The 1,153,433-nt window shown below is 41.6% G+C and overlaps 13 protein-coding genes, 1 long non-coding RNA gene and 2 pseudogenes across 37 annotated transcripts; 3 read left to right on the top strand and 13 right to left on the bottom strand.

The window, feature by feature from the left end:
- Positions 1-24,598: 24,598 nt before the first annotated feature.
- LOC128103706 (trophoblast-specific protein alpha-like) lies at positions 24,599-30,535 on the bottom strand. Its single transcript, XM_052728305.1, has 4 exons — positions 30,419-30,535; positions 29,997-30,122; positions 29,751-29,897; positions 24,599-24,709 (listed from the first exon to the last, which is right to left on the bottom strand). The coding sequence occupies exons 1-4, from the start codon at positions 30,533-30,535 to the stop codon at positions 24,599-24,601; spliced, it is 501 nt and encodes a 166-aa protein (XP_052584265.1).
- A 39,355-nt stretch (positions 30,536-69,890) lies between these two features.
- Positions 69,891-78,963, bottom strand: LOC128103510 (cathepsin J-like). 3 transcript variants are annotated; one of them, XM_052727976.1, is made up of 7 exons: positions 73,559-78,963; positions 73,127-73,245; positions 72,846-72,992; positions 72,173-72,397; positions 71,545-71,707; positions 70,828-70,945; positions 69,891-70,041 (listed from the first exon to the last, which is right to left on the bottom strand). In XM_052727976.1, the coding sequence occupies exons 1-7, from the start codon at positions 73,686-73,688 to the stop codon at positions 69,939-69,941; spliced, it is 1,005 nt and encodes a 334-aa protein (XP_052583936.1). In that variant the 5' UTR covers positions 73,689-78,963; the 3' UTR covers positions 69,891-69,938. The 3 variants fall into 3 exon arrangements, with proteins under 3 accessions (XP_052583936.1, XP_052583937.1, XP_052583935.1); XM_052727977.1 differs by having other exon boundaries at positions 73,127-73,242; XM_052727975.1 differs by having other exon boundaries at positions 73,127-73,249; positions 73,563-78,963.
- A 32,291-nt stretch (positions 78,964-111,254) lies between these two features.
- Positions 111,255-115,109, bottom strand: LOC128103509 (cathepsin Q-like). The gene is made up of 7 exons (XM_052727974.1): positions 114,923-115,109; positions 114,513-114,635; positions 114,238-114,420; positions 113,480-113,704; positions 112,890-113,052; positions 112,149-112,266; positions 111,255-111,354 (listed from the first exon to the last, which is right to left on the bottom strand). Exons 1-7 carry the CDS (start codon positions 115,046-115,048, stop codon positions 111,255-111,257), a joined length of 1,038 nt encoding a protein of 345 aa, XP_052583934.1. The 5' UTR covers positions 115,049-115,109.
- Positions 115,110-129,585: 14,476 nt separating this feature from the next.
- Positions 129,586-194,155, top strand: LOC128103513 (uncharacterized). Its single transcript, XR_008215704.1, has 3 exons — positions 129,586-130,583; positions 166,068-166,123; positions 189,324-194,155. It is a non-coding gene; the product is annotated as an uncharacterized LOC128103513 (long non-coding RNA).
- Positions 194,156-195,919: 1,764 nt separating this feature from the next.
- On the bottom strand, positions 195,920-199,949 carry LOC128103845 (cathepsin R-like). 2 transcript variants are annotated; one of them, XM_052728487.1, is made up of 7 exons: positions 199,824-199,949; positions 199,394-199,516; positions 199,147-199,302; positions 198,462-198,686; positions 197,836-197,998; positions 197,111-197,228; positions 195,920-196,272 (listed from the first exon to the last, which is right to left on the bottom strand). In XM_052728487.1, the coding sequence occupies exons 1-7, from the start codon at positions 199,947-199,949 to the stop codon at positions 196,170-196,172; spliced, it is 1,014 nt and encodes a 337-aa protein (XP_052584447.1). In that variant the 3' UTR covers positions 195,920-196,169. The 2 variants fall into 2 exon arrangements, with proteins under 2 accessions (XP_052584447.1, XP_052584449.1); XM_052728489.1 differs by having other exon boundaries at positions 199,394-199,513.
- A 22,812-nt stretch (positions 199,950-222,761) lies between these two features.
- Positions 222,762-226,413, bottom strand: LOC128104082 (cathepsin R-like). 2 transcript variants are annotated; one of them, XM_052728842.1, is made up of 7 exons: positions 226,288-226,413; positions 225,879-226,001; positions 225,634-225,783; positions 224,951-225,175; positions 224,162-224,324; positions 223,421-223,538; positions 222,762-222,924 (listed from the first exon to the last, which is right to left on the bottom strand). In XM_052728842.1, the coding sequence occupies exons 1-7, from the start codon at positions 226,411-226,413 to the stop codon at positions 222,825-222,827; spliced, it is 1,005 nt and encodes a 334-aa protein (XP_052584802.1). In that variant the 3' UTR covers positions 222,762-222,824. The 2 variants fall into 2 exon arrangements, with proteins under 2 accessions (XP_052584802.1, XP_052584803.1); XM_052728843.1 differs by having other exon boundaries at positions 225,879-225,998.
- A 66,470-nt stretch (positions 226,414-292,883) lies between these two features.
- LOC128103961 (cathepsin 8-like) lies at positions 292,884-297,166 on the bottom strand. Of its 3 annotated transcripts, none has more exons than XM_052728666.1 (7): positions 297,032-297,166; positions 296,634-296,756; positions 296,370-296,516; positions 295,641-295,869; positions 294,848-295,006; positions 293,921-294,038; positions 292,884-292,983 (listed from the first exon to the last, which is right to left on the bottom strand). In XM_052728666.1, the coding sequence occupies exons 1-7, from the start codon at positions 297,155-297,157 to the stop codon at positions 292,884-292,886; spliced, it is 1,002 nt and encodes a 333-aa protein (XP_052584626.1). In that variant the 5' UTR covers positions 297,158-297,166. The 3 variants fall into 3 exon arrangements, with proteins under 3 accessions (XP_052584626.1, XP_052584625.1, XP_052584627.1); XM_052728665.1 differs by having other exon boundaries at positions 294,848-295,010; positions 295,645-295,869; XM_052728667.1 differs by having other exon boundaries at positions 294,848-295,010; positions 295,645-295,869; positions 296,634-296,753.
- Positions 297,167-336,726: 39,560 nt separating this feature from the next.
- LOC128104236 (cathepsin 7-like) lies at positions 336,727-340,608 on the bottom strand. 2 transcript variants are annotated; one of them, XM_052729068.1, is made up of 7 exons: positions 340,483-340,608; positions 340,070-340,192; positions 339,841-339,987; positions 339,073-339,301; positions 338,434-338,592; positions 337,817-337,934; positions 336,727-336,826 (listed from the first exon to the last, which is right to left on the bottom strand). In XM_052729068.1, exons 1-7 carry the CDS (start codon positions 340,606-340,608, stop codon positions 336,727-336,729), a joined length of 1,002 nt encoding a protein of 333 aa, XP_052585028.1. The 2 variants fall into 2 exon arrangements, with proteins under 2 accessions (XP_052585028.1, XP_052585027.1); XM_052729067.1 differs by having other exon boundaries at positions 338,434-338,596; positions 339,077-339,301.
- Positions 340,609-393,730: 53,122 nt separating this feature from the next.
- LOC128104194 (cathepsin 7-like) lies at positions 393,731-398,023 on the bottom strand. 2 transcript variants are annotated; one of them, XM_052728991.1, is made up of 7 exons: positions 397,898-398,023; positions 397,485-397,607; positions 397,256-397,402; positions 396,467-396,695; positions 395,827-395,985; positions 395,101-395,218; positions 393,731-394,061 (listed from the first exon to the last, which is right to left on the bottom strand). In XM_052728991.1, exons 1-7 carry the CDS (start codon positions 398,021-398,023, stop codon positions 393,962-393,964), a joined length of 1,002 nt encoding a protein of 333 aa, XP_052584951.1. In that variant the 3' UTR covers positions 393,731-393,961. The 2 variants fall into 2 exon arrangements, with proteins under 2 accessions (XP_052584951.1, XP_052584950.1); XM_052728990.1 differs by having other exon boundaries at positions 395,827-395,989; positions 396,471-396,695.
- Positions 398,024-445,856: 47,833 nt separating this feature from the next.
- LOC128104160 (cathepsin M-like) lies at positions 445,857-449,225 on the bottom strand. Its single transcript, XM_052728942.1, has 7 exons — positions 449,100-449,225; positions 448,702-448,824; positions 448,463-448,609; positions 447,764-447,988; positions 447,215-447,377; positions 446,495-446,612; positions 445,857-445,956 (listed from the first exon to the last, which is right to left on the bottom strand). Exons 1-7 carry the CDS (start codon positions 449,223-449,225, stop codon positions 445,857-445,859), a joined length of 1,002 nt encoding a protein of 333 aa, XP_052584902.1.
- A 43,307-nt stretch (positions 449,226-492,532) lies between these two features.
- Positions 492,533-520,139, bottom strand: Fbp2 (fructose-bisphosphatase 2). The gene is made up of 7 exons (XM_052727887.1): positions 519,856-520,139; positions 516,148-516,310; positions 514,417-514,509; positions 508,900-509,040; positions 501,218-501,355; positions 495,113-495,232; positions 492,533-492,946 (listed from the first exon to the last, which is right to left on the bottom strand). The coding sequence occupies exons 1-7, from the start codon at positions 520,023-520,025 to the stop codon at positions 492,752-492,754; spliced, it is 1,020 nt and encodes a 339-aa protein (XP_052583847.1). The 5' UTR covers positions 520,026-520,139; the 3' UTR covers positions 492,533-492,751.
- A 3,297-nt stretch (positions 520,140-523,436) lies between these two features.
- Positions 523,437-544,366, bottom strand: Fbp1 (fructose-bisphosphatase 1). Its single transcript, XM_052728156.1, has 7 exons — positions 544,065-544,366; positions 533,163-533,325; positions 531,394-531,486; positions 529,349-529,489; positions 528,173-528,310; positions 526,292-526,411; positions 523,437-524,518 (listed from the first exon to the last, which is right to left on the bottom strand). Exons 1-7 carry the CDS (start codon positions 544,232-544,234, stop codon positions 524,327-524,329), a joined length of 1,017 nt encoding a protein of 338 aa, XP_052584116.1. The 5' UTR covers positions 544,235-544,366; the 3' UTR covers positions 523,437-524,326.
- Positions 544,367-641,791: 97,425 nt separating this feature from the next.
- Positions 641,792-990,430, top strand: Aopep (aminopeptidase O (putative)). Of its 11 annotated transcripts, none has more exons than XR_008215920.1 (18): positions 642,383-642,509; positions 682,036-682,933; positions 695,234-695,400; positions 716,444-716,597; positions 720,707-720,781; positions 724,668-724,913; positions 813,045-813,234; positions 817,219-817,325; positions 837,832-837,934; positions 838,452-838,559; positions 846,454-846,497; positions 856,977-857,037; positions 880,857-880,925; positions 881,029-881,103; positions 925,079-925,195; positions 925,310-925,410; positions 943,906-943,992; positions 945,984-946,006. XR_008215920.1 is itself a non-coding variant. In XM_052729075.1 (18 exons), exons 2-17 carry the CDS (start codon positions 682,137-682,139, stop codon positions 946,122-946,124), a joined length of 2,541 nt encoding a protein of 846 aa, XP_052585035.1. In that variant the 5' UTR covers positions 642,383-642,509; positions 682,036-682,136; the 3' UTR covers positions 946,125-946,128; positions 988,999-990,430. The 11 variants fall into 11 exon arrangements, 7 of the variants coding, with proteins under 7 accessions (XP_052585039.1, XP_052585035.1, XP_052585033.1 ...); XM_052729075.1 differs by lacking the exon at positions 925,310-925,410 and adding an exon at positions 988,999-990,430 and having other exon boundaries at positions 945,984-946,128; XM_052729073.1 differs by lacking the exon at positions 925,310-925,410 and adding an exon at positions 949,186-949,387 and having other exon boundaries at positions 945,984-946,128.
- Positions 675,999-677,735, top strand: LOC128104244 (proteasome subunit alpha type-3-like; annotated as a pseudogene).
- On the bottom strand, positions 793,049-796,753 carry LOC128102940 (protein tyrosine phosphatase type IVA 1-like; annotated as a pseudogene).
- On the bottom strand, positions 965,172-1,122,675 carry Fancc (FA complementation group C). 6 transcript variants are annotated; one of them, XM_052729084.1, is made up of 15 exons: positions 1,122,407-1,122,675; positions 1,074,427-1,074,628; positions 1,071,871-1,071,955; positions 1,067,564-1,067,658; positions 1,026,164-1,026,277; positions 1,025,267-1,025,331; positions 1,008,474-1,008,638; positions 999,161-999,317; positions 990,439-990,491; positions 988,978-989,077; positions 984,455-984,530; positions 982,189-982,270; positions 980,087-980,261; positions 975,358-975,561; positions 965,172-969,557 (listed from the first exon to the last, which is right to left on the bottom strand). In XM_052729084.1, the coding sequence occupies exons 2-15, from the start codon at positions 1,074,589-1,074,591 to the stop codon at positions 969,432-969,434; spliced, it is 1,662 nt and encodes a 553-aa protein (XP_052585044.1). In that variant the 5' UTR covers positions 1,074,592-1,074,628; positions 1,122,407-1,122,675; the 3' UTR covers positions 965,172-969,431. The 6 variants fall into 6 exon arrangements, with proteins under 6 accessions (XP_052585044.1, XP_052585045.1, XP_052585042.1 ...); XM_052729085.1 differs by lacking the exon at positions 965,172-969,557 and having other exon boundaries at positions 975,460-975,557; XM_052729082.1 differs by lacking the exons at positions 965,172-969,557; positions 975,358-975,561 and adding an exon at positions 1,077,832-1,078,100 and having other exon boundaries at positions 978,491-980,261.
- Between the last annotated feature and the right edge of the window lie 30,758 nt (positions 1,122,676-1,153,433).

The raw sequence follows: 1,153,433 nt of genomic DNA, 5'->3' as shown, positions 1-1,153,433 counted from the left end.
TTCATAGTCCTCATCAAGACTTGAGGTGTAATTCTGATAGGTCTGCCTTTATATGTACTTGGCCCTCTTCCTTTGCAGCTCTTAATTTCCTATATTTATACTGTATGTTTAGTGTTTTAATTATTATGTGGTGAGAGAACTTTTTTTTGCCCAGTCTATTTGGTGTTCTGTGAGCTTCTTGTATCTTAATAGGTATATCCTTCATTAGGTTGGGAAAGTTTTCTTCTATGATTTTCTTGACTATATTTTCTGTTCCTTTGAGCTGGAATTCTCCTTGTTATATCCCTATTATTCTCAGGTTTGGTCTTTTTATGGTGTCCCAGATTTCCTGCATGTTTTGTGTTAAGAAATTGTTGGATTTAACATTTTATTTGATCAGTAAATCTATATCCTTCACCATATCTTCAAAACACCTGAGATTCTCTCTTCCATCTCTTGTATTCTGTTGGTGATGCTTGCATCTATAGTTCCTGTTCATTTCCTCAGATTTTCCATTTCCAGAATTCTCTTGGTTTGTGTTTCTTTCTGTCTTTTTTTAACAAAGGCTTGAAACTCTTTTTTTCATTCAAAGCAGTAGGAAAGAGGAAAGCATTTGTAGGTTTATTTGCACAGCACTTTAGTATATATTGAATGCACTAATCCCAGGCCTTTAGCTGTACAATATTGTCAGGCACAGTTACAGACCCAGTCTTTTTTTTGTAAATATATAAACATGTATTTTATTTATAACACATGCTAGGTAAACCTTTTTTTTGGCTTTGTTTGTTTGTTTGTTTGTTTTTTGTTTTTTTTGAGATAGGGTTTCTCTGTGTAGTTTTGGTGCCTGTCTTGGATCTCACTCTGTAGACCAGGCTGGGCTCAAACTAAAAAAGATCTGCCTGACTCTGCTTCCCGAGTGCTGGGATTAAAGGCATGTGTCACCACCACCTGGCCAGGCAAACATTCTTTCTGCTTTAATCTTCCAACTTATTTTCTATTTTTTTCTTAAGACTTTTTTTTATTCATTTTACATACCAATCACAGATCCCCCTCCGCTGTCTTTCTGTACACTGTAAATATATGTTGTGCCCATTGGTTAATAAATAAGCTGCTCTGGCCTATGACAATGCAGCTTAGAGGCAGGTGAGAAATCCAAGGAGAGAGACAGGAAAGAGAAAGGCAGAGTCTCCACTCTGGAGAGTGGCCAGCCCACTTGCTGCACAAGGAGCAACATACCAGCAGATCAGTAAAGCCATGAAACACATGGTGAAACATAGATCAATGGAAATGGGTTAATTTGAGATATAAGAGCTAGCTAGCAAGAAGCCTACCATAGGCCATACAGTTTATAAATAATATTAATCCTCTGAGTGATTATTTTATAAGCAGCTGTGGGACTTCAGGGTTGGGCAGTGAGAGAGCAAGACAAACTCCATTTTAAGGAAAACTTCATTTCTAGCAATATTAAGATAAAAGCTGAACCAAGTTTCAGAGTTATAAACACCCAGCTAAGAATCAGGTCAAGCGACCCCTCCCCCCAGGGTGGGTAGGCTGCTGGCCAAGAAATAGCTAAAACAAAGGATTGATCCATGACAGTCTCCAATAGTGCTGGGAGAGTCTCCAATAGTCCTGAGAGAGACTCCAATAGTTCTGGGAGAGTCTCCAATAGTGCTGGGAGAGTCTCCAAATGTATTTTGTCTTCTGTAGTTCTTCTCTTGGCTAATTGTTCCTGTTAACTGAAGTATTACCCTGAAATGCAAAGGCTTGTATCCCCTAGCTTGTAGTTTTTCCCTTTAAAAACCCTTTACTCTGAGAGTTCAGGGCTGTCCTTCACCTGGCTAGCTAGTGTATTGGACATGGACCAAATCCGGGCTTGCTTGTTATTAATAAACCCCTTTGTACTTGCAAAGGATATTGGCTCTGTGGTGGTCTCGCTTAGGGGTCTTGCAACACAGGCACAACAGCAGAACTAGAGAAACCTGGCTACACCTCTCTTCCCTCCTCTCACCCCTCCAGCCTTTCCTCCCTACAACACCCCATTCCCTCCTACAAGAAAGTAAGGCCTCCCATGAGGAGTCAGCAGAGGCTGGTACATTCAGTAGAGGCAGGTCTAAGCCCTTCCCCCTGTCTCAAGGCTGTGTGAGGTATCCCACCACAGGTAGTGGGCTCTAAAAAGCCTGCTCATGCACCAGGGATAAATCCTGATCCTACTGTCAGGACCCCCTTAAGCAGATCAAGCTTCACAATTTATGCTTGTGCAGAGGGCCTAGTCCAGTCCCGTGGAGGCTCCACAGGTTTTGGTCTAAACTTTATGAGTACCCATTAGTTTGGTTTGGTTGTCTCTGTAGGTTTCCCCATCATGATCTTGATGCCCTTTGCTCATAGAGTCCCTCTTCTCTCTCTTTGACTGGACTTCTAGAGCTCAGCCTGGTGTTTGACTGTGGATCTCTGCATCTGCTTCCATCAGTTACTGGAGAAAGGCTCTGTGATGACAGTTAGGGTATTCACTGGTCTGATTACTGGAGTAAGCCAGTTCAGACCCCCTCTCCACTATTGCTAGTAATCTAAGCTGAGGTCATCCTTGTGGATTCCTGGGAACTCCCTAGCACCTGGTTTCTCTCTATGCCCATGATGTCTCCCTCTATCATGGTATCACTTTCATTAACCTCCCATTCCATCCATGTTCCAGCTCGACCATACACTTCCCTTATGATCTCATCCCCCATCATTTACTCCCCACTGCCCCCCATCTCCAGTTTACTCATAGAGATCTCATCTATTTTCCTTTTCCAGAGTGAACCATGCATTCCTCTTTGGGTCCTACTTGTTAGGTAGCTTCTCTGGAGTTGTGGGTTGTGGTTTGGTTATCCTTTGCTTTATATCTAATATCCACTTATGAGTGAGTACATGTCATGTTTGTCCTTCTGAGTCTGGGTCACCTCACTCAGGATGATATTTTTCTAGTTTCATCCATCCCTGCAAATTTCATGATGTCACTGTTTTTTTACCGCTGAATAGTACTCCATTCTATATATGTACCACATTTTCTTAATCCATTCTTTGGTTGAGGGGTATCTAGGTTGTTTTCATGTTCTGGTTATTATGAATAGTGCCGGTATAAACATAGTTGAGCATGTATCCCTGTCGTATGATTGAGCATTCTTTGGGTATATGACCAAGAGTGGTATAGCTAGGTCTTGAGGAAGATTTATTGCTAATTTTCTGAGAAGCTATCATTTCCAAAGTGGCTGTACAAGTTTGCACTCCCACCAGGTGAGTGACTCTTCTCACACCCAGAGAGTCCTGCCTCTTTAGGACCTAGGCCCTGTGACATAACCAGTCTCTGGGAACTCCCACCCATTGCTGCCCCAATTTCCCAGGCAGCAAGAAAGACTCCTCTGGGCAGGCTCTTCCACGCCCCCATTGGACCCTGAAATCTACAAGACCCATGACCTACCCAAAACCTACCTATTTCTCTGTGACCCCAGTGGCTTGATGAGACACAGAATCCACTAGCTCTCATTGGACCAAGAGTGGCTTCCTGAGACACAGAATCTACCAGCTCTCATTGGATCAAGAGCTCTGATAGGATCAAAAGCAGCTCCCTGACACACAGAATCAGCCAGCTCCAAATAGACCAAGAGCTAAGATTGGGCCCAGAGTGGCCCCCCAAGACACAGACATAGCAAGCACAGAATGGACCAAGAGCAGCTGGCTCAGACACACACAACTCTTGCACCTACTGGAGGAAGAGATGAGTAGACCCCAGTGCAAAAATACATACAACAACATAAAGAGCATTATAGCATCACCAGAACCTAGTGGTTCTACAACAGCAAGACCTGAACATCACAACTTAGAAGAAGGAGAAGAAACCGACCTTAAAAATAACTTTATGAAGATGATAGAAGTCTTTAAAGAGGAAATGAAAAATTCCCTTCAAGAAGTGGAGGAAAAGACAAAAAATTGGAAGAAATCAACAAATCCCTTAAAGAAAACCATGAAAACATTAAAAATCAATTAAACATGTGAAGGAAACCATTTAAGACCTGAAAATTGAAATAGAAACAATGAAGAAGACACAAACTGAGGGAATGCTGGAAATAGAAAATCTAAGTAAGCAAACAGTAACTACAGATACAAGCATAACTGTGGTGGTATTGTGTTCCCCAAAATATTGTGCATGCTAATAAACTTATCTAGGGTCAGAGAACAAAACAGCCACAATATTAAACATAGAGGATAGGCAGTGGTAGCACACGCCTTTAATCCTAGCATCCCAGAGGCATAGATCTACCTGGATCTCTGTGTGTTCAAGGATACAGCCAAGCATGGTGACTCATGCCTTTAATCCCAGAGAGTGATGGCAGAAAGCAGAAAGGTATATAAGGCATGAAGACCAGAAACTAGAAGCTTTTGGCCTGGGTAAGCTTTTAGGCTTTTGAGTAGCAGTTCATTCTGAGATTCATTCTGGATGAAGACTGAGAGGCTTCCAGTCTGAGGAAAAAAAATCAGCTGAGGAATTGGCGAAGTGAGATAGTTGTGGCTTGTTCTGCTTCTCTGATCTTCCAGCGCTCACCCAATACCTGGCTTCAGGTTTGTTTTTATTAATAAGACCTGTTAAGATTCGTGCTGCACATAACCAACAGAATACAAGAGATAGAAGAGAGAATCTCTGGCATAGAGGATACAATAGAGGAAAAAATTTATCAGTTAAAGAAAATACCAGAGCCAAAAAAGTGATAACACAAAATGTCCAGGAAATCTCAGACACCATGAAAAGGTCAAATCTAAGAATAATAGGGATAGAAGAATGAGAAAATTCTCTGGCTACAACATACCTCAACTTCAAAGATAGATACTACCTCAGAGTAAAAGGCTGGGAAAAGTCTTTCCAATCAAATGGACTTAAGAAGCAAGCTGGTGTAGCTATCCTAATAGCTAACAAAATAGACTTTAACCTAAAATCAATCAAAAGTGATCAGGAAGGATACTACATATTCATCACAGGAAAAATCCATGAAAAGGAAGTGTCAATTTTGAACATTTATGCCCCAAATACAAGGGCACCTACATATGTAAAAGAAACATTACTGAAGCATAAATCACACACAAACCCCACACGTTAATAACAGGAAACTTTAACATCCCACTCTGACCAATAGACAAATCTGCCAGACAGAAACTTAACAGAGAAATAATGGATCTAATAGATGTTATGACTCAAATGGACTTAATAGATATCTGCAGAAAATTCCACCTTAAGAAAAAAAAATACCTTCTTCTCAGCACCCCATTGAACCTTCTCTAAAATCAACCACATACTCAGTCACTAAGCAAATGTCAACATATACAAAATTGGAATAACCTGTATTTTATCAGACCACCATGTATTAAAGTTAGATTTCAACAAAAAACAAAAATTACAGAAAGCCTACAATCACATGGAGACTGAACAACACCCAACTGAATCACCAATGGGTCAAGGAAGAAATGAAGAAAAAAATTAAAGACTTCCTAGAATTCAATGAAAATGAATGTACTACATACCCAAACTTATGGGACACCATGAAAGCAGTGCTAAGAGGAAAATTCATAGCACTAAATGACCACATAAAGAAGTTGGAGAAATCTCACACTAGTGACTTAACAGCACACCTGAAAGCTCTAGAACAAAAAGAAGCAAACTCACCGAGGAAATAATTAAATTGAGAGCTGAAATCAATAAAATAGAAGCAAAGAGAATGACACAAAGAATCAATGACACAGAGTTGATTTTTTTGAGAAAATGAAAAGATAGACAAGCCCTTATCCAAACTAACCAAAAGGCAGAGAGAGCATCCAAATGAACAAAATCAGAAATGAAAAGGGAGACATAACAACTGACAATGAGGAAATCCAGAGAATCATCAGTTCATACTTCAAAAACATGTACTCCATAAAACTGGAAAATCCAAAAGAAATGGAGAATTTTCTGGATAGGTACCACATACCAAAGTTAAATCAAGACCAGATGAACTATTTAAATAGGCCAATAACCCCTAAGGAAATAGAAACAGTCATTGAAAGTCTCCCAACCAAAAAAAGCCCAGGACCTGATGCTCTCTGTGCAGAATTCTACCAGAATTTCAAAGAAGAGCTAATGCTAGTACTCTTCAACACGTTCCACACAATAGAAACAGAAGGAACATTACCATACTCTTTTTATGAGGCTATAGTTACCTTAATACACAAACCACACAAAGATGCAACAAAGGAAGAAAATTACAGACCAATCTTCCTCATGAACATTGATGCAAAAATACTCAATAAAATACTGGCAAACTGAATCCAAGAACATATCAAAGAAATTATCCACCATTATCAAGTAGGCTTCATTCCAGAGATACAAGGATGGTTAATCACACAAAAATCTGTCAACATAATACACCATAAAAACAAACTGAAAGAAAAAAAACAAAAGACATGATCATCTCATTAGATGCTGAAAAAGCCTTTGACAAAATCCAATACTCCTTCATGATAAAGATCTTGGAGAGATCATAAATACAAAGAGCACACTTAAACATAAAAAGGCAATTTACAGCAAGCCAACAGCCAACATCAAATTAATGGAGAGAAATCAATGTTATTCTACTAAATTCAGGAACAAGACAAAGATGTCCACTCTCCCCATATCTATTCAATATAGTACTCAAAGTTCTAGCTAGAGCAGCAAAACAACAAAAAGAGATCAAGGGGATACAAATTGGAAAGGAAGAATTCAAACTTTCACTATTTGTAGACAATATGATAGTATACATAAGTGACCCCAAAAATTCTACCCTGGAAATTCTACAGCTGATAAACATCTTCAGTAATGTGACAGGATACAAGATGAATTAAAAAAATTGGTAGCTCTCATATACACAAATGATAAAAGGCCTGAGAAAAAAAATCAGAGAAACATCACCTTTTACAATAGCCACAAATAATATGAAATACTTTGGGGTAATTATAAGTAATCAAGTGAAAGACCTGTATGACAAGAACTTTTAGTCTCTGAAGAAAGAAATTGAAGAAGATATCAGAAACTGGGAAGATCTCTCATGCTCATGAATATGTAGGATTAACATAGTAAAATTGGCAATCTTACCAAAAATCTACAGATTCAATGCAATTCCCATCAAAATTCCAACACAGTTCTTCACAGACCTGGAAAGAACAATGCTCAACTTCATATGGAAAAACAAAAAAACACAGGATAGCTAAAAGAATCCTGTACAACAAAGCCACCTCTGGAGGCATCACCATCCCTGAACTCAAGGTCTACTATAGAGCTATAGTAATAAAAAAAAAGCTTAGTATTGGCATAAAAACTGACATGTGAACAATGGAATCAAATTGAAGACCCTGACATTAACCCACACACCACATCTGATTTTTGACAAAGAAGCCAAAACTGTACAATGGGAAAAAAAGAAAGCATCTTAAACAAATAGTGCTGGAATAACTGGATTTCAACATGCAGAAGATTAGAAATAGATCCATATCTATTGCTATGCACCAAACTAAAGTCTAAGTGGATCAAAGACATAAATATAAAACCAGTTACACTTAACCCAATAGAAGAGAACGTAGGAAGTAGTCTTGAATGCATTGGCACAGAGACTACCTCCTAAATATAACACCAGTAGCAAAGATACTGAGAGCAACCATTAATAAATGGGACCTCCTGAAACTGAGAAGGTTCTGTAAGGCAAAGGACACAGTCAATAAGACAAAATACGACAGCCTAGAGAATGAGAAAAGATCTTCACCAACCCCACATATGACAGAGGGCTGATTTACAAAGTGTATGAAGAATTCAAGGAACTAGACATCAGCACACGGAACAATCCATTTTAAAAATGGGCTACAGAGCTAAACAGAGAATTCTCAACATAAAATCTCAAATGGTTTGTGGTTTTTTTTATTGCCTATATGCCAATTTTCAAGTCTTGGACTATTTCTTTTACCTGTTTTGATTGTTTTTTTTCTTGGCTTTCTTTAAGGGATTTATTGATGCTTCCAATTTTTTGTTTGTCTTTTCCTCCATTTCTTTAAGGGAATTTTTCATTCCCTCTTTAAAGGCATCTATCATCTTCATAAAATTATTTTTAAGGTTGTTTTCTTCTGCTTCATCTGTGTTGGGTTGCTCAGGTCTTGCTATTGTAGCATCACTAGGTTCTGGTGGTGCCATATTGCTCTTTATGTTGTTGAATGTATTTTTACACTGCCTTTTACCCATCAGGTTTGGGATAATTATAGAAACAAGTGTTGATTCTTGTGATGTCTTTGTTGGATAGGCCTTTTGTTCCTTTTTTTATATGTTTTCTTTATTGTCTTTTGGCCTGAATATCTAGGGGTTCTAGTGATTGGCTGGTTGTCAGGTCCAGTAGAGTTGGCCCAGTTGAGGTTTGTGGGGGTTTGGGTGCCTAGATCCAGCATATTGTCCAGTTCTTCTGGCTGGTGTGGGCTTCACTTGTGCCTATGGAGTCTGTTCTTCCAAATGGTGTGGGTGGTGCCTGTGCCTATGGATTCTCTTTTCCCAACCGGTGTAGGTTTTCCTGTGCCTCTACTTCCAATAGGTGTGAGTGGCGCCTGTGCCTATAGCAGCAGCTGCTGTTGTTGGAAAGGGCTGTTCACAGAGAAACTGCTCTTCTTCCAATTTTTGGAGGTGTCCATGTGCCCCTAGGGGCTCTTCTTCCAATGGGTGCAGGTGGTACTTGTGCCTCTAGGGGCTCTTCTTCCAATGGGTGCAGGTGGTACTTGTGCCTCTAGGGGGCTCTCCAATTGGTGCAGGTGGCAATTGTGCCTCCAGGGACTGCTAATTTTGTGGGGAATGGTTCATCCAGGGAGGATGTTGGGTTTGGTTTAGGCATCTGAGCGGGTCTTGTAGGTTCCAGGTTCCAATGGGTGGCTGCGGTGGTGGAGCCACTGGCCTGCAGGACTGTTACCTGCTGGCTACTCTACTGAGCAGTTTTACCTGTGGATAATTATGAAGGTGATTTTCTCTTAAACTGTACTGTTTAACTGAAGCAATGATTTTGTAGTTTAAATAAGATTTTGATGATTGAGAGTCTTTAATAAATATAGTAAATTATTATTGTAGAGGTTAGTTTAGTGGAAAAATTAATATAGGTAAAGGAGGATAAAAATGTTGCCCCTTCCTCTGATAAAGCAAAGGCTGCAGAGGATAAAAAAAGAAGTGTCACAGCTAGAATACATGAGTTTTTATTGAAAAGCCCTATAGAGTGTAACCTAAGTTAATAACTAAGAAAAACAATAGAGTTCCAGAAGCAAGGTTGACTTGAATTCTTTAAATCTTAATGTTGGGAGGGAGATGTGTTCACAGGTTTGAGAGTGTAACATAGCTGAAACAAAGCCTTGGAATGACCTCATATTAGATTAAGATATTTTGATAATAGCTTTGAGGTTAGGGATCAAAACACAAAGCAGCCCAATTATTGATAACTGATGTATTTTCCGTGTGTGATTGGTTGGTGATCAAAGATGATGACTAATTCCTTGTACTCATTTATGCCTTCAATCTCCATAAAAAAAAGCTATTGATGAGTGGGTATGGACCCTAAAAATTTAAAATAGAGCTGAGTGATTTCTTTTCATGTACAAAAGTTTAGGTTTGTGATTTAAGATTCTTTATAAGATTACGTTTCAAGATAAGTAATAAAGTGATTGGCCCTTTCTTTGTATCTACAAAACACAGCCTGCCAGTAAAAGAACTGGCTGAGAAAAATACCTTGCTTGCTTACACTCTGTTTAATCTGTAACAGGTTGCTTGGGTATAAATGTATGTGGGTTCTTAGGACAACTTGTTTTTCACCTTTAATACCTAAAATGTTGAATCATATAAGGGATATGGAAAATATTTTTTAACTTGTATTCATTGTAATCATTCACTTGAAAGTAGAATGTAACCACATTTTAAATTGTATATTGCTTGAGAGATTTTGCTGGAGTATATAAGTTGTAATGGAAAAAATAGACTTTGAAAGAAAACATCAAAGGAGTTAGAAGGAAAACATGAAGAGAGACAGAAAGGAAATTTCTGGATAGAGATAAGAAAAGATAATAGAGAACACAGAACAAAGAATGGAGAAGAAGGAAACCATCAAGAGACTGTGTGAGTGTATTTTTCTTATACCCCCATATAAAAAAAAAGTCATAGTACATCAACTCAGTGGATTCCCTTTGAGCCCTGTGCTGCTGGAGGCTAGCTCTCCAGGCAGCAATAGTGGATGGAAGTCTGCACAGCAAATTGAAATATACAGATAATAGGAACAAAGTTTAGATTCACATTACAAACAAAATGAAAGAAATCTCTGCATGTTTGCAGTGTAGTTGTTTGGGGTTTGGGAATGTTGTCATGGTATAATCTTTGGTTAGTGTTCTATACTTGTGTTTAAAACATAAATGTTATTGAGAAAAGACTGGAGGGCTGCTCTCTTAGACAAACTTTGCCTTAATTGTAACATGGCTTTTGGCAGCAGGATCAAAGGGGTAATGAGGATCAGATCTGTCCTTTCACAAAAACAGTTGGTGAGTATTTAAGCCTAGTTAAGTTCTTCTACCAGTGCCTTCTGTAGAGCTGGATTTATATTTGGTTTCATCATTTAGTGATATAAAGTGTAGCTGGGTATAGTTGTCTCTGCTAACACCTATGGTCTCCTAGAGTCTACACATTTGTCCAGGCCTTTCTGGCTTCTGAAGATTCCGTTGAGAAATCCAGTGTTTTTCCCACAGGTCTGATTTCTTGTGTTACTTGGTCTTTTACTTTGCATTTTTAAAATATCTTCCTTTGATCTGCATGTATAATGTTTTATTATGTGGCTTGGAGGATTTATTTTCTTATTCTGTCTTTTTGGTGTTCTATATGCTTCTTCTAATTGATAGGTACCTTCTTCTTTGGGTTAGGGAATTTTTTTTTCAGATTTTGTTGAATACTTTCTCTGTGCTTTTGACTTGGGTTTCTCCTCCTTCCACTGATCCTATTACTCACAGATTTGGTTTTTCATAGTTTCCCACATTTCCTGGGTGTTTTTGCCTGGATCTTTTTAGATTTGGTGCTTTCTTTGCCTGAGGTGTTCATTTCTTCTACCTTGTCTTCACTGTCTGAGATTCTCCCTTCCATGTCTTGTACTCTGTTCTTGGGACTTACCTCTGAGGGTTTTGTTTGACTTCCTAAATTTTTTATTTCCTGTTTTATCTTGTTTTGGGTTTTCCTTAGTGATTTTATTTCTACTTTCATGACCCGAACTGTTTTTTTATTTTGTTTTTTTAATCATTTCAATACACTTTTTCTTTGTTGTTGTTGTTTATTTTTTTTTTTTGTGTGTGTTTTTTCACAGACTTCACTAAGGGACATATATATATATATATATATATATATATATATATATATATGTCCTCTTTAAGAATCTTATGCTTAATAACTATTTTAAAATCCTGTCTTTTGCTACAACTTCATTGCATTTCTTAGAGTCTACATTAGTAATAGACATATTGCCTTGTATGTTAATGATTATGTCTTTGAGCTTGTGTCTGGGCATCTGGGTTTGATGTGTTTGTGATTCTAGTTGTTGATAATTAGTCTTATCTTTGTTGAGTGAGTGTTCTGTTCTGTGGTGGTATTGTGTTCCCCAAAATATTGTGTACCTTAATAAAGTTATCGGGTCAGAGAACAGAAAAGCCACAAGATACTTAGGCTAGAAAATGTTAGCACACGCCTTTAATCCTAGCATTCCAGAGACAGAAATCCCTCTGGATCTCTGTGAGTTCAAGGCCACACTGGAAACAGCCAGGCATGGTGACTCACACCTTTAATCCCAGAAAGCAGCCTTTAATCCCAGGGTGTGGTGGTAGAAAGCAGAAAGGTTTATAAGTTGTAAGGACCAAAAACTAGAAGCATTTGGCTGGTTAAGCGTTCAGGATTTCGAGCAGCAGTTCATCTGAGAGCGATTGGGATGAGGACACAGAAGCTTCCAGTCTGAGGAAACAAGACCAGCTGAGACGTTGGCCAGGTGAGGTTAGCTGTGGCTTTTTCTGGTACTCTGACCTTCCAGTATTTACCCCAATAACTGGCCTCAGGTTTGTTCTTATTAATAAGAACTTTTAAGATTCATGCTACACTGTTCCTTGTTTTTTGTTGCCTTTTCTATATCTCAGTTCAGATGTGGTGTGACCATTGATTCCCAGTCCAACAAGACAAATGGGTTTCTTGGTTGAGAGGACAACTGGTTTTGGAGGCTGACGCAAAAGAATATCATGAGGGAAGAAAACTGGGTCCACTGTTAGGTTTTGTGGAGTCCTGAGACCATGGGAATAGAGAGGGATGACAGGCTCTTCAAATTCCACTTCTGAAATATGTCAATTAGGACACTGTGTAAAAGGTGACATTACAGATGGGTGTCAAGAACAAGTCAAGAACATCAAGTCAATAACAGGGTCCTGAGATCATCATTGAAACTTACTGTGCTGACCTGAACCAGAAATGTCTTCATCATTCTTCTCCTTAAAAGCACAGTAAAGAACTGACCTAAGATTGTTTTGTTTATAAGAAGAAATTAAAACTCCATTTTGCTTTTAATATCCAGTGAGTTCACTAAATAACATGCACCTGAAATTTAAGTTTCAAAGGCTTTGAACCTTTCATTTTTCATGTTCATTTTTTGTTGAGTTTTTTGGTTGAAAGAACGTTTAAAGCTATTTAAATACTTTGGCAGTTCTATATGGAAAATCACCAATATGGCTGCAGTGAACTGTAGCATGAATATTAAAGGGCCTTATTAATAAAAAATTGGGGGCCAGTATTGGTGGAAGTATTAAGGCAACTCCACATAGTTAAAAGGAAGGTTTATTTTGTGGGGTAACTTACAAGTAAAGGATTAAGTTACAGGGTCTGGGAAAGGTGTATGAAGTCCAATGGTGTTCTCTGGAGAACTATCCAGTGTCCAGGATCCAGGAACAAGAGAGCTGGCACATCTGGATCTCAGGTCTTAAGGTCTCCTCTCTTGGCCCCACCTTGTAGGCGTGACAGTTACTAGAAACCTCAATGGGGGTAGTACTTCCTGGACAAAGCTGCAACAGCTACCAACTACAGGCCAGTTATTGGGGTGAATGCTGAAAGATCAGAGAAACAGAACACACCACAGCTAACCTCACCTCACCAACTTCTCAGCCGATCCTCTTTCCTCAGACTGAAAGCCTCTGAGTCCTCATCCGAATAGATCTTACCTGAACTGCTGCTCAAAAGCCTAAAAGCTTAAGGCTCTAGTTCCTGGTCCTCACACCATATATACCTTTCTGCTTACTGCCATCACTTCCTGGGATTAAAGGTGTATATCACCATGCCTGGCTCTTTCCAGTGTGGCTTTGTACTCACAGAGTTCTAGATGGATTTTTGCCTCCAGAATGCTAGGATTAAAGGTGTGTGTGCCACCATTTTCTGGCCTCTATATCCATCTATTGGCTGTTCTGTTCTCTGACCGTGGATAATTTATTATGGTGCACAATATATTGGGAGACACAATATCACCATAGTGAACAGTGAATGACGACTACTTCTTTCTTGTTCTTGTTCTTGTTCTTGTTCTTGTTCTTGTTCTTGTTCTTCTTCTTTTTCTTCTTGTTCTTGTTCTTCTCTCCTCCTCCTCCTCCTCCTACTACTTCTCCTCCTTCTTCTTTTGTTGTTTGTTTACTTTTTGAGACAGGGTTTCTTTATATAGTTCTGATTGTCCTAGAACTAGTTCTATAGACCAGGCTGACCTTGACTTACAGAGTTCCACTTGCCTCTGCCTCCTGAGTCCTAGGATTAAAGGCATGTGCCAGGCGGGGGCCCTGTACCCCAGGCCAGGTCAGCTCCCTGAAATCTGGGCAGAAGCATCCTACCTTACCTGAAACCATCCAGCATCCTGAGTTCCAGAGAACCCATGAGGCCATATTTATTGCCAAAACTTCAGCCCCCAATGTGGGCAGCCACCCGCTGCTGCAATAGGTCTAGCAGGCCATCAGAAGTTCAACCTCCAACTTGGGCCGGAAACAACTCAACCACAAGCCACTCCAGCCAGAATAACAGAGAGGAACAGAAACTAATGAAGAAAATACACACACACACAACAAAGACAAACCTCCAAATCAGCACCTAAATCTATAATCATGTCAAATCCAGAAACCTAAACTTCAGTGTAGGAACACTATCAACAACAGCCACTGAAGTCCAATTTTACTTAGTCTTATTAAATACAAACCCAGAGTCAGACATTAGGGTGAAAGCTGAAAGATCTGAAAAGTGACCAGCAGCCAGTATGGACTTCTTACCTCCACAAATCCTCAGACTGAAAGGGCCCAAGATCCTGTCACCACCCACCTTATATTCCTGTCTCCACCTATGCAGTGCTGGAATTAAAGACATGCAACACCACCACCTGGCTGTGTTTCTCTTTTAGATTGGTTCAACTCTCCTGTAGCTCAAGGTGGCCTTGAACTACTTAACTTCCTGCTTCCTTCTCTCAAGTGCTGGGATTAAAGGTTATGTGCCACCACTGTCAAGCCTCTGTGGTTAACTAGTGGCTAGCTCCACCCTTTGATCTCCAAACAAACTTTATACTTCAGAACACAAACAAAATATCCTACAAAACCAGGGCAACATGTGACCATTAAAGCCCAGCCATTCCACTACAGTAAGCCCTGAATATTCTGATACAGCTGAAGCACAAGAAAATGACCTTAAACTCAACTACATGATGATGTTAGAGGTTCTTAAAGATGAAATGAATAAATCCCTAAAGAAATTGATGAAAAGAGTGTGGTGATATTATGTTCTCCAAAATAATATGTCCCCTAATAAACTTATCTGGGGTCAGAGAACAGAACAGCCATTAGATATAGAGGCCAGAAAATGGTGGCACACATGCCTTTAATCCTAGCATTCCAGAGGCAGAGATCCATCTGGATCTCTGTGAGTTCAAAGCCACACTGGAAACAGTCAGGCATGGTAACAAGAGCCTTTAATCCCAGGAAGTGATGGCTGGAAGCAGAAAGGTATTTAAGGCATGAGGACCAGGAACTAGAGCCTGGTTAAGCTTTTAGGCTTTTGAGCAGCACAGTTCAGCTGAGAGGCATCCAGTCTGAGGAAACAGGATCAGCTAAGGAATCAGCGAGGTGAGGCTGTGGCATGTTCTGTCTCTCTGATCATCCAGTGTTCACCACATTATCTGGTCCAGGTTTATTTTTATTAATAAGACCTTTTAAGATTCAGGCTACAAAAGAGAATAAAAAATTGGAGAAAATCAATAAATACCTTAAAGTATGTCAAGAAAACCAGACAAACAGTTGAAGAAAAAAGATAAAACAGTTCAAGACATGAAAATGAAAATAAAAGCAATAAAGGAAACACAAACTGAGGTAATTCTGGAATGGAAAGTCAACACAAGCAAACAGGAACTACAGACACAAGCATCACCAACAGAATATGAGAGATGGAAAAGTGAATCTCAGGCATAGAAGATATGACAGGATAGAAGAAATAGATACATTGGTTAAAAAGAATGTTAAATCTAGAAAATTCCTGACATAAAACATTCAGGAAATCTGGGACACTATGCGAAGGTCAAGTCTAAGAATAATATGAATAGAAGACAAGGACGATTCCCAGCTCAAATCCCAGAAAACATTTTTAACAAAATAATAGAAGAAAAATTTCCTAATCTAGAGAAAGACATGCCTATAAAGGTACAAGAAGCTTACAGAACACCAAATAGATTGGACCAGAAAAGAAAGTTCCCTTGACACATCATAATCAAAATGCTAAACACACAGAACAAAGAATGAATAGTAAAAGCTGCAAGAGGGAAAGGCCATGTAACAAATAATTCTAAGGCAAAGCTCTTAGAATTACATCTGACATCTCAATGGAGACTCTAAAGGCCAGAGGGCCTGGACGGATGTGCTACAGACTCTAGAGACCAAAGATGACAACCCAAAGTACTATACCCAGTGAAAATTTCAATCACCATAGATAGAGGAAACAAGATATCCCACAATAAAATCTAATTTAAATAATATCCACAAATGCAGCCGTATAGAAGGTACCTTTAAAAGGAAAAACTAATTCAAGAAGGTTAACTGAACCATGAAAACACAGACAATAAATAATCCCTAACTGCAGCAAACCCAAAGAAGGGACACACACACACACACACACACACACACACACACACACACACACACTCTCACACACACTACCACCATTACCTACAGCAAAATAACAGAAACTAACAATCATTGGTCATTGATATCTCTCAATATTAATGTACTCCATTCCCCAATAAAAAAAAAAACACACACACACAGACTAACAGAATGTTTTTGAAAACAAGATCCATCCTTTCGCTGCATACAAGAAATACCTCAACATCAAAGATAGACATTACCTAAGAGTAAAGGGTTGAAAAAAGCTTTTCCAAGCAAATGGACCCAAGAAGGAAATTTGTATTGCTATTATAATATATAATAAAATATACATCAGACCAAAATTAATCAAAAGAGATGGAAAAGGGCATTTCATACTCATCAAAGGAATAATCCACCACGAGGCCATCTCAGTTCTCAACATCTATGCCCCAAATGCAAGGACACCCACATTTGTAAAAGAAACATTACTAAAGCTTAAATCACACATTGACACTCACACATTGATCATGGAAGACTTCAATACCCCACTTTCCCCATGGACAGGTCACCCAAACATAAACTGAACAAGAGAAATAATGGAGTTAACAGATATTGTGAATGAAATGAACCAAGCAGATATCTACAGTACATTTCACCAAAACACAAAAGAATATACCTTCTTCTCAGCACCTCACACTTCTTTCTCCAAAAGTGAGCACATACTGGGTCACAAAGGTAGTTTATATGGATAAAAGTAAATTGAAATAAGCCCTTGCTTCCCATCAGACCACAGTGGATTAAAGCTGGATTTCAACAACAGAAAGCCAATAAACTCTTGGAAACTGAAAAATTTTATACTGAATGACTTCTGGGTCAAGGCAGAAATAAAGATGGAAAATAAAGACACCTAAGAATTCAAGGAAATGAATACACCACATACCCAAACTTATGGGACACAATGAAAGTGGTGCTGAGGAAAGTTCATAGCACCAAGTTCCTTCATAAAGAAATCACAGAGCTTTCATAATAGTGACTTAACAGCACACCCAAAGCTCTAGAACAAAAAGAAGGAAATGCACCCAAGAGGAGTTGTAGATGTATCCAACCTTCTTATTAAATAAGAAACACAGAACCAATGCAAAGAAGAAAGCCAAGAGGTCAGAGCTAAGAGCTAAAACCTTACCCTTCCTCCTGCGGTGGTCCTACCTCTCCGAACCAGAGATACCCCTGTGTTAAAGTCTTTATATAGAGTTCCTGTCCTGCCTTCTCATTGGTTGTAAACCCAACCACATGACCGCCTCCTCACGGCCTGTCTGTATAGGCCTCCAGGTTTTCCATGATTGGTATTAAGATTAAAGGCATGTGTATCCAATAATGGCTGTATCCCTGAACACACAGAGACTTACCCAGCTCTGCCTACCAAGTGCTGGAATTACAAGCGTACGCTACCACTGCCCTGCTTTCCTATGGCTTGCTAATAGCTCTGACCCCCGGGCAACTTTATTTATTAACATACAAATAACATTTTAATACAAATAAAATATCACCATATTTCCCCTTTTCTATTTTAATAAAAAGGAAAAAAAGAAAAAGCTTATAACTAATATAAGAAAAACTATATACAAAAGTACAATAACTATATACAATATATACAAGTAATAAATACCTAAACAATGTCTAGTCCATTTGTATTTGACAAATTCAGAGAAAATAATTTCATTATCTATCCTATTTTGGTAAGTCCAAAATGTATCCTAATTAATCTTCAACTATAACTAACTAACCTTCAACTATAACTAACTAATCTTCAACTCCCTCAGAGACCCAAGAAGGAAATAATATTAGCTAACAAAAATAAAAACAGGAAGTGCACATAAGCAACTTCCAAAAAATTTGTGAGTTGACAGAAACAGACAGCTGTCTGGACAGTCACCTGAGGTTTCTCCGAAGTGCTGGGGCATCATCTTCAGCCTATAGGTTTAGCATATCTGACAGACTCATTTGTGAAGTAGGATGTACACAAGGTCAACAGTTCAACCTCACATTGAGTGAGAGTAGTCCATGTACCAGAAACACCTGAATTCCACTAGTGTCATGTCATGATTCAGGATTTTAAATTCTGGAAATTGTTGATGGTTTTTTAATTCAGCTGTCCATTCTTCTTGGCTGTGTATATATGGCTTCATCTCAGCATCCCATTCTTCTCCATATCCCTCCATCAAATGCCAGTCTACTATTGAGAGGTGTGAGCTTAGTTACTCTTCAAGAATAACTGTTTCAGCTGCTGTTCCATTGCACATCAGAGGCCATCGGCCCACTGCCTGTTCAGCTGCCTTCGAAAAAAGGGCACTGTACCTTTTTCGAATTGCGAAGGCCACTTCAGGGATGGTGCCATATTGTCCTGGCCTCTGAAGATGCCTTTTGATAAAGCCATAACCACACTTGTTTTGGCAAGAATCAGTAATCCTTTGTTTTATGTCCTGTCTGTCCATTTTGTCCTCTTGATTCGAGGATACTTTGTTGTCCAGTGGCTAACTTTTGCCACAATGAAAGTTAACTCCATATGCAGTTTCTTCAATGCCCATATTTTCTCTGAAGTAGATTGGTACTGCCAGGAGCCGACATGTTTCATAGTCATAACAAAAAAGAAAAATTTTCTAAGTTATTAAAACATTTTAAATGCCATATTCTGTAGATCTCTGAAGGGTTTGAAGATAACCTGTCTATCTAAAATATATCTACTCAATCTTGAAAACATACCTAATATAACTACAAGTTCTATTATAATATCTAACTACTAACTTTCATTTCTTTATATCCTAATAGTTGGTAATAACATTCAAGGATCAGAAAATTGCATTACATTGTTAGATGAACGATACAATTAGAAAAATATATATAACATTTTCTAACAATATCAATTTCAATATATATAATTTGTATACAATATAAAACAATCCAATCCAATGTAAAGTATTTACAAGGAGTATGCAGAATACTCCGCAAAGTGAGGCCTGAAATCAATAGAATAGGAAGGAAGAGAACAATATAAAAAAACAATGAAACAAAGAGGTGGCTCTCTGAGAAAATCTAAAAGACAGACAAACCCTTATGCAATCTAATTAAAAGGCAGAGAGAGTATGCAAATTAACAAAATCAGAAATGAAAGGAGGCATAACAACAGATACCAAGGTAAACTAAAAGGTCATTAGGTCATATTTCAAAAAATGTACTTCACAAAATTGTAAAGTCTAAAAGAATTGAATAAATTTTTTGGTAGATACCACTTACTAAAGTTAAATCAAGATCAGATAAACAATTTAAATAGACCTATATCTTCTAATGAAATAGAGGTAGTCATTAAAATTTTCCCAATCAAATAAAGCCCAGGCTCAGACGGTTTTAGTGCAGAATTCTACCAGACTTTCAAAACAGACCCAATACCAATAATCTCCAATTATTCTACAAAATAGAAACAGAAAGACATTGCCAAATTCATTTTCTGAGGCCATAGTCAACCTGACATCCAAACCACATAAAGATTCAAAAAAGAAAGAGGTTTTAGGGAAATTTCCCTTATGGACATAGATTAAAAATAATAAAATATTCACAAACTGAATAGAAGACACATCAAAGAGATCATCTACCATAATCAAGTAGACTTACTTCATAGATACAAGGATGATTCAAATTATGAAAATTTGTCAATGTAATCTACCATATAAACAAACTGAAAGAAAAATCACCACATGATCTTTTCATTAGATGCAGAAAAAGCCTTTGACCAAGTCAAACACCCCTTTATCATATAAGTCTTAGAGAGATCAGGATACAAGGGACATACCTAAACATAATAAAGGTGATATTGAGCAAGCTTATAATTAAATTAAATGGAGAAAAACTCGTATCAGTTCCACTAAAATCAGGAACAAGTCAAGGTTATCAAATCTCTCTATATCTATTAAATATAGTACTTGAAGTTGTAGCTAGAGCAGTATTAGAACTAAGGGAAATGAAGGAGATTTTATATATCTATATAAAATGGAAGAAGTTAAAGTATCATTATTCACAGTTGATATGATAGTATTCATAAGTAACATAAAGAATTCTACCAAGCAACTCCTACAGCTGGTAAACATCTTATGGAAGTGTCTGGATACAAGAGCAGTTCAAAATAAGAATCAGTAGCCCTCCTATATTCAAACAATAACTGGGCTGAAAGATATCAGGGAAATAATATCCTTCATATTAGCCACAAATAATATAAAATATCTTGGTATAACTCTACAAAGTAAATGAAAGACCAGTTTGACAAGAACTTCAGAAACACACACACACACACACACACACACACACACACACACACACACACACACACTGACACACACAGGTAGATGTAACAACATACAATGAAAAAAAAATAAGCCCTGAGTTACAAATAGAGTAAGGAAGGGCTAGATGGGAGAACTCAGGAGAAGGAAAGGGGAGAGGGAAATTGTATAATTATGTAATAATCTCAAAATTAAAGAAAAATAAACCTTTAAAATAGCCAGAGAACTGAGTTATATAAGGTTTCTACTTAGTTAAAAAAAAAATTAAAGTTCAATGTCCTTAGCAAGAAGGGAAATGCAAATTCAAACTGCTCTCAGAATCTCTCCACCAGAGTCAGAGTGTCAAGGATTCAAAACTCATGACAAGTGCAAGTCCAAGGAAAGAGTCAGAGTCCACTGTGGACGGGGATGTGGACCACTGCAGACACTGGGAATTTAGTGTGCAGGCTTCTCAAGAAACAAAATTATAACTGAAAGACAGCTATACCACTGCTGAGTATCCATGAGATGCTAAGACAACGTACCTGAGTCATTCATACACCTGAGCTCACTGCTGCTTCATTCCCAACAGCTAAGACATGTGACCAGCCTAGATATCCACCAAAAGATGAATGAATAAAGGAAACACAATGTGCTCATTCAATATACTTTCCTTCAGACATAAAGAAAATTATGTCAAGACATTTGTAGGAAACACGTGGAAATGGAGATTTGTACCTAGAGTTTTCCTGCCTGGCCCACAGTCAGGACAAATCTCTGACACCCGCCAGTCCCACAGTCATTCAGACCCAACCAAATAAACACAGAGACTTATATTGGTTACAAACTGTATGGCCGTGGCATGCTTCTTGCTAACTGTTCTTACAGCTTAAATTAATTCATTTCTATTAATCTATACCTTGCCACGTGGCTTGTGGCTTACCGGCATCTTCACATGCTATTTGTCATCTTGGCGGCTGGCAGTGTCTCCCTCACCCAGCTTCCTGTTCTCTCAATTCTCCTCTCTGTTAGTCCCGCCTATACTTCCTGCCTGGCCACTGACCAATCAGTGATTTATTCATTGACCAATCAGCAACACATTTGACATACAGACCATCCCACAGCAGAGATTATTATGTTCTGCAAATGAAACCAGGGTTATTAAAGACAAATAGCATGGATATTATGATATGTTGGACCTGGATTTCAGTGTGTGTGGCAGAGTGGCAGAGGTAGATCATTAAATGAGAAGGGGGACACTGAAATAGAAGAAAGGCATCATAAATTTAGGAGACCAAGAAAGGGATTTGTTGATGGTGAATACATTTAATCTAAGGATAGGAAAGTAAAAACAGGTTGTTAAATACCCTGCAGTAGGACACAGAGCTGGGCAGTAGGTGGGGTCCAGGCTGTAGAGAAAGATATTGTGTGCAAAGGTGTAGGGGCTGAATCTATGTTTGGAGATGTACTCTCTCATGGTGTTCTGGGATGCAAGTGGCACCACAAGGAAAACAGGGTGGACTGACCTGTATACAGCTTTGGGAAGTCAGCATGAATAGCTATGCATATGATTCAGTTATATACTATACATATATCATACATAAACAATATCTGTTCTATGTACCTGAGGTCAATCCTGGTTGATAATGTTCAATCACAGAGAGAAGCTATCACAGTTGTGCAGCTGTTACTGCTGGGGTTTGAGTGTGAACTACATCCCACAGCCTCACCTGTTTCTCCAAGCTGGTGATGAGGCAGCAGGAGAGACATGACTGGACACTTCTAGTCTACCTTCTAATGCTCCTACAAACACTTGACTATTTTGTATCTTATAAATGCTCTGCTTTCTTGGAACTATCCATGTGTGTTTGTAAGGGTCATTGTTGAGACTTAAGATAGTAGAAATGAGAGGGACTCCCCTACAGACTCAAATACATGTCTGTAACAAAGAGAGAGTCAAGGTGGATTGGTTGTGGAAACTTTAGAGTATTCTGGAAAACTATTCCCCAGGGAATTGAGTCCCCAGTATCAGTACAGAGAAACTTATGCATTTAACATCCAAAAGTGCCAAACTTTACCCAAAGGTGTCAGAAAACCATGTGGTGAAATTTGTGAACAACTGCTTTTGTAAGCATGAAAATTCCAAAATTTGGTGAGTCATGGATTCTGAGAGACACTGAGGAGAGGCACTTGTTCTCAGGTCAGAGCATCAGCAAGCAGTCGCTGACAGGCCCCTCATGGAACTTTGAAAGTTAAATCTAACTCTCAGTCGAGTTCACTGAAGGTGGTAGGAACAGACCCATGGGATATCCACCAAAGAAAGCAAAACATATGTTAAGAGGCAATCTAAGAAAGAGTCTACATGTCCTCCAGGGGTCATAGGTGAGGCAGTAGGCTGTCTGTGTCAGCCACAGAATTCAGGATCTTGTGCTTTTCCTGATTGGTAATTGTCTTGCTCCAGACTTGTTATTCCTTGTTATGTCCCCATCATTCATTTTGGATTGGAAATTTAAACTCTGTGCATTTGTCTGTGCAAAGTCAGTAAGGCACTTTTACTGTGTTAATTTCATAGGTAGTCACAGTTAATGGACTTCCTTCAGTCTTTTTGAGATTTGAATCCCTCTTAAACAATGATGACTTTGGTGGTTAAACTGAATGCAATTGCAGCATGAGACAACCATGTACCTTTTTGCATGACTGGGCTCTGTTGGTTCATGAAAGGGTCACTTGAGCATAGACTACACTCCTGTCACTCAGACCTCATCCTTTAGATGGCTTCTGTGTGGTCACAGCACAGCTAGTGCAGATCACTGATATGATCATATCAAATGAGATCCATGGTACAGGATCAGGGCAGTGGGACAGAAGGTGCCATCTCTCCCCTGATTAGCTTTTCAGTCACCATTTATATTTGGTTATCTCATGCAAATTAACAAGCTGGAATCCCAGAAAACTCCTTGTCGACATTCAGATCATTCCTGAAAGTGGGCACCTGAAGCCCAGGAAACAGAGCTCAACCAAGGATGGGAAACAGACTCTGTAATGAGAGAACCTGGCACTCCTTCTCCTAGAACACCTTCCCACAGCCAGGTAATCCTTCAAGTGAGGTTTTTTAACAAAATAAAATCTTACTGAAACAAAACCAGAAAGAAATCATAATACTACATTTAAAGTGAAGCTTTAATTTTGAGACACTGTGTTTTATATTCTTTTTTATTAAAGCAAATTTAAAGATCCTTGTGAGAATTAATAATATAAAGGAATTGAGAGCACAGATTAAATCTTACTGTGTATTCATAGTGTAATCATGCTTCAGATTTCGTATCACAGTGTGTATCTTAAATAATTTCAGGGTTGGATTCCACACAGCACAAGCTAGCCACTGTAATGGAGAAGTCCCCTGCTGTTTATTCTTCTGTTTTCCCCCTTGTCCAGCCCTGTCCCCATCACACAGGTCACCTCTTGAAGCAGAGGGCTCTTTAGGCAATGGCCCATTGCTTTATTGTGAGGTTAAGATAACGTTGCCATTCCTTCCAGAACTATTACTCTGGCTGGAAAGAACACATACATTGCATTAATTAGAAAGAATGCAGCAAGGTGTCTTTGTCACAATACTTCCGCTGCAACATCTGTCCTACAAGGGAACCAGCCATGTTTAAAACTCAACAAGTACATTTACCCTGAGCAAGAAGAATTGGTTGTCACCTACAACCAAATATCAACTCTAGCCACAGTCCACAGAGCAGAACACTTAGTCAAATAGTGAATGTGTGTTGTTACAAAGCTGACCCAAGTGACAACTTCAGTTCCTTCTTGGCTTCCTAGTGGGCAGTTGAGGGTAGAAATGTGACAGTGTATACCTGATGCTTCTTAGGTGTTACATTGTTGTCCTTTGTCAAATCCTTATATTCCTGTATACCATAATCCAGTTCTTCTTCTGTCCACACTAAGTTTCCACAGCAAATTTATCTGAATTCTTCATAGGTCTTCATTAAAAGCAAATAAAACAATGAAAACCAACAGATACCAGAATGATGTATAGAGAAGAAGCATAGTGTTAATAATCCATATCTCAGTCACCATGTTACTAAATTCATTCAGGCCCATGTAGAAGCTGATCTTGCCCTGCTGATATTCTGGTTGTGCTCCTTCATCATCTTCTTCTTCTTCTCCTCCTCCCACACTGCTCTCCTGTATCTTTCTTCATCCTGATACATATAAGAGAAAATATTTCCTTTATTTTAACCCCACATACAAGTGGAGTGGAGTGACAAGTCAAGAGGAGGCATGGAGAGGGATCTCAGGACACTACAGCCTGCCATTCTCCACACGCAGAGGATCAGCAAAGCTGGCCACCTTGCCTTCATAGTGCATGTCTTAACCAAGTCTTCAGTGATGGCTGGCCTCTGTGGTCACGTTTATGCCTACAGACTCCCAATAGCAAGAGCCATTCTTTCTCTGGACAGTGACCATGTTACCAACCAGGCTGTAGGATTTTTTAAAGTTCATCTTCCATTCTTCCCATTCAGCATCCAAACTGGGACCATGTGGTGGAGCAGATGAGGCCATTCTCAAGCAGTAGGACAGCACTAATGAGGTCACAAAAACCTAGGGAACAAGGAATTGCCCAATACCAACTGGTCAGCCCTGAAAACCTACACAGAAGTAATATTATGTATACTGACTTAAGTTATAGTTAGGAATACATATGTATATGAACATATGCATGTAGTAACAATTAATGAAAGAAAGACCAGCATTTTTTAGCTATAAGTTTTCCTGGTCTCACCTGGCACCAAGTTCCCACAGCCACTTATAAAATCCCTGTGCTTCAGCTGGTCCAGAAACCGTTCAGACCCAAGTAAACACACAGAGGCTTATATCAATTACAAATTGCATGGCCATGGCCTATGGCTCAAGCTTCTTGCTAGCTAGCTCTTATATCTTAAATTAACCAATTTCTATTAATCTATAAGTTACCACATGGCTGTGGCTTACTGGTGTGCTGGCGTGTTCTTCCTTCAGTGGTGGCAGCTGGCATCTGCTTTGCCTCTCCTTTCTCTTCCTGTCTGTCTGTTTGGATTTCTGCCTGCCTCTAAGCTGCCTCGCCATAGGCCAAATGGCTTTATTTATTAACCAATCAGAGCAACATATTTTCACAGCATACAGAAAGACATCCCCCCATCAATGTTTAAAGAAGAATCAGAAGTGGTAAATGTGGAAGGGTAAATGAGAGAGCTTTTAGGGAAGAGAGGGAAGATAGCAATGATGTAATTATATTGTTATCTTAAAAAAACAAAACCCCATGGTGTGGGGGAGGAGACAAAATAAAATCTAGAGAAAGAAAAGAAGTCCCAGGTAAGCAGAGAAAAGCTATGGGGATGTTCCTGGAGCATGACTAGGCAGGATCCAGGGCCTGTGTACCTTGTTTGTCTCTTCTCCCACCTGGAGTGCTGTGGCTACTGAAAGGTGGAATCCAGGAGCGTACTGTCCAGGGCCTCCTGAGAAATATTTATAAAGGAGTCTAGTGGTGCAGGAACAGAGCAGACTGTGTCTCCATCTTTTCCCTACAGGCTCAGCCTGACCTACAGAGTAGAGTCATAAAGTAGCTTGACTAATGAGTCAGGCATCCCAGGCAAAAAAACATAGTTCTAGACACTAACCAGATCCCAGGCCAAAGCTGTGTCATACACAATGTGGCTCTTCTGAGAATCTTAAGATTCATGGAATGTTCTCTGTTTTGTATAATTAACAATCTTTAGAAACAACAGAATTGTCATAGGATGAACCCATTGAGGACAGATGGTAGATCCCACAGTCCTACCTTAGATTCTGCATCTGTATGGAGGTCATATGATAGCCTAAGAACTGTGAAGGTGCTGTTGACAACACACTTGTAGAATCAAGCAATGTGTACCTGTCTGTGGCTGCTTTGTCTGCAACTCAACCTATGACAGACAAGAACATCTTCAGAGAAGATGAAATAACCGGCAGGAAACAGAGGAGTCTGAAGTACAAGTCCCTCAGACCAACCATTAGTGTCTCAGCCTATGACAGATAGAAGCACCTTCAGAGTGGATCAAATAATCAGAAGAAAACAGAGAAATTAGAGAAACATGTCATTCAGCCCGACCATCAGTATCTCAGCCCAGGGCTTCACAGCTTTAGAAAAAAATATTGGAATTGCTCAAACCAAAAAACAGATGTCTCATGCGCACCGAACTAGGTGGGCCTACAGGTTCTGACTGGACAGGAGGAAATTGCTGTGTGGACTTCACCATTACTTTGACTAGCACAGCTGTGCATATGATTACAAAGCAGATGTAACAACAATTGGAAAACAATACAGTTGTTTGGCTGAGAAACTACAGGAAATATAAATTCCTACATGTGATGTATGGCCATGTTCCTTTGATGTCCCCCAGAATTTTATTGAATATTTGGTGTCTAATAATTGAGATTTGAAGATTTTTGAATGTTCGTTATAAAAGCAGAATTGGATGGATAGATGGATACTTTCCTAAAAAATGCATAATCTCTCCAAGTCAAATTGGATGAAACTCTAAGCAGAAAACTGGTATACACAGATAGTAGCAATAGAGTTCATTTCAATATTACAATCATAATGAAAGAAAACACTTCATGTTTGCAGTGTTCCTGACTTTTGGCAATGTGGTCAAGGTATAATCTTTGGTAAGCATTGTCTGCTACCTTCTCTCAGCCACTCATGGAACTTTCTCCAAAATCAACCATATACTTGGACACAAAGCAAGTCTCAAGAAATATAAAAAAATTGAAATAGCACCCTTTATTCTTTCTGACAATCACAGATTAAGGCTGAATATTAACAACAACAGAAAGCTTACAAACTCATGGATACTGAACAACTCACTACTGAATAAAAATGGGTCAAGACAGACATCAATAAATAAATCAAAACTGTCTCAGATTTAAATGAAAATGAGTACATAAAATACCCAAAGTTATGGGACACAATGAAGGTGGTCCTAAGAGAAAAGTTCATGGCACTAAGTACTCACATAAAAATTTTTGAGAGATCTCACACTAGCAACTAAATAGCATGTCTGAAAGATCTAGAACAAAAGGAAGAAATAATGCCCAAAGGGAGTAGATGGCAAGATATCAAAATCATCAATCATTGAGAAGAAATTTAAGAAGATATCAGAAGATTCAATGATCCCGCATGCTCATAGATCAGTAAGATTTATATATTGAAAATGGTCATCCTACCGAAAGCAATTTACAGATTCATTGCAACAGCCATCAAAATCCAACACAATTCTTTACAGATCTTGAAAACCTTTCCAGTATTTCTAATCTGACCTAAAGCACAGACTAAGGGAAACTCAAGACTTGTGAGTCATGGGACACCTTCTTACTGCCCAATAAACAGCAAGAATTCTGCTATGTTTCATAAATACTTGATAGTAATTTAATTATAAATAATATTTATTATTATCATTTTAATGATTGTATATTTATTAGTATACATAGTAAAAGTATGTATTCCTAGCAATGTAGGAATGCTGAAAGTAAGAGAGCATTCTCCAGGGAAGAGCCCAACAATTGGTTATCCAATACCAAAGGGTCAGACCTGTAAACATATATACAATTAGCATTATATAGACTGAGAAGGTTGTTTTTAGGTAATTTGGAATATATGTAACAATTTTTTAGTGGAAAAAAGAGGCTATGAATTGGAAGAGAGCAGGAAGAGGCATATGCGAGTATTGGTAAGGAAAGAAGGGAATGGAGAAATTATGTAATTTTAATCTCAAAAAATAAAAGTTATAGAAAAAAATTTAAGTTACAATTATTGGTGCATAATTTTCAGAAAATATATGCATTGTTAAAAAGTAAAAAGAGTTTAGATCAGAGTGTAATCTTTAAAATCACAGCTGCAATAACTGTTTGGAATTTGTCCTGGCTTTTTACCTCAGCACGATGCTCCTGAGACTCCCTGCCCTGTGCACTAGTGGTTGCTTTTTTGTTCTGCTGAGCATGTCCTGCTTGTAAGATTTTCAGTTTTATTATCCATTCACCCATTGATGTCATTTGAGTTGTTCTCAATTTGAGGATGAATAAAATCTTTTAATATATTTAAAACATAAAAGAAGTTCACAGTACAGGTGCAGTGCAGCTGAACAGAATGAGGGGCCATCTCTTTGCACTGAATGCAAACAATTTTCACTTGTCAAATTCATGTGAATTAAAATCATTGAATTCCAGAAATTTTCAAATAGACTTTCAGATCATTGCCAATAGAGGGTGCGTAAAACCCTCTAAACAAAGCTTAATCAAGGATGGAATACTGACTCCTTAATGAAAAGACTTACTCATACTTCCTCCCAGAATACCATCCCACAGTGAGTATACCTTCAAGCAGAATTACGTGTTAAACACATAAAAAATCACTTCCACAAAAATAGAAAGAAACCAGAATACTGAATTTTAAATAAAGTTTTATTTTTAAAGACATAGCTTTGTATATTCTTTATTTTAAAGTTTAATCTAAAAATCATTCTGAGAATCATTAATATATAGGAATTGAGAGCATAGGTTGAAGTGTTTATAAGTTTTTGTTTGTTTGTTTGTTTGTTTGTTTTAGTGTGAGCATGCCTGGAGTTCTTACAACAATGTTCCTCTTAAGGGATTTGAGTGTTGGATCCTGTGATGGGGAGGCCCCTTGCTGCTTCTGCTCCCCTTCCTCTAGTACAGACCTTCTTTTTCACCATCAGGCACCTCACATCTTGGGGTAGAAGCCTCTGAGACAAAGGCACAGTGATTGCTTCACTCCTTGGCTAACTTTATGTTGCCATCCATGTTACTCTGGCTGGAAGCAAAGCACATGTTGCATTAATTAGAAGGAATGCAGCAAGGTGGCTTTGTCACAATACCTCCCGCCGAACACCTGCCCTTCAAGGGCACCAGCCATGTTTAAAGCACAACAAGCAGTACATCTACCCTGAGCAAGAAGAAAACGTTGTCACCTACAATCAAGTATCAACTTTAACCACAATCCGGTTGTCACCTACAAACAAATATCAACTGTAGCCACAATCCGGTTGTCACCTACAAACAAATATCAACTCTAGCCACAATCTGCAGAACAGAAGACTTTGTCAACAGTGAACTGTGTGTTGTTCCACAGCTGACATAAGTGAGAACGTCAGTTCCTTCTTGGCTTCCCAGTGGGTAGTTGGGGGTGGGGATGTGACACCATCTTACCTGATCCTCTACAGGAGTCACAGCACTGCTCCCCACCAAATCCTCAAATTTAGGGACATCACCAACTGGCTGTGTTTGAGTTTTTTCCTTTTCTCCAAGCATTGGGTATAAAACTTTATCAATAATTTTCATGAATTCATCATCAGTCTTCAAGGAAAGAGCAAATAAGACATTGAAAACCAACAAACTAACTGTAAAAATGTGATGTAAAGAAACATAGAGTTAGGCCTTTTAAGCCACACTCACCAAGTGATCAAAGACATTCATTTCTATGTTGAAGTCATCCTTGTCCTCCTGGCCATTTTCCTTATTGTAGAGTTCAACCTTCTTCATAAACTCCTCCCACATCCCTCTTCTGAATCCTTCTTCATCCTAGAAATAACAGAAATAGCAGTATTTCCTTCCTATTAACTCCACATACAAGCTGACTAAGTGGAATTGCTGAGACAGATAAAGAGGAGCCATGGAGAGGGATCTCAGGACACTACAGCCAGCCATTCTCCACACCCTGCATGTCCACAATGCAGGCCATCTTGTGTTCATAGTATACAACTTTCAGCAATTCCTTGGTGATAGTTGGCCCCTATGACCTCTTTCATGCCTATGTACTCCTAACAGCCAGGACTATTCCTTCTGAGATTCCTTTGAACAGTCCCCATGTTACTAACCAGCTTCTCATTTTTTATCTTCGGCTCTTGCTCTTCAGCATCCAGAGTAGGATCAGGGGATTCAGCAGCCGAGGCCACTCCCAAGCACAGGATGACTAGGAAGACAGCGGGAGTCATGTCTCAAGTACCTAGAGGAAAAACAGAGAAATCCCAGTCTACGTATTTCAAAGCTACTAAAATTTTTCCTTCTTCACTAGAAATTAAGGTACCAATAGTGGTTCAAGATTTTGAACTCTTCCAAGTATTTATCTAAGCAAGTATTTATGGAAAAAGCTAAGGATGTGGTTTGTCTGAAGAAAACACATGGAGGTATTTGTTAGGCCACCAACATGGGTGGCTGTTCATGGCTCTAGGGATGGAAAGAGTAAGTAGTGTGAGCTTCAGTTATCAGACAGATGTTCACATACCCCATGATTCCAAAAGTTAAAGCTGTAACTAAGGACGTAAGGCAGAGTACGCCTAGGATTTGTACAGAGTAAGGGAACTACAAGAGCTAAGAGAACATAAGAAAGACAACGCCTACTCATCTCTCTGACACACAGTTGTCACTGTGCCTCCTGAGTCTCTGCTATTGCCTCAAAAAGGAAAGGGTTCACAAGGTCATGCCACTAGAAGCCAGAGCCACCAGCAGGATCGGAGCGAAGAGGAGAGCATTATCAGCATGGTCAGCTCAAGACTTTCCAGTCTTCCATTCAACTCCCCGAGAAGACGTCAGGTTAGGGGCATGCTGCTTGGTATTCCTTTTGTACAGGTCAGAAGAGACCTGAGGTTTTAACTTGTATTGATATGGGAAAAGGTGATCCTAACTGAATGGGAAGCACTGGGCATTGCTGCCACTGTGCAGGGGACCAACGGACACTCCCAGTGACCAGGCTCAGACTTACACTCATAGGGATCTAGCACAAAGTTGGATGCCTGAAGGGCCTGGTTGGCTCTTTCGACCCTCCACTCATTCCCCTCTGATTCTCTACCAAGGCTCCTGAGTGTAAGGTTTTCTCATTCCTAATGGGTTTGCCTCATTCTCCAGGGAGTCTCTCCAGGGCTCTACTCTAGGTCCCAATCTACCTTGGCAGAGCCAGGGCCTCACCTGAGATGTCCAATGCTGTACTTGTGCACTCCACTGACGCAGCTCTTCAGTGGTTCCTGGGGATCTAGAATCTAGCCCAGCTGTACATCATTCAGTCTTTAAATCCCTAATCTCTGGCTAGGAAGCCCCACCCAACAATCCTAATATCTTTATGACCGGTTGTATTGGTGACAACATTGGGCCCCAGGCCCTATCACTCCAGGCATTTACAGAAATCTGATTTTATCCTGTCCTGGAGGATGGAGTATGTGTTGTCACAGTGGACTATGGGGGAGATGTGCAAAGGTTCGTTTTAGAGGAAGGTAGCCTGGGATCATTTAGTACCCTGCTGTTGTGCTTTGTGGGTTATTTAAGAAAAAAAGTGTTTCCAGGTAGGGTTTGAATAGTTTTTCAGCCTAACCATGGTTTTAACTTAGAATAAGAAACACCCTGGAGTAGTATGGGTCAGCATATTCAAGTCTAATGTCTCCTGGTGGGAATACAGACCCTAGGATACTTCCCCAGTTTATGGGTTGAATCCAGGTGGGTCTCCCCAAAAAACAGGGGAGGGACTAGGGAGATGGCTCTGCAGTTAAGAGTATTTGCTGGTCTTGCAGAAGACCCGAATTCAGCTCCCAGGACACACTTGGGGCTCCCAATAATCTTTAACTCTAATTCCAGGGGATCTAATCCTCTCTTATTCTCAATTTGAGCACTCACTAGACACACAAATGGTGAAGGTAAAATGCACAAACACATAAAACAAAATTAAATAATAGATTTTAGGAAAAGAGAATAGTTAGGAGAAGGCTGTCCTGAAACAGAGAGGAGATGTTCCAGGACAAACCCTTGGGTGGGACAGGGGATGAAAGGACTGGATGAAGGTCTCCTATGATTTCTCCACTGGTTAGATATCCTGCCTAGTCTCTTTGCTCAGGGATGCTTCGACTTTTTATGTCTTTAGCAACCTATTCATGATATAAGAATCATTTGCTGAAAAGTTATGCTAATAAGTGGAAAAGGGTAAATGAGAAATATGGAAATTTCTTCAGTTGCTCTCTCTGGGTTTTACTGTATGGAAACAGTGTCCATTTTGAGATTTAAGTTAAGACACTTCATGAACCTCAATGTTAAAATGTTAGATAAAGAGAACTTAAGAATTTTTTAGGTAGAAGAAAACACAGGTAAATAATAATAACCATTAACTACTACAACCCAGAACTTAAAAACGTGAGTCACCAGGAGAACATGGCCCACTGAATCAACTAAGCGGTGCTTACATGGGCTCACAGAGACTGATGCAGCAAGCAAGGGCCTGCGTGGGTCTGCACCAGGTCCTCAGAGTACATGCTGCGTCTGTTAGCTTGGTGTTTTGTGGGACTGCTGTGAGTGGGAGCAGGTGTGTTTCTGCGTCTTTTGCCTGTTTGGGCGACTCTTTTCCTCCTATTGGGTTGCCTTGTCCAGCCTCAATATGAGGGCTGTTGCCTTGTCTTACTCCATATTGTTTTGTCCCGCTTGGCTGTCATCTCTTGGAGGCCTGCTCTTTCTGAAGAGGAAACGGAGGGGGAGTAGATCTGGGGGAGAGTGAGGTAGAGGGAAATGGGAGGAGTGGAGGCAGAGGAAACTATAATCAGGATATGTTGTATGAGAGAAGAATCTATTTTCAATAAAAAACCCAAGATTCAGAAGTATTCCAAATCATTATGATTTTCTCAAAATAAAATATATATTCATTAAAGAAGTCCTTTCAAGGAAAAATAAGCATGTTGCCATTTTGACAATAATATTTTTAATAATTTTTTTTACATATTTGATCAAATTGGAATCATAATTTACATATTTTTGTACATACCATAATTACAGTTTTTTTCTGATTGAGATTCATTTGAGAACCACCAAGAAGCACCATGTGACCTGTCACTCTTTTCACTGAGTGACACATATTTTGCATGAAAGTTCCCATTTTATTTATTTATTTATTTATTTATTTATTTATTTATTTATTTATTTATTTATTTTTTTGGTTTTTCGAGACAGGGTTTCTCTGTGTAGCTTTGCGCCTCTCCTGGAACTCACTTGGTAGCCCAGGCTGGCCTCGAACTCACAGAGATCCGCCTGGCTCTGCCTCCCGAGTGCTGGGATTAAAGGCGTGCGCCACCACCGCCCGGCGAAAGTTCCCATTTTAATTATTGTAGGTATGGGGCCCAGTGGTACTAGCCCCTTAAAAGGCCATTTAAAAAGATAAATAGTGGGCCTGCAAGATAAATCTTGCAAGGTAAATACATCTTCCAGAAAGCCTGGTGACCTGAATTTACGGCACTCAATAGTGGAAGTGGAAAACTGGCTACTGTATATTGTCTTTTGACCTCCACACATGCCCTTCCCCAAATTTAAAATACATGAATAAAATGTAAGTTTCCTTATGTGGAATAAATCAGGTCCCAATATCACATGTTAAACTTTCTTACTTTTTAAGGATATATAATATTTATTAAACAGTATAGTGGTTTGAATGAGATGTCCCCATATTCTGGAATATCTACATATTTGGTCCCCAGTTAGTGACTCTGTTTGGGTCGATTTAGGAGATCTGGCATTGCTGGGGAGAAATATGTCACCAAGTGTAGGCATCGAGCATTCAAAGGCCGTGCACTTGTTTCTAGTGTGCTTTCTGCTTCTTGTTTGTGTTTTGAGACGTGAGCTCTCAGTCACTGTTTCAACTGTCACGTCTGCCACCTGCTGCCATGCTGTGCCCCTTATTATGAACCCTAATCCTCTGAATCATAAGCCCCAAATAAACCATTCCATCTATAAACTGCCCTGGTCATGGTATTCTATTACAGCAATAGAATGGTAAGTGATACACATAGAGACACCAATTTTTATCTGTACATTATTTCATGAACATGTTTCCCATGCAAGTGGAGAAAGAAGATACAATATCTGTCTCCTCTACACTACCAAATGTGGACAAAGTCCAGAATTTGTAATGCAAGAAAAGCAGTTATGGATGCTTAAGCCAGAGAGAGTAAGATATTATTGTTGCTGAAAGTCATTGTGATACCTGCTTATAGAGAAAAATCTGTTAAATTATACTTGGCTCATCTTAGTTTAGACCTCTAAATCTTGTGCTAAGCCTGTCTATGCAAATCTTTATAGCATCCTGTTTCAGCCAACAACGATATTAAGTCAGTTTAGCACAAACCTCCACCCTTACTATCTGATAATCTTCTCTGTCTCACCCAGAGCCCTTTTCTTCAACAATGCCTCAGGTTATATATCCTCATATGGCTACCAGCAAGATTCCTGTAGATGTGTTTCATCAGAATCTCCTCACACCTGATGCTTCTTAACAATGTTCTGTCTACTGAGCCTCTGTCTGCTCCTTGCTATAAAATTCAGATAAGCATCTATACGTGACGCCTAGCACCCTCTCACCTCTCATGCAGGGCTCCATGCAAATGACTCCTGTAGCTATAGTCTACTCTTTAGTACAGTTTTCCTAGATAATTTAATAAGTAATTAATTCTTTAGTTCATGGAGGTGCTTTAATAAGTAATCATGCCCTAATTTCTCTTAAACAGTAGTTTTCCCACCCTTTCCATTTCCCGTGCTTCACTAGAATAGCAGACACTCTAATCAAAACAACAGCATGTTCTTGGTGATCCTGAATTCTCAATTCCTAGAACTTTAGAAGTTGTGGTCTACTTCTTCTGGTACATCATCATCCAAGAATTGTGTTGGAAAAGCAAATGATGACTGTTAGATGGAGGGTGGACAGTGAAGACACTAAAACTCACCCTCCAATTCTGAGGCCAGCTGGCCAAATGCTCTGTGCTTGTTCTGTGGAGAGGAGAACCGGAGTTTATTCTGCTAAATGAAGCCCCAATGGTGGGATCAAAGAAATTATTACAACTAAGTTTAGAGTTGTAAACCATTCAGTTTATTTGGGTTGTTCACAGAAAGTTGGGCAAAGGGTTATTTGCTAGAGAATGAGTAGGTCCAAGTTGCCATACCAATGAAAAAATCCCACAGCTTTCTGGGAGATAACTGTTGCAGAATCTTGCTTTGCAATGTATGAAGATGTTTCACTACAATTGGTTTAATAAATAGCTTAATGGCCAATAACTGGGCAGGAAGAGTTTAGCAGGACTTCTGAGAACAGAGAGGTCCCAGGTAGTAAGGAAGGCAGAGTTGTCAGGCAGAGGGAAAAAGACATGCAGAGGAAAGGTAAAAGCCACAAGCCATGTGGCGGCATACAGATGAAAAGAAATGGGTTAATTTAAGTTATAAGGGCTGATTAAAAACAAACCTAAGCTATAGGACAAGTTTCATAATTAATAATAAGTCTCACTATCATTTTTTTTTTTTTTTGTGAGCTGGTAGTCCAAAGAAAAATTTGTCCACAAATGACCTCCAACATGGGGGCTTGAATATCCAAACATAGGGCCTGAGAAAGCTAAGAAAAGTTCTAGACAAGAAGACAGTTGTGGCTTCCTAGTACTGAAATCTCTCAGGTGGGCTGGAGCTTGGTGGCATACAGAGGTGCCGCTACTAGGTGCTGCCTGCAGGCTTGAGCCAGCCAACAGAGCCATGTGCTTAGCTGAGCTGCATGGCAGCCAACATACCAGTTTAAGATTTGTCTCACAAGATCAGAGAATGCTGCAGTTGCACAGTAAAGACAGATCCAGATGGAAAAAGAAAACTCTGAACAGGTTACAGTGTGTTTTAAAATGTGTGTAGGCTTCGAAAAGAAAAGAAAATGGGCATAGACAGTCATAGAGAAAATAGTTTATGAATAATAAGATAAAGTCTTTAAAGAGAGAATAAAATGATAAGCCACATAAAGATGGAAAATACACAGAGAGTCTGGATTCTGTATGGTGTCTTGTTGACTTTAAATTTTTTGATTGCTGCTGAGAGAACAATAGCTGCTGAGAGACATTGGATTATGGAAACTGCTAAATCAAACTAACCTATATATTTTAAAAAATGAAGTCAAAAACTGTGTTGCATTGGGGAAGGGGTTATGCTTTTGTTCTCACAGAAAACAAAAGGCTATGGATTCATTCATAGTTAATAGAGATCAGATTTGATCAGGGGAGATCCCCTGAAAACCCTGGCTACAGACATAAAGAAATAAACTTAAAAAAAACCTACAAGACAGGTTACATATATTTTACCTGCTCAAACATAAAATAAAAAAAATCATCTTTGGCTGGCTTGTGTACAATGCACAGTCCATACTTGTGTTAATACAGATATGTATGTTACCTTTGAAAGTTTGTGTGTTTTCAGAGTAAGGGGACCAGACACTAATTAAAATGGGTGGTCCAGGTGATCCAGCCTCTCAGAGTACTTCTGTTGCTGTTTCCTCAGCGTTCTGCATCCAGAACAGCTTCAAGGCTGCTGGCTGAGATGGTTTAACCTCACAGACCATTCTATCCAGGACTACAGATAAGCCTTGCACTTTCCCATTGCACAGAGATTTGACAATAAATGTTCTGACTAGCTCTCCCAGGACTTTACCATTATCCCAATTTTTGCATAGTTGCCCGAAGATGCCATCAACCCCAGAAAACAGGAAGCAGTCTAGAGAACATGATGCCCACATTCCCAAGAGGTGGGGTTGGTGTTTTCTGGTTGTTTGGTGGGTTATGGATGGTTGTCATCATTTAGTGGTACTGGTTACAAATTCTTATGGGTCATGGTCAGGGAGAAAGCTAAATGAAGGAGATTCAGGGATCTGTTTCTGAAGGGAAAAGTGAGCATATAGTAGAAATGATGGTATAAAATGGTGGACTGTTTAGTGTACTTTTGAACACCCATTAGTCTCAAATATTTTACATTGGTATGAATTTTTTATATTGATATAAATTTAAGGTTATTTTTGTTATACTACATATATGTTTCTAATTCTTGTTTAAGGTATTATACCTATACAGATCATTTTAAAATGTAATGTAAAGTTTTAGTCCTTAGCAACTATTTAGGATAATAAAGAAATACAGGTTAATAGTTAGTCATCTATAATAATCAAACGTATAGTCATTTGAGGTATGTTTTCAATGTCATACAGAGATATATTTTAGATAGGTGCTTTTCAAATACTTCAAAGACCTACAGAATATGGCATTTAAAATATAATATTAACATAAGGCTTTTCATGATAGTGAGACATATCTTCTCCTGGCAGCAACAATCTACTTCAAAAAAGAATGATGGACATTGAAGAACCTCCATGTGGAATTTGCTTTCTTTGTGGAAAAAGCTGGCCATTTGGGCAAGAATCTGCCCTTACCTCAACCTCTAGCTGTATGCTGTCAAAACTGGACAAACAGGACACAAAAGAAAGTTACTGCAAAACTTTGCCAAGACAGGATAGGACAGTCCTTCACAAATTCCTGCTTCACAGAAAAGTCTGTCAGATAGATATTCTCGGCCTATAGGCCAAAGATAGATGCTCCAACATTACAGAGGAAACTTGAGTGACTGTCCAGGCAGCCAGATGTCTCTGTCATTTCTTAGTTTTGGAAGTTGCTTGTTCTGCACTTCCTGTTTATTCAAGTAATATTATATCCTTCTCGAGTCTCTGATGGGATAAGAGATTATATAGCTGTACTTACAGTTTCCCTTAGTAATAATAGAAAGTAAATTAGGTACACAACTTTGGACTCATCAAGGGAGGACAGATAATGGAGATTTTCTCTGAATTTTCCAAATACAAATGTACAGGATATTGTGAATGTAATTCTTACCTAATATTTGCTCTTATTGTTTGTAGCTTTATTATGTTAGAATTAAAGCTTTTTCTTTTTATTTAGACAAAAGGAGGAAATGTTGCAGAATATTTCTTTACACTGTGTGAAGATATATCACTATGATTATTTAATAAATATCTGAATGGCCAATAACTAGACAAGAGGAGGCGAGGCAGGACTTCTGAAGACAGAAAGGTTTCAGGGAAGAAGAAAGGCAGAGTTGCCAGCTGAACACAGAGGGAGCATGACATGCAGGAGAAGAGGTAAAAGCCATGAGTCACATGGCAGTATGCAGATGAATAGAAATGGGTTAATTTAAGTTATAAGAGCTAATTAAAACCACACCTAAGCTATATGCAGGGCTTTCATAACTAATAATATGTCCCAGTGTCATTTTTTTGTGAGCTTGTAGCCCAAAGAAAAATCTGTCTATAAATAACCTACAAAACCTGCATCTCTGGAACTTCCTCTACAACTTGGGGAATAAGAGATACTTACAAGGTCCAGAAAGTTTCTGAAACTTACAAGATTTACAAGGCTCCTCCTTCAGGTTTCTAAAAGCCATAATCAGCTCAAGGTGCAAGCTCATTTTATAATGAGTGGATATCTGGTCTTTATTTCAACAGGTCACATTATTACAATTGAACACAGGGTTCTGTACACAGTGCCCTATGGAGTGATTAAAAAATAAAAGTGGGTATTTCTTTAAGAGAGAATAGAAGTTGTCAGGGATGGTGAGGCTGTTGGTATTCTGCAGTATTGAAGTATCCCAAAACACCATCAGACTTTAGATGACTTTCTGAGAAGGTAAAATGTAACATGAATCTTAAAAGTTCTTATAATAAAAAAAACTGTAGCCAAATATTGAGGTGAAAGCTGAAAGATCAGAGAAGCAGAACAAGCCAGCAAGTTCTTACCTCTAGGAAATCCTCAGTCTCAAGACACTGAGTTCATATTTCCTCACACCTTATATACCTTTTTCTGCCCTGCCATCTTACTTCCTGGGATTAAAGGAGCATGTGCTTCCCAAGCAAAGGCATGAGATCTCAAGTGTTGGGATTAAAGGTGTGTGCCATGAAACCTGGCTCTATTCCCAGTATGACCTTGAACTCAAAGAGATCCAGACATATCTGTCTCCCAAGTGATAGGATTAAGGGTGTGCCATCACTGTCTGGCCTCTGTGTCTAATCTAGTGGCTGGCTCTGTCCTCTGATCCCCAGATAAGTTTTATTGGGGTGTACAACATTTCCCCCTTTTTGTCTAAAATAATAAAAGGTTATAACCAATCTAAGAAAAACTATATGCAATAAGTACAATAAGGATATGCAATACATACAGTCAAGAATTACATTAACAGCTGGGTGGTGGTGGTGCATGCCTTTAATCCCACCACTTGGGAGGCAGAGCCAGGCAGATCTCTGTGAGTTCAAGGGCAGCCTGGTCTATAGAGTGAGTTCCAGGAAAGGCACAAAGCTACACAGAGAAACCCTGTCTCAAAAACACAAACAAACAAAAAAAGAATTACATTAACAATGTCTAGTCCATTAACATTTGACAGATTCAGACAAAAAAACTTCATTATTTAGCCTATTTTGGTGAGTCCAAAATGTACCTAATTCACTTTCTATCCAAATTTGTACTACCAATCAAAAACTATCTTTTGATGTCTTTCAAGTTTGTACACTTATACACCTCTTAGTAAGTTTCTTTTCTGAATTTGTTGACAAGGAAAACTATCACTATCTAGTCTTCAACACCCTCAGAGATCTGAGAAGGAAATAATATTAACTGAGTAAGCAGGAAGTGCAAACAAGTGACTTAAAAAAATGTGAGAAATGACAGAAACTGCTGACTTCCTGGACAGTCACCCAAGATTACTCTGCAACATAGGGGCATCCATCTTTGGCCTACAGGCCTAGCATATCTGACAGACTCATCTGTGAAGCAGGATTTGCCAAAGGGCCTTTCTACCTTGTCTTGGTAAGATTTGGCAGTCCTTTCTTTTGTCTCCTGCTAGTCTATTTTAGACAGTATACTGTTGGCAGTTGATGTAAGGGCATTTTCTTGCCTAGTGGCTCATTTGCCACAAAGAAAGTAAACTCCATAAGGATTTTCTTCCATGCTCATCATCTTCTCTGAAGTAGATTGGTGCTTCCAGGAGCCAACATGTCTCATAGTCATAAAAAAGAATCTGTTATTAAAACACCTTAAATGCCATATTCTATGGATCTCTGAAGTGTTTGAAGATGACTTGTCTATCTAAAATATATTTATGTTTAACCTTGAAAACATACCTAATATTACTGCAAGTTTGATTGTAATGATTAACTATTAACTTGTACTTCTTATATCCTAATTTAGTTGGTAATAACTTTCAAAGACTAGCAATTTGCATTACATTGTTAAATGAACTGTATAAGTACAATACTTTGAACAAGATTAGAAGTACATGTACAGTATTTTCTAACAAAATCAATCTCAAATTGCTATCAATATATATAATTTGTATACAATATACAAAAATCCAATCCAATATAAAATGTTTAAAACTAGTAGTTGCTTTTTAAAAGTAGATTCAATAATCTATTTGTAGATGTAACCAACCGTCTTATTAAATAAGAAACACAGAGCCAATACAAAGATGAAAGCCAAGAGATCAGAGCTAAGAGCCTTACCTACCTGCTGCAGCTAGCCTCTTCAGCCAAGAGACCTCTCCGAAAGAGACCTACTTCCTGTCTGTTTGTCTTTATATAGACTTTCTGTTCTGCCTTCTCATTAGTTGTAAAACCAACCACACGACTGCCTTGTCACTGCCTGTCTGTATAGACCTCCAGGTCTTCTATGGTTGGTATTGAGATTAAAGGCATGTGTCTCCAAAGCTGGCTGTATCCTTGAACACACAGAGATCTACCTAGCTCTGCCTACCAAGTGCTGGGATTAAAGGAGTGCACCACCAACACCCAGCTTTTGCAATGGCTCTAATAGCTCTGACCCCTGGGCAACTTTATTTATTAACATACAATTAAAATCACATTTCAGTACAAATAAAATACCACCATATCTATCTCTTAATCTTATCATATTCATATTCTCTCTTTTTTCTTTTCAGAGTAAATTCAATAATCTACTCTTTATCTGCTGTGGGATAATGCTTTTATACACTGGTTTAATAAAATGCTGATTGGCCAGTAGCCAGGAAGGAAGTATAGGCAGGATAAGCAGACAAGGAGAATTCTGGGAAGAGGAAGACTGAGTTAGGGGATGCTAGGCCATCCAGGGAGCAGCTTGTAATGGCACACGGGTAAAGCCACAGAAAATGTGGTGACATGTAGATCAACAGAAATGGGTTAGTTTAAGTGTAAGATCTAGTCAGTAGTAAGCCTGAGGTAATGGCTGAGCAGTTTTAATTAATATAAGCCTCTGTGTGTTTACTTAGGTCTGAGTGGCTGTGGACTGGGTGGGACACAGAAAAACTTCCAGCTACATTTATCCATCATTTGTTTCTTTTTTTTAGTGTAGATTCAATAATCTACCTTTTATCTTATTATATCTATATCCTCTTTTTTTTCTTTTCAGCATAGATTCAATTACCTACCCTTTATCCTATCATTTCCATATCTTTTTTCTTCAGGATAGATTCAATAATCTACCTCTTATCTATATCTTCTTTTTTTAAAGAACCCCAATTCTAATTACCTTTGTTTAGCTTTTTCCCCCAACCATTAACAACTTACAACTTGTAACCAACCATCCTAAACAATGACAATTATCCATAACCCATTGAATGACCAAAAACCAACCACCCTACCTCTTGGGAATGTGGGCATTGTTTTCTTAAAATTACTTCCTGCTGTCTGGGGGTGATGGCATCTTTAGGGGTTCCTGAAAAGAAAAATTTTGGGTTAATTGTCATGTCTGGGGAGAGGTAGCTGTATCATTTGTTGTCCAGTTTCTGCATAATGGGAAAATGCAGGGCTTGCTTGAGTAGTCCATGAGGCTAGAGCATCTCAACTAGCCATCTCTAAATTGCCCTGAGCAGTTTGTAGTCCAAAATTGATCTTTGGGTGATATTTGTCATCTTAGTGGTATTATCATCATCCTGATGGAATTGTCATTGTGGGGCCCCATCACTTTTTGGAGACTTTGAAGTTGCTGTTAGTCATAGTCATGGTTTCCTGCAGAAAACTGTCTAATCTAGTGGCTGGCTGTGTCCTCTGATCCCCAGGTAAGTTTTATTGGGGTGCACAATATATCACCACAGTAAAATTCTCATGTTAGAACATTGCTTACAGAAGCACTCTCTTCTCAAACCCTAAGGTAGAAGCAATTCTCTAGGGTCTTGAATGACATCAAATGTTACAAATAATTCTTTTCTGTGAAACTATATGCTTTCTAACCAATATGCAGTATTACAAATTAAATTTTTAAAATAAATTCATTTATTTATTTTACATCCTGGCCACAGTTTCCCCTACCTCTTCCCCTTCTAGTCCCTCCCCTGACCTCCCCTCTGCACTCCATCCACTCCTCCTCCATTTCTATTCAGAAAAGAGCAGGCCTTCCATGAATATCAACAAAACAGGGCATATCAAGATGCAGTAAGGCTAAGAACCTTCCCTTATATTAAGGCTAGGCAAAGCTACCCATTATGAGGAATAGGGTCCAAAAAGCCAGCAAAGGTGTCAGATACAGCCTCTTCTACCAGTGTTAGTAGTCCCACAAAAAGACAAAGTTACATTACTGTCACATGTATGCAGAATGCCTAGGTCAGTCCCAGGCAGACTCCCTGGTTGTTGGTTTAGTCTCTGTGAGCCCCTATGAGCCCAGGTTAGTTGATTCTGTGAGTTTTCTTGTGATGTCCTTGACCCCTCCAGCTACTACAATCCTTTCTTCCCTCTTCTGCAGGATTCCACTAACTCCACCTAATGTTTGACTGTGTGTCTGCATCTGTTTCCATCAGTTGCTGGATGAAGCTTCTCTGATGACAGTTGGATTAGGCACCAATCTGATCACAGGATATGGCCAGTTCAGGCTATATACCTGATATCACTAGGAGTCTTAGCTGAAGTCATCCTTATAGATTCCTGGGAGATTTGTGTCTGGTTTTTAACTGACCATGAAGCCTCCTTACTTTTCAGTAGTCACTTTGAGTACTCTCCAACTCTGCCCACAACCTGATCGATCATGTTCAGGCCATGTCATTCTCGAATGCAAGTCAGTGAAATTAGTATTGTGTTCTATTGGTGAAATTATTAAGGCCACTCCACATAGTTAAAAGGAGATTTATTTAATGGCGTAACTTACAAATTAAGGGATAGGTAGGTCGTGGGGTCTGGGAAAGGTGTATCGCAGTCCAGCGGTGTTCTCTGGAGCTCTGCTTGGCCCACCTCCGCCGTCCAGGGTCCCGGAACCGAGAGAGCGCTGGCTGATCCAGATCTCGGGTCTCCAGGCGCCTCCCTTGGCCCTGCCTTGTAGGTGTGACAGTTGCCGAAGTCTCAATGGGGGTTGGAACTTCCAGATCAAAGCTGGAATGGCTACCCACTACAGTGTTCCCCTTGAGAAACATTTTCCCTTGCAACATAAGACCTCTAAACCACTGAATCCAAATACGCCATGACAAAGCAGACTCTTACATGTGGAGTGCAAGGAAACAGACTGGAGATTCACACACACACACACACACACACACACACACACACACACACACACACACCTGCCTTGATGGGTGTGTGCATGCCCAACTTCTCTGGCACCTGTTATGGGATTCCTCACCATTTTAAGATGCAAAAATCCTGTAACCAGGTGTGCCTCTTCAAGTTTGATGAGGCTTCTGAGACAGTTGAGTTCCTTCTTCCTTTCTGGGTTCTGCTTCTCAGGTTTAACTGCATGATGTCATCAGTGTCACAGCCCAGCATCATGCTCTGTAGTGTGAGAGGTGTAGGTGTTGAGGGATCCAATTATTAATGAAAACTACTAGTGATTTTTTACATTTCCAAACAAAATTTAAGTTAGCTTTTCCATTTCTATAAAAAGAAATAGAGCCCACCTAAGCCTCCATCAGAGGCTATAAACAAAGAAACTACTGGGCAGGTTTTACACTTCAGTGGTGCTGGATCTTAAAGTGCATCTCACCAAGAAGCCAGGAAGGGAAAGGTACAAACAACAAACCATGAGGAATGTGAAGGCAGGGACTCACAGCCTACAGACCAAATAGGATCTTGATGTGAGATCATCACACAGGGCTTGTGGGGAAAGGAAAATGACTTCTTACCTTCTGGCCAGCACACTGACACATTAATGAAATGAGGTACTTGCTGGCAAGTCACACTAGTCAATGAAAAACCCGTACTCCTTTTTGCAACTTTCCCAAGATTTTGTACAAAGTCCACCAAGAAAACTCTATAAAATTTACTTTCTTAAGCTCCGTCACTTAGTCTTTAGGCGAGTATTCTTTCTCTACAACAAAGCATTGCTAAATTAGAAATGTCTGTTCTTTGGCATTTTTATAAATGTATATACTCCATTTTGGTGATTTTTAACCCTTCATTAAACTTTCTCATTCACCTTTTTGTCCCACTAAAACCCAAATCTTTCTATCAACAGTCCTTAACCAACAAAGGTATTTTTAATGTGTTACTTTTGTGTGTGTGTGTGACAGTCCAGGTGTGGAAGAGGACAACCTGTGGGAGCTGTTTTTCTTTTTCTACCACATGTATCCCAGGGATCAATTCAGATTGTCAGATTTGTCAGCAAGTGATTTCATCCACTGAACAATCCAACCACTACCTGTTTATTACTATCATCATTATTTGTATTTGACCCATTGGGTTTAAATATTGCTGCTTACATGAGCATGAGTGAGGGGAGTTATTTACAGGAGCGTAAATAACTCAGCACTTGCTTAATCATTGAAGAAAATTATTTCCCTAATATGAGCACCCAGTAATTGCTCTAGTCCCTGTATTCAATTCCATTGATCTCTGTGTCTGTTTTGATGCCAGTACCATGATCCTTTTATTACTATGGCTTTGTAGTATGAATTCAAATCAGGAGTGGTAATAGATCCAGCATCATTCTTTTTTTGCTTAGGCTATCCATGGTCTTTGGTGCTTCAATATTAACTTAAATATTTTTGATATCTATGGAAAATGACAATAGAATTTTAATGGGTACAACCTCAAACCCATGCATTGCTTTTAGTAAGGTGATAGTTTTCACAGAGTTAATCTCAGCAATCCATGAGCATGGGAAGTCTGTCCATCTTCCAGAGTCTTCAGTTTGTTTCTTTAGTATATCATCAATTTCTCTTTCTTCCTTGACTAAGTTTGCTCCATTGTATTTGTGTATTTTTGACATCACTGTAAATAGGAATATTAAAGACTTTTCCCCTGATTTCCTCCTCAATCTGCAGTTTCCTGCAGTTTGCTTAAAGTGTTTTTCATCTAGGAGTTTCCCGGTGGGGATACTGTAATCTTTTATGTACAAAAGTATGCTTTCTGCAAATAAAGAAATGTTGACCCCTTCAATTTTCTTTGTATCCCTTCGTATCACTCTCTTGTTGTGTGTGTCGGGTTAGTTTTCAAGCATTATACTGAGTAGGAGTGGAGACAGTGGAAACCTTTGTCATGTAATGGGGATGACTCCAGTTTTTCTCATTTTGCCTAATGTTGGCTATAGATTTCTTACACACAGGCTTTTAAATGTTGTTATGGTCCCTTCATTCTGTTCTCTTCAGTTCTTTCTCATAAAGAGATTTTGGATTTTGTCAAAGGCCTTTTCTGTATCAACTGAGATCAGCTTGTGTTTCCAGTCTTTGAGTACACTTATGTAATTAACTACATTTATTTATTCATATTTTTTATTTGTGTGTGTATTTTTAAAATTCCTGCAGCACTAGAATGAAGCCAACTTGATCATGATTAATGATCATTTTGATATGTTCTTAAATTCATTTTGCAATTATTCTTTTGAGAACTTTTATGCCTATTCATTAGAGAGTTTGCTCTAAAGTTTTGTGTGTGTGTGTGTGTGTGTGTGTGTGTGTGTGTGTGTGTGTGTGTATGTGTGTGTGTGGGTTTATGTTTGGTTGGTTTCATTATCAGTGTGATATTGTAATGTTGGCTTCATAAAAAGTTCTTACCTGGTATATTTCATGGAATAATTTTATTTAAACTATATTTTTGTTTATTCTGAGAATTTCATACATATATAAAATATATTTTGATCATGTAGCCCACATTCCCCTAGTTCAAATCTTTCCAGTCCCCCACCACATTCTTCCTCCTCCCAACTTCATGTCTTCTTAAGACTTGCTTGACTTCTCATCCTGAAATCCTTTACTATTGACTCTTCTTAAAATTATTTCTCAGGTGGTGTCAAGAATCTGGAAGCACTGAGTAGGCGAAAATTTCTATATGCCCTGCTATCTCTGAGGTTACCCTCCCTCCAGCCTTCTCCAATACCAACCCAAAGGAAGAGCCAGAGCCAGTAGATCATAAGGAATTGGTGAGGTTCTTGAAATTTTAATCCTGCCTTTTCCATGATTAAAATCCATTTATCATAATACTGTGAACACAGATACACCAGTTAAATTCCATTACAATACTCATTAGCTCTCACATTCCAATAAATGAGAAAGTAGGGTCACCACGCAGGATAAAATGACATCAAATTCTGATTTCTTGTTTACCACAAAATGATGTTTATATGATGACCTAAGTAAACAGTAATTCTGCTCACACACCATCCCTGTAGCCCCTCACATAGGACTAAGTTCACACTTAGTCTCACGTCTCTCTCTCTCTCATCGCTGATGGCAATAGCTCTTCACTTTGCTACCTTCCCAATGTAGACATGCAGTCTTCAACTCAAAAGTCCACCACCCAACCCCATTCCTTACACAACTGCTTCCCTTGTGAGTACGCAAAGTGGTGAGAACACAAAAGCAGCATTGTTTTGAGTACTGACAAAAAATACTAATCTGCAGGGGTCTGTATATCACCATCAACCACTCAGAATTTCCATGACCCATGAGGCTGGAGCCTGAGGGGGAAGAACTCTGTGAAACCAAAGAGAAAGATTTTATCAACAGGAAAAGACATAGACAATAGGAAAAGAAGCCCTATGGGAAGAACACACCTGTCCTGTTGAATCAGAACAACCCAGGTGTGTTTGGACAAAGATAAGGAGTTGTTGGGGCTTCTCTCAGATCTATCATCTTCCTACACATTTTCATATATACATTCTGCTATTCTTCCTGCCTACCACCTTCATTCACCAATTACAAGAAGTGAATAAATCATTCATCAGGTATATGTCCCAAAGTGTACTTCATTTTAGTGCTAAGCCACAAGGAACATCCCTCATATTCTAAAAGTTTGAGCAGGCTAAATAGGTACTTAATAGCATTGGTATATCACTGATCTTCTAAAGACCTGGGTAGGCAAGAGACATTTCACCCTGCAAGAATGAAGAAGCTCTTCCTTGGCATTAAGAGGTTCTACTGTAGGGTAGGCTTTTGAGGGTGATGGAGGCTTCTATATGAGAAAAATATCTATAATTTCTTATTTTTAAGATTTTGGTTTCCCATCTCCTTGCTATGTGACACTGAACCTTCCTTCACATCAAAAATGTTCCCAGTCTTGGATGCTTCACCATCTTTAGACAACAAAGAGATCCCAGACATCTGCCACAGTTTGAGGTTAACTGGTCTACAAGGATGTTACTAAGCATGTCTGTAATCTTCTGAGTAGCGGGAACCTGCTACCAGTAGGCCTTCTCAGAGTAAAAACAATTATGAATACTTTACACCTCATTCTTTCTAGATGTAACAGATAGTGCTCTGATATGAGAGTGACTCTACACGTCAAAGACCAAAATATTGTCAAAGACAGAATTAGTTCAGTTCAAGAACAATAACCTAAGTATGAGGAGAAAGTCTCACTGGATTCTGGGAACCAATAACTATGGATTTGGCTGCTCCTGAATATGGAGTCTTTCTGAAGCCCTGGAAGGAAGGATCACTGTCTGGACACTACTCAGCAAGGCTTCATATATATGTATTTTTTATTCACATTATTTTTAACTAAAGACACTTGTAGTTAATCTTGCTATAGAGGTATATAAAGGTATTCAGGTCAGACATGGCATGGTAAGAAGTCACAGAGAATGTATTTCAGGTAGAGTGGGTTGCAGGTGGCCCGGTGTAGGAACTTCCAGGAACACAAGGCCCTAGAAACAGTTAGAGCAGATGGTGGGTAAGTGTTGGCAGGGTCAGAGACATGCAGGGTCAGGGAACCACACCTCATGGTGGCAGACATGGGGATCAGCACAGGGGTAGTTTAACAGAGCACCCAGGGTCGATGGAGGCCCATCTACCAGGAAGCAAGGATCTGTGGAACTGGCTTCATTTGTCCCACTGGGCATGCTAGTTTTCTCAACTGAAAAAAAAAAAAACTACAAATGTCATTCTTAGAACTGAGATGAACTATGGCACCAACTGAGAGAAAATTTGAGTCAGTATCATAAAACTCACATTACAGCATGTATACCTGTGGATGGGATAGGAATGGATGCAGAGTCTGTTTGCATATGCAGTTTGGTTACTTAATATTTTAAGTGTCTGGTGTCTGCCTTTCTTCCTAACATTTCCAGGTTAGGTTCCCTCCTTAACTGCTTTTTCCTTCCTCGAACCAGTAGCAGCTTTTCATACTAATGGCTAAGCTCTGTGACTTCTACCTTGCCCTATAGACCTGTGTGAGGTTTCTTCATCTTTCTACATCCACAAAAGTCTTTCCTCCTTCATGTCTTCTTTCATCTCAACATTACTAATTCCACAATACTTTTATGTTTACAAATAATAAGAAAATGCTTTTTCACATAAATATATGGCAGAAGTATGTTCAAGCCATTTCAGAAATTTCTGAAAAATTTTCCTTAAATGTCAAGCCAAAATGCAATGAAGAAGGTTTCTGTTTTGGTTTCCTTTTTTTGTGAAACTAAAGTGAACCACTCAAACAAAAGATTTAAAAGTAAATATTCTAGAGCAACACTGAAGTACAATCTAGTACACCCTGAAGACCACTAATTGGACACTTACTTATTGAGGAATGATGATAGGACAAGACTGAAATTGTTTTGTTGTCCATAGTTAAACTATTATGTTTCCATAAGCAAAGAAAAATGTTCACATGTGGTCACAACTCTGACGTTCATGAGACAAATACCTCCGCCCTGAGCGCAGGTGTTTCATCAGGCAGCATTCCTTTGCATTGTGTGGTGTAGCTGCACGTACAGTTTAAACAGCATGCGATGTGTTCAGGACCAAGGGTGTAGTGAACGAAATTCAATACATATGAACTTTGCCAGAAACATACGGTGCTCATTTACATGTCATTTTGTATTGTTTTGGTCATTTTATAGTCAGAAAACTTTAATGTTGACAAACTTATGTCCTAAACACTCAATTATATAATGAGTCATGACCCAGAATATTTTTTCTTTTTTTTAATTTAAGAATCTTTTTTATTCATTTTACATACCAACCACAGATTTCCCTCTCATGCCTCCTCCTGCTCCCCATCCCCTTATCCACCTCCTCCAAAAGAGTAAGACCTCCCATGGAGAGTCAGCAAAGCCTGGTACATTCAGTTGAGGCAGAACTGAGCCCCTCCCCCTTGCATCAAGGCTGAGCAAGGCGTCCCACCATAGGTAATGGGCTCCAAAAAGCCAGCTCATGCACTAGGGATAAATCCTGATCCCACTGCCAGAGGCCCCTCAAACAGACCAAGCTACACAACTGTCTCCTGTATGCAAAGGGCGTAGTTGAGTCCCATGGAGGGTCCACAGCTGTTGGTCTAAAGTTTGTTAGTTCCTATGAGCTTGGTTCAGTTGCATGACCCAGAATTTAAGAACAGAAGCTTTGTGGAGAAATGGCACAGTCAAGACTGTCTGTGTGAAAGAAGCTGAAGGACAAAAAATTGATGATGATGATGATGATGATGATGGTGGTGGTGGTAATTAATAAGAGACTGTCTCAATGATAACAATGAGAACAAGCTTCAGAATTCTAGAGTGAAAGGGCATAAATAAAAGCAAGCAGAACACAGGGTTAACTGCACAGTTCTTTCATAGGGAGGAAAGAAATGTGGGCTACTTCCAAAAGTAAACCAGACACAACCACTCAGTTCTGTGGAAGTCTGTGTAAGAAAGCTTACTGTGAACTATGGATGAGGTAGAGTGTAGAATGTTTTCCCACAAGGTGGCTTTCTAAAAAGAACTACATAAAGTATGATGAGTGGATGCACTTCAAAACAAGGGAATGCCCTGCCATGGCCACATTATCTCTGCGGGAAAGGCAAAGGCCTGGGAGGAATGCTCCTAGTCTCCTTCACATGACCAAAGATAATATGCATAAGATATGACACCATGTGCATTAGCTCACTATACTTGGGCTTGCTTACGCTAACTGTAAACATCACCTCATGTATTGCTTGCTTTAGTCGTAAAAATGAGAAGTGCTGTTTGCACTGCTCTTGTGTTCAAATGCCTCCAGTCCCCTGATATTCCCTCATTCAGATTTTTATCATTTTATTCAATCTGTGGAGACTTAGCCTCCCTGACTGAGGTGTGTAGCATGAATCTTAAAAGGGCCGGGCGGTGGTGGCGCACGCCTTTAATCCCAGCACTCGGGAGGCAGAGGCAGGTGGATCTCTGTGAGTTCGAGGCCAGCCTGGTCTCCAAAGCAAGTACCAGGAAAGGCGCAAAGCTACACAGAGAAACCCTGTCTTGAAAAAACCAAAAAAAAAAAAAAAAGTCTTATTAATAAAAACAAAACCAGGAGCCAGATATTAGGGTGAACGCTGAAAGATCAGAGAAATAGAACAAGCCACAGCTAACCTTGCCTCAGCTGATCTCATTTCCTCAAACTGGAAGCCTCTGTGTCATCATCAGAATGGATCTCAGCTGAACTGCTGCTAAAAACCTAAAAGCTTAACAGCTTCTAGTTCCTGGTCCTTACTCCTTAATATACCTTTCTGCTTCCTGCTATAACTTCCTGGGATTAAAGGCATGTGTCTTTCCCAAGCAAGACATGAGATCTCAAGTGCTGGGATTAAAGGCGTGAGTCACCATGCCTGGTTGTTTCCAGTGTGGCTTTGAACTCACAGAGATCCAGATGGATCTCTGCCTCCAGAAAGCTAGGATTAAAGTTATGTGTGCCACCATTTTCTGGCCTCTATGTCTATTGGCTGTTCTGTTCTCTGACCCCAGATAAGTTTATTAGGGTGCACAATATATTGGGGGACACACTATCACTACAGAGGTGGGTCGACACAGTTCTACCTTCAGAGCAAGCCTGAGCCGTCATGAGACTCTAAGCCAACTGCAGATTTTTCTGAGACAGTGATTCCTCAGCTTGTTTTGTCGGGCCAGAGAGCAACGGTTAACATACATTTTCAGAGAGAATTTATTATTTAAAAGTTAACTTTTCTAGGGTCCTGAGACCAAGGTACTTTATTATGTAAACTGCCTCGATTTGGCTTCCCACAGTCCCTGAGTGAGAGTCTAGAACAATTGTTCTCAACTTGTGGGTGCGACCCCTAGGAAGTCTGCCCTTTCACAGGGGTTGCCTAAGACCATCGAAAAACATAGATATTTACATCACGATTCGTAACAGTAGCAAAATTACAGTTATGAAATAGCAATGAAAACAATTTATGGTTGGGTATCACCAAACCAAGAGGAACTGTATTAAAGGATCACCCAGTTAGGAAGATTGAGAACCAGTGGAGAGCAGACACACGGGAAGACCAGACACAGGCTGCAGGATTTGGGGAGCAGAGCGTTCCCAGGCTGGGAAGTTTGTGGGGAGAAAAGAAAATGAAAAGCGTATTCCAGCGCTGAGCCTGACCCAGGGTGTGACTCAGACTCGGGAGCCGCCTGCCATTCTTGGCTGCAGTGGACAGTACTTGAGGTGCTAAGGCTGCTCATAATATCCACAGTAGCACACTGCCTGCCAGTGGAGTGATTACTACTTGGAAGTCCTTGGAAGTCCTTAGGCAGGTAACCTTGTACAGATCTTCATGCTGTGGAACTTTCACTGAACTTGGAAAGAAGTTCTCAGCAAGAATTATTGAGATCAAGGTTGGATAAAGCACAGGGACAAATAGCCAGACGAATGGAAACACATGAACTATGAACCAACGACTGAGGGGTCACCAACTGGATCAGGCCCTCTGAATGGGTGAGCCAGTTGATTGGCTTGATCTGTTTGGGAGGCACTCAGGCGGTGGGACCCGGTCCTGTGCTCATTGCATGAGCTGGCTGTTTGGAACCTGGGGCTTATACAGGGACACTTGGCTCAGCCTGGGAGGAGGGGACTGAACCTGCCTGGACTGAGTCTACCAGGTTGATCTCAATCCTCGGGGGAGTCTTTGCCCTGGAGGAGATGGGAATGGGGGGTGGGGTGGGGGAAGGCTGGGGGGGAAGGGAGGAGGGAGAACAAGGGAATCCGTGGCTGATAAGTAAAATTAAATTAAATTATAAAATACAAAAAAAAAAAAAAAAAAGAAGTTCTCAGCTACAGCAGCCATCCCAAGGAGAGTGTCTTGGGATAATTCTAGAAGGTGAGGCAAACCTAACTATGGCCAGCAGACGGCGCTCATATGCAAAGAAGAAAACTGGATGGTTTCAGAATCTAGTCCAATACAGCCGGGCAACAGCCTGAACCAAAAGACAGACAGAAGTCCACAAGCTCTGCTCAATGTCACCTGCTCATGTCTAGCGTCCTTGTCTCCAAGGACTCATAAAAAGCCGTTCTGAAACCTCAGTTTTGCACCTTTATTTCTTGTGTTATGATTCATCTCACTTCCTATACATTTATAAGGATTTAAAAAAAATAAAGATTTTAAAAAAGATATTTTTTAATATCTCATATTAAAAACCTTCTGCATTTGTTGCATTAGACTATCATCTAATTTTACATTTTTCTACTTGGGGCAATACTTATAATTTTCTTTGGTTTCTTCTCTCTTTCTTTCCTTGTCTATCGTCTCCTGGCCCTGCCTGTCTACATTTTGCAGTGGCTTTTGAATAAATGCTGATATATTTTCTTCATGCAGCCAACATGGGATTCTCCCATCCCCAGGATGTTCGGTTCTTTATGTCTGAGTTCAGAATTTCCTCTAAATTTCAATATTAGGATTTTTACTTCCATCCTAAGGCTGCCCCTGAGACTCACCTACTTCTGTATCTGTTCACCTGATAATTTGTTTCAAGTTCTGTAGACACAGGATGATGTTGCGTTTCTCTAACCTTCCATTTCTGTTCAATAGAAAGCTTCTCATTAGTGATTCAATCTCATTGCAGGTTGCTGGTCCATTCAGGATTTCAAGGTTTTTTTTTTTTCATAATTCAGTATTGACAGATTGTATGGGCCTAATTTAATCCATTTCTTCTGGGCTTTCTAATCATTTTGGTGCTTAATTTTTTTATATATACATCCATAATGTTCTTATTTCTTGGTTTCAGTTGTAATTTCTCCCTTTTTATTTCAGATTTAATTTTTAAAGATTTATTTGTTTTTATTTTATGTGTATGTTTGTATGTGTGTCTGTATAGCAGATGCATCCTTGCTTCATAAAGAAACAGAAGAGGCCATCAGATCTCCTGGAACTAGAGCTGCAGAAGGTTGTGAATCCTCTTGTAGGTGATGGGAATCAATTTCTTTCTTTTTTTATTGGTATAGTTACATAAAGATTTGCTTATTTATTTTTCAAAGAAATCAACTACTTGCTTATTGATATTGTACACCATATACATATACATCATATATATAACATACATTGTATACATTATATACACAATATATATGACATTTTCTTTGTCCTGCTTCTCTGTTTTTTTATATGAAGTAACAATAGTTACTTGAGAGCTTTCTATTTTGTTATCTCATTATTGATACACACTTTACTCCTAGGATTTCTTTTGCTATATTACGACTGGTTTAGGAAATCTATTTCTATTTTATTTTGCATAAAAAATGTTGGGATCAGTGAGATGGATCAGAAGATAAAAAAATTTGATGCCATAATTGATAATCTAAGTTCACTCCCCAAGGCTCACATGATAGAGAAAGCCAATTCCCACAATTTGTCTTCTGAACTCCACATGTACACAGTAGAATACACACACACACACACACACACACACACACACACACACACATTAACAAAGTTATAAAAATGTAATAGGGGAGGAGAATAATGGGAGACATGGAGAAAGTTGGGAGGGGAAATGGGGGTAGATATGACCATGCTTCATTTTATAAATGTATGTGATTTTAAAAATTTTTAAAGGATTATACTAAAGCTTTGTAATTATCTTCTTGGATTCTGTGTGGCCTATTGGACACGTTAGGAGTGTACTGACTGGAATGAATCATTAACTCTCAGATAGTGAATTATGAATGAGTCCTCCTATAGACTTCTTATTGGCAGTGGCCATACTGGAGGAGCTGTCGTCAGCAATGGAATTTATGGACCACCCACCAGATAGCAAAGCTGTGATGGCTGCACACTGGAAGGGCAGAGCCCCAGGGGGACTGTCTGCAGGGTGCCCCTTGCACCTGCTCTTTGCTGCTGTTGTGTCCTTACTGTACTTGGCGTGGTGTGATTTCTTTGCGGAAGGATCCCACTGTGTCTAGTATAATGTGATTGTTTCATGAGAAAACCCCACTCCTTATTGGGCAGTTTACTGCAGATCATAATGAAGATGATTTTTATAAGAGCAATGATGCTTAGTTGGATCAATGATTTAGTTGAACTTTCTGAGTCAGCCTAAAAGGTACAGTGGTTAAAGCAGCTAGTGAAGATGACTAGGGAAATGATTTAGGCTGCTCTGACAATCACTCCAATGAGAGATGCAAAGGACAGAAAGAAGAGTAGAAGTCACTCCCTCCCCTTTGCTAGATGTGAGACTTCAAGGATGGAAAATAAGAACAAGGAAGTTTCATGCATTTTAGACCCATGAATTTTGTCTGTGGAAAAACAGACTGATGATCAAAGAAAGCAATTATGTCCCTACACCCAAGGTTAGGTCTAAGTTCCTTGGTCATGTAGCTTACAGAATTAATCACAGGTTTCGGTATGCACCTTGAAGAAACCGAGTTGTGAAAGGAAATTAAATGACCCGACTGTGTATTAAGAAAGAAAGAAAAGGAGGTGGTTAGCTAGACCACCTGTTTAAGGTTCTGTAAAGTAGAAATAGATAGGAATCTGCTGCACTGAAACCACAGACAGCTGCCTGCCAGTACAAAAGGAAATGGCTGAAATAGACTTGACATGCTTAAAAATTTGTTAATCAGTAATAAAAGAATCATTGGTTTGGCAGTGAAGATGTTATATATAACACATGGAAAATGTTTAACTAGTTGTGGACTTCTAAGAAAAACATAACTTGTGATCATAATGTGATTTCTTCCTGTGAAAAGATTTTATTTTGTTTTTGGAAAATATGTAACTTGTAGCTGTGAGATAATCTTTTCTTGCATAGAAATTCTTGTTTTAGGTGATATAAAAGAGATAAGAGAAAAATGAAGAGGAGAAGAAGGAGAAAAATAAAATGAAGGATTACGATTTGCCCCCCTCAGATAAGTCTCCTGTGTGTGTGTTGAGTATTCACCAACCCCACATCCCCTCTTCAGTTTGTCTGACCTGCTGAAGCTGGGTCTGCAGCATTTTATGAATAGTATTAAGTTGGAAGCATAGCTGACAGGAGCTGGGGTCTGAGATGCTGTGCCATTCAAGTCCAACGTCAATACCGATATTGGCCAGTAGAGGCACTAGTGTAGATCTAGATCCATTGGTGAATTGTTTGGTGTTATGGTTTCATTGTCAACTTGACTGGATTTAGAATCATGCAGGAAACACATCTTCAGTTGTGTCTATGAGAGTGATTCTAAAAATTTTTCACTAAAGAGGGAAGCTCCACCCTGAGTGTGGATGCTGTCAACCATCATGAGGGAACCCAGTCTGAATAAAGGAGACAAGGCACACTGAGCACCATCACCTACCTATTTCTGCTTCTTGACTCAAGCTTCTGCTGCCACCTACCCTGCCAATATTAGCTGTCTTCCTTCTTAAGCGATTAGCCAAAATAAGCCCCTCCATATTTAACTTGATTTATGTGAGGTGTTCTTCACAGAACTGAGGGGGAAAAAAATGGTTACTGTGGGAAATAGATAACTGGGAATGGGCTGTTGCTCTGAGAAACCTTATGATGCACTTCTTAGGCTTTTGAAAATGGTTTGAGGGTTGCTTGTGTGTGTGTGTGTGTGTGTGTGTGTGTGTGTGTGTGTGTGTGTGTGTGTAAACATTTGGATCTGTGGGCTGGAAAAGCCTTATAATGCTAGAGGTAGAGCTTAATGGGCTGTTCCACTCAAAGGTTAGAAGACCCAAATGCTGATAAAAATGTAGATTTTGGAAGTTAGGCTTATGAAGTTTGAGGGGAGGGAAAAGACTCTATTGGGAGCTTGCCTAGTGGCCAATAGTATTATACTCTACTAAATAACTTGACTTTATTCTACCTGTGCCTTGAGAACTAGAGGGATGCTAAATTAAAAAGGAATGGCTAGGCTAGTTAGTTTTGTGGGGGAGCTTTCAAGGCAGAGAAATAATAAAGCATCACCATGGTTACTGCTCAGTGTTCTTCTCCAGGTCTAGAATGAGAGAGGATAACCATGGAGCAGAGTTGAGGCTATTGTGAAATGTGTTGTCTCCTGATTTCTTTCTCAATCTGTCATTTGCGTACAAGAGGACTACTGAATTTTATGAATTAAAGTTGTATCCACCTACATTGCTGAATGTGTTTATTAGTTATATGAGTTTCTTGATGAAATTTTTAGGGTAACTTATGTGCACTATCATATCATATGCAAATAAAGATACTTTGAGGTCTTCCTTTTCAATGTTTATCCCCTTGCTCTCCTTCAGTTATCTTAATGCTCTAGCTAAGATGTCAACTATTATATTCAAAAGTTCTGGAGAGAGTGGACAACCTTGTCTTGTTCCTGATTTTAGTGGAATTGCTTTGAGTGTCTCTCCATTTAAGTTGATGTTAGTTATAGGCTTGCTGTAAAGTGCCTTAATTATGTTTAGGTATGTCCCTTCTATCATTAATCACTCCAGAACGTTTATCATAAAAGGGTGTTTGATTTTGTCAAAGGCCATTTCTTCAACTAGTGAGATGATCATGCAGTTTTTCCTTTAGTTTGTTTATATGGTGGGTTACAATTATTGATTCTCATATATTTAACTATCCCTGCATCTCTGAGATGAAGCCTACTTGATAATGGTGCAGGATCTTTTTGATATGTTCTTAGATTTTGTTTGCAAGTATTTCATTGAGTGTGTTTGCATCTATTTTCATATGGGAAATTATTTTGTAATTCTCTTTCTTTGTGGTCTTTGTGTGGTTCGAATACTAGGGTAACTGAAGCCTCACAAAATAAATTGGGTATTGTTCCTTCTGTTTCTATTTTGTGTAATAATTTGAGAAGTATGGGCATTAACTTTTCTTTGAAAGTCTGGTAGACTTCTGCATCCAAACTATCTGATCCTGGGCTTTTTTCATTGGGAGACTTTTAATAACTGCTTCTATTTCCTTAGGGGTTGTAGGTCTATTTAAATTGTTTATCTAATATTGATTTAAGATTGGTAATTGGTACCTATTGAGAAAATTGTCAATTTCTTTTAGAATTTCCAATTTGATGGAATACAGGCTTTTAAACTATGTCCTTATGATTATCTGGATTTTTCAAATGTCTTTTGCTTTTTCCCCAATTATGTTTCTGTCTGTTAATTTGGATATTTTTGGATATTCTCTCTCTACCTTTTAGTTAGTTTGAATAAGAGTTTGTCTATCTTGTTCATTTTCTCAAAGAAGCAACTCTTTGGTTCATTGATTCTCTGTATTGTTCTCTTTGTTTGTATTTTACTGATTTCAGCCCCAAGTTGGATTATTTCTTGCTGTTTACTACTCTTAGGTGTGATAATTTCATCTTGTTCAAGAGTCTCCAGGTGTGCTCTTAAGTTGCTCGTGTGAGATCTTTCCAGTTTTTAATATAGACACTTAGGTAATGAACTTGCCCCTTAGAACCATTTTTGTTGTGTCCCATAACTTTGAGTATGAAGTGTATTCATTTTCATTGATTTCTAGAAAGTCTTTCATTTCTTTCTTTCTTTTTTTCTGTCTTGTATATCAGCAATTAATGAGACAATTACATTTAGTTTATCTGATAGTCAAAAGGGGTTTATTTTGAGTTAACTTACAACAAGCAAAGGGAGTTGGTTACTGGATCCAGGAGAGGTGAGGCCTCATCCAACACGGTTCTCTGGGGAAGTCTGACTTGGTCCGAAGTACCAGCATCCAGCATCCAGGATCACGAGGTAGCCAAGAGCACATGAGCATATATGCATTCCAGGTCTTAAGAGGTCCCCCCCTTGGCTATGCCCCCGGGGGGCAGGAACCTAGCAGTTATCTGCTGCCTGCTAGGGGTGATGCTTCAGGGGTAAAGTGCAGACAGCCACACCTACAGTCTTGACCCATTTTTTCATTCAGTAGAGAGCTGTTTAGTTTCTATAAGTTTGTAAGCTTCCTGTTGTTTCTGTGGTTGTTGATAGCCAGATTTAATCCATGATGGTCTGACAGAATGCAGTCAGTTATTTCAATTTTTCTTGTATCTGTTGAGACTTGTTTTGTGTCTGGAGACAATTTTGGAGAGAGTTCTATGAGGGTACAGAGAAGAAGGTATATTCTTTATTGTTTGGGTGAAATGCTGTGTGTGTGTGTGTGTGTGTGTGTGTGTGTGTGTGTGTGTGTGTGTGTGTGATGTCCATTTGGTTTATAAAGTCTGTAAGCTCCAGTATTTGTTTAGTTTTTGTCTAGATGACCTGCCCTTTGGGGAGAGTGGTATTTTATAGTCTCCCACTATTAGTGAGTGAGGTTCAGTGTGTGATTTAAGCTGTAGTAGTGTTTCTCTTACAAAGAAGGGTGCCCTTGTGTTTGGGGCACAGAGGTTAAGAATTAAAATGTTATTGTAGTAGATTTTTCCTTTGGTGAATATGTAGTATTCTTTCCTGTGTCTTTTGATTAGTTTTGGTTTGAAGTATATTTTGTTAATATTAAATGGCTATACCAGCTTGCTTTTTAGGTCCATTTGCTTGGAATATATTGTATTTTTATAGGTTTTTTTCTTTAGGTTAGGAAAATTTTCTTCTATGAGTTTGCTGAAAATATTTTCTGCTGTGTTTTTCTGTGATTATGTATCATATTTTCTTTATCCATTCTTTGGTTGAGGGGCATCTAGGCATTCTTTGGTTGAGGTGCATCTAGGTTGCTTCTAGGTTCTGGCTTTTATGAATAATGCTGCTATGAACATAGTTGAGCAAGTGTCCTTGTGGTATGATTGATCATCCCTTAGGTATATGCCCAAGAGTGGTATCAAGTCTTGAGGTAGATTGTTGTCTGGTTATCCTTTGCTTTACATCTAGTATCCACTTATGAGTGGGTACATACCATTTGTCCTTTTGAGTCTGGGTTACCTCACTCAGGATGATATTTTCTAGTTCCACCCATTTGCCTGCAAATTTCATGATGTCATTGTTTTTCTCTGCTGAGTAGTACTCCATTGTGTATATGTACCACATTTTCTTAATCTATTCTTCTGTTGAGGGGCATCTAGGTTGTTTCCAGGTTTTGGATATTACGAATAATGTTGCTATGAACATAGTTGAGCATGTGTTCTTGTGGTATGATTGAGCATTCTTTGGGTATATGCCCAAGAGTGGTATAGCTGGGTCTTGAGGAAGACTGATTCTCAATCTTCTTTGAAACCACCATGCTGATTTCCAAAGCAGCTATACAAGATTGCACTCCCACCAAGAGTGAAGGAGTGTTCCCCTTGCTCCACATCATTTCCAAAATAAGCTGTCATCAGTGTTTTTGATCTTAGCCATACTGACAGGTGTAAGATTGTATCTCAGAGTCATTTTGATTTGCATTTCCCTGATGACTAAGGATGTTGAACAATTCCTTAAGTGTCTTTTGGCCATTTGGGATTCTTCTGTTGAGAATTCTCTGTTTACATTTGTAGCCCATTTTAAAATTGAATTGTTTGGTATTTTGCTGTCTAGTTTCTTGAGTTCTTTATATATATTTGGAGATCAGCCCTCTGTCAGATGTGGGGTTGGTGAAGATCTTTTCCCATTCTGTAGGCTATTGTTTTGTCTTATTTACTGTGTCCTTTGCCTTACAGAAGCTTCTCAGTTTCAGGAGGTCCCATTTATTAATTGTTTCTCTCAATGTCTGTGCTACTGGTGTTATATTTAAGAAGTGGTCTTTTGTGCCAATGCTTTCTAGGCTACTTCCTACTTTCTCCTCTATCAAGTTCATGAAATTTGCAGGCAAATGGATAGAACTAGAAACTATCATCCTGAGTGAGGTAACCCAGACTCAGAAAAAGAAACATGGTATGTACTCACTCATAAGTAGATACTAGATGTAAAGCAAAGGATAATTAGACTACAACCCACAGCTCAAGAGAAGCTAGGAAACAAGGACCCTAATTGGGATGTATGGATTACCTTGAGAAGGGGAAACAGAGGAGATTCTGATGAGTAAACTGGGCATGGGGGGAATAGAGGGTAGGGGATGGGGGATGAGAACATGAGGGAACAGGATGGTCAAGCTGGGGGAGGGATGGAGTGGGAGAGCAGTAAAAGAGATATCTTGATAGAGGGAAACATGATATAAGGGGGAATCCTGGTGCTAAGGAAATTCCCAGGAATCTACAAAGATGACCCCAGATTAGACTACTAGCAACAGTGGTGAGGGGGCCTGAACTGGCCTACCCTGGTAATCAGATTGGTGAATACCCTAACTTCCATCATAGAGCCTTCGTATAGTAATTGATGGAAGCAGATGCAGAGATCCATAACCATGCACCAGGCAGAGCTCCAGGAGTCCAGTGGAAGAGAAGGAAGAGGGATTCTATGAACAAAGGGCATCAAGATCATGATGGGGAAATCTACAGAGACAACTGAACCAAGCTCATAGGAACTCACAAACTTTAGACCGAGAGTTGTGGAACCTGCATGGGACCGGACTGCAGATGAGAGACAGTCGTGTAGCTTGGTCTGTTTGAGGAGCCCTAGGTAGTGTGATCAGATCTATCCCTGGTGCATGAGCCAGCTTTCTGGATCCCGTTACTTATGGTCGGACACCTTGCTCACTCCTGATAAAGTAGGGAGGGGCTTGGTCTTGCCTCAACTGAATGTACCAGGCTTAGCCCTGCTCCCCCATGTGGGAGAACTTACCCTGTTGGAGGAGGGGATGAGGGGTGGGGGAGAGATGTTGGGGGGGCAAGAGGAGGGATGAGAGGGGGATCTGTGGTTGATATGTAAAATGAATAAAAAAGAAAATATTTTTGGGTCTTTGAGCTGAGATTCTTCTCCTTCCCTTATTCCTGTTATTCTTAAATTTATTCTTTTCATAGTGTCCTAGAGTTCCTGGATAATTTGTGTCAGGAGTTTTTTAGATTCAACATTTTCTTTGACCAATATATCTATTTCTTCTATCATATCTTCAACACTTAAGATTCTCTCTTCCATCTCTTGAGTTCTTTTAATGAAGTTTGACTCTGTAGTTTCTGCTTGAACTCCTAAATTTTTTTATTTGCAGAATTCTTCAGTTTGTATTTTCTTGATTAATTCTATTTCCATTTTCAGGTCTTGAACAGTTTATTCATTTCCTTCCACTGTTTTTTTAATGTTTGTTTGTTATTGTTTTTTGTGTTTTGTTTGTCTCTGTTTGTTTCCTGGACTTCTTTAAGGGATTTATTCATTTACTCCCACTTTTGTTTGTGTTTTACGGCGTTTCTTTAAGAGATTTTTTTCCCCATTTCATCCTTAAGTACCTCTATGATCTTCCTAAAGGTTTTTTTCTTCTGCTTCAGCTATGTTGGAATATTAAGGGCCTGCTGTGGTAGGATAGCTGGGCTCTAGTGGAGACGTATTTCCATGGCTGTCATTGATTTTGTTTTATGCTAGCATCTAGGCATCTGGGATTAGGATAACTATAGGTCTAGGTGCTGATTTCTGGATTTGTTGTTGTTGAGTGGGTATTTTGTTCTTTGGTTTTTGTTTCTTCTCTGGGTTTTCAGAGAGTGTGATGGTTGTGTGTTCTCTGATAGAGATTTTTCTTTGAAGCTGACAGTTATGGCTACTGGGGGTTCCTGGTATGTGTTTCTGGTATTGGGAGCTGACACTTAGGAATTGGGAAAAGTAGGGGTCTGAAGGGGCTCATAAGAGGGAGGAGTGTGGTGATATATTGTGTTCCCCAAAATATTGTGCACCCTAATAAACTTATCTGGGGTCAGAGAAGAGAACAGTCACAATAGTAAACATAGAGGTTAGGCAGTGGTACACACGCCTTTAATCCTATATCACTTGGGAGGCAGAGATTCATCTGGATCTCTGTGAGTTTAAAGCCACACTGGAAACAGCCAGGTGTGGTGACTCACACCTTTAATCCCAGGAAGTGAGCCTTTAATCCCAGGAAGTGATGGCAGAAAGGTATATAAGACGTGAGGACCAGGAACTAGGCTGGTTAAGCTTTTGGGTTTTTGAGCAGCACAGTTCAGAGAGGCATCCAGTCTGAGGAAACAGGATCAGCTGAGGAACTGGCAAGGTGAGGAAGCTGTGGCTTGTTCTGCCTCTCTGATCTTCTAGCATTTACCCCTATAACTGGCTCCCGGGTTTGTTTTATTAAGACCATTTAAGATTCATGCTACAGAGGAGAGCAGAATATTCAACCAGAATCTGCTTATTTTGATTCCTTGGAATGGGGAGAGAGAGTGAAGAGAGGTCACCACAAAGGTGACCTTTGTCACTGGGGATGAAACTGGGGGCTTTGATCTAGAGGAGCAGAAGCAAGGGGAAGACCTACAGTCAGCTTACCTGCTTCCCAGGAATGAGTCGCAGGTGAGTTATCAGGAAGTGCTTGATGTAGTTGGGAGCTGGGATAAAGCAGCAAGTGGGGAGAGGTATGTTAAGAGGGGACGGTCTGTAGGATCCAAAGGAGGTGTGGCAGGAGGGGAGGAAGGCTGCTGGAGGTGTTCTGTTGCAATACCAAGAGTGCTATTGGGGAGACTGGATTTGGAGGAGCAGAAGAAGAGGTGTAGATTTGCCTTCAGGCCACTTATTGTCCAAACTTTGTTGTCAACATATCATTTCTGATGACTGTGTGAGTGCAAATTCTCTACTCCACTGTATCGTATTTTATGTTTTAAAGCAAGGCAAGCAACATACACCAGGGGGCAGCAAATCTCTCTATAAAGGGCCATATTATCCCTGATGCATCTCTTAACAATGCCCTACACCAGCTACAGACTAGTGTGAAGGAACTGGTGTGGCTGAATCCCAATACATTTAATTTATAAAAACAAAAGATTGAGAGAAGGTTTGTACTTGGCTATTATTTGTCATTGTCTGACTTTCTACAGTGGCTGGCATTTTCATATTTTCCACCGTCTGTGTCTGGCCCCTTCATTTCACAGTACCTGCACTGCATCCAGGGCAGATACCTATCTACATCATACCCTGTAGTATCTTCTAAATGCTTGTGAGAATGAGTGCTGTCAGCACTCATTTAAATTTAAATTGCTGTTTAAATTGCTGCTGGATGTCTGGGTTTCTAGTTTCCTTTTTGTTTAGAAATTTAGATTTTTACTTTTTCATTGAGAAAAAATTAACCCTCTCCATTCTGACTTGGAAGCCTGTTAAAATCTGGAAGAGACAGGTGGAAGCAATGAATGGAATTGTGCCTTTACCAGTAACAGTGTGTAAGGGTCCCCTTTTCCACATCTACATCAGAATTTGTTGTTATGGGTGTTCCTGATCATCGCTATTCTGACTGACATAACATGGAATCTTTACATTGTTTTAATCTATATTTCCCAGGTAACTAAAGATTTTGAAAACTTTCTAAGGTGTCTACCAGCCATTTCTATTTCTTCTTTTAAGAACTCTGTCCAGTTCGAAAGCCCATCTTTCTAATTGGTTTGTTTTCTTGTTTATTATTTTTCAGTTTTGTGCATACTCAAGATATTAATCCTCTGTTGGATGTAAAGCCTGTAAGTATTCTCTCCCACTGTGAAGGCTGCCTCTTCATTCAACTGAGTTGCCTTTGCTGCATGGAAATTGTAATATGAAGTCCAGTTTGTAAGTAGTCGGTCTTAGTTCCTATGCTGCACAGTCCTACCCAGAAAGGTCTTCCCTGCGCCATAAGGTTAAAGTGTGCATCCTACTTCTTCTGGAAATTTCCATTCATCAAGTCTTGGGCTGAGATTTTTTTTATTCATTTGTGGTTGAGTTTTGCTCAGGGTGAAATATGAGGGTCAAGTTTTATTTTCTACAAGATTTTCCATTATTACTTGTTGAAGGTGCTGTGTCTTCTCCAATGTATATTTTTGACATCTTTGTAAAAAGTCAGTTATCTGTAGCTGTGTGGATTTATATCTGGCTACTCTATTTTAATCCATTGTTCTATGCATGTGTTTCGTATGCCAGTACCATTTTCTTTTACTACTATGGCTCTGTGATATAACTTGAAATCAGGTAGGGTGATATTGGTCACAGTATTCTTTTGGTCTACAAGCGTTGGGTATCTTGGTTCTTTGTGCAACCATATAAGTTTTTGGTTGTGGTTTTACACATCTGTGAAAAATAAAACTGGAATTTTTACTGTGATTGACTTGAATCTGCAGAATGTTTCTGCTGGGACGGACATTTTCACATTAATTCTTCCAATCCACAGCCGTGGAGGATTTTCCCATCTTCAGGTGCCTTCCTTCATTGTTCTTTGTCATTTCTTCATGTTTTCACTGTAGATGTTTTTCATTTACTTAATTAGATTTATTCCTAAGTATTATATATTTTGTGCCCACTATAAATAGAGTTATTTATTTGATTTCTTTTGTAGCATGTTTTCCACTGATACATGAGGTTAGAGATTTGTGTGTGTTAACTTTATATCTTTTGCACTTTGCTAAATGTCTTTATCAGTTCTAAGAGTATTTTGTGGAACCTTTTGAGTCTGTTATGTATAGGATAATATTTTGTGTTAACAGGACTGCTTTGTCTTCTTTTCCTATCTGTATCCCTCTTTGGCTACTTTTAAGATTGTAAACTAATTACAACATTCCTCCTTTCCCTTGCCTTCTTCCACACCCTCCTATAGACCCCTGCCCACTCTCCTTCAAATTTGTGACTTTTTTTCATTAACTGTTAATGCATGTGCACATGTATTTGTTTACACATATATATTCTAAATGTAACCTGTTGAGTCCAAATAATGTTACTTGTATTTATGTTTTTTGAACTGAGCTTTTGGTACTGGGCAACCAGTCGGTGTGTTCTTCCTCAGGGAGGACCATCTCTTACACTCCCAGCTTTACTCAGTTGCCTATAATTCATTGTGATATGCCTCAGGTGATGTCTTAGACTCCAGTATTTGCATGGCCTTTGATGGTATCAGGAGCCATGGATATCAACCCAGACCCTAGATGCGGTAGGGCCACAGATCCAGACATGGCCCTAAATACAGCCCAGGCACAGATGTCACCATGGCCCTGGATGGTAGTACTGGCCATCCAGATTAGCATGGCCCTTTCTGCAGCATCGTCCTCAGGCACCAACATAGGCTCAGGTGTCTGACCAGACCCCGGTCATCCACATGGCCTTCAATGGTTAATGAAGCCATGGACATCAACACAGATCCTGGCTGCTACAGGGCCATGGACCCAGACGTGGCTCCTGGTAGCAGCCTGGGCCTGGATGTCATCATGTCCCCTGGTAGCAGCACAGGCCACTCAGATCTACATGGACCTGGTGGCAACAAGACCTTCAGACACCAAAATGGCCATAGGTGGTGGCCCAGATCCCAGGATCTCTGTGGCCTTGGTGACAACATGGGTCATGGACATCAACACAAACCCTGGCTGGGGTAGGACCATGGACACAGACACGGCCCTAGGCAGCATCCCAGGCCTGGATGTCTCCCCAGTCCTGGGTGGCAAGCAGGCTGCCAACATCAGTCCGTTCTTAGCCACCCTTGCCTCTTCAAAACTGCCACAGTACATGCACCATTCCACCTCTTTTTCTCTCCCATTTCTCCACCATGTACTTGCTCATCATCATGGCCCTGTGGATGCCTTCAGGCAGGCGAGACCATGAGGATCAGACTGCCCTATGGGTGTCTTTCACCCTCTTAAGCTGTGTGGCATCAGATGGGTCTATGCATGCCTCGACAAATTTATTTTGATGAGGGGTGACACCTACACTTACCTGTGAGTATAAGGACAAATGTTTATATATTATTATCAGAGATTGTGCTGTAAATTATTGGTTGTAGATTCTTCTCCTATAAGCAGGATTTCACTAGCACTGAATAGTTACCTAGGTTTTCAATACCAGGCATGGCATACCTCTTGTTGAGCAGGTCTTATGTCCAATTAGAAAGTCATTGGTTATTACCAAAATAAATCCTTGGTGCTAAAGACACCATGTACATGGTCCCAAAGACTTATGATCTGGAACTGACCTGAATGGCCCCTCCCTGAGGAGTAGCTTTCATGGAACCAGAATGCTCCATGAAAGCTTCCAAAGGAAGGAGGAACCTAATGTCCTACCTAGCTATGAGACCTATGAACCTCATCAACAACCAGCATTGTATAATGCAATATGGATACACGGATACACATACCTTATATTCCTTTTTTTCCTACTCTTGTCTTACTGCTCTAGCTAAGATTTCAACCACTATATTGAATAGGAGTGGAGACAGTATTCATCCCTGTCTTGTTCCTGATTTTAGTGAAACCAAATTTTTCGTTTTGCATGATGTTGACTATAAGCATGATATATATGGTCTTTATTGTGTTTAAGTGTACACTCACCATTACTTTATCATAAAATGTTGGGTTTTTGTCAAAGAGAGGTCTGGTGATTTCTCTCATGTTAATATATGTGATTGGTAACATTTGTTGATTTCCATACAGTGGTCTACTCTTGAATCTCTGGAATGAATACAACTTAGTCATGATAAATGATCTTTTTGATATGTCCTTGAATTAGATTTGCTAGTATTTTATTAATAACTTTTAGAATTTTTGTGACTAATATTGTTTTGCTGCTGCTGCTGTTGTTGTTGAATCTGGTTCTGGCTTGGTACCAGGATAATATTAGCTTCATAAATAGTTTGGCAATTAAGAGCTAGGGCTTTGAATTGGAGAGGGAGTGAGTGGGTGAAGGACATGGTAGTTGAGGGAGTAAAGGGAAGAGAGGAAACGATGTAATTATATTTTAATTAAAAAAAGAAAAAGTAAAAAGTTTTTATCTTGGTAATAACTTGAGTAATAACAGTATTCTTTAAAGTTCTTGGAAAGTCTGCAGTGCGTCCATCTGGATCTGAGTGTTTTTGTGTGGAGGGGTAGATTTACTTTTTGTTAAACAGTTATTACTGCTTCAATCTCATTGCTGGCTCTGTTCAATCATTTATAATTTTTTGTTTTATGTTTGGCTTATATCTTGATATATATTCATTTCTTTCATGTTTTTTCATTTAATGAAATAGAGATTTTAAAAAATTTATTCTTATGATTGTTCTGGATTTTATTTATATCTGCTGTGGTATCTCCTTTTTGTTTCCAATTTTATTAATTTGGGTCATCTCTCAATCTCTTTAATTTGGCTAAAGATTTACCAATTTTGTTAATTTTTTCAAAGAATGAATTTTGGTCTCATTGATTTTTCATATTTTAAAAAAGATTCTCTTTAATAGTCATACATACATGTAATGTTTTGATTAAATTCATTCACCATTCCATCTCCTCTAACTCCTTGCCATGTCTTCCCTAGCTCCTTTTCTTCCAGACTTCATATGTTATCCTAATTTTTAAAATGTTTCTATTATGTACTGAGTTCCCTTGTTGCATTTGGAGTATAGGTAGCCTCTCAGGGCTCACTTCTCTGAACAAATATGACCCCCCTTCCCCTATAAGACATCAATGGTTAACAGTTTCTCAGATAGGGTTGGAAATTCATTTGAGCCTCTCCCATCCATTCTGGGGTCTTAGCTGGCTTGATCTTCTGCAACTCTTATGCATGCCATCCTAGCCACAATGAAACGTCACTGTTCTCACTCCAGGTAAAAAGACCAGACATACAGATGCAGAGAGCAAAATAGGAGTGGGAGAGGGTTCACTGGAAATCGGGGAGGAAAAAGGAAAGGAAGACCCAGATTAGGTGGATGATGTTTGGTAAATCCAATGGAAGGGAGAATATTCTAGCCACCTGTACTGCTACAGTCTAGTACAAGTAACTAGAAACTTCTGGATGTCTACAGGAAGGTTTTGAAGACACACAGAAAGTCTAGTATTTGAGTATATTTCAACAGCAATTACACTGATTGTGTCAATTTAGTGCATATTGTACATGTAAACTGAATTCAGTTCTGCTCCAGGAAGGACAGATATTATACCTCAGTTAAATAAAAGGATTAAATATAATTCAAAGGCAAAGTAATTTAGAAACCACTTTAGCCCCCACACCATTTAATGAAGTTTAATTCCAATGAAGGGCTGTGGAAGACACAGGCTGTAAGAAGCTGGAATCAAATCTGCATAGGCCAGTGTTTCATTGTGTGCTGGGGATATAGGCTAAGAACAGCACTCAGTGTTTGTGCCCATATATACAAACTGTATATGAACATATGTAAATTTGTACATACATACACTATTTTTCCATACTTACTGACCTTTGCCCATAGGCATTATTATGGCAAATTTCAGTGCATCAGATAGTAAGTTCAAGATTTAACAACAGTAATCCATAATAGAATAGGACATTGACTATGGCTGATTATATTGAAATGCCTCTCTGTTGAAGCACTGAAGATTCTGGAAGTGTCACCTGAATCACAGTCCTGTAACTGCAAACATGTGACCTTGATGTCTTTGACACAGTAACTGGGAATCTAGTACAGGGTTGAGGTACTAGATAAGGGAGAGTTACAGCTCAGTCCAATTTGGTGAAACAGTACATTGTACAATTACACTTCACAGAGAATTAAACTGGGTGAATTAATGTTGGTTAAAAAATACCAAATCCAGAAATGTTTATAAAGTCTTTCAGAAAAAGTTTGCTGGTATATAGAACCCTGTAAGCAGACCATATCCAAAACAGAATAAAGACCATCACACAAGAACCACTCATTCTTTCTCGTAGAATGCCATCACCACACACAATGCTGTCTTCAAGATAAATTACATGTTTGACCACAAAAAAATCACTTCAAAAAACAGAGAGAAGATAAAAATTATATTTGAATTTAACATTTTTAAAGACATCATTTGCATAACCATTAATATTGAAAATCAAGTTGTAGGAGTAATAAAGACACATCAGTTACAGTAGGTGCCATGCTGAAAGACAGTGAGCACGTCCCAGAATCTACATTGCAATGTAGCTCTTTAGGAATTAAACTACTGAACACACTCAGCACAAGCTGATCACTGTGAAGTGGAAGGCACTCCACTGGATACTTTCTCTGCCAATCTTCCCTGTGGCCACCAGGCAGCTCAGAATATGTCGGGGTAGGCAGCGTATGAAGCAATTGCACAGTGGTTGTTGCGGTCTTTGGCAATCTTCATATAGCCATCTATGCCCCAGTCTTCACCCCAGCTGAAAGGAAACATGTTTTTCATTTAGTAGAAAGATCAATGAATAGTTGATTTATTACAATAACTAGCAAGAAGCCAACTTAACAGAAGGGTCACAAAAAGTTGAGGGTCTGAGTACCAGGAGGCATCTCACACAGAACTGTGAAGACCACAGCAGAGAAAAGGTAGTTCAGTTCTAACAAACGTGTCAGATTTTAGAAAAACAATGGCACAAAATAACTTTGACACCCAAGAAACCAGTGATAGAATGGAAATGTTATGATAAGACATGTGAGTAGGTTGTTTATGGTGTAGGGGAGCTCAGAGGTTAAGGGCTGGAGATCAATGTAAAGAGTCATTTAAAAGCCAGATTAACATTGTAGTGTCCCTAGAGCAAGTTCTCAGGACATGGACTCAGACATACCTGGAACAAGCTGACTAGTCACACCAATGAACTCTATCAATGAGAGGCACTGCCTCAATATAGAACTTGGACAATGATTGAGAAACAACTGATACTAACACTAAGTCACTACACATGTACACTTGCACACACAGGTGTTTATAGACATGCAAGCATCCATACATGCATGTACATATACCTCATACATGTACATGGGAAAATAAAAACAGGCTTTGTTCAACTTAAGAAGGACAAAGTTTTCTAGGTAGGCTGTGTACTCAAATATTGACTGCAAGAGAGAATCCCTTTGTGAATCCTCTGGAAGTGTACCCAGTGCTCTTAAACACTGAACCATCTCTCCAGTCACTAAAATTTCAAATACAGATTTTTTTTGGCAGTTTATACCTGTTCTTGATCATCCAGTAGCTTTCACCATCTGTTTCATTTCCCTCAGTTCCATAGCCAACCACCAGAACTGCATGATTCACAGAATAACTGCTGCATTTTGGCTCATGATAAATACCTGAGAAATAAAGTAGAAGCTGATGTGAGATGCCAGAACGCCTGAGAGTGACCACTGACACCAACAATAGGGATGCATTTTCAAAGATCCCAGAAATTGATGTAAGCTAAGACAGACTTAAGAGTTAAATGAATTGTTATTGAGAATACTAATATATATATATTTTCACAGAAAACTGAAGTAACCAAAATAAGCATAGATTTGTTGATAAACAGTTGCTTAGATGCATATAAGATAACTAATTAGAATCTTCAGTTTTTAAACTAGAAGCTCAAGCCAAGTAAAACTCACTGAACTGAAATTACTCAATTCAAGAGGCTTATTAAGAATTTGATTTCAGATGTACAGTTTCCATAAAAATCTAAAACACCCACCAAATTGAGGATGGTTTTAAAATAAGCTAAACAGTAAATTTTATAATATGATGTACTTGCATGAGAGGGCCATATCAGTTGAAGATAGAACTCAGTATTATTGTGTGGGGAGGAAAATCCAGAAACCCAAAGTCACATATAATTTTATAGATATACAGCATATCATGAACATGGCATGACATGGGGATTTCACTTGTTTTCATATCTAGAGGGAAATATGCTTACCTCCTTTGTAGAACCTGAAAGAATCATGAGAAGCATCAACTGCAGCAGAGATAGGCCCTATATTTGCTACAGCAATCAGTAGGTAAACCTCATTCGCTGGGAGGTACACAACATCTGTGATATAAGCACTGGAGTTCTCAGGATGGTACCTGCAAGGTCCCTCCTTAAAAGGTAAAGAGATAAGAGGCTCAGTTACTTCCACTCTCCTCCTGGGGAGCATGCATCAGAACCACAACCCTGCACTTTGCAGCTGAGCACCCCCATGTCTGGACTGTTTTAAGTCATCTGAGGAAGTGAAATGTTACTGGGAGATTTGGAACTGAAAATCAACTCTCATGTCTTCAATGACACCTCATAGGTTTTCAAGTCCATAAGAAATTTTCCCAGGGAGAAATCTCCGTTATACGTGAAATGGTTCGCATAGTCTCTGTGCATAGAAGCAGGGACAGCTATATGGAAACTACTGCATTAGAAACCTGTGCAAAGACTGATTGATACTCTAATGAGACCACTGATGGTGTGCAGCGATTCTGCCTTCCAATATGAGTCCTGAAAACAGTGGATTATCCTGCAATTACCCCTTGCCTGAAGCTGGCTGAAATGACAGTAGTATAGAAAATCTACTTACTTTTGCCTCATATGGATAGGTTGCCTCAGCCTCCAGACCTTTATTGTCCAAAACATACTTGTAGGCATTGTATGCAGTACCCTTACTACAGCCATTATTGCCTTGAGGTTTAGAACAGTCTACTAGGTTTTGCACACTTAGAAGGGTCAGGTTGCCAGTTTTCCAGAACATCTGTCCTTCTATGGCACCAGTTGCAGCAAAAGCCCAGCAAGAACCACAGTTACCCTGAGCAGGGAAGTAAAGATTGTCAATACACAAACAAATACCAACCCCAGCAACAAAAATTATTATCTGTCCATAATAATTTATGAAAATGTACTAGAAATTGATAGATGCCTAGGGAGGGATGGTACTCTCCTAGAGGACATGACTGCTGGCAGTTTGTGCATGTCCCAGTTGATGGCCACACACACATGAACTTTTGAGCAGGACCTACTGGTTTTATGGGTTATTAATGATAACAAAAGAAGAAATAAATTCCAGAGACAGATTTAGTAGATGACGAGAGAGAGAGGTGAATTGCTAGGATAAATATCAATTGTGTAAATGTATGAAGCTTTCATAGAAGAAGAAATGAACTACACATCTCTCCACACTCAATAGACACACATAGACATCCAGTATTTTTGTCTTCAAAGTGGTTTCAGAATATGGGCATGTGCCACTGTCTTACCTGATTCCGTACAGGAGTCACATAGCCTTTCTTTCTCCAATCCACAAAACTGGGGAATTCACTACCTAGAGATTTCTGAACACTTTTCACTGTCATGGCAGCTGGAACTGGAATATCAGTCATCAGTTTTCTGTATTCCTTAGCAGTCTTCCAGGAAAATAACATTAATTAAAAAAACAAAGCAAAAACAAACAAACCACATTAAAAAACACCCAAAACAAAAAGACTGCATGTAAAGAACTGAAGAAAACACAGTGTGAAGCAATCCATGTCACACTCACCATGTCACCAAAGGCATTCATTTCCATGGTGAAGCCATGCTTCCCCAGGCCACTCTCATCATTGTGCATTTTGATCATCTTCATATTTTTTTCCCATACTGCTCTCTTCTGTGATTCTTCTTCCTGGAAATGAGCATAATAAATGGCATTTCTTTCTAACTAAACTCTGGAAAATTCTGACCAAGTAGACTTGCTGCTGCAGTGAACAGAGGTCAAAGAGAGGGTGCTATGGACACGATAGCACACATTCTCCATGTACTGAGGAAAAGAGAATCCAGCCACCCTGGCCTGTTCTCACACTGAATGTGATTAGTTAATGTGATTAGATAATGTTTCAGTGAAGGGTGTGGTATATGACCTCTAATGTGTCTAGATACTTGCAGCAGCAATGATAATTCATTCTGGGGTTCTTCTGGACAGTTTCCAGTTTACCAACCAGGATGTATGATTTTCCATATTTTATCTTCCACTCTTGCCATTCAGCATCCAAACTGGGATCAAGTGCTGGAGCACCTGAGGCTACTCCAAAGCACAGGATGACCAGGAAGACAGCAGGCATCATGTCTCAAGGACCTGGAGAGGAAAGAGTAATGAAGATGTGACCACACCAATATTTTTAAAATGTCTACTTATTCCTTCCTAACAAATTGATCCATCTCTGGTCAATAATATTCTTTGAAATAGTCTTCCAAATACTTTTTGAAAGATTGTGGGAAAGGCTTAGGATATGTTTGAAATAAACCAACCACTGATAATTATTAGTTCCAATGCAAAATGAAGAACACATGCCCAGAATTCTAGCAGGGAAAACTTCAAGTGTACTTCATGTTATTTAAGAAAGATCTCCACACACACTGAGGACCAGAAGCAAAACAAACAAACAGACAGACAGACAAATAAAAAAACTCAAAACAACAACAAACAAACAAACAAAATATATCCATGGACTTAAGATATCACTGACTCATGATTTATACCAAGCAAAACTTCTGTTATGTGGTAACGGATCCAAATTTCAATGTGAGCCCAAGAGTTGGGACCACATGGCATCATATACCTTTCTAATACATAGTGAATAATGGGCTTGTCTTGCACCCTCCATTCTTGAATGAAAACTTTGAGAAACGTCTTCTATAAAGAGTGTGGGAAAGTCCAGGCAGTGGTGGTGCATGCCTTTAATCCCAGCACTCAGGGGTCAGAGGCAGGCAGATCTCTGTGAGTTCAAAGCCAGCCTGGTCTACAGAGCAAGTCCCAGGACAGCAAGGACTACACAGTGAAACCCTGTCTTGAAAAACATCATCATCATCATCATCATCATCATCATCATCATCATCATCATCTAATGTGGGAAAAATTACAGGCATTATTTCTTCTTTCTTACATTTGGGACCATGGAACCAAGCTCTCCACACACTACCCCATGAGAGTGGTGTCACATGGGAAAACCAGAGGTAGCCAGGCCAACAAGTGGAAGTGAGGCATGAAAGCAAGCCTCTGACGGAATTTGAGGTTCAGGTTTTGCTGGGCTCTAAAACAACACTCACCATAAGACCTGGATAGGAACATGCATCCGTCTGCTACATCTGCACAGGTCAACTGAAAACAGATTTACCCAGGAATTATGTGCAAAAAGCAATTTCTATTACCCAGGAGGTGACAATGATGGTTACTTACTGGTATGCATAGTAACTTCTGTCACTCTCTGTGGCCAGACCCAGACTTGTACTTACAGGGAACCTATACAAAACTAGACCTGGCAGATGAGAGATCTGGATTCTTCTATGCCTTTCTCACACTCTACCCTCCATCTACACACAGAAGGGTTGCTGAGCCTCAGAATGTATTCTCCTTCAGGGGGATCTGCCTGATTCTCCATGGAGTCTCTTAAGGCTCCCCTCCAGGATCACTTCCCATTCTGCCTTGGCACAGACAGAGCCTCACCTGTGGTGACTTATGCTGCTTTAGTCCACACAGACTCAATTCTTCTGAGGTTGCTGAAGACCCAGGATCTGATCCAGTCACACCTCACTCAGGCTTCAAATCCCAAGTATATAGACAGCTGTCCCCGCCCCTCAATCAAGCCCTCCATTTGATTGGCTGTGTTGGTGACTGGATTAGGCCTCCAGGCACTGAGACTTCAGGCTCTTTCTGAGATATGATTTCAGCCTGATGCTGGAAGGTTGCGCCTGGGCTGCTTCAGTTGACAGCAAGTATCTGAATTTGATGACCTTGTCAAAGGAAGTTAGATAGCCATCCTGTAGGCCTTAGATCACATTATATCTGACATTTTGCCTGCTGATTGTGTTTCCTGGAAGAGCTGTATGGTATTGTACCCTCACAGTTCAGAATGGGAAGTTTTGGTTACCATCCTTGCTGTGTGGTTAGTTAGTGCATTCTATTTTGTGTATTGTCCACAGCTATGGTTAGATCCTTTAAGAACACAGACCCTGGGATGCTCTGTTTCCCTGTCAGTGTGTAACACAGTTGTATCTCACAAGAATCTTTAGGAGACAGTGACCCCCAAAGAGGAAAGTGATGTTCAAGGCTGAACCATAAAAGGAAATAAGAATGAATGTGCTGTGAGGGGTCTCATGAAACTTTCTGGTTTTTCTCCTGGCTATTGAATTGAGCTGCCATCTAGAAACACCATCTTGCCTGTCACTCTTCATTGAGGTAACACACAACTGGAAGTTTCTATATTTACCATTTTCAGGACACATCCTGCTGGACTTAGGGCACACTGATTGTTTCTGCAAGCACCACAAAGAGATATTCAGAAGGATTTTCTTTTTGAAGTAGCTCTGGACACTGAACAATAATTCGCTTCTCTCCCTCCTCTACCTTAGCACCCACCATTTCTTTTTGTCACTGTAGATATTTGGCTACTATATTTTGGTTGAGTGTTTTTCCTCGTAAGAGTCCCAATGAAAGGTATTTTCCATCGCACCAGTATTAAAAAGTGGGACCATTAAGAGGCTACCCCACAACAATGATTGTCACATTTTCCTCATATTCTCAAGTTCTATCATATCTCATGGCAAGAGAAACCATATTTGATTTATCCATTGATTATTGCATTTGGTAGCTTCCTCAGATCATGGAAAAAATATATGATACCTATCTATTCTGAACTGTACACTACCTAAGAAATTGCTAACTATAGGAGATATAGTGGAGAATAAATTTTAGATTCATGTAATATTTTTTAGAGGAATTGAAAAGCAGAAATAAAAGGTATTAGCTCTTACTGTTTTACTCACAGTTCTCTATGCTATTTATCTCCTCCTTGTCTCATTCTTCAGACTTCCTATTAATTTATTCACTGTGAGTATCAGACAGTATAATTTTGTCACATTATTTCCCACTGCCCAGCTCCTTCCAGATCCCTTTTCTCTATATGCCAATGTAACTTCATGTTCTTTCCTCTTTCAAAAAGAGAAAAAAATAGTCACTAAAAACATAGAGTCTGATTTATATTGGCCAGTTATTCCTGAGCATGTGGCCTGTCTTAGACTATATGTGATGTACCCAGTATCACGCCATTGGAGAAATCTGATTTTCACTCTCCAAGCAGCTATCACCTGTGAATAACTTCCTGACTAGTGGTGGGACTTTTTGCACAGTTCCTTTCCTTCATGCTAGGATTTTGTCTGGTTGAACTTTAGGTCTTGTGTATATTCTGACAATCATTGAAGTGTGCTCTAGACCCTAGGACTATTCTGATACCCATTGAAGTTTGTGAACCACTGTTGGGGATTTGTTGTGGAATGACAGAAGGAGCATGTGTAAATTGCTCAGGATAGAGAGGACATCTCAGTGTTATCTATCTTACATCCTCCCCACACCAAAACAAAACAACACAGCAGGCATAATTACCATCAATGCTTTGATTTCCATGGCTGCCTGATCCTCACAAATGGGGATTAACTTCTCCTGGAGTAACCCAATGACAGTGCATATGCACCTGCATTTTCATTACAAATATCTTCTTCTTATTTTCCACTGATCATAACAAGACTTCAAGAGGAATTTTCTCTAAGCATGTTTTTGAGAACACAAAAATCCATAAGGTAAGATACAGATCATCAAAATGGACAAAGGAGAATCGTGGAGCATAAATATGAGGCATGTTTAGAATTAATGGAAATGTGTAACCAGATATCATCAATGAAGGTATATATAACATTTCAAATATGTCAAGAAGCACTGAAATACTCACTTTGAGATAAAAGCTATTATCTCATGTATATCTCAGTAAAACATTATAGTGCTACCTACATAAAATTAAAATGATGTACTTCAGTATATGTATTGATTTTCCACTGGATTTAATAAATTTAAAATCATTATCACTATGGCATGTATCAACACCTCTTTTTATATGTAAAATATTTCACTGTATGAATATATGTTTCATTTATATATTCTTCAACTGATGTTAATTTGTCACAAATTTAAGATAATATGCATAGTCTCTAGAATATTTGTGCACTTAAAGTTTTCTTAATAAACATTGTCATTTGTCCATGCTGTCTACAGAGCAGGATAGGTCATATGAACAATTCTTTGAGGAGCAACCACACTGGTTTCTACCATTCCTATTGTAGTCTGCATTCCCACAGAATGACTGAAAATTCATTCAGAACATGTCTGGCACTTTCATCGATCCATCTATTTATCACCTATTTATTTAATATCTATCTATCAATTACCCTATCTATCATCTATCTATCTATCTATCTATCTATCTATCTATCTATCTATGTCTTTAATTCTCTCATCTTACCTTTTCTTTCTGGATATTCTCTCTCCCTCCCTCTTCCATGCTTCAATTACTTCGTATATTTCCTTCCCAAATTCCCCCTTTTAAAATCTTTCTCCATGTTTCCCTATTTTGCAATAATGTGTTGACGCATTCTGTAATTGTAACAAACTCACACCCATGGTGTTGATCCTGAAGACCAAGAGGCATGCTGAAATGGCACGTATCAATCACTCATTTCTAGCCCGAGTTTCCATTCCTATTGGCTATTCTTAGCTTTCTTTTAGTGCTAGGCACAAGTGAAATACTATGGTACTTTGCTTCTCAGTCTTATTTTTTAAATTGAGGAGGTAAATAGTATTGATGGATGAGTTTGTTTTTCTAAAACTCTAAAATGTTTGGTAACTCAAATTTCAAAATATTCTTGAAATTCCATTTTATATTCTTTCTACATTAAACCTATTGTCTGTATTTTAATTAGGTAATGCAGCACTGATAACTCAATAGACACAACACTTTTGCAGTATTTCTTACATAATTCATTTCTTATTACACACACCATTTTTTGATATAGCTAACACCAACACTATTTCTTCTGAGACTGTGATGATTCAAGAAAAGGGTGGATTCTCATCGGAGACAACAGGAGATGTTGAGTTGTTGAAGCTGTTGGAAATCTGAAGCCCCAAGTCAAACCTAGACACCATCAGACATTACAAGGCTTTCTGAGTAAATAGCATGTTTACATTACCACATTAATTACAGGACTGTCCTGATCCAAAACTAAGGAAGGTACCTAAGGTCTAGATATTACAAAGTAGATAAATGATCCCCAGAAGTGCAATCATAATGTCTAAGATATTCAGAAACATCAAATCATAAAGTTGCTCCTATTCCAACTTCAGTACTGTTCTGTTGAAGCCTAATTTCAATGTAAATATCAACACATTTAACAGTCCTCTTGCTCTTATTGATGCACATTACAATATTACAATTAATATCATTACCCATTTGTCTCATGATAAAAGAATAACATTGTAATGAAATAATTTCTAGAAATTGAACTTCCTGTAGAAAAAGCGACTATTTCAAGTCTACTCTTACATATAGTGATTAAAAATGTCTATTTTCTCAAAATATACAACATATCTTATACTTCATAAACATTGTGAGGCCTGATTTGTTATTGTAATATGTCCTCAGGATGTGTCTAAATAAAAATCCGTTTTCCTTACAAATTTAAAGTGGCATTATTCCCACCATCATGTTTCTCAGCACTTTGATAGTTATTATCAAATTATTCAAACTAAATAGGCAGTCCATATTCCAGGAACTTTTCAAACAGAGCAGATAAAATTTATATTAGATTTTACAACATCATCATGAAGGGAAACTTACAAATCCATAGTATAACTGGAAACACCATACATTTCCCCTCACTATTCACCAGGCTACCTGGACACTCTGTGAATACTGTATAGTATCTCTTTTGTCATGAAGGAATATGAAGTATATGAAGCAGTAAGGAGCAATTGAACTCAGAATGGTGACAATGGAGAAGAATGGTCTGGACTTGGCTCCAATGCCATCCAACAATCTCTATTGTGGGAAACACTCATAATCATCATATTAAGACCATTTTAAATGCATTGTTTCTATAAGGATCTCTAAATCTTTTGTGACTTATTCTCATGGAATCCTACCTGGAATTAGTCAATTCCCTAAGTTTTAGAACCATGGTGTTCACTCATAAAAAACAGTATAAAATGGGAGTTTTACACTGGTGAATTCTGGGTAGTTTAGTATTTGTCAAAAAAGGCCTTTCAGACCTTAATTGGGTTCTAAAGATAAACAATAATCCTTTCTTGCCATTTTTGTTTGGAAGACCAAGAGTTTTCTGCTTCTGTTTCTTAACAAGCTACCATCGCAAATCTAGTGGTCTGTATTGTGGTGTTCATCATGGCTGAGTCCTGGAAACCTTACTTGGGTGACTCAGGAATAAAGAAATGACAGAAACTGAAGAAACAACAGACACTTGTATAGAAAATCTGTAACTGGGTGGGTTGTGCTTATTCTGATGGAGGGAACCAACTTTGTAATCCAGAAACTCAGTACAGTTATTATATACAGCATGAGGTGGGGAAGGGTTATCTAGTTTGGGTGGGACATCACAGTCCTGTAGTAATCTCAGGCTTTCAACATTAGGGACAAGGGAGCTGTGCTACATAGTTCTACTTGCACTGGCTTTAGATAAAAAAGGTCAGACCTCCTCTCTGCACAAAGGGAAAGCTTTGCCACTTCCATGGGTCTGAGGCATTGAGGTCCTTGTCATGGCCCTGCCCATTGTAACAGCATAATTCAGTCAGGACTTCAACCATCCTCTGCAGAGTATTACTATATTTATTCTAATAAGTGTGATTTGAATAGACTTAGACCCACAGATATCTGTTCTGTGTTTCTTATTCATATAAAAGAATTTAAAAGGCCACCTTACCTGTGGAGGTCAATGACTTCCGTATTTCCTGTGAAGTACCAAATACAGTGCCATCCTAATAAGCAGTGTTCTGATAACATTTGTAAGGTGTAACCATCCATGAGAATGATGCTGAATAACCAAAAGGCCCAGAGAAATAATTCTGTTGAGAGAACCTTGGTACAATGGTAGCATAGTGTGTCTTCCTCAATGAGATAATGTTTCCCACCTCAATGGGGGACTTTCTACTCATCAGTGATAATCACAATTTTCCATTAGCACTCTAATAGCTTTTCTGAACACAGATATAGAGAAACCATTAACCCTGTAGGTTGATTCTTTTTGCAATGGCTTGGATGCTTCAGTTGGTACTGTTCTCTGTAAACCTGACCCAAATTGCACATAATCTGGAAATCAAATCAAAAAAGGGAAAAATGGAAGCCTCAGTGTGATGATAGAAACATGTAAATCCTTGATAGAGGAGTTTGTAGCTTATGGATACTGATTTTTTAAATAGGATCTACTGAGAAACAAGATGAGATAATTGGGAAGAACACAAAATACCAAACAGAGAAGGAGCTGAATGTGTGAACTTGCACCTTGAACACCATGTGCTCTCTAGGAGTAGGATCCAAAGTTTTCCCACTGAGCAAGGATTAAATACAAGTGTCTTTGATCTTCTAGTTTTCTTGACCTATGGGTAAAATGAACATTCCTTATCAACAATCACTGTTAAAATATATATGTAGCCTCTGTTCCTCCTGCTTCTTTCCTGAGAATTTGGCTAAGGCCCACCAACTAACCTGTCATGTTGGGTATCTCCTAATGATTCCTCAATCACATCTTGGTAATGTATCTAGCTGATCCTGCATTATAGCTTCCAGTAAATTCTTTACTATTTTTGCCATTCAATGATTTTTTTCTTTATGTAGAGCTCATGTAGATCCTGTAAATACTGGGTAGAAAGTTGACTCACCCTGTTATCTCTGTGTCTGAGACACCTCCAGTCTTTACCACCTCCAACATCATCCATCAGGGATAAGTAAAAGACTTGCATGTATATATCTGTCTTTTTTGATATTAGAAGCAGGTTGGTAAAACTCTGTAATATCAAGTTGGCCAGTTAAGTTCTATTAACACATTCAGTTTTTAAAGACACTCATGAATGAACAACTGAAGTAACTGAGCAGGAGGAAATGACAAGAACTCCTTCTTCCTCTTTACCAGAAGCTTTTCACAGCAAAGCTCACAAACCTCTATCTAGCCAAGCAGAGAAGACTGAATTCACATTGTAGTATGAATTGTCTTGTTGATCTTTAAAAGCAGCTGCTCTTTATTTTGTTCCCTTCCAATTTTACAGATTCATTCTTCAAGCTCTAACATATGCCATTAAGACCCTCCTCTGGCAGGATATATGAGGTATGGGGACAAAATGGTCAGAATGCATGCAGATATTTGAATGATCTTACATCTGGCAACTACAGTGAACCCTAGCTTGGAAAGATCTACAGAAGAACTTCCATCACTCTGTGTCCCAGTGACAAATGATTCTGGACCTTGGGTCAGATACTCTTTGAGCCTAAGAGATAGATGCAATCAGTAGAAAAGAGCGTCAACGGGAAAGGAAGCCTTGGGCCAAAACAGTCCACCCCTTCTGAGTCACATCTACCCAAGTGCCTTCACATAGACGTAAGGAGGACCTATACCCTCTTTCTCTCATGTCTCTAACTTCCTTGTATATTGATATATATTTAACAATATTGTCATATTGTATATTGCACTATATATTCCTACCTCTGTTATAAATATCTTGTGTATTGTCACAATTTTGAAGTCATCGTTCTTTACCATACATTTGCTTATAGACTATTTACCTTGTTTACATGAAGCCTTAGTCCTTAGGTTATTTCGGTAGATAAGACTTATAGATTTATAGTCACCTATGCTTGTCATCTCTATAGTTACATTAGTTAGGTTATCCAGATTTACAGATACATAGGTCAGATGGACGGGTAATCTTCAAACACTTCATAGACCTAGAGAATATGGCATTTAAATAACTTAGAATTCTGTTGACATGAAACACAATTGCTCCTGGCTGCACCTATTTGATCCTGAGAGGATGTTGGGCTTCTAAGACATTTCCATTTAGAAGTTTGTCTTCTTGGCACAAAATGGCCCACTGGGCAAAGAACTGCCCTTGCCTCGACTGCACATAGTATGAATACTGTCCTTTCTGGACAAGCGGGACACAAGGAAAGCAACCACTGTACTCTGCCAAGACAGGGTAAGATGGTCTTTCAGAATTCCTGCTTCTAAAAATGGTCTGTCAGATACTCTAGGCGTGTAGCCAATTTGAATACACCAGCAATGCTGAGAAACATTAGGTGACTGTCCAGACTGCCAGCTGTCTCGGTCTACTCTTGCAAGATTCCCGAAAGTTGCTTGCATCCATCTACCATTTTTCAGGTACCATTATTTTCCTTCTCAGGTCTTTGATGGGATTGAAGACTAGCAGTTATAGTTACAACTTAGTATATATATATATATATATATATATATATATATATATATATATATATATATATATATATAATATTTTAGATAGAATATATTAAGTATTAGATTCAGGTTCTTTAGGATAGGACACCTTTTGGAATGATCTTTGTAACATACCATTTACCTATGCTCTAGACTTCTCTAGATTTTAGTATGTGTTTCTTGCTTGATATTGTTCGCATTGATTGTACTTCCATCTTATCTAGGTCATTATCCCTCATTGTTCCTGGACAATATTTGATAACCATTCCTTTGTATATAGTCTTGTATTAAGTTAGAACCTTCTTATTTAGACAAAAAGGGGGAGTGTAGTGGGTAGCCATTCCAGCTTTGGTCTGGAAGTTCCAACCCCCACTGAGGCTTCAGTAACTATCCCGCCTATAAGGCGGGGCCAAGGGAGGGCCCAGAAGACCCGAGATAGGGATGCACCACAAGCTCTTCCTTCTTAGACCCTGGATGCTAGAGGTAGACTGAGGAGAGTTCTCCAGAGAACACCTCCTGACTGCGCTGTGTCTTTCCCAGAACCTGCCACCTACATATCCCTTCATTTGTAAGTTATGCCATTAAATAAATCTCCCTTTTAACTACGTGGAGTGGCCTTAATAATTTCACCAATATTGATAGTTACAATTTTCATTAGTTATGGTAAAAGATAAGTTAGATATAAAACCTTAAACTCACAAATATAAGATAGATAAAATATCTTCTTTAATATTGTAACTGTAATTCTTGCTTGATAATTGTTTTCTTATATGTAATTTTCCTATGTTAAAGTTAAAACCTTCCTTTTTTAAAAAGAAGAAAAGGGGAAGTGCTGTGGATATCGCTCTGTATAAACACTGATTGGCTAATAGCCAGATAGGAAGTATAGGCGGGACTAACAGAGAGGAGAATTGAGGAAACAGGAAGGGAAGGGAGAGACAGCAGGAGCGAATGCCAGGACAAGGAAGATGTAAGGTACCGATAAACCATGAGCCACGTGGCAAAGTATAGATTAATAAAAATGGGCTAAATATAAGAGTAAGAGCTAGACAATGATAGGCCTCAGCTAATGGCCAAGCAGTTTAAATAATGTAAGAGTCTGTGTGTTTATTTTATAAATGGGCTCTGGGACTGGTGGGACTTGGCAGGAGCTAGAGAGAAATTCTCCAGCTACAATTTTTTAATTGGACTGTTGGGTATTTTGATGTCTAATTTCTTGAGTTCTTTATATATTCTGGATATCATCCCTCTATCAGATGTGGGGTTGGTGAAGATCTTTTCCCATTCTGTAGGCTGTCATTTTGTCTTATTGACCATGTCCTTTGCCCTACAAAAGCTTCTCAGTTTCAAGAGATCTCATTTATTAATTGTTTCTCTCAGTGTCTGTGCTACTGGTGTTATATTTAGGAAGTGATCTCCAGTGCCAATGCGTTCAAGACTATTTCCTACTTTCTCTTCTATCAGGTTCAGAGTAATCGGATCTATGTTGAGGTCTTTGAACCACTTGGACTTAAGTTTTGTGCACGGTGACAGATATGGATCTATTTGCAGAGATCAAGAAGGACATTATATATTCATCACAGGAAAGATCCACCAAGATGAAATTTCAATTTTGAACATTTATGCCCAAACACAAGGGTATCCACATATGTAAAAGAAATCTTAAATCACACATAAAACCCCACACATTTTAGTGGGAGACTTCAACATCCCACTCTCACCACTGGACAGATGTACAAAATCGAAACTTAACAGAGAAATAAGGGACTTAACTGATGTTATGACTCAAATGAACTTAATAGATAACTACAGAACATTCCATCCTAACAAAAAAGAATATGCCTTCTTCTCAGCACCCCATGGAACCTTCTCTAAAATCAACCACATACTCGGCCACAAAGCAAATCTCAACAGATACAAAAAAATTGGAACAAACTCCTGTGTTCTATCAGACCACCGTGGTATAAAGTTTGATTTCAACAACAACAAAAATTACAGAAAGCCTACAATCTCATGGAAACTTAATAATGCTCAAATGAATCACCAATGGGTCAAGGAAGAAATAAAGAAATTAAAGACTTCCTAGAGATCAATGAAAATGAATATACAACATACCTAAACTTATGGGACGCTATGAAAGCAGTGCAACTGGATCTTATAGTAGATTGATTGCAATCTTCGTGAGAAACCACCACACCAATTTCCATAGTAGTTGCACAAGTTTGAAGTTCCACCAGCAATGGATGAGTGTTCACCTTACTTCACATCATCACCAGCATTAACTACCATTTGTTTGACTGACTTTAGATATTTCAACTGGTGTAAAATGAAATCTCAAAGTTGTAGTTTTGATCTGCATTTTCCTGATGCCTAAGGATGCCTAAGGTGTTTCTCAGACATTTGAGATTTTTCTTTTGAGAATTTCTGTTTAGATCTGTACCCCATTTTAAAATTGAGTTATTTGTTTTTTGATATCCAGTTTTTAAAATTCCTTATATATTTTGGATATTAGCCCTCTGTCAGATGTAAATTTAGTAAAAATATTTTCCCATTCTGTAGGCTGCTGCTTTGCTTGAATAACAGTATCCTTTACTTTCCAGAAAATTTTCAGTTTTATGAGGTCCTATTTACTTATTATTGATCTTAGCGCTTGTTCTATTGGTGTTCTGTTTAGGAAGTTGTCTCCAGTGACAATGCATTCAAGGCTATTCCTCACTTCTTTTATCATGTTTAGTATGTCTGGTATGATGTTGAGGTCCTTGATCCATTTAGAGTTGTGTTTCTTGCAGGGTGATGGGAATGGATCTATGTGGATTCATTTATTTTTTAAAAGATTTTTATTATTTATTTATGTATATGAGTGCTTTTCCTGCATATATAACTGCATGTACAACTTTATACCAGAAGAGGGCAGTAGATCCCACTAGAGATGGTTGTAAGCCTCCATGTGGCTGCTGGGAGTTGAACTCAGGACCTCTGGAAGAGCATGCAGTGCTCTTACACACTGAGCCATCTCTCCAACCCCCGTCGATTCATTTATATGAAGCCACCCATTTTACAATCAACATTTGTTGAAGTTGCTGTCTTTTTTCCAGTGTGTACTTTTGGCTTATTTTTTAAAATTCAGTTGTCCATATGTGTGTGGAATTATGTCTAAGTCTTCAATTAAATTTCATTTTTCAACATATCTGTTTTTGTGCCAATACCACCCTGTTTTTTCACTATAGTTTGTAGTATAATTTGAGGTCAGGGACTATGATACCTCCAGCATTTCTTTCATTATTCAGCATTGTTTTACTGGGGTTTTATGTGTTTCCATATGAGGTTGAAATTTGTCATTTCAAGTTCTCTGAAGAACTGTGTTCAAATTTTGGTGTGTATTGCATTGAATGTGTATGTTGCTTTTAGTGGAATGAACATTTTTCCCTATATTAATCCTACTAATCCATGAGCTAGGGAAGTATTTGCATATTCTGATATATCTTTCTTTAAGGTCTTAAATTTTTTTTTTATCATACAGGTCTTTCACTTACTTGGTTAGTATAACCCCCACAATATTATATATATATATATATATTACCAATATTTTTTAATATTGGTAAATGACATGTATCAAGAAAATTATCCAGTATTTTAGATTTTCCCATTTTGTGAAGTAATGGATTTTAAATTATGTCCTTATGATTATCTGGATTTTCTAGGTGTCCGTGGTTATGTTCCCCCCTTTCATGTCTCATTTTATTTATTTGGATTCTCTCTGTCTGGCTTTTAGTTGATTTGGCTAATGGCTTATCAATGTTACTTGTATTCTCCAACATTTATCTCTTTGTTTCATTGATTCTTTGTATTGCTTTGTTGTTGTTTGATTTTATTGCTTTTATCATTAAGTTTGATTCTTTCTTGATATTTACTGTTTTTAGGCATGAGTTCTGTTTTTCTAAAGTTTTCAGGTATGCTATGAAGTTACTAGTGTGAAATTGCTCCAATTTTTTTATGAAAGCACTTGGTGCTATGAACTTACCTATTAGAACAGTCTATATTTTGTTCCATGACATTGGATATCTTGTGTATTCTTTTTATTCCAATGAATTCCAGATAGTCTTTATCATCTTTTTCAATTTCAGTCTTAATCCATTTTTCATTCAGTAGTAACTTGTTTTGTTTCTATGAGTTTGTAAGCTCTCTGGTGTTTCCACTGTTATTGATATCTAGTTTTAATCTGTAGTGATCAGAACAGATAAAGGGTGTTATTTCAATTTTCTTGTTTCTGTTGAGACTTGCTTTGTGTTTGAGTATGTGGTAAATAGTGGAGAAGGTTCCATTAGCTGCTTAGAAGAAGGTACATTCTTTGGTAACCCTTAAAATTTTCTGTAAATATGTTAGGTTTTTTGATTTATGGTGTCAGTTAGTTCCAGAATATCTCTGTTAATTTTTCTGGATATCCTGTCATTAGTGAGAGAATGGCATTGAAGTCACCCATTATATGGTGTATAAGGGTCGTTTTAGAAGGATCAGAATTTGATTTAAGCTGTAGCTGTACTTATGAACTTGGACCCTTTGTGTTTGGTGAATAGATGTTAAGAATTGAAATGTCCTTATGGTGGTTATTTCCTCTGAAGAGTGTAGCATCTTTCTCTATGTCTATTAGTGTTGGTTTGAAGTCTTTTGTCAGATATTAACTGGCTCTATCACCTCTCATCTTAGGTCCATTTTGGGGGATATATTCTTGTTTTTTGATCCTTACCTCTTCTGTGATATCTATCCTTGATGTTAAGGTATGTGTCGTGCATTCAGCAGAAGAATGGATTCTGTTTTTGTTTTTGTTTGTTTGTTGTTTGTTTTTTTGCATCCATTGTGGTAGTCTGTGACTTTATTGAGATCATTTGTGTTAAGTGTTATCAGCTATAGGGGAGCTCAGAGGTTGAGGAGTTGAAATCAGTTTCAAGAGCCACTGAAAAGCCAGAACAACATTGTAGTGTGCCTGTAACCCAAGTGCTTGGGACATGGACACAGAACACACCTAGAGTAAGCTGGCTACTCAGACTAAGTAGTGAACTCTTAGATCAGGAAGAAATGCTCCCGCATTATAGAAGTTACTTAATGATTGAGAAACAATTGATGCTAACATCAGGCTTCTATGTATGTGCACTTGCACACATGTTTCCACAGATAAGCAGACAGGCAAACATACCTTACATATATACATGGGAATGCAAGAACAGATTTTGTTCAACTTAAATGAAACAAAATTTTACGGGCTGTGTATCAAAATACTAACTGCAAGTTGTGATCTCTTCATGAACCCCTTGGAAGGGAATCCAGTGTCCTTAACCACAGAACTACCTGTCTATCCCCTGGAATTTCAAATATAAATTTGGCAACTTATACCTGTTCTTGATCAGCCAGTAGTTATTGCCATCCATTTCATCTCCTTCATATCCATAGCCAACCACAAGAACTGCATGATTCACAACAGAGCTGCTGCAGTTTGGCTCATGATAAATACCTAAGAAACAAAATGGAAGCTGATGTGAGATGCATAGCTCACCTGACAGTGACCACTGCCACCAGCAATAGGAGAACTATTTCCACAATCACTGAAATGATATAACCACAATCAGACTTAAGAGTCAGATAAATTGTTCACAAGAATGCTAACACACACACACACACACACACACACACACACACACACACACACACACACACACAGTTTCACAGAAAACTGAGGAAATCCAAGGATGCAAGATTTATTGAGAGCTACTGTCTACTTGACAATGAAATGACTCCTTATGCTTTTGTAGTTTTGCTACTAGAGTCTCATGTCAAGTTAGACTTATACGACATAAATTATTTAATTCACAGACTCTGTTACAATTTAATTTCAGATAATCAGTTTCTATAAATAACTAAAACATCCATGACATTGAGCAGAGTTGGAAAATTAATCAATAAATAGGACACATTAACTTTCATGTGTTGATTCATATCAGGTAAAATTCAGTACTCAACTATTATATGGAGATGAGTCATATCCAGAAACCTAAACATTCACATCACATATTTTACATAACAGCCAGTCTGAGATATAAAAAGTTTTTTTCTTCATATCAAGAAGGAAATATACTAACCTGTCTTGTAGAACAGAAAAGAATCATGGAAAGCATCAATTGAAACAGCAACGGGCCCTTTATTTGCTACAGCATCCATTAGGATATCCTCACCTTCTGGGAGGGTGAAAAATGCTTTGATTTTAGCAGCAGAACATGCAGGATGGTACCTGCATTTCCATTCCTTTAAAATGTAAAGCGATAAGAGACTCATTTTCTTCCACCCATGTCCTCAGACCAAGAGTCACAACCACACACAAGTTTGAGTTATTGTAAATCATCTCAGGAAGTGAAATGCTACTAGGTCTGGAACTGAAAGTAAGTTCTCTTATCTTCAATGACAATCAATAAGAAATTTTAGTGCTGTGGAGATCTGTATTATATGTACAATAGTTTCTATACTTTCCATGAACATAGAAAAGAGTTACACTGAAATCATAACACCAAAAATTTATGTAAAGGACCATACTTAGTAACAGCATTGATGGTGTACAGAGAGATTCTATTACCCAATCTGAGCACTGAAGATAGTGTATCATATCGACAACTGTTTCTCACTCCAAGTTGAGCTGAAATGACAACATAGAGGTTGACTTACTTTTCTTTCATATGGGTAAGTTGCCTCAGCCTCTACACCTCCATTGTTCAAAACATACTGAAAGGCATTGTATGTATTACCCAAAGCATAGCCATTATTGCCATGAGGTTTAGAACAGTCCACTAGGTTCTGCACACTCAGGGGTGTGACTTTGCCTGTTTTGTGGTACCTTTGTCCTTCTATGGCACCAGCTACAGTAAAAGCCCAACATAAACCACATTTACCCTACACAGAGAAGAAAATATGGTCATTCACAAATAATTACTAACTCAAACAACAACATAGACAACCAAATAATTTGTGAATATGAAGAACTGGCAGTTGCTATATGCCTAGAAAGGAAAAGAGGATTTGGATGCTGGTAATGTGTACATGCTCACATGGGTTCACACACACACACACACACACACACACACACACACACACACACACACCCCGAACATTTGCGCAGGTTTTATTTCTATTGGTTTTATGGATTATTAATGACAATAGAAGGAACACGAATCCTGCAGTGAGATGGGATATAGACTCATAGTTGGAGAATGTGTTTGGTGGACTGACCAGATCAATGCACATTGGAAAATATATGAATATTTCAAAGAAAAAAATATATTATTTAAAAACTGAACTGCAAATCTCTCCTCATTCAATATGAACACTGAGAAACCAATTCCTATTCCCCTTCAATATGACTTAAGAAGAAGGGCAGATGGCACTGTCATACCTGATTCCACACAGGAGTCATGTAGCCTTTCTTTCGCCAATCCACAAATTTGGGTAAACCAACACCACCAACAGCACGTTTCCAAATGCTTTTCCTCTTGTTGTGAGGTTGGATGGGGAAATTAACCATCATGTCCTTGAATTCTTCACCAGTCTTCAAGGAAAATTATATAGATGATTATAAAAGCAAAGACTCTGCTGTGAATTTTGTTCTGTATAAATGAAACACTGATTGGCCAGTGACCAGGCAGGAAGTATAGGCGGGACAAGGAGAGAGGAGAGTTCTTGGGAAGTGGAAGGCTGAGTGAGGGAGACACTGCCAGCCGCTGCCATGACAAGCAGCATGTGAAGATGCCAGTAAGCCACGAACCACGTGTCAAGGTATAGATTTATAGAAATGGATTAATTTAAGATATAAGAACAGTTAGCAATTAGTGTGCCCCGGCCATACAGTTTGTAAATAATATAAGCATCTGTGTGTTTATTTTATAAGTGGGCTGTTGGACTGCTGGGGCTTGGTGGGACCGGAAAGAAAACTCCAGCTACAAGACTCCATGTAAACACTCAAGAAAACACAGTGTGAAGAATCCGTGTCACACTCACCATGTCACCAAAGCTGTTCATTTCCATGGTGTAGCCCTTGTTCCCCAGACCATTCTCCCCATTGTGATCTTTAATAATTTTCAAGTTTTTTCTCCATACTGTTCTCCTCATTGCTTCTTCCTCCTGGATAAGAACATAATGGATGACATTTCTTTCTAACTAAACTCCTGCACAAGCTGACCTTGTGGGCTTGCAGCTGCAGGTGACTAGAGGCCAAGGAGAGATACTCTAGGACACTATAGCCACATGTTCTCCACATACAGAGGAAAAGGGAATTTGACTACCCTGTGCTCACAATGATCGTGACTAAGTAATCTCTCAGTGGTGGTGGTTGTAGTGGGGCCTATGACATCTAATATGCCTAGACACTTGCACTCTGGGCCTCTTCTGAATAGATTTCAGGTTACCAACCAGGCTGTATGATTTTTCATAATCCATCTTCCATTCCTCCCATTCAGCATCCAAACTGGGATCATGTGCTGAAGCACCTGACATAATTCCTATGCACAGGATAACCAGGAATACAGAAGAAGTCATGACTCACAACCCTGGATAAGGAAGAGAAATGAAGTTGTAACAACACCAGTGTTTTTAAAATGTCTGAGAAATCAAGCCACCCATGGCCAATTAATTTTTTTGAAGTATTCTTTCAAATATTTTTTGAAAGATTGTAGAAAAGGCTGAGGATGTGTGTGAACTGAATCATCAACTGGTATTTATTAGATCCAATACAAAGCGAAGAGCATGTGCCCAGAATTCTAGCAATGAAAATCTTTGGTGCACTGCATCTTATCTATCCACACATAGAAGCAAAAACCAACCATTGTTTTAGGATATCACTGACCCATGATTCCTAACAAGCAAAACTTCTATCATGTGGCATTGGATTCTAATTTCAAGGTGAGCTCAAGAGTTGGGGCTACAGGGCATCATATGCCTTTTTAATATACAACAAATTGTGGGCTTATCTTTAACCCTCTCTTCTTCAGTGAAACTTTGTGAAATATCTTCTATAAGAATGTTTGAAGAATATTTATTATTCCTTGCATTTTACCCTTGGGACCATGCAATCAAACTCCCAACTCACTCTCTACATGAGAATATTGTCACATGAAAAACCAACAGGAAGGCAGAGCCATGAGAGGAAGTGGAGGACAACAGCAAGTTAATAGTGGGATTTCAGATTCTGAACTTGTTGTATCTCTAAAGCAACACTCCCAATAGGACCTGATGGGAACATACTAACTGCTACTACATCTGTACATGTCAATTGAAAATAGATACGTTCTAGGGTTATCTGCAAGAGATGATCTCTTCTGGACCAGCAGGTGCCAGTGATGGTTACCAGCTTTCAAAGGAACATCTGTAAATCTCTGTGAACAGACCCAGAATTTTGCTTCATGGGACCCTATACAAATATAGACCCAGAAGGGACCTGGTTTCCTCCTTGCCTTTTCTACCCACTCTACTACACCTACACACACCAGGGTTGCTGAGGCTTAGAATATATTCTTTGGGATTAAACTGATTTTCCCTGGAGTCTCTCAAAGCATCCCTCAAAGTCACCTCCCATTCTGCCTTGGCCAAGGCAGGGCCTTACCTATCTGTGGTGAAGACTGCTGCCTCAGTTCACTCCAGAGACTCAACTCTTCAGAGTTTGTTGAGGGTCCAGAATCTGGCCCAGCAACTCCTTACTCATGCTATAAATCCCAGATATCTTTGCATTTGAACCTGCCTCCAAATCATGTGTTCCTTTTGATTGGCTGTGTTGATGACAGGATTCAGCCTCCAGACACTAGTGCTTCATGACATGGCTGTGGGATACCTCTGTATACAACAGGAAGCTAAATTTGTGAACCTTGTCAAAGAAAGTTAGATAGCCATTCTGTAGGCCTTGGATCACATTATACTGGACATTTTGCTTTCTGATTGTGCTTCCTGAAAAAGATGTGTGTATACCCTTGCAGTTTAGAATGGAAGATTTTGGTTACCATCCCTAGCATGGGCTTGGTCAGTATATTCTATTTTGTGTTAAGTTCACAACTATGATTGGATCCTGTTAGAACACAGTTCCTGGGATTCTCTTTTTCCCTGTCAGTGTGTAACACAGTTGTATTTTACAAAACTCTTTAGGAGACAATGACTCCCAAAGAGGAAAGTGATGTTCAAGGCTGGACTGTAAGAGGGGGAATAAATGGCCTGCTGTGGGTGTGTCTCTTGGAACTCTCTGGCTTTTCTCTTTTGGAGATGACATTGAGCTGCCATCTAGGAGCACCATCTACCTGGCACTCTTCATTGTAACAACACAACAACGACAACTCAAAGTTACTTTATTTATTGTTTCAGGACAGATCCTGGCTACCTTTGGGATACTTACTCACATTTCATTGCAACCAGTACCTAGAGGTATTCAGAAGTATTTCCTCTTCAAGGTAGCTCTGGACACTAAACCATAATCGTCTACTCCCCTTTTCCCTTCTTTAGCACTCATCCTTTCTTTTTATCTGTATGGATACCTGGCTACTGCTTTAGATAGAGGGATTTTCCTTATAAGAATCCCGATGAAAGGTAATTTCCAATGCATCTGTATGAAAAAGTGGGACCATTAACAAGTACATTATCCTGCAATAATGACTGTCACATTTTCCTCATTTTCTCATATTGTATAATATCATATGGCAGAGAGATGCCATATTTAATTTATCCATTTTTTTGCATTTAGATCAGGGAAGAAATATATGGTATTTACCTGACCTATACCTTACAATACCCAAGATTTGTAAAATCTTACACCAATCAAAAATTGGTAAATGTAGATGAAACAGTGACTGAAAATTTGTTTAGGTTCACATACATTTATTTTAAAGAAATTGAAAAGCACCAATAACAGGCATAAGCTCTTACTTTTAAAAATATTATTAATTTTTTTCACTTATTTTACTTATCAACCAGTTTCCTCTCCCTTCTCTCATCCTGTTCCCTTCTCCCACCTCCCTTCTATCACCTTCCACTCCTTTTTTGTCTCCATTCAGAAAGGGGAAGGCCTTCCATGGGAGTCAACAAATCATGGCACGTCAAGTTGACCAAGTTTCTCCCCCTAAATCAAGGTTGGGCAAGGCAACCCAGTTTGGGGGTTGGGTTCCCAAATGCCAACTCAAGTGTAGGGGACATGTCCTGTTTGCACTGCTAGGAGCCCCACAATCAGACCGTGCCACACAAATGTCACACACAGGTTGACTGTCTCTGTGAGTTTCCCTGTCATGTTTTTGACCCCCTGGCTCCTACAAGCCTTCCTCTCTCTCTTCAGTAGAACTCCCAGAGCTAGGCTTGGTGCTTGACTGTGGATCTCCTTATCTGCTACCATCAGTTACTGGATGAAGGCTTTCTGATGACAATTGGGATAGTCACCTGTCTGATTACAAGAGAAGGCCAGTTCAGGCACCCTCTCCACTACTGCCAGTTGTCTTAGCTGGGGTCATGCTTGTGGATTTCTGGGAGTTTCCCTGGCACCAGCTTCTCCCTAAGCCCAAAATGCTCCTACATGAAGATATTTTTTTTATTATTCTTCTTCCTGTCCATCCCTCCCCCAACCTACTCAACATGAACCCCTCTGTTCCCTTACCTCCAATCCCCGTCCCCAGTTTACCCAGGAGATCTCTTCTATTTCCCCTTCCCAGGGAAAGCCATATAGCCCTCCTTGTTACCTAGTTGTTTTTTTTTTTTTAACTGTGGGTTGTAGTCTGGTTATCCTTTTCTTTACAGCTAATATATACTCATGAGTGAGTACATACCATGTTTGTGTTATGGGTCTGAGTTTTTTCACTCAGGATAATTTTTTCTAGTTCCATCCATTTGCCTGAAAATTTCATGATATCATTGATTTTTGCTGCCTAGTAATACTCCATTGTATAAATGTGTCACATTTTCTTTATCCATTCTTCAGTGGAGGGGCATCTAGGTTGTTTCCACATTCTGGCTGTAACAAACAATGCTGCTATGAACAGAGTTGAGCAAGTGTCCTTATGGTACACTGTTTTAACCACAGTCTTTTAATGCACTGCTTACCTTCTGCTTGTTTCTCTCTAGACTTCCTATTAATTTTTTAATTCATTCTTTGTGAATTTCATACAGTGTTTTTTAAATCATATTATTTCCATTCCCTCAACTCTTCCCAGAGTCTCTATTTCTCCTTACCAATGCAACTTTATGTTCTTTTTCTTGCTAAAAGGAAAGAATAAGCCACTGAATGTATAGCGTCTGATTTTTGTTGGTCAGTCATTCCTCAGTGTGCAGCCTGCCTTGTGCTGTGTATGATATACCCAGTGTTGCACCATCTGGCTTTTCTTCTCAAAGAGCTATCACTTGTGAAAAGTGTCTTCACTAGTGGTGGGATTTTTTTTTCATATTTTGTCTCCTTTGTGCTGGGATTTTGTCTGGTTGAGCTCAGTAGGTCTTTTGAGTATTGTCACAGTCTTTGTACCAATGCGCATTGGTCCTGTGGTAGCTGCAAAATGATGTTTTCATTAAATCATCTACTACCTCTGAACTTTATAATTTCTCCACCCTTTCTTTTTCACAGATCTCTGAGCCTGGGAGTAGAGGGTATGATCAAACATCCTATTCAGAACAAAAACTCCCAGTATTCTTGGCTCTTTATGTTGTACAGGTGTAGGTCTCTGTGTTAATTGCCATCTACTGCATGAAGAGGCTTCTATAATGAGGGTTGAGAAATTCATTGATATTAGTATAGAAATATGCCATCAGAAGTCTGTTATTTTTATGCTATTTTTCAGAATAATGGTAATAGATTTTCGCTAGGACTGTGAACTCGTCTCAGTTTCTTTTCCAATTAACTATGTCAGGTATTGGTTCCATATCATTAAGTTGGCCTTAAACCCAATAGAATGTGGCTGTTAACCCCTAACATTCATGACATTGTTTCATCAGTGGGAATATTGAGATTTAACAGCATAGCTGAAAGGAATTGGAGACCTGAAAAAGATTTGAGATCAGATATGGAGATGCAGAATTTGGAGTTTTCCCTGCTGGTTTTTGTTCTTGTTTTGGTCCAGTATTTCCCCACTATGCTCCGTTTCCTTCCCTTTGTAGTGGTAGTGTATATCATGGGCCATTGTACATTGGAAGCATATGGTCTTATTTTAAGCTTAATTTTACCAGGGGTTGCAATTAAGACTTTGTCATGAGTATTAGAGACTTTGAACATTGGACTTTTAAATGGTATTGAGACTGTTATAGACTTTAAATTATGACTTAATGGATTTTTGCATTATGATGTCCCTATAGGGATATGGGGGCCAGGGATTGGAATGTGGTGGTATGGAAGAGAATATCCCCTACAGGCTCATTGAGTTGAATGCATGTTCACCAGTGAGTTGAACTATCTGAAGGGATTAGGAGGTATGGCTTTGATGGAGGAAATATGTCACTAGAATAGGTATCAAGATTTTAAAAGCCCATGCCAAGTCTAGTGCCGTTCTCCTTTCCTGCTGCTTGCAGGTCTGAATAAAAAATTCTTAGCTACTTATCCAGCACCATGCCTGACTTTATGCTGCTGTGTTCTTTGCCATGATAAAAATGGACTATGCCCCTGAAACTGTAAGTAAGACTCAATTAAATATTTTCCTTTATAAGTGTTTCCATAGTCATGTTGTCTCTTTATAACAACTGAACACTGACTAAGACAGGTCATATGATTCAAAAAAATGAAAAAGATTCTTAGAACTAGGTTTTCATTTGGTAACATATGATGACTTGTTGATGTACTATCTCCCATATTACAAGATGACCCCATTTAAGTTCCTTTTATGTATGTATGTATTTTTAGACACTTCTACCATAGCTGGCTTTCATATGTCTTTTCACAACTCTTTTAGTATTAGTTATCTCTCAATATATTACCTCCTCTGTCCACAGTAAAGGAAATTTAAGGCAGAGAAAGTAACAAATCATTGTGTTATTAGGTGATTGAAATATTTATTTTCTCAGAATGTACAAATAAGACCTGGTCCTGCTTGATATAGAGTTCTAAGTATCTGCTAATGCTGTCCAAATCCTTGTATCATCTTATCTCAAACAGCAATTCTGATAAATCAGAGAAGCATGGAAAAATCTTTATTTCTAGCTAAGCACCATTCATATCTGATCAAAACCATTCCTAACCTGTGCACAGTGAAGATGGTTCAACTTTACTTGTCTGCAGCAAATTCCTTTACTTCTGCTTCATCAGATTCCCTTCAACCCAATTATGATGTTTCTCCATAATAATTTGCATTTATTGAGCACCAATATTCTCCTTAGCGACAAAATCTCCATACATGGGTTAAGGTAATGCTAAGAACTCTGCCTCATCTGTCTGAGGGCCTAGCAACAGGTACTGTCAGAGTTCCTGGTCACTGGCTTTCAGAGTTACTGATGGTGTCCAGACAATGAGAGATAATCACGCAATGCCACCAGATTGGGATACAGCTTGGTTGCTGAGTGGAGGGTATATAAGGCCTTCTCCATTACTGAATAAACAAGTTTGCTGTTTGCCTTAAAAAAAAGAACTCTGCCTCAGTGTAAGATTGTGTCATCCATATAAATATTTATGTATTGCTTGATAATGTCTTCCTGGTTGTGATTTTGTGAGTTTCAAAGGATAATTTTCTCCTTCATTCTTTTTACTTCAATATTCTTCTTCTAATGTCCCACCAGTGGAGCACAGACCTTCATGAAATTGAAATAACACTGTTTTAGAGCCTTACATTCTCATCTTAGGTGCCCTTGACAATCACAATTTAGTACTCTTGGAGCTCTGAACTTATAGAGTTGAGTTTGTCAAGCAAATCATGAAGACAGGGTCAGGGATGATGATAATAGATCTATTTATTTCTCAGCTGTGATTTCTAAGGCTTGCAGGCATGACATAAAATGAAGCTATTTTCCCACATTAGAAAGTTAGGTGTTAAAACCTTCCATCTACAACACCACTGCTGTGAATACCTACATGTATAAGGTTAATAATATAAGACAGCTTATCATCTACAGGTGGTTTGCCTTTACAGGTGAAATGCCTCATTGTGTCTAGGATTTCAGAGTAGCAGTGATTCATCAAGGAACTGAGGAACCCCTGAAGTCTGGTCAAAATTTTAGAATGTTGAGGATGTTCCTTGTGGCTTATTCAAGAACAAATATTATATTGAGGCCATAACTCTGCTGAGTAATTTTTTCTCTATTCTTAACAGGCAAAAGACATTTTAATGAAGAAGACATAGAAGTGAAGGAGTGTAAGGAACATAGAGAGATGAGAGAGAAAGAGGGTATAGATTCTCCTTGTGTCTATCAGGAGGCACTTGGATAGATGTGACTCAGAAGGGGTGGACTGTTTTGGCCCAAGGCTTCCTTTCCTGTTGACGCTCTTTTCTGCTGATTGCATCTATCTCTTTGGGTTGACAGAATATGTGACCCAAGGTCCAGAATCATTTGTCACTGGGACACAGAGTGGTGGAAGTTCATCTGCAGATCTTTCCAAGCTGGAGTTCACTGTAATTTCCTGACGCAAGTTCACTCAGGTCTCTGCATGAATTCTGGCCTTTGTCCCCTCAGCTCACATATCCTGCCAAAAGAGGGTCTTAATGATATAGGTTAGAGTTTGAAGAATGTATCTATATATTTGGAAGCAGCAAAATAAAGAGCAGATGCCTTTAGAGATCACCAATTCAATTCAGACTACAGTGTCAAGTCAATCTTCTATGTTTAGTCATATAAATGGTATGTATGATTTATTATGAAAAACTTTTAGTGGTGAAGAGAAAGAGTCATCAGTCATCTTAATGAATTTTCATTCATCTGTGGGAATGTAGACCATAATAGCAATGAGCAATGTGGTTGCTCCTCAAAAAATTGTTCATATGACCTATCCTGCTGTGTGGACAGCCTGGACAAATGATATTATTTATTAAGGAAAATTTAAGTGCACAAATATTCTAGAGCCATTATGTGTAAAAGCCTAAAACTGCAACAAATTATCACTGGTTGAAGAATATATAAGTAAAACATATATTCATATAGTGAAATATTCTAATTATAAAGTTAGGTATTAATATATGCAACAGTGTGAATGATTTGAAATTAAGACAAAATGAGGTTCTTTATAATTTTATTTCTATGGAGGTAGCTTTATATTTTATTGAGGAATTCATAAGATAGTAGTTTTCATCTCAAAGTGAATATTTCACTGTTTATGCCATATTTGAAAGGTTATATGTACATTTGTAGATGATACCTTATAGTAAAATATTTCCATTAATTATGAAGAAAGCTCATGTTTATTCTCCATAATTCTTTTTGTCAATTTCCATAATTTTATATCTTACTTAATAGATTTGTATATTCTAGAAACCATGCTTAGAGAAAACCAACCTTGGACTTTAATTATGGTAAATAAAAAGGGAAGATATTTTTTTATGATTATGCAGGTGCAAATACACCATCATTGAGTTGCTCAGGAAGAGGTTATCCCTGTTTGTGAAGACCAAGCAGTCATGCATGGAAATCAAAACATTGATAGAAATTATTCATGCTGTGTTCCTTTTTTTTTTTTTTACCAGGGGGATATATAGATGAATTACACTGAGGTTTCTTGTCTTGCTATGTGCAGTGTGCGATGCTCCTCTTGTCATTTTACAACTCCACAATAATGGTCTAAAACTCCTGTGGACATCAGGACAATTCTGATGTCTTGAGAAAACTCCACTATCTGGATATAATTACCCTACAGTATGATTCAGTATGTGTGAGATACATTTCAGAAATGTGTTTTCATATAAGTTCTGAATAATGATATTGCTACTCACTGTGACATCTTAAGGAAAAAATCATTATTTAGATGATAAGCTGCATTGTATGACTAACCTTACACATGAAGATGTTCACAGTAGTAGAGGTTGTAGATGGAGGGGGCAGCCAGCTAACTTCCTAATGTGGGGGAATAACTTCAATACATGTCACACCTGCAACTCTTAGAAATGGAAGCTAAGCCATAGATTAATCAACCTCATCCCTGACACTGTCCTCATGATTTGCTTGACAAACTCAACTCTGGGAGCTCACAGCTCCAAGAGAAGCAGACTGTGATTCTCAAGGCCATCTGGGATGTGATCTAAGTCTCTGAAACAATATCATGTCCATTTCACAAATGTCCTGGCTACCCCAGGGAAACATTGGAAGAAGAATATCAAAGTAAACTGCTCTATAAGAGAAAATTACTCTGAGACACTCACTAAGGCATAACCAGAGAGACTTTATTAAGCAACATGGAAATACATACAGGGATGACACACTGTTGCACTGGGGCAGAGGTCTTACCTTCACATTAACCAATGTAAGTAGATTTTGCTGTCAATATTGGTGCTCCACAGATGCAAAATATCATGGAAAAACAGAAACATCTCTGGGGAAGGGATTCTGACTGATGAGATATACAGGGACTAGTTGTAGACATGTCAAGTTCAACAGATTACATAAGGGGCATGGTTAGAAAGGACATGTAGGATGCCCCAACAGAAATGATGGCCTGTGTTCCCATAATTTATCAGAATTGCTTTTTAAAAGGGGATGATACAAGGATGTCAACAACATTAGCAAATTCTTGGAGCTGTGATTTTAGTAGAGCCTGGTCTTAGCATATTCCAGAGAAAAAAGATAATTCAGTCACGTATGGATATGGTACTCTGTCTGACGTAAATATTCTTTGCTATGGATAGAGGAGAGTAGGGATTATAGGGAGGGACAACTAAGACTAAAAGGCATTTGAAAATCCATATAAAAACATACTATTGAAGACTCTTCCTAAAATACATATATACATAAAAGGAATTTAAATGAAGTCACCATATAAAAGGGGAGACAATATACCTACTAGATACCATATTTTACTAAGTAAAACCCTAGAGAAAAGAGTAAATTTCATTTTTGTGAGTCATATAACCCTTTTGTTAGGGCATAATATATTGAGAAACCTGGTTTTCAATTGGAAGCTTCCTGTATAGTGGGTAAAACTCATGGGTGTAGAAGGTGCTGTGCATGATACCTGTGATAAAGGATAGTCAGCACTTTCTACCAGCCTCAAAATCTGTGACACACAATAATGGCCCACCTGCAATATTCCCACTGATGATACAGTGTCACTAATCTGTCACCACATTCTCTTGGATTTAAGGTCAACTGCCTGATATGGAGCCCATACCTGACACTGTTAATGAGACAAGACCCTGAGATAAGAGTTCACTATTATTCTGCTGAAGAACATAACAATAACAGACTTCTGATGGCATATTGTTATATCCATATCAATGAATTTCTCAACCCTCATTATAGAAGCCTCTTCTAATTCTCTCACCTTACCTTTTCTTTCCACACACACCTCCTCCCTCACTCTTGGCCTCCATCCCTCCCTCCTAACTTTGTTTCTTCCTTCTTTTGTTCATTCCTTCCTTCATCTTTCTCTTCCCATTTTCTGTCCTTCTCCCTGTCTTTCCCTACTTTATAATAACATGTTGAAGCATGCTTACAGTATTATACTTGTAATAGACCTGCATCCATGGTGCTGATCTTGCAGGCCAAGAAGCATGCTGAAATGACATGCATTGATCCCTCCCCTTCTAGCTTCAGATACCATTACTATTGGATATTCTTAGAATTCCTCTAGTGCAAGGCACAAGTGACAATTTTTTTTTGTTTTTTTTTTTAGACAGGGTTACTCTGTGTAGTTTTGGAACCTGTCCCGGAAGTCACTCTGTAAACCAGGCTGGCCTGGAACTCACGGTGATCTTCCTTCATCTACCTCCTGAGTGCTGGAATTAAAGGTATGTGTCACCATCACCTGGCTCACAAGTAAAAATAGTACAATTACTTGCTCCTCAGTTTTTTTTAAATATAATTAAATGAAGTAAATGGAGTTGATAAATGAAGTTATTTTTCTTAAACTCTAAATGTTAGACAAACACAAATTTTAGATTATTCTTGATTTTCTAATTTATATTCTTTCTACATTAAACTTATTGTCTATATTTTTAATGATGCAATGCAACCTTGAGAACTCAATGGAAGCAACAAATTTTCAGTATTCTTACATAATTAATTAGTTATTACACTGTCTTTACATAGATATCACCAACATTGTTTCAAGACTGTGGTGATCTGAAGAAAAGGTGGATTCTCCTCAGAGACAAGAGGAGATGTTGTATGTTGATGCTATTGAAACTCTGAAGCCCCAAGTCAAACCTAATGTCATTGCCCATGTGTCTTATGAAAAAGAAAACTGTATTAAATTAATTTCTAGAAATTGAACTTCCTGAGGAAAGAGATTATGGGAAGTCCAATCATACATATAGAACTTTTCAAACATTCTAGATAAAATATACATCAGAATTTACAATAACTTCATGAAGTGAAATTACAGATCCATTGTATAACTGGAAACACCAGATTTCTCCTCAGTACTTACAAAGCTGCCTGGATACTCAATGAATCCAAAATTTCAACAGAAATTGCAAATACCACATATTAATCTCTTCAGTCTTTCTCTCAATATATAAAGTAAATAGAAAGTATATGAAGCAATAAGAAGCAATTTGAAGTCAGCATGGTGACAATGGAGGAGAATGGTATGGGTTTGGCTCTAACGACATCCACCAATCGCTATTTCTGAAACCATTCTCATTGTCACTATATTAAGACCATTTAAACTGTGTTATGTCTTTATGGAACTCCAAATGTTTTATGACTCCCCCCCCCCCCAGGAAGCCAGCTTGAAGTTAGCCAATTCCCAAGATTTTGGAGACCTGATGCTCACTCACATAACAAGAACAATGTACCATAATATTGGGAAGTTTTGTACTTAGGTCCAAAAAGTCTTTCCATTCTGTTTTTTGGGGTTCTCAAAAGAGAGAACAAGCCTTTCTTGCCATTTTTAATGGAAAGGTCAGAAGTTTTTCCTTCTGTTTCATAACAAGTAACCATTGCAAATCTAATGGTTAGTATTGTGACATCCAGTACATCTAACTCTGATGATTAGAGACTAAAGAAATGACAAAAACTAAAGAAACAACAAACACACCTTCAGATCATCTGTAATGGGGCGGGCTCCGGTCACTCTGATGTGATGCACCTATTATGAAAACCAGAAACTCAGGACATTTATTATATACAGTACAAGGGAGAGGAAGAGTTTTGCTGGCAGCTCTCTGGACTGGAGCACTCTTAGGCAGTGAATGTCATAGAGGAGGGAGATACTGTAGATGAATTTCTAAACAGTCTTATTAAATAAACACGGAGCCAAATACAGAGGTAATAGCCAAAAAGATCAGAGAAGAGCCACGACTAGCCTTATCTTACCACCTCACCACTGTTGCTTCCCCAGAGAGAGCTTCTTCCCATCTAACCAGTGTTTTTATTGCATTCCTGTTCTGCCTTCTCATTGGTTCTAAGTCCAGCCACATCACTTCCTCGTCACTGCCTGTCTATACAGACCTATAGGTCTCTATGGTTGGTACTGAGATTAAAGGCTCATGTCACCACGCTTGGCTGTGTTCTTGACCACACAGAGACTCTGCTTGCCATGTGATCAGATTAAGGGTGTGGACTACCACACCTGACTTCTGTTTATGGCACGATATGGGAGCCCGCTATGTGACCTCTGATCTCCAGGCAAACTGTATTTATTCACATACAAATAAAATCACATTTCAGCACAATTAAAATATTACGACAAGATGTGATTGATAGTTCTTGCATACACTGATTTTAGGTAAAAGTCAGTTGTTCATCAGTTTTCCTCTTAGAACAGAGGAAGGCTTTGCCATCCTCTTTTCTGCATTGAGGTAAGTTTATTTTTATTTCTGTGGGTCTCAGCCATTGGGGTCTTTGACATGTCCATCACCATGTTAACAACACACATCTAGTCAGGACTTCATCTACTTATTCCCCATAGTACTGGTAAATTTATTGTAGTAAATGTGATTGAGTAGGCTTAGAGTCATTGGTATCAGTTCTGTGTTTCTCATCCATATGAAAGAATTTAAAAACATATCTGTGAAGTTCTTTGACAATTTTATATGCTATCAAATACCAAGTACAGTGCTAGCATCATGATCAGTGCTATGACAGTAATTGGTTTTTGTAACCACAAGAATGACAGATGATTACAGAGCACAAAAAAATCATTTCCTGGACAGGAACCAGGTAGAACAACAGTGTAATGTGTCTTTCTCAAAGAGAAAATGGTTAAACTTCAATGGGGAATCCCTCTTCTTCAGTGCTAATCCTCGTTTTCCATCAGAGTTATAACAGCATCTTTGAACACAAACAGAGAAATCATGGATCCTGTAGGCTGAGTCTTTGTGTGATGGACCTTTGGTAAAGGTCTCTGAAACCTGTTCTAAATTCCACAGAATCAAGAAAGAAAACAACAACAACAACAAAATAAGCTTCAGTGTGAGAATATAAACAAGTGATTCCTTGATAGAAGAGTTTACAGCTCAATGATCACAGTGATACGTGTTTTGTAATAGGATTCCACTGAGAAACAAGCGGAGGTAAATGGAAAGAACACAAAAATCAGGAAATGGAGAAAACAGTTGATTGTGTGAATTCTCACTTGAAGCACTACATGCTCTCTAGAAGTGTTGACATTTTACCACTGAGCTGGGACTCTACAAGAAGTGGCTGCTGACCTAGTTTTCTCCTTGTCACATCAGTAAAATGAATATAGTTTGTTATCAAACACTATTCAAAATAGAGTCTATGTTCCCTATGTTTCTTTCCTGAAATTACAGATAATGAACACTAACCTCTGTCCTATTGGATATTTCTTAAGGATTTCTCACTCATGCCATGATTGGGTACTTGGCACTGTAGTATAATTAATATAAATTCTTCAATAAAAATTTTCAATTCTTCTTCCTGAAGTTTTCATTTGACATTAACATCCTGGAAATAATTAGTAGAATGATTATGCATCCTGTTCTCTCTGTGTCTGAGATACCCTTTAATAGTTCCAATATCATAGAAATGCCAGAGTGGGGAGTCCCTCTGGAATGGATGAAAGACTTGAAAGTATATGCATAACTTTTCTGAGGCTAGAACCAGCATGGCACAACTCGGTAACATCAGGTAGGCCAGTTAAACTCTGTTAACACATTTCCCGTTTAAAGATAGCCATGAATGAATAACTTAGGTCTCTGAGCATGAAGAAATGACAGGAAATCCTTTATCCTCTTCACCACTAGAAATCTTTCACAAGAAAACATATATACCATCCATATGGCAAAACATAGAAGACTGAGTTGACACTGTAGTCTGAATTGACTTGGTGATCTCTAAAGGCATCTGCTCTTTATTTTGATACTTCCAAATGCATAGATACATTCTTCAAACTCTAACCTATACCATTAAGACCCTCTTTTGGCAGGATATGTGAGCTGAGGGGACAAAGGCCAGAATTCATGCAGAGACCTGAGTGATCTTGCATCAGGAAATTACAGTGAACTCCAGCTTGGAAAGATCTGCAGATGAACTTCCACCACTCTGTGTCCCAGTGACAAATGATTCTGGACCTTGGGTCACATATTCTGTCAACCCAAAGAGATAGATGCAATCAGCAGAAAAGAGCTAATCAACAGGAAAGGAAGCCTTGGGCCAAAACAGTCCACTCCTTCTGAGTCATATCTACCCAAGTGCCTCCTGATAGACACAAGGAAAACCTATACCCTCTTTCCCTCTCATCTCTCTATGTTCCTTGCACTCCTTCACTTCTATATCTTTTTCATTAAAATGTCTTTTGCCTGTTAAGAATAGAGAAAAAATTACTCAGCAGAGTTATGGCCTCAATGTAATATTTTTCTTGAATAAGCCACAAGGAACATCCTCAACATTCTAAAATTTTACCAGACTTCAAGTGCTTGGATGAATCACTGCTACCCTGAAACCCTAGCCACAGGGATGCATTTCACATGAAAGGGCAAACAACCTTTTCATTGGCATCAAGGATGAGGCATAGATACCAAAATTATCCCACCTCTTTGCACAGTTCATGGGCCTATGGTTCCTAAGGCGCTAGGTAATCAAGACATCCACACAAGATTTGCCTTTTAATATACAAGGTTTATGCACACAAACATTCATTATAATATGATACTAATATAAAAGTTAAACAGACATCTCACCAAGCAGGAACAGGTGTTATACAGAAATGCTGCCGATGGGTTCTACTAGGGAATCCTCTCCAGTGGGGATGCTTTGGGTGCTTTCAGGCTTTACCCACATCTGCTGTGAAGTCTTTCAACTGTGGCAGTCTGGTAGGATTACACTGATGGAGGCCCAGGACATCTTTGTGAGCTTTGGTTATAACAGACAGGTGGGCCTTTGTGGGCCCACTACAATACTGAAAATTTATTAGTCACTGAGGTCAGGACCATGCACTAAGTCTCCAGTTCTCATGCAGATGGATATTAACAGAAAATCTATATAACTCATGGCATGGAAGCACAGAAGTATGATCCTACAGACCATTTCCAAAGATAAAATTATTTTTATTGTTTAATTTGGCAATAACTTTAAACTATGAGACCTCACAGCTTGGGGCTGGTTTGCTAGCACATCAATACCATCTTGGGCTTAGCTCATTAGCATATCATTGTTGTGTTCTATGCTAGGCTAGTATCTTGCTGCCTGGTGGCCTACATGGAACTTGCTTCTGAAGTCTAGCTCTTACCAGAGCTGCCTGGTGGGAACTTCTGTCTCACATTTCCTGCATTATTCCCAGTCACACTATCATTTTTATTTTAACAAAAATTGTTTTTAATATTATGTTCCTTAAGCTTAGAAAATCAGAATTCTCATACTTAAGTTAATGCAATTTATATTTCTTCCTAGACATGATATTCACATTCCTCTATCATTTCTTCTCTCATTGTTTCACTCACAAAAGATAGAAGACTTACAACAATGAACATTTCTTACATCTGTACTTCCCCATAATTTATAGAATACACTATAGGTTCATTAAGCTCTGAACACTCAACTGCTTTTACAGTCTTAGATTCCAAATTCTGCCTTAATCCCTCTTTAAAATGGCATAGTCAGATCTATCAGTCAAGACCCATTTTTCCAACACCAATTTTTCAGTTCTATTTTGGCTTCGTCACTATGCTAGCCACCAAGAAAGGGTTGATTTCACAGTTTACACTTCATCTTTTAGGGGAGCCAAGACATCAAAGCCAAGGCACAAGTTTGAAGTTGAAGCCCTGTACAAATACCAGATACTGACTTGCTCCCAGGCTCATGTTCAGCCACCTTTCTTGATTAGCCCAGGCCCATCTATATAGGGATGGTATCAACCCTGTCATCTGAACATCTCTTCATCAATTAGTAGTCAAGAAATTGCCCCAAAGTCTTGCCCTCAAGCCAATCTGATGGAAGCTATTTCTCAAATGTGTTTTTTCTTTCCAATGAATGTTCAGTTGACAACTAAAATTAGTCATCATAACTGGTTGGGAAGGCATAATTCTGTTTACCTGTATCGTGGAAAGTGTTTCATTATCCTTCAATTCTGTCAGATATTTTTGCTGGTCAATCGGCATTTGTGGTGTCTTAGAACTTAGAGTACATTATTATAAGTCTTTGTGTCTCTTGAAGTTTCCATTGAGAATTCAGAAGATATTCTGATGGGTTTATGATTTGTGCCTTTTCTCTTATAGTTTTCAACACCTTTTTTATATTACCTATTTTCTGGTTCTTTTATTATTATTTTTCATTTATTTTACATACCAACCACAGTTTCCCCTCCCTCCTCTCTTTCTGTTCCCTTCCTCCACCTCTCATCTAGCCCGCCCTCCACTTACACTCCATTCAGAGAGGAACAGGTCTCCCATGGGAGTCAACAAAGCATGGCACATCAAGTTCAAGCAGAACCAATCTCCTCCTGCATCAAGGCAGGGCAAGGTATCCCACTATGGGGAATATGTTCCAAAGAGCCAGCTCATGTGCCAGGGACATGTCATGATCCCACTGCTAGGAGCTCCACAAACAACAAAACTACATGACTCTCACCCACAAGCAGAGGGTCTAGGTCCATCCCATCAGGATCTCTAGCTGCTGGAAGTTGGTGAGCTCCCACTAGCTCAGGTCAGCCATTTCTGTGGTTTCTCCCATCACGATCTTGACTGTCCTTTACAGTACAATCCCTCTCCCTCTCCTCAACTGGACTCCTGGAGCTTGGCCCAGTGCTTGGCTGTGGAACTCTGCATCTACTTCCACCAGTTACTGGATGAAGGCTCTTTGATGACAATTGGTGTAGTCACCTATCTGATTACAGGACAATATGAGTTCAGACACCTTCTTCACTATTGCTAGGAGTCTTAGCTGGGCTCTTCTGGATTCCTGGGAGTTTCCCTGACACCAGGTTTCTCCCTAACTCCAAACTGGCCTGCCTCTATTGAGATATCTCTTTCATTACTCTCACCCTCTGTCCCATCCCCAACTTGACCAACCCAATACCTTATGTTCCCATCCCCTCATCACCTCCCCCACACCCCATATTTTCTCTTTTATCCATAATACTGTGTATGAAGTTTCTTTTCTGATCCTGCCTACTTGGTGTCCTGTGTACTTCCTCTACCTATATATGTAATTTTTTTCTTAATTGGGGAGTTTGGAGAATTTTCCATCCATTATCCCATTGAAAATCTGGTCTATGCCATTCACCTAGGATTCTTCATCTCTTTCTATGCCTGTGGTTCATAATTACTATATCATACCCTTTCAAAAATCTCCCAAAGTTCTACATATTCCTTTTTTGTGTTTTGCGTTTTGATTTTCTCATTGTTTTTCCTTGACATTCTAAATCTACTTTGTCTTCAAGTCTGATATTTTGTCTCATAAGGCTTCATATTACTGTTTCAACTTTCTAAATGAGTGCAACGATGATGTCCTCTACCTCCATCATTCTGCCTCTCAATGAATGTTTAATGTAAGGTAATACACCAGGGACTGCAAATCTCTCTGTAAAGATCATAGTTTACCCAATGCATCCCTTTAACAATGGCCTGTATGCAAACCAGCTTCAGACTAGAGTGAAAAAGCAGTCATGGCTTGATCCAAATACATTTCATGTATAAAACCAAAGGCAGAGAGATTTGTTTTTAGGCTTTCGGTTTTCAGCTTCTGCTCTGTAACTTGCTGGCATTTTCATTTTTCTCTATTGGCTGTGGCTGGCCCATTCAGTTCATTATGTCCATGGTAGATACTTATCTTCATCGTATTCTTGTGTATCTTCTAATATAGTGGTTCTCAACCTTCCTAAAGGTGCAACTTTTAATACAATTTTTCATGTGGTGAGTGACTCCTACTCATAAAATTACTTTCATTGATAATTCATAACTGTAATTTTGCTACTGTTATGAATAGTAATGTAAATATTTGGTATGCAAGATATCAGATATGCAAACCCTGTGAAAAAATTTTTAGATTCTAAAAGATGTTGTAACCCACCAGTTGAGAACCGCTACTCTAAATGAGCAGAGAGAATGAGTACTGTCAGGGTTGGCATTGCCTTTTGAATTCCTGCTGAATATTCAGGTTTCCAGTTCCATTTTCCTCTTTCACTTTCTCATGAGAAAAGATTAACCCTCTCCAGGCTGACTTGGATGTCTGTACACATCTACAGGATCCAGGTAAATCACTGAATGGAGTTATGTCTTTACCAGAAACAGCATGTAAGAGTCCCCTTCCCCACATCTACATCAGAATTTGTTCTTGTATGTATTCCTGATCATGACTATACTGACATAGGATGGAATCATTCCATGGCTTTAATCTACATTTCCCCAGTAATTAAGATATTTTAAAACTTTCCAAAATGGTTATCAGCAATTTCTATTTTTCTTTTTTGAGAACTTCAGTATAGTTCCAAAGTCCTTCTTTCTAATTGGTTGGTTTTCTTGTCTTCTATTTTTCATTTCTGTGCATATCCAAGACACTAATCCATGGTTGGATGTAAAGCCAGCAAGTATTTTCTCTTACTATTTAGGCTAATTCTTCACTCAACTGACACTCTCCTTTACTGCATGGAAACAATAATTTCATGAAGTCCCTTCTGTAAGTAGTTGTTCCTAGCTCCTGTGTTACACAGTCCTATCAGAAATGCCATCCCTGTGCCTATAGGTTGAAGTGTACATCCTTCTCTTCTCTGAGAGTTTCTATTCATAAGTGTTTAGGTTGAGATCTTTGATCTGTTTGGAATTGTATTTTGTTCAGGTGAAATATAAGCTTCCAGTTTCATTTTCTACCAGTAATAGTTTTCCAACATTATTTGTTGAATTTGCTGTATTTTCAGATTATATATATATGTATATATATATATATATAATATTTGTAAATATCAGATATTATATATATATAATCTTTGTAAAAAGTCAAGTTGCTGTAGCTTGTGTATTTATATCTGGCTTCTATATTCTTTTCCATTGATGTATATGTCTGTTTCCTGTTCACTGTTTCTCTCTTCACTGACTTCTTCATTTCTCCTTTAATAAATTCTATCATAGTTATAAAGGATATTTCCAATTCTTTGTCTTATACTTCAGTTACGTTGCATTTATCAGAGCCTACTGTTGTAGGGTTGCTGGACTCTAGTGGATGCTAATACATGGTTCATTTATGAACAAGGGAGAATCACAGCCCAGCTCCATGCAGTAGAGGAGCACATGGTGCTGTTGCACAGCAGAGAGGGGCCAAGAATTGAAACTGGGTGAATTTGTGTCAGCTAAAATTATCACATCCAGAAATTATCAGAATCTTTCAGAGCAGAGTTTCTGGTAAATAAACAGAACCCTGAAAGCAAACCACAACAACAACGAATTCTGTCAATCACAGAAGACCCAACCACTCATTCTTCCAAGTACCAGAACAACACTCAGTCCCAACTTCAAGATGAATTCCATTATTGACCACAACAAAGTCACTGCACAAAAAGATAAAGAAGGCAGAAATTATACTTGAATTTTATTTTCTAAAGCATTTTATTTGCACAAGTATTAAAAGTGAAAATAACTACAGGAATCATAAACATTCGTTAGAGCAACAGTTACAAAGCTGTACTTTCAATTATTTGAAAGCTCCCAGAATTCACATGACAGTGTGGATCTTGAGGGACTCAATGGTTTAACACACTCAGCAAAGGCTGGTCATTGAAGTGATGGCCCCCATCTGAAAAAGCAGTCTCCTGCCAAGTGCTTCCCTGTGGGTGTCAGGCTGCTCGCTCACACAGTAGGGTATTGGGCATATGAAGAAATTTGGCAGTGGTTGTTCCAGTCTTTGGCAAGTTTCATGTAGCCCTTCAGGCCCCATTTTTTACCCCAGCTGAAAGAAAGCATGTTTTCCATTCAGTAGAATGACTACTACATGGTGGACTTATTATGATACTGGCAAGAGGCCAACCTAACAAAATGATCAGGAAAGGCAGGGGGTCTCTTCCTGAGTACCTAGAAGTGCCTCACACAGGAGTGTGAAGACCACAGCAGAATGTCCTTCTACCCATAGATGTTTCAGAACTATCAAATGTGTCACATTTTAGAAAATCACTGGCACATACATGACATCGACACCCTAGAAACCAGTGAAGGAATGGGAATTCTATGATAACATATTGTTAGTAAGTTCTTAGAGCTTTAGGGGAGCTCAGAGGTTGAGGAGTTGAAGTCAGTTTCAAGAGCCACGGAAAAGCCAGAACAACATTGTAGTGTACCTGTAACCCATGTTCTTAGGACATGCACACAGAACATACCTAGAGCAAGCTGGCTACTCAGACTAAGTAGTGAACTCTTAGATTAGGAAGAAACGCTCCCACATTATAGAAGTTACTTAATGATTGAGAAACAATTAATGTTAACATCAAGCCTCTATGCATGTGTACTCACACACAGGGGCCACTGACATGCAGGCAGGCAAACACACCTCACACATGTACATGTGAAAAGAAGAACAGATATTCTTCAACTTAATGAAACAAAATTTCTAGGCTGTGTATCAAAATACTAACTGTAACTTTCAATCTCTTCATGAATCTCCTGGAAGGGAGTTCAGTGGCCTTAGTCACTGGACCATCTCTTTAGCCTGTAGAATTTCAAATATAGATTTTTTTTGGCAATTTATACCTGTTCTTGATCAGCCAGTAGCTTTCGCTATACGTTTCATTTTCTTCATGTCCATAGCCAACCACAAGAACTGCATGATTCAAAACATAGCTGTTGCAGTTTGGCTCATGATAAATACCTGAGAAATAAAATAGAAGCTTATGTGAGATACATAGCACACATGACAGCTTGACCACTGCCACCAGCAATAGGAAAACTACTTCAATGATAACTGAAATGATATAAACTACAATCAGACTTAAGAGTTAGATTAATTATTCACAAGAATGCTAACACACACACACACACACAATTACAGAAAACTGAAGGAATCCAAAGTGGCAAGATTTATTGACAGCTACTGTCTACATGCAAGTGAAATGACTCCTCAGAAATTTGTAGTTTTGTTAATAAAATCTCATGCCAAGTTAAACTTACAGGACATAAGTTACTTAATTCACAGACTCTATTATCATTTAATTTCAGATAATCATTTTCTATAAATAATTAAAACATCCATGAAATGGAGGAGAGTTGAAAAATTAGCTAACCAATAAATTTTTTAAATGGAGCGTATTAACTTTCATGTGTTGATTCACATCAGGTGACATTCAGTACTCAACTATTATATGGAGATAAGTAGAATCCAGAATCCTAAACATTCACATGACTTTTTGAACATAACAGCTAGTCTGAGAACTTGTCATGACATAGATATAGCACAGCTTATATTTCTTCATATCTACTCGGAAATATACTAACCTTTCTTGTAGAACAGAAAAGAATCATGGAAAGCATCAATTCCAGCAGCAATGGGCCCTTTAGTAGCTACAGCATCCATTAGAATATCCTCACCTTCTGGGAGGGCAACAAATTCTTTGATTTTAGCAGCTGAATTCCTAGGATCATACCTGCATGGTCCTTCCTTTAAAAGGTAAAGAGATAAGAGACTCTGTTTCTTTCACCCATGTCCTAGGAGCAAAAACCACAACCACACTCAAGCATGGTTTATTATTGTAAATCATCTCAGGAAATGAAATGCTACTAGACAGTCTAGAACTAAAAATAAGTTCTCTTGTCTTTAATGACAACCAATAGGTCCTCCTATCCATAAAAAATTTTAGTGCTGCAGAGATCTGTATTATATGTACAATAGTTCCTATATTCTCCATGTACATAGAAGAGAATATCATGACATCAACAATTTATGCAAAGGACAATACTGAATGACTGCCTTGATGGTGCACAGAGAGATTCTACCATCCAATTTGAACACTGAAGATAGTGTATCATATCGACAATTGTCCCTCACTCCAAGCTGAGCTGAAATGACAACATAGAGGTTGACTTACTTTTCCTTCATATGGGTAGGTTGCTTCAGCCTCCACACCTCCATTGTGCAAAACATACTGAAAGGCATTGTATGTATTACCCCAATCACAGCCATTATTGCCATGAGGTTTAGAACAGTCCACTAGGTTCTGCACACTCAAGGGGGTGAGTTTGCCTGTTTTGTGGTACATTTGTCCTTCTATGGCACCAGTTGCAGCAAAAGCCCAACATGAACCGCATTTACCCTACACAGAGAGGAAAATATGGTCGTTCACAAATAATTACTAATTCAAGCAACAACATAGACAGCCTAATAATTTGCGAAAATGAAAAACCGGCAGTTGCTAGATGCCTAGAAAAGAATGGTCAGTATCCTAAAGGACTTGGATGCTTGTAGTGTGCATGTGCTTCCCTCGGTTCAAACACACACACACACACACACACACACACACACACACACACACACACACACACACACACATACACACACACACAAAACCATTTGTGCAGGCCCTATTGTTTTTTTGGATTATTAATGAAAATAGAAGGAACAGGAATCCTGCAGTGAGATGGGATATAGACTCAGAGATGGAGAATGTGTTTGGTGGACTGACAAGAGCAATATACATTGGAAAATATATGAACATTTCAAAGAAGAAAATACATTATTTAAAAAAAAATAAACTGCAAATCTGTCCTCATTAAATACGAATACAGAGACACCAACTTCTCTTCCCCAACAATATGGTTTAAGGGGAAGGATGTGGCACTGTCATACCTGTTTCCGCACAGAAGTCACATAGCCTTCCTTTCGCCAGTTCACAAATTCAGGTAAATCCTTTCGCCAGTCCACAAATTTGGGTAGACCACCATAACCAACAGAACGTTTCCAGACGTTTTTCCATTTGTTGTGAGGTGGGACAGGTATATTAACCATCATGTCCTTGAACTCTTCACCAGTCTTCAAGGAAAATTACATAAATGATTATAAAAAAAAAGACTTCATGTAAACACTCAAGAAAACACAGTGTGAAGAATCCGTGTCACACTCACCATGTCACCAAACTCATTCATTTCCATGGTGAAGCCATTCTTACCCAGACCATTCTCCCCATTGTGATCTTTAATAATTTTCAAGTTTTTTTCCCATACTGCTCTTCTCATTGCTTCTTCCTCCTGGATAAGAACATAATGGATGACTTTTTCTTCTATTAAACTCCTGCACAAGCTGACCTTGTGGGCTTGCAGCTGCAGGTGACTAGAGGCCAAGGAGAGATATTCTAGGACACTATAGCCACATGTTCTCCACATACAGAGGAAAAGGGAATTTGGCTACCCTGTGCTCACAATGATCGTGACTAAGTAATCTCTCAGTGGTGGTGGTTGTAGTGGGGCCTATGACATCTAATATGCCTAGACGCTTGTACTCTGGGACTCTTCTGAATAGATTGCAGGTTACCAACCAGGCTGTATGATTTTTCGTAATCCATCTTCCATTCCTCCCATTCAGCATCCAAACTGGGATCATGTGCTGAAGCACCTGACATAATTCCTATGCACAGGATAACCAGGAATACAGCAGAAGTCATGACTCACAACCCTGGATAAGGAAGAGAAATGAAGCTGTAACAACACCAGTGTTTTTAAAATGTCTCAGAAATCAAGCCACCCATGGCCAATAAAGTTCTGAATTATTCTTCCAAATACTTTTTGAAAGATTGTAGAAAAGGCTGAGGATGTGTGTGAACTGAGTCATTCACTGGTATTTATTAGATCTAATACAAAGTGAAGAGCATGTGCCCAGATTTCTAGCAATGAAAACCTTTGGTGTACTGCATCTTATTATGTCAGAAAGGTCTCCACACATAGAAGCAAAAACCAACCATTGTTTTAGGATATCACTGACCCATGATTCCTAACAAGCAAAACTTCTATCATGTGGCATTGGATTGTAATTTCAAGGTGAACTCAAAAGTTGGGGCCACAGGGCATCATATGCCTTTTTAATAAACAGCAAATTGTGGGCTTATCTTTAACCCTCTCTTCTTCAATGAAACTTTGTGAAATAACTTCTATAAGAATGTTGGAAGAATCATTTATTATTCTTTGCATTTCACCCTTGGGACCATGCAATCAAACTCCCAACTCATTCCCTACATGAGAATATTGTCACATGAAAAACCAACAGGAAGGCAGAGCCATGAGAGGAAGTGGAGGACAACAGCAAGTTTATAGTGGGATTTCAGATTCTGAACTTGTTGGATCTCTAAAGCAACACTCCCAATAGGACCTGATGGGAACATACTAACTGCTACTACATCTGTACATGTCAACTGAAAATAGATACATTCTAGGGTTATCTGCAAGAGATGATCTCTTCTGGACCAGCAGGTGCCAGTGATGGTTACCGGTTTTCAAAGGAACATCTGTAAATCTCTGTGAACAGACCCTATACAAATATAGACCCAGAAGGGACCTGGTTTCCTCCTTGCCTTTACTACCCACACCACTATACCCACACACACCAGGGTTGCTGAGGCTTAGAATATATTCTTTGGGATTAAACTGATTTTCCATGGAGTCTCTCAAAGTATCCCCCAAAGTCACCTCCCATTCTGCCTTGTCCAAGGCAGGGCCTTACCTATCTGTGGTGAAGACTGCTGCCTCAGTTCACTCCAGAGACTCAACTCTTCAGAGTTTGTTGAGGGTCCAGAATCTGGCCCAGCAACACCTTACTCATGCTATAAATCCCAGATATCTTTGCATTTGAACCTGCCTCTAAATCATGTGTTCCTTTTGATTGGCTGTGTTGATGACAGGATTCAGCCTCCAGACACTAGTGCTTCATGCACTTCCTGAGATATAATCTCTGACTGTCCCTCTGGCTTGGCTGTGGGATACCTCTGTACACAACAGGAAGCTAAATTTGTGAACCTTGTCAAAGAAAGTTAGATAGTGATTCTGTAGGCCTTGGATCACATTATACTGAACATTTTGCTTTCTGATTGTGCTTCCTGAAAAACATGTGTGTGTACCCTTGCAGTTTAGAATGGAAGATTTTGGTTACCATCCCTAGCATGGGCTTGGTCAATATATCCTATTTTGTGTTAAGTTCACAGCTATGATTGGATCCTGTGAGAACACAGTTCCTGGGATTCTCTTTTTCCCTGTCAGTGTGTAACACAGTTGTATCTCACAAGAATCTTCAGGAGACAGTGACACCCAAAGAGGAAAGTGATGTCAAGGCTGAACTGTAAGAGGGGAAATAAATGGCCTGCTGTGGATGTGTCTCTTGGAACTCTCTGGCTTTTCTCTTTTGGAGATGACATTGAGCTGCCATCTAGAAGCGCCATCTACCTGGCTCTCTTTATTGTCACCTCACAGCACCAACTCAAAGTTACTATATTTACCATTATAGGACACTCACTCACATTTCATTGCAACTAGTACCTGGAGGTATTGAGAAGAATTTCCTCTTCTGTGTAGCTCTGGACACTAAACCATAATCCTCTACTCTCCTTCTTCCTTCTTTAGCACTCATCCTTTCTTATTATCTGTATAGATGTGTGGCTATTGCTTTAGTTTGAGAATTTTTCCTTATAAGAGTCCTGATGAAAGGTAATATCCAATATATTAGTATGAAAACGTGAGACCACTAAGAAGTGTATTATTCTACAATAATAACTGTCACATTTTTTTTTCATTTTCTCAGATTGTAGTATATCATATGTCAGAGAGATGCTATATTTGATTTATCCTTTTTTTGCACTTAGATCAGGGAAGAAATAAATGATATCTACTTGACCTATTCCTTACAATGTGCAATGTACATAAAATCCTAGATTAATAAAAAATTAGTAAATGTAACAGAAGCAGGGACTGATATTTTGTTTAGTTTTACATACATTTATTTTAAAGAAATTGAAAAGCACCATTAAGAGGTACAAGCTTTTACTGAATTTTTTTAGTTTTTTATTAATTTTTTCATTTACTTTACATATAGACCATAGTTTCACCTCCATCCTCTCCTCTTGTTCCCTCCCCCCTCCTCCCTTCTGCTCCTCCTCTGTCTCCATTCAGAAATGGCAGGCTTTCCATTGGAGTCAACAAAGCATGGCATTTCATGTTGGTGGAGGACCAAGCTTCTCCACCTCCATCAGTGTTGATCAAGGCAACCCAGTATGGAGATTGGGTTCCCAAAAGCTAGCTCAAGTCCCAGGTACACATCCTGATCCCACTGCTAGGGGCCCTTCAAACAGACTAAGCCATACAACTGTCACACACAGGTCAGATGCCTCTGTGGGCTCCCATGTCATGTTCTTGACCCCCTGGCTCCTACAAGCCTCCCTCTCTCTCTTCAGTAGAACTCCCAGTGCTAGGCTTGGTGCTTGACTGTGGATCTCCTCATCTGCTTCCATCAGTTACTGGATGAAGGCTCTCTGATGACAATTGGGGTAGTCAACTATCTGATTACAGGGGACGGCTAGTTCGGGCACCTTTTCCACTATTGCTTGGTGTTTTAACTGGGGGATATCTTTGTGGATTTCTGGGAGTTTCCCTGGCACCAGGTTTCTCCCTAAGCCCAAAAGGCTGCCCTCCATCAAGATATCTTTTTATTTTTCTCCCTGTCCATCCTTCCCTCAATGCACTCTACCTGATCCCTCATGTTCCCTTATCTCCAAACACTGTCCCCATTTTACGAGGAGACCTCTTCTATTTCCCCTTCCCAGGGAAATCCATGCATCTCTCTTTGGGCCTTTCCTGTTACTTTACTTTTCTTGGGCTATGGATTGTATCCTGGTTATCCTTTGTTTTACAGTTAATATCCACTTATGAGTGAGTACACACCATGTTTGTCTTTCTGGTTCTGGGTTACCTCACTCAGATGTTTTTTTTTTTTTTCTCGTTCATCCATTTACCTGCATATTTCATGATGTCATTGTTTTTTACTGATGAGTAGTATTGCATTGTGTAAATGTGCCACATTTTCTTTATCCATTCTTCAGTGTGTGTGGGGGGGCATCTAGGTTGTTTCCAGATTTGGGCTATAAGAAATAATGATCCTATGAACATAGTTGAGCAATTCAGTTGAGGCATATTATTTTTTTATTTAATTTTTTATTTTTATTTTGCAATACAATTCAGTTCTACATATCAGCCACGGATTCCCTTGTTCTCCCCCCTCCCGCCTCCCTCACCTTCCCCCCAGCCCACCCCCCATTCCCATCTCCTCCAGGGCAAAGCCTTCCCCGTGGACTGAGATCAACCTGGTAGACTCAGTCCAGGTAGGTCCAGTCCGCTCCTCCCAGGCCAAGACAAGCGATCCTGCATAGGCCCCAGGTTTCAAACAGCCGACTCAGGCATGCAATGAGCACAGGACCCGGTCCCACTGCCTGGATGCCTCCCAAACAGATCAAGCCAATCAACTGGCTCACCCATTCAGAGGGCCTGATCCAGTTGGTGACCCCTCAGCCATTGGTTCATAGTTCATGTGTTTCCATTCGTTTGGCTATTTGTCCCTGTGCTTTATCCAACCTTGGTCTCAACAATTCTCGCTCATATAAACCCAGACTCCATACTTTCAGTGGCTTTTCTTTTCCCTTTTAGTAAGTGAGAAAAAAAAAAAAAAAACCATGAAGTTGCATTGGTATGGAGAAATGGAGAATCTTGGAAGAGTTGAGGGAATGGAAATGATATGATAAAAAAAACACTGTATGAAATTCACAAAGAATGAATTAAAAAATAAATAAGAAGTCTGAAGAGTGGAACAAACAGAAGGTAAACAGCACATAGAAGACTGTGGTTAAAATAATATGCCTCATATAAATTCTTAGCTACTTATTCAGCACCATGCCTGACTTTATGCTGCTGTGTTCCCTGCCATGATAAAAATGGACTATGCCCCTGAAACTGTAAGTAAGACCCAATTAAATCTTTTCTTTTTCTTTTTTCTTTTCTTTTTTTTTTTTTTTTTTTTTTTTTTTTTTTTTTTTTTTTTTTTTTTTGGTTTTTCGAGACAGGATTTCTCTGTGTAGTTTTGCGCCTTTCCTGGAACTCACTTGGTAGCCCAGGCTGGCCTCGAACTCACAGAGATCCGCCTGGCCCTGCCTCCCGAGTAAATCTTTTCTTTTATAGGTGTTTCCATAGTCATGGTGTCTCTTTGCACAACAGAACACTGACTAAGACAGGTCATATGATTCAAAAACATGAAATGGATTCTTGGACCTAGGTTTTTCTTTGGTAACATATGATGTACTATCTCCCATATTACAAGATGACCCCATTTAAGTTCCTTTTATGTATGTATGTATGTATGTATTTTTAGACATTTCTACCATAGTTGGCTTTCATATGTCTTTTCACAATGCCTTTAGTGTTAGTTATCTCTCCATATATTACTTCCTCTGCCCACAGTGAAGGATGTTTAAGTCAGAGAAAGTAACAAATCATTATGTTCATAAGTGATTGAAATATCTGTTTTCTCAGAATGTGCAAATGAGACCTAGTCTTGCTTGATTCAGAGCTCTAAGTGTCTGCAAATGCTATCCAAATCCTTGTATCATCTCATCTCAAACAACAATTCTGATAAATCAGAGAAGCATGGACAATCTTTATTTCTAGCTAAGCACCCTTAATATCTGATCAAGATCATTGTCAACCATGTGCCCTGTGAAGCTGGCTCAACGTTACCTGTCTGCAGCAAGTTCTTGTACTTCTGCTTAGTCAGAATCCCTTCATCCCAATTATTTTGTTTCTCCATAATAATTTGCATCTATTGAGCACCAATATTCTTCTTGGCAACAAAGTCTCCTTACATGCGGTAATGCAAAGCTAAGGCCTCTGCCACAGTGCAAGGTTGTGTCATCCCTATACATACATATATACATACATATATATATATATATATATATTTCTGTATTGCTTGATAATGTCTTCTTATTTATGATTTTGTGAGCATCAAAATATAACTTTCTCCTATAAGCAGTTTACTTTGATATTCCTCTTCCAATGTTCTACCAAGGGAGCAGAGTTCTTAATGAAATGGACATGACATTGTTTTAGAGACTTAGATTCTCATCTTAGGTGTCCTTGAGAATCACAGTCTGGTACTCTTGGAGCTCTGAACTTACACAGTTGAGTTTGTCAAGCAAATCATGAAGACAGGGTCAAGGATGAGGATGATAGATCTATTTCTTGCTAAGCTTTGCTTTCTAAGGCTTGCAGGCATGACATAAAATGAAGCTATTTCCCCACATTAGAAAGTTAGGTGTGAGCACCCTCCATCTACAACCCCCACTGCTGTGAACACCTACATGTGTAAGGATAGTCATACAGGTGAAATGCCTTCTTGTGGCCAAGCTTCAGGTTAGCACTGATTCATCCAAGGAATTGAGGTACCATGAACTTCAGTCAAAATTTTAGAATGTTGAGGATGTTCCTTGTGGGTTATTCAAGAACAAAGATTATATATACAGCATAACTCTAATGAGTAATTTTTCTCTGTTTAGTTCTTAACAGGCAAAGGACATTTTAATGAGGATGATATAGAAGTGAAAGAAGTGAAAGACATGAGGGAGAAAGAGAGTATAGGTTCTCCTTGTGTCTATCAGGAGGCACTTGGGTAGATGTGACTCAGAAGGGGTGGACTGTTTTGGCCCAAGGCTTCCTTTCCTGTTGACGCTCTTTTCTGCTGATTGCATCTATCTCTTCGGGCCCAGAGAGTATCTGACCCAAGGTCCAGAATCATTTGTCACTGGGACACAGAGTGGTGGAAGTTTATCTGCAGATCTTTCCAAGCTAGGGTTCACTATAATTTCCTGATGCAAGATCACTCAGGTCTCTGCATGAATTCTGGCCTTTGTCCCCTCAGCTCACATATCCTACCAAAAGAGGGTCTTAATGGTATAGGATAGAGTTTGAAGAATGTATCTATACATTTGGAAGCAGCAAAATAAAGGGCAGATGCCTTTAGAGATCACCAATTCAATTCAGACTACAGTGTCAACTCAGTCTTCTATGTTTAGTCATATAGATGGTATGTATGATTTATTATGAAAAGCCTTTAGTGGGAAGAGAGAGAGTCAGACCTCTTTTGAATGAATTTCCCCTCATCTTTTGGAATGTAGACAATTATAGCAATGAACAGTGTGGTTGCTCCTCAAAAAATTGTTCATATGACCTATCCTGCTGTATAGACAGCCTGGAAAAAGGATATTATTAATTAAGGAAAATTTAAGTGCACAAATATTCTAGAGTCATAATGTGTACAGGCCTAAAACTGTGACAAATTAACACTGGTTGAAGAATACATAAGTGAAATGTGTATTTATATAGTGAAATATTTTAGTTATAAAGTTAGGTATTAATATATGCAACAGTGTAAATGATTTTAAATTAAGTTAAATGAATATTCAAGACAAAATGAGGTACTTTATAATTTTATTTCTATTGATTAGCCTTATATTTTACTGAGGAATTCATAAGATAATAGTTTTCACCACAAAGTGAATATTTCAATGTTTATGTCATATTTGAAAGGTTATATATACCTTTATAGATGATATATTATATTATAATATTACTATTAATTATAAAAAAGCTCATGTTTATTCTCCACAATTCTTTTTTGTTGTCAGTTTCCACAATTTTAAATCTTACCAATAGATTTATATGGTCTACAAACTGTGCTTAGAGAAAATCAATCTTGGAGTTTAATTATGATAAGTAAAAAAAAAATGAAGATATTTGTAATGAAGATGCAGGCACAGATGCACAATCATTGGGTAGCTCCAGGAAGAGATCATTCCTGTTTTGGAGGACCAAGCAGTTATGGAAATCAAAGCTGTGAAGATATTTTATCTGTGTACCCCAATAAAGCTTATCTGAGGATCAGAGGAAAGAGCCAGCTACTATTTTAAATATAGAAATCAAGCAGTTGTAGCACACACCTTTAATCTTAACATTCAGGATGCAGCGATCCATCCGGATCTCTGTGAGTTCAAGGCCACATTGGGAAAAGAGCCCGGCATCACGGCACATGTCTTTAATCCAAGTACTAACCATAGAGGTCTGGAAGTCTGTGCAGACAGACAGGAAGGGATGTAGCTGGGCAAAGAGAGGAAGTGAGATGGCAGAACAGAAAGGCATATAGGCATGGGTATATAGGAAGTAGGTCTGTCTGGAAACTGAGGTGTCAGTGAGGTGAGATTGGCTGTGGCTTGTCATATTCCTCTGATCTCTTGGTTTTCACCACAATAGCTGGATCATGGGTTTTTTTTTATTAATAAGACCATTTAGCAATTCATCTTATACAAAGCATTGATAGAAATTATTCATGCTGTGTTTTTTTTTTTAACAAAGGGGACATAGAGATAAATTACACTGAGGTATCCTGTCTTGCTATGGGCAGTGTGCAATGCTCCTCCTGTCATTTCACAAACTCCACAATGGTCCCAAATGGTCCCTGATGTGGACATCAGGACAATCATAATGTCTCAAGAAAACTCCAATTTCCGGATATATAATTACCCTACAGTATGATTCAGTATGTGTGAGATACATTTCAGAAATGTGTTTTCCTATTAGTTCTGAATAATGGTGTAAATGATAAGCTGCATTGTACAGTAGTAGAGGTTGTAGATAGAGGGGGCAGCCAGCTAACTTCCTAATGTGGGGGAATAACTTCAATACATGTCACACCTGCAACTCTTAGAAATGGAAGCTAAGCCATAGATTAATCAACCTCATCCCTGACACTGTCCTCATGATTTGCTTGACAAACTCAACTCTGGGAGCTCACAGCTCCAAGAGAAGCAGACTGTGATTCTCAAGGCCATCTGGGATGTGATCTAAGTCTCTGAAACAATATCATGTCCATTTCACAAATGTCCTGGCTACCCCAGGGAAACATTGGAAGAAGAATATCAAAGTAAACTGCTCTATAAGAGAAAATTACTCTGAGACACTCACTAAGGCATAACCAGAGAGACTTTATTAAGCAACATGGAAATACATACAGGGATGACACACTGTTGCACTGGGGCAGAGGTCTTACCATCACATTAACCAATGTAAGTAGATTTTGCTGTCAATATTGGTGCTCCACAGATGCAAAATATCATGGAAAAACAGAAACATCTCTGGGGAAGGGATTCTGACTGATGAGATATACAGGGACTAGTTGTAGACATGTCAAGTTCAACAGATTACATAAGGGGCATGGTTAGAAAGGACATGTAGGATGCCCCAACAGAAATGATGGCCTGTGTTCCCATAATTTATCAGAATTGCTGTTTAAAAGGGGATGATACAAGGATGTCAACAACATTAGCAAATTCTTGGAGCTGTGATTTTAGTAGAGCCTGGTCTTAGCATATTCCAGAGAAAAAAGATAATTCAGTCACGTATGGATATAATAATGGGGTACTCTGTCTGACGTAAATATTCTTTGCTATGGATAGAGGAGAGTAAGGATTATAGGGAGGGACAACTAAGACTAAAAGGCATTTGAAAATCCATATAAAAACATACAACTGAAGACTCTTCCTAAAATACATATATACATAAAAGGAATTTAAATGGAGTCATAATATAAAAAGGGGGAAAATATACCAACTAGATACCATATTTTACTAAATAAAACCCTAGGGCTAAAAGTACATTTCATTTTTTTTTTAGTCATATAGCCCTTTTGTTAGTGCATAAAATATGGGGAAAACTGTTTTTCAGCTGGAAGCTTCCTCTATAGTGGGTATTGTAACACGATTTCTTTTTTTTCTTTATATATATTATATAAATAATATATAATTTTCTTTATATATAGTACATTATACATTATATAATATATAATTATATATTATATATAGTATATTACATATATATAATATATAATTAACTTAATTTCACATATCATCCATGAATTCCCCCATCCTCCCTCTCCCACCTCCTAGCCCTCTCCCCCAACTCACCCCCCATTTCCACCTCCTCCAAGACAAGGTCTCCCCTGGGGAGTCAGCCCAGCCAGATTGACTCAGCCAAGCAGGTCCAGTTCCCTCCTCCCTACACCAAGGCTGAGCAAAGTGTCCCAGCATAGGCCCCAGGCTCCAAAAAGCCAGCCCATGCCATGCACCAAGGACAGATCCTGGCTTCACTGCCTGGGGGCCTCCCAAACAGTTCAAGCTAATCAACTATCCCACTTATCCAGGGCCTGGTTCAGTTCCATGGGGGCTCCTCAGCCATTGGTTACAGTTCATGCATTTCCAGTAGTAACACGAATTCTTAATGGTCTTATTAATAAAAAACCCAGAGCTGGATATTGGGGTGAAAGTTGAAAGATCAGAAAAACAGAACAAGCCAGCAAAGTTCTTACTTCTATGAAATCATCAGCCTCAAGAGCATGAGTTCCTTTTTTCTCATGCTTATATATCTTTCTCTGCCCAGACATCTTACTTCCTGGGATTAAAGGTGTTTGTGATTCCCAACCAAAGGCATGTGATGTCAAGTGTTGGGATTAAAAGTGTGTGCCACCACGGCTTGGCTCTGTTCCCAGTGTGGTCTTGAACTTACATAGATCCAGAGTGATAAGATTAAGGGTGTGTTCCATCACTGTCTGGCCTCTATGTCTAATTTAGTGGCTGGCTTTGTCCTCTTATCCCCAGATAAATTTTATTGGGGTGCACAATATATCCCCACAGGTAACGGTCCTGGATCTAGAAGGTTCTGTGCATGATACCTGTGATGAAAGATAATCAGCAATGTTGCCTTGCCTCAAACTCTGGGACACACAATAATGGCCCACCTGCAATATTCTCACTGATGATACAGTGTCACTAATCTGTCACCACATTCTCTTGGATTTAAGGTCAACTGCCTGATATGGAGCCCATACCTGACACTGTTAATGAGACAAGACCCTGAGATAAGAGTTCACTATTATTCTGCTGAAGACCATAACAATAACAGACTTCTGATGGCATATTGTTATATCCATATCAATGAATTTCTCAACCCTCATTATAGAAGCCTCTTCTAATTCTCTCACCTTACCTTTTCTTTCCACACACACCTCCTCCCTCACTCTTGGCCTCCATCCCTCCCTCCTAACTTTGTTTCTTCCTTCTTTTGTTCATTCCTTCCTTCATCATTCTCTTCCCATTTTCTGTCCTTCTCCCTGTCTTTCCCTACTTTATAATAACATGTTGAAGCATGCTTACAGTATTACACTTGTAATAGACCTGCATCCATGGTGCTGATCCTGCAGGCCAAGAAGCATGCTGAAATGACATGCATTGATCCCTCCCCTTCTAGCTTCAGATACCATTACTATGGTTTTCCCCTAGTGCTGGACACAAGTGAAAATTTTATCATAACTTACTTCTCAGTTTTTTTTATAATAATTAATGAAGTAAAGGGAGTTGATAAATGAAGTTGTACTTCTCAAACTCTAAATGTTTGATAACTCAAATTTTAGATTATTCTTGAAATTCTAATATATACTCTTCCCATGTTAAATCTATTGTCTGTATTTTTTTTTTTTTTTTTTTTTTTTGGTTTTTCGAGACAGGGTTTCTCTGTGTAGCTTTGTGCCTTTCCTGGAACTCACTTGGTAGCCCAGGCTGGCCTCGAACTCACAGAGATCCGCCTGGCTCTGCCTCCCAAGTGCTGGGATTAAAGGCGTGCACCACCACCGCCCGGCTCTATTGTCTGTATTTTTTATTTTATTTTATTTTATTTTACAATATAATTTAATTCTACATATCAGCCACGGATTCCCTTGTTCTCCCCCCTCCCGCCTCTCTCCCCTTCCCCCAGCCCAACCCCCCCCCATTCCCATCTCCTCCAGGGCAAAGGATTGGGATCCCCCGAGTATTGATATCAAACTGGTAGACTCAGTCCAGGCAGGTCCAGTCTCCTCCTCCCAGGCTGAGCCAAGCGTCCTTGCATAAGCCCCTGGTTTCAAACAGCCAACTCATGCACTGAACACAGGACCTGGTCCCACTGCCTGGATGCCTCCCAAACAGATCAAGCCAATCAACTGTCTTACCTTTTCAGAGGGCCTGATCCAGGTGGGGGCCCCTGTCTGTATTTTTTAATGATGCAATGCAACATTGAGAACTCAATGGAAGCAACAACTTTTCAGTATTATTACATAATTAATTAGTTATTACACTGTCTTTACATAGATATCACCAACATTGTTTCAAGACTGTGGTGGTCTGAAGAAAAGGAGGATTCTCCTCAGAGACAAGAGGAGATGTTGTATGTTGATGCTATTGAAACTCTGAAGCCCCGAGTCAAACCTAATGTCATTGCCCATGTGTCTTATGAAAAGGAAAACTGTATTAAATTAATTTCTAGAAATTGAACTTCCTGGGGAAAAAGATTAAGGGATGTCAGCTGGGCGGTGGTGGTGCACGCCTTTAATCCCAGCACTCAGGAGGCAGAGGCAGGTGGATCTCTGTGAGTTCGAGGCCATCCTGGTCTCCAAAGTGAGTTCCAGGAAAGGTGCAAAGCTACACAGAGAAACCCTGTCTCGAAAAATTTAAAAAATAAAAAAAGATTATGGGAAATCTATTTATACATATAGAACTTTTCAAACATTCTAGATAAAACATATATCAGAATTTACAGTAACTTCATAAAGTGAAACTTATAGATCCATTGTATAACACCAGATTTTCCCTCAGTACTTACCAAGCTACCTAGATAATCAGTGAGTTAAAAATTTCAACAGAAATTGCAAATACCACATATTAATCTCTTTGATCTTTCTCTCGATATATGAAGTAAATATAAAGTATATGAAGCAATAGGAAGCAATTTGAAGTCAGGATGGTGACAATGGAGGAGAACGTTATGGGTTTGGCTGTGATGACATCCACCAATTGCTACTTTTGAAAACTTACTCATTGTCACTATGTTAAGATGATTTTAACTATGATATTTCTTTATGGAACTTCAAATTTTCTATGACTCACCCCCATGGAACCCAGCCTGAAGTTAGCCAATTCCCAAGACTTTGGAGACCTGATGCTCACTCACATGACAAGAACAATGTACCATAATATTGGGAAGTTTTGTACTTAGATCCAAAAAGTCTTTCCATTCTGTTTTTTTTGGGGGGGGGGGGTTCTCAAAAGAGAGAACAAGCCTTTCTTGCCATTTTTAACGGAAAGATCAGAAGTTTTTCCTTCTGTTTCATAACAAGTAACCATTGCAAATCTAATGGTTAGTATTGTGACATCCAGTACAGCTGAGTTCTGAAAATCTAACTCTGATGATTAGAGAATAAAGAAATGACAAAAACTAAAGAAACAACAAACACACCTTCAGATCATTTGTAATGGGGCGGGCTCCGGTCACTCTGATGTGATGCACCTACTATGAAAACCAGAAACTCAGGACATTTATTATACATAACACAAGGAGAGGAAGAGTTTTGCTGGCAGCTCTCTGTACTGGAGCACTCTCGGGCAGTGAATGTCATAGAGGAGGGAGGTATAGTTGATAGTTCTTGCATACACTGATTTTAGGTAAAGGTCAATTGTTCATCAGTTTTCCACTTGGAATAGAAGTGTTTACCGTCTCCCTTTTTGCATTGAGGTAAGTTTTTTGCATTTCAATGAGTCTGAGCCATTGGGGTCTTTGACATGTCCATGACCATGTTAACAGCACACATCTAGTCAGGACTTCATCTATTTATTCCCCATAGTACTGGTAAATTTATTGTAGTAAATGTGATTGAGTAGGCTTACACTCACAGGTATCAGTTCTGTGTTTCTCATTCATTTGAAGGAATTTAAAAGACTACATATCTGTGGAGTTCTTTTACTATCTTATATTCTGTCAAATACCAAGTACAGTGTCATCATCATGGTCAGTACTATGACAGTAATTGGTTTTTGTAACCACAAAAATGGTGCTGACAGATGATCACAGAGCACAAAGAAATCATTTCCTGGTCAGGAACCAGGTAGAACAACAGTGTAATGTGTCTTTCTCAAAGAGAATATGGTTCAACTTCAATGGGGAATCCCTCTTCTTCAGTGCCTATCACCATTTTCCATTAGAGTCCTAACAGCATCTCTGAATACAAATTTTTGTGTGATCGACCTTTTTTACAGGTCTGTGAAAACCTGTCCCAAATTCCAGAGAATCTTCAAAGAAAAACTAGCAACAAGAATAAAAAAGTAAGCCTCAGTGTGAGATTATAAACAATTAACTCACTGATAGAAAAGTTTACAGTTCAATGATCACAGTGATACGTGTTTTGTAATAGGATTCCACTGAGAAACAAGCGGAGGTAAATGGAAAGAACTCAAAAATCAGGAAATGGAGAAAACAGTTGATTGTGTGAATTCTCACTTGAAACACTACATGCTCTCTGGAAGTGCTGACATCTCACCACTGAGCTGGGACTCTATAAGAAGCGGCTGCTGACTTAGTATTCTCCTTGTCACATCAGTAAAATGAATATAGTTTGTTATCAAACACTATTCAAAATAGAGTCTATGTTCCCTATGTTTCTTTCCTGAAATTATGGATAACGAACACTAACCTCTGTCATTTGGATGTTTCTTAAGAATTTCTCACTCTGCCATGATTGGGTACTTGGCACTGTAGTATAATTAATATAAATTCTTCAATAAAATTTTCAATTCTTCTTCCTGAAGTTTTCATTTGACACTAATATCCTGGAAATAATTAGTAGAATGATTATGCATCCTGTTCTCTCTGTGTCTGAGATACCCTTTAATAGTTCCAATACCATAGAGATGCCAGAGTGAGGAGTCCCTCTGGAATGTATGAAAGACTTGAAAGTATATGCATAACTTTTCTGAGGCTAGAATCAACTTGGCACAACTCAGTAACATCAGGTAGGCCAGTTAAACTCTCTTAATACACTTACTGTTCAAAGACAGTCATGAATGAAGAACAGAGGTCCCTGAGCATGAAGAAATGACAGGGAATCCTTCATCCTCTTCACCACTAGAAGTTTTTCACAATAAATCATATATACCATCTATATGACTAAACATAGAAGACTGAGTTGACACTGTAGTCTGAATTGGCTTGGTGATCTCTAAATGTATCTGCTCTTTATTTTGCTACTTTCAAATGTATTGATTCATTTTTCAAATTCTAACATATACCCTAAGACCCTCTTTTGGTAGGATATGTGACCTGTGGGGACACAGGTCAGAATTCATGCAGACACCTGAGTGATCTTGCATCAGGAAATTACAGTGAACCCCAGCTCGGAAAGATCTACAGATGAACTTCCACCACTCTGTGTCCCAGTGACAAATGATTCTGGACCTTGCGTCAGATACTCTCTGAGCCTAAAGAGATAGATGCAATCAGCAGAAAAGAACTTGTCAGCAGGAAAAGAAGCCTTGGGTCAAAACAGTCCACTCCTGCTGAGTCACATCTACCCAAGTGCCTCCTGATAGACACAAGAAGAACCTATACTCTTTCTCCCTCATATCTCTCTACCTTCCTTACACTCTTTCACTTCTATATCATCCTCATTAAATTGTCCTTTGCCTGTTAAGAACCAAACAGAGAAAAATTACTCATCAGAGATATGTCCTCGATATAATATTTGTTCTTGAATAAGCCACAATAAACATCCTCCACATTCTAAAATTTTACCAGACTTCAGGGGCACTTCCCTTTTTCGATGAATCACTGCTACCCTGAAACCCTAGACACAAGGAGACATTTCACCTGTAAGGGCAAACAAGCTGTTCCTTGGCATCAAGGATGATGCTTAGATACCAAAATGACCCCACCTTTTTGCACAGTCCATGAGCCTCTTAACCCTAAGGCACTAGGCTATCAAGACATCCACCCAAGAATTTCTGTTTGAATATACAAGGTTTATTCATGCAAACATTCATTAAAATATTACAATAATATATACATTATACAGATATCTCACCAAACAGGAAACAGCTGCTTTACAAAAGTGCTGCCGATGGGTTCTGCTGGGAAATCTTCTCCAGTGAGGATGCTTTGGAAGTTTTCAGGCTTGACCCTCATATACTGTGAAATCTTTCAACTGTGGCAGCCAGGGAGGATGGCACTGATGGAGGTCCAGGAAGTCCAGAAGCTCCTTGTGAGGTAGGTCAATGGCTATGGCTGACAGACATAACTGTGTGACACCAGTAACAGTGTTGAAAGTTCAAAGTTCACTATGACTAAAACAATGCATAGATTTTCAAGAACTCTTTCTTTTGGGTATAAGCACAAAGCTAGAGAAGTCATGTTTCATGAGCACAAGGTTGTGATCCTACAGAGCATTCCTAAAGTTTCAGTAATTTTATCATTTAATTATGCAGTAGCTTTGCACAATCAGAGATCATGGCTTGGGACTGGTTCACTAGCACATCAGTACCACCTGGGGATTCCCTCATTAGCATATCATAGATATATCCTGGGCTAGGCTCATATCTGGTTTGCCTGGTAGCCTACCTGTAACTTTTTTCTGAGGCCTAGTTCTTACCAGAGCTTCCTGGTGCAAATTTCTATCTCAAGCATTACATTATTCCTACTCACACCAAATATTTTGTAAGTTAACAAAATGCTTTTAAAGTTATGTTTCTTACACTATGGAAATGCCCAGATATATGTTTGGGAAATGTGTGTTTCTTCATAGATACAATATTCACACTCCTCCAACATTTATTCTCTCATTTCTTCAAACACAAAGTCTAGGAGCCTTACAACAATGGGCAGCATCCTTCCTTGTCTCTGGACTTCCTCATAATCTATGGAATACACTGAATAGCACAATAAATTCTGAGCACTCAATGGTATTTACATCCCAAGCATCCAAATGCCACTACAATCCTCCAAAGCAACAACAGTCAGGTCTATCATAGCAATTCCTCATTTTCCTGTGACTTATTTCTGTTCTACTTTTGTTTCTGTCACTATGTTAGACATCATAACCAAAAAAACATTTGGCTATGCTAGGGTTTGTTTCACAGTTTATACTTTATCATTTAGAGAAGCCAAGACATGGAACTCAAAGCATGAAACTGATGGAGAAGCCATGTCCAAATGTAAAATACTTATTTACTCTCAGGCTCATATTCAGCCATGGTTCTTGCATAGCCCAGGTCAGCCTGTGTAGGGATGGTACAATGTCAAATGGGCTTGGTCTCTCTATATCAATTAGCTGTCAACAAAATGCCCAAAACACATGCCCTCAGGCCAATCTTATGGAAATGATTTTTTCATGTATGTGCACTTGACAAACAAGATTAGCCATCATATTAGTTAACAGACATAGTTCTGATACCCTGTATCATGGAAAGTTTTTCATTGTCCTTCAACCCTGTGAGATATATTTGCTGGGTAAGGTAGTCTGGATTAGCATCTGTGGTCTCATAGAATTTGGAGCACATTTCCCTAAGACCTCCTGTCTTTTAAATTTTACATTGAGAAGTCAATGGACTTGCCCTTGTTTGTGATTTATGCATTTTTTCTGGTAGTTTTTGATATCTTTTCTCAGTTTGCATATTTAATGTTTTAACTATAATGTGGTGTGTGTGTGTGTGTGTGTGTGTGTGTGTGTGTGTGTGTGTGTGTGTATGTGTTTCTGGTGCTATTTAGTGTTCTCTGTGCTACATGGTATATCATTTCTTAGCTTGGGGAGTTTGGAGAAGATTTCTTCTATGATTTTGTTAAATATCTGATCCCATTCACCTGGGATTTGCCTTTTCCTTCTATGCCTGTGATTAGTATATGTCTTTTCATTATGTTCCAAAGTTCTACATATTCCTTTTTTGTGTTTTTTTGTTTTGATTTTATTATTGTTTTTTATTAATGGTCTAAATCTACTTTTATTCAAGATGTAATATTGAAGCATGATCCTAATTATTCTTAACAATACAAACCCAGAGTCAGATATCAAGGGTGAAAGCTGAAAGATCAGAAAAGCAGAGGAACCCGCACTAGAGACTTCTTACCTCTATAAAATCTCAGAATGAATGGAGACTCAAGATCCTGTCTCCACCAGCCTTATATTCCTGTCTCCACCTTCGAGTGCTGGGATTAAAGGCATGTGCCACCACTGCCCAGCTCTGTTTCTCTTTTAGGCTGGTTCAATCTCGTGGCCTTGAACTCCTGATCTTCTGGCTTCCTCCTCTCAAGTGCTGGGATTAAACATGTTACCACCACTGCATGTTCTCTGTGGTTAACTAGTGGCAAACTCCACCCTCTGATCTCCAGGCTTTTTATAAGGCTTTCCTTATGACTGAAAGATGGTGTCCTCTACTTCTGTAGAGGACTGTATCTCCTTTCATGTTTTAATGCAAGGCAAAGCACATGCACCAGGGGTTAGCAAATCTTTCTCTTAAGGGTGGTACTATTTCTAAAGCATTTCTTAACAATGCCCTATATACAAACCAGCAGCCACAGACTAGAGTTAAAGAAAAATTGTGGCTGAGTTCAAATTGATTTCATTTATAAAACCAAAGAAAGAGATTTGTTTTTAGGCTATTATTTGTTATTGTCTGACTTTCTACAGTGGCTGGCATTTTCATATTTTCCACGGTCTGTGTCTGGCCCCTTTATTTCACAGTATCTGCACTGCATCCAGTGCAGATACTTATCTACAACATATCCTGGAGTGTCTTCTAAATGCTTGTGAGAATGAGTGTTGTCAGGGATGGCACTGCTGTTTAAATTCCTGCTGGATGTCTTAGTTTCCAGTTCCTTTTTCCTCTGGAAATTTAGCTTTCACTTTCTCATTAGGAAAGATTAACCCCCTAGTCTGGCTTGGAAGCCTCTCCAAATCTGGAAGAGCCAGATAAAATCACTGAATGGAGTTGTGCCTTTACCAGAAACAGTGTGTATGGGTCCTCTTCCCCATATCCACATCACAATTTACTGTCATGTGAATTCCTGATCATTGTCATTCCAATTGACATGAGATGGAATCTTAACACAATTTTAAACTGCATTTCCCTGGTTGCTAAGGATTTTGAAAACTTTCTAAAATATCTACTAGCCATTTATATTTCTTCTTTTGATAGCTTTCTGTCCAGTTCAAAAGCTCATCTTTCTAATTAGTTTGGTTTTTTGTTTATTAATTTTCAGTTCTGTGCATCTCTAAAACACTAATCCTCTATTGGATATACAGTTAGCAAATATTTTCTCACACTGTTTGGGTTAATTCTTCACTCAAGTGATGCTTTCTTTTGCTGCACAGAATCTGTACTCTAATAAAGTTCTTTTTGTAAGTTATTGGTCTTAGTTTCTGTGCTACACAGTCCTACACAGGAAGGCCTTCCCTGTGCTGCTAGGTTGAAGTGTATACCCTGCTTCTTCTGGAAATTTCCATTCATTGGATCTTAGACTGAGATCTTTGATGCATTTGGAGATGAGTTTTACTCAGGGTGAAATATAACCATGAAGTTTCATTTTTCTGCCAATAAAGTTTTTCCACCATCATTTGTTGAGGATGCTACACTTTATTAACATAATTTTTGACATTCTTGTACATAGACAGATAGGTTTAGCTGTGTGTATTTATATCTGGCTCCTCTGTTCTTTTCCATTGATTTATGTGTTTGTTTCATATGCCAGTACCATGCTATAGTTTGTGTGATTCTACACACAATATTCTTTTGGTTCAAGGTTGCCTCAGCTATCTTGGTCTTTTGTTCAACCATATAAACTTTTTTGATTGTGTTTTCACAAGTCTGAGATAAATAAACCTGGGTTTTTAGATGAGGTTGCTTTGAACATATAGAATGATTCTGGAGTGATATCCATTTTCATACAATTAATTTTTCCAGTTACAAGCATGATGGGTCTGCCCATCCTCATGTGTCTTTCTGTCATGTATTAAAGTTTTCATTTTACATGTCTTTCATTTCCTTAGTTATATTTGTTCCTAAGTATTATACATTGGGTTTCCATATGAATGGTATTGTTTCATTCCTTTTGTATACTTTCCCCTGACACATGAGAATGCTAGAGATTTGTGTATATTAATTTTGGATCTTACCACATTCCTGGAAGTCTTTATCAGCTTCAAGAAATCATATGGAATTGTTTGTGTTTTATATATATATATATGTATAAATATATAAATATATAAATTATATATGTGTATATATATAATATTTCCTGCTAATAGGACTTCTACAAATTCTTTTCTTGTTTGTATCCCTATTTCCTCCTCTTGTCTACTGCTTTGTGTAAGACTTCAACACTATATTGAAAAGGAGAAGAGAGAGTATTCACCCCTTTCTTCTTCTTGATCTTAGAGAGACCTCTTTGAGTATTTCTCCATTTAGTATGGTGTTGACTATATGCATGATGCACATAACATTATTATGTTTAGGTGTGCATCTAACACGATTACTTTTATCATTTAATGATTTTGTTTTGAGAGCTCTTGTGAGTTCTATCTTAAATCAATATATGTGTTTTTGATAACATTTGTTGTTTTCCATATGTTGATCTACCTCTGAATCTCGGAATGAAGACAACTTAGTCATGATGAAATTTATTTCTTCCTTGAATTGTGTTTACCAGTATTGTCTTGATAACTTTTAGAATCTTTGTAGCTCAGGGAGAGAGGTCTGTAAATTTTGTTTCTGACATTGTTGTTATATCTCTGTCAGGTTTTGGTTCCTTCACAATGCTGGCTTCATAAAGGGTTTGACAATTAAGGAAAGAGAGTCTTGAATTTGAGGAGAGAGTACTGGGAGAGATGACTGGAATTGGGGGCGCATCTTGGGGATGAGCTAGAAGCCTAGTGTAATTGAAACTACCAGAAATCTATGAAGGGTGGTGGTAGCTGAGACTCCAAGTAATGAGGGATAGAGTCTGAACTAGCCATCTCCTGTAACCAGGCAAGAATTTCTGTAGAGGGATTGGGACACCAACCCAGCCACAAAACCTTCAATTGAAAATTTGTCCTGCCTACAAAATCATAGCTGTTTTTAATGATTTATTATTTTTTGTCTTGATTTGAGTATGTCATATGCATCTAGATATCTATACATTTCTTTTATATTTGCAGTGTAACAAAATAGAGGTTTTATTTATTTTTAATGTCGATGTCCGTTTTTTTTTCTTTTATTGAAAATAGACTTTGTTTCTTTTAATATATCCTGATTACAATTCCCCCTTCTACTCTTCCAGTTCCTCCACAAATCGCCTGGCATCTGCATCTACCCTCTTTCTGTCTCTCATAGCAAAATAAATAGGTATCTAAAGGACAATAATAAAATACAATAACATAAAACAAAAACAAATGAATAAAAATAGGACAAAACAAACAGAAGAAAAAGAGACCAAGAAAAGGCACAAGAAATACATATACATACAGAGACACAGTCCTCCATTCTCCCAGTTAGTTGATAATTTCATTAATATGGCTTTCATATATGTATATATTTTAGGAAGTTTCTACTGTATTAGATTTTCATAGTACCATTCAAATGGTCCTTTATTTTAATTGTCTCTCACTGTATTCCCTCTCTTGTCACCCTCTTACTTCTCTTAACTAGATCTTCCTGTTCCAGACTCCCCCACCCCCATCCAAAACTATCTCTTCTATTCTCCCTTCTTAGGGTGATCCATCATCCTCCCTAGTACTTAACACTATATCTGACCTTTGTAGTTCTATGGATTGTAGTTTATTTATCTTTGACTTAACAGCTAGAGTTCACATATAAGTGAATACACACCATGTTTGTCTTTCTGGATCTCTGATACTTCAATTAGAATGATTATTTCAACTTCTATCCATTTACCTACATATTTCATGATTTCAATTTTTTAACATCTGAGTAATAATTGACTGTGCAAATATACCACATTTTCTTTATCTTCTCATCCATTGACTGATATCTGCGTTATTTAAAATTTCTGACTACCATGAATAGACCAGTATGAACATGCTTGCAAAAGTGTCTCTGTGGTAGCATCCCTTGGATACATGCCCAAGAGTGGTAAAGCAGAATCTTAATGTAGATCCATTCCAGCTTCCTGATGAGCTGACACACTGATTTCCATATTGGCTATAAATTTTGTAGTCCCATCAGCAATGGATGAATATTTTCCTTACTTTACACCACTGATAGAATGAGCTGTCATTTAATTTATTGGCCTTAGCCATTGTAATGGGCATAACATGAAATTTCAAAGCAGTTTTGATTTATATTTCCCTGATGACTAAGGATGATGAACATTTCTTTAAGTGTTTCCTAGCTGACAGAGCCCACTGACTAGTCAGTTGGGTAGCTGGGTAGAGGTGTGCAGATTTGTAGAGACAATGAAGAAGACAGAACAGAGTCCAGAGGACTGCCAGTGAGTGCCGGACAGCCCTAATTTTATTTCACAACCAGCCTATATACAGTCTTGAAGGACAGATGTAGAACAATGCACAGCACTGGCATTCAACCACGATCTATCGTATCCTTGCATCAAGGAGCAGGCGGTTTCATTTTCTATCTCAATGACTTCTGGCTGGCATCAACAGCCTGCATCTTGCTAGATGGTATGTTCCTTCCTGTGGGCTAATAAGGACTTTCTCACAGCCCTTCAAGGAGACTCTGTGGGTTAATCAGGACTGTCTCACACTCCTGGAGCAAGCAAGCTTAAACTCTATTGACCCAGAATAGACTTCAGACTCAAACTGAGAAACTGGGTCAGTTGTGGGCTCCCACAATTCTTCCCTTTTTATTTATTTAAGACTCCACTGAGTCTCTCAGATTACTGTGCCTGTCTAAGGTTGTTCCTTACCACACCCCAATCTTATCTGTCATGAGAGCATGAATTCCATCATTCATGTCCTGTCTTAGGTTGAAAGGAGGGAAAGAAACTCACCTGTCTTTGGCTACCAGCCTCTGGTAGCCAGGGGAATGTGCAGAGTTTTACTTCATGGAGTTCAGAGACCAATCTCCATAATGAGTTCATTAATCAGCTTGAAAATTACAGGCAAATAGATTATGCCTAATAAGACACATGCTTTATATGTTTACATAACACATGTAGTTATGCTCCAATAACTACAATACTACTTAAGAGCAAAGTAAATGATGACCATGATGGAATAGCCTTTTTGAATTGTTCTAAAATATCAGAGACAGAACAGAGTCCAGAGGACTGCCAGTCAGTGCCAGACAGCCCTAATTTTATTTCACAACCAGCTTATATACAGTCTTGAAGGACAGAGAACTTAGAGTATTTTTAACAAAAGCTAAAACAGTTCCTTTCAAAGGACAAACAGGCTTCAAGTAACTAGAATGTCCTGCCACTGTTTCCATGGCAGAAAGTTTACAAACATAAGTTTGTGGAGATCCAATAATAGGACAACAAATTCCAGCTCACAGTCCTTGGTCCCAAGATTCCTGCTGTAGACACAGGATAAGAGTCATTATAATTTCCTGATTTGGGGACCAATCAAGAATATATTGCTGTGTCCCTGTAATGTTGTACTTTAAAGGAGAAATGCCAGTACATGGTCTCCATAGCAAAGTTCTGTTAGACTCTCACATTTCTTTTGTGCATGAAGGAAATCATTGAGGAGCTGAAATATTACCTATCTAATTACCTTGAGGAAGCAATACATTGTTTCCCAATACTTGTTTTGGAGACACTCCAAGACATCCCTTCAAAGTAATATTTTTTGCAAAACATACAGAAATCCCTTTACCATACAATATAAGAAAAATTCCAAGCAATCTGGAACTCTTGGGTGGCAGGTCAATCTAAAAGCCTGGTATCATTAACCACAATTTCTTTTCCTTCACAAGTTGCAGGATGTAAAAATGGTGGATCAGAAACATAGTCCCAATAGCTTTCACTCTGGCATCTCTGGATGGTCATCAGCAACATCAGGATCAGCATCTCTCTGCTCCATACACTGCACCAATCACTCAGGCAAACAAAAAACTTCATTTTCATCCTGTGAAAAAACACAAACATACCCTCATCCCCATATTAATACAGGGCCAGGGCCCTTCCATAAACCAGTACAATGATCTTTCCATTTAACTTGAGAAAATATTTTGATGGTGCCTTCATGCCAAAATGATCAGCTGCAGATTTCCCAGCAGCATCCACATTTAAAAATTTTAAAACAAATAAGGCATGATTCAAAGCGTTATGTGATGACTAATGGTATAATTCCCCTCCCTTTTTTAATTTTTGAAGATATATTTTGAGGCTGCCATGAGGTATTTTAATGAACCTTGTCCTTGAGGATTATAAGGAATACCTTTTTTATGTTCAATTTGCCATTGAGAACAAAATTGATAAAAAGCTTTACTAACATATCCAGATCCATCATCAGTTTTAATAACTTTTGGTATCACCATAAAGGAGAAACATTTCAGACAATGAGCAATTACATGCTTTGTGGCCTCACCAGTTTGAGCAGTAGCCATTAAAATTCCTAAACAAGTATCAATTGTTACATGCATATATTTCAATTTTCCAAATTCTGTTATATGAGTGACATCAATTTGCCATAAATGATTAGGAAGAAGACCTCAAGGATTTACTCCAAAGTGATGTACAGGTAAATATTGTGGACATGTAGCACATTTCTTAACAATTTGATGAGTAGTTTCTCTTGATAAACCCAATTGTTTTCTTAAGCTTTTACTATTTTGATGATGGAAAGCATGTGATCACTGAGCAAGCTTAACTTGAGATAAAGCAATCAATTGAGTAAATTTATCAGCTAAAGCATTACCTTCAGCCAATGGTCCAGAAAGATTTGAATGTGCTTTAATATGTCCTACAAAATATGGCAATTTTCTTAAATGAATAGCATCCTGAATTTGTTGAAATAACATTCTTATTTGCTCGTTAGTGATTTTAATATAAGAAATAGTTTCTATAACTTGAAGAGCTCTATAATTATATTGACTATCTGTATATAAATTAAATGAATTTTCTTTCAGAATTTGGAAGACCACTTCAACAGCTCTTAATTTGACCACTTGAGCTGAGGCAGGAGTAGTTAGAACTACATAGCCTCTACCAATAATCACACAAGTTGCTTTCCCATTAGAAGAATCATTAGTAAAAACCAATGCAGCATCTTTTACTGGAGTATGCATTATTACTTTAGGAAAAATAAAAGAATGCATCTGAGCAAACTGTAATAATAATTATCAGCAGGATAATGATTATCAATTTGACCCAAAAACTGAGCAAAAGCAACTGCCCAAGAATCATTATTTTGAAGTAGCCAATCAATTTGTTGTTTAGTAAATGGAACATTTATTATATTTGGTTCATTTCCAAAATACCTTCTAGAATCAAGTCTATTCCATTTTCCTGTGGCTCGTGCTTCTTGTGGGTATCCCCTAGCAAAACTGTTAAGGTCCATAACCCTCAGCTGTTTCCCATGATTCCTTCATCTCTTTAAAACCATTATCATCTGGGAGACTCTTAAATTACAAAGTTTACCTGCTAGAGCAAGGTGCATTCCTGTGTATAAAAGCATTGAGTGCAGCTTTAATATTTTTATTAAATAAACATTGTTTTAAAATCCTATCTTATATAAACCTTATTTTCATGACATGAATTATCATATAGAAATCTATCCCAATCCAAAATATTTGAGGCTTGTTGCCTACTTGATCTAAAAGGATACAATGAGGAGAGAGCTCATTAGGACTAAGAGAGGTATTCTTTAACCTTATTTAAAGATTGTTGTCAGCCACATGGCTGCCCACTTTATGATGAGGTCACCAGCCGAGTTGGAGAAAGACCATGAGGTTGCTGTTTAAAATTAAACAGTAGTTACGTGTACACATACACACAGTTGGATCCAACTTTCATTCATTCCCATACAGAGTTAAAGAGTTAAATCTAAGTCACATGGGTGTTCACATACATATACATGTATATATTTCCATTTTTAACATAAACATTTTGCAATGAAGAATCATCAGCTATTTTTAAAGTGAAGAAAACCTAGCAGAATTAACCTAATATGGCAAAATCCCCAATATAACTTACAGTTTCCCTTCAAATTCATCATAGTTCACATCCCCTCTGGCCTTCTACAACTTACCATTTACCTTCAGGTCAGGCCCTTCCCTATGTTTGCTCTTCTGGTTCAGCCAGACATAATAATAATTCCATTTTCCCTTTCCTATTATTATTCCAGTCTTATGTCTACTTTTGCTTTTCAGACAAAATGCAAATTTCCATCAAAGTCCATTTTTGTGTGGTTTCTTCCCAGCAGTTTAGAACATTGCATAGGAATAACATTTCAAAATAGAATAAAAACATATATATATGCATTTATCATAACAAAAAACATATTTGTATATTAATATATAAAATCTGTATCAATGTGAAACATTTGAGATTAACAGCAGTTTTTCTTATCTTAATCAATAATAATTTGTAAACAATTCTCTTAAATTATGACAAGTATTTGTAACTCATTGAACTCAAATGACCAAAATCCATGTATTTTTTCTTTTCCTGTGGAGGCAAAAGTATAATTTTTCCTAAATATATTTTTTACTTTTATTCTAAATAAAAGCTTTTCAAAGTATGCAGGCTGGTAATTCAACATTTTATTTCTCAAGCAGTATCATGACAGAGAAGGCTTAAAGTAGGTTAAAATGGGAAGCTGCTGGAAAACAGAAGAGATCTTGACATTATCACAGTGGAGAAGAACTTGGCTTAGGAAGGAAGGGAGGGGGACAGAAGGCACAGAGTGTGTCCTTGGCTGCCAGTGTTCCTGGAAAAAAAAGGTTTTGTTAACTTCTCTGACTATAATAATTAATAATTAACCCCAGATTCTCTTTGTGGCATTTGTTCAGCTTGTCAATTGCAGGAGTAAACTCCCTGCCACTTGGTCCATAGCTCTCATCTCTGCCCACTGCACTGAAAACAGGCACCTTCACCCTCTGAGAGCTGCTGGCTGGCTGCAGGCTTCTCCTGCTGGCCAAGACCATCTCCACCCATGCAGTGGGGCTGATACCAAGATGGAGGGAGGTGGCCCTTGCCATGCCTCTCTCTCCTTCTCTTCTAGGAAAATGAGGGAGTTTGTTAGACAGAAACAAATAACACTTACACAGACAAAAACACTTAAACAAACAAAATGCTGGTACTTCAGTACTGAGATGATGGCCTTACTCATGGTTAGTGAGTCCTGTCTAACAGATGACTTCTCTTGCAATATGCAAGTCATACCTGGCAGGAGCTACCTGCTTATCTCAGTTCAGTCAGGGGGACCCAGTCCCCTTAAACACATGGAACGGAAGAGTGACATAGTAATAATCAAAACACAGATAAAGACAAAGAGCGTTCACATTTACATTTACTAGCCTGTCATGAACAGATCTGAAAGTGAGACCCTGGGCTAATGGTTTGCAGTCATGATTTACTTAATCTCTCCAGAGAAACCATTCATAGTCAGGAATGGAGGTAGGGGAGAATTTTGAGGTGTGAAAGAATCTTCATTTTAATACTTAGCAGCCTCTTCCTCTAATTCTGCCTCATTGCCAGGATCTAACTGGTCATTATCATCAAATAACTTTGTAAAAGCATCCACATAAAGTTGTCCCTCTGACAGAGCAGAGATGTAGCATGAATCTTAAAAGTTCTTATTAATAAAATCAAACCTGAGGACAGTTATTGGGGTGAACACTGGAAGATCAGAGAGCCAGAACAAGCCACAGCTACCTCACCTCGCCGGATCCTCAGCTGGTCTTGCTTCCTCAGACTGGAGGCCTCTGAGTCCTCATCCAGAATGGGTCTCAGCTGAATTGTTGCTCAAAAGCCTGAGTGCTTAACAGAATGTTTAGTTTCAGTTTTACTTTATTCAGGACACACTTTATGCCTTTCAGGATGGAGGTCTATGTGGTGGTATTGTGTTCCTCAAAATATTGTGCACCCTAATAAACTTACCTGGGGTCAGAGAACAGAACAGCCACTAGATACAGAGGCTAGAAAATAGTGGCACTCACACCTTTAATCCTAGCCTTCTGGAGGCATGGATCTCTGTGAGTTCAAGGCCACACTGGAAATAGCCAGGCATGGTGACTCATGCCTTGAATCCCAGGAAGTGATGACAGAAAGCAGAAAGGTATATAAGGTGTGAAAACCAGGAACTAGGCTGGTTAAGCTTTAGGCTTTTGAGCAGCAGTTTGGCTGAGATTCATTTGGATGAGGACTCAGAGGCTTCCAGTCTGAGGAAATAGGATCAGCTGAGGAAATAGCAAGGTGAGGTGGCTGTGGCTTGTTCTGTTTCTCTGATCATTCAGTGTTCACTCCAATAAATGGCTCTGGGTTTGTTTTTATTAATAAGAACCTTTAAGATTCATGCTACAGGTCTAAGATGTCCCAAATGAGTATCCAGAGACTGAAAATATCTGATGGAAGTTTTTCTGGAACATGCTTATCATAATACTGCTGTATCTTAACTCCAGTATGTCCCCAGGTATCTACATCCAAGGTACCCTTCTCAGGGAACCAAGGACAAATCTTTTCTACAAACTCTATAAATTTACACAGTTACTGATATCCTACTTTAGTACCTCTAGCCTTTGAGATATCTTTAAGTAAATGTGCAAACATCTGTTTTCTATTTCCTTAGCCCATACTTTTTTTTTGCACATTTTCACAAAAATTTTTACTGTGCACCTGCTTTTTAATTTACACTTATCACTTTTACTCTCAAGTTGTACTTACCACAGCTTCCACTATTTTCAAGTGCATTCCTTTTTTTTTTCCTTCTGTGGTGATTCGTCACAGACTCCTCCATATCCATCTCACAGCTTGGCACCACTTGTCAGAGCCTGCTGACCAGTCAGCTTGGTAGCTGGGTAGAGGTCTGCAGATTTGTAGACACAATGAAGGAGACAGAAAAGAGTCGAGATGATTGCCTGTCAATTGCAGACAGCCCTGAGTTTATTTCACAACCAGCTTATACACAGTCTTGAAGGACAGAAGTAGAACAATGCACATCACAGGCATTCAATTGCTATGTGTCCTGTCCTTGAATCAAGGAGCAGGCAGTTTCATTTTCTATCTCAATGACCTCTGACTGGCATCAGCAGCCTGCATCTAGCTAGATAGTGTGTCCCTTCCTGTGGGCTAATCAGGACTTTCTCACAGCCCTGGAGCAAGCAGGCTTGAACTGTATTGAATCAGAATAGACTTCAGATTCAAACTGGGAATCTGAGTCAGTTGTGGGCTCCCACACCCAGCCACTTGAGGTTCCCCTTGTGAGAATTGTCTGTTTAGATCTATATCCCATTATTAAATTAGACTGTTTGTTTTCTTGATATCCAGTTTTTTAGTTCTTTATCTGTTTTGGTTATTAGCTCTCTATTGGATGTGTATAAGGTAAAAATCTCTTCCCATTCTGTAGGCTACTGCTTTGCCCAAATTACTAAATCCTTTGCTGTGCAGTTTTTTGGTTTTATTTTGTTTATTTGTTTTTAATGTGAATTGGTTTTTTTATTTCAATATCAAATAATTAGTGAATTAATGAATTCTTTGAGATCCACAATTGTATAGCAAGGGTAATGTGAATGAGTTTATTATTTATTTATTTATTTTACATACTGACAGATGTTTCCCCACCCTCCTATCCTCCCATTCCACATCTGAAACTCCCCTCTGACCCCCTTCAATCTACTCCTCCTCTGTTTCTGTTCAGAAAGGGGCAGCCTCCAATAGGTATCAATGATGCATGGCATATCAAGTTGTAGTAAGATTAAGCATCTCCCTTTGTATTAAGGCTGGGCAAGACAATCCAGTATGAGGAATATGTTCCCTAGAGCCAGCCAAAGCATTAGGGACAGCCCCTGCTCCCAACGTTAGGAGTCCCCACATAGACCAAGCAACACAACTGTCAAATATATGTAAAGGGCCAGTCACATGCAGGCTCCCTGGATAGTGGTTTAGACTCTGTGAGTTTCTATGAGCCCAGGTTAGTGGTTTCTGTGGCTTTTCTTGTGATGTCCTTGACCCCTCTGACTCCTATAGAACTTCCTCCCTCTCTACTGAATGATTTATTGAGCTCAGCCTAATGTTTGGCTCTGGGTCTTTTATCTGTTTCCTTCAGTTAACAGATGAAATCTCTCTGATGAAAATTGGGATAATCACCAAACTGATCATAGGAGATGGCCAGTTTAGGCTATGTATACACTATTGCTAGGAGTCTTACCTGAGGACATCTTTGCAGATCCTTGGGAATTTCCCTTGCATCAGGTTTCTACCTGACCCCAAAACACCCCCTCATTTCCAGTCCTCTCTTTCAGTAGTCTTCCCTGCAGTTGTAAGTTTTCCTGTGTCCTGCCTGGCCCAAGGTCAGGACAAATCTCTCTCACCCATTTCTCCTGGAGCTACTCAGACCCAAATAAACACACAGAGGCTTATATTATTTTTAAACTATGGCCATGGCAGGCTTCCCACTAACTAGCTCTTACATCTTAAATTAACCCATTTCTATAAATCTATACTTTGTCACATGACTTGTGGCTACCAGAACTTTTACATCTTGCTTCTCTTGGTGGTGGCTAGCAGTGTGTCATCTTTGCCTCTCCTTTCTCCTTACTCTCTCTCTAGTTGGAATGTCCTGCCTAACCTTATGCTGCCTTACCATTGGCCAAACAGCTTTATTTATCAACCAGTCAGAGCAACACGTATCCACAGCATACAGAACATCACCCATCACTCCCCCTCTATCAACTCCCAAATGTGATACCTCAAATTCCCATATCTATGATCCCACAGTCTATTCAGGACATCTCTTCTATTTTCCCTTCCCAGGGAGATCCATGCATCCCCTCTTGGCCCTTCTTGTTACCTAGTCTTTCTGGGTCTGTGGTTTATAGTATGGCTATCTTTTAATTTACAACTAACATCCACTTATGAGTGAGTATATAGTGAGTGCATACCATGTTTGTCTTTTTTGTCTGAGCTACTTCAATCAGGATGACTTCTTCTGTAGGTCTATCTGGCAAACTTCATGATGTCATGAATTACAGTAAGTAATAATCCACTGGGTAAAGGTATCATGTTTTCTTTATTTGTTCTTTGGTTGAAGGGCATCTAGGTTGTTTGTAGGTCCTGGCTATTACAAATTAAGCTACTATGAACATAGTTGAGCAAGTGTCCTTGTGATATGATGGACCACTCTTTGGGTATATGCTCAAGTGTGGTATAACTGGGTCTTGAGGTAGATTGATTCCCAATTTTCTGAGAAACCACCATATTGATATCCAAAGTGGTTACACAATTTGGTACTCCCACCAGCAATGGACATGTGTTCCCCTTGCTCAAAATTCTCTCCAACATAATCTATCATTTTTATTTTTGATCTTAGCCATTCCAACAGGTGTATGATAGAATCTCAGAGCTGCTTTGATTTGCATTTCCCTGATGATTGAGGACGTTTAACATTTAAGTGTTTCTCAGCCATTTGAAATTTTTCTGTTGAGAATTCTGTTTAGAACTGTACTCTATTTTTAAATTGTATTATTTGGGGTTTTTTTTGATGTCTAGTTTCTTGAGTTCTTTATGTACTTTGAAGATCACCCCTCTGTAGGGTGTGGGATTGGTGAAGTTGTTTTTCCATTCTGTAGGCTGCTGTTTTGTCCTGTTGTCAGTGTTCTTTGCCTTACAAAAACTTTTCAGTTTCATGGGGTCCTATTTATTAATTGTTGTTCTTAGTGTGTGTGTTATGGGTGTTAGTGTGTGTGTTATGGTTCTATTCAGGAAGTTGTCTCCTGTGTCAATGCATTCAAGGCTATTTCCCACTTTCTCTTCTATCAGGTTCTGTGTAACTGAATTTATGTTGAGGTCTTTAATGAACTTGGACTTGAGTTTTGTGCAGGGTGATAGATATGAATCTATTTGCATTCTTCTACATGCAAACATCCAGTTATGCCAGCACTGTTTATTAAGAATATTTTCCTTCTTCCATTGTGTAATTTTGGCTAGTTGGTAAAAATCAGGTGTACACAGGTTTGTGGATTTATGTTTGGATCTTTGGTTGGATTAAATTGATGTCCTTGCCTGTTTTTATGCCAATACCATGTGTTTTTTATTACTATAGCTTTGTAGTAGAGCTTAAGATTAGAGATTGTGATTCCTCTGGCAGTTCTTCCATTATATAGGATTGTTTTAGCTGTTCTGAGTTTTTTTGTTTTTCCATATTAAATTGAGTATTATTTTTTCAAGGTATGTGAAGAATTGTGTTGGAATTTTGATGGAGATTGCATTGAATCTGTAGATTGCCTTTGGTAAGATGGCCATTTTTACTGCATTAATTCTACCTATCCATGAGCACAGGAGATCTTTCCATCCTCTGATATCTTCTCAAATTTCATTCTTCAAAGATTTGAAGTTCTTTGTCATACAGGTCTTTTACTTGCTTGTTTAAAATTATCCCAAGATATTTCACATTGCTTGTGCCTATTGTGAAGGGCATTATTTCCCTAATACCTTTCTCAACCCTTTTATCATTTGTATATAAGAGAGCTATTGATTTATTTTTAGTTTATCTTGTATCCATGCACTTTGCTAAATGTGTTTATCAGCTGTAGGAGTTCACTGTTAAAATTTGGGGGGTTGCTTAGATATACTATCATGTCATTTGCAAATAGCAATACTTGGACTTCTTTTCCAATTTTTCCCCTTGATCTCCTTTTGTTGTCTTATTGGTCTAGTAAGAACTTTGATTACTGTTGAGTATATATGGAGAGAGTGGACAACCTTGTTCCTGATGTTAGTGGAATTCTTCTGAGTATCTCTTCATTTATTTTGATGTTGACAATCAGCTTGCTGTATGTTGCTTTCCTTATGTTTAGATATGTTCCTTGTATTCCTAATCTCTCCAAGACTTTTATAATGAAGTGGTGTTGGATTTTGTCAAAGGCTTTTTCAGCATCTAATGAGATGATCATGTGATTTTTTTTTTTAGTTTGTTTATATGGTGGATTACATTGGCAGATTTTCATATGTTGAACCATCCCTGCATCTCTGGGATGAAGCCAACTTGATCATGGTGAATGATTATTCCAACCATCTTGATTATGGTGGATAATCTTTTTGATGTGTTCTTGAATTCAGTTTTCCAGTATTATATTGAGTATTTCTTCATCAATGTTCATGAGAGAAAATAATCTGTAATTCTCTTTCTTTGTTGAGTCTTTGAGTGTTTTGTGTATCAGGGTATCTGTGATGACCTCATAAAAAGAATTTTGCAGTGTTCCTCCTGTTTCTATTTTGTGGCATGGTTTGAGGAGTACTGGTATGAGCTCTGTTTTGAATGGTAGAACTCTGCACTGAAACCATCTGACCCTGGGATTTTGGGCTTGGAAGACTGCTTCTATTTCTTTAGAAGTTGTAGATCTATTTAAATTGTTTATCTGATCTTGATTTAATTTTGATATGTGGAATCTATCAAGAAATTTGTCGATTTCTTTTAGATTTCCCAATTTATGGAGTATAGGTTTTTTGAAGTATGACCTAATGATTCTCTGGATTTCCCTAGTGTCTCTTTTTATGTCCCCCTTTTCATTTCTGAGTTTGGTAATTTTGATATTTTCTCTGCCTTTTAGTTAGTTTCGATAGGAGTTTGTCTATCTTATTGATTTTCTCAAAAAAAAAGCAACGCTTTGTTTCATTGATTCTTTGTATTTTTCTCTTTATATTTTATTGATTTCCACCCTCAGTTTGATTATTTCCTGCCATCTACTCTTCTTGGCTATGTTTGATTCTTTTTGTTCTAGAGCTTTCAGATGTGCTGTTAAGTCACTAGTATGATATTTCTCCGAATTCTTTATGCAGATACTTAGTACTATGGACTTTCCTCTTAGCATTGCTTTCATAAGTGGCTCATAAGTCTGGGTATGCAGTGCATTCATTTTGATTGAATTCTAGAAAGTCTATAATTTTTTTCTTTCTTTTTTACTTAACCCAGTGGTAATTCAGTATGGAGTGTTCAGTTTTCATGAGTTTGTAGGATTTCTGTTTTTTTTGTTGTTGTTGTTGAAATCCAATTTTAATCTGTGGTGGTCTGATAGGACACAAGAGGTATTTTAATTATTTATATCTGTTGAGATTTGCTTCTTGGCCAAATATATGGTCAGTTTGGGAGAAGGTTCAATGAGTGCTAAGAAAAGGTTTTTTGCTTTTGTTTCTGTTTTTTTCTTTTCTTTTATTTTTTGTGTGTGTTTGAGTGAAATGTTCTGTAGCTATCTGTTAGGTCTATTTGAGTCATAATGTCTGTTAGTTAAATTATTTCTCTGTTTAGTTTCTGTTTGAAAGAATTGTCCATTGGTGAGAGTAGGGTATTGAAGTCTTCCACTATTATTGTGTGCGGTTTGATGTGTGATTCAAGCTTTAGGAATATTTCTCTTAAAAATATGAGTACCCTTGTATTTTGGGCATAGATGTTCAGAATTGAGATGTCATCCTGGTAGATGTTTCCATTAATGAGTATGAAATGTCCTTCTCCATATCTTTTGAATAATTTTGGTTTGTAATCTATTTTGTTAGATATTAGAATAGCTATACCTGCTTACTTCTTATGTTTTTGCTTGGAAAGTCTTTTTTCATCCCATTACTCTGAAGTAATGTCTGTCTTTGATGTTGATGTGAGTTTCTTGTATGCATCAGAAAGATGGATTATGATTTTTTTAATCCATTCTGTTAGCCTGTGTCTTTTTATTGGTGAAATGAATCCATTGATATGGAAAGGTATTTTTGACCACTAATTGTTCCTGTTATTATGGTGGTGGTGGTGATGTTAGAGTGTGTGTGTGTGTGTGTGTGTGTGTGTGTGTGTGTGTGTGTGTATGTGTGTGTGTGTGTGTGCTTATTTTCTTTAGATTTTGTTCATGTGAGATTATCTTTTGCCTGTGTTTTCATGGTTGTAGTTAACTTCCTGGAGCTGAAGTTTTTTTCTGGTACCTTCTGTTCTGTAGGACTGAGCTTGTGGATAGATATTGTTTAAATTTGACTTTGTCATGTAATATCTTGTTTTCTCCATCTATGGTGATCCACAGTTTTGCTGCATATAGTTGTCTGGGTTGGCATCTGTGGAATCTTAGTCTGCAAGGTATCAATCAGTCCATTGATTTTTAGGGTCTCAACTGAGAAGTCAAGTGTGATTCTAATAGGTCTGCTGTTATATGTTATTTAGCCTTTTTCCCTTGCCATTTTTTATCTTTTTCTTTGTTCTGTACAATTAATGTTTTGATTATTATATGGTGTGGGTTTTTTCTTATAATCCAATCTATTTTGTATTCTTAACTTTCTTGTGCTTTTATAGGCATGTCCTTGTTTAGTTTGGGAAAATGTTCTTCATTATTAAAATTATTTTTCAGGGTTTTTCTGCTAAGAATCCTCTCCCTCTTCTACTCCTATTATTCTTACCTTTGGTCTTTTAATAGTTTTCCAGATTTCCTGGATGTTTTGTGTTGAATTTTTTTAGATTTAATATTTTCCTTGATTGATGAATCTATTTCTTTCATTGTGTCTTCAATGCCTGAAATTCTCTCCTCTATCTCTTGTATTCTGTGCATTGATATTTATAGCTATAGTTTCTGTTCATTTATCAAGATTTTCAATTTCCAGTATTTCCTTCATTTGTGTTTTCTTTATTGCTTGTATTTCCATTTTCAGATCTTGAACCATTTCTTTAAAGTATTTTTTTTCATTTCCTTTTGAAGGACCTCTATCATCTTCATAAAGCCATTTTAAGGCCATTTCCTTGTGTTTCAGCTACATTAACTGTTCATGTCTTGCCATCATTGGGTAACTGGGTTCTAGTGGTGCCATATTGCCCTTTCTGTTATTGATTGTGTTCTTACACTGGCATTTAGTCATCTGGATTTGGGATGATTTGGGGTCTGTGTGTTGATTCCTGTGTTTATCTTTGTTGGATGAGTATTTTGTTCTTTGTTTTTTCTTTCCTCTCTGGTCTTCTGGTCTAAATAGCCAAGGGTTCTCATGACTAGCAAGACTTCAGGTCCAATTTTGGCGGTCTGGGGTCTGTAGCTAGAGTTTTCCTGCCTGGCCCATAGTCAGGACAAATCTCTGTCACCCACCAGTGCCACAGCCACTCAGACCCAACCAAGTAAACACAGAGACTTGTATTGATTATAAACTGTATGGCTGTAGCAAGCTTCTTGCTAACTGTTCTTATATCTTAAAGACCTTTCAGAGGGTCTTGACTGGTCAAACCTGATGTATCTTAATCTGGAACAAATCCATAGCCTCTGGCTTTCTGTGGAAACAAAAGCAGAGCCTCCTTTCCAAAGCAACATATCCTTACATCTAAATTTTGAAGTCAAGGTACCTTTAAAATATCCATATTTGTTTAACTCAACAGTTTTTACAATCAAATGTTTTTCTGCAGTTAAAAATCCCAAAGACAACACAATCCAGAGTCTCTGTGTAATATCCATCTTTTCATGGCTTATTTTTTATACTACCTTTACTGTCTCTTTAAAGACTTTATTTTAAAAAACTATGTATTTCTTTATATAACTGTATATATATTTCTTTTTCTCTCTCTTCCAAGCCTACATACATTTTTACACACATTATAAAGCATTTAAAGTCTTGTTTCATCTGAATCTGTCTTATTGTGTAACTATTGCTTTAAACTTCAGCATTTGTAAGACCTAAATGGCCACTGTGGCTGGTGGCTCCACCCACCTCAGCTTCCCAACATGGCAGTGGTACGTTTACCACCAGCTCTCGGTCTGGAGCTATGTGTACCATCAACTATCAGAAACAGTTCTATCAAGGCAGGACATAGCCCAGAAACCTTTTTTTTTTTTAACTAGCAAAGGCTAAATCCACCACACAGCAGAGTAAAGTGCCGCTTGTAGACTCCACATTCCCGCCATACTTCAGGTCAAATGCACACACCACGAACCCGCCATAGTAGCTCAAACAAGCAGGCTGCCACTAACTTGAGAGAGACAACTAGGAAGCTGTTTTTAACCTCTGTTTTAGAATCTTTTTTCTCAGGTTTTAGGTGGAAACTCTTGCCAACACGTTGGGCACCATTTGTAGTTAGAGTTTTCCTGCCTGGCCCATAGTCAGGACAAATCTCTGTCACCTGCCAGTCCCGAAGCCACTCAGACCCAACCAAGTAAACACAGAGACTTATATTGCTTACAAACTGTATGGCTGTACCAGGCTTCTTGCTAACTGTTCTTATATCTTAAATTAACCCATTTCTATAAATGTATACCTTGCCACGTGGCTCATGGCTTACCAGCATCTTCACATGCTGTTTGTCATCGTGGCAGCTGGCAGTGTCTCTCTGACTCAGCCTTCCACTTCCCAGAATTCTTCTCCTCCTTGTCCCGCCTATACTTCCTCCTGCCTGGCTACTGGCCAATCAGTGTTTTATTTATTAACCAATCAGAGCAACACATTTGACATACAGAGCATCCCACAGCAGGGGTCCATAGATCCTGCCTGGTTTCCTATAAAGTCAAAATCTTGTTCTGAAGTTATAGACCAGGATATGGAGTCCAGGGAAAGGACAACATGTTGTTCAAATTTTAAAGGTCTTATCATTAAAAAACCTAGAGCCAAATATTGGTATAAATGGTGAAAGATCAGAGAGACAAAAGAACAAGCCACTGCCATGTATTACCTCTAGAATTCTTCAGCCTGAAAAGGCTTCAGTTCCTGTCTCTTCATGCCTTATATATCTTTCTCCACCAGCCAAATCACTTCCTTCTTAGTGCTGAGATTAAAGGCATGTGACTCCCTAAGCAAAGGTATAAGGTCTCAAGTGCTGGGATTAAAGATGTGTGCTACCACTGCCTGGCTCTTTCCCTCTCCTAGACTGAGACAATCTCATGTAGTTCAGGGTGGCTTTGAACTCACAGAGATACAAATGGATCTCTGCCTTCTGAGTGCTAGGATTGAAGATGTATGACACCACTGCATAGCCTCTATGTTTAATCTAGTGACTTGTTCTGTGTAGCTGGAGTTTTCCTGCCTGGCCCACAGTCAGGACAAATCTCTCTCACCTGCCAGTCCCACAGCCACTCAGACCCAACCAAGTAAACACAGAGACTTATATTGCTTACAAACTGTATGGCTGTACCAGGCTTCCTGCTAACTCTTCTTACAGCTTAAATTAATCCATTTTTATAATTCTATACCTTGCCACGTGGCTTGTGGCTTACCAGCATCTTCACAAGCTGTTTGTCTTTGTGGCGGCTGGCAGTGTCTCTCTGACTCAGCCTTCCACTTCCCAAATTTATTCTCCTCCTTGTCCCGCCTATACTTCCTGCCTAGCCAATGGTCAATCAGTGTTTTATTTATTGACCAATCAGCAACACATTTGCCATACAGAACATCCCACAGCAGTTCTGTCCCCTGACCTTCAGGTAAATTTTATTAGGGTACACAATATATCACCACATTTTCCCTTTTTTGTTTAAAATAATAAAAGAAAGTTATACCTAATATAAGAAAAACTATATAAAATAAGTACAATAGCTATATACAATTTATATAGTCAAGAATTACATTAACAATGTCCAGTCCATTAACATTTGACAGACTCAGAGAAAATATTCCATTATTTATCCTATTTTTGTGAATCCAAAGTGTTGTACCAAATTAACATTCTATCCTAATATGTATTACCAATCCCAAACTATCTTTTGATGTCTTTTAAATTCATACATGCTACACCTTTTTAGTGAGATTCTGTTCTGAACTTGTTAACAAGGAAAATTATAACTATAACTATCTAATCTTCAACTCCCTCAGAAACCCAAGAAAGAAATATTAACTGAATAAGCAGGAAGTGCAAATCAGTGATTTCCAAAAAATGTGACCAATGACAGAAATAGCTGGCTGCCTGGACAGTGACCCAAGTTTCCTGTGCAATGTTGGGGCATTCATCTTCAGCCTACAGGCCTAGCATGTCTGACAGCCTTATCTGTGAAGCAGAATTTTTTGAAGGGCTGTCCTACTTTGTCTTGGCAAAGTTTGACAGTCCTTTCTTTTGTGTCCTGCTTGTCTATTTTGGACAACATACTCTCAGCAGTCAAGGCAAGGACATTTTCTTGCCCAGTGGCTAACTTTTGGCACAAAGAAAGTAAACTCCATAAGGTGTTTCTTCAGTGTCCATCATCTTCTATAAAGTAGATTGGTTGCTGCCAGGAGCATACATGTCTCATTGTCATGGAAAAAGAATCTATATTATTAAAACATCTTAAATGCCATTTTCTACAGATCTCAGATGTATGTGAAGACTATCTAAAATATTTCTGTTTGACCTTGAAAACATACCTAACATGACTACAAGTTCCATTGTAATAGGTGACTACTAACTTGCATATTTTTATATCCTAATTAATTGGTAATAATAACTTTCAAAGACTATCAATTTTCATTACATAGTTAAATGAGTTATAGGTACAATACCTTGAACAAGTTTAGAAAAATAATGTGGTGATATTTTATTTGTGCACACCAATAAAGCTTATCTGGAGATCAGAGGAAAAAGCCAGCCACTATATTAAATACAGAGGTCAGGCAGTAGTAGCACATGCTTTTAATCCTAGCATTTGGGAGGTAGAGATCCATCTGGTTCTAGACCACACTGGGAACAGAGCTAGGCATGGAAGCACATGCCTTTAATCCTACCACTAGTTAGCCATAGAGGTCTGTAGGTCTGTACAGACAGATAGGAAGTGATAGAGCTGGGCAGAAGGAGGAAATGATGTAGCTGGGTGGAGAGAAGTAAGATGGCAGGGCGCAGAATGGTATATAGGCATGAGTATACAGGAAGTAGCTCTCTCTGGAGGCTGAGGAGTTGGTAAGGTGAGGTTGACTGTGGCTTGTTTTATTCCTCTGATTTCTTAGTTTTCACCCCAATATCTGGTTCCAGGTATTTTATTAATACGACCATTTAGCAATTCATCTTACATGTACAGTATTTTCTAACATAAATAATCCTAAATTTGTATCAATATACAAAATTTGTATATAATATACAAAAATCCAATCCAATGTAAAATATTTAAAACTAGTAGTTGTTTTTATAAAAGTAGATTCAATAATCTACCTTATATCTTGTATCTATATCCTCCCTTTTTCCTTTTCAGAGTAGATTGAATTATCTACCCTTTTATCCTATCATTTTTATATCTTTTTTTCAGATTCAGTAATCTTCCTCTTATCTATATCCTCTTTTTTTTCTTTATCTTTTTTTCAAACAAGAACTCTGAATTTAATCTCCTTTGTTTAGCTTTTTTCCTGACCATTCTCAATTAACAACTTGTAACAAACCATACTAAACAATGACAATGATCCATAACCCATTGAAAGGCAAAAAAACACCCACCTCACCTCTTGGGAATGTGGGTGTCGTGTTCTTAAAACTACTTCCTGATGTCTAGAGGGAGTGAAGTCATCTTTAGGGGATCCTGAAAAAAAAATTGGGTTAATTGTCATGTCGTGACTGGAGTAGTCTGTGGGGCTATATCATCTCAACTAGCCATTTCAATATTGTCCTGAGCTGTTTGTAGTCCAAAGCCAATCTCTAGGTGATGTTTCTCAGCTTAATGGCATTATTATAGTCCTGATGGATTCATCTTTATGGGATCACATCATCTTTTCAAAGGTCGCTATTAAGCATGGTCATGGTTCACTGCAGATAATCTTTCCATCGGACATTTTTTTGGTTTGATATGTCCTTTTTCTTCAGATGTCTCATTTGTCCAGGTTTCTTCAGATTCCTTAGCCTACGTTCTCCTGAAAAACAAAAACTAAACCCTTCCCCAACCCTAACTTTGGGGAGATTCCTTTTTGGCACATTGTATCTTTTATTAATCGTATAAGTTAAATTAAAATGAATAGTCACACTGATTGATGAACTATCACCTCTTCTAATTAAGAAGTTGCTCTTGATCAAATAGAACCTTTATCAATTTTGATGGTATCCATGGCTTTTCCTCTCCTGTGGAAACAAAAGCAAAACCTCATCCCCAACATAATCATGGTTTCAATTCTGAAGTCAGCATGTCTTTAAAGTATACAGGCTCATTTAATTCTGTAGTTTTTTTTTTTTTTTTTTTTATCCAATGTCTCTCCACAGCTATTGTTCATTTCTCACTGGCACTGAGAAAATTCAAAGTTAACAAAGCATTATTTAATCTATTTCTGGGTTTTTTGTTACCCCTTTCTGTTTATTTAGCATAAACTTTAGAGTTCAATTTGATCTTTCTATGACTGCTTGGCCTGAAGGATTGTGTGTTATACTGTAATATGGTTTATATTATAATAAGCAAAAAACTGTTTCATTTTACTAGAGACATATGCTGGAGCATTGTCAGTCTTAATTTGTATGGGTATTCCTATTATGGTCATAAATTCTAGAAAATATGTGATTACAGAATCAGCCTTTTCAGAACTCAGAGCAGTTTCCCATTGAAATCATGAACAGTTATCAATGGAGTGGTACATATTTCAATTTTTGAAATTCTACAAAATGAAACACATCCATCTGCTAGATTTCATTCCTCTGAATACCCTTTGGGTTACATCTTGCTGGTAGTGGGATTTGATTGTATAAAGAACAAGTATGACATTTCCTTATAATTTCTTTGGTTTGTTTTCAGGTTACAGAAAAATCCTTTTAAAACCCTTATTATTAACATGATTTTTTTATGAAATTCTGTGGCCTCTAGCATATTTCCTATCAATAGTTGATCAATCTCATTGTGCTAGAATTCTTGGCAGACCTGTATAGAATTTAACATGAGTTATATATAATAGATAATTCCTATTCCTGATTATATCTTGTAACTGAATAAATAACTAAGTTAATTCTGACTCATCAGGGATAAATTCAACAGTTTCGATGTGTAAGACCACACTTTCTGCATAATGAGAGTCAGTAACTATGTTGAAAGTTACAAAAAAATCCATTAATACCATCAGAATGGTATACAATTCCTATTTTGAACAGAATTGTATAGAGTTTTAACCACTTTACTTAGATTTTCTGATTTGTAACCTTCCTTTCCTTTTTGGTTTGTGTAAGCATAAAATGTAGGGGCTCCAGATACTGGTGTTTTGTAGTAGAATATTATTATAAGGTATGTTACTTTTGCTTATATTGCATTTGTTTATCTTTGTGAAGCTGTGCTCTATACCTGTGTAAAACACCTGATTGTTTAATAAAGAACTGGCCAATAGCAAGGCAGGAGAAAGGGTAGGTGAGACTGGCAGGCAGAGAGTATATATAGAAGGGGAAAACTGGAGGATATAGAGAGCTAGGAGCCAGAGAAGGAGGATTTCAGCGGCCCTGCCACCCAGCTACACAACAAGCCACTGAGGAGTAAAAGTAAGATTTACAGACATAAGAGAATGGGAAAATACTAGAGGTAAAAGATAGATGGGATAAGTTAAGTTAAGGAAACCTGGCAAGAAACTAAGCCAAACTAAGGCAAGGCATTGTAATTCTTTGGAAGCTGGGAGGCAGCCCCCAAGAGAGCCAAAAAAACAAATAACAATGTTTCCCATACAATTCGAGGCAGGATCTAGTTAGTTCTCTTTATAAGTTGAATTCTATTGCTTTGGGGATATTTGTCGTTAATCTCTCCAAAAAAATTACTGCAAGCTCTTTGCCAAGGTTCACTTTCTGCCCATAATATGTCAATTTCATCATTCTTTAAATGTATTACAATTTCTGCTGGGTCTATTCCTACTAATTGAAAAGTCTCAGTTTTCCTTTTAAAATCAGGTCAGAGATCATTTCCACATAAGTTTTTAATTTTTTACTCTGTTTATTTGGTAGAAATATCCATTCCAATATAATATCTTCCCTCTGCATTAACATTAGAAGAATGCTTAGAGGGTAAAATAACCAAATGCAATCAAGCTTTGGATCCAAACAATCCACATGAGCATCTTGTATTTTCTTTTCCACCAAAGCCAATTCTCTCTCAGCTTCAGCTGATGATTCTCTTTAAGTCCTTGTCACCCTGTAAGGTTTTTGAACAAATTACTCAGTTCCTCATTCTTTACCCCAATAGTGATTCAAAGATTTGGAAATGTCTCTTAATAATCTTTGAAAGTCATTAGGAGTCCTAATCAATCTCTCCTAATTTGCAGCTTTCGTGGTATAATTTTTTGTAGACCTATTTTATATCCAAAATAATTAATAGAATCTCCTCTTTGTAACTTTTCAGGAGCAATTTGTAATCCCCAACAAAGCAAAATTTTCTTCTTCAAACATTCTTTCTACATTTGTATCTACATTTGAATCATCTAGTAAAATATTGTCCATGTAATGGTAAACTATAGATTGAGGAAATTGTTTATGTATTGCTTCCAATGGCTGTCATACAAAATATTGGCACAAGTTTGGGATATTTAACATTCTCTGTGGGAGTACCTTTCATTGATATCTCTTCACAGGCTGAGAATTATTATAAGTAGGCACTGTGAAGGCAAATTTTTTCTTGTCTTTATCTTGTAAGGGTGTTGAGAAGAGATAGTCTTTTAAATGGGTAACTATAAGAGGCCATCCTTTAGGTAACAGGGTAGGCAAAGGAATTCCAGATTGTATAAAGCCCATTGACTGAATACCTCATTAACAGCTCTTAGACCTGATACCATTCTCCACCTACTAGATTTCTTTTTAATACCAAATACAGAATTCCAAGGGTTGATTCTTCAATAGACTGAGCATTTAACTGCTCTTGTACCAGCTATTCTAAGGCCTGTAGTTTCTATGTTGTTAAAGGCTGTTGATGAACCCATACAGGCTTCTCTGATAACCATTTTAAAGGTAGGACTATTGGTGTCTGAAAGATTAGTAGCTGTTGTGCCCCATTCTTGTACAATCTGGATGGCTGGTGGCTGATCTTTATACCTTCTGATATTTTCTCCAGAAACATGTGTTAGTTTATAGTTTGTTTCTGAGATTGGAGGAATGTTAATCTGGGTATTCCATTGCTGTAACAAATTATGTCCCCATAAATTACTAGCTATATTAGCCACATATGGCTTTAATTTTCCTCTCTGTCCTTCTGGCCCTATACATTCGACCAATCTCACACTCTGTTTAACTTGGGATAATGTTCCAATCCCTAAAAGTTGAATATTTATGTCCTGAAGAGGCCAATTTGGATGCCAAGATTCTGGTGCAATTATTGTTATGTCCACACCATTGTCTACAAGACCTTCAATGAAAATGTCATTTATTCATATGTTTAGGTTTGGTCTTTGTTCATTCATAGAAGGTTGGCAAAAATTTTGTTTTATGGTTTCTCCTGAATTTTTTGTTCTCTCTTCTATAACTGTTCTACTACCTTGAGCAGTATGGTTTTTTTTTTTTTTTTTTTTTTTACAATAGGCATTTGGTTATTTAATTGCTCTGAGAAGGAGTTTCTTCCATGGTGACAGGAAAGGACTGAACTGAATTTGACATGGGGGCCTATAAGAGGCCTCTCAGGGAGTTTCCTGATGACAAAAGAGAAGGATTACTTTGTTTGTCCCTTGTTGATCTACATTTGTCAGTCCAATGTCTGTCTTTGCCACATCTTCTGTATAATACAGAAGGAAGGAGCATTCTGTTGGGATCATTCTTAGCAAAAACATTGTTTCTAGGAATTCCCTGTTTACAGTTCCTTTTTGGGTGACCTTGTTTACCATAATTGAAACATTTGACATTACTATTTTTCTTCAATATTCTGGAATTCACCTCTCTTATCCAAGCATCATCATGATCATGAGATTCAATAATTATTGTATCTTGGATCCATTCCTCCAAGAGTGCTGATCTTGCCTTTAGTGGACTAATTACCCTTTTGTATTGTGCATTAACATTTTAAAAAGCCAGAGATTCAACTATTATCTGTCTAGCTTCTGAATTTTGTATCATTCTATTTACTGCTGAAGTCAATCTTTGTAAGAAATCAGTGAAGGTTTCTTTTGGCCCTGTATAACTTTAGTAAATGATTCAGTTTTCTTTTCTACTTTTTCAATTCTATCCCAAGCATTCAAGGCTACCATGCAGCATAAAGCTAGGGTGTGGTCATAATATAAAGATTGTCTACATATATCAGCATAATTATGTTCTTCAAGAAGTTGATTTTCCATACTGCTGGCCCTACTTCATCGTTTGATGGTCTTAGCCTCATCTTTCCACCAGATCCTCCATTGTAAATGGGGACCAGCCTCTAAGACTGCTGTAACCAAATCTCTCTGTTCTTGAAGGATTATTCTATTATAAGTTGACTATGAGTTTAACATCTGCTTCATGAAAGATGAGTTGATGCCATAAGAGACTATTGTTTCTTTGAATCTCCTCAAATCTAACATTTACACAGGAGTCTGATAAGCTCTTACACAGTCTTGGGATCTATCATTTGGCATTTTCTGTAAGGTTATTGGATAAATTTAGGTTGGCTGTTTGAAAGCCTTAGGTTGTTTCTCTGTAACCTTATAATACAATGTTGAGATTGGCTCTCTTTTAAATTCTTTTCTCTGGGTCTGAATATCTCTATGATCTGTTTTAACAAGTTTTTCTAAGACTTGTGTCTTGGCACTCATATCAACCAACTTGACACTCATATAAACCAACTTTTTTAGGGATAATATAAGAATGATCAATCCAATAATGTTTATACTTGGCATTATGTCAATCCCATCTAAATTAATTTCCTCTCATTTAATTATTCCATTTTCATGCCATCAATTGTATTATCAAAGAGAGACATAACTCCTTCCGTTGTAAAAATGCTTTACTTTTTTTTTTTTTTTTTTTTTTTTGGTGTTCGAGACAGGGTTTCTCTGTGTAGCTTTGCACCTTTCCTGGAACTCACTTGGTAGCCCAGGCTGGCCTCGAACTCACAGAGATCCGCCGGCCTCTGCCTCCCGAGTGCTGGGATTAAAGGCGTGCGCCACCACCGCCCGGCTGCTTTTCATTTTTAATGTGGGGGGAAACTGTCTTTTAATTAATTCCTCCCTTTAAGAAATTCCAATTGACTCACCAAATCTGCTGACAGTAATGATTTAGATGATGGTGGGGCAGCAGCCTGAGAAGGGACTCAGAGAAAGTCAAAGAGAAGAAACTAGAGAGTCATCTGTCTGCCCAAGGGAATGCATTGAAAGCACCCAACTCCTGTGGTTTTTGGAGCCCCCAAACATATGGAGTTTGCTGCATAGAAGCTGCAACAAAAACTTAGCCAGTTGGGTAGGGACTCTCACCCAAGATGAAGTGGAGATTCTGGTCTTGTGTAGCTCTGGCCTGAGCTTTTAGTTTTTTTCATGAACTTGTGCCCCAGTAGCTGGGCACCAGATGTTCAAATTTCTAAAGGTCTTTATAGCTAGAGTTTTCCTGCCTGGCCCACAGTCAGGACAAATCTCTGTCACCTGCCAGTCCCACAGCTGTGTTTACCCAAACAAGTAAACAGAGAGACTTATATTGCTTACAAACTGTATGGCCTATGCAGGCTTCTTGCTAACTGTTCTTATATCTTAAATTAATCCATTTTTATAAATTTATACCTTGTCATGTGGATCGTGGCTTACCGGCATCTTCCCATGCTGCTTGTCATGGTGCGGCTGGCAGTGTCTCTCTCCACCTTTCACTTCCCAGAATTTTCCTCTCTCCTTATCCCACCTATACTTCCTGCCTGGCCACTGGCCAATCAGTGTTTTATTTATTAACATATTTGCCATACAGAACATCTCACAGCAGGTCTTATTATAAAAAACCTGGAGGCAGATATTGGTATAAATGCTGAAAGATTAGAGAGACAAGGGAACAAGCCACTGCCACATCTTATCTCTAGAATTCCTCAGCCTAAAAATGCTTCAGTTTCTATCTCCTCATGCCTTATATACCTTTCTTCACCCAGCCATATCACTTTGTTCTTAGTACTGTGATTAAAGGCATGTGACTTTACAAGCAAATGCATGGGGTTAAAGTTGTGTGCCACCACTGCATGGTTCTGTTCCTCTCCTAGACTGAGTCAATCTCATGTAGTCTAGGGTGCCTTTAAACTTACAGAGGTCCAGAAGGATCTCTGCCTCCTGAGTTCCTGGCCTATGTTTAATCCAGTGGCTTGTTTTGTCCTCTGATCTTCAGCTAAATTTTATTAGGGTGCACAATATGTCACCACAGCCACAGTCTGGGGATGTTGGGCTGTCCTGAAGGGGTTTAGTGGGTAGTGGGTGGTGTCTGCTTTCTTGGAGCTGTGACTTCTTATGGTTTGTCAAAAAGTTAATGAAGACAGGGTCAGGGATGAGGTTGATTAATCTATAGCTCATCTTCCATTTCTAAAGATTGTAGGTATGATGTGCATTAAAGTTATTTTCCACATTATAAATTATCTGGCAGCACTTTCTATCAACAACCACTACTGTAAACATCTTCATGTGTAAAGTTAGGCATATAAGGCAGTTTATAATCTACACAATGATTCATTCCTATGAGTTCATGGTCAGTAACAATGTTATACTTCAGAACAGATAGGAAAACACATTTCTGAAATGTATTCTGCACCTACTGAATCATACCCTGGGGAAATTTTATCCAGATATTAAAGTTTTCTCAAGGCCCTACATCAGTTCTGACCTGCTCTGGAGTTTGAGAACTGTTATGGAATTTAATAGAATTTAATAGAAGGAGCATTTGTAAAATCCTCAGAACCGGACTTGGCAACTCACTGTTATTCTTCTAAAATTCCCCTCTAGGAAATAAAAGAACAACACCACAGGAATAATTTTCATCAGTGCTTTGATATCTATGGCTGCCAGAACCTAAGAAAGAGGGATGACTTCCAACTCGAGCAATATATATATTTATATATATATATTCTTTCTATTTTCTATGGATCAGAATAAGACTCCAAGATTGATTTTCTCCAAGCATGATTTTTAAAACATACAAATTTATAGAATAAGAACAGATTATGGAAAAGGATAAAAGAGCATTGTGGAGAATAAAAATTAGTTGTCTTTAGAATTGATGGTAATATTGTAAAACTGGACGCATAAATGGAAGTATACATAATCTTTCAAACATACTATAAAATGTTAAATTATTCTCTTTGAGATGAAAACTATTATCTCATTAATATCACAGTAAAATATTATGATGCTTCCTACATAAAAAATAAAATGGTAAAATGCCCATTTTATGTCTTGAGTGTTCACTTGATTTAATAATTTAAAATTATTCATACTGTGGTATATATCAACACCTCATTTTGTGACTTAAAATTCTCAGTGTATGAGTACACATTTCACTTACATATTCTTCAATCAGTGTTAATTTGTCACAGTTTTAGGCTACTATGATTCATTGTTCTAGAATATTTGTTTACTTGAATTTTCTTTAATATGTATTTTCATTTATACAGGCTGTCTACAGAGCAGGATAGGTCACATGAACAATTCTTTGAGGAGCAACCACAGTGGTTTCCAGCATTTCGATTGTAGTCTACATTCTCACAGAATGAGTGAAAATTCATTCAGAACAAGTCTGGCACTATCATCTATTTGTCATCTATCTATCTATGCATCTATCATCTATCATCTATCTATGTATATATCTATCTTCGATAATCTATCATCTATCTCTCATCATCCATCCATCTATCTATCTATCTCTATCATCTATCATTGATCTATTATGTAGTCACATAAATTATCTCATCTTACATTTTCTTTCCATATATCCTTCCACTCTGCTTATCTTCCTCTCTTCCTTCCTTCATTCCTTTCTCACTATCTTCCCTTTTATGTTTGTCTTTCTCCCTGTCTTTCCCTATCTTTCAATCATGTCAAGCATGTTGTAGTTGCAATAGACCCACATTCATGGTGCCGATCTTGCAGGCCTTGAAATGTACTGAAACAGCATGCATAGATCTCTCTATCCTGAGATTACATTTCTACTGGATATTCTGAGATTTCCTCTAATGCTAGGCAAAAGTGAAAATATTATGGTAATTTGCTTCTCATTGTCTTATAATTGACAAAGTAGTGGATGTTGATGAATGAAGTTCTTTTTTCAAAACTAATTATTTGATACCTCAAACTTCAGAATATTCTTGAAATTCCAATTTATATGCTTTCTACATTAATTTTCTTGTCTGTATTTTTAAATGAGGTAATGCAACAATGAAAACTCAATGGAAGCAATATTTTTCAGTATTCCTTCTATTCTTTACTTAGTACATTGTTTTTGGTATATATAACACCAACATTATTGCTTTAAGACTATGGTGATCTCATGAAAATGGTGGATTCTCATCAGAGACAACAGGAGATGTTGAGCTGTAGAAGCTGTTGGGACTCTGCAGCCCTAGGCCACCCTGTCAATATCAGACTTTATAAGGTCTTCTCATTAAATTGCATGTTTACATTAACACATTGATTTCAGGACCATCCTAGTACAAACTTGAGGAAGATACCTAAGGTCTATATACTTCAAACTACACAAATGATCCCTGAAAGTGCAATCATAATGTCTAAGATAGTCTGAGTTATCACATCATAAAGTTGCTCCTACCACAACTACAATACTCACTTGTTAAAACCTTAATTTCAACACATAAAAATCATTCTAATGTTAGACAAATCTCAACACATTTAACAATCCCCTTGCCCATACTGATGAAGGCCTCAGGATGTATGCTATTCCCTCCCAAACAATATTATAGTTCATATTATTGCCCATGTGTCTTATGATAAAAAAACATTGTGATGGCATAATTTCTAGAAATTTAACTTCTTATAGAAAAAGAGATGGTCTCAAGTCCATGCCTACATATAGTGATTAAAATTTTTCATTCCTTGAAAATTTGAAGCATATCTCACTTCTTAAGTACCATGTGGCCTGATCTGTTATTTCAATATTTGCTTGGGTTGTTTCTAAATACAAAATTATTATCCTAACAAATTTAAAGTGACATTATTTGATGGGAACTATTCCTTGTTATCCCACTCTGTTCCTGATCCAGCTGGGACCTCCCACTCACTTAAACTCACTTTCCCCCAACTCTTGCCCTCCATTACTCCCCCTCACCCTCAGTTTGCTCATGTAGATCTCATCCATTTCTCTGTCACTGGATGATCCCTGTGTTTTTCTTAGGGTCCTCTTTATTAGGTAGCCTCCCTGGAGTTGTGAGTTAGAGTCTGGTTATCCTCTCCTTTACATCTAGTATCCACTTATGAGTGAGTACATAACTTGTTTGTCTTTCTGAGTCTGGGTTACCTCACTCAGGATGGTATTTTCTAGTTTCATCCATTTGCCTGCAAACCTCATGCTGTCATTGTTTTTCTCTGCTGAGTAACACTCCATTGTGTATATGTACCACATTTCCTTTATTCATTCTTCAGTTGAAGGGCATCTAGGTTGTTTCCAGGTTCTGACTATTACAAATAATGCTGATATGAACATAGTTGAGCATGTGTCCTTGTGGTATGATTGAGCATTCCTTGGGTATATGCCCAAGAGTGGTATAGCTAGGGCTTGAGGGAGGTTGATTCCCAATTTTTAAGAAAGCACCATATTGATTTCCAAAGTGGTTGTACAAGTTTGCTTTTCCACCAACAGTGTAGGAGTATTCCCCTTGCTCCACATCATCTCCAACATAAGCTGTCTTCAGTGTTTTTGAACTTAGTCATTCTGACAGATGTAAGATGGTATCTCAGAGTCATTTTGATTTGCATTTCCCTAATGATTAAGGATGTTGAACAATTCCTTAAATGTCTTTCAGCCATTTGAGCTTCTTCTATTGAGAATTCTCTGTTTAGCTCTATAGCCCATTTTTATAATGGACTGTTGGGCATTTTGATGTCTAATTTCTTGAGTTCTTTATATATTCTGGATATCAGCCCTCTGTCAGATGTGGGGTTGGTGAAGATCTTTTCCTGTTCTGTAGGCTGTTGTTTTGTCTTATTGAACATGTCCTTTGCCCTACAAAAGCTGCTCAGCTTCAAGAGGTCCCATTTATTAATTGTTTCTCTCAATGTTTGTGCTACTGAAGTTATATTTAGGAAGTGATCTCTGATACCAGTGCATTCAAGACTACTTCGTATTTCCTCTTCTATCAGGTTCAGAATAATTGGATTTATGTTGAGGTCTTTGATCCACTTGGACTTAAGTTTTGTGCATGGTGACAGATATGGATCTATTTGCAGTCTTCTACATGTTGACATCCAGTTATTTGGCTCCTTTGTCAAAAATCATATGTTCATAGATGTGAGGATTAATATCAGGGTCTTCAGTTCGGTTCCATTGGTCCACATGTCGGTTTTTATGCCGGTACCAAGCTGATTTTATTACTGTGGCTCTATAGTAGAGCTTGAAGTCAGGGATTGTGATGCCTACAGAGGTTGTATTATTGTACAGGATTCTTTTGGCTATCCTGGGTTTTTTTATTTTTCCATATGAAGTTCAGTTTTGTTCTTCCCAGGTCTGTGAAGAATTGTGTTGGGATTTTGATGGGGATTGCATTGAATCTGTAGATTGCTTTTGGTAAGATTGCCATTTTTACTATGTTAATCCTACCTATCCCTGAGCATGGGAGATCTTTCCATTTTCTAACATCTTCTTCAATTTCTTTCTTCAAGGGGAGGTCCCAGCTGGATGAGGAACAGAGTAGGAGAACAAGGAAAGAGATACCATGGTAAGTGAAGACCCCAATGGGAATAGGAAGAAGCAGAGTGCTAGAGAGGTCCCCACAAATCCACAAAGTTACCTCCACTATAGACTACTGGCAATGGTCAAGAGATTGCCTGAGCTGACCTACTCTGGTGATTAGATGGTCGAACACCCTAACTGTCGTGATAGAACTCTCATCCAGTAACTGATAGAAGCAGATGCAGAGATCCACAGCCAAGCCCCAGGTGGAGCTGCAGGAGTCCAATCAGTGAGAGAGAGGAGGGATTATATGAGCAAGAGATATCAAGACCATGATTGGAAAAGCACAGGGACAAATAGCCAAACTAGTGGAAACACATGAACTGCGAACCAATAGCTGAGGAACCCCCCATGGAGCTGGACCAGGCCCTCTGGATAAGTGAGACAGTTGATTAGCTTGAACTCTTTAGGAGGCCCCCCGGCAGTGGGACCAGGACCTGTCCTTGGTGCATGGGCTGGCTATTTGGAACCTAGGGCCTATGCTGAGACACTTTGCTCAGCCTTGGTGCAGGGAGGAGGGGACTGGACTGGCCTCAACTGAATCTACCAGGCTGGGCTGACTCCTGAAGGGAGACCTTGCCTTGGAGATGGTGGAAATAGGAGGAGGATTGTGGTGAAGGCTGGGGGTAGGAGGAAGGAGGACAGGTTAATCCGTGGCTGATAGGCAAAATTAAATTAATTATAAAATAAAAGTTTTTAATAAAAATAAAATAAAATGACACTCTTCTCTACCCATAAAAAAGTAATTGGGGGAGACTTAGAGGCCGGCCTCCAGCTCCCATCTTGCCCCAGACTTCCCTTTTGGAACACTGGTGAGTGCCCTTCCTTGCCCGGGACCCCATCCCTGGGCACCAGCCACTCCAGGGAAGACCTGCCCAACTTGGCCCCAGGTTCTGGCCACCGGGCAGGTTCCCTGCTAGCCCCACTGGGAAGGATCCCCTTCTCCAAGACCCCTGGCAGACCCTGCAGTCTCCACGCCCTGCCCCCACGCCCATCCGCCTGAGCCCCAAGCCTCTTCCTGAGACTTAGAGGCCGGCCCCCAGCTCCCATCTTGCTCCGGACTTCCCTTTTGGAACACTGGTCTGTCTGAACCAAGTGTGCGGATAAGGCCAAGAACGAATCACAAGGAGATGGGCAGACGTCAAGGCAGAAACATATACAACAAAATGAATAGCAATACAGCATCACCAGGCCCTAGCCCTCCTCCAACACCTAGACCTGAACATCAGAAATTGGAAGAAGCAGAAGAAAACAGCCTTATGAATGACATCATGAAGAAGCTAGAGGCTTGCGTAGAGGAAAAGACAAAAAAATGTGAAGAACGCTGTAAACAACTAGAGGAAAGGGCAAACAAATTAGAAGAAATCAATAAAGTCCTGGAAGAAAACAATAAAGTACTGAGAGAAAATCAAGAAAAATCAATGAAACAAATGAAGGAAACAGTCCAAGACCTGAAAAGGGAAATAGAAAAAATGAAGAAGACACAAACAGAGGGAATGCTGGAAATAGAAAATCTGAGAAAACGATTGGGAACTTCAGATGCAAGTATAATCAACAGAATGCAAGAGATGGAAGAGAGGATCTCTAGCGTTGAAGATACAGTAGAAGAAATACATTCATCAGTCAAAGAAAACACTAAAGCCAACAAAGTCATGAACCAAAATGTCCAAGAAATTTGGGACACCATGAAAAGACCAAACCTAAGAATAATAGGGGTCGAAGAAGGAGAAGAATACCAACTCAAGGGCACAGAAAATATATTCAACAAGATCATAGAAGACAACTTTCCCAACTTAAAGAAGGAAATGCCTATGAAGATACAAGAAGCTTATAGAACACCAAACAGACTAGACCCCCCAAAAAAGTCCCCTCGCCACATAATAGTTAAACAACTAAATGTACAGAATAAAGAAAGAATATTAAGAGCAGCAAAGGAAAAAGGCCAAGTGACATATAAAGGCAAACCCATCAGAATAACACCCGATTTCTCAATGGAGACTTTGAAAGCCAGAAGAACCTGGACAGATGTAATGCAGACACTAAGAGACCATGGATGTCAGCCTAGACTAATATACCCAGCAAAACTTTCAATCACCATAGATGGAGTGAACAAGACATTCCATGACAAAGCCAGATTTAAACAATACTTATCCACAAACCCAGCCCTACAGAAAGCACTAGAAGGAAAATTCCAACCTAAGGAAGTCAGATACACCCTCGAAAACACAGGTAACAGATAAAGCCACAGCAGTAAACCCCAACGTATAGAAGTACACACACATCACCACCAAAAAATAACAGGAATAAACAATCACTGGTCATTAATTTCCCTCAATATCAATGGACTTAATTCACCTATAAAAAGACATAGGCTTACAGAATGGATACGAAAGCAGGACCCATCTTTCTGCTGCATACAAGAAACACATCTCAAATTCAAAGATAGACACTACCTAAAAATAAAAGGCTGGGAAAAGACTTTCCAATCAAACGGTCTTGAGAAACAAGCGGGTGTAGCCATCCTGATATCCAGCAAAATAGACTTCAAACTAAAATCAATCAAAAGAGATCAAGAAGGGCATTACATACTCATCACAGGAAAGATCCACCAAGATGAAGTCTCAATTCTGAATATTTATGCCCCAAACACAAGGGCACCCACGTATGTAAAAGAAACATTACTAAAGCTTAAATCACATATAAAACCCCACACATTAATAGTGGGAGACCTCAACACCCCACTTTCACCACTGGACAGATCTCCCAAATTGAAACTTAACAGAGAAATAAAGGACTTAACTGATGTCATGACTCAAATGGACTTAATCGATATCTACAGAACATTCCATCCTAACAAAAAAGAATATACCTTCTTCTCAGCACCCCATGGAACCTTCTCTAAAATTGACCACATACTTGGCCACAAAACAAATCTAAACAGATACAAAACAATTGAAATAATCTCCTGTGTTCTATCAGACCACCATGGTCTAAAGTTGAATTTCAACAACAACAAAAACTACAGAAAACCTACAATCTCATGGAAACTGAATAATACCCAACTGAATCACCAATGGGTTAAGGAAGAAATAAAGAAAGAAATTAAAGACTTCCTAGAGATCAATGAAAATGAAGACACCACATATCCAAATTTATGGGACACTATGAAAGCAGTACTAAGAGGGAAATTCATAGCACTAAATGCCCACATAAATAAATTGGAGAAATCTCACACTAGAGACTTAACAGCATACCTGAAAGCTCTAGAACAAGAAGAAGCACAGTCTCCCAGGAAAAATAGACGCCAGGAAATTATCAAAGTGAGAGCTGAAATCAATAAAATAGGAACAAAGAGAACAATACAAAAAATTAATGAAACAAAGAGTTGGTTCTTTGAGAAAATCAACAAGATAGACAAGCCCTTATCCAAACTAACCAAAAGACAGAGAGAGAGCATCCAAATCAACAAAATCAGAAATGAAAAGGGGGACCAACAACAGACATTGAGGAAATCCAGAGAATCATCAGGTCATACTTCAAAAACCTCTATTCGACAAAACTGGAAAACCTAAAAGAAATGGATAACTTTCTGGATAGGTACCACATACCTAAGTTAAATCAAGACCAGATAAAATATTTAAATAGTTCAATAACCCCTAACGAAATAGAAACAGTCATTAAAAGTCTCCCAACCAAAAAAAGCCCAGGACCAGATGGTTTCAGCTCAGAATTCTACCAGATCTTCAAAGAAGAGTTAATACCAATACTCTCTAAATTGTTCCACACAATAGAAACAGAAGGAACATTACCAAACTCCTTCTACGAGGCTACAATTACCCTAATTCCTAAACCAAACAAGGATACAACAAAGAAAGAGAACTACAGACCGATCTCCCTCATGAACATTGATGCAAAAATACTCAATAAAATACTGGCAAACAGACTCCAAGAACACATCAAAACAATTATCCACCATGATCAAGTAGGATTCATTCCAGGGATGCAAGGGTGGTTCAACATACGAAAGTCCGTCAATGTAATACACCATATAAACAAACTCAAAGAAAAAAACCATATGATCATCTCACTGGATGCAGAAAAGGCATTTGACAAAATCCAACACCCGTTCATGATAAAGGTTTTAGAGCGATCAGGAATACAGGGAACATACCTAAACATAATAAAGGCAATTTACAGCAAGCCAACAGCCAACATCAAATTAAATGGAGAGAAACTCAAAGCAATTCCACTAAAATCAGGAACGAGGCAAGGCTGTCCGCTCTCCCCATACTTATTCAATATAGTACTTGAAGTTCTAGCCAGAGCAATAAGACAACATAAGGAGATTAAGGGGGTACAAATTGGAAAGGAAGAAGTCAAGCTTTCCCTATTTGCAGATGACATGATAGTATACTTGAGTGACCCCAAAGATTCCACCAAGGAACTGATACAGCTTATAAACACCTTCAGCAACATAGCAGGATACAAGATCAACTCAAAAAAATCAGTAGCCCTCCTATATACAATGGACAAAGAAGCGGAGAAGGAAATCAGAGATACATCACCCTTTACTATAGCCACAAATGACATAAAATACCTTGGGGTAACACTAACCAAGCAAGTGAAGGACCTATATGACAAGAACTTTAAGTCCCTGAAAAAAGAAATTGAAGAAGATGTCAGAAAATGGAAAGATCTCCCATGCTCATGGATAGGCAGGACTAACATAGTAAAAATGGCAATCTTACCAAAAGCAATCTACAGATTCAATGCAATCCCCATCAAAATACCAACACAATTCTTCACAGACCTGGAAAGAATAATACTCAACTTCATATGGAAAAACAAAAAACCCAGGATAGCCAAAAGAATCCTGTACAATAACACAACTTCTGGAGGCATCACGATCCCTGACTTCAAGCTCTACTATAGAGCTACAGTAATAAAAACAGCTTGGTACTGGCATAAAAACTGACATGTGGACCAATGGAATCAAATTGAAGACCCTGATATTAATCCGCACACCTATGATCATATAATTTTTGACAAAGAAGCCAAAAGTGCACAATGGAAAAAAGAAAGCATCTGCAACAAATGGTGCTGGCAAAACTGGATATCAACATGTAGAAGGCTGCAAATAGATCCATATCTATCACCGTGCACAAAACTTAAGTCCAAGTGGATCAAGGACCTCAACATAAATCCAGCTACTCTGAACCTGCTAGAAGAGAAAGTAGGAAGTAGTCTTGAACGCATTGGCATAGGAGACCACTTCCTAAATAGAACACCATCAGCACAGACACTGAGAGAAACAATCAATCAGTGGGACCTCTTGAAACTGAGAAGCTTTTGTAGAGCAAAGGATATGGTCAACAAGGCAAAACGACAGCCTACAGAATGGGAAAAGATCTTCACCAACCCCACATCTGACAGAGGACTGATATCCAGAATATATAAGGAACTCAAGAAATTAGACATCAAAATGCCCAACAGTCCAATTAAGAAATGGGCTATACAGATCAAGCCAATCAACTGTCTCATCCATTCAGAGGGCCTGATCCAGTGGGGACCCCTCAGCCATTGGTTCATAGTTCATGTGTTTCCATTCATTTGGCTATTTGTCCCTGTGCTTTATCCAACCTTGGTCTCAACAATTCTCGCTCATATTAACCCTCCTCATTCTCGCTAATTGGACTCCCAGAGATCCACCCGGGGCCTAGTCATGGATCTCTGCATCCAGATCCCTCAGGCAGTGGGACCAGATCTTGTGCTCATTGCATGAGTTGGCTGTTTGAAACCTGGGGCCTATGCAGGATTGTTTGGCTCGGCCTGGGAGGAGGGGACTAGACCTACCTGGACTGAGTCTACCAGGTTGACCTCAGTCTGTGGGGAAGGCTTTGCCCTGGAGGAGATGGGAATGGGGGGGGGGGGGGGTTGGGGGGAAGGTGAGGGGGACGGGAGGGGGGAGAACAAGGGAATCCGTGGCTGATATGTAGAACTGAATTGTATTGCAAAATAAATTAATAAAAAAAAAAAAGAAAAAAAAAAGAAATGGGCTATAGAGCTAAACAGAGAATTCTCAACAGAGGAAACTCAAATGGCCGAAAGACATTTAAGGAATTGCTCAACATCCCTAATCATCAGGGAAATGCAAATCAAAACAACTCTGAGATACCACCTTACGCCTGTCAGAATGGCTAAGATCAAAAACACTGAAGACACCTTATGCTGGAGAGGATGTGGAGCTAGGGGAACTCTCCTCCACTGCTGGTGTGAATGCAAGCTTGTACAACCACTTTGGAAATCAATATGGTGCTTTCTTAGAAAATTGGGAATCCATCTCCCCAAGATCCAGCTATACCACTCTTGGGCATATACCCAAGGAATGCTCAACCACACCATAAGAGCACTTGTTCAGCTATGTTCATATCAGCATTGTTTGTAATAGCCAGAACATGGAAACAACCCAGATGCCCTTCAACTGAAGAATGGATAAACAAAATGTGGTACATATACACAATGGAATACTACTCAGCAGAGAAAAACAATGACATCATGAGGTTTGCAGACAAATGGATGGATCTAGAAAAAATCATCCTGAGTGAGGTAACCCAGACTCAGAAAAACAAACATGGTATGTACTCACTCATAGCAGGATACTAGACATGAAACAAGGATGACTTGTCTGCTACTCACATCACCAGGGAGGCTACCTGGAAAACAGGACCCCAAGAAAGACACAGGGATCGCCCAATGACAGAGAAATGGAATGAGATCTACATGAACAGCCTGGACATGAGTGGGGGTAATGAAAGGCGAGGGTCGAGGGAAAGAGAGCTTGGGGGAGCGGGAGATCCCAGCTGGATCAACAACAGAGAGGGAGAACAAGGAATAGGAGACCATGGTAAATGAAGACCACATGAGAATAGGAAGAAGCAAAGTGCTAGAGAGGCCCACAGAAATCCACAAAGATACCCACACAACAGACTGCCGGCAATGGTCGAGAGACAGCCCGAACTGACCTACTCTGGTGATGGGATGGCCAAACACCCTAATTGTTGTGCTAGAAACCTCATCCAACTACTGAGGGATCTGGATGCAGAGATCCATGACTAGGCCCTGGGTGGATCTCTGGGAGTCCAATTAGCGAGAATGAGGAGGGTTTATATGAGTGAGAATTGTTGAGACCAAGGTTGGATAAAGCACAGGGACAAATAGCCAAATGAATGGAAACACATGAACTATGAACCAATGGCTGAGGGGTCCCCACTGGATCAGGCCCTCTGAATGGGTGAGACAGTTGATTGGCTTGATCTGTTTGGGAGGCAGCCTGGCAGTGGGACCAGATCTTGTGCTGATTGCATGAGTTGGCTGTTTGAAACCTGGGGCCTATGCAGGATTGTTTGGCTCGGCCTGGGAGGAGGGGACTAGACCTACCTGGACTGAGTCTACCACGTTGACCTCAGTCTGTGGGGAAGGCTTTGCCCTGGAGGAGATGGGAATGGGGGGCGGTTGGGGGGAAGGTGAGGGGGACGGTAGGGGGGAGAACAAGGGAATCCATGGCTGATATGTAGAACTGAATTGTATTGCAAAATAAATTAAAATAAAAAAAAATAAAAAATAAATAAATAAAAAAAGCAATGTAAAGATGGCTACCACACAGAGAAAAAAAAAAAAAAAAGAACCACTGGTGTAGAACAAATAACCTATGACCTTGTACAAGTATGTCAGAGACTATAAAAGCTTACAAGTATATCAGAGACTATTAAAGCTGTGAAAAGACTGGTTTCATAGGCACATATTTTGAATTGTGATATCTCATAGAAGACAGGAAAGAGAGAGAAACAGATTATAAAACAATACCAAGGAAGTCAAGGGAATCTTGGGCTTTATTGTTCCCACATGTATACCAAGTTCTATAAATGTACTTGTATGCAGTAAGGGTTTGAAACCCTTTCAATTACTGTATACACAACATGACTGTGCTTTTATTAAAAAAAACTATTTATGACTCAAAAAACAAACAAACAAAAAAAAGTAATTGGGACTATTGGGGTCCAGTCCCTCAGTAGTCCTCTCCCAGGGTCTATGGAAGAATCTACAACTAGCTGATAATCTAATTTTAGATGATAAGAAATAAATCTACATACACGGAATTCTTTAGTCTATTCACTTTATTCTTCTGAATCAGTTCTCTCTCTACACAGGCTCTATTTTGCTCTCTTATTAAACTCCTTCCTTGCGTGATTTCTCTCTACATTTATCTGCTATAATCTCTAAGTTCTATCTTAATTCTTTCATCTATTTCTGCCTCATCTAAATTCATCCATCTAGTTCTTTCTCATCTTAGCTTCTCTCTCATCCTATTCTACCTCATCTTGTTCTTCCCCACCTGGCTCTTCCTCATCTTCCATCTCATTCTTCTAGTTCTTTCTTCTAGTCTTTCAATCTAGTTCTCCTCCAATCTAGTTCCCTCTTCTTCCTATAATCTCATTCCCCTCAAGTCTCTGAGGTTTACAGTTATATACACATGCAATAGCAATGCTCTGGGTAACACAAGTCACCAGACTTGAATTTCCTCAGGGTCAAAAGGGGGGAACAATAAGATTCACACAAAAGACCAGTAATTGTCAGCTGTCATCTGCAACCCAAAAGGGAAGTGACTAATGGGGAAATGAATCACCTAAGGACTAAATTTGGTTGACATTTAAACAAAGGGGATTTATGTGCTCAAACTATATTCTTAGAAGTGTTTAGTTGAAGTGTTAAGAACTTATAGAACCTATAAGTCACTGGGTCATTGGTGAAAATAAACCTGTCTTCTTTTTTCCTGTCTGTCCAAGTTATCTGCCATTTTCTGGCAGGTCGAGGAAAGTGTGCTTGGCAGCTTGGCAGCTTGGCTAGGTAGGCAACTTCCATCACAGCTAGATGCACCCAGTAATTGTTAAAAGAAGATCTAAAACTAGAGATAGATTTGGAAAAGGAGAAAGTTAAACTTAATTAGCATGTCTGCCTGGCTTAGGCAATTGTCATTGTAGATCTTTGCCTTCTCTACAGATGGTCTGTTGTTTAGAAAGTCTGGGAAGTTTCTCAGATAAGATATTTTGTTTATCCAGGAGGATGGTTCTGGCAGGATGTAGCTAATGACAATAATTACAGGGATGCTTGAAACTAGGGTGCTGGCTGTGTACTGCTATTAACACAGAAGGTTATCTAAATATTCCTTTAGTAGAGGGGAAATGGTGCCCAATAAATGATTAACACACTGTTCTTAGAAAAAGAATTGAATGAAAAAGCTATGATAGCACACAAGAAATTTCATTGAGGAAATGGCTAATATTCAAGAGATAATATCACCAAGACTCCTTAAGCTTCAGCTTGACTTCTGGAAGGTCCTTGGGTTCTTCCAGGTATTAGCTTATCATAATCAGCTGAAGTCCTACTTCATATTATTGCAGCTTGCAGCATTTATTCACATCATCATGTTTATCAGGATTTTGATCATTATTACCAATATTTAACTTAATTGGTAACCCATATTATAGAATTTACTTTCCAAATGTCCTACATATAATTTATATCAGAATTTATAGTAACCTCATGAAGTAAAACGTACAGATTCATTGTATAACTGGAAACACCACACATTTTTCCTCAGTATTTACCAGGCTACCTGGATACTCTCTGAGTCAAATTTTCAACAGAAATTGTGAATATCATATACTTTCTCTTTTATCTCTTTCTCTGGCACATGAAGGAAATATAAAGTACATGAAGCAGAAACTTTTAACTTAGGATGATAACAATGGAGGAGAATGGTCTGGATTTGGCTTTGATGCCATCCATCAAATCTATATTACAAAAAATCCTCCCATAAAAATCAAACTAAGACCATTTTAATTGTGTTATTTCTTTACAGAACTCTAAAATTTCTAAGACTTATCCAATGGAATTCTGCCTAGATTGAGATAATTCCCCCAACTTTGGAACACTGGTGTTGACTCACCTGACAAGACCAATGTAAAATTACTCTGGCAATTTCAGCATTTTGTCAAAAAGGCCTTCCAGATCTTTATTGGGTTCCCAGAAGAAACAACATGCCTTTCTTGTCTTTTTTAAAAAAAACAATTTCTTCTCTCATACAATACATCCTAATCACAGTTTCTCCTCCCTCCACTCTTCCTCACTCCCTCCACCTTCCCTCTCTGATCAGGATTTTTTGCTTCTGTTTTTATAACAAGTAATCATTGTAAACATAATAGTCTGTATTGTGGTGTGCAGCACAGCTGAGTCCTAGATATGACTGGAGTGACACAGGAGCAAAGAAATATCAGAAACTGAAGAAACAACAAACACACCTACAGAAAATTTGCAATGGGGTAAGCTGTGCTCACTCTGATGAAAGGCAGCTACTATGCACACCAGAAGTTCAGCATATTTATTATGTACAACACAAGGGACAAGAGGTTAGCTAGTTATGGTAGGAGGTTTCTTTAGTGAGCATACACAGACTGTAAATATTAAGGAATAGGGAGATGTGGTTGATAGTTATTGCATACATACAGGTTTTAGATAAAGGTTAGCCCTTCATCAGCATGTCTACTTAGAACAGAGGAAGGCTTGTCATATGTATTCTGCACAGATGGAAATATTTACCATTTCTATGGGGACCTTAACATGTTCATGCCCTTGTCAACAACACAAATTCAGTTAGGACTTCATCCATTCTCCAGGGTACTGGTAAGTTTATTCTAATGAGTGTGATTTGAGTAGGCTTAGACCTACAGGTATTGGTTCTGTGCTTCTTATTTATATAAAGTAATTTAAAAAGATGTTTTATCTATTGATGTTTTCCTTATATGCTGTCAAGCACCAAGTACAGCACCATCCTCATGTGCAGTACTCTGACAATATTTACTAGTTGTAACCATGGGAATAATGCAAACAGATGAACACAAAGCATGGAGAAACCATTTTCTTGAGAAGACCCAGGTACAAAAGCAGGATAGTATGTCTTCCCCAACAAGACAATAGTTCCTACCTTAAGGGGTCTTGTTCTTTATGAGTGCTAATTGCCACTTCCCCTTAGAGCCCTAATGGCTTCTCTGAATGCAGACAGAGAGAATCCATTGGCACTGTAGGTTGATTCTTTGTGTGATAGACAGAGGTCCTTCCTTTGTTACAGGGCTCTGTAAACCTGACTCAAATTCCCCAATTTGGCAAGTAAACAAAAAAGATGGAAGCTGCAGTGTGAAAATGTAAACAAGTAATTCCTTGATAGAAAAGTGTGCAGCTCTGTGATAATAGAATCCAACTATTCTAAAAGAAAAAAAAGGAGGTAAATGTGAAAAACACAAAATAGCAAGTGGAGAAAGAAGGCAAATTCATGAACTTGTACCTTAAATGCCATGTGTTCTCCAGGAGTGGGATCCAAACCTTCCTCACTGAGCTGAGATTAAACAAAACATGGCTCTTGACCTTGTAGTCTTCTTGACACATCAGCAAAATGAATATTCCTTGCCAACAATCATTATTCAAAGTATAACTTATGTTCCCCCTGCTTCTATCCTCAGATTTGGGATAAAGCCCACCATATATACCCTGGAATATTAGCTATCTCCTAAGGATTCTTCACTCACATGATTATTGTGAGTTTGGTTCTGTAGTACAGCTTCCTGTAAATTATTTTTTAAATATTTATTTTTCTTTTATTCTTCTCTCATATAATATGTCCTAACTGCAATTTCCCCTCCATCTATCCTCCTCAGTCCTCTACTTCACCTTCCTTCTCCCACAGATCTGTTCCTCCTGTTTACCTTCAAAAAAGAGCAGGCCTCCGATGTATATAAACCAAGCATGGCATAATAAGTTACAATAAGACTAGGCATTGCTCTTGGAACTCTTTTCTTCCGGTAAATTCTTTAATAAAGTTTTTAAATTCTTCAATCATTTTTTCTCATATGGCAACTAGAACCTGTAAATAGTGGTAGAAAGATGGCTCACCCTGTCCTCTCTGTGTCTGAAACACCACCAGACTATATTACCGACAATACCATTGAGATGCCAGACCAGAGAGTTCACAAGAAATGGGTAAGTGACTTGAATGTAAAAGCCTATGTTTTCTGAGGCTCTGAGGCTAGAACCAGCTTGGCACAACTCTTTAACATCAGGTAGGTCTATCAAATTCTATTAACAAAATTACCTTTTAGAGACATTCATGAATAAAGAACTGAGGTTGCTGAGTAGGAGGGAAAGACAGGAACTCCTCTCGCCTCTTCAACTAGATGTCTTTTACATAAAGCTCACTCACCACCTATGTAGCAAAACATAAAAGACTGAGTTCACACTGTAGTCTGAATTGATTTGCTGATCTCTAAAGGCATCTGCTCTTTATTTTGGTCTCCTCAAAATGTAGAGACCCATTCTCCAAACTCTAACACATATAACTAAGACCATCCTTTGGCAGGATATGTTTTTTGTAGAGACAAAATTGTCAGAACACCCGAGTGACCTTGTATCAGACAATTACAGTGAACCCTAGCTTGGAAAGATCTACAGCGACCAATGATTCTGTACCTTAGGTAAGGTACTCTATGAGCTCTAAGAGATAAATATAATCAGCATGAAAGAGCTAGTCATCAGATAAAGAATAAAACAATTTACACTTCCCGAGTCACATCTACCCAAAGCCCCTCTGATAGGCACACGGAGTACTTATATCCTCCTTCTTTCTCATGTCTCTATCTTTCTTACACTCTTTTACTTCCATATCTCCTACATTGAAATGGCAATTATCTGTCAAAAACCAAGCAGAGAAAAATTACAAAGCAGAGATATGCCCCCAATATATTATTTGCTCATGAATAAGCCACAAGAACATCCTTCACATCTTAAAAATGTGATGAGGCTTCATGGGTACCTCACTGCCTTGAATGCATCACTGCTATTCTAATCCCTGGTCAAAGTAGGCACTTCACCTGGAAGGTCAAAGAAGCTGTACCCTGGCACAAAGGAAGATGCTCAGGAACCAAAATATCATCACCCTTATTGTGGAATGCAAGGATGTAGGCTGTAGGGCACTAGGCAATGAGGATGTCCATATAAAATTTGTCTTTCAAATATACTGTGTTCATTCACACAAACATTCCTCATAAGATCATGCTAATATAAAAGTTAAACAGACATCTCACCAATCAGGGAACAGTTGTCATGCAGAAATGCTGCTGTTGTTTTTCACTGGGGAATCTCCTACAGTGATGACACCTTGCAAGCTTTCAGGTTTGACCACCTCTACTGTGAAGTCCTTCAACTATGGCAGGTTGGAAGGAAGGAGGTCCATGAGATCTTGTGAGCTTAGGTGAATATGACAGGCAGGCCTTTGGGAGCTCATTAATAGCACCAAAAATTCAATTGTCAGGGTCATGCACAAAGTCTCAAGTCCTCTTGCAAATGGTTCTCAACACAAAGGCTAGAGAATCAATGTCTTGGGAGCACAGCAGTGTGACTCTACAGAGCACTCCCATAGTTCCATTTTTTTTTAATCATTTAACAAAGCAGCAGCTTTGCACTATCAGAACTCACAGATTGGGGCTGGTTTTCTAGCACATCATTATCCATGGACTTAGTTCATTAGCATATCATAAATATGTCCTGGGCTAGGCTCATATAAGAACTGCCTGTTGGCCTGTTTGGAGCTTGCTTATGATGCCTACCTTTTACCAGATCTGCCTGGTACAGACTTCTATCTCACATGCACTACATTATTTCTACTCACAAAAATGGTTTCTAAATAAAACAACATGGTTTTTAAATTATGTTTCTTAAATTATGGTACCAAAATGCCTAGACTTACATTAGAGCTATTTTTATTTCTTACTAGATACAATAGTCATACTATTCCATCATTTCTTCACTCAATGCTTTATACACAGACAAAAACTAGGGGACTAACAACACTGGACAACATCATTTCTTACCTCTAGATTGCCCCATAATCTATAGAAAATACTGCATACCACATTAAGCTCTGAGCACTCAATGGCATTTGCAGCCCAGTGTTCCAAATGTCACCACAATTCTCCTCTAAAACAACATAGTCAGGTCTATTATACCAACATCCCATTTTCTGACTACCAATTTCTCTTTATTTTGGTTTCTGTCACTATGCTAGACATCATGAGCTAAAAAAAGTTGGGTGATGAAAGGGTTTATTTCACAGTATACAGTCCATCATTTAGGGAAGCCAACCATGGAATTTAAAGTATGATTTTGATGGAGAGAAGCTCATGTTAAGCCACCTTAATTGTCCAGCCTAGGATCACCTGTATAGAGATGGTATCACTACCAGTGGGGTGGGAACCTCTATGTCAGTTACCAGAAATAAAAATGAACCAAAAAATGCTCACAGGCCAATCTGTTGGAAGCTATTGCTCAAAAGATGTTCCCTTCCCCATGTATGTCTACTTGACAACTAGATTAGCCATCACAGCTAGTTTGGCAGACACAATTCTGTTAGCCTGTATCATGGAAAGTTTATCCGTTGTCCTTCAAATCTGTCAGATAATTTTTCTGGTTCTGGAATGACATCCATGATCTCTTAGAATTTGAAGCACATTGCTCTAAGTCCTTCTGTCTTAGAAAGTTATGATAAAGAAGTCACCTGAAATTCTGATAGGTGTGTCATTATTTGTGATTTGTGGATTTTCTCTCGTAGCTTTCAATGCCTTTTCTTTATTCTTTATATTTATTGTTTTAACTATAATATGATGTGTAGAGTTCCTTTTCTGGTGCTATTTGGTGTTCTGTGTACTTCTGGTATCTTTATAGGTTTGTCCTGAGATTGGGAAGTTTGGGAACTTTTTCTTCTATAATCTTGGTGAATATCTGGTATATGCCATTCATCTGGGATTCTTCTCCTTCTATGCATTTAATTCATATATGTTGTTTTTTTCATAATCTCCAAAGTTGTAAATATTCCTTTTTGTGGTTTATGGGTTTTTTATTGACAGTCTAATTTCTCTAATTTGTATCCAAGGTCACTTTTTTTGTCTGCTATTGATCCATTTACTTCTGTTTTATTTTGTTTTTTTTTTTTTGTTTTTTTTTTTTTTTGGTTTTTGGAGACAGGGTTTCTCTGTGTAGCTTTGCGCCTTTCCTGGAACTCACTTGGCAGTCCAGGCTGGCCTCAAACTCACAGAGATCCACCTGCCTCTGCCTCCCGAGTGCTGGGATTAAAGGCATGAGCCACCACCGCCCGGCTTATTTTGTATTTTTAAGGCTATTATGGATGGTGTTTTTCCATGATTTCTTTCACAGTCCATTTGTCATTTGTATATGTGAAGACTACTAATTTTTGTGAATTAACTTTGTACCCTGCTACTGTGCTGAAAGTGGTTATCAACTGTAGAAGTTTCCAGGTGGAATTTTTAGATTCTTATGTATATTGTCATATCATCTGCAAATGCAGATACTGTGACTTCTTACCTTCAAATTTGTATCTCCTTGATATCTTTCAGATCTTCTTTTCCTAAAAGTTCTTTTCTAGCTAAGACTTCAAATACTATATTAAATATTCATGAAGAAAGTGTACAATGCTCTCTTTTTCTTTTTTTAGTTGGATCGTTTTGAGTTTCTCTCAATTTAAATTGATATTGGCTTTGGGCTTGTTGTAAACTGAATTTATTATGTTGAGGTATGTCCCTTGTATCTCTAAACTCTCCAAGGACTTTTATCATGAATGGCCATTGGATCTTATCAAAGACTTCTGCATCTAATGAAAGGATCATTTTTTCTTTCAGTTTATTTATACTGTGGATTACATTTATTAATTTATATATCTTGAATGATCCATGTATCTATGGGATGAAGCCTACTTGAATAGTCTGGGTGATAATTTTGATGTGTTCTTGCATTTAGTTTGCAAGTACTTTATTGAGAAATTTTGCATTTATGTTTATAAGGGAAATTGCTCTATAATTCTCTTTCTGTATTGGGTCTTTATATGGTTTAGGTATCAGAGTACCTGGGACCTCATGAAATACATTGGGCAGTGTTCCTTCTGTTTCTATTTTTGTGTAATAATTTGAGAAATATTGACATAACTTCACTTTGAAAGTCTAGTGTAATTCTGTGCTAAAACAATCTGGCACCAGATTGTTGTTGGTTGGTAGGCTTTTAGTTATTGCTTCTGTTTTTTTAGAGGTTATAGGTCTGTTAAAAAATTGATCACCTGAGAATTGTTTTGACTTGCATTTCCCTGTATGTTAATGATGTTGAACATGTCTTTAAGTGTTTCTTGGCCATTTGTGATTCTTCTGTTGAAAATTCTTTGATTAGGCCTGTACCCCATTTTTAATTGAATTATTTGGTTTTTTGATGTCTAGTTTCCTGAGTTCTTTATGTGTTTTGGAGCTCAGCTCTCTGAGGGTTGGTGAAATTCTTTTCCCATTCTGTAGGGTGCACTTTTGTTCTATTGGACAGTGTTCTTTGCCTTACAGAAGCTTTCAGTTTCATGAGGTTCCATTTATTAATTGTCAGTCTTACACCTGTCAGAATGGCTAAGGTCAAAAACACCAATGATACCTTACTCTAGAGAGGATGTGGAGCAAGGGGAACACTCCTCCACTGTTGGTGGGAGTGCAAATTTGTACACCACTTTAGTAATCAATATGACATTTCTCAGAAAATAGGGAATCAATCTACCTCAAGACCCAACTATATGACTCTTGGGCACATATCCAAAGGAGAGTTCATCATACCACACAGACACTTGCTCAACTACATTCATTGCAGTTTAATTTGTAAGAACCAGAACCTGCAAACAACCTAGATGTCCCTCAACTGAAGAATGGACAAAGAAAATGTGGTACATTTACCAAATGGAGTATTATTTAGCTATTAGAAACAATTACATCATAAAATTTGAAGGCAAATTAATGGAATGAAGAAAAAAAGCATCCTAAATGAGGTAACCCAGACCCAGAAAGACAAAGATGGCATGTACTCACTCACAAGTGTATATTAGCTGTAAATTAAAAGATAATTGTGCTATAATCCACAGACCCAGAGAGGCTAGGTAACAAGCAGGATCCAAGGGGGATGCATGGATCTCCCTGGGAAGGGGAAATAGAAGAGATGTCCTGGGTAGATTGTGGGCACATAGGAATGGGAACTTGAGGGATTGGGGGAATGGAGGGGGAGAGTACTGAAGGAGATGACTGGGAAGGTGGTAAATTCAGGATCAGGTGGAAACCTGATGCAAGGGGATCTCCCACGAATCTGTAAGTATGACCCTCAACTAAGACTCCTAGCAATAGTGGATACATAGTCTGAACTGTCCATCTTCAGTGATCAAATTGATGACTACCCCAATTGTCATCAGAGAGCTTTCATCCAGTTACTGATGGAAATATCTGTAGAGACCCACAGCTAAACATTAGGCTGAACTTGGGAAATCCTGCCGAAGAGAAGGATGAAGGACTGTAGATGCCAGAGGAGTCAAGGACATCACAAGAAAAGTGACAGAAACCACTTACCTGGGCTCATAGGAACTCAAAGAGTCTGAACTAACAACCTGGTGTCCTGCATGTGACTGACCTAGGACCTCTACATATATGTGGCAGTCGTGTATCTTGGTCTACTTTTGGGACTCCCAATGATAGGAGCAAGGGTTGTTCCTAATGTGTTGTCTTGCTCTTGGTAATCTGTTCCTCATACTGGATTGCTTTTCTCAGCCTTAATACAAGAGGTGGTGCTTAATGTTACTGCAACTTGATATGCCACACTTTGTTGATACCCATGGGAGACCTGCCCTTTCTGAACAGAAACAGAAAAGGAATGGATTGCAGGGTAGGAGGGGGAGTTTCAGGGAGGAAAGGAAATCAAAGGAAAGGAGGGAAGAGAAACTGCACTAGGGATGTACAATAAATAAATAACATTTAAAAATTGATCACTTGACCTTGATTTAACTTTGGTAAGTGTTATGTATCAAGAAAATTACCAACTTATTTTAGATTTTAAATTTGGAGGAATACATGGTCTTAAATATGTCCTTATTGTGCTCTGTATTTCCTTGATATCTGTTGTTGTGCACCCATTTTCACCTCTAGTTTTATTTGGATCTTTTCTCTCTGCCTTTCAGTCATTTTGGCTAATGGTTTATTAATTTTTCTCAAAGAACCAACAATTTGTTTCATTAATAAAGAGGGTTTTTTGTATTATTTTGTAGTTGGCCCACATGGCAAGAATTCATTAGAAAACCGCTTGTGTGTTTACATGGCCCCTGGCTCAGGCCGATTGCATGGCTCAGGCCAGAGCACATGGCAGGAATCTTTTGGGTTTTCTTTCTCCTGGTGAGTGGTGGGCTCTCTCTCTCTCTCTCTCTCTCTCTCTCTCTCTCTCTCTCTCTCTCTCTCTCTCGATTCCCATCTCAGACTGCCACCACATTAGGAAACTGATTTAAAATTCTCTCATACTTCTACTGTTCTATGCAGTCGGCAGACTTGGTAAGTCAATTAAGATATCTTAAAGGGTGACACTAGTTAAAAGAGAATTTTTCCCACATTAAAAAAAATGGGAAACATTTTTACCATGGAATGAATTTGGTCTCTGTTTGATAACACATTAGGCAGTCTGAAAATGGAACATTAAATGAGAAGATAATTAATGTTGATGGGATGTATGTAACAGCAATTATGAATATTATTTGTTTAATCATTTTTATTTTAGCATTAAAAAGTTGGTTAATTTAAGTGCCAAGATAAATGCTTTATAAAAACCTGTTAAAATTAATAATAGAGAAATTCAAACCCAGACAGGAGAATTTAAAGATAAACCTAACTCAGGATTGACTTTAGAAAAAGCTGTTAAAATGAATTATAGAGAAATTCAGACCCAGACAGAAGAATTTAAAGGTGGAATTACTTCATGATTGAATTGTACAGTTATAGAGAGAAAGCCTGTTTTCAAACAACCAAACTTAATCTATCTGGTAACCTTACAGGAACTACCTGCTCTAGGGCATGTACAAGCTAATTGGACTCCTGTAGAAATGTTAGATTTAAGGATATTTAAAGAAGCTATAGTATCATGTGGCATGCATTCTCTATTTGTACAGCAGATGTTAAACTTGTGGAAAACTTGTAATAAAATTATCCCTCAGGACTGGAAAGAATTAATTACAGCTGTCCTAGAGGCCAACGCACAATTACAGTGGAGAACTTGGTTTAAAGAGGAAGCTAAAACAATACAACAAAAATGTAGGACTAGAGGTGTGGAAATTTCCCAGGATCAGCTTCTAGGAGAAGGAAATTCTGCCAATATACAAAGATAATGTTTACATGATAACCAAACCTTAATTCTATGCCACATGGCAGTCATGGATGCATGGGACAGAATTGAGGAGGCAGGGATGAAAACTGAATCATTTACAAAAGTTATACAAGGCCCAGAAGAATCCTTCATAGATTTCTTATAAGGGATGTCTTCAGCAATAAATAGAATAATACCAAATTAAGAATCCAGGCAGAAAATAATTGAATCTTTGGCTTTTGAGAATGCAAATGAAGCATGTAAAAGAATAATCAGGACATTAAGGCCAGATCAGCACCCTTGGAGGACTGGATCAGGGACACAATAATGAGTTTCATAACCATGATATGTGGATAGGAGAGGTAATATCAAAAGCTTTGAGGAAAAATAATGTCACATGTTTTAGTTATAGTAAACTAGGTCATTTGATAAGGAAGTGTAAACAGGGCATTCCTAGAAACAATGTTTATTCAAGGAACAAGGGCAACAGAATGCCCCTCCCTTCTAGATTATGCAGAAGGTGTGGTAAGGGTAAATATTGGACCAATAAATGTAGATCAACAAGTGACAGACAAGGTAATCCTTTGCCTCTGCTGTCAGGAAACTCCCAGAGGGGCCTCATACAGGCCCCCATGACAAATTCAGTTCAGACTTTTCCTGCCAACATAGCAGAAACCCCTTCTCAGAGCAATTAAATAAACAAATATCTATTGAATTAAGTCAGGCTGCTCAGGGTGATAGAACAGCTGTAGCAGGAAATTCAGGAGAAACCACAAAGCGAATTTTTTTGGCAAACTTCTATAAATGAACAAACACCAAAATTAAAAATACAAATAAATGATGCTCTCTTGGAAGGTTTGATAGACACTGGATATTACAATTATTGCACCAGAATTTTGGCATCCAAATTGGCCTCTTCAGGAGGTAAATCTTCAACTGCTAGGGATTGGAACATTATCTCAAGTGAAACAGAGTACAAGATGGCTCAAATGTATAGGGCCAAAAGGTCACAGAGGAAAATTACAGCCATATGTGGCTAATATAGCTATGAATTTATGGGGCTGTGATCTGTTACAACAATGGAATACTCAGCTTAACATTCTTCCAATCTCAGAAACAAACCATAAACTAACACGTGTTTCTAAGAGAAATATTAGGAGGCACTATTATAAAGAACAGTCACCAGCCATCCAGATTGCACAAAAACAGGCCACAACAACTGCTAATCTTTCAAAGACACCAATAGCTCTACCTTTAAAATGGTTAACAGACAAGCCTGTATGGGTTCAGCAGTGGCCTTTAACAACAGAGAAACTGCAGGCTTTAGAAGTGCTGGCATAAGAACAGTTAAATGCTCAGCATATTGAAGAACCAACCAGACCTTGGAATTCTCCTGTATTTGTTATTAAAAAGAAATCTGGTAAATGGAGAATGGCAACAAACCTAAGAGCAATTAATAAGGTAATTCAGCCAATGGGCTCTCTACAATCTGAAATTCCTTTGCCTACTCTGTTACCTAAAGGATAGCCTCTTATAGTTATCCATTTAAAAGACTGTTTCTTCTCAATACCCTTACAAGAAAAGGATAGAGAAACAATTGCCTTCACAGTGCCTACTTACAATAATTCTCAGCCAGTCAAGAGATATCAATGGAGGGTTCTCCAATAGGAACATTAAATAGCCCAATCATGTACCAATATTTTGTACGAGAGCCTTTGGAAGTAATACATAAACAATTTCCTAAATCTATAATTTACTATTACATGGATGATAATTTACTAACTGATTCAAATGCAGATATTTTAGAAAGAATGTTTGAAGAAGTAAAGAAAATTTTGCCTTGTTGGGGATTATAAATTGTTCCTGAAAAGATGCAAAGAGGAGATTCTATTAATTATTTAGGATATAAAATAAGTCTACAAAAAAAATTAAACTCTAAAAGGTGCAAATTAGGAGAGATTGATTACAGACTCTTAATGACTTTCAAGGATTTTAGAGACATTTCTCATCTACAAACTGTTGTTGGGTTAAAAAATGATGAAGTGAGTAATTTGTTGAAAAGCTTAGAAGGTGACAAGGACTTAAATAGTCCAAGAGAATTATCAGCTGAAGCTGAGAGAGAATTGGCGTTGGTGGAAAAGAAAGTACAGGAAGGACATGTGGATCATGTGGATCCAAACCTTGATTGCATTTTTGTTATTTTACCCTCTAAGCATTCTCCTACAGGAATTTTAATGCAGAGGGAAGATGTTATATAAGAGTGGATATTTCTACCAAACAGAGTAAAAAATTAAAAACTTGTGTAGAAAATATCTCTGACATGATTTTAAAAGGAAAATTGAGACTTTGTCAATTAGCAGAAACAGTCATACTTTTAACTAAGGATTAAATTGACAAATTATGGGCAGAAAGTGAACCCTGGCAAAGAGCTTGCAGAATTTTTTTGGGAGAGATTAACATCAAATCCCTCAAAATTGATAGAATTCAACTTATAAAAAGAGCTGATTGGATCCTGCCTCACATTTCTTGGGAAACACCCATATCTGGAGCTTGTACATTTTATACAGATGCAAGCAAACAAGGAAAGGCAGGTTACCAGTCAGAAAATTTAAGTAAAGTGGTTCAAAGTCCTTATGATTTAGTTCAAAAATCAGAGTTGTATGTCATTCTGTTGGTATTAATGGATTTTTCAGAACCTCTCAACATAGTTACTGACTCTCAATATGCTGAAAGAGTGGTATTATATATTGAGACTGCAGAATTTATCCCTCCTGGGTGAGAATTAACTTTGTTATTTATTCAGTTACAGGACATAATTGGGAATAGGAATTGCCCCTTATATATAACTCACATCCGATCCCATATGGTTCTGCCAGGCCCTCTAGTACAAGGTAATGATGAGATTAATAAACTATTGATAGGAAGTGTGCTGGAGGCCTCAGAATTTCATAAGAAACATCATGACAACAGTAGAAGTTTAAAAAAGGATTTTTCTATAACCTGGCAACAAGCCTAGGAAATTGTAAGGAAATGTCCTACTTGTTATTTTTACAATTGGACTCCACTACCTGCAGGATGTAACCCAAAGGGTACTCAGAGGAATGAAATCTGGTGGATGGATGTGTTTGTGTTTCACTTTGCAGAATTTGGAAAATTGAACTTTGTACAGCACACCACTGATACTTATTCAAGATTTCAATGGTCAACTGCTCTGAGTTCTGAAAAAGCTGATTCAGAAATCACACATTTGCTAGAAGTTATGGCCATCATGAGTATACCTGCACAAACTAAAACTGACAATGCCCCAGCATATGTCTCTGGTAAAATGAAACAGTTTTTTGCTTATTACAATATAAAGCATATTATAGGTATACCACATAATCCTACAGGCCAAGCAGTCATAGAAAGATCAAATTGAACTCTAAAGGACATGCTAAATAAACAGAAAGGGGTAACAAAAATAAAACCCCAGAAAGAGATTACAAAATCTCTATTAACTTTGAATTTTCTTAAAGCTAATGAGAAAGGAACAACAGCTATGGAGAGACATTGGATAATAGAAAAAACTACAGAATTGAATCAGCATTTGTGCTTTAAAGATGCACTGACCTCAGAATGGAAACCAGGATATGTGTTACATTGGGAACAAGGTTTTGCTTTTGTTTCTACAGGAGAAGATAAGCTGTGGATACCATCAACATTGATGAAGATTTGATTTGTTCAAGAGAGACCTCTTAATTAGAAGAGGTGATAGTTCGTCAACCAGCATGACCATCCAAATTAAATTAACTTATACCACTAACAAATGCTTTTCTATCAATCAGATATAACTTGCCCAAAATTAGTCTTAAGGAAGGGTTTTTGTTTTTGTCTTTCAGGAGAATGAAGGCTAAGGAATCTGAAGAACACTGGACAAATGAGACAGCTGAAGAAAAAGAACAAGTCATCTAGAAAAAACTTGTCCCAAGAAAAGAGTAAATTGGCCTGTTGTTACATCACATATAAAATTTCATGTCTTCCTAAATGTTTGTTTCTGCTCTTCTCTAAAAGCACTTAACACAAATGGTCTTTTTGTAGTCTCAGTTCAACCAAAAATTAAAACTGGCTTTGGAGTTGGAAAATGGCTCTCTCCTTCTCTAAACTCAAGCATGTTTGTTAAAAGGAAAGTGCAAAATCTCTATATCATGTCAGAAGAAAGAGCCATCTGATATGGGACAGAAGAAAACCAAAATTAAGGGACTATTCTATTGCCACTAATCTCAATTCTTTGGTTCTATTTTGATTCTTTAAACTTTTCTTAAGGTATGAATTTTATATCAAAATCTATAAGATATATATACATATATATAATCTTAAACTTTTGTTATATTAATGGTCATATTGAGTACTAACTAATTCTAGAAAATGCCTTCGTTTAACTTCCTATACATGTTTTTGTGTTGGAGTCTCTATCAGTTTTCTGCAAGGGAATCATGAGCAGGCCTAACAGTGAATTGAAGTCTCCAGAAAGATGATGGGGCCCAACAACGATGATTCCACATGGACAACAATAATACCACTAAGCTGACAAACATCACCCAAGGATAAGCTTTGGATTACAAACTGCTCAGGACAATTTTGAGATGGCCAGTTGAGATGATCCAGTCTCACAGACTATTCCAGTGAGGACTTGAGATAAGCCCTGAACTTTTGCATTATGAAGAGACTGGACAACAAATGATACAGCAACCACTACAGTAACTTGACAATTAATTAAAATTTTTTCTTTTCAGGATCTCCTAAAGATGCCTTCACCCACAAACAGTAGGAAGCAATTTTAAGAACATGTCACCCACATTCCCAATAAGTGGTTTTTGGTCTTTCAACGGATTTTGGGTTTGGGATAATTGTCATTGTTTAGGATAGTTGGTGACAAGTTGTTATTGTTAATGGTCAGGAAAGAATCTAAACAAAGGAGATAGATTTAAGTTTATTGTTTGAAAAAAAGGAAAGGAAAAACAGGATATGGATAAGAGGTAGATTATTGAATCTACTCTGAAAAAATATAGAAATTATAGAATAAAGGGCATATTATTTAATCTACTCTGAAAAGAAAAAAGAGGGGATATAGACATGATACAAATAAAAAGGCAGATTACTGAATTACTTTTAAAAGACATCTACTAGTTTTAAATATTTTATATTAGATTGGATTTTTATATATTGTATACAAATTATATATATTGATACAAATTTGAGATTGATATTGTTAGAAAATTCTGTATACATATTTCTAATCCTGTTCAGGATGTTGTACTTATACAGTTCATTTAACAATGTAATTTGCTAATCCTTGAATGTTATTATTACCAACTATTAGGATATAAAGATATGAAAGTTAGTAGTCAGACATTACAATTGAACTTATAGTCACATTAGGTATGTTTTCAAGGTCAAGCAGAGATATATTTTAGATGGACAGGTCATCTTCAAACCCTTCAGAGATCTACAGAATATGGCATTTAAAATGTTTTAATAACATAGATTTCCTTCTTTTTTATGACTATGAGACATGTCTGCTCCTGGCAGCACCAATCTACTTCAGAGAAGATATGGCCACTGAAGGAACTGCATATAGAGTTAACTTTCACTGTGGCAAAAGCTAGGCACTTAGCAAGAAAGTGCCCTCACATCGACTGCTGAGAGTATGCTATCCAAAATGGACAAACAGGATACAAACAAAGGACTACTAATCCCTGCCAAGACAAGTGTGGTTACAGCTTTGACAACAGGCATCCTCTCAGGCCAGGACAATATGGCACCATTGCTGAAGTGGCTTTGCAATCTGGAAAAGGTACAGTCCCTCTTTCTTCAAAGGTAGCTGAACAGGGAGTGGACCAATGGTTTCTGGTGTGCAGTGGAGCAGTAGCTGACACAGTTATTCTTGAAGGAGTAACTAAGCTGATGGACTCCAACCACTCAATGGTAGGCTGGTATTAAATAAAGGAGATGAAGCCACCCACAACCTGAGAAGAATGGGAAGCTGAACTCCAAAAACACCAGCAATTTCCAGAATTTAGAATCTTGAATCATGACAGGACACTGGCAGAATTCAAGTTTATCTGGTATATGGAATACTTGCACCAAATGTGAGGTCAAGCTGTTGACCTTGTGTACATCCTACTTCACAAATGAGTCTGTCAGATATGCTAAGACTGTAGGCCGAAGATGATACCCCAATGTGCAGAGAAACCTCAGATGACAGTCCAGGAAGCTGGCTGTTTCTGTCATAACTCATTTTTTGGAAGTCACTTGTTTGCACTTCCTGTTTGACTAGGTAACATTACTTCCTTTTCAGGTCTCTGAGGTAGTTGAAGATTAAATAGTTATAGTTACAGTTTTCCTTATTAAGAAATTCAGAAAAGAAACTCACTAAGACATGTTAAGTGTATAAGTTTGAAATACATCATTAGATAGTTTTCTGTTGGTAATATAAGGTAGGATAGAAAGTGAATTAGGTACATTTTGGACTCACCAAAATAGAATAGATAATGGAATATTTTCTCTGAATTTGTGAAATGCAAATGGACTAGACACTGTTGATATATTTATTGCTTGTTTATATTATATATAGTTATTGTCCTTATTGTGAAAAGTTTTTCTCATATTAGCTATAACTTTTTATTTTTATTAGACAAAATAAGGGGAAATGTGATGATATTTTATTTGTGCTTTAATAAATAAAGTTTGCATGGAGATCAGAGGAAATAGCAATCCATTTTAAGTAAACAAAGAAGTCAGGCAGTGGTAGCACATACCCTTAATCCTATCACTTAGCAGGCAGGATCTCTGTGTGTTCAAAGCCACACACTAGGGAACAGAGCCAAACATGGTGGCATGTGCCTTTGATCCCAGTACCAGCCATAGAGTTCTGGAGGCCTTTACAGATATGAAGTGACAGAGCTGACCAGGAAGAGGAAGTGATATAGCTAGACAGAGAGCAAATCAGATGGCAGAACAGCAAGGCAATAAAGGTATGGGTAGACAGGAAGTAACTCATGTTTGGAAGCTGCAGAGTTGATGAGGTAAGATTGGCTGGTGGTTTTCCCTATTTCCCTGATCTCTCTAAGGCTTTCACCCCTATATTTGGCTCCATGTTTTTTTTTTATTTAATAAGACCATTTAGAAATTAATCTACACTGAGTTATAGACTTTAGTCCTGAGTTTGAATATTTCTTGGTATCTACTCATTTTGGGTGTGGTATCTTCTTTTTGTTCTAAAGCTTTCAGGCATGCTGTTAAGTTGATAGTATGAAATATCTATAATTTTTAAATTAGGCACTTAGTTTATAAATTTACCACTTAGAGTCACCTTCATTGTATTTCATAAGTTTAAGTATGCTGTATATTTATTTTCATTTATTTCTAGAAAGTCTTTAATTTCTTTTATAATTTCTGCCTTGACCCACTTTTCATTCAGTAGTGAGTTTTTCAGTTTTCATGAATCTGTAAGCTTTCTATTGTTTCTATTGTCCTTGATATCCAACTTTAATCCATGGTGTTCACACACATGCAGGCTGTTGTTCTTTTTTCTGTGTATGTATCTTTTGAGACTTGCTTTGTGTTCAAGGATGTGATCAATTTTGGAGAAGGTTTAATGATGTTCAGAGAAAAAGGTATATTCTTTTGTGTTTGAGTGAAATGTTTTATAAATATCTGTTAGGTCCATTTGGTTTATATTGTCACTTATTTCTAGCATTTCTCTGTCCAGTTTTTTCTAGATGACCTGCTTATTGCCTAGAGTGGGACATTAAAGTCTCCCACAACCAGTGTGTCAGGATCAATATGTGTTTCAAGCTGTAGTAGTCTCTTCATGAATTTTCCTGCCCTGGTGTTTGGTGTATAGATATTAAAAATTCAAATGATCACTTGGAGGACTTTTCCTTTGTTGAGTATGTAATGTCCTTCCCTATCTATTCAGATTAGCTTTTGTTTGAAGTCTATTTTGTCAGATATTAACTGGCTGTTCCAGCTGGCTTCTTAGGTCCATTTGCTTGGAATGTATTTTTCCTTTCTTTTACTCTGAAGTGATTTCTGTCTTTGATATGGTTCTTGGATGCCGCAGAAAATTAGATCCTGTTTTTGCATCCATTCATTTCATTCTGTTAGTTGGTTTCTTTTAGGGTGGGGATTGAAACCATTAATGTTGAAAGTTATCAATAAACAGTGTTATTTATTCTATAGTTTTGTTGTCATGGTGCTCCCCCCTTTTTATTTGCTGTTCTGGGGATATTTATTCTTTGTTTTATCATGCATGTTTTTAACTTCTTCAAGTTGAAGTTTTCCTCGTAGTGCTTTCTGCAGGACAGTATTTTTAAATAGATACTGTTTAAATTTGAAATTATCACAAAATATCTTTTTTTCCCTCCATCTATTGTGATTGAATGTTTTCTGGGATATAGTAGTCTGGGCATCTGAGGTCTCTTAGAGTTTGTAGAATATCTGCCCAGGGCTTTCTGTCTTTTATAGTCTCATTGAGAAGTCAGGTGTTATTCTGATAGTCCTGTCTTTGTATGTTACTTGATCTTTTCCCCTTGCAGCCTTTCATGGTCTTTATTTGTTCTGTACACTTAGTGCTTTGATTATCATTTGTTCAAGGGAATTTTGTCTTTGCTGTCGTCTGTATGTTTCTTGTACCTTGTACTTCTAGAGGCACCTCCTTTTTTAGGTTATGGAGTTTTCTCTCTGATTTTGTTGAAAATATTTTCTGTGTCATTGACCTAGGTTTCTTCTCTTTTATCTATTCCTATTGTTCTAAGATTGGGTCTTTTCAAAGTGTCCCACGTTTCCTGGATGATTTTTTAATGTGTCTGGAATTTTTTAATTCAATATTTTTTTGATGGGGAATTATTTTTTTTCTTTTCTTTTATATTAAGAAATTTTCTATTCATTTTACATACCAACCACATCTCCCCTCCCCTTTCTCCTCCTACTGCCCCAACGTTCTCCCATCCCAACCCCCATTCCCACCTCTTCCAAAGCAAGGCCTCCAATGGGGAATCAGCACAGCTTGATACACTCAGTTGAGGCAGGTCAAGTCCATCCCCCTGGACCAAGACTGTGTAAGGTATCCCACCATAGGCAGTGGGCTCCACAAATTCCAGTCATGCCCTAGGGATGGATCCTGATTCCTCTGTCAGAGGGCCCTTTAAGCAGATCAAGCTACACAACTGTCATGCCTATGCAGAAGGCCTATTCCAGTCCCATGGAGGCTCCACAGCTATTAGTCCACAATTCTTGAGTTCCCACTGGATTGGTTTGGCTGTCTCTGTATGTTTCTCAATCATAATTTTGATGTCTCTTGCTCACAGAATCCCTCCTCCCTCTCCTTGACTGGACTCCTGGAGCTTGGCCTGGGGCTTGGCTGTGGATCTCTGCATCTGTTTCCATCAGTTACTGGGTGATGGCTCTATAATGACAGTTAGGGTATTCACTAATCTGATTACTGGGGTAGTCTATTGGAACACCCTGGGAAGGGGAAATGGATGAGATCTCCATGAGTAGACTAGGGATTAGGGGGGCAATGGAGGGTAGGGAATAGGGTATGAGAACTTAAGGGAATGGAATGGTTGAGCTGGAACAGGGATGGAATGGAAGAGCAATGAAAGAGATACCACAATAGAGGGAGACATCATGGGGATCAGGAGAAACCAGGTGCTAGGGAAGTTCCCAGAAATCCACAAGGATGACACCACCTTAGATTACTGGCAATATTTTCTTTTACTGGGGTATTCACTTTTTAAAATCTTGTTTTCAATTTCTTAAGAATCTTTCATCTCTTTTAGTCTGCTGTTGAGTCCTGCCTCAGAGTTTTATGTTTGAAACATTAAATTTTTCGTTTCCAGAATTCCTTCGGTTTTGGTTTTCTTTATTGATTCTATTTCTACTCTTAGGCCTTGAAATATTTTATCCATTTCCTTTTACTCTTTTTGTCTTCATTCATTCATTTTCTCATTTATCCTGTAAAGAACGCCATCATACTTATAAAGTCTATTTTAAGGTCCTTATCTTGTGCTTCAGCTATGTTACAATAATCATGGCATGTTATAGTATGGTTTCTGGGCTCTAGAGCAAGCTAGCACAGGGTTGAAGTCATGAAAAGGGAGAGTCACAGCATTATGCATTGGAGGAGCACATGGGGCCATGGCACTACAGAAATTGGCTGAGAATTGAGCCTGGGGAAATTTGTGCCAACTAAAAATGTCAAATTCAGAAACTATCATACAGTCTTTCAGGGATGAGATTCTGAAAGATAAATAGAACCCTATAAGCAAACCACAACCAATAGTTGAATATCATCCATCACAGTAGATCCACCCACACAATCTTATGAACACCAGAATAACACTCAGTCTTAAGTTCATAATGAATTGCAAGTTTAACCAAAAAAAGTTGCTGAAAAAAGAGAAAGGACCTATAAATTATACTTGAATTTTTACTGTTTAAATGATTTTATTTGCACAATCATTAAAATTAAAAATAAGTTTCTTCAGGGATCATAAACATACGTTAGAGCAACAGTGCTCATAATGTCAAATAGTTGAAAGGTTTCAAAATTCACATGGCGATGTAGCTTTTAGGAGACATAACTCCCATATACCCACCAAAGTGTAGTCACCAAAAGGGGGACAGCACTTCTCTGGAAATGCTGTCTCCTGCCAGGTGCTTTCTTGTGGTCAAGTTGCTCACATAGTGGTGGGGTAGTAGGCATATGAAGCAATTCCACAGTGGTTGTTCCAGTCTTTGGCAATTTTCATGTAGCCCTTCCTGCCCCATCGTTTACCCCAGCTGAAAATAAAATTGTGTTTTCCATTTAGTAAAAAGATCATTGCATGTTGGATTTATTATCTAATAAATTATACATGTCTGTTATATACACATTTTACATTTTATATATATTAACAGGAGACCAACCTAAAAGAAGTATCAGAAAAGGTAGAGGATTTACTTCTGAGCACCAAGAGGCACCTCAAACAGGACAGTGAACACCATAGTAGAGAATGGGCAGAATGGTTGTCTACCCCCAAAATTAAGAAATGTGTCAGATTTTAGAAAAACAATGGCACAGACATGACATTGACCCACAAGAAACCAGTGACAGATGGAAATATTATTACCACACATTGTGAGTAGGCTGTTCAAGCTGTAGGAAAGTTCAGAGGCTAAGGACTGGAGATAAATGTCAAGAGTCACATTAAAGTGATATTGACATTTTATTGTGCCTGTAACTCAAGTTCTCAGGACATGGTAACAGGACATACTTGGACCAAGTTGTCTAGACAATGAACTAGATCATCAAGACACACTGCTGCAATATAGAAATTGCATAAATAAAAAAAAAGCTGATGCTAACATCAGACCTCTACATATGCTCACTCGATTACTCATGTATCCACCAGCATGTAAACATCCATGCATGTACACACACCTCATGCATGTATGTAGGAAAACAAGAACACATATTGCTCAACTAAAATGGGACAAAGTTTTGGGCTGTGTATTCAACAACTGACTGCAACTTGCAATGCCTTTATGAATCCCTTGGAAAGCCAGGCAGTGCTTTAAACCACTGAACCATCTATCAAGGCCCTGGAATTTCAAATAGATATTTTTTGGCAATTTATACCTGTTCTTTATCAGCCAGTAGTTATTACCATCCATTTCATTTCCTTCAAATCCATAACCAACAACCAGAACTCCATGAGTCAGAGAATTACTGCTGCAATTTGGCTCATGATGAATACCTGAGAAATAAAATGGAAGCTGATGTGAGATGCACAAGACACCTGACAGTGACCACTGCCACTAACAATAGAAAGCATTTTCAGAGATCCCAGGAATGATGTAAACTACAATCAGAAAAAAGAGCTGAATGAATTGTTACCAAGAACACTAATACATAGAGATTTTCACAGAAAAGGGAAGCAATTCTAATCAGTGTAGATTTGTTGATAAACACTTGTTTACTTGCATATTAGATGACTCCCTGGAATTTTTTATTCTTTGTTTTTAGAACCTTATACCACATAGAAGATAAATTACTTAATTCAAGGGGATCTGTTTTATTTTAATTTTAGATAATCAGTTTCTATAAGTACCTAAAACATCCATGAAAAGTAGGAGAGTTGAAAAATTAGCTAACCAATAAATTTCATTAATTATGACATATTAAATTGCATGTGGAGGTCACATTATCTGAAAAACTACGATCATGATGATTATGTGGAGAGGAATAAAATCCCAGAAAACCAAATATTCACATCACACTTTAAACATAAATACCAGCCCATGAACATGTTGTGGCCCAGGGATGTCCTAAGATTTTTCTTATCTAGAAGAAAATTTGTGTACCTTTCTTGTAGAATTTGAATGAATCATGGGAAGCATCAACTCCAACAGAGATGGGCCCGATAGTTGCAACAGCAGCCATTAGATAGTACTCACTTTCTGGGAGGGACACAAATCCTGTGATTTCAGCAATGGAATTCTTTGGATTATATCTGCATTGCCCTTCCTTTAAAAGGTAAAGAGGTAAGAGAGTCAGATACTTTCACTCACCTTCTTGAGAACATGAGTCACAACTACAACATTCTGCCATTTACAGCTGAGCACACTCAAGTCTGGGCTGTTATAAATCATCTCAGGAAGTGAAATGCTACTGGGAGATTTAGAACTGAAAATTTGTTTGCATTTCTTCAATGACAACAAATTGGTCTTCCTATCCATTAGAAATTTTAAGGTAGAAAATCTTTATTGTATGTACAGTAGTTTGAATATTCTTTATGTGCACACAAGCAAACAGAGCACTGAAATCATTTCACCAGAAAGTTATGTAAATGTAGATGCTCTAATGACAGAATTGATGGTGTACAGAGAGATTCTATCAAATAATTTGAGCTCTAAAAATAGTGGATTTTCTCTACAATTGTCCCACACTCCAAGGTGAGTTAAAATGACAGCAGAGGATTTCCACTTACTTTTCCTTCATATGGATAGGTTGCCTCAGCCTCCAGACCTCCATTGTGTAATACATACTGGAAGGCATTGTATGTATCACCCGAAACACAGCCATTATTGCCTTGAGGTTTAGAACAGTCCACTAGGTTCTGCACACTCAGAGGGGTGAGTTTGTTTAGTTGCCAGATTATCTGTGCTTCTATGGCACCAATCACAGAAAATGCCCAACAAGAATTGCAGTTGCCCTGAGCAGGGAAGAAAAGATTGTCATCCACAAACAAATACCAACCCCAACAACAACTCAGACAGATTTCTACTTTATGAAAATTATTTACTGGCAGTTGTTAGATGACTAGGAAGGGATAATCGGTCTCCTAAAGGATACAACTACTGACAGTTTACTCATGCCCCAGTCATGCCCACATGCATGAACATTTGAACAGGATCAATTGGTTCTATGGCTTATTAATGACCCAAGAAGAGGGAATGAATTCTACAGAAAGATGGATGGAGCTTAAAAGAGAGTATGTGGTGGGTTTCTAGGATTAATATACATTGTAAAAATGTATAAAGCACTCAAAGAAGAAAAATTTTATTTAAAAAAATGTACTGCACATATCTCCACACTCAATGTGCACACAGAAACACCAAGTCCTTTTCATCTTCAACATTTCTTAAGAAGATGGGCACATGATATGGTCTTGCCTGGTCCTGCACAGGAGTCACATAGCCTTTCTTTCGCCAATCCACAAATTTGGGTAAAACAACACCAGCATAACGTTTCTGGATACTTTTCCCCTCCTGGCGAGGGTGAGCTCGGACTGGGAAATCAATCATCATTTTCCTGAATTCTTCATCAGTCTTCAAGGAAAATTACATAATGATTATAAAAGAAAAGACTCCATGTAAACACTCAAGAAAACACAGTGTGAAGAATCCATGTCACACTCACCATGTCACCAAAGCCGTTCATTTCCATGGTGAAGCCATTCTTACCCAGACCATTCTCCCCATTGTGATCTTTAATAATTTTCAAGTTTTTTTCCCATACTGCTCTTCTCATTGCTTCTTCCTCCTGGATAAGAACATAATGGATGACATTTCTTTCTAACTAAACTCCTGCACAAGCTGACCTTGTGGACTTGCAGCTGCAGGTGACTAGAGGCCAAGGAGAGATATTCTAGGACACTATAGCCACATGTTCTCCACATACAGAGGAAAAGGGAATTTGACTACCCTGTGCTCACAATGATCGTGACTAAGTAATCTCTCAGTGGTGATGGTGGTGGTGGGGAATATGTGGCCTCTAATGTGCCTAGAGAATTTCAACAGCAATTTCAATGCACTCTGGGGTTATTCTGGACAGTTTTCAGGTTACCAACCAGGCTATATGATTTTTCATATTTCATTTTCCAATTTTGCCATTCAGCATCCAAGCTGGGATCAGGTGCTGTAGCAGCTGAGGACAGTCCCAAGCAAAGGATGGCCAGAAAGAGAACAGAAGTCATTTCTCAAGCACCTAGAGAGGGGAGAGATATTAAGATGTGACTACACAAACATTTTTAAAGTGTCTTCTTACTCCTCCCTGAGAAATTCAGCTATCTACAGTTGATAAAATTCTTTGAACTATTCCTCCAAATACTTTCCCAAAGATTGTGAAAAAGGCTAAGGATATGTTTGAACTAAATCAGCCACCGAGATTTATTAGATCCAAAGAAAAATGAAGAGCACATGTCCCTCTAGCAATGGAAACCAGTTGGATTGCATCTTATTATTTCAAAGAGATCTCCATACACAGTGAGGAACAGAGAATAAAAAGAAACATGGATTTAGGGTATCACTGACTCACAATTCCTTCCAAGCAAAACTTCTATTATGTGGCATTGGATCCTAATTTCAAGGTGATCCTAAAGTTCAGGCCACATGACATTATATCCCTTTCTTAAATACAGCAAGTATTGGGCTTGTCTTGCACCCTCCATACTTGAATGAAAACTTTGTGAAATGTCTTCTATAAAGAATGCGGGAAAAATCACAGGTATTATTCCTTCTGTCCTACACTCGGAACCATGTAACCATACTCCTCACTCACTACCTCAATGAGAATGGTGTCATATGGAAAATCATAGGAACCAGTCAGTGGTTGTGCATACCTTTAATCCCAGTACTTCAGAGGCAGGGGCAGGCTGATATCTGTGAGTTCAAGGCCAGCCTGGCCTACAGAGCTAGTTCCAGGATAGCCAGAGCTACACAAATGAACCCTGTCTTGGAAAAAAAAACAACAAGGGAGAGAAAAAAGCGAGGGAGAGAGAGAGAGAGAGAGAGAGAGAGAGAGAGAGAGAGAGAGAGCAACACAGGAAACTAGATCCAAGAGTGGATGGGGAGTACAATAGAAAACCTCTTGTGGTACTCATGTTCAGGTCTTTCTGTATCTCCAAAGCAAAACTCCCCATAGGACCTGAAAAGGACCATGCCATCTGCTGCTATTACTACTACTACTACTGCTGCTGCTGCTGCTGCTGCTGCTGCTACTACTACTACTGCTACTGCTACTACTACTACTACTACTACTACTACTACTACTACTACTACTACTACTATCAACTCTGCACAGGTCAAACGAAAACATACATACCCAGGGGTTATGTGAAAGAGACAATCTATGTTTTCCAGGAGGTGAAAACTGATGGTTACTGGTGTGCATGACACCTGCTGTCACTCTCTGTTGACAGACCCAGACTTGTACTTAATGGATACTACACAACCCTGGAACCAAGAGTCAAGAATACTGGATTCTTCATTGCCTTCCCCACCTCCTCCCCTCCACCTTCTCACAGCATGGAAGCTGAGGCTTAGAATATATTTTCCTCCTTGGGAATCAGCCTGATTCTCCATGGAGTCTCTCAAGGCCCCCTCCAGGACAATTTCAGATTCTGCCTTGGCATAAGCAGGGCCTCACCTGTGGAGACTGCTGCTGCCTCAGTTCACTCCACAGACTCAACTCTTCAAATATTGCTGAAGTCTCGGGACCTGGTTCAGCAACACCTCTCTCAGGCTTTAAATCCCAAATATCTAGATAGTTGGCCCCACCCCTCAAACATGTCCTCTTTTTGATTGGCTGTGTTGGTGACTGGCTTGAGCCTCCAGGCATTTCTACTTCAGGCTCTTTTTGAGATATGATCTTGGCTCTCCCTCTGGGGTGGGTTTGGGCTTCCTCTGTGAACTTTGGAAACCTGATTTTGTTGACCTTGTCAGAGGATGTTAGCCAGCCATACTATAGAGTTTGTATCACATTATACCTGGAATTTTTCATGTTGATTATGTTTCTTGGCAAAGTTGTGTTGTTTTTTCTGCTAGCACTTTAGAATGGGATGTTTGGTTACCATCCTTAGCTTAGGCTTAATCAGTACATTCTATTTTGTGTATAGTCTACTGCTGTGGGATTTCTTTTGGTATGCTGTGAATATGTGTGGCTCCCATTGGATAATAAATAAAGCTGTTTTGGCCTATGGTAAGAAAGCTTACAGCCAGGTGGGAAATCCAAGCAGATATACAGAGAGAAGAAGGGCAGAAGGAGAGATGCCAGACTCCACCAAAGGAGCAACAAGATGCCAGCAGACTGATAACACCACAGCCACATGGCAACATATAGATTAATGGGGATGGGTTAATTTAAGATGAAAGAGCTAGCTAGAAAGAAGCTGAAGCCATAGACCATACAGTTTGTAATTAATATAAGCCTCTGAGTAATTATTTTATAAGCAGCTGTGAGACCACAGGTGGGAGAGATTCATCTGGACTGTTGGGGAAGGCAGGACCTGAGAAAAATTCAGCTACAGTCCACAGCTATGGTTGACCCAACCACAGGATGGATGGATCCTGTGAGAACACAGACCCTGGATCCCTCTATCAGGGTAGAATGAGCTGGATCACACCAGAATCTTTAGGAGATAGTGACTCTCAAAGAGGAATGTGATGTTTGAGACCTAGCTCTAAGAAGAAAAGTAAATGGCCTGCTGTGAGGATCTCTTGAAACTCTGTCTTTTCTTTGGGAAACTAATTTGAGCCACAATCTAGAGTTACCCATATTACCTGTCACTCTATTATGGCAAGACTTTACCATTTTCAGGACACATCATGGTAGCCTTAGAGACAACCACATTGTTCTGTAACTGGCACTGGGAAATATTTAGGACTTATCACAAAGATGGCTCTGAACACTAAATAATAATTCTGTACTGTGTCCCCCTCTACCTTAGCACACACCCTTTATTTTTGTCTGTGTAGCTACTTGGCTAGTGTTTTTGGTTGAAACTTTTTCCTTATAAGAGTCCTGGTGGAAGCTAGTATCTTTTCACCAGTATTAAAATATGGAACAATTAAGAGGTAAAAATATCTCAAAATAATGACTATCACATTTTCCTCATTTTCTCAGGTTGTATGATATCATATGGCACAGAGATACATTATTTGATTTATCCATTGATTATTACATTTGGTGGGCTCCTCAGATCAGGGAAGAAATAAATGATACATATGGGCCCTTTACCCTACTCTTCCTAATGTGCATAAAGTCTAAGACCAATCTGTAGTCTGTTGTTTTGTCTTGTTGACCATGTACTTTGCTCTACAAAAGCTTCTCAGTTTCAAGAGGTCCCATTGATTGAATGTTTCTCTCACTGTCTGTGCTACTGGTGTTATATTTAGGAAGTGGTCTCCTATGCCAATGCTTTCAAGACTACTTCCTACTTTCTCTTCTATCAGGTTCAGAGTAACTGGATTTATGTTGAGGTCTTTGATCCACTTGGACTTAAGTTTTGTGCACAGTGACAGATATGGATCTATTTGTAGCCTTCTACATGTTGACATCCAGGTATGCCAACCATTTGTTGAAGATGCTTTCTTTTTTCCATTGTTCAGTTTTGGCTTCTTTGTCAAAAATTATATGTTCATAGGTGTGCGGATTAATGTCAGGGTCTTCAATTCGATTCCATTGGTCCACATGTTGGTTTTTATGCCGGTACCAAGCTGTTTTTATTACTGTAGCTCTATAGTAGAGTTTGAGGTCAGGGATCGTGATGCCTCCAGAGGTAATTTTATTGTACAGGATTCTTTTGGCTATCCTGTGTCTTTTGTTTTTCCATATGAAGTTGAGTATTGTTCTTTCCAGGTCTGTGAAGAATTGTGTTGGGATTTTGATAGGGATTGCATTGAATCTGTAGATTGCTTTTGGTAAGATTGCCATTTTTACTATGTTAATCCTGCCTATCCATGAACATGGGAGATCTTTCCATTTTCTGATATCTTCTTCAATTTCTTTTTTCAGGGACTTAAAGTTCTTATCATATAGGTCCTTCACTTGCTTAGTTAGAGTTACCCCAAGGTATTTTATGTCATTGGTGGCTATTGTAAAAGGTGATGCATCTCTGATTTCCTTCTCAGCCTGTTTGTCAATTGTATATAGGAGGGCTACTGATTTTTTTGAGTTGATCTTGTATCCTGCTATGTTGCTGAAGGTGTTTATAAGCTGTATCAGTTCCTTGTCAAATTTTTGGGATCACTTATGTATACTGTCATGTCATCTGCAAATAGCGAAAGCTTGACTTCTTCCTTTCCAATTTGTATCCCCTTAATCTCCTTATGTTGTCTTATTGCTCTAGCTAGAACTTCAAGTACTATATTGAATAAGTATGGGGAGAACAGACAGCCTTGCCTTGTTCCTGATGTTAGTGGAATTGCTTTGAGTTTCTCTCCATTTAATTTGATGTTGGCCGTCGGCTTGCTGTAAATTGCCTTATGTTTAAGTATGTTCCCTATATTCCTGATCACTCCAAGACCTTTATCATGAAGGAGTGTTGGATTTTGTCAAATGCTTTTTCAGCATCTAATGAGATGATCATGTGTTTTTTTTTCTTTCAGTTTGTTTATATGGTATATTACATTGACGGACTTTCATATGTTGAACCACCCTTGCATCCCTAGAATGAAGCCTACTTGATCATAGTGGATAATTGTTTTGATGTGTTTTTGGAGTCTGTTTGCCAGTATTTTATTGAGTATTTTTGCATCAATGTTCATGAGGGAGATCGGTCTGTAGTTCTCTTTCGTTGTTGCATCTTTGTTTGGTTTAGGAATCAGGGTAATTGTAGCCTCATAGAAGGAGTTTAGTAATGTTCCTTCTGTTCCTATTGTGGGAAAAGATGTTCACCAACCCCACATCTGACAGAGGGCTCATATCCAGAATATATAAAGAACTCAAGAAACTAGACAGCAAAATGCCCAACAGTCCAATTAAGAAATGGGCTATAGCTGGGCAGTGGTGGCGCATGCCTTTAATCCCAGCACTCGGGAGGCAGAGGCAGGCGGATCTCTGTGAGTTCAAGGCCAGCCTGGTCTCGAAAGCGAGTTCCAGGAAAGGCGCAAAGCTACACAGAGAAACCCTGTCTTGAAAAACCAAAAAAAAAAAAAAAAAAAAAAGAAAGAAATGGGCTATAGAGCTAAACAGAGAATTCTCAATAGAAGAAGCTCAAATGGCCAAAAGACATTTAAGGAATTGCTCAACATCCCTAATCATCAGGGAAATGCAAATCAAAATGACTCTGAAATACCACCTTACACCCGTCAGAATGTCTAAGATCAAAAACACTGAAGATAGCTTATGCTGGAGAAGATGTGGAACAAGGGGAACTCTCCTCCACTGTTGGTGGGAATGCAAGCTTGTACAGCCACTTTGGAAATCAATATGGCACTTTCTTAGAAAATTGGGAATCAATCTCCCCCAAGACCCAGCTATATCACTCTTGGGCATATACCCAAGGAATGTTCAACCATACCACAAGGGCACATGCTCAGATATGTTCATAGCAGCATTGTTTGTAATAGCCAGAACCTGGAAACAACCAAGATGCCCTTCAACTGAAGAATGGATAAATAAAATGTGGTACATATACACAATGGAGTACTACTCAGCAGAGAAAAACAATGACAGCATGAGGTTTGCAGGCAAATGGATGGATCTAGAAAAAATCATCCTGAGTAAGGTAACCCAGACTCAGAAAGACAAACATGGTATGTACTCACTCATAGGAGAATACTAGATGTAAAACAAAGGATGGCTAGATTGCTACTCACAACTCCAGGGAGGCTACCTAGAAAACAGAACCCTAAGAAGGACACAGGGATCACCCAATGACAGAGAAATGGATGAGATCTACATGAGCAAACTGGACGTGAGGGGGGGTAATGAAGGGCAAGGGTCGAGGGAAAGAGAGCTTAGGGTAGTGGGAGATTCCAGCTGGATTAAGAACAGAGAGGGAGAATAAGGAAAAAGAGACCATATTAAATGAAGACCCCATGGGAATTGGAAGATCAAAGTGCTAGAGAGGTCCCCAGAAATCCACAAAGATACCTCCACAATAGACTGCTGGCAATGGTTGAGAGACAGCCTCAACTGACCTACTCTGGTGATAGGATGGCCAAACACCCTAACTGTCATGCTAGAAATCTCATCCAATGACTGATGGAAGCAGATGCAGAGATCCACGCCAGGCTCCAAGTGGAGCTCCAGGAGTCCAATTGGCGAGAAAGAAGAGGGATTGTATAAGCGAGAATTGTTGAGACCAAGATTGGAAAAAGCACAGGAACAAATAGCCAAACTAGTGAAAACACATGAACTATGAACCAATAGCTGAGGAGCCCCCAACTGGATCAGGCCCTCTGGATAAGTGAGACAGTTGATTAGCTTGAACTATTTAGGAGGCCCCCAGGAAATGGGACTGGGACCTGTCCTTAGTGCATGAGCTGGCTGTTTGGAACCTGGGACCTATGCAGGGACACTTTGCTCAGCCTGGGAGGAGGGGACTGGACCTGCCTGGACTGAATCTACCAGGTTGAGCTGAATCCCCAGGGGAGTCCTTGCCCTGGAGGAGGTGGGAATGGGGGGTGGGCTGGGGGGAGGACCCAGGGCAGGGGAGGAGGGAGGACAGGGGAATCCCTGGCTGATATGTAAAATTAAATCAAATTATAAAATAAAAAAAGAATAGTCACCACAGGAAAAAAAATCTAAGACCAATCAAGAAGTTGCTAAATGCAGCAGAAATACTGAAGAATATTTTTGAGGATCACACGACACTATTTTAGAGAATTTGAAAAACACCAAGTAGAGGCTCTTACTCATTACACAGAATCCTCTGTGCTGTGTTTAGCTTCTACTTGTTTCGCTGTTCAGAATTTCTATTTTTTAATTCATCATATTTATTTATTGATTTAATTTTAGCCTTCTCTTATACATTACATCCTGACCACTGTTTCCCCTCCCACCTCTCCTCCCACTTGTTCACCCCACCTCCCATCTTTCCAAGATCTACTCCTCCTCTGTTTTCCTTCAGAAAATGGCAGACCTTCTAGGAATATCAACTGAACAAGGCATAATAAGTTACATTAAGACTAGGCATATATTGCCATATCAAGGCTGGACGAGGCAACCCAGTAGGAAGAAAGGGGTGTCAAGTGCAAGCAAAAGAGTAAAAGACAGTCCCTGTTCCCACTGTTAGGAATCCCACAAGAACACCCAGCTACACAATCATAGCATATATTCAGAGGACCTAGGTCAGACCTATATAGGTTCCCTGGTTGTCGCTTCATTCTTGGTGAGCCCCTATGAGCCTTGGTTAGTTGATTCTGTGGGTGGTTTTCTCCTGGTGTCCTTGACCCCTCTGGCTCCTATAACCCTTCCTCCCCCTCTTCCATGGGATTCCCTTAGTACTATCTAATGTTTAGCTATGGGTTTCTGCACCTGCTTCTATCAGTTGCTGGATGAAGCCTCTCTGATGATGATTATGTTAGGCTCTAGTCTACAAGTACAGCAGGATATCATTAGGAGTCATTTCATTGACTTTTTACCAGTTGTGTTTGGTTTTATATTTTTTATAATTTTCTTTTCTACCTCCTACTTCTCCCAAGTGCCCTTCACCCTACCTACCCATTTCCATATTCTTTTTATCTCTTAAAAGAAAAAAGAAGCAAGGCAGTGGTGGCGCATACCTTTAATCCCAGCACTCAGGAGGCAGAGCCAGGAGGATCTCTGTAGTTCGAGGCCAGCCTGGGCTAACAAGTGAGTTCCAGGAAAGGCAAAGTCTACACAGAGAAACCCTGTCTCGAAAAACCAAAAAAAAAAAAAGAAAGAAAGAAAGAAAGAAAGAAAGAAAGAAAGAAAGAGAAAAGAAAAAAGAAAAAGAAAACAGACACTACAAATCATGATATTCAATTTGTGTTCACAGATATTACTGAAGATGAGGTTTGCCTTGGACTGTGTGTGAAATACCAAGTGTCACATCTTTTGAGAAATGTTATTGTCCTGCTCCAGACAGCTATTATTTCAAAATGGCTTCTTCACTATTGGTGAGGTGTTCTGCCTATTTCTTCTCCTTCATGTTGGGATTTTGTCTGGCTTGAATTGTGTTGGAGTTGAGCATATTATCAAAGTCTTGGAGTTAATATGTGATTCAGGCCAGCTGTGTCTGAAAAAATGTTCTTTCCTTAAAATCATTTACCATCTCCAGCTCTGACAATTTCTCCTATTTTCTCTTCCATATAAATCCATAGAGTAGAAGGAAGGGTGTGATAAAGACATCTCATTCAAGATCACTCATTCTGAAGTATTCCAGTTCCTTTATATTGTCCAGTTGTAGATTTCTGTGTTAATTGCCATCTATAGTAGGAAGCTTCTCTAACAAAGGTTGATCAGTGTAGTCTATGGGTGTAACAATACGCCCTTCAGAGTCTTCTGTTGCTCTTCTCTTTTAGCAGAATAATAGCAGTAGGTTTCCGTGTGGGCCTGTGATCTATCTTCTCTCAATCTCAACTTTTCTCAATAATGGTATCAGGTATGAGATACATTTCAGAGAATTGTCCTTCCACTCAATAAAATGTCGTTGGTTATCACCATAAGATTTGTGAGACAATCCCTCCAGTAGGTATATTTTATATAGAGATCATTCTTGTATATATCAGAGTGATGTTAATGATGGCTTTCTCCTCAGGTAGCATGCATAGCACCTTCAAGCATTATGAACACTAGTCAATGGCAAGGAAGCTTCCAATGAAGACCATGTGCCTCCTTATTCTACACCATAAGATGTGAGGTCTTCAGTAATGGAGCCATACCCTGAAAAATACTTAAAAAGATGCAATCCATTCTTAGCACTAGATATGTATTTGCATATCTATGGTATCTATTTGCAGTATCGTATACCTCATTATATGCTTATTCCATTTTACTTCTTTTTATAAAATGTATTTATTTTCAGACACTTCTACAGTAGTTGGTTTTCATATGGCTTTTCAAAAGGCTTTTAGTGTTAGATATCCCTCCACATATTCCCTCTGCCCAAAGTGAAGGATGTTTAAGTCAGAGAGAGTAATATATGGTTATGTCCATAAGTGATTGAAGCATATGTTTTTTCAGAATATGCTAAATAAGACCTGGCTCTACTTGAATCAGAGTTCCAAGAGTCTACTAACACTGTCTATATCCTTGTATCAGCCCTTTTCTAACATTAATTCTGATAAATCAGGGGAGGACCAACCATCATTATTTCTATTTGAGCACCCTTCATATATGATCAGATTCTTTCCTTCCATGCCCCAGGTGAAGTCTGCTCAACTTTACCAGTCTGCAGCAAGTTCCTGCACATCGGATTAGCCCCAATTCCTTCAACACAAATGTTCCTGTTTCTCCATAACCTTATGCATTTGTGGAGCACCAATATTCTCCTTGGCAACAAAATCTCCCTATGTGGGTTTATGCATTGCTAAGACCTCTGCCTCAGTGCAGGGGTGTGCCATCCCTGTAGGTATTTCCATGTTGCTTTGTAAGTCTTCCTGGTCATGATTTAATGAGTTTCTCAAAACAGTTTCTCTTATAGAGCAATTTACTTTACTATACTTCTTCCAATGTTCCACTAGGGGAGCAGAGACCATCATGAAATGGGCATGGCATTGTTTCAGAGACTTAGATCTCATCCCAGATGGCCTTGAGAATCATAGTATGCTTCTCTTGGAGCTGTGAGCTCCCTGAGCTTTTCAAGCAAATAATGAGGACTGGGTTAGGCATGAGGGTGATGGATCTCTGGCTCAGCTTCCATTTCTAATGATTGCAGGCACACCATACATTGATGTTGTTGTCCCACACAAGAAAGATTTTTGGTAGCCCCCTCTATCTACAACCTTGACTACTGTGAGTACCTTCATGTGTAAGGTTAGTCATGTAAGGCAACTTACCATCTATGCAGTGATTCTTTCCTAGGAGGTCATGGTCAGTAGTGACATCATCATTCAGAATTGTTATGAAAACACATTTCTAAAGTGTATCCCACTCCAACTGAATCATATCTTTGGATAATTATGTCCAGATATTGAAGTTTCCTCAAGACCCTAGGATGGTCCTGACTCAACTGACTTTTAGGAACCGCTGTCATGGAGTTAAAAATTAAAAAAGCAGCATGTGCAAACTACTCAGAACAAGACAAGACATTTCAGTGTTTTTCATCTGTATTTCTCTTCTGAGAAAAAGCAATACATCAGGAATAATTTCCATCAATGCTTTTATTTTTCTGACTATAAGGTTCTCACAAATGGGGATGACCACCTCCTGGATCAACCCCATAACAGTGCATATGGACATGCATCTCTCATAAATATTGTCATCTTATTTTTCATTAATCATAATAAGACTCCAGAACTAATTTTCTATAAGCATATTTTTGAATATACAAATTCATAAGGCAAGACACAGATTACAGGAATGGACAAAGGAGAATTGTGCAGAATTAACATAGGGTTTCTTTAGAATTATAGAATTTCTGTGCAACCAGATATCATCAGTGGAAGCATGATCTTGCAAATGTGGCAAAAAAAATTGAATTAGTCACTTTGAGATGAAAACTATTAACTTAATAATATCTCAATAAAATATAATGCTATATATATATATAATAAAGCAAATCATTTTGTGTTTTGATTCTTCATTTGACTTACTAATTTAAAAGCATCCACACTGTGGCATTTATCAACATAATTTTATACCCAAAATATTTCACTGTATGAATATATTTCATTTATATATTCTTGAATTCATGGTGATATGTCACAATTTTTGGCTGGTATGAGTAATGATTCTATAATACCTGTGCACTTTAGTTTTCTATAATAAACATCTTCATTTCCCCTTGGTGTCTACAGCAGAGTGAGTCATATGAACAGCTTCTTTGAGGAACAATCACACTGGTTTTCACTTCTACTGCAGTCTGCATTCCCACAGAATTAATGAATGGGTCCAGAAAAATCAATCAATTATTCAATTAATCAGATTTTAACTCTTTCATCTTATTTTATATTTCCACATATCTTAATTCCTTATTGTCACTTTTTTTCTTTCTCCCCTTCATTCCTCATTTTCCCAATAATGTGTTAAAGTGTTCAGTAATTACACTAGGAGTCTGGTTTTCCTCTAGTGCTTGACATATATAAAAATGTTATGGTCATTTTCTTCTTCACTTTTCTTATTATAATTATTATATATTATATATAATGTCTGCAGGACCATCTCCTGTCCAAAACTAAGAAAGAAGCCTAAAGTCTAGATACTACAAAATAGAGAAATGATCCCTGAAAATGCAGTCACAATTTTAAAATATTCAGAGGCACGAGATCATGAAGTTGCCCCTATTCCAACTTCAATACTGTTCTGGTGAAGCCTTAATTTCAATGCATGAACATTAATTATTCCAGTGGTAGACACATCTCAATACACTTAACAATTCCCTTGCTCATATTGATGCACATCTCAGGATATGTTTCCCACCTCAATGGGGACTTCCTTCTCATCATTGCTAATCACCATTTCAAGTTAGAGTCCTAAGGATTCTCTGAAAACAGACAAAGAAACCTTTGACTCTGTAGGATGATTCTTCCTACAATGGACATAGGCCCTTTCTTTGATACAGCTCTTCATAAATCTGACCCAAATTCCATAGAATCTGTTAATCAAATTTTAAAAAAAGGAAAAAGCGGAAACCTCAGTGCAAGAATGTGAGTAAATAATTCTTTGATAGAAATGTTCACAGCTCAGTGATACTTGTTTTGTAATAGAATACAACCTAGAAACAGGAAGTGAATTGGAAGAGCATAAAATAGCAAATGGGGAATGAAGAGAAATGTGTGAACTTACACCTTAAATTACATGTGCCCTCTATAAAATTGCTTGTCCATTAGCTCAGGCCTACCACTGCCTAGCTCTTACATTTAAACTAACCCATAATTCTTATTTATGTTTAACCACGTGGCTTGGTACCTTTACTCAGTTCTGTCTTCACATCTTGCTTCCTCTGTGTCTGGCTGGCGACTCCTGATTCAGCCTTCCTATTCCTGGAATTCTCCTCTCTGCTTGTCCCACCTATACTTCCTGCCTGGCTACTGGCCAATCAGCATTTTATTTATTATCCAATCAGAGCAACACATCCACAGCATACAGAGCAATATCCATAGCCCATGTCCAATACCATAGAGAAGGCAGAGCAGGAAGATCATAAGAAATGAGTGATAGATTTGCATATATATGTTTTTTTTCCTGAGACTAGATTCAGCTTGGCACAACTCTGTAACATCATGTAGGCTAGTTAACTCTATTAACACACTTACCTGTTAAAGACACTGATGAATGAAAAACTGAGGAGTCTGAGCAGGAGGGAATGACAGGAAGTCCTTCCTTCTCTTCTCCACTACTAGTTTTTTACAGTAGCCCTCAAACACCATTAGTATAGTTAAATATAGAAGATTGAGTTCATACTGTAGTCTCAATTGACTTGTTGATCACAAAGGGCATCTCCTTATTTTCCTCCCTTACAAATGTATAGACTCATTCTTCAAAATTTAACATGCCCCTTTGGCAGGATATGTTAGCTATGGGAACAAAATGGTCAGACTACATGGAAACACAGGAGTGACCTTACATCAGGCAATTACAGTGAACCCTAACTTGGAAAGATCTACAGATGAACTTCTGTCACTCTATTCTAGTGACTAATAATACTGGACCTTTGGTCAGGTACTCTCTGAGGCCTAAGAGATAGATACAATCAGCAGGAAAGAGCTAGTCAACAGGAATAGAAGCACTGGGTCAAAAGATTCCACTCCTCCTGAGTCACATCTACCCAACTGCCTTCTCATAGCCATGATGAGGACTTACATACCCTTGTTCTTTTTCATGTTTCTACCTTCCCTACACACTTTTATTTCCATACCATTGAAATTACTTTTGCTTATTAAGAATCACACAGGGAAAAATTACTCAGCAAAGGTATGCTCTCCATATAATATTTGTTCATGAAGAAGCTGTAAAGAACATCCTCCTCATTCTAAAACCCTGGCCAGGATTCAGGGCCACCTCACTGCCTTGGATGAATTAACGTAACTCTGAAATCCTAACCACAATGAGGCATTTTATATTTAAGCACAAACAAGCTGTTCCTTGGCACCAAGGATGAAGCTCAGCACCAAAATGACACCACCCTTGTTGACGAGTGTTCAGGCCTATGGGCTGAAATGTGCTAGGCATTAAGAATGTCCACACAAAATTTGTCCTTTGACTATACATGGTTTATTCACACAAACATCCCTTATAATATCATGCTAAAATAAAAGCTAAACAGACAACTCACCATGTGAGGAAAATGTGTTATGCAGACGTGCTACTGTAGGGTTCCACTGGGAAGTCTTCTCCAGTGAGGACACTTTATTTTTTGTTTTTTATTTTATTTGTTTGTTTGTTTTTTGTTTTGTTTTTTTGAGACAGGGTTTCTCTGTGTAGCATTGTGCCTTTTCCTGGAACTCACTCGGTAGCCCAGGCAGGCCTCAAACTCACAGAGATTCACCTGCCCCTTGCCTCCTAAGTGCTGGGATTAAAGGCATGCACCACCACTGACCGGCCAGTGAGGACACTTTAAAAGCTTGCATGTTCGTCTCACATCTGCTCTGAAGTCCTTCAGCCAAGGAAACCTGGGATGATAGCATTGATGGAGGTCCAGGAGATCCCTATGCGCTTTGACTATGGCTGACAGTCAGGTCTTTGTGAGCCTAGCTTTGGGCTGAAATTTCAGTGGTCACTGAGGCCAGGGCAATACTACAAAGTCTTCTTGCAGATGAGTACTAACATGCAGGCTAGATAATTCATATCTCAGGAACAGTGCAGTGCAATCCTATAGACCATTCCCAAATATACAATTATTTTTATCATTTCCTTGGGCAGTAGCTTTGCACTTTCAGAACTCACAGTTTGAGACTGGTTTACCAGCTCACCAATACCAACCTGGGTTTAGCTTATTAGCATTTCGTAGATATGTCCTTGGGCTAGACTTATATCTGAGCTGCCTGGTGGCCTGCCTGGAACTTGCTTTTGAGGCCTACCCCTTACCAGAGTTTATGGTGGTAAAATTCTGTCTCACATACTTTACATTTTTCCTAGTCAGACTAAATGTTTATATTTGTTTATTTATTTTTCATCTCTCTCTCTCTCTCTCTCTCTCTCTCTCTCTCTCTCTCTCTCTCTCTCTCTCTCTCTCTCTCTCTCTGTCTTCTTTAAGACAGGCTTTCTCTGTGTAAGAACCCTGGCTGTCCTGGAACTCATTTTGTTGACCAGGCTGGCCTTGAATTCACAGAGATTTGCATGCCTTTGCCTCTTGAGTGCTGAGATTAAAGGTGTGTACCACCACTGCCCAGCTAAATGTTTTCTAAGTTAAGTAAAATCAGTTTTAAGTTATAATCCTTATACTTATATAATTAGAATGCCCAGTTTGGGGCTGATGTGTACTTCTTCCTAGACACAATATTCTCACTCCTCCATCATTTCTACCCTAATAGCTTCACACACAAACAAAAGTTAGACTTACTACAATTGACAGCATCCATTCTTGCCTCAGGACTTCCACATAATTTATAGAATACCCTGAACAGCACATTAAGGCCTTAGCCCTCAATGGCTTTTATAGCCCAAGGTTCCAAATGCCACCACAATTCCCCTTTGAAACAACACAGTCTGGTCTATCATAGCAACACCTCATTTTCCAGCTACCAATTTCTGCTCTGCTTTGGTTGGCTCCTGCCACTACACTAGACATCATTACCAAAAGAAAACTAGGGAGGGGGTGAAAGGTTATATTTCACAGTTTACCATTTGTCATTGAAGGAATCCAGGTATGGAATTCAAGGTATGAGTTTGAAGTAGAAGCCATTTCCCACTGCTGAATGCTGACGCGCTCCCAGTCTCCTGTTCAGCCTCCTTTCTTGCACAGCTTAGGCCCACCTGTATAGGGAAGTTATCATCCCCAATGGGCTGGGCACCTCTACACCAATGAGCAGTCAAGAAAATGCCCCAAATGCATGCCCATAGGCCAATCTGATGGAAACGATTTCTCAAATGAGGTTCTCTTTTCCATGTGTGTTCAGCTGACAACCAAAATTAGCCATCATAGCTGGTTTGCCAGACATAGTTTTGTTAGCCTGTATCATGGAAAGCTTTTCATCATCCTAAAACATTGCCAGGTATTTTTGCTGGGTAAAGTAGTCTGGGCTGGCATCTGGATAAAGTAGTCTGGGCTGGCATCTGTGGTCTCTTAGAACTTAGAGCGCATTACTTAAGCCCTTTTGTCTTTTCAAGTTTCCATTGAGAATTCACCTGTTATTCTAATGGGTTTGCCCTTGTTTTTGATTCGTGGCTTTTCTTTAGTAGCTCTCAATACCTTTTCTTTTTTTGTATACTTAATATTTTAACTATAATATGGTGTGTAGAGCTTCTTTTATGGCCCTATATATTTGGTGTTCTGTGTTCCTCTCATATCTGATCAGTACATCTTTTCTTAGTTTGTGGCATTTGGGAAAGTTTTCTTCTATGATCCTGGTGAAGATCAGACCTCTGTCATTCACCTTGTATTGTTCTTTTTCTTCTTCTATGCCTGTGATTCACAGATGTTTTCTACCATCATTTGTTGAGGATGTTGTATTTTCTTCAATGTATGTGGGTTGTTGTTTTTTTTTTTTTTACATCCTTGTAAAAAGTCAGGTAGGTGTAGCTGTATGTATTTATATATGACTCTTCTATTCTTTTACATTTTAATTTGTCTGTTTTTATGTGCCAGTACCATACTGTTTTTATTATGATGGTTCTATACTATATTTTGAATTCAGGTACAGTGATATTGCCCATAGTATATTCTTTTAGTTCAAGATTGCCTTGGCTAAATTGGTACTTTTTGCATCCATAATGTTTTTGGAATGTATATTCATAAGTCTGTTATAAGTAAACCTAGAATTTGGATGGTGTTGCATTGAATATGTAGAATGTTTCTTGAGTGAAGAACTATTTTCGCACACTATTTTTCCAACTCATAAACATAATGAGTCTGGCCATCCTCCTGTGTCTTTTTGCCATGTCTTAAAGTTTTCACTGTATATGTCTTTCATTTTGTTAGTTAGCTATAGTCCTCAGTACTATATATTTTGTTGCCATATGAATGACATTGTTTCATTTCATTTCTATCATTTCTATACATTTCTTTGATACATGAGAAAGCTAGAGATTTGTGTGAGTTATTTTGTAGCTCATAACTTTTATGCAAGTCTTTATCACCTTCAAGTAATTTTTGTGAACTCATTTGAGTCTGTTATGTATATAATAATAATGTCAGCTAACAGGACTTGGCTTCTTTTCTTATTTTCATCTACTTTATTTTCTCCTCTTATCTTACTCCATTATCTAAGACTTCAACCACTATATTAAAAAAGGAGAAGAGAGAGTTGTCATCCTTGTCTTCTTCCTGATCTTTGAGAGACTCAGTATTCTTCCATTTAGCATGGTGTTGATTATATACATGATATACCTAGCCTTTATTATGTTCAGTGTACATCTGCCACTAATACTTCTATCATAAAATGATGTTGGGTTTTGTCAATAGAGATCTTTTGAGTTCTATCTTGAATAAATATATATGATTGGCAACATTTGTTGATTTCCACATAGTGATCTATCTCTGAATTTCTGGAATGAAGACAAGTTGGTCATGGTGAATGATATTTTTGATATATCTTTCAGTTATGTTTGCCAATATTTTAGTGATAACTTTTAGAATCTTTGTAGCTTAGGTAGATAGGTCTCTAAATTTTGCTGCTAATGCTGTTGTTGTTGAATTTCTATCTGATTTTGGTGCCTTGTTAACACTGGCTTCATAAAGCATTTAGCAAATAAGGAACAAGGGGTTTGGATTTGAAAGGGAGTGAGCGGGTGAAGTGCACAAGAGTTGAATAAAGAAAGCGAAGGTCCTTCTTACATTTTCTGTTTTGTTTAATAATTTGAGTATCATTAATGTTATTTTTTAAGTTCTGTTAATAGTCTTTAGTTAACCCTCTGCCCCTGTTTTTTTTTTTAAATGGGTAGCGGGGTAAGACGTTTTATTAGATATTCATTGTAGCTTGAACCTGATTGCTGATAATCACTCTGTTTAACAATTTTTGTCTTAAATTTGGTAAGTCTTATGCATCTAGATATTTATCCATTTTTTATATTTGTAATATAATGAAATAGAAGTTTTACTGCTTTTTATGTTGATTTTTTTCTTTTATTGAAAATCAATTTTCTTTCACACAATGTATCCTTTTTATGGTTTGCTCTCTCTCTACTCTTCACAATTTCTATATATATCCCTTGCCATCCCATCCACCACCTTTCTTTATCTCATTGGAAAATAAAAGGCATTTAAGGAATAATAATGAAATTAAATTAAAAATTTAAAAAAAAGACAAATCAGAAGAGGAAAAACAAACAGAAAGAATGAGAAAAAGCCGAGATAAGACATAAACAGACACAGAGACACAGTTGTCCATTTTCCCTGTTAATTGGTGATTGCATTTAGATGACCTTCATATCTGTATACATACATTTTAGGAAGATTCTATGGTATTAGGTTTCCATGCTACCGTTCAAACAGTCTTTCATTTTAACGTCTCGCCATATATCCCGCTCTCATCCCTTCCCCCATTCATCCCCCTCCCCATCTTCTCTTCCCTTTTCACCCCTGCCCTCCATTACTAAGGATCACATTTTCCCTTCCTAGGGATAGCTATCAGCTCCCACCTCAGTTCCTTGTTCTATCCCTACTCATGATGTTTCTATGGGTGGTAGATTGCTTATCATCTACTTCACATCTGCATATTTGCAAATCCATATTATATTTGTCTTTCTGGGTTTGGGATGGCTCATTCAGGATGATTTTTTTCTACTTCCATCCATTGGCATGTGGATTTAATGATTTCATTTTTTAAACAGCTGAGTAGTACTCCATTAGGTAAACCTTCCTTATCCTTTCATCTGCTGATGTATATCTCAAATGATTAAAATTTCTGAATATTATGAATACAGCAGTAAGCACCATGGTTGAGCAAGTATCTCTGTGGTAAAATGGAGTATCATTTGGTCATATGCACAATAGTGGAATAGCTGAACCATGAGGTAGATGGATTCCATCTTCCTGAGTTATCACCACACAGATTCTCATAGTGAATGTACAAACTTGAAGACCCACCAGCAATGGGTGAGAGTTCTCCTAAGTCCACATCGTCACCAGCATAACCTACCTCTTGTTTTATTGATCCTAGAAATTCTGACTAGTGTAAAATGAAATCTCAAGGTAATTTTGATTTGTATTTCCCTGATTACTAAGGATGCTGAACATTAGTTTAAGTGATTACCAGACATTTGAGGTTCCTCTTTTGAGAATTCTCTGGTTAGATCTACACCGTATTTTAAAATTGGGTTAGTTGTTTTCCTGATATCCAGTTTCTTAAGTTCCTCATATATTTCGGATGTGAGCCCCCTATTGGATGTGTAATAGGTTAAAAAAAAGAAACTTTTCCCATTCTATAGGCTTCTGCTTTGCCTGAATGATGGTGTTGTGATACCTCCTGTAGATCTTTCTTTAATTAGCCAGGATTGTTTTAGCTACCCTGGGTTATTTGTGTTTCCACATAAAGCTGAAAATTGACCTTTGAAGTTTTCTGAATAATGATGTTCATATTTTTGTGCAGATTATATTAAATCTGTATATTGCTTTTGGTAGAATAAATATTTTCACTGTATTAATTCTACACTATCCATCAGCATGGGAGATATATTCATCTTCTCTCCTATATGACTTAACTGTTTTTAAATCATGCAAGACTTTTACTTGCTTGATTTGTTACCTCTACGCTATTTTATATTTTTGAGGCCACTGTGAAGGGTATTACTTCTGTGATTTTTTTCTCAGTCTAATTGTCATTTGTATGTAAGAGGGCTACTGATTTTTGTGATTAAATTTTGTATCCTGATACTTTTCTGAAAATGTTCATAAGCTGTAGGATTTTCCTGGGGGTAATTTTAGGATCACTTATATATACTATCATATTACATGCAAATACAGGTGTGTTGACTTCTTCCCTTCCAATTCATACCAGTTTGATAACTTCAGTTGTCTTGTTGGTATAGTTATGACTCAAGTGTTATATTGTAGGTATGGAGAGAGTGGATAACCTTGTCTTGTTCCTGATTTTAGGGAAATTGTTTTGATTTTCTCTCTTGTCAGCTATGGGCTTGCAGGAAAATGCTTTTATTATGTTGAGGTATGTTCCTTATATCCTTAATCTCTCCAAGATTTTTATCATGAATGGGTGCTAGATTTTTGTCAAAGACCTTTTCTGCATCTGATGATATGATCATGTGTTTTTCATCTTCCAGTTTGTTTATATGTCAAGTTACATTTATTGATTTAGATATGCTGAACCATCCTTGCATCTCTAGGGTGAAGCCTATTTGATCATAGTGTATGATTTTTACATAGATATGTAAATCTGTGTTCTACCAAATTGGAATTGGATTCAGTTTACAATTGTTTTATTATTTTTGCATCTATATTCATAAGGGAAATTTGCCTGCAACCCCCCTTATTTGTTTTCCGTTTATGAGGTTTAGATACCAGTATAATTGTGAACCCATAAAAATTTGGGCCAAGTCCATTCTGTTTATATATTTTGGAATAGTTTGAGGAGTATTGGCACTAACTCTTTGAAAGTCTGGTATAATTCTGTCCTACAACGATCTGGCCCTGTGCTGTTTGTTGGTTTGTTTGTTTTTTGGTTTTTTGTTTGTTTGTTTTAGGACTTTTGATCACTGCCTCTCTTTCACTGGAAGATATGTCTATTTAAAGTGCTATTTTTAAAAATGATTTTAAGGTGATTTAAGTTTAGTAAGTAATATGTTTCAAGAAAATTATCCACTTTTTTAAAAAAAATTCCAATTTGGTAGAACACAGATTTTTTTTTTCAAGACAGGGTTTCTCTGTGTAGTTTTGGTGCTTGTCCTGGATCTCCCTCTGTAGACCAGGCTGGCCTTGAACTCATAGAGATTCACCTGGCTCTGTCTCCCGAGTGCTGGAATTAAAGCCGTGCACCACCACCACCCAGTTAAGAACACAGATTTTTAAAGAATGTTCCTATGATTCTCTGAATTTCCTCAGTGTCTGTTGTTATATCCCCATTTTCATCTCTAATTTTCCTAATTTGGATCATATCTCTCTGCCCTTTAATTAATTTGGCTAAGGATTTGTCAATCTTATTGATGTTCTCAAAGAACCAACTCTTTGCTTCATTGATTTTTTGTATCATTTTGTTATTTTATTTTATTGATTTTAGTCTTAAATTTGATTATTTCTTGACATTTACAATTTCTAGATGTGATTTCTTCTTTTTGTTCTAGACCTTTTGAGTATGCTGTTAAATTATGATTATGAAATCTTTCCAATTTCTTTGTGTAGGCATTTAGTGCTGTGTAGTTTCCTCTTAGAATGTTCTTCATTTTGTCCGATATGGTTAGCTATGTTGTGAATTCATTTTCAATTCTTGAAATTATCTAATTTCTTACTTAATTTCTGTTTTGAAACATTTTTCATTCACTAGTGAGTTGTTGAGTTTCCATTAGTTTGTAATCATTCTGTTGTTATTGATATCCAGCTTTAATTAGTGGTCAGATAGGATGGAGGGTATTATTTCGATTTTCTTGTATCAGTTGAGACTTAATTTGTGTTTTAGTATGTGTCCAGTTTTGGAGAAGGTTCCATGGAATGTTGAGAAAAAAAGATATATTCTTTTGTGTTGGAGTAATATTTTCTATAAATATATGTTGAATATATTTGGCTTATGACATCAGTAAGTTCCAGCATTTCTGTTTTCACTTTCTGGGTAACTTCTCTATTGGCAAGACTGGAGCATTGACGATGCCCACTATAAAGTGTATAAAGGTCAGTATGTGATTTAAGCTGTAGTTGTGTTTCTTTATTAACTTTGCTGCCTTTGTACTTGATGCACAGGTGTTAAAAATTGCAATGACTTCTTGATGAATTTTTCATTTGATTAATATGTAATATACTTCATTATCTCTTCTTCTAGTTTTGGTTCAGTCTATTTTGACATATACTAGCTGGCTACACCAATTTGCTTCTTAGGTCCACTTGCTTGGAATATCATTTTCCATCTTCTTACCCTGAGACGATCTCTGTTCTTGATGTTAAGGTGTGCTGCTTAAATGCAACAGAAGGATGGATCCTGTTTTGCATCCATTATGTTTGTCTGTCTTTTTATTGTGGAATTGAGATCATTGGTGGTGTTTGTTATCAAGGAGCAGTGTTTACTGATTTCTGTAATTTTAATATAGTACCCACCCCCTTGATTTGCTTGTCTTGGTTTATTTATTACTTCTGCTTTCTTGGGTATCTATTAACCTCTTTGGGTTGAAGTTTTTCTTCTAGAGCCTCGTATAAGTCTGGATTTTTATATAAACACTGATTAAATTTTGATTTATCATAGAATGTCTTTCTTTCTCTGTCTGTTGTGAATGAAAGTTTTGCTGGATGTAGCTGTCTAGGGAAGCATCTTTGGTCTCAAAGAGTTTAGAGAATATCTGTCTTGGCCTTTTTGCCTTCTAGAGGCTCTATTGAGAAGTCAGGTGTTATTCTAAAGGTCTATCTTTATATGTTACTTTGCCATTTTTCCTTGAAGCTTTTAAAATTCATTCTTTGTTCTGTTTGCTTAATATTTTGGTTCTTATGTATTGAGGGGAATTTCTTTTTTGGTTCAGTCTACTTGGCATTCTGCATGCTTCTTATACCTTGACAGGCTCCTTCTTTGATAAGTTATGGAATTTCTTCTCTGATTATTTTTGTGGCTTTGGCATGAGTGTCTTCTCCTTACCCTATTCCTACTATTCATGTATTTGTTCTTTTCATGGTATGTGTTGTGAATTCAGTTTTTTAGATTTAACATTTTCTTTGACTTATGTATCCATTTTTTGTGTATTGTCTTCAATTCTTTAACATTCTTTCTTCTGTGTCTTATATTCTGTTGATGAGTCTTACCTCTGAGGTTCATGGTCAAATTACTATTTTCATTTCCAGTTTTCCCTCAGTTTGCATTCTCCTTATTGGTTCCATTTTTACTCTTAAGTATTTAACTATTTTATTTATTTTCTTTCACTGTTTCTATCTTTATTGATTTCTTCCTTTCTTCTGTAAGGAACTCTATCATACTTATAAAGGCTGTTTTAAGGTCTTTATCTTATGCTTTCAGCCATGTTGAATTTAACAGGTCCTGTTGTAGTAGAGTTACTGGGCTCTAGCAGAAGCTAGTGCAAGGTTGAAGTTATAGATGAGATAGAATGACAGCCCAACACTATGCAGAGGAAGGACACGTGGTGCCATCTCACTGCACAGCATGGCCAAGAATTGAAACTGGGTAAATTTGTGTCAACTAAAAATGTCAAAGCAAAAAATCTTCATATAATCTTTCTGGGCGGGGTTGCTGGTGGATAAATAGAACCCTAAAAACAAATGACAACCAATGGTAGAATGCATCCATCACATGAGTATAAGAATGAGTAACCCACCCTTTCTCCTGAACACTAGCACTTCGTTCACTCCTGAATTTAAGATGAATTGTGTGTTTGACCACCAAAACAAACTCCAGGAAAAAAGAAAGAAGACAGAAATTATGCTTGAATTTTAGTGTTTTACTTGCACAATCATTAAAACTGAAAGAAATTGCTGCAGGAACCATGAATATTCCTTAGTGAGAGCAACAGTTATATGTTCATAATGTCAAATAACTGAAAGCTAAGACAATTCACATGGCAATGGGGCTCTACTGGAACTCAGCTCTTTAATACACCAGGGAAAGGCTGGTCACTGAAGCAGATGGCATTATTCAGGAAATGCCGTCACCTGCCAAGTACTTCCTTGTCACCATCAGGCTGCTCACACGATGGGATAGTCAGCATATGAAGCAATTGCACAGTGGTTGTTCCGGTCTTTGGAAATCTTCATGTATCCCTGAATGCCCCATTCGTCACCCCAGCTGAAAGAAATTGTGGCTTCCATTTAGTAGAAGAATAAAGGCATGAAGACATTGTAGTTTCCGTCTCCATAACACAAGTTCTTGGACATGAACACAGGACATACTTGGAACAAATAGGCTGGCCAGATTAGACAGTGAACTCCTACATCAGTGAGAGACACTGCCTCATTATAGAAGTTGGATAATGATTGAGAAAAAACTGGTGTTAACATCAGGCCTCTACACATGTCCACTTGCACACACATGTATCCACAGACATGCAAACATGTATATATGTACATACCACTTATACATGTACAAGGGAAAATGAGAACAGGTTTTTTTAAGAACAGAGAACTGTTACAAAGTTCTCTAGGGAGCTATCCAAATACTGACTGCAACAGACAATCTCTTTATGAGTTTTCTGGAAGGGTAGCCAGTGTTCTTAACCACTGACTTATCCCTCTAGCCCTTGGAATTTTAAATATATGTTTGTTTTATTTTTGGCGGGCCATACCTGTTTTTGACCAGCCAGTATTTTGTGCCATTAGTTTCTTCTCCCTCGTATCCATAACCAACAACCAGAACCACATGATTCACTGTTGTGTTGCTGCATTTTTTGTCATGAAGAATACCTGAGAAATAAAATGGAAGCTGGTGTGAGATGCCCATGACACCTGACTGTGACCACTGCCACCATAGGTAACTATAGGTAAGCATTTTCCAAGATCCCTGAAATGATATAAAGTACAATCAGACCTCACAGTTGGATGAATTGTTACCAAGATTACTAACATATATAGGATTTCACAGAAAACTCAAGAAATACAAATGAGCATAAATTTGTTGAAACACATTTATCTATGTGCATCTAAGATGACTTCTTGGAATCTTATGTTTTTGCTACTGCAATTTCATGCAAAGTTAAACTCACAAGTTATAAATTGCTTAATTCAAGATGTTCTGTTATAATTTGATTTTAGATAATCAGTCTCTTTATATGTTTAAAACAGCCAACAAATGGAGAAAAACTGAAAGATTATATGAGCAATAAATTTTATGAATTATAACATATTAACTTGCATGTAGGGGTCATATCAGATGAAAAACCTAACTCAGTATTATTGAATGAACAGGAGGAAAAAATCTAGAAACCCAAATGTTCATATCACATTTTATACATAAAAGTGAGCCCATGAATATGTAGTGGCACAGGGATATCACAAGTTTTTTTTTTAATTTCATAATATATGCTAACCTCTCTTGTAGAAAGTGAACAAATTAGAGGCAATATGAACTCCAGCAGAGATGGGCCCAATAGTTGCTACAGCAGCCATTAGACTATCCTCATTTTGTGGGAGGGATACAAATCCTGTGATTTTAGCAGCAGAATTCTTTGGATCATACCTGCATGGTCCTTCCTTTAAAAAACAAAGAGTTAAGAGACTCAGTTACGGCCGGGCGGTTGTGGCGCACTCCTTTAATCCCAGCACTCAGTAGGCAGAGGCAGGTGGATCTCTGTGAGTTCAAGGCCAGCCTGGTCTACAAAGCAAGTTCCAGGAAAAGGCTCAAAGCTACACAGAGCACAGAGAAACCTTGTCTCAAAAAAGCAAAAAAAAAAAAAGAGTCTCAGTTACTTCCACCCAAGTCCTAGAGGGCAAGAGTCACAACCACAGCACTCTTCCCTTTGCAGCTGAGCACACTCAAGTATGGGCTGTTATAAACATCTCAGGAAGTGAAATGCTACTGGGAGATTTGGAACAGAAAATTAATTCTCATAACTTCAGTGATAACCAATTGGTCTTCCTATCCATAAGAAATATTAATGGTGGAAAAATCTGTTTAGTATGTACAATAGATTGCATATTCTCCCTGTGCACAGAAGCAAAGAGAGCTGCACCAAATTCACCCCACCAGAAAGCTATGCAAATGTCAATATGCTTATGACAGCATTGATGATGTACAGAGTGATTCTACCAACTAATCTCAGCTCTGAAGACAGTCAGTTATCTCTACAGTAGTCCCACAACATAGGAGGTCCACTTACTCTTCCTTCATATGGATAGGTTGCCTCAGCCTCCACACCTCCGTTGTGCAAAACATACTCATAGCCAATGTACGGATCACCCCAATCACAGCCATTATTGCCATGTGGTTTAGAACAGTCCACTAGGTTCTGAACACTCAGACGGGTGAGGTTGCCAGTTTTTTTGAACATCTGTCCTTCTATGGCACCAGTCACAGCAAAAGCCCAACAAGAATTACAATATTCCTAAGCAGGAAATAAAATACAATCATCCACAAACAAATACTAACTATACTGTCAACATAGACAGCATAATAATTTATGAAAATTATGTACTAGCAGTTGACAAATACCTAGGAAAGGATGGTTAGTCTCCTAGAGAACATGACTTCTGTCACTTTGCTCATGCCCCATTGGATGTCCACACACATGAACATTTGAGTAGGACCTATTGGTTTTATGGATTATTAATGACAATAAAATGGGACATAAATTATACAAAGAGATGGGGTAGAAGCTAATAATTAGAGAGTGTGTGTGGTAGATTGCTAGAATCAATAGACACTGTAAAATTGTACGAAGCATTCAAAAAAAGAATATTATTTTAAAAATGAACTTCAGATCTCTCATTGTGCACACAAAAGTACCAAGTCCTTTTCCTCTTCAACATAGTTTAAGAATATGGGCTTGTAATACTGTCATACCTGGTCCTGCACAGGAGTCACATAGCCTTTCTTTCTCCAATCCACAAATTTGGGGAGAACACCACCAACTTCACGCTTCCTGATGCTTTTCCCCTTCCTATGAGCCCGGACTGGAATATTATTCATTTTTTTCCTGAATTCTTCCACAGTCTTCAAGGAAAAGTCCATAAATTATTTATAAAACAAAGGACTACATGTAAAGCACTCAAGAGAACACAGTATGAAGCAATCCATGTCATACTCACCATGTCACCAAAGCCATTCATTTCCATGGTGAAGCCATTCTTACCCAAGCTGTTTTCCCAATTGTGACGTTTGATCATTTCCATGTTTTTTTCCCATATTGATCTCTTTAGTTCTTCTTCCTCCTAGAAATGAGAATAGTTATTTCTAATTAATTTCTGGACAAGCTGACCAAGTAGATTTGCAGTTACAGGTAAATAAAGGCCAAGGGGAGGGATTTCAGTATACTGTAGCCACACAATCTCCACATATTGAGGAAAAGGGGATCAGGCCACTGTGTGCTCACAGTGATTGTGATTAGATAATCTCTTAGTGGGGCATGAGGTCTTTGACTGTTAATGTGCCTTGACACTTGCAACAGCAATGTCGATTCACTCTGAGGCTCTTCTGGACAGTTTCTAGGTTACCAACCATGCTGTATGATTTTTCATATTTCATCTTCCATTCTTGCCATTCAACATCCAACCTGGGATCAAGGGCTAGGACACCTGAAGCCACTTCCAAGCACAGGATAGCCAGGAAGAAAGCAGGAGTCATAATTCAAGACCTGGGTTGGAAAAAAGAAATTAAGACATGACTATATTTAAACATTTAAAGAAATATTTTATGAATGATAAATTAAGTAATTTATGGTCAATAAAATTTTTTGAAGTATTCTTCCAAATACTACCCCAGAGACTGTAGAAAAGGCTGAGAATGTGTTTGAACCAAATCAGCCACTGGTTCTTATTAGATCAAACATAAAAAATGAAGAATACATGCCCAAAATTCTAGCAATAAAAACTTCAGGTGTACTGCTTCTTATTATTTCAGAGAGCTCTCCATACATATGGAGGACCAGATGCTAAAAACAACCGAGAATATAGAATATCACTGATTTGCAATTTATATGATGTAAAACTTCCGTTATGTGGTATCAACTCCTAGTTTCAAGATGAGCTCAAAGTATGGGCCACATGGTATCAAATCCCTTTTTAATATAACACAGGGTTAGGTCTTCTTGTCTTTTACCCTTCCCTTCTTGAATGGAAACTTTGTGAAATGTCTTCTATAAAGAATGTAGTAAGAATCAGTTACTATTCCTTCTGCCCTACAGCTAAGACCATGAGACCAAACTCTCTTCTAACTAGGTCAACTAGAATGGTGTCACATGGGGAAAGCATATAAAGTCAGATCCAGGAGTTCAGGTAAAGTACAACAGAAAACTACTCATGGGATTTCATGTTCAGAACTTTCTGGGTCTCTAAAGAAATGTCCCCAAAGTACCTGAATAGGGACATGCTGCACATGTCAATTGAAAACACATGCACAAAGAGATTATGTGCAATTAACAATCTCTATTGTCCAGGAAGTGACAGTGATGGTTACTGGTGTTCAAAGGACCAGATGTAACACTCTATGGACAGACCCACATTTGCACTTAACAGGAACTTATACAAATCCGGGCCCAAGAAGGGCCTGATTTCCTCTTTGCCTTCTTCACTCCTACACACAGCAGGGCTGCTGAGCCTTAGAATATATTCTCCTTTTGAGGGATCTGTCCCATCCTCCATAGAGTCTCTTACGGCTCCCCTACAGGGCTACATCCCATACTGCCTTTGCATTGGCAGGGCCTCACCTGTGGTGACTTCTGCTGCTTCTATGTGTTCCACAGACTCAACTCTTCAGAAATTGCTGAGGCCCCGGGATCTGGCCAAGCAACACCTCACTCAGGGTTTAAATACCAAATATGTATACAGTTGTCGCCTCTCTTCAATCATACTCTTCTTTTGATTGGCTGTGTTGGTTACTGAAGTAGGCCTTCAGGCACTAGGACTTCAGGCTTTTTCTGAGATATAATCTCAGCTTGTCCCTGTGGGGTTGGTGTAGGCTTCCTCTGTGGACAGTGGGGAGCTGAATTTGTTAACCTTGTCCAAGGAAGTTAGATAAGAATCCTGTAGGCCTTGGATCACGTTATACCTAACATTTTGTTAGCTGGTTATGTCCCTGGAAAAAACTGTGAGATGTTGTACCAGAACAGTTTAGAATGGGAGGTTTTGGTTACCATCCCTTGTGTGGGCTTAGTTAGTACATTATATTTTGTGTTTAGTCCCTAACTATGGTGTGATCCTGTGATAACACAGACCCTGAGATATTCTATTAACCTGTATCAGGGTGATATTGAGCTGGATAGTGATCCCCAAAGTTGATAGTGATATTCAAGTTGAAGCCTAAGAGGGGATGTGAATGGTTTGATATGTGTGAGGTTCTCTAGAAACTCTGTAATTTTTTTCTCTTTTGAGAGTTATACTGAGCAGTCATCTAGAAACACCATCTCACCTGTCACTCTTTATTACGGCAACATACAACTGGATGTTCCTATATTTACCATTTACTGGTGTACTTGGGGATACCCACATTGTTTTGCAACCAGCACAGGAGATATTGAGAAGGGTTACTTTTCAAGGTGTCTCTGGATATTGAACAATAATTCTCTACTCTCCCTCCTATGGTGATATTTTATTTGTATTAAAATGTTATTTGTATGTTAATAAATAAAGTTGCCCAGGGGTCAGAGCTATTAGCAAGCCATAGGAAAGCAGGGCAGTGGTGGCATACGCTTGTAATCCCAGCATTTGGTAGGCAGAGCTGGGTAAGTCTCTGTGTGTTCAGGGATACAGCCAGTATTGGATACACATGCCTTTAATTTCAATACCAATCATAGAAAACCTGGAGACCTATACAGACAGGCCGTGACGAGGCAGTCATGTGGTTGGGTTTACAACCAATGAGAAGGCAGAACAGGAACTCTATATAAAGACTTTAACACAGGGGTAGCTCTGGTTCGGAGAGGTAGGACCACTGCAGGAGGAAGGGTAAGGTTTTAGCTCTTAGCTCTGACCTCTTGGCTTTCTTCTTTGCATTGGTTCTGCATCTTATTTAATAAGAAGGTTGGTTACATCTACACCCTCCCCCTCCTTTAGTCATCAAATACAACAAGAGATGGTGAGTTGTTGAAGCTGTTGGACCTCTTCAGGCCCAAGCTAACATACTTTCCAGACTTTGCAAGGGTTTCTCAGTAAATAGCATGTTTACATTGATAAATGAGTTACAGGACTGCCCTGGTTCAAAACTAAGGAAGATGCCGAAGGTTTAGGTATTACAAACTAGAGAAATGATCCCTGAAAATGCAGTCATAATGTCTAAGATATTCGGAAGCTTCAGATCATGAAGTTGCTCCTATTCCAACTTCAATACTATTCTGTTGAAGCCTTAATTTCAATGCATGAATATCATTCCAATGTTTGACAGATATCAACACATTTAACAATCCCCTTGTCCATAGTGATGCACATCTTGGAAAATATGTTACTTTCCTGCAGACAATATTACAATTAATATCATTGCCCATGTGTGTTATGATAAAGGAAAAACATTGTAATGAATTAACTTCTAAAAATAGAACTTCCTGCAGAAAAAGAGATGATCTCAAGTCTGCTTCTACACATGATTAAAAATGTCCATTCCCTCAAAATACACATCATGCCTCACTTCATAAGGATGATGTGGCCTCATTGGTTATTTTAGTATTTGCTTGGGATATGACTACATATAAGATTATTATCTTTACAAACTTAGAGTGGCATTATTGCCATCATCATGTTTATCAGCACCTTGGTAATTATTACTGAAATATTCATACTGAATTGGGAATCCATATTCCAAAAATTTCCAAATATGCTAGATACAATTTTTAATAGAATTTATAGTAACCTTGGGAAATAAAACTTACAGATCCATTGTATAACTAGAAATACCTCACATTTTTCCTCAGTATTTACCAGGCTACATATATACTCTGTGGTTCAATTTTTTAACAAAATTGTGAATACCATATATTATCTCTTTTGTCTCTCTCTATGTGGTATATTGTAGCTAGAGTTTTCCTGCCTGGCCCACAGTCGGGACAAATCTCTCTTACCCTCCAGTCCCACAGCCGCTCAGACCCAACCAAGTAAATACACAGAGACTTACATTGCTTACACACTGTATGGCCATGGCAGGCTTCTTGCTAACTGTTCTTATATCTTAAATTAACCCATTTCTATTAATCTATAAGTTGTCACATGGCTTGTGGCTTACCGGATCTTAATAAGTTGCTTCTCCTCATGGTAGAGGCTGGCAGTATCTCTCTGCCTTACCTTCCACTTCCCAGAATTCTCTTCTCTGCTTGTCCTGCCTATATTTCTTGCCTGGCTACTGGCCAATCACCATTTTATTTACACAGAGTGATATTCACAGCACTAGGATATGTAAAGTATATGAAGCAGTAAGGAAATTTGAAGTCAGGATGGTGGCAATGGAGGAGAATGGTCTAGATTTGGCTTTGATGCCATCTATCAATCTCTATTTCTGAAAACACCCACAGAATCACTGTACTAAGGCAATTTTAAATGTGTTGTTTCTTTATGGAACTGTAGCTAGAGTTTTCCTGCCTGGCCCACAGTCAGGACAAATCTCTCTCACCTGCCAGTCCCACAGCCTCTCAGACCCGACCAAGTAAACACAGAGACTTATATTGCTTACAAACTGTATGGCCGTGGCAGGCTTCTTGCTAACTTTTCTTACAGCTTAAATTAATCCATTTCCATTAATCTATACCTTGCCATATGGCTCGTGGCTTACCGGCATCTTCACATGCTGTTTCTCATCGTGGTGGCTGGCAGTGTCTCTCTGACTCAGCCTTCCACTTCCCGTCTTTTTCTCCTCCTTGTCCCACCTACACTTCCTGCCTGGCCACTGACCAATCAGTGATTTATTTATTGACCTATCAGCAACACATTTGACATACAGACCATCCCACAGCATGGAACTCCAAATTTTCCATGACTCATCCCCATGGAACCTGGACTGGAATTAGCCAATTCCTAAGATTTTAGAACCCTGCTGTTTGCTAATTCACATGACAAGAACAATATAAGTGACTCTGGAAAGCCAAAAGAAACAGCAAGATTCTCTTGCCATTTTTAATGGGAAAACCAGGGGTTTATGCTTTGGTTTCATAACAAGTAACCATTGCTAACATAATGGTGAGTATTGTGTTAAGCACAACTGAGTCCTAAAAACCTGACTGGCATGACTAGGAAATATAGAAATACCAAAAACTGAAGAAACGACACACACACAGAAAACCTGTAATGGGGTGACGTGCTCACTCTGATAGAATACATCTATAATGCCACCCAGAAACTCAGCACATTTATTACATGAGCATCAATGAGAGGGATTAGGCAGTTTTTGTGAGAGGTCTTGTTGTGGAACATTCTCAGGTTTTAAATGTCAGTGAGGAGGGAGATGGTGTTAATAGTATCTGCATACACTGGTTTTAGATGAAGGTCAATCATTCATCAGCTTTCCTACTTTGAACAGAGGAAAGCTTTGCCATAGCCCTTCTCTGAACAGAGGGAAAGTTGTTTTTTGTTTTTTTGTTTTGTTTTTTTACATTTGCAAATGTCTGAGGCATTGGGATTTTTCACATGCCTGTGTCAAGAGCACACATTCAGTCAAGACTTCATCTACTCTCCAGAATGTTAGTAAGTTTGTTCTTGTAAGTGTGATTTGAGTAAGCTGTGACCAACAAGTACTTGTTTTGCTTCTTATTCTTGTGAATGAATTCAAAATATGACTTTATCTGTGGAAGTCTCTGACTACCTTATATGTTATCAAGCACCAAGTACAGTGTCTTCTACGTGGGCAGTACTCTGACATTTATTACCAGTAACCATGAGAACAGTGCTAAAAGATGAGAACAGAGCACAGAGAAACCATTTTCTTGACAAGACCCAGGTACAAAAGCAGCATAGTGTGTCTTCTTCAAAGAGAAAATAATTCCTACCTCAATGGGGACTTTCTCCTCATCAGTGCTAATCACAATTTCCCTTTATAGCCATAATGGCTTTTCTGAACAGACATAGAGAAATTCTTTGTGATGGACTGGGTTCCTACCTTTATTGCAGGTCTCTATAATCTGACCTAAATTCCCCAGAATCTGTCAATCAAATAAAAAAAGAAAAAAGTGGAAGTCTCAGTGCAAGAATATAAGCAAGTAATTCCTTGATAGAGGTCCGGAATTCTAAGACAAGAGCAAACGCTCCCCTTACAAATCTTAAAACACATTTGAAGTTACATTGCTATTCACTTAGTAGTTGTCTTCTTAGCCATTAATGTAATTCCTTTAGATAAAGATAATATATTCAAAAATATTGGGACCAAAAATGCACTTGTTTCTTGCCCACATATATATAGAGAAAGATGTATATTTTTTTATTTTGGTGTTTGTTTATTTTGGTTACATCAAATATAGATTTTCTGAACAGTTTTGATGTTGCTTATTTTTTTAATAAAATTTGTATTGTTAAACAAAAAAAAGAGAAGAGTTTATAGGTCAGTGATACTGGTTTTGTAATAGGACCCAATTGAGAAACAAAAGAAGGTAAATGGGAAGAAAACAAGCAGAAAAATGTGGTAAGAAGGTGAATGCATGAGTTTGCACTTTAAACACCAGGTTTTCTCTGGGAGCAGTATGCAAAGTCTTCCTATTGAGCTTGGATAAAAACAAAAAGTGGCAGATGATGTTCTAGTCTTGACACAGTGGTAACATGAATAATGTTTGCCAAAAAACAACTACTCAAAATACAACCTAGATTACCTCTGCTTCTTTTCTGAGAATTGGGGTAAAGCTCACCAACTAAATCCAGTAATGCTGGCTGTTTCATGGATTCCTTACTCATAAGTTGATTGGGTACTTGGCTCCAGTACAACATCTTGTAAAAATTTTAATACTTTTTTTTAAAAATCTTAATCTTTAATTTTCTCATATGTCATCTAGAAACTGGAAATAACTGGATAGAAAGATGGCTCACCCTGCTCTCTCTGTGTCTGAGACACCACCACTCTTTACCAACTCCAATACCATACAGATGCCAGACCAGGGAGTTCAAAGGAATGGATCAGAGATTCTCATGTATATCTCTACATTTTCTGAGGTTAGAAAATCAGCTTAGCAAAACTCTGTAACATCAGGTAGGCCAGTTAGATTCTATTAACACACTCTTTTGTTTTGTTTTGTTTTGTTTGTTTTGTTTTGTTTTGTTTTTCAAGACAGGGTTTCTCTGTGTAGTCTTGGTACCTGTCCTGGATCTCACTCTGTAGCCCAGGCTGGCCTCGAACTCACAGAGATCCGCCTGGCTCTGCCTCCCAAGTGCTGGGATTAAAGGTGTGCGCCACCACTGCCACCTAGCAACACACCCAGCTTTTATTATTTTTTCCTTTTTTTATTTTATTTATTTTTATTTTTATTTTATTTTACGGTATAATTTAATTCTACATATCAGCCACGGATTCCCTTGTTCTTCCCCCTCCCAACCCCCACCCTCCCACCCCCAGCCCACCCCCCATTCCCATCTCCTCCAGGGCAAAGACTCCCCCGAGGATTGAGATCAACCTGGTAGACTCAGTCCAGGTAGGGCAAGTCCCCTCCTCCCAGGCTGAGCCAAGCGACCCTGCATAAGCCCCAGGTTTTCAAACAGCCAACTCATGCACTGAGCACAAGACCCAGTCCCACTGCCTGGATGCCTCCCAAACTGATCAAGTCAATCAACTGTCTCACCTATTCAGAGGGCTGGAGAGATGGCTCAGAGGTTAAGAGCACTTGGCTGTTCTTCCAGAGGTCCTGAGTTCAATTCCCAGCAACCACATGGTGGCATACCCAGCTTTTAAAGACACACAGGAGGAACTGAGGTCACTGAACAGAAGGAAAAGACAGGAAGCCTTTCCTCTGCTTTACTAGTAGTTTTTTTTTAATTCTGTAGCACTGTCAACTTTATTATCATTGTTATTCATGAATAAATGTTTAGTTAATTCAAAGGTCAGAAATTTATTGAATACATATTGATAGCTGCAGAAGAGGCAGAGAAATGATTATAGGAGGCAGAGGGGTCAAGGACACCACAAGAAAACTCACAGAATCAAATAACCTGGTCTCTAGAGGCTTGCAGAGACTGAACCAACAACCAGGGAGCCTGTGTGGGATTGACCTAGTCACTCTGCATATATGTTACAGCTGTGTAGTTTGGTCCTCTTGTAGGACTCCTAGCAGTGGGAATAGGATCTGTCTCTGACAACTGGCTTTTGGGACCCTACTCCTCATAGTGGGTCACCTTACCCAGGCTTAATACATGGAGAGGTGCTTACTCTTACTGCAACTTGATATGCCATGTTTTGTTGCTACCAATGGGAGGCCTACCCTTTCTAAACAGAAATGGAGGAAGAGTGGATTAGGGGGTAGGAACAGAAGGTGGTTCAGGGAAGGTACTGGGAGGACAGGAAGGAGGGGAAACTTTGACAAACATGTAAAATAAATAAATAAATAAATAAATAAATAAATAAATAAATAAATAAATAAATAAATAAATAATTGATTTATATTAAAAACACTAGAATTTTTTTAACAGTAAACTTCAAACACCATCAGTTTGGCTAAACATAAAGGCTGAGTTCATACTGTAGTCTTGACTGACTTGCCAATCGCAAAGGCTGCCTACTCCTTATTTTCCTCCCTTACAAATGTATAGACCCATTCTTCACACGAACATACACTACTAAGACCCTCCTTTGGCAGGATATGTTAGTTGTGGGGACAAAATGGACAGAATACATGGATACACCTGAGTAATCTTGCATCAGGCAATTACACTGAACCCTAACTTGGAAAGATCTACAGATGAACTTCCATCACTCTGCCCCAGAGGCCAATCATTCTGGACCTTGGGTCAGGTACTTTCTGAGCCCTAAGAGACAGATACAATCAGCAGGAAAGAGCTAGTCAACAGGAATAGAAGCACTGGGTCAAAAGATTCCACTCCTCCTGAGTCACATCTACCCAAGTGCCTTTTCATAGCCATGATGAGGACTTACATATCCTTGTTCTTTTTCATGTTTCTACCTTCCCTACACACTTTTATTTCCATACCATTGAAATTGCTTTTGCTTATTAAGAATCACACAGAGAAAAATTACTCAGCAAAGTTATACCCTCCATATAATATTTGTTCATGAAGAAGCTACAAAGAATATCCTCCTCAGCCGGGCGGTGGTGGCGCACGCCTTTAATCCCAGCACTCGGGAGGCAGAGCAAGGCGGATCTCTGTGAGTTCGAGGCCAGCCTGGGCTACCAAGTGAGTTCCAGGAAAAGGCGCAAAGCTACACAGAGAAACCCTGTCTCGAAAAACCAAAAAAAAAAAAAGAATATCCTCCTCGTTCTAAAACCCTGGCCAGGATTCAGGGCGACCTCACGGCCTTGGATTAATTAATGCAACTCTGAAACCCTCGCCACAAGGAGGCATTTCATATTTAAGCACAAACAAGCTGTTCCTTGGTACCAAGGATGAAGCTCAGCACCAAAATGACACCACCCTTGTTGATGAGTGTTCAGGCCTATGGGATGAAATGGGCTAGGCATTAAGGATGCCCATGCTGTGGGATGTTCTGTATAGCAAATGTGTTTATTTAATAAATAAAACACTGATTGGCCAGTAGCCAGGCAGGAAGTATAGGTGGGACTAACAGAGAGGAGAACTGAGGGAACAGGAAGGCAGAGAGAGAGACCTGCCAGCCGCTGCCATGACAAGCAAGATGTAAGGTACCGGTAAGCCACGAGCCACGTGGCAACTTATACATTAATAGAAATGGGTTAATTTAAGATAAAAGAAGTAGATAACAAGAAGCCTGCCACAGCCATGCAGTTTATAAGTAATATAAGCATCTGAGTGATTATTTTGTATGTGGGTTGTGGGACTGTGGGGGCTTGGTGGGACCTGGAGAGAAGCTCTCCAGCAACATGTCCACACATCATTTTTTCTTTGATTATACATGGTTTATTCACACAAACATCCCTTATAATATCATGCTAAAATAAAAGCTAAACAGACAACTCACCAAGTGAGGAAAATATATTATGTAGATATGCTACTCTAGGGTTCCACTGGGAAGTCTTCTCCAGTGAGGACACTTTGAAAGCTTCCATGTTTGACTCACAACTGCTATGAAGTCCTTCAGCTAAGGAAGCTTGGGAGGATAGTATTGATGGAGATCCAGGAGATCCCTGTGAGCTCAGACTATGGCTGACAGGCAGGTCTTTGTGGGCCAGGCTATAGTTCTGAAATTTCAGTGGTCACTAAGACCAGAACAATGCATAGAGTCTCAAGTCCTCTTGCAGATGAGTACCAACATACAGAGTAGATTATTCATGTCTCAGGAGCACTGCAGTGCAATCCTATAGACCATTCTCAAAGATACAATTATTTTTATAATTTTCTTAGGCGGTAACTTTGCATTTTTAGAATTCACAGTTTGGTGCTGGTTTACTAGCTCATCAATACCAACTTGGGCTTAGCTTATTAGCATTTCATAGATATGTCCTGAGCTAGACTCATATCTGAGCTTCCTGCTGGCCTGCCTAGAACTTGCTCCTGAGGCCTACCTCCTACCAGAGTTTCTGGTGGCAAAATTCTATCTCACTTGCTTTACATTATTCCTAGTCTGACTACATGTTTTCTAGGTTAAGTGAAATAATTTTTAAGTAATGATCCTTAAACTTATATAATCAGAGTGACCAGACTTATTTTGGGTCACAGTGTGCTTCTTCCTAGACACAATATTCACACTCCTCCATCATTTCTTCCCTTAAAGCTTAACACACAGACAAAAGCTATGAGACTTACTACAATGGACAGCATCCATTCTTGCCTCTCGACTTCCACATAATTTATAGAATATGTACACTGAATAGTACTGAATAGTACACTAACATCTGAGAACTCAATGGCTTTTATGGCCAAAGCTTCCAAATGCCACCACAATCCCCCTCTTAAACAAGGAAGTCAGGTCTATCATAGCAACACCTCATTTTCTAGCTACCAATTTCTGCTCTTCTTTGGCTTCTGTCACTGTGCTAGAAATCATGATGAAAAGAAAATTGGGTGACAAAAGGTTTTATTTCATAGTTTACCATTGAGGGAATCAAGGCATGGAGCTTAATGTATGAGTTTGAAGTAGAAGCCATATCCAATTGCCAAATACTGACTCATGTTCATCCACCTCCTCTACACAGCCAGGCCTCACCTGTGTAGGGATAGTATCACCTCCAGTGGGCTGGGTACCTCTACATCAATGAGCAGTCAAGAAAATGCCCCAAACACATACCCACAGGCCAATCTAATGGAAGCAGTTTCTCAAATGGGGTTCTCTTTCCCATGTATGTTTAGTTGACAACCAAAATTAGCTATCATGGCTGGTTCTGTAAGCCCATATCATGGAATATTTGTCATTGTCATTCAACTCTTTTCAGATACTTTTTGCTGGTTCAGGTAGTTTGGGCTGGATCTGTGGTCTCTTAGAACAGGGTGCACAATGCTTAAGCCCTTCTGTCTTATCTGTCTTTTAAAGTTTCCATTAAGATGTAACCTGTTATTATGATGGGTTTGCCATTGTTTGTGATTTGTGGCTTTTCTCGTCAATATTTCAATACTTTTTTCTGTATATTTAATGTTTCATCTATTATATGGTATGTGGAGTTTCTTTCCTGGTCCTATCTATTTGGTGTTCTGTGTGTTTTTCTCTATCTGAGTAAGTACATCTTTTCTCAGTTTGGGGAAGTTTTCTTCTATGATCTTGGTGAAGATGTGATCTACACCATTCACCTGGGATTTATCTTTTCCTTCTATGCCTGTGATTCATGAATGTTGTATGTTCACAATCTTTCAAAGTTCCTACATATTCCTTTTGCCTGTTTTTGGTTGTTTTTTTTTTATCATTTTTTCCTTGACAGTCTAAATATTCTACCTTGTCTTCAGGCCATGGTATTTTGTTTCCTGTTGACCATTTAACTGGCATGTCTTTCCATATAAGCCCAGTGATGGGGTCCTCTACCCCAATCACTGTAACTTTGTTTTAATACAAGGCAAAGCACATACACCAGGGGGCAGAAAATCTCTCCTTTAAGGGCTCATAATATTTCTGATGCCTTTCTTGACAATGCTCTCTTAAGATCATCTTTTTTGTCTTGCTTCTCTGGGGTTGTGGATTGTAGACTGGTTATCCTTTGCTTTGCATCTAATATCCATTTAAGAGTGAGCTCCTAGACTTCAGCTGAAAAGAGGGAGGAGGGATCACAGGAGCAAGTGAGGTTAATATCATGATGAGGAAAACCACAGAGATAGCTGACTCAAGCTGATGGGAGCTCATGGACTCTGGCCTGTGAGCTGGGGAACATGCATGGGCTCGAACTAGGCTCTCAGAATGTGGGTGACAGTTTTGTGGCTAGATCTGTTTGGAGAGCCCTTGGGAGTGGGGCCAGGACTTATGCTGGGTGCATGAAATGCCTTTTTGAAACACATTCCCTAGGGTGGGATACCTTGCTCAGCCTTGACACAGCAGGGGAGAGGCTTGGTCCTGCCTCAACTTAGTATACCAGACTTTGTTGACTCCTCAAGGGAGGCCTTACCTTCTCTGAGGAGTGGATAGGGGGTGGGATTGGGGAAGGTGGGGAGCTGGAGAAGGGGATGAAGCGGGGGAACTTGGATTGGTATGTAAAATGAAAAAACTTAAAAACAACACATTAAAAAAAACAGTGCCCTATATATGAACCACAGCCATAGATATCTGTACCGTCTCTGTTTTTCCCCTTCAGTTCACTATATCTGCATTGTGTCCAGTGCAGATACTCATCTACAACACATTGGGTGATATATTCTTTTTTTTTTTTTTTTTTTTTTTTTTTTTTTTTGGTTTTTCGAGACAGGGTTTCTCTGTGTAGCTTTGCGCCTTTCCTGGAACTCGCTTTGGAGACCAGGCTGGCCTCGAACTCACAGAGATCCGCCTGGCTCTGCCTCCCGAGTGCTGGGATTAAAGGCGTGCGCCACCACCGCCCGGCCTGGGTGATATATTCTTATTTTTTTAGTTTTTTTTTTACATTAGTTAGCTGTAACTATGAGAACAATGCTAACAAGTGAGCACCAAGAAACTATTTTCACGACAGGATCCAGGTATTACAGCAATGTCATGTGTCTTCCTCAAAGAAAGAACGGTTGTAACCTCAATAGGGTTTTCCTCACCATCAGTGTTAATCACCAATTCCCATTAGAGCACTGTACCTTCTTTGGAAGTAGACATAGAGGAACCATTATCCCTCTAGGCCAGTTCTTCATGTGATGGACACAAGTCCCTCCTTTGGTACAGGTTCCTATAAACTTGACTCAAATTCCACAGAATCTGACAACAAAATTTTTAAAAAATAATGTAGAAGCCTCAACGTGAGAATGTAAACAAGTAATTCCTTGAGAGAAGAGTTTACAGGTCAGTGATACTGTTTTTGGAATAGGATTCAACTGAGAAGCAAGAGGAGATAAACAGGAAGAACACAGCAACAGATAGAGAAGTACGTTGCTTGTGTAAACTTTCACCTTAAACACCATGTGCTCTTCAGGAGTGGGATCTAAAGTCCCCCACTGGAGCTGGAGTTTATTTTTAAAAAAGTGGCTTCTTACATAGTTTTCTCATTGACACATGGGTAAAATGGATATTCCTTGGCAGCAAACATTATTCAAAATATACTCTATGTTACCTCTGCTTCTTTACTGAGATTTGAGATAAAGCCCACCAACTGAACCCTGTAATGTTGGCTGTCTCTTAATGTTTCCTCACTCATGGACTGATTGGGTACTTGGCTCTGCATTACAGTTTCCTGTAAATTCTTTGATAATTTTTTTCCAATTCTTCAACATGAATTTTTCTCATTTGGTATCTAGAACCTGGAAATACTGGGTAGAAAGATGGCTCACCCTGTTCTCACTGTTTTTGTGATACCCTTAGTCTTTATAACCTCCAATACCATAGAAAGCCAGACCAAAGAGTTCATATGGAATCCATGTATATGTCTATCTTTTCTGAAGCTAGAATCAGCTTGGCACAACTCTGTAATACAAGGTTGGCCAGCTAAGTTCTATTAGCACACTTAGCTTTTAAAAACAATTATGAACTGGATAAGATAATTGAGTAGCAGAGAATTGCAGGAAGTCCTATTCCTCTTCACTAGTAGAAGCTTTACACAGTCAATTACATCCAGCATATCTATAGCTAAATACAGAAGACTGAGTCCACACTGTGGGCCGAATTGTTTGCTGATCTCTAAAGCCATTTGCTCTTTGTTTTGCTCCCTTCCAAATGTATAGACCCATTCTTCAAACTCTAACATATGCAAGTAAGACCCAACTTTGGCAGGGTATATTAGCTGTGGGAATGAAATATACAGAACGCATGCAGATATTTAAGTGATCTTGCATCAGGCAATTGCAATGAACTCTATGATGGAAAGATCTACAGATGAACTTCCACCACTCTGTCCCAGTGGCCAATGATTCTGGATCTTGTGTCAGATACTCTCTGAGCCCTAAGAGATAGATACAATCAGAAAGAAAGAGCTAGTCAACAGGAAAAGAAGCCTTGGGTCAAAACAGTCCACTTCTCCTGAGTCACATCTACCCAAGTATAGTCTCATAGACCATGGGACCGTGAAGAGATATATTATCCTAAATTAACAATTGCCATGTTTTCCTCATTTTCTCAGGTTCTATCATACCACATGGCACAAAGAAGCCATGTTTGATTTATCCAGTAATTATTGTATTTGCTGGCTTCCTCACATCAAAGAAGAAATATATTATACCTATCTGCCTTATACCATAATCTCCTAAATATGCATAAAATCCAAGACTAATCAAGAAGTTTCTAAATGTAGCAGAAATAATGAAGAATATTTTTGAGGATCACATAGACTATTTTAGAGAATCTGAGAAATACTGAGTAGAGGTGTCACCTCTCACTGTATTTCCCACAGCTCTGAAGGCTCTGTCTACCTTCTGCTAGTTTCACTCTTCAGATTTCCTGTTTATTTTTAATTCATTCTTTGTGGATTTCATTTTGTATATTTTTTTATCATTTTATTTCCAACCTCAAACTTCTCCCAGATACATTCTATCTCTACCCACCCAACTTTATGGATTTTTTAATCTCAGAAAAGAAGATAGCAACTATAAAACATAATATTCAATTTAAGATCACAAAATATGAGGCCTGCATGGACTGTGTGTGAAATATAGTGTCACATTTTAGGTAAAATCAGACTGCTCCTCTCCAGACATCCATCATTTGCAAATTACTTCTTGAATTTTTTAGCATGCTGTGTCAATTTCTTCTTCACATCTTTGGGATTTTGTCTGGCTTGAGCTGGTGTTGGTCTTGAAGATGCTGTCACAGTGTTTGTGTTCATAAGTGCATCAGCCCAGTTGTATCTGAAAATAAAACGTTCTTTCCTTAAAATCATTTATGATCTCCAGATCTAACAATCTTCCCACCCCCTCTTCCACATAAATCCCTGAGTGTAGAATGGAGGGGTGTGATAAAGATACCCCATTCAAGACCAAGCATTCCAAAGTATTCCAGTCTCTTTATGCTGTTCAGTTTAGGTCTCTGTGTTAACTGTCATCTACAGCAAGAAGCTTCTCCAACAGAGGTTGAGCACTGTACAGTTTATGGCTTTAAAAATATGCCCTTTAGAAGTCTTCAATTGCTGTTCTCCTTTAGCAGAATAATTACAGCAGATTTACCCCTAGGTATGTGACCTATCTTGTCTCAGGTTTGTCTTTCATTAACAGTATCAGATATAGGATCCATCTCACAGAATAGGCCTTACATCCAATAAAATGTGTTTGGTTACTCTCTTAACACTTGGGATATAATTCATCTAGTAAGCATATCTTGCAGGGAGGTCATTCTTGTAACTCCCAGATATTGTAGCAGGATTATGTTGATGATGAGTTTCTCTTCAGATAGTATGAATAGAGAGCACCTTCTAGCATTATTAGTACTACCCATTAGTGAGAAAGCTTCCAATGGAAGACCAAATTTCTCCATATTCTACACCAGAAGATGTAATATCTTCAGTAATGGAGACATACCCTGACAAATACTCAAAAATACATAATCTATTCTTAGCATTAAGGTTTTATTTGCCTACTTATAATGTCTATTTGTGGTATTGTGTCTCCTGTTATATAGTTACTCAGTTTAAATTTTTCATGTATGTATGTTTGGACACTCTACTATAATTGATTTTTATATGGCCTTTCAAACAGCCTTTACTGTTATATTTCTGTCTTCATGTTCCCTCCTCTGCCCACAGTGAAGGATATTTAAGTCAGAGAAAGTAACAGATCATTATGTCCATAATTGATTGAAATATCTTTTATTGTGAAATCTGCTAGATGATACCCAACCCTGCTCAATTCAGAGTTCCAAGTGTCTGCTAACACTGTCCACATCCTATATCATCCCTTTTCAAACAGAAATTCTGATAGTTCATGGGAGCACAGATCATCATTATTTCTATCTGAGCACCTTCATATATGATCAGAGCCTTCCTTCAATTCCCCAGGTGAAGTCTGTTCAACTTGCCTGTCTGCAGCAAGTTCCTGATTCATATGAATCCATTCACCACAGATGTTACTGTTCTCCATGATATATTTCATCTATGGAATAGCAATATTATCCTTGGCAACAAAATCTCCTTCTATGGGTTTGTGCAATGCTAAGGCTCAGTGCAGGATTGTGTCATCCCTGTATGTGTTTCCATGTTGCTTAATAAAGTCTTTTCAGTTATAACTGAGTAAGTGTCAAAGAATGATTTTCTCCTATACAGCAGTTTATTACATTATTCTTCCAATGTTCTACCATGTTAGGAGTCACCTTCATGAAATGGACATGACATTGTTTAAGAAACTTAGACTCTCATCTTAGATGACCTTGAGAATCACAGTCTGCTACTGTTGGAGCAGTGAGCTCCCAGACTTTGTCAAACAAATCATGAGGACAGGGCCAGGCATGAGGCTGATTCACCTTTGGCTCAGCTTCCATTTCTAAGGCTTGCAGGTACGACATATATTGGATCTATCTGGCAGCACCCTCCATCTATAACCTTAACTACTCTGAACAGCTTCATGTGTAAGGTTATTCATATAATCATCTTATCATCTATACAATGATTCTTTCCATGAGGTCATGGTTTATAGCAATATCATCTAAGAATGGCTACGAAAACATATTTTTGAAGTAGACCCCACACCTAATGAATCATACCCTCAGAGAATTGTATCCAGACATTGGAGTTTGCTCAAGACCTAGGATGGTTCTGACCTCCACTGAAGTTGGCAACCACTGCTGTGGAGTTGTAATTGACAAGAGTAGGATGTACAAACTGCTCAGAACATAACTGGGTACTTCAATGTTATTCATCTATAAGTCCCTTCTGAATAAAAGCAACAGCAACATGTCAGGAATAATTTCCATTGATGCTTTTATTTCTGTGACTACGAGGTTCTCACATACAAGGATGACCTCCTTCTGGAGAAACCCCATGACAGTGCATATGGATCTGCATCTCTAACTTCAAATATAGTCATCTTACTTTCCACTCTTCATAATAAGACACTGTAACTGATTTTCTCCAAGCATATTGTTGAACACAAAACTTATAAGTCAAGGTACAAATTATGGAAATGATAAGGGAAAATTGCATAATACATATAAGTTCTATATAGAATTAATGGAATTTCTGTGCAACCAGATATCATCACTGGAGGCATAATCTTGCAAATGTGGCAAAAAAATCTTTGAAACATGAGCTTTCAGATGAAAATGATTATCTCATAAATATCTCAGTAAAAATGCTACATACATAAAATAAAATAGTAAAGTACTTCATATTATGTCTTGATTCTTTATTTGGCTTAATTTGGAAGCATTCACAATGCTGCAATGATTAATGGTTGACTTTATAAACAAAATATTTCACTGTATCAATATGTATATCACTAATATATTTTTGAAGTGATGGTGAATTGTCACAATTTTTGACTGGTATAATTGTGATTTGAGTAGGCTTAGACAAGGCTATTTTATCTGTAGAATTATTTGACTTCCTTATATTCTGTCAAGAACCAAGGACAGTTCCATCCTCATGGGCAGTGCTCTGACAACATTTATTAGTTGTAACCATAGAATAATACTGATAGATGAGCACAGAGCACAGAGAAGTCACTTTTTGACAGGACCTAGGTACAAGAGTGGTGTGTCTTCCTTAAAAAGATAATGACTTCCACACCAAGCGGGACTTCCTGCACGTCAGTGCTGATCCTCATTTATTTAATGGTTTCTCTGAACACATCAGACATAGAGAAATCATTAACCTTGTGAATAGATTATTTGTGTGATGGTCATGGGTGCTTCCTTTGTTGTAGTTCCCTGTATACATGACTCAAAGTCCAAAAAATCTGACAATAAAATAAAAAAGGAAAGAGTGCAAGCCTCAACACAGGGATACAAGCAAGTAATTTTTGATTGAGGAGTTTACAGCACAGTGATGCTGGTTTTATAATAAGATCCAACTGAAAAACAAGAAGTAAATGAGATGAAAATAATATAACAAATAGAGTAGGAAAGCAAATTGTGGATGTCCTCCTTGAATACCAAGTGTTCTACAGGAGTGGGTTCAACAGTCTTTTCACTGAGCTTGGATTAAACAAAATGGACCTTCAGACTCTCTAGTATTTTCCTGGAAACATGAGTAAAATGAATATTCCTTGTCAACAAGCACTATTCAAAATATAACCTATGTTACCTCTGCTTTTTTCCTAAGATTAGGGATAAAGACCACCAGCTAAACCCTGTCATGTTGGATATCTCTTAAGGATTCCTCACTCACACAGTGATTGGTTACTTGACTCTGCAGCATAACTTATTATAAATTCTTTAGTTACTTTTTTCATATCATCATCCTGATTTTTTTCTCATGTGACATCTAGAACCTGGAAATGCTGTGTAGAAAGATGGCTCACTCTGTTCTCTGTGTGTTGAGACACCCCTGTCCTTAGCACCTCTAATACCATGGCATGAGCCATACCAAGGAGTTCATAAGGAATTGGAGAGAGGTCTATTTTTTTCTGAGGCTAGAATCAGCTTGGCGCAATGCAGTAATATCAAGTAGACCAGTCAAATTCTATTAACACACTTACCTTTAAGAGAGTTTCATGAATGAAGAACTGAGGTCACTGAGCAGGAAGTGAGGATAGGAACTACTTCTTCATGTTTACTGCCTGGATTTTTTTTCACATTAAAGTTCACACAGCATCTATCTAGCTAAACATAGAGGACTGAAGCCATACTGTAGTCTCAGTTCACTTACTGACTCTCAAAACTTCTCATTTTTATTTTGCTTCCTTAGCAATGTATAGACCCATTTTTCAAACTCTAACTTACATCACTAAGACACAGCTTTGTCAGAATATGTAGGCTATGGGGAGATGGGAAGAATAGGGACAAACACTTGAGTAATTTTGCATCAGGTAAATTCAGAGAACCCTAGCTTGCAAAGCTCTATAGAAGAACTTCCATCACTCTGTGTCCCAGTGACCACAGATTCTGAACCTTGGGTCAGGTACTCTCTGAGCCCTAAGAGATAGACACAATCAGCAGGAAAGAGCTAGTCAACAGGAAAAGAAGCCTTGGGCCAAAACAATCCATCCCTCCTGAGTCACGTCTACCCAAGTGTCCTCTGATAAATATGAGGAGGACTTATATCCTCTTTCTGTCTCATGTCTCTAACTTCCCTATACACTTTTACTTCTATATCTCCCTCACTTAAATGGTCTTTACCTGTCAAGATCTAAGCAGTGAAAAATTAGTGATCAGAGGCATTGCCCCCAGTATAATACTTGTCCATGGTTAAGTCTTAAGGAACACTCTCAATGTTCTAAAACTCTGAACAGCAAACTTGTACAGTCACTATAAAAATCATTATGGTAGTTCCTCAGAAAATTGGGAATCAATCTACACCAAGACCCAGCTACATCACTCTTAGGCATATACCAAACAGATACTCAATCCTACCACAAAGACACTTGCTCAACTATGTTCTTGTGGCTTTATTCATAATACCCAGAAACTGGAAACAACCTAGATATCCTTCACCTGAAGAATGGATAAAGAAAATGTGGTACATTTACAAGTGGAGTATTACACGGCTATTAAAAATGGCATTATGAAATTTTGAGACAAATAAATGCAACTAGAAAAAAATCATTCTGAGTGAGGTAACTCAGACCCAGAAAACAAATATGGTATGTACTCACTGGATATTAGATGTTAAGTAAATCATAATCAAACTACAGTAAACAGACCCAGAGAGGTTACAGAAAGAAGAGAGTTCTAAGGACACATGGGATTAAGTGTGGGAAGAAACAGCTAGAACTAAGGGGCCTTTGTGGGAGATATGGAAACTTAGTACATTGGAATCTTCCTGGAATCTGTGAGGGTGACTATTGTAAGGACTCCTAGTAATAGAGAATATGGAGTCTGAACTGGCCATCTTTTGTAGCTAGTCAAGGCTCCCAGTAGTGGGACTGTGTTGTATTCAGTTGAGTTGTTGGATGAGGGTGCCCTGTGGAGATCCCCAAACAACCCATGTTGATGCTAGGATAGAAGTCACTCTTTACAAACAGATAGTGGGCCCCCCGTTGCCAAGGACATCATCTATACAGCTCACTGAAAGTGGTGAGGTCAAGCTGATCCCTGCATGGAGCCTTCACTCCTATGTTCTAGTCTCTTTGGTGTATACTTCAGGGTACCAAAAAAGAAACATAGAAATCAACCCAGCCACAAAAACTTTGACCTATAGTCTGTCCTGCTAGCAAGATGTGCTGGAGCAATGGTGGCAGAACTTCTGGAAGTAGCCAACTAATATATGATTTAACTTGAAGCCCACTCCATGAGAGCAAGCCCAAGCCTGAAACTGCCTGGATGTTCGGGAACTGGAGACTAAATAGCCCCGAGACCCAGGGTAGAACCAAACCAACTGGCAAAAAAAAAAAAAAAATCAATGAAATGATTCCTAATGCTATTCTGATATACTCATAGATCATTGGCTTGTTCAGTCAACATCAGAGAGGCTTCCTCCTGAAGCAGATGGGAGTGGTACATCTGCTCACAGCCAGACATTATGGAAAAAGTACAAATGGGAGGTCTCCATCAGGACCCTCCCCTCAGAGATCAGGGAACCTCACAGAATAGGGGAATGTAAGATTATTGGGGTCAGCAGGATGGAGAACACCAGGAGAACATGGCCCACTAAATCAACTAAGCAGGCCTCACATGGGCTCACAGAGACTGAAGTGGCAAACATGTGGCCTGCAAGTGTCTACACGAATCCTCCATGTATGTGTTATGGCTGTTAACTTGGTATTCTTTTTTTTTTTTTTTTTTTTTTTTTGGTTTTTCGAGACAGGGTTTCTCTGTGTAGCTTTGGCGCCTTTCCTGGAACTCACTTGGTAGCCCAGGCTGGCCTCGAACTCACAGAGATCTGCCTGGCTCTGCCTCCTGAGTGCTGGGATTAAAGGCGTGTGCTGCCACCGCCCGGCTAAACTTGGTATTCTTATGGTACTCCTAACAATGGGAGCACATGTATCTCTGATTCTTGTGCCTGCTCTTGGAACTCTTTTCTTCCTTTTAGGTTACCTTGTTCCGCCTTGATATGAGATCTTTTGACTTTTTTATATGTCCTGTTTGTCACGTTTGGTTGTTGTCTCTTGAAGGCCTGCTCTTTTCTGAAGGGAAATGGAGAGGGAGTGGATCTGGGGGAGAACAGAGGTGGGAAGGAGGGAGCTGAGAGGAGTGGAGGAAGAGGAAACTGTGGTGATGATGTATTATATGAGAGAAAAATCTATTTTCAATAAAAAGAAAGCTTATAGAACTACTAAAATTTACAATACTGGACTTAAATGTTTCAAAATTAAGTTTGCTGCTATTACAGAAAAAAATGTTATAAACCTTGGAGTGTTCTGTGTCATTTTAAAATAAATATTTGTACCCAGCATTTCTCAGAAACTACAACAAACTCATGTACTGCTAGTTACTTTCGCCCTTTTTAGGGAATTATAAGTTACTTCTAAGATATTTAATGTTTTATTTTATTTTAACATATGTGGACACATGTATCTATGTATGCAGATGCCCACAGAGGCCAAAGGCTCTAGGTTGTTCTCAAGCTGGAATGACAGCCAATTCAGAGATACCTGATGAGGGTGGTAGGAATAAACTTGGGTCCTCTGGAAGAACTGTAGGATCTTAACCACAGGTCCATCTCTCCAGCATCTAAGATAAGTTTTCTGATAAAAAAAAACTATATATAAAAATCTTATTTGTTAAAACTCATTGGATCTCAAATTAAGAATACTTTCACTTTCAAATGTTTTTTCATTATAAATATTTTTATTTTATAATTAATTTAATTTTACATATCAGCCACAGATTCCCCTGTCCTCCCTCCTCCCACACCCCAGCCTTACCCCCCAACCCTCCCCCCATTTCCACCTCCTCCAAGGCAAGGTCTCCCTTTGGGAGTCAGTCCAACCTGGTAGATTCAGTTGAGGCAGGTCCAGTCCCCTCCTCCCTGCACCAAGGATGAGCAAAGTGTCTAAGCATAGGCCCTAGGTTCCAAACAGCCAGCTTATCCCACTGCCTGGTGGCCTCCCAAACAGTTCAAGCTAATCAACTGTCTCACTTATCCAGAGGGCCTGGTCCAGTTCCATGGGGGCTCTTCAGCTATTGGATCACAATTCATGTGTTTCCACTAGTTTGACTATTTGTCCCTGTGTTTTTTCCAATCATGGTCTCGATATCTCTTGCCCATATAATCCCTCCTCTCTCTCACCGATTGGACTCCTGGACCTTCATCTGGGGTTTGGTCATGGACCTCTGCATGTTTCCACCTGCACTGTTATATAACTAAGAGTAACTTAATAATCTGGCTGTAAGGGTATCCCTAGACAGAATGTCCAAGAATACTGCTTGCTTTCACACAGAAGAACAAATATGTGAACAACTGAATATGAAGTAAAATGTTTTCAAATACATTTATCTTTTTTCTTTTATATTATTAAGTTTTTTTTATTTGGCTGTGGTTGATATATTATGCACCCCAATAAACTTATCTGGGGGTTAGAGAATAGAACAGTCATATATTAAACATAAAGGTTAGGCAGTGGTAGCACACACCTTTAATCTTAGCATTCTGGAGGCAGAGATCCATCTGGATCTCTGTGAGTTCAAGGCCACACTGAAAACAGCCTGGCATGGTGACACACCCCTTTAATCCCAGGAAGTTATGGCAGGAAGCAGAAAGGTATATAAGGCATGAGGACCAGGAACTAGGGCCTTTTTTTTAAGCTTTTAGGCTTTTAGCAGCAGTTCAGCTGAGATCCATTCAGATGAGGACTCTGGGGTTTCCAGTTTGAGGAAACAAGATCAGCTGAGTAATTGGCAAGGTGAGGTTGGAGGTGAGGTTGGCTGTGGCTTATTCTGTTTCTCTGATTTTTCAGCATTCACCCTAATATCTGGCTCCTGGGGTTGTTTTTATTAAGACCTTTTAAGATTCGTGCTATAGTTGGCATATACAATAATGGGTTTTATTATCACATTATATTTTTATCAGTACATTATTATTAAATTTATATTGAAATTTATTCATTGTACACAGTGATAGGTTTAACAGATTTTTTTTAAGTATAACATGTAATTTAACAAATTTGTCCTTGGTATCCTTCAATTCTACCCTCTTCTTCCCCTTCCCCTCCTCTTTCCTCCTCTCCTGCTAACTAGTCTCCTCCTTATCTTTACATATTTATATAGAATGTATGATCCATGAATGAAAGAATATGTGATATTTGTCTTTCTGTTGTAACTTATTTTACTTGCTATGATGATCATTAGTTGTATCCATTTTCCAGTAGTTGTATAAAACTGTATTGTGTAAATATACCATATTTGCTTTCTAAAATTAAATTTATTTTACAACCCAAATGCAGTTTCCCCTACCTTCTCTCCTCCCATTTCTTCCCACCACCTCCTCTCTGTCACTCTATCCACTTCTCCTCTGTTTCTGTTAAGAAAGGTGTAGTCCTCCCATGAGTATCAACAAAGTATGGCATATCAAGTTGTGGTGGGCTAAGCAACTCCCCTTGTTGTTGTGTGATGTTGTATTCATGTTCTGACAAATAAAGTTTACGTGGAGAATCAGAGAAGCAGAGAGCAGCAGCCACTAGAAACTTCTTACCTCTGTGAATCCTCAGACGGAATTGGGGGCGGGGGCTGGATCCTGTCTCCTCCTACCTTGTATTCCTGTCTCTACCTCCATACCAGGTGGCTCTTCTAATATGAGACGGAGATTTTGGATTTTCCTTTAAAAGCATGCTTGGGTGTAGAGAAGGAGAGAGCCACACTTCAATTCCAAAGACAGCTTTGAATTTTTTATTGAAATGGGGCCACAAAAAGACCATTTGTCATTTATGTCTATAGAGAGCAGCCAAACAAGCATTTGGGAAGATTTATGAAATGCTACCCTGTTGGAGGTATGTTATATCACTAGTCTAACTTACTCTTTTTCTTGGGACATAAACTCTTGATATTTCATCCTTCTTCAGATGTCTCATTTGTCTAGTGGTCTTTAAATTCCTTGGTTTGATGCTTTTATTCTCCTGGAGAGACAAAAACAAAACCCAACCTTAACTTTGGGGAGTTCCTTCTTTGGCAAGTTATACCTTTGATAAGGCAAAATGATTTTTTGGCAATGGAAAAAAGTATTATCTTTTAATAAAAAAATCATACCTGATCAAATGAAAGGCATTTGTTAGTCTTATAAGTTAGTTTGGATCAAATGATCAAGTTGCTTGATGAACTGTCGCCTCTCATTAATCAAGACATCTCTCATGTTTGAATCTAATTTTTATCAATCTTGATGATATCCATAGCTTTTTTCTCCTGTGGAAACAAAAGCAAAACCTCTTCCCAAATGTAACATATATCCTGCTTTCCATTCTGAAGTCAACACATCTTGAAAAAATACAGGATGATTTAATTCAACAGTTATCTCCATCTTCCAATGTCTCTCTGCAGCTATTGTTCCTTTCTCATTAGCGTTTAAAAAATTTAAAGTTAATAAAGCACTGTATAATCTATCTCTGGGGGTTTTTATTACCCTTTCTTTTATTAAGCATGTCTTTTAAGGTGTGATTAGATCTTCCTATAACTGCTTGTCCTGTAGGATTGTGTGGTATACCTGTAATATGTGGTGGTATTGTGTTCCCCCAAAATATTGTGCACCCTAATAAACTTATCTGGGGTCAGAGAACAGAACAGCTATTAGATATAGAGGCCAGAAAATAGTGGCACACACGCCTTTAATCCTAGCATTCCAGAGGCAGAGATCCACCTGGATCTCTGTGAGTTCAGGGCCACACTGGGAACAGCTAGGCATGGTGACTCATGCCTTTAATCCCAGGAAGTGATGGCAGAAAGCAGAAAGGTATTTAAGGCATGAGGATGAGGACCTAGCTGCTGGTTAAGCTTTCAGGCTTTCGAGAAGCTGTTCAGCTGAGATTCATTTGGATAAGGACTCAAAGGCTTCCAGTCTGAGGAAAAAGGATCAGCTGAGGAATTGGCAAGGTGAGGTAGCTGTGGCTTATTCTTCTTCTCTGATCTTCCAGCACTGACCCCAGTACATGGCTCCAAGTTTGTTTTTATTAATAAGACTTTTTAAGATTTGGGTTACAGTAATATGCTTGATGTAATATGCAAAACACTGTTTCATTTTACTAAACACATATTTTATAGCATTGTCAATCTTAATATGTACAGGTAATCCCATAATGGCCATGATGTCTATTAAATGGGTAATTATAGAATTAGCCTTCTCAAAACTTAAAGCAGTTTCCTACTGAAATCCTGAATATGTATCAATGGTATGGTGCACTAATTTTAATTTTCAGAACTCCATAAAAAGAAAAATATCCATTTGCCAAATTTTATTACTTTGAGTAATTTTCCTGCAGGTAATGGGGTTTGGTTATACAAAGAACAACTGGGACATTTCCTTATAATTTTCTTGGCTTGTTGTCAATTGATAGAAAAATCTTCAATCCTTTGCTATTAATATGGGGTTTCTTATGACATTCTGAGGCTTCTAGCACATTTCCTACCAAAAGCTGATCAATTTCATTATTACATTGTGCTAGAGGGCATGGTAGACTCATATGGGATGTGATATGTGTTACATACAATGAATTATTTCTATTTCTGATTATTTCTTATAACTGAATAAATAACAAAGTTAATTCTGAACCATCTGAAATAAATTCAGCAGTTTCAATATGTAAAACAACTCTTTCTACATATTGAGAGTTATTAAATTTAGTGAAAGATTCAGAAAAATCTAATAATACCATGAGAATAGCACATAATTCTGTTTTTCAACTAAATTATAAGGGCTGTGAGTGACTTTACTTAAATTTATTGAATTATAACCTGCCTTTCCTGATTTATTTGCATCAGTATAGAATGTAGGGTCTTGAGAAATTGGTGTTCCTTGTACTATGTGATGGAGGATCCAATTAGTTCTTCTTATAAACTGACATCTCTTGCTTTTGAAATATTTGTTATTAATCTCCCAAGAAATTGCTGAAAGCTCTTTGCCATTGTTCATTTTCTGCCCATAATGAGGGAATTTCAGCATTAGTAAAAGGTACTAGAGTTTCTGCTGGGTTTATTCCTGCTAATTAATGCAGTCTCAATTTTCCATTCAGAAACTTTTTGTACATAAGGGTTTTTTTTTAACTAAGAAATTTTTTATTCATTTAATGTACCAATCACAGATCCCTCTCTCTTCCCTCCTCCCACCCCACCAGACTTCCTCTACCCTATATTCCCTCCTCCAAAAAGGTTAGGCCTCACATGGGGAGTCAGCAAAACATGGTATATTCAGTTGAGGCAGATCCAAGCACCTCCCTGCAGAACAATTTCTAAACAGTCTTATTAAATAAGAAACACAGAGCCAAATACAGAGGTAATAGCCAAAGAGATCAGAGAAACTGTCAGAGACCAAACATGGACCATGGAAAGTACTAGCTAAGCCAGAGAACAAGCCCCCAACCCTAAACCGGATGCCCCTGAAGATAAAGAACAGGTCAGGCAGGTCAGGTAGCATAGCAACAGAACAATGGGCCCTGACCAGTGACCTTACCACCTAGCAGCCTCACGACTTGCACAACTTGCACATCCCCCTTCACCTGCATGTCCCCCTTCACCTGCACGTACGGCATGTCGTGCACCCCTTCCCTCCTCCCCTCCCCCTCCCATGCTATATAAGCCCTGCTGAGGAGAATAAAATTTGCAGCTTGATCAGAACACAATGTCTTGCTGTCGTCCTTTCATGTCTCCCCCGTCGCTCTCATTCTCTCCCACAGGTGGGTCGCCCTCGTTGATACCCCGCTGGCCGGGGCAACTGGCGCCCAAAGTGGTGGCTTGACCCTTGCCTTGTTGGGAGTTGAACGTCCTTCTCCAGGAAAGCCCAGACGTCTGGTGGAGATTTTTGGTGATCGTCCGTTGAGACCACCCGACTCGACGCCCTTTCTTGACGATCCGGAGGAGAGCGGGAAGGACAAGGTTAGTCTAAATTTAGGCTTAACCATGGGACAGGGAAGTTCTTCCCATGACCTTTTCCTTAAGGGCATTAAAGAGGCCCTCAAGACATGAGGGATAAGGGTTCGTAAAAAAGACCTCAATAAATTCTTTAGTCACTTAGAAGACTGTTGTCCCTGGTTTCCCCAAGAAGGAATGATTGATGAAAAACGCTGGAAAAGGGTGGGTGACTGCCTTATTGACTACTACCGCGTCTTTGGTCCAGATAAAGTCCCTGTTGTAACCTTTTCCTATTGGAACCTTGTTAACGATATCCTCAGGATCCAAAGGACCTCCCCCTCCCCTGACATCGAGTCGGTTATTTCTCAGGGACAAAAAGTCATGAAAGAACAGTCTCGTCCCCCCTCTCACGCTGATTCACATCCTCCCCACTCCCCCGACCCCCTTCACAAGCGCCCTCTGTACAGGAGATTAAAAATATGGAAGAAGGAGCCCAATCACCCCCACCCCAGTCTATCTACCCCTCCCTTCAGGATCTTGACCCAGTCCCCCTTAACCCTGGTGATGAGGCCGGTCAAAAAAAAGAGGCTGCCAAATATAATTTTGATTGGCCACCTCATGTGTCCTTGGCCCCCTTAACCCCCTCTCACAAAAGCCACTTACAACAAAGACACCATACAATCTTACTCAGCCCCCTCCTTATGATACCCCTCCCATTGCCCCCTTTTGTGCCCCCGTCATTGAGGCCCCTGCGGGTTCACCACTGGCGCTCCCAATGCTGACCCCCAATGATCCAGAAATTCCCCTAATCTCGTAACAGAATTACAGCGCCTACAGGGCACACTTCGGGGTCCACAGACAACACCTGGCCCTTCTAAAGGAACTACACTCCCTTGATCAGGAGCTCTCTGATCTCGCCCTGGGTGCCCCAAAAACTCGGCCTTCCCCCACATTTCCCTCACTCAAAAAACCTCGGCCACAGCCAGTTTTGGCTTTTCCCGTTACCCGAAGCCAGACAAGTGGATCAGATCCGCCAACTCTGCCCGAGATGGAGGAATTGCCTCCCCTTGAAGAGGAGGAGGGAGAGACACTCCATGAGGAGGGGCCCCCGGTTACGGGCTCCGGGGCCGATCAGGGCCCCCCACCCGGTCAGTCTTACCAAAAACTTAGCTTTCGCTTTGTTGAGCGCCTTAAATCAGCCTGTGCTCAATATGACCCCACCGCTCCCTTTACCCTTGCATTGCTAGAAAACCAGAGTGAGGCCTGGCTTATGCCTAACGATTGGTATTTTCTGGCCCATGCTGCCCTGTCTGGGGGCGATTTTGTCCTATGGAAAACTGACTTTTCAGAAAACTGCCGTGAGACGACCCAGCGCAATGCTGATGACCCTTCCTCAAAACATTAGACCATTAATAAATTACTTGGAAAAACTCCTTATGACAAAAACGAGGTCCAGGCCACCTTTCCACCCGGCTTATTGTCCCAGATTCAGGTCGCTGGCCTTCGAGCCTGGAAACGGCTTCCCCAAAAAGGTGACGCTACCACCTCATTGGCCAAGGTGCATCAGGGACCAGATGAGCCCTATAGCGATTTTATATCCCATCTTAATGATGCTGCTGAGCGCCTCCTGGGCTCAGGGGAAAGCGAAAGCACATTTGTCAAACACCTTGCCTTTGAAAATGCAAACCCAGCCTGTCAGGAGGTCCTCCGCCCCCACAGAGATAGGACCCCCCTTTCTGAGTACATCCGCCTTTGTGCTGGAGTAGGCCCCGCCCACACCATAGGTTTGGCTATAGGCGCAGCCCTAAAGTCAAAGTCGACAGGCGCCCAAGATTTGAGATCCCAACAAAGTCACCTTTGCTTCTCCTGTAAACAACTGGGACATTTTGTGTGGGAATGCCCCAAGAGGATCCCTGCCCCCTTGGGGGGCACGGCCACGATGCCCCAGCCCGGGGTCACCACTCGGCCACTGCCAACCACCCTATGTCCTAGATACGGCCGTGGCCTTCATTGGGCCAGGGAATGCAGATCTAATACCAATGCTCACGGTCACCCACTCCCTCCCCGCCCATCGGGAAACTTCTTTTGGGGCCAGCCCCTGGCCCCTCCGCTCCGGGGAGTGCCCCATGGGGCCTCGCAGGCTGCTCCCCAACTGTCTGCTCCCTCCAACAGGCAACCCCAGGTAGCACAGGCTTGGACCTCTGTGCCGCCACCGACACAATACTAGACCCGTCCCAGGGCCCCCAAGTCATCCCTACTGGGATTTGGGGTCCCCTACCCCCAGACACCCATGCCCTTATCCTTGGCCATGCCTCATCCACCTTAAGAGGTGTCCAGGTCTACCCTGGAATTATTGATAATGACTATACAGGAGAAATTAAGATTTTGGCCTCAGTACTCCAGGGTCTTGTTGCCGTCCCCCGCGGCACCCGCCTTGCCCAGCTGGTTACCATCCCCGCGCTTTCCTCTGATAACCCCGTTCAGTCCGCCCAGCCCCGAGGAGCTTCTCAGATTGGCTCATCGGAGGCTTATTGGATTCAGCCTATTTCCCACTCTCAACCCACATTAACCCTTAAACTAGATGGCAAAAAATTCCAGGGGATTCTGGATACTGGCGCTGATGCCACTGTGATCTCCCAAGACCACTGGCCCGCCTCCTGGCCCCTCACCCCTTCCCTCACTGACCTCAAGGGCATAGGTCAATCCAACAACACCCTCCAATCCTCTAAAGTTCTGACCTGGTCAGATGAGGAGTGTAACCAGGGTACTGTCACCCCCTTTGTGGTCCCTGGGCTCCCTGTCAACCTTTGGGGCCAAGATATTCTCTCCCAAATGAAAGTCATCCTCTGTAGCCCAAATGAGGTGGTTACCCAACAAATGTTACGAATGGGCTTCATCCCAGGCAAGGGTCTCGGTAAATTTCAACAGGGTCAAACCCAACCCATTGTTCCCGCTAATAAGACAGACAGACTCGGTCTTGGCTTTGAGGGTTTTTAATTGAGGCCACTGCTCCCCCTGTACACCATGCAGACAAAATCACTTGGCTTACCCATGAACCTGTGTGGGTAGACCAGTGGCCTCTGCCACAAGAAAAACTACAGGCAGTGGAGATGTTGGTACAGGAACAGCTTGCCGCCGGTCATATTGAACCATCTAATTCCCCCTGGAATACGCCCATCTTTGTCATAAAAAAAAAAATCTGGAAAATGGAGACTCCTCCAAGACCTACGAGCCATTAATAAGGTTATGCAGCCCATGGGCGCCCTCCAACCAGGCATGCCCTCACCCATCGCCATCCCTGAGGCCTATCACAAAATGGTTATCGATTTAAAAGACTGCTTCTTTACCATCCCCCTACACCCTGATGATCGAGCTTATTTTGCCTTTAGCCTCCCTCAGGTTAATTTTCAGGGCCCCATGCTCCGTTTTCATTGGCGCATCTTACCCCAGGGAATGTCAAATAGCCCGACTCTCTGCCAAAAGTTTGTGTCTCAGGCGGTCGATCCCATACGCCAAAAATGGCCCTCTACTTATATCTTACATTACATGGACGACCTTCTTTTGGCCGCTCCTAGCTCCTCCATTCTAGAAGCAACCTTCCAAGATCTGTTACAGGCCCTTTGTGCTGCTGGCTTGCAGCTCGCCCCTGATAAGATCCAGCGCTCTGTGCCCTTTAGTTATCTGGGCCTTGAATTGCATTCCAATCGAGTCTTGGTCCCCGCTCATCCAGCTGCGCATATATAACCTTACCACCCTTAATGATTTTCAAAAACTTCTCGGGGACATTCAATGACTTTGACCATACTTAAAACTCCCTACCGCTGATCTTCTACCTCTCTATGACATTCTTCAGGGCCCCAGTGAACCCACCCCACCACCCCCCCCCACCCCCCCCCACCCCCCCCCCACCCCCCCCCCCACCCCCCCGTCAATTGACTCCGGCTGCCCATAAGGCCCTGTCATTAATCACCAAGGCCATTTCCTCCCAAGCCTCTTTTCAGATTGATTATTCCCTCCCACTGGTTTTTGTTGTCTTATCTACTCCCCATGTACCCACCGGGGTCCTTTGACAGAGCTCCCCTTCCACATTAAGGGACCAGGATAAACTTAAGGGTCATTCCCTCTTATGGATTCATATGCCTGCCAGTCATACTAAGGTCATTCCCACCTATCCCCAACTTGTTTCTTCCCTAATCATGTGCGGTCGCCAGACCTCACACCAGATCTTTGGTAAGGACCCCCGATTCCATCCTAACCCCCTATACCCGTGAACAAACTCAATTTTTGTTCCAGACACTAGATTGTTGGGGTGTTGCCCTCTCAGGGTTCCTGGGCCTTCTTGACAATCATCTCCCGGATGACCCAGTCCTCCATTTTGCAACCACTCATCCCTTTATTTTCCCAAAAGTCATTTCCCCCAGTCCCTTGCCTGAGGCCCCGACCGTCTTTACTGATGGGTCAGCCAATGGCACTGCAGCTTATGCTTTTCAAGGTCACTCGTTTCCCTTTCCTTTGCCCTTTCATTCAGTTCAGCTGGTTGAACTCTTTGCTGTTCTGCAGGTTTTTCAGGATTTCCATGAATCCCCCCTTAACATTTACACTGATAGTGCGTACATCGCTCATTCGATTCCCCTTCTTGATACGGCCCCCTTCATTAAGCCCACTTCCAATGCCACTCCCCTTTTCGCTCAAATTCAACAAAAACTTAGAGAATGCTCCCATCCTGTTTTCATTGGCCACATTCCTGCTCATGGGGAGCTTCCTGGCCCCCTCACAGAGGGAAACGCTCTGGCTGATACAGCCACTCGCCAGGTTTTTCCAGTCCTACAAGAGCCCATCCTGTCGGCTTCTCGTGCCCACCGCCTCTACCACCTTAATGCCAAAACCCTTCGGTTAAAGTTCAAAATCACAAAACAACAAGCTAGAGAGATAGTTAAACAATGCCCTTCTTGTATAGTCTCCCATCCCGTCCCCCATGTTGGAGTTAACCCCCATGGACTCCTGCCTAATATGATTTGGCAAATGGATGTCACACATGTTCCTGACTTCGGCAGACAAAAAATATCTTCATGTTTCTGTTGACACATTCAGCGGATTTATTTTTGCCTCCCCTCATACTGGTGAGGCCGTCAAGGACGTTATTGCTCACCTCCTGGTCTGCTTCTCTACCTTGGGTATCCCAAAACACATAAAAACAGACAATGGCCCAGCATACACTAGCGAAGGACTTAAACGGTTCCTCCAACAATTTGAAATCTCTCACACTACTGGTATCCCTTATAACCCTCAAGGTCAGGACATTGTAGAACGGGCCCACCAGACCTTAAAAACATGGCTCTCTCGATTAAAGATGTCAAAGTTTTCCTTCGTCTCCCCCTGAGACCGTCTGAGCCATGCCCTCTTTGTTCTTAACTTCCTCACCCTGGATGGTGAAGGTCGATCAGCAGCTGACCGCCTTTGGCACCCCTCAGTGGATGCCAGCCGCCCTTTGGCCATGTGGCGAGACCCCCTTACAGGCGTTTGGAATGGTCCAGATCCTGTACTTATCTGGGGCCATGCTCCGCTTGCATCCTTGACCAGGCACATGACGCCCCACGCTGGCTCCCTGAGCACCTGGTCCGATCTGTAAATTTACCTAACATACCCAGGGGGTCGACTAGCCCCTCTGAGGACCCTCTTTCTTCTCTTCCAGATGCTAAAGCTACCATCAAAGACTAAGACCCCAAAGGGATGGAGACCACCCATAAAGCTGCCCATCGTGAGTCAGCTGACTGTCTGGGGTCTCGTACTCCTCCTTCCGAGCCTCAGCCTCTCTAGCCTACCCCAAAACACCAATCGCCACCAGCCCTTAAACCATACCTGGCAGGTGCTGACAGGGCGACAAGATGTTATCTGGCAAACTTCCCTAGTCACCCATGCCCCCTGGTGACCTGACCTTTATCCTGACCTTTGTAAAATGGCTGCTTTAACATCCCCTGATTGGCATGTTGATGACCAACCCCCTACTGAAAGGGCTCCCAAGCTTTTAGATTCTTATCACGACCCCAGGCCTCGACCCCCTGGGTGTGCAAATCAGGCCCAGAGAAAAAAACTCGCCACCCTCAGTTTTTATGTCTGCCCTGGTCATCATCGGCCTCGCAATCTTCTCCACAAATGTGGGGGAGCTGGAGATCTTTTTTGCAAGTCTTGGGGATGTGAGACTACGGGCAATGCCTATTGGCACCCCTCTTCTTCTTGGGATTTTATTACTGTTACTAATAATTATTCCATTGGGCATATTAATACTTATCATGGCACCCCTGATTGTTCTTCCTGGTGCCACCCACTGAAAGTTACCTTCACCGAGGCTGGAAAGGCTCATTCAGCCTGGGAGGCGGGCCTCACTTGGGGCCTTCGCCTATTTCAGGAGGGAAGAGATACAGGCGTCACCTCTATCATTAAGCTTTTAAAACAGCCTGTCAATTCCCCTAACCCTGTTGCCATCGGTCCCAACTCTCTTCTTGGCAACAATGATTTCCCTACAACCAATATATCTCAGACATCCCCAGGTTTTTCTCCTACGTTCCCACCTCCCCCACCAACTACCAAAGATATAATTACCACCCTCATCACAAAAACTTACCAGGTACTTAACACCTCCAAGCCTGATTTGGTTGACTCCTGCTGGCTTTGCTATCATTCTGCACCCCCATTTTATGAAGGAGTGGCTGTTGATTTAGATTTCTCCCTAACTACTGACCCACATGATTGTCGCTGGCAACAGCCTCCCACATCTCACCTTACACTTTCCCAAGTTATGGGCTCAGGCCGCTGCCTTGTCACCCAAGGCACTACCATCCCCCAAACTTATCAACCCCTTTGTAATATCACAGATAACCTAAATACCTCCCTTAAGTCTGGATATCTTCTCCCTGCCAATGATACTTGGTGGGCCTGTACTGATGGCCTAACACCATGCATTTCTCTTCATTTAAATAATCCCTCTGCCCCCTTATTCTGTATATTGGTTCAACTTATCCCTAGGCTAACCTATTATTCCCCAGATCAATTCTCAGGAAGATGGGAAGAGAAGACTCTGACAGAGACAGCTGCCCTCGCGCCGCCCCATCGCTCGAAAAGGGAACCTGTGACTGCAGTTACCCTGGCTGTCCTCCTGGGGGTCGGGGCTGCAGGAGCCGGCACTGGCATAGCTTCCCTGGTTTTATCTAATCAACATTATTCAGAGCTTAGAATTTCCATAGATGAGGATATAGCACAGCTTGAGCGAGGCATTTCCGCTCCTGAATCCTCACTCACCTCCCTTTCAGAGGTGGTCCTCCAAAACTGCCGAGGGCTCGACCTCCTCTTTTTACAGCAAGGAGGTCTCTGTGCTGCTCTTAAGGAAGAGTGCTGCTTTTATACTGATCACACAGGAGTAGCAAGGGATAGCATGGCCAAGGTCCGGAAAGGCTTAGAGAAGCACAAAAAGAAAGAGATCAAGAGCTAGGCTGGTTCCAAAATTGGGTCTCTGCATCTCCCTGGCTAACCACCCTCCTGCCATCCCTTCTGGGACCCTTGGTTGGCCTCATTGTTGTCTTGACATTCGGCCCTTGGGTCTTGTCTCAACTAACTCGATTTGTGCGCGGTCAGCTGGCCAAACTTCAGGCAAAACAAATTCAGGTTCATTACCATCGCCTCGATCTCCATGATCGTGGTCTTGATGAACCAGATAAAGACTCCATATCAGCACAGGCCCCTCTGCCCAGGGGAGGATGCACCTGTGCCTGGGAGCTGGAGCCCACTGCATAGGGGATTAAGGGTGCAGCTGGGACTGCAGAAGGCAGGGAGACTAAAGTGCTCCACCATCCTGTGTGCCTTGGATGACAAGCTCTATTGCATGGCGGTTATGCAGACCCTATACCCTTTCTTCCCAAATTCAAACCCGCCCCCTGTAAAAAACTGCATCGTTCCAGCTTCCTTTGGGGCATGTGGGGATGCCTACATGGACCAACAGTCAATAATGGAACTTATCAGGGATAGAGCCTCTGTCACCCCTCTCCTGTCACGGCAAAAACATTTAGGCCTCCTTTCTTTGTTTTGCTATACTTATAGAAGGGGGAGATGTCAGGGACCAAACATGGACCATGGAAAAGTACTAGCTAAGCCAGAGAACAAGCCCCTACCCTAAACCGGATGCCCCCGAAGATAAAGAACAGGTCAGGCAGGTCAGGTAGCATAGCAACAGAACAATGGGCCCTAACCAGCGACCTTACCACCTAGCAGCCTCACGACTTGCACGACTTGCACGTAGCCCCTCACCTGCACGTCCCCCTTCACCTGCACATACTGCACGTCGTGCACCCCTTCCCTCCTCCCCTCCCCCTCCCATGCTATATAAGCCCTGCTGAGGAGAATAAAATTTGCAGCTTGATCAGAACACACTGTCTTGCTGTCTTCTCTCGTGTCTCCCCCGTCCCTCTCATTCTCTCCCACAGGTGGGTCACCCCGTTGATACCCCGCTGGCCAGGGCAAGAAACAGCAAAGAGCCACAACTACCTTATCTTACTACCTCGCCACTGTCGCTTCCCCAGAGAGAGTTTCTTCCCATCTAACTTGTGTTTTTATTGCCTTCCTGTTCTGCCTTCTCATTGGCTCTAAGCCCAGCCATATGACTTCCTCATCACTACCTCCAGGTCTCTATGGTTGGTACTAGGATTAAAGGCTTGTGGCACCACACTTGACTGTGTCCTTGACCACACAAAGACTCTATCTGCCATGCGAACAGATTAAGGGAGTGTGCTACGACCTCCTGACTCTCGTTCATGGCTATGTGACCTCACTATGTGACCTCTGATCTCCAAACAAACTTAATTTATTAACATACAAATAAAATCATATGTCAGCACAATTAAAATATCACCACACCTCCCCCTGTATCAAGGCTGTGCAATGTGTCCTACCATAGGAAATGGGCTCCAAAAAGCCTGCTCATGCACTAGGGATGGATCCTGATCCCACTACCAGGGGATCCCTTAAGCCAATCAATCTATACAACTATCTCACTTATGCAGAGAGCCAAGTCCAGTCCCACAGAGGCTCCAGAGCTGTTGGTCTAAAGTTCATAAGTTCCCACTAGCTTGATTTGGTTGTCTCTGTAGGTTTTCTCAATATAATCTTGATGTTCCTTGCTCATAGACTCCCTCTTCCCTCATGTTGACTGGACTCCCAGAGCTTGAACTGATGCTTGGCTGTGGATCTCTGCATCTGCTTCCATCAGTTACTGGATGAAGGGTCTACAATGACAGGTAGGGTATTCACCAATCTGATTACTGGAGTAAGTCAGCTCAGGTACACTCTCCACTATTGCTAGTAGTCTAAGCTGGGGTCATCCTAATGGGTTCCTGGGAACTTCCCTAGCACCCAGTTTCTCCCTATCCCCATGAAGTCTCCCTCTAACACGGTATCTCTTTCATTGTTCTCCCACTCCATCCCTGTTCCATTTCAACCATACCATTCTCTTATGTTCTCATACCCCATCTGCTACCCTCTATTGTCTACCATTACCCCCAGTTTACTCATGGAGATCTCATCAATTTCCCCTTCCCAGGGCAATCCATGCATTCCTCTTAGGGTCCTCCTTGTTAGCTAGCTTCTCTGGAGATGTGGATTGTAATCTGTCTATCCTTTGCTTTACATATAGTATCTACTTATCAAAGAGTACATACTATAATTATTTTTCTGAGTCTGGGTTACCTCACTCAGGATGATATTTCCTAGTCCCATCCATTTACCTGAAAATTTCATCATATCATTGTTTTTACTGTTGAGTAGTACTCCATTATGTATGTGTACCACATTTTCTTTGACTATTCTTTGATTGAGGGGCATCTAAATTGTTTCCAGGTTCTGGCTATTATGAATAATGCTGTTATGAACAGAACTGAACAAGGGTCCTTGTGGTATGATTGAGCATTCCCTGGGTATATGCCCAAGAGTGGTATTGTTGAGTCTTAAGGCAGATTGATTCCCAATTATCTGAGAAACTGCCATACTGATTTCCAAAGTGGCTGTACAAGTTTATACTCCCACCAACAGCAGAAGAGTGCTCCATATCCTCTCCAATACAAGCTGTTATCAGTGGTTTTTATCTTAGCCATTCTGACAGGTACAAGATGGTATCTCAGAGTTATTTTGATTTGCATTTCCCTGATGACTGAGGATATTGAGCAGTTTCTTAAATGTCTTTCAGACATTTCAGATTCTTCCATTGAGAATTCCCTGTTTAGCTCTGTATCCTATTTTTTAATTGGGTTATTTGGTATTTTGATGTCTAGTTGCTTGAATTCTTTATGTATTTTGAAGATCAGCCCTCTGTCAGATGTGGGGTTGGAGAAGAACTTTTCCCATTCTGTGGGCTGTTGTTTTGTCTTATTTGCCATGTCCTTTGCCTTACAGAAGATTCTCAGTTTCAGGAGGTCCCATTTATTAATTGTTGCTCTCAGTGTCTGTGCTACTGGTGTTATATTTAGGAAGTGGTCTCCTATGCCAATGTGTTCCAAGCTACTTCCTACTTTCTCTTCTGTCCGGTTTAGTGTAACTTGATTTATGTTGAAGTCTTTGATCCACTTGGACTTGAGTTTTGTGCATGGCAATAGATATGGATCTATTTGCAATCTTCTACATGTTGACATCCAGTTATACCAGCACCATTTGCTGAAGATGTTTCTTTTTTCCATTGTACAGTTTTGGCTTCTTTGTCAAAAATCAGGTGTTCATATGCTGGGGGATATCTTTCTGTATGTTGTGAATATATGTTGTTCCCATTGGTTAATAAATAAGTTGCTTTGGCCTATGGCAAGGCAGCTTAGAGGCAGGTGGGAAATCCAAGGAGAGAGACAGAAAAGAGAAAGGTGGAGTCTGGAGAGACATAAGCCTGCTGCCCAAGGAGCAACATGCCAACAGATCAATAAAGCCACAGAACACATGGCAAAACATAGGTTAATAGAAATGGATTAATTTAAGATATAAGATCTAGCTAGCAAGAAGTCTGCCATAGGCTATACAGTTTGTAAACAATATAAGTACTCTGAGTGATTATTTTATAAGTGACCACAGGACCGCAGGCCAAGTGGGACCAGAGAAAACTTTCAGCTACATTCATAGGTGTGTGGATGTCAGGGCCTTCAATTCAATTCCGTTAGTCCACATGTCACATTTTTATGCCAATACCAAGCTGTTTTTATTACTGTAGCTTTATAGTAGAGCTTGGGGTCAGGGATGGTGATGCCTTCAGAAGTTGCTTTATTGTACAGAATTGTTTTAGCTATCATGCCTTCAGAAGTTGCTTTATTGTACAGAATTGTTTTAGCTATCCTGGATTTTTTTTTTCATGTGAAGCTGAGTATTGTTCTTTCCAGGTATGTAAAAAATTGTGTTGGGATTTTGATGGTGATTACATTGAATCTTTGTATTGCTTTTGGTAAGAATGCCATTTTTACTTTGTTAATCCTACTTATTCATGAACATGGGAGATCTTTCCATTTTCTGATATCTCCTTCAATTTCTTTCTTCAGAGACTTAAAGTTCTTGTCATACAGGTCTTTCACTTGCGTAGTTAGAGTTACCCTAAGATATTTCATATTATTTGTGGCTATTGTAAAGGGTGATGTTTCTCTGATTTCTTTCTCTGCCCATTTATCATTTGTATATAGGAGAGCTACTGATTTTTTGAGATAATCATGTATTCTGCCACATTACTGAAGATGTTTATCTGCTGTAGGAGTTCCCTGGTAGAATTTTTGGGGTCACTTATGTATAATATCCTATTGTCTGCAAATACTGAAAGTTTGAATTCTTCCTTTCTAACTTGAATCCCCTTGATCTCCATTTGTTCTCTGATTGTTCTAGCTAGAACATTGAGTACTATGTTGAATAGATATGGGGAGAGTGTACAGCCTTGTCTTGTTTCTGATTTTAGTGGAATCGCTTTGAGTTTATATCTATTTAATTTGATGTTGGCTCTGGGCTTGCTATATATTGCCTTTATTATGTTTAAATATGATCCTTGTGTTCCTGATCTCTCCAAGACCTTTACCATGAAGAGGTGCTGGATTTTGTCAAAGGTTTTTTCAGCACCTAAAGAGATGATCATGTGGCTTTTTTCTTTCAGTTTGTTTATATGGTGTATTACATTGACAGATTTTCATATGATGAACCATCTTTGCATCACTGGGATGAAGCCTACTTAATTGTGATGGATAAGTTTTTTGATGTGTTCCTGGATTTGGTTTGCTAGTATTTTATTATTTTTGCATCAATGTTCATGAGGGAGATTGGTCTGTAATTCTCTTTATTTGTTGCATTTTTCTGTGGGTTGGGTAACAGGGTAACTGTAGCCTCATAAAAAGAATTTGACAATGTTCCTTCTGTTTCTATTGTATGGAACAATTGGAGGAATATTAATGTTACCTTTTCTTTGAAATTCTGGTAGAATTCTGTGCTGAAACCATCTGGTCCTGGGCTTTTTGTTGTTGTTGTTGTTTTGTTGTTGTTTGTTTGTTTGGTTGGTTAGGAGACTTTTAATGACTGTTTCTATTTCCTGAGAGGTTATAGGTCTGTTTAAATTGTTTATCTGGTCTTTATTTAATTTTGATATGTGATATCTATCTAGAAAATTGTCAATTTCTTTTAGATTTTCCAGTTTTGTGGAGTACAGGTTTTTGAAGTATGACCTGAAGATTCTCTGGATTTCCTTGTTGTCTGTTGTTAAGTATCCCTTTTCATTTCTGATTTTGTTAATTTGAATGTTCTCTCTCTGCCTTTTGAATAGTTTGCATAGGGGATTGTCTATCTTGTTGATTTTCTCAAAGCATCAATTCTTTGTTTCATTGATTCTTTGTATTGTTCTCTTTGTTTCTATTTTATTGATTTCAGCCCTCAATTTAACTATTTCTTGGCATCTATTCCTCCTGGGTAAGTTTGCTTCTTTTTGGTCTAGAGCTTTCAGGTGTGCTGTTAAGTCACTAGTGTAAGATTTCTCCAACTTCTTTCTGTGGGCATTTAGGGCTATGAATTTTCCTCTTAGTACTGCTTTCATGGTATCCCATAGTTTGGGTATGTTGTACATTTATTTTCATTGAATCCTAGGAAAACTTCAGTTTCTTTATTTCTTCCTTGACCCAGTGATGTTTCAGTTGAGGCTTATTCAGTTTCCATGAGATTGTAGGCTTTCTATAATGTTTTTTTGTTGTTGAAATGTAACTTTAAGCCATGGTAGTCTGATAAAATACAGGAAGTTATTCCTTTTTTGGTATCTGATGAGATTTGCTTTGTGACTGAGTATGTGGTTGATTTTAGAAAAGGTTCCATTGGGGTGCTGAGAAGACAGTATATTCTTTTGTATTAGGTTGGAATGTTATGTAAATATCTAAGTTCATTTGAGTCATAATATCTGTTAGATCCCTTATTTCTCTATTAAGTTTCTATCTGGTAAACCTGTCAGTTGGTGAGAGTGGGGTGTTGAAGTCTCGCACTACTGTGTGTGGGGTTTGATGTGTGATTTAAGCTTAGTATTGTTTCTTTTACATATGTGGTTGCCTTTGTATTTGGGACATAAATGTTTAGAATTGAGACTTCATTATTCCTGTGATGAATATGTAATGTCCTTCTCAATCTCTTTTGATTGATTTTAGTTTGAATTTGATTTTGTTAAGTCTATTTGATTGGAAAGTCTTTCCCCAGCCTTTTACTCTGAGATAGTGTCTGTCTTTGAAGTTGAGGTGTGTTTCTTGTATGAAGCAAATGGATGGATCTTGTTTTCATATCCATTCTATTACTCTGTGTCTTTTTATAGGTGAGTTGAAACCATTGATATTGATAGATATTAATGACCAGTTATTGTTAATTCCTGTTATTTTTTGGTAGTAGTGTTGTATGTTTCCCTTCTTTGGTATTTGTTGGTATGGAACTATCATAGGAGGGCATGAATTGTGCCTCAGGGTGCAGGTCCAGAGGCAGGAATCTCTGGGTGGGAGAAGAGTTACTCACCTCTTGGTCCAATCAAAACTGATGGATTCTGTCTCTACATAAGTTTTCAATTCTCCATTTTCTATTTGTGTGGTGAAAATATCCATTCTAAGATATTATCCTCCCTCTGCAGAAGAATTCCTGTGGGAGAATGAATAGAAGGAAGAATGACTAGGATAATAATAAAACTCTGGATACATGCAATCCATGTGTGCAACCTGTGATTTCTTTTCTACCAGAGGCAATTCTCTCTCAGCCTCAGTAGATAATTTTCTTAGACTATTTAAGTCCTTATCACCTTTTAAGGTTTGAATAAATTACTTAGCCTTTGAGTTGTTAATCCAAATGTGGGTCATAACCAATTAATATCTCACAGCAATTTTTGCAAATCATTAAGTGTTCATAGCTGATCTCTCCTGATTTTTGCTTTCTATGATTGAATTTTCAGTAAACTTGTCTTATATTCTAGGTTTTTTTGTTTTTGTTTTTTGTTTTGTTTTGTTTTGTTTTGAGCCAGGGTTTCTCTATGTAGTTTGGTACCTGTCCTGGATCTCACTCTGTAGACCAGGCTGTCCTCAAACTCACAGAGATCCACCTGGCTCTGCCTTCTGAGTGCTTTATCCTAGGTTTTAATAGAATCTCCTCTTTTACACCAGAAATTTGTAACCCCAACAAGGTAAAATTTTCTTTACTCAATCAAACATTTTTTAAATGTATCTGCATCTGAATCAGCCAGTAAGATATTATCCATATAATGTATATTATATATTTAGAAAACTGTTTACAAATTATTTCTAATGTCTGTTTTACAAAATATTGATATAAGGTGGTACTATTTAACATTCCTTATGGAAGAACTTTCCAATGGTACCTTTAACAGGCTGGAAATTATTAAAAGTAAGCACTGTGAAGGCAAAATTTTCTCTATACTGTTCTGATTAAGGTATAATAAAAAAGCAGCCTTTTAAATCAATCACTATAATACACCATCCTTCAGGTAATAAAAAAGGGAAAGGAATTCCAGGGTGTAAAGATCCCATTGGCTGGATCACCTTATTAATAGCTCTCAGATCTGTTACCATTCTCCATTTTCCAGATTTCTTTTTAGTAACAAATATAGGAGAATTCCAATGACAGGTGGATTCTTTAATATGTTGATTATTAACTTTTCCTGTGCCAGATGTTCCAATACATGTTATATTTCTGATGTCAAAGGCTATTGTTCCACCAACACAGGTTTGTCAGTTAACCATACTAAAGGTAGGGTTGTTGGTACCTTTGAAAGACCAACAGCTGTTGTGCCCTGCTTATGTACAACCTGAATGATCAGTGACTGTTCTTGATAATAACTTTTAATATTTTTCTTAGAAGCATTCTTATTTTATGGTTTGTTTCTGATATTGGGGGAATGTTAATCTGTGTTTTCCATTGCTGTAACAAGTCACATCCCCATGTATTCATTGCTACGTTACTCATTTATGGCTTTAATTTTCCTATCTGTCCTTCTGGCCCTATACATTAAATCTATCTTGCACTTCATTTTACCTGAGATAAAGTTGCAATACCTAGAAGTTGGATATTTACCTTCTGAAGAGGTCAATCTTGATGCCAAGATATTGGTGGAATTATTGTTACATCTGTTCCTGTGTCTAATCATCCTTCAATTGCAATGCCATTTTTTCATATTTTTAGCTTTGGTCTTTGATCATTTATAGCAGTTTGCCAAAATACTTATTTTATAGTCTCTCATGAATTTTCTGTTTTATCCACTGAAGCTATTCTATCCTTGATCACATCCAGAGCAATATCGTTTTTAACAAAGGCATTAAGTCTTCTAATTGCTCAATGGATGAGTTTCTTCAATACTGACAAGAAATTATTTAACCAATTTTATATTGGGGCCTATGGGAGGCCCACTAAAGTGTTTACTGATGGCAAAGTATTAACTTGTCTGTCCATGGCTGATTCTGAATTCATTAGTCAAATGCTAGCCTTTGCCATATCTCCTGCATACTCCAGAAAACTGGGAGTTCTGTTTAGCTTATCTCTTTAAAAACATTGTTTCTAGGGATGCCTTGCCAACAATCCCTTTTCAGATGACCTTGTTTACCACAATCAAAATATCTGACATTTTGATTTTTCTTAAAATTTTTAAAAATCATTTCTATCAAAGTAGCATAATAAGCATAAAATCCAATATCAGTCATATTTCTAATCCATTCATCTATTAATGATGATATGCCTTTTAAAGGCCTAATCACATTTTTCCATTCTGAATTAGAATTTTCAAAATCCAAAGGTTCAATTAATATTTGTCTGACTTCTGGATCTGATGATCTTCAATTTATAGCTGAAGTTAACCTTTATTAAAAAAAATGTAAATGCTTCCTTTGGTCCTTGTATGATTTTAGTAAATGACTCAGACCTGTTTGCTAATTTTCAACTTTGTCCCAAGCAGTCAAAGCTTCTAAACAACATAAAGCCAAAAAGTGATCATCAAATTCAGACTGTCTTTGCAATTCAATATATTGCCTTCATCCAGAAACTGGTCTTGGGAAATATAAATACATCATGCCAAATTTTATTGTTTTATGGCTATAGCTTCCTCTTTCTACCCTGTTCTCCATGTAACTGAGGACCAGACCCCAATATTGTTGTTGTTAAATCTTTCTAGTCTGGGGGGGGGGACAATTCTATAATGAGTTGCCCAAGAATTCAACATTTTCTTTCTCTTAGGGTGAATGCGTACCATATGAAATGACTGTTTCCTTAAATTTCCTTCTATTGTATTCCATTTAAGTTCTCCATAACTTCAGATGTGCCTATTGTCTGCTGGTCATTCTTGTATGGTAACTGGATAAACTAAGGTTCATTTTCCAATAACCTTGGGCCACCCCCCTTCAGTTTCATCATGCAGTGGTGCAGTAGGTTCTGCTCTAAATACCTCTGTTTGTGTATGAGTATTTTTTCTGTTTTCATTAGTAAGTCTTTCTAAGGTTTATATATGGTGATATTTTATTTGTATTAAAATGTTATTTGTATGTTAATAAATAAAGTTGCCCAGGGGTCAGAGCTATTAGCAAGCCATAGGAAAGCAGGGCAGTGGTGGCATACACTTGTAATCCCAGCACTTGGTAGGCAGAGCTGGGTAAGTCTCTGTGTGTTCAGGGATACAGCCATTATTGGATACACATGCCTTTAATCTCAATACCAATCATGGAAAACCTGGAGGCCTATACAGACAGGCTGTGAGGAGGCGGTCATGTGGTTGGGTTTACAACCAATGAGAAGGCAGGACAGGAACTCTATATAAAGACTTTAACACAGGGGTAGCTCTGGTTCGGAGAGGTAGGACCACTGCAGGAGGAAGGGTAAGGTTTTAGCTCTTAGCTCTGACCTCTTGGCTTTCTTCTTTGCTTTGGTTCTGTGTTTCTTATTTAATAAGAAGGTTGGTTACATCTACACTTATATCTTACAAATAATAAGTCTTTTTAAGGCTTGTATCTTATCAGTCAATTATTCATATTTGTCACAGTTATCAGACAACTTTTTAAAGGAAAAAAATATGGCATACCAAACCAATTGTAATTATAATCAACATTATGTCAGTCCAAGCTAAGTCAGTTATCCCTTTATTCATTTTTTTTCATCTTGAAGCCATCCATTATGGCACTATACAGAGCCCTAACTCCCTGCATTGTGTTATTTCCCATTCATAACATGAGAAAGATTTTTTATTGTACTTCTCAGGTGTCTTACCAAATCTGCTATGACATTTGCAACAGAGAGTTTGGGAGGCACTCAGTATCAGGATGTATATGCAGCAGAACAATTGTGGGAAAAGCTGAAGAGCAGCTGTAGCAGCAAATGTGGTAGCTTTAGAAGCCACTGCATCATCTTATGCCCTGCACTGGGTTCCAAAAATGTTCTTTTTCCTAACTTGTTCTAGTATCAATAAAGAGACAGGAGTCAGATTTTGGGGTGAAAACCTTATAGATCAAAGAATCAGTGGAGGAGCTACCAGCTGACCTCCCGTCCACACTTCCTATACTAAAAGAGATGAAGAAAAACCTGCAAATCTCCTAGTCCTTCTCTACTCCTTCCTATGTCTCTCTCTTTATATCCTGGGTCATCTGTATTCTCTATGGCTAATTCTTGTCGACTAGTTACTGGCTCTGCCCCTGATTCAAGGTTAACTTTATTAACACAGTATAGGGGTGTCATGGTGTGATCAAATATTCTGCAACATGGGAGGATAAGATGAGGATGGGGAAGGGAGGTATGGTTGAGGTCAGGAATGTGGGGAAAGACATCTGAAATTGAAGTGCATTTGAAGGATAATATGGAAACCTAGTACAATGGAAAATTCCTAAAATATATGAAGGTGATCCTAATTGAGGAGATGAAGTTCCAGCTAATTATCTCTTATCACCAAATGAAGCTTCCAGTACTGGAACTGGGTTCCATTCAATTGAATTTTTGGTCAAGGGAGTCCCATGGGAATCCCAAAACAACCTAGGCTCTTGCTAAGAAAATGGTTTGCTCTCAGTAAACTGACAGTGACTGTCTTAGGGATTTTCTTGCTGTGAAGAGACACCATGACCACAGCAGCTCTTATAAAGTAAGGAATTTAATTCAGGGGCTCACTTACAGTTTCAGAGGTTCATTCCATTACCATCAAGACAGGGAGCATGGCAACATGCTAGCAGACATGGTACTGGAGAAAGCTGGGAGTCCTACATCTTGCAGGCAACAGGAAATCAACTGAGATGAGACACTGTGAAGTATCCTGAGCATAGGAAACCTTAAAGTCTGCTCCCAGAGTGACACACTTCCTCCAGTAAGGTCATACCCACTCCAACAAAGCCACACCTCCTAATAGTGCCACTCCCTATGACATTATGGGGGCCAATTACATTCAAATGACTATATTCCACTCCCTGACCCCCATAGACTTGTAACAATAACAATGCAAATTGCATTTAGTCTAACTACAAAAGTCCCCATAGTCTATCACAGTCTCAACAATGTTTTAAAGTCCAAAGTTCAAGGTCTCTTCTGAGATTCATGCAAATTCTTAACTGTAATCACCTGTAAAAACAAAAATAAAAAAGCAGATTACATACTTCCAACAATACAATGGTAGAGGATATGCATTACTATTCCAGGGAAGGGAGCATAGCAAGAAAATACTGGATCAAAGCAAGACTAAAAAACCAGTGGGGCAAACTCCAAACCATGCATCTTCATGTCTGATGTCAAAATGTTCTTCAGCTCTCCAAATCCCTTCACAAGAATAATCTCTAGGCAATCCTCTAGGCAGAGGAAATTCTTCTGCTCTGAAACCTCTTGAGTGAGCCTCCCATAGTTCCAACAATGCTTAGCACCACTGTCTTCCATGCTCCTACTAGTGTGGCCCATTAAGAAGTATTTAAAGCATTTCACTGCTTTTCAAACCCAAAATACCAATTCCAAATTCTTCCAAACAAATACATGATCAGGTCTATCATAGCAATACCTCCGTCCCTAGTACCAACTTCTGTCTTAATGTTTTTTATTGCTGTGAAGAGACACCATGACCACAGCAACTCATATAAAGTAAAACATTTAATTGTGGGTGTTCGTTTACAGTCTAATTGATCCTGTCCATTATCATCATGGCAGTGAGCATGGCAGCATGTAGGCAGTTGTGGTACTGAAGGAATAGCTGGGATTCCTACATCTTGCAAGCAACAGGAAATTAACTGAGACACTACACAGTATCTTGAGCATAGGAAACCACATAGCTTGCCCCTACAATGACACACTTCCTCCAATAAGGCCATACATACTCAAACAAATCCATATCTCCTAATAGTGCCACTCCTTATGAGATTATGGAAGCCAATTACATTCAAACTACCACAGTGTGGCCCTGTTACTGAAGACAATACCAAAACAACTCAATGAACATGTTACCTACATGGGGCCTTCATCCCTATGTTATAATGTCTTTGGTGCAGAAATGTACTCTGTAGGCTATGAAAAGAGAAACATAAACACCAACCCAGCCCCAAAACCTTTGAGCTACAATCTGTCCTGCCTTTGAGACATTCTGGCAGGGCAATGATGACAAGAACTTTTGAAAGTAGACAACCAATGTCTGATTTTACTTAAATCCCACTCCATGAAAGTGAACCCATACTCTTGGGTGACCAAGAACCAAATAGTAGATGGCCCAGAGACCTAGAGTAAATCTGAACACTACTGTTCTAAAAAAAAAAGTATCAACAAAATGACTCCAAATTATATTTTATTATACTCATAGATCAATGCCTTATTCAGTCATCATCAGAGAAGCATCCTCCTGTAGCAGATGGAAGTAGATTCAAAGATCTACAGCCAGGCATTACCCTGATAGAGAGTCCTTGGAACACATAACTCTAAATGTAATCTTTCCATCAAATCCTTCCCCTCACAGCTCAAAGAACTTCTTGAAAGAGGAGGCAGATAGACCGTAAGAGCCAGAGGTGATAGAGGACACCAGAAGAACAAGCCATCTGAATCAAGTGAGCAAGGCTCGTATGAAGTCACAGAGATTGAAGCAGCAAGCACAGGGCCAACACAGGCCTACATCAGCTTTTCTGCATATATACTATAGCTTTTAACTTACTATTTTTCCAGGACTCTTGAGTGAGTGAAAGAGTGGGTCTCTGATTCTTGTGCCTCCTCTTGAGCTCTTTTCCTTCTTTTTTGGGTTGCCTTGTCCAGCCTCAATGTGATAATTATTGTTTTTGTTTTTTTGTTTTGTTTTGTTTTTTTGGTTTTTCAAGACACGGTTTCTCTGTGTAGCTTTGCGCCTTTCCTGGAACTCACTTGGTAGCCCAGGCTGGCCTCCAACTCACAGAGATCCACCTGGCTCTGCCTCCCGAGTGCTGGGATTAAAGGCGTGCGCCACCACCGCCCGGCGATAATTATTGTTTTATGTTTTTATATTTTTTTTGTCATGTTTGAACATTGTCTCTTAGAAGCCAGTTCTTTTCTAATAATAGACAGAAAGAGACTGTATCTGCAGTGAAGGGGAGGTGAGAAGGAACTGGGAAAAATAGAGAGAGAGGAAACTGTGATCAACATAAACTGTATGAGAAAAAATCTATATTCAATGAAAGAAAAAATTTTAAAGGAAAAACAAACCAATAGAAAAATAAAAGGCGCAAGAAACACACATAAACACACACCATAAAAACACAAAATCGGAAACCGTAATAAACAATCAAAAGACCACTAAGGTTAAAAATGCCCAAACAAATCAATACGAGACAAAGTCTCCAAAAATACTCTTGAGTTTATTTTGTTTTGGCCACCTACTGCTGGGCACAGCACACAAACGATCCTGGACATAGAACATGGCAGAACCAGCAAGGCAGTCTCCTACATTCTGGGAAAATGATCTTTCCTTCTAGCCTACCTCCATTCCTTTCTAACATTCCTCAGCCTATCATCTACCATTTCCTACCAAGGACCCCCAGTGCCTACAATAGGCTGGGACTCAGTGATCCCAAACTTGGCTAGGATATAGAGTGAGAGCAGTAGCAATCACTTCAAACACCATAATTACAAATGCCTAGATCCCAGCAAACAAGCAAACAAAAACCATAAACATGGACAGGTGAGACAACATGCCTCCTCCAGAAGCCAGCAACACTACTATCATAGGCCCTGAAAAAAGCAATATAGGTAAAGCATAAGACAAGGACTTCAAAATAGCAATTATAAATAAGTTCAAGAACCTTAAAGATGATATGAATAAGTGCCTTAATGAAGACCATGAAAACACAATTAATTAAATGAAATAATGAAAATAATTTAAGGCATGAAAATAGAATTTAGCAAAGAAATAGATTAACTGAAAAAATCTCAAAACTAGAAATGAAAAACTCAGGATGTCAAACAAAACCCTCAGAGGTAATCCTCAGCAACAGACAGCAAGGCACAGAAGAGAGAATTTCAAGTCTTAAAGACAAAGTAGAAGAAATGGATTGCTCAGTGAAACACAATATTAAAACTTTAAAGCATAAAACATCCAGGAAATCTGGGACACTATGAAAAGGTGTAACCTACAAATAATAGGAATAGAGGAAGGAGAAGAAACTCAGGCCAAAGCCACAGGTAATATTTTTAACAAGATCATGGAAGAAAATTATCCCATTCTGAAGAAATGGATGTATATTAAAGCTCAAGAATGATACAGTAGAAAATTAACTCCAAGAGGTTATTTTTTCTTTTTTGAAAGTGGGGGCTGTTTTATTTGTATTTTCTTTTGGCTTTTTTTCTCCTTATTGATTTTTTTGTTTATTTTGGTGTTTGGATTTTGTTTTTATTTTTGAGGGAGGAAGATCATGAAATTGGGTAAGTGGGCAGTACAGAAGATCTGAGAAAAGTTGGGGAGAGGGGAAAACATATTCAAAATATATTGTATTGTCTTAGGATTTCTATAGCTGTGTAGAAACACCATGACCATGGCAATTACTGTAAAGGAAAACATTTAATTGGGGTGGCTTACAGTTTCAGAGGTTTAGTCCATTATCATCATGGCAGGAAACATGGCAGTGTGTAGGAAGACATGGTGCTAGAGAAGGAGCTGAGAGTTCTACATCTTGATCTGCAAGCAGCAGAAGGAGACTGTGTCCCACACTGGGTGTAGCTTGAGCATGGGAGACCTCAAAGCCCTTCTCCTCAATGACACCCTTCCACCAACAAGGACACACCTACTCCAACAAGACCATACCTGCTAATATCACCAATCACCAATATCACCACCAATCTATGGGCCAAGGTTCAAACACTTGAGTCTGTAGGGGATAATTCGTATTCAAACTACCACATGTATGAAAAAAAAATCCAACAAGAAACTTTTTTAAAAAGTAACTATGCTCACATTGTTTTTGGAAATTCAATGCTTCCACCAGGCCCCTGCTACTCTAGGGCCTAATTAAATCCATCATATTTAATTCATTCATCTAAGAAGCAGCATTTTCCACTCCTAAGGTTCATCTTATAGGACTAGTGAAAGGCCATCTTCTAGGCTCTCCCACTACGGAAGATTAGGTTTTGCACAATGTATCAACTCTACCTTTCCAATTTCCCAAAGCCTTAAAATTAATTATCTCTGCATGCTCTACACCACTGGACTCCTAAGAATTTATCTGAGGTAAAGGGCCCTTGGATTTTGGTTGGATTTATTTACCATCCTCTGTTGCACATATGTGTTATCAGAAACTCCCTGTTTGCTAACTTTTGTTCACATTGACCAATCAACATAATGTCATTAATATAGTGGACCAATGTGATACTATGTGAAAGATACAGATGACCAAGATCCCTTCAAACTAAGTTATAACACGGGGATGGAGGGTTAATATATCCTTGAGGTAAAACTAAAGTATATTCCTAGCCTTGCCAACTAAAAGAAAATCGCTTCCAGTGGTCTTTATGGACCATAACTGAGAAAATAGGCATTTGCTCCATCAATAGCTGCATATCATGTACCATGTACCAGGAGATGTCTTAATTTGTTCAGGGAAAGACACCATATCAGGCACAGCATCTACAAATATAGTTACTACTTGGTTGAGTTTTTGATAGTCAACTGTCATTCTCCAATATTCATCTGTCTTCTGCACTGGCCAGATAGGAAAGTTAAAGGGGGCTGTAGGAACCACCACCTCTGCATCTTTCAAGTCCTTGACAGTTCTAACTTCTCCAATTCCTCCAGGAATATACATTGTATTTGATTCACTGTTTTCACTGATAGAGGCTATGAAAACAGCTTCCATTTAGGCTTTCCAACTATAATAAACTTCTCTCCATAGACCTGGGAACCAATGTGAGAATTTTGCCAACTTCTAAGTATATCTATCACAATTATACATTCTTAGACTAAGGAAATAACCACAGGATGAGTAAGAGACCCACTGGTCCTCCTGTGAGTTAGACTTCAAACAAAACTCCATTAATCTCCTGATCTTTATGAGCCCCTACATTAACTAGTGAGCCACAATGTTTCTTGGGGACTCTTGGAATCAAGGTCAATTCAGAACCAGTATCCAATAGACCCCAGAAGGTCTGATAGTTTTTTCCCCCAGTGTACAGTTGCCCTGAAAAGGCAATAGGTACTTCTGGAAAAGGACTAGAAAAAGTTTAAAAGTAAAACCATCAGGTATTTTATCAAGGTCCTTTCTTGGGGAAACCTGGTCTTCCCTTCATTCAAAGCATTCTGTATCTGCAAACTGGCTCAAGATTGAAATTGGTTTATGGACCAAGATTCTTTTGCTCTGTTCCAAAGGAGCCTTTCTTTCATTTGTTTGAGATTTTTTCACTTATACAGATCAAACAAAACTGCAATAGTCTTCTATCTATTTCATGCCTGGAAACACCGTGATTGATTAGCCAGTACAAAAGATCCCTATGAGTCATTCATCAGAAAATTCATTTTGCCTATGCTGACCATTACAAGTCATGCAATTAATTACACATTGTTTTGTCTAGGCTGCCCACTACGATAAGTAAAATCACCTTGCATTTCTGATCTAGTGTTGTTACCTCAGCTCTGATACTTTGGGGCCCAGTAAACCTACTGCATTTAAGTCATCCAAGAGCAGTGTCTCCAGTCTAAGGTATGGCAAGGAAAAGGGTGATAGCAAAGCTCTTCAAAGATGCTGGTTCTCCTCTCACCATTTTGCACCTTTATAGAATTTATGAAGGTCATACTTTTTGGGTCTTCCTACTGAGGAAATTAGATTTTACACAGCAAATCCACTCTAGCTTTGCAATTTCCCTGAGCCTTAAATATCATCAACACTAAGCAAGTAATATCAAGCATATCCAACTCCTTTTCAGTAAGCCATCTTTTAACAAATTTTTCAATCAACCATACAAAAAAAATTTGACAACTTTTTTGACTGTGTGAGCTTCCATATTAAACCTAAATCTCCACTCAGTGGATCCATATCAATAAACCCAGCTTGATTCAGTTTTATGTTCCTTCTACCATTATTCCACACCAAAATCTCAAAGTAGTTGGTTATCAAAAAAAAAGTAAAAGCCTCAGAGAATAAAAACAAAATACTTGATAGAAAATTGATTGGTGCTCTGGTGATGTTTCTGACATGAGATCTAACCAGGAAATAGAAAGAGATGAAAGGGTAGCCTGAAAAACAATAAACCAAGAAGGAAGAAGAAATATGAACTTACAGTCTAAATATCATATATTATCTAGATGTAGGGTCAGCAGTCATCAAGTTGAGCTGGTGTTAAAGAAAATGACTTCTTTTCTTCTTTCTCTGTACCTTGACATAGCAAAGAAATAGATATTCTTTACTAAGTCACATTATATAAAATATAATCTAATATAATTCCTCTGAAATGACCCCAAGGCCTCTTCTTGGAATTCTTTTCTGCTGTGGGATGGTCTGTATGTTAAATTGCTCTGATTGGTCAATAAATAAAACACTGATTGGCCAGTGGCTAGACAGGAAGTATAGGTGGGACTAACAGAGAGGAGAAAAGAAAGAACAGGAAGGCAGAAGGAGTCACTGCCAGCCGCCACCAGGACAAGCAGCATGTGAGGATGCCGGTAACCCACGAGCCACGTGGCAAGGTATAGATTTATAGAAATGGATTAATTTAAGCTATAAGAACAGCTAGCAAGAAGCCTGCCATGGCCATACAGTTTGTAAGCAATATAAGTCTCTGTGTTTACTTGGTTGGGTCTGAGCGGCTGTGGGACTGGCGGGTGACAAAGATTTGTCCTGACTGTGGGCCAGGCAGGAAAACTCTAGCTACACTTTTCTCTTGTTTGGGGAAGTCAGCAGAAAAGACTGCTTGGAACATGGGTTTAAGCCTATAGAAAGTCTTTGTTAACCAGCCAATGACTATGCTGGGTGTTAAGGATCATAATGTATCCCCAAGCCTTTCTAAGAGTGAGCTTTTAAGCAAAGCCATGGTTTTGTGACATACTTCAGTTAACAAGAACAGTTATCCAGAAACAGAACTACAGGAGGCAAAAATCAAAGCACATTTATAGACTTTCCCAGAACTATGGACTTTGATGGATTAGGCCTTTGTTTTAGTTTTGGAAGGTGGTGCTGTCTACTTTCTAAGTTTTGTAGCCTGAATGGTACTTCTACCATGGAGTCATAGGCTAAGTTCTTGGGACCTACTAAGATCAGGGGCCTTATTATACTCTCAGGAGTCTGGAAAGACAAGGTAGAAGGCTGCCTGTACTGCTCTTTCTTTGAGTTCTCTCCATTCTTTCACTTCTAGCATCACTATTGAGGAGTCAGAGCAAGAAGTTTATGGGGAATTAGTGGGAGACTTGTTATTGCAAATCTATATTTCTTTTCTTGAGGTGAGAATCAGTTTCTTATGACATTGACAACAGATGGGACAGGGAAATTCTGTAAGAGACTCACACTTTAGACATTATAAGAAAGAGAAAGTAAGGTCAGAGAGCAGGAGTAACATGAACTCCTGTCTTCTTGGCCACCATAACAGGATATGTGCAGGAAAAATTCTCACACACTGTCTATCTGGGTATTCACATAGGAGTGAAGTCACACTCTGGTCTCATTTTGCTCTCTCATCTCTAAAGACATCTGCTTATCTGCTTTCCTTTTCCTTTTCCTTTCTTGCCTTCACCACCTGTAAACATATTCTTCAACTTGAAACATGTAGCACAACCCCACTTTGGAAGAATATATGAGCTGTGAGCACAAGATTGATATAATAGAGGAAGCCACACTTGAGAAATGTCCCCTCTGGCACACAGAGAAAAAACTAGCTTGGAACAGTCTATAGCAGAATTCCATTACTCAGAGTCCAAGTGACCTGTGAATCTGGCCCCTAAGGTGAGCTTTTCATTGACTTTTAGGAGACCTAAATAAATAAAATTAAAATAAAATAAAAATGCTACTAAACAGGAAAAGAACCATTTGGACAAGGGACACTCCAGGCCTGCTGAGTAAGAGCAACCCAAATACTGCTAACTACAGTTCAGGGGGTCATAAGCTTTGAATCTTTCCTCATTCTACTGAACAATCTCCATACACACTTTCATTTCTACACTTTTATTTATTGAAATGACAATGACATATTAACTATCAGAAATATTTTCCAAAATATAGTACTTGTTCATTGAGAAGTCACAAGGAATATCCTCCACCATCTAACAGCCTAGACTACCTGAGCACCTTGGTGCCAACGGTGCATCACTGCTGCCTAGGAGCCCTGGCTGTGAAGAAGCCTTTCACCTCTAAGGGCAACCAAGATACTCTTTGATGCCAGGAAGCTCAGGGACCTCAATGTCCCTGAGGACTAGAGCTAAGTGTAAGCATCCCACAACTCAGGTGGCATGAGTGCTTTACTTGTGTGTACAAATGTAAATACTCTCCTTGAGTTTTATTTCCAATAATCCCTCTAATTAATTAACAAGGTGATTTATTATTAAACAACAAATACTGGATTGTCCTCTAGTATGCATTAAAAAGGCCCAAATCTCGTGAGTTTCCTTCTTAACACATGGTTAATTTTCTCCCTCCTGTCTCTTTCTTGATCACACACAGATAGAGCTATGAGATTTATCACAATAGCCAACATCCCTTACCACAGGATTCCACCTTGGTCTGTGTAACACACCAGTGTAGAGAGAAATTCTTTTTAAAGAGTCAGAAAAATGCTCTTAGTCCAATTTTGCTTTGAGTGTGCCATATGAGCTCTGTTGTATCAGATCTTTTGATAATTTCTCAGCTAAGTGTAAGCATCCCACAACTCAGGTGGCATGAGTGCTTTACTTGTGTGTACAAATGTAAATACTCTCCTTGAGTTTTATTTCCAATAATCCCTCTAATTAATTAACAAGGTGATTTATTATTAAACAACAAATACTGGATTGTCCTCTAGTAAAATGTCATTATACTACATGTGCTTTCTCTTCCTTGTCAGTCTGTGGTCATAATATTTAAGTTGATGTAAATGCTGGTATATAAATTTGATTATCTCTTCTGACTTTGCCCATGGTAACTAAATTTAAAAAGCATAAAAATCTGATGACTACAGTAAGGATTGTAGTTAATACTTATTTATACAGAAATAAAAAAGAAATCAGTGCTTTCTTGACCACACTCTGAATAATTCTAAGGGGCTATGGTCTTCACATAGATCTTGGCTAGGATGTAAGGCCATCACAATCTATGGTGGTGTATTAGTTATTTTTTGTTTCACTGAAAATATGTCATGACAACTTATAGAAGGAAGAGTTTGGGGCTTACAGTTCCAGAGTGTTAGAGTTCATGGTGGCGGAGCAGAGGAAGCAGGTGCTGGGGCAAAGCTGAAATCTTACATCTCAAATCATGAACCAGAAGCAGAGAGAGACCACCCAAATGGAGTCTTTCGAAAATTTAAAGGATCCCCAGAAATAGACTTCCTCCAGCATGCCACAGTTCCTTATTCTCCCCAATAACCAGCAGCTGGGGACCAAGTATTCAAATGCCCAAAACTTATGGACATATTCATTCAAACCATGAGAGGTGGCACGGAGCTTTTTATCTGAAGGACACACACTATTCCTATGCTGAAATGGACTCCCATAGCTCTTCTAGAAGTTATACATGAGCGTGTTCATGCAGCCACTAGGCTACCTATGCTTACTGGTATTGCGGCTTGGGGAGACATGTAAAGGGGACTACTAATTGTCTAAAAGGAAATTCCAATAAACAGTGGACATATGGCATGGATATTAAAGGAGGGGAGGAAACTTTCTATTGATTTCTCTCATGTTTGTTGCTACCTTGCAGGTGGGAATTAAACCTCCACGTTACCTCCAGGTTCTGCACGAGTTCTCCTCTTCAGGATTTGGAGCAGGCTAGAGCTTCAACTGCCTAAAAACAATTTGTTCTGGTCTTCTTGACCTGTGTATGACCTGAATATCCCCTGGGAGTGATGAAAATGCCTCAAGATTTGATGCTTAATTATGACAACATCCTCTAATCAGAGCTGCTTTGAAAACAAGAAGTGAAGTATCAGAGATTCTGAAATTTTGTCCAATTCCTCTTTGAGATGAGAGACAACCTAAAGCCTAAAAACTACAATATAAGTTCTGAGTTTAGCAGCAGTGTCCTCCAACATTGAGAGGAATCTTGGGAGAAAAGACATAGAATTAGAAGGGGAATCGACCATGATCCTTGCTTGAGGCTTGAGAGAAGTGAATGTGAACATAGATGTCCCATTTAGCTCTGAGAACTCTGCATTTCTTATTCTCCATACCTTAATGAGTTTTGGGTCTCTGTTTAATAAAATCTACTGCAAATAGAAGCTTCTCTGAAGAGGGTTGAGAGATGAGTTAACCTATAGGTGTAAGCATCTTATAGGAATCAGTTTAATACTATGTTCACTTGGTAGAATAATAATAGCAGGTTCTTTTGCTAGAGTCTATGACATTTTTAGCCACAGATTCTTTGTCCAACAATGGTCCAGGTGTGCTGTTTCTCCTGTGGAGCATCACTGAAATCCAATCATGAGTTGGTTGGTAACTTCAGTAATGTTCATGACACGATTGCACCCCTGGCTGGCATGTCTTGTCAGGACGAAATACGTAGCAGCTCACAAGCCTCACAGCTTAATAAGAGTGGTGGTTACCTTTTCACCTCCAGTATTGTGCATAGCACCTTCCAGCACTATGAAAGTTAGCCAGCAGGAGGACACTTCCAGGTCAGTACTAGGTTAGTACATCCATGCTCTGTGGCTCAAGTAAATTGTGGCTACAGAAATAGGACATGTGTGTGCAATCTTTTAGGAAGTTTGTACAGCAGTATATATGTTTCCATGTGACATTTTCAAAATGTTTTCAGTGTTATTTATCCCTCTCTCCTCTCCCTTGCCCTCAAATCTCCAATCACCATTTAAACCTTCTCTCTCCAATTGTTTCCCTTTAATGTTTTGCACAACTGTATTCTGTATCCCCTCTCTTCAAAGCCTCCCACACACACCACCTGTTACTAATTCCCTGACCTCCATGGGTATTTTAAATGAAATTAGTATAAAGAAGATTCAATGGTAAGATCTACAAATGTTACAAAACATGTAAAGTTTGTCTTCCTCTTACCAAATGGTGCCACCTAGTGAGAAATACTCAGACATGAATCCTGACCTACAGCAATTTAAAAATGCTCCCTACTCAAGAAATTCCTGTCTTCCTGACTCAGATAAGAAGTCGGTAAGAAACCCTTCCACAACCTAATACAGTAGAAATTTTCTAGAATACATACATATATGAAGGCAATACAAATGAAATCACCAAATAATGGGGGCCACAGTCACAACTGGCTACCTCTTGTCACCAAACAAGTTTGGGGATTAGGTTACATCTAATTGAGTTTTTGAAAACAGCGTCTCACAGGAATCCCCAAAGAACCCAAGCTGTTGCCAAGACTATAAGTTGCTCTCCACAAACTGACAGCAAGACCACTTTGCTGAAGACAACACGCATAGAGCTCATTGAACATGGAGAAGTCTAGCAGGTACCTAGATAGAGCCTTCTCTCCTGCATTTTAGCATCTTGGTACAGGAACAAACTCTGCCCTCTTTCAAATGGGAAATATAAACACAAGCCAGACATAAACCCTTTATCTATAATGATGTACTGCAAGCAAGGTATGCTAGGGAAAGGATGGCACAAAGCTTGTCGAAGTAACCAACCAATAACTGATTTGACTTAAGGCCCTCTGCCCCAGATGGAATCCATACCCAACACTGCTTGGGTAATCAAGATCCTGATATACTAAATAGTTCAGGGACCTAGATAAAACCAAATACTACTGGTCTTTAAAAAATGTAGTGATAAAATGATTCCCTTTTTTGTATATACAGATGTCTTAAGGCATATTTATTTATAAAAGTGTAAGAATAAAAGCAGTTTTCATGTTAAATGCTTGAGACATTAACATTACAGAATATTGTAGTCATACAGTAAAATATATGGAACTATTGATGATAACAACAAATTTTTCATGAGCTAGGAAATCATTTTGTCATTTTTTTAGAAAACACAATGTATCTAGACCATTATTCATAAACAGTTTGCACATTTATCTAGATAACTCCTAATGATATTCTGCTATACTTGTAGATAAGTACCTTTGTTCAGCTATCATCAGAGAAGCTTCCTCCTGCAAGAGATGGGGATAAATATAATGCAGACATTATGCAGAGAGTGAGAGACTTAGGAATACTCAGCCCTAAATGGGATGTCTCCATCACATCCATCCCCTCACAGCTCAAGGAATGATATAGAAGAGGAAGCAAAAGGAGTGTAAGAGCCAAAGGGAATAGAGGACACCAAGAAAACATGCCCTCAAAGTGAACATGAGCAAAGCTCGTATGAACTAAGAGAGACTGAAGCTACATGCACAGGGCCAGCACAGTAATGCACCAAGTGCTTTTTCTGTATATTATGGCTTCCAGTTTAGTGATATTATGGGATTCCTGAGTGTGCAAATGAGTGAGTCTCTGATTCTTGTGCCTCTCATCTTGGGCTCTTTTTCTCCTTTTGATTTGTCTTCTCCAACTCAGATGTGATAGGTTTTGTCTTATATTTTATTTTGTTATGTTTTTTTAAAATTACTGAATTAATGAATGAAACCCTAGCCATTAGGGTAAAGGTTAACAACTGATCTGTCACTTTTATCTGCTGGAAGAAGGAATATTTATTTTCTCTAATAGAGTGAGACTGGATATATCAACCACTCCAAGACAGGTGGTTCAGCTGGAGTTGACCAAATATAACAGACTCCATATTGTATGTGAGTGCATGTGCATGTGTGTGTGCATGTGTGTATGTTGTTTTTATTTTGTTACAGTTTGGTGGGGAGTTGTTCTTTTTTTCTTTTGGGGTATGGTTTTATTTTGTTTTCTTGGTTTGGGAGGTTATTTTTGTTTTGGAATTTTTGTTGTTGTTGTTCTTTTGAGAGAGAACTTAAAGTTGATGGAGAAGAGGATCTGGAAGGACTTGGGAGAGGGAAAACATATGAACAAAATATATTTAGATTTAAATTTTTTTAAATAATAATAAAAAAATTGAAGAGAGAAAACAAAGAAATTCTTCTACATCTCATCCTCAACAGAGATGTTCCCTGTTACGGAACTTAAATCCAATCAGAAAGAGGTTGGTAACTCTCATGATGTAAATGCCTCTATTGCACTAGTGAGAATGTCTTTCCAAGACAGACCTTATTGGAAGAGCAGATGGTTCATAACTGAGTAAGAGTGGTCAGAGAATATCAATGAACTGCCTGGAGGAAAGATTGAGATCACAACAATCCTGATTTCCACTCCATTGACAGAAATAAATGAATTAAAAATGAGTTGAGGGATTGTACCAATAAAACAGAAATGTTTAGTCATTTGAGCAGGTAAGTAAAATATATGAATTGTCTTAGAAGGAAAGGTTATTACTTCAAGGACAAAACCTGGCTTCTCTAGAAAGGAGAATTGTTCAGGCCACCACAAGCAATGACTAGCTCACTGCTCATGGAAAAGCAGAGATACAAGGTGACTTCCTAACCAGGAAAACCATCTCCACTGAAAATTCTGAATGGATATCAAAGACTAGAGATGAATGACTGAGAAAACATTTTACTCACTAAGTCATAGAGGGTCATAAAATGCTAAAACAAGCCTATTAGTAGTCTCACTTGCCCAATACTTCAGAGAGATAGCGAGGCATCCATAACCTTTCTCCAGAGATTATGAGATGTTACAGAAATATACATCAACACAGAATCAAGATCACAGGAAGAAAAGGTGCTTCTAAAAGACAAGCATTCAGCTCAGTTTGCCAAGATATTCATAGACAACTTCAAAACCTGGTGGTTGAACCAGGCCATCTTCTGGATGCTGTTCTCCAAGCTCCAATCTCAGTCTTTCATAACCTTGAACATCAAAAGAAAAAGAAAGAGCTAAATGCATGGGAAATGAATGGCTACAGTGAGATGTAACCTGGTGAAGACTGTCTACTAGAAACAGTTCAAACAAGGGACATGCTTTCACTGTGGACAGAAAGGCCACATTCAATGGGAGTGCCCTCAGAAATGGAGGCCTCTACCAGGACACTGCCCCATCTGTAAGTTATGTAATCAGAATAACTGACTATGTCATCTCCTCCATGATGTATGATCACGGGGGTTTCCCATGTTGGTTCCTGCTATGCCCATCAATAACGAAGAGCAATTTTGATTGTAGAAGACTGAATTAATTTGCATGGTTGACACTACAGCATTACTTGTTATCCTTCCCATTTCTCTTTGTCCCCAGTCTAAAGGGGCCTACAACCATTCAGTCATATCAGGTCAGCCACTGAGTTGTTACTTTACTCAGCTGTTTTCCTATCCATGTAGAACTCTCCTGCCATGGACTGGCCCATCGGGGGTACCACAACTGTAGGAGAACCAGGGTTTGGGTAGTCAGGAAGGCAAGGATTCGTCGAATGACAGACAGACAACACACTCAGAAGTGGTTTGAATCTGCTGTAATTTTACTTTTGCAAATCAGTAGTTTATATTCAGAAAAGAAAACTATCAAGTCATACAAGGAACAACAAGAGCTTGGCAATAATTCAATTATATCATCTTTAAAAAACAGCAAGCACACAATTATATTAGACATATCCCTTCACCCACAAGAACTTTATGACCCAAAGAGCAGTCTGTGTTTTTTAAACTTAGTACAGTCCCTAGACTTGTGTAGACTTCTTGCAGCTGTGTCCTTCATCTTTATCTCAGCCACTCGCTAGTTTATTATTCATTTTTACTTTTCTGGTTCTCATGACCCATTTAGGCAATTTGGATGTTGCAGATCCTCCCTAAGTCTTTCGTCAGTTCTTTACCATATATCTCTTCTAATATAAAACCTTTTTACCTGATGGAATATGGACTCATACTTTTATGCCTGTAAGGGGAAGGGGTTCTGCTGTAGTCCTTAAGTTTCCCATGCTGAACTTCCTCAACAGAGGGGCCCACCATCTGCCTCCTATGAGATAATGTTTTCTGCCATAAATCACTTTAGTTGGGATTCCACAGGATTCCTAGTGGGTGAGTGTTCATTCCTGAACTATTGTACTTTTTTATCTAGCGGCTTGAGGTCTTAAAAATTAGCTCATTCTGCTAAATTTAATTAAGATCCATGTCCAGCTTCCCCTTTCCTCCATAGTTCACAACCCAAGCATTCATTAATTTTGGCTGTGCTTCATAGATTAATTAGAACATTATCAGAAAAGCAGTTATACAGATCCCATAACCCAGGGAGTTCATGATCCGTGAAGCATGTCTCCTTCAAGAAGGAGGCCTAACACAGGCACTCTGCCAGGGACCTCCAGGGAGCTTAGTCACATGGGACACGTATCTCCCATCCACTATTATTGACATAATTGTTCATGTCACACAGACGACACTGGAGTTGGTGTGGCAATCTCCATTTCTGTTCAACCTACTTAATAAGTCCTTAGACTCTACCCCTCATTCTGATCTGAAGAGACTGATGGTCCAAGACCAAGGTCCTATTGCTTCTTCCTCCAAGGTACACTGCTGCCTGCTCCTGGTGTACAATAATATCAACACCTCCATATAGACAGATAGAACTAGCAGAGAAAAGGGGGAAAAAACCACTTCATTCATCATACATCTCAAATATCCAACCCATTTCTTACACTAAAAACAATATCACAAAATGTCTGAAGTCAAAAAAGGACTAATCCCATAGTCAAAAGCTTAAGAAACAGGGGTTGTTAATTAAATGTTCCAGTCTATATAACACCCCATCCTCAGTGTTAGGGAAGGTCCTAACAAATGGAAATGACTCTAGATCTCTAATTAAGGTTGCAGTGGTCCCACTCGATCATTTCTAATCATTATACCTTCTATACACATTTACCTAGATATGTCATTACTCAGTTTTAGATTTTGAAGATACCTTGTTTTATCAGCACTACTCAGATAGCCAGTAACTGTTTGCATTTGAAGACTCCATTCCTAGGCCTGGACAAGTCATCTGGTCTGTTCTCCTGAAAGGCTTTTTTTAATAGCCACAAATTATTTTTTGGAGATCTCTTTTAAGTCATGATGTGATACACTCTCCTGGAGACCACCCTGATACAGTGTGTAAATGATCTTCTCCTATGTGAGTCTACTGAAAGAGATATTTCCTGAGGAAAATAATTCCTTTTTAGTCTCACAGTGATAGAGGCTACAATGTGTCACAGAAAGAAGCACGATCATACCAAGACAAATCACCAATTCAGCCCCCTTTTAACAAAAGGAAAGAGAATATTAAAACCAGGAGAAGAATGATCTCTTTTGGTGTTCCAAAATCTCAATACATTCAAGAAGATGAAAGCATTCTTTATAGTTACAGAATATTACAGAATTTAGATTCCTGATTGTGCACAACTGGCTATGCCCTTTTATCAGCCTCTCAAGGAAACCCAAAAGTCAGGGATTCACTAAGATTGAAGGGATTTTTGAGTGCCAACAGGTTCTTCAAAACTTCAAAGAGACACTAGTCAAGGATTCTGCCTTAGATGTGTCTATTGGCCCATCATCCATCTGTCATAACTGAGAGACAGGGCACATTCCTGGCAGTAATTACTCTATCCATAGGTCCCTCTCCTTAGTCTGTAGGATACCTAAGCAAACATTTAACAGCATGTAACAAATGGGTGTGCAAGATACTCAGGAGTAGTTGGTGCCACAGTAATCTTGTCATTGAATTGATTCAAGCTCCCCTGAGATAATGGATATCTCAATACTACTCCCAAGGTACTAGATGTTCCAGCTATTCTTGTAAGATATTGGATGACCTCAGGCTACTCTTCTGGTGTCATATCACATGACTGGGCCATCCTATTTAGGGACAGCATTCCTCATTGTATCTGCCATGATTATTACTTTCTGTCTTTCTTGCCCAACAGTCTCTGAGATTACCTCATTCACTGGTCTACCTGCTTGGGGTTCTAGTGAGGTCTTCTGAGTGAATAAACCAATACACTTCATGAGATCCAGTATTTATACTTGACTCACACATCCACAAAACACTATCCATTACAGAGAAAATACAAATGTCTGATACTGTGGGAGGAACTTACCCTCAAATTATTGATGCATACATCAAGAATGGAATAAACCCATGCTGGAGCTTCACAAGGATGAAATTCTCCTGTGCCAGCAGGTACCATGTTATGGTTACTCCATTCATGCCTTCATGACAGACATTAATAACCATTTATGATAGCTGTCCCAAACTTGTGTGTATCATGGTTTATATGACAAATGTTCCCAAGCAAAGGCTGTTCATGGTCACAGTCCATTGTAGCCTTTCCCACTGTCCAGAAAATTCCCTGTACCTGCAGAGTAATCACAGAACTCAGAAACAAACCATCTCAGCTACTGAAAGTAACCTGTCAGGCACAATTCCACATACCTAATGATCCAGCCAAATCTGGAAGTAGCCACTATGATGACAGAAACAGACTTCCACCTAGCTAATGGCAAGGCCCACTACTTTAACTCTTCATGGGAGGTCTCCAGGTTCTGGGTTCATCACTGCTATGCTAACTGTTCCTAGGCCATGACCCTCCTAAGGGAACACTACTCGTAGTGTTTTTCCCTGAACTGGCTATTAGACTATCACAATAATACTGAGAGCCAAATATTAACAATCATTGCTCACAAGCCATAACTTAAAACCCTAAGATAAACAAATCATGAGCCAATATCCGTAAACAGTCAACCTTCTTTGATTACACCCAGAAACATTCAGCATCTTCTGGTTGTAGGAGAATGGAGTTCCTCAGTGGAATAGACCCTGGCCTGGGGCTTGCTAGAAACAGTAAATAGACAAAATTTTTTTAAAAAAAATGACTTAGAAATGGATTTTCTTTCTAAGATAAGCCATAAGTTTGGCTTATTTTTCCAAAAGGAGGGAAAATGTCAGAAGGCCTTAACCAAAGAAACTTCAGGAAAGAAAAAAGTATACAACCCACAAGACAAATCCTACAAAACTATGCCTCAAAGTCCAGTTGGGAAAGAGCCTGCACACAGACTCAACAGAGCCTGCTGGAATGTTTGGCTGGTGACCCACCATCTTTATTGAGGATACTCAGTCTAGAATCATATTGACTATTTATGGAAAATTCTATGAAATATAACTTCCTACAGCTCTAATATGTCTTCCTGCACCATACTCACCATTTTCCACGATTAAACCAGGCCACTAGATTGCCTGTTGTCAAACTCACAGGATTAGAGCAAATTATGATACTAAATTATGTCCATGGGGAATTATCAGATAGTAGTAGAAAACAAGGCTTGATAGAACTGTATTTCTGTCTATGATTGCCAATTATATGCCAACATTAGTCTATTCCAAATCAAGAATGGAATACATATTTCAAAGGAGTTTGGCTTGTAGTTAACCCCCACTAGATATTATGTCTAGTACATTGGTAGGGCCATTTCTTGTTGGAAGGGCAGTGCCAATGAGACAGTTGCTTTAAATGAATTCTCTAGTAAAAATTTCCAGGCATTAACGCTCCTATATCTGGTATAACAAACCCAAAAGTACAATAACACTTTGATTTGACAACATCAATCTAGATGTTGAAAGAACCGTTTTCTTGACATATCTCTATATACTCCCCATGTGGTTAAGGTCTCTAGAAGCACTCACTAGTCTCCAAAGTCAAACCACTGGAAAACCAAAATAACACTATGCTCAGCATCTATTATACACTCAGGATACATTCTAACACCTATGCTAAGTACTTGAATATAATGTTGGTACTAAACTATGTATGTATATTTGTGTGTGTACTACTATAGACATATATGAATGTACACATAATACCTGTGTGTGTGTGTGTGTGTGTGTGTGTGTGTGTGTGTGTGTTTCATACATATATGCCTATGGCAAAGTTTAGTACATCAGGTAGGTAAGCTCAAACATTAACAATAGAAACTAATAATACACTAAAACAGTGATTCAGAAGGTTGTATTAAAAAAGACATGTTTCAGTACTCTTGCATGTTGAGGCATTGAGGCTTCTGAAAGTGTCACTTGAATGAAATTCATGTAACTGAAAATCCAATTACCCTGATGTCTTCAACACAGTCCCAGGAAAGGTAGGATACAGGATTGAGGTAAGAGACAAGGGAGATTCATAAGCAATGCAGTGAAGTAGCACACATTGTCATCTTATTACATGGAGTGGAAAACAATTGAAACTGGGTAAGTGCATATGAGTTAAAACTTTAAAGTGAGAAATGTTCATACATACTTCAGAACTAAAGATTGAATATTGGATACACAAAATTTTGTAAAACACACACACACACACACACACACACACACACACACACACACACACACACACACAAAGATAAAATATTGACTATAACAAAAGAGCCATCTACTCTTTCTTCCAGAACACCAACATCACAAAAACATATGGTTTCATGCTGTATTACTTGTTTGAATACAAAAAAGTCACTGAATTAATAACCTGTAGTCCTTTGCCTAAGAGTGGGAATCTTGAGATGGTCCTCCTTCTGAGTTAGTACGTCTATTGATAATGTTATTGTTCACGTATCGTACCAGCAGCCATTTCTAGGAGACACAGTCTCATCACAGACTTCATGATCCCCTGTCTTTTAGTCTTTCTGCCCTCTCTTCCACAATGTCCCCTAAGCCTTAAATGCAGGAGTTGTGAATGCTAAGAGAAGGAGAATGAGCTCTCCCAGGAACAAACCCCTAATCAACTATACAATGCAAAGTGATCAGTCCTGAAGTTTTGTACACATAAACAACAAAATTGGATTCATGAGGTTTGTTATATATCCATCAATTTGAGGAGAAATGAGGAGGGATATGTGAGGAGTTAGAGGAAGGAGACATGGGAGGGATTGGAGAAAGCAAAGAAAGGGGAGGAGTAATATAATTTTTTAACTAAGAATGTATTAAATAAAGTAAAATTACTTAAACTTAAAAAAAAATCACTACAATCAAAACTGTAAGAAGACAGACACTACATTTGAACTTAAACCTTTTTAAAGATATCATTTGGCACAGCCCTTAAAAAATTAAAATCAAGTTACTACAGGAATCAAATACAAATCAGTGCAGAGCTTCAGTTACAGTAGCTGTCATGTCTTACTGGAATAAACACACCACAGAATTCACATCACAATGTGTTCTTCAGTGACTCAAGTATTGTATCCATGCAGCAGAGATTATTCATGTTAAAGGGGAAATGCTTCATCTTTACAGGCTATCCACAGTCTAATCATTCCTTGCTACCTTCAGGCAGCTTACACTCTGGGGTAGATGGCATATGTAGCAATTCCACAGTGGTTGTTCCTGTCTCTGGCAATCTTCATGTAGCCATTCATGCCCCATCTTTCACCATGACTGAAAGAAACCATGTTTCCCATTTAGTAAAAAGAACACAGGACAGTGGATTCATTACAATAACTCCTCATGTAAACACTGAGCCAGAAGCCAACTTAACAAAATGATCAGAAAATGCAGAATGTCAACTTTCAAGAACCAAGACTTGTCTCAGATAGGACTGCAAAAGTCATAGCAGTGAAAAAGCAGGGCATCTTTCCACCCACATGTGGCACAGAGCTAAGAAATATGCCAGATTTTAGAAAAATCAATGACACCAATACGATATTAGCACCCAAGGAAACTGAAAACCCAAGGCTGAATCTGAACATTGTGATCACACATTATGAGTTGGTTGTTCTAGCCATAGAGAAAGTTCAAAGGGTCAAGTGCTGGCCATAAACTAGAAAGAACTGCAGTTCAAGTCCAGGATCCCACTAAAAGCCAGGATGGGGGCTGGAGATGGATCCATGCATAAGAGCATGGGGCTTTTCCACAGAGCCTTTGTTCTTTTCCCAGCAACCAAGTCAATCGGCTCACAGCCTGTTGTTACTACAGTTTGGGGAAATCTGATGTCCTCTTCAGGTCTCCCTGGGCACCTGCTTACATGTAGAATAAACTCATGCAAACACCCTCACATGAGTGAAAATTATAATTACTTTAAAGCCAGGAGTCACTGTAGCTTGCCTAAAATACCATAAGTGAAGACATACCTAGAGCGGGCTCACTGAGCAACTACACAAAACAGTAAATTCTAAGATCAGTGAGATCTGCTGCCTCAAAGGAGAACAGCTAAGGAAAACAACTGATATCAGCATTGGTTCACACGCACATGCAAATAGGCATACTGCATACACATACACAATTGATCAAAATGAAATATCTCTTATCCAGATTCTGACTCCAAACAGAAAATCCATTTGGAAATTTCAATATAAATAATATTTGCAATTTATACCTGTTCTTTATCAGCCAGTATTTCCTGACATCTGATTCTCTTCCTTCATAGCCATACCCAACTAACAGAACAGAGTGATTGATGACATCACTTTTGCAATTTGGCTCATAATAAATACCTGAAAAATAAAATCAAAGGAGTGAGAGGCCCCAGCAACCTAATAGTTACCATGGCCAAAAACAGTAAGTAAGGCATTTTCTAATTGGAAAAAAAAAGTCCAGCAAAAATAGGAGCCATTGTTAACAGGAATCCTGAGGCATGTTCTCATCAAATGCCAAAGAAATACAAATGAGCATAATTTTATAAATAAATGCTTTCCTACACGCATATGATGCCTTCTCGCCTTGGGTTTTCACTAATAGGACACCATTCCAAGAACATATAACTGAACATAAAGTGCTTTATTCAAGACACTCTTTAGAATTCATTTCTAAAAAGACAATCTCTCAATATCTTAAAGTACACAAAGTAGAGAAAAGTTGATTAATTAAGCTTAATAATTATAAATTATGAAGTGCTCACAGGCATAGGAATGACATGTTGAATGGAAACCACACACATGATTATTGCATAACAATAGATGGAAATCTGATGATCTAATTATTAAGATCAAATGTTATACATAGAAAACTGGTCTCTACACCTAGCAGGAGTTTCACAATCATTCCTCATTAATATCTAGAACAGTGGTTCTCAACTTTCCTAATGCCGAGACCCTTTAATACATTTCATCATGTTGTGGTGACTCGCCAACCATAAAATTATTTTCATTGCTACTTATTAACTGTAATTTTGCTACTGTTATGAGTCGTAATCTAAATATCTGGTATGCAAGATATCTGATATGTGACCCCTGGGAAAGGACTGTTCGCCCCCCAAAGTGGTTGAGACTCAAAGGTTGAGAAACACCAAGGAGCACTTGCTTACCTCCCCTATACAACTTGAAAGATTCGTGTCTAGCATCAATTCCAACAGAGATGGGCCCTGTAGTTGCTACAGCATGCATTAAGGCTTCCTCATTCTTTGGGACAAACACAAAGTCTGTGACTCTAGCAGCAGAATGTTCAGGACGGTACCTGCAGCGTCCTTCCTTTAAAAGATAAAGAGATAAGAGGCTCAGTTACTTCCACCCTCGTCCTGGGGAGCATGCATCAGAACCACAACCCTGCACTTTGCAGCTGAACACCCCCATGTCTGGACTGTTATAAATCATCCCAGGAAGTGAAATGTTACTGGGAGATTTAGAACTGAAAATCAACTCTCATGCCTTCCATGACACCTCATAGGTCTTTAAGTCTGTACAAAATTTTCACAGGGAGAAACCTCCATTATATGTGGAATGGTTTGTATATTCTCTGTGTACACAGAAGCCTCAACAACTACATGGAAACCATCACATTAGAAACCTGTGCAAAGACTGATACTCTAATGAGACCACTGATGGTGTGCAGTGATTCAACCTTCCAATGTGAGTTGTGAACACAGTGAACTGTCCTGCAATTACCCCTTGCCTGAAGCTGGCTAAAACAACACTAGCATAAAAGATCCACTTACAGCTGGGCAGCAGTGGCACATGCCTTTAATCCCACCACTTGGGAGGCAGAGCCAGGAGTATCTCTGTGAGTTTGAGGCCAGCCTATTCTACAGAGCGGGATCCAGGACAGGCACCAAAACTACACGGAGAAACCCTGTCTCGAAGAAAAAAAAAAAAAAGATCCACTTACTTTTGCCTCATATGGATAGGTTGCCTCAGCCTCCAGACCTCCATTATGCTTCACATACTCTAAAGCATAGTAAGTATTCCCTTCATAACATCCCAGATTGCCTTCAGGTCTAGAGCAATCCACGAGGTTCTGTGGACTCAGTGAGACCAATCTGCCTGTTTTTCGGAACATCTGTCCTTCTATGGCACCAGCCACAGAAAAAGCCCAACAAGAATTACATATACCCTAAGCAGAAAAGAAAAGACAGTCATCCACAAACAAATAATACCTCCAAATCAGAAAGCTGAATACTGTGTCAACAAATGAACTATTAGCAGGTGATTGGTGACAAGGGAAGGGGTTTTCATTCTTCTTGGGGACCTGACTGCTGGCAGTTTTCTTGTGCCCCACTGAATTGTCACACACACTTGCACATGTGTGTAGATTAACATATGGACATGACATAATGTTGTCTGATTGCTATTACTAACAATAAATAGGACATAAGTCTGGAGTGTGATTGGTAGGAGGTCTCTAGGTAGAAGGAGGTAATGGTGGATGGATATGATCAATTTGCATTGTACAAACATATGAAACGTTCTAAAAATAAAATATATATATATATATATATATATATATATATATATATATATTAGTAAAAGTGAATTATGTGTCACTCCACACACAGAGATGTCAATTCTCTTTGTCTCCCCAGTAGTTAAGACAACCATGTGATGCTGTCATACCTGTCTCTTCACAGGAGTCACATAGCCTCTCCTACTCCAATCTACAAATTTGGGGACATAACTGACCATACGTTGCTGGACACTTTTCCTTTTCCTAAGAGTCTGGACTGGAATATCAGTCATCATTTTCCTGAATTCTTCACCAGTCTTCAAAGAAAAGAACATAAATCATTAAAAAGCAAAAGTCTTCACATAAAGAATTGAAAAAAACCAAAACAAACAAACAAAAAACCCACCACATGAAGCAATGCCTATCACACTCACCATGTCACCAAAGGCATTCATTTCCATGGTAAAGCCGTGCTTCCCTTGGCTATATTCCATATTGTGCTGTTTGACCAGTTTCATGTTTTCTTCCCATACTGTTCTCTTCTGTCCTTCTTCCTCCTGGAAATAAACATAATGGATGACATTTCTTTCTAATCAAACCCCTACACAAGCTGATCAAGAGGACTCACTGCTAGAGGTGAATACAGATCATGAGACAGATCTCAGGATACTGCATCAAAAGTCATTGGCCACACACCTAGGAACAGAGATCCTGGCCCCCTGTTCTCTCAGTGGATGACTTTGAACAATTCCTGAATAAGAGGTGGTCTCTATGACCTCTGTTGCACCCATAGACCCAACAACAACTGTGGGACAGTTTTCATATTACTAACCAGGCTGTAGTTTTTTCCATATTTTATCTTCCACTCCTGCCATTCAGAATCCAAACTGATATCAGATGATGGAGCAGATGTGGCTACTCCCAAGCACAGGATGGCCAGGAGGACAAAAGGAGTCATCTCTCAAGACCTGGAGGGTGAGGAGGAAAAATGGAGATAGGACTACAGTGACACTTCTAAAATGCCTCTTACTCCTTCCTGAGAAATAAGACATCTGCGGTGGATAAAATTACTGGAAGTACTTTTTCAAATATTTATCCACAGACTTTGGAAGTGGATAAATATGTATTTTGGATGAAGATGCTAGGGATAGCATTTAGTCGCTCCACCAACGCGAAGCACGTGTCCAGAGTTCTAGGAACAGAAACGGTCTGTGTCTTGCAAACTTTCATTTCTAGGAGGGTGTCCATGCACCTCAAAATTGAAAAGTTACACAATTGGTGACTTAGGACATGGATTTGTATGAAGCAGAGCTTGTCTTATGTGGCATCTGATGCTAACCATAAGATAATCACAAGAGTTGTGGCCAAGCAACATTCATATCCCTATCTAGTCATTATATGAGCTTGTCATGAAAACTCCCCTCTTGAATGAAAATTTTCTGAACTGTTCTCCTTGAAAATATGAGATATAAATCCCTTGGTTCTACCGTTGTGATTACACACCCCACTCACTACTTCAGTGAGAATAGGGTCGAATGGAAAAGGGATCGTCACTCCCAGGATTCAAGTCATGACTTAATGTGTTTCTTAAATAGCACTCACTATAAGACTGAATGAGGGCCATGTAATCTACTAATACTTCTGTACATGTCAATGAAGAATACTGTATTTTTCCCAGTGGCAATGAACAAGAAGATGAGCCATGTTGGTGCAGGAGGAGAAGGAAATGATACCTGAAGCACAAGGGCCAGCTAAATTACTCTGTATAAAGACCCAGACTTGTACTTTATGGGAACCAATGACAAGTTGACCCATCTGGGTCCACACAGTATGGCTACACATTTTGAAAAGATAATCTCATTCCTGGAGATTCTGTCTGATTCCCCAAAAGAGTTCTCTTATCCAGTGTCACTTCCCATTCTGACTTAGAGGAGATAGGGTCTTACCAGGAAGAATTATGATGCATTGATGCACTCCACAGATTCAATTCTTAAGACATGGCTGAGGTCCCAGGATCTGGCCCTGCTGTACTTCACTTGGGCCTTAAATACAAAGTTTCTGGCCAGTAACTCAGTCTTGCTATTCTTCTGATTGGCTGTGCTGGTGACTGGATTGGGCCTACAGGCTCTGGGACACATGCTGAGATCTGATCCCACCTGTCCTGAAGGGGTGGGTGTGGGTTGCCTCAATAGACTATGTGGAGATGAACGTTTGAACCTTATAAGAGGAAGGCAGAGAACCAGCTTTTCCTCCTTGGATCATGTAATACTTGATGCTTTTTGTTCGTGAGTTGTTCAAGAAAAGGGTTTCCTTGTAAAGCTGTGCATAATTTCAGCCTAACAGTGTCTTTGTGTTACTGTTGCTGTGATGAAACATCATGACAAAAGAAACTTGAAGAGGAAAGGGTTTATTTAGCTTACACTTCCACCTCACGGTTCATCATCAGAGGAAGTCAGCACAGGAACTCAAGCAGAGCAGAGACCTGGAGGCAGAAACTGATACAGAAGTCATGGAGGGATTCTGTTTACTGGCTTGCTCATCATGGCTTGCTACTTTCTTATAGAATTCAGAATCACCACCCCAGGAGTAATGGGCTTGGCACTTCCCAATAAATTGCTAATTAAGAAAATGACCTACAGGCTTACCTACAGCCCAATCATTTGGAGACATTGTCTCAATTTAGGCTCCTTCCTCTATGATGACTCTAGCTTGTGTCAAGTTGACATAAAACTATCCTGTACAAATAGTTACTTTAGAATGGAGTGAGAGGTTTTGGTTACTATCCATGGAATGTACTGAGTATGTTCTAGTCTAGTATTTCATGATTAGTCCACAGCTACAGTGGGATCCTGTGAGAATACAGACCCTGGGATGCTGTTCCCCTATGTCAAGGTGGAACACAACTGGCTCTCACAAGAAGCTTAAAGGTGGGTGATGCTCAAGGCCAACATTTGGTTTGTCTACTGATTGCTGAATTTGTTTGTTTCCTGGGATCCAGGCTGACAGATATGACACATGTCAACCCTACAGCCTACACTGTCCAACATTCATAAATCTAAACTTAATCAAGAAATGTCTAAAAGTGGGAAAACACTCAAGGATATTTATGTTAGAATGAGTAATACAATATTAAAGCCATAAGTCTTCAAAATACCTGTTATTCAATGTCTGTTGAGTAATGCCTGTATTGCTTGATTCAGAACTTTAAGTCGTCTTCTAACAATGTGCATGTCTTTGAGTCATTCCTTTTCCAGCAACAACCCTGATAACTCAGGTCATCACAAACAATCATTAGTTGTGGTGATATTTTATTTGTATATTAATAAATAAAGTTTGCCTGGAGATCAGAGGAAATAGCAAGCCATTTTAACAGAAAAGTCAGGCAGTGGTAGCACACACCCTTAATCCGATCACTTGGCAGACAGGGTCTTTGTGTATTCAAGGTCACACTAGGGAACAGAGCCAAGCATGATGACACATGCCTTCAATCCCAGTACCAACCATAGAGACCTGGAGGTATGTACAGACAGGCAGTAACAAGGAAGTGAGGTAGCTGGGCTAAGAGCCAATGAGAAGGCAGAACAGCAAGGCAATAAAACCTGGGTAGACAGGAAGTTGTGGCATTTTAGAAGCTACAGAGCTGGTGAGGTAAGGTGGTTGGTGGCTCTCACTATTTCCCTGATCTCTAAGGTTTTCACCCCTATATTTGGCTCCATGTTCTTTATTTAATAAGACCACTTAGAAATTCATCTACAATTATTGCCATCTGATTACCAATCATATCTAATCAGATTTATCTTCCTCCACTCCACACCAGGTGAAGTCTTCTCATGCTCACCTGTCTGTAAGCAAGGATGGTGAACATCTGCCCAGGCAGAGTCCTGCTCGTGAAAGCTTTTTCTGTTTCTCTGTAAAATGTTTTCTACTATTTGGCTATCTACTCTTTTCTGGCCTCTATGTCTAGTGGCTGTTCTGTTCTCTGACCCCAGATAAGTTCATTAGAGTGCACAATATATTGGGGAAACACAATATCACCACATTTCCCCTTTGTTGTCTAAAATTTTAAAAAGCTTATAACTAATACAAGAAAAACTATATCCAATAAGTATATACAACATATACAGTCAAGAATTACATTAACAAATGTCTAGTCCATTAACATTTGACAGATTCAGACAAAAAATCTCCATTAATATATAACAATGTCCAGTCCATTAACATTTGACAAATTCAGATAAAAATTTTTCATTAATTATCCTATTTAAAACAAGTAGTTCCTTTTTAAAAGTAGATTCAATAATATTATCAAGAATATTATCCATATTCTTTATTTAGTAGATCCAAAAATCTACCTTTTATCTTATCATTTCTATATCTTCCCTTTTTCAGAGTAGATTCAATGATCTATCCTTTTCTGTGTCTTCTTTTTTCTTTTTCTTTCTCTTTTTCACAAGAACCCTGTATCTAATCTCCTTTGTTTAGCTTTTTTTTTTTACCATTAACAGTTAACAACTTGTAACCAACCATCATAAGCAATAACAATTATCCATAAGCCATTGAACGACCAAAAAACACTCACCCCACCTCTTGGGAATGTGGGCGTCATGTTCTTAAAATTACTTCCTGCTTTCTGGGGGCAAACACATCTTTAGGGAATCCTGAAAAGAAAATGTTGGGGTTAATTGTCAAGTCCTGGGAGAGGTAGCTGTACCATTTGTTGTCCAGTCTCTGCATAATGGGAAAATGTAGGGTTTGTCTCAAGTCCTTGCTCAAGTTGTCTGTGAATCTGGATCATCTCGGCTAGCCATCTGGAAACTGTCCTGAGCAGTTTGTAGTCCAAAGCCAATCTTTCTGTGGTGTTAATCAGCTTAATGGTTTTACCAGAGCCCTTGTGGAATCATCGTTGTGGGATCCTGTCATCCTTTTGAAGATTTCAAAGTTGCTGTTAGGCATGGTCATGGTTCCTGCAGATTTTTTTGTGTGTGTGTGCCTCCTCTGAGGTTTGGAGTAATCACAGTCTGATAAATGTCTGTCTCTTGGAACCATAAACATTCTTCCCTAGAAGAGAAAATCTTCACAGAAATTTCTCCCCACCATTTGTCTTGCCAAACTTTTCAAAACTAACCTTTGGCAATGCTTTCTTGTAACACAATGGTCCTGGCAATTCTTCTCTGAACAAGCAGCAGTAAACACTTCATCCCAGGTAGCAGCATCACCGCAGTCACCAACAGGATGAGAAACAGCCAGCAACTCTGAGCAGCAGCCTCTGCCTCCATGGTCCTACCACCGTTTGTGGCTCGGCCCCGGCCAAAACTTCTCCTTAGCAAGCCTCCCAGGCTGGCCTCAAACTCGGGATCCTCCTGCCTCTGGCTCCTTCAGTAAATCCTATGGGCATGCACCACCACAAGCAGCCGAGTGTAGCTCAGGCCTGAGCTGGGTCCTGCAAGGCCACAGGCAAGCAGATTTTTTATGAATTCGTACCATGAACATTGGGTGCCAGATGTAACATGAATCTTAAAAGATCTCATTAATAAAAACAAACCCGAACCCAGGTATTGGGGTGAATGCTGAAAGATCAAAGAAACAGAACAAGCCATAGACACCTCACCTTGCCAATTCCTCAGCTGATCTTGTTTCCTCAGACTGGAAGCCTCTGAATCCTCATCCAAATGGATATCAGCTGAACTGCTGCTCAAAAGCCTAAAAGCTTAAACAACTCTAGTTTCTGATTTTCACACCTTATATAGCTTTCTGCTTCCTGTCATGTCAAGGCGTGTGTCACCTTGCCTGGCTGTTTCCAGTGTGGCAGATGGATCTCTGCCTCCAGAATGCTAGGATTAAAGGTGTATGTGCCACCATTTTCTAGCCTCTATGTCTAGTGGCTGTTCTGTTCCCTGACCCCAGATAAGTTTATTGGGGTGCACAATATATTGGGGGACACAATACCACCACACATTTCCTTTACATGAGTGTGTGCTGTGCTCAAGCCCTCTTCTTCAGTGCAGGACCCCATGTGTCATCCATCCTTTTAGCTATATTCATGACCCTTAGTGAAATCTCCCTAGTTACATTTTATTAAGTGTCACAGACAATTTTCTCAAATACCTACATTTTCTTTTTCCAATGGTATGCTAGGTGAGACAGCACCTTTATCAGACAGACAGCATGTTCTTACAGAGAGACTTAGAATCTCATTCCTGATGGCCCTAAGAATCATAACCCATCCCTCTTGAGGTTGTTAGGCTCAGTGTTGAGTTTGTAAGCAAATAACTGGATAGGATGAGGGTATGAGGTTGAACAATCTAAAGCTCAGCTCTCATCTCTGAGTCCTGCTTGTGACATTACATGCACTGAAGTGACTGGCAAGGATTGCAATGTTAGTTGATAGCTCCACCCCCCAATATCTGCATTCGACTTCAGGGAACACCTCTATGTGTAAAGTTGGTCTTGTATGTACCTCTATCTCTCAATTCAAACATCATAACTATTTTTTTCTCCTGATCACAAGAAGATACTAGGATTCATTTTCCCTCTAACATTTATTCATCATTCTTTCATTCTTTATTATTAAGAATTTTTTTATTCACTTTACATACCAATCACATACCCCCCTCTTCCTTCCTCCCACCCCTCCAGACTTCTCCCTCCAACCCATCCCCCTTTCCCTCCTACAAGAAGGTAAGGCCTTCCATGGGGAGTCAGCACAGTCTAGTACATTCAGTAGAGACAGGTCCAAGCCCCTCCCCCCGGCCTCAAGACTGTGTGAGGTATCCCACCATAGGTAGTGGGCTGCAAAAAACCAGCTCATGCACCAGGGACAGATCCTGATCCTACTGCCAGGGCCCCCTTAGGCAGATCAAGCTACACAACTGTCTCACTTACATAGAGGGCCTTGTCCAGTCCTGTGGAGACTCCATAAGTGTTGGTCTAAATTTCATAAGTTCCCACTAGTTTGGTTTGGTTGTCTCTGTTGGTTTCCCCAACATGATCTTGATGCCCCTTGCTCATAGAATCCCTCTTCTCTCTCCTCAACTGGACTCCTGGAGCTTGACCTAGTGTTTGGCTGTGGATCTCTGCATCTGCTTCCATCAGTTACTGGAGAAAGGCTCTATGATGACAGTTAGGGTATTCACTGATCTGATTACTGGGGTAAGCCAGTTCAGGCATCCTCTCCACTATAAGTGGATACTCAGGATAATCAGACTACAACCCATAGCTCCAGAGAAGCTAGCTAACAAGGAGGACCCAAAGAGGGGTTCATGGATCACCCTGGGAAGGGGAAATAGATGAAATTTTCATGAGTAAAGTGGGGATAGGAGGCACAGTGGAGGGTAGGGGATGGGGGATGAGAACATAAAGGAATGGGATGGTCAATCTTTCATTCATTTTTTTTTTTGAGACTGGGTTTCTCTGTGTAGCTTTGCACCTTTCCTGGAACTTACTCTGTAGCCCAGGCTGGCCTTGAACTCACAGAGATCCACCTGCCTCTGCCTCCTGAGTGCTGGGATTAAAGGCGTGCACCACCACCACCTGGCCTCTTTCATTCATTTTTAAAACAAAATGTCACTATGTAACCCTAGCTGACCTGGAAGTTACTGGCTAGCCTGCAACACACTGGGAATTGCCTGCTTCTGCCTCCAGAATGCAGGGATTAAAGGCATGTGCCACCATGTCAGAATTGTTTGCATATACACAACAATTTATTTTTACTGTGGTAAACATAAAACATTGTTTTGTACCTCAAAATTAATAAATTTCATGTCATATTTTCCTGGTCATGTTTCCATTAATACTATGTAGTTCTAGAAAAATTACTTCAATTCAGAAAAAAAAACATGTTTTCTTATGCTAAATTCTCCTTTATCTATAATCTATATTAAATTTTATGGACTCCTCTAGTCTAAAAATATTATATGAATAAAACTATAAAATATTTAATTTTTTTACAATGCTTTTAAGATCACTCATGCTATAAAATACACGAATACTTCAGTGTACAGCTAAATTATTTTATTGTATTAACATACATTTCATTTATTTATTCTTCAATTGAAAAACATTTGCCATCATTATGGCTAATATAAGTATTGGTGGTAGAACATTTATGTGGATGAGTTTACTTTAACAAATGTGTTAATTTGTCATGGAGAGACATATAGCTCTGTAGTTTCTATGGAAAGTTATTTGGGGAACACCAGACTGATTTCAACCAATGGTATTGTATTCTAGTATTCTAGATCTGGATGAATCCCTCCCTACCTTCTCTCTCTCTCTCTCTCTCTCTCTCTCTCTCTCTCTCTCTCTCTCTCTCTCTCTCTCTCTCCTTCCATTCTTCCCTTCCTCCCTTGCTTTACCTTTTTTACTTCATATTTTCTTTTATTTCTTCCTTTTCATTTCCTTTCTTTCCTCTTCCCTTCCTTTGTCTTTCTTTCTCACTTTCATTAATTATTTATTGAAAATAGATTCTTCTCTCATACAATACATCCCAACCAGTTTCCCCTCCCTCCACTCCTCCCAGCTCCCCCAACCTCACCTCTCCCCTAGATCCACTCCCCCTCTGTTTCCCTTCAGAAAGGAGCAGGACTTCAAGAGATAATGACCAGACAGGACAAAATAAGACATAAAAAGAAAAGCAAAAGGCCTCATATTGAGGCTGGACAAGGTAATCCAATAGAGGGAAAGAGTCCCAAGAGCAGGCAAAGGAGTCTAAAACACATCCTCGCCCACTTATAGGGGTCCCACAAAAACACTAAACTAATACCTGTAACATACACACAGAGGACCTGGTGCAGACTCATGCAGGCCACATGCTTGACTTTTCAGATTCTGTGAACCCATATGAGCCCTGCTTAGTTGATTCAGTGGACCATGTTTTCCTGGTTCCCTCAATCCCTCCTGACTCCTACAATCTTTCCTGCTCCTCTTCTAAGGAGTTCTCCAAACTCCAAGAGGAGGGACCCAATGGAGACCTCCAATTTCGACTCTGTCTCCTCATAATATCTCTATGTGGGCCTCTGCAGGCAGTCCCATCTGAGTCTAAAGGAAGCTTCTCTGATGATAACTGGACAAGGAAGAGATTTATGAATATAGCAGAATATCATTAGGAATCAATTCTTTGATTTTTTTTTTTGGGCAGGTACATTTAGTTCTACCCTAGGTCTCTGGGCTATCCAGTCTCCAGCTCCTGGCCCCCCAAGAATTGTTTGGCATGGACTCCCTTCTGTGCAGTGTGCCTCAAGTTAAATCAGACATTGGTTGGCTACTCCCACAAGTTCTGCACTGCTATTGCCCCAGCACATCTTTCAGTCAGGACACATTGTAGGTCAAAATTTTTGTGCCTGGGTTTCTGTCCACATTTTGGTAGCCTGCAGAGTACCTTTCCACACCAAAGAGACTAGAACTTAGAAGTGAAGAATCAATGCAGGTACCAGGTCAATCTTGCCACATTCAATGAGCTCTGTCGATGTTGTCCTCAGCAATGGGACCCTGCTGTCAGTTTTTGGAGAGTGACCCTCTGTTCTAGCATATCTAACATCAGCCTTGATTGTTATGAATCTTCACAGGACCCTATCAAGCAAGAACTCAACTGAATGCAACCCAATTCAACCATTGGAAGCCTTGCTTGGCTACAAAAGATGGCCATTCCAGACTCCATTAGTAGGAGCTGAGTAATACTCCATTGTGTAAATGTACCACATTTTCTTTATCTGTTCTTCAGTTGAAGGACATCTAGGTTGTTTCCAGTTTCTGGTTATTATGGATAAAGCCACAGTGAACATTGCTGAGCAAGTGTCCTTGTGGTAGTATGCAACATCCTTTGGGTATATGCCCAAGAATGGTATAGCTGAGTCTTCAGGTAAATTAACTCCCAAATTTCTGAGGAATTGCTATATTGATTCACATAGTGGCTATACAAGTTAGCACTTCCACTAGCAGTGTAGGAGTGTTACCTTTGCTCCACATTCTCTCCAGCATGAGCTGTCATTTGTGTTATTGATCTTAATCATTCTGACAGGTGCAAGATGAAATCTCAAAGTAGTTTTGATTTGTACTTCCCTGATGGCTAACAACGTTGACCATTAAGTGTTTCTCAGGCATCTGAGATTCATCTATTGAGAATTCTCTGTTTAGTTCTGTACCTCATTTTTTAAATTTAATTATTTGCACTTCTTTTGGTATCTAGTTCTTGAGGTCTTTATATATTTTGGATATTAGATCTCTATCAGATGTGAAGTTGGTAATAATCTTTCCCTACTCTGTAGGCTGCTGCTTTGTCCAATTGATGGTGTCTTTTGCCTTACAGAATCTTTTCAGTTTCATTAGGTTCCATTTATTAGTTGTTAATTGCTGTGGGATAATGCTTTTATACACTGGTTTAATAAAACTCTGATTGGTAGTAGCCAGGCAGGAAGTATAGGTGATGCAATCAGACAAGGAGAATTCTGGGAAGAGGAAGAGCAGAGTCAAGAGTCACCAGCCAGACACACAGAGGAAGCAAGATGTGAAGGCAGAACTGAGAAGATGTACCAAGCCACGTGGCTAAACATGAGAATTATGGGTTAATTTAAGCATAAGAACTAGTCAGTGATAGGCCTGAGCTAATGGCCAAGCAGTTATAATTAATATCAAGCCTCTGTGTGATTATTTTATAAAAGGCTATGGGGCTGTGAGTGAGAGATTTGTCCTGACCACAGGCCAGGTGGGACACGGGAAAACTTCCGGTTACAGTTAATCTTAATGTCTGTATGATAGGTGTCTGAGTTAGAACTTGTGCCAATGTGTTCAAGGCTAGTCCCCATTTTCTCTTCTATAAGCTTCAATATATCTGGTTTTAGACTAAGTTCTTTGATCCACTTGGACATGCAACCTTCCAGCTTGACCAACACCATTTGTTGAAAATGCTTTCCATTATCCGAACTAGAAGATGGAGTGAGACTATCCAAACTACTGTAATCAAAATGAAAAGGGGACTGTAGTTGGGTTTCTTTTTTTTACTCTTTGGGTGCCCATCACCCAGCTCCCAAATTAATACATGGAGACTTATTCTTACTTATGAATGCCAGGCCTTAGCTTGGCTTGTTTCTACCCAGCTCTTCTTAATATAAAATTATTCCATCTAACCTTTTGCCTCTGGGCTTTTTCCTTTCACTATTCTATTTTCCTTTCTTTCCTTCTTACTCCATGGCTGGTTGTGTGGCTGGGTGGCTGGCCCCTGGCATCCTCTTCTCCATTTCTTGTTCCTCCCTCTTCTTTTTTTCTTCTCCCAAGCCTAGATTTCTTCTTCTATTTATTATTTCTGCCTGGCAGCTCCACCCATTTCTCCTGCCTAGCTATTGTCCATTCAGCTCTTTATTAGATCAACCAGGTGTTTTAGGCAGTCAAAGTAACAGAGCTTTACAGAGTTAAAGAAATGCAACATAAAATAATGAAACACATCTTTGCAATATTAAACAAATATTCTACAACATTGTTATTCCATAACACATCTTAAGCTAATATTCCACAACAAGGAACATAACAACTGACACTGATGAAAATCCAGAGAATCATAAGGACAAACTTTAAAAACCTGTACTCCACCAAATTGTAAAATCTAAAAGAAAGGGGCAATTTTCTCAATAGGTACCACTTACCACAGTTAAATCAAGATCAGATAAACAATTTAATAGACCTATAACCTATAGTGAAATATCTTTTCTATTTTGCTATATCTCCATGTTTAAATTGAGGCAGTGAAAAAATGAGGAGTCAATAGAAGGAAAATTTTTCAGTATTCCTCATGTGATTTTTTTCTTACACCTATAATCTCATAATTGAATTTTTAAAACTAATTATGTTTTGATACATAAAATCATATCAAGAAATTCTCCCTCAAAAGTTGTCTCATGCTTAATAAATGAGTTTACCCAAAGGTAAACAATATTAGCAACTTAATTCTGGAGAACTGCACACCAATCATGGTTATGGCCTTGACCATTCTCACACATCTGGAATTCTACTACAACACTCTAGAGGATGTTGAACTTGGGTTGACTCATGAACTCAGGGAAAAGTCTCTGTAACAATTACATGTGGCAGTCGAATCCCCCCAGCAGAAGGGACTCTGCAAGTATCCTTCCCTTTTCACTTTACTGTTCAGTTTGCCCTTTAAGGAAGGTATGAGAGAGTAGGGAATGATATTGTGGTCCTCCAAGAAGTGTGATAAACTGTAAAATACATCTCTAGATCTTATGAAATGAGGTCAGAGTGTGAGAGATAGTTTGGGATGTAGTTTCGATTAATCAGATGCTAGCTTAGAGGGGAGCAAGTCTGATTGCACAGTGGCATAGGGACAGACTCTTGTCTTCCCTCTAGTCCTTGAGCGTGTTGATGAGACTAAACATTAGTTCAATTCTTCCTGTGCAGTGATTCTCCACTGTTCCATTTAGGAAGGGTTAAAAATGCTGAAGTACAAAGTCATGGAGCTTAGGACTTAAGAGGCAGAGTGGCTTTCCTTGTGATGATCTTGACCCCTCTGGTTCCTATAATCTTTCCTCCCTCTTTTCAGGAGGATTCCCTGAGTTCAGTCTAATCTTTGACTATGGATCTTTGCATCTGTTTCCACCAGTTGCTGGCTAAGAAACTAAGCCAAGCCAAAGCCAGGCAATCACAATTAAGAATAAGCCTCTGTGCATTATTTTTTGGGAGCTGGGTGGCAGCCCCCCCACCCAAAGAGCACAAACCTCCAACAATAAGCTCCATCAAGTGTCCCTCTCTTGGAGACAGGGATTTACTACATGGACATGCCACTGCTAAGGGTCCCACAAAGTACAATCATTGCCAGAATATTAGAACAATGGTTAAGAATAGATTCACTTACTTACTGTTCACAGGAAGGGAGTCTTTACTCCCCACCTTCCCTCTAGCTCTTACAGTCTTTCTACTTCCTTTTTCCACATAGCTCCTTGAGCCCTGAGGGGAGGGCTTTGATGAAGACATCCCATTTAGTACTGAGCATTCCAAGGCTTCACATTCTCTGCACCTTGTCAAGTTTTGGGTCTCTATATTAGGTACCATCTCCTGTAGGAGTAAGTTTCTCTGATGATGGCTGAATGGTACACTAACCTATGAGTATAGTAGAACACTGTTGGGAGTTATTTTATTGTTATGTTCCTTTAGCAGAAGAATAGTATTTGGTTTCCCCTTAGGTTCATGGCCTATCTAGTTTCAGGTTCTTGGCCACCTGAACAGTGTCATGCATGGTTTTGATCTCATGGAATGAGCCTTAAATTCAATCAGAGAATGGTTGGTTACTCACACAATATTTGTGCCACCATTGCATCAGCATATCATTCAGGCAGGTCACCGTTGTAAATTGAACAGTTTGTAGCTGGGTTGGTAGTTACCTCTCTACTCTGTAGAGAAGTGTGCAGAGTGCCTTTCTCATGTGTGCAGAGTGCCTTTCAGTATCATAAATACTAGTCAGTGGAGGTGAAGGCTCTAGTTAGACACTAGTTCAAATTCTCTGTGTTCAGGCAGATTTATAAATGTTGTCTTCAGCAATAGAGCCTTACCACAAATTTGTGGAAAGCAACCAATAGCTTTGGAAATAACTTCTGTGGTTATACGGATTACAGAATGCCTATCAAAGGCTTAAAAGTTAATATCTTCATGCACTGTGTTTTGATCACATTCACCCCCTCTCCAAACATTTCTGAGATCTGTGCCACTTTCTTATTCACCCAAATCTGGAACTTTATTTTTCTTTAAACCCATAAAGACCATTTGTGTTGACCAAATGTTCTGGATGTATAGCCTTTCACTAGAGAGTTGTCAACTTACCAGAGACCACGGTCCTAGAGAAAAATATTTCTCCATTTTCAAGCAGCTAATAATCGCCAATCACTCAAAGGCGAGGGGTGGGACTTCATGCCTAGATCCCTCTCATTTCTGGAATTTGGTCTTGTTTGGATTTGCACAAGTCTTTTTCATGCTGTCACAGTATCTGTGAGTTGACATGTGCAATTGCCCTTGTGTATCCACAAGACACTGGTCTCCTTGTAGTCACCCACTGCCTCTGGCTCCCACTCTTTTCACTCCCACTTTCATAATGATCACTGAGCCTATAGAAGAGGGTTCACATTATACATGTTCCATTTAGGGCTAAGAATTCTGCGGATGCTTATTTTTTGCACCTGACCAGTTGTAGGTCTCTGTATTAATCATCATCTACTACAAGTAGAAGCTTCTACAAAAAGATTGAGTGATGAATTTATCCATGGATGTAATAAGACATTATGAGTCAGTTTAATACTATGTCCATTTAGCAAATAATGGCAGTAAGCTTGTCCCCAGTGCAGGTGTTCTCAACATGTGGGTCATGATCCTTTCCCAGGATCTAAAGACACTTTCACAGGGGCCACATATCAGATATCCTATATATCAGATATTTATATTATAATTCATAACAGTAGCAAAATTGCAGTTGTGAAGTAGCAACCAAAATAATTTTAAAGTTGGGGTCACCACAACATAAGGAACTGTATTAAAGGATTGCATCATTAGGAAGGTTGAGAATAACTGCCTTGTAGCAGGAATCTTAAGAAGTTCTTATTAATAAGATCAAACCTGGACCAAGTATTGGGGTGAATTCTGGAAGGTCAGAGAGACAGAACATCCCAATGGGTCTCAGCTGAACTGCTGCTCGAAAGCCTGAATGCTTAACCAGCCAAAATGCTTAACCAGCCAAATGCTTCTAGTTCCTGGTTCTCACGCCTTATATATCTTTCTGCCTTCTACCACCACTTCCTGGGATTAAAGGCTCACTCCCTGGGATTAAAGGCGTTTGTCACCATGCCTGGCCATTTCCAATGTGGCCTTGAACTCACAGAGATCCAGAGGGATTTCTACCTCTGGAGTGCTAGGATTAAAGGTGTGAGTGCTACCATTTTCTAGCCTTTGTATCTAGTGGCTGTTCTGTCTCTGACCCCAGATAAGTTTATTAGGGTGCACAATATTTTGGGGAACACAGTAGCACCACACTGCCTTAGGGCCTATCACCTGTCTAGAAACATGTTCTGATGCAATAATGTTGCTAATTATGGGTTTCATCTCATGGAGCAAAACATAAATCCAATCAGAAAGTGATTGCTTACTCTCATAATGTTTGGGTCACTGTTTTTCCGGTGGGTATATCTTACCAGCTCAGCAACTTTCATATTTCACATGGCTCACAGCTGGATAGTATTTATTGTTACTTTTCTCCTCCAGGAGAATGAGAGAGAGAGAAAGAAAGCTTCTACAGTAGTAAGACTAAATGTACAAATCATGTAGGGTGCTCCTATCAGTGAAAATCCTTATTTTCAGAGCATGAACAACATTCCATCATTAGATAAATCTTAACCCATTTAACAATTCCTTTTGCATATACTGATAGACAATTCAAAAGTTTCATTACTATTCTCAAACAGTATTTTAGTGAATATCATCACTGTATTTAGTGGTAATAAGCAAATTAGTTTGTAGAAATTGCACATATTGAAAAATATTCCACCTCTACATGTACTCATTAGAAATGCCCATTTCCTCAAAATTTATAAAGTAACCCAATTCTTGGTTTTTTATTTAAATTTTTATATTTTTATAATTTTACATTTAAGTACTCTATGTTTACATCATTTTGACTCCTCTTTTCCCCCAACACCTCCAATGTACTTCCGATTCCCTATCAATTTCATGATCTCTTTTTATCATTACATATACACATATATGTATATGTGTATTTGCATGTCTCCATATAGAAGTATGTTTATCTATGTATATATATACTTATGTATGCATGTATACATGTATAAATATATATTACATATTTAGACCATTTAGCATTGTTTGATTCACGTGTGTTTGGGGCTGACTACTTGGGATTGAATAACCTATCAGGGAACTTGTTCCTGAAGAAGGCTGATTCTCCATCTCAGAAGGATTTGTCTGCCTAAAGCTTTTGACTTAATGGTGAGAGCTTAAGAAATTTCTTATGGTCACATTAGCAAATCAATTGGTGATGTCATTACGTAAATCTTGTTTATAACACAAGATTGTTGTGATTTCATGTGTACAGTTTCTCTGTCATCATCTGGAAATCACTATCTAGCTGCTGGAAGCCGGGCCAGGTCCGGAGAGGGTGTAAGGAGTCAGTGAGGAAAGGACTGAGCCAGGCATGATGGTCAGGAGAATCTTGCAGCCTGACTGACTAGCAGCCAGGGTGCTTCTTTATACGGAATTTAGTAAGCAGTGATACATTCATGTTGTTCCAAAACATAGATCATATCATTTTTTATTTTGAACATGTGTTTCACTTCTTGGGTATCTTTTAGTCATCATTGATAAACCGTGACAGAACAGAGTTATCTTTACAATAATTTCTCCCGGTTTAATCATCATTGATAAAGTTATCTTTTCTAACCATTTTTTACTCATTAACCCCATAACCCAATTTTCAATAATCTAGAGGCATATGACAGCCTGTCCTCAGGCTCATAGCTTTTGTGGATATAATGACACTAGACCAAAGAAAAATCTCCAAACCAGCCCAGGCAGATTGCCATGTCCCAAGCAGAGTATTATTCACTCTTAATGGTCAGAGTACCCAAGAAAAAATCCTCAGGCCAAAGCTGCTGCAGTTATTATTTTAATTCTGGAATAATACAATATTTACATTTTATATATTTATAGAATTTGTTTATGTGTCTAATCATGGCATTCTGTTATTCCTTGGTCACATGACACAAATGTGGCTCTGCATGTGCTAACTCTTCTAAGAACGGGAGGTCCTGACATCTCATTCTTATATCATCTTTTTACATCATTCTTTGTTTATTAATAAGTCTCTAAGTATGGCAGAGGTAACTCCAGCAAATCTAACTTTGTTGCTGTATATACCAGGTATATAGTGGGAAGAGGCTTGCAATCTGATCTGTGGTCAACTCTTCTAGTCCACTGACTCTTGTTGACCTTTTTAAGTTTACATTGTTTTGATTATCTTGTTCCTCAGTAAATACAGGGACAGATGTTTCAAAAAATGTCTCATAGATTCATAAAGAGATCTCTGGCTTCTTTATGTATATCACAACCTCCAAGGTGTAAGGAAGACTTTCAAGTAGATAAGGAAATCTCCCTAAAAGCAAGAGGGGTAGTATGTTTGGGACTTTGATGGGGAAGCTTAGAAGCAATCCCCTGGGAGAAGGCATAAATGATTCATAAGAAATTTTCCATCAATTCAATATCCCCAAATTGTACAAATATTAAAAGTCCCCCAAGTACGCAATAGGTGGGAATGAAAACCAAAGGTGGCATGGCAGCCATCATGTGGTTCTGTTTTGCTGGATCTTTGTCAAGCAGCTGTGCTGGCCTTATGACTTTTGCCTTTCCCATCAGATATGGCTGTGCCATCTAGCAGCACAAACCCTGTTCTTATGGGTCCTACAATGTTTCTACTTCCCCCACTTCTTTTTTTTTTCTAGATGCTTATGTGTAGGAATTGTATTGTAGATGTATCAGTTGGAGTTAAACACTCCATAGTCACTTACTCTCTGCATTTTGACCAGTGTGGTTCTCTGTAATAGTCTCCATCTGTGACAAAAGGAGTTTCTTTGATAAAGGGTGAAAGTGATAATTTTCTGTGGATAGAAGAACAATTATTTAGAGCAGAGTGAGAAATTATATCAGTTTAGAAAAGTAGCCATAGTAGATTTTTTTCTAGGGTCTATGACCTCTTTAGCTACAGGCAGTTAGCTGGATTTACAATACCAAGCATGAATTCTCTCATATTGATGGGTCTTTAAGTCCAATTAGACAGAAGTTAGTTTCCACCTTAATAAAAGTGTCACTGTTGTACTTTTGGGATATCTTACAAGGTCTATCATTATTATGGTTTGCAGGAATTATATCTGGGTGAGAATATATAAATCTCTCTCTGTCTCTGTTTCTGTCTCTCTGTCTCTGTCTCTCTATCTCTGTGTGTGTGTATTTAGATGGAGTTATATCACAGAAGGTGGCTCCCCACCAGAGTCACAGACTATCTAACAGAATCCTCAGTGCTATGCAATTAAGATGTCTCTTTGAATTTTTTATCTGATGAGTCTGAGAGACTCACAGAATAACATAGACTGCTTTCACTGTCCTTGTGACAGAGTAGGTAGAAGCAGTTTAAGAGAGGGGCATAGTAGGAGAAAGTAATTTATTTTATAAGCAAACTGTGATCTGATCTGTTGCTTTAATTTCACTATTTACTTGGAAGTTGTTTTAATATGAAAACTATCATCCTTATAAATTAAGAGTTACTATTTCCACCATCATGATTATTAGCACTTTAATCATTATCACAAAAATACTTTCACTAAACTGAGGGTTTGTGTTCCTGGCATTCCCTAAATAGCCTAGATATGTTTTAATTTTTACATACTCCTCACAGTAACCTCAAGAAGCAAAGCTTACATATGTGGCTGGAAATCCCCACACAGTGTTCCACATTGTTTACCAGGCTGCTGGGACACTTATTTCAACTTCCAACACAAAAATATGCATATCATAAATTCTCTATTCATCTCTATCTGGTACATGAAGGACATGTAAAGAATATAAAGCAGTAAAGAGCAAGATGGAGTGATGATAATAGAGGGAAATGGTCTTGTTTTGGCTATGGTGACAACATAAAATACCTTTTATTAAAAACAACCAAATAATCATCCTTACTAAGGCCATTAGGGAAGTGTTATTTCTTTATGAAACACTCTAAATTCTCCATATCTTATTCTCCAGGTACTAGATGATTCACCATACCTTTAGAGACCTGGCAGTCATTCACTGAAATGACAATGAATGACTCTGGAGAGTTTATTTCTTTGGCCAAGGATGAGCCTTCCAGATTTATACTGAAGTTTATTTGCCAAAGAGACACTGAGCCTTGCCTATCATTTTTATAGAGACTCCATGTTTTCTCTTATGTTTCACAAATGACCAAAGCAAGACTAATTAATGGTGAGTACTGGTGAACTTCTTCTACTGTGTATGTGGAGGCTACAACTTGCAGGTATTGGTTCTATTTCTTATTCACGTGAAGGAGTTTAAAATGTGACCTTATCTGGAGAGTCCTTTCATTTCCTTATATTCTGTGATGCACCAAGTACAGTATCAGCCCCATAGTGCTCTGACAACATTGATTCATGATGACCATGAGAATGATGCTGACAGATGGCCTCAGAGTACATAAGACCTGGGAGCAACAGTTAAGCAATGTGGGTTTCTCAAAGAGATAATGTTTTCCCTCCTCAGCAGGGGACTCATAAGTGTTAGTCACTATTTCTGGACATAGCCCCAATGGCTTCTCTGAACATAGACCTCTAGAAATCAATGACCCTGTATGCTGATTCTCCTTGTGATGAACATGGGAGCTTCCTTTAATCCAGGTACAGAAAACCTAACCAAAATCCCACTGAAGCTGGCAACAAAACAAAAAGAAAAATGCAAAAATCTTAGACAATAACTGCAAATAAAATACTTGACAGAAAATTCAGTAGTTGACTGATGCTGGTTCTGACACAGGATCTGATCAGGAAATAAGAGGTAGAAGGGGAGAATACAAAACAATAAACCAAGAAGGATGGTCAAAGATGAACTTGCAGCTTAAATGTTATCCAACATGTAGGTGTGTGTGGGATCAGTAGTCATCAAGTTGAGTTGGTATTTAAAAAAAAAAGTCTTCCTATCTACAAATCTGCATCATGACACATAAAAAAATAGGTATTCTTTGCAAAGTCACATTATGCAAAATATAACCTATGATTCTTTCTAGCACAATTCTAAGATTTAATATAAAGTTTTGCAACCCCCCCCCAAAAAAAAAACAAAAAACCTATAACATCTTCCCTTCCTTAAGGGGTACTTAACTACTCACCTCTTGAATGGGGACTTTGGATTCTTCACAGGTTTTCTTTCTGAAATTTCTCACATTCTCTCAAGAACCTAGAAACACTGGATAAAAGGATGTCTCTACTGCTCTCCCTTTGTCTGATACCTCTACAGTCTTCACTTCCTACAGTTGAGGAGCCAGAGGAAACAGTTCACAAGGAAGTTGGTGAGAGACTTGTAAATAACCCAAAATTTTTCTTTTCAGGATCCCCTAAAGATGCCTTCTCCTCCAGACAGCAGAAAGTAATTTTAAGATCATGATACCCACATTCCCAAAAGGTGGGGTGGGTGGTTTTTGGTCCTTTAATGGGTTATGGATAATTGTCATTGTTTAGGATGGTTGGTTACAAGTTGTCATTGTTAATGGTCAGGAAAAAAGCTGAACAAAGGAGATTAGATTTAGGGTTCTTGTTTGAAAAAAAAGGCTATAGATATAAGATAAAGGGTAGATTATTGAATCTTCTCTGGAAAAAAAGAGGATATAGATATGGTAAGGTAAAGGGTAGATTATTAAATCTACTCTGAAAAGAAAAAGAGAGAATATGGATATAAGATAAAAAGGTAGATTACTGAATCTACTTTTAGAAAGCAACTACTAATTTTAAATGTTTTACATTGGATTGGATTTTTGTATACTGTATACAAATTTTGTATATTGATACAAATTTAATATTAATTTTGTTAGAAAACACTGTACATGTATTTCTAATCTAATTCAAGGTATTGTACCTATATAGCTCATTTAACAATGTAATGCAAATTGCTAATTCTTGAAAATTACTATTACCAACTAATTAAGATATAAAGAAATGGGCCGGGCGGTGGTGGCGCACGCCTTTAATCCCAGCACTCGGGAGGCAGAGCCAGGCGGATCTCTGTGAGTTCGAGGCCAGCCTGGGCTACCAAGTGAGTCCCAGGAAAGGCGCAAAGCTACACAGAGAAACCCTGTCTCGAAAAACCAAAAAAAAAAAAAAAAAAAAAAAAAAGATATAAAGAAATGAAAATTAGGTAGTTAGTCGTTACAATCAAACTTATAGTTATATTAGGTATGTTTTCAATCAAACAGAGATATATCTTAGATATAAAAGTCATCTTCAAACACTTCAGAGATCTACAGAATATGGCATTTAAGATATTTTAATAACAGATTTTTTTTTTATGACAATGAAACATGTCTGCTCCCGGCACCACCAAGTATCTTCTCTGAAGATGATAGACACTGAAGAAACTCCATATGGAGTTTACTTTGACTGTGGCAAAAGTTAGCCACCGGGCAAGAAAGTGCCCTTGCCTCAACTGCTGACAGTATGCTGTCCAAAATGGACAAGCAGGGCACAAAAGAAAGGACTGCTGATCATTGCCAAGATAAGAAAGGAAGGTTCTTTAGAAAATACTGCTTCACAGATGAGTCTGTCAGATATGCTAGGCCTATAGGCCAAAGATGGATGCCCCAACATTGCAGAAAAATCTTGGGTGACTGTCTAGGCAGCCAGCTGTTTCTTTCATTTCTCACGATTTTTTGGAAGTCATTTGTTTGTACTTCCTGCTTACTCAGTTAATATTATTTCCTTCTTGGGTCTCTGATGGAGTTGAAGATTAGCTAGTTATAGTTTTCCTTTTTAGCAAATTCAGAAAAGAAAACTCACTACAAAGATTAGTGTATAAGTTTAAAAGACATCAAAAGATAGTTTTGGGTTGGTAATACAAGTTAGGATAGAACATAAATTAGGTACAACACTATGGACTCATCAATATAGAATAAATAATGGAATATTTTTACTGAATTTGTCAAATGTAAATGGACTAGACATTGTTGATGTATTTATTGCCTGTATATATTATATATAGTTATTGTGCTTATTGTATATAGTTTTTCTTATATTAGTTATAATTTTTTTATTTTACACAAAAGGGGAAATGTGGTGATATTTTGTTTGTTCTCTAACAAATAAAACTTGCTTGGGGATCAGAAGACAAAGCCAGCTACTATATTAAATATAGAGGTCAGGCAGTGGTAGCACATACCTTTAATCCTAGCATTCAGGAGGCAGAGATTCATCTGGATCTCTGTGAGTTCAAGGCTACACTGGGAACAGAGCCAAGCATGGTGGCACATGCCTTTAATCCCAGCACTAGTTAACCATAGAGGTGTGGAGGTCTGTATAAATGGACAGGAAGTGATAGAGCTGGGTGGAAAGAGGAAGCAAGATGGCAGGGCACAGAAAGGTATATAAGGTGTGAGTATACAGGAAGTAGCTCTCTTGTGCTGAAGATTTCCTAGCAGTAAGAATTTGTGGCTGGCTTGTTCTCTTCCTCTGATCTTTCAGCTTTCACCCCAATATCTGGCTCCAGGTTTGTTTTTTTATTAATAAGACTGTTCAAGATTTGTGTTATAATAATTAAATAATTGTGTTTCTATAAATGCAGAACATTTTGTATGTATATTAAAAGCACCACCATTAATCATGTACAGAGTCTCTGATTAGAGCCCAGGTGTTTGGGGCCTTTATTTGCATTGTGTTGAATGAAGGCAGGTCCACTGCAAAGAACACACATTGAGTGTTCAGAAACAAGGATACAGAAGATTCACTGTGGACCTACATTTCCAGAGACACCTGATGTTTATTATATGTTTCATTTTAAATAAACTTTTTGTCATTGCACACCTAGAAATTTATTGTGACCAAAATTTTCAGGATCTCTATATTCAGTTTAGAGATTGGCTACATGTCAGATGCTAAGAATATAGATTATGAAAAAATACAGGCAGAAAAGCCTGTCTCTGATAGTAAAGAGAACAATACAAATGATACAAAAATATACTTTGTCTTGGTGACAGAAACAGAGAAACAAAACAACTTCCAAAACTCATGAACTGTATGAAAAGAAAGAGAAGAGCTCACAGATATGTAAGATATGGAAAAGTACATAGAAAATAGCCTCATCTTCAGAGCTACTTCTCAGGGAGAAGAGACTAAGGAGTCAGAGAAAAGTTTAATATGCAAAGTTCTGTCTGATTTGTTGCTTTAATTTTATATTCACTTAGAAGTTATATTAAAATGAAAACTATCATCCTTATAAATTCAGAATGGTATTCACCCTTGCATTCTAACATATTTGGTACAGGAAAATACTCTGTACAATACCAAGAGAGAAATTTAAACACCAAGGCAGCCATAAACCCTTTATCTACAATCATATACTGCCTGAAAGATACATGAGAGCAATGGTGGCAAGGATTGTGACAGTGACCAACCAATAACTGATTAACTTAAACCCACAAGATGTAACTCATACCTCACACTGCTTGGGTGACTAATTGCCAGAGACTAGATAGCCAAGGGCCTAGGATAAAACCAACTGCTACTGGACTTTTTTTTTTTAAGTAGTGATAAAATGACTCCTAATAATATTATCCTGTATTCATAGATCAGTGCCTTGTTCTGCTGGCATCAGAGAAGCTTCCTCTTGCAGCAAATAGGAAAACATACAGAGAATCACAGCCAGGCATTTATTATAATGGGGAGGGGGGACTAAAGGGCGGGAGGGAAAAAGAAAGAGAGAGACCCTGAAACACATAGCTCTAAATGGGATGTCTCCATCAAATCCCTCCTCTCCCCTCAGAGATCAAGGAACACCACGGAAAAGGAGGCAGAAACACTGTAAGAGCCAGAGGGCATGAAGGACATCAGAAGAATAAGGCCCTCTAAATTAACTAAGCAAGGCTCATATGAGCTCACAGAGACTGAAACAGCAAGCACAGGGCCTGCACAGGTCTGCACCAGGTCCTCTGCATATATATTATAGCTTCCAGTTTAGTATTCTTATGGAACTTCTGAGCATAAGAAAGAATGGGTCTCTCATTCTTGCCTTGTCTTGGGCTCTTATTTTTTGTGGTTTGCCTTGTTCAATCTCAATGCAATGATTATTGTTTTATCTTATATTTTATTTTGGTATGTTTTATTATTATCTATAGAAGCATGTTCTTTTTTTAATGAGAGATAGAAAGGGAATGGATCCAGATAGGAAGAGAAGTGGGAGAGAACTGGAAAAAGTAGATTGAGAAGAAACTGTGATCAGGTTCTGGCTATTATGAATAATGTAGCTATGAACATAGTTGAACAAGTGTCCTCGTGGTATGATTGAGCATTCTTTGGGTATATGCCCAAGATTGGTATAGCTGGGTCTTCCCAATTTTCTGAGAAACTACCATTCTGATTTCTAAAGTGTCTCTACAAGTTTGCACTCCCACCAGCAGTAGAGGAGTGTTCCCCTTACTCCACATCCTCTCCAACATAAGCTATCATCAGTGTTTTTGATCTTAGCCATTTTAACTGGTGTAAGATGGTATCTCAGAGTTATTTTGATTTGCATTTCCCTGATGACTAAGGGTGTTGGGCAATTCCTTAAATGTCTTTCAGTCATTTGAGATTCTTCCATTAAGAATTCTCTGTTTAGCTCTGTAGCCCATTTTTAATTGGATTATTTGGTATTTTGATGTCTAGTTTCTTGAGTTCTTTATATATTTTGGAGATCAACTCTCTCTCAGATGTAGGGTTGGTAAAGATCTTTTCCCATTTTGTAGGCTGACATTTTGACTTTTTGACCTTGTGCTTTTCACAGAAGCTTTTAAGTTTCAGGAGGTTCAATTTATTAATTGTCAATCTACCTAGATGCCCCTCAACCAAAGAATGGATAAGGAAAATGTAGTACATTTTCACGATGGAATATTACTCAGCTGTTAACAAAAAAACAATGATCTCATGAAAATTGCCAGCAAATGGATGAAACTAGAAAAAAATCATTCTGAGTGAGGTAACCCAGACCCAAAAAGACAAACATGGTGTGTACTCACTCATAAGTAGATATTAGGAATAATGTATAGGATAACCAACCTACAATCCACAGCCCCAGAGAGGCTAGAAAATAAGGAAGGCCCAAAAAGGGATGCATGGATTTCCCTGGGAAGGAGAAATAGAAGAGATCTCCTGGGTAAACAGGAGCAGGGTAGTGGGGGAATGGAGGGATGGAAACTTGAGGGAGCAGGTTGGGAAAGCTGGGTGCATGAGGCTGGTTGGAGGCTGGACACAGGGAGAGAGTAACTAAAGAGATATCTTGATAGGGGGTGCCTTTTGTGGTTAGAAAGAAAACTGGTGCCAGGGAAACCCCCAGGAATCCACAAGGTTGACCCAAGCTAAGATTCCTAGCAAGAATGGAGAGGGTGCCTGAACTGGCCATCTACTACTACTCTAATTGTCATTAGAGATACTCTATCCAGGAAGTAATGGAAACAAATACAGAGATCCACAGCCAAGCACTGGGATGAGCTCTGGGAGTCTTCCTGAAGAAAGAGAGGAGGGATTATACTAGCCATGGGAGTCATGATGGGGGAACCCACAGAGACAGCTGACCTGAGCTCATGGGAACTCATGGACCGATGGACCAACAGTTAGAGAGCCTCCATGGGACCAACCTAGTTCCTCTGTACGTGTATGACCATTGTGTAGCTTGGTTTCTTTGTAAGGCTCCTAGCAGTGAGAACAGTACCTGTCCCTGGAGCTTAGCAGGCTTTTGGGAACCTATTCCCTGTGCTGGATTACCTTGTCTAGCCTTGATGCAAGGGGAGGAGCTGGGTCCTGCCACAACTTGATATGCCATGCTATGTTCAAGCCCATGGGAAGTCTGTCCCTTTCTGAATGGAGTCAGAGGAGGAGTGAAAGTAGAGGGGATAGATGAGAAGTAAGGGGAGGCTAGGGGGAGAGGAGGGAGGAAAAACTTTGGTTGGTATGTAAAATAAATGAAAAAATGTTATTTAAATAAAAATAATTTTAAAAAATTAATTAATTAATTAATTAAAAACTGTAATCAGATACACTGTATGAGAAAAAAACTGTTCTCAATAAAAGAGAAAAGAAGAAAAAGAAAAATATATACAATTTAGATCTAAGATTATTCATATTTCAATTAATTCTTTTAACTATCCGGTACATAAAAATTACATATGCATTTTTATACATATTATATGCATATGTGAAATATGAATGGTATTCAGAAATAGAAAGTATTTCAAGAAAAACAAACAGTAAACAAACAAAAAGATCTACAAATGAGAGAAAGAGGGGAGGTGTGTTTTATCTTCCTCATACTAAGTGGTGACACCTAGGGAGAAATTTTCAGACATCAATCTCGACTTCCAATGACTTAAAAAGTCCCCCTGCTCAAGAAATCCCTGTCTATTTTGCTCAAAGGACAAAAGGGTAAAAAAGCCTTTCAAATCCCACTCGCAGGAATGTTGTTTCCTCTAAGAGAGCTTAAATTCAATCAGAAAGTGGCTAGTAACTCCCACAATGTTTGTGGCAGTGTTGCGCCAGTTCATATATCTTGCTAGGCCAAACTTTATTGTAGTTCATAGGGTTTGTAGCTAAGCAACAGTTGTTAGGCACTCTCAGGGAGCTAACTGAAGGAGAGAATAGGATCACAGTGGTCCACATCTCCATATTCCCGACAGAGCTAAAATAAATTAAAATGAATGGGAAGTGTGGCGTGCCACAAGAATATATTATAGAGATTCAGCTGTGTATTAAAGCTATACTTTGACTGGCCAAGGATCTGTCAAAAGGCAAGTCATTTATTATGACTATTTTGTTATCCAGCTTTTAATATTTCAACTGTCTTCTGCTATGAAATTCTTGCATGCCCAAATTTTCCCAGACCAATTGGCAAACAGTTCAGCTCCTCAGACCTACTGAACTTCTAGGTAACTAACTTCCCTGCTGGAGCTAGTACTTGGACAAGGTCACTAGGCAAAGACAAGCTGGCGAGAGACTCATAGATTTGTTTCTTATGCTAATGAAGCTCAGGTCATCCTCTTGCCTTGAGGCCTAGTGGCTTCCCAGAGCAATCAACTAAGAACAAAAGAGGTTTTTACATATCAAGGTGGAAGGTAGAACAACATTCCTGAGGAGGTAGAGAACTGAGTGGCCAGGGGGAGAAGGCACAGGCATTTTCTGTAGAGTGGAGAGAACTGCATGACCAGGGAGAAGAGAGGAACACACAGGTAACATAGATGGTAAGGCAGAACTCTTAAGCCAGGAGTAGAGAGCTAACAGAGATGGAGGGAGAAGAAACAGAGTATGAAGATGAGGCTGGTAGCATAAGAGCTTAGTAATTAGCAGGACTATGAGAGGGAACTGGACTGAAGCTATGGAGACAGGATTTTATCCCAGAGAAATAAAGTAGACTGATAAAGAGCTTGGTGTATCTAGATTTATTCTTGTCCTGAATGCCTGAGCTGTAGCTGTATTGATAGAATTTTGTCATAGAGGAATAAAGTTAACATACATTAGAGCATAATGTACATAGATATTTTTCCCATGCCGGATGCAGCAAAATCCCTGGACCCCTGGGTAATCCATAGGGAAAACTACCCTGAAAGCAAAGGTCAGTATATTCAGTCATTTGAGTAGCTAAATAAAATATCTGAATTGGCCTGGAAGGATGAGATGCTACTACTAGAAGGATGTTCAGTCCTGTAGAAAAGAGAGCAATAGGTCAGATTATCCCAGCCAGGAATGACTACCTGGTAAGGCAAAGTAGAGGTAGAGTACAGCATTCCAACCAGGGATGAAGCCATTTCCACTCAAAATCCTGAGTGAAAATGAAACAATGCTAAAGATGAATAGCTGAGAAGGCATTTTCTTTACTAAGTTACAGAAGGTCATTGACATACTAAAATATAATCAATCAATTATAATTAATTGCTTCACAAACTTCATGGAGATAAAGAGGCACACAAAAACTTCCTCAAGGTATTGTGAAAAGCCATGAGGATGGACACCAACATAGAGCCACAATCACAGGAAGAATATCTCTTCACAAGGCAACTCTAAGCCCAGTTTGCCATAGACATTCATAGAAAGGTTCCAAAGCTGGTGGTTGGAGCAGGCCACCCTTTAAGTGCTTTGGTAAAAGCCACAATGTTGACCTTTTGTAACCTGAAATAGGAAAAGATTGAATACGATAAGAACTGGATGACTACAGTGAAATCCAGCCCAATGTAGACTGTTCCCCAGAGAACACAGTCTTAATCCAGGGATAATTATTCTCTGTGGGCAGAACTTTCACTTTCAATGGGAGTGTCCTCAGAAGCAGAGGCTACCACCAGGGACCCTTTCCAGTCTGTAAGAAACAACTGGAAGAATTGATGCCCTCAGAACCAACCAAGTCCCAAATCAGCATTTCCCTAACTGTCCAGCCATTGGGCCTCCTAAACTGGTTCCCTGTAATGCCCATGAAAACAGAGGAAGAACAGGCAATTTTGAGAGTAGTAGATGATGATGTGAGATTAGTGACTGACAGATGAGCATGATTTGAGGCCTTTCTACTTTCCCCATTTTCCCAGTTTAATGGGAAACAACCATCCTGACATATTAGGCTGGTCACTGAGGTGTTGTTTTATTGGACTGTTTGTCTGTCCATGGGGAAATTCCATTTCTGTCACTTCCAAGTAACAGCTTCTTACACTCAAAACTTTATTAAGGAAAAACCAATGGGTGAAGCAAAGTCCCACCATTTCTTCCTCCAGGTAACATTGCTACCTGCCCCTGATAAAGAGTTGTAGAGGAAAGTTTCTTCAGTCCTGCCTGGTCCCAAGGTCTGGACAAATCTCTCCCACCCAGAGTCCCACAGCAGCTTATGAAATAATCACTCAGACACTTATATTAATTACAAATTGTATGGCCTATGGATTTAGCTTCTTGCTAGCTAGCTCTTTCATCATAAATTATATAATTATAATCTATATGTTGCCGTGGCCATGGCATTACTGATCTGCTGGCATCTTGTTGCTCCTTTGGTAGCAAGCTGGCATCTCCTCCAACTCTGCCCTTCTCTCTGTAGCTCTGCTTGGATTTTCCACCTGGCTGTAAGCTTTCTTGCCAGAGGCCAAAACAGCTTTATTTATTATCTAGTGGGAGCCACACATAGTCACAGCATACAAGAAGACATCTCACAGCAAAGAGTAATGTCAAGAGTATAGAATATGAAGCTATCAAGGGTATAAAACAACACCAACTCCAATAGTAATAAATCTAAAAGGATCCTCTCATTTCTCACATCACAAACAATATCCCCATGGGTCTGAAGACTGGAAAAGTGGATAATCTCCATAGTAAAAAGTATAAGAAATAAAGACTATCATCTTGATATTCCAGTCCATGTAACACCTCATCCTCAGTATTAGAAAAGGCCACAACAAATGGGTGAGTCTAGGTTTTCTACTTATGGAGGCAGTAGTCATACTTCATCTTGTACAACCTAATTATGCCTGTTGAACCTCATTTGTCCATATAGGAGCCTTTGCTCAGTCTTAGACTTTGAAGACAACTTCTTTTGCCACCAGCTCCACCCAAGTAGACAGAGACAATTTGCATTTGATGACATTACCCTTAGGACTGGAAAAGTAACCTAGTCTCTTCTGCAAAGCTTTTGGGACAGCCCCCCTCATTTGGCTTAGCCCACTCCCAAGACATAATAGACTGGACTCCACTAGAGACCACCCTGACTCAATTCACAGATCACCTTCTCCTCATGTGAACTACCAAAGGGGATATATGCTGGGGGAAAGAATCCTTTCTAAATTTCCTAGTTTGTGGTGGTATTGTGTTCCCCAAAATATTGTGCACCCTAATAAACTTATCTGGGGTCAGAGACAGAACAGCCACTAGATACAAAGGCTAGAAAATGGTGGCACTCACGCCTTTAATCCTAGCACTCCAGAGGTAGAAATCCATCTGGATCTCTGTGATTTCAAGGTCACATTGGAAACAGCCAGGCATGGTGACACACACCTTTAATCCCAGAAAGCCAGCCTTTAATCCCAGGGAGTGGTGGTAGAAAGCAGAAAGATATATAAGACATGAAGACCAGGAACTAGAAGCATTTGGCTGGTTAAGCATTTGGCTGGTTAAGCTTTCAGGCTTTGGAGCAACAGTTCAGCTGAAATTCTGTTTCTCTGATCTTCCAGTTCACCCCAATACCTGCCTGGGTTTGATTTTATTAATAAGACCTTCTAAGATTCACTCTACACTAGTTTGTTGTGGGATGGTCTGTATGTCAAATGTGTTGCTGATTGGTCAATGAATAAATCACTGATTGGTCAGTGGCCAGGCAGGAAGTATAGGCGGGACTAACAGAGAGGAGAATTGAGAGAACAGGAAGCTGGGTGAGGGAGACACTGCCAGCCGCCATCAGGACAAGGAAGATGTAAAGTACCGGTAAGCCACAAGCCACGTGGCAAGGTATAGACTAATAGAAATGGATTAATTTAAGCTGTAAGAACAGTTAGCAAGAAGCCTGCCACGGCCACACAGTTTGTAACCAATATAAGTCTCTGTGTTTACTTGGTTGGGTCTGAGTGGCTGTGGGACTGGTGGGTGTCAGAGATTTGTCCTGACTGTGGGCCAGTCAGGAAAACTCAAGCTACACTAGTTCATAGAAGTTATAAAGTCTCAGCTTGTAACTTGTCTTGTCTCAACTATGGAAACCAAGTCACCCCTGTCCTTCATCCTGTCAAAGGAACCAGAGCCTTGGGGCCAGAGTGTGGCTGACCAGTGCTGGCCTTCACAAACCACAAAATTCTTAACAAAGTAGAGAATTTCTGACAGTTAAAACTTATCACAGGTCTGAATTTCTTGTTCTGGAGGAGGAGATAAGCTTCTGTGTCAGGTTGTCAAGGATCCCAAACATGGGGATTCACTAAAATGAATGAACCTCTGAGATTCAATAGCCTTACTAAAAACTCAAACTTAATAATCAAGAATCTCCCCTTGTATTTGCCATACAAGCAAACTTTAACATGTTTATATTGAGAGATGGGGCAATTAGCCAGTTCATAGGCATTGCTATTAAACCTAGAGGATACCTAAGCAATGAGTTATGTCATGTAACACAGAGCTGTCCTAAATGCCTAGTAGAAGCCATAGTTGCAGTACTACTAACTCCTGGTCAGTTTCCTGCTTCTCTGGGATAACAATGGACCACCAACTAATTACTACCACCCCCAGCTATTCCTGTGAGTCATTAAAGGACCTCAGACTAGTCTTCAAGAGTCAACACCTCCTAAGTCAGATAAGTCCACATGAATGAGCCACGTGTTTAGGCATTGGCTTTCCTGGTTGGGTCTGCCATTGTTATTACTCTCTGGCTTTCTCAACTCAACATAGTCTTCAATGTCACTTGTTTCAATGTTAAAATTGTTTTGGTGAGGTCTTCACAGTCTGTTAACAGTGAGATTTAGATTTTAAGCCGGGTTCAATAACCCCTAAAACCCTATCCAGTAAAGGGAAAGTACAATTTATTATGTCATTCCCAATAATGTGAGAGGAACGTGTGATCACAGTCTCAATATCAGCATCTTCATATATTTCACAATATCAGGAAATCCTTAAAAGTACCCTGGAACTTCAACTTCAAAGGATGAAATGCAACTATGCCACCAAGTACTTTATTGAGGTCACCTCATTCAATCCCTGTAGGTGTCATACCCCAAAAGACAAAATTTTTAAAACACAATTGGTTATCTATATACAAGGCCCATTGTAGATTGGCTCAATGTCCCCAAAATACTTTTACCTGTACAAGTAGGATGATCGTGGAAATCTCAACCAGAACATAACAGCTACTGGGAATAGATTGGTGGCCACCATCCTTATCAGATAAGCTTCACGTTATAAGCTCCAAAATATGGGAGCTACTTTGCATGGCATATTAGCAGGTGCATCCACAAGGGGCAATCACCACCACTGTAACTCTTCATGGAATGTCTCCAAGTCCTGAATTAATTACTCCTCTCCTCACTAAACCCAGGCCATGACACACCAAAGGTCACAATTCTCCTGAGGGATTTCCATCAATTGACTAACAATTATACTGAGTGCAATATATTCAATATCCTGGACTTAAAAGTTCCAGAGGTATAGCCAGAAATTTTCCTGTGTCCCGCCCAGTCCCACAGCCACTCAGACCTAAATAAACACACAGAAGCTTTATTAATTACAACTGCTTGGCCATTAGCTCAGGCCTCTCACTGACTAGCTCTTACAGTTAAACTCGGCCCATTTCTGTTAATCTATATGCTACCATGTGTTCTGTGGCTTTACCTATGTGCCGTTATATGCTGCTCCCTGGATGGTGGGCTAGTGTCTCCTCACGCAGCCTCCCTCTTCCCAGAATTCTCCTTGTCTGCTTATCCTGCCTATACTTCCTGCCTGGATACTGCCAATCAGCATTTTTATTAAACCAGTGTACAAAAGCATTATCCCACCATATTTCTCCTTTTCTGTTTAATTAAAAAGGAAAGTTTTAACATTAACATAGTAAAATTACATATAACAAACAAGAGTTACAGTTACAATATCTAGTCTATTTGTACTTTGTAAAACTAAAGAAAATATTCTATCTATCCTATATTTGTGAGTCTAAAGTTTCATATCTAATTTATCTTTTATCACAGCCAAGGAAAATTATAACTATCTAGTCTTCAACTACATCAAAGACCTCAGAAGGATACAATATTACCTAAGTAAACAGGAAGAACATTGTAAGCAACTTCCCAAAATCTAGAATAACAGAGACAGCTGCCTGCCTGGACAGTCACCCAAAGTTCCTCTGCAATATTGGGGCATCCATCTTCAGCCTATAGGTTTGGAGTCTCTCAATCACTTTTCCCTGTGTCCTATAGAATATCTGGCAGTTTCTTCTGTGAAGCAGGAACCTGAAGGACCATCTCACCTTGCAAAGTTCAGTGGTTACCTTCCTGTGGGTCCTGCATGTTCAGTCAATACAACATTTTGTCAAGCAGTCCAAGCAAGAACAGTTTCTTGTCCAAATGGCTACTTTTGCCACGAAGAAGATCAACTCCATATGGAGTGTCTTTGATGCCCATCTTTCTCTCTGAAGTAAATCATTGCTGCCAGGAGCAAACGTGTCTCATTGTCCAGAAAGTCTAACTCTTTAAAACATTTGAAATGCCATATTCTGTAGGTCTTTGAAGTGTTTGAAGATTACCTACCTAATTGAATTATATCTATGTATACCTAGAAAACTTAACATGACTATAAATTTGATTATCATAGAAGACTAATTATTAATCTTAATTATATGTTACAATTTCAAATGAGCTGCACAAACAGAATATCTTAAACAAGAGTAGAAATATACATACAGTATAACAAAATTAACTTTAAATTTGTATCAATAAACTAAAATCCATAGCAATGTAAAATATTTTTAAACAAGTTGTTCTTTAAAAGTAAATTCGTGCCGGGCGGTGGTGGCGCACGCCTTTAATCCCAGCACTCGGGAGGCAGAGCCAGGCGGATCTCTGTGAGTTCGAGGCCAGCCTGGTCTCCAAAGCGAGTTCCAGGAAAGGCGCAAAGCTACACAGAGAAACCCTGTCTCGAAAAACCAAAAAAAAAAAAAAAAAAAAAAAAAGTAAATTCAACAATCTACCCTTTCATCCTATCATATCTATATCCTATGCCCCTTTTTCCTTTTAGAAAGATATTGACACCGGGCGGTGGTGGCACATGCCTTTAATCCCAGCATTTGGGAGGCAGAGGCAGGTGGATAGGCGGATCTCTGTGAGTTTGAGGCCATCCTGATCTACAGACTGAGTTCCAGAAAAGGCACAAAGCTCCACAGAGAAATCCTGTCTTGAAAAACCAAAAAAAAAAAAAAAAGAAAGATATTGACTATGACTAATAGCAATTTGTAATCAATCTCCAAACAAAGACAAATATCCATAATCCATTTTTTGGGAATGTGGTTGTAGTGTTCTAGGATACTTCCTACTGATAGGGTGCACTGGTAGTCTTATGGGGATCCTGAGGAAATTCAAGATAATGGTCAAGTCCTGGGAAGACCAGTTATAACCTTTGTTGATAGGTACCATCTGTGCTGTGGGATGTTCTGTATGGCAAATGTTTTGCTCTGATTGGTTAGTAAATAAAACACTGATTGGCCAGTAGTCAGGCAGGAAGAAGTATAGGCAGGACAAGGAGGAGAAGAATTCTGGGAAGTGGAAGGCTGAGGAGAGAGACACTGCCAGCCACCACCATGACAAGCAGCATGTGAAGATGCCAGTAAGCCATGAGCCACGTGGCAAGGTATAGATTTATAGAAATGGATTAATTTAAGATATAAGAACAGTTAGCAAGAAGCTTGCTACGGCTATACAGTTTGTAAGCAATATAAGTCTCTGTGTTTACTTGGTTGGGTCTGAGAGGCTGTGGGACTGGCGGTAGACAGAGATTTGTCCTGACTGTGGGCCAGGCAGGAAAACTCTAGCTACACATCTGTTGAGGTTCAGTAGGTCTGGCTTGATCAAATCTGATCCATCTTAACCTGGAACAAATCCATAGCCTCTTGCTTCCTGTGGAAACAAAAACAGAGCCTCCTCTCCAAAGTAGCATATCCTTAGATCTGAATTTTGAAGTTAAGATACCTTTAAAATATACATATTGGTTTAACTTAGCAGCCTTTACAATCAAATGTCTCTCTGTAGTTAAAAATATCAAAGACAACACAATCCAGATTATCTGTGTAATATCCATCTTTACATGGCTTATTTTTTATATTATTTTTACTTTCTCTTTAAATACTTTACTTTTTAAAACTATCTATTTCTTTATATAACTGTATATATTACTTTTTTTCTCTCTTCCAAGCCTACGCACATTTTTACACACATTGTAAACTATTCCATCTGAATCTGCCTTAGTGTGAATCTATTGCTTTAAACTGCAGCATTACTAGGAATGAAATGGCAGCTTTGACTGCTGGCTCTGCCCACCTCAGCTTTCCAACATGGCGGAACTATGTTTACCACCAGCTCTAGGGTAACCATGCTCTCTGCTGACTCTGAGAGGCAGTAGGTCCATGCTTCTACATCCAGCATCATGTAGCCCAGAAACTTTTTTTTTGTACTAGCAAAAGCTAAATCCATCACGCAGCATATTGTGTGGCTTGGAAATGCCTCTGTCTACCAGGGCAAGAACTGCCAAGCTGCTTGGCTCAAGCACCTGCATTGTGAAACCTTCATAGACTAGCTCAAATCCACACGCCAGGCACCTCTACATCATAGATTTCCTGAGAGAAACAACCAGGAAGCGGTTCTTGGCTCCATTTTAGAACCCTTTTTTTAACTCTTTCTTAGGTTTTGGGTGGAAATTCTTGCCTCACGTCTGGGTGCCATTTGTAGCCATAAGTTTTCCTGTGTCTCTCCCAGTCCCACAGCTGCTCAGACCCAAATAAACACACACAGGCTAATATTACTTTTAAACTATGGCCATGGCAGTCTTCTTCTTGTTATCAAGTTATTATACCTTAAATTAACCCATTTCTATAAATCTTTACTTAGCCATGTGGCATGTGTCTTACTGGTACTTTTACATCTTGCTTCTCATGGCAGTGGCTGGCAGCATCTCCTCTGCTTTGTCTTTCTCTTTATTAATAAGACCTTTTAAGGTTCATGTTACATCTGGTGCCCAACGTTCATAGTACAAATTTACAAAAAAGCTGCTTGCCTGTGGCCTTGTGGGCCCCAGCTCAGTCCTGAGCTACATTCAGCCAGTTGTGGTAGCACATGCCCATAGGGTTTGCTGAAGGAAGCAGAGGCAGGAGGATCCCAAGATTGAGGCCAGCCTGGGAGGCTTGTTAAGGAGAAGCTTCAGCCAGGGCCAACCCACAAACAGTGGCAGTGGGACCACGGAGGCAGCGGCTGCTGCTTTGAGTTGCTGGCTGCTTCTCATAGTGTTGGTGACTGCGGTGATGCTGCTACCTGGGATGAAGGGTTTACTACTGCTTGTTCAGAGAAGAATTGCCAGGACCATCATGTTACAAGAAAGCATTGCCAAAGGCTAGTTTTGAAAAGTTTGGCAAGGCAAATGGTGGGGAGAAATTGCTGTGAAGATATTCTCTTCTAGGGAAGAACATTCATGGTTCCAAGAGACAGACATTTATCAGACTGTGATTGCTCCAAACCACAGAGGAGGGAAAAAAAATTCTGCAGGGAACCATGACCACACCTAACAGCAACTTTGAAATTTTCAAAAAGATGACAGGATCCCACAATGATGATTCCACATGGACAATGTTAAAGCCATTAAGCTGATTAACACCATGAAAAGATTAACTTTGGACTATAAACTGCTCAGGACAATTTCCAGATGGCTAGCTGAGATGATTCAGATTCACAAACTACTCCAGGAAGGACTTGGGACAAGCCCTACATTTTCCCATTACGCAAAGACTGGACAACAAATGATACAGCTACCTCTCACAGGACTTGCCTATTAATACAAAAATTTTCTTTTCATGATTCCCTAAAGATGTCTTCGCCCCCAGAAAGCAGGAAGTAATTTTAAGAACATGACGCCCACATTCCCAAGAGGTGGGGTGGGTGTTTTTGGTTGTTCAGTGGCTTATGGATAATTGTTATTGTTTATGATGGTTAGTTACAAGTTGTTAATCGTTAATGGTCAAAAAAAAGCGCTTAACAAAGGAGATTAGATACAGGGTTCTTGTTTAAAAAAAAGAAAAAGAAAAAAGAGGATATAGAAAAAGGTAGATCATTGAATCTACTCTAAAAAAATGGAAGATATAGAAATGATAAAGATAAAGAAAAGATAAAAGGTAGATCTTTCAATCTACTTAGAAAAAAAGAGAATATGGATATGATAAGATAAAAGGGAGATTATTGAATCTACTTTTAAAAAAGAATTACTTGTTTTAAATAGGATAAGCAATGAAAATTTTTTGTCTGAATCTGTCAAATGTTAATGGATTACACATTGTTAATGTAATTCTTGACTGTATATATTGTATATACTTATTGGATATAGTTTTTCTTATATTAGTTATAAGCTTTTTTAATTTTAGAAAAAAATGGGGGAATGTAGTGATATTGTGTTCCCCAACATATTGTGCATGCCAATAAACTTATCTGGGGTCAGAGAACAGAAGAGCCACTAGATATAGAGGACAGAAAATGGTGGCACTCACACCTTTAATCCTAACATTCCAGAGGTAGAGATCCGTCTGAATCTCTGTGAATTCAAGGCCACACTGGAAACAGTCAGGCATGGTGACTCACGCCTTTAATCCCAGGAAGTGAAGGCAGGAAGCAGAAAGATATATAAGGTGTGAGAACCAGGAACTAGAGCTGGTTAAGCTTTTAGGCTTTTAAGCAACAGTAGTTCAGCTGAGATTCATTCTGGATAAGGACACAGAGGCTTCCAGTCTGAGGAAACAGGATTGGCTGAGAAGTTGGCAACGTGAGGTTAGCTGTGACTGATTCTGTTTCTCTGATCTTCCAGCATTTCACCCCAATACCTGGCTCCAGATTTGTTTTTATTAATAAGACCTTTTAAGATTCAAATTACAGAATACTTGCTTTGCTAATGCTGCACAGGAAGAAGAAAAGTCAGGGAAATACTGAAGGAGAATTGTATCGTGATCTTTATTAAATCACTGTTTGTAAGACTGTATCAAAGAGGGGGATATAGATACAGGGGTCATTTGTATGGAGTCCTGCAATAAGGAAGATAGGAAGAGCTAGCTTCATTTCATATGTAGATGGATCAGTAAATTTTATAGTAAGAAGCAGAGTGAACCTTGATAGATAGAAAATTATTAAGAAGCATGGGGTAAAGAGGATTCTGGCTAAGGGGACTTAGATGTATAGAAGACCACTTCCTGGACTTATCCCTCCATGATGCCCATGCAGGTAAGGTTACTAAGACCCAATATCCAGTCTCTGAAGTCAAACACTAGGAAGCTGAAATGAGATCTGACCATGCTGGTGATTTATTATGAGTTGAGGATACAATTCTAGTACCTGCTGAAGGGTTTACAACACGCCCCCACGGTCAGGCATGTTCGCATATGCCCAGCGGACACTTCCGCCTAGCCAGGTCCAGGTCAGGATAGCCATTTCCGGGTCAGGGCATCTCGCGTGACCAGGATGCCCGGCGGACCTGGACACTTCTGCCTAGCCAGTTCCAGGTCAAGATAGCCATTTCTGGGTCAGGGCGTCTCTCGTGAACAGGATCTGTGATGTTGCATGGCAATGTAGGCGCACAACGTGGCCATGTGATCTACGTGCTTGCGTGGAGTAGTGACGTTGATCTGTGCACGCCCAGCCTTTAAAATCCGGCGCCATGTTCCCAGTTCCTTCTTCTTCTCTATACACGTGTTTTCTACAGGCCTGTTCACTCTCTGTCCCTTTATCTTTAATAAAACTCTTATTAGCGGATTCTGTCGTGTTTTGTGACATTTCCTTGCAGGGTAAGAACACAGCGCAGTCGAATAACTAACACCTGCCCTACATGCTTGAGCCAAAAGATAGTGCTAAATAAGATATGTCAAAGGAATACATACACAGTAATGTAAATGTACTATTTTTCTGAACATACACATCTATGTCAAAGTTAAATGCATCAGATAGGTAAGCTTGAAGCTTATCAACTGCATATAATAAGAGAAAAGGACCATAACTATGAAAGCCTGTGTTGAAATGGTGCTGTGAGCATTCAGCATATTGAGGTACTGAACATTATGAAAGTGTATTCCTGTAACTGGAGACATGGTCACCTTGATGTCTCTGACACAGTTGCAGGGAAGCTGGTATAAGATTGAGGTGCTGGACAAGGGAGAGGCACAGTCCAGGACAATAGAGTGGAGCAGTACAAGGGGCCAGCACTCTGCACAGAGAGGCCAAGAACTGAAACTGGGGGAATCCATATCAACTAAAAATATCAAATCCAAGAGTTTTCATATAATCTTTCAGACTAGGGTTGGTGATGTATAAATAGAACCCTGTAAGCAGACCACAATCAGTGATGGAAAACCATCCATCAGAGAGGAAATACCCACTATTTTGCCAAGAACAGCAGTACCACAGTCAGTTCTGTCTTCAAGATAAATATCATGTTTAACCATAAAAAAGTCACCTTACAAAAATAGGAAATGGAAGAGAAATGGAAGAGATCTACATGAACAGCCTGGACATGAGTGGGGGTAGTGAAGGGCGAGGTTCAAGGGAAAGAGAGCTTGGGGGAACAGGAGATCCCAGCTGGATCAACAACAGAGAGGGAGAACAAGGAATAGGAGACCATGGTAAATGAAGACCACATGAGAATAGGAAGAAGCAAAGTGCCAGAGAGGCCCACAGAAATCCACAAAGATACCCCCACAACAGACTGCTGGCAATGGTCGAGAGACAGCCCGAACTGACCTACTCTGGTGATGGGATGGCCAAACACCCTAATTGTCGTGCTAGAAACCCCATCCAACTACTGAGGGATCTGGATGCAGAGATCCATGGCTAGGCCCCAGGTGGATCTCTGGTAGTCCAATTAGCGAGAATGAGGAGGGTTTATTTATATGAGCGAGAATTGTTGAGACCAAGGTTGGATAAAGCACAGGGACAAATAGCCAAACGAATGGAAACACATGAACTATGAACCAATGGCTGAGGGGTCACCACCTGGATCAGGCCCTCTGAATGGGTGAGACAGTTGATTGGCTTGATCTGTTTGGGAGGCATCCAGGCAGTGGGACCGGGTCCTGTGCTCATTGCATGAGTCGGCGGTTTGATACCTGGGGCCTATGCATGATCGCTTGTTTCGGCCTGGGAGGAAGGGACTGGACCTACCTGAACTGAGTCTACCAGGTTGATCTCAGTCTGCAGGGGAGGCTTTGCCCTGGAGGAGGTGGGAATGGGGGGTGGGCTGGGGGGAAGGTGAGGGGGGCGGGAGGGGGGAAGACAAGGGAATCCATGCCTGATATATAGAACTGAATTGTATTGCAAAATAAAAATTAAAAAATTTAAAAAAATAGGAAATGTAGACACTACATTTGAATTTAACTTTTATTTTAAAGACATCATTTGGGACAGTGAAAAAATTAAAATCAAGTCACTACAGGAATTCTTAACACAAATCAGTGCAGAGCATCAGTTACAGCAGCAATCATTTGTTACTAGAGGAAACATACCACAGATTGGACACCCTACCCTAGCTTTTCAATGACTCAAGTGTCTCCTGCACACAGCAGGGTGGTCACTTTGAAGAGGATGGAGTGTCAGTCTGACTGACAGGTAGGGCGGAGGCAGGACCGGTCCAGCCAGTCTCTCCCTGGGGCTGAGCGGGATGGTGAGTGGCCATGGCCCAGACCTCCCCTGTCCACCAGAGAGAAGCACACTGAGCCGGGAGTCTTGTCAAAGCAGAAACTTTATTGCATCAGGAGTGAATTTATATAGGTTGGGGTGATGGGGGGATGGGGTGAGGATAGTGGGCCAATGAGATGATGCTGTCTCAGCAGTTACTAGGCAGAAGCGATTCTAGGTTGGGTAGTGCTGAGTCACTCTTATGCCGGTGTCATGTCCTAGGACAGGTCACAAAACTTGAGCTAGGCTCAGAAAGTTACACTGGGCCCCATGCCCCGGACTTATGGAGCCCAACAATGGAGTTCTTCTATATGTGTTGCCCTAATATCTTCCCTTTCCTCTTACCCCTAGGCAGCTCACAATATGGGGTACATGGCGTAGGAAGCAATTCCACAGTAGTTGTTCTGATCTCTGGGAATCTTTATGTAGCCATTTTCTCCCCAGTTTTCACCATGGCTGAAAGAAATCAGGTTTTCCATTTAGTAGAAAAGACACAGCAGAGTGGAATTTTACAATAACTCCAAATTTGAGTACAGAGCCAGAGGCCAATTTAATAGAAAGCATCAGAAAAAGGCAGAGTCAATTCCAGAGTATCAAGATTTATCTCACAGAGAACAGTAAAAATAATAGCAGGGAAAATTAGAACATATTCCACCCACAGGTTGTTCAGAAATAACCAATGAGAAATAGAAAATCAATGATGCAAATATTATATTGATTCCCAAGGAAATCAATGACAGATTCTGAACTCTATGTTCATACATTATATGTTAACTGCTCCAGACAAAGACAGGAACCAGACAGTAAAGCCAGATCCCACAACTGGAAGGTCTGGAGTTGGAGTCTGAGTTCCACTTAAAGCCAGAATGAGGCTGAAGGTGTGTCTCAGTGACTAGGAGCACTTGGAGTTCTTCCACAGGACAAAAGTTCCCACCCAGCACAGTACCCAAGTCAGTGAGCTCACAATCCCTGTAACTGGAGCTGTAGGGAATGTGGCATCTTCATCTGGTCTGCATGAGCATCTGCCTACACACAGCCATCATTCATACAGACACACACAACAAATAAAAATAACAGTAAAAGAAAACTAGGATGTTTTTTTGCAGCCAATCTGTAATTGCAGAAGTCAAGACATAACTGGAACAAACTGGATAAGCACACTAACAAAAATAGAAAACTCTAGGATCAGTGACACTCTCTTCCTCAATATAGAGGAACTGAGGAAAACAACTGTTAACAGCATCAGGCCTACACACACACACACACACACACACACACACACACACACACACACACACACACACCACATTTAAACAACAAAAAAGAAAAGAAAATGTTCCTTTCTCAACTTAATTGTAACTACACTTTCTGTGACAATATAAACTATAACAACAAACAGAAAGTCCATTTGAAACCTAAAATACAAATAATTTCAGCAATTTATACCTGTTCTTTAACAGCCAATATTTCTTGCCCTCTGACTCTCTGCCTTCATAGCCAAAGCCAACCAACAGCAAACCATGGTTAGGAGAATCACGTGAGCAATTAGGCTCATAGTATATACCTGAAAAATAAGATTGAGGGAGTGAAAGGCTCCAGTAACCTGATAATGATCATGGTCAACAACAGTAAGTGAGGCATTTTATAACTAGACTAAAAAGACAGAAAGTCCTTCCCTACACTCGTATAGGATGCATGACTCTTTCACATCTTATGTTTTCACTAATAGAACCCTATTCCGGGAAATTGTAACTGAACATAAATAACTTAAGGCACTCTTTAGAATCCAGTTCTAGAAAGACAGTCACTCCACATCTTAAAAATATACCAAGTGAGGAAAGAAAAATAAGTAAAGTTAAACAAGAATGATAAATAATGAAGTTCTCACATGCACAGAGATGTCATGCCACATAGTAATAACACATGATTATTGTACAGACAAGTGAAAAATTTACAAACACTAAATCTAACATCAAATTTTATACACTATTAGGACATCAAACGGGCTTGTCCCCAAGGGTCACAAGCATTCTTCGTTAATATCTAGAAAAACACGTACTTACCTCCCTTATACTTTTTAAAAGATTCATGTTCAGCATCAATTCCAACAGCAATGGGCCCATGAGTTACTAAAGCATTCATTAGGGCTTCTTCATTCCTTGGGACAACCAAAAAGCGGGTGACCTTAACAACAGAACGTTCAGGACGGTACCTGCAGCGTCCTTCCTTTAAAATAAATAAATAAATAAAGAGTTAAAAGACTTGGTTACTTCCATCTACCTTCTGGAGAGCAAGAGTCAGAAGCATAACACTCAGCACTTTGCGGTGGACCCTCCCCACATCTGGACTGTTATAAATCATTCCAGGAAGTGAAATGTTGCTGGGAGATTTGGAACTGAAAAATCAGCTCTCGTGTCTTCAATGACACCTCATAGGTCTTTCTATCCGTAAGAAATTTTCATGGTGCAGAAATCTGTATTATATGTGGAATGGTCTGCACATTCTCCATGTGCCTAGAAGCAAGAACAGCTACATGGAACCCTGGAATCAGGCAACCATGCAATGGTGGACACTGCAATGGCAGCAGTGGTGGTGTGCAGAGAGATGCTACATTCAATGTGAAGTCTGAAGGAAATGGATTATTATTTCTGCCATTTTCCCCTTGCCCTAGCCAAACTGAAATGACATCCCAGGAAGCCCACTCACCTTTGCTTCATATGGATAGGTTGCCTCGGCCTCCAGACCTCCATTGTTCTTCACATATAGGAAGGCACCATAAGGTTTGCCTCCTTTACAGCCTTCAGTGCCAAAAGATCTAGAACAGTCTATTAGGTTCTGTACACTCAGTGGGATCAGTTTGCCTGTTTTCTTGAACAGCTGTCCTTCTATACAAGCAGCCACAGCAAAAGCCCAACAAGCACCACAACCTAGCTGAGCAGAGAAGAAAAAACTGTCATCCACAAACAAATACTAACTTCAATAATAACTCAAGCTATTGAATTCTTTATCAAAAATGAACTATTAGCATTTGGTGGATGCCTAGGAAAGATCAGTCTCCACGGGGAGGTGTCTCATGCCCCAAATGGTTAGCCACACATACACACACAGATGCACAAAAGACCATGATCTATTGGATGCCTAATGTGATAAATGTCCTTAATAGAATAAATTAAACCTGGAGAGAGATAAAGTGGGGCCACTAGGTAGAGGTTTAAAACTAAGTCGCGCATAGAAATGATAGGTATGCGTTCTATAGCTGTATGGGCCCTATAATTGGTAAGGTATGGATTAGGGATTCCTCATTCCTTGGGACAACCAAGAAATATTTGTTACTAGCAATTGAATGCTAAGGACAATATAAAAATATGTTTGGTGAATAGCATGTTATACCACAGTTAAATAAGATAGACATGTTTATAACTTGTTGCATCCCAGTAGTTGAGGAAGAAAATCATGTGATGTTGTAATACCTGTCTCCGCACAGGAGTCACATAGCCTTGTGTTCTCCAGTCCAAAGTTTTGGGGATTTTGGGATCGCCTCGTTTCTGGATGCGTTTCCCATTCCTTAGAGTCAGAACTGAACTCTCCATCATCATTTTCCTCATTTCTTCACCAGTCTTCAAGGAAAGTACATAAAATCTCCATTTAAACAACAGAGGAGAAAATGAAAAAGTGTGAAACAGTTTGAGTCATACTGACCATGTCACCAAATTCGTTCATCTCTACAGTGAAGTTGTTCATCCCTAGGCCATTCCCCTCACTGTGCAGCTTGATCATTTTCACATTTTCTTCCCATACCGCTCTCTTCTGTCTTTCTTCCTCCTGGAAATAAACATAATGAATGTCATTTACTTCCAATTATATCCCTGCACTACCTGACCAAGTCGACTTCCTGCTGCATATGCATAGAGGTCATGGAGAGGGATCTTGGGACACTAAAGCAATTCACTCTCAACACCCTGATGAGCAGAGACAGTGGCCACCTTGTGTTCATGCCGTGTTACACTAATTCCTCAAGTAGGGGTGGCATCTATGACCTCTATTAAATCCATGAACCCCAAACAGCAATGAACATGCTCTACAAGGACCCTCTGTGTGTCCATGTGACTTACTTGGGTGTATGTTTTCTCATAGCTCCTCTTCCACTCCTCCCACTCAGCATCCAAACTGTAATCTGGTTTTGGAGCACCTGAGGCTACTCCCAAGCATAGGATGACCAAGAAGACAGCAGGAATCATGTCTTAAGTACCTACAGAATAAAGAAAAATGAATAGGAGAATAAACCAACACTCTTGAGAAATTAAGTCACCTATGCTGGCTAAAATTATTCCAACTACTCTCTCAAATATTTACTCAAAGATTTTTTTAAATGACTAAATATGAGTTTGGACTGGAGATGCCATGGATGGAACTTAGTTTTTACATAAAATTGCAGAGCATGTGGGAAAAATTCTAGAAATTCATGGAATCGGCCATGTACTGCCAATTGACATGATCAGAAATGTGACTGGACAGCAAAATTCAAATCCTATATAACTAGGGGTCTTGCAACAGTTAACCAAGTATTTGTAATGATAAAAAACTTCTCTGATGTGGCATTTGATCTGAACTAAAAGATTTTCCCTGGAGCTAGGGGCACATTGCATCACATCCCTTCTTAATACAAAGCAGGAGATGGGCTTTGTTTGAAAGAAAACATCCTAGGCTATCCCTCCTTCCTATGGGGGAGTTCAAAGTTACTAGTAGTTGACCCCATCATTGGGACTTGGCCACACATTCATTACTTCCATGAGAAAAGGCTCAGATGGAAAAGCCACTGGAATCCATAGCCACCAGTGCTGATAGGGTACTAGATAAAGACTTCTTAGGATTCAGAATCAGGACAAACTGCATCTCATAAGCCATGTTCTAGACTAGAGACATGCAACCTTATACTTCTGTATACAACAATCATGAAAAGAAGCTTCTGTCTAGTGGTGATGTTCAAGAAAATTATCTCTGTAGGCTCAAAATGAGATGAACATAACCCTGGTGTGCATGATATCAGCTGTCACTGTTTCTGGCCAGAACCAGATTTGCACTGAATTGGAACCTATACGAACCTGGACATATGGTTTTCTGTCGGGCTTCTCCACCCTTTTCTACCTCTACACAGAAGGGCTGCTGAAGTTGAGAAGATACTCTCATTACTGGAGATCTGTCTGACTCTCTATGGTCTCTCAAGGCTTCTCCTCCAAGATCAATTCCCTTTCTGTCTTGGTAGAAGCAGGGCCTCACCTTGGTGACTGCTGTTTCCTCAGCACACTCCAGAAGCTCTTCAGAGGTTGCTGAGATGTCAGAATCTGGCCCAGCAATACCTTGCTCAGGCTTTAAATCCCAAGTCTGTCTAGTCAGCCCTTTCCATCAACATTTCCCTTCTTCCGATTGGCTATGGGGATAACCAGATTGGGCCTCGAGGCTTCTAATGAGATTTGATCTTACCTGTCCTGGAGGGGTGGGTGTGAGCTGCTTCCTGTGGACCATGGGGAGTTGAACTTGTGGACCTTCAGAGAGGAAGTTATGGAATCAGCCTTTAGGCTGTGGATCACACAATAGTCTGCCATTTAACTCAATAGTAGGTATAAATTGAGGTTAGGATGTTTCCTGGAAAAAGCTGTGTAGGATTTCAGCATAGTACTTAATTTAGAATAAGAGGTAGGTTGCCACCCTGGAGTGGACTCTCAGCATATTCTACTCTTATAGTTCATGTTTACTTCACAGCTACATTGGGATCCTGTGAGAACACTAACTTTGGCATGTATTCTTTTCAATGTCACAGAGGAACACAGATAGTACTTGTAAGAAGCCTAATGGAGGGGTGATTCCATATAGGAAGTGTTCAAGACCAAAGCAAGGAGAGAAATATAAGTCTTAGTGTGCATGGTCTCAAGAAACTATCTGACATTTCTCTACTTGAGGTTAAGTTGAACACCCATTGCCAAACACCATCAGACCTGTCAATATATCCATTCAGTAACACATCTATCACCAGAAATTTCAACATACATTATAGATATAAATCTCAGTGGCCTTCAGGACACAATCATTGTTGTACAAACATCACCAAGTAGATCTCTGAGAAAATTTCATCCACTTTTGGGAAGCTACAGACTAATGAAACAATAATCCTCTATTCACTGTCCTCAACCTTAGCACCCCTCACTTCATTTTCTCTGTTTAGGATTTTGCCTTCTACCATACACAGAGTGTTTTTCTTTACCATAGGCATGGTAGAGGTAGTTTCCACAATACCAGTATTGAAAGAGGAGCCATTAGGAAATAAATTAGTCCCCCGTACTGCTGTGGGATGTTCTGTGTGGCAAATGTGTTGCTCTGATTGGTTGGTAAATAAAACACTGATTGGCCAGTAGTCAGGCAGGAGGAAGGATAGGCGGGACAAGGAGGAGAATAAAGCTGGGAAGTGGAAGGCTGAGTCAGAGACACTGCCAGCCGCCACGATGACAAACAGCATGTGAAGATGCCAGTAAGCCACGAGCCACGTGGCAAGGTATAGATTAATAGAAATGGATTAATTTAAGATAAAAGAACAGTTAGCAAGAAGCCTGCCATGGCCATACAGTTTGTAACCAATATAAGTCTCTGTGTTTACTTGGTTGGGTCTGACGGCTGTAGGACTGGCAGGTGACAAAGATTTGTCCTGACTGTAGGCCAGGCAGGAAAACTCTAGCTACACCATACCTACTGTCAAATTATCCTCTTTTAATCAAGTTATGTAATTTTCTGTTAAATGAACACAAATATATTCTGTTTCTGTATTCAATGTGGCATTTAGTTGGTTCCTTTGATTAGGGAAAAAGTATATGATACCTATTTACCTTATATCCTACACTAGTAAATTTGCACAAAATCTAAATTCAACCCATACATTTCTAAATGTAATAGAAAGAGGGATGAATATTTATGTCATATAGAGTAGCCCAGTATAATGGCCATAAGTCTTTTAAATGCCTAAGTATTCATTACTTGCTTAATAAACCTGGACTGCTCCATTTAGAGTTTTGAGTCTCTGCTAACAATGTCTATGCACATCCTTCTGTTATCTCATTTCCTTCAAGAATACTGATAAGTCAAGTCACCACAAATCAATATTTCCATCTGATCACACTTCAAATCTGATCAGGCTTCTCTTCCCCCACTGTGACCCAGGTGAAGTCTACTCATCCTTGCCTGACTGCAGCAAGAATCCTGAACATCTATCCAGCCACAGCCTTTCAACTCTGATTCTGTTTTGTTGCAATATTTTCATATTTTCAGATCCCCACCTTTCTCCTTGGCTATAAACTCTATTATATGGACTTATGTTGAGCAGACCCACTTTCCCCACTGTGTCATCCTCTTATGTATCTCCAGGGTCCTTAATAAACATTTCCTAGTAATGATGTCATAGGACAAGTTCCTCTTAGGCAGCAGTTTCCTTGGATTTTGGTTATCCAATATAGCACCAGGTGAGTGAGCACTTTTGTCAAAACATGACCACATTCTGCAGAGACCGAGGGATCTTCTCAGATCACCTCAAGAATCAAGTGTGGTCCTGGAATCATGTGAAAGGATCTAAAGCTCACTTGTGATTTCTAAGCTGCTCTAGCATGACCTGACTTGACATTATTGCCCCACATTAGAAAGGCAGGTAGGATCACCCTTCATCTGTATGCTTCACTACAGTGGACACTTTCATGAATAAGTTTGTTCATAGAAGACAGTTTATCATCTACGCACAGGTTTTCATATGAGGTCATGCTCAGTGGCAACTCCATCCATGAGCTCTTGCTAGGAAAACAAAGTTCCTAAACCTACCCTAGATGGACTGAACCAAGTCCTCAGGTAGGTGCTGACCTCCACTGAAGTCTGGAGAGCCCTGTGAACCGTAGTTGTAAAAATGAGAGGAGGTGCATGTGTAAACAGAACAATACTGGGAACCTCACTGCTATTTCTCTGTAAGTCCTATACTTAAAATAAGAGACATCAAGGGGAATCATTTCTAGCAATGCTTCATTCCCTTACCTGGCAGGTCCTCACAGATAGGGATGTGTATCCCCAGAAGCAACCCAATGACAGGTGTGTATGCACATGGATCTCTCAGTTTAAACATTTTAACTGTCTCTCCCTCTGTTCACCATAAGACACCTGAATTGATTTTTATTTCTAATTATGTTTTTATTTATTTATTGAGACAGTGTCTCATTGTGTAACTCATACTGACCTGGAATTTTCTGTGTAGACCAGATTTGCCAATTCAACTTTTATTCTTTTCCTTCCTGTTTTTTTTTGCTTCTTCCTTCCATTCTTTTTCCTTCTTTTTATCTGTATTCCTCCCTCTTTTCATGCTTAGCTCGAGGCTATGGTGGGGGGATGTTTTAATTGTATAAGATCCCCATCTTTGGTGCTAACCAAGGATACATACTGGCACAGTACATGAAAATCACTCCTCTTCAAGGCTGATTAGTCTTTTCTGTCTGATCTTAGTTCTCTCCTAGTTTGCAACAGAGAAGAAAATAATCTGTTAATATGTTAAATTTCTTCTTCCTTAATGTCATTCTAATTGAAGAGGTAAGGGATTTAGAAACAAGGTTGGTTTTCTGGAGATGTAAATGATTGGTAACCTAAATTAAGATATTCTGGAAATTCCAATTTATACCCTTTTATATTGTACCTAAGTCTGCATTTTTAAATGAGGTAATGAAAGAATGAGGAATGATAGAAACTTTTTCAGTATTCCTTATATAATTTCTTTCTTACACCCGTAACCTCACAACTAAATTTTAAAACCTAAATATATTTTGAAACAGAAAATCATATCAAGAAATTCCTCCTCAAAATTTTACCTGTGGCTATAAAACCACATTTGACACAAGACAAACCTTATTAGCAACTAGAAACTCTGGAGAACAGCACGTCAATGGCAGTTATGGCCTTGACCATTCTCACACATCTGGAAGCCTACTGTAACACTCCGAGGATGTTGAACTTTTGTTTATTTGGGAACTCAGAGAAAAGTGTCAGTAACAATGACATAAAACAGCTGAATATTCCCCACCAGAAGGAGCTCTGCAAGTATTCTTCCATTTTCACTTTATTGTCCAGGAATCTCACCCTCCATGGAGGCTTTGAGAAGGCAGGAATGCACTTGTGATCTTTCAAGAAGTGTGATAAATTGTGAAATACTTCTCTATATATCCTATCATGTAGAATTATTGTGGAGGAAGATTGTCAGCCCTCCGTCCTGGAGATTTATCTAAGCGAATGAGGAAGGTGATGGTCTGATTGTGTGTAATTTTGGACTCAGATTGCTCCTTAGACTGCTATCTGAAGAATCAAATCTGCCCTCCAAACTGACTCTTACAGTGCCACAGTCCAGGAGAATGGAAATGTATTTCACAACTCATCACACTTCTTGGAGGACTGTAAGTACATTCCTAACTCCTCGCAGCCTTCCTACTTTGGGTTCTCCTGATGATGGGATGTAACCTACAAATGAAATGAACCCTTTCCACGAGTTGCTTTTGGTCATGTCATTTATCACAGCAATAGAAGACAGTCATGCTATGAGCTAAAAAACAATGTGAAGCAGCAGTTTTCCCTTCTTTGTACCAAGGAGTTTGAATCCAAATAGAAAAATGGGGATTAAAGATCCCTGATCTACGTGAAATGAGTTGTGAAACTTTTCAAGCCCATTGTCCAAAATATCTGTACAAGTTTTCACTTTGAGGATCCCTGAACAGTGGCACGTGTATGCAACGAATTCTTGTTCACAGTGGAAACCCAGTGAGGTGGGGCCAGTCCTTTTCCAGAGTACATGGGGTGGGGGTAATGCTCAGTGACATTTTAAGAAGTCCACCATGCCACCACTTGTCTCAAAGAAGAGTCCGGCCAAGAGTCTTGTTGCCCTCCATTTATGATGTGAAAGGTGAGTGTTGTCTGACACTCAGAAGTTTGTCCTCAGTCATCAGAATCTCTCACATGGGCTCAACTCTGCCACAGATCATCCTATAGCAATCTTCTACACACTGATGCACATATCCAACATACTGTCACTATTTTCCAAACATTATTGCAATGAGTATTATTATCCTTGTGCCATTGGAGTGTTGGGAAAATAATGTAACAAATTAATTTCTAGAGCTCAAGTAGCATGAAAAAGGATTATCAAAGACTGCATATTTACATGTAGTTATTTAAAATGTTCATTTTCTCAAAGTGTGTAAAGTATCTTATCCATACATGAGTACTGTATTTAATCATTCCTTCACCTCCTGCTGCCACTTCCAGCCCTCCATTCCCACCTGCTGCCTGTGAATTTCATGACCCCATCTTTATTTATTCTTCCTGCATATGTATAAATATGTATATTGTTCATCCATTAGCATTGATGTAATGGAATTGTAGTAAAGCCTGATCATTTAGGATTGGGCTACCTATCAGGGAGTTTGTCCTGGAGAAACCCACTTCTCCCTTTCTTTGCAGCAATTGATTGCCTGTATTTCTTCATCTAAGGGGTGCCTGTAAAATTTTCTACATCCACATTGACAAAACAAATGGTGTTGTCATTGTACAGGTCTTGTTTAACAAACTATATTGGTTGTTGGCCCTTACTGGAACTCTTCTTGGATATCCTATTGCTGTTCTGTATTGTAGAGACCCCGCAGTCCTTGATCCACAGGACTGAACCCCTTCCCCCACGCTCCAGACCATCACAGTGGGATGGATATTGGGGTGGGCCAACATATAACCCTGGTTCTGGGACTGGGTAGTTGCCCTGTTGGTCAGTCCCCAGCTGTCCCCTATCTTCTCTACCAAGGTGAGCTCTCCAGCATTATCCTGACTAGTTCATCCACCGCAGAGATGAGCAAGGGGCAGGGCCAGTTCTCTAGCTTTCATGTCCTCAGGGTCATTTCTCCCACATGTACACCTTCAGGGCCAGCACTACTGTGTTGCCCAGGCAAGGTGTAGGGGCCACTCTCCTGAGTGCTGCAGCTGATGGCAGCCGGGCAGGAACAGCTCTTCTGCTCTTATGACCTCGGCCAGCTCTCCCACCTGCCTCAGGCATTGATGGGTGGGTTAGGGGGTAGCAAATTTTTAAAAGGAAAGCATGAAGCAAAGAGAATAAACTGGAAGTAGAATGAGGCTATATTATCTCAAAATTCACCCCAAGTGACAGTTTATCTATCAAGATTGTACCTACAAAATCTCTCTGACTGGGAACCTGGTGTTCAAATACCCAAGCTGATGGGGATATTTATCATCAAACCACACAGTGTTTTACTTTCTTTTGCCTATATGATGCTTTTACAGAACTGTTTCAGTGATAATTCCTTCACATTTTTTCTTTCTGTATATATAATCAACACACACACTTTTCTTTTATCTTTAGGTAATTGCAGAGATTTTAGTGACCCATCCATTTTCAAATTACTTTTAAAAATACTATGATGCATGTTGGGGAAGAGAATATAGGATACAGGGGAGGATGTGGGATTAGATAAGGCATTCAAAGCAGCTGCCCACTAGTTACTGTTTAGCCCTTAAATCGATTCAGCCATCAGAAGAGCAGAGTGTTGACCTAACTATCAACATAGCCTTAGACAATCCCTGCCTCCACTGTGTGTAGCATGAATCTTAAAGAGTCTTGTTAATAAAAACAAACCTGGAGCTGGGTATTGGGTGAATTCTGGAAGATCAGAGAAGCAGAACAAACCACAGCTAACCTCACCTTGCCAATTTCTCAGCTGATCCTGTTTCCTCAGACTGGAAGCCTCTGAGTCCTCATCCAAATGGATCTCAGCTGAACTGGTTCTCAAAAGTATCAAAGCTTAACCAGCCAAAAGCTTCTAGTTTCTGGTTTTCACACCTTATATACTGTTTTTTCTTTTTGCCATCACTTCCTGGGATTAAAGGCTCACTTTGTGGGATGTGGGATTAAAGGTGTGAGTCACCATGCCTGGCTGTTTCCAGCGTGGCTTTAAACTCACAGAGATCCGGATGGATCTCTGCCTCCCAAGTGATAGGATTAAAGGTGTGTGCCACCATTTTCTGGCCTCTATATCTAGTGGCTCTTCTGTTCTCTGACCCCAGATAAGTTTATTAGGGTGCACAATATTTTGGGGAACACAATACCACCACAACTGTGAGTCTTGGTCTCCTAAATTATAAAGTGTAAATAATCCACCTGAAAGGACTGCTATGAGAATAAAATGATGTATACAAAAAGTGCACAGCATGGTGACCTGGACACAACACACTGTGTCCTCTAAGATATAGATATTATTATTAATCACAGCCCAGTTTACCATTTGCTTCCTGAGTTTATGGAGACACCAGAGCTTATTTCTTTTCATTTTTATTTAGTATTTTTTATTGAGAGTATATATTTTATTTAAGACAATACATTCTGATTATGGTTTCTCCTTCCCCAGGTCCATCCAGACCATCCCCACTTCTGCATGGACCCAAATCCACACCCTTAGGATACACATAGGCATCTAAATAATGATAATAACAAAAATAATATAAAATTAGATAAAATAAAAAATAAATATTAAGAGGACAAAACAAACAACAAAAACAGAAGAAAAGGAGCAAAGGAAAAAATGAAACATATAGATGCAGAGATACACACATTCACATCACAGAAATCCTATGATAACACAGAACTGGAGATGAAAATATACAGGCAAAGGTAAAACAAAACAAACAAATGAGCCCCGACAAACCATTAGAGACAAAGAACTTCCCTAAACACCATTGATCTCATTTTACGTTGGCCATCGACTGCTGGGCATGGCGCCTGGCCTTCAGAATGGTTTGCATACGTAGTGAGACTCCACAGGAGAAACTAATCTTTCTTTTTTAAAATTTTTTAAATATTTTTATTTTACAATTAACTTAATTTCACATATCACCCACGGATTCCCCTGTCCTCCCTCCTCCCACCCCCCAGCCCTCCCCCCAATTCACCACCCATTCCTGTCTCCTCCAGGGCAAGGTCTCCCCTGGGGAGTCAGTCCAGCCTGATAGACTCAGCCAAGGCAGATCCAGTCCCCTCCTCCCTACACCAAGGCTGAGCAAAGTGTCCTAGCATAGGCCCCAGGCTCCAAAAAGCCAGCCCATGCACCAAGGACAGGTCCCAGCTCCACTGCCTGGGGGCCTCCCAAACAGTTCAAGCTAAACAACTGTCTCACTTATCCAGAGGGCCTGATCCAGTTCCATGGGGGCTCTTCAGCTATTGGTTCACAGTTCATGCATTTCCACTAGTTTGGCTATTTGTCCCTGTGCTTTTTCCAATCATGGTCTCAATATCTCTAGCTCATACAATCCCTCCTCTCTCTCACCGATTGGACTCCTGGAGCTCCACCTGGGGCTCTGCTGGCTGTGGATCTCTGCATCTGCTTCCATCAGACACTGGACGAGAGTTCTATCATGACAGCCAGGGTGTTCAGCCATCTGGTCACCAGAGCAGGTCAGCTCAGGCACTCTCTCGACCATTGCCAGTAGTCTACAGTGGAGGTATCTTAGTGGATTTGTGGGAACCTCTCTAGCACTCTGCTTCTCCCAAACATGGTATGTACTCACTCATAAATGGATACTAGATGTAAAGCAAATGATAACCAGACTGCAACTCACAACTCCAGGGAGGCTACCTAGTAAAGAGGACCCTGAAAAAGACACAGGGATGGCCCAAAGACAGAGAAATGGATGAGATCTACACAAGCAAACTGGGGGGGGGGAGGATGTTAATGGAGGGCAAGGGTCGGGGGAAAGAGAGCTTAGGGGAGCAGGAGGTCCCAGCTGGATCAGGAGCAGAGTGGGAGAACGGAGAGGGAGATACCACAATGAATGGAGACCCCAGGGTAATAGAAAACTAATCTTTTATTTGTGAAGAGTTATCAATTGAAGATAGCTTCTGGGTTAGAAATGGGGCTTGTGTCCATGTCCCCTGTCAGTGCTGTGACCCCTTCTGGTCCAGACCAGTGCAAGCCCTGTGCAAGCCATCTCTGTGAGTTCATGTGTGCATCATTCCCACTGTGTTAAGAATGTACTGTTTCCTTGGTGTCCTCCATCTCCTCTGGCTCTTACAAATCTTGCTGCCTCCTTGTCCATAGGGTTTCCTGAACCCTGATGAGATGGATTTGATGTAGATATTCAAATTAGGACTAAGTTTTCCAAGGACTCTTACTCTTTGCACATTGTTCAGCTGTGGGTCTCTGTATTTATTCCCATAATAAATACAGAAGGAGGGAAGGAATGAAGGAAGAAGGAAGGAAGGAAGGAAGGAAGGAAGGAAGGAAGGAAGGAAGGAAGGAAGGAAGGAAGGTTCTCTGATGATGGCTGAGCAAGACACTGATCTATGTGTATAGCATAATGTCATAGAAGCCATTTTATTTCTATGTTCCTTTAGCAAATACTAATACTCTTCAGTAGTATTTGTTTTTCTGCTAGGTTCCAGGCATATCAGGTCTCAGGCTCTTGGCCACTGTAGTAGTGTTAGCCATAGGTTCCATCTCATGGAGTAGGCCTCAAATCCAATCAGATATTTGTTGGTTACTCCCACAAATTTTATGCCACTATTTTAGCAGTAGCTTTGGAATTAGCCTGTGTTGCCTGAGGATGACCATGGGAGTCCTTGGGATAAAAACTCTACTAGATGCAACCCATTCCTAGAACCAGAAATTTCATAGGGCAAGATGGCCATTTTTTCTGTATTAATTCTACTAATCCATGAGGTTGGGAAATATTTACAACATCATATCTTCTTCAATTTCTTTCTTCAGTGTCTTAAATTTTTTTCCTATACTAAGACAATTATAAATGTGTTTTTCCTTATGGAACTTGCCAGGTTTTCTATGTTTGAACCCCATAGAGTCTTCTTGGAAATCTACCAATTCCTCAAATTTTTAAAGTTCAGGTGGTTAGTCACTGACAAGACAATGTAACTCTGGGGAGTCCAGTGCTTTGGTCACTTGGGGAATCCCTTGGAAGAGGAAGAGAAAGGACTGTAGAAACCAGAGGGATCATACTGGATGACTTTGTGTGTCAACTTGATACAAGCTAGAGCCATCAGAGGAAGGAGCCTCAGTTGAGGAAATGCCTTGATGAGATCCAGCTGTAAGGCATTTTCTCTATTAGTGATCAATGGGGGAGGGTGGTGCCATCCCTGAGCCATTGGTCCTGGGTTCTATAAGAAGGTGGGCTGAGTAAGCCATGGGAAGCAAGCCAGAAAGCAGCACCCCTCCATAGCCTCTGCATCAGCTGTTGCCTGCAGGACCCTGCCCTGTTTGAGTTCCTGTCCTGACTTCCTTCAGTGACAAAACAGCAATGCTGAAGTACAAGACAAATAAACCCTTTCCTCCCCAACTTGCTTTTTGGTCATGGTGTTTCATCACAGCAGTAGAAACACTAACTAAGACAATTTGGAACCAGGAGTTGGGTACTGCTGTAACAGACCTAACTGTGTTTGGGGGAGGGTTGTGGAAGGACTTTAGGACTTGGGGCTAGAAAAGCCACTGAATGTTGAGACCTCAATGGAATGTTCTATAGGAATTTGGAAGATAAGAATATTGAGAGAAGTGCAGAGGATGGAGGCTTGGCTTGTATAATTTCAGAGGGAAGTTTAAAGACTCTATCAGAGCTGTTTGCTATTTTTAATTAAGATTCTATGGTTATTTATAGCTGGGGCTGAAGAATCAACTGTGATTAACAAGATATCAGAACTACTAAAGGAAACTTTTGCTTTTCTGGGATACATGATGCTGGCCAGCTGGAGCTAAGAAATTAGTGGTGATTAGGAAGAGACTAGCAACACTAAGGTGAAAATTTCTGGGAAGTTGTTTCCTGAGTGCAGAGAATCTGTGTTCCAGTGGCAGCCAATGTAGTACCTCATGCTGGTAGCCAGACTTGATAAAATGTAAGCATCACCCAGGTGGTACTGGTTTTGAAGCAGAAAGGGATCATGGAGAGCAGCTGAGGCTTAGCACTGTGAGAGCAGAAAAGGTCATTGGTGAAGGTGCGGTCCCGTTGGCAGTTTAAGACCCAGGACTGAAGGGGTCACACAAAGAAGTTGAAATTTGACAGCATAAAGAGAGCATATGAGAGACTATTGATGAAAGTGCAACCCAGATGCAGCAAGGGACCTCACCTTTTGGAGATGCTAGTACCATGGGAAGACCACCAGGAATAGTAGCAGCTGTGGAGTGGAACCAGCTGGGCCTAGAAGACAAGTTGTATGTGCTGCAGAAGGCAGAGCTGAATAAGTAACCCAAAGCTCTTTGGAGGAGTTCAGAAGATCATGAGTGAATCCCAGGCAATTGGACATTGAGTTATTTATACTGCTGGAGTTTGGTATTCCATAATTGAGATTGTAAGAGTGCCCTGGTTCTTCCCTCTTGAAGAAAGTGTTTAATTTTGATTTTTAAAGGATCCCACAGCTAAAAGACTTGAACTTTTATAAGAAATAAGATATTTCAAAGAGACTGAAATTTTAATTTGTTTGAATTGGTAAAGGCTGTGTGACTTATTAAATTACTTATGATTTTAATTTGAGATATTGGGGATGAATAAGAAAGGAAGAGATATGTATGGTTTAATAGTGACTTGTTTGTGTGTCAAATTGACAAGAGGTCAGTTGTACTGCTGTGGATATCGCTTTATATAAATAAAGCACTGATTGGCCAGTGACCAGGCAGGAAGTATAGGCGGGACAAGGAGAGAGGAGAATTGAGGAAGGAGGAAGGAAAGGGAGACCGGCTGGAGCCACCGCCAAGACAAGGAAGATGTAAAGTACCGATAAGCCACGAGCCACGTAGCAAAGTAAAGATTAATAGAAATGGGCTGAATATAAGAGTGAGAGCTAGACAATGATAGGCCTGAGCTAATGGCCAAGCAGTTTAAATAATGTAAGAGTCTGTGTGTTTATTTTATAAGTGGGCTCTGGGTCTGGCGGGACTTGGCTGTGGGAGCTGGAGAAAAATTCTCCAGCTACATTGTACTAGCTGATTTTGTGTGTCAATTTGAAAGTCATTAGAGAAGAAGGAGCCTCAGTTAAGGAAGAGCCTTAATGAGATCCAGCTGTAAGGCATTCCATTCTCTCATTAAATGATCAATGGGGGAGGGCCCAGCCCATGGTAGGTAATGTCATCCCTGGGCTGCTAATTCTGGGTTCTATAAGAAGATGGGCTGAGAAAGCCATGGGAAGCAAGCTCTACTCTATGGCCTCTGCATCAGCCCCTACCTCCAGGATTCTTCCCTGTTTGAGTTCCTGTCCTGGCTTCCTTCAGTGATGAACAGCAATGCTGAAGTGCTCTTCCAACGTGCTTTTGGTCATGGTGTTTCATCACACCAATAGAAACCCTAACTAAGACAAGTGCCAAGGACACTACAAGAACACAGCCCACAGTCAACTAACCAGGACTCATAGGGGCTCACAGAGACTAAATCGACAATCAGGGTTCCTGTACATGTCTGATTTAGATATTATGCATATATGTTATGGTTGTATAGCTTGGTGTTCTTGTGGGAATCCTAACAATGGTAGCAGGGGCTGCCTCTGACTCTTTTGCCTGATTTTGGGATCCTTTTCCTCCTATTTGATTGCTTTGTTCAGCCTTAATATGAGGAAATGTGCCTAGTCTTGTTGTAATTTGTTATGCCATGTTTGGTTGGTATCCCTGGGAGACCTGCTCTTTTCTGAACGGAAATGAAAGAAGAGTGGATCTGGGGCAGAAGGGAGGTGGGGGCAATAGACTTGGAGGAGAGGAGGGAGGAGAAACTGTGGTCAGGATGTAATATATGAGAGATAAATAAATAAATAAGTAAATAAAATCAAAGGGCTTTTCAAATTTATATTGGGATTCACCAATGAGACAGTGAGGCTTTCTCATGATTACTATAGGGAAGCCATGTATTTTCTCCTGTGTTTCAAATCACATGACAAATGGAAGTCTGCTGTGGGATGGTCTGTATGTCAAATGTGTTGCTGATTGGTCAATAAATAAATCACTGATTGGCCAGTGGCCAGGCAGGAAGTATAGGCGGGACTAACAGAGAGGAAAATTGAGAGAACAGGAAGCTGGGTGAGAGAGACACTGCCAGCCGCCACCATGACAAGCCGCATGTGAAGATGCCAGTAAGCCACGAGCCATGTGGCAAGGTATAGATTTATAGAAATGGATTAATTTAAGATATAAGAACAGTTAGCAAGAAGCCTGCCACGGCCATACAGTTTGTAACCAATATAAGTCTCTGTGTTTACTTGGTTGGGTCTGAGCGACTGTGGGACTGGCAGGTGAGAGAGATTTGTCCTGACTGTGGGCCAGGCAGGAAAACTCTAGCTACAGAAGTCTAATGGGGAATACTGGTCAGTTCCTTTTTCAAATTGTCACTGGGGAAGGTTTGAACTCACATGTATCAGTCAATATACTTGCTCTAAAGGCAACCTTATCCTTAGTATTCTTTCATTTAGCATCACACATCAGAGATACAGACTCACCCTTGTGCTTTGAGCACTGAAAACAGTAATTAATGATGACCTTGAGAATGATGCTGACAGATGCCCTCAGAGCCCAGATCAATACTTTCTTGATAGGACTGAATAGCATCAGCTGAGGCTTGTGTGTTCCCCCAAAAAGATGTTTCCCACCTCAGCAACAGGTTTTGTGTTCACTAATTCTAGTCATCATCTCCAGTAAAACCCCATTGCTTCTCTGAACACAGATCTAAAAAAAAAAACTAGTAATGCAGTAGCCTAAAGCTCCATAGGATGGACACTGGTGCTTCTCTTAGCTCAGGCACAAGAAACCTCACCAAAATATCACAGCAGCTGACAATCAAGAAAAAGAAAATGAGGAAACCTCAGTCATATAATAAAACAAAATATTTGATAGAAAACTTAACAGTTCACTGGTGCTAGTTCTAACACAGGATCTGACCTAGAAAAAGGAAGAGGTGAAAGATTGTTACAGCCTAAAACCATATACGGTCATCAAGCAGAGCTATATTAAAGAAAGATAGACTCCCACATTACAATCTGTGTCTTGACACATCAATAAATTAGATATCTCTTGCAAAAATGAATTACTCTCTCAAGAATTCTTTCTCACATGCTGTCAGGAACCTGAAATACGAGGTAGAAGGATGTCTCTACCATTTAAGACTTTCCAAGGCTTAACTACTTTTAACACCTGAGGACCCAGAGCAAAGTGTTTCTAAGGAATTAGTGAGAGACTTGCACTGGCAGTTTATCATTTCTGAGTCAAGAATTAGATTTTCACAACACTGTGATCCCAGATATATGGTGATATTTTATTTGTACTGAAATGTGATTTTATTTGTATGTTAATAAATAAAGTTGCCTGGGGGTCAGAGTTAATAGCAAGCCATAGCAGAAGCCAGGACAGTGGTGGTGTACACCTTTAATCCTGATCACATGACAGGTAGATCTCTGTGTGTTCAAGGATACAGCCAGCATTGAGATACACACCTTTTATCTCAATACCAAACATAGAAGACCTGGAGGTCTGTATAGACAGGCAGTGATGAGGAGGTCATGTGGTTGGGTTTGCAACCAATGAGAAGGCAGAACAGAAAGTCAATAAAAAGACAGATACACAGGAAGTAGCTCTCTTTCTGAGGGGAAGGATGACAGCAGCAGTGAAGGGTAAGAAAGGGTTTTTAGTATCAGCTCTTAGCTACTACTCTGACCTCTTGGGCTTTTAACTCTGCATTTGGCTCTATGTTTCTTATTTAATAAGACTGTTACATCTACACAGGTACTCCAGTAAAATTCTATTAGAGCACACACCTTAAACACATTTGTAACAGAAGAATGGGGTCACTGAGCAGGCTCTGGCAACATGAGCTCCTGTCCTGTTCACTGCCAGAAGATGTGCATAGTGTAGCTGATCACATACCATCTATCTGGCTACACCCATAGGGCTGAATGAATACCCTAGTCTCAATTCTATCTCTACTATAGAAAGGTATCTGAACTCTGTCTTTCTACCTTCAATACCAATACACACACTCTTCAACTTCAAAGAAATACAGCCAAGTACCACCTTAGTAGAATATATGAGCTGTGAGGAGGGTAGGTAGGAAGTATAGAAGAACTGTCATTACTCTGAATCCCAGTGACTCATTAATTTGGCCCCCCAAAGTGAGGTCTTTTCTGAGCCCTAAGTGATAGACACAATCAACAGGAAAATGGTCATCCCCAGGAACATCATCACTAGGTCAAAGGACACACCTGCTCTGCTGATTCAGAGCCTTACTCATGCTCTCACATGCACTTCCTATGATTGAGATTCACATCAACTTCCCTCTGCTGTACAGTCTCCATACATATGTTCATACTGGTTTTCTTCCTCAATGAAATGAACTCATCTGTCAAATCAAACAATGAAAAATTAGTCATGGTGGTCTTGCCCTAAATATAGGAACTGTTCAGGGATGAATCACCCTTCATATTCTAAAGTCCTGACCAGGCTTTGAGGGCACTTCACTGCCTTCTGCAATTCTGCTATCACTGCCACTCTGAAGCTCTAAGTACAAACAGCCAGTGCATAAAGGAACGCACTCTGTCCTTGGCAGCGGGATGATCAAACACCAAACTGACCTCCCCATATGGAATGAACTGGCCAGTCCCCTGGGAAAGTTCATGTGGGTCTCTTCCTAAACAGATTCCTTGCTATCCTCCCTCTCTACTTTTCTTTTGGGTCACACACAGACAAAAACCAGGTTACTTGACACAAAGGACAATATCTCTTCTGCCCCTTGGTCTCATTGATATAGTGGTATAAAGGAGAAAATCATACTTTAAATATCACAGAAGACAGTAAAAATTCTTTTGGTTTTTGAAACAGGATTTGTGTAGCCATTGGCTGTCCTGAAACTCATTCTGCAGACCAGGCTGTCCTCAAATTCAGAGATTCACCTACCCCTGCCATCCAAGTGCTAGGATTAAAAGCATGTACTACCACTACCTGACTTGATAATACATTATTTTTTAATTATATTTATTTAAATTTTTAAATTAATTTATTTGTTTACATCCCTGCCACAGTTTCCCCTCCCTCCTCTCTTCCCAATTCCTCCTCCCATCCTCCTTTGTACCCCTCCCAATACACTCCTCCTCCATTTCTGTTCAGGAAAGGGCAGGCTTCCCATGGATATCAACAAAACATGGCATATCAAGTTGCAGTAAGACCAAGTACCTCCCCTTATATTAAGATCAAGCAAAATGAGTATGAGAAGTATGAGAAGTATGAGAAGTAGGGTCCCAAAAGCTAACAAAAGAATCAGAGACAGCCCCTGCTCCCACTGTTAGGAGTCCCACAGAAGACCAAGCTACACACTCTCACATATATGTAAAGGCCCTAGATAGTCCCATGCAGGCTTCCTGGTTGTCAGTTAAGTCTCTGTGAGCTCCTATGAGCCCAGGTTAGTTGATGCTGTGGTTTTTCTTGTGATATCCTTGACCCCTCTGGCTCATACATTCCTTCTTTAGCAGGATTCCCTGAGCACTACCTAATATTTGGCTGTGGGTCTCTGCATCTGTTCCCATCAGTTGCTGGATGAAGCTTCTCTGATGACAATTGGTCTAGGCACCAGTCTATAAGTATAACAGAATATCATTAGGCATCAGCTCTTTTTTTTGACTTTTTTTTCTTTAGACATGTTTGGTTATATCCTAAGTCTCTGGGTCATCCAACCTATGAGTCCTGGTACTCCAGGCAGTGCCAGGGGTGGGGTTACCCTCCTGGCACAGGTTTTAGGCTAGACCAGTCATTGGTTGGCCACTCCTTCAGTCTCTAGGCCACTCTTTGTGAGGTTAGCTGTCAGGGACCAAACATGAATCATGGAAAAGTACTAGCTAGGCCAGAGAACAAGCCACAGGCCCTAAACCAGATGCCCCCAAAGATAAAGAACATTCCAAGGTTAGGTAGCATAGCAACAGAACAATGGGCCCTGACCAGTGACCTTATCACCTAGCACAACATCCTGCAGCCTCACGACGTGCACATCCTCCTTCACCTGCACGTCCCCCCTCAAGTGCATGTCCTGCACGTCCTGCACCACTTCCCTCATTCTTTCCCCCTCCCCCTCCCATGCTGTATAAGCCTTGCTAAGGAAAATAAAATTTACAGCTTGATCAGAACCCTGTTTTGCTGTCTTCCTTCATGTCTCCCATCCCTTTCATTCTCTCCCGCAGGTGGGTCGCCCCCGTTGAGACCCTGCTGGCTGGGGCAGTTAGCTGTGGTTTATTCTGCTTCTCTAACTTTTCAGAATTCACCCCAATACCTGGCTCCCCCTGGTTTGTTTTTATTAATATGACCTTTTAAGATTCGTGCTACAACTCTTAACCAAACACATTCCATAGTCAGGAGAGACTGTAGGTCAAAGCTTATGTGGCTGGGTTGGTGTGCCAATGCCTCCATGTGGAGTCTTTCCTGATGACAGGAGATGGCCAGTTCAGGCTATGTATCCACTATTGCTAGGAGTCTTAGCTTGGGTCCTCCGTGTAGATCCCTGGGAGATTCCCTTGTGCCAGGTTTCCACCTGGCCCTGAAATGAACCCCTTTCTAGTAGTCTCTTTCAGTATTCTACACCTCCTTCCCCCCAAACCTGAACTCTCATGGTCTCATCCACACCTACCCACAGAACACTCACAAAATCTCTTCTACTTCCCCTTCCCAGAGATATCTGGGCCTCCTACTTGAGCCCTCCTTGTTAGCTACCTTTTCTGGGTCTGTGGATTATAGCATAGTTTTCTTTTATTTATAACTAATATCCAAGTACAAGTGAGTACATATCATGTTTGTCTTTCTGGGTCTGGGTTACCTCACTCAAGATGATTTTTTTCTAATTCTATCCATTTGCCTACAAATTTCATGATGTCATTGTCTTAGAGCTGAGTAATACTCCATTGTGTAAATGCACAACATTTTCTTTATCCATTCCTCAGTTGAGGGGCATCTAGGTTGTTCCCAGGTTCTGGCTGTTATGAATAAAGCTTCTATGAACATAGTTGAGCAAGTGTCCTTGTAGTACAATTGAGCATATTTTGGGTATATATGCCCAAGAGTGATACATCTGGTTCTTGTGGTAGATTGATGCCCAGTTTTCTGAGAAACTGTCATGTTGATTTTTAAAGTACAAGTTTGCACTCCCACCAGCAATGAAGGAGTGTTCCCCTTATTCCACATCCTCTCCAGCATGAGCTGTCACTTGTGTTTTTGATCTTAGCCATTTTGACTGGTATAAGATGGAATCTCAGAGTCATTTTGATTTGCATTTCCCTGATGGCAAAGGATGTTGAATATTTCTTTAAGTGTTTCTCAGCCATTTGAGATTCCTCTGTTGAGAATTCTCTGTTTAGATCTATACCCCATTTTTTAATTGAATTATTGGGTTTTTTTAATGTCTAGTTTCTTGAGTTCTTTATGGATTTTGGAAATCATCCCTCTGTCACAAGTGGGGTTGGTGAAGATCTTTTCCCATTCTGTAGGCTACCATTTTGTCCTATTGATAGTGTCCTTTGCCTTATAGAAACTTTTCTGTTTCATGAGATCCCATTTATTAATTGTCAATCTTTGTGCTTGTGTGATTGGTGCTCTGTTCAGGACATTGTCTCCTGTACCAATGTGTTCAAGAGAAAGACCTGTATGATAAGAACTTTAAGTTTTTGAAGAAAGAAATTGGAGAAGATATTAGGAAATGGAAATGTCTTCCATGCTCATGTATCAGTAGAATTAACATAGTAAAAATGGCCAACTTACCAAAAGCAATCTACAGATTCAATGCAATCTCCATTTATATCCCAACACAATTCTTTATAAACCTTGAAAAGAACAATATTCAACTTTATATGGAAAAACAAAAAACCCAAGAGAGTTTTATTGTACACTCCAGTACAATAAAAGAACTTCTAGAATTATTACCATTCCTGATTTCAAGCTCTACTACAGAGCTATAGTAATAAAAAATACATGGTATTAGCATAAAAGCAGAGAAGTGGATCAATGCTATCAATTTGAAGACCCAGTTATAAATCCATACACCTATGTGTCCCTGGTTTTTAACAAAAGGAGCCAAAATTGTACAATGGAAAAAAGAAAACTTCTTCAGCAAATGGTGCTGGTCTAACTGAATGTTAGCATGTAGAAGAATGCAAAAGGATCCTTATCTATCATGCTACACAAAACTCAAGTCCAAGAAGATACACTGAACCTGATAGAAGAGAACATTGAATAATAAATTCTTGATTTTTCTAAGAGTTTGTCATGTGAGTTCTTTTGTTTTGGATCTGTTGATAATTTATTTTTCAGTTGGTGTTCCACTTGTTAGTGTAAGGATTTGGTCCTTATTTATGTCCTTTAATTACGTCATCAGCCTTCACCGGCTTCCCAGCCTAAAAAGCAGGTGGGCCCTCTGTGGGCTCTCTGTCCCCTCTCCTTTCCGCTCCCTCCCCCCGTCGGTCCCCCTCTCTCCCTCTCCCCCCTTCTCTCTCTCTCTCTCTCTCTCTCTCTCTCTCTCTCTCTTTCTGTGTCTTTCTCTCTCTGTCTCTCCCCCCCCAATAAAGCTCTAAAAAGGTAACCATGGCTGTGATTCTTTTAATCAGCACGCTCCTCCGCCGGCATGGCCACCGTGGGCGGCGACCAGCCACAAGGGGCAGCTCAGCGGCATAACCAACATTGGTGCTGTTCAGACTTGGATATACCACCAAACACCGAACACCGAGGACCTGCTGACTGCTGCTGCTTGCCGCCTCTTCCCCCATCCAGTGAGACCGCGACACCGCGAGCACGGGCGCGTCCCTCACCACCTCTGCTGGACCCCCACACTGCTACCGCCATGATTCTTCACCACAGTAAGTCCGCTGTTCTCGCGGCTGTAGTCTGAGCTATATTCTTTGCGACGAACACCCCTGGGGTTGTCCTCGAGCTGTACTAGCAACAGCACATTTTCGTTTCTGATGAGAAAGTAAATGCTGTCTTGGTCTACTGGGTGGACCAACTGCAGTGCAACTGCAGCCCTTCGCATCCCTTGATGAAGAGGATGGCGAACTTGAGCTGATTCATGGATCTCTCTCCACTCTTTGGGGACGCCCAAGATTGTAGTCTGATCCCGGTTTGTTATTTTAATTTTTTTATTTTTTCTCTTGGCTACAGCCATGGGACAAAAGGACGGATATATTGGTGGATAGGGGCGGGCACCGGTAAACCTGGCCTCATAACAGCATAAATCTGGCCGCATAACAGAGTCGCGGGAACTTATGCCAGAGAATGGGCAAATAAGAGTTACTTTATCTCCAAGCTTTCTGCTAAAGTTCTGAAACCCTTCTCCTTCCCCACTTCTGCATCTCCACATGCAACCTTTTCTGTCTGACTTCCGCTGGCAGTGGGCAGGCTCAAGTGGGCTTAGGCGGCCCTACTCACCTTAACTCCACCCACTCATTCTCAAACTGCCTTGAGAAGCACAGATGGGTCTGGAAGCGGCTAAGATCCATACAAATAAGTTTACAGTAGTCAGGATGGCTCTTAAGCCAAAAAAATCAGTTTATAGCTTCAGACAAGTCTTCCAGAAAGTATTGGTTTATAGTCTGCCTACTGGCAGATCTTCCAAAAGCTGTCCTTAAGCCATCAATCAGCAGGAAAAAAAAAATTCAGGACATAGAGTAAAATCGTCTCTTGTTCCCCAGACCTCCCTGACTAAAACTTAAGCATCTGGAGAGCAAGGCTCCTGACCCCACAGGCAAAAGAGTCATCTGTGGCATTCAAGGTGTGCCAGAGAAGAGATAAAAGTCCGCAAACAAAATTGCCAAGTGCTGGCACTCGCTGACTCCCAAAAGCTGTTGGGTCCCTGTTTTAAGTGAGGAAAAGGCCATGGGCTAGCGAATGCCCTGCCAGGTCATCTACAGCCTTGTTAAAAGTGCCACCTAGAAAGACAGAGTCAGCTGACTGCCCCCAGGCACCAAGATGCATGGGTACATCAAGCTAAGACCTCCAGCAGACCTAGGCTTGGCTACAGACATGACAGGGAACCCAGAACGCATCAGGGAAGCAATCCGTTTCTTTCCTTCTGGACACCAGAGCCACTGACTCAGTCCTGGGAGTTTTGGGATGCCACCTCTCCTTTATTGTCAGGTACAGAGGAGAGCCTTACCACCTCACCTGATTTAATTGCACTTTCAGAGTTACTTAATGAAAAAAAATTTCCACCTAAAATAAGAGCTCATTGCTTCACTCCAGATCCACTGCCTGTGTTTCTCACGTGCATACAGACAGAGCCCTGATCTTTGCCTTGTCCCTAATTCCAAAAAAAAAAAAATTCTCATGTACCACAAGCTTTTCTCTTCCCAGTTCCCTGTTCTAACTCACTGTTCAGCTAATGGTACAGGACCACCACAGAACCAGAGTCTAGAGATCATCAAATAAGAAACTGTAACAGCTAAAAGGTATTTACACCCCCAGACCCAAAAGCGTCTGGGCACTACAAAAAGACTTTAATGTAAACATCTATTACTATGAGATGCTTTTAACAATTGATCACCTGTCTCCTAGATGCTGAACCAGTAAAGGAAACAGGTACTTTAAAATAATCTGTCTCTGATAAAGCTTAACATGTTTCAAAATCCATAGGGACAGGCCGGATCTACCTCAGATAAAATGTCAACATAAAATAATGATTCTTTTATCTCTCTAAGTTTTTTTCTGTGTCACCAGCATCTTGTCAAACAGAAAGTTCCCAGCCACAGCCAAGAGGGATACATGTCTCCAGAGCAAACAGATGACAGAAAATCCCACAACACCGGTCTACCTTGGAAGACTCCCCTTCTCCATTCCCCCAAGAGCCAACCAACGTCCAAAAGTCAGCTGGAAGCAGCTTTTGAGAGGAACGACGCCCCTAGTCCCATCTACCTGCTTTTTTTATTATAAGGGAAAGTCTGGGATGTAAGGATTTGGTCCTTATTTACATCCTTTAATTACATCATCAGCCTTCGCCGGCTTCCCAGCCTAAAAAGCAGGTGGGCCCTCTGTGGGCTCTCTGTCCCCTCTCCTTACCGCTCCTTCCCCCCATCAGTCCGCCTATCTCCCTCTCCCCCCTTCTCTCTCTCTCTCTCTCTCTCTCTCTCTCTCTCTCTCTCTCTCTCTCTCTCTCTCTTCCTGTGTCTTTCTCTCTCTGTCTCTCCCCCCCAATAAAGCTCTAAAAAGGTAACCATGGCTGTGATTCTTTTAATCAGCACGCTCCTCCATCGGCATGGCCGCCACGGGCAGCGACCAGCCACGCCCCGTGGCATAACCAACAGTTAGACTGAATTATCTTCTTACACATGCAGGAGAAATATAAACACCTTCTTCAGGTTTGTGTTTCCTATAATTTTCTCTAGTAATTAAAAAAGATGACTTGGTATTGAAAAGCAAACTTAACAACTCTCTGGGAGAATGTAATTGTATAACACGTGCTTTCTCTTTCTTCTCAGCCTGAGCTTACGATAATACCTAATTTAGTATCATTGTGGGTATATAAATTTGTTTGAATACTTTTGAGCCTTTGCCCACATAATTATTAAAATAAAGGCAAAAATCTGATGGACAGAATAAAGCATTTATTAAGATTTTCTACAGAGTAAGAAAGAGAAATTCTTGTTCCATCACACCATATATATATCTAGGTGGTTGCAATCATCACATGGTTCATGGCTGGCATATGATGTCAGCAGAGTATGTGGTTGCATGGAGTTTCCCATCTGAAGGACATGCTATTACTGTGTTTAAATGAACTCCAGTAGCTCTTCTGTCAGTAATATATGAGAAAAACCCCATGCTTGCACTGGCCTAGCTATGCCTATAGGTGTCTGGGCTTTCTCAAAAATATAAATGGATTATGTGTCACACTGATAACAGTCTAAAGTGGGAATTCCTACTAATCAATATGCTTATTGAACCAAACACATTCTCATTGTTGACTGTTGCTTCAGGCAGCAAATTGGACATTTGACAAAATGAATCATAAATCAATATTGAGAATCATGCTATTTCTTCCTTTTTATAATGTGAGTTCATGTTATACACATGTGAGCATCTCCCAGACTCCAATGCAGAAGCTTTCCTCTTCATAGCCTACCTGCTGTCTGTTTCTACTCCTCTGATGCCTCTACTATACAAACCTCTATTGAAGACTATTCTTCCAGGAATATTCAGCTGAATGCAGACAGAGGAATTAATTACATGCTTAACATCAATGACACATGCTGAGCTGTCTAGTTTTTGTCAACTTGACAGAAGCTAGTCTTGCAGGTCACAAGAATATATTATAGAGATTCAGCTGTGTATTAAAGCTATGCTTTGACCAGCCAAGTGTCTGTGAAATGGGAAGCCATTTATCATGCAATATTTGGTGTTATCCAGTTTTTAATATTTCAGCTGTCTTCTGCTATGAAATTCTTGTGTGCCCAAATATTTCCAGACCATTTTGGCAAACAGCTAAGCTTCTCAGACACTGTTCCACTAGGTATTAACTCCCCTGCTGAGCCTAGGAGACAAGCAGGCTCCTAGATGCATAGCTTTGTTTCTTATTCAAATGAAGCTCAGACCATCCCCTTCCCTCAGGCCTAGGGACATGGCAGACAGATTGAATGAGGACAATAGGGCTTTTTGCATAATCAGGGGCAGTAAGGACTGGAGCAAAATTTCAGAGAGACAGAACCAAGAGGCCACAGAGAAGAGAGGAAGACAGAAGTTCTACAGAGGGTAAAACAGATCTCTTGTAGAGCTTATCAGGGCCAGGGGTAAGAAGCCAGGAAGGACAGATAAGGATGAAGGAACAGAGGAAGAAGATCAGGTCAAAAGCATAGGAGCTTACTAAAACTTGAGGACAGGAAAACTGGGCACAGAGAAGAGCTGAATGTGAGGACAGAGCTGAAGCTGTGTTGACAGAATTTTGTCATAGACGAATAAAGTAAACAGACAAAAGAACATAGTGTATGTAGATTCCTTTCCCTCAGATACCCCACACCATATGTAGCATCTTTCCCAGGACTCTGGGAGGAATTTTCTCAGGGCAGGAACTTGGGAAAATTCCATTATCCTTAGCTAGAGTTACTTGAAATGAGGGAACCTCAATTGAGAAAATACCTCAATAAGATCTGGCTTTTGCATGAATCCTAATTGGTTTTTATAAAAACCCAGAGCCAGATATCAGGGTGAAAGCTGAAAGATCAGAGAACCAGAGCAAGCCACAGCCACCACCTCTTATCTCACCAACTCCTCAGCCTGAAAGAGTGTGAGTTCCCAGTGTGGCCTTGAACTCACAGATATCCAGACAGATCTCTGTCTCTACCTCCTGAGTGCTAAGATTAAAGGTGTGTGTAACCACTGCCTGGCCTCTATGTTTAATCTAGTGGCTTGTTCTGTCCTCTGATCTTTAGGCAAATTTTATTTGTTTAAAATATCACTACATCTGGCTGTAGGGTTCTTAGCGATTGACAGAGGAGGGCACAGCCCATTATTCGTGGTGCTGTCCCCAGGCTGGTGGTCCTGGGTTCTATAAGAAAGCAACCTGAGCAAGCCATGATGAGCAAGCCAGTAAGTGGCACCCCTCCATGGCCTATGCATCAGCTCCTTCTCTGCTTAAGTTCCTGTCCTGACTTCCTTCAGTGATGGACTATGAATTAGAAATATAAGCCAAATTAAACCTTTCCTCCCCAACTTGATCTTGGTTATGGTATTTCATCACAGCAACAGAAACCCTAACTAAGACACTGACTAAATGCATTCTTGAGAATTCTACTTTACTGTGTTGACAAAATTTACCTAAATTTATGCAAAACAGAAACCTACCACCCCAATGTTAAAACAAGTTAAAATATCAAGGGCCCTCCATGTGCTCTGGATATGAACTCGAAGACTAGGTCAAAAGTCCAAGGAGGTGTGAGACAGCCAATATAATCCCTCTCTTCTTCCAGTGTCATCCAGTATTCAGAAAAGGTGCCATAAACCTCATGAAATTACATGTTAATGTGAATAAAGCACTGTGCAGGGAAAGAACTGTCCAGATTCTTCTCAATTAGGCACACTACAAATAGGAGGTTGTCATTTAACAGAAAACCACCCTGAACACTTCCAGGGAAAGCAACACATGTCAAGGACCGGAGCCATGGTATCATATAGAGCACCTGGTAGTGAAACATGGCCAAAGGAGCCAACAAGACCATAAGAGGGCTCACAAGTAATTTCTAAGAAGTGTAAGTAAATAAAACCAGCAAAAAAAGATGAAAAGTAAAATTCATTGGCCTATGTTGTTTTATATACTTAAAATTGTGCCAGAGTGCATCAACAAGCATTAGTATACAATAGAAAAGCTCCATTGTACTTAAAGGTGTCCACTGTAGGATGGACTGATAAAAAAACAAAAACAAAAACAAAAACCCTAGGCAAATGGTAGATGCTCTCTCTATGAGAACAAAGGAAATAAGATGTTTCTATTTCCTCACAAGAGAGTAGTTCACCATTTCCTTACCATTAGTACTGAATCTTCACTCACAGTGGAGATGAGCTAAAAGTTATCCATGGCCCTGAGATCCCTCATCACCTACATAACAGGGAGACACACTTACCTGGAAATTTGGAGGTTAACTCTGTTCCTACAAGGGTATTATATGAGAACATTGGATTCCTTTGAGCCTACTATAAGTAGCCCTTCTTATGGGAATATTTGAAACCTTATCCTTTATTAATGCTACAGAGAGGCTTTTCCTAAATTCAGATTCTTTTATAAACTAAGACTTCAGGTTGAGAACAACAATTTACATATGGAAAATAAGGTCTCAACAGCTTCTTAAAAGAAAGAAATGAGCATAGGTGGTAAACACGAAAAGGCATGAATCCCTTTTTCTACTGGATCTCAAATTATTACATCAAAAGTCACAGATAAAAAACGCGGTTTCAGAATTTGGTGTTGGTCTTTCTGGGTTTAGGTATTGCTGATGCTGTCTTTACCATTAACCCTCCATTCCTCTTTCTGGGAGTTGGGATGTATACTCAGTATTATTGTATGTGTGAATCATGGTTGTTTTTTTTTTTTTTTAATTTTACAAGAGCTCAAAATTTAGACACTAAATTGAGTCTTGGAAGAAACTTTGAACACTTGGCCATTGTTGAGACCCATAAAGACTGCAGATACCAACATGGACTGAGTAGATTTTTCAATACCAGAGGAAATGAGTCTTAAGTAGATTTTAGAGTCTCTGCTGAATCGCAAGTGTTTGGTTGTCATGTGGATGGTGAGAATTTATAACTTCAAACTTTCTGTATCAATGTCATGGAATATAATCACCATGGAAATACACCTCCAGATATGCTCTTAGGATGTTCCAAAATGGTTTGTTCGGGCATGTAAGAACCTGATGTGGATGACAGCACTCCAGTTGGTTGGGATCCCAGAGCAAACAAACCTAGGACAATTCTAGGATGGAGGGTCACTCTCAAAAAATTGACAGTGGGTCCCAATTGCTGAAGACAACATCAACACAAGTCACTGAACTTGTGTCAAGTTTCTCCCTGCATTAAACCTTCACCCCTATGTTCTAGTCTCTGTGGTGGAGGAACATACTTTTCAGAGTACAGAAAGAGAAATCTGGACTACAAACCAGCCACAAAACCCCAACCTACATTCTGTCCTGCTGCAAGATATGCTGGGGCAATGGTGGTATAGAACATGAGGGCCAACTCATATCTGGTTTAACTTGATGCTCATGCCATGAAAGGAAGCCCATGCCCTACACTGCCTGGATGGACAGAACTGGAGACTGGATACTCAAGAGACCTAGGGAGAACTAAACACAACTGGCAGAAAATGGGGGTGGGGAATCAATGAAATGATTTCTACTGGTATTCTGTTATCAGAAAGGCTTCCCCTGGGAGCAGATGAGAGAGGGTGCAAAGACCCAAAGATATTATGCAGAAAGAAAGTCTAAATTGGAAGTCTTCATTGTGTCCCTCCCCTCAGAGCTCAGGGAACCCCACACACAACAGAGACAGGAAATATTGTAGGAATCAAAAGGGATAAAGGATACCCAGAGAACATGGACCACTGAATCAACTAGGCAGGGCTCATATGGGCTCACAGAGATTAAAACATTGAACATGTGGCCTGCATGAGTCTGCACCAGGTCCTCTGAGTATATGTATAGCTGTTAATTTGGTGTTTTTGTGGGACTCCTAAAAGGGGGAGTGGGTGTGTCTCTGACTCTTGCCTGCCCCGGCCAGCGGGGTCTTCAAGGGGGACCTAAAGGGAGGGCCGGCAAATGAGAGGGACAAGAGATACAAAGAATGAGAGCAAGACAGAACGTCTGATCAAGCTCCAAAATTTTATTTTTCTCTCAAGGCATATATAGGTAGGCAAAGGGGGTTGCAAGCAGGAAGGGACTTTGTTGCTAGAGTTTTCCTGCCTGGCCCACAGTCAGGACAAATCTCTCTCACCTGCCAGTCCCAAGCCACTCAAACCCGATCAAGTAAACATAGACACTTATATTGGTTTCAAACTGTATGGCCGTGGCAGGCTTCTTGTTAACTGTTCTTACAGCTTAAATTAATCCATTTCTATTAATCTATACCTTGCCACGTGGCTTGTGGCTTACCGGTACTTTACATCTTCCTTGTCCTGATGGCGGCTGGCAGTGTCTCCCCGACTCAGCCTTCCACTTCCCAGCTCTATTCTCCTCCTTGTCCCGCCTACACTTCCTGCCTGGCCACGGGCCAATCAGTGATTTATTCATTGACCAATCAACAACACATTTGACATACAGACCATCCCACAGCAGGACTTAATTATGGGGATTGCAAACAGGAAGGGACTTAATTATGGACTGTTCGGCCAGCGGGGAGTGTTGCTCTGGGGGTTATCTATCTACTCTTGCCGAACTGCCTAATTGTATAACTGCAGCTCATTCACCTGATTTCTGAGAAGAGGTTCTGGTATTTGTGAGAAGAGGTTCTGGTGTTATGGAGACTTAAGCAAGGCCTAGATCTAAGAAAAGAGGAGAGAAGCCCAAATATGGCAGCATGTGTGTCAAGGGTCGCTTAGGCTTATGGCTCCCATCACTTGCCTGCTTTTGGGACTCTTCTTTCCTTGTTCAGTCTCAAAATGAGGGCTTTGCCTCATCTTATTGTATCTTGTTTGGTCCTGTTTGGTTGTGGTCTCTTGAACACCTGCCGTTTTCTTAAGGGAAACAGAGGGGGGTTGTATCTGGAGGAGAGTGAAGGGGGCAGCCAGGCAGAGTAGAAGGAGGGGAAACTGTGACCAGGATGTAATGTATAAGAGACAAATCTATTTTCAATTTTACAAAAGGAGAGACTAAGATGAACACTAACATTCTTTGTTTTCACTTCTCACTGTGAATGCAATGGGACCAACTTTGTCCCACCCACACAGTCATAATTTCCCTTCCATTACTGTCTCTACCTTCAGATTGTGAGTCAGAATAAATTCTTCTTTTTCTAAGTTACTTTAGTGAAATGTTCTCTCACAACAATGAGAAAGGTAGCTTACATAAGTGGTTTGTAGATGCAAGTTCAAGAAACCTAATGTTACACGCTAAGACTGAAAAAATTCAGCTCAGGGATCAGAGGAGTCATGTAGCTCCCTAGTATGCCCATAGTCATAAAAGTCTTAGGTAAAGGAAAATTGTTTTTTGTTTGTTTACCTTAATTAAAGCATTTAACATGGTGGTCTTCTACATCTGGATAATGTGCAGAGAGTGAAAGACTTTGGAGAAATCCACCCTCATGGATTGTCTTCCTTGCACCCCTCCACTCAAGACTCAGGAATCTATGCAAAGGAGGAGATGGAAAGATTGTAAGAGCTGGAGGTAGTTGACAATTCCAAAGAAACAGCATTCAGACACGTCAGGGATGATGCACACATGAACTCACACTGACTGTACAGTTTGTACAAGTCCTGTGCAAACTCAAGCTAGAAAAATCCCAGCATAGAAATGGGAAAGTGGGCGCAATGTCCACCTCAGAAAAGAAGCTATTTGAAATTGATGGCTGCTGGGAGAGAGAAGATCAATTTGCTTCGATGGAGTAACTTTGGATTACCTACACACATTTCAGAACTGATGAAAAGCTCAGGAGTAGTTGGGCAACCCAAACTGAACTACTTTTTTTGTTTGTGCTGTTTTGGTTTGACTTGGTATGGCTCTGGTTTGGGGATTTTTTTTCCAAAGAGAAAAAGAACAAGAAGATGGGTGAATTAAAAGGATATCATTGAAAAGAGTTGGGGGACCAGGAAAACAATGTGATCAAAATATATTATATGAAATACTCAAAATATAAATAAACAGATAATAAAGCAAAAACAATTCTAAAGAGATGGTGTTTTTCTGAGTTCTTCTTCACCATGGCATAAATTTCTCATGTTTTCTCCGACAGGCAGAAACCATTCATTGGGAGTGACAAATCTCCTGTTACTGGACTCTCTTGTTGCAAACCAATCACAATTGAATAATTCCTCCAAACTGTCCAATCCATTAACCCAAACCAGACAATATGGAAAGGAAAGTGGAACCATCCCATACCCCAAACATAGAACCCTAATCATGTAGGCAGAACTATACTCTGGCTCCAGTTCCATTGCTGCACAGGGAATATTTCTTTACATGCTGTACTGGGTGACATATATGATTTTGATCTCAGTAAAATCTGACTAAGTGAAGTGACCTTGTCTTTCCTGCTCTTTTCTTCTTTAAATCCATGAAGAAAACAAACCCATTTGTGCATGCCTAGGTTGACTCATATTTTCTTTAATGGATTTTTGGTATTTCTAATTATGTGTATATATGAGGGGGGGTATGTAAGTCTGGGTGCAGACAGAGGTCAGAGGTGTCAGATTCCCCTAGTGCTTCAGTTACAGGTGGTTGTGAAATGCCTTGTGTGGGTGATGGGAATTGAACTTGGATCCTCTGTAAGAGCAATATGTGCTCTTAAATGCTGAGCTATCTTTCCAGCCCCATGATGGTCTCATCTTCTGGGTATATTTTTGGAGGACTGTCCTAGACACATTCAAGTTCAGTACCTGCCAAGCCAAAGTGCAGAGGAACTGGAGAGAAGGATCATTAGCTTACTGTGGTCTCTATATAAGTCCTTGAAAAGGGAAACAGACAGACAAACAAAGCCTCTCTATGACCAGGCTGATCATTTGATTTCCTTCCTTTCTTTAACAAGGAAGGTCTTTCCTCAGATACCACTCCCAATGGTAATATAAATGCTGGAAGGGCAACAGAATTATTTCATATAGTCCTTACTGAAATATTCTATTGGCAGCCAGGCTAGTGGGCTGATATTGATTTCCTGGAATCTACCAGTAACTGTTGACTACAGGGAGATTTTGAGAAATTTACCCTAGAGGAGATTGCTTTTATATTTTATCCTTGGAATCATAAATACAGTCTCTCTGACACTATATCTGTATCTCCATTTTCACTGTGTCAGTTTGAATCAAAATAAAAGGGGTCATTAATTTACTTTTGTTTCAATGTGCAAAAGTGTATAAGTTAAACCATTTAGTGAGAATATTAAGCTGCCAAACCTGATCACTCAATTGACACTAAGCGACCCCTACTGACAAAGCCCTGGTTTGCACCACAATGTAATCTACAGTTTCAGGGTTACACTTGACTTGAGTGCTGGAAAGAGGGAGGGCAAAGATTGAAAGGCTGCAAAGGCATATTTCCTCCCCTGTGAAGTGTGTCAACTTCTGATAAATTGATCAGAGACAAAGAGATGACATTTCTTAGAGAAATGAAAGCACATTGTCCCCTGACAGCAAGGTAGTATGTTCTTTAGAGACACACAGAAAAAATAGCAGAAACCTAAGACAGACAGTAACTTTGGTTCCTGTGGTGATATATTGTGTACCCTAATAAACTTGACTGAGGATCAGAAAACAGAGCCAGTCATTAGATTAGACATAGAGGTCAGGCAGTGGTTGCACACACCTTTAATCCCAGCACTTGAGATCTCATGCCTTTGCTTGGGAAGCACACTCACCTTTAATCCCAGGAAGTAATATGGCAGGGCAGAGAAAGGTGTATAAGGCATTAGGAAAAAAGAACTCACTCTCTTTAGACTGAGGATTTTGTAGAAGTGAGAACTAGTGGCTGGCTGTTCTGCTTCTCTGATCTTTCAGCTTTCACCCTGATATCTGGCTCTGTTTATTATTATTATTATTATTATTATTATTATTATTATTATTATTAGACCACCTAAGATTCTAACAACAGGTTCCTTGTATGTCAATTAAACCCCCATCTTTGCCTGTCCTTACCCAAGCCTAAGAGGGATTGGACATGGGACCACGGAGTCCCTGAGCAGAAGAGTTTCTCACCTATCTTACCTATGGGATCATAGCCCTTCCTTTTCCCCTCAGGCAGCAAAGAATTCTCACAACTGTGTCCAGCCAAGAATCCAGTGTTCTCTTACTACTTAATAACTTGACAAACATATTATTTGATATAAAACAAGGTCCACTTCCCCTCTGCATGAGATGGAAAGTCTCCACGGTTTTCATGAAACAAATAAAAAGATCTCTAAGTCTCTCTATAGGGAATACCTCTCTCTCTCTCTCTCTCTCTCTCTCTCTCTCTCTCTCTCTCTCTCTCTCTCTCTCTCTCAAGATAACCTTACTTTGGCCCACCCTTCTACAGAAAAAATCAGAAGGAATTTGTATGCTTTCTGGAATAGAGTATCATACACATCTAGGGTGCCAGTAAAAACAGCAAGAGTAAAGACAATGGTCTTGAGAAAGCACATAACACAAACCATATCTATCCTGGGAACTTATCCTAGGGACATTAAATTGGATAACACTGGCAGACCCCCGACCACATTGGTCAGAGTAGCCTTTCTGGACACATGACTGAGAGATCAAAGGAGGGTCAAATGAGCTCTCCCATCTTCGTCTTCACTTCGCAGATGAACACCACAGGATCCATGATACATTCGGGTCCCTGCTGGCTTGCTTCTTGAGCACATGGAAAAACCAGACACTGAGGTGCTTAGAAAACATGTCTTGGACTAATTTTCAACATATCATCTGATGGTAGGCTAAAATGGTCACTAGATGGCAGTCTTAAATATAGCTATCACACAATTAGACATATACTGAAGCACAAAGGGAAGACCTCAGAAGTGCTCAAAATAAGTCCAAGTCTTCTCTGACCTTTGAGATCACCCAGAATTAGCTAAATACTGAAAGATGGACTTTCAGGTTTAGCTGCAGAGTACTCTGCCATGGATGAGGATCTTGGAAGGAAAGCCAAGGATCAGAAGGGGAATCCTCCTGTCACAAGGTGTCACCACTCAGTCAGATATCAATCCTGACTTCCAGCAATTTCAAAATTCCCCTTCTCAGGAGAGCCTTGTACCTATGATTTAAAGGACAAACTAGTAAGATATTCATCTGCATCCCCACCCCAAAAGGAATGTCCCCTGACAGGGAAGTGCCTAGAGGAAAGAATGGGATGACAGTGGCCTGTATGCATCTCCTTTGTGCTGTCAGAAATAAGGAAATCTAAATAAGCTGGGAAGCTACACCAGTAACCCAGATCATTCCCTGTCATTTGAGCACCTAACCCAGATGTGTAAATTAGCCTGGGAGGATGGGATGTTACACTAGAAGAGACCCTGACAGCGTCAAAAGGAAGGTAATGTAAAAAAAAAAAGGAAGAATTGCCTTACTTCTTAGAGCAAAGGAGAGAGGGGGAGAGAGGGCGGGTGACATCCCAGTAGTAATGAAGCCATCAATATTCAGATCAAGAACAGAAATCAAAAAAGACTGGGAAAAAATCTCAGTAGTAATTTTATTTATGCACCATGAAGAGTCTTAGAAATATTAAAATGAATCCTTTCAATTATTCTCAAATGTTCCACATTAGATTATGGGATGCTTTGAGAATGTATACCAACATAGAGTCCTGATACAGGAAGATGATCTCCTAAAAGACAAACACATTTGGACCCAGACGTTCATAGGAGGTATGAAAAGCTGATAGTTGTACCAGGCATGGCTCTATATGTTTTAGTTCAAGCTGCATTCTTCATCTTTCAAAATCTAGAACAGGAAATGTTAAATGTCAAGGGAATGATGAGAGACAGCTTGACAAAGGCTGTCCCACTGAGAACACAGGCTAAGTAAGCCAGGGATGTGATTCATCTGTGAGCTGGAAGGACACTTTAAAATGATAGTGTCCATGGTGATGTAAAGCAAAGGATAACCAGACTGCAACCCACAGCTCCAGGGAGACCAGCTAGTAAGGAGGATCCTAGGAAAGACACAGGGATCACCCAGTGATGGAGAAATGGATGAGATCTTCATGAGCAAACTGGGGATGGGGGTGGGTGGGTAATGGAGGGCAAGAGACAGGGGTAATGAGAGCCTAGGGGAGTGGGAGGTTCGAGCTGGAATGGGAACAGAGTGGGAGAACAAGAAAAGAGATACCATGATAAATGAACACACCATGGGAATAGGGAGATGCAGAGTGCTAGGGAAGTTCCCAGGAATCCACAAGGATGACTCCACCATAGACTACTGGCAATGGTCGGGAGGGTGCCTGAACTGACCTACTCTGGTGATCTGATAGCTAAATACCCTAACTGTCATCATAGAACCCTCATCAAGTGACTGATGGAGGCAGATGCAGAGATCCACAGCCAGGTTCCAGGCGGAGCTCCAGGAGTCCAATCGACAAGAGAGAGGAGGGATTATTTGAGCAAGAGACATTGAGACCACAATTGGAAAAAGTACAGAGACAACTAGCCAAACTAATGGAGATGCATGAATTGTGGACCAATAGCTGAGGAGCCCCCATGGTACTGGACTAGGCTCTCTGGATAAGCGAGACAGTTGTTTAGCTTAAAATGTTTTGGGGGCCCCCCAAAGCAATGGGATTGGGATCTGTCCGTAGTGCATGAGCCGGCTTTTTGGAGCCTAGTGCCTATGGTGAGACACTTTGTGTGGCCTTGGTGCAGGGAGGAGAGGCTTGGACCTGCCTCGGCTGAGTGTGCTGGACTCTGCTGACTCCCCATGGGAGACCTTGCCTTGGAGGAGGTGAGAATGGGAGTGGGTTGGAGGAGGGCTGGCAGGTGGGAGGAGGGAAGACAGGGGAATCTGTGGTTGACAAGTAGAATGAATACAAAATCTCTTAATATAAAAAAAAGATAGTGTCCAGAGAATCAGAGGCTACCTTCTTAGAACCTGCCCAAACTGCAAGCAAAATAGTTGGAAGAACGGATGCTCCCTGCAACAGGTTTGTCCCCATTACTATTGTCCCCACAGTGACTGGACTCAGGACTTCCTATTTTGTATCCTGCCATTGTCCTGAAATGTAAAGGAGACATGGATAATTTTGAGTGTGGAAGACCATAAGATTAGACTCATGATTAAAAAGAGAGAAAGATTTGGGGCCCTACTCTTATCATCTTTTTTCAGTCTAAAATGGTTACACCATTCAGCATTTCTGGTGAGCTGATAAAGTGCTATTTTACTCAGCTGCTTGTCTGTTCATGGGGAGATCTCCATTCCTGTCACTCCTTGTGGTAGTTTGAAAGAAAATGGTCCCCAAAGGGAGTGTCACTATTAGATGATATGGCCTTGTTGGAGGAAATGTGTCACTGTGGGAGTGTGCTTTAAGGTCTCTTTTGCTCAAGCTTCCCTTAGTGTGATGGTCAGCCAACTTCCTGTTGCCTGAAAGATGTAGCATTCTCAACTCCAACACCATGTCTGCCTGCATACCGCCATGCTCCCCATTATGATAATAATGGACTGAAAACCCGAAACTGTAACTGAGACACCATAATTAAATGTTTTCCCTATAAGTGTTGCTTTGGTCATGGTGCTTCTTTACAACAATAAAAATCTGAACTAAGACACTCCTATACAATAGTTCTTCACAGTCCTCATCCTATTTGGGAGAGGCTTGAGTTCCAGGCTCAAAGTCCCACTGCTTCTTCCTCCAGAATGACATGGCTGTCTGCTCTGATGGAAAGTAATATCAACATGTCAGTATGGACAAATGGAGCAACTCAGAGAAGGCAAAAGAGTCACTCCAGAGGCCATATACATTGAAGATCCCTCCTATTTCCACATCAAAACCAATATTCCCCAAAGCCTCAAGTCAGGGAGAGACAAATCTCCACAGTCAAAGATTTAATAAATAAAGACTGATTCAAGATTTTGACCAACCCAGATCCTGCACATCCTCTCCAGGGTCTCGCCCAATGATTTACCTGACTACCCCACCCCATCACCCAGTGTATGACCAAATCTGCCATACTTGCCTATGCCACAAGCAACCACTAGTCTTTGGCAAGGACCTGTCCTATCTGCCACCAAGCCACAGGTTCTCCCATGCCATAACTAACCTTTCCAACTTGCCATATCTACTCTCACACTCAAGACTTAGATCAGGATACACATCCTACATGCCAAACCTTGTAACTCTGGCCCCCTAAGTCATTTATAATCTCTAAACTCAACCTATTTGCACATCTTCTCTTCTGCCCCAAACTTTTCTGTCCACATCAGACACAGGACTATCACAAGAAGTCCATATGTCCAGATTTCATCACAAACAATACAAATAGCTTGAAAGAGCAAACAAGTATCTCCCCTCTAATATCTAACAGTTCTGTAGAAATATTTTCCATGAGAATTTCCAAGATGACCCAAAGGTCCCAGAATTTAAAAGAACATTATGAACGTCATCAACAAATTCTAAGAATCTAAAGAAGACACAAAGACATAACTAAATGAAATTGCCAAGAAATAATTTAAGGAGAATAAAGGCCTAATGATGCCCAAGAAAATGCAAATATAGGGCTGAAAGAAATGATAAATACAATACAGAATTTTAAAACGGAATTCACTAAATAGATAGAAACATTGAAGAGGACTCAAGTGAAATAAAGATAGAACTGAAAAATCCAGAGAACTCAAAGGAAAGCCTTACAAATGCAATAAATTAAAAAAAAAGATATACTATCAGGACTCAAAGATAAAGTAGAGAATCTAGACCAAATGAGCAAAGAATATGAAAAAAAAAATAAAACAATGGAAAGTAACATACAAGAAGTGTCAAACATCAAGGAAAGTCCAAACCTTCTAATTTTATGGCTATAGGAAGAAGAATCACAAATCAATAGTATAGACCAAGTGTTCAACATCAATGAACAAAACTTCCTCAAACTAAGGAAAGACATATCCATGTAGCTACAAGCATAGAGAACACCAAGTGTCCTGAAAAGAAACACTCCATGGCATATCATAATTTAAACATTAATTATACAGAACAAAGAAAAAAGGTGTATTGAAAGGCAGAAGGGAAAAAAATTCAAGTCATATCCATGAAAACCCATCAGAATAGTAGTTGACTTTTCAATGGAAATTTTGAAAGCTAGACGAACTTGGTGTGATGCATTTCAAAGTATCGTAAAAGCCAACCTAAACAAGTATACCCAGTAAAACTGTCCACCATAGCTGAATGGTAATGAAAACTTTTCCATGATATAAACAGCCTAAAAATGTGTATACAAACAAACAAAATCAAAAGAAAATACAGGAGATTTTATTTCATGTTAAAGGGAGGAATGAGCATAGCCACAAGACTGTGGAAAGAAATGGGAGCCATATAACTAAAACACAAAATAAGTACCAATGAGAACACAAACAACAACAAAACTCAACAACATAATGGCCACAATTAACATACACATTTTCTTAATAATTAAATATAATGACCTTAATTATCTAATCAAAAGATATAGAATTAATGGTTCAAGAAATAAAACATAGCCAGGTGGTAGTGGCACATGCCTTTAATCCCAGCACTTGGGAGGCAGAGCCAGAGGGATCTCTGTGAGTTTGAGGCCAGCCTGGTCTACAGAGCAAGATCCAGGACAGGCATCAAAACAGCACAGAGAAACCCTGTCTCAAAAAAAAAAAAAAAAAAGAAAAGAAAGAAAGAAAGAAAAGAAAAGAAAAAAAAAAAAAACGTGCTCCCTGGGAACCCAGAGGCCACTCTGGGCAGGGAAGCAGGTAGGCTGCTGTAGCAGGAATCTTAGATGGTCTTATTAATAAAATCAAACCTGAAGCCAGTTATTGGGGTGAATGCTGGAAGATCAGAGAAGCAGAACAGACCACAGCTTCCTCACCTCGCCATTTCCTCAGCTGATCCTGTTTCCTCAGACCGGAAGCCTCTGAGTCCTCATCCAGAATGGGTCTCAGCTGAACTGTGCTGCTCAAAGCCCAAAAGTTTAACCAGGCAAATGCTTCTAGTTCCTGGTCTTCACGCCTTATATATCTTTCTGCTTTCTGCCATCACTCCCTGGGATTACAGGCTCACTTTCTGGGATTAAAGGCATGAGTCACCTTGCCTGGCTGCTTCCAATGTGGTCTTGAACTCACAGAGATCCAGAGGGATTTCTGCCTCTGGAATGCTAGAATTAAAGGCATGTGCTACCACTGCCTATCCTTTATGTTTAATATTGTGGCTGTTCTGTTCTCTGACCCCAGATAAGTTTATTAGCATGCACAATATTTTGGGGAACATAATACTACCACAGGCTTCAGATCTTCACTTCTCCTTCTGCTCCTCCAAATACAACCCCACAGTCTCATCCCTAACTCCTCAGAATCCAACCTTCCTTTCCCCCACCATACCCATCTCCAATGGATCCCACAGATCTTCCCCACCTAAGCTCCCTCTCCTGAATCTTTGCTCTATCCAACCCCCAATGCCAGCAGGTACTCTCTGGAAACACACTGGCCACTCTGGCCAGGGAAGCAGGTAGGCTAACTGCACCTCTTCACCTCTCCATCTTCTTCAAATCCAGTGTGATGCCCAGCTCTAAAACAGAACACCTACTGTAGCCTCCATTCCCCAACTGCACCCTCTTTCAGTGGATCACATAGAATTTTCCTCTAAACTTCATTCCCTCAACCTATTGCTTTGCCTCCTCCCCCAACTCTAGCAGGCACTCCTTGGGAACACATTGACCATTCTTGCCAAATAAGCAGGTAGGCTAACTGCAGATACTCACTTCTCCCTCCATTCCTTCAAGTCCAAAACCCCAATCTCACCGAAAAGCCCTGCAGCAATCTTACCACTAGCTCTGTAGCAAAATTTTTGATGTCACCTATCCTCACTCCTTGCCCCCATTCCAAGGGGACAAACTAAGCAGATCCTGGTGGAACACCCTGCTTTTCTCCCTCTTGCAAAGCCCTACACACTGCCCATAAGCCATCCTCATTCCTAAGTGACATGTCCCAATACCCAGAAATATATTTTATCTGGAACCTCCTGTAGTCACACCTATCAGGAGGGCAGAAAATTTCCTAAAGGCAGCACACAGCCACAACACTCTACTAAGAACCAGAGAAGAAATAGAAAGCAGGAAAAAAAATACCCATCCAACAAAGACCAGATACAAGCATCTAGACTTACATTCTTCCAATCCCAGATGCTTAGACACCAGCATAAAAACACAATCAACAGCAGCCAGGACAATGTGTCTCTACTACGTCCTAGCAAACCCACTACAGCAGGTACTGAATATTACAACATATTTGAATCACAACTAAAAAACCCCAAAACAACTTTTATTAATATAATAGAGGTCCTTAAAGAGGAAACAAAGAAATCTCATTTTAAAAAACTGTGAAAACATGAACAAACAGTGGAAGGAAATTAATAAAACCACTCAAGACATGAAAGTGGAAAAAGAATCAAAAAAGAAAACCCAAACTGAGAGAAATCTGGAGATGAAAAATTTAGGAACTTTAACAGGAACCTCAGAGGCAAGCTTCACCAACCAAAAGAAATGGAATAAGGAAATAGAAGGAGGAGAAGAAACAGGGGTCCAAGGGACAGAAAATATTTTCAACAAAATCATAGAAGAAAATTTCCTTAACCTAAAGAAAAATATGCCTATCCAAGTATAAAAAGCATGAAAAATGCCAAAGAGAATGGACCCCCTTGGCATATAATAATCAAAATACTAATGTTATTAAAAACAAGAAATATTAAAGCTGCAAAGGAAAAAAGATCAAGTAATATAAGAAGGCAGACCTACTAGAATTATGCCTGACTTCTCAATGGAAACTCTAAAAGCCAGAAGAGCCTCGACAAATTTTCTGTAGACTCTAAGAGACCACAGATGTCAGCCCAGAGTAATATACCCACAAAAAGTTTCAATCACCATGGATGGAGAAATATGACTTCCCTCGATAAAACAAATTTAAGCAACATCTATCTACAAACCGTGCCCTACAGAAGATACTAAAAGATAAAGTCCAAGCTAAAAAGTTTAACTACATACAAGGAAACACAGGGAATTAATAATCTCAGACAAAGTCAAAAAAAGGAAGCACAGAGAGAAATGCACACACACACACACACACACACACACACCAGAGGGGAGAGAGAGAGAGAGAGAGAGAGAGAGAGAGAGAGAGAGAGAGAGAGAGAGAGAGAACACAAAATAATAAGAATCAACAATATTTGGTCATCGATGTCTCTCAACATCAGCAATCTTGTTTTTCTAATAAAAAGACACAGACTAACAGATTAGATACAAAAAAAAGGATCCAACTTTCTGCTGCATGCAAGATACACATCTTTAACATCAAGGATAGATACAAGCTCAGGGTAAGGAGATGGAAAAAGATATTTCAAGTAGATGGACCTAAGATACAAGGTAGTGTAGACATTTTCATATCTGACAACATAGACTTCAAACTGAAACTAATCAGAAGAGATGGCGAAGGGAACTACATACTATCAATAGAAAATCAACCATAAGGTGGTTCTCATGTAGATTTAGACCAGAATTTCAAAGAAAAGTTAATACCAATACTCCTCAAATTAATTCACACAATAAAAAACAGAAGAAATATTGCCCAATTCATTTTACAAGGCTACAGTTACATGGATGCCAAAATCACATAAAGACCCAGCAAAGAACGTGAATTGAATTATAGATCAACTTTCCTTACGAACATAGATGCAAAAATTCTCAATAAAATATTTGGAAACCAAATACAAGAATACATCAAAAAGTTCATTCAAAATGATCAAGTATACTTTGTCTAAGATATGCAGAGATCAGAAGATAGAAAAATCATGGATCAGTAGGATTATATAGTATAAATAGCCATCCTACCAAAAACAATCTATAAATGCAATGCAATTCCCACCAAACCTCCAACACAATTCTTTGCAGATCCTAAAGGTCAATTTTCAGCTTCATATGGGAACATAAAAAACTCAGGATAGCTAAAGCAATCTTAAAGAATGAAAGAACTGCTAGAGATATCATCATTTCAGATTTCAAGCCGTACTTCAGAGCTATAGTTACAAAAAGAAAAAAGCATGGTACTGACACAAAAATAGAAAGCAAAGTACATGATCATATGGACAGAGCAGCAGCCTACAAACAAGAAAACAAAATTTACCAAATGTAGCTGGAAGTTTTCCTATGTCCCACCTGGTCCTGCAGGTGCTCAGTTCCAAGTAAACACACAGAGACATATTAATTACAGACTGTATGGCCTATGGCTCAGGCTTCTTGCTAACTAGCTCTTTCATCTTAAATTAATACATTTCTATTAATCTGTATGTTGCCATATGGCCACGGCATTACCGTTCTGCTGGCATCTTGTTGCTTCTTGGGTGGCAGGCTGGCATCTCCTTTGACTCTACCCTTCTTCTCCTCTTTCTTCAGTTTGAATATATTGCCTAACCTTATTCTGCCTTGCCATTGGCCAAACAGCTTCATTTATCAACCAATGAGAGCACCACATATTCACAGGGTACAGAAAGACATCCCAGAGCACTTCCTCTTTTCTGTTTAATCAAAAAGGAATGTTTTAACTTTAACATAGTAAATTATATATAACAAACAGTTATCAGGCAAGAATTATAGTTACAATATCTAGTCTATTTGCATTTGGTAAAATTAAAGAAAATATTCTATCATCTATCCTATATTTGTGAGTCTAAAGTTTTATATCTAATTTACTTTTTATCATAACTAAAGAAAACTGTAATTATAACTATCTAGTCTTCAACTCCATCAAAGACCCTAGAAGAATATAACATTACTTAAGTAAACAAGAAGTGCATTGTAAGCAATTTCCAAAATTCTAGAAATGACAGAGACATCTGGCTGCCTGAACAGTCACCCAAAGTTTCTCTGCAATGTTGGGACATCTGTCTTCCACCCTACAGGCCTAGAGTCTCTGGTTGACTATTTTTGTGAATCAGGAAATTTGAAAGATTGTCTCACCTATTGTTAAAGTTCATCAGTCACTTTTCTCTGTGTCCTGCAGAATGTCTGACAGGGTCTTTTGTGAAGCAAGAACATGAAGGACCACCTTGCCTTGTTTTGGCAAAGTTCAGTGGTCACTTTTCCAGGGGTCCTGCATGTCCAGTTTATATACCATATTGTCAGGCAGTCCAGGCAAAAGCAGTTTCTTTCCCAAATGGCCAATTTTGCCAAGAAGAAGATAAGCTCCATATGAGGTTTCTTAAATTCCCATCATCTTCTCTGAAGTAGATTGGTGCTACCAGGAGCAGATATGTCTCAATGTCTAGAAAAGTCTAAGTTCTTAAAATATTTTAAATGCCATATTTTGTAGGTATTTGAAGTGTTTGAAGATTACCTATCTAAGTGAAATTTATCTATGTATACCTATAAAACTTAATGAGCATGACTATAAATTTGATTATCATAGATGACTATTAATCTATATTTCTTAATTATATATTACAATTTTAAATGAGTTGCATAAACATAATATCTTAAAGAATAGAAATATATATAGTATAACAAAATTAACTTTAAATTTGTATCAACAAACTAAATTCCATAGCAATGAAAAACATTTCAAACAAGTTGCTCTTTAAAAGTAGATTCAATAATCTACCCTTTCATCCTATCATATCTATATCTCCTTTTCTTCTTTAGAAAGAGATTGCATTCATAATCAACCCCCTTTAAATAAAAATAAACATTTATAAACAATATTTTGGGATTTTGAGTGTAGCTTTTTACACTACTTCCTGCTGATTGGAGGAACTGGCACTCTTATAGGGATCCTGAGAAAATTCGAGAAAATGATCAAGTCCTGGGAAGACCAGCTATAACCTTTGTTGATAGGTGCCATCTGTTAAGGTTCAGGAAGTCTTACTTGATCAAATCTGATCCATCTTAATCTGGAACAAATCCCCAGCCTCTTGCTTTCTGTAGAAACAAAAACAGAGCCTCCTTTCCAAAGCAACATATCCTTAGATTCAAATTTTGAAGTCAAGATACAATATATATATAGGTTTAACTTAGCAGCTTTTGCAATCAAATATCTTTCTGCAGTTACCTCATTAACAGTCAAAAAATTATAGAAAACACAATATACATAATCAAGTCTCTGTGTAATTTCCATGTTTATGTGGCTATTTCTTTTATATTACTTTTATTGTCTCTAAAGACTTTCTTTTTTAAACTATTTATATCTTTATATAACTGTATATACTCATTTTCCTCTCTCTACCAAGCCTACATACATTTTTACACACACTGCAAACTGTTTAGAGGTTTATTCCATCTGAATCTGTCTTATTGTGTATCTATAATCCTTTTCTGACCAGGAGAGATTTTTAAACTGCTAAGTGGCTTGGCAGCTTTGGTTGTTTCAGTTTCCCAACATGGCAGAGGTACATTTACCTCCAGCTCTGGGAGCCATGCTCACCACCAACTCTGGGAAGCATTGAGTCTATGCCTCCATCAAGCAGTGTGTAGCCCAGAAACTTTTTTTTTTCTTGTCTGTATGAGCAAAAGCTAAATCCACCATGCAGTATGCTGTGCAGCTTGGAGATCCTTTTGTGTGTAGTGGCAGGAATCATCCATGCTGTGCTCAAGCTCAAATGTCACAACGTCTCTGTGCCACAGCTCACACGAGAGAAACAAACTAGGAAACTGTTCTTGGTTCCATTTTAGAACACTTTTTTAAAGCTTTCTCAGGTTTAACTCAGAGAAATCGGTAGCCCTCCTATATACAAATGATAAATGGACTGAGAAAGAAATCAGAGGAACATCACCCTTTACAATAGCCACAAATAATAAAAAATACCTTGGGGTAACTCTAACTAAGCAAATGAAGGACCTATATGATAAGAATTTTAAGTCTTTGAAGAAAGAAATTGAAGAAGGTATCAGAAATGGAAAGATCTCCCATGCTCATGGTTAGGTAGGATTAATATAGTAAAAATGGTAATCTTACCAAAAGCAATCTACAGATTTAATGTAATCCCCATCAAAATCCCAACACAATTCTTCACAGACTTAGAAAATATTATTTGTAATAGCCAGAACCTGGAAACAACCTAGATGCCCCTTAACTGAAGAATGGATTAAGAAAATGTGGTACATATACACAATGGAGTACTCTCAGCAGAGAAAAACAATGACATCAACCTCATATGGAAAAAACAAACAAAACAAAAAGGATAGCTAAAAGAATCCTGTGCAATAACACAACCTCTTGAGGCATCATGATCCCTGACTTCAAGCTCTACTATAGAGCTATCATAATAAAAACAGCTTGGTACTGGCATAAAAACTGACATGTGGACCAATAGAATCAAATTGAAGACCCTGACATTAATCCACACATGTAGGAACACCTGATTTTTGACAAAGAAGCCAAAAATGTACAGTGGAAAAAAGAAAGCATCTTCAACAAATGGTGCTGGCATAACTGGATATCAACGTGTAGAAGATTGCAAATAGATCCATATCTGTCACCATGAACAAAACTCAAGTCCAAGTGGAACAAAGACCTCAACATAAATCCAGTTACAATGAACTTGATAGAAGAGTAAGTAGAAAGTAGTCTTAAATGCATTGGCACAGGAGACCACTTCTTAAATATAACACCAGTAGCACAGACACTGAGAGCAACAATTAATAAATGGGACCTCTTGAAACTGAGAAGCTTTTGTAGGGCAAAGGACACATTCAATAAGACAAAATGACAGTCTGCAGAATGTGAAAAGATCTTCATTAATCCCACATCTGACAGAGGGCTGATCTCCAAAATATATAAAGAACTCAAGAAACTAGACATCAAAATAACAAACAATCCAATTAAAAAATGGGATACAAAGCTAAACAGAGAATTTTCAACAGAAGAAGCTCAAATGACCAAAAGACATTTAAGGAATTGCTCAACATCCTTAGTCATCAGGGAAATGCAAATCAAAACGATTCTGAGATACCATCTTACACATGTCAGAATGGCTAAGATCAAAAACACTGATGACAGCTTATGTTGGAGAGGATGTGGAGCAAGGGGAACATTCCTCCAACTTATATAGTTACTTTGGAAATCAGCATGGTGGTTTCTCAGAAAACTGGGAATCAATCTACCTCAAGACCCAGCTATACCACTCTTGGGCATATACCCAAGGAATGCTCAATCATATCACAAGTACACATGCTCAACTATGTTTATAGCAGCATTATTTGTAACAGTCAGAACCTGGAAACAACCTAGATGCCCTTCAACTGAAGAATGGATAAATAAAATGTGGTACATATACACAATGGAGTACTACTCAGCAGAGAAAAACAATGACATCATGAGGTTTGCAGGCAAATGGATGGAACTAGAAAATATCATCCTGAGTGAGGTAATCCAGATTCAGAAGGACAAACATGGTATGTACTCACTCATAAGTGGATACTAGATGTAAAGCAAAGGATAACCAGACTGCAACCCACAGCTCCAGGGATGCTAGCTAGTGAGGACCCTAGGAAGGACACATGGATCACCCAGTGATAGAGAAATGGATGAGATCTTCATGAGCAAACTGAGAGTAAGAGGGGGTCATGGAGGGCAAGGGATAGGGGATGAGAGCTTAGGGGAGCAGACGGTTTGAGCTGGAACAGGAACAGAGTGGGAGAGCAAGGAAAGAGATACCATGATAAATGAAGACATCATGGGAATAGTGAGAAGCAGAGTGCTAGGGAGGTTCCCAGGAATCCACAAAGATAACTCCACCATAGACTACTGGCAATAGTCGAGAGGGTGCCTGAGCTGACCTACTCTGGTGATTAGATGGCTGAACACCCTAACTGTCATCATAGAACCCTCATCCAGTGACTGATGGAAGAAGATGCAGAGATCCATAGCCTGGTGCCAGGCCGAGCTTCAGGAGTCCAATTGATGAAATAGATGAGGGATTCTATGAACAAGGGACACTGAGATCATAATGGGAAAATGTACAGAGACAGCTAGCCAAACTAGTGGAAACGCATGAACTATGGACCAATAGCTGAGGAACTCTATGATACTGAACTAGGCCCTCTGGATAGGCAAGACAGTTGTTTAACTTTAACTGTTTAGGGAGCCCCCAGGCACATGAGCCGGCTTTTTAGCACCCAGTGCCTATGGTGGGACACTTTCCGCAGCCTTGGTGCAAGGAGGAGGGACTTGGACCTGCCTCAACTGAATGTACCAGGCTCTGCTGACTTCCTACTGGAGACATTGCCTTGGAGAATGTGGAAATGGGGGGTGGGTTAGGGAGGAAACCTGGGGGGTGGGAGGAGACAGGAGAGGGGAATCTGTGGTTGGTATGTAAAATAAATAGAAAATCTCTTAGCAATAATAATAATAATGATAATAATAATAATAATAAAAGAAATTCTTGCCCTAAATTGGAACACCAGATGTAGTCAGAAGTTTTTCTGTGTCCTGTCCAGTCCTGCAGCCACTGGGTCCCAAGTAAACAAACAGAGGCTTATATTAATTGCATTCTGTATGGCCTATGGCTCAGGTTTCTTGCTAACTAACTCTTTCATCTTGTTTTGTTTTGTTTTTCAAGACAGGGTTTCTCTGTGTAGTTTTGGTGCCTGTCCTGGATCTTGCTCTGTAGACCTTGTAGACCTTGAACTCATAAAGATCCACCTGCCTTTGCCCCCCAAGTGTTGGGATTAAAGGTGTGTGCCACCACTGCCCAGCCGCTCTTTCATCTTAAATTAACCCATTTCTATTAATCTGTATGTTGCCACATGGCTGTGGCATTACCAGTCTGCTGGTATCTTGGTTGTTTTTTTAGTTATTTGTTTGTTTTGTTTTTTAATTACAAGCTGTATGGCCTATGGCTCAGGCTCATTATTAACTAGCTCTTATAACTTAATTCAATCCATATCTACTAATCTATGTTCTGCCACATGGCTTCATGGCATTACCTGTTCTCTCACATCTTGCTTCTCCTGGTGATAGCTCACAGCTTCTGCCATGACTCCATCCTTCTTCATCTCCGTCTTCAGTTTGAATGTATCACCTAACCTTATTCTGCCTTGTTATTGGCCAAACAGCTTTACTTATCAACCAATGAGAGGAACACATATTCACAGCATACAGAAAGACATCCCACAGCAACCAAATGCACAACTGATTAAGGGCTGATAGCCAAATTATATAAAGAACTCAAAAACCTAGATATCAAGAAAAATTAACCAAATTTAAAAATGATGTACTGATCAAAGAGAATTTTTAATAGAGGAAATTGAAATGGCTGAGAAAGACTTAAAGAAATGTTCAACATTCTTAGCCATCAGGGAAATGCAAATCAAAACTACTTTGAGATTTCATCTTATACTGGTGAGAATGGCCAAGATCAACAAAACAAATGACAGTCCATGCTGGCAAGGATGTGGAATAAAGGGAGCACTCACCATTACTGGTGAGAGTGCAAACTTGTCAGCCACTATGGAAATCAATATGACAGTTCCTCAGAAGATGGAAATTGACCTACCTCAAGATCCAGCTACATCATACTTGGGCATATACCCAAAGGGCACTTCATCCTACCACAGACACATTTTCTCAAACACGTTCATTGCTACTCTATTCACAATAGCCAGAAAGTGGAAACAACTTAGATGTACCACAACAGAAGAATAGATAAAGAAATGTGATGCATTTACACAATGGAGTGCTGTGGATATTGCTCTATATAAATAAAATGCTGATTGGCCAGTAGCCAGGTGGGAAGTATAGGTGGGACAAGCAGAGAAGAGAATTCTCAGAACAGGAAGGCTGAGTCAGGAGACACTAGCCTGCTGCCCAGGGAGCAGCATATAAAGGCAACAGGTAAAGCCATGGAACATGTGGCAACATATAGGTTAATAGAAATGGACTGAGTTTAAGTGTAAGAGCTAGTCAATAGTAAGCCTGAGCTAATGGCTGAGCAGTTTAATTAATATAAGCTTCTGAGTGATTATTTTATAAGCGGTTGTGGGGTCTGTGGGGCTGGGCAGGACTGGACAAAACTTCAGCTACAATGGAATTTTGCTCAGCCATTAAAAGTGGCATTATAAATTTTGCAGGCAAATAGATGTAACTAAAAAAAAGTCATCCTGAGTGAGCTATCTCAGACAAAGAAATAAAAATATGGTATGTTTTCTCTTATATATAGATGCCATCTGTTAAATCAATGATAACCAAATTATAATCTGTAGAACCACAGAGGGTATATAAGGTAAAGGACTAAAAGGTACAGATAGATCTTGTTAGGAAAGGGGAATAGAACAGATAATTATGGATGGATGGGGGGCAGCTGCAATGTGAGGATCAAATACAGAGGAGGAGGAGAGATAGGGACTGAGGGAAGGAATAGAGGGAGATACAGCTAAAATAAAGGGGCATGTGATGGTTAGCATGGAAACCTAATACAGTGGAAACTTCCAAATACATATAAAGACAATCTAAATGAACCTGCCAAGTGTTGGGGGAGACAACTAACCATCTCTTGCCACCAAATGAAGCTTCTAGTATTGGGACTGGCATACATCTAGTTGTTGAACAAAGGGGTCCCATGGGAATACCCAAACAACCCAGCCTGTTATAAAGATAATAGATTGCTCTCCACAAAATGACAGCAAGCCACATTGCTGAGGAAAAGATTTGCTAGGACAATGATGGCACAAAGCTTGTGGGAGTGACCAACCTATACCTGATTTGACTTAAGGCCCACTCCACAAGGTGGAACCCATAATTGACACTGCTTGAGTGACAAAGAATTAAAACTAAATAGAGAGTAAAGCCAAATACTACTGTACTAAAAATAAAACAAACAAACAAAAAGGAACATAGCGATAAAATGACTTCTAATGATATTCTGCTATACTCATCCATCAGTGCCTTTTTTATCCATCATCAGAGAAGCTCCCTCCTGCATCAGATAGGATCAAATAAGTGAGAGATCTTGGAATACTCATCTAAAAACCTTCCCCATCAGAGCTCAGGGAACCCAGCAGAAGAGTTGACAGAAGGAGTATAAGAGCCAGAGGGGTTGGAGGGCAGCAAGAAAGACTCTAAATCAACATGAGCAAAGCTCATATGAACTCTTAGAGACAAAGCAGCAAGCACAGGGCCCCTCAAGGGTCTGTACCAGCTCCTCTGCATATATATTATTTTCTGTTTAATATTTTATGGGATTCCAGGGTGTGCAAATGAGTAGGTCAATGCCTCCTGAGTCAGATAAGTCTACATGAATGAGCCATCCAGTGTAGACATTGCTTTCCTCACTGGGTCTCCCACTGTTATTATTCTCTGGCTTTCTTGTCCCAACATAGCCTTTAATGTCACTGTGTCAATGTTAGACATTATTCTGATGAGGCCTTCACATCCTGTTAACAGTTAACCTACATGAGACCCAGACTTTAAGCCAGATTCAATAATCCCCAAAACCATATCCAGTAAAAAGAAAGTACAAATTCATTATGTCATTTCTAATAATATGAGAGGAACCTTCACATTCTCAATAATTGTATCAGGAATGAGGTAAGACCGCCATGGACCTTCAAAGAGTAAAGTTCTACTAAGTCACCAAGTACTGTGTTGAGGTTACTGGCACAGCCATACCTGATGGGAATGGCAAAAGTCATAAAGCCAGCACAGCTGCTTGACAAAGACCCAGCAAGCTGAGCCACATGATGACTGCCATGCCATCTTTGGTTTTCATTTCTACTTGTTGCATATTTGAGGGACTTTTAATATTTGTACAATTTGTGGATATTGGATTGATGGGAAATTTCTATAAATCATTTATGCATTCTCCCAGGAGAATTGCTTCTAAGTTTCCCCAGGCAAGTCCTGAACATACTACCCCTCCCGCTTTTAGGGAGATATCCTTATCTACTTGAAGGTCTTCCTTATACCTTGGAGGTTGTAACACACATAAAGAAGCCAGAGATCTCTTTATGAGGCTATGAGACATTCTTGAAACATCTGTCCCTGTACTTACACAGAAACAAGATATTCAAAACAAAATAAACTTTCAAAGGTCAACAAGACTCAGTGGGCTAGAGGAGTCGGTCACAGATCAGATTGCAAGCCTCTTCCCACTGTATACTCAGGTGACTGACTACCTGGCATATACAGCAACAAAGTTATATTTGCTAAAGTTACCTCTGCACTATGCAGAGACTTACGTTGATGAGAAAACTATGGAGTGGAAAGATAATAAAAGAATGAAATGTCGGGACCTCCATTTCTTAGAAAAGTTAGCACATGCAGAGCCATTGTGGTGTCACATGACCAAGGAACAACAGAATGCCAGGATTAGACATATAGACAAATTCTATAAAGATATAAAATATAAACATTTTATTATGCCAGAATTTGAATAATAACTGCAGCAGCTTTGGCTTGAGACTTTTCTTGGGTACTCTGACAATTAAGAGTGAATAATATACTGCTTGGGACATGGTAATATTCCCAGGCTGGCTTGAAGATTTTGTTTTGGTCTAGTGTCCTTGCACCACAAAAGGTGCCAGCCTGAAAACAGGCTGTCATATGCCTTTAGATTCTTAAAAATTGAGTTATGGGGTTAATGAATAAAATGAAAATGTTTATCAATGATGTCAAAACTTAAGGGAAAATGATTGGAAGTGATAACTCTGTTCTGTCATAGTTTTTTTTTTTTTGGTTTTTTTTTTTTTTTTTTTTTTTTGGTTTTTTCGAGACAGGTTTTCTCTGTGTAGCTTTGCGCCTTTCCTGGAACTTGCTTTGGAGACCAGGCTGGCCTTGAACTCACAGAGATCCGCCTGCCTCTGCCTCCTGAGTGCTGGGATTAAAGGCGTGAGCCACCACCGCCCGGCCTGTCATAGTTTATTAATGATGACTAAAAGATAAGCAAAAGGAGGTGAAACACGTGTCCAAAAACAAAAATGATATGATCTATGTTTCAGAATAAATGAATGTATCCCTGCTTACTAAAGTCTGTATAAATAAAGAAGCATTCAGGCTGCTAGTCAGTCAGGCTGCAAGACTCTCCTGACCACCATGGCCTGGCTCACTGTCTTCCGCCAACTCTTTTCATCCTCTGCTGGGCCCTGCTAGATGGCTCCCAGCAGGTTACTCCATTCAATCCCTGTCAGTGTCATAGCCAATAACACAAAAGATTTCAAACACAATTAGCTGTCTAAATGCAAAATCCATTGTAGATTGGCTCAATGTCCCCCAGCATTCAGTTCCCTCTATCCCCTGACTAATCATGGAACATCCAAATGAACCATAGCAGCTACTGGGAGAGGACTGGTCACCACCAACTCTGTCAGACACAGCTTCCATGTACGGGAGTTACTTTGCATGTCTATCTGCAAGTGCACCCATAAGGGGCAATCCTCACCACTGTAATTCGTCATGGATGTCTCCAAGTTCTAAGTTCATGATTCCTTTCCTAACTGAACCCAGGCCATGACACACATAAGGGAGAAATTTTCCTGGTGGATATCCATGAATTTACCAACAGAACAACATAATAACACTCAGAGCAATATATTCATAATCCTGGACATAAAAGGCCCAGTGGAAAGCCCTGGGATAAATAAGGAAGGATCCAATGTCCAAAGCATCCAGTTGTTTCTTGACTACATCCATAAGCATTTAGCATTTCCTACATGCAACACAAGGCAAGTTCTCAAAGGAATAAGACCTAACCTTGTGATTACTGGACAAACTGAATGGACAGCAAATGTCGATCATGCCTCATCTAGTAGAATATATATTTATTCTCTTTGTCATGGGAAAGCACACAATGTTAGGCCATCTGGCCTCAGAAAAAACCTGTTTACTACCTTCACTGGCCACCACTATCCACCACTTATGATTTGCTTTTCCAACTCAGTTCTAGGATCATGAAGTAACAGAAGAAATAGACTATGACTCCTGCAGTCATAGGAACTGAGAATTAAGGCTCACCAAGAACATGGCTTCCATTTAATTAAGATGCCTGCTTTGCTAATGTGTGGTGTAAAGAGGACTCTCGCTAAGCAGACCTATTAATTAATCTAGATATACAGAAGACCACTCCTGGACTTATCCCTCCATGATGCCCATACAGGTAAGGTTACTAAGACCCAATTTCCAGTCTTTAAAGTCAAGCACTAATAAGCTGAAATGAGATCTGACTATGTAAGTGATTTATTATAAATTGAAGATTTATAATATATAAATATATATAATATAAAATATAATTCTAACACCTGCCCTAGATGTCTGAGCCCACAGATAGTAATAAATAGTATATACCAAAGGAATACATATATAGTAATGTATATGTGATATTTTTCTGATCATACATGCCTATGGCAAAGTTGAACGCATTAGTTTTGTAAGCTTGAGGATTATCAGCTGTAAACAATGAGAGAACAGGACTGTGACTGCAAAAGTTTGCATTGAAATAGCTGTCAGCATTCAGTGCACTGAAGCACTGAACATTCTGGAAGATAATTTCTGTAATTGCAGACATGGTCACTTTGATTTCTATGACACAGTCACAGGGAAGCTAGTACAGGATTGGATTATTGGGAAGGGAGAGTCACAGCCCAGCACAATGCAGTGGGGACACAGTAATGCCACATTCCACAAAGCAGCAAAGAACTGAAACTGGGTTAATTCATGTAAACTAAAAGTATCAAATCCAGAAGTTTCCATATCGTCCTTCAGAACAGGGTCACTAATATATAAATAGAATTCTGTATAAAGACCACAGCCAATGATTGAAGATCATCCACCACAGAGGAACCACCCACTATTCCCCAAAAACACCAGCACCCCAGTCAGTTCTGTCTTCAAGATGAATACCATGTTTGACCATAAAAAGTCACCTCACAAAAAGAAATACTAGATACTACATTTGAATTTAACTTTTATTTCTAAAGACATCATTTGGTACAGTGAAAAAAATTAAAATCAAGCCACTACAGGAATTCTTAACACAAATCAGTGCAAAGCATCAATTACAGCAGCAATCATGTGTTACTAGAGGAAACATACTACAGATGGGACACCCTACACTAGCTTTTCAATGACTCAAGTGTCTCCTGCACACAGCAGAGGCAGGCCATTTTGAAGAGGGTGGGGTTCTTCTGTATGTGTTGCCCTAATATCTTCCCTTCCCTCTTACCCCTAGGCAGCTCACAATATGGGGTACATGGCGTAGGAAGCAATTCCACAGTAGTTGTTCTGATCTCTGGGAATCTTTATGTAGCCTTTTTCTCCCCAATTTTCACCATGGCTGAAAGAAATCAGGTTTTCCATTTAGTAGAAAAGACACAGCAGAGTGGATTATTACAATAATTTCGAATTTGAGTACAGAGCCAGAGGCCAATTTAATAGAAAGCATCAGAAAAGGCAGAGTCAATTCCAGAGTACCAAGATTTATCTCACAGAGAACAGTAAAAATAATAGCAGGGAAAATTAGGACATATTCCACCCACAGGTTGTTCAGAAATAACCAATGAGAAATAGAAAATCAATAATGTAAATATTATATTGTTTCCTAAGGAAATCAATGACAGAATCTGAACTCTGTATTCATACATTATATGTTAGCTGCTCCAGACAAAGACAGGAACCAGACAGTAAAGCCAGATCCCACAACTGGAAGGTCTGGAGTTGGAGTCTGAGTTCCACTTAAAGCCAGAATGAGGCTGAAGGTGTGTCTCAGTGACTAGGAGCACTTGGAGTTCTTCCACAGGACAAAAGTTCCCACCCAGCACAGTACCCAAGTCAGTGAGCTCACAATCCCTATAACTGGAGCTGTAGGGAATGTGGCATCTTCATCTGGTCTGCATGAGCATCTGCCTACACACAGCCATCATTCATACAGACACACACAATAAATAAAAATAACAGTAAAAGAAAACTCAGATTTTTTTTGCAGCCAATCTGTAATTGCAGAAGTCAAGACATAACTGGAACAAACTGGATAAGCACACTAACAAAAATAGAAAACTCTAGGATCAGTGACACTCACTTCTCCAATATATAAGGTGGAGAACAACTTAGAAAGGCAACTAATGTCAGTAGCAGGCTTACACACAAACACACATGCACACACAAATAAGCAAATGCACACATACATAAACACACACACACAAACAAATACACATGCATACACACAAACATATACAAATATAAACACACACAGAACACCTACATTTCAGCAAAACAGAGAAAACATTCCTTTTTCATCTTAATTGTAACAATGCTCTATGTAACTTGTAGAAAGTCCATTTGAAACCTAAAATACAAATAATTTTAGCTATTTGTACCTGTTCTTTACCAGCCAATATTTCCTGCCCTCTGACTCTCTGCCTTCATAGCCAAAGCCAACCAAGAGCGCAGAATGGTTAGGAGAATCAGGTCTGCAGTTTGGTTCATGGTATATACCTGAAAAAGAAAATCACTGGAGTAAAAGGCACCAGGAACCTGATAATGACCACGGTCAACAACAATTAGGCATATTCTAATTGAACTGAAATTACAGAAATTCCAATAAAAATAGAAAACATTGTTAACAGGAATCCTTATACAAGTTCTCATCAAAATCCAATAAATAAATAAATAAATAAATAAATAAATAAAATGAGCATAACTTTGCTGACAAGCACTTCCCTATACCCACATAAGATGACTCTTTCACATCTTGTGTTTTTGCTAATAGAATCTCATTCAAAGAAATTATAACTCAACATAAGTTTCTTAATTCAAGGTACTCTTTAGAATTCAGTTCTAGAAAGGCAATTTCTCCATACCATAATATATACCAAGTAGAGAAGAGTGAATAAAGCTAAACAATGTGATAAATAATGAAGTACTCAGATGCATAGATATGTCAGTCATGTAGAAACAATGCACATGATTATTGTGCTAACAAGTGTAAAATGTACAAACACTAAAACTCACATCCAATTTTATACATTATTAGGATATCAACCTGGCATGTCCCAAAGGATCACAAGCATTCTTCATTAATATTTATAAAAACACATACTTACCTCCCGTATATTTTGTAAAAGATTCATGTCCAGCATCAATTCCAACAGCAATGGGCCCATGAGTTACTAAAGCATTCATTAGGGCTTCTTCATTCCTTGGGACAACCAAAAAGCGGGTGACCTTAACAACAGAACGTTCAGGACGGTACCTGCAGCGTCCTTCCTTTAAAATAAATAAATAAATAAAGAGTTAAAAGACTTGGTTACTTCCATCTACCTTCTGGAGAGCAAGAGTCAGAAGCATAACACTCAGTACTTTGCGGTGGACCATCCCCACATCTGGACTGTTATAAATCATTCCAGGAAGTGAAATGTTGCTGGGAGATTTGGAACTGAAAAACCAGCTCTCGTGTCTTCAATGACACCTCATAGGTCTTCCTATCCGTAAGAAATTTTCATGGCGCAGAAACCTGTATTATATGTGGAATGGTCTGCACATTCTCCATGTGCATAGAAGCAAGAACAGCTACATGGAACCCTGGAATCAGGCAACCATGCAATGGTGGACACTGCAATAGCAGCAGTGGTGGTGTGCAGAGAGATGCTACATTCAATGTGAAGTCTGAAGGAAATGGATTATTATTTCTGCCATTTTCCCCCTTGCCCTAGCCAAACTGAAATGACATCCCAGGAAGCCCACTCACCTTTGCTTCATATGGATAGGTTGCCTCGGCCTCCAGACCTCCATTGTTCTTCACATATTGGAAGGCATTATACATCATGCCTCCTTTACAGCCATTAGTGCCAAAAGATCTAGAACAGTCTATTAGGTTCTGTACACTCAGTGGGATCAGTTTGCCTGTTTTCTTGAACAGCTGTCCTTCTATGGAACCAGCCACAGCAAAAGCCCAACAAGCACCACAACCTCCCTGAGCAGAGAAGGAAATATTGTCGTCCACAAACAAATAATAACTGCAATAATAACTCAAGCAGTTGAGTACTTCATCAAAAGGGAACTATTAGCATTTTATGGATGCCTAGGTAAGAAGGGTCAGTCTCCATGGGGAGGTGTCTCATGCCCCAGGGGATAGCTACACAAACACACACAGGTGCACATAAAGTCCTGATATACTTGTTACCAGGTGTGATAAATGTCATTAATCAAAGAAATTAAGTCTGGAGAGACATATATTGGGACCACTAGATGGAGGTTTAAGAGTAAGTAATGCATAGAAGTAATAGGTACACATTCTACACCTGTATGGGCCCTCTAATTACTAAGGCATGGGATGGGGATTTCTCATTCCTTGGGACAACTAAGAAACATTTGTTACTAGCAATTGAATGCTGAGGACAATACCTGTGGCATTCAACTTAAAAAATGAGTTTAGTGAACAGCATATCATAACCACAGCCAAATAATACAGACATGTCAATAACAGTTGCATCCCCAGTAGTTGAGGAAGACCGTCATGTGATGTTGTAATACCTGTCTCCGCACAGGAGTCACATAGCCTTGTGTTCTCCAATCCAAAGTTTTGGGGAATTTAGGATCGCCTCGTTTCTGGATGCGTTTCCCATTCCTTAGAGTCAGAACTGAACTCTCCATCATCATTTTCCTCATTTCTTCACCAGTCTTCAAGGAAAGTACATAAAATCTCCATTTAAACAACAGAGGAGAAAATGAAAAAGTGTGAAACAGTTTGAGTCATACTGACCATGTCACCAAATTCGTTCATCTCTACAGTGAAGTTGTTCATCCCCAGGCCATTCCCCTCACTGTGCAGCTTGATCATTTTCACATTTTCTTCCCATACTGCTCTCTTCTGTCTTTCTTCCTCCTGGAAATAAACATAACGAATGTCATTTATTTCCAATTATATCCCTGCACTACCTGACCAAGTTGACTTCCTGCTGCATATGCATAGAGGTCATGGAGAGGGATCTTGGGACACTAAAGCAATTCACTCTCAACACCCTGATGAGCAGAGACAGTGGCCACCTTGTGTTCATGCCGTGTTACACTAATACCTCAAGTAGGGGTGGCATCTATGACCTCTATTAAATCCATGAACCCCAAACAGCAATGAACATGTTCTACAAGGACCCTCTGTGTGTCCATGTGACCTACTTGGGTGTAGGTTTTCTCATAGCTCCTCTTCCACTCCTCCCACTCAGCATCCAAACTGTAATCTGGTTTTGGAGCACCTGAGGCTACTCCCAAGCATAGGATGACCAAGAAGACAGCAGGAATCATGTCTTAAGTACCTAGAGAGTAAAGAAAAATGAATAGGAGAATAAACCAACATTCTTGAGAAATTAAGCCACCTATGCTGAATAAAATTATTCCAACTACTCTCTCAAATATTTACTCAAAGATTTTTTTAAATGACTAAATATGAGTTTGGACTAGAGGTGTCATGGATAACATTTAGTTTTTACATAAAATTGCAGAGCATGTGGGAAAAATCCAGAAATTCACGGAAACTGACATGCACTACAAATTTATTTAATCAGAAAAATGACCATGGACATCAAAATTCAAAAGCCACATATCTAGGGACTTGGACAGAGTGAACCTAGGATTTCTGATGATAAAAATCTTCTCTTATGTGGCATCTGATCCTAAGTACAAGTTTCCCCAGGAATTAAGAGCACATTGTATGAGATTCCTTAATGCAGAGCAGTATATGGGCTGTTTAAAACATTCTCTCTCAAGTGGAAACATTCTAGACTGTCCTACTTTAGAAAATATGGGAAAAATCAAAAATCAAAATTTCCAGTACTCTATCAGACCATTGGGACTTTGCAACACACTCATTACATCAATGAGGAAAAAAATCTCAAATGGAAAAGCCAGTGGAAGCTGGAGACACCATGATGATGGAGTGCTAGATAAAGACACCCTGAAATCCCAAGATCAGGCCTGACTGGGTCTCTTAAGCAACATTCCCTATGAGAGCTGACAAGTGGTGTGCCACCTGGTACTCCTTCTGCACATGTCAATCAGGAAAAGAAATAGTTATCCAGGGTTGATGTGTAATATGATGATCTCTGTAGGCTCAGAATGAGATGAACATGACCCTGGTGTGCATGGTATCAGCTGTCACTCTCTCTGGCCAGGACCAGGCTTGCACTGAACTGGATCTTATACAAACCTGGACCCAAGAGGGCCCAGGTTTCCCCCTCTGGCTTCCCCACCTTCCTCTTCCTCCACACAGCAGGACTGCTGAGGTTGAGAGGATATTCTCATTCCTGGGGCTCTGTCTGATTCTCTATGGAGTCCCTCATGAGTCTCCTCCAGGGTCACTTCCCGTTCTGCCTTGGCAGAAGAAAGGCCTCACCTGTGGTAACGTCTGTTGCTTCGGTGCACTCCAGAAGCTCTTCTAAGGTGTTGAGGTGTCAGATCTGGCCCAGTAACGTCTCACTCAGCCTTTAAATCTCAAGTCTCTGGCTAATCCACGCCCTCCCAATCAATCTTTCCTTTCTGCAGATTGACTATCACGTGACTGGATTGGGCCTTCAGGTTCCTACTGAGATCTGATCTTACCTGTCCTGGAGGGGTGGGTGTGGACTGCTTGAGTGGATTGTGTGGAGTGGAACTTGCAGACATTCACAGAAGAAGTTAGGGAACCATCTTTCATGCCTTGGATCACATAATAGGCTGGAATTTTATCTCAATAGTAGCTCAAAATGAGGATGTGGAGTTTGCAAGAAAAGCTACATAGGATTTCAGCATAGCACTTAGCTTAAAATCAGAGGTTGGGGTTACTTACCATCATGGAGTAGATTCAGTCAGGATATTCTAGTCTCTTATTTCATGTTTAATTCAAAGCTACATTGGGTTGTTTGAAAACACTAACTTTGGCGTGCATTCATTCTTTTCAATGTCACAGAGGAACACAGCTAGTACTCATAAAAATCCCAATGTTGGAGGGATGACTCCACATAGGAAGTGTTCAAGACCAAAGCAAAGAAGAGAAATGCAGGTCCTAGCATGCATGGTTTCATGAAACTATCTGACATTTCTCTACTTGAGGTTAAGTTGAACACTTGTTATCAAGCACCATCAAACCTGTCAGTATTTGCATTCAGTAGCACATGCATCACTTGAAATTTCAACATTTACAGTTTTAGATATAAATCTCAGTGGCCTTAGGGACACCATCATTGTTGTGCAAACATCACCAAGTAGATCTCTGGGAAGAGTTTATCTGCTTTCAGGAAAATGTGGACTCATCAAATAGTAATCCTCTAATCCCTGTCCTCAACCTCAGCACCACTCACTTCAATTTCTCTGTTTAGGAATTTGCCTGCGACCATAGGTGGAGTGTTTTTCCTGACCATTGCCATATTGGAGGTAATTTCCACTGTACCAGTCTTGAAAGGGGACAACTAGGAAATAACTTAGTATCCAGTAGCTACTGTCAAAATCTCCTCTTTATCCAGGTTATTGGATTTTTTTTTCTATTACATGGAGATACCATATTCTGTTTGTTCATTTATTGAACCTTTTTTTCCCTTGGATCACAGGAGAAATATATGACACTATATACCCTACATCCTACACTGCCAAGTTTGCACAAAATCTAGACTCCAAAAATAATTTCTAAAAGTAAGAGAAGCAGTGAGGAATATTTATGTCAGTATTAAGGCTGTATGTCTTTGAAATACCAACTTATACATTACTTGCTAAATAAACCTGGACTGCCCCATTCAAAGCTCTGACTTTCTGCTAACAACGTCCATGCATATCCTTGTATTATCTAATTTTTGTCAAAAATTATGATAAATCAGGTCACCAGAAATCATTATTGCTATCTGATCACCCTTCAAATCTGATCAGGGTTCCTCCTTGCTCGTCTGCAGCAAGAATCCTGAACATCTGTCCAGCCACAGTCTTTCAACTCTGATTCTGTTTTGTAGCAATATTTTCACATTTTCAGATCCCCACCCTTCTCCTTGGCTATAAACTCTGTTATATGAACTTACGTTGAGAAGACCCACTTTCCCCACTGTATCTTCCTTATTATACGTATCTCCAGGTCCTTAATAAACATTTCTTAGTAATAATGCAGTAAGTGTCATAGGACAAGTTTCACCGTACCAGTATTAAAAGAGGAGCGATTAGGAAATAAATTAGTCCCCGGTACCTACTGTCAAATTATCCTCTTTTAATCAAGTTATGTAATTTTCTGTTAAATGAACACAAATATATTCTGTTTCTGTATTCAATGTGGCATTTAGTTGGTTCCTTTGATTAGGGAAAAAGTATATGATACCTATTTACCCTATATCCTACACTAGCAAATTTGCACAAAATCTAAATTCAACCAATACATTTCTAAATGTAATAGAAAGAGGGATGAATATTTATGTCATATAGAGTAGCCCAGTATAATGGCCATAAGTCTTTTAAATGCCTAAGTATTCATTACTTGCTTAATAAACCTGGACTGCTCCATTTAGAGTTTTGAGTCTCTGCTAACAATGTCTATGCACATCCTTCTGTTATCTCATTTCCTTCAAGAATACTGATAAGTCAAGTCACCACAAATCAGTATTTCCATCTGATCACACTTCAAATCTGATCAGGCTTCTCTTCCTCCACTGTGACCCAGGTGAAGTCTACTCATCCTTGCCTGACTGCAGCAAGAATCCTGAACATCTATCCAGCCACAGCCTTTCAACTCTGATTCTGTTTTGTTGCAATATTTTCACATTTTCAGATCCCCACCCTTCTCCTTGGCTATAAACTCTATTATATGGACTTATGTTGAGCAGACCCACTTTCCCCACTGTATCTTCCTTATTATATGTATCTCCAGGTCCTTAATAAACCTAGTGACATCATTTCCTAGTAATGATGTCATAGGACAAGTTCCTCTTAGGCAGCAGTTTCCTTGGATTTTGGTTATCCAGTATAGCACCAGATGAGTGAGCACTTTTGTCAAAACATGACCACATTCTTGCAGAGACCGAGGGATCTTCTCAGATCACCTCAAGAATCAAGTGTGGTCCTGGAATCATGTGAAAGGATCTAAAGCTCACTTGTGATTTCTAAGCTGCTCTAGCATGACCTGACTTGACATTATTGCCCCACATTAGAAAGGCAGGTAGGATCACCCTTCATCTGTATGCTTCACTACAGTGGACACTTTCATGAATAAGTTTGTTCATAGAAGACAATTTATCGTCTATGCACAGGTTTTCATATGAGGTCATGCTCAGTGGCAACTCCATCCATGAGCTCTTGCTAGGAAAACAAAGTTCCTAAACCTACCCTAGATGGACTGAACCAAGTCCTCAGGTAGGTGCTGACCACCACTGAAGTCTGGAGAGCCCTGTGAACTGTAGTTGTAAAAATGAGAGGAGGTGCATGTGTAAACAGAACAATACTGGGAACCTCACTGCTATTTCTCTGTAAGTCCCATACTTAAAATAAGAGACATCAGGGAGAATCATTTCTAGCAATGCTTCATTCCCTTACCTGGCAGGTCCTCACAGATAGGGATGTGTATCCCCAGAAGCAACCCAATGACAGGTGTGTATGCACATGGATCTCTCAGTTTAAACATTTTAACTGTCTCTCCCTCTGTTCACCATAAGACACCTGAATTGATTTTTATTTCTAATTATGTTTTTTTATTTATTGAGACAGTGTCTCACTGCAAAACCCATACTAACCTGGAATTTTTTATGCAGACCAGACTTGCTGACTGGCGCCTTTCCTGGAACTCACTCAGTAGCCCAGGCTGGCCTCTAACTCAGAGATCTGCCTGCCTCTACCTCACAAATGCTGGGATATAATATTTAAATGAAGTGTAATATTTAAATTAATGCTATCTGATCCCAGAACATTTCTACAGTTCAGGACAAACCTAATATCTATTCTTCACACTTATACATTGTTCCTTTCCATTCTCTATGTTCTGTCTAATGGACACATATTCTAAAACGTCACATAAATAAAATCATAGCATACTTAACTTGAAGTCTGGCTTGTTAGTTTGACATAATGCTCTTTAAAATTCTTTTTAAATCATATTCTCATATTCACAAAACAATAAATAGCATGTAAACATGAACTTCAAAAAATACTGTGGCCACATTACAAAAGCAATAGCTTCTTTCTTTCTTTCTTTCTTTCTTTCTTTCCTTCTTCCTTCCCTCCCTCCCTCCCTCCCTCCCTCCTGCCTTCCTCCCTTCCTTCCTTCCTTCCTTCCTTCCTTCCTTCCTTCCTTCCTTCCTTCCTTCCTTCCTTCCTTTCTTTTTTTAACTTCTAAAGTTCAAACAGAGAATTTACCAAGTTCTCCTTTTCAGCAGGACTCTTTGAATTACATTACCCATAAGAATGTATAGAAATTGGCATGTGAGTCAGACAATTGACTTGGTCATCTTTTCTCTGTGATTCTTGTATGCATGCATGAACTGAAGCCCACATAACTCCTATTCCTCCCCTCCATCTGTGCTGTCACTGTCACTGGGAGGAAGTGTCACTTCCCGTCTCAGTGGGTTGCCTCTAAAGTTGACTAAGAACAGATTTGTCATTTCTTCCATGCAGACTAGAATACCTTGCAGTTTGCTGTTGCTGAGAACAAGAGTCCCCAAGTTTTTCACATTTCTGATTCTCTTTGGCAGACATATTATTTCATTCCTCTATAGCCAAAAGGCAAACTTTGCCTTCATTTCAGTCTCTGTAAGGCCATGTGAGCCCTGCTTGGTTGATCAGCAGGCCATGTTCTCCTAGTGTCCTCTTCCACTTTTATCCCACAGGGTCCCTTGACCTGTTACTGCAGAAGTCAATGAAGACCTCCAATTTAGACTCTCTCTCCACATGTGAGTCTCTGCATCTGCTCCCATCTGCTGCTGGGGGAGACACTCTGATGACACCAGGACAAAGCATCAATCCTAGGTCTCTGGGCTATCAAGTTTCCAGTTCCTGGCCATCCAGGTAGGATAGGGCATGGTCTCACTCTCTGGAGTGCACCACTTAAAGAAAAATGTTCAACATTCTTAGACATTAGGGAAATGCAAATAAAAACTACTTTGATATTCCATCTTACACTGTCAGAATGGCTAAGATCATTAACACAAGTGACAGTTCATGCTGGCAAAGATGTAGGGCAAGGGGAACACTCCTTCATTGCTGGTGGGAATGTAAACTTGTACACCCACTGTAGAAATCAATATGGTGGTTCCTGAGAAAACTAATAATCAATGTACCTCAAGATCCAGCTATACCACTCTTAGTCATATACCCAAAGGATGCTCTATCCTATTACAAGGATACTTGTTCAACTATGTTCATTGTGCCTTTATTGAAAATAACCAGATACTGGAAAAAAAACTTAGATGCCTCTCAACTGAAGAATGGATGAAGAAATTGTGGCACATACACAGTAGAGTATTACTCAGATGGTAAAAAATGATATTGTGAAATTTTCAGGCAAATGAATGGAACTAGAAAAAATCATCCGGACTGAGTGAGGTAACCCAGACCCAGAAAGACAAATCTGGTATATACCTACTTATAAGTGGGTATTACCTGTGAAGTAAATGATAATCGAGCTACAATCCACAGACCCAGAAAGGTTAGATAAAGAGGACTTTAGGGAGAAGCATGGATCCTCCCAGGAACTTGCTGGTGCAGGATAGTGAGAACCATCCCCTTCAAATCTGACTTCTCACTACTGTTTTATCTTGGTTTTCTTCTAGTTTGAGACACAAAAGAAAATAACTGTTAATCTGTTAAATTTCTTCTTCCTTAATGTCATTCTAATTGAAGAGATAAAGGGATTTATTAATAATTAATTTTCTGGAAAGAAAAATGTTTGGAAACTCAATTTCAGAATCTTCTGAAAATTGCAGTTCTACATTGCCCCTATATCTGCATTTTGAAATGAGGTGATAACAGAATGAGGAGCCAATGGAAGGAAATTTCTTCAATATTTTTCATATAATTTATTTCTTATACACAGCTGAATTTTTAAAATTAAACACCACATTTTGATATAGACAGCCATGAATTTCCCCTTCAAAACTTTACCTATCCTTTAGAAATGATATTTGACCCAAAGGCAAACCTTAGCAGCAACTGGAAACTATGAGGAGGTGGATACAATGGTGGTTACAGTCTTGAACATTCTCATACATCTGGAATCCTACTGTAACACTCCAAGGATGTTGACCTTCAGTTGACTGATGAACTCAGGAAAAAGCCCCTCTGCAACAATGGGGTGTAGCAGCTGAAACTCCCTACCAAAAGGGCTTTGCAAGTGTTCTTTTTTCCCTTTATTGTTCAGGGAGTTAACACACCAGGAAGGCTGTGAAGAGTTAGGAATGTACTTACAGTCCTCCAAGAAGTGTGATGAGTTGTGAAATACACCTCCATTCTCCTGGACTGTGGCACTGTAAGAGTCACTTTGGAGGGCAGATTTGATTCTTCAGATAGCAGTCTAAGGATCAGCCTGAGTCCATCATTACACACAACAAGGCCATCAACTTCCTCATTCCCTTAGATAAATCTCCAGGGCTGAGGGCCGACACTCAATCTTCCTCCACAATGATTCTACATAATAGTTGTTATAGGAATGTGGGTTAAATGTTGGAGTCGGACAGCAGGGAGAATAGAGCACAGAAAGCATGGTGGCTCCATGGAGGAAATGATAGCTTTGTGCTAATGTATCTGGCATCCTTCTTGACCAAGTAATATTCAAATGTGTTGGTAATCTTTCTTTCATCAAGCTTCTTTTGTCTTTCTTTTGATAGAAGCTTGATTCATCTATGAAGAGGGTACCACAACTGGAAATATGCCTCCATCAGTCTGTCCTACAGGAATTTTATTGACCAGTGAGGCACAGAAATGGCCTAACTCACTGTGGGCAGTGCCACCATTAGGAAGTTGGTTCAGGGTTGAATCAGAAGCAAGATGAGCAATCCATGGGGGAAAAAAAAACAAAACAGCAAGTGTCCTTCTGTGGCCTCTGCTTCATTTTATGCTTCCAGGTTCCTCCCTTGAATTCCTACTTTGGATTCTCCTGATGATGGGATGTAAGCAACAAATGAAATGAACCCTTTCCTCCACGAGTTGCTTTTGGTCATGTCATTTATCACAGCAATAGAAGACAGTCATGCTATGAGCTAAAAAACAATGTGAAGCAGCAGTTTTCCCTTCTTTGTACCAAGGAGTTTGAATCCAAATAGAAAAATGGGGATTAAAGATCCCTGATCTACGTGAAATGAGTTGTGAAACTTTTCAAGCCCATTGTCCAAAATATCTGTACAAGTTTTCACTTTGAGGATCCCTGAACAGTGGCACACATATGCAACGAATTCTTCTTCACAGTGGAAAGGCAGTGAGGTGGGGCCAGTCCTTTTCCAGAGTATATGGGGTGGGGGTAATGCTCAGTGACATTTTAAAAAGTCCACCATGCCACCACTTGTCTCAAAGAAGAGTCCGGCCAAGAGTCTTGTTGCCCTCCATTTATGATGTGAAAGGTGAGTGTTGTCTGACACTCAGAAGTTTGTCCTCAGTCATCAGAATCTCTCACATGGGCTCAACTCTGCCACAGATCATCCTATAGCAATTTTGCCTGAATTTTCAACCTGTCCTCTGATTGCTATTCTACCACAGACTCTCAAGGATAATTCTAAAGTTCTCAGATGAGAGTGAAGGAGGCAATGAAGCTGCTGAAACTCTGAAGAACCATGTCTAACCAAGACACTATCAAAGTTTAGATGGCTTTCTCAGTGAATAACATGTTCACATTAGCACATTGGTTACAGAGTCTTCCTCAGTCCACCACTAAAGAGGAAGCCAGTGTCTAGAACATTAAGAAGCTACAGAAATGATCCCTGGAACTATATTCTTTTTTTCTAATTGGGTCTTTGGGAGTTATTTAGCTCACATTCAATCACCTCTATCTATCCTACCCAGATATGTATATCCTTAACTACTAACCTCATGCTGTGACTTTCTTTAAAACCATCAAGACTAATTTTGTTGCCCAAGTATTCTTGGGTGTGTGGGCTTTCACTGATGTGGTTGGCTTACCAGGGGCTATGTCTTAGAGAACAAAGACTCTGTATCTCCCAGCAGCAAACCTTGCAGTAGTTCCATGGCTAAGGGTGGAACTTCATGCCTACTTGCCTTGTCCAAGCTGGGATTTGTTTTGCTTGGCTTACACAGGTCTACTATGTGCTTTCATATTAACTTTTAGTTCATCTGTGCAGCTGTCCTGTTGTGTCCAGAAGACACTATTTCCTTTTAGTCATCAAATGCCTCTGGTCACACTTTCCAGCCACTCTTCCATAGTGATCTCTGAACCATAGAGGAAGAGTAGTTGTGTATATGTTCCATTTCCAAGTGAGCACTCTGTAGCCTCTTAGTCTGTATGACCAGTTATAGGTCTTTATGTGAATTGCTATCCACCTCAAGTAGAAGCTTCCATAAAAGGTTTGAGAGATGCATTAATTTTAGAGTATAATAAGTCAGTAGGAGTTCATTTAATACCATGGCTGTTTAGAAGCGTTAAGTAGTAGATTCTTTCCTGGGGCCTATAATCTATGTAGCCATGGGTTTTCAGGCCAATCATAATACCAGTTATTGATTTCATCTTGTGAAGTAGGACATAAATCCAATCAGAATTGATTGGCTAGCCCCATGATGGTCATGCCACTACTGCACCAGTGGAAATGTCACGCCAGCTCAGTCATAAGTGTACCTCACAGGGTTCACCACTGTGCAAGATTGATGGTTACTTTTCTGCAATAGTAGTATGAATAGCGCCTTCCAGTCCTATGAAAGCTTTCTAGTAGAAGTGAAGCTTCTAGTTCAGTACCAGCTTCATTTCTTCTTGTTCTATAACTTAGGTATGTTTTGTTTTCAACAACAGGGTCTTACCATCAAGTTCAGGTGGGTATCTAAGACATTGGCTAAGATTTTTCAAAAGAATTAATCTACTCAAGGCACTGGGATTTTTATTTGTTAACATCTGAAATTTAGTAAGAGCATTGTCACCTCATTATGGATAACTCCATTCTCAATCTCTTTCTTTCTCAGCTTTATTTTCAATATATGAACATAATTCTATTGTTATATAAATCTAAACCCATTTAACAATCTACATTCTATATACAGATGCACATTTCCATCATTTTATCACTATCTTCCAAACAATACTGCAAGAATATTATTACCCCTGTTCCTTTATATTATTGGGCAAATAATATAACATTAATTTCTACAGATGTAACAGCAATCAGAACAAAATTATCACAAACTGTACATTTACACAGTGATATAAATCATTCATTTTCTTGGTTTACAAAGTAATATATTTTTTAATTTGTTAAGAGTTCATATATAAGTACTATATTTACACTATTTCTGCCATTTCTAAGCCCTACATGCCTATCTACTTCTTGTGAGTTTCATGACCCCTTCTTTAATTATTCTTGCTACATATGTATAAAAATGTACATTGTTAATCCACTTAACATTGATCTGATGGATTTGTAATTAAGGCTGACCACTTAGGGTTGGAATAGCTATCAGGGAGCTTGTCTTAAAGGAAAATGCTTCTCTCTCCCTCAGCAACAATTGCTTGCATGTATCTCCTCATCTAGGGGGACCTTGTGAAATTTGACCCAATGCATATTGCCAAAATAATTGCTGTTGTCATAGCACAGGTCTTGTTTAACCAACCACATTGTTGAGGTTTCAGGAGTTCAGTTTCCCTGTAATGTATAGAAGACATCTATCAGCAGACATCCATCTCCTCTGATTCTTACAGTGTTTCTGCCCTCTATTTTATGACTTTTCTTGAGCCTTGGGTGTGGTTTGCACTGTAGATGTATCAACTCAATTCAGACATTTTTGCCAGAAAACTTCTTTGATGAGATCTATACTCATCTCTAGTGTCAAAATAAATACTTAGAATACAGTTAGGAAATTTGAGTCCAAGAAAATGGTAGTAGTGGTTTCTCTTCTAAAGTATACAGCCTGTGGTCATATAGGGCAGAAATAAAAACAGGTAGTTGACTAGGTTTACAGTATCAGGAACAAATTCCTTCTAATGATGGACTTTACTTCCAATTACATAGCAGTTGGTTTTCACCAAGATAAAAGTACCAGTATTGTGCCCTTAAGAATATCTTTCTATAATGGCCAATGTAGTGGTTCATAGGTATTGCCACTTAGTAAAATTACTGAAAAATACATTCATAATTTGTTTGTGTGTACATACATAGAGTGTTTTTAAATGGAGTTTATGGCACAAGGAGTGAGACTGCTCCCCACAAAGAGCCATAGGCTATTGAACAAAAACTCCAGTACCAGGCATGGGAAATCTTCAAGTTGTGAGACAAGGGAGTTCATGAGACCCTGAACACAATATGGGCACCTACCGTTGGCCTTTGAGCATGGCAAGAGGTAGAGCACTAGAGAGAGAGATAGTAGAGAAAGAGAATTCATTTTATAAGAAAAATCTAATCTAATTTGTTGCTCTATTTTTTTATATTTACTTTCAAGTTGTCTAAATATTAAAACTATATTCCTTAAAATTCCAAATTGCATTGTTTCCAACATCATGTTATCAGCACCTTGACCATTGTAACAAAAATTCTTACCCTACATTGAGAATCCATGTTCCTGGCTCTTCCCAAACAGTGTAGATTTAATCCACTATTCACGGTAACTATGTGTCAGCAACTCTTCTATTGCTGTGATAAATATCATGACCAAAAGCATGTCCTTCTCACAGTCTACCACTAAAGGGAGGAGTCAGATCAAGAATGCAGCACAGGCCCAGATGTTGCATGAATCCTAAATGGTCTTATAATAAAAACCCAGAGCCAGATATTGGAGTAAATACTGAAAGATCAGAGGAAACAAGCCACAGCTACTTCTCACCTTGCCAACTCTTCAGCTGATCCTGTCTCCACAAATCCTCAGACTGAATACTCCTGAGTCCTCAGCCAAAAGGCTCTAGTTCCTGTCTCCTCATGCCTTATATACCTTTCTCTGCCCAGACATTTCACTGCCTATCTCAACCTTCTTAATGTTAGGATTAATGGTGTGTATGCTTCCCAAATACTAGGATTAAAGGTGTGTGCCACCACTGCCTGGCTCTGTTTCCTTCCTAGACTGGATCAATCTCATAAAGCCCAATGTGGCCTTGAACTCACAGAGATCCAAATAGATCTCTGCCTTCTGAGTACTAGGATTAAAGGTGTGTGCCACCACTGCCTGAACTCTATGTTTAACTCTATGGCTGGCTCTGTCTTCTGATCTTCAGGCAAGTTTTACTAGGGTACAACAAAATATCACCACACCCAGGGACAAAAACAGAAGCAGAGACCCTGGAGGAATCTTGCATCTAGCTTTCTTGCCATGGCTCCCTCAGCTTCAACAACCCAAACACACCAGTCCAGTGGTAACCCCACATAGGGCTGGGACAATCCACATCAATTATTAATCAAGAAAATGCTCCAAATACTTTCATGCAGACCATTCTGACAGAGTCATGTCTCAATCGAAGTCTCCTCTTCCCAGATGACCCTAGCTTGTGTCAAGCTGACAGAATCTCACCTCATAAAATAAAACTTACAGATCCATTGTCAAACTGATAAATGTCATATGATATCCTTCAGTGTTTATCAGGCTACTTGGACACTCTGTGATTTCAAGCATTCTACAAATGTGAACTTAACAGATATTATTTTTTCTCTATCTAGTAGGTGAAGGACATATAAGTGGTATTAAGTGGTATAAAGTGGTAAGGAGCAATCTGAACTCAGGCTAGCGACAAGGGAAGAAAATGCCCAGCTTAGGCACTTTGCCAACCTGAAGTCTGATCATATCACTAAGATCATTTCAAGTGTTGTTTCTTCATAAATTATTCCAAAATCTCCATCTTTTATCCACATGAATCCTTTCTGAAGTCTCCCAAATCCCCAGACATTTAGAGTTCATATATTCACTCACTGACAAGAGCAACATAAAATTACCCTGGGAAGGTTACTGCTTTGGTCAAAAAAGAGCCTTTCATATTTATATTAGGGATTATCAAAGAAACAGTGAGCCTTTCCCATCATTTTCACAGTGAAGATCTTGTGTTTTCTATGATGTTTCATAGCTAATGATTCATCAAGACTTAGGCTGAGTGTTGTTGCACAAATCCTAAATGATCTTAATAAAAAACCAGAGCCAGATATTGGGGTAAATGCTGAAAGATCAGAGAGACAAAGGAACAGGCCACTAGAGAAACTTCTCACCACTCCTGAATCCTCAGTTCTATCTCAGTGAATCCTCTGACTGAAAGCCACTGAGTCCTCAGCCAAAAGGCCTGAGTCCTCAGCTGAAAAGCTATAGTTCCTGTCTCCTCAGGCCTTATATGCCTTTCTCCACCCAGCCATTTCACTTTCTTCCTAATGCTAGGATTAAAGGTGTGTGTTCTTCCCAAATACTAGTAGCAAAGGCATGACATCTCAAGTGCTGGGATTAAAGGTGTGTGACTCCCAAGTACTAGGATTAAAGATGTGTGCCACCACTGCCTAGCTCTGTTTCTGTCCTAGACTGAATCAATCTCATGTAGCCTAGGGTGATTTTGAACTCACAGAGATCAAGACAGATCTCTGCCTCCCAAGTGCTAGGATTAAAAGTGTGTGCCATCACTGCCTGGTCTCTATGTTTAATCTAGTGGCTGGCTCTGTACTCTGATCCACAGGCAATCTTTATTTGATACACAATATATCACCACAGAGTGTATTTATGTTGATTCCACCAACTGTGATGAGATGGACTTGAACTCAAAGGAGTTGCTTCAGTGTGTTGTTTATTCATATTGGTCAAAAAAAGCTATGTTCTCTGCAGCACTCATTGACTTCCTTATATTCAGTCAAGTACCAACTGACATCCTCATGTTTGGTGCTCGGAAATATTAATTAGTGGCCATCATAAGAATAGTGCTCATAAATGGCCCCAGAGCACAGAGAAATGCTTTGGTGGAAAGGAACTATAACTATGGAAAGATTCCATAGTTAAGCAATGTGGCTTCACTGAAGAGTAATGGTCCCACAGGGGACATTTTCTCACCAGTACTGGATACTGTTTCCAGAGAGAACCCCAATAGTTTCTCTGAATACTGACTTCTGCGGAAGAGTGACCATGTAGACTGAACCTCCAAATGATGACACTGGTGTTTCTTTTGGTTCAAGTACAAGAAAACTTCATTAAAAATTCCACAGCAGCTGGCAATCAGACAAAGAGAGAATGTAGAAAATTCAGTCAGATAATAAAAGCAAGTGACATACTTGATAGAAATTTAATGATTTCCTGCTGCTGGCTCTCACATGGGATCTGACCAGGCAAAAGGAAGAGGTAAAAATGGAGAATATACAGCAAATAATCAAGAAGGAATGTGGAAGATTAACCCCCAGTCTAAAGATCATAGATATGAGACTAACAGTCATTCAGCTGAATTCGTGTTAAAGAAAAATGGCTTCTTACTTTTGAACTGTACCTCAACTTATCAGTGAAAAACATGTTCCTTACAAAGTCACTTACTCAAAATATAACCCATGGTCCATAAAGCCACTTCACCGAGGTTTGAAACAAAGCATATCCCCCCTCAAAAAAATCCCTCTGTAATATATGCTCTCACTGAGAACAATTCACTTGCCTTTTAAATTGGGTAATTTCTTCTGTAGTAAAATTGCCTCCAAATTTTTCCATGGTCTCCTTCCAAAATTCTTTCTTTGATATTTGCAAGAAGCTATAAAAACTGGGGAGAAGGATATCCCTACAGTTCTTTCTTTGTCTGAGGTTTCCCTAGAGCTCACTCCTACAACACAAATGAAGAAAAAGAACAGGTGGTTGATGACAAATTGGTGGGAGATTTGCAAATATAAAATCATCCTTTTAGGGGACAGAATCACAAAGCACTGTGATCACATGTACACCAGCTAAATCCTATCAGAACATTTGTCCTTTAAATACTCACAAAGAGGAAAACGGAGTCATTAAAAAGGAAAAAGTATAATGAACTCCTGTCCTTTTGTTCAGCTCCAAAAAATGTACACAGTAAAGCTGCTCACATACTATCTATCTGGCTACATTACACACATAGAACTGAAATAACAATGTAGCCTTGTTCTGTCTCTAATCTCTGAAGGCATCTGTACTATATATTGCTATCAAAAACACCAATACACAATTTCTTCAACCTCAAACAAATGCAGCTGAGAACCACCTTGGTAGAACATATGAGCACTGGGGAGAGTGTAGGTAGAAAGAACAGAAGAACTTCTATCACTCTTAGTCCAAGTAATGGATGAGTTTAGCCCCTGAGGTAAGGCATTTTCTGAGCTCTGTGTGATAGACACAATCAACAGGAAAATGGTCATCGACAGGAACATCATCACTGAGGCAAAGGACACATCTGTTCTGCTGATTCAGAGCCTTGAAAATGCTCTCACACACAGTTCAGATGGTCAAGAGGTTCACATGTAACATTCCTCTGATGTACAACCTCCCTAATCACATTCATACCTATGCTCTTTTTCAGTAAAATGAAATCACCTGTCAAATACAAACAATGAAAAATTCGTCATGGTGGTCTTGCCCTAAATATAGGAACTGTTCAGGAATGAGTTACAGGGAACATCCTTCACATTCTAAAACCCTGACCAGGCTTCAAGGATACCTTACTATACTGGACTGCTACTCTGAAGACCTGGGTACAAAGAGCCATTTCTCATGTAAAGGAAAGCACTCTGTTCTTGACATCAAGAATGCTCAGACATCAAAATGGCTTCCCCTTATGGGATGCAAGGCCTAGTCCCATAGGTATGATTAAATGAGTTCTTTCCTAAATAGGTTGTTACTTCCCTCCTTCTATTGTGTAGAACAACACACACTATTCCTTTGTTGAAATGAACTCTAGTTGCTCTTTAGCTTACATATAAGAGAGTACCCATGCTGACACTGAGCTAACTATACCTATAGGTGCCTAGACTTTCTCAAAATGTAAAGGGATTATGTGCCCTACTTGACAACTGTCTAAAATAGAAATTACTACTAACCAGTGTCCTTGCTTGAATCAAATACATTTTCATTATTAACTTTTGCTTCATCAGCAAGCTAAGTGCCTGAGAAGATGAATTATAAACCAGTACTGGGAATCGTGTGACTTCTTCATTTTTATATTGTGAATTAATGTTGTACACATGTTAATTAAAATCCATTTTGTACCTTTGCATGATTGTGAGTGTGAGTGTGAGCAACTCTCAGACTTCAGTGTAGAAGCTTTCCTCCTCACAATTTACCTGCTGTGTGTTTCTTCTCCTCTTCTACCTCTATTATGTAAACCTCTGTTGAAGACTGTTCTTCTAGGAAAGTTCAGCTGAATGCATACTCAAGAGTTAATTATATGTTTAACACCAAAGATACCTGACTAAATCATGCATTCAGGAGAATTCTAATTTACTGTATGGCCAAAATTTACCTAAGGTTACGCAACAAAAAACTCAAACTCACCACTTCAACACCAAAACTAGCTAAAATGTTTAAAGTCTTTTGTGTGTTCAGGATACAGACTTGAATCCTAGACAAAAGGCTAAGGACATAAGAAGCAGCCAATACTTTCTCTCTTACTTTCCAAGTCATCCAGGATTCAGAGAATTATGGGACTCTTTAATATGTCATAAAACTCCTTAAATCACAGTTCAACTTGACCAAAACATGGTACAGAGGCAGCTGTGTTTAGACTCTGGTGGTAAAGTTGGAAATGCATGAATTCCTGTGGCTATTGGATCCTGAGTGATTCTACCAGAAGACCCAGATGAAAAACATGGTATTTCAGAATTTGGCGTTTGTCCCCCTGGGTTGAAGTGTTGCTTTATATTGTCTTTATGGTTGTCCCTCTGTTTCTCCTTCTGGAAACTGGAGAGCTTTGAATACTGTTGGAACTTTTTAAGACTGTAGACCTTGAGATAGACTGAATAGATTTTACAATACCAGAGGAAATAAGTCTCTAGAGTACAATATTGGGTTCTATGTTCAATCTAATGTGTTGGGTTATTGTATCAGTCAGCATTCACTAGAAGGACAGAACTTAAAGAGTCTCTCTATATAATTCATTTTTCACACACATATATATTTATTTGTGTGTATATATTATTTATTTTTATAAATGTATTATAACTAATAAATATTCTATAAATATATAAAGAGAATGTATTTATTAGGGAGAGAGAGAATATTTATTAGAATGGCTTATAGCCTATGGTCCAGCTAGTTCAACAATGGCTTTCTAACAACAGAAGGTATAAGAATCCAGTAGTTATTCAGTCCACCTGGCTGAATACCTCAGCTGGTCTCTAATATACACCAGAATCCCAAAGGATTAGGCTCTAATGCCAGTAAAGGAATGTACTTACCAATGAGAGCAAGCAGGCAAAGAAAGAGAACTTCCTTTTTTGTTGTTTTGGTTTTGATTTTGCAAGATGGGGTTTGTCGGTGTAGCACTGGCTGTCCTGGAACTGGCTATGCAGACCAGGCTCACCTCAAACTCAGAGATCTTCCTGCCTCTGCCTCCAAGTGCTGAGATTAAAGGCGTGCATTACCACTACACAGCCTTAGAACTTCCTTATTTCATGTCTTTTATATAGGCTACCAGCAGAAGGTATGGCCCATATTAAAGGTGAATCTTCCCACTTCAAAAGATCTGGTTTAAAGATGTATCTTAAAACATCAAAGATTTGGATTAGAAGCATGTCTTCACGCTTCAAATGATTTAATTAAAAAAAAAAAACTTCCCACAGGTGTATCCAGCCAATTAGGTTTTAGTTAATTCCAGATATTGTCAAGTTGACAACCAAGAATTATGAACACAGTTATCATGTTAATAGAGGAGATTTATCAGAGCAAATCCTCTTTATCAACTTGATGGAGACTAATAATCACTATGGTAACATGTCTCTGAGTATTCTTGTAGAATATTTCTAAAATAATTCATCCTGGCATGAGAGATTCTAAATGTAGATGTCAACATTCCGATAGGTTGGGATACCAGAGTAAACAAGAGCATGAGATGAACACCAACATGTTTTATTTTCACTTCTCACAGTGAACGTAATGGGATCAGCTTCACCACACCCATCCAGCCATGATTTCCCTTCCAGTATGGTCTTTACTGAGGTGTTCTCACACCAATGAGAAAGGTAGATAACATAAGTGGTTTGTAGATGCAAGTTCAAGAAGCCTAATGCTACACATTAAGACTAAAACAATTCAGCTGAGGGATCATAGAAGTAATATAGCTCCCTGGTATGCCCACAGTCATGAAACAAGATCTTAAGTAGAGGAATGATTTTTCTTCACTTTAAAGCATTTAATCTGATGGTCTTCCACAACTTTACAATGTGCAGAGAGTGAAAGACTTTGGGAAATCCACCCTCATGGATAGTCTTCCTTGCACCCCTCATTCAAGGCTCAGTGATCTATGCAAAGGAGAAAATGGAAAGTTTCTAAGAGTAAGAGGTGGTTGACAACTCCAAGGAAATAGAATTTTCAGATACGTCAGGGATGATGCACACATGAACTCACACTGACTGTGACAGTTATGCAGAAGGCCTGCACGAACTAAAGCTAGAAAAATCCCAGCACAGAAATACTAAAGTGAGCACAATGTCCCACCTCTTGACAAGAAGCTATTTGTTATTGATAGCTTCTGGAAAAGGGAAAATCAGTTTTCTTAAACAGAATATCACTAGGTAGATCACACACATTCCAGAACTGATGTGAAGCTCAGTAGTCAGGCAACCCAAACTGAACCACTACTTTTGGGTTTTGTATGCTGTATTGGTTGGTTCTAGTTTGAGGATTTTTTTCAAGAGATAAAAAGAAGAAAAAGGCAGGTAGACTACAAGGGTGTGGATGGAAGGAGTTGGGGAACCAATCAGAGAAAATGTGGTCAAAATACATTAAATAAAATACTCAAAATGTAAATGAACAAACATATAAGGAAGTAAAAGCAATTACAAAGAAATAGTCTTCTGGGATCTTCCCCATAGTACAGGCTTCCCATGTTTTCTCTAACTGGAAGAAACCATAACATGGGACTTTGAAATCTCCTGTTACTTAGATCATTTGTTACAACTCAATCACAATTGAATAATTCCTCCAAACTGTCCAATCCATTAACCCAAACCAGACAATACAGAAAGGAAAGTGGAACCATCCCATACCCCAAACATAGAACCCTAATCATGTAGGCAGAACTATACTCTGGCTCCAGTTCCATTGCTGCACAGGCAATATTTCTATGATTTTGACTTCAGTAAAATCTGGCTAAGTGAAGTGACCTTGTCTTTCTTGCTCTTTTCTTCTTTAAATCCATGAAGAAAACAAACCCATTTGTGCATGCCTAGGTTGACTCATATTTTCTTTAATGGATTTTTGGTATTTCTAATTATGTGTATGTATGAGGGGAGGTATGTAAGTGTGGTGCAGACAGAGATCATGTGTATGTATGAGGGGAGGTATGTAAGTGAGGGGAGGTATGTAAGTGTGGTGCAGACAGAGATCTACCCAGAGCTTTGGTTACAGGTGGTTGTGAAATGCCTTGTGTGGGTGATGGGAATAGAACTTTGGTCTTCCATAAGAGGAATATGTGCTCTTAAATGCTGAGCTATCTTTCCAACCCCCATGATGGATTCATCTTGAGGGCATTATTTTATAGGACTGTCCTAGACACATTCAAGTTCAGTACCTGCCAAGCCAAAGTGCAGAGGAATTGGAGAGAAGGATCATTAGCTTATTGTGGTCTCTATATAAGTCCTTGAGAAGGGAAACAGACAGACAAACAATGACTGTCTATGATGAAGCTGAACATTTTATTTTCTTCCTCTCTCTAACAAGGAAGGTCTTTCCTCAGACATTATACTCAATTCTAATATTTGTGTGTAGAAGGGCAACAGAATTATTTCACATAATCTATATAGAAATATGCTATTGGCATCCAGACTAGAGAGGTTGATATTGATCAATTTCTGGAATTCACCACTGTCTTAGGGTTTCTATTGCTGTGAAGATACACCATAACCACAGCAACTCTTTTGAAGGAAAATATAAAATTGGGGCTGGCTTAGTTTCAGAGGTTTAGTCCATGTTGTCATGGTGAGAAGCATGGCAGCTGACAAGCAGTCATGGTGCTGGAGAAGGAGCTGAGAGTTCTAAATCTTGATGTGCTGGCAACAGAAAGTAAATTGTCACACTGAATGTGGCTTGAGCATATATGAGACCTCAAAGCCTGCCTCCACAGTGGTACACTTCCTCCAACAAGGCCATACCTCCTCCAACAAGGCCAAACTTCCTAATATTGCCACTCCCTAGGGGCCAGCATTCAAACTTATGGGGTCCATATATATTCAAACCACCACAATCACGAACTGATTGCTCCAGAGAGATTTCATGAATTTTACCCGAAGAGAGATTGCTTTTATTATTTATCCTTGAAATCATAAATTGGGTGCTCTGGCACTTTGTCTGCATCTTGATTTTTCACTTTGCCTTTTTGAATCAAAATAAAAGGGCTAATTATATTTTTTGTTAATATATGAAAAAGTATTTAAGCAAGCTAAGACATTTGGTGATATTAATAACATTCATACCCAAAACCAATGCACGTAGACTAAGAGCTCCCTAGTGATAAGGCCCTGGCTAGTGCCACAGTGTGATTTGATTTTACACTGTTCAGGGTGACACCTGACTTGAGTACTGGAAGAAGGGAGGCCTCCACTACATGCAGATCAAGGGTAAAAGATGGAATGCTGGAAAAAAATACTGCCTACACTGTGAAGTGTGTCAACTTCTGATAAATTGGTCAGATAGGAAGATTGCTATTTCTTAGAGAAATGACAGCAAATTTTACCTAACAAAAAGACTTATGTTCTTCAGAGGCTGGAACTTTGGTTCCTTGTATAACAATCATATCCCCAATTTCCTGTCTTTTACCAAGCCCAGAAAGGAAACCAGGAAGTCTCTAAGGAGAGGAATTTCTCACATATTTCATCTGTGGTATCATAGTCCTTCTCTTTCCCCTCAGGCAGAAGGGAAGTCTCACAGCTGTGTCCAGCCAAGAATCTGTGCTTTCTTATTACTTAATAACTTGATAAACATATTATTTGATATAAAATGGAGTCCACTTCCCTTCTGCATGAAATGGAAAGTCTCCATAGTTTCTATCAGACAAATAAAAAGGACTATAAGCCTCTCTATAAAGAAAGTCTGTCTTATAGTCTGTCTTATACAAAATGCTAGCCTTACTTTGACTCATCCTTCTACAAAAGAAATCAAGAAGTGATTTATATTCTTTTAGAATAGAACATCATACATATCTAGGGTACCAGTAAAAATAGTGGTCTTGAGAAAGCACATAACACAAACCATATCTATCCTGGGAACTTATCCTAGGGACATTAAATTGGATAACACTGGCAGACCCCCGACCACATTGGTCAGAGTAGCCTTTCTGGACACATGACTGAGAGATCAAAGGAGGGTCAAATGAGCTCTCCCATCTTCGTCTTCACTTCGCAGATGAACACCACAGGATCCATGATACATTCGGGTCCCTGCTGGCTTGCTTCTTGAGCACATGGAAAAACCAGACACTGAGGTGCTTAGAAAACATGTCTTGGACTAATTTTCAACATATCATCTGATGGTAGGCTAAAATGGTCACTAGATGGCAGTCTTAAATATAGCTATCACACAATTAGACATATACTGAAGCACAAAGGGAAGACCTCAGAAGTGCTCAAAATAAGTCCAAGTCTTCTCTGACCTTTGAGATCACCCAGAATTAGCTAAATACTGAAAGATGGACTTTCAGGTTTAGCTGCAGAGTACTCTGCCATGGATGAGGATCTTGGAAGGAAAGCCAAGGATCAGAAGGGGAATCCTCCTCTTACAAGGTGTCACCACTCAGTCAGATATCAATCCTGACTTCCAGCAATTTCAAAATTCCCCTTCTCAGGAGAGCCTTGTACCTATGATTTAAAGGACAAACTAGTAAGATATTCATCTGCATCCCCACCCCAAAAGGAATGTCCCCTGACAGGGAAGTGCCTAGAGGAACAATGGGATGACAGTGGCCTGTATGCATCTCCTTTGTGCTGTCAGAAATAAGGAAATCTAAATGAGCTGGGAAGCTATACCAGTAACCCAGATCATTCCCTGTCATTTGAGCACCTAACCCAGATGTGTAAATTAGCCTGGGAGGATGGGATGTTACTGAAATAGAAAAAAAAGAAATAGGACAAAGGAGAGAGGGCAGATGTCGTGCCCACCAATGAAGCCATCTACATTCAAATCAAGAACAGACATCAGCCAAGACTAGACACAAATGACTGCATAGTAATTTTATTTACTGCACCATGAAGAGTCTTGAGGTTGATGAAACCCTTCAGTTATTCTCAGATATTCCACAGAGTCCAGGTGGACAACATAATGACTAGATTATGGGAGGTTGTAAGAATGTATACCCACAATGTATAGCTATGAATCAAGAAGAAGATGATCTCCTAAAATACAATATTTCACACAGTTGAACCCAGACATTCATAGGAAGTATGAAAAGCTGATGGTTGGACCAGGCCTGACTCTGCATGCTTTAGTTCAAGCTGAATTCTTTGTCATTCAAAATCTAGAACAGGAAAAGTTAAATGTTCAGGAAATGAATAGATACAATGAGAGACGGCTTGACAAAGGTTGTCCGACTAGAAACACAGTCTAAGCCAGGGAAGTGATTCATCTCTTCACGGGAAGAACACTTCAGAATGGTTGTGTCCAGAGAGTCAGAGGCCACCGCCTGAATCCTGAACAAACTGCAGGGGAAACAATTGGAAGAACTGGTGCTCCCAGAACCAGATTTGTTCCCATCACTATCTTCCCCAAAATAACTGGATTCAGAATTCCCATGCTAGATCCTGCCATTGCCTACCAATACAAAAGAGACATAGGTAGTTTTGAGAGTGGAAGACCATAAGAACAGACTCATGATTTAAAAGAGAGCATGATTTGAAGGCCCTATTCTTATCATCTTTTTTTTGTTTTCGTCTAAAAGGGCTACACTATTCAGGCATTTCAGGTGAGCTGATAAGGTGATGTTTCACTCAGCTTCTTGTCTGTCCATGATGAGAACTCCATTTATGTCACTCCTGTGTAATAGTTCTTCATAGTCTATACCCTTTTGGGAGAGGTTTGAGGTCTATTCTCAAAGTCCCACTGCTTCTTCCTCCAGGGCAGCGTGGCTGTCTGCTCTGGTGGAAAGTAATATCAACACGTCAGTATGGACAAATAGAACAACCCAGAGAAAGCAGAAGAGTCACTCCAGAGGTCATACACAGTGAAGATCACTCCTATTTCTATATAAAAACCAATATTTCCTAAAGCTTCAAACCAGGGAGAGACAAATCTCCACAGTCAAAGATTTAATAAGTAAAGACTAATCCAAGGTTTTGACCAAGCCAAATCCTGCACACCTCTCCAGGGTTTAGCCTGATGATCTGCCTGACTCTCCCCACTGCAATAGATCTAGCCTAGGTCCCATACCCAGTGCCCCACTGAGTCTGATCACACAAACCTGTGTTATGAACACCCTCTAGGTTTTGACAAGGACATGTCCCCAAACCACAGTACCTCCAATGACACATAACCTTTCCAGTTAGCCAGATGTAACACCATTCTCCAGGCTTGGACCAGGATGTACATCCTACTTGCTAGCCCCATATGTCCACCAGAATTTTTCCACTTAAGCTATTTCCAATTTCAAAGCCCAACCCAGCTATATCTTCTCTTCTGCCTCAACCTGCTGTATCTATATCAGACACAAAAATACCAAAAGAAGTCCAAATGCCCAGTTTGCAAAACAAAATGCAAACTATATAAAAGATCATTCCTGTCCTACAGAAATATTTCAAAATGAGAATTGCCAAGATGACTTTTTTTTTATTTTTTGAGACAGGGTTTCTCTGTGTAGCTTTGCGCCTTTCATGGAACTCCCTCTGTAGTCCAGGCTGGCCTCAAACTCACAGAGATCCGCCTGCCTCTGCCTCCCGAGTGCTGGGATTAAAGCTGTGCGCCACCACCGCCCAGCGCCAAGATGACTTTTAACATATAGAACTTCAAAGAACAGTCATAAACTTTATCAACAAATTCAGAGTTTAAAGGAGACACAGAGAAGTAGCTAAATAAAATTAAGAATAAAGGCCTGAGTGATGCCCAAGAAAACACAAATGTGATGAAAATCACAAAGACAATACAGGATTTGAAAATGGAATCCACTAAGTAGATATAAACATTGAAGAATACTCAATCTGAAATGAAGATGGAACAAAAAATAAACCATATAATTCAGAGGAATAATTTATAAGTATAATAAATCAAACAGAAGATAGAATATCAGAACTCAAACATAAACTAGAGAGTCTAGACCAAATAAGCAAGGAATATGAAAAAATAAAACATAGGAAAGAAACATAGAGAAAATGTCAAACATAGTGAAAAGCCCAAACCTTCTCATTTTAGACATGGAGTAGGGAGAAGAATCCCAAATCAATGGCTTGTATGAGGTGTTGAACATCACTGAAGAAAACTTCCTCAAACTAAGGAAAGACATATCCATAGTGCTACAAGAAGCATGAAGAACACCAAATAGACAGTGCCAAAAAAGAAAATACCCAGAGCATATCACAATTAAAACACTAAGCATGCAGAAGAAAGAAAGTATATTAAAACTGTGCTACAAGAGAAAACGTCCAAGTCATACAAATGAAAACTCATCAGAATGATAGCTGATTCCTCAGTGGAAACTTTGAAAGCCAGAAGAGCCTAAGGCAATGTGTTCCAAATATTAAAGGACCATGAGGGACAACCTAGAATAATATATTAAGCAAAACTGTCCACTACACCTAAAGGGAAAAGAAAAACTTTCCTTAATCTAAATAGCCTAAATTTGTATATTCAGCCAACAAAACCAAAAGAAATGGTAAAAAGCAATATTTCATGCTGGAGAGGAATGAGCATAGCCAAGAGACCATGGGAAGAAACATGAGCAATAATTACTAAAACATAAAGTAAGTTCATCTGACAACACAAAAAACAACAAAACTTAACAGTATAATGGCACAATTACCACACATATTTTTAATAATAACTGAATATTAGTGACCTCAATTCTGTAATCAAAAGACACAGGTTGAATTAATGGATAGAGAAATAAAATCCATAATGAAAGTTGCCTCAAGTGACAGCTAATGCTGGAGAGGCTGTGGAACAAGTGGTACACTCCTCCATTGTTGGTGGGAGTACAAATTTGTATAGGCACTATGGAAATCAATACAGCAGTTCCTAAGAAAACTGGGAAACAAATTACCTCAAGAACTAGCTATACCACTGTTGGGAATATACCCAAAGGATGCTCCATCCTACCATAAGGACTTACTCAACTACATTCATTAGGGCTTTATTCATCATAGCCAAAAACTGGAAACAACCTAGGTGTCCTTCAACTGAAGAAAGGATAAAAAAATGATAATACATTTACACAATGGAGTATTGCTTAGCTGTTAAAAAAAATGACATCATGAAATTTGCAGGCAAAGAAATGCAACCAGAAAAAAAAACATCCTAAGTGAGTTGATGCAGAAAGACAAACATGGCATGTACTCCTTATAAGTGGATATTAGCTGTAAAGTAAAGGATAATCAAGCTACAATCCACAGACACAGAAAGGTAAAAAGAAGGGCTATATGGAGAAAGCATGGATCTCCTTGGGAAGGGGAAATAGAATAGATTCTGTGGTTGGACTGAGGTGGTTGGGGATGGAAGCACGATTGGGTCATGGGGGAAAGGTGGAGGGATAGAGTATAGGGAGAGAAAGCTGGAACTGGAGGGTGTTTCGGGGGTAATGTGAAAACCTAATGCAGTGAAAACTTACTGGAATCTATGAGGATGTCCCTAGTGAGGACTCCTGGTAATGGAGGATACAGAATCTGAATTGGCCATTTATAGTCACAGAAGGCTTCCATTGTGGGACTGGGTTACATTAGGTTGAATTGTCTGAAGAGGTCCTACAGAGAACTCTAAACAATCCAGGCTGATGTTAGCCCAGAAGATCACCCTCGGAAGACTGACAGTGGGACCCCAATGCTGGGGACAACTTCCACACAGCTCATTAGACATAGAGAGGTTGAGCTGGTGCTGGCTTAGAGCCTTCACCCTATGTTCTAGTATATTTGGTACAAGGAGGTACTCTGCAGGATATAGAAAGATAAACCTGAACACCGAATCAACCACAAAATCCTTAACCTACAGTGTGTCCTGCCTAGAAGATGTGCAGGGGCAATAGTGACATGGAATTTGTGGGAGTGACCAACCAATCTTTGTTTTAACTTGAGATCCACAGTCTGAGAAGGAACTCATGCCTTACATGGCTTGGATGTCCAGTAACCAGAAACTGGAGAGCCTAGAGGCCTAGGGTAGAACCAAACACGAGAAAAAAATCAATGAAATGATTCCTAATGATACTCTGCTACACTTATAGATCAGTGCCTTGTCCAGTCATTATCAGAGTGACTTTCTCTGGAAGCAGATAGGAGCAGATGTAGAAACCCACAGCCAGGCATTATGTAGAAAGAAAGTCTAAATTGGAGGTCTCCATTGGGTCCTTCTCCTCGAAGATCAGGAAGAAAGGAAAGAAAGACTGTAAGAGTCAGAGAGGATGAAGAACACCAGGAGAACATGGCCCACTGAATCTACTAAGCAGGGCTCACAAGGGCTCACAGAGACTGAAATGGCAAGCACAGGGCCTGCCTGGGTCTGCACCAGGTCTTCTGCATATGTTATGGCTGTTAGCTTGGTGTTTTCTGGGTCTCCTAACAATGAGAGTGAGTGTATCTCTGACTCTCCTGCCTGCTCTTGAGACTTTTCCTCCTATTGGGTTACCTTGTCCAGCCTCAACATGAAGTCTTTCACCTTGTCTTATTGTATTTTGTTTCTCAGTCAATAGAAATTATCCTTATAAGAGATATCACATGCGCTTTACAAATTAAGTAGAGGTAGTTAATCCTAGCACCTGTATGCTCTCTGTAGGGCCAGGTTACACCTGACCTCCCCAGACTTTTACTTTTATCTTAGTCATTCTCCATAGTCCCTTATCTTCAGCATTGTTTATCCACCACTGAGACACAATCTTATGGAAGAAGCCTTATGTACTTTGAGAAGAGCTTCAATATAGTCCCATCTTAAGCTTTCTTGTACAAATGGAATTGAGTCAATGACCATGAGGAAACTTATTTCCAAATTGTGCTTAACTGTGTCTGAAATGGACTGTCTGGGGTTAGACTTTAGAATTTTGAATCATCACCAGCTAATGAGTTATGTTGAACTGGATTTCCTTTTTGCCTCACATGCATCAATACTCAGCTGGTTCTGGCATTTGCATACACTCCCACAACTGGCACCCAACATGAGGGGCTCAACCCTCAAGGAAGGTAAGAAAGTTTTTCTTTAAATATAAGTGAGGAATTAAGAAATATGGTCCTCCTCTCAAGGGTTTGTAAGTCAGGGAAATAAGCATGGGATTTTCTCCATCCTTTGAGACAAAACATTGTGTACAATTATTGAAATATTTGTTGGATACAGAGGAGCAAAATATTCAGAGCTATAGGTCTGTAACTTTTTTTCTGAATAAGGGATCATTGATGTTAATAATTGTAAGCACATAGGAACTAATCTTAAAAAAGAATCCATGAGATTGAAAATAAAAGCCCTGACAACTATTTTTCTGCCAGACCTATCTTGGCAGGTTTTGGCAAAGCAAGTCTGAGTAGACTCCACAGCCTCTTAGGGGGTCACAGAGTAACACACCCTCCTATGCAATCTGACTGGAATTTAGAGCCTTCCAGCTGCAAGCATCTTTATAGCCCTCTCCATTGCTAGGTGCAATGAATAGATTCTGATGCAACACTTGAGTTCCAAGAAATGGCAGGCAGGGCTCCACCACAGCAAAAGCTAGGGCTTGGCTACCTGAGAGCTTGGTTTTTTGCCTGTTTATTTGTTGGTTAGTTGGTTGGTTGGTTGGTTGGTTGTTTTTTGTTTGGTTGCTTTTTTGTTTGTTTTCACTCACGGGGTGGGAATGACTCAACATAGATTGATCAATAGTCCCTTTATAGGGAAAAATTAAATCAAGCACAACTTCTAGTACATGAGCAATGCCAACTAGTACCTGAGCTTGTGCTGATTAAGTTTCCTAAGGTATTAGCAATTAAAAAAAAAAAAGGGTTCTAAACACAAAAGAACAGAGCCAAGCACAGCTTCTTGGTAACCATCTTTTCTTAGGTAAGCTGTTTGCTAGTGGCAAGCAGAGGCATGGCTCCTCCAAGACAGTTTGCTGGTTCATGCTAGCAGCACAAACAGCTCTTTTTGGAGGTTCTGCTACAAAACGCTTAATACAGATATGTATGTTACCTTTAAAAGTTTATATATATTCAGAGGAAGAAGGCCAGAAGCTCCCCAGAGTTGGGTTAATGAACGCAGCTCTCCCTGGTGCCTCTGCCTTGAAGCTGCACTCTTAGGGAACCAGGCAAGGCAGAGCCAGTCACCAGGGCAGAGGTCCTAGCCACAATGCTTAGCAGATTAAAGTCTCATGTGGTCAGAAAAAGATAGAGATATGCAATAAAGACAGATTCAGATGGGAAAAGACCTCTAAACAGTTTACAGTGTGTTTTAAAATATATGTAGAGAAAAGAAAATTTTTAGAAAATGTCTTTTAAAACATAGAATAATAAAATAATATATTGTACAGGATTCTTTTGGCTATCCTGGGTTTTTGTTTTTCCATATGAAGTTGAGTATTATTCTTTCCAGGTCTATGAAGAATTGTGTTGGGATTTTGATGGGGATTGCATTGAATCTGTAAATTGCTTTAGGTAAGATTGCCATTTTTACTATGTTAATCCTACCTATCCATGAGCATGGGAGATCTTTCCATTTTCTGACATCTTCAATTTCTTCCTTCAGGGACTTAAAGTTCTTTTCATACATGTCCTTCACTTGCTTAGTTAGAGTTACCCCAAGGTATTTTATATCATTTGTGGCTATTGTAAAGGGTAATGTTTCACTGCTTTCTTTCTCAGCCCATTTGTCATTTGTATATAGGAGGGCTACTGATTTTTTTTTTTAGTTAATCTTGTATCCTGTTACATTACTGAAGGAGTTAATAAGCTGCATGAGTTCCTTGGTCAAATTTTTGGGGTCACTTATGTATACTATCATGTCATCTGCAAATAGTGAAAGCTTGACTTCTTCCTTTCCAATTTGTATCCCCTTGATCTCCTTATGTTGTCTTATTGCGCTGGCTAGAACTTCAAGTACTATATTGAATAAGTGTGGGGAGAGAGGACAGCCTTGTCTTGTTCCTGATTTTAGCGGAATCGCTTTGAGTTTCTCTCCATTTACTTTGACGTTGGCTGTTGGCTTGCTGTAAATTGACTTTATTATGTCTAGGTATGTTCCCTGTATTCCTGATCTCTCCAAGACCTTTATCATGAAGGGGTATTGGATTTTGTCAAAGGCCTTTTCAGCATCTAGTGAGGTGATCATGTGGTTTTTTTTCTTTCAGTTTGTTTATATGGTGTACTACATTGACAGACTTTCATATGTTTAACTGCCCTTGCATCTCTGGGATGAAGCGTACTTGATCATGGTGGATAATTGTTTTGATTCTCAACAGAAGAAGCTCAAATGGCTGAAGACATTTAAGGAATTGCTCAACATCCCTAACCATCAGGGAAATGCAAATCAAAATGACTCTGAGATACCTCTTATACCCATCAGAATGGCTAAGATCAAAAACACTGAATACAGCTTATGTTGGAGAGGATGTGGAGCAAAGGGAACACTCCTACACAGGTTGGTGAGAGTGAAAACTTGTAGAGGCACTTTGGAAATCAATATGGTGCTTTCTTAGAAAATTGGGAATCAACCTCCCTCAAGACCCAGCTATACCACTCTTGGGCACATACCCAAGGAATGCTCAATCATACCACAAGGACATATGCTCAAATATGTTCATAGCAGCATTATTTGTAATAGCCAGAACCTGGAAACAACCTTGATGGCCTTCAACTGAAGAATGGATAAATAAAATGTGGTACATATATACAATGGAGTACTACTCAGCAGAGAAAAACAGTGACATCATGAGATTTGCAGGCAAATGGATGGAACTAGAAAATATCATCCTGAATGAGATAACCCAGACTCAGAAAGACAAACATGGTATGTACTCACTCATAAGTGGATACAAGATGTAAAGCAAAGGATAGCCAGACTGCAACTCACAACTCCAGGGAGGCTACCTAGTAAAGAGGACCCTAAGAAAGACACAAGATCACCCAGCAACAGAGAAATAGAGGATATCTACATGAGCAAACTGGGGGTGAGGGGGGTAATGTAGGGCAAGGGTCGGGGAAAAGAGAGCTTAGGTGAGTGGGAGGTCCCAGCTGGATCAGGAACAGAGTGGGAGAACAAGGAAAGAGATACCATGGGGGTGGATTGGGGGGGAAGGCTGGGGGGAGAAGAGAGGGGAATCCATGGCTGATATGTAAAATTAAATTAATTATAAAATAAAAATATTTATAAAATAAGTAAATAGATAGATAGATAGATAGATAGATAGATAGATAGATAGATAGATAGATAAAGAAAATAAAAAATATAAGTCACATAAAGATAAATACACAGAGTCTGGATCCTATATGTTATTGTGTTGTCTTTGAATTTTTTGGCTGCTAAGAAACATTGGATTATGAAAACTTCTGGATTAAACCAATCTATATATTTTAAAAACATCTTGACTTCAAAATTTAAGTCAAAAGATATGTTACTTTGGAAAAGAGGTTATGATTTTGTTTCCCCAGTAAATAAGAGGCTATGAATTTATTCTGGGTTAAAGAAATTTAGGTTTGATTGAGGAAGACCCCCTGAAATTCCTGGCTACAAACTTAAAAAAAATAAGCCTGAAAGAACAACAAGACACATGATGTGTATTTTACCTGCTGAAACACATAAAAATCATCTTTACCTGACTTGTATACAATGCACAGTCTATATTTATACTAATACAGATATGTGTGTTACCTTTTAAAGTTTATATATTCTCAGAGAAAGGGGGCCAGATACCAATGAAAACCAATGGATGCCAGGTGATCCAGCATCCAGAACAGCCTCCAGGTTACTGACTGAGATGATCCAGCCTCATAGAATACTACAGCCAAGACTTAGCAATTATCCTGAGTTTTTCAAGATTCCCTCAAAGATTACCAGCATCCCCAATCAACAGAATATAGTCTATAAAACTATGCCCACATTCCCAAAAATGGATTATGAACATTTATTATCATTAAAGGGGGATTGGTTACAAATTGTTATTAGTCATAGTCAAGAAAAAAGCTAAATACATTAGTTAAATTCAAAGATCTCTTTCTAAAGGAAAAATGGGGGAAATGACATAGAAATGATAGGATAAAAGGGTAGGTTATTGAATGTACTTTTAAACCAAAAAAGCAACTACTAGTCTTAAGTATTCTACATTAGTATGGATTTTTGTAATATTGATACAAATTTAAAGTAATTTTTGTTATACTGTATGTTTGTTTCTACTCTCATTTGGGTTATTGTAATTATGCAACTCATTTAAAAGTGTAATATATAATTAAGAAATACATATTAATAGTCATATATAACAGTCAAACATAATCATGTTAGGTATGTTTCCAAGGTCATACACACATATATTTCAGATAGATGCTCATCTTCAAACACTTCAAAGACCTACAGCATATGGTATTTAATATGTTTAATAACCTAAGGCTTTTCATGACAGTGAGACATGTCTGCTCCTGGCAGCACCAATCTACTTCAGAGAAGATGATGGACATTTAAAGAACCTCCATATGGAGTTTGTTTTCTTTATGGCAAAAGCTAGCCTTTTGGTCAAAGAAACTGTCCTTGCCTCAATTGCTGACAGTTACTATCCAAACTGGACCAGCAGGATGCAAAAGAAAGTGACTATCAAATTTTGCCAAGACAAGATAGGACAGTCCTTCAAAATTCCCTGCTTTCGAGAAAAGTCTATCAGATATACTAGGCCTATAGACCAGAATTGGATGCCCCAACGCTGCAGAGAAACTTGGGGTGACTATCCAGGAAGTCTGATGTCCCTGTCATTAGGTAGCACTTCATCCTTCTGGGGTCTTTGATGGGGTTAAAGACTAAATAATAAACTTACAGTTTTCCTTAGTTATGATAGAAAGCAGATTAGGTATAAAACTTTCGACTCACAAAGATAGAATACATAATGGAATATTTTCTCTGATTTTGCCAAATGCAAATGGACTAGATATTGTATCTATAATTTTTACTTGAGAACTGTTTGTGTTATATATAGTTTTACTGTGTTAAAGTTAAAACTTTCTTTTTTAATTAGACAAAAGGGTGAAATGCTGTGGAATAATCCTTCTGTACACTGTGTGAATATATGTCACTGTGATTGTTTTAATAAAGAAGCTGACTGGTCAATAGCTGAACAGGATAGAGTTAGGTAGGAGATCCAAACTGAAAATGAGGGGAAGAAGAAGGGCAGAGTCAGGAAACACCAGCCAGTCACCTAGCAAGCAAGACATGTAGAAAATGAGGTAACAAGCCATGAGCCCTGTGGCAAAGCATAAATAAAAATGTGGGTTAATTTAAATGTAAGAGTTAGCTAGTAACAAGCCTGAGCTATCAACTGAGCACTTATAATTTATATTAAGTCTCTGAGTCAATTGTTTGAGATGTGGCTGCCAGGTATTTGGGAACAGGTGGTCAGGACAGGACAACTCCATCTATAGATTCTCTTCTCCTACTTGTCCAATCAATGCTCAAATGAGTACTTAATATTCATTGTAAGTAAACTAAAAGAGCAAAATTTAAAATGTTTGGCCATGTCAATTGGGTATACTCTTATCTGTCTATCACTACTGAGGAGTTGGCTCCACTCATAAGTCACTTTCTGAAGACTCTCACTTAAATTCTATAAGAAATATAATACCTGAACCTGAATAGGTTAGTAATCTATTAAATAATGCTGCTGCTAAAGAGGTAGCTCATAAAGTTAATCTCTTACTTTCTTAACAATTACTTATCCTTCCTTTTACCTCATTACCTACTAGAATTATGTATGAACAATGTAACTGTATTGTAGAAAAGTATACATGTCATAATTCTCCACAATGATGTGTAACTCCTTATTTACAAGAAATTATAGAATTGATAATGATAGGAAGGACATATCTTAAACAACTTACTGGTAAAGAGCCTATAAAAATAATTATTCCACTAAATAAAATACAGGTTGATTATTTGTTCCACACTGATAACAACAGGTTTCATTAGCATGTTACTTGGGACCTATAGATAACACTATCCAAAATATCCTCTTTTAAAAATTTTTGAAGATACCCCATGAGTATTGCCTAAAGTTATGTATAAAATACTGTATAGATTGCTTCTAATGCTTTCACATGTGGCTCTTCAGAAGGACAAGGAGCTTTTATTTTATATACAAATTCAACATATTCTGTAAAATAAGATTGCACCCACCCGGGATTGTACAGCTTAACAGTCTAAATTCACCACAGTCAATAAGCACTTATTTGATGCTTCTCAGCTGTTGAATATTTTAGCTGACTTCATATATAAATTAACACAAAATGAATAGAGATATATTGAGAATGGGAAATAGCCTCACTTGAAAGTAAAGGAATGTTGTACAAAGTGTTGTGAATGTAGAAAGTGTATATTGGAAGGAAACATTTAAGATGAGGTTCTCTTGGATAGAATCTAGAAAACAGAAAATTGGAATGAATGGGGCATGAGTAGCTTGGAGACAAAATGGAAGAAAAGAGATAGATATGGGAAAATGGCTTAGTGCTTTCCTTCAGCTGAGTTCCCCTGCTTTGAAAATCAAAGGTAAGTTAATAAATAAATAAATAAATAAATAAATAAATAAATAAATAAACCCATTCTTATTGAAACATGACAGTGATACCCACCTGCTGAGACCGCTGTCTCTAGAGAGCTCACATAGGAAGGACTTGAAAGCCAGGAACAGCCCCAGCTGTTGCTGGTAGAAAACTACTGCAAAGCATTGGTACAGTGAGTTCTCTGTTACTTAGACAGTAGGAGATGTTTTCCTGCTGATGCCTGATCACATTCAACATCACTCAGGTCATGTCCTCACAGTATTACCAAAATAAGGAATTATATCTTGTCCTTTATGTCAAAAGTAGAGTTTTTCTCCTTTCAGGCACTGAGAGCCCAAACACCACTCACATTACTTTGTATTTATACTTCTTAAAATTTCATTTTTTAAATTTGTATTTTTTGACAAAAAATAAAAATAACAGTATAAACAGGTTTGGGATGGACTTAAGAAGGAAAATAAGAGTAAGTTGGAGTAAAGAAAGTTTTTAAAAAATATTTTTCTGGATAATATAATAGTTAAGAAATGCAAATATAAATTGAATGCTTCTCAAACTCCCTTGGAGGCTGTAAGCAGTTAAACCAAAAGTAAAATCAACAGGATTAGATTATTTTGAAGTTTTCATCTAAAATTATTGTTGGTACAGCCTGAGAATCTGTTACATCAGATTGTCTGTCAAATGTAATAAGAACTAAAGCATTCCAGAAAGTTCTTCCTCCATTAAAGGAAGAACTTTAATGCTTTAATAAAGACACTAGTCCTCTGGTGATTGTACAGACAGCAGGCATTACTTCTCGCTGTGTGGGCTGCATCTTCACTCAAGTGATGCTGTCCTTTGCTGCATAGAAACTGTACTCTAATAAAATCCTGTTTGTAAGTAGTTGGTCTTAGCTCCTATGCTACACAGTCCTATCTAGAAAGGCCTTCCCTGTACTGCTAGGTTGAAGTGTACATCCTATTTCTTCTTCTAGAAGTTTCAGATTACCAGGCCTTAGGCTGAGATCTTTGATCTTGTTTGGGGTTGAGTTTTGCTCAGGGTGAAATATAAGCATCCAGTTTTATTTTTCTGCCAGTGAAGGATTTCCACCATCATTTGTTGATGATTCTGTTTTCTTCAATGTACTTTTCTTTTGCATCCTTTTAAAAAGTCAGGTGGGTACAGCTATGTGTATTTATATCTGGCTCATCTACTCTATTCCATTTATTTATTTGTCTGTTTCATGTTCTAGTACCAAACTGATTTTATTGGTATAGCTCTGTACTACGTTTTTGGTTCATTTATGGTATCAACTGAATATGTACTTTCTCATACTTGCATGGAAAAACCCAATTATTTTCTCCTTCAAGATTTTCTGTGGTTATTTCTGAGGTACTTCTTAATATCCTGTTACTTAGCAGGAAAGTTGTCTTAAGCTGAAAATTAAAATTGCCCTAAATTTTAAAGATCCCAAATCTTAAGTAAAAAGCCTTAGGTTTAAATCTTTAAAAATTGACTTCTGTTCCTCTAGACCCAATCCTTCAGTGTCATCACAGCTCTGCAACAGAACACCTGCTACAGCCTTCCCTGCCCCTGACCTCATTTCCTGTGTATCCCACACATCTTCCCCTCCTAGCCTCCCTCATTCAACTCCTTGTTTTTTCCCGCCTCAGCCCTAGCAGGTACCCCCGATGGACAAAGGCCACTCCTGCCATGGAAGCACATAGGCTGACTATATTTTCACCTCTCCTTCTGCCCCTCTAGTCTGAATCCCTCCAGTCTCATCCTCAGATCTACAGCAGAATACCTGCTGCAGTTTTTCTTTCATGCCTGACCCCATCCTCAAAGGATCATAAAGATCTTCTCCTCCAACTGTCTTTCCCCACCACTTATCCCATTATCGCAGCCTCCAACAATAGCAGGCATTCCCTACAAACACACCAGCTGAACAGGCTAGAGAAATGGATAAGATAGCTGAGGCCACTCCCTCCTCTCTTCTAAACACAATCCCCCAGTCTCATTCCTATCTCTACAACAGATCACCTGCCACAGCCTTCCTTCTCTCTCTGCCCATATCTCCTGCAGATCTCATAGACCTTCCCCTCCTAACCTCCCTGTCCCACATGTTGCTTTGTCCCAGGCCTAACTCCAAAAGATAGCCCCCCCACACACAACCCATAGGCCACTCCTTCCAGGAAAGCAGGGAAGCTGACTGTAGATCTTCCTCTCTCCTTCTTTCCCTCCAGGTCCAGTCCCCCAGTCTCATCCCCAGGGCCATAGAAAGCCATCTGGGGTGACACCTCTTCACTGTTTACCCCCATTCCAAGGAGATGAAATAAGCATATCTTGGCTAAACAGATCCTCTGCTCTCCTCCTCCCTGTGAAGCCCTTCAGAACCCAAGCCTCTCCTAATTCCTAAATGTCAGCTCTCTATCCCATCTTCAGAAACACATTTTACCTGGAACCCTCAGTAACCACACCTATAAGGTCTGCAGAAAATCTACTACCAGGCAACACACTGCCATCACACTCTCCTAATATCTACAGAGGAAATAGAACACAGGGAGTAAAACAGTCAGTCAACAAAGACAAAATCATAAACTAGGACCTAGGCCTATAATAATCCCAATCTCAGATGCTTAGACACCAGCATAAAGACAAAATTAATAACAGCCACAGCAATATGTCAAGCATATTGATAGAGCCCAGCAACCATACCACAGCAGGTCCTGAATATTCCAACATAGTTGAATCACAAAAAAATGACCTTAAAACCACCTGTTGGAGATGATAGAAGTCCTTAATTCAGAAATGATGAATCCCTTTAAGAACTCTATGAAAACACAACAAACATTGAAAGGAAATTAATAAAATTATTCAAGACCTAAAAGTGGAAATAGAATCAACAGAGAAAACCCAAACTGAGGGAAATCTGGAATTGAAAATTTTAACAATTCAATCAAGAACTACAGAGGCAAGCTTGACTAATATAATACAAGAAATGGAAGAGAAACTCTCAGACATTGAAGATATGATAGAAGAAATGGATATATCACTCAAAAAAACAGACAGAGAAATGTGAAAGCTAACAGATATTATAGACAAAATGGACCTAACAAATACTTACAGAACATTTCACCCATACACAAAAGAATATACCTTCTTCTGCCCACCTAATAGAACTTTCTTCGAAACTGACCACATACTCAGACACAAAGCAAGTCTCGATAGATACAGGAAAATTGAAATAACTTTCTGTATCCTATCATATCATTACAGATTAAAGCTGGATATCCACAACAACAGAAACAACAGGAAGTTTACAAAGATGGAAACTGAACAGCTCTATAAGCCATTTTAAGTAAACAAAGAAGTCAAACAGTGGTAGCACATGCCCTTAATCCTGTCACTTAGCAGGCAGGATCTCTGTGTGTTCAAGGCCACACTAAGGAACAAAGCCAAGTGTGGTGACACATAACTTTAATCCCAGTACCAACCATAGAGTTTGGGAGGCCTGTACAGTCATGAAGTGACAGAGCTGGCCAGGAAGAGGAAATGATGTAGTTAGACAGAGAGCAAATCAGATGGCAGAACAACAAGGCATATAGACATGGGTAGACAGGAAGTAAATCGATTTGCAAGCAGCCGAGTTGGTGAGGTAAGGTTAGATGTAGCTTTCCCTATTTCCCTGATCTTTCCCTAAGGCTTTCACCACTATATTTGGCACCATGTTTTTTATTTAATAAGACCATTTACAAATTCATCTACAATTGGCACCCACATGGCAAGAATTCATTAAGAAACTGCTTGTGGCCGGGCAGTGGTGGTGCACGCCTTTAATCCCAGCACTCGGGAGGCAGAGGCAGGCAGATCTCTGTCAGTTCGAGGCCAGCCTGGGCTACAGCGCAAGCTCCAGGAAAGGCACCAAAACTACACAGAGAAACCCTGTCTCAAAAAAAAAAAGAAGCTGCTTGTGGGCTTACAGGGTCCCTGGCTCAGGCCATTTGCACATCTCAGGCCAGAGCATGTGGTCAGAGTATTTTTGGCTTTCTTTCTCCTGGTAGGTGGTGGGCTCTCCCTCTCTTCCTCTCTCTCTCTCTGTATTCCTATCTAGGACTGCCACCACACTAGGTAGCTGATTTGAAATTCTCTTGGACTTCTACTGTTCTACGTAGAAGACAAACTTGGTAAGTCAAATTAGTAAAAAGATAATTTTTTCTCACATTAAAAAAATGGGAAACATTTTTAACACAGAAGAAATTTGGTCTCTGTTTGATAGCACATTAGGCAGTCTGAAAATGGAAGAAATAAATGAGAGGATAATTAATGTTGGTGAGATGTATGTAACATGAATATTATGTATATTATTTGCTTGATAATTTTTTATTTTAGCATTAAAAAGGTTGGTCAATTTAAGTGCCAAAATAAAAGCTTTAAAAAAACTTGTTAAAATGAATCATAGAGAAATTCAGAACCAGAGAATTTAAAGGTGAATCTAATTCAGGATTGACTTTAGAAAAACCTGCTGAAAAGAATTATAGAGAAATTCAGACCCAGACAGAAGAATTTAAAGATGAAATTATTTTAGGATTGAATTATACAGTCACAGAGAGACAACCTGTTTTCAAACAACCAAACTTAATCTATCCAGTAACCTTATAGGAACTACCTGCTCTGAGGCATGTATAAGCTAATTGGACTCCAGTGGAAAATTTATATTTAAGGACTTTTAAGGAAGCTATAACTATCATATGGCATGCAGTCTCCATTTGTAAAGCAAATGTTAAACTTGTGGTCAACTTGTAATAGAATTATCCCTCAGGACTAGAAAGAATTAATCATAGCCATCCTAGAAGCCAGAGCACAATTACAATGGAGAATGTAGTTTAAAGAGGAAGTTCAAACAATAGAACAACAATATAGGAATAGAGGTGTGGAAATGTCCCAGGATCAGCTTCTTGGAGAAGGCAATTGTGCTGATATACAAAGACAATGCTTATATGATAATCAAACCTTAATTCTATGCCACATGGCAGCAATGCATAGGACAGAATTGAGGAAGCAGGGAAGAAAATTGAATCATTTATGAAAGTTATACAAGGCCAGAAAGAATACTTCACAGATTTCTTACAAAGGCTGTCTTCAGCAGCAAATAGAATGATACCAAGTTCGGAAGCTAGATAGATAATAATTCAATCTTTGGCTTTTGAAAACGCAAATGCAGCATGCAAAAGAATAATCAGGCCATTAAAGGACACATCAGCACCCTTGGAGGATTGGATCAGGGACATAATTAATATTGAGTCCTATGACCATGATATGTGGTTAGGAGAGGTAATATCAAAAGCTTTGAGGGAAAATAATGTCAGATGTTTTAGTTGTGGTAAACAAGGTCATTTGAAAAGGGAGTGTAAATAGGGCATTCCTATAATTTGGTTCAAAAATTGGAATTGTATGCTATTATGTTGGCATTAATGGATTTTTCTGAACCTCTCAACACAGTTACTGACTCTTAGTATGCTGAAATGGTAGTCATATATATTGAAACTGCAGAATTTATCTCTGATGAGTCAGAATTAACTTTGTTATTTATTCAGTTACAAGATATAATCAGGAATAGAAAATATCCTTTATACATAACTCACATCTGATCCTATACAGGTCTGCCAGGCCCTAGAGCACAAGGTAATGATGAGACTGAAAAACTATTGATAGGTAATGTGCTGGAGGCCTCAGATTTTCATAAAAATCATCATGTCAATGGTAAAGGTTTAAAAAAGGATTTTTCTATAACCTGGCAACAAGCCTAGGAAATTGTAAGGAAATGTCCTACTTGTTCCTTCTACAATCAAACACCATTACCAGCAGGATGTAACCCAAAGGATACTCAGAGGAATGAAATCTGGCAGATGGATGTGTTTCACTTTGTAGAATTTGGAAAATTGAAATATGTACACCACACCATTGATATCTATTCAGGATTTCAATGGGCAACTGCTCTGAGTTCTAAAAAGGCTGATTCAGTAATCGCACATTTGCTAGAAGTTATGACCATCATGGGTATACCTGAACAAATTAAAACTGACAATGCTCCAGCATATGTCTCTGCTAAAATGAAACAGTTTTTTTTTGCTTATTACAACATAAAGCATATTACAGGTGTACCACATAATCCTACAGGCCAAGCAGTCATAGAAATATCAAATTGAACTCTAAAGGATATGCTAAATAAACAGAAAGGGGTAACAAAAACCCTCAGAAATACATTACATAATGCTCTATTAACTTTGAATTTTCTCAATGCTAATGAGAAAGGAGCAACAGCTGTGGAGAGATATTAGATAATAGAAAAAAACTACAGAATTAAATCAACCTATATACTTTAAAGATGTGCTAACCTCAGAATGGAAACCAGGATATGTTTTACATTGGGGTGAGGTTTTGTTTTTGTTTCTATAAGAGAAGAAAAGCTATGGATACCATAAAAATTGATAAAGATTCAATTTGAACAAGAGAGACCTCTTAATTAGAAGAGGTGGTATTTCATCAACCAGCATGACCATCCAATTTAAAATAACTTATACCACTAACAAATGCTTTTCATTTAATCAGATATAACTTGCCAAAAGGGAACCTCTCCAAAGTTAGGCTTGGGGAAGGGCTTTTTTTTTGGGGGGGGGGGGGTGTTTTGTTTTGTTTGTTTGTTTTTTGTCTTTCAGGAGAATGAAGGCTAAGAAATCTAAAGAACACTGGACAAATAAGACATCTGAAGAAAAAGGACAAATCATCTAGAAAAAAATGTCCCAATAAAATGAATAAATTGGTCTATTGGTATATCACATATAAAATTTCATAAGTCTTCCTAAATGTTTGCTTCTGCTCTTCTCTACAGTCACATAACACAAATGATCTTTATGTAGTACCAGTTCAATTAAAATTAAAGCTGACTTTGGAGTTGGAGAATGGCTCTCTCCTTCTCTAAACCCAAGCATATTTGTTAAAAGGAAAATGCAAAATCTCTGTATCATGTCAGAAGAAAGAACCATCTGATATGGGACAGAAGAAACAAAATTAAGGGACTATTCTATTGCGACTAATCTCAATTCTTTGGTTCTATTTTGATTCTTTAAACTTTTCTTAAGGTATGAATTTATATCAAAATTTATAAGATATATATATATTTAACTTTTGTTATGATATTAATGGTCATATAGAATACTAACTAATTCTAGAAAAAAAAGCTTTGTTTAGCTGCCTTACATGTTTTTGTGTTGAAGTCTCTATCAGTTTTCTGCAGGGAATCATGACCAGGCCTAACAGTGAATTTGAAGTCTCCAGAAAGATGATGGGGCCCCACAATGACGATTCCACATGGACAAAATTAATACCCCTAAGCTGACAAACATCACCCAAAGATCAGCTTTGGATGACAAACTGCTCGGGACAATTTCTAGATGGCTAGCTGAGATGATCCAGCTTCACAGACTACTTGAACAAGGACTTGAGATAAGCCCTGCACTTTGGCATTATGCAGAGATTGGACAACAAATGATACAGCTACCTTTCCCAGGACTTGATTATTAACCCAAAATTTTTCTTTTCAGGATCCCCTAAAGATGCCTTCACCCACAAACAGCAGGAAGCAATTTTAAGAACATGACACCCATGTTCCCAAGAGGTAGGGTAGGTGGTTTTTTATCTTTCAATAGGTTTTGAGTTTGGGATAATTGTCATTGTTTAGGATGCTTAGTTACAAGTTGTTATTGTTAATGGTCAGGAAAAAGACTAAACAAAGGAGATTAGATTTAAGGTTCTTGTTTGAAAAGAAAAAGAAAAGAGAGGATATAGGTAAGAGGCAGATTATTGAATCAGAGGTAAATTATTGAATCTACTCAAAAAAAAGTAGAAAATATAGAATAAATGATTGAATATACTCTGAAAAGAAAAAAAGAGAGGATATAGACATGATATAGATAAAAAGGTAGATTGTTGAATTTATTTTTAAAAGACAACTACTAGTTTTAAATATTTTACATTGATTGGATTTATATATATTTATATATATTGTATACAAATTACATATATTGATGCAAATGTGAGGTTGATAATGTTAGAAAATGCTGTATGTATATTTCTAATCTTGTTCAGGATATTGTACCTATACAGTTCATTTAATAATGTAATGCAATTTCCTAATCCTTGAATGTTATTATTACCAACCATTAGAATATAAAGAAATGAAAGTTAGTAGCTAGACATAACAATTGAACTTGTCGTCATATTATGTATGTTTTCAAGGTCAAGCAGAGATATATTTTAGATAGACAGGTCATCTTTGACCCCTTTAGAGATCTATAGAATATGGCATTTAAAATGTTTTAATAACATAGATTTTTTTTCCTTTTTTATGACTATGAGACATGTCTGCTCCTGGCAGCACCAGTCTACTTCAGAAAAGATATGGGCATTGAAGAAAATGCATATGGAATTAACTTTCATTGTGGCAAAAGTTAGCCACTGGGCAACAAAATGCCCTCAAATCAACTACTGACTCTATGCTATCCAAAATAGACAAACAGGACACAAAACAAAGGACTACTGATCCTTGCCAAGACAAGTGTGGTTACAGCTTTGGCAACAGGCATCCTCTGAGGCCAGGACAATATGGCATCATTGCTGAAGAGGCTTTGCAACCCAGAAAAGGTACAGTGCCCTTTCCTTCGAAAGCAGCTGAACAGGGAGTGGATTGATGGCTCCTAGTGTGCAGTGGAACAGTGGCTGGAACAGTTATTCTTGGAGGAATAACTAGGCTAATGGAGGCTAGCCCCTCAATGGTAGACTGGCATGTAATAAAGGAGATGAAGCCACCCACAAGCCAATAAGAATGGGAAGCTGGATTCCAAAGACACCAGCAATTTTCAGAATTTAAAATCCTGAATCATGACAGGACACTGGTGGAATTCAAGTTTATCTGGTACATGGAACACTCGCACTGAATGTGAGGTCAAGCTGTGGGCCTTGTGTACATCTCACTTCACAAATGAGTCTGTCAGATATGCTAAGCCTGTAGGCCAAAAATGCTGCTCCAACATGCAGAGAAACCTTGAAGCAACTGGTTTCCAGTAAACCAGGAAGCTGGTTGTTTCTGTCATAACTCACATTTTTTGGAAGTTGCTTGTTTGCACTTCCTCTTTTACTAGGTAATATTATTTCCTTCTGGGGTCTCTGAGGGAGTTGAAGATTATATAGTTATAGTTACAGTTTTCCTTGTTAAGAAATTCAGAAAAGAAACTCACTAAAAATTGTAAAGTGTATAAATTTGAAAGACATCATAAGATAGTTTTCCGTTAGTAATATGTTAGGATACAATAGGTACAATTTGGACTCACCAAAATAGGATACATAATGGAATCTTTTCACTGAATTTGTCAAATGCAAATGGACTAGACCTTGCTGATGTATTTATTGCTTGTATATATTGTATATAGTTATTGTACTTGTTGTATATAGTTTTTCTTATATTAGTTATAAATTTTTTTATTTTTTATTTTTATTAGAAAAAAGGGGGGAATGTAGTGATATTTTATTTGTGCTGAAATGTGGTGATGTTTTATTTGTGATTTAATAAATAAAGCTTGTCTGGAGATCAGAGGAAATAGCAAGCCATTTTAAGTAAACAAAGAAGTCAAGCAATGGTAGCACACACCCTTAGTCCTATCACTTAGCAGGCAGGCTCTCTGTGTGTTCAAGGCCACACTGGAAACAAAGCCAGGTGTGGTGGCACATGCCTTAAAATTCCAACCCTAGTTAACCATGGAGTTCTGGAGGTCTGCACAGACAGCCAGGAAATGTCAGAGCTGGGCAGAAAGAAGAAGTGATGTAGCTGGGCAGAGAGAGCAAATCAGATGGCAGAACAGCAAGACATATAGACAGTAGGTAAACAGGAAGTCACAGCATTTTGGAAGCTGCAGAGTTGGTGAGGTAAGTCTGGCTATTGGCTTTCCCTATTTCCCTGATCTCTCTAAGGCTTTCACCCCTATATTTGGCTCCATGCTTTTTACTTAATAAGATCATTTAGAAATTTGTCTACCAACTGTGGTTTAAGTTAACAATTAAAGAAAATAACTGAGTCCCAGAAGCTAGGCTAGCTCAAGTTCCTTTAATCTTAATGTTGAGAGATATGTTCATGTATTTGTTGTTCATCATAGCTAAAACAAAGCTTTGACTTATAATTAGGTTAAGATGCTTTTGATAATAGTTTTGGAATAGAAAATCTTGGGGAAGAATTGAAAGTTTAGGAAGGCACACTTTTAAAAGTTGAGCTAGGGTGTCATTGAGGCCAGGGAATAAAGACAATGGAATTGTTGTACAGGATTCTTTTAGCTATCCTGGGTTTTCTATTTTTCCAAATGAAGTTGAGTATTGTTTTTTCCAGGTCTGTGAAGAATTGTGTTGGGATTTTGATGGGGATTGCATTGAATCTGTAAATTGCTTTTGGTAAGATTGCCATTTGCACTATGTAAATTCTACCTATCCATGAGCATGGGAGATCTTTCCATTTTCTGATATCTTCTTCAATTTCTTTCTTCAGAGACTTAAAGTTCTTGTCATACAGTTCTTTCACTTGTTTAGTTAGAATTACCCCAAGGTATTTTATATTATTTGTGGCTATTGTAAAGGGTGATGTTTCTCTGAATTCTTTCTCAGCCCATTTATCATTTGTATATAGGAGGGCTACTGATTTTTTTGAGTTAATCTTGTATCCTACAGTGTTACTGAGGTCTGATCTCCAAAATATATAAAGAACTCAAGAAATTAGATATCAAAATAATGAACAATCCAATTAAAAAATGGGCTATGGAGTTAAACAGAGAATTCTCAAAGAAAGAATTTCAAATGGTCGAAAGACATTTAAAGAACTGCTCAGCATCCTTAGTCATCAGGGAAATGCAAATCAAAATGACTCTGAGATACCATTTTACACCTGTCAGAATGGCTAAGATCAAAAGTACTACAGTCAGCTTATGTTGGAGAGGATATGGAGCAGGGGGAACATTCCTCCACTGTTGGTGGGAGTGCAAACTTGTATAGTTACTATGGAAATCAGTATGGTTCTTTCTCAGAAAACTGGGAATCAATCTTCCTCAAGACCCAGCTAAAGCACTCTTAGGCATATACCCAAGGAATGCTCAATCATACCACAGGGACACATGCTCAACTATGTTCACAGCAGCATTATTTGTAATAGCCAGAACCTGGAAACAACCTAGATGCCCTTTAACTAAAGAATGGATTAAGAAAATGTGGTCTCCCATCCAAGTACTAACATGAGCCTTGCCTGGGTTTCACCCCCAACACAAAAAAATTCTAGAATAATGGAGAATCTAAGATATTAAAAAAAACATAATTATAAAAGCAAATAAACATTTTTAAAGGAAAAAAAAGAAAATGTGGTACATATACACAATGGAGTACTATTCAGCAGAGAAAAACAATGACATCATTAAATTTTCAGGCAAATGGATGGAACTAGAAAATATCATTGTGAATGAGGTAACTCAGACTCAGAAGGACAAACATGGTATGTACCCACTCATAAGTGGATACCAGAAGTAAAGCAAAGGATAACCAGACAACAACCCACAACTCCAGAGAATCTAGCTAACAAGGAAGACCCAAAGAGGGATGCATAGATCGCCCTGGGAAGGGAAAATAGATGAGATCTCCACGAGTGAACTGGGAGTGAGGGGTAGGGAATGCAGCATAGGGGATAGGGGATAAGAGCATAAGGGAATGGGATGGTTGAGATGGAGCAGGGATGGAGTGGGAAAGCAATGAAAGAGATACCATGATAGAGGGAGATATCATGGGGATAGAGAGAACCTTGGTGCTAGGGATGTTGCCAGGAATCCCCAAGGATGACCCCAGCTTGGACTACTAGAAATAGTGGAGAGGGTGCCTGAACTGAACTGGCTTACCCCAGTAATCAGATCAGTGAATACCCTAACTGTCATCACAGAGCTTTTCTCCAATGACTGATGGAGGCAGATGCAGAGATCCACAGCCAAACACCAGGCAGAGCTCCAGGAGTCCAGTTGGAGAGAGAGAGGAGGGATTCTATGAGCAAGTGCATCAGGATCATGATGGGGAAACCTGCAGAGATGACCAAACCAAACTAGTGGGAACTCATGAAAGTTGGATAGATGGCTGTGGAGCCTGCATGGGACTGGACTAGGCCCTCCACATGACAAGACAATTGTGTAGCTTGATCTGCTTGGGAGGCCCTTTGGTGGCAGAATCAGAATTCATCACTGCTGCATGAGGGGGCTTTTTGAAGCCCACTACCTGTGATGGGACACCATGTGTAGCCTTGAGGCAGGTTCAAGGGCTTGGACTTGCCTCTACTGGATGTGCCTTCCCATGGGAGGCCTTGCCTTCTTGGCAGGGGGAGTGCGGGATGGGTTGGAGGGGATGCTGGGGGGACTGGAGGAGGGAAAAGGGGGATCTTTGATTGTTGTGTAAAATGAATGAAAATTTTTTCTTAATAAAAAAAATAAAATTTTAAAAAATGGCAGCCTGGCTATTGCTGACTGACATACCTTCCTTGCTAGGATAGGTTGGCAATCAAAGGGGATGATTAATTCCTTGTACCCATTTTTGCTCTCAGTTTCCTGATATAAAAAACGGTTGATTAATGAGTATGCACCCTGAGAATTTAAAGTAGAGCTGATTGATTGTTTTTTATATATAAAAGTTAAGATTTGTGACTCTTTTAAGATTTTTTATATGATTGTAAGATTATCTTTTGAGATAAATAATAAAATGATTGGCCTTTTTTTTTTTTTTTTTTGTAACCACAAAATGCTGCCTGCCAGTAAATGAACTGTCTGTCTGAGAAAATTATTTTGCTTATTTACACTTTGTTAATCTATAACAAGTTGCTTGGAAATGAATGTATGTGTGTTCTTGAGGATAATTTGTCTTTCACTGGTAGTATGTAAATTGTTTAATCATGTAAGGTATATGGAAAACATGCTGTTTTTTACTTGTAGTCATTGTAATCATTTACTTAAACAATAGAATGTAACTACATTGTAATTTTTAAATTGTTTGAAAGATTGTGATGGAAGATATAAGCTGTAGGAGAAAAAATAAGACACACAGAAGGAAGACATCAGAAAGTAATGAGAAGGAAGTCATTAGGAAAGACTCAGAATGGAAACATCAGCGTAGAAGAACAGAACAGAAAAAGAACAGAGTAAAACAAGCAACAGAAAGAATAGAATGAAGAACTAAGCTTTGGCCCTCAGAAAAGTCCCCATGTGTCTGTTTGTCCAGTAGTTTGCCTACTCTTCATACCCTCTTCAGTTTCCCTGACCTGCTGAAGGCTTGACATTCATCAGCACCCTTAGTGAGATTCTGACATGTTGGAGGTTTGTGTGTGTGTGTGTGTGTGTGTGTGTGTGTGTGTGTGTGTGTTTCCCTTTTTCACCAGCCCCAGAGAATTAAGTTTTACTTCCTGACATAGAAAAGTCAATTGAGTGATTAGTCTGACAACTCCATTGTTCCCCTTCAATTCCTGAGCTGCTGAAGGCTGGTCCTTATAGCAGCAGTTAATATCCAAAATATATAAAGAGCTCAAGAAACTGGATATCAAAAAAACAACAAATAATCCAATTTAAAAATAGGGTATAGATCTAAGCAGAGAATTTTCAATAGATGAATCTCAAATGGCCAAGAAACACTTAAACCTTAAATTTTGAAGACATCATTTGGTACAGTGAAAAATGAAAATCAAGTTGTTATAGAAAACATAAATGCAAATCAGTGTACAGCATCAGTTACAGTAGAGGTCATATCTTACTAGAGGAAATATGTCACAAAATTCACACCACAACTGGCTCTTCAGTGACTGGGGTGTCTTATACGCACAGCAATGGCTGGTTGCTATGAAGAGGAAATGCCTCTTCTGTACATGTTGTCTTAAATCCGTCCCTTCCTTGTTACCACCAGGCAGTTCACACTATAGGGTACATGCCATATGTAGCAATTCCACAGTGGTTTCTATGGTCTCTGGCGATCTTCACATAGCCTCTAATGCCCCATTTAATGCCCATGCTGAAAGAAAGCATGTTTTCCCTTTAGTAAAAATAACACAGCACAGTGGATTATTATAATAACTTGTCTGAGCACTGACCCAGAGGTCAACTTAATAGAAAGCATCAGAAAAAGCAGAGAGTCAACACTTGGGAACCAAGAGTTATCTCACACAAGACTGTGAAAATCACAGCAAGGAAAAGATAGGACAACTTTCCATCTATTGGTGGTTCAGATGTAACAATTGTGTCAGATTTTAGAAAATCAATGGCACAAATATCATATTAGAATCCAGGGAAACCAGTAGCTGAATATGAATGTTGTGAGCACACAGCATGAGATGGCTGCTCCAGACATAGAAAGAGCTCAGAAGATCAAGTTCTGGCCATACAAAAGCTGAAATTCAAGTTCAGAGTCCCACTGAAAGCCAGGAGTGAGGCTGCAGACAGCTCAGTGCCTAAGAGCATGGGGACAAGAGCTCCCACCCAGCAAACTCACTAGAAACAGAAAAAAAAATCTCTTTCCAACCTCAAATACAAATAATTTTGGCAATTTATACCTGTTCTTGACCAGCCAATATTTCCTGCCTTCTGATTCTTCTCCTTCAAAGCCATAGCCAACCACTAGCATAGAGTGGCTGATATTACGACTACTGCAATATGGCTCATAATATATACCTGAAAAATAAAATCAGTGAAGCAGTGAGAGGCCCCAGGAACCTGATGACGACAATGGTCACCAACAATAGGTGAAGCGTTTCTCACTTCACTGAAATGTTATAAACTCCAGTGACAACAGAATCAGTCATTGACAGGAATCCTGATACAGGTCCTCATTAGAATCCAGAGAAATTCAAACGATCATAAATGTGTTGATAAACACTTGTCTACGTGCATAGAAGATGACTCTTCACGTCTTGTGATTTCACTAATAGAACCCTTTGCAAGCAAGCACTACTGAGCATAAATTACTTAATTCAAGATCCTCTTTAGGTTATTCTAGAAATGTCATCTCATTAAAAGTCTGAAAGACTTATCACATGTAGAAAACTTAGAAACTAAGTTAAACAATACATTTTATGGATTATGTATTGTTTGCATGCAAGGGAAATGTTGTGTCAAGTACAAATGACACACAAGATTATTAAATGGATAGCTATAAAATATGCAGACCCACATATTCTAATCATGTTTGATATTTTAATAAATGGTTTGCTGAACAGAAATGCCATGGATATGTCATACATATTTAATTAATATCTAAAAGAGTGCATACCTACCTCGTTTATAGAACTGGAAAGAATTATGTCTTGCATCAATTGCAACAGAAATGGGACCTATAGTTGCCACAGCATACATTAGGGCATTCTCACTCTGTGGGACTAACAGAACACCTGTGATATTAGCAATAGAATTATCCGGACTGTACCTGCAGGGTCCTTCCTTAAAAATATAAAGAGTTAAAAGACTAGGTTAGTCTTTTAGTCCATCTGGGCCCTATAGAACAGGAGTCAGAATCACACTCTTCACTTTGCAGCTCATCATCCCCAAGTCTAGGCTATTATAAAGTATCCCAGGAAATAAAATGCTACTGGGGGATTTGGAACTGAAAATTAGCTCTCATGTTATCAGTGACACCCCATTAGGTGTTGCTGTCTGTAAGAAATTTTCATAGTGAAGAAATTTATATTCTATACAAAGATTTTGCATATTCTCCACGTTTATAGAAGTAGGGTCAGCTGCATGGAAACCGTATCAGTAGATAACCATGCAAAGATAGTGCTGGGATGACAGGCTTGAAATAACAATAACACAGAAAGTACATTTACCTTGTCTTCATATGGATACGTTGCCTCGGACTCCAGACCTCCATTGTCTTTCACATACTCAAATGCAAGGTATGTATTACCTCTGTAACAGCCCTCATTACCATGAGATCTAGAACAGTCCACTAGGTTCTGTACACTCAGAGGAATCAGTTTGCCTGTTTTCCGGAATATCTGTCCTTCTATGGCACCAGCCACAGAAATAGCCCAACAAGCATTACAGTCACTCTAAGCAGAGAGGAAAAGAGAATCATCCACAAACAAATAGCAATCCCAAATCAGACAGCTGAATACTATCATCAATACTTCATCACTACTGAATACTATATCAATACTTCCATCACTAGCAATTGATGGAAGCCTGTCAAGGGAAGGTCAGTCTTCTTTGGAGACCTGACTGATGGAAGTTTGCTCATGCCACAGTGGTTGGTCACACACATGCACATAAGGGCAGGATCTACTGGTAACTGCAGGTTATAGATAGCAATAAAAGGTGATATGAAGTCTAAAGACATGATGGAGGACACTAGGTGGAGCTGTAAGGCTAAGGTAGTGGTGGATGGAAATGTTTGGTATGCATTGTGTAAAAACACAAGAAGAATTAAAATATTATTGAAAACTCAACTCACTCAATCCATACAGATATGTCACTTCCTAACTTCCTCAGTGATTGAAGAAGATGAGCATGTGAAATAGTAATACCTGTCTCCGCACAGTGGTAACATAACCTCTTTTTTTCCAGTTTAAAAAATTGGGCACATCACCAGCCAGATGTTTCTGGACATTTTTCTCTTTCTTAAGAGTTGGGACTTGGAAATTAATCATCATGTTCCTGAATTCTTCACCAGTCTTTAAGGAAAAATACATAAATCATTGAAAAACAAAGACATCAAGAATTTGAAGAGGAAAATACATTGTGAAGCTATACATGTCACATTCACCATGTCACCAAATTCATTCATTTCCATGGCGAAACCATTCTTCCCCAGGCCATTCTCCCCATTGTGCAATTTGATCATCTTCGTATTTTCTTCCCATACTGCTTTCTTCCGTCCTTCTTCCTCCTGGAAATAAAAACAATGGATGACACTTATTTTTAACCGCTACACAAGCTGCCCAAATACTTGTTGTAACAGGTTAAGAGAACCCAGAGAGAGAGATTTCAGGACATTGAAACAAACCATTTGACACATATCTAGGAAGCGAGATTCTAACCACTCTCTGCTCATCTGTGTATGTAATTCTTCAGAGAAAGGCAATTCCCATGGCCTCTATTATGCCCATAACCCCCAACAGCAAGCTCTCTGAGTTCCCTCTAGACAGTTTCAACATTACCAACCAGACTGTATGTTTTTCCATATTTAATCTTCCACATCTGCCAATCAGCATCCAAAATGGGATCAAGTGATGGAGTAGATGAGGCCACTCCCAAGCACATTACAGCCAGAAAGACAGCAGGAATCATGACTCAAGCCTGCTGACAGGGAAGAGAAATGAAAGTGTGACTACACCATCACTTCTAAAATGCCTTCTTACTCCTTCCTGACAACTGAAAAAATCATAGTAGATAAATTATTTGAACTATTATTCTAAATATTTATCCACAGATTTTGGAAATGGCTAAATATATATTTGGACTAAAGGCTCAATGAATGGTATTTAGTTGGTTAGTCCATAAAAATGCACAGCACTTGAGAGGTGTGGTGGGAGGGAAATCTGTAGTCAGGATGTAATATATGAGAGAAGAATAAAATAAAATAAATAAATAGATAAACAAATAAATAAAGTACAGCATATGGCCAGAATTCTAGGAATACAAACCGCGTATATACTAGAAACTTAATTTATCAAAAAGAGAACAATGCATTCAAAGTTCAAAAGCTATACAACTATGGACTTGTGGCACAGGAAACCTAGGATTTGTAATGAAGCAAAACTTCTCTTGCATAGCATCTTATGCTAGTCACAAGGTTGCCTCATGAATTGGGGCCACATGCTGTTCTATCCCTGCCTAACGTGCATCAAGATATGGGCTTATTTTGAACCTTACCTCGAGTCCTCCTTAAAAAATACAGGAAGGTTTATAGATCCTAATCCATCTGATGCACTCTTGGATCTTTGCAACTATACACATTACCTCAGTGAGGAAAGCATAACATGGGATGTCACTGTAAGACAGAGCCACCAGTGAAGGTGGAGAAAGCCACTCCCAGGATTTCAGATCAAGACATGCTGGGTCTCTTAAGCCATGTCCTCTATACTTCTTGTCTAGAGACATGCCACCTGCTATTACTTCTGCTCATTCCAATCATGAAAAGTAGTTTTTAACCAGTGATAATGTGCAGGAAAATGATTTCTGTAGGCCAAGAATGAGATAAAGATGTCCCTACTGCACATGGTACCAGCTGTCACTCTCTCTAGACAAGGCCAGTCTTGCACTTAATGGGAACCTACATAAACCTGGACCCAGGGGTGCCTGATTTCCTTTCTGGCTCCCTCACCCTCTTCCACCTCCACACAGCAGGGCTGCTGAGATTGAGAAGATATTCTCATTTCTGAGGCTCTGCCTGATTCTCCATGAAGTCTCTCAAGACTCTCCTCCAGGGTCACTTCCCATTCTGCCTTTGGAGAGGCCGGGCCTCACCTGTGATGACCACTGTTACCTCAGTGCACTCCACAGCTTTTCAAAGGTCATTGAAGTCCCAGGATCTGGCCAAGCAACACCTCACTCAGGCTTTAAATCCTAAGTATCTGGCTAGCCAGCCCCACCCCTCAACCTTGTCCTTCTGATTTGCTGTTCTGATTACAAGATTGGGCCTCCAGGCTCCAACGCTCTGGACTCTAGAACTCCAAGCTCTGGGACTCCAGGCTCTTACTAGATCCCATCCCACCTGTCATGAAGAGGTGGACATGGGTTGCCTCAGTGGCCTGTGTGCAGCTGAACCTATGGACCTTGCTAGAGGAACAGATGGTTAGGCTTTCCACATTCCATCACCTGATACCTGACATTTTGCTTGATGAGCAGCTCAAGAAAAAAGTTTTTCTTGGCAAACCAGTACCATATTTTTTGTTTAATCCACATCTAAGGTGAAATTCTATGAAAACACAGACCTTGGAATGACTTTTTTCTCACTCTCAGGGTGTATCAGAGATGACTTTCAGAGGAATTTTTAGGATAAGGTGATTCCCAAACAAGACAACAATATTCAAGGCTAAAACCTAAGGTGAAAGATGAATGTCCTTGCTCTCAGAGTCCCCTGAAACTGTCTAGCTTTTCTTTACTTTAATTTAAATTGAGTATCACTCAGCAAGAAATGCTCAAATATGTCCATCTTTTCACTGGGTAACACATACATCACCTCAAAGTTTCCACTTTTGCCACTCTAGATATACACCTCAGTGGCTGGAGGGACACCAACAGTGCTGTGCAAACATCACCATGTAGGTCTCAGGAAAGATTCTTCTCTTAGGAAACTCTGCACTCATTAAACATCCTCTAATCCCTGTCCTCAACCTCAGCACCCCCACTTAAATTTCTCTGTTTAGGAATTTGTCTGCTGCCATAGGTGGAATGTTTTTCCTTCCCATTGCCATGCTGGAGGTAATTTCCACTGTACCAGTATTGAAAGCAGACCATTAGTAAATAAAGTAGTTTCCACTACCTACTGTCAAAATATCCTTTACAAAGGTTCTACAATTTTCTATTACTTGAAGATTTCATATTCTATGTGTTCATTCACTGTAGAATTTTTTTTGCTTCCTTAGATCAGGGAAGAAATATATGATTCTTGTCTACTCTACAACCTACACTACAAAAAGTACACAAAATTTAAACTTAACAAGTAAGTTTCTAAATATAGCAGAAACAGTGAAGGATATTTAGGTCATAGAGAGTATACATTATCATACCGGTAAGCCATAGAATACCTGTTTCTTCATTTCTTGAATAATGCCTTTCCTGCTAGGATGGATTGGTGATCAAAAGTGATGATTAATTCCTTGTGCCCATTTCTGCCCTCTGCTTCCTGATATAAAAACTGCTGATGAGTGGGTGTGTACCCTGAGGATTTAAAAATAGAGCTGACTGATTCTTTTTCATATATAAAAGATTAGATTTGTGATTCTTCTAAGATTTCTTCTAAGACTATCTTTTGAGATAAATAATAAAATGATTGGTCCTTTCTTTGTAACTGCAAAATGCTGCCTGCCGGTAAAAAAATTGCTGAGAAAAATACCTTGCTTGCTTATACTTTGTTATTCTATAACAAATTGCTTGGAAATGAATGTGCGTGGGTTCTTGAGGATAATTTGTTTTTCACTGGTAGTATGTAAAATGTTTAATCATGTAAGGTATATGGAAAACATGTTGTTTTTTACTTGTAGTCATTGTACTCATTCACTTGAAAAATAGGATGTAATCACATTGTAATTTTTATATTGCTTGAAAGATTTTGCTGAGATATATAAGCTGTAAGAAAAAAATAAAAAAATACGCAGAAGAGATACATCTGGATAAAGGTAAGAAAAGAAATAAAGAGATGGGAGAGAAATGATAGAAATACCTTAAAGGTGTGTGTGTGTGTGTGTGTGTGTGTGTGTGTGTGTGTGTGTGTGTGTGTGTGTGTGTGCGTGTTTTCCCTCTTTCACCAGCCCCAGACAGTTAAGTTTTGCCCTACTCACTGGCCCCAGAAAATTAAGTTTTACTCCCTCAGATAGAATAGAAAAGTCAAATTGAGTGATTAGTTTGCCGACTCCATGGCTCCCCCTCAATTCCTGAGCTTCTGAAGGTTGGTTCTTACAGTGGTGATATGTCAAGTCAGCACAAATCATTATTTCTATCTGACCACCCTTCAAATCTAATCAGGGTTCTCCTCCTCAACTGTGACCCATTTGAAGTCTGGTCATACATGCCAGATATCCCTTGAACTCTGATTATTTTTTTTGGGGGGGGGAGATTTTTGCATTTTCAGACCCCCCACCCTTTTCCTTGCCTATAAACTGAGATAGGTGCAAATTTCACTTCTCCCAATTTCATTAGGAAAAATAGAATGATTAGTGATCTTAAATAAAGCCTATTGTGTCACTCATAATCTCAACAGACATTCTGGCCAAGGACTTAAGGTGCCCTCCATCATGCATGAGAAGTGGATGTAGCTTCTTGTTACTCAGAAGTTGTGTCTATTCACCAATCTGATACTGGGGTAAGCTAGTTCAGGCATCCTTTCCAGTATTGCTAGTAGTCTAAGGTGGAGTTATCCTTATGGATTCCTGGGAACTTCCCTAGCTCCTGTTTCCTCCCTATCCCTATGATGTCTTCCTCTATCATGGTTTCTTTTCATTGCTCTCCCATTCTGTCCCTGTTCCAACTCAACCATCCCATTCCCTTATGTTCTCATCTCCTATCCCCTACCCTCCATTGCCCCCCTCACTCCCAGTTTACTCATGGAGATCTCATCTATTTCCCCTTCCCAGTGCAATCCATGCATCCCTCTTAGGGTTCTCCTTGTTAGCTTCTCTGGAGCTGTGGGTTGTCCTGTCATCATAGAGCCTTTCTCCAGTAACTGATGGAGGCAGATGCAGAGATCCACAGCTGAGCACCAGGCCAAGGTCCAGGAGTCAAGTCAAAGAGAGTGAAGAGGGATTCAATGAGCAAGGGGTATCAAGATGATGATGGGGAAATGTACAGACAACCAAACCAAACTAGTGGGAACTCATGAACTGTGGACCAATAACTGTAGAGCCTCCATAGGACTCGACTAGGCCCTCTGCATAGGCAAGACAGTTGTGTAGTTTGATCTGCTTAAGAAGTCCCCTGACAGTGGAATCAGGATCCATCCCTAGTGCATGAACAGGCTTTTTGGAGCCCACTGCCTATGGTGGGATACCTTATACACCCTTGGTGCAGCGGGGGGTGGGGGGGGGGCTTGAACCTGCCTCAGTTGAGTGTACCAGGCTCTGCTGACTCCCCATGGGAGGCCTTGCATTGGAGGAGATGGGAATGGGGGGCGGGTTGATGGGGGGAAGGCAGGGGTGGGGTGGGGTGGGAGGAGGTAGGGGAGAGGGATCTGTGGTTGGTATGCAAAATGAATAGAAATTTTCTTAATAATAATAATAATAAGTTGTGTCTAAACCATCAGAATTTCTTACCTGTACTCAACTCATCCCATAGTGACCTGAACCTGGCCTGAATTTTCAAGAAGTTATCTACCTACTGAACAACAACAGAGTTCTGCTCACTGTGGATAAGGTGTTGATCTCTAGGATAAGGGTCAACACCCCACCTGAGCAAATAAGAGGTAGTGAAGTTATTGAAAGTCTGCATTCCTGCGTCTAACACAGATATCAGCAAAATTTAGAGGGCCTTCCCAGAAAACAAGTTTACATTAGCAAATATGTTACATGACCTTCCCCTGTCCACCAGTAAGAAAGAAGCCTAATGTCTAGAACATTAGCAAAGTATGTAAATCAGCCCTGAAACTGTTTTCTTTTTTCTGTTTTGTTTTTCCCCAACATAACATTTTTATTAATTACTTGGGAATTTTGTACAATGCACCCTATTCACACTCACTTCCCATTCCTTCCAGATTCACCTTTCCACCCTTGTGCACGTGTGCGCGTGCGCACGCGCACACACACACACACACACACACACACACACACACACACACAAAAAAAAAAAGTTCAATTTATATTCATTGGAACACTCCCATTGACCAGCTTCTTAAATAAAACTGAGTTCTTTCCCACCCCCTTGCCAGGAAGGTGGGCATGATATATATATATTCTATTTAGGGCTGAGCATTTTATATTCTCTTATGCTTCTCACCTTGACCAACTGTGGGTCTCTCTGTTTATTGCCATCTACTGCAAACAGAAGCTTCCAATAAGGACTGAGAGGTGCATTGATCTATGAATATAACAGTAAGTCATTAGAAGTCTGTTTAATACTATATCCATTTAGCAGAATAATAGTAGATTCTCCTCTGGGTCTATGACCTGTTTAGCCATAGATTCTTGGTTTGTTTTCATTTCTATCCATTTAACTGATAATGGTTTGATCTTGTGTAGCTGGCCTTAAATCCAATCATGAAATTGTTGTTTGCTCCAACAACACCCATACCATTATCGCACCAGTGGACATATCTTATTGGGTCAGTAGTGCTATTATACCTCTCAGAGTACACAGAGGTGTAAGGCTGATATCAGACTTATCCTTTCCAGGAGCATTCACCTTACAGCACTAAGAGAGCTATCTAGAGGATATGAAGCTTTGAAGTCAGTACTTGCTTTATTTATTCATGTTCTATGAATCATGTAGTATCTTCAGCAATAGGGTCTTACCACTAAGTTCTGGTAGGTAACCAATAGCATTGGCAATAACCTGTAATGGTTGGGGCTCTATGAGACCTCACCAGCCAATAACTCCCAAATGGTAACCCATTCCTTACATTGGGCTTCTTGTTATCCTATGGTGTCAAGTAAAGGCATTGTCATACTATTATAGAATAACTACATTTTAACTCACATAAAAACTTCTATGGAAATAAGTTCCCATATGACTTTTTATTAGACTTCAGTGTTCTTTACTTCTCCCTGTATCTGTTCCTCTATCATGATTTCCCACCTCCACCCCTCCTACTTAACCCTTCAAAGCCAACATCCAGGTACAACACTTATGCAGTGTGGCTTTCCAAAAGGAATAATGTCACTCCCCTAAGCAGGGCACTTCCTGCTAGTCACTATTTCCAGTCAGATTCCCCAATAGCTTTTCTGATCAGAGACCTCTAGAAAAGTGACTCTGTAGACTGACCTGTATGTGTTAAACACAGGAGCTTCCTTTGGTTGAGGTACCAAAAAACCTGAATAAAGTCCCACAACAACTGGCACCCAAACAAAAAGAAAGTAAAATAATAAGAAGAAAATAAAAAATAAAACCAAGCAGACAATAAAAACAAATTAACCAATTGATAGAAAATTTAATAGTTCACAGTTTCTGGTTTTGACAAAGGATCTGACCAAGAAATAGAAAGAGGTGAAAGGGAGACTATAGAACAATAAACCAAAAAAGGAATGTGAATGATGAACCTACAACCTAAATAGAATATATTATTTAGACATGAGGTCAGCAGTCATCCAGCTGAGCATGTGTTAAAATAATGGCTTCATGTCTTTTAGTCTTTATCATAATACACCAAATAAATAATCTTTGCAAAGTCACATACTCAAAATGCTGATTTCCCCACATTCCCAATATTTAGTACACAACCCATCAAGCAAACACTGTGATGTCTGCTCTCAGCCAACGCTGTCTCATTCTCCTCTGAAGCAGGAACTTTGCTCTGCATTTGAAGCTCCTCTAATTTTTGGCTACTTTTTTTCAGGTCTTCTTTAAGTCTTTCTCATGTGCTATCCAGACCCTAGAAACATCAGGTAGAAGGATAGCTCTCTCTCGCTGAGATCTTTTCTGTCTTAATGTCTCCGACACAATTAAGGAGCCAGAGGAGGGAGTTCATGAGGAATTGGTGAGAAACTTGCTACTGAAGTCTATATTCTCTGAGGCTAGAATCAGTTTCTCACAACAGTGTAATCACAGGTATGACAGGATTGTACTCATTGACTCACAAATTCCATTAAAATCCTGAGACTAACAACCCACAATCCAGTGTTCTAAACATATAGTCCTTGGCCACATGCATAGAAAGTCAGCAGTTCCTGGTTCCAGGGGAAAAAAAACTCCCCAGAGGGGTTGGCATTGTCCTGGACCTCACTGGGCAAAATGAATGATCAGCAAATGAAGAAAGACATGACTCAGAAAAGAATTCACTGTCTAAGATAGAACATGAGGCTACCCTTTTTTACAACTGGAGGAAAGGGTTGAGAAAAGTCATAAAATTCAGAATTAAGGGAATGGATACAATCCACTAGCCAAATTCTCCAAAACTGTGTCTCAACTTCCATTTGGGAAAGAACTTGTATAGAAACTCAATGCATCCTTTGAACATGTCAATTCAAATGGAGGCTGAATTGGTAACAGGCATGTGACCCACATCTTAACTGCAGAGACTGAATCTAGAAGCATATTTACTACATATAGACAATGTTTCCTTTGGAAGATAAATTCTCACAACTTTAACATGTGTCCTTTCACTGTAACCTCCACATTCCATGGTTGAGCAAGGCTGTTGTCAAATTCACAACTTGGGGGCACATTATTCAAGATACCCGAGTGACGGCGTGGAGCATCTCTGGGCAGTGCTACAAAACAAGAGCTGATAGGATTATAGTCTCTCTCAAACTGTCCATTAGATATTTACATACGACTACTCCCTCAAGAAAGATGAAATCCAAATTCCACCATGGTTTGACTGATGTCAGTTCCCACCAGGCATTCTGTCTAGGACATGGAGAGGGGCATCTACTGCTTGGAGGTCACTACCAATGAAACAGTCAATTTATATGGCTTCTGAGCAGTTTCCAGGCACCTGGTACCCTCTGAGGGAGTCTGGTGTAACAAAGTCAATCACACAACCATGAAAATGAAATCACAGTCACCTTGATGTCTTCCACAGTCACAGGGATGCTCATACCAGGTTGAAGTGTTGGACAAGGGAGAATCACAGCCTAGCACAGCACAGTGCAGTAGTGCACAGTACCATCTTACTGCACAATGGGGCCAAGAACTGAAACCGGTTGAATTCACAGCAATTAAAAATGTCAAATTCCCACACACCTCTGGCAGAAGACTCCCACCCCATCAAAGGCCAGACCAAAGCCCTGAACTCCAGGTAAGACAACTCTCAATCATGCCCATGCCCGTCCAGCAAAACTCCAACCACACCTCCTCTCCTAATCACCATATTCCAGTCCACACCACTGGTGGAAGCCTCTACACCACCAGAGACCAGGCCAGCCTCCTGAACCCCAGGTAAAACCACCCTCTCATCCTGCTTGTGCCTCCCCAATGAAACTCTGATCAACCCTCCTGTCCTTATCACTATCCCCTGGCGCAAACCTCTGGTGGGAGCCTCCTACCCTCATCAGAGGTCAGGCCAGCTTCCTAAAAACCAGCTGAAGCCTCCTACCCCACCATAGCCCAGGCCAGTTCCTTGAAAACCAGGTAAGCCACCACACCCCCACCCTGCCTGCACCTGCCCAGAATAACACAAACTGACTCTCCTTTCCTTGTCACCATGTCCTGGTATACATCTCCGGCAGAAGCCTCCTACCCAACCAGAGGCCAGGTCAGCATCCTGAACACCAGGTAAGACCACCCCTCTACTCCACCCATGCCTGCCCAGTGTAACCTCAACCACCCTCCTCTCCTTGTCACCATAACCTACTCCACACCTCTGGAGGAAGCTCCTACTCCACCAGAGGACAGACCAGCATCCTGAACCCCAGAGGACCCCAGGCCAGATCAGAGGCCATGTACATCACCAGAACTCCAACAGCAAACTTAGGCAGCAACTTCCTGCTTGACCAGAGGCCATCAGAAATACCAAATCAGGCAGAGACCTTCTACTCAACCGTAGGCCTCTCCAGCCAGAAGATGAGAAAGGAAACAGAAACAAAACCACACAGGAAAATGTTCCTAACCTAAAGAAGAATATGCCTATAAAGATACAAAAAGCTTACAGAACACCAAATAGATTGGACCAGTAAAGAAAGCCCCCTGGTATAACACGAATCTTAAAGGGTCTTATCAAATAAAAAACCTGGGGCCAGATATCAGAGTTAAAACCTGAGAGATCAGAGGAATAGGGAAAGCCATAGCTAACCTCACCTCACCAACTCTGCAGCTTCCAAAGAGACCTACTTTCTGTATACCCATACCTATATGCCTTTCTGTTCTGCCAACTCATTTCTTCTCTGCCCAGCTAAATCACTTCCTCTTCCAGCCCTGCTCTGTCACTTCCTGTCTATCTGTACAGACCTCCAGACCTTTATGGTTAACTAGTGTTGGAATTTAAGGTGTGTGCCACAATGCCTAGCTCTGTTCCCAGTGTGGCCTCGAACTCACAGAAATCCAGACAGATCCCTGCCTCCCAAGTGATAGGATTAAAGGTGTGTGCTACCATTGCCTGACTTCTATGTTTAATATAGTGGCTGGCTTTTTCCTCTGATCCTCAGATAAACTTTATTGAGGGACGCAGATAAAATATCGCCACACCCTGAATACATAATAATCAAAATATTAAACACTCATAACAAATAATGAATATTAAAAGCTGCAAGGGGAAAAGGCCAAGTAGCATATGAAGTCAGACCTATTAAAATTACACCTTACTTCTAAATGGAGACTCTAAAAGCCAGAAGGACCTGGATAGATGCATTTCAACTATAAGAGACCACATATGCCAGCCCAGACTATTATACCCAGAAAAACATTCAATCAAATGGAGAAAACAATATATTACATAATAAAGGCAAATTTAAACAGTATCTATACACAAACCCAGCCCTACAGAATGTAGTAGAAGGAAAACTCCACCCAAAGGAGATTAACTACACCCATGAAAACACAGGTAATAAATAATCTCACACCAGCACAATCCAAAGAAGGAAAACACACACACACACACACACACACACACACACACACACACACACTAACAACAACAACTGCAATAAAATTAACAATCATCGGGCAGTGATATCTCTATAAATGGGCCCAATTCTCCAATAAAAAGCCACAGACTCACAGAATGGATTAAAAAAAACAAGATCTATTCTTCTGCTGCACACATGAAACACACCTCAACATCAAAGATAGATATTACTTCAGAGTGAAGGATTGGAAAAATACTTTCCAAGCAAATGTCCATAAGAAGCAAGCTTCTGTCACTATTCTAATATCTAACAACATAGATTTCAAACCAAGATTAATCAAAAGATATGGGGAAGGACACTTCATACTTATCAAAGGAAAAAAGTTCACCAAAATGATGTTTCAATTTTCAGTATCTATGCCCCAAATGCAAGGGCACCCACATTTGTAGAAGAAGCATTACTAGAGCTTAAACCACAAATTGACCCTCACAAATTGAGAGTGGGAGACATCAACAACCTACTCTCACCAATGGACAGGTCATCTAGATATAAACTAAACAGAGAAATAATGGAGTTAACATATTTTATGAACCAAATTGACCTAACAGATATCTACAGAACATTTCAGCAAAACACAAAAGAACATACCTTCTTCTCTGCACCTCACAGAACATTCTCCGAAATTCACCACATACCCAGTCGCGAAGTGAGTCTCAATAATACAAGAAAATTGAAATAGCCCCCTGCATTCTATCAGACCACCACAGATTAAAACTGGATTTCAACAACAGAAATAACAGGAAGACTACAACCTTATGGAAGCTGAACGACTCTATACTGAATGACTACCAGGTCAAGGAAGAAATAAAGAAGGAAATTAAGAGACTTCCTACAATTCAACAAAAACAAATGTACAACACACCCAAACTCATGGGATGCAATGAAAGGGCACTGAGATGAAAGTTCATAGCACCAAGTGCCTGCATAGAGAAACTGGAGAGATCTCACACACACAGCTTCAGCACACCTGAAAGCTCTAGAGAAAAAACAAAAACAAAACAAAAAAGCAAATTCACTCAAGAGGAGTAGATGGCAGAAAATAATAAAAACTGGGGCCTGGAAACAATTAAGTGGAAAAAAGAGAACAATACAAAGAATCAGTGAATCAAAGTGTTGGTTCTTTAAGAAATGAATAAGATAAAAAAAAACTTATTCAAATTAACAAAATCAGAAACAAAATGTGGAATATAACAACAGACACCAATGAAATCCACAGAATTATTAGGTCACACTTCAAAAACTTGTATGCCACAACATTTAAAAATCTAAAAGAAATGGACAAATTTCATGATAGATACCACTTACCAAAGCTAAATCAAGATCAGATAAACAATGTAAATAGACTTATAATCCCTAAGGAAATAGAAGCAGTCATTAAAAGTCTCCCAGCCAAAAAGGCCAAGAGCCAAATGGTTTTAGCACAGAACTCTGCCAGAGTTTCAAAGAAGAGTTAATGCCAGCAGTGCTCAAAAAATAGAAACAGAAGGAACACTGCCAAATTCTTTTTTTTAATTTAATTTAATTTTATTTTATTTTACAATACAATTCAGTTCTACATATCAGCCACGGATTCCTTTGTTCTCCCCCCTCCCGCCCCCCCTCCCCTTCCCCCCCAGTCAACCCCCCATTCCCACCTCCTCCAGGGCAAAGACTCCCCTGATCCCCTGAGATCAACCTGGTAGACTCAGTCCAGGCAGGTCCAGTCCCCTCCTCCCAGGCCGAGCCAAGCGATCCTGCATAAGCCCCAGATTTCAAACAGCCAACTCATGCAATGAGCACAGGACCTGGTCCCTCTGCCTGGATGCCTCCCAAACAGATCAAGCCAATCAACTGGCTCACCCATTCAGAGGGCCTGATCCAGTTGGGGACCCCTCAGCCATTGGTTGATAGTTCATGTGTTTCCATTCGTTTGGCTATTTGTCCCTGTGCTTTATCCAACCTTGGTCTCAACAATTCTTGCTCATATAAACCCTCCTCTTTCTCACTAATTGGACTCCCAGAGCTCCACCCGGGGCCTAGCCATGGGTCTCTGCATCCAGATCCCTCAGTCATTGGATGGGATTTCTAGCACGACAATTAGGGTGTTTGGCCATCCCATCACCAGAGTAGGTCAGTTCGGGCTGTATCTCGACCACTGCCAGCAGTCTGTTGTGGGGGAATCTTTGTGGATTTCTGTGGGCCTCTCTAGCACTTTGCTTCTTCCTATTCTCATGTGTTCTTCATTTACCATGGTCTCCTATTCCTTGTTCTCCCTCTCTGTTGTTGATCCAGCTGGGATCTCCCGCTCCCCCAAGCTCTCTTTCCCTTGACCCTCACCCTTCATTTCCCCCACTCATGTCCAGGCTGTTCATGAAGATCTCATCCATTTCTCCGTCACTGGGCGATCCCCGTGTCTTTCTTTAGGTCCTGTTTTCTAGGTAGCCTCCCTGGTGATGTGAGTAGCAGTCCAGTCATCCTTGTTCTACATCTAGTATCCTCCTATGAGTGAGTGCATACCATGTTTGTCTTTCTGAGTCTGGATTACCTCACTCAGGATGATAAAATGTGGTACATATACACAATGGAATACTACTCAGCAGAGAAAAACAATAACATCATGAGGTTTGCAGGCAAATGGATGGAGTCAAATTCTTTTTTATGAGGCCAAAGTCACCCTGCTACCCAAGCCACACAAAAACTCAAGAAAGAAAGAGAATTACACATCAATTTCTCTCATGAACATTAATGCAAAAATACTCTCAAACTGAATCCAAGAACACATCAAAAATACTATCCACATGATTGAGTTTCATTCCACAGAGGCAGAGATGGTTCAACATATGCAAATATGTCAATGTAATCCACCCATCTTTGTTAGGGTTTTCATTGCTTTGAACAGATACCAAATAATCCAATTAAAAATGGGCTACAGGTTTAAATTCTCTTCAGAGAATTGCTGTGGGATGGTTTGTATGTCAAAATGCTCTGATTGATCAATAAATAAAACACTGATTGGCCAGTGGCTAGGCAGGAAGTATAGGCGGGACTAACACAGAGGAGAAAAGAAAGAACAGGAAGGCAGAAGGAGTCACTGCCAGCCGCCGCCGAGACAAGGAGCATGTGAAGATGCCGATAAGCCACGAGGCACATGGCAAGGTACAGATTTATGGAAATGGATTAATTTAAGCTATAAGAACAGTTAGCAAGAAGCCTGCCACGGCCATACAGTTTGTAAGCAATATAAGTCTCTGTGTTTACTTGGTTGGGTCTGAGCGGCTGTGGGACTGGCGGGTGACAAAGATTTGTCCTGACTGTGGGCAAGGCAGGAAAACTCTAGTTACAGAGAATTCTCAACAGAAGAATCTCAAATGGCCAAAATATACTTAAAGAATTGTTCGACATCCTTAGTCATCAGGGAAATGCAAATCAAAATGACTCTGAGATTCCATCTTACACCTGTCAGAATGACTAAGTTCAAAAACATGAATGACTGTTCATGCTGGGGAGAATGTGGAGCAAGGGGAACATTGCTCCATGGCTGGTGGGGGTACAAACTTGTACAGTCACTTTGGAAATCATTATGGAGGTTTCTCAGAAAATTGGGAATTGATCTACCTCCAGACACAGCTATACCGCTCTTGGGCATATACCCAAAGGATGCTCCATCATACCACAAGGACATTTGCTCAACTATGTTCATAACAGCTTTATTCATAATAGCCACAAATTATTTACAACTTAGATGTCCCTCAACCAAAGAATGGATAAAGAAAATGTACTACATTTACACAATTGAGTATTACTCAGCTTTTAAAAACAATGACATCAGGAAATTTGAAGGCAAATGGATGGAACTATAAAAAAATCATCCTGAGTGAGGTAACCCAGACTCAGAATGACAAGCATGGTATTATGTTCTCACTCATAAGTGGATACTAACTATTAATTAAAGTATAATCATGCTACAATCCACAGACCCAGGGAGGCTAGGTAACAAGGAAGGCCCAAGTTGGGGGTGAATTTCCCTGGGAAGGGGAAATAGAGATATCCTGGTCAGACTGGGAGCAGGTGGGCATGGGAACTTGAGTGCTTATGTTGAGGGGTGGGTGGATGGGGAGAATGCTGTGAGAGATGACTGGAAAGGGGGGCTTTACAGAGCTGGGTAAAAGCCTGATGCAAGGGAAATTTCTGCAAGTCTATAAGGAGGGCCCCGACTAAGACTCCTGGCAGCAGTGGATACATAGCCTGAATGAGCCATCCCCTGTGATCAGATTGATGATTACTCCAGTTGTCATCAGAGAGCCTTCATCCAGTGATGGATGAAGGCAGGTTCAGAGACTCAAGGTCAAACATTGGGCCAAGCTGGGAAAGTCCTGCATGGGATGGACCTAGGCCCTCTGAGTACATGTGACAGTTGTATAGATTAGTCTATTTGTAGGACTCCTGGCAAGGCGAGCAGGGGCTATCCCCAGTGCTTTGGCTGGCTCTTGGGACCCTATTCCTCATGCTAGATTGCCTTGTCCAGACTGAATACAGGGGAAGGGGCTTGATCTTAAGGTAGCTTGATATGCCATGGTTTGCTGACAGGCATGGAAGGCCTGCCCCTTTCTGAGAAAATATGGAGGAGGAGTGGATGGTGGGTAGAAGAAAAGAGGTTTGGAGAGGGAGTATGAAGAGAGGAGGGAGGGAAGGCTGTGGTCAGGATGCAAAATAAATTAAATAAAAATTAAATTGAAAGAACCTAGAGTATGAAAAGAAATAAAGACAGGACTACACCAACTCTTCTAAAATGCCTTCTTACTCCTTTCTGAGAAATTAAAACATCCATTGTGGCGTAAAATTATCTGAACTATTCTTCCATATATTTATCCACAGATTTTGGAAAAGGCTGAGTATTTGTTTGGACTGAAGATACCAAGGATGGCATTTAGTTACTCCACCAAAATACAGAACACATGCCTAGAGTTTTAGGAATGAAAACGGCATGTGTACTGCAGACTTACATTATCAGAAGGATGACCATGACCCTCTAGGTTCAAAAGCTCTATAACTAGGGACTTAGGACATAGTTAGTCTAGAATTTCTACCAAGCAAAACTTTGCTGATGTATAAATGTGATCCTAGTACATAGTGATTCCAGTAGCTGGGGCAATGTGGCATCATGTCCTTGCCTAATATACAGCAGGTAATGGACTTATCTTGGATGAAAACCTCTTCTCTTGGGTGAAAGATTTCTAGACTATTCTCCTTAAGGAACACAGAAAGGTCCACAGCTTGGCCTTCTCTTTGGCTGTGTTGATTACTGGATTGGGCTTCAGGGCTCTGCAACTTCATACTCATACTGAGATATGATCCCACCTTGTCCTGGAGGGGTGGGATGCCTGTTGCCTCAATGGACTGTGAGGATCTGAATTTGTGGATTTAGCCAGAGGAAGGAAGGGCACCAGCCTTTCAGGCTTGGATCACACAATACATGACATTTTGCTAGATGAGTGGCTTCCTTTGTAAACTCATGTTTCAGCCTAACACTTATTTTAGATAAGAATGATAGGCTTTTATCACCATCTCTTGAGTGGGCTAAGTATATTCTAGTCTTTTATTTCTAGTTTAATCCACAGTTATTGTGGGATCCTGTAAGAATATAGACCCTGGGATGCATTCTTGCCCAGTGTCAGGATGGAATATAGCTTGCTCTCACAAGAATCTTTAGGGAAATGTGAAATCCAAACATCGAAGTGGTGTTGAAGTCCAAATAGTACATGGGGAAAATGAATGGACTTCCATGAGGGACCTCTTTAAACTATCTAGCTTCTTTCTGTTTGAGATTAAATAGATTAGTAGCTAGAAGCATCACCTTAACTGCCACACTTTTCATTGTGGTAATACATGTACTGTGGTGCATCCAAAACCATGTGGGTCTTTAGAATGCCTCCATAACATTCATGGAAACTCTGGATTTATTAGACAATAATACTTCACCTCCATCTCCCCCAACCTCAGCACCCACCACTTCATTTTCTCTGTGTAGAGATTTGCCTGCTGCTATGAGTTGAGTATTTTCCCTTATCATAGACGAGATAGAAGGTAATTTTCCTTATACCAGTAGTAAAAAGTGGAACCAGTAAGAGATAAATTAGCACCCAGAAGCTACTGTCAAATTTTCCTCATTTTTTCAGATTACATAATTTTCTATAACATAGAGACACCATATTTGTTTTTTCCATTGATTAATGTATTTGTATGGGTTGTGTGATCCAAGAAGAATTATGTGACACTTGTTGACCCTGCAGTCTATACTACTCAGTATGTACAATACCTAAAATTAATTAAGAGATTTTTAAGTAATGGGTATTTAAGTTAGATATCATAACACAGTATTATTGTCATATGACATTGAAATGCCTTCATTGAAATTTATTCACTATCTGTTGAATAATATCAGTTCCTGCTCCAGCCTGAGCTCTGACTCATCTCACTATGTCTTTTCAGGTCCTTGCATCAACTCATGTCAGACACATGATAAGTCAGGTCAGCACAAAGAATCATCATTACTATCTGATCACTCTTCATATCTGATCAGAATTCCCATCCACTGTGCCCCAGGTAAAGTCTACTTGTCCTCATCTGTCTGCAAATGCCAGACACTGCCTATCCAGATCCCCTTCACCTCGGATGTTTTTGTTTATCTGTAATATTTTTGCATCTGCAGAGGCCCACTCTTCTACTTGGCTATAAAATTTAATACATGGATGTATGTGTCCTGCTATCTCTGTAGGTATTTCCATATTGCTTAATAAAGTCTCTCTAGCTATGACTTAGTTCACAAGATAATGTCCCTTTTAGACAGCAGTTTAAGTAGATTTTCTTTTTCCAATTTTGCACCAGGTGAGCAGGCAGCTTCATCAAATGGAGGTGATGTCGTTACAGAGACTTTGAATCTCATCTCAGATGGCTTCAGGAATCAAGTCAACTTCTCATGCAGCTATTGGGCTCTAGGTGTCGAGTTTGCCAACCAAAACATGGGAACGAGTCAAGCGATGAGGTTGAAAGATCTAACACTCACCTGCCATTTCTAAGCCCTGCTGGCATGACATATACTGCAGCTATTGTCCACATTAGGAGGGTATCTGACACCATCCTCCCTCTGCCTCCTCAATTACAGTGACACCTTCATTCAGAAAGTTAGTCATATAAGGTAGCTCAGCATCTACACAATGATTCTTTGCTATGATTTCATGATCAGCAGCAATCTCATCCTTGGGAACTTGCTAGGAAAACACATTTCTGAAATTTACCCCACACCTACTAAACTAGACAAACAGGGAATTGTATTCAGACAACTGAGTTTTCTCAAGGCTTCAGGATGGTACTGACCTACACTGAAGTCTGGTGACCACTGTGAATGGTTGTTGTAAAAATGACAGGAAGAGCATGTGCAAACTGCTCAGAACAACATAGGGCACCTCAGTGTTATTCCAATCTGAAAAACAAGCAACATAGGAATCTTGATTAACAATACTTTGGTTTTCATGACTGCCAGGTGCTCACAGACGGGGGAATGTTCCCTAAGAGGAACTCCCTATCTCTCTCTCTCTCTCTCTCTCTCTCTCTCTCTCTCTCTCTCTCTCTCTCTCTCTCTCTCTTTCTCTCTCTCTCTCTCTCTGTCTCTCTCTCTCTGTCCCTCTGTCTGTCTCTGTCTGTCTCTGTGTCTCTCTGTGTCTCTCTGTCTCTCTCTCTCTGTCTCTCTCTCTCTCTCTCTCTCTCTCTCTCTCTCTCTCTCTCTGTCTCTCTCTCTCTCTCTCTTTGCACCCTACCCTATCTTAGGTCTACCATGGGACCACAACAGTCATATTCTGAGCAGTTTGACAAGTTAAAGGTCTCCACAGGAACTGTCACCCACCATAGAAAATTCCATTAGCTATGGGCAATTACAGCCTTAATTTACACATTCTCAAATGTTCAAAAGGCAGTTGGACATCTGTGTAACAATGTTTCAGTAGCTATCTTGCTAGGGACTAAGAGTCCCAAGCCAGAGCTGTTATCCTGGCTTATGAACCAGACATTAATGGGAACCAGAGGTTTCCCATTAGCTTCCAATCCAATTTAAAAGTGGGGGGTGTGGACATCCAGGACAGCAATGCATCTATTTTACCAGCAAGCACATCTTGGCAGCCATGCTGATTGTGACACACAAGGGCCATAATCAAGTGGGCTGTTGGTGGCACTTCTCCAGCAGTAATCTGCATAGTACCTTCTGGAACTACAAGTGCTGCTGGACATCAGAGAAGCTTCCAGCTCAGCTTGCTTTCTCCTTCCTCAGCAGCCAGAGCACATGGAGCCTTAAGAAATCCTTACTATCTAGTATGCTTGCCACCAACAGCAATGGAAATAGGCTGTATGTTTTAGAGACTTCTTTGTCTCCCTAGCAACAAGTCAGGGAAGTAGCCCTCCCATAACACTGGGATTTTTGTTCGGTATATGTACTCCTTCTGGAGGTGTCTTTTTTCCAGTTACACAGAGTTCCTTGTTTAAATGACTTAGCAGCAAAATTTTAGCTGCTGTTTTGCAGTTTTCACAAATGATTTCCAAATGTATAGTATACGAAGAGGTTTGCCTTACAGCATGTCTGTGGTGTAACCTTTTTCCAGCAGGCAGGCAGGATCTCCAAAAGTCTCTTGGAGAGGTGAGTTGGAGACTGGAAATGAAGCAGCTAAGTAGATATGATAATGTTAGAAAAACTGGAAGAGTTCAAGACACAGCATCCATGCTACTTGTTCTGTCAAAGGTCCAGCACTAAACCCAGGGCAATCAATGGTCTTACCTGCCTCTTTACAAACCATTTATTCTCTGTTTTATTGCTTATTTACCAGGCACACCTGGCTGTGAAAAGAACTTTCTACATGTTGAATAATTTCAACATTACACACTCCCTTTGCAAACACCCATGACCTTCTGTGCAAACTCTCCAATGGTAGTGTGCAAGATGTGTTCCACCAGTGCTTCTCTGGTGCAGTTTCCTGCAGAGGAGATGTGCACAGTGTCCTCTGCAGCATTAAGAATAACATCTTATCCCTAGAACAAGCTCACTTGTGGTGGTAGTTTTTTTTTAATTTTTTTATTTTTATTTTGCAATACAATTCAGTTCTACATATCAGCCACGGATTCCTTTGTTCTCCCCACTCCTGCCCCCCTCACCTTCCCCCCAGTCCACCCCCCATTCCCACCTCCTCCAGGGCAAAGCCTCCCCTGATCCCCTGAGATCAACCTGGTAGACTCAGTCCAGGTAGGCCCAGTCCCCTCCTCCCAGGCCAAAACAAGCCATCATGCATAGGCCCCGGGTTTCATGCAATAAGCACAGGACCCAGTCCCACTGCCTGGATGCCTCCCAAACAGATCAAGCCAATCAACTGGCTCACCCATTCAGAGGGCCTGATCCAGTTGGGGACCCCTCAGCCATTGGTTCATAGTTCATGTGTTTCCATTCGTTTGGCTATTTGTCCCTGTGCTTTATCCAACCTTGGTCTCAACAATTCTTGCTCATATAAACCCTCCTCATTCTCGCTAATTGGACTCCTGGAGATCCACCCGGGGCCTAGCCATGGATCTCTGCATCCAGATCCCTCAGTCATTGGATGGGATTTCTAGCATGACAATTAGGGTGTTTGGCCATCCCATCACCAAAGTAGGTCAGTTAGGGCTGTCTTTCGACCATTGCCAGCAGTCTGTTGTGGGGGTATCTTTGTGGATTTCTGTGGGCCTCTCTAGAACCCTGCTTCTTCCTGTTCTCATGTGGTCTTCATTTACCATGGTCTCCTATTCCTTCTTCTCCCTCTCTGTTGTTGATCCAGCTGGGATCTCCCGCTCCCCCAAGCTCTCTTTCCCTCGACCCTCGCCCTTCATTTCCCCCACTCATGTCCAGGTTGTTCATGTAGATCTCTTCCATTTCTCTGTCATTGGACGATCCCCGTGTCTTTCTTGGGGTCCTCTTTTCCAGGTAGCCTCCCTGGTGATGTGAGTAGCAGTCCAGTCATCCTTGTTCCACATCTAGTATCCTCCTATGAGTGAGTACATACCATGTTTTTCTTTCTGAGTCTGGGTTACCTCACTCAGGATGATTTTTTCTAGATCCATCCATTTCCCTGCAAACCTCATGATGTCATTGTTTTTCTCTGCTGAGTAGTATTCCATTGTGTATATGTAGTGGTAGTTTTAATGAAAATGATCACCATAGGCTCATAAGGAGCGGCACTATAAGGATACAGTAGTTGGAGTAGGCATGGCCTTGTTGGAGGAAGTGTGTTGCTGGGGGTGGGCTTTGAGGTTTCAGATGCTCAAGCCAAGCTCAGTGTCTCACTCTTCCTGCTCTCTGCAAATCCAGATGTAGAAATCTCAGCTACCTCTCCAGCACTATGTCTACCTGTGTGCCCCAATGTTTCCCACCATGACAAGAACAGACTAAACCTCTGAATTGTAAGCCAGCCCCAATTAAATGCTTTCCTTCATAAGAGTTGCCATGGTCATGGCATCTCTTCACAACAATGGAAACCCTAACTAAGACACTAGGATACTCATTTTTACCTGCAATTTTGTCTCCATTACCATCTACTGCTGCTGTCCATTGACCTGAGGCCTCTTTGGTGGTGAATTAAGGTATGCTCAGCACCAGTGGTGACTGGATCTCGAGTATTAAGTTCATGAGGTGACTAATAAATGCACAGTTCAAGTACACCCTCTGTACACTGTGGTGATGTATTGTGTACCCAAACAAAGCTTGCCTGGGAATCAGAGGACAGAGCCAGCCACTAAATTAGACATAGAGCTCATACAGTGTTGGCACACACTGTAAATCCTATCACTCGGGAGGCAGAGATCCAACTGGATCTCTGTGGAGTTCAAGGCCACAACGGGCTACATGAAAGAAACAGAACCAGGCAGTGATGACACATACCTTTAATCCCAGGAAGTAATATGGCAGTACACAGAAAGGTATATAAGGTGTGAGGAAAAAGGAACTCACTCTGTTTAGAATGAGGATTTCGTAGGGGTAGGAAATTGTGGCTGGCTGGCTTGCTCTGCTTCTCTGATCTTTCAGCTTTCACCCCAATATCTGGCTCCAGGTTTTCTATTAATAAGGCTGTTTAGCAGTTCATGTTACAGTACCCCACAAGATATGTCGAATGCTCTGTAATGGGAGCCATGCCACATTCTCACCATCTTTTCATGCAGGAGGTGCAGCGGCAATCTCCCCTTTAGTAGGCCACTGATAAGGCTTTTGGAGGTCCATGAACACGGCTTTTGTCAGTGTGCTTCACAGACATCTTGCTACTTAGGTCTTGACACAGGGGCACTCTGTCTTTCCCTAATCTTTAGAAAAGTTCAGGCCTCAAATAAAATATTCTGCCCCTTCCATCTCATTTCCAAATTCCCTACTGCCCAATTCTTCTCATGTGTCTCAAGTTTCTCATCTGAGGAAGGGATCTGAACACAGATCTATTGTTTACTTTCTACCTCACCATCACCCCCATCCCCCGCCATATTGTATACACACACACACACACACACACACACACACACACACACACACACACACACAAATCCTCTATCTCATCCTTACTTCCATCACATTAACTGATGTCTAAGAGGCTAACAGAGAGGATACTACCTGTGTCTTTTTCTCATTAGAACTCCTTCTTTACTCAGGGAAATCCCCTCTGGGCAGATGTCTGGGTTTCTCTTATGTGACCCATAGTAGGAATCAGTTTCTGACAATCCTGCCTCACACATTCTACTCTTGGGGCTTGCAAGGCACTCTCTAGCCTACCACTCTTTGTAGAGAATCCCTATATTCACATTCATCAAGGAGGCACCCCAGCCCACAGCACACAGGGGAAACACCCCACCCTAGCTTTCAATCCTAACAGATATCTCAGCATCAGCTGCCTGTGCCATCGCCCTGTTGAGGGTCAGAGAACAGACACGATAGCCTCCCGGTTCTATCCCACTGTGGAACCTTGAGAGACTGTGATGTGTTTTCTGCCATCTTTGTACTTTCCCATAATATGATGCAGCAGACACACAGCACAGCAGCGCACCACCCCACACCACAAGGAGGAAGACAGCCGACACAGATGCTCCACTCTGCCTCATCTATGAGGCACCTAGGCTGGTACCAGGTGTCATGTGGCTTTTCCTGAAGAAAGGAAAAAAGCAATAAAGAAATAAAAACCTCATGGAAGAATTTTTCATAACTCTCAAGAGAGACTGTCAACAGACACATGACCAATATCATCTACCTAACAATCGGCTGTGTTTTTCTGTTGGTTCTATTGCTATGATGACAGGCCAAGGATTTCTGTAGTTACCATAGCATGTCTGCTTCATAGAGGTGACAGACAGGTCAAGTCTGAAAGAAAAAGCTGCATTATATGTAGCCATGTCAGGCTGGTGCCCAATTTTAATCAGGTTAATTTTTGATATTTAGTTTTATGGCGTTTCATTTTTTTAATTCCATATGGTAATTGTTTATTTTGGTACTTTAGAAGTTTAAGAATTATTTGAAAATAAATATGAGTAATTTGTTTTATTTAATCAAGCTAAAACTTCAGCAAGCTATGTGTATTATTTTTTAAATAAATTTTGTTAGATCTTCCATAATTTCACATTTTGATCATATTTACCCACCACTCCTCCCCTTAACTCCTCCCAGAACCTACCTCCTTTTCCCTATATATTTGTATTGATTATCTGAAAATTTCATATAAGCTATTTTGATTATATTAACCCTTCACTCCTCCTCACTAACTCTTTTTAAATCCATTTTCTACCCTCCAACCACCCCAACTCCATGTCCTATCCTTTTTACCTTCTTTTGATAATACTATTGTTAATTCTTTGAGAATTTCATTTTATTTATTTTTATCATATTCACCATTCCCCTACTCCTCCTATCCACTCCTACTCTCCCACTCATCCAACTTTATGCTTTCTTTTGAAGTGCTTTTTATACTCTAAATTTTAAATCACTGCCTATATTTGTAAATATTTCATCACTTGCTGTATGTTGTTTTTCCATAAATTGATGATTGTTTACTTTGGCCCCAAAAGCTTTCTGCTTGACAGAATCCCATATATTCTTGGTTTTCTTTTCTGTGCTTTTGGAGTCATCTGCAGAAACTTCCTTGCCCATTTTTATGTCTAAAAGCATTTTTCTTATGCTTTCTTTTTGGAGTTTCATAGACTCAGGTCTTATATTAATCTCTATTCCATTTTGAGTGGACTCTTTAACTGTAGCTGCTGAGAAATGGTGATCTTTTCCCACTCTTTGTTGTGGGGGCCCATTTTCAGGTTCTTCATGGCTTTACCCAGCAGGTCCACATAGAGGATGATTAGGGCCATGGGCCTGAGTGCAGGTGTCTGAAATGGTCTGCACATGACTATGCTGGGGGAGGAAGTCTTTTGCTCCACCCCTTGGCGTCTCTATAAATACCCTGGGGCAGAGACAGTCAGGGCCTGTTGGAATAGGTTCCAGGCCCTCTCGAGGCTATCCTTTATTTTCTATCTGTTTATCTCCACAATCTAAATCCTTCTATCTAATATTTCCTGCTGCTCGCACTCAAGAAAACTCTGGGGATCTGTGGGGTTGGTGGGTAAATGCCCCACACTTTGGTAGCTAGGTGCCCAATTTAATGGATTATTGGAAGGACAATCTTTACATCACTGAATGGGCTTAGCACTTATGACTAAAGTCAGGTACTTGTGGACTCATGAATACTTTTAAGTTTATGTTAATTCCACAAAGTTTTTATTACTACAACTCTGTAGTACAATTTTTCACTTATTCTTTGAGAATTTCAAACATGTATACATGTGTTGAGAGCCGTGTGGCCTATTTCAGATCAGCATATGAATGCTTTATCCAATGGGTCTCCATAAGGCAAAGCCTGTGGAGATGGTCTATCACTCAATTAGAATCAGTGGACCTCAGGAGAGCACAAAATACTGCTGTGTGCATGTGGCCTGCATGCTCTCTTCTCTCTCATAATGATGATTCTCTTGGCAGTTTTTAGTTTCATTTTGTCAATCACTCATGGGACAGATGTAATCATTGCCAGAAACTCCATTTTATTCTCAAATATTTCCCCCTAAAATACTTTGGAAACTGATGCTTCTTGGGTTTCTTATCTGGAAATACCAACTGTTATTCCAGACCCTGGGATCTTTTCTGATTCAGAACTGATAGGGTCAGAAGCAATAAAAGTTAATGGGCACATATGAGGAGTCAAAACAGGGGACATTAACTACATCTCCTAATTCTGGGAGGGGGGACATTAAAAACAGTATGGCATGATTGAAAGAGAGTTCCTTATAGAGTTCACCCTTTGCAGAAAGGCTCAGATGTACTGGACCCTTTTGTAGGACAAGGGAGCAGCTGGAGAATTACAAGCTAACTGTGTGCAAGCAATTTGTGACAAATCACCCCTACCAATTATAAGTACTATCAGTCTTAGCAATTCATATTTTATCCTTAATAGCCATAGTGGCTTTTTGTGACAAATATAAAAGGTGGATTGATCAGATACAAACCTTACAAAGAACTATTATGAACTATATACTCAGACGCAGAAAGAGGAATTTAGACAAGAACGTACCAGGCCACCACATGATGAAACTGAAGAGGTGTGGCCCAAGGTTGTTAAAAAAAAATTAGTTTAGTCAGTCACTATACAAGAATTACCAGGAGACAACAGGCACCCCCAAGGTTGTCAAGAAGTTAAATGGAATCCTATAGAAATATTATATTTGAGGAGATTTAAGAAAGCAGTTGTTTCATATGGTATGCATTCACCGTAGGTAAAAACAGATGTTAAATTCATGGGCAACTCAGAACAGAACCTTCCCCCAGGATTGGAAAGATTTGATAACAGCAATATTGGAAGCTGTTCCTCAGTTACAATGGTGAACATGGTAGAAAGAGGAAACTAGGTCCATGGAACAATGAAATAGGGTTAGAGACATTAATATTTCCCAAGATCAGCTCCTAGGTGAAGGCCAATATGCTGAGCTGCAAAGACTGTGTTAATTTGATGACCACATCTTGGCCTTTTGTCATTTAGCAGCCTTAATGCTGGGGACAAGGTTGAAAAATCAGGAAACAGGTCTGAGTCATTTACAAAAATTATACAAGGCCCAAAAGAAACCCTTCACTAATTTTTTTTTTACAAAGATTGACTTCAGCTGTAAATAGAATAGTATCTGAACCACTAGGAAGATGAATATTATTAATTGAATCTTTGACTTTTGGACATGCTAATTCAGGATGTAAAAGGGTGATTAGGCCTTAAAATGTGAGTTTGAGTCCGAAGCAGGTAATTAGTAACTGAGTTTTTGCACCCCAGATGAACTTAATAGATTGTGGTCCTTTAACCTTTTGGAGATCTGCTGCACATGGCATATAAAATGTTTAAGTTTTCTGCAGTGAAGCATGACTATTCCTATCAGTAACTTTTGAAGTCTCCAAAAAGAGGATGGGGCCCTGCCATGACAAATCCACCTGGACTGTGGTAATGCCATTAAGCTGACAAACACCACCCAAGAATTAGTTTTGGACTACAAACTGCTCAGGACAACTTCAAAACTGCTAGCTGTGAGTTCAGCCTCACAGACTACTCTAGTCAGGACTTCAGTTAAGCCCTGCACTTTCCCATCACACGGAGACTGGACAACAAATGATATAGTTAGCTTTCCCAGGACTTGGCCATTATCCCAATTTTCTCAGGGTCCCCTAAAAATGATGTTGCCCCCACACAGCAGGAACTAATTTTAAGGACATGAAATCTACATTCCCAAGAGGTGGGGTGGGTGGTTTTTGGTGATTCAGTGGGTTATAGATGATCGGCATTGTTTAGTGGGTTATTAGCAAATTGTTATTGGTCGTGGTCAGGGAGGAAACTAAACAAAGGAGGTAGATTAAGGGACTTCTTCCTTTCTATTTCTCTCCTCTATCCCTCTTTCTCTCCTATCTAGTGAAAAAAGGGAGGTGGGGGATATAGGAATGATAGGATAAAAGGGTAGATTATTAAATCTACTTTTAAACTAAAAAACAACTACTCATCTCAAATAGTTTACAATGGGTGGGTTTTTGTTTATTGATACAATTTTAAGGTTGTATATATTTTTCTACTTTCGTTTAAGGTATTGTACCTATGCAGCTCATTTAAAAACGTAAAGTTCTAGTCCTTGAAAGCTATTATTACAAACTGCTTATGATAATTAAGAAATGCAGGCGAGTAATTATGTAAGTATTACAGCTTGGGAGGGAAAGGTATCCTGGCAGTCAGAAGCCAAGGAATACCTATAGCTCTGAAGGGAAAGGTACCCCAACAGAAAAGTTACAACCCTTGCTCTGGGAAAGTTTTCACTAAAGCAAGTGTAACAACCCTGCACCAGCAGGAGAGGGTTTCCCTAGCCAAAGTGTTACAGTTCTGCTCTGCTCCTGCTCCACTCTGTCAAGAGCCTTACAGATTTGCTCTGCTCAGGTGAAAGTTGTTATATCTCTGCTCCACTCCAATGAAAGAAAGTCCTTACAACAAACCTCACTCAAAAGATTTCTTGGGAGGGAGAAATCCAGGAGAGTGACTGCCTCTGCCAGGGTGGAAAAGGGGCAGCCCCAAACTGAACAGGTACAGGGCTTATGTAGTGTTTCTTAGGGGTGGAGCTTTCTAAGAGATTTTCAGGGTGGGGATTGGTAGGATCACAATTCTTGAGTTTGGGACAAGCTCGGACATTGGTTGGATTTCATGCTTGAGGATTGGTTAGTTTCATGCTCAGAGATTGGTTGTTTTTTGTGCTCTGGGATTGATTGGTTTTCATACTCAAAGATTAGTTGTATTTCAATTCCTGAGTTGGTTGGAGGCAAAGTATGTTTTCTTGGCTCTGGTCTCTTTTTACCTGGCCCTTTTTACCCTGCAAGTTAGTAATATATAACAATCAAACTTGTAGTCATGTTAGATATATTTTCATATTTTAGATAGATAGGTCATCTTCAAACCACTTCAGAGATCTACAGAATATGGCATTTAAGATGTTTTAATAACAAAGCTTTTCTGGACAGTGAGACATGTCTGCACCTGGCAGCACCAATGTACTTCAAAGATGATGATGGGCATCAAAGTACCTCCATAGGGAGTTTGCTATCAACATGGCAAAACTAGCCACTGGCCAGGAAACTGCCTTTGCCTCAATTGCTGACAGTATACTGTCCAAACTGGGCATGCAGGACATAAAGGAATTTGACTACCAACTTTGCAAGACAAAGTAGGCCAGTCCATCAAAATTTCTGCTTCACAGAAAAGCCTGTCAGATGTTCTAGGCCTGTAAACCAAAGATGGATGCCCCCAATATTTCAGAGGGACCTTGGGTGACTGTCCAAGCAGCCAGCTGTCTCTGTCATTTCTACAGTTTTTGAAGTGGCTTTCTCTGCACTTCCTGTTTACTCAGATATTTTATCCTTCTCAGGTCTCTGATGGGGTTGAAGGATCATTAAAGTTTTACCATTTTTTGTTACCAAATTCAGATAAGAAACTCACAGAAGAGATGTAAAGTTTATAAAGGTTGAGAGACATAAAAGCTTAAGTTGTTTATCTAAGAAAATGTTTTAAGGTCTAAAAGTATATTTTTAACCTGGTAATACAAGTTATGATAGAAAGTGGTTTAGGTATAAAACTTTGGACTCACCAAGCTACAATAGATAATAGAGTACTTTCTCTGAAGTTGCCAAATGCAAATGCACTGGACATTGTGAATGTAATTCTTATCTGATAATTGTTCTTATTGTATGTAATTTTACTGTGTTAGAGTCAAAACCTTTCCTTTTTATTTAGACAAAAAGGAGGACATGTTGTGGGATATTTGATCTCACTCTAAAACCTGAGACTGTATTAATAAAACCGACCTTGGATCAGGGTGTGGAACCAGCAACTAGTTGACAGGAATTAGCCAAAGAAGGCAGGAAGACAGATAAAGAGAGATGCACAGGAGGTAGTAGGGAGGGACTTGAAGTTTCATCGTCTTTTTGGTTTAAGACAGATGGATAGAGGCTTTTGCTGGATCTCTGGCCAAAAAGAAAGGTCAGCTGGTTACTCCTGGGCCTCTCTGAGCTAGCAGATTTTCACCCCAACATCTGACTCCTGAGTCTTTATTGGTAATAGGATGATAGAGACTTAGTTTAAAAACTACATTTGGCAGCAGCAGCAGAGCTGATGTCAGCAGGACCAGAAGCTCCTCTAGGCCAAGGCCTGAGTGGCAGGGAGCTGACTGTGGGGCCATGGGGCCACAGAAAGTAGCCAAAATATCAGTAGATTCAGGTGAAGCCAATAAGCAGACAGTAGTTAAAATATCATTAGATTCAGGTGCAGTCAATGAGTTGACAGAAAAACAACCACATTCACCTAAAAATTTCAGTTCATAAGGATAAATAAGATGTTGTGAAAGGTATGCTATAAAATGTGGGGGCTACCATGTATGGAGAACATGGTTAATCTATATATTGTTGTGGTGTCTTACTCTAGCTTGAATCTCAGCAGGCTCACCAGCAAAGCACAGAAGAAGGAGGAGGAGGAGGAGGAAGAAGAAAAGAAGGAAGAAGAAGAGGAAGAAGAAGAAGAAGAAGAGGAGGAGGAGGAAGAAGAGGAAGAAGAAGAGGAGGAGGAGGAAGAAGAGGAAGAAGAGAGCTTCGACATTTTTGTCAGCAATTCTCTATTCACACATTTTCAAAATTGTAACTGACCCAGGAAATTACTGTCTTAACCCCAAACAAGTTCCTGCCTGTGGTGTTATTCATTTTGAGTCATGGTACAAACATACAGTCTCACTTTTCAATGGCCAGTAGATAAGAAAGGATTCTGCTCTCTCTCAAAACCCCGATGCACTGTTTTCCCTCCAGAAGATAGTGGCTTTAGCTAAGATATGCTGTTCTCTCTCTCCATGGCTTTGGAAACAAACCAGGAGCCTGTTCTCTGTCAAGAAGAGCAAAGTACAGCACAATCGCCAAAGACAAGAAAATGCCAAACATTGTTGCATTTTCTCCTTCCAATGAAACCCAGCATCACGCTACAGGAAGACCCCCCTCATCCTTCTTGCTGAGAACCTTGGGGAACTGAAATATACGCATTTCAGTCTTCCATCAGATTTCTGAACTCTCTCATGGCTCTTCTGAAATCTGGCATGTTTTCACTTGTGACCACTAGATGGCAAGCGAGAGCAGGATCACCAGGCCCACAGCACTCTCCTGAGAAAGCAATTTTTATCCACCCACAGGTCTGTGCTCTCTGATCTGGAGTGTCTGGTTACAGAATGTGGTGCAAATATTAATTTTTTTAGAGGGTGGCACAAAAATCCCTCCAAGATCTGTATTTAATAATACCTAGGAGAAAGCACCCTAAAGCCAGGGCTAGCCACAAAATCACACTCTGAATCCCCTGAACAGGAATTTGTCCACCAAACAGCCCTCCCTGGAGGGTAGAAATCTGGGACTCCAAGCTTACTAAATGTTATCTGTTGCCTTAAAACTTTCTCTAGCTTATGTCCTCTTGGTATATGTGTGTAACTGGAATACACATAAGGCTTGAATGTAGACACCAGTCTTCCTCAGTTTGGTTGAGCCCAGGCTGGAAAGATAGTACAACTACCTGCTCCCAGTGATATGTAAGTCTGAACTGGAACCATCCGGTGGTCATTAAGGCGGACTCAGTAGACATGCTCTGCTCACTTGCTGGTGAGCATTGATTGCTTGCTTTAAACACCTGTGTGACTGTTAGCTTCCATTTGTTTTCTTGCCCAAGGCTCAGATACTAACAGAGCCTGCACAAACACAACCAAGTCCCAGCATACTTTATCTGGCCGCCAACATCTAATGCTGCCAGGGCTCCGTGCTCCTCCTCCTGACCCTGACATTGCAGATTGAGGGGTCATAGAAAATGGCAAATGTATGACAGGTCTCACACCTGCTTGCTTGGCCCACCTGAACCAAATCAGCCCATTTCCCAGGCCTGTGAGCTGCACCTGCCTGCCTAACCCCATCATGTACTATTGACTCCCTACGTCACCAAGATCCAGCTCTCACACTGGCCCAGCCAATATCCTTTCTTATCTGTTCCCTTAGATAAGACCAACTCTTTTCCTCAACTCATTTGTATACACTATTCCCTCTACTGTCCCCTGTGCTTTCTCTGGCAGGCGCCTTCCTTCAGGGGTCAGTTTCAAGCTCTCAGAGTGGTGACAGTGGCAGCCTCTACCAGGCCTTGGGCCTCTGTTTGGTTTATTTCTGCTCTGGATTTCCTTATTTCTTTCCTTCTGCCAAGTCTGGGTTTGGTTTGCTCTTGTTTGGTGGTTTTTTTTTTCCATTCTTTGAAATACAGGATGGTTACATATTTGAGATCTTTCTTTTGTTATTTTTGGATAAAGATGCTGATTATTTTAAATTTCCTAGACTGTTCTTGATATATCCCATAGTTTTGAGTATGTACTGTCTCTGGTTTCTTTTCTTCTCTTTCTTTAAAAAAATATATATGCAATTTCCTTCAGGGTTTCTTCCTTGATTCACTGGTTGTTGAAAAGTAAATTGTTTGATTTCTGTGCATTTTCGTATTCTCCAGAATACTTCCTTGATATTGATATTCAGTCTTATTGCATTGTGGTTGGAAAAATGCTTGATATGATTTTGATTATTTTTAAATTTGTTGCAATTTCTTTGTGGCCTCTCATAATCTTTCCTAGAGAATGTTCCTATGCTGATGAGAAGCATGTGTCTTCAGCCACTGTTGGACAGAATGTTCTGTAGATTTCTGTTACTACCATCTGGCCTAAGATTCAATTTAATTCTTCTGAGTTTTGTTTTGTTTTGTTTTTAATGTGGGTGATCTGTCCATCCATGAGAGTGAGTTGTTACACAAATCCTAAATGGTCTTATAATAAAAACCCAGAGACAGATGTTGGGGTAAATGCTTAAAGATCAGAGAGACAAAGGAACAAGCCACAGCTACTTCTCACCTCACCAACTCCACGAATCCTTTGACTGAATGCCCCTGAGTCCTCAGCTGAAAGGACCTGACTTCTGTCTCCTCCTGCCTTATACTCCTTTCTCTGCCCAGCCATATCACTTCCTGTCTCAACCTTCCTAGTGCTGGGATTAAAGGTGTGTGATCCCAAGTGCTGGAATTAAAAGTGTGTGCCACCACTGCCTGGCTCTGTTGCTAATTCTGTGGCTGGCTCTGTCCCCTGATCTTTAGCTTTATTTCTTAGATTACAAATATATCAAAACAGTGGGTTGTTAAGTCCCTCTTAGCATTCTAGCCCATCTCTCTTTTTAGCTTTAAGAATGTCTATATATAGATCTGGGTGCTCTGTTCTGGGTACACACACTTTTAGAACTGTAATTCCCCACCTGCTAAACTACTAACCTTGACTTATGTCTGTCCCTCCCTTCATTTAAAGCCTGTTTTATCTGATAAAACAATGGCAAATAAGACAACTCCCCCTCTCCTCTGCCATCTCAAAAAAAAAAAAAAATTCCTCAAACTCATGTCCCTCCCTTCAACTTCCTATGCATCTCTCTATCCATCCTCTTGACTCCATCTCACTCTCTCTGGTTTTTTTTCTTAATAATCCTGTGTTCACTTCCACACAGCCCAGTTGGTAACATAGAAACTGTACAAAGGGGTCCCACAGAGAATATGCCATGCCCAGAGTTTATGACCATACCCTAGGTTCTAAAGCCCAGCTCATAACAAAGTGTGAGTTAATGACACTGATTATGAGCACAATATGGCAAGCATCTTTGTTGCCACAGGGTATGTAAAATGTCTTCCAGAACTGTACAGCCATCACTGGCCATGGCTTGGGTTGAACTTGCATTTATTTACAGAGTAAAGGAGAGAGAACAGTGTGGGAGAAGAACATGAACACGACTGAGATGCACAATGAAAAAGATGGCTAGGGAGAGCATGACTTTACCATGAAGATGAATGCCTTTGGTGACTTGGTGAGTATTACAGGGATGGCTGAGCTCTGCACTTCTGGTTGTCAGCTCTTTGCAAGTACTCTCTTGCTTCGGAACAATTTATGTGTTTTTCCTTGAAGACCAATATGTAAACAGGTGTTGCAACTCTGGGGGAAAGGTATCCTGACTGCTTGGGGAGTCAGGCAATACCTGGAGTTGGGGTGCAGTAGGGGATGGTCTTCCCACTGGATATAGCAACCCTGCTCCTCTCCTGGAGAGCCGCTACAGCTGAACTTTACTCAGCCTCCACTTAAGGGGGTTTCCCAGTGGAGCTCTGCTTCTTCTCTGGTCCAAGATGTTGCTTCTTTTGTTTCACTCTGCTAAAGGGGAAAACCCTTCAGAAATGCAGCAGTCTTCTCCAGCTCCAGCTCCGGGGAAAAGTTGTTACTTTTTCTGACCCCACCCCAAGGGAATGTTTCTGAGAGGTTTTTTTCTGCTCTATCGCCTAAGGGATGTCTTAGCAGGATTCTTCTTCTCTGTGCCGGTGGCAATTGAAGATCTTCACATCCAAGACTCTTTGGAGAAAGAGATTTATTTGGGAAGGAGGAGTCCAGGAGAGTGGCTGCCTCTACCAGGATGGGAAAGAACAGCCCCCAACTGAACAGGCAGGGTGGTTTATGCAGGATTTCTTAGGAGTGGAGTTTCTCCAGGGAGATTTTCTGTCCAGGGATTGGTTAGTTTTTTTTCTGCTCAGAGACTGGTTGGTTTCCTTGGTCAGGGGCAGAGATGGCCCTGATTTCAGAGCCAAACTGTCTTTCTTTCACTGGCTTTTCTTAGCTTTTTTGGCTCTAATTCTAAGGCCAGGGCATATTTCTTTCACTGGCTCTGATTCTAGGGACAAAGAGTATTTCTTTGGCACTGGTTTCAGAGCCAGAGCATGGTTCTTTGGTTCTGGGTTCAGGGACAAAGTGTTTCTGTCTCTGGCTTGGGTCCCAGATCCAAGCTATGTTTCCTTTACTGATTCTGGGCCCCAGAGTCAGGGTGGGTTTCTTTAACCGGCTCCTTTTCCCTGCACAGTACAGAATTCAGGAAAGTGATGAATGGCCTAACAAGCCAGAAACACAAGTAAGGAAGAGTTTTCCAGAAAACCCTGTTGGGTGAAGTCTCCAGATCTGTGGACTGGAGAACGGAAGGCTATGTGACTCCTGTGAAAGATCAGTCATGACATGTCATGTCTCCATCATCCAGTGCTCATTGGGAAGCCAAGAAAGAATTGGCATCCTGAGTTTGACCAACTGGAACAAAGTGCTGCTTTGCTTTGTATGATGTCAAACACCTACTGTGGATTTTTCAGAAAAAAACAATTTTCTCTCTTGAGGGTAGTTGTTGCTCCTGTTGGGATCATATGCCTTTGAAGATCAGATGTTCTGGAAAACTGGCAAGCTGATGTTAGTGAGTGAACAGAACTTACTAGATTGCTCCCAGTCTCAGGGAAGCCTGGGCTGCACTGGTGGCATGACTGACCAGCCTTCCTGTATGTAAAAGACAATGAAGGCATTGAGGAGTCCTATCCTTAGGAAAAGTGGTAACTGCAATGCCTATGTTGTCATTTCAGCTCAGGCTGTGGGAAAGGGATAATTGCGGATATAATCCACTATCTTCAGAACCAACATTGGAAAACGGAATCACTGTATGGCAGGAGTAGTCTCATTACAGTACCAGTTTTTGCACAGCTTTTTGATGCAATGGTTTCCATGTAGCTGTTCCTGCTTCTCTGCACACAGAGAATATGTAAACCATTCCACATATAATACAGACTTCTCCATATGAATATTTCTTATGGACTAGAAGACCTCTGGCTTGTCATTGAAGACGTGGGAAATGATTTTGAGCTCCAAATCTCCCAATTTGTTTCAATTCCTGGAATGATTTATAACAGCCCAGACTTCAGTGTCCTCTGCAAAGTGTTGTGGTTCTAACTCATGCTTGCCAAGAGACGAGTAGAAGCAACTGAGTCTCTTCTCCCTTTACCTCTAAAAGGGGCAAAGTTGCAGGTATACACCTGAGAATTCTGCTGCTAATAACCCAGGCTTTGTGCAAATCCCAGAGGATGAAGGTGCCCTGAAAAGTGCCATGGCTACAGTGGGGTCTGTGTCTGTTGCTATTGACTAGCCAAGATTCCTTCCAATTCTATAGTAGTGGTAAGTGTATTTCCTTCTAATGAATCATAAAAATAATTTTGACATCACATAACATAGCAGTTTGAGGTCCTCCTTGTACACAAAATTTAATGTATTTAGCCTCATGGATCTTACACATGGCATATCAAGAGCCGTGTGTGCAGTTTCCGCTTGACAATGGCATAAGCACATCCCTATGGATATGAGTACTTCCTAGTTTTTTAAATAGCTACATCACTTACTGGGTAGCTTTACTTAATCTTTTTTCCATTGTTGTGTCTTAAAGATTTTTACCAAAGATTCCATTCCTATAATTTTATGCTGTTTCTTTTGGACTGATGTTTTCTAAGTAAAAATACAAGGTTTTAAAGAGCAGTTTTATGTGCATATAGAAAACTGTCTTGCAAAAAGATCTGTGTTATTTTGTATTTCTGCAATTTTTGTGACAGTCTCTAGCACAGTGCTTCTCAAACTTCCTAATGCTGCAGCCCTTTAATACAGTTCCTCATGTTGTGGTGACTTCCAACTGTAAAGTTATTTCATTGATACTTCATAACTGTAGTTTTGCTATTGTTATGAATTATAGTGTAAATATCTGATATGTCGGATATCTGACATGGTACACCCCCCCACGTGAGTCATGACTCACAGGTTGAGAACCACTGCTCTAACAGCAATATTGATAACAATAGATCTGGCTTTTTTATGTCTTATCTGGAGTTTATATCATGTCAATAAACTCCCCCAAAATACTTTCTTCATTGCTGGTGGCAACAAGTCACTGTGGGGCACTGAACCTCTCACCCTAGCTTTGGTTTTATTTTCCAGGCATCTATTATGATGCAAGTGTAGCAGTAAGGACCAGGACCATGCTGTTCTGACTGTCAGCTGTGGCTTTAAATGCACAGGGTCTGGTGGCAAGAAATACTGGATGGTCAAGAACAGGTATACAGCCAAAAATCTCTTTTTTAAATTAACAAACAAGTGCTTTTATTTCTGAAAGCTGTTTTCAGTGAACACTATGATAAAAACAAGTAAAAGACACAAAATCACTATAGAACTGAAAATAAATGTGGATTTTTCCATTTTAATTTTATATTAGAGGAAGTGTTCAATGTCTCATGCATCTCCTTAGATAATTTCATTATTTAAAAATAAAGGCACTTTTTCTCTTAATTTAGATGTGTTATTGGGGTATAAATGCTGTTGAGTTATGTAAGCATAGGCACTTAATGCACAGCACTTTTGTGCATACTTTTTGCCTAAGTTGCCATTAGGAACTATTGAAATACAAGTGTTCTGCTAACAGAAATTTGGGGATCCCATGGAACATGACAATTCACTCAAGGCTGGATTCAAGGTAACAAACAATCCAATCACTGAGTCCATTCAACTGTTGTAGGTGGTTTTTCCTCCTCAGCATTGCCTTAGTTCTGAGGAAAGTGTGGCTGAACCATTATCATCTGAGAAATTAGGAATTAAGTAACAAATAGAAGGCAGAATATATTAGTTCCACAAATAAAATTAAGATTGAATCCAAAAGAAAACATTTCCAGCCAAATATTTGGGTTCCACCTTGAAGAGAATTTACCAGCTGGAACTTCAAACAATGCAAGCAGTGTTTGGAAAGGTGTGAGAGTCCTTTGATGTCAATGTCCACGACAAGACTAGATTATCAACCATCACAGGTACTTTACTATGAGCTCAATTAAGATAAACAATGGTAAAATGGCCCTTATGATACCTGAATATAATTCTGTATTACAATTTCTAGTTGAATATTAACAAAAATTGATTCATGAACTTCTTATGTATACTAATCTCTATATCATTGCTCCTATCCTGTAAATTTTTGTTTTTGATATTAATATATATGGATTTATTATTTATTTATTTATTTATTTATTCTTCTCTCATACAATACATCCCAACCACAGTCTCCCCTCCCTCCTCTCTTCCCAGTCCCCCCCCCCACATCCCCTTTCTACCAAATCCACTGCTCCTCCATTTCCCTTCAGAAAAGAGCAGGCTTCCTACCGATGTCAACCTAACTCTGCATAACAAGATCCAGTAAGACTAGGCATATACCCTCATCTCAAGGCCGGATGAGGTATCCCAGCTGGAGGGAAAGGGTCCTAAGAGCAGGCAAAAGTCAGAGACATCCCTGCTCCCATTGTTAACAGTTCCACAAGACCCCAAGCTGAAGAACCATAGCATGTATGCAGAGGGCCTAGTGCAGACCCATGCAGGCTCCATAGTTGTGGCTTCAGTCTCTGTGACCTTCTATGAGCTCTGCTTAGTTGATTCTGTAGGTCCTGTTCTCCTGATGTCCTCAACCCCTCTTGCTCCTAAGATCCTTCCTTTCCCTCTTCTTTGGAACTCCCTGAGCTCTGCTTAATGCTTGGCTGTGGGTCTCTGAATCTGCTCCCATTAGCTGCTAGAGGAAGCCTCTCTGATGATAATTGGGCTAGGTACCTATCCTGTGAGTATAGCAGAATATCATTAGGAGTCATTTCATTTTGTTTGTTTGTTTGTTTGTTTTTGTCAGTCTTCTTTGGTTCTACCTTGGATCTCTGAGCCCTCCAGCTTCTAGATACTGGCCATCTAGGTAGCATCAGGCATGGGCTCCCTCTAGTGGTGTGGTCCTCAGGTTAGACCAGTCATTGGTTGGCCACGCCCACAAGCTCTGAGCCACCATTGTCCCAGCATATCTGGCAGGCAAGGCAGGTTGTGGGTCATAAATTTTGTGCCGGGGTTGGTATCCCAGTCCCAACTCCGGGAGCCTGGCCTGGTACAGAAGATGGCTGTTTCAGGCTCCATATCATCCATTACCAGGAGTCATCACTAGGGTCATTCTCATAGGTTCCAGGAAGTTTCCACTGCTCTAGGTTTTCATAGTGCCCACCTATTTCAGTAATCTCTCCCTGTACTCTCTCCCTCCATGCCTCCCTCCTCCACCTGATCCCTTCTGTTCCCATCCCCACCCAACCCCAGTCTACCCACAAAATCTATTCTATTTCTCATTCCCATGGAGATCCATGAACCACTCTCCAGATCTCTCATCTTTATCTAACTTCTCTGGATCTGTGAATTATAGAGTATCCTTTATTATACAGCTAATATCCACTTATAAGTTAGTACATATCATGTTTGACTTTCTGTGTTTGAGTTGCCTCACTCAGGATTATTTTTTCTAGTTCCATCCATTTTCCTTCAAATTTCATGACGTCAATTTTTTTTTTTTACAACAGCTGAGTAATGATCCATTGTGTAAGTATACCACATTTTCTTTATCCATTCTTTGGTTGAGGAAAATCTAGGTTGTATCCAGTTTGTGGCTATTATGAATAAAGCTGTTATGAACATAGTTGAGCAAGTGTCCTTCTTTTGGGTATATGCCCAAAAGTGGTATAGGTGGATCTTGAAGTAGATCAATTCCCAGTTTTCTGGGGAACTGCCATACTGATTTTCACAGTGGCTGTATGAGTTTGCACTCCCACCTGTGGTGACATTTCATTTGTGCTGAAATGTGATTTTATTTGTATGTTAATAAATAAAGTTGCCTGGGGGTCAGAGCTAATAGCAAGCCATCGCAGAAGCTGGGCAGTGGTGGCGCACCCCTTTAATCCCGATCACATGACAGGCAGATCTCTGTGTGTTCAAGGATACAGCCAGCATGGAGACACACGCCTTTAGTCTCAATACCAACCATAGAAGACCTGGAGGTCTGTACAGACAGGCAGTGATGAGGAGGTCATGTGGTTGGGTTTACAACCAATGAGAAGGCAGAACAAGTCAATAAAAAGACAGACACACAGGAAGTAGGCCTCTTTCTGAGGGGAAGGACGGCAGCGGCAGGAAGAGTAAGAAGGCGGTTTTAAGTCTCAGCTCTTAGCTTCTGCTCTGACCTCTTGGGCTTTTTTTTTTTTTTTTTTGGTTTTTCGAGACAGGGTTTCTCTGTGTAGCTTTGCGCCTCTCCTGGAACTCACTTGGTAGTCCAGGCTGGCCTCGAACTCACAGAGATCCGCCTGGCTCTGCCTCCCGAGTGCTGGAATTAAAGGCGTGCGCCACCACCGCCCGGCCCTCTTGGGCTTTTAACTCTGCATTTGGCTCTGTGTTTCTTATTTAATAAGACTGTTACATCTACACCCACCAGCAATGGAGGAGTGTTCCCCTTGTTCCACATCCTCTCCAGCATGAGTTGTCATTAGTGTTGTTGATCTTAGCCATTCTAACTGGTGTAAGATGGAATCTCAATTTGATTAGTATTTCCCTGGTAATGAAGGATGCTGAACATTTCTTTAAGTGCTTCTCTGTCATTTGAGATTCCTCTGTTGAGAATTCTCTGTTTAGAGCTGTACTCCATTTTTAAATTGGTTTATTTGGTTTGTTGATGTCTAATTTCTTGAGTTCTTTATATATTTTGGAAAATAGCCATCTGTCAGATGTGGTGTGGTGGTATTTTACTTGTACTGAAATGTGATTTTAATTGTATGTTAATAAATAAAGTTGCCTGGGGGTCAGAGCTATTAGAGCCATAGCAAGTGCGTGGCGGCGGTGGTGCATGCCTTTAAGGACCTGGAGGGCGGTACATACAGGCAGTGACGAGGCAGTCACGTGTTTGGGTTTACAACCAATGAGAAGGCAGAACAGCTAGAATATATAAAGACATACACACAGGAAGTAGGTCCCCTTTCGGAGAGCTCTCTTGGCTGAAGCAGGAAGGGTAAGGCTCTTAGCTTTGACCTCTTGGCTTTCTCTGAATCGGCTCTGTGTTTCTTATTTAATAAGACCGTTGGTTACATCTACATGTGGGCTTGGGGAAGATCTTTTCCCATTCTGTAGGCTGCTGTTTTGTCCTATTGATAGTGTCCTTTGCCTTATAGAAGCTTTTCAGTTTCATGAGGTCCCATTTTATTAATTGTCTGTCTTAATGCCTGTACTATTCGTTCATGAAGTTATCTCCTATGCCAATGCATTCAAGGGTATTTCCCACTTTCTATTCTATCAGGTTCAGTGTAACTGGATTTATGTTGAGGTATTTGAGCCACTTCTATTTGCCTTCGACATGTTGACATCCAGTTATGCCAGCACCATTTGTTGAACATGTTTTCTCTTTTTCCCTTGTATAATTTTGACTTCTTTGTCAAAAATCATGTGTCCTTCAGTATGTGGATTTACTTCTGGGCCTTTGATTCCATTTCATTAATCCACTTATCTGCTTTTATGCCAATACCATGCAGATTTTTATTACTATAGCTCTGTACTAGACCTTGAGATCAGGGACAATAAGACCTCTGGAAGTTCTTTTATTGTTCATTATTGTTTTAGCTATCCTGGGTGAGTTTTTTGTTGTTGTTTTTCCATGTGAAATTGAATAGTGTTCTTTCAAAGTTTTTAAAGAATTGTGTTGAAATTTTGATGGGGATGGCATTGAATCTATAGATTACTTTTGGTCGGATGGCCATTTTTACTATGTTAATTCTACCAATCCGTGATCATGGGAGATCTTTCTATCTTCTGATAACTTCTTAAATGTCTTTCTTCAAAGACTTGAAGTTTCTTGTCGTACAAGTCTTTCACTCATTTAGTTAGAATTACCCCAAGATACTTTATATTATTTGTGACTATTGTAAAGGGTATTGCTTCCCTGATTTCTTTCTCAGCCTAATTTTTATTTGTTTTTAGGAAAGTTACTGATTTTTCTTTTGAGTCAATCTTGTACCAGCCACATCGCTTAAGGTGTTTAGCAATTGTAGGAGTTCCCTGATAGAATTTTTGTGGTCACTTATGTATACTACATATCATCTGCAAATAATGATACTTTGAATTCTTCCCTTCCAATTTGTACCCCCTTGATCTCCTTTAGTTGTCTTATTGCTCTAGCTAGAACTTCAGTTACTATATTGAATAGATATAGAGAGAGTGGACAGCCTTATCTTGTTCCTGATTTTAGTGGCATTGATTTGAGATTCTCTTCCTTTAATGTTATATTGGCTATAGGCTTGCTGTAAATTGCCTTTATTATGTTTAGGCATGCCCCTTGTATCCATATTCTCTCCAAGACTTTTATCATGAAGGGGTGTTAGATTTTGTCAAAGACTTTTTAGCATCTAATGAGATGATCCTGTGGTTTTGCTTTTCATTTGTTTATATAGTGGATTACATTGACTGATTTTCATGTATTTAAACCATCCCTGTATCTCTAGAATAAAGCCTACTTGATCATGGTGGATGGCCTTTTTGATGTGTTCTTGGATTCAGTTTGCAAGTATTTTGTTGAGTATTTTTGCAACTATATTCATAATGGAAATTGGAAAATCTTTATGCTTCACATTCCAAAGGGACTTCTATTGCAGATCCCAGAAGCTTCATCACAAATTATCAGTGTATGATCATCAAGATTCTGTCATGGTTTGCAGTATTGCAGTATTTCAGTGGAATTTAAACCACTGCACTTCTAGTTCTGAGCTTCACATGAGTGAGAAACGTCCTGTCCTTACTCTGTAGTGGTTTTCAGAGTCCTCTTTGAGATAACCATTGGTATTCAGGAATTGACCCTCTGCCTTTTTTAAATCTGTTTGTTAAGTGTGCCTTCTAGCTCAGTTTTTAAATGAGATGACTGCAGTAAGGTTGCTGTGCTGTATTCTTTCTGTTCTTCTAGGGGAGGGGGTGAAGATCGGGGCATGAATGGCTAGCTATAGATGGCTGCAGAACAGAGAAACCACTGTGGAATTGTTTCAGATGCTTGGTACCCTGTTGTGTGAACTGCTAGAGAGCAAGAAGGAATGAGCAGGCTGGGGATGGCATGTATGGTGAAGGGCTTTCTCCTTCACAGACTAGCCTCTGCCACGTAGGAAATGACAGCTGAGTCACTGAAGGTCCATCCATGTTGTGATGTGAATCTGTGACATTTACCCATTTAATACCACTGTTACTTAACTAGAAAAAAGTTCTGAATTTTCATTTTCAAAAATATCTACAAAATTAGGTCCTTAAAAATAAAATAAAATTGCTAGTCAGTGGTGGTGCACACCTTTAATCCCAGCACTTAGGGGGCAGAGGCAGGCAGATCTCTGAGTTCATGGCCTGTCAGTGTTCTGTTTTGTGTGGGTCCATGGAAGAAAACGGTCACTCTAGGATGAATTTAGGCTTAGAAAAGCAGCAATGGGGAGCCAGCTTCTGGTGAAATGGCTGCGCTGGCTTTGCAAAAGGTCTTTTTATTGTTACACAATTTCACCACATAGCAAGTAAATTTCCACAAACCAAAGCCTCTTATCTGGAGTTGTTTGAAGGAAGAATTTGCCTAAGTAATTCTCAGCCATGAGATCTCTTGGTTTGCCAAATATTCTCATAACTAAATTTTTCAAAGACACTAGGTTCCTTCATAAAGAACTCAGATAAGAATCAAGCATTTCAAACAAAAGGTATTGGTCACCAAAAAAAAAAGTAGTTCAAAGCCTATATGCCAGCACTCCAGAATTCAAACCAGATGCAAGGCTCTGTGGAATCTCTCACAACAAAGGCCATCCTGGTCTACAGAGCTAGTGCCAGGATAGACAGGGCTTACAGTGAAACCCTGTCTTGAAAACTTCATCCTCATCTCACATTCATGAATCAAATGTTCTATTTTCAAAAAAAATCTAAGTATGAGGTCACAGGGCTGCACTAAGCCATCTCCCACTTTGTTGTAATGAGACTATCTTGCAAGAAGCCAGACTGGGTATCACTGGGTATTTTTTGTATATCCTGTTCATGACATGGAACAGTCATAATTTATAACAGTTAGTAGAAGAATGAGATGTTCTCTTTCATTTTATTTATTATTTTCAATGTTTTAATTGAAATAGTATTACACCACTTCCCCTTCCCTCCAAGTCCTCCCAGTTACCCTCCCTCAAATCCTCCCCATGAATCCCCATGCTCAAGATGTTAGTTTCTTTTTATTTGATTATATTTGTTACATATATGTATGTAATATATATATATATATATATATATATATATATATGGAGAGAGAGAATGAGAGAGAGAGAGAGAGAGAGAGAGAGAGAGAGAGAGAGAGAGAGAGAGAGAGAGAGAATTGCTAGGTCCAAAAAAAAAGAAAAGAAAAACAAACAAACAAAATAATAAATAAATAAATAAATAAATAAGTAAGTAACAAAACTAAGTTGGCTTTTTTCTGTTTTTGTCTAGTGAATTCTTGTGGTCTAACATGTAATTTATCTTGAAGATGGAAGCGAGTATGGTACTGATATTCTAGGAGAAAGAGTGGTTGGCTCTCCTAGTTATTAAGTCAGAATTATACCTCAATTGTGTTTTCTTCCCAGGATTTCATCTATCATGGTCTGAAAATGCTAAATCACAAAACCCAAAAAATTTGTGCATTTGTGTGGTGTTGTGTACTTGCAAATGCTTTATACAAATTCTATTTGATGTGTGTGTGTGTGTGTGTGTGTGTGTGTGTGAGATCTTCCAGGTTCATGCACATACATAGCACCTATCATTCAAACAAGTTGATACTGTACAGGCATGACTTGTTTAGTCTTGACACAATGTGAGCAAGGGTAACCATTTGACCAGTTCATTTTTGTTAGATTCTAGGGTCTCTTAAAATAGTTCCCAAAAATGAGCATGCAAAAATTAAAATCTATAGGCATTCAATTTAAGTATGAACTCCATGTTACATCTGGCTTTGCTGAAAGGTAACCACATTCTGTGTGGTTGCTTACCATCCGATTCACAGACTGAAAAAGGTTCAATGAGGGACTCAGCATTTAGTAGTCATGAGATTCCTAACTCAAAACCTACCCAAAATAAAACACAAAATCTCTACTAATAATCAACATATACATATGTATATGCATGCACTATGTATGGGGGCAGAGGATCCTTAACTGATCATGTGCCTTTTACCCTTGGGTGGATGGATAGCTGCTAGATGTGAGTTAGAAGATTGAAAGTCATAGTCCTATTTTGCCCATTTACATTGTTCATGACAGAAGACCCAAGAAAGGAATTCTTTTCACATCCATGCTTTATTTTAGCCCTTTGACCATATCTTTACCTCTGGCTTCTAAACCTGCCCTTAGCAGCAGGATGATATTCTGAAAGGGACCCGGCAAATTTGATTCGTTTGCCTCTCCTGCCATCTCCATTGATCATTTGTCTAACCCTTCATACAACAGAGTACAAGACAAAGAGAAGGGGGCTCATTGTTCAGGCTCACTACCTGCCTGCCTGGTTTCTCTGCACACAGGTGAGGTATTCCTGTACATCCTCTGGGGACCCCAAAATGAGGGGAACTCGCTGGTGGATACTCTCAGGCTTCACATCCAGTACAGGCTGGGTGCCTGTGGTTGCCATGCCTCCTGCCTGCTCAATAATATAGGCCACAGGATTGCATTCATACAGGAGCCGGAGCTGCAGAAAAATGAAGACAGGTGTGCACATTTTTTTTAAAGTGTTCAGACAGCCCAAGGCATGCCCCTAAATATTGAGAGCAGTGTGAACAGCTGAGCTGTCTGTGACTCCTGAGCATGAGTGTTTCCTTGGGCCATCTGCCCTACAGGAGCCTGATGCAAGAGCTGGTACCCACCTCTGGGTACCATAGGCTGGTATCCACCTCTCAGTACCATGGACTGGTAACCTCTCAGGAGGCACCACTGACCAGGTGAATCTGAAGCAATGTATCAATCTGTCTGGTAACATCTATGCCTTTGCTACCTGCTTGGTTTTTCATTTGTTCATTTTCTGGCTTTTATTTATTTGTTACTATTATTGGTACTGCCACTTCTATCTCAAGGATAGGAACAAAATGTCTACAGTCTGGGTTGAAGGGCCAGACCTTCAAGAGACAGCAAGTTCAGACTCCAGGGGATATGACTAAACACTTCTCCAGAGACCCTTACAGTAGCAGGCACCTGATGGAACACAAAGGAGACTTAACATGCATGGGCACACTTGGAAGCTATTTTTGTCTTTAATCATCCCCTGGAGGGACACTGGCAGCCTACTCTATATTGACAGTTCAGCCAGGGAGAATATTTGCTGTAGGTGCTTCTAGGATTTGCCCCTTTCCTCCTCCCTTTCTTTGTCTTGGGGACTTGAGGATAGGAAGGAGGATTTGGATGTTGGGCTATAAGTCAGACTGTAACCAATTTGTCAATTAAGATGCATTTTAAAAACTCAACATTAGCACATAATGCACTTTTAGGGGTGAGGACCTTGGATACCTCTGTTATACACAACTGGCCTTCAGAGCAAAAACTTCATGGTGCTTTGCCCTTCAGGCTATACAGTCTCCTTTTTGGTGGAGGGTTTTTAAGATCTACCACAATCATATGAGTCAAGCACACAAGACGGATATATGTGTGCACATATACGTGCTCATGTGCTCACAGATATGGACACAGAGAGCTAAAGCATGGAGATCAGGAACTGGGTGTATCTTCAATATGGATGATGGTCATGATGCAATGAACACATCTCCACGTGGAAATGCCTCTGTGTTTAAAGACACATTTGTATAATTATATGTGGACAATTTGGACTCTCTTACATTCTAATAAACATGTATGGGGTCTACCTCCTGGAATTAAGCATGTGTCAAGTATGGGTTTGTTCAAGAGTTTCACATCTACATGATCTCACTTGATACTCTGCTATGCTTTCCTTTCCTATGGCCCTCTTTTGCAGACTTCTCCATGGTCCTGAGGTCAGCAGGTCAGTAAATATGAGCAAACATTCATAAAGAGAAATGCCAGATACACAAACCAGTGTGTACGACAATTTTCATTCAGTCTCATAGACTGTGATAGATTTATCTGCTTTGAATCTGGCACTCCAATAAGGGAAATTTCAGCAGTCAACTTGGATGATGCATAATACATGGCTTCTGTTGGTGTGAAGATCCACCTATGACTGGCCAAATTCAGACACATTTCTGTGGGCAGTTCTTGTCATGCTAGGTGAATTCGGATAACAAGATCCCTACTTGATAGTGACTGTTTTCAATACTGTCTCATAAAGCTGTTACTGGCTCTTCTGTAAGCTAACTTTCTAGGGACACTGAAGGGGTTATAAATAGAAGGTTTTATTCTGAATTCTTGTGTGGAGCTCAGGGCACATGCAAACCCTTGAAGAACAAATGCAAAGACCATGCTTACAACACATTTTCTCTGGGAAGTATGATCCTTGGTCAGTTAGAGCTGCTGATAAAAATCAGATACAGCCTATGAAAGCATATGACTCTAGAGGAAGTGAGAGATGAGCATGAAACTACAGAGAAAGTGGGAGATGAGCATGCAATTGTAGCAAACAGTGGGCATGAGGCCAGAGGATTAGCGGGTCCATAAGACCTGCCCATCATAATCACATTAGCCTTTACTTTCCCAAACCTACCACAGCTTCAAAACTTACTAGGAGGAATAAACCTTATTTCTCTTCCTCTGTGCTCTGAAGGAAACATGTGCCCAGAAGCAGCTCAGTAGCCATAACAGTAGTCCCAACACCATAACAGTAGCCTGGAGCAGAAGAATCACAATATCTCACTGACTATCATGGCACCCAGTGGATACAGGAAGTTACCTTGCCATTAGGACTTTTCTGGTTGGCTGGGTACATAAAGATTCCTCCATAGACCAGGGTACGATGCACATCAGCCACCATGGAGCCTACATACCGGGCGCCATAAGGTGCACTGCCATCCTATAGGACAAAAAAGGGAAGAGATGAGAACCAACTAGTTTAGCAGATACCCTGCACCATGCCAGGGTTAGAAGCAGAATTGGCATGGCCTCCACATTCCTGGAACTGGAGAGATGGCTCAATGGTTAAGAGAACTGGCTGCTCTTCCAGATGACTTGGGCTCCATTCCTAGCACCCAGATGGCAGCTCAACTATCAACTCCAGTTCCAGGAGATCCAATGATGCCCTTTTCTGTCCTCCATTGGCACATGGTGTGCGAGTGGTATACAGATACACTTGCAGACCAAACACCCATAAACATAAAATAAAAATAATCATTTTAAGAATGATTCAAAACCCCAAAACTATGTGGGACAGGGAAGATAGTTAAATTGGACAAGTGTTTGCATACAGAAGTTCAATCCCCAAAACCCACATTAAAAAGTGGGGCATAGGGACACATGCTTGTAATCCTAGTGCTGAAGAGGTAGAGATAGGGAGATTCCTAGGACTCACAGGCCAGCTAGCCTGGTCTTCTTGGCAAGCTCCAGACCAATGAGAGATGCTGTCTGGAAAAATAGGTGAATAGCACCCAAGGTATCTTCTGGCCTAAACACACATACACACACACACACACACATACACACACACACACACACACACACACACACACACACACACACACACAAAGAGAGGGGGAGGGGGGAGGGAGGAAGGGAGGGAGGGAGGGAGAAGGAAAGATTGTGTGTGCTAAGAAGGTAGATATTTTTCTTGCCATTCCCCTCTACATAATACTGTAGGGAGTGGTGTGGGTGTTTATAATTTTCAAAACTTGCTAGGAGATAATAACTGTCTATGACCCACAATCAGATTAACTACTCAAGAACTAAGTAATGTATTTCAAATCTTACAAGGTGATAAAGACATAAATAGTCCAAGAAAATTATCAGCTGAAGCTGGGAGAGAATTGGCTTTCGTAGAAGAAAAATTATAGGATGCATATGTGGATCACTTGGATCCAGAGCTTGATTGTATTCTGGTTATACTACCTTCTATGCATTCTCTTACAGGAATTCCTATGAAGAGAAAAGATAATATCTTGGAATGGATATTTTTACCACACAGAGTAAAAAATGAAAGACTTGTGTAGAAAAGTTTTCTGAATTGATGCTGAAAGGAAAATTGAGACTTCATCAATTAACAGGAATAGACCCAACAGAAATTGTGGTACCTTATACTAATGCTGAAATTGCCTCATTATGGGCAGAAAATAAACACTGGTGAAGAGATGGCAGTAATTTCTTGGGAGAGATTAGCAACAAATATACCAAAAGCAAGAGACTTCAGTTTAAAAAAGAACTAATTGGATTCACCCTCATATAGTCAGAGGGACACTAATTTCTGAAGCCCCCTACATTCTGTACTGATGCAAATAAATCAGAAAAGGCAGATTATAAGTCAGGAAATTTAAGTAAAGTGGCTCAAAGCCCTTATGATTCTGTTTAAAAGTCAGAATTATATGCTATCCTCATGGTATTAATAGATTTCCCAGAACCTCTTAATATAGTTACTGACTCTCAATATACAAAAAGAGTTGTTTTACATATTGAAACTACTGGACTTATTCCAGATTCAGAATTAACTTTGTTATTTATTCACCTTCAAGAAATAATCAGAAATAGAAATCAGACATTGCATATAACACATATCAGATCCCATATGGGTCTACCAGGCCCTCTAGCATGAGGTAATGATGAAATCAATCAGATATTAATAGGAAATGTGCTACAAGCCTCAGAATTTCATAAGAATTACCATGTTGATAGCAAAGATTTGAAGAAAGATTCTTCTATCACTTGACAACAAGCCAAGTAAATTATAAGGAAGCACCATACTTGTTCTTTGTATAACCAGACTCTACTACATGCAGAAGGTAACCAAAAGGGTACTGAAAGAAATGAAATTTGGCAAATGGATGTATTTTATTTTGTGGAGTTTGGAAAATTAAAGTATATGCACCATACCATAGACATATATTTAGAAATTCAATTGGCAACTGCTTTGAGTTCTGAAAAGGCTGATTCTGTAATTACACATTTATTAGAAGTTATGTCCATCATGGGAATACCTGTACAAATTCAGACAGATAATTCTCCAGCATATATATCTAGGTAAATAAAACAGTTTTTTGCATATTATAACATAAAACATATTACAGGTATACCATGCAACCCTACATACAGACAGCTATAGAAAGATCTAATTGCACTTTAAAAGATATGCTTAATAAACAAAAATGGGTAATAAATACCCCCAAAGTTAGATTGCACAATGCTTTATTAACTTTAAATTTTAAAATGCTGATGAGAAAGGAATGACAGCTGCACACAGGCACTGGACAGTAGAAAAAAACTACTGAATTAAATCAGCCCATATACTTTAAAGATGTGTTGACCTCAGAATGGAAACTAGGATATGTGTTACACAGGGGAAGAGGTTTTGCTTTTGTTTCCACAGGAGAAAAAAAGCTATGGATACCATCATAATTGACAAAATTAGATTTAAACAGGAGAGACCTCTTGATTAGGAGAGGGGATATTTCATCAAGCAGTGCGACAATTCAACTAACTTATAAGACTGCAAATGCCTTTTATTTCATCAGATATAACCTGCCAAAAAGAGAAACTTCCCAAAGTTAGAACTGGGGCAGGGTTTGCCTTTTGTCTTTCCAGGAGAATAAAAACATCCAACTAAGGAATCTGAAGACCACTGAACAAATAAGACATCTGAAGAAGAAGGATGAATCATCCACAGAAAATGTCCCAAGAAAAAGAGTAAATTGCCCTAATGGTACAACACACTTCTAACTGGATAATATTTTATAAATCTTCCCAAGTGTTTGTTCCTGCTGTTCTCTACAGACAAATATGGTAAATGGTCTTTTTGTAGTCCCAATTCAATTAAAAATTAAAGCTAGCTTTAGAGTTGGAGTGTGACCCTCTCCTTCTCTAAACCCAAGCATGCTTCTTAAAGGAAAATCCAAAATCTCTGTATCATGTCAGAAGAGACACCTGGTATGGGACAGATGAAAAGCAAAATTAAAGATCTATTCTATTGCCACTAATCTCATAATCCTTTGGTTTTATTTTGACTCTTTAAAACTTTTCCTAAGGTATAAATATCTCAAATTTTATAAGATTTATATATATATATAATATACTTTCTGCTGTGATATTAATAGTCATATAGAGTACTAACTAATTCTAGAAAAAGGCTTCATTTAGCTTCCTGTACATGATTTCAAGTTTGAGTCTGAAGCAGTTAACTAAAAATTAAGCTTGTGTACCTGCATGTATTTAATAGATTGTGGTCCTTTAACCTCTCTGAGATGCTGCTTATGACGTTTAAAATGTTTAAGTTTTCTGCAATGAAATGTGACTATTCCTAATAGCCACTTGTGAAATCTCCAAAAGAATGATGAGGCCCCACAATGGCAATTCCACCTTGATTGTGATAATGCCACCAAGCTGACAGACACCACCCAAAGGTCAGCTTTGGACTACTGACTTCTAAGGACAATCTCAAGGTGGTTAGCTAAGATGGTCCAGCATCATAGACTACTCCAGCCAGGACTTCAGATAGGCCCTGCACTTTCCCATCACATCAAAACTGGACAACAGCTAGCTTTCTCAGGACTTGATCATTATCTCAATTCTTCATGGTCCCTAAAGATGCCATTTTCCCCAGACAACAGGAAATAATTTTAATGCCCACATTCCCAAGAGGGGGGGTGGTTTGTCATCTTTGGGGGAGGGGATTGCAAGTTGTTTTTGGTCACAGTGAGGGAGGAAACTAAGCAAAGGAAATTAGATTCAGGGACCTCATTCTGAAAAGAAAAAAGGGGGAATTATAGGAATGACAGGCTAAAAGGGTAGATTATTGAATCTATTTTTAAACTAAAAAAGCAACTACTAGTCTTAAATATTTTACATTGGTATGGATTTTTGTATATATATATATATATATATATATATATATATATTTAAGGTTATTTTTGTTATGTTGTATATATGTGTCTACTCTTGTTTAAGGTATTGTGCCTATACAGCTCATTTAGCAATATAATGTAAATTTCTAGTTCTTTTTTTTTTTTTTTTTGGTTTTTCGAGACAGGGTTTCTCTGTGTAGCTTTGCGCCTTTCCTGGAACTCACTTGGTAGTCCAGGCTGGCCTCGAACTCACAGAGATCCGCCTGGCTCTGCCTCCCGAGTGCTGGGATTAAAGGCATGCGCCACCACCGCCCGGCAAATTTCTAGTTCTTGAAAGTTATTATTACAAACTATTTAGGATAATTAAAAATAAAGCATAATCTAACAATCAAATTTGTGTTCATGTTAGGTTTGTTTTCAAGATCAAAAAGAGATATATTTTAGATAGACAGATGGTTTTCAAACACTTCAGAGACCTATAGAATATGGCATTTAAGACATTCTAATAACATAAGGATTTTTCATGACAGTGAAATGCATCTGCTCCTGGCAGCACCAATTTAATTAAAAAAAAAGTATGGTGGGCATCAAAGGACCTCCATAAAGAGTTTGCTTTTGTTGTGGCAAAAAATAGTCACTGGGCAAGAACTGTCCTTGCCTCAACTGCTGACAGTATGCCAAACTGGGCAAGCAGGACACAAAAGAAGGTGATTGGAGAACTTTTCCAAGACAAAGTAGGACTGTCCTTCAACATTCATAATTCACAGCAAAGTCTGTCAGATATTCTAGGCCTGTAGGCCTGGATGGATGCCCCCAACATTGCAGAGGAACCTTGGGTGACTGTCCAGGCAGCCAAGATGTCTGTTGTTTCTATAGTTTTGGAAGCTGTTTACTCTGTGCTTTCTGTTTACTCAGATAATATTATATCCTTCTTGGGTCTTTGATGAGGTTGAGACTAGATAGTTATAGTTACAATATTCCTTGTTACCAAATTCAGAAAAAGAGACTCACAAAAGAGGTGTAAAGTGTATAAAGTTGAGAAACATAAAAGCTTAAGTTGTTTATCCAAGAAAATGTTTTAAGATTTAAAAAGATATTTTAGGTTGATAATACAAGTTGTGATAGAAAGTAGTTTAGGTATAAAACTTTGGATTCATCAAGATAGGATAGATAATAAAGTAGTTTCTCTGAATTTGCCAAGTACAAATGGACTGGACATTGTGAATATAATTCTTACCTGATAATTTTTCTTAATGTATATATTTTCACTTTGTTAAAGTTAAAACCTTTCCTTTTTATTTAGATAATACCTGATACTTGTTCTTATTGTATGTAATTTTATTCTGTTAGAGTTAAAACCTTCCTTTTTTATTTAGACAAAAAGAAGGAAATGTGGGATATTTTTATTGCACTCTGACACTCCCAAGACTGCCAATAAAGTTAAACTTTGAATCAGAGGGTGGAATCAGCATTCATCTGGCCAGAATTAACCACAGAGTTTTTGTCAGACCCAGATTAGGACAGAGAGACACAGGAAGGAATAGGGAGGAACTTAGAAAGATTCACAGACCTTTCTGATCTGGAAGGCAGGGTCAGTCTTTGGATCTATCAGGATTTTGTCTCAAATCTGACTCCTGAGTTTTACTTAATAATAGAACAATATGAGTAGCTGCTTTATCTGGTGCATCACATTCCCAGATGTGATCATATTCCATCTTAAAGCAGAGATACCTGGGTATTCAAAATCTATAGATTATAGCTTAGCAAACAGATGACCTGAGAGTAGTTCTGGCTGAAGTTACAAATTTTCAAAATGTGGCCCCTTGACAAATTCCCAGAGGGGGAGTATTCTTTTTAATATGTAATTTTAAAGTACAAAGAAAATTGATTGTTCATGAAGAAGAGCAGAGTTCATCAAACTCATGCAGGTCAGAGCTGTAAACAGTGGCATCAACCCCTTTAAAGAGATGAAGGTGACAGCATGCTCCCTGCTGTTAGCCCGAGTTGTCTTCACTCACCTCAGGGAATTTCTTCTTCTGTACATACTCAGTGGTGGCAGCATCGAAATACTTGGCATAGCCCTCATTGAGGCTAAAAATTTTCCCTTTCTTCTTAATTCTGATATCTTTTTCCACCAGCACAAATTCCCCAAGAGCCTGGAGAGATAAGAGACTTCAGGAAGTTGAGCCACACCAGGAAACAGAAACCAGTAGCACACCACACAGCAATCAGGAGATGTTAGAAGATAACAGCCTGCTGGAAGAACAGTGGGCTTTCCTAGGGTCATCTGGAACCTGCCATGTGGTGTTTTCATTAATGATAGGAAGAATAAAATTATATGCCCAAGAAGTAATAAGAAATAAAACAGATCAAAGGAAAGAGACCATGATATTTTTCCTTTATGTGGGCTTTTTTTCAATGTCATTTCTAAGCAACCTAGCTGAACTAATTCCCAGTTTCTTTTCCTCTGTTTAATGTCTTCAGGGCATCAACAATGAGAGAACAAAGCTACACAGATAAAAGAGAGATACAATTTCAACATCAGTTTGTGGTCCAATTATTCTATGTTAATGAGTCTGTCTTGAAAACCATTACTGTTTACTGATCTCCTGACCACATCTCCCAGGAGAAAAGAAGAAATGCCTTCAATCATCACTGGATTCACTCCACAAAAGGAGATAAGCAGCAAAAACTAAAAGAATTCTCATAACATAATTTAATAAAATTGTGGCCAATGGCCCCTGCAGTCTCTGCAGAGCATCCCTTAATCAACTCCCCATCTGGTTCTGGTTATCTCCTCCCTCAGGACTGATATGGCTAGTGTTGCCTTAAACATTTCTGTCTTCAGGCCTGGAGACCATGCCTGTGTTAATTCTGGTGGCGGCTTGAAGAATATGAAGAGCTGAGGTGAGGGCTCACAGCTGGAAGCCGGGCCAGAAGCTGCCCAAGAAATATCAGCTTTACTCCCCAAATACATAGATAAAACTATGCCAACCATGTCTGAAATAGAACAGAGACTAGGAAACTCAGCAGCTACAGAGATATCTACCCCTTCCTCTCTCTTGACAGAGGAGTGAAGCCGCTTCCTTTCCTGAGAGTCTCTGTGTGATCCTCAACATTCCTGCCTGCAAGATGCTAGATGAAGACACCCAGTCCTGAGTTTCAACCACATATAAACAATATCTCATCGAGAACAGACCTCTTCCTCCTCAAATCCCCCTTAGATCACCAAGTAAGTGCCTTAACAAGCCCACCCCAGCTCCATTTCACAACTCTTCCTCTTTGCCAAAGAAACCAACTTCTTGTTACTATAAGTAGTGTGTCCCTGATGGTCTTTAGCTCCTGGCATTCAGTCAGGGGTGCTCATGTGTGTGCACACCTGTGTACTCATGTGTGTGTGTTCTTGACTTCTAGTCTCATGTCTCTCATGCTATCGACAGTACAGAGATATATCTCCTGGTAGCTGCCAGGACACCACAAGCTAAGTTGCATGGTGTGCTCCTGCAGTCTCTCACATGGGCAGTGGTGCAGAAAGGCATCTCTCAGCTACTGCCTGTGGGCTTAAGCTGCCAGTGTAAGCTCCACTAGCACACTGCATGGTAGGTTTGAAATTTTATGCAGGCAGAAAAGGCTGCAGATGTGCACTAATGACAGATTCAGATGAAAAGAGCCTTTAAGTGGGTTGTGGTGTGTTTGAAAATATGTGTAGGCTTAGGAAAGAAAAGAGAAGGTGTAGACAGTCATAAAAAAGAAATATATAGTTTTAAAATAATAAAATAAAGTCTTTAAAAATGGAGTAAAACAATATTTTTAAGAAGCCATGTAAAGATGAAAAATACATAGAGATTCTGGACCCTGTATGTTATTGTGTTGTCTTTGAATTTTTTGGCTGCTAGTACACACTGGATTGTAAGGATGGTTAGATTAAACCAACCTGTATATTTTGAAAATGTCTTGACTTCAAGATTTAAGAGAAAAAGTTTATTGTTTCAGGAGAGAGGTTATGCTTTTATTTCCACAGGAAATGAGAAGCTATGGATTCATTCTTGGTTAAAGAAATTTAAGTTTGATTGAGGAAGACCTCCTGAAATTGAGACTATAGATCTAAAGAAATAAACCTAAAAGAACTACAAGACATATGATCTATATTTTATCTGCTCAAACATATAACAAAAAAATCATCTTTGGCTGACTTGTATACAATGCACAGCCTATATTTATATTGATGCAAATATGTATGTTACCTTTGAAGGTTTATGTATTTTCAGAACAAGGGGACTAGACACCGATGAAAATTGCTGGTCCAGGTGATTCAGCATCCAGAACAGTTTCAAGGCTGCTGACTGAGATGGTCCAGCCTCACAAACTAATCCAATTATCCTAACAATTATCCTGATTTTGTCAAAGCTCCCCCAAAGATAACAGCATCTACAAACAACAGGAAGTAGTCTGGAGAATGATGCCTACATTCCCAAAAAATAGGTTATGGATGTTTATTATCATTTAAGGGGGGTTGTTAAAAGTTGTTATTGTAATAGTTATAAAACAACTAAGCAAAAGAGCTAAATTCAAAGATCTCTCTATAAAGGAAAAAAGGGGGATGTGATATAGAAATGACAGAATTAAAAGGTAGATTATTGAATCTACTCTAATCCAAAAACCAACTATTAATCTCAAAATCCTTTATATTGGTATATATTTTAGTATATTGATACAATTTTAAAGTTAATTTTCTTATACTGTGTATATGTTTTTACTCTTGTTTAGGTTATTATGTTTATTCAGCTCATTTAAAAATATAATATATAATTAAATATAGTCATCTATAATAGTCAAACTTTTAGTCATGTTAGGTATATTTTCTAAGTAATACACCAATATATTTAGATAGATAGATGGTCTTCAAACACTTCAAAGACCTACAGAATATGGATTTAATATGCTTAGTAACCTAAGGCTTTTCATTACAGTGTGACAAGTCTGTTCCTGGCAGCACCATCTACTTCAGAGATGATGGGCATTGAAAAAAACTCTATATGAAGTTTTCTTTCTTTATGGCAAAAGTTAGCCATGTGGGCAAAGAAACTGCCCTTGCATCAATTGCTGACAGTTACTGTCCAAACTGGACCAATAGGATGCAAAAAACAGCAACTGCCAAACTTTACCAAGACAAGGTAGGACAGTCCTTCAAAATTCCCTCTTCTCAAAAAAGTCCGTCAGATATTCTAGGCCTATATGCCAGGGATGGATGCCCTAACATTACAGAAAAAACTTGGGTGATTGTCCAGACAGCCACCTGTTTCTGTCAGTTCTCTCAATTTTTGAAGATCACTTGCTATGCACTTCCTGATTACTCAGGTAATATTATATCCTTCTGGGGTCTTTGATGGAATTGATTATAGTTTTCATTTGTTATAATAAAAAGGTAGATTAGATATGAAACTTTAGACTCAAGTTATCAAGATAGGATAAATAATAGAGTATTTTCTCTAATTTTGCCAAATAAAAATGGACTGGGTATTGTAACTGTAATTCTTACTTGATAACTGTTTTTGTTATACATAGTTTTACTATGTTAAGGTTAAAACCTTCCCTTTTAATTAGACAAAAGGCAGGACACAGTGTGGAATAATCCTTTTTTGCACTGTGAAGATTTGTCACTCAGATTAGTTTAATAAAAAGCTGATTGGCCAGTAGCAAGGCAGGAAGCATAGATGGGACAACCAAAGTAAGGATGCTAGGAGGAAGAAGGGAGGAGTCAGAGGAGTCACCAGGAGACACAGAGGGAGCAAGACACGCTGGAGGACAGGTAAAGCCAGGAGCCACATGGCAGCACATAGATTAATAGAAATGTGATAATTTAAGTTGTAAGAGTTAGTTAGTAATAAGCCTGAGCTATCAACCAATTAGTTTTTTATTAAATCAATCCAAGTGACAAATCTTCACAGTATACAAAAGGATTATTCTACAGCACACACCTGTGTGTGTTCATATGTGTGTACACACCTGTGTTTATGAGTATATTTTCATATCTGTGTGAGCACTCCTAAGCATGTTTGTGTGTGTTTGTGTGCTTATATGATGTATGCATATATATATATATATATATATATATATATATATAAATATATGTGTGTGTGTGTGTGTGTGTGCATGTGTATATTTGTGTGAACCTGTGTGTAGGTGTGTTCATATATGTGCACACCTGTATGGTGTTGTGTGTGTTCATGCATGTACACAACTATGTGTGGGTGTGGACACAGGTGTACCACAGAACATGTGAAGGTCAGAGGACAACCTCAGGTGTCAGTCCTTGCCTACCACATTGTCTGAAGTGTGATCTCTCCTGCTCACTGCTGTGTCTGCCAAGCCAATTGGCTCATGAGTTTCCAGAGACTCTCCTGTCTCCACCTCATACCGCCAGAAGTGGTGCTCAGGAATTGCAGGTGCCTGCCTGTAGGTAGGATATTCTGTCCTGCCAGTCAGCTCCCAAATAACCACCAGAGACTTATTATTAATTATAAAAGCTCGGCCAATAGCTTAGGTATGTTACTAACTAGCTCTTACAACTTAAATTAACCCATTTTTATCAATCTACATGTTGCCACATAACTCATAGCACTTACCTGTTCTCTTACATGTCTTGCACCCTCTCCAGCTGGCTGCAACTCTACCCTTCTTCTTCCCAGAGGTGTCTCTCTCTCTCTCTCTCTCTCTCTCTCTCTCTCTCTCTCTCTCTCTCTCTCTCCCACCTAGCTATTGTCCATTGAGCTCTTTATTAAACCAATGAGAGAAACACATCTTCACAGTATAGGAAAAGATTATTCCACAGCACCTGCCATCTGTGTTCACCTTTTACAGGGATGCTGGAGACCTGAACCTAGGTCCCCATGTTTGTGCAGCAAGTATTTTACCCACTTAGTCATCTTCCCAGCCCCTAGTTTTACCCCTTAAGAGAATCCTAACTTTATCTAAAGAAGTGCTCTTCTGCTAGGTGTGCTGGTGTTAGCTAGACTGGAGTACTAGCATTCAGAAGGCTGAGGCAGGAGGACCATGATTTTGAGGACAAGCTGTATTATATTGAGAACCCATCTCAAGAGAAAGGTGTTCTCTTTAAATGCCAGTCTAGAAAAGTCTCATTTTATCCTCTTTAGCCCAAAGTCAGGGATGTGCCTTATCCTGAAAGTTGGATATTCTTTCCTAGTCCTTGAAACTGAGCAAGAGACATATAACCAGTGTGTGGTAGCAAGACCTGGCTGGACAAGATTCAAGTCCACTCCTGACTTTCCTACCTCATGTTCCTCTAGATCTGTTCATATCTGGCCTGGGTCCTCAGCTCTCCCAACACATCAACACCTTTTGCCTGGCTGAGGCTTAGTCACTTCTCTCTTGTCCATCAGTAAAGGGCTTAGCACTTGCACACTCATCTAAACAAGGATATCTGCCAGCCAGCTGCACATAGGGGCATGTCCTGCTTCAGTCAGGCCATGAAAAGGCCTCATCTATGCAGTCTGCGCTGGTGATGGGAACCCTTGGCCCCTTGGAGTGTTGTTCCTTATAGTAGGACAAAGGTAGCTATGGAAATTATGCTCCTCCATTATGACTGTGCAGTCACTGATGGTCACATGGCCTGCCACACACTTTAACAACAATACCTGGTTATCAGGTAACAGGCCCTTATCACTTTGAAACACTGTCCCCCACTTACACATACATGCCTTGACATTGAGATTTGTTCCCTCAGTTGAGAGTTTAGTTAACAGACATCAATCCTTCTGTGCCTGAACAAAAGATGTGATCCAACAAAATCAGGTTATCAGACTATAAATCCTTGGCATCAGGCAAGATCTGGCCAACCCACCAGAGAACTCCTTCCTGCAAGCTTTGCTGCTGAACCTGGGAACTCCTGTCTATGATAACTATCAAAAGACCTTCAGTTTGAAATCCCCGTCCCAAAGCAGTGTGAAAGGCTGGGAGAGATTATGCTGTGCTCTGTTTCTCATTCAGACACAGAGACAAGCTCTCATGCTGACTTGTATTCAGACAGTCATGGTGGCAGGCGGAGAGAAGACGACTGCCTATAGCCTTCAAGTTGGCTCTGTGTTCCCTATGGCCTCCAGATATTCTTCATAATGTTGTAGAAGGTATCTGGCTTATAGTCAAGGGCAGGTTGGTCAGAATTAAGCCAAACTGCTTACTGTCAATCACTGACTCACTGTGCCTTGCCTACCTCATCAGAAAACTGGAACAAACAAGAATGATGGGGGGTCCCTCTTAGGGCTGCTTTGACATGAATGGATGGAAATTGCTTAGAATGGATGCCTCCCCACCACTTAACTGGTGCTGCCTAACTTTTGGCTGGAATTTTAGAACAATTTTCAAAAGGATTTTGCCCAAAGTTCATATATGTGAACACAGAATTTCTCAGGATTTTTCCTCTTCTTTGAAAATAAGAAGCCAGGATGTTAGCAAACTGATGCAGGAAGGAGGCTGGGTCTGCAGGGTCGATAAGTGGTGAGCTTTTATATCTGAAAAGTCACTGGGTATCGTACCATAGAACCTGCCCTGTTGGTTGACTGAGATTTTCATTTGAGAGTTCCTTTATCACTGCTGCCTAGAATAGCAGTTTGGAGTATTCAAGTTGTTCAATAAACACTTGCAAACCTGAATTGGAGTGAAATGCTTAATTTCCCACTAGAGTGAATACTGGAGTCTCTGAAGCAGTCTTTGGTCACAATTTTGGATTTTTATGAGAGCTTGACGTCTTCAATAAAGCACCTTGCAACTGACAGGTGAAGTTCACATTTAAGGGAGGAGTTCTATAGTTTGGAAGCACTTTAAAATTTTTCTTTGTTTTAATCTGCATCCTCCATGAGAGCTTAGCCTTCTTTTTCAAAATTCTGCATTTGGCCTGGACTATGCTGTCATAATTTTCATCTGTCCAAAGACCATGGCTCTTCCTCTCTTACTGTTGGGCATTCTATTATTATGAACAGCATGAACAATAACACAGTACTGGAAGGGACCATTTCCCACCCATCACTCTCCCTACTGTGGAATTCCTGCCCATTGGGGAAAATCCTCCAAGCCCTTGCTGCCCACAAAGGAAACCACTAGTCACATGGGCCTATTTTAATTAATATTTTAAATAATGTAAAACTCCCTTTTTTTTCATGCACATTGGCCATACGTCCAGTGTTTGGTCATCACAGAAGTGAGAGGCAGCTGGGCTGGGCCATCAGAGAACAGAACCCATCATCTCACAGAGCATCAAGAACAGGGCTGCCCTAAAGATCTACGGGCCTGTCTGGACATTGGTCTGGGATTGTTACATCATGATGGTCTGTAAACTACATAGGGTGAATGCATTTGTGGAAAGAAACTCTCCAGAAGCTATGCAAAAGGAGGCTGAAAGTCTTCACCAAAAAGAAAGTTCAAAGAGATATATTAGCATGATTTAAACATTGGGGACATTACATGGGACCCACTGGATATGAACAATTTTGTGTTTTTATGTGTCAGTTAAAATAAATTTTTTATAAAAAACATTACATGAGTTCCTTCATATTTTTCATGACATAGTTCTCTAACTCCAAAAACAAGTATTCAAAATGACCAGAAAACTATTCCATGGGACAAGAATTCAAACACAGAAGCCCATGAGTCCCCAAGAACAAATGCCACTGCATTCAGTACCTACCGGGTCCAGCATGAAGAGATCCACTCCTTGCCCCGTGGAAAGAGCCACCAGGGTTGCACTGCCATAAAGTGCATAACCTGCAGCCACAATATTGCGGCCAGGCTGCAGGGCATCTTTCTCAGAAGGCTCATCCTCTGTGGTCTATGGAAAATAAGAATAAATACATGGTGCGTTATTGTGCCTGGAGAGAGCCCTTCACCAGACACTGCACCCCAGAGTTACTGAAATGAGGGAAGGAAGCCATCCTCAGAGTGGGAAAACTTTTTAAAAACACTGTAGCCTTTACCCCCTTCACCTGAATTAACTTGCTTTTGCATATCTCAGCCAGTAAGCATCTTCAACCCTTGTCCTGGAAAGAGAAATTGAGATTTGCTCTCCCATCTTAGCTGCTATTATGGTTTGGATATGAGCATCCTTAGCCCCCAAGATTCACATGTTAAGAAAAAGCCTTGGTCCCCAGCCACTGGAACTGTTTGGGGACATTCTGGAAATTTTACATGTTGTACGAAAGCTCCACCACATCTTCATTAGTGTGTTTGCAGTCAACGTTTTCGTTAGAAACATTATCAGAAGAGACACATGGAGGAAAGAGGCCACTGGGGTTATGTCTTTGATGGCTCTCTCTTGCCCCTCTCTGTCTCGCTCTGGTTCCTGACCTCCATTAGAAGAACAATCTCCTCCAGCATACACTCTCACCACCATGATGTCTGTCCAAGTGCATGGGACCAAGCAACCATGGATTTGGTCACCATGATGAAAGGATAATATAGCTACCTCATGTTTAAACTGTATATTTTGAAAAATTGTTCATTTCAGTGTTTGTCATGCTGTACAGTGGACAAAATGGGGCTGACTCGGGGAAAAGTCTAAGCTGCAGCAAATGCATCCAGAGGAGGTGAGTTGCTGGCTCATGAACAGCTCAGACTGAGCCAGAGCAAAGACTATTCTTGGGTCTCTCTGAAGGCTGAATCCTGTCAAGAGCACTAGAAGATGCTCAAGCCACTCTTTTTGAAACTGCCACAGCCACGTCCCTAACCATTACAATGATCTTTACTCAGCCACCCTGCAAGTAGATAGCACTATTATTTCCATGTTACAAATGAAGAGTTTGGAGCTTCAGTAATCAAAAAGCTCCCACCACATCATGAGGCATGTGTTGCTGAAATATTTTAGTTGGTAGAAACTTAGAAGCCATGAGTATTTACTCCTCAGCATGTTTTTCACATGTATGTGTGTGCATGGGTGGGAAAGGGTTGTGTGTGTGCGCGTGCGCGTGCGCGTGCGTGTGCGTGTGCGTGTGCGTGTGTGTGTGTGTGTGTGTGTGTGTGTGTGTGTGTGTGCATGCAAGTGTATGTGCAGGCGTGTAGAGGCCAGAGGACAGCCTCAGGTTTATCCTCATGAACACTGTCCACTTCCTTTGAGATAAGGTCTCCCATTGGCCTGGAGCTCACCAATTAGGCTACACTGATTGGCCAGAAAACCCCAGGGATCTGCCTGTCTCCACTGCCTCAGCACTAGGACTTCAAGTGCATTCCATCACTGTAGCTATAGTTTTCCTGGTCCTGCCTGGTCCACGGTCAGGACAAAGCTCTCTCACCCGCCAGTCCTACAGCTGCTCAGACCCAACCAAGTAAACACACAGAGACTTATATTACTTATAAACTGTATGGCCGTGGCAGGCTTCTTGCTATCTTTTCTTATATCTTAAATTAACCCATTTCCATTAATCTATAAGTTGCCACGTGGCTCGTGGCTTACTGGTATCTTAACATCTGCTTCTCATTGTGGCTCTCTGTCTCAGCCTTCCTCCTCCTAGAATTCTCCTCTTTCTTTGTCCCGCCTATACTTCCTGCCTGGCTACTGGCCAATCAGCACTTTATTTACTAACCAATCAGAGCAACACATTCACAGCATAGAGAATATCCCACAGCACACCACACCTGACATTTATATGTGGGTCCATGGGATTACACTCAAGTCTTCATATTTTGCAACTAATACACTTTGCCTACTGACTGTGGCCCCAGATACAGCCCCAGCCCTAACATTCTCACTTTATGATTTAGTGTTCCAGATATCTGATGAGATAATCAAACATATATTCTTTGACACACTAGCACTCTTCCATTGGTGTGTTTGAAGTCTACATTTTCTTTAGAAATATCACTCAAGGAGATCCATGCTTATTTGGACTGGCCACTAGAGCCTGTACTTTATTTAAAATTTAAGGCAAAATCCCTATGTTCAAGTCCATCTAAATTTGAGCATAATGGCTATATGCTGTGGGATGGTCTGTATGTCAAATGTGTTGCTGATTGGTCAATGAATAAATCACTGATTGGTCAGTGGCCAGGCAGGAAGTATAGGCGGGACTAACAGAGAGGAGAATGGAGAGAACAGGAAGCTGGGTGAGAGAGACACTGCCAGCCGCCATCAGGACAAGGAAGATGTAAAGTACCGGTAAGCCACAAGCCACGTGGCAAGGTATAGATTAATAGAAATGGATTAATTTAAGCTGTAAGAACAGTTAGCAAGAAGCCTGCCACGGCCATACAGTTTGTAACCAATATAAGTCTCTGTGTTTACTTGGTCGAGTCTGACGGCTGTGGGACTGGCAGGTGAGAGAGATTTGTCCTGACTGTGGGCCAGGCAGGAAAACTCTAGCTACAGCTATACGCCATGAATTATTATACTCTTTTGTTTCCAACACAGTTGGTCTCCAGATGTTAAAAGCTGCAATGATGGAGTTGGGGAATGCATTTGAATCAATATCCTGTAGTTACTGACTCAGTGAGTCAAGCTGAGTTAACTCTCCTTCTCTGTCCTTCCACTGTTCCTCAGTCAAAAGGTTTCAGTGTTGTGGGTAGCCACCTCCTGGGTATGAGGCAAAGACTAGCCCAGATATGGTGGTTGTCAACTCAACACATCTGGGAAGAGAAAAACTCAGTTGAAGAACTGCCTCCATCAAATTGGCATGTGGGTGTGTCTATTGGATGTTTTCTTGACTGCTAATTGATGGAGGAGGACCCAGCCCACTGAGGGTGGCACCATCCTCAGGCAGGTGAGCCTGGGTTATATAAGGAATATAGCTGAGCAAGCTAGGGGAGTGAGCCACTAAGCAGCATTACCCTATGGTCTACACTTCATTTCCTATCTCCAGGTTCCTACCTTGAGTTCCTATCTTAACTTCCCTCGGTGATAGACTGTAAAGTGTAAGATGAAATAAGCCCTTTCCTCCCAAGTTGCTTTTGGACAGTGTGTTTTCACAGCAATAGAAAAGCACCAGAAGTGTGGTGCAGAGAAGATTCATGTCCAAAAAAAAAATATGGAAAGCCCCTAAAGATATAACTGGGTGCCTTCTTCAAACCGTGTATCATACTTTCTTTCTTCTTAGAAGCAAAGCCCCTTCACTTCTTCATCTCAGTGTCACTTAACCTTGAAACATTATCCTATTCTTGTCTCGTGTGATTGCCTCCTGCTCGTTCAAGAGTTTGTAATCTAGAAGGAACACCAGCAAGGCACATGTGGAGAATCCACGACAGGTATACAGACAAAAGGTATCTGGATTGTGAAGTCTGGTGTGGAACTTATGGTCATGCTGGGTGGTCACAGGTCAACCCTTAAGATTCCCTCTTTTGTTGCTTGTAAACTTGTAAGGTAGGCAGAATGGCACCAAGACTTCATTAACTCCCAGAATCTGTATGTTACCTCACAGAGCAAAATGGATTTTGCCCATATGATCAGGTGTCTTCGGGTTTCTATTGCTATGAAGAGAAACTTTGACCATGGCAACTCTTATAAGGAAAACATTTAATATGATGGCTTACAGTTCAGAGGCTCACTCCATTATCTTCATGGTGGAACATGGCAAAGTGCAGGCAGACATGTTGCTGGTGAGGTAGCTGAGAGCTCTACATCTTTTGTGGGCAACAGGAAGTGAACTGAGATAATGTGTGTGGCTTGAGCATATATGATACCTCAAAGCCTGCCTCCACAGTGACACACTCCCTTCAACAAGGTCGTACCTACTCCAACAAAATCACACTTCCTAATAGTGCCACTCCCTTTGGGGGCCATTTTCTTTCAAACCATCATATTAGGGTTATAGATTTAAAGTAGAGAGATGACTCTGGGTTGTCCTGATAATATTAGTCCTATCTAATCAAATGAAAACTTGAACTCATTTGACTTTGAATGGCTAGAGTCAGGGAGAGTGAAGCAATGGTAAGGAGGGGCTATCTTAGAGATTATCAAAAAAAAAAAATAAGGCAGCTTCTAGAAGCTGAAAAGGACCTCTAGCAAAGATAGCAATACCTCCAACCTACCACAAAATGGAACTGAATTCCACTATCAACCTAAACTCTCATTAACTCACCCAGAAGCAAATTCTCTCCACTCCTTACCCCAGCTTCTAGGTACTAAAGAAATCAAACTGACTGGTTTATGAGCCCTAAGCAGATAATGCTGCTAAGCCTTCTCTGATTTAGTAACAGATAGTCAACAGGTGTTTTAAGCCTCCAAGAGGGTGATAAATTACCACAGCAGCAACAGAAAACTAACAATAAGTGTTGAAACTCACAAAGAAGTAGAGGATGCATATTCCTAGAACCTAATGCAAGCTAAGTGTCCCTACTCTGTTGCTTATGGTGGTACATGCCTTCAGGGACATGAGGCAAGAACATTGCAAGTTCAAGGCCAGCTAGAACTACCTACCAAGATCATGTTTAAAACTAAGTAAGTAAGTAAGTAAATAAGTAAGTAAGTAAATAAATAAATAAATAAATAAATAAATAAATAAGGGGATGGAGAGATGACTCAGTGGTTAAGAGCACTGATCTTACAGAGGACCCGGGTTCAATTCCCAGCACCCATATAGTAGCTCACAACCATCTGTAGTTCCAGTTCCATAAAACCTGACACCATCACACAGACATACATTCAAGCAAAACACCAATGCATATAAAATTTTTAAAAAGAGAAAAAGAAATAAGATCCTCTAAAATCTGAAGCTTTTTAAGTGCCAACATGAGGCCATGCAAGGCAAATTCTACACCTGTCCTGGTGTTGTGAGCCAGAGCCAAATTGCAGGTGCACTAAAACATCAATGTAAAAAGTTACATACATGGGTACAAGGAGTGTAACAAAAACAATAATGAGTTTTGTGTTCATCCCTAAAATCAATTCACTATGTATTTGTAAAAATCCAATATCTGAAACCCTAATACTTCTGGTCCCTGAATTTTGGATAAAGAATATTCAGTCTGTGCCGTGCCTGGCATCTCTGGTCCATCCAGACAATCAAAACAAGATTCCCATGGGAGTCCTACCATTTTGTCCTCCTAGGGGATTCTAGAAAAAGGTAGATGGAGATTCCCAATGGAGAACCCAAGGCAAGGGTTTGTTATGTTTCTGGAGTTGTCTATAGTGTTGTATCTAGTGAGTGGAGAAAAAGATAGACCTCCAGGCTCAGTTGTCAGTCTGGGAGCTATCTGGAAAGATGTCAGCTTGTCTACTCACCTTTCTGTAGATTGCAAATATAGTTCCAATGGAGGCCAGGCAGTCAATGTTTGAAGATCCATCCAGCGGATCAAAGCAAACCACATATTTCCCCTAAATCACAGAGAAAAACACCCAGTCAGCACACCTGCCCATGGCCACACCTGCTCTATATTAGAACTACATGTGACTGGTATCTACACTATCGAGAGATTTAGACCCGTGGGCCTGCATTTCTGTGTCCTCAAAAGCCATTTCTCATGGGCACAGCTCAGCAGGAGTCTGTTACATGTCTGGTGTGTGCTGGAAAATACACGAGGGATCACTTACCGCAAGGCTCAAGTGGGTGAACCGATGTTCAAGCTCAAAAGCACAATACATGGCAAACATGCAATAAGGTGTGGCAAGTGCTGCGCAGATAACTTAAGGAGGTGAGTTGATAGAAAGTAAGCAAAGCTAACGTCTGATGTAGACCTGGCTGGGATTAAGGAAAGCACACACATAGAGAACTTGGCAGAAGAATGCCAGGCAAGCAGATCGTCAAGTGTTCCTGGCAAACAAAGTAGGTTAGAATACATTCAGGAACTAATGTGCAGGAGTGATAGATCATGGTGGGGAGGGGTGAGAGCCATACCAGTTGAAATTTAAAGCTGAAGACAACACATGTGATGTGGGTTGTGATAAACAGAGGTAAAGGGCTTAATAAATTTGGCTTTACTCTATCTTTTCAGTCCTTCCAATTACAAAGAAATTACACCCACTCACCCACCCACCCCATCCCCTCTGCCGCCCAATTCCCAATGTGTGTGACAAGGACCAGTAGGTCAGCACAGAACACAGTGATTTTTGCTTCTCTTTTGCTATGATAAAACACTCTAGCCCAAACCAGCTTTGGGAGGAAACAGTTTATTTTAACTTACACCTCCAAGGTCACAATTCATTATCAAAGGAAGCCCAGGCAGGAGCCCAAGTTAGCAACTGAAGCAGAAACATAGAGGAATGCTCCTTACTGGCTTGCAGTCCTCATGGCATGCTCAGCCTACCTTCCTATACAATCCGGGACCACCTTCCCAGAGATGGCACAGCCCACCATCGCCCACCTCTCACATCAAAAATAAATAAAGAAAATGTCCAGACTTGCCCATGAGCCAATCTGATGGAGGTAGTACCTCAAATGTGGCTCCCTCTTCCCAGGTGACCCTAGTTTGGGTCATGTTGACAAAAATTAACCTGAATGATACTGTGATTGAATGTTTGCTAATTTTTGGTCACTAGAAAACTTCACTCTTTAATAAATTGTTGTGAATTCAGTGGATGTAAACCCTCTTGATGCACTGACTAACTGCCAAGAGCACAGGATCATCATGAACTGTTCCCTGAATTGGTCTATTTTGTCAGGCATGGGAAGATCCACCTCCGTGGAGGAATCACAGACCTCTTGAGGACATGTGTAATGACGGCCATAGATAAGAAATAGTGAAGGACTGAATCAGAATGCATTGTGTAGCTCTTCCCAAAAAGAAGACAAAGATGCTAAGGCCTGTTTAATGATGTACTAGATGGCGTATACCCCAAAGGACATGAGACCACGTAAGATTTCCAACTAAAGAACTGAGAAACTCTGTTTCCAGAAAACAAACGTCCTAAAATAGAAGAAAATCCCAGAAAAAGACTAAGCAAGATAGCCCGTCTCTCAGCCCAGTAGCACCATCTACTGATGAAGCGGGGCACTGCAGCCCACCCTGGACGCACCCTCTTCTCCTTGGCTGTGATAACTGCCTCTTTATTCTCTTCTGAGACTAGGACACAGGTGCTGTAGGAGGACTGAAGCATGTTGATGACCAGGGAATTGGATAGCACGTCCAATTTCTTCACCTCGTCTCCTGTCACATTCACACTTCCTGCAATTCCATACCTAAGAAGACAGGATGGATTAAGTCATTGAAGGAGTCTTAACTCCAGTAAAGAACTTCCAAAGCCCAAACCAACAGCACACCTACCCTCCTTTCATGTCTCTGCCATCTCCAAATTATAAATATATAGGGAGTGTGCTATGACTCAAAGTGGCAATCAACATTACTTCCTTTACACCTTGGGGACATTGTCATAGTCCCTTGGTCTCTCAAGGAGATTGACCAGATTCAGCCTCACTAAAATGCAGACCCCTGCTTGGCACTTGCAGCTAGAGAGGATGGGAGAGCTCCTAAAATCAGACACATCATGATAACTAAGGGTGCCATAGCCTTTCAACTCTGAAACATCAAGCTTCAGCTTTAGACACCCACAGAGGCTTGAGCTTTAGAACAGTAATATACAACCATCCCCTTCTCATGCCTCAACCCATCAGGGTGTTCCCAATAGCCTCAGTCTCACCTCACTCTATGTTACTTCAATTTTGTCAATTTGAAACAAACCAGAATCACCTAGGAAGAAGGAACCTCAATTGAGGGATTGCCTTGATGAGATTGGCCTGTGGAAATGTCCATTAGGCATTTTCTTTATTATTGACTGATGTGGGAGGGTCCAGCCAACTGTGTGTGGTGTCACCCATGAACAGGTGGTGGTGCTGGATTCTACACACACGAAAAAAAAGTAGTTGAGCAAGCCATGAAGAGCAAGCCAGTAAACAGCTTTTCTCTATGGTTTCTGCTTCAGTTCCTGCCATAAGGTTCCTGCTGTGAGTTCCTGCTCTGACTTCTCCCACTGATAGGCTGTATGCTGTAAGATTAGATAAACTCTTTCCTCCTCCAAGTTGCTTTTGATCATGGTATTTATCACAACAGGGGAGCTAACTAACCCACACTCAGAGCCAGGTACTTATACAGATGTCAGACGTGCAAGACCATCTTGTTAGAACAGCCTCAGCATCTCACCTCCCACTCCAGCAGCAAGACTGTCAAATCCTGCCTGGGCTGCTCCAATTCCACCAGCATAGACACCCTGCTTCATCTGACCGGTTCTACCCCAGGTAGCCGTTCCTCTCCTTACCTCTCTGCTCCTGCCATCCCCAAAGTGTGATGCTTTCTATTTACCTTCCTAAGCACCTTAAGAACCCTCCATGTCCTGGCTATACACCAGGCACACCTCTGTGGTACCTTCGTGGTGAGGCACAGACTGATTGTGGGAGACTTCCATCTGTATCATCTACCTGCTAAGGACAAGAGCCACATCTTGCTATCTGCATTTCCATAGTCTGTGCACAGTAAGTGTTTGCTGCGCAATGGAGAAAGGATGGCAGAAAAGCCATTTACCTCTGCTCTCTATTTTAATTTCACTTACTTATTAAAGAAATCCTCAGATGATGTGAGCAGGTGGCTTAAATTGAGAACCGCTGATGGACCCTGACTATAGCAAATGTATTCCCCCTCCTTCCTCACTGACAACCTCCCCTCCCACTTCACTTCCATCCAGAATTTGATGTATGGTATGATGAGCCTTGGGAAACAACCCTGGTGAGAGGCTGTTACCTTTTGGGTTAAAACAGAAGCATGCAAGCCAATAACAACAGGAACAATAAAATTGAGTTATTTTGCATCAGGATCACAGCCTCATGTGTAATAATGAGTCTTGAGGCAGCTGCTGCTGGAGCATGAAGAGCTGGGCAAATGTCCAGCCTGCAGCCCATAGGCCACATGCATCCCAGGATAGCTATGAATGTAGCCCCACACATCTGTAAACCACAGTGTGCTGTCATAATGCCAAAAGGCTAGACACATCTGCATGGGACAGTGCCAAGACACCTGCAGCCCCTGTCTCATCAGCTGTGGCTACGATCTCTCTCTGGAGGAGCAGATCCAGGGGCCTAGGGTCCAGTCTGACACCATTTTTAGGGTGGTGACTGCCACCTAGTGGTCAATCCCACATAGCCCAGGCTTCAAATTTCTTCAAGTCTGGTCTTGGAACCATGTTAGTTAAGTAGGGACATTTCTTGAGTATTTATCACAGGCCTTGCACTGTCAGAACTGCCATCACAATAACTTACTAACCCTTACTACAACCCTGTGAATTGGAGCAGTTAGTACCTCCCCAGTTCACAAACAGGGAGGTCTTAGCAAGAATAAACCATTGTTCACAGCCACAGGGTAAGGAAAACCAAGTTAAATAAAGCACTTAATTATCTAGTCCCTAAGACCCCTTGGTCGGACAGGGAATCACTGAGAAGCAGTTTGTAGCAGATATATAAGAGCTCTCCCAAGACAGCAGCTGTGGAGCTGAGAGGCTGAGAGGCCTGCACAGAAGAAAGGTAAAAGTGTGGGCAAAAGTCCTGACTGGTCACAGGCAACCGCCCTAATTATAGCAGAGTTGGGACACAGGAGAGGCAAAGATGCTATCTAATGTCACTCAGGGTGATCGTCACACATGTAGGCACCTCAAATTCTGGAATCGTGTTCTTAAAGGCAGAGCTTGGCCATTCTGCCAAATGAGATAATAATACCATTAATCGAATTCATGGGCAAGAGAAGCAGACAAGCATCTTCAATGTGGATCCCACTACTAGTCCTTGACACTCTTATAACAAGCTCTTTAATGGTTTTATGACTGCATTTATAATATGAATGCTGTCACAGTTTGGGGTTAAAGGTACCACACTGTTAAGAATAAATATTCAAATGGGCGGAATTTGTTGGCTCTCCTTTTGGGTTTTTTCCCACCCCACCCTCCCAAAACGTGTAGGTCCATTCACCTTCCAAGGGGGCCTTCATTGGAATAACTGCAATCAAAATGGAAGTCTAAAGGAAGGTGATTTCTTTTCATCGTGGTTTAAAACCAGACCCCTGGCTATGGCCACCAGCAGCTCCAGCATGAATGCACCTCATTCTGCAAAAGAGAACCAATCGAAGGCACTCTGCTCTGCCTGCCCCAGCCCAGCATGTCCAAATTCCCACAAACCACGTGAAGATGAAGAGAACAGGTTCCTTCCATAACAGGCAGGGTCCCGTAATCTGTGTTCTGGTGATTTCTACCCCCACCCTACTGGCAGAAGTCATGACAACCAAACCCTTATATAGGAAAATAGCATTAAACACATTTTAAAGTCCCAGTAAGAATCTGTTGGTGCAAAATATAAGTCATGACAATTCAATATAGGTTTTGAGGCAATAAGCCATTGTGTTACCATTATAGTCAGTGGTAATGGGAAAAAAATCTCACTTCTCTCCATAGTTTGCCACTAAGCGTTTTTTTTCCCCCTTTTCTAGCAAAATATGCCAAAGTCTGTCTTATCAAAGCAGACACAAAGACTTAAATGCAGTATCCTTAGAGCACAAAAGGCAAATCAGCTTTGGACCAAAGTCTGTCTTATCAAAGCAGACACAAAGGACTTAAATGCAGTATCCTTAGGGCACAAAAGGCAAATCAGCTTTGGACCTGGGTTCTACCGCAAGCACCGGTGGCTCCCACACTCTGACCTGGGCCTAGGGCTCTGGGCAAAAGTGCCTGTGCATGCTCTCCAGGACTCACAGGTTGGCCAGGCCCGCCTTGCGCACAGCCGAGGAGATGGCTTTGATGGCAGTCAGCATCGAGTTGAGCAGCTGTGTGAGCTCCCCGGTCCCTTTGGCCTGTCGCCCTTTTTCCATAACGTAGCGGGTCAGGGTGAGCATGTCTGTCTCAAAGGGGCTTCTGTCCGTCATTGTGGCAGGTGAGAACTCAGAGCCTCTTTTCCTGCTTACAGGAATCCTTGCTTTCTTGGGGCAGCAGCCTCACCTCCTGCACGCTGAAGAGACGGCCCTGCTGACTGGGCCAGGGCCCAAGGGAAAAGGGCCCCAGCCCACGTGACTCAGATAGCTGGGCAAGCCCTCAAGGAAACCTCCCTAGCCTCCCTGATGGTGGCAGCTGCCAAGGCGCAATAAGCAGGCTGTAAATAGAGCAGCGCTGCTGGGAAGGGCCGCCTCGTTCTCTGCTTGAGCTCCTGTTTTTGAAGGTCCCAAGAAGCCACGATCAGCCGCAGGTGAGAGGAAAGAAAAACAGGTAATAAAAATGGCCCACAAAATCTTCTTATGTGGACACAAAAGTGTTCTCTGCAGACAGCTGCCACAGGGCCTCATTGTTCGTCTCAGATGGCAGATTGGCAGATACCTTATTTAGGGCATAGGTCACATAACTAATGGCAATCCCAGGATGACTGTACAAAGGTTCCTTCGGGTTTATTTCCGTTAAGCATGTATGGCAAGGGGGATGTCCGTGGGAGGTACCCAAACCTGGAATATAAATATGACATTCCTAGCAAAGTGTCTAGTCCCAGGGTTGATTTATTAGTTTAGCTGGATTTTTATTTTTACTTTAAAAATATTTCTCTATCTAAAAAGAAATATCAGGGCTGGAGAGATGCCTCGGCTGTGAAGAGCACTGGCTGCTCTTGCAGAGGATCTGGGTTTGATTCCTAGCACCCAGTTTGGTGGCTCACAACCATCTGTAACTCCAGTTCTAGGGTATCCAGTATCCTATTCTGACTTCCAAGGGCACCAAGCATGTAAGTGGTAGGCATACATACATGCAGGCAGAACACTCATATGCATAAAATGATCTAATGAAAAATGTTTAAAGAAATACTTTTTTAAAGTGCCCTAGAATGAACTGTGTGTGCATCTGGCAGCATTCTGTTTACATGATATTTCTGTGACTGTAGACAGACCTGTCTCTGCGTCCTAAGCTGGCTACCTGCTGTATGGATAATTTGGGAGTATTGCTAAACTCTTGAAACCTCAGTTTCCTCATAAATTCAGATGACAACTTGTAGAGTGGCTATAAGGATTGAAAATCAGTCAGCAGGCCTGGTGCCATGCTCAGTGTCTTAGAAACCTGTGCCCTTGCAGCTTTTCAGTGTACTTAGAACCACAAGCATATATGTAAACAATGTCAGTTATCTCCACCCACTTGGAGAGCTGAGTTAGGAGAGTGCCAAGTCTGGGTAAAATATCAAGATTCTATATCAAGTAAATAAATAAACAAAACTGAGGGCTTGTACATTGCCCTACAATTTTATATCTTCCATTGATAATTATTTCATTAAACTGTGTTTAGCTACAAGTCATTGAAAATTCAGAGTAATTTGTGCATGTGTTTTTTTTTTAATTTTGTTTTTCTCAAAGATCATGGATTTGCCAGTCTGTAGCTGTGACATCCTCTCAAGTAGTCAAAGGTCCCTTTCAAAGCTTCATTCTGGGGCTGGAGGGATGGCTGGATGATTGGATTAATTAGTAAAGTGCTTGCCATAGGCCTGAGGACCTGAGTTTGGATTCTTCAGGACCTATGTTAAAAACCAGACATATTGGAGTATACCTGTAATCCCAGCTCTGGGGAGGAAGCAGGAGCAACGGGGCCTTGCTGGCCAGCAAGTCTAATCAAATCAGTAAGCACTGTGCTCAGTGAGAGAACAGCTGCATTTCAATGGTACAAGTTCAAGTTGCCTACATGGTCTGTGACGGCAGTTCCTGACCTTTGCAAATGGCAAAGTTTTTTGGGGCACATGACAGAGTGTAAACTTAGAGCAGCCGTGGTGACAGTCCAGAGGCGGGGTGACAGCTGCCCCTCACAGGTATTTCAGGACTGCCAACATATTAGTGACAGAGTTATTGGTGACCTGGTTGTGTTCCCTGGAAAACACTCACAAGTCTAAGTGGATCAGGACAAATGAACCTCCAGCACCAGACTGGGACAGCTGAGACCTCCTGTCTCATTGACAGAACAACTCATTCTTTAGCCTTTCCGTTGGAGACAGCCATTATTGAACTACAGGCTGTGGCCTGGAAGCCCCTCCTATAACGCCGTGCGTGTGTGCACGCGCGCACGCGCGCGCGCGTGTGTGTGTGTGTGTGTGTGTGTGTGTGTGTGTGTGTGTACGAATGTGTGTGTGCATGTATGCATGCATATGTGTGCGTGTGCATGTGTGTGCACATACACACGCACACACACACACACACACACACACACACACACACACACACGTGCACTCACGCACATGCACACAATCTGTTTTGTTCCTTTAGAGAACTGACTAATACACATGGCCTTCTATGTGATCTTATAGGGCCCACCCATGGGGTCCAAGATGAACCCATCTCAAAATCTTGAGCTTCATCACACCTGCAGAGACCCTTTATTCAAATAAGGTCATATCAGCCTATCCTGGAGATTTGAATGTGAATGTGTCTTCCCAGAGGGAACCAGTGAACCAACTACAGGCATCTTGAAATGATTCCCACACCCGAGGCTGAGGATCAAGCTGCACTTACTCCGAGGGCTTTGAGAGCTAATGGTGCTAAAGTGAAGCTTCCGTCTCTGCCCTGCCTGACCTGTTTCATCCAAGGCCCTGTGTGTAACCTGCCCTTGTCAAAGACAAAGCAGAAATTGCTTCCAGTCAATCTGAAGGATTCCCTCTCACATACACGGTGATGCACCCACTGCTGGTTTCCTGTGTGATTTAAGTTGGAAGGTGAGAGGCAGAGCTATGAAAACTCCAAGAACAAACCAAGTGGGTGGGGAATGGAGTCTCTTGATACTTCCTGCTTCTGCTGACACTAAAGAAGTCGGCAGAGAGACCTGGCAGCCTGCTATGTGAGGGGAGGAGATGCTATGTGTTTGATAGTAGAAGGAAGCCCTACTTCAGGGCAAGACCACTCTGTAGAAACCATGTCTCGTTTATTTTCATGTGATAGTGAGTGTGTCCCATCACCTCGTCTGTCCAAGGACAGCATCTAAAAACCTCCAGGACTGAATCTAAGAGTGACCAGAAGAGAAGTGATATTTGTGCTGTTATTGCTCTCGATCCTGTTCCTGGCTCAGGGCTACATACAGAGAAAAACTTGGAGGTACTCAGAGCATACAAATAAGCATTCTTGAAAAGCATTCCATTAATTGAACCCACATCTCAATCCAACGATACCAGGCAGTTTGGTCAACAAACAAAAGCAAATCCAAGGCTTGTGATTGAACCAAGTTTCCTAAGAACATGGAATTGGTGGAGCATTCACATGTGAAAAAAGCACATTTTACACACACACACACAGAGAGAGAGAGAGAGAGAGAGCGAGCTCACACAGGATACAGAATTCCTAACACCTGACATAACTTACCATGATCTTGATCTTCTGATCCAGAAAGGGATGAAGCATGTGCAGAATAGACTGTGGGCCAAACGGGTGTATTTCTCACTACGCTCCATCTGCATAGGACCAGCTGTGGCAGGTCCTCTCAGGAAAGCCCCTTGACCCAAAAAGCATCTGCTTGGCACACAGCTTACTTCCATAAATTTAGCTCTTATGGTCAATCATTTGCAATATGACAACCAGACCCTCCCTAGAAATTATACAGCTTTGTTGTTCAATGCCATTCTTGCATAAAAAATACCATTGAATAGTATCATAAACTGTCATTTTATCTTGGGTCATTATAGATACCTGCAGGAGGCTGAGAAGCCAGATATTCATTAATTTCTAGAAGGGCAGAGACAGCCAAAACTGAACAGGACTGCACATATAAGAAGTGACATTAACTGAGTTTAGTGACCAGGATGCCTGGGTTCATCTCCCAGCCCTGCCTACCACCCACTGGCTAGAGACCTTTACCAGATTTCATCAACCCTCAGTTCTCCATTTCATCATAGATAAAATGAACTCAACATAGCATTACACTTATGCAGCTGTTGTGGAGATTAGATGATTTGTCTAATATTCTGTTGACACAAAGTGCAAAAAATATAAAGGAAGAATGTGTTTATTTCTCCTCCTCAAAATACATATTACCTGTTACAGTGGCATTATGGCATGTGGGTGAGGCAGTCCTGGGCATTGCAAAGCATTGAACTGTGAAACTACCCACACTGTTAGGTCTGTTGTCTAGGAATATACAACACACAGTCAGAATGGGGTAGTGCCACTTGAGGTTGCAAGTCCAGATAAAAGGCTCTGCTTTGAGGCAAGAGCAAAGCCAGCCTTCACTTGGCCGCATGCTTCTTGTAGATCTCCAGGAATTCCTGTACATCTTCAGGAGACCCCATGATGACTGGTGCCTTCTGGTGGATGTCAGTGGGAATGATGTCTAATATAGCTTCCTTTCCTGTGGTAGCAAGTCCTCCTGCCTTCTCCATGACAAAAGCCATAGGATTACACTCATACAGCAGCCTCAGCTGGAAAACAAGACCAGAGACCAAGGTCTTCAGCTAGAAGGTGTTCGCATCAGGGTGGGGGAATTTGTTCTGTGGTAAAGCTCTGCAGAGCTGGTGGGAGTTTCCATAGTAACTGATACTCTCTCCCTCTCTCCTTCTCAATTAGGAAAGTTCCCTCAGTGCTCCCACAATGCATCTGAGACAAAACCATTAGCTATTTGGTTGAATAAAACCATTCATGGAGCCAGAGCTAGCCAGCCACCTGATGCAAACATAAGGCAGACCACCTGGATTTGGGACAGAGTGACATTTTGGCAGTACTAACAGTTCCCAACTCTTTATAGCCAGAGACTGGACTTAATGAGTGATTCCGTGTGTGTTGGATGGAGCTCTGTCTGTTTTAAAGGCATTTTTAAAAATCCACAGTGGTGTCTGGCTGCAGACATCTGGAAGGCAGACTGGCTCCTCCAAACAGTGTACTATTGTCCACAGCCCTGTACATTCCTCTTGAAAGCCTCCTAATGCTCTAGGGTTGGGATTCTGTCTGCCACATATCTTGATGTTTGCTTGTGAATAGTAATTTTTTTATTGAGCACATTTTCATGCAGTTGGCCTGTAGAGCAGACAGACTGTGCTAGTATTTCCTGACTCTGTTTCCATATGGGAATCAGGGCCAGACTTGAAAACTTGAAAAAGGGAGGCACCTCCACATTTCTGTCAAAGAAAAAGAAAGTGAATCACTTGAGAAAAGTGCAATAAAGCAAGTTGGCTGAATACTTCTGGACTGTTACAGCAAGACAGGTGTGCTAAAAGAACAAAGAAATTTCCTTTCAGTGAAGCAGACACCATGAGCCGTGAACAGACCCATGAAACCCACAATCTCAGTTCCTGACATCTTAAGGGCACTGTTCCTCCTATTTCTTCTTTCATATAAAAAAGAGGTGCTGGGGATGTAGCTCAGTTGCTAAGAGTGCGTATCTAGCATACACAGAACCCTGAATTTGATAGTAGTACTATGTAAAACCCAGCATGGTGGTTCACACCCCCCAGCCTTAGGAAGATGGATGAAGGAGGATCAGGAGTTCAAAGTCACCTTTGGCTACACAGCCTGACTCACATGAGACTGTCCCAAAAAAACAAAAGAGGTGGGGAAGAAGACAGAATACCTGAAAAGGAAGCCTTTTGTTGCCTTGCGTGAAGACGCAAAGGATGCCCCCTAGCCAGCATTAGAAGGCACACCAGCCCTGTGACTTGCTGGAGAGCTGGCCATAACATGGCCAGTGTAGTCAGTGGAAAAATCCACCTGGAAGCTCTGGGTTTCCCCACAGCCTTGTCCCTCATCAGACAACATCGCTTTCCAAGTAGCGAATGTCAAGCTCATTAGCTACATCTATTTTATGTCTTTTGGGAGCCATCAAAGCAGACCCCTCTCAGCAATGCATATTTGATTTGTTATCTTGGTAATGAGACAGGACTATTTCATTTCTCTCTATGAATGGAACCCATTCTGTGCAAACCAAACCCATGCCCCCTGGAAGCTTTGAGCGCTTTTAGTCCCCTGTTGGAGTTTCATTAATTCTCTTTTGCCATAGCTTTGAAAGGACCCTCATGAGACATTTTCACATTTAGTTGATACAGTCTGGGCCTTGCCTCAAATCTAGAGACTGTTACAGACATTTAAGCAACCACAGGAGAGTTCATCAGCTCTATGACCTTTCTACCTAAGGAAATCATATCCCCAGGCTGGAAACAAAACCTGCTGCTTCTTGCTCACTTCCTTGGGGATATACATACCTTTCCATTGGGGCTTTTCTTGTTGGCAGGATATAAAAAGATCCCTCCATACACCAGAGTTCGGTGAACATCAGCCACCATGGATCCCACATATCGGGCACCATAGGGAGCTGAATTATCCTACAAGGTTAAGAGCAGCAAAAAATTAGAGCTATGGAAGATAAAGGGTGTACTCTTAGTGTCCCCCCTGATGCTTATTCCATTCCACAGTCATTTACCAAGTATCTTACAAAATGCTCACTTGAAGCTGAGCTAAGACATGAAATGAAAATCCCTGTGGTAGTTTAAATGTATTTCGCCCCCATAAGCTCATAGGGAATGGCACTATTAGGAAGTGTGCCCTTGTTGGAGGAAATGTGGTCTTATATGCGGAGGCTGGTGACACATGCCTTTAATCCAGACCTTGAGGCTGAAGGGCACACCTTTAATCTGGGTCACATGCTCAATTGGAAGTGTGTCACTGCCTGCATGCTCCCCACCATGATGGACTGAACCTCTGAACTGTAAGTAAGCCACCTCAATTAAATATTTTCTCTGTAAGAGTTGCCATGATCATGGTGTGTCTTCACAGCAATAGTAAACTGTAAGACAACGCCATTCCAGGGAAGAAGAAGAAGGGAAGTCGTGGGCACATGACCTCCTGAATATCTCCAGCAGTCCACCTTCCAGCAGTAGTCTCAAGAAGAGTGTGATTGGTTCTGGCTGTGAGGTTGGAACATGCAATATGAAAAAATTTAACTTGAAGGTTGACAAAGATTTTGTCAAACTAAAGAACAAGGCATATGCAGAGTTATATGTTTTGTGGGAGAGGACTTGGTACAAGTAAGGGCTCAACAGCATAGAGGTAAGTGCTGTTGCCACAGGGCATGCCAGCATGTATGTGTGTAGGGATTGTGTATGGGAAAAGAGAGAAAATCATGCTATTGAGAAAGCCTGGGGCTGTCTTTGAGAACCCTGATTGCCATGTTAATATGTGGGCTTCATCCTCCGGAAAGGGCAGCAATGGTAAGGCAAAATCAAACACCCCTATAGAGCCCCCTGGACAATCAGCCATTTTTCTTCCTCATATTCACTAACTAGTAACCTCTGTAGTGAGATACTAAAGTAGACACTGTCCATCGTGTGTGTGTGTGTGTGTGTGTGTGTGTGTGTGTGTGTGTGTGTGTGTGTGTGATGGTATGCATGCAGTTGTGTACACGTTTGTATGTGCATGGGTTTAAGCTAGAGGTTGATGTCTGGTGTCTTCTTCCATCACTCTCCACCTTATATATTGAGACCCAGTCTTTCACGTGAACCCAGAGCTTCTGATTTGGCTGTCCTAGCTTACTGCTTGCTCAGGCGATCCCTTCTCTGCCTCCCTACCCTGTATGACAAGCAGGCCTACTGTAAGCTGGACCTGGGGGGCCAATCTCTAGTCCTCATACTTGTGAAGCAAGCACTTTGCCATTGAACCATCTCCCCTGCCTGACACCAACCATCCTAATACAGCAGACAGAAATTCATCAAGAACATAAGCCTGAAGGTACAAACCTCATGTGGTAAGTGCTTGGGGTCCAGGGGCCCCAGAAATACAAATGTTTTATTGTTGTAAAGGAGCTCATCTGGTTGACTTTATTGTCTAGATTATGCTTGGAGATAAAGACTAAATAATATTCCAATTTTGGTGTCCCCAAGCAAGCACTCCAGCCCCAACACCTAGGTTCCATGATTTCCACCTCTCTCTCCTTTCAACTCCAGGATAATTTACATCAGTAGATTTACTCATAAAGCAAGAGTCCCAGATGAAGTCCAGGCCTTTCTCAATGCCAAGTCCCTTTTCCTCTCAAGGACATTCCTCCCAAAGATGAACACCACATCAGTCCCACCTGCCTACTCACTCACTGGAGGGAACTTTTTCCTTTGGACATACTCCGCGATGGCAGGGTCAAAGTCCTTGGCATAGCCCTCATTAATGCTGTAGATGTTACCTTTCTTCTTGATCTTCACATCCTTATCCACCATAATGAATTCTCCAATGGCCTTTGAAACAAGGGAGAAAAGTAGACAGATGACCAGCAAGCTCCTCCAGGCATGAACAAAGCATGGACTGTGACCACACCTCATCCCAGTGCAGTGACTGCAGCCAAAGTCTCCAGTGGTGAGAAGGATGGAGGGAGGAAAAGGGTGCCGGGGTTGAAGAGCGCCAATGATTTCCATACAACAAGAAAGAAAGCTTTTAAGGCCAGACATGAGAGGGTTCAACTCTAATCCCAATACTAGAGAGGCTGAGGCAGGAGGATGAGGAGATTAAGATATGTCAGCAAACATCACTGCTTTCAGAAGCTGTACCCTTCTCTCAGATTAAACTTTGCTCTGAACCTGTCTTATTTTCCCCTGAGGCCTCATGCAGAGACTTTTGACTTGTACTGTCACCCTCCACTCCAGTCTTAGTTTATTTATTAAGTGCCCACGCTCCCAGGGAGGTGAAAGTGCAGTTGTGTTAAGGATCAAAGGTAGCCAATGTTCTGATTTACAGCAGATTTGCCACACCCCATACACACTCCCACAGTCCTTTCAAGAGTGAACTGCCTTTCACAGAGGACACCATGCTGTGCTTTGTACCTTGTGTGTGTATGGTTTGTTTTTGTTTGTAAAAAACAAAAACAAAAAACGAAAGAAAGAAAGAAAGAGAGAGAGAGAGAGAGAGAGAGAGAGAGAGAGAGAGAGAAAGAAAGAAAGAAAGAAAGAAAGAAAGAAAGAAAGAAAGAAAGAAAGAAAGAAAGAAAGAAAGAAAGAAAGAAAGAAAAAAGACAGAAAGCGGGCCTGGAGAGATGGTTCAGCACTGCTGCTCTCCCAGAGGACTCAGGACAGATTTGCAGCACCCATGTTGAATGGCTCCCAACCACCTGCAACTCCAGCTCCAGGAGATTCAACATCTTCTTCTGACCTCCAAGGGCACCACACACTTGGGACACACACACACACACACACACACACACACACACACACACACACACACACACACCATGCACAAGGTCAAAGCTACCAGCCAAACACTCAACCTAAGAGATGTCTCACCGGGTCCAGCATGAAACAGTTGACACCACAATCCATGGCAAGGACCAGCATGGTGGCACTGCCATAGAGTGCATAGCCAGCTGCCACCAGGTCCCGGCCCGACTGCAGAGCATCCTTCTCAGAAGGCTCATTAGTAGATTTCTAAAGCAAAAGAGAAAACAAAACATATTTTCATTTTGGTTTGTGGTCCTTTTCTCCAGTCCAGCCATCAACCGGATGCATGGCAGCATATTCCTCTAATGCCGTGAGTCTCAACCTTCCTAATGCCGTGACCCTTTAACACAGTTCCTCATGTCATAGTGACCACCCAACTGTAAAATTACTTTCATTGTTACTACGTGACTGTAATTTTGCTACTGTTATGAATCCTAATGTAAACATCTGATATGCAGGATATCCAATACTCAACCCACAAAAGGGTCTTGACCCACAGGTTGAGACCCACTGCTAAGGAAAGCGAGCAGCTCCCCGAGGTTGCCTCCCTTTGCACAAAAGTAGCATTCTGATTGCATCACTACCACAGCCCAGCTTCCTGCATCAGGATCCTTCTTTCCAATCAACATCCCCTTCACATCTTCCTAATGTAATATTCCCTCATGTCTCCATTATCACTTCTAAAAAGCAGTACGCCTTCTCACCAGCTCCACTAATGAAACCTGATTACAGGCCTCTGTCTTCACCTGCTTCTTCCATCGTTATTTAAACAGATTAGCACAGGGCTGCAGGGCTGAATGTCTCAGGGGAAAATTGATTCTGTGTGCTTCTGTCAGTCAATAGAAACACACACTCACTGAGCAGTGTGGTCAGTTACTCCCACATCAAAGAAATTCTCAGAAATACAGTTTGTGGCATCTCTCTGGAGTCATTAGAGGACAGGCCAGATGCTGCTGACGTTTCTCCCCCACGACCCAGAGTAAGAGGCACATTTTAAAGCTGGCCTTTCAGAACCTGAGAGGGAATAAGGGCTACTAGAGGCTGGGCAGTTGGTGAGAAAAAGAAACAAAATTTTTTAGTTGATTTCCCTAAATGGCAAATTTGGTCCACATGTCACTAAAAGAAAATGAACACCCTTTGTCAGTTTGGATTGCTTGCCAGGGTTATCTTAACAGTAACCTTCTTCCCTGGAAGTCAGTGACACAAAGATGGGGCGATACCCAACACCCTTATACTCTTCTGTGCCCTTGAAATGAGGAATTTGACCACTTCTCTGCAATGTTCACATACTCAGAAGAATCTCTGGATCAGAAGTTCCTCTCCTGGCCAACCCTAATCCTTCCTGATTGCATTTTCTCCTGAAAAGTCAGAGCAATGAACACCTTTCCCCTGGAAGTCCAGCTTACGCCCTCACAGCTGCCTGGGATTGCCAAGTACAGAGCACTGGGCACAGCCAGCACTTGCTGAGCATTGTCTTTCTTCTCCTCCCTGAGAGGCCACAAATGTCACAGGCATTAGGTTCTATCATTCCATGTCGCCCCATAAGGAGCACACAGTGGACACCGTCAATTGAGGTGGTGGAGGAGAAAGCCAAGCAGAATGGGTGGGATCATTCACAAAGCCTTTCCCTCACAAGGGCAAATAAACCATTCTTTTTAAAATTCCATCCTTAGTTATGGAAATCAAATGTGTTTTTAAGGATGCTGCCAATTTCTAGAGGAAGACTAGACTAGAGAGGGGTGAATCATCTCATGGGAAAGATTTGTTTGGTTTTGTTTTCTTTATTGTATGAAAATAACTTTTTTTAAAAAAGCTTTTGGCTTAAAGAAGAAAACAAGGCAGGTTGGGCTGGTTTGGGGAGGTTGTCACTATATCTGTCTTGACATTTTTTAAATCTCAGTTTCTTTGTAAAAGAGAGATATGGCTGAAATAGTGAAATGGTCTCTTCTTCCACCAGCATTTTATTACTGTATCTTAGTTGTTTTGTGGATCTTTCATGCACAGAATGTGCAGGGCAATGAGACCTTGTTGTGAATCTATTCAAGCCCCCAGCTTTCTGCTCCACATTCATTTTCTGATAAAATCCAGTGGCTTTGTACACTACACTTTACCTTTCTGTAAATGCCAAAAATGGTTCCAATTGACACAAGGCAGTCAATGTTGGATGAGCCGTCGAGGGGATCAAAACAGACAACATATTTACCCTGGGTGAAGAAAACAAAATGCAAACAAGGTAAGTATACACTGAATGAACTCTAAAGGACAAGGTGGGAAATAAAGTCTTATTTGTTTATATTCTGTCAGTGAAGGATATGAGAAGATGGATGGACAGACAGACAGTTAAATGTTAGGCAGAGAAAATATCATTTAGAGTGGGAAGTATGTAAGTGGTAAAACACAGATAATTAAATCACAGCTTCCTACATCACTGGTATAACTGAATCATAATTTTGGTTTGGGAGTGTCCTGGCAGCCAAAGGAAAAAAAGAAAAACAAAAGTAGTCATTTGTTTCTCTTTCTTGTAAGGCAAAGAAATAATGCCTTAGGGGAAGGGAAGATGTCCTTAGCACTTATGTCTGTAAGACATTTGTCACTCAGTTTGATAGGTGCTACGTGAAATTGTAGTGCACAGATTTCTCAACAATATCCCTGATATGACTCCTAAGAGAAATGGCCCTGTGCTGTGGTGGGAGCAAAACATCAGTGGCATGCTTGGGCTGGCCAGCTCCAGCTCACGAGCTCATTGGACAGGCTCTTCCAAGCTCTGTCAGTGACTCCAAGTGTACAGTCCAGCCTTTGAACATTTACACCCTTGAGCTTTTTAAGTACAACAAATTGGAGAAATTTTTCTGGGGAGCCAGCTTACCAGCTCATCACTGGGAATTTTCCATCTCCAATTAGCTTCTTTAGATGTGGGGGGATGTTTAACGTTCTGCCCCAGATTCAGAGGACTCCTTGACTGCTTGCTCTTAACAGTTCATTTCTATGGATGCAGGAAACTGCAGACTGGAAAATAAGACTGCAGCCACTATGATGGCATGTCACAGCAGGGGGGGGGTGCTGGAGAACTGGCCAACACTGCAGAAAGATGGGGACTTCTGTGGCATGTGGCGATCTGCTACAAGGACTGTAGAGCATGTCACTCTAAGCTGGCTCCTGCCCCTTCCTAAGGTCAGCACAAGCTGAATGTTTAATCAGCTTCCGGTTTTCTTTCCCAGTGCTACTCTTCCATGCCCCCAACTCACCTTCATCCAGGAAAGACAGTAAGAATAACTGCTTCTAGTCTCAGGTTTGCTTTACTAGCTGCCACTGTCTCATGAGAGCTGAACAAACTCTCTCCTGTAGCATGTCATGTCCGAAGTCCCCGAGCCTCTCTGCAATGTTGAACATTTCTCCAGCGGTTATTCCGCACCCCCAGATGTCTGTCATTGAGCTTTACAGCATGCCAGGCTGGAGCTAGATGCTGCGTCACACAGACTGTCTCTTGTTCTCTGCCTTCACAAAGCAATCTGACCTCCAAGGAATCCCATCGCCTGAGCTGGCACTGGAATGTGGAGCCAATTCAGCTTGGCAGTGGGTCTACCATGAGGGCTGGGAATTGGTCATATCGAAGAGGCAGTTAGCAGAAGCCAGACTTTGAAGATACCTAAACACAGCAGTGACCACTCAGGAATGGAGACACACCCTGGAGAAATGGGAAGAACAGGATCAATGGAGCCTCTGGGACAGAGTTCAGAGGTTTAGGATGACAGGAGGACTGAGTAGAAGGAGCTTGGGTAATCCCTAGAAATCTAGCTTGGAGAAGTGAATACAATCTTGCATGCAACCAAGAAGGGAAACAGCTACATGCAAGCCTTCCACAGTGCAGACACAGACCCACCCTCTTCTCAGGCTCTATTATGATGGCGTGTTTATCTTCTTCAGACACAAGAACACAGGCAGAAAAGGATGACTTCAGCATATTGATAACCAGGTCATTGGAAAGGACATCCAGCTTCTTCACCTGGTCCCCTGTCACGTTGGTTGAGCCAGCAATGCCAAACCTAGAGGGGAAAAAAAAAAAACAGAAAATAAGCCAAGACCACCAGAAGCTCACTGAGGGCAAGCATGAGTGGATCTGAAAAAGAAAACCAGCATGCCAGGGTGGCCTTGCCTGGAAGGGCTGGCAGAGGGGCCTGGGACACTCCAAAGGCCCCGTTCCAGTCCTGAGATCACATGCGTCTCTGGTCAGATTCATGTTTCCCAGTCATTGTAGTGACCCTATTAAACCTTTTAAAACAATCTCTCCCCCTTCCCCTGAACAGAGCACTACCCTGTTTTCACATTGTGTGTTTATTACTGAGTCTATGCTTTATACATAATAATGGGTGATTTTTATGCTGCTTATTTTGTGCAGGAACCAATGTTTACCCCCATATGTAGAAGTTCAGTGCATTGGTTAAAAACAAGCAAGAAAGCCTGGGTTGGAGTGAGTCTGGTGTGTGAGCTAACCCAGGGGATGCTTTGGCTTATAACAGAAATCATCCTGAAAGAAAAGTAGCAATAAATGCTTCACACTTCATTTTACAGAGAAGAAAGATGGAATGCCAACACCCATGGACTTCAAACCACACAGGCAGGGAGAGTGGATGGCAGTGACCCTCTAACTCCCAACAGGGTCTGTTCTTATGATCCTCAGCCTCTGCATGGCATCAGTCCTCCAGAGAGGAAGAATTGCGAAGCTTGAGTTCTTACTTTCTTTGTGAGCTACCTGCAATCAGTCATTGCAGAATTCCCAGAATCCAAGAGGCTCATCCAAAATGCATCCTGGCTGTGTTTGAATGAGGGGAAGGCAGGCTGTCATTGATACAGATTGAAGAAAGACACAGGAAGGAGGCAAATAATGAAGAGAGGATGTGAGGGTTAAGCCACAGAGCTGGAAGTGGGTAGGGGCACAATGGTATCCTGAGATGTCTATTGTATTTCCTGGGAACTAGTTGTCAGTACTTCAGTGACTGAGTGTGTCGACGTTTTTGTTGTTGTTGTTGTTTTGTTTTGTTTTTCTCTTTTAGACATCTCAAGTATCCCAGCTGGCCTTGAACTCTCTATATAACAGAACTGATCCTCCTGCCTCCACCTCCACACCCAAACCTTAGGAGCTGAGGATCCAAACCAAGGCTTTGTGCATGCTACGCAAGCACTGGGCCCACTGAGCCGCAGCCCTAGCCCCTTGTTTCAGCTGTTGAAAACATATTTCTCCCTTGAAAACTAACTTGCTTCTGCATGGCTGGGCAAAGCACAGCCCAGTCTAGAAATGACCAAACAAAGGCCTGGTTGGCTCATTTGTCAGCATCAGCCACTGTTGTTGTCACCCCCTTCTGGCCTGGAAACGTGGCGCCCTGCCCTCTGGCCCCTCCACCTCTTCTCTGCCTTGCCACTCCTTTCTCACTGAGACCAAGCAGCATGTAGACTGGCAGTCTGTCTCTGTCTTTGGGCCTCTTTCTACACCGCCTCTCTCTGAAGTCAACTGTGAAGTCCACACTGGTGGAAAAGGGTGTCTCGACACTTGGTAGGATCACCATCCCTGGCGCTTCTCCTTCATTGGCCCCATGGTGACATTTTCCTCCCTCTAGCTTGAAGCTGCCATCGTTGTAGCCACCGTTGATTCAGAAGGGGAGCAGTGCTGACAAGTGAGGACAGAAGCATACAGGATGCCAAGCACAGTCCCCCGTGCAGACCTCAGCTCTGTGAATCCCTAGTTTCTGAGCCTCCCTCTCCTCTCGCATGTGCACAGAGGGAATGGTATCTTCCATGCGAGGCTGCCATTAGAAAGCCACACAAAGAGCTCAGCACAGTCTGGGCACCAAGCAAAAGGCCTGGTTGGCTTGTTTGTCAGCATCAGCCACTGTCACTCCCTTCTAACCTGGAAAATAGGGAACACAGATTGATAGGTTCTGGGGAGCCTGAGATACGGGGCCCAAGGAAAGAAGAGCCCCAAGCAGAGGGTTGGGGCCCTGCAGACAGACACTGTGCCATAGTTTGCCACAACTATGATGAAGAACCTGAAGTAATACTGAGCTGCTTGGATGAGGGAGATAGAAGGCACAAACCCAGCACCAGCTGCAACAACAACCCTTTTGTCTGCATCACCTCAGTGGTGGATGACACCCATGGCTAGCTAGAGTGCCTGGATGAAGGATAGATCACAAGTGAGACAAGAAGCCAGTGGGAGGGGGAGGGGCAGCATGACACCTCCCCCTGGCCCCAACCCCTTAAAGACACTGTCACTTCTCAACACCACCAGCATGCTGGAGACTAGGTTCCCAGCACATGATCCCTTAAAATTCACACCGCAGCAAACCACAACTTATGGGAAGGATCCTTTCCATGGATCCCAGTCCCACCTACTTCTTTACCCCAGTGCCTTTTACTTAAAAAACTAAGCCTTCATAAAATCTACAAATGACTTCCTGGGGACCTACTCAGCCAGGGCTGCAGTGCTGAACAGGACAGACCAGGCCCTTGCCTCGGGGAGCTTAATATTGCAGTGAGGAAAGACAAGCAAGAAAATGGCTGTTTCCAAGTGAGTGTGGTAGTCAGAGAGGGACAGAAGTCAGGTAGCAGGGTGGGGAATTAATTTGGATGATCAAGAAAGCACTCAATGCCAGTCTTCGAACTGCTTGGAATTTAGTGTTTGGTTGGTTGTTTTATTTTGTTTTGTTTTTGTTGTTTTGTTTTTTGTTGTTGTTTTATTTTTTAAGAAAGAGAAGATGATATCCAAAATACCTGAGGAACCCTGAACCAGTCAGCTATAACTGCAAAGCAAAGGTACAAACACCTCTGAGGAAATAGTCTGCTTTTCTGCATTTCCAGAAGTAAGAGGCTTCGTGCTGTGTAAACATCTAAAGAAGTATCTTTTTAAAACTTGTGGGGCCTTTCTCCATAATGCCTGGATCCAGGAAGTTCATGAGATGCAATAAAAGAGAGCCCCTGATCCACTCAGCTGACTTTTCTGAGCATTCATCTTCAACACTTGACCAAACCATAAATAACATGAGGCCTGGCATCATACATCTTGTCCTGGGCTATGAGAGTTTCCAGTGCTATCCACAGAGGTGACTCAATAGGTCAAACCTGTATTGTACACTTGCTCCAAGATCTTGAGAGAGCTTGACCCTGGGGTCACAGAGAAGCCAGCATTCAGGAAGCCAAGGGTCACAGAGGTTTGCTGCCTGTCCATGATGAGAGTCCTGTGGGCCAGATAACCCTCCACAGGGTTGAGCAGTATGGAGACCATCCTTATCCCTGCACTGAGGTACCAGTCTCACTCAACACCTCCAGGACCCCCATTCATCTTCATGTGGCAGCCACTGGGTGACACTGCTCCTCCATCTTCCCTTAGAACCCTTCTTTGCCCCGGGTGAGGGCCTGCCTCTTTTAGAAGGACAGTCCTTTCCAGAAACCTCCAAACTCAAAGATTATTCACTGCACAATGTCTCTAGGACACGAAGTGTGAGGGCTTCCCCCGCTAAGCCCAGGTACTAAGACACCCCACAAGGAAACACAGCAGTGTGACTTGAAGGTGGACACTGGGCTCAGGAGAGTGGATTTCCAGTTGCCAGGCAATAACACTGTCATGGTCGTGGGAGCAAGGTATGGATTGTAGCTGCACACCTTTGACCGACAACTGAGTGCCTGAGCCAGCCAGGCCTCTGTTTCTCTCTACTACACACAGCATCGCTCTAGTCAGTGACAGTCCCTCACCACACTCCTGGGGGCGCCTCAGAAGGGCTACTGGCTCAGAGGAACAACTGGCCAGTGAAAAGCCAGAATTTCAGGCTTTTGTAGGAAAAATCCCTTAAAAACACTCTCAAGGGGGCAGCAAGATGGCTCAGCAGGTAAAGGTACTTTTTGCCAACCCTGACACGTGAGGAAAGAGCTGACCCCTGCACATTATCTTCATGTTTCCACATTCATGCCAAAAGTACACACATGTACAAACACATTAAATAAATAAGCCCTCAGGAAAGTAAAGGACTGAAGAGCACCTTGTATCAGCTGCTCAAGTGTAGCTGTAACCAAGTATCTGAAAGAAACAACTTAAGAGAACTCAGTTTTAGAGAGTTCCACCCATCGCTGCTTGGTACCCTGTGCCATGGCCTGAGCCTGACTGAAGGAGAGGGTGGCTTTGCACTCCGGGTTGAGGAAGAAGAGAGCAGGGGAGCCCCAGCACTTAGCTGGCTTTCTTTTCAGACCACCCAGTTCCTAGCTCACAGGATGGTGCCACCCACATCCCACCTCAGTTAGTCCTTTCCAGAAATGTCCTTCCCAACACATTCACAAATGTACCTCACTCTTCCCCTGTGATTCTATATCCAGTCAGGCTGACCATGAAAATTAACCATCACACACATCAAGTTTATCTTCTCCACGAAATTCCAGATCCACACCCCCTTGCCCAACCCTCTAGAAACCACTAGTCTCTGGAGGCTGCTGTTCATCCTTCCCTAGAGCCTGGAAGGATAGATTGGCAGGGGTTTCCACTAATGGAGAGCAGTGAAGACCACCAACAGAAACAACAACACACCAGCCCCTGGGGCTTCCGTTTGACCCACTGAACCAGGGCTTAGAGAACGAATCAGCTATGTTCTTTCAACCAAAGCTGCAGGCAGACTGCAGGAGGACTGGGGAGTCCCAGAGCCCTCCCTGCTCTGCAGGAAGCTACCACACCAGCATTTGTGACTAGGAGGGGACAGCACTAACAGCCCTTGGTAGGATGAAGCCTCTCACACCACCTGGTTCCCTTTGGTTCTCTGGAACCAGAACAAGGTGGAAAATGGAGTTTTTCCGACCACAGAAGCTTTGCCTGGGGCCAGCTGGGCCCTGATACCAATGAGAGACATGTGAACACAGAAAATGAAGATAGCAAGGACCTCAGCAAAGCAGATAGGCCTAGGCTCTGCCCCTTCTATAGCCTCCAGCAGAACTGAAGTCAGTAGCAGTTGCTTCTATGGGGCCATGGCTCTGCTGCCAGGGAAGCTTATACTAATGGGAGTTACTTCAGGAAAGAAAAGCAACATCTCAAGCTGCTTCCCAGCTCTCTTTTATTGGGTCTCAAAGGAGAAGCATTAAAGCACAATGAATACGAAAAGGAATATGGTTGATGACTCCCTGGGAAGCAGTAGGCAGAAAGCAAAAGATGGGGTGCCTGCCCAGACCTGACCACCACTGGCCGCTAATGTGGGTAACAGAATTTAGACATCCTATCCAGCTGCAACCAAGCTGCCTGCACACCAGAACCCAGAACCCTGAACGTCAGGTGTCAAGCGCATTTAAGCTGAGTTTAGATATATGTGGACTATAGCTGGCATTCAAATATTTAAAACAAGGCCTGGGGAGGTACTCCGCTTTAGAGGGCTTTCCTAGCATGCAGAGGGCTCTGAGTTCAAGCCCTAGCAGACTCGCCCATGTCTCAGAGTTAGGACTCTTGAGACTAAAAAGGATAACAATGACCAATACAACACAGTAACTTACCTATTTTGAAATCTCTGCATTCTATCTTGACTGTCTATGCCAGCCTAAGGACTTTCCAGATAGGCCTCTACCTGGGGATGCAGCAGCCTGCTTCGCTTCTGGTGAGGTCTGAAGCTAGAGACAGGGTTCAGGGGTGCAAGGTACATGATAGTGGTATGAAGAGCAATTCTAATTAGTCTTATTAAATCAAAGCCCAGAGTCAGACATTAGGGTGAAAGCTGAAATATCAGAGAAGCAGAGCAACAGTCACTAGAAACTTCATACCTCTACAAAATCTCAGACTGAATGGGCCGAGATTCTGTCTCTACCCACCTGTCTATATTCCTGTCTCCACCTCCCTAGTGCTGAGATTAAACCATCTCCCAAGTGCTGGGATTAAAAGCATGCATCACCACTGACAGGCTCTGTTTCTCTTTTAGACTGGTTCAATCTTATATAACCCAGAGTGGCCTTGAACTCCTGATCTTCCTGCTTTCTGCTCCTAAGTGATGGGATTAAAGGTGTGTGCCACCACTGCCTGGCCTCTGTGGTTAACTAGTGGCTAGCTGCACTTTCTGATCTCCAGGCAAGCTTTATTTGTCAGAACACAAACAAAATATCACACAACAATGGTATTTGCTAAAAGAACTGACCTTACACAACTGAGAATTTACAGTTCTTGAGCCTAAACAAAAGAATATTTCCTTCAGCTCATATCCTTAGCTCCAGGAGCAAAACCAATGTGCAGCAAGTACTCAATAAACATGTTTTGAATGGATGAATTCTGCCATCTGAGTGGGCCCTAGTCCACCACAAAGCCGCTGTACATGAGCATACCCTCCATCAAAGTGTACCCTGTGGGCTGAGGAGATGGCTCAGTGGATGAAAGTATTTGCTGCCAAGTCTGACCATCAGTCCCCAACACCCACATCGTGGAAGGAGAGAACTGACTCCAGCAAACTGTCTTCCAACCTCCTCATACATACCATAGTATGCATGCATACACACACATAGACACACACACAACAAATAAGTAAAATGTTTTTTTAAAAAAGAAAAAAACTAATGTGTACCTCCTGCACAAACTTGTGTAGGCAAGGACAGTGGTTTTTCCCTCCCACCAGCTTGTCAGAAGAACAAAGGAGGTGACAGTCAAAGCCACAGGCTGGAACTCCAGATCACCAGGATTCTAATCCCAGCTCTACAACATACTTAGCAGCCCTGTGCAAGGCACTTCATACCTCCGGCCTCTGATTCTTCAACTATAAATAACATGGGAATACAGACGATTAGCTTCATAGTGTGTGGGGAGGGTGAAGGATGAGTTGATAAGGGTCAAAGGCTCTAAATGATGCCCAGTATAGACAGACATTCAAGAAATATTATCATCTTACTCCTACTCCTACCCCTAGTTCTTTCAACATTAGCATGCCCGTGCTGAGAAGCAAAGTGAGGTCCTAGCAAGAAGTCTGCAGCACAAAGACCTACATTCAAATTCTGTATGTTCCTCCTACCAAGTATGTGGTCCCTCTCAATCTGTCCAAACTCCCTGGCTAAGCTCAACCTGATGGACTTAGCCAGAAACGGGGAGTGTGACACACCTGGTCTAGAGACATGTCCCTTGGCATGTCTGACTCCCTAAAATGAGAGTCAAGGCTGTTCTTAACAGCAAGACTGAAACTAGTTTTCAGAACATCTAACCAAGGATAAGGGGAGGTAGATTATGATTTGTCTTATCACTGAAGTCCCGGGTAACTCCACCTCCACCCTGTTATTGATTCATCTTGTGGTAAATGACCAACCATTCACCCAGGGGGGAAAATCCAAGGGTTAGTTCAGAAATCCGTGGAAGAGGTGCCAATCAAGCTCTTTTCAGGGTCACAAACCTCAACCCTGGCTTTTGTTCATGCAGGTTACAGATGGGCAGATGTCAGAGTATGAGGCCAGCTCTGAATCTGCCCTGGAATGAGATTTGCAATGCACTCAAGTCATGTGGTGCAGATAAGCCAAGAAACAAAAGAGAATCTGGTACTGTTCTAAGTAATTTTGTGCCACAAATTCTGCAAATGTGAAGACAAGTGTAAGCACACATTAGCCATCCCACAATTCTAGACTTAAAGCTGAATTTGTTTATTGTTTTCCTCCATCAAACAAGAAAGATCTCACATATAAAAAGGAAACATTGCTGGAGAGCTAAGGAGACAGCTCAGTTGGTAATGTGTTTGCCATGCAACCATAGTTTCTGAATTCAATTCCCAGAACCAGGCTTTTAAAAACAGATCATGGTAGCACACAAATGTAATTTCAGTGCTGGGGAGACAGAGACAGGCAGATCCCAGGAGCTCACCGACCAGCCTGCCTAGCCTAGCCTAATCAGTAAGTGAACTCCAGGACAATGAGAAACCTTGTCTCAACAAACAAGGCAGATACCCTTTGAGAAACAGCAGCAAAGGTTTGGCCCTGTCCTACACACACACACACACACACACACACACTTTTCCAGATGTTGTAGCCTAGAATATATTCCAGCTGATATGCATGTGGGTGGCTGCAAAATAGAATGAAGACAAAGCACAAAGAGAACAGTTTACAAAAGAAATAAATAAAAGTCTTCAGGAAAGCAGTCGTGATATCAGTATGTGATTAGTAAGCTCCTTCATCTTCACACAACACTCTAAGGTTGAAGAACAGTTGTCCTTATCTTACAAGAGAGGAAACTGAGACCCACACATGCTTTACCACTCATCCATATCACATTAATTAAATGTCAGCCCAGGAATCTAAGCCTAGCTCCTTCTCTCTGAAATGGGCTCTTTGGTTCTGCATTTCCCTGCTCTTCTAAACCCAGTTGTGACATTCTCAGGGCCAATGTGTCAAGTCCAGTAGCTTAGATGCCCTCAGAATATGACTGTATGTTTCTGCAAAAGCCTAAGCTAAGGCTTCCAAAATTCCACATTCCCTCACTGCTCCCCAGCCTCTAGAAGTCAAGTCCTCTTTGGAATTCCATTTTGGAGTTTTGTATTGCTTTCATGTTTGATAGAATGATTCTACTCTTATTTGCTAGAACCAGCTCTTTGAAAACAACCCTCATTGCCTTTCAAATTCAATCCATACTTTACCTTTGCCAGGTCCTTCTTCTGCCTTCTCTGCTACCATAGCTCTGGTCACTCCTTCATCTTTTCCACCCATTTTCCATGCTTTCTCCTCTAACTCCATACCTCTAGCCTTCCCTTCCCCAGAACCTGACCTGGGCTATATGAAATGCTGCCTCAAGATATCATATCATTAGAAACCATGGAAATGGCAACAGTGGCAACTTTAAGGTTGACTGAGATAGGATAGCAATATGATCCATAATTACAACTCTTCTGACTCCCTGTGAGACAGGGAGCTTTGGGAACCAGTCCAGATGAGGTTCTTGCAAGATCTGCAACCATCCCATCCCTTTGGGTGCATGCTCTTCTAGGGTCAATTGGTAGGATTAATAAGCTCTTTGAAGGCTCTTTATTCAACACTTCAAAGACGAAATGAATATAATTTGGAGGCCTGTCAAGATCATATCTGGCTGCTAGTGGTCATTTGGAGGCCTGTCGAGATCTTGTCTGTCTGCTAGTAGTTTGACTGCATGTCATACTGTGAATAGTCACATGTTCCCTGTCCCACAAGAATTCAACTTCTTCCCATCAGCTACTCATGTAACCATCATCAACACCTATTCTACCACTGTAATAACCAGAGTAGTGAGGACTTAATTGCCACAAAACTGCAGAAGGTTTTCATTACTCATGAAATGTCTGCTCAGTGAAACACCATGCAGCAGTTTAAAAGAAGGTGGAGGATGTCACACCCTGATGGCAGAAAATGTTCATTATATATTGGAGAAAAAACATGGCAAATACAGTCCCATTTTGTTTGCTAGCTACATAGGAATGTGTAAATGCATGTTCATATAGACATTTACTTTAGCATAAAGTAACCTCTGAGAAAATAATCAACAACAGTTAGCAGTGGGTACCCTGAGGATTTGGCATGGGTGGGGGGAGGCCTCTTTTTCCTTCTTTTGAATGGCTTGGTGTTTTTGTCAATGGGTACAAATACTTAAGGAATCTGTGATGATATTTTCAAAACTGATGTCATCACTGTCTAGTCTATTAATACACATTCTCTTCTGTGCCAAAACTAGCACCTTCTACTAAAACCCACTCTCATTATCTGAGGTTAGTTAAAAAGTAGGGTATCTCACAGCAGATTTAGGGTTTCTAATTCTCTCTGGAATTGTGACAAGTACTGGTGCATTTTAAAATTAATGTAAAAAACACCAACTGCTGTCTCTTACAAAGCCCCCAGGTCCTCAGAGAGTTAAATCTGTGCACTGTAGATTTAATAAGAAGTGGGACTTTACCTGTGTGTGCTTGCTGAAAGACTCCTTAGGGTCAAAAACAAAATAGTGAAGGAGTCCTCACCTCTAACATACCAGTTCCTAGCTTTCTCTAGCAAGGCCTAGCCCTGCTTGGCATCTGAAAGTAACTGTGGCCAGGTGCTTTGTTCTTAAGAATTATCTCAACCAAGTCACACAGTAGAAACAGAGGTTTTGAGAAATAAATGCATAAAGAAATAAATAACCCATGTCGTATTGTTGGAGGAGAATTTAAAAATGCATTTCAAAGGATTATATGCTCAAGTTAGCAACAAACCTCACATAGCATTTCTGCATTGTTCATATGCATGAGAAATATTAAGGAAGTATACAGATAATCTGAAAACCCAGGTTCCATTCAGTTGTATGTGGACCAGTTAGATACCAAACATGTGCTCAGACTGGAACAAAGTAAAAAAAGAGTTGTGTAGTTTAAAAAAAGAAGGTGTCTCTGAGACTCCATGTTCCTTCACTTCCTACTACCTACAGTATGAACTATAGACCAGAGCATTAAAATCACCCACCATGCCAAGTGTGGTGGTACACACCTTTAATCCTACCACTCAGGAGGCAGAGGCAGGCAGATCTCTGTGGGATCAAAGTCAGCCTGTCGACACGTAGTAAGTTCCAGAAGAGCAGCAAGGAGAGTTGAGACCAGAGGAGGGCTAGAGCAGTTTGTACACCTGTAAGACAGCCCTCCCAGGGTGCCTGCTCCATCACCAGGAGGAAAGAGAAGGAAGGCTGCGTGCAGCAGGGCAAGAGACAGGAATCTCAGGTGTCAAAGGGGCACACTGGCTACCAGCAGGGGGTCCAGAGAGGCGGACACGTAGGCGCTCTAATAGACCAGACACAGCCACCAGAGGTCTAACTCACAGCTGTGCGATGCCCGCCTTGCGCACCGCAGACGAGATGGCTTTGACTGCGGTGCAGAGGGAGTTCAGCAGCTGGGTCAGCTCGCCGGTGCCCCGAGCCTTCCTGCCCTCCTCCATGACGAAGCGGGTCAGGGTGTTGATATCCGTGTCGAAGGGCGCCTGGTCCGCCATTGCTGGGGCCTGATACAAGTGCGGGCTGCAGGTGCAGGCAGGTAGGGTCCGCAGGTGATGGTCACAGCAGGAGTACTGAAGGCCGCCCAGTGTCTGCAGAAACTCAATGAACTTGAATCCTCGGGGAGCTTATAGCCGTCAGGTCTCCGCCCCCTGTCCCAGGAAACACCTCCTTTCTCCCTGCCTCCACCCAACTGACTGTTCTGCTCACGGGCCAAGATCCTCCTAACCGCCCCCCCCTCCGTTCCATGCACCCTCCCCTAGATGCCACGCTGACATTGCTACTTCCTCCTCTGTTGCCCCACAGCCCCACCTGCATTGTGCAGCATTCCTCTGGACTACCTGCATGGTGATTGCCTTCGATCCCCGCAATAACCTGCAAAAAAGTAAGGCCTGATGGACTTTCCCCCCTTAAAATACAAAGCAAATCCAGCGGGGTTGAGTAACTAATTCGGTGACTTTCCCTGCACAACCGGTGGAGCCCAAGCTGGCTTGTTTCAGTGCCTACCAACCGCTCTCTGGTCACTTCTACCCTGTCACCTGTCTCTTCTGGCTTACCTCCTGAGAAGTGGATTCCCCTATCCTTCATCCGGTCTGAATCCTTAATTGTTGCCTCCTCGACTTTTCTAAAGTTGGAGAATTGTTGAGAACCTTAGTTTCCAACGAGTGTGTTCTGCAGGGGAAACAATTGCAGGCACCTCCACAGCCAGCATCCTGAACTGCTCCTGTTCTAGCTGTCATGGGAGTCACAGACTGATTTGCAGAACAATTACGGAACAGCTACTGTGTAGCAGAATAGTTGTTCTCTTTGTGGCCAGGGCCTCCTTGAGTATAGAGTTTAACAAAAAGAAACAAAAACAAACCATGGATCAGTTTGCTACAGAAGCCAAATTGGCATAGGGGGAAATGAAACAGGAAAGTCAAACATATAATGCTGGGAAGAGGAAACTGAGTGGTCAGGGAAAAGTTCACCGAGAAAGTAATATTTGAGCAAAAAATCTGAAGGATGTTGGGGAGGAGCCAGTGAGGACCTATCTGTGAGGCTGGTTAACCAGCCAGGCTAGTGCAAGCAGCTAGCACCAAGCTTATCAATGGCCATCTCTCAAAACGAGGTAGACAGTGCCCAAGGAATGACACCCAAGGCAGTCCTCTGATCTCTCTTGTGTACAGGCACACATACACCAGGAAAGAAAAAACAGGTGAGAAAGACTAAATTATGACAGATCTCATGAGTCATAGCAAGACACTTGTGGGTTCTATTCATAGCGCATGAAGAACCTTTGGAGGATTTTTAAGCTAGAAAGTAACATGACTTGCTTTATTCTAAATGGTATGGGAACAGACTGTAGAAGGTCAGAGCTGAAGCTAGGAGACCCAGCAGCATGCCTTCCATCCAGCTTGTTTGAGTCCCTTGTCCAATGTACAAACTACTTGCCAATCTCAATTATTCTTCATACTGTGTGGGCTGGAAACTTCTTGCCTGGCCCTGGGCCCACTGTTTCTTGCACTCCCTGCTTCCAGCATCACCCTCTCTGGACCCACTGTCTCTTGGCATGCCCTCCAGCATCATCCTCTTTTTCTCTAATTCCTCTTCTTCACCCACCTGCTCCACCCTGTGCTCCAATGACTCATTTTCCTAAGAAATTACCCTCTCATCCCCGGAGACAATATTGAACAGTCTGATGGTCACAGCAGGGTAGGACAGAAGATGCTGATACAGTAGTAATAACGAGCTCAACCAAGACCACAGGGATCCCTGAGACTGAGATGACCCTTCTGAGCTGACCAGTGCGAGTCAAGATGCTACACACCAGGGTCACCTGTCATCCTTTGTAGGCTGCCCTGGAAGGAGGCCTGACACAGGAGGGGTGACAGTCTCTGCCCTCAAAGTTCCAGCACTGTCTAACCCAACAGTATCAAAAAACTGTGGAAGAAGCTCTTGTTCTCCTTGAGGAACTGGGTAGTAGCTGTAGCACCCATTGTCATCACCAACAGAGAGGCCTGGCTGTCTGTATCTTGTGGCCATCCTCTGCTCTTCACATTCGAAGCCACTCTTTTCCCATGAAGTCATATGTACAGCTACAGGCATTGCCAGACTGCTTCAGCAACTCAGCTTCTCCCTGATCCCAGCTGGCACCCTCCCCATATTTCAGCGTGAACCCTACTTCTCCATACCTCTACCAGACTCCAACTATACCACTCAAGGTTCTACATGCCTCTACTGTACTCTCTAGGACTATGAGCCTGTACCTGTTGAGTTTGGCCAACTCTCCTAAGGCCCTGAACCAAAGGCTAGTACAGAGAAATCATGCGTACTTCCTATTTTCTAAGTTATTTATTGTGTGTACATGTATGCAAATGTATGTGCCATGATATGTATGTGGAGGTCAGAAGACAACTTTAAAAGTCAGTTCTCTCCTTTCACCATGGGGTACCTGGGAATCGACTCAAATTATCAGGCCTGATGGTAAACCTTTGCACACTGAGCCATCTTGTTAGCCCATGGACTCTTCACTAAAGGGCTGAAGGCTTGCCTGCTGCTTTCTTCCACATGAGAGTTCTGAGGGCCTGACTTAGAAGGCAAGAGGAAGATATAGAAACGGGGTAGCAGGGAAATGTCATTGCTAGACTCGTGAGTGCAGCCTCACGGCCTTTCATCTCAGACCCTGTAACAACCTGAATTTACTCATAACACAGTGGAGGAATCCAAAGTTTAAACAGGTGTCCCTGGGACAGGGGGCAAGGCTCAATGGTAGAGTGCTTGTCTAGCATACATGTATACTTGTGGCCATAGAGTCAATCCCTAGCACACTAAATAAACACATTAATAAATTTTTAAAAACAGATTTCCTCTTGTATTTAGCACCAGACAGTGGAAGAGTTAGAATTTGAGCCCAGAATTTGGCTTTGCTTTCTGGCACTAACATATTACTTTTTTATCATCAGTGGGACAGAGGAAGAACACACAGACCCAGGCCTGGCTCTCCTATAAGCCAGACCATCTTACAAACATGGCTTCACTCTTTGGGCCAAGTTTTGTCATCTGTAAAATAAGGAGTTATGTAATCATCGCTCATATTTCTCGGGTGCTCTTACACATCCAGCTAAGGCTCTTTCAGATGAATTCTCTCATTCTGTCCCACCCCAGCCTTGTGATTAAGTGCAATCAGAATTTATTCCCCCCTTCCACAAATGAGGAACCTGCGGTTTAGAGAAATGTAGTACCTTTCTCTGGGTCACACAGCTAAGAGGGGTGGATATTGACACTCAGACATACTGACTCAAGTGCACATGCTTAGCTTGCCTGGCCTTCAGGATCTTACAGTCCAGGTTCCTCTGCCCTGGCCTTCCCAGGTCCTGGGAGAAACCTTGGCAAGTCTCAGGAGGCCCAGCTCTCCACTTCCAGGGACTACTGCTGCCTCAGACTCTAGCTGTTTCCAGGACTTTTCTGCCTTTTTCTCAAGGTGTAGTTTCCAAGGAAGGAAGGGCCTTCTGGGTGTTCTGCAGCTCATCTCAGCTGGTTCTCAGACCAGGATGCAATTCTCCCACACAGGTCTCACTGGAGGCTCTTGTGACCAGCAAACAATGGAACTTTTTTTATATAGTGCATATTAATTACACAGCATAATGGGCTTCATTGTGGCATTTTCATACATGCAGACGCCTTTGATCACATTCATCCTCATTGTCTCTCCTAATCCACTACTTCTCCCCATCCCTTTCCTCTTCCCCAGTGGACAATGGGACTTTTTCAAAGTAGACTTTCAGACATGTAAGGACTTATTCTGTTCTACTCAAGTTCTATGTTGTTGTTTCTAATTAGCATAACCACCATGAAACTATTTTTTTTTTCCTAATTCTTTAAAGTAAGAGAAACAAAGAACAGCAACCAAAGAAAGAAGCCTGGGCTTTCTTGACCCAGAAGTACCTCAGGAGTCTCTTCATGTGGAATCTCAGCCTTGTTATTATCATTATTCTATGTATTTATGTATGGCTCTGATGAGTTTGAGTCTTTGGCAAGTATCCTGGTTTGCTTCCCCATTGCTTTATATAACACTGACCAAAAGCAACTTGGAAAGGAGAGAGGTTTTTCTCATCTGAGAGGTGAATTGATGAGACCCACATTTAGTGAGAAATCCTGTCTCAAAAAAATAAGGTGGGGAATGGTGAAGACACCAGATGCTGACCCCTTCCATTCCCACACACCCTCAATCACACACACACACATAAGAAAAAGAACCTCAGCTGGGCACTTTTCATTTTATCCTTGGACAACTTTCTCCTCTCTAACTCCATTGCCTCTGTCCAACTCCTTCTCTTCCTCTTTTGCTAGCCCCTGCTCTGGGTTTTATTTTTTCATTTATGTTTTATGTGTATGAGTGTGTTGCCTCCATGTATGTCTTTGCACCGAATGTCTGTGGTGCCCAGGGAAGCCGGAGAAGGCAATGGATTCTCTGGGGACTGGAGTTACAGATGATTGTGAGCCACCATGTGAGCACTAAGAATCAATGCTAGGTCCTCTGAAGGAGCAGCCAGTGTTCTTCACTGCTGAGCCGTCTCTCCAGTCCTGCCTCTGAGATTTGAGAAACAGTCTGCTTATATTTTTGGTTGTGAGCCTAACCTTTAACAACTGAGCCAATTCTTTATATAAAATTATTTCAAGCATACTTTCACATGAAAACTTGCCTTGTATTTTTATAGAAATGACTCATTTTCATTCATGATATATTATTTTTACAATTTTCCCTTTCTGTTCGAACAAACTTACTAATGGCTATCCATTTGAAAATTAATTTTTATTTATAACTCCTATCTGTATACAATTTATATGATTAAATTCATTATGTTTTTCAACATAAAAAGAAAGGGAAAGAAACAGTTTGCTTGCTTCCTCCCTGAAATCTGCTATGATGTCTAGTCAGTCTCCTCCTTGGATAGTCAGCTACCTGTTCTCAGCTAGTTCTGTTTCATAAACAGTCAAATAGGTTTAAATACCTCACATCTTAGAGAAACCAGAGCTGAAGTGGAGCTCAGCTGGTGAAGTGTCTAACATGTAAGAAGTAGTGGGCTCAGTCTCCAGCACTGCACACGGCAGCTCAGTCTCCAGCACTGCACACAGGCAGCTCAGTCTCCAGCACTGCACACAGGCAGCGTGCTTGGAATTCCAGCACACAGGAGGCAGAGGCAGAAAGACCAGATGTTCCAGGTTGTCATCAGCTATAAAATGAGTTTGAGGAAATCCTGGGCTACATGATACCCAGTTCAGGAAAAAAAGAAAAGAAAAGAGGTGCTCGGCAGCTAAGAACATACACTGCTCTTGCAGAGGACTGTAGTTTAGTGCCCAGTGCTCATATCAGGTGACTCATGACTGTCTGTAACTCCAACTCCAGAGGATCCAATATCCTCTTCTGGCCTCCCTGTGTACCTGTACTCATGTGAACATACCACATCTACACACACACACACACACACACACACACACACACACACACACACACACATTTTAAAATAGTAAAAAAAAAATCTTAAAACAGACAAGAAAAGAGGGCTGGCCAGTGCATCCTTCCCTTGGCCTCTTTCCCCTTCTTCAGCTGTCATTTATCATCAAGTCAATTGAGAAAGTGTTCAAAGAATCCAAAGGTATAAATTCATTGCATTCCCTAGCATGATTTCAAATTAACTTTGGTTGCCATGTGCCAATGAAATTACTTCTGCCAAGGTCACTGAGGACTTCCATGTTGCTAAACCCAGCAGCTATTTTTCAGTTCTCCTCTTCACTTCTCAAGAAATCTAGACATTGTTGACTACTCCCTTCACTTACAACATCCTCTTGGTCTCTTTACCACCTACGCTTCTAGTTTGCCTGGTACCCCTCTGGAATTCTTCATAAACTCTCTCCATAGACAGCCTGCCAGAGCCAGCTTAGGACTTCAATGACAAAGTGTTTTCTACTAATTATTCCCAACTTCAGCTCAGTCCTATCCTCAGAGCTACAGAGCCCTGTATCCAATTGCTTCTTGATATGTTCAATCTAGATGTCTCAAAGGGCACATCAAACTAAATACTGTATTTGCTCTTCTCCACTCTGCACACCAAACTAAACTATCACCCAATACTTCACTTCTAGCCTGATGCTCTCGTCCACAACCAACAATGTAGGACTTTGTTAGATACCTCAATTCTTCATCTTCTACATTCAATCTACTCTCAACTTTCCTGTTCGTCTTGCTTTCCTAATGTCTTTTATATTGTCCCAGGTCTCCACGTGTTCTCTGGTACCAGCTCAGCCCTGGCTGTCATCTTTCACCCAGATCATGGCCAAGGCTGTAATCTTTGCATGTGAACCCCCTACCCTCCAGCCCATTCTCTTTGTTGCCCTCTAGTGATACCTTCAAACCTTGAAACCACCATGAAGCACCCTTCCTTATTTAGAACACCCCGATAGGTTTCTTTAAGTTATTGTTTGTATATTTGTTTGTTGAGACAGAGCTCAGTATGGCACTCAGTCTGGACTCAAACTTCCAAACCTCATGTATCAACCTCCAAAGTTCTGGGATTACAAATGTGCACCATCAAGATAAATTCAGATCCAAATGCCATCCATGGCTAGAGCCTGTGCCATTTTGCTCCATCTACTTCCACAGTGTTGTTGCCAAATGGTCTTTGGCACATGGACTTGGTGCATGAGTCTCTGCATGGCTCATTCCTACTGCTCCTTCCATTTCATCTAGCATTGCCTCTCAGCAGAGTAGTTCCTGACCCTGGACCAGAACAAGTATTATGTCCTACAGAAATAGGTGTTCATTTGAAGCCCTTCCATCAGTCTGTAAAGCATATTCTATGATAAGTGTGAGAAAATATCACTGAAGCCTCCCCACTTCCCAGTAGCCTTTTTATGCTTCAAAACATATTTTGTTCACTATTTCATCTCCAGGTATTAGTAACATGCCACTCAAAATTTGATAAGCCCTATTAAATATTTGTAAAGTGATGTTTGAGTGTAAAGGGAAAAAATAAGAGAAATTAAACTGTTGTTGTGAGTGTTACAGACTATGTTCAACTCATTACAGCATCTTTATTACCTAGAAGATGACTGGCTCTGTGCCTTATAAACAGTGGAGGCTTAGCACATATTGGAAGGACTGAACTGTGTTAAATCAAAGCTTGAACCAGTGCCACTTTAAGATATATTTTAAGCTACCACTTGTTGACCACATAGTTGTCATCATTATTGGGCTAATGAATACTCCATGTGATAGCATTATTTTTCAATTTTTATACATTCAGGAATTCACAAGCTGGAGTCTCCATGGGGAAGAGCAGGCATACTGAATTTAAGATGGTTTCAGAAGAATTCCACAAAGAAACCTTTGACAAAGCTATAGATAGGTATAGACATGATGGATATTATAATACCCAAGTGCTAGCACAGCTGTGCACAATGTCATTGCTACTGCTAGGCCTAAAGTTCACCAGAATCTGTACACAAAGAGGCCAAGGTCAAAGGGTCTAATTCGAGCAGCAGAAAAGTAGACAGAGAGAAGTGGCTGGCTCCTGTAGCACTGAGACTACCAAAAAAAATATGCCCAGTCATCACTTCCCCATTTCTCTAAGGTTGTACAAAGGACAAACCCAACTGTAAGTCTGAGAGCAAGAGAACCCTTGATACTATCCTAAAGGTCATCTTCCAAGGCCTAGAGCATATGGAGAAGGGTGGAGGATAGATTTGGAAGTAAAATTAAAGACAATGAGCACCAGTCCCAAGAGCATGTTCCTGAAAGCCAAAGTGTCCTCTGCAAGGTCCAGGCTGTTCCCTCCATAGTCCTCCAAGAGTTCAGGCTGGCTGTCCACATACCACCTTCCAGGAAGAGAAATCTGAGAGTTTAAGGTTCTCCTCCCACCCACATACACATGAATCTATGTTCTGAGGCTATCTTGCTGGAACAAAATCATCAGCAGAAGTGGTCCAGGGTATATGGGAAATACAGAGAAGCTCTATCAGGTAGGTCACCAGGCCAAGAATCACCCATCAACATAAGGGAACAGTGGGAAGGTTGTCCTCACCCAGGAGTCCACACCTAGAGCTAACATAGAGCTAATGTGGAGTCAGTCACTTTGATGATTCATGCTATAGATAAAATAATATGTTATGAAAGAGATCACAGGAAAACAGGCAAGATCACCTGATGGTCACTTCATCCTGGATTAAATCTGATGGTCATGACTCTGATGACCCTGCAGCATCAGTTCTAGGCCCTTTTCCAATGACACACCATGTCCTGACACTTCCTCATTGGCACAATCTCTGAAAATATCCCCAGGCTGGCAGGATTTGAGTGACTGCCTACAGAACACCACTGATGTCAATGGAAACTTCCTTGGAAGTATAAGGAGCTGTTGTTGTCTGTTGTCGGCATGGTTTCTAACATCTTCCTCTTTGTACCCTCAACTGTATCTTGCTTTGTTTTATTTTTAGAATAGTAGACATCTGCCAGTTGAAGGAAAAATCCAAAAGCCCTTACTTAACTCAAGGACTGTAGAAAACAACTTGGTAGACACTGTCTTTCCCTCAGTTTTATTAATAGTTAAATCCGACTCCCTGCAGGCCAGACTTCCTTTATTATAGCTCCTTGGATGGTTTGAATTGTTTATTTTTTTGTGTGGTTTGCATAAACATGTCACCAATAAGGTTTTCTTCCCCCACATATGGCCCCTACTTCCACCCACTGTAGCAAAATATTTGATGTATTTTTCAGTTGTGAGTTCTGAAGAAACATATTCTCATACAACATGGGAATGTCACATTTGCTCATGGCTTTCCTAATATACAACTTGAGCTAGTTGAGGTTAGAACAAATGACAACACTCATAACAAACTATTAGGATGATATGTATGCTGCTGGGTTCTCTAGAGAAGCAGAACTGCATTACAAGAGAGGGTTTGTTAGGTTGATTTTCACCGTCAGAGGTGGACTCATCCCACAACGGCTGTCTGTAGGTTGGAAAACAGGGGAAACCAGTGGCTGATGTGTCCTAGAAACTGCAAGTCCCAGATCAGGAGGCACCAATAATCCATCCAAAGGCCTAGGGGCCTCCGGAGAGTCACTGATGCAAGTCTAAATTCAAAGCTGAGAATTGGTGTTCACAGATGATAATGAGACAGTTTGTTCATTTCATACTGCCCTTTTCACAGCTATGACATAAAATCAGCCTACATATCTACCACTATCCATGAGTGGATAATGAAAATGTGGTACCTATTCACAATGGAATTTAATTTAACTATAAAGAGACATGAAATCTGCAGGTAAATGGGTGGATGTGTAAAATAGTATACTGGCTGAGGTATCTCAAATCCAGAAAGGCAAATGCTACACGTTCTCATATGTGAATCATACTGTCAGATCATTAGATGTGTGTGTGTGTGTGTGTGTGTGTGTGTGTGTGTGTGTGTGTGTGTGTGTGTGTTTAAATTGAAGTGCCTGTGGAATCAAGGGAACTAGAAAGTGGTCTTTTGTGGGAAGGAGAAGAAAGGCCTTAAAGGAGAGGAAGAGTTGAACACAGATAATATGAAGGGGAAAGGGGGGACAATGGGGAGGGAGGTTTAAGTGGAGAGAGAAAGGGAGAGTAGGGAAGAGGAGAAGATGGGGGATGGATAACTAATAATAACTATCACTAAGGATATTTAAAGAAGCCTAATGGAACTACCATTTTATAAGTTTCCTAAATATATACATATGTGTGGAGAGATGATAGGTAGATAGATAGATGATAAGTAGGTAGATAGATAGATAGATAGATAGATAGATAGATAGATAGATAGATAGATAAAAATGTTTTATTGGTATTACCTTACATAGGAGATAATGCTACTTCTAGAGCTTGCCAAAATAAAAGCCCAGTGCCTTTTCTCAAGTTGCTGATCAGGAATGTCCCTCCCCACTCCAAGCTGGAATGTTAACTGGCTTGATCTTGTGTAGGCAACCACAGCTATAGTGGCTATTGTTCTGAGTGGCCCACCAGAACTTGATGGTAAGATCCTATTTCTGGGACAGGAGGTGGTTGCACACACCTTTGATCCCAGCACTCAGGAGGCAGAGGCAGGTGGGTCTCTGTGTAATTGAAGCCAGCCTGGTCTACAGAGTGAGTTCTAGAACAGGCTCAAAGCTACACAGAGAAACCCTGTCTCACAAAACCAAAAAGACCCGCTTCTAAAGACACCATTTACTTTGTTCACAGGATATATAGAAATCAAGCTGTGCTAACTAGAAAGCTTTCTCCTTGCTGGTTAGCTTTCAGAGAGCAAGAAGGCATTACAAAGGTCACTGGGGAAAAGCATCAATAACAACCTTACCCCGTTATTAACCCTATGAGTTACAAGAATGACTGCTGTGGCAAGACATGTCTATGGGCGCAATAGTGGCAGAGGTATTATGGGGGTAACCACCCAACTGCTAATTGTATGGGGGCCATACGCTACAGAGGAAAACACACACCTGATACTGTAAATCTGGCCAAGAACCCATGGTTTGGGAGCTCATAGCCCCCTAGGAGTAAGCCTACTACTCTTACTTTAATACATGAATATAGTGTCAAACTGCCCCCTAAATTCATATTACTGTACTGGTAGATTAGTATAGTTCTTGGACCACATAAGAAAAGTTGCTTTGTGCAGTTAGGCAGCAGTTAAGGCAGAAAGTGACAGCTGGCCAAAATATAGAGCTAAGTGTCTGTGGAGTGCTCAACCACAAATGGGACATCTCTGTCACATTTTTAACTCCCATGGCTTATACATCATCAAAGAAGAGGTGGGGAGAAGATTGTAAGGGCCAGAGGTTGAATGGGAACTGAGCAAAACAGTATCTTCTGGACTTGACAGGACCAACAAACTCATGAACTCACAGCAGCTGTGGTTGCCTCTATAAGATCAAGCCAGTCAATCTCCTAGCTGAGAAACTACTGACATTTGATGGCTTTTGGGAGGGAGAGTAAGTTTCTTTAAAGTTGGGGTCCCTGGTAGGTTGACTGTGTCTGTGGATGACCCAACAACTGTGAGACTATAGATAACTCAAATTGGACTTGGTGAATTATAATTTTAAAAAAGAGAACACAAAGTTGGGAGGAAGTGGTGGAAGGAGGTGGATTGGAGAGGACTTAGGGGAAAGAATAGGTGGGTGAATATGATCAAAATATGTTGCATGTGTTCATGAAATTTTCAAAGAATTAATAAAATACAGTATTTCTATTAATTTATTAAAAGACTACTTGGGAGTCTAGCACATCATGCACCAGATCCTCTCTTCTACAGTTTTTTTGTTCCTTCCAAGGGGACTCCCAGCCTACTGGATAATACCATGCCCATTTAGAGTGTGTCTTCTGCTGACCTGTATGATAGTCACCTCAGGGAAACACCCCACAGACACATCCAGGAGTGTTTTGTGCCTGTTTTCTACATATTTCTTAACATAGTCAATTATAGACAACAGTGTCCATCACCATAAAAGTACAAGCCACCTGGAACTACCAGAAGCTGGAGAAAGCCAGACATTTCTTCCTGGAGCCATCAGAGGATGAAAAGCCTGACCCATCCCTTGATTTCATGCTTGGTCTCCAAAACCCTGAATTCATACATTGGTGTTGTTTTAAGGTAGCCTGACTGTAGGGCTTTTCTGTCACTTTAGTTAAAGGAAACAGATACAGGGACTATTCAAATCCCCAGTTGAATTCTTCTGCATTATGGATAGGGGACTAAGAGCATCAGCAAGTGATCCATGGTTTATGAAATGTTACATGCAATGATTATTTTCAGTCCTCACAGTGACTCTGCGGGGTAGCAGTTATAACCCAAGGAGAGCAAATGAGGCCAAAGCCTAGAAGCCAGAAGAGTCTCTGTGCAAAGCTCACACTTTTCTCACCAAATCTCTGCCTGTGGCTCAGAGAAGTCCACATTCAGATCAGTCGGTGATGAGAAGCAAATTGGAATCCACACTGCACACTCCAGAGCTCAGACACACCAGGCTCATCTCAACATCAGAACTATTTAACCATACCAAGGTTGGTTCAGTAGAATGGCTTCTAGGCTCATAATCGAGATTCTGAAGGCAATTTAAAATGGATATAACCAAACAGAACAGTGGTAAACAGGCAGGTAATTTGAATGAGCAGAGAGCACTGTTTATTTGCTTATGAAATTTGCTTAAAGAGTACTTTAAGATTCTCAGAAGCCAAGAAGATCAATGGCTTTCTGTAGGCAGACTTTTCTTTCCCACACACCAGTTCCCAAATAATTGACACAAAGACTCAATATTAAGTATAAATGCTCAGGCTTATTACTATCCAGCTTTTACAACTAAATTAACCCATTTATACTAATCTACATTCTGCTACACAGCATTACGTCTCTGTCATCTTGCACCTCTTATTTCCTCTCTGTGTCTCGCTGGCGACTCCTCTGACTCCACACTTCTCCTTCCCAGTGTCCTTAATCTGGTTTTCCCTTCTAACCTTGTCCTGCCCAGCTATTGGCCAGTCAACTTATTTATTAAACTAATCACAGTGTAATTTATATAGTGTACAGAAGGATTATGCCACAGCAGCTTTCCCAAACCAGCTTGGTTTGAGGGACCCTTCATTCCACTGCTGTCTTGAAGATGCTTCATTTATGTACTGCAAAAAGCAGCACGCGCCGGGCATTGGTGGTGAACGCCTTTAATCCCAGCACTCGGGAGGCAGAGTCAGGCAGATCTCTGTGAGTTCGAGGCCAGCCTAGACTACCATGTGAGCCCCAGGAAAGGCACAAAGCTACACAGAGAAACCCTGTCTCGAAAAACCAAAAAAAAAGCAGCACGCCAAAGTCCCATTGGTCTTAATAGTAATGAGTTAATGAGCTAGTTGAGCAAGTAATCAAAAAAACAAGAACAACTGTTCATGCAGCAAAACCCCAGTTTGCAATTACATAGCAATTTCAACTCACATTCTGCCTCTGAGGCAGGCTGAGTCTCCCATTCAGAGGCTAATTAGATTAAATTAGTAGCAACACATTAGCTGGGGAGGTTTCATTCATTTTGGATGTTGTAGCTTTAATTGTGATCTACACTCAGAGAGAGCCACCCTTTGGCCTCTCTGTTGCCTCTGCAGGCACTGGAGGGGACTGGATTCCTGGTGCTGAAGCTGGGACCCACCAGCCAACCAAGGCTGATCTGTCAGAGGATTCTACTTTGGGACCATTATCCCAGCTGCTACAGAAGTAACAGGAAGGAACAGTGGCTTCCTTTACTTTTTATTTTAAGATGTATTTTACTATTTTAATAATGTATGTGTATGTATCTGTGTGTGTGTACATGTGCATATGTATGTTGGTATAGTAGAGTCCAGAAGCATCAGATTCTCTGGAGCTGGAGTTATAGGTGCCTGTGAGTCCCCACCCCCACTCCAGTGTAGCTACTGAAATTGAACTCAGGTCTTCTGCAAGAGTACTAAGTGCTCTTCACTGTCACTGGAATGGGAATGTACTGGTATCTCACTGTGATCTAGATTTGCATTTTCAATAATGCTAGTGATATTGAGCACATTTCCATGTGCTTATTGGCCAGTCATGTGTCCTCCTCACTGAGAGTCTATCCTAGTATTTTACTCATTATTTTACAGTGGAGTGGAAGTTCCATTATTAGGGTTTTGGTTTTTTTTTACATATTCTGCATACAAATTTATCAAACACAACTGGCCTCTGTATCTGTGGGTTCTACATCTATGGATCCAACCAACCATAGATTGGAAATATTCAATGGAAATACTGCATGTACTAGTATATCTAGCTTTTTTTTCTTGTTATCATTCCTTAAGCAACACAACTATGTATGTACATAGCATGTATATCACACTGTAGTTAAATACATGTTTCCTTCTGGTTTGTCTTTCTAATCTTTTGATGGTTGCTTTGCAAATGCAAAGCTAGTATCCTCAATTTTAACAAGGTCCAATTTATCTTTTTTTTTTTTTTCACACTATGTTTTGGCTTTGGACCTGAAAAACCATCTTTACCTAATCCAAGACCACAGAACTTTACCTCACCTTCTCTTAGAAGTCTTTGGTCTGTTTTTCACCTGGCACTAACTATGTATTGGGTATGGGATATGAATACACGGACATAGGGTATCCAGTTGCTGTAGCACCATTCTTTATTCTTTGAATTGCCCTTGCACTCTTTTCAATATCAATTTTCTTGTATTTGTGGATCTGTATCTGCTCTCTGGATTTTCTATTCAATTGACCTATTTATCTGTCATTACATCAACACCATGTGTTTTGATTGTTGCAGCTTTAAAATAAGTCTTGACATCATGTATTGTTAGTCTTAAAATTTTGTTCTTTTAAAGATATTGGGAGCCAGGAGTGGTGGCACATGACTTTAATTCCAGAACTCAGGGGGCAGAGGCAAGTGGATCTCTGTGAGTTCAAGGCTAGCCTGTCTTGGGAGGAAAGTTATTGGGATTAATCTAAGTTCTTGCATTTGCATATCAACTGTAGAGTTAGTTTGTTAATTCCAACAATATTCAGCAAGAATTTTGACTGGCATTTTGACCTATAAACAAAGAAATGTTACGTCTGAATTTACTGAGGTATTCTTTCATTTCTCTCATTGACGTTTTTATGTTGTTTTTGTTGTTATTTGGTTGGTTGGTTGGTTGGTTTTGGTTTTTTAAGACAGGGTTTCTCTGAGTAACAGCCTTGGCTATCCTGGAATTCTCTGTGTAGACTAAGCTAGCCTTGAACTCAAAGAGATCCATCTGCCTCTGCCTTCCCAGTGCTGGGATTAAAAGTGTGCACCACCACTGCCCAGCTGATGTTTACATGCACTTGTATCCTTTGCAATGTTTATTCCTTAATATTTCATACTTTTGTACTGTTATATATGGCATTAAAACTTTCCGTCTCTCACTTGCAAGACTAAGATAGGAGGATCAAGAATTTAAAGCCAGCTGAACTACAGAGTAAGTCCAAAGTGGCCTCAGCTATGCAATGGAACCCTTCCTCGAACAAAACAAACTTTAATCTTTGATCACTCACTACTAGTAGATAAACTATGGGCCCTTGCTTTGCAGCCTTGACTGACTTGGTGCTCCCTACATAAACCAAGACAGTCCCAAATCCACAGCAAACTCCTGCCTTAGCCTCCTGAGCACTGGGATTACAGGTGTGCATGGCCACACCCACCTTGTCTCTTATTATCTAGCTTCCTCGTTATTTTGTAGTCTTTTTAGTATCTCAGGTGGAAAGGTAAATCCAAACCATGTTGGCTGGAAGCAGAAATGTCACTTTTTTTAAAATGCTAATTAAAATTTGGGTGCCTTTCCCATGTGACTTTATCCTTTGCTTTGCATCTGATTATCTTTTAATTATGTTAAGACTAGGTTCCTGCTACTGCTATTGTCATCACTATTATTATTATTATTTGTTGTTGTTGTTGCTGCTGCTGCTGCAAGACAGAGTCTCACTATGTACCTCTGGCTGTTCTGGGACTCACTATGTAGACTAGGCTAGCCTAGAACTCATGGAAATCCACCTACCTCTGCTTCCAAAGTACTTGGGATTAAAGGTGTGCATCACCTCACCTGGCTACCATCACAACTATTGAACATTGCAAAGAACTGTAACTCCCCATCTGTTGTAACTGCCTCTTGCAACCAGGGAAACATACAGAGACAGCCAAACCAGACTGTAGGGAAGCCATGAACTCTGGACCAACAGCTGTGGAGCTGCTTGAGGGAGCCCCTGGCAGTGGGATCAAGATCTGTCACTGGTGCATGACCGGGCTTTTTGGAGCCCAATGCCTATGGTGGGACACCTGCACAGCCTTGGTACAGGGGGAGGGGAGTGGACCTGCCCCAGCTGAATGTGCCAGGCTCTGCTGACTCCCTTGGGGGAGGTAGGAATGGGGGGTGGGGTGGCGGGATGGCTGGGGGGTGGAAGGAGGGAGGAGAGGGGGATCTGGGGTTGGTGTGTAAAATGAATGAAAATTTTCTTAATAATACTTAAAAAACCTCTCCTCCCCCATGTTTGCATTCTTTTCTCAGTTCTTGTCTGTCTAGGTGTTTGAGTTCTCTCCCTAGAACATACCATTAAAAAGCCAACATGGCAGCACACAAATGTAATCATACCTGGAGTGGTGGAGACAGGAGCATCCCTGGAGTTCACTGGCCAGCCAGCCTAGCCAAACTGGTAAGTTCCAAGTTCAGCGAGAAACCCTGTCTTTAAAAAAAAGTTAGAGAGTGATGAAGGTAGGTTGAGAACTGATATTGCTCTCTACAGGTACGCACACAGGGCAAACATGAACACACACGAACACGTTGTTTTCTCGTAGTCTATTAGTGTCATATTTGCTTTTCTTTCTAGAGGAATTACACAGTCAACAGGCCCTCCCATGAGAGACCCCACAATCCTGACCTCCTCCAATCTTGGTCATGATTAATTGGAGCAGGGTGATACAGCCAAAGCCAATTGTGAGCTCAGGTGAGCATGATAAGCAGTGACTGTAGAGTGGAGTGGTACTGACTAGGTGACCAGGGTGATCCCCAAATTCATTGTGCAAATCAGAATGGCTAAGCCCCAAAAGATTGGGATCAGTTGATGGGAGTAACGCTTTGGTGGGAAGTTTCTTTATGGTGGGTATGTTCTAAACTTAAAGAGAGATGGCAGCTGTACAACATGGCAAACGTACCAAATGCTACCCATCTGTGAAGTGAAGAATGAGCAAGTTCACTATGTGAATTTCACTAAAGAACTGAAGAGGGAAAGCATGGCCTTCACCTCAGGAAATGGCTGCTTGGGGGAACCTGAGTATCATTAAGAAGTCAGGCAAAGTGCCCAGTTCTCTAAGAGTGGAGAGAATGAAGGAGTCTTGAGCAATAGGGGCCAGTTGTTGGCAGGTGGCAAGGGTCAGATTCTGCAGAGCAAAACTGGACTTGCTTTGGCTGGAAAGAGTTAGAGAGAAGTGTGTGTGCCATACTGTCCCCGTCACAGTTCTCAGCCCTACACTGGTGTGGAAACAGCTAAGAGCAGAACACAACTGCCACAGATGGAGCCAACACTCAGCAGAGTCTGGCAAAGAGCCTGATGTGTGAAAATCAGTGGTGTGGGGTAGACACTACTTACAAGGAGGGAACACCAGAGCATTATAAATGAGAAGTAAAAGAAGCCAGTGGCACCCCACAGGTTATAATCTCCAATGCATTACAATACTGTGACACTACAGAGGTACTTCTATCTCTTGTGAAAGATCAAACTACACGCTTGGAAGGGTCAGCCATAGTCACTTCCCATTCACATCTCCCCCATCTGAATATTATCTCGTACTATAAAATGCCATTCTAAAATTTTACCATGGTATTGGAAGTACAGGGTTGGTGACGATCTGATAATAAAGAGTAGTCTCACTCGTGACCTCAAGGAGGCCATCTCCCATTCACAGCAGAGATAAAACCCAGATTATGCACACCACTGCTAGACTGGAACCGATTCTCATCTTCCTGTGCAATGAGAACACCAACCACACTGTCATGAGAGGTCTGAAAATAATTCCAATCTCTATGAAGATATTATGCGACAACAAGCAAGCAAAAAAAAAAAAAATGAGATCCAGAGAATAAAAAACACTTGGGGTATCTGCTGTATTCAGAACTGCCACCTCATTAAACTCACACCAGTCTGTTCAAGCTGACCATTCAGGTACACCCACCAATGTGGCTGGAGCGCTCGGTGTCTTCTGTCACTCTGTAGGAAACCGAGGGCAGTAACTGACAGACTCATGTCCTAGGGTGGGAGATCACTCCTTTTAGAAACTACATTGAGTACTGGAGAGATGGCTCAGCCTTTAAAGGGTGGGCTCACAACCCAAATGTTAAGAAATCACATTGATTCGGTGATGGAGAAATGTTTATTCTGTAAAGTGCTCACCATGCAAGCATGAGTTAGAACCCAGAACCCTCTAAAAAAAGCTGGGCAGGATGACAGTGTTAGGGAAACAGAAACAACATCATCCCTGAGGTTCACCAGCCAGCCACCCTAATCTAACTGGTGAGCACCAGGCCGGTGAGAGACTCTGTTACCTCTCATCCCAAAAAGTAGACAGAGCATGATGAACAACATTGGAGGCTGCCCTCTGACCTCCACACATATATGCAGGCATCAAAAATCATATCACAGTCATATAGAAATCTATAAACATGGAAATGCAATCACTTTATATTACTAAGTGAAAATACTACCAAGCTGGGTGATGGTTCTGTGGAATAAAGGTTTTAAAACAAACACTAAGATAGCCGGGTGTGGTAACGCGCATCATTAATCTCAGCACTCAGGAGACAGAGGCAGGTAGATTTCTGTGAGTTTGAGACCAGTCTGGTCTACAAAGAGAATTCCAGGACAGTTAGAGCTATGTAGAAAGACCATGTCTCAAAAATTAAAGAAAGAAAAAAACACTGAGAAAATCTTGAATTTAAACATTCAATAGGAAAAAAAAAAAAGATATGCAGGGCATGCTAACATTCATCAACGTGTTTCCAAAATGGTATTGTACTAAAATCCAGAGCACCCTATCACAAGCCATATAATGGCATCTGCTGCTATAACAACAGACACACTGGCAAGAAGGAGCCAGACATAAATAACTGAAGGAAGTAACAAGCTTGTGGTCCAGCAGGCGGGGAGGAAACACTAGAGGTCAGCGTGCTGGGAAGCACCTCACCCCAATGTCCTCTGGTGTTTGCAGATGACCTCCCAGTAGCTTTGCTGTGTCACTCACACATTGATAAACACTGGTAATGGGACTGCTTGAGAGAAATAGTTCTCTGAGGAATTCGTCTGGCTTTTAAGTGTGGCTCCATTACAGGATTACATGGCGCCACCAAGTCCAATACCCAAGAAGAAAGAATGGAAATGGGACCCAGGCTGCTCAGGCAAAATGACAAGGGAGACGGTTCTGATTCTGTGGCAGCAGATAACATTTTCTCCTCCCAAAGAACCACAAAGCGTTTTAAAAAGCAAATGGAATAAAGATGCGGGCGAGAGGTTCCTCCCTGGGATAAGCAGATGGGGAGGAAGAAAATGAAAAGCAGGTGAATCGCCAAAGAAAAGGCAGTCCAGTGAAAAACATCAAAATGCAAGCACTAATTATATGCCAGTCTTCAGGAAATGAGAGATAACAAACCAGAAAAACAATAATTTAGTGTAGGTTGAGCAACTGATTCTTTCCCCAAAGGCAATGAAAGAGAGAAGCAAGCATCTTTAAATGCTGGCAATTATGCAGATGGTAGAAAGAAGAAAGACTGGATTTTATTCCCACATAACAAGGGACAGGATTAGGAAGACAAAGCAATTTGAAGTGTTTACAGTTTCGAGATAGCGCACATCTCAGTAAGCATTCAGAACACATTATCTGAGCTGTGAAAAATTACCCTCAGAAATTACTGAAATTAATCAAGTAGTTAAACATTTATTTAAAACAAGCTTAGAAGTTAGAGGAGAAAGGTCAATTGAGATGAGCCAAGCAGAGCTGAGTCCACATGTTTCTGCCTGTGAAATGTACCGTGTTTGCTTAGGAGCAAAGGTTCATGTGCAAGTGAGGCGTGTGGAACCCTCACTCCCTTCGGGGACTCCAGCCTGCACTTGGGAAAACAGCTGCTGTTGTCAGCAATCCTTGCATAAAGCAGCTGATGCAACCCTTAAATGACCTGGGGCCCTTGACCCTCCGTGACGTTGGTACCCAGTTTGGGTGTTTGGGCAACGTTGGAAGTTAAACACAGCCCCAAGTTATTCATCCCTCAGTTGCCAAGGTCTAGACTCCAATGTCCCGATAGTTTGCCTCTTCTCACACCCTTTACACCACAGGGTAAGCAAACAGGAGAACATTTCTGAACAGACACAAGGAGGCTCTGCTGTGTCACTTTAACAGCACGGAAAATCAGCCACTGGGAGACAGGCACACAAGAGCAACTTCTCCCTGAGATTCCTGGTGCGACCCTCTGTGAGGGGGTAGAAGAAAGACTCAACAGGAAGCTCTTCCTCCCACATATACCAAAATGAGGACACCTAAAACTGTCCCGTGGTCAAGAGAAAGAAGCTGTAAGGACAACGCCGTGCCCTGTTTTTGTCAAATCACCTTAGCACAAGAACCCACCGCTGGTCCCTTTTCTTAGAATTTTCTGTGATGTGTGTGTGTGTGTGTGTGTGTGTGTGTGTGTGTGTGTGTGTTTCCAATACTGAGAACTGAATTTAGGCCCTTGCACATACTAAGGAAGCAGGCTTCCACTAAGTTCTACCCCTCACCCTGGACCAGTATTTTCACAAGGGAAAGAAATTAAGTTACTTTTCAAAGTTGTCCCTTTAGCATCCTTCGGTTACCCTAGAATTTAATTTATATCTTCAAGTTGCATGAAACTCTGAAGGTCCTGTTTGGGGAAATGAAGGAAAAATACACAAAAGCTTCAGAACCAGGAATGTCTCTGTTCAAATGCAGACTTTGTCATTTACTATCAGTGTGATCTTATTCGACAGACCTCAGTTTCATCATTTGCAAGATGGAAATCTGCCTTCTGCAAAGACTTGATGCAATGGCTTACATGAGCTAATGTGTTTAGCATTGTGGCTAAATTTTTGAGCATCATGGCTCAGAAAACACCCAATAAACAGTTGCCTGTGCTATTAGCTCTTATTATTGTTAAATAAACAAGAATTTTGCAATTAAATTTTTTTTTAATGTTGTTCATTTTAAACCCTGATGTGAGAGTTAATATGACTCACACTACGTACCCTCTGTGCTATGTGAAAAATGCAAGGTAAACCTATGGTGAAGTCGGAACAGAGTCAGCATTAGAAACATTAGAGAGAGGCTAGGGTTGTAGCTCAGTTGGTAGAGTGCTTGCCTGATACACACAAAGCCATACGTTCAGTCTCCATCTCTGCATAAAACTGGACATGGGGTAGGCAGTGGTAGTGCATGCCTTTAATCCCAACACTTAGGAGGCAGAAGCAGGAAGATCTCTGTGAGTTCAAGGCCAGCAGGGCTACACAGAGAAACCCTGTCTCAAAAAACAAAATAAACAAAAAAAAAAAAAAACCAGGCACGGTAGCACACAGAGTAATCCCAACATCCTCGACTGCATAGGCAGTTCAAGGCAAGCCTAGAATACATGAGACCCTGTCTCAAAAGGCAGGGAAAAGGAGAGAGAAAGGAAGGAGGGACATTACATTCAAATATTAAGAAGAAAAATTAAAATTTTCCTTTCCAATTGAGTTGGGGCTTGCTCTCAGCAAGTACTGCCATTCCCAGTTGAATGAGACACTGGCATTCTCCCTGATCCCCAGTATGACAATGTTGGTGTTCTTAGATTCTATAGTGTCAGGAAGCTCAGATGATGATGATACAATATAAATTCCCAAGAAGAGCACATTTGTGAAGAACATCAGTACTTCAAATACTATGCATCCCAGTAAGGGAGGATGTATCTTCACAGAGCTTGTTCTGAGCTCATCATTCATTGTAAATTTATGCCTCACACTTAGAGCTGGGGGCTAGCAGTGGAAAACAGAGGTGCTATCACTATTTTAAGCATAGAGAAAAATGGAGAATCAAGATACTGACCCAGAACTAATCCTTTGGGAATATCTTCCATGCAAATTGGGGTTCCTTGGCTGTGCACTCAGAACCTCATCTCATATTCTAGATCTGCACTATAAAAAAACACATATCTTTCCATGCCTTCTGCCTCCCCCCAAAAGATGGACTGCATCAAGCCCATCCTTTTGACCCAGTTTTCAAGAAGATCTACGATGCTGTGTGCTAACTCCCACCTTCAAACAGTTGAGAATGCATCAAATCACAGGAACCCAAGTCACAGCCAGAAATCTAGGGGGAAGAAGAACCTAGCTGGAGAGGGAAATGGATGCTGACTGTCAGCCCATCATAGTGTCCAGGGCTGGGGCAGCACAAGGCTTGGAGGCTGAAGGGCCAAACATGACCAGTGGATCTGTCACTTGCTAATGGCTGTGTGATCGCAGTAAATGCTCTTTATTGTTCTACATTAGACAAAGAGGTTGGACCACACCCTTTCTGAGAACTTTGCCAGAAAAAAATATATACCTTCCTGTAAGAGGTATAATAAGGTTAATGGGAGACATCTCTCAAATGTTCCCATTTCATCTTTGTGGTCATTGTTCTTTTCCTGGTGGGTTATTCCACCAAAGTGGCAATAAAATTGAGGCTGTTTTCTACCCAGAGGACTACCCAACCTCAGCACTTTAAGGTGCACTGGAGATGCGTGCAGTTAGAAGCAGGACTGTAGTCGAACAAGCTCTGCAGTCCTCCAGTACCACATCTAAATCTCTAAGAGTGTGAAATGGCTGTCCTGTGTAGTCGGAAGTTTTTCTGTGCCCTGTTTTTGAAAGCCACTCTTGTGAACATGACTGGGCTGAAAAACCTCTTTCACTGCTTATAGGTGCTGCATGAAGGCTTAAACATCCTAAGACATTCTTTCTCTATAATAAATAAGTGAATAAATAAATGTTAAAAATTCTAGACTAGAGAGGTGACTCTGTGGACATGCGTGGCACACAAGCCTGACAACCTGAAGTTGGATCCCCAGAAGCCAGTTTTCAAGAAAAGCAGAAAGATGCTGTGTGCTAAATGCAGACGGAGTAGTGTACGCATCCACAAACCTAGCAGTGCTACAGGAGACAGGAAGTGAAGACAGGAGCCCCACAAGTCCTCTGGTCAGCTTCCCTAATGTGTGCAGTAATGAACAAGACAGACCTTGTTAAACAATGTGGAACCCATGGCTGTCCCCTCACCTATACACACATGCTATGGTATGCGCATGCCCCTCACATACAGGGGCGGGGGGGGGGGCAGAAGGGGGAGGAGGAGAGGGAGACTTTAAATCTTAAAGTAAAGCTTCTCAAACTTCAGACTTCATTTTTAACATAGGGATCTTGTCATGCAGGTAACGGATCAATAGGTCTGAGACGCTTCAGATCTAACAAACTCAGAAGGGCTGTAGCTACAAGGACTACCCTTTGAGGAGCAATGCCTAAGCTTGTCTGTACCACACCCTTGGCCCAGCCTTGTCCCAAGTACAAAGAACTAAGGCAGACAATCAGAGACTCGGGAACTGGTATTTGTTTTTGCTTTTCCCAGTAAATATTGAGTACTAATCGTGGTTCTATACACTGTGTACTGCATCACAGTGTGACGCTCAGACACACATATTCCCAGGGCCTGGCTCTGTAGTTTCCTCCCTCCTATGTTATCCCTATTTCCTGACCCTCTCCTGAGACTAGATCTCTGGGTTTGTGTTTAAATTTCTTCAATTATTAAACAAAGATAGAAATATATCTACACATGGAAATATAATCTAGTCCAGTCACTATGGAAATCAGTATGAAGGTTCCCCAAAAAACTAAAAACAGATCTGCTATACAACCCTAAAGGACTCCACATCAGCATACCACAGAGACAACTGATCATCCATGTTTATTGCTGCTATGAATCAGAGGCTAAGTATAGAAGCATCTATCAACAGACGAATGGATAAAGAAAAAACAGTGGTGTTTTGTTCAGCCATAAATAAGAATGAAATTACACAATTCCTTGAAAAGTGGATGCAACTGGAAATCATCATATTAAGCTAAATAAGCCAGACTCAAAAAGACAACTATCATGTGCTTCTCTAACACGTGGACCCCAGGCTTTATATGGACACACACACACACACACACACACACACACACACACACACACACACACACACACGATGTGGAAGCAAAAGGAAGGTGAAGAAAAGAAGGAGACTAGGAAGAGGGGAGAAGGGAGAAAGAGAAGAGAAAGGTACAGGGCATTAATATACTAATATTACATTATATAATTATTGCATATAAACTAATATAAGACTTTATGTATTTGGAAGGAATTGTCTTTGTGAAACCCACCACTATGTATAATGAGCAGTAGACGGGTAAATAAAGAAATTCCAAGCGAAATCTCTGCAGGTATTCCAGGAGAAGCTTTAGAGTGATACTCTGTTCCTCCTCCTAACCGAGCACCACCATCAGTTCTGTTCCACTAACACCTTGGCCCATCGGCTGTGATGGAGCAGATCGCTCACTAGTGCCTCCCTGGTTTCTCTACCTCAGGAAATCTGCCATTCACTCTTGAAGAGTAGCAGTCCTGATGGAAAACTTTAAGCTTGCCAGTTCTTACGCTCTGGCAAAATAAATGATGGCAAAAAAGAGAAGTCAGTGGGTGACAGAAACGAAGGCATCAACCAAATCGTCCAAAAAGTGGTCACAAAGTAAGAACAAAGATGCCCTTGGAAACGTGTTGTAAAAAGACAAAGAAATTTAAAACAGCCTAATGACTTATTTATATATGGAATACCGTATGGCTTTTGAATGCTTTGTTTAGTTGTTTCGTTTTTAGATTGATTCATTTCTATGTTTGGTAGGGTATGTACCCACAGACACCAGAAGAGGGCATCTGATCCCCTGGAGCTGGAAGTACAGGCTCTTGTGAGCCACCCAATGTGAGTTCTGGGAACCAAACTTGGACTCTCAAGAGCAGCAAGTGCTCTTCACCACTGAGCCACCACTCCAGCCCCCTTGATGACAAGTGAAGAAGTAAAACTATCAGGGTTTGCAGATAATGTGATTTTCTATGTAGAAAATCCTAAGGAGAATACTGATTAAAAATGATTAGAAGAGACCAGGCAGTAGTGGCCCACTCCCAGCACTCAGGAGGCAAAGATAGGTGGATCTCTGTGAGTTTGAGGCCAGCCTGGTCTATAGAGGGAGTTCCAGGACAACCAGGGCTACACAAAGAAATCTTGCCAAAAAACAAAAACAAAAGCAAAATAACAGCAAAATGATTAGAAGTAATGAGCAAGTCCAGTAAGATTGCAGAATACTAAATCGATAACAAAAATATTTATTGTTAAACACTAGAAATGAATATTAGAGAAGAGAGTGTATGATTCCAGAGATGTTCCACACGGGTAAATCCGCAGAACCAGAAAGCAAGTAGATAGCATCCAGGGACTGAAAGCAGGAGAAATGGAGTGACTGCTGATGGGTATGGGGGTCTCAGTTGAGAAACGGAAATATGTGAAAACCAGATAGTGAGAAGGTCCGCACGCCTTGTGAATGTACTAAGAGGCTCTGATCACACTGTCAAGGTGACTTTTTTTCATGTAAAAAAATATATTTCAATTATTCTTCTTCTCCAAAAAGAAATTGCAAATTAAGCCATAGAAACAAAAATAGATAAATGTGTTGAACTTTTTGTAAAATTGAATTTGTAATTTAAGTTATATGCCAGCTAAATCTGTCTTCTGTATCTGGCACCTCCTATTTATATTTTTGAATCTGCTCACTCTGTGGTCCGAGCAGCTACCCCTCCTCATACTTCCTGAGTTGACCATCCTTGTTCTGCCTTGGTCTGTTCTCTCAAGGCTCCCTAGGCAGTGCCAAATCACCTTTGGGAATGCTACATGCCTTGTTACATAATTTGAGCTTTGCATATTGTGGTATTTTATTTAAAGATAGATTCTCATGGCCTGAGGAGAAGGCTCAGCTGGCAAAGTGTTTGTTTACAAACATAAGGACCTGAATTTGATCCCCAGAATCATGAAAAAAAAAGCCAAGGGCGATTGTCTGTGCTTATAATCCTTGCAGCTGGGCAGGAGGAAGGTGCAGGTGGATCCTTGAGGCTGGCCGGTCAGCATAGCCTAGTTGGTTGAGTTCCAGGATAGTTGAAAGACCCTGCCCAACAATAAAAAAGGCAGACAGTACTTGCATAAATGACATATGAGGTTGTCCTCTGGCCTACACACACACACATGCTTGCATACACACATATACACACCCACACTAACATACAACTCAACTACACACACACATGATTGCATACACACATATACATACCCACACTAACATACAACTCAACTAATTGATAGAACTTATAAAAATATATTCTTTTTAGTCTTCTTTCTGACAAAAAGGAACTGTATTCTTACTCATCTCTCTGACAATGATTCCAAATATATATATACCCCTGACCTTGGAGTCAAACTGTCCTGTCTTTAACTGACCACAGGGGCGTTCATAGCCACTCCCCAGCACTTCATATACTTTATAGACACAACCATGGTCATAGCCTTCCATTGCCCATTTCCATTATGAAAACAGTCCAAGTTCTCACAACTTCCTAGAGTCAGAACATATTTCACCTTTAGGAGGTCTCTCTGAGGCTGCTGCCACTGCCGTTCCCACATACTGGTGAGGAAAGTGAGACTTAGCAGAGTGGCAGTCCCAGGGCTTGGGCCCAGGTCACTTCTGTTATCCTTGTCATTGAGACTTGAAATCTCTGGAGAAACATCAGTTCTTCCCTGTTCTATTTTTTTCCCACCAGCCATGAAGATCTGCATGAGATTGAGAACTGAGCTGACAGACACTGACCACCAATGGGGTCTTCCTTTAATTCTTCCATGGTGATGTCTTACCTTTCCATTTCCATGATTATCAGACTTTAGCATCCCCAGAATATTTTGATGGCTTGAAAAAATACAAATAAATGGGGCTCATCCCACATCTGACTCAGTAGGTCTGGAGTGGAACCAGAGTATGTGTATTTCTGAGGAGTTCCCAAATGATGTGGATAATGCCAGTCCTGAGACCTCACATTGAGGACCAGTGGTCCAAGCCCTCTTGACTGGACCTGGCCCTGCATACAGTACTTCACTTCATTTACCCAAAGGCAAACTGGTAACCTCCACTTTTCTTCCTAACCAGACTATGAGTATGAGGCCAAAGTGCCCACTTTCTTTGTCTTTGCCTCATAGTTTACTCAACGTAGCCCTAGCAGGCGAAACTCACCACAGACTTGCCAGAATACTCACCCTGAGCCTTGCCCTGCAAGTAGCTAGCACTGTGACTTTGGCACACTCCTCAGCCTCTCCAAGGTCAGCTGCCACCTCTGAAAACCAAGATGTTAGGAATGGCTGCTTTGTGGGGTTAGTGTGATCATTAAGTGACACAAGAAATGGCGGGACTTGGCACAATCAAGTAGACACTGGTTCCCATCAAATGCTTGCTATTCCTGTGACTGCATCCTGTTCTTTTCCATGACTACAGTGTTTCCCTCTGGATTTTTATGCACAAAATCTCCTTTGCAGAATATCTGTTTTCCTTATTACTAAACCATTCTTTTTATCCTATTACACACTGTGACAATAACTGGATGACACAATTTGAAAAAAAGAAAAAAGAAAAGAAGGAAGGAAGGAAGGAAGGAAGGAAGGAAGGAAGGAAGAAAGAAAGAAAGAAAGAAAGAAAGAAAGAAAGAAAGAAAGAAAGAAAGAAAGAAAGAAAGAAAGAAAAAAAGAAAGAAAGAAAGAAAGAAAAGAAAGAAAGAGAAAGAAAGAAAGCAGGAAAGACTTTGTTTATGAGATTGTCCAATGTGGAGACAGCAGACCAGGTCCCAAGCTGCCTCTTTATAATATAGCTGAAGAATACTCTTGAGACAGAGAAGCAGTGTGATTTAAGGTTTGGGGAGATGGATCACTAATTAAGAAATGTTCTACAGCTGGATCTTATGGAGGCATTTTTTTCAATTGAGGTTCCCTCCTCTCTAATGACTCTATCTTGTGTCGTTGACATAAAACTACCCAGCACACTGATCAAATGAAAAGATCAATTGATCAACTGATCATAGGGTGCCCAGCCCCAGTTGACACATCTACAAAACAATCCCTACACCTATGGCTTTGGAAACATTGCAGAAGAGGGGGCAAAAAGATTGTGAGATCCAGAAGACCAGTATATCTACCATAGAATAGTGTCCTCTATATATGACAGGGAACTGCACACACGAAAGTTTAACAATATGCTCACCTAAACAAGACCTGCACAAAGGCAACACCAGCTTGTATTCCAATATAGATATGGAAAATCTCACAAGCCCCATACTTACCCACCCCTAGATGAAGAGTTATGAGCAGTGAATGGCTGCTAAAGGGGCGAGAATCAGTCTTCTCCAGGGATGCTCATCCTGATAGATGATTGATCCCAAGTGGTCAGCACTAAACACATATACACATGAGCAACATTCAATGGACTCAGCAGGATACACACATAATAATAATTAAAGAATAGGTCATGAAGTTGAGAGGGAATGGGGGGGACACAGGAGGAGTTGAAGGAGAAGAGGGGAGATGGAAAAGATATAATTACAGTATTCAAGTATAAAATTCTCAAAAATAATAATAAAATAAACATTTTTAAAGGGTACTTACTGCTTGTGCAGAGGTCTGTACCTCCCAGGGATCCAGAGACAGGATCGAGTCAGGAAGTTAAATGTCACCTCTTTCATGGAGTTGGGGTCCTTCTGAAAGATTCCTCCTTGGGGAGGGGCCATCAAGCACGTGCTCCATTGTTCCTCCCAGTGGCTCTTTGCCACACCCTGGACAGGACAGCCTCCCAGTGTTTGGCTGTTCTTCATTGTCTTGGTTTCTCCCTCCACAACAGAGCATCAGCACTTCAATCCCAGTTCAGGCTCTGCCTTCTAGAAGACCTGGGCCAAGACAATGATTTTACTTTCTCAGTTTGTAAAATGTGTAGAAATGGCTCATTGGGTCATGAAGGAAATGGTTAGCATAATAACATAAACTATAGCTCACAAAAGCATCCAAACATAAACAATGAGCTGGGAGCTCCTGTGAATCCAGAACATGAGTCTGTGTGGGTCAAATAAGTATTCATTTCACATAAGAAACAAAAAGAAAATTTGAGGCAGATGTGTGTCTTAGTTCCTAGTGTGTGGTTTTGGGGAGACTTCATCTAACTTTTGTCTCACACACCACACACACACACACACACACACACACACACACACACACACACAGGCTCTATTAAAACAATTGAGCTTTTCTGAGCTGGGTGGTGGTGGCGAACACCTTTAATCCCAGCACTCGTAAGGCAGAGGCAGACGGATTTCTGTGAGTTCGAGGCCAGTCTGGGCTACAGAATGAGTTTCAGGAAAGGCACAAAGCTACACAAAGAAACCCTCTCTCAAAAAAAAAAAAAAAAAAAAAAAAAAAAAAAAAAAAAAAAAAAAAAAAAAAAAGAAAAAGAAAAAAATTGAGTTTTTCTAAAGCAAGTGCAAAAGAAAGGTGATATCATGCAAACTTCCACTTGTACTCAAGCACGTAGCTTGTTTTGCTGCAGGAATCTTATAAAATCCATTCAAATTTATGCACATTATGTCTAAGGTATTCACAAAATTTCCTTTTTAAAACATTCCTATTGTCGTCATATAAAGTGCAATGATTTGAAATTTGGGAAGATCATTTTTACTATATATGTGTGAACAGGTATTTTATCTTGAAGGTGGGTAAAAACGCCTGTGTCCGACGTATGAATCAACTTCCAGTATACATGACAGCCTGGGTTATGTGGTGCAACATACCACACTAGTACGAGCACAACACAATAGGATTTCCTTTGTAGTGTGGCACATAGAATAGGTGTTTTCTGAGATCAATGCAATGTGGAAAGAGAGGGGGTAGACACAACAGCCCCTTTATACCCTTGCTTCTAAGAACATTTTGGGAGATGCTAAGGTACTTGAAGGAGGGAGAAATACCAACAGTGTGGTTATTGTTGATTACTAAGACGCTGTGCTACGGGAAAATGATTTGTGCACGTTTGATTAAACAGCCAGGTAGAAATCTTGGCACAGTGGCTGAAACCTATGGTACCACCTACTCCAGAGGCTGAGGCAACAGGATTGGGAATTCATAGTTATCCTGGGCGACACAGTGTGAGCCCTTATCAAAGGGAAAAAGAAAAACAAAGCTGGAGAGATGTGATATAGCGGGACTGGATGCTGATGGAATGTTTGTTCCATGCTCAGCACAAGGGGGCGCTCGCTGCCAGGTAAGTCAAAGAAGCTACGTGGGGCCATCCCTCAGCACCTAGCTGGCCTCCCAGAATAAGCAATGGCTGATAGCAAGGGTCTTAATTAGCATTTAGGAAAACGAATAAAACTGCATGTAAGTAATGCATACAATTTGTCCTCAGTGTGTGGCATCAAGAAAAGCAAGCAGAACACACAGGCCACCATTTTCACTACATTAATTCAGACGGGTGTGCGGGTGAAGACTGCGCAGATGAAGCTTGCAATAAAGGATGGTAAGTTCAGAAAAGGCTGTATTGTTGACTGTAGGAAATTTGTTCAAGTGGCAACTTCAGCAAAATGTTCAGTATTTTGAAAGACCTGATAAATCAATAACTTCAGGCCTCAACTATTACCAATAGTTTGCCTATCCAGATCTGCTCAAGTAGCCAAGATACACTGCAAACAGCTCAGTCCTCTAAAGTGAGAGCTTCCCCGGGGCTACATGGTTTCCTTTGCTGTTTGGCAAATGGATCAATGGTACATTGTGGGGCATATTTAACATTAGTGTCCAAACATTGCAACAGATCATGAACAAAGTATATTCAGGGATAGACACAAACCAAGAGCAGATTAGGTCAGGCATGGTAGCTCACAACTGTAAACTAAGCACTAGGGAGGCAGAAGCAAGAACAGTTCTGCAATTTCAAGGCCAGGCTGTCTAGAAGGTGAGTTCCAGACCAGCCAATGAAACCTTGTCTCAAAAAACAGACAGATAGACGATAGATAGATAGATAGATAGATAGATAGATAGATAGATAGATAGATAGATAGATGATAGACAAATAAATGATAGATAGATAGATAGATAGATAGATAGATAGATAGATAGATAGATAAGGCCCCCCACCCATTCACCCTGCCTCTCAAGCTTCAATAGTCCAACATTCAGCTTTTGAGCAGGATTCTATCAACACTGTAACTATCAGGATGTCAGGAGATGCCATAAGGAGAAATCTTGCCTAGGTGTGTCTCTCTCTCTCTCTCTCTCTCTCTCTCTCTCTCTCTCTCTCTCTCTCTCTCTCTCTTCATTTATTTCACTTAAAGATTTTTTTTATTTTAAATTTTTTTTTCATTTTACATACCAACCACAGTTTCCTCTCCCTCCCCTCCTCCCACTCCCCCCCACCTCCCCCCACCCCACTCCACTCCCCATCCACTCCTCAGAGAGGATAAGGCTTCCCATGGGGAGTCAACAAAGTCTGGCACACCAAGTTGAGATAGGACCAAGTCCCTCCCACCTACATCAAGACTGAACAAGATATCCCACCACAAGGGTTGCCTAGGTCTCTTAAAAGTCACCAAATGCCTGCCATTCACAAGTCCTGTGCTGTTCTAAAATATAGCAAATAAGAAAACAAAAGGGGACCCTTGCTGTTCATTGGCTTTGTAGCCAGATATGTTATACCTTCACAAAATATTGCAAAAACATTAACCTTGCCTCCAGCACAAATCATATGTCCCCACCCCAGCTTTGTGTTCATTTGATTTACCAGTTTTAGGATGGTCCAAACATGATCATATTTAGTAGAAACCTTTAACTTCAAAATGTGTCTGCAGAACCACATTTTTTTTTTTTACTTACAAATTACAATGTGCTTAGCAGGTCATGACTCCACCATAACTCAAGGAATAGATGCATATTCTTTTATTAACAGGTACTTTATTTAAATTGTGGTAGATCTTTTCAAATGTTCCTGAAATAGTCTGAGTGTGCCCCACAAACCATTAAGTGTCATGCACATAGAAAATAATCCTAGGAATACCATTTGGGGGAAGTGATGCAATTGGGGGACATGCTTATCTCCTAGCTTTTCTTGGCCTTGAGGGGGGAGGCTAGAATATTTGCAGTCTTTTTTTAATACTTTTTATTTATTTTATGAGCATTGGTGTTTTGTCTGCATGTGTGTCAGTGTGAGGGTGTCAGATTCCCTGGAACTGGAGTTACAGACAGTTGTGATCTGCCATATAGGTGCTGGGAATAGAACCTGGGTATTGGTGAAATTATTAAGGCCACTCCACATAGTTAAAAGGGAGGTTTAGGGCTGGAGAGATGGCTCAACGGTTAAGAGCACTGGCTGCTCTTCCAGAGGTCCTGAGTTCAATTCCCAGCAACCACATGGTGGCTCACAACCATCTGTAATGAGATCTGGCACCCTCTTCTGGCTGTGCAGGCAGAACACTGTATACATAATAAATAAATCTTTAAAAAGACAACTTTAAAAAAAAAGGGAGGTTTATTTAGTGGCGTAACTTACAAATGAAGAGATAGGTAGGTTGTAGGGTCTGGGAAAGGTGTGGCTCAGTACGGCGGTGTTCTCTGGAGAACTCTGCTCGGTCTACATCCAGCGTCCAGGGTCCAGGAACCAAAGAGAGCCCCCGGCATCCAGAACTTGGGTCTTCAGCATCCTCGCATGACCGTTACCGAAGCCTCAGTGGGGGTTGGGACTTCCAGGTCAAAGCTGGAATGGCTACCCACTACACCTGGGTCCTCTGGAAGAGCAGCCAATGCTCTTAACCACCGAGCCATCTCTCCAGCCCCCCAATGTTTACAGTCCTGAGCATAGGATCCATATGGTGAAATTCCATACAAACATGAAGCTAAAACTTGGAGAAGAGTGACAGCTATCAGCCAGAGGAAAATGTCTCTGTTCAGCTGAGATGTCTCCTGGCAAACAGGAGGTTTTGGCTGATGGTGCAGCTATCCAATATCACAGTGTTTTCTCTTTTTCCCCTGGAAACTCTCCCTAAGAAATACATTTATGACACAGAATAGTATGAACACATATATGGGTATGTATTTATGTATGTATGTACACACACATAAGAGAAACAAAAGCTGCCCAAATCAGAACTTTTCTTTCGCTTTCAAATGTGCTTTGTTTGATATTTTCTCCTATCTTTCCTTCTGTTCATTTTTGGTAGAAATGGCTCAGCAGTTAAAAGTACTTGCTGCTCTTGCAGAGGACCAGAGTTCAGTTCCTAACTCTTACATGGCAGGTTACAACCATCTGTAACTCCAGTTCCAGGGTATCTGACAGGCTCTTCTAGCCTCCACAGTCATCAGACATTCATACAGTACAAGACATATGCAAGCAAATATCCATACACCTAAAATAAATAAACAAATCTTTTAAAGAAATATCGCTCAGGTGGAGAATAGACCAGCAGATTCCCAGCAGATTGAGTGGGAAGAGGGAGGGGTGACTTTGGGTGGGAGGGCAGTTCTGCATCTTGACTGACTGGCAGGAATGGCTATACAAATGTGTGCATGAGAGGAAATCTCTCTCTCTCTCTCTCTCTCTCTCTCTCTCTCTCTCTCTCTCTCTCACACACACACACACACACACACACACACACACACACACACACACACACACACCAGTGTGTACATATTGAAGCTCATAATGTCCAGGTAAAGTTGTGAGTCTATAGCAGTTAATTTGTATCAGGTCAGTTTCCTGAGACTGAAAATGCACTACAGTTACGGAATGTGTTGATGAGTGGCGAGGGTGGGGTGGGGTGGGATGGTGCTCATGAGTGATGCCCTATTGGCCTCTGCTTTTCCTCCTCGTCCTCCTCCTCCTCCTCCTCCTCCTCCTCCTCCTCCTCCTCCTCTTCCTCTTCTTCTTTCTCCTTCTCCTTCTTCTCCTCCTCCTCCTCTTCCTCTTCTCCTTCTCCTTCTCCTTATTCTCATTATTATTCTTGTCTGAAGCAAACCTGAAGTTTATTAAAAAATAGTTTTCTGGGACTGGAGAAAGAGCTCAACAGTGAAGGACTTATTATTCTTCCACAGTACTCTGGTTCAAGTCCCAGCAACTACTTGGTGGTTTATAACCATCTGTAACTCCAGTTCCAGGGGGTCTGATGCCCTCTTCTGACCTCCACAGATGACACCAAGCACACATGGTACACAGATATACATGCAAGCAAAAACATTCACACATTTAAAAAATGAGTAAATCTAACAGAAGATTTAAAGAAATAGTTTTAATACAAATTTAAGCCTAAGCATTAGGGGAGAAAGACTGCTTGGGGGGGGGGGGAACAGTGTACACCCAAGATATGGGTGAGGGCTTCAAAAAAGACAAAATCTCTCTGCACTATTTTTACAGTTTCTCATGCATTTACATTTTGAGGGTTTTAGGGTTTTTTTTGTTGTTGTGTTGTGTTTTGATTAGTTTTGGTTTTTTGAGAAAATTATTCTCTATTAGGTAGCCCTGACTGTCCTGGAACTCACTATGTAGACCAGATTGGCCTCAAACACACAGAGATCCACCTGTCTCTGCTTCCCCAGTGCTGGGAAGAAAGGCGTGTGCCACCAAACCCAGCTTTGTAGTGTTTTTGTTGTTGTAACTTGACATATTATTGTACTCTGAAGTTTTTCTGTGTCCCACCTGGCCCGTAGTCACGGCAAATCTCTCCCACTAGCATCCCAAAGTTGCTTAGTCCCAAGTAAACACACAGAGGCTTATACTATTTACAAACTGGATGGCCTATGGCTCAAGATTCTCTCTAGCTAGCTCTTATAACTTAACCCATTTCTATTTATCTATAAGTTGCCACGTGGCTTCATGGCTTACTGGTGCCTTCACATCTTGCTTCTCCTGGCGTTGGCTCGCAGCATCTCCTCTGCCTCTCCTTTCCTCTTCCTCTCTCTCCAGCTGGAATGTACCATCTAACCTTATTCTGCCTCACCATTGGCCAAAGAGCTTTATTTATCAACCAATCAGAGCAACACATATGCACAGCATACATAAAGACCTCCCACAGCATATTATTATTTGTTTTGATTTTGCAGGTTTGTTTGCTTGTTTTTAGACAGAGTCTCACTAGGTGGCCCAAGCTTTCCCTCAAACTCTAGAGCACACACACACACACACACACACACACACACACACACACACATCATGGTGTCCCTTGAGTAGACACCACATGTAGCACTTTTTTTTATTTTTACAGTGTTACTTAATACCACTTAGACTGACACCACAAAGTCACAACACACAGGTTAACTCAAAATTCATTTCACCCGGACTGGAGTCTGGATGCTGGACTAACAGCAAGTGTGACTGCATGAACTGACTTCATACCAGCCAGCACTGCAGCCACTTGAGCTCTATAACTTGACTTCTGTTTGCTCCAGTGAAGTTCTTGTTTTCCTCCCTACTTGTGTACCTGCCTCCCGACAACGCTGGCCCATCCCACCCTGTTTTGTATTAGTGTATAACAACACTGCATAATTATGACATTTACACACACACATACTAATTGTAAAAGGGTGGAATTCTCCTCTTTCTATCCCCCAAGACTTGGCACAATTCAATAGTGTCCTCAGTTGACCTGAGCCTGTGAAAGGCTAGTAGAAAGGCAAGCTCACATGACTTTCTCAGTCTTTGGAGATGTGTATTTTAAGCAGGCTCTCCAGAGATTATGCACATGGATTTATTGGGAAGCCTGGAAAAGTTTGCTAATGCAGGATGCATGAAAACATGAGATGCCAACTGAAATGGCCACAGGAAGCTAATTTTAAAAGTGCCTTTGTTGTACAAATAACAATTTGGGAGGGAAGCTTTCTTTTCAGCTTATTTGTCTTTAAGCCATACAGTTTTTAATGTTGACAGAAGCCAAAATTCCTGCCTTTTATAACAACAACATTAATGACTCAGTTTCTCCAAGTGTGAGAGCAAAAGACCAGCAATCTCCATAACTGCTAACACTTCAGTGGAGCCCCATTTGTTCTCAGATGGAAGTGATTTTTCATTAGCGTAAATTGATGCATATTTTATAAACACCGGCCATGTGTTTCATATTACATTCATGTTTATTTACACATTCTGTAAACATGTGTACACAAAGCCACATGGACATTTGGGGGGGGGGAATACGTGGAACACTATGCATGAGTAAATACCACACTTGGAGGGGTTCCCTTGGGTGGCAAATCAATCACCATGCAAAGATTCTCATTTCTCTTCTTACTACCTCTTGTGGAGGTTACCCTACAGGGACTCAGACATTCAGATTTTCCTCAGCCCCCTTCCTCTCCTTCAAATGTCCAACCTTCTCAAGGCTCTGGTTTATTGGAAAAATATTAAAATATCAGTGATCTCTAATAAGTCAATATAATAACTTTCTCACACTGTTAACTAATATGTCACCTTGGTCTTGGGAAAAGAGGGATAAAGTCAGGGAGGTCTTCCTGAACACATTCCCAGACAAAGAACCAAATGGAAACCACAGTGAAAGTTAAAAGTGCTTTCAATGCAGCTGGAGTAGAAGGAAAGAGTAGAAAGCCTTGCAAAAAGGGACAAGGCAGGTCCACAGGGAAAGGACAAAGGGCCTGCCACCCTGAGTCTTTGTCCATTGATGCTTTCAGGGAGTCTTGCCTTAGGCAAAACTGTACTCTAGTTCCTGAGGACAACAGAGAGAGAAAGAATTATTCACATTCCTTCCTGTAGGTTTCAACTCCACACTCGGTCACAGGCCATTCTGTGTTGCTCGAAACTCAAAATGGGTGTTTGAGATCATGAGAAGCAGAGAACCAGATTTATTCCTAGGAGTTTGGTCAGCTTCGGGTCCAAAGGGCACAGCTATTTGTATTTCCTGCCATCAGTGTATTCTTTAGTTTTGTGGCCATTTCAGGTTCTAGGCTGTTCTTCTTGTTCATTTTTAACTAAGCAGTAATAAACAGTTTGGGGATTGTTTTCTAAAATGTTAACATTTGGGAGTGTGTGTGTGTGTGCATGTGTGTACATGTGTGTGTGCACGCAAGCATGTATGTGTGTGTGGTATGTGCATGCATGTGTGTACAGCTGTAAACCCAGAGACTAGAGGAGGACTTTGGGTATCCTATTCCACCATTTGCTGCCTAGAATGTCTCACTGCACCTGGAACTAGCCTGGTAGCCAGGAAAAGCCAGTAATCCTCCTACCTCCAGCTCCATGGTGCTGGAATTTCAGGTGCATATGGCCAAGCTCAGCTTTTTAACATGGCTGCTAGGACAATAACTCAGACCCTTATGCTTGCACAGCAAGCGGTCCACAAGTGGAAGTTTCAAGCTGCTGCCTTCAAAATCTGCCTCATTTCCATAAGTCCTTGCCTACCCTAACGATCTCACTAAATCCCTCATTCCTGAACTTAATGAAGAGAACCTAATCAGGTCAATGAGGTTATTTCTTTCTGTAAGTAAATTGCACAGCTGCCTCTCTCAGCATTGAAGACCTGGGCTATGCTTAGGGTCAACGGAGTCAGACTTACACAGGGGGAAGGTAGGAAGGTAGTGACAGGCAATCTTACTTTACTTCTTACAATTGTGTGTGTGTTCTGAGCCTCTCTGAGACAGAAATAGACCCAAATGTTTTCTCTTGGTCAGAAATGATCAGTTAACCATGACCATGTGTCTCAGAACTGCTGTGGGATGGTCTGTATGTCAAATGTGTTGCTGATTGGTCAATGAATAAATCACTGATTGGTCAGTGGCCAGGCAGGAAGTATAGGCGGGACTAACAGAGAGGAGAATGGAGAGAACAAGAAGCTGGGTGAAGGAGACACTGCGAGCCACCATCAGGATAAGGAAGATGTAAAGTACCGGTAAGCCACAAGCCACGTGGCAAGGTATAGATTAATAGAAATCAATTAATTTAAACTGTAAGAACAGTTAGCAAGAAGCCTGCCACGGCCATACAGTTTGTAACCAATATAAGTCTCTGTGTTTATTTGGTTGGGTCTGAATGGCTGTGGGACTGGTGGGTGTCAGAGATTTGTCCTGACTGTGGGCCAGGCAGAAAAACTCTAGCTACACAGAACTAAATTAAAAAAGGTTTTAACTAGGTGTTCAATATAATTTGAGAAGGAAAAGACAGTCAGGTAGAAATTTCCCCAAATTTCTCTTTGTTAATGGCCTATGTTCTCCTCTCTTTAAACTGAAGGATTTTTTTTTCCTGAGGCTGAAAGCAAACGCAATAGGTACCTTGAGCTGAGCACTGAACTCTCTGCCAGGTACATACTAAGTACTCATATTAATCCTTACCCAAAATCTATGCAGTTGGTATCCTTGTTCTCATGGTAGAAGAGAACACACATCCTCAGAAACAGCCAATAACTGGTTCAGTGTTAAGTATTTAGTGTCTTAGTCAGAATCTGAGTCCAAACCATGTGTATTTTATAGTGGTCCCCCAAGGTCACATGCTACCCAGAACCTCAGAATGAGATGCTATTTGGAAATAGTCTTCATAAATGTGCTGCTTAGTTAAGGTAAGGTCATTTTGCAGTCAGATGCTCCCTAGATCAAAATGACAGCATCATTGTAATAGACCCTGATGCACAGAGGTACCACCTGATGATGGGAAGTGCAGGAATTGCAGCCACTGGGATTGCCAGTAACCCAGAAACGAAGAGAAAGACAAGAAACAGATTCTCCTTAGAGTCTTCGGAGAACGTGGCCCTGTGGATGACTTGATTTTAGACTTTCAGATTCCAGAACCATCAATGAATTCCTGTCACTTTAAGCTGTTCACTCCATGATCCCAAAGAATGTGCCCTATAACCATGTTATTATAGGAATTTTGGAAAACAAAAAGAACTTACAAATGCTTACAATGCTATGAAATTAGTTGGTCACTACAAGCTATGAATTTTCAACTTTTCTTTGATTCTTTTTGATGGCCATCCCATTAATTTCCATGTTTCAAAATAGAGGCTGGAAACATGGTTCAGTTGGTAAAGGACTTGCCTAATATACACTAGGCCTTGGTTTGATCCCAGAACTTCATAATCCTAGCATGGTTGTACACACCTATAATGCTAGTAGTAGAAAAATGAACACTGCTGATTAGATGTTTGAGGTCATCCTCAGCTACGCAGTGAGTTCAAGGCCAGCTTGGGCTTCATGAGACCTTTTCTTAAAACAAGAAAATAGTAATCCCTTATGCATTTCCTCTCGGTGAATGTGCAGTGAAAATGGTTAATGTTTCTGGAATATGTGTCTTCAAATCATCACGATCATCCTGATTTTAGATTCTTGAAACAGAGCAGGTAGAGAACATAGTCCCATCTTTAGTTTGGAACCCTGACACTAAATGAAACAGCTGGTCATGGAGAGATCCCCAGGAAGTGGCAGTATGGGTCATGGAACCATCAATCCACACAACACCCCTGAAGCCACAAGTCAGTGACTCTTCTGGAACAACCAACAAACCTGGGCCTTTCTAAACAGCCCTGGAAACAGCAGCCGGACCACTGACTGGAAAGAGAGACCGCGTGGAGTGGGGTGATTGCTTTCCAACTTTGTGTGGTCTTTTATTCTTATTCAAGAGGGAAGCCTTGGGTTACAATGCCAAGCTTTATCTAAAGACCTTGGAGATGTTTGTTAGCTATTTCAGCATGTCAGTATCACCTCACTATTCTGTCTTCTGTTGGTGTAAGAGCTCCAGGCAGGCACCTCTCCATGTTAGTATTATTTAGATTGTGAGTAAAGACAGGGACTGAAATAGAGAAAGCACAGGAGTGAGGAAATAGCACAATAGGCTTTTTTTCTCCCATCAAACTCATGATCCTTTTGCCTGTGTTTTCAAAGTGCTGGGATCATAGACATGTTCGCTATGCCCCATGACCTATTCCTTCAGGGCTCACTGGCTACATGAGGCTCAGGTTCCCTTAACTCTCTGACCCTAAGAATCCTCACTTGTTTTGGTTTTTTTGTTTGTTTTCATTTTGTTTTATGTGCATAGTATGTTTTGCAATGTGGTTGTACAGCTCAAATGAGAAAATGACTCTTAATAACTACAAAGCAGAAGTTCTATTTCAGAAACACTATTTTCATGAGTATAGTCAATCTGTGAGTGACTCTCAAGACTGCTGGATTATAGTTACCAGTGTGTCTGTTAAAATATAGGTCAGCAAGGTCTGCCCTAGAGTTTCTGGTTGAGTAAGTCAAAGTGGGGGCAGACAATCTGCAACTGACCCCACTTCCAGTGCTGCTGCCACTGTGATTCACGAAGACCCTCAGAGAGTTGCCTGCTGGAGCCATGTCAGGACAAATTGGTACTTGTGACACAAAATTTAGAAGTCTTTTTACAGAAGTGGGAAATGTTGTTCTAGTCTCCCTCTCCTGGGTGTGGGTATGTTTTCATTGTCTAGATGTTACCATCATACTAATCATGTCATTTCCAGAAGAAACAGCATTTTCTTTTTAATTGTGTGTATGAATATGTGTCTGTGTGTGGGTATGGGCATGTGAATGCAGGTGGAGTCCAAGAAAAGGCATCTGACTCCTTGAACCTAGAGTTACAGGTGATTGTGACCCACCTGATGTGGGTGCTGGGAACTGAACTTAGGACCTCTGAGAGAGCAGCAAGTGCTCTTTACCACTGAGCCATCTCTCTAGCCCCAGCACTTTCTGGCTGTGGTGCCAGCTTATCCCACTGGCCTTCTCTAGTAGAGATGAACAATGGTATCACATAGCCTACAGAATACCATCAAAGTCTAAAGAAAAGCTCACCAAAGGCCAGGACCCTGCTTCAAACATGGACATGTCCTCCCAGGACATGGCTGTGTCTGGCATAGTGCTGGGATTTCAACCCCTTGTCAATATTCATTTCCCTATAGAATTCAATTATTCCTGATGTAATGTCTTTGTATCGTTTGGCCTATTTCTTGTTTACTGTATTTCTTGGTCAATACTGCAAAACATCTAAGATCAGGTGACTTATAAAGAATAAGTTTTATTTAGCCCAGAATTCTAGAAGCTGAGAAGTCCAAGGGCAGAGCACCTTGTCAGCTCAGCATCGGTAAGAGCCCTCTTGCTGGTAGGAATCTCTGCTGAATACCAAGACAAAAACAGGATGTTATCTGATGTAACAAACTATAAATTAAAAAGCTACAAATTGAATCCTAGGGGTCCCACTCTCATGACTTCGTCTAATCCCAAATGCCTCACAAATTAATGAGCATATGATTTTGGAGACGTATTTCTATATAGAGAAAATTTGAGGGACACATTTAAACCTCAATACCCCATTGTTTCCCTCTACTGCCCCAAATGTAAAGAGAGGGACTTTTGTTTACTTTGATGTTCCAGTGGAAGGCAAGTAAGAGGCATACAGGTATTATGTTGGATACAGGGAGAAGTGCTGGTAGTGTGTTTCTTTACTGACCACTCAGGATTTTATGAGGCACTTTATACCAAGACTATTTAATAGCTGCCAGAATGACAGGAGGAACGTCTCCTTGTTCTGTCAAAATATACACAAACTATTATGAACTATAAAACCCAGGTGTTTCAGGAGGGAGGCCCCAAATCCCTGACTCCCTCCTAACCCAGTCAAAATTCACACAATTTAACCAAGAGTCAACCTATGTCAAATGGACAGAGAATTGGAGAACCAACAGAATTAGTGCTGGCAGAGACTAAGGGACTAAGATGTTGTGTGATATTTTGATTATGTTCTGACAAATAAAGCTTGCTTGGAGTCGGAGGTTGGAGCTAGTCACTAGCTGACCATAGAGGTTTGGAGGACTGTAGAAAGAGGAGATAGGAAGTGGTAAGGTGGGGCTGAGAGAGGATCTCAGCTTTTGGGACGGAATGGAAGAGGTAGGAAGCAACTGGCAGCTGCTCCCTGTTCTCTGATCTTTCAGGTTCTTACCCCAATATTTGACTCCTGATTTTTTATTGATAAAGATTAATTAGATTAACACTTCACTTAGAGCCAATATGGCCCATGCAGAAGCAGAAAGACCCTTACTATACCCTACAGTTGCCTGAAGATTGGATAAGGAGGGAAGGTCCAGGTCTTCTCTCATAGGCTGGGCTTTCTGCCTAGGGTTTCTCTTGGTCCCACTAACTGTGGACCCCGGATGATATCCTGTGGTGGTATTGTGTTCCCCAAAATATTGTGCACCCTAATAAACTTATCTGGGGTCAGAGAACAGAACAGTCACTAGATACAGAGGCCAGAAAATAGTGGCACTCACACCTTTAATCCTAGCATTCCAGAGGCAGAGATTCACCTGAATCTCTGAGTTCAAGGCCACACTGGAAACAGCCAGGCAAGGTGACTCGCGCCTTTAATCCCAGGAACTAATGGCAGAAAGCAGAAAGGTATATAAGGCGTGAAAAAACAGGAACTAGAGCTGATTAAGCTTTTAGGCTTTTAGCAGCAGTTCAGCTGAGATTCTGGATGAGGACTCAGAGGCTTCCAGTCTGAGGAAACAGGATCAGCTGAGGAATCAGCAAGGTGAGGTGGCTTGTTCTGCTTCTCTGATCTTCCAGCATTCACCCCAATACCTGGCTCCAGGTTTGTTTTTATTAATAAGACCTGTTAAGATTCATGCAACAATATCCTCCCACTAAGCATGTGTGGACATCATAATATGTGGTGACTGGTGACTAGCTCCTGGCTTAAATGGAGGGCATACACAAGTCACTCGATTGACCTGCATTTGACACAGGTTTTGATTTAGACTATGCATGTGATTATGGCTATGTTTAGTGACCCGATAATCAACCTGCTTTTTGTTTGGTTCATCAGTTTGATTTTTGGCTTTTTGTAACCCACATATACTTCAAACTCACAATCATCTAGCCTCTGGATCCTGAGTCCTGGCATCACAGGCATATGCCACTACACCAAAGCCATTATTTAGGTTCTGAAATTAAACTGATATAGAAAGAGTGATTCAAGTATATGATTAAGGTTCAGCAAGGATGACCTCAATAGATTAGGAAGACTTACTAAGAAAGTCTCATGGAGGAATTTAACAGCTAGAGCTCAGAGAAAGTATAAACCAAGGAAAACAGACTTGGACACTTAATAAATGCTCTCAAAGTCCAACAAGTGAAAAGACATCATTAGCAGAATTAACATCTCTTGAATGTTGACACACAGCAGGCAGGCAGCCAAGGGCTTCATCTTCTGTGACCTTCAATTCCCTTCCGAGCTGTGCAATGCATGGTGTGTTGAATCACAGAGAACTGCTATTTTATACATCATAAGTGATTGAATAAAAACAATGTCATTTGGCGCAAACTAAAAATCATCACTGTCATGAAAATGATGCAGCCACAGGGTCTGAGGCCAAATTGCTTTTCTTCTCAATACACTACTGGCTAAATTTAGGAAAAGCCATAAGCAACTGCCCTGTTTGTGGGACACTGGCCAACATTTCTTTTGATGATGTATACTTTCCTGCTCCTCCTTTCTAGTCATAAATAATGCACTTTAAGAAAACTGTAAGTACCATCTTGAAAGAACCCTAAGCACTGGAGGAACCACAAATGGCTGTTTTCAGGTGATCAAATTTTAATGGTGCTGTTTTGTTACAAAGTGCAGCTATCCTTTCAAAGAGACCATTCCAAGAACTCATTATGTGTTTATAAAATAATAAGGCACTTCAAGTGCTGAACAGAAGGCGATCCCTCCTTATAGCAGCACTCAGTACACCCTAATTATGTTTTTAAAACTTAAGCATGCACCAATGCTTCCTCAAGCAAGAGTTGATCAGGCATAAAGTAAGCCTGAGTGAGGGACTCCACAAAACATGGCTCGAAAGTAAGCTAATGCATACGAATTACTCTCCTAGCAATGCCCTATGATCCTGAGTGAGGGACTCCACAAAACATGACTCAAAAGTAAGCTAATGCATACGAATTACTCTCCTAGCAACGCCCTATGATCCTATAGCCTCAAAGGTTGGAGATTTCTCTAGTGACTATGGGCAGAATGACATATACAACCAAACTGAACCTCTGAAACCATCCCTTCTCACTCCTTCTTTCCTCATCCTTTTCTTTCTACTTCCTGGACCAATGTATGAAGCATGTCTCATGGTTCTCAGGGCTTCTGTCCTTGGCTCATCTACCTCTGTTGGGTCCTAGGACCATCTTCAACCAGTTTTCCCCTTGATTGCTTAGCACCCAGTAGAATTTTCCAAAAAGTGAGACAAATGATATCAAAAGACATCTTGAATGCTCAGTCATAATGGACATCTCTATCACCCTCTCCAAGATTCAGGGAACATTAGAGAGGCAGGAGAAGAAAGAATATAAAAGCCAGAGGAAGAGGTAGGGGGAGAATGCTGTGGGACATGGCATAGCTGCTGCGGTTTCCTGCAGAAGATTGGGACAAGATCTTGCCTTTTAATACCCTGTCATGGCGGGTGCATGGCCCCATCCCTCCTGTGTAATTATATGCAGCTAATGGCTCATGAAGAAGAAGGGGGCAGTCTCTTCAGTGGTGTAGCTTTGGTAAGGTACCCAGGCTCCTGTAAACAAGCCCTCATCTATGCTCCTATAAGCAACACTAATGAAACTCCTTGGGTGTCTCTCTCCTCTCCTCTCTTCTCTTCTCCTCTCCTCTCCTCTCCTCTCCTCTCCTCTCCTCTCCTCTCCTCTTCTCTCTCTCTCTCTCTCTCTCTCTCTCTCTCTCTCTCTCTCTCTCTCTCTCTCTCTCTCACACACACACACACACACACACACACACACTATGAAAATAGAAGGGATGGGAAAAGGAAAGGATCAGGGGAAAAGGAGGAAGACAAGAGATGGTTATATAGTGTGGATATGATCAAAACACCTTATATACATGGATGAAGATATCATAATGAAACTTGCTATTAATGTATAATTGATATAAACACCTTTTGAAAAAGACCAACACCTGGGTCTGAACAGATGGCTCAGTGTTTAAGAGCACTGGCTGCTCTGACAGAGAACCCAGGTTCAGTTTCCAGAACCTACTTGGTGGCTCACAACTCTGTAACTCCAGTTCCAGGGGATAAAATAATACATGAAGGCAAAATATTTATACATATAAAATACAAATAAATAAATATTTTTAAATACCAACATCTTAGCTGAACATGGTGGTTCACACCTTTAATTGAGCATGTGGGAATCTGAGGAAGGAAGATCATAAGTTCAAGGCCTGCCTGGGATACACAGTAAGTCCCAGTGCATCAAGGGCTATTTAATGAGACCCTTTTCAAATACAAAAAGACAAACATCTTTATATCATCTTGTCAGGTAGCAGAGTAACCCTGGGCAAACACTCTCCCTCAAAAGGAGAAAGGCGGGTGCTGTAAGTCCCTGCCACATCTTGCAGGAACATTTCTGCGATCTGCCATTGATTACTGGATGATGTATGAACAGAACAGAAACAGCTTTGACGTCAAGATTTGATCTCTGCAGCACTGAGGGGTAAAAACATGACCATGTCCATTTGGGTCCCCCTCCCATCTTCAATAGTGAGTGGGAAGCCCTCTATAATGCAAACAGCTCTCTCCAAATTAGATGGCTTTTTTCAAAGGTGACAAGTTGTAACAAAAAAAAAATGAAGGCACACAAGAGACCATGTCAGAGGTTAGAATTAATAAATTGTTTACAGAAGGGCTAGAGAGACCAATCAGAGGTCAAGAATGCATACTACTCTTACACAGGACCCAAGTTCAATTCCCAGCACCCACATTGGTCGTGGTTAGGTACCCACAACTGTAACTCCAGCAATCTAATGCTTTCTTATGGCCCCCTCAGGAGCCTGCACACATGTTACATACATAAGTAAAAAATTATTTAAAAAATCTTTAAGAATGGGGTTCACTGATCAAAATGTATTTCTCACTTAACTTCATTAAAGACTTGGGTCGGAATTAAACACAGTGCTTTACGGCGTTTGTGACATACAGCATCAACTCTGTTAGGATTGGCACCAGTCATGTTACCTAGAATGAGCTGCTTGCATGAACAAAGATTAGTTGATGTCAGAGTTGATTGTAATAGTAATCTGAGGGTCTGGGCTGACAGCTCAATCATTAAAGTGCTTATCTTGCAAGCTTGAGCATCTGAGTTCAACGTGATAGGACCCACAGTCATAGTATGTGCCTGTAATCACAGTGCTGAGGAGACAGAGACAGGCAGATTCCTGGGACCGCTGACAGCCAACCCAACCTACTTAATGAGAGATCCTATCTCAAGAAAACAGGGTGGATGACACCTGAGAGATGACAACGGAGGTTGTCCTCTGACCCCCACATGCATGTGCATACAGATACACATGCATCAGATCTAAACATGAACACATATATATACATACCACAGCCGGAGTTCCTTGTGTGAATGTATGCATGTATGTTTACATGTGTGATGATTGTATATGGTATATGCACACTTGTGTTTTGGATGAGCACTCCTATGCACACATGTGTTGAGACTAGAGGAGAATATTATATGTCCTGCTCTATCACTCTCTGACGTATTCCCTTGAGACAGTCTCTCACTGAACCTGGAGCTGGGCAGACAGGCAGCAAACCTCAGCGATCCTCCTGTCTTTGCCTTCCACAGTACTAGGATTACAGGCATGCACATGGCCATGTCCAGCTTTTTATATGGGGGCTAGGGATTTGAATTCAGGTCCTTAAGTTTACACAGCAAGCAATCTGACCCACCAAGCCATCTCCAAGCCCAGTCACAGCATTTTGAAGACTGTCAAGGTTGGGTGGAGTGACAGACACTCCCAGCCATAAGCAGCTCCCAGCTGGCTCTGCCACCTCTGAGGCAGTTGCAGCACTGGGATCTTTACCTGATGCCCAGCTGTGCAGTCAGACTTCTCCAGCTGCCTCTACATGCCCCACCTTAGTGCACTTGGCTTCTGAGTTTGGCTGAATGTGCTATTCTTGAGCCCCCAATTTCCTGTCCAGACTTCCTTCCTTAGCACATGCTGCCACTGGTGAGGTCGGACTCCTGTAATACATCCTGTATCCAAAGCTTTTTCAGTTGCACCTTGATGGAAACAGTAAGGATGCCATTTGTCAATTTGTTTCTCTTAAATTTTACTGCATACCCGCAATCTTTTGAATGAGACAATACAGAAAAGTACAATAAGAAAGCAAAGAAGTTGCCCAAAATCCCACTTACTCTTACCAGAGAAGGGAGATTTGGTGATAATTTCCCACACATCTACCTTTGGGGGGAGAGAAGAGGTAGAATAGATCAGGGTAAATAATTAAATGTTGCAGCATTCTGACCTGGGTTCTATTTGTAGTTTTTTTTTCTTTTTTCAACCAACCAGGGCCCTGTGGTGTTCTGGGTAGGTGCTCTACTGCTGAGTTATAGACCCAGCTCTGAATTATCTTTTGAATTAAATATGTGTACATTTCCCATTCCCTCTATGAGACTCAAGATGTGTTAAGGAGAATTTTAGGTGGCATTTCCCTTCATCCTAATTAAGATCTATATAAAATATTTTGTTCCAATTACAACTAGAATTACAAGAACCTCCCACCACAATCCAAAGAAACAGCTAAGATGCCTTCATTTCATGCTCTGTTTGCAACTTAAGTATCTGCACTCCCCCTGCCCCCCAAGAATGGCCTCTTGGGAAGAGTCTGGATACACCTTGAGTGAGATGTTGCAGTGATAGCTCAGCGGAAAGGTGGTGGAAACACCTCTGCAGATTTCAGTTCCACTCCTGCTTCCAACCCTGGACAGCCCAAATGCCACATGAAATACTGCAACAGTTTCCTTCTTTCTTTCTTTTCTGGTACTGGACTCCCCTCCGTTTGCTTTGTGGAAACATTGGAAGAAGAAAGTTTTTAGCCCCTTTCTCTTTACCATAGCTGGGTCTCATGACCTCCCAAATCCATAATTTTTTCACAGAATTCCATTTATATTTTGTGTGTTGATCATACTCCATATGTATAAACCTAGATGTGGAATATACACCCTGCCCCAAAGAAAGTACCTAACAGTGAGGCAGGGCTGTGGCCTATAGTCACAGCATTCTGGAGGCTGAAGCTGGTGGATCACGAGTTACAAGCTAACCTGGGCTACACACTAAGACTCTGTCTCAATACAGTAACAGAATAAACACCTGATACAAGGTCTGGGTTATGATAGACTTTACTAAGTTATTGTGATGTTTCTTTAAATTGTGTATGTAAATACATGGTCATGCATCTGCATACATGTGTATGTGTACGTGTATACATGGCCATGTGTATGTGTACACATGCACTTAGAGTCGAGAATCCTAAACTGGCTAGCCAGTGAGCTCCAGGCATCCCAGCGCGGGGAGACAGGCCTGCACCAGCCACCAGCTTCACATGGATGCTGGAGATTCACTGGAGTCTTCATCCTTGTACACCAAGCACTTTACCAATTGAACTATCTCCCCAGCGCCTAACTAAGATTTTTGAGGAGACAGAATGAAATTATATGATAGAAACTCCAAATAATTGAATCCAGGGTCACCTGCCCTGAAAACCCCTTTGGTCCTTTTATTCTCAGAGCAAAAGCTTCTTTGATGCCCTCTGAATAATTTTCTTCTCAAAGAATCTTTGACAAAGAACAAAAACATAGCATGCCTGTTGAAAAGGTTACTCGTGCCCACACCCACACCCACCGCTCACCACCCAGATGTGCCAGCTGCAGTCTGCTGCAAGCCTGTTGCTCTGCAGTGATGCATTCTCTTATCTTTGGGCATTCTGCCATAAGTGCCAGGAAATTAATGTCCCCAGGGTACTGCCCTCAGCAAGCGATGGATGGGAACTGAAGCATTAATTCTTCATCTTCTTTGCTGATGGCTGAGGGCAGAAATGACTCTATGCACTCCACCAAATCTCCCGGGGAAACTGAGTCAAGTTGCTCATGAAGGTAGCCTACTTCAGAATACACGATATTTTCCTGTCTTACCTCCCTCTTTCCAGTGCCACCTGGAATCATCCAAAGACACTTGCACTCAGAGCTTTGCTTAAGTGGCTGTCAGAAGTTTTCCTCTCCCCCAAAGTAAATTCCTAACTCCCAATACCATAAATGTGAACTTGTGTGGAAATAACATCTTTATGGAGATGACCAAATAAAATATGCTCTCCCCAAGCTAGAGAGGACCCTAATTTGGTGTGACTGGCACCCCTATAAGAGTAGAGAAGTGGGCAGAGACCTATGGAGAGCGACTGCAGGGAAAGGGAAAAACCATGTTGTAGCACCAATTGTTAGAAGGTCTTATTAATAAAAACAAACTCAGAGCCAGGTATTGGGGTGAATGCTGGAAGATCAGAGAAGCAGAACAAGCCACAGCTTCCTCACCTTGCGAATTCCTCAGCTGATCCTGTTTCCTCAAACTGTAAGCCCCTGTATCCTCATCTGGAATGAATCTCAGCTGAACTGCTGCTCAAAAGCCTGAAAGCTTAACCAGCCTAGTTCCTGGTCCTCATGCCTTATATATCTTTTTGCTCCCTTCCATCACTTCCTGGGATTAAAGGTGTGTGTCACCATGCCTGGTTGTTTCCAGTGTGGCTTTGAACTCATAGAGATCCAGACGGATCTCTGCCTCTGAAATGCTAGGATTAAAGGTATGTGCTACCACTGTCTAAACTCTATGTTTAATATTATGGCTGTTCTGTTCTCTGACCCCCAGATAAGTTTATTGGGGTGCACAATATATCAACCACACCATGTGACAACAGGCATTGGACTGACACAGCTAAAAGCCAAGGACTGTTGCTCACCCAGGAAGCCAAGAGAAAATCCCACCCCCTCGAGTCTTCAAAGATAGTAGGACCCTGCTGACACTTGATCTCAGGCTTCCAGACTCCAGAATTTCTGACAATCCTTTTAGGGCACTCAGTTTATAGCACTTTGTATGAGAACCCTAGAAAGCTGATAGTTATCTATCCTATGTATAATGCATTCCTCAAAACATAATGATAAAAACAACCACTTTGTTTTTTAATTTCCCAACTTTCTGGTTCAGGAAATTTCAGCAGGACTCAGCTCAGCAATTCTTCTGTCCCATGTGGAGTCAGATGACAGTTAGGCAAGTCTAGAGCTTCCAACACAGCTTTGTTCCTTCCCTCCTGCTGTTAGAAGCAGCAGGAAACAGACAGGTAGTCTGGACTTAGCAGGGCCTCATGCACAGAGAGCCTGAAGATGGTCTCTCCCACATAGCAGGATAAAGGTCATCATGATCTTCTATGATATTTGGGACTCCCAGGGACAAGGTTTTCCATGACACCCAGGCAGACATTGCAAGGCTTCTTGGAAATCTCAGGATGTCACTTCTACTGCATCCCTGGCTTCCTGAATCAGAATCTAGCCTAGCTTGAAGGGATTGGGGCTTAAACTCTGTCTCATAATGGGGCAGAGTAGCAATGAGGTGTGACCATCTTTAGTGTGCCCCACTGTGTCTCCAGGTACACTTCTAGTAGATCAGGCTCCCACCTACTTCTAGGTGTGAGTGCACTCACTTCTGGTGTCCAACATACCAGGACCCTTCCTGTTTTCTAATGTTCCATGTTCCATCTTGCTCTGTGCTTTGTACATTATTCATTTATTTATTTATTTAAAATAAAGTTTTAAAAAATACATAGTAGATGTCCATCTTCTGTCAATCATCTCAATGTATGAGTTTTCCATAGAACTATTTTCAAGCTAAAAAGTAAAATCAGAAAGAAGTGCTAGAGAGATGGTTCAGTAAAGGGCAAGCGTGTGAGGACCTGAGTTCAGTCCCCAGCACTCACCTAAACGAAAGGGAAAAAAAAAGATAGACTTGGTAGCACACTTTTGTAATCCTAGTACCAGAGCACTGGAGACAGGCAGGTCCCAGAAGCTAACTGGACCAGCCAGCTTAGTCTGCTTGTTGAGTTTCAAGTAGTTAGAAACCCTGTCTCAAAAATGGGGTGGGGAGTGACAGTTCCCGAAGAACGACACCGAGGTTGTCCTCTGGCTTCACCACACATAAACAAGCTCTGGGTACAATTGAAAGAGCCTATCTCTTTCAATTAATAGGGAGAAAAACAATATAGGAAGACCCCCAACATCAACCTCGTGGGCCTCCACACACCTGCACACCCATGTGCCCACACATGTCAACTGACAAGGGTTTGGCGTCTTACTATAACTGACCTCTTTGTGGTTCTTTGTCTTGTTCTTGCAGCAGAAAAGAAGCTCGAGTGCTGCAAACACGGGCATTGTTGTTCAGAAGCGCTGTCAGAGTTACTGCTTACTAACAGGACAGCTTGAAGTGACACCGAATGCTTTCAGAATATACTTCCGCAAAGGACCAAAGTAAATATTTTAGGTTTTGTGGGCCAAGGGGCAAAACCAGAATATTTTGTGAACACACAAATGTACCCATTGGAACATTTGACAAACATCCTAGAGTCAGCAGACACTGGGCCAGATTTGAACAATGTGCTGGGTTTGCTACCCTCTGGAGTAGTGGACCAAGAACAAGACTTCAGATCAGGAGAATGCAGCACGATCCCTCTTCAGTCACCTACCATATAATCTTTAGCAGTCTTATCCAGAGCAGAAGCCCCTAATGGACATCCCACCCACAATGGGGCTCATCTGAGGGCTTGCCTTGCAAGAAAGATGACATGAGTTTGATCTGAAAACCTGTAGCTAGAGTTTTCCTGCCTGGCCCACAGTCAGGACAAATCTCTCTCACCCGCCAGTCCCAAGCCGCTCAAACCCGATCAAGTAAACATAGACACTTATATTGGTTTCAAACTGTATGGCCGTGGCAGGCTTCTTGCTAACTGTTCTTACAGCTTAAATTAATCCATTTCTATTAATCTATACCTTGCCACGTGGCTTGTGGCTTACCGGTACTTTACATCTTCCTTGTCCTGATGGCGGCTGGCAGTGTCTCCCCACTCAGCCTTCCACTTCCCCACTCTATTCTCCTCCTTGTCCCGCCTATACTTCCTGCCTGGCCATGGGCCAATCAGTGATTTATTTATTGACCAATCAGCAACACATTTGACATACAGACCATCCCACAGTAAAAACCTGCATTTAAAAAAGTCAGGTGTAGTAGTGCATGATTGTTAATGCCAGCACTGGGGAGGTGGAGACAGACAGGTCCTTGGGGCTGGATAGCCAGGCAGTCTAGCCTATTCAGTGAGCTTCAAGACAATAAGAAACCTTTCTCAGAAACAGGTGGCCAGTGCCCAAGGAATGATACACAAGGTTGCTATCTGGCTTCCACACATGTGCACATATACATGAACATGCATGCACATAAATACACATGACAGAGAGAGAGAGACAGAGACAGAGACAGAGACAGACAGAGAGATCAAAAGAAAAGAGAACATGAGTAGGGAACTGGGCCTGAAGCTCTAACACCACAATTGTGGTGTTCAGTGCTGGGCCTATGTATAAAGCAAGGGGACAGGAAAAGTGGCTTTACCAATGGCCTAGACCAACATCCATTCTGCATCAGTACCAAAGGTCCCTGTCACAGGGACACAATTCCTCTGTGAGTTAAATGAACTTGGCCTCAAGTCCTATTAACCAGAAATTCCTAAGCATAGATGTACTGTAATGCCCTCCTATGGGGTCTGAACCTGAGTAAGTAATTTTCAGGATCCCATCATCCCATCCCCACCACACCCCTGCCCCCAGTTTAACCAGGAGACTTCTTCTGTTTCCCTTCTTTGGGCCCTCTCTGGGTCCTATTTGTTATCTAACCTCTCTGGGGCTATAGATTGTAGGTTGGTTATCCTGTACTTTACTTCTAATATCCACTTGAGTAAGTACATACCATGTTTGTCTTTCTGGGTCTGGGTTACCTCACTCAGGATGATTTTTTCTTGTTCCATCCATTTGCCTGTAAATTTAATGAGATCATTGTTTTTTACAGCTAAGTAACACTCCATTATGTAAATGTACCACATTTTTCTTACCCATTCTTCAGTTGAGGGGCATCTAGGTTGTTTCCAGATTCTAGCTATTATGAATAATGCTATGAACATAGTTGAGCAAGTATCCTTTGGTATGACTGAGCATCCTTTGGGTATGTGTCCAAGATTGGTATAACTGAATCTTGAGGTAGATAATTCCCAATTTTCTGAGAAACTGCCATAATGATTTCCAAAGTGGTTGTATAAATTTGCACTTCCACCAGCCATGGAGGAGTGTTCCCCTTACTCCACATCTGTCAGATGTTGGTGAAGATCTTTTCCCAGTCTCTAGGCTGCCATTTTGTCTTATTGACAGTGTCCTTTGCCTTATCAGAAGCTTTTTAGTTTCAGAAGGTCCCATTTATTGATTGTCAATCTTGTCTGTGTTACTGGTGTTATATTCAGGAAGTAGTCTCCTGTGCCAATGCATTCAAGGCTACTTTCCACTTTCTCTTCTATCAGGTTCAGTGTAACTAGATTTATGTTGAGGTCTTTGATCCACTTGGACTTGAGTTTTGTGCAGGGTGACAGATATGGATCTATTTGCAGTCTTCTACATGTTGACATCCAGTTATGCCAGCACCATTTGTTGAAGATGCTTTCTTTTTTCCGTGGTACAGTTTTGACTTCTTTTTCAAAAATCATATGTTCATAGGTGTGTGGATTAATGTCAGGGTCTTCAATTCGATTCCATTGATACACATGTCTGTTTTTATGCCAATATCAAGCTGTTTTTATTATTATAGCTCTATAGTAGAGCTTGAAGTCAGGGATGGTGATACCTCTAGAAGTTCCTTTACTGTACAGGATTGTTTTAGCTATCCTGGGTTTTTTGTTTTTCCATATGAAGTTGAGTATTGTTCTTTTGAATCCTGTAAAGTATTGTGTTGGGATTTTGATGGGCATTGCATTGAATCTGCAGATTGCTTTTGGTAAGATTGCCATTTTTACTATGATAATCCTACTTATCCATGAACATGGGAGATCTTTCCATTTTCTGATATCTTCTTCAATTTCTTTCTTCAAAGACGTAAAGTTCTTGTCATACAGGACTTTCACTTGTATGGTTAGAATTATCCCAAGATATTATGTATTCTCTGTGGCTGTTGTAAAGTGTGTTATCTCTCTGATTTCTTTCTCATCCTGTTTATCATTTGTGTATATGAGGGATACTTTTTTTTGAGTTAATCTTGTATCCTGCCACATTACTGAAGATGTTTATCATCTGTATAAGTTCCCTAATAGAATTTTTGGGATCACTTACATATACAATCATATCTGCAAATAGTGAAAGTTTAACTTCTTCCTTTCCAATTTGTATCCCCTTGATCTCATTTTGCTGTTTTATTGCTCTAGCTAGAACTTCATGTACTATATTGAATAGATATGGAGAGAGGGGACAGTCTTGTTTTGTTCCTGATTCTAGTGTAATCATTTTGAGTTTCTCTCCATTTAATTTGATGTTGGCTGTCTGTGTAGCTGGAGAGTTTTCTCTCAAGGTTCCGTCAAGCCCTGGCAGTTTGACAGCCTACTTATAAAATAAACACACAGACGTTTATATTATTTAAACTGTTTGGCCTAATGGCTCAGGCTTCTAGCTCTCCAGTTCTTACATCTTAAATTAATCCATTTCTATAAATATATACCTTGTCACATGGCTCGTGGCTTGCTGGCATCTTCACATGCTGCTTGTCATGGCGATGACTGGCAGTGTCTCCCTCCACCTTCCTGTTCTCTCAATTCCTGCTTGCTGTATTTTGCTTTTATTGTGTCTAGTTATGTTCCTTGTATCTCTGATCTCTCCGAGACCTTTATTATGAAAGGGTATTGAGTTTTGTCAAAGGTTTTTTCACCATCTAATGAGATGATCATGTGGGGTTTTTTTTAGCTTATTTATATGGTGGATTACATTGGCAGATTTTCATATGTTGAACCATCCCTGCATCTCTAGGAAGAAGCCTACTTGATCATGGTGGAAGGCTTTTTTGATCTGTTCTTGGATTCAGTTTGCCAGTATTTTATTGAGTATTTTTGCATCAATGTCCATGAGGGAGATTGGACTGTAATTCCCTTTCTTTGTTGCTTCTCTATGTGGTTTGGGTATCAGAGTAACTATAGCCTCATAAAAAGAATTTGGCAGTGTTCCTTCTGTTTCTATTGTGTGGAACAACTTGAGTATTGGTATTGGTTTCTTCTTTTAAATTCTGGTAGAATTCCACACTGAAACCATCTGGCTCTGGGCTTTTTTTGGTTGGGAGACTATTAATGACTACTTCCATTTCCTTATGGGTTATAGGTCTGTTTAAATTGTTTATCCGGTCTTGATTTAATTTTGGTATATTGTACCTATCAAGAAAATTGTTCTTTTTTTTTTTTTTTTTTTTTTTTTAGGTTTTCCAATTTTGTGGAGTACAGGTGTTTGAAGTATGACCTAATGATTCTCTGGATTTCCTCAGTGTCTGTTGTTATATCCCCCTTTTCATTTCTGATTTTGTTATTTAGATATTCTCTCTCTGCCTTTTGTTTAGTTTGGATAAGGATTTGTCTATCTTGTTGATTTTTTCAAAGAACCAACTCTTTGTTTCATTGATTCTTTGTATTGTTCTCTTTGTTTCTATTTTGTTGATTATTTCCTGCCGTCTACTTCTACTAGGTGAGTTTGCTTCTTTTTGTTCCAAAGGTTTCAGGTGTGCTGTTAAGTCGCTAGTATGGAACTCCTTAAATTCAGTCCCAAGCACCCCCAGACTGGGAGGAGGGGAAGTGGATGACTTTCAGCTTGGCATGATGGCCCACACCTGGAATTCCAGCACAGGCAAGAGTAAATGAGGAGGATGGCCATGAGTTCAAGACCAGCCTGGACTGTGTACAAAGGCAGTTCCGTATCAGCCTGGGCTGCAGAATGTAAGCATATCTTTCAAAAAAATTTTTTAAGAGGAAAAGCAACATCTCAGCTATGCCTGAACCCTAATCTATACTTCAGGTTCATTTTTTTTTAAGTGTGTCAGCCACAGAAAAGGTAAGGATGATGGTGGATGCTCTTTTTCCTAATGCTTAGAACATTCTCAATAAATGTATGTGCTCGTGAATATGCAAATGATCTATTTAAAGTCTACTGACTTGTAAGAAAAGCCTTGAATTGCCTCTTGGTGTTCTAGGAATTCAGCATTTCTCTGTGCAAATATCAAACTCCTACTTGGGCACACCAGATGGAGACTTGGCTCCTCTAGAAGCAGCTATTTTCAAAGAAGAATAAAGCCTATGCTCTGAAAAATGGCCCCAACTCTATGTGGCTTTCCCAGAGCCTCTTTCCTTAAAAATGACTTGGGAGGAATGCAACGTAGATGATGCAGCCTCATGGTGAGGTCTGGGCCCAGACTGGTTACATGGCTGTGTTTTACAAAGCTCAAAGGCTCACAGCAGTGGTCAGGCAGAACTGACAGAAAGGAAGAGCTGATGCTGCCTGAAAAGAAGATGTCAAGATTGGATTGTACCAGATAGTATAATTTAATGCCTTTTAAAAAATTTATGTGAGTCTCCTGTTTTTCTCCTTGTCGTCTGTGTTCTGAAGATAGAGAGTAAATCAGTGGCTTAATGACATTTGCAGAAAAATTACTGTAACCCAGTGTACCTGAAAGCTTATAATTTTCCTGGCCAGCCATCTTGAGGTTTATTCCTTTCATTGCATTAAAAATGGAGACTAATTAGGGCAACTGGGGCTAGAGTGGGCCAAATTGGATTTTTCTTATGGCTTTCCCTTCATCTCACAGAGTGATGTCATTAAATGTTCAGGCTATGAAATGTTAAGGACAGCCTGTTTCTACTGCAGTATAGGTCATAGAGGAATGCAAAGGAAATAGGCTGCAGAATGCCATAAAGCTTTAAAGAGTTACAATAAAAATCTCTGCCGAGGTCATGCAGAACATGGGTATTTTCTTTACTTTATAAACAGCCTTCAAGAAGGTGAAGGGAATGTAGTTGGAGAGGATGACTTGCCGGCATCATGCAGGCATTCTGGAGATTATTTTATCTGGGGGGTCTTCTGAATGGCCAGTCATCATTCCTAGCCTCTAATATAGACTTGGGCATACCTAATTGGCAGACTTACTTGGCCCAAGCTGCTTTTGAGTCACTAGTCTATATTTTATGACCATTTAAAACACATGTTTGATTTAAAAAGCCCTAGTGTGCATTCAAAGAAGAGATATTCATTAAATATGCTTACTTCATTTGTTTCCATGGGCACTGGGAATTAAAGAGTTAAGGGATAGATTATATTCCACTAACCAAATTTGTTTAATAATGATGGTTGATTTTTTTTTTTTTTTTTTTTTTTTGCTTTTGGGACTCCTAACAGTGAGAGTAGGGGTGTCTGATTCCTTTGCCTGCTTTTAGGACCCTTTTCCTCCTACTGGGTTGCCTCGCTCAGCCTTGATGTGAGAGTTTGTACCTGGTCTTTATTGTATCTTCTTGTGCCATGCTTGGTGATGCCCCTGGGAGGCCTGCTCTTTGGTGGGGGGAGACAGGGAGGGGAGGTGGAGGGGACTGGGAGAGACGGGAGGTGGAGGGAACTGGGAGAAGTGGAAGGAAGGGAAGTTAAAGTTGGGATATATTGTATGAGAGAAGAATAAATAATTTTTTTTTTGGTTTTTCAAGATAAGGTCTCTCTGTGTAGTTTTGGTGCCTGTCCTGGATCTCGTCCTGTAGACCAGGCTGGCCTCGAACTCACAGAGATCCACCTGGCTCTGCCTCCCAGCACTTGGCGTGCGCCGCCACCGCCACCCAGCAAAAAATTTTAAAAATATATATCAATTATATATAATAATGAAGTCAATTATGGCACTTTATACATATGCATAATATATTTAGAAGGTGGTTTTTCTTTATATCTCTCTGTATTTGTTTGTGAGCTTGTGTATATGAGTGAGGAGATCAAAGGTGTGACCCCCACATTTCACCTTGTTTAAGGCAGGGTATGTTGTTGTTCAATGCCATGGACACCAGGTTGAAAAGCCCATGAGCTTTCAAAGACTCTGCTGTCTTTGCCTCTCACCTTGCCCTAGAGATCACAGACACACAATGTTGCATCCTGTTTTGCACAGGTTTTGGGTGTCTAGACTTAGGCCCCCAAACTTGTGCAACCAGCATTTTATACACTAAGCCATTTTCCTAGCCCAGAAGAATGGTTTTCTTTGAGTGAAGTAGGCCTACTGCATGAAAAATATTCAGCCAGACCCTTCCTTTTGCTTGGTGGTTTTCATGTGTTTAAGTTGCATTTGGATCCTTATTCTTATCCAGATTTCACTGTTTGTGCTGATGTTGATCAAAAAGCATTAGTGTAACCAACCAGCTGGCATGCCTTCAATGCATAAAGGATGGTTCTCTGTGGTACGAGGCAGACATTGATCAGTTGGGGAGACAGCTCTGGTGGTAGAGTGCTTGCCATGTAAGCACAAGAACCTGAGAGGTGTGTTAGTGCACCCTTGCAACCCCAGCACTGGGGAGACGGAGACAGGATGCTCCTTGGGTCTCCTTGACCAGCCAGTCTAGCCTAATCATCTAGTCCAAGCCAGTCAAAGACCCTCTATCAAAATAAAATAAAAAGTTCCTAAAGAACGATACCCAGTTAGCCTCTGAACTCCCAATGCATATACACATATGCATGCATACATGTGGACTGCACATGAATGAACACACATCTATGCATGTGTGTACTGGTGTGAATGCTTGTGTGCACACACATGCACAAGAAAGCTGTAAGATTGCCCTCAAGAAGAGAAGCTAAACCCACATTAAGTGGTTGTCAGCACAAGGTGACTCAAAAGGGTGAAGAAGTTACAGTGATGACAATAATTTGGAAAAGAAAATGAGGAGAGACAAGTCCAAATAAAAAAATTAGGAAAAGCAAGACTTAAAATTAAAAAATAACATTTAAATAAGAAACATTTATTGAGGTATTATTGACATAGAAAAAAGCTGTACAAATTTAATGTACACAGCTTAATGAAACTGGGTATACTTACACACGACACTGTCACCACCACCAGGTCCACAAATATCCATTATCTTGCTTTATTGACAGTAGGGAGATATGAAAGGCTGCAAGCAAGGGCATTATATTATCCAAGGCTATTTTGTCATGAGCCATGGGGAAGCTGACTCACCCTGGCTTCAATAGTCAAGTGAGTCTCTTTGCTTACATAATGGAAAAGTCTGCATAGGTGCTGGCCTCAGACGACACCTGATCTGTCAGGCCCAAACAAGGATGAAGAAAGTTGGAGTCCAGGGCCCTGGTTTCTGTCTGTCTCAACCACATCCTCAGTTACCACATAGTTCCTCCTTTCCTTCTGCAGCAACTCCAAGCCCCAGGTCTCCTCTTCGGAGAAAGAATGAATTGTGATTTTGTTTTATTTTGTTTTGTTTTGTGTTTTTGCACCTGTGGGAGAAGGCAGAAGCATGTTTTCCTGATGAATGGCCTTTGTGTTTTCAGAGCTGACACTGGGTTGGTTACTGGTTAGGCTGACTGGAAATCCACCATAGTCTACCCCTGGAGCAGGAGGCAGGACAAATTCTCTCCCCACCCTCCAAAAACAGCTTGCAGGATGAAAGAGACTTCCTGAGAGACTTTTAGGGTGCTGCCAGGAAAGAAGAGCTCTTGGTGGCCAAGGAGCAGCAAACGCTCACTAGTGGGATAAAATGACAAAGGTAGGTTTCTGTGAAAGTCAGGACCAAGGAAGTGTGAACTATCCAACCGTCACCTCCCCAACCTCCTGTAGTCTATCCATAGGACTCAACACTTCTGTTTCAGGGCTCTGGGTCATCTTGTTTATAAAACCAGAATAATTTTCTCAAACAGAAAGAGTTCTTGAATTTGACAGTAAAGAAATTTTCCTCCTGGAGATAGATGGCTAGAGTTTCTACAGAAGTCCTGTTTGCAGGTTCCAGCCAGGAGAAGGCAGTAGGTGTTCAGAGGAAAACACAGCCAGACTGGAAGAAGCCCGTCTTTGTATGTGTGTGTTCCTTTTTTTTTTTTTTTTTTTTACTATTAGGCTTGAGCTTTTAGTTCCCACAAAAGCAAATTTTAACACTGACTTAATGGAAAAAAGGCAGCTACATTCTCAATCGAAGGCTTTATTTTCCCCTGTCTGGCTGCAGTCGCTGTAGATGGGAAACCACTGTGAACTACAAAGCTATCTGGCACAAATGAGGAGCATGCTCACCACCCTTCCAGATGTTGGCTTCCTTCAGGGCAGTAACAAACTGTCCTTGCTATTAAAGATCATCATCACAGAAGCTATTGTGAGGGCTTGGTGTCTACACAGCTCAGTTTCTGAAGGAGATGGGAGTGTGATACCAGGTGTTCCCTACCTGGCTTCCAACATATTAGGTTCAACTTGACCTGAATGCCCTACCATTTAATTCTCTGCCCACGTACCAGTGCCCTAGAAAATGAATGTAGTCCTGGGATGGTGTGAAACTGGAAGGACTGGAAGAACCCTACAATGAGAAACGCTAAATGGAGGAAACATACTAAGTTCCCCAAACGGCAAACACAACTGGCGAGTCCATTATAAAGAGCATCTGAGCTTAACATGATTCTTTAACCCTACCAGGGTCCCCTGTATGCACAGAAAGCTTGCAATTCATAGGAGCAAGCTGAGCCACAATGACTCTTAACTAGGAAGGAAAATGCAAGTTCAAGTTAGAAACAGGAAGAAAGCAAAGCAGATCTTCCACTCTCAGCTTGTGTTTATCTGCATGCAACCAGCAACTGCTCTGTGAGCAAACTAGCCTGAGTGCTCTCTGGGAATGAAGACTGCTATTGATGCTTAGACTAAAGTCTCTGTCTTTCCATGAAAGCATCACCCTCCCACCCTATCCAAGCAAAGGGCATCCCCTTCTCAAATGCAGCAGCTGACATGCAGTCCACTGAGATAACATTGCATGTTTGAAAAGAACCAATACCAATGGAAGGTGCATGAAGTGGAAAGGAGTGAGTTGCTTGATGTGGGATAAATGAGCTCCAGGGAGAAATGGGTAAAACCTGGGAGCCACAGAAAGCCAGGAAGACCAGGAGGGGTCTCTGAAAGGTGACAGGGAGTAAGTAAGGAATACTTTGGTCAGTACCAATGCTCTTGGCATTAAATGCTTACAGGTGATCTTTCTGCTATTGCTAGGATTAAGGAAGTAAACTTGGACCTATTTTTCTTCCCCCTTCTAAATTCCCATAGCTACCCCTTCAAAAAATACTTTTTTGCTTGGTAGTTTGAATTTTTCCAAGTAGTTTCTAAGGTATTTGGCATACAAATTAATATAAATAATTCTAACTCAATTTTCTGAAAGCTCACAGAACAAATAATGTTGAGTGTGCGGCTCACTTTTCCTAAAGAGTTTGGATAGATCTTTGTGTTGTGGTCAAACCATCTCTTCATTGGCGTGTGTATGGGGGGGTGCACCTTAGTGTTTATGTGCAGGTGTGCACTCACAGGTGCACAAGTGTGTGTGCATGTGTGGGTGGAGGCAAGAGGTCAACCTCAGGTGTTGTTCCTAGGTGCCATCCCTTTTGTTTCTTGAGACAGGGTATCTCAATGGGACCTGAGACTTGCCAACTATAGGCTGACCAGGCTAGACCTCAAACCCTTACACTAGCCAGGCTAGCCCTCAAGCCCTAGTGTCTGCCTTTCTCTGGCCTTGTCAGATTTTTGCATGGGTGCTGAGGATTGAACTCAGGCCCTCATGCTTTTTTAACGAGTACTTCAATGACTAAGACAGCTCCTCAACTCCTCCTTTGTTTATTGGATTTTACTCTATTTCTAGGCTGGCCTCAAACTCACAGTTCTCTAGTCTTCAGCTCCTGAGTTCTGGGGTTACAGAACACCATCATGCCAAGCTTTATGGCTCTTTTTTTTTATTACAGTCCTTGTGCACATAACAAGTGAAGTTCTGCAACTCTTGCTGAAGTCAGAATCTTCCCTGACACCTCCCCACTCTCAGTTCCAATCAGTGAAAATAAGATTTGGATCCTTGCTCCTCCTGGTGCTTTGTATCATGTTTCTAAGTTTATTCCTCAATTTCTTGATTTAACTTTAGACTTAAAAAATAGGTATGTATGTGACTACATGAGCTTTTGTACACCATGTGCAGGGCACCAAATCCCCCTGAGTTAGAGTTATAAGTGGCTGTAAGTATGGGCACTTGGAACTATACCTAGGTTGTCTGCTAGAGCAGTAAGTACTCTTAATCACTGAGTCATTGCTCATCCAAACTTTAGACTATTTTCCAACTCTGGTAAGAAAAGTATTTGAATCTACTTCTGTCTTTTCCAGCTCTTCCTCCCACTCCTACTGTTTCGCAGTTAGATGAGAATTATCTGGTCTGTGTGTGTGTGTGTGTGTGTGTGTGTGTGTGTGTGTGTGTGTGTGTGTGTGTATAATCAACAGCAGGCCTCCATATCTTTGAGTTTTGCATTTATGACTTAATCAGCTATGAACTGAAAATTTTTAGAAAAAAACGCATGCATACTAAAATGTACAGTCATATTTTTTCTTGCTGCTGTTCTCTGAGCAGTATAACTAGTGTTAATATAGAATTTAAGCCATGTTGAGTATTATAAGTAATCTGGAGATGGTTTAAATTGCTGAGGGTGTGTGCATAGATCATGCACAAATACTGTCCCATTTTATATATGAGACAGAACTCTGTGTGCTTTTGGTCTCCCTAGGAAGGTACTAGAGCCAATGCTCCTATATTCTACTTTAATTTGGGGGAGGGTACGGGGCTTGGAAACACTATCTCACTAACAACCCAGATTGACCCTGAGCTAGTAGTTGTCCTGTATCAGCCTCCCAAGTTCTGGTGTAACAAGCATGGAACATCATGTCTGGCTATTGTGTATCATTATGATGTGATAAATACTATCCTTGACCCTCTAGTTCTTCTACCCAACCATGTAATGAGGACACTCCCTCTCACTTCTGTGATCCTCATCTTCTGTTGCTCAGATTTTTTTTTCTTTTTTGGATACAGGGTCTCATTTAACTATGCCTGACCTTAAATTGACTATATAACTAAAGATGACCTTGAACTCCTAATCCTCCTACCTCTTCCTATTAGGATTATAAAAGTGAGTCACTGTGCCTACTGGGCTACACACACCCCTCTTGCTCAGACTCTTGGTCTTCTGCCTTGGCCACATCTCTCCTGTATCTCATCTAGGTAAGACCAGTGGATAGAGTTGAAATCTAGCAGCTAGAGATGATGGATCAGAGATGTGTCATTCTTGATTATCAGAATCAAAGGGAGGCATTTTGGTGATTCATGTCATAATTCAAGCGCTTGGGAAACCAAGGCAGTATGTTTGCTGTAAGTTCAAGGCCAGGCCAGGCTACATAGTGAGTTTCAGGCCAGCCTGGGCTACAGAGCGAAACTGTCTCACTTTACCAAAACAAACTAAACAGCAAAGGGGGATGCTAAGGTTGGGCTGCTTTTCTAAATTCACCTAGTTTATCAAGTTACCACATCACAGAAGTAGACTTAAGAAATGTTGTGGGAATGGAGGCTATTAGAATTCTACTAGATGCCTCTGGCTAAGAGGCTTAGGGTAGAAAAGATTTGAACCTTGATACTTTCATCATTATACTTACATAATTGGCAGCATTTTAATCTGTGAGACAAATTATTTTTAACAACATCGTGTGTGTGTGTGTGTGTGTGTGTGTGTGTGTGTGTGTGTGTGTGTAAAGAACAAAAAGTTGAACTGTGAATATGAGTGTTAAATGCCCCATTTCCATTGTGAATGTCTTACAACAGTACCCATCAACATAGATGATGCCACTTGAATGGTTTCCTAATGTGTAAGACTCTTTTTTAAAATGCATCTTTTAATGGGGATCAAAATGTTACCCAGTCACGGGGAAAACAGATATGTTTCTTGAAATATAAGCTGAGTGACTCCCAGCAGCCCCAGGCACTTCCCAATGACAGATATCAAGGGCCTGGTATATTACTTAAAGCATAAAGGAAGGTCAGCAGCAACAAATGTTTTCCAGCAGTTGCAGAAACCAGCAATTCCTAGTTTGCCCGAGATTTTATTCCATCTTCAGCACTAATGAGCAACCCCTAAGGATCTGCTCTGCTTCCTCATAGTTAGGATTACAAACATGTGCTGTGCTTTTTTATGTATGCTCTGGGAATCAAACTTAGAAATGACTGAGCTATCTCTCTAGATTATTTTTTCTACAAGCATTTGGCTTTGGTTTTGCTTTTCAAAGACAAGTCTCACTCATAACCCAGATTGGCCTTGAACTCACAGCCTTCCTCCTGCTTCAGCTTTCTAAGGGCTGGGATTAAAACCATGTGCCACTGCACATTGGTTCTTATCAATGAACTCAAACTTCAGCACATGTAACTATAGTCATTTGATACTTAACGAAGCCAAAGATACACACTGGAGAAAAGATAACATCTTCAACAACTAGATGTCTACATGTAGAAAAATGAAATTAGACCCATATCTATCACCCTGTACAAAAATCAACCCCAAATGGATCAAATAACTAAGTGTGGAATCTGAAACTGTTAGGAACAAACGTAAGCAGGACCCTACAAGACACAAGTGTAGAAAAGGACTTTCTGAATAGGACTGAATTTGCTCAGAAATTAAGGTCAACAATTAAAAAATGGGACCTCATAAAACTCAAAAGCTTCTGTACAGCAAAGGAAATAATCAGATTAAGAGTGAGTTCCCAGAGTGGGAGAAAATCTTTGCCAGCTATACATCTGACAGAGGATTAATATGCAGAATATACAAAGAACCCGAAAAGTAAACAAGAAAAAAATGTATTAGATACTTTCTGTTTCTGCGACAAAATCCCACAACCAAAAGCAACTTGAGGAAGAGTTTACTCGGACTTACAATTCTAGAGGGTTAGAGTCTGTAATGGTGAGGAAGGCTTGGCAGCAGACAGCCAAAGCAGGAAACTGAGAGATATCAGCAACAGAAGAGAGAGCAAACTAGAAATGGGCAGAAGCTATCCATCCCCAGTGATGTACTTCCTCCAGCAAGGTGACACTCTGTAGAGGTCTGATGAGCTCCCCAAACAGCACCACCAACCAGGGATCAAGTACTCAAATACATGAGCCTATGGGGGAAATTTCTTATTCAAACCACCACAACAAACAACCTAATCAAAAGATGGCTATGGACCTAAAAAGTAAAACTGGCTAATAAACATCTTTAAAGGTGTTCAATAATCTTAGGAACTCTAGAAATGTAAATTAAGACACTTGGAGATTTCATCTTCCCCCAGTCAGAATTGCTAAGATCAAGTAAACAACTGACAGCAAATACTGGCTGGAAAAAATATGGAGAAAGGGGAATCCTCATACACTCTTAGTGGAACTGCAAACAGATGCAGTCACTCTGGAAATCAGTCTGGAGAACTCAAAAGTCCTTTGGGTTCAAAAGCTATGTAAACCAGCTATACCTCAGCATACCCCCAAAGGACTCAACACCCTATGCCACAGATACTTGCTCAGCCATGTTCATTCATGAACAATAGATAATATCTATTGTAGCTGGAGAGTTTTCTCTCTGGGTCCTACCAATCCCTGGCAGTCCCTCAGCCCACTTATAAAATAAACACATAGACGCTTATATTATTTAAACTGTTTGGCCTAATGGCTCAGGCTTCTAGCTATCTAGTTCTTACATATTAAATTAATCCATTTCTATAAATCTATACCTTGCCACGTGGGTCGTAGTTTGCCAGCATCTTCACATGCTACTTGTTATGGCGACGGCTGGAAGTGTCTCCCTCCGCCTTCCTGTTCTCTCAATTCTCCTCTCTGTTAGTCTTGCCTATACTTCCTGCCTGGCTACTGGTGAATCAGTGTTTTATTTATTGACCAATCAGAGCAACACATTTGACATGCAGACCATCCCACAACAAGCAATAGACATGCTAAAGTGGAGGAGAGAAAACCAGGAGGCTTCAACTCTACACAAAGAACTACAGGCAGCTAAGTAATGCTGAGAGTGAGGAAATTAGTCTTCCCCATTGAAGAGCATACCAACTGAGTATCTAATAAGAAATGGTCAGTTCTGAAAACATACATACTAGTAACATTATACAGACTGAGCAGGTTATATTTAGGAATATCTATATCTATCTATCTATGCATATATATATATATATACATATATATATATATATATATATTCAAACAACAATTAGTTACCAAAAAAAAGAGGGAGGCCATGAATTTGAAAGAGTTCATGGAAAAGTTTATGGAAGAGTTTGGAGAGAGGAAATGGAAGGGGGAAATGATGGAATTATTTTACAATCTCAGAAAAGAGGCAGATTGTATTCCAGAAATAGGTACAATTATCATGCGGCAACTAAAAATGAAATAATGTATTTTTAAAACCATTTTAAAAAGATAAGAGTAGCCAAGGAAGGTGTCTTAGTAACTGTCTCATTGTTGTGATAAAATACTGGGGGAAGCAACTTCAGAAAGGAAGTTGGCTCACAGTTCCAGGATCCAGTCCATTGTGACAGGAGCTTGAGGCAGCTGGGCACCCTGCATCCACAGCTAGGAAGCAGAGGGAGATGAATGCTGGTGCTCAGCTCACTTTCTCCTTTCTGTTCAGTCCATGAACTGCCATATCATGTGGGATGGTGCCACCCCACCATCTCAAAGTAGGTCTTCCCATCTCAACTAACCCAAAACAGCTAATCCCCTGCAGGCTGCACAGAGTCCTGTCTCATAGGTAATCCTAGATTTTGTCAAGTTGGCAATCACAATTAGCCATTAACAGATGGTTAATCATGGCTGTCAACTTGACCACATCTGGAATCAACTAAAACCCAAGCAGTTGGCCACACTTGTAAGGGATTTTTCTTGATTGGATCATTTGAGGTGAGAAAACCCACCCTAAATATGGACCATGCCTTCTTGTGGCAGTCCACATAAAGGACACAGGAAAAAGGAAGCTTCTTCTTTTTGCCTGTTTGCCCTCACTTTCACTGGAAGGTTCACTGCCATTCTTTCACTGGCATTGGAGCCTACTTCTTCAGGATTCCAACATACACTGAAGACCAGCTGAGACAGCCAGTCTCGTGGACTGAACAACTACTAGATCCTTAGAACATCTGTCCAGAGGCAGCCATTGTTGGACTATCCAGACCACAGTCTGTAAGTCACCCTAATAAACAACCTTTTAACACACCCACGTACACCCACGTATGCACGCCCACATGAACGTGCACATGCACGCACACATACACCTCTCTCAGTTCTGTTCCTCTAGAGAAACCTGATTAGTACACAACACAGAAGGCATTTTATGAAAATCAAAATGCTGAATGAAGTAAAGGAGTCAAGTCAAATGCCAGTTTCTGAGGGACAAGGATGTAGCTCAGTTGGCAGAGTACTTTCCTAGAATGTCTGAGGTCCTCAATCAGTTCCCAGCACCACTGTGAACTGAGATATTCCTGCAATCTCAGCACTTGAGAGGTGGAAGGAAGAGATTCAAAGTTCAAGGTCATTCTTAGCTAAATAATAAGTTTAAGGTCAGTCTGGGCTAAATGAGACCCTGATGAGAAAGAAGGAATGAAAGAAAAAAGAAAGATAGATAAAGAAAGAAGGGGGGAGGGGGGAGAGAGAGAGAGAGAGAGGAAGGAAGGAAGAAAGAAAGGAAGAAAGAGAGAAAGAAAGAAAGAAAGAAAGAAAGAAAGAAAGAAAGAAAGAAAGAAAGAAAGAAAGGAAGGAAGGAAGGAAGGAAGGAAGGAAGGAAGGAAGGAAGAAAGAAAGAAAGAAAGAAAGAAAGAAAGAAAGAAAGAAAGAAAGAAAGAAAGAAAGAAAAGAAGGAAGAGTAAGAGGAAAGGAAGGGAAGGAAGATCAAGAAAAGAATAAATTTTTTAAAAATCATCACAGAAGCCTGGCGTGGTAGCACATGCTTATAAGTTCAGCCACTCAGGAGGCTGAGTCAGGAGGATCATAAAGTCAAATTTGGTATAGAAAACTTAAGGAGTCTGCTTCTTTTCCCCCTCCCTCCCTCCCTCCCTCCCTCCCTCCCTCCCTCCCTCCCTCCCTCCCTCCCTCCCTCCCTTTGTCCCTCCCTCAGTCCCTCCCTCCCTCCCTTCCTTCCTCTTTCCCTCTGTGGCAGTGTCTTGCTTTGTAGCTCTGGTTCTTTCAGAACTCAAGAGACAGCCACAGCCTCCCACATGCTGGCTTAGTGGGTTTACACTCTCATGCCTGGCTTAGCTTGATTTTGACTCTCCATCTCCTTCATCATTTCTGTCCTTCCCAAACTCTATTTTGAAGGAACATAAGGTTTTGGAGACCACAGGATAAGAGGGACATAAGCAGAAGACAGCTTTCTTTTGATCCTGTCCTGAGAGGGATCTGGCAACTGTTCTAAGATCTCAGGAACAGCCCTGAAATCCCTTCTGCTGGCAGGAAAACACAGGCAAATCAGAGACAAGATCAATGTCACTTAGTGAATTAGTGACAGAGACAGGAACAGAATCCAGACTTTCTAGCTTGAAGATGCCCCCTCCTTTAATGTTTAAATGGCTCTTTTTGTTTTAATCCAGCTGTGCGCTGTTAATAAGTTTTGAGGAGACCCAGCTCTGTGCTTTGGGCAGTTCACAGATTTGATATTTACCTCAGCTATTTGCTGTCTGTTTAATAAGTTTTGTTTGTTCTCCAGATGTCCATTATCTGGCAGCCTATAATCGTATACAATTGTTTACACCACTTACCGTTTGCTTTCAAGTCATGCCAAGAAGGACTTGGTGTAAACTAGCTGTCTGCGACAGCCACACTAAGCTAAGCCTTTAAAAGGGTCTATTCGAGCCTATATAAATAAATACAGCAATATGGAAAGTAACCCCATGGACATTTATGGCACTGTGGGGCAGCTGGGAAGCATGCAGACTTTCCCTGCTGTGATTTGGATTCTCTTTTTAAAAAATATTTTGTTTTTCTTAAATTCTTTTTAAATTTATTCATTGTGTGTATTCACAGTACTGTGTCACATATGGACATTTTCATACAAGTACATGACAAATGTTGCACATGTAACCCTTGTGGTTGCAGAGAGTTGTTTACATTTTAACTCACTGTCTCATCCAATCTCCTCCAACCCTCACACACTCCAGGAAAACCCTTTCAGATGCAACCAGTTACAAGCAGGTGGTTAGCAAACCCTCACCCTGGGATTGACTTCCAGACAAAATGATCAAAACTAAATCACATCTCTGCTCATTAAAAGGCCATCAGGCAGACCAGAACAACTGCAGAGCCACAGATGGTTTGGTCCTTTTTGACAGAAGTCACCCTCCAATGAACTGCTTAGCTGTATGAAAGAAACCAGAGCCTAAGGAAGAGGAATCTACCCCCAAATGTTCTTCACACACCTGCTGTGAAAAATAATTCAATTGTCATTTCTTTCTGGAGGTGGCAGGGTTTCATTGACATAATCTGTGGGATTGTGCATGCAGGAGCATGAGCACACACATGCGGAGGCTGGAGGAAAATCCCCGGAATCATTTATTTTTAGACAATGTCTCTCACTGGCCTGGAACTCACCATATAGTCTAGGTTGGCTAGCCAGTGGACCTCAGGACTTTTCTGGTCTCCCCCGTACACACACTGGGATCACAGGCATACTTCATACTTGCAAAGTTTGTGCTCTCCCTCCTGAGTTCCCCTCCCCATATTGTGAAATGATCTTTGTATATGAAAATAGTATTGTTACAAAGAGAGTTTTAGGACTACATTGAGTAAACGTAAATTTTTCCCTTCTTCATTAGATGCTGATTGACTCATCACTATGTACCCAGAACTTTGCCAAGTGTCATGGGCCAGGATGAGAGGTTCACAAAGATATGGGAAGCTCTCATCTTTGCTCTTGATTAATTAGTGAATTATCACTACATTAATAATTTAGGGGCTTAAGAAATGGCTCAGCATTGAAGAGCACTGTTCTGACAGTTCCCAACATCCACATGGAAGCTCACAACTGTCTGTAACTCTAGTTCCAAGGGATCTGGTGTCCCTTTCTGGCCTCTGTGAACATCAGGCATGGTACACTGACACACATGCAGTCAAACACTCATACACATAAAATAGATAATTTTTAAAGTGAATGGCAGGTGATTTTGTCTTACACATATGTTCACATTGGCTTCTTCAGAAACAGTCCTCCACTGCCTATAGATTTTTCAGTATTTTTGTTTTTTGTTTGTATGTTTGTTTTGGGCAGTGGTAGGGTTTGAACCTAGAGCTAGGCAAGCGTTCTACCACTGAGTTGGCCCTTTGCATTTTTTCAGTGAGGAGTTCTATTACACCCTTATTTATAGGTGATTTCTTCTGCTTTGAATTTCATCTACTTAGGTGTAAACATTGTTTCACAAGGACAAGGAAGACTGTCTCCTTACACTATATTATTTTCATATATGATTTTGTCACAGGCTGGGAGGGGGCACAGGAGGTAAAATGTATGCCTTTCGAGTGTGAGCACACTTGCACATGCCTGTGATCCCAGCGTGGGGAAGTGAAGAAAGGAGGAGCCCTGGGGCCCACTGTTTAGCCAACCTAGCCTATTGATCTTTGTATCCTTAGCAAGACAAGTTCAATAAACAGCTGTTGGGTCCACAAGTGAATGAATGCACAATATTGATAACTTCCTTTAAAAATGGCAATGTATTTCCATTTCCTATTGGAGTGTTTGAATTTGGCTCCTCTTCATTGGCACCCAAATGGTGTTTAAATTTGCTTGTGGCGTTTAATTAATGCCAGAAGGGTTTGTGTTAGCTGAAATCCTGTGAGTTCAATTTTGTTCCATGTAATAAATTTTATTTATTAAATATAACATGAATCTTGAAAGGTCTTATAATAAAAAAAAAACAGAGCCAGATATTGGGGTAAAAGCTGAAAGATCAGAAAAGCAGAACAGCCAACTAGCTTACCTCTAGGAAATCCTCAGCCTCAAGGAAGAGAGAGTTCCTGATTCCTCACACCTTATATACCTTTCTGTGTCCTGCCATATTACTTCCTGGGATTAAAGGTGTGTGTCACCACTGCCTGGTTCTGTTTCTCTCATGTAGCCCAGTGTTGCCTTGAACTCATAGAGATCCAGACAGATCTCTGCCTCTCAAGTGATAGGATTAAAGGTGTGTCCCACCACTGCCTGACCTCTATGTCTAATTTAGTGGCTGGCTTTGTCCTCTGATCCCCAGGTAAGTTTTATTGGGGTACACAATATATCACCACAATTAAATGCTTTTAGGGAGAGTAGAAATTATTGTTGATTTTGGAGTATATGTGATGAAAGTGTTATGGTTATATTTTAAGAAATTGCAAACTGAAATATTTAAGAGCTGAAATTAGATGGTGTGTTGATTGGCCTAAGACTAACTGGGGAGAGTTAATGAGTGAGAATATAGATAAAATTTCTGTGAAAGACCATGAGGGTTTTTTTTTTGTCTTTGTTGTTGTTTTTTAATTTTGGGTACTGGGCAAATGGAAGTTCACTAAGTTATACCTACTGCCACTGCCTCTCTACACATTTTTCCACAATAATACTAAAAGCCATTTTATATTTTCAAGAACTCTAGTCCAAGAGTAACACCTGAACAACAAGCATGAAACCACAGAGTCAGCAATGCCCACAGCACTGCCCTGAGCTACAGGAACAACCATACACACTAGCTTCACTTCTGGTGGTCACAACTGCAGCATGACCACATTCTATTTAAGTGCATTTGCTGTAACTGTCCATAACAGATCCTGAGGACTGAGATGGTAGGATCACAACACAGCAACATCTTGAGGTCAACTCTGGACCACCTTCACTGGCATAAGTAAACAAAAGCCTTCCAGTCCTCTTCTCCTCCAGTGCTTCATTCCAGCAATTTCTATGAGTCCCAGTATTCCTCAGGTAAGACTTCTGGGTAATATAGGCTGTCACATTAAATTTGAATTCCAAAAACACAACAGACATTTTTGAATATATCTCAAATATTGTAGAGAAGGAACCTTACACCTTTTATTTTCACTTGCAAAGTATGGCAGCCTTATTCTTGGGGCTATAATATGTTGAGAATCCTAACAGGTTAGTCAGTTAATTAATAACAGGCTGTTTTCCATATTTATCTGATTTGATCATATTGAAATTCTTATTTAGCTTCCTTTGTGAGAAAAAAAGCTCAACTTTACTGAGGAAAAAAATATTAGAATATGTAGGTAGAGTTTTCCTGCCTGGCCCACAGTCAGGACAAATCTCTCTCACCTGCCAGTCCCACAGCCTTTCAAACCCGACCAAGTAAACACAGAGACTTATTTTGCTCACAAACTGTATGGCCGTGGCAGGCTTCTTGCTAACTGTTCTTACAGCTTAAATTAACCCATTTCTATTAATCTATACCTTGCCACGTGGCTCGTGGCTTACTGGCATCTTCACATGCTGTTTCTCATCGTGGCAGCTGGCAGTGTCTCTCTGACTCAGCCTTCCACTTCCTAGCTTTATTCTCCTCCTTGTCCCGCCTACACTTCCTGCCTAGCCAATGGCCAATCAGTGTTTTATTTATTGACTAATTAGCAACACATTTGCCATACAGAACATCCCACAGCACTTCCCCCATTTTTTTTTTCAAAAAGGAAGGTTTTAACCTTAACAAAGTAAAATTACATATAATTTGGGAATTTGGGCGTAGCTTCTCTTACTACTTCCTGCTGGAGGGGGGCGCTGTATCTTATGGGGAAACAAAGAAAATTTTAGGATCATGGAGTAGTCCATGAGGCTGTATCGTCTGAGCCAGTTGCCTTGAAACCATCCTGGATGTTGGATCATCTGGGCCTTGGTGTTATTGGAGACCTTTCAGGTGGTCTTGGCTGGTCAAACCTGATGTATCTTAATCTGGAACAAATCCATAGCCTTTGGCTTTCTGTGGAAACAAAAGAGACTCTTTTCCAAAGCAACACATCCTTATATCCAAATTTTGAAGTCAAGGTATCTTTAAAATATATATATTGGTTTAACTCAACAGCTTTTACAATCAAATGTTTTTCTGCAGTTAAAAATCCCAAAGACAACACAATCCAGATTCTCTGTGTAATATCCATTTTTACGTGGCTTATTTTTTATACTACCTTTACTGTCTCTTTAAAGACTTTATTTTTTAAAACTATGTATATGTTTCTATAACTGTATATATCACCTTTTTCGTCTCTTTCAAGCCTACGTATCTTTTACACACATTGTAAACTATTACATCTGAATCTGTCTTATTGTGAATCTATTGCCTTAAACTGCAGCAGCTGTGGCTGCTGGCTCCGCCCACCTCAGCTTCCCAACATGGCTGTGGTTTACCGCCAGCTCTGGGAGCTATCGTGGGTCTATGCTTTTATCCAAGCAGCAAGTAGCCCAGAAACCCTTTTTTGTTTTGTACTAGCAAAGGCTAAATCCACCATGTAGCTTAATGTGCCACTTGCAGAGGCCTCATTCCCGCCATACTGCAGGTTGAGCACGCACTCTAGGAACCCACCAGTAGCTCAAACCGGCAGCTGCTGCTCATTTGAGAGAGACAATTAGGAAACTGTTTTTAGCTCCGTTTTAGCATCTTTTTTTTTCTCAGTTCTTAGGTGGAAACTCTTGCCACCACGTTGGACGCCATTTGTAGATAGAGTTTTCCTGCCTGGCCCACAGTCAGGACAAATCTCTCTCACCTGCCAGTCCCACAGCCTTTCAAACCCGACCAAGTAAACACAGAGACTTATTTTGCTCACAAACTGTATGGCCGTGGCAGGCTTCTTGCTAACTGTTCTTACAGCTTAAATTAACCCATTTCTATTAATCTATACCTTGCCACGTGGCTCGTGGCTTACTGGCATCTTCACATGCTGTTTCTCATCGTGGCAGCTGGCAGTGTCTCTCTGACTCAGCCTTCCACTTCCTAGCTTTATTCTCCTCCTTGTCCCGCCTACACTTCCTGCCTAGCCAATAGCCAATCAGTGTTTTATTTATTGACTAATTAGCAACACATTTGCCATACAGAACATCCCACAGCAAGAATACTTGCATTTTCAAGACTTTTATAAGAAAAATAAAATACACATTGTTAGTGTGGTAGTTTGAATGTAATTGGCCCTCATAATCTCAAGGAGTGGCACTATTAGGTGGTGTGGCTTTGTCAGAGGAGTGTGGCCTTGTTGGAGGAAATGTGTCACTGTGGGGGTGGACTTTGAGGTTTCCTATGCTCAGGATACCACCCAGTGTCTCAGTTGACTTCCTGTTGCCTCCAAGATGTAGGACTCTCAGCTATTCCTCCAGCACTACATTTGACTGCATGCTGCTATGTTCCCTGCCATAATGATAATGAACTGAACCTCTGAAACTGTAAGCCAGTGTCCTCAATTAAATGTTTTCCTTATCAGAGTTGCTATGGTCATGGTGTCTCTTCACAGCAATAGAAACCCTAACTAAAACAGTTAGTAATGATAGAAAGTTGGTTTACAAAAAAAGAAGTAGCTGGCATCTACCGTGTCCCCTCCTGACCTTCATTGTTATTCATTTAGGCTTTTTGAGACAGGTTATTACTCTATAGCCTATAGATGAACAGTCTTATTAAATAAGAAACACAGAGTCAATTGCAGAGTTAAAAGCCCATGAGGTCAGAGCAGTAGCTGAGAGCTGAGCTTACCCTTCGCTGCCGCTGCTGTCCTTCCTCTCAGCAAGAGCGCTACCTCCTGTGTATCTGTCTTTTCATAGACTTTCTGTTCTGCCCTCTCATTGGTTGTAAACCCAACCACATGACCTCTTCATCACTGCCCATCTATACAGATCCCCAGGTCTTCTATGGTTGGTATTGAGATTAAAGGCATGTGTCTCCATGCTGGTGGTGTCCTTGAACACACAGAGACCTGCCTAGCTCTGCCTCCCAAGTGCTGGGATTAAAGGCGTGCGCCACCACCGCCCAGCTTCTACTATGGCTTGCTATTAGCTCTGACCCCCAGGCAACTTTATTTATTAACATACAAATAAAATCACATTTCAGTACAAATAAAATATCACCACAACAGCCTAAACTGGCTGGAATCTTGTGGCCTGCATGCCTCTAGTACTGAGATTAGAATTTTGTGCCATCACTCCTTCCAACTACATAACAAAGTAGGAGTTACCAAGCTTCAAATTATCTTTGTTACTCAAGAGTAATCCTATCTTTCTCAGTCATGATTTACCAGTTTGAGGCACTGCACCCCAAGTTTCTGTTGTTAGATGATTCACTTAGTGCCTTTTCAATCTCCCATTCTCATCAACTGTGTTAATGAAGACTGCTGAAGTGTTTGTATCAGAGCATAAAAATACAGCAGGGCCCAGCAGTAAGCCCTCTGGATTATATTTTCTATTTTTTATTCATTTTTAAGAATTGAGAATATCACCAGGCAGTGGTGGTGGATGCCTTTAACCCCAGCATTCAGGAGGCAGAAGCAGGCAGATCTCTGAGTTCGAGGCCAGCCTGGTCTACAAAGCAAGTTCCAGGACAGCCAGGGCTACAGAGAGAAGCCCTGTCTTGAAAAACAACAACAAACTGAGAGTTATTTATTCATTTACATGAAATTTGTTATTCATATGTCCTGACTATCTCTGTAGTTCCTTTTATATCAGTGTCCTCATAACTTTCAAGCTTGTTACAAATATTGAAATAAATGGATAGCCACATGTGAAGGAAAAGAGGACAAACAAGATAGTTTAGTCAGTGTGTAGGGACACTTGTCACCAAATCTAATGACTTGAATTCAATCCCTGCAGTTCACATACTATGCTATCACACGTACTGGGAACATAAAAAGGTATTAGATATTATTAATCATTAGGCACATGGAAATTAACATCACAGAAAATCACTATGTGCTTGTTAAAACAGTTTAAAGGCTGAACAGAGCAGGCACTGCTGAGGATGTATGGAGTTGAACACTGTTGGGGGATGTTTATGGTGATATAGTCTCCCTAGAAAACAGCATGGAAGTGCCTTTAAAAGTTGAATGAACACTCCATGCATTCCTAGGCATTTATGCAAAAGAAGTAAAATCATATGTCCACAAATATTTATGTCTAAGTGTTCTAGTAGTTTTGTTTGCAATAGCCAATAACTAGAAAACAACCCAAATAGCCATTGATGGGTGAATGGATAATAAGTTATGACATACCCATAAAATGAAATTCTACTTAGCAGTGAAAAGGAACTATTGGTCACTTTGTAACCTGGATGATTCTCAAAATAATTATGCATCAAAGGGTCAAACCAAAATGGGATTCCATTTATATGAAATTCTTTTTAAACTTTATTAGTGTATGTGTATGTAGAAGTGGGGGGTAGACACATATATCACAGCACGAATGTGGAAGCCAAAGCACAACTCTGTGTAGTAAGTTCTCTTCTTCCACCTTCTTGTGGGTTCTGAGGATTGAACTTGGATCATCAGGCTTTTGTGGCAAGGGCTGTTACCTACTAAGTCATCTTGTCAACCTGAAATTATTGACTATATACATAATTTACCATGACATAAAAAATTCAGCCACTTATAGAGGAGACAAAGTATGAGAGGGGCAAGAATAGAGCTTCTAAGGTGATCGTAGGATGCTATGCACGTACATTGACTGTCAGAAATATAAAATTTTACACTTTGGATATTTGAAGTTTGTGTATGTCTTCTAAACCATAATCAATTTGTTTTAAGAAGTAAATGCTGGTTAACAAGCATGGTGTCGTATGAATGGAGGGGGCAGGAATGTGGTTAGTCCTGTCAGGCACTGTCAGGAGGGTGTTTTTTGTTGTGTGTGTCTGTGTGTATGTGTAGATGTATCCAACCTTCTTATTAAATAAGAAACACAGAACCAATGCAAAGAAGAAAGCCAAGAGGTCAGAGCTAAGAGCTAAAACCTTACCCTTCCTCCTGCGGTGGTCCTACCTCTCCAAACCAGAGCTACCCCTGTGTTAAAGTCTTTATATAGAGTTCCTGTCCTGCCTTCTCATTGGTTGTAAACCCAACCACATGACCGCCTCCTCACGGCCTGTCTGTATAGGCCTCCAGGTTTTCCATGATTGGTATTAAGATTAAAGGCATGGGTATCCAATAATGGCTGTATCCCTGAACACACAGAGACTTACCCAGTTCTGCCTACCAAGTGCTGGAATTACAAGCGTACGCTACCACTGCCCTGCTTTCCTATGGCTTGCTAATAGCTCTGACCCCCAGGCAACTTTATTTATTAACATACAAATAACATTTTAATACAAATAAAATATCACCATATGTATGTGCATGTATTTACCACTAGAAGCATGGATACATCTTCAGAAAGATAAAATACAAAATAAAAGTTCATTGGAAGAACATTGTAAGCAGAGCATGTGTTGATAGCTTATTTGGTCCATAATAATTCAACACTTGCCATGTTTCATCAAGCTTGGAACCCCTGTGTATCCAGTTGGTGGTGACAATGTCCTCATTCCTTGCTTCCCTGTAATGATTTGTTGGGTGTTGTCATCTTCACAGATTTTCAACACCCAATGAAGTCATTCATTCTCATTCAGTTGTTTTGAAACTTGAGCAATGATCAATCAATTTTGTGGGAGAGCCTATTCACTATAATGCCAACAGAAGATTTTTCTAGCAATTTCTCAGTCCCTCTCCTTTCTAGCATCTCCATGACCAGTCCTTGCCTTTCTTCTTTCCCACTATCGCTTCCCTGAAATGAGTGGGATTTCTGGAGGAGGTTGTATAGATGGGCTCAGAACCATTGATTTTGTTACTGGTCCCACCACACCCTTCATGCTATGCTTCTGTGGAGCTGTAGTGTTAAGGAATTTCAAAAAAGTCTCCCTTTGTGGTAATAAGTGGCTCTTCAAGGGACTCTAATCTCCTATAATTGTCTCACATTTGGTAGTTGTGGGGTTTGGGATGGCAGGACTTTTCCTCAACTTATCAGTGGCCCCAAAATCTGACCAATAACCTGAGTATTCTGGTAAGTTACTTGTGCAACTATGGCTTGCCTGTCACCTCCTCAGAACCCTGATGCTTTAGCATAATGAAAATGGTGGCAATGTGTTGGTATATTCTAGAGTTTTGCGTTCATATATGGACCAAATTATTTAACTATGATTCTGATTGCAGTTAGACTTGTTTAAACAAAACTTTGAAATCAGTGGAAATCTAGGGCTGGAATAGAGAGAATGTCTTCAATCAACTCTCCTTTCTGGAAGGTGATATGCATCTTAGTCTGTTTTCCATTGTTATAACAAAATGTCATAGACTGGGTGATTCATAAAGGAAATTTATCTTGGTTCATCATCCTAGAAGCTGGGAGGTCTAGGAGGACCACTCTGGCAACAGGTTGCCATCTGGTGAGGGTGTCATCACGTGGAAAGGCAGGAAGGACCATGTGTCAGGAGTGAGAGCAAAAGAGAGCAGAGGAAGCTGTGGTACTCTGGTGAGAAACAACATTTCCCTACAAGAAGGAACTTATTCCTGCAAGATTAGCATTAATCCTTTCAGGAGGATGGAGCCCCATGAGACCCAAACATCTTATAAAAGTCCCAGCACCTCTCCACATTTTACCCTGGGAACCAAATTTTAACATGAATTCTGAAGAGACAACCCATCTTGAAGCCAAGATATTGGGAATCAATTCCTGCAGTACCCTTTCTCTGCCCAGAAAAGCTACAGATGCAGGTAGACATCAATCTATGCTTTTAAAGAAAGCCATGAATTAAGCTGCTTTTTAAGGAGATTTCATGCTCAAAATATAATTTGAGGCAGAAAGTCTAACAATGATACATTTGCCAATATTATGGCCTTTTAAACAGCAAATGTGAAATGAAAGATGTTGAAATTATTTATGACTTCAGCTAGGGATTTGGCAAGCTTCAGCTCATATCTTGATAAATCATCTAAACACTGAACAGCATTTGTGTTCAACTAAGATAGAACTAGAATTAATAGGCTAATGTCATCTGAAAGTATGTATTACTAATTCTTAATAATATGACATTTTTCCCTGACAGACACATTTAATATCCCAAGAGAGTCATATATTAGGGAATAAGCACCATTGTGCTATCTTATTCCCAAAGAGGGCTACCTATATACACAACTGTCATCTTTTGCTTTTTTGTCACTTATTCATGTTTCCTCTTTGGAGCTGTCACCTTTATTCAAAGTAATGGACCCAAAAATGTCATAAGTGACTCTTATGTAGAATAGGGCTGTGCACCCATTAAATGCTCATTAAGTCCAACCAGCAGTAGGGATTTGTGTTCCCTCCCACAAAAAGAAGACCCTGGGGCATGGATTTGGGTGAAAATAATTTATGTGATGACATAATTTATGCCAGGAAGATTCATGGCAAGTGAGGGATACGACAGAAGGAAGGGTAAAGCCAACAAGGGAATTAAATGATTAGGTTACCTCTGTAGGAAGTTGGGGCACCAACCTGCTGGAGACCCTGGGGAGACTTTCTGACTCACATCTAAGTTTCATCTGGGTGACCGGTGAGGCAGTTTGGCTCCCTGTTTCCCAACACAATTTCTCACTGGTTGAAGGTCATTTCATTTGAGGTTAAGTCTGTGTGTGACTGTTAACACCTGCCACTTCATCCTTTAGACTTTGTTCACTTGGGGGAATGGAAGTCCCTGACACCACCTGTCCAGTGGCTGTTCTGGACCAAGGAGTGCCAGGAGTGCACAAGGGGTTGTGGAGAAGTTGCATTTCCTTTGTAAGCATCAATTTGTCAAACTTATAAGAATGTCTACTTGTTCTGTGTGGCTGGTAACATTACAAGGTTAAAGAATGTCTATCAGGCTTTATCTATGAGGCTGCCATTGTATCTGCCTTTTAAATTGGTTTGTAAAACAGTGCTTTGTAACCTAGATAGAGAAGATGCCTCATTCTGATGATTGCTCCCCTGCTCAAAACTCATTGCTTTCAGAAGAAAAGGCCAATATTTTTTAACATCACATATAAATCCTTAATGTTAAATCTTTTCCTACTCTGCTATTGGTAAGCTCCTTGTATCAACTCTGTATCTTTGTGTATGCTGTCTCTCCAGGAATGCTCAAAGACTATTTCACCTTCCACCACCAGGGCCAGTCCCCTGTAGGATAGGATTCTCTTCCTCTCCCTGTTTGGGCCCATGTGACCATTCTACTGTCACTGTCACCTTACTACCAATCACCCATGAGTCTGGTAGCATGGAATGGGTTTCCAGGTCCCTGCCATGCCTACAGGAAGGAGTGAAAATGCTGAGCATAAAAACTTCTTGAAATGGAGAAAAAAGCTACTCATTCATTCCTATAGCAGCAAGGACAAACTATGAATAAATAGTCTATTGTGATTATCACACTGAAAGTTGGTTTGTTAGCAGTGTGGAACAACATTGTTCAGTTCTCAAAGTTCCTCTGATTTATTACTGTCATTTAAAGACATGCTTTTCCCTCCCTCAGTGAAGGATGTCACACTGTGTTGGCCACAGTCCTTACCCCTGTGTTCCAGTCAATAAAGTGGTTTGATAATATTGCTCTTGTTTTCATTCATCTAGAGCTAAATAGAGAACTATGTTAATGTTTTTCCCGAACAAAACCCCAAAACACTGATGGAAAACAGGAGATGTGCTACACAGACACTTTAAGGGTTCAGTCTTAAAGTCTGTGTTCAAAAGAATCTCCCAAGAGCCTCTATGGTGTGACTCTACACCAACCCCCTTTGCTTTCTAAAACTCAACTGTCTGCAATGAGCAATTTGGGGTTTTAAGATATAGAATAACTGCCAAGCAGAAGGTTGAAAAATATTCCTGGTGTCTGCCCCACATGTGACTTTAGTACAGGGTTCCTTCCTCTGAAAGGGGAAAGGTTAGCATAGAGAGAGAAGGGTCATCATTCTTCTTAACTGACTCTTTTTAGGACATGAGAGTAAAAATTGTTTTCCAGTCTGAGGAGATGGCTCAAAGCATAAAAAGTGCTTCCTGTTCAAGCATGAGACTGAAGTTCAGATTCTTAGCACTTACATAAAAAGGTGGCCAGTGCCAGTGGCCTGCCTGTAGTCTCTGCACTTGGGAGGCAGAGATGGGGGAAGAATGGCTAGGTAGATAGAGAAATCAGTGTGCTCTCATTCCAGCAAGATTCTGCCTCAGTAAATTGAGAGTGATCAAGAAAATTAATGGATGACAGCCTCTGGTCCTCACCTGCATGTGCACCTGAGCATGTACATGAAAGCACCCACACATATAAGAACACACACACACACACACACACACACACACACACACACACACACACACACCAGCATTCCACACACACACACACACACACACACATGAATAAAGATTATTTCCTCAAATTAGATTTTGGTGAACTAAAGGAAACTGGAGTTCTTGAGAAAAATCAGTGTGGTGGTACTTACCTCAACAGGTCCCCATGGTGCAAACTGCTTTGCTATAGTCATCTGTGACCAAATGCCACTGCTGCACACATTCAAGTTAGAAAAACCCTTACATGGGGCTCTCATGGGTCAACTGAAGGTTCTAATTAAGCTTCTACAGGGATGCAGCATGTAAGAAGCACAAGTGCTGCCAATTGCCAAGATTTGTCTTCGTCTTCTCTACTAGCCAACATTCCTCTTCTCCATGTGATGTGCCACCACTACACAGAAATCATGTGTGAAGCATGGGAGTTCATTTGTCTGCTGGGCAGAGGATTTTCACGTCTCTGACAATAAAATGTTAGACTCAGGAAGCTCTATTTTCCCACCCTAGTTCAAAGAAGAGGACTCAGCAGTCAAAATTAGTCATGTGACCTGCCTCCTGACCACACAAGCTAGAGTGGTCCTAATCATATTCTTTCAATGACAAGGAATTGGAATGAGGAGACCTGAATGACTAACAGGGAAGAAACAGCCACTTAGAAGTTGCTTTTGTTAAGAAGCGATGACCCCTCACTGAGTCCACGGGCAGCTAATAGTTGTGTGAAAGTCTGGAACCTTGGCTTCAGTTTGCTTCTGTCTCCTTCCTTTGGTCACCAACATCCCTCTTTGAGTGGGCATGCCGACCACTCAAGGAGGCCCTGTGAAGACACTGGAGATAGCCAGCCTATTTCATTCTGCTTCAAGGCTGAAGTCATGAAGATTCACTGTCCTCAACCAGTGTTTCCACAAATTGGCTAAACACATTATGGGAACAGTGGAAACCATGGAACATGTTTTTTTACTTTATACACAAGAATTTGAAAACAGATATCAAAATTTCTGGAAAAATGACATTTTGATCTATTTCTCACTCCATCTTCAGTCAACATAAATATGCCACCTGCCAATTTCCATGGAATTTGTGGAGCTGCAATTTGGCATCCACCTTAAAGAATTTGCTCATATCCCTTTACTAAATTTTTTACAGGTCCTGTCTTCCCAGGAACAATTAATGACCTTTACTTCACAGTCACTATGTGTATTTCCACTTAATGGCAGCATATGCATTTGTGGGTGACTATTTTCAAGAATGAAGCACACTACAAGCCAAGCTAGATCCAAAGTATCCAATGAGTGCCTGGGGAATCTACTGAGAACTGCAATTACTTCCATTGAACCAGACTGGCAGCCATGGTGGTGGTGGCATGTGTCACACATAGACAGGTGCACATGGTGGTGGTGTGTTGCACAGATATGTGCACAAGGTGTGGAGGAAATCCATGCCCTACTCAATCACTCTCTGTGTTATTCCTTTGAAGCAGGGTCTTTCCCTGAACCTGGAGCTAGGCTAGGTGCAACAAGCCCCAGTGATTGTCTTTTCCACCCCACAGCACTGACATTGCATACCCATGCCTGGCTTCTTATGTCTTCTGGATCTGAACTCAGGTCCTTATGTTTGTGTTGCAAGCACTCTTCACCAGAGTCCTCTCCTCGGCCCTCAAGCTCCATATTGATACTTTAGTTCTCCAATGCAATGCCAAGCTCTCTACTGGTTTTATGTTGCCCTCTTTTCTCTTACTTTCATAATAAAAGTATTCTTTAAAATCAATTCAGTTTTATTTCTTAGATATCCTCATTTTCTCTATTAGTGACCACAAAATTAAGACTCAATGATTTTAAAAGATTCTCCAAATGAGGCACACATGTAGCCCCAGTGAGCCGATCCACAACAGCTTCTCTCTACTGTAGATGTATCCAACCTTCTTATTAAATAAGAAACACAGAACCAATGCAAAGAAGAAAGCCAAGAGGTCAGAGCTAAGAGCTAAAACCTTACCCTTCCTCCTGCGGTGGTCCTACCTCTCCAAACCAGAGCTACCCCTGTGTTAAAGTCTTTATATAGAGTTCCTGTCCTGCCTTCTCATTGGTTGTAAACCCAACCACATGACCGCCTCCTCACGGCCTGTCTGTATAGGCCTCCAGGTTTTCCATGATTGGTATTAAGATTAAAGGCATGGGTATCCAATAATAGCTGTATCCCTGAACACACAGAGACTTACCCAGTTCTGCCTACCAAGTGCTGGAATTACAAGCGTACGCCACCACTGCCCTGCTTTCCTATGGCTTGCTAATAGCTCTGACCCCCGGGCAACTTTATTTATTAACATACAAATAACATTTTAATACAAATAAAATATCACCATATTTCCCCTTTTCTATTTTAATAAAAAGGAAAAAAAAGAAAAAGCTTATAACTAATATAAGAAAAACTATATACAAAAGTACAATAACTATATACAATATATACAAGTAATAAATACCTAAACAATGTCTAGTCCATTTGTATTTGACAAATTCAGAGAAAATAATTTCATTATCTATCCTATTTTGGTAAGTCCAAAATGTATCCTAATTAACCTTCAACTATAACTAACTAACCTTCAACTATAACTAACTAATCTTCAACTCCCTCAGAGACCCAAGAAGGGAAATAATATTAGCTAACAAAAATAAAAACAGGAAGTGCATGCAAACAACTTCCAAAAAATTTGTGAGTTGACAGAAACAGCCAGCTCTCTGGACAGTCACCTGAGGTTTCTCCGCAGTGCTGGGGCATCATCTTCAGCCTATAGGCTTAGCATATCTGACAGACTCATTTGTGAAGTAGGATGTACACAAGGTCAACAGTTCAACCTCACATTGAGTGAGAGTAGTCCATGTACCAGAAACACCTGAATTCCACTAGTGTCATGTCATGATTCAGGATTTTAAATTCTGGAAATTGTTGATGGTTTTTTAATTCAGCTGTCCATTCTTCTTGGCTGTGTATATATGGCTTCATCTCAGCATCCCATTCTTCTCCACATCCCTCTATCAAATGCCAGTCTACTATTGAGAGGCGTGAGCTTAGTTACCCTTCAAGAATAACTGTTTCAGCTGCTGTTCCATTGCACATCAGAGTCCATCGGCCCACTGCCTGTTCAGCTGCCTTCGAAGAAAAGGGCACTGTACCTTTTCCGAATTGCGAAGGCCACTTCAGGGATGGTGCTATATTGTCGTGGCCTCTGAAGATGCCTTTTGATAAAGCCATAACCACACTTATTTTGGCAAGAATCAATAGTCCTTTGTTTTATGTCCTGTCTGTCCATTTTGTCCTGTTGATTCGAGGATACTTTGTTGTCCAGTGGCTAACTTTTGCCACAATGAAAGTTAACTCCATATGCAGTTTCTTCAATGCCCATATTTTCTCTGAAGTAGATTGGTACTGCCAGGAGCCGACATGTCTCATAGTCATAACAAAAAAGAAAAATTTTCTAAGTTATTAAAACATTTTAAATGCCATATTCTGTAGATCTCTGAAGGGTTTGAAGATAACCTGTCTATCTAAAATATATCTACTCAATCTTGAAAACATACCTAATATAACTACAAGTTCTATTATAATGTCTAACTACTAACTTTCATTTCTTTATATCCTAATAGTTGGTAATAACATTCAAGGATCAGAAAATTGCATTACATTGTTAGATAAACGGTACAATTAAAAAATATATATAACATTTTCTAACAATATCAATTTCAATATATATATAATTTGTATACAATATAAAACAATCCAATCCAATGTAAAGCATTTACATTTTTCTTTTCTTTCTTTTTTTTAATAAGAACCTTAAATCTAATCTCCTTTGCTTAGCCTTTTTCCTAACCCTTGACAACAACTTGTAACCAACCCCCCTAATCAATGAAAATTATCCCAGACCCAAAACCCATTAAAAGACCAAAAAAACCAACCGCCCCACACCACCTCTTTGGGAATGTGGGCGTCGTATTCTTGAAATTGCTTCCTGCTGGGTATGGGCGAAGGTATCTTTATCCTGAAAGAAAAATTTTAGGTTAATTGTCAAATTCTAGGAAAGGTAAATATATCCTTTGTTATCCAGTCTGTGTATAATGCCAAAATTCAGGGTTTATCTCAAATCCTTATTCAAGTAGTTTTTGAGACTGGATCATCTCAGCTAGCTCTCTCAAAATTGCTCTGAGCACTTTGTAGTTCAAAGCTGATCTGTAGATGATGTTTGTCAGCTTAGTGATGTTATTATTGTCCACGTGGAATTGTTGTTGTTGTGGGGCCCCATCTTCTTCCTGGAGACTTCAGTTGATGTTAGGCCTGATCGTGATTTCCTGCAAAAAACTGATAAGAGACTCAAACACAAAGACTATATATGCGACTTTTTAGAATTAGTTAGTACTTTATATGACCATTTATACCTTAACAAAGTTTAAAATGTATATATATCTATATATATTGATCTTGTAAATTTTGATATAAAATTCATACTTTAAGAAAAGTTTAAAGAATCAGAATAGAATCAAAGAGTTGAGATTAGTAATAGAATAGTCCCTAAATTAATTTGGCTTTTCTCCTGTCCCATAGCAGAAGATGGCTCTTTTCTTCTGGCATGATACAGGGAGTTTGCATTTTCCTTTTAACAACATGCTTGAGTTTAAAGAAGGAGAGAGCCATTCTCCAACTCCAAAGTCAGCTTTAAATTTTAATTGAACTGGGACTATTAGAAGTTAAATAGTGTTAAATCTTTAAAGAAAAGCAGAAACAAACATTTAGGAAGACATAAAATTTTTTTAGATAACATACCCATACGCCATTTCACTCTGTTTCTTAGGATAGATGATTTGTCCCTTTTCTTCAGTTGTCTCATTTGTCCAGTGTTCTTCAGAATCCTTAACCTTCATTCTCCTAAAAGACAAAAACAAAAACCTTTCCCCAAGGTTTTTTGGGGATGTTCCTTTTTGACAAGTTATCTGATTAAATGAAAAGGCATGTGTTACTGGTGTAAGTTAGTTTAAATTGGATGTTTATGATAGTTGATGAACTATCACCTCCTCTAATTAAGAGGTCTCTCTTGTTCAAATCGAACCTTTATCAATTTTGATGGTACCCACAGCTTATCTTCTCCTGTAGAAATAAAAGCAAAACCTCGTCCCCAATGTAACACATATCCTGGTTTCCATTCTGAGGTCAGCACATCCTTAAAGTATATAGGTTGATTTAATTCTGTAGTTTTTTCTATTATCCAATGTCTCTCTGCAGCTGTTGTTCCTTTCTCATTGGCATTGAGAAAATTCAAAGTTAATAGAGCATTATGGAGTCTATTTCTGGGGGTTTTTGTTACTCCTTTCTGTTTATTTAGCATATCCTTTAGAGTTCTGTTTGATCTTTCTATAACTACTTGACCTGTAGGATTATGTGGTATACCTGTAACATGGTTTATATTATAATAAGCAAAAAACTGTTTCATTTTAGCAGAGACATATGATGGAGCATTATCAGTTTTGATTTGTACAGGTATACCCATGATGGCCATAACTTCGAGCAAATGAGTGATTACAGAATCAGCTTTTTCAGAACTCAAAGCAGTTGCCCATTGAAATCCTGAATAAGTATCAATAGTGTGGTGTACATATTTCAGTTTTCCAAATTCTGCAAAGTGAAACACGTCCATCTGCCAGATTTTATTCCTCTGAGTACCCTTTGGGTTACATCCTGCTGGTAATGGTGTTTGATTGTAGAAGGAACAAGTAGGACATTTCTTTACTATTTCTTTGGCTTGTTGCCAGGTTATGGAAAATTCCTTTTTTAAACCTTTACTATTTACATGATGTTTTTATGAAATTCTGAGGCCTCCAGCACATTTCCTATCAATAATTTATCAATCTCATCATTGCCTTGTGCTAGAGGGCCTGGCAGACCAGTATGGGATCGGATGTGAGTTATATATAAAGGATGACTCCTTTTTCTGATTGTATCTTGTAATTGAATAAATAATGAAGTTAATTCTGAAGCATCGTGGATAAATTCTGCAGTCTCAATATGTAATACTACTCTTTCAGCATACTGAGAGTCAGTTACTATATTGAGAGGTTCTGAAAAATCCATTAATACCAACAGAATAGCATACAATTCTGATTTTTGAACTGAATTATAAGGACTTTGAACCACTTTACTTAAATTTTCTGATTTGTAACCTGCCTTTCCTTGTTTGTTGGCATCTGTATAAAATGTACGAACTCCAGATATGGTTTTTTTCCTCACAATTCGAGGCAAGATCCAATCAGCTCTCTTTATAAGATCAATTCTATTGCTTTTGGGATATTTGCTGTTAATTTCTCCCAAAAAATTACTACAAGCTTTTTGCCAAGCTTCATTTTCTATCCATAATTTTTCAATGTCCTCCTTAGTTAAAGGTACGACAATTTCTGCTGGGTCTATTCCTGCTAATTGACGAAGTCTCAATTTTCCTTTCCAAATCAAGTCAGAGATTTTTTCCACATAAGTTTTTAATTTTTTATTTGGTTTATTTGGTAAAAATATCCATTCCAATATAATATCTTCCCTTTGCATTAATATTCCTGTTGGGGAATGCCTAGAAGGTAAAATAACCAAAATGCAATCCAGCTTTGGATCAGTACGATCTACGTGCCCTTCATGTACTTTCTTTTCTACCAAGGCCAATTCTTTCTCAGCTTCAGGTGATAATTCTCTTGGACTATTTAAGTCCTTATCACCTTCTAAGGTTTTAAACAAATTATTCAGTTCATCATTTTTTACCCCAACAATAGTTCTTAGATGAGAAATGTCTCCAAATAATCTTTGAAAGTCATTAAGAGTCTGTAGTCGATCTCTCCTAATTTGCACCTTTTGAGGTCTAATTTTTTGAAGTTCTATTTTATATCCTAAATAATTAATAGAATCTCCTCTTTGTACCTTTTCTGAAGCAATTTGTAATCCCCAGCAAGGCAAAATTTTCTTTACTTTTTCAAACATTCTTTCTAAAGTATCTGCATTTGAATCAGCTAATAAAATGTCATCCATATAATGATAAATTATAGATTTAGGAAATTTTTTACGTACCACTTCTAATGGCTGTTTTACAAAATATTGGCACAAAGTTGGGCTATTCAACATTCCCTGTGGGAGAACCCTCCATTGAAATCTTTTAACCGGTTGAGAATTATTGTAAGTAGGCACTGTGAAAGCAAATCTTTCTCTGTCTTTTTCTTGTAAGGGTATTGAAAAGAAACAGTCTTTTAAATCAATAACTATGAGAGGCCATCCTTTTGGTAACAGAGTAGGCAAAGGAATTCCAGATTGTAAAGAGCCCATTGGTTGAATTACTTTGTTAATTGCTCTAAGGTCTGTTACCATTCTCCATTTACCAGATTTTTTTTTTTTTTTTTTTTTTTTTTTGGTTTTTCGAGACAGGGTTTCTCTGTGTAGCTTTGCGCCTCTCCTGGAACTCACTTGGTAGCCCAGGCTGGCCTCGAACTCACAGAGATCCTCCTGGCTCTGCCTCCCGAGTGCTGGGATTAAAGGCGTGCGCCACCACCACCCGGCGATTTTTTTTTTTTTATAACAAATACAGGAGAATTCCAAGGGCTGGTTGATTCTTCAATATGATGAGCATTTAACTGTTCTTCCACCAGCTCTTGTAAAGCCTGGAGTTTCTCTGTTGTTAAAGGCCATTGCTGAACCCATACAGGTTTATCTGTTGACCATTTTAAAGGTAGAGCTGTTAGTGTTTTTGGAAGATTATCAGTTGTTGTGCCCTGTTCTTGTATGACATGGATGGCTGGTGAGCACTCATTAGAATAATATCTTTTAATATTTCTCTCAGAAACATGTACTAATTTATGATTTGTTTCTGAGATTGGAGGGATATTAATCTGAGTATTCCATTGTTGTAACAAGTCTCGACCCCACAGGTTCATAGCTATGTTAGCCATATATGGTTTTAATTTTCCTTTCTGTCCTTCTGGACCTATACATTCAAGCCATCTTGCACTTTGTTTCACTCTAGATAATGTCCCAATTCCTAAGAGTTGAATGTTTACCTCCTGAGGAGGCCAAGTTGGATGCCAAAATTCTGGTGCAATTATGGTAATGTCAGCACCTGTGTCTACCAGACCAGACAACAAAACACCATTTATTTTTATTGTTAGTTTTGGTCTTTGTTCATTAACAGAAGTTTGCCAAAAAATTTTCTTTATGTTTTTTCCTGTATTTCCTATTTTCTCTGTTTCATCATCTCAACTAACATGATTTATTCCAATAGACATTTGGTTATTTAGTTGCTTTGAGTAGGGGTTTCCTCTACAACTGCAGGAAAGGTTTGAACTGGATTTACGGTGGGGGCCTGCCTGAGGCCCCTCTGGGAGTTTCCCGAAGCTCGAGGCAGAGGGTTACCCTGTCTGTCCCTTGTTGATCTACATTCGTTGGTCCAGTGTTTTCCCTTACCACACCTTCTGCATACTCCAGAAGGAAGGGGCATTCTGTTGCCAGTGTTCCTTGAAGAAACATTATTTCTAGGAATGACCTGTTTACAATCCCTTTTCAAATGTCCTTGCTTTCCACATCCAAAACATCTAACATTGCTCAAACCTTTTGAAATTGCTTTTCCTACCCACATATCATCATGGTCATAAGCCTCTACATTAACTGTATCTCTAATCCAATCTTCCAAAGGTGCAGATCTTGCCTTTAACGGCCTGATTATTCTTTTGCACGCTGCATTTGCATTCTCAAAGGCTAAAGATTCAATTATTATCTGACTAGCCTCTGAATTCGGGACCATTTTTTGTACTGCTGAAGTCAATCTTTGTAAGAAATCTGTGAAAGATTCTTTGGGGCCCTGTATAACCTTTGTAAATGACTCAGTTTTTTTTCCAGGTTCTTCAACTCTGTCCCATGCATTCCAAGCTGCCGTTTGACATAGAACTAGGGTTTGGACATCATATGAACATTGTGTTTGTACTGAAGCATATTGGCCTTCTCCAATAAGCTGATCCTGGCAGACTTGTATTCCGCTATCCCTCCATTGTCTTTCTATATTTTTAGCCTCATTATTGAACCACATTTTCCACTGGAGATTTTGTCTGGGTTCAAGAACAGCCTGTGCCAATTCCCGCCAGTCCTTTGGTAGAATCCTATTACAAGTTGACCAGGTGTTTAACATTTGCTTTACATATGGGGAGTGCATGCCATAAGATGCTATTGCCTCCTTAAATCTTCGTAAGTCTAACATTTCAATTGGAACCCAAGTATTTTGTTCATTCTCTTCATCAGGTAGCTGCTGTACGGCTACTGGATAAATTAAGGGTGATTGTGTGAAAACTGGCTTTCTTTCTGTAACCTTATGATCCAATTTTGAAACAACTTCACTATTTATTTTTTCTGTCTGAATTTGAATTTCTCTATAATTCATTTTTACCGGTTTAACAAGTTTTTCTAAGACTGTTATCCTGGCACTTAAGTTGACGATCTTTTTAAATAGTAAAATGAGGATAAGAAAAGTAATAAACTGAATAATTTGTTCAATATTAATCTTTTCATATAGTTGTTCCATTGTCAGAGTGCCTAAAATTTCAAACAAAGCCCAATTTTCTTCCAATGTACACATAAAGCCCATTTTTTTTTTAATGTAGAAAAAAATTCTCTTTTAAATAGATATGTTAATTGACTTACCAAGTCTGGGTAGAACAGTAGAATCCCAGGGAATTTCATAGCCACCTGGTGTTCGAGGTGTGAATCCAGCGAGAGAGAGAGAGAGAGAGAGAGAGAGAGAGAGAGAGAGAGAGAGAGAGAAAGCGTAGCCGCTTGAGCCGAGTCAAGCCTTGGCTTTACAGGCAGGGGTCCTGTTCAGCAGGGCAGGCCTGAGTTGTTTGTAGCAGTTGCAAGTAGCTCCAGCTGCGGGTCAGTCAGGCCTGGGCTCAAGCTAGGCAGCCGGGCCGCCCAGGCCAGAAACCGGACCTGCTGCCAAGCCAAGCCAAGCCAAGCGGTCTTTAATGAATTCTTGTCACGTAGGGCACCAAATGTAGATGTATCCAACCTTCTTATTAAATAAGAAACACAGAACCAATGCAAAGAAGAAAGTCAAGAGGTCAGAGCTAAGAGCTAAAACCTTACCCTTCCTCCTGCGGTGGTCCTACCTCTCCAAACCAGAGCTACCCCTGTGTTAAAGTCTTTATATAGAGTTCCTGTCCTGCCTTCTCATTGGTTGTAAACCCAACCACATGACCGCCTCCTCACGGCCTGTCTGTATAGGCCTCCAGGTTTTCCATGATTGGTATTAAGATTAAAGGCATGGGTATCCAATAATAGCTGTATCCCTGAACACACAGAGACTTACCCAGCTCTACCTACCAAGTGCTGGAATTACAAGCGTATGCTACCACTGCCCTGCTTTCCTATGGCTTGCTAATAGCTCTGACCCCCGGGCAACTTTATTTATTAACATACAAATAACATTTTAATAGAAATAAAATATCACCATACTCTACCAAGGCACCCTAGACATTTTCCTGTTGCCTCTTCTTCTAGGTTTCTCAACATCTGTCTTGCTGTCCTAATTTTATCTCCTTTCCATGCTTTGCCTCCCACCATCCAATCCTGGCTTTACTCCATCTAGGACACAAATCTGGAGCTCTGACCTACAATGCAATAAACTGTGTCAATGGGCAGGGAGTTCACTGATGTCAGGGATATATTTTTCTTGTTTGTATTCTACAGCCCAGCAGTGTACTAATATACAGCAGCATGTAGTCAATGCTCCCAAAAGGAAAAAAGAATGTGAGTATAGGACACACATACAAGTATCAGGAACATTAACACTTAACCTTGCACATCCTCCTCCATTCAATGTGCTCCACAATGCTCACAATACTACAGAAAAAAAAATGCTCTGCATCCAGAGGCTCTGCATCAACCCAGGCTGAAGCATTTCTGTCTCTTTATTCCAGGCAGGGCCTCACTATGGAGTCCTGGCTGGCCTGGAACTCACAGCATCCGAATTACAGGCACATACCACTGCTCCCTGGTTGTGGACCACTTTCTCTGCATCGACATCCCATTCTCTTTGTCAACAACACTGTGATTTCTGCTTGTGCCTTTTATTTTCTGCTTTTTAACAAAATGATCATGCTTCTTAGTCCCAGTGGCCAATGGAAGTAGCTTCCCCGCTGAATCCTCCCTCACATTTACTTCTGGTGTCAGACACCAGATGATTCTTGGCCACAGGACATGGGGTCCAAATTGGTATAGGCTGCACATAATGTCTGCAGTAATCTATCTGACCCATGTGGACCAAGGCACCAAGGTGTTTCTTAGCAACTGTCACATTCAACTTTCCTTCGATAGCCCTCCTGCTCTTAGAGAGTTCCACAAATATTTCAAACCCTGCATTTATATTTTGACACTCATCCCACCTGTCTCTCATCAACCCCAAGACTGATTTTCTTAGGCTTGAGGAAATTCTGTTAGGAAATTATAGGCATATGTGACTACATTTCCTACTATGGATAGGTAGAAGACTATATAAAGTTGAAATTTTTTAAAAGTGATAAATAATTTATTGACATTCTCTGGTTTAAACAATGAGAAAAATTAAAGCTTAGAGGGTTTCTTGGGCCATACTGATAGTAGGAGTTAGGGATGGTTTGGTTTTTCTTTTCGTGGCTGGAAATTTAGTGTCCGTCAACACCCAGAGATTCTGGAGTGTCTATATGAAGACATGGCACAGGTGTGTTTTCCACTGACTATACAGACCCTCTTTACTTCCTGTGGGCTCTTAATAGGTCAGCCTAGGATACTGGGAAAGGCATAATGAAGGCAGACTTGTACTAATGCTATGCAAATAGAGCTATCACAGTGCTGGTTCAAATCCAGTTTGTGGTAGAGAAAACCATAGAGGAGTTAATGTCAATTTCTGGAAGCTGTAGGAGAGGTGCTGAGGATGTAACTCAGCTGGTAGAGTGCTTGCCTAGCATGCACAAAGCCCTAGAACCAACCCCCAACACCACATAAATTGGGTGTGTTGACATATGACTGTAATCCCAGGGGAAGGCAAGGAGGTCAAGGCAGAATGAGAAGTTCAAAGTCACCTCAGCCAGTTCGAGGCCAGCCTGGTCTACATGAGGCACTGACAGGAAAAAAAATAGGGGCAGCAAAAGCAAGACTAGGCCAAACAGCAGAAGCATCAGCAATTAATATGTCTGAGTGTGGACCACAAGGCTTAATCTGGAAAAGAAAAAAAAGGAAATACAAAAAAAAAAAAAAAAAAAAAAAAAAAAAAGAAATGCTGGACAGCTGTTGTCCTCTCTCTTAAGTATGACTATCAACACAACAAAAGAACAGCAGCATCACCACAGCCTCTCAGATGGAGGGCCAGGGCCCAGGCAGGAGGCACAGGGGCACCATCAGGCCCCTCACCCTGCTGCCCTCTTTTCTGGCTGACTTTCCAACCCCATGCTCACTACCTGGAACCCAGATGGCTGCCAGGAGCTCAAGCATCTTTCCTCTCATTCTGGCAACATAGATAATAAAGAAACAGCATAGTGCTCTGTACAAAGGCCTATGGGGTGTATTTAGAACTCTGTTTTAATAGAATTAAGCCTTTTTCCCAGAATCCCTTAGCAGCCTTCTCCCTCCATTTCATTGGCCAGACAGTGTCACATGACCCCCTCTGGTATAAGGCTATCTTGGGACAGGACTATGAAGCCAGGGGAAATGGGGTTTCATATCTGACCTAGATTTAAAACCATTTCTCGATTGATGCTTGAGAAGGTGCCAGTCTTCTTTGAAGTAATTATTCTTTAATAAATGATCAGTTTTACCATGTCCATTTCTGTAATTTTCCCAATTTTCAATGGGTTTTGGTCAGCAGGTATTTTCCAGTGAGTTTTCATTTTATAATGAATGGTCCAGGAATATAGAAATATAAAATTATAAGCTTAAGAGATAAAAACTGACAGTCATCAGCTCTAAAGGTTAACTGCTAACAGTGGCTGTCTGCTTTACAGCCAGCTCCTCTGTCAACAGCGAGGGGTTAGCTTTTAATCTCCTTACCCCTTCTATTCAACAACTGCCTGGACCAAAGTTAACTTTTAATAGTTGTTTCTACGTGACTCCTAGCATGCACCCCGGCCTGATACTATAAAAGGGGGCCAGTACCCACCTCCATGGCCACAGCCCCAGAATTCCAACATTGGCTGTGGTCTCAGCTAGCTGATAAGCTTTTGTGCCCTGCAGTGTTTTATTTTAATTTTAATATTTTTATTTTTCTGGAATAAAGTTTGCCATTGGTTTAATAGACTTTGGTGGTCTGTCTGCCATTATTGCGTGACCCTGGACCCAACAATAACAAACAAAGACTAGTTTTAGTTGGTGTTAATTTTATTTTTGTACTATTTATATAAAATTCACACCCACCTCCTCAGCCTATCACAATATCCTCGATTACAATAGTAAGGTTAAAAAAAACCTAAAAATCATAGTTCTGTCTCACAGGAAAGGGAGCTTTTGGGGAGGAGACAAGGCAAGAACCTACAAAGAGTGGAGTGTTTGCCTAATCAGGAAGCTGGTTTTTAAACCAGGCATGGAGGCACAGGCTTGTAATCCCAACACTAGGGAGGCATCACAGGAGGATCAGGAACTTAAGGCTATCTGCATTCTCCACTACACAATAAGTTTGAGATCAGCCTGGGTTATACTGAGACCTTGTCTCCAAATTTAAAAAAAAAAAAAGGCCGGGCGGTGGTGGCACACACCTTTAATCCCAGCACTTGAGAGGGAGAGCCAGGTGGATCTCTGTGAGTTCGAGGCCAGCCTGGTCTACAGAGTGAGTTCCAGGAAAGGCACAAAGCTGCACAGATAAACCCTGTCTCGAAAAACAAAAAACAAAAAAACAAAAAACAAAAAAAAAAAAGTAAGTGCCTGAATTTAGAGGTGACTGCCTAAAAGTAGCTTGATGTCTCTGTTTTGGTCTCAGGTCTTGGGGAACTGCTATGAGCTGCTTCTCCCTTTACAAGGAGCTTACTTTTTGCTACTCAGCTATGTGTGAAAACTGCAAGTGGTTGTCCTATGTATTTTTCTTATAATCTACATTTCATCAATATTGTATTTTTAAAGTCAACTTTCAATAAATGGTCAGTTTACCATATCTGCTTTTGTAATTTTCCCAATATTTGATGATCAGCAGGTTTTTTTCAATGAATTTTCACTCTATAATAAATATGGGCTAGTTTTAACTAGTGTAAAATTTCATTTTTGTACTATTTCTATAAAATCTAATCTCTTCTCCCCCATTGGCCTATCATAATAGCCTCGATTACAACAACCTAGACAAATATTCTGTTATGTTTGGTGGTTTAGTAACAAAGAATTGTATAAGTAAAACCGATTTTAGAAAAATCTGGTTCAAGTCTCTTATAAATGAGACCGAGATACAGAAAGGTCACATGACTAGCTCACAAAATGGGTGTGATGACCTGAGCAAGGGAAAGGTTTGTAAGAATAGAGGTGCTGAACAAATGTGGCCAATATCAATTGATTGTGGGAGAGAATTCGGATGATTTTGGGTTTCAGGCTTGGGTGACCAGCAAGACTTTAATGACTAAGAACACATGAATTGGGGTAGAGGATAAATTTTCAAATGTCAACTTTTCAAATATCAACTGGTGATCTAGGTGAAACAGGTGGGTTTTGTTGGTGGTGTTTTGTTTTGTTTTTGTTTTTTAGAGACAGAGTTTTTCTGTGTAACTGCCTGGCTGTCCTGGAATTCACTCTGTAGACCAGGCTGGCCTCAAACTCAGAGATCTACCCGTCTCTGCCTCCCGAGTGCTGGGATTAAAGGTGTGCACCGCCACTGCCCAGCCAGGTGTATTTTTAAAAAGAAACATTTTAAAGGATTTGGGTGGAGTGACATATTTGAGAGTTGCCAGCTTCCCGTTGATAGTCATAAAAACAAAGTCTTCACACTGGGGTAATAAACACCAGGACAGTTCCTAGCACCCCCATCTGGCAGCTCACAACTGCCCATTTCCGGCTCTGGGGAATCCAATGTTTTGGTTCCATGGATACCTGGACTCATGGGCATCTATCCTCACACAAATACACACACAAACATACATTTTAAAAAATAATTTTAAAATCTTTTTAAAAGATTTGGAAGAGTTTATGTAGATGGATATTTTTATATTTGTTTCTTTTTAAGATTGGTAGGATCTTACACCACAGGCCAGCGTTTTGGTAGGCAAAATCAACTATAGCTAAGTAGGGACAGAGAGCCCCTTTTCCTCACAGCATCCTCCACATACTTCCTCCCTTAGAATTTTAAGTCTACTGAAGACTTGTGTGTGGTAGTGTAAAAAGACCCAAGAGGGAAGGAGTATGAAAAGTGGAAAGTTGGGGAGGATCAAAACAGACACTGAGTGGAGGAGGCCAGAGAGAAGAAAACCTAGACTCTAGATCCCAGAGGGCTGGGTAACCATCAGGCAAAGGAACTGGGATTGAAAGAAGGAACAAACCTGGTTTCCACTGTAAAGCCCAGCAAATCTGCTTATGTAAAATTTATCAGTCACTTTGGATAACTTCTTTTTTGGTGCCTGTCCTGGATCTCGTTCTGTACACCAGGCTAGCTTTGAACTCACAGAGATCCGCCTGGCTCTGCCTACCGAGTGCTGGGATTAAAGGCGTGCGCCACCGCCGCCGGATAACTACATTTTTTAAAAATCTAAGACCCTTATCTAATTCCTCCCCATCTGCCACATCAACTTCCAAATTATCACTGACTTGTATCCATTTTCCTCCAAACCCTTCTTTCTGAGTCCTTCATGCCCACTACACACACAGAAGCCTGCTCCTGTCACTCAGTCTTCGGGTAACAGAATCCAGTCAGCACCTTCTGGGCATTGTAAGGAGCATGGATTCTGTGCCTTGCTGGTCTCACCCTGTGTTCTTCCCCAACCTCCTTCCTCAAGGGGGCCACAAGCTGCCTGTGCCAGGTGCTTTGGATGCTTCCGGCTGCTTTTCTCTCAGGTCTTTACAGGCTTCCTCTCTCTTCCTAGTTTTTTTTTTTTGGTTTTTCGAGACAGGGTTTCTCTGTGTAGCTTTGCGCCTTTCCTGGTACTCACTTGGTAGCCCAGGCTGGCCTCTAACTCACAGAGATCCTGGCTCTGCCTCCCGAGTGCTGGGATTAAAGGCGTGCGCCACCACCGCCCGGCCCTCTCTCTTCCTAGTTAAAGGAGTCTCCTCTGAGAATAATGGACCTTCTATCGTAAAGTGGCTCTGACTGCCTTCCATTTCTCGGAGTCTTACTTCCATAGATTTACCTCTAAGAACACACATGAAGCCAGGCGGTGGTGGCGCACGCCTTTAATCCCAGCACTCGGGAGGCAGAGCCAGGCGGATCTCTGTGAGTTCGAGGCCAGCCTGGGCTACCAAGTGAGTTCCAGGAAAGGCGCAAAGCTACACAGAGAAACCCTGTCTCAAAAAACCAAAAAAAAAAAAAAAAAAAACCACACATGAGAGAATGAGCCGATGGCCTGCAGCAATCGCTCAGTGGTCAAGAGCACCAGTTGCTGTGGCTGAGGACCTGGGTTTGGTGTACAGCACCCACATGGTAGCTCTCAACTGTCTGTAACTCCAATTCCAAAGGGATCTGACATCCTCTTCTGGACCTCACAGACATCTACCTGTACATACTTTCTTAACCAAAGATAATCTCCACAAAGGCAGGCACAACTGGTCCATCTCTGCAGCCGCAGACTCTGAAACAGTGTCTGCCTGGCACATAGTGCGACCCTATTTAAGACCTGTCTGGCGAATAGTTGGACCTTATTTGAGACATGGTGGAAAGAGTATGTAAACCCCAATCACATGCAGCAGAAACGTAGACTTGTTTGGAGTAAGAAGCCCACTCCTTTAATCACAGCACTTAGGAGGCAGAGGCAAGCAGATCTCTGAGTTCGAGGCCAGCCTGGTCTGCATAGTGAGTGCTAGGTCACCCAGAACTAGATAGAGAGACCCTGTCTCAAAAGCAGAAAGTACACACTTGTATTTCAATGAGGCGTGCGTGTAGTTTACCAATCACGAATCCTGGGTACCGAGGCTGCTCGGCGTTCCGCGCCTGCGCAGTCATCGGCCGAGGGGTCGACCCACAGGAAGGACAGCGGCCGACGAGAGCGCGCGTTGATGACGCCATCGGTGTTTGCCTGGTAGCCCGTAGTAACCTGGAGTCTGCGGAAGTGCAGCTGCAGCACTGTCGGCTGAGACAGGTAACTTCTGTCAGTCAGCTGCTTCCGGTCACGCAGACCCCTGGGGTGAGCAAGCGGGGTCCTGCGCGACCTGTCGTGGGGTGATCCCGCGGGGTTCTGTTCGACCTCCTGTGGAGTGAGCCGTGGGGTCCTGACACGAAAACTGTAACCGCGTCATTAGCGCTCTGCGCTTTTCAGGCAGTGGAGACAGTTAACTGCAAAGGTGGTGGGCGCTCAGGGTAGATGGTAACCACGCCAGCCCGCGGTGCTTAGAGCTACTTTTAAGGGTGACAACCGGGTTCTTGTTGATGCTGAATTCAATTCTGATCCCTCGTGTTTTTGTTTTGTTTCCACGTGCAATTAGTACATTCATTTCTGGAGAGTATGTTGTGCTTCGTGTGATTCTGATGAGGCTACCAGTGATTCACTAGTTGGTAAAGATTGGGTTGCCAGTATTGGGGGCTACGGAGTAGAATATTATTTACTGTCAACGGTCTTTTGTAAGGGACTGTACCCAACACTTTACATTTCATTATCTCCTTAGTTCATGCAGTAGTGTTGTGAGTTATGAATTATTATGTCTGCTTTACAGAGAAAATAACTGGGGCTTAGTTCAATGAAATTGACCGGATGAAAATTACCAGTAACTAAAAGCAAAGCCAAGATTTAAATTCAAGGTTATGGTATGTTTTCAAAGCCTGTCTCCCTCCCTCCCTCCCTTCTTCTCTTCCTTCTCCTCCCTCCCTTCCTCCCTCCCTTCCTTCCTTTTCTTTATTTCTTTCTGGTTTTTGTTTGTTTCTAAATAGGCCACCATTAGTGGTTGAATCCCAGAGTTTGCTCACTCATCTGTCCATATGTTTGTGCATATGTGTGTGTACACACCTGCACCTGCAAGCGTGTAGTATGCGTGTGCATGTGGAGACAATCGATGATAATCTCAACTGTGTTTTCTTAGATGCTGACCACCATTTTTTTTTTGAGACAGATTCTCTCACTAGCCTGGAGCTTGCCATGTAGATTGGTCTGGCCAGCACCCTCAGGATGTGCCTGTTCTCACCTCCCCGTCACTGGAGTTGCAGACCTGTGTGCAACTTTTTTACTCAGGTTCTGGGGATTGAACTTGCGTCCTTGTGCTTACACAGCAGGCGGTTTTTCTACTGAGCTGCCTCTCCAGGCTGTTTTGATATTTGTATCTATGTTGTAAACTCTCATATTCTTGGAGTTAAGACATCCAGAAGACATGTCTTCCTCCTACATGTACACATACACCCCCCACACACACCCCTACACACAGCATCTTTATCTTTAAGGATGACATAAATGGCAAATGGTGTTGCATTGTAAATACCTTCTATTCAGAGCTCCAAGAGATGTGTAAATTTTTTTGTAATGAAATATCAGTAAATAATTTAAAGTCATTAAGTGGCTTTCTTGCCTTCTTTCTTCCATGATGCGGTCACAAACATGTGTTCTGGGTTGAAGTGTGGTGGTTTCCTCAGAGCCTTTGCTGGTTTTGACTCTCTGTTGCTGTGTGTTTGAGTTTGTTGAGCTTCCTGTGGCTCATTTTTCATTGTCACCAGCGGACGGTAAGGGGCTGTAATGAACCTGTAGATGCTGGAAGCAGACGTCTAGATTTTACATCCTAGCTCTTTTGCTTAGTAGGCAATTGAGGGAGCCCAGGCAAGTGCCTGACCTCTCTACACCCCAGTTTCCTCATTTGTCAGATGGGGACAATAGAATTACTTAGGTGGGTGTTGTGGTGACAGAAAGAGTTCCTGTGATGCAAAGCTTAGAGGGGTGCCAGATTCACTGCGAGGAGCAGCCAAGGGCTCACTAATGTTGTTGACTGGTCTTGGCTTTCCATCTATAAAAACGACACTCTAGTCCTTTGGAAATTGTTGTTCATGGAATAATATTTAATCTGTGTGTGATCTTTACCAGATAACTTGTTGCCTTTACTGGAAGCCTGCTATTTTAGATGTCTTGTTAAACTTCCCTTCATTACATCTTTATTATGCAATAAACATTTTGCTTGCAAATTGAAATATTTTGCTTTTTAAAAGTTTATTTATTATCTTTTTTTTTTTTTTTTTTTTTTTTTTTTTGGTTTTTCGAGACAGGGTTTCTCTGTGTAGCTTTGCGCCTTTCCTGGAACTCGCTTTGGAGACCAGGCTGGCCTCGAACTCAAAGAGATCCTCCTGGCTCTGCCTCCCGAGTGCTGGGATTAAAGGCGTGCGCCACCACCGCCCGGCTAATTTATTATAATTATATATTTCTGATTGGGTGTGCATGTATGTGTGTGCTGCTGCATGTATTTCAGTAAGAGGACAACTTGTGGGAGTCAGTTCTTTCCTTCCACCATGTGGGTTCAAGGGATTGAATTCAGATCACAGTTTGATGGCTAACCCTTTTACCCGATGAGCCATCTTGCCAACCTAAAATATTGTGTCACAGTAATGGACTTTGAATTTCTGCTTAGACTTCTGAGGTTATTTCAATGTTGTCTGGTATATGGAAACCTTGCAGAAATATATGAATGTACTCATTATGGGTATGTAAGGATTAGTTTTGCCTTCAAAACTGCTGTTACATATCACATGTACACATAGCCCCTCAGAGTAGTTCTCTTGTTTTAACCCAGAAAAAACATTTGTAATCCATGCTAGTTGGGATTGCTAGTTTGGAGTTGCTTTGGGCTAAATGGCAAGATTCTCTCTAAAATAAAAATGGCATAATCTACTTATGAAATTTTTTTTTTTTTTGGTTTTTCGAGACAGGGTTTCTCTGTGTAGCTTTGCGCCTTTCCTGGAACTCACTTGGTAGTCCAGGCTGGCCTCGAACTCACAGAGATCCACCTGCCTCTGCCTCCCGAGTGCTGGGATTAAAGGCGTGCGCCACCACCGCCCGGCTACTTATGAAAATTTTAAGCTGTGTCCCCACTGGCCCCAATCTGTTGGGCATTTCAGGCCATGGCCAGCTACAGGTTAATGTTGATTCCTATGGCACCCTACTTAGAAGCTTGAGAATGAGTTAAGACTCATATTCATGATACAACTTGCTTTGAAGATGTATTCTGTAAGTTTTGAAATGACTATTTTTATTTTATGTATGTTACTAGAAAATGCACAGGACAGAAATTACCATTTTAAGTTCTTGCACAGTTGGGTGGTATCAAACACATTCACAGAGCTACGTGGCCACTGCAATGGGTTTCCAGAACTTCTTTTTTATCATTCCCAAAAGAAATGATGCACCCATTAAATAATAGCTTCCCATCCCCTTTCCCCCTCCCTGTAGACATCCTCAGTTCCTGCTCTGTTGTGTTTGCCAGCTCCAGAAATCTCATGTTGATGGAATCCTGCCATATTTGCCCACTTGTGACTGGTATATTTCACTCAGAATGTTCTTAGAACTTATTCATGCTGCAGCATATATCAGAACCGCATCCCTTTTTAAGGATGGATACTATTTCACTGTATGGGTATTTCTTATTCTGTACTTTTGGGATGTGTTGAATTTGGCTTGAACACAGTCTTTGGTGATTGATTATAAGCTTACAGAGAGTGTAGATGGAGATGTCAACTGAAGTGATGTTGTTTTGCATTATGAACACAGTGCCTGGTGGATGTAGTGAAGCTGGAGTTGAAGCACAGGTTGTAGAGTGATATGGAGCCTAAAAATAGTAAAGAAAATAACAGTGATGATATTACCTGCTCTTATGTTATGCAACATTCACAGCACCACACATGGTCTAGGCATTTTGCCCATAAAATAAGAACTTTTTTAGTTCCTATTTTATTCATGAAGAAACTGTAGCATAGGCAAATTGGATGGATTATTAAAATTATGAAGTTGTTAGGTGGTGAAATTGAGATCTGAACTTGGTCTCTCTGGCTCTGAAGCTCATTTATCTGCAGATTTGTTCAATACTAACTTTGTAGTGAACTTGTTTGTAACAGAATTGCTGTGTTCCTTGCCTGCCTTGTCCCTTTCACAGTCTTAAAACTGGACATAACTTCTGAGCTCATCTGGCAATGCAAGGACAAACCCACATTCTGAAAGAACAACTGGTGCCTGGTTTGCACAGAGCAGTCACATCCACAGGGAATTCAGACAGTATTTCCACAACTGTGTTCTTAATCCTTTTAGAGCCTTGTCTTTGAACACTGTGTAGTTCCCACACTCAGAGCCCTGTGGGAGGGAGCTTTTTGTTCTTAGCCTCAGTACTGTCAGAATGGATTCTGACACACTCATTTCACTGCTAATTTGTTACTCTGTGATGCTTGATTCCTGAAGAAATTGTTGTGAAGTAGAATTTATGCACTCGTTACCAGTTCCATTGTCATTTCTCTTGACTTTTTGTTTGCTTACACTTTATTTCTTTGACATTTGCAACTGAAGGTCTAGTTTTGGAAAGCAATGGAAATCAAGATGTGCTTGCTCTATTTTGGCATGAAAGGCAAATCCCCTTGTTCTTTTTGTCACTAGTGATATCAGGCATATGTCACAGTATACTGTACATTTGGAGGTCTGAGCTGTCTGTTATGTCTTGTAGGTGGAGCTTCTATTACCCTTTGTTGTGTGTTTGAGATTCTCAAGACCAGGATGCTCAGACATCTGCCTATATCTATAGATTTAGAAGAATCCATTCTGCAAAAAAGAATTCCAGTATGCTGTGTTCAAGTGAGCTATCCTTGCTTATAAGAGGCTCCTCCAAGTCTTTTACTCACATGTATTTAGTTATCATTTTTCCTATAGTGATATGTGACCTGTAGTAGATTGCAGAGAGAATGAATCAGTATGATAGGCCTCAGAGATACTTGGGTTAACGTGGCATAGCTTCAACATTGGTCCTAGGTGTGAGTGAGGAACCTGGGTGACTCCAGAGTTCTACTTTGGGCAACTGGGTAGATCCAGTGAGTAAGATTTTAAGCCAGAGCTGTAGGACACAGAGGATATAGTTCATCTAAGAAGTGGGAGAAAGAAAGTCCAGAAGTAGAAAGATAGAGGAGAGAATGTAATCACAGATCCTAAAAGAGGAGAAACACTTGTGGGGAGCAGGAGTATCAGTGCATTAACTCCCCCAAATTAAAGGCTAAGAGGATCCACTGAATTTGTTCATGAAGAAGTAATTTGCCTCCACTGTGGAACTTCAGTGGACTAGTAAGATGTGAACAGAGCCTAGTGGTCAGAAAGGGGCTTGGGGAGAAAGAATAGTCAGAGTAGTGTGGAATAGAGAGTGCTTTGTTCCCTTGTAGGGTTTTTTGATCAAAAGATTGGATCAGTATCTTCTCAAACAAACAAAAAAGGATTGGAAAGAGGAGGAAGTTGAGGTGGAGGATTCAGAGGGCTAGAAAATTGATAAATCAAGGACCCAGCGGGGCAAACAAGATTATATCCAGAGCAGAAGCCACAGTCAGGCTATGCTTGGGTTCAGGGGACATTTGTGTCCTGACAGGGAAAAGGTTGGAAGAGATGAAAATGAGTTCCTGTGCGGCCAATAGTGCTGCTCAGTGGAAAGCTCTTGTCTAGTGGGTAGGAGATCCTGGGCTAAATTCCCAGCACCAATGTTGGGGTAGGGGAGGGAGGAGGAGAGAAAATGTGCAAAAGTTCCTGTCTTATTGCAGCAAAAGATTTTAAGTGAAGCAAATGAATTTGCTGATACAGAGTGTACATTTAGTGAGTAGTGAAGTTTAGAATAATTGCTGAAAAGAAAGTCCAGGAACTGCAGGGGCAATTAGGTAGACACTCTCTTCTCATATTGGAATTTGTGACTATGTCAAGCTAATCACTCTTGTGATTGTGTTACTTATTTAACTTTTGTTGTTCTCCATAGGTTCAATTGAGATGTAGAAGTTGGAGGATTCCATTGAGGGTTAGTTTTTGTAGAATTGTTGTATTAGAATAAAAGAGCTGAAATTGAGGCTAAATTATGATGTGAGTAACTAAAGAAATAGATAAATGAGGCCTGGTAAAGTCATGCTTGCTGCCAAGGCTGACAGCTTGGGTTTGTTCTCCAGGACTCACATGGTGAAAGGACAGAACCAGCTCCCACAAGTTGTCATCTGACCTCCACACGTGTGCCACGGCACCCCCTCCAAATAAATAATTAAACATAAAGAAAAGAAAAGAAACAAGGCCATGAACTGCACTCTTTAAAGAACACCATGGAATCTGGATTCTTAGTGTTGGGAATGTTCATTTCTGATTCTAGGTCACACTGTTCTGTGCATTGTAGAGTGCTTAGCAGCACCGTGGCTTCTGCTCTCTAGGTGCCAGGAGCAGCCCCTCAATTGAGGATCATTGATGTCTCCAGATATTGCCAAGTGTTAAAGGACTGTCCTCCATGTCGAATTGCCACCAGCTCCATGAGTTTAGCTGTACCCACTTGTGTAAGGTCATCACAGCTGGGCCTACTGACTTTGGAAATTCCTTCATAGAAAAGGGGGCAGGGAGTGTCGTGGGCCCCTTTCCTCAGCATCTAGCCATTCCTCTGAACCAGCTGAATGCAATTCTGCCCTAATTGCCCAAGGCCTTGGGGAGGAGCTGTAGGATAGAGAATAGGGAAAGGGCTCCATCTGTGCAGCAGCAGCAGCAGCATCTTTCATGCTGGGTGCAACCTCCCAGTTCTCCTTCCACTGGGGTTATCCACGCTCCTCCCTGTAACTCCTCCCCAACAGACACATTGGTTCCCAGAGTGAACTGTATGAGATTGTACGTTGGTTTGTTGTTGGAACCTTTGTGTGGGGTGGGGATGGGGGTGTTGTTTAGGTCTCCTCCAAGGAAGGAATTTAAGCAACACTAAGTATCTTCCGACTGATAAAATCACCCCCAGTTAGAAGCCATTGCCTTAGGGACAGGGAGTACACAGACTGGACAAAGTATGACATCTAAGGGCCAGGTGTATCCATGTGATAGTAGACATGTTGGTGGGGAGGAAGATTGGGAGAGCCTGTTCTGCAGGCTGCTGGAGGATTTCACAACTGAGCTCTTCATAGTACTGTGCAAGGCATGGACTGTTTGTCTTAATGTCTGTTTATACGTTATAAATGAATTAGTGTCAACAGTCACTATACATTCCCTTGGGAGAAAAGAGCAGCCAGAGCATGGTTTCAGTTCCCAGCACCCACATGGTGCCTCACAATCATCTGTAACTCCAGTTGCAGGGGTTATGCCCTCTTCTAGCCTCTGTGTGCGTGTGGTACACAGACATAAATGCAGACAAAATGCCCATGCATAATGGTCTTTTTAATTGATTGAAGGCCTGAAACTCTTACATAGATATTTAAATTATAGTAAATAGTTTCTATTGTTAGAGGTTTTGTTGTAGAATATTATTTTAACTAGGCAAAGATGTGTTACATTTGTTAATACTGTGGAATATTTAACTGTGTAACGGTGTGTTACATTTGTTTATGATGCATTTGTTTAAGGATGTAAGGATGTGGGTTTTAATTATGAGAAGATGGGTTTCATTTGTTTCACCTTGCCTGCGTAAGACACCTGATTGGTCTAATAAAAAGCTGACCAGCTAATAGCTAGGCAGGAAAAGGATAGGTGGGGCTGGCAGGGAGAGAAAATAAATAGGAGGATAAATCTAGGCTTGAGAGAATGAGCAAAGAAAACGAGGAGGAAGAGGGGGACACACGCAGGGCTAGAAGCCAGGCAGCTGCCAGACAGACAGACAGGAGAAGAAGGAAAGAAAAGTAAAAAGCTCTGAGGCAAAAAGTGGACAAAGAGAAACAGGTTAACTTAAAAGTGTTAGCCAGAAACAAGCCTAAGCTAGACTGAGCAGTCATAACTAATAAGTCTCCATGTCGTGATTTGGGAGCTGACTGGTGGCCCAAAAGGAAAAGCCTGGTACAGTGTTTTTAAGGGGTTGGTAAAGAAAGGGCTGGGATGGAGTTCAAGGGTAGAATGCTTGCACAGCATGTTTAATACTTTGATCTGCCTACACAAAAAAGTGCTGACCTGATATTCACATCTCAATGAGATGACTGGAAAAGCTCTTTCCTAAGAACAGGCACCCAACTATAGTGTACATTCTGGATCTACCTTTGTAAGAATGCTGTGACATGGTGTGCATTTATTCCCACATAGAGCTAGAATATAAATACTGATGAGGTCTATATGATTCTGTTATTTTGAGGGAACTTTTGAGTCTACACTTGACCTAGCCTTGCTTCTAAATTAATCTGTACCCAGGTGAAAGACATGGTTACCAAATGACTCTAGTGGAGGGAGCACATCCTCTGAGTGGCTAAGGAAGTGTGCATCCTAGGACAGGAATGGGGAGCCTCTTGCCCTCCCTGTGCAGCTTCCTACAAAGAAAACAAAGAGACTGTTAGTGTAGGGCAGGAAGTTGGGGCTGTGGGGTTAGATAGAAGCCAGGATTGGGGGAGGTGTGGCCAAGAAAGGATGTGTTTATCATCTATCCTGCACATTTTGAATGGCCCAAATTCCTCAGTACTCTAAGCACCATCCTGCCTGAGAGGCCCCATGACAAGTAGCTGGAGTTTGTTGTTGTTGTTTTCCACCAGATGCAGTTTTTTTAAGCATCATTGAAATCACACATCTAATCCTAGTGGTTGGGAATAGTCTTAGACTAGGAATTCTAGCATCTCATGGCATCTGTTAAGCATACAGATCCTTAAGGCCCAATCATTTGTTTTAGCAAGAACTTCAGGCAGTCCTTAGAACATGTGTAAATTTGAAATTAGCAGCCCACATAGGTGAACTTGATGGCTGAGACAAAAAACATGGTGAAGAAAAAAGGAAGTGAAAATTTCATTATGTTCACATTGTTCATGGCTGCAGTTCACCCTGGAACGTAAATAGTGCCAAATGTAATAGAAAAGAGCCTCTCACTTTGCTTCCTTTTTCATCTTAAATATTTATTCCTTGACTTGTGTGCATGTTGACAGTTAGTGCAAATGTACATTCATGCATGCGGAGGCCAAAAGTCACCCTTGGATTCTCTGCACTGATGTCTTGGTGTCTCTCTTGCCTGGAATTGGCCAGTTAGGCATGTTGACTGCCCAGGAACCCGGGGATCTACTTGTATCTACCTTCCCAGTGCTGGGGTTACAGGTGTGTGCCTTCAGGCCAGGCTTCTCACTTGGAATCAGGTCTCAGTGCTCGTATGACAAGTGCTTTACACTGAGCCATTTGCTCAACCTGTCATTCCTTGATTTTCTTAAACTTTATATATGCAGTGGCTTGAGAGAATCCTGATCCCATCGCTGTGAGGGCAAGGGTTGATTCAGGTGGCTCAGAAGCTGTTAAGTCTGTCAGAATTTTCTGAGTGCCCTGTTCCCATGTGGGTTGTTGGCTGCTGTGCTGGAGGCTGTCCTTTAGTAGCCCTGACATTGTTCATCTCAGAGTCTACACTTCCAGGAGCCTCTGCCTCTCCCACGTTATATGTAGTTCATATGGTCCACACAGCAGCTTGGAGAAACTCTATGATCCACTTCCAAGGTGGGAGGTGATTTATTTGATTGTAATTTTACCCTTGGTAATTCCAAGATTTAAATGTTTCCATGAGTTTCTGAGATTATTCACAAATATATATCTTAATAACTAGTACTGAAGTACCAGCTGTTTGCTATTCTCTGGGAAATCATACAGAGGTGCTGGAAATAAAAGTATCTGAGACATCATGAATACTCTTCCTAGGTTAAAAATGTCCCAGAAGATTGCTTAACTGCAATAATGTAACACAAAACTAATGCCACTAGGTGAAATTCTCAATTAATTTTATATGCATACAGTGTATTTTGATCATATTTACCCCCACTTCTCCCAATGACTCTTCCCATATCTGCCTCTACCCCTTCTCAACTTCATGTCCTCTTTTTAAAAATAACTCACTGAGTCTAGTTTGTGTTGTTCATACTGGAGTGAGATTGGACTTGTAGAGGGCCACACTTTTAAAGAAGGCTGACTTTCCCTTCTATCAGAAGCCATCAGCTATCAATGGCTCCTCAAGGGGAGAGGGCTAGGGGGCAATTATGAGTTTGTCCCAGCTCCAGGCTGGAGTGTTTACTGACTGGCTTGATCTTAGGCAAGCAACCACAGCTGCTGTGAGTTCATGAGTGTAGCTGTCCTGTCACATCTAGAAGTCACTTGTTTAGACCTGGTCCGCCCTGACCTCTGACTTTCAGGATCTTTCTGCTTCTTACTTGGCTGTAGTCCCCAGGCTTGAGGGTTTTGGAGTTCTGGAGTGTTTTCTGACTAGTTTTTTTTTTTTAAAGTCTACTTTTGTAGTTTCAAGGTTGTAACACAAAGCTTCCCATTGGAAAAAGGCACCCTGAGAAATGCCGCAGCAGTGTGACTTTGCATGCAGGTTCTAAGCCACATGCCAGCAGGTGGCATGAGACAGGAACTCTGAAGCTGTGATCAGGGCAGAAGTGGGTTAAGGGACTTGGACTTTTTCTTGGGAAGAATTGTCAGAATAAATTATTGTATCTAGCTTCTGCAAACAGTAAGGAACAAGAAAGAACCAGGAGTCATTTTCCTCTTTTCTCAGTTCTTGGAGCTCTCCAGCAGTTTCTGTCTTCTTCTGTGCCAGACTTTAGTCACAGCTTCTTCAAATGGGATCGAGTACAGACCCTACATGTCCTATGTTACCTGCTGGGTGGGTGATCTCTGCAGAAGTATCTGACCCTTGGTGTGTGTGGCTTTGGGGGTAGGTGGGTAATGTGGGCAGGCAGGAACAGGGTTAAGTTCATCTTAGAAGTTGTCCACTCTAGACCTTCATGAGGCCATGGAAGCCATGTTTTCTTTGGGGGATGGTGAATTTGGGGAGCCCAGGCTCTGCCTGTGTCCTAGAGCCTTCAGGAGAGGCTCCTTGGCGCACTTGGTTGCTGGTGTTCGCAGGATCTATAAAAAGCCTCATCCTCCTGCCCCTCAGACATTTAACTTCTCCATTCAGAACACGACAGAATGCTCACATCAGGAATCTGAAGAAAAGACCACCATCCCAACCCCTTTCTGTCCCTTCTGAGGAGACCTACTGCATTTGACTCCCTTACAACCCATTCCATGCTCTCCAGTCCTTTGACCCTTGCCTCAGTTTAGGGAACAGAATTGCCCTATGCTTTGCTAAAAAACACATTTCAGACCATTTAATTTCCTCTTTTTTGTTGTTTTTATTTCAATATTTTTAGACATATTCTCTGTAGCTCAGACTGGCCTAGAACTCATTATGTAGCCCAGGCTGGACTCAATCGTATGGTAAGCCCTCCTGCCTCCATTTCACAAGTGCTGGAATTGTAGACATCAGCCACCACATGCCTCTTTTCCATGTCATTTTTTAACAAGGTATACATTTGATTTCAGACTGTCATTTTTTTATCAATGTTTTTTAAATTGTGTGGGATGATTTAAAGTAGATTATGGCAATATTAAATTTATTTTAGGTCTTTTGTACTTTAATGTATGGCAGAAAAAACAAGTTAGCAAATCCAACCTATGATTTTATGCTTATTATTTCCTAAGGTGAAGAAAGCTGAACAATTGAATTATTAAGTGGATTTAGAAAATGAGTGTTAGAGTGTGAAGGTGGCAGACATATTCAAAGTGGTAAAGTGTGGCTGACATTTGGGAAATGCTGTTTTAAACACACTCAAAGCTATCACGTTTTAAATGTTTTTTTTGAGATTTGTTTTTATTTATGTAAGTTATGTAGTGTGTGTGTGTGTGTGCAGGTGCCTCTGGAGCCCAAAAGAGGGCATGGGATCATTTGATCTGGAGTTCAAGGCTATTGTGAGCCTCCTAATATGAGTTCTGGGAATCAAACTCGGTCCCCTGAAAGAGGAGCAAGCACTGGACCCCTCAGCTGTCTCTCCAGCCTCTAAAGGTCTTTAAAACAATAGATAAAATAAATTTGAAGTTTAAAACACTATGCCATGTTAGAAAGAGATAGGGACTTGATAGCTTGTTTCACTAACAGCAAATTCCCATTCAAAATTATACTTGTCTTTTTTTGTATTTGTTTTTTTTATGTTTTTATTAATTTGTGCTGATGTAGATAGTAAGTCATATCAGATATATTTTTCCAACATAATATTTTTATTGATTATTTGGGAATTTTGCATCATGCACCCTAGTCACAGTCACTTCCCAGTTCTCCCGTGCCTGCCCACTTTGTACCTTCCCCCATCTTTCCTAAAAAAGAAAAAGAACAAGTCCAGTTTGTGTTGTCTGTATACTCACTGGAGCATGGTCAAACTCCCAGTGGCCAGCCCCCTCAAGGAAACTGAGTCCTTCCCATCCGCAGCCCCACCAAAAGCCCTCAATTGTGGGGAGCTACACTTTCAGCATCCTTATCACAATTTTTAAGAGTTTTCTTTGATGGCCTTCTGTCTAGGCTGTTACTTTTTGGGGCTGGGGTAGGTGTTGTCACAGAAGCCTTCCATGTCCCTTTTTCTCAACTGTACATCTGCAGTCATTGATATTACTGCAAAAGTAGCATGTCTCTTTTAAACATTCCTTAAAAATATAAGCTGACAGCAGCAGCATGTGAGTTTGTGTGCTGGCTGTATCAGGGCTTTGCTCGTATCTAAGAGAACTCATACCAACCTCTGTTGAAATAGCTGCTCCCCTGCCTCTGCCACCGCTGCACATAATCACACACCACAGGAGGTTCCCCTCTAAGGCAGTGGTTCTCAATCTGTGGGTCAGGACCCCTCTAAGGGTCACCTAAAACTGTCAGAAAACACAGATATTTGCAGTTCACAACAGTGGCAAAATTATAGTTATGAAGTAGCAACGAAAATAATTTTATGGTTGGGGTCACGACAACATGAGAAACTGTATTAAAGGATCACAGCGTTAGGAAGGTTGAGAACCACTAATTTAATGTCTGGTGGCTTCAGTATATCCACAGGACTGCACAATCCCCACTGTAACCTGAGATCACTTTCATGACCCCAGAAGGGATCCTTGTAGCCTGGCACCGTTGTTCCTCATTTCCCTCACTCCTAGCACATGCCATCTGTTTAGTCTGTGTCCTGTCATTGGGTTCTCCAGCATGGGCCCCTGTGTAGCAGAATTAGACAGGACATGGCCTTTGTGTCTTACTTTGCTCTTAGCACAGTGCCTCCAAGGTTCATCCATTTTGAGCAACCATTAGCACTTAGGTTTTTTGTTTGTTTGGTTGGTTTTTTTGAGTCAGGGTTTCTCTGTGTAGCCCTGGCTGTTCTGGAACTCACTCTGTAGACCATGCTGGCCTCTAATGCCCATAGATCCACCTGCCTCTGCCTCTTGAGTACTGAAATTAAAGGTGTACATCACAACTGCCCAGCTTCAAATTCTTTTTCTTTTCTTTTTTTCTTTCATGACTTGTTTATTTTGTGTATATGGTGCCCTATCTGCATATACACTTGCATACCAGAAGAATGCATCAGATCCCATTATAGATGGCTGTGAGCCACCATGTGGTTGTTGGGAATTGAACTCAGGACCTCTGGAAGAGCTGCCAATGCTCTTAACCACTGAACCATCTCTCTAACCCACCAGCACTTTGATTTTATGGCTGGATAATATTCCTTTGTGTGTCTAGAACACACTTTGTGTAACCATTTATCAGATGATGAACATTTGGGGACGTTTTCTTGTTTTAAAACAAATATATTGGGGGATTTTCCAACAGACGATTCCATAAATGTGCTTTAGAGGGGCTTGTGTTTGGGAGGAGGAATTGGCATTTGAATCCCCATCTTTCTTTCTTTTTTGCTAATAAAATATGTTCTAAGAGATGGAATAGCTGTTATCACTGTGTGACTGCAGCTGTCACTGACACTGGAAATGTTTCCATGTTCTGTTCCTGCTTCAGCTTCACAATTAGCTGCTTTTAAAATGGAATTTCTCAGCATTTCTTGAAGAGGTGATCTTACTGAAAAAGCTGAAATTTTTGTCTATATAATTATTTCTCAATCACTTTATTTCTACTGTGCTGATTCTGTAACCCAGCCCTATTTATTGCTCTAGACCTGTTTCCAGTATGAATATTTATAGACAAAAATAAATTACATTAGATCTTCTAACACAGTTTTGAATGTTTGTTAATTTTTATCCATTATCACAAAACTCTCTGGGTGGTCTGATAAATCTTTAACTGTCAAGTCAGTTCTTTCCTTTTTGAAGCTGCATTAATTAAATTTTATCTTCAAAAATCTTCAGTGGCTGTTGATCTTGGGTTCCTATGGGCAGAGCACTTCGAAGTTACCCCTGTCTCAGCCTTGGTCTCAGCACTGGGCCCACCGCTGGGGGCCCTGGGATGGACTACTTAGATTCTGAAGGCTTTCAGAATGTTCTGAAAACTGGGGTGGTTTTCCTGCTGAAGAGGTTCAGGCAGCCTCTTGGCCACTCAGAGCTGCTTTGCGGAAACTGGATTCATCGTTTGCCTTGATGTCAGCCAGCAAGGCTATGCCTGTGCTGGTTAGAATGAGGCCTAAATATGGATTTCTTTTTTCCATTCTTAAACACCTTTGCACCATCATCTGACTCCCAGAGTGCCTGTTTTTGGTGTCTGGTAGTAAGAATGTTTTGTGAATTGTGTTTTGCTCAGTTGGAATGCATGGAATGTCACATGCCAGTCTGCCTTAGGTACTCTGTTCTAGTGTAACAGCTGGTGGAATGTAAGCATGAAACATGCTGTTCGATGGGATACAATGTTGTGTAGTGAAATTTTACTAAATTACAACTAAAACACACTTTTTGTCTGATAGGTGTGAGGTTTTGTCACTCCTTACATTTAGGGTGTGCAATCCAGTGTCACATTCCTAGTGGCAGGACGGTAGGTGTGGTGTGGGACGGAAGGGAAGACAAGGATAGTGATTGTTTGATATGCCTTTCAGAGGCGCAGGGCTGAATGTGTAGCTGTGTCACAGGACTGCAGCATTCCAGCACTGTGGGAATTGTACTACCTGGGTGAAAGGAAAACAACATGTTAGTCTCCAGTGAAATAAAGGAAAGGACAAGAAATCAAAGATGAGTGGGATGACAGCATGATCCACACCCAAACCCCCGACCATCATAAAAGTTAGTCTCACCCCACATCCAAACATTAGGTGGAGAGAGAGCCCAGGTTGGAGGTCTCTATCAGGTCCCTCCCCTGGAGCTCAGGGAACTCCTAGGAAAATGAGGAGGAAGAACTGTAGGAGCCAGAGGGGTTAGGGACACCAAGAGAACACAGCCCACCTAAGCAGGGCTCATAGGGGTTCACAGAGACTGAAGTAGCAATCATGGAGCCTATGTGGGTCCTCTGCATATTTGTTAAAGTTGTCCTTGGTGTTTTTGTGGGACTCCTAACAGTGGGAGTGTGTGTGGGGGTGTGTGTCTCTGACTCTTTTGACTGTTCTTGGGACCCTTTTCTTCCTACTGAGTTGCCTCGCCCAGCCTTAAGAAGGTTTGTGCCTTGTCTTGTTGTATCTTATTATGCTGTGTTTGGTTGACATCCCGTGGAGGACTGCTCTTTTCTGAAGGAAACATAATAGAAGTGGATCTAGGAGAGAGGGGAGGTGGTGGTGAGAAACTGAGAGGAGTGGAGGGAGGGGAAACTATGGTCAGAGTGTATTGTATGAGAGAAGAATAACATTTTATATTATGTAATATACATATTATATATAATACATAATATATAAATAAATATACAGTATTACTATATATTCAGTCTCACAGAACTGAGGGATCCTTTCCAGGTGTGTGTCTCACATTTGTTCACTCTGGCTAGCTGTATCTATCAGAGTTCAAGACCCCTCTGGTCACACCTTACTGGTCTAACTCCTGTACTTCCACAGGGGCATGTCCAGCAACACCCCTCTTTCCCCCCATCAGAACTGCCTCCTCCATGCATCTCTCTGTTCCCAAGGCTGGCTACAGGTTGCCCATACTTTCATTAGCTTTTGCCTTTATCTGATAGCTGCCCATAGATCTTGTTTGGAGACCGTAGGCACTGTTTTCCTGTCCCAGCAGCTGCTTCCAAATTACCACACAGAGGCTTATATTAATTATAAATGCTCGACCGATAGCTCAGGCTTATTACTAGCTAACTCTTACATGTAGATTAACCCATATTTCATATCTGTGCTTTGCACATGGCTTGGTACCTTTTCTCGGTATAGCACACCCATCTTGCTCTCTCTGCCTCTGCCCTTCTACATTCCAGCATCCTTAGTTTGATTGTCCCACCTAACTTTATCCTGCCTTGCTATAGGCCAGCTTCTTTATGAACCGATGAGAGTAAGACATATTCACAGTGTATAGAAGGATTATTCCACAGCAGGAGACTTTAGGACTAACGAATGTAGAGTACTTTAAAGATCTGAACTTACCAATTCTGAATGAGCTAACAGCTGTTCAGACTATAATAGGACATCAAAATGGCTTCTGTGTCATGCTGAACATGGATTTCAGCAGACCCTTCCTTCAGAATAGGCCTTCCCACCATAGGCCCTAGAGACCCTTCCTATCACAAGTATGTGGTCTGCGTGACCAAAAGCCTTCATGTAGGAAGGTTATCTATTTTAACATTTTCCATAAAGGCCAGGCATGGTGGTGCACACTTATAGTTCCAGCACTTAGGAGTTAGAGATGGAAGGATCAGAAGTTCAAGACTGCCCTCTATTACATATCAATTTCAAGGCCAGCCTGAGGTACAAGAGACCCTGATCAAAACATACAAACAACAGCAGCAGCAAAATGAATGGGGATATAGTTCAGTGATAGAGTGCTTGCAAGGATTCACAGAACCCTGGGTTAAATTCTCAGTACTGCACAAACCAGATGTGGGGCCCATGCTTTTAACTGGGGAGGTAGAGGAGGATGATCAGAACTTGAAGGCTGTGAGCTCATGTTGCCTCCATCAGTTTAGCTTATCAGCTGTGTGACCTTAAGCAGGTTGTGGAGTCCCTGTGCTGTAGTTCTCATCTTGTTAGACTAATGATAGTACTGACATCATAGTTGCAGTGAATGCTAAGTGAGTTAAGGTAGTCAAAGTGACTAGAGCAAAGCCTGGTACCTAGTTGAGGGTGAATGGCAGCAGTTATTAGTGCTTTCAGGAGGAAAGTTTAACAGAGAGGAAGTGTTTCTGTGTGGGTTCAGAAAGACAGGACCATGGCTAGAGGAGAGCCTGGCACATTCAGATAAATGGTTGGTCAGACAGGCTTTAACTGTCAAAGTTCGCATTTTTCTTTATAACAAGGTAATGAATTCTTTCTCCCTCTCCTGTGACGTGGAACTGGTGTGCTTGGGGGCGGGTGTCTTAGCCTTGGGGGTTTGTGAGAGAGGAAAGGCAGGGTACAGGTTGTGAACTCAGAACACATCAAGACGTCACTAGTGTAGTACAGCCCCCAAATCTTCATAGCTTAATAAAAACCACAGCCAGACAACCTAAGTTCCATCCCCAGTACCCACATGGTAGGAGGAAGGGAGCCCCAAACTTGCCCTCTGACCTCCACATACGTATAACCCTACAACAATTGTTGCACGCCCCCCCCCCCCCCCAGCACACAGTTCAGGTGGAACATCCAGTCAGTTGTGTCACACTTCTATTTACCATAAAAGAAGAAGGGCCCTGTGGAGGGTCATGCCTCATCCATTTCATGACAGGCCTTGAATTTCACTGACGGATACCTTCTTTTCCCAAATCAGCACCTAGAAAAATTACAGGAACCTCAGGAGTCAGGCCTCCATGGGGATGAAGAACTGGGGATGGTGGTCTTGGCTTAGAGTGAGCATCGTTGCATTCAGTATCACTGAGCTGCATAAGAGAAGCCAAAGGAGTGGAATTTAAAAGTTGGTAGTTGATTAGATTGAGTTGTGGAAAAGGGGGGGGATGTGGTAAGACATGTGTGTTTCACCAGAAATCTGGAAGCTACCGAGTTTGAGGGTACAATAGGATATTCCTGGGGCACCCTTAGTAAAGTCTCTGGTGCTGTACCCCCTTGAGTGCTGGGATTATGGGTGTGTGATGCTGTGCCTGGCTCCTAAGTGTTAAAGTGGGATGAGAGTTAATGGAGGGTCAGTGCCCATCTCCTCACCTTCCTTCCCCCTTTAGGGTCCTGAGACCGGCCCTTGGTTCTCTTTACTGCTGCTGTGGCCAGTGTGAGCTGCAGTTTGGTTTTCTATGTGACTTTCCATCAGGCAGGTATGTCCTGGACACCTTAGGATACCATGCAGTGGAGGATGTAGGTATAGTGGGTAAGAAAGAACATTCTGGAGTCTGGTGCTTAACTCAGATTCTCATAATCCTGGGCCTGTGTACCCAAGCACCCACTTTCCTCTTACCCATGAAGTGGGGCTAGTGAAAATACTAGGGACTTCAGAAGATAGGGAATGTGTTGGAAGCACCCTAAGTACTCTGTAAATATCATTTTTTTTCCTTGTAAGCAGACTATCTCTAATGGGTGGTTTCCCTGACCTTTCCTAGATTTGGTCTTTTTCTTTTTTCCATAGGTTCACTTTGTGTCTTAACTGATAAATTAAATCATCTATCTCTGGATAAGGGGGAGTTGGCTGCAAATGTTGTGCATTTGGCAAAATGACAAAGGCTCCAGGAAGGACAAGGCAAAGTTGCTGCAAGAGGCGTGCCTATCGCCACGTTCTGTGGACAGGCCTTTAACCAGTTCCACTCCAGTGATAATTTTCTAATTTTAAAACATAGATATTTTATGTGTAACATTAGAAACTGTGGTGGTTTGAAAGAAAGGAAATGGCACTATTAGGAGTTGTGGCCTTGCTGGAGGAAGTGTGTCACTGTGGGGGTGGGCTTTGGGGTCTCTTTTACTCAAGCTTCCCTCAGTGTGACAGTTAGTTGACTTCCTGTTGCCTTCAAGATGTAGCCCTCTCAGCTCCAGCACCATGTCTGTCTGCATGTTGCCATGCTCCCCACCTTGATGATAATGAACTGAACCTCTGAAACTGTAAGCAAGCCACTTCAATTAAATGTTTTCCTTTATAAGAGCTGCTGTGGTCATGGTATCTCTTCACAGCAACAAAAACCCAAACTAAGACAGAAACCCAGGGTCACAGCTGATAATGCCGTGAAATAAATAGACCAATGTTTGTCCAGGCACATCTAAAAAGTTAGAGGCTGCAGTTGAGTGATTGATCAACCTCTGCAGCAGGCGTAGGTCTTGACAATGGAGTGGAAGAGTGAAGTCTCCTTTCCTCTGTAACTGTAGGGAGCTCTCCTCACAGGAGTCTTTTCTGATCACCCCAATGTAATCCAGTTTAAGTAGCATACTACAGAACTGAAATGTGCTCTGCTTCATGCACATGATTACAATCAAAGGGATTGAAAATTGATAGACAGTATTTACAGCCTGATCTCTGCAACCCACTACTGCTGATACCATGAGCACAATCACACCAGGCAAAGAGGAATGGTCCTTGTAAATAGGTGTGATCAGGGTAGTCAGGGAAAACACTGATATCAAAAAGTCCGAAACCCATCCTGACGTGTCGTGTCATGGTTCAGCAGAATTTAGGGTCAGTTTGTGCTAGTGGGAGTGAAACACAATTGGTTTTGGTGTTGACATCCCAGACCTCTTCCCTTGCCCTTGACTGACTGTCATGTTGAGGTCAAGCCTACTTGAGGGTGATCCACTTTCCTTACCCTGGCAGTCTTGACTCTGCCAGGCTCCTGCTTCATCCTAGTGTGCACTTTCTGAAATTTCCAGGACAGTTAAAGCTCTGCTTTGTTTCCACCTCTTCCTTTTTTTGCAGCTACGTCACAATAGGGTCTTTCTCGCAAGGTTGCTGACGCAGGCAGTTCCGCCTGTGCTTCCTGAAAGCGGTGAGTTTGACGAGAGAGTCAGCACGGCTCTTAGGGGTCGGTTTAGAGACTGGTTGAGGAGTTGACAGCTACCACATGCGGTAATCCTGCAAAGTGCTACATGTTTTTATTTATGGTTAAGGGAATAAAATAAAATCCCCCTTTGACTACATTACCTGCATTATTTACTCAGTGATAAATGGAATTGCCTCATGGGTCTGAGTTCTGCAATGAAAGACTCTTTTGTAGTTATACACATGTGGGGGTGTGGTTGGAGTTATAGCTCCAGGGAGAATTTAAATTCCGAATATCCGGGTAACTTTGTACACACAGTTTTCTGTTGTTCAACACTATATTTTATAAGAAGTAAAAGAAAATAAGGAGCAAGGGGGAAAAGCTTAGGGTTCTAGTACTAGAACCCAAATAAATCAAGTGAAAGCAGCCTGCATGCAAAGGTTAAAATTGTCTCAGAGTTGATGACTGTTCTTGTGTCCAACGATTTCTGCAGTTTCTAAACACTTCAGCTTTAACTCACCGACTCTCCAAGGACACCAGTGAGTAGCACCCCCATCCTGGGGGACAGGGAAGTGAGCTGCCAAGTTCCAAGGGCTGGAAAGCTGGGAGCCACCTCTGTCTTTAAGAGATGGTTCTTCACCAGGCCACTTCATCGTAGCCAGTGTTCATGAGACTTCTCAGAGGAAGAAGGAGATATATATATATATATATATATATATATATATATATATATATATATATATTTTGGAGGGAGCATTAGTCTTATACTGTATTTGTTTTAAATTAATAGGAAATTTCTATTTTGAATAAAGTAAAAATTAATTCAGTCTCCACTTGTACTCAGTCTTAATGATTATCAGGAAAGGGCTGCCATCTTGACAAGTACAGTTGGCAGTATAAGATTTAAGACAGGTATACTTGAGGGAAGCTTGCCTCTTTATTTAGTGCTTAAAAGCTTGAGCCGGGCGGTGGTGGCGCACGCCTTTAATCCCAGCACTCGGGAGGCAGAGGCAGGCGGATCTCTGTGAGTTCGAGGCCAGCCTGAACTACCAAGTGAGTTCCAGGAAAGGCGCAAAGCTACACAGAGAAATCCTGTCTCGAAAAACCAAAAAAAAAAAAAAAAAAAAAAAAAAAAAAAAAAAAGCTAGACTAGCCCCTATTTCTGAGGCCTTATGTGTGAGAAGTCAGTCTCGAATGCATCAGGCTCCTTGTGAGGGCTGTTTCATTCTTGTTCTGTATGCTTTTAAGATTTCTCTCTGTCTCTCTCTCTGTCTCTGTCTCTCTGTCTCTGTCTCTCTCTCTCTCTCTCTTTCTCTCTCTCTCTTGCAGTTTGACAGTGATGTAGTTTGGTTGGCTTCCTTTAGATTTATCATGCTTGCAATTATCAGATTCTTTGGTCTTTAATTTTATGTTTCACCTAATTTGGAATATTTCAATCTTTTTGGGACAAGGACTTCCTGCTCTGGAAGGCTGGCACTGAGCTGCCATCTTACCTTCTTAGTGTCCTGATTACTGACATGCACCACCACGATGGCCACAATTTTAAAGATAAATGGTTACTTCTGAAATATGTGTACGTTTATCAAAAAGTTACAAGATAGTGAAGGGAATTCTGACATAGTCATCCATCACCAGCTCCCCAAAGCGTTCTTGTGTAATATATATTTGTTAAATTTAAACTGTTGTCTTTGTATAAGCTTTTAACTATAGTATTTCTATTAATGTCCTTTTGGTTTTTTTTTCTGTCTTAGCACATTTTACATCAGACTGGAACTGTTCAGAGCCCTGATGGTGTTGTTCAGTACCGGCTAGGTTTTTTAGGATGTCCGTGAATGTGAACATGTATGGTATTTTCTCATGATCAGAGAGTTGTGGTTTGGGTGTGATAACAAGAATGCAGGTCAGATTCAGCAGGTCTGAGAAAGGAGCTAACCCACAGTTACGTCACCCTTCAGAACGAGCTGCTTCAGGTAAGAGAGACGACTGACAGCAAGCCCCGTGGGTTGAGCCTTGAAGTAGGGGAGCTGCTGGGAGGAAGACAGCGTACAGAGACAGCAGAGGGAGGCCTCAAAGTGAGGGAGAACCCTTTCCTCAAAACTTTGAGAGGATCTCCATCAGGAGAGGCTGCCACTATGTCATAACATACATAACAGATCCTGAAGGGAGGAACAAGCTCTCTGCTTTTCCCTCAGAAAACCTAGAGAACAAGGGGGGTTTCTGACTTTTGTTTCTAAAGTGTGGCAGGAAGTTTCACACCACATAATTTAGTCTGGTTTAGCCTACATGCTGGGGGATCAGGTACTAGGTAGAAGTATAAACTTATCCTGCAGTAGCAAGTCCTGGGGGCTGTAGCTGGGCTTGTTCACAGTTGAATGTGGGAGAAAGAGAACTGCTGAAGACCAGAGAGAGGCTGCAGTGGGTTGTTGCCTGGTCTCTGAGAGGGAGAAAGGCAACCTGAGGGTCTACTATCCAATGCAAAGTGCCCTTCTCACTGCATGCTATTAGCGTGTGGAGTGATGACTGATACTTAGTGATGCTGGTACTGAACTTGACAGTGTGAAGATTTCTGGGTTTCTCTACTGAGAACAGCATTTTCCCTTTTCTGTTTCCTATTATTTGCTAAGGCTACTGTAAGACAGCATATTCACCCATGCAGTCAACCTCATTATTATACGAGAATAGACTCATAGGTGGCATTTCCATTCTTTGGGTTCTAACTCAATATCACCATTGCTTACTTTATGCTCTCCCTGGTCCAGCCTTTAGGAGCTCTTCAGGTTGGCTCCTGCCCCTTCGAGACCCTCCTTTTTTCTTCCCCCTGGGAGAATCTGTGGTGGCTAGTCTTGGTTGTCATTTGACTTCATTTAGAGTCAACTGACATCCTCCAGGCTCGTCTTATATTTTCTCTGCCCTGTCCTATAAGCTTCTATTTATCTGAGGAGCCTGGTCCCTTTCACTTGAAAGTAGTATTTGAAGCTGGATCTAGGAGCTGGTTGTATTTGCTTGCCATGGCTTCTTACAGTGCCATGGCACTCTCGTTTTGTTTTACTAGGTCTTTTTAGATTCAGATTTTGTTGATATTTAACCTTTGATTTTTTTTTTTATCCCAAAGGTACCTGGGGTGCTGTGTTCATTTCTTTCAACTTTTTTTTTCTGTTTTTCAGGTTGAATACTACCTATGTGACTGTTTACCTCTTCTTACTCTTTCCTTTGAATCTCTAAGCTATTAAAAAAAAATCTAGTATATTTTCATTTCGTGTGTATTATTCTTCAGTTCTAAAATTTCTTTTGGTAGGGAGCAGTGGAAGTACTGATTGGATGTATATTGTTGATATAGGCACAAACATGACAAGGACCAGGACCTCAGACACATGGGAAATGGTCTTTCTCCATAGATGAGTCAGGCTCGAAGCTGGCACATAGCTTTTTTCCTCTGGTACAAGTCTGATTCTTTACAGACGATTGACCAATGTGGGCAAAAGCTAGCAATTACAGCTTCTTCAGCCTGAGACTGATCACCTACAGAGACCTCCTGCTAGACTAAGCCCTCCCCACTGTGCTGACTGTGCTGTTTGTCCTAGAGTCCATTCTTGGATTCTTTATCCAGTAAATGTTGCAAGATTTAATGTAAGTTTTAGCTGCTCAGCCCAGCACCAGTTAGGTAAAACTTGCTCTTGGGAGAAGGAATTTGGACTGTGAGACCCAGCGTCATTCTCTTAAGTGTCAGCTTCCTGCAGTCTTTACTGCTTTTCTTACCTTGATTCCTGTGCTTGATGCTGTTGCTCTTGAGAATTTGTAAATGCTAATAGTGAAGGGTTAGTCTGATAGGAGTCGGTACTCCCTTTCATTAATGGGAGAACAGTATTGGACAAATGCAAAACCAAGGCAGTGTTGTGCTGTGAAGGCCTTACAAGAGGAAATTGTCACAGTTGGTCACCTGGTACACAAGAAACCAAAGTTGAGTTACATAAAGCCCAAAGTCATGAAAAGGTCGTGACCCCTATACTCAGTGGAGAAGGAAATTTATTCTTTTCTAGTAAAGAGTTGAGGGAATTTGCTGTCTACCTGAGGCTGGCTGTACATGAGCAGAGTTCTTAAGTCTCCAGACTGAGATAGTCTCAGAGAAGTGAAATACAAGTCCTCATTCACATAGGCTAAATGACACAGAAGAGCATCATAAGGAAAACACAGCAGATGTGTATAAAGACAGGCACAACAATAGCAAATGTCAGCAAAAAGAGGTGTTAGAATATGACAGAGCATTGTGTCTGGAGTGCTAAGTGGAAATGGTGTCAGCCTCAGAATCTGTATCATCATTTAATAAGGATTCAGTTAAGACCTTACCCACACAGGTGCTGAAAGAGTTCCCAAAAGGCTCCTTGTTAAGGTTTCTATTGCTCTGAAGAGACACCATGACCATGGCAACTTTTATAAAGGAAAAACATTTCATTGGAGTGACTTACATTTTCAGAGGTTTAGTTCATTATCATCATGGTGCGACATGCTGGCATGCAGGCAGACATGGTGCTGGAGAAGGGGCTAATATCCTATATCTTGACCCACAGGCAACAGGAAGTGGCATCAGGTACTGGGTGTGACTTGAGCATATATGATACCTCAAAGCCCACCTCTTCATGACTTCCTCCAACAAGGCCATACCCACTCCATTGAAGCCACACCTCCCAATAGTGCCACTCCCTATGAACTTATAGGAGCCAATTACATTCAAACTACCACACTCCTCCTGACTTAAAGACATGGGAAATGGAGCAGATGATATTTTCCTAAAATGGTTCCAGTTATGTCTTCCATCTCCCTGTGTTTCTCCGTAGTTGTAAGTTTTCTCTGGTCTCGCCCAGTCCGCAGTCCTGCAGCCGCTTATAAAATGATTACTCAGAGGCTTATATTAATTACCAATTGCATGGCATATGGCAGGCTTCTTGCTAGCTAGCTCTTATAAGTTAAATTAACCCACTTCTATTAATCTATGTTTAGCCACATGTTCTGTGGCTTTACCTGCGTCCCATTACATGTTGCTCTTTGGGCAGCAGGCTGGCATCTCTCTAGACTCTGCCTTTCTCTTTCCTGTCTCTCTCCTTTCCCTCCTGCCTCTAAGCTGCCTTGCCATAGGCCAAACGATTTTATTTATCAACCAATGGGAACAAGATATATTCACAGCATACAGAAACACATCCCACAGCATTCCTCTGTCTTTTACCATGTCTGCATCAAGAGGTTAAAGTCAGTTCCTCTCTCCTTAAATCTGTATTGGCCTTTGATTCTTCTCTCAAAATGATGTCTGGAACCCCAGAACTGGGAGTGGAGACAGGTGGATCCTGCCTGTGACTGGCAGCCAGTCTAACTGATATGGTGATCTCTGGGTTGACAGAACCTATCTGAAAAAAAAAAGGGATGGAGGGCTGCGTAGAGGAGCTCAGTGATTAGGAGCACTTGCTGCACAATCATGGGGACTGGAGTTCAGATTCCCAGCACCCATAGAAGAAGCTGGGCGTGTTATTCCAGCTCTGTGGGATCTGATGCCCTTTTCTGGCCATTGTGTATGCACAGGCATGTGCACATGCCCACACATATGTACACACACACACAGTATCTGAGTTAGGGTTACTATCGCTATGATAAAACACCATGAGTGAAGCAACTTTGGGGAGGAAAGTGTTTATTTGGCTTACACTTCCACATCACTGTCTATCATTGAAGGAAGTCAGGACAGGAACTCAAACAGGGCAGAAACCTGGAAGCAGGAGCTGATGCAGAGGCCATGGAAGAGTGCTGCTTACTTGTAGCTAGTTTCTCTGGTCCTGCCTGGCCCACAGTCAGGACAGATCTCTCTAACCCACCAGTCCCGCAGTGGCTCAGACCCAACCAAGTAAACACAGAGACTTATATTGCTTACAAACTATATGACCGTGGCAGGCTTCTTGCTAACTGTTCTTATATCTTAAATTAACCCATTTCTGTTAATCTATACTTTGCCATGTGGCTCTTGGCTTACTGGTACCTTACATCTCTCTTGTCATGACAGCGGCTGGCAGCATCCCCTCTGCCTTCCCGTTCTCTCAGTTCTCCTCTCTGTTAGTCCCGCCTATACTTCCTGCCTGGCTACTGGACAATCAGTGTTTTATTTATCAATCAATCATCCACAGCACTTACTGGCTTGTTCTTCATGGCTTGCTCAACCTGTTTCTTATAGTACCCAGGACCACCAGCCCAGGGATGGCACCTCGCACAATGATCTTGGCCTTCCCTATCACTTATTAAGAAAATGCCCTCCAGGCTTGCCTACAGCCTGATCTTACGGAGGCGTTTTCTCAATTGAGGTTCCCTCCTCTCAGATGACTTTTGCTTCTGTAAAGTTGACACAAAATTATCCAGCACACATAGAAACACAAACATAAAAGTAAAGTTGAATGTGGTAGAAGAAGATGTTTAACATTTACCTCTGACTTCCATATCTGCATGCATGGGCAACTGCACCTGTACCTGTGTGTTCTCCCTCTCTCCCTCCCTCCCTCTCTCCCTCCCCCCCCCCACCCCCGCACTAGAGTAAGGAGAAGTGATAACCATACTGACTTAAAGGTCATGCTGTGCTTGTGGGTTGTTTGGGATGCTTGTTCTGGGTACCCCTGGCTGCAATAGGAGACACCTATGTGAGATAGTTGTTGTGTAGCCTTCCTGGTCATCAGCCCCTCCAAACAGGTGTGTCCTCTGAGCACCACTGCACGACACGATAGAGGGGTTGTGGAGGAATGGCCCTGCTGGCTACAACTCCAGTTCCTCAGCTACAGGGTAGGATGAGATAGTTAGTATCCAAAGCTACAAAGTTAGTTTGCCCTGCAACAACTAGAACAGCATTGAACACAGAAGGGAAGAGAAGGATGGATGAGTCAGTTATTGGAAGGAAGCAGGTGAGCAAACATACTTGTTCAAATAAATACTGGCCTGAAAATGTTGGATGGGGGCCATGGAAAGCAGTCTGACACCAACCTTCAGCAGCAGGTGTGGAGTGAGGAAGAGAAGCGAATGATTGAACTTTCGGAGGTCCTTGTGTTGTTTCGAAGGCTGCTAGAGATTGACTTTGAGTAGGAATTTTAAGGAAAAGAAAATAGATTGTCTAACTTATCTGTACAGGGGAAAACAAGAATGCAGGAAAAAAATTTAAAAACATACAAGTATAATCTTGGAGCAAAAAAAAGCATTATAAATAGAAAACCCAAAATAGGTTGGTTGACATCTGTACCATGGTATCTGCAACCATGATAAGTATAAAAAGAATGAATTATTATCATTAAAAATAGTAATGTTTTTAAAATTTAAGCCAAATTTTAAGAGGCAGTCTAGATGAAACAACCCAGAGTGCAAAGTAAAACTAAAGGGACAGAAAAGCAAACTGAAGAAAGTAGGTGTGGCAAGGAATGTCAACAAGTGTGAGTGTGCAACGGCAGGTGTGCACTGCTCACTGTAGGTCTCTGAATTGGTGAAAATGTTGTGAGATTCAAAGAGTGACAAGTTGAAGAGTGCAGAGCTGGACTGTAGATTATCTGCATGGGGACAGCGACAGCAATGGGAACAGACTGTGTTCAAGGCACTTTTCATTCTGTTCTACTTTTGGGCTTCGAGAATGGGGTTAGCTGTGCACTTAAGGCTAGCCTAGAGCTAGAGTCATAGCTCAAGTTGGTCTAGCTTTGTCCATTTCTTGCCTCAGCCTCCTGGATACTGGTACATTACAGACATGTACCACCACAACTGGCCAACTTGTGTGTATTCCAAAACTACTGAGTGAAATAAGCTGCAGAGTATTAAAACATCCTACTTCTAGACACAGAGTGGTGTGGATGGACTTAGAATAAGCTTCTTTCTGACTGAAATTATTTCATTAAATTTCACAGCATTTGGCTGTCTTCCTGTGATTATATGTATCTAAGGAATTGTGCCCAGAAAGTATCTTTCCGCTAGTGAACGATCAGTTTTTAAGAACATTTGCTGGTTCATTTTCTTTCTTTCTTTCTTTCTTTCTTTCTTTCTTTCTTTCTTTCTTTCTTTCTTTCTTTTTCTTTCTTTCTTTCTTTCTTTCTTTCTTTCTTTCTTTCTTTCTTTCTTTCTGTCTCTCTCTCTTTCTTTCTTTTACATTTTTTATTGAAAATAAATGTTTTCTCACATAATATATCCTGATTATGATTTCCCTTTCCTCTGCTACTTCCAGTTCCTCTCCACCTCTCCACCCATCTGGATCCACTCCCTTTCTGTCTCTCATTAGAAAACAAACAGGCTTCCAAGGTATAATGATAAAATAAAACATAATAAGATAAAACAAAAACTACCACATCAAAATTAGACAAAACAAACAGAAGGAAAACAGCCCAAGAGAAGGCATAAAAATTAGAGACTCACTTGTTTGCACACTCATAAATACAATAAAAGCACAAAACACTAAACTGGAAACTAGAAATATATACACGAGGACCTGGTACAGACCAATGCAGGCTCTGTGCATGCTGCTCAGGTTTCTTTGAGCTCATGTGAGTTTTCATCATGTTGGTTTAGAAGGCCTTGTTTTCTTGATGTCCTCCATCTCCTCTGGCTCTTACACTCTTTTTTGCCTCCTTATCTTCAGGATTCCCTGAGCCCTGAAGTGGGGATTTTATAGAGATATCCAGTTGAGGGCTAAGTGTTCCAAGGTCTCTCACTCTGTGTGTAATGCCTGGCTGTGGGTTTCTGTGTTTGTTCCCATCTGCTGCAGGAGGAAGCTTCTCTGATGATGACTGAGCAAAGAATTGATCTATGAGTATAGCAGAATGTCTGTAGGAATCATCTTATTGCTACTTTTTTTTTTTTTTTAAAGAACAGTAGAATTTGGTTTTATCTAGGTCCCCAGGCTATCTAGTCTCAGGTTCTTGGTCACCCAAGCAGTGTTGGATATGAATTCCATTTTGTGGAGTGGTTGTTGATTACTCCCATAAGCTTTATGCCACCATTGTCCTAGCATATCTTGCAGGCAGAACAGCATTATAGATCAAAGGCTTTGTGTCTGGGTCTTCAATTTGTCTGCTGTTTGTTTTTGTGCCAGTGCCATGCTATTTTTATTACTATAGCTCTGTAGTATAAATTAGGGATAATGATGCCACCCACAGTTCTTTTATTATTCAGGATTGTTTAGCTGTCCTGGGTTTTTCGGTATTTCCATATGGAACTGAAAATTGTCCTTTCTGTGAAGAATTGTGTTGGAATTTTAATGAGGATTGCACTGAATTTGTAGATCACTTTTGGTAGAATGGACACTTTTACTATGTTAATCCTACTGATCCATGAGCATAGGAGATCTTTCCATTTTCTGATGTCTTCTCCAATTTCTTTCTTCAGTGTCTTAAAATTTTTTAGCATATAAGTATTTCACTTGTTTGGTTAGAATTACACCAAAGATACTTTATATTATTTGAGACTACTGTAAAAGGTCTTATTTCCCTGGTTTCTTCCTCAGTCCATTTGTCATTTGTATAAGGAGGGCTACCGATTTTTTATGAGTTAATTTTGTATCCAGCTACCTTTCTGAAAGTGTTTATCAGCTGGAGTTTCCTGGTGGAATTTTTAGGGTCACATATACACTGCCATATCATCTGCAAATAAAGATATTTTGACTTCTTCCTTTCCAATTTTTATCCCCTTGATATCCTTCATTTATCTTACTGTTCTAGCTAAGACTTCAAGTACTATATTGACTCAACCTGGACAGAGTGGACAACCTTGTCTTGTTCCTTATTTTAGAGGAATGCTTTGAGTTTCTCTCCTTTTAATTTGATGTTGGCTGTAAGCTTGCTGTATATCGCTTTTATTACATTTAGGTATGGCCCTTGTATCCCTGATCACTCCAGGACTTTTATCGTGAAGGGGTGTTGGATTTTGTTTAAAACTTTTTCTTCAACTAATAAGATGATGATGTGGTTTTTGCCTTTCAGTTTTATATAGTGGATTACATTTATTAATTTACATATATTGAACCATCCCTGAATCTCTGGGAAGAAGCTTATTTGATCATGATGGATAATCTTTTTGGTATGTTCTTGGATATTCTGTTTGAAAGTATTTTACTGAGAATTTTTGCATGTATGATCATAAGGAAAATTGGTATTTCTTTGTTGGTTCTTAATGTGGTTTGGGTATCTGGTTAACTGTGGCCTCATAAAATAAATTGGGCAATACTTCTTCTGTTTCCATTTTGTAAAATAATTTGAGGAGTACTGGCATTAACTCATATTTGGGATTCTGGTAGAATTCTGTGCCACAACCATCTGTCTCTGCACTTTCGTCGTTTGGGAGTTTTTTTAGTGACTGCTGCTATTTACCCGCGGTTATATAGGTCTTTTTGAATTGCTCACCTGAACTTTGGTAAGTGGTACCTATGGAGAAAATGATCCATTTCTTTTAGATTTTCCAATTTGGTAGAGTACAGGGTTTTAAAGTATATTCTTATGATTCTCTGGATTTTCTCTGTGTCTGTTATGCCCCCTTTTTCATTTCTAATTTTGTTTATTTGGATATTCTCTCTACATTTTTTCATTAATTTGGCAAAGGGTTTGCCGATCTGACTGGTGTTCTCAAAGAACCAACTCTTTTGTTTCATTGATTCTTTGTATTGTTTTGTTTCTCTTTGATTGAGTTCATCCCTGAGCTTGATTATTTCTTACCATCTACTCCTTTTTGGTGTTATTTCTTCTTTTTGTTCTAGAGATTTCAGATGTGCTGTTAAGTTACTAGTATGAGATTCCTCCTGGTTTTGGTTTGTTTAATGTAGGCACTTAGAGCTATGGACAGCTACCTTCACTGTGTCCCATGAGTTTGGATAAGTTGTGTACTTATTTTCATTCAATTCCAGAAAGTCTTTAATTCTTTCTCAATTTCTGTCTTGACCCATTTTTTTTCTTTAGTGGTGAGTTGTTTAGTTTTCATGAGTTTATACACTTTGTGTAGTTTTTGTTGACATCCAGCTTTAATCTGTGGTGGTCACATAGAATGCAGGGTGTTATTTCAATTTTGTTGTATCTGTTGAGACTTGCTTTGTGTTAGAGTATGTGGTCAGTTTTGGAGAAGGTTCCAACTAGGTGCTTATATTCTTTTTTATTTTTGTAAAATGTTCTATAAATATCGATTAGGTCCATTTGGTTTATAACATCAATTAACTCCAGCATTCCTCTGTTTACTTTTTGTCTGGATAACCTGTCTTTTGGTGAGAGTGGGATATTGAAGTCTCCCACTATCAGTGTATGAGAGTCAATGTGTAATTTAAGCTGTAATACTGTTTCATTAAAGAACTTGGGTGCCTTTGTATTTGGTGCATAGATGTTAAGAATTGTAATGTTGAGCTGGGCATGGTGGCACACAGCTTTAATCCCAGCACTTGGTAGGCAGAGACAGGTTTATCTCTAAGTTTGAGAACAGCCTGGTCCATGTAGTGAGTTTTAAGACAGGGTTACATAGAAAGATCCTGTCTTTAAAAAAGGGAAAAAAATTGCAATGTCCTCTTGGTGGCTTTTTCCTTTGAGTATGTAGTTCCCTTCTATGTCTTCTGATTAGCTTTGGTCTGGAGTCTATTTTGTCAGATATTAAGGTGGTTACATCAGCTTGCTTCTTAGGTCCATTTGCTTGGAATATCTTTTTCTATGTTTTTACCCTGAGGTGATGACTATACTTGATGTTAAGGTGTGTTTTTGGATGCAGCAGAATAATGGATCCCGTTTTTGTATCCATTCTGTTAGTCTGTGTCTTTTTATTGGGGAATTGAGTCCATTGATGTTGAGAGTTATCAATGATCAGTGTTTGTTGATTCCTGTGATTTTATTGTGATGTGTGTGTATGTGTGTGTGTGTGTGTGTGTGTGTGTGCACATTGCCACAGCCCATGTGTAGAGGTCAGAGGATAAATTCCAGGAGTGAGTTCTTGCCTTTTACATTGTTGAGGCAGAGTGTCTCTGTATTTTGCAGTATATTTCAGTTTAACTGACCCTTGAGCTTTGGGGTGATTTTCTTGTTTCCACTTCTCATTTCAGAAATTTTCAGATTACAGATGTGTCTTACTGCATCCAGCTTTTTACATGCGTTCTATGGGTTAAACTTGGGTCATCAGGATCATTCCCCTCTGTTGATTTGCTTGTCTGGGATTATTTATTCCCTGTGTTCTCTTGGGTGTGGTTAGCCGTTTCAGGTTGGAGTTGCCCTCCTGTGCCTTCTGTGGGGCTGGATTTGTAGACAGATGCTGCTTAAGTTTGGTTTGTCATTGGAATGTCTTATTCTCCCCATTCGTTGGGATTCAAAGTCTTGCTCGGTGGTGTAGTAGTCGGGGCTGGCATCTGTGGTCTCTTAGAGTCTGTAGCACATCTGTCCAGACTCTTCTGGCTTTTAGAGTCTCCACTGAGAAGTCATGTGTTATTCTAATATGTCTGCCTTCATGTTACTTGATCTTTTTCCTTTGCAGCTTTTAATATTCTTCTTTGTTCTGCATGTTTAGTGTTTTGATTATTATGTGCTGAAGGTACTTCCTTTTCTGGTCAAGCCTATTTGGTGTTCTATATGCTTCTTTGTACCTTGATAGCCATCTCCTTTTTAGGTTAGGGAAATTTTCTTCTATGATTTTTCTAAAAATATTTTCTGGGTCTGGAGAGATGGCTCAGTGATTAAGAGCACCTGACTGCTCTTCCAGAAGTTCCGAGTTCAATTCCCAGCAACCAAATGGTGGCTTACAATCATCTGTAATGGGATCAGATGCCTTATTCTGGTGTATACATAAAATACATGAATAAATAAATCTCTAAAAACTTTCTGTACCTTTGGCCTGGTTTCTTCTCCTTCCTCTATTCCTATTAGTCTTAGATGTGGTCTTTTCTTAATGTTCCAGATTTCCTGGATGTTTTTTGCCAGGAATTTTTTAGATTCAACATTTTCTTTGACCAAGGTATCCATTTCTTCTATTGTGTCCTCAGTGCCTGAGATTCTCTCATGCATCTCTTGTATTCTGCTGGTGAGGCATGCTTCTGAGGTTCCTGTTCAAGTTCCTAAATTTTCCATTTCCAGATTTCCTTCAGTTTAGGTTTTCTTTATTGATTATATTTCCACTTTCAGGTCTAGAACTGTTTTATTCATTTTTCCTTTCATTGTTTGTTTGTGTTTTCATAGATTTCTTCAGTTTATTCATTTACTTTTTAAGGACCTCTATCTTATTCATAAAGGCTGTTTTAAGATCTTTTTCTTATGCTTCAGCTATGTTGCGGTACTCAGGGCCTGCTGTGGGAGAGTTACTGAGCTCTAGTGGAGACATAATGTCCTGGCTGTTACTTACTGTGCTTTTATGCTGGCGTCAAGGCATCTGGGTTTGGGGAAATGGTAGTTCTGGGTGCTGATATCTTGTCTTTGTTGGGTGTGTGTTTTGTTCTTCAGTTTCTGCTGCCCTCTCTGGTTCTTATGAGGGTGTGGTACTGTGTATTGCCTGGTGGGAAATTCATCTGGGATTCTGATAGGTATGGCCACTGGAGGTTCCAGGTAAAATGTGTTTCTAGGTTTGGGGAGATAACACTTAGGAATGAGGGTGGCCTAGGAGGCAGGGCACTGAGGGGGTCAGGAGGGTGGAAAGCAGGGTGTTCTACCAGGATCTGCTTAGTCCCCTGGGAATGGGGAGCAGAATATGGAGAGGCCACAGCAGAAGGTCTGCTATAGAGCTGGGGATGCAAATGGGGAATTGGATTTGGAGAAGAGGGATGGGTGAAGATCTCCAGTTAGTCTGCCTGTTTCTCTGTCAGAGTGGTCTGTGTGTTCCCAGGGAGTGCTTCCTGGAATCATGGTCTGGGATAAAGCGAAGAGTTGGGAGAGAGAGGTAGAAGAGGAAGATCTGTGTGGTCAACTGGATGTGAGGGTGGAAAGTTGGGAGGCCCCAGCAGGTGATCTGCTGCAGAGCTGGGAGTGAGACTGGGGGATTGAATTTGGAGGAACCAGGGTGAGAGGTGAAGATCTGAAGTTAGACTACCTGCTTCCCTGGCTGGAGTCATGTTTGCTGAATCTTAAAGAATAAACACGTCAATTTTAGGTTTGGAAACTCTCTGCAGCTTTCCGGGTCAGCACCATGAGCTACATTGGTACCAACTATGACCTGTCAGCCTTTATGTTCTATGGTGGTATTGTGTTCCCCAAAATATTGTGCACCCTAATAAACTTATCTGGGGTCAGAGAACAGAACAGCCACCAGACACAGAGGCTAGAAATTGGTGGCACTCACACCTTTAATCCTAGCATTCCAGAGGCAGAAATCCCTCTGGATCTCTGTGAGTTCAAGGCCACACTGGAAACAGCCAGGCATGGTGACACACGCCTTTAATCCCAGGGAGTGATGGCAGATAGCAGAAAGGTATGTAAGGTGTGAAGACCAGGAACTAGAAACATTTGGCTGGTTAAGCTTTTGGGCTTTGAGCAGCAGTTCAGCTGAGATTCATTCTGGATGAGGACTCAGAGGCTTCCTGTCTGAGGAAACAGGATCAGCTGAGGAATTGGCAAAGTGAGATAGCTGTGGCTTGTTCTGCTTCTCTGATCTACCAGCATTCACCCCAATAACTGACCTCAGGTTTGATTTTATTAATAAGACCTTCTAAGATTCCTGCTAAATCTCTCCTGATGGAAGAGTTTTTCAAGCTGAATATGCTACAGAGGCTGTGGAAAACAGTAGTACAACTATTGAGATCAGATGTAAAGATGGTGTTGTGTTTGAGGTAGAAAAATTAGTTCTTTCTAAACTTTATGAAGAAGGCTCCAATAAATGACTTTTTAATGTTGATTGACATGTTGGAATGGCAGTTTCAAGTCTGTTGGCAGATGTTCATTCTGTAGCAAACATAGCAAGAGAAGAAGTGTCCATCTTTAGATCTAACTTTGACTACAACACTCCTCTAAAACATCTTGCAGACAGAGTGGCCATGTACATACGTGCTTGTACGCTCTACAGTGCTGTTAGACCTCTGGGCTGCAGGTTCATGTCAAGGTCTTACAGTGATTATGATGGTGCACAGCTGTATATGATTGACCCATCAGGTGTTTGATATGGTTATTGGGACTGTGCCGTTGGCAAAGCCAGGTAAGCTGCAAAGACAGAAATAGAAAAGCTTCAGATGAAAGAAATGACTTGCTGTGATGTAGTTAAATAAGTTGCAAAAATAATTTATATAGTGCATGATGAAGTTCAGGTTAAATCTTTTGAACTAGAGCTCAGCTTGGTTGGTAAACTAATTAAATGAAAACATGAAATTGTCCCAAAAGATATAAGTGAGGAAGCAGAGAAACAGGCTGAGGACTCTTTGAAGGAAGAAGAGGAATCAGATGATGACAGTATGTAACATTTTCTTCCCCCTCTCTTCTGGTTTATTTATGTGATGGCTCCATATGACTAGCACCATGGATCATATATACCCACTGACCAATTTTTATTAAATTTTTGTCTTACAAAAAAAAGGTGAAGAGCAAACATGCCAAGGTAAGATAAAGCTGCCTTCCTCCGAGAGCTGGTAACTTGCAGAGTTAAAGCTAGAGCTGCCCTGCTTGTGTGCAGAAGAGTGAACAGAATCAGAAATTCCTCTTTTCACCCCAAGTCGATTGCAAGTGGGGAAAAAAAAGATGTGACATGAAGGAGGCGTAGGTGTTTTGTAAGAAAACATGATTAGACCAGAGGAAGGTGTTTGTCAGACAATGACTTGTACCTGACTTTATAATTTATACAAACCATTCCTGTTTTCTAAGTAACTATGTGTTAAAGTCATAAGTGCCTCCAGTATCAGCTTCATAGGTGTGTATGGAGAACCTAGAGTAGATAGTACTTTCCATTTAACATGACCGTGAACCTGAAGTGAACCGTCAGCCCCAAGGTATATATAGCACAGGAAATGTAAAGGCCACAAGAACTATACACATCACTCTGTAGCTTGGAAGGAACATGGAGTGATTTTTCCATGGAGGGTGGGGATGTGTCTAAGGATGCTGTTTCAGACTACACTGAAGGGAGCAGGGCAGCCTCTTTTCCGATGTATAGCTGTATTAGCTGTGCATGAATCCTCTGAGATGAATGTTTAAGCATTGGAACCCAAAGCATGCATGCTTCAGAGGCTGCAGTGGGTAGCCAAGATGTACAGTTAGGTAACCAGATGAACAGTTAGTTTTGATAGGGAGAGAGGCTTTTCCATGTTGTATCTTATGACAGCAAGTGGAAAATGCTTCAGTGAGGCAGACCAGCACTTAAAATCAGAACACAGCGATAGCCAAAAGTGCCGGAGTCAGCAGACTTCTTAGAAATATGGTTACCATTTGCTGAGAAAGCCTTTCATGGTGACCACAGACATGCGTGCGTTTGCAACCACAGTCAGTTCATTTTTTCCCCTAAACGTGGGACCATGACCTCGATTGACGCCAGTGAGAGCTGTGTACTTCCAGAGAAGGGAGATTTAGTTTATGCACAAATCCAACACAAGTAGGAAATAGGTAATGGAGCACCAAGGTGCAATAGGCATGTAAGCCTATGTAAATCACACTCAGTTCAGGTGACAGTGCTGTCTGTTACCTCCTGGGAGTGGCTTTAAATACTTTCCTCCCTGGGGCGGGGGAGGACAAAAGAAAAAAAGACCACAAGAGGAACTAACTACTAGTCTGCGGATTGAAAAAGACAGGTGAGGGTGTGCAGAGGCTTAGAGTGATATTTAGTGATTTGGACAGTACAGATGAGGCACATGTGACCTAGAGGGAAGTATTAGCAGGCGGAAAAGTTCATCCCTCATAAACAGAAGAGAAATGGCCGACTTTTGTGCAAAGTGCTGTACCTCTCTGAGTCTTGTAGTCTACAGTTTTAAAATGACATCTAGATTGAGTGTGCCCAAAGAATTTTTTTTTAGTTTTAACGTTCAGTGAAGTAAAGACAGGTTAAATTAGCAAACAGAACTGGAGATGTAGTCAGTGGTGGTAGTGTGTCAATTCCTAGGTTTGAACCCCAGAACTGTGTACATCAATATAGGCAACAGGGCTAGGGGTAGCTCATTTATGAAGAGAGAGGCACTCAGAGTGTTCTAATGTCAGGAACAGGAGGGAATTATTGAGAAAGAAATATTGGCAAGAGAAAAATACCAAAGGAAATAAGGGTCTAAGTGTAGTAAAGTAAGATGCTGATTGCTAGTCTGTCATTTCCTTCCTTGTGGGAAGAGACACTTGGCTGTAACTTCTTAGGGAGATGGACAGCATTGCATGACACAGTTTGGCATGTTTTGCTCAGTTCTCTTTGGCTTAGGGCAGCAGTCCTGGCCACAGAATGTTCTCTGCTCTTCCAACCTTACATCCTGGCTGGAGGAAGTGACCACCTCTTCTGGGAGCTCTGACCTGTTCCAGCATTGGCCAATGGTCATGTGGGTGCATTTCATTTGGAATACATTTTCCTTTGACTCCTTCAGTAAGCCACACTCCAAGTTCAGCTTTTACCAGAAATAGTGCTGGAAGTTTAGTATCCCCTATAATTCTCAGCGTGATTGGAATTTTTATGCAAAAGTTCCCCAAAGTTGGGTTCAAAGCGGACAGTGGTCCCTTTATTGAGAAGAATATTGTTCCCTCTGCATTAGGAAGAGGCGTGAATTACAGAGACCTGGAGGTTCTTTGAATTATGACTACGTTTCAAAGAGTCATGATCATCTCAGCAGAGTAGGGGCTCAAGTAGTCAGCTAAGAGTGAGTCATCAGGTGAAGGACTGGAGAGGTTAGCAGGCGGGACTCGGCGTGGCATCCATAGAGAAAGTACTGGAGAGTCTGCTGCAGAAAACTGAAGGCTTGTCAGGCCAGTGACAAATACACAAGCATGTGAGGCTCACACCAAACTAGTGAGAGGCAGACACCAGCTATGGTAGCATTTGAAGACTGTGGCGGGAGCCCAGGGCCAGACTGGACAGCACAGAGACCCAACTTCTCAAAAACTTTAGAAGCATCCATGGTTGGCCACCAGAAAACTACCTCTTGGTATTGACAGTGATGGTTTTGATAGCCAGCCTGACAGAATGGGGCTCTGAGGTAGCTGCCCAGCATTATTCTTTGCCACCATGGACACCAGTAATAAAAAATGGCTTTGTAGGTCATAGTGTACTCTCAGTTATACAGTTTCAAAAATAAATGTGAGAGTCTATTGGAGTCAACTAATGAGTAGCTTTGTCTCTGTGCCAATAAATGCTAAACTGTCTCTTCAGTTATGATAGTTTAGGCATTGTTCTTTCTATGTGTCTGTGTCCCTCCCTACTTCTCTCTCTTCCTCCCTCCATACCCCACCCCCACCCTGTGTGTTTTCAAAGATTTTTTTTTTAAGTTTAAGCATACAATGGCATGATGGTTTATTCCTATGATCCCAGCACTCAGGAGACAGAGGCAGGAGAATTGCTGGAAGTTTGAGGCCAGCCTGGACTACATAGAAAGTTCTAGGTTGCCTACAGTGTATATGAGACCCTACCCCAAAAGCCAAAAGAGAGAGAGAGAGAGAGAGAGAGAGAGAGAGAGAGAGAGAGAGAGAGAGAGAGAAAGAAAAAAAGAAAGAAAGAAAGAAAGAAAGAAAGAAAGAAAGAAAGAAAGAAAGAAAGAAAAAAAGTCCAATCAACAAAATAGTATACACAGTATGTGTTAACTGCTCCAGATACCAGCAGGATAAGCTTTCACAGCAATTTCCCATTAGTGGATGCAGGTGATAGCTATAGCCAAGTTTATTATTTGTAAATGATAAGTTCAGTGGAGATTGTGCAGAAAGTAAAGTTTACAAAGAAATACCTCTAGGTTGTTTTAAAATACAAAAGTTTAAATATTCTCCTCTCTCATTGTGTTTTATTTATTTTCATTTTTTAGTAAAAGAAAAGCATCATATGCTAAAAGAAATCAGGTACATGTCAGGGTCTGAAATGATTCAAATAATTCTCCCTTTAGCTGTATTGCTATCATGTAAGAATACATTTTGATTCAGAACTTTTCTGAAGAACTTGTACATTATATTGCAACATCTGCTTCTGCATTTTAATTTCTCTCCTTCCTTTTATAGATATTTGCATACTTTTTTCCAAATGAGACCTTTTGTTTGCCACAAGAAAGCTATTACCCAGAATGTTAATGGGTTTTCAGCTATTAAGATGTAATGTATACCTTGAGTATTTAACTATAAATTTGAAAAGTCTCCATGAACAATCTCAAAGGAATACTCAGAATGCACTCCTGGTAAATTGGCTCATTTTCCTGTAATTTACTGGAAGTGCTGATAGGAGAGCAGTCCTAATGTGAAAAGTACATTAATCCCTGGAGTTATATTGTGTGGATTAAATTATTACTCTCAAAGAATACAATGTATGAGGCCATTTAGCCCTCATTCACACTTGTTATTTAGAATCACAGTAGAAAAACAACCACTTACCTTTTGATGCACAAAATTAGAATTGATATAGTAAATATCTTTTAAAACAAGAGGCCGTAATAGTTGCAGTTTTACATAAGGATTGCTCTTTTCTGAAACAAGGGCTGTGTCCCTTAGTAACTTAGAGGTCAATAATGTAGTTTCTTTCCTGTCAGTCAGAAGGATGAGCCTTTCTTCTCCCCTGAGCATCTGCCACCTTGGGGATTGCTAGGTAAGATGGCCAGCATGCAGGATCCACAGCTGCAGGGACATTCAGGGTCTCATTTGGAATTTCATCTAACCGTATTTTTCTCTTTACCAGGAAACTGAAAGTTGTGGAAACATAACTTGTGATTCTGAATGATAGAGGAGATAGGAAGCCACAGCTGAGATTGAGCAAAGCCACCAACTGCAGACTGCACCATGGACATAAAGCTGGACCCTTCCCGGGACGATCTGCCTCTCATGGCCAACACCAGCCACATGCTTGTGAAGCACTATGTACTGGATTTGGATGTGGATTTTGGAAGTAGAGTCATTGAGGGTACTATAGTTCTTTTCTTTGGAGATGGAAACAGATTTAAAAAACAGACGAGTTCCACCCAGAAAACCTTCCAGACGGAGTCAGAGGAAGACTGCACATTTGGGACAGCTGAACCCTGCGATGTTCCTGAGGTGGATGCAAGTACCTATTCACCTCAGGTGGGGTATAGTGAATTTGCAGTCTGTGGTAAAGGTGATCAAGATGCCTTCAATAACGATGGTAACCATGACAACCAGGAACATGATTCTGAGATCTCTAGCTCAAAGTACTGCTGTGACACAGAGAATCATGGGAGAAAGGATTTCTTGCTAGTGTTGGACTGCTGTGATTTATCTGTGCTAAAGGTAGAAGAGGTGGACGTGGCTGCTGTGCCAGGACTTGAGAGATTTACAAAGGCTCCCAAGCTTACAACTACTCCTGAGAAGCTCAGGCGTGAGATTGTCCGTGACCTTGTGGCTCTGCCTGCAGATGGTTGGAGGGAGCAGTTAGACTGCTACACTCGCTGCAGCCAGGCTCCTGGCTGTGGGGAGCTCTTCTTTGACACTGACAATTGGAGCTTACAGATCAGGAAGACAGGGGCTCAGACAGCTGCTGACTTTCCTCATGCCATCAGGATACGGTATAAAACTAAACCCGAGGGGCAGTCAGTGACTTGGACCTCAGACCAGAGTGGCAGGTAGGTTATCCAAGTGCTTCTCTGCCCCTAATCTCATGCACTTCAGGGGTGCTCTATAAGAAGAGACTAAGTCTGTGGGGGGCTTCTGCTTGTTTCATAGCTTTACCCAGACAGACTCAGAGCCAGACCGCAGGTAAATCCTGCAGCATGCTGAACTGTTGTCAAGATCACCTCCTGTAAATTAGGATGGAGAGATTCTGTGATCCAGTTCCAGCATTTCTGAGTTAGGAGCTTGAAATGTTAGCTTGCTGCTGAAGTGCTGAGCCTGGCTGTTGGTTGGGATCACTGGTGGGGACTTCTAGGGCTGCTGATGGGATAGTGCATCTCTGAGCAAGTACTTTCTCAGAACAGCCTCAGATCCCACTGCTCTGAGGCTGGATGGGTGTGAAGCTCGGCCAGCCATGCTGTGTGACTTTCTCACTGTACCTGACTCAGCAGCTACAGATGTCATTTGATGTGAACCTCCAATGCCCTGGAGGGCTACTTCTGGGGATTAAAGTGGTCAGACCTGCTGAACTGCACACTGGTTTCTTGGGATGTGGCTCTTCGTCTCTGGGACCAAAAAATACCCGATTCTTAGGAGTCAGGAGAGTTGCTGCCTGGCATAGGCAGTCCCTTGACCTTGTCTTACTGACTTTTTAGAATATGAAAATTTCTAAATCAAACTTTATTGCTTTTGCAAGTCAGCCTGGCAAATCATTGACGAGGTAGATAGAGGCTTGCTCATCTGTTAGCTGCTGTTGAGAGCATTCACTTAGAACGTTGGCCCCTCTGATGGAAGTGGTGGTCTCTGGCAATTGCTTGCATCTCTTCCTCACTCTCCTCCCCAAATCCTTTTAGATTTGCTTTGAAAGTACCACTTTAACATTGAGCTCTAATTAGCCTGTCGGTTGCCTATAATCTTCCCTCTTGCTCTGGTTTCCAGGCCTCTCAGAGGGAGTTTGCTTTCTGCCTCAGAGTTTGAGGAAGCCTTTGGGAAAAATTGCAGGGTTGCTACAGAGTTACAAGAATATAAAAGCATAGTGATTATTTGTAGTGTACCTTACTGGGCATTCTTTGGAGACTGTGAAGGAGCAGGTGTTTTTACGGTAGCTTCAAAGTTTTTGGAATCACTGAAGATTTTCACCAAGGTTAACCATATAATACTATTGAATATTTAAGTAGGAATTTATAGTTTTTATGCTCCCAGTTGTTTCACTGTTGAGCTAAAATAGTGAGAAAGAAGTAACTACTGACAGTTGGAAGGTATGTCATTGGCCTCAAACATGGCCTTCTATCCTAATTGCTAACTACTAAGACAGATTTGAATCCATTACATGCAGAAGTCCTGATTTCCCTGGAGAAAGGTTAACAAAGAATTCCCTCTTGATGTCTCCATTTGGCATGATTCAGTAAAACACATGGTTGAATTATTTGTGGAGTCATAAAAGGATACAAAGTGTCAATTTTAGAATGAAATCCCAGAAAGCTGTTCTTTCTCTCACTTTCCTTTTTGGGGGCAAGACTTTGTGAGACTTTGATTAGAGTCAAGATACCCTTCCATGGATAGCCACAAATCTCAAAACTCTTCCATGTTCCTAAGAATACGATGCTAGGTGTGGTGGCTTCATGCCTGCAATCCCAGGGGCATGCAGAAGTGAAGACAGGAGGATTATCAAAAGTTCAAGGTTAGATTGGGCTACAGAATGAGACCCTGATTCAAATAAATTACATAAACAGGCCTAAATGCATCCAGGTGACTGTCTAGAAACTTAAGAACTTTCAGTTGACTTTTGTTTGATAGTAAGTAAGTATATGAAGTCATAACCATTTTGGAGGTTACACCATCCCAGCATGGAAAGTAAAATGTAGCAATGATGTGACGCAACCTCCCTAGAGAATGTGGAAAAGGTGTCACCTGACCTAGCTTTGCTTTTGTTTTCTTTTATACGCATGCATGTGTTTGTGCTGTGCATGCATGTTCACATGCATGCGCACACACGTGGAAGCCAGCAGTTGACATCGTGTGGTGTCTTTCTCAATCATTCTCTGCTTTATGTATTGAGACAGAATATCTTCCTTGAATTTGGAGCTCACTGATTCAACTATTGTAACTGGCTTGCCCTATGAATGCCCTGGTCTGAATTTATGTGGGTACTTGGGAGTCAAGCTCAGTTCCTCACCCATGGGCAGCAGGTGCTTTGTCCACTGAGCCATCTCCCTAACCCCTGTCTTTCTTTTGCAGTACTAGGGATCAAATCCAGAGCCTGAGTATGCTACATAGTGAGACTATCTCAAGCAAAATGTAGTATGGTAACTTGTATGTACTGGCTCACAGTGTGATCTTGTAATTGCTTCTAAGGCAGGATTATGAGTTGGAGACCAGCTTGAACTACATACCAAAACAATAACAATAATAATACAATGAAAATATTCCCACTAGAAAAGGAATATTCAGGGAAATCTAAGTGAAGCCTGCCATATCATGCTCACTGAGTGTGACAGACACAGCAGGTGACTGTACAAGGGAAAGGAGGCATGCGGGGGGGTTGGGGGTGTGGGAGGGATGGGAACTTCTTATCTGTAAATATACTTAAAACCTAAACTGTTACAAAAATTAAGTCAATTTAAACCATAGCTGCAAACTTCAGAAGAGGTCACCTTCACTCAGCCCTGAAGCCCCTTCTTGTAAGATTGCCCTCCCACTTTTACTAAGTGACTTTGTTTTCTGGAGGAAATTAAAAACTGCCTGTGAAAGAGAGAGAGATTTTTCCTTTGGGGAATTGTCACTAGTTTGTCTGCTATTATTCTGGTTCTAAAAGAAATTTGCTGGAAGTGGGGTTTGCCACTTAGGGGTTGTGCAAGGTCTTGAACCTAAATGCCTTTTCTTGCCTGTGTCCTAGGATGTTGAATTGCAGGTGACATTTCAGAGTGACTGATAGCATGGATCCTTTTACATAACAGTTGGATGGCACACATCTTAGACTGATGTCTACTTTATGTGCTGTGTGTGTGACTTTCAAAATGACTTGATGAGAGAAGAATGGACAAAAATGTGTACAGGTGGCCTTTCAAAGCTAGAGAGAAGTGGGGACGTAACTTTTTTATTCTAGGTCCTCAAGACACCAAAGAAACTGTAGAAGTGGAAATCTACTCGAAGAGCATGTGCTTTCTTCTTTTTCATTGCATTTCTTGAAGTTTTTCAATTCCACTAAATAAAATGTTGTTTAAAAGTAAGGCGTCCCCTCTGGTAAGCCTCCCTTCCCGCTGATGATCATGATGGTAGTTGAGAAAGCAGCCAGCTGCTCCAGGAAGTCTGGCTTTATTAGCTGATGATGTCACTGAATGAGAGTTGAGTGGAGGAGATGTTGAGTTCAACATAGAAAATATTTTTCAAAACCATGATTTGGGGAAATAAATAACCTGGGAAAATAAATATTAGACTTTCAGCTTTCCTATAGCATTTGTGGTGTTTCTTTGTTTCAGAAAAGGCCAGGATGAAGCTGGTAAGCACTAACTTTTCTGGCATATTCTTTCAGCTGTTGGACCAAGGACAGTGTACACTACTCATGTTTCTAGGTTAACATCACAGCCAGATGTTATATATATATATATATATATATATATATATATATATATATATATATATATATATATATACCGCCTCCCCCACTGAATTAACTTTATTGATTTATAGCTCACTACATAAGAAATCTTTAGCCGGGCGATGGTGGTGCACGCCTTTAATCCCAGCACTCGGGAGGCAGAGCCAGGCGGATCTCTGTGTTCGAGGCCAGCCTGGGCTACAGAGTGAGTTCCAGGACAGGCACCAAGCTACACAGAGAAACCCTGTCTTGAAAAACAAAACAAAACAAAAAGAAAGAAATCTTTAAAAAGAATGAGTAGACTTTTTTTTTCCCCTTTTCTATTTTAATAAAAAGGAAAAAAAAAGAAAAAGGTTATAACTAACAAAAGAAAAACTATATACAAAAGTACAATGACTATATACAATATATACAAGTAATAAATGTCTAAACAATGTCTAGTCCATTTGTATTTGACAAATTCAGAGAAAATAATTTCATTATCTATCCTATTTTGTTAAGTCCAAAATGTATCTAATTCACTTTCTATCCTAATTAATCTTCAACTATAACTAACTAACCTTCAACTATAACTAACTAATCTTCAACTCCCTCAGAGACGTGATAGATTCAATGCCAATGAATTCCACAGTTAAACTCAGAGCATTTTGTAAATCCAATGTGATTGATTAATAATTCCAATGTTCAATATTATCTTCAGTACAAATAAAGATTATACCTTACCCCCAAAAAAAAAAAATAAAAAATAAAACCTCATATTAGAAATCCAAAGGTGGATTTGGAGCTGGGGAAACTGGACCTCTTTGATCCTCCTCCCAATGTGTCTACATTGAATAAACGACTATCCTTTTCTTTCAAAAAAAAAAAAAAAAAAAAAAAAAAAAAAAAGAATGAGTAGAAGAGCTCAGATTCTGTTTATTTAAATGTCTTTATTTAATATTCATACATGCATGTAATGAGTCTGGATCAAGATCCAGCTTCCATCCCCCTTCAGTTCCTCCCTATTTCCCTCCACCACCTTCCCTCCCGGTGTCAGGTGTTCTCACTCCCTCCTCCCTCCTCTCCTTCCTCTCCCCCTCTCTCCTCCTTCTCCCTCTCCCCCTCTCCCCCTCCTCCCTCTCTCTCCACCTGTATGTGTGTGGGTATGGTTGTATGGGTGTGGAGGGGGCATCCAGTGGAGCCCCATCCTTGAAAATCTGTGCTCCCTCCTCCAGAGCCATCTGTTGCCAACAGCTCCTCAGATAGGGTTGAGACTTCCTGAGCCTCTCTCCCATTGGTGGGAGTTTTGTTAGCTTGATTTTATACAGAACTTGTATAACTAAAACTTTTCATATACTGTATTTTGACTTTTCCTCCCTCTCAACTCATCCCATATCTTCCCTGTAGTTGGACTTTTCTGTCCTGCCTGCCAGTTCCCAAAAAACAGCACAGAGACTTATTATTATTTATGAAAGCTTAGATGGTAGCTTAGGCTTGTTTCTAACTAGCGCTTATAACTTAGATTAACCCATATCTTTTAATCTGCATCCTTTTACATGGCTTGGTTGCCTTTACTTTGTAATGCCCATGCTGCTTCCTCTTAGGCTCCTGGCATCTTCCTTCATCTTTGCCCTTCTTCTTCCCAGCATCCTCTTTGCCTCAGAAATCCTGCCTAACTATTGGCCATTCCTCTTTTTTATTAAACTAGTCGAAGTGACAAATCTTCACAGTGTACAAAAAGGTTATTCCACAACACTTTTCTACCTCCGTACCCCCCCAACTTTAACTTTATATTCCTTCTCTTTTTCAAAAAAAAAAGCACACAAAAACGTAAATCAAAACAGGCACAAGTTCAATAAGACAAAAATGCCAAAACAAAGCAAAATGAAGCAAAAAGTCCACAGAAATGCCACCGAGTTCATTTTGTGATGGCCAACTACTCCTGGGCTGGGGACCTGTCCTGGAGTGTGGTTGATAAACACCTAGTGACACTCCAGTGGAAAAGCTGATTTTCCCTTTGCCAGTGGGTATGAGTTGGGGATAACTTCTTGGTTGGGGTAGGACCCCATGTCCACCTTTCCCTCTCAGTGCTTTGAGCTGTCTGGCTTGAACCTGTACAGTTCTTGTGCATGCTGCCACAGTCTCTGTGAGTTTATATGTGTATCTGTTGTATCTGGAAGACACTGTTTCCTTGGAGTCATCCACATATGTCTGGCTCTTATAATCTCTCTGTACAGATCTTGTATATTCAGCCACAACCACTATGAGTTGATGTGTACAGCAGCCCTGTTTCACTGCAGATGTCCACTGTCTCTTGACTTTTCCTGCTCCCTCTTTCTGTCATGACCCCTGAGCTCAGGGGATGTGACATAGATGTCTTGTTTAGAGCTGAACACCCCAAAGTTTCTTATTCTCGACACAATGACTGGTTGTAAGTCTCTGTGTTAGTTTCCACCTCCTTTAAAAAGAAGTTTCTCCATTGAAGGTTGAGAGGTGCTCTATGGGTATAATAGAGATAAGAGTTTAGGGGCAGTTCATTGTTATGTTAATTTAAGAGTATTACAGTACTAATTTCTCCTCTAGAGCCTCTGACAGCCAGCAGTGGGTTTTTGGCCCTGTTAACAGTACCAGAAGTGGATTCCATTTTGTGGAACAGCCTTAAGTCCAGTCAGAAAGTGGTTGCTTTCTCCTTTAACATTCACGATACTATCACACCATTGGGCATATTGTTCCAGGCTGGTCATTGTTGCTCACAGGATTCATAACTGTATATGTGTTTTGATTCTTTTTCTTTCCCAGTAGTGTACACAGAAACTGAGAAAGCTAGCCAGTAGGGATGAAGCTTCCAAGTGATTCTAGCTTGATTTCTCTTGTCCAATGACCCAAGTATGTGGCATCTTTAGCAATAGGGTCTTTTCATCAAGTTCTGGAGGGTAACCAAGACAATGACAGTAGCCTGCAATGTTTTGGGAGAGAATCTGTGGAATCCCTCTGACAAACAACTCAAAGAGAGGTAACTTGTATTGGAGATAGACGTTTAATGATAATTATGATGAATGAGGGGAGACATTGTTCCCCCGCTTTAGAGTAACTCTGTTTAAACTTTCTTGTGTGTATGTGTGTATTTTAGAAAATTTCTGCAGTAGTAGGCTTCCATATAAATTTTCAAAGGCCTTTAGTATAAGTTATCCCACCCCATACCCCTCTCCCCCCATCTCCATGCCATTTAACCCTTCCTGTTCCATTCCTCTTTCCTCCCTCATACCACCTTCACTCTGTCGTCTTTTCCTTGAACCACCCCTCCCCATGGACACTTACTAGCTCCCTGACCTCTATGAGTATTCCAGTTTAAACACACATAAGATTCAAATCTACTTATAAGATAACACATAGATATTGTCTTTCTAGGTCTGGGTTACCTTTTAAAGACTATTGCCAGCACCATCCATTTACCTGTAAATCTCATTATTTCTTTACAGTTAAATAATATTCCATTTTCTATATGTGAACCACATTTTGATTATCCACTCATCCATGGCTGGTCTTCTAGGTTGTTTGTGTTTCTTGACTATTGTGACTAGAGTAGCAATGAATGGGGATGAGCAGGTGTCTCTGTTGTAGGATGTAGAGTCCTTTGGGAATATGCCCAGGAACACTATAGCTGGATCATATGGTGGATATATTTCTGGCTCTTTGAGGAACCTCCATTCTGTTTACACTCCCATCAGCAATGAATAAGTGTTCCCTTTCCCATACTCTAACAAGCATTTGTTGACTTTTTCTTTTTCTTCCTTTCTTTCTTTTCTTTTTTCTTTTGTCATTCTGACTTGGGTAAGATTAAATCTCAAAGTAGTTTAAATTTTATTTCTCTTATGGCTAAGGATATTAAATATTTATTTCTCAGCCGCATTTTGTTTTTAGTTTTTTGTATGTTATAGGCACCCTCTGTCAGATGTATAGCTGATAAATATGTTTTCCATCTCTGGCCTCCCTCTTCCTTAATTTGATAATGTCCTTTGCTTTTTAAAAGAAATTTGAGTCAGTGTGGTGGCACACACCTTTAAATCCCAGCACAGGGAAGGAAGGGACAGGCAGGGCTCTGTAAGTTCAAGGCCATCCTGAGTCACAGGGAGGTAATCCTGTCTTAAAAGACCACAAAATTAAAAAACAAACAAACAAACAAAAAACCTTTGTTTTTGAGACAGGGTCTCTCTACGTAGCCCTGTCTGTCCTGGTAGACCAGGTTGGCCTCTAAAATGCTTGGATTGAAGACATGCACCACCACACCTAGCTAAAACTATCTTTTTATTAATTAAATTTATTTATTTATTTTACATTCTAACCACAGTTCTCCTCCCTCTTCTCTTCCCATTCCCTTCCCTCACCTCCCCTTTGTCCCTCTCCCGAGTCCACTCCACAGTTTCTGTTCAGAAAGAGGCAGGCCTCCCATGGATCAACAAAACATGACATATCAAGTTGCTGTAGGACTAAACACCTCCCCTTGTATTAAGGCTGGGCAAGGCAACCCAGTATGAGGAATAGGGTCCCAAGAGTCAGCCAAAGTGTTAGGGACAGCCCGTGCTCCCATTGTTAGGAGTCCCACAAGTATACCAAGCTACATAACTGTCACATATAAATATAGAGGGCCTAGATCAGTTCCATGGAGGCTCCCTGGTTTTCAGTTCAGACTCTGAGAGCTCCTGTAAGCCCAGGTTAGTTGATTCTGTGGGTTTTCTTGTGATGTCCTTGACCCTTCTGGCTCATACAATCTCTTCAGCAGGATTCCCCAAGCTCAACCTAAAGGAATCAAGTATCAACAGAAAATAACAAATAACAGTGGCCTATATAACCAAGGATTAGTGTAGTATATTGTAAAATTGGAAGGCAAGAGCCTAGACATTTGAGAGTGCTGGTTGTAGCTATGCTGCCAACAAGTCAAGCAACTGTAGCCAAGTCATTTACAACCAGACCCTAGTTTCTTTATGTGTAATGTGAGAAGATTCCCTGAAAGGATCTCCACATCCCCACCTGACCCCAAGAGGGGCTTCCAAAGACCAAAGCTTGCCTTTGCCCTTGCAGGGAGCTTGCCTATTCTACATGAAAAATGCCTCTCTTGAGGAAGTCCTGTCCATTTCAAAGCAACAGTGTCCTTAGACTTGCTATCTAGAAGATACTGATCAGTTCTGGGTTTGGTAATGGTACCATGAAATGGAATTAAAGAGGAGGGCAGAGGAGGCCATCATTGATGGAACTTCCTCTACTAGAAATGTTGGATTTTGATCTTAGCCATTCTGACAGGCATAAGGTGGTATCTCAGAGTTGTTTTGATTTGCATTTCCCTGATGATTAGGGATGTTGAGCAGTTCCTTAAATGTCTTTCAGCCATTTGAGTTCCTCTGTTGAGAATTCTCTGTTTAGTTCTATAGCCCATTTCTTAATTGGACTGTTGGGCATTTTGATGTCTAATTTCTTGAGTTCCTTATATATTCCTGATATCAGTCCTCTGTCAGATGTGGGGTTGGTGAAGATCTTTTCCCATTCTGTAGGCTGTCACTTTGCCTTGTTGACCGTATCCTTTGCTCTACAAAAGCTTCTCAGTTTGAAGACACCTTATGCTGGAGAGGATGTGGAGCTAGGGGAACTCGTCTCCACTGCTGGTGGGAATGCAAGCTTGTACAACCACTTGGAAATCAATATGGCACTTTCTTAGAAAATTGGGAATCCATCTCCCCCAAGATCCAGCTATACCACTCTTGGGCATATACCCAAGGAATGCTCAACCACACCACAAGAGCACTTGTTCAGCTATGTTCATATCAGCATTGTTTGTAATAGCCAGAACATGGAAACAACCTAGATGCCCTTCAACTGAAGAATGGATAAACAAAATGTGGTACATATACACAATGGAATACTACTCAGCAGAGAAAAACAATGACATCATGAGGTTTGCAGACAAATGGATGGATCTAGAAAAAAATCATCCTGAGTGAGGTAACCCAGACTCAGAAAGACAAACATGGTATGTACTCACTCATAGGAGGATACTAGATGTGGAACAAGGATGACTGGACTGCTACTCACATCACCAGGGAGGCTACCTGGAAAACAAGACCCCAAGAAAGACACGGGGATCGCCCAATGACAGAGAAATGGAATGAGATCTACATGAACAGCCTGGACATGAGTGGGGTTAGTGAAGGGCGAGGGTCGAGGGAAAGAGAGCTTGGGGGAGCGGGAGATCCCAGCTGGATCAACAACAGAGAGGGAGAACAAGGAATAGGAGACCATGGTAAATGAAGACCACATGAGAATAGGAAGAAGCAAAGTGCTAGAGAGGCCCACAGAAATCCACAAAAATACCCCCACAACAGACTGCAGGCAATGGTCGAGAGACAGCCCGAACTGACCTACTCTGGTGATGGGATGGCCAAACACCCTAATTGTCGTGCTAGAAACCTCATCCAACGACTGACGGATCTGGATGCAGAGATCCATGGCTAGGCCCTGGGTGGATCTCTGGGAGTCCAATTAGCGAGAATGAGGAGGGTTTATATGAGCGAGAATTGTTGAGACCAAGGATGGATAAAGCACAGGGACAAATAGCCAAACGAATGGAAACACATGAACTATGAACCAATGACTGAGGGGTCACCAATGGGATCAGGCCCTCTAAATGGGTGAGACAGTCAATTGGCTTGATCTGTTTGGGAGGCATCCAGGCAGTGGGACCGGGTCCTGTGCTCATTGCATGAGTTGGCTGTTTGAAACCTGGGGCCTATGCAGCATCGCTTGGCTCGGCCTGGGAGGAGGGGACTGGACCTGCCTGGACTGAGTCTACCAGGTTGATCTCAGTCTGTGGGGAAGGCTTTGCCCTGGAGGAGATGGGAATGGGGGGCCGGCTGGGGGGAAGGTGAGGGGGGCGGGAGGGGGGAGAACAAGGGAATCCGTGGCTGATATGTAGAACTGAATTGTATTGCAAAATAAAAATTTAAAAAATTAAATAAAAATAAAAAAGAAATGTTGGATTTCACTGTGTGGCAAAAGAAAGCAAGAGGTTTGCCCACTGTAGCCACTAGTGGAGACTGTATCACAGCTTTGTTGAAACCCCAGGTTGTAAAAGTATTAGATACAATAATAAATGGAAATAAATCGGAAGCCTGGATACTTTGTAACCCTTGGAAGCTTCTAGATAGTTCTGGCTGAACTCCTGTGTTTGTGACTCCTAGTCTGGCCATTGGCCTCATTTTAGAAAGGCCCCATTAAGCCACACAACCCCATTTCTCCTATAGTCAGCTCTCTAGTTGCTGATTGCTGATCAAAGCCTCTAACAAAGATTGATTTGATGGGAAGAGGCAAACTTGGAACCTTCCAAACCAGAAATTATCTCCTTCTCTCCTGAAAAGACCATTCTGCATGGTAGTCAGCAGAGAATGACTACATGGTTCTGAGCTGTTTCCTGCAGATTCTCTGTTACAATGCTCTTTAAGGTGAATAGCAAGCATGTTGGGGTTCGATGGCTGGTTTTCCTTTGCCTGTTCTATGAACACAGCTCCTGACTTGCCTCGTCTCCCCTGCTTGGTTTCTCCCCTCTATCATTCGTGTTACAGTTCTCTGGTTTGTTATCTCTGCTTTCTAGACCCTACCTTGCCTTCTCTTTTCTTTACTGGGCCTTGATGATAGAGGAAAGCCATCCTCTTGTGTGTTCTTTCATATATCGTGCAGACAGATTAATGTTCAATCATAATGATGTCTATGAAAACAGTTTATGTGGAACAACTAGTAGCTGGTTCATTTACATTGTAAGTCAAGCTGCTTAATTGACATTTGTCATAACTCAAAACAAAACAAAACAAAAAAAGAGTGCCATTCTTTTCCTAAATTCTTTTCCTGAGGAGTCAGTGGTGTGCCTTCTCTGTGGCATAAGAATGGAATACTCTGATTTTTGCAGGTCTTTACCATCCCTGTTAACTGTGACTTAATTATAAAAAGAGTTTCTGCTTGGTTTGGGAGGATTTATACTTGGAGTGACTGAGTCCTAACTCATGCTGTTGGTTTCATACCTTGCTTTGGTAATGTGCTTGTTCCTATGGTCTTCCAAGCCTGGCTGCTGTGACCTCTACCATTCTGTTTGTGCCAAGCCCTGTTCTTGGCTTCCACACAAGGATCCCCACAAGGGCTCCATCTGAGAAGGCATTTTCCAGGACCGGGAGGGTCTGCCTGCCAACACTGGCTTTGAGACCACCGCTTGTTTTTCCAAGATTAATAATCACAGAGATCTCCAGCCTTGTTTTCTTTTCCAAAATACTTTCCAAAAAGTCTGTAAGAATGTCACTGAAACTTTTTTCCTTTGAAGGCAGAAAGGCCTAAGGGGAGCATAAATTATAACTTCACAGAATAGTATTTAAAACCTTATCCAAATTTTTTCTCTTAAAACACACACACACACACACACACACACACACACACACACACACACACACACACACACACACACACACACCATACTACCCCTGACACACATACCCTTTCACACATTTGATTCCTTTGGGAGGAATAACCATTGAGCTATTGACACAGCAGGCCCTTAGCATGTTCAGTTCAATGTGAGTCAGCTACAAAGCCTCAAATGTTTCTACTTGGAAAGCTCAACATGACCTTTCTGCCATGGTGGTGTGATCAATGACAACTCATTTTAAAGATTCTTCCCTCCTCTGTCTTTGTCTTTCTTCTGCAGGCCGTGTCTTTATACTATGGGATCCCCCATCAACAACAGGGCCCTTTTTCCATGCCAGGAACCACCTGTTGCCATGTCAACATGGCAGGCTACAGTTCGAGCAGCTGCATCTTTTGTTGTTTTAATGAGTGGGGAAAATTCTGCCAAGCCCACCCCACTTCGAGAAGGTACTGTGTATGTGTTCTTTCTTATTGGGGTGTGATGCACACACTGGACCCAGGGACCCATCAGCTGTGCTATAGCCTCTGAGGAGCAGCTTTGCTGGTGAGGTTGGAACAAAAACCCTGCCAGAAGACACACAGGGTTGGGGAGGGGCACTTGGGAGTCTGGGTATGGGGTTCCAGACTCTCCATGACAAAGTTACCAATTCGTAGATGGTGATGGTTTGTGGAACAAAAGTGGGTGGTCTTGGTTGAAGACTTCCTGGATAGGCAAGTATGTCATGGAAACACATTAGAGTTGAGCTATGTGTGGTTTGGATGTGGTATCCATATGTGGTTGTCTGTTTTTCTGAAAGGTAGTACTCAGGCTAGCCAGGTTGCTGGACTTGGAAACCTGAACTCAGGGTGCGTTAGGAAGATGGTGGTAAGAGCCAACACATCACCCGGGTCTTTTGTGAGGTACTTGCTTGTTCAGTCACCACTGTCCATTTGATGTCTTCAGCATGCTGATGCCAAGAAAAAGTACCATTTCTTATTGTAAAATATGGTGTCCCCTTCCACGTACTTAACAGAGAAACTTGAAAATATATAAAAAGTTAGAAACCAGAATGAAATAATTTGTAAAGAATGACTGCTTACATGTTGCATCACCCCCAGTACTTAAGACCCATGTGTATCAAGAGGTACTGAATTGTCATTATGGTGGGCAATAGTGCCATCTGCTTTTCTTGTTAATAGTGTACATTGAACAATACTTCAGGTTGCTACACATTTTAGAAATATAATTTAAAATGTTAGCATTTTTTAATTGTCTGAGTACATCAGAATCTGCCTGACTCTCACATTGGTGGTTATTTTGATCACCAGATCATTTTCCTGTTATCAATATGGTTGTATTAGATTCCCAAAGAGATGATTGGATGAATGAATAAGTGGTAGGGTGTTGTTTGAGTCTTAAATGGTCTTTTAATAAAAAACCCAGGATGAAAGCTGAAAGATCAGAGAAGCAGAACAGCCAGCCACTAGTTCTTACCTCTACAAAATCCTCAGCCTAAAGAGAGTGAGTTCCTGTTTCCTCATGCCTTATATACCTTTCTCTGCCCTGCCATATTACTTCCTGGGATTAAAGGCATGTGTGCTTCCCAAGCAAAGGCATGAGATCTCAAGTGCTAGGATTAAAGATGTGTGCTACCACTGCCTAGCTCTGTTTATCTCCTATACTGGATCAATCTCATGTAGTCCAGGGTGGTTTTGAACTCACAGAGATCCAGACGGATCTCTGCCTCCCAAGTGATAGGATTAAAGGTGTGTGCCACCACAGCCTGACCTCTATGTCTAATCTAGTGGCTGGTTCTGTCCTCTGATCTTCAGGCAAGTTTATTAGGGTACACAATATGTCACCACAGTGGGGTCTGAATTGGGGCATGTCTAGGCTGTGTCATGTAACCCACAGTATTTTCCAGATCATGGTATCTTACCTAATGCTGATAATCTGTGACTTGTAGAATGGTGCTCATGGGTCAGGCAAGGGTCCACTTTAGCTTGATAATCTAAATCATTACCTAATTTCCACATAGAAAGCCTCAGAGTTGCTGAATTTATCTGATATGATTTATGACATCTGCTTCATCATAGGTTAGACTTGTTGCATATGTACCAGATTCTTGAGCTTAACATTTTTAGTTTTAAATATAGAAACTTTAGGTAATATATTTACAAATGAACACAGGACATAAAAGTCTCTTTTTCTTTTCAAAATTTGGAGTGGAGTTTAACACTTTCATTGCGGTCCACTTGAGACAGCCTTTGCCCATGCATATACCATTTTTTAATTATTGAAGAATTTCATACATGCATGTTTGTATTTTGATCAAATGCACCCCCTTATCCCATCCATCCAATTCCTGCCCCCCTGCTTTTCCCTCCCACTATATCTATTTAGTGCTCCCTGTGTGTGCATGGGTGTGGGACGAGCTACTGGAGCATGGGCAGCCTCTCAGGGGCCATATCCCTGAAGAAAATGGACTCTCCCTCTCCTAGCAGCCATCAATTGCCAGAAGCTCCTCAGCTAGGGGTGGGACTTCCTTTGCTCCTCCCCAATCCATGCTGCCATTTTTGGCTGGCTTGGTTTTCTGCAGGTTATGAGTTCAGGTGCTGTGAGTTCAGGTATCCTACACTATCATGATCAGCAAACACCGTTTTGTTGCAGACATCCATTTCCTTTGGTTCTACAATCTGTCCTTGACTTCTTCCAAGATAATCCCTGAGCCTTGCAGGGAGGAGATGTGATATACATGTCCCATTTTTTATTCTGTGCACATTGACTGGTTGTAAGTCTCTGCGCTGTAAAAAGAAGCTTCTCTGATGAGAGTTGACAAATGCATTAATCCATGAGCACAGAGATAATTGCTTAGGGACAGTTTATTACTATGTCCATTTAGCAGAATGATAGTACTAGGTTCTTCTTTAGGAGTTATGACAGCCACCCATGGGTTTTTAATCCCAGTTAAAGGTACAAGGCATGGGTTCCATTCTGTGGAGTAGGCTTTAAATGCAGTCAGAAAGTGGTTGGTTGCTCCTGTAGCATTTGTGATACTCTTACAGCAGTAAGAGTGTCTTTCCATACCACAGCTGGATTACAGTAGCTCACAGGCTTCAAGCTGGGTAAGACTGTTGATTCTTTTTCTCCCCCTGTAGTGTGCACAGAACTTTCCAGCACTATGGAAGCTAGCCAGAAGGGATGGATCTTCCAGATCAGTACCAGCTTGATTTTGCCATGTTCTATGAATCAGATATATAATATCTTCAGCAACATGGCCTTACCATAAAGTTCTGGAAGGTAACCTAGAGTAATAACAATAGCCTGCACTGTTTGGGGATCTATGGGACTCCACTGACAACTAAAAGAGAGATAACCTATTCTAGCAGTGGGCTTTTTATTTGAGTCTATGGTATCTGGGGGAAGCAATGTTCCCTGTTTTAGGGTAACTTCCTCTAAACCTCTTGTATGTTTATAAGAAAAAAAGTGTGTGTGTATACATACATACATACATATATATATATATATATATATATATATATATATATATATAAATCCTGCAGTAATAGGTTTCAATGGCTTTTCAAAGGACTTTTTTTTTGTTTCTCATCCTTCCTGTACTCCCTTCTCCACTCTGTCTTTCCACTTTCACCACGTTCAACCCTTCTGTTCCAGCATTTCCCTTCCCCCTTCATACTGCCTGCATTCTTTCCTCTTTTCCTTGATATCCTCCCCCATGGTTGCTTATTAGTTTCCTGACTTCTATGGGTACTCTAATCTAAGCATGCATATCTGAGTGTTCACAGCTATCATCCACACAAGAGAAAGAACATGCAATGTTTGTATTTCTGGTCTGTAACCTCACTCAGAATGTTTATTTATAGCTCTATCCATTTATGTGCAGATTTTATAATTTTTTTTTTTTTACAAATGAATAACAGTCCATTGTGTAAATGTACCACATTTCCAGTATCCATTCGTCAGTTGATGGACATCTATGCTTTCACTGTTTTGTGGCTATAGAGTCCTTTGGGAATAGTCTTGGGAGTCATTCAGCTGGATCATATGGTAGATTTATTTCTAGCTTTTTGAGGAACCTCTACACTTACTTTACAAAGGCTACACCAGTTTGCACTCTCGCCAACAGTGAATAAGTGTTCCTCCTTCCTACATCCAAGCCAGTATTTGTTGTCTTTTTTTTTTTTAATCTTAGTTATTGTAACTTGGGTAGGATGAAATCTCAAAATAGTTTAAATTTGTATTCCTCTCATGGTCAAGAATGTTTAAAATATTTCTCAGCCATTTGTATTTTTTCTTTTGAAAATTCTGTTTTAATTTCATGCCCCAGTTTTAAATTGGGTACAAACCTCCCAATTGGTGTTTAGTTTTTTGAAATCTTGGTGTATGTATGCTGAACATTAACCCTTTGTTAGCTGTATAGCTGCTAAAGACTTCTTTCCCATTCTTTAGGCTCCCTCCTCACTGGACTGATGCTGCCCTTTGCTGTACAGAAACATTTTAGCTTTATGAGGTCCCATTTCTCAGTTGTTGGTTTCAATGCCTGTGCTACACATGTGGACACAGGGACTCATGTACCCCCAGCTACCCTCAGACTTGCTATGTAGTATGGTACAGGGAAAACACTCTACCAGCTGAGTTCTGCCCCAGCCCAGTAACGATTTCCTTCTTGCTCCTCTTTCCCAGTTTCCTAATTACCCGCCTTCGAGGCACCAAGGCTGTTGGTTTCACTTACTTAGCTTTTCTCTTTTGCTGAGTGAATTGCACATGTGTATGCTGGTCTCCCTTTAGAGAACTGGGAAGTTTAATACAATATGGGATTCAAATGCATTTTCCTCTATATTTTGCTTTGTGTTATATCTTTAGGAGGTATTGTTAATTGTTTCACATTTCACCCAGTTTCAAATTTTATGTTGAATACATGTCTAAGTTGATTTTTCATTCTTGATCTCTTAAGCTTAAATTGTTTTTCAGTTGTTTGAGGCAAAAATTTTAAAAGAATTTTTTTTCTCCAAAAGTGGATTTATAGTTCATTTTCTTAGTGTCCTCTTATATGTTGATTGACTGTGAAATGTATTCACTTATGAACAATTCTTGGCTAGATATTAACTTTTTTCTTGAAGTAAGGACTGAATGAGGATACTGGCTGACTTTGAGCTTCTCTGACCCTTCTGCCTCTGCCTACCAGGTGCTGGCACTATTCTGTGGACTCCATACCCAGCCCTAGATGTCCATTTCCTACTTCACTATTTTCCTCTCTGAGATAACTGCTAATGCTGTCATCACTCATGTGACATTCTGAGGATAAATCTTACATTAAGGTTTAATTTTTGAAATAAGTTGGGCATTGCTGACCACATGCTCTTTGGGTTTTGAAATTTTATGTAATTCAAACTTTAGATCTAGATGTGGTACCTTTCTTTGTAATTGGTCATACTGCATCATGAGTTGCTTGTACTGAATGTGTACTTTTAAATGTGTTGTTCAATGAGCTCTAACCACTGCATATACCTTCATGATTCGACACTGTCCTGTGGTCGCACAGGACATTTCCATCACCCAGAAGTCTCCTGGTGTGCGGTTATTCCTCCCAGTCCTTCCTGCTGTGTCCCTGACCTGATTTCTATCTCCAGAGGTTAGCTCTGCTGTGTATTCCAGTGGGCCTGGCTTTAACTAGCCTGCTGCTCCCATAGTAGTCTTTAATCCATGGGTAGAATTCTTCATGTGAGTGAGCCATGTTTCATCCATTTACCGATTGTAGACACTTAGATTATTTGGGCCAGTTCAGAGTTATGCTGTAATGTTCATATTTTTGACTTTTTGTAGACATGGCTTGCATTTCTCTTGGGTGAATTTCTGAGAGTAGAATTTCTAGATCATGTGATAAGCATCTGTTTTTGCTTCTAAACTTAAATTGGGGTTCATTATCTGCCAGGTCCTGTCTAAAGTGCTCTCATGGCTTTGTATTCTTGCTAGCAGCATCTGAGAGCTCTGGTTGTTGTTGGCCATTGCAAGTGCTTAGCATGATCCATCTTTGAAGTTAACCCTCTGGCCAGTGTGGAATGCTGTCTCATGGTTTCAGTTTGAGTTCCTTGGATAGCTAATGGTGTTAAGCATTTTTCATGCACTTTCTGCACATTCTTATGTTTTTATTTGTAGAGCATCTGTATTTGGGTTTTTGTTGTTGTTGTTTGTCTGTTTTTGTTTTTGTTTATATTCTTTTTGGGGCCCACCAACCAGCTCCCAAATATATACAGGGATACTTATTCTAACTTATGAATGTCCGCTCTTAGCTTGGATTGTTTCTAGTCAACTTTGCTTAAATTATCCCATCTACCTTTTGCCTCTGGAATTTTACTTTTTCTATTCTGTATTCCTTTCTTTCCTTCTTACTCCATGGCTGGTTGTGTGGCTGGGTGGCTGGTCACTAGTGTCCTCTCTCCTCCTTTTTTTTTTTTCCCCCTGAGACAGAGTTTCTCTGTATAGCTTTGGAGCCTGTCCTGGAGCTTGCTCTGTAGACCAGGCTGGCCTCAACCTCACAGAGATCCACCTGCCTCTGTGTCTCAAGTGCTGGGATTAAAGGCATGTGCCACCACCACCCAGGTGCTTCTGCTTTTCTATTTTTTTTTCTGAGCTGAGGATCGAACCCAGGGCCTTGCGCTTTCTAGGCAAGTGCTCTGCCACTAAGCTAAATCCCCAACCCGATTCTGCTTTTCTTGCTCCTCCCCCTTCTTTTTCTCTTTCTATTCATTCTCTCTGCCTGTCAGCCACACCTATCCTCTCTCTCCTACCTAGCTATTGGCCATTCAGCTCTTTATTAGACCAATCAGGTGTTTTAGACAGGCACAGTAACACAGTTTTACAGAGTTAAACAACTGCAGCATAAGAGAATGCACCACATCTTTGCATCATTAAACAAATGTTCCACAATGCTATATTGTGGAATGTAACACACCTTAGACTAATATCCCACCACAGCATCTGCACAGGTCATTGGAGGTTTTTAGTATGTGTCTTTGATTGTAGAGATCATGAAAATTCTTTGTCTAATGCGCCAGACACAGAGTACAAGTACATGCTTCCAAGTCTTCAGGCTGGCCTCTTCATTTATGTGCCAAACCTTTCTTTACCATGTTGGGGTGGGACCCTGCACTTTGTGTATTCTAGACAAGTTCTCTGCAAGTCTTCAGCCCTGCTTATACTCTGCACCACTAACTTTTTGGGAATGATATTTTTGTTCTTTACTAATTCCATTCATGATTGAAATGCTATGATATTTTCATATCTTATTTTAAAAAAACTATTCTTCTTGGATCCCAGTTTGTCAAACTGACATGTCAGCCTGGTGTCTGTGTGTAGCTTTGTATTCTTAGTACTTAGAAGTCATATCTCCTTATATCATAATAATAAAGCCAGTTTCTTAGTTTGGCTGTGGCTTCTGTAATAAATTGATTTCTAAGGTTTGTTCTCCCTCTTGAGTGTTTAGAGTGATATCTCATGTACTTTGTTGTTGAAGTATATTTTCCCCAGTCTCCATAGCTTTATTCTTTGATGTGCAGTAGCAGACAGGATGTCTACATGCTGAGTTCCCTTTGCTTGGTGGTTCATCTACATATGGCTGAAATCCTCTCTTACTTAAGCAGCTGGAAGTTAACTGACAGCCCCAGTTCTAAGGTCCTGTTGACAGTTGTCTTGTCAAGTTGTGCTTTATTTGTTCAGGATCTTCCTCTCCTCTCTCTGTCTGGCTCCCTGACATGTGGAATTGACTCACTCAGTACATGAACTCCTGAAGTCTCCAGCAGACAGTGATACCTGGGCATTTCCATAGCAACTTCGCCCTGGTAACTACACCTCCGAAGATGCTCATATCTCTAACAACCTCCTCCTCTCACACCTGCATACTTTCTCACTCATGCTTTGGTACTGGCACATAGATATGACTCCATGTGCATACCAGTGCTTCTCAAGCATGAACATTATTTTTCTTTTTCTGAATGTGTGTATGTGCACCATGTGCATGCCTTGTACTTGCAGAGGCCAGAAGAGGTTGCCACATCCCCTGGAACTGGAATAGAGATTATTATGATCTGACATGTAGCTGCTGGGAATCAAACTCAGATACTCTACAAGAATATCCAGTGTTCTTAATAACTGTGACATCTCTCCAGCCCTATTTTTAGTTCTCGGAGAGCAAAAACCCCTCATCCACCAGAGTTGACTGAGGCTGTTAATATTAGAATGATATTTTAAAAACTAGAAACCTACTGTAACTCTTGCACAACTGTAGAAGCAAATAAAATCACAAGTTAAATATACTGGTTTACTAAGTTACTAACATTCAAACCAACTACTTAAATTTGATGCTGAGATTAAGATTTGCTAAAATGAAATTGCCTTCATAATAGGAGAGTGATGCTGATGGATCCAGAAAGCTATGTATAGAGTTTGTGGGTCTGTCTTCCTGTCTGTGAGCATCTGTATGTCTGTGTGTGTGTTCTGCATATCTGTGTGTGATTGAATACCTATCCTACCCTGAACTATGTGATATACACTTCCCTACTACTTTCCTTCAGTCTTCTAAAAACAACCTTTGCTTCTCAGACATGCTTTGATGTCATTTGGCTTTTATTTTTCTTTTTGTGTGTATAATGTATATGAGTTTGTAAATGTGTGTGTGTGTGTGTGTGTGTGTGTGTGTGTGTGTGTGTGTGTATGCGTGTATGCGTGTATGCGTGTGTAGACCAGATGTTGGTATTGGGTGTCTTCCTCTGTTGTTCTTCACACTTTAAAATAATATTTATTTTTTAATTCAAATATAATTAATCATTGACCCTCTTCCCTTTCTTTTTTTCCAACCCCTCTTGGAATCATGACTCCTTTTCCTTCAGTTATTTTTTGTACATACATACATTCAGTCTGCTCAGTCTGTTTTGTATTATTTGTATGTATATGATTTCAGGGCTGACCACTTGGTGTTTGTCTTAGGGTTTCTATTGCTATGAAGAGACACCATGACCACAGCAACTCTTACAAACAAAAGCATTTAATGGGGGGGGGGGGCAGGAGCTGGCAGACATGGTGCTAGAGAGGTAGCTCAGAGTTCTACATCTTTTAGGCAACAGGAAGTAAAGTGAGTGTTACACTGAGTGAAACTTGAGCAAAAGAGACCTTAAAGCCCCCCGCCCCCCCCACACACACACACACTTCCTTCAAGGCCACACCTACTCCAACAGAGCTACACCTCCTAATAGTGCCACTCCCTTTGGGCGCCATTTTCTTTCAAACCACCACATTCCACTCCCTGGCCCCCAAGAGCTTGTAACAATATCATAATGCAAAATACATTTAGTCCAACTTCAAAAGTCTCCATAGTCTATCACAGTCTCAACAATCTTTAAAAATCCAAAGTTCAAAGATTTCTTTGATTCATATGATCTTTTAACTGTAATCCCCTATAAAATCAAAATAAAAAAAAAAAAGATCACATACTTCCAACATATAATGGCACATGATATACATTACCATTCCAAAACATAGGAAAGGGAGCATAGTGAGGAAATACTTGACCAAAGCAAGACTGAAAACCAGTTGGGAAAACTCAAAACGCTGCATCTCCATGTCTGATGTCAAAGTGTTCTTCAGATCTCCAACTCCTCTCAGCTTTGTTGACTGCAACCACCTCTTTCTCTTGGGCTAGTTCCACTCCCTGTTAGCAGCTTCCCTCAGCAGGTGTGTCCTGTGGCTCTGGAATCTCCAACATCTTGGGGTCTCCAAGGTAATCCAGACTTCACCTTCACATCTTCACACATTGGCCTCTCTCGGCCTCCATTCAGGACCCCCCTGACACACGCCTGGCCTCAGCAGCTCTCTTGGTCGTGGAGGAAGGTTCCATAGTGCCTTTCTTCTATCCTGAAAACCAGAACCACTTGGCTAAAACTGCCAAGTTCTACTGTGTAAGCAGTAAGGGTTGGATGCTTTCAAGCACCGGCACATGCAGTCCACTGACAGACTCTGTCCACTGCCTGCTCTTTAAATGAGCTTTGCTGGGTTATGACTGTTGCCTGCAGCGTCTTCCAAGCACAGGTGAGAATTTACAAGGAAGGGTCACAAGACCAGAACCTTTGTTCTCTGTTCCTCTACAGAAAATGTTTTCTGATTTCTACCCCTATATTTGTCTTTTGTCAGTCTATTTAAAGATTATCATTAAAAAATTAGAATAATCAGGAGACTGAGGTGATAAGAGCAAAAGTTTAAGGTCAGCCTGGACTACCCAGTGAGACCCTGCTCCCCGCCACAAAAAAAAAAAAAAAAAAAAAAACAGGAAAAGTATTAAACTTAGCATGTTCACAGAAAACTTTAACACTTTTAGGAATATTTTGTGGGGTTTTTTCTTTAGAATTCAGGTGAGAGCAGAGTTTTCATAAAGAGATGTTTGCTGGGGTTTCATGTTCATGGCATTTAACACCTCACAAAACATTTTCCAGCCCAACCTGAGGACAGATTGAGGTAGAAAAGGAGAGCGACCTCTCCCCACAACTGTAGCTCATCAGAGGACAAACAAGGAACCGTATTGCTAAAGCCTATGTGGACAGGACTCAGAGTGATTGTTAAGAATATGAGCAGCATTCACAGCTGAGTCTGCAGGCCTCAGCAGAAAGGCATGTGTGGTGGGAGATGGTGGTGTTTCCTCTGCTAGGCCTGCCTTCTGGGTCCTGCACTCTGCTGTGTGCAGTCCCTGGAAGCATGAGTAGCACAGCCCTGCCAGCCAGTCTGGTTCCATCGCAGTAACACTTCGTCAGCCCCATTAGCACATTTACCAGGCACTCGCTGATTTCCTGAGACATAAGCATCTGGGAGCCAATCACAGAAATGGCAGCAGCCCTTGGGCAGGAAAGAAAAATCAAAAGAGAGCCCTCAGAGTCCGTGTTCCATTAGGAAATCATTCCTCCTAATGGTTTTTAAAAAGAAGGCTAATGGTCCAGGCCATCGACAACAACTGTCTTAAGAATTTTTTATTAGCTAAGTAGTCATCTATCTTTCCTGCTTTCTTTCTTTCTCTCTCTCTTTCTTTCTTTCTCTCTTTCTTTCTCTCTCTCTTCTTTCTTTCTTTCTTTTCTTTCCTCCTTCCCTTCCTCCCTCTCTTCCTTTTTTTCTTTTCAGAAAGGCTAAGTTAAAGCCATAGATTGAGATGAACTTGTTTGACTGACTTACCTAATCAGTTGCCTCAGCTTAACACCGTTTTGGCTGGAATGTTACCCCTTGTCTCATGCCAGCCTCTGTCCCCACTTGCAATGCTTTGTGTTTAATAAGGGCTCAGAAATGTATGTGTTGAATATGGCCTATGTAATCAGATGAAAGTAACATTTCCTGGCAGAAACATTGAAAACCACTGTAGGTGATTCCATGCAATTCTCATTGCTTTCCTTGTTGCTGATTTCTCTCAGTAAGTGTTAAAAAAAAATCAATATGCTATCCACTTCCCCCTAGTAATTATTTTGTTCTTTCCTTTTTTTGTTGTTTTTTGTTTTTTTGTTTTTTGTTTTTGTTTTTCGAGACAGGATTTCTCTGTGTAGCTTTGCTGCTTTCCTGGATCTCGCTCTGTAGACCAGGGTGGCCTCAAACTCACAGAGATCCACCTGGCTGTGCCTCCCGAGTGCTGGGATTAAAGGCGTGCGCCACCACTGCCCAGCTAATTTTGTTGTTCTTTTTAAAGATTGTATTTGTAAATTGTTTGAGTGTAGTGCTAGCAGAGGCCAGAAGAGGGCGTAAGACCCTCTGGAGCTGGAGATATAGCTGGTTGTGAGCCCCTGGATGTGGGTGCTGGGAATGGAACTTGGCACCTGCAAGAGCAGTGTGTGGGCTTAGCCTCTGAGCCATCTCTCCACCCCCTCACTTTATTTTTAAAATCTAATTCGCCATATTCCAAATTAAATAAATTATTTTTCTAAGATCTTTCTTCCCTTTTTATTTTCAAAAGTAAAAAGTGTAAATGTTGCCAGGCAGGGAGTGACATGTGCCTTTAATCTCAGCATTCAGGAGTCAGAGGTAGGTGGATTTCCATGAGTTTGAGAAGTGCCAGGACAGCCAAGGCTACACAGAGAAACCCTGTCTTGGAAAACAAGACAATAACAAAAAGTGTAAATGTTACTTGCTACTCTGGCCTGTCTAATAGACCAGTTCTCTGACATTCTCCTTTTCATGACTGGGAAGTTCTAGGAAAAGGGATTTAAGGAGCCAGATCCTCCCAGACTAAAAGCTAACTCCCCCCACCCTTTTGATGGCTCAAAATAAGTAGCACTGTTGAGAATGCTCCCACAGTGTGCAAGTGGGGATTACATGTAAGGAGGTAGTAAATTAAAAGGCATTTAGGGATGGTTATGATTAAGTACTTTACCCACAAAAAGAAAATGCAAAGTAGAGAAAGCTTCTTGGTTTAGGAACTGGGAACTCACCCTGGGCTAGTGCACGCATGTGCTTTGAAGATGTAGTGCTTAATAAACATATGCATCGTTCCCAGTAGAATGCTACCCTCAAGCCAGAGTTGTGTTCTGTCACTCACGAGGCCTCAGATGATGTCATATACTTTTCAGTTCTTCATCTTGTGCTTTGTTGTCACTTGCTCGCCTGCCTCCTAGCACTGTGCTCCGTACACGTGGAATATGTAGAAGTTGTGCTTTTCTCTTTGTAGATCATGGTGCTTCTGCCAGCATGTTTTATTCACCCATTCATAAATGTTTGAATGTAAGGCATTAATGTTTGCCTTCTGACCAACCATCTGGAAAGGTGGTGGTCTGTCCACTGATGTCCTTTGTGTTTCCGGGAAGCTAGCTATCTGCATTATAGTTGTGTGTGTCCAGGGAGACCTGGTAGACTAAGAAGCCTGGTGCCACTGTTCCCTTAGCCATGAGATAAGGGATGCTCACGATCTACACAGCACCACTCGCTTCAGCAGGTGGCGCCCTTTTACCTTTGAAGGTTATTCTCTCCTGGTCTCCTGTGCCCAGGCCATACCTTGCTGGAGAGAGGCCTTCTGGGGTAACATTGGCCTGTGAAGCTATTGTCTGGCCTGGTTAGGGAAGGCTGGTGGGCACTGGCCCATCTGCTGCCAGTGACAGCCCTTGAGCAATAGTGGAGGATTGTCATAGCCATGGCTGTGCCAAAGGTGCCAACAACTCATAAAGTAGGTCATGCAAATGCAGCATCTCAACAGTCGTAACAGAAAGAATGCTGGGGTTGCTGAAGCACCAGAGTATGGAGAAGGATACCATGAGGGGAAGAACAGTGAAAACTGGGAGCCCACATTCTTTTCAATGTGTACATTTTACTTATATATGTTTCTATGATATACATATTTATATAATATAGTTATCATACACTCATAAATGCATGTATTCTTATGCGGCTTACATTTGTGATGGTGTTCCCAAAGCATTCCTGACATATGGAATAGTTTGGGCAGGAAGCTCTGAAGAAAGAATTGTGGCTAGAATAATAGTTTTGAGGTAGGAAATACATTAGATTTGAGGAGATAAATGTGATCCATTGAATGAGAGCACATACCAACTGGGCATTGCTGAGGGCTTCATTCTGTTTTTAGCTTGCACCAGAAAGCTTCCAAAGGCACATGAGTGCTTCCAATAGGAAGACTTTGAGTGCCTGTTTTAATTTTCAGTGAAAACAACAACAAAAAAATTTTAAAGATCTCATTTATCTGTCTGGTCTTGAACTGGCTTTTGTTTATTTGTTGATTTTGTTTTTTATTGTTGTTTTTGTTCTTTAATTTGAGATAAGACCTCATGTAGATCAGGTTGGCCTCAAGGTTGCTATACAGCCAATTATGGCCTTAAATATGTGTCCTGCCTTCACCTCCCAGCTGCTGTCCTTGTAGATGTGCACCACTGTGCCCAGTTTTAGTGGTGCTGAGGATTGGACTGAGGCTTTCTACATGATAGGCAAGCACCCTGACAATTGAACAGCAACCTTCAGCTAACTCTTTAAATGTCAGGCATTCTGTGAGCTGCTCAGCTTGTGAAAATAAAGCCGACCTGCTCTTGCCTGTGTAAGAGTAAGGTGGTGTGTGTTGATAGCTACCTTTGAAGTTTCAATGGCTTACCAGGTATGCAGGACTTGACTACCCATATACCTCATTAGTTTACTGTTGCTAATTGGTATGACAAAAAAGTGACTACATAACCTTGATTTTTCTCATTTTTTCCCTTTCATAAAAATGCTCAAATACTGAAGTTTTTCACAAATGTAAGATACAAAGTCACAGTCACATTGCCTCCCTCCCCTACTCTCACCCCATGAGCTGACTACTTTGTCATTTTTTGTGTCTCTTCACTAGTAATTACCCTACCAGATATCACCTTATGAGAGAGTCTTCAAAACTATTCCAAGGACAGTTTTCAGAGCAGTAAATGAAAACAGTAATTCAGGTAATTGTGTTAGTACTTTCTAGGTTATGGCGTACTTATTTCAGGAGTAAATTTTCATTGTAATATATATAATGTGTTAGGCATCAAACCCAGAGTTTTGTGCATGCTATATGAGTGCTCATAACTAAGCTGCATCCATAGCCAAAACCAACTTTTTAAATTGTCTCTTTTGACTTGAAAACTAACCCCTTTCGAGTCCTGTTATTACTACAAAATCCAGTTATTCCTAAGGAAAATTTCAGTCCTGTTTTGAAGATGAAAATGTTTATTTGCATCTTATCATAGCTGCAACTGTGCTTGTGAGACAGATGGCTGATTGTACAACCACCTTGTGAGATTATTGAAATGTGCCCCTAAATATATTCCAACTTGAGAAAATGGTATGGGGTATATGGTATAAAGAACTCTGTTCTCTTTTTGAGGGGGTCATAAGCCCAGGGTTACAGAATCTGTGTAAAAAGGAGGATAAGCTTGGCTGCTCAAGCCTGTGCGAGGGAGCACCATTGCTTCTGGGTGTTTCCACAGCCCCATCTCTGCTGCCTCGATAATGAGTCCAGGCCCGGCTATGAAGTCATCCAGGGTGTGATGGGCTTCTGGCTTCTACAGAGGAAAAACTTTGGGCTAGTGTAAGTACAGTGTGTTCCCTTTGTTTTGCAGCTGGTTCTGTGTGGGGGTTGGGTGCAAGTGGGTTGAATAAAAAGGAAAATGAAGGCATTCACTGTCTGTTTCATGGAGGACAGCTCACTGAAAGTAAACACCATTTAAATAGTCTCCAAATGGCCCATTCTATATGAAGTCATGCAGGATGCCCCCTTTGGGCTGTCATTCTCCTTAAAATGGATCACTTTGTTTGTACTGTGTTTTAATGTCATTCAACCTTAAACCCCAAATGTGGGCCTCATCAGGTCATGGTTTCAAGTGCACATATGGCAGCCATACCTTCAAACATCCTTGCTTGTGCCTTCAGAAAGTCATCCAGAGTGGTTGGGAGAGGCAGCTATGGAGCAGAGGTTGTAGATGATGACAGCACCAGTGATAATGGCGGGGATAAACACTGTGTCCAGCACTGCGCCTCGTGACTCCCATCTGCATTTTCTACTTTAATCCTCACAGGATCTTGTGAGGTAGACACTAAAATTGTTCCTTTGGTACACATGAGGAAATTGGTGTATCCAAACACACTAACATGCTCTAGCTAGCAGGTATAGAGCAGGAACTGGGCCTACCATCTCCAGAGCCAGCATTGACCCATGGCATTCTGGGAAAAAAAAACCTCTTACTGGTTCTGTCTGCAAGGCAGGCTGACTAGAAATGGCAGACTCTGGAATGTATGCTCTGCTGTCCACACAGTACTCCCTTGGCTGCAGGTAGACTCTGTAAGATTTACAGTAGACTGACCCAAGAGCAACACAGAAGAGGCTTTTCTTCCTGGTGAGAATTCTGTAAATGTCCTCATAGTCCAAACTGAAAGCCCTTTCTAGGGCACAGGAAGTTCTCCACAGTCCAAGGCTGGTGCTAGCATTGCCCAGGATCAGGCAGATGTTCAGGGACAGATGTGCTTGAGAAATGCTCCCTAGAAACTTGGTGAACCACCCCCAGCCTTTGGAGCTGGATTCCTAAGGGCCAGCCAGCTGATGTGCCCTGTGATGCCACTTGAAGCCAAGCAAATGTTTCTGTTTGTAAAGTCTGAGGTATGAAATGGTCTCTTCCAAGGAGGCCATCTGCAACACTTCAGACAATTGCAAGTACAGACAGACATGTAGGTTCTCTGTTGGCTTTTCAGATTCTGATGTCTTCAAGGTACTTGTTTTCATATGGGACAATGCTCAGTCTTGCTGTGGGATGGACTGTATGTCAAGTGTGTTGCTGATTGGTCAATAAATAAATCACTGATTGGCCAGTGGCCAGGCAGGAAGTATAGGCGGGACAAGGAGGAGAATAAAGCTGGGAAGTGGAAGGCTGAGTCAGAGAGACACTGCCAGCTGCCACGATGACAAACAGCATGTGAAGATGCCAGTAAGCCACGAGCCACGTGGCAAGGTATAGATTTATAGAAATGGATTAATTTAAGCTGTAAGAACAGTTAGCAAGAAGCCTGCTACGGCCATACAGTTTGTAACCAATATATAAGTCTCTGTGTTTACTTGGTTGGGTCTGAGCAGCTGTGGGACTGGCAAGTGAGAGAGATTTGTCCTGACTGTGGGCCAGGCAGGAAAACTCTAGCTACACAGTCTGTCCCTAACATTCTGCAAAATAATGAAATAGAAAAGTAACATGATTTTCAGCACATTAAGAAACAAACAAACACATTCTTTCCATTAGTTAACATGGTGGCTCCAGATGTCTCTGCAGGGTCTCAGCTCAGGTTTGTCAGAGCTTTCACGATCTCATTCAGAGTCCGTATCATTTAAGCTGCTAACTTTTTCTGCATACCTCCAGTCCTCTTACTTCCTACGCCCTTTTGTCCCATAGTGCCTTCCCTACTTCACCTGGAGTGCTAGGTGAGGTGTCGTATGATTGGCCCTCCAGTTCCTGGTGAACTTAGAAATTGTTTCAGTCCCTGCATCTCCACAAGACTCTAAAACTAGACAAGTCTAGTTCAGTACCCAGCACTGGCAGAAAGTCTTGAAGGGGATCTTTTTAGGGTACTGCCTACTCCTTACTTCTAGATTGCTCCTTCCCAGTTGACATATTTTATCATTTTAATAGTGTCTCAAGATTGAAAATGTCCCCTTTTCTGGCCATGGTGACTCTCCCTTGGCAATCCCAGCTCTGGCGTAGTGAAAAGAAGGGTTGCCATGGGTTTGAGGCCAATCAAAAGAAGAAAAAAGGTTTCCTTTTAATGATTTAATTTTAATTGTTTTACATTAAAATACCATATTTAAGAGCCAAATAATTTTTGCTTTTATTATACTCTTTTTCCCAAAGAGCAATCAATCACCAGGTACCCTCAACTGCTCTGGAGCCTGAGGCAGAAAGAGCTGTAGTTCAAGGCCAGCCCAGGCACTTAGTGAGGTTCTGTCTCAAAATAAAAAGTAAAAAGAAGACTGAGGATATAGCACAGTGTTCAAGCATTGCCTATGGGTAAAAATAAATAAAATGAAAATGAAGTAGTTACTTCTGCCTCTCACCACGCTCCTTGGCATCCCCCCCTTCCCACATCCCTTGATAAGGTGCTTGATTATTCAGAGCAGGGCCTTCCCAGTGTCCCATCTTCTTGTAGGTCACATGATTCGAGTTGCTCAAATACTTGAAGTGTGTGTGTGTGTGTGTGTGTGTGTGTGTGTGTGTGTGTGTGTGTGTGTGTGTGTGTGTAGGGCCAGAGCCTTTTAGAAAAGCTGTGGTTGTGTCATTCCTGTGTGTTCATTCTACTTGGAGTTAATAATAGTGCTTTGGCATCTCCCTACTCCACTTTCTTGGATTTCTATATGTTTATCAACCCTAGACTCTCTGGTCTCCTGAAGGGTTCTCTCTGGGCCCTTCCTTAGTCAGCCTCCACAGGTGCATGGTTCATGGTTCTGCAGACATCCTTTCTTCTCTCTCATCTCTTTTTGAAGCACATGTCTGTAGACTGGTAGCTTCCAGAGAATATGGGTGTGTAGGAGGTGGATATTTTTAAGCTCTGTGTGTCTGAAAATGTAGGATCTTGTCTTCATTCTCCTACTTCAGGTTCATAGCACTCTTGATGTGTGTGGCTTATTCTGTGTCTCAGGTGTTTTGTGTCGTTTCTATCCAGAGTCCCATGTTCCCTTTTGGGATGATCCCCTGGTTTTAAGCTGATGGTTTTCTCCTATTTTCTCTGCTGTGGTTTGGGAGACTTCTATTACTTGGGTGTTGGGCCTCCTAACAGCACTTTCTTCTCTCTTATTCTTGCTGTTTGTTTTGGCTTGGCTTGGTTTGATTTGACATTTTGCTTGACCCTCTGGTAGATTTTTTTTACCTCAATATCTCATCTTATCCCTTTATTGAGTCTTTCTTTTCTCCCATAAGGCTTTTTATTTACCCATAATGATGTGCTTTCTGAGAACTGTTTTTGTAGGACTGTAATACATCCTCCTGATTCAGACTGTTTGTGCCTGGTGGTGTTAGCATACTGAGTGTGCTCACTGTCCTCCAGGTGCATTTTCCACCTACCTTGTTCTCTTGGTCTTAAACCCTAGGCTTTCTGCAAGTGCCTTGAAGATCCTTGTTTGTCAAGATTTGGGAGGAGGACTTTAAGAAACAGACTGGCAGTCCTGAGTGCATATATGAGTCAGCCTCATCAGAGCTGATCACAGGCCTCCAGCATCTGTGTCATCTGGCCTCTGCTCTTGGATTATCAGCTCCTTCAGTCTCCTGCCTTCTGGGCAAAAGCTTAGCTACTAGCTGTCTGGGACCCAAGTAAGAGAAGATGCTTGTGGTCCCAGCATCCTTCATACCCATACTTACCTAGTCCTGTCCACCTGCCATTCTCTCCTCTTACTCCCATACCCTTCTAGTATACCCTTTCTGTTCTCTCTAGAAAGTAAGCTACAGTTATTTTCCAGGGTCTGTGGAAGATAGACAGATAGTACAGATATACAGGATAGGGAAGGCTACCCATGGATCTAACTACTGTCAGATGCTTAGCCAGGCTAGCTTAGGTTCATTATGTCCTCCATCCTAGAAACTTTTGCAGCCTACTGGAGGGAAATAAAAAGTGGGCCTTACCATTCTCTGCTGCCCACAAGATGTGGGTCTGTGCCATCATTTGCCAATTTTGTCAGTCTTTATGAAGCTTCCTGTATTTTGTAGCTATTCTGTCTTATTTTCTTCATTCGTATTGTTTCTGCCTTGAAATAAGTAAATAAAACCAGCTTTTATCTGCATACAATAGAGTATACATACCTGTTATCCTAGCACTTGGTAGGAGGATTGGGAGATCAAAGCCAACCTCATCTACATATCTACATACTGAATTCAATGCCAGCCTGAGTTGCATGATACTCTCTGTCAAAAACAAAATAGTGTTTAATAGTGTTGGGGCGGGTGTGTGTGTGCATGTAGAGGCAGTCTCCATTCATGGTTCCATTTTCTCCTGGAAGCCTCTGTATGGCTGCTCTTTTGCTGATCCCAAGGTTCTTATATAGCCCAGGCTGGTCTGAACTCAGTATGTAGCCAAGGACAAGCTTGAATTTCTGATCTCCCTGCCTCAACCTCCTGAGTGTTGATATTATAGATGTATGCATATGAGGCAAGTACTCTAACAACTGATCTACATCCCTAGCTGCTATGGTTTGGATTCTTTTTTAAAGCAAAGCCCCAGTTATCCATAGTAAATTCTCAAAAGAATACTATAGGTAGTGACTAGCTCTAGCCCTTGGATTTAGATTTGGGATTTTTTTCTTTTTAAGTCAAAGCTTTTCAAAAACAATCATATAAATATATAAATCATATAAAGGGCTGGAGAGATGATTCAGTGCTTAAGAGCACCTGCTGCTCTTGCAGAGGACCTGGGTAGGATTCCCAGCACTGACACGGTGGCTCTCAACCATCTGTAACTCCAGTTTCAAGGGATCTGATATCTTCTTCTGATCTCTGTTGTAACTAGATATACACACATAAATTAAATACATCTTTAAAAAATTGTGTGTGTGGTGTATATGTGGTGTGTGTGTGTGTGTGTGTGTGTGTATGTGTGTGTGCACGCGCGCACGTATGTATGTATGTGTGTGTTGGTGGAAGTTTTTGTCCTGCCAGCAGCTCCCAAATAAACACATAGAAGCTTAATATTAATTATAAATGCTCAGCAAATAGCTCAGACTTATTACTAGCTAACTCTTACATTTTCAGTTAACCCATATTTTTATCTACACTTTGCCACGTGGCTTGGTACCTTTTCTCAGTACGGCATGTCCATCTTGCTTCTCTCAGCATCACTTGATACTCTTCAGACTCTGTCCTTCTTCCCCCAAGTATTATTAGTTTGGCTCTCTCACCTAACCTTATTCTATTGAGCTGTTAGCCAGTCAGCTTCTTTATTAAGCCAATCACAGTGATATATATATATATATATAGATAGATAGATAGATAGATAGATAGATAGATAGATATATTTTTTTTCACAGAGTATAAAGCAATATTCCACATATGTGTGTTGGGGGGGATCCCTAACTCCTGAGAGGAAGTCTCATGTATCCCAGGCTATTTTCAAACTTGCTAAGCTTGCTGTGTAGCCAAGGATTACTCACTACCATGCCTGACTCTGTGAAATATCAGTTTATAGCAGACACTTCTATAAGAATGTCATGCTAAATCTGATGCTGTGTCCAAATTTCAGAAACAGGAAGTTTACTTCTTCATTTTTGAAATGAGAGAAACCTAGGATTATAAATTATCTATCATTTATTTGAGAAAAGCCTTCTTTAATGTCTGGACCAACTAGAGAATACATTCTGAGCTGGGGTGGGAGTGCTTGGTGCCACAAACTTTCTACTTCAGCTTTGCGTGTGCTCAGGGATGAGAGGGTGATCAATTAAATACTTGGAAGGATGAAAGTAAGACCCACAGTTCCACAGCTAATTGGTTGTAAAGTCAGGGCTAAAACCTAGGCACTTCCTTTCCACAATTTCAGTTTCCTGCTGTATCCATCTTAGAGTGACTTCAATTGAATTTAGACAAAATAGTTGGATTACAGCACAGAAATGATCATTCCTTATTTATTCATTTTTTCATCAAATATCAGCTATGTTTCCTTTTTCATGCCAGGCATGGAGGAAGGAAAGGATGTGTTCCTGTACCTTCCGTGTTTGCAGCTAAGTGGCCACCTTAGCACCACCCTTTAGAGTTAGCCTTGCCGATTGCTTCACATTGATCTCTGGAAGAGACCCAGACCTCCTGGCTACCTTCAAAATAGCATCTCTCCTGCACTTTCTCTGAGGCCTGCAGTTGTGCCCCTTCAGGTGGCATGGCTTGCCTCAAGGATGAGCTGTTGCCAGTTTAACTCACAGGCTCTGCAAGTGACTGAGAGAAGAACTAGAGTTGAGTAAGGTCCAGAGCCACACAGTGCCTCATGACAATTGCTCTCTGTTTATAGGGTGCATGAGCTGGTATTACTACGTGACCATGCCAATGCCAGCCTCCACCTTCACAATTGCAGTGGGATACTGGACAGAAATGAAGCCCAAGACATCCCCATCAGATGATCTTGTGACAAAGCGCCCTCTTCTGCTTTCGAAAGCTGACTTCAGGTTTGTGTTTGGGAGTTTGCTGATTTCACTCTGGGAATGTGAGTCATTCTTGTTGAGAAAATGAGCCAGAATGGACCGAATCAAAGTATGGAAAGGTACTGGAAAATAGAGTTGTCTTTGTTGTTCATGAAGAAAGAGAAGAAAGCAAGTAGATGTGAAATCCTCTGTGATATCAGGAGAAGAATTTCTACATGTTTGTTCAATTTAAAAAGCTGCAGATTGAAGACTTTCCCTCTTACCATTTAGATGTCAGTCTTACTGCCTGGTCAAAAATGGCTTAATAAAGCAAAGTTGTGCAGTGAAAGGAAGGTGTGCAGTGAAAGGAAGGTGTGCAGTGAAAGGAAGGTGTGCAGTGAAAGGAAGGTGTGCAGTGAAAGGAAGGTGTGCAGTGAAAGGAAGGATGCAGTGAAAGGAAGGTGTGCAGAGAAAGGAAGGATGCAGTGCAAGGAAGGTGTGCAGTGAAAGGAAGGGTGCAGTGAAAGGAAGGTGTGCAGTGAAAGGAAGGTGTGCAGTGAAAGGAAGGTGTGCAGTAAAAGGAAGGTGTGCAGTGAAAGGAAGGTGTGCAGTAAAAGGAAGGTGTGCAGTGAAAGGAAGGTGTGCAGTGAAAGGAAGGATGCAGTGAAAGGAAGGATGCAGTGAAAGGAAGGTGTGCAGTGAAAGGAAGGATACAGTGAAAGGAAGGTGTGCAGAGAAAGGAAGGATGCAGTGCAACGAAGGGTGCAGTGAAAGGAAGGTGTGCAGTGAAAGGAAGGTGTGCAGTGAAAGGAAGGATACAGTTAAAGGAAGGTGTGCAGTGAAAGGAAGGTGTGCAGTGAAAGGAAGGGTGCAGTGAAAGGAAGGTGTGCAGTGAAAGGAAGGTGTGCAGTGAAAGGAAGGTGTGCAGTGAAAGGAAGGATGCAGTGAAAGGAAGGTGTGCAGTGAAAGGAAGGTGTGCAGTGAAAGGAAGGATACAGTAAAAGGAAGGGTGCAGTGAAAGGAAGGATGCAGTGAAAGGAAGGTGTGCAGAGAAAGGAAGGATGCAGTGCAAGGAAGGGTGCACTGAAAGGAAGGTATGCAGTGAAAGGAAGGAGTGCAGTGAAAGGAAGGGTGCAGTGAAAGGAAGGTGTGCAGTGAAAGGAAGGATGCAGTGAAAGGAAGGGTGCAGTGAAAGGAAGGTGTGCAGTGAAAGGAAGGTATGCAGTGAAAGGAAGGATGCAGTGAAAGGAAGGTGTGCAGTGAAAGGAAGGTGTGCAGTGAAAGGAATGATGCAGTGAAAGGAAGGTGTGCATTGAAAGGAAGGATACAGTGAAAGGAAGGATGCAGTGAAAGGAAGGTGGGCAGTGCAATGAAAGTGGGCAGTGAAAGGAAGGTGTGCAGTGAAAGGAAGGTGTGCAGTGAAAGGAAGGGTGAAGTGAAAGGAAGGTGTGCCGTGAAAGGAAGGTGTGCAGTGAAAGGAAGGTGTGCAGTGAAAGGAAGGATGCAGTGAAAGGAAGGGTGAAGTGAAAGGAAGGAGTGCAGAGAAAGGAAGGATACAGTGAAAGGAAGGTGTGCAGTGAAAGGAAGGTGTGCAGAGAAAGGAAGGATGCAGTGAAAGGAAGGTGTGCAGTGAAAGGAAGGATGCAGTGAAAGGAAGGGTGAAGTGAAAGGAAGGTGTGCAGAGAAAGGAAGGATACAGTGAAAGGAAGGTGTGCAGTGAAAGGAAGGTGTGCAGAGAAAGGAAGGATGCAGTGAAAGGAAGGTGTGCAGTGAAAGGAAGGATGCAGTGAAAGGAAGGTGTGCAGTGAAAGGAAGGGCACAGTGCAAGGAAGGTGTGCAGTGAAAGGAAGGTGTGCAGTGAAAGGAAGGTGTGCAGTGAAAGGAAGGGTGCAGTGAAAGGAAGGTGTGCAGTGGAATGAAAGGATTCCTCTAGTTGACCCTGTGGAGGGCACTGACTGTTTTGGTCCTGTGATGCCTGTCGGTGGTATATTGTGGGGCAGCCTCTTCAGTGGTGCTCACTGGCCTCTAAAAGCATTGGTCACAAGGAAACTCATAGTTGTTGGGTTAAGGGATTCCTGCTGAGCCAAGGCCTTAACTTTTTTATTTTTTTTTTTTAAGATTTATTGATTTATTTTATGTATATGAGTTCTCTAGCTGCATGTGCAACCTTATGCCAGAGAGGACATCAGGTCCCACTATAGATGGCTGTGAGCCAAGTGGTTGCTGGAAATTAAACTCAGGACTTCTGAAAGAGCAGCCAGCACTCTTAATCACTGAGACATCAGTCCAGCCTCCTGTTTTTGTTTTTGTTTTTGTTTTTTTTTGTTTTTTTTTTTTGTTTTTTTTTGTTTTTTCGAGACAGGGTTTCTCTGTGTAGCTTTGCGCCTTTCCTGGGACTCACGTGGTAGCCCAGGCTGGCCTCGAACTCACAGAGATCCGCCTGGCTCTGCCTCCCGAGTGCTGGGATTAAAGGCGTGCGCCACCACCGCCCGGCTTGTTTTTGTTTTTTAATGCAGGAAAAAAAATCAACTTCAGGTTTTTAGAAACTGATACAGGCAATTGCATAGAGACAATCCAGAAGAATTGTGCAGATGCTTATTTCAACTCTGAAATAAAAGTGAGCGTGACAGGGTGCAGCTTTGTTGGTGGAGTCCTTATCAGGCATGAAGCCCTCACTTCCACTTTGAGCACCACATAAACTGGGTGTGGTGGCCCATACATGTAATCCTAGCATTTAGGGGGTAGAGGCAAGTTAATGTCATCCTTGGATACATGGCAAGTTCAAGGCCAGCCCTGTCTGAGACCCTGTCTCAAACAAAACAGAAAAAGAAACCAACTAAGACATTTTGGGTGCATTTCTTTTGTGCTGGTCTCTCTTTGCTATGTTGCTTGTATTATCACCACAGTGGCTATGGTGGTGTCCTTAGGAACTGACACCAGGTGGTTCCTCTTCTAACAAGCACATCTTACTGCCTACATGATGCCTTTTTGGCAGCATAGAACTATTTTCTACTTTTTGCCCAATAATATGTCAGTTTTGGAGTGTCTGTCCTAATGGCTCTACTTTATATAACTCAGGAAAGATTATTAGATTTTACTTGCATTCTCTCAAGGGAAGAAGGAATTGTGGACAGAGTGGCATATGCTGCTCTCATGTGGTAATATTTAGTTGCAAGTAAAACTCTCTAGTGTTCCCTTCCCTTGCTCTGGAACCACACAGCAGACTTCATTTTGTAATTGTAAATAGCCCAAATTTCTGAGTGAAGAAGACAAGTGCCCTAGAGAGTAACTTTGACTTGGTAATGAGCAAGAAATGCATCTTCTTGTGGTAAAGCACTGGTGTGTGCTGCAGGGTTTGTGACTGTAGCATGTTCTAGCTGATCCTGAACCCACACAGAAGCCATTGGCTATCTGTGTAGTCTGTAAGATGTGCTGTCTCTGTTACTCTCAGTTGTATGTAAGGATAAAGAGACTCAGACAATAATTTGTTTATTTTCCTACCTACTGAGGAATAGTACCTGTATTCATTAATTTCAGGTCTAATCTCTAGAGAGGTGACTTAGAATCTTTTCTAGAGATGTTTAAAACCTTAGTGTAACAACTGAGCCACCTCAGAAGGTACCTTGGAGCCATCTTCTCACCTGGAGTCACCACCATGACTTAGCTATTGATACTAACGGGAGAGCATCTTTAGAAAAACAAGTTGAGAGGTGGGAGACAGTTCAGTGTAAAGGCTCTTGCTGTCAAACCTGATGGCCTGAGTTCAATCCTAGAATGCAAATATTGTAAGGAGAGAGCCAACTCTTAAAAGTTGTTCTCTGACCTCTGCATGAACCTCTTGTTGTCATATACACAAAATAAATGTAATTTTTGAAAAAGAAAGAGAACACAAATTGAGGTTCCCTTGAGCCCGAGAATGCTGTCCTGTCCTTACTGCCTGGATATGGCACTGTGGCAGACCCACACTTTTTTTTTGTTTGTAAAATGAAGACTTTGTTCATGAATTCTCAATGGTGAAGAAGTTCTCTGTTGTTAACCCGTAGTTTCAGAGCTTGTTGATTGTTAGGAGATGAAGGCCAAGAGATGAGTTGAGTTGGGGCCTCCTGCTCAGAATAACTGGAATCCTTTTCATTTGTCTCTACCATTGTGAACAGAAGAGAGCACGTCCAGGTCAGATGGGGGACTGGGAAAAAGAAAGCTGCGGAAGCCCCTGTTGGGACCTGGGGAAGGTAAATCCTATTCTTCTTTTGCCCTTGTGTGTTTGGAACCAGTTGAAGAGCATGCACAAGGAAATGAAGGCAAAGATTTGGTCACTGACAAGTTGGGCTGAAAGAGTACATGGATGCCAGGTTTTCTAACACTTCCATGTCAGTTACCAACCATGTCGACTGCTACACTGATGCTCAGGGTAACATAGGCCAGACAGCAGACCCCAGAAGATACTCACTGGACAAGCAGTTGCCAAAAGGCCAGCCAATCAGGGAAGCTAGGGGAGTTGTTGCTTTGTTGGAAAACTCCCAGGAGTTTTGTGCTGTGTTGTTTTGTGCAAGGGTTGAAGTAGGGTAGTGTTGTGAATGAACTCCTCCACACTCCTGTCCATGACTGACAGTGCAGTTTCCTTTTGTTTATCTATATGCTTGTCCATCAGAAATATATAGCTAATAAAACAATAACTTAGATTTTTCAATTCTGTCATGCCATCATGCCTCATATGACCATCTCTGGTAGTTAGAGTGGTTCTGTTTATCCACTACATGCCTGACTTCATGGGTTGAACATTAGCTCTGTTGTGCCATCATACCACGATGGTGTTTCTGGCCATGCTTACATCTGATGAGGCCTGCCTTCCCAGCCCTCCTTCCCACCAATTTCATTCATGTCAATCTAATGTTTACAGGAGCCTTATATATCATGGCTTTTGTTTGCATAAGTGTTCATCTGGGTTCAGAAATTTAGCTGAAAGTTTGGTTACTGAACTTTAGATCACTGTTCACAGGAGCTAAATTATGGTGGGGTGGGGGGCACTCTTCCAGTCCACTTGGGATGAACATTTTAGTAAACACATAGGCTAAAGACAGTCATATAAACAGTCCAACATGCATTGATTTTATTTGGTTCTAGCCACAGGAGAGTCTTGTTTTGTGTTTAACCTCTCAGGCCTTAATCTTGGGTCATACAGCTTAAGCTTGGATAACCTCCAGTAGAACACAACAAAAGTGATTAAAGGCATTAAAAAACTGGCACCATGTTAACGACCCTGAGATGACTCATTCTGCAGAAAAGAAGACAGGGTGGGGAAAGCCTGTCTTGAGAATTATAAAAGCTGAGGGAAAGCCACCACGAAAGGAAGAGAAAGAATCTCCAGTTGCCATTGGGTCTGTGCTAACTGTTGATTACACAAGCCCTGGCATCTCCTTAGCTGCTGCATGAATGGGGCCATGAAGCAAACACCAGAGTCATCTTTGCAAGAAGAAACCTTAGGAAGCATTTCAGTAGATGATTGACATCCACTGTGACATACTGGGGGTTGCTTCAGTCCACTGTGTATACAACCTGATTGAGAACATTCTGTCATGTCAGAGTTCCCTCCTGCCCTTCCTAATCTGTCCTCTTCTCTTTGGGTAGCAGCATTAGTGAGACCATAGGAGGGATAGAGAGAAAGAAGCATCAAATGCTGAAGTCTTTGCCTTGGTCACAGCCTATCTAAGCATAGCTACTGAAGCCAGTGTACTGGTCCTTACACAGGAACTTACAATGGCACCCCCCATACATTTCTATGACTACCAGGAGCCTCACTGACTTAGTGTTCTGATAGCTTGATTGCCTTTAAGTCCTGAATTTTATGGAAAACAGTATTAAGTCATGTATCTAGTAGTAATTATCCTCACTAGTTTGGCGAGTGTCATATATACCTGGAAAGAAAATAATTTATCTTTTTCCTTGAACAAATGCTTGTTTGGTGTACCTTTGACATCTTCACTCTGTTCCTTCACCTCTGGTTTTCTTAAGTGTAAGAAATAGTCTCACTCCATGGGAATAGACAGTTTCTACATAGAATGCCTCTCTGTATTGCAGCATTATGGTGTTTAGTTCTTAAACTTACTCCCTTGTTCTGTCTGGAGTTCCAGCTTTAGGTAACATGCTTTGAAGGCCCCTCTTCAGTTTTTTGAGACAAGATCTTGATGTGTAGCCTGAGCTGACTTAGAACTCGTGATTGTAGTCCAGGCTGGTGTCAAGTCCACGGTACTCTTGCCCCAGACTCCCTGGTATGTGCTGTTCCCACACTTGGCTTCTGAAAGCCTTTGGTGGGAGATGGCTTTTTGAGGCAGGGTTTCATATAGCCCACACTTACCTTGAACTCCTGATTGTCCTGTCTCTACCTTCCCAGTGTTGGTTACAGACTTATGGGCATATACCACCATTGTCAGTTTGTAAAAGCTCTTGAGTAGAGAGTATGTGAGCTAAAATACCACCGGGTGCTGTTTTCCTATGTAAATACATTTTTAAAAGTCCTGTAGATGCTGACTAGGTAAGCAGCTTCTGCTTGTCACCATTAGGTAGATGTTGAGTATTTACAAGAAGACACTTTTGCTTTCTTTCTTGGTAAGGTAATGTTATCAGTTCAGGACTTTGACTCAAGTTCAGTGTCAGTGACTATATCACTATGTCACTTTATACTGGCAGTTTTTCTAACCCACTCCTAACCATAACCTGGTCTCACTGGGCCTAGACAGTGTATTCTTGAAAGTGAGGCTTGGAGAAAGGTGAGGCTTGTTTACATAGCCGTGTGGATCTCTTGATCACAGGCCGTGGGTGGGTGGAAGATACTTCATAAATCTAAAGAGGAATTATTGTTGCAACCTGCCCAAATTGAGGCAGGCAAGTGTTTAGAGAGTCCTCAGTATTCGTGGTGAATCACAGGAGCACCCACAGCTAGAATTATAATCTGCAATTTAAAGTTACAGGGGTTTTCCATTGTGTCTGAATTGAGGGCATGTTAACAGATGAAAAAACAGAATTCTCTTTGATGTTGGTTTCTTTGGATATGTAAGTTCTCTTGAGGCCTGTGAGTCAGGCCCTAGGGATTTTCTTTCGGCTCCGCCTTTGTCTTTCAGGGAGGAACTAGTCAGATGGTGCTGACTGAGCTCTGGTCTGCTTCCTTAGAAGGTTAGTTTCATTAATTTTATACTGAAAGTGCATTGGAAAAGAATTGGAGATATAGCTCAGTTGTTAGAGTACTTGCCTAGCATGCAGGAAGCCCTGGGTTCAATTCCCAGCACCATATAAACCAGGCATATGCCAGTAATTGCAGCACACAAGAGGTAGAGGCAGATGATCAGGAGCTCAAGGCCATTGTCAGCTATGAGGTGAGCCTAGGATGCATGTGACCCTGTCTCACACACCCAAAAGGTGTAGTGGAGAAAACACCCTGAGAAGTGCCTCTGTTTTTCTCAGCAACGGCTTCTGAATTTGGTGAAGGATGCCCAGATTATTTTTTGGTAGGATGTTTTTTTTTTTTTTTTTTTGAAAACTGACTTTGTACTACCTCATCCCAAGTCATTTGTTGTAGGATATTCCAGAATGGAATCTTTAATTTGCTTAGAGCCAGGTACAAAATGGCTCATACTTGTAATCCCAGCACTGGAGAGGTAGATGCAGAAGAATCAGAAGTTCCAGGCAGCCTTGGCTACATCATGAGTTCAAAGCTACCCGGAATACATGAGATCTCAAACAATGAAAATTAAATAAATAAAATGGCTATTACATTGCTTTCTTTCTAAGAATTGTCATAGTTTTTCTATGGTAGCATTTGAAAGTACATTACTGAGGGTAAAATTTGCTTTAATCTGGGTGGGAGATTGTTTTCTTGCTCTAAATCTTGCCTCCTCCCCAACCCACCCCACTCCCATTAATTCTAAAACAAGGTCTTTTTGCTTTCACATAGCTTAGGTTGAAGTCGCTTCAAGCACATCGATAAATATTTTGATCTGTTTTTTCCACCATTATCCAAAAGCAGACAAGCCAATAATTAAAATGAACCACCTTTGCTAATAAGCCTGTTTGAACCGCTGTCTTCTCAAAGTTGTCTACGTCTCTTCTTATGTGTTGTTTCAGGTATGCTGAAACCTGCAGTCATGTAGAATACCCCTGCCGATTCCAGAATGCTTCTGCTGCCACCCAGGAGATCATTCCTCATCGAGTGTTTGCCCCACTGTGCCTTGAGGGTGCCTGCCAAGAGGCCCTGCTGTGGCTGATCCCTCCTTGCCTCTCAGCTGCGCACTCTGTCCTGGGAACACACCCTTTCTCCCGGCTGGACATACTCATTGTCCCTGCCAACTTTCCAAGTCTGGGAATGGCCAGGTATGCTTCTCAGCATGGCATGTGGAACACATGCTTCAAAAGTCTGGGGGCCACTAGGGGGTGTTTTTCTTAAACTCTATCAGCAGTGTCATTTGCTTAGGATGGAAGGAAAGGGTTCCTTGTTCACTCCTGGGTCTCTTACTGCTACCTTCAGGGGATGGTTTTCAAGTAGGCCCCCTCCCTATTACCTATTAACCTATTACCATGAACCTATAAGTAACGTGGCTGGGACTGGGAATACACTGCATCCGAGAGTGATATATGTGGGGTCATGGTTACTCAGTGGCTGTTAGCTTGGGTGATGAGAGCTTGCTGCTAATGAGTCCAAGGTCATGGCATCAGGCTCTGCACACAGTAACAAAACCTGGTCCCAGGGCTACAGCTGCTTGCCTAATCCTGACCAGCTGCCTCATCCATTCTCACCATTGGTCACAAGGCAACAACTTTAGAGCCCTGTGTCAGAGAGAGCATAAATCCATCCTCACTGCTGGAAAAACAGCTAAAAGCAGATGGCTTACCATGGGGGAGGAGTATAGCAACTTGTTCCTATTTTTAATACAGTAAGTAAAGTAGTCTTACCATGCATCCATTTGATTCTGACAGAAAATGGAGACTTACAAGCTGACCCTTTACCCTGTGTTAATTAAGCCACACCCATCAGTCCCACTGTCCATCAACACAGTGATGGGAGACTGGCTCTATCTCACAGAGGAAAGATGGCAGGGAGAGGAGGGTTACCTTGCTTATGCTTCTGTTTGCAAATCCTCATCACTAACAGGGACTGTGTTTGACTAGGGATGGGAAAACGATCTCATCAAACATGTGGCTTTGAGTTTTTCCCTATTAGTCAAGGAAATTCCTTCTGCCAATTAATTTCCATGCATTTGAACAACTGTCATTTGTGGTGTTTTCCCAAAAAAAAAAAAAACAAAAAAAACTGCACACACATTCTTGGTAAAACCCTTGAGTAGAAAAGAACTGACCAGAACATTTGCTTTTGATCTCTACTACACACACATGCACACACACACACACACACACACATACACACACACACACACACACACACATACCACTTTTTAAGGGATGGCCGGCTCGATGTAATCCTTGAAGAGTTCTCAGAAAATCATTTAGACTGATTTTTATCCTGTATTTATGAAGATAATGGGAATGTAGAAACTAGAATAATTATATATGCTTGGTTGCATGCATCATATAATTGTCTTGATGTCTATATATAGGGTTTTTCTTAACAAGGGGGCTTCTTTAGTCCCTTTGAAGAGTTTCCTGTACTTAATTTAAGCAGTTATTGGTGAAGAAAGGGTTGTTCATTAAATGCCTCTCATTTGTATATGGTTTAGAGGGGTCATATTAATTGGAGAGGTTTTAGCACTTTATGAGCGTTGTTTGTCGGGGCATATTTGCTAACAGTTCCATGTTCTAGCCTAGGGGAACCAAAGGCTGAGTGTTTTTCATGCACAGAACCTCTGGATAGCTCCTTCCTGACACACAGTCTGCCAAAACTAGCGTGTGCTAACCTTCAGGCCATTCTATAAGCTTCACTTTCCAAGTCTGCATGCCCAAGCAGGCCAGCAGTAAGATTTCTGCTTTTTCAGATATTTAAGGTGATTTAAACATGCTTAATGTTGTATTTTTAAAATAAGCTTAAGTGCCTGAAGGCCAAATGGTGCTGGGCACAAATGTCAAAACTGGAGTGGTGGAATCAACTTAGTATCAACAAGACAGCTGTCAAACTTCAGGACAGAACTGTGCACAGTTCTCAGATAGCACCCCACTACCGCCACTACCACACACACACACACACACACACACACACACACACACACACACACACACACCTTTCCTTATTAGACAGGAAATAGCCTATCCTGGTTAGGCTGTTTCCTCTACTTAACTACTTTTCTTTGCATTTGAACTGTGGAAGGGTGATCATGGCATTGTCTACTCTCAGTTGTGGTGCAGAATTGGGGGGCGATGGGGGAGGGTTTCTGTTTTTTGAAACTCTGACTTAAATATATTCCACTTGCTGAGCTTGTCTGTACAGATCCTTATACTTTGAGCCACATGCAGCGTCTGGGGACCTCCTCCTTATCTATGCTCAAGGCTCTACTGCAACAAAAATGGCAGGTGTGGAGGTCAACTCTGTGCCCCATACAGGGATAGGGGAACTCTCAAAACCATGAGGTACCGTTACGAGAGACCTGTGCACCAAAACTCACCCTGTCCTGATCATTATAGTGTGCTGGAGAATCAAAGTACTTCTTGGTAAATTAACTGACTCTTTCCTGAGTCCCTGTTTATAAACATGTAGCAGGATCATAAATTCCATAGCTCTGGGCTTCTTTAGCAATTAGGTTTTAATTATAATGAATACCATTTTAGTATTCCTCTTTGGCAAACAACATTCAGCATTCCCACATGAACAAAAACAGGCAAATCATTAACTGTATTAAAGGATTTTTTAAAATGTTTGGATGATACACAGTGTTTAGACATTATTCATCATAGTTTGTATGAATATGCTCTTGAGCCAAATAGGTGACTTCAGTGAAGTGAGGAAAACACATTTTTACAACTTGAAAGCTTGATAATCAATTCACAAGAAGGTAAATAGTACACTAACAGTGGTCTAGAATTGCACCCATTTTTAGCAGAGTGCTTCTTGGTATTCTTTTGTGTTGTTTCTGTCACCTTTCCTACAGAAGCCCCAGCTGACCAGCTAGCTCTCCCTCTGTCCCAGCACTTCTCTTACTCACTGTTCAAAGGGAGAGATGCTTTCACTCTAGTCCAGTAGTTCTCAACCTTCCTAATGCTCTGACCCTTTAATACAATTCTTCATGTACTGGTGACCCCCAGCCATAAAATTGTTTTTGTTGCTACTTCATAACTAATTTTGCTACTGTTTTTGAATCGTAATATAAATATCTGATACAGAGATGGTCTTCGGAGACCCCTATGAAAGGGTTGTTTGGCACTAAAGGGGTCATGACCCACAGGGTGAGAACCACCGCTCTAGTCCAACTGAGGAAACCTACCAGTTTGCATTTGGTCCTCCATGACCCACTCCATCCCATCTTTTGTTCATTTGGGATCTGTGAGCTTTCTGGCTTTGTTTCATTTAATCACTGCCTTCTCTGAACATGGGGTCTGCATGTCTTAAAGTGAGTACTGTGATGCCCCCATGAAGAGATGAATACATTTTGAATGAGTCTCCTTTGTCTACAAAGCTCTCCTGCTCTTGAAATTAATATTCTGCTATTTTTGTTATGTATTCTTATGTTTCAAGGTGAGATGAGATGGAACAGCTAGTCTAACTTCTTCTCATTGAGAAATAAATGCAAAGGGTACCCTTCATCACACTTGCACTCTTTGCTATAACAGCAATAATGTCAGTGGAATAATAGCTCGGAATGAGATTTATGAGCATTGCTTAAAATGAACACCCCAGTCCTACCTCTGTACGTGTTTATTTCACCAATTTTCTCTCAGCAGATCACAGTTAACATCCCAGTCTTACCTCTGTGTATGTTTGCTTCACCGTTTGTCTTTCAGAGGTTCAAAGTTGTATGTCACAAGGCATAATTAAGCTGGCAGAACTACCTTGTTAATGTCCAGGTACCCCCACCCCATATTTGAATTTCATGAATCCTGCAAATTATCTTAGTGCCAAGGTTTCATTTAGTGCCATCAAAAAGCCTGCTCTCCTTTTCAGCTCCACTGTTCACATCTTAGTCTTGCCCCTGTCCAACTGGGGTAATTGTAGAATGGGAGAAGTAAAGGGAGTATGGCTGGCTAAGATAGCTGGCAGATTCTACTCTGATCTCTTGTCTACTGGCTCCCCAGGTTGTGTGTAACTGTCTGTTTAGTCTTGGTGCATTTCTGTCAAGCACATTGTCTATGTGCAGTTACTTAAATTGCCAAGCCTACAAGGGCAAGTGAGGTTGATGAGATCTCCATTCTTCTGGGAACAGACATTCTAGTCTGGAAGGAAAATAGAATACATAGAAGTAGAGATGTGTGCTCTGAAGAAAATAAAACCAAGGACACTGAGAATGAGTAGGATGGGCAGCTTTGTTAGGGTGGACTCAGGTCAGCCACGTGAAGACAAGCAGAGACAGTGAGAGGTCATGGAGAGCCATAGCAATCAGCCTTGTCTTAGGGTCATGGGTGCTGTACTGTCTTATGACCTGCTAGTTAGAGCCCCAGGGCTTAGCAGCGACTGTCCTTAAACAGAATCTCCATTTTTGGAACTGGCACAGCACCTAGTACCCAGCCTAGAGACTACCCCTGTGCCAGGGGAGAAAGATGATCCCAATGGCCACATTTTCTTTACCTGGTGGCTCTTTTGTAATTTCTTGATCACAGGGAAGGGAGCTGGGTATATATGTTTGCTCATCTAAGTTTTTAAGGTTATTTTTTTTCCTTATTGAACAAAAGTAATATTGACAAAGAGTTTAGAGAAATAATTACTCAAATATTCTCAACGTTCTTCATGGTGGAGAAATACTGTAAAGCCCCTTATTACACACAACTTGTTCTTAAAAGATTGGTTGTGCAATAGAAAACCTTTTGCATGCTTATCCTAGCTCCTGACTCTGCATGCAGAGTTTTCTTAAGTAGCTCAACTGTAGATAGGCACCCTGCACATACATGCCCAGGAATGACGGTAGCCAGTTTGCCCCACCCCTCCCCTGGAGTTAGACAGGGTGTTGTCTTGTTTGTTCTTATCTCCCAGCCAATTCGTAATAGAATAAGCAAAGCACAACACACTGCTACAAAGGACCTGTTGTTTTCAACCTCCTGACTGTGCTCCTTTCTGCCAGGGAGGAAGCAGTCATACGGTTCTGTCATTATCTTAAGTAGTAAGGTTTCGCAGCTTTGAAAGTCTTTCTTCATTTGTTTTTTTGCTAGCTTACACTTGAATTTTTAATCCCCTAAACCCAAACCACCACACTCTTAAATAGTCCTCTGTGCCAAGGGATGTGCCCACAATGGTTCTTCCCTCAGGAGTGGGCTCTGAGACAAGCTGGTGCCTGTTCACTCATGCATCCACCCACTCTGCTGCTTCCTCTCTAAGCTGCATATTTGGGGTTTGCATGTAGGTTTTGTGTTGAGCTTAGATTGTTTCTCAGATTTCTAATAAATTCTCAAATTTTTCATGGGTTGTTTCAAAACCCAAACATTTGAATGAGCATTCCTGTCCCTTGTGCCTTTTGCACAGGTGGGTGAAGGTGGCAGGCAAACACCACACACCTTCCTTTTCCACTCCTGGAAGAGCTAGCTGTTTTCTGTACCCTTGACGGGGCTGTAGAGCTGAGGCAGTCCTGAGGGCCGCTGCCCCTCTGATGCTTTTTTTGTGCCCTCCTCATTTTGTTGCTGATTTCTGTTTCTAGGAAGGTGTTAATTGACTTTGTTTCTCTTTTGTCTCACAGGAGGGCCTTCTCCTAACAGGTTCTGTTTTTCACTTTTCTTTCCTAAAACAGTGACTGTTATTCATAAAGTGGTATTTTTGGGGGCTCAGAAAGCCCTTGGCTATAGTGGGTTTGCTGGTCTTGGCCAGGATGTCCTAAAGTTTTTCACTCATAAGCCCTTTCTACAAGAAATTTTTATATACAAATGATAAATGTAAAATTAGTACACAAGTCAAATGTTTACTAATGGATAGTAAAGAAATGCATTTTAACAATTTCTTTAGTATGCCACTTACTAAAGTCTAACTTGCACATTAATGAGAGGAATATGCTTGTTTATTTTTACATAAACAGGTAAAGCCTACCTGAATATTTGACACTGCAGGGTATAGTGCATCTTCAGTGTTTTTCAAAATTGATTGATATTTTGACTTTATAACCCTCAACATTCAGAACACACAACCTTCAAGCAAATATAGTACAAATGGTTGGAGTATTTTACAGCCAGCTCAAAAATAATTAGAAATTTTGCCCTAATTCTAACGATCAAATTTATTTTATGATTTTTTTTAAAGTGAAACTCAAACCAATAGCTCAAGCATTGCAAAAACTCAGTCTAACACAATATAATCAAATCAACCTGTATACACTGATTTGATACTTGTGTGCTGAGGCATAATAGGAAAATACTGTAAGTCTTTACTTCCTGTGATCAAACCTTTGTGTTTCTGTGAAAGCAGAAAACCTTGTGTGCATAGTGAAAACCCCACTGCTGGTAAACGTTCAGCAGCTGCAAATCTGTGGGAAGTGTTTGGCACTGCAGGAGAGATGCAGAATGTTGTGTGTGTGCAGAACCACAGCTGCTACGAACATGTGATGCAGTGCAGGCAACTGCTGCCAACACGTTCAGTGCGGCACCTGTTGGATTTGAACTATGTTGGTTGTAGATTTAGACACATTTTACTGGTGCCAAACTTTTGGGAACCCCAAAATTCAGTTACAGTGTTGGGGTATCGACCCACAGTTTAAGAAACTGGTTTTGACAATAACCAGTTTGTATTAAGTTGGGCAGGGAGTGAGAGTTTGGGGTTCAGGCACAGGTGAGACTTGTTTGTAACTGTCTGAGGCCGAGTGCATTGCTTTCAGGGAAGGTGATGAGGACTGTCACTCACAGTGGGCAGGCTTTCAGGTGAGTTGTGCAGAGACAGGCAGAGTGAAAGTGGGGCTTTTGTTTGTCCAGAACCTTCTTGCCATGGGCAGCTGTATTGCTTGTCAGATCCACCAGTAGCATTTCATCATCATTATGCCATCATCCCTCACCTCTGGAAGATGGTGCCTAAGTGTTTCATTTTCTTTGAACTGTTCACATACACATAGACTGACAGGCCTACCTTCAGAGAACTGCTAGAGTTTTCCTCAAGAGAAGTTGTAAGGCCTTTGAAAGGCCTCTGCAGCAGTTACCTTCACCTGTGTTTGTAATCATCTTTCTCTGTTGATATCATCATAGGCAGCTAACCTCTTCCAGTCCTGGACCCTGCTGTGCCTAGTCACTACCATCTTGTCCTTTCCCCTTGGAGGGAAAGCCCCCTTCTCCTCTCTACTGAGCCCTCATTACTGTGCTATCTGGATAGAGAGCCATGGAAGGCAATGGATAAGAGTTTACATTTGAATATTGACTCTTTCAGGATCTTATTCATCAAACCATTACAGAGAAAGCTGCTGGGTTCTGAACCGTATTATAAACATATGAAGGAAGGACTATGCACTTCCTTACGGGAGGAGAACACCAGCTCTAGAAATAGTCTCAAACATAATGCATGAATGGCTCTCTTGGGAGGGACCTGTTTCTGTGTTAGAGCACATAGCCTTATCATCCTAAAATACATTTGAACATATTGACTAAAAGGCCAGATACAAGGAAAGACTCCTTTAAAAAATGTATTACTTTGGGGGCTGAATATGGAGCTGTTTTGTAGTGTGCCTGAAGCACTGCATAAACTGGGATGTGGGGGCACACACCCATAATCCCAGTTTGTGGAGACAGGAAGATCCTAAGTCATCTGTGGTTATGTAATAACAGGCTAGCCTAGGCTCCACGAGACCTTGTCTTGAAATAAAGAAATTGTTTTCATAAAAACTTGAATGTTGTGTGGGATTTGAGGGTTCAATGTTAAAATGAATCCCAATTTAACTCCAGAGTAGAGCTCAGAGTAGGCTATCTTCTGTTTCTTACTAACTACCCATGCTCACTCTCTGTCTGTCTCTCTGTCTCCCTCCCTCCCTCCCTCCCTCCCTCCCTCCCTCCCTCCCTCCCCATGGTTTCACTATGTATCTGACAGGCCCGGAACTCTGTTGATCGGGCTGGTCTTAATCCCACAAAGATCCACCTACCTCTGCCTCTGTGCTGGGATTAAAGGTGTGTGCCCTACATCTAGCCCCTACCTGTACTCATTATAGAAGTGACTCCATTGAACATACTTCACCTTCCCGAGTTCGTTTGCTAAGAATTACTCCGCCTCCTTCACAGTGTGAAATGGAACTCTTGAGAGCCCATTCTAAGAGAGTGTAGATGACAGTTGGACTCTCTCTGGCGAAGAGGGGGCTGCTCCTGTAGGCTTGGCAACTAGGCCTTTGTACCTGGAGGCCCGGTGCAGAATTGCCAGAAACAGAAGTTGGCACATTGTAGCTCTTGAGTCAATTTCCTTTGTGAGGACATCCTGAGAGTTGAAGGACAGTGTTTCTATTTAGGAACAAGTTTGTTGGAGTTCTAGAGTTTTTCATACTTGTGCAGTTGGGGGATGTCCCACCAAAGCTGGCATTTTGGACAGGATAGATGAGCAAAATGGCCAGAATTCATTCAGTAAACGCCTATCAGTGGACCAGTGTGATGAATGCTGATGATGCTGTGGCCTCAAGGAAACGTGAGCCAATAAGCTTAAGTCAGGAGCTTTTGAAGCTTCAAGGAGACTACTTTTGTAGAATGTAAGTAATTCAGAGTCAGGAGTGGGGGTGAGCCAGGCATTGCAAGTTAATCAATTTAGGAAATACGTGGGTTCCACAGAGTTAAAAGGGAGTTCTTTTTTAGGGAGCACCCAAGAAAGCCTTTAATATTCTTATCATCTGATTTAATGTCCTGAGGCATCTACCTATCAAAGACAAAGACTCCCTCCTCCCCAGCTGAGCAGCATCACCCCACTATGGTGCTCAGGGGTACACATTTACTTCTTGAGACACTCATAGACTCAAACCACAACTCAAACCACTCTTTGGGAGATGGTTCTGTTCACAAATATCTGGAACTCTAGTGTATAGCCAGCTGTAGAATTCCACTATTTTTCTGTCTTTGGTGACTGAGGACTTGGATATGTTGGGATACTTCACAGTATCAAGGAGGCCACTGAAGCCCTGCCCTTTCAGGCCACTAAGCCGCTTCGTGTAGGGATACTGGAGAAGTCTGGCTCCCTCTTGAGGTTTTTAGTCTATTAATAAGAAAATCTAAGGATAGATTTAAATAGAAGCTCAAGGACAATTTTATTAATTTTAAAGAAAAACCCTCAGAGCAGGCAAGCTGCAAGTCTCAGCAGCTGTGCAGAGGAGAATGGAGGAGAGAAGGGAAAGCCATGCTGTTTGAGTTACTGGTGTGGAGGTCTGCCACATGGCGGGGAGGGGAGCTTCAGAGAAAGATCAAGGAACTCAGAGTACCAGGAAATGCATGCGTAGGTTCTGAAACAAAGGTACAGAAAAAGAAAAAGGACGACTTTTAATCCAAACTCAGAATGATGGGCAGACTCAGCCAGACCTCATGGCTGCCAGACTTGTGGAGGGAAGGGCATTCTAGGAAGGAAAAGTACTGTATCTAATTAAAGGAAAAATTTCTGCCTATCTCTTCAGCATGGCTTAAGGTGAGCCTGGCTTCCTAAGGGTGATTCCTTGGCCAGGTGATTAACCATCCCAACAGGAATACTATGTCTTCACCCAGGCCAGAGACTTGACCAGAAGGAGTTTTCCTTAATTAGTATTTATTGTAATTTTAACATTTGGGAGCCTCATACTTTCAATTCCCTGCTCTGTGCATCCATACTGATTTATATAAAGTTGTATACACTTAATGTGGTGTTTGTGTGTCTATTAAGGACATTACAAAGCACAAAAAAATAAACACATTTGAAGGATGAGGAAAATAATCATAAAAGTCAATCCTGGGAGTTTCTGCCTTCACCGGCAGAGCAGAGTGCTTAGTGCCCTGGGAGTCCTGCAGCTGCCTGGACCACCCATGGAGACCTGGCTGACTGGCTTTGGGAATGTGAAGTGGCTTCCTAGATGGTTCTGAACAGATGTTAGAGTGGTGGAGAGTGTGGGGGGGCCAGGTAAGGAAAACCTGGCAAGTTCCCACAGCCTGCCATCTTCTCTTTCTGAGAATCTCTGACTGGAGAAAATGAATGGACATGTTGGGGGAGAGAAATATTCCCTGAGGATGTTCCTACCTGTCTGTTGCTCAGATGGCCTTGCTCTAAGGATCTGCATCCAGTTGCAGCTGAGCAACTCCTGGCCTAGCTCTTTGTTGGGAAATTAAGGGTTGATTTAGAATAGCCTGCAGCTTGTCTTAGTGCCTTAGCATTTTTTTAAAATTACGTTTTTAAAAAATATTTTGAACAAGGCTAAGGTGGGTGATTCAATTTTGTTCGGCAATTTAACAGACACGTTTTCTTTTTGATGAAGATAGGTTAGATTACGAAGCTGGGATTGTCTTGCACTCCATCAGCACCTAGGCATCAGTAGGCATCTGTATGTTAGGCCCTCAAAGAAGAGTTTCGGAAAGGATCCCTTACCTCTAGTTAATTGCATAATAAACAGATCTCAGGCACAGGATCCCACCACTGACCTCAGTGCTAAGCAGTATTTCAAATGGAGCACCAGCAGCGGGTTCCATGAGAGGGCCTTCTCCCTTTAGCCAGACATTCATGGCTTGGAGCCCTTCTGTCAGCTCCTGCAGGGTTGTGACTAACTGGTGCCTCCAGCCATCCCTGGGTCTTAGCCTTCAGGTGTTTCCATTTGCACAGTAATAAGCTGCAGTACAGATGTTTGAGCAGTTGTCAGGCTTGTCTGCAGTTGAGCCTGTGCTCTGGTTCAAACAGCAGCAGAGAACCCTGGAGGGGGACTAGATGAAGACATTAAAGTTGTGCCTGCAGGTGGTGGTGTTTTGACCTTGACAGTCAGTTTGAAATGACCTGTCAAGCACCTTTGTGTACTTTTGGGCACACTCACCTGGAAGATATTATGTTCCTAAGTTTTATGTGCCACAACAGGCAGGCATCAGACCTATGGGTTTTGTTTTCACTGAGGGGGTTAGTACATGCATGGCAGGACTCTCCTGAGAGGGCCCAGCTACAAATGCTGTTTTCATTTAATTTTGATTTCTCCCTTGGCCTTCCTTTCTCTGCTCCCTTCATGCCCATCAGCCCTCCCTACTCTACTCCTTCTCCCTCTGCTCTAAGCCACTTCTTCCTGTCTTTGATGCCTCCTTGCAAAGCTTCAAACAACCAAGGCCAAGGGTCCTTAGGCACCTCACAAAATTGGACCTAAACACTTTGGCCCTTGTGCCTATTCCATTAATTCTGGGGAGAGTGCAGCCCCCTAGAGGTGGAGGCCTATGTGATACCTGGGGAGACCTCTAAGGCCTTGCCCTGACCTCTTCTGCATGGTCTGGGAGATAAATGTTGCATCTGTCTGGACTTCAGTGTTCTGAAACTGGAGTTTACCTTGTTACACCGGCAGCCACACCAGTGCATGCTAGGAAGTTGGGGTGAGGGGAATGAGTGCATACATTAGGGAACTCTCAGATCCAGCTTGGAGCCACCAGCACTTGGATTGTTTCAGATTAATTGAGGATACAGAGTCTGACTCCAGCTGGAACAGTACCTCCTCATTGTCCATGTTCAAGGCCCTAGGACAGCTGTACTGAAGAGGTGCTTGTGCTCGAGACCTGTTGGCCCTAGGACGGCTGTACTGAAGAGGTGCTTGTGCTCGAGACCTGTTGGCCCTAGGACGGCTGTACTGAAGAGGTGCTTGTGCTCGAGACCTGTTGGCCATCTTGTTGTTCTGTATGGTTTCTCCAGAGTCATAACAAGACAGAGGCCCTGGCCTGGATATTGGTCTCTCCAGTGAGTCCTCCACTGGCAACATTCCTCGCTGTGTGAAGTGCGGTGTGCAGAGTGGCCCTCACCTTGGTGCCTTCAGTGCATGGTTGCCGTCTAGTATAGGACCTCAGGGGAAGGTCAGTGCTTGTCAGCCTCTTCTCCCCAAAGCTCATAAGGCTTCCTAGGCTGTGGCAGTGTATTCCACCATCTCCCTCCAAGAGACAGGAGCCACTTAATCTGTCTACCCCTCTGCCTATCAAGCAATTCTGCACTGCAGTTTTTTGTTTTTTGTTTTTTTGTTTTTTGTTTTTTTTTTTTAATACAGGGTTTCATGTATCCCAGGCTGGCCTTCAACTCAACTATGAAGATGAGAACTACCTTTTACTCCTGATCCTTCTGCATCCACCTCCCAAGTGCTGAGCCACCATGCCTGGCTTGCCTTAGAGTCTTGCCAAATACTTCTGGCCACCAGTCCTTCCCTGAGATTTGCTAGGTGTAGTGAGTAATGGAAGAAGCTGAGAAGTGTACATATAGTTGCTGGGACAGTGCTGCATGCTGCTGGGAGGAGTGTGACTTCGAAGGTGTGGGTGGAACAAACCTAAGGGAGAGACTATGACATTTGAGTCCTAGGTCTTTGATCTTTCAGATGTGGATTGTGTGGCAAAGACAGTGGAGCTGGGTTTCTGTTATTTTCACTCTGAGCTATGACTAGTTCCTAAGGACACTTCTCACAGAGGCGTCACTTAGACCTGAGTGTTTGGAGAAGGAGCCGATGGTTTTATAACCCAGACAGCATGTGGGCCTTTCCCTTGAGGACTTGAGGTTCTTGATTGATGCTTCCACCTGACTTTAACTCTCTGAAGCTTTGTGGGTGTTCTTAAATAATAAACACATAGAGGCTGCCTCTGCTAAAACCACTGACTATTAGCTTGAGCCTACAAATGCCCTTCTATCTGTGTCTGCCTCCTTTGCCCTTAGTGGCTCTCTTTCTAGTTGCTTTGAGTTCAAGGAACAGTAGATGTGATGGAAAAACATCTTTGTGACATAGTGAATTAGCCCCCGTGGTAGCCCTGACATTCTTAACTTGACCCACCTGGAGATAATGATTAGCCAAACTACAGGTCGACCCAGAATTGATTAACTATGCCCCACCCCAGTCCCATGGCTCTTCCAAATGTAGTGTGGGTCAAGAACACAGGGTCCCATTTCCTCCTTTGTGTAGCTATAGTGATTAAAGTTTCTTTCTATTTTTAACCACAACTTTCATAAACTGAGTTTTGCAGAGAGTGGGATCCCCAGAACTGGACTTCTGACCTAGGATTCTGTGGCAACTTGACCTCACACCCAGGTCCCATGACCCAGCTGTCAGAGACTCCCTGCGGCTGCTTCCTAGAGCAACCCTGTCTGGCTCTCACCAGCTTGTAGGACCAGACCTGTCTGCCCTGTCATGGCCACTGTTTTCTATCCCTCAGCAAGGCAGGCTCTGTTCTTGCTTGGAGAAAGTGTTTATCATGTGATGTGGTAAGTTCCAGCCTCTTGTGTGCAGGGCAAGTTGACCCTACTGATGAGTTGGTTGGTTGAGCTGAGAGGTATAGACCTGTAGGCCACTCACAGGTAAGATCAGCAGTGTAAAGGCCCAGGTAACCAAGCACACTTTCTGTCCTGTATCCAGAGGGACACATTGTTAACTGATAGGAAGAGCCCACTTTAGACTTAGACCAGTGTCTTAGACCAGTACCAATCTAGCTCTCAACTGTGCCTGTCAGTCCATGAGTTGCCACCCAACCTCTTACTCTCTGGACTTCTGTGGGGAAACAGGTTAGATCACAGATACCCCAGGGTACAGATCAGGCTCTCAGAGAATACGATTCTTTGCTCCAATAAGCATAGAGAAATTTGATAGTTTTGTCATTCAAATACTCTAAGATTGGTGGCTTATTAGGGTAAATCATCAGCCTGGTGGTTCCTACCAACACAAAATGTCAACAGTTTTCTGAAATAATAGCTTTGGGGAGAAAATAGAAATAATTGCCATGCGTTAGTGCAGGAACATGAAAGCCTTTCTGTTGCTGAATCCAGGTTCCTCAAATGATCCCAAAAGAACTTCCCAGTTCACTGAGGGTGCCGAGCATGCCCACTGGGGGTGTGTCTTCATACTTAATATAACAAGAAGATCCCCTGTAGGCATGCTCAGAGGCCCATCTCCCAGGTGACTATAGATTCTGTCAAGTTCATTGCTAACACTCACTGCCACACCCAGCCTCACTGAATAAGGTGGAGAGAGATAAAACTCCTGATGTCAGCCTTGGGCTTGCACACATATGCACACATGCTTTTCTCATGCTCTCACATACAAGTGTGCTCACATGCAAACATGAATATATATAAATATTCATGGACACCACACACACTCATACAAACATTAGTAATTAAGAAATGGTCTTTATTTTTCTGGTTAAGAGAAGTAGGTTTTATTTGTACAACTGGATTTGTGGTTTTATTTATTTAGGGGGGCACTCTGATGTTAAATGAATAGAACTAGCTAGGGTACCCTCAGGCTGACTTTGATTCTCAAGCATAAGCAAGCAAGTGTGAATTTACAACCCTCGGGAAAAGACCGACTGCCAGTCCTACAGCATAAGTGAAAATATTCTTGAACTATGTTGAGAGGAAAATGAAGGAGATGATGGTTCACGAACCCATGTTCTCGCTTCTGTGCACTCACAGACTCGCTCTGTCTCTCTCTGTCTCTCTGTCTCTCTCTCTCTGTCTCTCTTTCTCTCAGTGGGAAGATGTTGAGAAGACAGAGACTTTGATGGTTTAAATTTTTCAGACTTGAACTGAATTCCAAGCCAGACCCAAAAGCAGAAAACGTATAATGAAATGCCAGAAAAGGAAGTAAAAGTGAAGGTTTCTGGAAACAGGCAGATGTGTCTGAGTCTGCAGGTTCATCAGGCAGTGAATGGGCTGAGCTGCGGCTGAGTGGCTGAAGTAATTCTAAAGGCCCCGTTGAGTATCCATGTGCCCTCCTCTGGGTAATTGTAGAGCACATCACCCCAAACTCAATTTTAGACAGTAGACAGAACCTGGGCTTGCCTTACCCCATTATGGCTTCATGTTGTCCAGACTAATCTAATTTCTTTAAGTGACATCAATGGTAGGCAAGCAATAGATGTGATTTATCTCAACCTTAATAAGGCATGGCATTGAAGAGTAAATTCAGAAAATATTCCTTACCAGGATAGCAAATTATTTTTTTTTAATATCTCTAAAGGACAGGCACTTTTGTGGGTACAAAATTAACAAAAGCTGGACTGTGCAAACACACACCTCTCAGGCTCAGGCACCCTAGTGGTTATTTGCTGTTAGCACCCAAGCATATTGATCCCTATACTGGCTTGCAGACCTGCAGAAGAAAACAAAGAACTAGCTGGGAGAAGCTGGTCATCTGTGGAGAGCTCTCATGTGGCACACCCCTTTACAGATGCATTGATCTTATTAAGGGATGTAGCAGCCATACAAGGATCATTTTTTGCACTTGTATTTTCAAATGACTGTCTCACTTGCTATGAAGTAGACTTCTGCTTGCATGGTCTCTACTCATAGGAAATGATTCATAAGAAAAAGTTATTTAAAAGCTCTTTTTTCTCGCTAACCCTGTTCCCCTCCACAGCCTGGCTCCACAGCAAAGCAGCTGGCAAGGCCATGCTGAATGCGCATTGTATTAGCTGCATTGCTGACTGCCCTCTTCCCTGTTCTGGCGTTATTAATCCCAGCAGGTTTAGGGTTCCTTTTTTAAAATTTTGGTTATATTCTGTAACTTTTTAAAATCAAAGTAAACCAAGGATACCTTTGAGGATTTTGCCATCGATGCACAGCAAATGCTTGCTTGGACACTCATCAATATGGGTTTCTTCCTTTCAGCTTGTTTCTTGTTCTGAGTCATCATAGTTGCTTTCTGCTACATGGTTTTCTAATGCTCTTCACTGCTTAGAAGTTGAAAACTCTAAAACTGGGCTCAGAGAGCTAGATAGTCTTCATAGCTGCCTTCAGAAGCTGTGATACTGCATTCCTAACTCCCTCGAACTGTCCTGCCTTGTTGTTTAGGCCTTGCAGTCTCCACTGGGCAGAGGCTGTTTTGTGAGTGTTCTAAAGATGAGGAAACTGAGGAAAGGTTGTCTGTGTCTGGCCACCTCCTTGTAAAACTACCCAGGTTGACTGTGGAGCCCACAGTCCAAACATTTGTCCCTGGGGCCATGGTCCCATTCCCTTCCCAAACTCTCTATCACCGTGGCTGTGCCGGGCAGCTGCCATGCTTGTCCACTGAAGACCATTGCAGCTCCATAGCCTGACTACCCTGTTAACACATGGTCAGTCATTCCTGACTTCACACTGGTCTGCATGTGTTCCTGGAAATTCACTTTATTTAACTGCTTTTCCAAGTTGTCTGAGTCTTGCTATATTCTAATCCAAGCCCTCAGATTCTGCCCTAATTCTCTGGAGGATCCAGTGCAGCTTCCTACCTGGGGAGCACTCTGGGGATCTTGGTCCTAGTGTCCTCAGCAGGGTCACTCTTCTCCCCCACTTCTAGGTCAGACTGAATGGGGGGAAGAAGCACAGACTAAGCATCATGTTGACTGTCAGAGGCAGGAAATATTTAGGTAGTATCTATTTTTTTTCATGTTTGGAGGTTTCCCCAGTAACTTCATAATAACTTCAGTACTACAGAAATCTAGCCACTTTCTTTCAAGTCTAAAGTTATCTATCCTGTTCTGGTAGCTACCACGAAGACTCAGAACTGGAGAGGTTTGTGGAAGCCACATAGACCTTTGGAACACATAGGTCACCACCTAGGAAAGACACTCACATAGCACTGATTTAATCCCAGCCAGTTCAGTGTACATGAGCAGCTCACTGTACAGTCCCATGATGTGCAGAGTGAGGGAAGGAATGGCTGTTTGGATAGGAACAACATCACTGATAAGAGTTATTTGCTTTTTGTGTGATTTCTGAGTTTCATATCTCCTGAGTATGGATAGCGGTTCAACCAGAGGAGGGTACAACAGGATCCACCATTGTAGTTATCCTCAGTTGAAGTGAGAATAAAACCTGCCCACTCCTATAAATACCCAATGATCTAGGAAAACAAGAGCATCAGTGTTTTAGATCCTCAATTGCATAAAACAGAGTTTATAGAGTCCTTACTTTAGCTTTCCTTGTTCTCCTGGCATCTTGTTTCCTCTGGCAACACATTCCCTACCTCTTCCAAACCCAAAGAATCCTGAGTCTGTGGAACATCGTTGAATATACAGCCCGCTCTATACTTGATGATGCAAAAACATAGCTCTTATCTCAAAGGGGAGAAGAGAGGGTTCATTCTGAAGCCAAATATGAGTGACCATGGCCTTCGGACACAGATTTAGATTATACCAAATTCAGTGTTCCGACTTGGGAGCAGTTTCATGAAGTTTTTATAGAAACAGAAAAAGTCATAAATAAGACAAGTTTCTAATACACTGGTAGAGATATCAGCAAGGTGGGTTATGGCAAAGTAGGGGACCTCTGCTGTCAGCCCCAGATGTTTTCTGATGACAATCTTAGGTGTTAGGTTGGTGAAAGTGAATGAAAAGAAGAAATAAAAAGGAAGAACAATGACCGCTCCTGGGTATGTTGGAGGAGAAAGTTTATTGTAACTAAAAGGGAAAGCATAGCTAGAGTCCGAGACATCTGGGAAAATCCAAAGTGGACATGACCCTGAGCCATGTGAGGAGAAGTGAGGAGGAGTAGTGGGGAGGGGAGAGAGAGGAACCAGGTGCTGGCTGCAGCCAAGAAGGCAAAAGGTAAAAAAGGGGCGGGTAACCGAAATGGTTGCATTATATAGGGAAGAGCCTCTAGGGGAAGGGCAGCCCAGCCCCTGGGCTTGGAGAGTTCATCTGGGTATGCCAGCCATACCCTGTAACAGGTAGGACTCAGGGTGATGGGAGAACCTGGCAGCCAGGTCTGCTTTGATTTGTTAAATGGGCACCTCAGCAGTTTATCCCAGTGTCTGAGACTTAAATGAAAGCTTGGGGGTCTGCTGAGTTATTATATCCCAAAGGAAAGTTAGTGTTCTGTCCTTGCATTCCAAATGATTCACCTGATGGGCATAGAGCTGTCTGGTCAGGTACAGAAAAGGACAATACATTACTTTGAGAGGGGCTCTGTATCTGGATCATCAATGCTTTACCCAGCGTCTTTGTGGGAACCGATGTTCAACACACTGGAGTTATAGACTCAGAGGAATTTAGAAACAGCTGGAAACATTTCCCAATTCCCAGGTGGAGCCAGAGAAGAGAACATGTCTGCTCTCCACCCAGTTGTCAAATTCGTCTAGAAACTTGAGCCCTGAGTATTTTCCTGGTTGATAACACAGCTCTGCTAGTCTGTAAATGGGAGAGAGTTGTGGAGCCTCTACAGGGGGTGGAACCAGGTGATCCAGGCTTGGAGGGAGAGCATTGAAGAGAGACACTTTCTCCTCATTCTATTTTAACTCTCTGGGTTTTTATAAAGCCAATCTCTGGTCTTGAAATACAACTGCTTCTCATTTGGTGAGCTTCCCCTGCTTTCTTGTCCATTTGGCAGCAACATTTTCCTGTATTTTTAATGGCACCAAAATTAACATGGCTGTTCTCATTTAACAGGAACAACTTTAAGTTTTAAATGACACACCCAGCCAAAGAATCTCTGATTTTTTTGCCCTGGCATTTCCCAAGATGTTAGAGAGCCTGCGGAACCAGGGCTGCTGGACTGCCCTTGCAAAGGCTGCAGGGCCACAGATGACTGAAAAGGAAGGAGTTAGCGAAGGCGAGAGGAGAGAAAAGTGGGCCTCCTTCGGGTTACTATTTTTAAACTTTGTTCTCCTGTTGAATTGGATATTGGTTTTTACCTTCCCCGGTGTCTTTCCTGTTGACAGCATGATGGAAGCAGGGCTGGAAGCCCCTGCTGTTTGTTTAGAGTTTTCCAAGCATGTGCTCCCGCGGAACCTGGAAGCAGCCCTTTCTCCTCACAGTCAAAGGCCTGGGAGGGAGCGAGCCAAGCCCTGAGTTTCCTAGGAGGTGGGCTCTCAAACCCCAATTAGAGACACTTTAGGAAACACACATCTTTATTTGTTAAACAAATACTCTCCAATGAGATTTGGCCAAGGCACAGGCTTGTTTTAAATAGGTGAAGTAAACACACTGGTTCAGAGGAAGGTCTTCTGTGACCTTCAGGTCTAGTCCAGAGGTTTGAAGTTGGAATTCCCAGTGTTCTTTTGTCTTTGGCTCCTTTTCTGTTTCCTCCTTTAATAACTGGGAAGTTAATAGGCTTTTAGAGATACTTTTCTTGTATTGGAGGGCTGCAATTGGCTAGAGTAAAAGGCTTCAGCTCTCTTGTGTTAACTCATGGTTAAGGATTAATAACTAACTGTAAAGTTCACCTCTAGCTGCAGAGCTGGTACTCATAGTATCAGCTTGACAATGGCTTTTACTTTTTTAAGTGTCTTAAAATGGAGCAATTAACAATTTCAGTTTAACTGTTTGTAACTTGTTAAGTTTCAGGATGCAAGGAAATTAAAGCACTTGATTTTTAAAATAAAATTTGTGACTTTTAAAAAATATGGATAAAATTATTTGATTTTATATCTTCAAAGGAAAATACAGCAAAATGTCTGTGAAATCTATTTTTAAAGATATTGTTACAGTTTTCTTGCTGAGATTAAAACCTCCCATTGGACTGCTAGGGCTGCTGTGCTGCCCATGAGCTTCAGCTCATTGTCTCATGGAAGTACAGCCAGTCCCGGTCCTGAGACCACGGCTGCTGGCTGTAATCTCTGATTCCACATATTGGAACACTGGAAATGAATAGCCCAGGTTCAGAGCTATAGTGGAGTTGTCTATGGGCACCAGGGAGCCTTCTCCCAGCCCTTGTTTTTTGTCCCTCCTCCTGGTCCCCACAGTATGGAAGGAGGGGAATGCCTTTTATTCATTGACCTTTGTTATAGCAGCTTACTATCAGAGGTGTTTGAGGACACACTGAGATGGTGTCATATTTTATGCAATTGACTTAAAAGTTTTCTAAATAAAAACTAAATTAAAAAAAAGTTTTCTAAATAAAGACAGTGGAATCTGTCACAGGCTCCTGCCCCACACCCCACACCTTGTGTTGGTTTTAAAGATTAGGAATGTGAGCCTTGGTTGTTAAACTATGAGACTTCAAGCCCTTTGCTATTTCCTCCATTCCAGCCACTAGATAGCAAGTTCAGCCCTTGTAGAAATTTGTAGACTGTTTCTTGTCTTAGATAAAAGTATGGGAAGAAATTCATAAGTGGATATTCCATATTTGGCTTTCTTCTCTCCCTGTGAGGGGCAGAAAATGTCTTTTCTCCTACGCGTTTCCTTATGCAGCAGTGTGCTCAGATGACCCTTTAACGTTTATATGGGAACTGTTTGGAGACTCTTCCCGCATGTGTCCAAGGCTTGAGCTGTGGAGTGATCTTTTCCTGACCTGACTGGTCTCTGGCCAAATAGGATATTGAGCAAGCCAGAAACTAGGCCTCAGCCGAAAAACCAAATAGAGATAAATATTTACCTCCTCCCAGTGGGAGTCCTGGCTTTTTAGGATCAAAGACCTACTTTGTGTGTGTGTCTGTTCCTAAGCACCCAGAAGCAGGAGACCTGGAGTATGGTACAGATTCTGGGACTCAGGCTCTTTAGCCCTCAGACAAATTCCCCGGTGGTTCTTAAAAAAAAAAAAAAAAAAAAAAAAAATTCCCATGTATAAAAATATAAGTTGCATTTCTTAAAATAAGAAAGAGAAACAGAAGTGGAATTGAAGAGGGGAAAAGATGAGCAGACATGGCAAAGAAAGCACCAGAAGTAGAAAGCAAGGGTGTGTGTGTCTGTGTATCTGTGGTGTGTGTGTGTGTGTGTGTGTGTGTGTGTCTGTGTATCTGTGGTGTGTGTGTGTGTGTGTGTGTGTGTGTCTGTGTATCTGTGGTGTGTGTGTGTGTCTGTGTCTGTGTCTGTGGTGTGTGTGTGTGTGTGTGTGTATGTGTGTGTGTGTGTCTGTGGTGTGTGTGTCTGTGTGGTGTGTGTGTCTGTGTGTGTGTGTCTGTGTGTCTGTGTGGCATGTGTGTCTCTGTGTGTGTGTCTGTGTCTGTGTGGTGTGTGTGTCTGTGTGGCATGTGTGACTCTGTGTGTGTGTCTGTAGTGTGTATGTTTGTGTGTGTCTGTGTCTGTGGTGTCTGTGTGTGTCTGTATGTATGTGTATACAGTGGGGACAAGTTCCCAGAGGGCAGAAGCCTATGCATACATGTGTCTCCATTCTGCAGCATACCTTTACTTTTTCTGGTAATACTCCCAGAAGCACAAAGGTTTTTATTTTGGATTGAGTCTAATTTATTTTCTTGACTTGCTTGTGTGGTGTCTGCAATTCCATGGTCTAATCTGAGAACAGAAAGGTTTTGCTCATGTTTTCCTCAAAGAGCTTCACAGTTTCCACTGAGAATCAATTCTGTGCTTGGTTTGAGGTAAGGCACTCTGCATGTGGAGAACTACTTGTCTCGGATTTTTATTCCTTAATTCCACAAATATGTATGGTGAGCACAGTCTGTGCCAGCCATTGTGTGCTGCCAACAGAATGTCCACTGGTGCCAGAATGGCCCAGAGACTAAGGAGGGAAAAACACTGAAAAATTTGGGGAGTAAAGTTTTGGGTTTTTTTTGTTTTTTGTTTTTGTTTTTATAAATTAGACATTTGAAAAGAGATTATTAAAGTGTAATATGGGGAAATACAAGCATATTTTAAAAGTATTGGTTTTTAAAAGGAAAGCAGATTAATTGTATGCCCTATATAATTGTTAGTATATATTTCTTGCACAGCTAACATGCAAATTGCTACTTAATATATTGAAAGCTAAGTAGGCCTGGTTATTTCCTTCAGATTATTGCCAACTATCTAAATATTATTTATTTGCACACCAAAAATTACTCTTCTTTGGGCTTATTTTGAAATCCAGAGAAGTGAAGCCGTTGTCTAAGCACATGGCAGACAACAGTTGGCGGTGTGGAAGCCGTTCTCCTAGGAGCCTGTTGATGGGAAACGTTCCAAATGGGAAACATGAGGCATCTCTGGACAGGGAAGTAAACACAGTTAATTCCTGACTTGAATGCACTTCACACAGCTGGACATGCCCATGGTGCCAGCGCCTTGGACAGCCTCCCTACACAGCTGCCTGCAGCCGTCCCTTCTACCCTTGTTTCGTCCCTCTTCAGTAAAAGCACTGGCAAAATGTCCCATGCCTCCCCCCTCCCCACCGCTCTCTGGCCACTGCTGGGAACCCACACTTGCCCACACCTGTATTTCCTTTGCCCCTTATTTTCCAGATTCAGGTGAACAAGTACCTTTACTAGAGCTCCTCATGGACTTTGGTGATCTGGATACTGTTTGGCCTCATGTCTGCTAGTTGCCCAGGAAAGTTCTAGAAAGAAAATCACAATGGCTCATTCACCTTGTCTCTGTGATTATTATTATTATTATTATTATTATTATTATTATTATTATTTTATTTTTTTTTTTTAAATCACTTGGCCCATGTATAAAGAACTACATTAGGGGTTGACTGCATTTTAACTTTGAATGGGAGCTGGGCTGCTTTTGAGGATCAGAAGGTAAATCCTGGCGAGAGTTCTATGTCAATAGGAAAGTTATGCTCAGATCACGGGAACCCCCAAAAGATCGACACAGAGACAAGCAAATCCTATATGTAAAAGCAAAGAGCCTTTATTTCACTCTCGGAGATTGGTCTCTCTGTCCAATGCAATGATGAAAGCAGAGAGCCCTGAGCCCAGGCAGGGTAGGGTTTTTATCATAGCAGAGGTTGGGTTGAGGGGATTTCCAGGGTTCAGGACCCTGATTGGCTGACATTTGTCTAGGAGTATAGGTATAGTGTGTGCTGGGAATGTTTGGAATGTCAGGTATTTCCCCTTAGATGCAGGGCCTCCCTGGGTGGGATCAGCTTATGGCTTTTCCTGGATCTGGGTGTTACCTGCCAGTAAGCCTGTTACAGAAGCTATGTCTGGGCCTCTAAGCCTGTCATGACAGCTGTGTGGTCAAGCTGTTTTTTGGGTGCCCTCCCCAAACTCCCCCCTTCACAAGTACCAATGACAGGACTCAATCATGAGTCCTGTCTGTCCAGGGGCTTAAGGGTATTGGGACTAAGAACCATTAGCTAACAAATTTTTCTAGGGAAGCAATATCTGTATCTATTGCCATTCTTAAGGCCCTGTAGTTCTGATCTTTGAGTACAGCCAGATTATAATCCTGAATGATTTATATAGAAATAATAATCTCTTAAAGCCATATAATACCTCTTTGGTTCTGCACAAAGGTGGTAAAGTGTCTTATTGCAGAACCATTTTAGTTAATAAATTAATCAGTTGATAACTCTGAACCTATTTTCCTGGCATGTCAATGGATATTACAGTTAGCCATTTTGTCCCCTATGTCAGGGAGTTTCTTTTTGACCCAGCATTTCAACCTATTTTGAGCAGGGAGCATGGGACAAAGTATTCTCTTCTGGAACTGCTTCAAATTGACACTGGGGTATTGTTGTCAGGGCCCCAAAAGTCTGAAAGGCTAGTCAAAGGCTAGGCAGTGGGGCATCTGTCAGAAGCATGTGACTACTTGACCCAACTGTAGAGACAGGGAACAATCACATTGGCTGGACTGGTCCACATCAGCTTTCAGCAAATCCAGAGCTCGTAGTTGTTTGGAGCAGGTTTCAGTCAGCAACTGAAGCTTGGAGGTGTCTGCCAGCCAAGTGGAAACCTGTTTAGACAAATTTAAACTAGGAATAGAAGTTAAAATTTATGAACTTATTTGGAACTTTTAGGCCCATAGTCTTAGTAATTGGGAAGGGCAGGAGTCCCAAGACCAGGAGAGAGAAAAATACCATCCTTAGGAATAGACAGGTGAGGAAAATTTAAGCTGTACTTATCTGGAGTCCTTTTGACCTCTGTGAAGTGGATCCAAGTTTTATGACTCTTAATCCTCTGAGGCCTATATGAATTTTTATCTTACAAAATGACAAAAAAGTTTTAGATACATTAGTATTACCAGTCTGTACTGAAATCCATATTGTAGACAAAGCAGGTAATGGGTATCTATAAAACAGCAGAAGTGAACTCATACCTTTGAGTCCTAGCAAGAACTACAGATTTGGGTTAAAAGTATGTCCATTTTCCTTTTGTCCAGAGAGCTAGTTATAGATTGGACAGAAATTTCTTTGGCCTGATGAGAAGTACTTTTAAGTTTATGTTTAGATGACAATCAAAATAAATCTAAAATGTTGAGCTTGTGACTGAACAATAAATAGTTATTGCTGTACCTAAGCTTATCAGAACTCTATTAAATGTTAAGCTCTGAACTTTTATATCATAGAAGGGGAAAGCAATCTGAAACATTTTTTATAATCTAAATCATTTATTTATATCTTCATAACTTGCATTTATATCTTAAATCATTTTCTGAGATTTTTAAAGCTTATAAGCTTTCATATCCTCAGACCTTTATATGTCTTAAAATATTTTTAGACCCTCAAAACTTGTGTAGATTTTCATATCCTCAGATTTTTTTCTTTAATTTAATTTTATTTTATTTTACAATACAATTCAGTTCTACATATCAGCCACGGATTCCTTTGTTTTCCCCCCTCCCGCCCCCCTCCCCTTCCCCCCAGCCTACCCCCTATTCCCACCTCCTCCAGGGCAAAGCCTCCCCTAAGGACTAAGATCAACCTGGTAGACTCAGTCCAGGTAGGTCCAGTCCCCTCCTCCCAGGCCGAGCCAAGCGATCCTGCATAAGCCCCAGGTTTCAAACAGCCAACTCATGCAATGAGCACAGGACCCGGTCCCACTGCCTGGATGCCTCCCAAACAGATCAAGCCAATCGACTGTCTCACCCATTCAGAGGGCCTGATCCCGTTGGGGGCCCCTCAGCCATTGGTTCTTAGTTCATGTGTTTTCATTTGTTTGGCTATTTGTCCCTGTGCTTTATCCAACCTTGATCTCAACAATTCTTGCTCATATAAACCCTCCTCTTTCTCACTAATTGGACTCCCAGAGCTCCACCCGGGGCCTAGCTGTGGATCTCTGCATCCAGTTCCCTCAGTCATTGGATGGGGTTTCTAGCATGACAATTAGGGTGTTTGGCCATCCCATCACCAGAGTAGGTCAGTTCAGGCTGTCTCTCGACCATTGCCAGCAGTCTATCATGGAGGTATCTTTGTGGATTTCTGTGGGCCTCTCTAGCACTTTGCTTCTTCCTATTCTCATGTGGTCTTCATTTACCATGGTCTCCTATTCCTTGTTCTCCCTCTCTGTTGTTGATCCAGCTGGGATCTCCCGCTCCCCCAAGCTCTCTTTCCCTCAACCCTCGCCCTTCATTACTCCTACTCATGTCCAGATTGTTCATGTAGATCTCATCCATTTCTCTGTCACTGGGTGATCCCCGTGTCTTTCTTGGGATCTTGTTTTCCAGGTAGCCTCCCTGGTGATGTGAGTAGCAGTCCAGTCATCCTTGTTCCACATCTAGTATCCTCCTAATCCTCAGACATTTTATCAGATCCATATTTAAACATTTATGACTTATTTAAACTTTTATATCTTAGAACATTTTCTTTAAAAATGGACTAACAAGCTGGCTATAGCCTTGTGGAAGGATCTGATTGTCTGATGCTGCCAAGCTGACAAAGTTATAGCTAGCCTAGCTGTCAGTAATATCAGAGATCTGAGAAGGATAAATTATATCTGAGTGCAAACCAAGCAGCTTCCAATTCTATAAATGACAGGGATCAGTCCATACCCAGTTAGCCATACCCAGATCTTCACAACACTGGAGGCAGAAGTGTCAGAACAGCATTAATGTTTGGCCTCTAGGCCCATAAGGGGAGAAGAGGGACATGGAGAAGACTGATCTTACTTTGTCTAGGCAAAAGGGGCGCAACCAATTCTCCAGCATCCTGCTGCTTGTCCACAGTCTGGGCCAGGTCCTGGCTACAGGAGTTGCATAGGGGCATCTTGCCCTGTGGCCAGTGTTGTAGTAATTCAGGTGGAGACATCATGGTGCCTTGTAATCTTCTTTGGAGACCTTGGGTCACTGCTAGGATCTGGGAGTCTGTCTGATATAACAAGCTTTTTAATCAACCTTTTAAATGCCATATTCTGCAGATCTCTGAAGTATGAGGGCTATCCAGGCATATCTGAAAAGAAAAACTTTGTTTCTAGTTAATTGTTTTAAGCTCAACCCTGAAAACATATGCAAGGTACTAAGTAAAGCTTATCCTTGTAATTAATTACATCAGTCCCATAGTCTTATAAACTTAAACATTTTAAAAAGTGTCCTTAAAAAGGTTGAAATCTCTCAAATGTCTCTGCAATATCAAAAATAAAGTACCCTCTTTTATTTAAGAGGAAGAAAACATGGCATAACCATAATCTGTATAAGGCAAAACCAAGCTCCAAAGTGCAAACAATCCCAAAGTTCAGTATCTGGGATTCATTCACAATCCTTTTGGCTCTTTTATTATAATCTTTTGGCTTGGATCATTGGCCCCACCCTTGACAACATTTACATAGCCTGCCTTATAGGTCTCAGCCTGCTTCATTTCACTGTGGCTGGTGCATTAGACCACATGAACACGAAATCCTTTCACACACACAAGTTTTTGTTTTTTTTTTTTAAAAGCAAATGACTTATTTGGAGAAAATATTTGCAATTTATACCATAGACAAATAATGACTTTCTAAAAACAGATTAGAAAAAAACAACATACAGGAAAACAAATTAGAGATGTGAAAGGCAATTCATGGGGAGAGAAATATCTTGCAGCCTTGTGAAAAGTGGCTCACCTCTGTTCATTGCAGGGGTGGGGTGGGGGCAGCAAATGCCAGTCAAACTGCACAGGGGTGTTGGTTTTTACCTGTTGTTGACAGATCACGGGTGGAGCAGCCTCCTCTGTGGTGGCGTTGCAGGGAGAGGTCTTCCACACCGCAGACGTTCCACACATGGAAGAACTTAAAGGATCTGTGGATAGGATAGGCCTTTGGCTCCAAGTCATAGGACGTTTTCCAAAGACACATCAGCAGAAATGTGCAAGCACACAGTCAGCTGCAAACAGCCTAAAGTCTGTCTGTTTGGTCTAAAGTAAAGAACCTGCAGAATGTGATGGAGCACTGTACACCAGTGAAGAGGAATAGATGCTGCCTTTGACGAGGTCATATTCCCAGTACAGGAAGTAAAGACACAGGATGGAGACATGAGAAGACTGTGCTTGGCCCTGCTCTCGTGGATGTCTGCAAAGGGCATGGAAACAAGTCATAAAAACAAGAGATTAGTTACCTTGTGAAAGATGGGAATAGAGAGTAGGGGAAAGGTGGTAGCCAGGATTCTTGTCCTGTCTGTGGATTTGACTTTGGAACAAACTGAATATTGTCCCCAATTATAAAACTATTTGTGGTTCAATCAAAAAAATTAAAAGGAAAATAAATCAAATGGCTGTACCTTCTTTAGTTAGTGGTGCAACTACCCCAGAGTAAAGACCCAAGGGAGCAGTGTGTGAGGTTATGGGGTTACCTGGGTAGAAGCTTCACTTAAGTGTCTGGTCGGAGGAACTCACTGTAGAGCTTACTTAAGAAATGGCAATTCCTTTTCATGACAGCTGAGGGGAAAAGGAACAGTGTCCTGCCCAGCAGGGAAAGTCTGGTTTCTAGGACCAGTTCTCACTAAAAGGAACTGTGGCCTTTGTAGAGATCATGATGTCCCAAGTTTGGACCAGGAAGTATCTGGCTGTGCCTGGAGTCACTTGTCATCAGAAAGCAAAGAAGGTATTGGAGTCTGATGATTGATAGAAAAGGGCACAGAAATTTTTAACCTTGAAAGAATCCCTAATTTTTCTCCTTTAAAGGTCTAAAATCAGGTGTGGTGGTACAGACCTGAAACCCCAGTAGTAGCAGGGGAATCAGGAGTTTAAGGTCACTCTTGGTTCTATGGTGAGTTTTTGGCCTGGTTGGGTATGAGGTACATGACACTCTGCCTCTAAAACAAGTAAGTCTCTCTCAGATCAGTTGCCTGCGTGTCTCCCTGGTTGACATTAGGTTCACGGCTCCTGAGAAGGCATCGAGGCACATGCTGATGCTACAGCTTTGTTGTCTTCCTGCGAAAATGAGGTCTCAGCACAGACTTTGAGAAGGGAGATTCTAGGCCTGTAGTTAGAACTCTTCTCAGTGCTCTCTTCATTGGTGCTCCCTGTAAAATTCTGAAGTAAGAAGGGAGAGGGTGGCTAGGGCACTCCTATCTTTATGCCTCTTCAGATGACAGGGACAGAGGCTCCCTTGAGCTGGGACTCCTGTTTCAGTGGGTTATCTGGAGTCTTCTGTCATTCTGGTTTTGTCTTTGTGTCTGTCCCTCTCCTATTCTCCTACACCAAAAATCAGCCCCACAGCAGATCTGGAGGTCAGGGATATAAAGATGCAGGTCTAGGTGTAGATCTAGGATCTTGATGAGAGGTCTCCTGCCTTTGGCTGTCTTTGCCACTTTTGAGAGAAGGGGTTGGAGGGAGGGTGAGGGAGGAGGGAGAGAGGGAGGGAGAAGTAATGAGAATGTATACCTTACCAAGGAAAATGTTATTGGCAAGTAGCCAAAGCCCTGCCTGGAGCTCCCATATGCACTTGTGGTATGGGTTTGTTTATAAATATATTTTTAAGGCAGGCATGCCTGCTAACTCCTTTAGTCCCAGCACTTGGGAGGCTGAGGCTGGAGGATCTCTGAGTTTGAGGCCAGCCTGATCTACATATGAGTTCCAGGGCAGCCAGAGCTGAATAGTGAGACTCTATTTTTTTTTTAACTCAAGAAAATATGTAGGAATAGGTTCCCTGAGTCCTGTAGTCTATCAAAATTCATATGAAGTTCCTACTTTGTACTTGAACATTATAGGAAAGTGTGTTGATCAGAATTACATGTTCTTCCTCTTGCTCTGCACTCTTGGCCAGCACTTAGTGTTGTCAATTTTTAAGTTCATTCTGTGAGCCGAAAAGTCTCTTGGTGGCTTCTCATTGCTTGTTCCTAATCATTAATAACAATGAACATTTCCTGATTATTTTCTCAGATGTGCTGCCTATTCAGAGCTTTTGCTTGCTATTAATTTGGTTGTTTGCTTAAGAGTGCTGAGAGTTCATTATCTATCTTATATGTCCTTTGCCAGATATAGAATTTGCAATTATTTTCTCCCCATCTTAGCTTTGTCTTTTTAATTATTTTGAGATGGGGGCTTGTGTAGCTAGCCTCAAACTCGGTATATGGAGGAGGCTAGCCCTGAACTCCTGGTTTTCCTGATTCTACCTCCAGGTTCTGGGATTCTAAGTGTGAACTCCCAGGCCCATCTCTGACTTTAGGGAGGAAGACTTGACTTTTCCTTTCTTTCACAGTATCCTTCACAGACCTTAATTTTGATGTAGTCAAATTCCTGGTCTCAAATGGTTCTGCCATTTCAGCCTCTTAGCTAGGTAGCTGGGACCACAGATGTGGGCCACCACACCTACCAGTGCACATTCATGCTTGCTAGGCAGTGTGCTACTGCTAAGCTTTACCCAGCCTGTTACAACCTGGTTCTTGTGGTTTTGAGTAAGTTTTAGAATTCACCTATTTATAATTGAAATATTGTGCTTGAGTGTGGATGAAATTTGCATTAAATCTTGAGATGATTCATAAGAGCTGGCAGCCCTGTTGAGGTCTAATTCCTGAAGATGCCTGTCAATTTTGTTTTTAGTTCTTGGATTGTTTTCATTAGTGCTTCATGGGTTGCTCCATGTGGCTTCTGTGATTTCATTAGATTAGCCCTGGAACATTCAGTTTGTTACCATAATTAGTATTTTAAACTGGGGTTATTAATTTTCATAACTAGTTCATAGACATGGGAGTCTTTTTTTACCTGTATTTTTGTGATCTTATTCCTCACTTACTAGTTTTTGGAGTCAATGGATTTGGGCAGATTTTGTTCTTACATATATTACTTTTTTTAAAATTTGAAACACACTTTCATGTGTTTAAGTGGGATGATGATAGCTGATGTTGATACATATGTGCAGAATGTAATGTTAAAAGACCCATCGCCTCAGTTGTTTGTTGCTTGTGTTATGAACATCTAAAATCCTTTAAGATATTGAAAACTTACAGTGGATTATTTTCGACTATAGTCAGCATACAGTGTAACACAACACAGTCTTCCTGTCTTTACTTTTGTACTCATTAACCAACTGTTCCTTATCCTCTCTCTCCCCTGTGCTTTCAAGTTCCTGATAACCCCTATGCTACCCTGTACTTACATGAGATCAGTTTTTGGTGTCTAAGTATGAATGAAAATAGGCAGGATTCACTTTTTCTGTTTCCCGGTGCTTTCCAATCCCATTCAGGAATCTATCCTCTGCAGCCTGTCTTTGATCATCCAGAGAGACTGGATTCTAGCCTCTACTCCTGGCACATGTTATGTTTATGTTAGTGACCTGCTCGACATGTCTGGGATACACTGGCTCTTTCTTGTTCTATGAACCATGGTGTCTGCTTTGTACTTAGGACCTCAAAACTAGGCACAGCATCTGGCAGAGGTATGGCCAAGCACAATTTTATCTTCAACCTTCAGGGAAGTGCTTACACCAAACACAAAGTACCCATGTGCCTTTCAAACCATGACTTTTAAGACTGTCACAGACAAACATCATTCAATTTAACCAAAACTCTTCTTTTCTTGTCTACTATTGTTCCAATGATTGTTGCTCATGGACACTGCTAGTTTTCAGAAAGAAAAACATGATATTTCATTGTTCTCTCCCAATTCAAACTGTTGAGTCAAAGTATATATGTCATTTTTTATGTCTACTGAATATGCCTCTGTAGCATGAATCTCAAAAGGTCTTATTAATAAAAAACAAACCTGGAGCCAGGTACTGGGGTCAATGCTGGAAGATCAGAGAAACAGAACAAGCCACAGCTTCTTCACCTCGAAATTCCTCAGCTGATCCTGTTTCCTCAGACTAGAAGCCTCTGTGTCCTTATCCAAATGGATCTCAGCTGAACTGCTTCTCGAAAGCCTGAAAACTTAACCAGCTCTAGTTCCTGGTCCTCATGCCTTATATACCTTTCTGCTTTCTGACATCACTTCCTGGGATTAATGGCTCTTGTTACCATGCCTGGCTGTTTCCAGTGTGACCTTGAACTCTCAGAGATCCAGGTGGATCTCTGCCTCTGGAATGCTAGGATTAAAGGCGTGTGTGCCACCATTTTCTGGCCTCTATATCTAGTGGCTGTTCCGTTTTCTCACCCCAGATAAGTTCATTAGGGTGCACAATATTTTGGGGAACATAATATCACCACATGCCTTCCTATCCTCCTGCTGTCTCAATGTTAGTTTTTCGATTGTTGCTGTGTAGAAAACCAGGCCGGGTGCAGTATGGCTTCATCTCCCTTGTCTCTGAGCTACTGATTTTAAGTCACATCTGGCACATTGTTTAATCCACAGACATGCACAGGGTGCAGGATGAGTCTGACACCATTGCTCTGGAAGAAGTCATGGTGCTGGGAGCTAGGTTCGGGCTGTACTGCTGTGAGGTGGGAGAGGCCAGTGGAGCTACCAGGAGCAGAGTTGAGGGGTGAAGCTGGTTAGAGCAGCACACAAGTCACCTGAGGCGATGAGAAAGCCCTATAAATATAGAGAAGTGATTTTTTTTTTGCTACTTGCATTCATTTTCATGCAGATTTCATTTTTCTTCCGACCTGAGTAGTTTTCTATGTGTATATGTAGCACATTTTCATTATTCATAAGACTACCCTCTATAGTCGCTTGTGCTGTCTTTGATTCTGGCATGAGATTCAAAGAATATATATGTGGTAGCAAAGACATGCAGTGTGACCTCAGATGCCACTGTTTGAGGAAGTATTATGTGAGACCCTCTACATGGTACCTAGGGGACAGGCCTGGGGTGACTTATATCTTGAGTTCTGCCTTCCACAGGACAAAAAAAAAAAAAAAAGAGCGGGGCCCCAGCTTTGGGTGAGGACATAGATGCAGAGAGCTTAATGCCCTGAGTATGAATGGTTGGGCCACACCTGGTACATTCAGCTCCAGCCATATTCACAGACCAGAGCAGCACCCACAACACAGGATGTTGTTTGCAACATGTTTGGTAAGGTTCAGGAATCAAACTGGATAATCTCAGTTCAAAACAGATGATTTGACCAAATAACCTTCATAGTGTTAAGCAGGTTAAGGGGAGACAAAGGATGAAGGAGGGCAGGAAGATGGGCATCAATTGCCTTGTAGAAAGGGACTGGTAAAAGCATTCATATTCAAATGTGTAAGGTTAATTTGTCCCTAGGAAATACAGAGTATCATACCTCCCTCTTTAGCTGCTGGACACATCACTTCCACAACAAACCTGCAGAGCGGATGATACCAGAAGAGTCTCTGCTATCCCCTATACTCTAGGGCCAGCTTTCACCATTTAGCAACTGCTGGTGCTTGGTGAAGTGACCTAAGTTCTTGACCTCAGTTCCAAACATAGAAATGGGTCAGTTGAACTTCATAATCCTCCTCACGCTCAATGTTACACTAAGTAAAGTACTTTTCAGTTTTTCCATCGTTTCCCAAAGGTGCTCTGGAATTTGCCAGGGACTTTTCCTGAGAAGGTTTTTCTTTCGTTGAAATGCCCTCCCTCCTGCCTCTGACAAAGCTCAGTCTACTGTGTTTCTCTCTCCCATCTGTCATCTAGAATTCTTGCTATGGGCTTTTATAATGTTTTATAATAGTAATTTCTTCAGCTGGGCTTTAACACCTGAGTTTCCCTCCTGTGTGTTTGCCATATTGACAACAGTTTTGAAAGTTTCTGACAGGATCAACTGCTAGCAGCTCCATGTCCCTTTCCCACCTGAAAGCTCTGAATGGACCAGTGGGAAGGTGACTGTGCCCACGGGAAGGTTGACTTCCCTACTTCCCCTGTCCTCTGAGTCGGCATACCAAGTCCATGGAAGTGTATTTCTTCACAGTGTTTCATCTCAGCAATAGTTTGACTTGACTGAAAACTGGTATTTCTAAGGCTGCTTGTTTTATAAAATGATAGATGATCTCAAAAGCAGACTGAGTTATCTGTATGCTAAATCCAAACGCTAAAATATGACGTAGATTCATGGCTCAAAGTTAGGCTGAAAGATGAACTTAGGAAAAAAGGGCTTCTAGTTTCATTTACTTTATCTATTTTAAAGACAGTTTTCTGTAGTTCATCTTATTACAAACGTGAAATCATCTCTGTGAATCCAAAAGCATTTTGGAAGTAGCATTAAGACCTTGTTTACTTTGGTTTGTAGGTAATTTAGTTTGAGTCCAAAGCTTAGAGCCAATTTTTTTTGCCCTAATTTTAAAATTAATTGTAATTCTGAAAAAAAAATCTAGCCCTACTCATTTATTATATTGTTTTACCTCTTAGTTTTCTGCTTCCTGAGTGCAGAGGACAAGAAAGGCTGGAGGTGGCTGCAAGACTGATGCTGCATCAGTCTGCGGCAGTGTGTGTCCTGCACATGGGAGGCGGTAAAACCTTTCCAGATGGAAACCCCAACACCAACCTGCTATGGATTCTGTATCCATTTCCTGTTTCTGCTCTGACAGTGGAAATTGATTTACAGCTCTGGGAGCCAGAAGTCTGAGTCTATCGCTGCCAGTATTGAGGTGTAGGCAGGGCCACACGTTCTCCCACCCTTCAAGGGACAGTCTGTTTTCAGGTGGTGCTGGGACTCTGTGGTCTGTGGCGCTGTTGCTCCAGATTTTAAGCCCAGACCCTTCACTTTGAACTGAATGTTTTGTGCCCTGTAGGATTTCCTCTTCTGAAATCCTAGTCTGCCAATGTGATAGTACCAGGAGGAGTGGTTTTTAGGAGACAGTTAAGTCACAAGGGGAACCTCATGAATGGGATAGACCCTCAAGTACTTGTTTTGTCTCTCTGCTGTCCAGGGAGGTAGCCATCTGTAATCAAGGAAAGGCCCCTTCCTTAACAGCTGTGCTCACCTCCGACTTCCGGCCCTTACAGTTTTTAGATAACTTTCTTGCTGTGGGTATCGCTCTGTATAAATAAAATGCTGATTGGCTAGTAGCCAAGCAGGAAGTATAGGCGGGACAAGCAGAGAAGAGAATTCTGGGAAGTGGAAGGCTGAGGCAGAGAGACGCTGTCAGCCGCTGCCATGAGTACCAACATGTAAGGTACAGCTAAGCCACGAGCCACGTGGCAACTTATAGACCAATAGATATGGGTTAATTTAAGATATAAGAACAGTTAACAAGAAGCCTGCCATGGCCATACAGTTTGTAAGCAATATAAGTCTCTGTGTGTTTACTCGGTTGGGTCTGAGCGCCCACGGGACTGGCGGGTGAGAGAGATTTGTCCTGACTGTGGGCCAAGCAGAAAAACTCTAGCTACACTTTCTATTGCTCTCATGCCACCTAGTCGATGACAACTTCTTCTGGCATCTGCCCTGTCCTTACGTCCATCTTCAAGTATACATGTGATTCTACTTAGGGCCCACCCTGAAGAATCTGGAACAGCTCACCTGACCATGGTCCTCAGCTTAACCTCATCTGCAAACACCTGCCCTCCTTCTAGTCTTCAACTTTTTACCATGGAAGGTTCTGTTTGGCATTTGTGGAGTTTGTGGGGTACCATTCTCCAGCCTATCACAGGCTGCATTTATTTCAAGTCTCTTACGTGTCTCTGCTGATTCCACCCAGTGTAGTCTGCTAATGTCTCAAAGTCTATGAGTTCCTAGGTCTGGAAGCTACACTGGAATCCCTCCTCTGCTACCTGCTGGTTCTTGAAGCAAGGTATGTTGTCTACACTCCCTGTTTTGATGCACTCATCTGCAACTAATGGGCAATATTGTGCCCAAGTTCCCAGTATACCAATTAGCAAGGTAGCATTCTTAGGGTCTATTGTATGCCTGAATTCTGTGGCTTCATGATGAAGGATTAATATGCTCTTGATAATAGTCTCAAAAATATAATACTACAGGCTGGTAAATATTCCACAGAAGTTCAGGGCTAAATGAGAGATTCCTAACAGAGTTTTAGGGTAGGTCCATGAGACCACAATGTGTAAGCTGAGGTCTGAAAGTGGTAGGACATCAGGAGTGTGAAGAGAATTCTGTGCAAAGGGCAGATTGTGTCTACAGGGAGCTTTGAACTTTGGGGAGTGGAATCGAATATGTTAGCAGCACTTGGAGTCAGGGTCAAGATGGCTGTCATGCACTTGGGGCTAGCCTGGACCACAAAATGAGTTCTAGGATAGGCTGGGCTACAGAGTGAGAGGAAGTTTGGGATGAGATTGGTAACAGCATCAGGGATCAGGTAAGGCAGGGCCTTCTAGATCTGAACTTCCTTCTGAGTGTGTTGAGAAGACCAATGAATGGACATAGATTGGGGTGGGGGCTTGGTTATGGCCATGACTTGGTTTGTTTTTTTAAGAGTGCACTGGCCCCTTGTTGGAGAGTAGCTTGGTGGGAATGGGGCAGTGTCGCTGGAATAATATCACAGATGAGGCCAGGGTAAATTAGGGCAAGGTAGAGAGAATGCTAATAGAGAAACCTGGATCCTTGTGATATACCTTAGAGAATGCAGGACTTGAGAGATGTGTTGCTGGAGTGTTGGGAAGAGGGAGATGTTAAATGTGGTCCCAAATTGTTGCCATAAACAACAGCTCCATGGCTGGAGGTAGCAGTGACTGAAGCAGGAAAGTAGAGTAGGTGCGAACAGATTCCAGGTTCAAGTTGCTATGTGTTATGTTATGGATGTCACATAGCTAGCGTAGCACTTTCACAAAGTGAAGCATAGCTTTTGCTTCATTTGCCTGTAATTGTACTTCAAAATTATAGCTGGTCGCTGAGGTTTACACTGTGGCTCTATGCTAAATGAGTAGACAGTCTAGGGATCAGTGTATGCATCCATGAACCTGATATTTCAAATGATCCCTTTGGCAGTCCCTTTTAAATGCTGTGACACTCTCAGGACTTGACCACCTGGATTCTGCTCTGGCCAGCTGGATCCACTTCAGAGAGGCTAGTGAACTAAAACCTACATGTGGTGGCAGTTTCTGGTAGAGGCTGGCTAGGGAGATTCTGGCGAAAGCAGTTGTGGCCAGTAAGAGGCCTCATGACCAAGGGGAAGGACGTGGCTTGAGGAGAGCTGTAACTGCTGTCACCAAACAGGCATGAAGCTCATCAAACTTCAGAGGAGACTGCAGCCATGGATGGCTACTCACTGATGGGCACATTAATACAATTTGGGGCATATGGAGCAATGGTGATGGGCAGAGAAGATCAAGACAGAAGATTGTGCTGCTGTCTTCCCATGTGCTCCCTGTCATTGGACACATTGCCCCCAGCCCACACCCCTTAACAGCTGATGAAGAAGGTCAGCTCATGGTCCACAATGGTTGTGAAAGCTCCAGCCCTTGTCCACTCGTTCTATCCAGTAGAAGGGTTGAAGAGCTTGCACTGCCTGTCCTTAGGAGGATCTCTAAGCTGCTGTAGAGTATTTGTCCGATTGTTTTGCCGGTGCTGGGGATTGAACACAGGGCTTTACGCACGCTAGCCAAGCATGCTAACACTGAGCTGAGGCCTCAACCCCTGCCGAACATTTTGGCTTGTTCAGTCTTAGTGCCACTTAACTGCAAAGGGAGGTTGGAAGTTGCAGTGTGAGTCTGTGAATCTCGGGAGTACTAAGGCATAAAGGGGAGACAGCCAGACTCTGATGAGGTCAGTTTCACTGCAGAGAACAGCATCAAAGTGAGTCTTCACTCTGCCACAGATGCCTGCATCAGTTGTTGCATCTTCTGTGTGTTCAGTGGAATGATCAGAGAGAACAGAAATCAAGACAATCGTGGTCTTTATTCTCAGGAAAATTAGAATTTGAGGTGGGTAGACAAACAGTAAACAGGAAAAGAAATAACCGAACAAGGTCCGATGAGGAAATAGCAGGTGCTATAAAGAAAATAAGTCACATGGCTTCACTGGGTCAGACACAGCTCGTCCATTGAACATCTCTAGAGTTGCTTATTTGTGAGTGAGGGATGCAGTCTTCAGCAGAGCTGTCTGTGTTTCTTTCTTGGACTGTGCCTGAACTTTTGGGGGATAAAAGTGCATTAAAATCACTTTGCTGGACCGTTCATAGGAAGGCCTATTTACACTGGAGAATTGTAGGCTGGCATTGCTATAAAGTTTTTTTCTGGACATGTTTACGTTAGGTTTTGTTTATGTAATATAAATGCACGTTTTCGGCAGCCGTTGATTTAAACATGTGAAGGCCATTATGAAAAGTGTTGTTAGTGATAGAGGAGACTCCCAGTGGCATGTGTTTAATGAAGCAGCATGATTTGTAAAATACTCAGAGAAATGTTAATGTTCTGGATTTCTTTCCCAAAGGAGGCCTTTTTCTTTCCGGCCATCCTTAGACAATGGTCTTAGATTTCATGGTAGGCTGCTGTAGTAGAGTCAGGTTTTTGCAGTTTTTGTTGTTTTGTGGAGTTTTTGTTCGTTTGAAACAAGGGCCATCAGTGACCCTTGATTGGCTCTGATTTGATGTACTTTGTATCCACTCACAGTTAGTTCTGAAGTCTTGGACTGAAGTTGCTTAAGGTTAAAGAAAGATTTTTATGCATTCTTCATTCTGACTGTGCTGACCCACGTTCATGACTTTCTAGAGTCTTGTTAGAATTTTCATCTGTTTAGATCTGTAGTTTATCATCTCAATTATGGTAAAGACCACAGTCTGGAGAAGAAAATAGTCCTTAAATAAGTTCTAGGAGTGGCCCTGGCTTTTACCCTGGGGAGAGGTGGGGGATGTTAAGCAGCAGCCACAAACTGCACTGACAACATGGTTAAGCCAAACCAGAATTTATGGGAAAACAGGAAATTTGACCAAAAAAGGTCTCTTCCTAGTAAGTTTTGTGTGTCTTTGTTAAAATCATCACAGCTTGTTTTAATCCTCTTTAATGTCCTTTCTAAAATATAATGTTGCATTTCTCTATAGTTTTCTGTACAACCTTCATTTAGTAAGCACTTTGCTTCAACAGACTGGTTTCCTGTAATAGAGGAATTTCAAGTGAAAGGAATCTATAAAGGAATTGAAATGTTGTATCTTAGTCTGTAGGCATGTTGGTATTAATAAGCTGTTAATTAATGAGCAAAGCTTTTGCCAGTATAGTGGCTAAACAGCCTCTAAGCCACACTTTGACTGGTAGCATGGCTTGGTGTTTTGTACAGTGGAGATGCCTTTGCTGAACACTCTTGGCTTTCCTCACATGGTCTTCCTTTGTTTTCACTTTAGTGGAAGAAATGAGTCCCGTTTAATCTGGGACAGCTGTATACGTTTTGAGACTCTGTGCCTAGGCTCTCACAGAAATCTGACCTAGAAGACAGATGTTGGGACTCCTATATAAAAGTCTATTCTAAACAGTCTGTGCTACTGCTGGACACTTTTCAATAGCAGATTCTACTTGATAATAACCACCTTGAGAGTGAGAACCAGCAGAGCCCTGCTTCAGTCCATAGCCCAGAGGAAGATAGCTAACCTTGGACATTTTGCATTTACAGAGACAGTGCAAATCACGTTGTTGGGAAAGTAAGAAACCGTTAGTCCATATGCAGAAATCTTCTGAGCGTGGAATCTCTGCTTTCTTCTCTGTGTAACTGGACTGTAGCAGGGAACCACTGGCTATAAATTGAGAAGTTGCCTGAACCAGGCAGGCCAGCCATACAAAGAGCCATGTGGTTCGAGAGGAGATGGACACAGAATCCATTTTAAAGTTTCCAAAATGAATGTCAGGAAGCACAGTCACTGGAATGAGCTCACTGGTGTGTTTTATTTTGAGAAATGTGGGGCATGCCCATTATGAAATGGGAACCTGAAATGTGATCCATCCATCTTAACCAGCTCAGGGTTTTATTCAATTCTTCAAGCCTTAATCCTGTTAGCCCCATGCACAAAGGAAATGCAGGGCTCCTCTCTGATGACTCTCCCAGGCCTCCTGGCATCTGTAAACCACATTTTGAATTTTACAAATGAAGCTTATTATTTGATTATCAATGTGACTAGCATCAGGGAGGCCACTTTTCAAATGAATATTCTAGACTGCTTACTTTGAGAAGAAGCCTTAAAAGATGATAATGGGTTCAGTAAGTTCCTAGAATTGGTGAATTTTTTTTTTAAAGAAACTTATTTGACCAAGAAAATTTTGGTGTGAAGCACATCAAATGAGTGACTTCTAAAACCCTCATTTTGGGTTTTCAAATAAAGACCACTTACTGATTAAAAATGTAACGAGCATCATTTATAGCTTTGTTTAAGCTGGATTTTTTTTAAAAAGTATGTGCTTAGGGGGTTTTGAAGAGTGTATAATGAGATTATAAACTAAGAAATTTTTTTTAAATAAGAAATTTTTTTAAAGTTACTTTCTCCAAATAATTCAGAAGGCTGGTGTGAAATTCTTCAGACTCACTCATGGCTGTAGACCCTTTGGACATAGCTCTAACCCAGCAACTGCTGAGATCTGCTTCTGGTGCTGCTGGGAGCTAATCTCACTGAAGTGAACATGAGCTAATGATACATTAGGCCAAATTCTATTATATGCTTTTCAGCTGGCTGCCAGCAGTTTGATTAAATTTAGTTCTGACTGTTCAGATTTGAAACAGCCAAGTGCTCTTCATTGGACTTATAAAAACTTGCTCTCAAAGTCTGCACTATTTGAAATCTCCTTTGCTTAGGAAATGTCAGCCATCCCTTCCTGCACATCGGAGAGGATTTACTTTTGCCTCCTAGAAGCTCTGGCTCTTCCAGGGGCAGGGTTGTCATTACTGCAGCCACCCTGTGCTTCTGTGGCCTGGTCTTGCTAGTCACTCGGTTTATGTAAGTTTCACAGGGTGTTTGCTTTTAGAGCTCATGTTGCCAAAGATTTGCAAAGGACTAACTTTCCTATCCTGAGCTCTATGAATATTAACAGTGGAGAGATTCATACCCTCCCCCCACCTCAGAGATACCTTGCCCTTTAGGTAGGATAGCTGGATATTACCTTCCAAATAGCTAGCCCTGGAGTTAAACTGCAGCTGAGCTCTCTACAGAGCCATGTCCCCTGACCCTAAAGGTTCTATTGTAATTGAGAACATCAAGGGGCATTTTTTTAGGGCACAGGCCTGGCTTCTTATGCACTGATACAGAACTTCTCTGGAGCTGGGTAATTTAAGCCAGTTGCCTTCCATTTCAACCATGTCAGAGAATCAAAGCTACAACATCGGACCAGCCAGGAGAATGAGTGGTTGGACAGTAATATGTTTATAATATAAATCCTTCCTGTTTTCTCAACCCATGCTCCCTTAGCTGTCTTGCATTTTAACAGGCAGAATACTCTGGAGGTTGGCCCTGTGGACAGTGGACACCAATTTAGGGATTTGTTGGTCATTTATTAAGGAAAATTTCAAAGCTGAAAACAGACAAACCCACTGCTGCTTAAAACAGTTGCCAAAATGAGTACTTCCTGAGATCCATTAGTATAAAGTGTCCTGGGAGCTGGGGCTCATTTCCTCGGTGCGGCCACTTGGAGGCTGCAGGTGGCTTCATCTTCCTCCTAACAGTCTGGGGCATAGTTGGCCTGAAGGACAATCTCACCAGCCTCACTTCTGCCATGCAGTCAAGTCTGATATCTTGAAACACTGCGTCTTTAAGTTTTACAGTGCTATGTCAAGTGTCTCTGGCTGTTGAGCCCTTCAGGGGATGTTTGTGAAATGCTTGACATGGAATAAAGGTGAAGTCAGAGATTCATTTCCTCCTGGGAACTCCTGAGAGGAGAGCTGGGGGTACTGACATCCTAGAACCAGTCTTCATAGGGATCCATGAGTGGATTCCTACTCATACCTTGGGGTGATGATGCAGCCTGAAGGCCTGTTCTGTGAGTGTACATGTCAGTTTCTGGTACTTGGAGAAAAGACAGTCTCAGAAAAGTGATGAGCCCTGCATAGAGCTTTGGGGAATGATGTAAGTATCCCTCTCAGAAGCTCATGGACTTAACTTTTTTTCCTCTCTCTTTTAAGCACATAGTCAAAATTACACTTTCTGAAATGATTGCCAGTAAATGTGACTAAATATTTTGAATTAACTCCTTTTTTTTTTTAAGACAGGTATCACTGTAGCCTAGGCTGTCCTTGAACTCAAAGATATTATCCTGCCCCTGTCTCTCAAGTTCTGGGATTCATTCATTCATTCATTCATTCATTCATTCAATTTCCTGAGACAGCATGTTATACAGTGCCAGCCAGCCTTGAACTCCTGATCCTCCTGCCATGTGCTCTTAGGAGCTGAAGCGATGCACAAATGTTACCACACCTAGCTTTAAACACCAATTTTAGGCTACTAGAAGCCACACTTCTTTCAAGGAGAGCCTGTTCATGAATAGCAGCTGGCTACATGATTGTAGGCCTCAGTGAAGAATGGAAATGTCGGTTCCTTTAATCCACAAGCAAGGAGGGAAAGGCCTTAAAAGATATTAATATAAAACTTTTTGATTTCTTTTTCAGTCTCTCTCAACTTCAGGTGTACTTTATTTGCTATGTAGTGTTAGCTTTAAATAAAGAAAGGAATGTAAAAATTATTAGCACGAGTTGTTACCATTTATTTCCCGAGGCATTTTTAAATGTAAATAAAGGAGGTTTAACTTAAGTGCAAAGTCATTCAAGTTGCACATTTCTTCATACTTCTTTGCATTGATCAGTTTTTTGTTATGTGTGGTGTGGTTTGAATGAGAATGGCTGCTATGAGTTCACATATTTTAATACTTGGTTCCCAGTTGATGGAACTATTTGGGAAGGATTAGGAGGTATGGCCTTGACGGAAGAAGTGTGTCACTGTGGGCAGGCTTTGAGGTTTCAAAAGACTCTCACCATTCCCATTTTGCTCTCTTGCCTCCTACTTTTGGATCAAGATGTGAGCTGTCAGCTGTTCCTGCCACCATGCCTTTGGTCCACCAGCATGGACTTTAACCCTCTGAAGCCATCAGCCCCTAATTAAATGCTTTGTTTTATAAGTCAACTAGGTCATGGTGTTTTATCCCAGCAATAGAGAAGTAAGACATTATGACAAAGTATCCAAGACAGTAACTTATAAAGAGAAAATGTCTTAAGGACATGGTGCCTTAATCACTTCACTTCTGGTGAGGACCTCATGGCACATGACTAGAGCCAGAAGCAGAAAGAAAGATGAGAGCCACCAAGGAGTCCTACAGTAATAGGTCCACCTGCAAACCTGTACCGCTTCCTACGAGTGGGGACCACTTTCAAGCATAGCATTCGTGTGTGTGTGTGTGTGTGTGCGCGCGCGCGTGTGTGTATGTGTGTGTGCGTGTGTATGCGTGTGTGTGTGTGTATGTGTGTGTGTGTGTGTGTGTATTGCCACTTCTATCTGACCAAAACAGTAGAAACGCCACACAAAACAAACTCAGATGTCTTATTTTCACTTCTTAACATGTGTGTGTCTGCTAATGCCCTCTCTTTTGGCTAACTTATGAATAAAGAAAAGTTAAAGGAAACAAGAGCTCAGGCTGCCTCATTTTCTCTCCCATGCTATTGTTGGCATCATGGTTCCTAACACGGGAAGCAGTGGGAGTGAGAAAATACATTACATTTTCTTGGTTCTTTGAAGGCAGAAGTTTCTGTCCCACCAGCAACTCCCAAATACCTGGCAGCTGCTTCCCAAATTGCCACATAGAGGCTTATATTAATTATAAATATTTGCCCAATGGCTCAGGCTTATTATTAACTATCTCTTACATTCAAATTAACCCATTCCTATTCATTTATTTATTGCCACATGGTCAGTGGCTTACCGGTCCTCCAGCATCCTGCTTCTTGGGTAGCTCACAGTATCTGAGTCAACCTCAACCCTCTTCTTCTGAGGCCTAGTTTGATTCTTCTGCCTAACCTTATCCTGTCTTGCCATTGCCAAAACAACTTTATTATTAACCATTGAGAGAAATACATATTCACAGTGTGCAGAAGGACCATCCCATAGCAGTTCTTAGTATTTCTTAGAATACTCTTGCCTTCACTTTGCATTTGAAGAAAGTTCTAGCTGGATGGAAAACAGAGCTTCAGAGCAGCTCTGAAATACCTGTTTCCCTTCTGACATAACACATAACTTGTTCTGTCTTTGAGTCTTTCTGAACTCACATATCATGAAAGCATCAGAATTCTAGAATTCTTGGGTCATATACATTTCTTTTCTTTCTCTCTCTCTTTCTTTCTTTCTTTCTTTCTTTCTTTCTTTCCTTCTTTTCTTCCTTCCTTCCTTCCTTCCTTCCTTCCTTCCTTTCTTTCTTTCTTTCTTTCTTTCTTTCTTTCTTTCTTTCTTTCTTTCTTTCTTTCTTTCTTTCTTTCTTTCTTTCTTTCTTTCTTTCTTTCTTTCTTTCTTTCTTTCTGTTTGTTTTTTGAAACAGGGTTTCTCTGTGTAGCCCTGGCTGTCCTGGAACTGACACTGTAGACCAGGCTGGCCTCAAACTCACAGAGATCCATCTGCCTCTGCCTCCCAAGTGCTGGAATTAAAGGTATGTGCCACCACCACCTAGGGGGTCATGGACATTTCTGTTGTCCATTGTGGATGGAGCAGCAAGGACAGTGGCAGAGATGATGCACTGAGCTCCTCTGCCACACCATTATCCTACCAACACTTACCAGAAGCTCAGCAATAATAACCAATCACTGTGGGTGACTGCATAGGTCCCTACAGGGGACGCGCCTATGCCACCTCCTTAGTCACCTTCCCTTCCCTGCCCCTCTCCTCAGCCGCCACACTTACTGTTGGTTCTCATTGGTCTTTGTGGCTTTACTTTATAAGTTTGCCCTTCACATATGTGTTGATGCTTCTAAAGCTTCATGTAAGGCTGGGGGTGATTGCTAGCCTGGCTCTGGTCTGGGATAGCATCCCCAGGACAGTACATACACACCCACACAGGGAAGTGGGGAGGGGGAGAGAGAGACACACAGAGAGAAACTGATGTAAACAGAGTCCCTTATTTCTAACTTGCAGGTGGTTTGCACTCTTAAAACATAGACTGTGTTTTTGAAATTGATCCACATAACTGTGGCAGTGGTTTTTGTTTGGTTAGTGTTTTGTGTCTAAAGTTCCAAGTGTTTTGATGTAGAGTGTTGACTGCCTGAATGCTCTATTTCTAACTTGGGTGGACTGAAGCTAAGTGATTAGTCTTTGAGGCTATGTTTAACTAGAGATTTGCTTGGAAGCTTGAGTCATTGTATCTTATATGTTTTGTTCAGTTTCTAGTCAGCCTATTGTCTGGCCAAAATATGTTGGGAAAGCTCACTTAGTGTCTGTTGGCAGTCACTTGCCATGGGATGGCACATCCTTGTACCAGGAGACAAGTGATATTTTCTTGGCTGCACCATTACCTTAAAGTTAGATTGAATTAATCAAGAAGGACAGATGAAGAGAATCCAGCCAAAGCCAGATGAGAATTTTCATACTCAGGCACAGAATGAGTGATGACCTCACAATACAGTGTCATCTAAGGATGTCATCTGGATAGCTGCTGCTCCATAAATTGTGCTTTCATGTCCCCATTGCCTAGTCCTACTCTCCACACTGTTCTTAGCTACTGTAGTGTTGAGTGTGATGTTTGACTATGAGTAGCTTTACTGTATTCGCTGTGCTAATGGGCAGTGCAGAACACAATGAGGCACTTGGTTCTTACTTGGGTTTGGGTTTGAGGCCACAGGGTTTTTAGTTTTTTTGGGGGGAGTGGGGTGGGGAATGAGATGGTAAACCATGGTTTTGTCTTTTTTTTTTTTTATAGAAAAGACAAGAATTACTTCTAGTCTATAGCCACATGCCCAGCATCTGGGGTACATTATAGAGATTCTTTTCCAGTCCTCACAGCAGCCTCGTAGGAGAGGTGCTCTGTTACTGCACACACAGAGAGGTGCTCTGTTACTGCACACACAGAGAGGTGCTCCATTACTGCACACACAGAGAGGTGCTCTGTTACTGCACACACACAGAGGTGCTCTGTTACTGCACACACACAGAGGTGCTCTGTTACTGAACACAGGAGAGGTGCTCTGTTACTGCACACACACAGAGGTGCTCTGTTACTGCACACACAGAGAGGTGCTCTGTCACTGCACACACAGAGAGGTGCTCTGTTATTGCACACACAGAGAGGCGCTCCGTTACTGCACACACAGGAGAGGTGCTCTGTTACTGCACACACACACAGAGGTACTCTGTGACTGCACACACACACACACACAGAGGTGCTCTGTTACTGCACACAGGAGAGGTGCTCTCTTACTGCACACAGGAGAGGTGCTCTGTTACTGCACACACAGAGAGGTGCTCTGTTACTGCACACAGGAGAGGTACTCTGTTACTGCACACACACACACAGAGGTGCTCTGTTACTGCACACACACACACACACACACACACAGAGGTGCTCTGTTACTGCACACACACACACACAGAGGTGTTCTGTTACTGCACACATAGAGAGGTGTTCTGTTACTGCACACATAGAGAGGTGCTCTGTTACTGCACACACACACACACACACACACACACACACACACACACACACACACACACAGAGGTGTTGCTGCACACACAGAGAGGTGCTCTGTTACTGCACACAGGAGAGGTGGTTTAGTGATCTGCCTCTGGCCTCCAAGTATTACTGCCCTAATCTGAGATTTGTCTGTGTTTGGTCCTCAGCAGGCCCCTGGCTGGAATTGGATGCTTTGGCATTTAAGTCACACTCTTTTCCGTGTGTGGTGGTTCATGGTGCCCCACAGTCATCTCTCAGCCTTCTGCTCCAACTCTGGTGCCGCTCTGGCTTGACTCCCAGCTCTTTCACTGCAAAGGTCTGTGGACTGGAGTGCATTTTAACACCTAACTCTGGCATCATTTGAGCCTGTGTCAGTGACCTTACTGCTCAGGGTCATTATAGTCTTTTCACAGGAGTTGAATTCATCTGGTTGTCTTTAGAGGCGGGCAGTGATCTGTTTATCTCCAAGCCTTGACTACTTCCAGTCTTCCAGTTTTAAATGTGTCCTTTATATCTTCTACCCCAGGAACCTCTTCGGCTTGATCATATAATTCTCAGACTTCTTGACATCTGAATGTAGCCCATGCATACCCTCCTTAATGGTGGCTGATTTTAATCTTCTCAACCACAATAAATCTGACACATACCTCAAGCCAATAGCATGTTGGCTGGCTATTTTGATCCCTTTTCCTATACCACAGAGATTACTTGATTTAAGAAAACAGTCCTAGCATGCTGTTTTCACTGATGCCCATTAGCCCAGCACACTTGAACTTCTGGGGCCCTTCACCCCTGCTCATCCCAGACTTGAAAGTGGTTTCCTGTCTGATAATTTGCTGGTACTGACTGAAGTTCAGCTAGTTTCCCCCTATCATGTATCTCATAGAATTATAAGAAATAAGACAGGTTGAAAGTTTTTTCCTACTAGTGTTATGTAGTCAAACATCCACAAGAAGTAGAGTTATAAAGATGATTAAGATGGGACTTACAATTCCACAGCATTTTTCCTCTAGCTCTTATTGGAGTAACACTTATCTGAATATATTGAATAAGTGACCCTGCAAATGGAACACATTTAAAATTGATCAGAGGCAGGACAAATAGTATATTCTCTGGTAGAGAGCTGCATGAAGGCTCTAGTCTGTCTTCAGTCTTACATATTTTTTTTTTTTGGTTTGGTTTGGTGGCTTTAACAATCATCATATAACAGCTTCAATTTGTGGAAGTAGAGACTGAAGCCACAGTGGGTTGGACTTCACTGGTGAGTCAGACCGTTCATGGCAAGAACATACTTAGAATCAGGACTCTTGTTTATCTACTCAGAATGCCTGTGATGGAGTGGAGCTTAGTTTCTGCACAGTGTTGGGGCACCAACTGACATGGCAGTAGAAATACTTCTTTACTGCTCATTACTGCTTTACTTAGTCAGGCACCTCCATGTTCTTGAGTAAAAGTGATGAAATATCCATACCTCTCTTAACTCCTGTTCCCCCAAAGGGGGCTGTGATGTAGCTGTGTGAGATGAATGGTCTGGTTCACTTCATCCTGATGCTTTTTCCAAGAGTTATATGTAATAGTCCCTGTCCTGGAATAGCTGCCTCCTCAACTGCAGAGACAGACGTAAAAGACTAGCAAACAGTACTCAGCTGCTAACCATGTGGCTCTGGTCACTGGCACCTTAGAATTTTAGCGGAAATCAAATATTCAATAGTATTGAGTAGTCTAGGACTTGCCTGGAGCACTGTAAGTTGGAGGAAGTTGGAAGTTAGAAGGCCTCTGGAGAGTGTTCTCACTTGAAAGATGGTAAAGGTAGAGGCAGGAGGTTTGTGAGAAGGAATCCAGAGCCAGGAGAGGAGGGGGAAAGAGGAGGAAATCTACCCAGGAGCCATGAGTCACAACACAAATGAATAAATGAAGCAAGATAGCCATAGTACAGACGATCCAAAGAAAAAGAATTAAGGAAAGGGTGGGGGAAGAATACAGGGTGGAAAAAATGAAAATGAATCACCTAATTACTGGGTGGGAATGCTGCTGATGGATTCCAGGAGCACAATTTCTGGTCCAATTATGTGTCAAAAATGCTTTGGCTTAACAGCCAAAGGAAACTCAGGGAGAAACCTCCCTGTTGGAATACTTGAATGCATTCTCTAAAACGCCTCCATTTTTATTACTCTTATTTAAAAAAAACACAAAAAACAACATTTTATACCTCTTAACTGAGAATGTAATTTTAAAGTCCTGGTTCCAGAGTTCTTAGGAATTGTCCTCCCACGTGGGTGGTGTGGTCTGTGCACATCCCTCTGGGAAGCACCTTGGAGCCAGAGGGCAGCTCTACCAAGCACAGTTGCAGGGGCATGAAGGGAACCTTGGAAATTTCCAGAGACTTTGCATAAAGAACAAGGAGAGAAGCAGTTATTCCCCACTCTTCCTTCATGGTCTGCATATGAGTGTGAAGAGTCAGAGTTAGCTTCCTTTGGCCTGTTAATCATATTTATATATTTAATAAGTTAACAAAGGGAAAGATAATGCCTAATGCCCTTTTAAGCAACATCTTAAAAAAATAAACTTATTCCATGTTTCTTTGGGGTGTGATGGGTTTTGAGTAGAATGTTATATCATGAGCAGGATCCTGTCAAATTACAGCCACCATGTATAGTTGAGTAGGAACTTCACTCTCAGTGGAGGAGGACAGACCACAGTAGTGACTGAGTACACTCCTTCCTGTCTACACCTGGATGTAGGATATGGCTGCTCTTTACAAATGGGAAATATGAGATCCAAAGCATGTGGGAATTACAATCAAAGATAAAAATGGATTTCCTTGAACACTGAATAGAAATAAAGAAAAGGACAGCTGTGGTGGCACCCACCTTTAATCCCAGCACCTGGGAGGCAGAGGCAGAGGCAGAAGCAGGGGGATCTCTTGAGTTCTAGGCCAGCCCTGTGTACACAGAGAGTTCCAAGACAGCCAGGCTACATAGTAAGACTCCGTTTCAAAAAAGAAAGAAAAGAAAGACAAAAATGTGACTGGTAATTTTTTTGTTGTGGTTCATTAAATGAGATTGTACAACACCTAGAAGTGTTATACATCACTAAAGTGTGTAACTGACATCACCTTGAATGTTCTCAGAAGCATTGCTCATCATACAGGGTCATTGTCTTTCAAAAAACTTGATGCCTTAATACTTTACAGCAATGTCCAACATGGAAGTGAGGCAGGAAAAAAATAGTAACAAACAGTAACCAAAAGAACATTGCCTTTTTTAAATGCCACAGGAAAATTGTGTTATTTTATTCTGATAATACTGAACACAGATCTGGAGTCTTTTTGATCGAGAACTTGGAAGCACTTTCCCATGCTGACACTGTCTGCCTCGGTTTGGCTTCAGGGAGCTCATTGTGTCTTGAGATATGTGCAGTCGCCAGAAGAAAAACAGCCTGGTCCCAACCTACTAGGGTATCCTTGTGATGAATACAAGAGCCATGGAGAAGCTCTTCAAATTCCCAGTAACACATGCTCTGACCAGCTATGACCAAAAACTGGAGGTGGAAATAAATCTGCAGATTTTTTAAGTGTCCAGAAAGGCATTCAGAAAACTTTTGCGCCATAAATTATTCTAAGATTCAAAAGGTAGACCCACTTTGCTGAATTGACATTTTAATCAGTATTTTCTTATTTTCTAACAGGGCAACTGTGTTATTTATACTGTTCCTGCCAAATATAAATTTATGTCTTTCACCTGTGGGGAAAGAAGTCTAAAGATAGGTTCTTTGCCAAGAATTCCTCTGTAAATATTTCCCAGGCCCGGGAGGAAGGTAGGCTGCAATAATTGTCAAGGCTATGAAGTGTCCAGTAGGATTCTGCTTGACAGTCTAAAGAAGCAGCCTTTTTTTTTTCTCCTGATTTCTATGCTAGGGAAAGGCAGTGGCCTCTACAGCCATTGTTCAGCTACTAATGAAGAGCACTGTGTTGGGGTGTTTCATCTCAGGCCTCCTGTTTTTCCACCCATGTATTTTTTTTGTGATTGTTTTATGTCCATTTCAAGAACTGTATGAAATTTTGTTTGTGAATGTGAAATAATGACATTACAAGAACTAGGTCATTACTTCTGTATCACAGACTGTCCTTCTGCCCCACTCCCATCCCCACCCTCTCGTCTTTTTACTAGCATCTTTATCCCTATGAAACAAGTTAAATTGGTAGTTGGAGACATCCATTAAAATGAGTGGAGAGTTAAGCTGGAGACAAGATACATATTGGGGACAATGATGATCTTATGGAGAAGACAAATGAGCTACTGTAAAGAAAGACACAGGGATTGTGGGGATTACTCTGACACCCTGTATAAATGCCTAGCTGCTTTTGACCTCTGATCAAGACCTAGAATAGAGGGCATGTGGGTAAGTTCATGCAGCAGTTACACATTGCTAACTGGAAATTGCAATTGTGGTCACATTTTTTTTCTTCTTGGCTTTGGAAAGTTTTTTTGAATGGGAGTCTTACAAAATCACAAAATGAAAACAATCTGGTTGTGTTTTTGAAGAGTTTCCTTTGTTAAAAGGATGTACTTGTAAAATGGGAGTCATGCCAGCTCCAAACAGATTGCATGTTCAGTTAACAAGTGACTGACCCAGCATTATAGAACTCAACTTCTTGTCTTATGCTGTGGCCAAAGCAAGTGTTAGAAGGACCTGAATGTTCACTGGTGATTAAAACTGCAAAGAACTGTGGGAAATTCGGAGGTCTAGATGCAACCCAAGTGTTAGAGTAACAGAAAAGAGAATCAGGAACAGTGGATCTGTTGGGCAGCGGAATTCCTTGTGCTTTGTAAAATACAGAGCCAGGATGTACTTTGCTAGATGCATTAATTTTCTAAGCCACAATCAGGCTTCCTCAAGTGTGTGTGTGATGGAGCTCTTCAGGATAGGCCCAAATCCCTTTGTTTGTAGGGTTCTGACCCACTGTGGTATGACATAGGCTGTGTGCCTACAAGGGTTCTGTGAGCAACAGAGCCTTTAAGAGATGAGACCTCCAAAGCCCTGGAGAGTGTGTTATGAAGTACTTTTTGTGAGAGCCTTGGTAGCTCTTGTAACTTTTGTGGTGCTTTATGGAGGGCTGTCAACAGAGAAGCAAGTGTGTCCCCCTGCCTTCTCTTTACTCCTGAGGTGATCCTTACATCCCTACCAGTGTCTTCAGATATTGTGGATGAGAAGCATCTGTGCTTTTTCCACTCAGCACCTCAAACTGTAAGCTAAATAAGGCTCCTTTATTACTCATTGTTAGCCCGTGTTGGGCAAGTCATTATGGTAACAAAGGTGGTTAATACATAAGCCTAAGCATTTACTAATTTTCTAACATTTTTTTCTGAGACAAGGTTTCATTCAGTAACCTAGGATGTAGCAGGTATCTTAAAAGTTCTTATTAATAAAACAAACCTGAAGCCGGGTATTGGGGTGAATACTGGAAGATCAGAGAAGCAGAACAAGCCACAGCAACCTCACTTTGGCAATTCCTCATCTGATCCTGTTTCCTCAGACTGGATGCCTCTCAGCTGAACTGTGCTGCTCAAAAGCCTAAAAGCTTAACCAGCCTAGTTTCTGGTCCTCATGCCTTATATACCTTTTTGCTTTCTGCCATCACTTCCTGGGATTAAAGGCTCACTTTCTGGGATTAAAGGCGTGAGTCACCATGCTTGGCTGTATCCTTGAACACACAGAGATCCAGGTAGATCTCTGCCTCTGGAATGCTAGGATTAAAGGTGTGTGCTACCACTGCCTAACCTCTATGTTTAATATTGTGGCTGTTCTGTTCTCTGACCCCAGATAAGTTTATTAGCGTGCACAATATTTCGGGGAACAGAATACCACCACACCAGGGTTTCCTGGAACTTATTATGTAGCCCAGCTTGGCCTTTATGGAACAACAGATGTGAGCTACCATTCTGGATACTTTACTAGTTTTCTCAGAATAGATTATTTTGTTCATTTGGGCTATAATGTGTGTAAGATTTGAAGAACCCAGAGTAGAAATTGCCTTTTTTATTGTTTTCTGTTCAATTTTTCTACACTAAACATCCAATTTTTTGAATTAAGAAATGTGAAAAACAATAATATCATGCAAAATATTTTTAGACAACAGTTTTAGACTGATTGGGTACAGTTCACATAGCTTTCTGTTACTAAGTGTTGCTGAATTGTGGAGCAGAGTCATATTAATATAAGGGAAGGACAACATTTTAAAATAAACCTATAAAAATAAAAACCCAGTGGTTATAATTATTCTTAAAGTGCCCAAAAGTATCCACAAAATGAACCCTGTGTGGATTTGTTTACATAAGCCAGTAATATAATAGGAACACATAATGCAAATCAAAATACAGTCTGTGGTGTGGGCACATGAAGCTCTTCACATTGCTACTGTCTTGTGATTGAGTCCTTATGTTTACATTATGTAGGTAAAGTTCACACATGCTGGAATTTCAGAGTGCAAATGCACACCTGGCTGAAGCTAGAAGTACTGGCATTATGTGACCTTGGGCAACTCATTTCACCTTTGCTCAGACTGTTAACTTATTCTGTTGGTTGGTCAAAGAAAGTTATGTAAACCCCAAAGGACAGAGTCTATCAAGAGACCCCCTACTAGAATAAGAGAGTGGGATATGGGCAAGCACCATATCAGTTTGGTCACGGCTGAATTTCCAGATGTTTCCACAGGAGGTGAAGTGACTCAGAGCAGATCAGGTAGCTCAGTGTGGGCGAAGTGACAGCAAGGAAGGCAAGCCTTGTAAACTTAGTGCATAAAAAGAAGCTGTGGTTGTGCATATTTGAGGAAATGTGACCATGCAGGAATCTGTTGTGAACATGGGGTTTCCCTCCTTAGGAACTGAGCGGGGGATTTTACTGGGGAAGGATTTGTTGTAATGATAGTTTTCCAAATATAAGGCCTTTGCTTACTCTGATTGTTGAAGATGTGTATGCTCACAGGCTTTCACCTCTTCAACATTACATTAGAGGGCCTTGTTTCAGTTGTTGTAGCCATAACTAATTGGATTAATGACAAAGGATAAAAATGAAAACAAGTAGGGAACCTGTCACTATTGAGTGCTGTGTCAAGTAGTCAGAATTTTATTCTCTGCCAGGTGATGGTGGCAGAAGCACATGCCTTTAATTCCAGCACTCAGGAGGCAGAGGTAGGCAGTTCTCTGTGAGTTCAAGGCCAGCCTGGTCTACAAAGCGAGTTCCAGGAAGGCTAGGGCTGTTACACAGAGAAACTCTATCTAAAAAAAAAAAAGAACATTGTTTTCCATAAGAGTAAACTTGAAAAGTCTTTCTTGTAGTGCTTTTATAGTATTATTCCCTTAGGGAAAAAGTGAGATGAAATGGAAAACTGTCACAGGAAACCTTTGGAGGTGTGCAGGTTTATGCAGGAATACACTGCTTAGTGCCTCTGAGTAGTTATGGCGCTGCAGGAAGCGGTAAGAAAATCTTCAGGGAGGTATGACACACCCAGTACCTCAGTATGAACATTTTGCACAATTGTATCACAAAGTAGAAACCAGGAAATTGACATTGACCCAATGTACTTAATTCTTATTACACTAGTGTGTGTGCCTCCCTTTATGTCTGCTCTCTGGGGCATATGTGCCCAGGCATGCGTGCAAGTGGGTTTGTTAGACATCTACGTAACTCTCACCCTTATTAAGACACTTAACTGTTCGTCACAACAAGGCTGACCCTGTAGGTTCTGTATGTTGCACAGATGTTAGGTATGGATGGAGTTATACACTGTAGCCTTTGAAAGTTGGGGTTTTTTTTTCACTAAACAATCATTCCCTTGAGGTTAATAAGACTGTTTTTATTTTATGCTCATTGGTGTTTTGCCTACATGTATGTCTGTGTGAGAGTGTCTTCTTGGAACTGGAGTTATAGACAGCATCGAGCTGCCATGTAGATGCTGGGAATTGAACCTGGGTCCTCTGGAAGAGCAGTCAGTGCTCTTAACCACTGAGCCATCTCTCCAGCCCCCTCTTTTCTTTTCAAATGAACTTTATTATTTTTTAAAAGGCTTGAAAATAAATAAAGCATCACACATCCAAATTTACCAGGCTCAAAGTTGCTAATTGTTTTTCTAGTTCTAATTCTGTAACTGGACTTTTTGGTTTTGGTGGTAGATAAATGCATAAAATATTTTTGATACTGAAAGTATAAATTTTTTGTTTTTAGGGTTCAAATAGGCTTTATTGATTGCAATAGTAAATAAAGAGAGGGAACATATCAGCTATGGTTCCTGGGATAGCATCTACAGATACATTCACTACCCCAGGTAATACAGGAAGCACATCAGCTGTGGTCCCTGGGACATCATCTACAGGTGCATTTATTATCCCCAAGTAATGAAGAGAAAGAACACATCAGCTATGGTTCCTGGGATAGCATGTGCAGGGGTATTCATTGCCCCTAGGTAAAGAAGAGAAGGATATATCCGCTGTGGTTGCTGGGACAGCATCTACAGGTACATTCACTACCTCCAGATAAGCTTCTAGTTTCTTCAAGTGAGTCATTGATGTGAGATATTTTCCTAAAACTACCAGCTACTACTATGAATTTGCCTGTAATTCAGCTTTGGCTGCATCTAGAAATTTTGATATCTTCATCCAGCTTTATGTTTCAAGTATAATTATGATTGTGGCATTTCTATAAGTTGCTAACCCTTGTACTTTCATTCTTTGTTTTTGGTGCATATACTTTTAGGACAGCTGTTCCTTCCTGGCAGGGAATCATCTTTGTTTTTTGTACTATTCTTTGCCCTGGTGAGCTCTGTCTAATATTAATGTAGCTATTCCGTTTTAATTAATGTTTATATGATGTGTGTTGAATCATACCTTTACTCTTAGCCTACCTGTGTTGTAATGTTTGAAGGGACTTGTTTCAGACAGATTCTTCTATAGTTCAGTTGTTCTTTTTCTTTTTCTAATTGGTATATTTAGACCATTTGCATTTAGTATTATTATTTTGTTTGTTCCTCTAACATTCTCATTTTCCTTGCTATTTTAAATATTTATAAATTTTAGCATATTGTGACTTATAGTTTCTAGTAGTATCTTGAGGTGCTACCATTTATATGTATCATCTTACAGCTTACTTTCAGTAAAGTTTACCTCATCCAATGTAGTACAGAACTCTTGCATTTAAATCAAAGAAATGAAAGATAGCCTGTCCTATTGACTTCTGTAGCTGACCCTTCTGTCCCTTTCCTCTTGATACTCCAGCCTTCTCTGTCATCTTTTCTTCTTTCAAGAATTTCTCTGGCCATTCTTTAGGAGTAAATCTGCCCACAACAAAACCCTTCATTTCCCTTAATCTGAGATTGCCTTTATTTTCCCTTTGCTCGTAGAAGATCATCTCACTGCATCTAAAGACAGGTTGGTATCTGATGGCACTTTAGGACCACAGTGCACTCACTTCCTTTTGTCCTCCTGAATTCTGGTAGGAAAACTGTCTTTAGAGTTGAAGAGCCTTTAGAGTAGTCCATTTTTTCTCTATTTTTAGTATTTTTTTCTTTAGGCTTTACAGAAGTTTATTCATGATGCATCTTGGCATGGATTTATTTGGGCTCATCCTCTTTGGGATTTGCCAGCTTTCTTTAAAGAATAGGCATCTTTCTTCTCCCACACTCTACTGAGTGGTTGCAAATGGTTAAAATAAAAATATTCTTTAGTTGACCCAGTGCTGGTGAGTTACATGGGTTCAAAGGGAATGAAACATAAGGAAGTTCTTCTTCATGACAGGAACGTCCTGTCTTGTCGTCTGGACAGTGGTTACCTTTTAGTAAGTTGTGAAAACCCATTAAGCTGCATCCTTAGGTGTAGCACAAATTCTAATTTGTCTTAACAATAAAAACCCAGAGTCAAATATCAGAGTAAATGCTGAAAAATCAGAGAGACAAAGGAGCAAGCCACAGCTACTTCTTATGTCTGCCAAATCCCCAGACTGAAAGGGACCAAACTCCTGTCTCCACCCTGCCATCACTTCCTTCTCCACCCAGCCATATCACTTCCTGCTTCCTCCTCCCAAGTTCTGGGATTAAAGGCATGTGCCTCCCAAGTACTCCAAGTAGGATCAAAGGGATGAGATCCTAAATCCTGGGATTAAAGGTGTGTGTCACCACTACCTGGACTCCATACTCTGACCTCCAGGCAAGCTTTATTTGTTAGAGCACAAACAAAATATCATCACTTTTCCCCCTTTTTGTCTAAAATAAAAAAAGATTGTTATAACTAATATTAAAAAACTATATGCAATAAGTACAATATATATTATGCACAGGCAATAAATACATCAATAATGTCTAGTTCATTAGAATCTGACAAATTCAGAGAAAATAGTCCATTATCGATCCTATCTTGGTGAATGCAAAGGGTTTTACCCTTTCTATCCTAACTTGCATTACCAAAACTATCTTTTAATGTCTCTCAACCCTATATACTTTATACCTCTTTAGTGAATTTCTTTTCTGAATCTGGTAACAAAGAAAACTATAACTATAAAGTCTTCAATTCCATCAGAGACCCAAAAAGGAAATAATATTATCTGAATAAGCAGGAAGTGCTAGCAATCGACTTCCAAAAAAATGTGAGAAATGACAGAAACAGCTGGCTTCCTAGACGGTCACCCAAGGTTCCTTTGCAACATTGGGGCATCCATCTTTGGCCTACAGGCCTAGAATATCTGATAAACTTTTCTGTGAAGCAGGCTTTTCTAAAGGGCTGTCCTACCTTGTCTTGGCAAAGTTCAGCAGTTCTTTCTTTTGTGTCCTGCTTGGCCCATTTGGACAGCATACTGTCAGCAGTCGAGGCAAGGGCATTTTCTTGCCCAGTAGCTAACTTTTGCCACAAAGAAAGTAAATTCCATGTGGAGTTTCTTCAATGCCCATCATCTTCTCTGAAGAAGATTGATGCTACCAGGAGCAGACATGTCTCATTGTCATTTAAAAAAATAAAAAAGAACCTGTTATTAAAACATCTTAAATGCCATATTCTGTAGATCTCTGAAGTGTCTGAAGACAACCTGTCTATCTAAAGTATATTTCTGTTTGACCTTGAAAACATACCTAACATGACTACAAGTTTGATTATAATAGGTGACCAACTACTAAACTGCATTTCCTTATTATCCTAAATAGTTGATAATAATAACTTTCAAGGACTATAAATTTGCATTACATTGTTAAATGAATTGTATAGGCACAATACCTTGAATAAGAGTAGAAATGTATGTACAGTATGTTCTAACAAAAATAATCTCAAATTTGTATCAATATACAAAGATCCATATCAATGTAAAATATTTAAAACAAGTAGTTGCTTTTTAAAAGTAGACTCAATAATCTACCTTTTTATTCTAGCATGTCTATTACCTGCTTTTTTCTTTTCAGAGTAGATTCAGTAATCTACCCTCTTTATCCTATCATTTCTATATTCCCCTTTTTTCTTTTTTCTTTTCAAAACAAGAACCCTGAATCTAATCTCCTTTGTTCAGCTTTTTTTTAAAACCATTACTTGTAACCAACCATTCTAAACAATGACACATATCCATAACTCATTGAAAGACCAAAACCACCCACCCAACCTCTTAGAAATGTGGGCATTGTGTTCTTAAATTTACTTCCTGCTGTCTGGGAGTGATGGCATCTTTAGGGGATTCTGAAAAGAAAAATGTGGGTTAATTGTCCAGTCTTGGGAGAGGAAGCTGTATCATTTGTTGTCCCATCTCTGCATAATGGGAAAATGCAGGGCTTGTCTCAAGTCCTGGCTAGAGTCATCTGAGAGTCTGGATCATCTCAGCTGGTCCTGAGCAGTTTGTAGTCCAAAGCTGATCTTTGGGTGGTATTTGTCAGCTTAGTGGAGTTATCATAGTCCTGGTGGAATCATCATTGTGGGGCCCCATCATCCTTTCAAAGACTTCAAAGATTCCTTTTAGGCATGGTTTTGGTTCACTACAAAAAACTTAAACATTTTAATTATCATATGCCGCAGAACTCAAAAAAGTTAAAGGATCAATATTTGTTATGTACATCCAGAGTACAAACACTTAATTCCTACTTACCTGATAGAGACTCAAACCTGAAATCATGTACAGGATGCTAAATGATGTAGCTAGAGTTTTCCTGCCTTGCCCACAGTCAGGACAAATCTCTGTCACCCACCAGTCCCACAACTGCTCAGACCCAACCAAGTAAACACAGAGACTTATATTGTTTACAAACTGTATGGCTGTACCAGGCTTCTTGCTAACTGTTCTTATAGTCTAAATTAATCCGTTTCCATAAATCTATACCTTGCCACATGGCTCATGGCTTACCGGCGTCTTCACATGCTGCTTGTCATGGGCGGCAGCTGGCAGTGACTCCCTCCGCCTTCCTGTTTTCTCTGTTCTCCTCTCTGTTAGTCCTGCCTATACTTCCTGCCTGGCCACTGGCCAATCAGTGTTTTATTTATTGACCAATCAGAGCAATTTGGCATACAGACCATCCCACAGCAAAATGAAGCCCTTTTCTAGAATTAGTTAGTACTCTATATGACCATTAGTATAATGACAAAAAGTTTAAAATAGATAGATAGATAGATAGATAGATAGATAGATAGATAGATAGATGGATGGATGGATGGATGGATGGATGGATGGATGGATGGATGGATGGATGGATAGATGGATAGATGGATAGATGGATAGATGGATAGATAGATGGATGTTATAAATTTTGAGATAATAGTCATAACTTGTGAAAAAATTTTAAGAGTCAAAATAAAACCAAAGGATTATGAAATTGGTGGCAATAAAATATCCCTAAATTTGGTTTTTCTTCTGTCTCCCATATCAGGTGGCTTCTGACATAAGACAGATTTTTGGATTTCACTTTAACAAGCATGCTTGGGTTTAGAGAAGGAGAGAGCCATGCTCCAACTCCAAAGCCACCTTTAATTTTCAATTGAACTAGGACTACAAAAAGACTATTTGTATTATGTGTCTGTAAAGAACAGCAGAAACAAATGTTTGGGAAGATTTATGAAATTTTATCCTGTTGGAGATTTGATGTATCAATAGGCCAATTTACTCTTTTTCTTGGGACTTCTTTTTTTTTTTTTTTTTTTTTTTTTTGATGATTTGTCTTTTTTCTTCATGTGTCTCATTTGTCCAGTGTTCTTCAGATTCCTTATCTGGATGCCTTCATTTTCCTGAAAAGACAAAAACAAAACCCTTCCTCAACCCTAATTTTGGGGAGGTTCTCTTTTGGAAAGTTATATCTGATCAAATGAAAAGCATTTGTTAGTCATATAAGTTAGTTTAGATTGACTAGTCATACTGATTGATGAACTATCATCTCTTCTACTTAAGAGATTAAGAGGTCTCTCTTGTTCTGGTTTCTACTGAAATTTTTGTTTTATTTTCTAAAGCTGTTCTAGCATCCAAAATAGTATGTTTTTTTTTACAATAGGCATTAGGTCCTTTAATTGCTCTGAGAAGGAGTTTCCTCCACAATGACAGGAAATGACTGAACCAAATTTGATATGGGGGCCTGTGAGAGGCCCCTCAAGGCATTTCCCAATGGCAAAGGGTTACCTTGACTGTTCCTCGTTGATCTATATTCATTAGTCCAATGTCTGCCTTTGTCACACTTTCTGCGTACTCCAGAAGGGAGGGGTATTCTGTTGGGATTATTCTTAGGAAAAGCATTATTTCTAGGAATGTCCTGTTTACAATCCCCTTTTAGGTGACCTTGTTTACCACACTTGAAACACTTGACATTTTAATTTTTTTTCAAACCTCTGGAAATCTCCTATCCAAGCTTCATCATGGTTATGAGATTCAATATTGATTGTATCTTGGATCCATTCCTCCAAGGGTGCTGATCTTGCCTTTAACAGCCTAATTACCCTTTTGCATTGTGCATTAGCATTTTCAAAATCCAGAGATTCAATTATTATGTGTCTAGCTTCTGAATTTGGTATCATTCTATTTACTGCTGAAGTCAGTCTTTGTAAGAAATCAGTGAAGGTTTCTTTTGGGCCCTGCATAACTTCAGTAAATGACTCAGTTTTCTTTTCTACTTCTTTAATTCTGTCCCAAGCATTCAAGGCTGCTGCATGTCATAAAGCCAGGGTGTGGTCATCATACAGAGATTGCCTTTCTACATTAGCATAATCTCCCTCTCCAAGAAGTTGGTCTTGGGAGATTTCCATACCTCTAGCCCTACTTTGTTGTTCAGTGGTCTTAGCCTCATCTTTCCACAAGTTCTCCCCTGTAACTGAGGACCAGGTTCCAAAACTGCTGTAACCAAGTCTCTCCAGTCTTGGATAATTCTATTACAAGTTGACCATGAGTTTAACATCTGCTTCACAAAAGGTGAATGCGTGCCGTATGAGATTATCACTTCCTTGAATCTCCTCAATTCTAACATTTGCACAGGGGTCCATTCAGCTCTTATACAGCCTTGGGGATATCTATCATTTGGCAGTTCCTGTAAGGTTACTAGAAAAATTAAGGTTGGCTATTTGAAAACCTTATGCTGTTCCTCTGTAACCTTATAATGCAATGCTGAGATTGGTTCTCTTTTAAATTCCTCTGTCTGGGTCTGAATATCTCTATGATCTGTTTTAATAAGTTTTTCTAAAACTTTTATCTTGGCATTCATATTAACCAACATTTTTAATGATAAAACAAAAATGATCAAACATAATGTTTATAATTGACATTACATAAATTCCATTTAAATTAATTATCCTCTCATCTAATTGTTCCATTTTCAAACCATGCATCTTATAATCATACAGAGACCTAACTCTCTCCATTGTAATAGTGTTTCCCATTTTTTAACGTGGGAAAAGAACTTTTTTTAAAAAATTAATTCCCTCTTTAAGAATTCCCAATTGTCTCACCAAATCTGCTGACAATGATGATTCAATGTGAGGCTGACTGCTTCTGCTTAGAACAGTAGAAGCCTGAGCAGGTTTCAAGGCAGCTACCTAGTTTGGCAGAAGCTGGAGGAGGGGGTCCAGGGAGAGCCTACAACCCACCAGGAGAGAAGAAGCCAAAGAGCCAGCTGTCTGCTGTAGCTAGAGTTTTCCTGCCTGGCCCACAGTCAGAACAAATCTCTCTCACCTGCCAGTCCCACAGCCTCTCAAACCCGACCAAGTAAACACAGAGACTTATATTGGTTTCAAACTGTATGGCCGTGGCAGGCTTCTTGCTAACTGTTCTTACAGCTTAAATTAATCCATTTCCATAAATCTATACCTTGCCACATGGCTCGTGGCTTACCGGCATCTTCACATGCTGTTTCTCATCATGGCGGCTGGCAGTGTCTCTCTGACTCAGCCTTCCACTTCCCAGCTTTATTCTCCTCCTTGTCCCGCCTACACTTCCTGCCTAGCCAATGGCCAATCAGTGTTTTATTTCATGACTAATCAGCAACACATTTGCCATACAGAACATCCCACAGCAGTCTGCATGGGTGAATGTGCAAAAGCAGGTAACTCCTGCAGTTTTTGGAGCCCAAAAGCCTATGAAGTTTGCTGCGGATAGACTGCAACAGAAAAATCCCAAAAGAAAGGAAAACCTAGCCGGTGGAGTAGTGAGTCCAGCCGCATGTAGCTCCAGCCTGTGCCGGTGGCTGCAAAGTCACAGGCAAGCGGCGTTTTTTTTGTCAATTTGTGCCCCAAAAGTTGGATGCCAGATGTAGCATGAATTCTAATTGGTCTTATCAATAAAAACCCAGAGTCAAATATCGGAGTAAATGCTGAAAAATCAGAGAGACAAAGGATCAAGCACAGCCACTTCTTACCTCTACCAAATCCTCAGACCGAAAGGGGCCAGCTTCTGTCTCCACCCTGCCTTATCACTTCCTCTCTCTGCCTAGCCATATCACTTCTATGTGCCTCCCAAGTACTGGGATCAAAGGCATGAGATCCCAAGTGCTGGGATTAAAGGTGTGAGCCACCACTGCCTGGCCTCTAGTGGCTAGTTTGACACTCTGATCTCCAGGCAAGCTTTATGTGTTAGAGAACAAACAAAATATCACTACACTTAGGGTCTACCCACTATACTATATGGGAAACCTAATTGAGCTTTTAAAATCTTTAAGCAACATTACTGTCAGAGCCTAAACTCCACCTTTTCCTGGTAGTGACACTTTGAAGAAGACTATTGAGGTCATTAAGGGCATGTCCTTGAGGGAGGTGGTGGCACCTACCTTCTTCCTCCTCTCTTCACTTCCAGGTCTGAGGTGAGTAGCCTTGTTCCTGCTTCTGCAGCCCCACATCATAGGCCCAAAGGCCTTGAGGCCAACAGTATGAGCCAAAACCTCCCAAATGGCAACTTTTTGTGCTTTTAGTTTTATCTGTCTGACAGGTTTTTGATGGTAACAGAAAGCTGACTGGCACAGTAGTATGTGATACAAGTAGAAAGTAAATATAAACATTTGGACTCCCAAGCAATTCTAGGGGTCACTCTACTGCTGGTTGTCACACTGCTCAAGTAATTCTGGAATAGTGGGGAGAGTTCCTTTTGATTGACTGACTCAACACAGAAATGATAGAAAGTTGGTCTTGTGGTGGAGAACTGTGCTGTAGGCAGATTAGTTGGTGGTATTGTATAGGATAGACTGTTTCCTGTGGAAGCTGGTTAGTTACAAAGCAATTAGAGTAGTCCTGAGAAGGGTGAAGTGAGCCCCAGTAGGGTGGTAGCTCTGCATCTCAGATGGTGAGTAGATAGGTTCCTGGCAGACAAGCTGAGGGTGAGGGTTAACTTAGAGTGGTTCCAGGGAGAACAGCAAGACCTGAGAGAAAGCAGCTGCTCCAAGGAGCCCAGTAAGAGCCTAGGTCAACCCAGCCACAGGTGCAGTGCCCGGCACAGTGGGCTGCGGAGTGCTGCTTTGAAAAATGGGCCCAGAGGGAGCGACACCTCATGTTCTCCAAGTGAATACAGCAGGCAGAACTGGAGTTAAACGGAGCCTCTGTGTGAGAGCCACATCTGGAAGGTGCTGACATTTGTATTTTGTAATTGTCTGTTACAATTACCATCTAGCCAAGTGGAGATGGCTGTGTATGTGTGGGTGAATGCATGTAATGTGTGTGTGTGTGTGTGTGTGTGAGAGAGAGAGAGACAGAGAGAGAGAGAGAGAGAGAGAGAGAGAGAGAGAGAGAGAGAGAGAGAGATCAGCTATGAGAAAATTACTGCATTATTAAGCCTCAAACAGACTTTAATGTGACCCTATAAAAAGCTGAGGCCCAGAGATTTGAAATGACAAAGCTAAGGTCACGACACTGTCAGCTAAACAGCAACCTGTCTTCAAGGTGGTACTGTCTCTAGCTCTTTTCCCACTGCTAAAGCAGGTATTAAGTGAACACTTCAGACACATTAGAGGACAGAAAAGAAAGCAAAGTCCCAGTTGTTTTAGTCTTATCAAGAAGACAAACAGATACCCAGGGCTTTACATTGTTATACAGCTCTTCAGATTGCATGCCAAAATGTCAGTCTTCAAGGATCCCCAGAGTAGAGGAGGGGAGTAAGGGAACAGAGCAGCCTGGTTCCAGGGTAAGTTAGGACTGGAGCCATAAAATGAGACGGGGGACATCTGAGAAATAGAGACATTGCTTAGGTTTGTACATCAGTTACTTTTTTTTTCTACTGTGATAAAACACCATGGCCAAAAGCAACTTAAAGAAGAATGTAGCTAGAGTTTTCCTGCCTGGCCCACAGTCAGGACAAATCTCTGTCACCCGCCAGTCCCACAGCCATCAGACCTAACCAAGTAAACACAGAGACTTATATTGTTTACAAACTGTATGGCCGTGGCAGGCTTCTTGCTAACTGTTCTTACAGCTTAAATTAATCCATTTCCATTAATCTGTACCTTGCCACATGGCTCGTGGCTTACCGGCATCTTCACATGCTGTTTGTCATCGAGGCGGCTGGCAGTGTCTCTCTCTGACTCAGCCTTCCACTTCCCAGCTTTATTCTCCTCCTTGTCCCACCTACACTTCCTGCCTGGCCACTGGCCAATCAGTGTTTTATTTATTGACTAATCAGCAACACATTTGCCATACAGAACATCCCACAGCAGAAGAAAGAATTTATTGTGGCTGATGGCTCCAGAGGAGTAATCCATAATTCAGGGGAAAGCGTGACAACGTATGACAAGAGCAGGAAGCTGAGAAATTACATTTTCATCTATATGTAGGAAGCAGAAAGAGAGAGATAGAAAACAGGAAGTGGGGCAAGACTATAAGCCCTCAAAACCCACCCCCAATGATGTACTTTCTCCAGCAAGGCTATACCTCTCCATACAGAGGCACCAACTGGAGACCAAGTGTTCATGTGCATGGGGGACATTCTCATTTAAACCACCACGGTTCTTAACAGCCACTATCAAATCTTATTGTAGCTTTTTCATTGGTGCATTGTGCCATGAATCCCTATGAAGCAAATGACTTTGTGGTCTGTCAATCGTATCAGATCGAGCCAGTTAACCTCTAAAACACAAGTCCAGTAGAGACAAGCAGCTTACTTTCTTCATTCATTCACTCGTTGCTCAGCATCTAAATACTGAACAAGAGTTACTCACCACACACAGTAGGTATATTAGAGTTCAAACAGGAAGACAGTGCGACTCCTGCTTTAAAGAAAAAGTGTAACATGTCTAATTTCTTGCTTTAAAAAACTGCTCATGGCCTGGCATGGTGGCTCATGCCTTGATAGGTAAGAGGATGAGGCAGAGGGATTGCCACAAGTTTGAAGCCAGCTTAGGTTAGATAGTGACTTGATGCCAGCCTGTGCTACATAACAAAACTTTAAGAAAGATGAGAGTGGTAGGGGAGGAGAGAGGGAGAGAGGCCATAGAACATTTGTAGACATTAGTCATATCTGAAAATGTCAGTTTGTTCCTCAGAAATATATTTCTGGCTACAATGCAATAAAAGTCTAACATTAGAAAATAAATAAAGAGATAACAGCTACCTCCCCTCCAAAAAAAAACCTCTATATTAACTTTGTGGTCAAAGAAAAAAATTAAACCTAATATTATAATGCCTAGAAAATGACATAAATAAAATAATCTGTGAGGTATTACTAAAATTTTTCTTGATGAAAAATTCATGGCCAAGATCACTTCTCAAGGGGCCAGAAAACAGTAAAATCAGCCTAAGCAATTCAGAAATAAAGATCAAAGCTGACACAAATTCATTAGAAAGCATGAAAAAGAAAGCTGGAATTGGTAAGTACTTTGGAGAGTTGAGTTTTTGCCAAGGCTAGTGAAACAGATCGTGCTGGCTGTTGTAATTAGAGGGACAAGAGGAGCTAATGCAGAAGATTGGAATGAAAAGTAGCAAATAGCAGATGCGAAGGGAGCTCGAGGAGTCTTGAGGAGTACTTTATGAACTTTTCAGATAATCGGTCTGACAGTCGGGCTGAAATAAATGGTTTTCTAAGAACACATGGATGACTAGCATTTTGTACCAGATAGCGTTTATTATACAAATAAACACTGCCTGCAGGGCATAGAAAGATGACCTAAAATTTTCCCTACGATTTTATAAGTTAAAGAGGCATTTCTCATCTCTTGTCCCTGACTATGGAAGCAACATGACCAACTGCTTCAACCTCCTGATGCTGATACCTCCCTGCCATAACAGATGGCCCCTTTGAACTATGACCTAAAATAAGTCCTTTCCCTGATAAGTTGCCTTTGTCAAGAGTATTCTCACGTAGTCACAGAAAAAATGAACTACTAAGCACCATACTTACTTTTGAGATAGGGCCTTTCGTAGTCTAAACTGGCCCTGAACCTCCTGTGTAGCCAGATAGCACCTGTGGGTGGAAGATGGCTTGGTAACAAATATTACTGCAGCAACCAGTTAACGGTTTGGAATTTATCTACATACAATTTTATGATTCTTTCACCAGAATAAATTCCAGATGAGATAGTGACTTGTTTATTTTAAAATAATAACAACAACACCATAAAATCACAGTTTTAAAAAAAAATGTATAAATCTGTTTATTATCTTGATATGAGAAATTTTTTACAGACAAAATACTTACAATATAAAGAGGAAAAAATGATGAACATGTTTACATAAAAATAATTTTAGCTTCAGGCTGGGTGTTGGTGGCACATGCTTGTCATCTCAGCACTTGGTTTAAAACAGTTGGTTTCTGGGTTTAAGACCAGCCTGAGCTACACAGTGAGATCCTGACTTGAAAAAAAAGAACTGAGTCTGGTGTGGTGGCATAAGCCTGTAACTCTAACATATGGGAGTCTGAGACAAAAATCAGAAATTTAAGGTCATCCTCAGCTACATAATGTATTCAAGCCAGGCTGGGCTTCATGAAGCCCTGTCTCAAGGAAAAAAAATAATAAAAAAAGCTGATGCACAGGGTGGTGGTGGCACACACCTTTAATCCCAGCACTCGGGAGGCAGAGCCAGGCGGATCTCTGTGAGTTCAAGGCCAGCCTGGTCTACAGAGTGAGTTCCAGGACAGGCTCCAAAGCTACACAGAGAAACCCTGTCTCGAAAAAAACAATAACAACAAACGAGCTGATGCGAGCCCCTCGCAGCACCAGTTCTGTGAGTTCTCCTCTCCGGCCAGCAGCACTTTCTCCACCACTGACTGGCCCTTCTTCCACTCATCACCCCTCCTTTCCTGGTGAAAGTGTTTGATGGTAATCCAATAGATCCCAAGGCAAGCAGACTATCATCTTAGGAATACCAGTAACTCTCTGAACCTTTTGGGGGACACTTTGGTCCTTGGTAACTTTCATTTCCACCTAAGTGAGGAGACTGGCATGTCTATACAATCCAAATGTCATCTATATTGGGCTGAGAAAGTGTTTTGAATTCTGGATGTATCTCAGATTTTGGGAAATGGCTTTAAGCAAAATCATGCAGCTTTGCACTAAAGACACAGTTTAGTCACGGGGAAGCAGGACATGTCCCTGGTAACTGTGCACAGGCCAGACTGCCTGCTATCAGACCTATGCAACTATGACAGCTCTAGAGCCCCTCCTGTTGTAGACAGTTGCTATTCGGGTACCTATTTCTAATTCATGCAAAAGTGAGTAAATAGTATGAAATGTCACATTACCATATGGTTGGGTGGGAGATATCAAAACAATTAAGTAGAATATGGCCCCTGCATAATCAGTTACTCATGTGGAGTTAAGATATCTTCCAGCTTTTAGTGGAGAAAAACAAAATAGATAATAAAGTCAAGCACCTCAGTTTCTGAAGTCAACAAAGAACAGGTGTCTTCTCTGTACCACCTCCCCAGGCACATTCCTGACAGCATGCTGCGAGCTGCTCTGGGGCACACTGACCCTGCCTCTGGCCTAGGGCTTCTGAATGCCAGTGTGTGTAAGAGCTGCTAAGTAAGTGAGGACTTCATCCCCTCAGCACGGAGTCACTGTTGACTCTTATAACCCCCGCTGCTAGCCACACATCTGTTATTAGCAACAAGAAAAATAGGCCAAGAAGTCAGCAATGAAAGTCAGCAGTGTGCTGTGGGATGTTCTGTATGGCAAATGTGTTGCTAATTAGTCAATAAATAAAACACTGATTGGCCATTGGCTAGGCAGGAAGTGTAGGCGGGACAAGGAGGAGAATAAAGCTGGGAAGTGGAAGGCTGAGTCAGAGAGACACTGCCAGCCACCATGATGAGAAACAGCATGTGAAGATGCCGGTAAGCCACGAGCCATGTGGCAAGGTATAGATTAATGGAGATGGATTAATTTAAGCTGTAAGAACAGTTAGCAAGAAGCCTGCCACGGCCATACAGTTTGTAACCAATATAAGTCTCTGTGTTTACTTGGTCGGGTCTGAGCGACTGTGGGACTGGCAGGTGAGAGAGATTTGTCCTGACTGTGGGCCAGGCAGGAAAACTCTAGCTACAGCAGTGCTTCTATCACTTTCTTAAATGCATGAACTTCTGACTTGATTTTACATCTATTCATTCATTTATTGGGGGAAGAATGTGTATGTGTAGGTCAGAGGACAATTTTGAGGAGTTTAATTTTCTCCAACCATGTGGGTTCTAGGGCTCAAACTTGGCAACAACTATTTTGTCAGACCTGATCTTAGCTTTAAAAGTGCTAAACTTTAATGTTTCATGAGTCATCTGAGGATCTTGCTAAAATGCAGATTCTGGTCCAGCAGTTTGGGGGTCAGAGCAGGGTAGTCTTAGGCTTTCTCAGGTTCCAAGTTCCTCTGGTCCCACCCGGCCCCACAGACCCACAGCCACTTATAAAATAATCACTCAGAGGCTTAATATTATTTACAAACTGTATGGCCTATGGCAGGCCTCTTGCTAGCTAGCTCTTATAACTTAACCCATTTCTATTAATCTATAAGTTGTCATGTGGCTTCATGGCTTACCAGTACTTTCACATCTTGCTTCTCCTGGTGGCAGTTCACAGCATCTCTCCAGACTTCCTCTTTCCTGTCTCTTGGATTTCCTGCCTGCCTCTAATCTGCCTTGCCATAGGCCAAATCAGCTTATTTATTGACCAGTGGGAACAACATATATTCACAGCATACAGAAAGACATCCCTCAGCATTTCCCCTTTTCTATCTAATCAAAAAGGAAGGTTTTAGCTTTAATATAGTAAAATTATATTTAACAAACAGTTATCAAGCAAGAATTATAGTTACAATATCTAGTCTATTTGTATTTGGCAAAATTAAAGAAAATATTCTATCATTTTATATTTGTGAGTCTAAAGCTTCATATCTAATTCATCTTTTATCATAACCAAGGAGAATTATAACTAAAACTATTTAGTCTTCAACTACATCAATGACCCCAGAAAGATATAATACCACCTAATGACAAGGACATCAGGCTGCCTGGACAGTCACCCAAAGTTCCTCTGCAACATTGGGGCATCCATTTTCAGCCTACAGACCTAGCATATCTGACAGACTTATCTGTGAAGCCAGATTTTTGAAGGACTGTCCCACCTTGTCTTAGCAAAGTTCAAAAGTCATTTTCTTTTGTGCCCTGCTAGTTCAGTTTGTACAGCCTTCTGTTAGCAGTCAAGGCAAGGGCACTTTCTTTGCCCGCATGGCTTTTGCCATAAGGAAAACAAACTCCATATGGAGTTTCTTTGATGCCCATCATCCTCTTTGAAATAATTGGTGATGCCAGGAGCAGATGTGTCTCACTGTTGAGAAAAGTCTAAGTCCTTAAAACATTTTAAATGCTATATTCTGTAGGTCTTTGAAGTGTTTGAAGATTGCCTATCTATCTAAAAATATATCTCTGTATGGCCTTGAAAACATACCTAATATGACCATAAATTTGTGGTTATAGATGACTATTAATCCACATTTCTTAATTATATATTACATTTTTAAATGAGCTGCATAGAGATAATACCCTAAACAAGAGTAGAAATATACATACAGTATAACAAGATTAACTTTAAATTTATATCAATAAACTAAAATCCATACTGATGTAAATATGTAAGATTAACATATTTTTGGATTAAAGTAGGTTTAATAGTCTACCCTTTTTTTCCCATCATTTCTGTATCATACCCTCCTTTCTTCTTTTAGAAAGAGATTGACTATGACCAATAACAATTTGTAACCAAACCCCCTAAACAAAGACAAACATCCATAATCCATTTTTTGGGAATGTGGGCATAGTTTTCTAGGCTACTTCCAGCTTATTGGGGGCATGGTTGATCTTATGGGGACCCTGAGAAAATTTAGGATTAGGGTCAAGTCCTGACTGGAGTAGTCTGTGAGACTGCATCATCTCACCCTGTATAGCCTTGAAGCATTTCTGGATGTAAAACTCAGAGGAAACTGCAATAGAGGTGCTCTGAAACGTTTTGATCATTTGGGCCATCTGTTCCCATTGGAGATTTTTCAGGGGTTCTTCCTCAATCAAACCATATTAGCCAGGAAGCAATCCATAGGTTCTCATCTTCTGTGGAAACAAAAGCAGAACCTCTTTTCTAAAGCAACGTATCCTTAGACACAGATTTTGAAGTCAAGATACCTTTAAAATATACATATTGGTTTAACTTAGCAGCCTTTATAATCAAATGTCTTTCTGCAGTTTAAAAATTCCAAAGACAATATGATCCAGATGTGGCCTGTTAAAACTGGTTTTCAATATTACTGTGGAAGCTTCAGTAGACTTATTCAATAATCTGACACATTGGTTAATTATGTATGACAAATCATGTCCCAACTGAAGTTCCACTTCCAAGACAATGGCATCAGGCACCCCAGTTTTATTGAATACAACAGTTGTTTCTATGACCATTGGAATCCTTGCAGCGCAGCCACATTTCAGGACAGTACTTCTCCAGATACAAAAGTTGCTTGCTGTTAAAAGCTCCATTCCTCTTTTGTCTTATGAACTTTACTGCATCTTCATATTTCATTCCACCTTCAATTAATGCCATGCATTAATTAATAACCAATAAGCACTGTAGCTCTGCTAAGGCCTGCAACACAATGGGCAGCAATACAGCAGCCAGGTGCTTCACAAAACTTAACCTACAGGACTTAACCAGTCATCAACATTCTGGTTGGATGATGGTGCACCATCATCAAAAGGCCAATCAAGAACACGAATGCCTTCTTTCTCCACAAGAGTAGTGTTGTAAGTTGCTTCACATACTCTTACTATTGTGGTAACTCCATACTTCTTAAGTTCCTCTATAAATTTGTTTAAGGATTCTTACTGACTGTAAGCACCTGTGATATCAAAACATCTCCTTGACGTGTGTTCAAATGCCCGGAAGACCCAGCTCATTTTCTCCATGCATGTGTGATCACTGTTTCTTGCACACACATAAATGGAATGGGGTGCAGAGGCTGAGGAGGGCTCAGGGTGAATGGTGTTCAGAAGGTGGGAAGGACACTCACGAGGCTGCCTGCATCTTGCTTTCCTCAGATACAAGGTGGAGACAGGGTATAGCACAGAAGCTGGTTTTCCTTTACAATATGTCCACACAGAGACTAGAGACACAGGAAGGTACTGTATCCAAAAAACAGGTGTGAAGTGAAATTTTCACACACATTACTTAATGTGTGTGGTGTTTCTTACCCCCAGACAGTCCCAGGGGAGAATGGCACCTGAAGGATGTGTGGTCTCACATGCATTCCTACCAGCTAGCTTTGGCAATTGGTTCAGATGTGGTACATTACAATCAAGCAGATAAGCTTTTAAAATATCTGGATCTGTTGCCTTGTCTTTGTCCAAAACAGTTCTCTTCGCTGTCCCTTTGGTTGAATGTTAATAAACCCAGCTAAATTAGTTTCTCTGAGAGGAAAGAAAGTGAAATGGGCTGATCCTAAGTAAGTCCTAGCAAGGCACATGGATCCAGTGGTGTGGAAGAGTCTTGTGTGGCACTGGAGATACTCCTGGCTTCCCTGCAAAGTGTTTGTAATTTTCATTTCAGAGAAGGAAACAGAGGCCCCAAGAGGTTAAGACCCTGGCCTGAGGTTACCCAGTTAGAATGAGCCTATGCCAGACTCACTAGTTCTTCGATAACTGTGATATGCCCCCTCTAGGGTACTGGACACCATTTGAAGCAGTTTTCTTTTTAATTAAAAATAGTACAGCTATTATTACTGGGGAAGCAAGTGTGTCTGGAGGCCAGGGGAGAGATTTATAGAGTTGGTTCTGTTCTTCCACCTTTATGTGGCTCCAGAGATCAAATGTGGACTTAAGTGGCCAGGTTTGCTGGTGAGTGCCTTTGCCCAGTGAGGCATCTCACTGGACCTCAATAACACAACATAGGTAGATTGTCTGGAAGCTGTCTGTTTCTGTGGGTAAAACTCTGAACCTTGCCGTGCCTGCCCTGCTGTTTCCTTCAGCCTTTGTTAAAAATACACCTGTGTAGTGGTGATCACAGCATTTGGGAAGTGGAGACAGGAAGTTCAGGAGTCCCAGACCAGCTTCAATTACATAACAACTACATGAGGTTTGAAGCTAGCCTGAGCCATATGAGATCTTGCTTCAGACAAACAAAAATAAATAAGAAGGTACTGTTGTTTGTGTATTCCATACCTTTAAAAATTATATTTTGGTGAGTCACGATGGCATACACCTTCTAGCACTCAAGACATAGAGACAGGAGGATCAAGAATTAAAGGTCAGCCTCAGCTACATAGCGAGTTTGAGGCCATCATGGCCTACATGGGAATCTACTCCCTGATACCAAATTAAGTTTTGTAGTTGTGGTGTTGCTCAGTGGCGAAATGTTTTCTTAGCATGCCACAAACAAACATACATATACAAACCAGTCTGCTGTGGTTGGGCTTACTGGATTAAGCTCTAGGGTCCTCTTCAGAGATTTCAATTGTATGTTTCTGGTTTATTTTCTTATTTAGCTGAATTCCCTCTCAGTTCTGTTACTAGGCATGGGAATCTTTATAGGATTTCTAGGACTCTAGACAGAGTTGCATGTTAGGATTAGCATGTGTGTCAGCTGCCCAGCTAGTGTAGCTGCGGGGAGATACTGTCCCCAATTTGGTTACCATAATACATCCCTGTTTAATATTGCATGATCTGTGGGTTGCTGCAAACTCAGCGTGAGTTGAAGTGCTGATAGAACATGAAGGGAAGTGCCTTGCCCAAATGTTGCTTTTGTTTTGAATTTAACAAATTAGTATGTTGACATTTGTCCCTGATGGGTTTTATTATTTGCTGAAAGGGTTTTGGGGGAGTTGACAGCATGAATGGTGTGTCCTGCAGACTTCTGAGAATTGATAAAAAGCATCTTTGTCCATTGCACAAAAGCACAACAGATATCTTCTTGATGGATGTGTTACAAGGGGCAGCTTGTGTCACTGCAGAATAAAGCAAGTCACGAAAATCCTCTCTGCCGCCGTGCACACTTTGTATAGTCTAGATTTTTCTCCCCGTTTCTGGTTGTAGCCATCTCTGTGAATGGAGGGCAGTGAGTGTGATCTTTTAGTAAGTTTAATGGGTTTCTTTTTGCTGTGTGTACATATCATGTAAGACAAGTGATTTCAAAACACTGTAAACTTGGCTATGTGGGAATTGCCTTAATGACTGTCTGACACCCCCAGATCTCAATGAGGGGAGGTGAAGTGTGACCTGCGTGTGGAACAAGAGACTAGGAGTTATATACAGAAGAGAAAAAAATAAAAAATATATAAAAAAAACAGTAGAAACTCCTGTTCTCTGTTGTTTCTGTAGTTAGATTTGGAGGGACAGATTATTAACCCCATGCCCTTTTTTCCTCTGTATGTCATTGAGCTCACTTTACACTTTTGCTCCAACTGTATTAAAACATGGACCATAAAATGTATTCTGGAAAACCCATGCACACAGCCACACATATTCAGGACTTCCAGTGAGAACTATGATGGAAAGCTATAAATAATGGAATCTATCCGCAATCAGATAATAACACCCATCACTAACAACTGCCAACACTTAAACTGAAGCAGTCAGGCACTGTGAAGAGCCATCCATCACCCTTGTCATTTTTGCTGAGAGTGGGAGGTGGTTGTGGGCACTGCTGAGGACTGGAGGGAAAGGAAGAGAATGCCTGAAGGAGATGGAAAAGTCCAAAGGCAGCCTGGACTTTGCACTGTGAGAATCTAGGAAATGAGATAAAAGATGGGTCACTTAATAAGTGAGAAACTTTGCTGTTGAGTATCTCCCCTCCTAGACTGTGATCTCCAAACCAGAATCCATGTCCCTTCTCTTTGCCATGTAGCCCGTGTCCCAAACATAGGCCTGACACTTAGGAGGCCACCAGTAAGTATTTCTAGAAAGAATAAATGGTTCGTTATCACTGTCCACCTTCTGCCCTAATTGTCCAACTCTGTCTTAGTCTCAGAATATACATAGAAATGGGCTTCTCTCCACATGCTACCCATAGTATTAGCGAGAAGTGGCCTCTATTAGCTGCTAGCTTGCTGGTTCAAGGCCAGTCATTTCCATTTTCTAAACCTCTAAAATAGAGGCTTAAAGAAAAGGGGAAGACTCAGCTGAGTGGGAAACAGACTACAGCTCTCACACAGCTATTGAGAAATCGAAAGGGTATCACTATTGACTTTATTAATTGAAGGATTACCCTTTTGCCATTGGAAAGTTAATTTCCTAAGGAAAATACAGGCAGCTTTGTAAATGACGTCACAGGAGCACTAATCTCCCCAAAATAAGATGTGCAACCAGGTGTGGTGTGTGTGTGTGTGTGTGTGTGTGTGTGTGTGTGTGTGTGAGAGAGAGAGAGAGAGAGAGAGAGAGAGAGAGAGAGAGAGACCTACTCTGTGATGTCTGTTTCTCAGGTGTCCTTCTGGGTCTTTTGACAAGAGGAGAAAACCAAAGAACTGGCAGGTCTAGTGGTTGGCCCTGGCACAGGCAGAGATAGTGTTGTTCAGCCTCAGACCCCAGCAAAAACAAGCTATTCATATGTTCTGGTTGTTTTCTACAAGGGAGGCCGAGTTTTGCACAGCTTACACATGCACCTGTACACAGACACACACACACACACACACACACACACACACACACACACACACACACACACACATACATACTCAAACTTGCACTGAGCTACCTTACAAGCAAGATGGCTGTTCTGTGGATGCCACCCTCCTTCTGCGGACTGAGAGCTGAGCACTCTCCTCTGAGTCACCAACCAAGGGACAAGCAGTGAATTTTGTGAAGATGAGGTGGGTGCCTGGGAAAACGAGGGGCAACTATTCGTCTCAGTCTGCTCTGAGCGTCAGTTTTGGACCCCCAAGTTCCTTTTAACTCCAAGATTCTTTGAACTTTGAGTTTCTTCCATTTTAATTTGTGGAAATAATTTTCTACACATTTCCTGCTAGCGGAAGTGTAAGACACCAGGCTGTCTCTGGTGACTGCCAAAGTGGCTATTTCTTAGTGGAAAGTCTGCTTCCTTCTCAAGTTGCTTAACACAGCAGAAGTTTCTGGAGAACAGAGAAGTCCAGTGTTCCCTTCTAGAGTTTTTGACGTCATTGCCTGTGGGTGGGTTACAGTCCACCACCATCTCTCTAGCCACACTAAATTTATTACATGAATTTAAAAGAGACACCTTAGTGTGACTGGCCACTGAAAGGAGCTCCGATGCTAAGCTGTGGCAGAGAGATTTGGTCCAGCCTCTGGCCATTCCAGAATCACATCCTGCTGGTTCAAGTTGCATGCTCCCTTCTAGGCCTCCGAACAGTAAATATAGAATGCTCATTTTATATTATCACACAAGGGACTTGAAGGATCATTGCTAAACACTGATTTGAAAGCAGTTATCAAGAGAAAGAAAGAGGTGGGGAAGAGGAAAGGCACTAACTTTGATTCTTTCATTTAGGTCAACAGTAAAATCATCACATACAAAACAGTTCAGTGGGTTTGAGGCCATGGAGAGTTCAGAGCTTTCTGAGAAGACAGAGGCCAACAGAGGCAGGCAAAGAAAGCCAGACCTGTCAGAAGTCCCCAACAAGCCAAGCTTGTTAGCCACACAAAGTTTAAAACCTAGCTGCAGCACGCACGCTCCAGGCATTGAAAATACATTTAATTACACAAATATTTTGCTATTTCGATGCTTCAAATGTCAGAGTTCAGTCAAGTGGTCACAAAGTTAGCTGTTGCTATGTGGAGATATTAATCTTGCCCTAACGTCTTCCTTTCTCTACTTAAAATACTTTTGCCATCTCTCCTCATACGTTTTTGTAGGGGATTAGTCTTTAGTGCGGAGTAGGCGGTAAATTTGAAGAAATGATCTAAGTTGCCAAAATAAGCAACTTACTCCATGACATTATGGTCTAAAAACACATAGTCGGTCTGGTCTTGCCTGCTCTGAAGCTTCCAGGGCCTCATAACATGAATAGCACTCACTTGGTGAGGCACGTGAGTGGAAATCATGCCACAGAGTTGTGACTCAGGTCTGTTCTCAGAAAAACTGAGGTAATGGCTATTAATATTTTATTTCATACATTACAGTGTTTGTAAAAGCAAACACACTGTAGTTAAGGTTACCCATGTTACTGCTCCAGCATTACCCAGTGTTTCTTCGTACCAGGCTTCCACCCTCCCTGCAGATGTTTTAGCTTAAAGGTGACTGTTTAGATCCTTAGAGTAAATGAATGAAAAACAAGAAGAAAAACACGAGGGTTGCCTGCTATTGTTACAGAACTGTGTCAGCGTTACAGAGAACAGTGGTAGACACCATTCCCTTCATATTTGTTATTTTCCTTTCACATTAAACCAGTGACCAGAAATAAAAAATAAATAAAAAGATGTAGTTGAAATTTCCCTTAAGAGCAACTTTACCAGCAGAAGAAAGCCCAGGTCTTACCAATTCTTAGTAATCTGGCTTCTGTGACAGGGTGTGGCATTATCTCAGGTATCTGTGGTATGGCTACAGGTGTCACACCCATTTTCTTCCCCAAGTCTCCATAAGCTTCTAGCTGTGAGCAAGTCAGGAAAAGGCTGTTGATTGGCTCTGTTGTGAGCAGATTTTGTCAAATGGAATTAAGTGTTTTGAAGCCTTAGGAGACAGATAGAGGCAGCTCCTACCCTGGAGTAGGAAGGAGGCTGGCTCCCTGGCCTTTGTTTCTCTTGTGAGAGGGGGAAGTAGCTGGACTTCAGAAAGCCCCTTCCAGTAAGTGTCCAGCAATCTCAGAAGATCCCAGGCCTTCCCTGCATTGATGCTAACTCATCTGTGCCCTGATGTCCCCTGCCTGTTACCCCGAAACCATCTACCTGCTGGATACCACAGGCCTGGAGTCTCTGTCACTGCCCTGAGTTAATGGTTCTTCCCCAGGAGTAGTTTTCTTCTTGACAGTACACTATGCTGGCTACTCCTGTTTTCCATCTTTAATAAAGCATGTGATTAACCCTGAAGCACCAGCTTCCCACTGGGCAGGCAGAGGACAGAGGGGCACTAGTCTCAGAAAAGCAGCATTGTCTGGGTCCTGTCTAATCTCTGTGCTTTTAGATGATGACATGTAGCACCCCTGTGACACGTTGCTGGAAAAGCATGGGCATCCTTGCAGAGAAGAGTCTGCAGGGGAGAGGGGTCTGTCAGGATGAGCCATGTGAAATCACCCATATGGATCAAGGGCTTCATCTGAAAAGTGCTTGCTGCACCAGCACGGGGACCTGAGTTCGATTCCCAGCACACATGTGAAAGCTAGGCATAGGCATGTGCCTCTTAGCCCACCAGGGAAATAGAGGTGGGAAGATCCCTGAATTTCCATGACCAGCCAGTCTAGCCAAATTGGTGAGCCCCAGGTTCAGTGAGAGACCCTGTCTCAAAAAATAAGGTGGAAAGAAACTGAAGAAGACATCCAGTCTTGACCTCTGACCTCCATGTAAGCTTCTGTACATATTCACACATACCAAGGACCGGGTCCTATCCTGGTTGTTGTGCATGCTTAAGGAGATCGTTTTCTGATGAGTTCTGTGTCACAGCACCAGTAGCCTTCAGAACTGAGTGTTCTTTTCACTACCGTTATTACTGTTGCTGTTCAGTGTGTGTCTATTTTCATGAATTCTGCTTGTAGTCACATTAGAAATAACTGACTCAGGTAGAAGGGATGGTTTACCATGCTCTGAAGCCACTGCTTGGGCCCTGGCTGCTGATCCCCCACCCCTTAAAGTAGTGGCTTAGAATGAGTTTTCCCTTGTTCCTTCTCGTTGTCTGTTTGGAAGCAGAGCATCCCTGGCCAGTGTGGTTAGTCTCAGAGATAAGAGATGTTGGGCAGACAACGTAGATGCCACCATTTCAGTTTTGAAGCTTCATGGCAGGAAAAAACATTGCTAATAAAAAGAGTGAAATTGACTAACTTCGTGGTATTTCCACCCATGCTGTCCCTACCTCACCCAGGTTTCTCAGAGCAGCCACTGGCTTCATGTAGCAGCTGAATGATGTCATTTCAGATGTAATGTAGTTTTTGCAGCTGGCCAGGATGGAGCGGGTGTGTTGCTGCTACATGTTTTTACTGTCTGAAAGGAAATGAAACAAACGGCTGTATGAGAGCATCAGTGCTGTCTCACAACATCTGGAGGGCACCAAGTACCTTTCACTTACAAAACAAGTGTGGTTCTGTGGCAAAGCAAAATCAGTCCAAGAGATTCAGAGAGTGTGCCTGTGGGTAAAAGCAGGTGTGTGTGTGTGTGTGTGTGTGTGTGTGTGTGTGTGTGTGTGTGTGTGTGTGTGCGCGCGTGCATGTGTGTGCATGCATCTGGAACTGGTCCTGAGTTGAGTGCATTGAACTAGAAGGCCTGGCTGTGGGGTGAGCTACCCTCTCTCTAATCTCATTTCTATTAACATTTTAGTGGATTGTCTCTTTCTGAAGCTTTCTTATTTTAAGAGCTGACTTTATTATTCACTTTAAGAAATGGGTAGCTATTATAAGAGGGAAGGGTACACTAAACTGCTATAGTCAACCCTGTAGGATTTCATGTACCCTGCCAATTTACCTGTCATTTAGAATCAAAATGCCTAAGATGGTCTCTCCCATGCTGCCTCATAACTAGATAACCAAAAAGTGTGGGCCTCGGTTACCAGAAGACAGCTGTGGGCTTCTCAGGGAAAGTTTGTTGTCTTGATGAAAAGACAAATGCTGCTGGTATAGTACCTATTCACTTCTTCCATGTTGAACATGAAAATGATGGCTGAAGTCGTGGTACCCAACTTGGGACCATGCATGTAAAGATGAATGGGGGAAAATCGAAAGGCCAAGAGTTCTGGTTAGTCCCTGAACCAGAGGTCTCAGTCCCATGAAGGAGACAGCCTGTGATACAGGGCAGTCTCTGTCTGTCTTCTGTTGTTTACAGCTGGGGATAGCCACTACCTGGGACTGGGGACATGGGAGGAGGAGACTCAAGGGAGCCATTCAGAGAAATTAGCTCCAGCTGGTGCCTCATACAACACACACACTTCTTTGGGGGAAGAATGGGAAAGAAAAATGGAGCTTGTAAGGGAAAAGGTCAGCTAGAAGCATGAGGTTCTGTGGGAAAAACTTGTGTTTATTTTGTTTCTGGGAAGGTTTATTGCCTTTTAAAAGGCATGCTGGTTGAGTTGAATGCTTTGAGAATGACCATCTGCCCCTCACTTTCTAGGACCACCCTGGAGAGCAATGGGCATCTTGTCCCTTGGTCTCCTTGAGCTGTGTTTGGTCTGTCTGTGGAGTTGCTATCTGAAGTCAGAAGGCTTGGCTACTGTTCTTAAAGCTGGCTTATTTATGAATCCCCCAATGGCTAGGTTATTCCTCAACCCTAACAGCCTCCTTGATGCAGATGATCCTTTCCAAAGTCAAGAGCCATTCACTTTGCGCACTGAGATTTCTGAGTCGATAAGGATAACTCCAGCAGGCTAATCCTTTTAACAAAGGTGGTGATGTACACTGTGGCAGCTGAATAGTTCTTTATAAGCAGCAGAGAACAATCAGTGAATTCATTCATTTAATTCATGAATTTTTTTCTGTTTACACTTTAAACAAACATGTCAGTTGTTTGCTTAGCTAACAAGCTCGGCCTTCATTATAAGCCATTAGTGGCTAGTAATCATTGAAGCTGTGTTTGGATTTCAGAAACACAATAAGCCTAATTAATTCCACCCTCAAAAATTTGCAACTTATAGTGACTGACCCAGTCTAGGCTGAAATGTGTGTCTTTGCCTTCTCTATGAAGCAGAATTTGCTAAGTATTTTCATGGTTCATAAACTAAGGTGGTAGGACTTGCCAGGAAAACCAAGAAGCCAGTCCAAATGCCCACAAAAGATGAGGCAGCAAGCTTAAGCTAGTGACAGAGGAATGACCTCCAAGAAACTTGAGTCTCCCACTTTCAGAGAAGAGGTGAGTGTGAGGAGTATTTCTCCTTTCTCTGTTTCTTCTTTAACTTTGTTTTAATTGATACATAAGAAGTATGTGTATCAAGCAGGGAATATGAGGTATCTATAAATGTAAACTGTGCAATGCTTAAGTCAGGTGGAACAGTCTTATACAAGCACCATCTTCCGTCAATGGCCATCACCATCTCTAACATCACCACCACCAACACTGACACCAACTCTCAACTGTCAAGGGACTTTAGAGCATCTTCTTCTTTTGTCTTTTTGTGAGTTTCATTTCTGACAAATTACAGAGCTGGCTGTCATGCCTCCTCCCCAGTAGCTTCCTGCTTCCCAACAGTGTAACTCTCTGGCAAAGGGAAACTTGAACTTCCTTTTACCTCAGCATCTTGCTTCCAGAACTCTCTATCAGTTTCTGATGTATTTGCCATCAACTTCTGTTTTATTCAGGCCTACTGCTGTGCAGACTGACCTTTCTGCTTCAAATATATCTTTGCCAGCCCCTACAGGGCACCTAGGTGCATTTCATTTGGGGTCCTCAGATTCTCAGTCTACTGCATCTTAAGTTTGCATCTACTACTTTCTGGCCATATGTCTACTACTTTGGGGGAAATCCCCCAGTCGATTTTTCTAGATGAGAATCACAAGAAGGCCTGACTTGTGACTCCAATGAGTTTCAAAGGAAACCACAATCAAACTGTTCTTGTTGAAGGTGGTTGCAAGCTGTCTGTCCAGACTTGTCTCTTCATGCAGCAGTTTCCAGGCTTCCATGTAACCACAAATGACAGACTCTTGTATACAGCACATTCCACATTACAGTTCTGGGTTCACCATTGAATTGCCCTTTTGGGACAAAGCAAAATGCATTACCATATTAAATTAAGGCATGTCCTGTGTCATGGTGGAGGCTCATTTGATTAGCTCTGTGGGAACAAACAGCATTGCTCTGGTTGAGAGGTGAGGGAGTAGAGAGTATCATGTTTTGTTATCTGTGTGCTGCAGTGATTCCTAATTGGAAGGTACTTACCAGGACAGTTCTCCAGACCCTGCAGAAAACATGCAGCCTTGAGCACCAGTGTAATTAAAGACAATTCAAAACATACGTTGCAGTACAGTCAATATTTGCTTATATGGTGTGTTTGGATGTGTCTCTAAAATCTCAGAAACTGAGTTCCGGAGTGTTGCTAACTAAAAAAAAAAAAAAAAAGAAGAAGGAGAAGAGGAGGAGGAGGAGGGGATGATGACGATGATGACCACTAGGGCAGTTCATGTCCAGTGCAGGAAATGAAGTTGGGAAATTCAATCAAATTTCTTTAGCATTAAAACACAAAACACTCACATTCAGTTTCACTGAATTTTTAGAAGAGCAAAGACATTCATTGTCTGCTTCTGAAGGAAAGGCAGTGCCAGCAAGGTGTAGCCAGCTGCCCATGGTTGAGCCTTAGCTGTACTTGGGTAGTTAGCTTGAGAGGTTAAGCCTAGGCCATGGTCTCTCTGTGTCTGTTATTGCTTGGTGAGACAGAAATGAAGCATCTGCCACTCTATCAATCAGAATGGTCTTTGCATTGGTGTTGGCAGCCACTGATTCTCAGCAGTACTCAACTAAACTATGAAACTGACAACACTGTCTCGTCTCCAAGGTCCTTTCCCTCCCCAGACTCCTCTTCTCCTGTCATCTGTGTTCTGCTTTAGCACCTGTCTCCGTCTCCCATAAGCACCCTCACAACCCCTGATGGGACCAAGGTATGGGCCACTTACCCTTCTGGGCCAAGTGAATTCTCCCAAGATAACTTACATGTCAAACCTAAGAATATGAGCTTGGAGCTCTGATACCTTGGCCTAATGGATTTTTTATTTGTTTGGTTTGAATGGGGTTTGTTTTGTTGTTTTTATTTTTTAGACGGGGTTTCAATATATGAATACATGTAGCCCAGGATAGCCTTGAACCTTGAGGTGATCCTCCTCCCACAGCATCCCAAGTGCTGGGATTTGAGGTATGTGCCACTGCATTAGTTAGTAAGGGCTCTCTCAGAGGACAGACCCATGAAGGTGTGTGCTTGTTAATTTTTGCCAGCTTCACACAAGCCTAGACACACCTGGGAAGAGGGACTCTCAACTAAGGAATTGCCTCATCATGGCCTGTGGGCTTGTCTATCAGGCATTTTATTGATTGCTAATTGGTAAAGGAGGGCCCCGCCCATCCTGAGCAGTGCCATCCCTGAGTAGGTGGGTAGTCCTGGGCTGTGTGGGAAAGGTAAGGTGAGCAGGCCAGTAAGCCACATTCTTCTGTGGTCTCTGCTTCAGTTCCCACCTCCAGGTCCCCCTCTCAGCTTTCCTCAGTGATAGACTGTGACATAGAAGTATAAACTGAAATAAAACCTTCCTTAGCAAGTCAGTTTGACCAGTGTTTTATCACAGCAACAGAGAAGCTAACTAGGTAGGGACACGCTGGCCACCACTGTCACATGCCTGGCTATCTGATCGTGTGTGTCTCAGATACAGTGTCCCGTCCCCGTCCCGTGTCGCGCACCCCCCCCCCCTTCCCACTTCTCCAGGCTGCTGCTCCTTCCTCCATCTTAGCAGACTTGCCCTTGTTTTCTGCTCTCGCCACCCGCTGCATTCATCTCCTCCACATCCGGTGTCTTCCCTGTTTAATTTCTTATTATCATTCTCTACTTGTCATCCCTCTACTTACTGCCCCACTTTGTTTCTTCCTCCTCCATTTCCTTATCCCTGGTCCTCCATTTACCCAGTGCCCTCATTTTGCTATCTTGGCTTCTATAGCACGTTTAGTTTATGATTGTTCCACTCCATGCCACCTGCAAGAATATCAGCCTTTAGTTAAAATAGGTGTGTGACCCCTCCAGGGCCTTTGGGGCCATATACCGGAAACTAACCTCACCTGTTTCTCTAAGGAGCCCTTAAGATAAACATAAGGGTACCAGTTGTGGAGTACCGTCTCTCCTCCACTCTTCTCTTTCTTTCCTTCTTACTGGGAAGAAGGTAAAATATTGCTAATCTAAAGGCTTATTTTATCAGGCCAGTTCTGGCTGTGATGTAGCCATATGGAGCAGAGATCCTAAGACATGGATGGTAGCTTTGTTTCCATGACTCTACTGACAGAACACTGAGAAATCTGAGGTCATCACACCAGGGGCTTGAGCTGCAAAGAAAAACAGGACCCCAGCAGCTATGGCTGAGCCCAAGGAGTCTGGGTAAAGTGGACCAGAGTGGGGCTGAGTCAGGACTGCTTGGGTTCAGCCCCATTGCCTGCCAGCTGTGGGCTAGTGACTTGACTTGCCAACCTGGGGAGAGGAACTCTGTGTGCCTTGCTTTCACCATCTGTAAAATGGATGATAAACATCTTTCCTGAGGTTGGGGTAGAGCAAGTGAGACAGTGCTCAGTGTGAAGCAGACATACCAGCAGTGTGCATCCTCAGTGAAGGAGAGCAGGAAGGGATGCGGGGCTGAGGAGACAACTGCTCAAGCAGGAGAACTTGGTTTGATCACCATATGAAAGTGGGGCCATGCGGGTAATTTCAGTGCTAAGGAGGCAGACAGGTGGATCCCCGAGCCTTGTGAATGAGTGAATGTGGGGTAGGCCTTAATTACTCCAACTTAATCACCTTGGCAGCTTGAGCCCACTCTCATCCAGCTAAAGAATGATTAGATATTGTTACTTATTTCAAAGAAAATTTTACTGGTGCCAAACCTAACAACCTGAATTTAATCTCCCATCCTCATGAGGTGGAAGAAGAGGGCCTGACTTTGTAAGCTGGTTAATTGTTCTCTGACCTCCACACATGCACCATGGCATGCAAACACATACATACACACACACACACACACACACACACACACACACACACACACACACACACGTGCAAGTTGGGGGTTTGGGGCACTAACAGTAGCCCTTTCTGCTAAACCTCAGTCCTCTGAAAACTGGTTACATATACCAACTTCCCCCTAGCTGTTCAGAACTGTGTCCTCTCGAGGTTCCTGTCAGTCTCTTAAGCCAAAAACTGATCATCTTTTACACACACCCTTTTAAGAATCATCCACCACAGTGAGTCTCAGGTAAGGAAGATGGAAAGTGGCCATTCACTGCTTGTAGTCACAGCGGTAGAGGGGAGAAAATTCGCCAGCCCTTCTAGGCCATTGATGGTGGCCTTTGAGGTGACAGATGCATTCCTTACACTAGACCACAGCCAGCAAAGAGGAACTGAAGGGTTCAATTCTAGGGGCAGGAGCTCATGGTAAATGCACTGGCTAAAGTCAGCAGGCATTACTTGGCAGCCTATGGAGGAAAGAAGAAGCAGGTGTGAACCTGAGAGGGTGGGGTTGTCTCTTCTTGAGATCACCCCCAGCCTCCTCTGCCTGTATATTTCAGTTGTCCAAACCATGTCAGCATGCTGTTAAGCCACACAAGTGAAGGTTGCTTGTAGCATGAATCTTAGAAGGTCTTATTAATAAAATCAAACCTGGGCTGTGTATTGTGGTGAACACTGGATGATCAGAGAAACAGAACCAGCCACAGCTTCCTCACCTTGCCAATTCCTCGGAGCTGATCCTGTTTCCTCAGACTGGATGCCTCTCAGCTGAACTGTGCTGCTCAAAAGCCTAAAAGCTTAACCAGCTCTAGTTCCTGGTTTTCACACCTTATATACCTTTCTTCTTCCTGCCATCACTTCCTGGGATTAAAGGCATGTGTCACCATGCCTGGCTGTTTCCAGTGTGGCCTTGAACTCACAGAGATCCGGGTGGATCTCTGCCTCTGGAGTGCTAGGATTAAAGGTGTGAGTGCCACCATTTTCTGGCATCTACATCTAGTGGCTGTTCTGTTCTGACCCCAGATAAGTTTATTAGGGTGCACAATATTTTGAGGAACACAATACCACCACAGTTGCTTTTATGCAATTGACTCTAAGATCTTTGGAACCATACAAGTGGACCCTGGCAGGAGGAAAGCTCCTTGCCTTCGTCCAGGTTCTCTCTTCCTCTCAGACATATGGGCGGTGGTTTCCATTTGTTGTTAAAATTCAGAAAAATGTTAAAGTCTACAAGAAGTTCCAGCTTGGTAAATATGTCTACATGACACCTCTGCAGAAGTGCATCTGGCCACTCCTCCCTCCTCCTCCCCGCTTTCACCCCACACCCCCCTGAGGACTCAGAATCTGTTGTAGCTGGGGCCAAGGTGACAGCTCTCATCCCCCTTTCTGCCTCCTCAGCCTGCTGTGACCAGATACTGAGGCTTGCAGCTTCTGGCCTGAGCAGCTAAGTGCTTTCTCTCTCTCCCTAAGCAGCAAGATGGACCTGCTGGTCAGGCCTCCCTGGAGAAAAAGCAGAAATAAATCAAACACCAGCTCCTACTTAAGATCTGATGAAATTCTCCATTTCCTCTCCAAATTGAATTCCTCCTGCAGGAAGGGAGCAGCTCCTGGGAGTCACAAAGGCCCTCCTTCCTTCTCTGCTGGAAGCATGTTTTAAATTAATGGATACAACATTCTTTTTTTTTTCTAATTTTAATTTTTATGTTCACTGGTATTTTTCCTGCATGTATGTCTGTGTGAGGATGTCAGATCCCCTGGAACTGAAGTTACAGACAGACATAAGCTGTCACGTGGGTGCTGGGAATTGAACCCGGGTCCTCTGCAGCCAGTACTCTTAACTGTACTTCTAACTGTGCTCTTAACAGCTCTCCAGCCCCAAGGACTCAACATTTTAATCTGTCTGGGTGGGTCCTAAAGGACAGTCTAGAGGCTGTTTTCAGGTCGAGGGTGATACTTTTAGTGTCGAGTGTCCCAAGCATCAGGCATCGAATGCACTTGGACTCTGTGGAGGATTGGCCTCTACTGTGCTGGTGGTCTCCTGGGAAGGATGACAAGCAGATCTGCTGAGGTCTGCCTGTCCCTGTGTACCACCCCACCCCCACAATGTACAGCAGAGAGAATGTGGCAGAGAATTTGAGAGGGGCTGTTATTTTGAAATTTAAAATATCAATCCTGCCTAACTCTTATTTGGGGAAACAATAAATTCAGTGACTTATGGTTTAAAAAAAAACAACTTTGTTTTTAGTGTGAAGATGTTAGCAATGTGATTGTCCTCCCTGTATCCTGATGGTAAATCAGCAATCTGGCATTTGTAGAGAGAGCTGAACTCTCTTTCAGGGCATAAGAAAGCAGCCCTGTTTTCCAGGGGCTTTGTCCTAAGTGAAGTCTGAGTCAGCTGATTGGAGCTGAGAGTTCAGGACTCTGCTGTGTACCTGGGCATGGGCCTTGCACACCAAGGGCACGGTAGTCTGGGCATTCTGAGTGCTCCTCTGTTGTGAGGTGCTTACACGTGCTGACAGACCTGCTAACAGGGGATATTGACTGTTGATCCTCAGTGAGTTGAGGTGTGTTGTTTTCTTTACCAGCTACTGAGGAAAGCAGATGTCTAAAACGTCTACTTATCCTGAGGAATTCTGACATTTAGAGTCAGGAAAAAGGGAGGAACTTCTCCCGGAAGGAATGTTCTGGTCATCCTTTATGTCCAAGTTTGTTTTAACACCCTCAAGAAAGGTTCTCCAACCTCACCCTGTTTTTAATTTACTTTTAAGAAAAAATCTCTCTTCCTACTTAGGAAGAGAGCCTAATACAGCAGTTCTCAACCTGTGGGTCATGACCCCGTTAGGTGTTGAATGACCCTTTCACAGGGGTCGCCTAAGACCATCAGAAAACACAGAGATTTATATTACGATTCATAACAGTAGCAAGATTATAGTTATAAAGTAGCAACAAAAACAGTTTTATGATTGGGGGTCACCACAAAATGAGGAACTGTATTAAAGGGCCTCAGTGTTGAAACTCACGCAGGGCATTGGTAGTCACTGGAAGCTCAAGAGTCAGGACCCCACGTGGACATGGATTTCAAGGGAGAAGCCTCTGGTGATACACGGTCCTTGTAACAAGTTAGACACCCTTCCTTCTGATTCCTCCAGTGTGCCAGAGAATGTTACACTTCCTTCTTCCTCAAGGACAGTAGGAAATCGATTACTGTTGTCTGGGAAGAAAGGGCTGAGGGTAGGAAACGGGAACTTACATTAGATTCCTCTAGATCTGCTCCAAGCCCATCCCCAAGGGACCCAGGCCTTGGAGGTGCTTCCTGAGTTCAGAGGTTGGGGAGGGAAGTCTAGTGGAGATGGTTGTTCAAAGGGGAAAAACTGAAGGATGGACTATGAAGCTTACTCACCATAGGGCCACTCTCCGGAGTCCCTCTTGCCGTCTGGACTAGCCATTCAAATGGGCCTTGACTGGGCCCCAGTGGTACAAAACAGTGCACCCCAGACAGGGCCGTCCTCCTACAAGTCCATTCATCCCCTTTTGAACCTTCCTCAGCTGTCTAGTCTCTGCCCACATGGCCATGGCTGTCACTCTGGCCGCTGGACCCTTTCCAGGCAGGCTCATCTTTGACCCTCCTCATACGGTCTGAAGTTACTGTTTTGTTTTAGCTAAAGGGTGGACCACTGCCAGCAGTATGTCTGGAATGTTATTTACTTTTGCATTTCTGCGGCTTTTCCTGTAGCATCACACTTGGCAGAGCCAGGGGTCATTCATGTGAGAATGCCAGGCTGTACCATTTTCCTGTCTTGGTAAGATAAAGGGAGGCTGGCTCCTGTGCCTGTAGGTCCCCTGGTCTGAGCTAGTACCCTGCTCTACTCTTGGTGCCTGCTGCACCACCGCACCCCTTTGTCCTCAGTGCCTCAACTCTGCTCTTAATACGTGGGGTTTCTGTGGGCTTTCCGGAAAGCCTGGCAGATGCTTTTTCATTTGCGTGCCTACCCTGTTATTACTTCACATGAAAGCTGTCTATTTTGGCAGTCCTGACTCCCGCGATTGCAATTTAGTTCTCTGAGCTGAATGGGTGATATTGTGCAAGGGAAATATAGGTGGGATTTTTCTCTAATGGTGGCTGCGGGGGTGCACCAGAAATCTGCACGCCACCATCTTGGCTTGTGCAGAGCTGACATGATGGCAAACAAATGGCTTTTGAAAGAAGGAACTGGTGTGTAGTTCCTTACTTTGAAAGTCCTCACAGCTCGCTTGCTTTAATTCGCGGTTTTGTTTTTAAAGAACAAATTCTTCATTAGGAAGAACATAAATGAGTTCTAAGTGCTGAAGGTGGAAGCAAAACAAAGACTCTGTTTGTCCCTCCTTTCTGACACCTGCTTCCTCCCGCTTCATCTATGCAGTTTTAATCGTGGTGTTTGGAGTTACAGAAGAAGCTATGGAAAATGAGATTAGATGACTCCCCATCTGGTGCCAGCCCCAGGGCCATTTGCACCCCTGGGAGGGTTAGTGCCCCTCCTTCACTCTCATGATTCTCTTGTCACATGAGTCTGTAAGGGCCCGCAGCTTGCATGGAGAGTCTTTGTTTTGTAGGCACAGGGCTCTTCTCTGGGCTACACAGAAGTCTCCTCACCCAGGGCACCTGTTTGGTTGTTAACTCCACAGTCAGCTCCAGTGTGAAATGGAAGATTTGGGGTTCTATTCTTTTTGGCTTTTCCTGGCCTTCCACATGACTTCCTGATTTGCCTGTGAGCTGCTGGGATTTTTGGCTGAACAATCTTCTTTGATCACTCTCCTGACAGCATGGACTTCACATTCTCACACCTGTTCTTCTTTTACAGTCCAGATTTCATAGTAAACGTTTCCATTGCCTTGTAATTTTTTTCAGTATAAAACTTGGTGCAGGTTACTTATTACAGGTAATAGCAGCGTGATGACGAAGACAACTGCTGGCAGAAACAGCAACTTGAACAGCTGCCAGTAACGTAAACTGCCACTTGATTTAGGTCTAAAAGCATCGAAGCCACATCTATCCATCACGATCTGGCATGCACACAGTAATAACAGACTCTGTGGGCTAAGAAAGCCACCCCGCTGAGTAGCCACAAGGACAGGTGCTAACAGGACTCCACATGTTTTCTCTCCCATTATCTGCAGCCCACACATCATCTTCCTCTCTCAGAGCACCTTGACAGGCATGAGCCATCTCTGTGGGACCCGTCTCTGTCATGAAATTGCTCATGCCTGGTTTGGCCTAGCCATCGGGGCCCGAGACTGGACAGAGGAGTGGCTCAGCGAAGGGTTCGCCACTCACTTGGAAGATGTATTTTGGGCTGAAGCACAGCAGGTGGGTTCAAAGAATTTCCCTACCCAGAATCAAGTTCTGTTTTCATTCACTCATTTGTTCAATCGTTATATGCTGAGTGCGTTAGGCACTGTGTTTGCTGGATAGTTACTGTAAAAAGATGGCTCTGTCCGAGTATACAATCTAGAGATGGAGGGAACAGATAAGCAAAAGAAACAGCAATATGACAAGAGCTTTGAGAGCTCCACACAGAGTGGAGGGGACTGTTTGGCCAGGGAGCTAGAGAAGACCTGTTAAGGACATATTTGAACAGGGGCATGAAGAAAGGGTCAGATTCCTACACGGCATAATACCCGTGTGTAATGGTCCTGGGAACATTAGCTGTGGATGTTTTGTTTTGTTTTGTCTTGAGACAGGGTCTTTCTATGTAGCTCCAGCTGGCCTGGAGCTCACTGTGTAGACCAGACTGGACTTGAACTTGTATGAGTATTCCTCCCTAGCTATGGGCTTTTTAAATAATCTGATTTAAATATTAATCAGTGCTTGGGGTGCGGCTCATACCTGGAATCACAGCACTTGTGAGGCTGAGGCAGGAAGATGGATAGGATTTTGAGGCCAGTCCAGTCTATGATAAATTCCAGGCCAGCCAGTTCTAGATAACAAGACTTTGTCTCAACCTCCTTCTCTAAAAAGGAATGGAATTCTCTGGATGAAGGACAAGGCATTAGGTAAGATAACAAAATGGCATCTGCCACTCTGCTACAGTCAGTTGTCATGTTTAAAGAGAGGTTCACTGTGGCCGGGACAAGTGTTTTAGGAACTCAGTATTTCTGTGTCTTTACGTGACGCTCACTAATTCGGAAAAGATGCTATAAACCAGGCGTGGTGGCTCACACTTGTGTTCCCAGCATGTTGGGGCTTGAGCAAGAGTATTGCCACAGCTTTGAGGCCACACTGGGCAATGTAGTGAGTTCCGGACTTGGAATCCCACTCAGCTTGAGTGATACCCTGTCATAAAACAAACACAAAAAGCAATTTTTTTCTATCAAATGTAAATATCAGAGGCAGAGAATGTAGCTCATTGGGCCATGTCTATGCTTATCCTGTAGGCTATAGGTTAAACCTGTAGATTCAAGAGCTGAGAATGTTTGCTCAGTGGTCATGCCTGTGCTTAGCCTACAGGCCTGGCTTCAGCCTCTAGGATGAAAAGCACTGATTAAACACCCTTGCACTGCCTCTACTCAAACCTTGACCACCGGTATCCTGAGCATGAGACTGAGGAACTGTTTCCTACTTTCTCTCTACTTTGTAATCCCAGGATCACTTCTTTTCTACATGGTCCCCACCCTTGCTTTCCTAGCAAAGTTTTCCAAAACTCCTAAGTTTGTTCATATTGTTTGATTTTGTTCAAGAACATCCTGCCTGGTGAAGTCTTTGTGTTTCAGTGGCCAGCTTAAGGTCCCATCTCTGAAACTCAAACTGACTTGTACCTCACACCTCCCAACACAGCTTTCCTGGACTCTGAAGTCCTGTAGCTTCTGCTGTGTGCTTGCCTTATTCTCACTACAGAAACAATGTCATCACACAGTGAGGCTTCATCTTGCTTGTCCTCCTGTCCTCTCCCCACATGGAGCTACCCAGTTGATTGGAAGAGAGGCTAGGTGCTGAGCTGGGCCCGGTTTTGAGTCCTGTCTCTTTTGCTCACTAGCTTTCTGAGTACAGGCAGGTTCTACAGCCTCAGTTTTCCCCTTGGGGAATGGGTCTAGAAGACTCAGGTTCACAAAGCGGATGGGATAATGTGTAACTGAGCTTAACACATTCTAGACACGTGGGAGCTGTGTGTGAAATGCCTGTTCTCTTCTACCCTGCCCCCATTGGCATTCTGCAGGGGTCTCTAACTTCATTTTGAAAGAGGAAGCTCCTCTTTTACCATGTGTCCTGCCTGTATTTGGGTCTTGCCTTGTCCTGAACATGTCCCTACCAAGTGAAAGAAGCAGGTTGGGCTGCATCTCTCAGCTGCCTACATACCTTCCCTGTCCTTTCTGTGTTCAACCTATGGGGCCAAAAGGTGGAGGCTAAGAGAAGCGCTCAGTGGAAGGAGAGAGAGAGACTGAAACAGAGAGCAAGAGAGCAAGCACTAGCTACTGTGCACATTCAGAGGCGGGTGAGGCCAGAGACTTTAGGGAAAGCATACTGGGCTTTCTCAACCACTTCTATCCCCTTAACCTTCCATAGGGATCACATCACCTTCCCCAGTAGAAGCAGTAACTTCAACATACGAGAATACCAAGGCCCCCTTTGGCAAACTGCCTTTTTAGAGTCCCCATAGAGTCTGGGAAGGTTTCTGGAGCAGGTCCATCACTCTGACCCTTTGTCCTCCAAGGGCCAGCCTGATAAATATCCCTTTCAGGTCTTCCTGCAGGAGAGGGTCATGAGGGCCAAGAGTGGTCCCGCTCCCTGGGCTGCAGAAGCTACAGTAGATAGAGAAGAATGCAGTGGTGGCAGTGACCCAGTGGAGACATGCACTGCAGCACTGAGCCCAAGAGCACAGCAAAGAACCGAGTATGAAGTCACAGAATGAGGAGGAAGCTGCACCCCCTCAGAGCAGTGGCCATGGGGAGAAGTGAGGAAGCCGCTAGGTGGGATAGCATATGACCTTCATTGACCGGATAAGTCTACACTCCTTCCACACCTCTATTAATCTCCAGAAGGGTTGGCTTAAATAACAGCTCAAGAAGCTGACGGGATCCAGGGACCAACAGAACTGATTTTCTGGGGTGACCTCTTCTCCCGCCTGTCTGATCACTGTCTCCTCACTCAAGTCTCACATGATCATTCTTCCATACGTGGGAGGGAGACAGAGCTCCAGCATCTTCCTCTTATAAGACCTGCACAGCCCTGAAGGTTCATGGCCCCTCTAAAAGCTTCATTTAACTGTGATCACCTTTTGGAAAGTCTTGTCTCCAAGTGCATTTGCATTAGACTCACTCTTCAGTGAGCATGTCTTGTGGAGCAGTCTGTCGATCTCTGGCCCTCTCCAACTCCGCCTTCCTGCCTTGGTTGTCTGTTCCCAGCCCATCCATACCCCTTACCATTTTCTAAGACACTCTTTCCAAGCCGGTGGTGCTCTCTCACTTCCCGAAGTCTCTGCCCCTGCAAGCTCAGGCATCACCACCTACCCTGGGAAGTCTCCTGGCCCCTCACCTCGCCTGCTGACCAGGAGCTCCATGGTCCTTCTTGAGCTGCACATTGCCCCAAGTCTGATATTGGTGCCCTCGAATGCCACACTCCTCCTGGCAATGCAGTCTTCCATAATGACCCAGGGCCTACACGGAGTTTTGGTGAAGGTATTATTAGAGACCAGTAACTTCTAAAAATGTCTGCAGATCCTGTGTTTCCCTCCCTGCAGGGTACTCCACTGCCTGCCTTCTTTTATGGAGACCCCAGCCATGTGGCCTTGTGAGCATATGCATGTGACAGCAGCCAACTCTGACTCTGTGTGGCAGTGTGATGGCCTCCCCTGCCTCCAAATTGAGTCCAGACAGTATACTTTTTTTCTGGATCTATGCAAACAGAGTCATCTGGATTACATTAGCAGGCTCCACTATAAACAGTCCTTAACAAAATTGAGGGTTAGGAAAAATAAGAGGTAAGTGGAGGGGCCTTTCCCCTCCCCATGCAGAAACACGAGGCAGGGAAAGAAAGCTGGATGTAATCAAAAGAGAAATGTCCTTTGGAGAAGCCCCCTTTTCAGGTGTGTGTTCTGGACTGGAGTGGTTCCAGGGCCAGGGACCCAGCAGACAGGGCTGCTTTACCTACCAGCACAAGGGTTTTTTGCAGTGCTTACTGGCTGCCCCTTTGAGGAGCTCAGAGGATCATTCAGCCCTCTTCTGTTGGAGAGCACCAGAAAGGAAGGCATGCCCAGTTGTCCCCCAGTGGAACAAAGCAAGTCCCTTGCTGAGGAAAACCTGACCAACACAATGACTCTGCTTTGCACATGTGTTTGTGTGTCTATGTCCCATGTAGCTGCCCCCTCAGGAGGCCCTGGAGCAGCAGGAGCTGAGGGCTTGCCTGCGCTGGCGTCGCCTGCAGGATGAGCTGCGGAACTCCCCAGAGGAAATGCAGGTGTTGAGGTAAGGCACCCATGCTTCCCACCTCCTCTTCCTCCTTCCTCCTACCCTCCTGATGGTGACTTGCTGGCTGACTAAATCTACTGTTTCCTTTAAAATCCAACAGGGCTTGGGTTCCTCACCTTCCCAGGGACATGATCACTGTGTTTTAAGTCTTCCAGGGTATGGGTTTTGATTTGCCTTCTGACATTTTCCTGGTGTCTCTACTCAAGAAAAAAATAAAATAGCACGAGGGGCTAAATTCTTGGTTTGAAGTTCTAATAGTCACTTTATGTGGTGACTGTGGACATGAAGAAGGTTAGGGTTCGGCAGTTTGGCAGGCAGTAACCCTTTAGAGCCGACGAGGGGAAAATCTGTAAGAAAATATTGATTGCTCTGCGTTTAGTAGTAACAGATGTGCTGTCAATGGGGCCTTTTGCTCAGTTGTTGCCCAGCAGGAAGCCGCCGCTGCCCTCTGCACTCTCTGCTCCCGGGCGGCCGGCGCTGTTCTCAAAGTACACATGGTACTTGTAGGATGACTTGTTGCCATTTTCCCAGTTCCATCCTGGCTCCTTTGGTGCTCTTGTGCTATAAACCCTTGTCTGAAGCCTCTTACCCCAAGAGCGCCAAGGTTGCTATGACAACAGAAGCTTCCATCCAGCCCCTGTTGAGGAGAATCCAGTTATTAGGAATCTCCAGTCAGTGGAAAGGGTGGCCAATCTAGGAAATACCCCTTTCTCAACCCATTGTACATGACACCCTGAGGGCTACCTTATCCCTCTGGGCAGAGGCCTGCCTTGGGCACTTCTGCTGTTGATTGCTTCTAAATAAGCAGCCCTACACACCCACCCAACACACACACACACACCCACACACACACCCCACCCCACCCTTGCCCCCACCCCCCATCCACTTGCCTGCACTGGGCCTGAACCATGCCGGGAGGCAAAACCCAGAGCAGAAACAGACCAAGCCTGGTAGAGCCAAGGGAGCAAGGCTGGCTGGTGCTTTTGTGCAGTGCTGCTCTTGCCATGGCAGACTTCCTGCCTGCAAGCTAACTGGCCTCCCAGGATGACTCATCCATTGTTTCAGGAGACACAACTAGAGCAATGGTAAAGCATAACCAGCCAGGAGCCAGAGCCCTGCCTTTCAGCCCAAGGTCACTGTGCCTGTATCTGTTCCCTCAGCCAACCTGGCTGCTCCTACAGTGTGGACATGGTGCCTGCTCTCAAAGAGCTTCCATTTAGCAGGGACAGTGTTACATGTCCAAGCCTGTTACAGATGGTAAACAGTAATCCAACAGACTCAATCCATGATTTCTGAACTAACTGGAGGGCATCATGACTGAGCTAGGCATGTGCTTGGCTTGACAGAGTGAGGAGCACAAAGACTCTGAGGCTTGGAAGAGCCTTGTGCCTTGGGAGCAGAAATGGCAGAGCCCGTGAGTCAAGGGAGGCGTTGCCTCGCGTTCTTCAGAAGCTAACTAGTCTCCATGCAAGAATCCTGAGCCTGCTGGTGTTTCCTGTGTAGAATGGGCTGCAGGCGGGCAGAGGTGCAGTGCAGAGGGAGGGTCCTGGTGGGCAGTGACCTGGTGGCTGTGTGTCTTAGAGGCACAACTGACAGATTCCTATTGAGTGGAATGTGGCCACAAGGGCAGTGAGAGTACCTAGAAATGACTTTGGGTAGATGGTGATGAAATTTATTTAAATGGAAGAACAGGTGTTAAATAAAGATTCTGGCTGAGATGTTGAGTAGATAGGTAGTCTAGGCAGGCAGGAGCTTGTAGGAAAGAACATTCAGCCTGACCAGTACTCACTCATATGAGCATACTTCAGTCACCCAGAAGAGGAAAAAGCAAGAAAAGTTGTCAGATAATACAGTAAAGGATCCTGGGAAAATTGCTGTATATGTGGTGGAAACAGGGGTATCCAGGTCATAAGAGAAAGTGAAGAAGGGTAAGAGTGGCTGGTGTTGGATGCCACTGAGAAACATGACCTTTAGGTAGAACTGTGTGAAAGATGGCAGTGGTCTTGAATTCCCTGTCTGTTTATATGTGGTAGAGAGGTGTAAAGAGTGATGCCCATGTGCAGAACTGGTCATGTTAGCTAGCTCAGAAAGCATCACTGGGGAGGCAATGTGGGGATCTTGCCAGAAGCTAAAGGCAAGCTATGTGAACTGTAAATCCTTCACCCCTAGACTCAGTTTCTCAAACTAAAAGATCCGCTCTATTCTCCATGTTTATGTCTCTTGGTGGCTCTGGTTCTGCATGGGGTGGTCCTTTGGTGTATGGAAGGACATCATCTTGACAAAATATGTCTCCAGCTTTTAAATGATTTGCACTGCGTCCTCGGAAGCCACTTCTCACCCCTGTCCTCAGTGGAGCTGTGGTCAGCCCAGTTGCAGGAAGTGAAGTCTTTTCCATAGTGAGAGGATTGGGGAGCATTTTGGATGTTTGAACTAGAAGATTTATTGTGGCTTTTGTTTATTTTCCTTTGTCTGAATACTCAGAAACTGTCTTGGCCCAAATTTAGGCTGACTGAAAACAATGCATTTGAAGGACCCACTGCAGATAGATACAGAGAACAGTCATCAGCTGCGTGTGCAGTGAGGAGGAATTACATTATTAGGCTCAACTTACTCTTGGAGTTCTCTGTAGCTAGCGTTGTCCTGCCTGGCTCACAGTCAGGACAAATCTCTATCACCTGCCAGTCCCACAGCCGCTCAGACCCGACCAAGTAAACACAGAGACTTACATTGGTTACAAACTGTATGGCCATGGCAGGCTTCTTGCTAACTGTTCTTACAGCTTCAATTAATCCATTTCCATTCATCTATACCTTGCACATGGCTCGTGGCTTACCGACATCTTCACATGCTGTTTGTCATCGTGGCGACTGGCAGTGTCTCCCTCACCCAGCTTCCTGTTCTCTCAAGTCTCCTCTCTGTTGTCCCGCCTATACTTCCTGCCTGGCCACTGGCCAATCAGTGATTTATTTATTGACCAATCAGCAACACACTTGACATATAGACCATCCCACAGCACTTCCCCTTTTCTTTTCTTAAAAAGGAAGGTTTTAACCTTTACACATTTCCAAAGTCAGCTTGGTATATTTGGGAATTTGGGCGTAACTTCTCTTACTACTTCCTGCTGGAGGGGGGCGCTGTATCTTATGGGGACACAAAGAATATTTTAGGATTATGGAGTAGTCCGTGAGGCTGTATCATCTGAGCCAGTTGCCTTGAAACGGTTCTGGATGTTGGATCATCTGGGCCATGGTGTCATCGGAGACCTTTCAGGTGGTCTTGGCTGGTCAAACCTGATGTATCTTAATCTGGAACAAATCCATAGCCTCTGGCTTTCTGTGGAAACAAAAGCAGAGCCTCCTTTCCAAAGCAACATATCCTTACATCCAAATTTTGAAGTCAAGGTACCTTTAAAATATACATTTTGGCATAACTCAATAGCTTTTGTAATCAAATGTTTTTCTTCAGTTACGAATATCAAAGAGAACATAATCCAGATTCTCTGTGTGGTAGCCATCTTTATGTGGCTTATTTTTTATATTAGCTTGAGCCTATTGCTTTAAACTGCAGCCTTCTAAGCCTGAAATGGCGCTGGCGCTGCTGGCTCCGCCCACTTCAGCTTCCCAACATGGCGGTGGTATGTTTTCCCCCAGCTCTGGGAGCCATCAACTCTCAGAAATAGTGGGTCTATGCTTCTATCAAAGCAGCGTGTAGCCCAGAAACCTCTTTTTTTTTTTTTGTACTAGCAAAGGCTAAATCCACCACACAGCTTAATGTGCCACTTGCAGAGGCCTCATTCCCGCCATACTGCAAGTTGAGCGCACATGCCAGGAACCCGCCAGTAGCTCAAACACGCAGGCTGCCACTAACTTGAGAGAACAACTAGGAACTGTTTTTAGCTCCGTTTTAGAATCTTTTCTCTCAGTTTTTAGGTGGAAACTCTTGCCAACACGTTGGGCGCCAGTTCTCCCTAAAATGGGTTCAGAAAACCTCAAGTTACTGACATGGAAATAAGAAAATTTGTTCTAAGATTGTGTTTTAATGTAGAAATGACCCTGAGAAGGAACTCCTTTAAAACAGTACAGTGATCATAGATAGTGCCATTTTCTGTTTTTCCTTTTTTGGGGGGCAGGGGTCAAGATACTCCACCATCTTGAAACACGGACCAAGAGCCATGTGAGCCTCAGAGACAGAATGTGTGTAGCATAACAGCTGTTGCTCTCTATTCTTCTATCACAGCCCTGCCCTCAATGGCATTAAAAAAATAAAAGCTCAGACATCTTCAAGTCAGAAGGTCATGGGTTGAAGTACTGTGTATGGGCTGTACCAGTTACTTCATCAAAGAAAATGGCATTTTGCTGGTTATAGATAGTAGAGTATTATAAAGTAAGAAGAGACAAACCAAAATTTGAGATTTCATTTTGTCATTACTGCATGCACATATACCTGTCCACAATGTGTGTGCCACTGTGCTATACCCCTAACATTTTTTTTTAAATGTTATTTGGGATCTTGAGTTTCATTAAGCTTCTCAGGCTGTCTTTGAATTGTGATCCTCCTACCACACTTCTAAAGTACTGGGATTACCTATGTGTACCACCCTGCCCAGCAGTTTGAGCCTTCTATACTCCCAGTATTAAACCATGCATCTTATCCTGTGTGTCTTACATTGACTGTTGATGGATTTCATCAAATGAGTCTTTAACTGACTTCACCATGAATCTCATTTGGGCTCCAATGGTTTCTTGTACATTCCTTCCTGGCTGGAGTCCTCTAAGGCACAACTACAGCTCCGGAAGCATGGTTACTTACTCTGGGTTGCAAATATTAGGGGTCATATCCCTAAATCCATGCACTTGTCAGTGGTTAAGGCTCTTTCTCCTTGCTGAGACATCATTGGCTCTCTCAGACTTACTCTCACCTGTCTACTAGCCCTAGACAGAATTGCCAACAGAAGTCTGATTTGATTTTTTCATTCCAGCAGTGCAGCACTAGCCAGATGCTAGGGGACTTCTGCAAGGTTTCCAGTCCCTCAACTCCCAGTATGGACCCTGAATCTTCTGAAGTGCTTTTAGTTAACATTTTCTGACAGGCCCCAAGGGATGGAAAAACTCTAAGGGCAGGGTCAGAAGAAACCTCTGTTTTTGTTGTTGGTTGTTTGTTCATGATTTTTTTGCTGCTGCTTGTTTGGGGATTCATTGTTAAAGTCATACTCAAGCTGAGAAAGCATGCAATGCATCACATTAAGGAGGCATTGACAAGCAGGAGCCTGCTTGTTCTTAGCTTCCTCTAAGCTTCTTCTCTTAGTTGCTGCCTCCACAGTTGCTACAGTGCTAGATAGATGTAGGCATCCTTTCTACCTTTATGTGAATGCTTCACCCAGTGGCCACAGAAACACCATCCCCTGATAATGGGATGGGGGAGCACATTTGTAATTCTGTTCAGAGCTAAAGTGCAAGCCATTATGTTCTGCAAATTTGCATGGTGCCTCAGTTCCCAGCTTCTAATCTAAAGCCATAGAGCATGCTCACTAAAAATCTTCTCTTGTAATCCTCCATCATCCTGGAAGTTTTCTCCTCTCAAAATTTCTCAAAATTGGGATTTGTGATTTCTGAAGAATGTGGCAGATTTTTCATGGTGTATGTGGATGTATCAGTTGGCAATGACACAAGCCAGACTCAGAAAAACTCCCCTAAGATCCCCTGGCTACTGCTTCAGGTACAGATGTGCCTTTTCAACGCCCCTCCCTCCTGCAGTTTAGGCGTGGCTTGGGCTAGAAGACACTCTTCCTCTCTGTCAGTAGGTTCTCATCTTTCCCATCATTGATTCCAGGGCAGCCTCATTCTCCCTCCCTCTCTTGCTTCCTGGCCCTCTAGAAAAACTGAACAGGCATGTACACGCTTCCTTTGACTGTACACATCTGCCCTGGCCTCCCAAGAGCCCACACATCAGCCTGTCTACGTTCATGAACTAGTTCTAGAAGCAGACTGGGGATGAATACACCTTGACCAACCACAGAAAAGCTGTGGCCCCGAGGCCCCCAGGGAAGAAGGGGAAAGAGGGTCTGGATGTGAATGGGGGAAGAAAGTTGTCATTGCTTTAGAAGGTGGACTGGGCACCATTTATCCTGTCAGAGAGGACAGGAAGTTCCCTGGAGGGCTCCTGCGGGGATAGCAGTGGTGATACAGTCTAGAACAGCTATCCAGATTCCTTACATTTTGCAGAGGCACATGTTGAAGCCCCTTTGTATGAGGATTGTAAACTGGGTAGTCTTGCTGCTTACCATGAGGAGCAGGAACTTTTTAATTACTGTGACTAAAGCCAGCCTTATCCTTATATTTCAACACAGTACCTAGTCAGTTTACCTGGATTTAATTTTTACTTTGTTTTTGTACTGGCTAGTTTTAAGTTCAACTTAACACAAGCTATAGACATTTGGGAGAGGGGAACCTCACTTAACAAAATGTCTTCATAAGACTGCCTGTAGTGCATTTTCTTTTTTGTTTTTTGAGATAGGTTCTTTCTGTGTGGCCCCGACTGTCCTAGAACTTGATATGTGGACTAGGCTGGCCTTGAACTCACAGAGCTCTGCCTGCCTCTGCTTCTCAAGTGCTGACATTAAAGGCATGCACTACCACACTTGGCTGCATTTTCATAATTAGTGATTGATATGGAAGGGCCCAGCCCACTGTGTGGTGATGCCACATCTGGGTTGTGTAAGAAGTCAGGCTGAGCAAACCACGAGGAACAAGCCAGTACACATCACTCCCCCATGGCCTCTGCATCTAGGTTCTTGCCTGGAGTTCCTGTCTTGACTTCCTTAGATGATGAACTGCAAACTATGAGGCGAAATAAACCCTCTCCTCCCCAAGTTGCTTTTGGCGTGGTGTTTTAGCACAGCACAGAAATCCTAATTAATACTGTTGGTTTTGCGTGAGATCTCACTGTTATAGCCTTGTCTATTGGTTTCTTTTCTTATTGCTATGACAAGATACCCAAGAAAATGGGCTTAGAAAAGGAAGGGATTATACTGGTTCCTGATAGAAAGCCCTGGTGGGGAGGCTGCGTGGTAGTAGGAATGTAAGGCGGACGGACGGTCAGGAAGCAGAACGAGATGAGTGCTGGCACTCAGCTCATTTTGACCATCCCCTCTTTATTCATTCTGGCACTGGATGCTCACATTCAGGGTGGGTCCTCTCTTCTCATTCTGCTCTCTGGAAATGCCTTCAAAGATCGGCCTAGAGATGTGTCGTCTCCTGGGTCATTTTAAATCAATCAAGTTGTCAACGATGAACTGCCACACCCTGACTGGCCTGGTACTCACTATGGAGCCAGGCTGCCTCAGACTTGCTGCAAACTTCCTAGGACTTAAGCTCTCCAAGTGCTAGGATTACTTGTTTGGGCAGACAAACTGCAAAAGCTCATTGTTTGAGGTCCCCTGTCCTGTGTGAACCCACTTGGAGCCCTCCTCCACAGCACCTGACTCTATTGCCTGTCTTCAGTTGCCAACACACATACCTTTCTTTCTCTTCCCCCTCTTCCACCTTAACTGGTAAATATGCTCACTTTTCTCCCAGTGTTAACACTCACCCTTGAATGCTGTCTCCTCTGCTTTGCCTGATGTCATTGGTAAGTTCCAGGAACTTCTGATCCCTGGCTTTCATGCCGGAAGCACCGCCTCTTCCTGCCGTTGCCAGTCCCCGCCCCCATCTCCTTTTCAGTCTTATCAGAGTTGCTTCCTGTCCCATATTTGATATTCTTCGTGGGACTCCATTTCCAGTGGGGTTTTTTTTGTTTTTTTTTTAGGTGGGGGAGGGTGGGTTTCGAGACAGGGTTTTTCTGTGTAACACTGGCTGTCCTGGAACTCACTTTGTAGACCAGACTGGCTTCGAACTCACAGAGATCCACCTGTCCCTTCCTCCCAAGTGCTAGGATTAAAGGTCTGTGCCACCACCGACCAGCCATTCCCAGTTTTTTCCACATCAAGATCCAGAAATTTAGATTTATGTCAGGCTTATTAGAAAGTATTCCCAGGAAGGGAAAATGGAAGAGAAAGTAGAAGTTAGAGGAGGGGTCTAAACCAAGGTGCTGAGATCTCTGGCCAACCCATACATAGTTTCCCTGGGGATAGCAGGAGCACCCCTGGAATTATCTCCATCACAGCAAAGGACCTAGTGTTCTACCTGTACCTGTCTTGTTCAGAGAAATATATTTTCCAAGATATTTCTGGGAACAGGCTCAAGCAAATGAGTGCCTGTGAATGGAAGTTTTTGTCCAGTCATCAACTCCCAAATACTCATCAGCCACTTCCCAAGTAATTGACTTGGAGGCTTAATATTTCCTATAAATGCTTGGCCAGTAGCTCAGGCTTGTTACTGACTAGCTCTTACATTTAAATTAACCCATAATTCTTATCTAGGTTTAGCCACATCGCTTGGTACCTTTTCTCAGGATGGCATTCTCATCTTGCTTCCTCTGTGTCTGGCTGGTGACTCCTGACTCTGTCCTTCCCCTTTCCAGCATTCTTAGTTTGGTCATTCCACCTATACTTCCTGCCTGGCTACTGGCCAATCAGCATTTTATTAAACCAATTCAAGTGACAAATCTTTACAGTGTACAAGAGGATTATACTGTATCAAGTGCCCATGTTTTTGCCACAATGCCATGGAATTAGTGAGGGAACTGGTGTGGCATAGATGTTTGAAAGCCACAGAGATACTAACCCTGTCAAAGCTGGAGGCTCCTGTGACTCCATTGCCAGCACACCTGTCTCTTAGTCTGTTAGCTCTGAAGTGAGTGCTGAGCTGTCCACTGACATCACTTTCTGGCTCCCTTATGTTATCCCTCCTGCATCTGCTTACCTCTTAGGGCAGAATTCAGTTCCACACACTCCTCCAACAACCTCCCACCCCCCTTCCCTCCTTTCCTGGGAGCTCCACCCTCCCCTACTTCCCCTCTCTCCTGGGACCCACCCCTAGCAACTGCCCATTTTACCACAAAAGTATTCCATCAGTAGACTTTCCTTCTCCCTTGAGTCCACTGTCTGTGCTTGAACTTTTTCATCTGTGTGACCCGACCAACAGCCTGTGAATTGTTTATATCTCCACCCTGCCCCTGCCTGCCTGCCGCCCCTTCCCTTTATAGTACTGGGTTCAAAGGCAGGGCCTTGTCTCTGCTAAGCAAACCTTCTTCCTCTGTGCCATACCCTGTCCTGTCTCAGTGCCGCTGGAGAGCTCTCTTTACAATGCTTCGTGATTCTGCCATCTCTTCCCCTAAAATCCTCCAAAAGCTTCCTCTCACCACCAGGAGAATCTCAAGTTCTTTGCATGTGAGAGGCCCCCAGGGCGTCAGCTCTGTCCCCAGTGTCCTCACTTGCTGTCCTCTCCTCTACTCTGGCTACTGAGGTATCTCACAGACCATTCTGTGCGAGTCAGCTCAGACCAGAGTGAGATACCTGAAACAGCAGCCTCAAGAGCAGAAAGTTGCTTTTTCCCCCGTAGACGCCCGAGTTCTAAGCTACAGGCGTTGGCAGTTTTGCTTCTCCTGAAGCCCTTCTCCGTGGCTGGCCTGTGTTCTTGTGATGCTTTGTCTGTCTGTCTGTGTGTTCAAATCTCTTCTCCTTAAGGGGACCTCAGTCAAACTGGGACTCACACTGATAGCTGCACTCTGGCCGCCTTGATGGGTTCTATTCTCCGAATGCAGTCCCATTCTCGGGTACTGGGTGCTAAGGCTTCAAGACACACACGTGGGGCACACAGTTCCACCCTCAGTCTCTGCCATCTGTCTAGCCAACTGTCCTGTCTTACTTCCCTGCCATTTTCCATATTGCTTCTATTTAGAATGCCCTTTCCTTGCTGCATAATTCCACATCATTATGACTCAGCACAGATACTCTTGCTTTCCAAAAATGTATAATCCTTACCCTAAGATAAACTGGTGTCCCTCCTCTCTACCTGTTGTAGCCTCTTGTGGTGACTATGCATAGTCTTACATGTTATTTGATAATTACCTTTATGCAGAGGGTGTGCAATATAAATGGACGTTTCATCATTTCCGACCTTCAAAGGCAGAAGTTGTCTATACTTTCCATCCATCTTTCTCTACTGATGCATCAGCCTTTGGCAACTCAGGACTATGTCTGGCTTCTGTTGCTTTACTTCAGTGCATGAAGCTGAGTGAGTGGATGCTCCATACATGTTGAAGAAATGAATGTTGTAGATATAATCTCTGTCCCTAGGGCCTTTGTAACTTCTCTGGTGGGATAAATACATTACAAAAGAATAAATGAATGCTAGGCTGTGTCCTCAAGAGTTGTAGGAACTAAGAGCTTTTTACTGGAAGGCTTAGAAGGGCCTCAGGAAGCCTGCACAAGTTGAGCTGGGGTGGCAGGACAGGAAGCATTGACAAAGGTGAGGGATGGAGAACGGAAATTCTGGGTGTGAGTGGGCATTTCTAAGAGAATGGGCTTTCTGGATAGATAGAGGGGATAGTTCGATGAGGGACCTGGAGGCTGAAGGTGGCCTGGTGAGGGCAGGCTAAGCAATGACTCTTCAAATGCCAAAGTCAAACATTCCCTGGGACAATCTCCATAATGCTGAGCTATCTTACGTTCCAAGAATGACATAATGAAAATGGAGTTTGGGGGAGATTACCCAGACTTTGGGATAACACATGATCAAAGAGACAGAGTCTAGAGGCCAGGTAAGATTAGGTGGACATTTCAGGAATGAAGGCTGGGTTTAGATTCATTGGCCTAAGGCTCTGGTTGAGTGAGTCTCTAACTTACCACTCTTCAGAACAGACAGAAATGTCAACCCAGCTTCAAAGAAGACTTCAGTAATGCAGTGTAATGCTTTCCCTGATCACATGTAATAATTGATCCCTTAAAGGGACTGCTTGAATTCCCAGGCTTTATGGTGTTTGTTAGGACTTTGAAGAGAGTGAAAGGTAACAGCTGCCATTCTTGGCTAGGATGTGGCTGATCCTGACTCATCCAGAATGATTCCATCTGAGAGTGGAGGCGGTAGGTACTCAGGTTGACTGAAATGAAAGCAATCAAAAGAGAGAAAACTGGTAAATTGAACTTACCAAAATAAAAAAACCCATGTCTAAAAGGACTCCATCAGGAAAGTTAGAAGAACCTAGGGCTGAGCTGTAGCTCAGTGGTAGAGAGCTTGCCTAGTATGCACAAAGCCCTGACTCAGTCCCCAGCAAGCAGAAGAGGAGGAGACGGTGTTGACAAATCACATACTTGATAAGAGGATGAAAGCATACAACTGAGTATTAAAGGAAAGAACCTAGCCCAACTGGAAAATGGGGGAATGGTCTGAATACATATTTCTTCAAAGAGTTTATTCAACTGACAAATCACACAAAAGATGCTTGCTATAATTATTAAGCTATCAGAGAAGTCAAGTCAGCCCCACAAGGCAGTATCATGCCACACTTACTAAGACTTCTGTGGAAGACAGACAGAATAGCAAGTATTCATGAGTATTTGGAGAACTGGAACCCCACCCCCCCACTGTGAAGATGACAGGGTAGCTCCTAAGGAGGGGAGACAGGGTTGTGTGACCTTGCAGTTCTGCTCTTGGGCGTAAACCTAAGAGAAACGAAACTGTAAGTTTTCAAGCAAAAACTTGCGCACAAATATTTATGGCAGCTGTTCTAATTTCCTTCCTTGATGCTTTGATAAAATTTTTTTCTTTCTTTCTTTCTTTCTTTCTTTTCTTTTCTTTCTTTCTTTCTTTCTTTCTTTCTTTCTTTCTTTCTTTCTTTCTTTCTTTCCTTCTTTCCTTCCTTCCTTCCTTCCTTCTTTCTTTCTTTCTTTCTTTCTCTCTTTCTCTCTCTCTTTCTTTCTCTCTCTCTCTCTCTCTCTCTCTCTCTCTCTCTCTCTCTCTCTCTCTCTCTCTCTTTCTTTTTATGAGACAGGATCTGTCTGTGTATCCTTGGCTTTCCTGGAACATGCCTGTAGGCCAGGCTGGCCTGGAACTCACAGAGATCTGCCTGCCTCTGCTTCCTGAGTACTGAGATTAAAGGTGTGCGCCACCACCACCCAGCAGTGAAACACTTTTGACAAAAGTGACTTAAGGTAGAATGGGTTTGTTTTAACTCAGAACTCAGTACAGTCCATTGTGGCTGGGAAGTTAAAATGGCAGGAACCGGAAGCACCTGGCTATATCATATCTACAATCTGGAATTAGAAAGTGATGACCACTGTTGCTTGGCTCTCTCCTCCATTTCTACAGTACAGTCTCCCAGCCAGGAAACGGTACCACCCACAGTGAGCAGGTCTTCCCACCTCAACTTAACATAATCTCCCACAGAGGTGCCCAGAGGCCCTTCTCCCTGGGCATTCTAGAGTCTGAAGCATTGTTTATGGTGAAGTGAGGCAGGTTGGTCTGTAGCTAGAGTTTTCCTGCCTTGCCCACAGTCAGGACAAATCTTTGTCACCCGCCAGTCCCACAGCCACTCAGACCCAACCAAGTAAACATAGACACTTACATTGCTTACAAACTGTATGGCCGTGGCAGGCTTCTTGCTAACTGTTCTTATATCTTAAATTAATCCATTTCTATAAATCTATACCTTGCCACGTGGCTCGTGGCTTACTGGCATCTTCACATGCTGTTTCTCATCATGGCGGCTGGCAGTGTCTCTCTGACTCAGCCTTCCACTTGCCAGCTTTATTCTCCTCCTTGTCCCGCCTATACTTCCTGCCTGGCTACTGGCCAATCAGTGATTTATTTATTGACCAATCAGAGCAACACATTTGCTATACAGAACATCCCACAGCATTGGTCTGTTTGCAATGAAGACTATCTCAAGTGAGCTCAGAGGATGGAGTGCTAGACAACCACTAGATACAGAAGTTTGGGGTCCTTTGATAAACTGGAAGAATGAATTTCATAAACTGATATTGTAGAAGAATGCTTGAGGAAAGATTTCTTACAGAACAAAAGCATTCAGAGCACCCATGGGGATTGGGGGGGGGGGCATCTTCATTGGTTGTACTGAGAGCTCTTGTCTTGCACTTAATAATGCTTTAGTGAGCTAAGGGAAGCTGAGCTGGTCTGTCTAGCTAGCTGCACTACAGTCCCCATAAGGTGTCCATGTGCCTCTATATCTTGGTGTCTGGACCAGTGAAATAGTTGATGATGCATAGCTTTCAGGTAGCTGCGCAAAGAAAGATAAAAGCACAGAAGGAGAATAGTAACCAGCACCCCTGGTAAACCAGTAAACATCCTGGCCTCTGGCCAAGACAGAACTGTCCATTTCCAAAGTCCCAGGCCTGCTGCTGGAAAATTTTCTTCCTTCTGCTCTCATCAATAGTACCTAAAGCAATAAGCAATCCAAATGTCCATCAGGACACATTTAGATAAACAGAATGTGTTAGATTCATGAAATGGAGATCATTAATCAACAATAAGAAGGAATGAGGTGTCGACACTTGCTAGAGCATGTTGCATGAACCTTTAAAACAGTATGCTGTGAAAGAAACCAGATGTAAAAGCCTACATGTTTTTGAGTCCATTTATGTGAATTGTCTAATCAGTACTACAAAGCTACATAGACTAATGATATCAAAGGTTGAGGTACTGAAAAGGAATTGTCGGTGATTATGGGGTTTCTTTCTGGAGTGGTAATACTATAGAGTTACATATGGTTACACTATCATATGAATACACTAAAAGCTACTCAATAACCTTTTGTTTAAAGGTTTATTCATTCATTATTATTCATTCATTCATTCATTTATTGTATGTGTGGGGGTGCAGATGATGAGTGGGTACAGAGGGCAGAAGAAGCCATTGTTTGTCCTTTATCACTCTCCACATATTTCTTTGAGGCAGAATCTCTCCCTGCACCTGGAACCCATTATAGCTAGAGTTTTCCTGCCTGGCCCTCAGTCAGGACAAATCTCTCTCACCCGCCAGTCCCACAGCCGCTCAAACCCAACCAAGTAAACACAGAGACTTATATTGGTTACAAACTGTATGGCCGTGGCACGCTTCTTGCTAACTGTTCCTACAGCTCAAATTAATCCATTTCCATTAATCTATACCTTGCCACGTGGCTCGTGGCTTACCGGCATCTTCACATGCTGTTTGTCATCGTGGCGGCTGGCAGTGACTCTCTGACTCAGCCTTCCACTTCCCAGCTTTATTCTCCTCCTTGTCCCGCCTACACTTCCTCCTGCCTGACTACTGGCCAATCAGTGTTTTATTTACCAACCAATCAGAGCAACACATTTGCCATACAGAACATCCCACAGCAACCCATGTTTTCTGGTTTTCTCAGCTAGGCTGGAAGCAAACATGCTTGTAATCCTCCTGCCAGTAATCCTCCTGCATGGGATTATAAGTATGCAGAGAGGCCAGGCTTATTATGTGGTTGCTAGGATCTGAACTCCAGTCCTCATGAGTGCACAAGTATTCTTCACTGCTGAGCCATCTCTCTGGCTCCTGTTTTTTTGTTGTTGTTGTTGTTTTGTTTTGTTTTTGTTTTTGTTTTTGAGACAGGATTTCATTGTGTTGTCCAGGTGGCATGAAATCCATTCTGTAGCCTAAGATGGCCTCAGATGTGCAGCAATCCTCTTGCCTCAGCTTCTCTTGTGATGGAATTACAGGTATGAGCCACCATACCCAGCATGAACTACACATTTTTTTAAATGGTAAACTTTGAGAGTCTAAAACTTTTTCAAGATTAATGGAAATCAGGGAACATTCTTTACTTGCATAACAACCCTGGATGCCAGTTGAGTTAACCAGTGACTGTCTGAGGAGAAGATAGAAATGAAATTAGAGCAAGAGGCACTGGGTGACCTTGGGCCCAGATGAGACCCAGAAGCCATTTCTGGTGTTGGGTGCTCAGAATATTCTTGAGGTCGTTGGAATGAAAGCTGTCACTCCTGCATGAATAAGCACAGTGTGTCTTCCTCATTTCCCTCTGAATGTAATCCTGGCTATTTTCCCAATTATTAATGTTCAGAGGCTCTTTGAAAAGCTGTGCATGTGCTACAGTATGTTTTGCTACTAGCACTGAGCATTTGTCAATCATTAGGTGTTTTGGTAATTTCTTTCCCTGGTGGTGCTGTGGCAAGGGTCTTAACATTTGATGTTTGTGGACAGCATAAGATGTTGATCACAGTACGGTGCAATTGCCAAAAGAACTGAGAATTCTAGCTGAGCTCCCAGCCACTCGTCCTGTTGTGCATCCTGGGATGTGTCAGGCTGAAAATGAGGTGTGCCTCACACCCCTACCTCCAGTACCTTATGCTGAGGATGCACTGCCCTCCACAACAGGGAAAGTATTCCTCTGCTGCTCCCACCTACCGACCACCTGCTCTTCCTTAAGTCAGGCTGGGACCGTCTTTCCTCATGCAGAACTTACCTCATGCAGAACTCTGTGTGCTGCTGGAGTTCAAGCCCTGCGCCTACCCTCCGAAAAACAAGGGTAAGATAAATATGATGGTTTGATGATCTGAGTAGTATATGATGCATGCTCTCTCTCTCCTCTCCCTCTCTCCCTCCCTCCCTCTCTCTCTGTCTCTGTCTCTCTCTCACATACACACAATAACAAAATAAAATTTATAAATTATGAAAATTAGAGAAGGCAGAAAACAAAAATGGAAGGCTGTTTTGTACAGCATGGAAAAGGTGAATGAAGCAGCCTCCAGCCAGGGTGGCTGGACTGACTGGCTGGGGAGTCCCAGGGGTCAACCTTTCTCTGCTTCTCCAGCTCTGGGATTGTAAGCAAGTACCACCACACTTAGATTTTTCCCTCTTTAATGTGAGTTCTGAGGCTTGAACTGAGGTCCTCATTCATACAAGGCAAGTACTTTACCAATTGAACAATCTTTCCAGCCCTGTTTTTATTTTTTGAAATAATTTTAGACTTAAGGAAGTTTCCTATGTCCTTACTCTGCAGCCTGCCCAGTGACCTGCATAATGGCAGCCATGCCTTTCTGAGGTTTGGCTTGTCTGAGGAAGGTCCAGCTGGTATTCTCTGGGTGTGGATCAGAATGTGTCCTCATAACAAGAGTAACTTTGTACAGCACTTACTAAAGGCCAGGAGGAACTCTGGCTCAGGGTCCTGGATGCTGCAGCCCACTGAGGTGCCGGAGTCCCTGTTGTCTTCTTTGCCTGTGTTTGTGTGGTGTGCATTGTGTCGGTGTATGAACAGATGTGTCGGGACCTGTCCACATGTTTGCCTCCAGAGGCCAGAGGCTGACCTCAGCTGTTCTCTCTGACCTCTCTGCACCTTATGCCTTAAGGCAGGATCTCCCTGTTCTGGCCAGTCTATCCAGCATGCTCCCCATCTCCACCTCTGGCACTGGTGTTGGCACTGGGGTTCAGCCCACGCTTATAGTGAGCCATCTCAACAGCCACCATCTCTTGTTTTTGCTGATGAGGGAGCTCTACTTCATGGGGCTGCACATGCCAGAGGCAGTGTTCATGGCCAAATGCTTAACCAGCATTATGTCCCCTGTTGGTTTTCAAAGTACCTGTGGAGTTGAGATGGTACCTCGAGGCCAGTTTCTTCTTGGACAGAGTTTCACTTCCTCATTGTTAGGGTGTAAATGAAACTCTGCTCCTTGTTGGGGTGGCTACCTTTGACAAGCAGGCAGGGACCAGTGAGCATACAGAGGCAGCTGGCACTCACATGCACAAGAGGGCATGCTGGCAGATGATCTGCAAGAGCTGGGCAGGGCAGACAGAACCAGACCCCCAACTGTCTGAGTACCTCACAGAGGCAGTTGCCCTGCTTTCACCCTTGGTCCTAGCCTTGAAGGACCAGATCTTTCCTAAGGTGCCTTGTTCCAAATGGTATCCCTGTGTGTCAGATACCACTGTCACTCAGGAAATATCCAGGTGGTTTCTGTGAGAGTGCAGGAGAGGTAGAGGTAAGGTAGAGGCAAGAAAGGTCATGTTCACCTCAGTTGCTGTATTTGGTGCCAGGCACATCAGAAACCAAGAGTATTTGAGCCCAGATGACCTTGGTAACTTGATCACGCACATTCCATGCATGTCAGGCAAGGAGTAAACACTGGAATCTTCTGGCTGCAGCAGGACTAACAGTTTGCTTTTACACAGTGGTGGTTTTAGTTATGTGAACTTCATCATGGACTTGCAGTGAGGAAACAAAGCTTCCAGGAAGGAAAACGATGGGTCTCGGGTTCTCTCCTGAGGATTTTGCGCAGCTGGGTGGGGGCTAGTCTCTCAAGGAAGCCCTTGAGTACAGCCTGTGCCTGGGTTCTGACTGGCTACCGACCAGCTTTGAGTTCTTCTCTAGGCCCCTGTTTCTTCAGCTCTTACTGGGCATCCTCACAACCCTTTCCTCATCAGGTTCTTGTAAGGGAGGAGGACACACTGCAGGAGAGCATGACAGAGTTAACGGCACAGACACCCTGGCCTTCACCCAGGCCATGTTGCTGGTAGCAATGATCCAGCTTTACATCCATCACGTGTGAGTCTGGGTATGGGTAATGGACTGTAAAGGAAAGTTGATTTCAACACATGGTGCTTATGTCTCTCACACAAGAAGCAGCTGGAAGGCGGGTAGTCTGGGCCACCATGGGGTTGAATTATGCCCATTGAAGAAGGTTTACCTTGGTTTATTCCCTTCCAGTCTCTGGGTGCACCGACTTGCTGCCTCATGGTTACAAGGTGGCTCGTACAGTTCCCTCTGTCATCTATAAGAGGAGAGTAAGTGGGTAGAAGAAGTACAGTAGTAGTCATAGCTTTCTGCTGTAAGAGAAGCAAAAGCTTCCTCCAAGCCCGACCCCCAGCCACTGCCCCCGTCTTGTGTCCCGGTCCTGTGTCTGTGCATACAAGTAGCAAACACCTTTCTACACTGGTGTCCCTAATCGGAGGGAAAAGGTGGGTACTGTTTTATTTGCATATTATTTTTCTTAACTTTTTTCTGTTTTAGGATTTCATTTATTTGATTGGTTTTGTTGAAATAGAATCCCACTTTGTAGCTCTGGCTGGCCTCAAACTTTCTTCCTGCCCCAGCCTCTAAGATACTGGGATTTCAGGCATTCATCCGAATGCTCAACTTTTTCTTAACTTTAAATTGAAATATAACACGTGCAATGAAATGCACACATCTTTGCTAGATTACTCCAGGGTGTTGTACTATTTAGCCACATAGAAACACTCTGCGATCATCTCAGAAATCTTCCTTTTAGCCCTTTTACCCTCCTTAAGGTTCCTATTGTTCTCATCTGTAGCCAGAGGTCAGTGTTGCTGGGTTCTAGACTTCTGGGAAGCAGAAGGTGAGCAGGTGCATCTATATATGCCCCTGCTGGGTATGAGCTTCCTCTGTGTGATTATGAGGGGCAGACCTAGATTTGGCTCCTGCTTTTCCTGTACTTGTATCTGCATATAGCTGGCTCTGTGAACAGGTGGCAGGTATCCCAGAGACAGAAGCTCATGGTCTCTGCTGATGGAGTGTCTTTCCTCATGAAAACCTCTTCCTGAGTCTTGCAGAGCTTGCTTTTGAGCTCTGCTTGCACTAGCTCTATGTCCACTTTCACAGAAATCTCTGAGGACTTATGTGCCTGATAGGGATGCTGTCAACATAAAAGATCTACCTGAATAATTGTTCATTTGAAGAAGAGGGAAGAAGAGATTGTGAGAGAGGGATTTATGGAATGACATTTTAGACAAAGGGAAAACAGCCAGTAAAGGTGTCATTGGGAACCTGAGCTGGAAGCCAGCCTGTGGACAAAGGTTTGCATCACTGTCTCCTCCCCTTCAGTAGCTTTAGTTCTGAGCTCAAGACCATAGGAAACTTGAAGCTAGTCCTTCACCACTGGGGCTGGACAGCCTGATGTGAATTCGTGTGGCCTCTTGAGAAGCCGTCCTTCCCCTAGAAGGGAGATGGAATTTCCCTGGCAAAGCTACTGTGGCTTTCCTCATTCAAACAGTCAGTCACCTGGTCTTAAGAAGGACTCCAGAACAGAGGCCTGAGCTGATGTGTGTCAGTGGACTCACAAAGACAAAAGGGGCAGGTGATTCTAGAGTGTGTTCATGTAAGTCATCCAGGGATACAGGAAACAAATGGAAACTCTGGAGTCGGCTCCCATGGCTGCTCATCCTTGCTGCCTTTGCTTCAGAGACCTGCTAGTTCGGAGCCTTGTGTCTGCTAGAACTATGTTCTGGGATATTCCACTAAGACTTACTAAGGGATTCTTTTTGTAAAACACTTCGAATATCTTATTATATTGAAGAAGTAATTATTTATATTCATCACCCTTTTTGAGAGGTTTGCATAGGACCTAGAGATATAAGTAGAATTACTTCCATTTTGCTATTTAATAAATTGAAGGTTAGAGAGCTTCTGCAACCTCTAGTGGGTAATAGATAATAGGAAGAAAGGTTAAGTTGGGTGTGGCGGTGCATCCCCCGAGCAGCCTCGGCAGACAGGCAGAGAGAGGCAGCCCTGTCAACAAAATGGATCAGAATCCCAGAGGCCAGCCAGACCCAACACAGTGAGACTTATCTCAACAGTCACAAAAGAAGACAAAGAAGCAAGGTTGATAATCAACCATCTTGCCCAGTACCTGGCACTCGGCTTCTCCACCTTCACAAATGAAGCCTCGCCTGTCTGTGCTGGCTCTCTTGTTTCTCCCCTTACCTGGCATTAACACATTCTTCCGTGTTTGTCCAGGAGGCCCAGAAAGCTACGAATACTGTCTGTCACTTATTTTGATCTTCTCTGTTCTTGAGGCTTCACTATGTGAAGAGCCTCAAAGAATCTTTTACATTTTAGGAAACAGAAATTAAAAAAAATTTTTTTTAAAGACTTAAAGCTGAGCACATGGTGGAAAGTACCCTATTGGATAGTGAGACACCGGTTTAATCTACATGACACCACAAGCTCACAGCAAAGCATCACACCCTGAGTACAGACCTCATTTATGAAATAAGTGTGTCATCACAAATGCTGTGCCCCAAACAAGAGCTTCTTGGGACCTTTCCTGTGCTTTTGTGCTTCTCAGGTGGGTTCAGGATGCAAGTCTGTCCTAAAGGAAACTTAATTATTAAATGTAGATTCTGAAATGGGAACACTAGGGCTCTCTACAATTAATGAACACACACACACACACACACACACACACACACACACACACACACACTCACAACTTTACCAAGTGAGCTACATTTATCTCGAAGCCCAGCTTCCTCACCAAGAAAGGGTTTACACTGATAAATAATTCATATTGGAGCTTAAGATTCCTGGAGGGACTGGCAGGCTTTCATCTTGGATAAGGTGCCATAAAATATTGTCAATAACCAACCTCAGTTTGCCAGACTGAGTATAAATCCTTCTTGCTGAGTATGTGACTTTGTAATGTAAACTGTTTTCAGTTATACCTGGAACTACTGACCTGAAGGAAGGCACAGCTGCTCAAGTTTGAAAATAAGAGATGAGAGGTAATAGTCCAGTTGGGTATGAATGTACTCTACTTAGACAAGTGACCACTTTGTCGTTTTAGACCCAACAAAGAGGAGACTGGCCATGTGAGTGCTTCAGGTGCATCTGTTGTCAAGCATGGACTTAATCCAGAGAAGGGCTTCATGCAGGTTCATTACTTAAAGGTAAGTGTGCCTGATGCCTACTGCCATTTGTTACAGGATGGCACTCCTGAGGCCAGAGAGCTGAACAAGATGAGTAACACGGCTGAGGCAAAGGAAAGGGTCTCCACCTCTGTAATGGCATCTCAGTGAGCCTAGACTTAGTACTCACAAATCAATACTCTAAAAGCCTCTGAACAAGACCATGTTCAGAAGAACTTAACCTAAGAAAGTCCCATTTCCTGCTGCAGATGAGTAGAGGCCAGAACAGAAGGCACCTCTGGACCTGGTGTGAAAGCTCTGGGCCTCTCCTCTCTTGCAGAGTTCAAGCAGAGGTGCTGATGACATTAACAAAGTTGTTGAGGTCTCTGAAGTTCATCCTGCATTTCCAAGCCCAGCCTTCCTGGCCAGAATATGAAAAGCACCTGAGCCAGAAAAAGCAGCATGTTCTGGATGCACTAATACATTATACTAATGTAAGCAACTTTGTGATGAACCCTGATGCCAACTTATTGTCTATCTTTCTTCTTTCTTCTACCAGGGCTACTTCCTTCTTCGATTCCTAGCCAGAACACTTGGAAAGGAAACTTATTTTTCATTTTTAAGGAAATTTGTACACCTGTTTCATGGACAGTTGATTCTTTCACAGGTAATTCACAGTGGTAAACTCACTGCACACAACTGGAGAGGCTGCAGCATATGGGAATTAGATTATGTCAGCACTGGAAAGTAGAGAAGTTACAGTTATATATACTGGGAGAAAGAGGTTAGTGATGTGGACTCCAAGGATGTATGTTTGGGGAATATGAGCCCCTGGTAGTATAGGAACTTGCTGTAGCCTCCAACTGTTCATTACCATATGAGCAGCTGCATATGAAGTGGCCTTATAAAACCAAACAGTCCTGCTGGAGGCATCTGGGCAAGCTTCTCTCCTTCTGATGCTGCCACCTCAGAGTCACCCTGCCTAGCAACTCAGAGTACTTACTGTGCAAGCATGAAAGCTAGAGTTCAGTTCCCAGCACCCACACAGCAGTCTCTGACCCCACATACACCTGTAACACAGCACTGAGGGATCACAGAGATGGGGGAGTCATGGGATCTATTGGCCACAAGTCCAGAAGAGAAAAACGAAACCTGGGTTCAGGAGGAAACCCCATCTCCAGGGAACAAGGATGACAGTGTTACAGAGGACACCAAACACTATGACCTCCACACATGCAGGCATGCTCACTTACACACACACACACACACACACACACACACACACACACACACACACACACCAAACAATGCCCAAAACAGCAGCAAAAACCCTTTGACTGAAGTGCTTTTGCCATTTTACACTGTTGAATAGCATTCTCTCATTGCTCTATTTGTTTGGTGTGTGTGTGTGTGTGTGTGTGTGTGTGTGTGTGTGTGTGTGTGTGTGTGTGTGTATTTAGGTCAGAGGGCAGCATGTTCTCTCCTTTTCCCACGTGCGTCTCAGGATTGAACTTGAGTCATAAGGCTTTGGCATCGAGTGCCATTTCCTACCACTGAGCCAGCTCAGGGACCTACATGCCTTTTGAAAATTTACATCTTGCTCAAATTTTATGTTAAAGTATATGTAAAATAAAATTTGACATTGTAATGTACTGCTTGGTGGGGTGAGCCCCACTCACTTTTCTGTCCCAGCAACAAGCGTGTATCTCTGTAACATTCCATCTCTCTGCACTGGCTTTTATGTGGGTGCTTGGAGATCTGAACTCAGGTCCTCATGCTTATGTGGCATGTGCTTTGCCAACTGAGACGGCTTCCCAGCCATGATAAGGTTCATTCTTTGATCAAAATCCTCTGCAGGATTGCCTGCCTTTACATTCTCACTGATTTCCCTGTGTGCTTGTCAACTTTTGTCGATTTCTGCATTTTCTTGTTGTTGTTGTTTTATTTTGCTTTGTTTGTTCTTTTGAGACAAGGTTTTATTCTGTAGCCCAGGCTAGCCTTGACTCTCTCTAATCCTCCTACCTCCTGGCTTATATGTGCTTTTAAGATTTCATTTACCCAAGTTTAGTGAGAAAGGAAACCGAAGTGAACATTCTGAGTTCACAATAGTGTGAGAGAGCTTTTGCTAGATAATTCTGATAAGAAGCATCGTTACAGATATGGTGCTGTGATTCCAAGTGTGATTTCCCATCATGCTTGTTCCTGGGGAAGAGGAGGTACACTGATTAATCCCTTGAGTTTCAATCCAGCCTGGTTACAAAGCAAGTTCCAGGCTAGCCAAGGCCAGAATGAGACCTCTCTCAAAAGCCAAAAACAGAAACGATGTTTTGGTTTGTTTGTTTGTTTTTAAAGAGGAAATAGGCAATACTGTGCTTCTGTTATCCCCTCAATCCTCACATTTTAGTTGTTACTGTTACATTGCTGAGGTTTGCTTTGCTAACATAAAGGATTTTAGTATTGCCACCACTTAACCATGCTTCTAGATTCATGAATATTTTATTTTGATCTAGCTCTTTGTTGGCTCAATTTCATTATCAAATTGATGTTCAAGTTGCAGCTTCCCAGACTGTGTGGTTTCTGAGTTCTTACTGCTTGGGAATGCATGTCTCCTGTCTGTGTTTAAATCACAAAATAGCTAGGTTTAAATATTCCTGGGCCACGTATTCATTTCTTGGAACTTGATAGATGTTGCTCAACTGCCTTTTTAATCAACCACTGCTGTGAAATTTTTGAAAGTTGCCTGCTTTTCCCTGTTTATATCATGTAGATGGCAGAAGAGATTTTTACCTTTGAGTTCAGTGATTTAACTAAAACTGAGTGAGTATACATGATTATTTCAAAGAATTGTTTCACACTGTGGGAGAGAGAGGGAGTGTGTGTATGTGTGTTTGGGTGTGCCCTGGTACAAATGTGGAGTACAGTGGACTATTGTGGGAGTCTGTTCTCTCCTTCTACCGTGTAGGGTTTGGTATCAGACTCAGGTCCTAAGGTTTGGCAGCAAGCTTCTTCACCCACAGAGCTGTCTCACCGGCCCTGGTACGCAGGATTCTGCGTTGTTCCTTCTCCCTGGAAAACACTGTACTGTTTAAGTCTTAGATTCTAAGTGCAATTGTCTTAAATATGCTTTGTCTTGGTTTTGTTTTGTTGTTTGGTTTTTCAAGACAGGGTTTCTCTATGTAGCTCTGGCTGTCCTGGAACTCGCTCTGTAAACTAGGCTGGCTCGAAATGACAGAGATCCGCCTGCCTCTGCCTCCAGAGTGCTGGGATTAAAGGCGTGCTGCACCACTGCCTGACTAAGTATGCTTTGTTTTGTCTTGTGTTTTGAGACAAGAATCTTGCTGTGTAGCCCAGGCTAGTTTTGAATTTGTGATCCTCCTACCTCTGCCTCCTGGAAATACAGGCCTGTATCACCATGCTTGATTTCAACTACATCTTTGCTCATATGCTTTTCCCCTTGTAAGGTTCTGAGTTCCCTGTTACGTCTTCTTTGTCTGGTGTACATACGTTATTAGATAATTACTTTTCCTCTTTCTTGTCTTCATCCCATTTTTCTCTCAGGCAGCTCTTTATTATTAAATAGCCTTTTTTTTCTTTTTCTTTCGAGACAGTCTCAGTTAGCCCAGGCTAGCTTCAAACTCCTAACGGGACCGAGACAACCTTGATCTTCTGATCTGCAAGCCTAGCACTGAATGTCATTTTCTTCAGTGTTCTTTGCTTTGCTCTTTACAGATTAATATTCCTGAAACGGTGCTGTTACGGTGCTTAGTTTTCTTTCCTGGAATTAGAATCTTTTCTTTTCATTTTGTTATCTTGTCATCTTTAGCCTTTAATTTTTGGTTATTGTTGCTAGTTTTGTTGGTTTTGCTAATGTAAAACATTGTGGGGGAATTGTTCTCTGCTCCTTGGGTTATATTTTTTTCTTCAGCATGAGTTCTTTTTCTCTTAGCTTCTCTCTGCTCCTCTCTTCACATGGTTTGTGTTCATTCTCACTGATGCTTCACTCTCAGCATGGACAGCACTGCTCTGACCGTTTATTTAATCTCATGTGTGCTGGAACTTTATCTTTGATTCCTTTCCCAGCTCACCTAAGGCTTGTTTTTCCAGCCCCTCTAAGCTATCATCTAACAGGTGGATATTATGGGTGGGGATGTGGCCTAGCGCTGCAGCAGTTACATTGAGCCCTTGTTGGAAGGATTTGACCCCGCCCTCCCGAATCGTTGCTAACTGCCCCTCCCCAGGTTCTCCTGACCCTTGGACTCGCAGTGTCTCAGTTGCCTGTCCAGATCAGGGCAGCGTCAGAGCACCCAGCTGTCCTCAGTGGCTTATTCCCACCCTGTGCATCTCTCCCACAAGTGCTCCAGGCCCTCCAGAGCTAGGAAAGAAGAATGGTACATCTCCATCTCTTTGCAAATGTGTAGGTGTTTAAGAATTTGTGAGGTCTGAGCAATTCAGCTCCCCAACTTCTAAGCCTGAGAGTGGGGGCGGTGTGGCCTGTTCCCTAGAATCTGGCAGAACCGCCTTTCCTTTCCCTAGCTCCTGTCTTTGGAGTTTGTGCCATCCTTATTTGGAAGCTGTTGGGCATGCTTTTGCTTTTTTTTTTTTTAAATAATTGATATGAATTGTGTGGATTGTGTTTTGATTTACCCTGATACTTTGTTACAGTTTGCTCAACTTGGTCATCCCTTTCCTTGTGAACTCTGCTCCCTGTGCAGTATTTCAGTATTGTCAGCCTTCCTATACCATTGTCTTTTCTTCCTTCCAGGCCATGGCCACAGTGATTAATCCTAAACTCCTCATAGAAACCACTAGTCCTGTGTCATTCTTAAGCTAACGGCGGTTGATCTGGTAGAATCTACATGCACCTACATTTTAGTGAATATTTTCACTAGATCCAAAAATTAATTGCCAGATTAACCACTGGACAGAATTGGGAGTTTGTTGTTTTTTTTTTTTTTTTTTTTTAAGGTGTAATGGCTAATTTAGTGTTGTTAGGTGTTAAAAGAAGTAGTCTGGGGCTGATCTGATTAGCATGCAGTTTATTAGGACAGTAGGAGCTGGCAGTGCAGCCCAGAGGACTGTCCCTTGTTGGTGGGGGCTTCTTGCCCCTCCAGGTTCCAGGTAAAGCCCCTCTCCAACAATACCTTTGTTTTTCCCTTTGGCTTTCATCTGTGTCAGGCATGCTACAAAAGCGGCACACTGGGACCCCTGTTGTTGTCAGGAGCCCTCCTTGTCCAGTTGTAATGTCAGCTTCCTTCTCAGAGCTCTGAGCACAGTGAGGAGAAAGGAGGAGATGGTGAAGGAAGACAGCTTCCTGAGGGCACACTCATTCTGTTTCAGCAGGCAGTGGTTAGAAAGGACAGCTCTCACAAGTCTACCCAGGGCAACGGCAGCCTACAAGAGGAAACAGGAAAGCTAGTGCTGTGTGGTTAGATTTGAGTCTCTAATAGGAGTAAGAAGAGCCAACTGAATCCGTTCTCCTCATAGATGCTTAAGAGACTTCAGACGAGAAACAAGCATCTCAAATTGGATGGAGCACAAGACAGAGTATAGAGAGTACATCACAAATCTCGGGGGACATCTTGGAGATGCCCAGTGTGTTTGGTCTGTGCAATATCGGGCATTGGTTGGAAGCCTCCAGCTAGCTGCCGAGCTGCCTGCCAATCTAAGCTTGGAGGTAGGAATCGGCAGATGCTCCAGAATAGTAACCGACTAGGAGTCAGGACACCATCTTTTTTAAAATAAAAAGGAGGAGGGGGAGGTTTTCATAGGGACCTTCTTCACTGCCCCATATCTACCCAGAGTTCCAGATCTCTGTGCTTATACTCCTATCAGAAGGGGAAGGGCTGTGAAGCTAGTTGTAACTTGAAAATGTGAAAGGGTAGAATTAAGGTTAACTCCGAATTTCCTGCTCCTCAAGCAATTAAATTCTTCCCCCTTCTTATTAAGTTAATGCCATCTCCCCCCCACACACACATAATTGAGCATAAATTACTAGGAAAATAGGAGATAAGTTTGTAGGTACTATGTAGACATAATGGGGTAAAATTAGTAAGAACTTATAATTAGAGTTATAATTACATAGTTATAGTTCTTGGATTTTTAAGAATCAAAAAATCAAAATTTTGTCAATACGTCAGTGATCCACTAATACAGTGATTTACAAAGAGATCTATTAATTAGATCATGATAAATAAATTTTTAATGCAACATTTTACAAAATATTTTTTAAATAATAGGTGAATACTTTACTACTAACCTATTTCCTTAGTCCCAGTAATTTTTAAAATAATAGAGATGATGACTTTAGGACCCTCAGGCAAGGCTCAGGCAGGTGTCAAGTACTTGCCGCACAAGCATGAGGACCCAGGCTTGTCCCCAGCACCCGTGCATAAAAGCCAGCCACCTCTTGTAATCGCAGGAGGAGGAGACTGAGGAATGATATCCAAGGCTGACTTCCAGTCTACACATTCACAAATGCATAGCCCTCACCCCACACAAAAGATCCTCAAGGGAAAAATAATTCCTCACATTCTAAATACTAGTATTGTTTTTCTTGAGCAGGCTTTTCTGTCTGTCCACTGTAGGTACATTCGTGAGGCAGTAAACAATCCAGGGCTGCCGCCTCCCAACACCATTTCACTGCATCCATTGGTCTCCAAGTGGTGGCAATATTTGGGGAGGTTGTGGAACCCTTACAAGTCAGGACCTAGCTGTCCGAAGTAGTAGGCTCCTGAGAGGAGTGGGCCTTGCATACCATAGCTGTTCTAGCTCCAGCCCCTGCTTCCTGCCTCCTCCTCTGTACCTTGTGAACAAGCCACCACAGTGGCAGCCCCTCCAGCCACCATGCAGTAATAGGCCTCAAAAATTATGAGCCACAGCAAGCCTCTCCTCTATTAAGTTGTCTGTGTGAAGGATTTTAGTCACAGTGGTGTGAGAGAAATCTTTCATTAGTTCTTTTATTGAGGAACCTTTACCTCTGGAAAGACGGCCCCCCATAAGCCCGCAGGCTGGCTTTGCTCATTCAGTGATGGCTGGACTCAGTGCCATGATGGGAAAGGAGAACCTTGCCATGCACACCGCTCAGCAGCCACTTAACTCTGCCGTCAAATCTGCTGTGTTGCAAAGGTCTGGACTGCAGCTCCCATCCCCTGCTCTGGTAGTGTGTGCTGACTTGGGCTTTCACTTGAAAGACCACCTTTTAACTTTTTTAACGTATTTGTTTTTGTGAATTTCATATACGAGCACTGTACTTTTTTTAAAGCAGGGAATCACATGGCTAACCTCAAGCTCCAATTGATTCTCTTGCCTCTGCCTCCTGAGTACTAGGATTACAGGCATGGGCTATCACGCATGCCTTAAAAGTTTATTTTCTCTTTGTTAAATCTTCAAGGATAGCCAGGTATTGTGACTTACATCTACATGCGGTCCCAGCCATCAGGAGGCTGAGCTGGAGGATCAGCATGGGCTACAAATCGAGAAACTGTCTCAAAAACAAAAGTGACTTACAAACTTAGAAAAACAAGAAACAAAATTGTATTCGTTACTGTATTAAAGGGAAATCGTGTAATGTTGACATAGCAAAAGATGCTGTGCATAAAAAAAGTAAAAGTGAAAGCAAGAAAAATCCCTCCAGATGAAGATCCTATTTGTTGTTTAGTGTCATTAATAGCAAAAATGTTACGCTTCGTGCTTGCTTTTTTCTTCTTTTGTGTCCTCCAACCCATCTGACACTCAGATGGTGAGAAGCTTATGCGGGAGTTTGCATTCAGCAAATAAAAAGACAGAGCAGAAAAGCCCAGTTAAGTCTTAACTTTAAGTAAACAATCATTCTTAGTGTATTTATCCTCCCAGTTTAACTGCGTGGCCTCTATCTGACAACACTAGTGAAGACCCAGTGAGGATTCCAGAGATGGATGGGAAAGGTGGCCACAATAAAAATATAAATTAAATACAAACAAGCGTTCATATTTGAACTTTTAGGTCTGTGATATTGTGGTTATTCCTGACAGAGACCTTTTATTTTAGAGAGGTTTACCAAGCATGTATAGATAACATTATATAATATTCAGGATTTCTTAATAGTTCAAAAGGGAGGGAAGATGATAGACAAGGCAGGTTAGCTCGGGTAATTTGAACAGGGTGGTTAACTATTCTACTTTGCTTTTATTTGAAATTTTCCACAATAAAAGGAAGTGGCTTGGGAAAAAGGTGTAAGTCATGACATGGTACTGTCACACATCCTTAGATGTCCTGTGACTGCACAGACACAGGAGAGGAGAAGGGACTGAGTTTCAGACTGGGACCATCTTTGTAGCTCAGCTGGTTCTTGCCCTATTGAGTTTGGCCTCTTTCCAGAGCACTACATGTGTATTGCAGGTGAGCTGTGGACCTCTAGGTGTTGAGGGAGACTTCATGGCGAGTGCATGGGAAAGTAAGGGGGCAGTTCTTTTATGTGTGATCGGACCCAAGGTGCATTGAACAGTTAATGCTTGGTTGCTGGCATGGTTGGGCAGCTAGCTACTGGTGGACAGCTTTCATGGTTTGCTTTCTTCTTATTTCAGGATTTCCTTCAAATGCTGTTGGAGAACATTCCAGAAGACGAAAGGTGAGGACCAGTGTAGGAATTAAGAGCCCCATTTCACTTTTAATGTTGAAAAGATCCTGCCATTGTTTGATCTGTTGCTGCAACTTAAGACAGTTAAGATCTCCTCTCTGTGTACAGGAACCCAGTGCAGCTCGTGGAGTCATAGCTTGACCAGAACACAGGCTGGAGTCAGGGCAGCATGCACAGCCCAGGGCCCTTAAATGTGGAAAAGGAAGCTAGCCAAGAGCACTCTGGCTAAGATTGGAGGAAAGGGCTCCATAGTGGAGTGCTTGCTGTAATGAGAAGGTCAGGGACTGCTACCCTAGACCACCTACTTCTTAAAACAATAAGTAGATAAATAAAATAACAGAGAAGAACAAGTTGAGGTGGCTCTAGTCAATGTGGTTTTGTATAAGGGCATACTGTTTAACTGAGGCACAGAGGTGCAGTAAGAGCCTGGGGTGGCATGCCAGCTTTGCTGCCTCCTGTCCTAGTCTCATAAAATACCTGACAAAAAGTGACTTGGGAGAATGGATTGATTTCAGTCACAATTCCAAGTTATAGTCTGTCATTGTGGCAAAGCCAAGACAGCGGGAGCTTCAAGCAGCTGGTCACATTACATTCATAGTCAAGGGTAGAAAGAATGCTAAACATTATGCTTAGTATCCAGCTAGCCTTTTTTACACTATCTAGGGCCCCAAACCAGGTAATGCTGCCACCTGCTTTCAAGCTAGCTTATCTCACATCAATCAAGGCAGTCGAGACAGCCTCCTATAAACATGCCCACAGGCCAACCTGATGTAGACACTCACTCATTGGGACTGTCTTCCTCAGTGGTTCTAGACTGTGTAGAGCTGACAGTTAAAACTAACCCCCATACCTTCTAATTTCAAAATTTGGAGGAAGTCATTTAAACCCTTGTGGACAGTATTTTAGCAGGGGTTAAAAAGCTGATATCCATGTTTAAACTAGGTGCTCAGTTGACAGTTGGTGTGCCCATTAAAACATATCCATGTCCTGTGCACAGCAATGCGCACAGTATCTATGTGCATCATCATCAGCTCTGACTTTAATGTTCTCGTAATCACCATCAGGGAGATTATTAGAAAACAACATTGATTATTATGCCACTCAGTCCTTGGAACAACACTCTCACTTGGGGTCTCATGTATGGCAGGCTAACCTCAAACTCACCATGTAACTGAGGGTGGCTTTGAACTCCTGAACCTCCTGCTTCTACCTCCTGAGTACTCGGAGTACAGGTGTGCATCACCACGACTAATTTCTGTGATGCCATGGATCAAACTCTCATGCATGCTAGGCAAGCACTCACCCAACTGAGCAGCATCCTGGGTGAACAATACTCTTTTGTATGTGATGTTTTTTACCCCTGTTTGACCAAGAAAACGACAGAAGAAAACTGATATGAGTCACCAGTCTATATCTTGGGGCCCCATGTGGCAGTCTGACTCCAGAGTTGGGGAAGCTGAGGTTCCAGAAGTTAAGTAGCTTTTTTCTTAGTGTGTGAGCCCACAGGGACTGGCTCCATCCTGAGACTTTCTCATCTCCGTGCTCAGTGCAAACTTCCTGACACTTATGGTTGGATGTGGTCATTTGCAGGGACCTGGTCTCACATGACTATTTAAGAAAGCCAAAGCCTCTGTTACAGATCCAGATTCCTCCACCATGGGTCTTCTAATGCCCTGTCCTAACTCCTAAACATAAACACCTGAAAGCATAATTTCTATTAGCAAAACTGACATCCAGACATTAAAGAGGGACTTCTTGAGCAATTTAAGTGTTTCTTTGTTGAAGGGCTGACGTTACTTGTCTTTCTCTGGCATGAAGGCTTAGCTGTGTTTTTAAACCTTGTAAACATTTCCAAGTGTGGACATGAATTCTTTGACACAGATATTTTCTTAGATTCATGCAAAGCCAGTCACTTGCGTGTTGCTGAGTCTGTCTGATAAGCAGTCTAACTTAGATGTCTCCAGGCTGAGTGCAGAAGATGACATGCTGTGAAGACATGGAAGCTTTTCTGCATACTGGATTTTCCCCCGTTGAAACATCCCTGTCTCCCACCTTCCGTCCTTCCCTCAGCAGGTAGAAGCCTTGCTGTCAGTCCTGGTTCTGTAGTGGCCTTTCATTTCAGTACAGGGGCTCATACTTGTTAACCAAGCACTCTGCCACTGAACTAAATCCTGATACTGACTTATTTCTGTGTGCAGGTACATGTCGCAAGGTGCATATGTGTAATCGGAGGGGAGTTTCTGTCCCACCGGCAACCCCCAAATACCCAGCAGCCACTTCCCAAATGATCACATAAAGGCTTATATTAATTATAAATGTTTGGCTGATGGCTCAGGCTTATTATTAACTAGCTCTTACATTTAAATTAACTCAGTCCTATTCATCTATTTATTGCCATGTGGTCCATGGCTTACCAGTCCTCCAGCATCCTGCTTCTTGGGCAGCTCCTTGCGTCTGAGTCCTAGTTTGATTCTTCCGCCTAGCCTTATCCTGTCTTGCCATAGGCCGTAATAACAACTTTTATTATCAACCGGTGAGATAAAATCATATTCACAGTGTGCAGAAGGACCATCCCATAGCACAGATGTGGTCTGAGAACAACTTTGTGGAGTGGATTATCTTCCTACCACCTTTAATGTGAGTTCCAGGGATTGAACTCAGATCATCAGGCTGGCACAGTCAGAACCTTTACCCATGAAGCCATCTTACTGAACAAGCACTATTTTTTTTTTCAAATAGAGCAGAAATATGCAAATATGAAGCTAATCTGTACATCATGCAAAGTCCGTGTACTTGATAGATTCCTTGACTCCTGCCCTTCTGCGCTCATTAACAAAGATGGCCTGCAGCTTCAGTGACTTGGCAGGACAATCAGCTTGTCAGGAGGCTGTGCTGAGGAACAGCCTTGTGTGGAAGATCCTTAAATGTTTCAGCTTAGCATCCTGATTTTGTTATTTGTTTGTTTGTTTAAGTAGACACATTGTGATGGTATCTTAAGTAAAGTGAGTTATCATTGCTGTGATAAAACACCATGACTAAACCACTTGGGGAGGAAAGGGTTTATTTGGCTCACACTTCCACATCACTGTTCATCACTGAAGGAAGTCAGGACGGGAACTCAAACAGGACAGGAACCTGGAGTCAGGAGCTGATGCAGAAGCCATGGAGGGGTGCTGATTACTGGCTTGCTCAGCCTGCTTTCTAATAGAACCAAGGACCAGCAGCCCAGGGATGGCATCACCCACCATGGGCTGGGCCCTGCCACATCAATCACTAACTAAGAAAATGCCTTACAGGTTTGCCTGCAGTCAGATCTTAAAGAACCGTTTTCTCAATTGAAGTTTCCTCTTCTCAGATGACTCTAGCTTATGTCAAGTTGATATAAAACCGCCCAGCACAGGTGGCGATTCTTCTGCAAACATCATCCCAGATGTGGTTATTTGTTATTCAGGAATAAAGCTGGAAGGTTTACGTATTTCCCCTCATAACTGGATGTTAAGCTCACAGCCTCACAATGCTAGGCATGTGGCTGACTGCTGTACTACAGTGCCAATAATGTTCTTTTCTTTTATACCTGCCCTCAGGACAATAGCTCAGGTTCTCTGATAGAGTATAGAGGCCCTTCTTTAGGACATAGAGCAGAAGAAGTGGGGAGGGAGGGGAGGGAGAAATTAATTTATAGATGTGGTGTATGACCTCTTCTGTTGGTTATCAAAGTGCATTCCTTTGGGGCAAAGTTCTTAGGGAAGAGACACAGCAGTTTCCAGTGAGACAGCACAGTACACTTTTAGTTTGGGACATCTGTCTTACTTTTAATCTCCGTGATGCAGTATGGAGTTCATTTGGATGCCCTGAGCCCTCTGGCTCTGAGGGCCTGGATTTTATTGTTGTGGGTATTTACTGAGGCAACACACTGGACCCACAAAGAGACGTTTGTTGTAGTTGTGGAGATTAGGCCAGCATCGATGCCCTATGTGGCTGCCAACCACTCACTGCATCTCTTTGACGGGCACCTTTCCCAGTGGGGTCATGCTTTACTAGCAGGCTTAAATCTCATTAAGAATTCTCCTTAAATGTTAAAGTAATCTCTTGCCTACAGCAAGTCTACCTCACCAAATATATTTTCAAACTTAAACATCTTCTTTCTGGCTAACTAATCTCAAAATCTAGTTTGCCTACTCAAACAGATGGCTTGCTCTATTACCTATGCAGCATATTGTACTAATTTTATGTGGGCCTCCAAAGACTGCACATCTACCCCCTGGAGCCTCTGATCTTTGGCCCCAGTTGCAAACTGATCCTTTGGCACATCTGTTAGGCACTTGAGCCATGCTGCGCAGGCAAGGCTTTGCCAGTCACAGTGGCTAGTGCTTCAGTGTCATGCTGCCTCTCACTGTGGTCTTGCCTCGATGTATTAACACTCTCTGTGGAGCATCTCCTATAGCAGGCTTTAGGCTGGACTATGTGAGACAGGGAAGAATAAATCCAATACCAGCCTTCAAAGAGATCCTAGCCAACCACCAAAAATATGGGTCATTATAATCACCAGCACGGGGCATTAGAATCCATGTATGTAGGGCTCTGTGAGGTTCTGGGTCCTGGGGGCGCAGACAGCAGACTCATCAGCCTTCAACTTGAAATGAGACCTGAAGGCAGAGCCTGTGCAGCCTTGGGAAATGTCTCTGGCAAGGCATTGTGGGGGAAGGGAAGAGGGATGGGAGGGCTAGAAGCCGGGAGATCCATTAGAGCATTTGAGTCAAGAAATCTTGAGAGCTGGGGTTATTTCAGTGATGGGTACAATGGCAGTGGGCTTTGAAGCAATGAACAGAGCCATGGGTTGTTTGAGGAGTGCCACAATTACAAATGGCTGATGAGTTGTGAAGTTGAATAGAGGAACCTGGTATGAGCCTGGCTTTTCTTGGTCACTAAGCCACATTCTGAAGTGCAGTGGGCAGCTGCTTGTCCCTAGAATCAGTATGGAGGGGAAGGAGACAAGGGCAAAGTAAAGTGCTCAGGAGGCCATCCAGACAGGTGCACCTCCTCCCCCTGCCAAAAAGCTATGCCCTGCTAGGGAATAGTTGGTCCAGCAGCCTTGGCTCCCGGGTTCTGGTGTCAGCCACAGTTACTGATTAATTCTTGCCCATCAATTATGGTGTTTGTGTGTGCACGTTCATGTGTTTGTTTAGACCCCTTGTTCTTCCTCCCCCATGGAGCAGGGAGCACTTACTTGCCATGCCTCATCAGCAGTCTTCATTAACTATCTGAGCACAGATGCCTTGTTTTGATCAAGAAAATGAGTAATACCATGGAAAGCTCTGAGACACATAGTTTGCTTCCACGTGTAGAGAAGGGGTTGAAAAGCATGACTTACCAATGTTTAAAAACCTGTATAGAATGTAAGTTGTATTCTAGGACAAGGACATTTCCGTTCCAAACTCTGTTCCTTTTCTCTGTCTAGTACCTGTACTTTCAAAGTTGTTGAGGTCGCCATTTGCTTCATGTGAGAGCTGATGTGACTGTGTGCTGGGCTGTGGAAGGAACAGCAGAATGTGAGCCAAGAATGATAGCAGCATCACATTCAATCACCAGCAAGCTGATAGGCTCATGCACAGGTGCAGTCACTGCTTCTCCTCACCACAGCAAGCACATCCAGGTGTGTGCAGCCAATCCTCCCACAAGCCTGTGCTTGTATCTGTTCACTTCCATGTCATGGGAAGATCACTCATTCACTTTCTAAGCTCTAAACACAGCTTACTTTTCTAAGCAGTATCATGTCAGGGATGCCTGCGTGTTCTGTTCCCTTCTGTATTAACTAAGTGTGGCCATATTTATAGCCCAGAGGGTCTGGAGATAACCCACTTAAACTCCAGGCTGCCCTGTGAAGTGTGGTTCACACAAGCAAGCAGGCTGTGGCCAACACTTCCTGCTGCTCCTAGTACCACGTCTAAGCCATAGGGTGGTAAGAATGAATGCCCTAGTACAGATATGAAGGGCATTCAGCCTTGGTCTATGTTCTGTTAGCTATCTGGATAGAATCAATTTTCATAGTGGTAAGACATGCATAAGGGTCATTTCCTGTATGTCCTGCGTCCTGGCTACATGGAAATACCTCTGCTTGTCTGCTGTGATTGTTTAAGCCACGAGACCTCAAAAGGACAACATACACGATTGGCTTAGACACTGCGGTCCGACTGTGACAGGCAGCTATTCCCTTAATCACCAATGCACCATGTCCATAGTAATAATGATCAGAACAACAAAAACAGCATAGATGCTCTCTTTGCTCTGAAAACATGTGGTCCTTTCTTCCCAGAAAATTAGGCCTTTTTTATATGGTGGCTCCCATTTCCTTGGAGATGAGGCCACCTATAGCACCTCAAGCTTGACTTTGTTTGGTTGCTTTTCGGTGGGGAGGGTGTTAATCCATGCATCTTCTTACGGTCTAACATCTTATTCCACAGTTCCCCAGACAGGCTTAGTGCATTGTGATGTCTGCACAAACACCAGGGTCTTAGAAATCCCCCTGACACTCTGACTTTGACCAGAGTCTACCTAGGCTATAGGTTCAACACCTGCTCAAAAAGTTGCCACCCACTTCACACAGCAATTGCAGGGACCAAAGTGATCATGGTTATAAGATGCTTCGGATCTTTCCAGAGAAATGTGATCTGAAACTCCAGCTCCCTTCCGGTTAACTGAGAACAGTTTTTGCTCCTGAATGTAGCCTAGAGAGTTCTCGTGTCCTCACATCTCTGCCCTGAAAGGGCCTCTCAGTCTCTTCAGAAATGTTATTGGAGAGATGACAAGCAGGGCAGCCACAGCAGGAAGCAGGCCACCTTCAGTATCAGAGTGTTTGAGGGAAGGGAAAGCGGTGTTGGGCAGAGGGGCGCAGGCTCTGCTTCTGTGGACGCACCTAGACTGCTGCGGCAAGCGTTCGTCGTGAGGCCCAAGTTTAGCATGGGAAGGAAAGTGGGGCTTTGTAAGTTTGAATCCCAGCTCTTCAAGTACCATCTGTGTGGCCTCAGTTAAGTTTCCTAACCTCTCAGAATTTTGTTCATCTCTGCATGAGTCATAATAATGCTGGTGTTTTGCTGTTCTCTGAGGTGTAGGTGAGATCTTGTCTGCACTGCTCTTACATAGTAAGTGCGTGAATGGTAGCTGCTACTTCTGTGCCTTCACTTGGCAGTGCTTGGAGATGTTTTCTGTTTTAGTGCCACCGTAGAGTTTGTGTGCAGATACTGAGTATGGCAACAGTATCTGCTTTACTGTTTGCCAGTGAACAAACCCTCAGAGTTGGCTGTAGATGGGCACAGTGTAGTCTCACGTTTTCTGTAAAACATTGTCTTGCAGAGATTGATGGAGTCCAGAGTCCACCCTCTATCTTCCAGCCCCCTATATCCTTCCCTAGCACTCCATGCCCTTGGCATTGGAGTGGTAGCACATCCACTCAGGGGACTGAAGTAGGAGGATTTTGAGTTTGAGGCCATCCTGTGCTACATTATGAGACCCTGCCTCCAAAGTGAATGCGTGTATGCATGCTTACACACACGCCTGCAAATTAGCAGCCTGCCATGTGGTCTCCCTGCCTCAAGCCTTGTTTTGTAGCCATGGTGGTTTCTTCTCGCCCCATCCTGGCTGCTACTGGCTAGGCCAAGTCTTACCTTTACCTTGTCTCTGTGGGACAGACTCTTGGGTCTTCTTACTCTGTCTTCCTCCACTTCCAGTGGCCCTGTCTCAGCATGCAGGACGATGCAGCTGCTCCAACTGTATGCTCAAGTGCTGCCTCCTTTTCAGACCCCCTCTGATGTCCTAAACCCACTTATCTTCCCTGAGCCAGGAGATGGTCTTCCACACCACACACCTGCAAGCTGCTGGCGTTCTGTGAGGCATCTGTCATCTATTCCTCAGAGACAGTTCAGTCCCTGAGATGTTTTCACCTGAGCTGGTGGACATGATAGCGCCACCAGAGACTTAACCTCGTACAGATGTTTGCCTAATCTTCAGCCTTCTCACCTGAAGACTTAGCTGCGCACCCACTTTCTTAGTCTTCAGTGCCCAGCCTCTCCTCTATGCCACTGAGAGAAGGGTCTCACAGTGGAAATTCCATAGAGGAAATGATGTTTGTGCCCTGGCGTTTGCTGCTCTGTAGTGATGCCCAACAGCTGTTCACCATCTTTTGTAAAATCACTCAAAAATGGCAATTAAGTCACCCCTTAGATGTTGCCTTTTCAGGACATGTAATCCCCGTTCCTGTGAGCTCTCGGATCATCCACTGTGTCAGGCCCTTTGATCATCCATGCTGCTTCTAAGCATTCTGAGTGCTGCTTCTCTTCCTATCCTATGGACCTGTTTTCCTGGATGCCAGGTACAGCATGTCTTAGAAGTGCCTCTGGCTTTGACTTTCCTAAGGGTCACTGAGATGTCAGAAGTGTAGCCCACAGAAGTCTGACTAGAAAGGAAGCCAGTGAAGGACACCTCTTACCTGCATCCAAAGAAATAATGTTTTTTATTTATTATTTTTTATTATCATTATTATTAATTTTCCCTTGAAATGTGTGAGGCTGGCAGATAAGACTGATTTCTTTTTACACATGAAGTGAAATGACTCAGTGGAAGGCCTATTCTTGTCTGAAACAAGGGCAGTCTGTCCCCACCTTACCTACCATTGATCTTGCCTCTAGGACACAGTTCCTTTGGTACAGGGGTTCATTTCCTGTTCTCATCCTGAGCAGCCCTGGGCTTTGAGCACTGGGGCCAATTCTGTGTACACCAGCTTGCCAGGCATGAAAGAGGAGCAGGGACCTGTCTTCTGGGACCTTCTCCTGTGGTGCTTTTCCCCCGAGGGGCCAGCCAGATCCACCATTCTAGTCTTGTCTGGTCAGCCAAGTCCACTGACGGTGTTTCCAGGCTTTCTTCCAAACTCAAGGGAGGACAGTGGTCCTCCTGAAAATGCTCTGGAGAGCAGTGTCTTCCCTTCACCACACACAAATCTCTGAGCCCAAAATTTACAGAGCACTTGGCTGTTTGCACTGGGTTGACACTGCTAAATGGTAGCAACTGATGAAAAGGCCTAGTGATGGTGGCACCCAGCTTTCTTATGAGGTGTATTCAGAAATTCCACTGATTCTGAAGACCAGGAAGACCTGAAGAGGTAGTCCCTCTGACTTCTTAGGTTCTCTCCCCATCTTCTACCTACTAGTCCTATAGAGAAACACTGGCTGTAGAAATTCAGACCCTCTCCCTGCATAACCTGTTTCTTCCCTAGTAGGTGCTGTTTCCCCAGCCCACTGAAAGCTGATTCCCAACCAAAAGCCCATGTGGACCACACTTGGCCTTCTGTTATATTGTATATTTCTACAACTTCTGTTGTCAAAAGAGAAATTGTAGAGGGGAGTTGCTTTGATGCTTAAATTTATTTATGTGCCTGTGTATGTTCATATGCCTGTGCGTGGTTGCCAGAAGACAACTTTGGAGACTCAGCTCTCAACTTCCACCTTGCTAAAGCAGGGTATCTCTTGTTTTCTGCTAGCTGGCCCACAGATTTCAGAGCAGCTGTCCTGTCTCCACTTCCCTTCCCATGAGAGGAGTTCTGGGATTCCAGATGGCATGCTGCCACAAGAGCTTTATATGTGGGTTCTAGGATGGAACTTTGGTTATCAGGCTAGAATAGCAGAAGCTTTACCTGCAGAACTATTTCCTTGCCCCAAGAAATGTGTATTCATTCATTCATTCATTCATTCATTCATATAAAAGTATCTCCACAGAAACCCGCTTTCCTACCAGGAACATGGTGAGTGCTGGGATTGGTAGCTAGAGAGCTTCCATCCTTCAAGGAGACAGTAAAAGTGATGTAACCAAATCATTGAGTCCCAAGTGCACTAGACACTGTTCAAGTTGAGGACGGGGAGTGATAGGGGTTACCCAAGGAGGCAGGCTGCCTTCTTCCTGGGCAGGAATTGTCTGGAAGGGGATGAAGGGAGGTGGGTTTGCTGAAGGAAGACCAGCAGCTATTGATATCCCAGATATTTAGTGATTTTATAAGCTCATGAAGTCAGCAGAGCAAGAAAGCAAAACAATCTCAGCCAATGTAACAAGCATTCATAATATTGCACAGAGAGATTTGATGTGGTCCTCCCCAGAAAACAGACAGGTGGGCTGACCACAGTGTGCCCTGTTCTTGTAGCCTGTGTTACTGTCCAGTTCACAGACGTGCTGCCACGCTTGCCTCGCGTCCTCTAGCAGGCAGGCAGTCTAGGAACGTTCCTGGTCCTCCTAAAGGTCACCTCAAAGCATTAAAGGTACCTGTTGCTATTTGCTTGTGACTCTACAGTTTCCATATGCAGATGTTCCTGTTTCCTGGAGAGATCACCCTGATGTGGTGGGTTCCTCCTCTGCCCGAGTACTTAGCCATGTCCTGGCCATGTGTGCTCTGAAGTATTTAACCATTCGGTTCTTGTTTTGTTTCTGAAGGCTCGGCCTGTCTGTTGAGAACATCGTCCGTGATTGGCTTGAGTGTTCCGGAATACCCAAGGTACCTGAAATAACTATTTCAGGAACAGAGTAAAGCTTGCTGTTAGCCTCTCAGCCCAGACTGTGATGTTTTAAATATGTCTATGAAAGTGCTGACTCCCAGTAGCCACTGGCTTGAGTACTGTGGGGTGTAGGTGGATGTGACAGTGGCCACTGCATTGTGTGTCAAGTGAGGTCATCTGAAGCATGCTAGGTATTTTGGGTGGAGTCTCCAAGCAACAGTTTAATACCTGCAGTGGGTTAAGCAGGAGGCTTCCAGCTGGGTCTTGGGTATAGCCAAACAGGCAATCTGGTTTGCCACAGCTTTTACCTGACCATGATGCTTGTTTTCCTTCCAATCCCTGCCTTTCAACTTCCTCCCTAGGATACCTAAGGGCCTGCATCAGGCCACTTCCCTACGCATTTAGTCATTGCTTTGTCTTGGGGACCTGGACTCAGTTCCCCCACCCCTTTAAGGTCATAGGTAGCTGTGAGAGAGAAGTCTTTACCAGCCCTAGGGGAACACCTAGCCTAGAGCAGAGGGGGCTGCTTATTGCCCAGGTCCATGCTTCTAGAATCTATTGGATAATCCAGGCTCCTGGATTCTGGCTCCTCCCTAGCCAGAATGCTGGGCTAAGGACCAGGCCTATTATTGTAGTAGACCTTGGTGGCTGTGGACAGACCCTTGTGGCAGTGAAAATTTGGCCCCACGTTCAGGCAGGCCAGTCCCTGTAGCCTGCTTATTTCTGTCTTTGTGGCTGGTTATATGAGCTTCTGCTTGGACGTGTCTGGATGTCTATGAATGTCTGTGACCCATGAAATGCAGTGGAAGGTGTTCAAATAGCCTTCAAACAAGGAGAAATGTTACTACCAGCCACCATTAGCTCACTGGGAGACACTGCCTTCAGTTCAGAAATGGACACCACCCGCTCAGTTACTTGTTTGGTTCAATCTCTCTGGGAACCAAAAAAGAAATGAAAACTAAACAAAACCGGTGAGGTGAGGCAGCATGGGGCCTGGAAGGCAGCACTTTAAGGTCAGGTATGTCATGAGAGCCTGTGGTTTCTAAGAAGGTGACTTCCAAACAAGAGGACTCTGAGAACCAGCCTCACCCTGAAGTGTTTTTAGATGGGGCGTGTCTGGCAGTCTCTGTGGAGTTTGCTTTGTGGGTCTATACCAGCCTATAGAAGGCTCCTAGGCATTCTTGGTGTGGCTGAAAGCTGGGCCGAGTTGGAAGCTCAGCCAACCCCCAATTCCCTGCTCTAGAACAAGCCCCCTTTTTTGTATCAGCTAGCCAGGAGGGAAGGAAAGTCCTGAACCCTGAGCAGTGCATGCCCAGAAGCAGGCTGCCCCAGGTGAAGTATGAGGCTGAGCTGACCCTCCTCTTAGCGGCAACAGGGGAGGTTGCTTCTTACAAACTGCAGAAAGGAATAAGGAAGAGTGAGATGGGCCTATGAGCTTAACCTTTTCTTCCAAAGTTCTAGTTGCATTAGTGACAGCTTAGCATAGACAGACTTTCTACCTTGAACTGATGAAACCTGCTGTCGAAACAGCCAGGTGCAATGAGGCTTACCAGCTATAACTTATCTTTAAGGCCCACTGGCATTTCCCTGAGTGCGTAACTGTTCAGTAAAAACAACAGCAGCAGACAGAAACAGGCCTGATTTAGTGCATAAGTTTGGCTGGTGCGTGATCACAGGGTGTCTTTTCATCACCCACCTCTTCCCCCACCAAGTTCTCTGGTTATTTATGTGGCTGCTGGTGATCTACCTGCTCTCAGCCCCTTTCACACTCCTTGTAAGTTTCTTTTTGTTTCCACTTCAGTGAAGTGCTTGGCAGGGCCTGAGACCCTGTGGTGGCAGGAGCACAGAGTGAATGGGACACCTTGTTCTTCATCCCGTCATTATAATATAAAGTTACTAGCGTGCCTGCCCTGGAGTGACAAAACACCACTGGCAGGTTCTCTGCTCTTTGTTCTCTTCAGAATTTCTGTCCTCCAGCATTTGAATTCTCTGATGACAGAGACCCATGTTCTCTTATGAAGTTTCCATCCCACAGGCTGCAGAGGCTTTTTGTCTTCTCGGGAAGGTCTGCCCCAACTTTCCTTTACGGTTATGCTGAATGGAAATCATAAAAACAAAGTAATGGACCTAGCTTCAGGAACAGCTGAAGTAGGCACGAGACCCACAGAGACAAAGAATTGGAGCCAACCTCTTTAAAGAATACCTCAGCCCTGTAACCTTACAAAGACTGAAATTGTCTATGACCTCGGTCTTGTTGCCTTTTATGACAATTTTTCTGTGAAAACATTGCACATTTTATATTTTAGAATATAAAAAGACTATAAATAAGAAAATTAAAATGACCCAGAGGTGACTTATTTTTCTTTGCTGTAGTCTTTGAGGCAGGGTCTCATATAGCCCACGCTGGCCTTGGACTTTCTCATAGCTGAGGCTGCCCCATTCTCCCTTCAGTACTTCCTAAGTGCTGGGGTTCCAAGTATGTACCACTGTGGCTGGCATCGAGAGATGTATACGCTTTGGTATACATCTTTTCAGCCATTATTCACAATCTATAAGTATGTATTTTATGCTTTCTCTACCTTTTTCGTTTGGTTTTGAGATACAAGAGGTGGAACTCAGGGCCCTGTGCATGGTGGGTATGCTCTCTACCATTTGTAAACTAAAAACAATTAGCTCTAGCAAGGCCAACCAGAAGCAAAGTCTGAGCTGTGGAGCTACTGCTATGTCAGTCTCAGTGGTGATCCAGGCCTGCTGACTCCTGCTTTCTGTGCTGTGTAGTAGGTGTTCAGCCTTTAAAAAATAAACTAGAACTTTAAGAGTTTTTAGACAGTGTATCTCCATTACTTTCCTTTTTCCTTTGGTATAAGCTGAAGAGCAAGTGTTGATGGCTGTGCTGCTTCCTGAGAGATGGTACCAGACTAAATTTTGTCAGCTCCCCAACCTCGTGTTGGAATAGTATACAACTGTCTCAGGGTGTCCACCAGGAATTGGTTCCAGAACCCTCCTGAGGATACACAGACCTTCTATACAGTGTCTTAGTGTGTGCATACAGCCATCTCAGTCCCATTTGTGTTAGACCCCAGGCAGAGTGAAGGCTGCTGACTGCCGTCACACCATTGCCCAGATGCTCGATTGGCATACTCAATCAATGCCATACATGCTTGTTTCTTTTCATGTCTGCCCTAAGGCACCCCCTCACCCGCATAGTCATGTTTTAACCTTCGTTATGACATTTCTGTACAGAGCACTGGAGATGGCATTTCTCCATCCAGGCTCTTTGTTCTCCTTGGTTTAAGTGCTACAGAGCCTCTGAACCCTCCTCTCATTCTTAAGATCCTTCTGGAACTTGTCAAGTACTGAGGTCCCTGTGTAAGCAAATCCACAGTCCTGTTCCCCAGAACCTGCACTCTTTCCTCATTGTATTTTGCCTGAGCTAGTGCAGTAGCTAATTGGTCATGTAGCAGCCAAACTCTTTTCTGTCTGTCTGTCTGTCTGTCTGTCATCCACATCAATATCAAGTGAGTTTTCCCAAAACAGTTCAAATCCATCCTCAGTGAAACTCTCTTTATTGGCAGTGTTCTAAAAATGCTCTCTGGCATTCTGGTTGATGCTTTCCATACTGCCCAAGGCTATCCTGTTAGAACTTTTTGTCCCGCCCTTCTGGGCATATATGGGTAACCATAACTGCCGGACTCCAAACATCAGTCTCTTTTACACATGCTCTTTTCAATCTCTCCAGCGTCTGTCTTCTGTTTTGAATCCATCGTAACTGGCTTTATGTTGTTGCTATTTGTGTGTGTCTCGAGCTGTCTCCCAGGAAGAGGTGTTATATCTGGTGCATCCCCACATTACTTATTGTGTTGAGCATGTTTCCATTCTTCTGCTGAGCCCCTTTTGATGTTCAGGGGCCCACTGTCTGACAGAGCAGTGACTGGCAATGCACAGCATCAAGCACTTGAACTATATCTAGCATACCCACACTCCTAAACTTTATTTAGTTAGTTATTGAGACAAGGTCCTATTGCATAGCCCAAGCTGAGCTAAAACTTGCCATGTAGCCCAGGCTGGCCTGGGACACACAGACCCTGCTGGTTTGCCTCCTGAGTGTGGGGTTGCAGGCCTGTGCCAACACTTGGCATGAGTGGCCGAATCTTAAGTCTAATCTTAATTAAATATGTCTAAATTTAAAAGCTAATAAATCTATTGTTGTTTGACACATTTCAGGTATAATAATGAATCTACTTTTCAACTGTAGATTTTATGAAGTAAAAATATAAACCAAGCATTTATGATTAAAACTAGTATCTGGGTAGAGATAAAATTTGCAAAAACTTCAGATTAAGATGCCTCATACCAATAAAGAAAACAAAGAAGAGGAGGAGGAGGAAAGGAAGGAAGGAAGAAAAAAGAAAAATGAAGTAAAACATTTAATTTTAAAAATTCAGCCACATATTGAAATGTAGTGTTTGAGTGCATGTTAGCCACACATGTACAGTTGGTGCCCATATTTTTGGGTCCTACACAAGTTCAGTCAGTTACAGGTCAAAGTATTCTTAAAAGAAACCATCTCTGAACTGAACACCTACAGACCTCCTGGAGCAGGAGTGTGCCCTCTGCTAGGTTTTGGACAAACTGGAGACAGCTGAAAGACCATGTGCTGTACCTACACCACTTTACATAAGGGGCTGGAGTGTCTCTAGGTTTTATGCCCACAGGGGTCATGGACCAGTCCTTCAGATACTGTAAGATGAACTAACCTATTAAAACTTTATCTGCTATGCCTTACTTTTAAGATGTAGCAACTGCATTGAGTGTCATGGGGCATGCCTATAACTGCAGCCCTGAAGCAAGGAAGATCATGTGTGTTTCAGCTGAGTGTAGACTACATAGCAAGTCTCTGATTGAAAAAAAAATCACGAAATTACAGCTAAAAAAATTAATAACTAAAAAAATGCTTCTGTGTAGGTATCTGGGGGGGGGGGTGCCTGTGCATGCAACTATGGTAGCCAAAGGTTGACACCTAGTATCATCTTCTAACACTCTCTACCTGACTTTTTTTAGAGACTTATTTTTGTTTGTGTATGTATATATGAGTGTGTGTGTGTGTGTGTGTGTGTGTGCATGTGCACTGGCGTGAGATCACCAGGAGCTAGAGTTATTGTCTGTATTGCACCACCCAACATGGGTGCTGGGAATTGAATTTCAGTCTTCTGCAAGAGCTCACTGAACCTGGAGCTCATTAATTGACTAGACTAGCTGCCCACCAAACTCCTGAGATCCTCTTGTCTCCACCCCCACCCCTACCCCAGCACTAGGATAACAGGTCCTTGCCTCCATGCCCAGCTTTTTACATCTCCTCACTCCTGCAGCTGAGAAGCTTTAACTGCTGTGTGGTCTGTGTGTGTCCTGCTGAGCAGAACTGTTCTCATGGCCTATGTGTGTTGTGTTGAGTAGAAGTGTTCTCATGGCCTGTGTGTGTTATGTTGAGTAGAAGTGTTCTCGTGGCCTGTGTGTGTTGTGTTGAGTAGAAGTGTTCTCGTGGCCTGTGTGTGTTGTATTGAGTAGAAGTGTTCCCATGGCCTGTGTCCTGCTGAGCAGAACTGTTCTCATGGCCTGTGTGTGTTGTGTTGAGTAGAAGTGTTCTCATGGCCTGTGTGTGTTGTGTTGAGTAGAAGTGTTCTCATGGCCTGTGTGTGTTGTGTTGAGTAGAAGTGTTCTCATGGCCTGTGTGTGTTGTGTTGAGTAGAAGTGTTCTCATGGCCTGTGTGTGTTGTGTTGAGTAGAAGTGTTCTCATGGCCTGTGTGTGTTGTGTTAAGTAGAACTGTTCTCATGGCTTGTGTGTGTGGCGTTGAGTAGAAGTGTTCTCATGGCCTGTGTGTGTCCTGCTGAGCAAAACTGTTCTGCATCTGTTAGTTAGATTAACATATAAGTCATCATACCTTAAAGTCATCCATGTAGTAGACTTGAGTGAAACTATCTAAAGTTTACAAAGTCAAAGTGGAGATGACTAACACAGGTCTCTGTTGCTTGTCCATAGTTTATTTCAATCCACAGGTACAGAGTTGGACTGCCAAGTTCAAGCAGGCCTCTCAAAGACAGGAACTAATTCCCACCTTGTTTCTGTTCCCAATTTCCACTCCTAGTCAACTTGTTCCAAGGGATCTGAGCAAGTCCTCACACTAAGTTAAGTGAACCTCAGATCCATCTGCACCTACACCTTCTCAGAAGAATGTGCCCAGCAGTAGAATCAGAATCAACAAAAAAAGGGCAGCACAGAGGACAGTGAGATGATTGGCAGGTCAGTTGCATTATATGTCCTGGAAACAGGCAGAGATCCACCTGAATTCCCACACTGGCCTGAATTCCAGAACTGAGAACAGAAGGTTATTTTGCTATCTTGGGGGAAATGCCACTTCTTTTCCAAGCAGACATCTAGAAGTTGCCAAAGATCACACAAGCCAATAATGGAAGATGGAAGCCCTACAGGAGAAATGCTGAAGTCACAGAACTAAGGAAAGGCAGTCAGGTCTGCTGCAGAGGTTTTGTTTTCTTGTAGCCAAGGATAGATTTTCTGTGTAGAAAATACCAGCTGGTTTCTCAGAAGGATGACTTGTAGGCTTCTTGTAGCATGCTCATATAATGTTTTCCACCTAATAGTAGAGGCTATTAGAATATTTAATCCTAGGGCATTTATAAAAATTCTACATTTAATGGTCAATCAAGAAAACTGAAATGAAATTTTTGAAATTTTCATCAAATTAAATTTCTATCATCTTCATATGGAGGTGCCCATGGCATGGTCTACTTGTGTGTCCGGATAAGTTCGCTGTCATTTTGTTTAGTCACTTTGTGACTGAACATCTTGTCAAGGCTCCTTAAAGATACACTGAGTGAGCTCTCTGGCTTGCTTGAGGCAGCATCTGAAATGAGCATGACTCATGGCAGCCACTCGAAGTCCATTGAGGTGCCTGACTCTTTGCATAGGCTCTTCAAATTGCTGTACTGCTCAGCAGAGTCACCTTTTCATTTTTAGCCCAATTTTCTTTAATTTTGCCATTTATAGTTCAGTACTCAGATTCATTTGCTAGGCTGCTGTAACTAAGTACTACAGGCAGGGCAGCTTTAACAACAGTTTGATTTTCTTACGGTTTTGAAAGTTGGAAATCTAAGGTTATACTGTTTGCTTCTTCTGAGGCCTCTCCTTGCTTTGCAGATCCCCCTCCCCAACGGGTGCATGTATGGATGCATGTGTATATGTGTGCGTGCATGCGCATTCATTTCTCCATGCCTGTCTCCTCCTCTTGTGAGGACACCAGTTGCACTAGGTTAGGGCCTGCACGGTGATTTCATTTTGCTGTGATGGGTTCTTACCTCCAGTACAGTCACTCTGAGATACTGGAGGTTTATGTCATCAACCTGAGGAGTGACACAAGTCTTCCCACATCAAAGCTCACCTCTAATTTTCTGACAAATTCCAAATTTCTAGGAAATCTTTAACCCAATAAAGGTCATTCAAGCCAGCCTCACAACATTTTAATCCTGTGGAGTGTAGCTGGAAAGTTTCTCTCCGGGTCCTGCCAAGCCCCAGCAGTCCCACAGCCCACGTATAAAATAATCCCTCAGAAGCTTATATTAATTAAAACTGCTCAGCCATTAGCTCAGGCCTACCACTGACTTACACTTAAACTCAGCCCATTTCTGTTAATCTACATGCTGCCACATGTTCTGTGGCTTTACCTGTGTCCCATTACATGTTGCTCCTTTGGCAGCTCCCTGGTGTCTCTCCTGACTCAGCCTTCCTCTTCCCAGAATTCTTCTCTCTGCTTATCCCGCCTGTACTTCCTGCCTGGCTACTGACCAATCAACATTTTATTTATCAACCAATCAGAGCAACACATTCACAGCATACAGAGTGTGTGTGTGTATATATATATATATATATATATATTCTGAGTATAGTTTTTGGTCCCAAATGATGCTAAGTACTTTTGAAAGTCATGTCTAGTGGAATAAGTGAGAAATAAACAAAGGAAGAGTTCGCTCTTCCATCTTGCAGAGGGGCAGGCATTGACATTGTGCACTGCTCAAGAATCCACTGTGGAATTCCTGACAGTGGAAGGGGTTGATGTGCATTGCTCCAGGATCCATCCTGACACAGGCCTCCACAATATAGTAGGAAGCACCGTCTTTGCTGAAATAAGCCCTCCCATCCCACTCCTTTCCTGTGCCCAGGCATCCATTCTTCATGAGGTGCTGTGGACAGAGGAAAGGTAAGGGAAGGTGCTATGAGTTCAGGAGGGAAAAGTATCTACATAATCAACCCACAGCAGAAAGCAACCCAAAGCTAGCTTTAGAGATCGTGTGGGCATGTCACTCCGAGACTACAGTGAAACTGGAAGCTGGTTCTGAAGGGCAGGTGGGTTGAGGTGGAAGGCAGGAAGGTCACTGTGGGTGGGGACTGACGTGCCCAGTGAGCTATGGTAGGTGATCCAAACTGTGATGGGCTTGTGTCAGAACCAGCACAAGGGATCGTGTCTGGCTCCAGGAGCAAATTCCTTTCTTGCTAGAAGAGTGGCAGGAGTCGCCTTTTCTAGTCAGCCACACACTCACTCTCAGCCCCTCCAAAGACCACTTGTACCATGGTGGTTCTGCACCAGTGACAGAAGAGTAAATTGCTTTTAAATTACTGATGGAATCCACAGGGTGATGTGTTTGTGATTTAGAGTCATGATCTTTCCAGCCTCTGTTAGGAACAGGTGTATGGTTGCTTGTTATGTAGAGAGAGCAATATCTGCCAAGGGGGTCAGTAAGGCAGGACACAACCAGATCACATGGGGACTTGAAAATGATGCAGGGAGGTCTCAACAAGATTCAGGAGTCACCAGAGGCTTTTGATGGTGTAACAATTGCTTGAGTGGTAATTCCACAGCATGGCCAGGTGAGAGCTATTGGAAAGATAACTCCCTGGGTGAAGGGTTACACTTTCTCCTCAACATGATGAATTGATTCAGTGGAGAGGGAGGAAGAGTCAGTTAGACTGACTCTTTCTCCCTTGGCTTTCAACTTTGAACTTTCATATCTAGAGTTGTTCATTTATACAAAAACTTAAAAAGTAGCATTAACTATCTGACCAATAGTATGTAGCCAGAGAGCACATGGGGTGGGATGGGACTTGCATATACACAGGAGTCTTTAAAGAAGGTATGGGAGCCAGACAGTCTAGCCTAATTGATGAGCTTCAGGCCAGTGAGAGGCCCTATATCAAAGGAGGGGAACTGCCTTCATGAGGATGGCCCCAGCCCTCCACAGACAGGTTTATGCACATACATGCATCCACACCTGCATGTATACATACATATGCATTAAAAGTGAATAAGTATGGCCAACTGATTGAAATGCCAATTTTGTAGTGCCCAGAGAATTTGGTAATGGAATGAAACCAAAGGTCTGTGTCTTTTAGGATCTCAGACTAAACATTATGCCTGTGTAGGTGAACTTGTGCTGGTAGGGCCCAAATCCAAGGCTTCATGTGTGCTGGCTGTGTGCCTCACCCCTGAGCTGCTTCTCAACTGAACATACATTTTTTAAAGGGAGCTCACAGAACTTATGTATGATTCATGTGAGAGTGGCTTTCTTGGCTGAAGAACATTAGAGGACCTTTTTGCTTGGGGAAAGAAAAATGAAAATTCTAAACTAGGCCAAATTGATGCAGATACATTTAGACATGTGGCACCGGTGTAAAGCAATCTAGTATTTGTTTAGTAAACTAAAATAAATCTGTTGTGCCTTTTGAGGCAGAAGGAAAAGGAAGCCAGGGCAACAAGCTTTGGAAAGGTGAAGAATTAGGCATGGTAGCACATTCCTGTGATCCCAAAAGGGGGCGGAGGCAGGATGTTGCTGCACACTGGGGGGCCATCTTGCTCTGTACCATAATAAGCTCCAAGCAGACTAGGGCTGTGAACCAGATCCAACCACAAACAAGAAGAGAGAGATGGAGTTAGTTGTGAGTGGTTCAAGTTATTTGTTAAAGAGAGAAGAGATGCCTACTAGAAGAATAGCCCCCAAAAGCTTGGGTCAGAGACCACTGGTTATCAGGATCACTCAGGAGCCAAGTTAGAGCTCTTAGGCTCAGCCTGCTCCTACTCTGCATGAGTAGATCTGGGGTTGGTTGTTAGGATCTATAGTTATGCTATATTTTGAGAAATCTTTTGTTCAACTTTCCTTTTCTAAATACATGCTAAGCACTTAGCATCCTTCAATTTCATATTCTTCCCACAGAGTCCAGATACTTGCTCTGTGTTTAGTGTGTTTGTTCAAGCACAACAGTGTATCAATACCCAGTGTGCTGGATAGTAGGGTAAAGACCCTGCCTGTGAGGTCAGTGTGTTTGATCAACAAGCCACAGAGGCATCTGTCCCAGAGCCAGAGACCTAGGAGGAGCTGTGGATGTTGACTCTGGTATTTGCCATGTTCAACTAGGAGGCCAAATCAAGCCCCAGCTCATTTACAAGTCAGCAGGCTTGCTGTGTAAGCAGGCCGTGTGATTGCACTCACATGATGCCCTTCAGAGTCTAGCATGCCACTCATAACAAGTAAGACTGCCATGCAGGATTTCACTGTAGTGAGACTGTTTCGTTGAGAGAGCTCTTTAGAGAGGACTGTGTAAAATCAGAGAACTGGCAGGAAGATAGCTGCTGGGAGGGTGAGTCTGTCAATGGGAGCCACCTAATGCCCTGTAACAGCTGCCCCAGCCTCTCTGCCTAGTTTTTCCTCCTCAGTACTGTCCCTCAGAAACGTAATGTCTTTCCTGAATTCAAGGAGCAGGCCAGTGAGTTGGTGCCTTGATTCTGCCTGGCATCACCTAGCATCATTGCACATCTTGATGGTAAAATCAGCATCTAGGGTTTTGAGGCAGTGGCTCCCGATGGGGCTTTCCTCAGTGCCCAGGGCATCTTGTTCCAGCTCCTGCCACCAGAGTATCCTGCTTCTAGAGAACAGGATCGTTCTTCCTTCTCCATTGTGAAGAACCGTTATATGGTACCAGATAGGTTTGGTGTTTATATGGTGTGTTTCTTGGGCACGGCCTCCTCTGCGTCATCTTTTCTAGAATCACCAGCTAGGGACCTGTCTTGGAGAACCATGCCTACTTTCCTCACCATGGTAAGATGAGCCCCTTGAGAAGTGCTGTTATCTGCCAGCCCTTGAAGGTCTAGTTAGTGGCACAACAAGGCCCAGACTAAGGTCTTTGGTAATTTTTAGCAGTGTTTTTTAACCTAATTCCACATAACTCCATCTTTGCTTCTGGTGAACATAGGTACCACAAAGGCACATATTAGAGGACCCTGAGCAATGGTGATTGCTTTTTCTCCTTGAACCTGTCTTCTCCTTTTCTTACACTGCAGGGCTTCTCCAGTTCACATGAAGGACACACGAGCTCTTCTCTTAGCTGTCTTTAAAGGTCAGCTCTGTGTGTGGCCCGGAGCTTTGCATGGGCAATATGGACCTTTAGTGCACCCAAGAGCTCATTGTTTCTGGCATGAGTGGCTGCAGATTACTTTAGGTTTTGGCCTTTGGTAGATACAGCCTACTCTCCCTTGAAATAGAAACCAAATTAGATAATAAATGTCCGACCACCAAAATGAACAAATGAGAAAGGCAAATGGTCATTAAAAAAAAACCTTTCTGTATCAGCTAAGCACTGAAGGGGTGTTGTCTGCATCCTCTTGGCTTTCAATGGTGAGTTCCCACCTCAGGCCCCTGGCTTTTGTCCTCTGTGCTGAGACCAAGCAGTAGAGGAACACAGGTGCAGCCAGCCAACAAGTGTGTCACAAGTCAGGGTGGGTTAGTGACTGTCAGACCACCCAAGTCCAGATGTGTTTGCAGAAGGGCAGTGTTCTTGTCACACACCTCTGTATGGAAGTTAATGCTCCCTAATGAGAGTTTAGGTCACTCAGCAGAGGACCTGCCCTTCCGGGTGTGTCCTTTGCCTGGACCTTTACAAATTGATAAGTGCTACCTCTGGTCCTGTGGAGCTGTAGCTGCCATTGTCACAGTGTAAGCTCCAAATGGTTTGACACATAAAATGCAAGGTGACGTCACTATGCGGTGAATGAACAAGACTGCAGGCTAGGTGAAGGGGTCAACAGTGTCTCCTTCAAGCTGGTGGTTTCACAAGCCACTTTATTGTGAGGTTCCGAAAGCAGTGGTGATATTATAGTGAATTCAGGAGGTAGTTCAGATGTTGAATGTAGCTTTGGAGCCAGCTTTATTACCACTGAGCTGTGTGACACTGAGAGGGCCCTTGTCGACACCTCACTGCTTCTGTACCCATCATAGGTGTGCCTGGTCACCTCTAAGAGGAGTGCCTTTCTCAGCTTGGAATCTGAATTGTGCTAAATTTGAGACTCAGTGTGGTGGTTGGGAGGAATTTCACCTACCTTCCTGCATGGTGTTCTGTAAACTTTATCAAGATACGCTGTTTCCACTTTCCTTTTAGCCTTTTGAGAGATGACTGAGAGGAAGCCCAAGTAACAGGCAGATTACAGGGCCTGTCTGCCGATGACTAAGGAAGGTGCTGGTCTCAGGTGCAAGTCAGTTATCCGCAGATGTTAACCTGTCTCACCAGCAAGAGACACTGGGCTTGTTAGCCTTAAAATTCCTACAGATTGGTAAACACTACAGGTCCCCCTTCATTGAGAGAGAGAAAAGCAAAATGTTCCTTTATGTCTTTTGTCTAAATGTGCCTGAAAAGGAGGCCCAGTAATGTTGCTGTTTAAAGGACAGGCCGAGTACAGAAGAAGCCTCCTTTAATTCGGCTTATTGTTTAAATCATTAGAGTATTTACTGCTCACAAAGCAAAACACACTGAACCAGTGATGCCGCCCACATTTGTGAGAAACTGCCATACTCACAGCAGAGCACCGTGGCGGTCCTTACGTTGAAAAAGCAGAACCTATTTGGGGTTGGGATGATCAAACCCAGATGCTTTTCTAAAATTATATTTTCAATGCGTTTATATGTCTGTCACAAAGTGTGCTACATGCTAAAAATATTTTCCTTTGTAGGCCAAGGGAAATTGCAAACCACACTGAGGGAACACACATAAGGTGGTTTTTAAGTGTGCTAAGGGCACCCTGGTTGTTACCAGCCTCAGCTTCACAACACACCACCATTCGTGCCCCAAAGCATCACAGTTCAATTCTTTTTTTTTTTTTTTTTTTTTTTTTTTTTTTTTTTTGGTTTTTTGAGACAGGGTTTCTCTGTGTAGCTTTGCGCCTTTTCCTGGAACTCACTTGGTAGCCCAGGCTGGCCTCGAACTCACAGAGATCCGCCTGGCTCTGCCTCCCGAGTGCTGGGATTAAAGGCGTGCGCCATTTCAGCAACTTTATTGCCATAAAAACGTATGGGAGGACAGCCAGCATCAACATAGAACCTATTACCAGACTCCATGGCAGCCAGTGAGCAGGACTCACTGGAGATGACACCTTCAGTGGTGCTGTGTGTCTCCTGGAATGGAGAGTCACCCTTTGTCAGACAAAGGTTTAACCTCGTTCTCTCCCCTACACTCTTCCCCGGGGGTGCTGTCGCTTCTGCTCTGTGCCACCAAGCAAGTGTGTGCTTCCCTTCAAGACCTCGTGTTTATCATGAAGTCTATTTCTCCAGAATTCTCACTGGCCTCCCTGCCTCAAAGTGTGTTTCTTTTGTCACTGGTTTTGTAGTTAGGAACATCTGCCTGAGTTTCAACAAATCCTCCAAGAAACTATGTATGGCAAACCCAAGAATCTATAGTTGTCTACTATCTGAATGCAGTTTTTAAATCTCTAGTGTGTGAGTCTTTTCTGTCACTTTCCAGCTTAATTTTTTTTTTAAGACAGAGTTTCTTTGTGTAGTTTTGGAGCCTGTCTTGGAACTCACTATGTAGACCAGACCACTATGCAGCCTGGCCTGGAACTCACAGAAATCCACCTGCCTCTGCCCCTCAAGTGCTGGGATTTAAGGCCTGCGCCACCATCACCCAGCTCCAACTTACTTTTTAAGACTTTTTAAAATCATATGTCTAGGTGTGTGAATACCACATGTGTGCACATAGCCAAAGAGGCCAGTAGAGTACATCTGATCCCCTAAAGCTAGAGTTACAGATGGTTGTGAGCCGCTGGATGTGGGTGCTAGGGACCAAACTTGGATCCTCTGGAATAACAGGAAGCACTCTAAGCACTGAGCCTTCTCTCTAGGCCCTCTAATTTTGGTGGTGTTTGTTTGTTTACTTATTTGTTTTTGTGTGAGACTCTCACTAAACCTGATGCTCCCTGGTTACTAGACTGACTGGCTATCAAGCCCCTGGGATTTTCTTCTCTCTGCCTCCCAGTTCTGGGATCATAGCTCGGTTTTTATGAGTTCATGGTATCCAAATTCAAGTCCTCATGCTTTCAAAGCATGGGTTTTACCCAAAGAGCCTCTCCCCCAGCCTTAAGAACTGTATTTTTAAATATAATTTATTTCTTTCCTCTTCCCCATTTTGCATATTAGCACACCCACGATGAAAGCAAAGCCACCATTTTATTGAAGAGGCTCTACTAGGTACATCATGCATGATAATGATGCACTTTTACCCAGATGTCTGCAAGATAAACATTGTTGTGCCCTTTTTATAGCTGAAGAAACAGAGTCTGTCTAACTTGGAAGCCCGTGTTAACTAGTACGTTGGGTTTCTGATCTTTCTGCAGCTGAATCTTGTCGAGCTGATAGATTCAGAGAGCAGTATAGCAGGAGTGTTCACATCTCACTATACGGTCTTTGTTTCTTTGTTTTGACACAGAGTATTACTATGTATCCCAGGCTGGCCTTGAACTCTTGATTCTCCTGACTTGATGTTACAAATGCTGAGATTACAGATGTGACCACCACATCTGGCTTTGTTTCCCCATATTCCTGTAACAACAGACGGCCTATTGTTTTATATAAGAAGGGGCTAGTAATGGAATTATTGATTCTCCTTTGTAATAAGAGATATGAGAAAGAAAACCTGCTTCCTCCTATCCGCCACTTGTCAGTGGAAGGGACAGGTGCTTGTTTGCAGTGGTTCAGATGGGCCATATCTCTACAGGCTCCGTCCAAGGACACTAGGTTCCTGCGGTTGTCAGTTCAGGCTTTTTTATTGTGATGTCACAACCCAGTTATTTTTGAAGCCTTTGAAAGTTTACTTTGGTTCAAAATACCAGACAGGCTTTTGTCTCCGGGAAAAAGGTGGGGGTGGGAGGGGTAGAGGAATTAAAGATAACTGTTGTGTCTGCTTTGTACACCATCTCATTCCACCCTCAGTTAAGTGTGTGTCTCTCACAGTCTCAGAAAGGTGGTGTGATGTACGTGTTCAAGAAGCAGAGACAGAGTGCCTCAGTCCTCAGGGGTGCCTCGCCCATTACTCCTGGGCTTCATCCTGGGACAGTGAGGCCAGATTCACAGGACAGCATTGAAAACAGCAACAGCTTAGTTGGTTTGCTAGCCTGTTTTCAGGTGACCTTAAAACCTCAGACAGCAAGGCAAGGAAGATAAGAAGCAAAGCTAAAACAGACGGCACTGTGTGTATAATAGGTTAAAACCCACACCAGGAAAGCAGTCAGGACAAGGCAGTGCTTGGTGGCAGGGTGTTCACCTTGGCTTCCATGGGTAACTCAGAGAAAGGGAGAGTCCTGGGAGACTGCTAGCTTTAATACAGTCTGAGGTACCTAATAGAAACATAAATTGTCTGATGGGCTCTTACACTCTGGCTCTAAGGGGTGCAGCTTTTCCCTGCTGTCCGACTGCTGAGCACAGAAGCTGTGCTGTGTGTAGAGAGGCTGGGTTGATCCCTGCTAGAGAGCAGTTATGTTTGGTATCTAGAGAACAATGAGGGCTTGCTGCTTGGCTGATCAATGTGGGATCAAGTTCACATTCCCCAGCACCCACTCTCCCACCTCCACACACAGTGGGTGGAAGCAGAGGAAGGGAGAGCAGGTCCTTTTTCACCCTGGGAGATGTGAGCTCTGGCTTTCCTAATATGGACACAGCTGGTCCTGGGGAGCATTAAACATTGATTTAATCCACTACTGGACGAACATCTCAGGAAGAAGAAAGAGACTAGTAACCAATAAGCACAGGTCATTCCATTGTGTTCCCAGAGTACCCCCTTCCATGGAGCTTAGTGTTTGGTGAACAAACATCCTGGAAACTGGCTTTCTGTCATAATTATTTATATGAGAGTCAGAAACCCTAGTCTCCAAAGGTAGTAGATTTTACATTGTGTGTGTGTGTGTGTGTGTGTGTGTGTGAGAGAGAGAGAGAGAGAGAGAGAGAGAGAGAGAGAGAGAGAGAGAGAGAGAGAGAGAGAGAGGAGAGAGAGAGGTATTTTTATAATACTTGTTAATAGAGATGATTCAGGCCCAGTCTTCTGTTTGTAAATTGTGACTTATTTAGGTTCCTTTTGGAGGCCTGATGGCAGGCAATCTAGTCTAAGTGGTCAAATTTTATCAAAGAATAGATTTTTCTGGGGACGTAGACTCCCTAATAGCCCCTCCTTCAGGGTACATGGAGCAGTGGTACGGCCATAAACACACACTTCCATATACCGTACAATACCATACCATGTCATACCCCAGGAAGTGATGGGAAGATATCCATATGTGCTATTGGCTTTCTAGCTAGTAAAATACCAACAGACCGTTTATATGTGCCTTTGGGGAAATGTTTGTCATTAATTATCCCAGAGCGCTTGCATTTACGCGCGCGTGTGTGTGTGTGTGTGTGTGTGTGTGTGTGTGTGTGTGTGTGTGTGTGTTTTCTAGGTAAGGGAACCCATTTGGTCAGAGCAGGCTGCCCACAACTCAAGGAAGTCAGCCAGCATGTACTCTTTAATGAAGCAATCCCTTTGAACACAGCAAAGGGTCCTTTCTACTGGCATAGACTTCCTCCTGATTCTAGGCTAGCTCTGTAATCAGAACATGGGGAATGCTACCTTCTATGGACAGTGCTATAGGCCAGCGTTAAACCAGGCCACCTGAAGACAAACGTTAAGGTCTTTGTGCAGGACCCAGAATTGTATTAACCATGGATCTCAAAAGGACTCCTTGTTCTGCATGGAAGGATTATGGGAATCCTGTACTTGTTTTAAGTCTTTTCATGCATATGCTTAATGCATGCCTGCGTCTATTCCTAAATACAAGCTATGGGAAATGCTCCCTATGTCAGACCATCAGCCTCATCCTCCTGATCACCTTGTCCCTCCCCTTCTGCCCACAGAAATTTGCTATCTTAGAGCATGATATGTGGTCACCCTCTATTTTATTGACTTTTGAAGTTGGATTCCTTCAAACATCTATAATATTTTTTGGAAGCTATTAAATATGGGGCATCATTAAAACCATCCAATTTAGTGGTTCTCAGCTGTTGGCACATTGGAATCACTAAAAAAGAGGAGCTGAAGATGACTCTGAGGCATAAATCTTAGTGGTTGCCTATATGCTGTGATTTGTAACACCCCTACCACAACACACCTACATACCCACACACCCCAGCACACCACATATCCACCTTGACACACACAACCATCCTGAGACACATACCCTAACATACTCGCATACCCATACACATACACAATCCCCACCCCTACCCCTCAAACAGTGATTCTCAAAGAGCATTTAAAGGTGGGAACCGCAGGTGGAGAGCCCCTGTATGTAATTTTGCATTTCACCTATGACCACTCTTTAAGATTATAGTGTCTCTGAGTGAATGTCAAAGTCACGTAAAGAATTACAGTCAGGGGTTAGGAAGATGGCATAGTCAATAAAATGCTTGCCATGGAAGCATGAAGACCTAAGTTTGATCCACAGAATACTGTAACAAAGCCCAGCCCTGGGGAGGAAAGGCAGGCAAATCCCTGATCAGCCAGCCTATAGCTAACTTGTCAAGCTCCAGCCCAATGAGAGGCCCTGTCTCAAAAGCTAAAGTGAACAGCTCCCAAGGAACACACCTCCAGTTGAGCTCTAGCCCCGACAGGGGCATGCACATGTGCAAGCATGTCTGTACACACATTAAAGAACTACAACCATACTCATGGTGAAGAGCATGTGATGATGTCTCTTTCAGCAGATGTTATAGGGTTGGATTATATTTTGTGGCCCCTGTTTTGACCTGGGGCTAATCAGATCCATATAATAAACAAAGTTTTTAAAGTGACATTGTCACAGTAGATGCTCCCTTAGTTCCAATCAAGACCCAAGGGCCAGGCTATCTGAAGTAATAAAGGCACTGGAATTAGCTGAGTCCCAGTGTCTCCATTCTTAAACTGGGACCTTGTGTAGCACAGGCAGAGCAGCTTGGGTGTGCAATGCTGTGTAAACTGCTTCTGTCGGAAGTGGGCTGTTCTGGTTTTCTACCAGTTATCAGGCTCTGTGGTCTCCGACAGCTGGTGCTTCAGTGGTAAGATCCAGTCCCTCGGGTTCTAGTAGCTGCCTTGCTTCTTAATTCTGATAGTTACAACTGCTCCCTGTCTTGAGTACCTGACATGTAGCATTGCATTACTGCACTCTGTGAGAAAGATGGCTTCTTAGAGATGTCACACAGCTGATATGGATCCAAACTCTGACAGACAGACTGTCCAAGTGCTCCCAACAGCAGACCATGTTTCTGCCTTGTCTCAAGGAGTGTCCTGAAGTCAGTGTGGTGTCCTGCTCCTCTTTGTTGACTAAACTTGGTGTTTTCTTCTGCAGTAGGGTCTCCATCATGTTTGTCAAGTAAGTAACCCGACCATGTGTCCAGTGTCCATCCTCCTGCCAGCGTTGGCACCGTTAAGATAAGACGTTGACACCTGTGTGCTGCACACCTATCATTACCTTTACTGGTGGTGTTTCCTAACATTTTCTTTGACCTTTGTAAAGAATATAGTCATCATCATATGGCCTTAGCTTTATGCATAACTTCCAAGTGCCGTGTTAATGGAGAGAAATGCTGGAAATTTGGCATTTTTGCAGCCCATCAAGGAGAAATGGAAATTAAAGGGGAAAAATAAAATCCCAATACTTTATTAATACTTCTCCTGCCCAAAATGGAGTTAAGGCAGCTTCCAAAGCAGATAAGCACAGCAGAACTTGGCAGGAAGATGGGTGAGGAGCATAGCCAATATTCAGCAAATTGTCCCTGAGGTTCCTATCCTGGCTAGGAAGGGTCCCCAAAGCTCCCAAGATTTTCGAAGATTGATAATCTACAGTGATGAAAACAAGCCAGGAGAGCCTAGTCTGACCATTTCTGCCACTGATACCAGAGAGAAGTAAAAATGACATGTAATAGCCCTCTTACTGGTAAACACAGCGGTGAATTTATGAGACCTTTTCTCTCGCTGTCCCTCCATAAAGGTCGATGGCATTTCACCAGACCTGCATGATAAGAGGCTGTTCCTGGAGCACAGGAAGATGAAGGCCAAGTCCAGCTTTGTTGGAGATCTGGCTGAACCTAAGAATGAATTGTCATGTCCCTTGGGGGAGTTTAAGCACCAATAGTCCAGGAATATCTGGGAAGTATGTATGTGTGCGTGCTGTAGGTGTAATCGTTTGTTTGTTTGTTTGTTTGTTTGTTTGTTTGTTTTCGTAGCAACACTATTAGTTACCATATCAGAGAGGATCATTAGGTGGCCTGCTTGGGACAGAGAGTACAGCCCAGTAGTGGAGTCCTTGCTTCGGATGCATAATGCCGAGGCTCAGTCCTCAGTACTAAAAGTATAAGAGGGGAAAGGAGACGGACAGTATCTTACACATTGTCCACTTGGTTGGGCTCTGCATAGGGTTCTGGGTGGCACTGATGAGTTCAGGGCTGCACTTACAAACAGGAAAATGTAAGTTTAGGCAGGGAGCAGAGCCCATAGTGGGCCATCTGGTATGAGCCACACTTCTCTTAGGAAAATTATGCTGTGGAATTACATTCACCTAGCAGAGCTAAAATTGCCATCAGAAAGAAACTAGGGCCTTCATCCTAACACTGATAAAACAGACAATAACATACAAGCTATATACAGTTCTTCTAAACTCAGAGAAAACAGTGTATAAGGTGTGTTACATTCATGCAAAATTTAAAGCTGTAACGTTTTGTCAGTCTGCTCTTAATCCTGACTTGTTCCTGCTGCTTACTCTAAAGGTAACTCTAGTTCCAGACCCCATGGGTACCTGTTGTTTTGTTTTGTTTGTTTGTTTGTTTGTTTGTTTGTTGCTCAGACTGGTCCAGAACTCACGGTCCTGCCATTGCCTCTCCAGTGATGACATTACAAATGTGGGCCACCAGGCCTGTGTATGTTAGTAACAGAGCCCTTAGCTTGTTTGGGAGCCAAAGTCCTTGGCTTCTCTCTGCAGATGGTTCTCCCTTGGCTTTGCCCAGGGGAGCATAATTTTCTGTCTGTTGGAATAATTAAAGGGCTCCCCATGTTTGCCCTACAGGCTTTCCTGTGGACCCTCCTCACGCCTCTGTGCCGTGCTTCATTCACCAAATAGAAGCAGGAAGAGAGCACACACCCCTCTCAATAAGAGATCGGCATCACTGCCTTTTCCTGTGAGAGGAATAACTTCCTCTTCCACTTAAAAAAAAAAAAAAAAGATTAAAAAGGAAAACCAAAAAAGACGTTCTCTGAAGATAATCTCTGTTTCTGCGTTGAGCAGGGCTTTTGTTTGAAAGCAAAAGCATTTCCTCAAGCTCTGAAATTGCCTTTGACTGTTACGAACTGCTTTGACAAAAAGTTTTTTTGAAAAACTTCCTTTCCAAATGTGCCTGTCAACTAGCTGAGACATTTAAAAAGATATAATTCAAACATAAAATGGTTCATTTTTAAAGGATAGCTTGAAAGTGCTTTTGTCACTCTGGAAGATGCCAGACTATCCATTCCCAACTCATAAACAAGGAGGGATTTAGGTAAACAACAGAGAAATATGTTCAGGTTGTGTTGAATAATTAAAAACATTAATTTTTTTAGTGTTTCACTTTTTATTCTGGGTTAAGTTCAGCCCCCAAACACCATTTTGAGATGTAACTTGAATTGCTGGTGTATAGGGACCTTTCATTTTCTGTTTTGTTTTTTTTTTAAGTCATTTAGAATTGTGTTCCTCCTTTTTTTAATTTAAATGCAGAATTCTGTGCTTTTTACAAATGGTGATATTCTAGCAGTTAAAGAAATTGGAGTTAATTAGAGAAGTAATTGTAAGATTTCACACACACACACACACACACACACACACACACACACACACACTTGAACTGTGTGCCATGTGTTCCTTTGTCCCTGTGTACTTCTATTCACTTCCAATAAAATTTTATTACATTTATGTGTTTACTTATTTAGTGTGTGAGTGTGTGTTGGCACAGGTGCCATGGAGTGAGTGTGAAGGTCAGAGGGAACCTGTGGGAGTGGGTGTCCTCCCCCCACCATGTGGGTCCTGGGGACTGAGCTAAGACTGTCAGGGTTGGTGGCAGGCGCCTCTATCCACTGAGCCATCCAGGTCCCTTCACTTTTAAAACATGGAGTATTTGTTGTGTGTTGGGCGGTGTTGTGGTGACTAGACAAAAATCAAGGACAAAAACAACAGGATGTTGCCCTTCCAGGAGCTTAAAGTGTGGTTAGGGAGGTAGACATTTGACCAGTTAATAATAAAAATAAATCAATAATAGAGTGCAAGATGGCTTAGTAGGTGAAAGTGATTGCTGCCAAGGTCGCAAGGTTGACAGCCTGAGTTTTACCCCATATCCCACAAGGTAGGGGAGACTTGCCCAGACTGACCTCTGACCTCTGACCTCCACATACGTGGCACGGCTTGTGCACACCCACACCACATACCCACATACCCACATGATAAATTAAAAATAAATAGCCACAAAAATTGTACCAAACTAAGTGAGCCTAATGTAGGATGTGGGCTTTTTGCAGCATCTTAACACTGGCTCTTCGGGCATGGAAATGTAGAATGCAATTGCATTTTATAAAATACACAATAGTAATGGCAGGGTGATACGCCTTCTGAAGATCTGAAAAACTTAACTGCTCTAAAAGTGAGGTCTCAGTGACAAAGAGCGAAGGAAGCCAATACAGGCAGGGTGCTACTAGAATACTGGGGAATCTTAGAATTGGAACTTGATAGTGAGGAGGGACCTTTCAGACATGATACTTCAGGTAAGAACCAGAGGCAGGTGTGTTTTCAGTAAAGCAAAGCGATGGAATTGCAATTTCCTTTGGAAAGACACCCGTGGCTTCTCTATGGGAGGGAGTGTGGATAAGGGAACAGGCTGGGAGGCATGCAGACTGGGCCCCAGCCTTGGAAGCTCAGCCTAAGTCTCCTGCTCCTCATGCTGTGCCAGCATGGAAAAGACTGTGTAGGTGGGGCCGAGTTCCAGATCTGTGTTCCCAAAACGTTACCAGTGGTTCTGTGGGGTTGTAGATTTGAGAACAATCTCACATGTGAAAATTATAAGGCCAGCAATAAAAGCTGTTGTATACTATGCAGCTTCCCAGGTTCTCGTAGGTGTCTGTGTAAACTTAGTTTGCAATAGTTATCTTTCTTCCTATTAATAAACTCTGCATTGGGCTGTTTGTATTAGTGTTTCTAAAGGTGGTAAACACCCAAGGGGAATAAATGAATAAAGGCAGTGTCTGCCAGGGTGAATATATATTGATTCTGGAATTATGAGTAGCATGAAGCTTGAGTAGTTCAAAGTTCTCTTTCTGTTTAAAATTAAGTAGATCTGCATAATGCAATGTTGGTGATTTACATGTTTATGTGTATGCGAGACTTTCCAAAGCATTAACCATTTCTATGATTTCCTCTTAAAGCAGAATAAACTTGGTTGTGATGGGTGGACAGTTTATGTAAAGTCACTAAATATGTGTAAGACACTTAGCAAATATGAATATGCATTTTAGTACCTGGATAATGAGGTACAAAACTGACTGCATCTACTTACATTCTAGAGTTAGGTTTTGGTTTGGTTTGCGTTTCTAGAAATAAAAACACCGCTAAGAATCCCCGACTCGAGCAGGCCTGTTGTTTATTTTAGGACATAAGCATCTTTAGTGGCCTCATGAGGGTCCGGCTGTGTTTGGGAATGGAGGGTACAATAAAGTTTTCCACTCTGGTGTCTCATTAAGCAGCCCTCTTTGTGTAAAGTACTCTGTGGCAAAGTTGCTTCTATTTAAAGTCCCCAGTTTGATCTTGGCTTTGATCTAAACCTTTTGATCTTGAAAGAAGGATGGAGTAGCAATAAAGAGGGCCGACAGAATTTCTTTAAAGAAATGCGATAAAGTTAAGGGCGGTCAGAGTCAGCCAGCACCGGCAGCAGGGCAGCCTTTCCTCGGCCTGGCTGGCACGGCCGGCCGACAAGGAAAATGGGGTGAGTCCATCCTTGGCCGCGGAACAGGACCGCCCCCCCTTCCACCCTCGTGCTATGCAGGTCCAAGGCTAGACGTGCACAGGGGACTCCCCAGTCCACCTGCCACCTTGGAAGTGCTAGCAGGAAAGTCGCTTCCCCTGGGAACCCTGGCTCAGGGTCCCTCCATCCCTCAGTGGGAGCCGCAGACTAGACCGGGAAGTGTGTGTCGGGGAAAAGGGTGGGGGTGGATGGATGGATAGGTGAGGAGAGGCTCGTGGGGGCGCAGGCCCGGGCAGAGGGTGCTTCCGAGAACAATAACACCCGGGACCTGGGAGCCTACACCTTTAAGGCAGGCCCCGCCCCGCCCTGCGCCCGCCCGCCCGCCCGCCGGCCCGTGAGGTGTCGCTCGTGGCGCTGGGCTCGGGTGAACTTGACTGGCTCTCCCCGCAGGCGCTGCGGGAGGAGCGCGAGGCCGAGGACTGCGCACCGCGTGGGCTGACAGGACGAGTGGGCTCGGAGGTGAGTGCGGCGGGCGGAGGTGGCAGCAGTGCAGGGTGCTCCAGGTAGACGGACGCCCGCACCTCTCCGCCTTCTTGAAACGCTGTTGGATTTTTGACTTTAGGTGGCGAAATGGATTCGTGTGAACCGCAGACCCCGAAAACGCAAAGGAGGGAAGCAAGAAGTCGCCTTTGAAAAGGTAGGGGCCCTGGAGGACGCTGCTGGGAGGGGCTCCTGTGTGCTGCCTTGTGTCCAGGATTCAGTCTCTGCTACTAGAATAGCATTTGGGGAGTTTGTGTTAAATTTACAGCAAGGAAGCCTTCCCCGGGTGTCCGCCGCCGTGACCGGGACGGGGCCTGTCGAGTGCTCCTTACACTGCAGCCCTGCCCTGAGAAACGAAAGCTTCTTCCAGGCAGACCCCCCCCCCCCCCAGGCAACAGTACATGAGAGCCCACGCAGGCAGTGTGAGAAGTGTGCAACTTCAGAGATGTCAGGACCTATTTTCCTTTCTGCCCAGCAAGTGAATTTGTCCTCCTGAATTTAGAATTTTAGTAGTTAGTTGTAGACCTTGCTCCCTGCTTCCCCTTGTGAATGTGTGAGGTTGAAACTTGATTCGTCGTGTGATAAATATTTTGAAATCAGGTGAGTAGCCTATCAGCCCTTTTTCTTACTGAAAAGGGGGCAAATGTTAATGACATGTTTTGGTTTTGGCAGCTTTGCTGAAATCTACTTTTGCAGTTGGGGTGGTGGTGGTGGTAGCGCCGCCGCCGAGGGACTAAAATAGCGGTGTGGTGTTGTGCTGCCGGACGGATGATGAATCACTGGGTTCTGAAGCCAAATTCTCGCTGATAGCGGTGCTGCCAGCTTCTGTGATGTGTTGCCTTAGTATGGGCATCGTGGCGTCTGAGACCGTGCATGAAACTCACAGTAATGAAGATGTGGCACTTCAGAGTGCACTTAAGGGCACTCGGGGCACCTGGAGGAGCCCTGGCAAAAGAGCTAACTGAGCATAATGTTGCTGGCATGCAAGGGGCCAGAGTGTGTGAGAAGTGTCCCCCACCCCAGCCATGTAAATAGAGCCGTGTGTGTCAACTCAGTGGAACAGTGGTAAGAAACAGAAGGATTTGGAGTTGTACCTTGGCGTGCTGTAGCAGGTTATGGTTGGTGAACTCTCACAATTTAAGTGGCTTTAAAAGGTTTGTTACTAGTGAAAGAGATCACGAGATATCTAAAGAGTGAAACGCATTATTTTGTGCCTAGCACTTGAACAGATGTTTGTAGATATAATTATTAAACAAAAAAATAAGATCAGCCACACATGGAAAAAGGAGAAGCCATTATAGAGTACTTGGTATCGCCTCTACCAAAATCTGAAGCAGTAACTGTCTCTCAGAATTGGGGAGGTGAGAACTGAGGCATCCACCTACGAATACAGTGGCAGCCCTTCCCCAGCCAGCCCTCCACTGTGCCCTATTAGAGGTACTGGAAGATGTGCCTCTAACTTTCCTTCCTAGACAGTGTGGGAAGGGGTTTTAAAGAGCTCGAAGGTGGGTTGGATGGCCTCCTTCCAGGGTACGAGGACACTGGATGCTCTTGGTGGCTGTGTGTCTGTGTTGGTGTCGCCACTTCTTTCTCCCAGGTTCAGCCGGCGCCATGGAGGGCTTTTCTTCTCTTACACCAGGGAGAAGTTCCGTGCTTGACGAGACAAGGCAGGCACTTTGAAGGGCCATGTGAGCGGTGAGATCTATGACCCAAGAGCATTAGAATGGGATCTGAAAGGCACAGGATCTAGGGGATATGTGTCCTCTACTTCTAAAATGTAGGTGGCACTCTAGGTGAGTGTTCAACCCAAGTCTAGTACTAGGACTTAAGCCTGTTGCTGGTGGGAACCTCAGTAGATCACTCACTGTTGATTCTGATAACTTATTTGAAAAAAAAAAAAGTCCGCTGAGCCTGACTTGGTGACTCATGCCTTAAATCCTAGCACTCAAGAGGCAAAGGGATGGATATCTTTGAGAGTTCACGGCCAGAGACTGGTCTACAAAGTTCCAGGACATTCAGGGCCATGTCAGAGACCCTGTCTTAAAATAAAATAAAAATGAAACCAAAATTTCAAATGTCTGTTGGGCCACAAGCAGGCTGACTGCTGTGTCTTCTCTGTGTCCGCACTGTGCGTGAGTCTGATTTCTCTAGTTTGGTGTCAGGTGCCGTGTTCTCGGCCCAGCTGCTGCCTGCTCCTTTGCCCGCTCTTGCTCACCAGGTGTCCTCCTCAAGTGTCCTCCACCTTCAGGGCTCTCTCAGGAGTTGACCTGGATTAGACTGGACTGGACTGGGTAGATTTGGTTGAGTGGTCCGTGGGCCAGATCTGAGTAGCTTTGGTTAAGTGGCCTGTATTAACTAACTATGCCAGAACTGGAATGTTTTCCTTCCATAGGCGGATGCTGCTTTTACTGCCCGGTGAAAAACAGGACCTCCTGGCTGTCTTGAGAAAGGAAAACAGCCATGGCAGCAGGCCAGGTTCGGAGATGTGTGGAAAGAATGTCATCTTGCGGGACACATTTGTTTTCCCCTTAAAGAAACTGTCCCAGGCACTAAATGGTGGGCACAACTTGAAATTAGCTGAGAGTTTCAGCCAGAAAAGGAGCACAGTCTGCCTGTTCTCGGCTGTGAACAAGGAGACAGAGTAAGTTAAGTGACTAGAATGCCTCCCCCCACTCCCACCCCCTGGCCCTTGTGAGCTGCTCTTTCTGGCCGCCCCTGCTTGCCAGAGAGCCATCTTAAGGACTTGACCTACCTTTCTCCCCTTTGCATCTCCTTGGGATGTTCCTCGATGTTCATTTCTACACTGCTCTAGCTCCCTCCGTATTGCTCTGTCCACAGCGGCTGTAACTGAATTCTCAAGGCTGTTTCCTCTCTCTGGCTCCTGGAGTGTTTCTCCATTCACTCTAGATTTTCTTCTTTTTCCTGTTGTTTCAAATGTATATTATTTAGTTTGAATAAATTTTACAACCAAAAAGCAAGAACATGAGTGGCCCACAGAGGACAGTCCCAGGCCAGCTCTGTGGGACTGGTTACAGTTGTGATTTCAATAGTGAGAAGTATGTGTGTTAAAAAATAATAGCTTTTGCTATATGATCTTTTGGCTTTAGAAGAACACATTAACTTTTAACTTGAAGATTAAACACAAATTGTGTATCACCATTAGAAAGTAAGGGCTTGCCGGGCGGTGGTGGCGCACGCCTTTAATCCCAGCACTCGGGAGGCAGAGGCCGGCGGATCTCTGTGAGTTCGAGGCCAGCCTGGGCTACCAAGTGAGTTCCAGGAAAGGCACGAAGCTACACAGAGAAACCCTGTCTTGAAAAACCAAAAAAAAAAAAAAAGAAAGTTAAGGGCTGATATTTTAAGGTATATCCATGTCAATGAAGTTTAGATAACTTCATTATTCTAAAAATTAAAATATACAACACAGCAGCACTTTATGAAATAATATATTTTAAAGAAAATGCACTTGTAGTGAGATTGCTCTTCTTAAAGAAAATTTCTGTTGTTAGACTCAAAAGACTCCACCTTCTTGGTTTTCTGTACATCTGATAACTTACAGAAAACGACTCTTGCTGTTTCCATTTCTAGCCTTGGTGTGTATGCTAAAATCAGAAGTATTCATAGGCTTGCTTTCTGGCCACTGAGGGTGACTCAGAAAGCCATCTCCCATGTCTCTGTGCCTGAAGCAGACTTCTAGGGTGAGATGGGCTGGCCTTTGTGTGTTGTAACTACCACTGGGAGCCGACGTTCACTCCTGTCAGAACCTGGAAAACAAAACTTTGGAACTTGCAGTTTGCTGAACCTGAGAGTGAAAAGTCCAGAGCATAAAATAACAATTGAACAGGAGAGCGTGAGGCCAGTGGGCTTCGTCAGGCTGTCGGCTCTGTGCTCCCTGATAAGCCCTGGAGTCTGGGAGCATGTTTGCTCTGCTTTTACGTCTCTGCTCTTGTCACACGCTTGACTCGGAGCTGTGCTCTCCTTAGTAGTCTCTGTAATTCATGACGATTTTAAATCTGTGCAAACCCAGGGAGGTCTGCATGTTCAACACCATTTACTCCTTTTGAGGTGCATTGCACACTTTGGCTGCAGTTCTGCTGTGAGAACACGCAGGATGTTTTAAAGGTAGGTGGTTCAGGCTTTAAATGTTTTACCATTGTGTGTCTTTTGTGACAAAAGTCTGTTATATTCAGTTGTAATTCTGGAAACCGGTATTTAAGTTGTTTTTTTTTTTTGTTTGTTTGTTTTTTTTAAGTTACTTTTTCCTGGCCCCACAGAGGCAGTGGTACCTATTAGGCTCCACTTGGAACCCTCAAAGCTCAAACCGGTCAACCAGTCCATGTGGATTTGGAGCATGCGACCAAGTATCCCCACTAACCGGTACCCAGAAACCTGGTGGGTTTGGGCAGCTACTTATACCTGAGTCAAAGCTCCCCTGGAATTCCCTAGGCTTGGTGCCTGTGCCTCTTTCTGAGAGAACTGTTGCTCTGTGAGAATCCATAACTAGTCTACACTTGCAGAGCCGTGGTCTCATACAATAGCTTCATTGATTCTTGATTTCCATAGAAAAGCTTTATGAGTTCTAATGAATCACCAGCCCGCCCTTCTGTACCTCCTCAGTGAGTGGCTTTGTGTCCTGTGTGTCTCCTGTGCCTTTGGATAAGGACTTACGTGAGTGATGGGAGGCAGAGCAGTTTAGGAGAAGTTGTGATGAAGAAGTCAAGCAGAGAGAGGTGTGTTTGTGTGCATTGCACCATGCTGCAGAGATACTGAGGAACTCCCATGTACCTGAGTCTTGTTTCTGCACCTCCTCCTGCCCTTTTATTTCTTATAAATCCTTAACAAATGCATTATTGAATATTCTATATCCAGGTTTCAAGTCAGATCAGATTATGCTAGATTCTTGACATTTTTTGCTTACTTTAAGCTGAACCAAGAGAAAATTGCTGATAAAATATATTTTTGTAACCTAAGAAAGACAGTTTGATTTGTGTGATTTTATACTATTAAATTCTCATCTGTCCCATAGATTATTCTTTTTAAGAATCTGCAATTTAAAACCAGAAAAAGACTCTGACGAATCTGTGTATAGTAAAGTCCTTGCAAGCTTTAAGCTGCTGTAACAGGAAAATCAAAACAATGGCCAGCCTGGCCTCAACACTTGCATATAGCACACAGTCACCACTCATCTTCACGCGCTTATTCAGAGACTCTCGGAATGGAACCATTAACTCATCAATAACTAACACTTGCCATGTGGCAAGCGCAGTTCTGAGTGCTTCACATGCAGCAGATGATGCAAGTGTCCCATTAAAGCCTGTCACAACCAGCAGCATGACACTAAGACAGTGCACACCGTCGGACTCTGTGTAAGTAGGTGCAGAGTGAGCAAGTCAAATAATTGCTGTAGAAAATAATGTTTGGGCTGCATCTTAAATTCTTATTAGTCATCGACCACCAGCACAAAGCGTACATTTCTAAATTAAGAAAATCTCAACCAGCATGTATTTGAAAACACTTGAAAGAGTGCAGATAATTACACTTGTGTTGATTTTAGTGTGTTTGATGCCAGCCACCACCAAGTCTTCCACGCCGAGAAAGATGAAAGCTATTTTCATATAAAACATTAGACTTGGGCTGGAAAAGGGAGGTGGGAGAGGAACATTTTTGTGGCTTTTTAGTTACTTTTATAGGCAGCATTAATTTCATTCCTGTGACAGAATGCTTTCATTGGCAGTCATTCTAATCTTAGGCATTTTAATGAGCTGCTGTTTTGTGCCTGGGCTCATATGGCACTACTAAGATGTGTTATTTTTAGTAGCACCTACTGGTGTCACCTTGGGTTAGGACCTGTCATCGTTTCCATTAATCATGTGTTAGAGCAGGCGGACACTTGAATGTATTCAGCCCAGAAACCAGCCAATGTGAATCTGATATATATTCATCCTTGAATCCCTAGCAGCCAGAGAAAACCACACATGACTCCATGAGTGTTTGTGTGTAACTGACTAGATGATAAAGCCCACAAGTGGTATTTACTTTTACAATCATACTTTGATGCTGCAACTTTTTAAAAAACTGTTATCTAGTCGGGCAGTGGTGGCGCACGCCTTTAATCCCAGCACTCGGGAGGCAGAGACAGGTGAATCTCTGAGTTAGAGGCCAGCCTGGGCTACAGAGTGAGATCCATGACAGCTGAAACTACACAGAGAAACCCTGTCTGGGGAGGGGGGCGTGGAGTGAAACAAGAAATTTTTACCATCTTGTTAAACTGTGCTACTTATTTTGTTCTTTACTGATAGAATCCATGAAAATACACTGGTCAAGATTTCCTGGCTCTCCTGGAGGTGTTTTTTTGGTATCTTCTAGAAAGAGGGCTTGGAGGCAGGAAGACGGGACCTGACATTGGCCCTTGGGTTTGTCACATGGCTTTTGTTTTCCTCTGAGAATCCTGTTATTTAAATGGCCAGTTTGTCCCATGTACACAAAGTGATAAAAGCTTGTTTTGTTTTTGTATGAATTGGTGAATTGGTTTTGGCCTTTTTTGCGGGGGGGATTGGGGGCAATGTCTGGTTTGGTTCCCCAGTTACCTTTCATAAACACCCTTCTTTCTGCTTTCGTATTGATTCTGTGATGTGAGCAAGAAGGAAATTAGACACCATTTCTTTTCCCTCACCGTTTATCATGTGATTTGAAATATCCTTTTACTTCCAAGTGAATTTGTATGAAGCTGTGACCAAGCCGTTCTTCATTTCACATTTGCAGTTCCACATACCCCACTTTCGGTCACTGTCGGTAGGGCCAGAGGTGTATACCTTTGCTCTTGGTGGCACATACGCCCTCAGGGTGTCCCCTTCACTCTTCACACCTTAAGTCGCACATAAGGTGATGTCTCTTCCTTCCTTGTGGTTTTTGGAAGCTGACTCTGGTGTCACTTTTTTGGGAAGGGTTTGGTGACAGTACTGGGTCACAGCTGTGTGATGGCAAATCTGTCCCGAAACCTGACCTTCACTTGTATTTATTTATTTGCTATCATTTCTTTTCTTGAATCTTTTTCCGGTGTCCTCTTTGTACTGTGTGCTTAAGATGTTTGAAACGTAGAGACTTCGTGTCTCTTGAGCTGACTGAGATGTGGACATTACTGGCTCCACAGGTGATAGGCTCTTGGCCCCACTCAGGGAGGATGACTGAAGAGTAAAGGAGCTTTCTCTGCTGGAAAATTTCATCTCTGTTCTGTTTTTCTCTCACAAAACCCTGGGTTTGTATGTTCTAGGCTGCATGTTCACAGAAAAATACACAGAAAAAAAAATTACCTATTCCTCAGTAATGACTAACGTAGAAAACGCAAGTCAGCCAACTACCCAGCACCTTGTCTTGAATTTGTTGTACACAAAGCCCTCTGTCAAAAGCTGCTGGAAAATGCCAAGGAAACATGAGCTGTCGTTTCTGGCTATGGGAAGATACAACACAAGACACACCAATGATCACGTTTAAAGGAGTGTGCAGTAAATAACCCAAACCATACAGCAGGAGCAGAGGCTGCCACTGTCTGGTGAGCTTCACCTGAGGACATTCTGCACTCGTGTTTCGTGCCTGGACCTTGTTTTGATAAAGCAACTTCACACACACAGGCAGGAAGTTATGGTGGGAAATTGAGTAACTGAATTAACTGAATCCATTTTGATAATTTTGCCTGGTACAGACAGGGAGGGCTTTGAGTGATCTGCGTGTGAGTGGTGGTGGTCTTTTTACTTGAGAATGCATTTCTTATAATAAATGCCCTCTGGTTTTGCATGTGAGACTGGAACCCATCACTCAAATTCTGCCAACACTTAAGAATCAGGATAGGCCAGAAATGTGACCTTATCTCTGATCATTCTTTACCAAATTCTTTTTATTTAGGCAACTTTATTACTAACTTTATTTTATATCCATGACATACAAAACCTGGGGCAAGGAGTAGAGATTATAAAACAGGAATTAGAGAAAGCAGACTGGAAAACAAAGCTGATGAGGTCCCTGACAGGCGTGCAGGGAAAGTGCAGTAGGTGGGCAGAGTAGGTGTGGTCTCTGGGCTGATGGCAGGATACTGATGTGTTCTGCTCATTGACTCTGGTTATTTTGTAGATCTGAGGGGACCTTGATTCAGATGGTCTTCTGACCAGATAAAGTGTGAAATTATCTATTGCTCACAACTCTGCAGGTGCAGCCTGTGCTGGACGTGGGTAGTTCTTAGTCTCCTCCATTCTGCACACCCACTGTTTCTTTTTACTAGTTGTTTTTCTGTTTTCTTTCCTTTAAACATTTGGTTTCAAGACAAAGTAAGAAGTTAAAACATTTCATTATTAGGGATAGTGATCCGTAGTTCCAGAGTTTTCCTGATTTTTAATCTCTTGTGAGTTTTTTGAAAGTTGTGTCCTGACATTGAGAAAGTGTCCCATGTTCCTAGCAGCACAGCTAAAATGGAATCCTTTTATTTTTTAAAGTTTTTTTGTGTTTGTTTTAGCATCTTTTTGATGATGGAAAGCAAATGGGCATGATGAACCCTGTATGTCTCAGCACCTCACATAACCACAAATCGAAAGTTTTAACTTCTCAGCTCTTGGACTCCAAACATACATATGGAAAAATTCAGATTTTTTTTATGTATGTGAAAGTAGGGAGGCAAACTGATTTGCTTAGCTCGTACCAAGAAGTCGTGTAGAATGGGGAAAAGGGCCGGGCAGTGGTGGCGCACGCCTTTAATCCCAGCACTCGGGAGGCAGAGGCAGGCGGATCTCTGTGAGTTCGAGGCCAGCCTGGGCTACCAAGTGAGTTCCAGGAAAAGGCACAAAACTACACAGAGAAACCCTGTCTCGAAAAACCAAAAAAAAAAAAAAAAAGAATGGGGAAAAGATCTCAGAATATAATACTTTCATTTTTCTTCAGCTTCTGCTCACAAGGTAGCAGGACTCAAACCTTGTGTCAGTCTTCAACTGTAGTTCCTACTATCAGTCTGGTGTCCATGAAGAGAAGAGGGTGTGTCAGGCAGGAGACCTTGAGCCAGCTCCACAGAGGGAATCTGGATACATGCAGCTTGTTCCCCTTTTCCCCCTTGACTAGCATGTTAGTGTCCCGTGTTGAAGAATCCCCTCAGCAGCTCTTTCTGACATGAAGACAAAGGATGCTGGCTGCCTGAGCCCAGAAAACACAGTGCTGAGTCTTAATGGCCATTGAGCTGGGTAGATTTTATATTTTATATTTTATATGCCATAAGATGTGCACATGTGCGGTAGTTTGCATTGTAAGAAACTTGTATAACTGTTTACTATTTGTGTCCACCCTTGAGAGAGAGAGGAGCACTGTCTATGAGTGCTGCAGCTGCAGTCCAGCGGCCGAGTCTCACAGTCTCTGCCGTCCTGAGTTCCTGTGTCCATTCCCATTCCTAGTTCTGTGCTTTCTGACTTTATAGCTTGCCTTTTCTAGAAACTTCATTGCGATTGACTCCTCCATGGCTTAATTGTCTTACAGTGTTTAGGGCTGTCAGCCATCTCTGTGTCAGCAGTGTCTTTGGTTTCCTGTTGCTGCAGTGATAGTACGTGGCTGGGCCGACTACATTTTGTCTATCCAATACAAGTTTATTAGACATGCTTGGAATTTTTTTTTGCAGTTTTTGTTGTTATAAATGAATATTCTTTGAACCACAGGTATGGCTGCCCTGTGTAAACATGTTTTTTTCCTTTGTTGGGAACTATGGGCTAAAGTGGCTTGGCCCACAGCAGGTACTACTTTCGCAGTCTTGTGAAACTTCTGTGTTTCACATCCCCACTAGCAGTAGGAATGATCCCAGCATCCCTACACCCTTGCCTGTGCCCACGGCTGTTACTCTGCAGTTGCTGCCTGCCACTATGCTTCTTAATATGCAGCCAGGCTGTTTCTTGAAAAGATCTGAGTGTATCCATCCCTCTTTGTCCTCCATCGTGCAGGTGAAAGGCTATGGCTCCAAAAGTGGAAAATCTGGGTGTCTCCCCAAGTAAGTCACCACACCTTCAAGGCCAGTGGCTCCTGTGACTCAGAGCCCTTTGTGTCCTTACAGCATTCTTGGGTGTGGCTTCCTTTTTGTCTCCCAAAGATGACCGGTCCTCACCCTCTATGGAATAGTGTCTGATGCCGCACTGTGTCTAAGGCTGCTGCCAGCATCCTGGAGAGAGTTTCCTCTAGTCCCTCAGCTGTTTTTCCCCAGGCTATGAGCAGAGCCCAGGTCGGAGACTTTGGGACCCCATGTCATCTTGTAGAAGGGTTGGGTATGTTCCCATTTGAGCTTGGTGGAAGTTGGGTGGGTGCCCTAGTCTGTACACCTGGCTTTCACTAAACATTTAATGCATTTTAGGGTCCCTCTTCAAAAATGGTGAGAAAGGTTGGTTACCCGAAGGCATATGGATTGCGGCTTTCCCTCTGTGATGCTGAGACGAGATCATGCTCTCAAATGTCTTACAGTCTGAGAACTAAACCCAGCTTTGGTTCTTCCCATCATTGTTCTCTGCCAGCAGCAGATGGAGCTTGCCTAGTTGTCCACCTCCAGGCCTTACTCTGGGAAACCCCCGTGCTTCAGAGCAACAGCAACCTTCCCTGTGTCTCTGTTCATCCTGTCTGTTGTATCGGGCAGGTGAAAGCCACATCTCTTCCCAGTCTGGAGTCCTGAAGCATGTTTTCATGATACTGGTAGGACTTGTCTTCTAGCAGACCTACATTTCGGGTGGATGCTGAGTAAGTCATTGCCGTGGTTTCTTCACCCAGGCTTTTCTTTCACTTTTCAGACACTCTGTGGGCACTGGCAGCATATACAATTCCCAGTATGTATGCAGTGAGGCCAGAGAAAGGGAGGATTCTAGAAGTGTTGTAATGTTCTAATTTATTGTATTACAGAAAGTGAACTCTAGCTGTCTGTGAAATCACTGTTTTTCTAGGATGTTCTTGGTCATGTTGAGGTTCTGAGTATTAAAGAGAACTTAGTGTTTGGACCTATGGGAATCTCACCGAGCACCGTGCTGTAGCATAGCGCATTAGAAAGACTACAAAGTTGAGGCAAGTTCACAGAATAAAATCATCACAAGCAGGAAGCTGTCAAAAACAACTAGAAAAGCCACAAATCAAGCAACTGGAGGAATATGCTCTGTTCTAACAATTACCCAAGATCCTAAGTGTGTTTGTCTGTGGGCCTCATGAGAAGAAAGGGCGGCGATTGCCATGCTGCTTTGCTTAAGAAGCAGTACAGCTGGACTGATGACAGGAAAGACCTCACAGCTTCTCCAGCTCAGATCCTTATCTCAGTTGTGAGACTGCAGATGCTCTTAGGTTTTTTAACTCCTAGGCTGTGTGCTAGCCTGATTCTCCTGTGCTTCATTTTTATTGCATTTTCCAGTTGTCTGTACCCCCTATATGGGTAGAGGTGGATCAATGTCAGGTTCTGGATGATGATAAATGTGAGGCTGGGCATGCTGAGTACGGGTCCTGGACAGCGAGCAAGGGAGACAGGGAAGAAGTCTAGTGTACCCCTACAAGGCCATCCCTGAGGGAAGCCTTATGCTGTGGCTTGCGTTGACATGCACAGGGACAGATTGCACTGTCTCACCATCAAGGAATGAATAGGTCCGACTGCTGCTGTGGGGACAGCCAGGCGTCTGTCTGCAGGAGACATTAAAGTGGTGTGTTTTGTAGGGCACATGTTATTGCAAGTTTCTGTAATGTTTGTCACAGACCAAGCAACTGTGGCATAAAAGTGTGTGTGTGTGTGTATGTGTGTGTGTGTGTGTGTGTGTGTGTGTGTGTGTATTGAATCAAATGTAAGTGGCCATCTAACGTTGGAATGCAGAGTGGCGCCACCCCACTGCTCTCCTTGCAATCTCAGATATTTTCAGTAGATATGTTTCCTAGTTGTTGTTGTTGTTGTTTTTTTGTAATGTTTCCATGTTTGTGCATGTTCATACCTTGATGAGTTTCAAATTTAGTTAAGGAAATTTTCTTTCTGTGTGGTGCTCAAGGCTTTGAATGTCTAAGCAGGCGCTTTACCACCAAACTACATCCTAAACCTGTGAAATTTTCTTGCGATTTGTTGGGCTTTGCTTGTGGGGTCAATCAAACTGTCCCTGAAACTGTAGTGATAAAATTAACACTACACATGGAATATGAAGGTTTGGTGCCTTAGAACTATGGCTGCCAGAAGGCAGAATGAGGAGGCATTTAGGAAAAACAGTCTGCTGACAGGTATAGGACAGAGCTGTAAGTGGGTGAGGAGCACACAGGAGAGTAGCTACTGAGCTGGTCAGAATCCCAAATGCTTCTTCTCCCTCAACAAAATAAAGGATACTAGAGGGAGCATGCCAGATCATACCGGCTCTGAGAACCCAGGCACACTTTGCTTCTGGTGTTGGGGATGATATTTCAGTGGTCAGCAATAGCATGGCCTCATGAGCAAACTCCAGACTGTCAGAAGACAGACCTAATAGATTTGGAGATATCTGGTAGTAGGGGATCCGTGTTGTACTGTGTGCACACAGGTTGGGAGTGTGTGCCTAGAAACATGGGGGAGGGGCACCACATGCATACCACTGTACTGGCCTTTGCTCCGAGCTGTGTTGGTTTGTGCTGGGGCCTGTTCCGTGGTCAGCCTCTCCCCACTCCCTGGATTGAAGCTGTAGATATTGTTTCCAGAACTGACAGTTTTCATCTGACATTGACTCACCAGCCGACCAAGCCTTAGAGGAACTGCCTGTGTGTAATGCAGGGTCATTGGCAGCATTGCCTGTCTAAGGAGCAGCTAGATGGAAACAGTGGAGGTTGAGCATACAGAGCTCCAGAGCAGATGGTAAAAAATGACATTTCTTCGCTTCTGCTTGCTCGGCTTCAAACTCTTTCTCTGTTTGTTTGATTTGCTTTTTTGAGACAGGGTCATGCTGTGTAGCCCAGGCCGGCCTGGAACTGGATAACCCCCTGCCTCTGCTACCATCAGCACCACCGCTGTGCTCCCCTGTGCTTCTAGAACTCCTCATCAAGTTTGCCGCCTTAAGAGAAACCAGACTCTGCCCCGGGACTTTCTCCTGTGCCGCATGTGAACCTGGACTCACCACTTCTTGTTTCCTGTATAGAACCTGTTTTGAGGTCACAGGCTGGTACCGAGAACACCCAGTATGGATTCCATGTATTACTTGTCTTCAGTGTGGTTTGGGCACCTGGAGACTGAAACACATCGTTTACATGAAGATTAGGAAAGAAGCAGCTCTTGCTGTGGCTTTGTTATGAAAACCCTTCCCAGCATGTGGACTGTTTTCCTTGGTTTTCAGACAGCCCTTTATGATGTACCTCAGTGTCGTACTAGACATTATCCAGAGTTAAGACAGAGAGAGGCTGTTTTAACTGTAGTCGGTCTAAGTGCCCGTTTGTGAAGGACATTGTACTTCCTAGGCCTTTTTTTTTACTTTGGTTTTCTTAGTCATGCTAACTGTGGCTGGACTGTTCCTGTTTTTCTTCCCAGAACGTGTGGTTTCCTGAGCTGCATGCGCTCTGCACAGGGTGATGCTGTTGTGTCCTGTAGTCCATGTGTCATTCCCCCTTCCCCCCTCAACACTGGGAAATGGAGTCACACAGATGGGTGAAATCCCATATTCCACTCTTTTCTCTTGGCCACTCAAGCCTGTGGAAGCTTTAGAATGCTGCCTTAGAACAGCCCACAGACAGTGACTACTCATGCTGTCAGTGGTGGCCTTCTAGTAGTGCTGTTTTCAGCCCTTAAAGTCATCTGTCTCTACTGAGTTAAGAGGACAAGAGCCCCGGAGCTGAGGGGAGAGAGAGAGAGAGAGAGAGAGAGAGAGAGAGAGAGAGAGAGAGAGAGAGAGAGAGAGAGAGAATGGCCGCTGAAGCGAGGCAGCCAGGATGTTTGCAACACTGCTGTGGTGTCTGTGAGCTGGCTGCAATGTCCTCAGTATTAAGTTTCAGGTGGCGGCTCTAGCAGGTGCCAGCCAGCTGCATCAGAGGTATGAGAGGTACACCTTCCAGTCTCACCCAGAAGGTACCCTGGGTGCCTTGCCTGTAATCCCGGTATTTAGAAGGTGGAGGCAGGATGACCAGACTTCAAGGCCATCTTCGGCTACAAAGGGAATTTGAGGCTAGCCTGCTCTACCTGAGACCCTTGTCTTTCGAAAACTGCAAAACTTACTGGGATTCTGCTGGGAATTCCCACTGGCTCCTCCAAGCCACCAGAGTCATTCACTACTTTGGGTGAGGTCTTAGTGAGCTAACTTTGTAAGTTCTAACAGTGTTCGCTGCTGTCCTGAGCACAGAGTACTAGGCGGCTTTCAAAACAAATGCTGCTACCACTCCATGATAGGGGCCAGGTTTTACAGTAACTGTGATTCTCAGGTAGAATTGACTCAGAATAGTTAATATGTTTCCCTAACCTCAGACTTACTAACAGAAACCCACTTAGACGATAAAAGAAAATGGGCAGTGTTTGTCTCAGCTATGAGTAATGGGCTATGCATGATTAAAAAGGCTTCTCAGAATGGCCTTGCTTATGTAATCGAGGATCGATACATTTTAGAAGGGTTTTATAAGTGAGCCACCCTGTTACTTGGTAATCAGCTATCATTTTCAAGTAGTTAAAAGGGTCCTTGGACAAAGCCCAGGGGATTGACTGTGGCTTCCTAATTGCTAAGAATTGAAACTCCCTGTGCCCTCTGAATTATGAGCATTCTTGAATTTTTTATGGGGGAAGAAATTATTTTTTTATGTAGGATAATTTTCATGTCGAAATGTTGCATTAGCCAACAGGAGCAGTACAGGCAGGTTGGGGTCTTGTCCCGCCAGATCCCTTCTTCTCTCTAAAGTTAACTTGCAGAGTCCAGAATGAGGAGAAAACAAGGCAAGGGTACACTGTGGGTGAGTCACAAGAAGATGCCACCCATCATCTCCAGCAGCCCTTGGCATCCTTAGAACATTCTAATGTTGCTGACAAAGAGCAGTAACTGCTCTGCAGACTCACATAGTCAGGGGAAGGGTGGAGACCTCTGGAACATTCTCCCCATTTCCTCCCATCAGTAGAAGGAAGGACTAAGGATTTCACAGGCCAAAGGAAGTGACACCCAGCAGATGGCTACAGCCGTTCCCAGACATGGACGGCTGTGTGTCCCTGTTGACTACTGGTTGCAGAGACCTGTGCATGGCACCACCAGTCCGAGTAACTCTGAGCAGAGGAGACTTTTGGCAGGCAGAACAGTTTTATTACTTTCTTCTCAAAATAAAAGGAATTCTCTTGGGGTTAGTGGGAAAGGAGATGAATAGAGCATTTCCTATTTCCTGCCTGTTCAACTCCACAGCAATCTGTTTGTCATAAAATGGATTTTTGCCCAAATTGGCTGCAACTAAAAATAACTTCACCCCATTTCTGTCAGTTTGGCCATCTTTTTACGTGTGCACTTTGTATTATTTCCTTTCCTGTTCTGAACCTCTGTGAGAATTGAGGCCCTAAGGTGCTTATCTTCTGAGTGTGCAGGTGATGGTGTGTTTCTCGAAGCTGGGACCTTCTGTGCATTGGGTGGCAGAGCCTGTCTGGGTGGCCTGGCTGTGGGTGTGTCACTAGACGGTCCTTTCTCCGCGTCTCCCAGGCCTTCCAAGCCTTCCCTCATTAACTCTGTCAGCCCTGTGGCCAACAGTATAGGGCTCTGCAAAGCTGCTCATGCGCAGGCCACCAGGCTTCCTCAGGTCACAGCTAGGAGTTTAGCAGGTGCTTGTCAAATGTCAGGCTTTTGGAGATGGGCAGGGACAGCAAGCTAGGACGTCTCAGGTCACTGCACACTCTGCTTAGCAGATTGATGTTTTCATTGTGGGTAATTATTAAGTTGATGTTGATTTTAACACGTGCAGCCTAACTTGGAGATTTAGAAGGTCACAGGCTTGTGTTTGTTTTAGGGTATATGAACTAAACATAGAACTTCACCAGTTTCTCATTCTCTTACTGTTGCCACCTCTTTAAAAAGTCTTGTGGTGTTGGTGTGGTGGGCTCTGCAGTTCCCAGGCCCTGGTACTGCCCCCGTTGGCTGGCGGTGCACAGTAATGATTGGGCCTGGCCAGTTCCTGTCTAATAGGGCCATGACCTGCCTTGAACTCCTGTAATGAAGAAGGAACAGACTTGCTCACTCCTCTGCATGCCTGTCTCCCCCACACTCCTCTATTATCCAGGAGGAAATTGAAGAGCAGATTTCTGCGTTCTCATGATGCTGATGGCCTGATGTAATCTTTTCCACTCCAAAGTCAGGAAAGTAAAAGCCACACAGCACAGACCCTACACTCTGAGCTGCCCAGGGCTTCAGCTGTGGGCTCGGTATGCCTGTTCCTGTTTTCAGCAGCCTCGAGGAGGCATAATTTACATACCGTAAACAATTTGTGATTTTTTTTTTTTTTATTGAATTAGTCAAGTTGTACAAACATCACCAAAATCCAGTTTTAGAATGTATTCATCACCCTCAGAAATCCTTAGTGCCTGTTCGTGGTCATTTTCCATCCACCCTTAGTTTTCCTTATTGTAGATTTGTATTTTCTGGATGTTTCATAACAATGGAATTAATTATACAGTATACAGGTATGTGTATGTAGTATTCCATTTGTCCTTCATCATTTAGCATGCTTCTAGGTTCATCCATTGTTGTAATATAGGAATATAACTTGTCCCTTTTTATTCTTGAGTAGTATTCCAGTGTATAGATATACCACATTTTATCTGGCTTTGTTCCAGTAGTCACTTGGGTTATTTCCAACTGGAGGCCAGCGTGAACAATGCTGCTGAAAGACTGGTGAGTTTCTGCAGGGGTGTGTGTTTTCTGTTGTTGTGGGTGCATACCGAGGAGACAGACTCTGTGTACACAATGCCAGCTGAGACTATCCTTGTGGCCCTGCCCTCCCTGTCTCCGAGTTTTGCCATCAGCCGTCTACGTGGCACTTTGGCATCTTCCACTTAACTTTTTTTTTTTGGAGGGGGGTTGATATAAGCCGTTTAGCTTGTTGAGTGGGGAGGATGTGGGGGGCTGGGGAGGAAGTTTGTGTGTAATACTCAGTAAATTAATTTATATTGAGAAAGTGATTTTTTTTATATCTTAAAAGTCCCTTTTTTTCAGTTTCCTGTGACTCTGAATAAGTGTTTGCTGACTTGTGCTTCTGATTATGTAGGGCATTTGAATATAAAGGAGTCTTGGATGGTCTGTGGAGCCCTGTTTTGTGATGCTGTCAATAAGTAAATCATTAGTTCCCAATTGATGGAATTTGGGAGCTTTTAAGAATTCTTTATTAGAAATGCATGTGCTGTGTTTGGATGAACCTGGGCAATTGCCATAGGCCTGGCCAACATTCTACAAGCTGTGTGGTGTCCTTGACGTGGCCAGCCACTCCCATTGCTTGCCACATTTGAGGATCTGCAGGTGTGCTCCTCAAACCTGAGCTGAGCACATCATGATGAAGCCCCCTGGGTAAGTAGCCTTTTAATCCTAGGTAGGCTCACAACCACGTGGGGGGAGGTGGGAGCCTAGGAACACTGGCTGTGGTCTGTTCTGAGAATGTGTGCTTGTCCAAAGGCAGATGGCTAGATAGAGAGAACACACAGACTCCTGAGAGGAAGGGGAGAGGGGAAGTATGCTGGCTGGTAGCCTTCAAGGGCCGAAGTCCGTGGGAAGGAGAGTGGCTGCTGAGCTGATATTTGAGCAGATGACTGATCAGCTCACTGGGATGGTTTTGGCTCCAGGTGTGCATTGTGTTACAGGCGCTTCAGTGTGAGTCCTAATGGGGTTGATGCGGCTGTCACGGCTAAGTGTGCCTCTAGGCCTATGTGGGTAGAGTCTGGTCTGTCTGCCTTCCTTCCTTCCTCCCTCCCTCCCTCCCTCCCTCCCTCCCTCCCTTCCTCCCTCCCTTCCTTCCTCCCTTCCTCCCTTCCTCCCTTCCTTCTTTTTTTTTAATTTTGCATGCACATTTGTCTGTGTGAGGGCATAGGATCCCCTGGAACTGGAGTTACAGACAGTTATGAGCTGCCATGTGGGTGCTGGGAATTGAACCCAGGTCCTCTGGAAGAACAACCAGTGCTCTCAACTGCTGAGCCATCTCTCCAGGCCCCCTGTGTGGGTAGTGTCTGGAAAGACTGTTGGAAACCCACTACAGTCCCGCAGAGTGGGTTGTGCAGCTGAAACCTCCCAGCACACAGGCTCAGCATCCACGGTGCATGCATGTATTGAATCTGGGCTTATGTTCTCAGGAAGGAGGCAGCCACGGCAGCCTGGAAGGATGGCGTTTTACTGAATTTTCCTAAGAGATAGATGGTTATAGTTTCAGAAAGGTTCTTCGGGATGTGTGTCGTTAGCCCCATGTGGCTGTGGACTCTGCAGGTCGTTCACCCAACTGCCTTACTGTGCTCCAGTGGGTTTACAGGCTTCAGCCTGCCAATAAAGACATCTCTGTGAAGATGTTATAATTCACCCTTGTATTTTAAGTGGAACACTGTGTCAAGGTTTCCTCACCCAAGTACATGTATTATTATGTGTGTTAGGTTTTCTAGGAGTTTTTATTTCAAGTTAGTTTCAAAAGTGAGGTGCTGTTTGCATGTTACCATGAAAGCCCCTGGCTCCAGGTTCCCACAGGCTCTGGGTCATAGTACAGCAGTGTTTACTTAGTCTTTTGGTGGGAGAAGTCGCCGTGGGTGATGGGGTGGCCTTGGAGGAGGAGGAGAGAGACCAAAGCTCCCAGGTGGTAGAGCTCTGCCTGCCACCAAAAGTGCCCCACTTGCTGCAGGTTGATTCTCTGACGGGGACTCCAGCTTTCCCTGGCACTTGGTCTCTGAACTTGCCACCATGCACTCTGTGGGTGGGAAAGCAGAGTCTCTTCCCTTTCTCCCTCCTCCCCCACCCCCGCCACCTTCCTTATGTGACATGGGGGGCCCATGCAGCACAGCACTTGTGTGCCCCCCTTCTTATGTGACATGGGGGGTGCATGCAGCACAGCACTTGTGCTCCCCCTTCCTTATGTGACATGGGGGGTGCATGCAGCACAGCACTTGTGCCCCCCTTCTTATGTGACATGGGGGGTGCATGCAGCACAGCACTTGTGCCCCACTTCTTATGTGACATGGGGGGCGCATACAGCACAGCACTTGTGTGCCCCCTTCTTATGTGACATGGGGGGCGCATACAGCACAGCACTTGTGCCCCCCTTCCTTATGTGACATGGGGGGGGCGCATGCACCATAGCCCTTGTGTGGAAATCAGAGGATAATTTTCAGGAGTCAGTTCTCTTTTCACCTTGTGTTTGAGGCAGGGGTCTTTCGTTTCTGCCACACCGCACCCTCTACCTGGCCCAGGGAATTGTCTATGTCCCATCTCACTGTAGAAGTGGTGCAGTAACAGATGCATGCCACTGTGTCTAGCGCTTTTTTTTTTTTAAATGTGGGTTCCTGGGATTGAACTCAGGTCATCAGGCTTACATAGCAAGAGCATTTACTGGCTGAGCCATCTGCCCAGCCCCGAGGCACATTCTGAGAAGTGCCATTTCCCAGAATCACAGGACAAAGCACAGGTGGACGGTCAGACTGTCTGGCCTCCTGAGAGCATCGCTGAGTCCCAGGGCTTGGTGCAGCTGCAGGCACCAGGTCAGTCTCCAGTCTCCGTGGCCTTTGCCTCTTTTGCTGGGGAGTATTCCTGTGAGGACCTGTGGACCCTGTTGTGCAGGCAGGGCCTTCAGGGCCCTTTCAAGGCCTTGTTTCTTGGGGCTCTCAAGTCTAAAGTGCTCTTTTTACGAGCTGCATGCCACCACCCTGTGTTCTCTAATTCCATATCTGTCACTCTTCCACGCTAGAATTTGAGCACTGAGCAGAGGTCTTTAAATACTGCCGCTGCTTCATTTGTAATTGGTATTTTGGGCATTTCAGTATTTTGTGAATGCTTTCTCCATCAGCCACAATGAGGAAAAAGAATTAATTGAGCTTTATTTTGAAGGCTACTGAGAAAGGCTTACTTAAGGGCAAGAAGAAGACATTCATTTTAATCTGATGTATGCATTTAGTTTATGTAGTTTGTGTATGCCGTGGGAAGTTCCATGTTGAATCTGAGTGAGGTACATGCAGGCTGTCTCCTTGTAGCATCTTTGCAATGGTCCCTAGGATTCCTACCCTGTTATTGAGGGTGCTGTGGCCAGTATGATCTTTGTTTCTGCATGAAAACTATTTCTGATGGGGCCTGTTTCCTGTGTTTTCATTCAGTTCACCATGCTAAGTTTCTACATTCAAACAAACTAATTTAAGATTCAGAAATTTCTTTTTTATTATCAAAATGGTATTGTCTGTTAGAGAAAAATTTAAAAATATGGGAAGGTTTAAAGAAGAAAACTTAAACTACGGTTGTCTGGTCAGCTCAGCTATTTGAATACGTTGCTGTTTTGCCTTTAAGTCTTTTAAGGGAAATCATTTTTGGAGAAGGACAGGAATGTGTTTTATATTTATGACTTTTTTTTTTTACTTCAAAGGCAGTTCTTTCAATCTCCTTTTTTATTGCTTAAATTAACCAAATTCAATGTTTGGGGACAAGATTTGTTCTATAGCTTTCATGGAAAGTGTCTTGCCTGGCCATAAAAACTGGGGTTCAGCACTTGCCGTAGCTGTAATCCTGAAGTTCTGGAGACTTGGACAGATGTGTGCAATATTATCCCTTTTCCTGCAGTGGATGTCTCTGGATGCAGAGCAATCTGGGGGGAGGGGGGCTGGATCCTGCAGGGCCAGGAGGAACACAGGCCTTGCAAATTCCCTCTTTACCTGAGACTTTCCCTTAGTGACGTCAGTGTGAAGAGCCAGGCAGCCCTCTGTGTTTCCTCGTCCTTTGGTATTTGAATTGTACTGACATCTGTTGCAAGATGTAAAGGGACTCTGTGAGCCACCCAGCAATGAATGTGTTTAGTGTGTAGTCACAGTATGGAAATCATGGAAGACGAGCCCTGTTCAGCAATTAACTGTGAGGCTATTGCTGTTTTACTTTAAGGGCTGCACTGAAATGGATACTGCCTACTTACTTCTAAGAAATACGCAGTTACACAGCCGGGTCCTCTTTTCTGGCTTTTATTAAAATGCAAATAGCTTAAACTTCAAAGCAGCATAATTGAATCCTGAAAAAAATCAGAGCCGGCACTTGGCCTTGGCAGTGGCGTTTTTATTCTATCATCTGGCCTGGCTGGCTTTGCTGACCAGCTTGCTCTCTTAACTTCTTGGCTGGGTGTGATGGGGACAAGGAGAAGTGTGGACTCATGGTGTGTAGAGACACACTTCCACAAAGCTGATGATGATGTGTATGTTCAGTAGAGCTATGTGTAGACAAAGAGCACTAACTATTCTGGCAGTTAGTAGATTCTCAGCATTTACCTGAAGTTCTTAGCGAAACGAAGTGAGTGTGTCTCTGCTCTTCAGGCATCTGCTCCTGTCAGTTTCCTAAGCAACCCTCTTCTGTCCCAGACCCCAAGCAAGGCATTCTCTGCCTCACATGTGCCCAGAGTGCTGAGTTGTTATTTTAGCTCTAGAGGACACTGCTCACTGACTGTAGCCTTGCCATCAGTCAAAACCTAAGAGCCCAGTGCTGTGTACACCTGGCAGTGGCAGCTGCTAGACTGTGGGGTTACTTTGGTTGAGATGATTGGGCTGTAAGGACAGATTGCTAGAACTCAGCTGTGTGCCTTAGAACCAGCTCTGCCTCCTGCAGGGCAGGGCACTGAACCCAAGCTTCCTAAACTGCCCAGATCACATCCTCTCATGTTCCTTCAGTGTCCTGGTTCAAAGGAGAGCATCACGTGTAACCCATCTTTTGACTCTCCCACTTATCTGGGGGATCATCCTGTGTATGGACCGTGCCACAACTGAGGGGCTTTGATGTTCCAGGGTCCCGCCCCATCTTTTGAGTGCATGTGTTTCTGCTAAAGGCATGTTTTTCTAGTGCTTATGGGGGGCATGGAGAAGTGGCTTACTCCTCTGTAGTTTTTTGTACTTTGTGGTTTCTCTCATCCTGTTACATTAACCATAACACAGAAAGGAGTCTGATCAGAAGGAACATGTCCCAGGAAATCCAATAACTGCAGAGCCCAGAAATGCTGCAGGGTGACTTTGAATCTGGAAATGTATGCACTGTCCTGCATGTCCAAGAAAACGCCGCAGTCTGATTTCTGTCCAGTTCCTTCATTTTCAGACCTCCCCAACCTGGAGCTTTAGGTCCATCTGCCAATAGACAGCCTATTAGAGAGCTCCACTTCTCAAGGACATGTGCTACTCAGATACATTCTCCAAGAAGTAAGTCCTGCTGCAGAAGCTCCCAGAAATGAAGCCAAAGTGAAATCTAGGGGTGGGTTCCTACATGTGATGGCAAGCGTGGTTTCAGCCTGGAGTGGCCGGAGGCTCAAGTGAGGAGCTGGTTCCCATGACTCACAGTGTGCCTAGGGGTCTATTCACAAGACCTCTTGAGGCAATAATGGGTATTGGTAATTAAGTGTCTCAGGAAGAAGCAGGTGGAGCCTGCTTGTGTGAGTGGAGCCACCTGGGTTCTATTGCTTCTCACGGTTGTCTGGGATCTGCTCCTGAGAGAGCCTGAGGGTCTTATGAGTAAGGGGTGTACACAGTGCACACAGCAGGCACCAAGGTTTTCCTAGTATGTGCCAGGTGCTGGGACAGCATAGTTAATTCAGAGATTTCCTTTAGAAGCAGTACAGCGGGAGCATCCCTGACATGGCCAGGAAAAATGAAACTGCAGCCAGCACAGGCATCTAAGAGTAGTTTAGCCTTGTGTGCTAGCTATGTGTATGCTGATGACATGTTCCTGCTGTGTTCTGAGACAGTTCTTTATAGGAGGTCAGAGTCCAGAGGCTGGGAGAGAGGAGGGACAAGCCTAACATGCCCTCATTGTACCTCTCCTCTTGATATCTTTGCTGTTCTTAGTCCTTTCAAGTGTGGGACGGGTCCCTCCATTCTTCACCCCACACAGTGACCCTCATCTGCACTCACAGTGAACTGACTCCCCATGTCTTACTGTGATGCGCGACTTGAATGTGCACCTGTCAGAGAGTGTTATGCAGGTAAAATTCCAACACTAATTTAAAAGTTTGTCTGTGTGTATGGGTTTGTGCACCTGAGTACAGTGCCCATGGAGACCAGAAAAGGATATCAGATTCCCTGGACCTAGAGTTACAGGTGGTTGTGATCCACCCAGTGTAGTACCAGGAACTGAACCTGGATCCTCTGCAAGAGTAGCAAGTGTTCTTCTTAACCACTGAGTCCCAAGTTTCCTCTTTCTGAAGAAGAAATGCTAGGTTAAGTATGACTGTCATTAATAGTGGGTTATCTTACTCCATATGCACCTTTCACCAAAAAAGCTGTATGTGAAGTTTTGACATTTTGAACTGTGACCAGTCAGTCACAGTACAGGTGTTTGTGTTCACTCTTCTTGGTCTGTTACAGACACGGGAGTAGAGTAGGAAGTACGTGATGGTTCTAGGCAGGAACCAGCAAAAGTCACATTGTATATGAAGTTAAATGCCCCAATCTTACGTGTGCAAATCTAACCCTGTGGGTGTGATAAATAGGCATACTATCAAATTCCGTTGATTGCTTAGTCCTGAGACTAAGGTTTCTAATTCTTGTGTGTTCTGCCCCTGCCTTGCTGTCTGTCACCTCTTTGCAAAGCCATTGAAAATGAGAAGGTTGCATTCTGAATGACATGCTGAGGATACGTCCCTGCTGTGTGTTCTAGTAGAAGATTGTTCTGGAGTCCTGGCATCCTGACGCTTTGTTCTCCTGTTGTCTGGGACACAGATAGGAACCTCCCCAACCCCTGTGCTGGTGAATAAACTCCAGGGCTCGGTGGTACACTATGCCTCTATCCTTCTTTTACTTTTTAATTTTGAGGCAGGTTCTTGCTAAGTTGCCCAAGATGCCTTGAACTCACTCTGTACTCCAGGCTGGCCCTGAACTCACTTTGTAGCTCAGGCTGGCACTGAACTTGTCATCTTGCCTCTACCCCTAAGTACCTGGGTTTCCATTCCATTTGAAACACCTGATCATATTTTGTGGTCAAAATCAAGGTTAGGTAGTCATTACCTCACCTTTGTTTTGTTTTGTTTTTAGATAGTAGTTTGAACAGTGATTCACAAAGAGTTCCCTGCATTCTCCATGCACAAAATATGGTGTGTCACATAGTATTAAGATGCTAAAGGATGGACTGTTCCGGTCAATCAAGCTCTGGGTGTAGTTAGATGAGGGGGTTTGAGAGCATGCAACATATCAGGAGGGCTGAGGCTGAAACAGAAAATGGAATAAAGGTGAAACAGTTTTGAAATTCTGTTTGGATAATTAACTTTCTCAACACACTTGCTGGCTTATGAGGCCCCATTGGACAAAGGCACTGTTGGCAAGCTGTGAATATCTTCCTGTTACCAATAGGGAGAGGTGGGACAATTGGTTATACTTTGACACCTGGTCATACTGAGAGAACACAGACTATTGAATGATGTTGTATAGGCCTTGCTGGGGATTCCTTCCGAGAGATGGATCAGAGTGGAGAGACTTTGGCTTTGATATGAATCTGCCTAGAACTAGAAGATGGTCCTATCCATTCAGCACTTTCCTTAGTGATGTAGAAGAGATGAGTATTTCACGATGACCACACTTCACTGTTCTCAAACTGGGCATTGCCTGTTGGTGTGTTTGGAAGATCTTCCCCAGACATGCATCCTGCAGTGTTCCTTAACCAGGGCTGGCAGTGACTCAAGCTTCAGGGCAAGGTGGCATCTTGTTGGTTCATAGTGTAGGTGTCCAAGTGGGTAGTACAAGGAACTTTCCTTATAATTCATGTGTATTTGATGTTATGTTTTGTAAAGTAAATGTCTCTGATAACTAGAATGAAATAAAACATATTTTCTCCTACTCCTTCCCCGATCTTCCATCATTTATTTTCCCCTAGACTTGCTTTCTGGGCCTCCCCTGGAGGATAAGTCTTGAGTGGAGGACTCTCAAAACAGTATCCTTCTTAACACATTGAGCCCTTTCAAATACAGGCATGTGGGGATATTTGTGCTTAAATCTCCCCAGGTCTTTGCTGTGGGTAATTAAAATGGCTTTAGGAGCCTCTCTCCGCATTGTGAGCACAGGGACATCATCTTGATCTTGTATGCATGTGAGCTACTCTGAGCTTGAGGATGGTGGCCACCTTCCACTGACTGATTTTTTTTTTTTTTTTTTTTTGGTTTTTTGAGACAGGGTTTCTCTGTGTAGCTTTGCGCCTTTCCTGAAACTCACTTGGTAGTCCAGGCTGGCCTCGAACTCACAGAGATCCGCCTGCCTCTGCCTCCCGAGTGCTGGGATTAAAGGCGTGCGCCACCACCGCCCGGCTCCACTGACTGATTTTTAAAGGTCTTTGCCAATGAATTTCTCAGAGGGACATCTGAAAACATAGTTACTTAAAATATGAAATGATAGTTCGTGAAGACAGAATTAATCTGGCAGACCCTACTTGCTTTTAATCTTTGCTTATAGGAAGACAACCCCAAATTCTGAATGAATTCTTTAAGAGCAGCTGCCCCTAAAATGACAATCACAGTGGGTCAAGGAGGAAAGTCTTTATCACTTTTAAAGATATTAATTTTAAAGTATTCCTTTATTTTTTGAAATTAAAATATTACACCACTCTTTCCTCCCATTTCTTTCCTTCTGACCTTTGCATGCACCTTACATTGTGCTGTCTGAAATTCATGACCTCTTTTTCTTTGCTATATAAAACCTTAAATTGTTAATTGTTGTTACATATATGTATATAAATACAGCCTGCTCAGTCCCAATGATGTCACTTGCATGTGTGTATTTTTAGGGCTGACCACTTGGTGTTGGAGGGCTCTTCTCCAGGGAGTTCTGTTTCCCCTGCTCTTGGCATACCTTGTTTACCTTCAGGGACTGCATCTTCTTAAGAGAGTTACCTTCATACTTTTCTTACATATTTGCTATAAAATAAAAATAAATACTTACTTGTTCTTCAAAATAAAACACAAGTGTAGCTTTACATTCATTTAGCCAAATGGTTGTATTTGTTTGGAGGCTTTTTTAATGTGAAGAGAAAATGGTAATTTGTTCCAAATATCCCCTTGTACACCTGAGAGATTGAGGCACAGTTGCTGTCACAACTCTGAGGATTAAAGTTGCCTTGGAGGAACCGTAGGTATTGAGAATCCTTTGAATTTGTCAGCCTACCAACCTGTGTTGAGCCTCCCTTGAGCTCCCCTGAGCTGACCTTGAGGTACCCTTCACAGTCCGGCTCTTACTGAGTCAGTATATTGTTCATTCTGAATTGGAGTTTCCTGTGTAGGTTATTAACCATCTCTTGAAGCCTATCAAATCAGGTGAGTTGCTTAGGATTTGAACACCACACATAATATGCTGTCTTTGACCTAAGACGGGGCTGTGAGCATTAGAAAACCCATGCAGGACCTTTCTTAAAGGACCTAAGACTGCAACTGTCAGCATGGTTTAAAGTGACTATTCTGCGAAGTCTCAGGAAAAACTAACCTTCTGCTTCATCTAAGGCCTTTGTCATAGTTTTAAAGAGGATGGTTTTTCTGTTATGTGTTCTTGACCTTAAGTCCTAAAAGTTCTTTCTAAAGTTATCCTTTGTTTAGCCAGAAAGCTGATCTGAGTTCATTGATGGATGATGGATAAGCTGTTCAAATAACTTGGAAAGTCATCAGATGCACTGCTGTGTTCAGCCACAGAGGACTCTGTAGACTTTGCCCATCTGAGATTTTGGCATGTAGCAGAGTATATTAGGCACCTCTACCATGCTCAGTGAGTTCAGGTGTTACCCAGGGAACTTAACTGTCATTCCTCCTGGGACAGTAAATTCACCTCACTCCCAGTTCTGTGAATAGACATGACTTCTTCTGTTCTGGGCAGTTTCTTCCAAAAGATTGCTGAAGGAGCTAGAAAGAAGCATTCCCATTCTCCAGAGTGGAATGAGAAAATGATTGGTTCCCAGCTCACTGCTCTTCTAGGGAAGGGCAGGCCATGCTTAAGAGCGGCTGTGCCCTAGGACGGATGCCTCAAAGCATTGGATCCCATCCTTTTCAGAGCAACCTCAAAACTCCTAAGGGTTCACAAACTGGCTTTAGTTGCTGATTCTCATGAGCTTTCTGCCACAGTTCCATTGACACATTGTACCCATGAGTCAGGGACATAGTAGGAATAGCACCTCAGACATGTATAGGCTTTACAGCACTCTAGATGAAAGCTGCCCAGTGTGGGAGGGGCTTCTGTATGACAGACCTTCCATCCAGCTGTCTGTCCATACATACTTACCATGTGAGCATGTATGTGCAACACCAACACCACATAAAAAGAACATGGATTTCCTAAGGAGTAAAGTACACTCAAGGAAGAAGGGGATGGTTCTTATTTCTTTCCAGTTACACCAGACTCCCTAGAAAACTAGATAGCATCAAACAGGAATGATGGGGTGAATGGGTATGCCCTCCCCCATACTGTAGTAGGGAGCTTGCTGTTTTCTAGTGACTGCAGTTTAGCCTGCACCAGACTGTGAATTCTGGGCTTTGGTTTCTAGGCAACTTGTACACATTGTAAATCTGAGTATAAGCACACACCCAAAATTGAATAAAGTGGCAAATGCCTAACAATAGAACTTATTTGGTACAACTCTTGGTAACTGTAGCAAACATCTTAGGCCATTGCCTGCCCATGTAGAGACTCTATTGGGCACTCCTAGGAAGTAAAGACAGAAGATTTGCAGGTAGCCTCCCTTGTTGTCAAGTGACTATATTTCTACAGTGCAGATATATTGTCTGCAGAGAAGGCATCTGCTCAAGGAGCAGTTTTGTTTTTTTTTTTTAATCGTGGTCCTTTAGGTAGCCCTGCTTCAAGATCCTTAGCTGTTGAACCCCTTGGACTTGCCAGCAGCAAACTTAGACTACAGAGGGATGCTGCCTATCCTGGATGCTGGGTGTGTGGGTCATTCCCACTCGTATTTTCCAGGTACTCTCAGAAACTACTTCTCATGAAAACCAGGTTACTTCTGGCTAGGCAGGGCCTTGCTAGACCAGGGCACTACTGGAATTCATGTGGAGAACTGACCAGCTCTAGATTGAAAAGTCACTGTGGACTTCCTAGATAGATGGGAGTCAGAGGGGCCACCTGTGGTTGTGTATTTATGAACTCTAAACATTTAAGATAATGTCATGAGAGGGTTCTCCTGGGGTCCACCAGGCTACTCTGTACTGTTGGAGTCTCGCTCCTGAGAAACATTTGGCTTTGAGGATTGTCTGATAAAGATCAAAAGCATGGCCTGTGAGAAAATAAATACATAAATTGAACTTGTTTAATCTGAGCATTGACTGGCCCTCGGCTTCCAGCATTTGCACCTCTAGATGAGCCATGCCAGCTACTGAGCCTGGGACTCCTAAGGGAAGAAATGAAGTGTCTGCCATCTTCACATCAATTCCTGTGTCCAAAGGAGGTTTATTACAAGTTACCTTGTGCATACACCACCTCCCCCCCACCCCACCCCCGCCTTCCTCCTCAATCAGTTTAGCCTTCCTCCTCCAATGTCTTATCAGCTCCACAGACAGGTATGATAAATTACAACCAGAGCTGAAATGCTGATGTAACAACAACAGACTTAAGCCAACCTGTGTTCCAATTATTGAAGCACTTACCTGGAAATAGCCACTTTCTTTTGGAAGAAGACACAAAACAAACATCAGCAAACACCGTGTCAGAGTTGACACCATAAGACATAGGATGGCATTAACTTAAGACCACGTGGACTGCAGGAAACACCACAGTCCATTCTCCCCATTCCTTTTACTACATGGATATTTTGTCCAGATTAAACCAAAGGTTCTGGGCTCCTCCCAGAGTTAGCCAGGTTTAACATACACAAGTGTGTTTGGGAGCCAGAGCAGTGATTTGTGCTGGCAAAACAAAGCATGAAGGAAATTACTCAAAAATAAAACTTCATAAAATTAGTAGCATAGGAAATCTTGATGTTGCTAAATGGTGAATGTGTATTATATGTCCAGAATCCTTTGGGGGTGGGTGTGCTGGGGGGAGACACTTAAGAAAAAGGCAGCCACCAGGCTGTGAGCTCAACCATATGTGTTGAATTGAACTCAACTCTTCTGCATTTAATGAAGACTTGAGCCTTTAGGGGTAAATAAAACATTACTAAACAGAGACGGCTGAATATTTCTTACTGGCTGTAATAATTAAAGCCATGAAAAAAGGTGGTGGGGTTATGTTACTGATTAACTCTTAGATTTGATCAAGACACAGTTGCCAGTGGCGCTCTGTTTCATGTTTGGCCTGTTAGGTTGACGCCCTGTGCCTGGCCTTGGTGCTCTGTTGAGTAGTAGCCCTTCTGTCCCTCCTGTCTGCCTCAGCAAAGTTCTTAGCCACTGGAGTTGAGTCTGAAATCACCCATAAAGCAGCATGCACACAAGAAAGCTCCCTTATAGAAGGAAGCTGATGGATTCTGGCCAAGCTGGGAACGTAAGGATAGTCTGAATTACCATTTTTCTCTTGTTTTGAGCCAGAGGCTAGGAAGGTTAGTATTGGCAATAGAGGGCCTTAGATGTATCAGTTTCTTATGGCTGCTGTAACAAAGTACCACAATATTAGCAGCTTAAAACATTGTGTTACCATATCAGGAAGTCAGAAGTCCAAGCAAACCTACCTAGGTGAGTGGGGGTGGGGGCGGGGTGGGGGAAGGGAGGGGGCGCTTCTCTGCCTCCTGCAGCTTCGAAGACTTGTATGAGTTTCCACCTCTTCCTCCATCTTCAAAGCCAGCTTTGTTCTGCTGCCTCGCCCTCACGGGTTTTTTCTCCTCCCTACCTTTTTCGCTAGTGAAGACCCTTGTAGGGCTGCCAAGATAGCTGAAGGTACTCTGCTCTAGTCAGCAAGGTTAGTGGATGTGCAATTTTAATTCCATCTCTGACTTTAGTGTCCCTTTGTCTTGTCACCTCAGAGAATCAGAGGATTCTCTTCCTGCCAGCCATACCAGTAGATGTTGATAATGGAAAAGAAAAGACAGTGAGTTGGAAAACCTATACAGCCAGTGTCTGCAGACAGTGTCTAGTATTAGAGAGGACTCTGTGCCAGGGAAACAATGTATGTACTCACAGGGATGTAAACTAACAGGAGAAAAGGCTGTGCACCTTGTTAATGTACATATTTCTACCTTGCTACCTAACATGTCTGACTTAGTGTTTAACATGCTAGATACTCAGTTAAGGAGATATTTTAAGTGCCATATAACTAATTTATAATTTTGGTTAGGGGAAATTAGCCTTCCTGTTCAAAAGAACAATCTAATTGTAGTTGTATTGATTTATGAGTAACTTGTATATTTTTTTTCAATATATTTTTTAACACTTTTCTGGAAAAAAAAAACCCTCCAATAAAATACTGTTTTTTTTAACACTCAAGCCTGCATTCAAGGACCCTTCTGTGAGCCATTCCATGCCTGTGACCACTGTGTACATATACTTGTATATTAAGCAACTTCGCTTTCAATTCTTTCCAGGTCATCTCTTTCCAGACCTCCAGTACCATTGTCCCTGGCCACAAAGTGGTTGCTGAGGCGGTGGGTACCTTGTGAGCTGCGAGGCACAATTTTCATTTGCACATGGTGGAGCTGTGTCGGTTAAACTGTCACTGGATTCCCAGGAAGCACCCCTGAAATAGACGTGACATTTGCCTGTAATGGCTGTGAAATTAATGGTGTAGGTTTTTAAGTGCATTGTCTTTGATTTCTCTTTTAAGTTGGACTATTTTCACATTTTCATCATTTTGTTGCTAAGAATAACTGTTAATGGGCCAAGATCCTACTAGAAGACAAGTTACATTAATTCAAGACTGTGTGCTGGGTGAGAGCCGGAGGAGAGAAGACTCCCCAGGCTTCCAGGGGCTCAGAAAATCCCAGCAGACCACAGTGGCCAACGGGTGGATCTTGGATAGTGAAATAGGAGAGTCGCCTTCTGAAACACCCCCCCACCCCCACCCCCATCCCCCGGAGAACCAGAGTTGTGCCTAGAGGGGCAAGACTGCTAAGGGGCTTTCCTGCAGTTGATTCTGGAATCCTGCTGTAGCAAACCCCTGGGGGTGAGGCCCCTAGAGGCAGCCTTGAAGTGGGAGGTGTCTGGCTTACAGGGGGCATGCTGTGCTCTGGCACACATCGAGGACTGTGTGGCTGTGTGTGGGAGGGAGGTGGGCCATTGTGGGTTCACGTCCAGAACCAAAGTGGGTCTTCAGACTCTCAAAGGCAGGTCGGTGTCTGGACAGTTGAGTGTTGGGTGATGCTGCAGACTCTGTCCCAGACCATCGGGCTCTGCCAGTGAGGGCAGCTGTGCCGGGGAAGCGGGTGGTAGGTTTCAGCAGTGGGATCAGGTGACCTGCTCCCCAAGGCATTGTTTGGGGTACTCCTGCTTTCCGGTCCTCCGCATCAGAGCCACGTCCTCCCCTCAAAGGATCGCATGCTTCTATTTTTTATCCAGCACTCCCCGCAGCCACTTTAACAGGACAACTGGCTTATGCAGTTAGTCTGGGAAGAGAAAGCCTGACCTGTCCAGGGGAGGAAACAAATCCAGACGGGTCCTTAAGGGAAAAAAAAAAAAAAAAAAAGGTTGCATGGACCAACGCCTCTGGTTTGGCTTCCATCAAGGGAAGTGGATATTATTTTAAAAATAGCTTTAACAGATAGCACTGGGACTGCGGAGATGCTCCTGAGTCCCTATGAGACTGTCCTAAGGACCCGGGAGCTTACTCTTTAATTGACAGTGAAAGTTCAATCTGCAATAGGCTTTTGCTTTTAAAAATCAAACACCAAGCATTGGCGCATGGCTGCTGAAAGTCAACCTTCGCCAGAACATTCTGTAGCGCTCCTTACCCATTCCTCCTTGTAATGTTTTCATACTGCTTGTTTGCTCAAACTGAAAACTACTTTGAGGAATTATGATTTTTAATGATCGTTGTTATTTAAAATGTTAACAATCTTAATAAAGGGAAGTGTTCTGTCTTGCACAAAAGAAGATTAATTTAGCTAAGATTTTGATTTCTAAATCTTAACTGAGGAATTTGGAGAAGATGAGTTTGGGGTGGCTGTTCTCCTCCGACAGGAGAGGTGGGGTGCTCTCTCACTTGATTCATTCTGTCTACAGAGCAGGTGTTTAGGAGTTCTTTCTGTATTTTTATTTCCCAGGCTCCTGGTTTTGGGTCTTAAAGCTTTGAGCTGAGGTAGATATGCTGGTTTTGGTTTACAATTGTCCTAACAATTTCTTTATACTGTTTAATCAACAAATTACTTGTGTTCCTTGTTTGCTTGTTTTAAGAAGACTTCAAATGATTGCTACAGTTAAACTTTAAATTGTGCTTAGCTGAAAAGCAGGCTTAGCTGCTAAACAAAAAGTTGTTTTTTTTTTAAGAAAATAAAATGCAATATATTCCATAGTATTGGGCTGTTAGACCTCCTCACCTAAAATTGGAGCATATCCTAGTGAAAACCAGAATGAGACAGAAACCATAATTAGCTAAACATTTTAAAATTTAAAATCTGTGGGCAGGTCACACTGAAAGACTTGTGTAATCTACTTGTGCTAGGGTTGTTTAGAGTCAAAGTTTTTATTTCTTCTTCCCAGGTCATTGCCAACAACTTTAAAAAAAAAAAAAAAAAAAAGCCTCCCACAGACCTACCCTGTAGGCTTGAGGAAGATTCTAAATGGATACAGATGACTTAGATCAAACCAAAACTGGAAGGTAGCCTGTACCAGGCAGCTTTCCTGTGATGCCACGTTTTTCTATGTGTATTTCATGGGTTCTAGTCCGTCAAGTTCCACTCAGCATCTAAAACTGGAGTAAAAGTTTTAATACTTAGAATTGCAAATGGATTCTGCTAGATGCTTCCTGCTTGTTTGGGGGAAATCCTTATGGTTCTGTTTCAGATATGCCTTCAAATGGTCCACCTCTCCATCCAGCTAAGTAACTGCTCACAGTGAAGTCATGCTTGAAGTCGTGGTGTAGGGACAGTGGTGGAGTGGTTCTGTTGCTGGGATCTGTCCTGGTGACCAGTCAGCCGCTGGCGTGTTGTGGGAGTGTTCCTCATCAGAGCTGGTGGCGAACCCAGGAAACTTATTCTGGCCTTCCTTTCTCCCTGCTCTTTCAGATAACTGTTCTTCTGATTTGCTGTGAATGGTCAGTGTGCCTGTCCGTCCCCATCCCTTTTCCTGCTTCCCACACTCCTAATTAGTAATTATGCAGATTGTTTACTAGAAACCAGCTGGGTGGCTTATTCCTCCGCTGCCCTCCCCTCCTGGTTCTGCACTTTGCTTCCAGGTGACCCAGGAGCTATGCGGTAGAAACCAGACTGTTTTTCAGCAGTTGTTTTTTTCTTCCCAGTTCTGGCTGGAATGGTCTTCATGTAAGTGTTTATGTCTTTGGAACAAGGCTTCGGTAGAGGTTAGGCCCCGTGCAATGAGGTCCTTACTTTAGTGAATTAGGGAAAAGTGCCACGGCTACGCCCGCCTTTGTTCCCATTTGAATCGCAGGCTGTGCTGGGACTGGTCTGTGTCTTGTGTAAGTGTCGGGTGGGAGGCGAACGTCTAATTAGTGGAATTGCGGGGTGGGGTGGGGGTGGCTGTCAGGGCGGGGCCGTCTTGTGGATTGGCTGGCTCAGAGGTGGGCGGTGCGAGCGGCCCTTATCAGCCCGTGGTGGCAGGTGCAGGTCCCAGGTCAAGGTAAGGAGGCCAAGGCTCCCTGCCCGCCCCTGCAGCCCGTCCGGGACCTTGCTGCTTTGTTCTCCCTTGCCGAGGGCGTTTCTGCTCCGAGTGAGTTCCAGGGCGGCCGGATTATGGTTTCTTGCTCATCCTGGGGAAACGATCAGCAAACAGATACCCTGCGGTGCCCTGCGGAGGAGAAAGAGGGAAGGATCCTCCAGCAGGACAACAGCGATACTGTGGCTGATTCCAGCTTTCTCCTGGGAATGCTCAACAGGTTAACTTCAGTTTCTGGACAACTGCATGTCCAGGCTCTGCTCACATGGGAACCAGATCAGGAAGCGGCCACCCTTCCCCCTTGACATTGAAGGCATTTGTTTGGGTTGTCCTGCAGTGCACCGTGTGTTCGTTGTATTTCTGCCTCTGCTGTGGTTATTCCTAGCAAAAGTCTGAGTTGGGAAGCTAAGTTTGAAATGAGCAGGAAGCGGTTCTCAGCTTGTGACGTTTAAGTGAGTAATTATGAAGTGAGTGATTTCTGGGTCTCCTTACGTTGGGGGATCTGTGGTCACTTTTTTTTTTAAGTTATTTTGAATGTTACTGTGTTTTCTTTGGCACTTCATAATTGAACACATTTAGGGGGTGCACTTTGGTGTATTGATTTGCACATTGTGTAAACTAGAGTTTTGCTTGACTTTGGAATAATGACTGTTTTGGTTGGTGTGTTAACAGTGGTAAGAAATGGGAAGGTGGGCCATGGTGATTGAAGGCTTGTTTTAATGTTTCTCTTTTTAAAATTTAGTTATGTTAGAAATTTTTTCTTTTAAAAAGAAAACCCAGCTTCATTTTACAAAAACTTGTAGGTTCCAAGATTATACCTATCCACTAGAAGTGAGGAGAAAGTCTCTGTATAGTATTTTCCACTAGAGATTAAATAATCAGAATACTCAGAATGCAGTAACACTTCAACAAAACAAGTCTGGATCTTTCTAAATGGGTCCATTGTACCTATGCAAAGCAAGGCACCAAAAGGCCAGAAGCAGAGCAACTTGGTTTCTGTGACATTTTTAGCTGTGACTTGGCGCCCTTGAGATTTTAGCTGCAGCTGGAAAGCATGTCTTGGGGTCACTCACATTCCTGCCAGTTCCTGAGAAAAAACCTACCTAGCCTCAGACCCACTGAGATTTAGATCCGTACGGCACTATGGATTGTATATTTCATGGCAGCAAAGGCTTCCTGACTTTCCTAGCCTCGGCTCTTGTGACTGCAGGCCTACCTGCCCTGCATCCAGCCTGGAGCTCACAGTAGACCTTAGACCTGATCACCTGGGGCCTGATCTTAGGCTTCAGGATACTATGTTGGGGGTGGCTTCTGTACTTTTCCCAGTGTGTTTGTGACTTGCTTGGTCACTGTGATTAGAACATGGCTTTAGATAGGCAGATGTGGTGAGGTTCCTGTCCCATATGCTGCACATCCACAAAACAGTGGCTTCTCCTTTATACCAGATGCTGGCCTAATAACAGCCTCCATCCCTTTTAGGTGTACACAAAAGGAATGCGTGGCCTGAAGACCCAAAGCCCACCTTCTACTTTTTTTCCCCCTGAAGCTGTTCGTTTCTTTTCCCTTGAATGAGTTTTCTTGGAATTTTCAGAGTCAATCCAGAGTATAAAATATACAGACTGGAATCCCAGAGTGTGCAAAAATGGGTCCAAATGTGATTCCCCTACCTTACACACATTAAATTATACTATGAAATGAGACCACCACATGGGGTAGCAATTGGACAGTGGGACCCCCACATACATTTTATTAAATAACAACCTCATCTCTTTATTTTTCCAGCATTAATTCATGTAGTGAGATTCGGCACCCTCGTCTAACTCCCTGCTATTCCTCTGTAATTGTGGCTGGATTTATGTATATTAAGGATACAACAGAAACCAACTGGCACATTGTAGACATGTGGCCAGAATCTGTGGGTAGTTCAGATTCGGTAAGAAAGACAGAACATTAGAAAAGAAAATCTGACCAAAAAGATATTTATGTTGTGCAGTTGCCTCTGTGAAGAAGAAAGGCCAGAGCCAGGGGTGAGAGAACGTATTGTTCTGACCTCAGAATGAACAGCCAAGGGTAAAATTTGTTTAGAAGCTGTTTCAAAATGATTGTGCCTACACCTGACTGTGAGGAGCCCCACTCTGAGCAGTGACTTCTCTGGACTTGGGTAGCCTCTCTTGCTCCCCTTGTTAATTAGCTCTAACATGCTTTTGTGACTTTGTTCTTTACGCTGTGAATTTTAATCCTCGTTAGCAAGTTTATCACGGAAGCCAAGCAAATGGTACAAGCTCTCATGGAGCCCCGTTTGTTAGTCCCCATACAGCCCAGTTTATTCATCGGTGGAACCTCGGCTGCACTCAGCCTGAAGACATTGGGGCCATCCCTGTGCAGTGCTGATAAAAACCTTTTAGGTCAGTACATTTGAATTTGAGTTCTTTGAATTTGTTCTACTTTAGAAACGGGAATTTTCTGTTCTGAACCTTGGCCTCTACACACCTGCCCTCCGTAGATTCATTGGCACCATTAAATTGTTTGTTGATGACTCTCCTGGCAGACGTTGTTACCCATCATTTCATCTTGCCATGTTGGACACTGAATGCTTTTTAATAAGCATTTGAGTATGATATTCGGGAATAGGTGGCACATGAGACAGCAGATGTGGTTTCAGTCTATTAGAAATTTCCTTATATATGTCACTGTGGTGACAGAAGTTAAAACAGAGTTGTGTTTGAGCACACTTTGTCCTGTTTAAACATGAGGATTCTAGCTTTCGTGCTACAACTCTGAAGATGGTGTTTTCTGTAGGAGGTGGGCTGTTGTGCACATGAACAGTCATTCAGAGGAAACTCACTTTCCAGGCTGACTGTAGCCCTTGTTCATGAGTGCCTCACCTGTACAAGAGGCAGAGCTGCATGAAACAAACTGAACGGAGAAGGGGCTGGTGTCTCCTTAGTTATTTACTAAATCAGCACATTTGTAATAAAGCCACACAGAGTATCTCACTTTGACACAGTAATATGGGAAGTTAGGGAAATATAAGAATAATTCTGGGCTTGAGTAAATTTATGGTTTAACTATATTTTCTCATGGGGAAAAAACTAGACAATACTTGAAAACTTTCTTTAAATACTAACATAAAAACCAGAGCATGCGGCCACTAGGGCTTCACTTTGTGTATCTACAAGCATTTGGAAAACTTAATATTCTTCCAATTTTTAAACTTTATTCTGTGTGTGTGTGTGTGTGTACATATGTGCCATGGATATCAGAGGAATTTGTGGTTCATGCTTCATGGTTCATCCTTTATATGGATCTGTGGATTGACCTCAGGCTACCAGACTTGCATAGTAAACACCTTAACCATTGAGCCCTCCTTGCACACAAGTGATGTTTTCTATTCTATTTAACAATATTGTCACTGGTTTGTAGGTAAAAGTGCTGAAGCCAGAACACTGTAGGTCCTAATCATGAGCATAGCAGATTTCTCTGTGTGCTCAGTAGAGGAGTGACTGTGTAGCTAGGCTTGCTTTTTAGAAGCCCCAGGGTGCCTGTCTGTTACTTGCTCAGCATTTCATTCACAGACTTAGATTAGGTTGCAGTCTGAACTTCTTCATAAAATATATACGCTGCCCATTAATTTATCAAGAAATATTTGCAGCAGAATTTAAGAAAAGTATTTCAGCTTAAGGTATAGACAGAAAAAAGGAAAAGAACCAGGTGTCTTGTATGGGTGACTCAAAATTTGACTAGATCTTCCTTAATTCCCTTCTAGGTCTTTAGGAATTTATTTTACCTGTCCTAGAAATGTGGCTAGGTGGGTAGAGTGCTTGTCAAGCAGGTGTGTATGTGCATACACACACCCAAGCACACACTCACACACTCCTGGTATGGTGGCACATGCTTATAGTTCCAGAACTCCAGAAGTGGAAGTAGGAACATCAGAAGTTCACTGTTATCCTTTGTTACATAGTAAGTTTCAAGCTAGCATGGGCCACATGAGAACCTGTCGAGAGAGGGGCGAGGGGAGATGTAGTATTTTACCCAAATTCAGTCATTTTCTCCTTCCTACCATCTTGCTATATCCAGAAGCAGCCCCTACTCCATCCTTTGTAATAGCTGCATACTATTCCATTATGTATCTCTAATACTGTATTTTAAATCAGAACCAGTTGAAAGTTTTAACAATAATGGCATATTTATTCAAGTGCTGGGCTTTAGGTTGAGATAAATGGGTGTATAACAAGAATTTAGAGCTAAAAGATATCACTACTTATAAATTAGAAGGTCAGGTTCCTCAAAATTTACATATACAGTCAAGATTAATACACCAGGTGTAGTGTTAACTGTGGTCAGTTTAGGTCAGAGTATTGAAGTAAACAACAAATTTCAGTGTGGAAAAGTCTGAACACAAGAAATTGAAAATAGTCTCTGACACTTTAAAGTTCTGTTCTTTGAAAATTCTTCCAAAAGAATAGCATACAATATTAGAAGCTTTGGAAAAGCTTCTTGTTTGAATTGCTTCTCCCCAGAAGCGTGAAATGGCGGGACAATATTTTCCCCTCTGCCCCATTACTGTGGGTCTGGCAGATTCCAGGCAGGCAGGCATGAAAACCTCAAGCATCTCTTGTAAAATCCTTGGAAATCTTCATTTTGAGCATTTAGAGTAATAGCATACAATATTAGTATCCACACGGTTGCAGGGTCCCGCTGGCACACGGTCTGGTTTCACGTGGCTCAAAGAACACACTTCATGTCACATTGCCTGTAGCATGGACAATACTTCTAACAAAGGCTAAAATATTAGCACATTGGCCCTCCACCTGGAAACGTGAGGATGTCTCTGTGCCATAGCTTACTTCAGCTGCCACCTGCTCTTGGTGGCCCCTGTGGTCCTTCATCTTGTGGTAACAGTTTGGAAATGTGGTTACCAAACCATGACTTAGATGTTCACATATCATCTCAAACTATTAGTAACGTTTCCCAGATTTCTAGTACTGTGAATTCTGTGGCTGTTTTGGTGCTGCTGTGGTGATCATTGGCAAGTGTGGCTGTGGGGATAATTTGTGAAGATCTTAGTAACCAAAAGTAACCGATGCTCCTATAAGAGTCTTTGCCTGTTGGTTGATTTCCACAGTGTAAAGCAAAACTATTTTCACTCTTCACTATTTAATAACCTTCATTTGCTAGCAACCTCGGATTTTACCCTCAAAATAACACAGACAGGATCCACATTCAATATTCTAGTCTTGTGTTTAGTTCTTTAAAATGTGACTAACGCAAAAACCCACAGAGAACAGTTCTTCAGCTGCTGCAGCAGCGGCGCAGAGAACGTTTTTTTTAATTGTCATTGCCGGCAGCAGCGGCGGCAGCGGCAGCGGCTGTTTCTCTTTAAGTTTCTAATGCGTGGAAGACACTTTAGTTCTGTCCTGGGGTCCGGCAGACACGGCCCAGGACTCTGCCTGTTGGCCGCGTGCCTCCTGACAGGGAAGGCCTCTCCTGTCAGGCAGCGGAGGGCCGTGCTTCCTCCGGCTCCTGCTTCTGTTTATCTCTGGATTGTGAGGGACTTTCTCAATTCTATCCTTATTGGCAAGAATCCTCTGCAAGTGAAGATTCACTAGATGGAGTTTTATTTTAAGGCTCAGAGCAATGTCTTGTCTTCCTAGGTTCCACTCCCATGCCTCATTGGTACCGGGCACCCATGGGCCTGAGTGGGTTGTCTTGGGGCCTGCAGGGTGGTGGTTGTGTTTCCTGGAAAAGGTGGCAAGGAATTTTCCAGATTTGCAGCACCTTATAAAATGAAAGGTGTTTTATATCTGTGAGGTCACCTTTCACCTTCTACATGGGACTTTCAAAGGTCAGCAGCTCACATTCTGCCTTGGCCCTTGCTTGGGTTGAATTTCAGCCAACAAGTCTCCAGCCTACGGGAGAATTTGAGATTTTTCTCCCTCCCCCATTTCTTCTGTTTTGTTCTGTGTAAACAGTTCCTGCCGAAGTAACATAGACAAATATAGCAGAGAATGCTTTTCTGGAAGATGCATGCTCCCAAAGCATTTTTTAACCATTTTTGGGAAGAATTGATCTTTCTGTGTGTTTCAGACAGACTGAAAGAGGAGGGAAGGCTGTGGCTATAATGGAAGTGACATCATACATTATTGCCCCCATTGATCCGCTTTTAGTCTCCAGCCAGGATAAAAGGAAATGGCACCAGGGAGGAAGCATGCTTCATTTCGGCTCAGATCCCAGAGTGATAATGGGGTAATAATAGAACTCACGCCACTGTCAGTCTGTGGCTGCATTAGTCTCAGGCTCACTCCCGTCGGAGCTGTGCTGACTTCCTTCCTCATGCGGGCCTCTGCTGTGCACCAGCTGGGCCGCAAAGGAGGGGCTCGGGGCTCCCCTTGGCCTTCAGCGCATGCCAGCTGCAGCCCTGATGTTTGTGCCTGTGGAATCTTCACGGTGAGACTTGTGTCTGTGGCATTTCTGACTTCCGAGGTAAACTGGCTTTTCTGCATTGTGTTGTGCTGATGGAAGAAAAAGTGGGGGCTGCAGTTGTGTGGACTGTCTTCAGGAAGCTCAGAGTGACATCCGCCCCTGCCCCCACCCACCCACTCCCATCCCAGCCTCCTGCAAAGGCACTGAAGCTCCTGGAAGAGCCAGGGTTTGTTTCCTTTGTGCTGCTTCTACTTGGGATGGGGGGGGGGGGGTTTGGAAATTTCACATTTTCTCTCTAAGAAACTTTAAAACAGTTCAGAGTTGTGGCACTTGTCTCAATTTTTAAATTTGCTGGGGAACAGATGAGGCTAACTTTTCCCTTTGTACATTTTTTCATAATTAACAACTGTGAAATCTTTAATGTTTATGGCAAGAATACAGACTTCCACAATTAACAAATAGCGTTTGTACTTGCCTGGCTTCCTGTTGCATCTTGTTTCTTGTGTCCATCTGAGTAAATTTTACAGGCCTGTGCCATTCTTTTCAAGTATCCACAAAATTTAGGCATCTCATAGTCTTATTTTGTCTTGAGCTTCCTAGGCAGATGCATTTTTACAATACTGAGGTGTTCCCATTGTGGAAATAATAACCTTATCATAGGTCCTTGTTTGTGAGAAGGAAGAATTTTCTCTCCTCTTGCAACTGAATTTCGAGCATGAGCTGTCAGTCCCTGCCAGAAAGGCAGATCATGTTAGTAATATTTCAAGTTGGCTTCCCTGGGGCCTGATGCTCCATGGGCTCTTTTTTGTTTGTTTGTTTGTTTCATTTTGTTTTTCTTGATGGCACCACAATACAGCTGACACGATCTGTGTCTCCTTTAATACCTCATGATAACACACAGTTGGCCCCAAAGCTATGTGAGAGCTGATTTGATTTCTACGTGGTGGGAGTGGGACACTCCTCTGTGCCAGCTGCCGGGACAGCCCGCTGTCCAGCATTGCCTCCCTGCACATTTGCAAGTACTTGAGATCTTTCAGTCTCTTTGTGAATATTTATCATGTGCTATTTCTTTTCCACTGTAGGGTGGCTTGGCAAGTAGCAAATATGTATTTTACTTTACACAGTTCACTCTATTAAAATACTTTTGCTTTAACACATCCTCTTTTCAAGCTTGTAATCCTTTTTTTGTGATATAATATTTACTTGTGAATGATAGTTTTATTATCTGTGTCTGAAAACAGCGTTAGGCCACTAATTTGTCTCTACTTTCTTCATTGTTCAGAGACTACATTTTCCCATGAATTACAGAGCCAGGTGGCCGCAGGTTGTTTACTAACGGAGTGCTTTCTTCAAGTCCATTCTACAAAGGCCAGACTAGCAGAGATCTCCAAGCATTAGGGAGGAATCTTCAGCGTGGCTGTGCCTTCTGTCCTGCCCGCCTCTGAACAAGCCTGTGCGTGCATGAGGGTGTCTGTACCTTCCTGAATGAAGGAGGGTGGATTCCTTGAAGGGGTGTGCACCCTCATTCTTTCCCGCCTTTTAATTAGAGCCAGATAAACTTGGGAAACAGCCCTAAAGGTTCGAGTGCACATGTTCCCCTCCTCCGGCCCTGCTGTCGGTCTCAAAGTCAGGCGGCTTAGCTCTCAGTGTTTCCATTGTGTCAATTTTGAGACAGCGAAAACTTCCCATGATCCTTTTGATTCTGTCTGTGTGCAGATGTGAGCTTTCTGCTTGGAAGAAAAACAGCACACAGGTGTAGATCCGAGCATTTGGCTGGGCTCACGTGTTAGCAGTTCTCACTTTTGAACTGGAGTTGTGCTCGGTGTTTGAACCCAGGAGGGATACCCAGATCAGGTATATGGGTGACTTTAGCCACTGCCACAACAAAACCAAGACAAGCAGTGGGGGTGGCTTGAGGAGTCTTAGCTGGGCACCAAGAAGACGCTCTGCAGGAGGGCATTTAAGATATGTGGCCTTTAGAGAAAGGTGCACCCAAGGCCTTGGGCTGACAAGTTCAGCTTTCAGCAGAGACTGGCTTCCCTGGAAATGCTAAAGCTGCTGTTGGGTCTGATAGGTGGCCAGAAGGAAGAGGACCGAAGGGCCAGTTTCAGCCAGGGCTTTCAGTGATGGAAAGGAGGAGCCTCCAGGAAGGACACTCAGCTGGTGCCTGGTCAGGAGCCTGGATGCCCCACATGCACCTGAGATGCATATGGTGGGGACAGGTGCTGGAGGTCCCGGGACTGACCTGCTTTAGCAAATAGCTGGGTTCTCTTGGTCTCACTCCGGCAGCTTCATGCTCAACGTTATAGAAAAGGGTAGATGTAGCTCCACATCTTAAAACATCTTGCAAACACTTGCTATCTCAGGAGGGGAAATGGAGTCATTTATGGAATCCTTGTATTAGGACTTCATAGGTCAGGCCGTCCTGCTAGAGACAGCCGGTGTTCCCTGTTGACCTCAGAATCTGACCATGGTCTAACTGTAGGTGGAGAAAAACTACCTAATAAATGTACCCAGGAACCAGCACTGGGCACTGTATATGTTACTGGGGAAATGAGTTCATTAAGATTTAGGGTGAGATAGAAATACTAGAAATGCTAAGTGTGATGGCACACCTTTAGTCCCAGCACTCCGGGAAGCAGAGACAAGCAGATCTCTGAGTTCCTGGCCAGTCTGGTCTACATAGTGAGAGTTTCAGTCCAGCCAGGCTATAAAGTCAAACCCTTCCTCAAAGACAGATAGGGAGGGAGGGAAGGTGGGATGGAGAGGGAGGGGTGCCTTCTTGATGAGAGTACCCAGTGTGTGCACATTGTGGGAGGGTTCAGGCAGAGCGTGTATTTTAGGACAAAAGGGAGAGGCAACAGGAGAGAAAGTGGTAAGTTAGTGCCTTTCGTGTAATAGAAATTGGCAGTTAAAATCCTGGTGTTTGTAGGCACCCTCTGTTGGCCTAATGTTGGCCTACAGAAGTTTGTTCAGAAAGATTATCAGACATATCCGGGACCGGAGGGGTGCCAGTGTAGAGAATGTGGAATTTGTGTAGATAATTGTCAAGCTCTGATTTTAAAATGAGCCTTTTTCAGTCAGTACAGGTGTATCATGAGCTCTCTCTTCACTCTGCTGCTGGGTTGAGTTGGCGTGGCAGGGCGTGGCTCTCAGTTGAGTACTGCGGTTGTTCACAGCAGTACTCACTTTGTTTTATTTTGTACCACACACAGACTTCTCCCTCTCATTGCCTTTAGCAGTTCTAATACCGATTTTGGTGTGAAAACTACGTGAATTCTGAGTGAGAGTGACTGTGTGTGCTTAGGTGTATCCGTTGCTGGGCATCTGCTTGTCTGCAGCCTGTAAAGTGAATTTTAGTATCTTAAACTCACAGATTATAAGTAGACTCCTCATGAAGGGGAGGGGCTATGAGAGGAGGCAATTGTTACATTGTATGTTTTTTTCAGGGTTCAACAGGTGCCTTGCAGGTTTCACATGGTTCAGAAAGAAATCTGAACCTACCTATTTCTGGTAAACTCGTGTGGATTTGCCTAAAGTTGGATAACCTCTTTAGTCCTTGTCTAGCCACAAAGGCAAGGCCATCATTAGCCATTGTGACATTCGATTGGGACAAGTGCTGAAAGCACATACCCAGCATGACAAGCCACGGGAAACGGCTTTGCTGGGCCCCAGGATGCGAATCTTTGGGGCTGCAAACAGCATAGACCCTCATGTCTGGCAAAGTCAGCACCTGCTCTCCCCATCTTTGAGACATAACAGTGCCTGAGTTACCCTGGCTTTGCTGTCCTTGCTCAGAACCTTGGTTTTAACTTCTTGTTGCTAAATGACATTTCAAGGGCTGTTTCTTTTGTCCTCAGCTTACTCCAGACCAGATCGTCTTGCTTTTGGAGTATCTCTTAGAACAGAAGACCCTGAGCCCCCAGACACTGCAACGCCTCCAGCAGACGTACCGCCTCCAGGAGCAGGACGCAGAGGTAACAACACAGTTGAAACTCTGAGCCCCCACTGATGGGAAGGCAATGAGCCCACTACAGCCCCGGCCTGTGGGGTCACTTCTGGCTTTAGCATGCTGCCTGTGCTTGCTTTAGAGTCAAGGACTGGGTTTCCAGAAGCCTGCCCTTCCCCAGTAGTCCCCTGTGATCACTTTGTACTTGTAACCGTTGGAGACCGAAGTTTTCCCTCCTATGAGGTAAGTTATAAAGACAGTGCCAGTTTTCTAAAAGCTTGAGCAACAGGGTGGAGTTGTTTGAATTAAGACTTGGGCGGGTCATTTTGTGCTCTAGTGGTGGCGCCTTTCCCTTGCTCATTAAGGAAACTCGGCTCAGATGTGTGGGAGCAACCGGGCGGCATTCAGCTAGGACAAGAAAGAAGCCATGTGTAAAGGAAATGAAAAACGAATCTAGCAGCCATCGTTTAAAAAGTAAAATTGGATGCTTGTGGTAATGCAGTATGATATTGAGTCTTAATATCGTTTAGCTTATTCAGAATACAGTACAGATCCTATATGGATTCCAGGTTTGAAAAATACAAAATCATAAATATTTAATGTATTTAATCATCCTAAGAAAAACACAAAAGTTCAAAGAGAAACTGTCTTTGATACAATACTCTAAAATGCAGAGACTATAAGAAAACCAACTCTGAGCTTTCTATGCACTCCATTCCAGCAGCTACTAGCACCGGGGCTGTTGGGCACTTGAAACTGAGGCCCCTTAAGTGGGGTATACACTGGTATGAGATGCGCATGGAGGCTAATGGTGTTTTCAGGCTCTCGCTGTTCATCACGTTGTGTTTTTGAGCTTCTCTTTTAGACACGTTGGCTTTTCTAGTGGCTTTCAGAGTTTGTAAAGTGGGTTACACTGACAGAACTCCTGAGGAGCTCACTGGGAAGGTGGACTTCGTTACATATTTTCCAAGTTCATAGATTTAGGAGTAATTGACAGAAAGTCCATGGGGAGACAACTGGCAGCCTTTACCACCTATATATAGATCAAATGGGCAACTGTTGCGTTTGTTTCTGCTCTTAGCCCTTTTGTTTATCAGAGACTCCAAATGCCAGACTAATTTTTAATTAGTGTTTCAAAGACCTTCCTATTTATAGGCAAAGGGCTGTGTTTTGACGGGGTTGAATTCCACTGGAGTAGAGGCTCCTGCAAGCCTCCACTGACTAGGTGGGAGGGTCAGAGCAGGTGCTGAGCACCTGTCCCTTGGTGCCCGGAAGCCATGAGGCTCTAGTCCCTGTTTGTTTTCCTTCCTCCTGTTGGCATGTAACACATCCCATCTTAATTACAGCCTGATGTCCTTACTGCACATCACCCTCTCAAACCTCCCTTTATGTGTCAATACCAACAGCTGTCTCACTGCCTGAAGACAGGACACTTGGTTCTTCTGTGTTCCTTGGTAGCCAGGTGGACTGAATGTATCATGGCTCCCTTCACACAGATATGATCTGACCGTAGTGTCCACACTCATGGTCTACACCCTGAGAAGGAACAGGGCACACAGGATGGGCTCACCCTCAGGAAGCTTGTGTTTCTCAGACAGCTCATTGAGTGAGCAAAGCGACCTCAGCCAAGATCTGTGAAGGAGTGATACATGGGGTGAAGGTCCACAGGGCGAAGCTGGTGGCTCTCTAAACCAAGTATTCAAGAGAAGCCCCTCAGAGGAAGCAACATTGAGCCAAAGGACAGGAAGGAATATGTAGACTCAAGACCAGAAAGATGTGTAGGCTTAGAACATGTCAGAATAGTGGCAAGCAACTGTACAGGAACAGGGAATCATAGTTCAGGACACGTGGTTTCTGCAACAACTCTTCAACCTTGCTGTCGAGGCACAAACGACACACTTGGGAATGCATGGATGCGTGCCACTGTGAGCCAAGGAAAGCGGTGATAGACCTAAAACCCGGGTCTCGGTGTAGTTAGTGAACCTCAGGACTCTCACCATCCCTCCTCCTGGTCACTTTTTATAGCAGTTTGCAGCTGTGGCCCTTGCTGGCCCTGCGGATTGAGTCCCATGGACTCGGGACTTCAGCCTCAGCGGGAGCTTCTCAGTTGGTGTGGCTGCAGTTCCTGATGCTGCTGACTTCTCTTTTACTCAAGCTCCTGTGAAAAATCACAGCAGCAACAAGATTTTCAGCAACCAGGTTGTTTTCTAGAAACTTCATTATTTAAGTGTGACTTCTGGTGACTAAGTAGCAGAAATTAAGTTAAACCATTAGCTACTTTTATTTTGAGTGACAGACACTCCACAGGAGAAGGAGTTGTTACTTGGTGGAAACAATCTTGAGGTTTCTGACCTGGTTCTCACTATTTCCCTGTGACTGAGCAAGCAAGGGAGTTTCTTCAAATTATCAGGGTTCTCAAATACAGAATAAGTAGCAGTCACTTGAAAGATGGCCAGAGAGACCTCTGTACTCTGTAGCATGGTGTGTGCCAAGCCTCCCTGGAAGAAGAGCAAGGTAAGTTAGGCCTCTGATGCTCTGCGCAGGTCACTGTCCAAGCCCTGGGTGGGGTGTGGAAGGAGGAGTCCAGTACAGAAGGGCCAGACCTGTCCATGATCGTGGGGAGGCCTGCTGAAAGCATATGTATCTGGGCAAGGTTGAGAAAGGAGCCCGCTGCTACCTTGTGGGTCCAGCTAGCCGTGCCCCTCACGACAGAGTGCAGTGCACATCTCTCTACTGGCTGAGCTGTATGCTCTTGGGGCAGCAATTAAAAGAGTTCAGACTATAAGAAACTCTCCCACAGCCTCATGGGGGTGGGGCAGCTCGGGATGGCCTTAGCTTCCATACCCCTCCTTTTCTCGGAGAGATCTCAGCTGCTCTTACTGCTTGCCCTTGCTCTGTTCTCTAAGCTTGTACTCTCTTGGTGAGAGCTCCTTGGTGTGTTGGACCTTGAGGCTGATAGTGCTGCTTTGGGAGGTTTGTGTGACAGGAGTTGTCAGGGTCAGCTCTGAACTCCACTCTGGACTTTGTAGCCCCTCTTCCTGCCCTTAAGAAACTGCTGTGGGGGAGGTGACATAGCAGACCCAGATCTCCAAGGAAGTGCACAGGGGCTAGTGAGGCAGGAGGGGATAGCGTGACTCTCACTGTTCTGGGCCACCCTGTGTCTGCCGTCTGCAGGGCCACCTTGGTATTCCTTGGTCTAGAAAGTAACAGAACCCTAGGAGTTGGGTGCCTTTATACACAGAGTCCGAGCTACCAGCCAGTCTTGGGCCAGGGTCCCTTCAACTAGGAATGAAAACCAACTGATGAGAAATTTAATTCATAGAAGCTTTTGTCTGCAGTCCTATGTGTTGCTCAAATAAAAGCTATAAATTTTGAATATGTAATGGACAGCTGATTCTGAAATAAAAAGCCTTATGTAAGATCTCTCTTAAGGGCTGGTAAGGTGGCTCAGCAGATCAAGGTGCCTGCCACCAAGCCTAAAGCCATGAATTCCATCACCAGGATCCACTTAGTGGAAGGGAGAAAACTTGGCTCCTAAAAGTTGTCCTCTGACCTCCACGTGTGTGTCGTGATACACATGCACATATACACGGATAAATAAAAATGTAATTTAGGGACTAGAGAGATAGATCCCAGTTAAGAGCAGTTGCTGCTCTTGCAGAGGACCTGGGTTCAGGTCCCAGCACCACAACAAAGTACCATAAACTCTCTAGTAGGTTTATGTGGTTCACCTATGCATGTTTTAATCATGGACTTCTAACACAGTAAATCATTGGAATAAGCTAATTTCAGGTGGGTCATGACCATTTGTAACTCTAGTTCCAGGGGATCCAATGTCTCTTCTTCCTTCTCCAGGCTCCTGCACACATGTGGGATGCATTCATACATTCAGGCATACACACACATAAAAAAATGCAACAAATTTTAAAGAGTAATTCTAAAAATATTCTTTGATCCCTTTTAAAATAGAGAGTTCCCTGTATTGCCTTAGCAAGTATCTTAAGCTGAAAAGCGGGCCTATCATAAGAGGATCCATGATCTTCCTGGGTGTCTTCTTTTCCTACAAACCCCATAGCTCACTTCAAGCAACTCGTGTGTGAGGCCACACTGAGCATTTTAGTCCAGGGCATACCTCGGTCTACATCATCTCCAACATTTTTCTTTTTGTTTGTTCGTTCTCTCTCTCTCTCTCTCTCTCTCTCTCTCTCTCTCCTCCTCCTCCTCCTCCTCCTCCCCCCTCCCCCTCCCTCTGTGTGTGTGTGTGTGTGTGTGTGTGTGTGTGTGTGTGTGTGTGTAGGGAGAGAGAGAGAGAGAGAGAGAGAGAGAGAGAGAGCTTTCTAACATAATTTTGGAAAACTAGGATCTCACTACCTTGTGTAGCCAGTGACCAGAGTGGTCCACACTATAGTGTGCCCTGATCTGATGTTTAGGTTGATACATTCAGCCAGAAAGGTAGCTGCTAAGAAGAGGCCACTGTCAGCACCCGTTCGTCTCCTCACAAAGTGGGAAGCTCTGTGACATGAACAGAAGTGTGCGCTCTAGCTGGTGACAGGGCTGTCACCATCCCAGCATGCAGGAGGCAGGAGTATCAGAGTGAGTTCCCAGCCTGCTTGGACTGCATAGTGTGAGACCCAGTCTCAAACTACCAAAAAAGGCGGGGGATGGGGTGGCAGGTAGTGAACAAGAACAGGATGAAATAGGAATACGGGCTGGTATAATGTCACACTGTCTATCCCAGCACTTGAGGGGTAGAGGTGGTGGGTCTCGGTGAGTTTGAGGCCAGCCTGATCTACACAGTGAGTTCCAAGCCAGCCTGGCCTATGCAGTGAGACCCTGTCTCAAACTATATAAAGGAGGAAGGAAGCATGATAGCCATGTGTGCCCATCCCCCTGGCTTAAGAAGTACCATCTTAAGCACCCAGGTCAAGGGCTTGGTGCTGGTCAAGGCATGAACTTTGCACTGAGCTGCATTCAGGTCCCAGAGCCACAGCCAGATGGTGGACACATGTCATTTGATTTCCCCCAGCCCCATTCTCCTCGTCAGTACAGCATTGTCTCAACTTTACTGCCAGCGTTGAGGGGCGGGCTTTGTTTCTGACCACTGCTAACTGGAAACTTGATAGAATGATCTCTGCTCTGGGGTTTCATATCTGATTTTGTTTTCCTTGGAAACTGTGCTGTGGTTGAGTGTGCTACTGTCAGGATGTGCTAGCAGATCAGAGTCCTCAGTTGGAAATCCACACTCCAGAATGGTTAGAAGGTTTCACCACCTCTCCAGACCCCTTCTTGGGGACTTAGGTGAAGGTTCCAGAGCCTTAATTCCCTGGGGATTAAAATGAAGCTATAAATACTTTTTTCATGGAATTGTTAACAAGGTAAGATGAGGAAACAGGGAAGACTGTGTTGTTTTGCGGGCTGTCTTGCTAGGGGTGGAATCCAGGACTTTGTGCATGTTGGGCACAAAGCTGAGCCATAGCCCAGCTGAGCATGCCCGTTAGTTAATGTGGCTTCTGTTCATTGGAAGGTTCTTTATTAGCAGACACAGTTTATGTTGTCTCTTTAGCTCTGTATTCTTTGTTGCTATAAACTGAGGGAGAAAGAGGGAAAGCTCAGCCACTGAGTGCGCGTTGTCTTCCTGCTTGTGACAGCTCTTTTACTTGTGGTCACAGAATTCCTGGTCTTTGGGCCAATGGTTGGGTGGCATGTGTTTTGCCCCCAGAGTGGGAATGGGGTAGGGATGGAGATGGGGTGGAGATGGGGTTTGGATAGGGTGGGGATGGAGATGAGGTTGGGATGGGGTGGGGGTGGGGTGAAGGTGGGAATATTCCGAATCAAGGTTTTTCGGCCCCCACTTTCCGATATTTTACTGTTCCATGTGTTGTAGGCGTTTAGCATCCCAGGCCTCTCTATATGAGGCTCCCTCTCTCCCACTGTAAACTCTGAATGTCTCAGGTCTTGCCAGATATCTCCTAAGGGTCAGTCCCTGTTAAGAAGCCCTGCTCCAAGGCAGCAGTGGGTTCAGCAAAAGGCAGTTTTTACGAGCTGGTGATGAACTGTCTAGCACTTGGTGACAGCCTGGAGTACGTGGACTACAAAGATGGCCAACTGCATTTAAGGGCCACCTGGAGCCCAGTCTGCCCTCCCAAAGCTTCAGAGAATGAGGAGGTGGATTCTTCCAATAGGAGAGGAAGAAGCCTGCAAACGAGCCTGCAAACGAGCCTGCAAACGAGCCTGCAAACGAGCCTGCAAACGAAGGCGGCCGCGCATGGGTACTGAACAGGGAGCCCGTGCTGTGGACACAGAGGACCTGTGTGAGCATCTGTTGTGCTTTTCCGTGTGGACAGCATGCAGTCTCACAGGCCCTTCTCTGCATTGCTGGCTGTGCAGACTGAGTATAAAACAGGAGAATCATGTGGAATATTGGAGGGCAGTAAGGGAACTGGTATCCAAGGTAGAAATTAAGGTTGGGTGTGGTGGCACCAGCCTTTAATCCCCAAACCTGGGAGGCAGAAGCAGGCAGATTTTGGAGTTCAGGGCCAGCCTGGTCTACACTACACAGTGAGTTCAACGCCAGCCCAGTGCACTTCTCACAGAAAAGCTTCCTGAAGAACAACTTGACCATTGTCTCTTCCACCTGGAAACTCACAAATACACAGTGTTCAGAGCAGTTGACACAACATCTTTGTGGTACAGAGGGCCTGGCTTGTGGTGCTCACACTCAGGTGGCAGATGAGAGGCACATGCTGCAGAGTGTGAGCCTCAGAGTGCAGTCCGTGGAGTGGCTCCGGTTCAGTGTCTTCTGTGTGCAGACCCAGGGTCGTGCTTGTGTACTAAAGGAGCTGGACAGGCTTGCTTGGAGCCCTGCCTCTTCGGACTTGGGAAGGATCGGTGTGCGTCAGGTCGCTCTTAAGCTGTGTCCTGTGCTCTCCCTTCCTGGTGCTGGGGCTGTAACAGTGTCTTTGGACACCCTTCAGAGTTAGCAAAGTGTTGCCCAGCATTCCTTTGGTGGTTCTCTCTCTTGTGAACACTTGTGTCAGTCAGTGTTCACAGACGTTTTCCGTGAAAAGCTAACAACATTGTTTGTCTCCCATTTTTCTGTTATTTTAAGCTGATCTAAAATAACAAAAGTAAAGATTTGCTTTTGTTTTGGGGTGGTTTTTTGTTGTTGTTGTTGTTTTGTTGTTTTTGTTTGTTTTTTAATGTTCCTCTGTTCCTGAGGCTGGAGACTTTTTTTAACTGTAAATTATTACAGCACACTGATTGGTCAGGTGTCTGTTAAATGGGTAGGCATAAATAAAAACCAGAGCCACAGAGAACATATTCTGGCCTGTTTTCTTCAGAGAGATTTTTCTTAAGGGACTCCTGGGCTGAGAGTTAACTGTTACAGGGAAGGTATAAGTGGCTTATAGCACCGGGGTCAGCCTGGCTCAGAGCAGAGGCTTCCCTTCTCATTCCTCCCTGTCATCTACTCTTTATGACTGCACAGTCATCCAGTCTGAACATACTTTCTCAAAAAGATGAGGGAGATTTATTCATTTTCCTAGGGTCTAAATAAGATTGTCTTGGTCTGAGGTCCCCCCAACAATATAACTAAGAAACGAAACTACACCTCATGTTCATATCGCTTTAAAGCCCCTGGGTGACAGCAGTATGTGGGAGTTTATCAGTGCTTCTGGATACTCCATAGCTTAGTCAGTAGTTTATATATCTTTGTATTAGGTTTCTTTTCTGAGACACACACACACAGACACACACAGAGACAGACACACATACACACACACACATACACACATACACAGAGAGAGAGAAAACTTTAAACACTGCTGTTTTATTTCATGGTGGTAAATTGAATGATACTCAAATGTCAGGTGTACCTTAAATGTTGCAAAATAAAAGGTCCATGTTGCCAAAATTCTCCAAGTGTCTTCCCATGCTGCTCGCACCTATGGGAAGCAGATGGCACAGATTGAATGTGAAGTCTGCCAACTAGTACAGCTCCCACAGGCCTGAGAGCTGGATCTGGTTTCTGCTTCCCACTCACATACCATGGTCTTCTCTTGGTGTGGCAGGGTGTAAAGTATGAAAAGGCTGAGCTTGCTGAAGTAGCACCAAAAATGACCTTTCTCTCCTTGAGATACTGTCTTAGGGTGTAAAGAGACACCATGACCACAGCAAGTCTTACATGGAAAACATTTAATTGAGGGGGCTCACTTACAGTTTCAGAGGTTCAGTCCATTATCATCCTGGCAGGGAGCGTGGTGGCATGCAGGCAGATGTGGTGCTGGAGGAGTAGCTGAGAGTCCTACATCTTGCAGGTAACAGGAAGTCGACTGACACACTGGATGGAAACCTGAGCATAGGAAACCTCAAAGCCTGCCTCCACAGTGACGCACTTCCCCCAGCAAGGCCATACCCACTCCAACAAAGCCACACCTCCTAATAATACCACTCCCGCCGGGCGGTGGTGGCGCACGCCTTTAATCCCAGCACTCGGGAGGCAGAGCCAGGCGGATCTCTGTGAGTTCGAGGCCAGCCTGGGCTACCAAGTGAGTTCCAGGAGAGGCGCAAAGCTACACAGAGAAACCCTGTCTCGAAAAACCAAAAAAAAAAAACAAAACAAAATAATACCACTCCCTATGATATTATGGGGGCCAATTACATTCAAACCACCACAGGTACTCAGCCTACAATACTTTTGTCTTTTGTTAGAACCTCAGGCCACATAGAACCATGTTTTGTAGATCAGCTAGTCTTGACCAGACACACAGGCAGAGCACAGGGTGTTCCCAGGACTCTGGGGACCAGCAACCAGCCAACACAACAATCCACAGCTAAGGCTTCCTTCCACACTCAGGTCTCTGGGAAGCTTTGCTGGCTGTAGAAAGTATTCCTTATCCAAAGCCTCCCTCAGCTTGGCTCTTGGAAGGCAGGCTGTGATGGTTTTCAATACAACTCACTAATGTGCTAGGAATGCAGCCCCGTTTGAGAACACTTGCCCAGCATATGTGACAACCTGAATCAGTCCCTCAGCACTGCCCAAAAAACAACAAAAGCTCTTTTAAAAGCCAAGTATGATGATGCAGTCCTATAGCCCAGCATTCTGGAAGCAGGATTAGGAGTTCAAGTGACACGCTGTGCTCATGTCACTCAGCTACAGAGCAATTGCAGATTGGTCCAGACTATATGAGACCCACCCCCACCCCCCCCCCCTTGGACTTTCAGATAGACCCTGATCTGTGCCATTTGATACTTTGAGACTGGCTTTCTTCGCTTGACACATGCTTCTAGGCTCTTCCTTGTTTGCAGTACACGTGAGTACTTTCCCCCAGTGTGTGGTTTAAATCCTGCCACTGGGCTACACCACCCTTGGCTCTTTGTCCTTGTCTTTTCCTACTAGAATGCTAGAGATTGAACCCAGGGCCACCTACATGCTGGGCCAGTGCTCTACCGCCGAGTTTTGGTCCCAGATCTTTTTTTTTTTTTTGGTTTTTCGCAACAGGGTTTCTCTGTGTAGCTTTGTGCCTTTCCTGGATCTCTCTCTGTAGACCAGGATGGCCTCGAACTCACAAGGATCTGCCTGACTCTGCCTCCCAAGTGCTGGGATTAAAGGTGTGCGCCACCACCACCCGGCTTCTTTATTGCCAAATGTTTTTGATCTGAAGAATAAATGCCCCATTTGGTCATCCCTCAGAAGCCATCATGGATGGTGAGTGTTTGTGTAACTGTTTCTCAGTCAGAACATGTGTCCAGGTCCCTGGGATGGCTGCCCAGGAGTGCTAACTCTGCCCTACTGTTTTGAGGACCTGACTTTCTCTAGCAGCGTTTGAGGGCTGTAGGTTTTGTGTCTTTGTCAACACACATTACTGTCTTCTATTCCTCTTAGCCATCTGAGTCTATGCACGATAGTTTGTTGTGGCTTTTATTTGCCTTTCCTTATTTGCTGATGATTTGGACTTGTCTTTGTCTATTTACTGGACATTGGTCTATTACTTTGGCTCAGAGCAATTCTCTGTATAATCCCAATAAAAGTCCCTTATCAGGTAGAATCTGTAGAAGTGTCTCTCATTCTGTAGGTTGTCTTCTCATGAAAGTGGAGACTAAGAAGTATCCTTTGAGACAAGCAGCCCTTCATGAAGTCTGATTTATTTATTCTTTTGTTGCTTGTGATTTTGGTATCAAATCCAAGAGACTATTGTCTAACCTGTCATGAAACTGTTTTCCTGCATCTAATGGTTCTGTAGACTCAGATCTCACTTGGGCCTTGGGTCCTCCACCTCATACATGCAGTATTTGTTATTAGGAACTAGACAAATTCTCCCTACTCGAGTTTCACAGCTCAAGAGCACTTCTTTCCTGGATCTCGTGTCTGGTATAGCAAAGCAATGGGAGTGACTAATTCCAGAAGCATGTGTCCTCAGGGAAAGAGTGGAAACTCTTTCAAGAGAGCCTTTGGAGACGTAGTGTGGCCTCCAGGTCATTGCTCCCTAGGAAGGCATGGCTGTCCCTTGGTCACTGTTTCTACCAGCAGCAAAAGTCCTCTTTTCAGCAAAGACCAGGTACTGTGTGTTGAAGAAAGAAGAAAAAGAATTGGTGCTATTACTTCTGACTTCAGAACCATTTTGAAAGGTTCTGTGGAAAGTCTGGGAGGAGAAGGTGATGACCGCCTAAATCCAGTTCAAGCCCCACATCAGCGCCAAAGTTCTGACTGTCACCAAACCCTTAATGGTATTAAAGTCATCGGGTGAAATTTTCTGTTTATGGGGGAGGAGGAAAAATGAGGCTCTGCCTTGATCACAGGAGTAGCTTCATGTACAGGCCAGGCTGCTCTGTTTTGTTGCACTTATGTTTGTGTTTGCCATTTGTCACTGCTCTTGGCCCTCACTGTATACTCTGTCTACATGCTAGTGTGGTAACTGCAGCAGCTGAGATGCCATTCAGTGTGATACCCCAGACAAAGTGACACGTTTGCCAGTGTGTGCATTCTTGTGCATGGATACAGGCCAACTTCAGGTGTTGTGCCTGAGGAGTCATCCATCTTGTTTTGTGAGACAGGGTCTCTCATCTGTTAGGCTAGGCTGGCCAGCCAGTGAGTCCGTCTCTCTCTTCTCAGTTGCGGGACTTACAGGCTCACCCTTCCTTCCTTGTATTGGCAAAACAAGAACGTGACTGACCAAGCTACCTCCCAAGCCTCTGTGTCTCCTAACCCAGGTCTAGGCGTTCACTCACCTGGCTTTACAGCGACAGCTGAAATAAGGACTAATTTCCTTTATATACAGAAAAATAATGTTCATTTTATAGTCCTTTGGGAACAGGGATCAGGGAGAGAAAGGAAGAGCAACAGAATAAAACAAAGATGCTGAAAGTTTTGTGTGGCACACACACCGCAGCTGACAGTTCTTTGGTCTCAGAAGAAAGAGTACGTCAGTATGTACCGTTGCAGACACCAGTCCGCAGTTCTTACCTGGCAGTGCCCTCGGCCTGTAGCCGCCCTGCAAAGGCTCCCCTCTCACCAGTAGTGAACCCTCTTTAAAGCCAACTAAATCTAATTTAAGGACACAAATTGAGAAAGCAGGGTTGTTTATTACAATGTAGACTTATTAACTTAAAAAAGCCCCAAGCCCTCATCTTTCTGTTTAGAGATAAAAATGAAACTCCAAATGAGGTTTAATGGGCTTCCCAGATCGTGTTCCTTGGACAGATTTTTCTTTTTCCTTTAGCAGTAAATTTCAAAATCAAAAGGACTGAGAAAAAAAGGGGCTTCCTGTCATAAATAGGATGGGTGGTATTCTTCAAAGCATTTTATAGCTTCCAACTGTGCATTATAATTTCAAAGTCATTGAAAGCATTCTTTGCTTGCAGAAGTGCAAGTCCATTCAGAAGCGTGCCTCAAGCAGGCACAGTGCATGGAGGCCAATGGGGTGGGGGTAGCCAAATGTCCCGCTTTCACCAACTCACCACCGAACCCTGCAGCCTTGCCACCTAATGACACTGTACTTTTGTATATAGTTTTTCTTTTGTTAGTTATAACCTTTTTCTTTTTTTTCCTTTTTATTAAAATAGAAAAGGGGAAATGTGGTGGTATTTTACTTGTACTGAAGTGTGATTTTAATTGTATGTTAATAAAGTTGCCCAAGGGTCAGAGCTATTAGAGCCATAGCAAGTGCGTGGCGGCGGTGGCGCACGCCTTTAAGGACCTGGAGGGCTGTACATACAGGCAGTGACGAAGCAGTCACGTGTTTGGGGTTACAGCCAATGAGAAGGCAGACCAGCTAGACTATATAAAGACATACACACAGGAAGTAGGTCGCTTTCGGAGAGCTCTCTTGACTGAAGAGGATCGCTGAAGCAGGAAGGGTGAGGCTCTTAGCTCTGACCTCTTGGCTTTCTTCTCTGAATCGGCTCTGTGTTTCTTATTTAATAAGACGGTTGGTTACATCTACAGAAGCCAGCTTGGTCACCCTGTTGGCCTGCCCTCTACACCATTCTGTAACAAAGTTCAAGGCTACCGACTTTCTAAACATGGTTACAAAGGTGATGTGAGGATTTAAATTGCTGTAACTGTCAGTGGACAGAGCGAGCAGGAGGGGTGCTGGCACTGCAGCGCCTTAGGTTGGCAGGAGAGCGAGGCTGGGCATCAGCTGCTGCCAGGAGAGATTACGGGATGTGGGGTCCCTGATGGTGGTCAGGGTCTGTGCCCTGCATCTGAGGCACAATTCAGGAATAGAAGCAGTCTTCTGAGACAGTAGACATCAGAAGAGTGGGCTTCCTCTGTGTTATCTCCAAATGAAGAAAGAGCCTTTTAGCTCCAAGGGACCTTTTGGTTCACAGGAACCTTGTTCATGGGACAGAATTGCCACACAGCTGGGGCTGGTGTGAGGCCACGTGAGTGCTCTGTACAAATGCTTTGAGAAATTCCCAGTAATTCGTGAGCATCAACTCCTGAAGCTTCTTCTCTTCCATCCAGTGGTCACCTGGGCCCTTGCTTTCTTTTGCAACCAAGACTCATGGCCAGGGCTAGTTGGTCTTGAGCTGTGTAGTTCCCACCCCTTTTCTATCCTAGAGCCCGTCCTGTTCACAGCCATCACCGTCACCATGCTGGAATGAAGGCATCCACCTCGTAGATCCCACCCTGTCATCTGGGCACGCATTCCCTTGTGTTACCCATTTCCAAAGTCTCACGGAATCAAAAAACCAACTTTTGTAGTGGAAGAGAAGGCTGTAGTACCAAGATGACACACTTACTATATTGGAGTCGCCTGCAGTGTCTACAGTCTCCCAGGGATGGTTCCCCACCTCCCAGGAAGGCCATCACTCTTCTGAACCTCACTTTAGGGAGGTAGATTTGGTCAATTCCCAAAACAGCAGGCCACAAAATTTATTGAGTATGTTACCAACTGGCATTAAAACAAGAATAAAAACTCAGGGTGTTGCATATAATGAGGGAAGTGTAGAAAAGTAGCACTTGTCTGTGTGTGCACACATTTGCACATGCTCAGACACAGCAATGCACACGAGTGTGCCTGCCTTTCCCCTGTGCCTGCACAGTTAGCTGCCGCACTGTGCTTGGACTAGATGAACCGTAGGCCTGAACCAAGGCCTATAGATGCCTTTTAGATCCTGGCTGAATGTGGGCCCCAGTCTCTCAGACCTGTTGCCACAGTCCACCCTGGTGGCAATCCCACTGTTAAACACAGGACTGTTGCTTGAATTACCTGACAGGTTTAGTTGTCTGGCCTCAGATGCAGATCTGTCATGAAGGCTTTTTGAGACCTATCCTCCATGTACCCATCTTTCCATCTGCACCCAACCCAAAGAGCATGTGGAGTGTTGCATACCCCAAGACACCCTGTATTGGTGGAGGGTCTAAAAGCCTGCAGAGTTCTGGAATCCAGTGGGGTAGGCGGCACCTATATGTGAAAACCCAGCCGTGCCCTCTTACATTCTAAGCAGAATATCCTGGAAAGAAGTTTTTCTAAGAGTTTTCTTTGCGGGGATGTATTTATTTGGTTGGTTTTGAGATAGAGTCCTACTGTGTAGCCCTGGCTGGCCTGGAACACTCTATGTAAACTAGACTGACCTCAAACTTGCAGAGATCTGCCTGCCTCTGCCTTGTGAATATAGGAATTAAAGGCATTTACCACACCCTGCTAAAGTTATGTGTTTGTTGCACTGAAGTATGCATACCTGTGTATCACACAGGAATCAACTTTATGGCAGTGGGAAGACTCCAGTGACCCAGCCTCTCTGTCCTGTCATTTGTGTGCTAGACCCTGTACTCAGACACATGGACACCCGTCCATTGGCCTGGTGGGGCAGTGAAGGGCCAGCCAGGCTACAGGCTGTGCTTCCCTCTCCACACCCCACTCAGGATTGTCTGCTATCTGTATTTTCAGCTCAGAAGGGAAGAGAGAGCATGTTTCTGGTAGTCATATATCCCGCCATAGCGCAGGCACCATAGAGGCAGGAATCTCTCAACTTCACTTCCAGAAATGACTCTGAATCAGCCTCTCCCACCTCACAGGCTGCCTGCCACCTTTCCCTTGGCCTCATCAATCTTGGCCTGGCCTGACCATGTGACGCTATTTCGAATTTAGGCATTCGCTAACTCCAGACTTGCTGGGGATTCCTAGCAAAACCTTTGGAGTTTCCTGATTTTTAGTCACTATTAAACCATTAAATTTTCAACTCTACTAACAGTTGAAGTGCAGTAAAACACAAATATTTAAAGTGTAATTTTCCAAGTGTGGTGGCTTACACCTATAATCTCAGAACTTGGGAGGCAGCTTTGAGCTACATTGGAAATTGTAGATCAACCTGGGCTACACAGCAAACAGATGTCTCAGAAAAACCAAAGTAAAGTTAAGCGTGCAGTTAGATCATTTGGAGCACATACATAAATGTAAGAAATACTAAAACTAAAAGAACAGACTTAAAACACCATGGAAGGGGGGGGGAAACAATAAATATAACCATTCACAAATGCAAGCAAAGTCACATGGCACTCAAAACATGCTACAGACTAAGGGGAAGCCAGTGATTCAACAGGAAAAGGTGAAGGTTTACAACAGACTGGGAAAGAGGGTCCACCTGTTAAGATAGAGGCCACCCTCACAAGGTTCCTTCCTGGGGCTCTTGTTCTCGGCGCAGTTGGCCGGCAACTCTTTCCAGAAACAGCTCCTTTAGTCCCCTGTCCCTCTACTTCGCAGTAGCCCTGCTGCATTGGTAAACAGTACCTCCTGTGAGCTGCCCCCATTCCTCAGAGGTTGATAGCCCAGCAGTGGTAGTAGCTCAAGATGTGGGAACTGCGAAGACTGTCGACAGGAGTGAAAATCGTGGAAAGTTCCTTTAACAGTGTCTATCAGAACACAGATGTGCCTGCTGCTTGAGCTAGGAATGCCACAACTTCAAATTGAGCAGGGCAATACCCACAGAGCAGGAGACAGCACACACCTGGGTTTCCATGGCTCCATGGGCTATTTCTATCTTCACTATTTCATGCACCATCCCTCTGGGGGCATCTGGTTCAGCACTGGTACAGTGGGACACTTAGCGGGCTGCATTATTATCAGAATTGGGAAGTCTTTCTTTACTCATGAAAACGACAAGTCGAGACAGTCTAGTGCATTGGTCTTTTTAAATCAGGGCATGCTATGCTGTCGTTTTAGATGGTGCAAGAAAAACCAGAACAGAGGCAGGCTCTGCACAGAAATTTTAGAAACAGCCGTAGCATGGAGAGGGGGCAGCTTCTAGGTTCTGTTAACAGTCTTAGTTTAATTGGGTCTACAGGGAATCGGCTCCAGTTTCCTCCTATCCCCACACCCACCCACGAGCGGGACCTTACCCAGTGCCTACTGGGGTCTTGTGATCAGAACAGCCTGCTGGATGCCAAACACTGTCATGGATGTATGTAGTGTGCCCTACTTTGATTTTTACCTGAGGAAGTCTAAAAACACAGGTTAAGCTTTACCATCCCACAGGAATTCAACAATTACTTAACAATGAGAAAGAATATGCAAATGCAACCAAGCTGCTTCTGAGTGTTGTGGCTCAGTGAGTGGGCTGTTGTCTCCCTGCCCTGTGTGTGTCAGCCTCTGAAGGGCACTAAGGTCTGTGATCTGGAAGAAGGCAACTCAACTTTCTGCTGGTGTGCACCTTCAAGCACTGCTGGGCTGACAGGTGTCCCTTGTTCACTGAGGGGATTAATTGTGGGTACTTGTGAGTTTGGCGGAGAAAACTAAGATGTTCTTTGTTGCCCAAAGAACTAGATAGAAAACTAAGTCCTTGCGTAAGTGGAGGCTAGGGGAGTTGGGGGGGGGGGGCAGAGAGGTCTCAGCCTTGCAGCATCTCTGTGGTGTCTTTTAAACACCCTGCCTTTGAAATACTGAAATGCATGTAACCCTTGCTGATGAAAAGACTGTTTTGTCCTGCTCTGTGTGGGGTGGGGGAGGCGGTCTTGTCCTTCCTAGATGCCATGGTTGCCTTCAGGGTTCAGAAGATTGGCTCTCTTATTAGTCGTGACAATAAACCATTTCTAACTGTAAGAGAAGTGGAAATGCTGACCTCATGTTGTGAAAGAGCCTCTGTGACGTGGCCTTCTGAACCTTCACAGATCCCAGCCAGGCTGCAGCCCCCAGCCCCCGGCCCCCATCCATGGGGCCTTGTTCCAATAGGAAATGGTCCTGGGTGCATGGTCTGTTATTTCTCTGTGTGTAAATAAGAGGAGCGCACAGAGAGGAGGATGAGGGGCTAGAGATGTACGTCAGCGGGTAGAGCGCTTGCCTAGAGTGCATGAAGCCCTGGGTTTGATTCCCAGCACTGCATAGATAAGGCATGGTTGCTTACACTTGTGATCCTGCCACCTGGAAAGTGGAGGCAGGACGTGAAGAAGTTCAAGATCATCCTCGGCTGTGCATCAAATTTGAGGTCAACTTGAGCTACCTGAGACCCTCGCTCAACAGGTGTGGGGGCAAACTATTTGGTGAAGTCATTTTTGTCTAGATTCTTGTTTCCCCTACCCTCACAACTGATCCTGTACACAGGCCCCAGCTAACAGACTCTCTGCCTCCCATCTGCCAACCATAATCAGGGACACCTGACTCCATACATGAGCTATAGCCTGCCCACCAGTCGGTCAGTGGTGTAAAGTGTAAAACCTTTCCTTCCTCTGAGGGACGTCTCTCCACTTGATCCTTCTTCAGCGCCCTCACCATGCTGCTGTCTGTCTATAAGTCTCTTACCCCAAATAGCAGTTAGCCTCACTGTTCCCCTCAAGCCCCCCATTCTCAAAATAAAATGTATGCCTCACAGTTTTAGAATGACAAAAGCCGTCAGCCAGGTCCTGCAACCGTAGGTCCTCAAAATACTTTGGACCTGAGAGTTGTCATGTGATCGCCTATTATCACAAGTGGGTACAGGTATCTTGCTGTTTTGCAGTTGAGAAAAGTGAGATTCTTGGTCCTGAACCTTGAAACTGGCAGAGCAGTAGGTCCCTGAGTCAGTGACTGTCATACCGAGCTCTCCTGGCTAATGCTCATTTTCAAAACTCACAAACAGGCCTTTTACTGCCAGGTGTGGGTGTGGCTAGGCCACTGGAAATGACCTTGAATTGGGAGGAAAAGGAGAGGTACAGACAGCCTCAGGGGTGGCCAACCCCAGTGCTCTGCACATTTGCTTCCAGAGTCAGCTCTGGACCATAGTCCTGGTGGTGCCCCTGGCTGGAGTGTGGGAGAACTAATTCTTCATGGTTTCCTAGGGGCTCCCCCACCACCCCCACTCCTGAGCATTGTTAAATTCTGGAAATCTGTTTATACAGGTTCAGGGAAGACTCCAGCCTGGAATTTCACATAGTGATGTGATCTGCAGAGGGTCTAGCCAAAATGTTGGCATTGCTTACATTTATTACTGCCTGCAAATGGATCACTGCAAATTGTCTTCCTCTTTCAAAGGCAAACAAGGGTGACAGGAGGTGACTTTAAATTTTACTGGCTGGTACTGAAGCAGTGACGTAGCATTCATTGATTGGCTGGCTGTTCACTAGGTGTAGCTCAGACAGCTTGCAGGCAACAGTTGTGGCATTGAGAACCAAACAGGCAGAAGCTTCTGGTTTAAAATGGTGGTGATGTGGTGCCTCCAAACATCGAGATGGCCCTGCAAGGCCCTTGTCCCTGTTGGATTCACTGCTGTCTCACAGGCAGAGGGTGCCTGTTGAATTTGTAAGAGGTAGGGCAGAGGGTCCTGGCAAGTTCCTGCAGGCAACCCTTTAGGATAATCTTTGAAAAGAGCTTGACATTTCTACTAGGTGTACATGGTGCATGTCGGAGCTGCCAGGCCGAGAGCAGTCTCCTTGAGCTTCTCTGTGCATCTCAGCAGAGGTACCTGACTTGGTATGAATCTGAAGTTGGCATCCTCCTACATACTGCGTTTTAAGTGTTAAAACTGGCAACACTACGAGTGTAGACCTGACACACAACTCCTGTTAACTTCACACAGTTGTGTGTGACACAGTGAAGCTGCTGTCTGAAACGTCGTGTGCTTTCTACTAATGTTGACTGACAGTCCTTGTGCTTAAGAGTGCCAGTCCTCTCTTTTAGGAAGAAATGAAATGCAAGTGCCTGGTCAGCCAAACTGCCTGCAGAAGTTCCCTGCTCTTCAGTGAAATTGTAGTTCAGAGGCTGTTTATCTTGAGACTCTACTGGCCAAGGAACATTGTTCACCAGGTTTCCTATCTTCCTTCCTAAGGTTCGCCATCGATGGTGTGAGCTGGTCATTAAGCACAAGCACACAAAAGCATATGAGCAGGTGGCGAGGTTCCTGCAGGAGGATCAGGTGAGTGTGACTTCCCAGGAGGTGGAAGTTGGCTACCTTCACCAGTGCCAGGTTCTCCACATCGAGTTTCAAAAAAAACTGAAGGGCCAGTTAGCATTGGAGGATTCACTGGCAATGGTGAGCTGTTCCCCTCTCAGCATGCCTTTCAAGTTGAGAGTGGCATGCCACAGAAACTCCTGTCCTCTGTCCACTACCACAATGGAGTGTGGCATTCTGTGAGGCTTGCTCTAAAACTTCAGTCCAAGGCCACTGCTCAGCAGCACGATTGGTCCATCCAGTTAGCAGAGACTAACTGCAGTTGTAGTGTGTATGTGAGTCATCTGGGGGAATCCTTGGATCACCTGTTGGGAAGCTAGGCCAGGCACAGCCCAGCCTGCCTAGGAAGCAGTCTCCCACCTCGAATCTCAGGCACTGTGTGTGTGTGTGTGTGTGTGTGTGTGTGTGTGTCTGTCTGTCTGTCTGTCTGCTCCATAACCTCATCTGCCACCTCTTTGGTCTGTAGCACATTTTGAGGTCACCTCTCAGGGCACCTCCTCTGTCATTTTGTACCTCATGACATGTCCCCACATGACCTCCCCCATGTACCACATATTCTCTCCCAACCCCACTCTGTACCTCTGGCCAGCCTATGTGTAAACTGTGGGCTGATGGGCTAGAGCCACTTTGAGTAGGGTGGAGAGTAGGGGTGGGGTAGACAAAAGGACTTTTGACAGGGTCTGAGGACAGAGGCAGTCAGCAAAGTGAGGGCTGGTTATTCCCATAAAGAAAGGGATGTGGCTTTGTTATAGCAGAAATGTCACATTTGCACAATGGTGAAAGAGGTGTTTGAGGGGAAGCTGGGGTTGGGAGATGGCTCAGCGGTTAAGGGCACTGGCTGCTCTTCCAAAGGACCCAGGTTCAATTCCCAGCACCCACATGGCAGTTCACAACCAGGGGATCTGGCATCCCCACACAGACATATGCAGGCAAAACCCCAATGTATATAAAAAATAAATATTAAAAAAAATAGAAAGGTGTTTGAGAAAGCAGACAGAACAGAGCTAAGAGCAGCTCAGTGGATGGCAGCCATGCTGTCCACTGCACAGGGAGGGACCTCCATGCCTCAGCCTAGCAGGAAAGCACTTCGGAAGCCACTGCTGAGTTTTATCCCGTGCTGCCTTTGAAGTCCTTTGAATTTGAAGCAGAATGTAGCCCTTGGGAAGCTCCATCGAACAAGAAAGCAGGCAGAACTCTTGGTCTTGCAGAACATAATTGCCTGTTTTTAGTGTTGGCACAGTGTAAATTCAAGCCTTTGTAGCATTGTTTTCAAAGCAGAAGAGCCAGTGTCTGATGTTTTGGGACCTGGTGGTGAGGAGTGGCCGGGCTGGGCCAAAGTGACAACATCTGCCCTGCCTGCACTGCTGTGGACCATGTGGTCTCTGTGGCCTGGTAGGTGACAGGCTTGGTGAACGAGTTCATGCCAGCTGCCCTTTGGGATGCACTGACCTGACAGATGCAGGGTTTTCCATAGTGACCTTTTGGAGAGCTCTGTCTCTGCCCAGAGTGTCCCTGAAAGTAGGTACTGTGGGACAGCTTGTCACTCAGCATCAGAGTGACAGAATCAATAAAATTACATGTTTCTGTTGTTGACTTTTTGGTGTTTGTTTGGTGTGTGTGTACGTTTGGGGAGGGGGATGAGATAGGGGGTCATCATGTGACTCTGGCTGGTTTAGAACTCGCTACATAGACCAGGCTGGCCTTGAACACACAGAGATCTGCCTGGTCTGCTTACCAGTGCTGAGATTAAAGGCCTGTGCCACCACAGAGTTGATGAGGACAAAGAGGAGACAAAGTAGAAACCGCAGACCGCAGCCAGTCAGCTGCACGGCATTTCCTTTCTCTCGTTTGTGTTTTTAGACCAGCTTGTGTAAAGCAAGTACAAGTATGCCCCGTAAATGTGTGTGCAGCCTCCTTACCCTTTCCCATTCTTTTCTGGCCTCCGTGCCCTGCAGGCCATGGGCGTATACCTATATGGGGAGTTGATGGTAAGCGAGGATGCCAGGCAGCAGCAGCTTGCCCACAGGTGTTTTGAGCTGGTGAAGGAACACATGGACAGAGCCTCAGCCCAGGTGGTGTCCGAAATGCTGTTCTAAAGAGGTAATTCTCTTTCCTTTCTTTTCCTGACCATCCAAGTCAATTTGTAAGCCACATGATGAGCCAAGGCCACCACAGCACCAGAAGTCCTTGTAAGGACTGCCAAAGGGTCTTGGGGACAGGAAGGCTCAGGATCCCTGGAGCCACCTCATTTATCTTCTGGAACTATGGGTGTGAAACAGAGGTGTCCTCCTGAAGGCACAATGGCCCCTCTGGCAATGCTTTGGCCACTGTGGGTCTCACACAGATCCGCAGGCTTCGGGGTCAAGGTCAACAGACGGTCCTGCAGCCACACTGCTCTGCTCCAAGCTTCTACATGCAGGCATCTCTCCTGGGCCTTGTAACCCTGAACCTCCTTTGCCCCTGTCCCCCTGACCTGTGAAGTAGGCAGCAAGAGTATTCCTGCCTACTCAGTGACACTTGGTGAGGTAGGCAGCAGGTGTGTCCTCTCCCCGCTCCACGACACTGCGCCCTAAGGGCATGTCTGTTTCCGTCTCCTGCTAGAGCAGGATTTACCCTAGCTCCCAGGGCCTTATGTGTGACTTGCCTCCTCTGCAGCCTAGTGTGTCATTCAGCCACTAAGCTTAAAGTTCTGTAAGCAGAAGTATGGGTCAGTATGTGTCTCTCACAGTCATAAGTTATCGTTTCCACATCTTCTCAAAGTTTCTCCATGGCGGGTACATGATGTGATGTCTACTTTTGTGTATTTTTTTAAATTTTGAATCAGATCTCAATCATTGTTTGTGTTACTCTGTGCTCTGTGATTTCTAATTAATGAATATTTAGAGTTGTGTTGCCAGTCTTAACCCATTGTTGACATTTAATTCACATTTTCACATTTGCAAAGCCCACTTCTGTGTAATGTGCTCGAGTATTTTATTTATCTGAAAGAACTATGATTATGAAGGGAAAACATGTTTCCTGAAGCACAACCATGTTCTTGCAGAAGAGGTGGGGACCACCACAGCCAGGCTTGGAGACAGTAGGGTGCAGTGGGGTGCAGAGCGTGACTGTACAGCCTGCTGAGCCTGCACTCCACGAGCTGTGGAGGTGACTGTGGAGGTGACCTGTGCAAGGCAGGAGCAGTTGGGGCACCTCTCTACCTGCCTCCTGCAGGCATTTCCCTGGAAACCTTTAACAGACTCAGGGAGAGTTGTATATGTGGTGTGTGAAAATCACAGTGAGGCAACTGTTCCCTCTTCATATTCTCTTCACTTTTGGAGAACCAGAGTCACACGGTGGTTCTGGTGCCTCTTCATTGTGATTTTTTTTTTTTTTTTTTTTTTTTTTTTTTTGGCCCCCGAGCAGACAAAGGAGATGTCACCAATCCTCAACTTCCTAGCTCCCCTATGAACTCTCTCTGCTGTCCCCCAGCCCCTCCAGCTGAATGCTTGGTCACAGCAGCCCTGGAGACCTATGTGGATGGGAATGAGAGATATTCCCTGCATATCACACCCTCTGTCAGAGAAGTGCTTCCTCATCTGAAAGACTCAGAGAATCCCAGGCCATTCGGAATCTGCAGTTTGAGGACAGGCTGTATCCGCATAGTTAAAGGCCACATACTCAGAGCAAGGATGGTCCCTGAGGTATTCATCACGCAGCTAACAGCAGCAGTCTACACTGCTAGTGTGGTGGGCTCAGAGGCAGTGTGGAGGAGGACGCCCAGAGCCTGTGGATGGGAGTGGTAGGGCATGGCGCTGCCCTCAACTGCTCTGGCTGCTTGGGTTCCTGGCATGCTGATTTGTGACTTGAGATTAAAATCACATTGCCAGGGATTACCACGCAACCATGACCTTGGCTGCTTCTGCAGAACCGTGGCTACTTTCTCTCTGCAGTTTGGAGAACAGCTGCGCCTTGTGGCTCTTTGGAAACAAAAGAAGCCAACAACCTTCGAAGATGCTCACCAGCCCTTTAATTATGGCCGGCGATGACCTCTCTAACAAGGTGCAGAGCTTAGCTGATTGGTGAACAGTGACTGTTTTCCGCTTTGTTCACAGTGGCTAAGTTCTGCACCTGAAGAGAAGGTGAGATGGGGCCAGTTAAGTTGCAGCTGCCGGGCAGAGGCCACTGCTGCCAGGTGTGGCCACAGCTGGTGGTCAGCTTGGTGTGGAGCCAGATTCCAGAGGAGGAGAGACCAGCCTGACCCAAGGGTGTGTTGTCAAGAGTGAAAACAGTGTGTTGAGACCACCCTTAAGTGTGTCTACAGAGAATACATATCCACTGAGTAGTTCACTGTTACGTCAAATATCTTAGAAGTCACAGAAAACTAAATCCAGATGCATAACAAAAGTTGAGTCAGACATGTCTCAGCCAGTGCCACACGTGAGGGAGGGTTCTGTTGATCCTGCTGGGCGTGGTGAACTTTCTCTTGTATTTGCAGTCCAGGTTTCCATGTCTCCACAGTCGCTGGCAGGATGATGCCGAGGGCACACCAGGAGGCACTGCCCAGCCGTGATTGGACCCGCCCTCCGGTGCCTACTGAGCTGATATCAGTTCTCATTTCACACACTGGCTCAGTTCAGCAGGAACAGGAGTGGAGCCCTTGAGCAAAAAGCCTACCCATCCGTAGGTGCCTGAGGCGGGCCTCCCAAGGACAAGAAGATGAAGGGCCTGAGTGTCTGGTGCCAGACCTGGAGAGCAGTGGTATCCCTCTGTATGTGCTCCTGGGGTGGGGACGTGAAGAATGCAGAAGGAGTCCTGGAAAGATTGCATTCTTGCTCTGAACGCAGATAGAGCAGAAGTCAAGCATTTGCCCTGTGGTTGAGGCAGAGTGTACCCTGTCATCTGCTGAGCTGAGCCTTCTGAAGCAGTGAGGACGCCTGCCTGAAGGGCTCTTTCTGTAGCCACCTTGTCATTGAACCTCTCTGGGCTTCACAGCCCTTGTGTGGCCTCTGGTGTGACTGTGCACCCTAGGCTTGGGATTGTGAAATGTGGCTTCAGTTTTGTCCCTGTCCTCCCATGAAAGTTCCTTCTCAAGTGGAGGGCAGAAGCCGGGAGGAACTCCTGAGAGGAATGACTGTGGTGACTGGGTAATAAATTTTATTGCTGTTTTCTTCACAGGATAGATCACAGTGAGACTCTCTTTCATATGCCTCCTCCTATCCCTGGTGGGGCCAGGACTGCACTGACCCTGGACATCAAAGGAGGATTATGTGGCTGCTAAAGCCATCAGCCCACAGCAGCAGTCACTCGAATCTCGGTCTTCTGTTTCCCAGAGACTGGACTCCCGTGGCATATATAAAAGGCGGAGCCTTGTAAACTGTTGCACCTGGCAGCTGCCTTTGTTCCCAGTCCTGGAGAGACTGGGTCTAACACTGGAATTGAGCTGTGACTTTAAGGCAGTTGTTCAAAGAATGAAGGATACCCTCCCCTAGGCAGATGGAGAACTGGCTGCCTGCTTCCTGTGATTGCAAAAACTAGCTGCCGTGGTCTGAGATGACAGCATCATGTGACACCTCCCATGGCTGGTCCCCAAGGATTCTGAAGAGTCCTTTTGATGTGTTCAGTCAATAGAACCTTTCTGTTTTTGAAAATGCAGAAAAGCCTAAGATGTCTTAATAAAGTATCGGATTTGCTGGTATTCCTGTTTGCTTCTGAACTTGATGCTGCTTAAAAGCAAGGAAGAGCATGTGTCAGAATAGGCACTTTCCACACGTTCTCTCCTTTTCTACCCCCAAATCCTGGGGAGACCTCCAGGTGTTGTTAATTCTGAAAAAGCTGAAAGTAAAAGGAATTAATGTGGTGTGGGACTCAACTCTCGTCCAAAATGTGGAGTCTCGGCCAGTCTGATACTATGGGAGTCTCTGGTGAGACCATTTTTTTCTTCCCTTTGAATATTAACATATAGAACAAGCTCTAAGAAGCTTCCAGTTTCTGTCCAGAGAAAGATGCTTGAGAGTGCCATGGGTACAGTCACATTTGCCTGGACAAGGTTGAGCCATATGAAAAGGAACTGGAAGGAACATTCTATTGCCTGGCTGGGTTCTGCATTCAGGCCTGCTGGGTGAGGACGCTCTAGGACAGACTGAGAAAAGCATTGGCAAAGAATCCTTGGTCTTGAGAGCCTGGGTCATACCAGTGCCTGCGTTGTGGATGGTTACGGAGGACTTGCAGATGGTTATCCGCTTTGTATATTGTGACTGTAGAAGAATCAAAATGTGTTCAATCTGACTTGATATTACACTGCTTTCTGTGAAGCCTTGAAATAAACGGCCGAATCTGTGGCTCCCTGGTACTCAGAAGCACTTTGGGCTTGTTTAGAGGTGGAACGGAGACCACACACCCTGTAAGGCCCCTCTGTGAGAGCCTCAGCATCCCCTACCTCCAGTGAACTAGGGGTGGCCAGCCAAGCACTGGTTTAGTCTGGTTTTATTCTTTGACTTCCTTAGGAACCACTAACGTAGAGCAGAGGTGGAATTTTGTCAGGGGGCTAGGCCCCTCGACTGCTTGGGTTCTTGCCAATGGGCTTCAGGTCAGTGGAGGCCTCGCTGGAACTGGATGCCTGTGTCACAAATTTGGTGGAGGATCTGTTGTAGAGCTGGCCTTTGCCACCTCTGGCCAGACGCAGAACAAGTTTATTCCCCAAAGTAGGCACAGCTCCTGCCTCCTATAACTGCACTAGAGGCTCGGAAGGCTTCCCTCATTTGGCTGAAACCTCTGGAGTCAAGAAGGGTACTCTCTCCATTCTTTCATGAGTTACCTGACTTCACAGTACCCAGAGCACTGCATTGTTAACCTCTGTCAATAGGCTGTATATCAGGGTTTGAGTGAGAAAATGTCCAGGGGGGCTTGACACCTCCACAGAGGTTCCTCATCCAGGGAGGAGCTTTCTCTACAGCATATGGTCCATTTGATGAATGGATTGCTGGTGGAGCAAGGATGTGGACAGTCACCCCAGGCTCCTGCCTCAAGTCAGATGTGGGCAGAGTGAAATCACAGGTAAGATGTGGACTAGGTTCCTCGGTCAGTGTTTGCTATGTGCCACAGTGTGTAGCTCTTGGTCTTCAAAGCGTTTGGTGTCCAAGCACTCCCAGGAATGTCTTGCCTTACTCCTCAGCGGCAAGGGTTTGGAACCCTCCTTCCCACTGCTCGGATGTGAGGCTGAGCCTGTGTTGCAAGACTCGGAAGTCTGAACTTGAGTCTGCTGCACAAGTGTGGAAAGGACAGAGCTGTGCCCGATGGTCAGGCACACTTGTTGCTGGCACTATTTCCATGTCATTTTCCAACCTCACTTCAGCCAGTTCCTGGAGGAACCCAGGGTTTTCTCCTTGTACCTCAGGTTTGAAACATGGGCCCCAAAGAGTCACTTAGGTTCTTGCTGAAGATTCCAGCTTCTCACTCTTAGGCAAAGGGTAAGATACAGCCTGACAGGAACAAACCACTTTGCCAACAGGTTGATGCCTGCCGTAGGCAGAGGGGCTGGGACAGGGTGATCCTTGGGAGGATCACTGCCAAGAGGTGGGTGGGAATAGTGCCTCTTCTACTTGTCACCAAACACTGTCCCCTTGATTGCCAAGCAGATGCCCAACACTAGAGAACAACAGGCCAGAGCTGGGCCAGCCTGTCCTTACAGAGACCACCAGAAAATGGCCTCCTTCCATCCCTGACCTGGCCCCCTGGCCCCCTGGCCCCCCAGGAGCTAGGCAGCCTAACAGTCACACCATCTCATCTCCACATGAGTACTTTAAACCAGTGTCATCTGCAGATACTTCCAACATGGATTAGAACATGCCTCAATAACGTGTGGCCAGTACCAAGACAAGGTTCTACCCAGTTCAAGGAGCAGGAAGGTGTCCATCTGGATCCAGTGATGCTGACCCCTGGGCCATGGTTCCCTGCATGGGGAGAAGACAGCAGTGGCCCCACTGTGTGTTGTCGCTGTACATATATCCTGAACCTGGCCTAGAAAGGCAGCTGTTTGTCCTCACCACACCCTGGTTTGTGGAGGAGAAGCGAGCCTCAGTGAGTCAGGCTGGCTGGCTGGTAGCTCACCACCCATAGTGGCTCTCGCTACCCTGTCTATGGGGCTTTGGGCAGCCGCCAAGGGAGAGGTACTGGGAATTCTGACTGGACTTAAGGAAGGGAAGAGTGGGGTTGAGTAACAGTCTCAGAAAGGACTCCAGGTTCTTTGTCTCAGAGGCTCCTGTAGAATTAGAGGATTTTAAAGCATTCATTTTTAATGGAATTTCACATCAAAAGAATGAAATAATCTATACCCTAACAAGTCATCCTTGCTCATGGTGAGCAGAAATGTCATGGAATGCCCCTGGGGTAGAAACCAGAAATAGCAAATGTTCCTAAGCTTAAGCCATCCCCTTAAAACGAAGAGAAGGTTCTGCAGGATCCATTTCACACAAGAGCCAAGCTCCTACCAGCTTCTCTCCCGACATGGTTCAGCAGGACATGGCCACACAAGCCCAGTGAGCAGTCAGCAAGGCTGCTGTGAGGTGCACATAGGGACCTCTGTTCTCCACAGCGTTACCTCTGCCACAGCTGTCCTCCCCAAAGCAACAGGAAGCAGTACTCGGGAGCTTGGGACCTGAAGGAGTCATATGCAGGCTTCATGCTCCAATCCAGCTGGCCACCAAGTGGGTTGTAGACGGAGCCAGCCAGTGGGGGAGCACAGCCTGCCTGCCTGCCGCAGCCATGTTTCCCAAGCGGACCTGGGTGCTGGGCTTGTGATCTTGGCTGGCCTGCTCCCTGGGTAGTTGGGCTGCCATACCCATTCCCAAGGTACAGGGATGCTGCCCAGACGCCTCACTGGGGCTTAGCAGTGGTTCCAAAAGCTTGGTGGTTAGCCAGCCCCTTGGAACACTCCCTCCTTGGGGCATTTCAGTCTGAGCCACCATACTCAAAAGAGCCATCAAGCTAGAGAGAGAGCCCCTGGAGTGGCCTAGCCCATCACAGCTCTGAGGGTCCCAGGGCTGGGGGTTGGGAACTGCCTCATCCTCTCAAGGAAGGTTGCAGAAAGTAGTCTCATGGGTGTGAACTCAACCCAGCCATGGTGAACTCAGCCCCCCTGGCCGGATCTGTGGGGTTTACGAGGTGAGAGGGAGTAGCAGCAGTCCCGCTATTCAGGGCAAGGTTTTTATGGCTCCTTCCCACCCATTGGTGCTGTCTGAGAGATTGATGGACTCATAAGGCTGTTCTCTTCCAGTCCAATAACCAGACCGTATGAAAAGGAGGAAGATGACCATATGCAAGCCGGGGAAGTTTCCCAGGACAGTGTGGGCTGCCAAGAACCTTGCCCCTTGGTGCTGGTGTGTGTCCAGCAGCCCAGCCAAGCCCCTCTAACCCCATGTGGGAAGACTGGCCAGAGAAAGAAGCCTTGCCTTGGAGGTTGAGCCAGATGAGTGTGCCCATACTCCTTGTTTTCAAGGAAGCCCCAGAGACAAACGAAGCTAGAGAACATAGTCACCATAATGTGGCCTCAGCAACTGATGATGGCCCTTAAAACCTGGCATGGCAGGGTATGCATGTGTGCAAGCGTGGGTTGGAGATATAAGACCCTTCCTCTGCAGACGGCTCATAAAATCAAACCTGGTCATTTCAGTACCATGAGATGAAATAGGCTTGGGTTAATTTCTGAACTCCAAGGACTCCAAGGACTAAACAGGGATGGGTACTAGACCTCTCCCACCTATCCTGGGTCCACCTAGTATCTCCTGTCTCTGTAGCAACCTTACCTAGCCACTGGCAGGATGGAGAACCAGGGAGGCTAGGGAATCCCTAACGGAGACCATCTATTCCCTGGCATTCTAGGAAGGCTGTCCACTAGGGAGGTGACAGCCCAGGCCATGTTCTATCTAGACACATGGTTTATTGTAGCTGCGTGTGGATGTGCAATCAAGTGGGTGTGTTCCCTTTGGGTTCTGATTTCTTCTTTTTCTTCATTTTTGGTTTTTCAAGATAGGGTTTCTCTGTGTAGCCTTGGCTATCCTGGAACTCGCTCTGTAGACCAGGCTGGTCTCAAACGCATAGAGATCTGCCTGCCTCTGCTGGGATTAAAGGAGTGCACCACCACCGTTGGCGGCTTCTGATTTCTGAAGCGAACTTTGTCATCATCTTGCCTTGTCTGTAATTTCTTTCAACACCCCTTTTGGGTCCAGTGTGTGCTGCTGTGCCTGTGGGGTGGCAGTGCAGACTGCCGCAACCACTCCTAATTGTATCAACCAGGGTCCCAAGTTCCAGAAAATTCTTTTGCACTCTGGTAGGTCCTCTCTTGCTGCCCACTGTTCAGATGGAATAACCAGTGGGAGAAGTGTAGCCTTCTAAACTGGGTGGAACTTCAGGCTTTGAAAGGCTGGAGGGAGCAAAGCCACCAGGGCGAACACAGTCTCATCTCATTCCTCACTTCAGACTTCAGTGTTGAAATCTCTGGACACTTGGCACTATGACCTGTGAAGGATGGAGACAGCTGTGAGGTTTGGCCAGGGGTGGGAAGCTTTGGGTAGTGGTGATGTTGAATTATAAAAATCAATAGTGATTTAATGGTAAAGAATTGTAGTTGTGATTTTACCTGTTTTACTCTGTTCAGGAAGAGACGGGTACAGAGGTGAAGGTCTAGGCACACCTGGGGCAGGGGCACTTTGTAGAGTAGGATGGTGACTATGCAAAGGCTGGGCACATGGCAGATAGAGCCCAAGTCCTCAGGATGCATGTCAGAGCACATGGCTCCAACTACAGAGAGTACTTAACTAGAAAATTCTATTCAGATGCTGAACTGTAAGTACTGGGGAAAAGCAGTAAAAGTGCCACCCTGCTGACTAAGGCACAGGGAAGGCAGATGTCTCCTTTAAAGTCGCAGATGGTGTTTGGCCTGTTTCATTCAGCACTGTTTGGCAAAACCCCTCCTAAATCAAGCAAGAAGCTGTCTTCATGTACAGGAGACTACAGCCTTCCTCCGTCCTTCCTCCTCCTCCCTCTTTTCCTTCATTGCCTCCCTTCTCCCATTTCTTTCTCCACAGATCACACATGCACACTAGCAGAAACTTTGAAAACTGAACAGCTTTCTCCCTTTTTACCTGGTCTCTGCCTCAGCCAAACACTCATTCCTGTGTTTACCCCCGACAGAGACATCTCCACCATGGTCCAGCAAGCACACAGACAAGCACCCTGCCTCACAGCAGCCATGTAGTATCCTTGAGGGGTTGGTTTGGGGCCCTCCACAAATTCCAAAGTCTGTGATGCTCAAGTCTGTATAGAAGATGGTGTCATGTTCACATTATCAGACTACACAGCCATTATACACGCACGCGCGCACACACACACACACACACACACACACACACACACACACACACACCCTAGGCTTACTGGGTAGCTGAGGGTCACCTTGGCCTTCAGATCCTCCTACCTCCAGACATGCACCACCACATCTGGATTTCACAGTGCATCCCCTGCCTTCCCTCACACCTAAACCATCTCTAGGCTACTTGCATGAGACAATGTGAACTGCAAATAGTTGATATGTTGTGTTAAGTGGGAGCAAAAAGGAAAAAGAAGTTTGAATGAGGTTAATCAACACATTCTTTCAAAGAGTTTCCATTGTGGTTGGTAGACTCCTTGAATAAAGAATCCGTGGACACAGGACAACTGTATACAGTTGGGTTTTTTTCATGCAGTAGACACATTTGGTTCATGTATGCACTGTTGTCAGTGTCCTTTTTCATCACAATCACTAGTCTCTTCTGTAACTGGGCAGAAACAGCTGTTCATCTGTTAGCACACACTAACCTGGAGGAGTTAATTCATGTGAAATTACGGCAACAGAGCCAGGCCTCGGGAGTGCTTTCCTCCTAACCTCTTTGCTTACCTCACTTAGCCAGGGCATTCCCTCAAGGTTAGCCACACCACATAACCCTGGCTGGTCTGTGTATGCTCAGGTACTAGCACCTGAGGGCACTCCAGATGTTCCTGTCATTGAAATCCAGGTTGTGTGAAGTGGGAAAGGGGATACCCAAAGCAAGTATGTATTACAGGGAAGACAACTATAGCTTAGATTTTAGTGGTTTTATTGTGGTAAAATATTCACAGCATAGAATTCACTGCTCTGGAGATCCACGGCCAGGTGCCAGGCCAAGCTCCAGGAGTCCAATCAATGAGAGAGAGGAGGCATTCTATGAGCAAGGGACATCGAGATCATGATGGGAAAATGTACAGAGATGACCAGCCAAATTAGTGGAAACGCATGAACTGTGGACCAATATCTGAGAATCCCCTATGGTACTAGACTAGGTCCTCTGGATAGGCGAGACAGTTGTTTAGCTTGAACTGTTTAGGGGGGCCCCAGGTAGTGGGATTAGGACCCGTCCCTGATGCATGAGCCGGCTTTTTGGAGGCCAGTGCCTATGGTAGGACACTTTGAGCAGCCTTGGTGCAGGGAAGAGGGGCCTGGACCTGCCTTAACTGAATGTACCAGGCTCTGCTGACTCCCATGGGAGACCTTGCCTTGGAGGAGGTGGGAATGGGGAGTGGGTTGGGGGGGTGAAGGTTGGGCGGTGGGAGGAGGGAGGAGAGGGGAATCTGTGATTGGTATGTAAAATAGAAAATCTCTTAACAATAAAAATTAAAAAAAAAAGAATTCACTGCTCTGGTGTTTTGAGAGCAACATCAGTGCTGTGTCTCATCGCTGTGTGACGACCACAACCTGTATTTTAAACTTTCTTTTCCCAAATGGAATCTTTTGTACCCATCAGACACTAACCCATCTCTGCTCTCCCAATTCCCTGGGGGTGGCACCACTAGACTGTTATCGTGAGGTTTTCTGTTCTAGGGATGGTGTGTGAATTTTACAATGTCCTTTTACATCTGGCTGGATGGCATAGCTTAGCGTAATCTGAGAATTTCATTTTAATTTTAAAATTTGTATTTATAATTATCATGCATGTGTGTAAGATGTTGCGGGTGATGAGATCAGAGGACAACTAAGTAGTCTTGGGTCTCTGCTACCTTTGTGTGGGCTCTAGGGTGATGCTCAAGTCGCCAGGCAGGTAGTGCTTTGACCTGCCGAGCCATCTCAAAAGCCGTCCCTTTGGTAAAGCCGACCGACGCTCTGCCATTTGTATGCAGCACACTTTATTACCCCAGTCATCAGCTGGTGGACACAGGTGCACAGATGCCACCTGAATGTCCACCTTATTTTCTTTGGGGCAAGTATCCATAGGTGGATTCTGGATGTGGTAACTGTTAACCATGCTGTTTGTAGGACATGGACAGTCAAAAGTTTAGCACATGGCCCTGTAGTCCACAAAGGAAGTTCCTGTCTGCACTCCCTGCCTGTCAGAGCCTTTCTGCAGACCTCCAGCACACTATGTAGTTGAAATTGTACTTGCTTGCTTGCATTTCTTAACATTATGGTAAGTACCCTTTCCAGTGTCTCTAGAAGCCATTTGTATTGTCCCCTCGGACTCAGTGTCTTGTGCTTTTTCAGAGTCTATTGGGTTGGTGGCCATTTCTTACTGATTTGTCTAAGAAGTTTCAAATTTAGGGCTGGAGAGATAGCTCAGAGGTTAAGAGCACTGACTGCTCTTCTAGAGGTCCTGAGTTCAATTCCCAGCAACCACATGGTGGCTCACAACCATCTGTAATGAGATCTGGTGCCCTCTTCTGACCTGCAGTCATACATGCTGTATACATAATAAATAAATAAATAAAAAAAAAGAAGTTTCAAATTTAGAGAAGTGATTGTTTTTGTTGGCTTGCTTTTTTGAGACCATGTTTCTCTATGTAGCCCTGGCTGTCCTGGAACTAACTCTGTAGACCAGGCTGGCCTCAAACTCAGATCTGCCTGCCTCTGCCTCCAGACTGCTAGGATCACTTCACCACTGGGTAGAGAAGTGATTTTTGGTCATGTGTGGCACATGCTTTTCCAGGTGGTTGTTTGTACTCGGGAGGCTTTGTTTTGTTTATGTGAGCAGCCAGTTTTTCCAGTCTTCTGTGGTTTTTGGTTTTCTGTCATCTGTAGAGCAGACACCCTTCCACCTTCCCAGCTCAGACACAGCTGACAGAGACATAACACAGGCTGCTTGTAGGTCTGCAGACGACATGGCTGGAGCCCTGGGCTATTCCCCACCTCCTTTCCTTTTCCCTTCCTCGCACAGAACTGGAGAACCCCTTAGAGCTTTAACCTGGAGCTCTAGGCAAGGACAGGCAGTGTTCGAGGCCAGGCACTGTGGGCAGGGTTTGTGTAAAAGCCTGAAAATCAGTCCAAAAAGCACAAGTTCCCAGAAAAAGTCCAGAACACTGCAGACTCTGAGCAGGTGAGTGTCCTGTTTGAATGAGAACTGTCCCCCACAGGCTAATCCATTTGAACAACTTGATCCCCAGCTGCTGGAACCTTTGGGATGGAGGGACGCATGGCTTCTAAAGTGAGGCCACAGGGCAGGTTCTGCCCGTACCCTTTTCCTGGCACCCTGTGGAAGAACTCCATACAGGTTCCCACCACAACAGAAAGCTGTCCTAGCCAGCATTCCTAACCTGCGGTGATGGACAACTCCCTCTCAACTGTGAATCCTCCTTCCCTGAGGTTGCTTCTGCTCTGTGTTTTGTCCCAGTGCTATTTGGAAAGTTACCAGATCCAGGAAACACTCAGTTTATTGTGTATTTTCACCCTTTTCAGGGATGCATTACCACCTCCAGGCAGTGCTCCCTTTTCCTTACCTCACAGCAAAATGTCCATAAGATTAAGGCATCCAGTGAATGCTGATTCCAGGGGAAGATGCTGGCCTGCATTCCTTAATGTTTATTTGATCCATGAATTAGGGTCCCCATGGAGTTCCTAGAACCTCTTGCCTACTGGCTGAAGTGCCTCTGCAATGTGCTGAATCTCTGCTATATAGGAGATGAGGGTATGTACACCAAGGCAGTGACAGGCAGAAGTAATCAGATTCCCTGCTGGAGGGAACATGGGACAGGGCAAGACAGAATGGTGGCCTTGGGCTAGAACTGCAGAGTGAGTGCCAGCAGTAGGTAGGAATGTTCAGGTATGGTCTAGGGTAAGATGTGACTGTCTGCAAGGAGAGGACATGAATAGGCAGGAAAGGGATAGGAGATGGGAGGAACCATGGTGAGTAGGGAGAAGGCACCATGTATCACCAGTCTTGGGAAGATGTCATCCCAGTATATGGTGAGCCGCAACCCACCTATGGGTCAAGTCATGAAGCCTGAGAACTGGCTGGTGGTGGGAGCCACAGGAGGACACTGGCAACCTTGGCAGGTATGGTTCCCTAATCCTCAATGCTTAACCCATTTACTTGCTCAACAAAAACTTGCCTTCTGTGAGTGGGGCATGTGGATGCAGGGCAATGTGTGGAATACTTCATTGTTTCCAGAACTTTCTGGCCCTCCCTGGAAGCTCATTCTTCCACATGTATTTTGGACTCAGGTTGTCTAATTCTACTTACTGCATCTACTAGACCTAATTTCTGCCTCTAAGGCAGGACATCTTTCAGGATGAGCTGTAACAAAAATTCTAATTGGTCTTAAGAATAAAAACCCGGAGTCAGATATAGGAGTAAATGCTAAAAGATCAGAGAAGTAAAGGAGCCAGCCAAGGTCACCTCCTACCTCCACGATGACTCGGACTGAAAAAGGGGCTGAGCTCCTGTCTCCTCCCCCCTTATATTCCTGTCTCCACCTCCCTAGTGCTGGGATTAAAGGCATGTGCCTCCCAAGTACTGGGATCAAAGGCATGAGATTCCAAGTGCTGGGATTAAAGGTGTGAGCCACCACTGCCTGGCCTCTAGTGGCTAGCTCCACACTCTGATCTCCAGGCAAGCTTTGTTAGATCACAAACAAAATATCACATTGAGCCACCTGCTCACAGCTGTGGTCCCCTGCCAAGTGTGGCATTTGGATGTCTGGACGTGTTGGTCCACAACATTGAGATGGGGTGCTTCTAGCACAGCCCTACAGAAAAACATGGCAACCCACAATACTGGTTATACCTCATTTGAGAGGGACTTCTTGCCCACATCCCCTCTGCCCATCCTTCTGAGCCGTTGGGCTGTTTCCTGGGTCTGGGAGAGCCATGGGAGCCTCCCTAGCTGTAGACCCTCCTGTATTCTAGGCCTCAGCTGTGGTGTCAGCTCAGGACCTGCCTTCCTGTCACAAGCTTGAAAGCAGGAACTGTCTAAAAGGAGCAGGCACCAGGCCCTTGTCCTTGCCACAGCCTTGTGCAATGGGCCTGAACTAGAGCTTCATAGCCATCCTGCAGGTTGGTAGGGCAGGCACACCTACACCATACTCTGTTGACTTTATATACCATTTCCTTTTCTATTGCTTACAAAGGAGTCCTAGTGGACTGACCCCTGTAGACTTCATGCTGTGTGTGGACCACCAGAAGACAGACTTTCAGTCATTTCTACAGAAAGGTATAATGCTATCAGTATCACAGCACACATTTCCCACCCATATGTGGGGTGTATAAGGTGTGTGCCCAAAAGGGTTAGGGGAAAATGGATCATGAGGAGGGGGTTCATCTTGCCTGGTGGTTGGAACAATGGTGGGCCTGGTTTTTAAATGCGTATTTTGTCTTTTGACTGGGGGCTGTGAAGTAGCTTTGTGATGATTAATGGCTTATGTTTTCATAAAACATGAAGACTTCATGTTAAAATTCAGTATCCAACTAGGAGCAGCACCACATTCTGGTTGTAAAGGGAGAGAAAAAAAGAGGGAAGCACATACTGTTCATTCATTCATGTTCCTTGTGGGGCATTTACCCAACCACCCCCACAGTTCCCCAGAGTTTTCTTAAGTGCGAGCAGCAGGAAATATTAGATAGAAGGATTTATTGCGGAAAATATCGCGGAGATAAACAGATAAAAAATAAAGGATAGCCTCGAGAGGGCCTGGAACCTATTCCAACGGGCCCCGACTGTCTCTGCCCCAGGGTTTTTATAGAGACACCAAGGGGTGGAGCAAAAGACCTCCTCCCCCAGCACAGCCAAGTGCAGACCATCTCAGACACCTGCACTCAGGCCCGTGGTCTAATCATCCTCTATGCGGACCTGCTGGGTAAAGCCACGAGGAACCCGAGAACGGGCTCCCACAGGTCCCCCTTTCTTTTTTTTTTTTTTTTTTTTTTTTTTTTTTTTTTTTTTTTTTTTGGTTTTTCAAGACAGGGTTTCTCTGTGTAGCTTTGCGCCTTTCCTGGATCTCGTGCTGTAGACCAGGCTGGCCTTGAACTCACAGAGATGCGCCTGCCTCTGCCTCCCGAGTGCTGGGATTAAAGGCGTGCGCCACCACCGCCCGGCACCCCCTTTCTTAATATATAAAAAAAATAACTATTAATGGCTTACAGCAATCTCCATAGCTGTTACACCTCCCAATATGGGAGTAGAGGATGATAAAGATGGCATTTTTCAAAAAAAAAAAAAAAAAGATGGCATTTTTCTTTTGAATTAGGTCCAAGGTGACTACAGCAGTCTTAGCTGCATCAAGCCCTTTCCAAACCAAAAACTCTTAAGGTGACTACAAACTTAAAGAATCCCTTAGCTTCATCATTACCATTAACAGGTTAACATAAATATTGCTATACATAGTCACAATTCTCTCAGTCTTACAACTCAAAGCAAACTCTTAACAGAACCATTTGAATTAGCATATATGGTGCTATTTATAGTTAACAATTTTCTCCGTCTTACAACTTTATCTCAATCATTTGAATTTTCTTGCTAACAGAACATAGGAAAAACTTCGATGTATTCACATCAAACTTAAATATTTCCTTAACTCCACAAAACCAGGGTGCATTAATATCAATAGGTTTCTGCAAACATAATTCAATCTCATAACTCCTCCTTTTCTTTATAATTTTTTAAACAAAATCTCAAACCTAGTTAGAGGAACCCAAACTCATACAATTCCTACAAACCCATATTGAAAAGCAATCTTCTCAATCTAACCATTAACACTTTGAAAACTTAGCAAAACATCCAAAAGCAGTTTCTTAATAAAACTCTTTACAAGTAATCTCTTAATAGACATTTCTTACTAACAAAAACATGACATGAAATTAGATTAAGGAATATTAACTCTCCCCCTTTTCTTTATAATTTAAGCAAAATCTCAAGCCTAGTTAGAAAACCCAAACTTTTCCATTTAAACAGTTCCATTTATAACACAAAACCAGTTCTGTAAGTAATTTCATTTTTACATAAACAGTTCCACAAAACAATTCATGAATCACCAATTAATAAAGCATATATGCATACACAAAACTGCATCTTGATTCTAGGTAGAAATAAATTTCTTCATTTAAACAGTTCCATTTTTAACCCAATTCCAGCAAACAGTTCCTAGGTCATTACTATGAATTGTCCCATTGCAATGAAATCTCTATTGTTCATTTCATTTCTTAAGTCCCAAAATTCAAATGATAAATTCTGGTACTAGCCTTCCAAATATGAAGAAATCCACAACCAAAATCTTTTTGTAGTTTTATCTCATTTTAAGTTCAAAAAGTTCAAACAAGAAATAAATTCTGGTATCGGACTATCACTTCAAAATATGAAGAGATGTTTTTCAACCAAAACTTTTTGCAGTTAACAATTTTAGTTAAAACAAGCATATCTGCAACTTTCATTCTCAAGCTGGAGACCTTTTTAGTTACAGTAATATTCTAAACCACACCATTTTTGATGTTAGCTCAGGTTTTTCTGTGTTGCGTCGATTTTCCACGGATCTCAGCTGCGGATGCCTTGTGCTGGTTCTGGCATCCGCCATTCTTAGCTTCTTAGCGGCTTCTGGAGCTTTTGAAAACTGCTCAGACTGCCTGCTTTGCAGTCTCCTAGGACAGTAACTTCTGTATCTCAGGTTTTTTCATCATATACATTAAGCATAGACTCACACTTAACATTTACACTTTTTAAACTCACATATAACATTTTTTGCCTTGCAAAGCATTTAGACTCACATTCAACATTTACACTTTTTTTACAAACTCACATAACATCTACTTATTTATACTCCTTAAGGAAACTCTAGAACTACTTTAGCAAATATATTTCTTATTACTTATATACTTATATTCATTCCATCTTATTTCTTATTTAAACTTACATTTACAACTAGCATCTTTACTTCTTACAAGCTTATTACTACATGTCTTAAGACTACCTTAGATATTTCTTGCAAGCTTATATTCTTTTTTTTTTTTTTTCCAGTTCCAAAGTCTTTATTGTTTTAGAAAAGATGATCCATTCATTCTGTGGAATGAAGAGCTATGTCCAGGGATCCATCAGTAGCGCTGGAAAGGACCCAGTGATCCACCTCTACTCATACACGCAAGCTTATATTCTTAAAGGAACTCTATAGATCTATTTTACAAACTTATATAGGGCTACCATTAGCATATATTTAACTTAGCAAACACCCAAAGATTTCTTAACACAGAGATCTAACAAGAGAATTTTTACAAACTCACATCTTATTTTCATCTTTTTCTATTTCTTACTCTTAATTATTATTACTATCTCTATTAGAAAGATTCTCTTAACTAGACAGAAAGTACGTATATCATTTCTAAAGTTTAGAGTTAATAGTCAGCTTTGTTATAAAGCACTGGGATTTAGTGAGTGTTGTTGTTATAGAATTGTGATAGTTGTTGCTAGGAGACTGTAACCTTCCCAGGATGAAGCCACACTCCAAAGTTGCCAGTTCTCTCAGCCGTCCGGAACCGGCAGAGATGCACTGTCAGTGGTAGACGGTTTTTAACTAGAGGCTGTCCTTTGACCCAAATTCATAATAGCTCCGCTAAGTGCTTCAATTCAGACAAATGTTTCTATTACAGCAGTACTTTTGGTTTGTTCTACCGAAAAACTTCACTTCACGCTGAGGGCGAAATTACCATATTTAGCTGCTGTAAAGCTCTTCGCCAAATACTGCACAGCTATTAGGTGATATAAAGTATTTTTCTAAAGGAGCTAGTAAAGCCACAAGTGGCACAGCTCCGAACTGTATTTGGTATTTTCACCTCTTTAGCTTTAACTCCTCATGTTATTAGCAGCTGTAATATTTAGCATTGATTTCTTAAAAGGAACTTTCAGGTGAAGCAACTCTTGTAAGACAGCTAGATTTTTTGAAGTTTGTTTCCCATCTATAAAGCAGTCATTTCTTTTTGAATGCCTGTTTGTCTCCTTATTAGATTTGCAAAGGAATTGCTCATTGCAGTTTATTCAAAAGGCAAAGAACTTTTAATTTCAACGTAAGTTTCTTCATATCTAAGACAACGTTCAGTGTATAAACTGCTCTCTTGCTTTCTTAAGGATTTTAAAGTGGCTTGTTTGCTCTTAAAGGTAGCTTTTTGTCATCCAACTGCCGCAAAAACTTTGTACAGCTATTAGGGTAAATAAGGCATTTTACCAACGAAGCCCCAAACCGCGAAGCACCTAGTTCCGTATCCTTTCAATTTTTCATTGGAACTGACACTTAAACTCTTAGATGATTTTCCTCCTTATTCTTTTAAAAGCTGTATTTTAAGTTTACCATGAACGTATTTTCGAGCTGACAAAAGTGTTTCAGGGCAATGTCGCCATCTTTAGCGGAAAAACTACCTTTCCCAGAATGCATTTCCCTTATATCAGTCCATAATAGTTTCAGTCCCTTATATCAGTCCTTTATATCATTTCCCTTATATCAGTCATTTCCCATAGTTCTTTTCGGGTCTGAGAGTCAACTGGTTCTTTTTTACCAGACTTGCTTACAAATTCTTGCCCGGGAAGTTTGAACAAAGTTTTTTGCTTTTACAATGGGAGATTTGAACGAGCATTTTACATTTTCAATTATGGGACATTGGGAGGTTTCTGGTCTCTCAGCTGGCTTCAACAGGTGTCTCTCCTTCATTTGACAGGGGCCCCCAAATAAGAACCGCACTTGCCTCGTTAGCCGACATTGAGGCTGGCATTTCTGATAGCAACTTTCCTCGGGGCTTGTGTTTGTCTTAGCCAGTCAGTGAAAAACAAGTTCATGTACAACAGCTTTTCCATAGCTCTTTCAGAGATTTTCTCCCACTGACTTCATTCTCATTTTGCTTGTTCCTCCCCCCCCCCCCCCCCCCAGATGCAGAGCTTCAGGTATCTGTCTGCGGCTCTGTACCTCTGCTAGCTGCCTTTGGAGGTAGGGGCTTTTTTTCTCCCTCCGAATCCGCCTCAAATTCTAGCAGCTTTTCACAGGTCATGTATTTTCTGGGGAGGAATATGTCCCTTCTCTTTCTTCAGAGTCTTTCTCCCTGACAGTATCCAGTTTGGTCTCAGTTTATCCCCTCTACCCCAGAAACAGTTTCCGACACTACAGTGGCGGCTTTCCCTGCTCCTGAAGGTAGGGGCTTTTTGTCTGTTTTCCAAGTCTGTGTGGTTTGCATACAGACTGAAAATCTAACAAGGAAGGTTTTTGCCATTTCTAAACTCCCATTAGAACAGTTTTTTTGCCTCATCAGGCCTTCACCTGGCCCAGTCCCCCAGTGGGTTGCATTTGCTTGTCTGGGTGCTCAAGGACAGAGCTTATGCCAGAGGCAATCACCCCTTAGGGCTACACTCCCTCATCTCAGGGAGTCAGTTGAAACAAAGCTTTTCTCAAAGAGATGCTCTCTCCGACAGAAAAGCAAGCTTTACTCCTGGATAGTTCTGTTCTGCCCTGGCTGGGCTCTTTCCCCAGACAGCGTTCTGACTCAGCAGCACGACTGCTTTAGACACAGTTCAGCTTTACTACTTTCCCAGAAAGGCCCTTACTCTGATAGGAAAGCTTTTTTTCTCAGATTTCTTTTTGCAGCTCTGGACCTATCAAGCCGGGACTTGTAGGAAAGCGGGCAACTGTGCTGTTCCCACTGGCTTTAGTTTTGTTTGTTCATTAGCAATCTTCCCCTGGGTCCTGCACCTTCCTGCCTCAGCTCTGTGCTCCAGGAAGTTTGCAACTGCAGGAGCCCTAGTATCCCCGAAATGCACTCCAACTCAGAGACGCTGGCCAGCTGGCCAGTCGCCTCTGGGTTTTTGGTGAGAATCGAGGATACAATGCTAACAGTTTGCATTGCTTCAGGGGATCTTTGCATTAGGACGATTAGGAGCACCTTTTTATTCTGAAATGCTCACTCAAACAAAACCCTTGCTGCCTCAGCTGGGCATAACTGAAAAGCTTGGATTTTTTTCTTTTCTTAGGTAAAGTTTCCTGCCCTTTTGGGCTCTCTGTAGCTCTTTACCCACACTCTCCCAAGCGTTTCCCTCAGGGTACTCTGACCCACTGTCTTTTACTAGCTTGAAGAGAGAGAGCTTAGAAGAGGTTTTTAGGAACTTGTCCCTGCCTCCTGCATTGCAGGGAAGATTTTTAAAGCTTGAAAGAACTTAGGTTTTGCTGTCTTAAGAGGTTTGTTGTTTTCCCTTAGAGCTAATCACAGGTGGTCCCCATACTAATATCTTCAGGTGATTCTAATTTTTGTCCTTCTGAGAGAGTGAGTTCTGAAAGGCTTTAGTTTTTAAGTTTGAGAGCTTTTAAGATTAAAGCTTTTTAGAGAGATTTTTCCCCCAAAATTTCCCAAGAAAAGCTTTTAGTTTAAGAGAAAGATTTTTTCCCCCAAGAGAAAGACCAACTTTTCCCAAAACTTCCCAACTTTAAACTTTTTGGCTTTTTACACCCCCATTTTTGCCTCAGGGAGAAAACACTTTCCTCCTGCCGCTTGGATTTAGCATTTCAGCTGTCCCTAGGTCAAAAGCTTCCATAGGAAACTTTTTTTTCCCCATAAGCTCAAAGAAGAGCTTTTTTGCTACCCGTAAAGCCCAAAGAAAGATTTTTTTTCCCAGTTTGCATTCATAGCCCCCAAAGTTAGAAAATTGGAGAGTTTTTCTGTCTAGTTGCTTTACTTATTTTTTCCTACATAATCTTACACTTCTAAGTTTTTCCTAAACTATATTACTACGCTATACCTTATATTTTTCAGATAGAAATTGAGAAAGGGATACAAGATAGAAAATTTTGACAGAAGAGAATTTCGCTGCAGCATCGGACATCCTTCCAGTCCGCTTTCCTTTTCTCTCGAGGCTAAAACCCCTGCCTCTCAATATATATAAAAAAATGTATATTTTCCATAACACCGGCATGCCTTATCCACTGGCAGGACTGAACTCAGCACTTTCGCCAAAAACTCTGTAACAAAACTATTTTCCTTTATCTTTAGTCCCTGTTACTTTGTCTTTAGTCCCTTTTTTTAGTCCCCCCTTTTTTTCTTTAGTCCCTTTTTTTCTTTAGTCCCTTTTTTTCTTTAGTCCCTTTTTTTCTTTAGTCCCTGTTCATGGCGCCATTCTGTGGGGCATTTACCCAACCACCCTGACAGTTCTCCAGAGTTTTCTTGAGTGCGAGCAGCAGGAAATATTAGATAGGATTTATTGTGGAGAATATCGCGGAGATAAACAGATAAAAAATAAAGGATAGCCTCGAGAGGGCCTGGAACCTATTCCAACGGGCCCCGACTGTCTCTGCCCCAGGGTTTTTATAGAGACGCCAAGGGGTGGAGCTAAAGACCTCCTCCCCCAGCACAGCCAAGTGCAGACCATCTCAGACACCTGCACTCAGGCCCGTGGTCTAATCATCCTCTATGCGGACCTGCTGGGTAAAGCCACGAGGAACCCGAGAATGGGCTCCCACAGTTCCTCTGACTGTAGTTCTGGATTCCGTGGCACTAGAAGATCATTGCCAACCACTCAGCATCTGTGTCCCCATGTCATGGGACCTGTCTCAGTCCCTGCTGTTCCAGCTGCCCCTCCCCAGGCCCCTGTAGACCTGGTTTCCTCTTTCCCTGGACTTCAGATCATTAGGTGAAAATAGGTTGAGAAGCTAAACACCATTACAAGGAGCTGGCTGCCTGGAGCTCAGATATGTCCTGGTATGCCATGTCAAGTGACTGAGCACCCAGGAAGCTGACTCAAGATGCTTGGCACAGTTGGCCCAGACTGGTCCTGCCTGGGTGGGCTGAGTCATAGGGGTGCAAAGTGGACATGATTCCATCTTTCCTGACTGCTAAGGGACACATGTTTGAACACACAGGGAGAAAGAATGGCTGTGCTGTGCTCTGTTCTTCCCATTCAGCATGGAGAGTAACTCAGCAACTTTGTCTGAGGTAAGTGTGGGTATAATCAAGTTTGGCTTACAGGAAACATGAAACACAACTCTTGAGTACACACACATCTATCTGCCTTCTAGTTACTCTCCCTTCCTTGGTGATAGAACCCCAGCTTGTCCTGAAGGTAAGTCATAGTCTTTTCCAAGCCAGGCCTAAGGTCTATAAGACCCGAAGCTTCCACAGGTAGGAGGGGGAAGGTTTCTACTCTCGGGAAATAATTGAATATAAAATTAAGTACAAGTTTTTATTTAGAATGAAAAGGTTAAAAAGTCCTGCCCCATCCTCCTGGGAGCAGTTTGGCAAGGCAGTGGGCCCGTCAGCGGGGTGGGTAAGAAACAGGGATTAAGCAAGCATATGCTGGTCAGTGTTTCCCCAGGACGTACAGACACAAGAGAACAACCAGAGCCCTTCACTTTCAGCCATGGTGTCTCTACATGACTGTGACTGTAGTCATCCCATGTCCTCTCAGGTGGATGTTCTGAGTACTGAAGATGATCTGCACATGGGACAAGGGTTTGTGTAGCAAATCTACAGGAGGACTGCAGCTTGGTGGCCTTCTCTGCTTATGTACATTCTTGCTAGAAAACAGAACAGACATGCCCAATGTTCCCCTCTACAGCAAGTGGAGGAGAGAGACTCACTCATTTTCAGTTCCCAAATCCACTGTTTTACAAGACATAGGCCACCCAAGAAGCAGGGTTTTTTGTTTGTTTTGGCCTTCTCGGAGTTTGGGGAGGCAGAAGTACCCTTCTCTGGCCACCCCGTTCCCTTTGCTCCAATGGATGCACTGCAACATTTCTGCACTGAGGAGCAAAGGAGGCAGGTGCTCATCTGTGTGGTGTAGCCTCATCCACTGCAGGGCTCAGGTCGCCCGCTCCTGGGCATCTTCCCCCCATCGCTGGCAACTTCATCAGAGTGGGAAGGATAAAGAGTCAGTGAATTGGTCAGTGCTAGCTGTCATCTTGACCGACTGTGAACATGAGGGTTCACCCAAGACTGGAGCGTAGCAGGTGGTCTGGGCCTTTCCCTTCATAATACTGATGGACCAAGTTCATAGGAGGTGTCACACATCACTGAACTGGGCCTAGCACAGGTGTGTTAGGCCATTCTCACTTGTTCTGGGCCCCACAGACAGTCTCTTTACCAGACAGACTCCCTAGACAGGTGCCCACACTTTCTGTGCTGCCTGCTAGACCTGAGATCAAAGCTCCTGAAGGAGCTCTCCAGCCAGTTTTCTTGAGGCTTCAACACAAAGATGATCTGATCTGTACAAGGTCTGGTCAAGAAAGCCAAGAATCTCATGGGTTACAGCATCCGTGTGGGCCATCTGCAATGAGGGAAGAAAGGAAAGATGAAAATACTACTGGGGACCCCTCTGTCCAGCGCACTCAGCATGAGGCTGCAGGGGAGGTGGGGTTCACTTCTGCTTTCTTTCTTTATAAGGTGACTATCAAAGAATGTCTGTCCCCAGGGGCCCCTCCCTATACAGTGGGGCCAGTTTCTGATGACCAACCTCCCCACAGGGGCCAAAGTGGTCTTAGTTTCTCCAGGTCCACAAACAAGCACCATGGAGGTAGCAGGACTTCCCAGCACACTACCACAGTGTTGGGATTATGTGCTGTAAGGAGCAGGCAGCATTTATCACTTGACTTTCTTTGAAAGGCTCACCCTTCCCTGAGAATCAGAAAAGGCCACTTGCTTCTATACAAGCAGCCTTAAGGTGACATTCCTGGGCCATCCACCTACAGAGCAGCAGGCAGGATAGGTGGTAGTTTAGCTCTGAACAGCCCTGAGGCACTCTCGCTTGTTGGCGTTAGTACCTTCTTTCCCCAGAACCTCAGTTGAGACTCTCAGATGTTACCTGTGCAGGACATTGACTAGGATTTGTTTAGGTACAGCAGCATTAGGAACCCTGAACCACAGGCCTGGGTACCAGGTGTTTGGAAGGGTCTACACTTGGCTGTATCTAGTGGCGGGGGAGGGGGGTCTCTTGCCTCATCCCTTGTTATAAAAAGCCCTTTTGAATTAAGTTCTGGGTTGTTGGGTATTGACCCAGGTCCTCCCAAAGCTATTCTGATTCCTCCCTCCTCCTCATAGGAACCCTTTAAAAGGTGGGAGCAGGTCTCCCACGGGGACACACATTTGTTGTGTGTCAGGGCAAACACAGCCTGCAGGTTTAGCCCCATCTCAGCTTTCTCTTGTCTCACCAAGCCTTTCTCTAGGGTGACCAGCCACCCTAGGTTTGCCCTAACTTTGTGGCGTTCAGCCTTTACTGACCCATAGCCGAACCCCTCCTTCCTGGCCCTACTCTGGCCACCAGGGAAGTGAAACAGCTGGGGAGAGCTGCACTCTCAACATCTGCACACCTTGGCCGTGTTGCTGAGGTAACAACGCTCAGGATGGCCTGGCAGCGTCTGCAGGCTCTGGGCACCTGACCTGTCACTGCCAGGTTATGACTAAAGAGCCACAGAAGTATGGTGCTGCAATGACTAAGTAAAGGCAGCCTCTGTCCTTCCTGGGGCATTAATCCCTAGAGGCCTTAAAGACATAATGTATGTATAGACTCTGTGTGGGCACAGACTGCCTCCCACTCGGGCAGGCAGTCACTACACAGCCTAACTTCACACCTTTCCTAGGCATAGAGTCACACAGAAACATGCCCCGCTAGCCTGGACTGTAAATACAGCAACCTTGGAGCTGACCTCTCCTTCTCAGACTGGTGAGGCAGGCAATGTGCAGTGGAAGACAAGAGTACATCCACAAAATGCAACGAGAGCAGGCAGGGTGGAGAAGGCTCCAAACACAAGCACACCCATCCCAGCACCAGTCAGAGAGCAAGCATGTGGCAACCCGGGGCAGAGACAGAGGAAGAAGCCAGAGCAGATGGCTACTGGGGTCTGTGGCAACTCAGAAGGCCAAAACCAGAAAGGGAAGCCCATGAGAGAACCAGGAGCCAACCCCACCAGGCTGAAGTTGGAGGGAGCTGTGCCAGTGTGGAGAGACTGCTAACGTGGAAGGGGGTCCTAAGAACGTGGCCTGCTGCCTGCTCCGGTTCTTACCCTGCTGGCTTTAGCGCAGCTCTCCAAAGCTAGCTGCGGAAGCCCAAGGCAGACCACATGCTTGGAGGTGGCTCTATGCCAGCTCTCTGAGTTCACATGAATTCTGCCCCAAGGCCAGGGTCCTCAGGTGGTGACACCCACACTGCTCTTACAGAAGTGCCCTTCTGCAAAGGGCTATGCAGCATGTAGATGACTCCTGCCATTGACTGGGACGGGGGTCAGAAGCCCAGCTATCCGAAGCCTGGGGCTAAGCCTCCTCTGAAGGCAGGCTGTGTGCCGATGACAGTTGTATCTGTGAGGATAGTACCTGGTAGCCTGCTGGACTCTGGGATGAAGCACTTAGAGGAACTAGTGTGTGGCACTCTCTGCACTCGAGGCAGCTGAACTGACCTGGGGTTTCTGTGGAGCTGCACTACCAGCTGTAGATTAAGTTAGTGTGTGGTTGAACAGGCCTGGTCAGTGGGTGTGTGCTGTACAGTGCAGGATGTTGTACAAGGCCCGACTCCCCTCTCAGAAGTCTCTGTGTGAGTGGGGAATGTGGCCTGTCCTGAATATGGAAATGTTGCTGGAACACCAAACAGAGAGCTGGTATCTCCAGGAGATTTTGCTGGGGTTCTTTCTCACATCTTAGGCAGGGCCTAGGCCACTGTAGTCAGTGAGGGTGGCAGGACTGAAAAAGAGCAGGGGCCATGTGGCCCTGGAAGACATGTCCCAGCAGCAGAGCTGACTCTTTGTCACAGATGTCGTGAGCATTATGAAGAGGTCAGACTTTCCATGTCTATAATTCAGAAGCACCTACTGTCAACAGCATCAGACTTGGTGTCACTACAGAAGTAGCACAGTTGGAAGAGCTCCCACCCACCCATGCGGAGTTCTGTTTCAAGTGGACTATATGCTGCAGTTTGTTGTTTGGTGATAATTCTGCTGTGTCCCTGTCACTCAATGAAGTCCACACTTCATTCTGACTTCCAAGTCTTCTCTGTCCTTGTCCTCTCCAGAATCTCATCCAGGGCACAGCACAGTCTGCCATCTTGTCTCCTCTGGCTCTTGACTATGAAGGTTCTTCAGAGTCTTGTTCTAACAACCTTTAAGAGGATCAGAAGTTCTGTGCAATGTCCCTTACTTAGGTTGTGTAATGTTTTTTCCTCTGATGAGACCTGGGCTACCATTTCGCTGTTGTTTTGTGTGTGGCAAGTGATGATGAATGGGGTTTGAGCAGTGAGGAGTTCTGTACATGAAGTTTAATCAAGTAGGAAGGCCCATTCTAAATATGAGTGGTGCCGTTCCATGGGCTGGGGTCCTAGACTGAGTAACAGGTTAACTCAGGAGAGTAGAGACATTCATGCCACTCTGCTTATTGATAAGGATGCAATGTAACATGCCACCTCAAGCTCCTGCTGCTATGACTTCCCTACCATGATGGACTGTGAGCCAGAATAAACTGCCTCCCTGGTTCCTTTTCTCTGGGCATTGTATCACATCAAAAAGAAAAGAAATCCAGGAGATGACACAAAGTGTCCCTCTCACCATGTGTCATGAGGCTTGCATGCTAGCCTGACTTCCTCACCTAGGGAGAAGCTGACAGAGTATTTGCAACAGGCCTACCAGGGAAGTTGGCTGGCTGGTGATCCCAGGACATGCGGAGTTCTGTTTCAAGTGGACTATATGCTGCAGTTTGTTGTTTGGTGATAATTCTGCTATGTCCACTTTGTGAACTAATCCCCAGTCAATCTGATTAACACGTCCATCACCTTGAACACTGTGTATACAGAACACTTAAGGGGTAGCTGAGGAACTTTCAAGTAGAATTACTGAGTCGGGACTACTCATAACTGTAAGACTGGACCTTTTGTCCAACATTCCACATACCCAATATACTAGATGAAGTATGATGAGGCAACATCTGTCTTGGTGACGGCCTCTGTTCCTCAGTGCCATGTTCTTGAAGGCATGTGTTTTAGAATCATAGGCAGTAGGTTTCTGAATGTATTATGCTGGGGGGCCTTGAGATGCCCCAATGCAGGAGAGGCCAATCCTCTCCTGCTTTCAGCTTCCCTGAGACACAGGTGGCTGCTGTTCTGATGGGTAGAGGGCTTTGGCAGGGAGGCATCTACCTCTTGGACTTTCCTAGTGTTCACATTCAGACTGAAACCCAGATGGAAAGGGAACAGCCCTTTCTTGATTGGGTTGCTGGCTGCATGAATCCTATTCTTCATTTTGTTTATAAAACTTCATCAAGCTATATATTTCATATGTTAACAATTTTAAAAAACTGAAAATAAGACTCCTGTAGTCAACAATGTTGTGGTTCACCTTTTGGTTTCTTTTGAGACAGTATCTCATATAGTTCAGGCTGGCCTCCAACTCACTATGTGGCTGAGGATGACCCTGAACTCCTGATCCTCCTGCCTCTACCTCTCATATGATGGGATTCTAGGCCTACACTCCTACATTCACAATGTTGTACAACCATCACCACCCATCTCCAGACACTCTGCACAAGTTAAACACTAACTCCAAAGCCCTGTGAAGCCTCTGCTCTACTTCTGCCTCTGTGAATCGGACTATTCCAAGGAACTCAAACAGGTGGACTCCTATAAGAGCTTCCTTGTGACTGGTTGATTTCATATAGCACAAAGCCTTCAAGGTCCATCCATGTTGTAACAGGCGGCAGACGTGCCTTCCTTGCCAAGGCCAAAGAGTAACCCATGGTGTGCATGCACAGGCTCCTGTGTTTATCCAGTCATGCATTCCTTCAGCAGCTGAAAATCCTGGTACACAGATACCTGTTTGAGCCTCTGCTATCAGTTCTCTGGGGAGACCTGGGTGCAGGATCACGTGTCCCCTGGCAGAGCTCGGCTTTCTTCAGAGCAGTCGCATCACTGTAGCGTTCCCAGCTGGAAATGCCTGAAGACGCCACTCTGATTCTCAGTGCTGCTTTACTGGTTCTGCAGTAGCCAGCCAGCTAGGTAACCACAGTGCGGTGGGCATTGTCCCAGGTGCTTCTGAACACGCATACATCTTCCTTGGAGAAATGTCCGTCCGATTCCTTCACCCATCTTTTAACTGGATGGTTTAGCTTTGTTGTCAGTCCTAAGAATTCTTTATGTATTCAGAATACTTAACTCTTGCCAGATACATCCTAACCCCAACTTTCTCCCATTCTGTGAATTATCCTTGTACTCTGATAGTACCCTTTGATGCACAAATTTTAAACTTTCATGCAGTCCAATTTATCTATCTTTTCCTTTTGTTGTTTTGGTGTCATATTCAAAACGTTACTGCAAGGTCTGTGTCACAAATGGGACTCACTTTGACTGACTCCTTTACAAAGCTGTCATGCCATGTGTCCTTCTATAAGAATCTCTAACTGTTGTGGTTTAGACAATTTGTCTTCCCAAAAGACTCATGTGGTAGGGCTTGACACTCAGCTGCTAGTACTATTTGGGAGGCTCTGGAAACTGTAGGAGGTCCTTAGAGCTGTCTTGATCCCCATGTTTCTTGTGCATCATGGGTAGACAGCCACTGCCAGACATTCTTGCCACAGTGATCTCCGTGCCTGACCGCAGGCCCAGCGCCACAAAGCTACATGAAAGCAAAATATATAACAACTCCCTTTTTTCCTCAGATATTTTGTCACAGCAACAAGAAACTAATATATTAACCACAACCTTTTTGAAGTGAATTCTTTGACCTGTTACAATGAATGGCACTGTCACTACTTAGGAGCATGTTGTTACGGAAACTGGACTTCTCTTCCCAAGATGGGACAGGCAGTGACTACAGCATGAGAAGCAGGACACCCAGTTCTAACTGTGTGTGGTGGTAGCAAGCCATGTGCTTGCAAGGTGGCACTTCCATTCTGCAAGCATGTCTTCCCTTCACGAGGAAGGTTTACTGTACAGCAAGGAGGGTTTTGGGTCTGTGCTAGCTGTGGCCCGATTGACCTCCATGCCCTGGGGCAGCATCCTGGGCCTATGCTCTCAAAGGCCAGGACCCTCAAGGTGATAATCTACCTTTCATTTAGAGTGTAAATATGAAGTACAGGTTGGGAAAAAAGCAACTTACATGGGTGACTGCTTCCCAGGCAATTGCATGGCCTTCTGGGGTCCAGAGCAAGAGGCTAAGAAGAAGGCGCCTGGCCAGCTGTCCACATACAGGTGGTCTGGGGTCTGTACTGGGGCTCTCAGCTGCTTTCTGCAGATCGATAGCTGAGAGGGGGTCACTTCTGAGCAGCATCAGGAGACGGTTGAGCAATACCTTCAGCTCTACCTGGGTAATACAAGTTCAGAGGGTGAGACCCTAGCAAGGACTCGACAGGAGTGACTCTAGGATGTGTTTGATGCTTTGAAGCCCTAGGGAAAGGAACAGCCAGGCACCCAAGCTCAGCTAATTCACACACAGCTCTACATAAACCCAAATGGGTTTAATGGAAATTTCTTGACTTTCCTTCGTCTTGCCCACCAAGCAGCCAGGGCACTATGCCAGGACCTGACCTTTTCTTTTTATATGAAAGCAAATGAAGGCAAGTCCTCAGCAGAATGTAGTCAGAATTTTCTTATTGTGGGAAAAACAAAAGGCCCCTTGAAGACGACCACTCAATATCAGCCGCAATCAGTTAGAGCCACAGGCCCACTGGGCGGTGCCTGGGCTGGCTGAAGGAAGCACAGGCCAGCCACACACACACACACACACACACACACACACACACACACACACACACAAGCTCATCTGTTTTGTTGCAGACACTGGGACAGTTGTTCGTACATGCTCACAGCTCAAGCAGAGGTCACAAGTCTGTGGAGTCCACATAATAACAGTAACTGTTCAAAGTCCGTGGGTTGTTTTTTCATAAAAAATATTTATTTCATGCTGAGACTCCTGTGGCTCACAGAGCGAGGCAGATGCAGCGCAGAACATCACATTGATGGTCCATCCTGCCGAAAGGCTCTTCGAGACTGTGGTGAGAATTCCCACGGCTTATTTTGTGGGTCTCTGAGAGCTGCTTCTCCTCTACACATTTAGGCCCCATTCAGTGCCATCTGTCATGGGTAGCAGCACACTAGGAGTGTTGTGTGAGCTCTCCTGACTACAAGGGTGACCGTGAGAAAGGCACCATGGCACTTTTCCACTGAGAGGAGCAGTGTTCCCAGGATAGCTACCGCCTCGGCTGATGACATCTAAAGAGAGGCTGAACCTCATCTCTCCCTCGATCCTGTTTTGTCCACACTGACTTCCTCTCATATGCCTTCTATGTCTAGAAGCTTCTACAAGGGAGATGTGTGTTCTTTGAAGTAAGAGATAAGCCTTTTGTTCTCATTTTCATTTGCCATTATAAAAATTTACTTTTGCTCACTATGGAAAACAAGATTAAAAAATGATATAAAAAAAATCCACCACTCATCCTCTGAAGGAGCCACTGAGCATCCCTGCGCTTCATGCATTGGGAGTAACTGTTTGCTGCTCCTGTCTGACACTTCCACGTGTACCATGAGCCAGACATATGCCTAAGCACTATCTGGCAATGGGACTCTTCCTGGTAGTGTGCTAGTCCATGGCTGGGATCCAGTACCACTTACTCAGTAGCAGCTTATGCAAGCTCAGGCCATTTCGGATCCCGCAGCGATGAACTCTGCTTTGATGCCCATTGTGTGCAAGCAGCTTTGTGTGAATCTCTGCCTTTCCAAAAAGATTCTTACAAGTGAAAAGACAGTGTCTGAAGGGTTTGAGGCCCTGACCAAGGCAAAGGGTACATAAAACACAGTCTTAGATTCATGATCCAATTTAGTTAGCCAAAGCAGATGAACACAGCTGGCAGAGGTGTACCCCAGGCAGGACAGGTATGCTACTTTACCCCACAGTCCTTACCCCAGCAGAGGACTGTCAGCACAGTGTTGTGGGAATTTGCTCTGCCAGAAGATCCAGCTGCCCAAGGAGCAAGATGCCAGCAGACCAGTAACACCACGGCCACATGGCAATATATAGATTAATAGAAATGGGTTTATTAAAGATATAAGAACTAGCTAGTAATAAGCCTGAGTCACAGGCCAAACAGTTTGTAATTAATATTAAGCCTCTGACTGGTTATTTGGGAACAAGTGGGCAGGAGAGATTCGTCTGTCTCCAGCACAGCACTTGCAGCTAAGTGACTGACAGTGACTTACTGCTTTTAAGTTAAGGCAAAGGCACAAGCATCAGCAAACTCCAGAGTCCTATTATGCTCCTGTGCTGCAACACTGAGTTCACCTGTACTCGAGTTCCTGCTGGCCACCAAGCGGTCAAAGTGTCTAGATGAGCGCATAGGAAGACGCCTTCCTCAAGTATGGCATACACCAGCAGCTCTAGTCAGGGCACCAGTAAGGGGAAGCTCTGGCTTCTAGGACTAGGCAGTAGCTGCCTCTGAGTGACCAGCTAAGGAGTGAAAACAGATAATACCAACACTACTCTGAGTGGAGTAGCCTGCTTTTATTCAGGTGTCTAGTCACCCCAAGAAAGACCAAGGCATACTTTTAAAGAACGAGAAATACTCCTGAATCCAAGTTAGCTAATACTAAAAGGTGCCTGTAGCTGAACTTTCTAGAAATTAAATCCATTTTAAAAAGAAAAAAAATTAGTGTGTCCATATGCACACACGTAGCCCATGTACACAGAACATGTATGGAGGTCAGAGACTACTTTGGAAGTTAGTTCTCACCTTCCATGATGTGCCCCATGATCAAACTCAGGTTGCTAGGCTTGGCAGCTAATGCCTTTACTTACTGAGCCATCTTGCTGGCCCCTATAAATTAAATCTTACAGGACACTATTCTGTATTTCAAAAGTCAGTCTCTGTAAGTATCTATGATCCATATGGATTAACACATACCTATCAATTTAGTTTACAAAGAATCTAATACAAAATGCAAATGAAAGGGCAAGACCTTCACAACACCTTAATCACTCCTACTAAGAGATGAAAGTCATGAACTAGGATTGTCCTTAGTCAGTTTAATGCAATATATATTTTTAATTTGTATTTCACTTATTTGTGTATAGGTAGCATGTGAGATACAATGTGTGTGTGAAAGTCAGAGGTCAACTTTTGGGAGTTGGTTCTCCTTTTCCATTATGTGGATTCTCGGGGTTGAACTCAGGTCTCCAGTCTCGGTGGCCAGTGCCATTGTCTGCTGGGTCATCTCACCAGCCAAATGTGATCTTTTTTTTTTTTTTTTTTTTTTGGTTTTTCGAGACAGGGTTTCTCTGTGTAGCTTTGCGCCTTTCCTGGAACTCACTTTGGAGACCAGGCTGGCCTCAAACTCACAGAGATCCGCCTGGCTCTGCCTCCCGAGTGCTGGGATGAAAGGCGTGCACCACCACCGCCCGGCCAAATGTGATCTTTTAAAGTGAAGACTGTTTTCCTCTGAATTAAGCAGCAATCTTCAAATACATATGTAGATGATAACATCTTTAAAATGCTTCATTCTGATCCAATATTATCCTCAATTTTCAATTCTTTTAAATTCCAAGGCTCATCTTCACCATGCTATGGAAATCTTTAAGTCAGTGGTTCTCACCCTTCCCAATGCTATGACCCCTTAATACAGTTCCTTGTGTTGTGGTGACCCGCAACCATAAAATTATTTTATTGCTACTTCATAACTAATTTTGCTACTGTTATGAATCATAATGTAAATATCTGTGTTTTTCTGATGGTCTTAGGCAACCCCTGTGAAAGGGTTGTTTTACACCCCCAGAAGGGGTCCTGACTCACAGGCTGAGAACCACTGCTTTAAGCAAATGAAATACAAGATTGCACTGACCTCTGATTTGGGACAAACAGGAGCACTGTTCCATACACACTGAAACCTGTTCCTTTTAATCACTAAAGTGGGCAAAAAGCACTGGAGACTGAAGGCTTTGTTTTTTTTGTTGTTGTTGTTGTTTGGGTTTTTTTTTTTATTTCTTTGTTTTAATTTATTTTTATTTCATGTGCATTGGTGTTTTGCCTGCATATAGTTCTGTGTGAGGGTGTCAGATTCCCTGGAACTGGAGTTACAGACAGCTGTGAGCTATCATGTGGGTGCTGAGAATTGAACCCAGGTCCTCTAGAAGAGCAGCCAGTGCTCTTAACCACTGAGCCATCTCTCCAGCCCTAGACTGAAGTTTTTAAAAGCCAGCAAGTAAATGTTTGCAAGGAGGTGGCAAAGCTTTAATCAAAGCATGGCTTCCTGAAATAACTACATTCTACATAAATAACAGCATCTTTTCCATAGACAGCTACCTGGTCCTGTGCACAGAAACCCTGTTATTTAGAGACCAAATGGTTAAATCATGTGATTACCTCAGTACAAGTCTGGCTGATGCAGGAAAGTGGTAAGTGGGGTGAAAGCAGTCTGGCCAGGCTGTTGGTGGGAAAGAGAAGAAGACATGGACTGCCTCAGGAGCAGCTGTCACTCCTGCGTGGGATCTCCTAAAGCATGGAGCCCTGGGATGAGGCACAAGGGTAAATGAGGGCAGCTGAGGCCACTGAGCAGAATAACCTAGGATCAGATAACCCCGAGAACAGAAGGCCCAGAACATGAGCAGCCTGACGGCTGGGGCAGCCTCTTGTCGCAGGTCCCTGTGGAGGCAGGAAAACATCATGGGCTACAAGCTCAGTCCAAGTGGATGTGCACACATACCCAACACATATGACAAGTGCTCTGAGCCTGGGTGCCTGGGGGTTCAATAAAGGTAAGCCTGGTAAAGGTCCCCCTTCTCTGGGTGTTCTCTGCTCCCTGAGGCCTGACCCTGAGCACACAGTACGGCCTGCACCCACCATGCTCTGCGCTCTCTGCTGACTCCCATCCTGTGGGCTGTAATAGAACACCAAGAGCCACAGCAGGCCTGCAGGGGGCTCAGCTTCCTGCCTCAGCAACTGCTCCACTGCCAGATCAACCCATCCTCCAAAGTGAATGAACAGAAACCAGCTCTCGAAGGGACCTTGCTGGGACCTGCAACAGAGCAAGACATACACATGGTAGCTGGCAACCTCCACCCTTCTTCCTTCTGTTCAAAGTAACTTTAATGTTTGTGAACTTGTACTTTAAATTGTACTTTCCCACCGAAGAAAGACCCTCAGAGAAACAAATTGGATTCAGAAAACCTTTGTGTCTCACCCTAAGCCCATCACAGGACAACCAAAGGGACCCTCCCAAGCCCACGTGTACTGAAGACTAAGGATATTTAGGTCTTTATATCCTGGTATCTATAGAATTCTAGGCTCCAAGAGTGATTGGGGGAAGGGGTGGGGGGGACAACTCACAAAGCATAGTAAGACCCTGCAACGAGCCACCTACTCAGGTAGCTCCAGCATGAGGAGGAAGGCTACGTAACACAGCAGAATTACACCATTCTGCCAAGTGGCTCTGGTCTGCCTGTTTTGTCATCAAATGAACACTCCAGCAAGAAGGTCAAAACTTTTTCCAAGCTATCTTCTCACCCTCCTGAAACCTGGTAGTGTAATGTGTATTAAAGGGTGGACTCTGTGTCATCTCTCTACCTCTGACAGTCACAACATGACAACATTGCCCCAGGAGACAAAGGGAAGAATGGCCTAAGGCCCCTGATGGGAACTTTCATCTGGACAGGAGCATCACAGCCTTTGCAGTGTCTGCAGGGCTTGTGGAATCCCCAAGTTCTAAGCATGGTTCTTGCTTTCTGGTCACTGCTGTCCCATACTTACCTTAGAACATTTGACTTATGTATTTTAAATCAAGTTTGCAGGACAATGAAGGGAAAGCCTTAATCCCTGTCAGAGGGAGGGCGGCTCATCACTGCACAGAGCTGAAGGGGCAGGGCTGCCCAAGTCTCTCTCACAGATTTCATCAGCAAGTATACTGAGCAGTCAACCCTACTCACAGCACAGACCTGCCTGGCCTGACCTTCCCTTCTTTCAGGGGGAAAAAAAAAAGTCTTACGCCTGCTTCACACACTCTCCTGCAGGTAGAGCCCAAGGCCCACTGGATGCACAGGCACTGACAGCTGTAACTGAAAGTTTTCCTGTGCCCACCCAGCTCCTGCGTCTTTGCGGTCCCACAGCTGCTCAGACCCAAATGAACACACAGAGGCTTGTATGAATTACAAACTTATGGCCTATTGGCTCAGGCTTCTCACTAGCTGATCTTACATCTTAAATTAACCCATGCTTTTGGAGACTAGCACCTAGAGGAGGGCCTCCACCATGCTGCATGGAATAATTTCTTCTAGGACAGGTCTGCTAGCTCTGGAGACATTTATTTACTTATTTTTAAATTTATGCATGTGTCTGTCTATATGTGTTTGTGCATGTAAGTGGCCACAAAGACCCAAAAGGAGTATCAGAACCTCTGGAACTAGAGTTATATGGAGTTATGAACCACCTAATGTGGATGTAAGGAACCAACCCTGAGTCCTGTACAAGAACAGCAAGTGCTCTGAATCACTGAGCCATCTTTCTAGCCCTTGGAGAAAGATTAAAGAAAATAATGTTAAAAAATGAAAAGGGGGTAGGATACAAATGGTTAACATTTCCTCCCACTGGCCAAAAGCTCAGTCTCCTTCCTTAAGGGAACCAGGGACACCTTCATGTGGTAGCCAGGGGCTCAACATGTGGGGGCGCTGTTCATTTCTGGAGTCTCTCTCCTTTGCATATTTCAAACTGTAAATGCAGCCCTTACTAGAACTGACTATGCAGACACACTTGCAAAGCTGGCTGCTCACTCTGACCCACACAAAGCAATCCTGAAGCTCCACACTTCCTCCACCTCTTGCCTACTGACAGTGAGTGTGTGCACTTGTTTGTCTGTGAGGGTCGAGCAAAGCCTTCAGCTGCCAACCTGCTCAAAGAGAGGTCAGGGAGGCCACCTGTGAAAGGGTCAAAGGTGGTCAGAGTTTGCTCACCCATGAGTATGGTCTTCAACTGCTTCTCTGAGGAGTTGGGAAATGTGCAGCAGAGGCTGGAGCCGATGTCTCTGTGGGATAGCTGTGGGTGGAAAGAAGTCAGAGGAGGAACTGAAGGAAAGCCAAACCCATGGGGAGACGCCTGCAGCTTAGACTGAAAGCACTGTGCAGAAATGCTCCCACCCCCGCCATTCACAGAACCCATGTCATACTTCTCTCAACCAGGGTGTCTGTGTCTGAGTCAAACTTGAAAGTTTCTTTCCTTGTCTTGTTTGAGACAGGGTCTTATTATTATAGCCCAGGCTGCCCTTAACTCACTATGTAGCCCAAACTGGCCTTGAACTTACTATTTGTCCACCTCTGCCTTCCAGGAACTGGGACTACAGCCCCGCACAGCATGCCTGATTTCAAGTGCTTTAACTTGAAATCTTTAACTAGGGTGTATAGAAGTCAGAAAAGATTCCCTCCACAGCCACCCTAAAACTTGGACTGCCTTGTTTGGCAGATGCCCTGCATTTTCTTTTTACCACATTCTGACTCCATCTCAAATTTGTGACATCAAAACACGAAGGGATCACACTGAATATACAAGCAAGGGCAAGAAATGGCTAGCTCAACTGCTTTTGGGGTGTGGGATCAGGCCGGGGGGAAAGCACAGAGAACGTGCAAAAAAGCTTGATTGTTAGTGTGTCTGATTTCACACCTGCCTTTGAGCATCTGACCTGCATGTATCTGTGGTTATAATCAACCACATGACACCACCAGAGGTGGAGGCCACCGCTGCTCCTCCATAATAAAGACCTGGGCGCACAGCAGCCCCTCCCTCAGGCCCATGACTTAACTCCTGAAGGCAAGTGGAATTTCCTCCTTACTAGTCACTAAGACACTACTTTTCTTCTCCTGTAGTTCCTGAAGGTCATCACTTGTCAGTAACTTTTTATGACCCAGGACCTCACCATGAACATGAAGGACAGTTCTGATGAGCACAGGCTTACACTCCTAACATAACCAACTTCTCTCCAAAGCAATGCGTACACAAACAGGATCAACACCTGGCTTCTCTGTTTTTGCTTAAAGTCACTTGTTGTCTTTGAGGGATGAGAAAGCAGAGAGCCTGAGTTCATGCTGTGGGACATGACTGAATTGCATCTGGGTTTCATAACCTATCCCCCAGTGTGTTGAGGTGCCCAGACTGTTCCATAGCAGGTCTGGCTTTACACCGTGGTCTGAGGACAGTTGTAGTCCTCAACTTTCTATTCTGCTAAACTTTTCCTACTGTGTCCCAACTGAATGAAAAAGAAAGAAAGGAAGGAAGGAAGGAAGGAAGGAAGGAAGGAAAAGAAGGAAAAGAAGGAAAGGAAGGAAAGAAAGAAAGAGAAAAGGGAGAAATAAAAAAAAGGCTATGAGTGCTCCTGGGTATGGTAGAGGAGAAGATTTAAAAACTACCATGCAGGCATCCCACCGAAGCCACTGTGCTCACTCAGCTCTGTCACAGGGCTTTGTCATGGAAGTCACCTGGGGCAAGAAGCTACATCTTCTAGAGAAAGGAAAAGGTATCTAGAATTTGTAAAATGCTTTGAAACTCTGGATCATCTGCTTACCTCAAACAGATCTTACTCAAGGATAGGGAAAAGAAGTCACAGTGGCCACAGCAGGAAACATGAGCCCTCCTCCATCCCTCCCCTTCCTGTCACAGGCCTTGTCTACAGACTGTCGGCTGGCGTCAGAGGGAAAAGTCTCCTTTATACTCCATAGCTGAGACATTCCCTAAACATGAGCTCATAGACACTGCCACAGATCAACACCAGTAGATTACAGACATGGCCTAGGGAAGCAGACTGGCAGATGAATCAGAAAAGACTGGGGCCTAACAATAGAATATTACTGAATCTTTTCAAAGTCTTCTCCTTGGCTTGTATGAAAAAAGTCTCCCTAAAATTCTATGGCCTCATTCTTCACTTTATCCTTTGTTCTGTAACAAGGCTGCATGGAGCTAAGAAAGGAAAAACAAACAAAGGTACTGTTGTACTCTGACCCAGCCTGTCCCTGAGACTCAGCAAAGCTGTTATCAGAGGCTGATTGACTATCCCAGGAGCCGGGCTCTCTACTTTTCCCTTATCATACCTGGAAGCAAAGCAGGGTCTCACATAAAACTCCACACAAACTGTCTTCTGAGGAGGAAGAGAAGATCTGGGAGGTAGGGACCATGGGTTACCATGCTCATTCCCACAAGCCACTATGTCACAGGCAAAGGCCCCTCACTCACCTTCAGGGCGCTGGGCCAGCACTGCAGTGAGAGATGGAGCACCATAAGGAAAGTAGGTCTTGAGGGAAAACTTTGTCTACGAGAGTCAGAATGGAAGTGGCGTGAATGCTGGGCTGGAAAGCTGTGAGGACACTGCAGACCTCTGCCTGTCTGCCCTAGAGACCCACTGTACTAACGCAGCAGGATGCAGCCTCAAACACTTTTATAAGCATGCTTCCAGTAATCTTATAAGTAGCCAAAACAGTATCTTTTAAAAGTCATCTTCTGGAACTTAGGGAAGTCACATTATCTTGCTGCCATCTCTACTTAGGTTTCTCCTCACACAAACCCAGCCACAAACATTATCTTATATTTTAGAGAGGGCTGCTAAACACTTGTGGGACTGGGGATCTCAGTGTGGCATTTATGACAATCAAAGTCTCTAACAGGCAGCTCTTATGCTGAGAGCATGAGGCTATACTTACTTACCAGTGTTTCCCAAAGGCACAGAGGTTTTGAAATAAAACAAGCAACAACAAAACCAGGTAAAGTCTACAACACATAAGTTACACAGGCCATTAAGTATATAGCTTGATAATCCTGGATGAGTCTGTGAATCCACCTGACTAGTACCCCATCATGACACACACAATGCTGCTGTCACCTTGGGGAGTTCCCCAGGACTCTTAAAGTCAACCTCCAACCCTAGCCTGACAATCAATATTTTTATTTCAACAGGAGAGATCAAGAATTAGATCACTTATTCCCAATTTTCACATAAACAGACACACTGAGTGTGCATGCTTCTGCATCTAGTCTTCGTGGTCACAGGACTCATCTGACTGCATACACAGCTCATTCTTTTGCACTGCTTAGAAGTAATGAATATACCAGGATTTGCTTATCTACCCCTCAAAGATGACTAGAATTAAAACTACTACTGACATTCAAGTCTGTCTTTGTGGACAGGTCTTTCAATTTTCTAGGGTGAGTACCATGGAAGAGGTAGCTTTTCAAGGCCAACAATGTTCCATTCCCACCATCTCGGGATGAGAATTGCTTGCCAATAATGGGTGTTCTGGAACTCATTAATTTTAGCTGGTCTGCCTGGCATGAAACATTACTTCACACATGCATGCTTCTGAGCTTGCTGTGTGTGGCAGGTGATGCTGAACTCTGTTCATGTGCTCAGCAACAGTTTGAATAGCTTTCTGAAGTATGCGTCCAAAAAACAAAAACCTGGCTCTTGTTTCCTATGAAGCTGTAAGAGACAAAGTCTTCTAGGATGAATACTGCAGATACTTCCTCTAAGCTGCTGGACAACCTGTTCATCTTCAAAGGCATCTACCACAGAACAGACACTATATTTTAATGAAGCCCAATTTATCTATTTTTTTCTGTATGGCCAATGTTTTGTTTTGAGCATTGTTTCTAGGAAATCTTTGATTATCCAATGTTAAAGAAAAAAGATATGCTATGACATTTTCTCCTAAGGGCTTTATAGTTTTGACCTTCCTATTGAAGCCTATGATCCATCTCAGAACACGTTCTGTGTGCTTTCTGTGGTGGTCTGAGGTATACCCCTTCCCTCAATGGGTATCCAGTTGTCTTTATATACTTCCTCACTACACTGCCCTAGCATCTCCTGTATCTAGACGCTGTCTGTCTTGTCAACTCCTCACTGGCTTAATTACTCTAAGTATGAGTCCTCAAACTGTTTGCTTTCTGGCTTTTGTAGGTCCTTTGTATGTCCAACTTAGTCTGAGAATCAGCCTATGTATCTGCATTTGAGAAAGCCTGCTGCATGGGCCAGAGTCTGTCATATAAGGCCATAGGCTTGATTCCCAGCCCTGGAGAGGGGTCACTGCTCGCCTGAGAGAAACCAAGAAGCAGAAGGGCAGGTCAGGGGAACAGACCTGAAGGCTCCTGCACATGGCTTCTTGCTATTGTATCTGGGGCTGTTTCAGTTGCCCTCAGCAAACCAGCTTCCAAGTATTTTATGTGGGATTGGGTTTGTCCATTTCTGCCATCAGTTCTGCTTCATGCATTCTGAATCCCTGCATGTTTATGACTGGCATGTCTCCTGATGAACAGCTATTCTGTCACTGTGAATGCCACTGTCTAAATCTGTCTTCTCTATGCCTGAGAACCCTGCACTTCCTTTCTGTGCAGCAGCTATCTTTCCTTTCACTTCCAGCCTCTGTCTTTAGAATGGGGTCTCTGGAAACAACACATACTTAGTCTTGTTTCAAATCCAATCTGACATACCTGCCTTTTTACTCCATCATTTGATTTTCATAAATGAACATCCCTTTAACATGCTGGATGGAAGCTATCTCTTGACATGGTTTTCTTTTGTCCCATCTGTTTCTTTCCTTCATTGGACATCTAGTAGAGCTCTGTTTCCTACCTCAGTTCTGGGATCACCTTGAGTTGTGGTTCCATGCCCTGCTGTCCCAGGGGCCTTAGTGAGAAGTGGGTATAGTTCCCATGCTGAGGCCCTTCCTGTTCTTGTCAGCTTTGTTGGATTTAACAATATTCCACCCAATGTGATAACTTCATCTGTGGGAGACTCAACACAACCAACTGTCTATCTGTTCAACTGTTGGAACTCCTCCTGACCCATGGCTGCCTGTACTCCACAAAAGCTTAGAGTATGAGCTCAAGTTCTTGCCTGCTACTAAGTAGTGCTGTTCCATGCTCCCCACACTGGGTTAAGAGGAAAGGATAGATTGGAAAGAAGCACATACAATATCCTCTCTGACAAAGGGATATGAGTGGGATAAGAGAGCACTGTACTTTGTAACCAACATGGCAGGACCTGTGAAACCTAACTCTGCACCCCATAAATGGGCACTTCTATTCTTGTCACCCAAAAAACATTCAATACAAAATGTTTACAAAAATAAAAGGTAAAAGGTAAAAATAGCCGAGTGCCAGGAACTAGAGAATGGCTATGCTGTGGTACATCTGTGCAGTGGACTGCCACAAAGCCACCTCTCACCAGTGTCAGAGGCCTAACACCATCTTTAAAGCACCGAATAGAGAAGCTAGGCTCAGGGGTCATATGTGCCGCCCATGTGTGTGTGTGTGTGTGTGTGTGTGTGTGTGTGTGTGTGTGTGTCTCATAAATCATCACATGTGTACATGAAGGTGTTTGCAAGGTCAGGAGGTTGCTGCTCACCTGTGCGTGGAGCCGAAGGCAGGTGATAAACTCTTGTTTGTTTCTAGATTCCTACCTTGCCCTCTCACTCCTAGACATATGTGCCCAGCAGTCACTGTTTTAAATTAAAGGCACTATAACTCCAGTTCAAATCTACAGCACCAAGGCCATCAGGCACTCAAGGCAAACCCAGAACAACATTCAAGTCAATGCTAAGGAAAAAAACTTTCTCTTGTCCTCTGTCCCAACTTGGGCAACCCAGAAGTCCAACCAAGGACAAGGTTTGATGGACCATTTCTACCCTGGGGATACCAAGAGTGGATAAAGCAGGATAGCACATGTTTACAGCTGTGTTCAAAACAATGAGTGCCAGCCAGTGCCTTTTGGTTGAGGTCTCCTCCCAGATGCCAAGCTGGGAATCATCAATGTTGTTTGCTATAATCGAGTTAATTTCCCCAGGGAAAGAGGGATGGCAAGAATAAACCAAACATGTTTATGGTTGCCTTAGAAAGCAGAAACATCTGCTAAAACCTGAGAGAACTCTACAGCCTTGGGCTGAGTAGGATTTTAGAGGGTTGAACAACCTAGCTCTGCCCTCCTAAGTAAGACTGCAGACAGCAGCATAGGAGAATAGGCCATCCTTCACAGGAAAGATGTCTAGAACCAGTGCCATTCCAAGTAGGCAAAGCACCACATAAATATCATCCCTGTGGCCAAGGCTGCTTGATAGGAAAAGCTCCTGCTTCACATGGTCATTCTAACTGACCAGCAGCCCTCACAGGTGCTGTCCAACCTCTGCTGATGGGAGCTTGGAGTCCTCTGGTCTACTGACGGCATCTAACTTCTACTAGTTCTTCAAGTTCCTCCCTTTCCCCACCTCCTTTCTCTTCGGGGACTCTAGTGAGAATAAAGACAATGATCGTTGAGAACACCCAGCTTACAGTTTGCATCATCCCAGGTAGACTACATAATGTCTCTTGCTGGCCACAGGGCCAGCGGCAGACAGAAGGTAAACACAGATAGCAAGGGGGGATGAGGGCTGGTAGGGATTTTCCGTCTAGAGAGAGGCCAATATGAAGACGCACTCAAGACACAGCAGTGGGCAAATGGTTACAGGCACAGGGCATGGGAAGACAGACAAAAATCTTTACTTTCAGTTAAAACATTTCATCTCTGCAGGAGTGGTCCTTTGGAAGCTTTCTTTGTGAACAAGACTCCATCAACATTTCTGAAAACAAGGCTGGAGTGCAGCCAGTGTCAAAGCATGCGCCTGGCATGTGTGAGGCTGTGGGTGGTCTCCAACACCAGAAAAACACAATTTCTGCCCGCAGCAGCCTCCTTCACTCTGAAGTGACTGAGCAGCACTCGTAGTGTGATGTACCTGCTTGTTTTCTTTTTCCAGAGCTTCTATCAAGCACGACATGAATACCTGAAGAGCAGCTAGTACTTCTGGGGCTCCATCAGTCTCCAGCAGCACAAACCTGAACAAAGCAAAGTGAGATGACAACAGGCTGCTGCTCCATACACATCCCAAACCCACGCCACAGCTGGAGCTGCTCGGAGCTCATCCTGAGTGAGGCAGGAGGAAGCAGCCACCCTCAAGTCCTTCTCATTCGCCCTTCTCATGGGCTGGCTACTGTTTTCAAGCACCTTCATGTTCATGGCTCAAACAGTACCAACAGCGGGTGTTTTGCTTTTAGCAGCTGGGACAGAGCTGCCTGGAGAGTGACAGACTCAGTCAGAATCACCAGAGAGCAGGGAAACCAGGTGTACTTGGTTTGGTTTCCATGCATTTTTATACAATTAACTTTCCTTTTTGTTTAAGAAAAAAAATCTTTTTTCAAACTTGACTATCCCTAAACAAAAACACTCCTGTCTTCTTACATCTGTGGCCATTTAAGTTAAAGTTGGTATGTTTTAAGAGCAACACAAATGGTGATGTACTGGTTGTCAAACTTCCTTTCCTAGGTCTGGGGAGATGGCTCAGTGTTAAGAGCACTTGCTGCTCTTCCAGAGGACTTGAATTCAATTGCCAGCATCCATATCAGGCAGCTCACAACTGTCTGCAACTAGCTCCTGGGACTCTGACACCTCTGACCTCTGCAGGCACCTGCACCACTGCATGTACCCAAACAGACACATATATACCTACACATAAATAAAAATAATAAATCTTAGAAAATTCCTGAGCCTGCTGTCTACCCCAGAGCCCTTCCTCCATAGCTATGTGAGAGAGAGTGGTTTGAAGGCAGATACAGACCCTAGTTGCTCACACCCACATGGGGCTGGAAGCCTTAGTCTGTCATTAGGACTCTACAATTACAACCCCCATGAACTTCAGGAGCAGAGCCAACCTGGTGTGTTACACACTCCTTATCACTGGTCTTCTAAAGTCAGCATATGCCCTCAGGACCCGAGTCTTTAAAATAAAAACCACCATGCTGTTGTAATGTGGGTTTATTCTGCCTTTCAAATGGCTCTGTTCAGAACAGCTCTGTGTCTCTTGGCTTTCTTCAGGGTCTTTGACAAAGCCTAGTCAGCCCTCGTGTGGTGAAGGGCTGTACTGCTTGCTTTACTTGGAGCTGGGGAAAACCCTGCATGTATATTTAACTAATTCAATCCCACTTCTCTATCATTGAGTATAAAAAGGCTCAAGAATACTGCCTCATTCCTAGCTACTACTGTCTTTTCAGTACGCAATGACTTCTGTGTTTTCACCACTAACTACCCAAAAACTCAAGCATCTACTTTTCCATGACAGCCAGAGACTACTGCAAGGCTTTTATTATGTTTGGAAGCTGAGCATTTCCAGATCAACTACTCCCAAAGACACTGTATTTACCGGAACATTTCATCTACAATTCTGAAGATGGCAGGGTGGCAGGCTGCTTGAGGCTGTAAAAGGAAAAGACAATGAATAGTGAGATACAACAGGTACCCATCAATAGCAACTTTGGATTATCAGGCAAACAGGGGGTCTATGGCTGCTCCAGAAGGGGGCACATTCCTTTAGGTTAGGCAGAACGAGCACTGGGTGCATAGAAAAACCCACACATAAAATGACAGCAATGGTTCTCTGGGCAAACTTCACTTATTTTTGTATTCCTATTATATCTCATATTTTCTATAATAAGCCCGTATGATGTAGCAAAAAAAAAAAAAAGAGTAAGTTTCATGAGCAGTTAAAAACCACTTTACAAGAGGTCACAAGACCTACCCTAGAACCTCCTCAGCTGGCCTATAGGTACCTCAGCAGCAGCCTCTGCGGTCTGCTTACCCTCCACCCCATCGCCCCCTCTGCCCCCTGAGATGGACATTTGGTGCAGGGCACACCTAGTGGTTAATGGAAAGCACAGCTGCATGACACCCAGTGATAGACAGCTCTCTAGTTAGTCCCAGAATAGCCTAGTGGTGGGTTTTTGACAGTTTCAGTCCAAAGAAGCTGGCCCTGGGGTCTAGGAAGGGCCTCAGTAGGCCTTACCAGCTTCCATGTATTTTTGGTCAGTACTTAAAACCTGAGTTTATGAGAGATCAAAACAAACAAACAAACAAAAAACCTATTTGCATTATAAAACTCATAGTGGCATCTAGATACGAATAGGCCAGGTTCTAATAAGAGAATTTCTGAAGTCATTTTGTGCTTGCTATGACTAGTTTTGGAAAACATTTTTCATAGCCATCTCAGGCCCTATGCATCACTTTTCTGAACAACCCTGAAGCTGAGTGTCAATCTCCTTGGCTTCTCATCTGTTAGTTCTGCCATGGCAGCTTAACTTGAAACATGGAATATGTGCCATCTAGTGGTCATATGTGAGCATTACAGACTGCCACAGACAAATCAAAGACATTTACGCAAGTTAATGCTTTCTGATTTTCAAATAAAGTAACCCATGATTTCTAACCCTTTGCCAATATACATTTTTGTCCAAATGAAGTGAACCTCAGATTCTCATAAACTTGTTACCTACTTAAGAAGTGAACAACAGAGGAAGGACAGGTTATTTCTTGGCTTTGATCTCAGAAAGTCATTTAATTTGCCTGTCCCTCAAACTCACTGTAAACACTAACAGTTGTTAGGGCACTTGGACATAGACCCAAAAGACACTGAAAAGTTTCTATGTGATCATAATGGAAAAGTCCAAACAGGAGAAAAGCAAATTGCATGTCTTAAAGAAATAGAATTCAGCCAAGTTTGCCAGGACAATTCCATTTTGTGTAGGAATGCACCTTCTAAAAACAAAGTCAAAAGCCCCCCAACAAAGTCACACACCCACAGGCACAGACACAGTGCTGAATGTGCACCGAGGGAAAATAAGACCAGAACTGGATTCAGGGAAGTAAAGCCATTTTATTTTTATTCCAAATGCCTTAACTACCACCACCACCACCCTACCACTGCCCGCCAGCCACTGAAAGTTTGAGAATCATGTGGTCTGAGAACACGAATTTCTAAGTTCTTAAAAAAAAAAAAAAAAAAGATGTAAGAGGTAATTGGGTGGTTACCAAAACCACAAGAGGACACAAGGAAGGGTGTTCTAACCTAGTTTGTCAAAGACAAAACTGGGTGAGCTTCACTTTGATGCAGTGGTTCCTTCTGAACAGCTCAGCTGCCAATTCCAACCCAAACAGGCCACGGAGTCCACCCACTCTCTATGCGGCTGGACTCTATATGTAGATGTCTTTCTTTGTAGGGACTTCAGATTAGTGGTTTTCTCCCAGCTTCCACAAGAAACTTTAGATTCTAAAACAGGAAGAGACAAGCAGGGCGTCTGCTGAAATAGCCATGCCAAGGGTTGACGTTTAGCCCTCCTTACTGCTCTCACTGAGAGAACCCTTCTCCTCCACACTCTCTATTGCAGATTTTCCCAGAACATCATTTCAGTGTCAGTAAGTTGCTTCATAAAAACCAAAGATTCTCAGGTCCCTGTGACACACTTAAGCTGATTTTCTCACCAGAACTAAAGCTTTTCTGCATGCTTCTCCGAAAGCCAAATTCCACCTCTTACAGAGTCCTTGTGAGGAGGAGGGAGATCTAAGTCCTCTGCACAGTGTTTTACAGGTCAGGTGGGACATCATAGGTCGCTCTGCATTCCAGGGCTCTACAGACCTGCTCTAAAACACGAGATCCATGCAATTATCTTTCCTACTAAAATAAGGAAAAAGAAAAGGCAACGCTGCCTCAGGTTCCATCTGCTCATCTGTTTTCCTCCATCCCTCAAAAATCTGTTCCTTCTCAAACCCTCATCCATCTGGCCTAACAATCTTCACGTGGAGACGGCTTCATGCCAGGGAAACCACGCCATCAATAGACGGTACTCTACCCTCTCCTTGCCCTCCTCACTTTCAATAAGCATTTGAGGGTAGACAGATGATGATGAAGACCTGTGGCCTCCTCACCCTCTTCCTTTGCTGGGAGCCAGAATGTTCTGTCAGGTACACAGCCTCACCATCTGATGAGACTCTTTCCTCTATGTTCCCTCTACCCAGGATGGCTCATTTCCATCTCTCAATGACACTCAAGATGAGTCAACATGGACAGAGCATCAGTAAGAGAGGTGAGGAGCGCTGGAGGCCAGCTTCTTCCCACTGCACCATGAGCTCTGCAAGTGGTGCTGACTCTCGCTGGCCGCGGAGCTCAGTAACCCTGCTATTTTCCTCCCAAGGCATCAAGGGTTACTACAAGGTACCTGACACTCCAAAGAGGCCGGGAACTCACAGCACATTTCTCAAGAACAGGACACACTTTTTCTATCAATTGTTTTCGGATTATGTGTATGTGTGTGTGTGCATGCATGTGAATGCGTGCACGCGCAAGAGAGAGAGAGAACAAGAAAGGAAACTCATAAAGTGATTCACTGAGAAAAGTGAACACCTCTCAGAAAAAGACAATGGAGGACCAGGGAGACTGAAGTCACAAGTCTTCGATTGCACAGACTCATGTTCAGTAGTTCAGGATGGGTTCATTTGAATATTGTTTGATGCTTTACTCAGAAAAGAGTCATTTGAGAAAATCAGCTGAGAAGTTTCCCCTCCAATTTGAACACCAGAAGGGCAGCCCATCCCCCATCGAGTCAACCCCCTGCTCTACTGACAAGAGACACCCCTCTCTGTATACAGACATGAGTTAAAAGGTGACTATGAGAGACATAAATGCAAACAAATCCAAACAAAACAAAAAGAAAAGCCTTTTCTAAAGGAATATTCCTCATAGGCTTCAACAATAAACTCATTTACTGAATTAAAAATGATTTAGCTTAAAAAAACTACCTATACAAAAAAACCTTCATATTTATCATGTAATAAGGCATTTTCTATTTTTAAAATGTTAAACATAAAACTAAATAACCCTTTCACATTTTAGAATCCATTTTGTTTTAAAAGATTCCTGTTTCTTACAACAAATTTGAGCGCTCTTTTTAATCTTTGCCAGATGTTGTTTATACCACAAGCGATTTTCAGTACCCCATAATGCAATTATTGTTTAATTAGTGATAAATCTGTCATTCTTGGGCTTAAAACCTTAACAAGTACCAAATGTGCTCTTACATTGTAAGTTTACGTGAGGTCTCAATGTCAGGACAGAGAAGGGGGGGTGCACACTGTGGGATGCCCAGCTCTGCACAATGGACAAACTTTGCTGGCTCTGGTCCCTGTGCGCCTATACTCAAAGGAAATTTCTCAGGTCCCACTGCTGTTCAACTTGACCTCTGGGTGGGAGAGACTGCCATGGTCCACTATTTTTGTGATCTGTCTGTGGTCCTCTTTCCCCACTACCTTCCAGTAGCTACAAGTCCTGCAACCCCAAGAATGAAGATTATCCTGCATCCTTGGCTTTCTTTGGAGACAATACTGGGGCATCTGGTGCCCTCCTGAGGCTGACACTGCAAAGTGCAGCATAGACAGAAGCCCCACAACACTTCTATGGTCCACCATGGCTAAGTCTTCTACTCCAGTTCTGGTTTAATTGCATGTATCACATCAGAGCTCAAGCAGGAAGTACTTCAAGAACACTAACGAAAATGCAGGAAAAGAAAATGCTAGAACACAAGTGGAAAATATTCATACACAAAAAATCAACAACGTCGTTGAGGACAGGAGTTACCCCTTTGATTGTATTTTAGTGATGGCATTGTGCAGGGGTTTTCTGGGCAGTTTCTCCTTCTGAAGTCACAGTGACTGCCCTCTGAAGAATGAGAACAAAGACACTTCCTAGCCAACAGGAGGAATACACTGAGATGTCTGAAGCTCAAATACACAATGGTACTTTTTATTGAGCTACCAATTCTTCTAAGTAAGATAATTAATGAGGGATAGTCTCTGACTTAAGATCAGAGTAAAACAAAAGCCCTACCCTACCTCCTGCCTCCCACCTCCCATGCACCCCCTCTTTGGGGCAGCTCTCCTAGGTCCCAAAGTGGTGGCTTCCAGCAGGCGGGTCAGCCCACGAAGGAGTGCACAGGAGGGCATGGGAACCACGGTGCCCCTGGCTCTGGCACGTAGCACAGTGTAGCAGCCAAACACAGGCCACCCTGCCATCCAGCCAGCCCTTTTCATTCAAATTGGGGACCTAAACAATAGCTTTCTGGGCTCCACACACAGAACTCTAACAGTAAAACAGCCTCCTTGATACAAGGCCAGCCTGGGCAAAGAGCATAGTGCCAAAAGGGCTGCATAATTAGCAAGTGGCTTTCACTACTTCTCTTGACGTCAGTTTTTAAGGTCAGGTCTGAGGCTACGGATTATGGTCTCCTGGTGACTGCTCTGTCAAAGGAAACACAAGACCATCTGTTTTTGAAACTTTTAGTCTGCACAGTAAATGACAAACTGGGGTTAATACTCTGATCTATCTGGGGCCAGCAACTATGGCAGGCAGCCATGATCTGGGACAATCCAGAGTAGAGAAGCCAAAGGTTGAACCTCACACATAAACAGGTTTGAGAATGTATTTTTATTTCACAAGTCACACACATGTGCATACACACACATCTCATGCAGAATTAAGGCAACGTCAGACTAGTCTCTTATTATTCATTGTCTTACCAGAAACTTCCAGGCCTCTGAAGTCTCTGAAAGGCCAAAGGACATTCAGGGAGGTCATTATACTTTGCATAGCACTTTTATCTTTTTTTTTTTGCTATATCTGGGTAACTATAGAATTTCCAGGAATCATTTTGGATAGTCCCAAGAGATGGGAATATAATTAACAGTGTTCCACACAAAACATAAGTTATGTAGACCATCACACTTTAATTACTGTCAGAATCCAGCGCTAATGCAATTGGCATCAGGTTTCTTGGGCAGCAAAATGCCGCAGTCGAGCTGAGTCTTACAGATCTGATACTGCGAATGGCCCTGTCAATGCTCGAAGATGCTGCACTGCGATAAATGAATCAGAAGATGTAATTAGGAAGCAGGTTCTTCAAGTTACCCCTGTAATCATTCAGCCAGGTCACGGGCTTATTCTATCCTGCTGAGCTCTGCTCTGTGGGCTCAATATGGTGCTCAATATGGTGGAGAAGAACTGCCTAAGCCAATCAGTGGCTTCCAGCTTGTTGTCTACATCGTAATTACCTCCATGAACCACAAGGCATAGAGAGGTCACATCCTGGTAATGCCACAATAAATTAAACCAAATAACACCCCTTCAAACCCCTCCTCAACCATAATAAAAGCTCTGAAGCTCCCCACACATGATCCTGATAAACTGCTTCTAAGCTCCTTGATGAGGAAGGTTACGGCCAACCAGTCTGAGGTTCCCTCAATACAGTGTCTATGGGAGGAGCACTTTCCTGTGTTCACATAAGGATGGCTTAGGCTGAAGGCTCTAGGTAACAGACAAGGTTCAGAGAAGAACTCATAACATCAACAGTCACAGACAGTCCATGGGACTGGGAAGGTTTCCACTGAGGGACGATGTAAAGGATGGTTATAAGCAGTCTGAAAGCAATAACCCAGTGTCATCGTTTTGCACTGAAAGCAAGGCAGACCAGAGATAAATAAGTCGCAATGTGCACATTTAATTTAGAAATAAAGACATTTACTAGACAAACTAACTTACTACCTTAATCTGGAAGGGGCTGTCAGAGGGCTTCTAGAATGATCTACAAGATCTTTAAGGAAGCTGCACTCTTATTTCTAGCCTTAAGATTCTATATAACTTTTCAAAGTGGTAAGTAGCAGCAATCATGTATGCAAATGTAAATACATATGTACATACACGTAAAAGAGCAAGAATTCGAGCAACTGCTGCCCTATGACTGACTCCTTACAGTCTCCAATCTGAACAGAGATTTCAACAATGCAGGACAGCCAGGCAGTCTCAGCACCTTCCTCAGTCTAGGTCATGACCAAGGCAGATACACACTCTTCCAGTTTCCTGGCCATTGAGTTGAGCTGTCACTATCCTGCACTGCTGTGGGAACTCACTGCCTCCATCAGCTACTCCAGGCCACAAGAGCCGTTGAGAACACAGAGGAGACTCCTGAGGTTCCTGTAAGGTGGTGCCACTGCACCTGCACTGCCCTGCTCTTCAGCCACATTATGATTCCTGGAAACATAGTAAGTTCTATTTTTTTTGTTTGTTGTTTGTTTATCAAGACAGGATTTCTCTGTATAACAGCCGTGGTTGCCCTGGAACTCACTCTGTAGACCAGGCTGGCCTCGAACTCAGAGATCCAGCTGCCGCTGCCGCTGCCTCTGCCTCCCGAGTGCTGGGATTAAAGCCATGCATCACCATGCCCAGCTCAAGTTCAACTTTTTTTTTTTTTTTTGGTTTTTCAAGACAGGGTTTCTCTGTGTAGCTTTGTGCCTGTCCTGGAACTCACTCTGTAGCCCAGGCTGGCCTCGAACTCACAGAGATCCGCCTGCCTCTGCCTCCCGAGTGCTGGGATTAAAGGCGTGCGCCACCACCGCCCGGACTTCAACTTTTAATAGGACTCACATGACTGCTCTGATAGCACAAACTCCTCTCTGTAACCATGCTGGGTGACAACTGTGTGTGGATATGCAGATGAGACAGTCGGTGTCCTGGACCTTTCACTCCAAAACCTGACACTAGGAAACTGAGATAAAACACCTTCTAGAAGAGGAAATACTGGTGCCTGTAGACTGCACTTGACACACACGTCACCATGGCCCTGCCCTGCAAACATGCACACTGAACAGGCACTGGTGGCTGGAGGCTTGCCTGAGTGAACAAGCCCTTTAAATTCACTGAGGACTTCACCAAAATCTGGGCCTTTGCTTGAAGGAACTGGTCTCCTGGAGCAGAGGTGGGCAGTTTCTTCTGTGGACACTGGCTGGTTTATTAGCACTCTGTACACAGTAAATCTTTTTCATATTTTTTAATGTGGTCTTGCTATGTTATCCAGGCTGTTTTTTAATTATATTTTATTCATTGGGGGGGGGATACATGTCATAGCATGTGTGGGGAGGTCAAAGGACAACTTGTGGTAATTGGTTCTCTCCTTCTGCCTTGTGGGTCCTGGGTATAGAACTCATGTTGCCAAACTTGACGACAACACCTTTGGTCACCCAACCAAACTGGTTTTAAACTAGGCTCAACTGACCCCGGATTTGTGTCTTCTGAGTAGTTGGAACAAGTCAGTGAACCACGGTGCTCAGTTTAGTTTGCCTTACACAGACACACACACCAACACTCACATACCTTTTGCTTATTCTTCTTTTGTGTATCTTTACCAGAAAGCAGTTCATTTGAAAGATATTTTCGTCTCAACCTGTCACTGGATTAAAGAAGAGGTCCTGGCCCTCATTAGGGAAAACATGATTCTTAGGGTGAAATTGTCACCAGATATTGTGTGATGTGTAGTTTTGGGTTTTTTTTCCCCCTGGGGACAGTGGTTCTTACAGAACCTCACTAACCCCACTAAAGGCAGACATTCTAACTAGCCAGGCCCTGACCACTGCTTGGAAGTGTGGCCGCTGATCCCAAGACCTTAGGGCTCTTGAGGAAGTGGGAGCTTCTGCATGCAGGAGCTTCACCCACAAGAAAACTTACGCAAGTCCAACTGGTTTTGCTGCTTTAAGCATTTTTCTGACCTCGTTTGTTTCTCTTGAATACTCTACTTTCTCCTCGTGAAGAGCTGGAAGTTCACTTTCTAAGTTTGTATTAACTGTTTTTTTCTCTTCCTTATAAGATCCTCTGTTTTAAGCACATGTTCCTCATGTTAAAATGAAAAACAGTAATTTTTAAAAGCCTATTCTGCATCTCTGGCCTGTTCAGACCCCTGGGAACAACATTCTACACATGCCATAGGTAAGGAGTAAGGACATGGCCTGTCTGTTTTCTCCTGTGAAATGGGGCAATGTGGTGGAACAGTGCAAATACAGAACAGCATCAGGAGGTGGGTGGAGCCAATACATGCAGACGTAAATTAGGGCACTTCTAATCAGAGGAAGCATTAGACGCTCCTAACAAAACAGAGATGGTAAGTCTAAAGGCCCTGCTCTGGTTATACTTGTTACTTCTGTCACTCTTTAACGAAAGACATTCTTCTCACCAGTTCCCTTAAGGATTTTTCTTGTCACCAAAGCCCAGCACGTACCAGCAATGACTCTTTTATACAGCACTCCATCTCTCTCAGGCAATTTCTCTTGCTGGAGAACAGCTTTTCAAAAAGATGCAGCGTTGATTTTTCAAGACTGGGGAGATGCCGAAACCAGAGGCTGACCACAGAGCACGTGGGCAGAATGATCTTTTTCCTTTGAGCAAGATAGAAACAGAAGGTTAAACAGAAATAGATTCCTAAAAAGGAAAAAAAAAAAAGAGAGAGTAACGTTCAAATGGCAATTACTAATCAGGTATGTGAGGCTTCTCACCATGGTCTTGGCAGCAGTCAGTATTTTGCACCTATTTGCAAAACACTGTGACAATCACCCACCTAAGAACTTAGTGGAATGCTTAGAAAATGAAGACTTCTTCCAAAAGCATAAACAAATACAAATCAAAGAAAGGGAAAAAAGAAAAACGAGTTGAATAAAATCCCCTTCAATGTCCAGGAAATACAGACATAAAGTTAAAAAGCATGCTATGTTTTAAACATCTGAAGTAGGCTGAGACCTGGACTGAGTCCAGAGCCCTAAGGAAGTTATCTGTCCCTTCATAGTCTCAGTTTACTTATCTGTAAAACAAAAGTAGCTAGAAGGATCCAATGTAGCAACACACATGTAATACGCATCACAGACCACACTGTGAATACTCAATAAATGTGGATATATGTCTTGATGGGAGGTGACCCAGTTGGTGCACAATGAACCTTATACTACAGCCAAACCATTTCATGTAGCTTTATTTCAGTTTTCTGTCTTTTGTGTGTAGTGTAAGTATGTTTGACAGTGTATTTCCATGAATTCATGTATGCAGAGGCCAGAGGATGACATCAGATCTCTTCCTCTATCACTCTCTGCCTTCCTTCGAAGAAGTGAGGCAGGGTCTATTCCTGAACCTACAGTGCACGGTTGTTTTTGTTTTTTCTTTCTTTTGGCGAGGCTGGCAGCCAGCTAGCACAACAACTCCCTTTCTCCATACCACTCCTCTGCCCACACACACTGCGGGGGTTACAGGCATGTCAGGGAGAACCCCCAGCTTTTAACCTGGGGGAGGACACTGCCTGGGTGGGGGACTGCTCAGCATGTCACTAATACCTGAGCCTCCTCCATCTTGGAGTAAAGATATACCCCAGCTTGTGTGTGACAAGCTCATAACTATGAACAGGAATGCCTCTGACTCTCAAAAGTGTTGTTTTCTAACTTAATAGTCATACAGTTGCCACGTATCACACAGTCACCTTATGTGGTCAGCTGGTGTTAGTCATCCATGCTGCCAGGAGCTAATTGTATTTACACACTTCTCTCATCAACTGCATAGATGTTTTCTTGCATGCCAATCTCCTATTTCTCTGGATACCACTCTGATGCCAACTACCCATGGGTACTGCAGCCATCAGTAAGCAACTCATCCACAAACTACGAGTCTTCTGGTTAAAAACAGCTTCCCATGATCCCCTCTTTGGGTATAACAATTTGGTAAAGCAGCTCAGAATTTACAACAATGCTCTACTTACAATAATCAGTAATTCATTATAAAAGAAACAACTAGGAATGGTCAGACAGAAGAGACTCACAAGACACATGGGGGATGGTCTTGGGCTTCCGATGCCCTCTCTGGGTACACCAGCCTTGCAACGTCTTTGTGTTCACCTGGATGCTTTTCAAGCCCTGTGGTTGAGCTGGTGTATCACCAGCACTGGTAATTATGCCCAGTTCTGGTGGTCAATAAGGCTGGTTGCTCTGCTGCTAGCCCTAATCCTGAAGTTCTCTGGGGGCCCAGCAGACTCACCCCTTTGCCTAAACTCACATATGGTTGGAAAAGGCTTATTGTACCAAAAGATGGCTCCCTTACCCCTGTTACTCAGGAAATCACAAAAGTTCTATAAGCCTGGACAGAGACCACACATATATTCCTTACTCTGTCATAACCCTGAAGCCATGCAGCCATTTCCTCTTTCATCTGCTTCAAGCACAGGGAAAGAAACCTCGGCATGCCGTCATCAGGCTCCCCGGTGTTTTTGAAGCACTGGATTTGGGTTTAGCTCAGAGGACATGACACATTCAATTACTAACACTCCATAGATTAATGAAACTCACCTCTGAAAGATTTTAGGCAGTCTGCAGCTTGCAGATGCTGGGACGAGACTCCCAGGGATGAATTTTATAAAATGCTAGGTTCGACATTTAAGTTAAGAAATTAAAAGGTTCCTCTAGGTCATCTAAACCACAAAGAGGAACCAGTATGAGTTGTTTAGAGGAAACAGACAGCCTATTTCTGGAAATACGTGACTGTATTTGGAAGCCAAGGCAAAAGTCGCCCAGCCAATTATAAAACACAGGAATTCCACCGTGTGCTGTGGTAAGCGGTTGAGAAGCTGAACATAGGGCAAGGCCATGTTGGTCAAAGAAAGCTGCGGTTTCTAGGAGGCCACACAGCCCATGCAAGGAACCGCTCAAGCTGGGAGGGGAACAGGGTGTGGAGCAGCAATCTGCACGGCTCACTGAGTCAGCCTCCTTTGTGGACATGTGGCGGATGGGCTCTCCACAGGAAAGCGTCCATGGAAAGGTTCCAGCTGATGCGGCTGCTAGGTTAACTTGCTGGTCTGAAGCTGTTGGAATTGGACATGTTGAGGACCACCCAGCATTTCTGGACAGTCTGTCCCTTGTGGATTAGTAGACATAACTTTCCAAACCAAATAAACTTTATTAGTTGCTGAGGGAGAATGTTCTATCATAAGTGAAATAAGAGCAAGGACAGGCAGGCCCTCACCCTGTGCACTGGGCACCACGCCTCCTGGTTGGTAATTTCTGAAAACTACTATTGGGGTTTACAAAAGATGCCAAAGGTCTGCTTTAATCCAACTCTTGTCAAAAAAAAAAAAAAGTCTGGACACAGAGAGGCGGTGGACCCCTACAATCAGAAATGGAGCTTCCACTGTGCTGTGCTGTATGAAAGGTGGGAGTTAGTGTAAAACCATTAGAACCTCAAGGACTCAGCGAAACTGTAGATGAGGATTACTCAACACCCATGAAGAACAAAGGTGATGGCAGATTTCTCAAAAATTCAGACATACTAAGTAAATTTTGACAGGAGGATTGAAGATAGAAAAAAATTACTTCAACTTTACATGTTTATTTATATGGGTATGTGGTTGTCTGTCTATGAGGGTGTGTCGTGTGTGTGCAGATGCCCACGGAGGCCAGAAGAGGACATCAATCAGATCCCCTGGAGCTGGAGCTACAGGCAGTGTGAGCTGCCAGCATGGATGCTCTGAACTAACCCTGAGCTCTCTGCAAGAGCGTCTGTGTGCTCTTAGTCCTTGACCATCTTACCAGCCCCTGGCTTTTCAGATTTTAACCATGAAAATTACGATTTGGTGTTTCACTTTGTTTGGTTTGTTGATTTTTTTTTTCCAGATAGAGTCTTGGTACAGCCCAGGTTGGCTTTGATTTGTGGCAATTCTCCTTTCTCAGTCTCCTGAGCGCTGGAATTACAAATGTGAGCTATCATATAAAGTTCTTGTTTTAACCTTTTTTGAAAACATTAAACAACTTAGCCTTCTCTGGATTATCAGTTTTCACAGAAAATACAATATGTATCATCTATAAATGTTAAGAGTTATGTATGGGAGATGTAAATTCTCTACCAGGTTCATTTCCCAAATGCAATGATACAACAGGATACCTGAGATGAACAAGATGACCCACTGATGACAGCCAAGATTTCACAACAAAAGACAGTAGCTAGAGAGTAAGAAAAGTCTAAAATGCACACATGGGGCAACACAGCAAATGCTGCTGGATCACAGAGTGAAGCTGGACAGACAGACAGGACAGACAGGTGTACTCACAGGTGGTCAGGAAGCTGTAACATGCAAAGATGCTGTTCTCCCTAGGCACCCACACACTTGCTGAGGTCTTCCCCAGATAACATGAGGTATCGTTGCAGAGGCCAAATCACTTTTAGAGTTTATATGGAAGGTAAAACAAGCAAAACACACACACACACACACACACACACACACACACACACACACACACACGCACCATTAAACTACAAAGGAAGAAAAATGAGAAGAAATAGACCTATTTTATGATAAACAAACTGAACTCTACCACTAAAAATGTCAACAGGGCATGAATACATAATAGATCAGAATGAAAAGCAGCAAGGCAGGCCCATCTGCATTCAGGAACTGAGCACAGGCTACATCCTGGCGGGAGAGGGCTGGCATCCTTCACTACACCAGAGATGGCCAAATGTTCTGCAACCTGAAAGCAGAGCAAGGTAACCTACTACTTTAACAAATACTTTGCAAAACCAACCTACAGCTTGAAAGAAATGTAAACGAACTTATGAACCAAACACCATAGAGAGCTTTGAACTCTTGATTCTAACAACTAAAAAAAAAACAATTTACAAAACAGAAGAACTTAGGTCCTGATTAGACATAAAGCAATGATAAGGAACTAAAAACAATTTTAGATGTGCTGGTGGCATTATATATGGCTTTTAGATTTTTTGCATTTATGTATTATTTAAGTATTTTGTTGTGTGGAGGCATGGGCAAACCACAGAACACATATAGAGGTCAGAGCACAATCTGCAGGAGTTGATTCTATCTTCCCTTCAGTGGGTTCTGGAGATTGAACCTGGGTCACCAGGCTTGGCTGAAAGTGCTCTTATCCCCTAAGCCATCTTGCCAGCCCTAAAGGTCTGTTTTGAAAAAAAAAAAAATTCTTATATGTTTAACAATTCCCATTTTCGGTCTAAAGGCATTTAAATAAAGAATTGAGGGAAATATACTAATAAAATACTTTTTAAAGCATAGTGCTTTTAACATATTAAAGGAACATAGTAGTAAATATTTTAAAATCACATCAATGTTCTTTGGGCATTATGTATGTGTGTGTGCTTCTGTATTCATAGCACTGTACCTGTAGTATGTACAATGAGAAAAAAATTGCATTATCTGCGCTTTGAATTTTTAGCATGAATGAATCTGATTTTCTAAGACTGAGTAGAATACAGAAATTTCCATAAGAAAGAAACACAGGTTCAAACAATGCAGAGAAGTCACTCACAGCAACAGCTCAGTGTGGAGCCCACAGCACCTTGTTGTGGGCAGGGCACTTCAGACTCACTCAAGGCACTGTGAGCTCAAGGTCATTTTGTAACAATGCTGATGGCTTTCACCTTTCCTAGACCCTCCCCTTCCCTCCTCCCCACTGAACCAGGCTGGGCAAGTGGTTCACAGCTGGCTGCACTTCCAGTCCTCATGCTCAGGAGTGTACAGAGGGGCTGCACAGTGACTACATGATAGCTAATGTTACTTCTGACACTCAAAAGAACATGTTTGTATATTTTTGTATTTGAAAAAGAATTTAAAGGTAAGAACATTTAGGGAATTTTATATATTTTCAGAGGTTCACTTAAAGTTTATTCTCTTTCTTCTACTATGCTTTTTGCCAGTCTCAATATATCTGATATAAATCTTGTAAGCCTATTAGTATAAAAGAAATAAGTATTTTAAATACTCTGATGTTTTCCTTTGTGCCTACAAGGAAATATAATAAAAGGTAAATACACAAGAAAATATTCCTTTTCAATAATGTATTTTTGAAGGGATCTGAAGAGATGGCTCAGTGGTTGAGAGCACATGTGTTGCTCTTGCGAAGGACTCAGGTTTGACTCCCAATACCCACACAGTGGGTGACAACCATCTGTAACCCCAGTTCCAGGGGAGCAAACAGGCACATGCATTGTGCACATACATGCATATAGGCAAAACATTATTCATACACTTAAAGTAAAAATAAATCTAAAAAATTATACTCTTGAAAGTTTTCTAAACTTTTATCAATTATTTTGGATAATTATATATTTTATACAAAATGTTTTATCAAGATGCAGTATATGTTTTATAGTTACATATTTTAACGTATGATTTTCATTATATTATAACTTACCATATTTCATACAAAATGAAATGTATAGTCTACTTTCTTGAATTTAAGAATGGATGGCTGACTTTCAAAGGGGGGTTAGAAGATTTCCACTCCCATCCCATAGCTGTTTTGTCAGGAGAAGATGAGCCAACAGATCAGAGCACTGACTCAGGAGGCACAGGCATCTACTCCAGAGCATGTGTACACACAAATGAGAGCAGGACTGAGGAAAGCTGTCTTCTCTGGGCTTTACAGCAGCTGGCATTTGCTGTCCTGTGTCTTCTGTGGCACCATGCTGACATGCTAGTGCAGTGCAAGTTCACTGTGGCATCAGGGAGACCTCCAGTGACTTCCAATGGTCATTGAGAAGTGTAATAAAATGAATCCAATGATTTATAGAAAGATGCTACACTTCATTAGTGTCTCCCTCCAGACCTGGCTAAAATTGCTGTACCATGGTCCATCTACTGGCAATATCAGCCAAGCACTAAAGACTTTGTCTGTGAAACAGCCATAGACATTTAAAGTGCTGAGTAACCATCTAGAGTCCCATGGATTCTCCTGAACCACTGCACTAGCAGTGCACAGGCAAGAGCAGGCAAACTGTCCCTGGGTGGTTAGAGACACTCACTGCACCCTCACCCCTGCCTGCACCTTCACAGGGAAAGCTAACATACTCAACAAGAGCTTTTGATGGGGCGATATAAAATACAGACTTGGCCGGGCGGTGGTGGCGCACGCCTTTAATCCCAGCACTCGGGAGGCAGAGCCAGGCGGATCTCCGTGAGTTCGAGGCCAGCCTGGGCTACCAAGTGAGTCCCAGGAGAGGCGCAAAGCTACACAGAGAAACCCTGTCTCGAAAAACCAAAAAAAAAAAAAAAAAAAAAAAAATACAGACTTTGTTAACTGTCACTCTTAGGAAGAGTTTCAGAAATTCTTCATGGCAAAGGAGAACATTTGAGACACACTGCCCCATGCCCAGCCTGTTCTGTCTGCAGAGAGGCATTCCTGTGCAAGTCTGAGCTCTCGCTTCAAGTGATACTTTCATTCCATAGACAGTGACTTCAAAGAATGACAATCCATCAATAATGTTTATTTATGTAATTATATGGCACATACTTTCTTAACAACTAACAAAGTGACCAGGTCACCTTTAAGGGGAAAAAAAAAAAAAGGATAGAATTTGTGGTCCATGATAGGCAGGAAGTGTTTTTATTTTATTGATTTTAAGCCCTTTGTAGTGGCATGTACCTGTAATCCCTCTGCAAAGTAGGCAGAGACAGGAGGATCCCAGGGCATATTCTTTATTTGAAGATAAATTACTTTGTTATTACCTCTATGTACATGTGTAGTAACAGTGCACACAAGCCATGGCATCTATGTGAAAGTAAGAAGACAATTTTTTGGAAGCTAGTTCTATCCTCCAACTATGGATTCCACATACCCACTCAGGCTGCCCGGCTTTCACCCTGTGAGTTATTTGGCAGCCCAAATTTAAGGTTTTAAGGGGAAATTAGAGCCTTGGAAGATCTGTGGTAGCTTTTTAACATTTTGTGACATGTCAGCATGGATGACAGTGACAACAGCAGCTGTTAAGTTTTCACCATATATGGAATATGCCAACATTGACAAAATGTGCATAAGATAAGGAGGGAGGTTTTCCGAATGAGCCACACATCATGCTACAAAACCATACAGAGGTACAAGACCTGAACTACAAAACAGGCATGCGTGTACATTCATGTACATGGTGCATGTGCACATCTAGAGGCCAGACACTAGATGTCTTCTGTAATCACTCTCCAGTTTATTTTTTGAGACAAATCTCTAACTTGGCCTGGAGCCTCTGATCTGGTTAGGCTGTCCCAGGGATCCTCCTGCCTCTGCTTGCCTTTCACTAGGATTACAGGTACAAACCACCACAATGGGCTTTTCCTACATAGGTGCTGGGGTCTGGACTCAAGCACTCATGCTTGCATGGCAAGTACTTTGCCAAGTGAGCCACCACCCCAGGCCAGGTCGATAAATTTTAATGTAACAGAGTATAAAAATCTCATTAACCTCAGATCCCACACTGCAACTATTAAAAGCATGACCATTTCAAATTTAGGTCAAAGCAAACTTATCACTCTTATCTCCAATGGCTATTATAATAGCACTGACTTTCTAATTACGCATCTGTGTGAGGATAGGCATTTCCACCAAAGCAGTGTATCCCACAAACTGAACGTGTCTTTCCATGCCAGGCAAAGAGACTCTTAAGACATAAAAACAGTTCTACCTGTCAAACAGATTATCTCTGTCTTATAAAAGATCACTATTTGTTGTTACTATTGTTATTATTATCTATTATTATTATGTATTATGGTAACGATGATGTGTGCACCTCTATGCACATGTGCAGAGGCCAGAGAAGGACAATAGATAACCTGTTCTATCACTCTCCATCTTATTCCCCTGAGAGAGGGTCTCTAATTGAACCTGGATCTTCGCTTTTGAAAGTGGTTGACCAACAAGCCCCAGGGATCCACCTATTTCGTTCCACACCCCGATGCTTGGGTTACAGGTATGTATAACCATGTACAGCTTTTTTTTTTTTTTTTTTTGGTTTTTCGAGACAGGGTTTCTCTGTGTAGCTTTGCGCCTTTCCTGGAACTCGCTTTGGAGACCAGGCTGGCCTCGAACTCACAGAGATCCGCCTGGCTCTGCCTCCCGAGTGCTGGGATTAAAGGCGTGCGCCACCACCGCCCGGCTTCCATGTACAGCTTTTATGTGGTTGATAAGGATTTGAAGACATGCTTGCTCAGCAAGTGTTCCTATCTACTAGGCCATCTCTACAGCCCTTTATTACTGTTTTCAAATGAAGCAATTTTCTTTTAAAGTCATATTCTCCTTTCCTCTTCCCTCCTTTCTCTCCCTTTGAAGGACTGAGGATCAAACCTATGCCTCGTGATGGGCAAGTATTCCGTCCCAGCTTAATAAGCATTTCCTACATTTCTGGGTGTGGTTTCATATATGACAAATATTGGAAAGTACAACCCATATAAGGCTCTTTGGGATCTTCAGTAACTTTTAAGAGCATTAAAGGGAACTAAGATGGCTGGGGTGAGGGGTGGCAAGCAGAAAGGTGCTTGCTGCCAAGCCTGATGACCTGAGTGCAATCACTGGTACCCAGATGGAGTAATGAGAAAACCAACTCCTGTAAGCTGTTCTCAAACCACTACACATGCTAATAGTAAATAAATAAATGTAATAAAAAATTAAAGGGAGAACATTAAATACATTGTCATCTGATTTTTCCACACTACAACATTCTGCAACTAGGAAAAACAAATTGAGTGATAAGATCAATGGACTCACGACAAGAAGGCCTCATTTACAGCTTCGAAGAACTCAGGTGAGAGGACTTCCTGAGATTCATGTCCATGGTAGGTGAGTAGAGCCTCCACAAGGGGTTCAAAATCAGGCAGAGTAACAAGAGGGACACAAACTTGTGATAGGGACATCATGCGCTCAGGAGTCATCCTATTGGAGAAAAAGTTAAGAAGTGGCAGTCCAGATCAGAAAGTCACATGTAACTGAACACCTAAAGTCTTCCTGCTGAAAAAGACAGTGACAGGCCTCCATGCTGGCCCAATAAAGATCTTCTCTAGCACCGTGTGCCAGGTCTTCTTTAGTCACTGACATTCCCATGTCTCCTGCACTCACAGGAGTACTTTATCTCTACTGTTATCTGCAGACATATCTGATTAACCAGGGCCCAAACAACTCCCCATGCCCTTCCACAGTCAATACTGTCAACTCCCTAGCTGCTTACCTGTGCAGGACAGAAATGGGATAACTCCCAACTAAATCCACAAAGTCCATAGGATACACACACTAGCCTGACATCCCAGGAACCCTGACCCATCTCAAGCCTTCCTCATTTGCTCCAATGAATTCTGCTTAGCATAGTTTTTCTTTTTTCCCCCTCAAAGAATTTTATAATTGAATAAGATACAATTTTCCCAGGGAACTTTTGCAGAGTGTGTTGAGCCAGTATACAGTTTTCAAAGGAAATTCAACCTTTCTATGGAGTTCTTTCTAAATGGAGTTCATTTACTGTTATCAGAAGATTGACTTTAAAAAGTAAGTTGATGCCTCACACACTCTTTGAGTCTTTTTATGAGCTTTTAAAAAGTCTTGTTTAATAGCTAAAAACCATGAAATTCTGTTCCTGTCCATTAAAAATAAAAAAATAACTTAGCCCCTTAAAACCTTGGACAAGAGTCAAAAGCCATGTGGGGTGTGTGTGCAGGTGTCTACCTTGTTTTTTAAGACAGGGTTTCTCACTGGGCCCTGGACTCAATGAATAGACTAGGCTGGCCAGCCAGTGAGCCTCAGGGACCCACCTGTCTCCATCTCCCCAGGGCTAGGATCACAAATATGTACCACCATGCCCAGGTTTTTACATGGATCCTGGGGATCACTCAGGTCCTTCTATCTGCACAGCAAGCACTTTGCCAACTAAACTGTTTCCTCAGCCCCAAACTGGGAATTCTTAAGGTGTGTTGCCATATGAATTTTAATGGCAACCAAGCATCTCTGTCCTGAGGCAAAAGGGTGCCATGATACCACTTCAAAGACAGCTGCCAAACCTGACAGGGCCATCATAGCCATGCTACCACTAATAACTAAAATAACACTATCTTTTATATCTAAAGTTATCTGCCAAGTTTTTAGCTGTACAAATCATAACCTTGGAATCAGAAACAGATCAGTGGTCTACAAATTTTCTAGTTCATACCTGAATCTATAAAATTGCATCCACTTGAAAACACACCTGTTATTATTCCTTTCACTGTATGACTTCCAAAGTTAAAGCAGCTGAAGGCCCCAAACACAATCCCAAATGATCAAGATGTACTATTCTCTTTGCTTCCACTAAGGGACTCCATTCATTGTTGACTTTTTAATCACTTGACCATTTAAAGTTCATTTCACAAGTTTCAAAATCTTCATAAAACATAGATTGATGCCATGAGTTCAGATGCAGAGATGGTCAGAAAAGCTCCAGGGCTTTGAGAGGCTGATAAATAGTCATTAACAATTCAATGACAGGTGTTTAAATTCTACCCAGGTCTTTACTACAAACAGCTAGAAGGTATGGCACTCTGGACTTTCCAAGCAGCTGTCTTACTGTATAGTACTATGGTTTGTGCAGACAGCTGGGAAGCTACAGACAACCACACAGGAAAGATGTTTCTAGCGGTGTGTACTTAGCATCAAGCCCTCTGCAGTTCAGTTCTTGTGCAGAAGTAATTTGGAATATACTCTGGCAATGAGTCAAGCACAACACTTAGTGTGATGCAGTCTGGAAAGCACTACTTAGCTCTCCCTTGAACATGATCTCCAGGTTCTGGCAAGTCTCAGGCTGGATCCACAAATGCCATGAGTACCTTCAGAAGGCTATCTATTGACCTGTCTGCATTTTGGTAAATATAAGTACTACCTAATTTTATAGGAGTCTTTAAATTGTTTGTTTGTTTTTTGAGACAGGGTTTCTCTGTGTATCCCTGGCTGTCCTGGAACTTGCTCTGTAGACCAGGCTAGCCTCAAACTCAGAGATCTTCCTATCTCTATCCCCAGAGTACTGGTATTTAAAAGTGTGTGCCACCGCCGGGCGGTGGTGGCGCACGCCTTTAATCCCAGCACTCGGGAGGCAGAGCCAGGCGGATCTCTGTGAGTTCGAGGCCAGCCTGGGCTACCAAGTGAGTTCCAGGAAAAGGCGCAAAGCTACACAGAGAAACCCTGTCTCGAAAAAACCAAAAAAAAAAAAAAAAAAAAAAAAAAAAAAGTGTGTGCCACCACTACCCGATGACTTTAAAATTGTTAAGGAAATTGATCATGGACCTTTTCCAATCTTGCTAGGAGATACAAACTGCAGCCATTGAGGTTCAGTGCTTGGTCAGTGCTGGCAGTCTTTCCTACCTACTTAGTCCTTCTCTCCTTTCAGAAAACGAGAAAATTCACACCTGCAGGTCTTTTAGAGAAGAGGATTTCATAACAGTCACTGACTCTGGATGGCCAAGAACACTCCTCATTCAATTTCACAAACATCCGTGTGACTCTATGAAACAGATGACACGAGAGCTCTCTATAAAATATATAAATTTCCAGCACCACACAAGCACAACTGTTCCTTTCTTATACTGCTCAGGATTCAAGTTCACAAACATCCATTGGACTCTATGTAACAAATGATGCTAGGGCTCTACGCTAAATAGCTAAAGGAAAATATCCAGTGTTGTGGAATAATTCTTCTGTACACTATGTAAATTACGATGTGATAGGTTTAGTGAAGAAGCCTACTGGCCAATAGCTCGACAGGATGAAGTTAGGCAGGAAAACCAGACTAAGAACAATGGGAAGAAGGGAGGAGTCACCAGGAGACACAGAGGGAGCAAGACATGCTGGAGGACAGGTAAAGCCAGGAGCCACATGGCAGCACATAGATTAATAGAAATGTGATAATTTAAGTTGTAAGAGTTAGTTAGTAATAAGCCTGAGCTATTGGACAAGCATTTACAATTAATAGTCTCTGAGTGGTTATTTAGGAAGCAGCTGGCAGAACAGAGCTGATGGTGGTCCCGACGAAAAACTCCACCTACAAATGGTGCCCATAAATCCACATAAAGCCTGAGAAAGCTTTAAAAATAGTTCTAAATGCACAGAAACAGAGTCAAACACAGCTTCCTAGTCTCATGTCTCTCATGCCAGCTGCAGTACCAAGATGTGTCTCCCAGCAGCTGCCTGGGGGAAGGGCCAGCTGCCAGACACCAGCCACTACTGCCATGCAGTAAGTTAGGCTACACCTTCAGTGGCTGACAGCAATTTACGATTTGTTTCATGCAATCAAAAAACAATACAGATGCTCAGTAAAGACAGATCCAGATGGGAAAAAAACTCTAAAAGTGCATATTTGAATATATTAAATGTATATTTATGAATATATATAGTCTTGGGAGAGAAAATAGGTATAGACAGTCATAAAAAAGAAATATATAGTTTTAAAATAATAAAGTCCTTAAAAAGGAAGTAATATAAAAGAAAAAAGTCACTGGGCGGTGGTGGCACACGCCTTTAATCCCAGCACTCGGGAGGCAAACCCAGGCAGATCGCTGTGAGTTCGAGGCCAACCTGGTCTACAGAGCGAGATCCAGGACAGGCACCAAAACTACACAGAGAAACCCTGTCTCGAAAAACCAAAAAGAGAAAAGCCATGTAAAGATGGGAAATACACAAGAGCCTGGATCCTATGTTATTGTGCTGTCTTTAAATTTTTGGGCTGCTAAGAGACACTGGATTGAAGCTGCTAGATTAAACCAATCTATATTTTAAAAAAATATCTTGACTTCAAAATTTAAGTCAAAAGGTATGTCGCATTGGAGGAAAGGTTATGCTTTTATTTCCACAGGAAATGAGAAGCTCTGGATTCATTCCAGATTGATATGGATCAGGTTTGATCAAGAAAGACCCCCTGAAAAATCCTGACTACAGACATAAAGAAATAAACCTAAAAAAAAAAAAAACCCACCCAAAAAACTACAAACATGTAACATATATTTTACCTGCTCAAACATAAAACAAAAAAATCATCTTTGGCTAACTTGTGTACAACACACAGTTTATACTTGTACTAATACGGATATATATGTTACCTTTAAAAGTTTATGTATTTTCAGAACAAGGGGACCAAACACCAATGAAAATTGATGGCCCAGGTGATCCAGCATTTCAAAATGCCTCTCTAACAGTCTCCTCAAAATTTTGCATCCAAAACAGCTTCAAGGCTGCTGACTGAGATGATCCAACCTCACAGACTACTACAGCCAAGACTTCATTATTATCTCAATTTTCTCAAAGTTCCCCCAAAGATACCAGCATCCCCAGACAACAGGAAGTAGTCTAGAGAACAATGCCCACATTCCCAAAATATTGGTTATGGATGTTTGCTATCATTTAAGGGGGGTTACAATTTGTTATTGGTAATGATCAGAAAAAAAGCTAAACAAGGGAGATTAGATTCAGGGATCTTGTTGTAAAAAGAAAAAAAGGGGGATAAAGAAATGATAGGATAAAAGGGTAGATTATTGAATCTACCTTAATCCAAAAACAAATATTAATCTCAAAATACTTTACAGTGGTATAGGTTTTGGTTTATTGATACAAATTTAAAAGTTTTTACTATATGTATGTTTCTACTCTTGTTTGGGGTATTGTGCTTATGCAACTAATTTTAAAATGTAATGTATAATTAAGAAATACAGATTAATAGTCATCTATAATAGTCAAACATATTCATGTTAAGTATGTTTTCAAGGTCATACACAGATATATTTAGATAGATAGATAGATAGATAGATAGATGGTCTTCAAACACTTCAAAGACCAACAGAATATGGCATTTAATATGTTTAATAACCTAAGGCTTTGCATGACAGTGAGACATGTCTGCTCCTGATATCATCCATTTATTTCAAATAAGATGATGGGCACTGAAGAAACTCCATATGGAGTTTCTTTTCTTTATGGCAAAAGCTAGCCATGTGGGTAAAGAAACTGCCCTTGCCTCAGTTGCTGACAGTTACTGTTCAAACCAGACCAGCAAGACACAAAAAAGACAACCATCTAACTTTGCCAAGACAAGGTAGGACAGTCCTTCAAAATTCCCTGCTTTTCAGAAATGTCTGTCAGATGTACAAGGCCTGTAGGCCAAAGCTGGATGCCCCAACATTACAGAAGAACCTAGGGTGACTGTCCAGGTAGCCAGATGTCCCTGTAATTAAATAACATTTCACCTTCTGGGGTCTTTGATGGAGTTAAAGACTAAATAATTAAACTTACAGTTTTCTTTAGTTATGATAAAAAGTAAATTAGGTATAAAACTTTAGAATCACAAAAATAGATAATAGAATATTTTTTTCTAATTTTGCCAAATATAAATTGACTGGATATTGTAACTATAATTCTTACTTGATAACTTCTTTTGTTACATATAGTTTTACTATTAAAGTTAAAACCTTTTTTAATTAGACAAAAAGGGGGAAATGTTATAATCTTTTTGTATATTGTGAAGATGTGTCTTTACTAAGGTGCCTTCTGATTGGTTTAATAAAGGAGCTGATTGGAGGTAGCCAGGCAGGAAGTATAGGCGGGACAACCAAACTAAGGACACTGAGAAGGAGGGCAAAGTCAGAGGAGTCACCAGCCAGATGCAGAGGGAGCAGGAGATGAACATGCCATGCTAATAAAGGTACCGCCACGTGGTAGAGGGTTGATAAGAAATATGGGTTAATTTAAGTTGTAAGAGCTAGTTAGTAATAAGTCTGAGCTACTTATAATTAATAAGTCTCTGAGTTGTTATTTGGGAAGTGGCTGGCAGAACAAAGCTGATTGCAGTCCCGACAAAAAATTCCACCTATAATCCAGAATCACATAAGCACAGCTCTTCCCTCTCTTATCTTTCTATGTAAGCTCAAAGACTCTGAGATTTCAGGACATTTGCAACTGGGAATGAATACCTCTTTTTAACATCTCAGAAGATTAACTAAAAAATATTAATTTAGAACATAAATCCCCATAATGTTGAGTTGGAAAAAGACTAAGTGGAGCACTGTGGAAGAGGCTGCTGCTGGGGGAACTGCCATCTGGGAACGAGGTGTGGAACAAGAAGGAACTGCAGGGAGGGTGAGTACATAGGAGAAGAGTCTGTTGCACACCTATTAGATCACTAAAAACTATCCTGACTATAAAAACACAGACGACACAGCACTACAGAACTTCATCAACAAAACAATATATGTAAGTAGAATTTAGTATGTCACCCTAAAGTCTTTAGACTGTCATTAGGAATTAATGCTGTCTTAGGGTTTCTATTGCTATATGAAACACCATGACCAAAGCAACTTGGAGAGGAAAGGGATTTTTTGGCTTACACTTCCAAATCACTGTTCATCATCAAAGGAAGTCAGGACAGGAACTCAAACATGGCAAGAACCTGGAGGCAGGAACTGGTACAGAGGCCATGGAGGGGTACCGTTCACTGGCTTGCTCCTTTTCATTATAGATCTGCATAAGACTGACCACTAATAACCACATGGCACAGTCAATACCAGGTTGTTTTGAAATCTCCTCTGGCATTGCTATTAATCCAAAACTCTTCTAGTTATTCTCAGGCAGATTTTTTGGACAATGACAGAAAGCAGCCACATTATTTTCCAAAATCTCACAAGGATGGTCTCTAGGTCCCATCCCTCCACTCTTCTCCTGTGAAACCTCTTGAGCCAGGTCGTCACAGCCTACGCTGCTCTCAGCACTGCTCTCTTCCGTGCTCTCACTGGCGGCCCACTAAGTCCCACTTACAAAGTTCAACTGCTTTCCTAATTCACAGTCCCAAAGTCCACATTCTGTCAACAAGCATGGTCAGGCCTGTCACAGCAAACCCCCACTCCCTGGTACTAACTTCTGACACTGTTCTATTTCTGTGAAAAGACAGCATGACCAAGGCAAATCTTATAAAAGAAAGCATTAAACTGGGGTTTGCTTACAGTTTCAGAGGTTTAGTCCATTATCCGCATGGTGGGAAGCATGGCAGAACTCAGGCAGACATGATATTGAAGAAGTAGCTGAGAGTTGTACATCTGAATCCAAAGGCGGCAAGAAGAGAGAAGACCCTGGGCCTGGCTTAGGCTTGAAAGTCTACCCCTCAGTGACACACTTCCTCCAACAAGGCCATGCGAACTCCACCAATCCCTGCCAAGTAGTGCTACTCCCTGATGACTAAGCTTTCAAATATACGAGCCTATGGGGGCCTTTCTGATTCACACCACCACAGATACCTAGCTCTGAAGGCTCCAGAGTGCCCAACAGCTTTCCTCTAGCCAGAATATACCAAGATGTCAAAAGCATAGGTCCCTTTACCTCACCTGGATGGACCACACTGTGGGGCGTTTACCCAACCACCCCCACAGTTCCCCAGAGTTTTCTTGAGTGCGAACAGCAGGAAATATTAGATAGAAGGATTTATTGCGGAGAATATCGCGGAGATAAACAGATAGAAAATAAAGGATAGCCTCGAGAGGGCCTGGAACCTATTCCAACGGGCCCCGACTGTCTCTGCCCCAGGGTTTTTATAGAGACGCCAAGGGGTGGAGCAAAAGACCTCCTCCCCCAGCACAGCCAAGTGCAGACCATCTCAGACACCTGCACTCAGGCCCGTGGTCCTAATCATCCTCTATGCGGACCTGCTGGGTAAAGCCACGAGGAACCCGAGAACGGGCTCCCACACCACACCAAAGATTAGTTCTGACACAGGAATTATAGAGAGCTGGGTGACTACATTGCAAGACCATTGAGGAGAATGCTAACTTCCTTCTTAGTCAGAGAAACTGAGATGAAAATAGAAAAGAGAATGAATAGGGATGGCCATGCAATCACTTTGCTGTACTCATAACTCCTAGAAATGAGAAAAAAATTATACTTAATACTGCAAAATGAAGGCTTTCAGTGATCCATACATTGTGAGAAAAGCCTGAACTGACAGGTAAATGGGAACTTTTGAAGGGAAATACCACAGCCCCCAAACCTTACCAAGAGGTACCATAAAAAGTAAGAGTTAGCCAGGGGCTAAATTCAGGTGCAGGTGGATATCTGAAGCTAAGACAAGCTGCTAGGTCATCACAGCACAGCGGCCTGTGGGTGGGGCTTCCATAGATGCTTCTTTCTTATCCACTGTTTCGAAGAAAGTGCAAACAGAAATGCCATTCCCAACAGGGAATACCATGGGACAGCAAATACCATGGGACTGCCAACACCCAGGAAATTTGTAATTGTATGAAGTCCACAGCACACTTTCCTGACAGCTGGAACCAATACCTTAACCCATATCTCCCACACAATTACTAGATGCAAGCCAAGCAAACAGCACTGGCAGAGAGGTCAATAGGGAACCCAAACTTTCAAGAAACACAAACTGTTCTCTAAAGTTCATGTCCATTTATTTACCTACCAGCAATGCAGGCTGCTCTGCGCCATCAGATGGATGCCTCACTGAGGAAATAACTTGTATTTTTCTGAAAACAAAGATGCTTAAAGAGTTGTCTTCAGATGATAGCAAAAACCATGTTATGTCAACCTTTCAAACCATCATCTCAGCAAAAGGTCTCCACAACTTCCACATCTTACAAAACTGAAGTTCTATACCACCCAAAAACTCCTGCTCCCTTTCTCCCAAACCATGGCAAACACCCTTCTACTTCCTAAGAGACTGACTAGTTTAGATATTACAAGTGAATGGAAGGCAGTATTTGTCTTTGACGGTTGGTTCATTTCACTGTGCAGTGTCCTTCAGGTACACCATGGTATAACACTCAACAGGACTTTCCTTTTTTTAAGGATAGCTAAAATTCAGTTGTGGCTATGCCATGCTTCCATCTAACAAGGTGCACAGGTTACTTCTATCTCTTGGCTAGTATGAAAAACACAGCTAATCCAGGTTTGCAAATTATCTTTTAGAGATGTTTTCAATTCTTCTGAATATATGAGCAGAAGTGGAACTGGTCACATGGTAACTCCACTTTAAGACCAGGTCTCATAGCCACAGTTGGTCTTGGACTCTGGATCCTTAGACTCCCACCTTCCAAGTACACTCTCAGCAAGCACACACCACCATACCAGATCCACTTCTCTTTCTTAATGAACCACCATGGCTTTTTCTACAGTAGCTGCACCACCTGCATGCTCACTCACAGTGCATAATGCCAATGTTCCACTGTCTCAGCAACACAGCACTGTCTCCTAACTAAAGCTTCCTTTCCTGACACTTTTCTTTGGAGACATAGTCTCACTATGTTGCCTTGGCTGGCCTAAAGCTCACTATGTAGACCAGGCTAGCCTCAAAACTCAAAGATCTGCCTGCCTCTGTCTCCTGAGTGCTGGAATTAGAGGTATACAACACTACACCCAGCCCCCTTTTACCTTTCTTTATCTGTATAAAGTGCTATGCAGTTCTGGTTTGCATTTCCATGGTAACTGTGGAGCTAAGAAGCTCTGTATACACCTACTGCTCACCCATATCTGCCAACGATGTCAACCAATCCTGTTTTTTTTTTTTTTGTTTTGTTTTGTTTAGATAGCTGTGCTTGACTGTGTTGTCCAGAGGAGGTCAGCCTTATAAATTGATTTGAAAGTGTCCCCTGCTGTGGGATGGTCTGTATGTCAAGTGTGTTGCTGATTGGTCAATAAATAAATCACTGATTGGCCAGTGGCCAGGCAGGAAGTATAGGCGGGACAAGGAGGAGAATAAAGCTGGGAAGTGGAAGGCTGAGTCAGAGACACTGCCAGCCGCCATGATGACAAACAGCATGTGAAGATGCCGGTAAGCCACGAGCCACGTGGCAAGGTATAGATTAATGGAAATGGATTAATTTAAGCTGTAAGAAAAGTTAGCAAGAAGCCTGCCACGGCCATATAAGTAACCAATATAAGTCTCTGTGTTTACTTGGTCGGGTCTGATGGCTGTGGGACTGGCAGGTGAGAGAGATTTGTCCTGACTGTGGGCCAGGCAGGAAAACTCTAGCTACAGTCCCCCTTCTCCAGGATGTTGGCAGAGTTTGAAAGGATTGTTAACCCTTTTTATGCTTAAAAGAATTCTCCAGTGAAGCCTTCTGATCTCTGGGACTTTTCTGGAAGGTTATGAGGAGCTGACTTAATCTCTTCACTAGTTAGAAGCCTGCTCCATTTTTTACTTCTTAAAGACTTCATCTCAGCCGGGCGGTGGTGGCGCACGCCTTTAATCCCAGCACTCGGGAGGCAGAGCCAGGCGGATCTCTGTGAGTTCGAGGCCAGCCTGGGCTACCAAGTGAGTCCCAGGAAAGGCGCAAAGCTACACAGAGAAACCCTGTCTCGAAAAAACCAAAAAAAAAAAAAAAAAAAAAAAAAAAAAAAAAAAAAAGACTTCATCTCTAGGCTGTGAACTTCTAGAACAGTCTCTAGTCATAGGTCTCCCAGACACTGGCATACAGCTGTTCAGTGGTATCTCACAGCCCATCACCGATGGAGCAGCTTACTTCTGGACTCTGCTCCTCAAGTTTTCTCTCTCCTTTCCTTATCTCAATCTTTACAAAAACAAAAGCAAAACACGCCCCGCCCCCCCCGCCCCCCCCCCCCCCCCCCCCCCCCCCCCGCATCTAAGTCCCATAAACCTCTTGGTTTTTACTTTATTTTTTATTATCCCTATTGTTGACTCTGCTCTAAACTGCTGCCTCTTTCTAACTTCAGGTCAGCTGCTGCCCACTTAAGCTCTTTTCTTCCTTTTAAACGAATTACTAACTTTCTTGTACTTTTGCCACAACTTGCGATTGGTTGTTGCAGGATATTTGTTCGCATTGAGACACTCCAAGACTGCTAATAAAGTTAACCTTGAATCAAGGGTTGAATGACTGGCTGACCAGAATTAGCCATAGAGATTTTGGAGGATCCAAATAAAGAGGCACAGGAAGAGATAGGGAGGAGCTTAGAGAGATTTGAAGGCTTTTTCTATCTGTGAAGTGTAGAGAGAAGAGGTTCAGCTGATCATTCCTCCACTGCTCTTTGGATCTATCATGTTTTACCCCAATATCTGACTCCAGAGTTTTTATTGTTAATAGAGCAATTTGGATAAATGCTCTAAGTGATGGTATGTGGTGTGTTCACCATCATTTCTCTTAAGGTATTTTTCTAAATTTATGATTTCTTTGATCATCGGCTATTTTAAAGTGTGCTAATTTACATGTTAGTGAACTTCCAGTTTTCCTTTTATATGGATTTCTAATTTCATTTTACTGTGATAAAAATGTAGGGCTGGTATGACTTCATTCTTCAATTTCTTAAGGCATGTTTTGTGATCCAAAATATGGCCTATCCTGGAGAAGGCTCTAAGAGAAAAGTGTGCATTCTATTATTATTATTATGTGGGGTACACTCTGTACATCTCAACTGGCCCTTATCACCACCCTAGGTCCCATTTACTTACTGTTCTTCACTCTGAAAAATCAATCCATTACTCAAAGTGGAGTGTCAAAATTCTCCTTGTTTTTATTTTCCCACCAGTCTATCAATGTGTGCTTTGTACCTGTGGCATTCTGTTCTAAATACAAATGTTTATAACTTAAATCTCTGGTGAACTGATCCTTTTATCCTTCTGTAATATCCTTTGTCTCTTGTAACACACACACACACACACACACACACACACACACACACACACACACACACACACATACACACACACACACACACACATATGGCTACTTTTGCTGTCTTTTGGCAACCATCCTTTCATTTTCAGTCCCTGTATGTTCCTGTATCTACAATGAGATCCTGGCCTGAGGATGTGGTGTAGTAGGTAGAGTGCTTATCTAGATGCAACAAGCCCTGGCTTTGATCTCCAGCACCATATAAGCTGGGTATGGCAGTTGTCTTAGTTAAGGTTTCTATTGCTGTGACAAAACACCATGACCAAAAATCAAGTTGGGGAAGGGTTTATTTGGTTTACATTTCCATATTGCTGTTCATCACAGAAGGAAGTCAGGACAGGAACTCAAATAGGGTAGGAACCTGGAAGCAGGAGCTGAAGCAGAGGCCATTGAGGGATGCTGCTTACTGGCTTGCTCAGCCTGTTTTCTTACAGAATCCAAGACCACCAGCCCAGGGGTGGTACCACCCACAATGGACTGAGCTCTTTCCAATCAATCACTAACTTAGAAAATGCCTTATAGCTTGATCTTAGGGAGGAATTTTCTCAATTGAGTTTCCCTCCTTTCAGGTGACTGTAGCTTGTGTCAAGTTAACATAAGATTAGCCAGCACAGTGGTATGCACATGACATCCCAGTACCAAGGAGTAGAGACAAATTCACTGTCATCCTGGCTACATAGAGAGTTTGAGGCCAGCATCAGATACATGAGACCTTGTCAAAATAAAGCTTTAAAATGATAAGTTATGAATAATCTCTGGGTCACTATCTAAGCAGGTCTAAAGTATATGAGTAGAAAATATACTCAAACAAATAAATAAATACACTCAAATTTTTAAAGGAAAGTAAGCCTGATTAAATTAGTTTAAAATTATTATAAAAGCAAAATAACCAATAAGGTGAGACTCTTGTAGAGAGCATACAGTTTGCTCTTACTGTATCACTGATATGGACAATCTTCTGAGTTCCTGTTGTGCTCACTTTATGCAGTGAAGAAGAATGTCTTCTCCATTTTAGTTTCATGAGCAGTGATCTTTTTCTCCCTCTGGTGTCTGTATTCAGTACTGCAGAATCTCTGGTACTGGGACAAGCTGGTTCAGCTCTTTGTCCTTTGTGTCCTAGACAGGCAGTGGAAGAGTGACATCTGGGGCTTTCTACTGTGCCAATCTTCTGAAATCATGCCTTTGCTATACATTTCATGTTTATAGTTCCATTCACTTGTCTCTTCTGCAATGATTTGCTTATATCCCTGCCACTTCCATCCTGGTCCTAGAGATGGACTCATGTCACAAAGGTTAGCAACAAATGCTCTTATCCCACTGAGCCATTTGGAACGTTTTCCACACTCAGTAATAAGCTACTACATTGTTTACCAATGTCGTGGTACTGGCTCACACACTCATGGTCAGTGTATAGAATCCACACCTAATACATTAAAGTGCGTGTTGTAAACTTTACACACTTGGAGTGTGCAGTGGCACCTTTTTCTTTAGTTTTCTAATTGCAGTAAAACATAAATGAGTTATCATTTAACCACATATAGGCAGTGACTAACACTAAATATGTTCACATGCTGTCTTCTCACCACTATTACTTATGCAAAGGTTTTCATTGTCCCTAACAAACTGAACATATTAAACATAATTTCCCTTTCTCTCCCCATCTCTGGTCTGCCCTCTGTCCCAATGAATCTACCTATTCTAGGACTTCATATAAGTGGAATAAAAACATTTGCTTCTGTGTTAGACTGGTTTTACTAAGCATGTTTACATGGTCTACTCATGCTGATACATACATAAAACTTCTGTTTCTCTTTACATCCGACTTACACTCCATGTAATATAAACACACTTTGCTTATTAACTGTAGTTAATGAACAAGATTGGTATAGAGACATGTTATAATTATTTTAGGATAATTTCCTACTTAACTTTAGCCATCTTGACACAACTTAAAAGTCACCTGAGAAAGGAGTCCCAATTAAGGATTACCCAAATCAGACTAGCCTGTAGGGATGTCTGTGAGAGATGTCTTGGATGCTAATTGATATTAGGGGCCTAGCCTACTGTAGGTAGTACCTTCGCTATGCAGATGATCCTGGCTGCATAAAAATATGCATAAGAATATACTCCATATGCAGGATCTTGAGAGCAAGCCAACAAGCAGTGTTCCTTCATAATGTCTGCTCCAACTTCATGCTTAAGCTCCTACTTTGACTTCATCCTCAGCGATTGACTGACCTGGAAGTCAAATAAGCCCTTTTCTCCCTAAGTTGCTTTTGATCAGAGTGTTTTATCACAACAAAAGAAAGTAGAGGAGAAATACACCTTGCAGTGAATTTTCTGTGTCACACCACAATTCTGTTTAATTCTTCTAGAAACACCAATTTGTTTTCCACTGTGGCTGCTCCATTTTATACTATACCAGCAACACACAGGACTCCAGTTTCTACTCATCACACTTTGGGTTTTCCTTTTCTTTCTTTTTATAGTCATTATGGTGGGTATTAATACTTCCTTCATTGGAGTTCTGGCTTACATGCTCCCTAGTGGGTGTGTTGTTGAATGCCTTTTCATTTGCTTAATAGGTGTTTTGCTTGTTTGTTTTATTTTAGTTTTCAGAGATAGGATCTCCAACTTGATTTGTATCTGAGGATGACCTCATTGACCTTCTGGTCCTCCTGTCCTCAGTTCCCAAGTTCTGGGATTACAATTGTGTGCCATGCCCTATTTCACCAGGTGTATATTTCTCTGGTAGAATGCCTAGTCAAGCTGAGTCTTTTGCCTGTTTTGTTTTTCCTTTGTTTGAACCCAGAGCCTGGTGCATATAAGATGTTAGAACACAGCCCTCTGCCACTGAGATATGTCTCCAGCATCTGCCCAGTTCTGGGTGTTTAGTGCTGTTGTTTAAGAGTTTCTAGACATTTCAGACACTGGTTCCTTATGAAGAGCTTTTATTTCTTTAGACAAAGACTCACTATGTAGCCCAGGCTGGCTTCAAGTTTATTAAGAAGTTCCAAGCAGGGGGCTGGGCATGGTAGTGCATGCCTTTAGTCCCAGCACTTGGGACACAGAGGCAAGCAGATCTCTGTGAGTTTGAGGTTAACCTGGTCTACAGAGTGAGATCCTATCTCAACCCACTCCTCACCCCCCCAAAAAGTCCAAGTTGACTTCAAACTCATGATCCTCATTCCTCAGACTGCCAAATGAAGGTTTACAGGCATGTGCAATATGGCCATCTCAAGAGATTAAAAAAAAAAAAACTTATAAAAGATTAAAGTTTAAAACTAAAAACTTGGCCAGGTAGTGGTAGCACACATCTTTAATCCCAGCAATCCAGAGGCAGAGGAAGTAGGGTCTCTGTGAGTTCAAGGACAGCCTGGTCTATAGAGCAAGTTCTAAGACAGCCAGGCCTACACTGAGAAACCCTGTCCTGAAAAACTAAAAAAGTAAAAACATACAAAAGTTTTTACTCATTCTGTAGGCATTCTCTACAGTATTTATTTTGCTTTCTTGGTAGTATCATTTGATTCACAAAAGTTCCTATTTTATAGTTTCAAGGGTTGAATCCAAGGGCCTTACATACACCAATCAAGTGTTCTACCACTGAGCTACCAAGCTCCCAAATTCTTAATTTTAATAAAGTTTAATTTTTTCTTTAAAAAAATCTATATTTGCCGGGCGGTGGTGGCACATGCCTTTAATCCCAGCACTCGGGAGGCAGAGACAGGCGGATCTCCATGAGTTCGAGGCCAGCCTGGGCTACCAAGTGAGTTCCAGGAAAGGCTCAAAGCTACACAGAGAAACCCTGTCTCGAAAAACCAAAAAAAAAAAAAAAAAAAAAACACTATATTTATAATAATAATAATAATAATAATTATAATTATTATTATTTGCAAGCATCACGTCTGAGAGGGTTTATGTGCCACAGGGCATGTGCCATATTGCATGTGTGAGATCAGAGGACAACTCTGTGGAATTGTTCCTCTCTTCCCACCTTCACGAGTTCTGAAGCTGACCTCGGGTCACAAGGCTTACACAGCAAGTGCTTTACCCACTGAGACACCTCTCCAGCTCTTCAATTTATTTTTCTTTGTTGCTTAAACTTTGGGTGTCATATCTCGGGGGAAAAAATCAAACCCAGTGTTGCCAAGACCTTTGACAGTGTTTTCCTCTAAGAGTTGTGACACTGACTTGCAATGTACTCAAAGGCTGAAGGCAAACACCAGTTTTGATAGAGCTCTGGCTGGCAAAAGCTTTAAAAAAAAGTTTGGAACAAAGTCTGCCAAGTGCCCAGAGTCTTTTGGTTAATGATTTGTTAAAAATACAGTGCTCACCAATGAAAACAGTTCCAACTTTGCTCACAGAGTGAAGAAACATCTGTGATGTGATTAATTGCCTTTTAATTTCTCTGAATCTATCTGATTTGTTTAGTCTAGATTCTAGAATATTGAGTTTCTTAAGGTAGGTCATATATGCACATCAAAATATCTGTTGCCTTGTAAATATCCCAATCAAGTTTAAGGTGTACACCTCAACACACACAGGGGGGCAGCTCAGTGAAGCAGATGAGCACAAGAGTGTGCTCACTCTCCTCTTGCAGGGGCTCAGGCTCATTTTCCTTTGTGCCCCTTCCCGTACAGGCAGGCTTTTTCCTACTATGTCCACCAAAGGCATTTCATACTTAACTTCCCCATGACTGCTGAGAGAAGAGTGACTTTAAAAGAGAATAATTAAAAGAACTTCCCACTAATATACTTTCTCCACACAGACTCTAAGTACACCATGAACATGTACTTCCCATAGTTAGTGAACCTTTCTCTCATAACCAAGCAACACCTTCTGAAACGTGAGCAGAGGGATATCTGGCTTAACACCTACCGACTTTGAGTGTTCAATCCATTAAGATGACTCTCTCTGAGCTCAGACACTAATGACAAAACCATCTGTAAAACAAAATCAGACACAGGTCAACTCACACTGCAACACGATTACCTCAGCTCCATTTCTCTTGCTGTGAGTAACACATCCCTCACCATTTCCTCCCCACTCTCTCCTTGTGTTTTACTTTGCAGAGTGAGAGGAAGCAACATCACATCACACTGACTGTCATGTGGGTCTCTACACTGAATGTCCAGGATTCTACAGAAGCAACAGTCATCAATGTCTTAGAATTAACACCAAACCCACAGAAAATTAAAAAATACTGGAGTTTACTTATTTTCTTCTTTTTTTAGCTGCTTTTTTAAAAAGTGCTTTTCAGTGTATGACTTCCAAAACATCAAAATGGCTAATAACCATCAAAGATCTCATTTTCAGAAGAGTATAATGTGTGTGGGTGGGTGCATATGCCACAGTGCCTAGATGGAAGCCAGAAGATAACTCTTCCACCTTTACATGAGAACTGAGGGTCTGACTCAGGTCACCATGTTTTCATGGCAAGCACTTCTGCCCACTGGGCCACCATGCCATCCCTTAAGTTAACTTTCTGCTTTGCTTCAACATAAAATTCAATCAGGCTATTTTTAGATATGATATCTGCTCAGAAGTCCAGGCTATGTTTATACTGGTTAAAGGCTGTTCTTCTCAGAAATCTTTGAGTGAGTGAGATGTGTTGTGAGAGTCCAATAGCACCTCACATCTTCCTTCCATGGTCGCAAGTCTACCCACCAGGTAAGAAATAGACAAAGTTCAATGACTCCCTGAAAGAGGAAAACGTCTCATTTACCCTTCACACAACTGGTGAGAATTTCAATACAAAAAAGGTAAGATACTCACATTTTTAAGCAAACTAGGATAGTAATCAACAGACTCATATCCGAGACTTTCAGGAAAAAGACTAATTTCTTTCATGTCGAATCTGAATGCAGAAAGTACATGAGATAACAAACCCTAAAAACAAAAAGATAACCAGTCAACTTCTCCCAAGTGGATGAAAGTGCCTGTGCTGGAAAAAGCCTGCAGCCCGCGTCACCTGTCAAGTCCCAGGGATCCGATAAAACCAGTCATTCCCAGGTTGATCAATGGAGTAAAATCAATGACCCAGACGTAAATCCACACACCCATGGACACCTAATTTTTGATGAAGCAGCCAGAAATACACAATGGAAAAAAAGATAGCAGCTTCAACAAGTGGTGCTGGTCTAAGTGGATGTCAGTATGTAGAAGAATGCAAATAGAACCACATCTATCACACTGCACAAAACTCAAGTCCAAGTGGATCTAAGACCTCAGCATAAATCCAGTTACAATGAACCTGATCAAAGAGAAAGAGGAAACAGCCTTGAATGCACTAGCACAGTAGACAACTTCCATACAATAGCACAGACAACTAAGATTGACAATTAATAAAGGAAACCTCACGAAACTGAAAAGCTTCTGTAAGGTAAAGGACACTGTCAATAGGACAAAATAGCAGCCTTCAGAATGAGAAAAGATCTTCACCAACCCCATATTTGAAAGAGGACTAATAGCCAAAATATATAAAGAACTCAAGAAACTAGACATCAAAAGACCAAATAATCCAATTAAAAAAGGAGTACAGATCTAAACAGAGAATTCTCAACAGTGGAATCTCAAATGGCTGAGAAACACTTGAAATGTTCAACATGTTTAGTCATCAGGGAAATGCAAATCAAAACGACTCTGAGATTCCATCTTATACCAGTCAGAATGACTAAGATCAAAATACAAGTGACAGCTCATGCTGGCGAGGATGTGGAGCAAGGGGTACACTCCTCCATTGCTGGTGGGAGTGAAAACTTGTACAGCCACTTTGGAAATCAATATGGCAGTTTCTCAGAAAAACTGGGAATCTAATCTACCTCAGGATACAGCTATCCCATTCCTGGGCATATACCCAAAGGACACTCCATTCTACAACAAGGACACTTGTTCAACTATGTTCATAGCAGCTTTATTAATAATAGCCAGAAACTAGAAACAACCTAGATGACCCTCAACCGAAGAACAGACCAAGAAAATGTGATATATTTACATAATGGAGTATTAAGTCAGCTGTTTTAAAAAAATGGCATCATGAAATTTGCAGGCAAATGGATGGAACTAGGAAAAAAAAAAAACATCTTGAGTGAGGTAACCCAGACCCAGAAAGATAAACATGGTATGTACTCATAAGTAAATATTAGCTATAAAGTAAAGGATAATCATACTACAATCCACAGCCCCAGAGAGGCTAAGAAACAAGCAGGGCTCAAGTGGAAAATGCATGCATCTCCCTTGGAAGGGGAAATAGAACAGATTTTACTGGTGGACAAGGGACAGTGAGGAGGGGAACAGGAGGGATCAGGTAGGGGTGGAGGGAGAGAGTACTAGGAGAGACTGGAACCAGGGGGCATTTGGGGGAGAGGTGGAAACCTACTGCAATGGAAACACCCTGGAATCTATAAGGTGAAGACTCCTATTAGGTTGATATGCAGTCTGAACCAGTCATCTTCTGTAACCAGGCAAGGCTTCCTGGTGGAGGGACTGGGTCACCAATCCAGCCTCAAAACCTTCAACAACCTTCAACCTCCAAAATGTGCTGAAGTAAAGGTGGCACAGAACTTGTGGGAGTGGCCAACCAATGACTGGTCCAACTTGAGACCCATGCCACAAAAGGAAGCCCACCCTGACACTGTCTGGAGGGCCAGAAACCAGAGGCTGGACAGCCCAGAGACCTAGGATAGAACCAACACAACTGGCAGAAAAAAAATTCAATGAAATTATTTCTAATGATATTCTGCTATACTCACACTGGAGCCTAGCCCAAATGTCATCAGAGAGGCTTTATCCAGCAACTGATAGAAGATGCAGAGACCCAGATATAAACATTAGGTGGAGCGCAGAGAACCCCACAGAAGAGGGGAAGGAAGAGCTGTAGGAGCTAAAGGGGTCAAGGATACTACAAGAACACAGCCCATGGAATCAACTAATCACTGAGCCAGACACTGGGGTAAAATCTGAGAGATCAGAGAAGTAGAAAGAAGCCAGGCATGTTCTTTTTTTTTTTTCTTTTTTTCTTTTTTTTTTTTTTTTTCTTTTTTTCAAGACAGGGTTTCTCTGTGTAGCTTTGCGCCTTTCCTGGAACTCACTTGGTAGACCAGGCTGGCCTCGAACTCACAGAGATCCACCTGCCTCTGCCTCCCGAGTGCTGGGATTAAAGGCGTGCGCCACCACCGCCCGGCGGCATGTTCTTAATACTTGGAAATCCTCAGCCAAAGAGACTTACTTCCTGTATGCCCATGCCTATATGCCTTTCTGTTCTGCATCTCACTTCCTCTTTCCACCCAGTTACATCACTTCTGGTCTGTCTGTATAGACCTCCAGACCTCTATGGTTAGTACTGGAATTAAAGGCATGTGTTGGTCAGGCGGTAGTGGTGCACACCTTTAATCCCAGCACTGGAGAGGCAGAGCCAGGTGGATCTCTGTAAGTCTACAGAGCAAGATCCAGGACCAAAACTACACAGAGAAACCCTGTCTTGGAAAAAAACAAAAAACAAAAAAAACAAAAACAAGCAAACAAAAAAAGACATGTAACCATGCCTGGCTCTGTTCCCCCCAGAGATCCAGATAGATCTCTGCCACTCGAATGCCAGGATTAAAGGCATGTGCTACGATTGCCTGATTTCTGTGTTTAATATAGTGGTGGGCTTTTTCCTCTGATCTTCAGATAAGCTTTACTAGGATGCACAAATAAAATATCACCACAATTTCCCCTTCCCAGGATGATCCATGCATCCCTCTTAGGGTCTTCCTTGTTACCTAGCTTCTCTGGAGCTGTGGGTTGTAGTCTGATTATTCTTGGCTTTAAAGCATCTAGTATCCACTTACAAGTGAGTACATACTATGTTTGTCTTTCTAAGTCTAGGTTACCTCACTCAGGATGATTTTTTCTAGTTCCATCCATTTGCCTGCAGATGTCATGATGTCATTGTTTTTAACAGCTGAGTAATACTCCATTGTGTATATGTACCACATTTTCTTTATCCATTCTCCAGTTGAAGGGCATCTAGGTTGTTTCCAGGTTCTGGCTATTACTAATAATGCTGCTATGAACACAGTTGAGCAAGTGTCCTTGTGGTATGATTGAGCATCCTTTAGGTATATGCCCAAGAGTGGTATCCTTGGGTCTTGAGGTAGATTGATTCCCAATTTTCTGAGAAGCCACCGTACTGCTTTCCAAAATGGCTGTAGAAATTTGCACTCCCACCAGTAGTGGAGGAGTGTTTCCCTTACTCCACATCTTCTCCAACATAAATCTGTCCTCAGTGGTTTTGATCTTGGCCATTCTGACAGGTGTAAGATGGTATCTTGGAGTAGTTTTGATTTGCATTTCCCTGATGCTAAGGATGTTCAACAATCCTTTAAGTGTATTTCAGCCATTTGAGATTCTTCTGTTGAGAATTCTCTGTTTAGATCTGTAACCCATTTTTTAATTGGATTATTTGGTATTTTAATGTCCAGTTTCTTGAGTTCTTTATATATTTTGGAGATCAGCCTTCTGTCAGATGTGGGATTTGTGAAGATCTTTTCCCATTCTGTAGGGTGGCATTTTGTCTTATTGACCGTGTCCTTTGCCTTAGAGAAGCTTTTCAGTTTCAGGAGGTCCCATTGTGTAGTGAATAGCCATTCCAGCTTTGACCAGGAAGTACCACCCCCTTTAAGGCTTCGGTAACAGTCACGCCTACAAGGTGGAGCCGAGAGAGGACCCCTGAAGACCTGGGATCTGGATGGGCCAGCGCTCTTGGTTCCTGGATCCTGGACGCTGGAGGTGGATCGAGCAGAGTTCTCCAGCCCATTGCCTCCTGAGGTTCTTTTATTGTACAGGGTTGCTTAATCTATCCTAGATTTTTTTGGTTTCCCATATGAAGTTGAGTATTGTTCTTTCAAGGTCTGTGAAGAACTGTGTTGGGATTTTGATGGGGATTGCACTGAATCTGTAGATTGCTTTTGGTAAGATTGCCATTTTTACTATGTTAATCCTACCTAACCATGAACATGGGAGATCTTACCATGTTCTGATATCTTCATCAATTTCTTTCTTCAAAGATTTAAAGTTCTTGTCATACAGGTCTTTCACTTGCTTGGTTAGAGTTACCCCAAGGCATTTTATATTATTTGTGGCTATTGTAAAGGGTGATATTTCTCTGATTTCTTTCTTGGCCCATTTATCATTTATATATAGGAGGGCTACTGAATCTTTTGAGTTAATCTTGTATCCTGCCACATTACTGAAGGTGTTTATTCAGCTGTAGGAGTTCCCTGGTAGAATTTTTGGAGTCACTTATGTATACTATCATATCCTCTGTAAATAGGGAAAGTTTGACTTCTTCCTTTCCAACTTGTATCCCTTAATCTCCTTTTGTTGTCTTATTGCTCTAGCTAGAACTTCAAGTACTATATTGAATTGATATGAAGAGAGTGGATAGCCTTGTCTTGTTCCTGATTTTGATTTTAGTGGAATTTAATTTGATGTTGACTATTGGCTTGCTATAAATTGCCTTTAAATAATTTTTGTTTTGTTTTGTTTTTTGAGACAGGGTTTCTCTGTGTAGTTTTGGTGCCTATCCTGGCTCTCATTCTGTAGACCAGTCCTCAAACTCACAGAGATCCACCAGGCTCTGCCTCCCGAGTGCTGGGATTAAAGGTGTGCGCCACAGCTGCCCAGTGTCTTTAAATATATTTTTTAAAAATACATTTAAAAAAGTCATTTCACTCTCTTGCTTCAACTCAAGGCATCAAGTAGAATGTCAGCACTAAAATAATTACACTAAAAAGGAGTTTAGACAAATGTTATTGTGAATCAAGGCGAATGGGCAGCACTGAACCGTGCCGACCACATGGAGAGCCTGGTCATCCCCGTTTACAAACTCTGCAAAACCTGCTGGCACTGCCGGAGGCACAGACGCCAGGGCTTCATACTTGCCAAAAGCTGCAGCCTCAGCATAAGCTCTTTATCAGATTTAAAGCTGACAAAGACCACCACCTTATCTGTAGGGAAAGGGAGTCTTAAATGAAAACAGTGCTTGGAAACTGACTGTTAGAAAAACTAAATTATTATCTCATTCTATTCACTGAATAGCTTGAGTTTAATATGAAGAGGTCAATGTAAAAATTAAATAATAAGAAAATCTAAGTGTTTTTCCAGTGTCTGTCTGAGGAAAATCTCTGCTAACTAAAAATTAAGAGAAAACGCACAAGTTAGAAAGAAAAAAAAAAGGCTGGTTTCTAAATTAAAATAAAACTTTGTCTTTTTCAGAGAACAATGTAAGCACAAATGAGGAAGACTGTTAAGGAATGGTTTGGATCACACGTGGCCACCTCACTGTGTAAACTGGGGCATTCCTAAGGAAACTATTTAGTGCGTGAAAACACACGCTCAACAACAGTCCTCACAAACAAGCAAGAACACTGCCAACAACTTCAGCCCAATGAGTGACGGCTTCCAACAGGCAAAGTCTTGAAGCCCTTGAAGGGTTCCAAGAGACAGGTACTCACAGAGTGAGCCACAGCCCACCCCACACTGAGACTCCCGGGACTTTGCTACCTGAACAAGACATCTTACAAGCAAACAGAGACCCTGGCCTACCTATTAAATCCCTATCAAACACTTTTGACATGCCTGGCATATACTGGAGGAAATAAAATCTAACATTAGGGATTATGCTCAAAAAGGCTCATTTTATTGTTGCACTGTGAACAATGTCTGACAACAGGGATGATATAGGATAAATTGCATATATGCATAAAGATGGGCAGAAATGACAGTTGATAGCAGAATAGAAGTCCTGGGTTAATTTCCACAGTAGGCACAGACCCCACAGCAAACATGCTAGATGCCTATATCTTTGCAGCATCTATCAGAATACCTGTTTCCATTTCATCATGAAATAGTTCACATATTCAAAAATAATTAAGGTCACAAGATACACTTCATCGACTGTAAGATTTACTGACACATTTGAAACACGGAGGCAGCCTCTGTAACATCCCCCTTCCACCACTCCACAGCTTTCTATCCCAAACAGGAAATTATGATTGACTCTGGCAAGCTCTTTAAAGCCAAGAGAAAGTTACTCATTTTCTCAGAGTAGGTAACATGCACAGAGCTCCAGGCTATACTAGTATACCACAGCTGGAAACCTGAGCCTGGAGACCCAGCCCAAGACCTCAACTCAGACAACCTTACAGAGCTGCTTCGGTAAGTCAGTGGCAGGAAGCTACTTCACTCTCTTGAACCACTCAAAACCCAGAGACAGGGCCAGTACTGTTGACAAAAATGAACACACCCAAGGAGAAAAACCAGGAATTAATGTGGTGAAGGTGGGCTTCTGGAGTGTGTACTGCAAAGGTTCCTTACTAAAAGGAACACTGACTACTTGGAGCCACTTGTATGTTATTCCTGTTTTCCTTTCTGCTCAAACTTGTGCTAAGAGCAGAAAGTAAAGAAGCTGACGGCATCCCCAGGAGGGCTCTCTCCAAGTCCTGTCAACTGTTAGGTGCACTGGGACGAGAACAAGCAGTGCTATGGGGCCACAGGGAGCAGCAAGCCGCTGCACCTTCTTCCCTCAGAGCTGCTCACACCACACAGGAGCACTCAAGGACCTCAGCAAGAAAGCAAGAACACTGAGGCTAGTCCCCCACCTATGTGCCATGGCAGTACTATAGACAGGAAAGGTCTGTGTATATCAAAGCCATATGGAGGTGTCCCAGGTGTGACCCAGGCTGGGAGGCTTGGCCAAGCAGACTTGGTTTGGTCATCAGTAGCTCTGGATTTAGTAAGATCAAGCCAGGAAGCGGGGGCAGCACTGGAGATCTTGGCCTCCAATACTGAACGACTTTATGTTCAGGAGCTGCTGTGGCTGCTTCACAGACCCGCACTCCCAATCCTCACACCATGTAAATATTCTTAGGAACCTTCCTTACAGGTAATGACACCAAGACACAGCTTAAGTGCTGCCCAAGGCTGGAGCCCACCCCCATGGCATATCTTTTAAGGAGCTACCCTCAGGCATTCTCCACAAAACCACTGGATGCAAATCAGACCAGTATAGGTATGCCCTTAAAGTTCCCAGTCACTCTACTATAAAGTCCAAATGTCTCCCTAGGGCTAAGAGGCCTAGCCCCACCTCTCTGAAAGGGGGAGCAAGCGTTCAGGTCAAAATAAGAGCCTCATTAGAAGATGGACAGACAGGGAGGGAGGGAGGAAGGTCGGTCACAGATAACGAGATAGAGATACAGGGCCTGAGAGAGAAACGGTCTCTTGAGTTCTGAAGGACAAAGGGAGTTGCTTGCTTTAATGGTTCTGTTGGAGGGAAGGATGTTCTACACATGAACTCTGGCTGTCAGACCTGCATGCCAAATGCATTTACACACTGAGTCATGTCTCTATTACATCTTTTAATCATAAAAATATTTTACACAACAAAATTGCATGATTTAACTTCTGCCTGTTTTGTCTATGAGTCCCTGATATGAACTGCTATGGGGGGCTCAGAGGTCTGGCCTCAGATAAAGTAAGCAGAAGTCATATACTGAGTCCTTCCCTGGGCTGACAGGCTCTAAACAAACAAACAAACAAACAAGCTTAATCCTGAAATCTTTTATTAAAAGTAAATTTCATGGGCTGGGGAGAGGGCTCAGCAGTTAAATCACTGGCTGCTCTTTAAGAGAGTCCAGGTTCAATTCCCAAAACCCACACAGTGTGTTGCAACCATCTTTAACTCCTGTCTGAGGAGATTCAATGCCCTCTGGCTTCTGCAGGCACCAGGCACACATGTGGTGCCTAGACTTAACATTCAGGCAAGACATTCAATATATAAAATAAAAATTTGAAATAAATTTCAAAATTAATTAAGCTGGGTCAAGGATGGAGCTCAGTGGCAGAGTACAGACTAGAGAACCTGTCAGTTCTCAGCACCAAAAACCAGCAAAATAAAAATCACTGTTTCTCACTGGTAGGAATATGTTTCCCTGCCACCTAGTGGCAAGATCTTAAACACAGAACCAGGAGAGGCCAGGCACTGACAGGAAGTAGCAGCAAGCACTTTAAAAGGCCAGTGGGCGGATCAGGTCTTGGTGCTCTCTGATTCCACCCTCCTGGGTCTGCTAACATAAGAGACTAACAAAGAACACAAACTAGTGTCTGCAAACAGAAAATGGACAAATGAACATGCACTGACAGTAAAAGAGAGCAAATACTTGAGCCCTGCTCTTTCTAAAGCCCTTCAGAGGAACAGAAACTAACATGACTACAACACTGGAAATACCCAAGTGCATACACACCTGCCACAGTATGCATGTAGAGGTCAGAGGACAGTTTTCCAGAGTCAGTTCTCTCCGGCAAGTATAATATAATCTAAACTCAAATTATCAAGCTTGGTGGTAAGAGGCTTTACCTGCAGACACACCTCCCTAGCCCACCCACATACAATGACTTTTGAAAAGACTTCGTATGTGAGGGATGCTTGCATGTATGTATGTATGTGCACGATGTGCATGCAGTGTCCTCGGGGGGCCACAGGAGGGCATGAAATCCTTTGGAATTGGAGGTATATAGAGGGCTGTGAGCTGTCATGTGGGTGCTGGGAACTTAACCTGGGTCCTCTGCAAACGGTCTTAAGCACTGACCTGCCTTTCCAGCCCCAGGATTTTGAAGCTCCATGATGATTCATGAAGTTATTTTAAGAATGAAAGATTTTTGCTATTCGAAGAGCATTGGAAATGCTTACTCTCAGAAGACAAGCTCTCAAGGATGTTTGCTGTGAGATGGTCTGTATGTCAAATGTGTTGCTCTGATTGGTCAATAAATAAAACACTGATTGGCCAGTAGCCAGGCAGGAAGTATAGGCAGGACTAACAGAGAGGAGAATTGAGAGAACAGGAAGGTGGAGGGAGACACTGCCAGCCGCCACCATGACAAGCAGCATGTGAAGATGCCGGTAAGCCATGAGCCACGTGGCAAGGTATAGATTTATAGAAATGGATTAATTTAAGATGTAAGAACTGGAGAGCTAGAAGCCTGAGCCATTAGGCCAAACAATTTAAATAATATAAGCATCTGTGTGTTTATTTTATAAGTGGGCTGTCGAACTGCCGGGGCTTGGCGGGACCTGGAGAGAAAACTCTCCAGCTACAGATGTTCTTTGTTCTCAAGATGTTCTGGTTCTTCCTCCATCCTACTGCTGCTACCTGGGCAGCATGTTTACTCCCCAGGCAGACTCAGGGTTGGAATATGCATGGTCAAGGTAAAAAAGAGGAACTATGGGGCACGCTCAAACAAAGGACTAGTAGATCCAAACTGTGGTCGGCATTCCTGAACCAAGAAAAAGTACACATTTTATGTTTTTTTAAAAACAATTTGTCTAATCGTTTAAAATCTTTTAGAATATCTACCATCCATTGGTCATGTCTCTTCTTTTAAAAAAAATGTTTGAAAACTAGGATCTTTTATTCATTCATTCAGCAAACACACTGAGGGTGGTATATAGTCTACTGAAACTGGCAAGCTAAAACCCCACAGACTGTGATGGGCAGCAGAGACAGGAGCAGTCAGTGCTGTAGAGGTCAGACAGTCTGCTAATTTCTGTGGAAACAGAAGGAAAATGATCTAACCCAGTTTTCTGAGTACTTCAGAGTAATGGCATCTGAGCCGGCTCATGACAGCTGGGGAGGAAAAAGGCTCTACCTGAGTGGTGTGGGCCTCAACAGTGCAAGGGAAACATAACTGGGCAGGAGAAGAGCCAGCACTGAACACACGGTCATGGCCCGGCACTGAGTGTTGTTCTCACCTGTTCCTAAGCATGGGTCCCACCCCACCCACCTGTCCACACTTAACTTTCTAACCTATTCATCTGGCCTTAGTATTTTTGCTTCTCCCAAGGAGAAACATTATTCCTGTCTCTTGCTGTCAAAAATTACCCTTATCATTCAAAACTCATTTTTCTCTGAGATTTCTGCTCTAGTTTCAACTGGATATAAGATCCTTGTCCTCCTGGGGCCTCCAAGGTGTCCTGTTTGCACTCTGTCTAGGGACCTGCAGTGCTGTTTGTTGCTATCACTGCTCTTTTCGTGTGCTTGTTTTTCAAGACAGAGTTGCTCTGTGTAGCCCTGGCCATCCTGGAGTTTATTCTGTGGACCAGGCTGGCCTTCAACTCAAAGATCCTCCTGCTTCTGCCTCCTGAGTGCTGGGATTAAAAGGTGTGCACCACCACCACCACCACCACCAGGCTTGCAATCCTGTTTTAAACACATGTTCCAGTCCACTTAGTACTCACAGGCCCAGGAAGGAAGGGGCTGTCTTACCATCTCTTACCTCCCTTGAGCAACAGCAAGCTATACTCACATAGTAAGCACTTGAATCAAGTTCAACAAAAAGACTCTTTTATAACTTTTAGAGGCTTCCTTCGTGGCCTTTTTACAGAAGAACAAGAGAAATTCTGTGTCGTGGGATATTTGTGCACTGTGTGAAGTAGTATTGTTGTGACTGGTGTAATAAAAAGCTAAACGGCCAATAACTAGGCACGGGGTAGGTATAGGTGGGACTTCTGGGCAAAGAGAGAAAAAAAAAAGGAAAGGGAAAAATCTAAACGGACAAGAGACACCATGGAGACGATGAAGAGGTCGGACATACAGTACAGATTAGAGGTAACCAAGCCACACAGCAGAACTTAGATTAATAAAAACAGGTTAATTTGTTAAAAGAGCTAGTGGGATAAGCCTAAGATAATGACCAAGCTTTCACAATTAATAAGTCTCCGGGTCATTATTTGCGGGCTGGCGGTCCAAAGATAGTCTGACAAGAAAGCTTGCTAGAATTCTGTTTTTCACACAAAACTAAAAACATGACATGGTTATGTACTTCTACTTAAAGAGACTGACTCAATTTTGTAACCTTGGCCAGAGCCTCATACTGCTACAGACTCTATCCCACCAATAAGATGTCATTTTACAGCCCAAGGTAGCTGGGTACCTTCCAGAAGTCTTAGGACACCCAGAAGGGACAGGACAGGCAGCAGCAAGCATCATCACAGTAGAAAGAGTCTTGAGACATTCCAAAGCAATCTCAGTTGTATTTAAATCAGTTCTGAAGCTGATCTTCACATTCTGAAACTAATTTTTGTAGGTTTGTGCAACTTATTTATTTTGCCTTCCCAGTGTGCCCTTCAGGTACATTAAAATGTGTTTGAACTCGTCCTTCTCAAGCCTTCCAGAAGTATTCAGCTTGTTAGTCTGGAGTAGGTTGCAGGTGACTATCTGAATGCTTGGCAGATGAAATGCCTGTGCCCCAGAGCTGCACTAGCTACTTGGTCTTCCATGTTTACATGGCTTTTGCTTAATTGTCTGAAAAGCATATATGGCATTATACCAGAACTCTTATTTAGCTATCACTGACATTCCAAATTAATTAAATTATCTGCAAGTGATTTCTAGCTTTCAACAATGGGCATCAAGCTGAAAACTTGGCTTCTGTTCTTGATAACTCCATCTTAAATTACCATGTCTCCCTATTTACACAGATGATTCGGACATAAGACGAAAGTGTAAGTTTACTCTGGAGGAGAAAGCATGGAAACCCTGCCTCCTCTCGAGTAAAGCGCAGCAGCACACACACTGCACAGCACTGCAGACACCAGCAAGAAAACGTGCTGTGAGATGCTCAGAGGCTAAGAACACTGACTGCTCTTCCAGAGGCCCAGGTTTGGTTCCTAGCACCCAGATGGTGAGTCACACTCCTCTATTATGCCAGTTCCAGGGGATCCAATGCCATCTTCTGACCTAAGGGAATCAGGCACACAAAGTGTCACACAGACATAGACTCAGGCAAAACACTCAAGACACATTAAAATAAATCTTTAAAATGCTTAAAAATGTATGTCAGAGGTTTGCATAAATGGGGACACATAAAAGGTTTTGGCAAGAAGAACTCAGTGTCACCAAGATGTATACTGTCTAGGTATAAACTGCAGTTATCAATGACAGTCCTATGTAGGTTTGTTAGTGAAACATTACAAACTTTCCTAAAACTATACACAAAGCAAGAAGCACAGCACATGCTGAGGAAATATGAAAACTGAATGACTAGACAGGCAAGGCACCTTGACTCAGTTTACATACATGAAGCACACACAAGGCAGGGTGCACTTTGCTGCAGTCTGAGTACATTCACCTAAACAATTCCTCTGCAGTAAAACAAGAATTAGTTTCCTGTCTCCACCTGGAGCCCACAGGAGTTTAGTAACATCTGAGCACAGCAATAGAACAAATCTGAAATTACAGCATTTCTTTGATTTCAATCCATGATTTAGGCCATGAAATTATTTCTAATAGAATCCATAGTGACCTCCATCCTAAATGGAAGATTCTTAGTGAGAAAAAGGGACCCATAGAAACCATGAGCTAAGACACTCTTTACCTTGCCAGATGGCTGGTGTGATGGTTTGAAAGCAAGTGGCTCTATTAGGAGACATGGCCTTGTTGGAAGAAGTATGCCACTGTGGAGGCAGGCTTTGAGGTCTCATATAAGCTCAAACCATACCTAGTGTCTCAGTTTACTTCCTGTTGCCTCAAGTCAAGATGTAGGACATTCGGCTACTTCTGCAGCACCATGTCTGCCTGCACACTGCCATACTCCCAGCCACCATGCTCCCTGCCATGATGATAATGGCCTAAACCTCTAAAACTGTAAGCTGCCACCTCAATTAAATGTTTTCCTTTATAAGAGGTCATGGTGTCTCTTCACAGTAATAGAAACCCTAACTAAGACAGCTGGCAGGCAGGAATCACAAGAATCACTGAGAACCATACCTCTCTCCCACACCAAGGCACATAGAAATGTCTAGAAAATAATTCAAATGAGGGAGTAGGGTATGCAACTGGGTTTTCATTAGAAACTGAAGTCTACCTTTCAACAGCATGAGCTTTCTACTCAACACTCCTGTAAGTGAAAACCTGTGTTGAGACATTGGTGACACCCCTTATGGGGACTGAGGTGAGTAGGTGTAAATGAATCTAATATCCCCATTCTCAGCACAATCACTACTTGGGGTCTGATAATGCTTTATGGTTGAGGCAGTCCTACATGCTCCTTCCTCTAATTGCCAGGACAGTTCAACTCCTCCAGGTTACAACAATGACAAATATCCACAGACATTGCCAAATCCCCTTGGGAGGAGCCTGCCTCTACAGAGGAGCTCCCATTTAAACATAACTTTGATCTATTTTAAAAGTAAGAAATGATCTTGCACTATAGCTTCAGCTATTCCTCCCCCCTTCCCTCTGTTCCAGCCCACCCTCCCCTTCTCTCCCTCCCTCCCTCTCTCTCTCTCTGTCTACTTTCCTCAGAAATTTGCTAAACTCTCCTCCCCTGTTTTCCCACCTGACTGTACAGTCTGACTTCATCTGCCCCAGTCCTCTAGTCAGAATTCCAGCTGAAAACAGCTGGACCTATGCCTGCCAACACACCTCACACGGGCACTATACAGTGTGTTGGAAGACCCTCCTGATCTAGCTGGGCACTGGCTGCATTTCCTTTGCCCTGTCTCACTTGTTCAGCTTCCTCCTCAGCCTGGCTCTTATACAATGGAGCTCAAGCTCAGTGGTCTAAGAAGACTCATTTCATCCTGTGTTCCTATATTATGAGCTTTTGTCATCAAGTCTGATACAGGAGCTATCACATCCATAGTGCTACTTTCTTTTCCTTTTTTTTCTTTGCTTTTTGTTTTTTGTTTTTGTTTTTGTTTTTCAAGACAGTGTTTCTCTGTGTAGTCCTAGCTGTCCTGGAACTAGCTCTATAGACCAGGCTGGCCTCAAACTCACAGAGATCCACCTGCTTCTGCCTCCTGAGTGCTGGGATTAAAGGCGTGCGCCACCACTGACCAACTCTCCTTTATCTTTCTACCTCACATCTGAGCAGCCCATGATAAAGAAGCCAAAGTGGGTTTCCCTCCTGTGGCACCTTGGGGGCCAAACCCTGCAAGGCCCAGCCCTATTCAAAGTCACCATCTTCTACGCGGGGAATGTTTTAACTGTTTCTTTGACAAAATATCTGACCACGTAATTTTAAAAAAAGAACAAAGGCTGTGAAGGCAGCTCAGTTAGCGACATGCTTGCTGTGTGAGCATGAGGGTCTGAGGCCGGGTCCTGGCATCCAGGTGAGAAGCTGCTGGATATGGCAGCATGTGCTTGGAGAACCAGTACTGGGGAGGCTCACTGGCCAGGAGTCTGTCCTTATCACTGAGCTCCTGGTCAGACAGAGACCCTGTCTCAAGAGGAAGACACTATAAACCAGTATCCAGCCACTTGAATACACACATCCATACAAGGTACAAACAAGAGGAGAAGGAAGACTAGGAGGAGGAAGAAGAGGAGGAAGAGGACTTATTTGTACTCAGTTTCAGCCCCTGGTTACTTGGTTCTGTTCCTTTGGACTATATTATGTGGTAGAAGTGTGTGACAGAGGCACTTGGTCACTTTAGGTATCCAGGAAGTAAGGCAGGGATGGGGAGAAGCCATGGTCTCGTTACCTCCTTCAAGAACATGCCTCCAACGATGTGAACTTTCTTCTACTAGGCCACATCACCTGAAGGTTTTACTACCTCCCAACAGTACCATCAGCTGGGGAACACCAAGCCTTCAACACTTGAGCCTTTGAATATATTTAAACTCCAAGCCATAGCATGAAGGCAATCCTTCCAGGCCTACCTTCCCCACCCCCAGTTCATCTGCAACCAGCTTACAAGACACTGTCAACTGTGTAAGGTAGACTGAACTTAACACACCTACAACACTTACTCCAATCCTCCCTAAAGCTCTTTCTCATCTGTTATTCAAGTAAATGCTTCCACAGTCCCACAGATGTCCAGACATTTGTTTTACTGTCTCGATTGCCACGCTAACAGCAACCCCTGTCAATCGTGTCATGACCACCTCTCTTGAGCTACCGCTTTCACCTGAGCACAGGTGCTGTTCTCTTCCACCTGGACATGGACACAAACTCCAGCCTGGCTCCCCGCTGCCTGAGTCAGGGTCATAGCTAACAAAGGAGGGTGCACAGGTGTGAAGGAGAACAAAGTGAGTTTGTTGTTCTGGCCACATTATCACTTGTTGCTCTTTCTGCTGCCATGAGCTGCATGATGCAGACCACAGGCTGGTACTTCTCACCCAAGGCTAAAAACTGTTGTCCCAGGCCAAAAGACTGAAGACAGATATGACATTTGTTCACCTTGTAATTTCCACTAGCAATTCTGGTCTGCAGTCAGGATGAGACTCACTGCCCTCGGCTGCTGTGTTAGCTGCTGCTGTGCAGAGATACCATGACCACAGCAACTCTTACAAAGGAAAACATTTAACTGGGATTGCTGGGAGATGTCTTTCTGTATGCTGTGAATATATGTTGTTCCCATTGGTTAATAAATAAGCTGCTTTGGCCTATGGCAAGGCAGCTTAAAGGCAGGTGGGACCTGAGAAACTTACAGCTACAGGGGATGGCTCGCTTATAGTTCAGAGGTTTAGTCAATCATCATAGCGGGACATGGTGGAGTGCAGGCAGACATGGTGCTGGAGCTGAGAGTCCTATATCCTGCAGGTAACAGGAAGTGGACTATGACACTGAGCAAAGCTTAAACAAGAGAGACCTCAAAGCCTGTCCCCACAGTGACACACGTCCTTCAACAAGGCCACACCTCCCAATAGTGCCACTCCCTGAGCTTATGGAGACCAGTTACATTCAGACTACTACAGCTGGACATGGAAACTTGATATATTTATAAGGGGTATATAAATTTTTGGTCATTTTCCTTCTGCTTGAAGAGGGGTTCCTTTCCTTCGGTGGGAGTCTGTTGGTAGTCCCACTCTTAAAGTTTCCCCCTCACCCAATCCCCATTTGAAGACACCACTCTACTTTCTCATACACATTACTTCTCTTAGAGGGCATCAAACCACCCAAGTGCACAGGGTACCAGGAGATCTAAGGGGTGTGTGCCTTGGACACCAGATGACATCCACTTACATATTCCTACCAAAAAACCTATCAGAAACACACCTGATCGAGTTTGTGCCAGCATAATAGTATTCTCCCTGGATTCTGCCTCCATCCTTCTGACAGGTGTGTGTGACACCCAGTTATGACTTTGTCTCTGTGCTCTCCTCATGGCTTATGACACTGGACATCTTGTCAAGTGCTGCTCATGCTGCTCACATGCGTATTTCACATTTTGTTGAGATGTCTGTTTACCCATTTTCTAGACAGTTTTTTTTTAACATTGAGTCTTCAGTTCCCTTGCACTAGGCTGTCTGTCAGCCTGTGTCTGAACATCTTTCCACCTGTCTCCTCTTGCTCTTCATCAGGGTGCCACGCTCATTTTTTTTTCCAAGTGAACCTTCTTTTTACATATTTTTCTGTGTTCTTCCCAAGAGCTAAGCTACGCCCTGCCTTGGTTTAAGATTATGCCTTGTGACACCCCTTCAGGTCCCAGCACTGAGGAGATTACACTGTATTGTAGAGAGCACTTTATCCCAGCAGGTGGCCCACTCATGGCATCTGATGCATAGCCATACTCTTTCTCTATGGTCTCCTTGTTCATATTTTCATATCTCCTAGACGAGAAGGCTCAAGATATTACACAAGAAATGTCTTTTATTAAAATTAATTTCCTCCTTTTCCCCTTCATATTATAAAGGCAAAATACTTTTCCCTTGAAAAGATGGATGAAAGGCTGGGGAGATAGCTCAATTGATAAAGTGCTTTTCATACAAACATGAGGACCTGAGTTTGGATCCCAAGCACCCAAGAAAAATGTCACGTGTGGTAGCTTGTACTTTTAACCCCAGCACTATGGAAGCCGAAACAGAAGATCTGTGGGACTCACTGACCAACCAGTCTAGCTGGGTAAGTTCCAAGTTCCGTAAAAAACACTGTCTCAACAATGATAGAGGAAGACATCCAACATCTCCTGTGGCCTCTACATACCCAGGCAGACAGGTGCCCCCCAACCCTCTCTCTCACACACACACAAATACACACACATTTATAATAAACCTTTAATCACTAAATAGCCTGTTTTTCTTTTCAGACTCAGACAAACTGTGTCCTGTAGAACCAAGCAACTAAGAAGACTGAATGGTGAGCTGTAGCCCATCAGGACCCTAATGAGAAACGAAATTTGCACAACAAATCTCCTTTCCTAAGTGTGGTTCACTCTTTCTGCAGCTCCTTCAAGGCAAAGTTGTTATTTCTCTTTCAGCAAAGGAAAGAGAAAGATTCCAATAAACTGCATGGGGAAGGGAGAAAAAGACAACATTTCTGCCATGATATAAATAAGGCCTGCAATAGCCCTTAACTAGTACACAATGAAACCTGTTGATTTAGTGCCTACTGATTGAGATTTGTTTCTTTATGAATAAGAAACAAACACAACACTAATACCAGCCAAGATGAGGAAAACCTACCTAGACAGCAGTAGATTCATTTCTAAGCGATATGTAATAGCAGTCTAAAAGTTTACACATTTAAAAAGATTTTCAGAAAGCAAGTTCCCTGATGTATCCAAAACCTCAGCTTAGTGATGCTGTGTGCTGTTCTACAGCAGGGTATGGACCTACACCTTGCTTACTTGAAGAAGTATTTGCAAGTATACCCCACAGTGGAGAAGGAGGTGGAAGAAAACTGAAAAACTTAGTGAGGCATTTGGTGGATTCAGCAGCATAATGAGCTAGTCACCATGCAAACAGCCTACAGTGTCAATCACAAAGAAAACAGGAAACTTGTTCTCCAGCTACATGTTGACTCCAGGGATGCTGCTTATTTCCAGGATAGCTGGAAAGACAACAGCACAGCAGAGAGGCCTAGTAAGAACAGGTTTTCCAGGCACTGAGGCAGGACACCACCCATTAGTTAGCACCAGTGATCTTGCTCTAAATGTTTACTAAGATACTGAAATAGAAAAAGGCACCTGCATCCTATCTTATGTGACATTTTCTAACTATAGAACTTCATCTCATGGAGCAGCAATGCCTTTTTCAAGTCATAAGCAACTGCATTCTAAAATTTGTATTTGTAAAACAGGATGAATTCAAACGATAAGTGATTGAATTTTTAAAAGGCAAAAGCAACAGTTATTTTGCCAGGTGTGTTTTTCTTCTTCATATAAAAACTACAAATAAATAGGAAATTTTTAAAATAGCAGTCGGAGCTGGGTGCAGTGTTTGGGAGACTGGGGCAAAAAGGTTCCAAGTTTAAGGACAGTCTGGACTGCCCAAGGAGAGAGGAAAAGTGCATGATTCCACTGACTGGTGCTGTGTGATGGCTTCATGTCAGATGTATGTGTGACAGGGACAGGCAGCCCGACTCACGAACTTAGGTCATTTGAAGTGCCAGAAGCTCCTTACAACCCTCATCTTTTTTTTTTTTTTTTGGTTTTTTGAGACAGGGTTTCTCTGTGTACTTTTGGTGCCTGTCCTGGATCTTGCTCTGTAGACCAGGCTGGCCTTGAACTCACAGAGATCCACCTGGCTCTGCCTCCCGAGTGCTGGGATTAAAGTCGTGCGCCATGGCCGCCCAGCTCAACCCTCACTCTTAAAGGTCTACCTCCTCTCAACTCAGCAACACTGAGGACCAAGCTGCCAACAAATGAGCTCCTAAGGTACTTACAAGAACCACATCCCAATCCACTGCAACACAGCAGAACACAGGAAGGACGGCAAGCTGCAGTGCCTGTCAACAGCCACACAGATGTCACAGGACCACGAGCTGCTGACAGCAGTAAGGGTAAGGACTGTGAAGTCCACAGTCCTCCATTAAATTTACAAGACACTGACAGCTTTGCTGGACAGTCTTCCTTTATAAAAAGACATGCACATGTAAAGGGCACAGATAGTAACTGACAGTACTTCACTGTGGGCTATCTCCTTTTTATTTTTTTAAGGATTTTATATTTTATTTTTTTATTAAGAGATTTTCTATTCATTTTACATATCAACCAGATTCCCCTGTCCTCCCTTCTCCCCCCCCCCCAGCCTTCCCCCCCCCCAACCACCCCCCATTCCCACCTCCTCCAAGGCAAGGTCTGCCATGGGGAGTCAGCAGATCCTGGTACATTCAGTTGAGGCAGGTCTAGTCCCCTCCTCCCTGAAGCAAGGCTGTGCAAAGTGTCTCACCATAGGCACTGGGCTCCAAAAAGCCGGCTCATGCACTAGGGACAGGTCCTGTTCCCACTATCCCTGGGGGCCCCCTAAACAGTTCGAGCTAAACAACTGTCTCACTTATCCAGAAGTCCTAGTCCTTCTACTTTTTACAAGCTCACTTGCTGACAGAAGTTGATCTGATAGCCACAGTAGCAGGTAGAGCATAAATAAGAGCAATTTTTCTATTTTTTAGTTTCAGGTTCCCAAAGACCTCTGTGTCTGAAATGCATGTTATCTAGTAGTGAATATGAAGAAGCCCTTAGCCACAGTAAAAAGCACAGGGTGAGTACGCTCACCTACAGCAGGTGTGAACTATAAACATCACGAGAGACAGGGTGGCACCACTGACCACAAGCTAATGTGTTCTTTACAGACGCTGGTCAGGAACAGGAAGTAATTTCAAGAACAGGAGTCTAAACTCACATAAAATATCCAGTGCTTCAATTTCAAGAAAATCCTACCTCCTCCCTAGCCTTTGTCTCTCTGTGGCCAGGGCCTTTCTTATGAATGGGGCTCTGGCTGTGCAGAGCCCTGGATCTCTGCAGGAGGGCATGGTCAAGCTAACTAGAACCTGGCTGTAGTCTCAGAGTGTCTGTGTGCTACCTTTCCCAGGGCCTCAGGCAGAACATTCCAGGACCACATACAATGAGTCTAACCTAAAGCTCTAAAGGTCTTTCCAGATACATTTTCAGGAGTGTTGACCCTGGTGTCTTAAGGCAAATCTGAGACCCATGAGCAAGTACAGGGAGGGAACACTAAACACTTCCTCATCAGAACATGCTGACTGGTAGCCTGAAGATGCAAAGTGTTGAATCCTTATTTTAGGCATGATTAACAAACTGCACATGGTAGGACCCAAAATAGCTCCAAAGCACCTTCAGTGAAGTAGGTTGGAGCTGAGCACAACCAGTGGCACCAGAACAGAGACTCCAGGAGGTTTATTTTGAATGGAAATCACCAAGGATTTGAGGTTTGTTCTTAACTGAGAACAAAACTCTCGCAAAACCCATCTAATGAGACCAGGTTTTGTGTGGGAACTGATTCATTCCAAAACATGATCATTTTTTTCTTGCTGCTGGTTCTGACAATGTTATAATTACAGACAATGTATCCATCTTTATCAGTTTATAGAAGTACAGTGTGCACTGGTTTTATAGGGATTATATTTAATGACACACAAGCTTACAAGTCACCCTTCTCCACCCGGCTCCTCCCTACCACTTGCTGTCAGCTAGTTGCTGACGCAGCTTCCTGATCACAGGTGAACTGTATTTAATCAAACACATCTTTGCATAATTAAACAAATGTTCCAGAGCATAAACAAAAGTAACACACCTTAAAATAATATTCTACAACTCTGTTTTTATACCTTCCCTTTACCTTATTCAATTATGTGTAATAATGGCATGGTGCATCCCAGGCCAGCTTGCCTCAAAAACCAACAACAAAAATAAAACAGATTACTCAAGAACAAAGTAGGCAGCAATGATGACAGTTTTAAACAAGGAAGAAACAGCCTTCCAGATGCTTCAGACAAGTGTTAGAGGGAACAAGAGATCAGTTTAAGGCGTTCTGTTCATTTGTTTTGTTTTTTAAGGAATAAGTAAATGTATTACATTCAATTTGTTGAGACTAAGGAGTTGCCAACTCCTAATGACCACAAGGTCAACACAACATTGTGCTGAGTTTGACTTTAAAGCAGAAGCAAAAACATTTCAGAAGGTTCTGCCTGGTAAAAGCAAATGATCTAAATAAAAAACAAACAAACAAACATCTAAAGGAGAAAGCTCTGGAAAAAGACAGAAGTGGGGAGTTGTCAGGGTTAAGCAGCCAAAAAGAAGGCCTGAAAAGCCCATAACAGCGGTCACTTGTGCTCTTTTTTTCACAGACCCTCTCCAGGAACTGGGCCTTGTGAGCCGTCTGCAGGTCTGTAGCCATGACCACCCACAGGATGATGATGAAAGAGTGCTGTACTCCAGTATCTGCCAGTATGGTCTGCACCATGCTGTAGTCATTACATTTTCAGTCTTTTATAATTTGTTGCATGTGTTGTGGCAAGTTCCCTACACAGTCTAACCAAAGGGGAAAAATGGAACAGGAATAGCAAGTTATTTTTAATGTGCACAAATCTTGAAAACTATATCCTTTCAATATTTCATTTTGACTTTCACAAAAATGGTTTAACTTAACATATATCTACTGCTGTAATGAAAACAGGTGGGCCACTGCAAAGTCCCTTTTGGTCCCTGTAAGAAGATACACAACCCAAGTTAACTAACACCTTAACAAACAGCTAAGATAAAGGTTAAACCTGTATGCAGAGAACATTTTCTGTCTGACTAGTGATGCAGCACACTGGAGGGATATCAAAGGGCACAGCAGCTAGGAAATCCTTCCGATCTGGCCCACCTCCTTACTTGTCTTCTATGAGAAATCTGCCTCCCATTTGTCTAATTTCCTTTATCACAACAGTAATGTGGCTTTAAAGGAACGCTTTTCAAGCACATCAACCCAGGTATGAAATGTAGCTGTCATCCAGAACATTGAGACAGGTATTAGAGGAGGATGTGTACCAATAAACAGGTTACACCTAAACCTGGCTCTGCTAACTATAAGCAGGTCTTCTCTGGAGGACCAATAATACCATGGGGTGGGGGCAGTGTTTTCCTGTTTTGTTTTAAAGACAATTCAATTCAGACCCAAACAGGTAAGAAAGACCCAGTCCTCCATCTACACCAGGCTTCATGAAAACCTCTGTCTTGGGAGAGGCCTGTGAGGGAGCTGACAGGACAAATGACTAGTGTCACTACCATTAAGAAAGAAAAGAAACTCAAAAAGGAAACTAAATAGTCATATACATTTCTTTTTAAATAAATTCTCCTTCAAGTAATAAAACATGTAAACTTCTAAAGGGTCTTTTTGAAAAGCATAAAATCAAAATAAACAAAACTTGTATCTGTCTCTGTGACCCTGCTAGGAGAGCCTTCTGTCATGGGGTAGATAAGCTTCCTGTCAAAGACTATATGCTGAGTGAGGTTAAGCAAGGAATGAGAACCCAAAAGACCATAAACATCCTCAAACCACAAGATCCAGACTCAGAAAAACAACTCAGAACTGTGTTGGCCTCCAAAGACTTGCTGCTCTCTGACTCCGCCCTTGCTGTGTCACAGTGTCACCACCAAAGGCCTCAAGCCCCACATGAAGTGTACTGTCTGCCTGGGAACTGCAAATGGCATTTAGGGCCCTGTGATGCACACTTCAATACGCGTAAGACACAATGATATGCACACCAAGCTCCTAAACATCACAGAGCCTCAATTATTAAAGGACTGGGTGACTTACCAGCCTTTAGACATCTTATTCATGTACTGGACACAGTATGAATTTCAACACAAATAAAACCTGCAACACTTTTAGGAATGTATGTGTATGTACATTTATTTATTTATTTATTTAACTTATGTGTGTGTATATATATATGTGTATATATATATATATATATATATATATAAACATGTTTTTGTGTTATTTGTTTGTGTGAATGTGTGTGCACATGACTACCAAGTGCACATGTGGAGATCAGAGGTTAGCTCAGGAGCTGGTGCTTTCCCTTCCACCATGTATAATATCCAGTCTACTTGGCACAAGGAATTTCAAGTCACAGATGCAATTTCTATCTGCAAATCTTTACAACACAGCAGGTTCTGAATATTCAGGTGGATTCAACAGGCAAAAAGTCCTTAAAGGTGGACGAGGAAAGTGGGCATAAAACCTTAGCAGCAGCCTGAGCATTTGATGGCTTTGAGGCCAAGAACAGGGCAGCAAGCCAAGGTATTAAGCTGGCCTCTAGTGGCTGGGAAGGGGAGGCAGATTCTAGATAGAATGCAGCTTCTGGACTGAATGGAGTTCTGCTGACTAGAGATTTTTATCTCAGTGAAACTCATTTTAGAATCTTTCATAACTTCAAGTTTAAAAAAAGGCTGTTGTGTTATTTAGATCACTGCCTTATTTCCCACTGCTCTGGGAAGAGTAGTCATGGTCTTTTACCTCTCATCACTGTATTCAATTACTCAAATATGGACAAAGGAATTAAATGATAACAAACCTACCCGAAACTTAGCTACAACCCAGAAGTGGATTATGACACACGAAAGTATAAATCTCGGGACAATCATAGAGGAGTCTGTAGCACTGCCTAACACCATCATTCACAAATCCAAACGTAAAGCAGCATCCAAGGAGCAAGCACATGACACTGGGGTGCTCCATGACAACCCAATCATCATCAGAGAACATGGAGCCGGTATGTTCCACCCATCATTCACATTTTTAAAAAAAGACATAAACACAGACCTACATATTTCACAAAAACTACCTCTAAATGAGTTCCAGACCTAAATATAAACAACAAAAAACAACAACAAAAAAAAAAAACCTATAAAACACCCACATGAGAACCTAAGGAAAAATTCTAACCTCTGGCTTGGTAATGACTTCTAGATACTAATCATGAAAGAATTGATACAATAAATGTCATTAAAGGTAAATTTCTCTGCTCTGTGAAGGACATAAGTAAATGAGAATAGCCCCAAACTAGAAAACAGTTGCAGAAAAGATAATATATGCACAGTTTATCAGAGTATACACTGAACTCTTGAATTCAACGATAAAAACAACTCAGGGGGCTGGAGAGAGAATTTAAAGTATAAAGTGCCTGTCAGAGTCCAGATCTTCAAAGCACATGTGTATGCCTGGTGTATGTGGTAAACCATAGGATCACAAAGGAAGCTGGGTAGCTAAACTAGACACATGAGCAAACTCTGGGGTCAACAGAGAGACCCTGACTCAACGAATATGGTAGAAAGTGATCAAGGAAGATTCCAAACATTGACCTCGGGCTTCTACATACATGTGCACACAAGTGCACATGCACCTGCAAACACACAGAAAACCACACAGAAAGCAAAGAGCTCAGCTAAAAATAAAAGATTTTAATGAACTTCACAGAGAAAGAAAAACATGATGTTAGAAGGTGAAAGATGTTCCCCATCATGTATAATTAGGAAAATACAGATCAAACAAAGGGCTATGATTGGGTGCCAGTTAGAAAGGCCTTTCTTAGAACACTGAAGACACACAGCTACACGCATGTGCACTTGTTTGCTACAGGGGAGGATGCGAAGGTGGAATAAGGCCTTTGAGGGAGGCAGTGGAAAGTTCCTTACACAGCTAAACATACCCTAACTGCAAAATCTAGCTGTCACATTCCTTGATACTGAACCAAAGGATTCGTAAACATATGGTGTCCACATAAACATCTACATACGGACACTTATAGCTATTTTAGTTATAACTGCTAAACTTGGAAGGAACTATGATAATCTTTAGCAGGAAAGCATATAAACTATATATCCAAGAAGCACTGGTCATGGAACCATGGAGCCACAGAGGCACTTTAATGCATGCTACTAAGCGAAATAACCACCTCTAAGAAGGTGACTACGTGATTCTAATTCTTGGCCTGGGAGTGGAGGGATGAGTAGACAGCTCAAGGAATTTGTCAGGCATGCATGATATATACATATGTCTTATTTAGGGTTTCCATTGCTACGGCAAAATACTATGACCAAAAAGCAAGTTAGGGAGAAAGGGTTTATTTGGCTTACACTTCCAGATCATAGTCCATCATCGGAGGAAGTCAGGACAGAAACTCAAGCAGGACTGGAATCTGGAAGCAAAAGTTGATGCAAAGGACACCGAGGGGAGCTGCTTACTGGCTTGCTTCCCACAACCTGCTCAGACTGCTTTCTTATAGAACCTAGAACTACCATGGGCTGGGCTCTCCCCCAGTGATCACTAATTGAGAAAATGCCTTAGAGCTGATCTCATGGAGACATTTCCTCAACTGAGACTCCTTCCTCTCTGATGACTCTAGTTTATGTCAAGTTGACACGCAAAACCAGCCAGTACAACTGACCCCTTGTCAACTTGATACACAAATGCACCACTATTGACCCACAACCCTTCCTTTCTTTTTACCCCCAAGATCTCACATTAAAATCATAATTTTAAGAGTCCCACAGTCTTTACAAATTTAAATATATTAAAATTTCAGTCTTTAAAATATCAAATCTCTTAAAAGTTCAAGTCTTTCATCTGTGGTCTCCTTTAAAAATCAATATTAAATAAATACCTTCAAGAGGGAAGAACCAGGGCACCATCACAATCTGAACCAAGCAAAACCAAACTCCAACAGTATAAATAACTCAGTGTCCAATGATCTGGGATTCACTCATGATCTTCTGGATTCCTCCAAAGAACTTGGGTCACTTCTCCGGCTCCATGCTCTGCAACACACACAGCTGTCTTCTAAGCTCCAGACGGCTCCACTCCATTGCTGCTACTGTTCTTAGTAGTCTTCCTATGGTACTGGCATCTCTAAAATGCTGGGGTCCCTTGCTGCAACTGGGCTGCACTTTCACCAATAGCCTCTCATTAGGTGCTATTTATGGAGCCAAGACTCAACTTCTCTGCATGACCCCTTCAGTCCTGGGCCTTCAACTGCTACTGGGGTTGCATCTTCACCAATGGCCTCTCCTGTCCTCTGACAATGCCAAGCCTCAGCTGCTCGCTATGACCCCTTCATGCCTTCACAACCAGTACCATCTGGGTAACACTTACACATTACTAAGTCCTGCTGCCAATACAAGGTATAACCTTGGCTGTCTCGGAAACACAGCTTCTCTGTGCTCTCAGAAAACACTTCCCAGAAGATTTTACCTTAATGATGCTGGTCTCTTCTCAATCACCACTAATTAGCTCCAGCTAACCAGCAGCAATTGTTCCAGTAACGTAAGGTTTCACTTTAGCAGTTCTGGTATCTTGTTAATCACAGCTGATTCTTCAGCTCCAGCTAACCAGAACCACAGAATCTTAATTCAAAATAACAAATGGCCCTGATACAGTATTTAAAGTTCCCTTTGAAACTTCACCAGCCAGTCCTCCATATTCTTCACTGCTCTCAACATTCTTATCTTCCAAGCTCCCACAGAATATCCCACAGAGCTTTTAGCACTCAATGGCTTTTCTAGCCCAAAGTTCCAAAGTCCTTCCACAATCCTCTCAAACACACGGTCAGGTCTGTCACAGCAAAACCCCACTCCTGGTACCAATTTGTCTTAGTAAGGTTTTCTATTGCTGTAACAAAACATCATGACCAAAAAGCAAGTTGGAGAGAAAAGGTTTATTTGGCTTATACCTCCAGATCATAGTCCATCATTAGAGGAAGTCAGAACAAGAATTCAAGCAGGGCTGGAACCTGAAGGCAAAAGCTAATGCAGAGGTCATAGAAGAGAGCTGCTAGTTTGATTCCCCTGGCTTGCATAGCCTGCTTTCTTGTAGAACCCAGGACCACCAGCCCAGGGGTGGTACCACCCACCATGAGCTGGGCCCTCCCCCATTGATCACTAATTGAGAAAATGCCTTACACCTGGATCTCATGGAGACATTTCCTCAACTGAGACTTCTTCCTCTCTGATGACTATAGCTTGTGTCAAGTTGACATACAAAACGAGCCAGTACAACATGTCAGCCATTTTCCAACTTAGAGAACAGCCAGTGTGAACTAACTCCCTTGCAACCCATGGCCTCTGGGTGATGACATGACAAGGCTGGTTCATCAACTGTAACTGAAATGTCACTCCGCCAAGCATGTCTGACTATAGCAGAGGCTCTGTACAGGTAGGACAGAAGAACATAGAAAATCTTTGTATCTTCTACTCACTTTTTCTGCAAACCTAAAACTGGTCTAAAAACTAAACCCTGATTTTACAAGCTGAGTATGAATCACAACACAACAAAATTAAGCCAGTCTGCCAGTTGGGAATGCCCCTATTTCTGTAAATAGAACCTCAATTTAATACCTAGGAATTGTCGTTTTCCTTGTCCTGTCCCAACTGTCCCCCCACAACTAGTCTCTGTTTCCAAACAAATCTCTAATCCATCTGCTTCCCTTCATCACCTCCTAACAGTGGCTCTGATTCAAGTATTCAGAGCCCCAGGACATATGTCCCAACATACTCAGAGCTATGCTATTTGCAAAGCAAAACCTGGAAATGAGAAACATGTTACGTGAGAAGATGACATAGCACAGCCTAGGTCTCAGAGCTGATGGACAGCAAGTTAGATGAGCTGCAGCAGGTGTACCTTTATATCCACAGGGATTTTAAATTTACTTATTTGACTTTTTGTATGTATTTGTTTTGTTTTGTTTTTCAAGACAGGGTCTCACAATGTAGCTAGCCCTGGCTGTCCTGGAACTCACTATGTAGACCAAGCTGGCCTTGAATTCACAGAGATCCACCAGTCTCTGTCTCCCAAGTTCTGAGATAAAGGCATGTACCACTACACCTGGACTATTTATTTGATTTTTTAATGAAGTAGATTTGGAGTACTCTGAAGGATGTTTTAAACATACATTTTAAGCACTGTGATTAAGAGAAAGGGCCATTCAGGAAGCCGGGGTGTTGCTTCTCCAAGAGTTGCTCTTCACTATCTTTACAACTGTGGTGAGTTCTAAAGTTATAATCTTCAAATGGCAGCCTACATGGAATCTTTAAAAGACAAAAAAAATAGATTATATGTTGCTTATGATAAAACCAATTTGTGGTAAAATTATTTTTAAGAAAGCCAGACAACATAAGCAAATGCAAGCATGCACATCACACATCCGTATGAAACATAATAAAACCTGCTACTCTGTAAACTAGCATATGTCAATCAACTTTTTTTTTTTTTTTTTTTTTTTTTTTTTTGGTTTTTCGAGACAGGGTTTCTCTGTGTAGCTTTGCGCCTTTCCTGGGACTCACTTGGTAGCCCAGGCTGGCCTTGAACTCACAGAGATCCGCCTGGCTCTGCCTCCCGAGTGCTGGGATTAAAGGCGTGCGCCACCACCGCCCGGCTCAATCAACTTTTAAAGCAAGACAACAATGAAGAAAAAATGTAGCTTAAACAGATAATGCAGTAGCCAGGGATGCACAGAACATGTTACTAATGACATCTTCCTAGCATTGAAAGCAGATTGACATTGTTATTTTACAAAGTGAAAACATATACTTTAATCCAAAAAAGCAAGAAATGTTCCCATTAAAATGGCTTAGTTCCTAATCATCAGGGAAATGCAAATCAAAACAACTCTGAGATACCACCTTACGCCTGTCAGAATGGCTAAGATCAAAAACACTGAAGACACCTTATGCTGGAGAGGATGTGGAGCTAGGGGAACTCTCCTCCACTGCTGGTGGGAATGCAAGCTTGTACAACCACTTTGGAAATCAATATGGCGCTTTCTTAGAAAATTGGGAATCAATCTCCCCCAAGATCCAGCTATACCACTCTTGGGCATATACCCAAGAAATGCTCAACCACACCATAAGAGCACTTGTTCAGTTATGTTCATATCAGCATTGTTTGTAATAGCCAGAACATGGAAACAACCCAGATGCCCTTCAACTGAAGAATGGATAAACAAAATGTGGTACATATACACAATGGAATACTACTCAGCAGAGAAAAACAATGGCATCATGAGGTTTGCAGACAAATGGATGGATCTAGAAAAAATCATCCTGAGTGAGGTAACCCAGACTCAGAAAGACAAACATGGTATGTACTCACTCATAGCAGGATACTAGACATGAAACAAGGATGACTTGTCTGCTACTCACATCACCAGGGAGGCTACCTGGAAAACAGGACCCCAAGAAAGACACAGGGATCACCCAATGACAGAAAAATGGAATGAGATCTACATAAACAGCCTGGACATGAGTGGGGGTAATGAAAGGCGAGGGTTGAGGGAAAGAGAGCTTGGGGGAGCGGGAGATCCCAGCTGGATCAACAACAGAGAGGGAGAACAAGGAATAGGAGACCATGGTAAATAAAGACCACATGAGAATAGGAAGAAGCAAAGTGCTAGAGAGGCCCACAGAAATCCACAAAGATACCCACACAACAGACTGCTGGCAGTGGTCGAGAGACAGCCCGAACTGACCTACTCTGGTGATGGGATGGCCAAACACCCTAATTGTTGTGCTAGAAACCTCATCCAACTACTGAGGGATCTGGATGCAGAGATCCATGACTAGGCCCCGGGTGGATCTCTGGGAGTCCAATTAGCGAGAATGAGGAGGGTTTATATGAGCGAGAATTGTTGAGACCAAGGTTGGATAAAGCACAGGGACAAATAGCCAAATGAATGGAAACACATGAACTATGAACCAATGGCTGAGGGGTCCCCACTGGATCAGGCCCTCTGAATGGTTGAGACAGTTGATTGGCTTGATCTGTTTGGGAGGCACCCAGGCAGTGGGACCAGATCTTGTGCTCATTGCATGAGTTGGCTATTTGAAACCTGGGGCCTATGCAGGATTGTTTGGCTCGGCCTGGGAGGAGGGGACTAGACCTACCTGGACTGAGTCTACCAGGTTGACCTCAGTCTGTGGGGAAGGCTTTGCCCTGGAGGAGATGGGAATGGGGGGGGGGGGGGGTTGGGGGGAAGGTGAGGGGGACGGGAGGGGGGAGAACAAGGGAATCCGTGGCTGATATGTAGAACTGAATTGTATTGCAAAATAAATTAATAAAAAAAAAAAAAAAGGCTTAGTTCCTTTTGAACCCTAACCTGTACCCTGAATCCTACCCTCATCAAAGCTACAACAATGGCACAGTGAATACTTATTCCCACCATGTGCAGAGTCACTTGTAAGCACACAAATGCCTACAGTATTGCTGCAGGCCGCAGGAATATATCATAAGAACTCAGCTGGTTATGGCAAAGTCACTACCTGGAGGAATCAGGGAATTCCTCCAGAGGAAGCCAAATCCCAAGGAGTTTTTGGTGTTACTTGGCTTGTTATATATCAGCTGTCTTCTGTTATGAAAATCATGTGTGCCTTCATAGTTTTCCCAATTGACTTTTTCCTAAGAAGGGCTAACAGTGTGGACTGATCACTCTCTGGACATACACATTCCAGGTATTTGGAGAACAACCTCAGGAAAGGCTTTCTCTGGAATCAGATATCTCCCTTGGCCACTTTCAAGGACTAGCAGTAATAACAGTCCACATATAAGTCTCCTGATTTAAGGCAAATTCCACAAGGAGACACCACCTAGGTCAGGTGGACGTTAAGTAATAGCTTTACAGATTCAGCTCGGACCCTCCTTTCTTACAGCCTTACTACTTTATAGACTGCTAACTCCTTACCTAACCACTTCTAGGAATATTTAGATAACCTTCTGTGCTGACAGCTATGCTCAGCCCAAACCCCAGTTCAAGCTTCCCTGTAATTATCATCATTGGCAGCATCCGGCCAGGTCCATCCCCAGATGGAGGAAAGTACCTTATCAGTGATACCTCCGTACTTTCTAAAAACAGACTTAAGCATCCAGGCTACCCATTTGAGAAGGCCTGGCGGATATGCCAATTAAGCTTTACTTCCTCCTTTCCCAAACCTTACCTCTGGTTCCAGATCTCCCTTTAACTATCACCAGAGGCATCTAGCTGTACACAGGTTGCCTAGCGACTGATCACACTTTCCCCCACCCTGCAGAAAAAATGGCAGATAGCTTGGACAGATAGGAGCCACAGGAAAAAAGAAGACAGTTTTATTTTCTCCCATTGACCTAGCAACTTATAGATTCTTAACATTTTCTACTAATCACGTTTAAGACTATAGTTGAGCACATAAGATTCTCTCTTCTTAGATATTACCCGAATTTAGCCTTTAGTTAATTCATTTCCCCATTGGTCACTTCCCTTTGGGGTTGCAAATGATAATTAACGGTTATTGGCCCCCTATGTGATTCTTATCACCCCTCCGTTTGACCCTGGAAGCCTGGCTTTATATACCAGGACTTCCAGGGCATGGGGAGACGGAGAAGAGAAAAGAGAATGGAAGAACTAAACGGGTAGGAACTTGAGAGGAACAAACTGAGATGGGGAAGAATTAGATTGAAGGGCTAGAGGAGAGCACCAGAGGAACAAGATAGAAGATGAGGAAGAGTCAGATGGGGAAGTACTAGCTGGGTAACAAGATGAAAAGGACCTAGATGAGGCAGAGTTAAGACAAGAGAATTAAGATAGAACTTAGAGGAAGCAGTAGATAAATACAGAGAGAAATCAGCCAAGAAAGGAGCTAGACATGAGAACAGAACTGAAGCTGGGTATAAAGGATGTTGTGCCAGAGGAATTAAAGCAAGTGGACTATAGAGCTCGGTGTGCTGAGATTCTATTTCCTGAAAATAGTCCTCACCGTTAGTAGTTCTCTCTCCTGAGCCCCTGGGATGTATAATATTAAGGCTGGTTTCTCTAATATTATACAAGACAGTATAGTTCTAATAGCTTATCTTTCTAGCAGCCCTATGAGGAAGTGAGATTATTTTCTACTGAAGATGGAAGATCACAATTTTGACAAGTATGTAACTTGAAAAAGGTAACATAGCAGAGTAAGATTCGAACAAAGCCAAGCGTGGTGGCACACACCTTTAATCCCAGCATTTGTGAGGCAGGTGGTTCTCTGAGTTTGAGGCTAGCCTGGTCTACAAAGTGAGTTCCAGGACAGCCAAGGCCACAAAGAGAATCCCTGTCTTGGAAAAAAAAGATTTCAACCAAGGCATTTTCAATGGCAGAGTATCTCTGCAAGTCATCCCCAAACCCTGTCTCAGATGGTAGACTCTTCAGATCTAATCTAGGTAGCCAACATTCCTTTTAGTTAAAACCTTCACAAGTGTCAACTATGACACCATATTTCAGAAAGTTCACACATGCTGTAAGATTCTTTGATCTGCTTACTGGGAGGACAGGTTTATAGCAGGACTTTATAACCTGAAGATGTTTTTACTGAGATCAAGCAGCTCATTAATACTTCTACATTAACCTCTAAAACCAACTTTGAAATGTCTTCAAGCCTTACTAATTTGTCCAAGTTTTCAAGTGGTTTTTTTGTTTGTTTGTTTGTTTTGTACTTCCAAATCTAGCAAAGTGTGTATATTGGGGGTGGGAAGGGGGGTACCAGATGATGATCTCTCAGTCTTACAGTTGAATGGATTTCTTCCTGGAAGGAACCTGAGAACCAGGGACAAGGAGAGTCATGCAAACAGAGCACAGAATCTCACCAAGTTACACAGATCAAGACTGCAGTTTGCTAAGCCAAACAGCTGGAATTTGAAGACACAGGCAGCTGGACGGATGGAAAGGTTCTAGAGTCAATATGGTAGATAGATGTATCTTTAAGTGATAATCTGTGCCTAAGCATGGTGACACTCTACCAGGACAGATAATGATGGCTTGAAAGGGATCGTATTATGGTACAGAGCTCACACAAGAATTTCACCTTTAGGAAACAAGTAGGCCAGGAGAAAGAAATGCATGTTAGTAGGAGGGAAAAGTTATCCTTCGAGAAAGTCAACACACAGGCCTGGAAAGGATGGACCCAATCTACACAGAGGATGGACACAGAGGTTCTTGTGCCCAAAGAAAAGCAACAGAGAAACCAGGAATGTTCAACACACAGGGTTGTTTCCACCCAGAAGGCTAGGAGTGAAGGTTATCAGCAGCCTGGTAAACTTTGAGCTACCTGTATGACCAAGACTATCCCCAAAACCCTTATTATGATCTTGTTTTCCTTAGTCAATCTATAGGACCTATCTTTACAGAAGATGGCACATGTAGTCAATCTATCAAAACCATCTTTATGGAAGATGTCACATGTACTTTACAAAGAGTTTTGATGCAGTCACGTCTTAAGCTTTATTGTGTACAGAGGACTGAGCTAATTATCACCAGGAAAAATTTCAAGTTGTGCTGTGCTTAAATATGCCTAAAATAAACTACCTGGTGTCAGATTCTCAAAGTTTGAACCAACACTGGCTACTGAGTCGTGTTGAACTGAACTGCCTTCTTATCTCATGCAGATTGTTACTCTGTTGGCCTTGGTGGTTGCAGAAATCCACCACACCAATCTACAAAACATGAATGCATGTCAACATAATACTACCAACTCTCTAAAAGAAAATATTATTGTCAGATCATTCCTGGGTAACAGTCACAACAGCTTGCCACTGGTAAATAGCAGCACATATGCCTAGCCATAAAATAAGGCCCACAAGCAAAAAGAACAAGCCAGAAATGGCATCAAAGACCTTGAACATGTATTACTGAGTACATAAGGACAAATAAGACTATCACCACAAAAAACACAGATGAGAAAGAACCAGAACTCCAGGAGATACAGTATCTAAAACCAAAAAATACTCTGAAGCAGATTAAAGTCCTGAAGAAATGTTAATGGGGAATTCTGGGGAGGACAGAAATGCTGCACTATCTATCTGCAGCCCCAGTTACAGGGTGCATACATTGACAGAAGTACCAAGCTACACATTTTAAAATGGTGCATATCACATGTAAATTTTTCAATGTTAATTTTTAGATATTAAAATTGTAGCATGAGTCTTAAAAGTTCTTATTAATAAAACCAAACCCGAGGCCAGTTATTAGGGTCAATGCTGGTAGATCAGAGACAGAACAAGTCACAGCTATCTCACCTTGCCAGTTCGTCAACTGGTCCTGTTTCCTCAGACTGGAAGCCTCTGAGTCCTCATCCAGAATGAATCTCAGCTGAACTGTGTTGCTCCAAAGCCTGAAAGCTTAACCAGCCAAATGCTTAACCAGCCAAATGCCTAACCAGGCAAATGCTTAACCAGGCAAATGCTTAACCAGGCAAATGCTCCTAGTTTCTGGTCCTCATGCCTTATAAACCTTTCTGCTCTCTACCACCACTCCCTGGGATTAAAGGCTGCTTTCTGGGATTAAAGGCGTGAGTCACCATGTCTGGCTGTTTCCAATGTGGCCTTGAACTCACAGAGATCCAGAGGGATTTCTGTCTCTGGAATGCTAGAATTAAAGGCGTGTGCTAACATTTTCTAGCCTAAGTATCTTGTGGCTTTTCTGTTCTCTGACCCCAGATAAGTTTATTAAGGTACACAATATTTTGGGGAACACAATACCACCACAATAAATTGCTATAATTCTTTGTAATAAAAAAATCAACAATTAAGAAAAGTTTAAACTTAAAAGAAAAACAGGATATTCTCCTCTGAAAGTCTTTTCATCATCAGGTGTACTCCATCTTGGATAGATGTGTGCATCTGAGTGGTACTGTCATTCTGTGGAATCCGTTTTTCACTGGCTTTTACTTTTGCTGTTTACATTCTTCACATTTCACAGACTATACACAATCACAAAGCATTTCCTGGGGTGGATGTCCTCTAACTTTGATTCTAACCCAGACTCTGGATTGTTTCGTGTCTCCAACTGTAACAAGTATTATAGAGAACATGTTCACTGCAAACATCCTTCCTTATTCTGAGTATTGCTTTGGGGGAATAGCACCAGTCTGCTAGGGCTGCTCTGACACCACAGAACCAGTGGCTGGAAAAACACAAGCAAGTAATGTATATTTGTAAAAAACATTAAGGCCAAGAGAAAGATCTTCCTCAGACCCTATCAGCATGCCACAGAAAGAATCAGCATTTGTGAGAACCAAAGTTACATTTTAAGTTTTAATTACTATGCCTTAGAGATCAATGAAACAAAAATGGCCCCGATCTGCAAGCCCCTTCCCAAGGACAGATAGTTCCTGAAATGCTGGAGATTGTTTATGGGCGATAACAAGTCACGTTTTTCATTCCCCTAAACAAATTTGTTTGACCCATCTGTACCGGATGTGCTTGATCACATGTGAGTAGGAGGTACATAGGCTGGAAATATGTCAGGATGTATGTTTGCCCTGATTGGACCTGATGGGAAATGCAGTAAATTATGGGTTTTCTTTCTTAAACCCTTGTAAAACTTGACTCAGGGCCATTTTTCTGGGGAATTAAAGATGGAAATGGCCAGAGCCCATCCACCTGGCCAGTATTTAATTAAAGCTTACTTCAAATTTGGCTTTAAATTGTGGTAGTGGTCTTATTCTCGACCTGTGGGATTAATGCATTACCCCACTTGGCTTCCCTAAAGAGACCTCAGCCTCCAAGAGCACTTAGTGCTATGGCTCTGATGTAGCTGAAATCCAGGTTGGCATTTTCATGTACTATCAATGATCCAGCAGAAATTAACACCTACACTTTTCTCATTGATGAGACTGCAAGGCACCTATCATTTTAGAATTATAGAATCACAAATTCACAACAGCCTAACAAATACTCTAGCTTGAAGTTTAACTTTGAGGCCATGTATTTTTCAAGCAGCTGTAGAGTCCGATCTTGGCCTAATCCAATCTGCCACTCACAGGCTATCAAACTACTCCTCTCAATTTAAGTTCTCCCGTTGCAAAGCTGGTTTTGTTACCTATGCCACAGCCAGCAGCTATCAACAGGATTGCTATCCCTTAGAAATTCAACTATGGTTTTAAAAAAAAGGAAACAAAACAAAAAACAAAAAGACCTTGCTGCCTTGGCAGTTTGGATGTGAAGGACTAGGTGTTATTTATATTTGCATTGCTGGAAGACAGATTCCCAGAACCTCATGTCTCAAAGCAAACTCCGAACAATCAAATAGTTCCCCACCTGACTTCTTCACAGCCTGCTCTACTGTATTTCTATGAATTTGACTACTTTAGATACTGTGGTGATTTGAATGAGAATGTCCCTTGCTGTGGAATAATCCTCTTGTACACTGTAAAGATTTGCCACTCAATTTGGTTTAATAAAACGATGATTGGCCAATAGCCAGGCAGGAAGTATAGACAGGGTGACCAAACTAAGGATGATGGGAAGGAGAAGGGCAGAGTCAGAAGTACCAGTCAGACATAGAGGGAACAGGATATGAACATGCCATGCTAATAAAGGTTTTGCAGAGCGTAAATAAGGAATATGGGTTAATTTAATTGTAAAAGTTAGCTAGTAACAAGCCTGAGCTATTGGCCAAGCAATTATAGATAATATTGAGTCTCCATGTGGTAATTTGGAAGCAGATGCCAGGGTGGGCAGCAGGTGGTCAGGACAGGAAACATCCCTTTACAGTCCCCCACTGTCTCAGGCATTTGAATAATTAGTCCCCAGTTGGTGGTGCTATTTGGGGAGGCTTAGGAAGTGTGATCTTGCAGGCATGGAGAATTTAAAGACTCCTCCATGCCCAGAGAATGCTCTCTGCTTCCTGCTAGCAATTTAAGATATGAACTCTCATCTTGCTGCTCTAGCTGTCATGCCTACCTACTGCCATTGTCCCCCACCCAATGGTGATGGATCTCTTACAACCCTGGAAACTTAAGCTCAAATAAACCCTTCCTTCTATAAGTTGCCTTGGTCATGGTGTTTTATCACAGCAATAAAAAAGTAACTAATACAGGCACCTTATGTAAAAAGTCATATGAAATTTGTTACTGCTTTTAATATATACAAGTAAGGGTTGCAATGCATTAAAGAGCCAAACAGACCTGTAGTTCTAGTTGATTTTGTAGATTAGTAGAATCATGAAAACCTTATGATAGCCACAATTACATAAGTACTCCTTGCATCTACCACAGAGTAAAGGGCCACTTAAACCACAAAGCTTTTCAAACACCTTGGAACTGAGATTTATGAGTTTAAATCCACATGGTTCTTTTGCCATGGTGCTTATTTATAAAATTCCAACATTGTCAGTATTAAACAGAACCAGATCTGGTAGGAACAACAGTCAAACTAAGACACAGCACAACAATCTCTGTTGGGACACACAAGCCAGTAAGTCACGAATTTACAATGCATTGTGGGAGTTGGGGGTGGGAGAGTTGTGTAGCAGCCTCCTCCAGAAAGATACATGTAGTCTAGGAAGACACTGAACTTTGAAAGACATGTAGAGCCTGTACAGTCACATGCAGTACAAACACCCATACCCTTCATCAATGTCTCCATACTAAGAAACACCTCCTACTGTTAATCCTGAAATTTACCAGAAAAAACAGTTCCACCATTTTGGCCAAATTAAAGCAAGCTTGTATTAAAATGTTAAATACTGCCGGGCGGTGGTGGCGCACGCCTTTAATCCCAGCACTCGGGAGGCAGAGCCAGGCGGATCTCTGTGAGTTCGAGGCCAGCCTGGACTACCAAGTGAGTTCCAGGAAAGGCGCAAAGCTACACAGAGAAACCCTGTCTCGAAAAACCAAAAAAAAAAAAAAAAAAAAAAAAAAAAATGTTAAATACTGACCAAGATGGAATTTGGTCAAGACCATCACCTGGAAACCTTCCAGGTGAATGGCCCCAAGGTACATGTGGTCAGGCTTATATGAACAAAACCCATAGGCCACAAGAACTTTCCCATGAGGCTTTGTTGTTATTTTCCAAGAACTACAATTCCCAGAATCCCAGGATGTTACTTGGTCCTTGGGCATGTGGGGCTTATGGGTTAATTTAGGATCTAACACCACCAGAGACTTTAGCATTTCAACCTACTTTTCAGGGTACTCATGAATGTACCAAGGAACTTGAACTGGGCAATTCAGACAAAATTCAGTGAACCTATTCTTAGTCAAATATATCTGTAATATGTAAAGATAAAAATTCCCTTCACTTGGAACTGATAACACAGCAGGGGAAGTGGGGGATAAGAGGAGGACTGGGGGCAAAAACGAGTCAATATTCTGTGAACTAAGCCAAATCAGTTAAAGTTCTATTTAAATGGAAGTCAACACATTCATAAAACAAACTGAAAACATACAACAGGCTACCATGAGCACATTACTACAGCCCAAACATCCCATTCTTAATAGGCAGTGACTGTGATATGGCCTGTTTGAGCAGCAACAACATATCAAAACAAATAAACAACAACAAAATAACCAACACAATTTGGAGCTACAGAAACAGAATTCCATTCAAATGAAATGAAAATTAAGCAAACTACTGGCTTTAACCCACTTTTAATATATGACAGTTTATTTAATCTTAGATCTGAACTTTGGAATTCAACAAGTCACACCAAATACTATGTATAAGACATTATGTGATACTATTATATCAGAATAGTAGACCAAAGAGAATCATATTAGGTGTGGAAGGATGGAATATGGGCAAAGGGACATGAATCATAAAAGATCAAGTCTATTTTTGTTTCTCTTTCTAACTTTCTCCTTTGCTGGCTCTTTCAGGGGCAGCCTCTAATCTTCCATCCATCACATCTAAAAAAGAAAACCACCAATTTTAAATTTGTTCAGGTCCAATGTCCAAAAGCATTAGAGGAGCAACAGGTTTATTTGGGTTACCATCCTTGTCAGAGTTGATCAGGAAGTCAGAGCAGGAACTCAAAGGCAGGAACTGGAAAAGAGGCCATGAAGGAACTCTATTTACTGGTTTACTTGGGCATAGTAATATATTGTGTACCCTAATAAAATTTGCCTGAAGATCAGAGAACAGAACAAGCCACTAGATTAAACATAGAGGCCAGGCAGTGGTGGCACACACCTTTAATCCTAGCACTGGGAGGCAGAGATCAGGCTAGATCTCTGTGAGTTCAAAGCCACCCTGTATTACACGAGATTGACTCAGTCTAGGAGAGAAACAGCCAGGCAGCGGTGGCACACACCTTTAATCCCAGTATTTGGGAATCACATGCCTTTAATTCCAGCACTTGAGATCTCATGCCTTTGCTTGGGAAGCACACACGCCTTTAACCCCAGCACTAAGAAGGAAGTGATATGGCTGGGCAGAGAAAGGTATATAAGACATGAGGAGACAGGAACTAAGGTCCTTTTGGCTAAGGCCTTTTCAGGCTGAGGAGTCCTAGAGGTAAGAGGTGGCTGTGACTTGTTCCTTTGTCTCTCTGATCTTTCAGCATTTACCCCAATATCTGGCTCCAAGTTTTTTTATTAAAAGACCTTTTAACATTCATGTTACACTCGGGTTTTTTGTCTTTTTGTTTTTTTCCTATTACAACCCAAGATCCCCTGTGGGTACTGTCTACAGTAGGCTTGTGCCCTCCCACATCCATCATTAATCAGGAAAATGCCCTACTGGCCTGCCTACAAGTCAATCTGATGGAAGCATTTCATCAATGAGGTTCTCTCTTGTCCCTCAGGTGACCTGAGCTTGTGTCAAGCTGACAGGATCCAACAAGAACAAAAATGGAAACACTTTCTGTGTCCTTCTGTAAGACAGATAGTTGGTATTTTCTCACCATGGAGATTTCTTCATTGACGTTTATCAAAGTCATGGTCAGTTCCCTGGCCTACACTGTTTCCTCAAAGTGGCTGTCCAATGAGCCAAGAAAGAAAAGCAGCCCTTAGGTCTTTAGGATAAAATAATGCAGAGGGTTTTGACCTAAGAAGCAGATCACAGGGCAGGACCCTTCTTAAAGCATCTCCTAGGGGCAGGGACATGCTCAGTGGGTAAAAGTACACTGCACATGCCTGAGGACCTAAGTTCAACCCCTGGGACCTACATGGTGAAAGGAGAGAACATACCTCTACAAGTTGTCCTCTGAACTCCACAAATGTGTCATGGCATGCCATCCCCACATAAAATAATAAGAAAATAATTTTTAAGTGTCTTCCAGTTTGAGAACTTTATTAACATGCTAGAAGGGACACAGAACTTCATTCCAGCACTAGCTGTAATGTGGCTCCCAAGATTCCAGTTTGATGGTGTTGGATTCTATACCTAGAGAAAAGGGAGCTCTCTCTCCAGCTGTAGCCCTTTCAGGGGGCATGCACCACTCCAACACCTGTTCAGTGTAAGGACTCCATGTTTCCTACAATCCTAAAGTCTGGTGTTTCTAGTTTCCCCTGGTCACTGCTTATCTACCTTGGAAGTCAGCACTCCCCCATGCTGCCATACCACATACCACACCTACTGTGTTTGTTCAGTCTGCAGAAAACACAAACACATGATGAAAGCCTCTGTTATCTTCTGTCATTGATTTTAGAAGTTTTTTTTAATAATAAATCTTTTTCTTAAAAATTTATTTATTTATGATGTATACCCTGTTCTGTCTACATGTATGCCATAATTAATGACTTTGAAAGCATGAGCAGCAGTGGCCTAGGATTTAAACTAGGCTGGCAAGGAGAATAGTGCTTCCAGCAATAGCTGGAAGAAAACCCAGTATATTATTTTAATCATTACAAATTATTTTTCAAAGCCACACAGCATAAAGTGGTGTCAGCACAGGGAGGTTCAGTAGGAGCAGTACTGGGTAAAATCATAATCAAGGAAGCTGAAATCTCCTAAATAAGTAACATTCAGCAAACACCTAACAGTGAAAGGCAACACTATATAGCAGAAGTTCCCAACCTCAACACTGTAGAGCAGCATTTCTCAACCTCAACACTGTAGAGCAGTGGTTCCCAACCTCAACACTGTAGAGCAGTGGTTCCCAACCTCAACACTGTAGAGCAGCATTTCTCAACCTCAACACTGTAGAGCAGTGGTTCCCAACCTCAACACTGCAGAGCAGCATTTCTCAACCTCAACACTATAAGGCAAGTGGTTCCCAACCTCAACACTGTAGAACAGTGGTTCCCAAGGTCAACACTGTAGAGCAGTGGTTCCCAACCTCAACACCATAAAGCAGTGGTTCCTAACCTCAACACTATAGAGCAGCATTTCTCAGCCTCAACACTGTAGAGCATTGGTTCCCAACCTCAACACTGAAGAGTAATAGTTCTCAACCTTCCTAATGCAGCAGCCCTTTAATAGAATCCCTCATGCTGTGGTGACCCCTAACCACAAAATTATTTCATTGCTACTTTATAACTAACTTTGCTACTGTTATGAATCACAATGTAGATAACTGATATTCGGGGTACCTGGTATGCGACCCCCAAAGGGGTGGCAACCCATAAATTGAGAACTGCTGCCTTAAAACAACACAGATTTGACCCAATAAAGTGGAAAGTAGCAGGTGTAGGGGCTTTAAATAATGAACTTAAGTCAAAGCAAGGCAGATGAAGCTTTACTCTCTTACGCGGATCCAGGAGTTAAGTTCTGATTCTCCAGAGGTTCGTGGTTCTTTGTTCATCAGACAACATAAGCACCATATCAGAATTTTTTGGCTTTCATCTGCAGAAAATAAAACTAAAATGAGTAGATTTTATCAAATAGGAAAAAACCTTAAGAACATGCTTAGGAAAACCTCAAAGCACCAAGCTCGTCATTGGCTTTTCTTCTTGTGGGTTCAGCTTACTGTCCAGCTCTTGTGTGGTCAACTTTCTGAAACAGCAGCAGTTTTTAAAGCCAAATAAGAACGATGGAAAGAGCTGAAAGTGCTGGGCTCTTCAAGATGTTTCTAATTTCACATTTCAAACATCAGTAATTTCAATCTTTTTAAAGCAAAATAACTACTATCTGTTTCTGTTTCTGATGGCTAAATCTGTTCCAGGTAGAGACTTACAGAACAAGTAGCAAACAAAAATTAAAGCTGTAAATGGAAGCTATTAGCATACAAGCTATACACAGCAATGCAGACCCTGTAAAGGAGAAGAGGGAGGTAGACATAGTCAGCCCCTACAGCATTCTCAAAGACACACAGCGTTCACCTTTCAGTCTCCTGCAGCTAACAGTGCTTCCAACGGCTTTGCTATCAAAAGCACAAGGACAGGACAAACTACAGAAAATCTCCTCTATATTCACTGAGAGCATCCATCCCTTCATAATTTTTAGGCCTATTTTTCCTCCAGTGACAATCACTGAACTTATGCCTTCTCAGTAACTAATAACTCTAAATAAACACACTAGGATCATTCTGAGAAACATCCATTTTTCCCTTTAAGCTTAAATAAAGCACCAGGAGGTATAGTCTTACCTGACACACATTAATTTCTAGACTCGTAACTTTCAAAGAATTCTTCAGGCTGAACTGATACCTCTGAGTGAAATGTGACTGTTGTACTTGACCTGGTATACATACTAATTCATGAGTAACAGACATTCCAATAATATGCTTTACTATGGAGTAAAGGAGGTCGCAATTTCAAAAAAGAAGGGAGGAAAATGTTAGTTTATGGAGCTTAAACTCCAAAGAATGAAAAGAGGGGTGGCACCCCCAGGGTGTAAAGTAATTCTACACACTTGAGTTCAAGTGTATATTTTTCTCTCATAAGTAAGAAAAAAAGATCTAGAGACATCTTCCCAATCTTTGCTCAGAAGTGATGCACTGAGATATACCACTGGCTAATGAGTACATAATTCACTTTGCTTAGATGGTTCACAGACATAAATAAGCCACTGCTGGTTACATGAAGGCCACTAGTACTCCATACAGGGAATGGCATCCAGGAGCTTCCTCCCCAGAAGCCCCAAGGATGGGACTGGGCATTCCATTGGAAACTGCCTAGGATCCATCAGGACTCACCAGCAGATCTTGGCACAAATTTGAATTCTGAAAATGAATGAAAGGAAAATGAAATGTGCCAACATACATATGCTGCCTAATAGTTCACTTTCTGTATCTTGAATTGAAATTCCAAATGAAGGCTACACTCTGTACCCGTTAATACTCAATTTAAAGGCACAAGGCAGCAATTTTCTGAGATGATAAAGATTATTTTAAGCTGCGAGGCTGTGGTTATTGTTACAGGAATAGATGTTCACAGTGAGGATGGGAGGCTCTAATTCTTAGCCTGAATCTGCAGGCATTGAGAATGAAAGCCTCAGGCTACAGGAGAGGCAGTGTGTGCAGAGAGCAGTGTCACTGAGAAAGGGGCACTCACCCTTCATCTCCAGGTCCTTCCTCTTCCTTCTCGCCCTTGCTTCTCAACCTGACCAGATGACTCTTCCATCAAGCAGATATATACTTTGCCTACAGCTTTGGGTTCTGATTTTTGTTAGGTTGCTTGGGGTCTACTGTTCTTTGGTTATCTTGATGGTGGTGGTGTATGCAACAAGGTCTTACCATGTAGCCCAGGCTGCCTGCCTCAGCCCCCCAAGTATACTTTTACTGTTTTTCATAGGAAATTTTGATATTTTAAGACAGAAAACAACTCTCTCCAGAAAGTGTTCAACTAGTTGAACAACGGTGAAGTGAAAACTGAGATCTTATGGGTAGTACAAAAGCTAACACAGGTGCTGATACAGCAAGGATAGGGATGTGATGAGATGAGTGACTTTTAACTGCAATTCACTCAACAGTTTCTTCTTTCTTTCTTGGTCACAGAACACCAGGAGCTAGAAAACTTGTGGTGATATTTTGTTGTACTCTAATAAAATTTGCCTCAAGATCAGAGGACAGAGCCAGCCACTAGATTAAACATAGAGGCCAGGCAGTGGTGGCACACACCTTTAATCCTGGTACTCCAGAGGCAGAGATCCACCTGGATCTCTGTGAGTTCAAAGCCACCCTGGACTACATGAGATTGACTCAGTCTAGGAGAGAAACAGAGCCAGGCAGTAGTGGCACACACCTTTATTACCAGTACTTGGGAATCACACACTTTTAATCCCAGTACTTGGGAGTCACACACCTTTAATCCCAGTGCTTGAGATCTCATGCCTTTGCTTGGGAAGCACACATGCCTTTAATCCCAGCACTAAGAAGGTTGAGACAGGAAGTGATATGGCTGGGCAGAGAAAGGAATATTAAGGCGGGAGGAGACAGAAACTCAGTCCCCTTCGCTGAGGACTCAGAGGCATTCAGTCTGAGGATTCATGGAGACAGGATCTTCTCTTTTCGGCTGAGGAGTTGGCAAGGTGAGAAGTCCTCTAGCTTGTTTCTTCTGATCTTTCAGCATTTACCCCAATATCTGGCTCCAGGTTTTTAATTATAAGACCATTTAGAATTTGTACAACATCTGGTGCCCAATGTGGGGCATGAACTCACAATCCTGGGATTACCATTTAGGATTCATGTAACAAAACCAGTTTGAGCTGTAAATATATAAAATATCATGGTGACTCTGAACTGCATATACAAATAAAGCCTTTCATGGAATGTACTTAAGTGTGCACATGTGTACTTGTCTATGCAAATCTGTGCATATCTGTGCATTATACTTGAATAGACACACATATGCACACAAGTGTAGTTCTAGTCAAAGATACTCAGAAACTGACCTGGACACAGTATATAAATTCAGAAGAGCACGCGTGGCTTTGAAAGGTAAATACAGCACTGGCTCACTAGCTTTCCATTTTAAATCAACAACTTGACTGAGAGGGAAGAAGAAGACAAATAAAAGGAAGGAGTGGGGACCCAAAGGTGGGGATGGAATTAGTAAGACTGAATGTGCACCTCATGCACAAGTATGTGCTCAAAGACCCAATGAAGTGTTCCCCCTTCCCCACCTAGTTCACAGCTCTCACAATGACATATGATAGGTTAGGAGAGGGAAAATGTGCAATTCTTTCAAACATCAAAGGGAAATGGAATCTTTATTTTGGTTCTCATGTCATGATACTATGTAATTAGTCTTGACTTTAAAAAAAGATAAAAAAAAAATTACATCTGCTATTAATGTAGTCAACTGAAGACCTTCAATGGGCTCCTCTTCAGGATCTTCAGCAGCCTCTACCAGGCTTGAGGATGACAAAGAGAACTAACACTGCTCCTAGGCCTCAGACAGTGGGAGAAGTACTATAAAAAGGGAAATGCTGGAAGCCATGGGGATATGAAAAGAGACCCCAACCCAGCCTCAGAGCAAGGACATTTCCAGGAGGTCTAAGAGGCAAAGGGAATGGAATGCAGAGCACAGACCCACACTGGCATTCAGACAGCTGGCAACAGTACCACTGCAATGGCATGCTTTACTTGAGGAAGATGGAACTAGAAAAAAGGTAGGATAGGCAGAAGTCAAGGAATACTATCCCTAAAGTATCCCCAAATTCTCTCAACATTGGGTAAAACCACATCACTCTTAAGTAATGACAAAGCCATAGCAGGACTCTAACTCTGAACAATGTTCTCACAACATGGGCAACAATACATGAGTTAAAATGAATCTGTGAAACAATTAACTAGGTATCATTAGCATCAAGTTTAATTGTGGAGAACTTAAAATGAGGTGATGAAAGTGACTACAGACAAACACTAGTGCTTAAATCATAAAGTGTTTCCTCTCTCTACTGTAAGAATCCCTGCTTTCCTACAAGTCCACATGCATGAGCTTGTATGCACATGCGTGTTTGTTTGCCTGTAATACCCAGAAGCACAGGAAGATGCATACACCTGGTAAACTGCCCCACGGAAACATGAAAAAGGTTACAATTTACATCCCTGTGCTCTGTTAGATGGACAGAGAGTAAAACTGTCATCAGGTATTTGTGTGTTGAGACTCTTACCATATGCTAAGATGAGAGGATTCCAACAAGTTTTTGCCAACAGTTGACCAATTGTGGGGAACCTTTCCAGGATTGCGTTAGAATCCTGTAAAAACAACAACCACATGTTTTGATAGTTAAAAAGTACTATGCAACTCAACTGAGCAACATAATCCTCAAGAGAGCCTGAGTACTCCTGTACATCCTATTTTAGAAAGTATACAGAAAGAGATTAGGGAAAAGCTCTACATAAGAAAGTCAAAGTTTAACTTGTACTTAATCCTTAAAAACTCAATATAACACAATTAGGTCATTTCAACTTTTTCAGAAAATTTATTGTATTTTACTCAAATTTAATAATCAGAAGAGACTATTTCTTTGTTGGTGGTGGTGGTGGAGACAGGGTCTCCTACAAAGCCCTAGCTGTCCTGGAACTCACATTTGGCCTCAAACTCTGCCTGCCTCTGCCTCCCAAGTGTTGGGATTGCCCAACATAGGAAAGACTATTTCATTTAAACACAATATAATGAAGAAGAGCAGCACTGGTGATTAATAACCATGTAACCCTACCTCTTGAACTATAAATTTTATTTAGTATAAAAAAGACCCCTCACCCAGCTTTTCAAAGGTTTAACAGATTATGTAACTTGTAAAGGAAGGACAGTGGCTGAGGCACTAACGCTCACGTCTTTGTGTGTTACAGCCATGACTGTTACATGCTGAATGACATCATACTTCAACAGCAACAGCCCAACCTCTGAGATGACAAAACCATCCCCACTTTTCTATGTTCCATACTGTTCAAAAGCAAGACCATACAAGCTCATGTGCAGGGAAGCCAAAACACCCCCCTGAAGGGGACTCTGTAGGTGTCCAGGTGGGAAGAGAACCTCAAAGAAATGAGAAGGAAAACTCACTTCAGATGCATATCATCAACCTAGATCAGATTTGGGGAGTCTGATGCCAGGCCGTTCATGTCAGCATGTTTAAAACAGTTCAATTTGGGGAAAAGTTTCCAGGAAATAATCATTCCTGTTCCAGGTGCACAATAAAGCTTAAGGTGTGACTACTTAGAAACTCCTTTACAAAGTACATGTGACCACAAGGGTGGGTTCTACAGCTAAAGGGTCTAGAATCTAGTGGTCTCTGAACATGATAGCATAGAGGTCAGCAGGTCATAAAGTACATGTGACATCACCCCTAAGGATGGGTTCTGTTAACTGAGAGCTAAGGAGGGAGAGTCTAGAAAAAACATTCTGGGGGATTTGGGTGAGCTCTGCCTCTATAGTAAAAGTTGGGTGAGGTCTGCTGCCACAGATAGCAAAAGGGTCAACAGTTCATTAACATTATCCACTTCTAGATCTCTAGGCAGGAAAATAGGTGTTTTATCTCCTCCACTGAGGAAAGGCTCCTGCATGTTTAACCTTCCTGGTTTCTCTAGTGATCTGTGGGCACAAGGACCTTTGTGTCCCTAAGAGCCCCGTGATGCAGCAGGAAGTTCCTCAACATGGTCTTTCTGAGTCCATGTTAAGATCAAGTTACATAAATCTTACTAAAGAGAAAAACAGCTTTAAAATTAGTACCATTTGTTCCACATGGCTAATCCTTCTAATTTCTAAGGACATATGAACTCATTATCTACAGAATAATCCATAGAAATTTGTTTTGAAATTTCTCATTTACTTCTTTGATGAACAGAAAGTACTACATGAAAGTATAAGTGTTAAATAACAATTACTTTCATTTTCAAATTTAAAAATAAAATATGAAAAAAATTTATGAAACATTAATATGTTTATAACATGAAAACATGGCTCTCAGTTGGGAGGTGGTGGTGCACACCTTTAAACCCAGCACTCAGGAGGCAGAGGCAGGTGGGTCTCTGTGAATTCAAGGTCAGCCTGGTCTACACAGGGAGTACCAGGACAGCCAAGGCTACATAGAGAAACCCTGTCTCAAAAAACAAGCAAACAAACAAAAATATCTAATACAGTAAACATAAGTAATTTATGTCAATAGGAAGATAAATAGAAATATAAACCAAAAATTATATAAGATACTCAAAAATTTATTTGAAAGGATCCCTTAAAAATATTTATTAAAAGAGATCTTAATAGTAAGATAGCAATACTCGACAGGATCTTACTATCTCTTAGGAGCACCTACTTGAAAGCAGACCTGAGGGAGAACAGCCTAATAACCCCTAGAAAGTTTGAAGACAAACTTTTACTACCTACAGGAAGAATCCAAGCCCTGTAATCAAAAAACAATTTGCTTGATTTTAGGATACAGTTTTATGATAGAAGGCTTGCCTAACATGTGGAAGGCCCTGGGCTCAATCTCAAACACTGCAAGAATGAATAGATTATTAGTTAATATAAATAACTTTGTTGGCCAGGCAGTCTCAAACAGCTAAGAAGAAAGATAATGCCATTTTACACCAGAAGCTATGAAAACAGCTCTTGTCTGCAGCACCTGTCAATAATTTGTCTAAGTTCAGTTAAGTCAAGTCACACAAGTCCCTAACTCTAAGTACCATTCTTGCTTAGGGAGTCCCTAATGTCACAGGGTACTTACCATCTCTTTCAAGATTTCATATATCTGCTTCAGGAACTCCTGGAACTGGGACAGGTGAAGACAGGTGTCCTGCTGGGTTTCCTTAGAGGAGGCCTGTTCCCAAGCAGAAAGTTTCTGCAGCCAAAACTGATAGTCCGCAGCAAGGTCTGCAGAATCCTGAGCCATCTCTAGGCAGAGAACAGTGACATCCCTTCACAGCAGCCTGCCAAGCAGCACAGGAAATGGTAAGCATGCTTCAGGTCTTCAGGGAGGGAACAGATGGAACATTTAGGACAGGCTCTTCTATCAGCACATTCACAACCCACTGAGGATGAAGGCAGATTATGAGAGACTAAACAGCCTGCTCATGCTGCTAGAGTCCTCTCTGAGTCATTTAATGTGTCATGCAGCTGTAGCTCAGATTTTAACATCCGAACTTTTATCATGAGTGATGTCATTACTAAAACTCAGTACACTTTCACAGTAACATACTAATTGTAGACAAAAAGCACAGCTGATAATAGTTTACATCTCCTTAAGATAGAGCTATTTTTAAATGTCTTAAGTGTGAAGTTCCTTTGTGCATTCTAGGGATGAGAAATCAGAAACATTCATGAGTGTTAACCAACAGTCTGTGCCTGAAAAATGCTTCTGATATCATGATACTTTACATGCATGTATGGCTTCTCATTTAGGTGTAAATGAATTCGATGCATTACTAGCTAATGAATTTCCTTCCCAGTTCCTCTTCACCTCTCAGGGGGGAAAAAAGGTAAAGTACTGTATTCTTCATGTATCACTTTAAGCAACCTGCTTAATTAAATACTGCTCTAGGGAGCCTGGAGCTGCTCAGTGGGTAGTGTGAGCTGTGCAGCCTCAGGACAAAGCTCCTGGCACATGTCTATATCTCAGACAGATCCTCAGAGCTCACTGGCCAACTAACCTACCCAGTGGGTGGGCAGAAGTTCAGTGAAAAATCCTGTCTCAAAAAGTTAATGTTCGCCGGGCGGTGGTGGCGCACGCCTTTAATCCCAGCACTCGGGAGGCAGAGCCAGGCGGATCTCTGTGAGTTCCAGGCCAGCCTGGGCTACCAAGTGAGTTCCAGGAGAGGCGCAAAGCTACACAGAGAAACCCTGTCTCGAAAAACCAAAAAAAAAAAAAAAAAAAAAAAAAAAAAAAAGTTAATGTTCATGTGTGCATGACCACTCCCACTCTCCATATGAACACAAAGGGGTGTGTGCACCCACACATATGTGCAATCCCCGCACATATACCACATGCACACAAATAGTTAATAAAAGGTAAAAATAAAATTTTAAAAGCACTGCTTTACATGTAAAATTCATCCACAAAAAGTCATATTTTCATAAAACATAACACATATTTACTAGGTGTTTGACTCATTAAAGGACAAAAAATAAATCTCCTAAGCCTGAATTCCTGCCCCTGAAGTAAATGTAAGAAAACACAACAGGAGTCTACAGGTATCCTGTGCCTCCTCAAGGGAGAAGCTAGGCCAGTGGACAACAGGAGCCCCTCCAGTGCAGTGCCTAATGCCCCTGTGGAGAAGGGCAGTTCCTCTCACACCCCTGTGCTTCCCTGGGACAGGGTAGCATGCAGAGGTCTCACCTCAAGGAACTGCTCACAATAGTAAAGGCTGAGTTCAAACTCAGCATCAATGAGTAATATAAAATGCTTCTACTAGGTGCCAACCCTCAAAGAAAGATGGCCCTCCTCCTAAGCAGAACAACAAAAGAAACTGAAGGTGTCAGCTGCATCACAGAGACGTGGATGGAGAGATGGCAGTTTTCAAGTGGCATTTACAGTTTTGAGGAATCGACCAAAATGGAAACCAACAGAAAGCTTACTAATTACACAGGAGACACATGCACACTAGCCAAATGATACTTAGAAGCCAGAGGTCTGCATTATGGACCTGGTGTAAGCCCCTCAAGGTAGGAGTGGCCATGGCCAGCTACTAGACTACTCTAATGGCTGTTTCCAACCCCTCAAGATACAGGCGGCTAAGCTCTGCCCTACAGAGGAAGAAAAAAAAGCCCAAGATCAGGCCACACAATCCCACCAATACTTGAGCTTGCCTTAAGATCAGGCCACACAATCCCTCCAATACTTGAGCTTGCCTTAAGATCAGGTCACACAAATCCCACCAATCCCAGGCCATCCTGGAAAGCTCCCCAAGAAATCATATATAAAGCCTTCCTCCTGCTCAGTTCTCTGCCACTTCTCAACTGAGCAGATGCACCTGCCCTCTGTGTCTTTCCCAAAAAAATTCTTATGAGGTTTGTTGTGCAGTGTGACTTTGTGGTATTTTTTGGTTTTCATTGTCCTCATCAAAACCATCTACAAAACTCTATCTACAAAATAATATGGAACTTCATGACTTCCTTCCATCTCCCTCATGGACTTCAGGTTTCATCCACTCCTCTACAATTCATTCTCTATAAATAAATTTTAAAAAAAGACAACTTTTGTATGTATAAATCCCATCCGAGACACACTCACTTAACACTCCTTTTTCAGAGCTTCTTTGGAAAGAAATCCAATGCAGCTGAGGGGAAAAAAGAAAAGAAAAAACTAACCAACTCTCCAGGCACTGCACTCTCAGGCCCCCCTTTCTTCTGCTCCCCTGACACACAGCCAGGTCAGGCCACACATGCTCTGGAATGAAACTAAGCCCTCCATGCTTCCTGATGGCTTGATAGTGTTAGGTGCTCTTGAGTATTCATTCCTTCACTCAGTTATAGATTTCATTCATTCATTCATTCACTCAGTTACAGATTGTATTCATTCATTCACTGAGTTACAGATTCCTTTACTGGTATACCCATTCTCTGCCTTCCCAGAACTTAACATGGCTGACAAACACTCAACACATAGCAAATCAACAAACAATAATTCTCTGGTAGTTTTCAAAGTACAGTTCTAAGCTCCATGTCATAGCAAAAGTGCTTCTCCAAATAATTTAGTTTTTAAAATGTAAGACAAGAACTCCAAAAATGAAAATATTAAAGAATTTTTAGTTATCTGGGTGAAGTGAACATACACACACATGCTCCATGCTCTAGGCCATGTATGAACTGCTTCATGCATGTGAACTGAGTCCTCAAAGTGACTCTTTGGAGATAAGTATTAACAGGGGCACAAAGAGATTACATCACTACCCAAAGTTAGATCATGTAAAACCCCAGAGGAAGAGATTGCTAGGAAAGGGTAGAGCCAAAACAGTGAGATCTCAACCCAGAATCAGCTCTAACGTCTGCATGTATGTATCAGGGTTCTCTAGAGGGACAGAACTTATAGAATGCGTGTGTGTGTGTTCGTGTGCGTGTGTGCGTGTGCGTGTGCGTGTGTGTGTGTGTGTGTGTGTGTGTGTGTGTGTGAAGGAGATTTATTACAGTGACTTACAGACTGTGGTCCAACTAGTCCAACAATGGCTGTCTACCAATGGAAAGTCCAAGAATCCAGTAGTTGTTCAGTTCAAGAGGCTGGATGTCTCAGATGGTCTTCAGTATACACCAGAATCCCAAAACAGTGGGCTCTAATGCCAATGAAGGAATGGACTTGCCAGGGAGAGTGAAAGCAAGTAGGCAAGGAGAGCAAGCTTTCGTCTTCCACGGCCTTTACATAGGCTGCCAGCAGAAGGTATGGTTCAGGTTAAAGATGGCTCTTCCCACCTCAAAAAAATATAGATCAAAAGTTGATCTTTCCATTTCAAATGATTTAATTAAGAAAACTCCCTCACAGGTGAATCCAGCAACCTGGGTTCCAGTTAATTCGAAATGTAGTCAAATTGACAACCAAGAATAGCCATCACACCTTAGATAAGACAGGAAAAGACAAAATAATCATTTTTATGTATATTTCATATGGCACTGGGAGTAGATCAGTTTAAATATTTGAAAAGATAAATCAGACAAATTTTTACAGAAACAAGGAGCAAAAACACTTTTATTTTCAAAAAAAATTAAAATGAACTTTTCTTTCAACATGGAAAGTTGCACAGGTTAGAGATGCCCCTCCAGAGAAACACCAACCTCACAGCATACAGAACACCGCACAGTCGTCAGCAGTACTGTCCACTTAGCAATCCCTCCCCACCCCCCCACCCCCCTACCCCCCCACGCTCCCCCCCCACCCCACTCCCCGCCTTCTCTATCCTATGATGTCTCAGGGCTGCCATCAGTCAAGGGTGGGACTATGACTCATGCTAGGCACTTCAGACTCTGTTGGGAACCTCACCCTGAGTTAGGTGGATATAAATGCAGAAAAAATCTGAAAGCTTTTTTTCTCTTCTCTTTTCCTCTCTTTTTTTCTTTTCTGTTCTCTTTTCTTCAATCTTTTCTTTTCGGGATAGAATCTCACTCTGCAGCCCACACAGGTCTCAGACTCAGGACAACCTCCTGCCTCGACCTTTTAAGTCCTGAGATTACAGGTGTAGGCCACCATGGCCAGTCAAGGCTCTTCTTGGAGCTATCCTACTTCACAACCCAAATGAAACAGAATCTTCTCTTTCACACCTAACATTTTAATATACTCTCTTCATGCTTGCATGGTTTTGAGGAGAATTCTTACATAACCGCCTTCTTCTTTCAGAAGTCTTCTTTCAGAAGTCTCTAATTGTGATTTTTTTTTTCTTCTTTGTAGTTTGAAAATACAGTTAGATATAGTTAGGTATTTATCCTGCCAACTGTTCTCTGGGTCTCTGGGACATGACATTAATTTGAGAAATTCTGTCATCACTGTGTAAGTATTTCTTCTTTCTTCTTGTATCCCAAGCATGCAGCTCTTAGGTCTGCTAGTCTGCTGTTCACTGTGCTGGTTCCCACCCTCACTCTCTTTACTTTGCAGTTTGGGAGGTTCGTGCTGAGAACCTCAAGGTCAAGCCTAAGCTGCTTCTGTATAAAGCTGTGAGATGTTCTCTTGAGGGGCCTCGTGTCCTTTGTTCAGCTGTGCTTGATCTACTGGTGAGACCATGGGTGCACCAGGTGAAAGGAATCATGTAAACAGTCCTTTTGAATAAGGTGGCAGCAAGGTTAAAAAAAAAAAAAAGATAAAAGATTTTTTAGAAAGGCAAGATTAAAAAAATATTCACTTACTATTGTGGTCAAATACCTGATAGAAAGAACTTAAGGAAGAATTTATTTGGTTACGGTTCAGAGGGATACTGCCCCTCATGAAGAGGAGGACACGCAGCTAGGGCGGCTACAGTGGCAGGGTCCCTGCAGCAAAGATGGCCAGCATGGCTGTTATCTCTCCTCCAACAGGAAACAGCATTTAGGCTGAAAGCAGAGTGACAAATAACCAACTCCCACTCCCACAGCCCTTTATCCACATTCCAGGCTCAGCATACAAAGGGTTCTACAACCTACAAATGCAGTGACACCAAACGGCAAGTGTTCAAAACACTGTCGAGCTGTGAGGGACATTTCAACATTCAAACCATAGTATTCTGCCCCTGCTCTCATGATGCAAAGTATGTTCAGTCCACTTCAGACATCCACATCTTACAGTTCCGTGCTATTCAGAAACCCAGTTTTCTGAGGTGCGATTCAGAAACCCAGTTTTCTGAGACTCAAAGTAAACTGTGAGCCACCAAGTTACATGTTCATATTACCTAATGGCAGAGGATAAGCATTCCTATTCCAAAGTGGAGGGAAGGGTGTAGTGTAGCAAGGAAGACTCAAATCAAGCACAGAGACCCACACTCTGGAGCTCCACGGCTGGCATCTAGAGTGCCCAGCAACAGCATATATTCTGAGTTAGGTAGTTCCACTGTCTATAGCACACATAGCTCCACAACATGCCTCCAGTTTTCATCCACAGTATTGTGTGACACTTTGCTCTCAACTGAAACTTTCCCTCCAAGAGGGAGGGAATAGTTTATGAGACTGAGAAGGTCACATATCTAGGAAAGCTGAAACTTGCAAGACTCTGGCAGGCCTTTCCCCAGCTTTAAAGAAACAGTATCCAGCTGCTGAGGAAGGAAACTGGCCAGTACAGTTGTGGAGAGGCGTGTTTCCTATCTGCAGAGCTGCCTGCAAGTCTGTGCAGAAAGCTCCAGGGATGCAGTCTCATGAAACATCACCCATGTTCAGGTGGGCTCTTCAGTGATGATGATGCATTAACTCATGTTCCCGTAAGTGGTCCACACCCATACTCCTTTTAATAAACCCAACAAAAACTCAATGGTTTACCAAGCTGGACTTTGGTCCAATCAGACTCTGATCCATCCAAGTCCCTTTCTGAGTAAGTGGACATATATGTTACATCTGTCCACGAAGATCTCTCACACAACAGGCAGACATGCCACATTCATGGTATATCTAACACCTTGGAGTCTCCAGTGCAACTGAGGCTTCACTTCATAGCTCTACACATAGCCCACTCAGGTGCTCCACCAGGGAATCCAACCCTGCTACACACTGCCTAACTTCAGTAGCTTTCTGAAAACTTATCACAAGCTGTAGTGACATCATAACTCTTGCATTTTGCATGCCTTGAAACAGCAAAACAGTATACCTGGCAACTGCCACCAAGTTCTGCTGCCAGTTTGAGAGATAGAGCCTGGACACTTTTACCATGGATGGGAAAACATTCGCCCAGGCAAGTTGGTATAGTACACCCTGTGCTAGAGACTTTAACAGCTGGAGGTGGGGGTCTTAAATCCTTACTAGTACTTCAGTATACAATGTGAAGTGTGTTTACAATGTGTTTATGGGTGCACGTGTCAGGTAAGCATGTGGGTGGAGGCCAGAGGATATCCTCACTGTTTTTCCTCGGGAATCCTCTACCTTATTTGTTTCTTTGAAGTTTGTTTGTTTGTTTATTATTATTATTATTGGTGGTGGTGGTGGTGGTGGCGGCGGCGGCGGCGGCGGCGGCGGCAGCGGCGTGTGTGTGTGTGTGTGTGTGTGTGTGTGTGTGTGTGTGTGTGTGTGTGAGTGTGTGTGTGTGTGTGTGTGTGTGTGTGTATGTGTGTGTGTGTGTGCATATAAAGTTACACAGGGCATGTATATGTAGAGGTAACTATATATGAGACTGTTGGCTCTCTCCTTCCACCATGAGCTCCAGGAATTGATGAGAAAAGGATTTGGCAATATCCAGAAATCCTAGACTTAAGCCTAGATGTACTAATAGGTTATCACTGTGAATTAGCAGCTTTGGAAAGGGAGAGCTGCATTTATATTAGTTTAAAGTATTTTTTAGACTTTGCATATTGAAAGCAATGGGTTTGGGACTGAAGAGATGGCTTGGTGGTCAAAAGCATGTACCGCTCTTCCACAGTATCAGAGTTTAGTTCCCAGCACCCAAGTCAGACGTCACAACCACTGAAAAATCCATCTCAAAAGGGACATGATGCCCTCTTCTGGACCTCACTAACACCTGCATTCACACATGCACAAATGAACACATACACACATAATTAAAACATATCTTCTTGGGGCTGGAGAGATGGCTCAGAGGTTAAGAGCACTCACTGCTCTTCCAGAGGTCCTGAGTTCAATTCCCAGCAACCACATGGTGGCTTACAACCATCTGTAATGAGAGCTGGCACCTTCTTCTGTATACATAATAAATAAATAAATCTTTAAAAAAAAAAAACATATCTTCTTTAAAAGTCCTCTTGACTAACTAGGACAGGTACAATAAACCAAAGTATAATAAAGAATAAAAATTAAAGTTAGATCCAATTTCAGTTATGATAATGGCAAGATATACAAAGATCAGTTCTTGATGAATGTGATTACATAAGGCCACAATAAAGATAAAAACAGATACAGGAGCAGGGCTATGAGTTGGCCCATCCCAACATCTACCTCATCTATGAACTGTTGGAGCATGTGAAGGGGACAAACCTACAGATCCAAAACTGCAGAATCCCCACAACACAGGACAACAGGATATCCAAGAAGAGCTCCAGTGAAAGCCCATTATCAATAGTGTAGCAGAGGCCAGACGCCTCCAACTAGACCCATGACTCATGGCAGTGAACACTTACAAGTGAAGATGAAAGGACTAGAGGGTTAATGGTGTCACTCAGCAGGACACACCACCATTTCCACGATGAGATTCTTCAATCTCCTGAGTGTGTGGCAGGTCTGGCCTCCTTCCAAGTATAGCAAGCTTGTCAGGGCTGCAGATAACTCACCTAGGCTTTTGCAATTCTATGTGCCAGGTTTTGTATTCTTTGTTCTGGAGACAGGGTTTCTCTGTGTAGCCCTGGCTGTCCTGGAACTCACTCTATAGACCAGGCTGGAGATCCACCTGCCTTTGCCTCCTGAGTGCTGGGATTAAAGGCATGTACCACCATTGCCTGGCCATGTGCTTGTTTTTAGACCACATTTCTATACCTGTTTTTTTTGTTGTTGTTGTTTTTTCCAAAAATTATTTTTTAAAGGCAATAAAATTGAATTATTTTCTTTTTATTTTTTTCTTCTACTTTTATTGATACTTTGCAGATTTTACATCATGCATCTCGATCCCACTCACCTCTCTGTCCCACTGCATCCAGATTTCAGTACTGTGGGTACCTGGAAGTTGCAACAAAGCAACAAAAAATATCACCCTAGGTTTTTCAGTATTTCTATAAATAATTTTCCAAATGCAGAAAGAAGATGTAAGTGAAACCAATTAAAACACACAAAAAACTAATACATGAATAAAAACCAAAAAATAATAGACAAGAACCAAAGGACCCAAGGAGAGTGCAGTGACCAGACAACAACTACAGAACCACAGAGATCCACTAGTAACACCATAAACAGTGCTAAAAGAAAGAGAGAGAGATGAGAGAAAGAAAGGATAGAGCTAAAAAAAAAAAAACATAAGCAAAAATTGAGAATTTTGTGGATGGTCAAACAAAGGCAAAAAGAGAATTAGGGAGCACGGAAGGTAAATCTGAAAAAGTCATGCAGACTCACAGGGAAAATCCCAGCAGTGGGAGAGTGCACAATAATGGACAGGGTAAGAATGTGAAGACACAGACCAGAAAATTCACCCTCAATGCAAAGGATGAGGATGAGGACGAACTAGGACTCCACAGCAGCTGCCCCCCTCCTGGAACACAAAGGACAGTTAAAAGCTTCTCGCACTGGAGCAAAAAGTATGCCACCAGCCACCCTAGGGTTAAGGGTGCCCCTCAGGAAGATGGAGAACAGCTCCCAGTGAAAGCCAAGTAACATGGAAAATAAAATTAATACTCACAAAAGAAAAACATAGTAAGTATTTGGGCTTTAAGTATATGCAGATATTAAAACACATATGCACACTAGTTTACAGACCTGACAGGCAGAAATTCCAAGGTTTTTACACTGTTCCAGAAGAAGGGAAGAAAAGGGTGGCCTAGGGTTTTGGTAACTCAAGAATGCAAATTATAATTTCTAGGATATCCACAAATATATCAAAAACTGGTGTTATAATTTCCAAATTATCAAAGCAAAAAGTTTATAATTAAAAAAATAATCACCTCCCCAAAGAGTAAGATAGGAAGGAGAAAGGAATGTACAACAAGCAACCTGAGTAAACAACACGGCTTCAGAGCAGGGCTGCTCAACTGTAGGCTGCCTGCTTAGCATGATGCCTGTTCTCAGACCCCAACACCACACAGAAAATAAATGAGCCCTTGATAAGATGGCAGACCGAAACTCAAATGTATTAGTAGTTAACAGTATATGCAAATACAGTCAATTGATATATTAAAAATTTAGATGAAAAAAGATTATCAGTTATAATTTAAAAAAAATACCTACACGCTATTACAAAAGATATACTTAAACTACATAGATATGGGGATAAGGAAAGGATTAAAAAAAAAATACTACTTACCTAAAACCAAAGGCATGGGATAAAAAGACAGTTTAGTGAGTAAGAATGCTTCCTCTGAGTGGCTATTCGGGAACTGGCAGGGCAGGAGAGAACCGTCTGGTTATATTCAGTAATTTCCTTCTTAGCACATTTACCAAGTCCCTAAGGAATCAAAACCAATGGTGACTTCACCCTCTGCACGCACACACACACAGACTAAAACACAGAAGCAGTCAATCCCCACATTGTGGACATCCAGGAGAAAGTAAGTCAGCCTTTAGAAATGTCTGTGCAGAAGGGAAAGTTCTATGAACAGACATCCAGAAAGAAGCAGTGATGGGGTCCCACACTCTTGCTCATGTTCCTTCTTTTCCAAAGCACCAGTGGGGTCCTTCAGAAGCAGGGCTGAAGAGGGGAGATAGTGTCATTAAGGAGATCAGCTACAGGGCCTGGGTCTGAGCAGTACTCAGAGTCACAGATTTACCTTTGTCTAAGTTGCCTCCATCTCATAAACTCAGATCTCCAGGGTACAAAGATACTCCATTTCCCATAAGGTTCATAGTGGGATAGCACAGCTCAGAGTCAAAGTGTAGCAGGTGTGACAGAAAGAACACCTTAGAGACAGCAGCTTCCTCATTTTGGTGAGTTCTGCTCTTTAGGAGAAAAGATGTGTTCAGAAACTTCCTGGAGAATATACTTCACAAGGAACACAGGGTCCACCAAGCATGGATCATTGAATGGAAGAATGCAGTAAAAAGCAATGAAGTACCTGAGCCATTTCTGAGTAAGAGGCTGGCAAAACAAACAAACAACATGTAATTTTTATGTTTTATGTAGTAGTTACAAAAATAAAAATAAATTAATTAAAACAAACATTCAAGGGCTGGAGAGATGACTCAGCAGTTAGGAGCATGTGCTGCTCTTGCAGAGGTCCTGAGGTCAGTCAGCACAACCACCTGTAAGTTCAGTTCCAGGAACTATGTTGCCCGTTTCTGGTCTCTAATGTCACCGCCACTCACATGCACCCTGCCACACAGACACACGACACACACACATAACTTAAAACTTTAAAATTAAAAACAAACAAACACACAAATCAGAAGGGCAAGAGCCTGTAAAGGACCAAGCTGAACCAGTGAATCTCTTATCTCAGTGGGCTTAACTTTTAGTTCTCAATGATACCCGAGCACCAAGGCTGCCAGACTTCAGGAAGAAAGTCCCACGAGCCTAGGCAGGACAGTACTGGGCTGGAAATTAGAACCAACAACAACTAGTAACTCCAACCTCTAGTTTAACATACAGGACACTACTCCTCTCCCCTATCTAGTGACTTTTCCATCATTGTTCTATAACTTAGCATAAGACCTTCCAGGTCCTCTATTAGAATCACTGCTGAGAGACATTTTTATGTCTCAAATGGCTACCCTGTCAATGGAAACCCTAAAACTCTGCAAAGTCTACAAGTCTCATTCAACTGAAATTTCAAGTTCTGTTGGAGACCGTAATTGCTCACAGATGTTAAGAGGGCTATTTCAAGTCACTCAGTCCTGACCACTATTCTTTAGGTGTAGTCAGGGCAGCATCTTGAGTAGCAGGAGGAATTCTACGGTGGTTATTACAAAGTAATCATGACCACTTAAGTACTATGCCTTCCCAACCACTGCAGTTGGGAATATCTAGAATGGACACACACATACACATACATAAAGAGAGAGACAGAGACAGAGACAGAAGAGCAAGTACTTAAAGACTGATTTTTTAAAATCAGTTTTGTAAAATAAAATCTTATGTAAAAGGCCAACACACAAAATGAACATACCATGTAAATCATATTTGGTAAAAGAATATAAAAATAATGTCTAAAACTCAACAATAGAAAAATAGACAGGCATCTAACCAGACATTTGTCAAAAAGTTTACAACCCACAGTAAGCAAATGTAAAGATATTCAACATGAACAGTCAATCACAAAGGAAATTAAAAACAAAACCAAGACCAAATACCATTCCACAGCAGTCAGGATGACTGCTATCAAAACTCAGAATACTAACAAATGTTGGTCAGAGTATAGACAAAGATTCTTTGTAAACTGTTGCTGAGAACTTACTATATTGCTATTGTGGAACCATATGGAAAGTCCTCAACCCATTAAACACATAATTACCACATGATCTGGCAGCCCTGCTATGTGTATTTTCAAGAGGAAAAGCAAGGTCTTAAAGAAGCATCTTCACACCAGTGCTCACAGCAGCTTCACTCACAATAGCCAAAGTTGGAAGCAACCCAGATGCCCATCAAGAAACAGATACATACAGTATATGTTTTATTTACATATGAAAGAATATTATCCAGCTGCAGAAAGGAATGAAATGCTAATATACAAGACAAGCTTTAAAAACATTAAGCTAAGCAAGTTCAGCAAGACAGTGAAGGTCAAATATCTATGATCCCACTTAAACAAGACTATTATCTAGACTGGTAATTCACAGATAATCTCATGATGTAGAGAAGAACTGGTGAAAAGTGCCTGCTTAAATGGGTGTGGAGTCTCAGTTTGTGTCACTGGAAAAATTCTAAAGATGGATGGTGTGACAGTGATACAACACTATGAATGTAATTAATGCCATCAGATGAAAAATTTAACAATCAAAGGTTGGGGTAGGGTTCTGTTTTTGTCTTTCCAGGATAATGAAAATACCCATCTTCCAAAAATCATAAGGCCTTGGATATCCGGATGTTTACAGCAGAAAGAAAGAATCTATTGGTACCAATCTACACACGGTAAAATCTCACTGTCTAACATCTATCTCTCTATCAATCTAGAAAAGTTGTGGTTCCAATTCAATTATAAGCCAAGCTGGCTTTGGAGATGGAACTGGCTCACTCCTTCTCTAAACCCAAGCATATTGCTAAAAGAAAAGTTTGAGAGATTCTTCAGTCCCATATCAGAAGAGTCCTCTGGTGTGGGACAGAAGGAAACCAATAAAAAGGGACCATTGTCTTCTAGATTCTAATTCTCTCCATGCTTACTCTTGATTTCTCAGAATCCTTTCTTACATGCTATGTCCTCTTTAAATCCAAACCTTCCATTTTGATAACAAATAAGTTTTTCCAATAGCAATCTCGGAAGTCTCCAGAAGGAAGATGGGGCCCCAACAACAGCAACTCTACCCAATCCAGAATGATGCCATGGTAATCATCATCATACTACACTTCTTGCCAGAATTTCAGACAATCTTACCCATTACTCTAAGACTTGCTGCAGAACCTACAGTTAGTCTAACTGAGATTTAACTATCTGAGCTTTCTCACAGTACCCAACAGAGATAACATCACCCCCTAAACAGCAGGAAGTAATTCTAAGAAAACGACGCCCCTTTTCCCTTAGGTTTCATAATTCTCAGGGTTATGGATGATGGTTATAGGGTTGGGGGTAGAAGAAAATATTAGACTCAGTATTCTAAAAAAAAAAAAAAGAGAGAGAGAAAAGGGAAAAGAAGAAATGGAATGAATATGTATAAGATATTATGGTAGATTATTGTATATACTAGTAAACAAATTTAGTAAAATAGTAGCCTTAAATAATTTGCACTGTACTTTGCACTGTTATGGATTCTTATATGTTGATACAAATGCAAACTATTTTTATATTCCTGTTTAAGATAATTTGTATATTGATACAAATACAGAACTATATTTGTTAATAATGTACATATATTTCTACTCTTATTTGAAATATTTGTATATTGATACAAATGTAAATTTATATCTGTCATACTTTATGTATGTTCTACTTCTGTTTAGGATATTCGGTATATTGATATATATTTAAGATTATTGTCATATTGCATATCGCACTATATATTCCTACCTCTGTTATAAATATCTTGTGTATTGTCACAATTTTGAAGTCATCGTTCATACCATACATTTGCTTATAGACTGTTTACCTTGTTTACGTGAAGCCTTAGTCCTTAGGTTATTTCGGTAGATAAGACTTATAGATTTATAATCACCTATGCTTGTCATCTCTATAGTTACGTTAGTTAGGTTATCCAGATTTACAGATACATAGGTCAGATGAACAGGTAATCTTCAAACACTTCATAGACCTAGAGAACATGGCATTTAAATAACTTAGAATTCTGTTGACGTGAGACACAATTGCTCCTGGCTGCACCAATTTGATCCCGAGAGAATGTTGGACTTCTAAGACATTTCCATTTGGAAGTTTGTCTTCTTGGCATAAAATGGCCTACTGGGCAAAGAACTGCCCTTGCCTCGACGGCTGACAGTACAAATGCAATGCTGTCCTTTCTGGACAAGCGGGACACAAGGAAAGCGACCACTGTACTCTGCCAAGACAGGGTAAGATGGTCTTTCAGAATTCCTATTTCTGAAAATGGCCTGTCAGATACTTTAGGCCTGTAGCCAATTTGTATGCACAACAATGCTGAGAAACATTAGGTGACTGTCCAGGCTGCCAGCTGTCTCGGTCTACTCTTGCAAGATTCCCCAAAGTTGCTTGCATCCATCTACCATTTCTCAGGTACCATTATATTCCTTCTCAGGTCTTTGATGGGATTGAAGACTAGCAGATATAGTTACAACTTAGTAGATAGAACATATTAAGTATTAGATTCAGGTTCTTTAGGATAGGACACCTTTTGGAATGATCTTTGTAACATGCCATTTACCTATGCTCTATACTTCTCTGGATTTTAGTATGTGTTTCTTGCTTGATATTGTTTGCATTGGTTGTAGTTCCATCTTATCTAGGTCATTATCCCTCATTATTCCTGGACAATATTTGATAACCATTCCTTTGTAAATAGTCTTGTATTAGGTTAGAACTTTCTTATTTAGACAAAAAGGGGGAGATGTAGTAGGCAGGCATTCCAGCTTTGATCTGGAAGTTCCAACCCCCATTGAGACTTCGGCAACTGTCACACCTACAAGGCGGGGCCAAGGGAGGCGCCTGGAGACCCGAGATCTGGATGAGCCAGTGCTCTCTCTGTTCCAGGACCCTGGACGGTGGAGGTGGGCCAAGCAGAGCTCCAGAGAACACTGCTGGACTGCGGATACACCTTCCCCAGACCCCACGACCTACCTATCCCTTAATTTGTAAGTTATGCCATTAAATAAATCTCCTTTTAACTACATGGAGTGGCCTTAATAATTTCACCAATAGATTTACACAAAAATTGACTAAATTATATGCTGTTTATGTTTTACCAAACTTGCATACAAGAGAAGTGCAAACCTGGAGTGGCCACAGATAGAGCGCCAGCAAGCAGTGGCAGGGACTGGGCCCCTCAGCACAGTGCCACATTTGATAGCTGCCTATCCAGTACCCTTAGGCCAACACTTTCTTTCTGATGAAGGAATCCATTTATCCTAGAATATCACTGCCACGTGTCTTAGGGGAGGTTAGCTCTCCCAAAGACCAGGAGAGAATATGCATTAATAGAGATTTTCAATGTTTCGTTCTCAGGATCCCTTTTATACTCCTAAGCTTTTCTAGAGACCACAAATAACTTTGGCTTATATGAGTGTCTTCATTAGGGTTTCAATTGCTATGAAGAGAAACACCATGACCATGGAAATTCTTTTTTTTTTTTTTTTGCCTCTTTTTTTTAAGGAATTTTTTATTCATTTTACATACCAATCACAGATCCCCCTCTCTTCCCTCCTCCCGCCCCCCAGCCTGCTCCCCCAACCTACCCCCCATTCCCTCCTACCAGAAGGTAAAGCCTCCCATGGGGAGTCAGCAGAGCCTGGTACATTCAGTAGAGACAGGTCCAAACCCCTCCCCCTGCATGCAAGGTGTCCCACCATAGGTAGTGGACTCCAAAAAGCCAGCTCATGTACAAGGGATGGATCCTGATCCTATTGCCAGGGGGGGCCCCTTAAGCAGATCAAACTACACAACTGTGCAGAAGGCCTAGTCCAGTCCCACAGAGGCTCCATAGCTGTTGGTCTAAAATTCATGAGTTCCCACTAATTTGGTTTGGTTGTCTCTGTAGGTTTCCCCATCATGATCTTAATGCCCCTTGTTCATAGAATCCCTCTTCTCTCTCTTTGACTGGATTCCTGGAGCTCTGCCTGGTACTGGCTGTGGATCTCTGCATCTGCTTCCATCAGTTACTGGATGAAGGCTCTATGATGACAGTTAGGGTATTCACCAATCAGATTACTGGGGTAGGCCAGTTCAGGTACTCTCCCCACTATTGCTAGTAGTCTAAGCTGGGGTCATCCTTGTGAATTCCTGGGAACTTCCTTAGCACCCATTTTCTCCCTATCCCCATGGTGTATCCCTCTATCATGGTGTCTCTTTCACTGTTCTCCCACTCCATCCCTGTTCCAGCTCCATAGCAACTCTTATAAAGGAAAACATTTAATTGAGTGGCTTACAGTTCAGAGGTTCAGTCCACTATCATCATGGCAGACATGGTGGCATGCAGGCAGACATGGTGCTAGAGAAGGAGCTGAGAGTTCTACATCTTGCAACCAAGGAAGTGAACTGAGATACTGGACATGGCTTGAGCATATATGAGACCTCAAAGCTCACTCCATAGTAACACATTTCCTCCAACAAGGCCACACCTACTCCAACAAAGCCACACCTCCTAATAGTGCCACTCCCTTTGAGGGCCATTTTCTTTCAAACCACCACAATGGGTTATATTTTGGAATATTTAACATAACAGAAATTAAAACCAAGAAAAGCGCAAGAACACACAAGTCCACATCCCACCAGGTACCAGCCTGCAGCTGTTGACAGCTGCACTGCAAAGCAGGGAGGAGGGAACTCAAGGGACAGGGCAGAGTGCTTATAACTGTTAGTTCAGTCTGGCTTAAGAACTCCTGAACGTCAGGGACGCGTGGGCCACACTGTGAAAAGGGCTGGTATGGACACTTGTGGCTCTTCCATCCTTCTTCCTGTTAGCCATAGGAATAGGTGTGTCACACACTCCAAGCCATAGAAACTGAGCTTCAGACTAAGGGTTTTAAAGAAAGTTTTCAATTTTGAAAGTTTTTTTTTTTCATTTTAGACACTGTAGTCTTCATATAACACCTACAATAATAGAAGTCGCCTTAAGACAAGAGTAAGGAAACCTGAAAAGACTGGCCTGCACCTCTGCAGCAGAACTGAAGATACAAAGGTCACTGCGACCATGGCACCCCTCCTTCTGCATAAACTAGTTCTCATCAAGTTTTCTATTCAATACAAACATATTTTAGCTGAAACCTCTCCAAAGCACCTGGTTTTTTTAAATATATTTTTGGAAACCATGCATGAACACACACAGCACTGGGCATACAGTAGGAACTTACAAATATATTAAACAAATGTGCAGAAACTAACAAGCCCACCACAGCTGTTGCAAGAAAAGATATACAAAATTTAATTTGCTTTATGTTGGTATAGGCCTTTGTAGCTCTCAGATTGTCAATATTTAAAACACAGCTAATTATATATGACACAGTATCAAAAGCAGCTGTATATGGTGCTTGTCTGAGGGCCAAAAAAACATAAAATTGCTTTCCTTTTTGATCTGAAACTTTTACAAACCAGAAATATCATAGGTAAGTCTATACAGGCCAAATAAGGGTCATAACCTGAGTGGTACTCTGATTGGGAAAAAAAAAAAAAAAAAAAAAAAAAAGCCCACTGCTGTGGATATCACTCTGTATAAATAAAATGCTGATTGGCCAGTAGCCAGGCAGGAAGTATAGGTGGGACAAGCAGAGAAGAGAATTCTGGGAACAGGAAGGCTAAGAGAGATGCTGCCAGCTGCTGCCACGACAAGCAACATGTAAAGATACCGGTAAGCCACAAGCCATGTGGCAACTTATAGATTAATAGAAATGGGTTAATTTAAGATATAAGAACTAGATAGCAAGAAGCCTGCTGTGGCCATACAGTTTGTAAGCAATATAAGTCTCTGTGTGTTTACTCGGTTGGGTCTGAGCAGCTGTGGGGCTGATGGGTGAGAGAGATTTGTCCTGACTGTGGGCCAGGCAGGACTGGAGAAAACTTCAGCTACAGCCCACACTACTTTCCCCCATTTCCTGTAACAATGAGGCGATCAAACTCTCCTGTTATGAAATCAGCACCTAACAAGCCAGACAGAATACTACAAAGCACAGTGCATGGACACTAAACAAGAGTCAACACCTCATCTGTAGTCAGCATTGTCACAATGACCTTGTCACCACCACATCCCATAATCAATATAAACTAAGACATGTATTCCACTATACCTCTGATACACAATATTCTTCCTCCTCTCTAGCTAACAGTCATTCACAATATACTTAACACGCAGAAAGTAAGGTTTCTTTGCATCACTTCTGTAAGACTGATTACTTTGCTTTTGTTTGCTGCATTATCTTAACATCATAACTGCATATCCATCTACTCAGGAAATCTTTATAAAATAAACTGGGGTAAAGAGACAGCTCAGTGGTTAGGAGCACTGGCTGCTCTTCCAGAGGACCCCAATTCAATTCCTAGTACCCACATAGCAGCTCATGACTATCTGTTAAGTCCAGTTCCAGGAAATCCAACAAGCTCACACAGACACATATGCATAAAAAAAAAAAATCACAAAAAAAGAAAGTATATTTCCCTCCCAAACACCAACGCTTGAGGGAAAGTACCACAGTAGGAGGAACTGGCTTTTTCTGTGTCAGTACTGTTTCACCTCTGATGCAGGCTACTCAGAAAACACTGGCTTGTCTTTACTTCTCTGACAGCGAGGCTGCTGGCTTCCAGTTAAGTATATTAAAAAAAAATGTGCAGAAGAACACATTAGTAATGCATCATAGTTTCCTTCTCAGTTGCTATGATAAAACACTGACCAAAATCAACTTTGGGAAGAAACAGTTTAGTTGGTTTACAGGTTATAGCCATCATCAGGGGAAAACAAGGCAGGAACTCAAGGCAGGAGTTCAAAGCAGGAACCACAGGAGAATGCTGTTTACTGGTTTGCACCTCATGGTTCACTCAGCTTGTTTTCTTATACAACCCAGAACTACCTGCCTAGGGGTGGTACTACCAAAGTGGGCTGGTCCCTCCCATATCAATCATTAATCAAGAGAATGTACCACAGACAGCCCAGAGGCCAAGCTAAGAGAGGCTCCCTCTTCCCAGATATATTGACAATCAATATTAGCTATAACATAATTAAATTATTAGAAACTGGCCAGGCTTGGTGGTGCACACCTTTAATCCCAGCACTAAGAAGGCAGAGGCAGATGCAGGTAGATCTCTGAGTTCAAGGCTAGCCTGATCTACAGAGCTAGTTACAAGATAGCCAGGGCTGTTACACAGAGAAACTCGGTTGTTGTAGAATATTATTTTAAGGTGTGTTACTTTGGTTTATGTTGCATTTGTTTAACTCTGTGAACCTGTGTTACTGTGCCTGTCTAAAACACCTGACTGGTCTAATAAAGAACTGAAAGGCCAATAGCAAAGCAGGAGAGAGAGATGGGCAGGGCTGGCAGGCAGAGAGGATAAATAGAGAGAGAATCTGGGAAGAGAGAATTGAGGAGAAGGAGCCAGAGAAGGAGGAAGGCATCAGGGGCCAGCCACCCAGCTACACAACCATCAACAGAATAAGATTTACAGAAGTAAGAGAATGGAAAAAGCCCAGAGGCAAAAGGTAGATGCCATAAGTTAAGGAAAGTTGGCAAGAAACTAAGCCAAGCTAATGCTGGGCATTCATAAGTAAGAATAAGCCTCCGTGTGTGATTTATTTGGGAGCTGAGTGGGGGCCCTCCAAAAACAGGCCAAAAAAAAAAAAAAACCAACAACACCCTGTCCAAAAAAAAAAGAAAGAAAGAAAGAAACTGTCTTCTTGCCTTTGTCACTGGTGATGTGACGGGGGTTATTTCTGCTTCTTTCCATCTTTGCTTCCTATAGGAGTTTACCACTCAACAACAAAACAAGAAAAGGCATCCACACATTACAGGAAGCTTAATTTACAATAGGAACACAAAAGCACTTCCAATGACAAAGTGTTCCCTGCTCTTACGAAACCTTCCCCAATGTGGCTTTCAGAAACAGAACCCAGGACATCAAGCCTGGCAACAAGCACCTTTAGGCACTGGCCACCTCACCAATCCAGGGAGAATTAAGCTAAAATTTAATCTGGGCTTCTCACACTTGAAGAATGGCTGAGAGCCCCAAGGACAGGTCCAAGTTATTTTTTATTCTGTTAGTTAAGTACCACAAACATAAACTAGTAAAAACCCTATGCTTGTAACCTTTGAAAAATTACAAACTAAAAAACTGTAGAAATTTAACAAGTACTATTTTTACCAATGTAACACAAGAACAAAGTCCAAACAGCTCATGTATGAGTAAATTTCAACTGACATAGGTGATGTGACGTGGGTGATGATGCAGTCACTGACGCTCATTTTGACCAGCTATGTGGACTTGACCATGACTCTAGAGGCACTGCCGTACGGTGGGGATGGCTGACTGGCCAGGCACTTGAGGTCAGACACTGTAAACACTCTGACCTCAGCTCTTTGGTGATGTCTTCCTGCACTTCAAGCAGGGCCACTTGGCGCCAACAAAGCAGCCACAGGCAGTGAGAGTTCAAGACAGCACCTGGTCAGGACAGCAAATCGGGTCTGAAAACATGGTTTTTGTTTGTTTGTTTGTTTTTAATTTGTCTTCAAAAGGGTAAAGAGTAAGTACTATCTTTCTAGACAACTCGAGCATCCTAATAAACCCACCTACTTAAGTCTCCCTTATGTCTAGGGCCCGCAAACCTCAGAAGGAGTTTACATAACTGTGCTGAGGGTCACTGAACTCGTACAGAAAAGCTTTCTTGTGGTTATGTTTTAGATCTGTATAAAACCGAGTGCCTAACTTTGTTTCCTTTACACTCTCAGCCCATGACTTCCTGTTAAGATGGCACAAGAAATCCTCTTTGATGGACTCTCTACTCCAAACACAGCAGCAACCAGAGAGGAAGCATCAAAGGAAAGAATCAAAAAGATTCAGGGAAGCTAAAAATATATACAAACACTTCTCAAAATAGATACAGAACAGAAACATAAAAATGCAAACTCTCCAGCAGGAAGAGTTTTGTGCCTCTGTGCTCAATAAGCAAAACCAGGCAACAGAACTGTAGACAGGGCCAGAATTCAGGCAAGTTAGGAAGGGGACGTCTGAACTGACATTTCCAAAAGCAATGCCTTTTCACCTGAGCCAGCCCTGTGGTGCTGTGCCAGACAGTCTGCCAGGCAGCCACCTAGGGCAGCTACCTGAGGATCAACATGATCCAGGCCTCAGCCAGCTTCCTGGAGATGAGGTGTGCTGTGGCCCAGGGAGCACCGCCTGCTGACGAGCTGCAAGGGACAGGTCAGTCTGCAGCTGAAACTGGCTGACAAGGGACAGACTCCACGTCATTCCAACCAGCTGCTTTCTCTTGCTTTTAAAACTAGAGCCAGTGCTTGCCAAAACTGCCTGAGAAAAAACAGCATCCTTCTCACTCCTCCCCTGTAATCACCACAAGAAGATGTTTCTGCTTCCCTCACCACAGTGGCAGCCATCTCAGGAAAGACTGCTAGATCCCTATTCATATTTTCCAGGGGGCACAAAAGTCGTCCCGGAGACTAAGGGCACAGCTGAGTCAGCTGAATGATGCCAAATCAACCCTCTCCTCCCCAGCTTGTTTTTGGTTATGGTGTTTCATCATAACAATAGTAACCCTAATTAAGATAAATTGGTACCAGGACCATGGGGTATTGCTGTGACAGACGTGACCATTTTGGGTTTTGGAGGATTTACGGAAGGACTTAGGAACTTTAGGCTAGAAAGCCAGTGAGTGTTCAAAGCTAAGTGAGCTGTTCTGTGGGAGCTTTGAAGATGAGAATATCGAGAGCAATGCAGACAATGGAGGCCTGACTTGTGAAGTTCCAGAGAGACTTTAAAAGTCACTCAAAGACTATCAGGGCCGTTTGCTATTTTGAGTTGAGAATCTGTGGTTCTGGCCAGCTGGGGCTAAAGAATCAGCTGTGATTAACAAGAGACCACTACTGAAGTGAAACCTTTGCTTTGCTGTGACAATTGATGCTGGTCAGTTGAAGCTTAGAAATTAGTGGTAACTGAGAAGAGATCAGTAACTGAGAAGAGATCACTGAAGACATCTTCTGGGAAGTATTTCCTCAGAGTCAGCACACAGAAACTGTGCTTCAGAGGTGGCCAAGGTTGTACCTCCCACTGGTAGCCGAACTTGGTAATGTTTAAGAGTCACCTAATTGGTACTGGTTTTGAAGGCATAAAGGGGTCATGGAGAGCAGCCGAGGCTTGACACCGTGAGAAGACAGGCCACTGAAGAAGGTGAAGCCTCAGTAGCAGCAAAGACCCCAGCATTTTGGAGATGCCAGTACCATGGGACCACCACTAAAGACAGCAACAGCTGTGGAGAGTGGGGCCTGCCAAAGCCTGGAAGACAAGTTGTGTGTGCTGCAGCGGGTAGAGCCAGAGAAGTGGCCCAAGCCCTCTGGAGAAACCTAGAAGATTGTGAATTAATCCCAGACACTGGACATTATGAGTTATTTATACTGTTGGCGTTTAATTCTTCTCTCTTGAAGTTAGAAAGTATTTCATTTTCAGTTTTACAGGAGCCCACAGTTGAGAACACTGAACGTTTTAAAATAGATTTTGGGTTTTTAAAGAGACTGAATTTTAAATGTGTTTTAATTTGTGAAGACTGGGACTTTTAAAGTTATTTATGTTTTATATTATGCTATTAATATTAACATGCTATCTTGGAGATAGATGAAAAACGAAAGGTTCTAATTGAAAAGCGATGTGTTTGAGTGTCAAGATGATAAGGGGTCAGTTGTGCTGGGTGGTTTTATGTCAACTTGACACAAGCTAGAGTCATCAGAGAGGAAGGAGCTTTAACTGAGAAAGTGACTCCCTAACAACAGGCCATAGGCAAGCCTGTAGGGCATTTTCTTAATTAGTGATTGATGGGGGAGGGCCCAGCCCATTGTGGGTGAGGCCACCTCTGAGCTAGCAGCCCTGGGTTCTATAAAAAAGCAAGCTGAACAAGCCTTGTATAGCAAACCAGTAAGCGGCACTCCTCCATGGCCTCAGTATCAGTTCCTACCTCCAGGTTCCTGCCCTGCTTGAGTTCCTGTCCTTCACTGCTTTTGATAACGATCTACCAAATGGAACTATAAGTGAAATAAACTCTTTCCTCTCCAACTTGCTTTTGGTCATAGTGTTTGATCATAGCAATGGTAACCCTAATCAAGACAACAACACCCACATGGTGACTCATAACTGCCTATAACTTCAGCTTCAGGGATCCAACACTTCTTCTGACCTACATGGGCATTGCATGTGCATGATGCACTCAGGAAAACAAACATACATATAAAATAAGCAAAGCTTTTTAAAAATTAACTAAGCAGTCACTCATACAGATTTGTGGGAATGTATCCACCCAGTATGAGTTCTGTGAGGGCAATTAGGAAAATATAGCAAAAGCTCTAAAATGTTTACATTCTGTAACAATCAATACATTTTTGGGAATTTAATAAAAGGGAATAACCAAAGATGTACAAAGTTACTGATATAAAGAAATGTTTAGTATATACTTACAATTGATCAATAAATAATTTATAATATAGTCATGTAAAAGAACATGGGCCACTGGTCTCATTTTAGAGGAATACAGTTTAGTAGAATGGAAAACTGCTTGTCTAAATTAATGGTTATAAAATAATACACACATCATGACTCCAATTTTATTCTCTATACATAAATACATGCATATACAATCCAAACCTGCTATGGCTATTTCATGCTCCTTACTAATTTCCAAATCTCCTATAGTAACCACACAACACTATTTCTGTTCTCAGCCCGGTATGGTTGATACACCTGGGGAATGACATCTGAGATTGACCTCTAGCCTCCACATGAATGTACAAACATGTACACACACACATATACACATAGGCACACATATATAAAAACTACAGCCAACTAGAAAATTCTAATCTGATGAAGTAAAAGAAATGCAAAAAAAAAAATTAAACAATAATATGACAATGTTACAACGACCTAACACAGAGATAGCACTAGGAACCAAGAGAGATGTAACAAAGTTGAGGAGCTTGAAGAGGTCATTACTGTTCACATACAGATAAGGAAATTCACCAGACCCTCAGACATGCCATGCACATTTCTCAGTGCAGGGGCTTGATGGCATAGTACAGAACTGGACACCTGCTTCTGGCTTATCGGTACAACTATTCCCTCCCTGCCCTGCACAGAAAAGAGAGAACACAGTCCCTCTAACCTGCACCGCTGGGCTGTGGTACATATGCACAGCTGAGCATCTTTTAAAGAATGGTGTCACCTCATTCTTTATAACTAAGTGTGTCAGAGGCTGGAGAGATGACTCAGTGGTTTAGGACACTGGCTGCTCTTGCAGAGTGCCTGGGTTCCATTCCCAGCACCCATGTGGCAGCTTTCTACTGTTCAGAACTCCAGTTTCAGAGAATCTGTCACTCTCTTCTGGCCTCTGTGAGTACTAGGCATGCCCATGGTGCACATGCATACACACAGACAAAACACCCATAGAGTTCAAGCACAAGTTATTTTGTGGGGCGGGGGGAGGGGGGGTTACAAACACTATGTTAAGCTAAATTACCATTTTAAAGAAATGGTGACTATGTTATATGAACACTCACCCAAGTTGGGGTTGGGGGAGCTCATACTCTCTACACATGAAGGTTATTTCTGCTATTGTTTCTAGGAGTCCTAAAACAATAACTTTAGCCGTTAATACAAAAATCTCTATTATCAATCTTCTACTTTGCATTCCCCCTACCACCAATTTTTTGTTTTGCTTTTTATTTTTTAATTTTTTTTTTGATGTATCTCACTATATAGCCAAGTATGGCCTAAAACTTCCTATGCCACTTTGCTCTCTTCAGTAAGAGAGTATGTGGAGAAATGGCAGAAACACCCAAGAACACAAGACAAAACACATTCAACAAAGACCCATAACCAGTAGATTTAAAAAGGCATGGTAGTTTTAATAATTGGTGATGAGTTTCTAGGTAACACACTATGGACATTAGAAAAGGGAAGTAGAGTCTGCAACACAGGAAGGAGGGTCAGGAACTCCTCAGAAGCTACTAGATCACAAGCATTCTAAATACCAAAGCTTTTTTTTTTTTTTGTCATTAAAAGAAATAGTTCTTAAAACAATTTTTCCTTTTTTTTTTTTTGAGTTTCTTGAGACAGTTTCTCCGTAGCTGTCCTGGAACTCACTTTGTAGACCAGGCTGACCTCAAACTCACATAGATCCTCCTGCCTCTGCCTCCCAAGAGCTGGGATAAAAGGTATGCACCACCACTGCCTGGTTTAAAACAATTTTATAATTCCTTGTCTTTTAAAAATGGCACCCTAATGTGTGGGCACCCTGGGCAGAAGCACTTGAGGATGCAGGCTCTTTGCTCACACACCAAATGGGCCCAAGGGCTGCTGCTACATATATGACATTTATCCTTATGTTTCAATATAGAAACATGCTAACAAAATAGAAGACCTCATACTTAATGGTATTTTTCAAATTAACTTTTCAAAGGTAACAGGATATATCATTATACATCACCTTAGACACTAAATAATTTGTTTCTGACTTTCTATAAAGCATGCATCAAATACTGTGGTGGTTTGAATTGAGAATGGCCCTCATAGGCTCATATATTTGAATACCTGATCCCCAGTTGGTAGAACTGCTTGAGAAAGAAAAGGAGGTGTGGCCTTGTTCTAAGGTTTCAAAAGACTCAGTCTCTCTTTACTTCAAGATGTGAGCTCTCAGCTACTGCTCCAGCACCATGTCGCCTGCCTGCCTGCCAGCCTGCTGCCATGATCCCTGATATGATGGCCATACACTTTAACCGTCTGGAACCATGAGCCCCAAACTAAATCTTTCTTTTGCAAGTTTCCTTGGTCATGGTGTGTTTATCAGAGCAATAGAAAAGTAATTAAGACAAATACACTAAGGGAACTAGAGGAACTGGCTTCCTCCTCAATCTGCAGAAATAATCATTTCCACAGCAGCTCATACTCAGTGGCTAGTCCACACAAGGGAAACATACTTTTAGTCCCTGCAACCCTGTTACAAAGATGAAGAAAATGCAACAAGAGGCTAGTCATGTCAGGGTCACATACCTGAAAGAGATGGAGTCACCCTTGAGAAACACATCATGCATTCATTACATGTCCATCCAAATGTTGTGTAAGCATGAGGACTTGAGTTACTATCCCAGCACCCACATAAAAATCAAGGCATGGGTATGCACACACCTGTAGCCCCAGCACTATGGAAACAGAAATAGGATCCCTGGGTCTTGATGGTTGCTGTACTACACAAGTGTGTATACCCATACACACAGGTACACAAGTGTGCATACACCATACACACATTCACAACACACAAACTCATAAGCAAACATTTCCCACAATTTCAACCTCAAATCCCTTGGCTTAAGGAGCCATCACTATCTGTGAGCAGCTGTACTCCTCGTTCACTCTGCCATTGCTCTCTGCTTACCGTCCAGCTGTTCTCTCCTATTCTGCACCACCAGTGTCAGAAGCCTCATTCTGAGAACTCAAGTGGCTCCACTCCACCAGGCAAAGGAAATGCCTCTGCCTCTCGTTTACCCACCCACACTCCACAAACCACAGCATTTGTCTTTGCAAAGAATAAAAGAGAGAAGCGTCTCCACAGTTACACGAATGTCATCGGTAGTCAACCCAGTGCTGAGCATGCACACTACCATCAGACTACCTTACATGAAACAGAGTAATCCAAACTTTACTTTGAGGAGTTAAATGACATTTTTCTTCCTTCTGTCTTCAATAAATAAATAAATAAATAAATAAATAAATAAATAAATAAATAAGGCGGACATATTCTAGACAGGAGCTGCAGAGAATAAAATTTTTATAGTATTTTCTTCTGAATAAAAAAGTATTTCTGCTCTCCTTACCATATAAAAATTCAAGATACTTAATACCCCAAATACTGGATTTGGTATGTATTTATTAGCCACTGCCAAACAGCATTAACATCAATTTTTTCAGCTGATAAGTGAGGCAGGATACAAAAGCAGGGAAAACCATAGGGTCATGAAATGGGAGAGAAGCTCCTCACCCAAAAATCTGGTTGGCAACTCTGCCAGCAGAGAAGCAAGAATGCCAGCACAACTAACCACTGCTTAAGGCCTTCTCCCTTTCTGGCTATACACCTGTAACTTTCTAGTAATCTCCCCAGAAATGCCATTTACAGGCAAAGGACATGTCCTACCCTGCTGTGCAGCCCTAGTACCTCCTGGTTTGATCCTATCAGCTTCTAGTTGCATCCAAGACATCTCCAGAGTCATCCTGAAATCTCACAAGCAGAAGACAGAGAAAAGGAAAAAGAGCTATCTTAGCAACTTTCTGACATGTAATTTGAAAGCCATAAAAATGGCATATATGATTGGTGTACACGGCTGATACATATGGTTAATGCTAAGGTATTTAATGACTACTCTCCCTTGGGGAGCCCATACCCATACCTGCGTGTATCTTTCTGAGTGCCTTTCTCCTAACCTTCCTGCTTATAATCTTTATCAAAAACATTCTTAGTAAAACCCCAGCTTTGCTTTATACTGGCTAGTTCTGAAATTCTTTTCTACATTGAAGCCACAAATCCCAATTTGGCCTGAGTCAAGGTCAGGCCTTCCCCTTAACATTAAGGTAATAACATGGAGCTTTGTCTCTGTCCCCTCACCACCAACAAGGCCCCCACTCTCCCAATTTCTTTTTTTTTATTTTATATGTAAGAGTGTTTTTACTGCATGTATATATGTGCACCCATGTGTACCTGGCACCTAAGGGGGTCATGAGCACGAATCTTAAAAGTGCTTATTAATAAAAACAAACCCGGGAGCCAGGTATTGGGGTGAATGCTAGAAGATCAGAGAAACAGAACCAGCCACAGCCACCTCACCATGCCAGTTCCTCAGCTGATCTTGTTTCCTCAGACTGGAAGCCTCTCAGTCTTCATCCAGAATGAATCTCAGCTGAACTGTTGCTCAAAAGCCTAAAAGCTTAACCAGGCCTAGCTCCTGGTTTTCACGCCTTATATACCTTTCTGTTTCCTGCCATCACTTCCTGGGATTAAAGGCTCTTGTTACCCACCTGGCTGTTTCCAGTGTGGCCTTGAACTCACAGAGATCCAGAGGGATCTCTGCCTCTGGAATGCTAGGATTAAAGGTGTGAGTGCCAGCATTTTCTGGCCTCTATATCTGTCTAGTGGCTGTTCTGTTCTCTGACCCCAGATAAATTTACTAGGGTGCGCGATATATTAAGGAACACAATATCACCACAGGGTCAGAAGAAGAGGGCATCAGATACCCTGGAACTGGAGTTGGATGGTTGTGAATGACCATATGAGTACTGAGAATCGAACTGTAGTCCTCTGCAAGAGCATGGGCTTTTAACCACTGAGCCATCTCTCCAGATCCTCATAATTTCTCTTAAAGGATCCAAAACCTTCTTTTTCAGTAGCAGAAATCCAAGCTTCCCAACAAGCTATAGTAGGATAGGTGTTTCTCACACAAAAACAAAATGCTTGGCATTTAATATTAACGCACCCTAGATCACAGAGGCCACCTCTATAGAGGGGGTTACCCATACCTTATATCTAGTACCCTTTTTAAGCTGATAAAAGCCTATCATGTAACAGTTCCAAAGCAGAGTGGGATGGTGGGATTAGCTTCCTAAATTAATGCCTTATATCCTATCTAGTCCTTCACTAATCTTCTAAACTCCAAGACCCCTATCCTCTTAAGCTCAGAGACCTCCCACCTACTGCAGTCTTAAATGCAAGGAATTTCCTTTGTTCTGTGGGCTGTTGCTGTATCTCCTATGCCAACCTGCCACATCATCTGAAATGCATCTCCGTACTTCTCTAATGAACCTAGAAAGAACCTTTATTATTTAAAACAATAAATAGGATAAAAAAAATACTTTCTAACTAAAATCATTCTTTCTCTCCATAAAGCTGTTTGTTTCAGCAAGAATAACTTGCTCATAATTAAAACTCCACTAACTGTGTTTTAGACATTCTCAGGCCATACAGGGAGAAAGCTATGCCTGCTTTGGCTGGTACAATAACTACTTGCTTTGCTAGATCTTCATGGCTATAAATAACACACCTACATACTTTATTTGTCTCCCCAAATACCTGTGAACCAACAAAAGTCAGATAGAAAGAAAAGGAAAATCATGTGGACCAAGAGCAGAAGGGCAGCATCTTCCAGAATCCAGTTGAAACCTCTTGCCTCTCATCAGTTGAAGACTGAGGACTCCAAAACAATTACCAAATATATTTCTATTTAGCGTGGGGGGGGGGGGGGAGTGTAGGTCAGAGGCCAACTTTTGCAAATTGGTTCTCTCCTTTCATTGTGAATCCACTAAAGTTATCAGGCTTTTACAGCAAGCATCTTGCCAGCCCTAAAACATCTTTTAATAAATTCTCACTCTCCTTCAAACCAGCTCATCCTGAAATTCTTTCCTTCCAAGACACATACCTGAGGACTCCAAGTCTGCACACCAGAGAGCTGTACATCTGAGCTCCTTCTGCACTACCCACAACAGCACAACTGTCCATCAACAAATGAATGGACAAAGGAACACAGTGTATATAAGCAACAGAAGTTCATTCAGCTGCAAATGAGAATAAAAAATTTGCAGGAAAATAGATGGAGATGGAGGTCGTGTCATGCAAATTAAGTTAAGACTCAGAAAGACAAAAGGTGTGTTTTCTCTCATATGAGAAACCTAGAATAAAATTATATATGCGTATCGATGTGCATAGGGCATGAGAACTGAACAGGGCATATAACGGGACAGGAGGGCTGAAAGACGGAGAAAGATGACAAGAGAGGGTGGTGGGATTTATGTGACATCAAACTAGAAAAAAGCACTTTTTGAACAGGACCAGCAAGAAAAGGAGAGTGGGTACAGGACAGGGGAAAACGTGAACAGTAACAAAGGGTAAGGATACATGTGTACAAAAATGCAGTACTTTGTGTACTAAATTAAATAAATAAATAAATTGAAAAACTTTACCTTTAATGTGAAAAACAGAGGTAGCTTGAAATGAAATTATGAGAAGGAATTATAATAAATAATATACACACAGGACTGTAAGAACCTACTGTGAAAATTTATGGCCCAACAAATTAGAAAATCACAGGAAATGAATAAACCCCCTAGAAACTCTATCTTTAAGACTGAATCAGGAAAAACAAAACAAAACAAAACACCCAGAAAATCTAAGCAGAACAATAAAAGTAAAGAGATTGAATTAGTAAGCAAAAGCTTCCCTTGTACCAGAAGGCTTTCCTGAAAATGTCAAGTATTTAAAGAAGAGTGAACACCAACCCTCCTCACAACAGTCTAAACACGTGAAGAGGGAAGAACAGTGCCAAACTCATTTCCAAAGACTGGAACTGCCTCATGCAAAAGCAAGACAAGAACACTTGAAGAAAAGAAAATTACAGGCTGATATTCAGGATGAACTCAGAAATACAAAAATCCTCAAATACTAGGAAACAGGGTGGAGATATGGCTCACAGGTCTAAAGCACTGGCTGCTCTTGCAGAGGATCTGGATTCTGTTCCCAGCACCCATATGGTGACTTACAACTGTAATCCAGCTCCAGGGGATCCAACACCATCTTCTGGCCTCCACAGACACTGTATGCACATGGTACACAGGCAAATAAACATTCATATACATAAAAATAAATCTTAAAAAAAAATACTACCAAACAGAATTCAGTACTACATCAAAAGGATTATATACTGTGAAAAAGTGAATCTTAAAATTCAACATCAAATCTATGAGTGAAGTTCGTCTTATCTAGGATGAAAAACAAAAACTATATGTTAATACTGATGGATGCAGAAAAGGCAACTTACCAAATTCAACATCTTTTCATAATGAAAACTGAACAGATTAGGTACAGAAGGAATGAACACAGACATGATGAAGGCCACGTTTGACGGGCTCACAATGAGCATCACACCCAACAAAGAGAGATAAAAGCTTTCCTCTAAGACCAGAGACACGGCAAAGATGCCCAATCTCAACACTTGTATTCAACAATTTGAGGAGAGAAAGAAACTAAAGATACATGATTTAGAAGAAGTAAAAACACCTCTATTTGCAGATAGCATACCTCTACACAGAGAAAACTGACTCCCAAAAGTCTCCTAGAACTAAGAACTCATTCTGTAAAGCAAGCAGGGCATAAAGAAAACAGATAAACCAGCAGCATAGTTCTGTACATGAATAAGACCTAGTCACAAAAGAGTTTTCAAAATTTCATTCCCAATAGCTGCAAAAATAATGCTTTAAATGAATTTAACCTAGGTGAGAGATATCTACACTGAATATAGTACAGTATTGATGATAGATACTGAAAAAGAGAAAAGAATAAGCCATCCAGACCACTATTAAAATGTCTATGCTACACAAGGCCGTCTGCAGTTTCAGTACAATCACTTATCACAATTTCATGGCCATTTTCTATGAATACATTTTCACAAAATAATTTATTTCAGAAAAAAATAATCATAAAAGACCCCACAGAGCCAAACCAATCTTTTGAGTTGTTTTTTTGTTGTTGTTTTTCTTTTTTTCATACAGGGTCTCATGTAGTCCAAGCTGACCTTGAACTCCTGATTGTCTTGTTTCTGCCTTCCAATGACTGGTCTTTTCTCAAGGCTAGCTATATAAATGTGATTGATCCTTTCTTGCTAATCTAAGCACAGAAGAGAGCAACACCCCCAAGTCAGCCATGCTACCACAGGAGAAAACTCATAATCCAGTGTGCTGTACTGTCAGGCTATGCTGTCCAAGTAGGCCTTAAATACATTTTCAATTTATGATCATATTTTCAGCTTCTAATGGGCTTACAGGACCATAACCCCATCACAAGGTAAAATCAGATGTACTAAGAGGTAGAATATACAATGTTTAAGGTTTAGGTTGAACACAGTTTCAGAAAAGAACAGAGTAATGCTGTGGGATGGTCTGTATGTCAAATGTGTTGCTCTGATTGGTCAATAAATAAATCACTGATTGGCCAGTAGCCAGGCAGGAAGTATAGGCAGGACTAACAGAGAGGAGAATTGAGAAAACAGGAAGGCAGAGGGAGACACTGCCAGCCACCGCCATGACAAGCAGCATGTGAAGATGACAGTAAGCCACAAGTCATGTGGTAAGGTATAGATCTACAGAAATGGATTAATTTAAGATATAAGAACAGTTAGCAAGAAGCCTGCCACAGCCATACAGTTTATAAGCAATATAAGTCTCTGTGTTTACTTGGTTGGGTCTGAGCGGCTGTGGGACTGGAGGGTGACAGAGACTTGTCCTGACTGTGGGCCAGGCAGGAAAACTCTAGCTACAGAGTGAAGTTAAGGATGTTGCTTGGGTTCCTGACTAAAAAACCAGGTGCTTACAGAGGAAACAAGGGCAGAAACATGCCTGAGTGTAGTTAGAAGGTTCTCCAGTCCTGCCCAGCCCTGCAGTTCCACATCAGCTGATAAAATAATCACTCAGAGGCTTAATATTATTTACAAACTATATGGTCTATGGCAGGCATCTCTTATATCTTAAATTAACCCATTTCTATTAATGTATGTTTTGCCACATGTTCCATGGCTTTACAGGTCTACTGGCATGTTGTTCCATGTTGTGGCAGCTAGTGTCTCTCTCCAGATTTGCTGTCTTTGCTGTCTCTCTCCTTGAATTTCCTGCCTGCCTCTAAGCTGCCTTGTCATAGGCCAAAGCTGCTTATTTATTAACCAATGGAAACAACATATAGTCACAGCATACAAAAAGACATCCCCCAGCACCTGGGTAGAAAGACATCTTGAGACATGGTAAGTGCCAAACAGTATGGAATCCAAATGAAAAAATCCAGCTGAGTACTGGGCTATATGGATCCACAGGTAGAGATACAGCCAATTCAAAATATAATGTATAATTAAGAAATACAAGTTAGCAGTTAGTCATCTATAATAATCACAATTGTAGTCATGATAGGTATGTTTTCAAGGTAATGCTTAGGTTTGCTTAGTTCAGATATATTTAATAGATAATGGTCCTCAAAGCTTGTCAGAGATCTGATGAATATGGCATTTAAAATGTTTAATGGAAAAAGCTAACTATGACAGACAGAAACTCCCAGATCCTAGCAGTGACCCTGATGTCTCCAAAGAAGATGATGGGGCATTACAATGTCTCCACCTGGATTGTGGTAATGCTAACCGATGGGCAATACTTCCCCAATACAGCACCGGCCCTAGGACCCAGCCCAAACTGAAAAATTGATTGTCCCATTTTGCCTAGACAAAGTAAAGTCAGTCTCTTCCATGTTCCGTCTCCACAGGAAAGCCTCTCACCTTCTGGGCCTGGCAGCTAAGACTGATGCTGTCCTGGTACCCCTGCCCCCAATGCCATAGAGACCACAGGAGCCTGAGATGACTGTCTAGGCAATGGAATAGTCTCTGTCATTGTAACTGATACATATGCAATTTGGATTATACTTCATGATACAATTTATCCTTCTCAGATCTCTGATAGTATTGACAGCTAGGCTAACTATAGCTTTGTCAGTTTAGCAGCATCAGACATGCAGGTTCTTTCCCAAAGCTATAGCCACCTTATCAGCTTATTTTATATGTAAAAATAAAGCCTTGCTTTTTTTAGAGCTACTAAATATTCTGTTGAGAAAAGGTAGACAGGTTTGCCTTGTTAAGAGGCTTCATATTAAAAGACAAACAGGTTTTAGATGTAACTTTCCACTAAAGGAATATGATTTACAATGACTGTTCTCAGTAATAACTGCTTCTGTCTCTGGTAAATGATTAAATGGAAAGAAAAAATGTTAAAGTCTGTGCAAGTTTTGAGGGTCTAAGAAAATGTTCTAAGGCATATAAAGGTCTGAGGTTATAAAAGCTTAAGTAAGTTCTGGGGGTTTCAGAAAGTGATTTAAGATGTAAATGCAAGTTGTAAAGGTATGAATAAGTGATTAAAGGTATGGGAAATGTTTCAAATTTCTTTCCCCTTACACTAGGATTTCAAAAGTTCAGAGTTTAACATTAATAGGGTTCTAATAAGCTGGTAGAGCAATGATTACTTACTGTTCAGTCAGAAGCTCAAGATTTTAAATTTCCTTTGGTTAGCTTCTAAGTAAAGATTCAAGGTTGCTTCTCATTGGGCTAAAGTTATTTCTGCCCAATCTATATCTAGCTCTCTGAACAGAGGAAAAAATGTTCACACTTTTTAACCTAAATCTATAACTTTTGCTAGGACTCAAAGTTGTGAGTCTACTCCAGCTGTTTTACAGACACCTGTTACCTTATTTTTCTACAATGTGGATTTAAGAACAGATTGGTAATGCTAATATAGCTAAACCTTTTATGTCTTTTTGTAAACTAAAAAATTCATATAAGCTTCAGAGAATTGTGAGAGTCATAAAACTTGGATCCACTTCTCACAGGTCAAAAGGACTCCAGATAAGTACAGCCTAGGTTTCCCCACCTGTCTAATCCTTAGGATGGGACTGATCTCTCTCTTGGTCTTGGGATTCCTGCCCTTCCCCAAATACTAGAACTATGGGCCTGAAAGTTCCAAATGTAAGATTTTCCTTTAGGTTCCTAAATTTTAACTTCTGTCCCTAGTCTATATCTGTCTCAGCAGATTTCCACTTGGCTGACAGACACATCCAAGCATCAGCTGCTGCCTACAACCTGCTCCAAATGACTGTGAACTCTGAATTGCTGAAAGCTGATGTGGACCAATCCAGCTCATGTGAATGCTTCTTGTCTCTTCAGCTGTGTCAGTGATCTAGATGCTTCCGATGAATGTCCCATTGCCTGAATTCCCTCCTTGCCTTTGACAAGCATTCCAACCTTCCTGGGTCCTGACAACAACATCCTAGTTTCAGCAGAAAGTAGTTACAGAAGACAGTATGTCACCCCTTGTCTCCCAACAAGCTGGAATGTTAGATCAAAAGGAAACTCCCTGACATAGGGGACAAAATAGCTACCTATAGTGCCTACTGGCATACCAGGAAAGCTACCTGTTAGAACCAAATAGACCCAAATCTATCAACAGGTAGAATCATTAGCTGAAATAGTTCTATAGTTTGACTTGGCACTCAACCTGCTCTATGTAAAACAGAGGTTATCGTATAGCTTTAAAAGAAAATTGTTGTTTCTATACAAACTACTCAGAAATGATTAAAAATAATCTGGCTATACTTGGTGGGGGGGGGGGGGGTTGATGCAAAAAAGGGCAACCTGAGATGAAATAAATAACTGGTTCCCATTCACATTTCCAGGTTCCTTCTAGATAGTAACTCTGTCATCCATCACAGGGCTTTTGGTCCTTCTGCTTCTGCTAATTGCTATTGGCTGATGCCTTAACTAAATAATTCCTGTCTGGGTACCATTACGCTGATGATTATTAGGTCCCAATATAAACAGGTGCCCATCACAAAGTCAAGGATTTGACTTGGGATACAACTCAATTATATTTTAAGTTTTAATAACTATGTCTTTAGAGATTCATGAAACAAAAATGCCTCTGATCTGCAAGTTCCTTGCCCAAGGACAGATAGTTCCTGAAATGCTGGAGGCTACTGTTTATGGGACATAACAAGTCACATGTTTTTCACTCCCCTAAAAAAGTTTGTTTGACCCACCTGCACGGGATATGCTTGATGACATGTGGGCGGGAGGTTCACAGGCAGGAAATACATCAGGATGTACACTTGCCCCTGATTGGACCTGGTGGGAAATGCAATGAATTATGGGTTTTCCTTCTTAAGCCCTTGCCATGCTTGATTTTGGGCCATTCCCTGAGAATCTGGGCATGGACCTGGCCAGAGCCCATCCACCTGGTCAGTATTTAATTAAAGCTTGCTTCAAATTTGGCTTTGAACTATGGTAGTAGTCTTATTATTGATCGGTTGGATTAACATCATGTCTAGCTGAGAGATAACAGATAATATATAAATACATCCCCCACACTCACAAGCATATTTAGTAAAAGTTTACCAAGGAGAGACACTGTCCACACCTAACTGTCTTCCAGGAACAAATATCTTTTGGGCCCAAAGTACTCCCAACTTAAGCTTCCTTCAAATCAAAGTCACAAACAGGACATAAACACAATGCCCTCTTCCTTCCGGAAGCCTGCCCATGTCCATGCCAGGCTGCCCTTTACCTCAAACCTCCTCCAGGGACTGGTCCTCCTGCTCAGTCACAAACTCAGTCATCTGCCACAAGGGTCAACACATGAAAACTTTGCTATCAGAGACCAGGGAGATTTTACTCTCTAAGAGCAATGATAAAGGAAATAGCCTCCTTATCATGGCATTCTAGATCAGATAATCAGACAGTAGCATTTATGCACCCTTCCCTTCACCCTTCTAATCCCCAATCCACTTAAATCCGCAATCACAAGACTCAAGAGGAAGGAAAACCTGATAAGGTTAAGATAATGGAAGAGCCTAGGGAAGTAGAAATGGGGAGGAGAAAGTAAGAATGATCAAAGGCTAATGACTAATAAAAATCTTGGCATTCCCAAAGGAGTACAATATACAATAACAAGGGATGATAATGAGAGAGACAGAGACAGAGACAGAGACAGACAGAGAGACAAAGAGAGAGAGTGCACCCACAGGAAACAGAGCTGATCCCTAAAACCACAGCTTATAAGACAAGTGACAACTTCAAAACCCTAGGCCAGAGATGTGTGGCCATCCTACCCTGGTATACTTGTAACACAAGTACCCAACTGATTTGGGACAAGGACCACAATTATTTACACTTGGTGCCAGGAGACACATATGGAAAGGAGCTGGAGAGTCAGTTTCAAAGACATCAGGGTAGAAGGCCAGGGATTACACAGAACCCACCTGGTACTGAGGTTAAAATCAAATGAAATGTGGAGGGATAAAATGGTGTCGAGGAAGGCTTGCTGCACTAGAGAAGCTCATATCTGGAGCTGTGTGACACCAATGACAATGCCACCAAGTTAAAGGTTGGGCAGCTATTCCTTACACCACAGAAGAAAGAAAAAAAATACAGAAACTGAAGTTATGGATAGTGGTCAGAGTGGCATAGCAGTAACATTAAAACACATATACACATTTAGAGTAACAGAGCAATTAGGACACAAAATGATTTTCCTAGTTGACTTGAAAAGATGCTTATCATAAGCTCCTATGTTCCATATGGACGCTACCAGTTAGATGTGTATAATGCATGATAATGTGTAGCACGAATTCCTAAACGGTCTTTTAATAAAAAACCCAGAGACAGAATATTGGGGTAAATGCTGAAAGATCAAAGAGACAAAGGAACAAGCCACAGCCACCACCTCTTACCTCACCAACTCTTCAGCCTGAAAAGCCCCAGCCAATATTTCAGCAGAAGCATCCCTTTCAGCTAGAGGCCTTTTTCAGCTGAGGAGCCTTTTTCAGCTGAAGACTCAGAAACATTCAGCCAAAGGATTCATGGAGTTGGCGAGGTGAGAAGTAGCTGTGGCTTGTTCCTTTGTCTCTCTGTCTTTCAGCATTTACTCAAATATCTGGCTCTGTTTTTTTTATTAGAAGACCTTTAGGAATTTTTACAACATCTGGTGTCCAACTTTTGAGGCACAAATTCACAAAAAAGCTGCTTGCCTGTGGCCTTGCAGTCCCTGGCTCAGGCTTGATACATACAACCAGAATCTCCAACTACCTGGGCTGGACTCCCTAACTGGCTAAGTTTCTGTTGCAGCCTCTCTGCAGCAAACTCCACAGGTTTTGGGCTCTAAAACCCACAGGAGCTAGCCACTTTTGCACACTTCCCCTGTGCAGACGGCGGGATCTTTCACTTCTTTCCTCTTCTGGTGGGTTCTGGCTTTCTCTGGGCCCCCTTCTCAGGCTGCTGCCACACTATCATCTGAATTGTCACGGATTTGGTGAGTCAACTGGGGTTTCTTAAAGGGAGGAATTGTTAAAAGTATTTTCCCACATTAAAAAATGGGAAACAATTTTACAATGGAAGGCATTTGGTCTCTGTTTGACTATACATTAAATGGTCTGAAAATGGAACAACTAAATAAGAAGATAATATAATCAATGTTGATGGGACAGATGTAATGTCAATTATAAATATTATTTGTTTGGTCATTTCTGTTTTATCATTTAAAAAGTTGGTTAATATGAGTGCCAAGGTAAAAGTTTTAGAAAAACCTGTTAAAACAAATCATAGAGATATTTAGACCCAGACAGAGGAATTTAAAGGTGAACCAATCTCAGCATTGCATTATAAGGTTACAGAGAAACAGCCTAAGGCTTTCAAACAGCCAACCTTAATCTATCCAGTAACCTTACAGGAACTGCTGCAAAATATACATAAATATCCTCAAGGCTGTATATGAGTTGACTGTGCAAATGTTAGATTTGAGGAGATTCAAAGCAGCAATAGTCTCTATAGCATCCATTCATCTTTTGTGAAGCAGATGTTAAACTCCTGTTCAACTTGTAATAGAATTATCCCTCAAGACTGGAGAGATTTGGTTACAGCCATCTTAGAGGCTGCTCCCCAATGGAGGACCTGGTGGAAGGATGAGACTAAGACCATTGAACAATGAAGTAGAGCTAGAGGTATGGAAATTTTCCAAGATCAACTTCTTTTTTTTTTTCATTTTTATTTATTTATTTATTTATTTTCCTATTACCAGCTTGATACAGTATAAATTCTTATCCTAATAGTGATAGTGAAATGTTTCATTGAGGCTTGCCCAGTAATTGAATAAAACTAAAACTTATTATAAGCCACAGTCATCCTAGGGTCCCCCACTGCTAGATAGCCTCTCTGGTTCTGTGGGTTGCAGTCTGATTGTTCTTTGCTTTATAGCTAGAATCCATTTATGAGTGAGTACATACCATGTTTGTTCTTCTGAGTCTGGGTTACCTCACTCAGGATGATATTTTCTAGTTCCATCCATTTGCCTGCAAACCTCATGATGCCATTGTTTTTCTCTGCTGTGTAGCACTCCATTCTGTATATGTACCACATCTTCTTAATCCATTCTTCAGTTGATGGGCATCTAGGTTGTTTCCAGGTTCTGGCTATTACGAATAGTGCTGCTATGAACATAGTTGAGCATGTATCTTTGTACAACCACTGTGGAAATCAGCATGGCAGTTTTTCAGAAAATTGGGAATCGATCTACCTCAAGACCCAGCCATACCACTCTTGGGCATATACCCAAGGAATGCTCAATCATACCTCAACTTCTTGGAGAAGGAGATTATGCTGATATACAAGACAATCTTTATATGATGACCACACCCTGGCTTTATGCCACATGGTAGCCTTGAATGCTTGGGACAGAATTGAAGAAGTAGGAAAGAAAATTGAGTCATTTACTAAAGTTATACAGGGCCCAAAAGAAACCTTCACTGATTTCTTACAAAGATTGACTTCAGCAGTAAATAGAATGATAGCGAATTCAGAAGCTAGACACATAATAATTGAATCTCTGGTTTTTGAAAATGCTAATACACAATGCAAAAGGGTAATTAGGCCATTAAAGGCAAGATCAATACCCTTAGAGGAATGGATCCAAGACACAATATTGAATCTCATGATCATGAAGATGCTTGGATAGGAGAGGTGCTTTCCAGAGGTTTGAAGAAAAATAGTAATGTCAAATGTTTCAATTGTGGTAAACAAGGTCACCTAAAAAGGGACTGTAAACAGGGCATTCCTAAAAATAATGTTTTCTCAAGGAATAATCCCAACAGTGAAAGACCCTAACCCTTCAGGCTTACACCCCCCAAGCCCCAGGAGAATGAGGAACTAAAAAAGCTAGTTCCAAGGGCAAACTGACTCAGCCATTATTCAACCACCCCTGCCACAATGTAACAATATAAAGAGATTTCTATTAAGAGATGCGCTCAACTGTGACTGGGATAATTGCAAGTGTTCCAGGAAGGACCACTGTGACCTTTGTGTAAACTTCAATCCACCCTGATACCCCCCTTGAGGTTTCGGGAAGAATGTGCATGCGGACGTGACTGTACCCACTCTGTGATCACTCTGTGATTAGACCATGATCTTGTGAAATTAGCCTCTAGACATAAATCAATCGAAATGAAATTGTATGGGAATTGTAATCTTGTGGCTTTTGTGGGTTTTTCCTTTAAAAGTACCTATGTGGCTGCAGTAGGATGCGTCTCTTGCCCTCAGGACAAGGGGAGCCCGACTATACAGCCGCATCAATAAACCTCCTGCTGTTTGCATCAACTGGACCTGAGTCTGGGTTCTTGGGGCACCCACCCGAGAAAGGTAGCACCCTGAGTCTGGGGTCTATCAACAGAATGCCTCTCCCCTCTTCTGCATTATGCAGAAAGTGTGGCAAAGGCAGACATTGGACTAATGAATGTAAGTCAACAAGGGACAGACAAGGTAATCCCTTGCCTTTGTCATTGGGAAAAGCCCTGAGGGGCCCCTCACAGGCCCTCATGTCAATTCCATTCAGTCCTTTCCTGTCATCATGGAGGAAATTCCTTCTGAGAGCAGTTAAAGAAACTAATGCCTACTATAAAAAAACCATACTGCTCTGGACGCTAGAACAGCTATCAAAGAGAGAACAAAGAATTCATGAGAAACCAGAACAAGAAAGATTTCTTAATTAGAAGAGGTGATAGTTCATCAACCAGCATGACCATTCAATTTAAATTAACTTATACGACTAACAAAAACTTCATTTAATCAGATATGACTTGCCAAAAGGGAGCCTCCCCAAAGTTAGGGTTGGGAAAGGAATTTGTTTTTGTCTTTCAGGAGAATGAAGGCTAAGGTATCTGAGGAACACTGGACAAATGAGACATCTGGAAAAAAAAAAAAAAAGGACAAATCATCCAGAAAACTTGTCCCAAGAAAAAGATTTTCTGCAGTGAACCACAACCATGCCTAACAATGACTTTGAAGTCTCCAAAAAGATGATGGGACCTCACAACGATAATTCCATCAGGACTATGATAACGCCATTAAGCTAACAAACACCACCCAAAGATCGGCTTTGGACTACAAACTGTTCAGGACAATATCGAGATGACTAGCTGAGATGATACAGCCTCACAGACTACTAGAATCAGACCTTGACCATAATCCTACACTTTCTTTGTGTCCCCATAAGATTACCAGTGCCCCCATTCAGCAGAATGCAGCCTTAAAAACTACACCCACATTCCCAAAAAATGGATTATGGATGTTTGTCTTTGTTTAGGTGTAGCAGGAATCTTAAAAGTTCTTATTAATAAAATCAAACCTGAGCCAGGTATTGGGTTGAACACTGGAAGATCAGAGAGACGGAACAAGCCACAGCCACCTCATTTAGGGGTTGGTTAAAAATTGTTATTGGTCATAGTCAATCTCTTTCTAAAAGAAGAAAGGGGGATATGATACAGAAATGTATTATATAGAAATGATAGAATAAAAAGGTAGATTATTGAATCTACTCTGAAAAAAAGATATCGAAAGAATCAGGATAAAAGGGTAAATTATTGAATCTACTCTGAAAAGAAAAAAGGATAATATGGATATGATAAGATAAAAAGGTAAATTATTGAATCTACTTTTAAAAAGCAACTACTAGTTTTAATTTTTTTACATTGGATTGGATTTTTGTATATTGTATACAAATTTTGTATAGTGATACAAATTTGAGATTAACTTTGTTAGAACATACTGTACATACACTTCTAATCTTGTTCAAAGTATTGTACCTACATAGCTCATTTAACAATGTAATGCAAATTACTAGTCTTTGAAAGTTATTATTACCAATTAATCAGGATATAAAGAAATGAAGGTTAGTAGTTAATCATTACAACCGAACTTGTAGTCATATTAGGTATGTTTTCAAGGTCAAACAGAAATATATTTTAGATAGATAGGTCATCTTCAAACACTTCAGAGATCTGCAGAATATGGCATTTAAGATGTTTTAATAACATAGATTACTTTTAATGACAATGAGACATGTCTGCTCCTAGCAGCACCAATCTACTTCAGAGAAGATGATGGGCATCAAAAAACTCCATATGGAGTTTACTTTCTTTGTGGCAAAAGTTAGCCACTGGGCAAGAAAATGCCCTTGCCTCAACTGCTGACAGTATGCTGTCCAAATGGACAAGCAGGACACAAAAAAAGGAGTGACAAACCTTGCCAAGACAAGGTAGGAAGTCCATCTGTCAGCCCCTATTGCTATTCTTTCAACTTTTCAGGCTCCTCTATAACCTGTAATTCTTCCTACCTAGCCTCTCTCTGGTCTGCTTCCCATCCACTTGACCAAGGACATCAACTCTGTCAGTTCTTCTATAACCAGAGAATAAGCTCCAAACAGATGAAGAATTTTTTAAATATAAAATCTTTGCTTTTTTCTAATTAAAAATAAAAACAATCATGTTCCCAGAAGAACTCCATGTTTTCCACATAGAAGCTTCAGACACTTCCTTGGCCTGCCTCATGGTTTCTCTCCACCAAGTACCTTCACCTGCTAGTGGTCCAGGGCTTCCATCTCATGGGCCACCATTCACTCTCCCCTAAATCTCCATCTTCAGTCCAGCCAACTGCTCTAAGTCCTACAGTTTCTCCTGAAGAAACTGCTTGCCATGGGGCCTAGCAGTCAACACAAAGATGCTGCCTTCTTGACACTTAGGTTCAAAAGGATCTGGACTGACTGTGGCAACGGCTGCATGGGACCACAGAGCTCTGGGAGCTCAGCTCAGTGTGGACAGGCTCATTGCATAGGATGCATGCAGGGCAGTCAATGCTGCAGAAAATGCGTGGTTGATATTTTCCCATAGAGAAAAAAAATCTAGACTGAGATGATTTATTGGCTAATTCTATCAAATTTTTTTAAAGGATAACACAAATCCTTCACAAACTCAGAAAGAAAAAAAAAAGGGAACATGCTTGGATCACCCTGAGATGCCACCACAGTCAGATGAAAATGCACAGGGAGTCATCATGTCAGCAGTTTCTGCACCAGATACAACACTTGTCAAAAGGCAACCAATAGTTAATACTTCAAACAGATGCAAAAGTCTCATCTCCAAAATACCTGTTCTAGGAATTCACACAGCCTATCTACAACAAGCCACCTTCAACCCCAAAAGAGTTCTAGGAATCATTCACCTCCTCTCTTGTACTGAAGATGAAAAACAGAAAGCATCGAATGAAAAAGACACATAAAACTATATTCACAGAGTACATGATGCCATATATAAAAGGCCTATGAACTTTTTAATTTTTAATGAACAAAACATTAAAAAACCCACTGAAAGTAAATGACATCAGCAAGATTCCAGGATACAAGATCAACATACAAAATCAGCTATTTTTTTATATGCTGGTATCAAGCAATTAAATAATGAAAATTTTATAGCAATTCTATTTATAATAATAGCATCAAACGTGTAAAAAAGCAAAACAAAAACTTCAAAGTATGAGAACACATTTGTAATCCCAGCACTAAGGAACAGAGGCAGAAGAATAAGAAGTTAAAGGCATCATCCCTACATAGTACAAAGCCAGGCTGGGACACTTATGACCCTGACTCAAATAAATAAAAAAATAATCTTTAATATAAATGTGACCAAAAGGGCAAATTCCATGTACTAAAAATTACTAATAACACCGAAAAAAATAATTCTAAATAAATGATAAGCTAGTGAGCAACTGTTGAGACTGCAATTCTCCCAGAGAGTTTTGCAAGTTTGTTTTTCATGATTTTTTTCAAAAGCCATCACAGCAGTGCTTTGGGGAAATGCAAGATGCTACTGTAAGGCATATGTAGATTTAAGAAAACTGCTATGGTGAGTGTCACTGAAAACAAGTGTTGGTGAGGATGTGAAAGAAGCAAGACCCTCACACACTGCTGCTGGGAAAGTAAATGGGCACATGATTAAATTTACTACACATCCATGCAAAACATCCACACAACTATTATTCTTAATAACTAAAACAAACTCAACCTAAATGTCCATCATCTGAAAATCCAAACATGGCACATACAATGTACTAGTCAGTAATAAACAGGACCAAACTACTAATGCATGCTACTACATGGGTGAATCTCAAAATCATTATGTCAAGGGAAAGAAGCCAGACACAGTACCCATTTCATATTATATGAATGTGAAAAATGTCAAGAAAAGGTTACTCTCTGGAAATAAGAAAACAAACCAATGGCTATCTGAGTGGAGCCAGAATTGGCTACAGATTAGTGTCTAAAACCATTAAACTGATGCAAATAATTCTGAATCTGAATTGTGGTCAGCACTAAACAATTCCAAATATCACTTCATACTTAGAAACAGTGTATATATCTTCTTCGATGCCAACTTCCTAAAGTCAGATGTGGTGGTACCTGCCTGAAGTCCTAGCTCTACCAAGACACAGGCATGACTGGTGAGTATAAAGCCAGCCTGGGATACACAGGAAGACTTTGTCTCAAGAAACGGATGACTTGCAAGTGTTTCTTGTAACAACAGAAAAGGCTCAGAAAGGCATGGTCAAGGCCCATTACAGACTCTCCAAGCTAAGGGACAGGGAGGACTTGCGTTCCAAAAGGAGGGGGCGATTTAAAAGCTGGGGCCTAACTGAGCAGTGGTAGCACCTGCCTTTAATCCCAGCATTTGGGAGGCAGGGGAAGGTGAATTTGAGTTTGAGGTCAGCCTGGTCTACAAGTAAATTCCAGGATGGCCAGGGCTACACATAGAAATCCTGTCTTGAAAAACGAAAAAGAGCTAGAGCCTAATCAGAGGAATTTATATATTTAGTTACTATAGAATTAAAGAGAGATTCGAGCTCCTAAATCTATCTTGTTTCCTGTCTCACAATGTTACCCTTCCTCTTGCACATGTTCCTGACAGAATACCATTCACCACGTTGTGATATATGTAGCCTGGAGACCCTCACCAGAGCCATGCAGATACTATTCTTATTTGTTTGTTTGTTTTTGTTTTTCAAGACATGGTTTCTCTGTGTAACGACTCTGGCTGTCCTGGAACTCACTTTGTAGACTAGGCTGGCCTCAAACTCTGAGATCCATCTGCCTCTGCCTCCCAAGTGCTGGGATTAAAAGTGTGCACCACCATGCTCAACTAATAAACTATTCTTTAAAGTAACCCACCTCAGGCATTTTGTTATAGCAACAGAAATCTAATACATTTTGTAGCACAAATTTCTAAAGGTCTTATAATAAAAACCTGGAGCCAGAATATTGGGGCAAATGCTGAAAGATCAGGGAGACAAAGGAACAAGTCACAGCTCATCTCTAACTTCTGAGTGCTAGGATTAAAGGTATGTGCTACCACTGCCTGGCCTCTATGCTTAATCTAGTAGCTTGTTCTGTCCTCTGATCTTCAGGCAAATTTTATTAGGGTACACAATATATCACCACAACATTCCTACAGTACAGTTCCTAATGGAGAAATTATTTCAGTATAACTAAAAGAATCAAGAAATGCCTAACAGAGAAACCCAGATAATTCTGCAAAGTCTTTTTCCAACTAAGTCTAAATAATAATAATAATAATAATACTTTTTGACATTTAGCAAAAAATAAAACACTCAAGCCAGGTGTAGTGGTGCATGCCTTTAATCTCAGCACTTGGGAGGCTGCTGTTCGAATCTTAGGTGGTCTTTTAATTAAAAAAAAAAAAAAAACCCAGAGCCAGATATCAGGGTAAAAGCTGAAAGATCAGAGAAGCAGAACAGCCAGCCACTAGTTCTTTCCTCTATGAAATCCTCAGCCTAAAGACAGTGAGTTCCTGTTTCCTCACGCCTTATATGCCTTCCTCTGCCCTGCCATATTACTTCCTGGGATTGAAGGTGTGTGTGTTTCCCAAGCAAAAGCATGAGATCTCAAGTGCTGGGATTAAAGGTGTGTGCCACCACTGCCTGGCTCTGTTTCTCTCCTAGAGGGGATCAATCCCATGTAGCCCAAGGTGGCCTTGAACTCACAGAGATCCAGATGGATCTCTGCCTCCCAAGTGATAGGATTAAAGGTGTGTGCCACCACTGCCTGACCTCTATGTCTAATCTAGTAGCTGGCTCTATCCTCTGATCCTCAGGCAAGTTTATTAGGGTACACAATATATCACCACAGGAGGCAGAGGCAGGCAGATCTCTGTGAGTTCAAGGCCAGTCTGATCGACATCGTGAGTTCCAGGGCAGCCCTCTGGCTACACAGTGATACCATGGGGGAGGAGGACACCAACACCACACTCAAGTACTGTGTTGTTATTGGAACCTTCATATTCTCTTTTCTAACAATATTAGATTTTTAGTAAATCATTGAAAATTAAATTATGTCTATAAGAATTCTTTCATATTAAAAAGTTAGCTAATCAGAAACCATAAACAGGAACAGAGAATATGCATATTGTAAACTACACTAAGATTTTCAAGGAGCATTTTAGACTGAATTCTGGTCTGAACAGAGGCTCTACCACTCCTATTGTGGTTCTATCACTCATGTGAGATTCCTTCGGGCCTCTCTGTGGCCTAGACAGCCCATCCAACTTCCTAATGGCCTGGCCGGCCTCCCTGAATTGGCTTTATAAATACAAAATTTGTGTAATTCTTGCTGGAACTATTTGCTGAAATATGGAAGCAGTTAAGAACCCCATTCATTTAAAATGTTCACACAGCTTCACATGGGCAGCAACAAACCCACCATGGCCACCCAAACAAAATAACACTTTTTGTTGTTGTTGAGAACAGGGCTTGGGAGCTAGTTCAGTTGGTAATATGCTTGCCACACAAGCAGGAGAACATGAGTTCTATCTCCAAAATACATGCTTGCTGTTTTGAAAACATATGCTTGCTGTTTTGAAAATACATGCTTGTTGTTTTGTTTTTTGTTTGTTTGTTTGCTTGGTTTGGTTTTTTGGTGTTTTGGTTTGGTTTGGTTTATTGTTTTAGGGGAGGGTAGTTAAGGTTTTCAATGTGTAGCCCACACTTGTGATCTCAGCACTGGCGAGGCAGAGAAAGGCAGAACCCTAGGACTTGCCAAGTCGGGTGAACTTTGGACCACATGTGGAGGGGGCAGGGGACGAGGGGTAAGGGGGGATGAAAAGTGGGGGAGAAAAGGTGGCCCACGGCTCAAAACACCTCTGGCCTCCACACACACAGCAGCCTGTTCTTCATTTGTGAGCTAATATGACGTGAATTCTGCCATTTGGAATCACCCTCAAGGTGAGGACCATCCACAAATAGGAAACGTATGTCAATTAAGTCCACTTAGACTCATTCAATGAGGTACAGAATTTTTTGAATCATCTCAGATTTGAGCAGAAGTCCAGGCACAAAGAGGTTCTTGCTGGAACATTCCTTAGCCTGTCCGAAGATTCTGAACACTCACTCCAAGCCCAACCACCTAAAAACTACAAAAGAGTCAGCACACTGCGCCCCTAAACCCTCTTAGGCTTTGAATGTCTTGAGTCTGTCACCCAAGCAGCTGTGGGAAGGCGTCCATAGAGACCCTGGGCCAGACTGCTCTAATGGGTACCGAGCAGTAAGCTTCACCTTCGTTACAGTCCTTTCAAAAGCACCTGTGGCTGCGCTGAAGCTCCAGAGATAACGGGGAGGACACCTCCAGCTTCTCGGTGCCAGTTGCACCAAGATTCAGTTTAGGCCTTAGGCCCCGCCCCTCACTATCGACTCCGCCCCTCTCCGGCTCCTCTAACCTCTGGACATCCGCCCCTCGAAGTCGACCCCACGCCCTCAGGGTCAGTTTCAGTATGGTCACGCCCATCGCAGTCTGTCTGCCTTGGCCAAGCTGGATTCAACTCCCGCTTAGCCACGCCCCGCAAGTCGGCTCCACCTCCCACCGGACTCTGGTCCCGCCTCCTACCCTGTTCCGGCCCCGCCTCCCACAAAGCCACGCCTCCGATCAGGCTGTGGCCACGCCCCTTTCCCGGCCCCGCCTCCTTTCCGCCGCCCGCGCCAGCCCACTGTGGCTTCTCACCTTCCCGCCTCAGACCCCGCGCCCCGCGGGAGCGCGGCTCGCCCACGTCGAGGCTCGGCGCACGTTCTCGCGAGCCTTCTCTGTCCCAGCGGGAAATGGCGGCCTCCACGGGTGGTCCTCGCCCTGAACTGCCTCAGCAGATTGGGCCGCGGCGGAAAAGAAGCCACCGCCCGACTTCTGCGGCTTGAAAACCTGGCGTGGCCTCACGGTGGCTTTCTTGATTTGACGTGTTTGGAATTTTCCCGCGGTCGTTCGGGAGTGGGGCTACGTGCGCGCACGCCCCCGCAGTGCACCCTGGGATCGAACGCGCTCCCGCGGCATGACGTAAAAATCCGCCATGTCTCGGGGCGGAAGTAGGCGGGCGCGCGCCGTCCCTTCCCTACTGCGCCGGGCAAGTTTCTCCCTAGGAAGGGAGAGAACCGTGGAAAGTGTTGGGAGAAAGGAGTTTCCAAGATGGGTCAAAACCCTACATAGGGCGCAGCCTGCGACTTCCTAGTCGTGGGACCAACAACAAAGAGTTTTTTCTTTGGTTAGCGATTGCCCCAATCCCGTCAGGCACATGCACTGCTTAGTTCGGGTTCAGATCGGTTCGAAGCTGCATTTAAAAAGACATGCAGTGGAAACTTCCATTCGTGTCTGATGACAACTGTGTTATCTTTTATTCTTGAATTTTTAACATTATGATGCCGGGCGGTGGTGGTGCACGCCTTTAATCCCAGCACTCGGGAGGCAGAGGCAGGCGGATCTGTGTGAGTTCGAGGCCAGCCTGGGCTACAGAGTAAGTCCCAGGAAAGGCGCAAAGCTACCCAGAGAAACCCTGTCTCGAAAAACCAAGAAGAAAGAAAAGGAAACATTATGACAATTTGGGGGAGTCAGTTTTCACTAATGCGGGTCCCGAGTCGTCAGGCTTAGTGGCAGGTGCTTTTACCGCCAAGCCATTTTACTGGCCCTTTTTTAAAAAACTTATTTTCGAATTTAGAACTGAATGAAGGTATTTCAAAGTTGTTTGAATTGGAGACGAAGAGTGAATAACCTTAAACTTATAGTTAAATCAGTGCCTCAGAACCATCAGTCATAATCATAAGAACACAACTTGAGTGTGCTTTGAAAATAAAAAAACCTGAAGTAATGGATGCATGTAATAAATAGCTCTTATTTAAAAACTCAGATATTATGAAGACATAGCCATCTCACCAGTGAACAAATCTAGTTCATAAAGCAAGTGCTACTAAGGTTATAAAACTTATAAATTACATAATGGGTATGTTGAGTAGTAGTCACAAGTTTTTAAAATTAAGGGAGAGGGGCTGGAGATTGCTCAGCGGTTAAGAGCATTGGCTGCTCTTCCAGAGGACCTGAGTTTGAGTCACAGCAACCACATGGCAGCCCACAGCCATTGGTAACCCCTGTCCAAAGGATCCGATGCCTACCTTATGGCCTCCCTGGGCACCACACTGCACAGATATACATAAGGCAAATAACACACACACATATAAAATAACAGTTTAAAAAAATGTAAAGGGAGACACCAGAGGAACCTGATCTAAAATTAACAGGTTCTGTTTTGTGGAATCAAGTGGTTAGCTATTTTTTGTACTTCCCTGGGGCTTATGCTTTTTTGATGTGTCATTTTAGTCTAATCTAAAGAACAGCTTGTGTAGTAAGACTAGTATAAGTGACACCTTGGCCTTGAAAAAGTCTCACAATGACAAATTGTAAATTTTGTGTGTTAGTCTTTGTATTTACCAGCAAAAAACAATGTGAAGCCAGGTTTGTTTCTTGTTTTTTAGAGCAAAATAACTGTTTTGGCACTCAGATTTGTTTTATATGCTCGGGGAAAAAAAATGGCAGTTTTGACATACTGTGATTTTCTGTCAGTTTAGTAGTTAATAAAGAATTACTGGGCATAGCCAGGTAGTGATGGCTCACACCTTTAATCCCAGAACTCAGGAAGCAGAGACAGATGGATCTCTGAGTTCAAAACCAACCTGGTCTACAAAGTGAGTTCCAGGACAGCCAACACTACACAGAAAAACTCTGTCTCAGAAAAATAATAATAATGGGCTATGTAACTTCAGCATGTAAAGTGACACTGTGTTTAGACCTAATTTACACTACTAAGTGGGAAGCATATACTGTACAAAGATGTAAATTTTAATTCACGGCTTTTCATAGGTGTTCATTCTGTGCAGCATCCATATGTATAGAGCTGTTCTCACTGATTATTTTTAGCAGTAGTGAGAAGGCCACCTTGTGGTATGTCCAATGTGTTTTCTGAAAACAAACGCTTCAGTACAAATATTTTGAATTAGCAAAAACTGAATATGGGTTTTTGAAAATAGTTTTGGTTGTGGTGTAAGAGAGCAACACAAATACTGTGCCAAAATGAAAATGACAAATTTAGATGAAATGTGTTACAACTTCTAAGGTTTTCCATTCGAGAGAGAAAATGGAAAAACCAGCAGCTGAAGGCTGCAAAATTGCTGCCTTAATCAAACTTTCCTTCAAATTTCAACTAATGTATAGAAATACCTGTCTTGGATTCCACATTGTGAACATAATTGAAGTAAGTGTCCTTGCACAGTGAGTTAAGATACACACCTAGCTCCCAGACAAGATTGGGCACCTGCATACTTGCTCCTGGCTTTGATAGTTTATGCCTTTGGTGTGTCAAGAATATCTCGTGTATTTACTAGTTTTGCCTTCGGTACTTCAAATGTATCTTCTGTGCTTAAGTCCCGATGCTGGGTAGATTACTTCCCTTGCATTCATTCCTTTAAGCCTCACATTGACCATACATGGTAGGTAGTATTTCTGTTTCACAGCGAACCAGATTCACAGAGCTGTGTTTCCTAGCAGGTGTCAGAATCAAGCTTCAAAACCAGGTCAATTGTCTTTTTACTGTTGGTTGTGTGCCTGCTCGCCCCTAAGTTAGCCAAGAAGAAAATGGGAGCTGGAAACATGTGACCCAAGAGGTTTTTATACACTACACTAACCACATTATTCCAACTAAAATATTTTGGCTGAGGAAATATACACTAAATTAGAGAAGAAAACTATATGAACAGCACATGTCAAAGAAAAGCTTCAAGAGATGCATGCAGCAGGTAATGAAGGTTTGATCACTGTCCAGAGAGGAAAAGAACCCTGATATTAAGGAAGAAGGGGCTACAGGAATAAAAGTTTATGGGAAAGAGGAGTCCTTTCTCTGCAGATACACCTACATACCACTCCCTGGCCTCTGTTGAAAGAATATACTTAGGAAGATGTTCCACATGCACAGTCTTCTATCTGTTGTGGTCTCAAGTCTTAACTTTGTGATGGGACAAAGGCATGGCCAGCAGACACTGTAATTTGAAGGTGAAAGCCCCAAGGGAACCTATTTTGAATTTTTATCTGTTCCAGGCTAGTGACATTCAGTAGTCCTCTCGTGGCACCAGAAACTGCTGCCACAGTTACTGGGAATTTGTAGGTAGAGTTTTCCTGCCTGGCCCACAGTCAGGACAAATCTCTCTCACCTGCCAGTCCCACAGCCGTCAGACCCAACCAAGTAAACACAGAAACTTATATTGGTTACAAACTGTATGGCCGTGGCAGGCTTCTTGCTAACTGTACTTACAGCTTAAATTAATCCATTTCCATTAATCTATACTTTGCCACATGGCTCAAGGCTTACCGGCATCTTCACATGCTGTTTCTCATCATGGCGGCTGGCAGTGTCTCCCCCACCCAGCTTCCTGTTCTCTCAATTCTCCTCTCTGTTAGTCCCGCCTATACTTCCTGCCTGGCCACTGACCAATCAGTGATTTATTCATTGACCAATCAGCAACACATTTGACATACAGACCATCTCACAGCAGGGAACCACATAGTCACAAGGGGAAACCACTGATGTTATCTGGGGTGCTGTATTGCTGAGCTACAGTGTTGAGTAGGTCAGGTATATTACACCTTTTGATCTGTGATCTTTGATGTTTACAGTGGGTTATATCAGAAAGGAATATTATCGTAAGTGGAGGAAAGTCTGTGCTACTAGGAGAACACCATCCCAAGTGCTGGAGAGTCTGTACCATACACACACTTGCCACAGCTAAATGAATAGTGTAGACAGCTGACCCTAGCTGGCCCAATAGAACCACTCCTGCAGAACCTGGAATCCCTCAGTCCCTATGCATACCCAAGTCAGAGAGCAAGGTGAAACGATGTAAGTAGCAAAGAAAGCTGACTGACAGAAAAGACAGGAAGTTGAAAGGCTAAAGACACAGTAGCTTTCATCCGCAACTTTCTAATTTTAAGGCCAATTTTTATTATTTATTTATTTATTTATTTATTTATTTATTTTAGGGGGCAGGGTCTCATTCTGTAGCTCTGGCTGTCCTGGAACTCACTCTATTATACCAGGCTGTCCTCAGACTCACAGAGATCCACCTGCCTTTGCCTCCCGAGTGCAATTAAAGGTAAGCAACACCACACCAGGCTTTTTTTTTTTTTAAATATTTTATGTGCATTGGTGTTTTGCCTGTATGTATGTCTCTATGAAAGTGTTAGGTCCCCTGAAACTGGAGTTATAGATAGTTGTGAGCTGTCACGTGGGTGCTAGAAATTGAACCTGGCTCCTCTGAAAGAGCAGCCAGTGCTCTTGACCACTGACCCATCTCTCCAAGCCCCAAGCCCAGCCTTTTAAGACCACTTTTGTGTGGTGGTATTTTGTGTATGCTCTAACAAATAAAGCTTGCCTGGAGATCAGAGGGCAAAGCCAGCCACTAGTTAGCCATAGAGGCCAGGCCAGTGGTTGTAGCAGGAATCTTAGAAGGTCTTATTAATAAAATCAAACCCGGGGCTGGTTATTGGAGTGAAATGCTGGATGATCAGAGAGACAGAACAAGCCACAGCTAACCTCACCTGGCCAACTTCTCAGCTGATCTTGTTTCCTCAGACTGGAAGCCTCTGAGTCCTCATACCCGAATGGCTCTCAGCTGAACTGTGCTGCTAAAAGCCTGAAAGCTTAACCAGCCAAATGCTTCTAGTTTCTAGCCCTTGTGCCTTATGTATCTTTCTGCTTTCTACCGTCACTCCCTAGGATTAAAGGCTCACTTTCTGGGATTAAAGGCGTGAGTCACCATGCTTGGCTGTATCCTTGAACACATGGATTTCTGCCTCTGGAATGCTAGGATTAAAGGCGTGTGCTACCACTGCCTATCCTCTATGTTTAATATTGTGGCTGTTCTGTCTCTGACCCCAGATAAGTTTATTAGGATGCACAATATTTTGGGGAACACAATACCACCACAAGTGGTGGCACACACCTTTAATCCCAGCACTTGGGATCTCATGCCTTTGCTCCCAGTACTTGGGAGACACACATACCTTTAATCCCAGCACTAGGGAGGTTGAGACAGGTGGAGAAAGGAATATAAGGCAGGAAGAGACAGGAGCTCAGTCCTTTCGGCTAAGGAGTCGGTGAGATAAGAGGTGGCTTTGTCTTGTTTCTTTGTCTCTCTGATCTTTGAGCATTTACCCCAATATCTGGCTTCAGGTTTTTATTAAGACCGATTAGGATTTGTATTAGTTTTAAGCCAAGCTAACTGTAGTATTGTTTTCTGTTCTTAGTTGTCCACACAATTTTCCATATGCTTGTAACCATCGTGCCTTTCCCTAGCTGATTTCAAAGACAAACTACATGGAGTTATAGATAACTCTTTGTGTGTCTCTGGGTGTTAGGAGTCTGGCCAGTCCTACTTTTTAAGTTAGCCAGTGGGTGCCCAGTGAAAACCAACCATAGGGGAAGCAAAGTATCTTTTCCTTACCCATCCTCAGTTCATGGTTAAGGATTCTATAACAAAAAAACAGTAACAAGAGCACAGCATAAAAGTTTTAAGTTTCACATGACATTGGGATTCAAGGAAGTAATGAACCCTGGGAATCTTTATGCTAATTTTGGTGAAAAGTGGACAGTCATGGGGAGAGAGAATATAATCTGCTGATCATGAACTAGGGGACATTAGCAGGGTCTGGGAGGGTCTCAGAACCTATTTTAGAAGTTTAGAAAACTCTTCCTAGGCTGTATAACCTGTTTCAGGTGAAGGAAATCACAACCTTCCAGCTTTTCCTAGTACATAGATGCCAGTAATCACAGAAGCTGCCTGCTTTGGCTAACAATAAAGAGAATAAGTTTCTGTTTTGTTGAAATGAGCATTATTTTAAGTGCCTGTAGCTTTCTATAGGGCTAAGATGAAGCACTGTAATAAAGTCAGATTTCTGTGGTTAAAGAAAACCCATGTACTCTGCTGTAAGCTTGGTCTAGAAAAAAGAACCATCCTCAAGTTGATGGATAGCTGCTTTTCCTGCAGAGCCCATCAGTGGTACCTGGATGTTACATGAGAATATCCAAGAGTAGCAAATGTCATTGTAAAATCGGTGGGGGTATTGAAGCCTGAATTATAAAGACAGGTAACCTATCTACTTACTAAAAACATGTGAAGGCTGAAGATCAGAGGAACAACCCTAGCCCTGTGGAATTTCTAACAGGATTCCAGAAACCAAAAATCTGCGTTTTCCCCATTGAGCAATGAATGACATGTACACTATTTCAGAAGAACGTGAAACCAATTTTAGCCCAGTTTTATTTAGGTCAGTAAACACATACATTCTTATTTAGAGCATACATCCCACCAGTCCTGGTGTGTTGTAACTAATTTAACACATTTTTATTGCCTGCAGAAAGTAATAAGTTACAGTTTTAAATGAGCACATGGCTTAAAAATAGTTTTCCTCATAAGTATTTAATAATGACTCACTTAGCATGAAATTAATATTAAAGAATTGCTAAGAATAAGCACTTAAAAATTCCAGTTGAAAAAGGAAGAAATTATGCACATTTGTGATTTGATTAATTCTGGCAACCATTAACTCAGAAAAAAGCAAATTCCATCCTATTCCTGTGTCAGTTACAGATTGACCCTTTAATCGCCAAATGTTTTCCAATAATGGAGTTGACTGCATCTTGTTTATTCCTATGCTGAATGAAGATTCTAGTCTGTTCAACTCGTGTGTGTGTGTGTGTGTGTGTGTGTGTGTGTGTGTGTGTGTGTGTATGTTATACAGTACTTCAGTTCTTAGAGATCCACAGGATTGAAATGTACTACTTGTCATTTAGACTGACAAAATACTCAACATAAACTACTTAAGGGAAGGAAGGTTTGTTTTTTCCCTCCAACTCCTTGGTTTCTCGGCATCATGAACTTACGCAAAACATCATGGCAGCAGGAAGCATGTAGAAGAGAAACTTCTACACCCCTATGAGAGACAGGAAGCAGAGAGAGAAGAAGGGACCCTGACCAAATACAACTGTCAAAAACACACCCACACACATCTGCTTCCAAGTAGGCCTCACTTCTCTCAACGTTTTTACTACTTTCCAAAGTAGAACTGCCAGCTGTGGACCAAGCATTCAACACTTAAGCCTCTGTGAGATGTTTCATATTCAAACCATAACAGGCAATCGTGAGAAGCTAACATGTAGCCAGTCATGGTTGCTACAATCCCAATGCCTATGAGCTTGAGGTATAAGGATTGCTGTAAGTTCCAGGTCAGCCTGGGATACACAGTAAGGCTCAATCTCAAAACCTCAGAAGGAAAAAAAAAACCATAACATAGCGAGCATTTCTGTTTTGGACACTTTGCCAGGCACTCTATATTTGCCATATCATTTGATCTATAATTCCATAAATTATAAGTAAAATAAAAGTGTTGCTCCTAGTTTGTACACTAGCCAATAAATAATGCATCAGAATAAATCTTTTACAGTGCTGGGGATTAAACCAAGCCCTCAATCATACTAGACAAGTGTTGTACCACTAAGCTACATCCTCAGCCCCAAAAGAAATCACTTTAGCTGAAAAAACAAAACAAAACAAAAAACAAAGAAAAACACTTCAGCAAGTGTGTGGTGTTATTGATAGAAAATAATTTCCCTAGATGTTTGGCACTCTGAAAACTCCATATTATGCTTTGGCTAACAATAGCCAAAGAGTCTGCCTGCAGGCTCTTTCATGCTCTTTGTTTTCTGTACCAGTTTCCTGTTGCTGTTGTGGCAAATGATCAAATTGAATGGTTAAAAACAAAATTATTTTTCTATGCTTCTATAAGTCAGGGATCCCATGTCAGACCCAGTAGTCTAAAATCAAGATGTAAGTAGGCTTTTGTCCCTTGTAGAAATCCAAGCAGAAAATGTTTCTGTGCTGAAGTCTCCTTGCTCCTGGAGGCTACCTGCTTTCCTTAGCTAATGTTCTCAACAGCCAGTCTCTTCCTGTTGGATTCTGACCAACTTCCTGCTCTCTTATAAGGACTCTTGTGATTGCTTCTGCCCATTCCAGTAATTCAGGATAATCTCCTCACTGAAAATGGTTGCCCTACTCAGATTGACAGAGTCTCTTTTGCATAGAAGGCAATATATACACAAGTTACAGGACACTGTTGTTCAGTAGACCCCCTCCCACTAACACCATTTCCAAAGTACTGAAGACAGTTTCCCCTTGTGGAATCCTCAAAAAGCCTTTCTCTTTATGCACAAGCTGTGTTTCCTGTAGTCTGTCATGGTAGATGTTGCCATTAATATTTAGGTCATTTACTTCTTAAGCCAGATTTGCTTCTGGCCACCCACTGCTACTGGCTTCAATATCCAAGTCAGTACTGCACAGTAATGACAGTGTTGCTTGTGCCTGGTACTAGCCAAGCCAGGAAGATGAAACAAGCAGGCTCGATTTCAACAAAATTCCAATCTGGGCTAGTATCAGGGGTCTTTTGGGGTTTGATTTCATAGCTCCTGTAAATGGCTTTCATTTCTTTTTTTCCTCATTTGATTTGCATTGCTACTTGTAATCTCATGCAAAAACATGGGCAAATATCTCCCTTCTCAGTAAGGCCACCTAGTTCTTGTTTCTCCCCTGTGGACACAGGTTCTCACTATGCAGCGCTGGCTGGCCTGGAATTCATAGAGAGCCTCCTGCCTCTGATTCCCAAGAGCTAAGACAAAAGGTGTGCACCACCACACCCAGCTCACCATAACCTTCTTAAGAGCAGAATTTAGGTCTTTTTAAAAGTCTCTCTCAAGCTCTGGCAAAATATTGGATCAGGAAGAGGGAATAAGTATCCTGAAGTTGCATCTGGCCTGCAGGCTTGTTTTGTTTAGCTTGAAGAGCATTTGAGGGAAATTTTTAATTGAAAACATTTAGAAATCAGAAAATTTTACATAGAATTCTTATTTCGAATTGCCTGATAAATTGGGCAGTCTGATAACCCTGTGCCACCATTTCTGCCTAACATGAGCTGGAGGTGAGTACAAATGCCTGCCTCAGGCAGACAGGTTCTCTAGCTTGGTGGTCTCTGGTCAGCTCAGATGGGCCTCTCGGAGGTCAGATTCCTGTACTAAGATATCTTTAGTGCTAGGGCTGAGAAGATGACTCAGTAGGTAAAGTACTTGCTGTGCAAGCTTGAAAACCCAAGTCTGGATCTAAATCCCCATATAAAAAGCCAGGCACTGGGGAGGTAGAAACTGGAGGATCCCATAGGCTTGGAAGCCAGCCAGTCTAACTGAACTCAGTGACCTCTAGGTTCAATGAGAGACCCTGACTCTAAAGGAGGTGGGGGAGTGGAAAGCAATAGAGGAAGACCTGATACCGGTCTCTGATTTTCACATGCACACACTTGTGAACTCATGAGCACATATACCACACATAAAAATAAATTTAAGAATCCTTAGTACTATTCTAGTATTACTCCTTTTGGTTTTCAAGTGTGGAAATGCTTGCTAAGCCTAAATTTGGCCCAGAAACTGTTTGGGGGTATCTTCACACAAGGTTTTGATACTTTTATTATCCTCTAAAACAGTGGTTCTCAGCCTTCCTTATGCTGCCACACTTTAATACAGTTCTTCATGTTGTGGTGACCCCCAACCGTGAAATTACTTTCATTACTACTTCATAACTGTAATTTTGCTATTGTTATTAATCATAATGTAAATATCTGTGTTTTCCAATGGTCTTGGGTGACCCCTGTGAAAGAATCATTCAACCCTCAAAGGGGTCTCCACCCACAGAATGAGAACTGCTGCTCTAGAACCATGGCAATCAAAGTGTAACCCATGAACCAGCAGCATGTTGTCAACTGGGTACTAACGTGATGAGACCTGAGCCAGACTGATATAGGGTAGGAATGGGTTTAAAGGGCAGCTGCTGAGGAGGTCTGCTTCAACCTGTTGATTTTTTTCATTTAGGCTTTCAGTAGAGATCTTACTAAGAGGGAACAAGTATTTCCTAGATCAGCGTCTCTATGGTTCCGCCCTTTGTGTCTTCTGCTGGGGGAGGATTTGTTCTCTCTGGGTGGGCACCAGTGGAGGAGTACATGGGGTGGGTGTTCGTACACCTAACAATCTGAATTTCTAAGCCAATGCAGGGTTTTCTGGTGTCAGTCTGTGTCTTCCTGATCTTCCAGGAGGCTGAGGCCTTTGCATCTCAGATTGGCTAAGGCGGATTCCATCCCCCTGGCTGACCGTCTGTTTTAGGAAGTTGTTCCTCAGCTGTTCTTGGTCTCTTCACCTCTTCCTTCTCATGTTTGATTAATTTCATTGTATTTTAATGAAGTTCCAAGTGAGAAAATAATGTACTAATGGCCATGTTTAACAGGAAATAGTTTTATTTGTTTGGTTTTGGTTGTTTTTTTTTTCCCCTTTTCATTCCATTTTTCTTTTGAGGGTCATTTCATTTCATATGCTTTAGAGCTAGCATTACTTCTAGAAAAATAGATACAGCTTTGGAAATTATAAATGTAAATTATATTAAGGAGTTTGGTTTGATTTGAGGCAGGGTCTTATTTCATATCCCAGGCTATCCTGAAACTCACTAGGTAGCCCAGGCTAGGATCTGACCCCTAGCGATCCTTTTGTCTCAGCTTCTTTGTGCTGAGATTATGAACATGAGGCCTAGGCCTGACCATCCTGAAGTGTTGCTCAGTGGGACTTTCTGATGGTAAAAGGAAAAGTCATCAGAGAACCAAGTCACTAAGGAACAACCAGGTACAGGAATGACTGAAATACTTGTACAGCCAAGGTGAGTCATTGGTTTAAGATCCACAGATGTACTTAAAGCATTATGTAATTTTAGTATATAGTTTCACATAATGACCCAGGAATTATGGAATGAAGGGTACTATCTATCAACTGAAACCAAGTTCTGATCCATGCATACTTATTTGTGAAATATTATATAAGTTTCTGTCTTTAAAGATGCTTAAACATTTTTGAAATGGTGAGTAAAAGCAGAGGGTCTTCTGTCCAACTAACACCCATTCCACTGGGAAGCCGCTCCTCCATATTTTCAAACTCATGTTTGAATAAATTTAATGCCTACCACTTTTCCTCAGATTTTACCATTGCTGAAAAGTTTTTTGTTAAGACCTAGAAGATATTTGTCAATCTTTGTATTCTATATTTTGTAGCTAAAGTTTTCCTGCCTGGCCCACAGTCAGGACAAATCTCTCTCACCCTCCAGTCCCACAGCCTCTCAGACCCAACCAAGTAAACACAGAGACTTATATTGGTTATAAACTGTATGGCCATGGCAGGCTTCTTGCTCACTGTTCTTACAGCTTAAATTAATCCATTTCCATTAATCTATACCTTGCCACATGGCTCGTGGCTTACCGGCATCTTCACATGCTGTTTGTCATCCTGGCAGCTGGCAGTGTCTCTGACTCAGCCTTCCACTTCCCAGATTTATTCTCCTCCTTGTCCCACCTATACTTCTTGCCTGGCCACTGGCCAATCAGTGATTTATTTATTGACCAATCAACAACACACTTGACATACAGACCATCCCATAGTACTTCCCCCCCCCCTTTTTTTTTTTCAAAAAGGAAGGTTTTAACCTTAACAAAGTAAAATTACATATAATTTGGGAATTTGGGCGTAACTTCTCTTACTACTTCCTGCTGGAGGGGGGGGTGCTGTATCTTATGGGGACACAAAGAAAATTTTAGGATTATGGAATAGTCCATGAGGCTGTATTGTCTGAGCCAGTTGCCTTCAAACCATTCTGGATGTTGGATCATCTGGGCCATGGTGTCATTGGAGACCTTTCAGGGGGTCTTGGCTGGTCAAACCTGATATATCTTAATCTGGAAAAAGTCCATAGCCTCTGGCTTTCTGTGGGAACAAAAGCAGAGACTCTTTTCCAAAGCAACATATCCTTATATCCAAATTTTGAAGTCAAGGTACCTTTAAAATATACATATTGGTTTAACTCAACATCTTTTACAATCAAATGTTTTTCTGCAGTTAAAAATCCCAAAGACAACCCAATCCAGATTCTCTGTGTAATATTCATCTTTATGTGGCTTATTTTTTTATATTAATTTTACTGTCTCTTTAAAGACTTTATTTTTTAAAACTAGGTATTTGTTTCTATAACTGTATATATCACCTTTTTTGTCTCTTTCAAGCCTATGTATATTTTACACACATTGTAAACTATTACATCTGAATCTGTCTTATTGTGAATCTATTGCTTTAAACTGCAGCAGCTGTGGCTGCTGGCTCCGCCCACCTCAGCTTCCCAACATGGTGGTGGTACTTTACTGCCAGCTCTGGGAGCAATCATGGGTCTCTATGCTTTTATCCAAGCAGCGGGTAGCCCAGAAACCTCTTTTTTTGTTTTGTACTAGCAAAGGCTAAATCCACCATGCAGCTTAATATGCCACTTGCAGAGGCCTCATTCCCGCCATACAGCATGTTGAGCGTGCGCTAGGAACCCACAAGTAGCTCAAACCGGCAGCTGCCGCTCATTTGAGAGAGAGACAATTAGGAAGCTATTTTTAGCTCCGTTTTAGAATCTTTTCTCAAGTTTTAGGTGGAAACTCTTGCCAACTCGTTGGGTGCCAATATTTGGAATCATAAAAATGATTTATAGTTGTATATATAGTTCAGTGGTAGAGTACTTGCCCAGTGTGCATAGGGCCCCAAATTAATTCCAGGATTTCAAAACAACCACCTGATAAGAGAGAGGGGGGACAGTTTCTATTTTCAAACATATATTATTACTTTTTTGGAAGTCGCATTTTCTCACTTCAAATTCTAATAAGTTCCTTCTCCTAGGGGCTTAAGGAAGAGCATGTGATTAGGTTGATAATACTATACTGAGGATCGTTCTACAAGCAATACTTCCTTTCCACCCCCTGCTTGTTCATGAACATAACTGTATTCTGTAACATTTTAGGAGGGAAATAATTCTCAAATGAGTGTTTCACTGTTTACATGGGGATTCCCAGAGGATCCATTTCCTCCCACACTTGATTCAATTGTGGTGTTTGAACTGATGCTTAAACTGAAGCTGACCTGTATCAGCACATCTTCAACTTAGTAGGGCAACTTAGCAAAGATGTTGACTGCCTCTCAATGTTTCTGCAGCCAAAACTTAGCAATTATGTCACAGCTTTCATAAGCTCCATTTACTCATCTTAAATCAATAGATGGAAATATTTAAAAGTCTATAGAAATTTAGATGAAAGCACAAATGAAGAAAAGTTGTACAAATTGGACTTCATCAAGATTTAAAAATTCTGCTGAAACCCCACCATCAAGAAAGTTAAAAGGCAACCCACAGCCTGGGAGAAAATACTTAGAACATATATATTTGATGAGAAGGTTGTATCCAAAATATGTAAAGAACTCTTACAAAACTCAATAATAAAAAGCCAAGTAGTAAATATGAAAATTAGCAAATTATTTAACAGACTTTTCCCTGTAGACAATATATAAATGGCCGATGAACACAGGCAAAGATCCCTTAGCATTAGTGCAAATAAGAAGCAGTGTGATACCACTTAATTCCCACTATGATGTCCTCAATTTTCAAAAAGACTGGAGAGACAGAGATGGCTCATCATCAAGAGCATAAACTGCTTACTCTTGCAGAGGATCAAGTTCAGTTCCCAACATTCACATCAGATGGCTCACACCCACCTGTAATTCCAACTCCAGGGGAGCCAATACCCTCTTCAGGCCTCTGGGGGGGCACTCACATACATATGCACATACCCACAAACTGACACACACATATACACATGGTTAAAAATAAAACAAAATCTTTTTTAAAAGATATAATATCAAATATCATTTGGTGGCCCTTAGCACACTAAGCATAGAGTTAAAATAGAACCTAGCCAAATCCATCCTATGCATATGTATAGGCAGAGTTTCTCTGTGTCCTGGAAGTTGCTCCCAAATAACCACACAGGGGCTTATTATTAATTATAAATACTCAGCTAATAGCTCAAGCTTATTACTAACTCTCTCTTACCATTTAAATTAACCCATTTATATTAATCTACATTCTGCCACATGGCATTACCTCTCTTTCATCTTATACCTCCTGTTTCCTCTGTATCTGGCTGGTGGCTCCTCTCACTCAACCTTCTTCTTCTTCCCAGCATTCTCTCTGCCCCAAAAATCCTTCCTAGCTATCAGCCAATCAACTTCTTTATTAAACCAATCACTGTGATATATATTCACACAGTGTAAAGGAATATTCAACACATATGCATTAGAGCATTGAAAACCTGTGTCCAGTTGTGTGCACAGGACTATTGTAACACAAATTTCTAAATGGTCTTATAGTTTAAAAAAAAAAAAACAGAGCCGGATATTGAAGTAAATGCTGAAAGATCAGAGAGACAAAGGAACAAGCCACTGCCATGTCTTACCTCTAGAACTCCTCAGCCTGAAAAGCCTTAGCCAAAAAGCTTCAGCCAAAAAAGCTCTAGTTACTATCTCCTCACATTTTATATAACTTTCTCGGCCCAGCCATAGTACTTCCTTCTTAGTGCTGAGATTAAAGGTGAGTGTGCCTCCCAAGTACTGGGAGCAAAGGCATAAAATCCCAAGTGCTGGGATTAAAGATGTGTGCCACCACTCTCCTAGACTGAGTCAATCTCATGTAGTCCAGGGTGACTTTGAACTCACAGAGATCTAGGTAGATCTCTGCCTCCTGAGTGCTAGGATTAAAGGTGTGTGCCACCACTGCCTGGCCTCTATGTTTAATCTAATGACTTGTTCTGTTCTCTGATCTTCAGGCAAATTTTATTAGGGTACACAATATGTCACCACAGACTGTAATCCCAGCAACTCAGAAGGACCACAAATTCAAGGGTTGGGCTACACAACTGGGCACTATATCAAAAAAGAAAAAGAAGAAAAAAAAAACCACCTGTCCAACAAAACTTTGCATGTGAGTTTCCATAGCAGCATTATTAATAATAGTAGAAATGTGCAAACAATTCAAATATGCACAGAGAATGTCTATACAATGGAATATTACTGATCTATAAAAGTGACTGATGTGCTGATAACATGCTATACAGCATGGATTAACCTTGAAACATTGCAATAAATGAAAGAAGATGCTATTTAAAGGCCACACATTGTGTCAACGAATTTATGTGAAATGTCCAGAAGAGGTAAATCCACTAAAATAGGGAACTAATCAATGTTTAAAGGGGCTCAAATAAAGAGATTAGATATTACTGTAAATAATGGGTGTCCTTTGGGGTTGCTAAAAAGATAGTGGAATTCAATGGTGAACAGCACACATTATGTATACAAGAAAACCAGCTGCGTCCAACACTCCCAAAGAGTGAAGAATATGAATAACATGTGAATTTATGCCTTAATAAAGCTCATGACCATTACAGCATTTCCCTGATTCTAAACATCAAGGAAAAAAAGTGTTTGTTTAAGCAGGCAATCTGAACCAGAGGCTAACGTCATACAACACATTTGGTTGGAAGCTCTCCACAGGCACATTAGAAATCCATCCCAGCTTCTGCCTTCCTCATGCCACCTGAAGAACCAAAGCACCCCCATTTCAAGCAAGCCCCTCACCCCAGCTTGAAACAGGCCTGAGTTTCAAAATTCTCAGAGCTGCTGACATAGGTCCCAGGAACCCAAAAGCACAAAGTCAGGATGTTTAAAGAGCCATCTGGTAGCAACTGATTAACCACAGAATGCCCCAATGCCAGAGATGGTCAAAGGTACAAAGTCAGGATGTTTGAAGGACTATCTGGTAGTAATTGATTAACCACAGAATGCCCCAATGCCAGAGTTAGTCTACAAAGTTTGACAAACAACCGGTCAAAACTGCAAAGTAGGATAACACAGATATTTTGGAAAGTCCCTAAAACTTGAACCAATCAGAATTGTACCCCTACTAGCACCCCTAACTGATGTAACCTTGTGATTTTTTTGCCTTTAAAAACTGAGTTTGCAGAGGGGCAGGTGCCTCCTCTAGCCTCTGCTGTATCTGGGTGTTCGACAAGATCCCTGCTGGGTGGCTTGAACTGCTCCAGTAAACCTTGCTTTTGCATTTCAGTGAGTTCATGTCTCTGGTGGTCTCTTCGGGGGTCTTACACCTAGGGCACACCACCACTCACTTGTAGCTTTGTTACTATAGGTCTCTGCCTTTGTTGCAGTCAGAAAAGGACCCAGCAGTGGGCTTCTTACATTTCAAATCTTCTCTCAGCTCCTTTTTGTAGTCTGCCCTCTGCCTGGAAGACACAAGCCTGAGCTGCTGTTAAGGGCTGCTCCCAGCTTCCAAAGACTTAGATTCTCATTAGCTGCTTCCCTCTGCATCCCCCTCCAGTCATCCCTCGACCTCCCTCATTGCTGACCTCTGCCTGTTCTCCATTACCCTCAGCCAACCAGGCCTCCCCAGGGTGTCGTGTAGATCACAACTCCAGATGTGGACTGACTGGCAAGCACCTATTAGAAGATTATTTTCCTTGATCTGGACACCATATAAATGCAGATCTCGTTAGCTAGTTCCTTCTCCAGCTTACACTTGCCTCATTCTCTACTGGAAATCAACTACAATACCTACTGGTGTGTCTGTATGTGTATGTCTATTCCCCCATATAAAGTAATCCAGGTTGTGTGCTTTTCAGTGTGATTTCTGAACCTCAGCATACATTTCTGCTTTTATCTACGCACTAAACTTCAGCAGGCTGATTTCTGATCATCCGTATACTCTCTGCAGTATCTTTGAATTCTGAGCTTTATGTACCTTACAAATTGGAGAAGCACATCTCTGGACTGCAAAGCTAGATATAGCATGCCAAGGCACTTGACAAAGGCCTGCCTTTTCATGTAATGTTGACACATTACCTCCTGACCTCTTCGGTTGAATCAACTATAAATCCACAGACCTGGACCCCAGGCCAGACCTTGAAACTCCATGTGCTCCCTGAGAGCACCATGAAAGGCTTTGAGAATTGGCTGTCTAAAACAAAGAGACTTCCTTCACCTCCAGGCCTTTGTTGTCATGATATCCTAAATGTTGTATCTCAAGCGTGAAATACAACCTCAAACTCCTAGATGAGAAGGTTCTGTGAGCAGCACCAGCAGTCCTTTGCTCACAAACCAATAATTTCTAATCTTCAGTCTCTTAAGAAAATTTCACTTAAGTTGATTTATGCTGGTGTTTTTTAGATGAGGGTTTCACTATGCTGCCCAGACTAGTCTCAAACTCCTAGATTTAATCAGTCCTGCCTCAGGCTCCTGAATAACTGGGACTATACAGCCTCAGGCCACAGTGCCAGGACTTGTTTATCTTTGCATTCTATCTTATCTGTGTGACATTTTAAGCAAACATCCAATGACTTATATTTATCTCTTAGGAACACATTTTCTTATAAAATTCTTTATCAATCTCTTCAAATGTTTCTATTACATTTCACTGGGGGGGAAACATACATGCTACAGCACATATTAGGCAGCACCTTAGGATCTCTGTGGTATTCCATTTGTTTCTAGAGCATAGGTAGCCTTCTAAAGGCATATGCTGCTTGCCTGCATGATTGAGAATGACGGCTCCATATGAGCCTCTGTAGGGACAGCAGCACTAATTTCAGAATAACCGTACTGCACCAGTGCCCACACTTAAAACAGTGATATCAGGCCAGGCCAGGCCTTTAATTCTAGCACTTGAGAGGCAAAGCAGGTGAATCCCTGTGAGTTCCAGATCATCCTGATCTATATAGAGATCTGCAGGCCAGATAGGGCTACATAATGAAACACTGTCTCAAGTAAATTAATTAATTAAATAGAATATCCTGTTTTTAAATGAACAAATATAAATTATTTGATTTACTAAAGTCACTGTGAAGTGATACAATCAAATATTTCTGGATTTTTTTTTGTTATTGTTGTTTGGTTGTTGGGCTTTTGTTTTGTTTTGTTTTGGGAAACTCTCCATGATCCTTACAGAGAGCCCAGGAGTTAGGAAGCTTTAGGCAAACAAAATCTAACACTCTAAGCACTCTGCTCCACGTTCCAGTTACCCTTTCTTATTAACCTCTCATCCTCAAATTATGCCAGGGAGTAAGGACCAGCGTGTGACAGGCCTGTGGGTGAGGGCAGGGCTGCAAAATGCAGTTACAGAGCAGAGGGTTAGCCTGTAACAACCGCCAATGTTTATCCCGAACCTTCCTCTGAACCTCTCAGGAATTTATAAATTTTATCTTTTCATCTTCCAGGGTCAGTGGGTGGCGGGGCTCTTGATGTTCATCTGACACATATTTTCTCTGTGATACAACAAAATTAAATGCCAGCAAAAGACCTTCAGAAAGCAGTTTGGTGAGGAAAGAGATTAGTTTTAATGTATGCCCTCAAGAACAGTTAAGACCACACTGCACTCTGCTATGTGTTTGGAATAATCTCCACAGAATTCTGAGCTCCAAGGTGATGGGATCCTAAGAAACAGTGATAACTGGCTGGCTTGAGCTGGGGAGACTTCAATTCTGCATGCTTTTTTTAAAAGATTTATTTTATATGTATAACTGTTTTGCCTGCATGTGTGTCTATGCAGCACAGGCATCCAGAAGAGGAGACTGGATGCCCTGGAGCTGAAGTTATTAATGATTGTTAATCACCATGTGGATGCTAGACATTGAGTCTGCTTCCTCTGGAAAAGAGGCCAGTGCTCTCAACAGCTGAGCCATCTCTCCAGACCCATGGATTCACACATTTTTAAATGAAATCTAAAATCTCACATATGATGTCCTCAAATAAACATATGTATATATGTAGACTAAACCCTTTTATAATAAAGGCCAAAGGGGTGTGTTGGTGTATTTCATCCCCAATATATTGTGCACCCTAATAAAGCTTATCTGAGGATCAGAGGAAAAAGCCAGCCACTATAGTAAACATAGAAGTCAGGCAATGGTAGCACATGCCTTTAATCCTATCACTCGGGAGGCAGAGATCCATCTGGATCTCTGTGAGTTCAAGGCCATACTGGGAACAGAGCCAGGAGTGGTAGCACATGCCTTAAATTCCAACACCAGTTAAGCATAAAGGTCTGGAGGTCTGTACAGACAGACAGGAAGTGATGTAGCTGGACTGAGAGAGAAAATGGGATGGCAGAACAGAAAGGCATATAGGCCTTTCTTATATAGGGTATACAGGAAGTAGGTCTCTTTGGAGAGAGGTGTTGGTAAGGTGAGGTTGTCTGTGGCTTGTCCTATTTCTCTGATCTCTTAGTTTTTCACCCCAATATCTGTCTCCAGGTTTTTATTAATAAGACCATTTAGCAATTCATCCTACAAAGGGGCCAGATGTCTTCACTCTCTTGGTGTTCCCAGTGCTCTTCAGGAGGCATTTACTCTGGTTTTACCCTCCATGTTTCTTTGCAAACCTCAGAAGTCATTGGAGAAAAAAGGTGTCAATTCATAGTCATAAACATGAAAATATGTAAATTTAATAAATATTGACCAGGGAAGAGAAATGGAGAGTGCAGAGGCCTTTTGAGCTGTGTGGCTCTGAATACCTCCTACTTGTGCTTCCCCCATCTGGGTGGTTGATCACCTCAGATTCCAGATATATTTTTAAACTACTAAGAGTTCTTAAGGTTTTTAAAGGGAGTCATTCTGCTCCTGTCTCTGCTCCTGTCTCTGGTTCTACACAGACTTAATGTCTTTAAGAATTTTGGTTCTTCAGGGTGTGGTGGTGCATGCACTTAATCCCAGAACACAGGAGGCAGAGGCAGGCAAATCTCTGTGAGTTTGAAGCCAGTCTGGTCTACAGAGCTAGTTCCAGGACAGGCAGAGCTACACGGAGAAACCCTGTCACCAAAAAAACAAAGCAACACACACACACACATACACACACACACACACACACACACACACACACACACACACACACACACAAATCAGACTCTGGGGCTGGAGAGATGGCTCAGTGGTTAAGATCACTAGTTGTTCTTCTAGGGGATCTGAGTTCAGTCCTCAGCACCTGATGGTTCGCAACCATCTGTAATTCCAGTCCTGGGGATCTGGTGTCCTCTTCTGGCCTTGGTGGGTACCAGGCACACCTGTGGTATACCGTTTACCCTCACTCTTGCTGGCAAAGTTCATTATCCTGTCACTGCCACCAGTACTGAATCCAGCATCTTCAGGATTCCAACACAGCCTGAAGACCATCAGCTCTCCAAGAATACTCTGGGACTTTAGCACCAGATGAGGACTACTGAGACATCCAGCCTCAAGGACTGAACAACAACCAGATTTTCGGCCTCTCAATTGCAAGACAGCCATTATTGGCACACTCAGACCACATTCTGTAAGCCAGTCTAATAAATCTCCTTCTCCTTCCCCCCACCCCATACACATGTCCTCACATGCAAACACATATTATATATATATATATATATATATATATATATATATATATATATATATTCATTCTATCAGCCCTGCTCCTTTAGAGAACCCTGACTGATTACATTGTGGTTTCAGTTACATCTAGCTAAATGGGGTCTAAACACATTCAGCAGAAAATTCCATAAGTGAGTATATTCTAAGTTTAAAGTGCATTTTCTTCTGTAGTGTTGATACAAAAACCACTGCTCTCACTTTAAAGGGAATAAAAGAAGGTTTATTCTGGAGTCATTTTGAGTGACCATGACCCCAGGAACACAAATTTAGGTTACTTTAAATTCTATGTTCCAATGTGGAAGCAGCTTCACGGGTTTTTATAGTTTTCCAGAACAAAGAAAATCAAGGCAAGTTTAAAATACATTGTTGGGTACATCTGAGGAGCAGGTAGATTGAGATGGGGAAAGTTTCCTATAGACTCAAGATGCTATCTGGTGGCATCCTCAGCTTCCGGAAGTAGAAGCTAGTTGTCTGTGAAGTCAATAGATTCTAAAAGGCTTTTATCTACTGTCACAAGATATTAGTTCTGGTGGGAGGGGTATAAGAAATGACTGTTCTGGAGGGCTAGAACCTAGCCCAAGATAAGGTGATTAGCCTCTGGAACTGCAGCATTCCATCTCTCCACAGTACTGACATTCTAATCAGCCAATCAGTCTGTGCAACTCTCCTTTCAGGAGTTTTCCCTCACAGCCAGATGCAGATTCTTTTCAGAAGTTTCCATTCACTGTAGCATGATATAATGTCCTAACATCCCTCTCCATCCTACCTAGACCATGAATCATTCCTTTGTTCAGTGTATCCATACTATGTGTGCTGCCAGACCCCGAGTCTCTCCGCAGCTGCGTCCACCATTAGATTAACTGTCTCCATAACACAATGCTCATTTTCAAGCATCCTCTTTTTACTTAGTAGTAGCCAAAAAGCACAAGAATAGTGCCCATGGACATTCCATCATATCACATCACTGGAGTTGTTCTTTTTTACTGTCAACTGTTGTTGCATTTTCTAACTGTGCCTAAGGTATGAATTAAACTTTATCATTGGTTTGTACAAGTGGAAAAAACATATGAGAGAGTGTGGTACTGTCCACTACTTTAGTCAGCCTCTGAAAGTCTTCAAATGGATTCTCCAAGGATAAAGATAGCGATTTCTCACTTGGTTGGTTGTTCTATCTTGTATCAGCAAGAGCTTGTCAGGAAAAACAGTGATCTCAGCACAAGTCTTCCCGACACCTAAGCAGTCTAAGGTCTGAAGTCAGTGTTTTCCCCCAAGGCTCTGGACAGGAATCCATAGGCCCCCTTCCTCACAGTGCCTCCGGCATGGACCACTGCTCCCTGCTCAGTATTTTCAGTTGTGTGGCCTTGACTAATTAAAACTTGAGCTAAACAGCAAGTGATGCTCAACGTATATACAGCTGTCTTAAGAGCAAGTTCCAGTGACTTATAGCGATCCAAATTTGATTGGCAGTGCTGTTTGCCAAAAGTCCCACTGGAGCCTCCTTTAATGAATGTATCTGGCAGGAATATGTCCTTTCAGAGGAGCCTAAAGGAAATCAGGATGTGTCTACATGTTTTTTATTTGTTTTGCCCTGGGTCAAACTCAGGACCACCTACATACTGAACCAACACTTAACCAATGAACTATGTCCCCCACTTTATAACATGGACTTCTTTAAGCCACTTTCCTGCCCATCACAAGTGTGTCACAAATATGGAACGTAACATACTGACACTTAAAAAAAAAAGTCATTGTTTTTCTAACATTCAAGTTTAATGAGACATACTGAATTTTATTTATTTATTTGTGTGTGTGTGTGTGTGTGTGTGTGTGTGTGTGTGTGAGAGAGAGAGAGAGAGAGAGAGAGAGAGATTGTGCAAGTCAAGGCCAAAGGACAACTCGAAGGAGTCAGTTCTCTCCTTCCACTGTGCAAATCTCAGGGATCTAACTCAGGTTATCAGGCTTGGCAACCAGCTCTTCTACCTGCTGGGCCCTCTCACCAGCCCCTAGACAACTGATGTTTTTTTGTGGAAGGCTACTAAAAAATTTCTATGCTATTTGTCTTCAATGTGAACTCCAAGAATGACTGAACACAGCTCAGTAGGAAGAGAAAAAAGATGCTGAGCCTGGACATCACTCAAATGCCAAGTGGTTCCATCTCTCAACCATCCTATTAATAATCTGTTCTTCAAAAATATGACTCTAAACAGGGTTTAGAACCAAATACCCCTGAGGCCAACGAAGGTTGAGGAAATGGGGCTATCACCCAGGAAGGGTTCAGGATTGTCTCCCTGCCTGGTGGAGCCCACCAGGTTCTGGCTTCTACCCAGGCCTGCTTCTGAAGGCTCTCCTGGGAAAGCGATTGCTCCAGGGGTCAGAGTCTTTTTGATTGACACTTCCCTCATCTGAAGACAGTAAGTATCTCTATTACCATCAAAAAGCAAGCCTAGTATAGAAGTACATGCTTTTAATCCCAGCACTTTCCAGAATCAGGAGTTTAAGGTCATCCTCAGCCACATAGTGAGTTCCAGGTCAGCCTGGGATACGTAAGACCCTTCCTCAAAAAAAAAAAAAAAAGATGTTGTTTTTTTTTTAAACTACCATGTAGGTGATATAATTCAGGGTAGGAGGTGTTGTGTACCCTAATAAACTTGCCTGAGGATCAGAGGACAGAGCCAGCCACTAGATTAGACATAGAGGTCAGGCAGTGGTGGCACACACCTTTAATCCCAGCACTTGAGATCTCATGCCTTTGCTTGGGAAGCACACATGCCTTTAATCCCAGGAAGTAATATGGCAGGGCAGAGAAAGGTATATAAGGCGTGAGGAAACAAAACTCACTCTCTTTAGGCTGAGGATTTTGTAGAGGTAACAACTAGTGGCTGGCTGTTCTGCTCCTCTGATCTTTCAGCTTCTACCCTCATATCTGGCTCTGGGTTTTTTATTAAAAGACCATCTAAGATTCGAACAACAAGGAGGAAGTTGTTCATTTAGAGGTTTGAGGTTTTAAAGTTTTTTTGTTTGGTTGGTTTGGGTTTTTTCTACACACACACACACCACCACCACCCTGGGAGCTCAGTACTACCAGGCTGGCCTTGAATTCACAGAGATCAACCTGTTTCTTTTTTGTGGGCTGTTTGTATCTTGAGACAAGGTTTCATGTATCCCAAACTGACCTTGAACTTGTTATATAGCCCATGCTTGCCTCAAATGCAAGATCCTTCTGCCTCAGGCTCTTGAGTGCTGAAATTATAGGCATTTACCACCACACCTTGTTTATATTGTGCTGGGGATCAAACCCAGGTCTTCATGTATCAATTGAGCTACACCCTCAATCTATAAATGGTATAATTATTAAGTTTCCTTAAAGAAAAGCTTTAAATAGATTGCTTCAGTTTTAAGAAAAATCACTCAAAACAGCAACAAAGCTGAGAGGATGGCTGCCCTTTTAATATCACAACGTGGCATTGTTTACAATAACTTTCTAAAGGTCATTTATCCTGTGGGTGTAGAAGTTTCTATTTGTTCATTTTCTATTCCTATTACAAAAGACATGAAGTTAGATATTTTCTAAAGAAGGAGGTTTATATAATTCATTGTTTTGGAGAGTCTAAAAATGAGCAGCCTCTCCACAAAGAGTCCCTTGTCTGTTTTACATCATAGTAGATAACATACTCCAAGTCAGCCTGCATGAGTTATTCTATGGATCAGATTCTTCACAGCTCCTTTCGCTCCTGAGAGTATGAATGTCCACATACCTTAGCATGGCATGCAGGGCTACTCATGTCCTGGTTGCTCCTCCCTGTTCCCTCTTTCATACTGTCTTCCCTGGCCTCTTCTTTCCCACTCTACCCAACTCTGCCCTTGAGCAGAGCCAGATAGTCCTGGCTTCTGTACTCAGCCTCCTAACTTGTATTTGTTGATAAACTGAACTGTTTCCCCACCCATCTGGTGGAATATAACCTGGAGGTTAGTTCAACTAACATGCCATGGCCAAGCCACAGTAATTGTTTGATGTTGAGGAGAATTCTTCCTGAGACGCACCCCTCCTCTTCTTTTTCCTCCCCTCCTCCTCCTCATTCTCTTCCTCTTCTTATGTGTATATATTTGTGAGTGCCTGCTCATATACACATGTGAAGGTAAGACAAAAACTTATGGGCCCTTGGGTTCCAGGGATCAAACTCAGGTTATCAGACTTGTTTACTGAGTGCCTTTACTCTCCATACCATCTTGCTGGCCCCATCTCTTTTCTGCTATATGTAGACAGAAGCCTGGAATCTAGAAGCAGCCATCTTCAGATGTTCAGTAGAGCAAGCTTTGAGATGAAGTCAAGAATCTGGGAGCAGCTCTGAGAACTGGAGACAGCACTAGATACGGGTTCAGGTTACAGATCCACTCCTAAAATGAGCTTGCTTCTGGACCTTTCAGTTCAGGGAGCCCACTGAACACTTGGACTGCTTAATCCTGTTTGCATCAGGCCTTGGTTACTTCTCATCAGAGCTTCCTTGCAGATCCATGTGCCTGTGTTGCATTTGACCTCCACCAGTGTGTCCTGGGTAGTTCTGTATCTTCTATCTTTGCTTCCCTGCCACATTGCTCAGTTTCTGGCTTCATCAGGACTCAACCAATAACTGTTGCCTGAATTAGTTAAAGGAAAACAGAGGACTATAATCTTGATAGTTTTTCCAGGTAATAAAACACAAACTTACTTTCCTACCTTCTGCAGAGCCACATGCCTCCAAAATGTCAAGGCTTGGTTATTCTTCCTGGTCTTCCTCTCATTTTACTTGCAGCCATATGAATCTCTTGATACCCCAACCCTACCTCAGCCCCCGCCTCTTTTCTCTGGAAATATGCCTGGCAAGTTAGCCAGCCTGGCAAACTGGGTTTTCAGAGTCTTACATCAACACACTCAAATGAACAAGATATACTTGCAATCTAGGGTTTCAAAACTGCTTGTGAAAACAAGGCATGAAACTTAGAAATGGATGGACCTCATTCTTTAGCCCATTCTCTAAGGCCCAGTCTGACAGATTACATGGAAGAATCTGGGGTCTGTGCTTGCATCTCTTCCAAACAGCCAGGCACAGGTGCTGGAGTGCACATTGGAATCGCCCTCCTGACCGGCGTCTGTGGTCTTCTCTGTACCTGGCATGTGCACCTATCCTGCCTGAGAGAGTCTTCGGGGGATAAACATGTCAGGTTCTTTACTGAACTTTGTTAGTTGCTTATGCAACAAGAACTCAAAACATCTGTGGAAATAACAAGCCTGAAGAATAAATTTGTTTTTAGTACAGTTGCACACACTGAAAGAAGCCAGAACTGTTTTGAATTGTCTGGAGTAGATAAGGGTCAGATTTTAATAATTTACAATGAATTTTAGTAAATTTTTAAGAACCAAAGCAAGAAATATGTCTGCTTTAAGTCCTAATAAAATTGGTATTGACCACTCCTGTGAATCTCCTACTACAGAGATACTGTTCATCCATGTTCATTGCTGCTCTGTTCACAGTAGCTAGAGAATGGAAACAGCCTGGAAGTTCATCAATGAAAGAACACCTAATAGAAATGCAGTTCATATTCACAATGGATTAATATTCAGCTATAAAGAAAAATGGAATTTGTGGGTAAATACATGAAGTTGGAAATAATAGTTCTGAATGAAGTAACCCAGACCCAGAAAAACAAATGCAACGTGTTCTTTCTTATATGTGGGTGTTATCTAATGTTCGAGTCATTAGATATGTGTGCTTAAATTGGAGTACCAATAGAAGTCAAGGAATCAGTAGGGGGCCTGTGGTGGGCATTTCAAAGAAAGGGGGATAGGTGGTATGATGGAGAAAGAGATAATGGAGTAAGGAGAGTTACGGGGTTGGAAGGGAGTGTGAGGAGGGATAATTAACACTGAAGACATTTGAACGTACTATATGGAAACCTACTACTGCTGAAACTTCTTAAAACACATACATATATACACACATACAAAAGGCTTAAATGGAGTTACCCTAATGGGGTACACAAAGTTTCCCCCAGACACCATAGACTTTCAAAAGCCCAGTGCTAGGTGTGGGTTATATCATTTTGAGTTGTTGTTCAGTGGAGTTCCACAGATCCCCCAAACATTGCAGAATATTGTCATTGCTGTTGGTTTCTCTTCAGAACTTGATATTAAGACATTATTGCTGAAGACACCACATGAAGAAATTAAGCTGGTACCAATATGGAAGCTTCATCCCTATTGGCTAGTGTTCATAGTGCTGGAAATGTGCTGTGTATGCACTCTACCAGGAGAGAAAATCATTGATGGTCTTACCCTGTGAATTACAGTAACTGGCCTGGCAAGATATGTCCATCAGTTCAAGAGTGCCACAAATGTTATGGGAGTGACCAATCTCTTTCTGATTGTAGTTAAGGCCTGCTGCACAAGATAGAATTCATGCCTGGAACCATTAACTGGACCAAAATTCCACAGCTGCTTAAGTCATAGAGGATAATCTAACACCATTATTCTACTAAACAGACATAGCAATAAATTGCCCCATAATTTCTTAACTTTATACCTATAGATTAGTGCATCCTGTGACCTTCATCAAAGAAGCTTCTTTTTACAATAGGTGGAGTTTAATACAGAGACCCACAATGGGTCAATATGCAGAGAATAAGCAACTATGTAGTGCTTGAAAGACCCTAGCCCTTCAGGCTTACACCCCCAAGCCTCAGGAAAAGAGAAACTTCAAGCACCAGGAAATGAGAAACTAAAAATCTAGTTCCAAGGGCAACCTGACTCAGCCACTACTCAATCACCCCTGTAACAATATAACAATGTAACAAGATTTCTGTTAAGAGATGAGCTCAACTGTGACTGGGATAGTTGCAAGTGTTCCAGGAAGGACCACTGTGACCTTTGTAAACTCGACTCCCACCCTGATACCCCCCTTGAGGTTTCAGGAAAAATGTGCACACCGACGAAACTGTACCCCCTCTGTGATCACTCTGTGACCAGACCATAATCTTGTGAAATGAAATTGTATGGGAATTGTAATCTTATGGCTTTTATGGGTTTTTCCTTTAAAAGCACCTATGTGGCTGCAGTAAGATGCGGCTCTTGCTCTTGGGAGCAGAGGAGCCCTTCCATATAGAAGCTTAATAAATCCTCGTGCTGTTGCATCAACTGGACTGGAGTCTGGGTTCTTGGGGCGCCCACTTGAGACCCTAAACTTTGGGGTCCAACAGTGTTCAGCTCTAAACAGAACAACCATATCACACCTCCTCCCACAAGGCTCAGGGATCATTCGAAAAAAGGTAAGTCGAAAGATTTTAACAGCCAGAGGTAGTGGACATGTTCAGTGAAGCAGTATTTGCAAGATGTGACAGCACTGTTGCACACATGAACTCACAGCAAGACTTGCACAAGATCCAGTCAGCCAAAATACCAGCATGAATGGAGGAGAGGCTCATGAAGTCCCATCCCAATCAGAGGAGCTATTGACAACTGATGGCTTCTGGGGAAAAGGGACAAATCTTTCCTCCCCACCGGTTCCCAAATAATCAGTCACAGGCTTAATATTAATTACAAACTGTTTGGTCTATGGCTCAGGCTTCTCACTATCTAGCTCTTTCATCTTACATTATCCCATTTCTATTAATCTATGTTTTGCCACGTGGCCGTGGCATTACCGGTCTGTTGGCATCTTGCTCCTTGGGCAGCGGGCTGGCATCTGCCCTGACTCTGCCTTCTTCTCCCTGTATCTCTCTTGGATTTCCTGCCTGACTCTAATTCTGCCTTACCATAGGTCAAAACAGCTTCTTCATTAACCAATAAGAGCAACACATATTCACAGCATACAGAAAGACCATCTCACAGCAATTTTGTTCACCTTTCTGGCTCAGCTCCAGGCCTAGAACCCCAACTCTAGCCAGCTTCCAACTCCCCATGTGGAGAGCAAGAGGCTTCAAACGCCATTTCTCTTGAGCAATTCAGGTCTGAACTTTAAAGTGAGGTCTAGGCATGGAGGAAAGAGCAGCTGTTCATTTAAATGGGGTTTGTGTTGGAGGGGAGTTGTGTATGCCTGTGTGGGAGAGATAATTCTGAGTCAGTTCAAGCACAGCAGCTGTCTGTTATAGAACCAAGCACACTGGACAAGTCCAGTACCAGAAGCAAAAATAAGACATTCAGAGTGCATCGTGCATTTACAAGTAAAAAGCAAAACAGTACTGTGGGCACTGTGTGGGTACAGAGGTATCCAAGAGCTCAGTGTGGACTCAGCCCTCAAATTGATCACCTTTGGGACCAGCCAGATGGCAGAACAGGTAGAGGTGCTTGTCACCAAGTCTGATGACCTGAGTTCTATCCCTGGGACCCACATGGTAGAAGGAAAAAAAATGGCTGCTGAAAAATGTCCTCTGACCTCCACATGTGTGCTTTAGCATGCATATGCATACATGCATGCACACACAAGAAGTAAAAAACAATGTAATAAAAACTTAGAATTTCTCTCTTTCCTTCCCAGCTAGAGGAGGAAGAGGTGTGGGAGTGACAAGTCCCAGCTCTCATCAGTAAAATGTCACTGAATGGGCCCCTCTTCTAGCACTTGTCTGCAGCTGTTGAAGATGAATTCTAGCACTTTTCATACCTGAGCAACGGATGCAGATAATGGTGAAAGGCAGGTGGATGAACAGCTGGGCTTGGCTTCTGCACAGGGTCCTCAGTAAGGCACATCAAGCCTTTTCTCCGGTTCACAAAATTCCAGGACTGTGGTGGAGGGTTCTTTATGATCCAGCTAGACAGAACAGTACTAGTTGAACAGGGAAGAAGGCAGCTGTGGGTTTTTCCTCTTCTTTTGTTGATTCTGAATGTCACAAAGCTCTCTTATTTAAGAGGACTATGCATCCCAGGCAGTTCCTGGGATGTTTTCAATGCTTTTCCATTCCCCTGAAGAAGCTTATGAGGACCTACCCTGCTCTGCCTCTGTAGCCTTCTACTGGAGTCACTTACCCCTCAGTTTATTGGTTCAACCTTATCCTGAGCTCTAAGCCACTCCTGTCCCCAGAAGGGAATGATGCATGAATCCTCTCCTGCAGCTGCCTTTCCTAGCTCATCTATAAAAAGGTATGGTTCTCCATTACTCTCTGGTGGTAATGGACATTCACTCATGGGTGGAGGTGAAAAAGCTAAAGATGTGTTTGTTTATTTATTTATTTATTTATTTATAGTAATTTAACTTTCTTTTTGTGTTCATTGATGTGAGGGTGTCAGATTCCCTGGAACTGAAGTTACAGACAGTTGTGAGCTGCCATATGGGTGCTGGGAATTGAACCCAGGTCCTCTTAACCACTGAGCCATCTCTCCAGCCCAAGATGTGTTTATTTTTAAAGGCCTGCTATTAAACAGAAACATGTGAAATCTTACAAATAAAACATTCCAGAGACATTGGTCCAAGCATCCACATTTTTAGGTGATCAGGATGTCTCATACATACCTTCTGCTTCTGATGGGTCATAGATGGTGTAGGTCCTGCAGGATTTATTCTCACTTTCCAGGAAGCATCCCATTTAAAGGGAATAAGGGGGGGGGAACACTTAAAAAATTCGCAAAGTCAAGTATGGTGTTGTACACCTGTAATCCTAGCACTTGGGAGTTTGAGGCAGGAGAACTATGAAAGATTGAGGCCAGCCTGGGCTACATAAGACACTGTCTTAAGAAACAAGCAAACATTACATTCTATAACCCTTAAAATACAGCCTCTTTTGTCACAAGCTAGCACATTCCCATACTATCCCATTGTTATTCAGACTGACCAACACTATGCATTTTTTTTAACATAAGGAAAGCAATTTCGTGAAGTTGAACAGTCCTAATGAATTAAGCAGAGGAAAATGCAGAGCTATTATTAATAACAGCAAACCTATCAAGAAGAAAGTGCCTATACACTGTTCTACTGACACTAGCAGAAAGAACCAGATATAGGTTGCCAAGAGAAGCTCAGCTCATAAATTGCAAGAAAAGTATATACTACCAGGCTCTGATGCGCTCTCTTTCTTCATTAAAATGTGCTGTCAACTAGACTGAAAAGAAATGTCTAATTAACACCATAGGGCACCAAAAAATGTATCTCTCTAAGCAACTCCATCCCTCTCTCTCCACTCTTCCCCCATTCTACCACCCCTCCCCCACATTGGACTTCAAGACCAAAGAATCCAAGAAATTGCAAAATGCACCACATTACACAATTCCCTCTTTATAGCTACAAACCAACTAGAGCTAATG

The sequence above is a fragment of the Peromyscus californicus genome, unplaced genomic scaffold (genome assembly GCF_007827085.1).
Source record: "Peromyscus californicus insignis strain IS unplaced genomic scaffold, ASM782708v3 Scaffold_8__1_contigs__length_139910024, whole genome shotgun sequence".
Classification (NCBI taxonomy): domain Eukaryota; kingdom Metazoa; phylum Chordata; class Mammalia; order Rodentia; family Cricetidae; genus Peromyscus; species Peromyscus californicus.
The sequence above is the reverse complement of the archived record's forward strand: the minus strand, read 5'-3'. Positions and strand labels throughout refer to the sequence as shown.

Excerpts from the sequence above, each read along its gene's own strand:
- LOC128103706 (XM_052728305.1), bottom strand. The coding sequence starts at position 30,535 with ATGACTCCCGCTGTCTTCCTAGTCATCCTGTGCTTGGGAGTGGCCTCG. Across the intron at positions 30,123-30,418 it reads AGATAAAAAATGAGAAGCTG|GATGAAGAAGGATTCAGAAG; the intron begins GTTAGTAACATG and ends TGTTATTTCTAG. Across the intron at positions 24,710-29,750 it reads TGACTCCTGTAGAGGATCAG|GATGAAGAAAGATACAGGAG; the intron begins GTAAGATGGTGT and ends TATATGTATCAG.
- LOC128103510 (XM_052727976.1), bottom strand. The coding sequence starts at position 73,688 with ATGATGCCTGCTGTCTTCCTGGTCATCCTGTGCTTTGGAGTAGCCTCA. Across the intron at positions 72,398-72,845 it reads TGACTCCTGTACGGAATCAG|GGTAACTGTGGTTCTTGCTG; the intron begins GTAAGACAGTGG and ends TTCCCTGCTCAG. Across the intron at positions 70,946-71,544 it reads TTTCAGGTTCTACAAAGGAG|GTATTTATCATGAGCCAAAA; the intron begins GTAAGCATATTT and ends TTTATTTCTCAG.
- LOC128103509 (XM_052727974.1), bottom strand. The coding sequence starts at position 115,048 with ATGACTTCTGCTGTATTCCTGGTTATCCTGTGCATAGGAATTATGTCA. Across the intron at positions 114,421-114,512 it reads TGAATGAGTTTGGTGACATG|ACTGGTGAAGAGTTCAAGGA; the intron begins GTGAGTGTGACA and ends TTTTCCTTGAAG. Across the intron at positions 112,267-112,889 it reads TTTTCTGTTCTACAAGAAAG|GTATTTATCATGAGCCAAAC; the intron begins GTTAGTATATTT and ends TTTATTTCTCAG.
- LOC128103845 (XM_052728487.1), bottom strand. The coding sequence starts at position 199,949 with ATGACTTCTGTTCTCTTTCTGGCCATCCTTTGCTTGGGACTGTCCTCA. Across the intron at positions 199,517-199,823 it reads ATGAAAAATCATATAGCCTG|GAGGAAGAAGCAATGAGAAG; the intron begins GTTGGTAACCTG and ends GTTCTTATCCAG. Across the intron at positions 199,303-199,393 it reads TGAACGGCTTTGGTGACATG|ACTGATGAAGAATTCAGGAA; the intron begins GTGAGTGTGACA and ends TTTTCCTTGAAG.
- LOC128104082 (XM_052728842.1), bottom strand. The coding sequence starts at position 226,413 with ATGACTCCTGCTTTCTTCCTGGCTATCCTGTGCTTGGAAGTGGCTTCA. Across the intron at positions 223,539-224,161 it reads GTTCACTTTCTACAAGAGAG|GTATTCTTCATGACAAAAAA; the intron begins GTTAGCATATAT and ends TTTATTTCTCAG. Across the intron at positions 222,925-223,420 it reads TACTGGCTGGTCAAAAACAG|CTGGGGTGACGAATGGGGCA; the intron begins GTATGGCCCGCC and ends AATTTCTTTCAG.
- LOC128103961 (XM_052728666.1), bottom strand. The coding sequence starts at position 297,157 with ATGACTCCTTTTGTCCTCCTGGCCATCCTGTGCTTGGGAGTAGCCACA. Across the intron at positions 294,039-294,847 it reads TTTCAAGTTGTATAGGGGAG|GTATTTATTATGAGCCAAAT; the intron begins GTAAGCAAGTGC and ends TTTATTTTTCAG. Across the intron at positions 292,984-293,920 it reads TACTGGCTGATAAAGAACAG|TCATGGTGAAAGATGGGGCA; the intron begins GTATAAATTGCA and ends GGTTTCTTTCAG.
- LOC128104236 (XM_052729068.1), bottom strand. The coding sequence starts at position 340,608 with ATGATTCCTGCTGTCTTCTTGGTCATCCTATGCTTGGGAGTAGCCTCA. Across the intron at positions 339,302-339,840 it reads TGACTCCTGTGCGGAGACAG|CTAGGTTGTGGTGCTTGTTG; the intron begins GTATTACAACAT and ends TTCTCTGCTCAG. Across the intron at positions 336,827-337,816 it reads TATTGGCTGTTAAAGAACAG|CCATGGTGAAAACTGGGGAG; the intron begins GTATAAATTGCT and ends GATTTCTTTCAG.
- LOC128104194 (XM_052728991.1), bottom strand. The coding sequence starts at position 398,023 with ATGATTCCTGCTGTCTTCTTGGTCATCCTATGCTTGGGAGTAGCCTCA. Across the intron at positions 396,696-397,255 it reads TGACTCCTGTGCGGAGACAG|GGAGGTTGTGGTGCTTGTTG; the intron begins GTATTACAACAT and ends TTCTCTGCTCAG. Across the intron at positions 394,062-395,100 it reads TATTGGCTGGTAAAGAACAG|CCATGGTGAAAATTGGGGAG; the intron begins GTACAAATAGCT and ends GATTTCTTTCAG.
- LOC128104160 (XM_052728942.1), bottom strand. The coding sequence starts at position 449,225 with ATGATTCCTGCTGTCTTTCTGGCTGTAATGTGCTTGGGAGTGGCCTCA. Across the intron at positions 447,378-447,763 it reads CGTATCCATATGAAGACAAG|GAAGGACCCTGCAGGTACAG; the intron begins GTAAATGTACTT and ends TATATTTTTAAG. Across the intron at positions 445,957-446,494 it reads TATTGGCTGGTCAAGAACAG|CATGGGCATTAAATGGGGCA; the intron begins GTATAAATTGCC and ends GCTTTCTTTCAG.
- Fbp2 (XM_052727887.1), bottom strand. The coding sequence starts at position 520,025 with ATGACGGACAGAAGCCCCTTTGAGACAGACATGCTCACCCTGACCCGC. Across the intron at positions 516,311-519,855 it reads AAGGCGGGCCTGGCCAACCT|GTATGGAATTGCAGGAAGTG; the intron begins GTGAGTCCTGGA and ends CTGTCTTCTTAG. Across the intron at positions 501,356-508,899 it reads ATCTCTTCATGCTGGACCCG|GCTCTTGGGGAATTTGTGCT; the intron begins GTAGGTACTGAA and ends TTATCTCTCCAG.
- Fbp1 (XM_052728156.1), bottom strand. The coding sequence starts at position 544,234 with ATGGCGGACCAGGCGCCCTTCGACACGGATATCAACACCCTGACCCGC. Across the intron at positions 533,326-544,064 it reads AAGGCGGGCATCGCACAGCT|GTTTGGCATTGCTGGCTCAA; the intron begins GTGAGTTAGACC and ends TTTCCCCTCTAG. Across the intron at positions 531,487-533,162 it reads TAATAGAGCCTGAGAAGAGG|GGTAAATATGTTGTCTGTTT; the intron begins GTGGGTCTGTGT and ends TTCTTCACCCAG.
- Aopep (XM_052729075.1), top strand. The coding sequence starts at position 682,137 with ATGGACATAAAGCTGGACCCTTCCCGGGACGATCTGCCTCTCATGGCC. Across the intron at positions 857,038-880,856 it reads AGTGTTCCGGAATACCCAAG|GCGCTGCGGGAGGAGCGCGA; the intron begins GTACCTGAAATA and ends CTCTCCCCGCAG. Across the intron at positions 881,104-925,078 it reads AAGAAGTCGCCTTTGAAAAG|CTTACTCCAGACCAGATCGT; the intron begins GTAGGGGCCCTG and ends TTTTGTCCTCAG.
- Fancc (XM_052729082.1), bottom strand. The coding sequence starts at position 1,074,591 with ATGGCTCAGGATTCTGCAGACCTTGCTGCGGACTATCAGTTTTGGCTG. Across the intron at positions 999,318-1,008,473 it reads GTAAATGAGGCCTTCTTGTC|GAAAAAGATCATTCTGCCCA; the intron begins GTGAGTCCATTG and ends TCTTGCTCAAAG. Across the intron at positions 980,262-982,188 it reads GTTGAAGACCATACTCATGG|GTCCCAGCAAGGTCCCTTCG; the intron begins GTGAGCAAACTC and ends GCTCTGTTGCAG.